General features: G+C 44.7%; 7 protein-coding genes across 21 annotated transcripts; 4 read left to right on the top strand and 3 right to left on the bottom strand.

Annotated features, from left to right (window-relative positions):
- The first annotated feature begins 31,057 nt into the window (after window positions 1-31,057).
- On the top strand, window positions 31,058-58,848 carry DRG1 (developmentally regulated GTP binding protein 1). Its single transcript, XM_030217949.1, has 9 exons — window positions 31,058-31,213; window positions 36,095-36,218; window positions 37,159-37,334; window positions 44,082-44,151; window positions 48,876-49,045; window positions 49,140-49,270; window positions 57,900-58,067; window positions 58,161-58,283; window positions 58,539-58,848. The coding sequence occupies exons 1-9, from the start codon at window positions 31,172-31,174 to the stop codon at window positions 58,636-58,638; spliced, it is 1,104 nt and encodes a 367-aa protein (XP_030073809.1). The 5' UTR covers window positions 31,058-31,171; the 3' UTR covers window positions 58,639-58,848.
- A 46,843-nt stretch (window positions 58,849-105,691) lies between these two features.
- EIF4ENIF1 (eukaryotic translation initiation factor 4E nuclear import factor 1) lies at window positions 105,692-335,168 on the bottom strand. The gene is given in 20 exon segments (XM_030217483.1): window positions 105,692-106,155; window positions 106,687-106,778; window positions 106,780-106,837; window positions 147,041-147,382; window positions 147,840-147,951; window positions 212,899-212,992; window positions 213,185-213,324; window positions 213,587-213,654; window positions 214,768-214,951; window positions 227,566-227,634; window positions 247,051-247,280; window positions 248,340-248,516; window positions 248,814-248,949; window positions 260,217-260,383; window positions 279,179-279,377; window positions 280,765-281,045; window positions 315,865-315,992; window positions 316,535-316,608; window positions 334,321-334,444; window positions 335,062-335,168. Coding segments are annotated over 19 exon segments (2,832 nt in total). The 5' UTR covers window positions 334,414-334,444; window positions 335,062-335,168; the 3' UTR covers window positions 105,692-105,967.
- Window positions 335,169-339,990: 4,822 nt separating this feature from the next.
- On the top strand, window positions 339,991-646,777 carry SFI1 (SFI1 centrin binding protein). Of its 5 annotated transcripts, none has more exons than XM_030217587.1 (34): window positions 339,991-340,057; window positions 391,433-391,553; window positions 415,379-415,452; window positions 430,516-430,695; window positions 439,849-439,920; window positions 454,800-454,910; window positions 477,573-477,667; window positions 483,497-483,614; window positions 508,068-508,170; window positions 508,268-508,424; window positions 511,237-511,398; window positions 529,410-529,480; window positions 530,063-530,155; window positions 546,246-546,343; window positions 546,725-546,791; window positions 555,902-556,032; window positions 562,313-562,394; window positions 562,466-562,644; window positions 576,852-576,927; window positions 577,114-577,209; window positions 577,534-577,610; window positions 577,803-577,905; window positions 578,494-578,590; window positions 581,050-581,210; window positions 584,231-584,305; window positions 596,223-596,297; window positions 615,587-615,763; window positions 629,195-629,424; window positions 636,419-636,514; window positions 637,343-637,475; window positions 639,423-639,588; window positions 641,818-641,938; window positions 642,603-642,711; window positions 642,828-646,777. In XM_030217587.1, exons 2-34 carry the CDS (start codon window positions 391,461-391,463, stop codon window positions 642,933-642,935), a joined length of 3,786 nt encoding a protein of 1,261 aa, XP_030073447.1. In that variant the 5' UTR covers window positions 339,991-340,057; window positions 391,433-391,460; the 3' UTR covers window positions 642,936-646,777. The 5 variants fall into 5 exon arrangements, with proteins under 5 accessions (XP_030073447.1, XP_030073450.1, XP_030073448.1 ...); XM_030217588.1 differs by having other exon boundaries at window positions 339,992-340,054; XM_030217589.1 differs by lacking the exon at window positions 339,991-340,057 and adding an exon at window positions 388,656-388,823.
- PISD (phosphatidylserine decarboxylase) lies at window positions 643,132-750,669 on the bottom strand. 5 transcript variants are annotated; one of them, XM_030217601.1, is made up of 8 exons: window positions 750,602-750,669; window positions 747,028-747,107; window positions 731,118-731,293; window positions 679,090-679,326; window positions 656,056-656,182; window positions 649,221-649,367; window positions 647,555-647,715; window positions 643,132-647,233 (listed from the first exon to the last, which is right to left on the bottom strand). In XM_030217601.1, exons 1-8 carry the CDS (start codon window positions 750,616-750,618, stop codon window positions 647,009-647,011), a joined length of 1,170 nt encoding a protein of 389 aa, XP_030073461.1. In that variant the 5' UTR covers window positions 750,619-750,669; the 3' UTR covers window positions 643,132-647,008. The 5 variants fall into 5 exon arrangements, with proteins under 5 accessions (XP_030073461.1, XP_030073463.1, XP_030073464.1 ...); XM_030217603.1 differs by lacking the exon at window positions 747,028-747,107 and having other exon boundaries at window positions 750,602-750,628; XM_030217604.1 differs by lacking the exons at window positions 747,028-747,107; window positions 750,602-750,669 and adding an exon at window positions 684,540-684,705 and having other exon boundaries at window positions 731,118-731,186.
- On the top strand, window positions 750,667-844,510 carry LOC115479594 (saxiphilin-like). 7 transcript variants are annotated; one of them, XM_030217597.1, is made up of 19 exons: window positions 750,667-750,731; window positions 755,233-755,354; window positions 757,414-757,526; window positions 758,787-758,950; window positions 776,232-776,331; window positions 780,434-780,610; window positions 794,520-794,682; window positions 797,297-797,361; window positions 798,909-799,066; window positions 800,600-800,798; window positions 807,608-807,756; window positions 814,804-814,894; window positions 817,368-817,436; window positions 824,144-824,326; window positions 824,896-825,049; window positions 830,702-830,784; window positions 831,786-831,970; window positions 832,580-832,766; window positions 842,354-844,510. In XM_030217597.1, the coding sequence occupies exons 3-19, from the start codon at window positions 757,448-757,450 to the stop codon at window positions 842,401-842,403; spliced, it is 2,256 nt and encodes a 751-aa protein (XP_030073457.1). In that variant the 5' UTR covers window positions 750,667-750,731; window positions 755,233-755,354; window positions 757,414-757,447; the 3' UTR covers window positions 842,404-844,510. The 7 variants fall into 7 exon arrangements, with proteins under 7 accessions (XP_030073457.1, XP_030073456.1, XP_030073455.1 ...); XM_030217596.1 differs by lacking the exon at window positions 750,667-750,731 and adding an exon at window positions 750,738-750,979 and having other exon boundaries at window positions 757,426-757,526; XM_030217595.1 differs by lacking the exon at window positions 750,667-750,731 and adding an exon at window positions 750,738-750,979.
- A 7,799-nt stretch (window positions 844,511-852,309) lies between these two features.
- PRR14L (proline rich 14 like) lies at window positions 852,310-928,484 on the bottom strand. The gene is made up of 8 exons (XM_030219906.1): window positions 928,049-928,484; window positions 921,281-921,365; window positions 885,840-891,459; window positions 856,792-857,541; window positions 856,484-856,652; window positions 855,277-855,389; window positions 854,322-854,393; window positions 852,310-853,624 (listed from the first exon to the last, which is right to left on the bottom strand). The coding sequence occupies exons 1-8, from the start codon at window positions 928,427-928,429 to the stop codon at window positions 853,348-853,350; spliced, it is 7,467 nt and encodes a 2,488-aa protein (XP_030075766.1). The 5' UTR covers window positions 928,430-928,484; the 3' UTR covers window positions 852,310-853,347.
- Window positions 928,485-929,058: 574 nt separating this feature from the next.
- DEPDC5 (DEP domain containing 5) lies at window positions 929,059-1,062,496 on the top strand. Its single transcript, XM_030219198.1, is given in 44 exon segments — window positions 929,059-929,126; window positions 931,704-931,852; window positions 942,269-942,356; window positions 943,194-943,240; window positions 948,767-948,852; window positions 954,723-954,806; window positions 954,906-954,955; window positions 959,163-959,232; window positions 959,397-959,475; window positions 973,381-973,442; window positions 974,026-974,095; window positions 980,511-980,583; window positions 987,645-987,748; window positions 988,858-988,932; window positions 989,154-989,288; window positions 990,013-990,074; window positions 990,334-990,407; window positions 991,222-991,291; window positions 991,734-991,770; window positions 993,143-993,263; window positions 993,535-993,761; window positions 995,949-996,152; window positions 996,469-996,604; window positions 1,003,862-1,003,923; window positions 1,005,298-1,005,363; window positions 1,012,898-1,013,054; window positions 1,015,094-1,015,218; window positions 1,015,221-1,015,253; window positions 1,015,386-1,015,503; window positions 1,015,595-1,015,762; window positions 1,015,866-1,016,085; window positions 1,016,316-1,016,440; window positions 1,024,406-1,024,514; window positions 1,025,802-1,025,864; window positions 1,034,807-1,034,964; window positions 1,045,959-1,046,042; window positions 1,049,726-1,049,858; window positions 1,052,337-1,052,445; window positions 1,052,577-1,052,801; window positions 1,058,114-1,058,277; window positions 1,059,667-1,059,838; window positions 1,060,474-1,060,534; window positions 1,061,045-1,061,127; window positions 1,061,674-1,062,496. Coding segments are annotated over 43 exon segments (4,743 nt in total). The 5' UTR covers window positions 929,059-929,126; window positions 931,704-931,794; the 3' UTR covers window positions 1,061,970-1,062,496.
- The last annotated feature ends 13,607 nt before the right edge of the window (window positions 1,062,497-1,076,103 follow it).

Raw genomic sequence — 1,076,103 nt, 5'->3', positions numbered from 1 at the left:
ACTTGAAGCTCCATCCAGCTTGTTGAGTCCAGAGAAATTCTCACGGATGATGAAGAGGAGTAGAGCTGATGATGTATTGCAATATTGGGCTCAATGGGCCCCGTGGTGTCCGTAATTAACAATAATTTTGTTTTTCCGTGTTCCATTTCAACCTGTGAACCGACATCCAGTGTTCTATAGTACTAAAGACCGCTTGCAAAACATGCATTTCAGCAGAAACCTCCTTCAGCACTTGGAGAATTGTGATGTCATGTGCATAACTAAAAAAAACACCACACCTAATTTCTCTAGCACAAAACCTAATGAATGTACATATAGATTAAATAGCATTGGAGATAGTGGGGAATCTTGCAGTACCCCACACAGATTATTCCAATGTTCAGAGAAACATGATTGCTTATTAATTCTGTACCTCCTGCTTAGAAGAAAACCCTGAAACCATCACATTACAGCATCCAAAGTCTGTAGGAGAATTTCAAAATCAGTAAGCCACAGCCTAACTGTATCCAATAAAGCACCCACTAAAGTCTCTGTTCTGAAATTCTATCTGAACCCAGATTGAGAAGAATGAAGAATCCCATGCTGTTTTAAATATTGTTAGAAGTGAGAGGCAACCATGCCCTCCATTAATTTTACAAACAAAGGAATTAATGTGATCTATAATTGGAGAACAGCCCCAACGATTCCCTAACATCTTTCGTAGAGTGGTGTGGTAGCCGTGTTAGTCCACTTTTAAAGGTAATCAATATAAATAAAACAAAACATGGAAAAGAAAATAAGATGATACCTTTTTTATTGGACATAACTTAATACATTTCTTGATTAGCTTTCGAAGGTTGCCCTTCGTCAGATCAGAAATAAGCAAATGTTGGAAGATGACAGTATATTTGAGCGAAACATCAAAGCATTTCAGTGACAGTCTATATGCATGGAGACAGGAGATGAGTGAAACATCAAAGCATTTCAGTGACAGTCTAACAGGATGGGGGTAGATAGGTGAGAGGGAGATAGGAGAGCACTACAATTTACAAGGTAATACAATTTTATGCTTTGTAATGGGCTAGAAAACCCAGATCTTTGTTAAGTCCTGTTTGGTGGGTGTCAAAATATTTAATCATTTTGACTTCAAAGGTCTTACATTCCTGTATTGTTTTAAAGTTCAAAATCAGAAATTATACTGCCAGAACAGCACAAAAAATTAGCTCGCCAGTGCTCAAAGGAAATGGTATGCAAATTATATGCGCGTTGTTAAAGCAGAAGCAAGGAGGGGGATTGTGCTTGGCACATGCACAAAAGTTTTGCAGTAAGCCCAGCTCCTGTGCGCATGCACCAGGCAAACCCAGACATGAAGCACAAATTGGCATCTCTTTTCTGCACCTTTATAAGCTTTCAAAAAAAAATTTTAAACTTGGCTTATATTTAAAGTCAGGAAACAGGCGCCAATGTGTGCTTTCACTTGCAGGTTTGCTGAGATACACTTTGTTTCTCAGTACTGGCATTTAGGGGCTTGCATGGACTTAAAGAAAAAAAGATTTGTGAGAAATCCTCTCTTCAAACACCCTAACACCTGCTCTGAGCTGGTGTTATTTTTTCATCAATAAGGGCGGCTTTGTTTTGTGCACTGTTCTCTGAGCATTGGTAGGGAATAGGAAATTGCCTCCTTAACATCCTCTTGACTACATTAGCATGCTAGTTAGGCTAATCTTTGGCGCACTTGTTTCCTGCACTAGAGCCTCTGAGCATTCTGCACTCACTAATGCGGGTGCTAGTCCAGTGCTAATGGCCTCTAGCGTCCATGTTTGCTTTTGAGCATCAGGGCCTAAGAACATGGCTAGAAGTTACAAAATCTGGTTATGTTTGTGTAAAAGCAGATTTATGCTATGTTTTGAGCAACAAAACAAGTGGAAAAGTTGAACGATTATTTTTTTTACTTATTTATTTGTATCCCACATTTTCCCACCTCTTTGCAGGCTCAATGTGGCTTACAATACATCATGAATAGTGGAAATATATGATAAAGTATACATTTAGTATTACAGCACACTTAAGAACTAAGTAATAACTCTTTTTTTTTTGGTCCTTTTTCGAAAGAGTGGAAGTTAGATGGAACACTTTTAACCTAATGACAGAGGAGAGCCTTGACAAAATCCTAAGAGACCTTTGACCAACTACATGCTCCCTCGATCCCTGCCCATCAAAGATAGTGCAGCAGGCAAGTATGGGCCTTATAGAAGGCGTCACAAAAATTGTGAACACCTCTCTTTCTAATGGGCAATTACCAACAGCAATAAAAAGGGCAGTGGTTTGCCCTCTGCTGAAGAAAAACAACCTTGATCAGGACAAACTTGAAAGTTACAGGCCAGTATCCAACATCCCGTTTCTAGGGAAACTCATAGAACAGTCTGTGTTCAACTTAATGAATGGCTAAAAAAAGAGTAACTGGCTAGATCCATGTCAATCTGGATTCAGACCTGGTTATGGAACAGAAACGGTCCTCGTATCCCTGCTAGATGATCTTCACAGAAACCGAGACAAGGGATTTGCCTCGATGTTAGTACTGCTAGATTTCCATTTTGGGAAGTATGAACTTCCCCTCAAAATCACAAGTCAGGAACGTTGGAATCCAGTTAGATTCAACACTTACTCTGATTCCCCAAATCCAAGCAACCTTCAAGAGCTGCTTCTGCCATTTACGACAGCTACGCTGCCTCTCTCCTTACATCGAGAAGGTAAATCTTATCCAGTTGTGCATGCCATGATAACATCAAGACAGGATTACTGCAATGCACTATACAATGGTCTGACTACAAAGGGCCTGCACCAGCTCCAGTTGATTCAGAATGCAGCAGCAAGACTCATAGAAGGTTGCAAGCGACATGACCACATCACACCATTTTTGCAAAAACTTCATTGGCTACCAGTCCAATATAGGGCTAAATTTAAAACTCTTTGTCTGATCTTCAAGGCCCCGAAAGGAAATGGCCCCGAGTGTCTGAAGAATAGGATGATCCTCCACACACCGCCAAGGACACTAAGGTCCTCCCAAGGACTTTGACTAACTACACCCTCTCCAAAAGACATTACACGATGTGATACCCGCAAGCGAGCCTTCTCCGGAGTAGGCGCCACACTCTGGAATGCATTGCCTGAAAGGCTCCACTTGACACAAGACTACCTCTACTTCAGGAAGCAGGTGAAAGCTTGGCTCTTCAACCAAGCCTTTAATGGAAGAAGTAACTAACTTGTTAAGCTCACTCACAAGGATTGACTTGGGCTGCACATACTGCAGCGGGACATGTTTATCCACTCCTACCCTAGCTGAGATAATATTTAACCATCTCTGCTGAAATGGACAAAGAAACCACTCTTCAGCAGCTACTTTGATTCTAGTGGCAAAGGTTGCTATAGCTTATAATTGTAAACAGCTTAGAGCAGTGCTTCTCAAAACCCACTCAGCCAGTCAGTTTTTCTGGATATCCACCATAAATATGCATGAGATAAGGTTTGACTGCATTGCCTACTTGGTTTGCAAATCTATCTCATGCATATTCGTGGTGGAGATCTTGAAAACTTGACTGGCTTGGTGTGCCCCAAGGACTGGGTTGAGAAGCACTGTCTTAAAGAACCCACAATACAAAAAATGGTTCTCTTTCTGTATGTAGCTTCAAGTGAAATGTACGCCCGTTCCAGGAGGCAATTCTTGATATCTTGTTCTTCTTAGCAATAAAAGCCTGAATACCTGCAACACAACGAAACCAAAGTTCGTAATGGACACAACTAAACTCTTCCTCTCTAAGATCTCCTGATGTGTCTGTCACACATGAACCTTATTCTACCACAATATCACCTTGTATTTGTTCATACTGGAATTGGCGAACACCAATATGGTACTATGTAAGCCACATTGAGCCTGCAAATAGGTGGGAAAATGTGGGATACAAATGTAACAAATAAAATAAATACATCTTTGTTTTTGTTAGCATTCTTGAGCTATTTGACACGCTCACAATTGCTGGTACTTCTATTGGACATAGAACATGTAGAGACTGTTAGAAACTTTCTAACGGGGTGGGGGGGCTGCAGACGGTTCCTTTTTAGATTTATGGCTGTATAGATTTAAGTTTCATTTGAGTCTGTATGATTAACTTAAATTTGTACTCTCAATTGGAGGCTGAATTGTATAAGTTCACTTATAATGATTGATGAGCTGATAAAAATTAGTTAAAATAAAACAAAAGTAGAGAAGCAGGGCTTTGCATGTGTAGCAATACTACTTATAAGTGTAACCCCCTGGGGAAACCTGTATGAGGTTAAGTCTGGGTGTTTTCCCACAGGGAATTACTAGAACATACTAGTTTGCATTTGAATATACATTGGGAGGAGGTATGGGAATAACTGTTGGCTGGAGGGGAGATATATACCCAGCTGATTCATATGTGGAGAATGCATATTGATACCGTTCTGTTTATGTAATATGAAAAAAAAATTGATAATTTACAAGATTGACAGTGGGATGTAATTGAGGGTGGACACGAGGTCCAAACCCCCACCAGGACTCGTGGAGTTAAGGGGAGTGTCCTGACCAGCATCAGACGCGGGGGTTGCATTTGGAAATTTACTTCTGTTGAACAGCAGAGTTTGCAGCTAGAGGATAACACTGGGCCAAAGTTTGTCTCCACAAGCTCTGTCCCCATCCACAGTAACGGTAACACCAGTGTGTGAGTGGATTCCTTTTGGAACTATTTGAAAAAGGGGAAAAAAGTGGTGACAAAACCAACACCACATCCCTGCCCCCCCCCCCCCCCCCCCTCTGCCTACTGGATTTAGCCAAGCCCCGGCCTGCACCCAGCTCATCAGAGACATTTTTTTGTATGCCTGGTCCAGGTGCCTAACCCAAAGTGCTTAGCTGGCATCCATGACTGCTTGACTGGGTCCAGAGTTACACAGGTATAACTGATTTTCCTACTTAATTTAAGAGGTACATTTTACACGACTGCATGTCCAAAAGGAGCTAATTAAGGAGTAATTCTGCAAACATCTAATTTTTTTAATTCAAGATGGTTTTCAACATCAGAGAAGTTAAGCACAGTTTCTCCTCCATCACCAATTCTAATCCCAAGCGCTGGCCCAGGGCCAGGCCCAAATGAGAAGACAGCTCTTAGTTATGCATGATTTTAAGTAGATGTAAAAGTTATGAGGGGAAATTTCTGGGATAGACATATTTGTTTAGCAAAGCTTTTGGGTCATTTTAGAGTGGTATTAGATGATGGGTGGGTGGGAGGATATGTTGAATTCATGTTTGGTTGTAGGATAGCCATTGTTTGAAATTTTTAGGATTATGATGGGTTTCTAATGTTTTAATATGATTTTGTGATATTGTGTAGTATTTTTTTTTTTTTTGTTAGGTTGATGTTTTGTATTTTCATGTTTTATTTGAAAAATACCTTGAACATGTATTTGCTTATGTGGGTTATAAAAAATAAAATAAAAGTACTTTGCATCTTCCTTATCCATGGCCTTGCTAATGTAACTCAGCGCCAGTTCCTTCCTTATTGCTGGGATTTACTAAATTGTAAGCTCCAAGGAGCAGGGATGGTCTTTTATATGTCTCTATAGAGCACTATGTACATCTTGTACAGCAATAAAAATAATGGTAATAACTCCACTTGGACACATTTCTGAAAGGGGTCTATTAACAATCATTACAGGACAGCCATATGGATCACCACCAGTTCAGTTCAAGAAGTGAGCAACAACAACTACATCTCCTACTTAGGATCTGCCAAGTATCTCCTAGTGATATGCACTGGCCACCATCAAAGACAATACTCTGATAAGCCATTGGCCTGACTCAGTATGACAATTTTTACTTCTCTTATCTTACAATCTCATTGTAATGTAACAGAACATACTCCCACCACTTTCTCAATAGTAGAGGTGCTGGAGGATGATGACGGGAGGCGAAAGGATGGATACATGCAGTAGAGGTTGATACTGAACACTGGGAGAAGGAGGCTGGAAACATGCTAGTTTCTGACACAGGGAGAAAAAGGAGGGCAGATATCGTGAGGGGGAGAAGCTAGGACAAAAAAAAAACAATGAGAGAAAAGGCAATGGATACTTAGGAATGGGGAGAAAGAGGAAGTAAAGCAGGGGGATACAAGAGAGCAGGGATTTTGAGACTGATTAGATAGGAGACTAGAAGACAAACTAAAACTGGCTAGGTATTCAGAGTGTAAGTGGGGACTCAAAAGTTTGGATGGGATTGTGATTGAGGACTTGGTTTCGGGGATTGGATAGGATGGAAGAGTTGTGGGGGTGGGGTAGAGTGGGAACTAAGATATTGGAACCAGGATTAAGGAGGACAGTGTGGACTAAGTGATTTGGTTAAGGGTATGAGTAGGGCTTTGAGACCAAGTACTGAAAAGTGGGATGGAGGAGCAGTTTGAAGGCTACAAGACAGTTTTGGAAGGGATTGAGAAGCAGTTGAAAGGTACAGGGGTCCATGGAGAGAGAGAAAGGGAAGGTACCTGTGCTTCTGACATGGAGGGGCATTTTCGATATGACGTCTATGTCCGACTTTGGATGTTTTGCAAAAAACGTCCAAAATTTGAATAGGAAAGAAGGTCATTTTCAAAAAAAGAAAAACGTCTATCTTTTGTTTTCGAACAAGGTTTTGTGATTTGAACATTTTGTTTTTTTGGTCCATTTTCAAACAAAAAACATCCAAGTGCAAAACGCACATAATCAAGCCATTGGGATGTAGGAGGAGCCAGCATTTTTAGTAGACTGGTCCCCCAGACATCCCAGGTAAGTAATAGGGCACCCTAGGGGGCACTGCAGTGGACTTCATAAAATGCACCCAGATACACATCTCACCATTGCTCCCTTGTCTGCTGAGCCTCCCAAAACCCAGTACCCCCAACCATACACCCCTACCATAGCCCTTATGGGTGAAGGGGGCGCCTATATATGGGTTTCTGGTGAGTTTTAGAGGGCTCACAGTTTCCTCCACAAGTGTAACGTAGGGAGAGGTATGGTCTGGGTCCACCTGTCTGCACACCCACCACTAGATTATTTCAGGGATCTGCATTCTGTTCTAATGGACCCAAGTATAACATCTGAGGTTGGCATAAAGGCTGGCAAGTAATATTTTTAATCACATTTCTTGGGGGTGCGAGGGAGTTAGTGACCACTAGGGGAGTAAGGGGAAATCACCCCTGATTCCCTCCAGTGGTCATGTCTCGTTTTTGTGCCTTATTCATTATGAAAACAGGTCTAGCTCAGAACATCTTAGTGTTAGTCTTGGACGGTTTTGTTCTGTTCCATTATGGCTGGAAACTGTGTAAGTGTTAGGAACGCCCAAATCCCACCCTTAACACACACCCCTTGTGATGTGAACGCACTTTTGATGGACTTGTAGAAAAACGTCTAAACATTGGTTTCAAAAATGCCAATTTGGCCATTATTGTGAGATAAACGTCCAAATGCAGACACGCCACTTTTTTAACGTTTTTCTCTTACGAAAATTAGCCCAATTGTATTTTTCCAGTTGGTTTGGTCCTAGTCTCTACTATTTCTTGATTTTTTTTTTTTTTTTAATTTCTAAATCCTTTTCTTCCAGGTTCCTTCTTTCCTTACTCTACATATGTCTCTCACATCTGCCTTTCTTATAGCTAGACTTCATTTCTTCTCCCCTCTCCAGTTTCCCTCTTCTTACCTTTTACTTACCAGTTTTCCATTTTCTATTCCTCTAGTCCCCCCATTCCACATCTCTCTGTAATTCCTGCACCAGCTTCCTATTCCTTTTTTTTTTTTCACTCCCTATTCTAGTCTCTCATTTCCACTGTCCTGTACTTCATTAATCCCCCCATCTTTATCTCCTTCCAGCCGCAGGTCTAGAGGCCAACCAAATGTTGGTTTGGGGTTTAATTATGGCCCAAACTCCTTTTTTTTACCCTGTTTTAGTTTCACCTTTATAGCCATGGTTTCAGTTGAAACTGACTGTGTTTTCAGTGGGAGCTGAAAATTTGTGCTGTGTCCTGTTTGTCTCCCTCTCTCCCCTCCAAAAAGGGAAATGGGACTTGATATACTGTCTTTTGGAGGTTTTTGCAACTACATTCAAAGCGGTTTACATATATTCAGGTACTTATTTTGTACCAGGGGCAATGGAGGGTTAAGTGACTTGCCCAGAGTCACAAGGACCTGCAGTGGGAGTTGAACTCAGTTCCCTATGATCAAAGTCCACTGCACTAACCACTAGGCTACTCCTCAGTTGCCTCTCCTCTTGCTCACCTATAGATGCCCCCATCTGGCCTATTTTACAATCCCTGGTGCTAGGATTATAGTCAGGGAAGGAATGATCCCCAGACGCTCCTGCCCATGCTGGCTCTACTCTCAAAATGGCTGCCATAACCTCTAGTGGCAATCTCGCATGAGGTCACAATAGCCATTTTGAGAGTAGAGCTGACATGGGCAAGAGTGAGGGGATCACTCTTGCACAGACTACACCACTAGACCATCAGGGACTGTAAGGAGTCAGGGAGGGCTACTCTTTTTTTTTTTGGGGGGGGGGGGTGTAATATGATTATCTTTCTGCCTCCCTCCTGCACCTCCCCCCATTGTGCATGGTCAGGCATCTCTCCCTCCCCTCCCCTGGAACTTCCCACAGCTCTCTTATCAGGTCTCTACACCCGCACCCAGTGTGTTTAATTAAATGCAAGTTTTTGGCCCTGTGGCGCCAATGGCAGCTGTACTCTAATGTGGCTTGCACCGGGTCTTTCCCTCTGACCCTTCTCACCCTTCGGAAAACAGGAAGTTGCATCAGAAGGGTTAGAGGGAAAGGTCCAGTGCAGGCTGCTGCCGCTGCAGGGTTGAAGACTTGGGTTTAAAAAGATACACTTGGTGTGGGTGGAGGACCTGTTAGAGAGCCATGGTTAAGTCCAGGAGGCGAGAGAAAGATGTCAGACCATACGGGGGTAGGGGAGGAATTGAGAGAGAACCACAGGCAGGGCCAAAAGGGGAGGGAGAGATAATTGTAGGCAGGGCCAAAGGGGACAAAGAGATACTGGACTGTGGAGGGGAGAGGGAAATATAGAGAGATGCCAAACTGAGGGAGAGAAGGAAGTGGAGGGAGGAGAGAGGGAGGGAGGGGAGAAATAGAGATAGTGGACCTGGGGTGGAGAGGATGGAGAGAGATGTGTTGTAATCTGGGGGGGGGGGGTGTTGTTGGGAAGAGAGAGAATGGACCTGGGGGTAGAGGGGCGAGAGAGTTGGACCTGGAAGTAGGAGAAAGGAAGATATTGGGCCTCTAATCAGTGGCATAAACACAGGGGAGGGTTGGAGACCTGGGCCCTCGTGGGTTCAGGTCCCCTCCAAATCTGCAGTACTTGTTCAATGGCTGGTGGGTAGCTGAAGCCCCATCAGTCAAAGAAATCCACTTCTTGAGTCACTCCCTCTTACTGCCTCGGGAGTGAGAAATCAGCAGCATGCCTCCATCCACCAACTCTTGAGCCCCCAAGCATTCTCAGTTTGTGCATGAAGTGAGCACACTCGTGGAGTGCCGGCATCTTTGCTCCTGAGGCAGTACAAGGAGGAAGGGGTGGCTTCAGAGTTGCTAGATGTCTGAAAATTCCCCAACCAAATTGTGGTCGATAGTAACCCAAAAATAGCCCGACACCTAAAACAGCTACCTGAGGAGCGGGAGGGGGGGTCTCCTTGGAGCTGCCTGAGATCACCAACAAAAAAGGTGAGCAGCAGGAGGGGACCAATCAGCACGGGAAAAAAATGCCCAAAAAAGCAACCCATAACTGGAGAAAACTGCCCTCGGCAAGTTTAAATTAGACAATTCCGCGTGAAAACCAGAGTTATCAACTGTAGGTGGCTTTAGCACTGGATTTATTCTATTGGCGGGGCTTCAGCATCCCCACCAGCAAGGGTATAATACCTAATGTGATGAAGGGGGAGGGACGAGGAAATGCGTGGCCCCCCCGTGCCCTTCCAATGGACTGCTGGCTATTCCCCGCCTTTATACGCGCAATTCATTTGATTTACAACATTGTAATCAAAATACAGCCCTAGTTTATATAGTAAATAGAGTGCTCCAAATAAATGCTTTTGATACAAACGTTTAGCAGGAATTTAAGTCTGTAAATTTGGGTGATAAGCATCATCTATCACTACAAATGTGGTGCAGTCATTGTAAAAGCACTGTGGCTTTTAAGTTCAGTTTTCATTCGTTGAGGTCTAGGTGTACAGAGGCTATTTTGCTTGGAGGTAAAATATAGTCTTTAATTATTTCATTTATTATATATATTCTGTCTTTGAATATTTGGATGATTCTAAAGAATTTCAAGGCTCTGTTGGGTATGATAAAGATGCAACATTTTAATCAAACTTGTGGCATGCAGAAGCTAGATTCTATGAGAAAGAAACCTGCACTGATTGTTTTCAAACACATGTACTGATCAGCTTCTAGTGTTAGTAGGGACATTATATTACAATTAAATTAAGTTTATATATGAAATTTGATAAATGTATAGCTCTCGATTGTAATTTTTCAAAGCATATAGTCCAAATTCTGTAACGTCAATGGGCTTTTTTATTCTGGATTGTGCATCAGGCTGGTATAATGTCCACAGTGTAAACCAGTGTCTGGACTTCTTTACCCTATTTTAGAAATAATCTATATCATGCTCACCCTTAATCAGTTTTATAAGTAAATGCAAACCATTAAACATCTCAATACTACTTTTTTTGTTACTTGTGCAGTTTGGATAAGCATAAAAAGCAGATAATCATGATATTTGTTATACATTGTCACAAAGTTCCTGTCTCAGAGAATATTTATCTACATCTCCATTGACTTGAGAACCTATGTGCCAGACTTGTTGAGAAGTTCTTGTTAAAATGCCTCTCCCAGACGGCAGCTTGTGCTTGTAGCTCCTGGGACTCATTGTTGGCTGCTGTTTCGATTGGCCTCTACCCAGATCCTTCCCTATCACTCATCCCCTCTCTACCTCCAGTCCCTTTTTTATTTCCCCACTATTTCCTCTATTTCCACTTTTTCTCACCTTCTTCAAAGACCTGCCCCTTCTTTTGTTTCTTACTTTCTGCAAAGACCTCATTTCCTTTCAACAATCCCCAATGTGGGGACATACTTCTGGTATGAATCCTAATATCCCTGTGCTCCGATTTTCTCTGCTCAACTTTGGTTTTGAGTACGACTTAGTGCTACAGTATTCAGAAATAGACACAAACATTGGTTCCACAATTGGATAGAAATATTAATCAACGTATGGTGAGAAGACTCCTGACGCAGGCCTGTATGGCCGAAACACAGCTGTGTTGAGTCCCTTTCTCCCTGCTATCGTTTGGCTAATAAAGTTGACTTCTCATTTTTATAACCCAATTTTTGTCTTTTTTGTGTTTTTTTTTATTTTAAATTTGTTTATATATTTTTTAAATACACATTTTAATTTGGATGATTTCTTTTATATAATGTTGTTTTATTTTTTATTTTTTGGTTTTGCTTTTGTTAGTCATCTTTGCTGTTTTGTTTCCTGTTGATTTTCTTGCGAAGACTGGTTTCTTCTGGGTTTTTTTTGTAATTCATTGTGCCTTCACCATCCAGCTGGATAGGCAGTGTCTTAAAATATGGAAGATAAAGGATTTTTTTTTTTACATTTATATCCCACATTATCGCAAGCAAACTTGTGTTCATTGTGGCTTACATTTGAAAATACAGTGAGACATAATAGTAGAATTCAGTTATATTATAGGCGCAAGTACATGGATATGTCTGAAACATTTAACAAAGATGAGATTACAATATATACCAAGCTAGGCATTTAAAAGTCTGTCCTTTAGTGATGCCTCATGTTCAGAAATCACAGTCATAAGTATAGATAGTTATTAAAATATTATCACATGCATACACCAGAACAGGCATTCATACACACATTGCAAAAGTAAACAACAACTATAGAGTACATCCAAATTTTCATTTTCTAATTTCCATCTTCCAAAATTCCAGATAGCAGATGTACAGATCAGCAGGACCCAAAGCAGTCTAAAACAAGTACAGTAAAAACAAACAAACAAATAATAACAACAATAACACCAACACCACAGTTTATACCTGATTGTTCAATAACCCTTAGGATTCACCTTTGGGTTTAAAAAGCAAAACTGTAGGCACAGAAAAAAAAAGATGTTAAATGCTCCCAGTTTCAACCTAATTTATATTTTTTTATTTTAATTGTACTTATAAATAGTAAGTCTAAGTGTTAAGTACCTACATAAGTACATAAGTAATGCCATACTGGGAAAAGACCAAGGGTCCATCGAGCCCAGCATCTTGTCCACGACAGCGGCCAATCCAGGCCAAGGGCACCTGGCAAGCTTCCCAAACGTACAAACATTCTATACATGTTATTCCTGGGATTTTGGTTTTTCCAAGTCCGTTTAGTAGCGGTTTATGGACTTGTCCTTTAGGAAACCGTCCAACCCCTGTTTAAACTCTGCTAAGCTAACCGCCTTCACCACATTTTCCGGCAATTAATTCCAGAGTTTAATTACACGTTGGGTGAAGAAAGGTTTCTCCGATTTGTTTTAAATTTACTACACTGTAGTTTAATCGCATGCCCCCTAGTCCTAGTATTTTTGGAAAGCGTGAACAGACGCTTCACATCCACCTGTTCCACTCCACTCATTATTTTATATACCTCTATCATGTCTCCCCTCATCCGTCTCTTCTCCAAGCTGAATAGCCCTAGCCTCCTTAGTCTTTCTTCATAGGGAAGTCGTCCCATCCCCGCTATAATTTTAGTCGCCCTTCGCTGCACCTTTTCCAATTCTACTATATCTTTCTTGAGATGCGGCGACCAGAATTGAACACAATACTCAAGGTGCGGTCGCACCATGGAGCGATACAACGGCATTATAACATCCTCACACCTATTTTCCATACCTTTCCTAATAATACCCAACATTCTATTCGCTTTCCTAGCCGCAGCAGCACACTGAGCAGAAGGTTTCAGTGTGTTATCGATGACGACACCCAGATACCTTTCTTGGTCCGTAACTCCTAACGTGGAACCTTGCATGACGTAGCTATAATTCGGGTTCTTTTTTCCCACATGCATCACCTTGCACTTGCTCACATTAAACGTCATCTGCCATTTAGCCACCTAGTCTCCCAGTCTCGTAAGGTCCTCTTGTAATTTTTCACAATCCTGTCGCGAGTTAACGACTTTGAATAACTTTGTGTCATCAGCAAATTTAATTACCTCGCTAGTTACTCCCATCTCTAAATCATTTATAAATATATTAAAAAGCAGCGGTCCTAGCACAGACCCCTGAGGAACCCCACTAACTACCCTTCTCCATTGTGAATACTGCCCATTTAACCCCACTCTCTGTTTCCTATCCTTCAACCAGTTTTTAATCCACAATAGGACATTTCCTCCTATCCCATGACCCTCCAATTTCCTCTGTAGCCTTTCATGAGGTACCTTGTCAAACGCCTTTTGAAAATCCAGATACACAATATCAACCAGCTCCCCTTTGTCCACATGTTTGTTTACTCCTTCAAAGAATTGAAGTAAATTGGTGAGGCAAGATTTCCCCACACAAAAGCCGTGCTGACTCGGTCTCAGTAATCCATGTCCTCGGATGTGCTCTGTAATTTTGTTTTTAATAATAGCCTCTACCATTTTCCCCGGCACTGACGTCAGACTCACCGGTCTATAATTTCCCGGATCTCCCCTGGAGCCTTTTTAAAAAATCAGTGTTACATTGGCCACCCTCCAATCTTCCGGTACCACGCTCGATTTTAAGGATAAGTTGCATATCACTAGCAGTAGCTCCGCAAGCTCATTTTTCAGTTCTATCAATACTCTAGGATGAATACCATCCGGTCCAGGAGATTTGCTACTCTTCAGTTTGCCGAACTGCCCCATTACGTCCTCCAGGTTTACCGTGAAGTCAGTAAGTTTCTCCGACTCGTCCGCTTGAAATACCATTACCTGATTCTTATAACATGATGTCTGTTTTTGTGGCCCTTTACTAGGTGAAAACATCTCTGCACGAATACAGGGAGTGCCTACTGCCAGCCCGTCCAAATGACAAAATATTTTAAAATGATGCGGTGAGGAGCATCGGACGTGCGAGTCTGGAGCTGCTCAGGGGTTCGCTCCTCAATCCTATTTCATCAGCGGATTACACAAGTAAATGACACGCGCTTTCAGTAAGATAAAAAGCATCAGCTTTTATGGACAAATATTTGACTTCTCCAGCCACAATGGCGTCAAAATCATATAAGAAGGGACCGGAACGCAATAAGCATGCTGACGACAAGATGGCGGAGTCCATACAGGCCCCACACCTAGCCTGCACAGAGGCGGTGATCACAGAGCTTACAGCATCAGTGGTGCGGGCTTTAGATTTGCGCTTTCAACAGCTGTCGGAGCAGATTGCAGGAATATCGCAATTTACCTCGGAGTTGGCTCGGAGAATGGGTGAGCTGGAATGTAGAGTCTCTGACCTAGAGGACGGGACACAGACTCAGGGTGCAGAGCAAGCACACACCTGGCGGAGCTGGTTAAGGCCCAACAGATTAAACTTGAGGACCTGGAGAACCGCACACGCAGAGACAATTTGCGGTTTGTTACGGAGGCGGTTTCGGAGAAAGCTTTGCAAAAAGTTCTGGAACAGTGGCTTAGCGCCTTGTTGCCTTCTGAGGACGGGTCTGCGCCGGTGCGGCTGGAAAGGGCACATAGACTGGGCTCCAGACAGTCTGGGGAGTGGAGGCCCAGAGTGGTAATTGCCAAGTTCCACAACTCAGCACAGAAAGACTCCTTCCTTTACTATTATTGAGCGCACAGAGAGGAGGTTTGGTTTGAGGGTATGCAGGTGCGTGTTTTCCAAGATTACTCCGTAGCACTATCAGCACGGCACAGGCTGTTTACCCCATTGTGTGCGTGGCTGGTGGAAAATAATCATAAATTTCAGCTGCGGTACCCTGTAGTACTGAGAATTTTCAGTAACGGACAATGGCGCTCGTATGACTCTCCAGAAAGTGCGTCCGACTGGTTGGAGTGTCCGCAAGCCAGTCTTAAACTTACATTGTGCTGGAAGATTTCTGCAGTTTTGTTGGAATTCTGCGGGCGACTTGAGAGGCTGGCGGGTTGCCTGGAATGGAGCTATAAACGATTGAGGTCTACAATTGACGCCTAGTTCGAACACAAAGTGGAATAATAGTGTGAATGTGTGTAAACATGTTGTGAGTGTGTGGTGAGGCGATGTGGACTAATCTCAATATATTCCTACTGTTGTATACTGTTTTTTTTTTTAAGTTGGTGCAGCATGTAGCGCGATATGGCGTATGTTTTATTAGTTGCTCCAGAGTTTTCCATGTACCCCATAACACTAACTGTGATTTCTCAACTTGTGCTGGGTGTGGGTATAGGGTGAATGATAGGCACTGATTATTAAAACGTTAAATTAACCGTTAGGAATAATGCCTCATTGGCAAAGTGGGGTGACTTGGGGACAGCCCTGTTTGGGATTTATTGGAGAGGGTGTCGCTGCTACCTTGCATACTTGGTTAGTGGCTCGTTAAGGGTGGGTGTATGGTGAATGATGATCATGGTTTGCCATACTTTTTTTTTCTCACACACATGAGAGGGGGTCCCCTAAAGCATTATAAAGTGATCACTTAACCCTTGGCATAGTAATGTGGAGGGTTGTGTGTTCTCAGTTGGGGAGGGGTGTAGGGGTTGGAGGGAGGGTTCCTTGGGGAGGGGGTGGAGGGTGGGGAGGGGATGGGGGTGGGAGAGGCAGTTTGGGAGGTTTGTTGTCTGGATGTTGACATTTGTTGGGGTAGTTTGTATGCCACATGAAGGTGTGACCATTGTGGGGCAGGTTCCTACACGTCACTGCGGTAAGCAAGGGGATTGCGACTCCTGGATGAGGGCTGGGCACCTGGGAGTCCTTTTGACCTTACGAAGTTTGGGTTATATTATACTTGGGAGTTGGGACCCTGGCTAAACTTCAAGCTCCTAGATTAATCTTTTGGAATGTATCAAGTATCACCTCCCCTGTAAAATGGACAAAACCTTTGTCTGCACTACAACGTCACAGGGTTTCCCTTGCATGCCTTGAAGAGACAAAACTGTCGGACGCTAAACACCTAAAACTAAGGCAGCGATGGATGGGGGAGTGCTTTTTCTCTTTGGTGCAGGGAAGGAGAGGCGGGGTAGCTGTCCTCATTCATACAAATTTGCAGTGTAAGGCACGCGTAGTAGCTCAAGATGGGAATGGGCGGTACATACTTCTACATTTGAATATCATGGGTCAAGAAGTCTTTTTACTTAACATATATGGGCCTAATGGTTTTTTTTTCTATGTTTCAACAATTTTTATTGGTAGACAACCACATATACAACCAACACTTGTTCAATATGTCTTCCTTATTTCTCAGAATTAACAATTCCAACTAAACATTCTATCATTTTCACCATCAACTTTTCTCCCCTCCCTCCCCCTGGATTCCATGTTATTGTTTGTTTTTACCACTTTGCTTGTCAACCTTTGCTTTTGCGTGTTAACCTACAATGTCTATACAAAATATTTGTAACTTTGTCCCCCAGTACCATTATACACATTCCCCCACTTCCCCCTTCTTCTCCAACTCCACCCTCCCTCCTCCGCCCTAGTCCTCCTATTATTATCTATCAATGTCCCCTCCTCCCCCCTCCCCTTATCCCTCCCCCCTGTTCAGAAGCTATCATTCTCTATACCCTCAGCTTATTTAGGATAAGGCTGCGACCCTGGGGACTTAGCACTTGGATTTAATTCCCCTCTTTGGCAATCCCTTCGCCTCTTTTGCTTCCCAAACTGCCAATTGGTGAACTTGATTTCTCCAATAGGCTGGCTGCTCTTCTGTTATCCAATACTGCAGTATGACTTTTTTTCCCCACTAGGGCCAGCTTACGACACAACTTTGCTTCAAATTTGTTCAAAGCGTTAAACGCTTGTGGTACATCCAGCAATAGTTGCTCTACTGTCCCCTCTATGTCTTGAACTAATATTCGACTCATACATCTCTGAACCTGCTCCCAGAATTGCCTGATACTAGGGCATCCCCAGAGAGAGAGTGCGCTAGGGTGTGAGTTGAGAGAGTTTTTGCATTTCAAACAATTTTGCACTCCCATATCCCCAATGTGAACCAATTGCATCCCAGCCATGTATCCCCGCAGGACCACTCACAGCCCACATTCCTGCAATCTCGCATCCGTAGTCAACTCCGGTATGCCCCTTATAGTGGCAGCGACATCCCAAGAACCCAGTCCCACCCCCAGCTCTACTGCCCACTTATTCTTCAGCGCCTCAAAATCTCTATCTGGCTCCCCTTGTGTCATTGCCCTACGTATATTTGAAACAGAAAATCCTACCTCTGACACTCCCTTAAAAAATTCCCGGACTCTCATTCCCAAAGGGATCCTCAAGCCCTGTGGGTCTAAAGTCTGTATATAATGCTTTATTTGCATATAAGCAAACCTATTACCCCACGTTGCCCCCACTTTGTCCTGGAGCTGCAAAAAGTTCATGATCGTTTGCTCCTTCAACAAAAGGTGCTCCAATCTACTTATACCTTTCTGTTCCCATAATCTAAAAGTAGGATTATGCAGCCCTGGCTTGAATGTTATGTTTCCTCTAATTGACAGTTGGTCCAAAACCTCTGCCTGCCCTCCCAACTTATGTACCAGTTTCCTCCCATGCTTCTTGCATAGGCCTCAGTAGAATTCCAGCCCTGAGACTCCTTGGTGTATGAGTTCTCCCCATGTGTAGCAATGTATGGTAGACATATGGTGTGTATAAAGCCTTTTCCAACTCTATTGGTGTATATATCTGTGTAGATTCATACCAATCTCCTACGTGTCTCAGCAAACATGCCCAATTATATTGTCTTATGTTTGGTTTCTCTCCCCCCCCCCCCCCCCCCCCCCCCGTACTCCAGGGGCCAATCAATCTATCCATTCTAAGTTTTGGTTTCTTACCTGCCCAGCATAATTTACCAAATAATCTATATAATTTCTTCAAGTCTTTCTGTAGTAGCCTGATTGGCAGACTCTGAATAACATTTAACCACCTTGGGAATAAAACCATTTGTATTAGGCCTACTCTTCCTAACAGGGAGATTGGCAAGTCTGTCCAATTTTGTATTTGCTTCTCAGTGGCTTCCAACAAGATCCTTACGTTTAGCCCGTACAGAGTTTTAAGATCCATAGTTAAATATGTCCCCAGATAGTTAAATGATCCTATAGCCCATCTCAACGGAAACTCCCCCTCACATTGACTTTTTACCTGCATCGATGACAGTAAAGCTTCCGACTTCTCATAGTTCAATCTAAATACTGTGTAGTCCCCATATTCTTTGAAAGATTCCAGGAGCGCCTGTATCGAGCTTTGCGGACTACGCAGATGAACCAGTAAGTCATCAGCAAAAGCCGCCACTTTAAAGCAATGATGTCCTTTCTGCACTCCCTGTATCTCTGGGTTCTCCATTATGTCTCTTCAGGGCCGTGCCTAGGGTCTCTGGCGCCCCCCTGCAGCCTATCAGTTGGCGCCCCCCCTGCAGACTATCAGTTGGTGGCGGTGGCGGTGGCGCCCCCCCCCCCCCCCCCCCCCCCCGTGAAAATGATCGCTCACCACTTGCCACACTGACAGGAATTGTCAGCAATATTCTTAGAAACAAATTGCTATACATTGCAAAATAAGATAGCAGATGTAAATTCTCAAAGTGGACATATTCCAACACTAAAATGAAAATAAAATGATTTTTTTTCTACCTTTGTTGTCTGGTGACTTTCTTTTTCTGATCATGCTGGCCCAGTATCTGATTCTGCTGCTATCTGTCCTCTTAACTCCGTTTCCAGGGCTTCCTTTCCATTTATTTCTTTCCTTTCCTCCTTTCTTCTTCATTTCTGGTCCTCAGCTTCTGCCTATTTTCTTCATCCATGTGCAGTTTTTCTCCTCTCTTCCTTTTCCCTCATTTAATCTCCTTCATCTCTCTTCCCTTCCCTCTATGTCCAGCAATTTCTCCTCTTTCCCTGAGCCCTGCCCTCCCATCCATGCTCCTCTGTCCCCTGCCCCCTCCATTCATCCTTTTCCAGCAATTCCCCTCTCTCCCTGAGCCCTGCCCTCCCAATCCATGCCCATCCATGCTCCTCTGTCACCTGCCCCCTCCATTCATCCCTATCCAGCAATTCCCCTCTCTCCCTGAGCCCTGCCCTGCAATCCATATCCATCCATGCCCATCTGTCCCCTCCATTCATCCCTATCCAGCAATTCCCCTCTCCCTGCCCTCCCAATCCATGCTCATCCATGCTCCTCTGTCCCCTGCCCCCTCCATTCATCCCTTTCCAGCAATTCCCCTCTCTCCCTGAGCCCTGCCCTCCCAATCCATGCCCATCCATGCTCCTCTGTCACCTGCCCCCTCCATTCATCCCTATCCAGCAATTCCCCTCTCTCCCTGAGCCCTGCCCTGCAATCCATATCCATCCATGCCCATCTGTCCCCTCCATTCATCCCTATCCAGCAATTCCCCTCTCCCTGCCCTCCCCACTCCATGCTCATCCATGCTCCTCTGTCCCCTGCCCCCTCCATTCATCCCTTTCCAGCAATTCCCCTCTCTCCCTGAGCCCTGCCCTCCCAATCCATGCCCATCCATGCTCCTCTGTCCCCTGCCCCCTCCATTCATCCTTTTCCAGCAATTCCCCTCTCTCCCTTCCATGACCCCCCTCGCATCCATGCTCCTCTCTCTCCCATGTCCCAGCCTGGCCCGCCCTCTTCTCCCCCCCCTTTGCATCCATGCCCCCCCCTTCGCATCCTTGCTGTTGTTTCTCCCCTGCCCTCCCGCTCCCATTGTTCAACTGCCCACCCTCTTCTCTTCCCCCAACATCCCTTTTCTTTTTCTTTTTAAATTTACCTCCGTGGCGGCGGTTCTGGCAGCGCAGCATCAGGGAAAGAGGCGGCGCTCCCGACGTCTAGCCTTCCCTTCGCTGTGTTCCGCCTTCTTCTGACGTCATCCTTGACGTCAGAAGAAGGCGGAACACAGCGAAGGGAAGGCTAGAGACGTCGGGAGCGCCGCCTCCTTCCCTGACGCTGCGCTGCCGGAACCGCCGCCACGGAGGTAAATTTAAAAGAAAAAAAAAGAAAAGAGATGTTGGGGGAGGGCGAGCGAGGTGAGCATGGTGCGGCGGCGCCCCCCAGAGGGAAGCGCCCCCCTGCCATGCTTACCTCACTTACCTTGTTAGCACGGCCCTGTGTCTCTTATCAAGGGGTCCTGGGTCAAAACAAAGAGCAAAGGTGACAGTGGGCAGCCTTGTCTTGTACCCCTTAATATCCGGACCGGGTCAGACTCCCACCCATTAATTAATATTGTCGCCACCGGATTTGCGTACAGGGCTCTAATAACCAATACAAATCTGTCGCCAAATTTGTAACCCTTCAGACATGCGAACATGAACTCCCAGTTCACCCTCTCAAAAGCCTTTGTGGCGTCAAAACTGACTAGAAGTGACTGGAAGCCCTTACGCTCTCTGTATTCCATCGCTGCCAGAATTGTGTGCATGTTTTTGTTCACTGTCTGCCCTTTCACGAACCCCACCTGTGCTCGTGTATCAGCCGGGGTAAAAGCCTAGCCATACGACTTGCCATGATTTTAGATAACAATTTAGCCTCAAAGTTTAACAGTGAGATGGATCTATAAGACTCTGGTTTAGTATGGTCTCTGCCTGGTTTGGGTAGCACCACTATCTGAGCCCTTGCCAACGTGGGGGGTACTTTCTCCTCTTCCATACACTTATTAAGAAAATCAGTAAGTGCTGGGAGGATCTCCACCCTCATCAATTTATAAAATTCTGCCCTAAAGCCATCTCCTCCAGGCGCCTTAATCAATGGGCCTTGGCGTATCATCTCCCCCACCTCATCTTCTATTATTAGGGCGTTCAGTTTATCTCCTTCTTTTTGGTTCACTGTAGGTATTTGGATATTTTCCAAGTATAGTTCTCCCCTCAGGCCTTCATCTACTGGTGCCCTATACAATTCACTGTAAAATGTGTAATATTATTATTAGCATTTGTATAGCATTACCAGACGCACTGTGATAAATAAGAGGCTGTCCTAGCCGGGGCAGGCCACTAGATGGCGCTGTTCCCCTAAAAATGTCCAGGATGTCTGGGGTAGGCCACTAGAGGGCGCTAGGAGAATAGGTGGAGGTCGCTAGGACCGGGGAGAGCCCTGGGAGGTCCACAGGTGTAGGACGGAGGTTATGGGCTGGGTCCTGTGTAGCTAATTAACCACTTTATACCCCACCGGAGTGTGAAAGGAAGAGAAGTGAGCTGTCAGCAGAAGATCCCCCTGGAAGATACTGGCTAACCCTATGGACTTGTGGTGGACTGTGTGCTCAAGGAGGAAAAACAGGCTGGGGTAAGAAGTCCCTAAAGCATTAGTGTTGGACTGTGTAGCCTCAGTACTTAGAGGAACTGTGTGTTCAAAGAAAGGACTGTGAGTCTAAAGAAAGAAAGGACTGGGTGTCCAAGGAAGGAAGGACTGGGTGTCCAAAGAAGAAGTAGGGCTGTGTGTCCCAGTACTGAGAAGCAGGCTGCAAAGCCTGGGGTTAGAAGTCCCCAAAGTATTGAGGTTAATGCTGAGCCCAGGAATCTGTGTGGGGAGGCTTAGTGTAAAGATATGTGAATGTATAAAGTATTTAAGCTAAAAGAACTGTGCCCAGGGGCTGGAATAAAGAATTGCCTGAATATGCTGTTGGTGAGACCTGTTTAATTTTGCCTCTGGAAAACCAGGTCACCCTGAGCGTGAAAGGATAACATGCTAATCTACATACAATTTGCATACTGAGAACCAGCTCACCCTGAGTGAGAAAGGGGCCCAGGAGCTTGAGGTTGGATTGCTCAGGATGCTGGGAAGAGACTGTTTGGAGTCTTGTTCAGAGGCCATAGGCCAGTGAGGCTTGCTGGAGAGTGGGAGCAGAAGCCTCATCTTCACAAGTGGTGGCAGTGGTGGGATCTGCACTGAAATTCCACGTGGGAGCAGTCGGCAGTGTTGCCAGGTGGGCGGTTTTACCGCCCAATTGGGCGGTTTTCCGCGACCCGCTGCGGGAAATTTTTGCCCGTGGCGGGTCGCGGTTTTTTGGGCTTCTTTTTTTTTTATTTTCCGCGGTTTTTCGGGCGGTTTTTTCGGCCGCGGGGGGCGGGGTTAGTGATGTTTTGGGAGGGGCCTATGACGGCGGGGGCGGGGTTGATGACGTGGGGGCGGGGGTGTCAGGGGCGGGGTTTGAGTTTGGGCGGGTTTTGGGCTGTTTTTACGCTGGATTGGGTGGGAAAAAAATTTTCCACCTGGCAACACTGGCAGTCGGGTTCCAGATCAGACCAGATGAGGGACCGGTGTGAGATGGAGGTTCCAGAGGCTAGTGTTCCAGAAGCCCGTCAAGGGGGCCAACACTAGCAAAAGCTCTTTGCTCACCTACCCCAGGTAAAGGGTACCTAGGGGGGAGGTGAGGGTGGATACGTAAGATTCTGGCGGCTTGGGAGTGGCTGTAGGGGATGGAGGAGGCCACAGGTGCAGCTCAAGTGTGGGGGGGGGGCCAGGTAAGTCAACATGCCACACTTGGATTTGTTTTTGTGATTGCAGGCTGCACCCAATTGGATGGCCAGGAAGGATGGTGGCCTGAGAACCCGGAGGAGCCGGAGTGAAGAAGGCCAGGGCTTCGGGAGCCAAGCCATGTGAGGTGCTAAGAGAAAGATAAGGGACCTGGGCGAGCTAGGTGACCCCACCCTCAGAGGGCACATGGTATCGTCGGGCGCCCAGGAGGTAGGAGGGGGCTGCAGGGGATGAGGGTCAGATAGGGCCTGCTGCAGTGAGAGCCCCTCAACGCCTAGTGAATGGGAAGGGCCCGGGCCATGTGATGTGCTAAGAGGGGGATGAGGAGCTTAGATGGGGTGGTGAGGCCCAGGGATAGAACAGGGATGAGCCTGAAAAAGAGTATGCCCCCCTGTGTAGAATTGCTGCTCCTCAGTGGAGAAGACTTAAAGGGTTGCTGAGGGTGAGCAGCAATTAGCTTAAGGGTGGGGGTATGTGATAAATAAGAGGCTGTCCTAGCCGGGGCAGACCACTAGATGGCGATGTTCCCCTAAAAATGTCCAGGATGTCCTGGTAAGCCACTAGAGGGCGCTAGGAAAATAGATGTAGGTCGCTAGGACCGGGGAGAGCCCTGGGAGGTCCACAGGTGTAGGAGGTTATGGGCGAGGGAAGTACTGGATGAGAAGTAAACCTCACTAATATGTATGCACCATTAAGCCTTTACTATTTCTTATGGTAGTAATGAGTTGCTGACCCTTGCTAGCAGTCTGCTTGCCTTATTACCATATTTATACAATTGATAACGATAATACATTTGCGATTTGACTGCTCTCTGGTGTAGCAAGGTATTCAACGCTGTCTGTATGTCAATTAGTTTTTGTCTATTCCCCCTGTTATGCCACTGCCCATAACTTTGTTGTGTCTTCCTAAGTTCTGACCCCAACCGCAGAATTTCCTTATCCCTTGCTTTCCTCATATGGTGTGTGTAGCTTATGATTTCCCCTCGGAGTACTGCATTAGCTGCCTCCCAGTACAACATCGGGTCTTGCACATGTTCTGCATTTGTTATCTTATACCCTTCCCATTTCCACAGCAGATTCTCCTTAAATGTAGGATCCTTATACAATTCCGCTGGGAACCGCCATCTATTCTCCTGCTCCCAACCCTATTGCCCATTCCACGAATACCCAAGCATGGTCAGAGATTGCATAGGGTCCAATCTCTACTTTTTTTATCCTACCAAATTCTTCTTTGGTTACCAATATGTAATCTATACGGGCCTGCGTTGCATGTGCTCTTGACAAGTGGGTGTAGTCCGTATCCGAAGGGTGCAATTCCCGCCATGCATCTACCAAGCCCAACCACTTACCCAAGCCACGCAGGCCTCTATTCGCTTGGTTGTTTGCCCTCTGGCACGGCGCTGAACAGTCCATTGCCGGGTCCCAGATCGCATTGAAATCCCCAACGACCACCAGAGGGGCATATTCCTTTTTCATCAGGAGCTTGTTAAGGGCCCTATAGAATTTTTTATCATATTGAGTAGGTGCATAGATATTACATATATACACTTTCCGATGATTAATGACCACCTGAACCAATATAAATCGACCCTCTGTATCTGCTTCAATTATCTGGGCTTCTTCTACTATTCCTTTTCTGAACAAAATCGCTACCCCTCCTTCCCCTCCCCCCCCCCCCTTGGGATGCCACTGCCATACATTCTCCCACCCACCAATTTTTCAACTTCCTATGTTCCACTGTACTCAAATGTGTCTCTTATAACAAAGCTATATCTATGTTATTTCTATGTAATTGTTGTAGGATTTTTGTCCTTTTCACCCACATTCCACGTTACCACTCTCAGCATCCCTTTACACTGCTGATCATGTTACATGTTTCACATCCTTTATATATTGGGGGGAGGTGTCCCAGCCTCCCCCCCCCCCCACTATCTCACACCCAAGCGCTTCTCCTCTTTTTATTATCCGTCTACCGCTAGACAGCTTCTAAACCCCCTCCTCCCTCCCTCCTACACCATCCCCCCTCTACCCCAGCCCCCCATATCCCTATTTGTAGCTCCACCCACTGGAACAGTCACGTCTAATGCCCCACCCCCCCCCCCCCGGCTATCCCGAAACCTTAATAGAATTCCCATGCCCTCTATAGCCACCTCCAAGTCTCCTTTCTCCCCTTCTCCCTCTGTTTTAAACAAATCTCCCCACTCCTCCCCCTCTCCAAAATCTCAAATACCAGTGTCCAGTCCAGATCTATTGATTTCCATCCCCATCTTGATCTTCCTGGCATCCGTATAACTGGCCATCTTCTCGGGGCTTCTGCCCTATTTTCTTCCTTCGGAGAAGAAGGGATATCCCCTCATTTCAACTATGAATCAAATTTTATCTGCCACTTTCCCTTCTCCTACATTACCAACGTGTCCAATCACATATGCATACACTGCAAACTGTCTCACATATGCTTCACGCCTCCCCCGTAGGTTTCTCCAGGCGCTGCAGGTACTCCTGGGCCTCTTCCACCGATGTATATGTACGAGTTGCCCCATTATGTGTAATCCTCAATTTTGCTGGGTAAAGGAGCGCAAATTTTATTTTGAGTGCAAAGAGCTTGGTGCAGATAGGAGAGAAGGCCTTACGCTGCGCCACCACTCCCGCTGAATAACCCTGGAAGCATAAAACCTTCTGGTTTTCATATTGCAGTGCTTTGCCTCTTCTCGCTGCCTGTACTATTGCTTGCTTATGTGCATAGTTCAGGATCCTCATTATTACTACTCTCGGCTTCGTTTGCGGTGTCTGTTTCTGCCCCAGCCTGTGTGCACGCTCCACCCTCAGTGGCCCGCTGCCCTCTGGTAATTGTATCTCCTTAGTTATCCACCGCTCCAGGAACCCCACCAGATTATTGTCCGATATTAGCTCCGGCAATCCTACCAGGCGCAAGTTGTTCCTGTGAGACCTGTTTTCCAGGTCTTATAGCTTGTCTTCTAGCGCTGTTATCTTTGTTTGCATAGCTGTTTGTAAATCCTCCACTCCCTGGACTCAGTCCTCCACCTCCTCCATCCGCACCTGAAAGGCCCCGTATTCTTTTGATAATTCCTCCAATTGGGCTTGCATTCGCCCCAGTTTATTATCGATTGGGGACAGCCTTCTTTCCAGCAGCTCCTCCAACACCACGGTCATCTCAGTGGTGATTTCCGTAACCCAGGCCGATGATATGGAAGGCCCCGCATGACTCGAGTGTGCCGCCATTTTATCCTCCACAACTCTTCCTTGCGCCTTCTCCTTCTGAGCCATTCGCGCCGTCATTGTCGGATGTAAACTGCTCCGGTCTCCGCTCCTGTGTTCCACTACACTGGGAGAGCATTTTTTTGTGCGAACCTGTTGCTTTTTGCCGATTTTAAAAGCTGTGGGAGTTGCCGGGGGCTCGGAGGGACAGATTTCAATGTCCTCCCTCGAGCATCGCGTCACATGACCTCTATGGGTCTAATGTTTATGACCACTCTTTTTTTTCAGCATTTGGTGCGCTTGGGCATTCAATATTTTTCCGCCCCTTAGATTATTATGGGGGATTTCAACCAAGTGATGGATGGTCATCAGGATCGGTCCTCCCCCTCGGCGGGGGTGGCAATAGGAGGTGGCAGAGGCTTGCCGTATCTTTGTAAAGCTCTAAACTTGGTTGATCCTTGGCGCCTGGTCAATCCTAGTGTACGTGATTATACTCATCTTTCAAGAGCTCATGGCACCTGGTCACGGCTGGATTATATTATTATAGATGCCACACATTTCCCACAGAATTTGCATGTGGAGATTGGGCCTCTGGAGATCTCAGACCATACTTTGATTTGGGTAGATATGGACTTGGGAGCGGCAAGGCTCCGTGGTAGTCAGTGGCGATTTCCCTCTTATTTAGCGGAAGACGTTCACTTTCAGGATTATATTTGCCAGAAGTGGTTGATGTTTGCAGACACTAATGCCTGTCACGAGTTGGAGGCCCAACTGTATTGGGAAACATCGAAGGTACATAAGTACATAAGTAGTGCCATACTGGGAAAGACCAAAGGTCCATCTAGCCCAGCATCCTGTCACCGACAGTGGCCAATCCAGGTCAAGGGCACCTGGCACGCTCCCCAAACGTAAAAACATTCCAGACAAGTTATACCTAAAAATGCGGAATTTTTCCAAGTCCATTTAATAGCGGTCTATGGACTTGTCCTTTAGGAATCTATCTAACCCCTTTTTAAACTCCGTCAAGCTAACCGCCCGTACCACGTTCTCCGGCAACGAATTCCAGAGTCTAATTACACGTTGGTGAAGAAAAATTTTCTCCGATTCGTTTTAAATTTACCACACTGTAGCTTCAACTCATGCCCTCTAGTCCTAGTATTTTTGGATAGCGTGAACAGTCGCTTCACATCCACCCGATCCATTCCACTCATTATTTTATACACTTCTATCATATCTCCCCTCAGCCGTCTCTTCTCCAAGCTGAAAAGCCCTAGCCTTCTCAGCCTCTCTTCATAGGAAAGTCGTCCCATCCCCACTATCATTTTCGTCGCCCTTCGCTGTACCTTTTCCAATTCTACTATATCTTTTTTGAGATACGGAGACCAGTACTGAACACAATACTCCAGGTGTGGTCGCACCATGGAGCGATACAACGGCATTATAACATCCGCACACCTGGACTCCATACCCTTCCTAAGAACACCCAACATTCTATTCGCTTTCCTAGCCGCAGCAGCACACTGAGCAGAAGGTTTCAGCGTATCATCGACGACGACACCCAGATCCCTTTCTTGATCCGTAACTCCTAACGCGGAACCTTGCAAGACGTAGCTATAATTCGGGTTCCTCTTACCCACATGCATCACTTTGCACTTGTCAACATTGAACTTCATCTGCCACTTGCACGCCCATTCTCCCAGTCTCGCAAGGTCCTCCTGTAATCGTTCACATTCCTCCTGCGACTTGACGACCCTGAATAATTTTGTGTCATCGGCGAATTTAATTACCTCACTAGTTATTCCCATCTCTAGGTCATTTATAAATACATTAAAAAGGTAGTCTTGAGGGGAGATATTATTTCCTATATGTGTGCACGCGCAAGGAGAGTTGCTAGGGGGATAATTCATAGCTGGTTATATGTGATTTAACCGGTCAGTGGCCGTTGCCGACTAGTTAAATCGCTTTGGATATTGGGCTCTTCATATTTTTCAACGATAACCCTCAATGATGAAAAAGGAATATGTTGACCAATGATGCTTCCAGAAACCTTCTATGGGGGAACAGTTCCAAATAGCTTGAAGGAATGTCACTTCCAAGTTATGACATCTAAAACAAACCATAAAATTAAGAGTGCCCATATGACATGCTTGTTTTTGAGTCACATAACATAAAGTAAAATTTGAACATAGCTGTGTGAAATGTTGCTTGTATACTTGCTATTACAGGTTTAAAATCTGTGGTCAAGCAAGTACCCAAATCCCTTTCCCCTCTATCTACGCATATGTCTGCACCAAACTCTGGAACTCACTACTGAAATATCTAAAGCTCTTGAACAACAACCTCACATTCTGCAAACACCTGAAAGCCCACTTTTTTAGAAAATTCATCCACAATGACTCCACTTACCGGTAGTCATGCAGACCACCGGTCGACACTCCCTAACCTAGATATGGTTAGAATTGGAACTAAGCACTTGTCTCATCATTCGGCTCCAAATTCTGTAACCAGTATACCTTAAGTTCACTGTAAGCCACATTGAACCTACCATTAGGTTGTAAAATGTGGGATATAAATGCAGAAATAAATAAATACAAGGTCTCTCCCTCCTGCTTCTCTAACTCCGAAGGTATGGGAAAAATTTCTCACTATTTTTGGGCTAGATGCCCAACTGTCAATCCCTTTCAAATATTATAATTCTGTCCTGCGGGAACAATTGGGGGAATTTGATTATGGTAAATTAGTGTGCAGCTGGAATAGAGAATTACTAATGAATATTCAGGGGGATAAGCTGAAGACATGTCTCTTGGGCATTCAAAAGTTAACTGAAAATGTGACATTGCGGGAAACGCATTATAAATTTTTGATGCGGATGTATATATCCCTTCATAGGGCTTATTGGGCAGCCAAGGGGGCAGATGATGTTTGTGCGAAATGCGCTCACTCTCCAGCTTTCTTGGGACTTATGTTTTGGACTTGGCCGCCGATTTTAGAGTTTTGGAGGCATGTGTGTCAACATGTCTCACATCTTTGGGGGGAATCCATCCCAGATATCTTTAGGGTTTCCCTGTTTTCCCCCAAGGGGTGGAAACCATTTTTAAAAAGGACAATTCTCATTGGTAAGAAGTCTATTCTTCAGCATTGGATAACAGTGGAGCCTCCAACATTACAGCAGTGGCAATCCAAGATGATTTTTCTTTGTGCATTAGAGCGCAGAGGCATAGGTGACTTGTCCTCCTCCAGGGGAGACCATTTTTGTCAGAGGTGGTCCCTGTTTTGGGAATGATTGCCCGCAGTGGCATGTAGAATATTGAATGCTTAAAATGGTGAAGTGTGGCATGTTGTTGGTGAAGGGGGGTGGGTAGGTGAGAGTGTGTGTGGGTGGGTGGGGGGGGGGGGGGGTAAGGGTAAGCTTTTCAATAGTTAGACAACACCATTATGTCAGTATCACGAAGTCAATCTACTACTACTGCTACTGCTACTACTACTACTACTACTACTTAACATTTCTAGAGCGCTACTAGGGTTACGTAGCGCTGTAAGATTTTGTTATTGGAATGTCTTTAACAAATATTGTTACATGCCAATTTGGATGGGCGTTTTCACTGAAGTGGTGTTGTTTATAAATTAGAACTTTTTGTGTATTTGCTGTTTTATATACATAATAATAAAAAGATTTAAACATAAAATTAGGGTTACCATATTTGCCCTAAGAAAAAAAGAGGACACATGCCTCACCCCTTTTGCACCCCATCCCATCCCGTCATACACCATCCTGCCTCCGGTCACACCACGCCCCCCCCCCCCCCCCCCAAGCAAGCCAGATTCCCTCTTCCCTCCCATGTAGATCCCCTCCCCAGTTTTCCAGCCTCCCTCCACCCACATGACTCCATTCACTAGCCCTCCCCTCCTTTACCTTAGTGTGGTGCCCTGGTGGTCTAGTGACCTATTTGAGGCAGGAAAGAACACCCTCTTTCCTGGCCAGCACGTCTGCAGACTGTCTTTCTCCTGTGGCTGATTCAAAATGGCTGCCAAGAGTTCAAGCAGTGACCTTGTAAGACTTCTGCGGAAGTTTTGCGAGGCCGCTGCTTGAACTCGCTGCAGCCATTTTGATGTTGATTGGGTGGCAAGAACCGGTAGTGGGAGGCGGGGATAGTGCTGGGCAGACTTATACGGTCTGTGCCCTGAAAAAGACAGGTACAAATCAAAGTAAGGTATACACAAAAAGTGGCACATATGAGTTATCTTGTTGGGCAGACTGGATGGATTGTGCAGGTCTTTTTCTGCCGTCATCTACTATGTTACTATGAATCGGCGATGGGAGAAAGACAGTCTGCAGACATGCCGAGCATGAAAGAGGGGGCTCTTTCTTGCCCTGAAGAGGTCACTAGACCACCAGGGTACCACACTACGGTAAAAGAAGGGGAGGGAAGGATAGGACGCCCATCTGTCAGCCTGCCCGTTCGTCTGCAAATCAGGTCACACTGACAGGCTGCCAAAACCCGTCCGGCAGTGGCATTACTAGGTGGGGCCACAGGGGCCTGAGCCCCCCCAAATTTGTTCTGGGCCCCTGGCTGGCGGGGGTCCCCAACCAGCTGAAGACTTTGTCCAGCGCTGGTCTGTGGTGGCAGTGCCTCTACATTGCCTGCCCTGCTCTCTCTTCCCCTTAAATCGGGCATGCTCGTTTCAGTGAAAATGAGTTTCACTAAAAGGAGCATGCCGGACGTGAGAAGAGAGAGCAGGGCAGGCAATGTGGCTGCGCCGGAGACCAGCGCTGGACGAAGTCTTCAGCTGTCAGGGGTTGGTGACCCCCACCAGCCAACCAGGGGCCCAGAGCCAGACAAGATGTTAAAGCAGCGGCAGTGGGCTGCGGAGGGGGGGGGGGGTCGTCGAGGAAATGCTACCAATAATAAAGAACAACAACGCGGATGCAGCAGCTCATAGGTTTGCTTGCTTTGTTTTGAGTGTACTAGATGACGGCTACGCGGCGAAGAGGAAACAAAGATTAACCTATATGGCTTCAACGTGTTGACGTCGTTCCGACTCCTTTCTTCAACCTCCGCGCTGGGTTGCTCCAGGATGACTTAATGCAGGGCTGGGCGGGGCCCCAACACCAACCTCAAATGTCAAGCGGTGGGGCAAAGAGGCGCAGAATTGGCTAGAGAGTCTCGCGCTTGCGCTTTGTTCTCTTCTTCTCTGTTTTCGTCTTTTTTTCCTCCCCACCTGAAGTCTGGTTTGGTGGTGGCGTTTTTTGTGAGATACTTAGTTTCATCATGAGCACCACGCTGGCCAAGATTGCTGAGATAGAGGCCGAGGTACGATCTATAATGGGGGACTGTTAGTGTCACGCTAGCGATGAAGTGGAGGAGAGGAGGTGGTCTTTAGTAGTAGTAACCTCACATGGCTGATAAGACAGGTGTGCGTGTGCTTGGGGCATTTACTTCGCACCTCTGGTAGGATGCGGGTGTGCGTGATGTGCCCGGGGCATTAACCTCATACCCCCGATGGGATGCGCGGGTGGGGTGACGGGGCATTTATCTCACAGCTTCGATGGGATGGGAGAAGGGTAGTATCGGGCATCATCCATGCATAAAAGATGAATTTAAAAGTACTTTGACTACTGCTGTTGTTAACACCATGGTTTGGATGTAGCATGGAACTTGGGATAAAATGGGGATTAGGTTTGAGAAAGTAACATTACACCAGAGATGAATCTGTGAGGTGGAATCTGGGGTACTACTGTTAAGCTCTTTGCCATAACAATTGACTTAACTTAGCTCGTGTTTCCAAGGATGGGCTATCCCAAAGGATAGGATTTACTTGATTGAAGGGCTAAGAGAGCAATTTTTTGTTGCACTTAGCTTGTAGGTGCTGAGATGGGGCAGCAGGAAGTGCTCAGATTTCTTCCTACTGGTGATTCCATTGGATCTTTTTTTTTCTTGCTAGGCTTGGCACATGAAAGCAGCAATCATGATTAGTGTATAGGCCCTGAGGTTCTAAGGACTGAGAAAGTCCTCAGATGTATGATACTTCTAATGACTTAAACCTGCCTGGCATATAATTTAAATAAATCAATAGATGTAAACACAAGCTGGGAGAAGAATACCCAAGTACCAACTGGTGGTAGGATTAAGAAATAGAATTTAAACCAGTGGTTCCCACAAATAAGAGTGTTTTCTAAGTAGTGTACCATGCCATATTTTGTATTGTTACTTGAATATTTTTACTGTTGTAATTGCCTATTGCTCATGTTTGATCTAGTCTTACTGTACACCGCCTTGAGTGAATTCCTTAAAAAAGGTGGTAAATAAATCCTAATGTTAAAAAAAAATATATATATATATATATATTTAGTAAGGGTCTGGGACCAAAGAAATACATGCAGTTAACCGGAGCGTGCAGTTAACCGTTGTGACCCAAAGAAGCTTGACATCTGATAAACATATGTACAGTTTTATACATACAGTATACAGTCTTCGTTAACTGACATTATACAGTCTCCGTTAACTGACATTAGGCTTACTTGAAATAATCAGTCATAGTCCTCTGTACACTCTTGTGTCTGTGAGTTCCATAGACTACATCTGCCAGATGGTAAAAACTGTCATAGCATTGACATCCAGTGGCCTCCAGATAGGCCCGCATGGTGTTGAGATTCTCCAGCGCTCTTGCAAAAGTGACAGGAGGTTGTTGAATTTCATCAGCATGTGCCTGGCTGCTCATTTCATCCTCTGTTTCATCATCAGCCATTGTTGCCTGCGTGTAGGCGCATATCTCGACATCAGTGCTGTCGTCAGCTGTTTTTAGATCCTAATCAACAGCTATGATATACTGCCTTTCTGAGTTTTTTTGCAACTACATTCAAAGCGATTTAGATATATTCAGGTACTTATTTTGTACCAAAGGGCAATGGAGGGTTAAGTGACTTGCCCAGACTCACAAGGAGCTGCAGTGGGAATTGAACTCAGTTCCCCAGGATCAAAGTCCACTGCACTAACCACTAGGGTACTCCTTAGCAATAGATGCTTGACTTTGTTTTCTAATTTTGTAAGAACTTCTATTCGTTGGGAGAGGGCGTGGGTGGGCACTTGTTTTTTGGGAAATATACTGTGGAGCCCAAGGGTTGTAGTATTGGCCACTGCGAGGAGGATCCCGATGGGAATGAAGCTCTAACGATTGTTTAGTGCATCTGGCCCTCTGTAAGGTACAATCTGTCCACCAGGTCAGAGCTATGGCGACCATGACAGCCTAACTCCATAACTCTTCCCTACAAGATATCTGCAGGGCTGCCACATGGGCATCATTTCACACTTTCATAGCCCATTACTGCCTTCATAGTCCACTTAAAGTTGATGATTCCAATTTAGGCAGGACTATCCTACAGAGTATCTGTACTTTTCTTTCCATGTGTACACTGTCACACTGCCTCCCATATTCACTCTTATCACTGCTATAATGACCTTGTTAATGCTCTTTTACTGTTAATATAGCCTCATATTTGTTCTCTGTTACCACAATCCTATACTTTTCTGCCTCATCTGTTTATCATGGTTCTTCGTTTTCTGATAAACCAATTTCAAATTGTTAACAGTGCCTTCAGCTATGTTATGTTTATAGGGCACTCTCTTGCCTCTAAAAGGAAACTGAACAGAAGAAACTAAAAAAACCAAGCCCTTCTAACAAAGGAAAAACACTTTAAGAGTTAAATTTTTTCTCTTTTATAATAATGCTAATATGTATTAGAGTAAATAAATGGTTACAATAAAAATTCTTTTATCCCAGTATTACAGAAAATGGAATTCTTATTTATATCAGTCCAAACTTCAGTATAAGGAAAATAAAATCAATCTCTCTCTCTCTCTCTCTTTTCCCTTCGGAAGCTGTCAGATTCTGACCTAGGGGCAGATGCACTAAGGTCCTCAGAAGAGCCCTTCCCTTACCGATTCCATAGTGAATCGGTAGAGAACGGCCATGCATCAAGGAAATGGAATGCAAATGAGCTGCTCGTTGTAGCTTACTTGCATTCTCTATTCCCTCGGATGCCAGTCGGCCAGTCAAGCATGCACAGAGCAGCTAAGCGTTACGTTGGCTGCTCTGCGCATGCCAAGCACATCCTTTATGGACGTCCTTCACTAAAAAAACAAACAAACCCGGTATCTCACAGCTGATCTCTCTCCTCTTTCCCTGAGCCGGTAGGACAAGGAGGAGTGACCCAGCTTCCACCCTTATGTCTGGGGAAGAGGGCCCAGCTGTGCACCAAGAGGTGGGGAAGGAGTCGTGGCTAATAAGGAGATGAACCCGACCCTCTTGCGAGTCGCCCGCGCTGGAACAGCAGTGCAGGACCAGACACAGGCTGCCTCACTCAAAAAAAACAACAAAAAAAGGACATCCCTGATGGGACTTTTTTTCCCCTGCAGATTTTTTGATAGGTGTCCTTCTTGGATGTGTTTTTCTTACGATTATGCCCCTCCTCCAGGTCTCAGCCAATCACAGCGCGTTTAGCTGTCACTGGCTGAGAGAGACCTGGAGGAGGGGCATAATTGAAAGAGACGTACAAATACTACTACTACTACTATTTAGCATTTCTATAGCGCTACAAGGCGTATGCAGCGCTGCACAAACATAGAAGAAAGACATTCCCTAATAGTTTTTTTATTTGGACGTCCTCACACGTCCTGGTTCTCTCCGGCGGTGGTCAGTATAGGCAATAGAAGGACACCCATCACAAAAAAATCTGGGGGAAAAATGTCCAAGTGCTCGTCAGGGATGTCCTTTTTTTTTTTTTGTTTGTTAGTGAAGGACGTCCATGTTAGGCACTTTAGAAGGACGGCCCTGACGAGCACTTGGACGTGGCTAGGCAAAGGTTTCCGGCTGGTTGCTTTTTTGTTGTTGTTGGTTTTTTTGATTGAAGGACGTCCATCAAGGATGTCCCTGATGAGCACTTGGATTTTTTTTTTTTTAATTTATAGAAGTTTTTAGAGGTGAATAAATCCCGTGCAGCCCCAACGAGAGGTACAAACCTCCCATTAGATTTTCCACGGTTTGGCAATCGGAAAACGGTAGTGCATCTCATTACAATACAATTTCTACACATTATAATACTAATTTGCTCATCTGCATACCGTGATCGGAAAATGGCTCAGAGAAGCCTTTTGTGCATGCCACGGATTACTACTTGCTCGTTAAGTTTAGTGCATCTGGCCCCTAGTACAAAAGGTACCCAGGCTGAAAACTGAAGCTTAATTTGTCCGATCACTTAATGCCGTATATTTACTTTCTTACTTATCTGGTAGGTCACCTTCACATAATTCTGTTTCTTTGGTATTTTTCTCAAATATTAATCATTTGCCCTTTGAAATGAATACCTATCACTCTTTGTGGTCCTTCACTGAAAATGTTCCTGTGTTATGTTAAAAGCCTGTTTGATACAAACAGTCACTTTTTAAAGTTTATAGCCCATTACGAGGGTTAAGCAAGCCTGTCTATAGTCTGTGAGAAAACCAAGACACAAGCTAGCTAATTGCCCTACTAAATAAGAAAAAGGAATGTTATACAAAGCTGACTGATTTGAAAAAGCACATAGCTCTATACAGTTAATTGTTCTACATGTATATCTTCAAACTACCACAGCATAAGTGGATGCAGGTCCTCCATATAAAACAATCTTTCTGTCCACTTTGACCTTTGCATCCCCTTAGCTGGGAAGTCACCTTGTGTGGTTTGCTTATCCTGCTCATACACAAAGCAAGTGAGGTTACTTACCTGTATCTGGAGTTCTCTGGACAGCAGGATAAACCAGCCACACAACTCTACCACCTCCCCTATGGTTCAAGCTATTGTTGTATCCTCATGCACATCAGACTGTTCCATCGCTGTAGTGATAGGCAGTACTAACAATGGCAGTTACCACTAGATAGGCATGTCTAGACTTTTCTGGATTCTGTGGCGCAAGTCTGAGCTGGTGTCATCAAGCGTTGACATCTTGTGTGGCTGGCTTATCCTGCTGTCCATTGAGAACCCTCTTTACAGGTAAAGTAACCTTACTTTATCATATGCTTGGGTGGCCCATACTGACCCTTCCCGGCGCCAGACTTGGGTGCTTTCCCTCTCTCTCCTCCCAGGAATGTAGCTAGTGATCTCTGAGTTGATTTTCTAGGTTCTTTCTGCCATAACTGTTTTTCTTTGATTCTTTGCAGATGGCCCGAACGCAGAAGAACAAGGCTACAGCCCATCACTTGGGGCTGCTGAAGGCTCGCTTGGCAAAATTACGCAGAGAACTTATCACTCCAAAAGGAGGAGGCGGAGGTGGCACAGGAGAAGGTTTGTAAAGCTAAAGCCAAACTTCTAATTCTCCAATGGAAGTCATAGACTACATTGCAATTATTTGTAGGTCCAATGAAAGCTAGTACATCCTCTCTCAGAAGAAACGAACAGGCTGATGCCTAGGAGCTTAAGAGACCAGAGGTTCCTTCAGATAAGCTCATGTGCAACATACTGGGACCAATAAAATATATTACAAGCTGCAGATAATCCGGTTTCCTCATGAGGGACATTGTGTTCTCCCAGGCCCGTCAACTTTATTTTCATGTTTTATATAGCACTTTCCTTTCTAAGAACTCTATCTGTAGCAATAAAAAAAAATTTTGATCATTATCTCAAACATCAATAACAAATGACAGTGTCCACATTTAACACAAAAGCACCCCAGCAGATCTCTATCCCTGCCCTCTTTCTATCCCAGCTGCTCCATATCACTGAATCTGTTCCTCATAGATTGGGGAGGGGGGGGAATTTTTGCCTGCTTTTTATTCCCATGCCCATGGCTCTCCTCCACCAGCCCCCATTGTATCGTCTACTCACTTGTCCTTTAGATTGTAAGCTCTTTTAAAAGTTTGGAAAACATTGATGATGGACATTTCAGGTTTAGTAATATGTACTAGACTTTGCTGTTATACAATTTATATTGACTGAGATGGAATTGTATACCATGTGACCTCATCAATAAAAAATTGTTGAAACATAGATTGTAAGCTCTTTGAGCAGGGCCTGTCCTTTTATGTTAAATTGTACAGCGCTGCGTAACCCTAGTAGCGCTTTAGAAATGTTAAGTAGTAGTAGCCCCAGCACAGAGTTCTCTGCATGCCTATACTCCTTCAACACAGGATAGCGTTCTTCTGTACATTCATACCACCAGATACATAGTGTGTTTCTGAAGTTCTGTTCTCTACTAAAGCATGTGTTCTGACATGGTTTCTTCTAGGTTTTGATGTTGCGAAGACTGGAGATGCCCGGATTGGCTTTGTGGGATTCCCATCAGTGGGAAAGTCCACACTGCTTAGTAACTTGGCAGGGGTATATTCTGAGGTAGCTGCCTATGAGTTCACCACATTAACCACGGTGCCTGGTGTTGTGCGCTATAAGGGAGCCAAGATTCAGGTAGAGAGCCCTCATTTTGCTATACTGTTATGACTTAGCGAGGGGAGAGAACCCTAGAAGATGTCAGATGCTGTTTCTTGAAGCATCATTACAGGATAGTGTGGAATGGGATGCATGATGGCTCCTTACAGCAGGATGAAAGCAAGGAGACTCCTAATCTTACCGCAGCATTCATTACAAAATGTATAATCTGGATGATTAAGGAGATGTTTGGCAAAATACAGAGTTTTGTGTGTGCTGGGACTCCTGTTTTCTACAGTAAGGCATTCCTCCTTCTTACAGACTCTTAAGTGATCACCTGACATTGCACTGTTCTGCTATTCTTGTCAGCTGGGAAACCTGCCTTCCTTATGGCCCGATGCACAAAGCTAGCCGTAAAATACAGCTGCCTCGGTAAAATTTAGCGACTTGCAAACAGCGAACGAAGGGGATCATATGCAAATGAGCTGCACAGATCTGCCTTTGTGCATTGCTCACTGTTTGCGAGCCCGCGCTGTCAAATATGTTTGACTACTCCCGCACCCGCAACCCCCCCCCCCCCCCCCGCCTCCAGACAGCTTACTTATCAAAACGCCCCTCCCCCCGAATCCGTTTTTTAAAATGTCTTTTTAAAATTTTCCCTGGTGGTCTAGTGAATTCGACCCCACCCTCCACACCCTTCCTTGTACCTTTACAAGGTGGAGGTAGGAGCAATAGCTCCTGACCCAGGCCCATCCGGAACAAAATGGCAGCTCCCAGGCCTTGCCCAGTGCATCTCAGAATTCACTGGGCAGGGCCTGGGCGCTGCCATTCTGTTCTGGGAGGAGCTGTTCCTGCTCTGCTGCCTCCACCTTGTAAAGGGACAGGGAGGGGTGTGGTGGGAGGAGTCTGGCTCACTAAAACACCAGTGAAAATTAAACAAAAAACGAGGGCCGCACTAGGGAAATTTAAAAAAACTTTTTTTTTTTTTTGGGGGGGGGGGGGGGCGCCTGCTTAAGCTTCCCTCCTATCCAACAGCTTCAGAGCAGCTGTAAAATTTGCTTGTTAAATTATGGCTGCTCTGGAACTGTGCAACCCTCAGAATGCTCATTAGAATACTAATGAGTTAATTGTAATACATTTGCATGAAGTTCTCGGTGGCTGCTAATAGCACACATTAGAGCCACAGAGAACACCTTTGTGCATCACTAGCTAAATAATCGCTTGCTTTAAACTGTCTGGAACCAGTCTAAAGCAAATGTTAATAGCATGGTAAGCTTTGTGCATCTGGCCCTTAGTGTCAGGGCTGTAGCATTCTGGACAAGTGGGTGTTATCCCTTCCTTCCATCAGATGGAGGTAGAGACGTTCCCAATCACATCACTGGTATAAGCTGCTGGTGCTCATTGGAAAACTCCAGTATATCTGTACCTCCAGCAGATGATAGGTTGTTTAGGCTGGTGCTCCTGGTCCCTGGCCTAGGTCCCAGCAGTGTAGGCCTTTGCGTCATAGCTTGGTTGAGTCTAATGGCTGGCTCCCAGCTTTTTGGATCCACAGATCGGACCTGGTAGAACATGGTGTACTGCTTCGCTGTCCCTAGTCTTGCTTTGTGAACCTTGGTCAAGGTGCTTGACTCAGCCCTGCCAGAGAGGGTGTGGGTTCTCATTACCTAGGCAACAACAAAAAATTGGCCATTGCTTGGGTTAGCTTTATTCCCTTGTACAGGGAATAAAGCTAATTGACCAAAAGAAAAAAAGGCACACCTACAGAAAGCAGGGGGCGTTGGAGACACCAGGCGCCCAAACATGTGACTTGGCATGCCTGCTAGCTGGCATTACAGTATTTGTGGGAGCTGGCAGCTGTGTAAAGCTGCCGACTCCTCGTGCCCCTTCTGTGACACTTTTTGACTTAGGTGGCCCTAACTTGTCAGTAAGTTTCTCATATGAATGCATCGGGACCTGTAAACCTGATGTCATTCCAAAAATCACAAAATATCTTCATCCAATCTGTGTTTGTAGTTCAATAAATTTCACCCATTTACAATATAATATAAACAATGGAGGAAAAAGCCTCAGAATCGGAAGGTTGCTAATGGTGTGCACACCAACATCTGTCAATCATTGGCTTTAAAAAAACTCCAAAAAGTCTTTGTCACTTTTTTGAAATGTTTATAATTTTTGTAAAAGTTCAGTTGACTTTTGTGTGACAAAGTCTCCCTGAAGATCTCATGGGCAATGCCCATTCTGAGGGACCACTCATGCGGTTGCATTAGCATGCTCAGTCTGTTGGCCAAGCTGTTGAATTTTCCTGCTAGATAAGTGTCCTTGAGTAGCATTCCGTGTTGGTGTGCTCAGCGCCACATCTGGATGACCTCCTGACCCAGAGGGCAGGATCTGGTGCCTCCTGCTTATTTGGGTAATACATGGCAACCTCATTGTCTGTTTGATTGAGTATAGTTTGGTTGGACAGCCGATCTCAGAACGCCTTTAGAGGGTTCCAGATCACCCGAAGCACCAGAAGTAGATTTGGAGATCTGTTTCCTGGGCTGACCAAGCACCTTGAGTGGGAATCCTGTCTAAATGAGCTCCCCACCCTATGTGGGATGTATCCGTCCGCACTTTCGTGGGCTGTGGAATTCAGAGTCAAATTGGATTGAATTGTCTACCAGAATAGGGACTGAACCAGCTCTAGTGAAACTCGGATGACATCCTGTAGGTTCACCACGGCCTGACACCTCTGGGAAGCTAGGGTCCATTGGGCAAGTCTCACGTGAAGACGTTTTATGGGTGTCACATGGACAGTAGAGGCCATGTGGCCCAGCCACCTCAACATCTGCCGAGCTATGATCTGCCGATCTCGGACGCAAGTGGTGAGGGCGACAAGAATATCTGCCCACACCACAGGGAGAAAAGCCCGAGCTGGCTGAGTGTCTAGGAGGACTCCACTGAACTCCATTCGCTGGGCAGGGAGCAGATGGGATGGGGTAGTTTAAAATGAATTCTAGTAGCTCTAACACCTGAATAGTCTTCTGCATGGACTCCTGTGCCCCATCCCGCAACGTGCTCTTCACCAGCCAGCCCTCAAGATAAGGTGTATACAAGGACTCCCAGTCTACATAATGATGCTGTGACTACTGCAAGACACTTGGTGAAAACCCTGGGAGCTGATGCGAGGCAGAAAGGCAGGGCCGCCAAGAGAGTGGGCCGGGCCCAGGGCAAGGCCGGCGCCCCCCCCCGAGGTCGTCGTTGCCGCTGCCCCCCTCCGTCCACCACCGGGCCGGGCCCCCCTGAATTCAAATCATAGCGCCTCATCTCGACCTTGCGCAAATTACGTCAGATGAGAGCGGAACACAGGGAGGGAAGGCCCGAAGTGAGGCGATCTGTAGACTGCTGCTGCTGCGCTTCTTTCACATGGAGCGAGGTCGGGGTGAGGCGCTATGATTTGAATTCAGGGGGGCCCGGCCCGGTGGTGGACGGAGGGGGGCGGGTGGAGGGGACTGCAGTGCCGGTCCCCCCTTGGAGGCTCGAGTACAAGGAATTTTGTCCACCCTGCCCCCCCCCCCCCTTGGCGGCCCTGCCAAAAGGCAACACGCATTACTGGAGGTGACATGCCCCAGCTAAAACTGAAGGTACTTCCAGTGAGCTGGAATCATTGGGATATGAGTATGAGCATTCTTTAAGTCCAGAGCGCATAGCCAATCATTTTTCTGAAGCATGGGTGCCCAGGGAAAACCATCCTGAACTTCTGTTTGATCAGAAATTTGTTCAGGGCCCACAGGTCTATGGGCTAAATCTCCCCCCTCCCCCCTATTTTCTTTTCCACAAGAAAGTACGTGGAATAGAATCCTTTCCCTGGTCAAACAGGTTCGACCGCACTAGCCTTGAGAAGGGTGGAGAGTTCCCGGCTTGTGCTAAGATCTGAAGCGATGTGCCCTTGGTGGGCAATCTGGTGATCTCTGAAGCCAATGCAGGGTGTAACAGAGATGGAGTATTTGAAGAACCCACCAGTCTGAAGGTTACAAGTGGCCCCCTTTCTCGGTAAAACTTTAGCCTCCGCACGACCAGCAAGTTGTCTGGAATGGTCACTTCTGGAGCCAGTCAAAAACTCGCCGCTTCTTTTGATGAGAACAAGCATGCTGGGGCTGAGCCTGCTGAGGCTGGCAAGAAGAAGGGGTATACCTACTCCTCTGCAAATAATAAGTACTCCTTCTTAACTTGCCAAAAAGCCTCCTAGAGGAGGAGTTAGTGCTTCTTGATGAAGTCAGTGACCTCCTCCATCTTCTCTCCAAAAAACATTATCCCCTGGCACGTGGCATCTGCCAATCTCTGCTGGTCCACCGGATCCAAGTTGGAGACATGCAGCTGTGAGATTCTGGGCAAAGATCCTAGAGGCCATATTGAAAGTTTCATAGGCGCCCCTGGTCAGTAACTTACGACACACCTTCTGCTGCTTGACCAGGTGGCAAACAGATTCATCCTGCTCCAGTGGGAGAGAGTCTTCTAAAATCATACATACTGCACATCAAGGACCGCAAGTACAGGCTCATATAGATCTGATATGATTGGATACGGGAGATGAGCATGGAGGCCTGAGGGTTCTTGCTTCTTTGCTAGGAGGCACTGTCCCTTTTGAGTGCAAATTCCGACACCAGAGGCCTACCCAACGAGGGTGTGCCAGGCCCCTTGGTGGCTCAGGTAGGGGGCAGGTTGTCTCTTTTCCACCATGAGTAGGCCCATATTGCCTCTAATCACTGGGTTCTGGAGGTGGTCAAGCGATGTTATGCTCTGGAGATGGCCTGCCCCATTCCTGATGCCTTCGTGATTTCACCTTGTAGCTTGGAAGTAAAGCGACAGGCTGTCGCTCTTACCTCGCAACATCTTCTGTTGCTTGGGACAGTGAAGCTGGTTCTGCTTATGGAGCACGGCTCAGGGCAGTATTCCATTTATTGTGTGGTCCCAAAGAAAAAAAGGGTCCTTCGGCCTATTCTGGATCTTAAAGGAGTGAACGCATGTCTCAGGGTTAGGCATTTTAAGATGCAGATATTTTGCTCTATATGGCTGGGCGAGTTTCTGATCTTTAGAGTTATATTTTTATATTCCCATTGTGGAGCATCACAAATGATATATCCACTTGCATGCTGGGACGCCACTTCTAGGTTCATACCCTACCCACTGTGGTGGTGGTTCACTTGCACCGCCAGGGCATTCGGTCCCTCCATATCTGGACAGTTGGTTGAACTGGGCCCACTTCTTCCCTTTAGCTGGGCTGTACTATCCTGGGGCCCTTCCTCAGAAGACTTAGGCCTGGGACTCTTTTATTTCTCAGCCAGTGCCGTTCTTTAAAAAAATAAAATAAATAAAAAGAGAAATTGAAATTTGATTAATGATAGCTGCAGTGGTTGATGGGACATGGGTGTGCTTTACAAAGAGGACCTCCTGCTGCTTTGGCAGATGCATACTGGAGTTTTCCAACGAGTACCAGCAAGTTTGATGTTATTGGGAAAGATCAGTTTCTTTACCTCCATCTGCTGGCAGGTATGGATAATACCCACTTGTCAAGGATGGTATGGCCTGACGAAAGGAAATTAACAGGTATGACTAAATTTTTCCTTCCTGTCATCTAGGATATAAGGGGTTAAATTGGTCTTTTCCCTGGGAAGCAATAATAGTATAGTGTTTCTTGAATGTTTCAAGGTTTGTAGTGCTATTGGTCAGGAAGCCAGTGTCTCGGGTTAGGATTGATTCTCAGCACCAACTCCTGAGATACTTGGCCCAGAACTTACAGATCTAGTCAGCATGAGATTTCTGCTATCAGGACCTGCTCCCTTTTCTGAACAGTATCTCTTGTGGATAAATAGATAAATCATTACTGGTGCTTCCTTAGACACAAGCTAAAATAATTTTTAATTAAGTAGTGTATATTTATCTAAAAAAAATGTTTTAAAGTTTTAATTTGAGCTTTAGAATAGATTAGTATAACTAACATAATTAAAATATTTATATCATATAATCCCTGCTTATTTTCTGGTTGTAACTTGTAAAGTTCTCTGTATTACTTTTTTTTTTGTTTCTAAAACTGTATTTTTGGGTTGCAGTGTCCTAGAAACTACCAAGGTAAGGCTTGTTGTTATTGGGTGCCTATCCAGAGTACAGCAGGACCCTAGCTGGTGGGCATGAGGTTTGCACAGGATTACTCTTGGGGAGGTGATAAGAGGTAGCATTAAGGCATTGTGTGTTAGAATCTCTCTTCTGGTGGCAGTAGTGAAACAGAAGTGTAGAGTGAAAGACAGGATGATGATTTTATAGGCAGAGGAGGAAATAAAAGATGGAAAGAGTATAACTGATCTCTGTAGTGACTGACAGCATGAAGGTTGCAGGTACTTATGAAACCACAAGAGAAATGTCATACGCATTTTGATAGATTTTTAAGTATCCATCATGTTTTGGTTAATTGACAGTGCAATTTGAGATGTTATGCTTGTAGTTAAATGGGATGTTTGTATATTTGGGGTGTATGTATAATATAATTTGAAGCTGGTATATGAATATTTTAGAAAATGCATTGCTCCATTTCCCCTCTCTTTGAAAACAATAAAATGTTTGCAGACAGGCTGGCTGATTATCCAGTCCTGAAGTGCTGCAGAAGAGCCAGGCTGTGCTAAGGCAATGTTTCATGACTTTATATTGTGGAAATCTTGAAAGGCAGGACTGGAGTTTGCCATCTCAGCTGTTTCTAATGTTCTTCTGTTGCTCTCCTCCTGCCTGCCTCTCTTTTTGCCTTAATGTTTGTAGTTGCTAGATCTCCCAGGAATCATCGAAGGAGCAAAGGATGGAAAAGGAAGAGGTCGGCAGGTCATAGCAGGTATGCCGGTCTTAGGCAAGAACACTTGAGTATGACAGCATTCTAACTCACATGCTGGAACTCTTGGGGCTTGCTTTTAATTGAAAGGAAATGGTCATAGGGTGAATTGACTGTTTCTGGGATGCTATTTCTAGTGAAGACCACTTGAACTCCAGGCTGCCGCTATACTTACCAGTTTTAGTAAAGTTGAATCTTCTGCTCAAGCTGCAGAGTCTGCATTTGAAAACAAATTCTGTTTTCCAGTCCCTCTAGAGTATCCATTTGCACCTGCAGTAAGCTGCCCATAGTATTAAGAATTACAAAATACTTTGTTGCTATCCAAAGAATATTCAGGTGTTTTAACATCCTCCCAAGAATGCAGCTGTTTTCTGAGCATTTTTAAGCTAATGTCTAGAGTAATGTGAGAACTCTGTTTTACCATAAGAAATGCATTAGCAAATTCACTAAATAACTTCATGCAAGCTACTGCGTAAATGTCGTTCGTCCTGCTTCTTGAACAAATGTGTTTTAATGTAAGGATTGACGCCTTGGTTTCTTATGTTTAATATGTTTGTATATTTTATATGTATTTTGGGGGGGAAGGGGGATCAACTCTCCTCCTCCTTTCCCTGAGGCCTGCAGATTCTCGTCTTCAAACAGTTTTTCTCACATTTTTAAACTTCGTCCACAAGCAAGATATTTTGAGACCGCCAGCTGCCAAGTTAGCAAAGTAAACAGGCTTGATTGTACTTCTTTAAATCAGGCAACACCATGCCTCCCCTATTCTAAGAACCCAACAACAGCCACAGTGGAAGTTTAGGTTTGCGGCCTCCCCAGCAAAATTTGCCCAACAATTTATGTTCAATAATTTTTATTAGTTGCAGAAAAAGTTCCAACATATAAGCAGTGCACAAAGTTGTAAGCCACATTGAGCCTGCAAAGAGGTGGGAAAATGTGGGATTCAAATGCAATAAATAAGACATAAGTTGGAAATGTTTTTTTTTGTGTGAAAAGCAAGGGTTTTTTCCCCCTATACAATGGCCATATATCTGCTGTGAAAGAGACCTGCCTATAAGACCAGGTGACCCCTGCAGCAGTGGCTAGAGGAAAAGGTGGAGGAAGGATAGTTCTGAAAACTTGCAAAGAAATACAATTAAGTAGAAGTTCCATTGATAATATCTAATTATAGAATCAAAAATGTTTTTAATCAAAATTTTTGTAGTTTTTAGGATAGTCTAAGCAGTGCACAAGGTTCAAAGCAAGACGCACTCAAAACCTATACACGTTCAGTTTCCAGTGCAAATGTGGCAACAAGGGTAGATTTAAATATCACCACCTTTAGAGAATGGCATGGGGGCGGGGATGGGGATAGAGCCCACAAGGACGAGGACAAACTTTGTCCCTGTGTCGTTTTCTCCTTTGAAGCCTGTTAATGAACTGGACTGTTATTTTATGTTTGAGTGATGCAGACAACGATATTTTGAAATTTTTTTGGAAAAACAAGCAAACATACTGGCCACAACTAGCAAAATTTGCATGGGGGGGATCCTCTATAACCTGCTACCATCACATCTTCTAAGAAGACATCTTCTATTGCAGGAAGGACTGTGGAAGACAGGAGAGCTAGACTGAATCTTGAGATTGTTGATGACTTCTTATTCATCCACAGATTAAAAAATCATGATAGTGCTTCAGAGGGCACATGTCTCCCTTCTAGGGCATACAGAACAGGTTGTATTTTCTATCCCTGGACATTTTAACAGGGTGGATTAGGATTTCTTGGGGTAGTAGAAATCTGCTATTGTTGGGGTTGGAAAGGTAAAGGGTGGTGGTGAGGAGGGTTATTATAGCTGTTCACTACTGTTGTTATTTTCTATTTGTATTTTATACACAGTAGTTGCACAGCATATTGTTCCTTTGGGGACAGGGACAGAACCTGCAGGGATGGGACAGGGATGGAGACAGGGCCTGTGGGGTCGGAGACGGAACCTGTGGAGATGGGCGGGGATGAAGATAGAACCCACGGGGACAGGACGGGGACAAACTTTGTCCCCATGTCATTCTCTACTTGGAACCCTCTAAAAATTTTGATGAACTGAAACTTCCATCTTTACATCCTGGTTTACATCTCTCACACAGTATGCTAGGTTTTAAGTTTTTATTCATTATAAGTTCATATAACCAAGGCACTGAAATAAAGAGCAGGCAAGAGCAAACTTATCATTCTGAGTGAGATATTATCTTTGCTGTAAACCATCTTGAAGACTCTGTTAAAGGCGGTATAGAAGCATCGAAATACAATAGAGAAGCCATCTACTTCTTGGAGCTCAGGGCTGTTGGATGCACACTGGAGTATTCAGCCCTTGGATTGCAGGAAAGACCCTTGTCATTCAGGTGGATAACAAGTGGTTATGTACTCCTTCAAGCTCTGTGGGGCAAGCCTATGAGATCTGGAAATTTGTCCTCTTGATAGGGCCCCACTACATACACCCTACCTGCCTAGGGACCACAACTTTCTTTTCTGGCAACCTCAGTCACTAACTGGCCCCTCACAGTGGTCCCTCAACTCCAATGTAGCTGTTCTGCTGATGGGACAACACCATCAAAGGATGACCTCACCAATGAAACAACACCAAGTGGTCATTGAAGGCATCTGGCACAGTCCTACGCATTAACACCCAAATGAGCCAACACCTTCTCTTTGCCTACCCACCGCAACCACTTTACCTTCAAGACCAATCCAGAAAATCATGATTGACCATGAAACCATTATACTCCTGCCCCACACTGGCCACGGCAAATATGGTTTCCATACTTAATGTGTGGCCGTACTCTCATTCATTGGGTTGCTGGTCCCCTGCATCTTATCACCCAAAATGTAGAGCCACTCTTTATCCCAACCTGCCAATCCTTGCCTTACTAGCTTGAATGTTGCAGAGATGGTGCTGTTCCCCTTGCCTCTTTTAAAACTCAGTTTGCATTGTGGAGACTGCAATTCATACCAAATACAGCAGTCAGGATTCTTGCCAAGTAATGGAAGTGTAACTGTGTTTGCTCCCCTCCTCAATTAGATCCCAGTAATTTTTAGAATTCAGCTCAGAATGTCTAATTTTGACTCATTGGTCCTTTCCACAGTGGATTTCCCTTGTACTTAGCTAAGCTGTTTTTAACCTATCCTCCCCTTCATGCAGCATCTGATCATACCAAAGCAACTACCTAACCCCTCCTTCTACATGTGTATGCCTAGCAAGAATGAACAAGACACAACTCTTTTCTTATGGAACAAGATCCTAGATAAGCTTAGGCTGGAAATATCCTATGCAAAATGTAGGGCAGGCCTAAAAATTTGGAGGTTTTTTTTCTTCTTTAAAAATGATCTGACTGAACTGGTTCTATCCTGGTTGACTCTCCAGGAGTGTGTGTGTGTTTACCATTGCTCATTCTTTTATGGAACCTTAAAAAAACAAAATTTAAACTTTTGGAAATGTACATCCCTGTATTTCCACAGTGGAGACAGAATTACGTTTTTATTTCTCTGGTGTTGAACTGCATACTAAGTCTTGGTCTTGGAGTTTCCAGCTCACTATTTTCCCTGTGTGTGCTTCCAGTTCTGGTCTGTGGTCCCTATTTTGCATTTGGTGAGGATCTCTCTCTGCTTTGCATGTGTCACCAAGGTCAGGTATTTCACTAGGGCGTGTCTTCTGTGTAGGGATCTATAGCAGTCCAGCTTGATTTGTTTTTCAATCTGTGCCTCCCAGTAGGTGTGTAAGTATGGTTACCAAATGCTACATTCTTCCCCTTTTACATGAAAATCTCTTGTGCGATATTCATCGTGGATATCCAGAAAACTGACAAGCTGGAGATCATCCCCAGGGGATGCCCAGAACAGAGTGTAACTTTTTTTTTTTTTTAATTTAAAGGAGTTATTTATTGAAATGCTAATATACAGTAATAAAAGCATCATCAATACTATTATACCTATTATGCACAACTGCATAAAACAACCTCCAGAGTTTAAACATTTCCAGTATACCTACCCCAATATAAGGGAAGAAATAGAGCAAATCCACCCCCACCCTAATAAATCAATCTCCTGTACCATCTGGCAGCATTCCTAGCTGAAACTAATTTCTCAAGGGAGCCTCAAATGTTTTCCCTTTTCCACCCAGGACAGGTTTTGAGAACCACTAATTGATATCTTCTAATGTCAGCCTTATTCTGTACAGCCTAAGGGAGGGCATATGAGTTCTACACAATAACACAGTGCTTTGTTCCAGACCCCTTCCAATTCTCTGCTTAAGAAAGTGTTGCAACTTGCACATCATCCATTCTGCCAACTGCATTAGGCAGCTCTTTCCCCTCCCCAACAACACTTCAAGGAAAGCTGTGATCCAGATACAGTATCTGTCTCTGTTTCCACACCAGGCACCGTCATTTCCTCCCCCTCCCTGATAAGAGCTTTATAAGATATCTTCTTTCCCTATCCCCCCCCCCTCCCCCCGGGATCATAGTGCATTACACATCATCTTCCAACTTTGGCACTGGGAGTTGTCACATTGCAACCTTCATAATACAATTGTCCAGTGGCAGAATACTCTTCCCACATTATGTTAACTAACAGTTGGGGATTATGCTAGTTACATTGGAATTTCCAAGTCCCATGCAGATTTTCCCCTACCAAACTGCAGTAATAAGTCTAGGGGAACATTTGTGCATTACTGATTTGTCTCTGTTTTTTAATGCAGTGGCTCGCACTTGTAACTTGATCCTGATTGTTCTGGATGTGTTGAAGCCTCTTGGACATAAAAAGATTATAGAAAATGAGCTGGAGGGCTTCGGGATCCGACTGAACAAACAACCTCCGAATATTGGGTTTAAGAAGAAGGAGAAAGGGGGAATCAACCTCACTGCAACTGTAAGCTCCAGAGGGTGAGAGGGAGTGAGGGCTATAGGCCTTGTTGCTGCTGGAAGCAGTGCTTAATGCAGAATTTTATTCCCTTCTCTTTTAGTGTGCACAGAGTGAACTGGATACCGAGACCGTGAAGAGTATCCTGGCAGAATATAAGATTCACAATGCCGATGTCACACTTCGCAGTGACTGTACAGCTGATGACTTGATTGACGTAGTGGAGGGGAACAGGTAAAGTGTTGGTGTGCAGAGGGGGTGTTATACATTACAGGGGTGTGGTTTTTTTTTTTTTCCAGAGCTGCCAAGGGGGAGAGGTTCAATTTTCAAGAAGTTTTCCAAAGTCCTTTTCCTTGTGTGGAATACCTCAGGGCTCTTTGTTGGGACCACCTCTTTTCAGCATCTTTCTTGTCCTTCATTTCTTTGGTTCAGTCTCAGGCTGATTCTCCGTTTTTTCAAAGTGGGAAGCAGTTTGGTTTTCTAGGGATTAGTTTTGCTCTCTTATTGCTGCCAGGAAACTTGGAAGTTCTATTTCCCTCTACAACTTAGTATGTTCTCTTGGTTTTCTCACTGACTAAACTTTTTCCTTCAAGACACAGACTTCTGCTGTGATCAGATCTTCCTTTTGTGTCCTATGTAAGGTCTGCGTTCTGAAATCTTTCTTGAACCTCAAGGAGGTAAAAGTTTTACTATGTGTATAATTTTTAGTCTATTTTAGTCTACCTGTTTTGTCTGTTAAACATCTTTAGCTTATTCAGAATGTTGTCAGACTGCTATACGGGGCCTCAAGTTATGTTCAGGTGTCCCCTTCTTCTGGCCTTTTCCCCATTGGCTTCTGATTTCCTTTTTGGCAGTCTGCACAGATCAGCCCAACTATCTTAATCTCTCTTCCTCTGTACATGCTCTCCCATTCCCTGCAGTCCTCTTGGGGTTTCCCCTGCTATTAATCTGTTTGGAAAGCAGTTGTTGGGTTGTGCTTGTTTTTCCTTGCCCCAGTCTTCTTTGAGGTTGGAAATGTCTATTGCTAAATTTTGGTTGGGTTTAAAACCCTGGCTGAATGTTTCATGTCCTACATATTGTTCTATGTTTATCACTCTATTTTTGGTTGTGTTTTTTTGTTTTAGTTATTAGTGTTATAAACCATTTTGTGGTATAGTAAATTTGTAAACTAAACTTCCTGCTTGACCTCTGTCTTGTTGCTTCAGGATGGGAAAGGATCAGCAGGTTCAGATGTCTGACACTTCTGCTGCTGTTCTTGTTCAGCCTGAGAATATAAAAAAGGCCATGCAAAGTTAGTACATGGTCCATTGAGCTCAGAATCCTTTATCTGATGGTAGCCAATCTGGGTCACAAGCACCTGGCAAATCCCCCAAAGTAGATATGCTATCCATAGTTAATTTCCAGGGATGAACAGTGGTTCTCCCAAGTCTACTTGGCTAATAAAGTTTTATGGACTTTTCTCCAGGAACTTTTCCAATCCTCTTTTTTGAATCCTGGTATGTTGGCCACTTTGACCACATTCTCTGGCAACAAATTCCACAGTATAACTTATGTGCTGCGTGATTCAAGGCACCTTGCAAGTTGCTCAGTATCTGTTTTCCGTTTCACTTGAGTTGTTATGCTAATAATACACATAACATATCACTGGTTTAAAAAAACAAACAAACTAAAAAAAAAATTAAACTGTTGGAGAATTGAACCTGAAAAGAGTTTAAGATAAAAGTGAAAAGATCAATATTAAAGTATACTTAACTGGTTTAATAACTGGTAATATATTAGGACAGGCCTCGACTGGTTTGGTGGGACTAAAGGAGAAAAAAATGAGCAGGTAGGACCTAATTTATTGTTCCTTAGCATCCTCACCAGACTAATCCAGAACCTGTGGGATGTATCAAAGCAGTTCTCAAGGTGGACGGAACTTCAGAATCTCTGCCTGAACAATTAATCCCAAATGTAATATATAGTCATGCTCCTGTCTGGAGCCCCAATGCTTTGCAAATGTAAGCAGCAAGGACTATATTGCCAGTCTGCAGCTGTGAATTAGAAGCATTGCTTGGAACTCTGCTCATGAGGTTGAAGCACCTCTGGTAAGTTTTAAAATCTTAAGAGGTTGGTTCCTTTTGAAATCAAATATATATGCCAATGAAACATTATCTCAGTTAACAGGCAATAATAGTTTTGGAAGTTGGTTTGCCTTACCTGAAACCTACAAAGAAAAATGTATTTATTTATTTAGATCATTTAATATACTGCTCTTCTGGCTTGGGGGCTAATCATAGTGGTTTACAATATGTCAGCTTAATTTAACAAAAGTTAAGATTAACATTGAACAGAAGCACACAGTTTACAACAATTCAACATGACAAGAGAGGTGTTGCCAGTCCTCAGTTTTTTTTTGTTTTTTTTTTTGGGGGGGGGCACATTTTGCCCTTCTGCTCTCGAACCCCACATACCTGGATTGGCGGGAGTCTCCAAACCCCGCCAGAAGAAGCTTTCCTGCGGCAATATTCGCAGCTGCTCTGCTTGCCTTCTTTCCCAGTCCGGTTTGCTTGCTCTTTTTTAGTGAAATTGAACATGCATGAAGCTGAAGATTGATACAGCGCTGCATCTGCTTGTGCAGCTAAGTAGTCACTCTTTTCTTATAAAGATTTTGTTCATGAACATTTCTTTAGTACACATTTTGTAATTTGTATTGAGTACATTATAATAGTGTAGAGTTGGATGCTGAATGCAAGTGATTGATAACATTAAGTAGGCTTGGGATTTGAAATAGCTTAGTGCTATAGAGCTCCAGTATCCTTGGCTTTAGAAGTTTATCTGATGCATTCACATCTATTTTTGACTATGCCATGTTAGCTTGGCTCTCTTTGTTCTAACTATTTAATTCTGAGGAGCAAGCTTTAAAATTTCCTTTCCCCTGTTTTGTGATTACTATTTGGGATTCTGCCAGGTACTTGTGACCTGGATTGGCCACTGTTTGGAAGCAGGATATTGGGCTAGAGGGAACATAGGTCTGACCCAGTGTGGCTATTCTTGCGTTGTGTTTCTGTCTTGAAGAAAAGAAAGATTTAACACAGGGAGAATTGGCACTTCTGCATACCTCTTGTGAAGCTTTTCCAAATTCTCAAGTATGCTAAAGAAAGAAGGCAGATCTGAGACTAAAATGCTTGGCTAAGACATGCTTCTTAAAAACTACAAAACTTGAAGCAAGTTTGCTCAAGAGCCAAGTTGTAACACACACAAAAAAAGAGGAGATAGATTTCTTGCAGCAGAACCTTCCGCTGGGAAATCCAAAGATGTTGAAATGTCTTAGATAAAGTTAACTGACTAAAATCTCCATGGTTATCTCAGTGCTGTAAGAAACTGGAGAGAGAGAGATGAATCTTTTCAGCACCCAACCTACTGTCAGAGGTGACCAAAATACATACTGTAGTTTTCTGTGGGCCATGGCTACAGAAACAGTTCCAAACGATTATTGGGGTTTGGGTCTTGCCTTGTCTGAGTAACAGACGTAGCATTCCAGGACAACCGCATGAGAACATCGTTACAAACCTTTGGAACCTTACTGTTTCTGGAAAGTGAAAAAGTGTTGGTTCTTGTCACCATGGGGGTCTAGAATGGATGGCCTCAACCAATTGTTATGAATGCAAAAGCCACAGGAGACAGGTACTATTCCTCTGGATTGAGAAGGTATGTGGCAAAACAAAATTTTGCTTTAATATTTGGTAATATGCACTAGAGAGAAGAAAATGCTTCCGATACCTCCTTATCAGGTACTGCAGTAAGATTTGGGGAACAAAATGCCCTCAATGCTCTTCCATGAAGTAGTCGTCAAATTGCAAAAATGTGCAGAGAGCTGAACAATCAGGTTTACTATGGATGAGACTAAGCTGCTCCTGGACCGGTTCTCCATGTCATCCGACTTCTCTTCTAAGACTTTAACCTTGTCTTGCAAAGAAGTTGCCAGGGTAGTTAACTGCTGCACTGGTCTTCTAGGTCAGAGATGCGCTGGCAGTATGCCGTAAATTCCGCCTTTAAGGCTTCTATATTTCCACCAACACTATCCAATTTGGTGGATACTATTTGCATTTTTTTATCGAGTGTGACATCAATAGCTTGTGTTACTTTGGCTACTATTTCCGACATCCATGTGGAGCTTACCGACGAAGTCCTCCCTTACTGCCCGCCACCATCTTGGAGTCGCACCTCGCCAGCTTCTCCTTTCTCGTGGTTTTTGTAGTCATCAATGCTGATATCCCACCTCAACACTGTTTCAAATAGATTAAGTATTATATCTCACATTCACTGTCTTGGGATCTCTTTAGTCGGTCGAAAAGCGCGAGTACTGATAAAAAGGGAATGTATTACAGGTTCTCAGATCTTCTGCATGCTGGTTCCTTCATCAAGATAGGGCCCAGGGAGAAAAAATGTATTGGCATGCTCAAACTCTACTCTCCATAAGAATGAGACTAGTGAAGGGCCAGTCCCTTATGGACACCTGGTGCACACAACTCCGGTAGGTATCCAACTTTAGGCGTTAGAGACTGTGTGATCTGAAAGTCCTGACTGAGAAACATCCAGTGGAGCTTTGGACCTCCATTTGCTATGCCATTGGGTAATTTAGAGTTGGAAATGGAAAGGGAACACTATCTATGTGATCTCCCTCAGAGCGTTAGAAATAAAAAGACTTGAGAAAGTCCTCCCAGACACTGAAGATAATGAAATGCCTGCTCCCAGGTATTCCGATGGAATACCAATAAACTATGAGAGGTCCCTATCCACTACCAGGACCTTTTACTAAGAATGAAAGCAGACAAGCAGCCAGTCTGGTCTGGTCAAGATTCAGAGACCAGAGTTACTATGAAAGGTTGCTGAAAATGGCTGCTCTTCCCATGCCTATACCCACAACCCCAGGTTTGCAAGGCTCCACTAAATGCTTTACTTTTTGCTTGAAAGGTAGCTGGTAAGTCATGTCCTGGCTTGTTTTGCAGTTGGCCAGTCAAAAGATCCACTGACAGCACTAAGCCAGTCCGTCATGTGGTCCCTCCAAAATGTACCCTGAGGATCTTCTGAAGCACGTGGTCTGTGCTTACATGAGCCCATGGCTGTGGCTTAAATGTCATTGAAGATGCTGCTTCTGCCAGTGAAGGAAGGCAGCTGCAATCTGAGCTGTATGAAAAATGTCTGAGGAAAGGGGGAGTAGGAGGAGTAGGCTCTTGAACAACACCAGTAGGCGACGTAGTTTAGGAACAATCTCTTTATTTAAATATACAATCGACTCAACACATAGACTCCTGAAGAAGGTGTTTGTAGCGCCGAAACACGGCTGTGTTGAGTCGAGTGTATATTTAAATAAAGAGATTGTTCCTAACCTACGTCGCCTACTGGTGTTGTTCAAGAGCCTACTCCTACTCCCCCTTTCCTCAGATTCTACTTTTCGTAGGAATTTGTGTACCTCCACCCTCGTGGTGGTTTGGCTTGCGTATGAAAAATGTCACCTGCTACTCATGCAACTCGTAGACCTTACCTCCAACTGCATACAAAAAAAATACAGATATGCGTAAGGCTTTTCTCTTCGCTTTAGATTTAAATGTTAAAAATGCCAGTTAAAAGAAAAGAAACCAGTGGGAAGGGAGCTGAGACCCCTGAATCTTCCCTTTCCACCCCAGCGGGGCGCAAGCTCAGACTCCTGAATCTTCCGTTTATGTTGAGGCTCGCATCCTGAGGTAAGCTCCCCAAATCACCCCGTGCATAAGTTAAACAAGTGCTTCGGACTGGACACTCTGAAAGAAGTGCAGCTGCCAGCCTGAGCACTTGGCCTCTGACTCAAGCTCCTTTGGAACTAGCTGAAAAAAGGAAGTCAACACTCCTCACAGTATGGGTCCATATTCCCACCTGTTTGTAGCCTGGAACATATAATTCTTGAGATGAGGAAGCAACTTCCCATCCATTTATTTAAATCCTTTTCAGAGGAAGGAAGAAAACAGCAGTGATCAGTGTGAGAGAAGACTCAGACTTCTCAGAATATCAACCCTGCTCCAGATCAAATCAAATTTGCTATAAATCCTCATTGTTCAGGTTTTTGTTTTTGAGCTTAAAACCTCAGGTTAAGCACTCTTCTGCTCAACCGATGCCCAGTTTTCTAGCTGGTAAACTGATGATCAGAAGCAAATGCGGGCGCTAGAGGCTGTTAGAGCCATACTAGTGCCTGCGTTTGCTTACCACCCTGTGATGAGAGCCCCTGAGCATGTGAAACAATGCGCTCGTGGGCTCTGACTTCAAGTAGCATGCAAATACATGCTAAATAGGTATTTTATTATTCCTTCCCAATGATCAGGCAGGAGGTGGCATTAGGATTTGCAGAACATTGGGGAGGAATGGTGAACCCTGTCCATCCTGCTTTTGCATTCTAGCGGGTCCCCCTGCAGGAGTCCTCCCCCCCCAACCCCCAGTTCACGGGGGGGGACTGGAGATCTGGTGCATTTCCATCCCCCCTAACCCCCCTCGCACCCCACTAAATAAAAAAAAGCCCTGGTGGTCTAATAGGCCGCAATCACAAGCCTCCCAACCTGATGGTCTATAGGCCCCCCCTTTCCCATCCCCTCGTACCTGCGTGGCAGAGGAGGGAGTAGTACACTCCCTCCTCTACCAGCGCCGCCTTGAAAATGGCAGTGCCCTGCCCAATGCATCACCAAAATATAAGGTTGTATGGTGGTGAAGCCCTGCCCAATGTATCCCAGGATGCACTGGGCAGAGCTGAGTGCCATCATTTTCAAGGCAGCGCTGGAAAAGGAGGCAGTGTACTACTCCCTCCTCCGCCACTCAGGTACGGGAAGGGGGCTGCTACACCACCAGGTTGGGGGGGGGGGCTTGTGATCACGGCCCACTGGGTCACCAGGGCTTTTTTTATTGGGGTGCAAGGGGGAGTTAGGGGGGCTGGAGGTCCACTAGATCTCCAGTCCTCCCCCCCCCCCCCCATGAACTTGTTTTGCAGGGACCTCCAGCCCCAATGTCGCTGGCTTGGTGTGGGGGGGGGGCACTAAGTCACCAGGACCTTGCATTGCAGGGGGTCTGGGGGTCCCACAGATATCCAGCCCTGACCTGTCAAACAAGTGTAGAAGGATATGCTCAGGCACTATCCTCCCACACTTTTACTCTATGATCAGAGTGGAGGAGTGGCCTAGTGGTTAGAGTGGTGGACTTTGGTCCTGGGGAACTGAGGAACTGAGTTTGATTCCCGGCACAGGCAGCTCCTTGTGACTCTGGGCAAGTCACTTAACCCTCCATTGCCCGCCGCATTGAGCCTGCCATGAGTGGGAAAGTGCGGGGTACAAAATGTAACAAAATAATAGCGTGCTTAAATTTGCATGCTATTATCTCTGACCATAGGGGCAGTAAAGTCCTGCACTGTTCAAGTGCTATTTTTTGAGTGCTGTTTGGAACAGCATGGGGCTTTTGATCATTTGCTCTTGAATCAGGAGCTATTTCAGTAACCAGTCCAGGATGGTCCACCTGTTGTTATCCACTGGGAGACACAAAAATACGGAGCATCTAAGGCTGTATGGTGTCCTTTATTGGGTGAAGCGTGCAGGGCTTTTTTTTTCCCCCTCTGTCTCCATCCACTAGTTGATAGGTATAACCCACAGACTGGTCTGGTGAGAATGCTAAAGAATATTAGGCTGCTGTCTTGCCCTAGTTAACATCTGAGACTCAAATTTACTCTCTCTAAGTCTTGCTTTTTTTTTTTTTTGTCTATTTTAAATTAAGATGATCTCTGGATGTTGATCCATGCTACAATTATCTCATAGTAGGACCACTGTAATTCTTTTTGCAATGCAATCAGACAACTTAAAATGTCAGAACACTGTGGTAAAACTTCTTTTAATGCAAAAAGATCCAGACCATGTAACATTGCTCTTGTATGCCTAACATTGGTAACCAGTTTTCTATAGATCTAAATTCAAGTTACTGCTACTTCCTCACAAAGTATGCCAAATATCTTTCCAAGTTTCTAATACCCTATGTTCACGTCAGGCCGTCTGTTCTGAAAATGTTAACCTACTTTTTGTCCTTTGTTAAATATTCGCTATGAAGTGACCTGTAGTACTGAATTCCAGTTTCAGGTGCCTGTATTATGGAACTTGTTGCCTTCCTATTTAAAAGGTGAAAGTTCCTTCACAAAATTAAGCAAGATCTTAAGATGTATTTCTTAGAGCAGGCCTATAGCTCTTCAGTTGATATCTACATTGAGCCATCACTGTTTACTATATTTCCCATCCTGACCCTTCTAATGTGTCTAAACTAGGCTAATTAGATCTTAAAATTGCTAGTTTTTAAAAAAATGTAATTTAACTATTTTTATTATTGGCATTCTATATTGTCCTGTGCTATTTTGATAATTGTACACCACTTTGATGGTTGTACCTTAATGGTGATATATCAGATATTAATAAACTGAACTTTACCGTTCCACCTCATTCATTCTTGTATACATTTCTATCATATCCCCCCTCCCCCCGTCATCTAGTAATAAGCAAGAATCATATTTGTAAAGACATCCCTCTGTTTATAAAAGGCAGAGCTTGTTTAGAATGGTGGATACATAAAATAGTCTCCAGTGGAAAGAATTAAAATAGTATAATCCATTTAAAAAAGCCCAGCATCTGCATGAGGCTTAATAGGGAGACGTAAAGCAGGAGGGAAAAAAGCAGTCTGTTCTTTTGTAATCGTGCAGGCCCAGCTCCTCTTCCTATTTGCCATCGGCCTCTGTTTCTAGTATGTGATTTCCTGTTTCTCATCTCGCTTACAGTGCAGCTTTGAGTGCCATTGTTGATCCTTTCTTTCTGTTTTGGTACTCCTGCAGGGTCTATATCCCTTGTATTTATGTGCTGAATAAGATAGACCAGATATCTCTGGAGGAGCTGGATATTATTTACAAAGTGCCACACTGTGTGCCCATCTCTGCTCACCACCGCTGGAACTTTGATGATCTGCTGGAGAGGATCTGGGATTATCTGCGCCTGGTGCGAATGTAAGGCTCTTCCTGTAAGCAGTCCTGGGGTATGGAGTAATTAGCTGATGAAATCTAAGGAATATTTAGCACTTCCTGTGTCCTTTGTTGCAGTTACACCAAACCCAAAGGACAGCTGCCAGATTACACTGCACCAGTGGTGCTGCCAGACTCTAGGACTACAGTGGAGGACTTCTGCACCAAGATCCACAAGAACCTTATCAAAGAGTTCAAGTAGTGAGTAGAAAGACTTGGGTGAAACTTCCCTCTGTTGTTTTTTGGTTTTTTTGTTGTTGTTTTGTTTGTTTTTTGCTGCACTTTGGCCCCTGGTTGGTATACTTCACCAGAGCAGTGCATCATGCGCTATGTTCCAAAGTAATAGTGTTATAAACAAGACCAGTGGAGGATGCACTACCAGAGTGAGGAAGGACTGGGCCTTGGCTGTGGCCTGTGTAGTGCTGTAGTATTTCTCATTCTCTTTTCTCCCTGCAGTGCACTGGTCTGGGGTTCCTCTGTGAAACACAACCCACAGAAGGTTGGAAAAGATCATGTCATGGAAGATGAAGATGTCATTCAGATTGTGAAGAAGTAAATATCGCTGCCTGGAGCCAAGCTGGCATGTGTCACTGCTTCTCTTCTCTGTGCAGAACTGAATGCACATGATGAAAAATAAATCCTAGATAGCATTGTCAACTGCAGTAATTGATTGAATGTTTTGAAATGTACATGTGAGAGCAGTGGGCTAATACTATTCTAACAAGGTTTAAATACAAGTAGATTATTGACCTGAAAAAAATCTAAACCTGGCCAGGGTATTTGTTACATAACATAATTCCATATTTATAGTCCACTATACCTCTCGGTTCTTAACGGAGTATAATCTCAAGAAGCTGGAAATTACCAGGAATTATAAACAACACATAATCATAAAACTAATACAACCATCTCTACTCTACCCTGATCTGTTATCTATTTATATGTTGCCCAGTACATATTGTTGAAACAAACATTTTTATATTCTGTCTAAACATTTTATAATTTTGTAAAGCTAAGAAAGGTGATATCTCCCTACCTAATTTTGCTGCCTGAACGGCCAATAGTTTCTCAAACAATTTTAATCTCCTTATACATCCAGAAGTTAATAATAAAGAGCTATTCCATTTAAGATTTTAAATAGAAAGTCTGCTAATTTAAATAGCTTCCTTGCTTCTACTGGAAGCCAGTGTAATCTACTATAATAAAACTCACCCTCAACGTTCTGAAGACAACGTTCTGAAGTCACTCAGTCACTCACTGAAGGGTTCATGAATTCATGGTGGTGAAGCCACAACACTGACCATGTCTCTCTGCCCCGCCCTCGCATGACGGACCAATCAGAAAAAACACACTCAACATTCTGAAACACAAAGGACCATCACAACACCGTTCCCAGGCAACACTAGGCAACGTAAGACGGACCAATCAGAGGAAACTACGTGACAATAAGGGAGAAGCATTCCCCAGCAGAATGGCTCATCTGGGCAGCACAGAGAGCACAGAACCACCACTGGAACGAGAGAAGAATATTCCTGCTGTGAGTATGGGCAAAAATAGACCGGGGGTGGGGTGGGGAATTTTTAAATGCCTAATGCCAGTACTGAAGAGTGCCAGAGGGCCTATAGCACAGACTATATTTGGGATCGCTTGACATGGAGTCAGAGGAGCCGGAAAACAACATGCCCGTCACCATCTGGGACGTGGGCGAACAGGACAAGCTGCGGCCCAGCTGGAAGGATTACCCGCGACCCAGCCAGCAGCAAACAGCGACCAAGGAAGGGGGAGGAGTACCTTCCCTGCCTAGGAATCGCTGGAGACTGGCTGCCAAACTAACGAAACAACCGCACACCAACGCACCACCTCCAACATTCGAAAGGCATCCACTCTTTCTTCAACAGAAATGCAAACTAATAATACAAAACAAACAAAGAATACATGGTTTCTCAGGCGGCTGCAGGTAACTCCCCACCCCCTTCCTCTTCCCCTTTTGCCGAAGCAGCCAAGGACATGCCCAACCATCCCCAGCCTCAGGCAAGCTGTCTCCCACCTCGGGGATTCCACGAGCACCCGGAAAAAGACGGCGCTGATTCCTGCAGCGCATAAATGTTCCAGCATTCCCCTGCAGCCGTCAACAACCTGCACACACACCGCACACACACACACACACACAAAAAAACACATGCTAGCGCCCGTTTCATTGGTTTTGGAAACGGGCCTTTTTTACTAGTCTAATATAAAACTGTTAGACTATCATGCCTTTTTAATGAAAAAATAAATCTTATTGTGGTGTTTTGAATAGACAAACCTTTTTCAATATATATTTAGGGCATCCTAAATACATTATATTACAATAATCTACTTGACTTAACAATAAAGCTTGTACAAACAAATGAAACTGAGTGATAAAGTGCTATCCAAATAAATTCCCAATATTCTTATAACTGATGCAAACTTAAATTCTGATTGATCAATAATAGAGGAGAGGTTGGGATAAGGACAATAATCAAAATGTAAAAATTGAGTTCTCTGTGTTCAGTTTTAATTTATATGTAAGCTTCTAATCTTCCACCATATTAATGGTATTTTTAATGACTGACGTCTCTGACTAAATGGAGTTTGTAAATGGAATCAGAATGTTGATATTATTTGCATAACTATAAAAAAAACATGCTCCTGACGTATTAATACCAAAGAACACATAAATACATTAAACAATGTAGGTGACAATGGTGAACCCTGTGGGACACCAAGGGTTACTCCATTGCTCTGAGAAACAGCCATACATCTTAGCTTTGTATGAGCGCTTGATAAGAAATCCATAAAACTAATTAGAAACCTGACCCATTATCCCCACCTCTTCAAGAGTGCATAATAAAGATGTCATGATCCACAAGAGCAAATGCACTTGAGAGATCGACTTGAAGGATGATAGCTGTTTTACCTTTCCTAAGGACTCAAAGTGCATTGTCTAAAAGAGAACCCACAACTGTGGTCCACTATGTATAGTAGTCCAAACAAAGGAGTAGTGAGACCAGCAGGGCACCTCCAATAACAACAAGGAAGATGGAGCTTATAGTAGAAAAAAGCTTTATTTGTAATGCCCAACACGGCATCGTGGTTCAGCTAAGTGCCTGCCTCAGGGGCCTAAAATAAATACATTAAATATAAATACATAAAAAAGTGAATGAAAATCTTAACATAAAAGTACATATATATACATGTAAATAATAGCAATTATCTAAAAATGCAAATATGCATGTGTTTAATTACAATGAAGAATACATAAAGATAAAGAGACAAAATGTACATGTAGCAAATAATAACATATAGGATATAGAATACAACAATCTCATTTAGAAAAGAAGAGAAGTACAACATATGTAATATAGGAAGCAACAATGTTATCTAAAAAAAAGAAACAGAAAACACCATGTTTTTTTAAAGAGAAAATGTTTGTGTTGTCATAAATACCATGGATGTAAAACGAACATATTTATGTGAACAAAGAGGAGCAATAAACAGAGAAACGCACCTTAGTATGAATATATAAGCTTGGGAATTTGGAGCACTTGCTGTCTGTAAAGGGGAAAAAGGAATATAAACAAGTCAGCAGAGCAAGAAAGTGCTGGAAAGAAAGTATAAAGGATTGAGACCAAAGAAGAACAAGAAGCTGAGAGCCAGAGAGATGGAACAGAAAAAAGTAATATGGATCAGTGAGCAGAGAAATAACACCACAGCATGTGAGGAGACACAACGACGAAAGGGAAATTGCAAAGCTCAGATGGATGGAACGGAAAAAGTCATATAAATCAGTGAGCAGAGAAATAACACCGCAATATGCGAGCAGAAAGATAACATCGCAGCACGTGAAGAGGAGTGCAGAGCTCAGATGGGGAAAAAAGTGAAAGTTGCTGAATGGAGTGAAAAGGATAAACTAATCAAAAATAAACACTGGAACGGATGGAAAACAGTGGGAGAGAGTAATCGAGTATGAGCATAGTATAGAGAGTGCTAATGAGGGAATGGTAACGAATAAAAACCAAGGTATGTAGGGAGAACACTACCTTGAAAAAGACGCTCAGTACAGGAGAAAGGTAGTTGAAGAAGCACTAAAGTAGGTGATTGCTGTAAAACAGGATGCAGTGTGTAAACAGCGGCAAAAAGTAGGGACATTTAAAGGGGAAAATGGCACCAAAGAAAAGGTTGTGACGTCAGTGATGATGTGTGAAAAAATGAAGGATAGTGCTGTAAGAGATGACGTATGGGAATATGCAAAGTGGATGAGATCGAAGATGCTGGTGGGAAGTGTATGGTAAACAGAATCCAGCTATATTGATGAAATATAACCGGGAAACAGCACAATTAAATGAAAATGTGAACATAAATCATACTAATATATGCACAAGAAAATAAAATAGAAATATATAAAAAAAATATATATATAAAAAAAGTGATCCATAACAATTTTATGTATGTATGTTTGTAAATTAATGCACACACAGGGATCCTGGTGGATGTAGTAAGTAAGTAAAAAAAATGAAGAAAAAACCCCCGACATTTAAAAGGGTAAATTAGTTATATACATGTGTATCCATTTGCATATGTGCTGAATCATATAATAGAGCGTAGAACAATGACATTTACACATGTAAATGGTGTGTATGTATATATATATATATATATATATATATATATATATATGTGGAGAATCGTATCATAACATTGTTCCTGTCATGGTTTTGACTTAAATTCGGGGCTCAGATGGTCAATAGAATGGTCTGCACTGTGCTTAGGCTTAAAACATTTAATCTGATGTTTATTAATAGTGTTTTAAAATGGAGCGGCTCAACTTAGAGAAAACTGGAGCTATCTCCAACTAATGGCGTGTTTTGAAGTGTTTAAAGTGACCATGATGATTCAAGAACATGTGTAGGGCTGCCAGAAAGAATACCAATGTGGGAAATGTGAGCAGGCGACAAGCAAAATAATAACTAAGTCTTAGCAGAATGCAGTGGTATGCATGCAATGTCTTTGTTGTAATTTTACAAATGCCATGAAGTAAGTTGAGTGGTGCTGGTTGTGAATGTGTTACATAAAGCATGCACTAAAGTATCAAATGATCCTCCCCCTTCCAATTTTGCCAACATCTCCTTTTAAAATGGCATGAAATATTGTTACATGATTACAGCTCCCTATCAGAAAGGCAGGCATACATGTAACCATGTCTGTCTAGTGCCCTGATGGCGAACCTATGACACACGCGTAGCCATTTTCGGTGACACGCAGCCGCATGTGGCCGTATACAGAGAAGCAGCGGAGTTCCTTGCTGACACCCGGGGCGGATCGCCGATGCGCCCCCCCCCCCCCAGGTGCAGCGCAACCTCCCCCCCCACGGTGCATGTTTACCCGCTGGGGGGGGGTGCCGTGTGCGCTCCTATTGGCTCCCTCCGAGTCCTCCGCTTGTTCCCTCCCTGCTGCTCCCTCTGCCCCGGCTCCTGCACGGCCGTTAGGGGATCTTTGACCTCACTTCTGGCCGGCGGAGCAGAGAGCAGCGGAATGCCGTGGGGGACACATCTCTGGGGGCCCTGTGATCGTCATTACCAGCAACCACATAACCACAGCAACCATCATCCAATCTACTGTTCTGGGGTGTCGTGGATTTCTAATTGACCATCATTACTGAGATAGGTGAGGGGGAGGCTGGGAGAGGCGAGGGCATGTGCTATGGGTGCCGTTTCCCGCCATTAGAAATAGCGGCAGCCATCTTAATTTACATAAGGTGGTCAGTTAGGCTAGTTAACCCCTAATTGCCTGCAGGGCTAACAGGCTATCTATAATTCTATCTTCTGTCACTGCCCCCCCTGATGGAGAACCCAAAAAATAAAAAACCAAGGTTAAGTAAAGGAAGTGGTAGTAGCAGTAGCCGACCCTTTCAAGAGACATGGACCGAGATGTATGGCATTATAGAAAAAAAATGGCAGATCATTTTGCGTTCTATGTACTGAAACGGTAGTAAGCAGAACGTGGAATATAAATAGACATTTTGAAACTAATCATTCCCAGCTCTTGAAATATGTGAGGATGAAAGGAAGGAATACATTTCCAGGCAGCTACACTTTTATAAGAGCCAATCTAATTCCATCCTTAAATTTGTAAAAGGTTCTACAAATTTAACATCTGCAAGTTTGAGCATTGCTCACTCCATAGCTCAGCATGGAAAAGCACTCAGTGAGGGAGAATTTATTAAAGAAACTCTCCTAAGATGTGCACCAGTTCTATTTCACGATATGCAGAATAAAGATGCAATTATTAAGAGAATATCTGAGTTACCCCTCAGTAGAAATATCAATTGAAGATTTAGCCAATGAAATTCAGCAACAAAAAAGTCACTAATAGGCAGATTAGTTAAAGAATTCCCCCTCCCCCTCACTTATCTTAGTTCACGGCACCCCACACAAGTTAAACAATATCAAGACCAACAAAAGAAACCGACTGACAGATGAACAAAGAAGTCACTAAGCAGGTAAGTTAAATAATTAGTTTTTGGTTTATTAAATACAGTTATATATTACAATTATACATTTTTGTTATTTAAACTATAAATATCGCGAAATTATGGTTTTTTTCTCGAAGTGACACACCACCCGAGTTATGCTCGGTTTTTTGGTGAATTTTGACACACCAAGCTCAAAAGGTTGCCCATCACTGGTCTAGTGACTTAAGAGTAAGGCCTAGCTACCACATATACTTTGCAGGAGTGCTAGGGTAATGGAAGTAGGATGTCCTGTATACCCAACTTGTCCAGAATGGTAGTGTAACAATGACTATGTTAAAATCTGTTTTGGATAAGGAGAGACATTGTGCAAGCATGTTCTGTGGGTAGTAGGAAGGATAGATAGCTAGGGCTTCAGATTTTAGATGGTTGTTGGAATTTCAGGGTTTTTTTTTTTTTTGGGGGGGGGGGGTGGTGGTGAGAGTGCTTTCCTAGGGTCAGAAAAATAGGAGTTTATCAATGTATTTTTGCCATTAAAAAATGTTGGGGGTACGGCAAAAAGCTTTAGCCCTGTGTAGGGGAGACCAACTAAGCTTCAGACTTATACAACAAATACACTGTACCTGAGATCTTAGACATGATACCAGAGACACATACAGAAGTGCCGTGTCCAATTCTTGAAACCACACTTTCAAAAGGATAGAAACAAGACTGAACTGAGCCATAGAGTCACTGGTCTTCATCCTAAAACATGTGAGGGCTGACAAAGATCTAAATAGATATAGTGTGAAAGAAAGGCAGGAGGAGCAGATAGACCTAGTTCAGTCTTTATTTTATGTGACAAATGTACAAGATAGGTTTCTTACAACTGAAAGTAAACTCTGGCCTAGGAGTAATCTAAGGAACTGGCTTATTGTGGAGGATGCAGGTGTGGGAGATGCAGGAGTGGGCAGGGGGACCCACTGAACTGGTCTGCACAGGGCCCTGCAATTGCTAAGACCGGCCCTGCCTGTCTAGCCCCCAGAGTATTTTCCCCTTTGGTTGCCAAGGAAGATGCATTAAATCCACCCCATCTGCCTAGTCCAGTTCTATCCATTGCTTTATTTCCTGCACCCCAATGGCCTTTAATTGAGCCATCTGAAAATACTTTTTCACATTTGGCACAGACAGCTCTTCTTTTTGCGTACTTACCCACAACCCCCCCCCCCCCTAAATATCCAGGGACTCCAGGAAGCCCATATAAATTGAGAAAATTTCCATTGTATTTTACCAAGGGCCCTCTCAGGTACCTTAATAGGTAGCATAGAGAAAAGATAACACAATCTTAACTACAGTAAAATCTCGATTATCCGATCTAAACGGGACCGACGTCAGATAAATGAAAAGTTGGATAATACAGAAAACAATGGTAATCCTTCAAGCAATGCAGAAACAAAGGCAGTAAAAGTAGGGTCCTGGCTCACAACGGTGTTTTTGCGGTAACAGTAGAGGCCCAGGTTCAGAAAATGGAAAGAATGCATGACGTCACCAAGGGGGTCTGTCAGATATGCCGGATGGTCAGATCAATGAAGGTTAGATAATCGAGACTATACGGTACCTCTACCTTACCCACCCAGGAAAGACATAACTTATCCCAACACTAACTTCAAACTTTGGACACAAAAATAGCCATACTAGGTCAGACCAATGGTCTAACTAGCCCAATATCCTGCTACTTAACAGTAGCTAATCTAGGTCACAAGTACTTGGCAGAAACCCAATTAGTAGCAACATTCCATGCTACCAATCCTGGGGCAAGCAGTGGCTTCCCCCATATCCAATTCAATAACAGACTATGGCCTTTTCCTCCAGGAACTTGTTCAAACCTTTTTTAAACCTAGATATGTTAACATTCTCTGGTAATGAGTTCCAGAGCTTAACCATTTTTTGAGCGAAAAAATATTTCCTCCCATTTGTTTTAAAAGTATTTCCATTTAATTTAATTGAGCATCCCTGGTCTTTGTACTTTTTGAAAAAGTGAAAAAAAAAAAAAAAAATTGATTCACTTTTACCCATTCTACACCACTAAGGATTTTATAGACCTCAATTATATCCCCTCTCTGCTTTTTTCGAAGCTGAAGAGGCCCAACCTCATTAGCCTTTCTGCATATGAGAGGAGTTCCATTCCCTTTATCATTTTGGTTGCTTTTCTTTGAACCTTTTCTAATTCCAGTATACATTTTTTTAGTTACGTCGACCAGAATTGAATGCAATATTCAAGGTGAGGTTGCACCATGGAGCAACACAGAGGCATTATAATATTCTTGGTCTTATTTTGCATCCCTTTCTTAATAATTCCTTTCATCCTGTTTGCTTTTTTGGCCACCAACGCACTCTGGGCAGAAGAGTTTAGTGTACTGTCTGCAATGACACCAAGATCTTTTTCTTGAGGGCCGAGTACTAAGGTAGATCCTTATTTTCTTAAGGATAGAGGTGTAGTTCAATTTGTACAGATTAGTACCCGCCTTCCCCCCCCCCCCCCCCCCCACCAAACATTACTCCCTAAGTACAGAAGCCTGGTCTTTACCTACTTGAAAGGAAAGAGCCCCTTAAGAACCCCCACTTGATCCAGTGGGACCAACGTTTAAAATCTCAGATTTTCTCATATTGGTCCCAAACGCAGAAACCCTCCCATAGGCCTCCAGTTCTCTCACCATTCTTCCACAGCTTTCCTTTATCTAGTTAGTGAAAACAAAATATTGTCAGCATAAAGGCTAATCTTGTGATCTTTACTATGTGCCTGCATCCCGGTTATCCCATCCTGCACCTGCACGTTTTGGTCCAAGGGTTCAATCATCAGTGCAGAAAGAAGCTGTGATAGGAGACACTTTTGTCGCGTTCCCATATACAATTCAAAATCCTCTGAATAGCCCTCATTCACCTAGATTCAGGCAACAGGAGCATTGTACACCGATCTAATCCATTCCAACATTTTAGGCCCCATTCCCAATTTAGCCAACCCGTCAAACATAAAAGGCCACGATATGCTGTTGAATACTTTTTTCAGTTTCAGCATTCACCAACAGTAATATCATGGGCTGGCCTGTCCTTTTAGCTCTATCCATCAAGTTCAGCATGCATCTAATGTTATCTCCCATTTGACACCCTTTAATAAAGCCAGATTGATCCTGGTGAACCAGCCTAGGCAGCCAACTCATAATCCTATTCTCCAAAATATGCATCAAAATCTTCATATCAGTACTTATCAGTGAAATTGGGCAACAGGACCCACATAGTGTCAGGTCCTTACCCTCTTTTGGGATTACAGTGACTCCTGCCAGATGCATAAAATAGGACAAATGAGCCCCAGCCTCCAATGAATTATAAAGGCATAGCAAGTGTCCTGTTAACCAATATTGGAACTGCTTATAAAACTTTACTGTGTGACTTCCCAGGTTTCATAGTGCACAAAGCTTGCACTACCTCAATCATTGATTACTAAAGATGAGCTCGAGTTATCTGCAGCAGGGCCCATAGGAATAAAATGGGATCTGCTGCAGATAACTAGAGAGAACCTTTAGTAAAAGACCCCCTGAAATTGGACTGTTCAGCAGTTATCCCTCCCCCTCTGCCAATTTCCCCAAGTGCACACCTTTTACATAATTCTCAGTATCCCTCTCATCCCCTGTTCGCTGAGAAGTGTACAGCTCTTTATAGAATTCCGCAGATCTGGCCCTTATACCCATCTCAGCCCAAATATCCACTTCGTTCCCCACCTTAATCCTGATATTACTCATTGTACAGAGTTGTTTCAACGTATGGGTCAGCAACCGACTCACTATTATTAAACACTTTTGTGGAGAGGGACCACCTCTGCTCGTCTCCAGTTCATTGGGACCACTCCCAACTACAGAAGCATTGAAAAGGTCAGTTAGTGGAGCCACTAGAACTTCCCTAAGTTCCTTCAGTACCCTTGGATGTATGCCTGCAGCCTCAGTTTAGCCAGCTCCTCACCAACACACTCCTGAAAATTGTTTTGGTTTTCTGCCAGGTACTTGTGACCTGGATTGTCCACTGTTGAAAGCAGGATACTGGGCTAGATGGACCATTGGTCTAAGCTTGTATGGCTGTTCTTATGTTCCTATGATTGCCACCCCTCCGTTTCTATTTGTGTTTGTCTTCTGTGGTCCTACTCCCAGCCCTTCAGCTATGAACACAGAACATGTTAAGCTGTCTTATCTTTTTCAGTTTCTACGTATTCTTCCTCTTCACCTTTGAGTCTTAAAATTACACTTTTGCACTTCCTCCTATCACAAAAATATCTTGCCCCCACATTTTACCATAGTGAGTATTTTTAATTCTATTTGCATTTTTGCTTTCCTCACTCTGTACCAGCGTCTTAGCTTTTCCAGATATTGTCGCGTCTTCCTCTTTCTACAATCCATGGGCGTAGCTGCTATGGGGCCACGGGGCCCTGGACCCCCTGCCGGCGACCCTCTCAACCCCCCCCTTCCCGCCGCCAACCCGCTGCCTGCTACCTTTGCTGGGGGGGGGGACCCTAACCCCCGCCAGCCGAAGTCTTCTTCCTTCGTTTGGTTTCTGAGTCACAGAATGAAGCCCTGCAGATCGCAAGGCTTTGTTCTGTTTCTGTGAGTCTCACGTCCTGCACATTGTATGTGCAGGACATCAGACTCAGAAACCAAACGAAGGAAGACTTCGGCTGGCAGGGTTTGGGGTCCCCCGCCAGCAAAGGTGGTAGGCGATGGTGGGCAGGGGGTCAAGAGGGTCATCGGCGGGGGGGGGGGGGGGGGTCAAAGTTGTTGGAGGTGTTGGCAATGGCGGGGGGACTAAAATGTGCCCCCTCACCTCGGCTCTGGACCCCCCCTTCAGTCTGGCTACGACCCTGCTGCAATCTCTTGTAGTTTATAAAGACTAACCTCATTTTCCTTATCCGTTTCAGCTACTACTTTTGAGAACCAAAGAGGCCTCCTTTTCCTCTTATTTTTATGTACTTTCCTTACAAAAAGGTTTGTTGCCCTTGCAATAGCTCCTTTTAGCTTTGCCCACTGCTTTCTCACTTCTTTCAGATGTTCTCATCCAGACAGTTCCTTGAGTTAATCCCTTGTCTGAATGAAGTTAAAAATTTTTTTTAAATCTAGAACCTTCACTTTTGAATAAACCCTCTCCACAGCTACCTTTATATTAAGGCACACCATCCAATGATCACTGGGTGGCAGATGATCACCTACTGTAACATCAGAAACAATGCCTCTATTAGTAAGCTCTAAGTCCAGTATGGCCCCATCCTGCATGGGTTCTATTACCAACTGTTAGAATAGTTCCCCCCTGTAGAGAATCCAGGATATCCCTGCTTCTAAAAGACTCCCCAATCAACATTTGGCATATTAAGTCACCTATTAGTAGTATTTCCCCTTTCACAGCTATATTTTGAATGTTTTAAATTAAATCTCTGTCCCCTTCTTCTGTTGGTGAATGAGGCCTGTATATCACACCAATGTAAATACATCTGCCATTCCCTCTTTCCAGATTGACCCACAGTGCCTCTTCTTTACCTTGTAGGTCCTGTAATCGTGTGCCTTTGTGTTGGTTTAAAGATAATCTTAGAGAGGGTACAAAGTACAAGACAAAGTCCAAAATAGCAGAAAAAAGCACTAACAGCATTCATAATAGGGACACAGATCCTTTTAATCATGTAGCTTGAACACCAATCTTGTATTAATGACCCGACATGGGTCATGTTTTGGCGCATAGCGCCTGTGTCAGGGTTCTATAATAAACAGACAATAATACAAATCAGACTCTTCATGATCACTCTACTATAATCACCATGACGGTTTTCTGTTTACATAATCACTTTTGATCAGCACCATGACACTTTTTTGTTCACACAATCACTTTTGACGGACGTTTTCCTCAATACTATAAGCAATATGTATTTTCTCTCAGTTTATAACTACTAGCTGCTCTTCGTATCATCCCATCAAATAACACTCATATGTACACATTCACATTTCCAATGCAATTTATATAAACTATCAATATGCATGTTCACTTCAAATACACAATATGCATGTTCACATTATTTATGTGCATTTTTTAAGGGTTCAATTTATTTATTCCTTTTTGTTTTAAATTGCTGATATGTCTGATTTGTATTATTGTCTATGTTAATTATAGACCTCTGATGCAGGCGCTGCGCCGAAACACAGCCCGTTGGGTCATTAATACAAGATTGGTGTTCAAGCTACAGGATTAAAAGGATCTGTGTCGTGATTTTGAAGGTTCTTAATATTAAAAATAACAGGGAAAAAAAGCTCTATTTTTAACATATGCCACTCCTCCTCCCTGGTCTCTTGCCTGCCTGGTGTGAAGGTGACAGACTGCACGCGTCACCTAGATAGTGCTGGGGAGGAGCCAGCTGTCTTGGTACATGTGGGTACCAATGACATAAGAAAACGTGGGAGGGAGGTTCTGGAAGCCAAATTTAGGCTCTTCGGTAGAAAGCTGAAGTCCAGATGCTCCAGGGTAGCATTTTTAGAAATGTTCCCCATTCCATTCACAGGACCCAAGAGGCAGGTAGAGCTCTGAAGTTTAAGTGCATGGTTGAGATGATGGTGAGGGATTTAGATTTGTTAGGAACTGGGCAACATTCTGGGAAAGGGGGAAACTGTTCCGAAAGGATGGACTCCCCTTAACCGGGATGGAACCAGGCAGCTGGTGCTAACTTTTAAAAAGGAGATAGAGCAGCTTTTAAACTAGAATTTTTTGGGGGGGGCGGGGGGACAACCCAACAGTCACACAGGAGCACATGGTTCAGTGTGGAGTATCCTTGAAGGATACTGTTGAAACAGGACATACAGGAAAACCCAGTAGAGAGGTTTCAACAATGCTGAAAGAAAGACAGGTGTGTTTAAAGAGAGAGCAGGATAAAGGATGTCCATTATCCAAATCAACTTCTAAGCAGCTTGTAGGTGCAAGGAAAAAGTGCAAGGGAATTGAGTCAAATAAAATAAACATTCCACGTGAAACAGAGTGGAATCATTATGAACAGATATTCCATGTATTTATTTATGGTTGATTTATATCCCACATTTTCCCACACATCCTTGAAGGATACTATTGAAACAGGACATTTCACGAAGGGAAGGAGTATTCTTGCAAGGTTGTACTACCGTCTTCCAGGACAGAATGAACAGTTGGATGAAGAAATGTTTAGAGAAATTAGGAAAGTTGGCAAATTGGGCAATGGTATAATAATGGGTGAATTCAATTACAATATTATAGCGATAATTCTACAATTATCTACCAGGTATTTGAAGGTGTGTCTTGTAAGTTTCAATGAAGAGTTGGTGGAGAAAAAAAAAAAGACTTCAGTGTTCACAGAGAAACCTCAATTTAAAGGACACACCTTTCTGAGTAAAGAGGGCTCCTCCACTAATCATTAGCCTTAAAAGAAACCTCCACATATCATTTCATATTAATGAAACAACCACATTACCTATGAGGTGAGACTCAATTTTATAGTGAAAGTGTTTAACCAGATATTTTACTTATCTTGGATGACCAAATGTTCTCTTAATCCGATGTCCTCTTCACAATAATGATCAATTCTCCCAACAGGGGAACCCTGTTTTGCCTTAACCAGGCTGCTTCAGGGGAAGTTCATTTGTTACAATTATATACATCCAAGATTCTAGTCATCACATAACTGGTCTCTCATCGGGCACTTTAACAAATGATTTCAATTACCCCAATATTGGCTGGATAAATATTACGTCAGGGAGAGCTAGGCAGATAAAATTTCTAGATGTAATAAACAACTGCTTCTTGGAGCAACTGGTCCAGGAACAGACAAGAGGACAAGCCATTTTAGATCTAGTCCTTGGTGGCATGCAGGACATAGTATGAGAGGCAACAGTGTTGGGACCCCTGGGAAACTGTGATCATAACATGATTAAGTTTAAACTACTATCTGGAATGAACCCACAAAGAAAACCTACTATAGCTGCATTTAATTTTCAACAGGTCATCTATAATAAAGTGAGGAAAATGGTTAAAAAGAAGGTAAAAGGATAGACTACAAAGGTTAGGACACTAAATCAGGCAAGGCCGTTGTTCACAAATACCATTTTGGAAGTGCAGACCAGATGTATTCCATATAATTACAAAGGAAGAAAGAGAAAATGACAGCCAGCATGGTAAAAGGTGACGTGAAAGAGGCTATTACAGCCAAAAGAATGTCCTTTAATGAATGGAAAGAGGACCCAAAATGAAGAAAATAAGAAGCAACATAAGCACTGGCAAGGCAGAGATGCAAAGCATTGATAAAGAAGGCTAAAAGAGAATATGAAGAGAAACTTGCCACAGAGGCAAAACTCACAGTAAAAACTTTTTCAGAACATCAGAAGCAGAAAGCCTGCGAGGAAATCCATGGGACTGTTAGATCATGAAGGAGCAAAACGGGCACTCAGGGAGGACAAGGCCATAGCGGAGAAACTGAATGAATTCTTTGCTTCGGTCTTTACGGAAGAAGATGTAAGAGATCTACCTGTAACAGAAATGTTTTTCAAGGATGATGATGCAGAGGAACTGAAAGAAATCTAGGTGAACCTGGAAGACGTACTCAGCCAAATTGACAAAGTAAAGAGTAGTAAATCACCTGGACTGGATGGCATACATCCAAGGGTACTCAAATAACTCATGCATGAAATTGCTGGATCTGCTGTTAGTAATATGTAACCTGTCATTAAAATCATCCATAGTACCTGAAGATTGGAGGGTGGCCAGTGTAATGCCTATTTAAAAAAAAGGGTTCTAGGGGTGATCCGGGAAATTACAGACCAGTAAGCCTAATATCAGTGCTGGGTAAAATGGTAGAAACTATTATAAAGAATAACATTATGAACACATAGACAAACATGGTTTAATGGGACAGAGTCAGCATGGGTTCAGGAAAGTGAAATCTTGCCTGAACACTTTGCTTTGTTTCTTTGAAGGCAGGAATAAACATGTGGATAAAGGTGAGCCAGTTGATGTAGTGCATCTAGATTTTCAGAAAGCTTTTGACAAAGTTCCTCATGAGAGTCTCTTCAGAAAATTAATGTGGATTAAAAACTGGTTAAAGGATAGAAAACAGAGTAGGGTTAAATGGTCTGTACATTCAGTGGAGAAGGGTAGATATTGGGGTTCCGCAGGGGTCTGTGTTGGAACTGCTGCTTTTTAACATTTATAAATGATCTAGATATAGGAATAACTAGTGAGTTAATTAAATTTGCCACCGACACAATGTTATTCAAAGTTGTGAGCATGTGCAAAGTGATGTATGTGGGAAAGAGGAACCCGAACTATAGCTACGTGATGCAAGGTTCTGCGTTAGAGGTCACCAACCAGGAAAAGGCTCTAGGAGTCATCGTTGATACTTTGAAACCCTCTGCTCAGTGTGCTGCGGCGGCAAAGAAAGCAAATAGAATGTTAGGTATTATTAGGAAAGGAATGGAAAATAAAAATGAGGATGTTATAATGCCTTTGTATGACCTCATGGTGGGACCACATCTTGAATACTGTGTGCAATTCTGGTCACTGCATCTCAAAAAAGATGCAGTGGAATTAGAAAAGGTACAGAGAAGGGTGACGAAAATGATAAAGGGGATGGGACGACTCCCCAATGAGGAAAGGCTGAAATGGCTTGGGCTCGTCAGGTTGGAGAAAAGACAGCTGAGGAGAGATATGATAGAGGTATATAAAATACTGAGTGGAGTGGAACGGGTAGGCGTGAATTGTTGTTTACTCTTTCAAAAATACTAGGACTAGGGGGCATGCAATGAAGCTACAAAGTAATACATTTAAAACAAATCAGAGAAAATATTTCTTCACTCAATGTGTAATTAAACTCTAGAATTCATTGCCAGAGAGGGTGGTAAAAGCAGTTAGCTTAGCGGGGTTTAAAAAAGTTTGGGTGGCTTCCTAAAAGAAAAGTCTATAAGCCATTATTAAAATGAAGTTGGGAAAATCCACTGCTTATTTATGGGATAAGCAGCATAAAACGTATTGTACTGTTTTGGGATCTTGCCAGGTACTTGTGACCTGGATTGGCCACTGTTGGAAACAGGATACTGGACTTGATGGACCTTCAGTCTGTCCCAGTATGGCAACACTTAAGTACTTATGCACTTATGGGATAGGAGGCAATGTTCTTGTGTGGATTAGGAATTGGTTATTGGACAGAAAATAGAGGGTAGGGATAAATAGTAATTTCTCTCAGTGGAGGAAGGTGAATAGTGGAGTGCTGCAGGGCTCAGTACTGGGGACTGGTGATATTTAACATATTTGTAAATGATATGGAAATCAGAATGAAGAGTGAGGTGATTAAATTTGCAGATGATACAAAACTATTCAAGGTTGTTAGATCTAGTTATACAGGCCCACTGTGCATGGGAGGGGAGAATGGGGCAAGGGAGGGGGGGAAATTGCTATATGATTTGTTCTGCTTATAATGTCTGGAATTGTTCAAAATGTATTCATAAATAAAGATTATATATATATATATATATATACATACTAGTAAAAATGGCCCGTTTCTGGCGGCAATGAAACGGGCGCTAGCGGGCAGGGGACTCCCTTCCCCTTCCCTTACGCGTGTCTCCCTGGTGGTCTAGAGGTACCTGTTCGGTGGGGGCAGGAAAGAAAGAGCCCCCTCTTTCTTGCCCTTAGTGGTGGTGGTAGCATCCGTGCTACATCGTGTGGGAGTCCGGCTCTCGGCGTTTCAAAATGGCCGCCGAGAGTTGAAGTCTCACGATGCAGCTTGAACTCTCGGCGGCCATTTTGAAACGCTGAGAGCCAGACTCCCACATGATGTAGCAAGGATGCTACCACCACCGCTACGGGCAGGAAAGAGGGGGCTGTTTCTTTCCTGCCTCCACCAAACAGGTAGCTCTAGACCACCAGGGAGACAGGCGGAAGGGAAGGGGAGGGGAGGTGACAGGGGGGGAGGGACATTGCTGAGGGTGAGTGTGGTACCGTGGGCGGGACGGGGCGGTAACTTCAAAGGGGCGGGGCTATGTGGGGAAAGGGGCCGGGTTGATGTGGATGTCCTGGGCGGCTGCGATTTTTTGGAAGGGGAGGAGTACGGAAACATGCTCTGCGTGTTTCCCTACTGCTCCCCGTGTGTTAATTAGCCTTGTTTTCGTGTTGCGCCCTCAACGTCATCATGTGTGACGCGAGGGCAGGGCATGAAGATGTTGTGTGGCTTCACCACCATGAAACCACGAACCGGTGTGTGAGTGACTTCAGTGTCCTCAGAACGTTGAGGCTGCGTTTTATTATAGTAGATATATATATATCTCTCTATATAAAACGCACCTCCAACGTTCTAATGAAGCCTCTGTTAGCCAACATTCTAAAGTGAAGGGGGTGAGATCGCATTGTGTCTGCCCCGCCCACGCGTCAAACGTGATGACATCGAGGGCGGAGCAATGACACTCAACCAATCGCAACGCTCGGCAGCGAAGCGTCAGGGAAGGAGGCGGCGCTCCCGACGTCTAGCCTTCCCTTCGCTGTGTTCCGCCTTCTTCTGACGTCAAGGATGACGTCAAAAGAAGGCGGAACACAGCGAAGGGAAACCTAGACGTCGGGAGCGCCGCCTCCTTCCCTGACGCTTCGCTGCCGGAACCGGCACGGAGGTAAATTTGAAAACAAGAAAAAAAAAAACAAAACAACCATGTTGGGGGGAGAGAAGAGGGTGGCCACTAAAGAACAACAATGGGAGCGGGAGGGCAGGGGAGAAACGACAGCATGGATGCGAAGGGGGGGGGGGAAGAAGAGGGCGGCCCAGGCTGGGACATGGGAGAGAGAGGAGCATGGATGCAAGGGGGGGTCATGAAAGGGAGACAGGGGACTTGCTGCAAAAGGATGAATGGAGGCGGCAGGGGACAGAGGAGCATGGATGGGCATGGATTGGGATGGCAGGGCTCAGGAAGAGAGGGCAATTGCTGGAAAGGGATGAATGGAGGGGGCAGGGGACAGAGGAGCATGGATGGGCATGGATTGGGAGGGCAGGACTCAGGGAGAGAGGGAAATTGCTGGATAGGGATGAATAGAGGGGACAGATGGGCATGGATGGAAATGGATTGCAGGGCAGGCCTCAGGGAGAGACGGCAATTGCTGGATAGGGAAAAATGGAGGGGCCAGGTGACAGATGAGCATGGATGGGCATGGATTGGAAGGGCAGGACTCAGGGAGAAGGGAATTGCTGGATAGGGATGAATGGAGGGGACAGATGGGCATGGATGGATATGGATTGCAGAGCAGGCCTCAGGCAGAGAGGGGAAATGCTGGATAGGGAAAAATGGAGGGGCCAGGTGACAGAGGAGCATGGATGGGCATGGATTGGAAGGGCAGGACTCAGGGAGAGGGGAATTGCTGGATAGGGATGAATGGAGGGGACAGATGGGCATGGATGGATATGGATTGCAGGGCAGGCCTCAGGCAGAGAGGGAAAATGCTGGATAGGGATGAATGGAGGGGGCAGGGGACAGAGGAGCATGGATGGGCACACACACACACACTCTCTATCACACTGTGTCTCACATACACAGTTGCACACACTCTCATTCTCACACACACACTCTCTCACAAACACACTCTCTCTCTCACACACTCACACTTTCACTCTGACTCTCACAGTCACTCTCACATACACTCTCCCAAACATACACACTCCGAGGAAAACCTTGCTAGCGCCCGTTTCATTTGTGTCAGAAACGGGCCTTTTTTACTAGTATTATATATATATATATAAAAAGAGCACATGTGGACTGTGAAAAATTGCAGGAAGACCTCAGGAAATTGGAAGACTGGGCATCCAAATGGCAGATGAAATTTAATACAGATAAATGCAAAGTAATGTACATTGGAAATAATAATCCTTATCATAGATACCCGATGTTAGGGTCCACATTAGGAGTCAGCATCCACGAAAAAGGTATAGGTGGTGTTGTAAATAATACGCTGACATTTTCTGGTCGGTGTGTGGCAGTAGCCAAAAAAGCAAACAGGATGCTAGGAATTATTAAGAAGGGGATGGCGAATAAGACTGAAAATACCATAATGCCTCTCTGTTGCTCCACTGTGCGACCTCACCTTGAATTGCGTTCAGTTCTGGCTGCTGTATCTCAAAAAAGATAGAAAAGGTTCAGAGAAGCACAATCAAAATTGTAAAGGTGATGGCACTCCTCTCATATGAGGAAAAGCTAAAGAGGTTAGGACTCTTCAACTTGGAAAAGAGAAAGATGAGGGGAGATATGATTGAGATCTACCAAATCCTGACTGGTGCAGAATGAATAGAAGTGAATCGATTTTTTACTAATTTCAAAAGTACAAAGACTAGAGACCACTCAAGGAAGTTAGATGGAAATACTTTAACAAATAGGAAATATTTTTTCACTCAACAAATAGTTAAGTTGTGGAACTCTTTGCCAGAGGATGTAGTAATAGCAGTTAGCATATATGGGTTTAAAAAAAGGTTTGGACAAGTTCTTGGAGGAAAACTCTATAGTCTGCTATTGAGACAGACATGGGAATGTTCCACTATTTGGATTTCTGCCAGGTATTTTTGACCTGGCTTGGCCACTGTTGGAAACAGGATACTGGGCTAAATGGGCCATTGGTCTGACCTAGTATGGCTATTCTTATTTTCTTTCATCCTACCCTGTTTTTCCTAAACAGGTAATAGCCCAGTATAAACTATATCCAATCATGGTTCTCTGTGAACCATGTCTCTGATCACTACTAAATCCATCACCGCCTCAAGATCTAAAACCTTATTTCCCATACTTTGTGCTGCTTTCCAGGTGCTGCCCCTTTTTCCCATTTGTGTAGATGTATTTAATGCTTCACTTACTTGAGAGCTTGTATTTACCTGGGGGCTTTGATCACCCTGCCCCATACAATTCTAGTTTAAAACCCACTTCAGTAGTTAGTCTGCTGCAAACACTTCTTTCCTTCTTTGATAGGGACACCATCTGTGCTTAGCATCCCATGGTCCAGGAAAACAAATTCATCTCCAGGATACGAGCTTCTCTGTCTTGGCCTTTACCCTCAACAGGAAAGATCAATAAGACCACCACCTGTCTGCTTCACCCTTTCCCAGAGCCCTGAAATCACTTGATATGTTCAGAGGGGTACCTAGCAGTATCATTTGTGCCAATATAGATAAGCAGCACTGGATAATAGTAGGCTTGATGAATCTCTGCAAGCTCTCTAACATCTTGAATTTTGGCACCTGGCAGACAGCACACCTCTCATGAGATCATGTCTGGTTTGAAGAGGGATGCCTCTGTACCTCGCAGAAGAGAATTAAAATTAATTTATTCTATGTTTAACATTTGTATTGATGACCTTGTACAAAATAAGTACTACTTTATCTCTATCAACAAAGTGCAAACTAACCAATCTTTTACAGAAAAGTCAATGAAGTCTGTCATCAAGTTTTACAATTGTCCCCCTTTCCCAACCCTCTATATTGTAATTATTTTATATTTATTGCAACAAATTATGAACACAGTCAACACAAACCTTATCCAAAAAAGAATAGCATGTGCCAACAACTCCATATCCCATCCACACCACTCTCTATTACCCAACCCATCTCAGAATCGAGAATAATATCAAGACCCCTTAATTTATTCATGGCATTTGTATCTCACACAAGCTCAGGTTCAATGTGGCTTACATTTAAGAAAAACAAACAATATTATAATTAATTAATTATAACATTTAGGCTAGAGCAATGGTTCCCAAACCTGATCCCAGTGGCACCCCAGTGAGTCAGGTTTCTGGGATATCCACAATGAATATTCATGAGATAGATTTGTATGCACTCCTTCCACTTCACGCAGATCTCCCTCAAGAATATTCATTGTGGATATCCGAAAAACCTGACTGGCTGGGATGCCTCCGGGACCAGGTTTTGGAACCACTGGGCTAGTGTATTGGTTATGTTGAAATGTATAAAAGAGACAGCAACATTAGTTTATTAGTTTACTTTTTGCCTCTTAATAGTCACTGATCCAGCAACTTTGGAAATTTTGAGCTGCGATTCCTCCTCTCTCTCTGGGATGCTTTCACCTCCTCCAGAGCTGCATATCAGTTCTTCAGTTCAAGGGTAGATGGAGTCATGGTATCGATCCTGCCAGGTCTCATTATTCAAGTCCAGTTGTCCTCTTTCAGCACAGCTTCTTTATCCCCCCCCCCCCCCCCCCTTGCTGGAAATCTTTGATGTTTCATGAAGCATTTCTCATTTTTGCAGATGCTTCTCAATCTTGCCATCTCCTCTCTCAGTTCTTTCACGAGGTAGTCACACTGAAGACATCTTGCACATGGAACTAACCCCTCTTCTGGGTCACATATTCTGTCTGCACAGAGGCAGAAGCTGTAACTGGGCCAATACCTTTGGTGACATGATGTTTCTCAGCCATATTGCAGTTGCAGAAGTATTTACACCTGTAGAAAAAAAAAACAGAAAAAGCCCTACCAAAGTCCCTAACATTTCCTCAGCTGTCCTGTAGGTTAAAAGTAGCAGCTGTCTTCTTTTGTGCAAGGTCTAACCCTCAGAAGTGCAGGGACTTCAAAAGAGATTATTTAGGTCAGTGTTTCTCAAATCCAGTACTGGAGCACCCCTTGCTAGTCAGGTTTTCAGGATAGCCACAATGAATACACATGAACTTGATTTGCATACACTGCCTCCATTATATGCAAATCTTTTTCATGCATATTCATTTTGCATATCCTGAAAACCTGACTGGCAAAAGGTACTCTTGGACCGGACTTGGGAAACACTGATTTAGGTCACTTCTCCTTTTGAAATGGAGGTACAAAAGAAATCCTGGAGCAAGCAAAGAAGCTCCTTAAATAGAAAATTAAACTAAAGTCCTCTCTACTAACATAAAAAAATATAAAGCAACAATTTTCCTACTAATATAAAATTAGAATTTAAATAAACTTGTTCCTAAATCAGGCACAGCACTTGTTGCTAAAATCTTACTTCAATCTACAAATGTCTCCTAATTGGCTGGAGACCCTATAAAATCAAAGATCAGCCGGGGAGGGGGGGAGGTTGGAATTAAACACTAAACAGTCTTTGCTCCACACTGATGTTATACCAAGCTCTAAAATGCAACCTAAAATACTGAAGTAGAATCTAAAACACTATTTATATAAAGCCCTAACAAAAGGCTACACTATTGTCTAAACTGACTTTGCTAAATAGTAAAAAAAAAAAAAAAAGTAAATGAAATTACCTATTTAACCTCATGTTTACATGCAATGTCCAGCTGGTAAAATATACCAATGAAGTTTTCCTCCCCTCAGCAGGTCCTCTCTCAGCAGCCAATAGCTCAACTAGAAGGTTTGTATTCAAACCCACGACAGAGTACCTTTTCTAGGCGGCCATTGTTCCTGGTGACATCACTTCCTCTCCAGTCTTAACTTTCTAATTTGCTGCTTGCTTTTACCTCGATATTAAGCTACTTAAAAAAAAAAAAAAAGGAAAAAAGGGTTTTGCTTGCTCTTGATTCATTTACTGACTGTTCACTATTACAAAATTGTAAGCTGCCAGCATCCTTACTTTTACTTAGGAGAAGTGTGTCTTAGTCTCGCCTTTAGGTCTGTGCATTTGCTGATCACTGAAATTCTATGCAGGATTCATTATAGTAGCATTCCACTGTGCTTATTTACATCATATAATAAGTATTATACATTTATCTCAATGGTCTTAATATTATTTATTTGGTCTTACTGGTAGTTATTTGGTGGTGGTCACCTGATTACTTTATTATGCATGTTTAATCACAGTTTTTGCATGTTTTCATGAAATATAGATATGTTCTTATTTATGAATAATTAGTTTTTTTTTTCTAATTTATGGCATGTTTAATAGTTGCTGGCCCTGAAGCAGCTTTTTATCAGTGAAACATGGCCATGTTGGACTATTGTCCGTAAAAGTAATTTTGTTTCATCTCCTCTGATCCACTTTCTTTCTTCGATCCCACTTGCCTCTCGTGTGTTGATACTATTTAGCAATTTGCTAGACAGTATAAAAGTCAGTCCTGGAGTACTCCCCTTGCCACTCAGGTTTTCAGGATATCCACAATGATTATGTACGAAAGATTTGCATATAATGGAGGCAGCGTATACAAATCAATTTTATGCATAATCATTGAGGATACCCCCCTTACCAGTCAGGCTTTTAGGATAACTCCAGGACTGACTTGGGAAACACTGGTATAAAGGACTTGCAATCCAAGCTGAGGAAGATTAGACAGAGTGGAGGAGGCAGAGAGCTAACTGGAGGAGCAGTGGGAGGAGTTGGGAGGCTTGCAGAAATTATTAGCAGTGCTGCAGCAGGCCCAAAATACTTTGTAGAAGACCTAGAAAACAGGTCCTAGGTGATAATCTTCAACTTGAAGGGGGTGGGGTGGGGGTCCCAGAACTGCCTGACTATAAGGACTGCATAGTTACTGCACGGCAGATTTGCAAGACCATACGGAGAAGAGGGGAGGGAGATGAAGCTGGATGGAGCACACAGGTTGCCGAGCACCCCCTTTCTCAAGCCTGCACAGAAAAAAATTGTAATCTGTATTCACGATTCCCAGACCAAGGAGTTTATAGACCTCAACTCATTCCCTGGCATGGGTGGTTTTGAGAATTGGGTGGTATGAGTGGGATAGGATTTTGAAAACTGAATGAGTCATTGCTGAGGAATAAAACAGTAGTAGTGGAAATACAGGAAATACGGATGGAGAGGTAGGGTTGGAAATGGTTTGGGATGCATTGAAGGCTGTGAATAGGGAACTTGGAAGAAAGGGGAGAGCAGCAGGATAAAGTAGATTGGCTGGAAAGATTGATGCAACTTGCAAGGAAACAAAATTAGAGCAATAGAGGGGATAAAGAGAGAACTGGGACAGGTGTGAGAGAAACAAGAATTTGCAGCTAAAGGAGGTAAATTTTGTTGGTCAGTCTGATACAAAGACTTTATAAAGTGGGAAACAAACATAGTAGGTGGTTGGCCAGGCAATTGAAAACAAGGGCGGCAGGAGCACAAAGGTAACAGGAAGGGAGGGGGGAGAAGAATGATATATAATGAGGGGGATACAAGAACATTTTTTTTCACTATTATAAAAAGCTATATAGTCAGGAGGGGCATGTGTCTGAAGGGGATCTTAACATCTTTTAAATCTTCAAATTCCAACTATATCTAGATGTGCAGAGGGTCAATGTACTCAAATCAATGGGGAAAGTTAAGGAGTCCGATTAAGGATTTGCTTACAGAAAACACTCCAGGGCTAGACGGGTTGTCAGGGAAGGGATGGGGTTATAATAAAAAATATCAGGGGAAGCTGTAGGAATTCTAATGGAATTATTTTAAATAGTTTCCTGCAAGAGACCAAGCTCCTTCCATCTACGAGATACATGGGTATTACAGTTTTACCCAAGGAAGGAAAATACTTAATGGTCTGTGGGTCTTATCAACCTATTTCCCTATAAAAATGTGGATGTAGTCACATGTTGCCATGATATGGGGTGAACACTGAATAGCTGAGCTCCGTACAGTCCTCCCTATTATCAGCAATTTATCTGCATTATCACCCAAAAATCTACCCCTACCTCGGATAATCTATATCCATGCACTTCACAGCTGACTAGTGGACCGCTGGAATGCTGTTTGGAAAGGGATGACTTCAAAATCCACTTGCAAGGAGAGGGAGAAGTTGCGGCCCGACAGACCACAAAATGTTTGATCAGTGTCATCGGCTTGGCATGGGGTCAGAAATAACAGCAGAGGTAACTGCAACAGTTCAAGCTGCTTTAGATTAAAAAAAAAAATTGCAGATCTATGATTGGGTGGAAGAAGCATACAAACAACTGGATAATGTCTGCTTGGAGCTGGATGCTGGGCTGCAAAGAACATCAGATCTCAAGGACCGCACTGCCACAATGTTGGAGACTCCAACCACGTTAAAGTAAAGGGTTCTGAATTTGGAGGCAAAGTTGGACAAGTTAGAGAATCGTAGAGGAAGAAATAATCTGTAGGCTTGCCAGAATCGCTCATGGATATTTACCTACCTTTCTGGAAACCTGGATACCTTAGACTTTGAATCTGGGGGAGCGGTTACAAAATTTTTGTGCCGCATGCTTATCACGTGGGACCTGTGCAACAGGCTGTGAATGGTGATTTTTAAGTCTGAACCTTGTGCACAAACAAACATTCTGGCTGCCATTCAAAAGGGGCAAAAGCTATTTTCCCATACTTTGCTTTCAAGACTGTTTATGACATGTGCAATAACTGCGTAAAACATTTACTCTGATTTGCACAGTGCTACATAACAAATTTGATTTGCTCTCCTATACCCAGCTAAATTGTGGGTTACTCATGATGAATGCACTCAACTGTTTAAGAGGGTAGGAGATGTTCAGACCTATTTGCAGTCCTTGGATACTATATCTTTGTAGCACCTGACCTACAGTTGGTGATGTGCTTAATTTTGGATTCTCCCTCCTTGGATATCTTTCGGTGCAGGCCTTGGTTGGACCAGCAGCAGTACTCTGTTGATCTGCTGTGGATACCAACACATGCTAAATTTGGAACCCTATTAGTGGGAGCCTGGATATCAGTTAGTTATCATTTACAAGGCACTTGGTTTTTGCGTCTATATAAATGTTTTGGGACTTTACTCAGATTTAAGACATAGCTTATAGGGTAGAAATAAAAGGGGTTCGCAGTTTCCACAAAAATTCAACAAAAGAAGGAAGTGGAAAACACAACTTCAAGAGATCAATCCGAGACAAGGGGTGAGATGCTCCAGGAAAGCTTTATTAGGACCCTACACGGTCCGTGTTTCGGCTTTTAAAAAAGCCTTCATCAGGGGTCGATCAGTGGATGCACAAAATGTATACTAATTGACAATGGAGCACATGAAATGTCATCTCTGAGTAAGATAAAGTGTACTGCCTCGTACCAACAGATTCAATTTGTCCTTTAGGGTGCTGGGATTTGCTACTGCTGGCTTGGCGAGCGAGGTTGTCATTTTGGGGATGCTGGGGGGCTAGGACAACATTCCTGGAATAAGTCATACCATTTTCTACTACACTCATGATGTTATTATGTAATGGTTTTGAAGTTTTATTCTTAGAATGTCGGGGGTATTACATCTATCAAGAGGAAGAAAATTCTGCGTAGTTTACATCGTAAAGGTGCCTTCATAGCTATGTTAGAAGGAACACACCTGACATCGACTGAACATCTGAAATTACACACTTGGTGGGTTAGAGATTATATTTTGAGGTTCCTGCACAAGAGAAGAAAGCTGGTGTCATCATATTGTTTCATAAAAATTTGCATGTTGAGAAACAGGTGGTCCATATGGACTCAGAGATTTGTTATAACTCAAGTTCCCATTGACAGGACACCATTTTTGCTCTGTAACATATATGCCCCCTATTTTTATAGTAAAAAAATTATTTTGTACTCTTATTAATCTGATATACACTATTTCTCAACATACGACCCTTATTGTTGGGGTGGGGGGGGGGGGGGGGGGACTTTAATGTGGTAGCCAACCCTGATCTGGATAAAACACACAGTACTCAAAAGATAGAATTGATGTAACTAAAGGGATCCCATTATCCTGTAAAACTCTGGGGGTGGTGGATGTATGGCGTGTACTTCATCTGGATGTTCAAGACTATACACACTTCTCTAGGGCGCACCAGACTCAGTCTAGGATTGATTACATCTTGGTGGATGGGGCTTTGTTTTCTAATGTTATAGAAGCATCTATTGACCCAACAAAGATTTTGGATCATGCGTCTATATGGGTTGAATTGGCGGGGGTGGGACCCAAACTTACACATAAACGATGGCCTTTTTGGATTATTTTTGGGGCAAATTGGCTGACTATAAATTATTCAATCAACAACACAGTCTCGACCCTGTCCTGTACTAGGAGAAGGCCAAAGTAGTTTTGAGGAGTGACACCATTGCCTGTAGTACTACAAAGAAAAAAAAATGCAGGGATGGTGAAATATTAAGATTGGAGCGACAATTTCTACACTGTCATGGTACATCCCGCACACCACAACTTAAAAGAGCAAATACTAGCTACACAAGCAGCAGTTAATGAACTGCTGCATCAGCGTGCCAAGAAGTCTGCCTAATTCTATCACTACCACCTTTAAAAATACAGCAATAAGAGAGGCCGGTTATTGGCTTGCCTGGTGCGGTCGAAGAGAGGTTATTAAAGAGTTCTTGCGCTACATTATCCCTCTGGGATGGTGATACATTCAGCTAGTGAAATCACACGAATCTTTCAGAACAGTCTACACGCCACACTCGCATCATACTTTAGAACCTGATACATATCTGGGAAGTTTGAAGTTACCTAGGCTCTCAACATTGCAATCATCTGGGTTAAACAGACCTACTGACCAGATGAAATTCACTCGACAATGAGGAGTGTACTTTGCAAAGCACCAGGACCTGACAGATACAGGGCTGAATTTTATAAGCTCTTGGTGGTAGATGAGACAACCCTTAGCGGCCCTATTTAATGCTGCAATAGTGAATCAGATGTTGCCTCCCTCTTTGCAAATGGCGGAGATAATTGTTTTCCCCAAACCTGGAAAGGACCTCAGTTACCCAGAATCTTATAGACCTATATCGTTGATCAGTTATGAAGCAAAATTATTGACTACAATATTATCTAACCATCTGGCAAGGGTACTTCATGCCATTATAACAGATCCACAAATGGGCTTTATAAGGGGTAGACAAGTGGTTAAAAGTACTCATACTATTTTAGCTACCTTACAGTAGGGTTCTTCATGCTGGCCATTCCTCATTGCTTATCAGCTTTGATGCTGAGAAAGCATTTGCCAGAGTTAATTGGGAATTTCTATTCACAGTATTGTTTATGGCATTGAGGGATTATCTGAGCAAGCGATTATATCATGGCCCCACAGCTAGGGTCACTGTGAATAGGAATCTCTCAGACCCAGTTGAGGTACTTAGTGGAACCCAACAAGGTTGTCAATTGTCTCCATTATTATTTGCACTGACATTGGATCCTTTTGGGAATACAGAGATCACGGGTGTTAAATTAGGTACCTTTGAATTTAAGATTTCAGCCTTTGCCAATGATTTGCTGGTGCATTTATACGCCCCTGCCCAATCTTTACCTGTGTTGCTGGAAAGCTTTGTTGAATATAGGTCATTTTCGGTCTTTTGTCTTAATATGAATAAATCAGAGCAATTGCCCACTTCTCATGAATTACGCCAGAAATGGGTGGAGGAATTCCCTCTGAAATGGGCATTGGATAGTTTTAAATACCTAGGTATTTTACTCAGTGCTAATCCTCAGTGTCTATATAGATGCAATGTTGATATTTTACTTCATTACACTAAACAGTTGACTCTTTGGAGCACCACACCAATTTCTTTAAGTGGTAGTTTATATCACACGATACTATTTCCTCAGTGGCTGTATGCCATCCGGCACCTTCCACTTCACATATTACAAAGGGATCAAATAGTTCTTAGGAAATTAATCACACACTTTTGCTGGGGGGGGGGGGGGGGGGGGGTTTAAGAAGCCTACACTTAAGTTGGAATACTTTTATGGGACTTGGAGACACATGGAGGGCTGGGCCTATCCAATTTGCATTTATACAACTTGACATGCTTGTTGCGACATCTGACTGGGTGTTGGATTTGGAGGTATTTACTCCGGGGGGAGGGTGGAATGGGAACTCTTTCAACCATTACATCCTCATTATCTATTGCATGTTCCCTGCAAGAATCTACCTATCTTTGTTTTGAAGCAGAAAGTATTGTTACACTTTATACGGATATCCTAGCAGTATTTATTAACTTAACTACGACAGATTTTATACCCCTTATTGGAAATTGTGATTTTGGTCCTGGATTGGAAATAGGGATATTTCACCGTTGGGCTTCTAAAGGGGTGGTATATATAGCAGACTTATTAATAATGTACATTGAAATCCAGAGCCACGATACTGCAAACTTTGGGATCTCTTCATTTGGATACCTTTGCATATATTCAAGCATCTTATTATGTTACACAATTGCTTAGGAACAACTGTTCTCTGGGCCTGTTTCATCTACTAAAAAAATTTTTCCTTTCATCAGATAGATCCCAGCTTTCAGTCTTCAGTCTGTAAGGAGCGCTAACTCTAGTAGTACCAGTAGGAGTTATGCTCAGATTGTGCAGAAGTGGAACAATGAGTTGGGAGTGGGTATTCGGGAGGGGGACCTTTTTAAATTATTGCAATTGATACCTAATTGCATGCATAGTGCCCTACATAGGGAATGCCAATTTAAGATCCTAACTAGATCATACTTCTCTTCAAAACAAGCATTTTATGCAGGGTGTATTTCCTCTAGGACATGTCTTAAGTGTGGTTTGCCAGATGCCACACTCTCCTATGCGTTGTGGACTTGCCGCCATATCAAGCAGTTCTGGCTTAGTTTGATTGGATACTGGGAGCAGTTACTCCACAAGTCCATTATCCCTTCTCCGATGGGTATTCTCTTTGGACATGCGGAGAGGTGTGGGTCACTTCTGCATACAGAACGCATGTTTATATATAAAGCTAGTGTGGTGGATGAAAAAAAATGTATTTTACAGCATTGGAACCTTGAGTTTTTCATCTACCTTTTGGCACTGGAGGAATGCTCTATACACTTTATTGGTCATGGAGGCTTACGATGCATGTCATACCTCGAAAAGGAAACAAAGATTTTGGGCTTTATAGGAGCCTCTTGTGCAGTCTTTATCCTCTCCAGTACATAGCCTATTTTAAATAAGTTGTCTTTGTAAAATGATTTTGTGAACCTAGGCTTGACAAACTTATTTGAGGTTGGGGGAATGGGGGGGGGGGGGGGGGATTGGGGTTTGTGGATCTAATTACTTATGTTGGAGACTTTGTGGGAAGCTAGAGTCCAAGCTCTCTATAGATTGTATGATCTGATCAGATTGTTTCCAAATTGTGTATTGTTCTTTTATATGAAAATAACAGTTAAAAATATGGATATAAAAGACCTTTTTGAAACAAATACAGGAGTTTCTAGTCGTCATAATTGCACAACCCCTTAGATTACACGCAAAGACCCATTCATTAGACATAATAGAGGCTTACGACATTCAAGGCAAGGGGAAGGAACTGTTTTGTAAAATGTTTCTTATGGGGAGGAAGTATATTTTACAACATTGAGTATCAATTATCTTCAATACTGAAAATGGAGAAATAAATTTCTTACTATGGGAAGCCTGAGCAGCCAATTCCACACCGATGGTGGAAACATTTCTTTACAGGCTGGGGTCCCTAGATTGATTCTTTCTCCCTTAGAATGAGAAGCTTAGTGCTAAATCAGTGGTGATGTACTATGTATGAACTTAGGGAGGGGGGATTAGAATGTATGACAAATGGGTGGGAAATTTTTAAGGGTTGCAATACTGTTTAGAGGTTTAGTTTTGGAAACAAGGAGTTTTCAGAACCTGGACCCCTTGTTGATTATATTGTGTATAGCGCTTTATGAAGAAGAAAGTAGCAAATGGGGGAGAGGGGACTGGTTCTGGGTGGGAGCAGTTGGGAAGAGAGAGTTGTTTCTGATAACTTATAACAGTGATGTTTGGTTGTGTTCATGTAATAAAAAGATTATAACTCAAATGTGGTTGTAAAAAATTCTGGCCAATATTTTAGCTCAGAGGCTGGCCAGGGAGATACCAGATCTAATTACTACTACTACTATTTAGCTTTTCTATAGTGATACAAGGCGTATTGACCAGTAGGAGAATGGTAACAAATGGGAGATAATAAAAATAAACCTTACAGGTGACAGACTGGTACTGGTGGCAATGGTGGCAGTGGATGTAGAAAAGACATTTGACAGGGTAAATTGGGATTTTGTTTATTTAAACTGGTTTGGTGAGGAAAATGAGATAGGTAAAGTTTTTATAAGTGGATGCAGAGGATATACAAAAATAACATTTATGGAAAGAGGAGGAGGACAAAGGCTTTGAATAAGGTACAGCGAGAAATTTTTTTTTTTTTTTAAATAAGCCGAAAAGGCCCCAAAAAAGCAGCTCTCCTGAACCAGGAGGGAAGAGAAACTACAGATGCAGTCTTCTCCTCACTGCAGTAGAAAAACTGCGGTAACTGCATCCTCACAGCAGATGGGAAGGCACTCGTGCATGCGTGGTGGAGCATGTCTTGCACTCCACAAAGCTCTGTAAAGCTTGTTAAAAGCTCTAGACCAGGCAATGCGGCACCATGTTACCCACTTGTGAGAACATAAGGCCTGCTGTCCTTGGAGAATACCTGCTATAGGTAAGTATCTTCGCTTTATAAGCGGATTAAGAGGTTATACAAAGGGCCAGAGGCAAGGATAAAAATAAATGGGGGGGGGGGGGAAGGTAAACACAGCAGGGGTGCTCCTGTCCCCTGTAGTATCTGTACTCCAGTAGAACCACTTGCAGTCAGAAAAGAGGTATCTGCCTATTGGAGTGGTTAGGGTAAAGGGGCAGAAACAAATTGCATTATATGCAGATGACAGCCTATTTTTGGAGCAGCTGTTACTGCTAGTTTTGTTGAGGAGGCGCCATGTTTCAAGGTGAACTTGGATAAGAAGACAGTGGATAATATGAATTTGGAAGCTGAGGTGGTAAAATCACTTGTGACCTTTTTCCTTTAAATAGAAGGGAACAGATAGATATTTAGAAATTCAGATCAGGGCGGAGATAGATGGTTCTACTTAGAACCATCTAAAAAAAAAAAATGTATCTAGCTATAATTAAGGGACATGATGGTTAGCTGTTGTGGTAGGGTAGAACAGAGATACTATTTTCACCACCAATATCAAAGTGCTACCAGTAGAGGGACCCAAGTAAGATTTTGCATTTATAGAGAGAGAAGGCAGCCTAGGGTAGCAATGAAATTTCATATAGCAGTAAAGAAAGTGGGAGAAGTTGGGTCTTGAGGGGCTGAGTTTGATGGGTGGGTGCTATGAGATGTAATGGGTTGAGGGACTTTGTATAAACCAATCTGCAGCAATAAAACGGTTTCTACTTTGTATTCTTATTGCTCCAATTGGAGCCTTTTTGGGATTGTGTTTGTTTACAATTTATAAACTTAATAAAAATTTATTGTTAAAAAAAGTGGGGGATTGGCAGGTCTATTTATAGACTTTATTATGTAGTAGCCTAAGTGAAACATCTTGGGTGGTGATAAGCCGGCAATAAGGCAAGCAACATGGCAGAGGAGGAAGCTGAGAAATCTTCCATGGCTTTCAGAAGGGGAGATTGATGAGTCAAACCCCTTTCATGAAGTATTTGATAGGGATATGGCAGGAGGTGAAGAAAGCAAAAGGGCTTCTGAAGAGGTTCACTCAAGCAAGTATAAGGGGGGAAAAGGGAATTTATGATTGGGGAGTATTTGATAATGGCGATCGCCATTACGGCATAATGTAAGCCACATTGAGCCTGCAAATTGGTGGGAAAATGTGGGATACAAATGCTACAAATAAATGAGGAAAGAAAAGGCTGGAGGTGGGAACTTTTGTACCAGTAGGGCAGGTGCAGCATTTTATGAGGGTTAAGAGCAGTGGGACTCAACACAGGGGGTCAAAAGGAACAATAAAAGCATTAGAAGTACCTATATAGAAAGCTGTACTTGTTAACCACTGTATGACTATGGGAAGGCCTCAGCGGTATATCAAATGACCTAAATAAGGGGGTTTGGGGTTTTGGCTATGTAAAGTTTATCTAAGAGTGGGCATGTGAGTTGAGGAAAGAAATTAGATGCGACCTGGAAAACAACTTTTTGAAGAGGCAAGGTAAAGTTAAATTAGTATGTTGATAAAGGAAAATGAAGAGTTACTATATCACTTATATAATACTTTATATGCAAAGTAGGTGGTATGACTTCAGAAAGGCTCCAAAATATTTATCCTGGTAATTCAGATAGATGCTGGAAGGGATGGCAAGGGGAAGAGATCTTTTGCCACATATGGTGGCTATCCTAAAACAGTGGATTTTTGGGAACTTGTGGTGGTGGGGGAGTAAAGCCCTTTGAGGGCTACAGCCTGAAGGTTTTCTTGTTGGTTATAGTTTATAGAATGGTAGGAAAGGGTGCATAATTAAAATGGGAATAGTGGCACATTGTGAAGATGCAATTCATTGGATACTGGAGGAGGCCCCTGTGCTGGGGAACCGGAATCTAAATAGCAGATAAACATAATATGAACAAATGCAAAGTAATACACAGAGGCAAATAACTATAACTACAGGTACACAATGCTACATTCCATATTCGGAGTCTGTATTCACCAAATAGTTCTTGGAGGCATGTGGACAATACATTGAAATAAATAAAATTAGGCATGATTACACTGAGCAGTATGTACAGATCTAATAATCACATATAAAAAAAAAGTTGATAATTGGAAAGTGTGTCAAGGGCAAAAAACAGTGCTGAAGGGAACAGTTTTCATTGCTTTTAGAAACTCTGTTTCTCTGAGTAGGCTGACCACATGAAAACAGGGTCTCACTTTACAGAACTCGTTACCAGTTGATCATCGGAAAATTAATTCATATCTTTCTTTTAGAAAGCAGCTTAAAGCTTATTTGTTTGAGGGCACTTTCATAAGTTTATTTATGAACAGAGTGAAGGTAGGTAGTAGCTCAAGATTGTTATGCATCATGTGATGTGGGACCTGACTTGTGTGAGTTGTTAGTTTTGCTTTAGCTTGATATTTGGACAGACTTGTGTATTTTAATTAAATGGCAAATACTAGTTATTTTGATTATATATGTGAAATTGTAATCCACTAGGAACTGTGGATTAAACAGAATATAAATTATTATTTTTTTAAACCAGACGATGTAGTGAAGGCTAGTACAATTGAGTTCATAAAAGGTTTGTTATGTAAGCTTCTGGCAGGTCCATCAACGATGCAGATATTTGACTGTATCATCTTATTTTTGGGAATGAGAAATATGGAGTAAAACTTTTCTATTTGATTAGCTCTGGTCTGATCCAGCAGGGAGATATACACACACTTTGTGAAGAACAAATCAAGAATGACCACAGTTGACACTTATTAGAAGTAGCTTTCAAAAAATGTGTAAACAGAGGGGTGATAAATTTCTCATATATAGAAGTGTTCATGGATTGGGAAAATATTGGCAGAATACTGCCAGGCAGGTTAATAAAACATACATAGGATCTACTTAGAAAGTTAATATAGTTGGCTCCTTTAAGGAACTTTACTAAAATAGCTCTTAACCACTCAAATAGTTCTTCCAGGAACCATAGTCCAGCAGTGGCTCACACCTCTTCCAATGTTTACAGAAAGCTGTAGAACTGCAGTTTAAAGAGCTTGCTTTTCCTTTCCGATTTCACTTTTGGAAGGGTGGGGGGGAGGACAGCAACCAAAAGGGAAATGGCCTTTCTGAGGTTTTTGCAACTACATTCAAAGTGGTTTACATATATTCAGGTACTTATTTTGTACCAGGGGCCATGGACGGTTAAGTGACTTGCCCAGAGTCACAAGGAGCTGCAGTGGGAATTGAACTCAGTTCCCCAGGATCAAAGGTCCACTGCACTAACCACTAGGCTAAGGGGATTAAGGAGGAGTTTTGCCTCAATGAGCACCTTTTTTGTAACTTGGACAGGAGAAACAGGTCTAGATAAAAACGTCCTTTTTAAACAGGGATATTTCTTCCCATTTGAAAATTGCTGTTAGACATCCTATTTTTGGGCCCTCCCTAGTCCCACCCAACCCACACACCCCCTCAATACTTGCACAAACGAAGTGAAATGTCCAAATTCTGACACTCCCAAATCAGGATTTGGACATTTTTAAACAGGTGGCTTTTTTTTTTTTAAGGCATATTGAGATGGCCATCTGCTTTGAAAAGGAGTATCTAAGATTGTAATATTTTATAAGAAGATGTTGCCTCAGAGGATGTAATCCTACAGATGATATAAATGTGGAACTTTACTACTATGTAATAACATAGCTGAAGTGCAAAACATTTTTCAGGTTGTTATCGTAATACTGAATACAGCTAAATAGGTGGAACTTCAGTGGCCATATACAATACCCTGATCAACCTTTGACTTAAAAGATGGTACAGAAGTTTTTAAAATATCATGCTTGTAACCTGAACATACTAGTTTGCAAACTACTTTACTTGAACAAAACAAGCTATAAAGTAGAGCTCTATTTGTTAGAAGCTAACAAAAACAAACAAAAATGCTACCAGTATAATTGTTAAATTATATACTGCTTTAAAGTTTGCTAAAGTAATTCAAACTTTTCTGTAACACTGCCCAATATATTTAAGGTTATGTGTCACAGAGGACTGTGCAGAGCTGGGCACCCCTTTTCATGATCAATGAGATGCTCAAGTGTAAAGTCACTCACCTGTAGCAGATGTTTGCTAAGGACAGCAGGCCAAGTATTCTCACATGTGGGTGACATCATCTGACTGAGCCCGGTGGGGATACTGCCTAGCGCATATAGCTTTAAGAAATTTCTGGTAGCATCACACTAGGCATACGTGGGTGCTTCCTGCCCGATGTGTGAATGCAGATCCATCAGTAAAATGACATAGCTAATGGAAGATAACTCCTAGGGGAGGTGGAAGGGTATGTGAGAATACATGGCCTGCTGTCTTTGGAGAACACCTAATACAGGTAACTTTGCTTACTCTGAGGACAAGCAGGCCAGAGGTATTCTCACATGTAGGAATCCCTAGCTACCAGGCTCACCAAAAGAATGCTAGGACAATAGACTTGAAACATTGAGGCCTAGAAGTCAATTAATCTGAAACTATATACATACTGGTTGTGAAGATGCAGTCTAAAACATAAAAGAAATGGGCCTAGGAGGGGGGAGTTGGATTCTACATACCAAACAAATACTGCAGGACTGGCTGTCATGCCAGGTATTCTACTCAAGACAGTAGTGAGATGTGAATGTGTGGACTGATGACATCAAAGCCTTGAAAATCTCAACTGAGGCTGATCAAGTGGGCTACCACTACAGCCATGGCTCTGACATTGTGAGCTGCGACATGTCCCCCAAGAGTCCACCGAGCCTGGGCACATGTGAAGGAGAGCAATCTGATAGCCAATGGAAATGTGCTGATGACTACCCCCAGCCTGTTTGAATCAAAAGAATAAAAAGCTGGGTGGTCTGTTCATGGATGTTAGTCCATTCCAGAGAGAAGGATAAGGCTCACTTGCAGTTTACGGTATGCAGTGCACTTTCACTAGGATGGCATGAGGTTTGGGAGAATGTTGGCAGAATAATTGACTGGTTAAGATGGAATTCTAACACTATCTCAAGAAGAAACTTAGGTGCATGTGAAGAACTACTCTGTTATAATGAAACTGTGTAAGGTACATCAGCTACTAGGGCTGAAGCTTACTGACTTGGCAAGCTGACGTGACCGCCACAAAAAACTTTCCAGTTCAGAATTTCAGATCACAGGAGTCAAATGGTTCAAAAGGAACTTTCATCAGTTGGATGACAACAACTTTGAGATCCCATGGCACAGTAGGAAGTTTAAGAGGGGGCTTCGTCAACAAACTCATTGAACGATTCTAGGTCAGTTCCCACCTGGATAATTCCCATCCACCAACTGCCCTCTGGACAATTACCACATAGGTCAATTTCCCCCCTAATCAACTACACACCTCCAGCAAGGACAATTCCCTCCCCCATAACACTTATAATGCCAAATATACTTTTACACAGTGTAAAACAACAAAGAGGTGACCTATTTAACTATTGAACATATATATTCAAATCCTTTACTAAACAAATGAAACAGTAGTCAACACAACACAAATATAAATACATAATAACCCTCACTCCACTCTACCCCCAGGACCCCTCACATAACTAGAGAAAAGGAAAAAAAAAAAAAAAAAAAAGCCAGCAGTAGCATTATGCCACTATAACCTCCTCAAAAGAACAAACTTAGATGTTCCCTCTTTGCCCACAATTTAATAATCAGGTTATCTACACATGTATGAACACAGTTTCTCCCATTACTTTCTTAAACCTGGAGGTGCCAATTCCCACCCAGTGAATTCACATTCACTAATATTCCTCTACTATGGACTGTTCCCTCCTCTCAGTACCCTTCTCCACCACCACCAACTCCAGGCTCCGCTCATTCTGCCTCGCCTCTCCCTATGCTTGGAACAACCTTCCTGAACCCTTACGCCAAGCCCCCTCCCTGCCCGTCTTCAAGTCTTTGCTTAAAGCCCACCTCTTCAATGCTGCGTTCGGCACCTAACCCTTACCGTTCAGTGAATCCAGACTGCCCCAATTTGACTGCCCCTATCGGACCGACCGTTCACTTGTCTATTAGATTGTAAGCTCGTTGAGCAGGGACTGTCTCTCTTTGTTAAATTGTACAGCGCTGCGTAACCCTAGTAGCGCTCTAGAAATGTTAAGTAGTAGTAGTGTTCCGAACCTGTGGTCCATTCTGTCCTATCTCAACATCAGAGTTCTGTTTCCCTCTTTATAAACTAATTTTGTAAACCCACTTTGCTTGCTGGGTCACGAAAGGCAGTATATCAAGTCAATAAACATACATAAGTTTGTTCCAACATCTCCCCTCCTGGGAATACCCCACTTGACACACCTTTTCAACAGTGATGAAGCCCTCGGCCCTAAAACGCCAGCAGCAGCCGTATTCAAAGACTGCCTGATCCAGGCCCATTGCTGAATTGTTGTGAGGGCAATTGGTGGGTGGGAACTGTCTAGGTGGCTACTCGTCAGATACCGAATCGAACAACTAGATGCTGTACAGAATTGGGCTTATTCTACGGTAATGGTATGCACTGAGGTGAACTCTGACAGAGTTGGTTTTCAAACTAGACTCAGAAGTGCAGGAAGCATTCAAGCAGTTTTTGCTGGATAAGAGGATCTACTCACACCAGACAGAAAACCTCCTCCATTTAAAAGAACATCTTAGTGGAATCTTTCCTGGAAACAAGCAAGATTCTAGAGACACCCTCAAGCAGATTCAAGGACACAAATTCTACACTCTCAACCTCCACAATGTGAGGGCCAGGGACTAGAAGTTAGGATGCAGAATGAATCCCTCGTTCTGCATGATGAAGATCAGAAAACACACCAATCTCCACGGTTCTTCACAGGACAGCTCCAGAAGAGGGAACCAGATCAGTCTCAGCAAATAAGAGGTGATGAGGATCATAGATCCCCAATATTGCTCAAGTTTCAGAAGTCTTCTCTAAAAGAGGAATGGGAGGATACACATAGAGAAGACTTCCCTCCAATGGAGGAGAAAGGTATCTGATGCTAGTCTGCCATGTGATCTGAGCCTGGAACTCAGGGACAATGTTGTTGAGATGAGTGGCTATACCCATGCTGAAAAGACCACGTGTAGTTGAATGACTCTGCTCTGTTTGTCTTCCAGGCTGCTGTTCTTACCAGCCACGTAGGTGGCCCATAGCACCATCCCATGAAAGACTGTCCACCGGCACAACCCCACTGCTTCCTGACACATAGTAACATAGTAGGTGATGGCAGAAAAAGACCTGTATGGTCCATCCAGTCTGCCCTAAAAGATAAACTCGTATGCGCTACTTTATATGTATACCTGACCTTGATTTGTATCTATCATTTTCAGGGCACAGACCGTAGAAGTCTGCCCAGTACTAGCCCCGCCTCCCAACCACCGGTGCTGACACAAGGGAGTTGGATCTCATACACCCCTGCTTGTTCATATAGTACACTGCAACCTGGTTGTCTGTCTCAATGAGAACAACTTGTTTCAGCAGCCGATCTCTGAAAGCCTTCAGAGAATTCCATAAGGACATTAGCTCTGGGAGGCTGATGTGGAGATCTTTCCTGAGCAGAGTACGGCCCTTGGGTATGAAGCTCATCTATATGAGCTTCCCCAACAGAAGTCGGATGCATCCACTGTCAACTGAGTCGGTGGAATTTGGAATGGTAGTGCCACAGTCAAATTTGGCAAAATTGTCCATCAGAGTAGGAATGAAATAGCTCTGGGTGGACCTGGATGACATTTGCCAGATTCCCAGTGGTCTGAGACCACTGGGAAACTAGAGCCCATTGGGCCCCTCTTAAATGGAGATGTGTCAATGGAGTGACATACGGTACTAAAGTATTGCCATACTGGGACAGACCGAAGGTCCATCAAGCCCAGTATCCTGTTTATAACAGTGGCCAATCCAGGTCACAAGTATTGACAAGATCCCAAAAAAGTACAATACATTTATGCTGCTTATCCTAGAAATAAGTAGTGGATTTTCCCCATTTTAATAATGGTCTATGGACTTTTCCTTTAGTAAGCCATCCAAACTTTTTAAAAACCCCGCTAAGCTAACTGCTTTTACTACATTCTCTAACAAATTCCAGAGGTTTAATTATACATTGAGTGAAGCCAGTTTGTTTTAAATTTATTACTTAGTAGGTTCATTGGATGCCCCTAGTCCTAGTATTTTTGGAAAGGGTAAATGAGCAATTCCCCTCTACCCATTTTCACTCCTCAGTATTTTATAGACCTTATCATATCCTCCACTCAGCCATCTCTTCTCCAAGCAAAGAGCCCTAGCTGCTTTAGCCTTACTCATAGGGAAGTGGTGCCATCCCCCTTATTTTCATCACTTTTCTATATACTTTTTCTAAATCCACTATATCTTGTTTTGCGATATGGTGATGAGAATTGGCACACAGTATTCGAGGTTTGGTCATACTATGGAGCAATAGAAAGGCATAACATTCTCATTTATGTCTTCCATCCCTTTCCTAATAATTTCTAACATTCTATTTGCTTTTTAGATTTAGATGCTGCTGTACACCAAGCACAGGGTATCAACCTATCAACGATGACACCTAGATCGTTGTGCGTGGCAGTGATTTCCAATGTGGAACCTTGGATTACGTAGCTATAGTTTGGGATCATCTTTCCCATATGCAGCACTTTGCACTTGCCACATTAAGTGTCATCTGCCATTTGGATACCCAGTCACCAGTCTTATAAGGTCCTCTTGCAATTTAAGAACTTTGAATAACTGTGGTCATCAGCAAATTTAATTACCTCATCAATTATTTCTATCTCTAGGTCATTTATGAGTATGTTAAAAAGCAGCAGTTCCCAGCACAGGACTTCCAGGGAACCCCAATATCTACTATTCTCCCTTGAGAATACTGACCATTTAACCCTACTTATCTTTTAACCAGTTTTTAGTCAATAATAGGACATTAGAATGTCATGGGATAGGAGGTAATTTCCTCAGAAACATTTCATGCGGTACTTTGTCAAATGCCTTTTGACAATCCCACCACATAATATCAAGCAGCTCACCTTTATTCATATGTTTTATTCACCCCTTCAAAGAAATGTAGATTGGTGAGGCAAGATTTCCCCTGGACCAAATCCATAGTGACTTTTCTCTCATTAATCGATATATGGTCTAAAATTTCTCTCTTTAGAGTAGTCTCTACCATTTTGCTTGGCAGCAATGTCAGGCTCACCAGTCTATAATTTCCCAGATCACCTTTTTAAAAACTGGTGTTACACTGGCCATCCTCTAATCTTTCAGTACCATGCTTGATTTTAAAGATAAATTACACATTGCTAATAACACTGCAAGTTAATTTTTTCAATTTTATCGTCAAAAGCTTGTTCCCAGATTTGAGTAAGGAGCTGTCTGAGCCTTTTGGGCATGTGGCTAACATGGCCGAAACCGCATGGGCCGAGTAGAGCTGGAAGGTGGTAGAAGCCTTATGCCTTTGAGAGTAGTAGGGTCACCCTCTAGGCCACTTGAGACCTCCTAGTAGGAAGATGCAGCTAGAAGCTGCCAACAAAGGGAATGGAAGGTGGCAGTATGCTTTTTAAATGAGATCAGCAACTACCTGGAAGTGTTCTAATATCCATGTGGGTGCCCACCTATGTACTAGTGACCATCACACCATATGGAGGAGTGGCCCTAGTGGTTAGGGTGGTGGATTTTGATCCTGGGGCACTGAGGAACTGAGTTCAATTCCCACTTCAGGCACAAGCAGCCCTCTGTGACTCTGGGCAAGCCACTTAACCCTCCATTGCCCCATGTAAGCCGCATTGAGCCTGCCATGACTGGGAAAGAGCGGGGTACAAATGTAACAAAAATTAAAAAAAAAATATACAAGGGCAAAGGCGCAGTGTGGACACACAAAACTAAAAGTACTAGATTCCAGACGTATGATGGGAATACCTGAAAAAGGAGCTGTTTGAAGTGGGAAGGCGTAGGAGAAGTGGAACATCAGTGGTCAAAGCTGAAGGCTGCTATTAATATGGCAACTGATCTTTACACGAGGAATGTAAACAAAACCAAGAGAAACAGGAAGTCTATAAGGTTTTCCAACAAAGTAGCTGAAAAAAATAAGAGCAAAAGAGGCTTTGTTTAAGAAATACAAAAGAACGCAACGAGAGGATCACGGAAAAGATTATTGGATTAAACTCAAAGAAGCCAAGAGGGAAATACAGCTAGCGAAAGCGTGAGCAGAAGAAAAATGGCTAAAGATGTAAAGAGAGGTGAAAGGACCTTTTTTGGATATATTGGAGAAAGGAGAAAAGATAGGAATGGAATTGCAAGACTGAAAGATAATGAGATGGTTATGTGGAAAGTGAGGATGATAAAGCGAATATGTTAAACAATTACTTCTCTTCGGTGTTCACAGAGGAAAATCCTGGTGAAGGACCATGGTTGGCTGCTACAGTAATATTTGGGAATGGAGTGGATACTGCGCCGTTTACAGACTAGAGTTTATAAACAGCTGGAGAATCTGAAGGTGGACAAAACTATGGTTGGCTGCTGAAGGAATATTTGGGAATGGAGTGGATACTGCGCCGTTTACGGAAGAAAGTTTATAAACAGCTGGAGAATCTGAAGGTAGACAAAGCTATGGGGCCGGATGGGATACATCCCAGAATACTGCGGGAGCTCAGGGAGGTCCTGGCGAGACCTCTTAAACATTTATTTAATAGATCTTTAGAGAGGGGAGAGGGTCCGCGAGATTGGAGACGAGTGGATGTGGTCCCTCTTCACAAAAGTGGAGACAGGGAAGACGTAGGAAACTACAGACTGGTAAGTCTCAAATCAGTGGTAGGAAAATAATGGAGTTGCTGCTGAAAGAAAGGATAGCTAACTTTCTAGAAGACAACGGGTTACAGGACCCGAGGCAACATGATCTTTACCAAAGGAAAATCCTGCCAAACGAATCTCATTGACTTCTTTGTGTGACAAAAGAAATGGATGAAAGCCATGTGCTAGATGTAATCTACTTGGATTTCAACAAAGCCTTTGAAAGACTCATGAATAAGCTGAAAGGGCTGAACTTAGGACCAAAAGTGGTGAACTGGATAGAAACCTGGTTGACCGACAAGTGGCAGAGGGTGGTGGTAAATGGAATCTGCTCTGAGGAAAGGATGGTGAGCAGTGGGGTTCCTCAGGGGTCGGTGCTAGGGCCCATTTTGTTTAATATATTTGTGAAAGATATTGCTGAGGGTTGGAAGGAAAGGTTTGCCTTTTTGCGGATGACACGAAGATAGTCAATAGAGTGGATACCCTGGAGGGAGTAGAAACAATGAGAACGCATCTCCGAAAGTTAGAAGAATGGTTAAAGAATTTCACCAGTTTGTGATAGATTAAATTTTAACTGCCAGACCCTCAACCAGAGTACTCACTTAAAATGCTGAACCAAAAAACAAACTCCTTGATTAAATATCAATTATAATTTATTGATACCACTCTATAGTTGATACATCCTCTTGGATAATAATCTAACTGGTGTCTAAGGAACTCACTCATTCAACCTGTGACAGAATGGTGGAGTGAAAGGTTGAATGAGCGAGTTCCTTAGATGCCTGTTAGATTATTATCCAAGAGGATGAATCAACTATAAGTAGTATCAATAAATTATAATTGATGTTTAATCAAGGAGTACATTTTTTGTTTCAGCAGGAGTTAAAATTTAATGCCAAGAAGTGCAGAGTGATGCATTTGGGGTGTAGAAACCCAAAAGAGAGATACCGAATAGGAGGGGAGAGATTAGCAAGCTTGACTCAGGAGAGAGACCTTGGGGTGTTGGTGTCCGAGGATATGAAACTGAAAAAAACAATGTGACAAGGCGATGGCCGTGGCTAGAAGGATGCTAGGCTGCATAGAGAGGGGTATAACCAGCAGAAGAAAGGAGGTGTTGATGCCCCTCTACAAGTCATTGGTGAGGCCCCATTTGGAGTATTGTGTTCAGTTTTGGAGACCGTATCTGGCTAAAGATGTAAAAAAGACTGGAAGCGGTGCAAAGAAAAGCTACGAAAATGGTATGGGATTTGCGTTGCAAACCGTACGAGGAGAGACTTACTGACCTGAACATGTATACCTTGGAGGAAAGGAGAAAAAGGGGTGACATGATACAGACGTTCAAATATTTGAAAGGTATTAATCCGTATACGAACCTTTTCTGGAGACGGGAAGGTGGTAGAACTAGAGGACACGAATTGAGGTTGCAGGGGGGCAGACTCAGGAGTTATGTCAGGAAGTATTTTTTTCATGGAGAGGGTGGTGGATACGTGGAATTGCCCTCCCGCGGGAGGTGGTGGAGATGAAAACGGTAATAGAATTCAAACATGCGTGGGATAAACACAAAAGAATCCTGTTTAGAAGGAATGGATCTATGGAATCTTAGCAGACATTGGGTGGTGACGCTGGTATTTGGAGAATAAAACCAGTGCAGGGCGGACTTCTACGGTCTGTGCCCTGAGAAAGGCACAGACAAATCAAACTCGGATATACATATAAAGTATTGCATACCATGTAAAATGAGTTCATCTTGTTGGGCACACTGGATGGACTGTTCAGGTCTTTATCTGCTGTCATTTATTATGTTACTATGTTACCTCCTTGTCCCCAAAAAGGTTGTCACCTCAGCAAGGTACATCCACTAATTTCTAATGAATCTTTGGTTCCAGGTCAAAGACATGCAGCCATGAAAGTCTATGCATCCCTAAACCCATGGCAAAGAGCCTGCATACAAATCAAATGTGCCCCTAGCCAGATATGTTCTACACTCCAGCTACTTTTGGACAACTGGTGAAGTTTTGTGGCTTGCTCCTGAGGGAGAGTCCAGGAGACTAAATGTACTGCGTGCCAGGACTTCAAAAGTCGATGCTCATATACAGCTGGAAGGTCTGGATGCGGGCAATAATCGAGGCCCAATAAAGTTTCATCCTAAATGAGTCTGCGGTCTGGAACTCTCTACCTGGGGGAGCTGAGGCATGAGTCCTGTAACTTCTGGCCATTTGAGGGTGTATTTCACTACCAAAAAGAGTGGTGAGGTAGTTGCAATTTTTGCAATTTGGGAGCCCTCTGGATACGATACCTTCTTTAGCATCACCTGCACTGAGAGGGGAGATTCACAGTTCTTCAACAGTGCATCCTTCAAGATACGGTTGTTTTAACTTGGGAGAAGATTCATAGTCCAAGACAGATAACATCTCAGCCCTGGGATTTACATCTCTTGTGGAGGAGAGGGGGTCATAAGGGATACCATATGACTCCTCCTCTAAGAAGTAATATGCATCCTCCTCTGACTCCCATGAACCATCCAGATGAGACTCCAAGTAGTCTGGGTGGACTGAGTAAGTCTGTGCCTGCCCTGGCTCAATGGGACCATGCACATTTACTGAAGGGTGCCAAGGTACAACCTACCCTCAGACTCTGTGGAAGCTTCCTCTCCCAGTGCTGAGAGTGGTACTGCATGGGTCGATGTTGATGTAGACTCCCAGCAAGGCACCAAAGATCAATCTACAGGCAGAGCTTGGGCCCCAGGAAGGAGTTGAGGCTGAGCAACAGCTGGCACAAGTGCCCTTGATGACTGAGCAGTGTGGAGCTGGAACATTGGTGTCAGCTCCTCCCCGGCATGGCCTGGTATTGTTCATCAAAGGTAGCAAAGGCTGAGGAGCCGGAATCAGGGACAGCCTGGGGAACAGCTGGTGTCAAGCCATAAGCTGGAACCTGTATGGAGACTGTTGTATTGCCACCTCCACTAAAGAGGAGGTGCAGTCCTCTTGGCAACAACACTTCTCAATTGCTAGCAATGCCAATGCCCTAATGCTGCCAGAACAGTGCTTCAAAAGGGAAGCAATGCCACTTAGGCTTCTCTCAACGCTCAGCAGTGTGGTCCCTCTGTACCAGTGAGGACAATGTCAAATCTGTGCACATTCTCCGTGTCTGGTCCAATGCTGACTGGTCCCACGGTCTACTAACAGCATCTGATATCGAGGGAGGTGGTAACCACCTGATGCCAGGGCACTTACAGTGGTAGCAGCTGTCTGGGCAACCATCAAGATCAATGCTTCTGGTGCTGATGTCAATGGGCTGTCCAAGGAACCAAAACATTTTTCCTGCTGAACCTGGTGCACTTTGTGTCCTTAACTGCATTTGCAAACCAAGAACAAGAATCAGCTTTATGGTCAGATCTAGGCACCTGATGCACCAATTGTGTGGGTCCTTGATAGAAATCAACTGATTAAACTGGGTGCACCTTTTGAAGCCACTGGGGGTCATCTTAGACATTAAAAAAAAAACAACATTTGTGGTAAAATTAAACTCCTCAACTTTGAGTTCCAAAAGGGGGCTAGTCTCAAATTGTGGCAAGTGATCAGGCCTAAGCAGGTTTAAAGGGCATAAGCAAACTAAAGAAATCTAAGGAAAGACACCGAGAAAGCAGCACTGAGGGGAGACCACCAAGTGCGACCTCCTAGGTCCATGGGGGGGAGGGGGGGGAAGGAAGAAACAGAGGGACCTGTGCTCACATGTCGGAAAGGAAGGCATCTGCTCATGCATGGTGTGACACTAACAGAACTTTAAAGCTATATGTGCTAGGCAGCCTCTGCACCAGGCTCTGTCAGATGACACTCGCATGTGAGAATACCTCTGGCTTGCTTGTACTCGGAGAAATAATAGTATGCCATTGTGTGATGAAGGAACAGCATGACAAAAGAAAGAAGCCACACTATGCAAGGTAAAGAGACTAAGAAGTTTTCACACAGGAAGCAGAAGCCCAGTGCCAATAATGAGGATGCTTTTATTAGAACTAGTTATGCTTTTCCCCATCCCACACAGCTTTAAAAATAAAAAAGCAGCACAAATTTCTAAACTCAAGACAGTGACATGTACTTCAATGAATTTAGCAAGGGAAAAAGACCACATCCACAAGCATGGGGAAACGAGGAGTGAAGACAGAACTTTCATTAAACAAAAAAAAAGGAAACAAAAGAAAAGCATATGAAAAGGAGGAGAAAACAGCCCAAACTGCAGTGTACAAAAAAAGCAGTCTAGTCTTTCAAGTAGTTATTTTTCAGAACTCCATTCATCCAAACAGGGCACAGATAAGAGGGGAAAGGAAGTGGGGAGAGGGTGGGTGAGAGAAAGTATCAGCAGATAAAATACTCGCTTTGAACCCCTCTCACCCCAAAAGCCCTACACCATCCTTGCAGTAGCTGAGCTTCTCCCTGACTTTCAGTACTGTTACTGACACCTGCCCTTGTTCTCCTCTCTGAAGGGTGACGAAAATGTCAAGGTAAGGCTCCATACCACCCATTCTGTGGATTATACCAGAAACCATACCAACTTAGTTTGGGAAAGAAAGGGCAGCAAAGTTTAAAAAAAAAAAAAGGGGGGGGGGGGAATAAAAGCAGCTTCTCTTGTCCACTCACACACTGCATTATTCAGACAAAAATGGATTAAAAAAAAAATGACTCACAAAACCACCCACCCAGTTCCACCCGGCCAAAGGTAGGGGACACAACTGAATGAAACACAAAAGCAAAACTCTCCACTTTTTCTGTACAGCTGTATAAGGGGGAAAGGAACCTATCCTAGAGATATATACAAAAAACTGTTCATTTATACACATGTTCTGTACAGGGGTGGGGGGGTCTATACATTCATTCTGTGTGCAAGAGCCCTAGCAGCTGGCTCTTTAAAAAAAAAAAAAAAAAAAAAAAAAAAGGACACCAATACTTCCTTTACTCATTTTACAAAAGAAAAATCCCTACATTTCCAGGGTTCTAAACACCCATCTCATCGCCAACCTTTTCACATTCCATTCAGGTTAATCCATCCAAGTCCATCAGTCTCCCTTCAGCCTTGATTCACTGTGCAAAGGGGTGTCCACAATGAGGAAAAAATTCAAATGGGAAAAAGGCCTGGTAGCTGCTCCTAGTGCTCAGGAATGCAGGAAGCCCAGCACATTCCCAACAGTTCACTGCTGGAATTCCAGTTCATCCACACTGATGACTTTGGCTGGCATAGAAGGCAGGGGTTGCTGCAGGACGTCCGATCCAAACCATTTGGCAAGGCCCACTGGGGAAGTACTTCTCTGGCCAGGGAGATGTTCTAGCTGCAGGCCAGCACGGGAGGGTATATTAGTAAGTCCTTGCATCCCAGAAGCTGGGGAAGGGGGTGGGGAAGGGGAAAAAAACAAACATGAGAAGAAAACCTAACAAATGGATGATGCTGGCAAACACTAGTTACATGCCCCTGTAATAAGAGGAATATTCATACAGTACCCACATTATTGGACAACATCCAAGGAGACCAGATAATGTTACAGTGCAGCAACCAATATCAGAAAAATGGAATTGAATGTGTTGCCACCACCACCACCACAAGCTGAGGAAATGATAGTCTTTGGGAAAAGACTAGATTTGTGCCCTTTGGCTCAACACATTTTTCACACCTCCCTTGGGATAGTTAAGCTTGGCTCGTATTTCCAAAGGCATCTCCAATCCCTCATGTTCACACGATACGTGGAACCCACAAAACCAAACATCTAACACTACCAAATACTAAAGCGAGAGAGCAACTAAGCCTGCTGAAGACAAGACTCTTTCACCTGATCACTTAAAAAAACCCCAAATCTACCACTACCAACACTAAAATAAGAGTGCAACCATGCCTGCTGAGGACAGACCCTCTCACCTGATCGCTGTGCATGCTGCTGCATCACTGCCAGTTGCAGAGGGTTTCCTGGACGAGCGTTAAGGAGCGGTGTCCTCTTGAAGGTAGTGGATAAGGATGGAAGGAGACATTCCCTGCACGTGTGATAAGTCTAATCCAGGAGGAAGCATGCCTAGGAAGGAAGAGCAGGCATTAACCTTCCACCGGTGACAACCCCTTTTAGAGGCCTTATAAAATCCTGTTTATAGTATTCCCTTTCCTCTCCCTGCACCCTCAACAGGGCTCCCATTCCCCATCACACTATCTTCCTTTCCACATTCTAAAGCAGAGTAGTGACCCCTAATACACAACAGGGCTTCTGTCCAGTCAGGATTAATTTCCATCTATGTGCACACACTTTGCACTTGTCCACATTATATTTCATTTCATCTTCCATTTAGGTAACTAGTTCCCCAGTCTGACAAGATTTTTTTTTTTTGCAGTTCCTCAAAGTTCACCTTGTGTTTCATTTACTTTGAATGTTTGTGCATCCCCTACTTATTTGATCAGTTCACTCATTATTCCCTTTAACTTATTCATTAATAACCTGGGAAATGCTGCTCCTGATGCCAGACTCTGAGGAACTTCACTATTTACCTCTCTATCAGGGAAAGCTGTTTTCTACCTTTAGTTACTTGTCTATATAAACCACATTGAACCTACCATATTGTGGGAAATGTGGGATACAAATGCAATAAATAAATAAAATAAAATAAATCAGGACATTACATTCCAACTCATGTCTCAATAAACTACCAATTGATACCCGAAAATTTCTCTTGTCAGGAAAAACAGCCATCAGAGCTTGGGCTGTGGAAGGCAGTATGTGCTCGTACAAAACAGCAGATAAAAACCCATTGACCCTGCACACTATAGTACCAGAGAACCCAACTGAGCTTTATTTTCATTTTGCTGCAACCAAGAACTGCCTCTTCCAAATGTGCTTCTGTCGAAAGACTAAAAACACTAGACTACACAGAAGAGAACCATGGTAACTAATGTCAAAGACAAAAAAATCTCAGTTCAATTTATATTTCAACTTTTTTATTGATATCAAAAATTCTCAGAATTACAATCTTCAGCAAGTATATATTGTAATATCTTCAAATTATACAGCAACTCAACCGTTCAGATCCATTCTCATATTTTAGCCTTCTTACTTTCTCTATATCCCCCTCCCCTCACCCCACTTATACCTCATATAGATTCTCTACATAAACATCAAGACATTTACCCCTATATTCATAATTATTAAGGATTAGGCTTCTCCCCTGATGTGATAACTTGGCTAAATAAGGATTCCAGAGCTTCAAAAATCGGGTTTTACGTTTAAATGAGCCTCTAACCTCTTGTGCTTCCCATATAAGTACTTGATGTATTTGGTTACGCCAGTGCCAGAATTCTGGTGCGTCCGATGAAGTCCACTGTTGCAATATACATTTTCTTGCAATCAAAACATAGCTTACGGCACAACAGCACCTCTCCCACACTGAGCCCCCCAAAGAAACCCGAGCAATCAAGCACCACTTGAATAGATGTCCCCTGAACATGGCTTGACATCAAAAGGGAAAGGAAAGCTGCCACCCTCCTCCAAAAACATCTATAACTGGACATTCCCAGAGCCCATGATATAGAGAATTAGCAGCAGCTTTACATTTCGGACAGGTAGGTGTTTCAATTCCCCCCGCTCGAAATAGCTGGACCTGTGAAAAATAGGCTCTGTGAACAATTCTATATGCACATTCTCGGTATCCTGCCCCGCTAATTAATTGGGGAATGCCCTTAAGATGAGCTGCAATATCCCAGAAAGCAAGATCACATCCCACATCCAACTCCATCTTCTGCGAAGCTGGAACAGCTCCTTCCCAGGTGCCAAAGTCCAGATTTTCTTCTGTAGCTTGGATATGGCTGGTGCCTCCTCTGAGATTTCCGTAAATAAATTCTTTATTTTCTCTCCCAATTTAAACTTAAGTGCTTCTTTGTCAAGAGAGTGAACATAGTGCTTCAGCTGACAGTAGGCAAAATTGTCACCCCAGCGAATTGATTCATGCGGAATCAAATTGTCCAGATCTCTAGGCACCCCTGTCTGATCTACCACTGCTCCCAAGTTACGGAGACCCTGAGCCTCCCACCGCCTAAACACTGAATTCTCCTGTCCAGGTCTGAACATTGGGTTCCCCCTTTCGTTAGAAGTTCTGATACCCTCGGGTCCCCTCCAATTGTTTACCCAGGAATTTCCACGCTTCCCGTACAGGGCTCAGCATACTGATTTTCCTCATCCACTGAGGCAAGGACCTTGTTATCCCCCTGCAGTAATGACACCAGCTGATATGGTTTAAACAGCTCTTTTTCTATTTCCAGAGGTGTGTAGTATTCCGAGGTAAAGATCCAGTCCACGCACGATGTCTCAAATTGCATGCAATGTTATAGTATTTAATGTTGGACAAGCCTAATCCTCCCTGATTCCACCCCCCCAGTAATGATGACATCCGAACCTTTGCCTTCTTATATGCCCAACAAAACTTCCACTATACGGTAGAACATCCTTATCTTCTGTAATAACGGCAAAGGCAGAGTTGCATTACATATAACCACCTGGGGAGAATTACCATGCGAATTAGACACATGCGCCCTGATAATGACAATGTCAGTCCTTTCCAGGCTTCCAATTGTTGTTTTGTTTGGTCTAACAGCCACTGCACATTTGTTCTATAAAGCACCTTTGTCCTTGGTGTTAAATAAATGCCCAGATAGCGGAATGAATCCTCCACCCATTTCAGTGGGAACTGTCCCCCTCCATGTTCTACGAGTATCTGCTGTTATGGCCATCGCTTCCGACTTGTCGTAGTTCAATTTGAACCCAGAGTATGCCCCGAATTCTGAAAAACTTCCAAAAGATCACCTAATGACTCCTGTGGGTTGTTAGCAATACCAACAAGTCTCAGCGAAAGCCGCTACCTTAAATTCCTGTTCTCCAAGCCGCACCCCCCTAATTGTGGAACATTGATTTATGTCTCGGATTAATGGGTCCATATATAATGCAAAAAGTAAGGGCGATAGCGGACAGCCCTGCCGAGTCCCTCTCTTATTTCAAATTCTCAGAATACATTCCATTCACCCATATCTTAGCTTTTGGTGATTCATACATGCTGCTATCGCCCTCCACAAACCATCCTTGGATCCAATATTTGTCCAAGGTAGAGAACAGAAAGGGCCATTCCACCCCGATCGAATGCCTTTTCAGCATCAAAGCTAATCATAATAGATGATTCACCCCCAGCCTCCAGGCGTTCCAGGGATGCTAAAATACACCTAAGATTTCGTGCCACTGATCTTCCCTGAACAAACCCCACTTGAGCTTCATGAATAATGCATGGGAGACACGTCGTAGCCTATTCGCCAATATCTTAGCAAATAATTTACTTCTTGGTTGAGAAGCGAAATAGGTCTATACGAAGTTACTAAGGTGTGATCCCTTTTAGGTTTAGGCAAAACTATGATCTGGGCCAAGTTAGATGGTCCCGGCAAAATGATCTTGTTCTACCCAGGCATTAAATGCAGTGAGTTAGAGACGGTACTATCGAGTCTCCCAGCAGTTTGTAAAATTCTGCTTTAAACCCGTCTGGGCCCGGAGATTTACCCAACTTACTACACCCTATTGCCCAACTCACTTCATCACAACTTATAGGAGCATTCAGAATTTTTCGCTCTTTTGATTGAATTTAGGGTTGAGACATTGACCAGGTAAAGCTCTTCGCTTAGACCTCTCTCTTCCCCCGAGCCATACAGTGATTGAAAAAATTTTTGAAAAACATCTCTTATCTCTTTATCTGTGTGGAGTAGTTTCCCCCCCTCATTCCTAATAGTTAAAATGTGTCTGGAAGAAAGTTTAGACGCTATTAGCCTTGCCAGCATCTTACCACCTTTGTTTCCTTGTTTATAAAGTTGAAATTTATAGTGCGCTTGTGATTTAACCGCCCGGTCATGAGTAAGGCGTTCAGAGTTGTCTGGACTGTTATAATATCTTGTCTAATTTTGGGGGTTGCTTTTTTCCCAAATTGTTTTCGTAAGCTCAGTAGTTGTTTCTCCAAGCGTAAGATTTCTCTATCCCTGACTTTCTTATGATGACTTACATAACTTATAATGTCCCCTCGCAGAACTGCTTTCCCAGCTTCCCAAAATAGTACTGAATTATCTTTTACCCCTTCGTTGAAGTGTGAATATTCTCCCCACTTACTCACTAAGAACTCCTTGAACTTCCCAACATTATATAGGTAGCTAGGGAAAGACCAACTTTTTTGCACCCCCTCCTGACTCCCCAAGTTCCAGGTCATCCAGACCGTCGCATGGTCTGAGATTAAACAGGGGCCAATTTCAGCTTCTCCTACATCTGAAAAGAGCTCTCTCGAGATTAACAGATAATCGATCCTGGAATGAGTACCATGAGCCCTGGACTGATGAGTGTATTCCTTTTCTAAAGGGTGTAGTACTCGCCAAACGTCTATAAGGTTAAGTATAGAACAGAGGTCTGGCAAGCCCCTCGATGTTTGTGTCCCTCGACCCTGCACAGGATTAGATCTATCCAACTGCATATCCCAAGTCATGTTAAAATCACCCCCTAGCACCAACAGGACAGGGTCTACCTGATTTAGTATTGATATTAGTTTCTTATAAAATTTAAGGTCAAGTTGATTAGGGGCATATATACTTCCTAGGTTCACCGGCTGTCTAGCTATTACCGCCTTACAGAAAACAAAACGACCTTCTGGGTCTTTTAAGATGTTAGTGAGTTGCATTGCCACCCCCTTTCGGATGAGAATTGCCACTCCTCCTCTACGTCCCACTGCTGCCGAAGATACGCATTCCCCTACCCACCATTTCGCCAACTTGGCATGTTCACCTCTCCGACAATGTGTTTCTTGTAAAAATACTATATCAGCTCTGATTCGTTGTAAGTAATGCAGTATTTTTGATCTTTTTTATGGGGGAGTGGAATACCTCCCACATTCCATGTGATTATCTTAGTCATTTTTCCTTACATTTAGTGTGTATTGTCCACCAGATAGTTACCTTATTGTCTGAGAGGAGCCAGCCCAGCCTCTAACCCCCCTTGTGTAATCCAGTAGTTCTCTTCCAAGCCCACACATCATATTGAGTAATTATCCAAAGTAATTGAGCCCTCATCCTTAGTGTTAATGCCCATCCACTTACTTCCCCTCCCTGAGACCCTCCCTTCCCTATCCCTCTCCCCTCTATCCCACCCAATACCATCTTCCCAAACCCCTCCTTACCACCAAGATCCCTCCCTAGGATCAAGTCACTTTAAACGCCGCCCCCTCATTCTCAAATCAGGCCTATTACATAGATATTTTAAAAGTTTTATTAATATCCCTTATGATATCTTAGTTATTTAACCCTACCCTCCTCCATCTCTCCAATTCCCTTCCACCTTAACATTCAACTTCTCTTTTTCAGCTGAACCCCCATTTAAAACAACAAATAATAACCACATCAGTCAAACATGGATTCTTTCAATCATATATATAGTCCACATAAGGAGAGGAATAATTCTTCTTATCACCAGTTCCCCCCATGTCAACAAGTTCTTGCTGTGGCTCTAAATTTCAACCATACTTCTTTATGCCTTCTGGTTGTAAGGCTCCACAGTTCAATTTCACAAAATACAAAAAAAAAAAAACCACAAAATCAAACCTCCTCGCTCTTATCGCATATGTCGGGTAGCTTATGTTTCCTTATTACTGCTTCAAATCAGTAACTCAGCGATTAGAATCCAACTGCCGCACAACTGTTGCGTGTCCTCAACGGATGAGTAGGTGTTCGTTGATTGATAAGTGAATCCGCAATTTTGCTGGGTACATCAATGCAAACTTAATTTTTCTTTTCACCAACTCAGCACAAATCGGAGAGAAAATAATTTCCTTGCGCCGACACCCCGCCGAATAGTCTTGGAAACATAAGATTTTTTGAGTGCCACAAATCAGCTCTTTCCCAGAGCGCAGAGCCTGTAATATCGCTGTTTTATGCGCGAAATTGAGGATTTTGCAGATGACCACTCTGGGCCTTGTTGAATCGCCTGCTTTATGCCCAGCCGATGGCCCGTTCGATTCTCAAGGGGCCCAGCTCCGTCGGCAGCTCCAGCTCCTTGTTCAGCCACGTCTCCAGGTATCTTTTCAAATCGTGGTCTCCTTGGTTTTCTGGTATGCCTACCAGCCTTAAGTTATTTCGTCTGGATCTGTTCTCCAGATCCTCGATTTTATCAGTGTAAGAGTCCACCAGTTTTTGTAATTTCGTTTGAGCCTCCTCGACTTTCTCCATGCGGTCTTCCAGTTCGCCAGTCCGGCGCTGAAAAGTCGCCATATCTTCTCTAATCTGTGTGACATTATTATGGAGAGCTTCCAGCTTTTGCTGTTAATGAGCCCAACTTTCTCTCCAATATTGTTTCCATAGCTGTGGTAACCTCTTCTAAGATCTCGGCGGCCATGCGGATCCTACCTGAGAGGCCGCTGGGCTCGCCATCTTGTCGTCCGCCAATCTGCTTTTCTCCTTATCTTGTGCAGATTTTTAGCTGCCATCGCGGAGAGGTATGGTGTTTAAAGTTGGGGCTTTGCCTCCTGTGGTGGTTCGCCGATTTTCTGGGTAACTGCAGTCACTTTTTCGGGATATTCTATGCTGATTCGGCTATGAGGGAGCAGGAGCGAAGCAGCTAGCGTCCGCTCCTCTGCATAGCATCACGTGACTCTCTCCTCAGTTCAATTTAAAAGACTAACTTTAAAACTTGCTCACTGGCAAGTAAATCCACAAATGCATCCTGCTCAGAGGCCAGTTATTTTGTTTATAAATCTTTCATAGTTTTCAGTCTTATGTTACCTGGTGTGGGGGCCCAACTTGAGTTCAGGAATATAATGGTCTGGCTGCTGGATAAACTAGAGAAGTGTTTTTTTTTTTTTTTTTTTTTGGGGGGGGGGGGGGATGCAAACGATTAAAGTCAGTCCTAAATTCACATCCTTGCTTAGAGTCTTTTGTGGGACTACTCTTTTGTTTGAGGATTAGTGGAATATCTATGGTGGCCATTAGATAGGATTTTCTTCGCTGCATGACAAATGATTGTCAGGACTGAGTGGAACTTTTTATACTGCAGGGATACTGTAGATTTTAGGTCCTAGGAAATTCTGATCTCACCCTGTTCTCAGACGTCACATGATAATAGAAGATGCTTCTTAGGGGACGTCACTAATCTTATTAGTCTTTAAATCCCTGTTAGTGGTCATTTCACCAAGGAATGGTTTTGTGATCCTGGGGACGGCAGCTTCTGTGGACACTGCTGTTTTCTTTTTACTGCAGGTCTCTATTGTTCCTCCTAGTGCCTCAGATGACCAAATCTGCTTAAATATACTGCAGCCAACTCAAACCCATGGACTACCAGATTACAGAAAAATTAGTTAATACCTGATCATTTTCTTTCCTTTAGTCCCAAAGGATCAGTCCAGACAAATGGGTTGTGACCATCTGCCAGAAGATGGAAGCAGAGAATTCTAATAAGTTGTGCCTCATAAGCTACTGCGCTTAGCAAACAAGCTAATATTCAATAGCAAAGCAGTGAAAGTGACTTGCAGAGGAAAAACTCCAGCCTCTAGATACAAAAAGAACTATGAAATAAAGGACAAAAGTCATGCCTTAGAAATAATGGAGTCAGAATACAAACATTAGAAATTACACAGAACCTGGAAAAACCGAAATCATCATAGAAGGGCAGGCTCTGGACTGATCCTTTGGGACCAAAGGAAAAAAGGTTATCAGTTAATTAACTAATTTTTCCTCCCATTATGCTCCAAGGATCAGTCCAGACAAATGGGATGTACAAAAGCAATCCTTAAGAGGTGGGGGGATTGTAATATCCCTGTAGCAAGAACCGTTGCCCTGAAGGAAGCATCTGCTCGAGCAGACACATCCAAACAGTAATACTTAAAGGAATGAGAAGACAAACAGATCTCTGCAACAAAATTGCCTTTGACTCTGCAAAAGAAGTTGCCAAAGATCTGGTAGAATGAGCCTTGACGTGAACAGGAGATCTACCCCTCAGAATGTAAGCCGAAGAAATAGCTTCCTTAAGCCATGAAGCCACTGTCGCTTTGGAGGCTGGCAAACCCTTCCAGGGTCCCACAAAGAGGACCAAAAAGATGATCAGACCGCCTGATCGTTGGTAGCGGTAAGACAGGGCATAAGGACGTGCTTCACATCCAACAATCACAGGGAAGAGTATTCTGCAGAATAGGCTTCCCTGGAAAAAGAAGGAAGAAACAGTCTGACATGAAAAGGAGATAAATCTTCAGCAAATATGGACTGTCCAGAGACAGAAAAGTGGGGAAAGGGATCCCTGCAAGAGAGAGCCTGAAGCTCTGAAACTCTCCATGCCGACAAAATGGAAACTAGAAATACTGCCTTTAAAAGCAAGATTTTGATAGTTGCCGAATGAAGGGGCTCAAAGGGGGACGGACTGAAGAGCCTTAAGAACCACTTGAAGACTCCTCTGAGGACATATTGCGGAGAGAGGGATGCAGATGAGACTCCCCTGAGAAATCACACTATATTATGGTGAGTGGCCAATGAGGCATTCTGTATCTTGCCTCTATGACACACCAACGCTGCCACCTGAACTTTTTAGCAAAATTGAGAGCCAAGCTTCTTTTGTATCCCTCCTGAAGGAAGGAAGCACGAAATGGATAAACACCATTCTGTGCAGACCACCTCTCAACACTTCTCCACACTCGAGCATAAGAAGTAGACTGCTTTCGGGCTTGCAGCAAGATAGTAATAACATGTGCGTAACTCTTCTTCCTCAACTGCGCCCTCTCAAGTGCCAGGCTGTTGGATCCTCCATAAGTACTGACCTTGGTTGTAATAAGCCCATCTGTGGAGGAAGTGTCAACAGAGGAGCAATTTGAAGATGGATGAGGTCTACATACCAATAACATCTGGGCCAGTCCAGAGCTACAAGAACAACCTTCTTGGGGTGACACGCAATCCAGTGCAACGTCCTTCACACAGAGGCCACAGAGAAACATGTAAAGGAGGCCGTCCGATGGTCAAGTCTGTGCCACTGCATCCATTCTTAGGGAGTCTCTCTCCCTGAAGCAGCTGTGGAATCTGTGTACTTGTGCCTTGAATCTGGATGCCATGATGTCCAGAACCAGAAGGCCCCACTGTGTGAAAATGAGGCAAATGCAGTCTGATAGCTGCCATTCCCCCAGGACCAGACACACTCTGCTGAGAAATCCGCTTGCAAGTTCAGTGAACTCGCTATGTGAGATGCTGAAATCAGAATGTTTAATCCTGCCTACTGAAAAGGGTGGGAAGTTATAAATATTTATGCCCCGAACAATACAAGCTACCTTTTTTCACCAACTTAAATCTGATCTGCTCCCGTTTAAGGCTAGATCTTACTTGGAGGGGATTTTAAAGTAGTTCTGGATGCCCTCCCTGAAAAAGAAGATGCGCCTCCAGGGCTAGAGATACCTGTTCCTCCTTGTCTGTTGATGTAAGACACAGCTATGACATTGTCCGAAAGCACGCACACCAGCTTCCTACAAAGAAGAGGCAAAAAGGCTAGTAGAGTTTTCCAGACTACTCGAAGTTCCAATCTGTAGATGGACCAGGAAGCTTCCACTCTCAACCAGCAGCCCTGTGGCAGATAATGGGATCCCCATCCGAAGAGGCTAGCAACTGGCATCGGAGGTGAGCACACACCAACTGGGAATCTGTAAGGGCAACCCCTGTCTGAGTGTGCATAGGGAGAAGCACCAAGTCAGACTCCATCTGGCTTGAGGCATCCAAAAACACCAGCTGGTTGTTAAGTCCCCGAGACAGGAGACCACAGGCTCAACAGGGATGACTATAGAGACCATATGTGGAACTTTGCCCAAGGCAGAACATCCAAAGTTGCTGCCATAGAACCAAAAACCCGAGCAAAATCCCACGCATGAGGTAGAGAAGCCTGAGAATTTACTGTTTGACCTTGAGCTGATAATGCTGAGGCAGGAAAACTTTCCCCACCTGGATACTTGAAGCACAATTCCAGAAACTCCAGGGTTTGAGTGGGGGGTGAGATGACTCTTGCTGTAATTCACCACCCAACCCAGTGCAGAAAGAAGACACAGGACTGTCTGTGTACTGCGAAGGCTCTCTTGATAAGAAGGTGCCTGAATTAGCCAATCACCCAGGTAAGGATGTACCTGGATTCCTTGCTGGTGAAGGACAGGCTGCCACCACAACTTTTGAAAATGTGCAAAGTGCAGTGGCGAGGCCAAAGGCCTGGCCCTGAATTGAAATTATCTCCCAGGATCACAAAACTAAAAAAAGGTTTCCCATGAGGTGGCCAAATTATGATATAAAAATAAGCCTCCCTGAGGTCCAATGAAGTGAGAAACTTGCTTGGCTGGACTGAGGCTATGACAGAACAAAGTCTCCATGCAGAAGTGCAGCACTCAAGAAACTTGTTCATCCCTTTGAGATCCAGAACTGGGTGAAGAGAGTCTTTTTGGGATGACAAATAGATAGAATACCGACCCATGCCCCTCTCTACCAGAGGAACAGGCTGACGGCACCCAGTCACTTGAAGGAGACTAAGGTAGTTAGCACTGCTCGATCTTTGCAAAGCTGGGGACAGCATGAAAAGATCTGCTAGTGGCTTTGAAAATTCTAGCTTGTAGCCATGGAGAATGATATTGAGGACCCACCGGTCTGTAATAATGGTGGTCCACTCCTTGTGAAAACGGGAAAGACACCACCATGTCTACATTCAAGGAGTGAATCTCGACCCCATCAATTGTGAGGGCTGCAATGAGGGAGAAGTTCTTAAGGAAGCAGAAAAGGGATTCTTGCCTCCTCGAAGGAAGACTAAGTGAGAGAAAGTGAGGTTTCCCTGGTCTATACCTCCCTGCTTCTCAAAAACTGAGACTTAAGCCACCCAGGTTTAGGCTTCTCCTCAGGTAACTGGCTAGACATGGAATCTCCCAGGTCTTTTAACAATTTTCACCAAATCCACACAAAGAGTAGTTTCCCCCCAAAAAGCAACTTCTCCAGATGAGATCTGGATGCTACATCAGAGGTCCAATGCCTCAACCATAGCCAAAGCCATGCCAAAACGGCCAAGGCCATACCCTTAGCTGATGTGAGAATATCATAAAGAGTGTCTGAAATAGGATAACCCTGCCTTTAGGGTAGTGAGAAAGTCTGGCGGCAAGTCCAACTGGACAATTGTAGAATCCACGATAAAGAAGCCCTGGCTACAAAGAAGAAAAAATTGCTGCCTGAGAATTTAATGCAGCTAGGTGAAACAGCAAGCTTCAAAAAGCCTGTCATCTTCAACAGGGATAGTGGTACGTTTAGTAACCACTGTAATAAGGGCATCCACCAGAGCAAACTCCTCTAAATCAGATGGCAGGAGGAGATATAATTTGGACATAGCGCAAGCAACCCAGAGGTTAGAATCAGGGGTCTCCCCCTGAGCTGCAATAAGCTCCTCCATAGCTTCATGAATATGGAAAGATACAGGTGGACTCTTAGTACCTGACATAATAGATGGAGCAGGGCCAGAAGTAGGGGAAGAAATGTTTAAAGCCTCCATAGATTTTTGTGATCAACAATTCCACTCTAAAAAACAGCCTACTTTCAGTAGGATCATCACCTCCCTCTGCCTCTCAAATGTCCAAGTCAGGGCCATCAGCAGAACTAGGACAGTCAGAATACACAGAACAAAAACCTCCTCCGAGTCCCAAAGAGGCACATTCTCCAAATCCTGCGAAATGGAAAGTCTTCATTTCTTAGGAAGCTGCTCCTCAAAAGCAACGTGAGGGGAAGTAGAGGCAGCTTGAGCCGACTTATTAAAAAGGCCTGATGTAATAAAATAAATTCAGGCAAAAATGGCAGGGCAGACACTTCTACCCCCCCCCCCCCCAACACACCACACACAGTACCAACATCCCGTGACATGTAGCGGTCAAAATGGCCACAGCAGCCTCGCGGAGTGCAGGAGCTGTTGGTGCTGAGCACGCCAAAACCATTGGAGCGGGGTTGAACTAAACTCCCAGAGATGGAGTATAGACAGCCAAAGTAGGCCAAAGCGGCATGTCCACAGAAGTAAAGCAAAGTGTGCAAGAACCGGTAGCCGACAGCTTACTCCCGCAGTGCACACAAGACAGATTATTCTCAACATCAAAACTCAACTAAACCTGCAAACAGGACAGGAGGCCACACAGAAGTCACTATAGCACACAGAAGCTGCTACCCTGCCTGCTGGAGATAGAAAATACTAGCTTGGTTGCTAAGCGCAGGAGCTTATGAGACAACTCAATTTGTCTAGACTGATCCTTGGGACATAATGGAATGAACAGTTAGTGAATTTAAGTTGGCAGGAGGAAGTGACATCAGGCATGGAGGCTTAGATTCAGAGCGCCACTGGAGCAGCAATTAAAATGCTGAAGTCCTCCAGGTTTAATACGATTTATTTGACCCTGGTTTGTTGATTCTGTAGCAGAACTGCAAGACTGAGGCTGCATCTTGTAAAGTTTAAATATACAGCTAGTAGCAGAGACCATCAGGCATCAAAATATTCAACCAATGCAGCAAGCCAAGAAATCAAAATGGCGGTGTGGCACTCTGATATGGAGGAGGATTCCCACGTGAAAACACACCTAGTGATACCGAGGTCTCATGACGAGACAGTCTGATGGTTCCAAAAATTAGCCAACAAACTATGTCTCATCGTCAGACAACGGAATCACTAGGTGCATTTTTAACATGGGCATCTTCTTCCATATCAGAGTGCCCCATCGCCATTTTGGCTTCTTGGCTCACTGTATCGGTTGAATTTGTCGAGGCCTTATGGTCTCTGCTACTAGCTGTGTATTTAAACTTTTCAAGATGCTGCTTCATAGCTATGCATTTTTGCTTCTGAACCAATCCAGGGATATTGCTGCTGTCTGGACAGATGTGCAGTCTATGCTCGCCGATATGAGCAAAAAATTAATGGAGACTGGATCCAGAGTCAAGGAGGTGGAAGATCTTATGGATGCAATCAATACTGAACTAATTTTTAATTATTTGTCACACTTGTATCCCACATTTTCCCACCTATTTGCCGGCTCAATGTGGCTTATATAGCACCGGAGGGGCATTCGCCGACTTCAGTATGAACAAATACAAAGTGATGTTGTGGTTAAAAAAAAAAGGTTGATGTGGAACAGACACAGAGAATCATAGAGCGGAAGAGTTATGTTTGCCATTACGTGCTTTGGTTGCATTGTGTTGCAGAGTTCAGGCATTTAAGTTGGATCGGTAGGGTATGCCTTTTTAAACAGGTTAGTTTTATGATTCAACATTTTTATTGACGACAATCCAAGAATCATACAACCAATAATACAAGTACACTGACATTCCAGATCCATCCCAGGCGTCATTATCCTCAAAAGAGCATCTTCTGTCATCAAACATTAAACTTTTTATCCCTCCCCACCCTCTATTTAACAGCAGAATATTCATTTATTCAATGATCTAAGAATACTAACAACATTTTGCTATCAACCATCAGTGCTCTATAACTAATAACTCTAGCATTCATAGTTGTACACGTGGCTTAAAATCATCTCCCCCCTCCCTCCAACCCTCCCTCCCACTTCCCCCTGGGCTAATGAAGCCTATGACAAGTTCAAGCCTGTAAACAGGTTACTTTTTAGTGATTTCCGGAAGTTAGGTGGTCGTACGTTGTTTTCACGGCTTTTGGTAATGCGTTCCACAGTTGTGTGCTTAAGTAGGAAAAGCTGGATGCATAAGTTGATTCGTATTTAAGTCCTTTGCAGCTTGGGTAGTGGAGATTTAGATATGTTCATGTTGATCCGGATGTGTTTCTGGTTGGTAGGTCTATGAGGTCTTTCATTTATCCCGGGGCTTCGCCGTAGATAATTTTGTGAACTAGGGTGCAGATTTTGAAAGCAATACGTTCTTTGATTGGGAGCCAGTGTAGTTTTTCACATAGGGGTTTTAGCGCTTTCAAATCGCGTTTTTCCAAATATAAGCCTGGCTGCCGTGTTTTGAGCAGTCTGAAGTTTCTTTAAGATTTGTTCTTTGCATCCCACATAAATTCCATTGCAGTAGTCTACGTGGCTTAATACCATTGATTGTATCAAGTTGCAAAATGTTTCCCTCGGGAAGAATGGTTTCACACGTTTGAGTTTCCACATTGAGTAGAAACATTTTCTTTGTTGTGGATTTCACTTGGTTCTCTAGTGTAAGATTACGGTCCATTGTAACGCGGAGGATTTTTCAGGCTGTCTGAGATAGGGAGGGTGTAGTCTGGGGTTGCTTATCCTCTCATCCCAATACAATGCAGACAACCCCCACAAGTATGAGACTGTGTTTTTTCTGTATTGAGTTTTAGTTGAAATGCATTTGCCCATGAATCCATGATGTTCAAGCTGAGCTTGATTTTGTTGGTGATTTCTGTCAGTTCATGTTTGTAGGGAATGTATATAGTGACATCGTCTGCACAGATGAAAGGGTTAAGGTCTTGGTTGGATAAGGACTTGGCTAGTGGGGTCACCATTAGGTTGAAGGATCAGTGATAGTAGTGTATCCTTGAGGGTACTCCAGTATGCTTTCCATTGTGATGATATGTTTGAATTTGACTTCACTTGAAATGTTCTATTGGTTAGGAAAACCCTTGATCCAACTAAGTAAATTTCCACACTCTCGAAGTAATCTAGTAGTCTTAGTAGTGTATTATGGTTTACCATGTCGAATGCACTAGACATGTCGAATTGGAGGCGAAGGATGCTCTTACCTGTTGCTATTTCCTTCTTGAATTTGGCTAGGAGAGTTATTAGTACTGTTTTCAGTGCTGTGGAGGGGGCAAAATCCTGATTGTGACTCATGTAATATTGAGAATTTGCTTATATCAGTAAGTTTGGCTACCATGCTTTCCATCAGTTTGACTCCAGTGGATAGATGCTACCGGGCGGTAGTTGGTTGATTTCGTTTGATTTTTGTTGGTGTCTTTTGGTATTGGGGTGAGTAGGATGTTGCATTTTTTCCTTAGGGAAGATGGCCTTGCTGAAGCATGTAGTTTAGGTGGGATGTGAGGTCAGTTATGAAGCAGTCAGGGGCGGCTTTTATTAGGTAACTGGGACAGGTATCCAATTTACAGTGAGTGTTGGAGAACCTACTAATCGCCGGGGTAACTGTTTCAACGGTAGAGGAGTGCAACGTTTGACCAGGTTCGATCAGCCTGGATATTCTCCAAGGGTTGGGTCCAAACCATTGAGGAAGTTTTCGATATCGGTAGTGTCATGAGGTAGCATGCTGCGTAGGTTTGCAATTTTTTTTGCTGAAGTATTTGGCAAGTTTGTCTGCAGATGGGATGGCTGGTTTTAGTTGTAGTGACCAAGGTGGTGTCTAGTAGTTTGCTCACGAGATGGTATAGTTCTTCGTGTCTTTGTAATCTGTCCCTATTTTAGTTTTATAGTATGACCTTTGGACTGTCTTATCATGTATTTGTATTTTCTTGTGTTTTGCTCCATGCGTTTGAGTTGTGTGTCATCTTTGTTTTTTTTTTCCATGCTCGTTCGTGTTTCCTGGATTGTGTTTTTAGCTTTTCAGTTCGTTAGACCACGTATCGTGTTATGCCTACGTGAGGTTCGTAAGGGTGCTATTTCATCTAGTATGCTTCTGCATATTTTATCCCATTCTATTGAGGGAGTATGTGGCGTCCGTTTGTGCTGTCCACAAACAACACAGTCAGGATTAAAGTGGAGCAGTGGGAAATGAGAGCATGATTGAGGGACCATGAAAAACCGCTCCAGAAGGAGCACTCTGTGCTTTAAAGGGATCCCTGACATGGACCAATTTAAAAACTGAGCAAATTGTTAAAGATATCTGTGCTACAGTCCTTAAATCTGATACAGGGGTACCCTGACCAAGATCCAGTAGTGATTAAACTTGACAGAGCCCATAGCAGCTTGGGACCACTGTTCCCTCTAATTGAGTGAGAATCCTTCAACTGCATTGCTACCAGTGGGAGGTTGTGCTTCAATATTGTGTTTTCAATCACTAGGTACGGGCAAGTTTTCTGGAGTGCTACAGAGTTTGCCTGTCCCTTACAATTGAAAAAGTGATAGTCAAACAGCACTTCCTCACTGCAGGATTGCAGGTGGAGGATTCCTGCTCAGCTTAGAGGGGAACAGTGCTTGGGACCCCAAAAGGCTTATGTTCAAAGAGATAGTGTGGAATAACAAAGTTTTACATACTTCAAGACTCAGAGCAACAGACTTTACAGTGACTAAGCGATCGCGAGAAGTTATACAATACCTTCAGCAATCCAATATACACTATTGGTGGCTTTATCCCTTTGTCCTCTCGATTATGGTAGCAGAAGCGACTCAGAGTCCAGATAGAAAAGACGCTTGGAAGGAACTCGTAGACTATGGCTTACTAACTTGCCTGCAAAGGCGGGTTTCTCCACAGGCGCAGCTCGCGTTCTAAACAAGGATCCATCTGGCAAACAAGCGAAGAAGCACAGTCCCCGCCATTCACCTAATCCATGTGGTTGAATCAAAGACTGACTGTTGCTGTTTTTGCTTCATTGCATTTTTTCCCTCCGGGTGAACCTGGGTTTGTGAATCATTCCTGCACTGTGGATTTTGGTTTGTTTAGAGGGTGAGGGTTGGAAAGCTTTTGTATGTTCATTATACTGCTGTTTGTTATTTTCTTAGGAGGGCTTTGTGGGGTGGATTGCTCTGCAACTAGAGGATTAAAGTCATAATAAGATGTCATTCAGGTGATGAGCACTTTCCACTTTTTTGATAGGCTGACTCAGATGGCTTCTGGTCAATGGATGGGAGGGTTTTCAATCATCTGTGAGCGGTGGTGGTAGGGAATTTGGTAATGTTCCATGAACCCATTTTAAACCACCTAACCCCGTTTCCCTCATACCAGTCTTAATTCAGGCAAGCACAGTATATTTCACAAATTAAGGAAATTCGAATTGGATGTGGTGCTCATACAGAAAAAAAAAAATTAAGGACCAGAGATAATGATCATCATAATCATCTTCTTCTTCCAAAGCAGAAAGCCTATGATCAGAACCATATCCTATAGTAGTCAGGAAAATAGTTAAGACAGGAGGAGTTTCTATTTTAATACTTAGGGAAGTCTCCTTTGCAGTGAGCAAAATTCATCAGGATTTATCAGGTTGCTGCATTGCTCTCGAAGGTACAATGCAAAGGTGGGAAGTTATAAATGTTCATACCCCAAACCGTAATCAAGCTACCTTTTTTCAGCAACTTAAATCTGATCTGTTCCCATTTGTTAAAGGAGCGATCTTACTGGGAGGGGATTTTAATGTAGCGCCAGATGCCTCATTGATGGTGACCATTATAGCAGGGTGCACAGGAAGGCCCTTTCCATGAATTTCTTAAAGCCTTTGAGATTTTCAATGTCTGGCACCTCCAGCAAAATAAATAAGTAAATAAATAAAATTATTCACATGCTGACGACACATACACAGATTTCATTGGGTGCCACAGAAATGTGTGTTTGTGAGGGGGGAAGGAGGTGGTGGTGCTGGAGACAGACTGAATCCATACACTGCTCTGATCATGTTCTGGTGTGGGTCTCTAGATGAAAAAGGGAGCTTGAGGGCATCTGTTTTCTGGAGGCTTAATGAAAGCTGACTTGGGGATAAAACAGTTTGGGAAGACCTTAAAGTTATACAAGATTATATTAACATTAATGATATGCCCGATATCTCAGAAGGGGTGTTATGGGATGCTCTTCAGGTAGTAATCAGGGGTCACCTCAAGGGGGGGGGGGGGGGGGCGCACAAACGAAGCACTCTTTGAGGTTTCTCCACTTGAGCACTTGAAGTTCTAGAATCTCAGCATAAAGCATGGTCAGATCTGCATATACTGCAAGTGAGACATTCGTGTTGAGCTCCACAAATACAGACAGATAAGACAGACCAGTGTAGAAAATAAAAATGTTTTGAGTTTGGGAACCAACTCTGGTACGATGTTAGCTCAGTGTGCAGCTGCAGCTAAGAAAGAAAATAGAATGTTAAAAATTATTAAGAATGGAAAACAAAACTGAGAATGTTATAATGCCTTTATCGATCCATGGTGCGACCCACACCTCAAATACTGTCTGCAATACTGGTCACCAGATCTCAAAAAACATATAGTGGAATTAGAAACAAAGAGGAGGGTGAAAAATGATAAAGAGGATGAGACGACTTCCCTATGAGGAAGGGAGGCAAGGGCTCTTCAGCTTAGAAACGAGATAGACGTAGGGAAATAAGATAGATAGGTATCTATAAAATACAGTAATGAGTGCAGTGTAACCAGGTAGACAGGTTGTTTACTCTTTCCAAAACTACCTAGGACTAGGGGGCACTAATTGAAACTACTAAGTAGTAAATTTAGAAACAAACCAGAGAAAAGCTAAATTACTTACCTGTAGCAGATGTTCTTCGAAGACAGCAGGCATATATTCTCACGTGTGGATGATGTCATCCGTGCCAAGTGCATCTCACTTTAAATCTTTGATGCAGTGCCCTCACTGCGCAATGCACAAGTGCCTTCCTGCTTGATGCTTTGAATGCATGACCCAGTGGACAGTACTAAAGCTAAGAAGACACTCCAAATGGAGGCAGGAGAGATGTGAGCATATATGCCTGCTGTCCTCAGAGAACACCTGCTACAGGTAAGTAACTTAGCTTTCTCCAGGGCAAGCAGGCATACTATTCTCACATATGGGACCACTAGCTACCAGGCTCACAACAAATGAATTTTGTAACTAAGTAGATAGTGAGCCTGGTAGAAAACAAGGTCTGGAGGGGTGGAGTTGACTTAAGTAGTAAAAAGATTCTGCACAACTCCTAGTCCAATTGGCTATCCCACCTAGAATTCTGCTCCAGACAGTGAGCAGTGAAGGTACAGGCCAGAATGCCATGTAGCTGCCTTGCAAATGTTTTCAATGGAGGCAGAGAAGAAATGGGCAAAGGTCATCATTGCTGACATTGTGAGAAGTGACTTGGCTAGGATCAGTCCTGCCAGCATATATGTATAGGAGATCAAGGTCAGCCAACTAAGTTGAAATAGTATGTTTGGTGATGGGAATCCCTAATCTGTTAGGATCGAAGCTGGGAAGACATCCTATGAGATTTTATATGTTTCCAATAGTATGCTAGAGCACACTTGCTGTATTAAGGTGTATAGTGCTGCTTACCCAGGATTACTTGGTTTAGGAAGAAAATACAAGGGCAATGGACTGAGATGGAATTCAGATACTACTCTGGGTAGAAATTTTGGATGGGTTCAAAGAACCACCCTGTCAGGGTAGAACATTATATAAAGTGGGTCACTATCAGGTTTTGAAGCTCACGGACTCTACTAGCAGAAGCTAGCACTATTAAAAATACCGCTTTATATCCGAGGCACTTAAAGAACAGGAATGAAATGGTTCAAGTTGAGGTTTCATGAGAAACTGTGAGGATGACATTGAGATCCTATGCCACTGGAGGTGGTTGGACTGGAGGTTTCATATGAAACAAACCTTTCATGAATCTATTAAAGGATGAACTGAAATGGGTTTATTCCCAAGTTTCAGAATGAAAAGTGCTGATGGCACTCACATGTACTTGAGCCAGAATCAGAAAGATGGAGGAGGTGCTCTATAAGGGTAGGTAGAGAGTTTGTAGTAGGATCTAATGCTATGGCTGCACACTAGATAGAAAATATTTTCCACTTTAAATGGTAAACTTATTAACACTCTGAATTTAAACAGGGATATTCAAACTAATTCACTTTAAATGGTAACATTTCCATGTTTAAGGTTTTTTAGAGGTTAGGAAATCCAAGATACTGCTTCAGGTAGGTTGTAGGATTGTTAGTCTAAGTCATCAGGAACCACAAGGTCAGAGCTAGAACAAGGGTCTGGATGAACGAGGGACCCCTCATTCTGTGTGATTAGAATTGGAAATGGATCCAACTTCGAGGTTCTCTAGACGATAATTCTAGAGGTAGAGGGAACCAGATTTGACATGGCTAGTAAAGAGCCACTAAAATCATGGTCCCCTGGTCCTGACAGTTTGAGAAGAGTTTTCTCTATGAGAGGTACATAAGAACATAAGTATTGCCACACTGGGACAGACCAAAGGTCCATCAAGCCCAGCATCCTGTTTCCAACAGTGGCCAATCCAGGTCACAAATATCTGGAAAGATCCCAAAAAAGTTCAATACATTTTATAATGCTTATCCCAGAAATAAGCAATAGATTTTCCCCAAGTCAATTTAATAATGGTCTATGGACTTTTCCTTTAGGAAGCCTTCCAGACCATTTTTAAACCCCACTAAGCTTACTGCCTTTACCACATTCTCTGGCAACGAATTCCAGAGTTTAATTACACGTTGAGTGAAGTAATATTTTCTCTGATTTGTATTAAATTTACTACTTTGTAGCTTCATTGCATGCCCCCTAGTCACAGTATTTTTGGAAAGAGTAAACAGATGCTTCACATCTACCTGTTCCACTCCACTCATTTTATAGACCTCTAACATATCTCCCCCCTCAGCCGTCTTTTCTCCAAGCTGAAGAGCCCTAGACGCTTCAGACTTTTCTCATAGAGAAGTCGTCCCAACTCTATCATTTGTGTCTCCCTTCTCTGTACCTTTTCTAATTCCACTATATCTTTTTGAGATGCGGCCACCAGAACTGAACACAATATTCGATGTGCGGTCGCACCATTGACCGATTCAAAAGGCATTATAATGTCCTCACTTTTGTTTTCCATTCCTTTTTCTAATACCACCTTTCTTAGCCGCCGCAGCACACTGAGCAGAAGGTTTCTGTGAAAAAATACTTCCTGACATTACTCCTGAGTCTGCCCCAGCTTCAACCTCAATATCAATGACGCCACCGAGATCCCTTTCTTGGTCGGTGACTCCTAAAGTGGAACCTTGCATTACGTAGCTATATTTTGGATTCCTCATTCCCACATGCATCAGTTTGCACTTGCTCACATTAAAAGTCATCAGCCATTTAGATGCCCAGTCTCCCAAGGTCCTCTTGTAATTCTTCACAATCCTCTTACAATTTAACTTTGAATAACCGTGTCAGCAAATTTAATTACCTCACTAGTTACTCCCATCTCTAGATCATTTATAAATATGTTAAAAAGCAGCAGTCCCAGCACAGAACCCTGGGGAACCCCAATATGTACCCTTTTCCATTGAGAATACTGACCATTTAACTCTACTCTCTGTTTTCTATCCTTTAACCAGTTCTTAATCCACAATAGGACACTACCTCCTACCCCATGACTCTCTACTTTCTTCTGGAGTCTTTCAAGAGATACTTTGACAAACATATTTTGAAAATCCAGATACACTATCAACTAGCTCACCTTTATCCACGTTTGTTCATCCCTTCAAAGAAATGTAACAGATTGGTAAGGCAAGATTTCCCTTCACAAAATCCACGTTGGCTCTGTCTCATTAATCCATGCTTTTGAATATGCTCTGTAATTTTGTTCTTTATAATAGTCTCTACCATTTTGCCTGGCACAGACGTCAGGCTCACCAGTCTATAATTTCCTGGATCCCCTCTGGAACCTTTTCTAAATATCAGTGTTACATGCTCTCTAATCTTCCGGTACCATGCTCGATTTTAAAGATAAAATTACATTTTACTAATAGTTCCGCAAGTTCATTTTTCAATTCTATCAGTACTCTGGGATGAATGCCATCTGGTCCAGGAGATTTGCTACTCTTCAATTTGTCAAATTGCCCCATTACATCCTCTAGGTTTATAGAGATTTCATTCAGTTTCTCCGACTCGTCAGCTTTGAATACCATTTCTGGCACCGGTATCTCTCCCAAATCTTCCTCAGTGAAGACCGAAACAAAGAATTCATTTTATCTCTCCGCTATGGCTTTGTCTTCCCCCTGAGTGCCCCTTTTACTCCTCAGTCATCTAGCAGTCCAACCGATTCTTTTGATGGCTTCTTGCTTTTAATATACCTAAAACAATTTTTACTGTGTGTTTTTTTTTGTCTCCAACGCAATCTTTTTTTCAAACTCCCTCTTTGCCTTCCTTATCAGCGCTTTGCATTTGACTTGACATTCCTTATGCTGTTTCCTACTATTTTCAGTCGGTTCCTTCTTCCATTTTCTGAAGGATTTTCTTTTAGCTCTAATAGCTTCCTTCACCTCACTTTTTAACCATGCCGGCTGTCGTTTGATCTTACGTCTTCCTTTTTCACCTTGAGTACTGTGTTCAATTCTGGTCGCCGCATCTCAAGAAAGATATAGTAGAATTGGAAAAGGTGCAGCGAAGGGTGACTAAAATGATAGCGGGGATGGGACGACTTCCTTATGAAGAAAGACTAAGGAGGCTAGGGCTTTTCAGCTTGGAGAAGAGATGGCTGAGGGGAGACATGATAGAGGTATATACAATAATGAGTGGAGTGGAACAGGTGGATGTGAAGCGTCTGTTCACGCTTTCCAAAAATACTAGGACTAGGGGGCATGCGATTAAACTACAGTGTAGTAAATTTAAAACAAAATCGGAGAAAGTTTTTCTTCACCCAACGCATAATTAAACTCTGGAATTCGTTGCCGGAGAACGTGGTGAAGGTGGTTAAGCTTGGCAGAGTTTAAAAAGTGGTTAGACAGTTTCCTAAAGGACAAGTCCATAAACCGCTACTAAATGGATTTGGGAAAAATCCACAATTCCAGGAACAACATGTATAAAATGTTTGTACGTTTGGGAAGCTTGCCAGGTGCCCTTGGCCTGGATTAGCCGCTGTCGTGGACAGGATGCTGGGCTCGATGGACCCTTGGTCTTTTCCCAGTGCGGCATTACTTATGTACAGAATATATTTGGCCTGGGCTTCCAGGATAGTATTTTTTGAACAGCATCCATGCCTGATGTATATTTTTGACTTTCGCAGCTGCTCCTCTAAGTTTTTTATGCACCGTTCTTCTCATTTTATCAGTGTCCTTTTTGAAAGTTACACACTAACGTATTGGATTTCCCGTGTACACTTACTCCAAAGCTAATATCAAATCTTATATTATCATCACTGTTATCAAGCGGCCCCATCATCATTACTTCCTGCATTAGATCATGTGCTCCACTAAGGACTAGGTCTAGAATTTTTCCTTCTTTTGCTTCTGATCCTGCCACCACTTCATCTGCTAATCTTAAAATGATGAGCACTATAAGACCGCTTCAGTCTTTAGCAGTAAATCAGGCTATGTATTAAGTCACTTCTGCTCAGTGAGTCACCCCAGACATTGTCCCGCTATGCAGAGGCGTAGCTAGGTGGAGTGTAAGGGGAGTGGCTGCTCCCCTAAATGGATTTTGAATGAAGAGGTGCCTATATGCAGATCAGCCCTTCAGCTTCACACAGATGCCTATTTTACAAAAGGTCCGCTCCCCCTGACATCAAAACCGCTACACCCGCATTTGCCAATCTAAAAATGGTGAGTTAGCGTGGTTTTGGAAACTGCATTACCTTCTTAAGGTCCCAGGCAAAGCATGAAGCAAAGATTGACGAATGGAACTCGCTGGTTACTTCCAAATAGTATAGGAGTACATGGTGAATGTGCAAGAAGCGGGAAGAGACATAAGTGGAATGGGATGGAAGGCAGAAACCACTTTGTGCAGAAAAGACAGGACTGTGCCCTGTCACCCCTTCAGTAGAAATCCAGAGGCTCTCAAATGGATGACGTTGGGAATTCTGAGACCCTGCCTGGACTGGATCGCTGAAGAAAACTAGGCTGCCCCAGACGATAGTTCTGGTGTCGTAAAGATAAGTGCGAGCCTGACCCTAACCTGACCAAAAAGAACGTGTAGACATGTCCTCAGGAAGATGCTGAGTCTATGAGTCACCCAGATCTCCCGCCAACTTCACAGAGCTCTCAAACAATAGCTTGCCCTGAAAAGGGAGCTGAACCAGCCACTGTTAGAAGCTGCATCTGTCACCCAGCAGCACAACCACATCAAATGACAGGCTGTGACCGCCAAAAACATCTGCTTATTTGACATCTGAAACAAATCATAGAAGAAAACTCAACTAAGCTGGCCTCAACCCCACATCTGCAAGTGAGGAGGTGGTCGACTGCCTTCTGGAAGGGATCCAAATCTGTTGTTGCCAGCTACGGCACACCCTAGCAACCTACAAGCCGCAGATAGCCACCTTCAGAGAGAGAGAGCTTCTGAAATGTCAGTGGAAGGCTGTGCTGAAATCACCCGTTAAGACTAAGTTGGCTTGAAGAGAACCATAGAGATGGGGACCAAAACAGAGAAGGGACCCCTGAAGTGGTCCAATAAGGAATCAGGCCCATGGTGGAATGTCCAAGAAAGAGACCCTTGTGCCCATAACTTGAACCTATTCCCATATCCCTGGACCTGGTAGGGAAAGTAGAACCTAACTTGGGTTGGCACCTGTTGCTGATGAGCAAAAGGAAGAAAGGACTTCTCAAGCTTATATGGAACATCACTCCCCAATAACCCAAGATTTGTGCTGGAAACAACCAACTCTTGGTAACACTGATTACCAATCCTAAGGACTGAAGAAGAGTAGGTATCTTGGATGAAATTTGCAGAGCCCCTTGACAGAGAGAGCCACAAATCAGCCAGTCGCAAGGTATGGATGAACCTGCAATCCATCCTCATATAGGAAAGCTACCACTACGACCTTGAAAAAAATGTCTTTGGTAATGTGGAAAGGCTGCATGACATGGTCATAAATCGCTAAGGTCCCTCTGCGAGAAGGAGCACTGGGAATATGAAAGACATTTTCTCTAGGTCCAGGGAGGCTAGAAACTCTCCCTGCCATACTGAACTATTACACACTGCAAGGATCCATTGTGAAAAGTTGAACCATAAACACCTTAGACTCTTATGATGTCCAAACTCAGCTGGAAGCTCCCTGGTTGGAACTACAGAGCAAAAGGAACAACTTCCCATTCCCCCAATTGCAACAGGGGACAGACCCGGCTGTGCCTAAAGGCAGAAACGTTGGCAAGGTGGCAAGAATTGCCTGATATTAGTGTTTGAGCTTGAATGTAAACTCCAAGAAAAATCTATACTGAAAGTCCAGGTTGTAACTGTGCGATAGAAAAACTAAGACACATTGGGCTGAGGTAATCTTGGTCCACTCCTCCTAAAAGTGGTAAAACAAAGTGGATCAAGGGCTTCCTAACCACCAGAACATACCAAGTAAAATCAAATTCAAACATATCACCACCATGGAAAGCAACCTGTGGAGTACCTCAAGGCTCACCATTATCACCAATACTCTTCAACACGATGATGATTCCGCTGGCAAAGTCCTTATCCAATCGAGGCCTTAACCCATTCATCTATGCAGATGATGTTACAATCTACATTCCCTACAGACATGCCTTTACTGAAATAACCAACAAAATCATGATGGCCTGATCATCATGGACTCTTGGGCAAACTCATTCCAACTGAAACTGAACACTGAAAAAACACACTGCCTTATCCTCTCAACACAACAACTACAAACCCGCAATCAAACGCACCAGGACACGCATTCCCTATTTCAGACAACCTAAAAATACTCAGAGTCACAATCAACCGCAACCTTACTCTCGAGAGCCAAGTAAAAACCGTAATAAAGAAAATGTTCCACTCAATGTGGAAACTCAAGCGAATAAACCTTTCCTCAGAGATACCTTTCGTAAACTAATACAATCAATGGTCCTAAACCACACAGATTACTGCAATGGAATCTACACAGGATATAAAGAACAACTCACAAAAAAACTCCAGACTGCCCAAAACACAGCAGCCAGACTGATATGGTAAAACACAATTCGAAAGCACTAAAACCCTTCGAGAAAAGCTACATCGCTCCCAATCAAGAACGGATCATCTTCAAAATTTGCACTTTGGTCCACAAAATCATCTATGGCGTAGTCCCAGGATACATGACAGACCTCATAGATCTACCAACTAGAAACAGAGTCAGATCAGCACGATCATACCTAAACCTACATTATCCAAACTGCAAAGGGCTGAAATACAAAACAACCTATGCATCCAGCTTCTCCTACATAAGCGCACATTTATGGAATGGACTCCCATATGCAGTGAGAACAGTACATGACCACCTAAACTTCAGGAAATCACTAAAAACCCATCTCTTCAAAAAAATCTTACCCCACTGATCCAACATAAATTCCCACATCCAGCAACACACCATAATCAATGATCGTACTGGACAATTTACTTTCCTCTTTCTCCTCGACCTCATGTCGCTTGATTCAATTCTACCTCATTTGACCACAACACAATCTTGTATTTGTTATCAACTTTGTAAGCCACATTGAGCCTGTAAATAGGTGGGAAAATGTGGGGTATAAATGTAACAAATAAATAATACTAAATAAAACCCGCAGAGGAGTCCTGCCCAAGAAGTGAACTGAAACTCCATTATTGGGAGATGCAGCAGGAATAGGTAGACCTGTAGTTGAAACTAAGCTCATTCTACCAGAAGTCAGGTGGTTTGTTGTAGTGGAAGTGGATATCCTGAAAGTGGTTTTCCTGGCCCCAAGAAACCTACGACAAAACAGAGAGGATTAAAAATCATCCCTAGACTCATCCCCAGGAAACCTCTGAGACTTGGGTGTCCCTCAGATCTTTACCAACTGCCCTAGATCTTTTCCAGTCCCAAGATTACTTCCAAAAGGCAGGTTGCCAAATGTGACTTCGAAGTCAGATCAGTGGTCTGATGCTTAAGCCAGCACTAACTTCTTGTGGAGAGGGTCACGAATTGGCTGGTGTGACTGCACTAGAATGGCTGCGCATTGGAGCTAACAAGTGCGGCTGAGAACAAGAGCCAGATAGCGTAGCAGAATATGGCTGTTGCACCATTGTGCTCTACAGATAGCAAGTTGCAGCAGGTCGTGAAGCGGCACCTCTAGATCTCTGTACTCGCTCTCATCGAGTTGCAACAACTATTAAGCTAACTCTACTCTGTAGTTGTTCCTGGACCACTCCTCATGAAACCTATGTGCCCCATACCATGAAAAGATGCCAAAGATGTCAAAGAAGCAATTAGAGGTACTGGGTATGCTGCAGATACCGGGGTAGCTGGGGCTAGTATGCAAAGGTGTGGCTAGTATCAGTGTGCAAAAAGAGAGAGAAGGGAACCTTTAGTACAGTAGTGTAGTGATAACTTTTCCAGTCATGAAAGAACTGCTTTGCCAGGCAAGCAGTAAGAGAATGAAATAAAATATGCCCAATTGGAAACGTAGCTGAATCCACAGCTTCTAATAGAATGGATAAACCAGCCTTGAACCTGTAACCTTCAGGGTGAAAGGCCAGCCACCTTCCTGAATAAAACTAATTTGATGTAAACAGTGCATACAGAGCAAATGCCACCAGGGCAGTACAAAGGGTGCAGGATTATCATGGAGACCGAGAGAAACCCGAGAGGAGTGCTCTAGCCTCAAAATGCAACATTTCTCACAGAAACATGAGTCAACAGCCCTAAGCCTGACTAACTAAACACCATCTGTACTGCCATGCCCTGAGAAAGGGAAAGAGTGAAAAACCTAGAGTAAGATCCCTAATCCTGATCCCTTTCTCCCCTCTATTAATGATGTACACACAACCCTGAACCTCATCGAGGAGGGTGCAGAAATATTCTAAATGCAACTGTAAGAGGGTGCACCCAAACCATAAATCACCTAGCGAGGCACAGGCATGTCCACCAGAAGACTTTCAGATAGTCACTACTTTCCTAGATGCCACAGAACAGCCGCATGGGTCTACTGGGCCTCTGACCTCTCCCTTGGAAGCTGTGGGAGACCCAAGGACTACCACAGGAGTCTGCAAACCACCCCAGGCCTCCTCAGAAGTCCTTAAATACTAAATATGAAGAAACTGGGAGCGATCCACCCCAGTTCCCCAGTCACATCTTCTAAAAGGCCTGCACATAAAACTGCAGGAATCGCAGGCGAATCTGCTCCCAAGAGAGTGCTGGCACTTCAGCCTTGTCATGTGGCACAGCAGGAAAGATGGCACCCTCAGGTGCGCCCACCAAAATGAGCTGGGAAGGAGCACAACACTCCACGGAGTCAGGCTGTATAGTGGAGCTCCGGCACAGGAAACAGCAGAGGCCCAGCAGCTCCCACACCGGTGCAGGTAGGGTAATGACTACTAACCCCCTCAGGAATCGCTGTTGCATGCCAAGTAGGTCCTCACACCCCTCAGCTGAGATTGCCATGCTGGGCAATTCAGACTGAGAAGTTCAGAATTTTTTTTTTAAAAAACAGTACTCAAACAGCATTTTTATTTATTTTTAAAAATTTTTTAAGGCAAGAGAGGACACCTGAGCAAAAGAAACCTCTGACTAGAAAGTCAGGAGAGAGAGAGAACCACAATCCCGGTCAGGCAGAGAGGAGGGGGCGATGGGGGAGGAGGAAGGGACCTGGCACCACCAGGTGTGCACCCAAGTCCTAGGATTGGGACTCCTTAGACCCCAGAAGCTCGACTAGACCCAGAGGACCAGGCCAGGAGCCAATCAATCCAGATCTGCACAGTTATGACCGTCCACCTGCTAGACAGAAACATGACCACATACAGTAAACTTCTGAAGTTCTCTATCTTCCACCTGCTAGTAGAGGGACTAAACCCACAAGTCTCTGGATTTATCAGTAGGACGCTATGGAAATGGCAATTGAGAAGCTTTCTGTGAATTTTAAGGAATTCCTCTGCCTTTTCTGCCAGAACAAAGTCTGCAAAATAATAAAGTACTTTGTATTAGAGATTTTAAATATATAGTAGAATAAAGCTGATAATCTAATATTCGATTTGTTAGCATTGAGGCTAGAAAAGTTTTTCTGCCAACAGGGTCAATGTACTAGGCTTCTCTTCCTGGAGGAGCAGAAGCACGAGACCTTGCATTACGAGTGTGTTTCAAAGCAGATTCCACAACTAGGGCATTATAAAGCAATTGAGTTCTCAAATCCAGTAGATTTTTGGATTCTGAATTGTCAGTGGCGTCTCCCAATTTTTTGTGAAGCAGGTTTCATAACTGAATTGAGTGGAACCGTGATGCCCTCCTCTAGGAGAAGAATCATAATCTAGAACTTCAAAGAGTTCTGATCTAGGTTCTTCCTCTTGTCTCTAATTTGAAAGGAATGGAGCCAGGAAAGGAGATACTCTCAGGAGGGGATCTATGTCTCAGATGGCAGAAGACGGAGCAGATGGAATGTCATAGGACTCCTCATCTGAAAACTCCTGTGGGTCTGGATCCATCTCCCAGGAGAGGTCCAAGTCAAACTCTTCAAAGAGCTGATCATGGAGTACATTGAAAGAGTGATGACTAGAGCGTCGGCTCGACACAGTGGTGTGCTGGAGAGCAGGCTCTCACAGGCTCGCAAGAGCCGGTTGTTTAAGTTTTTAAGAATTTTGGGAGCCGGTTGTTAAAGTAGGCCCTCCATGGCTACTTTAACACCTGGCTCCCAAATGTGGGCTTGGGCCCCCTGCCTGAATTCTCTTTTACTTTGCTGGTGGGGATGCTGGCCCTGCCAGCCAAGTAAATAGACAACTGCTGCTCCCCGCATGCTGCTCAGAGCAAGACGTTGGGAGTGGTGGCAGTCCATTTATTGGCTGCCAGCAAAGGTATGCCTAGTTGCCCGCACGAAGGGAGGGAGGAGAGAGAGGCAAGTGTTGCTCCCCCCCCCCCCCGGCCACCCCTGACCCTTCCAACTGCAGAGCTGGCTACGTCTGGAGAAAGAGCCTGTTAAAAATTTACCAGCACACCCCTGGCTCTACACCAAGATCGATAAGTTCCTAATGTTTGGGGAACCCTTTTTCTGGAGATGACAGCACATGTGTTGCTCAGGTTCTAGCCGCACCAGACGGTTGATGCTGAGCCAGCACGCGGCCCTCTCCCATGACTCTCTCTGATGCACTGATCTGCTGGGCTGAGCTGGTGAAGCACCCTGTAAGCCATATGAACTGCCACTGGAAGCAGCCCCCGGAGTGCCTCCTCCGGAGCATAGCCTTAACTTCCTCATAGAGAACTGGAATTCTTGCTGGCTGGAGTAGGGCACGGACACAGCTTGGGCTACAGCCTGTGCAGGTATGGAGATCTCATGATCTGGATGGCTCTCAATGTGAAATGAGCTGGAGAGATGGAGAGTGGTCACTGTGAACATGTACACTTCCTGGGCACTCATGGTATGGGTCAAGTGCTGAAGGTGGGAACAATGGAAATCTTCTTAGGTTTTTTTGTTTTTTTTTTTAACTCTGCAGGTCTCTCGATGTACACAACACCGACAATGAGTAGGTAGAGTCCTTATGGGTACGTGGTACCGAGGTTTGTTGCTGCGTTGGTGCCTATGATGTAGGCTCCGTATTGAGTACCAAATCTCTTGCCATATTCGATGCGGATGCCAATGCAGAACTGAAAAGTTTCTCTTCTTGGATTCTGTGGGCTACAAGGGTCCTGGCTTAAGCGTGCAGGCAGAGATTACACTGAATCTCTCGGTACTCTGGACATAAGCACTAACACACCAATTATGGGGGTCTGTGCCGGATATGGTCCTATTGCACTGAGTACACTTCTTAAATCCGCTAGGCTCCCTCGATGTCATGGAGGGGAAAAACAGCCAATGCCAAGTCAAAAGCTCTATGGCCAGGGGAGCTTGAGTAGTCATGTTCTGAAAATTGCCAGTGTTTCTTGGCCAATGAAGGGCTGAGAGACCCTAAAAGCGTAAGAAAAAGAAAAAAACTGTCAATAAAAATAGATGAAGAAAAAGAAAATGAATTTTAAAAAAGTCCCAAAAAGAGAAGGCACAAAAAAAAAAAAAAAAAAAGAAGGTTTGACATGCTGAGAGATTAAAAACAAAAGAACTTCTTTGCTCTGTGGAAAACGATAGGACTGCTGTCCTGCACTAGATAATTGGGTGGGAAGGCACCCGCGCATGCACAGTGGGGGCACTGCCTCAAAGAGATGATGCCCGATTGTTCTCAGAGAAATACTTCTTTACTCAACGTGTAATTACGCTGGAATTTGTTGCCAGAGGATGTGCTAAAAGCAGTTAGCTTAGCAGGGTTAAAAAAAAAAAAGGTTTGGATAATTTCCTAAAACAAAAGTCCATAAGCTATTGTTAAGATGGACTTGGGAAAATCCACTGCTTATTTCTAGGATAAAGCAGCATAAAGTCTGTTTTACTCTTTTGGGATCTTATCAGGCATTTGTGACCTGGATGGGCCACTGTTGTAAACAAGATGCTGGGCTTCATGGACCTTCAGTCTGTCCCAATATTGCAACGCTTAGGTTCTTTTGACATTTGCAATGGTGCTAGATAACTGGGTCAATACAAAATTATGGGCAGGGGTGATAAGATTTACTATATGATAAAGATATCCGAGATCAATTTTTTACTGTTTTACCACACTTTATATACTCCAGAGGACTCCACAGATTGCAAGGCTACCCACAATTTATATTCTCTCTCACTCCCTAATCTAACAGATGAAGCTAGAGATAGTTTGAACACCCTGGTTTCTTCTTCAGAGCTAGAACTATAAACCTTAATAACGAGGAAGGCTCCAGGTCTTGATGGCTTTTCTGCACCCCTTTATAAGATCTTTTCAGTGAGTTAACCCCATTATTAATAAGGGTGGCTAACACTTTGCTTCAGGGGAGTCTTTGCCTCTAAGACAGAGGTGAGGACTTCAGTGATTGCAAAAACCAGGAAAGACCCTGCCTTATGTGGGTATCAGCTGATTTTCCTCTAAAATACAAATGTAAAATTGCAAACATTCTAAATGACCACCTTGCGAGTCACCTACCGTCTCTGATCCACCCTGATAATCTTGGTATTACCTGTAAACACCAGGTTGCAGAAAATGTACGGCAGACTTTGCACCTTATGTGGCACACCCATCAGAATCAGGATCAAATGGCCTTATTGGCTACAAATGCAGAAAAGTCCTTGACTGGGTGCGGAGTTCCTCTGGGCAGTCATGAAAAAGAAGTGGGCTTTGGGGATCGCTTCTACACTTGGCTACATAAGATGTATGAGACTCCGATGGCCTGGATCACGGTCAAGAGGGTACACTGAATTTTTTCAGATGGAGAAGGGTACCCTACAAGGGTGCCCACTTTCCCCCATTAATTTTGCCTTTTCAGTAGAACCGTTTGCGCAGAGAGTCCGCACGAATTCAGATATCGCTGGAATTCAAGGTGGCAGGAACAGACCATAAATAGCTCTTTTCACAGACATTTTACTATATGTTAATTGTCAGTGGTATCTTTGTTGAACATCTTGAAAGAACTCAGATTATGGTCTCTAGCAGGATTCAAAGTGAATTATGACAAGTCAGAAATGACGGGACATACCGTTGATACCACTGTTTTGTGACGGTCCTTCCCAATTAGATGGGTCAGGTTGGCTTCCGCTATCTCAGCATAAAGTTGATTATTTAATGTTGGTAAAACACACTTTTTTTTTGTGCCAACTTATGTTAGATTTATCCAAATGGAAGGGGGAGCTGGCTGTCATGGTGCAGTCTCATCACCATAAAAATGAACATCCTCCCCCCGCCTTCTTTTCCTTTTCAGATCCTTCCAGTCCTGGTTCCTCACTAGCAACTTCCTAGAGCTTACTGAGGGATTTTAATGTTTGTTTGGTGTGTGTGGGGATGGCAGGGGAGGCGCTTCCACGTTTGTCACAGGATCTTTTATAGAAACATGTGGAGCTGGTGTGTGGGGGAGGGGGGGGTACAGTGATTTCCAATATTAGCTGGTATTACTGGGCTCCCCAGTTGATAGACTGGAGGCCCAATCAGAGAAGATTACAATGTAGTTGGAACATAGCTTCACAATCTTTGGCCCTGAGGCATTTATTATGGAGTCTCTGACCTTAAAGAGATACACTCCCTTAGTTTCTAATCTTGTTGTAAGACATCTTTAACCATTTGGAGTCTGGTGAAGGGCAGGTTGGAGTATGTTAGAATATCCTCCTTGGCTCCTATGCAATTTGAGCCGTCCTTTTTGGGTGGACAGAGCAGGGGCTGGCTTTGGTCATTGGACTAAGCAGGGGTTAACATGTTTTTGACAACTTCTAGATGTAGGAGAGCTTCTCATGTTTACAGAGCTGGGTGAGCAATGTCAGTAGAACCATGAAACTGTTTTTTCCCATTTGCAAGTTAAATATTATAAGATCACTCAGGGCTGGATATGGGAAGATCAGAGGAGGTTGAGCATTTAGAAAATCTACAGTTGGCTTTGGGGAAGTTGGCACCAGTTATCTATTATCAATAAAGTTTTGAGAGATAAGAGTTTAAGCACTATATGTTTTTAGCTATCATAGGAAACAAATTTGGGGAATAGAGCTAACATTGGGAGAGTAAACAATTACAAAAGGCCTCCACCTATGTATTAATAAAGGAAAATGCTTATAAAAATAGCTATCTGGTGGTACATAACTCTGGCTAGACTTAAGGTGATATACCCCTCTACTGTGTCAGACATATGCTGGTGCTGTGGAAAGGAGAGGGATTCTTTCATATTTGGTGGACTTGTGTCAAGATTCAAAAGTTTTGGACCAACATAGTCCACAGTATTTCTTCAGGCCTGGGTTGTCTCCAGAGGGATCCTAAAACATGTCTGTTAGGATTTGGAGTTCCTAGCAGCCAGAAGCGGCAGTGCAGACTGTTGCGGATATGCTCATCACAAAATGTGCCATTGCTGCTTTCTGGAAGCAGCTTACTGGACTTTTGTCTAGAATACTGGATGCAACATTGCAAACAGTTGCTGAGCTGGAAAGACTTGCAGATAGAAGAAAAACTGCTATGATTCTAATGGTGAAGGACATGTCCGGATCAGTTTGCTGAAGGGGGGTGGTAGGGAAAAAGCTAGGGAACAGCTCCACAATCCCTTAACCGTTTTTGTTTTATGCTTGTCTGGGTCGGGGAAGGGGGTGTTGTAGAGGGAGTTTTTCCTAAAAATCAAAACTTTCTGGGTTTGAAAGCTTTGTTTCAATTATATTATTAGAAAGCAGAAGAAAATCCATTAACTGTAAATAAAATGTGTATTCAGGTTAGTTAGATATTCAATCCTATCCCTGCCCTCCCCTAAGTAAATTTTCAGACAATTTTGTTGTTATACAGGGGCTGAAGAGAAAATAATGAGAAGGTAAGGAAGCTATTAGAGCCAAAAAACAATCCTTCAGAAAATGGAGAAGGGAACAGACTGAAGCAATAAGATAAAACATAAGGAATGTCAAACCGAATGCAAAAAGGAGATAAGGAGGGCTAAGAAGGACTTTGAAAAAAAGTTAGCGTTAGAAGCAAAAACACATAGCAAAAATTTTTTTTTAGGTATATTAAAAGTAGGAAGCCGGCTAAAGAATCGGTAGGGCTGTACGACTGTGGTGTTAAAGGGGCGATCAGGGAAGACAAAGCCGTAGCGGAGAAATTGAATTAATTCTTTGCTTCGGTCTTCACCGAGGAGGATTTGAGAGGGATACTGGTGCCGGAAAAGGTATTTGAAACAGACGAGTCAGAAAGACAATGATTTCACTGTAAACTTGGAGGATGTAATGGGGCAGTTCTGCAAACTGAAAAGTAGTAAATCACCGGGACCGGATGGTATTCATCCCAGAGTATTAATAGAGCTGAAAAATGAACTTGTGGAGCTACTGTTAGTAATATGCAATTTATACCTAAAAACAGTGGTGGTACCAGAAGATTGGAGGGTGGCCAATGTAACGCTGATTTTTAAAAAGGGTTCCAGAGGCGATCCGGGAAATTATAGACCGGTGAGTCTGACGTCGGTGCCGGGAAAAATGGTGGAGGCTATTATTAAGAATAAAATTACAGAGCACATACAAAAGCATGGGCTACTGAGAAAAGTCAGCACGGTTTTAGTGAAGGGAAGTCTTGCCCCACAAATCTACTGCATTTTTTTCGAGGGGGTGAACAAACATGTGGACAAAGGGAGCCGGTGGATACTGTATATCTAGATTTTCAGAAGGCATTTGACAAAGTGCCACATGAACGACTCCAAAGGAAACTGGAGAGTCATAAGATCGGAGGCAGTGTATTTATGGATTAAGAGCTGGTTAAAGGATAGGAAGCAGAGAGTAGGGTTAAATGGCCATTATTCTCGATGGAGAAGGGTGGTTAGTGGGGTCCCTCAGGGGTCTGTTTTGGGACTGCTGCTTTTTAACATATTTATAAATGACCTCGAGATGGGAGTAACTAGTGAGGTAATTAAATTCGCAGACGACACAAAATTATCCAGGGTCGTCTCGTCGCGGGAGGAGTGTGAAAAATTACAAGACCTCGTGAGACTGGGGGATTGGGCGTCCAAATGGCAGATGAAGTTCAACGTTGACAAGTGCAAAGTGATGCATGTGGGAAGGAGGAACCCGAATTACAGCTATGTTATGCAAGGTTCCGTGTTAGGAGTTATGGACCAAGAAAGGGATCTGGGAGTCATCGTGGATAGGACGTTGAAATCTTCAGCTCAATGTGCTGCGGCGGCTAAGGCGGCGAATGTTGAGTATTATTAGAAAAAGGATGGAAACCAAGCGTGAGGATGTTATAATGCAGTTATATCGCCCCATGGTGCGACCGCACCTGGAGTATTGTGTTCAGTTCTGGTCACCTCATCTCAAAAAAGATATAAAGGAATTGGAGAAGGTGCAGAGAAGGGCGACAAAAATGATAAAGGGGATGGGACTACCACCCTATGAGGAGAGGTTAAGACGGCAAGGACTCTTTAGCCTGGAGAGAAGGCGGCTGAGAGGTGATATGATAGAGGTTTACAAAATAATGAGCGGGATAGAGCGGACAGATGTGAAGCGTTTGTTTATGCTTTCTAACAATAATAGAACCAGGGGACACAAGATGAAATTAGAAATGTGGTAGGTTTAAAACAAATCGGAGAAAGTTTTTCTTTACTCAGCGCGTAGTTAGACTCTGGAACTCATTGCCGGAGAAGGTAGTGATGGCAGCTGGCCTTGCTGAGAGAGTTTAAAGGGAGTCTGGACAGATTTCTGAAGGAAAAGTCCATTGATCGTTATTAAATTTTGGGTTTTTTGCCAGGTTCTTGGGGCCTGGATTGGCTGCTGTCGGAGACAGAGTGCTGGGCTTGATGGACCTTTGGTTTTTTTCCCAGCGTGGCAGTGCTTATGTCATTTGACTGTAGGATTACAGCATAAAGCTTCTATTTTATCATCAGAATGTTTGGGAAGGGATGTTAAAACTTTTCAAGATATGGTCAAACTAATATCCAGTTAAAAGCTTGCAAGCTCATTTCTCATTTAACTGAATAAAATACTGCTTTTCATCAAAACTTTAGCACAACATATGCCCAGCTAATATGCTATAGAACACAGAATATGGCAACCCTGGTTCTAAGCAAAACATTGCAGTTTTATCCCCCCCCCCCCCCCCCCCCCAAAAAAAAAAAAAAAATAGTGAAAAGCAATCACTTGCTTTGTATGACAAAACATAGCACAAGATTATTTTCTCAAACCAACCTACCTGAGTCACAGAACATGATTCAGGCTGTTCTTATAGAGAGAACTTTCAAATTTTTCAAGATTTAGTAAGAACCACTCTTGTACATAGTAAGATAGTAAGAAGTTTGAGGTATCATTTGTCATTCCAGTTTATCATCAGAGGATGAAGGCAAATTCAGTTCTTCCAATGTTATTTGTTAGTCATTTTATCCTATTTCAGTCTCAATCTAAATCTGGTAGTTCATGAATATAAACGGTTCTTCTTCTACCCAGTAATTTTGTTTTTTTCAAACTAATGGCCCTGCCTACTAAGGTGAACTAGTGTTTTTATGGAATAGCAGGTTGCTGGGCAGCTATCTTTCAGTAAAAGACTGTTCTAGAAAAGTCAGCAGAGAAGGGAACAGCGTTAGTTGTTGAAAAAAACCAGACAAAATATATATAATAAAACTGCATGGAGTTTGATTTGCTTGGTTTGGGAAAGATGGGTGGACAGATTTGTAATGCCACTGTGACGACTGAGGTGTGATGCGCCCATTATGTTTTAGCAAAGCATCCTATAGATAAGTCTCCCTCCCCAACCTGAGAGCGTAAACATTTTATGCATACAAAGGCTTATTTGAGCTTAAAGTTTCTTGCTCTTCCTCCTGTGGTATGGAAAAATAGGAAGGTTAGAACTGCACATACTCTGTACTCTTTACTCTGATGCAGTTGAATAGGCGAATACCACTGCCTGCAGTAGTGATTCTCGCACAGCTGCTTCGCCCATCCCTCCAGCTCTCTGATTATGGAATAGACTTCCACCTGACTTTTGTAATGAATCTCATTTGTTCATGTTTAAGAGGAAATGGAAAGGCCTTTTACAGGTGGAGTACATGTCTGTGTTGGGAGTGGGGAGGAGGGATTGCTGGCTGGCTAGCAGTTTCATTTTTCCCCCAATGGCAGTAGATTGCGCTGAAGATTGGATTTTTTTTTTTTTTTTTTAATTATGACCTTGTTCATTTGTACTTTGCTTGAACTATTGCATTGGCCAGAGGTTGTGGTATATGAGGTTTTATAAATATTGAGAAGGTAGAAGTTCTGCGAGTTGTTTTACAGCACAATGATCCTTTGTTGACTGGGGAGTCTGTCTACAGTACAGCACTAACATATAACCTGAACTACACATCAATAGTCAGGCCTAAAGGGGTTACTATTTGCGCAGTGGACCATTTTAGAGAAGTAAATCATAAAACCAACCTGGTCTCTAAATTCATTTCCCTATTCCTGTTATTATATCAAAAGAGATGTGAAACCCTGAAAACTGCTGAATCTAGAAGTAAACACAGTATCAATCTTGGTACTTATGAAAAACTAAACTTTTTTCCAAGACTATTGCTATGAAGAGGGTCCAAAACCTAGAAGATCAGATGAATGAAGTACAGTCACAGAAAGTAAGTTAATGATCACAGATTTTAATATGAAACAATAGCTTAAAATGTAGGCAGTTTCACGCAATTTCACACACACACAAGTCAAACAGAAAACAAAACAACCCCCCCCCCCCAGGTACCGCATTTTCCACCACTAGACAATTAGAGGCACAAGACAAGAGCTTGCAAAACATTTAAGGAGGCTGACCCTGCAATGACTAGTACGAAGTCTGCCAGTACCTAAAAGGGAAAGAGTAATTCAGACAAGACTGTTAAATTTGATCCAGGGGCTTGAGGTGGTGGGGAAGAAATGTTCAGGAAAGGCCATCCTGCTTGTGATTGAGTCTGATAGAAATTGGATCACAAGGCTGTCTGAGAAGGATGTTAAAGTGTTTGAAATCCAACTTTCAGTTGTTCCAGAACTGTCTGTTTAGGTGAGGTGAAAATCTGGGATTTCCACTCAAACTGCTTCAAACCAATCTCTAAAAAGCATAAAAAAAAAGTGTGCCTTGAGATAGCTTTACGGGACACTAAAATTGGATTCTGTTTCTTCTAATTTATAGCATGGTAGATATCAGAGAAGTTAGAACTGGAAAAAATTTCTGTTTACACATCTTTTTCTTTGTTAAAAAAAATTCAAAATTTAATGCAACTCTTGGATCATACAAAAGTAGACTGACACCTCAACACAGTAACTTATTTCCAATTTGTCAAAATGTGTTCTTTTCCAAGGTTCTATACTGTATATTGCAAGGTTTTATTTTGACATTTGTTCTATACTGTATATTGCAAAGTTTTTATTTTGACATTGTAAATGTAAGTAAATGAAAAATAATAAAAAGCAACACTCACTTACATGCCTATGTTTTTACTCTATACCTCCAACATTTAGCACGGTTATGGTACCTTCTGTTTATGTGCTACTACTTTCAAGAATCTTAATCACATCAATAATCCACTGTGGTGCATCAGAAGGAAAGATCACCACACAGCTACATACCAGCTCACATCTGTAAATTTGCTTCTGCAGAAACAGCAGCTGATCTGGGAAGCACAGGTACACAAGCTCTGTTGCTTTGTTTGAAGGCCACTGGGGCAGTGCCGTAGAGAGGGCGGCTGACACCCGGGGCGGGTCGCCGCTGCGTACACCCCCCCCCCCGAAACGCACCCTTACCTTGCATTGGAAAGCGGGGGGCAGGCGGAGAGCTGATCCGCCCCCAGTGCACGTCGCTGGGAGCTGCATCGGCTCCGCTGGTTCCCTGCTCTCTGTGCCCCGGAACAGGAAGTAACCTGTTCCGGGGCAGAGGGAGCAGAGAACCAGCGGAGCCGACACCCCCCAGCGGCATGCACCCGGGGCGGACCACCCCACCGCCCCCCCCCCCCTTCCTACACCACTGCACTGGGGCACACCATTTGGCACTGCAATGGCCAATGGCAGTGTTCTTTTACATTGACTGGTGAGTCAAGTGTAGAGGAGTGGATTCAGTGGTTATAGCAGAGTGCTAAAGATGACAAACACCAGTAGGTTCAAATCCTACTTCTTCCATGGATGCTCCTGGTGAACCTGGGTAACTCACCATCACTCTCCATTGCCTCAGGTACATACCTACTGTACCTGAAATGTAACTCACTGAGCTCTGTATTTGGAAATGAGTTAATTCAAACTCACAAATCCAAACTCTGAAAACTGAAGCAGGGTATGCAATTAAAGGTTTGGCTTTACAAATATCCTTTTTTTTTTTTGGCTTATAGTTGCTTTCTGCTCACTTCTGAGCATTTATGTTCTACCCACAGAACAGAAATAAACTAGTTTCTACAGATCTTCTTTTCCTCTCAGCAGCAGGGACATTAGCTTTGATCACCATGCAGCTACTATGTGAAGAAAAAGGACTACTTCAATCCATTTCATTCAACGTTTTAGAATGATCCAGCACAGTGCGGGAACAAAGGACTGCTGGTATCTCTCTAGACAATAGTGGTCTTAAGGCTGGAATTGTAGCACTCTGCCTCCACACAGCTGTTTTTTTTTTTTTTTTTGGGAGGGGGGGGGGAGAGAGAGAGAGAGAGAGGGGCACTTCACCCAATTCATACAACCTAAAGCCTTACACAATGTACAACAGCACTAACAGTTACAGGAAAGTTTGGATAAACAGAAGGAAAACTACTGATTACGAGGAGTAAACTGTTTGAAGAACTTCAAATTATATTAAAAAAAAAAAAATTCCCATCCTAAGGAGCCAAAGCAAACCCCTAAATGAGCCCAAAGTAATTCTACTTAAACATGTAGAGTGTAAATCATTTCAGGTGTAAGAACACTAGAACAACTGCTACCTGCTTGCAGAAGAGGTGGAAGATGTTGTGGATGCAGTCCCTGTGCCAGCATCCTTTGCACCAGACCTGGGTGCAGCTGGTGGGGTCGTACAAGCGGTACATGTGGTAACAAGGGGACTTGATGCACAGGTTGAAGAAAAGGAGCCCCTGGTACTGGAGATGCTATAGTGGGTGTCTTCCTACCCCCAGTTTTGGTTCTATAGTCCTGTTCTTTGGTGTAACGGTTCTGCTGAGACAGTGGAGTTGAACAACCAGAGTGCTGCGAGGACAAGAATTTGGTTCTGACAGTGGGGGAAGAATCTCGGTCTGTGTTTTCTCCCATGGAAAATGACAATAAGCCATCTGCGAGTGAAAAGCACAAGCATATTATTCATCCAAGTTCTGAATCAGAAAAGTCTGTGTACATGCTCATATTTTCAACATCTACAAAGTTACTCCCATTCCCAATTCTTGGGCAGAATGCATCAGTGTACCTCTGCCTCTACTAAACTAATATGACCACATTTGCCATGTCCAAATCTCCTCTTGGTGTCCCCTCTACTTACTATACATAACCTTAAACAAATGTCTGAACCTATCAGAAAACCAATGCTGCAGGCCTGGAGCAGGGAGTTAAGTTTTACACCCCAGTATTTCACTACAGGCTTACTAGAGCATGATGCTCCTTTGAAGCTTAAAGAAAACATTCAGTTCTATCATGGCATAACGGGATATTGCTGCTTAAAATTAAAAAAATAAAAAAAAAAGATTTAAAGACAGTCCCATCCTAAATTGAAGGAACAGCTGAATTAAGCCTCACCATCATTTGTTCTTTGACTTTCCTCTTTACTTTGATTCACTGCTGGTTTGCTCTTCTCCTTGCTCTCATACATCTTGCGAATCACAGAAGTAGGGGTGAAAGATGGCGAGAGCTACAAAACAAAAACAAAAAAAAGGAGTAATCTGTACCCAGCACGAGTACTCATTTGCACCACTCCCCAAACAGATATTAAAGCCCATAAAAAAAAGAAAGTGAACCAATTTGAAAGGGGAGGGGAGAAAGTTATTTTCCCCACAGCCCTCAGGCCATTTTGTCTAAATGATGAAATGCTTTTCAAAACAAGTTAGGGGAGGATAAATTAAGTATAAATAGGTTAAAAGGATTTCCATATTTACTGCTAGGTAATACTGGGATTTCATATGACAGTAAGCTTTCCCCTCCTCCTGCACACAGCACTGAAAGTAGGTTTCAAAGAGGAATTGGCTTCTAAATTTAAGTGCTCAGATGAGAAAAAAGTTTCTTCTATAATCTAGATAATGCCAACAGAAGACTTTCTGGTTTCAGAAAAGGAAGTTACCTTTTCAGTACACTGTTGATAGTGAGGAGCTGAAAATACAGAACTTCAACTAACAAAATCTTGAACATTCAGTTGTTAAAAGTCATACCTAGAACTGCATATACTTAACAGCACAGAATACTTATGAAACAAATAGAAAACATTTTTTTTTAGTTGGTGCTGGGTCCTTTCAACATTATTTAAAGTTCTTTTTATTGAAAGAAATAAGAGTTCCAAAAGGAAAGTGCATTAACAATACAACTCCAGAGAGGGACCCCCCCCCCCCCAATGTCCAGGACAAACATTGTAAGCTAAGAACATTAATGCATCTGGTATAGTCATTCCTTCTATTTTACAACCTCTTCTCACAAACACTTCCCTCCAAATTATATTCCTTCCCCCCCCCCCCCATTAATAATCCCCCACCTCAATCCGAAGAACAGCAACTGCATGGAGATAACAGATCTAGCTACTAATAATAGGATTACAGTGTCACCCTATTAAGAATGCCACTTCTCATTCTCATGGGCAATGATTGAATGTATATCTCCCAGACTAACAACAATGTCCTTCTTTTAAGGGGTAGCTGAGCATCTCTACATTCCAAAGCCACAAGCTTATACAACTTATTTCTCCAGTGCCAGTAAGAGAGAGTGGGTCTGATCCCACCCAGCACTGCAGAATACAGCACTTTAAAGTAATAAAGGCTTTGGCCAGTAACAATCACTCACCATTCTGAAGTTTTCCCAAATAACCCAGATGGTGATATCTTAAGATTTTTCCCCAGCAGAGATGGCAAATAGCTAACAATTTGAGAATAAAACAGTTGTATCCTAGGACAGTTCCAGAGGGCATGAGCCAGGGTGCCATCTCTTGTACCACATTTGAGACAATTCAGGGACGAAGCAAGCCCTATTCTAAATGTTTGTTTAGTGGAAAGATAAGCTCTGATCAGCGTGCAAAAATAACATTCTCTCACGCTGGCCCAACAACAGAGAGAGGGAGTCTTGCCTATCAAATAGAGAAATTCTGCATTAGTCATGTTTATGCCCAAATCAGGATTCCAATGCCTAAGAGTCCGAGTAATTCTTTGGGGCAAGAGGGCACAGAATTGCTTATGTAGCATAGCGATGGATTGGTCTCAAACCTGGATAAACTCCCTAAGTTTTCCATACACCCCTCTAGTAAAATTATCTGCTCTCAAGGTCATATAATATTCCAACTGTTTATATGCAAGTATTGTGTTTGATGCTCCCCTGCCCCCCCTACAAAATCTGCCATAGGTAACAAGGAGCCATCTTCCCGAAGAACTTGATATAGAAATTGATAAGCAGTCTGAGCCCATCTCAGGAAGATCATAGTATCCATACTCGGTTGAAAGGTCCCACAATTGGAAGATGATCAGTAGTGAAAGGATTATAACCCAACTGCTGTTCGAGTCTCCTCCAAGCGGATATATTAAAATATTCTGTCCTATGTGTACTGGAAGTATCTGGGAGCAGGCATGCAACACATAAAACAAATGAAAAGATTCAGTCACAGCCTGTTCCTCAATGAGTGGAGTATACATGGCTGTCTGGAGGAGCCCCAGTCTTGTGGCGTAATGAGAATGCCTACGCATACCATTTAAGATCAGGAAGGCCCAGCCCCCCCCCCCCCACTCATCAATTTATCTGCTTGAAATTTACATGTTTCATTCCCCCAGCTGATTTAACAAACAATCTATTAAGCACTTTAAGATCTTTACAGAGAAGAATGGACAGTGTTTGAAGCATGTATAGTCACTTAGGGAAAATAGTCATTTTGATTAAATTAATTCTTCCGCTAAGCGATAGGAGCAGGGCCTTACAGCTGACCAACCTACACCTAGTAAAACTTAGAAGCTCTGAGATGTTATGGTGATAGAGATTCTGGGGATCAACATAAAGCTGGATTCCAACATAGCAAAAGTGATCTTTGGCTCTCAACAGAGGGGAAACATGGCAGCAATCAAGGAGGCATCTGTGGGTAAGGCCTCCGATTTGTGTTTAACTTAAAGCCTAAGAAATGGCCAAATTCTTCCATAGAATCCAAGAGGGTCAGGAGAGAGTTCAACAGATCCACCAAATGTACCAAGAGATAATTTGTGAATGCAGCGATCAAATTCATGAGGTCCCAAGTGCACACCCCCTGGATTTCTGGGTTGACGCCTATCTCCCTAATAAGAGGATCTAACATTAACACGAGGAGTAATAGAGAAAGAGGCATCGTTGGCGAGTCCCCACTTAATCGGGAAAGACTTGATGTGAATCCCATTTGCCACTACAAAGGCCATTGGAGACTGGTAAAGGGTCTTTATTTATTTATAATTATTTTACAACACTTTTTACAAGCCATACACTTGTTAAACAGAAACACAGCAGAAGCTAACATGCAAATGAAGGAAACGTCATATCACAAAATTAAAGTCAGCTTTCTTAGACCACATTAACTGGGAAGCGTGGCCAAATCATAGGAGATTTATCTTAGGTAACTTCAAATATATTAAAGGCTATGTGTGAAACCTCACCTATATTACAATTTCCAACATAATTTTAACTTTTTTAAATCAAGAAAAGCTTTTAATTGCTCAGGTGCATAAAATATATACTTCGTCTCTCCAAATCAAATCAAAATATTTAGATGGGTAGGCAAGGAAAAAAGTTCCCCAGAGTTTCAATATTTCCTGTGTTTCATAACCAAAAAAATTTTTTCTCCGTTCTTGCATCAGTTTGGTAACATCCGGATAAATCCAAATTTTTCATTCTCCAAAAAATTATTTTGAATGTTTAAAGTCTTAAGATAGCATTAAGATCTTGTTCAAACACAAAAGAACTAAGAGTGGCTCTCTCTGTAGCGTTTTCTATAGATTGCTCCAAAATGGCAGATATATTATTCACATCAATATTTATGTCTTCCTCACCTCTAGCTTCTCCTTCATTCCTCCCTGGCCTCTTGGGCAAATAAAAAAATCTTGTTGATAGGAGGAATAGCATCCTGTGGAATTTTCAAATTTTCAAGCAAATATCTTCTGAATAAATCCATAGGCAAAGTCCCAGGAACTTTAGCGAAGTTCAAGAGGCGGAGATTAAAATTCTCTATCTGCTCAATCTTTTTATGGAGGGCCAATTTATCTTTAACCGTAGTAAAGTTAAAGTCTTGAAGACGTTTCACCTCATTTTGAATTTGTTTAACCCGGGTGGAAAGATCTTCCTTCACTGATTCAACTGTCTTAACCAAATCCTCAAATTTAAGATGCAAAGCAGATACCTCACCCAAGGATTTCTGAAGAGTACAGTCCATCTTGTTGAGCATTAACCAAATCTTTCCGAGATTTACCTCCGTTGATGTATCTGAGACTCCAGTTAACCCTTGGGCCTCACTTTCCAGGCTCCTTTGCTGCGACGCAGGACCCTCGCCAGAGAGCTCACACGCTACACTTCCAGAAACATGCAGGCTGTCTCCCAGCGAAGCAGCTAAAGCTGGACATGGGGGAATGTTGGAAGCTGAGGGGGGATATACAGGTGTTTCTTGTCCCAGCAGAGGTTCCGTTCCTCCGATTTCCTCCGCAGCGGGAGTCACCACACTCATCTTGCTTGGGGAGGCTCTGGCGAGGAAACAATCCAATCTCTGCTGGATTGGGGATGAGGTTGAGATAGGTGGGGAAACAAACCTCACAGTCCCTTTCCTCTTTTTGTGGGGCATCTCTGAAGAAAAATTTAGCAGAAAAACATCCAGCGAGAGCACAGCATTTCACACCGCCAACTTGCCACCCCCCCACCGGTAAAGGGTCTTAATTGCATAGAGGAACCGCCATGAAAAGCCATAGCCCTCAAGAACACCATACAGAAATTTCCAGGATACCCTGTCGAATGCCTTCCTTGCATCAAAACCCACGCACAAGGGCGTTGATTGATGGCAAACTGCTTCCAAGAAGGGGCTAGTATAAGTCTACTGTTCTTGGAGGAATGACGTTGCAGACAAACCCCACTTGCTGATCGGCCAACAGCCCAGCTAAGACTTTAGCTAGGTGATAGCACTTTTGCTATCAGCTTGGTTTTGCAATAGAGAGGGGAGATGGGTCTATAGGGTCCAGAGCTATCAAAGCATCAGTGCATTAAAATGAGAGGTTTAGGGCTCTAGGATTTCTGTTTGCAACAACTCATGAAATTCAGGACAGAAGCCGTCGGGTCCAGTGGCCTTCTCCAGCGTGCTTTTCTGGATCACCACCAAGCCCTCATCCTTTGTTTTGGGGGCATTTAGCATCTGTTTTTGTGGCTCCGTCAAAGGTGGGCAAGCTCGACCGAGAGAGATAGGTTCACGCTCCCTCCAACTCATTAGTGGTGTACTCTCTCTCCCTCCAACTCATTAGTGGTGTTCTCCTATATAAAAGAGGCGAAAATATGTTGAAACAAATTCACAATGTCCCTCTCTAAGTGAACCATATTTCCAGCTTCATCTTTTAATGTTAAGATCCGGTTAGGTCATCTCCACTGTTTGACCAGTCGGGCCAATAATTTGCCCGATTTATTTCCAAACCTATACAGCTGGTACTTATAAAATTGAATTGACTTGCATGCCCTTTGATGAAGGAGTCATTAAGAGCTGTCTGGTTGCTAATAAATGTCTTATTTAGGAAGGTCAGGCAGGTCACACACCGTGCCTCAAAATCAAGGTGGCATTCAAGCCCGATAATCTCCCCTGTCCCTATGTTTTTGTAGGCAGAATGACTATAATCTTCTCTGAAGAACTGCTTTAGATGTCTCCCAATATAATATTGGAGGCACCTCATGAGCTTGGTTATGGAACTTACATTCATTCCATTTTTGAAGGAGGTATTTGCTAAAGATGTTGTCATAAAAAAGCTCCGGGTGGGGGGTGGGAGCCATAATGGTTGTTCAAGACTTGGGATCCCAGTCTCTCATGCTAAATGTACACATGGTTAGATTCCTGTGGGACTGATCTCTGCCTCCACCACTCTAGTGAAAAGGTTGTTCGAAACCAATAGGTGACTGAAGTCACGTTCAGGTGGATGCAGAACACTCTAGACATCCAGAATACTCAGAACATCACGGATTAGAGGTATACCCTTGGTGTGATCAATATGCTCAGACTGAGGTCGGCGAATCCTATTCAAATTGGGATCCACTACACAATTAAAGTCCCCTGCTATAATTCGAAGGGGGGAGGGGTCAAAGGACTGAATGTGTTTGATTAGAGAATGGAAAAATGTTTGTTATAGCTATTAGGGGCATAAATATTGCAGAGTAACATAGGTTGGCAGTCCACAACTAGTTCCACGAAAACAAAACAACCCTCTGAATCTTTGATAGTTTTTTTTTCTGTTCAACCAGCAACCCTTTCTTAAAAAGGATAATCACCCTCGCTTTCTTATCAACTGGAGACTCTACATAATTGGCCACCCACCACCATTGAAGATTGGAATGTTCCTGAGAATTTAGATGAGTTTCTTATAAACAGGCAATATCAGCTTTCTGTCTGTTGAGAGCTTGCAGCATTTTTTGCCTTTTAATAGGGGAGCACATGCCCCCCACATTCCATGAAATTATCTTAAGTGACATTCAAAGAACAAGAAAAACAAACCAAACCAAAGGATATCGAAAAGAGCCAGGGCTTATCCCTAAAAATGAACAGTGGCAAAGCTCAAATATATTGAGGTTAACTGCATAATTCAAACTGTTGTCAGTGCCAAACTCCCATGTGTGCCCTCCTACCCAGACACCCACCACTAAAACCCCAACAACCTCCTCCACCCTGCAAACCCCATGTCTTGAACTGAACTTCCCTGACAACCCCAGGCCACACTCCCCTCCATCCCCCTTCCCTCCCCCTGACAGTCCAGTCAAGAAAATGAAAGAACACCAGTCCCAGAAGCAGCTACCCAGGACCGTCTTAGCAACTGAAGGGCCCTGTGCAGACCAGTTCAGCGGGGGCCCCCCACCCCGCCCCTTGATGACAAGGTGTGTTTTAAAATAAAGACAAATCAAGCAAAGCTTGTAAAGAAAAACTAATTCAAATATGCACATTGCTATCATAGGAAACCTAGTATTAAGCAATGAAAATACCAGAAATTATTCAGTTCAAGTCCGCTACAATTAAGAGTTCCAATTCTCATAACATAGGAGAATATAAAGAAAAATATTAAGGGGTCCTTTTTACAAAGGCACGCCTAGCGGTTTTACTGTGCACGCTAAACGCTAGAGATGCCCATATATTCTATGGGTGTCTCTAGTGTTAACATGTGCTTATTTTTTGGCGTGCGCTAAAAATGCTGGCATGCCTTTGTAAAGGACTTAAGAACAAGATCCAGGTATGTAGGCAAAGAACTTTAAATTCCCCCACTACTGTAAAAAAAAATTTGCCATGTCTGATATGACAAAATTAAATTAAAGTTTTGAAATCACCTCAGTATGACCAACACAGTCCCTCCATTGCAAAAATTACTAAGCACAAACTCGTGCAGAAACACTCAACCTTACTGTACCAAAACAGCAACTAACTCCCAGGATACAAAGAGAAACCACCTTATCTGTGAAAAGGCAGCACTGTACATATTACACAGTAACCCTAAACTCCTATATATACTATCTAGTGAGGAAAAGAAAGAAAAGAAAAAGAAAAGAATAAATAGGACTGATACAGATCTCTACACAAAAACTACATGCTCGCCTAGCAGAATAATGCACCTTGCTCACACAAGCTCAAACATCAACAAATGTGAAACAAGGAATCACAGAGCAGTATAAGATACAAAGGCAAAAATCGGAACTGGAAAACACAAGAGTCAGACTCAGCATATACAGCAATACTGGAGAAACAGAAATGGAAGTACAGAATATCAGAAGTGCATATTTTCCAAATCTGACATGTTCCAACCGATAAAAAAAAACAACTTTTTTTACTTTGTAGTCTGAGCATTTTATTTTTACATTTGATTCAGTCTGTGTTTCTTCTGCTTTTCCTGGATCTCCTGTTCATTTCACATTTATTTTATTTATTTCACTTGATCCCACATTTTCCCACCTATTTGCAGGCTCAATGTGGCTTACAAAGACCTGTTGTGGCATCGCCATACAGGATGGAGTATACATTTTGTTGATACAAAGAAGTAATACAGTTGGTGATACATTTCTTCTCGCTATGTCATCTGTCCTGTCCAGCATCTCTCCTCCATGTTCCTGTTCAGCATCTGCCTTCTAGCATCCCTATCCACATCTTTTCCAGCATTGTCCTGTGTCCCTTATTCTTATTCCATGCCCAGCATCTCGTGTGTGCCCTGTCCATCCCCTCTATTCCCTTCCTCCCATACCCCACAGGTCCAGCCATTTCTCTTTCTATCCCCTGCCCCTCTTATGGTATGGAATAACTACTTCTCTCCATCTGTGGGTCCAGCACTTTCTTCTGTTCCACTCCCCCCCCCCCCCCCGATTCAATCTCTGTCTTTTCCCTCCCCCAGTCTGGTTCTCTCTCTCCTCTTGTGCTCCCCTTTCTGGCAGGTCCACCAACCCCCCCCCCCTCAATCACATCCCATCTCCCTCCAACCCAACCCCCTCCTCCTCCTGGAGCAGCCCCATGTCCATCTCCTTCCAGCCGCCTCCCCTTCTCCAGCCCCCCTCTCTAGCCCAACAGATGTCCAGTCCCCTCTCCAGTCCAGCACATGTCCATCTCCCGCCAGCCCATGTCTATCTCTCTCTAGTCCCACCCAGGTTTAGCACATCTCCTTCTAGCAACTCCCCACCCACATAGTCTAGCATAATATCCACCCCCCTCTCCGTTTTCCTCCCCAATCGGTCTAACATTTCTCCCTTGTCCCCCCTTCCCCAATGGGTACAATATATTTCTCCTTTGCTTCTCACCTAAAATCCAGCATCTGTCCCTCCCAGATCTGCTAAAGTTGCTTCATCTTGACAAAGGCTGCGATTAAGACATGCGGCTGCTGCCACCTGTGGCTGGCATCGGGGACTTCCCTCTGCTGGTCCCACCTTAAACGCCTTCCGGTTGAGGTAACTTCTCCACTTCCGCACAGGCAGGACCAAAGTAGGACTGGCAGAGGGAAGGCCCCAACGCTGGCTGCGCTGCTGTGGCTGGCATCGGGGAAGGGGATGATTAACTTTAGTGGATTGGGAAGGAGGCTGAATTTCAAGTAGGGCAGAAGGGAGGCTAGCGGGGGGGGGGGGGGGGGGGGGGGGGGAGCACGAGGTCCTGTGTGACCGCCCCTGCAGCTACCCATATAGGGTTTGAAAGGAACCTGAAAAAGACTGATGAACTATGGAGGTACCCCCCCTTTAGTAAGAAACACTAAGGCACTGGGGCATCCCCAGCAACACTACAGACACATACTCATCCTCAATAAGGCTCACATAATCCAATAGCCCCAGGTACTGATATACGTCCCTCTTAAGAGACACCCTGATCTTCCTCTGATGATTCTGTCTCCCGGGAATCCACAAGAGCAGGAATGCCAGTCAAGGCCACATTTGCTCTGTCCATTCCTGGTGGAAGCTGATCATTTGGCAGCTCCTCCAAAGTGGTCGAGTCCCCAACATCCAGTGCTGCACCCACTTGCCTAGATGGACTGCTGTTCCATGCCGAGGAAAGGGTCTTCCCAGCTTCCTTTACCGCTGGAAAAGAGATTGGACTCTGCTGTCACCCGAGTGGTCTCTGGAAATTTATAAGGGAAACTCTGGAGTTCCCTCTAGGTGGGGTACCTGCCAAGTGCTAGGACAACTGAACTGTAGATTTAGAGAGCTCTTGAAGGAAGGTCATGGCCTCCCTAGGGGAGGACAAAAATTTTTCATTTGCCTTCAACTGTAAACACCAACTTGGCAGGAAACTAAATACTCACTCTGTACGCTTTATGTACCCTGGAGTTCTTTCTTAAAAGGCAAACGCTTTTTGCATCTCCTTAGGGTCTCCCTGCTGAGGTCTGAGAAAATCCAGACATCCAAGCCATCAAATTTGCAGGATCTGGTCTGATGCATCTTCCGAAGAACCAGTTCAGTTTCTTGATAGCGCAGCAATTTAACCACCAGTGCTCTGGGTGGCAGATTTATATCCGGCTTAGGTCTCAGTTCTCTGTGCAGTTTGTCAATCTTTTAGGGGGATGGGAAGCTGTATCTGGAAAACATTGGAATAAGAGGGATCGTACATCTGATGGGGTTGAAGCCCTCTTGCCCCTCTGGTATTCCAACAATCCTCAAATTCGCTCTCCTACTACAGTTCTCCTGATCTTCTAGCTTATGTTAGAGAATCTCCAGGCATGAATGAATTCGAGACCATTCACTGCGGTCTTACACGTGCTCTTTTTCTGTCTCCAGCACCTTCTCCTCAAGAGCCTCTATGTGGCCAATCAAGGGATCAAAATGGTCCTTCAATTTGGCCACAAGATCAACGATCTCTGATTTGGCTGCTCGTATTTCCTTGAAGACCATGTCCCAAATAAGGTCCAGTGAATGCGTAGATACTCTAGCCTCAAGCTGCGACAAAGGTCCGGGTGGGGTGGGGTGGGGGTCAATGATATATAATGCAAAATTAAAAGGTTTTTGCCCCGCTTGTGAAGGCTCCTGGTACTTTTTCACTGTTTCAACCACATTAGCCTGCAAGACGGAAGAGTTCCTTTATAAGTATTTCCCAACGCTAAGAGCTTAACCTTGATGCTCTCAATGGGCAATCTGGAGGCTGGACTGATAACTGAAGACAGCATCCTACCTGGACTATTTTGAGAATCTACCTGAGATTAGGAAAATTTCTCATCTATCTCTTTTGAATACAACAGATCAAATGCATGAGTTTTGGAAGACAGACCAATGAATCATGAGCTCTATGGTAAAAAGGTTCCTCCCAGGCACAGCCCATCAATATCTCTATTAAAGCAAATGGTAAAGCTCAGAACTGTAAACAAAAAGACAAAACTGTTTTAGAAAGCAATTCAGAATTCTGCTTCATCAAGTTTATAGTAAAGCAAAGCTCCTAAGAGGTGATCCCTCCTCAAAAAAGAAGTTTAGTAAAGAACAAGTCAATATAAGAACTTGTTCAGGCCATAGGATGGATACTTAACTTCTCTGGTTTAACTCAACAAAAGAAAATTAGCAGGTAAGCTCAAAGTTTCCCTTCGTCATACCAGACCAGTGCAAACCCTTGGTATGTAGCAAAGAAATAATCATACTGGGTGGTATGGCAATACCCCTGCCAAGAGCAAAGCTGCTCCAAACTCAGCATCCTCTCTAGAGTAAAGCTATTCAATCTAAACATTTGTACACAAAAGCAAAGACAAGCAAGTAACAGCCTTACAAATGTCCAGAGAAGAAATGGTGTGTGCTTCTGCCCATGAAGTTGTGACACCTCTGATAAAATGAGCCTCAAGACCAAAAGGAGGATCATTTAATAGATTGCTTCTTAACCACTTGCTATTGTAGCTGTGAAAGCTGCTTTGCCCTTTTCTATGCTCAGACAGAAATCAGTCTGACTTTCAAAAATTTATTTGCTGCATTTGTACCCCCCATTTCCCCACCTATTTGCAGGCTCAATGTGGCTTACATAGTACCGTCAGAGGCGGTTGCCCAGTCAGTGGATAACAAATACAAAGTTGTATAGTGATCATATGAGGTATATAAGTGGAGTGTCTGAATGGATGAAGATTGCGTGTTGTCCTGTTCGATCATAGTCATGCTGTGTTGGTAGGTGAAGAGGGTTACGTGGGGTCGTTGGGGTAGGCCTTTTTGAAGAGGTTGGTTTTTAGTGATTTCCTGAAGTTCAAGTGGTCGTGGATTGTTTTCACAGCTTTTGGGAGCTCATTCCATAGTTGTGCGCTTATGTAGGAGAAACCGGCTACGTAAGTTGTTTTGTATTTCAGTCCTCTGCAATTTAACTTCTAAATTAACTTTGCATTAACTTCTAAATGGAGCAAAAGTGTACAAATATCCAAAAAATTACAACATGTTAAACTCATCTTCCCAATCGGCGTAAGGCAGAAAATCTAGTATGAATCACATGAAGTTAAGACTAACTTTGGAAGAAGAGAACTACTATTAACAGAAAACATCAACTTCAATAAACCTAAGAAACAACAATAAAAGAGTGGGCTTACAAATCAGAAGTTTTCCTGGACAAAATAGCCACAAACAAAAATTGCTTTTAAAAGGCAAGATCCTTCAAAAGTAGCCTTTTTTTCAGAGGCTCAAATGGTACAGCTGTTAAAATCTCAGCATTACACAATGAGAAACTATGCAACATAATGGGGGTCATGAAAGAGCAGTTCCCTTTAAAACAAACAGGCTACATCTTTGAAGAGATCCCAAGGAAACACCATCTGAGACAGATAGTAAGTGCCACAATTACGACGCCAAGGTCAATGGTTTCTGAAGGTAGTTTTATAAGACAAAATTTAAGAAACCAAAGATTTAAAAGGAGAAGTTGCTTTCTCAACACCAAGGGTTAAAAAAAAAAACAAACAAACTCCAGAATCTAGCATAACCTGCAGAAACTGAATGCTTTGTGGCCTGCAAAAAGGTGGAAACTGTCTCTGCACAACCTGTTTCAAACATGACCTCTCAAGACAAAAGGTAAATGGGGTTGTCCATAATGATTAGCCTCTGATGAAGGCAGCAACTTCCTTTGTGGTAACTCGTCTGCAACTTGACATAATCTGTGTACCAGGAGGCACAAGCTAGTCCAACGCTACTAAAATTATCAAACTTGGATGAAACACCAGCCTACCAGAGGCCAAAGGGGAAATATGCAACACAGCTGTCTTGAGGGCCAAATCTGAAGAGCATACCAATTTCACTACAGTAGCACGGTATGCTGGCATTCCAGCTGGATGCCATTAAATCCATTATTGGATGATCTCATGGCCTTGCTATTATGGCAAAGGCATTGACCTACAACTTCCATTTTCCCAAGTCCAACACGTTTCTGCTTGAACATTTCAGTCCCTGTTATGTACTGCTAAGAATGCTTGAAGGAGGTTCTGCCCAATGAACAGAATGGAATTCTCCACCATGCTGCTGAACTGCGTTTCTTCTTGAAACTCAATAAAATCCACTGCTGTGACATTTCTGAGAACACTGCTTTTCCTTGAACACAGATGCTGAAAAACAAAGCCCTCCAACAATACATATCTCCCAGTGATTGACTGACCAATAAGCTCAGTCTGCTGACCAATGCCCCTGGGTCACCTGATCCAGACACAGTGAGCCCCCAACCTATTAAACTGGCATCTGTTGACAAATATCCAAATGTAGGCTCTACAAGAATTCCTTTCAACAAGGTATGAAAGGTCAACCGTTTAAGACCTACCTTGGGGGAAAGAATCATAACTAAGTGAACACTGACTGAAACCGAGGTGATCACCTTGGTAGAAGAGAGGATTGAAGAGGCTGCATGTGCACTCTGGTCCAAGAGTTAGATCTGAAGTTGTCAACATTGAACCTAATCCTACACCCGAGGGGTTTGGCTGACTGGAAATAGCCTGAATTTCAAACAAACTTCAAACTGAGTTGGCAAGCATCTTTAACCTGTATCAAAGGGGGCTCCTAAATACTCTATTTCACTGGTTCCAGACTGGTCTTGACATTACCCAACCTAAAGACTGAAGTAACCAAACCACATGGGCCATAACTTGTGGACTCATCTGTCCATGCTCTGAATAATCAGTCTAAACAGGGAAGTATGAAAATGCCCCAACTATGCAAGAATGCCACCACCACCATGACTTGAGAATGTACAAGGAGCAGTAGCTAGGCCAAAAGGCACTGCCTGAAACTAGTACTGCTTTCTCAGGATGGAAAGCCTTAGAAATCATTGAGGCCCACTATGCAGATAAGTTTCCTTTAAAGTTTAGAGTTGTGAGGTACTCTCCTACAGAGACTACTACTATAAAACAAAGCACCCTGCGATAACAGTTAACCGATTTCAAATCAGAAATCAGACCTAAAAGGAGTCTTCCTCCTTTGGCATACTGAAATAAATGGTAATACCTTCCTATTCCTTGTTCATGCTCTGGTACAGAACAGCTGCTCTTAAAACCAGTCACTTGCCCAAGGTAGATCTGAATGATTCCTTTTTTTTTTTTTGCAGAAGTGTGAGAGAAACTAAAAAAAAAAAAAAAAAAAAAAAAAAAGCATTTACTTATTCATGACATATACCCCACACATTAGCCAGAAATAGACTCAAGTTCAATGTGGCTTACAAACAAGTGAATAAAACAACACAAATTACAATAACTTCAAGGAGCAAATTAATACATGTGCAGTAAGTAATCAGGGATTTAGACTATATCAAGGACAAACAAGTAAGGGTGGATAGGCGAGAGCATAATTAGGCAGGACTAGATGGGGGAAAAAAAAAAAAAAAAGGACGAAATGAGATTAAGAAAAGGAAGTGGGTAAAGTTCAAATAGAGTTCTTTGTATTCAGAAAGGCCAGATTGAAGAAATGTGTTTTTAGAAGACTTGTGCTTTTAGGATACTTTTGAAAAGTTAGGCAATCGTCTGTGAACTTGATTGATTTAGGAAAAGAATTAAAAATGTTGGTACCTTCATAGGAGGAGAAGTTAGAATGTGATATATAGAACAGTTCACTGCTTACAGATGGGGAAATGTAAGACAAGATATTTTCTAGATGATGAAACAGCATTACGAGGGGGTAATTCAATAAGCTTATTCATATATGATGGGGCTTGATCAAACAGGATTTGGTGAATGAAAACACATAATTTGAAAGATATTCTCTTATTGGTAACCAATATAGCTCATATAATAGTCAAATTTGGTGAGGACAAGGGACTGGACCAAAGTATGAAGGACAGATTTAGAGAAAAATGGCCTCAATCTCTTTAGCTTCCAAAGTGAGTAAAAGACACTTGAGGTCAACTTAAGAGACTTGGTTTTCAAGGGCGAGGAAACGATCTATGGTGACTCCCAAGGTTTTCATTGATGACTCAAGGGAATAGGTTTTGTTCTTGATAGTAAAGTTACTAAGATTCATAGGATAGTGAGGGTTATTAGGAACTTAGTTTTATCCATGTTTTAGTTTGAAATTAGTAGCTCATGATTCCATAAGTTTTATCCCTAGACTAATCATGTGTGTTATGTCAAGTAACTCCTTAGATATAAATGGTGACATCACCAGCATATATGTATGTCGAAAGACCATGCTTTTCTAAAAGATAACCAAGAGGAATCAATGTTAAAACAAGATGGGGGAAAGAGAGGAACCCTGAGGGACCCCACAGCCAGGAGACCAAGTGGAAGAAATTACACCTGACTGTGATTTGATACGATCTAGATCTTAAGAAGCCAGAGAACCATTTCAGGACCACTCCACAGATTCCGTAATGGTGAATATTCATATTATGATCAACAGTATCAAAGGCACTGGACAGATCAAATTGAAGTATCAATATTTTGTTGCCAAAACTTAATTCTCTCCTACATTTAGATAAAATGGTGGTAAGCACAGTTTCTGTACTGTAAGATGGCCTAAAACCAGACTGTGAACTATGCTAATTGGAATGAAGCTGGAGATACTCTATAAGTTGGCGCATGACAAGTCTTTCCATTACTTTAACAAGAAGAGGAATTGAGGCTACTGGTCTATAGTTAGAAACTAAAACAGGCTAGTTTGGGTATTTTTAGGTATAGGAATCAAAATAATATTGCTATTTTCAGAGGAAAAGAAACCTTGAGACAACATCAAAGAAAGATACAAGTGTAAATGGTGTAAGAATAAATCAGGAGCTGACTTGAGATAAGTAGGGCATGTTATCAAGCAGACAATGTGAATTTGCGTATTTGTGTAATGCATGATTGACCTGATCAGTAGTGACTGGATGAAAAACAGACCATATTCTATCTGCTTGAGAATGTAAACAGAGGAAATCATCTATAGATGGAGTGTTGTTAAGTTCTAGTATGATTTTAGCTATTTTCTGTTTAAAATAAGTAGCCAAGCGTTGGCAGTAGGTGTGAGATCGGTTGAATTGGTTATTAGTTGAGTGTCCAATAAACTAACTAATGAATAAAATTTTCTTGGGTTGACTACTGTATCACCAATGAATTTGGAAAAGTAGGTGGTTTTCACTTTGGAGATCATACCCTTGTGGATTTTCAAAAGTTTTTTTCCAACTGATCCATTGTTGAGTGGATTTATCCTTAGCCCAAATTCTCTCCTGCATTTACATTTAATTTGGAAAAGATCATCACTGAATCAAGGAGATAATCTTTTCGGATGAGATTTGACAGTCACAGGTGCAACATCATCAAGGACTGCTTTACAAATATCATTCCATTGCTGAATGACATTCAGGGAAGGGTTTGAGGTAAGTAATGCACTGAATGACTCATTGGACCATAAGCATAAGCACAGCCATACTGGGAAAAGACCAAGGGTCCATCAAGCCCAGCATCCTGTCTCCAACAGCAGCCAATCCAGGCTTCAAGAATCCGGCAACACCCCCCCCCCCCCCCAAAAAAAAAAAAAAAAAATAATAATTTTTAAATAATGTTCAATGGATTTTTCCTTCAGTGGAGGAGTGGCCTAGTGGTTAGGGTAGTGGACTTTGGTCCTGGGGAACTAAGGAACTGAGTTTGATTCCCACTTCAGGCGCAGGCAGCTCCTTGTGACCCTGGGCAAGTCACTTAACCCTCCATTAACCCAGGTGCAAATAAGTACCTGTATACAATATGTAAGCTGCATTGAGCCTGTCATGAGTGGGGAAAGCGTGGGGTACAAATGTAAAAAACAAACAAATCAAAAACTCTTAAACTCTGTAAGGCCAGCTGCTGTCACTACGTTCTCCGGTAACTAGTTCCAGAGTCCAACTACATGCTGAGTAAAGAAAAACTTTCTCCTATTTGTTTTAAATCTACACATTCTTATAAAATGCTCAATTACCAGATAGTACCAGCACTAACGGCTATGTTTAATAAATCAGTGGAGCTGGGGGAAATGCCGACTTCACTAAAAGAAGTTAGGATGGTGGTATTATTAAAACCAGGACGGAACCTGAACACCCAGCCTCTTACAGGCCTATATCGCTTTTAAATGTGGAAGCCAAGATGTTGGCAAAAAGTTTGGCCAATAGATTGGCGATCATCTTGCCAACATTGATCGAAGAAAGTCAAGCTGGGTTTGTGAGGGTTAGGACTATTGCAGCAAATATGAGGAAAATCCTAGCTTCTATGGATTGGGTGGAACAACAGAAGACGCCTTCTCTGCTGATCAGTTTTGACGCAGAGAAGGCGTTTGGAGTAAGTTGGGAGTTTTTGTTTGCTACATTGAAGACCTATGGTTTCGGGGGCTGGTGGGTTCGGGCAGTGGAAACTTTATACAAAGAGCAATGCACAAGGATGTGGGTAAATGGGACTACATCGAGGTGTATAGACATCCAAAGGGGCACGCGACAAGGCTGCCCGCTCTCACCCCTGTTATTCGTACTGAGCATAGACCCGCTTATCAGGGAGATATCATCAAACCCAGATGTTAGAGGAGTGAAGATGGGCAAGCAGGAATTGAAGATATCAGCCTTTGCGGATGACCTTCTGGTCCACCTGACTGCCCCTAGAACATCTCTTTCTGAGTTGATGGATCTATTCGCTGAGTTTGGGGATTTTTCTGAGTTTAAATTAAATTTGGAAAACTCCTTGGCATTGCCCACTACCTGTCAAGTTAAACATCAATGAGAGGGTCAATTTCCCCTGAGATGGGCCTCACGCCACTTTAAATACTTAGGTATCCAGCTTCCGTACAAGACAGGCCTACTTCAGGATATGAATGTGTCACATTTGTTGGAACAGACTAGTCAATCTCTTTCTCAGTGGAGGGCACTGCCGATATCGCTGTATGGGCGCATTCAGTTATTTCAGATGATCCTGTTCCCCCGTTGGTTATATATGATGCAACAGTTACCAATTAAACTCACTAGGAAGGAAGTTACAGTCCTATATCAGATGGTGGGGAAGTTTTGTTGGCAAGGAAAGAAGCCAAGAGAACCCCATTTCTACACCTTTTGGGGGCATGGCGACAAGGCGGCATGGGCATGCCGGATATTCAAAGTTATAATTGGGCATGCCTCCTTCGGCACCTGGGGGATTGGATACTAGATAGTCAGATATACACACCTAAGGGGCTAGAACAGGCAATATATGGCCAATGGAATGTTTTCTCCCTGATTCAATGCCCGAGGGCTAAACTCCCGGCAGAGTTACGGGACTGTTTCCTTCTAGAATCGATAAGGATGTCTTGGAACTACTTGGTGACACTGCTAGGGGGTAACCCGCGGCAATCAAATCAGCTGCCCCTGGTGGGAAATGTAGACTTCTCCCCTGGAAATGATAATATAAGCTTCCAGAGGTGGGAAACTAAGGGATTGAGATATGTAGGCGATATGATGAACGACGAAGGGCAAGTTATAACGTGGGCCGAGATGTTGAGTAGAGAAAAGGTGGATAGTCGAGATTTCTTTGCTTAAGGACAGGCTAAACATTATATCCAGAGTTTAAAATTGGGGGAACAAGGATCTGGTCTTCGGCAAAGCCTGCTGAACTTTTATGAGCCCATTCAGGATAGAGGGATGTCAGTTTCCACTTTGAAAAAAGCTTTAGAAACTATACAGGTCATCAGGGAAAACACAGAATTAAAACAGAGGTGGGGTAATGATTTAGGTACACCGGTGGAAGAGATAAATCTAAACCATTTAATAAAGAGAATACCGTCAGGATCGATTAGCGCAGAATTACGCGAATGCAATTTTCGAGTATTACACAGAGCTTATTTTACACAAGAATGCCTCTTCAAGGCGGGAGGTATAGACTCACCCATTTGCAAGAAATGCAACCAAGGTGTTAATTCATTTATACATGCGTTCTGGAAATGCACATATATTCAACATTTTTGGAGGGAGGTGACCACCTACTTGGGACATCTGGGAGGGAGACCAGTCCCAATGTCCCCTAAAGGACTCCTACTAGACCAATATGAGGCTTTCGGCCAGCAAGATAAACATTTTCGTCAATTAGGAAGGCGGGGATGCTGGGTAAGAGATCAGTGTTGGGAATGTGGACCAGCGACCAAGCCCCGTCATATTGGCAATGGAGAATAAATTACACACTTTGATGTATTTGAACTGCAATATGACCGCTTGACTTATAAGTGGAGGAAGATGTTTCTAGCTATCTGGGATAAATATATCGGATCTCTGTCCCATAGAGCCCGGAGCTGGGTATTAAATTCATTTCCGGATTAGGGGGAGGGAGTAGATTGGGAGACGCTGGACGCTCCCTGGGATGGCCGAGGCCTTGCGCGCTCAGATGATGCAGAGTCGATTGGGGGGGGGGGGGGAGGGTAGAGGTAAATAGGGTACTGGGAAGAGAGAGGGGGGGGAAGGGGGAGAATGGGGGGGGGGAGTAGATCTACAGCTGGCTGATAGATGGTTAGGTTTTGAGATGGTGAGGTGCACAGGTTCTCCTCAATTTTCCTTTTTCTTTGCAATATATCATCCATTACGGAGAAGGCTCGGTTCCTCCTATGTCAATTTTGAATAGAATTGTGCTCTAGTTTATATATAGAGGAACCCAAGAAGTGGGGGAGGGAGGAATGAAGGATATAAAAGGAATTCATTGACGATTACAAGGATGTGGGCACGATTTGATGACAGCTGTATTCTGCTTGGTGTTGATGTTTCACATAAGTTGTACTAAATTTGCATCAATGAATATGATTACATATAAACAACACGGGGGGGGGGGGGGGGGGGGGGGTAAAAATGTAAAAAGTTTGATGACAGTAAGTAGAGGTGTTTATTTGTTGTGTTACTACCGTACATGTTGCAATATGGTATTGAAATCACTGTATTGAGGTGGATTTGTCTTTCTTGACTTGTCATCAATAAACCGTTGAAACATAAATCTACACATTCTAGTTTCATCTTGTGTCCCCTGGTTCTATTATTGTTTGAAAGTGTAAACAAACGCTTCACATCTGTCCGCTGTACTCCGCTCACTATCTTGTAGACTTCTATCATATCACCCCTCAGCCGCCTTTTCTCCAAGCTGAAGAGCCCTAACCTTCTTAGCCTTTCCTCATAGGGAAGTCATTTCATCTCTTTTACCATTTTCGTCACCCTTCTCTGCACCTTCTCCAATTCCTTTATATCTTTTTTGAGATGCGGCGACCAGAATTGGACAAAATATTCGCGGTGCGGTTGCACCATGGAGCGATACAACGGCATTATAACATCCTCCTGTTTGTTTTCCATCCCCTTCCTAATAATACTCAACATTGTGTGCTTTCTTAGCTGCCGCAGCACACTGACCAGAATTTTTAAAACGCCAATTTTGCCTCTAGTTTTAAAGGAATGTAACAAATTTCAGGATTTAGAATGACAATTTCCTTCCAGTGCAATTTTTAAAAAAGGCTACTGTGATCTGACCAAGGTATTGGGGTCCAATGAAAATCTGACATGAAAAAAGTAGTTGGGTCTGTAAATTTCGCTGCTAATATAATTGATGACCTTTAACATGAGAGGACATGCCATTGAAAAGTGAGAATGGTCAAACATTAAGGAATTCTAGGAAATTTTTGGTGTATTGGTCAGTAATGTTTTCAAGATGTCAATTAACATCGCCAACCATAATATTATCATTATTAATACGTGAATTGGAGATGAATTTGGTAAGATCAGCCTCAACTAAGTTCCAACAATTAGGTGGATGGTATAACATTAGAAGGCAGATAGGTTGGAATTGCAAGATACAGAACAAATAGCAATTTCTAGATTAGGAGACTGGAATTCAGAGATCGTTTTTACCTCAAACATTTATAGATGATAGCTAAACCACCTTCTGCCCCCCTTTTTTTTTTTAGCTCTACAGAAATGAAGAATGGAATAACTAGGTGGGCATACATCTAGAATAATAGGACCATCTTTTGCATGTAGCCAAGTTTCAGAGATCATAAAATCAAATTGAGCATCAATTATCCAAATCTTTAATTACAGCTTTAACAACCGATCGAGCATGGACAACCTACAGAAAGAGAAAAATAAGAACAAGTTGCTTGACAGTGGGACTTTAATCAAGTGGCGTTTATTACAAAAGGTTTTAGAGCCTTTTTAGTACCATGTTTAGTAGAAGGCACAATGTTCGGATCGTTGTGATTCAAATAGCTAGGAACAAAAACAAAGGGATTCCTTTGGTGATAAGTAGGTAACCAACAGAGATAATATCTTGTAGAATATATTACTAGGAGCGCAAAATAGGAATCAAACCCATTAGCAGAATGAAGTGTCAAGACAGAATGAGAAAAGAAATTAAATGTAGCATTCTGTAAGAAATACTATGAAACACTCAACATTTGCGAGAAAGCAAATATGTGATCAGCATAATGAAAACAAAACAAAGTCAGTTGTGAATTGTGATTTTATTATTCAGCTAAAATAAAACAGATCTAAAGGGTGATAATATAGAGAAATAGCAAAGATGAGGCCTCCAAATACCGACAAAGCACCACACAAAGGGACGTGCTCCTTAGGCATGCCCCTTTGGCGCGATGCCTCAGATATGGGCTGGCTACTATGGCCACCTCCTACTGACGTCGGCAACCACTCCTGCTACGGAAGCAGAAATGACAGGAAAAACAGCTGTGAGTTCAGTCAGCGAAACTGCAGCAGTTTTAAAGCCCTAGAGTGTGTGCAGGGAAGAAATGAATCCAAATTGCTCAGTTCAAATTTCACAGTGCAGGGAGGATTCCGATGTCTCAGAGGTGGGCTGGTTACTATGGCCACCTCCTGCTGACTTCAGCAACCACTCCCGCTATGGAAGCAGGAGTGACATGAAACAGCTGTGAGTTCAGTCAGCAATACTGCGGCGATTTTAAAGCCTTAGAGTGTGTGCAGGGAAGAAGCGAATCCAAATCGCTCAGTTCAAAATTTTCACAGTTGTGTTTTTATTATTTGTGATTTTATTTTTCACAGCATCTGCGAAACAGTGGGAAAACTCAATTTGTAATCTACTCATCAAATCCAGAACCAATTGATTGGTTATAATTTGGGTCCATTCCTCCAAGAATGCAGGCAGTCTACCTCCTATCCGCTCTGTTGAGGAGTGAACCTTCCAGCTTTCACTGGGAGGCTCCCAACAGCTTTGTCCTTGGCGTTGTGCGCTCAAAATGAAAGAACATCCTATTCTGAAACTGGGAATGCTGAGAATAACTAGTCCTGCCAGGATATCTTCTTGTACCTCAGAATTTGGAATGAGACTTAAATCCTCAAAAAGCAGGCAGTTCTGGAAGGCTCTGCAGTTTCAACTCACCTTGATCTTTCAATCTCTTATCTAATTCTTCACAAAAAAACAGCTTACTCCCTAAAAGGAGCTTATTTAGCCTAGTTTTTGAAACATTATCTGCAAACCAATTTTTGAGTCAATGGAGCTTTCTGGCCAAAACTGACACCACAGATCTGGCTGATATTCTGATAAAGTTGTATAATGCATAAGCTAAATAAGTCATTCCTGACACTAGGCAGGAAGATTCCATCGTATCTTCATGTCCCAACTCTCTCACTGTGTAAACAAGTTCTAGATATATGTGAACATATAGCAGCTTGAAAACCCAAGGCTGCTACTTCAAATGCTTGTTTTACCAAAGATTTGGAGCTGTTAATCTTGCAAATTCTTCATCCCACCTTCCACCTATACGGTATTCTTCTTAGTAACTGCTGTCACCAAGGCATCTACATTTGGCAAACTTTTCCTGCTATCAGGAAGCAAGGGATAGAGCTTACCCCTAGTTCTCCCACTAAGCCCCAACTCTGGGGTATCACAATTAAAAAAAAAATGGATAGCCTAGTAAAGTAAAAAGGCCTTAGCCAGTTTACCTATACCTGCCCAAGATAAGATCAGAAGAAGCTGAGGCTTGAACTGCAGGTTGCAAAATATTTAAAGGTTTCCAAAACCTAAGATCATTCCCAAGAGTAGCTCTCTTCTAAACAAATGTACTACTGTGGGATCATCTCCGTCAGCATCTCCTTTAGAATATCTCCTTCCAAGCTTTCATCTAAAAAAAAACCCTCTGCATAAGGCACCAACAGAACTCAAGCAGTCTGAGCTACTATCATCACCACTGAGTGAAATTTCTGACTATCCCTCCTTACTAACAGGCTGTCTCTTTATAATTTGGAACAGATCTGTCACAGGAGACCTCTAGAAGGGTGACTCTAGAAAAGAAGCTTATGCATAAGAATAAATTCAGGAGAGAAAAAAAAAAAACAAAAAAAAAACCTTGCAGGCTGCAGTTCAGAAAGTAAAGCTCCTAATTGCTGTAGGCACAGCAGAAGGTAACAATACCTGACCTGCACTTTGAGGCAAAGCACCTATATCACTGGCCATTCTGAGAGATGCAGAGGAACTTTCTTCACTGAGGAAACTGAATGCTGCTGCTTTAACCTGCGTTTTGTTTTTTTTAACAACTTTTTGAGGACCAAGCAGTTCCCTGCAGTAAAAACAGAAATGCTCAGAAGCACTGCTATGCCTACTACCACACTGTGAGCACCTTTTCCCAGTCTGAAGGTCCTTCCATGGTCGTGGTTAAAAATGGCACCAGTGCACAGTGCTTAAGCTCCCTCAGCTGAAATGGACTTGTGATGAAAGAACAAAGTCCACTTCTGAGCAACAGCCTTCAAAAGGTGGAAACTGTACTTAACTGCATTAAGCTCTAGGGCTTTTTTTGAGGGGGTACTGAGTACCGGCACCTTTTCCATTGTCTGCTAAAATTGATCCATGGTCTTCACAAGTTTTAATAAAAAAGCTCAGGCTCTATACAACAATTCTGCCTTATCATAGGTTCTGTTACTGGTTGCAGGGGGCCTGGCTATTGTGGTATGGGTCCCTCAGTGATCACTCCCACCCCTGAAGGGTGGCCTGCCATTTGAGTACCGGCACCTTTTTTGCTAGAAAATATGCACTAATTAGCTCAGAACTAAAGCATGGTTTGAGCTGCAGTGCAGTTAAGTATCTGGCAGAGTGAAGAGCACTAAGGAAAAAAAATATCAAACAATGCAGTGTGTTAATCTACCCCCACTCCCAGCTGAAAACTAAACCCTTTAATGTCACTACTCCTGCCATGAATGAACCGGGGGGGGGGGGGGGGGGTTGGGGGAGAAGTTAGGAAAATAGAAGCTGTCACTGCTTTTCCTCTGTAACCCCAATTTTAAAAATACACTCCAAGGCAATAATTAACTTCTTAAAAATAAGACAATCACAAATTTATACTGCAATTCCTGGCTGAACTGCTAAAGCTAAATCATGAGAAGTGACAAAAAAGAGGCAGTACCTGGATTCCAATTTTCCCTGAAGGACAAAAGTTTTTGAATTCTTGTCCTGGCAGTTTTGCTCCACTAGGAGACCAGTTCTCCAACCACACCCAGAAATTTCATCAACAGCCCATACCACAAGGCTCTGAATGTCAATTGATGAAGACAGAATAATGGTGGACTGTGCCTGTCTGGAATCAGCGTTCACAACACCGTCTCAGTCTCTATTTGCTGGTTGATAGACATAACTAAAGTGTTTGGACTGGTCTGGTAGAATGCAAAGCAGGGGGCCCACCTGCTTGCAAAAAATATTCAGCCTCCTTCCTACAAGTGGGTTGTCCTGAATAGATATGAGAATAACTGTGTTCTTGTGAGGCAGTCAAAACACCGTTCCTGGTTTTGGCTATGATGCAGGTTGGAATATTTGGGCCCTCTGCTATCTGGGATGACAGCATGAATCCCAAGACCAAGAGAAGTGAGAAGTAGAGAATATCTATGCATATGAGTAACAGGATCTCCATTGCACTCCACTCTGATACTGGGTCAGAAGGGGGCTGGAGAGGGTTTTAAGAGTGTTACTATGTTGCTTGATGAGTAGCAGCTTCCTGAAATTTGTCTCCAATTAAATTCCATTGCACAGCACTTCAAGCAAACTTTTCCTGCACATCTTGGCAGAGGTCCGATGCTCGCCCCATAGCAGGTGCTATAGATGCTTATTTCAAAAATATATTAAGTTGCTTGGACCATGTATATTCCACACAACTTCACTTTGGCTACTAACAAACAGAATTCTCAGACTTATCCTTAGAAAGTCTGTCTGCAAGTTCCACAATTCTGTGCATTATATTCCTTAAGTACATGCCCAACTGACAGGATCCTCTGTTGGACGAGAACATAGCATTCTGAGACCATCTCTTCCCACCCCCAAACTCCAATAGCCAAGCCTCCCTCCTAGGGGCAACCCAGTGTCTTGAATTTGCTCCCAAAAGAGCCAAGATTCCAATTACAACCAAATTGTGAAGCTGTTGTAGAATACAATATTTCTTTTTTTTTTTTTTTAATTTATAGAAGTCTTTATTGAGCAGTATTAACATAACACATAACATGCCAAACACAGCTCTTAACATCATACTCCAAGTGAGCCAACCATAACACTGAATATCAAACAAAGACTACCTTTTAAAGTAATCAGTACCACCGTTTACACATTTTATACTTTTTATACATTTTATGAAAACCCTCCCCCCCTTCACCCCCAATTACCTAACCTTCCCCACTACTCCCAGGATTCACCCCCTTACCCCCTCCCAGACCAATATGCTGCTATCACTAACAATCAGACAGAAATGGTAGCCACACTTTTTCCCAATTAGGCAGAGTTCTCTTTTTCACTGCTGTCAATCTCTCCATCTCGCATATGTATTTCACTTTCGTAATCCAGTCTCAGCGAGGGAACCCTCGGTGCCTTCCAATGCTTTGCCAGGTTGACCCAGGCGGCATGCAAGGTTCCCCTCACCAACAGTCATTGATGTTGCTTTAGCCCTTCTGGCCTCCGCCCCAGTATAAAAATCAGGGGATGCCACTGTACAGAACGTCCCACCCACTTATGGAGCCTGTACTGGACACCTCTCCAATATGCCTGGGCCTTGCGTCAGGACCACCAAATGTGTCCCATAGTTCCTGTCTCACCACATTGCCTTCAACATGCCCTCGACACTACTACTACTACTACTACTATTTAACATTTCTAGAGCGCTACAAAGTGTACGCAGCGCTGTACAAACACAGAAGAAAGACAGTCCCTGCTCAAAGAGCTTACAATCTAATAGACAAAAAGTAAAGCATTTAAATTTAAAATATTTAAGCAGTCAAGCACAAGAGAACAGTCACAGAAGGACTGAAGATGTTGAAGGGTGGTCAGTGTGATTAGGTGTAACTCTGGTTGGAGTAGTGGGAGAAGGTGATAGAAGAATAGAAATGGGTGATGTAAAAGTAATGAATGGGTTGATAGGGAGGTTATATAAGACATGTCACTCTAGGGGTGGGTGGGACTAAGTCTAAAGCAGGAGAAGGTATTCTCTGCAGCCTGTAAGATGGAAAATGCTCTCTGAAGCTGCTGCTATAAGTTGTTAGTTTTCTCTCCCTGAAAGAGATCCAAGCCACACCCACGAAGTTCAAACTGTCTGTGGGGAGGGGGAGGGGAGGAAATGGCAGTGCTTGATGAAAAAGAGAGCTCAGTTTGATAGGAGATATACTATAGGACACTGATGGGTACTACTACTACTACTACTATTTAGCATTTCTATAGCGCTACAAAGAGCGCTATGGTGTAGCCTTACAGGCGTGAGGTACCACCTGTAAAAGACTGATTACATTCTCCTGCAAGGCTACCGAACGTACAGACCTCAGTATACCTTTCTCCAACTGCTCCCAGCTTTTCTCTGGCAACGTAAATTGCAACTCCTGCTCCCACCTCTTCCTATGTGCTCGGCAGGGTCTATGCTGGGCTCCTATATGTACGTATAAGGAAGCTATCAATCCACCTGTGGTCTTAAAATCACCACACAGTAGCTCTAAAGGATGGGCCTCTCTCTTCATGCATCCTGCATACTTAGGTCCTTGCATATAATCTAAGGTCTGTAAATAAGTGTAGCGATCCTTCAGCCCAAGTCTGTAGTCATCCACCAATGTCTCAAAGGGTGTCACTCCTGTGCCCACATGCAATTGCCCCCACATGCCTAGTCCGTTTTTTGCCCATCTACTAAAGGGGGTATCACCCATTCCCAGAGGAAACCCAGGGTTGTCTGCAATCGGTGCAAGGCTGGAGACCGGAGGCTGGCTCTCCCCAAACAGAAGATCCCAATAGTAGAATGTGGCCTGCACCGCAGGTGGGAATTTATCTACCTGACCTCTGCACCTCGCAGGCAACCACATTAGATTTCCTAATTTACGGGATCCCACCAAAGTTTGCTCCATGGAAATCCATAGTTTATAGTCATCATTGCGAAACCACTCAATAGCCGCCCTTGACTGTGCAGCACAATAGTACCAAAATAGATTAAGGACCCCCAGACCCCCCCTCCTTCCTACTCTTGTACAAGAGCGCTCTTGGAAGTCTCGGTCTTTTCTGATTCCAAATAAACCTATTTATGCTATCTTGCAAGCCTGATATGAACAATCTGGACACTCACATGGGGATAACTTGAAATAAGTACAGCATCCGGGGTAATACATTCATCTTAACTGTAGCGATCCTGCCTAGCCAAGAAAGCCCCATATGCGCCCAGCAGTCCAAGTCTCTTAATATTTCTCTCTTAAAGTCCCGGGTAGTTAACTTCAAATAGCTCTGGCAAGCGTTTAGGAATGTACACCCCCAGGTACCGCATTTCCCTTGCAGCCCATTTAAATGCGAAGGATGTCTTCAGCAACTCCACAACACTCGGCGAGACCCCCACCGTCATACCCATCGACTTACTGGCATTCAACTTGTATCCTGAGACCCTGGTGTAGCCCTCTATCTCCCTCATCAAGTTGGGGAGTGAGACCAAAGGCTTTGTTAAGTACAGGAGAACGTCATCTGCAAACAGTGCAATTTTGTGTTCCTGGGCCCCAATCCGGACCCCAGTAATATCGACATTCTCACACATTGCCGCAGCCAATGGCTCCATCGCCAATGCAAACAGCAAGGGAGACAGGGCACCCCTGTCTGGTTCCTCTTCCCAACCCAAAGGCCCCCGAGTTCCCCCCGTTAATTCTCACACAGGCTTGCGGGGACGTGTAGACAGATTGGATCCACGATCTGTAATACTGACCCATCCCCACTCGTTGCAGCACTTTGTCCAGGTATCCACAATGGACCCTGTCAAAGGCCTTCTCTGCGTCGAGTCCTAACATTACTACCAGAATGTCCTTTACTTGTGCTCTATATAACAGGTTCAACGTTCTACGTATGTTATCTGTTGCCTGCCTTCTGGCTACGAATCCTACTTGATCCGGATGTATTAAGGTGGGAAGTACCTCACCCAGGCGGTTAGCAAGCACCTTCGCCACAATCTTGACATCAGCATCGAGTATCGAGATAGGGCAGTAGGATGCACATTCCACCTTGTCTTTTCCTGGTTTTGGAATTACTGCCACCCACGCCTCCATCATGGATTGGGGGAGCCTAGCTCCCCCCCTCATGGAATTAATGACCAGCGTCAGGTAAGGAGCCAGTTCCCCCCCCCAAGTCTTGAAGAACTCGTTTGGGTACCCGTCAAGCCCTGGGGCCTTGCCAGTTGGTAGTGATTTAATAACCTGAAGCACTTCGGCTACTTGAACCGGTGCCTCTAGATCTCTCCTCTGCTGTTCGGACAGCACCAACATGCCTCTGTCCTTCAAATATTGTTCTATCTCCCCAGTCTGCACAGTAGCATCCTCCCTGTATAGCGACTCGTAGTACTGTGCAAATCGCTCCCTGATCAAAGCTGAGGTCTGCACCATGTTCCCCTTGCCATCTTTCACTCAAAATTTGCCTATCTGCCCTCCGCTTCCGCAACTTATTAGCCAATAACCTTCCCGGCTTATTGGTACTTTCGTAGTACACCTGTTTTAAACTGGCATGCGCAAAGCGCAAACTTTCTTCATGCAAATCAGCAACCTCCAGCCTCGCATCTTGGAGCCTTCAGTAGTCAGACACAGAGCCAGTGGCCCTGTATCTGTCCTCCAACGCCCCCAATTGCACCATGCACTGTACCAGGCGGGCCCTTCGTAACTGCGCCCTCTGACTGGCACACTTAATGAAGTAACCCCTTGCCACTGCTTTAAAAGCACCCCATACTGTACCCAGTGAGGGGCCTGAATCCTTCTTAATGTCAAAGTATTTCTTCAGGACTGGAACAAATCTCGTCACAATATCTGGATCTTGCAACAGACAGTTGTTTAAGAATCATCTTCTGTCTGCCACCTCCACCCTCAATGATGGAATGGTAGCCCAGACCGGAGCATGGTCCGAGATTGAAATATGCCCTATGGAGGATTCACCCCCTCACTGAGCTGGGTCTTGTCAACAAACAAGTAGTCCAGTCTGGAGTATGATGAATGCACTCGGGAGTAGAAGGTGTAATCCCTCCCACTGGGGTGGCCCATTCTCCACAAGTCACATAGCCCCAACCCCTCCACCACATTTTTCAAGGCCTGGGAGTGTTATGATTGTGGTCATAACCCCTCTCAAACTTACCTTTTTCCTGGTGGTCAGCTTAGCTGGCTTCTGTTTCTTTTATCTGTCCTTTCTGAGCAGCTGGCTCCCTCTCTCTGTGCTGGCAGCTTCCAGCAGCATGACTAATTGTTTCACTTTACCACAGCTGTGTGAGTGGACTGAGTTAGCTCTACCTCTCTTTGGGTGTACTGGCTTCAAGTGCTTCACGGTTTTGCATTGGTGTGGGTTGGGCCTCTCTGGGTCAGTGTGCTGTTGCCTGGGGCTAGGGAGTGTGACATCATCAGGGAGGGCCTTGATAAGGAAGTGGTGTTTCCTTCTGAGCCTTTGCAACGGTGGTGTTTGCTTTAGGTAGGGTGGTGCAGTGTGCACTTCTGACTTTGTGTCTAGTTTCCCTGCTTGCTTTTGCTAAGGTCCAGGTTAGTGTTAGTGCAGTGTGCACTGGTGTCTGTGTGTTTAGCTTTCCTGCTTTTCCCTTTGGTTCCTCTGCTTCTCCCTCTTGGTTTTGGAAGCATTGCTGTGTGTAGGGCTTTGGAAGCTCTGTTGCTGATAGTACTTCAGGGTTTGGTGTTGTTAGGAACACTGCAGAGTTTGCTGTTGGAAGTACTTCTGGTGTTTGTGCTATTGGGAGCATTGCAGTCTTTGCTGTTGGTGTTTGGTGCTGTAGAAGCACTTTTGGTTTATGTGTTAGCTTCCCTGCTTTTTCCTTGTGGCTCCCCTGTCTTCCCTTTTAGTGCTAGGAGCTCTTCTGGTTGCTTGCCAGAGTAGTGCTTAGGAAACACCTTGTTAGTTTTGTATCTAGCTTGCTAGAGCAGTGCTTAGGTAGCTTGTTAGTTTTGTGTTTAGCTTGTTAGTGTAGAGCTCTGCTTGTAGCTTGGTGCTTAGTAGCACCTGTGTTAGCTTTGTGTTTAGTTCCCTGCTCTGTTAGTTTAGGGCTTAGGAAGTCCCTTTCTTGAGCAGGGCTTAGGAGCTCCTGTTTAGTATAGGGCTTAGGAAGTCCTTTTGTCAGTTTACTGTTAGGAACACTCCTGCTGGTTTAGGGCTTGGGTGCACGTAGATCAGTTTAGTTTTAGGGGCACTTCTGTTTCCAGTCCTTGTCCCTGTGTCTCCCGGTATCCAGTAAGTCCTGCCGGCTACTCGAACCCAGGAGCTCAACTCCTGGGGGGCTTAGTAGCTAAGTGCAGGTGAAGCTGTGTGGACCAGTCTGGTGTGCTCCAGTCCAGTGTTCCAGTCCTGTGTCCTCCAGTCCGGGGGATTCCAGTCCAGTGTTCCAGTCCGGGGGGTTCCAGTCCTGTGTCCTCCAGTCCGGGGAATTCCAGTCCAGTGTTCCAGTCCATGTGTTCCGGCTCGCTGGGCGGTGCCTGCAGTCCCTGCCGGTGTCGGTGTGCTTGCCCAGCGTTGGTTGGTGGGTTTTGCCTGCTGCTGTCGCTCCTCGTCAGCAGCCCAAGGGCTCACGTTTGCTCCAGAGCCCAGCCCCGCGGGCTCTGAATCTGAGAACCTGGCAGGGAGACTCTATGGTCGCTTGGGGCGGGAGGCGCAGACCTGTCAAGGCCGGGACGCATGGTCGCATTAAAATCTCCTGTTACCAGCATCCTACCCCTGGCAAAAGCTTGCAAGTCCCTCTGAAGACGGAGGAAGAAGCGCTCCTGCCTCTCATTGGGCGCATATATGCATGCCAATGTACATGCCTCCTGTTCCAACATTACATGTAAAAAGAGGTAACGCCCTTCCGCTTCCCACTTCTCATGCAATATTTGAACCTGGACGTCCTTGTGGAACAGGATTGCTACTCCTCTTTTCTTAGCTCCCTTAACATCTGAAGCACAACGCACCAAGGGGTACTGCCTAAGAGACAATAACCCCTCGTTCTGTCTACGCAGGTGGGTTTCCTGCAAAAAGACCACCTGTGGGCGCAAACGCAATTCTCGCCCCAGTGCGTGTCCCTTGTAGGGCGAGTTCAACCCCTTAATGTTATAAGTCAGGAATTTTAGGCTAGCCATCCTGCTGGTTCCCATCGAAACGTAACAGTACTGTGTTGATTGGTCTTACCCCTAATACCCCCCCCGCCTCCCACTATCCCCCTGCCTACCCTCACCCCAATCTATCCCTGCCCTTTTGTCTAAATCCCCCCCCGATCCCTTCCCTCCTAACCCCCACTCCAAAGTCCACCCACCAACCAGTATGTACGCACACTGCTTGGGATTATAGAGAAAAAGAGACCCCCCAGGCCCAATAAGTTGACTAATGTTGAAATTTTACAGTATGCTTACAACGATGAGTCCCCCGATCCCCCTCCCCCCGCACCCTACCTCCCACCCTCATGAAGACACACTAATTCCCAACTGCCCTTCAAACATTCCACCCCTTGTAGTAAGTCCTTTCAGCACCTTTCTAGAATGTGTCTCGATGTTCTCTGCTATATTAGCAACACATTCAAATACCAACATAGTCATTCAATGCTCCCCTCGTTCATGTCTGGGCTGTGTTCTTCTTTGATGATTTCTCCACTCTTTTCCACGTCTGAAGTCGCGCCTTCGTGGAGGGAGCCATCCCTGCTGGAGGGGCTTCAGTCGGTGCCAGCCCCGCTGAGAACAAGTGTTGCCACTCCTTCTCCACTTTCCTGCAGCGGGCCCGCTCTCCTTTAATCTCAAAACAAATGGAAAAAGGAAAGGCCTATCTGTACGGTATCTTTTCCCTGTTCAAAATTTCAACTACTGGTTTCATGTCTCTCCTTAGGTTCAAAGTGAACAGGGAAAGGTCTTGATAAATTACCCGTGCCCCGTTGAAATCCAATGAGGGGTTCTGGCGCACTTTCTGCCAAATCTGCTCCTTGGTTCCATATGCTGTAAATCTGACCACTATATCCCGCGATCTATTGTCTCTGGGTTTCCCCAATGCTCTATGGGCTCTATCGATGCCCATCACTCCTGCATCGAAGCCGTCTCCCATCATCTGTGAGCAAAAGGCGCGCACCACCGCCGGGATGTCTTCGATGCCGCCAGGCTCTGGGACCCCGCGGAAGCGGAGATTTTGCCTGCGCCTTCTGTTTTCAATGTCATCCAGGTGGTATTGTAGCTCTTCAGCCTGCTCCACCATTTTAGCCAGCCTCTTATCTATTTCCTCATTCTTCTCCAACTGCTCGTCTGTCCGTTCTTCTAGCGCCTCCACCCTGCCCCCCAGCTCTCACAGGTCTACACTCAGTGCATTCATGTGCTCGAGGATCTCCTCCTTCGATGCCCGAATTTCGGCACGGAGTGCGTCGAAGCACTTTGTCAGCTCCGACGGGACCGCTGTTGTTGGGGCATAGACCTCTCGCTCCTCTCTATGGACGGTCTGCTCTGTTTCCGACGCGTTCCGCGCCTTGGGGGATACAGGGTGTTGCAGGCCCTTCGCCAGCTGCCTCGTGGATGAGCGCTCTCCGTCCCTTAGCGACCCGGTGCTTTTTTTGCTCATTTTAGCAGGGCGCAGCAGTTTCCACCTTTCCGCTGTACATTCACACGAAAGGCGATACGAATGACTGCAGTTGATGCTATTTTTGGGGTGAGATGGTGCGGAGCTAGAGAATCAAGCGGCCATTCAGCCTCATGATGTCACTTCCTCCAGAATACAATATTTCTATCAAAATCAACTACAAGATGCTAAAACAATATTTTTCAAAATTATGTTTCAACAATTTTATTGATGACATTCCCAAACCAATACACTCCACATACTGAAAATACATAATCTCAAAGATGAAACATTTGTTAGAATACCAAGTGGCTATAACCAGTCATCAATGTTTTAAACCTTTTTGTCAACCCCCACCCCACCACTCTTGTAATTGCTGATTCCCCAAAGACTAACAATGAATAATAAATTCAGCTTCTTCCCACCCTTTAATTAACAACCCCTCCCCCCACCCTCTTATCCCATTGCAACGCTCAAAGTGCCAAAGAAGCACCATTACCTTTGCCAAGGGAGTTTATTCAAAATTTGGCTGCGTGCTCGGGGTGAGATTACATTTAAATACGCCCCCCCCCCATACTGCCAAGAACCTCTGCTGCCTTCCCGGTGATAGACCCGCACCCCAAGCCTCCCAAGTCATTAGGCTCATGCAATTTGTTCCTTCAATGCCAGAAGGAAGGAGGGTGATCCAGCAGCCAATAGAGGAATATACATTTTTTCCCCACAATACAAGCCTTCCCTAAGAACAGCTTCTCCCCTCGCGTACCCATGCTCCACAATCCAGGGGCACTAAATATCGCTCTACAATATTTTTCAAAATTAATCAGAAATTCTTTTAATTCTAGTAAAGCGGAAGATACATACCTGTAGCAGGTATTCTCCGAGGACAGCAGGCTGATTGTTCTTACTGATGGGTGACATCCACGGCAGTCCCTCAGAACCGGAGAGTTTCCCTGCAAACTCCAAAAGTCTCAGAAGGAGATCTAGCGCGTGGGGCACGCCCACCACGCATGCGTGGCCATCTTCCCGCCTGTGCGCGACTGCTCCCGCTCAGTTAAATGAATAGCAAAAATGAAACAAAAACTCCAAAGGGGAGGAGGGAGGGTTTGTGAGAACAATCAGCCTGGTGTCCTCGGAGAATACCTACTACAGGTATGTATCTTCCGTTTTCTCCGAGGACAAGCAGGCTGCTTGTTCTCATGACTGGGGTATCCCTAGCACCCAGGCTCACTCAAAACAAAAAGGGTCAATTGGGCCTCGCAACGGCGAGGACAAACAAGTATTGACCTACGAAGAACAACTGAGTGCAGCCTGAACAGAATAAAACAGGGCCTAGGAGGCAGTGGCATAGCAAGGGCGGGGCGGTGGGGGCGGTCCGCCCCGGGTGTCGGCGGGTGGGGGGTGCTCCGTCGAGAGCCGACAGCTCTCGTCTCCTGCCGCTACCCTTTTTTTTTTTTTAATCCACTGCAGCGACGCAGGCAATGGATTAAAAAAAAAAAAGCAGGGTAGCGGCAGGAGACGAGAGCGGTCGGCTCTCAACGGAGGGGGCACAGGACCGGACCGGCTCGGGGGAAGCCTAGAGGGGTGCTCAGAGGGGAGAAGGAGTCAAGCTGTAACTGGGGTCTGACAAGGGGGCAGGAGGGAAAATGGATCCATGCCTGGGGCAGGTGGGAGAATGGGTCTGGGGCTGAAAAGAGCGGGCAGAGAGAGAGGGGACAGACCCTGGATGGAAGTGGGGAGTGTGAGGGAGGGCAGACCCTGGATGGATGGGAGAGGGAGGGTAGACGGATTGAAGGGGCACAGAGAAAGGGCAGATGGTGGGTGGAAGGGGCAGAAATAGAGGGCAGACAGTGGATGGAAGGGACATTAGAGAGGGCAAACACTGGATGGCAGAGAGCAAAGACAGATGCTGGATGGAAGGAAGACAGTGAAAAGAAGATGAGGAAAGCAGAAACCAGAGACAACAAACTGTAAATAAAATATATATTTTTATTTTTTTGCTTTAGGATATAGTATTGTAGCTGTGTTAAATGTTTATAAATAGAACATGTAAATAAGGTAAACTTTTTATTGGACTAATTTTAATACATTTCGACTTAACTTTCAGAGAAGAAAACTCCCTTCCTCAGGTCAGGATAGGATACTGTAACAGTACTATATATTGACCTGAGGAAGGAGATTTTGGCCTCTGGAAGCCAAATGTATTAGTCCAATAAAATGGTATTTTATTTTCTGGATTTGTTTTATTTCTATTTGTTAATTTGTAAAATGGTGATTGGTATTTGTTAGTTTTTTCAAATTTACATCTGCTGTCTTTATATTTTGCACAGTACTAGGGGGCATTTTCTGTTTCTGTGGTGTGGTGTTGCATTGTATGCAGAGCCTGGCATCTTGGGGGTTCAGTTTAATTTTTGTCTAAATATAAAGTTTGATTACTTATTCTATAGTGGATTAGGATGTATCTGTGTTTGTGAAAAAGACATGGCTTTCGGTTGGCATTGACTGTGCAGGATTGATGATCTGTACTAATCTGTCTGTTTTCGTTTTACAACAGGTGAATTGATGTTCTAGTGCTCACTGTAGTGTTTAAGATGCTTTCCTTTTCCTTGTGTGACTCGTACAAATTACTGTTTATGGTATGGTAGAATTGCTCTATAGGGCCTGAGTGTTTTGTATTCTCGGTATGCCTAGTACTGGATTTTTTTTTTTTTTTGGGGGGGGGGGGGGGGGTTAAAAAAAATGACCGGCCTCGGGTGTCAACTACCCTAGCTACGCCACTGCTAGGAGGGTGGAGTTGGATTCTAAACCCCGAACAGATCCTGCAGCATTGACTGCCCAAACCGACTTGAGTCAGGTATCCTGCTGAAGGCAGTAATGCGATGTGAATGTGTGGACTGATGACCACGTCGCAGCCTTGCAAATCTCTGATAGTGGCTGACTTCAAGTGGGCCACTGACGCTGTCATGGCTCGAACACTATGAGCCGTGACATGACCCTCAAGAGTCAGCCCAGTTTGGGCGTAAGTGAAGGAAATGCAATCTGCTAGCCAATTGGAGATGGTGCGTTTCCCAACAGCAACCCCCTTCCTATTGGGGTCAAAAGAAACAAACATTTGGGCGGACTGTCTGTAGGGGCTTGTCCCATTAAATGTCATCTGCCATTTAGACGCCCAATTTCCCAAGATCCTCTTGTAATTTTTCACAATCCTCTTGCAATTTAACAACTCATCAGCTTTGGATACCATTTCTGGCACCAGTATCTCTCCCAAATCTTCCTAGGTGAAGACTGAAGCAAAGAATTAATTTAATCTCTCTGCTATGGCTTTGTCTTCCCTGACTGCTCTTTTACCCCTCGGTTATCTAGCGGTTCAACAGATTCTTTTGCCAGCTTCTTGCTTTTAAATATACCTAAAAAAATTTTTTACTATGTTTTTTTTGCCTCCAATGCAATCTTTTTGTCAAAGTCCATTTTTGCCTTCCTTATCAGCGCTTTGCATTTGACTTGACATTCCTTATGCTGTTTCTTATTATTTTCAGTGGGTTCCTTCTTCCATTTTCTGAAGGATTTTCTTTCAGCTCTAATAGCTTCTTTTACCTCACTTTTTAACCTTGTCGGATGTTGTTTGGTCTTCCTCCCTCCTTTTTTAATACACAGAATGTATTTGGCCTGGGCTTCCAGGATGGTATTTTTGAACAGCATCCACGCCTGGTGTAAATTTTTTTTTTCACCGTTCTTCTCATTTTATCATAGTCTCCTTTTTGAATGTTAAATCCTAACATATTGGATTTCCTGTGTATACTTACTCCAAAATGAATATCAAATCTGATCATATTATGATCACTATTATCAAGCACCATTACCTTGCGCTCCACACTAAGGACTAGGTCTAGAATTTTTCCTTCTCTTGCCTGCTCCTGTACCAGCTGCTCCACAAAGCAGTCCTTGATTTCGTCAAGGAATTTTACCCTCCCTACCATGCCCTGATGTTACATTTACCCAGTCAATATCGGGGTAATTGAAATCACCCATTATTATTGTGTTGCCCAGTTTGTTAGCCTCCCTAGTTTCTTTTTTTTATTATTATTTATACAATTAAGTTTACAAAGACAAGATATATCTTTGAAAGAAAAAAAGAAAAAAAATACCAAGATATACTAGAAAAATATCAGAAAACTAATTTACAAAAGCACAAAAGAAAAACTTGGTTAAGTAGTCCACAAATATGAAGGAAGGATCCATGATGGTGTTCCAAGGGAAGTTGGATTAAAAAATAAAAAATATAAAGGACAGGTAGTCTTCCCTTAATTATATCTAGGTCAGCTAAACAATTGGGGTATAGCCAGAGCGCTACCCTATCTAAAAAACAAAACAAAACACAACTCTAAAAAGAATACATTTACAAGGAAAATGGAGCTGAAAGTGAGCTTTTAATGATAGCACTTCTTGTCTCAAACTTCTTCCTCTTTTGAGTTCATTTAGAAACATTGAGGAAAATCTGAACTTTTCCTCCTAGAAAGATAGGATGAGTTTTTGAAAGTATAACCTCAATAAAGTTTTACCTTGTAAGAACACAAAATAAACTAAGAGTGTAGCTCTAGTTTTAACTTCCTCCACCGTCTGTTCGATCAATGTAGAAACATCCAAACTGTCCGATGATACATCTTGTAAAGGTTGCTCCTCCTGTTCTCTTTCTAACTTTGATGGAGTAGTCAATATATAATAGTTTTTGAACTGGTGGATGAGAATTCTCTGAATACTTAAAAGGTTTTCCTTTAAAAATCTATGGAACATGTCTCTAGGTGAAATAAATCTTGAATATGGAAAGTTAAATATTCTTAGATTTAAATTTTCCACATTTTGATGAAGCAAGAGTATCTCCTGCAAACCGAGCTCGAGTCTCCTGTAATTTAGTCACCCCAGCTTCCAAGCTAGTCTGTTTGGTAGCAATAGTTTCAACACAATTTTTAACTTCTCTAATTTGCACAGCATTGTTCAAGGAAACAAACAAAAGCCTTATGCAAGGTTTCAAGGGCTGTCCATATTGATTCCAGTGATATCTCTTGTGGTTGCACTAATGGCTGAAGTACAGAAGCACAGAGGGCAATTTCATCTGTAGCATAAGTTGTGGAAATACCTTCCTCAGTTGCTTCCACTGACGCCATATCCAAGAGATGCTGGGTCCCCTCCGCAAAAGGCTGTGGAGTTAAACCGACAGCAGCAATCATCCACAATGCTTCTGAAGCTGCAGTATGCTTCCCCTTCAATTTTTGCAAACCAGTTTGTCCTGGATGAGGAATCGGCACAGAAACTGCATCAGGTTGCGGGACAGGAGGGGTTGCTGGCCCAGCTGGGCTGAGTGACAAAAAACTCTTCAATCCCGCACTCTTCCCAGTTCCGGAAGCAGAAATGCCCGATATCGAGGAAGGTGTAACAAAGGCGGTTATGGAGGCCTCACAAGAGGAGTCTCTGGCTTCGGGAGGGGAAGTCCCTTTAGCTTTCTCTTCCTCTCCGGCATGTTCAAAACCAGGTAAGAGATATTTGGCAGTAAAGAGAACAGCACACGAGTACTCCTAACTCAGATAACATTTCTGCATCTATCTGTAGTACACTCCTATCACTATCCTTTCCCCCTTTACACACAGAATTTCAATCCATAGAGATTCCAAGATGTGTTTTGTTTCCTGCAGAATTTTCAATTTGATTCAAGGGCCTCCTTAAGATACGCTACCCCTCCACCAATTCGATCCATCCTATCATTACGATATAATTTGTACCCCAGTATGACAGTGTCCCACTGGTTATCCTCCCTCCACCAGGTCTCAGAGATGCCCATTATATCTACTTTTTCATTAGTGCAATATATTCTAACTCTTCCATCTTATTTCTTAGGCTTCTGGCATTCGCATATAGACATTTCAAACTATGTTTGTTGTTCCTATTTACATCATGCTCAGTAGTTGACAGTATTAATTTGTAATCTTTTGTCTGATTTTTATTTAAGGACACCTGATCTACTATGGTCTCTTTTGCAACCTCACTATCGAGATACCCTTGTTAGAAAACAAAGATTACACAAAAATTTAGTTTCAGTGAACGATCTGTTCTATTTTGTAACAAAGTTGCAGTCTATACTCAAATCCCATCAGATCCCTCCCAATCCAAACTCTATACTGAAAGGTTATGTTGTGAAAAAAAAAAGAGCCATATTACTATAAGTTTCCAACTTTAACCAACTAAATAGCGAGTCTCATTGAATCATTAGCTGATCTCTTTATGAAACCTAGGGAGACTGTTTTCCTGCAGCTCCTTGTAACTCTGGGCAAGTCAGTCACTTAACCCTCTATTGGCCCAGGTACAAATACAGTAAGTACCTGTATATTTATTTACCGCCTTTTTGAAGGAATTCACTCAAGGCACTGTACAATAAAAATAAATCTAACATGAGCAAGGTGAAATTAGATCTTACCTGCTAATTTTCTTTCCTCTAGACCCTCCAGACCGGTCAAGACGCATGGGTTATGTCCTCCTACCAGCAGAGGGAGACTGAGAAACACTGAACTTTTGAATACTGTATATATAACCTGTGCAGTACATTCACTAGCCAGTATAACCCTGACAAAGCAGAGAAAACAACAACACCAACTAGAACTAATAACCCCGTACGTGGTAATTGTCAATTGGACATTTTCTTCATATCCTTCATTGTGTCCTTCAGATAGTGTGTGCTTCCACAGGTGGACGAACAAACACGGTCACACCTGACCAGACTTATACAAACCAAGTCTGAAACCATAGAAATCACACAACAGCTGCCAAGAAAGAACAACAGAGTACAGACCTCTTGGCCTACAGTACAGACAGGGCGGGCCTTGACCGGTCTGGAGGGTCTAGAGGAAAGAAAATTAGCAGGTAAGATCTAATTTCACCTTCCTCCACGACCCTCCAGACCGGTCAAGACGCATGGGACGTACCCAAGCAGTAATATCTTAAGGGCGGGAACCCCGTAGGCCCGAGGTCAACACCGCAGCCCCAAACCCTGCCTCTTCCTTGGCATGCACATCAATCCTGTAATGTTTAACAAAGGAATGCAAAGACGACCAAACCGCCGCTCGACAAATATCCACCGGAGGAATCAAACTACTCTCCGCCCAGGAGGCCGCCATACTCCTGGTAGAATGAGCCGAAAATTCCTTAGGGACCACGCGGCCCTTCAGCAAATACGCCGAAGCAATTGACTCCTTCAACCATCTAGCTATCGTAGCTTTGGAAGCTGCCGCGCCCTTCCTTGCCCCACCATGGAGAATGAACAAACGATCAGAAAGCCTATAGTGACGAGTTCTGGAAATGTAACAGCGCAAGACTCTTCGCACATCCAACTTGGCCAGTCGACGCTGCTCTGCATCCCCGGCCAAGTCACCCAAAACTGGCAAGGAAATCACTTGATTCACATGAAACTCTGAGACCACCTTGGGCACAAAGGATGGCACCGGGCGCAACAAAACCCTTTCCTTGGAAAAGGACAAAAAGGGCTCTCTACAAGACAAAGCCTGAAGTTCTGACACTCGCCGAGCTGAAGTAATAGCCACCAAGAACACCGTCTTTAGGGACAGATCCTTATCTGAAACAGAAACCAAAGGCTCAAACGGCGGCCTCACCAAAGTATCCAAAACGAGATTCAAATCCCACGAAGGTACCATCCGCCGCCGTGGCGGGCGCAGTAACTTAACACCCTTCAAAAATCGAACCACATCCGGACTAGAAGCTAACGACTTTCCCTGGAGCTTCCCACGGAAACACGACAAAGCCGCTACCTGCACCTTCAAAGAAGACAAGGCCAAACCCCTGTCCATACCATCCTGCAAAAACTCCAAGACATCTGTCACCGAAGCCCGAAAGGGCAGCACCTGCCTACATGCACACCAATGCTCAAAAACTCGCCAGACCCGGACATACGCCAACGAAGTGGACCGCTTACGCGAACTCAACATCGTATCGATAACTCTGGCCGAAAAACCTTTCCTCCTTAACCTGTGCCTCTCAAGAGCCAGGCCGTAAGCGAGAACCGATCCGGATCTGGCATAACTATCGGTCCCTGACACAACACCCCTGAACCTGACAACGGCAGAGGATCCGCTATCGCCAACCGCACCAGATCTCCGTACCACGGCCGACGCGGCCAATTCGGGGCTAACAGAATCACTTGTCCGGGGTGTCGAGCGATGCGCTGAATCACCCGACCGACCAACGGCCATGGGGGAAACACATACAGCAACTCCTGCGGCCACGGCATTAGAAGCGCATCTATGCCTTCCGCTCGAGGATCTCTCCGGCGACTGAAAAACCTCTGAACCTGAGTATTGCGGGCCGTTGCCATGAGATCCAACACGGGAAGACCCCAGACCGACACAATGCGATTGAACACCGACCGACGAAGCGACCACTCTCCGGGGTCTAGAGCATGCCTGCTTAGGTAATCTGCCTCCACGTTGTCTACCCCGGCCACATGTGCCGCGGAGAGCGCTAGAAGATGAGCCTCCGCCCATTGACACAACAGCGCCGCCTCCTCCGCGACCGCCTGACTCTTTGTGCCCCCCTGACGGTTGACATAAGCCACGGCGGTGGCGTTGTCGCAAAACACCCGGACTGCTTTCCGCACCAGCACACTCTGAAACGCCTGAAGCGCTAGACGAATGGCCCGGGTTTCCAAACGATTGATGGACCACTGAGCTTCTACCTGAGACCAGCGCCCTTGAGCTACCTGCCCGAGACAATGAGCTCCCCAGCCCTGAAGACTGGCGTCTGTGACAAGAATCACCCACTGCGGAGCCTCCAACGGCATTCCCTTTTTCAGATTGCCTGGGTCTAACCACCACTGGAGACTGAGGCGTGGGCCTACCGGCAGCTGAAGGCGTACATCCAACTCCTGCGACAGAGGCGCCCACCGACTGAGAAGAGCTGACTGCAACTGTCGCATATGCGCCCGGGCCCACGGAACTACCTCTATGGTGGCCGCCATTAACCCCAGGACTTGCAGATACTCCCGGGCCGTCGGAGCCGCCTCCGACAGAAATAGCCGAATCTGACTCTGCAACTTGCGAAACCGAAGGCCCGGCAGGAAGACCCGACCGTTCCTGGTATCGAATAGAACTCCCAGGTACTCCAGCGACTGTGACGGCACCAGGTGACTCTTGCCGAAGTTCACTACCCAGCCCAGCGACTGAAGAAACTGCACCACTCGAGCAGTGGACTCCTCGCTCTCCGACTGGGACTTGGCCCGCACCAACCAATCGTCCAGATACGGGTGCACCAGAACCCCCTGCTTCCGCAAGGCCGCCGCCACTACCACCATGATCTTGGAAAAGGTTCGAGGAGCCGTAGCTAACCCGAAAGGCAGAGCACAAAACTGAAAATGCTTCCCTAAAACCGCAAAGCGCAGGAATCGCTGATGAGCGGCCCGAATGGGGATGTGCAGATAAGCCTCCGTCAGATCCAAAGACGTGAGAAACTCCCCTTCCCGCACCGCGACAATGACCGACCTCAATGTCTCCATGCGGAAAGAGGGTACTCTGAGAGCTGCATTGACTGCTTTCAGATCCAAGATAGGTCGAAATGCATCCTCCTTCTTTGGGACCACAAAATAGATTGAATAGCAGCCCAAGCGGCGCTGAGCGGCTGGAACAGGCACTACCGCCCCCAGACTGATCAGCCGCGCCAACGTGTCTCGCACCGCCGCCCGCTTGAGCCTCGAATGACAAGGGGACTCCAGGAACCTTTCGGGAGGCGAGCCGTCGAACTCCAGAGCGTACCCGTCTCGCACCACTTCGAGCACCCACTGATCCGATGTGATTTGGGCCCAGTCCTGGTAAAACTGACTCAGCCGAGCCCCTACCCGAACCAGGGCCTGGACCCGCACACCTTCATTGTGAATTACGCCCCGAAACCTGTCCTCCCGCGGCGAAATCACGGCCTCCTCGCCGATTCCCCCGAAAGGACTGTGTTCGCTGGAAGAACCGACCTCTAAAGGCCCCACCAGTCCTCCCGGGCCTATACCGGCGAGCCTCCTTAAACCGACCTCGGGAGGAAGAACCCCTAAACGCCGCCTTAGGCCGTAAATCCGGAAGACGAGGGGCCTTGGCATCGCTGAGACCTTTCACCAACTTATCCAAATCCTCACCAAAGAGCATGGACCCCTTAAAGGGAAGCGAACAAAGCTTAGCTTTGGAGGCCGCATCTGCGACCCAACCTCGCAACCACAGTGCCCTCCGTGCCCCCACCAGCATAGCCATATTCTTGGCCGAGGCACGGAGCAAATCATAAAGCGCATCAGACAAAAAGGAGGATCCCATTTCCAATTTGGCTAATTCCTGTACCCCGGAGGTCCCAACCTCCACCGAATCATCAAGCAGCTTCTCGGCCCAACGGAAACACGCCCTCGCAACCAGCCCCCCACAAATTGAGGCCTGCAGGGCCAGAGCCGACAAATCAAAACTCCGCCTGAGGAAAGCCTCAAGCCTCCTATCCTGGGGATCCCGGAGAGCAGTCCCCCCGTCCACCGGGATAGCCGTGGCTTTTGTCACTGCTGTCACCACCGCATCCACTGTGGGAGCCCTAAAGGAATCCCTATCTTCCTGTGGGAGTGGGTACAGCCTCGACATCGCTTTAGACACTTTACAGGGAGAATCCGGCGAATGCCACTCTTGAAACACCATATCCCGGATGTCCTTATTCATGGGAAAAGACCTAGCCTGCCGCTGAATCCCCTTAACCAAGGGATCCACCTGCCTAGCCTCCCCCAAAACCGCCTCTGGCTGTTCAAACTTAAGGGTGGAAGAGACCTGCTCAATGAGCTCCGCAAGCTCCTCCCTGTGAAAAATTCTTACTACAGAAGGATCCTCTCCAGGGACCACCAACTCCTGATCCTGAGGACCCTCAAACCCCTCAGGATCCGCGATATCACTCAAAACACCTTCCGATCCTACAGGGGAGAAGGCCTCCTCGTCGTCCCACTCAAAGCGAGGCTTCTTAGCCAGAGTCGCACTAGCCCCCTCCCCCAAAGGAGGGGGTCCCGCCTTCCAGGCTTGAAACAGGGTCCATACAAAATCCGGAGGAAACCCAACGCCTCCTGGACCCTCCGACGCTACCTTTGGAGCCGATCCGGGAGCAGCAGGGCCAAAAACAGCTGATTCCGCGGGACGCGCGGAATCCAAAATGGCGGACGTTCCCGCCAAAACTGAACTCGTCGGAACCGGCCCTGCCGACGCTGCCGCTACTCCCGACACCCCCGAACTAGCTGGGGCCTCCGCTATTAAAACCGGGGGTGCCGCCACCGGCGAGGCCTGCTTCGGTTCGCCGCACAAGCGGCACTGACCTCCCGGCGCCTCTACACCTCGGCGCGAACACGCGCGACAGCGGAGAAGTTTGCCCGCCATTACTTCAAAGCGCTGACCGATGCAAACACTCTGTCTCCCAGCTTTCCCCACAATTATCCGCTCTGCTCTCTCTCTCTCTCTCTCTCGTTATTAATAGCAACGGACCTTCCGTCCGTTCCTATGTAAAACAAGACTGCAGACGGCTCTTAAAGAGATATTACCAACAAAGCTGCAGACGGCTCTTAAAGAGATATTCTCAATTTCTTTTTGGCAGCTGGAAAGTGGGGGCTCTCAAGGCTACAATCATAGAAAGCAGCCGAGGCACAAGCTGCCAGCGTCTCCAAAGAGAGCAGCACAGGGGGAGGGACCTGAAAACAGGTGTAACACCCCAGGGGGGAAAACTGGGCCCCACCGGACCCAGGGCCCCGAAGCACTTTTTTTTTTTTTTTTTTTTATACCACGTACAGGGAACACTCCAAACCAATAAATATGGGAATAAGAGGAGAAAACCCCCTTAACTGTATAATCAAACTACCTCACCAGACTATTGAAGACTGCACAGGCTGTCCATCTACCTCTGCTGAGACTGAGAAAATACTGGCTAGTGAATGTACTGCACAGGTTATATATACAGTATTCAAAAGTTCAGTGTTTCTCAGTCTCCCTCTGCTGGTAGGAGGACATAACCCATGCGTCTTGACCGGTCTGGAGGGTCGTGGAGGAATAGACAATTACAGCAGTAAAAACATTCAAAATACAAAGTGTGGCATAATATATTACTTACAATGCAACACAATATGTAACATAACATTTTAATTGACAGTGTAGGGTATAAGCAAAAATGGAACATATAGATAGGTCTGAGTAAGAGGAGTTAGAAAGTAAGGTGACTAAAGAAAGTTGCACATGATGTTGAATATTCTCAGCTAGGGTAGGAGTGGATAATCATGTCCTGCTGTAGTATGTGCAGCCCATGTCACTCCTTGTGGGTGGGTGTGAGACTAACAAGTTAGTTACTTCTTCCATTATATACTATGTAAACCGCTTTGAACGTAGTTGCAAAAACCACAGAAAGGCAGTACATCAAGTGCCATTCCCTTTCCCCTTATACCTCCACATTCACTTAAAACGGGTCTTAAGCACATCAGCATATAATCATTGACCATCCAGCAGAGTAAACTTCCCAAAGTCCCCTAATGGTTATGAGATTAATTCGATATCCATGATTTGCAGAACCCACTTGCCTGTTTTTATTGAATGCTAAGCCTCTCAAAAAATTGGCTTCTGCCTCCCATAGGGAGATTGTAATAAAAACCCACACTACATTTTTGACTGACACAGGAGCTGAAGCTTGCCATTTCCTCTCTCTAGGACTATGTCTCTGCGGATATACATTAGGTTGATGTTGGTAATGTGTTTTTAAAAAGGGCTGCTATTCTCTTGTTTGACAGGTCAAAAAGGTACTGCCCTTACATAAAGGTTTGCGTCCTTTCCTGAACACTTATAGCCAGAGTATCTTGAATGTGTGGTTGTCTGTTGACTCCCCATCAATTTCTCAGTGGAGGACACAGATGATTACGCTGTTACACCATAAGAAATTGAAGAATCCTGACTTGGATTCAGAGAAGGGGAAGGATCTGCTACACATTTGGGAACCCTTCTGGGCCTCCTCGACATGGATGGCCTGCAGTAGAATATTAAATGTATAACGTATATGTCTCACCCTCATGACCTAATAGGTATTAGGTAGTGGGAGGCAGAGGGGGAAGGGTATTTAAATATATTGGGTTAAGTGTATAATTGTTAACTTGCTCATGACTTGTGACCAGATCTTATTGTTCGGTAACTGTCCTTGGTTATCTTTGTGCTTTGAACTAAAAAAAAAAAAAAAAAAAAAAAGGATTTCAATATAAAAGGGTTGTTATCTTTTCCTAGTGCTTTGGATAAGATCTGTAATTATGAATTTCAGTATTACTAGGAAGCTCTCCCTGTGGAGTAGAAAACTACAGAAGCGTTGTCTTTTAAACAAGAAATTGTATCTGCAACCTTATCTCCAAACAAGTGTTCCCTGCACAAGGTGCATCTGCTAGTTTCTCATAGCAATCTTCACAAACAAGGAGGCACCCTGCTAAGCCATTCTTCTTGCTGCAATGGCAATAGCTGATGATCGAGAAGTGGCATCATACACATAAGTCACCTTGATTAGACAAGAGCATTCTCATAGAGAAGCATTCTCATAGAGACACTTGAGAATACTGGATCCTGAAGAATCTGCATAAATAGTTTTGAAGCTTCAGATAACTGTCGAAGCAGTTATCTTTAATTGATTAGCTAAAATTCTCAAAGACAACATAACACAAGAATAGCCATAGCCATACTGGGTCAGACCAATGGTCCATCTAGCCCAGTATCCTGCTTCCAAACAGTAGCCAATCCAGGTCACAAGTACCTGGCAGACACCCAATTAGTAGCAAACATTCCATACTACCAATCCTGTGGCAAGCAGTGGCTTCCCCCATGTCCATCTCTGAATAGACCTTATGACCATATCAAGGATCTTGTGATCTTCCCCAGGGGAGCATAGCTATTTGGTCTAGCAGTCCTCAAGCATTTTATGGCAGCTTCTGAGATTGATTGATGAGAGAATTGTGTTTATTCCCTGGGGCAAAAGCAATATATTTCATGTCTAGCTTTTTGTAACCAGCCTGAGAAGAGGTGATTTCCAAGTCTCCAACTGCAAATCCACTAAGCTTTCATGTACTGGAATTCCTAAAAACTCCATAGGAGCTTTCAGTAAAGAAATAAGAGTTAATCTCCTGTAGAATTTGAGGTTTCCATAGCACCTACATAGTAACATAGTAGATGACGGCAGAAAAAGACCTGCATGGTCCATCCAGTCTGCCCAAGACAAACTCATATGTGTATACCTTACCTTGAATTTGTACCTGTCCTTTTCAGGGCACAGACCATATAAGTCTGCCCAGCAGTATTTCCCGCCTCCCATCACCGGCTCTGGTACAGACCGTATAAGTCTGCCCTCCCCTATCCTCGCCTCCCAACCACCACCCCCTCTTCCCCCCAACTGCTCCGCCACCCAATTTCAGCTTTTATTAATTCTGACAAAAAAAATTAGGATATGAATTGTGATCTGAGAGGAATCTTTAGGAAGGGACTGCTGTACTAAGAATTGACTAATAGCATCAGGACAATCACAGAGGTCATCATCAGGGTCTCTAACAGTGACAAGGTCTGGAGATGAGCAACACTCAGACTCTTGATCATCACAGGTAACTTTTTAAATCATTACACTGTGTCTGGGAAAAAAGTGAGACCCCTAAACATTTTGCAATAACCTCAAACCTGAACTGAATTTGTGCAATTAAAATTGAATTCGCACTAAATCATGCTATGTGTGCAGAATGTGCGACTTTGGCAGCTCATTGGAAACAACCAACCAGTGGCGTACCAAGGGGAGGGGGGGGCGGTCTGCCCTGGGTGCACGCCGCTGGGGGGGGGGGGGTGCCGTGGCGCGCGCCTGTCGCCCTGTCTCCGAGTTCGCATGTGTTCAGTGCTCCCTCTGCCCCGGAACAGGTTACTTCCTGTTCCGGGGCAGAGGGAGCAGTGAACACATGCGAACTCAGAGCTGACAGGGCGACAGGCGAGTGCTGCGGCACCCCCCCCCCCCCCACCAGCGGCGTGCACCGCATCGGCGAGCCGCCCCGGGTGTCAGCCAGCGTCGGAACGCCACTGCAACCAACAGTTCCATCTTTGGTGAAGTGGCTGATTAAACTGGTATATCTGCTATATGGAGAATCTTTGATCTTCCCCAACACCATACACTTGATAAATGGGAGGCGATTTAGCAGACTTTTCTGCACCATTGTTCTCTTCTTATCGCTTTGGACTTGCCTATCAGTTTGGGGGGGGGGGGGGGGGGGGGGGATGGGAGAGGTTTGTTCAGATAAATTGTTAACGTGTCAGATCTGTGTTATTTTATCTATTGCTAGGACTCTCTTTACTTTCAATGTGTACAGTGTATTGCTCTTTGCATTTGAAGTAGTCATTGTCACTGTGTGGTGCATTGGCTTTATTATTGCTGGATATTTTGGATTGTTTATAGCATTCAAGCATTAAATAAAAGCTTCTCAAAACGAAAAAAAAATAATAATAATTACGTGACTGAAAGCACAGCAGCGGCAGATCGGATTCATGTCCCTTCGGGCCTTCCCTCCCTGTGTCCCGCTCTCGCGGAAGTTACATCAGACGAGGGCGGGACACAGGGAGGGAAGGCCCGAAGGGAGGCGAATCTGATCTGCTGCTGCTGCGCTTTCAGTCACGGAGGTGACAGGTGAGGTGCTGTGATGATTTTAATGCGGGGGGCCTGGCCAGGTGTCACCGATGCCAAATTACATAGGAATCCCTCATACTGTCTTGAGATTTTTAATTTTTACAGTCACAAATAGTTTCCACCATAACTTAATTATTACTTGCTGATGTCATCTGTGATGTCATTGAATATTGATAAACAAAATGTTGTTAAAAGAAGATTGAGTTGAAAAAGGATAAGGCGCTAAGAGATCAGATTTAAACATTCTGACTGTTCAGGCTGACAATAACTTATGTTAGAAACTAACCTTTGGGTAGTGTTATTTAAAATTTGACATCTCAGTAACCAAACATTGTTTGAAATAGATGTCACACTGTGCACGTAAAAATTTAGTTAATTCGGTACAGGTTTACGGTTATTGAAAAATGTTTAAGGGACTCACTTTTTCCAGACACAGGGCCAGATGCACTAAACTTAACGAGCCAGCAACGTGGTTTTTAAACTAGTTCTAGCCAGTTTATCGGGCAAGAAGAAAACCGGGACATGCACAAAAGGGTTCTCCGAGCCATTTTCTGGTCATGGTAGCAGCCAACGAAAACGGAATGCAAAGTTATTATAATGAGCTAATTACTAGTATAACGTGAATGCGATGCACTACCGTTTCTGACGCCATGCACAAAAGCAGTCCCTACCTTTATTGTGGAAATTTTAAAGGGAGGTCTGGACCTGATGGTTCTTCATTATCTCAAGTAGGAGAAGGGGAGAAACAAGGCCGGGAAGATGGTGCACAAAAAAGTATACCAGCTTACACGCAGTTTCTTTGCGTGTATGAAAGCCGTGCCATATGTTTCTTTTTCAAATGACATTTTACTGGCAAGAAATTATGTAAACATATGATTTTGAGTGGAGGAAAAACCTCAAATGTTAAAGGAGCACTCCGTCGTTGATTACATCAACATAAGGGAGGTCCTTTAAATCATCACGGGTAAAAACCTCCTTGTTCAAAAGTATGGCTGTTCTGCTCAAATACTTATTAAACTGTGTAAATTTCACTAATTGGTTATCAATGCACTTATCTTTTAAACTTTACAGTCAATTGGACACCTCCCACGGCCCAACTTAGGCCCAAGTTTCAAATTCTGCCTCAGGGTCCGTAGTGTCTGACTGAAAAGATAACGTACATGTATTCTGTTCACCTCGGTTTCCGAGGTGGACAGAATACACGTACATTATCTTTTCAGTCAGACACCACGGACCCTGAGGCTGAATTCGAAACTTGGGCCGAAGTTGGGCCATGGGAGGTGTCCAATTGACTGTATTAAAAGTGCATTGATAACCAATTAGTGAAATTTACACAGTTTAATAAGTATTTGAGCAGAACAGCCATACTTTTGAACAAGGAGGTTTTTACCCGTGATGATTTAAAGGACCTCCCTTATGTTGATGTAATCAACGACGGAGTGCTCCTTTAACATTTGAGGTTTTTCCTCCACTCAAAATCATATGTATGCATCGAGCTTGTATGGATATCATTTATAGCTAGATTTATCTCCATATCCAGATATCCTAAATAATTTCTTAATAGACAAAGGTGACTTACCAAAAATGCAAGGAAGACAAGGGTCCATCAAAGAAACAGTGTCTGTGGGAAAGGGGCTTGGCTGTTCCTGCTGCTTCCTGCTATTGGCCGGCTGACATCCTAGAATGCCCATCTCTCCTCACAGAGAGGGGCTAAACCAATTGGACAGCATCAGCATGGGATGTCCTGCCCACTCACTACTGGAGGGGGACACCAGGAAGTTCGGATCCAATCAGTTCACAGCTCAAGTGATGTCATCAGGGAAGCCCTGCAGGGAGGAGGAGTTGGGACAGCAGCCAGCCAAAGCGAATGCTACATACCTGTAGAAGGTATTTTCAGAGGACAGCAGGCTGATTGTTCTCACTGATGGGTGACGTCCTTGGCAGCCCCTCCAATCGGAACCTTCACTAGCAAAAGCCTTTGCTAGCCCTCGCGTGCATGAGCGGCCGTCTTCCCGCCCGAAACCGGCTCGTGCCGGCCAGTCTCATATGTAGCAAGAGAAAGAGAAGGGAAGACAACTCCAAAAGGGGAGGCGGGCGGGTTTGTGAGAACAATCAGCCTGCTGTCCTCGGAGAATACCTTCTACAGGTATGTAGCATTCGCTTTCTCCGAGGACAAGCAGGCTGCTTGTTCTCACTGATGGGGTATCCCTAGCCCCCAGGCTCACTCAAAACAACAAACATGGTCAATGGGCCCTCGCAACGGTGAGGACATAACTGAGATTGACCTAACAATTTTTCCAACTAACTGAGAATGTAGCCTGGAACAGAAAAAACATGGGCCTAGGGGGGTGGAGTTGGATTCTAAACCCCGAACAGATTCTGAAGCACTGACTGCCCGAACCGACTGTCGCGTCGGGTATCCTGTTGCAGGCAGTAATGAGATGTGAATGTGTGGACAGAAGACCACATCGCAGCTTTGCAAATCTCTTCAATAGTGGCTGACTTCAAGTGGGCTACCGACGCTGCCATGGCTCTAACATTATGAGCCGTGACATGACCCTCAAGAGCCAGCCCAGCCTGGGCGTAAGTGAAGGAAATGCAATCTGCTAGCCAATTGGATATGGTGCGTTTCCCCACAGCCACTCCCCTCCTGTTGGGATCAAAAGAAACAAACAATTGGGCGGACTGTCTGTTGGGCTGTGTCCGCTCCAGATAGAAGGCCAATGCTCTTTTGCAGCTGACGTTCAGCAGGGCAGGAATGAGGACGGGGAAAGAATGTTGGCAAGACAACTGACTGGTTCAGATGGAACTCCGACACAACCTTTGGCAAGAACTTAGGGTGAGTGCGGAGGACTACTCTGTTATGATGAAATTTGGTGTAAGGGGCCTGGGCTACCAGGGCCTGAAGCTCACTGACTCTACGAGCTGAAGTAACTGCCACCAAGAAAATGACCTTCCAGGTCAAGTACTTCAGATGGCAGGAATTCAGTGGCTCAAAAGGAGGTTTCATCAGCTGGGTGAGAACGACATTGAGATCCTATGACACTGTAGGAGGTTTGACAGGGGGCTTTGACAAAAGCAAACCTCTCATGAAGCGAACAACTAAAGGCTGTCCCGAGATCGGCTTACCTTCCACACGGTAATGGTATGCACTGATTGCGCTAAGGTGAACCCTTACAGAGTTGGTCTTGAGACCAGACTCAGACAAGTGCAGAAGGTATTCAAGCAGGGTCTGTGTAGGACAAGAGCGAGGATCTAGGGCCTTGCTGTCACACCAGACGGCAAACCTTCTCCATAGAAAGAAGTAACTCCACTTAGTGGAATCTTTCCTGGACGCAAGCAAGATGCGGGAGACACCCTCTGACAGACCCAAAGAGGCAAAGTCTACGCTCTCAACATCCAGGCCGTGAGAGCCAGGGACCGGAGGCTGGGATGCAGAAGCGCCCCTTCGTTCTGTGTGATGAGGGTCGGAAAACACTCCAATCTCCACGGTTCTTCGGAGGATAACTCCAGAAGAAGAGGGAACCAGATCTGACGCGGCCAAAAAGGAGCAATCAGAATCATGGTGCCTCGGTCTTGCTTGAGTTTCAACAAAGTCTTCCCCACCAGAGGTATGGGAGGATAAGCATACAGTAGACCTTCGCCCCAGTTCAGGAGGAAGGCATCCGATGCCAGTCTGCCGTGGGCCTGAAGCCTGGAACAGAACTGAGGGACCTTGTGGTTGGTTCGAGATGCGAAGAGATCTACCAAGGGGGTGCCCCACGCTTGGAAGATCTGGCGCACTACTCCAGAATTGAGCGACCACTCGTGAGGTTGCATGATCCTGCTCAGTCTGTCGGCCAGACTGTTGTTTACGCCTGCCAGGTATGTGGCTTGGAGCACCATGCCGTGACGGCGAGCCCAGAGCCACATGCTGACGGCTTCCTGACACAGGGGACGAGATCCGGTGCCCCCATGCTTGTTGATGTAATACATGGCAACCTGGATAATTTGGTGGGACAGCCGATCTCTGAAAGCCTTCAGAGCGTTCCAGACCGCTCGTAACGCCAGGAGATTGATCTGCAGATCGCATTCCTGGAGGGACCAGCTTCCTTGGGTGTGAAGCCCATCGACATGAGCTCCCCACCCCAGGAGAGACGCATCCGTAGTCAGCACTTTTTGTGGCTGAGGAATTTGGAAAGGACGTCCCAGAGTCAAATTGGACCAAATCGTCCACCAATACAGGGACTTGAGAAAACTCGTGGACAGGTGGATCACGTCTTCTAGATCCCCAGCAGCCTGAAACCACTGGTAAGCTAGGGTCCATTGAGCAGATCTCATGTGAAGGCGGGCCATGGGAGTCACATGAACTGTGGAGGCCATGTGGCCCAGCAATCTCCACATCTGCCGAGCTGTGATCTGCTGGGACGCTCGCACCCGCGAGACGAGGGACAACAAGTTGTTGGCTCTCGCCTCTGGGAGATAGGCACGAGCCGTCCGAGAATCCAGCAGAGCTCCTATGAATTCGAGTCTCTGCAGTGGGAGAAGATGGGACTTTGGATAATTTATCACAAACCCCAGTAGCTCCAGGAGGCGAATAATCATCTGCATGGACTGTAGAGCTCCTGCCTCGCATGTGTTCTTCACCAGCCAATCGTCGAGATAAGGGAACACATGCACTCCCAGTCTGCGAAGTGCCGTTGCTACTACAGCCAAGCACTTCATGAACACACTGGGCGCAGAGGCGAGCCCAAAGGGTAGCACACAGTACTGAAAGTGACGTGTGCCCAGCTGAAATCGCAGATACTGTCTGTGAGCTGGCAGTATCGGGATGTGTGTGTAGGCGTCCTTCAAGTCCAGAGAGCATAGCCAATCGTTTTCCTGAATCATGGGGAGAAGGGTGCCCAGGGAAAGCATCCTGAACTTTTCCTTGACCAGATATTTGTTCAGGGCCCTTAGGTCTAGGATGGGTCGCATCCCCCCGTTTTCTTTTCCACAAGGAAGTACCTGGAATAGAATCCCAGCCCTTCTTGCCCGGATGGCACGGGCTCGACCGCATTGGCGCTGAGAAGGGCGGAGAGTTCCTCTGCAAGTACCTGCTTGTGTTGGAAGCTGTAAGACTGAGCTCCCGGTGGACAATTTGGAGGTTTGGAGGCCAAATTGAGGGTGTATCCGTGCCGGACTATTTGAAAAACCCACTGATCGGAGGTTATGAGAGGCCACCTTTGGTGAAAAACTTTCAACCTCCCTCCGACCGGCAGGTCGCCCAGCACTGACATTTGGATGTCGGCTATGCTCTGCTGGAGCCAGTCAAAAGCTCGTCCCTTGCTTTTGCTGGGGAGCCGAGGGGCCTTGCTGAGGCGCACGCTGCTGACGAGAGCGAGCGCGCTGGGGCTTAGCCTGGACCGCAGGCTGTCGAGAAGGAGGATTGTACCTACGCTTACCAGAAGAGTAGGGAACAGTCTTCCTTCCCCCATAAAAACGTCTACCTGTAGAGGTAGAGGCTGAAGGCTGCCGGCGGGAGAACTTGTCGAAAGCGGTATCCCACTGGTGGAGCTGCTCTACCACCTGTTCGACCTTCTCTCCAAAAATATTATCCGCATGGCAAGGCGAGTCCGCAATCCGCTGCTGGATCCTATTCTCCAAGTCGGAGGCACGCAGCCATGAGAGCCTGCGCATCACCACACCTTGAGCAGCGGCCCTGGACGCAACATCAAAGGTGTCGTACACCCCTCTGGCTAGGAATTTTCTGCACGCCTTCAGCTGCCTGACCACCTCCTGAAATGGCTTGGCTTGCTCAGGAGGGAGCTTATCCACCAAGCCAGCCAGCTGCCGCACATTATTCCGCATATGTATGCTCGTGTAGAGCTGGTAGGACTGGATTTTGGCCACGAGCATAGAAGAATGGTAGGCCTTCCTCCCAAAGGAGTCTAAGGTTCTAGAGTCCTTGCCCGGGGGCGCCGAAGCATGCTCTCTAGAACTCTTAGCCTTCTTTAGGGCCAAATCCACAACTCCAGTCGTGAGGCAACTGAGTGCGCATCAGCTCTGGGTCCCCATGGATCCGGTACTGGGACTCGATCTTCTTGGGAATGTGGGGATTACTTAATGGCTTGGTCCAGTTCGCCAGCAATGTCTTTTTGAGGACATGATGCATGGGTACTGTGGACGCTTCCTTAGGTGGAGAAGGATAGTCCAGGAGCACAAACATTTCAGCCCTGGGCTCGTCCTCCACAACCACCGGGAAGGGGATGGCCGTACACATCTCCCGGACAAAGGCCGCAAAAGACAGACTCTCGGGAGGAGAAAGCTGCCTTTCAGGGGAGGGAGTGGGATCAGAAGGCAGGCCATCAGACTCCTCGTCAGAGAAATATCTGATGTCCTCCTCCTCCTCCCTCGAGGCCTCACCATCTACTGAGTTCACGGACCTGTGTCTGAAGCTGTGCCCGGCTCGACTCCGTGGAACCACGGCCACGGTGGGAGCGTCGAGAGGTAGACTCCCTCGCCCGCACCGGCGAAGCTCCCTCTGCCGTCGTCGTCGGGGAGCCTTCCTGGGAGGCGACCGCAGTTGGTACCGCAAGCGGCACTGATGTCGGAGACCTCACCCCGGGCAAGGGGCCAGCCGGCGCCTCACTCGATGGTACTGGTGGCGCAAGCACCCCCGGTACCGGAGGGGAAGGGCGCAACAGCTCTCCCAGGATCTCTGGGAGGACGGCCCGGAGACTCTCGTGCAGAGCGGCTGTGGAGAAAGACGTGGAAGCCGATGCAGGCGTCGATGTCGGAGTCTGTTCCGGGCGTGGAGGCTGTTCCGGGCTGTCCATAGTGGAGCGCATCGACACCTCTTGAACAGAGGGTGAGCGGTCCTCTCGGTGCCGATGCCTACTGGGTGCCGACTCCCTCGGCGCCGATATGGGAAGGGGACCGGTGTCGATGCTTCTTCGACTTTTTGGAACGAAGCATGTCACCGGAGCTTCCCGGCACCGACGAGGAGGACGTAGAGTCCAGCCGTCGCTTCCTCGGGGCCGAGGCCGAAGAAGGTCGGTCTCGGGGGGGCTGTACCGCAGGAGCCCTCAGGGTAGGGGGAGACCCACCTGAAGGCTCACCGCCACCAGCAGGGGAATGGACAGCCCTCACCTGCACTCCAGTCGAAGCACCACCGTCCGACGACATCAGCAGAAGTGGAGGTCCCGGTACCATCGACGCTGACGCAGCCTTCCGATGTCTCAGCCCCGATGCAGAGGGTCGATGCCTCGATGCACTCAATGCAGTCGCAGCCGAGGACGGAGGTCTGGACGCTGTCGACGTCGATGCACTCGATACTCCCGGTGCTGATGCCAACGAAGAGCCCGAGAACAAAACGTTCCACTGGGCCAATCTCGCTACCTGAGTCCGCTTTTGTAAAAGGGCGCACAGACTACAGGCCTGCGGGCGGTGCCCAGCCCCCAGACACTGAAGACACGACGCGTGCCTGTCAGTGAGCGAGATTACCCGGGCGCACTGGGTGCACTTCTTGAAGCCGCTGGGAGACTTCGATGACATGGGCGGAAAAATCACGCCGGCGAGATCAAAACTCGTGATTGCGTAAGGCACCAAAAGAGGGGGAGAAAAAATTTGACCCGAGGCCTCAAAAAAGCCTACCCCGAAGACGAAAAGAAACTTACCAGGGCAAAAACTGAAAATAGAGGAAAGGGAATAAGACCGAAAAGGTCTTCTTCCGAAATCCTTTTTTTTTTTTTTTTTTGTAGCGAAAAGTCAAAAGAGACACGCGAGGTCAACTTAAGGGGCGCGAACGGCGTAACACGACCGTACCGAGCGCAGACAAAAGAAGACTGGCCGGCACGAGCCGGTTTCGGGCGGGAAGACGGTCGCGCATGCGCGGTGCGCATCGGCGCGCGAGGGCTAGGAAAGGCTTTTGCTAGTGAAGATTCCGATTGGAGGGGCTGCCGTGGACGTCACCCATCAGTGAGAACAAGCAGCCTGCTTGTCCTCGGAGAATGAGAGTCTATCTTCAGGGAGATGGGCGTTCTAGGATGTCAGCCAGCCAATAGAAGGAAGCAGCAGGAACAGCTGGGGGTGGAACCAAGCCCTGATGCTGCTGATTCCTCACAGAAGAGCCAGAGCAGCAGAGGAGGTTTTTCCCACTTTTTCCCAGCAGCGGGAGGCAAGGAGCTGCAATACAGGTATGCCCATCCAAAAAAAAAAAAAAAAAAAAGCGCTTTTGTGCTTGCAAAAAAAAAAGTTAAATCTACTGCTTTCATGCACGCAGTTTGTCTGCGTGTACGAGAGCCGTCTGTAGCATGTGCAGAGCAGCCACGCATAGCGACTCACTGTTCTGCACAAGCTCAGCTCACCGACTTGCTTCCCCCATATCGCATGCAAATGAGCTGGGTCATAAAAGCAACGAGCAGCTCATTTGCATACGTTTTCTTTGTGAATCCCTCTGTTTCTAAATTGATAAATTTTTACCGATTTGGAAACACAGACGGATCCTCAACGGGACCTTTGTACATTTGGCTCACAGTATAGAAACTACAACAGCTGTGATATAGACGACATGGTAGCAGAAGGCATTGGGTTAACTTAAAAAGGAGATTGAGGGGGGTCAAGTGATGCAGCTGAACTAGGAGGCTGTGTTCTCTTCGAGCTCCTCAACCCCCTCTCATTCAGAGCATCGCTGTGCTATGATATTTCATTATTTTTTCCTTTCTTGGTGAAGGACGCAGTGCCCCACTACTTATGGACAAATTTCTTCTGAAAACTGGGGTAGAAATGACTTTAAAGCGCTAAAAAGAATGGCGCTAAGGCGCGCTCTGTGTCAGTGTGTGAAAACAAGATGGCGGATGAACAAGCGGAAGGCTCCGCGATTTCTGACGTGCATATTGAAAAACTCTACAGCAGTATCAGCACTAGGTGCAAGACTAGATGGCATTCACTTCAGTGCGCAAGGGCTCAGCCAAGCAGTGGCTGACTAATGTGCGAGTGACTGAGCTAGAATCCAGAATCAGCGCCACGGAAGATGGTGTACAGGGAGTCCTGGAGGAACTCATGAGACTCCGGAAAGAAGTGGCAGGGTGTACTAACAAACTGGATGATTTGGAAAATAGGTCACGCCGCAACAATATCAGAGTGGTGGGGCTGCTGGAGGCTGTGAAGGAAAAGGATCTTAAGCAGCTCTTAGAAAATGGTTTACGGAATCGCTGCCCCTCCGAAGGGACACCACCTTGTCGTGGTGGAGGGGCTTCAGTGTTTCAATGACTCAGAGGGCTATGCTGTAGGGTTACCCATATCAGACAGGCCTCTGAGGAGAAACCAAAGAGTGTCCCAAACTGGAGGATCCAAGATGGCGTTGAGGGAGGACGTACATTAGTTGAGTTCCCGTTTTATGCCAGAATACCTGAAGTAGGTGCGCTTCCCAGAGAATGGGGAAGAGAAAAGGTAAAGCCGTGGTGTTGTCCTCCTCGAACACGGCTGGGGTTCCCACCACTTCTCAGCCTACTTTGGAGAGATTCGGGGTCAAAACATCGGGGATATCGGGTCCTGTTTCGGGGAAGGCTTTATTACCGAATTTCAGTGGAGAGGGAGTGACTTAGTCCCCCTGTTGGCACGACCCCTCCAAGACCCGGAAACAGTAATGCTTCGCTATGGACGTTGACAGTGGAAACGCCCGAAGTGGGTCAGGATTTTCATGTGACCCGAGAAGGTCCTGGCGCAGCATCGACTCCGGATAATAAACCAACTGGGGGACTGGAAAGTGAGTTCTTCCCCCCCCCCCCCCCCCCCCCCCCCGAAGATATCTGGAGCGGTTTCTGTGGAGAAATTGGACCTGGTGAAGCAAAAAAAAAAATGTCACAATGGACGCATTATGAGAAGTGCTGCAGAGTGTGAATAACTTTCTTCTTCAGATGTTTAAAATTTTTCAGGAATAAACATGTGAATTAAAGAATTTATATTAATACTTATCTAACAAAGTGGAAGTCCAAGATAATAAAAATAGAGACTGACTATGGAATTTTTTCTTTTATTGAACTGTTGAAGAAATATTTCTCTGATAATTTGCAAACATTTTCTGAGCCACCCTCCAGTGTCTAAAGCGGTTTATATATCCCCTAAAATAGTCTTCTTTATCAGAGAAAAGAGATGTGAACTTAACTGATATTTTGGAAAAGCTATATTACTAATGACTTTCGCCTTTGATTTAGATAGGAATAATGTTTTGAAATTGTATTTCCGACACATGGTTGATAGTTTTTTGGGTTTAAAGATAAATATATTTCCTGACTTATCAGGGGAATCGCAGACTAGGAGGTGTGAACTCTTGGCTTTTAAGCCAAAGATCATTGCCCTAAGTGGGACCTTCCTAGTGCGATTCCCTTGTAAGTGTTCTATTTCTTTGAATTTTAATAGTTATTTGTTGAACCTAAGAAATAAGAGATTGTGAAGTTGAAAGAACAGATGAAGAACCCTCTGCAGCAACTTTTTTTGTTACCACTCTACCGGCTGCAATTACCGATTAACCTTCCTCCCTCAGAAAAAGTGAATTGTAAGATTAACCATTTTGAGTTTTTTTATTTTCTTTGAGATTGTTTTCCTGATCGTGGATCTCCCAGTTGTGGACGATTATATAACATATATTGGTGGGAGAAAATGTTTTCTTTTTGAATATTAATTTCTGTTTTCCCTTACATTTATGTGATAAATGTGAATGTAATTAAGTAAAATGATAAAAAAAATTTAAAAAAAAGGAATCGCTGCTGGCTGAATCCTCAATGGGGCCTATCTGGATAGAACGCATGCACCGTGTGGGAAGACTTGTAGAAGGGGCGGCTCGGCCCTGCGTGGTGGTGGCATGGATTCTGAATTTTGCGCAAAAACAACAAAATTTTAAGGAAATATAGAATGATGCAGGACTTGCAGTTCCAGAATACTAAAGTGCTCCTGTTCCAGGACTACTCGGCCTCTGTGGTGCAACTACGAAAAGACTATTTGGAGATATGTAAAACAATTAAGATTCACCCTACAGTTCCCTGCCTGTCTTTGCATCGTTAAGAAGGGAAAAGTCCATGTTTTTGATAGCAGTGAAGCTGCTAAATTGCAAGTGAAGCAATGGTTCCCGAATTGATATATTCATGAACACTCTTCTAGGATCACCTTTCTATACCCTGTCTGAGGTTATAGACACAGTGGTTTGTTTCTTAACCTATTGATTTAATGTTGGACACGGTGTGTTCCTTTTCTATCCTTGGAGCACAGTAACTCAGTTAAGTTTCTAGACATATATGTAAGCAACATAAGATTATTAAGGTATGATGGGTGGAGGGTGTAGCTGTGGGGCTTGGGACGAGGGAAGGGAGATGTATGTGTGGAGGGGGGCGGGATGCATCATAACGTTTGCCCTTGGTGAGTGTGAAGGGGGAGGAGGGAAGAGGGGGGATGTTTTGAGAAGGGAGGAGTTAATAAGCAGGTCTTGTGGGAAGAGTATGATTTTACCTGGTGTTGGACAGTGTGCAAGGGTGGCGACTCACCAGAGGGGAGCTGGGCTCTCTGGTGGGGGTTAACACATATGGTGGGTTTTTATTTTGGTTTCAGTGCTCTCAAGACGGCGCCTAAGGGCTTGAAATTACTATCATGGAATGTGTCGGGAGTCAACTCGCCAATAAAGAGATCTAAGATTTTGCAGTATCTGGGAAGATACAAGGCTGACACTGTGGGTTTGCAAGAAACTAAACTTAATGATATTGAGCATCAGAAGCTAAAAAGATCATGGTTAGCTCAGTGCCATTACGCATCTGCACCCAAGAGCAGGAGTAGCTCTCTTTATTCGCAAATCGGTGCCCTTCATTCACCATAGGGTCACTAAGGACACAGAGGGGAAGTTTATCATAGTGGAGGGGAAACTCAATCACTTTTAATACTACGTTGGTTTCAGTATATGCACCCAATGTTGCACAAAAAAGTTTTCTTAGAAATATAATAGCAAAATGTCCAATATTGCTGGGCCTTAAATTCTTTTAGGTGACTTCAATGCTATCTTGGATTCACATCTAGATACTAGTGCTGGGATGCAGAGAGCCAGGCCTAGATCTACAGAAGGTCTTGGGGGTCTTTTTGCGTAGTTTGGACTCTGTGGACCCATGGAAAATGTTACATCCACAAGAGAGAGATTATATGCATGTCTCCAGGGCCCACGCAACACAGTCCCGAATAGACTATATATTTGTTACTAAAGATATGTTCCATAAGATAGAGGGGGCGGAAATTGGACCCTTAGTGATTTCAGACCATTCACCTATCCATATAATTGCAGATCTAGGAGATCCAAGGGAAGGGAAGAGGCAGGTGGCGATTTCCGGCTCATCATTACACAAACCAAGTCTTTGACGATACCTCACCCAAAAGTGGGAGGAATTTCTAAGTAATAATAAAGACCATGTTTCAGATCCAGCTTTGATGTGGGAAGCAGGAAAGGGGACATAATATCTTTTGTTATCAAGCAGAAAAAAAACACCATGTTAGTCATATGGTTGATTTAGAGAGGAAAATTCGAATGCTAAAGAGAGACAGATGCAGACACATCCAACTGGGGCATGTAGGCACTCTTTAGAGCAAACACAGACAGCTCTAAACAACCTCTTTCAAGAGCAGGCCCAGAAAAAAGCTTTTTACTATAAGTTCCATCTTTTTAGATTTGGAAATAAATCTGGTAGACTTTTGGCAAATCTTACAAAAAGTTGGAATAGGCCAACAGTAATATCTGCACTTCAAGACTTGAAGGGTCAGGTTGTGATGGAGCAAAAACAGAATCGTTCTTTGTCCAATTTTATAGCTCCCTGTATAGGGCAGAAGTGGACAGCAAGAGAAGATAGATTCTTTTCTGCACACTTGTGGAGTCCCTCATTTGTCGGATGAGGAAAAAACTAAATTGAATGAGCCCCTATCTGGACCTGAAATACAGAGAGCTATAAAGAGTTTGCAGCTGCACAAATCGCCTGGGCCTGATGGCTACAGTGGAGAATTTTATAAAATTTTAAACACTGGAGTGATAGTTATCTTGGGACTACTTTGACACTGCTATACAGAAGAGGTCCTTTCCCCAGTGGTCCAACCAGGCATTGATTACGGTCCTGCCCAAACCAGGGAAGGACCCTCTGCAGCCAGAATCCTATAGGCCTCTCTCTCTTATAAATGTAGATCTTAAATTGTTAGCGAAAATCCTAGCTGAGCGTTTAGCTCTATTGATTCCTAAGCTTGTGGGACCTCACCAAGTGGGCTTTGTGAAAGGACAGCATGTTGGAGTGAATGTGAGGCGGTTGCTTCTAGGATTGGAGCGCTGTGCGCATTTGTCCATCCCTGCTATGGCTATCAGTTTCGACTCCGAGAAAGCTTTTGATAGGGTAGAATAGCCTTTTTTATTCTCTATTGGTTCCTATGGTATAGATGGCTTCTTTCTCCAGGCCATACAAACCGCACAGCTGCCGTGTTAGCGAATGGAATATCATCTGAGGTTTTCTCTCTAGGGAGAGGTACAAGACAGGGCTGTCCGCTTTCGCCCTTTACTATATATTCTTTTCTTAGAGCCTCTGCTGCTGAAGTTTAGAGGTAGTACGCATATAATGGGGATTGAAGTATCAAGGAATTGTGCTCCATTAAAGTGCATGGCTTTTGCACATGATATCATGCTTCTTGTGGCGGACCCGGGACGGACACTGCCACTGCAGATGTTTACAGATTTGGTCATCTATCTGGGGCTCAGGTTGAATGTCTCGAAGTCAGAGGCTTTACCGATAAATATGTGGGTTGACGATTTGGGGGTTGGCTTTGCACTAAAAGAGGCAATGGGTTCCCTTAGGTATTTAGGTATGTACATTCCAGCTGACTTGAGCAGGTTATATGAGTTAAACATACACCCACTTCTGCAGAAATCGGTGGATTGCCTGTGGTTATGGACAGGGCTACCATTGGCCCTTTTCGGGCAGTTTTCTGTATAACATGCTTATAGTGCCCAGATGGCTATTACCAGTTGCAGACGTTGCCTTTGTGGTTAAGAGAGGTGGATTTACAAAGTTGCATACGGCTTTGAGGCTATTCCACTCTTATGATACACCTAGGTCGAAGGGTGGATTGGACTTATGGACTTGAGGCAGTACAATTTGGTCTGTGAAATGAGACATATAAGAGATTGGCTTCTGGGCACATTGGACTTTACACCTTGGGAGATACAGGCCATGTTTCTACGTCCTTTGTCGGCTTCATATACGTTACGTGCTCGGGCAGCTAATTTGTGGGAAGCCTTTGGGCAACATGTGATATGAAAATACATGAGGAGTGTTTGGTAGGCTCTGTGCATATATTTGCAGGGTTTTAGATATGCCTCTCCTTTTTCTGACTCTGAAGGGCAATCCTGATTTCACTCCAGGTTTGGGAAGTGGGAGAATTTTTGGGGAAGAGTGGGGGAGAGATATACGCTGGATAGGAAATTTGTTGGATGCAGAGGGTAAGCTGCTTCCCTTCTCTACTTTGAGAGAGAGATATGGACTGGTGGACTCTGATATTTTCATGTTTTTGCAGATGAGGCACTATATTTCCTCCTTGCCGGTGACCACCCTTGGGCTTCCTTTGCTCAACAGGTTACGTTGTGTTTGAGATTGGAAGACCCGGAGCACCCTCGCCTCAGCCAATATCCAAGGGCCCTCTGAGACTCAACCTGGCCTCTCTTTGCAGAGTGTGGCGGAGGCTTGGTCGAGGGAATTGAATTGTAGTGTTTCAGACCTTTCTTAATACTATTGCTAAAATCTCTATAAATATGCTTCATAGAGAGCAGGAATATAAATTTTTATAATGTACACATATTGCTCCTTGAGGGCATTTAAAGGCTGAGTGGCTGAATCAGGCAGGTGCCCCAAATGTGGGCAGGATGGGGCTACGTTAGGTCATATGTTCTGGACTTGAGCAAAGATTCAGGTCTTTTGGGAGGGGGTAAGAAGTTTTCTGTGCCGATGTTTGGGAAGGAAGATTGTGCTAAATTCTGTGGGTTTTCTATTTCGAGATGGGACACAATTGCAGGTGGAGTCGGATGCGCAGAGCTTGTTTCTGGCAAACCCATACTTTTGGCCAAAAAGGTCATCCTGACCCAGTGGCGAATGCACAGAATCCCCCAATTATCAGTCTGGCGTACATTGTTGTTTGATATGGCTCTCTTCGAACATAAGCTAGTGGGTAATAGACCCGAGTCTCAGTGGAAACTTTTCCAGGATGTATGGGAACCTTATTGGTCTATACTTACCCACAAGGAACGTATCTTGCTTTTGAATGTATAAGGGGTATGTTGGTGGGGCTCTATACATATTGAGTGCTGATTTTGTATTATGAACTTTCTGAATTTAGTACAGTACCTGGTATAAATTAAATTAATGGGATAGACTTGATATATATTTAGATCCTCCTAATGATTACCATGGTAATATGATTTTTTTTTCTGTTGTTCTGTTTTGGGGCTAGGGAATGGGAGGGTGGGGGGAGGGAGATAACTAATGGGGTTGTAGTGCGGGAGACACAATGATCAATGTCTTTTTGTTGAATGGTGTACTGTTCTGGAAAGTGTTTCTTCGCTGTAACGATGTGACATCCAAATAAAGATGTTTAAAAAAAAAAAAAAAAAAAAGGGGAGATTGAGAAAGTTTTGAAACAGACAGTTTAAAAGTAGAAAAGCTTCACTTGTGGAAGACAATGGCAGTGAGGTTGCCTGGAGACAACGTTCCTGTGGCTGAGAAGGCTTGCTGTCAATTTTTGCTTGTTTAGAGTCATGCAACACAATTGCTTCCCTATTCGTTTACCGTTTATTCATTTACTAGACCGTCACTTATTACAAAGGTAAATCAGAACGCTTTACAATATAATATAACATTAAATATTAAAATATACCATTAAAATACTTAAAATATACTCTGAAATCCATTTATAATAGGAAAGCACAGCAAACCAGTCAATTCATCTCCAGGGGCTGTGCTGATGAACTAATTTGATTGCCTGCCTCCACCTCAAACTGAGGGAAAGTGGCTGAGTTAACAACTGAGGTGGTGGAGGAATTGAGCCACTAGCTATATTTGACTTACTTCCACCCCTATGAAAACCCAATTTGGAAGAAGCTTTCACTTTCTTTTTATAAGCTGTAGATTAGACTCCACCTGCACTTTATATTGACTTCTCTTTTGTTTTTTTTGATCAAAATATTTCCTGCTGTAAGAGCTCCTCGGTTCTCCTCTGACCAAAACAAGCTCATCCAATGTTCTGAATGGGCTGATGGGTGCACTGGATCCTGCAACCTCTCTACGGAGCAAGAAGACACTGTCTCCTCCCACCTCCAGTGTGGTGGGAGTAGTCCCGGGTCAAAATTACTATTTGCTTAGCTCCAATGGATACTGCTACCAGCTCCAGTGTGGCAATTTTAGCATTGATATTTTCTCACAAAGAGAGAGAGAGAGAGAGAGAAAAAAAAAAAAGCAAAACCAGGCATGACTAGAGAGGAGAACTAAACTGTGCACATGTGACCATGGAGATAAAATACTGAAGAAGAGTGAAACATTCATTAGTGCAGGACATCTGTGCATGCTCAGGGACCCTTTAAAAGAAAAAAAAAAAGAAGTTCTCTGAGCTATAGGAGAGCACCACAAATGGAATCCATCCGGAGGATGTCAACAGTAAAATGTGCCTGCATGACCCCTCTTGTCCAAGAGAAGAGCTAGGGGCAGGATTTAAGAAAAAAAAAAAAAAAATTATAAAATAAAAAAAATTTAGATATGGCCACAGCAAATCAAACTTTGAACAAGGCATAACAAATCATACTACCAGTCCACACAGTTTCCACTAACCATACTAGTGATGGAGGCAGCATGGGATGGGGAGGCAGCGCTGACTCTATGAGCGGCACCTGGTGATTTATTTAATCTCTGTGGCAGCTGCAGCCTGTGAAGAAACCCCCCCCCAAAAAAAAAAATCAGTGTTAATGGTGAGATGTGTTGTGTGCTCCCCTAATCTTCCATGAGATACTGTATATTGTTAGATAATGACAGAAAATTCAGATATTTATGTATATATATAGTACCTTCAGAAAGACCATAAAGCACCAATGCATACTGTTGCTCAATTCTGACCTACCTGTTTAAATAACCATCTCGGCCTCGCTCTATTGGCACACTGCCAGTATCTGGCTGATAAAAGTTTGCTGCCTGAATGGACAGCTCATGTGGCAGGAGAAGCCCATCTAGTGCAGCTTGCTGAACCTCAAAGGGACTAACCTATGGGGAGGAAAAAAAAAGACAAGTTACAACACTCCATTCTTTAATCTACTACCACTCCTTCAGCATGCTGTCCAATGTCATCTACTGACAAGTGGCCTGCAGGAGTGGTGAACATGCCCAGTCAGCATTCCTTAAGATACAATGCCCCTAGCAGAAACAGACTATACAGAATGCTCAGTCACTTCGTTAAGCAGCTCTCTGTCCCACAAAGGTCTAAAAGGTGAAACTGCAAACTAGGATAGGAATGAAAACATATAACCTGTGATGGAATATGCTTCTGCAAGTCAGCTACATGATCCCGAAGGAGCTGAGGGCCAGGTGCAAAACCTATAGAAATAATAATAATAATAAAAAAAAGGTTAAACCAGCATGCATATATTTACTTTATGATTAAATTCTACAATAAAGGCATCTTGATGACAGTGCCATCTCCACTGCAGCACTTTTGAATATAGAGGTTTATTATGAGGGTACTGCAGTTTTCTTAGAAGCATGCCATACCATTTATATGCAAGTTTGAGGTCAACTTAAATAAGAGGACCACCAACTTATAACATGTCATTTTTAAGAATGCTCAAAAGCAGCGATTTTAGAAGCAGTATGATTTAGCCAGTCCTTTACATTTTTGTTACAATAAAACATTTTTAATGGTACTGTAGTGCCAAGGTCCCGTTACTGCAAAGCCAAACAAAAAGGGCTAATTTTAGTAAGTTATTGTATCTATTACATCCTTCTATGACCAGTTCTGAATATCCTGAAATTGTAGCATTCAACAGTGGCGAGTCAAAAATTGATACAGAACTACAGAGTGGTCTCAAAACTTTCTTATTTCAGGACACATTCTCCCAAAGTTGGTGTTTTCTGTTGGGAACCTGGAGGATCTCTGGTAGGATCCTATAACAAGAGCTGCTATGCCTCCTGTTTTTACCCTCCCCCCCCCCCTTTCCTTTCGAAGACTGTAGTTCTCCATCCTAACCTATTGTATGTTCTCTGGTCTCTTTTCCCTATTTTAGATTGTACACCACCCTGATAATTTTTTGTATCCTGCCCTCCAGTGAACACAAACTTGGATACTTGGACTTGCAGATTCTAAATACTTATAGGTGTCAGTACTGTGGAGAAGAGCATTCATGTACCAGCTTTCTTCACAGGCCTTTATTCTGAAAATGCTCTACTTCAGCCAGAGGGGTCTCGATAAGGAAGAGGTGAGTACATGAAAGCACAGGTCAACACTGATACTGTGAAAATTGAAAGCAGGAACGTTTCTATAATAGAAAACTGAAGGTAGGATACAGCAGGACTGTTTTAGCTCTAGGCAAGCTACTTCTTGCATTAGTATTGCTGACCGCATATGGGATCCTGCATGATGAAGGACATAACCCCTCCTTTTTACACGTCTGCATCAGTTACCACAGGATAGAGCTGGAGCAGACTCATTACCGATGGGTGAGGATATTCGAGGGCGCAAATAGTCTGCTGAGGAAGCACGAGCTGGAAACACTTGGGAGGTGGGAGGAGATGGTGTCTTCTGGCTCCGTAGAGAGGTTGCAGGATCCAGTGCACCCATCAACCCACTCAGAACATTGGATGAGACTGTTTTGGTCAGAGGAGGACCAAGGAGCTCCTACAGCAGGAAATATTGTGATCAAGAAAATAATGAGAAGTCAATATAACTTGCAGCTAGAGTTTAATCTACAGCTATAAAAAGCCACTGTGCACACATCACACACTGTACAGTATCTGTTCACCCTGTGTATGTATGGGCACTTCTTTCAGCTCTTCATTTTAGTTTAGCAAGTTACACATGCAAAGTTAAAACATACTAAAGATTTTAAAGTGTTATATGTGCTCTATCACAAAATATGACCAAGTAAAACAATAAGGGATTAGCAGCAGCATGAATACATCCAGAAGTAGTTTATGCGTGTGTTCAATTACTTAAATAAATCATTAAGGGAGCAACATGTTCCTTGGAATTTATTTTTTATTTTTACAAAACTTGATATATTGCATATGCCAGGGACTGGCTTCTAAGTTGTTTATATAAAATACCAGAGAAAGGGAGGGAGGGAAATTAGAGAAGCAGGGTAGACAAGGCTGAAGAGGGGAGTTTTTAAAGCTGCTTTAAATCTGACATAAGGGGGTTTAGGTGGAAGAGGAGCGGGCAAACCATTCCAAGCTTTGGACCGGTATAGCCGATGGCAGAATCAGAAGTAAATCCAGATGGAATAATGGAAGGGGGGCAGGAATCGCAGAAGGTCAGGAGAGGTTGAGCAAGGTGTACAGGACAGGATATAAGGAATGAGAAGGCAAGAGAGATGGTTAGGAGTTGAAGGGAGGTGAAAAACACGAGACTTAGAAGCTTGAGCTGTACACTAGAGAATGACACGGGGACAAGGTTTATCCCCGTCCCGTTCCCATGGGTTCAGTCTCCGTCCCCACTCCATCACCGCAAGTTCTGTCTCCATCCCCTCCCCGTAAGCCCTGTCTTCGTCCCCATCTACAGAAGCCTCAAACAATTATGATTTTATATTTAAATCTTTTTATTAAAGTATAAAAACAATATGCTGTGCAACCTTTGTGTATAAATTACAAATAGAACAGCACCCTTCCAACCCGAAAAGCTAATTTCTACTACCCCAAGAAATCCTAATCCACCCTGTTAAAATGTCCAAGGATACAAAATACAACCCGTTCTGTATGCCCTGGAGGGGAGAAATATGCCCTATGAAGCACTGTTATGATTTTTTAAGCTGTGGATGTGTAAGAAGTCCAACAATCTCAGGGTTGAGTCTAGCTCTCCTGTCTTTCACAGTCCTTCCTGCAATAAAAGATGTCTTAGAAGATGTGCTGGTAGCAGGATGTACAGGATCCCCCATACAAATTTTTCTAGTTGTGGCCAGCATGTTTGCTTGTTTTTCAAAAAAAAAAAAAATCAAAATATCATTGTCTGCATCACTCAAACAAAGTCTAGTTCATTAACAAGCTTCAAAGTAGAAAATGACACGGGGACAAAGTTTGTCCCCATCCCGTCCCCATGGGATCTGTCCCCGCCCTTTCCCTATCCTCGCAGTTACTGCGTGTCCCCTTCCCCATGTCATTCTCTACTGTATACAAGCAGAAAGGGGCAACCAGTGTTTGAGAGAGTGGGGTATGATGATCAAAAGGACTAGAGTGATGTAAGAAAGTAACTGCAGTAGATTGTATCAATTTAAGGCATTTCAGGGAGTAGAGTGGAAAACCAGCATAAAGAGTTGCAGTAGTCTTGGCGAGTGATAACTAAGCAGAGAAGAAGGGCACAGAGAAAAAAAAAAAAAAGAGTGAGAAGAGAGGCTAGACAGCATGAATACAATGGAGGACAAAGGAGGCCTTAAAAACTACATTGATTTTGAGTTTTAAAAACGAGATTGGATCAGTCATTTGCACAAGCACTTCACCAGAACAGAAACCAGCAACTAAGTCAGCTAGACCAATGCTAAGTACAGGGAGAATAAGTGTCTGCAGCTTTGAGAATATTAAGCAGTAAACTTTATATGGAAACAGAATGGACTTTGTAAGCAGCATGGAATGTTTACTTTTTAGCATTTTGCCAGGTATTTGTGACCTAGCTTGGCTACTGCTACAAATAGGATACCGGGCTAGATGGACCTTTTGTCTGAACCAGTAAGGCAATTCTTATGTTCTTATAAGAATATCTGCATTTTGCTACATCACATCACATGAAAGTCAAAATAATAAATGGAAACACCCATGCAAAACGTAAAGATGCCAGCTAAAGGGAAGGCACCATTAGGCTATAATTAACAGCCAAATCTAATTGGAAAGCTGGTCTTTGACCATTACCTATTTTTCACCCTTAAATACCATTCGTCCTAGTCTCATCCTATCACCAACATCTTTAGAAACATCCAGGCTATTGACCCTTGCACCATCTCCAATTCTTTCTTCTCTATAACCTTTGAGACCAATTCTTCACACTACTTTCATCTGCTTTAGACACTTGTCCCATTCAGGTGTAAGGCATGCCATACCTCAACCTTGGCTCGCCTCTATATTTTGCCTTCTATGCTCCTGCACCCCTTTCACAGAGAGCTAAAATACTGCTCCCATATTGACTTTATATATTTCAAAATTCATGACGGCAGGTATAATAAAAGGAAAGGAGACAAACCAAGGATTGTGTCCATTCATTACCACTCACTTCCATCTTCAAAATTCCTCTCATTTAATTTCTAATTTTCCGCACAGACTTTGGCTTTTTCTATAACAAAATGGAGATTGTAAGTTCTCCTTCAGTCACCCCTTCATTTCATTCACCTTTCCAACTTTGTCCCTGACCTCCTCTCCTTACCCATCCCATTCCCACCTAACTCATCAGTTTTCTCTCCTCTTCAGTCACCTACCACATCTTCAACTGATCACTTCACTGTGACTTTCCTCTTCAAGCATGCTGTGTTCATATCACTCAAAAAACCTTTCCTGGATCCTACCAGTCCTGCTATCATACCATCTCCCTCCTCCATTTTTTATCCAAACTGAACTCTTCGCTCCCCCACCCCCTCACCATCTCAAAACCATTCTAGATCTGTTTATCTGGCTTTTACCTTCTATAGTCCATAAACTGATCTTGCTAGTTTCTAGCAACCTCTTTAAAGCCAAGGCTGGAGGTTTTTATTCTGTTCTCATCCTTCGACTCATCTGCTGCTTTTGCTACCGGTGATCACCATCTATTCCTTAACACTATACACAACTGAATTCTGGGATTCGGTTCTCTCTCTCCTCTCTCCTATTGTACTTAATGTATCTTCTAGCAATTCTTCCCCCTTGGTCAGTATACCAAGGCTGGATCCTAGGCTACCTTCTCTTTTCTCTTATAGCTTATATGCCAATTACTTTCAAGTCTGCTTCTGTACACCAGATATTTTTACAGAGAATCTGGTTCCAAATCTCAGTCTAGATGTTCTATCTTAAACTTAAGGATGGCCAAAATAGAACAACCTCATTATCCTAAACCCTCAAACCCACTTCCTCTCTTTGCTCTTCTTTTGGCATCCCTTGATGAAGTATGTTATTTATTCCCTTTCAACATTTGGTACAAGAAGTCCTTCCATTTTAGTAACATGCTCAAAAAGCTTTCCACTCTTTTCACCTTCCACTTGACTACTGTAACTTACTCCTTGCAGATCTTCCAACAAAACCATCATTCTCTACTGTAATCTATTCAAAGTGCCACTGCACAACTTACCTTCCTTCAGCATGGCTACAACCACATACCTTCTCTCCTCAAGTCATTACATTAACTTCTACATGAAAGCATCTAAGGAATCTAACTTCTATGGCTCACCTACAAATGCAATCACTCTACAGCTCATTACTTCTTCCTCCCTGCATTCTGCTAAAACTTCACTAGGCTGGATAAATCACTCATATGTGCCCTTATCTTCCAACAGCTAACTTTAATGACCCACTTTATCAACTGTTACTGAATCAGGAAGGCTGTTCTACATAAACAATGTGTCATGCTCCTCCTCTAGCCACATTCAAATCCAGATTAACATTCCCCTTTGAGAGCTGATTTTATACCTTGACCATTTCAGAGATTCTCACTTGCTGTGTGTCTCATCAAGGCAGTCTCGTCTATGTGTACAGTCTTATATATGCCTGGTAACACTTTAGAAATGAGTACTAGGTAATAGTCTGTGCCGAGATTACTTTAATCAAGGTCAGTGTGTCATTTTCCTCATTTGTATGCCAATATCTTAGGTAAATGAACAGACGGGACTCCCCACAAATGCCATCCTTTCCCATTATCAGACTACAAAATTATCAAAACTAGAATAACCATGTTCCAGACATCTGGCCTTCAAGTTTCCATGTACAGTTAAATGCAGGTAACTTTTGTAGCTGTTCTTTTTCAGCCAAATCCTTTATTTAATTACAGTAACTATATAAGATCCCTTACTTATTCTAGCACCGCCCATATTGTCCCAGAAAAAGTTTAATCTCTAATAGCTACCAAAACTAGTGAGGATAAATGCCCAAACATGCAGTCTTCTAGAACTTTGTGGCCTGGCATAAGGGAATAAACTTTAGAAGTAACAATTACATGCAAATCTAATTTGTCCAATGTTTTGGGTAAAGCAAATAATATTTTGATGCAAGATATGGGGCAATAAATGCTCTGTATTTACAAAAAAAAAAGTCAACTAAAATGGAACTGTGAAGGTGGTACTTTTATTATATCAGGGAATATAGGAACATTTAGAGATTTTGGAATATATGAACACGAATACATCCATAGAGAATAATGATGAATGAGAGGTTATCCAGGGAGAGACCTTCACACACCTTGGTGCTACAGTTACATGGAAAATATTACGCTTGTTCTCCTGTATCAGGATAAAAATGGCTGTAGACCCTCACCTTACAGAGTGAGCTAAGAACAGCACAGTAACTTATTTATAGCATTTGTATCCCACATTTTCCCACCACTTTGCAGGCTCAATGTGGCTTACATTTGCCGTAGTGGCGATTGCCATTTCCGGTTAACAGAATTACAATTGATATTGCATTCAAGTGCGTATATACTTATTGAAGATAAATATTGTTCTATCCAAAGATTAAGTTCTATCCACATTACGTTACTACATATTTTAGAAGAAAGGGTTGCTGGGTATGATTTAGTTAACACTGCCAAGTGATGCCCTATTTCTAGATTTGGGGTCAGGAAGGACCTACTGCTGCAAAATGCTCTGTGCTGGTACAGAAAAAAAGTTTGCCGATACAGAAAGTTAACAGGCAAATCAGAACACTGAACTCCATGGACATTAGGTCTCTAAATATCTACAGTTAAGGACGTTTTTTTCTTGAAAGAGGCACTCCGTGTTGGGTTGGCTATTAGGGTTGGCTCTTATTACTAAGATTACATGGCACCCATCTGCACAATAAGTTTAAAAATAAGCTAAAAATCTGGGCCAGCTCTCATACATTCACTATTTGCTTTTTGCTTTCTTCTAGCACTGCTGACCCCCCCCCCCCCCCAAAATGTCAGACAGAGACTTCATTTGTTGATGAAATAAGCATTATCACTAAAGAGGCACTTAGCACTGTTTTTATAACAGTAGGAGCAGATATAGTGTGAGTTTTATAGGTTTTAACAACGTCCTAATGCAATTGTACATTTGTTCACCTCACACATGCATATTGGGCTTGTTGTTAGAACTCCTGATGCAGGCAAAGTAGCCGAAAAACAGCCCACATGAAATCCACCATGTGATTCTGTATAAGCCCATCAAGTGATGAGTACATAAGTAATGCCATAGTGGGAAAAGACCAAAGGTCCATCGAGCCCAGCATCCTGTCCCCAACAGCGGCCAATCCAGGTCAAGGGCATCTGGCAAACTACCCAAACGTACAAACATTTTATACATGCTATTCCCGAAATTGTGGATTTTTCCCGTTTAGTAGTGGTCTATGGACTTGTCCTTTAGGAAACTGTCCAACCCCCTTTTAAACTCTGCCAAGCTAACCGCCTTCACTACGTTCTCCGGCAACAAATTCCAGAGTTTAATTACGCGTTGGGTGAAGAAAAATTTTCTATTTGTTTTAAATTTACTACACTGTAGTTTCATCGCATGCCCCCTAGTCCTAGTATTTTTGGAAAGTGTGAACAGACGCTTCACATCCACCTGTTCCACTCCACTCATTTTATATACTTCTATCATGTCTCCCCTCATACTCATATCTATGAGCGCTGATGTCAATAAAAGATTTTTTGAAGACACCTTTGGCTGCACTCTGGTCCCTTTGGTCATCTCCACTGTCTTGTTTTGCAATTTAAGGTGTGGAGTTTAGTCCCTCTTCTGTTTTACACATATTTAAAACACATACAAAAGCAAAAATGATTCAGTCTGCCCAGCACCAATTTCTCCACTTTGGATACATGCACACACAAATTCACTGGGGTACCCAATACTCATTTCCCCTTTTCCATAGACTAAGCTGCAGAGTTTAAAGTTATAACTGCTGCTCTATCGATTATTTATTTACTATACCGTTACTTATTGCATCAGCAAAACAGAACAGTTTACGTTGTAAAAAATACACATTTAAAACAAAATACAAACTAAGAAATCCAGTATTTCACAGGAAAGCACAAAAAAACATCCATACTGTAGTAACAAACATGCCATTCATACTAAAAACCAAAATTATAATGCTGCATTATGAAACTGAACATCCTTTATATCTATTTTATTTCCCTTTGTCATGCGAGATTTTCAAACTTACTCTGAAAAAAACAAGTTTTTAAAGCTTTACGAAAACCAGTATATGATTCTTCTAATCTAATTACTTTTGAATGGCGGTTCCATAGTGTAGGGGATAAGAAAAAGAAAGCTGAAGCTCGCGTGGATTCCCATCTAGCCCTTAGGGGTGACAGAATTACTAATCTGTTATCTGTGACCGAAGTGTATGTGTCGGTGAGTACGGTATAGTGAGATTTGCTAGATATGATGGGGTTCATAAATGTAGTGCTTTATATGTCAAAATGAGGACCTTAAATGTTATTCTGACTTCAATCGGAAGCCAGTGAAGATAGTATAAGAGGGGTATAATCCTGTCATACTTTGAGGCCTGACAAATAACACTGGCAGCCGTATTTTGAATCGTTTGTAAACGTTTTAAATTGACCTTGGTGAGACCTGCGTAAACGATATTGCAGTAATCAAGATGTGTTATGATATAGGCATATGTTAGGGTACACAAGGAGACTATCGAGTTTGATTGAACGCAATTTCCGTAGATAGATTTTTTTTTACTACATCAGATATTTGTTAAAGGATAGGGCAGAGTTAATAATTACACCTAAATATTTAAAGGATTGCACTGTAACTATCTGCTTACCAAAGAGTAGGCATTAAAGATGGTATTGGCCCACGACCTGTTGTCCAAGACGCTATTGTCATATCTGGATTCAGTACTAAATGATACTCTGTAAACCAGCTAGCCACCTCATCAAGGCACTTTTGAATTCGTATCAAATCTATGTTCAATCTATGTGGGTTAGCCCTCAATGCTTTCTTGCCGTTATGGATTTTTAAGTAGCTTTATATTGTGCAAGTCACACACAAGACAAGAACCCAAGATACAAACAAACAAACAAAAAAAAAGCTATATAAAGCGAAGATCCTTACCTGTAGCAAGTATTCTCCGAGGACAGCCGGCTTACTATTCTCACAAGTGGGTCGATGATCCGCGTCTGCCCGGGAACTGGTATAATGGATAGCAAAAAAGTTGCCAGAGCCTTCTGCTGCGCATGTGCGGAGTGCCTTCCCGCCCATCACGCTCCTCAGTTTAATTCAATAGAATAAGAAAACAAGAATCAAACAACTCCAAGGGGAGGTGGGTGGGATTGTGAGAATAATAAGCCTGCTGTCCTCGGAGAGTACCAGCTACAGATAAGTATCTTTGCTTTATCCGAGGACAAGCAGGTTATATTAGTCTCACAAGTGGGGAATCCCTAGCATTCAGGCTCACACAAAATGTAGCCATGGCTCTGACCATTGTGAGTCATGACATGACCCTCTAAAGTCAGCCCAGCTTGTGCATAAGTGGCATATGTGAAAGGAAATGCAATCTGCTAGCCAATTGGAAATAGTGCATTTACCGATTGCGACTCCTCTTGTTGGGGTCAAAACAAAAACAACTGGGCGGACTGTATGAAGGGCTTCGTCCGCTCCATGTAAAAGACCAATGATCTCTTGCAGTCCAAGGTTTGCAAGCTGCTTTTGTCAGGGTGGGCACGAGAACAGGGAAAAAACATTGGCAAGACAATCAACCGGTTCAGATGGAACTCAGACACCACCTTCGGCAGGAACTTAGGGTGCGTGCATAGGACTACTCTAATGTGATGAAACTTAGTATAAGGTGCATCCACTACTAAGGCATGAAAGCTCACTGACCCTATGAGCTGAAGTAACAGCCACTAAGAAAATGACCTTCCAGGTCACATACTTCAAATGGCAGGAATTCAGTGGCTCAAAAGGTGCTTTCATCAGCTGGCTGAGAACGATGTTGAGATCCCATGACACTGGTGGAGGTTTGACAGAGGGCTTTGACAAAAGCAAACCTCTCATGAAGTGAACTAAAGGCTGTCCAGAGATAGACTTACCTTCTACACACTGATTGCACTAAGGTGAACCCTTACAGAGTTGGTCTTGAGACCGTACTCTGATCAAAGTGTAGAAGGTATTCATGCAGGGTCTATGTAGGACAAGAAAGGGGATCTATGGCCTTGCTGTCACACCAGACGGCAAGCCTACTCCATTTAAAAATAACACACCTTAGTGGAATCTTTCCTGGAAGCCAGCAAGACTCGTGAGACACCCTCCGAAAGATCCAAGGAAGTAAATTCTAGGCTCTCAACATCCAGTCCGTGAGGGCCAGAGACTGGAGGTTGGGATGTAGAAGTGATCCCTCATTCTGTGTGATGAGGGTCAGAAAACACTCCAGTCTCCATGGTTCTTCAGAGGACAATTCCAGAAGAAGAGGGAACCCTATCTGCCGCGGCCTGTACAGCGTGATCAGAATCATAGTTCCGCAGTCTTGCTCGAGTTTCAACAAAGACTTTCCCACTAGAGGTACTGGAGGATAAGCATACAGAAGGCCTGTCCCCCAATGTAGGAGGAAGGCATCTGACACTAGTCTGTCGTGGGCCTGAAGCCTGAACAGAACTGAGGGACCTTGCAGTTGAAATGAGTGGCAAAAAAACACTGAGGGGGTGCCTCATGCTCAGAAGATCTTTCTTTAGAGACCACTTGTGCAGTTGCATTATCTTGCTCAGCCTGTCAGCCAGGCCATTGTTTACGCCTGCCAGATAAGTGGCTTGGAGAAACATACCGTGTTGGCGAGCCCAATGCTACATCTGGACGGCTTCCTGACAGGGGAGCGGAAGGGACCTTGGGCACATGCTATTGACGAGAATGAGCACACTGGAGAGCCTGAGCAGGCTGGCGAGCCTCAGGAGTTTACCTACACCTAGAGCAGCAATAAGGAGCACTCCGCGACTTGCCAAAATATCTCCTGGATGAGGAGGCAGTTTCAGAAGATGCCCGGCAGGAGAGAGAAGACATAGCATCAGTATGCTTATTGATCTGGTCAGCAACCACCTCAACCTTCTCTCCAAAAAGATTATCCCCCCAACAAGGTGCATCCGCCAACCTCTGCTGAACAGCATGGTCCAGGTCAGAAACACGTAGCCATGGAGTCTGAGCATTGCTATACCTTGGGCAGAGATCCTGGATGCCACGTCAAAAGTGTCATTAACTGCCCCTAGCCAAGAACTTGAAACACACCTTCTGCTGCTTGACCAACTGACAAAACGGCTCAGCCTGCTCCGGAGGGAGAGCATCGACCAAGTCCGACAGCTGTCGCACCAAGTTCTGCAAGTGCATGCTCGTGAAGAACTGGTATGACTGGATGCAGGCGATGAGCTTAGAGGCCTGCCACATCTTTCTCCCAAAAGAGCCCAGGGTCCTAGCTTCTCTGCCTAGGGGAACTGAGGCATAGTCCCAAGTACTCCTAGCTCTCCTGAGAGCGGAGTCCACCACCATGGAGTCGTGGTGTAACTGAGACCTCACCATTCCAGGTTTCCCGTGGATCTGATACTGGGTGTCAATTTTCTTGGGTACCACAGGGTCAGAGGGGACACCCAGTTCCGTATGAGGACTGCCTGTCTCCTTTGGAGGGGAGGTGTAGTCCAGGACTCAAGCATTTTGACTCTGGGCTCATCCTCTACAGGTGGGCCTAGGCCCACCCAGTAGCAGCACCCTATGATGTGGCTGGCAGGGATTCCCAAGCCCCACCAGCTGAAAACTTCCAACAACTGTCTCTCCTGCATACCTTGTAAATAGTAGACCTTTGCCTGCAGCAAGCAGCAGCTGATACATACTGCTCGCACCGGCCCCACAGCCTTACCTCAGACATATTCTCACCTATAAGGAAACAGGAAGTTGCATCAGTGGAAAGGCTGTGGGGCCAACATGATCAGTGTGTATTAGTTGTTGCTTGCTGCCAGTGAAAATCTGCTATTTAAAAGGTATGCGGGAGAGGGGGGATGATTGAGAGACCATATGGCATGCAGGTGAGAGAGGGAGAGACCAAATCACCTGTGGGACAGGGCGAAGTTCTTTTGCCCACCTATCTTGGGTCCAGGCCCACCCAAAATTGGGTGTCTGGCTATGCTCCTGCTCCTCTCAGGTGGAGTGGAGGGCTCAGAAGGAATCCCATAGGACTCATTGGAGGAAAAATACCTGGGATCCTCTTCCGATTCCCATGAACGCTTCTCCTCTGTGTCGAACAGCACTTCCCTCAGGGATGTCAGAGACCCGGCCCACCTCAATGCTGAGGAACCATGTCCTCGAGAGTGTCGTCAAGAAACTGGCTCATGTCTCAACTTCGGCGAAGCTTCCTCCACCGACGTCAAGGGGGTGCCGGCCTGGGTGGCAGTCGGATACCAGGGACGCAAGTGGTGCAGATGGAGGCCGCACCATGGGCTGAGGGCTAGGCAGGGCCACAGTGGGAGGCATGGTAGGCACAAGCACCCCTGATACCAATGCACATCACTGCATAAAGCCATCCAAAAAAACTCAGGAAGCAAGACCCGGATGCATTCGAAAGCCGCCATCGGGAAAGACTGTGGGGTCGCTGGTGCACAGGCTGCAGAATTGCCAGGGCCGGTGCGGGAGCAGGATCTCAGCTGCTTGGAAACACACAGATTGGCCCCTCCTGGATAGAGGGAGAGCGGTCCTCTAGGTGTCGACACTTCGCGGGTGCCGAATCTCTTGGCGCCCCAGAGCTCCCGGCACCATGAGTCGATGGAGATCAGTGATGGTGCTTCTTGGGCTTCGCCCAATGTACGTCACTCATGCTCCTTGGTGCCTAGGACAACGTCGAATCCTCACATCGCCTTGGGGTTGGGTCTGGCAATGGATGGTCCTGGGGGCCTGTATAACAGGAGGCCTCGAGACAGGTGGAGACTCACTTGACGCCTCACTGCTCCCAGTGTCTTGGGTCTTGAAGTAGCTATACCTACTGCGACTCCCGGTGCAACACTGTCGACGCCGAAGAACTGGACCTGGCTCGCGTTGAGCCTCCCAGGAAACATGGGTCCTTTCCTTCATACAAAGACAAAGGACACAATTGTCAAGACTACGGTCTGGATCAAGGCAATGAAGACACCAAGAATGGGTGTGTCTTCCCGCGATGGTCCAGTTACACCACTTGAAGCCACTGGGAGTCTTCGTGGACCTGGAAGGAAAAATGGCTTCGGCTAAATTAAAACTCATGATGCCTGAAAAAAAAAAAAAAAAAAAAAAAAAGGAGGGAAAAGAAACAAAAATAAGAGACCCAACCGAGCAGGCCTAAGAATGGCCCGCGACGAAAAGAATGGAAACTTATACGGAGGCAAGACGCAGGCAGAAAGCTAATGACTAAAAGGGACTTTTTTTATTTTTTCCTTTTCGCTTTAAAAAAAAAAAAAAAAAGAGCAAGGAGAAGAAACCGCCTAAAGGCACTCAAAATAGTTCCGATTGGATGTGTGAGGAGCTAGCAAAAAAGATAGCTGCTTCTCACGTGGAGAAAATGAAAACTGAGGGAGTTGAGTTTGTGCAGTGGGCGGACGGGAATGAACTTGCACGTGCAGTGGGGCACAGTGCTCTTTTTTTTTTTTACTATGACATAAATGCAGGACCGGGTGACACGGATCAGTGTCTACCTACGTGAGAATTTTGCAGCATGTTTGTCCTAAGAGAATTGTCTATTTGCTATGGTTAGTTTATTCTTGCTGTATATCACCTTGAGTGAAATTCCTTCCAAAAGGCGGTAAAGCCTAATAAATATTCCTAATATGCCACATCTTCATTTCCACTAATTTCTGAACTTATGAAAATAAAAAGCATCAGATTTCAATAACCGTCTCTCCACTTGAGCACAGCTATTCCAATTAAAAAAACAAACAAAAAAGAAAAAGCTATCCCCCCCCCCCCCCCCCCCCCCAAAAAAAAAAAAAATCACCCAACCTTCAAGGAAAAAAAAAAATTTTTTTTGATAATGCATTGAAGGTTTACAAATCTCAGGACCTGCTGTTCCAACTGTACTACCATCAGGATGGTAGGAAATAATCATCTCCCTCTCCCAAGAGGGAAGCCCATTTAAATGAGTTCAGTAAGGTGGTTATACCTGTAAAATATTCTTCTGTAGAGATGACCCTGGAACATCAGGAGAAGGCAAATGGTTTTCTAAGTTTTGCTGAAAAAGGGAAAAAATGTTATTTCATTGATCTATGTACATCTACAAAAGCTACCATGACCATGAGAGAATGAAAAGACACTTATAACCATCACCAGAGTTAAAAAGTTCCCAATTGTGTAAGAGACACTACACCCCGAGTCTGGATCAAAAGAAACATTTTGGTCTGTAACTGTAGATCCTTTTGTCAAGATGTGTGTTGGGGGGGGGGGGGGGGGGGACGAGACATGGCAGAAGAGAAAAGTCCAGCTTTGGTTACTTCAGCATCTCCTGCCAAGTACTACAGAGATGCAGCCCAATGCCTAGCACTCTGCTTCAAACTACAGAAGTTACAGCCTCTATCTGCCAAATGTTTAGCAAAGGTGGAATCTCAACAATATAGACAGATAGAACTGAAAGAAAGAATGACTAAAACCTGAAATGCCATACCATCCATAATACTAAATCAAACAAGTCAGAAGTTTTAAATTTCCCCCTAGCACTTGAGGGTCAATAGCTTGAGGATGCAAACCTATGAATTTATGATGTTTGATATCCAGGCCTGCAGCTGTGCTTCATCCCTTTAATCAAGGGTCAAAATAAAGACATGCAGCTAATGCACATATTCAACTGAATTAGAATATGCCACTGAAAAAGAGTACATTTACATGTGGCCAAAGCTGATCAATAGAGTGAAGGTCATGTTTAACACAGTATTGTTGCTGTTAGACTACTATAAAAAGGTATCAAATAGAAAAAATAACCTACAGGACTTTTTTTTTGTTCTGGATTTAAGCTCATGGCTAGGAACCAACATCCACACATTTCTTTTGGAAGGAGAATGGAAAGGCTCTTTTCTAACTGACCCCTGGGCTGTAGTTTGTACAGAACCCTAACAGAATTTTAACAGGAATATAATTATCACTTGAATTAAAATGTCAGAAGAATACAAATGCAGACTAATGCTCTGCATCTAATTTCTATTGCTGAAGTTTTTATCAGATGCTATGGTATAACCTGCTGCAGAATCCTGTATCATAGCTGTAGGGCTCATCACTGCTATTTTTTGCCTTCAAACAGTAGTTAAAAAGGATTAAAAGGGGGCCTCAAGACCTATTTGGCAAAGTGTATGCATCACTCCCGCCAGGCATCTCTACCTTCTGATCTGTCTTACCCCGGTGTCACATTACTCACCGCTGCTCTCTCTTTTTTACTTTACCTCGCTTTGCCTTTTTCCCATTATACTTCTAGGACATTGTTTGACCCCTGACATGTTACGTTATGTAGATTGTTGTAAGCCACATTGGGCCTGCCCATGGGTGGGAAATTGTGGGATATAAATGCTGTAAATAAATAAATAAAAGGCCACAAAGCCATAATTAGCCCCAAGGAAGGTAGGACATCTAATGCCTCTATAGAAGAAAATATAAAGAGTAAAATCTGGAGAGCCTTGTATACCAATGCCCGTATGGGAAACAAACTTCTAGATCTTGAGGCTACAATGATGGAAGCAGACTTGGATTTAGTGGCGGTCACAGAACTTGGTTCACGGAGAACCATAACTGGGATGTTGCTATGCCTGGCTATAATCTATTCAGGAAGGACAGAGTAGGAAAAAAGGGTGGAGGTGTGGCATTATATGCTAAGAATGATATCCAAGTGACAGAACTGCAGGACATGTGGGGTATAGAAGAAGCACTGTGGATTAAACTGGAAAGAGGGAAAGGAAAATGTATCTATATCGGAGTGATATACAGACCACCCTCACAGTCGGAGGAAATGGACAGGGACTTAATTGAAGACATCCGCAAGATAGCTAGGAAAGGGGAAGTACTACTGATGGGTGACTTCAATATGTCGGATGTCGAATGGGGTGTCCCGGCTGTGGGGTCGTCTAGAAGCAAAGAGATCTTAGATTCCCTACAGGAAGTGGGTGACGGAAAAGACGCAGGATGGAGCTATTCTGGACCTGGTGCATACAAATGAAGAGTATGTTTCTGACGTCAAGGTGGCAGACCATTTGGCATCTAGTGATCATTGTATGGTATGGTTCAATATTAAAACAGAAGAGAGGGCTCATTCGAGATTGAAGGTCCTGGATTTCAAAGGAACTAACTTTGCCGAGATGGGGGAATTTCTCAACAGTTAGCGGGACAGGAACAGCTGAAGGATGTAGAACAGCAATGGACAAGACTGAAAGGAGCTATATTAAAGGCAACTAACCTTTATGTTAGAAAATTACATAAGAGGGGAAAAAAAAGGCCTCTCTGGTACTCAAATGTAGTAGCTGAAAAGATAAGGTAAGGATGTTAGCCTTCGCACGTTATAAGATGACTCAAAGATGAAGACAGGAGAGAATACCTGAATAAGCAAAGAGAAGCTGGAAAAGCTATCAGAATGTGAAGCGGCAAATGGAGGAAAAGATAGTTAATACGGTAAAATTGGGGGATAAGACCTTTTTCAGATATGTAAGTGACAAAAGGAAGTGCCATAATAGCATTGTGAGGCTCAAAGCTGAGGGAGAGAAATATGTAGAAGATGAGGATAAAGCTAAACTGCTTAACAATTATTTTAGCTCTGTGTTCACAGATGAAAGATGGGGAGTAGGGCTTCAGAAAACAAAGGCTAAAGGGGATGGATGGTTGACCAAGACTCGTTTACAGAGGACTGTGTTCGTGAGGAGCTTGCCAAATTAAAGTAGACAGAGCGATGGGGCCAGATGGGATACACCAGAGGGTGCTTAAGGAACTGTGAGAAGTTCTGTCAGCTTCGCTGACAGACTTCTTCAATGCTTCCTTAGAAACTGGAGTGGTACCAGTGGACTGGAGAAGGGCGGTTGTGGTTCCTTTGCACAAGAGTGGAAGTAAGGAGGAGGTTGGGAATTACAGACCTGTCAGTCTGACCTCGGTGGCGAGTAAGCTAATGGAAACGCTTCTAAAGAGGAGGATTGTGAGATTTCTTCAACTAAATGGAATGCGGGACCCGAGGAAGCATGGCTTCACTAGTGGCAGGTCGTGTCAGATGAATCTGTCTTCTTCGACTGGGTGACCAAACAGTTGGATGTGGGAGGGGCACTTGATATGGTTTACTTGGATTTCAGCAAAGCCTTTGACACGGTTCCGCACAGGCGACTGATAAATAAATTGAGTGCCCTCGGTATGGGACCTAGATAACTGATTGGGTTGAAAATTGGTTGAATGGTAGGAGACAGAGGGTAGTGGTAAATGGAGCCTGCTCTGAAGAAAAGAATGTTGTCAGTGGAGTACCGCAGGGATCGGTCCTAGGGCCGGCTCTTAACGTCTTTGTGAGCGATATTGCGGAAGGGCTGTCTGGTAAGGTCTGTCTCTTTGCAGATGATACTAAACTCTTCAACAGGATGTACACCCTGGAGGGTGTGAATGACATGAAGGACCAAGCTGGAGGAATGGACCGATATTTGCCAACTAAGGTTTAATCCCAAAAAATGCAGGGTCATGCACTTGGGTCGCAAGAATCTGAGGGAACGATACAGTATAGGGGGTGAAGTGCTTCAGTGTAGGAAGGAAGACAGAGACTTGGGGGTGATTGTGTCTGATGACCTTAAAGCTTCCAAACAGGTAGAAAAAGCGACGGTCAAAGCCAGGATGCTAAGGTGCATAAAGAGAGGCATGACCAGCAGGAAAAAGGAGGTGATAGTGCCATTGTATAAGTCTCTAGTGAGGCCCCATTTGGAGTACTGCGTGCAGTTCTGGAGACCGCACCTATGGAAAGATATAAACAGGATGGAGTCGGTCCAGAGGGTGGCTACAAAATTAGTAAGCGGTCTTGAATTCAAAAATTATAGGGACAGGCTTATGAACCTCAACATGTATACGCTGGAAGAGAGGAGGGAGAGAGGAGACCTGATAGAGGTGTTTAAATATCTCAAGGGCATTTATGTACAGGGAGAGAGTCTTTTTCAAATGGAGAGCTCTGGAATGAGGGGCTTATGACACAGTTAAGAGGGAATAGGCTTAGGAATAATCTAAGGCAGTACTATTTCACAGAAAGGGTGGTGGAGGCGTGGAATGGCCTCTTGGTGGAGGTTGTGGAGTAGAGGACTATTCCAGAATTTAAAAAGGCATGGGATAAGCATGTGGGATCGCTTAGGCAGGAAGAATTAGGGGTTACAGAGGATGGGCAGACTGGATGGGTCATATGGCCTTTTTCTGCCATCATGTTTCTGTGTTTCTATTAACTTTAGGGTGTCTTTATGAAAACCTAACTTGCAGAGTCATAAATTGCAACATATGCATAAGTAAGTTCATTCCCCTCAAAATCTTACTGCTATCACATTTGCAAATTCACCTCCTATATTAAAACTGTTCTTCCTTTAAATCCAGTAAAGCTGACTAGCATCTTGTTCAACTGTAACAATATTTCACCCACATCAACATTCCTTCAAAAATATATACATTAATCCAGGTTTCTCAATATGCTCTCTGTACTTGGGTATCACTGTCATACTTGTGGTATCAGTTCTATGTGCTGTGCACCCAACAACTTACTCAAAATGCTTCCCTGTGCAACCAAGTTTATCCCAAAGTGTAGATCATTGCTCTTCATTGTGCCTAGATATTTATGAATCCCAGAACTTGCAACAATTAGGCTGAGTTATTTTTCCCCTTCTAACATTTGGATCAAAATTATCTTGGTTCAGTAACCCCTATGTATTTCTCTTCAAAAGGGTGCCAACTTTGCACCCCTCTTGTGGCACTCCATTTAACAAATTCCTCATGTTCTCTATCCAGATATATCATCATGAAATTCAGAAAGGTCACATATCTGCCCAGCATCAGATTCAAGGAATAGAAGGTTAAATGAATTGCTCAAGGTCATAAGGAGCTGCTGTGGCATTTGAACCTGGGCCTTCTGGTTTCCAGACACCTGCTCCAACCATTAGGCTAAGTGCCATCTGATAAGTCGTCTTATATACAGCAGAAGCTAAAAAGGTTTTTGACATTCACGTGTGTTACACACATGGGCATTATACTATTGATGTCAATAAAATGAAAATTTCCTGTTTGGCTAATTACCAAACTGGGAGTATGAAAAAAATCACCAAAACAGTTGGGGCAGCCTCAACATTAAATTTAAGAGTGTTTACCCCCAACTGCACATGAAAAGAAATAAAAATTAAAAATGGAATCCCCCCCATTCAACCACTGTTCACTTCCATACACATGCTACACTGGAAGCTGCACGGAACGATTATGTTTGACTACAAATATTTACGATCAATAGTATATAAAGTCTTTTCATAGCTGATTCTGGTCAAACCTTTTACTGCTAACCACCCGCCCTATGATAACTTCTGATTTGCTTACCATCATGAGCATAACTGACACAATGTCAACAATATTCTAGATGAATTTGCCTACAGTCTTCGTAGGTCTTTACATGTTGCACTACAGTTCCATAGGCTTGCATTATTCTACAAGACTAGTGCAACTATTTCAAACATATTAGTAACAGGTAATCATGTTTCTTAGCCTGAAGGGCGAGGCACAGTGAGTACTATAACTGAATGTTAAGTGCCACACTGTCAAACTAAGTCATGGGGAGGTGTAGTCCAGTCTGGTTCTCAAGACATCCACAATAAATATGCATGAGATCATTGTATGTAAATATATCTCATGCATATTCATTGTGGATGTCTTGAACCAAACTGGCTTGGTGTGTCCAGAGGACTGGGTTGAGAACCCCTGATTAAAGTCAAACCTGTGGTCTACTGAGCTCAGCCTCAGACAGTAATAGGGAGCCCCATGTCTTGTTGCTCACTCTCCAAATTGAGATGACTAATCTTCATTTGTACAACTAAATTAATGCAGCTGTCCAAGTTGCCCAAACCTTTAAACCTAGCTATACGAGTATTGATCACAACTTTTGGTAACAAATTCCATAGTTTTAATTATGCATTCACTAAATTGGTTTCAAATCTGGTAATAGTTAGTTTCATGGAGTGTCCCCTAGTCCTTGCACTATTTGAAAGGGTAATTAACCATCATCTAATTGTATTAATCCAATCATGATTGTATAAGTCTCTATCATATCCTCTTCCCCCCCCCCCCCCCCAAGGTAGAGAGATATAACCCACTTAGTTTCCTTTTAAGGAAGCTATTCAATCACCCTGTACCTAAAATTCCACTCCTACCCCATCACCAAGGAGGGTCAAGAACAATCAGGAGTATGTCAGAGGGATCCAGAGCATCGTATAACCACCACAGGGATAGGAGACAATCAAGACTTGTAAGATATAAAGAATAAGTGGAATGCTCTAAATCAATACATAGGAGCATCACTGTAAAAACCACACACAGGATCCATGTCAGAAAAAAAAAAAAAAAGTGCTCCCAGTACTTCAAGAAGATAAAATGCATGGCTGCCAGTTATACATTATGCCCATAACAAAATTATTAAATAAAAAAATGTTTTTCTATTGACTATTTGCTGTGATTTGTTCTGCTCTTCACCCAGCAACATATGAAGCACATTACATTACATTTTTATGACCTACCACCATGTAAATCAAACAGCCACTTCCCCCACATCTTAAAAACTGAAGTTGCTTACCTATACCAGGGGTTCTCTACAGACTGAAAGGAAATGCAGCCACACCTGATGGTGACACGACTCAACAGAGCCAGAATGCCTAGAGCTCTCCTTCAGTAGAGAAGCCTTTTAAGATTCTTTGAGGCTGTGTGAGAATTCCTGTGTCCCCTCTCTCAGCATATCAGCTTTATTTCTTCCAGAGCTTTATGCTTAGTTTCCTCTATTTGTTTTTTCTCTTCCGAGGGGATGGTGGGAGGGAAAGCATGGCTGAATTTCTCTGTTGTCTATGAAGAACCTCCATTATAGATAAGCAACTTTTTCTTCACGGACAAGGGCAATGCAGACACACTTGGCAAATCTAAAGCTGAGTGCCAAGAGCCACTGTCAAATATGTTATTTGACAGCAGTTGGTGTTGCTCATGACTCAGTATGAAAAGTCATGCAAGGCCACATCTTGGGCTGCAGAGTGATATAATAGTGCTTCAAAAAGACCCACATGGCTGCTTCACAGATATCCTGAATAGACATTGCCCTGAAACTGGTGATACTGCATTACTGAGCTGTTGAGTGTCCGCCTAGCTTGGAGGTGCAAGTCTGATTAGATGCAGAGATGCAATCCACTACCCAAGTGAAAAATAAAGTCAGTTTGGAGGCTGGTTTGCCTGGGTTTTTGGGACTGAAGGGAAACATCTCAGCCATGTGTTCCCTAAAGTCCTTTATGGCCTATAGATGGTACAGAAGCAGTCCAGTGAATTGAGTGTGGCCTCATAAGTGGGTAGGAATATGGACTGGTTTAGGTGGCTTTAGATGACTTTTGGAAGTAACTTCAGATAACTTAGCAGCATGACTCGTGATGAAATAGGGTGTATGCAGGATAGCATACCAGAGCTTAGAGCTCACTAATTCTCCTTACGATGGCAATGGCCATTAGGAAGTAGGTTTTCCACAATAGTCTTTCTTTGCTCAAATACCTAACTGGCTCAAAAGGAGCTTCATCAGTCGAACGAGTGAAGTCCCAGGCTGCTTGGGGGGGGGGGGGGGGGGGGGGGGGGGGAGAAAGGATGTTTGAGGTCTCATGAACCTGGATATGTGAGCATATGGAAAGAAACTGCCCGTTGAGGGGATAATATGCAATTATTGCCGATAAGTGAAGAATTACAAAAAAGGTCTTTAGCCCTGCTTCTGTAAGTGGAGAAGGAGCTAAAAGGTATATGCGATATTGCACAAACAGTAGAGTCTTGATCATGAGTTTTGGCTGGCTCCATTTGAGTGTGGATTGTCTTTTGGATGCTAGTTTCATTTCCTTGATGTTTTTTGAAAAAGGAAGGAAGGCCATCTGCTGCTCAATTTCTGTGGTCTTACATAGACTTTTCAGGTTCAGATGGATGAGGCTCTGCTGTTATGTCAGGCGAGCAGAGAGCTGCCCGAGAGATACAGACAGATGTGACAAGAAAAAGCTGAGAAAACCATATTTGCCTGGGCCAACATGGAGTGATAATCATTTGGGCTTTAGGCTTCTCCTTGTGGGTTTGTTTGTTTTGGGGTTTTTTGCAATACCCTCAGGATTAAAAGGGAATAGGGTGAATGCAGGAACACATAAGGTCCTCCTCTGTTTTATGGGATTGCAAATGTGTCATGAGAAAACATTTGCTGGCTTGGGTGAATTGAACAAAAGAGAACATTTTGAATTTGTTCAGAGATGAAGAGGCCTATTGTGGACCCCCAGCATCAGAACAGATTAAGTGTCTCCACAGTGAGCTGTCAATGTAAGATTTGGAGCTGGTGGGCTATGATCTTCATATTAAGCAGGGCACTTTGGTAAATCTTCCTAATGGTGTCGTGTTTTTACAGTTTCTGACCAGTGGCATACAGTGGGGGAAATAAGTATTTGATCCCTTGCTGATTTTGTAAGTTTGCCCACTGACAAAGACATGAGCAGCCCATAATTGAAGGGTAGGTTATTGGTAACAGTGAGAGATAGCACATCACAAATTAAATCCGGAAAATCACATTGTGGAAAGTATATGAATTTATTTGCATTCTGCAGAGGGAAATAAGTATTTAATCCCTCTGGCAAACAAGACCTAATACTTGGTGGCAAAACCCTTGTTGGCAAGCACAGCGGTCAGACGTCTTCTGTAGTTGATGATGAGGTTTGCACACATGTCAGGAGGAATTTTGGTCCACTCCTCTTTGCAGATCATCTCTAAATCATTAAGAGTTCTGGGCTGTCGCTTGGCAACTCGCAGCTTCAGCTCCCTCCATAAGTTTTCAATGGGATTAAGGTCTGGTGACTGGCTAGGCCACTCCATGACCCTAATGTGCTTCTTCCTGAGCCACTCCTTTGTTGCCTTGGCTGTATGTTTTGGGTCATTGTCGTGCTGGAAGACCCAGCCACGACCCATTTTTAAGGCCCTGGCGGAGGGAAGGAGGTTGTCACTCAGAATTGTACGGTACATGGCCCCATCCATTCTCCCATTGATGCGGTGAAGTAGTCCTGTGCCCTTAGCAGAGAAACACCCCCAAAACATAACATTTCCACCTCCATGCTTGACAGTGGGGACGGTGTTCTTTGGGTCATAGGCAGCATTTCTCTTCCTCCAAACACGGCGAGTTGAGTTCATGCCAAAGAGCTCAATTTTTGTCTCATCTGACCACAGCACCTTCTCCCAATCACTCTCGGCATCATCCAGGTGTTCACTGGCAAACTTCAGACGGGCCGTCACATGTGCCTTCCGGAGCAGGGGGACCTTGCGGGCACTGCAGGATTGCAATCCGTTATGTCGTAATGTGTTACCAATGGTTTTCGTGGTGACAGTGGTCCCAGCTGCCTTGAGATCATTGACAAGTTCCCCCCTTGTAGTTGTAGGCTGATTTCTAACCTTCCTCATGATCAAGGATACCCCACGAGGTGAGATTTTGCGTGGAGCCCCAGATCTTTGTCGATTGACAGTCATTTTGTACTTCTTCCATTTTCTTACTATGGCACCAACAGTTGTCTCCTTCTCGCCCAGCGTCTTACTGATGGTTTTGTAGCCCATTCCAGCCTTGTGCAGGTGTATGATCTTGTCCCTGACATCTTTAGACAGCTCCTTGCTCTTGGCCATTTTGTAGAGGTTAGAGTCTGACTGATTCACTGAGTCTGTGGACAGGTGTCTTTCATACAGGTGACCATTGCCGACAGCTGTCTGTCATGCAGGTAACGAGTTGATTTGGAGCATCTACCTGGTCTGTAGGGGCCAGATCTCTTACTGGTTGGTGGGGGATCAAATACTTATTTCCCTCTGCAGAATGCAAATAAATTCATATACTTTCCACAATGTGATTTTCCGGATTTAATTTGTGATGTGCTATCTCTCACTGTTACCAATAACCTACCCTTCAATTATGGGCTGCTCATGTCTTTGTCAGTGGGCAAACTTACAAAATCAGCAAGGGATCAAATACTTATTTCCCCCACTGTATGTGCTTGAGGTTTGGAATATTTAGATCCCTTTAGGGCTTCTTCCGATACTACTAGTTCTGAACAAATTGGGATAGTTCATGTCCTGATGCTGGGAAGATTTTACATTTCAATTTGAAAGGTGACAAGTAATTTCCAGACAGATAGCTGAAGATCCTGAAGGAATTGTGTGTACTGGCAGTGCTGTGATTTCCTTAGGTGCACTGCAGGATTGGAGGACTGCAAAAAAACACTTAATATCCTTCCACTGATGCCTCTAGGGCAGTGTCTTCCAACTGTAAGGGTATGTGATGCTACATGAGAGATTAAGCACTCACAGGAACAAGGTTCCAGTGATGGAACAAGTGAAGCTGTGAGATTTATTCACCCTATTAGGTGGAAGATTAAAGTCCTCTCACAACAGTGGTATGTGCAAATGACCATTGGTGATATACTTTGCATCGGAACAAACAGTGGAAAGAGATCTAAGTGGGAGAAGAGTCTTAAGAGCAAGGTGGCCACATCCTGCACAAACAACATGAATAGCTGAATGAGAGCTGTTTGGTCTGCTGGATAGTTGAAGATTTGGGCTGAAAGTTCTAGCAAAAAGCTGGCCATTTCTCATCTTGGCTTTCTAATCATGTTTAACGTAATAGCCATACTGGGTCAAACCAGGGTACTTCTCTCCATGGAGGCCACAGGGGTTGTATGGTGGTTCCTTGCCTTCTTACTGAGGGGAGCAATTTGAGGATTTTGCTTAACATCAGACACTAAAATAAACTATCTCCTGATGGCCTGCCTGGGACTGGGCAGCCTTGTGTGACATTTTTAGATTTCTCTTTGGTGACAAGAATTCTTGTTCAGCCCGCATGTGGGCAGGAGATAGCTGCAGGGGAACAACAGGATTCCTGCAGATACTGTGGGAATCCAGCGGGGATCCCCTCCAGGGCCGCGGGGATCCCATGGGGATACCGCAGGGATAGACCCCAGCCCTGCAGGGTTCCTGAGGAACGGAAGGGGAAACGGAGACTACCCTGTCTTCAACTCCCTCTCTCATTAAATCTCCTTTAGTCATGGACGGCCTCCCCACACATACCTCACATCGTCCTGGTGGTCTAGTGGCTTGCTTCGGGGCAGGAAAGGTCCCTCACACTTTCTTGCCCACTGCTGCTGATCCTTTGGCTGCCGCTTGAACTCTCTGCAGCCATTTTAAACAAGCGGTTGTGGCGATAGGATCAGCAGCAGCAGGCAGGAAAGCCTGGAGACCCTTCCTGCCCAGAAGCAAGCCACTAGACCACCAGGGTGATGTGAGGTATGTGTGGGGAGGACATTTAGGGCTAAAGAGAAGAGAATGGGAGAGAGGGAGTTGAAGACAGGGTAATATCTGTTTCCTCTTCCCTGCGCAGCCATCATTCTGCATATACTCAAAACAAAGCAAACAAACCTATGAGCTGCTGCATCCACATTCTTTATTGTTGGTAGCATTTTTACTTAACCTCGCTTATATTTTCAAGCATACCGACTTATATAGCATACGGAAGTACACAGAGAAAGTATAATAACGGAATAAATTTTCATAGGTAGAGTAGTAATTTGTTTATAAATTGTAATTACAGTGTGTCATTTGGAGGAGCTATTTAAAAGGGACACCCTAACTGTTACATTCGTGCAGAGATTTTTTGCTCCTGGTAATGAGCCACTGAAACAGATACCGTGTAATGAGAATCAACAGACTTTCTATTTATTTATTTACTTATTACGTTTATATCCCACATTAAACATGAATTAAGCTGAAACCTGGGAGCATTTAAAATCTTTTTTTTCTGTGCCTATATTAAAAGAAAAAGATAGCATGTGGGAATTTGCTCCTTTTGTTTTGTGGATTGCAGTGGTATATTATAAAAATGCACTTGCCTTTTTTTTTTTTTTTTTTTTTAATTACTACTATTTCAAAGAGAGAAGTTCTGTCCAATGTCAGTCTAAATGTGCTAACATTTACTAGTTCAGCACAGTATTAGCCGCCAAGTTTATACAAAGCGAATGCTACATACCTGTAGAAGGTATTCTCCGAGGACAGCAGGCTGATTGTTCTCACTGATGGGCGACGTCCTTGGCAGCCCCTCCAATCGGAAACTTCACTAGCAAAGGTCTTTGCTAGCTCTCGCGCGCCCCATGCGCACCGCGCATGCACGGCCGTCTTCCCGCCCGAACCGGCTTGTGTTCGTCAGTCCCGTATGTAGCAAGACAAAGACAAGGGAAGACACAACTCCAAAGGGGAGGCAGGCGGGTTTGTGAGAACAATCAGCCTGCTGTCCTCGGAGAATACCTTCTACAGGTATGTAGCATTCGCTTTCTCCGAGAACAAGCAGGCTGCTTGTTCTCACTGATGGGGTATCCCTAGCCCCCAGGCTCACTCAAAACAACAAACATGGTCAATTGGGCCTCGCAACGGCGAGGACATAACTGAGATTGACCTAATAACTTATCCAACTAACAGAGTGTAGCCTGGAACAGAATAAAACATGGGCCTAGGGGGGTGGAGTTGGATTCTAAACCCCGAACAGATTCTGAAATACTGACTGCCCAAACTGACTGTCGCGTCGGGTATCCTGCTGCAGGCAGCAATGAGATGTGAATGTGTGGACAGATGACCACGTCGCAGCTTTGCAGATCTCTTCAATAGTGGCTGACTTCAAGTGGGCCACTGCCGCTGCCATGGCTCTGACATTGTGAGCCGTGACATGACCCTCAAGAGCCAGCCCAGCCTGGGCGTAAGTGAAGGAAATGCAATCTGCTAGCCAATTGGATATGGTACATTTCCCCACAGCCACTCCCCTCCTGTTGGGATCAAAAGAAAAACAATTGGGCGGACTGTCTGTTGGGCTGTTTCCGCTCCAGATAGAAGGCCAATGCTCTTTTGCAGTCCAATGTGTGCAGCTGACGTTCAGAAGGGCAAGAATGAGGACGGGGAAAAAATGTTGGCAAGACAATTGACTGGTTCAGATGGAACTCCGACACTACCTTCGGCAAGAACTTAGGGTGAGTGCGGAGGACTACTCTATTATGATGAAATCTGGTGTAAGGGGCCTGAGCTACCAGGGCCTGAAGCTCACTGACTCTACGAGCTGAAGTAAATGCCACCAAGAAAATGACCTTCCAGGTCAAGTACTTCAGATGGCAGGAGTTCAGTGGCTCAAAAGGAGGTTTCATCAGCTGGGTGAGAATGACATTGAGATCCCATGACACTGTAGGAGGTTTGACGGGGGGCTTTGACAAAAGCAAACCTCTAAAGGCTGTCCTGAGATCGGCTTACCTTCCACACGGTAATGGTATGCACTGATTGCGCTAAGGTGAACCCTTACAGAGTTGGTCTTGAGACCAGACTCAGACAAGTGCAGAAGGTAGTCAAGGGTCTGTGTAGGACAAGAGCGAGGATCTAGGGCCTTGCTGTCACACCAAACGGCAAACCTCCTCCATAAAAAGAAGTAATTCCTCTTAGTGGAATCTTTTCTGGAAGCAAGCAAGACACGGGAGACACCCTCTGACAGACCCAAAGAGGCAAAGTCTACGCTCTCAACATCCAGGCCGTGAAAGCCAGAGACTGGAGGTTGGGATGCAGAAGCGCCCTTTCGTCCTGTGTGATGAGGGTCGGAAAACACTCCAATCTCCACGGTTCTTCGGAGGACAACTCCAGAAGAAGAGGGAACCAGATTTGACGCGGCCAAAAGGGAGCAATCAGAATCATGGTGCCCCGGTCTTGTTTGAGTTTCAACAAAGTCTTCCCCACCAGAGATATGGAAGGATAAGCATACATCAAACCTTCCCCCCAATCCAGGAGGAAGGCATCCGATGCCAGTCGACCGTAGGCCTGAAGTCTGGAACAGAACTGAGGGACCTTGTGGTTGGCTCGAGATGCGAAGAGATCTACCAAGGGGGTGCCCCACACTTGGAAGATCTGGCGCACTACTCCAGAATTGAGCGACCACTCGTGAGGTTGCATAATCCTGCTCAACCTGTCGGCCAGACTGTTTACGCCTGCCAGATATGTGGCTTGGAGCCACATGCCGTAACGGCGAGACCAGAGCCACATGCTGACTGCTTCCTGACACAGGGGGCGAGATCCGGTGCCCCCCTGCTTGTTGATGTAGTACATGGCATCCTGGTTGTCTGTCTGAATTTGGATAATTTGATGGGACAGCTGATCTCTGAAAGCCTTCAGAGCGTTCCAGACCGCTTGTAACTCCAGGAGATTGATCTGCAGATCGCGTTCCTGGAGGGACCAGCTTCCTTGGGTGTGAAGTCCATCGACATGAGCTCCCCGCCCCAGGAGAGACGCATCTGTAGTCAGCACCTTTTGTGGCTGAGGAATTTGGAAGGGGCGTCCCAGAGTCAAATTGGCCCAAATCGTCCACCAGCAAAGGGATTTGAGAAAACTTGTGGACAGGTGGATCACGTCCTCTAGATCCCCAGCAGCCTGAAACCACTGGGAAACTAGGGTCCATTGAGCAGATCGCATGTGGAGACGAGCCATGGGAGTCACATGGACTGTGGAGGCCATGTGGCCAAGCAATCTCAACATCTGCCGAGCTGTGATCTGCTGGGACGCTCGTACCCGGGAGACGAGGGACAGCAGATTGTTGGCCCTCGTCTCCGGGAGATAGGCACGAGCCGTCCTAGAATCCAGCAGAGCTCCTATGAATTCGAGTCTCTGTACTGGGAGAAGGTGGGACTTTGGGTAATTTATCACAAACCCTAGTAGCTCCAGGAGTCGAATAGTCATCTGCATGGACTGTAGAGCTCCTGCCTCGGAAGTGTTCTTCACCAGCCAATCGTCGAGATAAGGGAACACGTGCACGCCAAGCCTGCGAAGCGCTGCTGCTACCACAGCTAGGCACTTCGTGAACACTCTGGGTGCAGAGGCGAGCCCAAAGGGTAGCACACAGTACTGGAAGTGACGTGATCCCAGACGAAATCGAAGATACTGTCTGTGAGCTGGCAGTATCGGGATGTGTGTATAAGCATCCTTTAAGTCCAGAGAGCATAGCCAATCGTTTTGCTGAATCATGGGAAGAAGGGTGCCCAGGGAAAGCATCCTGAACTTTTCCTTGACCAGATATTTGTTCAGGGCCCTTAGGTCTAGGATGGGACGCATCCCCCGTTTTCTTTTCCACAAGGAAGTACATGGAATAGAATCCCAGCCCTTCTTGCCCCGGTGGCACGGGCTCGACCGCATTAGCGCTGAGAAGGGCGGAGAGTTCCTCTGCAAGTACCTGCTTGTGCTGGAAGCTGAAGGACTGAGCTTCCGGTGGACAATTTGGAGGCATGGCGGCCAAATTGAGGGTGTATCCTTGCCGGACTATTTGGAGAACCCACTGGTCGGAGGTTATGAGAGGCCACCTTTGGTGAAAAACTTTCAACCTCCCCCCCCGACTGGCAGATCGTCCGGCACGGACACTTTGACATCGGCTATGCTCTGCTGGAGCCAGTCAAAAGCCCGCCCCCTGCTTTTGCTGGGGAGCTGTGGGGCCTTGCTGAGGCGCACGCTGCTGACAAGAGCGAGCGCGCTGGGGCTTAGCCTGGGCCGCAGGCTGTCGAGAGGGAGGATTGTACCTACGCTTACCAGAAGAGTAGGGAACAGCCCTCCTTCCCCCATAAAAACGTCTACCTGAAGAGGTAGATGCTGAAGGCTGCCGGCGGGAGAATTTGTCGAAAGCATTATCCCGCTGGTGGAGCTGTTCTACTTTTTCTCCAAAAATGTTCATGCTCGGCAAGGGAGTCCACAATCCGCTGCTGGATTCTATTCTCCAGGTCGGAGGCACGCAGCCATAAGAGTCTGCGCATCACCACACCTTGAGCAGCGGCCCTGGACGCAACATCAAAGGTATCATATACCCTTCTGGCCAGGAATTTTCTGCACGCCTTCAGCTGCCTGACCACCTCCTGAAACGGCTTGGCTTGCTCAGAAGGGAGCTTGTCCACCAAGCCCGCCAACTGCCGCACATTGTTCCGCATGTGGATGCTCGTGTAGACTGGTAGGACTGAATCTTGGCCATGAGCATGGAAGAATGGTAGGCCTTCCTCCCAAAGGAGTCTAAGGTTCTAGAGTCCGTGCCCGGGGGCGCCGAAGCATGCTCCCTAGAACTCTTAGCCTTCTTTAGGGCCAGATCTACCACACCAGAGTCGTGAGGCAACTGAGTGCACATCAGCTCTGGGTCCCCATGGATCCAGTACTGGGATTCGATCTTCTTGGGAATGTGGGGATTAATTAGAGGCTTTGTCCAGTTCGCCAGCAATGTCTTTTTTAGGACATGATGCATGGTTACTGTGGACGCTTCCATAGGTGGAGAAGGATAGTCCAAGAGCTCAAACATCTCAGCCCTGGGCTCATCCTCCACGACCACCGGGAAGGGGATTGCCGTAGACATCTCCCGGACAAAGGCCACGAAAGACAGACTCTCGGGAGGAGAAAGCTGCCTTTCAGGGGAGGGAGTAGGATCAGAAGGAAGGCCATCAGACTCATCGTCAGAGAAATATCTGATGTCCTCCTCCTCCTCCCACGAGGCCTCACCATTGGTATCAGACACAAGTTCGTGAACCTGTGTCTGAAGCCGTGCCCGACTCGACTCCGTGGAAACACGGCCACGGTGGGAGCGCCAAGAGGTAGACTCCCTCGCCAGCACCGGCGAAGCTCCCTCCACCGACGTCGTCGGGGAGTCTTCCTGGGAGGCGGCCGCAGCCGGTACTGGTGCCAGAGACATCACCACGGGCAAAGGGCCAGCCGTCGCCTCGCTCGACGGTACCGGTGGCGAAAGCACCCCCGGTACCGGAGAAGGGCGCAACAGCTCTCCCAGAATCTCTGGAAGAACGGCCCGGAGACTCTTGTGCAGAGCAGCTGTGGAGAAAGACTGGGAAGCCGATGCAGGCGTCGAGGTCAGAGTCTGTTCTGGGCGTGCAGGCGGTTCCGGGCTGTCCAAGGTGGAGAGTATAGACACCTCCTGAACAGAGGGTGAGTGGTCCTCCCGGTGCCGACTCCCTCGGCGACCCAGAGCTCTCGGTACCGAGGCGGGAAGGAGACCGGTGTCGATGCTTCTTTGATTTCTTCAAACGAAGCATGTCACCGGTGCTTCCCGGTACCAACGAAGAGGACGTAGAATCCAACCATCTCTTCCTCGGGGCCGAGGCCGAAGAAGGTCGGTCTCGGGGGGGCTGTACCACAGGAGACATCAGGGCAGAAGACCCACCCGAAGGCTCACCGCCACCAGGAGGGGAATGGACAGCCCTCACCTGCACTCCAGTCGAAGCAACACCGTCCGACATCAGCAACAGCGGAGGTCCCGGTACCACCGACGTCGACGCAGCCTTCCGATGTTTCGGTACCGACGATGCTGAGGGTCGAAGCTTCGATGCGTCCTGTGCTGTTGTCGTCAAAGAGCCCGAGAACAACACGTTCCACTGGGCCAATCTCGCTACCTGAGTCCTCTTTTGTAAAAGAGCACAAAGACTGCAGGCCTGCGGGCGGTGCCCAGCCCCCAGACACTGAAGACATGAAGCGTACCTATCAGTGAGCAAGATTACCCGGGCGCACTGGGTGCACTTTTTGAAGCCGCTGGGAGACTTCGATGACATGGGCGGAAAAATCACGCCGGCGGAATCAAAATTCGCGATGACGACGAAAGGCACCAAAAATAAGGGAGAGAAAACCCGTACCGAGGCCAAAAAGGCCGATCCCGAAAGCGAAAGGAAACTTACGCTGGGGGAAAAACTGGACACACGGGAAGGGACAAAGACCGAAAGGTCTTTTTTTTTTTTTTTAGCGAAAATCGCGAAGACGCGCGAGGGTCAACTTGAGGGGCACGAAACGGCGGCAAAACACGACCGTCCTGAGCGCAGACAAAAGAAGACTGATGAACACGAGCCGGTTCGGGCGGGAAGACGGCCGCGCATGGGCGCGCAAGAGCTAGCAAAGGCCTTTGCTAGTGAAGTTTCTGATTGGAGGGGCTGCCGAGGACGTCACCCATCAGTGATAACAAGCAGCCTGCTTGTCCTCGGAGAAAGTTATATTATTCAGTGGAAAATAAATCTGTTGCCTTAGGCTGCTTGCTATATAAATATTCTATCATTTCATTATTGGTACCAAGTATTACATATTAAAGGCATTTGCTTTAAACTTTGCTTTAGTTTGTCTAGTCCTTACATGCACATGGTTTTGCTTTTTAAACTCAAAAGGTGATTCCTAAGCGCAGTTGAACAATTTAAGGATAAACTGTTTCTGACTCTACTTGTTTTGGACCACTTGGGGAACTGCTAATCTACACATCTGCTGTCTTAGCAGAGTACTGAAGAAAACGATTAGGTTATTTTTACTAGAATTTTTTACTGCTTGTAGAATCTGGCTTTTTTTTTTTTTTTTGGGGGGGGGGGGGGGGGGGGGGTCAAAGTAACTGCGTAATGGTAAAGGATGGGCAGGCTGGGAGCTGGGATGGAGAAGACCACTTGCAGTGGGCAGGGGCGGGTTAGGGTTAGAATCCTGCAGGAACGGGTTAGATTTCTGTCCCCATGCAACTCTCTAGTTGGAAAAGTGGGAATGGGACAGCGGTCCAGGAGTTTGTTGCCATGTACTCAGACCGCTACCACTGGGAGGGAAACTGCTCTTGATCTAAGGGGTGAAACCACCTGCCTGTGGAGATTCCCCTTTAAGGAGGTTGTTTTGGGCCTGGTAGGGAGCTAGCAGCAAAGAGGCTGACTTCAAAGTCAAGTCCATAATCCAGTGCTGCAGCAACAAGTGTAATGATAGCTGCAGCTGTTTCATTCAGAGATCTGTCTGATATGTTTTGTTTGTGAAGAGGATGGAAGAGGGCTGCATCTGCTCTGGTTTGTAGATTGGAAAAAAAAACCCTGAAAAATGCTAGAACAGAAGATGCAGCCTTAAAGAGGCTTAAAAGTCTAAAAGTCTTCCAAGTATGGCTCCAGGTGCTTTGGCTCTACTGTACGACATCACCATTATGTGTGCCTGCATTGCCCTACTTGATTTTCTCCTTTGGCACTATATACTGGTTCCTTGCATGGTTGTCCAACAGCCACTCCTCATAACTAAAGCTTAACCCTCACAGCTTACAGGTCTTTTTAAGTACTCCTCTTGAGATGTGAGCTGCATTCCCAAAGGCGTGCAATTTGACCTGGATATGGATTTAATTACTTTACATTTCCAAAGTCATGCTCAAGAAATTACAATTCAAGTTCAGTAGATGGGTCCCTGCCCTAGAGGGCTTACAATCTAAACTGGTACCCGAGGCAAAGCCAGGTGAAAGGATCTGCCCAAGGTCAAAAGGCATGTCGGTGGGAGAAGCCAGATTTGAACTAACTTCCCATGTCCAAGTTCAGAGGTCAGGTTGAATTTCTGACAGCACCAGCCATGTAGTACTTACACTGGCCTTAGGCTGGCAAGGCAGGGTCCCACTTGCCTTCATACTGCTGACTAGCTTGTTGAATGCAGACATATCACCATCCTTCTTTGGCAGCCTGGTATCAACCACTGTCAGATTCTCCTCCAGCTGATCTACCATGAAAGGTGTGGCAATCTTCCCTTCTTGTTTCACTTTCAGGCCTTTCAGCCCAGCCTCAACTTCTTCCACCGAAAGAACCACACCTGTATGTGCTGTAGAATATGAAGCACAATTATAGCCAGTATCAACTTATATGGCTATTACTAAATCAACAGGGATTGGGTGAGGAAGCTTGCTAACAGTGGATAATCTTGACTATTCTGTCCAGCACAGAAAAAGGCACAAGATTCCCAAGGGAAAGCCTATTGAACTTAGAACTAAGGTATAAGAATGGCAAGTCTGAACTTTAATATTAGAAGTCTTACTGCTTAAAAAAAAATTCAGGCATACATGTTTAAATCCACAACCTTGATGCACTTTGTATTCTTGCATTCCCCATCATCCCTCAACAAAATTGTATCTCTTGAATTCAGTTAGCTGGACCCATGTGCTTTGGATCAGGCCTCAAGCATGGTGGTGGTGGTGGGGGTGGGAAGAAGACACCCATCAGTATGAATGTATAGAGATAAACATCTGCTAGAATTACAGAAGGGAGATACCCAATTCTTTTCTGAAAAAATAAAGTTATTAAATGACTGTCTCTGCTTATAACAAGCTGGGATGAACAGAATGTATATAGCCAGACTCCTCTACCGTCTGGACAAGAGTGCTGACCACTTCCTACCCTTAAAAGGTTTTATCTGAGCAAGCTGCGGCCAGGGGTGGGGGGTGGAATATGAAGGCAACAGCATCGCCAACACTAGATACTAACCTGTTTGGCAAGAAAAAAATTTTCCCCTCCACAGATCACACATCTCTCTTATTTTAAGACATGCTCTCAACTTGTTTGATTCAGCTACAGCAGTACTAAATCTCTCCTAGAGGCCATGCACCAGGGCTCCTTTAGAAACCCTGCAATCACAGGCTCAAGTCCAGCCACCAAGTGATAATGTTGCTTGATGACTGGGATTCCTTCACCACCTCTCCCCACCCTGGGAGGGTGGGGGGCACAGGAGCACTTGTCACCGAGTTGTCCTCCTCTATTTTTAAGCTCTAATATAGAAGTTGATGGAACAAGGCTAAGTTCACTTCTCTCCCCAAAGGGCTACTATCTTGGTATACACCTTCCCTCACCCCAATACCCAGTACTGGCCTCCCTACACAACCCTTACTGCTCTCCCGAAGCTTTTCTTTGTTTGCAGTCAGGCTGGAAAGGAGAGGCTTCAAATCAACTTTGGCTTTCTGTAGCATCTCTAGGATATCCACTTTGTTTTCTGGGCCATCTTCAAGTTGAATGGGAGCAAAGTAGTTTGCAGCATTCTGGGCTGAAGGAATTAACTGCTCCAAACCTGTTACAAGTGAGAAAAGGGACAAACAGCATCATTAATTGAAGTGTTAACACAAGCCATTCCCATTACATATAGTATCCTGCCTCTACTCACAGGGCAACAAAAGATGATTCACCATGAAAACAGCCAGATGGTATCAGACCAATTTAAGGTAAACACCTCCCATCATAGAAATGAAGCAGTACTCTGAAATACAGCTGATTCCCCCCCCCCCCATTCCATAACAGCAGGCTGTGCATACACTAGAATAGAAATGGCCACATAACAGCAAGACAGACAATGACCCAGGCATCCCACCTGCTAGCTTCTCTAGTTCTTCATGTGGCGTGGACCTCAGACTGCTGCAATGACTCCCAGACCGACTAGGATTGGAGAACCATCTGCTGAATCTGCTGGCAGAGACAGACCCCTCCCCAAGCACATCTTCTATCATCTAAATCACAGAGAATTATGGCAGGAAGTGGGTGAGTATCAAATATAAAGCCAATGGCAGGCTAGCATGTGCACATGTAACTAATACAAAAACACGACACTTACTTGTGTAAGGTGTAAACATTCCTTTGATGATGCAGATCTGAAATGAAGTGTTCAGACCCCAGGGTGCATGGAAGCTATATAATCAATCTTCACCAGAAGCTGCATCAGTGCCTCATGCACCCAATACTGAAGTTACAACCCTCTCCCCTTCATACCCCATGCTACCTTCCCAGTAGCAAACTACAGCTACTCACAAATTTTAGTTAATCTTTGACAATATCTGCCTTAGATTTGGCAGCAGATATTACCAGTTTCATAATAGGTTTATAGTTTTTAGACTAGTGCTGCAGATTGACATACTAAATCAGATGGTCTACAAGTATTTTCCCCACTCACAAAAGGTTTTCACTCCATAGCTTGAGTTAAAAAAAAAAAAAAACCACACACAAAAGACAACACACCTCAGTTTAATGTTCAGGAAAAATATACTAGAATCAACACTTGCAAGCACATTTTAACTGGCCAAGGCTCAAGTCAAAATGACAATTTCTTGGTATACATGAACCCTGTCCCTCTCTGCAGATACCCCAGTCTTCTGCTGAGCTCCTTTAAAGGGTGGTACTCTGACAATCCAGAGGAAATCAACAGGAAATATTTAAACGCAAAGTGCTAGTATACTATAGAAAATATTCACAGCACTATTTGTCAGACAAGCTTATTTTTTTTGCAAGTATGTATATGTAAAGGTGGTGCTTGTTAGGTTACAAATGGAAAAAAAATTCTTACCTGCTAGTTTTCTTTCCTTGAGTAGAACCAGACCAGTTCACAACATGCTGGTTATGCCCATCACCCAGCAGATGAAGACAGACTAAAGACCTGTAAACTATACATCATTGTAGATAATACGCTGAAATCTTCTGCTCTGTGTGTGGTGGCAGCAGCCAAAAGCAAACAGGATGCTAGGAATTATTAGGAAAGGGATGGTGAATAAGACCGAAAATACTATAATGCCTTTTTATCGCTCCATGCAGCTACTGCACCTTCAGTATTGAATTCAGATCTGGTTGCAGAATCTCAAAAAAAGATATAGCGGAATTAGAAACGTTCAAAGAGCAACCAAAATTATAAAGGGGATGGAACTCCTCTCGTATGAGGAAAGGCTAAAGAGGTTAGGGCTCGAACAGCTTGGAAAAGAGATGGATGAGGAAAGATATGATTGAGGTCTACAAAATCATGAGTGGTGTAGAACAAGTAGAAGTAAATCGATTTTTTTACTCGTTCCAAAAGTACAAAGATTAGGGGACACTCGAGGACGTTACATGGAAATACCTTTAACTATTTGTTGCGTGAAAAAATCTCTCCTCCTATTTGTTTTAAGCTCTGGAACTCTTTGCTGGAGGATGTGGTAACAGCGGTTAGCATATCTACTACTACTACTAATCATTTCTATAGTGCTACAAGACATACACAGCGCTGTACACTTGAACATGAAGAGACAGTCCCTGCTCGACAGAGATTACAATCTAATTAGGACAAATAAGAGATAAGGAAATAACTATGGTGGGAATGATAAAATACGGGTACTTAACGAGTAAGGGTTAGGAGTTAAAAGCAGCATCAAAAAAAGGTGGGCCTTTAGCCTAGATTTGAAGATTGCCAGAGATGGAGCTTGACATACTGGCTCAGGGAGTCTATTCCAGGCCTATGGTGCAGCAAGATAAAAGGAATGGAGTCAGCGGTGGAGGAGAAGGGTGCAGATAAGAGATTTACCCAGTGAACTGAGCTCCCGGGGAGGAGTGTAGGGAGAGATAAGAGTGGAGAGGTATTGAGGAGCTGCAGAGTGAATGCACTTGTAAGTCAATATGTGGCGTTTGAACTGCATGCGGAAATGGATAGGAAGCCAGTGAAGTGATTTGAGGAGAGGGCTAATATGAGCATAGCGACACTGGCAGAATCTAAGTTGTGCAGCAGAATTTTGAATAGATTGAAGAGGAGAGAGATGGTTAAGTGGGAGACCTGCAAGAAGCAAGTTGCAATAGTCTAAGCAAGAGGTGATCAGAGTGTGGATAAAGGTTCTGGTAGTGTGCTCAGAAAGGAAAGGGCAAATTTTGGTGATACTATAGAGAAAGAAACAGGTTTTAGCTGTCTGCTGAATATGTGCAGAGAAGGAGAGAGAAAAGAGTCGAAAATGACCCCAAGGTTACGAGTTGATGAGACAGGGAGGATGAGAGTTATTCACAGAAATAGAGAATGGGGGGAAGAGGAGAGGTTGGTTTAGGGGGAAGATAAGCTCGGTCATGTTTAGTTTCAGATAGCGGTAAGACATCCAGGCAGCAATGTCAGACAGAAAGGCTGATACTTTGGCCTGGATTCCTGCTGAGGAGAGGCAGACCTGGGAGTCATCAGCGTAAAAGGTGATACTGAAAACCATGGGATGAGATCAGAGTACCAAGGGAAGATGTATAAATGGAGAAAAAGAAGAGGTCCAAGGATAGATCCCTGAGGTACACCAACTTATAGTGGGATAGAATTGGAGGAGGATCCACCAGAGTACACACTAAAAAGTACAATGGGAGAGATAAGAAGAAAACCAGGAAAGAACAGAGCCCTGAAATCCAAGTGAGGACAGTGTATCAAGGAGTAGGCTGTGATCAACAGTGTCAAAAGCAGCAGATAGATCGAGAAGGATGAGGATAGAGTAGAGACCTTTGGATCGCCAGGAACAGGTCATTGGAGACCTTAGCAAGCGCTGTTTCAGTTGACTGAAGAGGGCAAAAGCCAGATTGAAGTGGATCAAGAATAGCTTGAGATGAAAAAGTCAAGACAACGGCGGTGAACAGCACACGCAAGTATCTTGGATAGGAAATGGAGGAGGGAGATGGGGCGATAGTTGGAAGGACAGGTTTAAAAAAAAAAAAAAAGTTTGGACAAATTCCTGGAGGAAAGGTCCAGTCTGCTATTGAGAGACAGGGAAGCAACTGCTTGCCTTGGGATTTATAGTATGGAAGTGTTGCCACGATTTGGGTTTCTGCCAGGTACTTGTGACCTGGCTTGGCCACTGTTTGGAAAACAGAATACTGAGCTAGATGGACCACTGGTCTGACCCAGTATGGCTAACTCATGTTCTTATATAATAAGTTTCTATGTAGACATAGCTTTGCAGTACGCCTGTTACAAAGCAAATGTTGACCAATCCCTCCTACCTTTAACTTAAGACACTAGAGCAGAGAATGTAGAAATCTTTCACCCGCCTTCCCTCAACAGACCCTTTCGGAGTGCCATGTGCTTTTGCATAAATAATCAGAGAATAATCAGGAACAGAACAAGTCAATTTCAGGCCAAAAGGACAGTATATGGACTGTTTAGACTCAATGAAAGTTATCAGGTAATATCAAATTTCCTTCCGTTTTGTCCCACCACACCAGAACGCACGGGATACAGAAAAGCAATTCTCAAGCTGGGTGGGATGAGAACAGCCTTGACACAGAACAGCAACACCAAGGATGTATTTTCAATGTACTGCGATAGTTTCAACTTACTCAAAAATTATTATCCATCCTGAAGACTGGAGCAACTGAATTACCTGGGTCACAGCTTGACTTCTTGGTCTCTGCCCGATGAGTCAGTCATCCATAACATAGTAGATGATGGCAGAAAAAGACCTGCATGGTCCATCCAGTCTGCCCAACAAGATAAACTCATATGTGCTACTTTTTGTGTATACCTTACCTTGATTTGTATCTGTCATTTTCAGGGCACAGACCGTATAAGTCTGCCCAGCACTATCCCTGCCTCCCAATTACCGGCTCTGGGACAGACTGTATAAGTCTGCCCAGCAATATCCTTGCCTCCCAACCACCAGCCCCGTCTCCCACCACCGGCTCTGCCACCTGATCTCAGCTAAGCTTCTGAGGATCCATTCCCTCGGAACAGGATTCCTTTATGTTTATCCCACGCATGTTTGAATTCTGTTACCGTTTTCCTCTCCACCACCTCCCGTGGGAGAGCATTCCAAGCATCCACCACTCTCTCCGTGAAAAAATACTTCATGACATTTTTCTTGAGTCTGCCCCCCTTCAATCTCGTATCGTGCCCTCTAGTTCTACCACCTTCCCATCTCCGGAAAAGGTTCGTTTGCGGATTAATACCTTTCAGATATTTGAACGTCTGTATCATATCACCCGTTTCTCCTTTCCTCCAGGGTATACACATTCAGGTCAGCAAGTCTCTCCTCATACGTCTTGTAACGCAAATCCCGTACCATTCTCATAGCTTTTCTTTGCACCGCTTCAATTCTTTTTACATCCTTAGCAAGATACGGCCTCCAGAACTGAACACAATACTCCAGGTGGGGCCTCACCAACGACTTATACAGGGGCATTAAAACTTCTTTTCTTCTGCTGGTCTATACTCCCCTCTCTATACAGCCTAGCAACTTTCTACTTACGGCCACCGCCTTGTCACACTGTTTCGTCGCCTTCAGATCCTCAGATACTATCACCCCAAGATCCCTTTCCCCATCCATACATAATCAGACTCTCCCCGCCTAACACATACGACTCCCGTGGATTTCTACTCCCTAAGTGCATCACTGAATTTTAATTGCCAAACCTTAGACCATTCTTCTAGCTTCCGCAGATCCTTTTTCATGTTTTCCACTCCCTCCCGGGTGTCCACTGTGTTACAAATCTTAGTATCATCCGCAAAATGGCAAACTTTACCTTCTAACCCTTCAGCAATGTCACTCACAAATATAGTGAACAGAATCGGTCCCAGCACCGATCCCTGAGGCTCTCCACTACTCACCTTTCCCTCCTCCGAGCAAATTCCATTTACCACCACCCTCTGGCGTCTGTCCGTCAACCAGTTCACCACTTTGGGTCCTATCTTCAGCCCGTCCAGTTTGTTCAAGAGCCTCCTGTGGGAAACTGTGTCAAAAGCCTTGCTGAAATCTAGGTAGATTACGTCTATATCACATCCCTGATTTAATTCTCCAGTCACCCAGTCAAAGAATTCAATGAGATTCGTTTGGCACGATTTCCCTTTGGTAAAACCATGTTGTCTCGGATCTTGCAACTTATTGGTTTCCAGGAAATTCACTATCCTTTCCTTCAGCATCGCTTCCATTACTTTTCCAATAATCGAAGTGAGGCTTACCGGCCTGTAGTTTCCAGCTTCTTCCCTATCACCACTTTTGTGAAGAGGGACCACATCCGCCGTTCTCCAATCCCATGGAACCTCTCCTGTTTCCAATGATTTATTAAACAAATCTTTAAGAGGACCCGCCAGAACCTCTCTGAGCTCCTTTAATATCCTGGGGTGGATCCCGTCCAGTCCCACGGCTTTGTCCACCTTTAGCTTTTCAAGTTGTTTATACACACTCTGTTCCGTGACCGGTGCTATATCTACTCCATTTTCATTTGCACTTTTGCCAGTCCATGTCAGTCCTTCTCCAGGATTTTCTTCTGTGAATACAGAACAAAAAGTATATTTAGCAAATTTGCTTTTTCTTCATCATTATCTACATAGCGGTTCGCAGCGTCTTTCAGTTTCACAATTCCCTTATTTATCTTCCTCCTTTCACTAATATACCTGAAGAAATTTTTGTCACCCCTCATTACATTTCTAGCCATTTTTTCTTCCGCTTGCGTTTTCGCCAGACATCTCTCTCTCTTAGCTTCTTTCAGTTTCCTCCGGTATTCCTCTCCGTGTTCGGCTTCTTGAGTTTTGGTGCATTTCAGGAACGCCAACTCTTTAGCCTTTATTTTCTCGGCCACTTGCTTGGAGAACCATATCGGTTTCCTTTTTCTCTTGATTTTATTTACTCTCCTTACATAAATGCTTGTGGCTCTATTTATAGCTTCTTTCAGCCTGGACCACTATCCTTCCACTTCTTGTTCGTTCTCCCAGCCCATCAGCTCCTTCCTCAGGTATTCCCCCATTTTACTAAAATCATCACGCCTGAAATCTAAGACTGAGTTTTGAGTGGCCACCCTCCACTTCAGCTGTAATATCGAACCAAACCATTTGATGGTCACTGCCGCCCAGGTGGGCACCCACTCGGACATTTGATACACTATCGCCATTTGTGAGCACCAGATCCAGGGTCGCTCCCTCCCTCGTGGGTTCCGTCACCATTTGTCTGAGCAGAGCACTTTGTAAAGCATCCACTATCTGTCTACTTCTTTCCGATTTCGCAGACGGAACCTTCCAATCTACATCTGGCATTATGGCATTATACAATTATGGATGGTCCATTAGACCCTTTCTTCCTAAGGCCACTGTCACTACCATCATGACTTTGGAAAACATCCAGGAAGCAGTAGCCAGTCCAAAGGGAAAGTGCCTCCTGACATGGATACAATGCTGTACCCCATGAATTCATTTAGAACACTGCAAGCTTTGAAACAGACTGCTCATTTCACACACACCTTTCAAAATGCAGATACTTCTGATGAGAACCCTAAATTGACATGTGTATATACACCTCAGAGGTCTACAGCTAGGAGAAATTGTCCTAATCCATTCCTGAAATGAGGAATCTTGAGCATTTGATTTACCGCCTTCAAAATCAAGAATCAGACAGAATAAGCCCTTTTTTGGAACCACAAAGCAAAAACAGAAATACAGAAACCTAAAGGCAGATTAAGACCACGTGGCCCATCTAGTCTGCCCTTTAGTCTGTCCCCTTTCACCTCCATCCTATGCCCCCTCATTCCAGAGCTTCCTTTCATTTGAAAGGCTTGCCTTCTGTGCATTTATGCCATTGAGATATTTAAAAAAACCTCAACTCCCCTCGCTTGCCTTTCCTCCAAAGTATACATATTGGAATCTAAGTCTGTCCCATATGCTTTATGACGAAGACCACTGACCGTTTTAGTAGCTGCCCTGTAGACCAACTCCATCCTGTTTATCTTTAAGGTGTAGTCTCTGGAACTGTTCACAATATTTTAAATGAGGTCTCGGTGACAGCAGCATCACCACCTTCTTTTTCCTACTCACCATTCCTCTCTCCATGCACTCAAGCATCCTTCTAGCTTTCACCTTAAGAGGTGCTGGAAATAGAGTATCTTTTCCTGCTCTTACCTGGGCACAAGAACCACTGCTCCCAAGCCAGCAACTTCTCAGAGACAGACTCCACTGCTGCATTTTTGGCTGTCGTGCAACTGGAATAAAAAGGGGGTAAGAATTCCAATCTATACTCTCTTCTCACCACTTTCACAACCCACTGGCCAGATGTGCTTCAGGTCCACTCCTTGAAAAATGTAGACAGCTTATCTGCTCTACCAAGGCCTCTAGCGGCTCCCATGGATTTGCCCTTGGGAATCTCTTGCAGTCAAAACAAAAGTCGACCTTCCTGAAGCCATAAGGCATTACTGGTCCAATAAGCAAATATCATTGAGGCATGTTAATCTCTGAACCTAAATCTACTTAGACTCATCTGAAAGGAACCTCAGTGTTTATCCTCTGGAAGGCTCAGTGATCTTGGCAAGTCAAGACCACAATCTTCTACAGGTCCTCTTCAAATAGTACAGTCCCTTGAAAAAGCTTGCCAAGTCTTTGAGGCAATGGCATAGCCAGGGCTTCCAATTTTGGGTGAGCCTGAGCAAAACGTGGGTGGCTACGAGAACCCCTCCCCACCCCTGGTGTCTCTCAACTCTCCCCCCACACCTTTAAAGCCTGTCTTTCTTTGCCAGTAGTGCATGGTGATTCATACCCACTGCTTAGACTAGCCCCAAGCCACCCCTCTGACCTGGTCCTGTCTATGCAGAAACATAAGTTGCATCACCGGGAAAGCTCGGGGCTGGCACAAGCAATGGGTATGAGTTCCTGCTCATTGATGGCAAAGAAATGAAAAAACTTTAAAAGCTACAGGGGGGGGCGGGGGGGGGTGGAGGTGCCTGAATGTCTGCAGTAGAGGGGGAAAGATGCAGAGTCTTCAGCTGCTGGGGCTTGGGGAGCCCCGCCAGCCACATCAGAGATGTGCCACTGCTGGGTGGGCCAGAGCTCAAAACGGGTTATCTTAAGCCCAACAATACTAACTTTCTGAAGAAAGATCCTCCCTAACTTACTTTGTACTCCCAACATAGCTGGCTGCCCGATCACAAGTCCCAGAAATGAAGGTTTTAGCTCACACCTCAAGATTAAACTATTAGAAAAAAATACACTTTGTGGGTGTAATCTTGTTTGCCAATGTCCGTATGTTTGAAATGCAGAGCTATGGACAATATCTTCATAGTTGCACCATCTTGAGAGATGTGCTTGGACCTGGGTAAAATATGACCTATGAAAGATTCTGAATCTACTTTTCCCAAATCAGCACTATAAAAGTAGTCTGGGTATTGCTTGAACTTATAACAGGACTTGTCCAATGTTCACCCTCAGATCTCTACTATATTTCTCATTTATGCTCTGCAGATCCTCACACATCCCATAAGGCCTCAGGGAAAGTAAGTCTCATCCGTGTATTTTCAAAAAAGTTATGAAGATGCTGTCCAAAGTGCCAGGGTGGATCCTGAAAATCAAGCACCTACATTGTAACTGACAATATACTAATTGATCAACACCGCTAAGCTGATCAGGAGTGCCTCGTAATTCGAATGACCTGCCTAGCCACAACAGATGTTGCAGCAAAAGTCCTTTACCTCTACTTAAAGACAGCTATCGACTCCAAATTCCTCGCAAGGTATGTGTCATGTTACTTTTAAATTCTTTTGGTAAAGCTTTATGCTTACTACTACTAATCATTTCTATAGCGCTACTAGACAGACGCAGCGCTGTACACTTGAACATGAAGAGACAGTCCCTGCTCAACAGAACTTACAATCTAATTAGGACAGACAAACAGGACAAATAAGAGAAAAGGGAACTACTAAGGTGGGGATGATAAAATAAGGGTATTGAATGAGTAAGGGTTAGGAGTTAAAAGCAGCATCAAAAAAAGGTGGGCTTTTTACCCAGATTTTTAGCATGAAGTAAATAATTTACATGATAGGGGGACAAGTATTCATCTAACGCAAGTGGAATTATAGTCCTCTTCAAAATCCAATCCCATCCCTCAAATAATCAACCATCATTGATTCATCATATTTCCTAAAGTCCATCATACCTTAATCCTCCTGATGCCAATTATAATATAAGTGCCCCATTTTCAACTTAGGTTCCCACTCCCTCTCCCCCCCCCCCCCCCCCCCCACCACCACAAAAGAATTTAGATAAGTCTTTCCTAACAAACAAGTAGATCCTTCCTCAAGAAAGTTTCAAGGGAAGTAGCTGAAAGACTTATAATCACTATCTGGAACATATCCTTCTGCTTAATGAAGATTATTCATTAAATGTGAAAGGTCTATCAGGAGAGATGCAAAAGAAGTTGTGCTGCTGGAGTAAAGTCGCATAAGATCTGATGGAAGCTGTATGCCCAAGTAACGAAAAAGTGTCTGCCCATTTAAGTAGAAAAGTATCTCTTACTCTCCCCCCCTCCCCCACATCTGACACATTCCCTGCTATGTTGCCAAGGCTTCTGATTTGTCTAGGTTTACCTTTCAAATATTTAAATCACCCCTATCTTTCCTCTGGGGGGGTGTATGTATGATATTTATACACACACATATATACATACACACACATATATACATCATACAACCCTATCTTTCTTCTGGAGCTGGGGGGGGGGGGTGGTCTATACATATACACACAGATTCTTAAGTGTCTTATGTATTGGCACAAAGCCCATATTTTTGACAATTTTCATTGAACTACTTCAAGTTGGAATACAGGAATACTAAGAAGCTATATCTGCACATAATCTTTTATAGGGGAAAGCTCACAGCTTTGTCTCCATCTGCTGGAGAATGGACATACATTCTGGCCTGGTGGGACAAAAAAAAAACAAACAAAAAAAAACTTATTTGGCTTGGATATGTACCATTTTGAAGCCTGTATATTAGCTTCTATCACAAAAATATTTAAAGACATCTCCACAGAACACAACAGCCCTCTGGAGGGCCAGAAATTCAAATGTTAACAGATAACCTTACTCCTAGAACTAACCACCATAATATTTGCTTTCAGAATGTGCAGCTTTGCAAAAGTATCATGCACAGGCTACATCTTGTGTCAAATATTCTTCATTCATGCCACAAGAGAAAGGGAAATGAACTCTTTTTCTGCTCAGGTTAAACCTGATAAACCCATGTATCAGCAAGATGCCAGAACTATAATGTACAAACTTGAACTGCTCTACTGTAACCATAAAGTAAAACCCACATCTGTGGAAAGAGCCTTAGAAAAATAAAATCAAAACGAACACACAGATCAAATATAACTTCAGCTTACAACTTTGTCATTCAGTTCTTGAAAGGCTAGAAGCAGAAACTACACTTTTGGCAGCATTTACATCTAGATTAAAACTATATACTATAACAACCTGCACTCAAATGTTCCCTTAATTAAATTCAGGGAAAGCCATTAGTATCTTGACTTTTTCAATGACCAGCATTATGAACCACTGGCTATAGACAGCTCTGTAGGAAACTTGGGATTGAGTGTAACAATGTGCTGCTGCAGTATATACATTCATGAAATCAAATGCACACCTGTGTGTTAATATGATCAAGGCATTATCAGGGGGCATCCGTGGAGGATTTATAAGGAGAGACGGACATTTATGCTCAAGGCAGTGGTATCACCACAAGATTACAAAGCCAGATGCTATACATCTGTATCTAACATCAAAAAAATCTCACACAAAAAGAGAGGCTACTGGAAGAATTAGGAGGGGTAATGTGAGACTTGGATAAGGTAAAGCAGAACACATTAGAAGACAAGAGGTCAGGAGAAAGACTGAACTCTGCATCAGGGTAGTTGCACCATTACAGTGAATTGTGAAATATTAACACAGCAACCAAAACCAGAGTGGAAATTCTTTGATAAAGTCCATGTAACACCATGTACAGAACCCCACATTAATCCATGAGAAGCAAGGAAACAGCAGCTCAAACTCCTTTTGTTTTTACTAGAACAATTTCCTGGAGACTTAAAAAAAAAAAAAAAAAGAGAATCAATACCACAGCAAGTCTTTGCAAATGCTCACTTATATATCCCTCTGCTGCCCAGCGGAATGTTTTTAATTTGATTTCCTAGATTTGGAAAAACAGTTCTCTAACCAGTGCTGCTGTTTTCCTGGCTCCTCTAACACATCGTTAATGCTGCCCCATCACTTACCGAAGCTAAGCCTGGCACACTCTTATCAAGGTTAAAAAACTCATTGAAATCAAACTCTCCTGGAGCTGGCTGTGGCAGCACCATATCTTGGGGAACTTCCTGATCTGCTGTAGTCTCATGAGGCAAGTCAAGCTCTTCTTCAGCTACTCCACCATTGCATTCAAATCCTGGGAAGCACAAAGAAAACCTGCTTAAAATCTTCCATAATGGCCAACATATTTCATGCTGTAAACAATGTAGAATTTAACTCAGTGTCCCTAGGCACTGTTAGTGTGTGTCTGGTGGGGGGGGGGGGGGGGGGGGGGGGGGGGAAAGAGAAAGTGTGAAAAGTGTGGCAGCAGGGCACATTCCCTCTCTGGCCCTTTTCAGATCCAGCCTTTATGTCCTCTTTTCCGAGGTTGTCTAAATAATATGCATTCATTCTCCTGTTTGTACCCATTTTTTAAATCATCATCATAAAAAAAACCTGAAATTCCCCAACTCCTAAATGTCCTATTTTTGTTTCAATAAAATGTATTGACATATTAACCATACACTAATGTGGAAAATATACTCAGATACATCACATGAACAAGCAACAGCATCCCTGAATAGAGAAAATGTATACAATTACAATACTTTCTCTCTCCAACCCCAATCAAAAGCTCTTCTCCCTCTCCCCTCCAAGAGAAGAAACTCCATTTGTTGGGGCACACCATTGGTCCTTCAGTGTACACCTAATCAACCCTCTAAGCAACATCTTTCCCAAAACCTCATGCCCATCCTGGTGAAGGCATGTTATGCACTTGGGTGTGCAAGAGAGCCTTGGCCACCTACCTGGATACCTGAAGTGTACTAAAGCACACAGATTTGTTTGCTATTTTGACTCAAATAAGAGGGGGGCAGCCGTTAGTAAATGCTACAGAATAACATGGGGACAAAGTAACCTGTTGGTAGGCCTTGTGAGAGAGGGGCCCAGAGACAAAGCTTGTCCTCATCCCCACGAGCTCTGTCTGATCCCATCCACACAAGCCTTGAACAGTTATGATTTTATATTTAAATCATTTTATTAAAGTGTAACCCCACCCCCAATATTCTGTACAACTATTTTTATAAATCACAAACAATCCAGAACAAACAAACCTGTGTCTCCCTTCCTCCCCCCCCCCCCCCCCACACAAATATCCCCTCCACTATTGGAAAAACTGAAAAAGCCAAACTACTACAGAATGCTGCATAGAAAACTCATGCTAACAGAATACCCGGGTCACACACACACACAAATGCAAAACACAGAACAGTTGACCAAAAAGAAACAAAACCAAAATCCCAAGAAGCCACACCTTGCATTTAGTACATCATCTATTTCACTGATGATGTACTACTCTCATAAGATACTTCAGAAGATGACCATATCCCATTACCTGGAGTATCAGATGAAGCAAAATCATCACTACTCCCTATCCAGCATTGAACAAAACCTAACAGATCATTAAATGATCTAACAGTCATAGGCTCCATTTCACCAAGAAGTTGCAAATTTTAAACCCCAATCTAAGGGCATGGGGCCTTCTATACACTTCCAGTGTGCAGCAATAATAGATCTACAGCAGCTGCTAGGCAAATACATTTAAAGCGTTGCTGCTATTTAGTACCCTCTGATTATCTAACCTCAATATGCATAATTTAGTGTCCAAAAGGAATACACTTCCTAATATTGTGGAAATGGTCCGTGACACTGTAGTCCAAATGTCCAGTATTGGTTCGCATTCCCCCAAATATGTAAAAACGTCCCTCTCTCTATCCCACACTTCCAGATGTCTGGTACTGTGGGGAACATTCTGTGAATTTTCACAGGAGTGGTAATACCATCGACTAAGTAACTTATAGGTATTCTACTTCAGCAATACACATGGAGATCTTTAACCTCCAAACATACCACATGCCATTCACTCACATTCAGCACACAAATTTAGTTCAATAGATTTTTATTGATGACAACAAAAACCATGTTGTCGTTACAACAAACATAGCAAAAGGAAATTCACAACACCTGTCATCAACCATTTTAACCCATTTCTCCCACTCCCCCCGCACCTCTACCCCACCCTACTCAATAGACTTCCAACAAATCCACCAATGAAACCATAAACACTTCCGTAAACCCCCCCACCCCTTCCAACAAAAAACAACCAAAAAACAAAAAAAATAACATATCAGGGATCAAAGAGCCATCTACAGGGACTGCCCGCAAAGATTACATAGATAATATATTTAGGAGGCTACGTGCCCTATTTATTTTTATTTATTGCATTTGTATCCCACATTATCCCACCTCTTTGCAGGCTCAATGTGGCTTACAATACATCATGGATAGTGGAAATGAGAAGAGTAGACATTTGGTGTTACAGAAGGATTTTGGGTTGCATGGTAATGGAATACATTATGAGAAAGGCATTAATCCATACATTATGAGAAAGGAATTGTACAAAGGGCTGCCAAACTGACCAAAATCTGGCCTTCCGCTTTGCAGTTAGACAAGCGGATCGAGCCTCCCAATTACACAACACCTGTAATGCATTACGCCAATGCCACCAAGTAGGAGCATCTCTTACACACCAGGTCTGCAAAATGCACTTCACACCCACCACACATGCCTTATAATGGACAAATCTCTGGCCCTTGGTCAAAAGGCCCGATAATGTGCAAGCCCAATCAAAAAACTAGAGGGGGCAAAACGAAACAATGTATTGACAAAAATATCTGCTGCCAATAAGCCTGTATAATCGGGCAAAACCACAATGCATGAGAGAGGATATTCTCAGTCGTCCCACAGGCTTCACATTGCAAAGATGATATACAACGAGCATGAAATGCCTGCCTTGGAGAAAAATAAGCACGGGTAAGAAGACGACACGCATTCCCGATATCTAGTATTATATACAATTTGTGGTACAAGTCACAGCATGGCAAAAAAAATGCCTCCACCCTCACAGGTTGTCCCAATTCTACGGTCCACCTCACCACCACTGATGCATAGAACCTCCTAAGCAGCATCATGGTAAGTGCCTTATGAAAATAGGACACAGACATACGTGTCACCAGAGAAGATGTAAAAAAAAAAAAAAAAAACCCCAAAAAAAAAAAAAAAACCTGCAGCCTAGTAAGTATTCCCATTTCACATCCCTCCCGTAAAAGGTGAGTCAAATAATGGGCAAGCTGAATATAAGCATATAGATTACCCGGATGTGCGGACAAAGTATCCAACACTACCATAAGTCTTAAGGGTGCCTGCATCGCTTCAACATGTCTGCCATAAGTACCCATGTCTGCTCCAATGCTGAAACACCAAGAGGCATATTTTCAAAGCGCATAGCTTATTTGTAGCATTTGTATCCCACATTTTCCCACCGATTTGAGGGATCAATGTGGCTTACATTTGCCGTAATGGTGGTTGCCATTTCCAGGTAACAGAGTACAAAAGTCATTGCATTAAGGTGCATACATACATGGTGAAGAATACATTGGGGTAGTGCATATTGATTCCTGCGTGATAGATAGGATTGTAACATACATTAGGTCATCGACTGTAGAGAAACCATATTCAACAAAAGGGTTAAAGTGAAAGAGGTTAGTCAGTCAAGTGATAAGAGTTCGATTTTTCTAGTTCATGTGTAGTCTCATTATTTAGTATTGAGGATGAGTGTTATTGGTATGACTTCTTGAATAGATCAGTTTTCAGTAGCCTTCGGAAGATAGTTAAATCTTGCGTTGTTTTTATGGCCTTCGGCAATGCGTTCCATAGTTGTGTGCAAATGTAGGAGAAACTGGTTGCGTAGGTGGATTTATATTTTAATCCTTTACAGTTGGGGTAGTGGAGATTGAGGAATGAGCGTGCTGATCTTTTTGCGTTCCTAGTAGGCAAGTCTATAAGATCTGACATGTAGGCCAGTGCTTCCCCGTGAACGATTTTGTGGACCAGGGTGCAAACTCTGAACGCAATACGTTCTTTTAGTGGGAGCCAGTGCAGTTTTTCTCTTAGGGGTTTGGCGCTTTCGTATTTCGTTTTTCCAAATAAGAGTCTGGCTGCTGTATTTTCAGCGGTTTGAAGCTTCTTGAGACGGCTGAGGGGAGACATGATAGAGGTATATAAAATAATAAGTGGAGTGGAACAGGTGGATGTGAAGCGTCTGTTCACGCTTTCCAAAATTACTAGGACTAGGGGGCATGCGATTAAACTACAGTGTAGTAAATTTAAAACAAATCGGAGAAAACATTTCTTCACCCAACGTGTAATTAAACTCGAATTCATTGCCGGAAAATGTGGTGAAGGCGGTTAGCTTAGCAGAGTTTAAAAAGGGGTTGGACGGTTTCCTAAAGGACAAGTCCATAAACCGCTACTAAACGGACTTGGAAAAATCCAAAATTCCAGAAATAACATGTATAGAATGTTTGTACGTTTGGGAAGCTTGCCAGGTGCCCTTGGCCTGGATTGGCCGCTGTCGGACAAGATGCTGGGCTCGATGGACCCTTGGTCTTTTCCCAGTATGGCATTACTTATGTACTTATGATTTGTTCTTTGCATCTGGCATAGATAGCATTACAGTAATCTAGATAGCTTAGTACCATTGATTGTACTAGGCTTCGGAATACTTCCCTTGGGAAGAAAGATTTGATCCTTTTAAGTTTCCACATTGAGTAGAACATTTTCTTTGCTGTATTTTTCGCATGGTCTTCAAATGTAAGATTTCGGTCAATTGTGACTCCTAGAATTTTCAGGCTGTCTGAGACTGGAAGGGTGTAGTCTGGGGTGTTTATTGTATTGGTTTTGTTTGTGTTATATTGTGAGGATAAGATGAGACATTGTGTCTTTTCTGCATTTAGCTTTAGTTGGAATGCGTCCGCCCACGAGTTCATTATTCGTAGGCTGTGTTCAATTTTATTTGTGATTTCGGTTATGTCTTGTTTGAATGGGATGTATATCGTGACATCGTCTGTATAGATGTATGGGTTAAGTCCTTGGTTGGATAGCGATTTGGCTAGATGTGTCATCATTAAGTTAAAAAGGGTTAGTGAGAGCGGTGATCCTTGTGGTACTCCGCATTCAGGTTTCCATGGTGTTGACGTTTGTGTCTAGTAGTCTAGGATGTTTGTGAGTATCTTGTGGCTAACCATGTCGAACGCGCTGGACATGTCAAATTGTAGGAGCAGTACATTGTTCCCGTTTGCAATCAATTGTTTGAATTTGGTTATGAGGGTGGTTATCACTGTTTCAGTGCTGTGGTTGGATCGAAATCCTGACTGCGATTCATGTAGTATTGTGAATTTGTTTAGGTAGTTAGTAAGTTGTTTGGTTACCATGCTTTCCATTAGTTTGACTATCAGGGGGATGGATGCTACTGGTCGGTAGTTGGATGTGTCATTTAATTTTTTCTTTAAGTCTTTGGGTATATAGTTGTAAGTAATACATTTCCTTTGTCCTTGGGGAAGAATCCATGTTGTAGCATGTAGTTCAGGTGTAACTTAAGTCTACTATGAAGCGTTTGGGGGCGGACCTTATTAGGTTAGTTGGGCAAATATCCAGTTTGGAGTGTTTTTTGGAAAATTTGTTGATGGCTTGAGTGATGGTTTCTTCAGTTAATAGATCGAAGTTGTTCCAGGTTCAATCTGCTGGGTATTCCCCAGGAGTTGGGTCTAGGCAGTCCATACATTTTTCGTGATCGTTGGAATTGAGTGGTAGCGTGGATCGAAGTTTTATGATTTTCTCGTTGAAGTATTTGGCAAGTTTGTCTGCTGATGGGGTGTCTGCTGTCTGTGGTAACCGGTATGGTATCAATTAGTTTATTCACGAGTTGGTAGAGTTTATGTGCATCTTTGTAGTCTGGTCCTATTTTGGTTTTGTAGTATGCTTTTTTTTTTTTGTTTGTCTTATTGAGTATTTGTATTTTCTTTGCCTTTGTTTCCATGCATTAAGTGTATGTTAGTCTTTCATTTTTTTCCATGCTCGCTCAAGTCTCCTAACATGTGTTTTTAGTGATTTCAGTTCTAGTTGAACCATGGGTATTGAGTTTTGTCTTCGTGTAGTCCTTTTTTGTAGTGGTGCAATTTTGTCTAGTGTATTCCTGCATCTGTCGTCCCAGTTTAGCAGATAGTGTTTGGACTCTGTTTGTGCTGTCCATTCATTATTATAGAACTGTTGCCAGAATGTTATAGGGTCAATTTAGCCTCTCGTAGTGTAGGTTGTTGGTTCTTGCCTGATGTGCGTACCTTTTTTCCGCCACTGTGAGGTTTAGTTTATAGTGGTCTGACCATGGTATCTCTGTCCATTTTGTTTCTGTTAGTATAAGGTTTAAGTCTGCGGATAGTTTGTGTGTGATGAGGTCAACTGTGTGTCCTTTGGCGCGAGTGGCTTGCATGTTAGGCCACCTAAGGTCCCATAGCTGGAGGAAGTCTTTGCATTCGCGTACAGTGGTTGTATTTTGGTCTTCTGGGTATATGTTTATATCCCCAAGTATGATTATATTGGAGTTAGATACACAGGTGTTCGATATGAAATCCATTAACTGTGTTTGACATTCTTGCCAGTTACCTGGTGGTCTATAAAACAAGACAACGTTTAAGTTATCAAGTAAGGTGGTATGGTTGATTCTAACTGAAGCGATTTCAAGTTTAGGTGTAATAGACTCGGCAGTTGTTACAGTAAAGTGAGATCTGTATATTAATGCTATGCCGCCTCCTCGTTTTTATTTCCTTGTCCAATGGGTAATTTTGTAGCCTGGGGGGCAGAGATCCAAAATTATGGGGTCTTTGTGGTCATGGATCCAGGTTTCACTGATTAGTAGGTCGAGATTTTCTGCTGTGATCCAGTCTGTTATAGTTATTGTTTTATTGACTACTGATCTAGTGTTTGTATATCCCGCTAGAATTTGTTGGTATGGATTCATGTTTGATGATGTGTGGATTTTTTATTGTCGTTCCTTTGTTTTAGTATGACCTTTATTTTTCTTCTTTTGTGGTTGTCCAGATGTTGGTGTTTTTTCATTGTTTGGATTCTTATCCATTTGATAAGGTGTTTTGTGTTCAATCAATCTGTGGTGTGTGTGTGTAATATGGGTATCATGTTTTCAGTGAGTGGATAGGTTGGAGTTGTGAAAGTTAATGTTAAGGAATGAATTAGTAAGATCAAATTAATGGTATTCATTTAGATTTAATTTCTTGTTTCTTTTTTGGGTGTATGTGGAATAGTAGTGAGTCTATCTAGTCCTCTGTAAGCAATTAAGTCAATTTGGTTAATCTCTATTTCTACTACCCCTAAGCAGCCGTCATCCAGTACACTGGGCCAAAGCGTGCAAACCTATGAGCTGCTGCAAGGAGTTTTTAATAGACTGGAATGGAAGTGAGCTTATCTAGACCACTATAAGCAGGGAAGCCAATAGTTTAGTTTCTATTTCCACTGCCCCTCACAGCCATCATTGGTGTTCATTCAAAGCACAGCAAATAAGTCTATGATTTGCTCCATCCACATTTTCCTTCTATGTTGCTTGTTCATCTACAGCAGCTCTGTTTTTGTCAGATTGCTTTTGCCAAATTGCTGTAAATCAATCGATTCAAGGACGTTCCGGCCCCGCTGCCACGCTGCTCCAGTCTCGTTGTCGTGCTGTTCCCTTCTCAGCTTTCCTCCCTGTCGCTGCGCACACCTGGATCGTGGATCGTGCTGCAAATCAATCGATTCGAGGGTGCTCTGGCCTCACTGCCGCCCTGTTCCAGTCTCGCCTCTCCTCCCCGTCGCTGTATAAGCCTGGATCGTGGACGGCACCTGCTCCGCGTCGATCCCACCAAACCCTAGTCTACTTCCTCCGACACCCCCCGATCGACCGGCACACTCACTGCCTGATCCTTCACGTGGCAGTCGCTGTCCTGGTTGCTGCAGGTGAGTGCTACTGATCTTCTGGGGACTGGGGTTCGGCTGAGCAAGCAGAAAGTTGGCTACTGCTGGGGTCAGGGCTGGGGCTTGGCTAGCGCCGGTCCAGGTGAGGTTGCCCACAGATCTTATGGTTTCGGTCTGCCTTGGTCGTCTGTGACTGCGTCTACCTACGCTCTATGATGCCGGGTGTGTGAGCTCCCACTGGGAGTCTGTGGTCACGAGCTCGGGCAGGCCCAGGTCAATCTCTGGGACGTTCGCTGGTTTCGGTGGGGTCGTTAGACCTAATTCGGACTTCTTTCGACTCTGGTTCCGTTCTGGTCAACCGCGTTCTCGCCTGTTGGCGACCTTGGCTCACGGAGCTAACTGCTCACGCTTCCGTCTGGTCAGCCATCTTGTTCATTAGGTTCTATGGAACTTTGGAAGGCTAAGTGCTTTGAAAATATGCTCCAAGTAATCCAATCCCGGCGAAAAACCCAGATTCCCTTCTATAGGCAAAAAGTCCGTGGAAAAAGGTGTACAATGCCAATATGTAAGTAAAGTGGCCCAAGCGGCTCGTAGAGGTTTTAACAGAACATTAGTACACACAGCCACAGATAAATCCCCACCCTTTGCATGAAGTAAATAAGGATGTAGTGGGCAAAACAATGCATCAGTTTCCAAAACACAATCCCGAAGATGTTGAATCTGACATGCCACATTATATTGATGAATATTTGGAATTCCCATACCTCCCATCATCCATGATGTACATAAATAATCCAAACGTATTTTGGGCTTTTGCCCATTCCAAAGAAATCTACTCACCATGCGATATAACATTCTAATATCTTTTTTCAAAATCCACAAAGGAAGTTGTTGAACAACATACAACTGTTTCGGAAAAAGAGAGAGACATACGAAATAAGCTTATTCTGCCATAAAGAAACAAAAGCAAGGACTGCCACATCCGTAGCTGCTGCTCGGACAAACTTAACAGTCTCCGGACATTCAAAGAGTATAGCTCTCTAGGATCACTCAGCAGCTAGATACCTTAAAAGGTAAAGTGATCTTTAGCCCAAGGTAAAGGGAAAGGACCCTCCCACTGCTCATGCACCAAGGTGAGGGTGGGCATTGCCTCAGACTTGTCCGTATTCAACCGGAACCCAGAAAATTCTCCATATTCCCAAAAGCTTTCTGGCAACCGGGGCAAGGATGTTTGAGGTGAGGCCAGGTGCACCAAAAGATCATCCGCGTAAGCTGATATTTTAAACTCTACCCACCCGCACCCTCACTATCTCTGTAATAGTCAAAATTTCTCATATTAGCGGATCAAGAGTCAAAACAAAGAGTAATGGCGACAACGGGCAACCCTGTCTTGTCCCCCTACCAACAGAAAACGGCTCCAAAACACAGCCATTAATCAACAGCGCTGCCCTTGGGTCAGAATACAGTGCCCTCACCACATCAAAACCCCCCCATGAATACCATAATGTTCTAAAACTTTAAACAAAGGGCCAGGCCACTCTATCAAAAGCTTTTTCTGCATCGAAGCTGATAAGAGTGTAGGTTCCTGTCTAGCCTGAGCCTCCACCAAAGAGGCCAAGATCTGCCTAATATTTTTAACAGCATGTTGATCTCTTACAAATCCCACATGTGGGAGCGCAATTAGATTAGGCAATACTCTGGCCAGCCTATTAGCTAAAATTGAGGCCAACAGTTTAGTCTCAAAACAGAGCACAGAAATGGGCCTATACAAGCCAGGCATAGTAGCATCCTTACCCGGCTTAGGAAGGACCATGATATGGGCCAAGGTCAACGATTCAGCAATCCATTTTGATGCTATAAATTCATGAAGCATGTTCATCAGAGGCTGGGTGACATCTGTTACCAAAAGCTTATAGAATTCTGCCCTATAACCATCTGGTCCTAGTGCCTTAAACCGAGAGCTACGCTGTATAGCCCCCACCACCTCATCCTCCCCAAGAGGAGTATTAAGTTATTCAGACTGCGTCTGCGTAAGAAATGGCAGATCCACACTAAATAAGTATCCGGATCCAGGCCCTCATCAAAATCCCCGCTATACAACTTTTGATAAAAATCCTTAAAGACAGCAATAATACCCGGAGTATCATGGAATACACGACCAGCAGCACCCCTCAATGTCAAGTCCTTGAAGGCCGTACCATCTGCGCCAACAATCTATCCCCTCCCTTATCTCCATGTTTAAACAACAGATATTGATAATACACTGCAGATTTTTCAGCCCACTGATGTAAGAGTTCATTAAGGGCTGCCTGGGTAGTCAAAAACTGCTCATTATGGCCCATGCTTCGAGTTGTTCCCGCCAGTCTACGAAGACCCACTAACTTTTTCTCAAGCTGAATGTCACGTCTGTGGTCATGACCACCCTCAGACTTACCTTATTTCTGGGTGTCAGCATCTATGCTGGCTTCTGCCCGTTTCTGTGTTAGTCTTGTCTCTGTCTGTGTGCTGATTGCTTCACTAGACCTCACCTGTGTTGGCTATGCCTCTCTGAGGAGCCACCATCTAAGATGGCTCCCGCTTGTTTTGTGCCAGCTTCCAAGATGGCTCCTGCCTGTTCCAAGCCTCTCCTTGGTGTGTGTTCCCTGCTCCTGTCCTGGAGTAGGTGACATCATCAGTGAGAGCCTTCATAAGGAAGTGCTGTGCTTGCATTCAGGGCCTTTGCATGGTGTGTGTGTGTTATGCCAATAGGCTGCGAGGTTAGTGACAGCACTGTTGCGCTGCTACCTAGCCTTTCTCTGGGGCTCTTGCCCATCTGCTATTTGTGTCTGTGGACTGCCAATCCTTCTGTGTGGGCGCTGCCCTTCTGTTTTGTGTCGGTGGACTGCTAGTCCTTCCTTTGCCTTGCTCTGTCTTTGGAGTCTGAAGCTTCAGCCATTTTCTCTGTGTTTGGAGCTGCTGAAGTGTCAGCCCTGACTCTGTTATCCCTGGTTTATTCCTCTGCCTGCTGCCCGACCAAAGACTGTTTGCTCCTGGTTTATTCTCTTATCTGCTACCTGCCCAAAGACTCTGCTAGTTCCTGGTTACTTCTTCTGTCTGCTGTGCCTAGCTTACTTGTATATCCAGAGTCCTGCTTCTGCCTAGCTAGTGTGCATATCCTGAAACCTGTCTCTGCCTAGCTAGTGTGTATATCCTGAAACCTGTCTCTGCCTAACTAGTGTGTATATCCTGAGTGTATATACTGAAACCTGTCTCTGCCTAGCTAGTGTGTATATCCTGAATCCTGTCTCTGCCTAGCCTGGGTGTACGTCTTGTCCCCTTTGTCTGACTTGTGTTTCTGGCTTAGTGGCTGCATGTAGCTTTCAGTCTGAGTCTAGTATTTAGCACAGTCTCCCTCGTGTACCCCAGACCCAGGGTGGGTCCCTCTGGATCTTCAGTTCCTGCCTTATCCTGCAAGTCCTGCCGGCCACCCGCACTCCGGAGGAAAGGTGGTCAAGCGCAGGTGAAGTTGTGCCTGTTCTAGTTGCCTGCCTCAGTACTACTCCAGTCCAGAGTTCCAGTCCTGCTCATCTGTGTATCCAGTTACAGGGTGGTCTTGCCTGCCGCTCCTCGGCAGTGGCCCAAGAGCTCACGTATTCCGGTCCTGCCTCAAGGACCCGACACTGAAGGGTGGCCCTATCTCGAGCCTTCCACTTAGCCACACAATACGCTATAATATCTCCCCTTGGAAGTATCCCAAAACAATACCGGAGTCTCTTTATGAATATCATTAAAAGTTTTATACTCCACCCATTTACTAATATAGTCCAAGAACTGAGGATCAGTATAAAGATCTATAGGGAAGCGCCACCGAAACAGCCGTTACCCATCCGCCCTGTTACGATACCATAACCACACCAAGGCATGGTCTGAGACCTCCGTTGGCCCTACCTCTGCCTTAAAGGACCTCTGAAAAAGATAGACTAATCCACCAGGAGATAATCTATTCTGGAGTACGTCATATGCGCTCTAGAGAGATGAGTGTAATCTCGTTCCAGAGGATGTAATGATCTCCACACGTCCCCCAAATCCAAAGCTTCACATAGCAAAGCCACCCCTTTTGTTCTGCTACCAGATGGCGAGGATTATGTGACCTATCCCACTCGATCTACAACTATATTAAAATCACCCCCTACTATTTTAGGATAAGATGTAAAACAATGAAGTTGTGACAGAGTATAGAAGGACTTCCTATAGTCATTTGGAGCACACACACACACAATATAAAAGGTTGACCATCGATAAGCACATGAGCTACAATAAATCGCCCTTCTGGATCAGAGAATACCCTCTTAGTCTCAACAAGCAGTGATTTATGAAATAGGATAAGGACTCCAGCCTTTTTTGCCACCACCGGTGCCTCTAAGTAATTACCAACCCACCAGGTGAGAAGCTTCCTATGTTCTGCAGCACTAAGGTGTGTTTCCTGTAGAAATGCAATATGTGCATGTTTTTTTATGTAACGTATGAAGAATTTTTCTCCTCTTTATGGGCGGAGAGATTCCTCCCACATTCCATTCCAACTAAATAGGTTAATGGGCATTATGTAATTCCCTCATGATAAATGAATCTAAACACATGATCATTAACCATCCCGGGGAACCTGTCCCAGCCTTTAGGATCCCATGTCAGCAAAATCTCATCCCATCTATGACCAACCCCCTCCATTTGACAACACTCCTCCCCCCGTATCCACTTAAACCCCTCTTCTCCCTGAAAATAGAATACAGTGAATAATAACACCCTGATTTGCACAAAAAAAAAAAAAAAAAAAAACCCCACACAGAAAAACCTCCCTTCCCCTAACCTCCCCCTCCCTTCGTTCCACTCCCATATCTCGAACCCTCTCCATCCATCTCTTACGAAGCCCCAATAAAGGGGCAGGTCACTCAATGCCCACTTCCTGCTCCATCCACTAATGCAAAAACAAGCAAAAAAAAAAAAAAAAAAATCAAACCACAAATCCCAGCCTATCTAACCCCTAGAAGAAACAGTAAAACTCTCCTCGAAACAGACCCAAAGAAGAATATCACATCTATTAAACATTCCTCCAAAGTCCCTACCCCCCACCCTCACACCATATCAGCACAACTGACTTTCAAAAGAAGCAGTACAGCCCTTCCCATAACAAACACAAATAAGATAATACTGCTTCTAGTAAACCTATCTCAGGCCATACACCCACACATTCACCCCATAGTAGGCCCACAGTAATAGGAAACTGAACTTGCTCTGTCAGCCAGTGTTCCAAGGTACCTGCCAGGTCTTTACCACCCAATCCTTTGGGAAGGCCCACCAATCTCAAATTGTTCCTCCGCGAGCGATTTTCCAGATCTTCAACCTTTTGTTCTAGAGTCTCTATTTTCTTGTTAAGAGCACTCTGCACGCCTTCCACTTCTGTGACCCGGTCCTCAACTTCACTGGTTCTGGTTTGAAATGCTATGCATTCGCGTGTTAAGTTCTCCATTCTTGTTTGCAGTTTTTCCAATTTCGTGTCAATTGGTGTAAGCCTTCTTTCTAACAGCTCTTCCAGCACTACAGTCATCTCATTTGTAATTTCTGCTACCCATGTCGAAGAGACTGAGGAGCCGGCGCCACTTGGTGAGGCGGTCATTTTGGTTTCTACCTGCTTGTGCCGCAGCTTGTATTTCTGGGTCGTTTGACGCCATGCCCCGCCACTAAGGCTCAGTGTCGGCTTTTTGGTTTATATACTCTCCTTCTAGCTGCTTATTTTCAGAGGGTCCGTTTGCGGGCCGAAACGAGGGAGAAGAGGACAGGAGCCGGAGAGTCATTCACATGCGATCGCACTCCAGCATGGTGTCACGTGATCCCCCCCAATTCTAGTTTAAAAGCTGCTCTACCTCCAGAGACCTCCAGTAACCAAGTCATGTACTACCTGATCTAGGCAATGGGTGCTCCATTCTTGAGACTGGTGTCACAATCATTCAGAGACTGGAGTTCAAGCCTCTCTCCAAACTGGGGCTATGATACCACCACTACAAGCTGTTTCACACCATTCTCCAGAGTGGCAACCTCACCTCCAACTCCTGTGTCTGAAGAGACCAAAGAGAAGTGGTGCAAATCTAGCTCTGCAACTTCTATTCCCTGACCACCAACAGGAATACCTGCCCCTGCCACATATCAAACCTGACTCAGTCTATCGCTCACAAAGGCTACAGGGTTGCTCTTGGCTGGATCACCCAGCCTAAAAACTCCCAATAATTGCAGTACCCAAGCAATGACCCTTTCACTCGCCTGAAAATCAACCAATCATCCAGATATGGGTGCACCAGATCTCCTCCCTCCTGTAGCCTCTTTATGTTTGAACAATTTTATTGTTGTGAATGACAAAATATAACAATTGAGCAATTAAACAGGTGTTCCACATTATCTCTCCCTCTCCCATCACAGATATCGACATGTTCTTATTACAGGTTCAATGACTTCCTGTCTTAGTATTCCCCTTGTAGAGGGACCGCATAATGTCTACAAACACAATCTATATTCAGTAGAAACACAATTCCGTAGATAAACAACAATAAGATACCTACTACATAATCCTCCTTTCCTCCCCAAACCCCCTCTCCGGCTGTAACTTCCCCCCTCCCTCCCCACCCTAGCCCTCCCTTTCCCCCCTCCCCCTCATCTTCCCAACCACCCCCCCTCCCCTCTTCCCCTACTCAGCCCGGAAGATCTGTATCGCAACTCTAAGGGAAAGTTCACTTTGCATTAAGAAGCAGACTCCGGCCTCTTGGGCTTAGAATACGTAAGTAAGGGCCCCAAAGAGCCAAAAATGCGATCCTCTTTTTCTGTGAGAATCTAATCTCATTAGCCTCCCAGGAAATCAGCTGATGCAACTGATTCCTCCAGTGCCAGTAGGCCGGAGGGTCTTTGACCGTCCAGTATTGTAGTATGCATTTCCTTGCCAACAAACACATCTTGCGAATTAACAATACTTCAAAGCGATTCTGTCCTCTAAAGGAGTCTGGCAGATCTAAAATTAATTGTTCAACTGTTCCCCGGGTCCTGACTCCCAGTCTCCTTTCCCAAAAGCCCCTAACCTGAGTCCAGAATCTTTTCACTCTAGAGCAACTCCAAAACATATGTAAAAACGTACCTGGGCTCGTTCCACATTTAGTACAATTTGAGCCGTTACCTCCTCCCATGTGTGTTAGTTGTGTCATTGCTACATACCCTCTATGGATGCATCGATATGCACATTCTCTCAAGCGAGCATCCGTGACTAAAGCAGGTATGCGCGCCACTATTCTCGGCACGTCCCATGCCCCCAGTTCAAAGCCCAATTCTTTTTCCCATGCTTTTTTCAGTGATCCATACTCCCTAGGGGGTTGCCATCTTTGTAATGCTTTACAGAGTAAAGAGACCGTAACTTCTCCCTCGCCCATTGAATGAAAAAACTCTCGTAATTTACCCCCCACCTGTCTGGTCAAGGAAGACTCCGGTAATGATGCCATATAGTGTTGTATTTGTCTTATGGCAAACCTGTTACCCCAGGAATCTCCCACTCTACGTAATATTTCTGCAGTTAGCTGGGGCCGCCCATCTCCATCCAACAGATCTCCCAAACATGTAATTCCTTGTCTCTCCCAATCTACAAAATATCGACTTGACATCCCTGGTAGAAATTCGCAATTCCCACAGATTGTAAGTTGATCTGACACTGTTGGATCTCCCCCAAACTGTCGCACCAGTTTCCTCCATGCCTCCCTTAGCGGGCGCACCAACACACTTCTACGCAATTCCTCCGGCAGTGTACTTATTTTATGGTGTAGCAGTGAAAACAATTTGTAAGATCCCAAATATGCCTTCTCCATCGCTATAGGAGTATAGCGTTGTGTTCCTAAAAACCAATCTCTTAAATGGCGTAGCTGACATGCTTGATTATATAATGTCAAATTCGGCATTCCCACTCCACCCAACCTCCAGTTACCGACTAAGTAAGAAAATCGGACTCTTGGTTTCTTTCCCTTCCAGCAAAACTTATAAGCCAGTGAATAAAATTTTTGCAAATCCTTCTTGCACAACCAAATTGGCAGCGTCTGCAACACATAAAGCCACCTAGGGAACAATACCATTTTAATCAGATTGATTCTTCCCACCTGTAGCCTCTTTAATGAAGCGCCTCTAACTTGGCTTCTTCCTTTGGTAGCCTAGGAACTTTGGCCTCACCAATGCTCTTGACTAACTTATTCAAATTCTCTCCAAACTACTTTCCTTTGAAGGATAGCTTACTCAGTTTTGTTTCAGATGCTACATCCATCAACTACACAGCCACATGGACCTCTGAGCTGCAACGCCAAGAGCCATGTTTTTAGTCAAATTTATGCAAATCCGAGCATCCACCAAGGAGGTGGTCCTCACTTCAAGCTTGGAGACTTCTGAACCATGAAGACTGACCCTTCTGCCAACCTGTGCAGGACTTTCACTGCCCAAACATACCCTAGCCACCAGATTCTGTAGATCACCACCTACACAGCCAGGATGAAAAGCTCTGTTTGAGAAGAACCTTCATTCTATGGAGGGTCCCTCAGTATTTCTCTGCCTTGCACAGGGATAATCTACTTTGCAGTGGTTTCTGAAGTAACATCCACCTTCAAGGGCCTCAATGCACCCTATCCTGCTCCAGGATTGAATAAAGCCTTACTATGGTCCTACTAACCTTGAACAGCAAGTCAAGAAAATTCCACTCCACTTGAATGATATTCCTAATAATCTTGACACATGGCAAAGAACCTAATGGGCTTTTGAATACCCTTCAGTAGAGGATCCACCTTACAGGTTTCTCCCTCAAACTCCTCTGTGAAATTCAGAACAGAAGACATCCAAGAGATTAGCTCCTGCAGTTCATTTTTATAGAAAACGCAGACTAAGAACACCTCTCCTGAGGGGCAAGTCCTCCATCCAGGAATCCTCTCCCAGATCCTCTACCAACAGCACCAACCCATCAACCATTTCCTCCTCCCAGTTTTTAGAAATGCTGGGACCCCCCCCCTCCCCCAGGCCATCTCCTGCAATACTACTACTATTTAACATTTCTAAAATGCTACCAGGGTTGCGCAGCGCTGTACAAACAACAAATGACAGTCCCTGCTCAAAGGAGCTTACAATCTAAAGGACAAAAAGTGCAGTCAATCAAGATTGAGGCAGTCTAGATTTCCTGGATAGAGGTACAATGGTTAGGTGCCGAAAGTGACATTGAAGAGGTGGACTTTGAGCAAGGATTTGAAGATGGGTAGGGAGGGGGTTTGGCGGTGGTGGAGAAGGGTACTGAGAGGAGGGATTTGTCCTGTGAGCGGCGGTTACGGTTAGGAGCGTAAGGGGAGATGAGGGTAGAGAGGTAGTGAGGGGCTGCAGATTGAGTGCATTTGTAAGTTAGTAGGAGAAGCTTGAACTGTATGCGGTACCTGATCAGAAGCCAGTGAAGTGACTTGAGGAGAGGGGTGATATGAGCATATCGGTCTAGGCGGAAGATAAGACGCGCAGCAGAGTTCTGAACGGATTGAAGGGGGGATAGATGGTTAAGTGGGAGGCCAGTGAGGAGTAGGTTGCAGTAGTCACCACAACTGACTGACCCCCAGACTTTGTACAATCACTAGAATGAAATCTGTGGGAACCAACACTCCCCTCAGAGGTTTCCCCCTCTTCACTAACACCTGTATACCCCTGTATACTCCAGCTCCGACTGATACTCTGGAGCAGGGACTGCCACCAAGATGATAGTGGTTCTTACCAAAGTTGGAGCTACTTTGTCAGAAATCTAACAGACACTCACAGCTTCTGTTTTTACTATGGTTGCCCTGTAAGGTTGCCAAATCAGCAGAAGATCCGGCTCCCCTGAATGCCCTTTACAGAACTAACAAGAAGCACTGGACCCATCTATACTACGGCATTCATATGTTTGACAGCACCAGGGTCCGTCACTACTCATGGTGCTCCTCTGCAGCAGATCAGAGACTCTTCACCATACTTCTCTTGCTGTCCAAAGGTTTCCCAGGGTGCAAAGACTGAAAACCAGGCCAACAAATTCCCTGGAAAAGTTGGTAAAGGGACAAAAGCTCTTGTGGGGAGTCAGTTTAAAGGAAAAAAAAGCCCCAAGACTTGTCACCTGCTGTCCCAAAAGGCACTCAAGGTTCCCCTTCCTACCCAGGGGAAGGGTAGCTGAGGCATACTGTGGCCCTCATCCCTAGCCAGGGAGGGAAGGATACCCTTGGGCAGAAGCGATCCCCATGGGCCTCAATCCCCAAATGTTAGCAATCCAAAGGAGAAAAAAAAATCAGATCTCCAAGAGGAAGGTGGCTTAGAATAGACTACTCCCCCCCCCCCCCCAACAGGATTACCAGTTTACCATGTCTGCATGGTACAGTTATAGGCTCACTCAAGTCAAAAGCTGGGTGTCTGCTGGTAGGAGTGCATAACCTAAATGCTTAGACTAGCTGTAAGGAACCGTAAGGAAATCAAATTGATTTTTACATTTCCTTCATACTGAATGTATTTGAGGAGAAAGAAAAGTGATAGAGGGGGAAAAGAAACTGAAGTTCTAAAAAAACCAAAACAGCGTGCGTACTTGCAGATAAACTTTTTCCTCTTTTACTCCAGAACACAAGAGAACTACAACACCTTACTGCAGATTTAAAACACCAAGCAGCCATGTTCTGGGCCAGACACAGTGTTCAAGTTTAAACCCTAAGTTCATTTTAAAATTCTTTTATTTGTTGGCAGCTCTGTAGGGCAGGTCTTACAACACTTCCTGCAAAAGCCTTCTGATTGTTCATCCACATCAAGCTTCCTAAGGTGGCAGACAAAGGACCCACCTATTTACCCCACACAAGATGGGTGTTCTCAAAGCCATTTTCTGTAGACTTCAAGTCAAGTCAAACAGGTATAGTGCAGCATTCATATATCCCTTAAGCATTTTAAAGTGGCTGCTTGGATAAAGAATGACAAATTGGATTTAAATTTAAGCTACATCAGCACCATGGAACCACTCCTCCCACATTACATAAAAAAAACAAAACAAAAAAAACCAAAACAAACTCACCTTTCAGAGAGGCAGTGCGACGTCGTGTTCGTTTTCGGCCCTTTTCGTCCTCCTCAAGGATTTTATCATCAAAGCCAATGAGCTCAATAGTTTCCGACTGGCTTGTAGGACCAGCAGAGAACCACTCTGGCTCTTCCTCTGTATATGAGTCATTGTGCCGACGCTCACTAAACACACGCTTACTATCCCCATACTCTCTCTGGTAAAGACGATACAAAGAAAACATATTAACCTGTAATTTTCAGGAAAGCCTGATGTTTTATGCTATTAGACAAAAAGGTTTCAAACCAAACTGCTTTGCTGATGGTATTTCGCAACACAGCCTCCATTTTTAATGAAACTTCACAAATGTTCTTAAGTTGTTTTTTTTTTAATTTTAGAGATTTACACTGGCACTTTACCAGAAGAGATCTAATAAAGTTTTAATAAAAGTTCACCATCCTGTGTTCCGCTTTCTTCTATTGCTGTTATAGACCATGGATTCTGCTTGCCTCTTCTGTTCTGATACTTACTGCATGTTAAAGCCAGCCAGCATGATTTAAAAAGCCACGATTGCTGCATAATGCAGGTAGAGGCCACTTGCGAGTAACAGGGGTAGAGCAAATGTATGACCAGCTTTAACAGCCAGTGTGCTGGTCAGCGCTGCATATTAATTGTCACAAATGCTAATAGTACAGAGGTGGAATTGTGCAGCTGCACTACTGGTTGTCTGATAGTACAGCCACCGTCCAAAACAGAGTAGACAAAGCCGTGACCCCCCCCCCCCCCCTCCCCCAAAATCTTACTCAGGGGTCTCCATGTAGGCTAATGATCTGAGACAAGCACAGTCCCCCTCTGCTCCTGTCCTGGCACTGCCCTGGGTTCTAAATGCCACAGTGAACCCTAGTGGTAGTACTGCAAGGCTATCACTATGGGTCATTACTACCATTTTGAATCTGGGGACTGCTCTGGTCTAAACTACCAGGGAGATCTCAAGTCCTTGGGGAAGAGGGAGGAGTTAGAGGGGAGTGGTCTGCGCTGCTGCCACAGGTTTATTTTGTCCCTTTGGCCCAGCACTGTGTCGCATGCTTTTGGCAGATAGCATATCTACCAATGCATATAATGCATGCCCTGTGCACTAAAGGCATGGCAGATGCTTGGCAAATCCCTTACATTTAACAAACCATTAACTGAGCAAAGTTACATGCAAAACATTTTAATCACACTTTTAGTAAAAGATCCTCCGCCAAAGTGTCCTCCATCAAGACTACACCATAAAAGTTGCCTCACATCCCTACTGCTCCCTTCCTCACTAAAAGCTTAAGACAGCATGTTTGTCCACTAATTCCCAGCCCAACAGCTTATTCCCAGCCCAACAGTTTTTACAGTAAGGTGATACCATATGATGTGTTTAGAAGAGGAGAAAAGCTAGTAAGTTTTAAGCTATTTCTCCTTTTACCCACCCCAGTACAAACTATTTCCCACCTCCAACACAACTCTGAAGCCAGGACAAAAAAAAAAAAAAAATCAAAGCCTCTCAATCACCTTTCTGCCTCAGCCCTACATTTGAAACCATTCACCCTTCCCCCACCAGCAGTTAGACTTACCCTGAACCGCTTGTCTTTGTAGTCCCTCTCTCGCTCTCTGTGGTCTCTTGAGTCCTTCTCACCTCCACGAGCATCCCGCTCAAAGCCCCTAGCTGAAACAATTCTCCCACTGCCAATTCTGCGTCCAACTCCTCTAACATTCTCATTCTCTTTGTTGTCCAATGGGCTCCCTGTACTGCGTGAACAAACAGCTGCAGTGACATGGCAGCCTCCTCCAAAGCTGCGTCTTTGTGGACTTAGAACAACATCAAGGTCATCCTCCTTTACCCGTTCTTTAGGATCTAGGAAGAGAGAAAAACTTTTACAATAAGGTGGTTTGATCATATAGGCTCAAACAGGGCAAAAGAAATCCTGAAGTCAGGGTCACCTGGGCACCTAAAATTCAGAAAAGAAACAAAAACAAAAGATAAAATAGTAACAATGATGAAAGTGAAATAATTTAAAGGAAGAATAGTCAATAGCCACTAAAAATGTTAACAATTCATGTTTTAAGTGCCCAAGATATGGCAAATGAAAGTTTCAGAACAATTTAAGAAGGAAGTCCTAGCAACAAGTTACACAGAAAAACAGCATATGAAAGGCTACAAGAATTTGATAGCAATGGGCCTGCAAGCAGTTAAAAAAAAATGCATGGCTGCCAGTGCTGTGAAGAAAGGTAGGTAAAAGCAGGTGTGGGAATTTCAAGACACCCCTGCATTATCATTCCAGCAGCCTGCCCTCTCACTTTATCCATTTTCTCCACACACAGCAAAAGAAGCAATTTTCAAAGAGGAGGGTGTGGGGGAAAGCTACAAGGGTACACATCCATTTGCTTAAGAAATCCTTTGCAAAACTGCTCATATACTCAAGACACAATAGCACACTAAACATGGCTCAGCAGGTGCAAGACAATGGGGCTCATTTTCAAAGCTCCATAATAACCTATGGAACTTTTTAAATCTAAGTGCTTTGAAAATACGCCTCAATGTGCACCAAACTGACAATTACCACTTATCCTCATCAAATGTTGATAGGGTTTGATCATGATTTTAATATTATTATTACTACATTTGTATCCCACATTTTCCCCACCTATTGGTAGGTTCAATGTGGCTTACATGGAACAGTGGGGAGAGTTACAATGGGGATGGATGCAAGGTAACAACTGGAATAACATAGGTGATTATATAAACTGCAAACTACATTCTGGGGAATTAAGTTGTTTAACTAATATATACTCCCTAGAGATAAGTTCCTAGACCTGGTGCATGCACAGTGGTTCCCATAAACATGAGAAAGCAGTGTGGCTCAGTTCTGTAAATAAGATAATAAGCACAACTCCTCCGGAAAGAGAAAGTGTTTCTACGACTAACAAACAGCTAACTTTTAGTGCACAGCCATTACAGGCAAGCTACTGGTTTTCTTCCTATAAGGAAAGATTCATCTCAGTTCCACACACAAAGGTCTATAGCCAATGGTGGTCTTCAACAATAAAGTAAAGCATAAAAAAAATCTGCCAACAGAACAACTTTTTGTTGTGATAGAAGCAACCACCCTTCCCCTCCAAAGAGACAATCCACAATGATCTGCAGAGTGTTGAGTTAAGGAGCTCCTTTTTGATCCTAATCTCAATAAGTCCTTGTGTCTGTCACATATTGTTGTTTTTTTTAATATACCTTGTAAATGATGGCAGATAGATTACTGGCTAAGCCTCGACTTCTCTTCGCCACACTGAACTCTCTCCTCAAGGTGCCTCCACCTCGCCCCTCACTATCTCACCAGACCCTAGCTGAGTTCTTCCACGACAAGGTTCAGAAGATAAAGCTCAAATTCTCTACCAAGCCACCCACAGCTCTCCCTCCACATGTCCATTCCCCTATCTCCCCAACCCCTCTGTCCGTTTCCTCCTTTCCTGAAGTCACTGGTGAAGAAACACCACATCTTCTCTCCTCCTCAAAACAAACTACCTATTCCTCTGATCCCATTCCTACCCGCCTTCTTAACACCACCTCTCCTACTCTCACCCCTTTTATCTGTCATATCCTCAACCTTTCACTTTTCACTGTGACTGTTCCTGATACCTTCAAACATGCTGTGGTCACACCGCTCCTGAAGCCTTCACTTGACTCTACCTGTCCTTCCAACTATCGACCCATCTCCCTCCTCCCCTTCCTCTCCAAGATACTTGAATGCGCCGTTCACCACCACTGTCTTGACTTTCTTTCATCTCAAGCTGTTCTTGACCTGCTGCAATCTGGCTTTCGCCCTCTTCATTCAACTGAAACGGCACTTACAAAAGTTTCCAACGACTTGTTACTGGCCAAATCCAAAGGTCTCTATTCTATCCTCATCCTTCTTGATCTATCAGCCGCTTTTGACACTGTTGATCACAGCCTACTCCTTGATATGCTGTCTTCACTTGGATTCCAGGGCTCTGTTAGTTCCTGGTTCTCCTCCTACCTCTCGCTTCGCACCTTTACTGTACACTGGTGGATCCTTTTCCACTTCTATCCCACTATCAATCGGTGTACCTCAGGGTTATGTTCTCGGTCCTCTCCTGTTCTCCATCTACACTTCTTCCCTTGGCTCTCTGATATCATCCCATGGCTTTCAATACCATCTCTACACTGACGACTCCCAGATCTACCTCTCTACCCCCAAAATCTCAACCAGCATCCAGACCAATGTTTCAGCCTGCCTATCTGAAATTGATGCCTCGATGTCTCAACGTCATCTGAAACTTAACATGGCCAAAACGGAGCTTCACATCTTTCCCCCTAAACCCACCTCTCCTCTCCCCCCTTTCTCTATTTCTGTGGATGGCACTCATTCTCCCTGCCTCATCAGCTCGTAACCTTGGGGGTCATCTTTGACTCCTCTCTCTCCTTCTCGGCTCACATTCAGCAGATTGCCAAAACCCGTCATTTCTCTCTCTATAACATCAGCAAAATCCATCCCTTCATCTCTGAGCACTCTACCAGAACCCTTGTCCACACTTTTATCACCTCTCGCCTAGATTATTGCAACCTGCTTCTCACCGGCTTCCCACTTAGCCATCTCTCTCCTCTTCAATCAGTCCAAAACTCTGCTGCGAGACTCATTTTCCGCCAGTCGCTATGCTCACATTAGCCCTCTCCTTATGTCACTTCACTGGCTCCCATCCGTTTCCGCATTCAATTCAAACTTCTCTTATTGACCTAGAAGTGCATTCACTCTGCCGCTCCCCAGTACCTCTCCACTCTTGTCTCTCCCTACACCCCCCCCCCTCGGGTACTCTGTTCTGTAGATAAATCTCTCGTCTGTCCCCTTTTCCTGTACTGCTAATTCCAGACTCCGTTCCTTTTATCTCTCTGCACCTCACGCCTGGAACAGACTTCCCGAGCCTGTACGTCTAGCCCCGTCTTTGCCCATTTTCAAGTCCAGACTAAAAGCCCACCTCTTTGACGCTGCTTTTGACTCTTAACCACTACTCACTTGCCCTGTCCTTTTATCCCCACCTCTTTATTCCCTTACCTCTTAGTTCTGTTTACTTATCTTATTTAGATTGTGAGCTCTTTGAGCAGGGACTGTCTTTTCGTGTATGGTGTACAGCGCTGCTTATGCCTTGTAGCGCTATAGAAGTGATAAGTAGTAGTAGTAAGCCAGTTGGTACAGTTGAAATCCTTCCTCTTACACAAATTCTCATATATAAAAATCAGCAGCAGCTTCTCCCATTCATTTTGCTCCATTTGTCAACCTTATTTGTATTGCTGCCCACTGACCCAGGATGTCTATATTATGCTACAGTACTAGCCTTCACCATTTTCACTGTTCTCCTCTCTCATTATTTATTGTTAACTGCTTTGACTTGTCTGACAAAAGCAGCGGTATATCAAATCCAATAAACAATAAATCTTGTTGGTGCAAAAGCTGCTAACAAGATGCGACATTAAAAATGTATCCAAAGGGTGCAGCCTGAGATTACAGAGGGTCAGTTTATGTAGAACCTTAGTACTTAAGTTCGTGTTTTTGAAACTATTCCCTGTGAAGTCTGAACCTCATTAAAAACACAGCTAGCCTGGAGAATGGAGCTCGAGACTCAGGGTTTCTACCTTCATACTAGTGAGAACTAAGTACTGATGTTACTTAGTAAATGAGATCAAGAGCTGCATGGTCCATCCAGTCTGCCAAGTCACACATTATCAAAACGTTACTGAACCAACACGCCAATAGTATTATTACCACATTTTACTCTCTAAGTTACACTATACTATGTCTTCCCCTCCCCCCCAATAAGTTCTACTATACAGTGTCTTCCCATCCCCCCACTAAAATATACAAGACCTGCACTCATACAATATGAACGTGGTATAAGAACATAAGATATACTTGCCATACTGGGACAGACCAAAAGGTCCATCAAGTCCAGTATCCTGTTTCCAACATTGGCCACAGGTACCTGGTAAGATCCCAAAGAGCAAAACAGATTTTATGAAGCTTATCCTAGAAATAAGCAGTGGATTTCCACAAGCCCATCTTAATGGCTTACTGACTTTCCTTTAGGAAATTATCCAAACTTTTTAAAACCATGCTAAACGAATTGCTTTTAGCACATTCTCTACCATCTTAGAGGTCCTTTTACTAAGGTGCGCCGAAAAATGGCCTGTGCTGGTGTAGATGCCTGTATTAGACGTGCGCAGGTCCATTTTTCAGCGTGCCTGCAAAAAAAAAAAAAAAAAAGCCTTTTTTGGCAGAAAATGGACATTGGGCAAAATAAAAAATGGCAGGCGTTCATTTTAGGTCAGATCTCACTGATACAAAGTGACCTAGCAGTAAAGTCTCACATGTTAACCAGGTGGTAATGTACAATGCTGTTAGCGCCTGGTAGTGCCGGACGCACACGGTAGTTCTAAATTGAAGTGTGTAGGACACGCGTATGCGCCTACATGGCTTAGTAAAAGGGCCCCTTATCACCACAAAATGCCACATCTAGAGAATATCTCATATTAACATTTTCCAAGTTGTAAAAACGTATCCATGTTAATTTTTCTTATCAAAGTTCCAATTACTGGAGTCGCCCTCAAAGCCCACTTCAGCCTATTCATCTTCTCACTTGTGGGACACAGACCATAAGAGTCTGTCCAGCACTGTCCTCATGTTCCAGCCACTAAAGTTGCTGTCTAAGCCCTTTCCAGTCCATCCTAAACCAGATTGCCATATATGAGACACAAACCGTACAAGTCTGCCCGGTATCGGCCCTAGTTCATCACAGCCGAAGTTCCCCTCTAAGCGTCACTCGACACATGCAGCCATTGTTTTTTATAACTTCCATTTTCTAATTAGAGATCCTCTGTGTTCATCCCATGGCTTTTTGAATTTTCACAGACAGTCACTGCTGGGCTCTTCCCTGCTCGGCCACACGGCTTTTTGAATTTTGTCACCATTTGTCTCTATCACCTCCTTTCTGTCTCTACCACAGACTTTCTGCATCTATGCTGTTAAAGCAAGGAGAAGGAGACAGCACTCAAAGAACTTGGTACTCAGTAGGCAAGAGGCTGGTGCAAGTGCAGCATACACTTCCACAGGAGGAACTGCTTCTATCCCCATGGAAACCTGGCAGGAACTGCTTCCATTCCAACGGGAATCCTGCGAACCCCATCCCCGTGCAGGTCTCTACGTCATAATAATGCATTCCAGGAGTTTAGTTACATTTTCAGTGAAGAAATATTTTCAGATTTGTTTTAAAAAATTTACTACTTAATAGCTTCATTGTGTGCCCCCCAAGTCCCTATATTTTTGCAAAGAGTAAAAAAAAAAAAAAAAAAAAAAAGGAAGCAAAAAAACCCTCCAAAATATTCATGTCAACCCATTCCACTCAGCATCATCTTACACCAGACTCTTTCCACCGTTGGTTTCCTCAGACTTCTGTATTATGCTGGAGAGGATGTAGATCTCAGGGTAATATGGGTCACATTTGGTGGTCCTGCCCAAAAGCAGTCGCCTTTTGGAAGTTCATCTGCTTTCAAATCTTGTGGATAACTGGACTGCGGATTCTGTGTGACCGGGAATTTTTTTTTTATTGAACAGAACTATCCCCAGATGTACGGCACATCAGACCTTGTTGGTACATCACTTGCTAAATGTAGCTATGCTCACCTTGGCGGCTGCTTGGAAGACGCAGGGAGTCCCACCTTTGACTAAGTGGAAATCTCGACTTTATACAGTATATAAAATGGTAAAAATACTAGAAGACAAAAATCTTTTAGAACTTGGAAAAAATATTTGGGGGTCTGTACGTAACCTGAGCCTTGTGGGCGAGTGAGACCTGAACTGGGGTTTCTTTAGGGGCTTATCTTCTCAGAGCTCTGGGGTTACTCACCCCTTTTTTTTTAAAGTGTTGGGGTTGTTTTTGGGTTGGTTTCTAAACAAACAAAAAAATGTATACAAATTAGAGGTTTTCTTAGCATTGAAACCGCATCGTCTTTCTGTTTAAGCAAGATGTACATTATACTGGCTTGTAATTTTCGTTGTGTATTAATAAAGACCTCGTAAAAAAAAAAAAAAAAAAAAAAAAAAAGAAAGAGATGGACTCAGCTGGGGAAAATTACGAGGGGGAGGAGGAGATGGCCAAATAAAGCTGATAATTTAAGCTTAACATTTAAGGGGTTTTTTTTTTTTATTTTTATTAAAAAGAAAATCTGAAGCATTTTGTGCCTTTTATGCTAAGCTGCACTCTTCTGAAATCACTGGTTGTTAAGAAAAGTATGGTAAAATTAGGTCTAACCTGATAATTTTCTTTCCTTTAGCCATAGCAGATGAATCCAGTAACTGGTAGCTTGTGTCCATCTACCAGCAGGTGGAGATAGAGATAAACTGAAGCAAGTGATACTGGACGACCAGCCCCTTCAGTAGCTAGTATATGTCTCATCAGAAAGCATGAAACAACAAAACAGCAAACCAAAACCTTCCACACCAACAGTGAACCAGACTAGGTGCAATTAAAAAAAAAACCCAAACGTTAACCAAGGGTGGACTGACAACACAGCCACACCACAAACAATCTGTTCCATTGAACACACGTTTTACTTCTCTGTTAAGTAGAGGAGTGTGGTAGCCGTGTTAGTCCACTCTTAAGGTTAATCAATAGAAATCAAACAAAATAAAACATGGAAAAGAAAATAAGATACCACCTTTTTTATTGGACATAACTTAATACATTTCTTGATCAGCTTTCGAAGAAGGGCAACCTTCGAAAGCTAATCAAGAAATGTATTAAGTTATGTCCAATAAAAAAGGTATCTTATTTTCTTTTCCATGTTTTATTTTGTTTGATTTCTATTGATAACTTCTCTGTTAAAAATTCTTCAGAACAACCTATACTGTCCAGGAACAGAACAAGTGAGAGACATGTAGCATGATGGATAAAATAAAGGAGGGATCCTAGATTCATCTGCTGCAGCTAAATGAAAGAAATCAAGACCTAATTTTACCTTCCTTAGCGCACGCAGCAGATGAATCCAGTAATTGGTGTGATGTATCAAAGCAACCCCTAAAGATGAATCAGATCTATTGGGAATGGGAATTATATACCGCCTTTCTGTGGTTTTTCTAACTACATTCAAAGCAGTTTACATATTATATACAGGTACTTATTTGTACCTGGGACAATGGAGGGTTAAGTGACTTGCCCAGAGTCACAAGGAGCTGCAGACTGAATTGAACCCAGTTCCCCAGGATCAGAGTCCGCTGCACTAATCACTAGGCTACTCCTCCACATCCACTCTAATGCTGTGAAAAAGAATGCAATGACGCCCAAGTAGCCACCCAACAGATTTCATCTAGGGACAGCACCGACATCTCTGTCCAAGAAGCGGACTGAGCCCTAGTAGAGTTGAGTACGCAACACCAGAGGAGGCACCCAACCAGCCAACACACAGTCCGAGGAAATCACATCCTTAATCCACTGGGCAACAGTAGCCTTCGAAGCAGCCTCACCCCGCTGGACACTGGAGAGAAGAACAAACTCACTGGACACCTGAAGGTAGCGGAGCAAATCATGCCGGACATCCAAGAGTCGAAGCATCCTAAATTCTGCAGGGAAATCCTCCTCCTGAAAAGCAGGAAGAAACATGGGCTGATCGATATGAAACGCCAAAACAATCTCCGGCAAACAGGAAGGCACCGTTCATAGAGTGACACCACACTTGCGACAAGAAAGCGCCTGCAATTCCGAGACTCTTCTAGCCAAAGCCACTAAAAATACACCTTCAAGGTAAGATCTTTCTCGGACATCTTGCGCAAGGGCTTGAAAGGGGCTCCCTGCAAAGCCTTAAGGACCAAATTAAAGTTCCAGTTCAGACAAAGCTGGCGTAGTGGGACAGCACTTTATAAAACCAGAATGCTACCGATGATTTTATGGTGAGAATACTAAAAGGAAACTTAAGACAATACAGGAATGTAAGACCTTTGAAGTCAGAATGATTAAATATTTTGACACCCACCAGACAGGACTTAAAGATCTGCGTTTTCTAGCCCATTATAAACCATAAAATTCTACTGCTTTGTCACACTTACCATCATGCATATTTCCCTGTCTCTTAATCTACCCCACCCTCATTCTGTGAGACTGTTTCACACACACACACATACATATATATAAGTGAATGATACATACCTGTAGTAGGTGTTCTCCGAGGACAGCAGGCTGATTGTTCTCACGACTGGGTGACGTCCGCGGCAGCCCCCACCAACCGGAAGAAGCTTCGCGGGCGGTCCGCACGCAGGGCACGCCCACCGCGCATGCGCGGCCGTCTTCCCGCCCGTGCGCGACCGTTCCCGCCAGTTGAATGACAAGCAAAAAGATGAAACGCAACTCCAAAGGGGAGGAGGGAGGGTAGGTGAGAACAATCAGCCTGCTGTCCTCGGAGAACACCTGCTACAGGTATGTATCATTCACTTTCTCCGAGGACAAGCAGGCTGCTTGTTCTCACGACTGGGGTATCCCTAGCTCTCAGGCTCACTCAAAACAAGAACCCAGGTCAATGGAACCTCGCAACGGCGAGGGCATAACAGAAATTGACCTACGAAGAACAACTAACTGAGAGTGCAGCCTGACCAGAATAAATTCGGGTCCTGGAGGGTGGAGTTGGATTTAAACCCCAAACAGATTCTGCAGCACCGACTGCCCGAACCGACTGTCGCGTCGGGTATCCTGCTGGAGGCAGTAATGCGATGTGAATGTGTGGACAGATGACCACGTCGCAGCCTTGCAGATCTCTTCAATAGTGGCTGACTTCAAGTGGGCCACTGACGCTGCCATGGCTCTAACACTATGAGCCGTGACATGACCCTCAAGAGCCAGCCCAGCCTGGGCGTAAGTGAAGGAAATGCAATCTGCTAGCCAATTGGAGATGGTGCGTTTCCCGACAGCGACCCCTAGCCTGTTAGGGTCGAAAGAAACAAACAATTGGGCAGACTGTCTGTGGGGCTGTGTCCGCTCCAAGTAGAAGGCCAATGCTCTCTTGCAGTCCAATGTGTGCAACTGACGTTCAGCAGGGCGGGTATGCGGCCTGGGGAAGAATGTTGGCAAGACAATTGACTGGTTAAGATGGAACTCCGACACCACCTTCGGCAGGAACTTTGGGTGGGTGCGGAGCACTACTCTGTTGTGATGAAATTTGGTATATGGAGCATGAGCTACCAGGGCTTGAAGCTCACTGACCCTACGAGCTGAAGTAACTGCCACCAAGGAAATGACCTTCCAGGTCAAGTACTTCAGATGGCAGGTATTCAGTGGCTCAAAAGGAGGTTTCATCAGCTGGGTGAGGACGACGTTGAGATCCCATGACACTGTAGGAGGCTTGATAGGAGGCTTTGACAAAAGCAAGCCTCTCATGAATCGGACGACTAAAGGCTCTCCAGAGATGGCTTTACCTTCCACACGATAATGGTAAGCACTAATCGCACTAAGGTGATTCCTTACTGAGTTGGTCTTGAGGCCAGACTCCGATAAGTGCAGAAGGTATTCAAGCAGGTTCTGTGCAGGGCAAGAACGAGGTTCTAGGGCCTTGCTCTCACACCAAACGACAAACCTCCTCCACTTGAAAAAGTAACTCTTTTTAGTGGAATCCTTCCTAGAGGCAAGCAAGACACGGGAGACACCCTCAGACAGACCCAACGCAGCGAAGTCTACGCCCTCAACATCCAGGCCGTGAGAGCCAGGGACTGAAGGTTGGGGTGCAGCAACGCTCCGTCGTTCTGCGAGATGAGAGTCGGAAAACACTCCAATCTCCACGGTTCTTCTGAGGACAACTCCAGAAGAAGAGGGAACCAGATCTGACGGGGCCAAAAGGGCGCTATCAGAATCATGGTGCCGTGGTCTTGCTTGAGCTTCAGTAAGGTCTTCCCCACCAAAGGTATGGGAGGATAAGCATACAGGAGGCCGGTCCCCCAATGGAGGAGAAAGGCATCCGACGCTAGCCTGCCGTGTGCCTGTAGTCGAACAGAACAGAGGCAGCTTGTGGTTGGTCTGAGAGGCGAAAAGGTCCACCGAGGGGGTGCCCCACTCTCGGAAGATCTTGCGTACCACTCTGGAATGAAGCGACCACTCGTGCGGTTGCATGACTCTGCTCAGTCTGTCGGCCAGACTGTTGTTTACACCTGCCAGGTATGTGGCTTGGAGGTGCATGGCGAACTGGCAAGCCCAACGCCACATCCCGACGGCTTCCTGACACAAGGGGCGAGATCCGGTGCCCCTCTGCTTGTTGGTGTAATACATTGCAACCTGATTGTCTGTCCGAATTTGGATAATTTGGTAGGACAGCCGATCTCTGAAAGCCTTCAGTGCGTTCCAGATCGCTCGGAGCTCCAGGAGGTTGATCTGCAGATCCTTTTCCTGGAGGGACCACAGACCCTGGGTGTGAAGCCCATCGACATGAGCTCCCCACCCCAGGCGAGATGCATCCGTCATCAGCACTTTCGTGGGCTGCGGAATTTGGAATGGACGTCCCAGGGTCAAATTGGTCCGGATGGTCCACCAGAGCAGTGAAGTGCGGCAGCTGGTGGAGTGAAAAAATTTTAACCTCCCTCCGACCGGCAGATCGTCCGGTACGGACACTTTGAGGGCGGCTATGTTCCCGTGGATCCAGTCAAAAGCCCGTCCCCGGCTTTTGCTGTGGAGGCGCAGGGGGCTGCTTAGGCGCACGCTGTTGACGAGAACGAGCGCGCTGGGGCTGTCCCTGTGCCTGACGAGGCCTTCGGGCCGGCTGGGTGTACCTATGCTTTGCAAAAGAATAGGGCACAGCCTGCCGGGCCCGGGAAAAACGTCCACCTGCTGAGGTGGATGCTGAAGGCGCCCGGTGGGAGAGCTTGTCGAGGGCGGTTTCCCGCTGATGCAGTTGGTCCACCAGCTGCTCGACCTTCTCACCAAAAATATTATCCCCCCCGGCAAGGGACGTCGGCCAGTCTCTGCTGGGTGCGGTTGTCCAGGTCAGAGGCACGCAGCCATGAGAGCCTGCGCATCACTATACCTTGGGCCGCAGCACGAGATGCCACGTCACAGGTGTCGTAGATACCCCTGGACAGGAACTTTCTGCACGCCTTCAGCTGCCTGACCACCTCCTGATAAGGCCTGGACTGCTCCGGCGGGAGCTTATCGACCAGGTCCGCCAGTTGCTTCACATTGTTCCGCATGTGGATGCTCGTATAGAGCTGGTACGACTGGATGCGGGTCACGAGCATGGAGGATTGGTAGGCCTTCCTCCCAAACGAGTCCAGAGTGCGAGACTCCCACCCTGGGGGCGCAGAGGCGGTATCCCTCGAACTCCGTGCCCTCTTGAGAGCAGAATCCACGACCGCCGAGTCATGGGGCAATTGGGGCCGCATTAACTCTGGGTCCGAGTGGATTCTGTACTGGGACTCTGCTTTCTTGAGAATGATGGGATTAGATAGCGGTCTCATCCAGTTCCGAAGCAGTGTCTCTTTGAGGACATTGTGCAACGGCACCGTGGAGGACTCTCTAGATGGTGATGGATAGTCGAGGACCTCGAGCATCTCAGCCCTCGGCTCATCCACAGAGACCACGGGGAAGGGAATGCAAATAGACATATCCCTTACAAAGGAGGCAAAGGAGAGGCTCTCAGGAGGCGAGAGCTTCCTCTGGTGAAGGCGTGGGGTCCGAGGGAAGACCCGCAGACTCCTCTGAGGAGAAATATCTGGGGTCTTCCTCTTCCCCCCACGAGGCCTCTTCCTCGGTATCGGACATAAGCTCATGTAGCTGAGTCCTTAACCGGGCCCGGCTCGACGTCGAGGCACCGAGGCCTCGGTGTCGTCGAGCGGTGGACTCCCACGCCGGAGGGGACGAAGCTCCCTCCATCGACGGGGACTCCACCTGCGAGGCGGTCGAGACCGGCGCCGCAAGCGGCGGCGGTGTCGACGGCCTCGGCACCGGGCTACAGCTCGCCGGCGCCACAGTCAACGGCGCCGAGGGCGCAAGCACCCCCAGCGCCGGCACAGCCTGGCGCATCAGCCCTTCCAGGATCCCCGGAAGGATGGCTCGGAGGCACTCGTCCAGGCCCGCTGCCGGGAAAGGCAGGGGGGCCGGTAGAGGTGTCTATGCCGGAAGCTGCTCGGGTCCAGGAGACTGCACCGAAGTGCTGGGACCCTGACGCGTCGGTACCTCCACTACCGAAGGGGATCTCTCCTCTCGACGCGGACGCTTCGGCGTCGACTCCTCGCCGGTACCGAGCGCCGGGTGCATCGAAGGCGACCGATGACGGTGCATCTTGGATTTCTTGCGGTGCCCTTCATCGGTGCCAGGTGGAATGGAGAAGGAGGAGGTCGATCCCCCTCGGTCTCGAGGAACCGGGTCAGACAGGGTTCGGTCCCGAGGGCCATGGGCCAAGGGCCAAGGGAGTGACCGGGGCCGATTGCCCACGCGGCCTCTCACCCCTACCCTCACCGGAGGACCGGCGGGCCGACGGGACCTGTGCTCCTGGGGTCAATGCCATCGGTGCCGATTTCTCGGGCCTCGATACCGGTACCGAAAAACCGGCCGTCGATACCGATGCCGTCGAGGTCGACGTCGAGGGGCCGGCGCAAGTTCCAAAAAGACGGTCCCGCAGAACTTGCCTCGCAACCGGAGTCCGTTTCCGGAGACCAAGACACAAAGAACACGACTTGATATTGTGCTCCGGCCCGAGGCACTGGAGGCACCAAGCGTGGGTGTCGGTCTGCAAGATCGGCCGGCCGCACCGACCACACTTCTTAAATCCACTCGGGACCTTCGAGGACATCGACGGAAAAATCGCGTCGGCGAAGTTAAAGTCGTCGATGGTGGCGGTAAATCACACCTCGAAAAATAATCGACCGCGCGGCCGCAACGCCCTCGCTAGAAAACGAGGGAAAATAAAGCGCGTGCTCTCTTTTTTTTTTTTTTTTTAAGGAAAAAAGAAAACTGGAGCGCGCGGCAACAGAAACAAAAAAAAAATAAAAATAAACGAATTCACGAAGAACGCGACGGTTTCTGGGGCTGACTAAGAGAGAGCGGCAGTCGCACGACTCTCTCCAGGCGCGGAAAAGAAAGGACTGGCGGGAACGGTCGCGCACGGGCGGGAAGACGGCCGCGCATGCGCGGTGGGCGTGCCCTGCGTGCGGACCGCCCGCGAAGCTTCTTCCGGTTGGTGGGGGCTGCCGCGGACGTCACCCAGTCGTGAGAACAAGCAGCCTGCTTGTCCTCGGAGAAATATATATATATATATATTATTTATCAACATTTGCTTATTTCTATCTGATGTAGGGCTACCTTCGAAAGCTAATTAAGTTACTCCAATTAAAAAAAAAAAAAAAGGTATTTTTTCTATGTTTTATTTCTATTGATTATCTGTGGAAGGAAACACCAGGATTAGGTGGAGTGACGATATTTACCTGTAAGCAGGTATTTTCCCTGAGGACAGCAGGCCTTATATTCTCACAAGTGGGTAACGCAGGCTGCATTGCGCGGTCCGGATCTCATGAAAAGCATAAGCTTTGTGGAGCGCAAGAAATGCTCTATCGTGCACGCGCAAGTACCTTCCCGCCCGTAGCATGAATGCAGTCACCTCAGTTGAGTAAAATAGCAAAAAAGGAAAAAATAATGGAGACAACTCCAAGGGGCAGTGGGAGGGATTGTGAGAATATGAAGCCTGCTGCCCTCGAAGAATACCTGCTACAGGTAAGTATCTTCACTTTCTCAGAGGACAAGCAGGCCTACCTATTCTCACAAGTAGGGAATCCCTAGCATCCAAGCTCACTACAATTAACATTGGAAAATTTGGCCTCGTAATAGTGAGGACAAATTCAGATAACAAGATGGCGGCTGACTAACGGGCTGACGAACCATTAGCTCCCGATGCCATCTCGGAGCTGTCGTTCAGTTACCAATTGGCTGTATGTTGGCTCGATTTTGTTTGCGCCTTTTTTGTTCGTTGCTACAGCGTCCTGATTTCACTCCCTTTCGCCAGTTTTGTTGCGGAAAATTGTGGGGAAGCTCCGGCTCGCATAGCTCATTTCCTGCGTGTCGGTGGGCCGGCTGTCAGCCCGATCACGTTGTCCCTGCTTGTGGCCAGTTCCGTTGATCTTGAGGGTCTTTGGGTAATCCGCCAGCGTTTGCTCGTCGATCGGCTCTTCATCGTCGGACCTGCGCCTGTTTTGGACCGGGGCGCCGTGTTTTGCGGTCTGTTTAGTTGGATCTGCTCACTGCCGACCAACTGCTGACACAGACTGAAGTTTCACAGGGGGCTTCGACAAAAGTAAACCTCTAATGAAGCAAACAACTAGAGGCTGTCCAGAGATGGGCTTACCTTCTACACAGCGATAAGCACTAATTGCACTAAGGTGAACCCTTACAGAGTTTGTCTTGGAGACCAGACTGATAGGTGTAAAAGGTATTCAAGCAGGATCTGTGTAAAGAAAGCAAGGGGATCTAGAGCCTTACTCACACCAGGTGGCAAACCTCCATTTGAAAGAGCAGCACCCCTTATTAGAACGATCAGAATCACAGTTCCGAGGTCTTGCTCAAGTTTCACCAAAGTTTTCCCTACTAGAGGTATGGGAGGATATGCATAAGGAAGACCGCCAATTGAGGAGAAAGGCATCTGATGCTAGTCCTTTGTGGGCCTGAAGCCTGGGAACAGAACTGAGGAACCTTGTGGTTAATGTCAATGAGATCTACCAAGGGGGTGCCCCACGCTTGAAAGATCTCACGGGCAACGCCCATATTGAGAGACCACTCATGAGGTTGCATTATCTTGCTCAGTCTGTTGGCCAGGCTGTTTTTGCCCACCAGATATGTGGCTCGAAGGAACATGCCATGCTGGTGAGCCCAATGCCATATCTGTATGGCCTCCTGACACAGATGGCAAGATCTAGTGCCCCCCTGCTTGTTGGTGTAATACATGGCAACTTGATTGTCCATCTGTTTGAATGAGCACAATTTGATGAGATAGCTGATCTCTGAAAGCCTTTAAAAGCATTCCAGGTCACCCAGAGCTCCAGGAGGTTGTTCTGAAGATTCATTTCCTGGGTAGGCCAAACACTTTGCGTGTGAAGCCTATCTACATAAGTTCTCCAGCCCAGGAGAGATACATCTGTCAGCTCCTTTTGTGGCTGAGAAATTTGGAATGGAAGTCTCTGTGTCAAATTGGATGAAATGGTCCACCACTGAAGGAAGAGTACAAGCTCCAGGGACACTTGGATGACATCTTCCAAGCTCCCCATGGCTTGACACCACTGAAGCTAGGGTCAACTGGGCTGATCTCATCTGAAGATGTGTCATGGATGTAGCATATACTGTGAAAGCCATGTGGCCCAATAATCTCAACATCTGCCGAGCCATGACCTGCAGAGAGGCTAAAACCCTGGAAGCAAGTGCAACAAGAGTGTCCGCTCTCATCTCCAGGAGTGTTTTCTTTTGCACAAGTACCTGGAATAGAATCCCCACCCTTTCCCACCTGGTGGAATGGGCTCGACTGCATGGACCTTCAGAAGGGCCAAGAATTCCTCTGGAAGTATCTGCCTGTGCTGAGAGCTGAACGAGTGAGTGCTCTGTGGGTAATTTGGAGGTTGCCGATACCAACTGAGGGTGTATCTGAGACGAACTATTTGAAGAATCCACTGGTCGTAAAATGTAAAAAATGTAAAATGAAAAAAATGTAAGTCTCCCCCCCCCCCCCCCCCGGCAAGTTGTCTGGGACAGACACTTACTGCAGCTATGCTTTGCTGGAGCCAGTCAAAAGCTCATCCCTTGCTTTGCCTGGGGAGCAGCAGGGGCCTTAGGCGCATGCTGTTGATGTGAACAAGCGCACTGGGGCTGAGCTTGAGCAGGCTGGTGAGCTGAAGGGTTGCACCTACACCTCTGTTATTAATAGAGAGGCCTCCTTGGCTTGCCAAAAGTCCTCCTAGCAGAGGAGGTAGATGCAGACGGTGCCCGGTGGGAGAGAGAGAAAGATGGTATCAATATGTTTCTTGATTTGGTTGTTGATCTCCTCAACCTTCTCTCCAAAAAGGTATCACTCCGGCATGGGGCATCCATCAACCACTGATGAACAGAATGTTTCAAGTAAGAAACACGCAGCCATGAGAGAGTCTGCGCATTGATATACTCCGGCCAGAGATCCTGGATGCCACATCAAAAGTATCGCAAATGCCACTGGCCAAGTACTACTGACACGCCTTCTGCTGCTTGGCCAACTGTAGGGAGCGTCTCAGCCAGATCCATCAACTTGCGCACCAAGTTTCGCAAGTAGCCATGCGCAAAGAGCTTGTAGGATTGTATTTTGGAGATGAGCAGAGGCCTGGAACATCTTCCCCCCCCCCCCCCCCCCCAAAGAATCCAGGGTTCTAGCTTCTCTACCAGGGGGCACTAAGGTATAGTCCCTGGCACTCTTGGCTCTTTTGAGAGCAGACTCCACCACCATGGAATTGTGAGGCAACTGAGGCTTATCAAATCCAGGTATGCTGTGGAAGTACATGGAATCGATGATCTTGGGCAGTACCGGGACTGACAGAGGGGACTCCCAATTATAAACAGGACTTCCTGGAGTACCTTATGGAGACAGTCAGTCACAGCCTCCCTAGGAGGCGATGTGTAGTCCAGCACCTCAGGCATCTTGGCACTGGGCCTGTCTTGAATGGTGTCAGCCATTTCCTTTACATCCTTTACAAAAGATGGAAATTAAAGGCTCTCCAGGAGAGACTCAGATAGAAGCCCATGAGGCTCGTCTCAGGAAGGGAAGGGAAGGGAAGGGAAATGGGACTTGATATACCGACTTTGAGGTTTTTTGTAACTACATTCAAAGCGGTTTACATATATTCAGGTACTTATTTTGAACCAGGGGCAATGGAGGGTTAAGCGACTTGCCCTGAGTCACAAGGAAAAGTATGTGGGATCTTCCTCCGACTCCCATGAGTTCTCCTTATCAGTGTCAGACAAAACCTCTCTATAGGAGAGAGACCGAGCCTGCTCTGAAGCAGAGGAGCCATGTCCGAGCAGTCTGTTCCCGTCTTGACTCCGGTGAAGACTCCTCCACCAATGTTGAGGGGGTTCCGGTGTTGGGGCCCGCACTGCAGGCTGAAAGCCAGGCGAGGCTGTAACAGGAAGCAGGGTAGGTGCAACCATACCTGGTGCCGAAGCACACTGTTGTACAAGGCCATTAAAAAAAGCTCAGGAAGAAAGGCCCGGGTGTGCTTGAGGGTCAACATCAGGAAAAGAAGGGGCTCCAGTCGAAAGACAAGTTACAGATCTGTTGGGGTCAATACTGGAGCCACTTGGTATCTGCTGGTAGAAGTGAACATCGGTACCTTCTGTATGGAGGGAGAGCGGTCCTCCCGGCACAGACACTTCTTGGATGACAAATCCCTCGACGCCCCGGAATTTGCAGCACCATGTGTCAAGGGGTAATCAATGATGATGTTTCTTGGCCTTAGCCCGAAGCTAGTCACCGAGGCTCCTCAATGCCGATGTCGAATGCTCACGTTGCCTCGGGGTTCGGTCTGACGATGGATGGGTCACTGAGGCTCTGCACAGCAGTAGTGTCATGGAACCCGGGATGGTGAGCTCTTGGACTGCAGCAGAGCTGGGGGAGCCAGACACTGAATGCAGACAGGATACAAGACATGGAAACAGACAGAGCACACAAGACAAGGTGGAACCAGAGCCTGGCTAAAGCAAAAACCAGAAACTGAGCTTAAAAGCAGGAACAAAAGGAAGGGCACATACAGGCCGCAAGGCCGAACTGGAATACACTCTTAACAGAGTCCAAGCATATGGGCCGCATGGCCAAACTGGAACCCACACGTACCAGAGGGAAGGGAAAAGAAACAGAACGGAATCTCTTCAGCAAATACTACTCAAGCAATGCACACACACTGCACTAAACAGAGCCACAAACAGGAAGTCAAAAGACCCTACACACAGGCACAAAGAAACAGAAGGGGAAAAGACAACCCCACTCAGGCTCACATAATAGAAACAAGAAAAATGTAACAGGGGAAACCACACAAGGAGGCTGCTCAGGGCTGTGCTAGTAGTCACAGCAACCCACTCAAACAGAAACCTCAGAGAGGACTCAAACAGAAAGCACACAACGTAGTAACTCAAGGCTGTGCCAAACAGCACTCAAGGATAAAGGGAAGCCACACAAGTCAGAAAAGAAGCAGAGCTCACAAGAGCCAAGTAACAGAAACTGCAGACAAAGGGTTACAGCAGGCAAAAGGGAAAGGCAGCTTCTAATTACACGTCAGAAAAAGGAGTAGTGCTCATAAGAGCCAGGTAAACACAGCAGAAAAAGAGTAAAAGCAGGCTAAATGGAAAGGCTAATTTAAATACACAAGTCAGATAAGGAGCAGTGCTCACAAGAGTCAAGTAATAGACACTGCAGACAAAGGATTAAAGCAGATAAAAGGGAACTCTAAACAAAGGTAGAACATTCTTACCACTCACACAGCCGGCAGGGGAAGGCAAGGCTGGCAGAGACAGCAGACACAGCTGCACAGAAGTAAAATAATCAAGAACGAGGCTGGCTTTCTACAGACTCTCAGAACAAACACAGAAACAGTACAGGCACTGCTTGAAAGCAAAGGTAACTGAAAAGTAGTTCCTTCAGGTAAAAACAAGAACCACACACACACAGGGAAACAGAACAGGGCTTTGCTGGAGAGCATAGCTAACAGGAAACACTGAGGGAAACAGAACTGGGTTTTGCTTGAGAGCAAAGCTAACAGGAAAGTAATCCATACAGGTTCAACATGAAAATAGTAAATAGACCTGTTGCAAAGACAATGCAGGGAAGTTTCCTGGGTCCTTATAAAGGAAATGGCTGATGTCACAAGTAGGAAATGAAACCGAAACAGGAGGACCAAAGCAAGGCTTGGCTTCAAGGACACCAAAGCGAGGCTTGGCTAGCAGGAGCATCAACCGCAGGGAAAGGGCAGTCTGGAGATATCACAGAGCCAGATACTGAGAAACAATAGGTCTGGACAAAAGGGCATGGCCACAGCCGTGACAAGTAGGCCTTGAGACAGGCAGGGACCCACTCGATACAGCACTGCTCCCAGTGTCTGCAGGTCTAGCAGCAGCCATGTTTACCGAAGCTCCCAACGCCAGTGTGATGCTTGATGTCTGTCAATGAACCGGACTTGGCTCCAAAAAGGTTCTCACGTTGAGCCTGTTGAAAGTCGGGTACTTTTCTTCATACAAAGACAAAGGATTTAGTTTACAGGGCTATGGCTAGGCCCTTAACACTAGAGACACCAAGAATGGGTGTCTGTTCCAGCGATCGTTCAATTGCACCTGGTACAGTGCTTGAAGCCACTGGGAACTTTAGTGGACGTGGATGGGAAAGCTTCGCTGTCTAAATTAAAGGAAGCGATGGTGCCTGAAAAAAGGGCGCGGCACCTGAAAAAAAAAAATAGGGACTAAACTGCCCGAAAGCTGCCTTGTGACGAAAAAAAGGGGAAGGGAAACAAACCTTAAAAATTTACCTAAGAAAATAAAGGAAAAGGAAAACAAAGTTCCTGCAAACAGAAGCACCGCCGAAAAGGTGGACCGAGCAATGTGAGGAGATGGTGAAAAAGTAAACCCTCTCCTCACTGTGGCAAAAAAGCAACTTTGAGGTGACTGCGCTTGCATGGTGGACGGGAAGGCACTTGCCTGTGCCTGTCTCATGTTCCACAAAGCTCTTCATATGCCAGTCATAAGATCCGGACTGGGAAACACAGCCTGCGTTACCTACTTGTGAGAAGCTTGTCCTCAAAGAATAATAGTTAGCAAGGGCTTGGGAGGATTGAGGCCTTGGTTCCCTTAAGATGACGTATTATGAGGTGGCAGTACTTAAGGTCATCAAGCTACCGGGGGGGGGGGGGGGGGGGGGTCATGAGTAGATGGACCAACACCATACATCCCCTAATTCAGTTTGAGTTATTAGAAGGGGAGAGGCAGGCAGAAGCTGGAAAGGAAGCCCAATGTCTTCTTAGGCCCTCTAATTTAGGTATGGAAAGGTTTGAGGTAAAAGGGGTAGGGATTAATGCCTTTTTAAAAATTAGAGATTTTCATTTTGATCCTGGGTAACTGAGTTCAATTCCCACTGCAGCTCCTTATGACTCTGGGCAAGTCACTTAACCCTCAATTGCCTCTGGTACAAAATAAGTACCTGAATATATGTAAACCGCTTTGAATGTAGTTGCAAAAACCTCAGAAAGGCGGTATATCAAGTCCCAGTTCCCTTTCCCCCTTTTGCCTCCAACAACTCCTCAAAGGCTGTAGAGATGGCGATAGGGGGTATGGTAAAATTATGCCTCACCTGCTGATTTTCTTTTCTTTAGTAGCAGCAGATTAATTCAGGAACTGGTGGGTTGCTTTGTTTTCACCATCATTGTGGTTCAGACTTTGGAAACCCTGGTTTTTATTCCCACACCCCCTTCTTAACTGGTGGGTTGTGTCCATCTACCAGTAGGTGGAGATAGAGTAGAGATTACAAAGCTGAAGGCAGTGATACCAGATGGTCAGCTCCTCCTTCACTTCAGTTTGTGTCTCATCAACAAGTACCAGGAAGCCTTCCTCACCAACCATACACAACAGACACTTGTCAGTCCGACTTAGAGAAACCACAACTGCGATGAACTCTTCAGTGGTTTCTGTTCTCCCTTTTTTTGTGTTTGGGGGGGGGGGGGGACTGAAGACCAGGACAAGAACAGACAGGCAAAAATCACGGCTGACAGAGTGGGATCCTGGATTCATCTGCTGCTACTAAAGGAAAGAAAATTATCAGCAGGTAATGAATAATTTACCTTCCTTAGCGTATGCAGCAGATGAATCCAGGAACTGGTGGGATGTATCAAAGCAATCCCTAATTAGGGTGGGAAGTCGCCGTTCCCCAAGACAGAAACACCGCTGCAAAGGCAGCATCTGAGTAGTGAAAGCACACCTGTTCCGCCCAAGAGGTAGACAGCAACCTCATGGAACGAGCCTGCAATGCAACTGGCGGGATGCAACCTTTCAAAAAAATCCATGGAAACACAGGACCTGCAATCCAACAAGGGGGGTGGGGGGGGAATATAAGAGGCCGTCCTCCCACAGTAAGAACTAGCGAGAAAGACAAAAAAGATCTCGCTGAAAAATATGCAACATCTGCACATGCCAGAGAACCCTCCTAATATCCACAAAGCAGGAATTGCAGCAAAACAGCTCGGCATGGCTGTGCTAAAAATTGAGACATTCTGTGTACCGAAGAATTGGCAACCAAGAACACCACTTGCAAGCTCCTAAGCGAAGCCTTCTACAAAGGATCAAAAAGAGTCTGAAGCAATGCTCGGTAGCCAAGGAACCCTAAGCTAGGCTTGGAGAACAAGAACGAGGTCGCAGCAGCGAGGAGCAAAGCAGTCTGCAAGAAATGCACTACATCTGAGTGCAAAGCTAGGCCAGGCCCTTCTGCAACCCATCCTGCAGAAAGAAATCAATTCCTGAGGTACAGATGCCTGCAATGAAGACCAAGCATGGGCCACAACCATGCCTCAAAAATTCCTCTACACCTGAGAATACGCAAAGCGGACCATATACAAGATCGCAATAGAGCACTGCGTCTGAAGAACTCTATTCCTCAGAGTCAACCTCTCAAAAAACAAAACAAAACAAAAAAAACAGGCCGTAAGACCAAAGCGAGAGGGATCATCCACTCAATAAAGGACCCTGAAGGAAGAGCCCGGAGTCAAGTGGAATCCGAAACGAAGGCACCACCAGGAGCCGCACCATATCCGCATACCAAGGGCGCCATGGCCAATCTGACTCCACCAAAAAGAACTCTGCCGCAGAGAGGCCATGGAGGAAACACTAATCGAAGAACGTTCTCTGGCTAAGGAAGCAGCTGAACAACCAGCCCTGCTGAGTTGCCCTCTCTCCGACGACAGAACACAACATCTCGGCATCCAGCCGGGACGCCATCAGATCTACCTCTGGAGCTCTCTACCCGAGGCCAAACTGGGGAAGCACTGGTGCGGAATAACCATTCTGTGGAGACGAGAAGACAAAAAAAAAAAAGAACTCACCGTAGGAAATGCCTGCGAAGTGGGCCACAGAGAAACGGAACACAAGGTCCTCTACCCACTCCATGGGGGCCACATGCCCCGATGGCCACAGTCTAAGACTCACTGTCAAAGAAGCAGCCACCGCAGTCATGTTCTCTGAAGGCACAAGCACCGCCTGGCCCGCAATGTGTCGTGAAAGGCTAGAAGATGAGCAGCACCAAAAACAGGTCCAGGCGAGAGAGAGAGATTGACCACACTGTCCCCCTGTGCCATCCACCGCCCCGGAGGCGGAAGAACTAACTAACTACTAACATTTCTAAAGCGCTACTAGGGTTACGCAGCGCTGTACAATTTAAACATAGAAGGACAGTCCCTGCTCAAAGAGCTTACAATCTAAAAGACAAGAGAACAATCTAAAGACAAGTGTACAATCTAGAGGATGAGTGAACAGTTAATCTGATAGGGTGGATAGATTGGGGCATTCTATATTTCTCAAGCGGTTAGGCGCCGAAGGCAGCATTGAAGAGGTGAGTTTTAAGCAGAGATTTGAAGATGGGTAGGGAGGGGGCATGACGTATGGGTAAAGGAAGATTGTTCCAGGCATAGGGTGAAGCAAGGCAGAATGAGCGGAGCCTGGAGTTGGCAGTGGTGGAGAAGGGTACTGAGAGAAGGGCTTTGTCCTGTGAGCGGAGGTTACGGGCGGGAACATAGGGGGAGATGAGGGTGGAGAGGTAGTGAGGAGCCGCAGACTGAGTGCATTTGTAGGTAAGGAGGAGGAGCTTGAATTGTATGCGATATCGGATCGGAAGCCAATGAAGTGACCTGAGGAGAGGGGTGACATGAGCACATCGGTTCTGGTGGAATACAAGACATGCGGCAGCGTACTGAACGGATTGAAGGGGGGATAGATGGCCGAGTGGGAGGCCGGCGAGGAGCAAGTTGCAGTAATCAAGGCGAGAGGTAACGAGAGCGCGGACGAGAGCTCTGGCGGTGTGCTCAGAGAGGAAAGGGCAAACTTTGCCGATGTTGAAGAGGAAGAAGCGACAGGTCCCAGCAGTCTGCTGGATATGTGCAGAGAAGGAGAGGGAGGAGTCGAAGATGACTCCGAGGCTGCGGGCAGATGGGACGGGGAGGACGAGGGTGCCATCAACTGAGACAGAGGGTGGAGGAAGAGGAGAAGCGGGTCCAGGAGGAAAGACGAGGAGCCCGGTCCCGGACATGTTCAGCCTAAGGTGACGGCTGGACATCCATGCCGCAATGTCGGACAAACAGGCCGATATCCCGGCCTGGGTCTCCGCAGTGATGTCAGGTGTGGAGAGGTATAGCCGGGTGTCATCAGCACAAAGACGACACCGAAAACCATGAGACGAGATCAGCGAGCCCAGAGAAGAGGCGTAGATTGAGAAAAGAAGGGGTCCAAAGACAGATCCCTGGGGAACTCCAACAGATAGTGGGATGGGAGTGGAGGAAGATCCATGGGAGTTTACCCTGAAGGTGCGGTGGGAGAGATAAGAGGAGAACCAGGAGAGAACAGAGCCCTGGAACCCAAGAGAGAACAGCGTGGCAAGAAGTAAATCATGATTGACAGTGTCAAACGCGGCGGAAAGATCGAGGAGGATAAGGATGGAGTAGTGACCTCTGGATTTGGCCAGGAGCAGGTCATTGCAAACCCTAGAGAGAGCCGTTTCTGTCGAGTGCAGAGGGCAAAAACCGGATTGAAGTGGATCGAGGATGGCATGAGAGGAGAGAAAATCAAGGCAGCGGCTGTGAACGGCGCGCTCAAGTATTTTGGAGAGGAAGGGTAAAATAGAGATGGGGCGGTAGTTGGAGGGGCAGGTAGGGTCAAGTGAAGGCTTCTTGAGGAGAGGTGCGACAACGGCGTGCTTGAAGTTGTCAGGGACAGTTGCAGTGGAGAGAGAGAGGTTAAGGATGCGACAGATGGAGGGGGTGACAGTATAGGAGATGGTGTTGAGTAGGTTGGTGGGGATGGGATCAGAGGAACAGGTGGTGCATTTCGAGGAGGAAAGAAGACGGGAAGTTTCATCCTCGGTGATCTCAGGAAAGGAGGAGAAAGAGGCCTGGGTAGGTTGGTTGAGGGAGAGGGTTAAAGGGTGAAGAGGAGGTGGTGGCTTGGTCGTGAACTCAAGGTTGATCTTTTGCACTTTGTCGCGGAAGTAGTCGGCCAGTGATTGAGGAGAGAGAGAAAGGGGAGTAGGAGCGGGGGGGGCATTTTTAGGAGGGAGTTAAAGGTGGTGAAGAGACGACGAGGGTTGGAGCTGAGAGAATTGGTCAATTGGGTGTAATAGTCCTGTTTTGCACGGAATAGGGAGGAGTGGAAGGAGGATAGCATGAATTTGTAGTGGAGGAAGTCTGAAAGGGTACGAGATCTTCTCCAGAGGCGCTCAGCGGATCGGGTGCAGGAGCAAAGGTAACGGATGCAAGGAGTCAGCCAGGGCTGTGGATTGGTGCGCTTTGTGGGACGGGAGATGGATGGTGCGAGGGTGTCCAAAGCAGAGGAGAGAGCGCTATTGTAAGCGGAGACCGCTTTGTCGACAGTTTCGGAGGACGTAATGGAGGGGAGGAGATTAGAGATAGTAGATGATAAGGTGGAGGGGTCAATAGCCTGGAGGTTCCTGGAGGTGGTGGTTAAAGTTGGACGGGGTGGAGGGGGGGTGAAGAAGTGTGAATGTGATCAGGTGATGATCGGAGAGAGGAAGAGCTGAGACGTGGAAATTGGAGGGTGAGCCAGAGGAGGAGAGGACGAGGTCAAGACAATGGCCGTCACGGTGAGTAGGGGTGGAGCACAGCTGGAGGTTGAAGGAGGATGTTAGGGTGAGGAACGTAGAAGCGTGAGGGTCGGATAGGTCATCAGCATGTAAGTTAAAGTCTCCGAGAATGAGGGACGGAGATGAAGGGTCAAGAAAGACGGAGAGCCAAGCAAAGCCAAGCAAAGAAGGAGGCAAAGGCCTCTCCAGTCCGAGAGACTCGCATCCATGACCACCACCATCCACTGCAAAGGTGCCAAGGCATCCCTTCCACAGGGATGAAACGTGGAGCCACCAGTTCATGCACAGCCGTGCTAACAGCCATGGAAGGCACTGCTGACACTCCTGGGACACAGGACACCACCTGCCGAGAAGAAAGACCTGTAGACATCACATAGGAGCACAGCACACGGCACTACCTCTAAAGTGGTTGCCACAGAGCCCAAGACATGAAAGCACTGCCAAGCCTGAGGACTCTGTGCCCTGAGCAGACTGTGCACCCGAGTCTGAAGCTAGATCCTCCAGTCCTCGGTCAAGAAAAAAATCGTACCAGAGCTGTCTGGGATGGGACAAGGCGGCTCATTTGAAGCGTGACCACCCAGCCCAAGGATTGCAACAGCGAGAAGACCCAGGAAGATTGACTCTCGGATCTTGTCTAGAGCGGGGTGCACTCTGATGCTGTCCTTGTGGAGAATGCCGCAGGACTCCCAATACTAGGAAAAAAGGTGAATGGAGCCATAGCTATGCTGAAAGACAAAGGCATCTGATGGTCCTTCTGTGGTGCGCCTTGTTTTTTTGGGATGCACATCAGCCGCTCTGGGAGCTTCTCTGGGGCAGGGGGCTTCTGCCCCCCCCCTCCCGTTAATTCTGCTGCTCCATATGGCTATCTGTTGCAGAAGTCTGGTAGGGGAATTCAGCCTTTGGAGAATTCTGGCTTGTTTCCTGTCTGTCTCCACTGATGGACTCTGCCCCGAAGAGGGGATGTTTACTGTCCAGCTCAGGAGTAGGGTCCATTGCTCCCCTTTTCCTCTATTTGGAGGGAGTCTTTTCAGAGACGTTGCCCACAAGACTCCTTTTAGCAACCTGCTACAGGCTGCAGAGCCTGTGTCCCGAACTGCTCTCTTTTTTTTTTTTTTTTTTTTTTTAACAGCTGATAACAGCAGCAAACAGGTCTGCTGTGGATTAGAAGTTTTTTTGTTTTCTTTCTTTGGTGAGGAAGGCTGCAATCCAAACCAACAGCCCAAAAATCTGGAAGGAAAGGGACCACTGGGTGATTCAGAGACCCAGGCTACCAGTTATGCTCCCAAAGTTGGCACAGAACCCAAACACCCCCTAAGCTCAACTGGCCAAAAGGCCCAGGAGCAGGCCCAAGAGACAAATCCAGGAGCTAAAAAGACACAGTCTATCACCTGTAAGAGATAGATATACTGAAGTGAAGGAGGAACTGACCGTTGGTATCACTGTCTTCAGCTTTGTAATCTCAATCTCCACCTGCTAGGTAGAAGGACACAACCCACCAGTTCCTGGATTCATCTGCCGCATACGCTAAGGAAAGAGCTTTGTGGACAGAATAAGTGATGAACTATGTTCCCCCAAAACACTAGAGGTGGTGTGTGTGTGTGGGGGGGGGGGGGGGGGGGGGAGGTAGCCTTCTTCCACTACTCCCAACAGATATTTTATGATGCCAGAGATAACTGGAGATACATTACCCAGGTTACTCCTGAAGTATAGGGGAAGTGAGACAGGATTACTAAACCCAATCTATCTAGGACTAGGAAGTTAGAACAGAAGGGTGAACCACTCCACATGATAGTTCCAAACTACTGCAGGTTATTTTAGGAGCAGGTGAATTGGAGACACATAACATTATGGCTTCCAGGATAATACAGGCAGGTACAATATAAAGAGTCTTCACAGGGCTTATATTACTTCACTGACTTGGGCTTACAGCTGGTAGGATGTCCTCTGAAAAGGGTTTTGTTCCCCCCCCCCTCCCATATGTGGTGTGAGTGTACACAGATTTACATATTTGGGAATCAGATGCAACACAGAAAAATGAGGGCAAATAAGATCATACGGCCTATCCAGTCTGCCCATTCATGCCATCTACTATCCCTTCCTCTCTGAGATCTTATGTACCAATGGGAGGCCATTCCGCAAATTCACCACCCTTTCCATGTAGTAGCATTTCCTCAGGTTATTCAAGTTTATCCCCTTTCACCTTCGTCCTATGCTCCCTCATTTCACAGCTGCCTTTTTTTTTTTTTTTTTTTAATATTTTTATTGAAGTTTTTACATATTGATCATAAATGCTGATAATCACAACTTAATCATACTTCCAGTACATAACCCCCCTCCCCCCCAACTTTCCCCTAGTGCGGTTGCTAACCGGTATAGGTTCATGATATGTCTTTACTCCATGATCAAATCATGGGGCTGTCATTAGTCTGGGGGCATCCAAGTCCACTCCATCCTTCAGCCTCCAGGTTGAATATTTGTCCCATTGTTTGTAGAATTGTGTAATCCTTCCTGTCTTTATTGCTGTTAGCTTAGTCATTTGATACACATAGTCCATTTTATGTACCACCCGTATCATCGGTGGTAAGAAAGATTGTTTCCATGCTGATGCTAACACAATTTTTCCTGCTACCATCCACATCGACGCCAAGCGATGTGTTATTGAATTTATGCCTGCCGGTTGGAATTGCAATAGGCATGTCTCCATCTTCATTGGATAAGGGCTCCCCAAGAATTTCTCTAATGTTTTAATTATTTCTTGCCAATATGCCTGTGCTTTGGGACATATCCACCAAATATGTGCCATATCTCCAGTCTCTTTACATCCTCTCCAGCACCAACTACTTTCTTTCTTATACATTCTCGCTATCTTATTAGGTGTCAAGTACCACTGGTATAGCATTTTATATCCATTCTCAACCAATGAGCTAGAAATAGATATTTTAAGCAGATAGCTCAATGCTTTTTCCCAGTTATCACTGTCATATTTCTGTTGCATAACCTTTTCCCATCTCTGAGTGTATCGTTCTAATGGGTTTGAATGGGATCCCAACGCTCTATATAGACGGGAAATACATCCCCTCTGACTTCCCCCTCCTATAGCCTTTTCTAGGGCTGTGTCGTCAAGGGTAAGCTCTCTTTTAGCTTTTCGTTGTATGTAATCCTTAACCCTCTGGTAGTGATATAGGTGGGACATAGGGAGTTCAAATTCCTCCTGGAGGTCTGCAAATGGGATCATATTCCCCTCTTCCCATAGCTGATATATTGCTACCAGCCCTTTTTGTTTCCAGACTCGAAACACATTGTCTGTCGCCCCTATCGGACATCCCATGGCTGTCTGTATTTTCATTCGTTTAAAGTGTTTCCTGCCCGGGAGGAGTTTCTGTCGTAACACATTCCAAGTCTGGAGGGGAAATCTTATTGCGGGGGGTGCCCGCCGAATGCATGTTAGTAATTGATTCTGTGGAGCCCATAATATGGCATCTGGTCTCTCTATCTTCAACCAGTGTTTTTCAATCTGTAGCCAAGGAGGTGAGAAATTGGAACCCCATCCCGCCAATACCCTCAGTTGGGCTGCTTGATAATATTGTTTAAAGTTGGGTACCCCCATGCCCCCTCTATTCTTTGGTTGATACATAATATCTGCCCTCACCCTGGGTGGTTTGTGTTGCCAGATGTATGCGAAGACTTTGCGCTGTAGGTGACGAAAAAAATGGTTTGGAATCGGTAGGGGCAATGCTATGAATAAATATAAAATCTTTGGTAGTAGCATCATTTTTACTGCCGAAATCCGTCCTATCCATGATAATTCTAGCCCTTCCCATCTTTCCAGTTCCTTTAACAATTCCTTGATTTTTTGTGGGAAGTTAGCCTCATATAGATCTACTAATTTAGCTGTAAGGTTAACCCCTAAATATCGCAAGTATCGACTGACCCACCGAAAGGGGTATTTTTGACTTAACTCCAGTGTCATCTCATTGGAGAGGCCTATCCCCATGATCTCTGACTTAGCCATGTTCACCCGGAATCCCGCTATCCTCCCATATGTCTGTAAACACTGCATCACCCACGGTAGTGATTCCCGCGGGGATGTCAACGTAAGCAAAATGTCGTCTGCGAACAGCATAATCTTATGTGTCTCCTCTCCTATGGTCAAGCCCCGTATATCTACATGTTGTCTAATATGTTGGGCCAACGGTTCCATTGTAAGTGCGAATAGTAATGGAGACAACGCACATCCCTGACGTGTACCCCTCTCAAGGTAGATCAAATCAGATCTGGTTCCATTTATTCGCAGAGAAGCTATAGGGTTCAAATATATTAATGTCATCCATGAGACGAATCTTCCTGTAATACCTATCTTTTCCAAAACTGAAAACATGAATTGCCACTGAACTCGATCGAACGCCTTTTCGGCGTCGAGGGACAATATCAACATCGGTTGTTCTGTGTCTCTTGCCTCATAAATCAAATGTATGGCTCTACGAATGTTATCAAAAGTCTGTCTCCCACTTATGAACCCCGTTTGATCCCCATGCACTAATTTCGGCATAACTTGTTGTAGACGATGGGCTAGGATTTTTGTGAAAATTTTATAGTCCGTCCCCAAAAGGGAAATCGGACGATATGACTCACATCTCTGAGGATCTTTACCTGGCTTCAGAATAAGTGTTATGCCTGCTAGCCGCCATGAGTATGGCAGCTCTCGATGGGGCTCCATTTCATTAAATACTCGAACTAATAGCGGGGCCAGAATTTTATTATATCTTTTATAAAATTTGTTTGTGTAGCCATCGGGCCCTGGTGCTTTCCCATTCGGTAGGTCCTGGATTGCCCATTGTACCTCTTCTAGAGTGATTGCATCAGATAGAGCCTTTGCCTCCCCAGTTGTCAATTTTGGAAGTGTCACTTGTGCCAGATATTCCTGGGTGGCTTGTGGGGTTGCTATGTCTTCAGCCTGATATAACCTCTGATAATATTTGTAAAAGGTATCTTTTATGTCTTCCAATTTAGTGCCCATTGTGCCCTCTTCTGTTTGGATCGTGTGTATATATGAACTTAGGTTGCGTTTTTTAAGTTTATATGCTAACAGTCTCGAGGGCCTATTCCCAAATTCAAAGTAAGTTTGTCTAGCTTGCTGTAGATGTTCTGCTACTTCTGCTAGCTGTATCTCTCTAAGCGCTAGTCGAATACTATGTATCCTATCTTGTGACTGTTGTGGTAGAGGGTGCTGCTGAGCTTGTATGGTTAGCCCCATTAATTCCGCATGTAGTGTTTGTGCATGGGCCTTTGCTTTCTTTTTCACATGTATCTGTATTGTTATTATTTTCCCCCTAACCACTGCTTTCAGACCTTCCCAAAGTATTTGCGAAGTTACTTCTCCGTTATCATTATGATCTAAATACTCCTTTATCTCCCCTTCCAACTGCAAAAGCATCTTAGGGTCAGCCAGTAGCTCATCCGGGAACCTCCAGGCTGGAATCTCCGGAGGTCTGACTACCCATTCTATTTCCAATAAAACAGGTGCATGATCTGACCACGTTCTTGGAAGTATTTGTATCTCTATTACTTTAGAGAATATATCTGGTGGTCCCAACCACATATCTATACGAGAATGGGAGTCGTGAACCGCAGAGTAGTAGGTATAACCTCTGGATTTCGGATGTATCTGTCTCCAAATGTCCAGTACCTGCCAGTTATCTATAAATTTATGTAGTTGCGCTCTTTCGGATTGGGCATATCGTATCCCTCCTGTTGTGTTATCTAGTATTGGGTGTAGTGTCAGGTTAAAGTCTCCTCCTATTAGTAAAGTGCCTTTAACATGTTTGCTCAAGGTCTTGGATATTTCCTTATAGAAGGTACCTTGCTGAGTGTTGGGTGCATATATGTTCAATAGGGACAATATTTCATCTCCCAACTGAACTATTAACAATAGGTATCGTCCCTCTCTATCCCTTATTATCTCTTGTACCTGCCATGGTTGTCTATTTGTCAGTATTATGAGGACTCCCTTTTTCTTTTTCTCTTTGTGGTTCGATGCAAAATATATAGAATTGTTTCTCCCCCCCTGGCATAGGTGTTCTTTAGTTGGCAGCAGATGCGTTTCCTGTATGAAAGACACATCTGCTTTTAGGCGTTGCATCTCTTTAAATAACAACTGTCTCTTCATGGGAGAGTTTAATCCCTTGACATTAAGGGTCATGCAGATCATGTTATACATTGTTTTTTGTTAAATAGACCGTCATATTCTAAGTTTATGTGTGGACTGCTCCCGAATATCTCTATTTTTCTTCTACCTATTCCGGACATCCGTATTTCTTGCTTTTCCCTTCTATTACCCTCCCCTTCCCCCCTCCCCCCCTTCTCCCTCCCTACTATTAGACACATCTGTTATTATTGCACAGGTGTGTTTTCGGGGAAGGGACCTCACCCCCATTATTTGTTCTTGCATATCATTAGTGTTTTTTCGCCTTCAAGTGGCTACTTATTAATCCCTTCATATAACCTTTCCATATCATACTCTTTTCATGAAATAACAGTATACAACTTTCTACAACTTATAACATATCAAATCTGTCAAACATTTCCCAACCAGTAAGTCTCACTCTTCAGTTGGTCCTCTCGTTTCAGTTTCGGATCTTCTTTGAATTCAGAAGTTGTCTTTCTAAGTTTTTATTCAGGATCCGTGTGCATCCAAATCATGTCGAAGTCGAGAGTCTGACTGTTGCCGACAAAGTCGTCCCTTGCCTCTAGTGACTCTCTGCCACCGTGGCTTTGGTAGATTAGTTTTAGCAGATTGATGTGTTGCGCTTTCAAAAGCTTTTGGCAATTGCTCTCTTGCGTCTTCAAGATGTCGTATTTGGTGAAGTTTCCCCTCTTTATAAAAGCGTAGAGCAAAAGGATAGCTCCATCGGTAACGTATACCTTCTGCCTGTAAGAATTGAGTCAAGGGCCTTAGCTCCGCTCTTCTTTTCAAAGTGGCGGCTGCCAGGTCTTGGTAGCAAGCAATATTGTAGGACTCCCATTGAAAATCTGGGGATTCCCTAGCTGCTTGCATGATCAGTTCTTTTATTTTAAAGTCACCGAAGCAGGCAATTAGGTCTCGCGGTTTATTAGCTCTTGGCGCTCCCAACGCCCGGTGGGCCCGCACTATTTGTATGTCTGAGGGGTCTTTGTTAACTTTTATTGTTGCCAGCCATGCACTCGCTATTTTTTGCACTACTGTCTCACAGTCTGAGTATAATGGTACTTCTGGCAGTCCTCTGAATCTCAAATTATTTCTTCTATTGCGATTCTCAAGATCCTCTAACTTGTCCCATACTTGTTGAAACTCTTGTTTAGATTTAATTGCCTGCTCATTTAAGCTCTGTATGGCCTCCGCTTGTTCTTCTATCTTGTCTTCGTTCTCTGCCACGCGGACTCCCAAGGCCCCAATCTCACCTCTCAGATCCGCCCCCAATAGCGTGAGGTCAGATCGCATAGCTTTAAGATCTGCCTGAATCTCCTTTATCCAGGATCCGATGTCTTGCAAAGTAGTTTCCTCGGGCTCCGGGACATCTCCCGTTTCAAATAAAGGTGGGGAGTTATGCGATTGTTGTTCTGGTGATAGATTGGCTCGCTGTTCCGCCGGAGCGCCGCCATGTTTTTTCGCCGATGCGTTTTCAAACGCAAACGCTGATAGATCTATCATGGCTGCTTGCGATATCGATGTCATTCTTTCGGCTATTACTTTAGCTCGCTGCTCCGTGTTTTCTGCTTCAAATTAAAGCTCTTTAGCGGGATTAAAATGCTTTATTTGCTCGGGGTGCGACGGAGCTCCCAGTTCACGCTGCCATCTCCGTCGGTGACGTCACTTCCCTCCCACAGCTGCCTTTGAATTTAAAAGATACTCTGCTCCTGTGCATTTATGCTATATAGATATTTAAACATATCGCCCGTCTCCCTTCCATAGTTAACATATTGAGATAATTAAACCTATCTCCATTTGCTTTATGACAAGACCTCTGACCATTTTAGTAGGAAAGCAGAGGGCAAGATATAGCTACGTTTACTATCCCTTCCTCTCCTTTAAACATACCTGTCCAATGGAGGTATTTTATCTTGGGTAGAGAGCTTGTATTAGAGCCAGGGCATTTCATACGTGGGGGAGGGGGGTATCTGGATTGGAGGGGATAGAAGAGTGTCTAAAATAGGCGAGATATGGTTTTAGGCAGCTTTTTTCCCCCAGAGTCCAAGAAAGGAGCATGGTCTAACTTGGGGAATGGTTGGAGAAGGTGGGTAAACTCTTACTAGAAACACTGGGAAGTTTGAGGAGCAGTGGGCTCCTACATCCTATATAATAATAATTCTCACCTCCAACGTTCTGTCTTGCCTGGGACCGTGGCTCCCTTGGAGGTGGTCTGCTAGGCTCTGTAGATCAGATTCAGACGCCACTGGCCGCATTATGACGTGATCCCACACAGCTGATCGAAACCCACGAACTGACGCTCAAAAAACAAACAAAAAACCACAAAAAGGCTCGAGACTTGCTGCTGCCCTCCCCAACCTGCCGCGCTGACCAACCACCTTCAAAAAAAGCCTAGCGGCTGACGAGACTGCTGCCCTCCCGAACCTGCCACCCTCAAAAAAACAACCAAACAGCTGACGAGACTGCCGCCCCCCCCCGAACCTGCCGCGCTCACCGAACGCCCTCCCGAACCACCACTGACAGAACAGACATCTCCTGCTGCCATGATACAGGCGCCTGACAGGTAGCTCCGAAATCAAAACGAAGATGATTACAGTCATACTCAGAAGCCTGTAACTGTTCTGCGTAAGTGTCCTACTGGCTATTATCTCCTGCGACGAAAAGAAGGAGGGGGAAGAGGAAGCAATTCTCACGGAAAGGGGGGGGGGGGGGGGACTTCATGTAGAGCAACCTTACATTGCCACTCACACAGGAGGGGGTGGGGGCCGGAACTTCGAACGGAAGGGGGGGGGGGGGGGGGAACCGCACCTAGGATGGAAGGAGGGGGTCATACAGACACACACACTATGGCACACTGTAGCTCAGTGTCACACACAGTCTTTCACTCTCTGTCTCAATACCACACACAAATACACTTTCTCACTACCCACACCTGTGCACCTGCAAGGGCTTGCCAGAAGGAAGAGGATATGGAGACACACACACATACTCTCACACACACACGTTCTCTCTCACACACACGCAATGCCCGCCCCTGTGGTCCTGCAAGGGCAAGGACTGTGGATGTTACTGGAAGAAAGGAGTGATGCAGAGCACACGTACATTGGCACTCTCACAACTCTGTCACACACACACTCCAAGGAAAAAAAAAAAGGGGGACTGAAAATCCAAACACCGGGGGAGGGGGGGGGGAGGGTTTTCCTTTAAAACAGAAACAGGCCTTTTTTTGCTAGTTGTATATATGAAGCATTCTAACACTGGGAAAAGCTGAAAGGGGACAAACATTGTTGTAATGTTTAAGGGGGAAGGGTGGTAGATGAGTTAATACGAGTGAAAGTTAAATGTAACAGAGTAAGGGGATGTGGGGGCTAGTTTTGGGGAGATAGTAAGAATTCACTCATTTGTTAATGATTGAAGGGATAACATGAGGGTTTATCACTGGATATGCATCTCTTTGCACTTGCCGGGGGGGGGGGGGGGGGGGAAGAGGAGGGGAAAAATAATTAAAAAAAGGATAAAGGATGACAGAGCAATGCCTGAAACTATTTCAAGGGCGTAACTCAGCAAAGATAACTCCCACTCAAAAAGCCAGCTCAAATAGTGCAGTAGTCAACTTGCCTGCTATCCTGCGCTTTAGAGAAGACCGGTCTGAATCCAAGTCTTTTTTTAATCCTTCTATTGGAGAACTTCGCCCAGAGGTAGGGTACAGAGACGCATGCCACTTCTCAGGGTCCCAGACACCATCACTGTGAAACAATCATTAGATATTTAGCATCAGTACCATGATAGTCATTTTAGTTAAAGGATTACAGGGTTAAGTGAAACCAAAGCAATGAATATGAGAAACCATCAGCTGCTAGAAACAGAACCCTAGTAACAATTTCTTGTTCTTCAGCACATGTACTCCCACCACCTCTCTCTCTTCACAAAGATGTGACAAAAACCACAGCAGAGAGACTCATTATATATTTCCACAAATCCTACATCAGTCATGTGGAGCAGTAGCCTAACGGTTAGTGCAGCAGCCTGAGAACCAGGTTCAATTCCCACTGCAGGTCCTTGTGACCAAGGGCAAGTCACTTAACCCTCCACTCCCCAGGTACAAATAAGTACCTGTATACATAATCAACGTGGTTTACATATTAACCACTGAATTGCAGTATATCAAATCCCATCCCCTTTTCCTCTTAAGTAAATTTATCTAAGTCTCAAAATAGGAAATTTAGCACCAGCAACACTGATGGCTCCCATAAAAATAAAAGCCCCTCCATGAGCAGAATGAACATACCTGTCATACTTATCTGACAGACAAGGGGGACGATGTTTACAATGAGGATGCTCTTTAATATCTAACAATTCCTCCTAAAGAGAAAGGAAACAATGAAGTGTTAGCTATTTGAAACAATCCTGACAGCTACTACTCACACTTTAATACCACTGACTTTCAAGACTAGTTACCAGTTGTAGTTTTCTAATTAAGTACAAGAGTCAAAGACAATGGTGGGAGATGAGAAAGGGCACCTTCTACTCCAACTACTCGCTATTGCGGCGAACAGCTATTTTCTTATGATATGCTGGAGTAAGCAGATATTTATATCTATTTTATTTTCACCACCTTTTCTCACTCTTGTAATCAGCACGAATTAGAGATACTATCTTGCAATGCTTACAACTTTGAAAGCTTGTTACCTCACCACGGTGAACGGTGACTTGTTTACATCACACGCTGGAGTTAGCAGTTAGTTTCAGTCTCATCTTCGTTTTTAAACTCCTAACATTATTATGAGCCAGGCATACCTCCCCTCGCTGTTTATACTTCAGAAGATGGTTACCTCACTGGTCTGATTCATTTTATAGTTCACCTGACAGTATTTCAGTCATTATGACTATTTACATATGATTTATCTGTAAAGATGTATTTTCATTTTCTTGTACAGGCATTGAATTGTCTTCAAGCACATCTTTCTGTGTATCTTCTTGGGGAGATATTTTAAAAGAAAAAAATTTCTTAATGATTTTATCCTAATAAGGCTGATGATGATAGGTCATACTGGGTAGTGAGTAATACTATGTCTATCAATCATCATTACTACTGATTATCTAGAGACATTCTCCAGCAATCATATTTCTGACAAGAACCTGCATTATATTCATAATTTTGCATATTTACATTGTTGACTAACTTACGCTAAGCACACAATTTTTTGGTTTAGATCATCATGTGTTATAATTTTATTTATTTGTGGGATGCTATATATGTTCTAATATGCTATTTTTCAACTAATATTGAAGAATTTTAAGTATTTGTGGGATGTTATATATGTTTTAATATGCCAAAATGTATTTGTTTAAAAGCATTAGAGTTTATATATGTATGGGAAAATTAGGTTCTTACCTAGATAATTTTCTTTCCTTTAGTCATAGCAGATGAAGCCATTACGTATGGGTTGTGTCCATCAACCAGCAGGGGGAGATAGAGAGCACTCAACTTTTCACAGTGCCTCATGGCCAGCCAGCTCCACTGCCTCTTCAGTATTTGAAGCTTCCAAAGCAGTATGGCAAACCGCAATGGGAATAACGAACTTTCCTCACAGCGAACGATGGCCCCTTAACAAGGGCATGAACTCAAAAGGAGGGAATGAACACATCCTCCTTATTGTATAACTGGAGGGGATACACGCAACCTCCTGGAGGGAATGGACTCATCCTCCAAAACAAACTGGAGGGAATGGACTCATCCTCCTATAAGTGAACATGAATCCTGAAGACTGTTTTCCAACTTTCTCCCAAGGAAGGAACTTCAGGAAACAAGAACAGAACCTAAAATTCACAGCATACAATCATACAGGGAGGGCTCATGGCTTCATCTGCTATGACTAAAGGAAAGAAAATTACCAAGGTAAGAACCTAATTTTCCCTTCCTTGTCATCAAGCAGATGAAGCCATTACGTATGGGATGTAACAAAGCAATCCCTATATAGGGTGGGAACAGGTCACACCACGCGCTAACACTTGTGCTCCAAAACACGCATCCCTCATAGCAGCCACATCCAGCCTGTAATGTCGGACAAAAGAGAGCTTAGAAGCCCATGTTGCTGCACTGCATATCTCTTGACGAGAGTGCGCTCCAGTTTCAGCACAAGAGGAAGAAATCGCTCTGGTAGAATGCGCCTTAAAGGCTACAGGCGGAGACCGGCCGGCAAGCAAATAAGCTGAAAAGATAGAGTCTGTCAGCCAGCGGGCAATAGTGGCTTTAGACGCTGGAAACCCTCTGCGAGGACCTGATAGCAAAACAAACAGATCATAGATCCTGAAAGAGATAGTAACTCGCAGATACTGCAGCAGAGTCCTGCGCACATCCAACAGGTACAACTGCCCAAAAGATTCTGGAAACTCCTCCTTATCAAAGGAGGGCAAGAAAATAGGCTGGTTTAGGTGAAACACTGAAACCACCTTAGGCATGAAGGAAGGCCTTTAGTGTCAAATCTTTCTCCGATGCTCGCCGAAGCGGCTCAAAAGGAGAAGCCTTCAAAACTAGCCCCAGGTTCCAAGCTGGACAGGGTGCTCGCACGGAAGGCCGGAGCACCCCACTAAGAAACCGTGCCACATCTGGATGAGCAGCTAAAGACACGCCTTCAACCTTACCACGAAGGGAGGCCAACGCTGCCACTTGCACCCGCAGGGAATTATAGGCCAAGCCTATTTCTACACCATCCTGCAAAAAGTCCAGATCGGCGAGACAGGAGCCCACATGGGTGTGATCGCTTTTGAAGCATACCAAGACTCAAACTGCCGCCAAATCCTGGCATAAGCCATGGAAGTGGAACGCTTGCGGGCCTGCAGGAGAGTGGAAATGACTGTGTTTGAATAGCCTTTGTCCCTCAATTGAGCCCTCTCAATCGCCATGCCATAAGACCAAAGCGGCCAAAGTCCTCCATGGCTACCGGGCCCTGTGACAACAGGTTCGGTACCAGAGGTAAAGGAAGGGGAGCCTCCACTAGCATCTGTCGGAGGTCTGCATACCAAGGCCTCCTGGGCCAATCCGGGGCGATGAGGACCACTTCTCCTGGGTGCAGCTGAATCCGCAGGAGCACGCGCCCTATCAAGGGCCACGGAGGGAACACATATAGTAGGCCCGGAGGCCAGGGCTGAGTCAAGGCATCCAACCCTGCCGAGCGAGGATCTCTCCGTCTGCTGAAAAAGCACGGGACTTTGGCATTTGAACTTGTCGCCATAAGATCCATCACGGGCTTGCCCCATTTGGCACATATCTGCAGGAATAATTCGTCTGCTAGTTCCCATTCTGCTGGATCGATCTGATGCCTGCTTAGATAATCGGCTTGCTGACAGAAACTGAAGATGCAGCTCGGCCCAGTGGCAAATCTGTTCGGCCTGCACGGCCAGTGCTCTGCACTGAGTGCTGCCTTGTCGATTTATGTAGGCCACTGCTGTCGTGTTGTCTGACATCACTGACAGCCAATCCTTCCAGGGTCACTTGAAAGGCCAGAAGCGCCTAAAACACCGCTTTCAACTCCAGGCGGTTGATGGACCACTCCGACTCCTCGGATGTCCAGAGACCCTGGGCATGCTTCCCCTTGCAATGTGCGCCCCAGCTCTTCAGGCTGGCATGTCACTACTAGACACCAATCGGGGAGCGCCAGCGACATTCCTTGCCGCAGCATGCTGTCTGAGAGCCACCACTCCATGCTGAGTCGGGCCGCAGGGAGCCAAGAAAGTCTGCATTGATAATCCTGAGAAACTGGAGACCATCTTTGAAGTAGGGAATACTGTACAGGTCTCAGGTGCGCTCTCGCCCAGGGCACCACTTCCAACGTGGCTGTCATCGATACCAGCAGCTGGACAATGTCCCAAGCTCGCGGGCAGGGCATCCTCAGGAGCAGACGACCTGATTCTGAAGCTTGCACCGCCTTAGCTCGGGTAGGTATACATAGCCCGAGTCTGTGTCGAACGTGGCCCCCAAATATTCTAGAGATTGCGAGGGGGTCAGGTGACTTTTGGCCATATTGACGACCCAGCCTAGAGATTGAAGTACTGAGACCACTCTGGCTGTAGCTTGATAGCTCTCCGTTACAGAGTCTGCTCTGATGAGCCAGTCGTCTAGGTACAGGTAAACCCCGATACCTTCTTGCCTGAGCAAAGCAGCTACTACCACCATTACCTTCGAAAAGGTTCGGGGAGCTGTGGAGAGGCCAAAAGGCAAGGCCCGGAACTGGAAATGTTTTCCCAACACCGCAAACCTCAGAAACTTCTGGTGCGGGGGGGCCAAATTGGTATGTGCAAGTAAGCTTCTTTCAGGTCTAGAAACACGAGAAACTCTCCTGGCTGTACCGCAGCAATGATGGAGTGCAGGGTTCCCATGTGGAAATGCCGCACTCTCAGGGACTTGCAAAGTCTCCTCTACCGCCGCCCGTTTGGCGGCAGAACCGCATTGGAACTCCACAAACACGTCTCTTACTGGGGCGTTGAATTCTATTCTGTAGCCATCTCTGATCAGGTCCAGAACCCACTGATCTGAGGAAATATTGGCCCACTCCTCGGCAAAGAGGGAAAGACGTCCTCCAATGACAGGAAGCGAGGAGGGGGCCGGCGCACCATCATTGAGAGGGTCGTCCCTGAACTCCAGGCCTAGAGCCGGTGGCTGCGGAACGTTTGTCCGAGCGAAAGGAGTTCCTCTACTGAAGAACAAGCACGAGAAGTGAACCCAGCAGAACGCCCTGGGTGGTACCTTCTAGCTTCACGGAAGCGAGGTCTATAAGAGGAGTGGACCGCCTGGCCCTTGGAGGAAGGCCTCGGCCTATCTTCGGGCAAGCGCTTGGGTTTAGGATCTTCCAGGCCTTTAATTTTTTTTCCAACTCCTCACTAAATAGGAGAAGGCCTTGAAAGGGCAACTTCACCAACCTTTGCTTAGAGGCCATGTCCGCTGCCCAATGTCGTAGCCAAATAAGACTGCGAGCTGCCACTGCTACTGCCATTTGTTTAGCCGAAGCTCTGACAATATCATAAAGGGCATCAGCCAAAAAGGACAAGGCTGACTCCAGCCGCGGAGCCACATCCGAGAAGGGCTCCGCTCCATCTCCAGGCTGTTCCACTGCCTGTTGCAACCACGCCAGGCAGGCTCTAGCAGCATAACTGCATGCAGATGCCCGAACAGTAAGACCTGCAATTTCAAAGGACCGTTTAAGTGCTGCTTCCAGCCTACGGTCTTGTATATCCTTCCGGGCAACTCCTCCTTCCACAGGGCGGTGCACCACAATCTGAAGGGGAATTAGCCTTTCTACGCTTTTCTTTATGCCACGTATCAGGGAAAATAGCCTCAGCGGGCAGTCCCAGGCCAGAATCCACCGGGGTGGGGGGGAACGACGACAATAGAAGGGGCCTCAGACAACCCTTGAGGGAGAGCTCTTTTCAGCATGTATGCTTTATGCAATAACACAAAATCAGGGGAGAAAAACTCGCCCTGTTCACCCAGATCCCGTCCGGGGCTAGCTGCTCCCTGAATAGCCTCAATTCGAGGTCCCCCCCCCCCCCACGGGCTCTGGGCTCTCCGTCTCTACGGAGGCCGCGCCATGCGGAGAATTCAAAATGGCGTCCGCTGCCAGCTCTGAGCAGGAAGAATCATCGCTCGCCATGCTCGGGACGGCTCTTACACCTGTACAGCACGATTTACAGAGCCCTGCTGCTGATTTACGCTTGCCAAACCGTGAACAGCGCCGTCGCCAAAATGGCGGTTTCGCGCCAAACGCCCCGATCGCGGGCCCACCCCAGAGGAGTTAGAAAACACTCTTACCTCACCGGACCGAGTAGCACAGCTCCGGTCCCATAGAAGAATCAAAGGAAAACCTCTGTTCCATTTTGGGGGTTTTTTTTTTTTAAACGATGTGAGGAAAGCAGAGGTAATAAGAACTCCGGAGGCTCAGATGAGTGGGAAAGGACAGGGAAAAGCGAACCAATGTGCCTGCATCCACTGAGTGGGAAAGGACAGGGAAAAGCAAGCTAATATGTCCATATCCACAGGGGCATGGCTAAGGCAGGGAAAGGGCTAACCTATGTGCCTTCAAAGGGAAGCTGTTATAGCCTCTAACACCTGGCAAGCCAGGAGCCACCCCCAGGCAGATTTTTGATGGAGCTCGAAGAAGCTGCAGCCACCCTTCTTGGGGAGATGGAGAATACTGAAGAGGCAGTGGAGCTGGCTGGCCATGAGGCACTGTGAAACGTTGAGTGCTCTCTATCTCCCCCTGCTGGTTGATGGACACAACCCATACGTAATGGCTTCATCTGCTTGATGACAAGGAAATATATATTTTTCACCATTTTTTCTTTTATAATATTGAGTCCATACTGTGTTTATATATGTTTTAATATGCCAAATTTTATTTGTTTAAAAGCATTAGAGTTTATATGTGTATATATATATATATATTTTTTTTTTCACCATTTTTTCTCTCTTTTATAGAGTCCATACTGTTTTTATATATACACATTTTTGATGTCTTATTTTTTAGATTGCTGTTTGCCATCTATTCTAGAAACTTAATATGTTTAAGATGACTTATTCATGTTTATGCGGTTGTTTTTATTTTTGCATTTTATTGTCAGACCCCTGAAGCAGGCGCTATTTAGTGCTGAAACACAGCCTGTGTCGGTCGGGTCATTAATAAAGAACCTTTATTGTCCCCATCTTGAAGGCCCAGTGTTGCTTCTTTTGTTTTGTATACTTTCTGTGTATGCTGTATTACCCTCTCTATTTGTGTTAGGAATAGAAAATGACATGGGGACCCACAGTAGCAAGGACAAACTTTGTCCCCGTGTCATTTTCTACTCTGAAACCTATTAATGAACAGTACTGTTATTTATGAGTGATGCAGAAGACGATATTTTGGAAAAACAAGCAAACATGCTGGCCACAACCAGCTAAGTTTGCATGGGGGATCTGTACATTCCTGCTACCAGCATGTTTTCTATTGCAGGAAGAAGTATGGAAGGACAGGAGAGCTACACAGAGTCCTGAGATCGTTGATGACATTCATCCACAAATTAACAAATCATAATGGTGGCAACATTGTAATATTTGGTCCTTAAACCAGCTTATTCATAATGGTACTTTCAAAAAAACTTTTACCCATCTTTAGGATGAATCTCATCTTCCTAAAGTCACAGTTTTTCCAGTTGGTTCAATTTCATGCTCTCAAATCCACCAAATGGTGGTTTCACAAGATTAATCGACTAATCAAATTATAGAATTTTGTCTCTAAACACTGTACTGTTATGTATAGTGCTTCAGTTTTCTACAAGTCTTTCCTGTACACAAAGAAAACTACGGCCATCATACACAGAAAGTGTGGGAAATTGATATTCAAGACAACTTACATAATAGCAGCCATACTAGGTCAGTCCAATGTCCACCTAGTGCAGTATCCTGCTGCCAACAGTGGCTTCCCCCATGTCATCTCAATAACGAGACTATGGATTTTTCCTTCAGGAACTTGTCCAAACTTTTTAAAACTAGCTACGCTAACAGCGGTTATCATTCTCTGGCAGCGAGTTTGAGCTTAACTATTCACTGAGTGAAAAAATATTTCCTCCTATTTGTTTTAAAAGTATTTCCATGTAATTTCATTGAGTGTCCCCTGTATTTTTACTTTTTGAAAGAGTGGATAAAAACGTTTTAAATAAAAATTAAAAAAAAACAATCATCAATTCACCTCCACACTTAGTATTTTATAGATATCAATCATATCCCCCCTCAGCTGTCCCTTTCCCAAGCTGAAGAGCCCTAATCTCTTTAGCTTTTCCTCTTATGAGAGGAGTTCCATCCCCTTTATCATTTTGGTCACTTTTCTTTTAACCTAATTTTACTCTGAGGTATAGCAACCAGAATGACCACAATACTCAAGGTGAGGTAGCACCATGGAGTGATACAGAGGCAAAATAGTCGTCTTATTTTGCATCCCTTTCCTAATAATTCCTAGCATCCTGCTTATTTTTTTTGGCTGCCACCACACACTGGGCAGAAGAGGTCAATATTGTCCAACATCTAGATCTTTTTCTTTAGTGTCGACTCGTAAGGTTGACCCTAATATCAGGTTAACTATGATTTGGATTATTCTTCCCAATGTGCATCAATTTGCATTTGTACACATTAAATTTAAACTGCTATTTGGATGTCCAGTCTTCCAGTTTCCTAAGGTCTTCCTGCAATTTTTCACAATCCTCATTTGTTTTTACAACTTTGAATAGCTTTGCAAAATTAAAAAAAACATACAGAAAAAGAAAACTACAAATAATGATAGGACAGACACACAGAAGGCAATAAAACATAATAAAAGCAAGGGTAACTTGATCTGATTGGCTGTAATCCCTGGGCCACCCTAATCTCCAAAGGCTTGTCTGAAAAGCCAAGCTTTCAGATCTGCCTTAAAGCTTTTGAGACAGATCACTATGCAGGGAAAGGGGCAGAGAATTCCAGATGTGGGGAAAGAGGAAGAAAGCAGTGTCCAGTTGTTTAACTAGGTAAATTCGTGGCTTTGCAGAACAAGGCAGTGCTCTTTTACGGAACGGAGGCCCCTTGCAGGAGAATAGGGGATAGTAAAGCAGGAGAGAATCAAGGGTGCCTAACCTGAAAACATTAAAATGGCAGAAGGGCAACTTTGTAAGGGAGGTACGTGATCAAAGCGGTGGGCATAGTTTCATTTTCCAGATCTCTATAAATAAATCCCACCTTGAACGTTCTGAAGCTCACTCCATCTGTGGCAGTGAAGCCCTGAACTGCTGTAGTCCTCCTGGTAGGGTAGGCTATTCAGGCTACTGACCCCCCGCACTCACCCACGCCCCATCTGCGCCCTAGGCCACGCCCCATCTGCACATAAAAAGCACCCTCAACTTTTTAAACAACACTCTGAGGTTTCAAGAGTTCGAAGCTCTGTAACCACTTTTAAGCACACACCATCTCTGCCCCGCCCTGACCTATCAGAGAAAGGAGCGTCACAGCTGCAGCACGCTCACTTATCAAACGGAGGAGCGCCACACCGAGAGGGAAGCCAAATAGAAGAAGAGAGGAGCGTCAGAGACGAAGGGGTCACGCGTCATTCATTTTGTACGACTGCACCATTGCGAAGCAATGGAATGCAATCACGCCTCATGGACCTATCACCGAACTGAAAAAAAACAAACCGAAGGTGCGTTACAGGCGAAGGGCTCACTCATTCCCTGCGCCTCCATCGTTTCGAGGCAACGGAATGCAACGACGCATGATGCACCTATCACAGGCAACTGTTACACAACAAAGGAGAAGCGTTCCACGCGAAAGGGGTCACTCATTCTCTGGGTAGCAACGTTTCACGCTGTTAACACCTCGCAAAAAGGGGGGGGGGCAACTACCACAACAACGGAACCTTTACACACTACTTTAGTAGCTGCTCATCTGCTTCCACGCCACTACCGTGATTATCAAACAGAAAAAACAACACACGCTAGCACCCGTTTCATTTGTTTTGGAAACGGGCCTTTTTTACTAGTCATTTATAAATATGTTAACACCGGTCCCAGTACAGATACCTATGGCACTCCACTATTCACCCCTCCTCCATTTACAAAAATGGCCATTTAACCCTATCCAATAACCAATTCCTAATCTGCGGAAGGACATTGCCTCCTATCTCATGACTTTCTAATTTCCTCAGGAGTCTCATGAGGAGATTTGTCAAAAGCTTTCTGAAAATCCAAATACACTACAATAACTGGTTCAGCTTTATCCACACCTTCAAACAAATTAAGCAAATTGGCGACGCAAGACTTCCCTTGGCTGAACCCATGTGGGTTTTAAACCTGTGACTTAAGTCAATCAATCTGGTTACATAGAATCTGGTGACCCTGATGAATCTGGTGTCTGTTTTAAAGTTGCATTCATTAGAATTGTGTGTTGAATTTACACAGCCAGAGACTTAATTCAATCGATTTGGTTACATAGCATCTGGTGACTCATAGCTCTGGAGGAGGGGCAATTTGTATAGAGCTGTGTGGTAAAAGAAAAAACAGAACTTTAAGTTTACTTTGTGAGCTGTGAGCTACGCTGGACATTTTCAGACTTGGTTTGATTGGTAACAGGTTATCTGTGTCCTAGTACCACCCACCCCTAGGTAAACTCCCTTTATATAGGGCAATCAAGGGACAAGTATCTTCATTCCACTTAATTGGTCAATCCTAATTCTTGTTATTCCCCATCATAGTTCACCTTTTCACACTTGTGAATCACATCATTATGACCTTCATTCAGTGTAATACATGTTCTGCTTTAATCCTAAGGCAAACTATCTGGAACCTTAGAGCTTGTCCTGTCTCAAAAATATTAGCTTTGAAAGACGAGATCAACAAACTCAAGAAGGAATTAGCTACAATTAAAGAAGCATCCAGGATTACTCATTTCCCAGCTAATTTGCCACCACCACCACTGCCTCAGAGAATGAAGCAGAGGAATAGATGGGTCACAGTAGGCTCTGGTAGACTAAGATCTGTGCGACACAGAAACATTTCCCCTCCCAAGCTTTGCCCCTGTCAAATTCTTTTGCAGCACTGCAGCATTATGGATGCTGAAAAAAAGTACTGTGGTGGAACCAGAGGCAATGAAAGTAAAGAAACATCCCCCAAATAAATGACAGAATGGTGAAAAGCAAAAAACTGTTACTGCTTGGAGACTCCACTATCAGAGGCATTAACTTAGGAACATAGTTCAGGGGTTCCAAACTAGTGAAATGTCTTCCAGGATATTCAGCTACAAGATGTATAGACCAAATACTGAAAGTGATCCGAGAAGAGAGCAAAGCTTCAAAACACTGATGCTGTAATTCACCTAGGGACAAATGACCTGGCCAAATAGCAAGTTTACAACACAAGAGAGCGTTCCAGAAGCTTGGGGACAGACTGAAATCTTTGGTTCAGACTGTGGCTTTTTCTGAGGTAATTCCTACATGGGGGAGGGGAGAGGAAAGACTACGCAAAACAGTGGAATTCAATAAGTGGCTTGAGTCTTGGTGTAAAGAAGGTTTTAGATACATAGGAGCATGGGGTAAAATGTGGAAAAATAACAGGCTGTACTGTAATGATGGTCTACATCTTTCTGTGATGGGAAAAAGGATCCTTGGGGAGAAATTCAGACAGTATGTTTCTAGACAATTAAACTAGAGAGTGGGGGGTGACAAAAGGAAGAGTCACCTCCAGAACAAACATGATGGCAGATGGAAAGGTCATGTAAATATAGAAAACCACCTACACTCACGGAAAGCTATAAGCACAAATGCTTGTTGTCTAAGTAAAAAGACCAGACTTGCAAGCCATGATGTTTGAAGAAAACTTGGATATTGCTATTACAGAGACATGGTTCAACAATTACCGTGAATGGGATGTGACCATACCAGGCATCTGGTCTATATTACCTGTGGATTTACAGCCTGTCTACTCATCCATCAGCCCTTCCTCTCGTCTTCACTAACTGGATTTCGATCTTCTTCCATCTCACCTCCACTCCTGCTACCCCATGGCACAATCATGTTCTCATCGTCCACAATTCAAATTCTCTGTCAGCCCTGTTGCATTCTGCCCTTACTGCTACTGAATCATCCTACACCCAAATTCCTCTAATCTCTGGACATAGGAGAATCTCATCCTGTGCGCCGCCTCGCTACTCGCCTCAAGTTGATCTACTATCTGCCCCTGTTGCCTCTAAGTCCCATCCTTGCATGCAATATCATCACACACTTGTTCCCCTCGTGCATGCGAATCAAGTGCAATTCCAATCTTTTCATGTGGGCTATGTAAATGCGAGATCAGTAGTGAATAAACCCAAACTGATATCTGACTGGATCTCCTCTGATGCTCTTGACATGGTGTTCATCACGGAAACCTGGATTTGAACACCTAAAAGGACCCCATCGTGCTAGATCGCTGCCCGACAGGATACAAGATCATCCACTGGGACAGAGTGGACAAACGGGGGGGGGGGGGGGGGGGGCTGGCACTCATTTACCGTTCTTTCCTCACAGTAGATACAAGTTCAGATTTGATCTCCTCATCACTGGAAGTTGCAGCCGTCAAGGTTCATCACGCCTCCCTTCATGGCCAGCTGGTCTGTGTGCTGTGCTATAGGCCTCCGGGTATCTGGTCAAGCAGTCAATCTGTGCTTCTGGATTTCATCTCCAGCATCTGCATGAACAACTCAAACATTCTTCTGGGTGATATCAACCTCCATTTGGATAATCCAGTTCCTGGATTTTCTCCACCTTTGCAACCTTGAATGCCCTACCACTGGTCCAACTCACTGTAAAGGTCATTCATTAGATCTCCTCATTTAAATTTTTAGATCAGAACTTTTCTCTTCACGATATTGGCTGGCTGGAAATGGCTTGGTCGGACCACTTCAAGCTGCAGTTCACTCTGGGTTGGCTATCCTCAGGACTCCCCCAGCCTCGTCAGACTCATCAATTTTACACCAGAGGAGTCATTGACCCCAACATGTTCTGGAGGTCTCTCTAAAGCCATGGATCAAACCTGCAACCATCCTTGCCAACCTACCTCTCTGACTGGGATCACACATGCAATGCTGGATACAACTGCACCCCTGCGTCTCAAATCCTCGTACATTCGTAAATCATCACCCTGGTTCTCAACAGACTTGAGAGCTTTGAAATGTGAGGCACGATGGCTGGAAAGAACGTGGCCTAGCCTCAAAATGTAACATCTCACAGAAACATGGAGTCAAAAGCCCTAAGACTAACTACACCCCATCTGTTCTGCCATGCCCCGAGAAAGGGAAAGAGTGAAAAGCCTAGAGTAGGATCCCTAATCCTGATCCCTTTCTCCCCTCCATTAATGATGTACACACACCCTGAACCTCAAGGAGGGTCCAGACATATTCTGGGTGCACCCTCTTACAGTTGCACTTAAACCATAAATCACCTAGCGAGGCACAGGCATGTCCGCCAGAAGACTGTCAGATAGTCAGTACTTTCCAAGCTGCAGCTTAAGGCTCTAGCTGCCACAGAACAGCCACATGGGTCTACTGGGCCTCCGACCTCGTCCATGGGAAGCTGCGGGAAACTCATAGCTGTGGAAGACCCCAGGAGTCTGCAAACTGCCCTAGGCCTTCTCAGAAGCCCTGAAAGGCCTGGACATACTGCCAGAACTGCAGGCAAGTCGGTCCCCCAGGGAGCGCCGGTGCTTCAGCCTTGCCATGCGGCACAGCAGGAAAGATGGCACACGCCCAAGAAAACAGCTGCCCTGCAGCCGCCAAAATGAGCCAGGAAGGAGCACAACGTTTCACGAGTCGGGATGTATAGTGCAGCTCCAGCACAGGAAACAGCAGCAGCCCAGTAGCTCCCACCTGAGGAGCCACTTTTGCTCTCCCCCACCGGCGCAGGTAGGGTAATGACTACTCACCCCCTCGGGAATCGCTGTCACGTGCCAAGTTGGTCCTCACACCCCCTAAGTTGATACTGCAAACTGGCATCAGCTCACTGCGCAGCACGAAACAAACTGAGTTTTGTTTTGTTTTTTTTAAATACAGTGCTCAAAACAACTTTTTGTTTAGGCAGGAGAGGATGCCGGAGCAAAAGAAACCTCAGAATTTTTTTTTTTTAAGTCAGGAGAAAACCCCAGTCAGGCAGAGAGGAGGCGATGGGGGTGGAAGGGAGGGACCGGTATATCTCCTAAATCTTCCTCAGTGAAAACCGAAGCAAAGAATTCATTTAATCTCTCTACTAAGGCTTTGTCTTCCCTGATTGCCCCTTTTACCCCTCGGTCATCTAGTGGTCAAACTGATTCTTTTGATGGCTTCTTGCTTTTAATAAACCTAAAAACATTTTTACTATATGTTTTTGCCTCCAACGCAATCTTTTTTTCAATGTCTCTGCCTTCCTTATTCTCTTCACACACACTTCACAGGTTGCCTCTCAAATTTCACTTAAACTGGATTGCTAATTGGCTTTCTAATAACCATCTGAAATTAAATACTTCCGAGAGAGACGTTTTATGTCCATTTTGTGCTCTCCCCCATACACACCACCGTCTCTCCTCACTATAATGCTCACAATACTCAAAATATTGGGGGTCACTCTTGATACCCATCTTTCTGCCCACATTCCATCCATAGTAAAAAACAAAACTTCCATACTTAGATTCGTGCTACTTGTAATCTGTTTTACATTAATTCCCTCCATACTCTCTCCACGGCCATTCTGGAGAGGAGAACAGCCTGTAGTGAAAGTCGCCAATACCACGGACCCTGAGGCAGGACGAGTGAGAAGTACCGAAACTTTGGCCAATGTCGGCCGTGGAGAGGAGAGACCAAGCGACAGTAGTTTTGAACACAGCTACAAGATAAGTGCTGGTTTGATTCACTATAAAACAATTGGTTTAGAAAGAGACTATGGTTTAGAAAGAGGCTGTTCTTGCCTATGACGACAGCAAGAACTCCGGCAATTAAAGAGCTGTAAAGCCACATTAAGGAGTCTGTTGAGGCTTTTTCCTCCGTTGTAGCATATATCATAGGAACAGTTCACCGTTAGGATTTGATAGGATAGTACAGTAGTAAGGTGGTCCTAGCGTACGGTCAAATATAGTGAGTAGTTATTTTTAAGATCCCCAAGCTAGCTCATCAAATCCTGCATTCTGACATCTCATCTCATCTCTTCAGTTTTCTAATTTCATACACTCCAGCTTGTACTCTTCATTCTGCCAACCAGCACCTTAGCCATTGTACTTGCTCTTCGTTTTAACACTATTGCTCCAGCCAAGTGGATTTCCCCCCTCCCCACTAACCTTCATTCAGATAAGATTTAAATCATTACTTAAAAAATAAAAAATCATAACGGCATACCCATCCTCCCAATCCAATACCTGTTTCCGATTCACTTTGCTTATGCCCCCCTTTCTCCACCTCATTATGGCATCACCAGCATAGCATAGTCTTTTCTCTTGCACTTCCTCCCCTCTACATATGTTTAAATTAACTTTTATGGATGACCAATACACAATCCAACCAACAACAGTCACAGCTTTAGCAATATAACCTCTCCATCCCCAAACCAAACCCCAACAACTGTGACCAGGAAATGGAATACAGAAGGTTTGGACTTTTATGACCCTCTGAAAGGAAGCAGCAGCAGCAACAACAACAACAACAAAAATGGTCCATGATGCTTAAGTTCCACACCAACCTACCTCTATATTTGATACTTGGAATGTAACTTGGGCCTCCTACTGGCTCTCTCCCTTTCACCTCTGCTAAATTTTGTACTCACTGAGGCATATTTTCAAAGCACTTAGCCTCCCAAAGTTCCATAGAAACCTATGGAACTTAGCCTCCCAAAGTGCTTTGAAAATATGCCTCACTGTAAGCCAGAGATATTTTATATCATTTGCAGTATAATAAATATGAATTATGAACTACACAATAACAAGGAACATCTCATATTTGATTAGAAACTTCCTGAAACATGAAAAAAATAACATCTCCCAGACATTGGAGGATTCTCTATAAGTATTGAGAAAGGGCTTAATATTAAAAAAACAAAAAAAAAAACAAAACCAAAAACCCACTGCTTTTCTGGAGGTGTTCCTGGTTAAGCAAACAGTAATTCAGTCATTTGAGTACCACATTTGTTTAGCCTCAAAAGATAGACTGGTAAAAGTTCTTTAACTTTTCTTTTTTATTGGGGGGGGGGGGGGGGAAGGGCAAAAAAACCCAAACAAAATCAATGGACTCTACCAATTATCTTAGCACTTCAGATGAAGGACAACCCTGAATACTACTGTTACTAATTACCGCTATCAGCCATATGGAACATTAACTCCCTATATCACCATGAAATTTCATCTCACCTGCAACAGCCATGTTGACCAAGCTGGATCCCGGTTAACAGCCTACTAAGGTTTTAACAATGACAACTCTGGGTACACTTTATCTTTGCCAGATTGAAAAATATCCAGCCAAGTCTGCTAATACTTGCAGACTAATTCAACTTGAGCCCTCTTTTCCAAAGTTCAAGACTGCTTTAAAAGCACACTTTTTCAAGATGGCATATGGAGTTAGGGTAAGAGTCTGCCATCAGTGCATGTTAGCTCTCCCAACCCTTCTTTCTCAGACTTTTCTTATTTATCTGTCCTGTCAAAATTATGGTGCTCTTTTCTAATATTTATTTTATTTACTTTTTTATTGTTAAGACTTCTTGAATTGAGAAAGGTGGTATATACAATTTTTAATAAGCCACAAATATAGGCAGATTAAGTGAACAAGAACTTGTACATCTCTGTATGGTGCTATATAGTCACAAACAGACTCATATGAGAGCATCTGGTCCAGCTGACATTGTACTTAATATATTTAGCTGAGTACTATACCTTCCATTCAATGTGAATTGGCTTTAAAGATCACTGGTTTTAATTCAAAGTTAGACTTTCCACAATCATTCTTGAATCATATTATGGACAGCAAGTTGGATAAAACATGTGTTTTTCACACACAAATAAATACATTGTTTTTAACAGTGAAGGGCCGATCATACTGGGGGCTCTCAGAAGTAGACCGTGGAATATTATGTTAGATTCGTTCCACTCAAAAGAAGCTACACAGAGGTTTCTGCAGAACAGTGTATCATCTCATGTGAGTGACTAATCACTAGACTTAACTATAGCTCCAACTTGTTTCCCTACCCAGCTTATTGCTAGATCTCACTCCTTCACATGCCGTTTTTCCCTACCCACATGAAAAGGATTTAAATAAACTATGACAAAGGAGATCTTGGGGATCAGAGTTAACAGATATTTGCCACAAGAACATCTAGGAATCCAGTGTCTGGATGTCAAAACATGTTTACTAAAAGGCCACAGTTATGCAAAATTATTTTAGTCGCTATAAAAACTGAACTCACATAATGGAAATCACTGGTGAAAGACGTACACATTTTTGTTTAAAAAATTAGCAGATAAACTTAAATATACAGCCAACATTGCTAACAATCCCAAGTAGATTGTTGGATCATAATACAGGACAAAGTTTTATCCTCCTTCCCCTTTAATCTATTACCACAGATATAGAACCAGTTCCCCTTAGATTCACACCGTTCCAATACAACAAAGATCATCAAGATAGTTCTGATTCAGCAATCTCTGAGTACATCTTACCTTACCTCTACTATGCCACATACCAGTTATGACAACAGCTGAAGTACTTGACAGACTGGTCATACATTAAATAACACCCATTTAATTGCTAGCTAAAGCACTTCAAGAAGTATTAAGTACTATATTCTGAGCGAGGAGAGAGACTGTACACAGTCATCTCACAGAGCCAAATAAGCATTTTGCCTCTTCGGGGAAGCTCTGGACTATTCTTGTTATATGAAGACATTATGTAACATTCCTCCACTACCAAGAAGGCTGTGGCTCAGCCCTCTCTCAGTTCTATAATATACCCTCCCCATGCACACACACAACTAGCCTTCTTGGTAAGACAAAAAGAAACTTAAGATTACCCTTCGTAAATCTAAAATTAGTTCCTCAGAAAGCAATCTAACTCCACCAATAATCTCCCAGGTGTTCGGCTAGTCTAGATTAGCATTTTTACTGTATCTCCAATAGCATAAATTACAGAATTACTGCTCACTTTCACTCAATATTTAAAAGCTAAACACTCATCTTTTAGGGAAATCACTGTACCCCTGGACACACAAGTACAGTTAAAACATTCCCAGCCTTGGCATTGGAGCAGACTCTGTGGGTGCTTGAGCACCCCCAATATTGAGAAAATTCCTTGTATGTGTCCAGGGAGGAGTTATTTTCATTGGGCTTAGCACCCCCAATAATTTTGAAAAGTTGGCTCCTATGCTGCTGATTTTTTTTGTTTCCTCAACTACTGAAATTTAACCACCTTAGTTTAATTGGAAGAATTATAATAAGTCCAGTTAACTACCTATATAAAACAGGAAATAGACACTGGACATCATGGCACATCTCCCACCTAACGAATGAAACGACAGCCAGTTCAAAAACAAAACATTGGCTTACTTTAGAGTAACGACGAGGCACTTTGGCTATTGGCGTCCTTCTACACAGCGAGTTTAGATCCTTTGATACATCCACAGTGCCCTTTCTCTCCATCGCTACTGGGGGCTTTAAGATGTTATACGACCTAGAAAAAAAAGAGCGGGGGGGGAGGGCTGTCAGCAAAGGAGAAGAAGCAGAATCAGAGGATATGGATAACACAAATAATGGGCACTGCAAACTGTAGCAGAAGGGACAAAGGGCACGAAGCTGGTGGGAGGGGGGGGAAGCAGGATAAGTAAAAGACAAGATAAATAAATTCCATCCCCCTCCCTTCAAGAGATCAAGTAGACTAAGTAGCGAATAACCAAACCATTGAGGCCACAGCACGAGGCAAGAGATCAGTTCATTACGACAGAGAAGGAACTAAAACACTAACCTAGAGGGGAACAGGAGACCCACACACAGTGAAAGAGCGAAAATTGGGTCACTAGTGGAACGGCTAAGAAAATAGGGGGGGGGGGGGGGGGGAAGATACCAGACATTCAATGCGAATGAAACTAAGGTATAACAGACTGAACAACCGGAACAAGAGAAAGCAAAGATGACAGAAAGAGCCACGAATGCGAGAAGGTGAAGGAAGGCCCCAAACCACCAAAGAATCAGAACAAAAAAAAAAAATAAAAAAAAGCAACAACCACCAAAAAAAGACGGAGACAACAGTAGAGGGGCAGGTCACAACGAGACTCCCGCAACACAACTCACCGGGTCCGCCCCGCTTCCCGCTCTCCCAGGCTGGGACACACAGCTCGCGCTCAGCGAGTGAGCACGTCCCGAGCGCGTACTTCCTATCGCTTCGCAATTAGTCTCTCTGCAGCCACCGTATCCAGAGCCTTCCTACTTCGCCTCCCCTCTAATAACCCCTACCACTCCCGCCTCTACGCACCGGAATCGCTCGCGTCTTGAGGGGGCGGGGGGGTTAAAGGTTACGAACGTACGTCCTTGCGTGACTGGCTAATACAAACGAGGTTAGATTGAGAACAAGAGACACCGCCTATTTAGCCCCAAAGGTTGAAGAAAACAGGAGCAGACAGGTGGCGGTGAGGGAAACCTATCTAGTCCATTATATGTGCTGAAGCCAGTAGGCGGAGCTTGCTGCCGTTTTTTTTAATAATCTTTATTGAAGTTATTTGATATAACAATAATATAAAACCATATAGAGCCAATTAATAATCGTTACTAACATTAACAAAGAACAATGCGAGTCAAACATGAAGCATAAACAAAAGAACAAATAGCAAACGCTATTCAAAACAAAAACAAAAGATTATTATAAATAACGGACTGCCTATGCAGTATACCATATGCATACCAATGCATACCATATGTATACCATATGCTTCATATAGCGCCCCTTAATTTCCCGTTGTCTCCTTCCAATGTCTCAATGTTCTTTTCTATTGATTTCTATTGATTTATTCCTTAACGATTTTGATTTTGTCTCGTTTAACTCTTCACAATGTAATCCATAACCTGAATTGTAACAAATTGTATTTCCATTACTGATAACGTATTGTAAGCCACACTGAGCCCGCAAAAAGGTGGGAAAATGTGGGATACAAATGCAATAAATAAATAAATAAATAAATGCGTGGTCCATCTGTAAAAAAGTCTAAAGCTGTTCCAGTTGGATTGGCAGTGCCTTAAAAGGTGGAGGACAAAAGTTGTTTTTTGGTTTGTTTTTTACTTTACAGATTTTTATTTATTTATTTTTAAACTTCCCGTATCTGCATATAAATATCATTACATAAAACTTTAATAACACTAACCTTCAAAAATTATTGTACCTGGTAGAAACAACAGCACTTATAAACTCTGTATTTTGTTCTCAATTTCTACACTGGTCTATACAATACAGATGGCCACATTTCAGTGAGGATATCCTGTTTCCTGATGGGTTCATCTTAACTGTTGTTGTAATCTGCCTTGGGAAGCCTGGTGTTATAACTACTACTACTACTATTTAACATTTCTAAACATAGTAACATAGTAGATGACGGCAGAAAAAGACCTGCACGGTCCATCGGGTCTGCCCAACAAGATAAACTCACGTGCCATTTTTTTGTGTATACCTTACTTTGATTTGTACCTGTCTTTTTCAGGGCACAGACCGTATAAGTCTGCCCAGCACTATCCCCCCCCCCCCCCCCCCCCCCGGCTCTGGCACAGACTGTATATATCAGGGGCGTAGCCAGACAGCAGATTTTGGGTGGGCCTAGTCAAGAAGTGGGTGGGCACCAAGTGTTCTCCTCCCTCCCCCCCTTGTGATCAGGCCAGTATCAGCAGCTCAGGAAGCTTAGACTGCTGAAATGAGCAGTGTTTTCAGCACCATCAGGGGGAGGCCTTCAGCTGGCGGAGCTTGGGGTCCCCACTAGCTAGCACTAAATATGTGCTGCTGTTGGGTGGGCCTGAGCCCTAAGTGGATGGGCAGAGGCCCACCCAGGCCCACCTGTGGTATATATTCTGATATGTCATTATTTTCTCATATCTGATCTGAAAAAGGTGATGTTGCCTTCAAAAGCTAATTCAAAAAATGTATTACGTTTCTAAAGCGCTACTAGGGTTACGCAGCGCTGTACAATTTAACATAGAAGGACAGTCCCTGCTCGAAGAGCTTACAATCTAAAGGACAAATGTACAGTCAGTCAAGTAGGGATCGTCAAATTGGGACAGTCAAGATTTCCTGAAAGGTATAAAGGTTAGGTGACGAAAGCAACGTTGAAGAGGTGGGCTTTGAGTAAGGATTTGAAGATGGGTAAGGAGGGGGCTTGGCGTAAGGACTCAGGAAGTTTATTCCAAGCATAGGGTGAGGCGAGGCAGAATGGGCGGAGCCTGGAGTTGGTGGTGGTAGAGAAGGGTACTTAGAGGAGGGATTTGTCCTGTGAGCGGAGGTTTGGGGCTGGAACGTAAGGGGAGATGAGGGTAGAGGGGTAATGAGGGGCTGCAGACTGAGTGCATTTGTAGGTAAGAAGGAGAAGCTTGAACTATATGCAGTATCTGATCGGAAGCCAGTGAAGTGACCTGAGGAGAGGGGTGATATGAGTATATCGGTTCAGGCGGAATATAAGACGTGCAGCAGAGTTCTGAACGGATTGAAGGGGGGGATAGATGGTTAAGTGGGAGGCCAGTGAGGAGTAGGTTGTAGTAGTCAAGGCGAGAGGTAATGAGAGCGTGGACGAGAGTTCGGGTGGTGTGCTCAGAGAGGAAAGGGCGAATTTTGCTGATGTTAAAGAGGAAGAAGTGACAGGTCTTGGCTGTCTGCTGGATATGCGCAGAGAAGGAGAGGGAGGAGTCGAAGATGACTCCGAGGTTGCGGGCGGATGAGACGGGGACGATGAGGGTGTTGTCAACTGAGATTGAGAGCGGAGGAAGAGGAGAGGTGGGTTTTGGCGGAAAGACGATAAGCTCGGTCTTGGCCATGTTCAGTTTCAGGTGGCGGTTGGACATCCATGCAGCAATGTCGGATAAGCAGGCCGATACCTTGGCCTGGGTCTCCGCGGTGATGTCTGGTGTGGAGAGATACAGCTGGGTGTCATCAGCGTAAAGATGAAATATATAAAAGAATATAAAGATGGAATATATTTAAATTAAATGGAAGTACAATTAAACTCTCATTTCATTGGGGCACATGGAATCACATCTTCATCTGTTTTGTAGAAGTTTACATTTTAGAAACACAAATAGATTATTCTGTTTTTTTAACATGTTTCAAGGGCAAGTGGTTTATCTCTATGTGGCTGATAATAAAAGGCGCTCATTGTGAACTCTATCCACCCTAAAGGGTTGTTTTCTGACTGTACATGAGGAATTGTTATATCGAATAAATAAGTGTATGTTTGTGTCCCTAGTAATGCATCCAAAGTGTATATAATCCTTTCAAGAAAGCCAATTGATTGTTTAACATATTAGTGAAACCACAGAGGCATGGTATGATCGCCTTTTCAATATGGTAATACGCTAAAGAACAGGTTATTTTGAGTTAGTCTTCACTGGACCAAACTTGCTTTCCTTGTGCTATCACCATAAACTGGATAGGCAGTGTCTTAAAAGGTGGAGGATAAAGGATTTTTTTTTTTAGGTTTATATCACATGTCATCCCAAGCAAAGTCAGCTTCAATGTGGCTTTACATTTGAAAATACAGTGAGGCAGAATAATATAATTCAGTTATATAATGGGAACAAATAGATGGAAATGTCTGAAACATTTAAAAAGTTGAGATTAGCATATATACCCAACTGGGCATTTAAAAGTCTGTCCTTGAATTATGCCGCGTCATAGCCATGCATAGACAGTTATTCAAATATTATCGCATGTATACAGCAGAACAGGCATTCATACACACATTGCAAAAGTAAACAACAACTTCTACAGAGTATATACAAAATGTAATTGTTATTTTCTCATTTCCAACTTCCAAAATTCCAGACAGCAGATATACAGATCAGTAGGACCCAAAGCAGTCCAAGACAAGTAAAGTCAGAAACAACACAGTTTATGCCTAATTGTTCCACCATCCTTAGGATTTACCTTTGGGTTTAAAAAGCAAAACTATATGCATGTAAGGACTGGATACATTAATTAAAGTTTAAATACATCAAATGCCCTTAATATGTAATACTTGGTAGCAATAATAAAATAGTGATGGAATTGTTCACATAGCAAGCAGCCTGAGACAACAAATTTATTTTCCATTGAACATAATTAACTTTGTATGAATTTGGCAGCTAATAGTGTGTTGAACTGGACAACGTTGGCACATTTAGACTGACTCTGGACTTTTGCATGAAGGTAGCTCTGCCCTCATTATTCAATATCTGTAGTAGTAATAAAAATATCAAGTGCATGTTTATAATATACCACTGCAATTCACAAAACAAAAGAAGTTCCCGCATGCCATCTTTTTATTTTGATCTAGGCACAGGAAAAAACATGTTTTAAAATGCTCCTAGGTTTCAACCTAATTCATGTTTGGTGTGGGATATACATGTCATAAACAAGTAAATAAATAAATAGAAACTCAAAATGTTGAGCACCTGATTCTTGTAACATGATGTCTATTTTAGTGGTAATTTACCAGGAGAAAAAAAAATCTCTGCATAAATATAACACATACTAGGGTGTCCCTATAACCAGCCCCTCCAAATGACACACTGATTACGATGTATTTATTTGGATTTTGCTCACACCTTTTCAGTAGTAGCTCAAGGTGAGTTACATTCAGGTACAATGGGTATTTCCCTGTCCCTGGAGGGCTAACAATCTAAGTTTGTACCTGAGACAATGGAGGGTTAAGTGACTTGCCCAAGATCACAAGGAGCAGCCACTCCTCCACTATACTATACTACCTATGAAAAGTTATTCCGTTATTATACTTCCTCTATATAAATCCATAAAGAACGACAATTAGGATGCAGCAGCTCATAGGTTTGTTTGCTTTGAGTGTACTGGGATGACGGCTGCGTGGGGAAGGGGAAACAGATATTACCCTAATCGGATTAAACATTTTGACGTCAGCCCCTCTCTTGTTTTGAATCCAGCCTCCTTGGAAGGCGATACGTGGTTGCAGAGAGACCTACCCAATAGTGAAGAGGTTGGGAGCATATGTACTAGAAGGAGCACTCTCTCTTTGGCTAGGAGAGTTCAACTCTGAAGAGGCAGGTGTGTCTCTCAGTGTGAGCGGGAAGTAGAGCGGGCTTGGTGGTGAGTTGTAGTTGCGGCGCTGCGGGACTCTCGTTATGATTTTTTTTTTAATGTTGTTTATGTTAAAAATAATCTTTATTGAGAATATTTAACAATACAATAGTACAAAATCATATAGAGTCGAATTGTATTCTTTATTAACATGTTATGTATGTATAAAACGAAGAACAAAACGCTTTAAACATGAAGCATAAAACAAGATAACAAATGAGCAGATGTATGTATTTATTTATTGCATTTGTATCCCACATTTTCCCACCTTTTTGCAGGCGCAATGTGGCTTACAATGTGTCGTTCTTGGTGATATATAGATTATAACGTAATCACTTATTGCTACATAGAATTTATTTGAGTATCAAAGTAGTTTAAAACGAGTATATGTTATACAAACAGTTCTGAATATAGGTATGGGAGATGTATGGAATTACATTTGTTGCTCTGTGTGGTATGCTTTGTTAAAGCGACGAGGCTTTAATGATATACGAAAGTTTGTTAGATCATAGATTATTTTTAGGTTCCGCGACAGATGAGATGCGAGAAAACAATCTTATGGTACACTGGAGATTGCTGAGTGTTTTTAGATAACTAATGATCAAATTGAAGTTATTTAAGTTTACAGGTTTCTGGAAATGAACTTTAGAGAAATCTATATAAATTAATTCTCACCTGCAACATTTTGAAGCTCACTCTGTGGGAGGGAAACATTGAAGCCCTGCAGTGTTGGTAGGCTAGGCTGTCAGCAACTCACTCATAGACCCGCCCTCAGCCACGCCCCATCCGCACATAATTCACAACCCCAACGTGCTAAATGAAGCCACCACCGGCAGTTGAGGCGTCGAGATATCCGCTTTCCCCTTGAGTGTGTGCCCCGCCCTTGCGTCACTACGTGATGACGACGAGGGCGGAGCACTGACACTCGACAAAACGCCATCTCCCTCTGCCCCTCGGCAGCCATTTTTCTGACGGAACCCGCATCATGGAGCACCAGCAGCGGACAGGTGCCTGGAGGGGGGCTGAGGGACTGCTGGGTTGGTGGCCATTTAACGAAACGCCATCTCCCCCTGCCCCTCGGCGGCCATTTTTCCAACGGAACCTGCATCACGGAGTACCAGCAGCGGACAGGTGCCTGGAGGGGGGCTCAGGGACAGCTGGGTCGGTGGCCATGGGTGGCTGCAGGGGGGCCTGGAGAACAGGAGGCTCGCAGGACAACAAAACCTTGCTAGGCCCCGTTTAATCTCTCACTGAAACGGGCCTTTTTTACTAGTGTCTTAATATTTTCTAAATAATAATACAGACAATAGACAAGTTAGAAGTATTTTTCCAATGTTGAATAACTAATTTTAGAGCAAAGGAGATAAGAAAATCTTACAGAGAGGCTTCTTTATCTGAGCAAGAATAAGACATTATAAGAGATTTCCAAAATGTGTTTAAAAGCCAAAGGTTCTGTAAACTCAATAACTTCCTGTATTTTGGACCAAATATCAATCCAAAAGGTGTTTACATTATTACAATCAAACAACATATGTTTAAGTGAGCCTTTCTGTTTGGAACAGGCAAAACACAAATCCGTAACAAAAAAATTTGCATTTAAAAGATTTAATAGGGGGACGTCCATAAGGCTCTATGTTGAAGGAAGAAAAGAGATTGAATGATGGAGGAAGAGAGAGAAGGTCTGGGGCCATAGAGCTAGAAAAGAGACCATTGTTGATTTGACAGTTGCTCACTAGATTTAAATTAGATAGTAAATTTCCTGGAAGACAGTAAGTTGCAAGATCCCAGACAACATGGTTTTACCAAAGGTAAATCGTGCCAAACGAATCTCATTGAATTCTTTGACTGGGTGACCGGAGAATTGAATCGTAGACATGCTATGGACATAATCTACTTAGATTTCAGCAAAGCTTTTGACACGGTTCCCCACAGGAGGCTCTTAAATAAACTTGATGGGCTGAAAATAGGTCCCGATGTGGTAAACTGGATTAGGAACTGGTTGACGGACAGATGCCAGAGGGTGGTGGTAAATGAAATTCGCTTGGAGGAGGGAAAGGCGAGTAGTGGAGTGCCTCAGGGATTGGTGCTGGGGCCGATTCTGTTCAATATATTTGTGAGTGACATTGCCGAAGGGTTAGAAGGTAAAGTTTGCCTTTTTGCAGATGATACTAAAATTTGTAACAGAGTGGACACCCGGGAGGGAGTGGAAAACATGAAAAAGGACCTACGGAACCTAGAAGAATGGTCTAAGGTTTTGCAATTAAAATTCAATGCGAAGAAATGCAAAGTGATGCACTTAGGGTGTAGAAATCCACGGGAGATGTATGTGATAAGCGGGGAGAGTCTGATATGTATGGATGGGGAGAGGGATCTTGGGGTGATAGTTTCTGAGGATCTGAAGGCGACGAAACAGTGTGACAAGGCGGTGGCCGTAGCTAGAAGGTTGCTAGGCTGTATAGAGAGAGGTGTGACCAGCAGAAAAAAAAGAGGTTTTGATGCCCCTGTACAAGTCGTTGGTGAGGCCACACCTGGAGTATTGTGTTCAAGTTTTGGAGGCTGTATCTTGCTAAGGATGTAAAAAGAATTGAAGTGATGCAAAGAAAAGCTACAAAAATGGTATGGGATTTGCGTTACAAGACGTATGAGGAGAGACTTGAGCACCTGAACATGTATACCCTGGAGGAGAGGAGAAACAGGGGTGATATGATATAGACGTTCAAATATTTGAAAGGTATAAATCCGCAAACGAACCTTTTCCGGAGATGGGAAGGCGGTAAAACGAGAGGACATGAAATGAGATTGAAGGGGGGCAGACTCAAGAAAAATGTCAGGAAGTATTTTTTCACAGAGAGAGTGGTGGATACTTGGAATGCCCTCCCGCGGGAGGTGGTGGAGATGAAAACGGTAACGGAATTTAAAAATGTGTGGGATAAACATAAAGGAATCCTGTTCGGAGGGAAGGGATCCTCAGAAGCTTAGCGGAGATTGGGTGGCAGAGCTGGTGGTTGGGAGGTGGGCCTTGTTCTGGGTCTGTGCCCTGAAAATGACAGAAACAAATTGTATATATGATAATCGATTTATATTCTTTTAAATTATGACCATTATGTTTTGTTTTTTTTTAAATGTACATGTGAATGTATGTTTATGTAGGATTGCATATGCATTTTAAATTTAAATTTTTAGATATTATTTTGATGTTGGTCCTGCACCATTGCATTATATATATTTTTTACTGATATATTTTTATGTATTTTTACATTAGACCCCTGATGCAGGCGTTTGTATGCCGAAACACGGACCGTGTCTGGTCTTCATTATAAATAAAGGACTACATTTTTCTCAATCCTGAAGGCCCAGTGTTTGCTTTGTTTGTTTGGTTGCTTTTGTATGCTGTATTCCCTCTTTTTTTGTGACTAGAAACAAATCAGTCAGGTATACACATAAAGTAGCACATATGAGTTTAAATTGTTGGGCAGACTAGATGGACTGTGCAGTTCTTTTTCTGCCATCTACTATGTTACTATGTAGATTCAGTTTCCCAAGCTTTCTGTGAAGAAGAACTTAATTGTTTAGAGTGAGTTTGAAATATCTTACTAAGGCAGAGTATTTACCAGAGTGGTGAGAGACAAGGAGAGATTGAAAGGGGAGTGAAGGGAGCAAAACAGTAATATTTAAATTAGTATGAAGTATATAGCCTTTTGTAGTCTGTGCCAGTTAAAAAATGAGTTGGGGAGGGAAAATTCTTGTTGCAATTGATTTTATGTTTCCATTAGATATTAAGAAGCCATAAATTAGTTTCCTTATGCCAAAGGGCCCAATCAAATGGCTTATCTTTATTAGAGGACTATTCCAAATTGGCATATCCTAAAGAACTTTTCGGTTTGTTTGAGAAATAAAATTTGAATCTTGTAATAACATAAATAGTGGTGGGCTTGATCTTTTTAAAAGTAATCATCTCGGATAGGAGATGTAGTGGTATAATACTGTTCAAAAATAAGACAAGTAGGGAAGATTTAATTTATCATCCATAAACAGAAACCACTTTGAGGCTTTATCTAGAATGAATGATCCTATATAATAAAACTCACCCTCAGCGTTCTGATGACACTGACATCAGTGTCACTTCCTTCTGGTTCGAAGGGTTCGTGGTGGTGAAGCCACCGAAATCACTGTCTCTGGGCCCCGCCCGCGCGTCAAACGTGATGATGGCGAGGGCGGAGCAATGGCGTCACAGAGTGAGGGCGGAGCAATGGCGTCACAGAGTGAGGGCGGAGCAATGGTGTCAGTGGCTTCACAACTCAGGAGATGAAGGTGGCGTGCGTTGACGAGGTGCGGAGCAATGGCGGTCAGTGGCTTCACAACGCCGAAGGGGTGGGTGGGGGGGGGGGTTCGGGAGGAAAACCTTGCTAGCGCCCGTTTCATTTGCTCCAGAAACTGGCATGTTTTACTAGTTGTTGATATTGTGTGAAATTTGGAAAATTGACTCCTCTTTTTTTTGTTTCTTTTGGAAGGTGTAATATTTTTAAAGCAACACAGGGAGTTTTTTCTTCCATAAGAATCTAATGAAATTATCTATTGATTTATGTTTAAATAATTTTCATTGATGAAAAACAAAAGATAGGAACAAATTGCATTAAGACAATTATCATCATCAAATATTTTCCAACATTAACACCCCTTATCTATTGATTTATAGATATGATTTGGCAAGCAAAGAGGTAACATGTTTATAATTTATTTTTGGTGTGAGGGTCATTTAATAGATTATAGGCTGCCCCACCAACTAAGAAATAGAGGGGACCAATCTTTCAGAAAGGATAAGAGTGGTAATATTTGCTATTAATGGTAGCTTCAGTAGATTTATTGAAAAAAAAACCCACAAAAACTTAGGTATTTAATGACATATGTATGGATTTTAAATGGGAAGGATGCTTAATTTTGAAAGTCAACTAAATTATCAAGAGGGAGACATTCTGTTTTATCACAATTCACTTTGTAGCCTGAAATGTGGGCAATATATATGAGGAATTTGGGGGTGGTATAAAGAAGTAAGTCATCTGCATAAAGGGACAATTTAACTTCAAAGTTGTTAGTTTTGTAACCTTCGATTAATGTATCTTGTCTAAGGGCAGTGGCTAAAGGTTCAATTGCTAGATGAAACAAGGGGGGGGGATAGGGGACACCCCTATCTTGTACCCCTGAATACAGAGAAGGCAGACGAGAGCATATCATTGACAAAGATTCTGGCTTGGGGTTTAAATACAGAATTGTAATCATATTAATAAAAGGAGTGTCAACCAAAACAAGGATAGAACCTTAAATAAGAGCATTCTACATGATCAAATGCCTTTTCTACATCCAGGGATAGTGCAACCAAGAGCTGTGAGTGATTAGGTGCTAAGGAAAAAGTATAGAGTTATTGGAAGTGGATCTATTTGGCATAAATCCATTCTAATCTGGATGGATTAATGACGGGAGTACGGAGGACAATTTTAAAGCTAGCAGTTTGGCATATATTTTACTGTCAAGTTTTATAAGTGATATAGGTGTATAATTTGCTACATAAGCAGGTTCTTTTCCTGGTTTAGGGAGAATGACAATTTTGGCCTCTACAAAAGAGCCAGACACTTTTTGATCAGTAATATTATAAAAGGAATGTAAAAGGGGACAAAGGTCTGAAGAAAAGACTTTTGTAAAATTCAGCTGAGAGACCGTCAGGTCCTTGCGCTTTATTTAATAGGCATGTTTTAATGGCTGACTTGATTTCTGTTATCGTAATGGGGGAATTAAGAGATTTAATTTGAGATTCCGTTAAAGTTGGGTGGGAAAACTTTGAGAATAATATATCAAAAGTCTTTATCAGAAGCGGAAGATTCTAAGGAATATGATGACTGAAAGAATTTTTGAAAAGAGTGACTATTTCAGCATCTTTAGTGACTATATTTTTTTGAAGAGTCGTTCAGTGAATTTACTCTACTTTTGGTGCATTTACCTTTAAGGTAAGAGGTTAGGGGACGACCTGCTTTTATTTTGTTCTGCATAATATTATGCACCAATAGAAGCATTAATTTGTCCATCTTGTTTTGCACAAATTGAGTTATATTCTTTTTGAAGCTCACATAGGGCCCTGTTTACTAAGGCACGTTAGCATTTTTAACACACCTACAATTAATGCGCACGCTAACCGTGTAGGCGCTTATAGGGATATTGTAGCCACGTACATGGTTAATGTGCATTAAAGATGTCAAAACACAATCCAGAAAACTTGAACGAGCATGGAATAAAACAAAAAACGAAATACACTCAACGCGTGGAAACAAATTCAAAGAAAATACAAATATGCAGTTAAACAAACCAAAAGGTCCTACTACAAGACTAAACTAGGACCGGATAACAAAGATGTTAAGAAATTATTTCAACTTGTAAATAAACTACTAGACACCACCCCTGTCACTACATCCAACACAGACATCCCATCTGCAGACGAACTGGCTACCTACATCAAAGACTAAATAATAAAATTACGCAGCACTCTTCCTCATCACAACACCAACATCGAAAACTTCTTCGACAACCTAGATATAATCCCGGCGGATATCCAGCTGACTGCATCTGGTCCACATTCGATCTACTCACCATTGAATCAGTTACACAAGCGACTCATAGATTCGCCAACACCCATTGCAAACTGGACATATGTCCCAGTCATCTACTTAAATCCGTCCCTCGCTGATTCATAGAAGACCTCACATCCCACCTAAACTTCACGTTACAACAAGGTTTCTTTCCCGAGGACTATGGCAACAACCTACTTACCCCAATACCAAAAGACACTTTTTAAACAACCTTACCAACTACTGCCCAGTTGCTTCCATCCCTCTAGTAGTAAAATTGATGGAGAGCCTGGTGACCAAACAGCTTACGGAATGCCTGGACAAGCACTCAATACTACAAGACTCACAATCATGATTCCACTCCCACTATAGTACTGAAACAGTCCTAGTCACTCTCCTGGACAAATTCAAACAGGAAGTAGCCATAGGTAAAAGTATACTTCTCCTTCAATTCGACATGTCAAGCGCATTTGACATGGTAAACCATAATATATTAATAAGACTCCTTGGGCACTTTTGGATTGTTGGAAACGTACTCAACTGGATGAAGGGCTTTCTAACCGCCAGAACGTACCAAGTAAAATCAAACTCAAACATATCATCACCGTGGAAAGCAGAATGTGGAAGTACCTCAAGGATCACCATTATCACCAATACTCTTCAAAATGGTGATGATCCCACTGGCAAAATCCTTATCCAATCGAGGCCAAGATGGCTGACCAAGAGGACGCGTGAGCAGTTGACTCTGTGAGCCAAGTTTGAATGCGATCTACCCGGCAGCCAAGATGGCCTGAAACTGGTCCGGAACAGAATCGGACAAAGTCCGAGTTAGGTCTATCGACCTCACCGGTCCCACCATAGCACAGATTGGAGGAATCGGAGAACCCACGAACAGCCTCACTGAGCCCAAGGTCGCCAACCGGCGAGAACGCGGTCTTCCCGGCAGCCAAGAAAAACCGGAACGGAACTTGAACAAAGTCCGAGTTAGGTCTAACGACCTCACCAGACCCACCGTAGCATAGATCGGAGGAATCGGAGAACACACGAACAGCCTCACTGGAGACAAACGACCCTGAGAATGACCAGGGCCTACCCGAACCTGTGGTGAAGGAACTACGAGCGCTTACCTTGGCAATCACTGATACAAACCGGACCGTGGTTGAGAACACAGGTCAGTGAGAAATTATAGAACAAAAAGTCCTGGACACGATCGCTGCCCACAGAAGAAGTGAGACAATCGAACCGCATCCATGAGGGCTAACAAAGGACCCATCCCAAGCCTTGTCCGAACCCACGCCTGCCTGTCATCTGGCGAGTGACGGTGAATGATCGGGACAAATCGACCCAAGGCTACCCTTGGCGTAGAGTGAGAAAACAAGGCCTAATTCGCACGAGCTGATAAGAGAACCACGCGGCGCGCCCAACACCTGGGGACGGCGACTCGACCGCCCATCCACCTCCAGCGATCGGGCCATACTGACTCGTGGCCCGGCGCAAGAAAAGGCAATCTGAACATCTCTCCGACAAGAAGAGGATCAACACATAAAAGTACAACTGGTGAGCGATACCTAATTTGAATAATTTGATTCTATATCCCGAACTTCTGCTTTGTAGCATGCTGAAAGACTTTCTTTAAATGCTCTAAAAACTTAATCTAAACGCTTTAATTGCTTTATATGCTTTATAGCATGTTTGAAAGACTTCCTTTAAATGATTAATGCTTTATATGCTTTAAATGCTTCCTGAATAGACAATACAGCAAAGCTCTATAACTATAGTTATTTAGTTATCTTATAATTAACAGCACTTGCTGAGAATGCCTTGTTAGCATAATATAGTAGCTTTATAATATAATCATTTAGTTATCTTATAGTTACTATACCATCTTTCAATTGTATGTATGCTGACATATTGATATGTTTATCCCACCACACACATTCACTCACTCACCATCCAACCTAAATATCTCACCAGCGTGTTCATCCTGATGCTATCAATCACCATCCACTCAATCAATATAACGCACGCAACTCTCACAACTTCTTCAACTGAATTCACAATGAGGGGCATAATCGAACGCCTATCTCCATGGGCGTCTATGTCTGAAAACGGGTACGTGAAGAGGCGTGACAGACCGTATTTTCGAAAAAATGGACGTTTTTCAGCTGGGCGTTTGTTATTTTTAGCGATAATGGAAACTAAAAACGCCCAGCTCAAAAACGTCCTAATCCGAGCCATTTGGTCGTGGGAGGGGCCACGATTCGTAGAACACTCGCCCCCCTGACATGCCAGGACACCAACTGGGCACCCTAGAGGTCAGTGCGGTGGACTTCAGACAGCGCTCCCACATGCATAGCTCCCTTACCACGGGTGCTGAGCACCCAACCCCCCTCCCCCAAAACCCACTACCCACAAATGTACAACACTACCAAAGCTCTTAGGGGTGAAGGGGGCACCTACATGTGGGTACAGTGGGTTTTGGAGGCCTCCCATTTACCAGTACAAGTGTTATAGGTAGGGGGGGTGGGCCTGGGTCCGCCTGGCTGAAGTGCACTGTGGTACCCACTAAAAGTGCTCCAGGGACCTGCATACACGCAGGCCTCTAGGACTTGTTGCTGCTATATAACATTGGCACAGCAGTTGACACCTGAAGACTAATCTCTCTGAAAACGTCCTTTATTGGAATAAGCACGCTTACTCACAGTTAACTGCAGGTCAGAGGTTGTGCCCCACTGGCAACGAGTCTCCCTGGTACTGAGATGAGCAGTAGGTCAGAGCTGGCAGAATGCTATACAATGCCCTCTTTCAGCCACATTAAAGGGAAGAACTGAGTTCTGTAACATGGCTAACACGTGAAAGGGATCTAAGACAGGCTTACAAAAATGGCCACTACCTCATGGACTACCGGAAACAAAACAGGGCACACTCTGACCCAGTAAGCAGGGGGAAAAGCACCATGGGAGTAGAGCCTACCAACTACCAACAGCGTGAGCATTTGCCACAAGTTACTGGAATCACGGAGCCCAATACCCTACACCCACCACAATGCATTGCTGTAGTGACTCTGCAGTGCGCATAACAGAAAAGGTGTCGCACTCACCCGAGAGCCACATCAGAACCAGGGAAAGGCTGTCAGAAGATAGAACACATTCTGCTGTCATGGAGGTGGGTACGGCATTTGAGGCTGGCATACAGGCTGGAAAAAAAGTTATTAAAGTGGGTTTTTTTTGGTGGGAGGGGGTTAGTGACCACTGGGGGAGTCAGGGGAGGTCATCCCCGATTCCCTCCAGTGGTCATCTGGTCAGTTGGGGCACTTTTTTGGGACCTGTTCGTGAAAAAAAAGTGTCCAAAAAATGTGACCCAAAATCGTGGTAAAAACGCCTTTTTTTTTTTTTTTTGATTATCAGCTAAAGACGCCCATCTCTCCTCGGCTGATAACCACGCTCCAGTTCTGCCTTCACCCGCCTCCAACACGCCCCCATCAACTTTACCCGTTTCCGCGACAGATTGCAGTTGGAAACGCCCAAAATTGGCTTTCGATTATACCGATTTGGGCGCCCACGGGAGAAAGACGCCCATCTCCCGATTTTGGTTGCAATATAAGCGCTTTTCTCTTTCAATTATAAGCTGGAATGTCATCACTCCTCAAATACCACCCAAGAACCCACACAACACCCACTCCCTTACAAACCAACAACAACCTCAGAAACCTTCTACCGTCCAGGATACCATCCTTGAAAACAGAAATAAACCCTCACAATAACAAGACAACTTACCAAAATTCGCCCATCTCCACATACCACTGACCCACTTCTAACTGTCCGAATAGGATACATTAATGCAAGATCAGTGGTAAATAAAAGCGAAATCATCACAGACTGGATCACCTCAGGGAACCTGGATCTACTTTTCATCATGGAAACTTGGATCCGTCAATCAGTAGATCCTATTATAAATGAACTATGTCCTCCGGGCTACAAAATATCACACTGGCCTAGGAAAGACAAAAGAGGAGGAGGAATTGCACTCATCTACAGATCATACTTCTCTGCAGAAACCACCTTAGAGTCCAACTCAAATCAACTCGAAATTGCCTCTCTAAAATTATTCTGTCCCATGCTATGCAAACACTTAACCTGCATACTGTTTTACAGACCTCCCAATAACTGGTACCATAGCCAAACCACATTTGCGGACTTTATATCAAATGCATGCGTCAACAACTCCAACATACTACTACTAGGGGACCTAAACCTCCATCTAGAAGACTCCAACTCTACCCACACCCGGGATTGTATAGACTTCCTCCAACTATGTGATTTCAACCTCCTTCCAATAGTACCAACCCATAATAAAGGCCACTCACTTGCTATCGTGATACTCAAACATTCTACAGATCAAAACTTCCTCCTATCAGACATCCACTGGGTCGCCTCTCCCTGGTCCGACCACCACAAAGCAACCCTATCTGTACAATGGCGGAAAAAAGACCAACCCAATCCACCGGAACCCACAACAATTAAAACCAGAGGACGAATCGAAAAAGACACCGTCAACAATTAAAACCAGAGGACGAATCGAAAAAGACACCGTCTGGCAACTCATCTACGACAACAATTGAACGATAGACCCAAACACAAACCACTTCCTTGCAGATTGGGACCATAGATGCAAACTCATTCTAGATGAAATTGCTCCGCTACACTCCAAAACTCTACACACAAAGAAAAAACCCTTTCCATGGTTCAACGAAGAACTAAAGAAAGAAACCAGAAAACTAGAAAAAACTTGGAGCAAATCAAAAGATGTTCTCATCCTGAATACGTGGAAACAATCACAAAAGAAATATAAGAATGAAATGAAACGTGCCAAAAGAACATATTACACAAAACAAATCACAGCCACCGGAACAGACATAAAAAAAAATACAAAATCATAAAGAATCTTCTTAACACGAACCCAGTAACAACTTCACCCTCAAATTGTCCATCTGCCAACCAGCTGGCCAAATACTTCAATGACAAAATCACCAATCTGTGCAACACAATTCCCCATGATGACTCCAAAATTGACACTTTCTTTGATGAACTGGACCCCGACTCTGAAGAGATCCCAGCAGATCGCTACTGGACAAATTTCACCCCCCTCAGCACTATCCAAATTCTCCAAGTCCCACTGCCACCTGGACCCATGCCCCAATTACCTTATGAAAAATGCCCCAGAACGATTCATTACAGAACTCACCACCCATTTAAATTTCCTACTTCAACAAGGCTCCTTCCCCACCGAACATGGTAATATTCTACTCACACCAATACCGAAAAACCCCAAGAAACCAGCGAATGACATCATTAACTATCGACCTGTGGCCTCCATCCCTCTTCTAATCAAACTGATGGAAAATAGAGTGACCTCCCAACTTAACGAATTCACTCAAAAGTTCTCCATATTACATGAATCACAATCGGATTTTTGACCTGCACACAGCACAGAAACAGTACTGCTCACCCTGATATCCAGGTTCAAACAGGAAATTTCAATTGGCAACAAAATACTTCTTCTGCAGTTCGACTTATCCAGTGCATTTGATATGGTAGACCATAATATTCTCACAAAATTACTGGGCAAACTAGGGATCGGCAGAAACATCATTAAATGGATAAAAAGTTTCATCACCACCAGATCATATCAGGTCAAATCAACATCATCAATATCGCCTACATGGTCATCAGAATGTGGAGTTCCCCAAGGCTCACCTCTATCCCCGATCCGCTTCAACCTTATGATGATTCCTCTGGCCAAATCCCTATCCAAATCAGGCCTTAACCCCTTCATCTACGCTGATGACGTCACAATATTCATCCCTTTCCAATCTAACCTTGCAGAAATCTCGGAAAAAATAATCACTGCCATGAACATCCTAGCATCCTGGGCCAATGCTTTCAAGATGAAAATGAACAAAGAAAAAACTCTGCCTAATCCTTTCATCACAACATGCTATCCAGCTCCCAACCACCCTGACCACCTACGATGTTACAATCCCAATATCTGACATTCTAAAAATCCTAGAAGTAACATTAGACAACCACCTAACTTTGGAAACTTATGCAAAAGCCACGACGAAGATGTTCAACATGATGTGGGTACTGAACAGAGTAAAACCATTCCTCCCACAGAAAACTTTCCGCAATCTAGTACAATCCACGGTACTCACCCATGCCAACTACTGCAACAGCATCTTCATCGGTTGCAAAGCCCAAATCATGAAAAAACTCCAAACCGCCCAAAACACAGCAGCCAGACTCATCTTTGGCAAATCACGATTTGAAAATGCAACACCACTACGTGAGAAACTTCACTGGCTCCCTATCAAGGAATGCATAAACTTCAAAGCCCACAATGATCCACAAAATCCTCCATGGCGAATCTCCAAGCTACATGGCCGACTTGATAAACCTACCAGCCAGGAACGGGTTCAAATCTTCTCGAAGATATCTTTTTTTTTAAATTTAAGTGAAGTCTTTATTAAACAATAAGAAAATACAGTGAACTCTGAAATCAGAACTACAGTGCATTTGTACAAAAGTATAATATCAAACAAAGCAGCAGAGTCTCGTACATTGCAATTCTAAAATCCACCAGATTTACTTCTCCTTAAACTTCGTTTTTTTTTTTTTCCCCCTCCCCCCCCCCCCCCAATTACCCCTTCCAACCAATCCTCAGGGAAGCTCTCAATTCCCACTTCTTTACAGTCACTGCTGCTGCTACTCCATTCCACTTTTAGTAGCTTCAAGAAAAGAGTTCCAAGTCAAGTGCCATTTACTTATCTGATGTGTTCGCTCCGCTCGGAGCCGCTCCATCTGGCACACATACCTTAATTTATTGCACCACCTTGTCACAGAAGGGACTCCCCTCTGTTTCCATTGAGATGCAAGTACCACTCTCGCTGCCCCAACAGCATGACGCACCAGGTCCTGCTGATAAGAATTTAGGCCCTCCGTCCTTACAGAGAAGAGAAAAATCTCAGGGGCCCACTGAATTCTGCGTCCCACCCAGGTCTGCATTCTACTATGTATCGCTTTCCAGTAGGCTCTGGCTTTAAGGCAATTCCACCTTCTCGAAGATATCTTAATCTTCATCTTCCCAATTGCAAAGGCCTCAAATACAAAACCTACTACGCATCCAACTTCTCCATTATAGGCAGCAAACTCTGGAACGCAATACCTCGACACATCCGAACAACCAATGAACATCTACCCTTCTGAATGCTGCTGAAAACTTACCTCTTCAAACAACCCAACTTAATTCTCGAACCTAATCCGCACCACTAGCACTACCCATACTCCAATCCTCTCCCCCACGTCTCTTCCTATTGTCCTACTCTTTATAACTGGATTATCCTTGTGATACTTTGTACCATACTTTGTAAGCTGCACTGAACCTGCTATCGAGCGGGAAAGAGCGGGGTATAAATGTTATAAATAAAATAAATTAACCCAATCATTTATGCAGATGATGTTCTTCATTCCTTTCAGACATCACTTGAATGAAAGAACTAATGAAATCAATGATGGCCTGAGCATCATGGACTCTTGGGCAAACTCATTCCAACTGAAGTTGAACACTGAAAAAACACACTGCCTTTTCCTCTCATCTCAACATAACAACTACAAACCCACAGCCATAAACACCCCAGGACATGCACTCCCTATCTCAGACAGCCTAAAAATACTCCGGAGTCACAATCGACCGCAACCTCACTCTCGAGAGCCAAGTAAAAACCGTAATAAAGAAAATGTTCTACTCAATGTGGAAACTCAAAATGAATAAAACCTTTCTTCCTGAGGGATATATTTCGAAAACTAACACAATGGTCCTCAGCCATGCAGATTACTGCAACGGAATCTATGCGGGGTGTAAAGAACAACTTGCAAAAAAACTACAGACCACCCAGAACACAGCAGCCAGACTGATATATGGTAAATCACGATTCGAAAGCGCTGAACCCCTTTGAGAAAAGCTGCACTGGCTCCCAATTAAAGAACGGATCACCTTCAAAATATGCACATTGGTCCACAAAATCATCTACGGCGTAGTCCCAGGATACATGACAGACCAAATAGATCTACCAAATAGAAACAGACTCAGATGAGCACGTTCATACCTAAACCTACATTAGCCAAACTGCAAAGGGCTAAAGTACAAAACAACTTATACATCTAGCTTTTTCTACTTAAGCGCACAACTATGGAATGGACTCCCGTATGCTGTGAAAACAGTACATGACCACCTAAACTTCAGGAAGTCACTAAAAACTCACCTCTTCAAAAAAGCCTATCCCAACGATCCAGCATAAATCCCCACACCCTGCAACACAACATAATCAAAGATCGAACTGGACAATCTACCATCCTCTTTCCCTCGACCCATGACACCTGATTCACTTCTATCTCATTTGACCACAACACAATCTTGTATTTGTTATCAACCAGAATGGCAAACGCCTTTACGGTATTTTGTAAGCCACATTGAGCCTGCAAATAGGTGGGTAAATGTGGGGTATAAATGTAACAAATAAATAAACATGGCTTAGTAACCAGGGTCCGTAACTTGAGAAAAGTGACATAATTACTTTTAAGAACACATTGAGATTCCAGAGTTTTAATTTCTAAGTCTAAGTTAGATAAGGTAGTAATTTTTCTTTGCCATCCTATATAATAAAACGCACTTCCAACATTCTGAAGCTGACTGCATGGCTGAGGCATTCCTGCTCTCTGTATCCATCTCCTGAATTGACATCACATACTTCCGGGTTCGTCACAAGCAGAAGTGACCAACCACACGATGTTTTTCGGCTTCAGAATGTTGGAGGTGCATTCTGTTAAATAGGACTGGTCAGTTCCTTGAAGCACAGCCAGAGCTCAGCGTCCTGCACAGTAACACTCAGGCACCAGAGAGGGAGGGGGGGGCCTGACACCAGAGCGGGGGGGGGGGTATCTCTGTCACACACACACTCTCACTCTCACACACTCTCTCACACTGTATCACATTCACTCTCTGTGTCACACAGTCACTCACACACTCTCTTGGTCTCATACACTCAGTCTCACAGAGAGTCTGTGTCTCTCACACACACACACACACACTCTCTCTCTCTCTCTCTCTCTCTCTCGCACACACTGTATCTGTGTGAAACACACTCTCTCACACACTTAGGCATATTTTCAAAGCACTTAGCCTCCCAAAGTTCCATAGAAACCTATGGAACTTAGCCTCCCAAAGTGCTTTGAAAATATGCCCGACTGTCTCACATACGCACTTGCACACACACTCACACCCAGACTCACTCTCTCTCTCACACACACACACTCGCATAGTCACTCTCACATACACTCTCTCAAACATACACACTCCGAGGAAAACCTTGCTAGCGCCCGTTTCATTTGTGTCGGAAACAGGCCTTTTTTTACTAGTCTTATATAAAAGCAAATAATAGCACCACGAATTGTTGCCTTGAATGCGTCCCACCAAATAGATGGGGAAGTATCTTCAATTTTATTATGAAGGCAGTAGTCTTGTGTAGTATTTTTAATTAAATCTTGGAAACCATCTTCATTTATTAGGATTGAAATGCCATTGTGATTTTTGTTTGTTAGAGGAGGAGAGTTCTACTTTTAGTTGAATGGGTACGTGATGCGATATAGTTATAGGTAAAATCTTGCATCTAAAATCTTAGGTAATAGTGAATTGGAAGACAAAAAGAAATCAATACTTGAGTGTGATGTGGTAATGAATAAAAAGAAAAATCTAAATCATTAGGGTAGAGAAGTTTCCATACATCGCATAATTGTAGTTAATTTAAGATACTGAGAACAGATCTATCTTATTTATTCGTTACATTTGTATCCCACGTTTTCCCACCTATTTGCAGGCTCAACGTGGCTTACTTAGTACCGTAAAGGCGATCGCCAATTTCATTATGAACAAATACATTAATTTTTTGGTAGAATAAGATTCAAGTGTAACAGACATATAGGGAATTGTAGAGAGGGATAGTTCATATGTGTCCATACGAGCTTTGGTTTCGTTGTGTTGCAAGGTGTCTGCATTTAAGTTGGGTTGGTGTGATATGCTTTTTTGAACAGGTGGTTTTTAGTGATTTCCGGAATTTTAGGTGGTCATATGTTGTTTTCACGGCTTTGGGTAGTGCGTTCCATAGTTGTATGCTTATGTAGGAAAAGCTGGATGCATCAGTTGATTTGTATTTGAGTCCTTTTGCAGCTTGGGTAGTAGAGATTTAGGTATGTTTGTGTTGATCCTGCTGTTTCTGGTTGGTAGGTCTATGAGGTCTGTCATGTATCCCGGGGTTTCGCCGTAGATGATTTTATGGACCAGGGTGCAGATTTTGAAAGTGATTCATTCTTTGATTGGAAGCCAGTGCAATTTTTCTTGGAGGGGTTTGGTGCTTTCGCATCGCGTTTTTCCAAATATAAGCCTGGCTGCCGTGTTTTGAGTGGTCGCGAGTTTCTATAAGATTTGTTCTTTGCATCCTGCATAGATTCCATTGCAGTAGTCTACATGGTTTAGAGGGGCATAATTGAACGAAAACGCCTATCTCCATGGGCGTTTATCTCCAAGAACGGGTCCGTGAAGGGGCGGACCGAACCGTATTTTGGGAAAAAATAGACGCCCATGTTTTATTCAACAATGTGTGAGCTGGGCGTTTTTGTTTTTCAGCGATAATGGAAAATGAAAGCGCCCAGCTCAAAAACTAATAAATCCAAGGCATTTGTTCGTGGGAGGGGCCAGGATTCGTAGTGCACTGGTCCCCCTCACATGCCAGGACATCAACCGGGCACCCTAGGGGGCACTTTTACAAAACCAAACAAAAAGGTAAAAGAGCTCCCAGGTGCATAGCACCCTTCCCTTGGGTGTTGAGCCCCCCAAATCCCCCTCAAAACCCACTGCCCACAAGTCTACACCATTACTATAGCCCTAAGGGGTGAAGGGGGGCACCTACATGTGGGTACAGTGGGTTTGGGGGGGTTGGACGACTAATAAGCATTAAGCAGCACAATTGTATCAGGTAGGGGGGATGGGCCTGGGTCCACCTGCCTGAAGTCCACTGCACCCCCTAACAACTCCTCCAGTGACCTGCATACTGCTGCCAGGGAGCTGGGTATGACATTTGAGGGTGAAAATAAAAAGTTGAGAAACTTCATTTTTTGTGGTGGGAGGGGGTTAGTGACCACTGGGGGAGTCAGGGGAGGTCATCCCCGATTCCCTCCAGTGGTCATCTGGTCATTTAGGGCACTTTTTGGGGCCTTCGTGAAAAAACAGGGTCCAGGAAAAGTGTCCTAAATTCTAGCTAAAAACGCATACTTTTTTCCCATTATCGGTGAAATGCGCCCATCTCTGTTCGGCAGATAACCACGCCCCAGTTCCGCCTTCGCCACACCTCTGACACGCCCCCATCAACTTTGTCCGCATCCGCGACGGATTGCAGTTGAAAACGTCCAAAAATCGGCTTTCGATTATACCGCTTTATTCGTTTTTGTGAGATAAACGTCCATCTCCCGATTTAGGTCGGAACTTGGGCGTTTTTCTCATTCGATTATAAGCAGGTTAGTGTCATCGATTTGTATCAAGTTGCAAAATGTTTCCCTTGGGAAGAATGGTTTCAGGCGTTTGAGCTTCCGCATTTGAGCGGAAAATTTTCTTTGTAGTAGATTTCACTTGGCTCTCTAGTGTGAGGTTATGGTTGATTATGACGCCAAGAATTTTCAGGCTGTCTGAGATCTGGAGGGTATGGTCTGGGGTGATGTATTGGGATGAGAGGATGAGACAATGTGTTTTTTTCTGTGTTTAGTTTTAGATGAAATGCATTTGCCCATGAGTTAATGATGTTGAAGCTCCGCATGATTTCGTTGGTAATTTCTGTCGGATCATGTTTGTAGGGAATGTATATTGTGACATTGTCTGCATAGATGAAAGAGTTAAGACCTTGGCTGGATAAGGATTTGGCTAGTGGGGTCATGTTGAAAAGTATCGGTGATAGTGGTGATCCTTGAGGTACTCCGCATTTTGTTTTCCATGGTGGTGGTATATTTGAACCTGCTTTCTCTTGATATGTCCTAGTAGTTAGGAAACCCTTGATCCAATTAAGCATAAGTCTGCCAATCCTGAAGTAGTCTAGGAGTCTTAGTAGGATTTTGTGGTTTACCATGTCAAATGTGCTAGACATGTCGAATTGGAGGAGAAGTATGCTTTTACCTGTCACTATTTCCTTCTTGAATTTGGCTAGGAGAGTAATTAGTCTTGTTTCAGTGCTATGGAGGGGGCGGAATCCTGATTGTGATTCATGTAGTATTTTGAATTTGTATATGTAGTCATCAAGTTTTTTGGTTACCATGCTTTCCATCAGTTTGACCGCCAGTGGGATTGATGCTATTGGGCGGTAGTTAGTGATTTTGTTAATTTTTTTTCTTGGGATCTTTTGGTATTGGGTTGAGTTGCCATTTTCCTTGGGGAAGAGACCTTGTTATAAATGATTTAGAAATGGGAGTAACTAGCGAGGTAATTAAATTTGCTGAAGACACAAAGTTATTCAAAGTTGTTAACTCGTGACAGGATTGTGAAAAATTACAGAAGGACCTTACGAGACTGGGAGACTGGGCGGCTAAATGGCAGATGATGTTTATTGTGAGCAAGTGCAAGGTGATGCATGTGGGAAAAAAGAACCCGAATTATAGCTACGTCATGCAAGGTTCCACGTTAGGAGTTACGGACCAAGAAAGGGATCTGGGTGTCGTCGTCGATAACACACTGAAACCTTCTGCTCAGTGTGCTGCTGCGGCTAAGAAAGCGAATAGAATGTTGGGTATTATTAGGAAAGGTATGGAAAACAGGTGTGAGGATGTTATAATGCCGTTGTATCGCTCCATGGTGCGACCGCACCTTGAGTATTGTGTTCAATTCTGGTCGCCGCATCTCAAGAAAGATATAGTAGAATTGGAAAAGGTGCAGCGAAGGGCGACTAAAATGATAGCGGGGATGGGACGACTTCCCTATGAAGAAAGACTAAGGAGGCTAGGGCTATACAGCTTGGAGAAGAGACGGCTGAGGGGAGACATGATAGAGATATATAAAATAATGAGTGGAGTGGAACAGGTGGATGTGAAGCTTCTGTTCACGCTTTCCAAAAATACTAGGACTAGGGGGCATGCGATGAAACTACAGTGTAGTAAATTTAAAACAAATTGGAGAAAATTTTTCTTCACCCAACGTGTAATTAAACTCTGGAATTCGTTGCCGGAGAAAGTGGTGAAGGCGGTTAGCTTAGCAGAGTTTAAAAAGGGGTTGGACGGTTTCCTAAAGGACAAGTCCATAAACCGCTACTAAACGGACTTGGAAAAATCCAAAATTCCAGGAATAACATGTATAGAATGTTTGTACGTTTGGGAAGCTTGCCAGGTGCCCTTGGCCTGGATTGGCCGCTGTCGTGGACAGGATGCTGGGCTCGATGGACCCTTGGTCTTTTCCCAGTATGGCATTACTTATGTACTTATAAAATAATGAGTGGAGTGGAACAGGTGGATGTGAAGCGTCTGTTTACGCTTTCCAAAAATACTAGGACTAGGGGACATGCAATGAAACTACAGTGTAGTAAATTTAAAACAAATTGGAGAAAAGTTTTCTTCACCCAATGCATAATTGAACTGTGGAATTCGTTGCCGGAGAATGTGGTAAAGGCGGTTGGCTTGGCAGAGTTTAAAGGGGGGTTAGACGGTTTCCTGGAGGACAGGTCCATAGACTGCTACTAGATGGACTTGGGAAAAATCCACAATTCGAGGAATAACATGTTTAGAATGTTTGTACGTTTGGGAAGCTTGCCAAGTGCCCTTGGCCTGGATTGGCCGCTGTCGTGGACAGGATGCTGGGCTCGATGGACTGTTGGTCTTTTCCCAGTGTGGCATTACTTATGTACTTATGAAGCATGTAGTTTTAAGTGGGATGTAAGATCTGCTATGAAACAGTGGGGGGCGGATTTTAGTAGGTTCCTGGGGCATGTATCCAGTTTGCAGTGTGAGTTGGAGAACTTATTGATCGCCTGGATGACTGTTTCGGCGGTGAGGGTGAATTTTGACCAGATTCTGTCCACTGGGTATTCTCCAGGGGTTGGGTCCAAGCCAATGATGAAGTTTTCAATATCGGTATTATCCTGGGGTAACGTGTTGCGTAGGCTTGCTATTTTTTCATTGAAGTATTTGGCAAGGTTGTCTGCAGATGGTATGTCTGTATTGGTTGTAGTGACCGAGGTAGTGTCTAGTAATTTTATTTATGAGTTGGTATAATTTCTTCGTGTGTTTGGAGGCTGGTCCTATTTTAGTTTTGTAGTATGATCTTTTGGTTTGTTTTATTGTGTATTTGTATTTTCGTTGTGTTTGTTTCTATGCGTTGAGTGTGTGTCTGTTATTTTTTTCCAAGCTCGTTTGAGTTTTCTAGATTGTTTTTATTTTTTTTCAATTCTTCGTTGAACCATGGTATAGAGTTATTCCTGCGTGTGGTTCTTGTGCAAGAGGGTGCTATTTCATCCAGTATGCTTCTGCATCTTTTATCCCATTCTGAGAGGTAGTGTAAGGAGTCCGCTTGTGCTGTCCAGTCTGTGTTGTATATATCTATTGCCAGAATGTTTCCGGGTATAATTGGCCTCTTGTGCTGTAGGTTGTGTGTTCTTGTGTACGGTGTGGTCTCTCTTTCCGCCATTTAAGGGATAAGTTTAGCTTGTAGTGGTCAGTCCAAGGTATTTCTGTCCATTTGGTTTTTGTTATTAGTAGGTTCTGGTCTGTGGACAGTTTGTGTGAGATGAGGTCAAGTGTATGCCCTTTGTTAAGGGTAGCTTGCATGTGCGGCCAATTAAGATCCCATAGGTAAAGATGATGAGTATTTTGATTTTCTATGAAAAATGGGATTTAACGCTATGTTGTAAATCACCACCCCATATAATAGGTAGATCTAAGAAAGGGAGTAAAGCATTATCAATTGTATGAAAAAAAAAGGGGGGAGGGGTAATCTGCATTAGGTGTGTAAATATTGCAAAACACAAAAGGTAATTGGTTTATAAGGGTATTCAGAATTATCCAGTGACCTTCCACGTCTGTTTGTTGTGAGAGAATGGTTATAGGAAGGGAGGAGTTTTATAATAAACTAGTAAAAAAAGGCCCATTTCTGAAAGAAATGAAACGGGCGCTAGCAAGGTTGTCTTCTAATGCCTGTCAGCTGCCACTGTCTGGCTTTCCTAAAGGAGACCCATGGGCATGAAATGCTTTCCCTAGGGGGAGTGTGTGCCAGTATGAATACCTGTTGCATTGCATGTCTGGTCGGTGGGTGACTGTGAGCATAGCGCGATGCGAACGTGCGTGCATGTTTGTGGAGGGTCCCCGCTGTTCCCTAGCCCCACCACTGTGGGAGGGAGGGAGCGTCATTGTTCCTGGGCTACGGAACAGGACTGGAAGGCGGGGCCAAGGACACTGGGGCAGTAGCAGGAATGTGCACAGAGCGATGAGGCGGTGAATAGCTGCAGCGAGCGCCACCGCCTTCTCCCCTTTAACTTTTGCACAAAATGTTTGGGCTGGGAAAGAAAAACTGTTCTAGCGGCAGTTGGGCAGGCATTGATTTTGCAATAGTGTGAGGTGGAGCGGAGCAGGGATGCCTGGGTCTCCAACGTTGTCGGGGCGAGACGGAGCAGCGTTGTCGGCGCGCTGCAGCCTTGATGTTGTTGGGGTGAGACGGAGGTGGTGTGTTGTGGGAGAGTAGCGTGGAGGCGTCCACAGCTTTGGCGGGTTTAGAGTAGCCGTTTTGGGAGAGAGAGAGGGCGATCCGGAGTGGAGGGTCCGATGTCAGCATTTGTCCTGGGGCCGGGGCTGCAGGGTTTGGTGTCAACTGTTTGGGGGCGGAGCCAGACCAGAGAGAGAAGCCCGAGAAAGCATGGGAGAAGTCAAGGGGCCTCATTGGCTGGTGTCGGGATCACATCATAATGCTGCCAGTGACGTCTCAGTCTGATCTACGGAGCCTAGCAGACCACCTCCGAGGGAGCCATGGTCCCAGGCAAGACAGAACGTTGGAGGTGAGAATTATTATATAGGATGACATCTTTGTGATTAGTAAGACTGGGACTCAGCTTCTTCGGGTGTTGTTTTTTTGGGCAATTGGACGTATAGCGGTGCCCTTCCTGAAGCAGCCAAGGAGTTGGCGAAACAAAGTGCACTTGTTGAAGGGTTGAAATCATCTGTATACAAGCTGTAGGAGGACGGTCGGTCCCATCTTCCACAGCAGCGGTTTTCTGCAGGATTCCCTCGGAACTTCCCTTCTCTAGCAGCTGAGTACTGACTAGTTTAGTTTTTTAGGTGGCTCTGGGGGGTTTTCAGTTAGGGCTGCATTTTTTTTGCAGCAGGGGTTATCCGTTCAGTCAGACTAAGCCTAGCCCAACTAAATATATGTTAGTTTAGTGGTTGGTGTCTCTCACTAGATTATTGTTAAGAAGGAAAAGAGTTTTTTAATTCACTCGTTTTTTTCATACATTATGAGTTTTTACGTTTGTTTTTTTTTTCTCCTTTCCTTCTTACTGGAACCAGTGATAATAATGGACTCCTGAGTTGATAGGGATGGTTTCAATACATTTGTATTTTCCCTACACGGAGCTTTGAGGTTCCATTTTGCATAATTGATGTTTTCAGATTTCTGAATTGGAATCTATATGATATTATTGGGAGACACCCGCAAACTAATATTTTCATTTTCAAACTTCCTAGTAGGGTGGAATAATAAATGACAGTGCCATTTTTCTTGCCAAAAGCAGGAGAAAACAGCAGGTAGTGTGTATTTATTGTGTTTAAGTAAATTATAATGGTTTATATCTAGATGAGCTGCTTCTTGGAGAAATAATATATCAGAGAGAGTTTTGTGATATATACCCAAAACTTGCTCCTTTTAAACGGATTATTCAAGCCTTTTACATTGAAGAAAATAATATTTAAAAAGCTATACATCAAATATTGAGGAACTATTCCAGTAATGTAAATACTCTTTAGAATATAGATGCGTTTTTCCAAATATAAGCCTAGCTGCCGTGTTCTGAGCGGTCTGAAGTTTCTTTAAGGTTTGTTCTTTGCATCCTGCATAGATTCCATCGCTGTAATCTACGTGGCTTATTACCATTGATTTGTATCAGGTTACGAAATGTTTCCCTCGGGAAGTATTGTTTCACGAGTTTGAGTTTCCAGTGGGACATTTTCTTTTTTGTGGATTTCACTTGGCTCTCCAGTGTTAAGTTGCAGTCCATTATATTTAAATCATTTTTATTGGCAGAAACAGAATTACAACAGTTCTCAATGAAAAAAAGCAAGAGAATTATTCCAACCGTTGATCTAAGATCACTAGACATTTTTTCCCCCCTTCCTCTCCCCCCCCCCTCTATTATCTACCCCACAACAATATTAGAATTCCCACACTTTATGGCGCAACTTAGTATACACTAAATGTGAAACATTACATTACTCAACATGGTAAGTACATCAAACAAGTTCGTTAAACTAATCTTATCCAAACACAAATGCATTGAACTAGCCATCAGGCTTTAGCCATTTATTCCCTCCCCCATCCCCCCCCCCCCATCTACCCCCCACCCACCTCCTCCCGCTCCAAAGTATGGCTCAGCAATTTAATATGTGGCTTTTTCCCTTATGTGGTAGGGTATTCCACATGGGTTCCCATCTGGCCTTAAATCGAAGACCAGGCACACTATCCCATTGACGAAATCCACATCTGTCCACCCTCATTTGCTGTATCATTTGAATTCTCCACATTTGAAGAGAGGGGCACAACGGGGATAGCCAGGCCCTCAAAATGGTAGCGATGCCAAAATAGATGGCCATTCCCAGAAATCCCTTAAAACCCACCGGAGGATCCGAAGTAAACCTAAACTGGTGAAGAAGAAGCAGCGGGTCATACACCAACGAACAGTCCCACATTTCATCCACCCTCTTTAGTAGGTTCTGCCAGAAGTGACACACCAAGGGACAGTGCCAAAACATATGTCCCAAGGAGGCCATTCCTGCTCCACATGTTGCAGTCCATTATAACGCCGATGATTTTCAGGCTGTCTGAGATGGGGAGGGTGTAATCTGGGGTGAAGATACTTGTGGGGTTGTCCGCATTGTATTGGGATGAGAGGATGAGACAGTGTGTTTTTTCTTTATTGAGTTTTAGTTGAAATGCATTTGCCCATGAGTCCATGATGTTCAAGCTGAGCTTGATTTTGTTGGTGATTTCTGTCAGTTTAGTTTTGTAAGGAATGTATATTATGACATCATCTGCATAGATGAAAGGGTTAAGGCCTTGGTTGGATAGGGACTTGGGCTAGTGGGGGTCATTATTAGGTTGAAGAGGGTTGGTGTTAGCGGTGATCCTTGTGGTACTCCACAGTCTGCTTTCCACTGTGATGATATGTTTGAGTTTGATTTTACTTGATATGCTCTTCTGGTTAGGAAACCCTTGATCCAGCTGAGTATGTTTCCACCAATCCCGAATTTATCTAGCAGTCTTATTAATATATTGTAGTTTACCATGTCAAATGCACTCGACATATCGAATTGGAGGAGGAGGAGGATGTTTTTGCCTATTGCTAGTTCTTGCTTGAATTTGTCTAGGAGAGCGAGTAGTACTGTTTCAGTGCTATGGAGGGGGTGAAATCCTGACTGTGATTCATGTAATATTGAGAATGTGCTTATATAATCTGTAAGTTGTCTGGTTACCATGCTTTCTATCAGTTTGACTACCAACAGGATAGACACTACTGGATGGTAGTTAATTATTTATTATTATTTTTTTCTTGGTATCTTTAGGTATTGGGGTGAGTAGGATATTGCCATTTTCCTAAGGGAAGAGACCTTGTTGGAGCATGTAATTTAGGTGGGATGTGAGATCTGCTATGAAGTGGTCAGGGGTGTATTTCATTAGGTAGCTGGGACAGGTATCTAGTTTACAGTGGGTGTTGGAGAACCTGCTGATTGCCTGGGTAACTGTTTCAACAGTCAGGAGGGCAAGTTTGACCAGGTTCGGTCAGCTAGGTATTCTTCAGAGGTTGGGTCCAACTCAATAAGGAAGTTTTCAGTGTCAATGTTGTCCTGAGGTAGCGGGTTGTGTAGGTTTATGACTTTTTAATTGAAATAATTGGCAAGTTTATCTGCAGATGGGATGTCTATTCATTGTAGTGACCAAGTTGGTATCTTGGAGTTTGTTCACGAGTTGGTATACTTTCTTCGTGTCTTTGTAATCAGTCCCTATTTTAGTTTTATAGTATGAGCTTTTGGACTGTCTTATTGCGTATTTGTATTTTCTTTGTGTTTGCTTCCATGCGTTGAGTGTGTGTTCATCTTTTGTTTTTTTTTCCATGCTCGTTCTTGTTTCCTGGATTGTGTTTTTAGCTTTTTCAGTTCCTCATTGAACCATGGTATCGAGTTATGCTTACGTGAGGTTCTTGTTTGTAAGGGTGCTATTTCATCTAGTATACTTTTTGCATCTTTTATCCCATTCTGTGAGGTAGTATATGGAGTCCGTTTGTGCTGTCCATTCGCTATTGATCTTACCACATCACCCTGTATTCACACCGGAGCCTGCAAAGGCCTCTCCGGAACTATGTAAGCCACATTGAGCCTACAAATAGATGGGAAAATGTGGGATACAAATGTAACATACTGTACATCAGTTGCCAAAATGTTTTCGTGTCTACTTGACCTCTTGTACTGTAGGATGTGTGTTCTTGTATTCGTTGTAGACCTTTCTTCCACCAGTGTAGGGATCGATTTAGATTATAGTGATCGTTCCAGGGTGTTTCTGTCCATTTAATATCTGTTTTCCTTATCATCAAGCAGATGAAGCCATTACGTATTGTAAACGGGCCCGCTGCTCCAGTATGGGGGAGGAAACCGCCTCCCGCGAATAGCCAGATCTTCACAAAACTGCCACCGGGGGATACTTCAAAACATTCCTTTATTTGTCAGGTTAATAACCAAACTTCACTCCAGAGCCCTGGGTTAGGGCTTCTCCGGCCGGGCGGTTCTGCCTGGCTTAGTACATCAGCCCACTAAACACAAAGACTCTGCCCCATTCCCTGAGGTGGATTCAAGAGTCCTTTTGAAATCCCTCCTTTTTGGTCAAAGTCAATAGCAAACAAACAGTGCTTTCCCCTCTTCCCACCAGGCAGGCCTCCTTCATAAACAAGCCTTTCAAATTCAACAGAGTTTCTCAAAATAATCAGGTTTCAAACAGGTTTGTAATTCCTCCAGCAAACTTTCCAACATTCAGGGTTTTCCCCCCAAGGCAAACAGGTTCCACAAAAGAAAACAGGCTTCCCTATTTAAGTAGGGTTTAAATCAAAATAAATTCCAAAACAATGTAGGTTTGCAAACCTTCAGGGGCTGTGCTCCTCAGGACTCTCAAGCTCCCATTCCATTTTGCTTTCTTCCCCTTGTGCAGCCTCATTAACCCCCTCCTCCACCCAATCCATCCAATCCTCCTCCTGCTTCTCACCCCACCCTTCCCTCTTACAGGTGGGAGGCATGATATACTGATTGCGGGTCCAGGGGAACTGGGCTTCTTCCTTCTCCCTCCCTCTTGTGGTCAGAGATGGTATATGGCCAGTTTGCCTATCCCCTGGGTTCCCCCTGCTGGGACTGGAAATGCATTCTGGGAGATGTAGTTCAGGGTTTTGCTGCTTCATTTTGTACAACTGGGCTGTAGCCTTGTCACAGTATGAGTTGTGTCCATCAACCAGCAGGGGGAGATAGAGAGCACTCAACTTTTCACAGTGCCTCATGGCCAGCCAGCACCACTGCCTCTTCAGTATTCTCTATCTCCCCAAGAAGGGTGGCTGCAGCTTCTTCGAGCTCCATCAGAAATCTGCCTGGGGGTGGCTCCTGGCTTGCCAGTTGTTAGCCGGGGTGTTAGAGGCTATAGCAGCTTCACTTTGAAGGCACATAGGTTAGCCCTTTCCCTGCCTTACCCATGCCCCTGTGGATGTGGACATATTAGCTTGCTTTTCCCTGTCCTTTCCCACTCAGTGGATGCAGGCACATTGGTTCGCCTTTCCCTGCCTTTCCCACTCATCTGAGCCTCCGGAGTTCTTATTACCTCTGCTTCCTCACAGCGTTAAAAAAAAAAAAAAAAAAAAAAAAAAAAATGGAACAGAGGTTTTCCTTTGATTCTTCTATGGGACCGGAGCTGTGATACTCGGTCCGGTGAGGTAAGAGTGTTTTCTAACTCCTCCGGGGTGGGCCCGCGATCGGGGCGTTTTTGGCGCGAAACCGCCATTTTGAATTTTCCCACCGTTTTCGGCGATGGCTGCAGAGAATGTAAAGCGCTGTTCCCGGTGTGGCAAACGCAAATCAGCAGCGGGGCTCTGTAAATCGTGCTGTACAGGTGTAAGAGCCGGCCCGAGCATGGCGAGCGATGATTCTTCCCACTCAGAGCTGGCAGCGGACGCCATTTTGAATTCTCCGCATGGCGCGGCCTCCGTAGTGTTATGATTCTGCCGGTTTGGCTGAGGGGGAGGGGGGACGTCTCTTCTGATTGGCTGCCAGGGGTTGTGCTGACGTCAGGGGATATTTCTTTAGCCTGCAGCTGAAGAGTTTCTCTGCTTTTGCGTTACTTACGCTTGGTGGTAACTGGAAAGCCTGATAGTTTTCTCTCAGAACGCGCTCTAGGTTCTGACAAGGATCTGTGTTGTGTTAGAGTATTCTTTTCCTTCCCTCTAGGTTAGCTGCTGCTGTGTGTGTGCCAGGGGCGTAGCCAGCCTTCCGTGGGTGAGGGGTCCAGAGCCCGGGGGGAGGGGGCACATTTTAGCCCTCCCCCCGGCGCCGGCCCCCCACCGCCGACATTGCCGCCCCCCCTCCCGCCGTGAACCCGCCGCCGCTGCAGCCTACCTTTACTTTTGCTGGCGGGGGATCCCACTCCCCGCCAGCCGACGTCTTCTTCTCAGTCGCGTCCTGCTCTTCAATTTGTTTGCTGACGTCCTGCACGTACAATTACGTGTGCAGGACGTCAGCAAACAAATTGAAGAGCAGGAAGGACTGAGAAGACGTCGGCTGGCGGGGAGTGGGATCCCCCGCCAACAAAAGTAAAGGTAGGCGGCGGCGGGGGCGGGTTCGCCGGGAGGGGGGTCCTGGGGTGAATCTGCGGGGGCCCCGGCCCCCTCAGGCCCCACGTAGCTACGCCACTGGTGTGTGCGCGTGTGTAGCTCTGTAATCAGGGTCAGCTGCTCGTTTGTTTAGTGGGGGTTGGGCATTGCTCAGCCTCTGGGGCTCTGGGCTGAGTGAGAGTGTTCTCCTTTGTTTGTTTGTTTTAAGGATTTCTCTTCCCAGTGTCCTGGCCTGCTGGCTCAGTGAGTTTAACCCTTTGTGTACTGTGTGTATGGTGTTCCTGCCTCTGCCAGTGTGTTTGTTCTATCAGCCCTCCTCTCTGATTGTTTGTTGATTTTATGGAACTCTCTCTCTGCTGGCTCTACAAGCTTAACCCTTTGTTTACTGTTTGCCTCTGTCTACAGGGGGTTTGATGCAAAGGCTTTTTGCCTTCCTTTTGTGTCTGGTTCCTCTGGCTTCTGCCTGGGGCTTCCTACCCTGGTGGGGGGGGGGGGGGGGGTTGCTGTGCTAGTTTTCCTGTCCTGCGCTAGTCCCCAGGGTGGGCGTGGCCCGCTCTGGTCCTTTGTTTCTCCCTCTGCCCTATTGCTGGTGTTCAGCGCGTGTCTGGCATCTTGGGGCCCGGGGGGGCCTCTGGGTTCTTGCACCCCTCCCTTTGTGTGATTGGGTTCCGTTCAGCCGTGAGGCTCGCACGAGTGGCTCTGTGTGCGTGGGTTCCGGTTCGGCTGCGAGGCCCGCCTGTATGCCTATTTCCCTTCTTCCTGAGGGACTGCGGGGAGGGGTAGCTTAGGGGTATTGGATAGCTGAGGTGTGTGGTGGTGGGTCGGTCTCCCCTTGGCCTCGGCCAGGGCCCAAGGGCTCATGACCAACCCAACGGATTACACGTAGAGACGGAGAGCCCTGAGCCCGGGGGGGGGGGGGGGGGACCTCGAATTGAGGCTATTCAGGGTGCAACAGGCAGTGGAACAGCCCGGAGATGGAGCGGAGCCCTTCTCGGATGTGGCTCCGTGGCTGGAGTCGGCCTTGTCCTTTTAGGCTGATACCCTTTATGATATTGTCAGAGCTTCGGCTAAACAAATGGCAGTAGCAGTGGCGGCTCACCGTCTTATTTGGCTACGACATTGGGCGGCGGACATGGCCTCTAAGCAAAGGTTGGTGAAGTTGCCCTTTCAAGGCCTTCTCCTATTTAGTGAGGAGTTGGAAAACATTGTTAAAGGCCTGGGGGATTCCAAACCTCAGCGCTTGCCCGAAGATAGGCCGAAGCCTTCCTCTAAGGGTCAGGCGGTCCGCTCCTCTTATAGATCTCGCTTCCGTGAAGCTAGAAGGTACCGCCCGGGGCGTTCTGCTGGCTTCACTTCTCGTGCCCGTTTTTCAGCAGAGGAACTCCTTTCGCTCGGACAAGCGTTCCGCAGCCACCGGCTCTAGGCCTGGAGTTCAGGGGCGACCCTCTCAATGATGGTGCGCCGGCTCCTCGCTTCCTGTCATTGGAGGACGTCTTTCCCTCTTTGCCGAGGAGTGGGCCAATATTTCCTCAGATCAGTGGGTTCTGGACCTGATCAGAGATGGCTACAGAATAGAATTCAACGCCCCAGTAAGAGACGTGTTTGTGGAGTCCCAATGCGGTTCTGCCGCCAAACGGGCGGCGGTAGAGGAGACTTTGCAAGGTCTGATTCAGTTAGGGGCCGTGTCCCCGGTACCTCCCGCCGAACACGGCTACGGCGATACTCCATCTACTTTGTGGTGCCGCGAAAAGGTGGGTCTTTTCGCCCTATTCTGGACTTAAAAAAATTAAACAAGTCCCTGAGAGTGCAGCATTTCCACATGGAAACCCTGCGCTCCGTCATTGCTGCGGTACAGCCAGGAGAGTTTCTCACGTCTCTAGACCTGAAAGAAGCATACTTGCACATACCAATTTGGCCCCCGCACCAGAAGTTTCTGAGGTTTGCAGTGTTGGGAAAACATTTCCAGTTCTGGGCCTTGCCTTTTGGCCTCGCCACTTCTCCCCGAACCTTTTCAAAGGTTATGGTGGTGGTAGCTGCTTTGCTCAGGCGAGAAGGTATCAGGGTTCACCCGTACCTAGACGACTGGCTCTTCAGAGCAGATTCTGTAACAGAGAGCTATCAAGCTACAGCCAGAGTGGTCTCAGTACTTCAATCTCTAGGCTGGGTCGTCAATATGGCCAAAAGTCACCTGACCCCCTCGCAATCTCTAGAATATTTGGGGGCCAGGTTCGACATAGACTCGGGCTATGTATACCTACCCGAGCTAAGGCGGTGCAAGCTTCAGAATCAGGTCCGTCTGCTCCTGAGGATGCCTCGCCCGCAAGCTTGGGACATTGTCCAGCTGTTGGGGTCGATGACGGCCACCTAAGAAGTGGTGCCATGGGCGAGAGCGTATATAAGACCTCTGCAGATTGCACTTGAGACCTCTACAGTATTCCCTACTTCAAAGATGGTCTCCAGTTTCTCAGGATTATCAATGCAGACTTTCTTGGCTCCCTGCGGCATGACTCAGCATGGAATGCTGCTGGCGCTCCCCGATTGGTGTCTAGTAGTGACAGATGCCAGCCTGAAGGGCTGGGGCGCACATTGCAAGGGGAAGCATGCCCAGGGTCTGTGGACACCTGAGGAGTCGGAGTGGTCCATCAACCGCCTGGAGTTGAAAGCGGTGTTTCAGGCGCTTCTGGCCTTTCAAGTGACCCTGGAAGGATTGGCTGTCAGAGTGATGTCGGACAACACGACAGCAGTGGCCTACATAAATCGACAAGGCGGCACTCAGTGCAGAGCACTAGCCGCGCAGGCTGAACAGATTTGCCACTGGGCCGAGCTTCATCTTCAGTTTCTGTCGGCAGCTCACATTGCAGGTCAGAGCAACGTGCAAGCCGATTATCTAAGCAGGCATCAGATCGATCCAGCAGAATGGGAACTAGCAGACGAATTATTCCTGCAGATATGTGCCAAATGGGGCAAGCCCGTGATGGATCTTATGGTGACAAGTTCAAATGCCAAAGTCCCGTGCTTCTTCAGCAGACGGAGAGATCCTCGCTCGGCAGGGTTTGATTCCTTGACTCAGCCCTGGCCTCCAGGCCTGCTATATGTGTTCCCTCCGTGGCCCTTGATAGGAAGCGTGCTCCTGCGGATTCAGCTGCACCTAGGAGAAGTGGTCCTCATCGCCCCGGATTGGCCCAGGAGGCCTTGGTATGTGGACCTCCGACAGATGCTAGTGGAGGCTCCCCTTCCTTTACCTCTGGTACCGAACCTGTTGTCACAGGGCCCGGTAGCCATGGAGGACGCCTGCCGCTTTGGTCTTATGGCATGGCGATTGAGAGGGTGCAATTGAGGGATAAAGGCTATTCAAACACAGTCATTTCCACTCTCCTGCAGGCCCGCAAGCGTTCCACTTCTCTGGCTTATGCCAGGATTTGGCGCTAGTTTGAGTCTTGGTGTGCTTCAAAAGCGATCACACCCATGTGGGCTCCTGTCTCGCCGATTCTGGACTTTTTGCAGGATGGTGTAGAAATAGGCTTGGCCTATAGTTCCCTGCGGGTGCAAGTGGCAGCGTTGGCCTCCCTTCGTGGTAAGGTTGAAGGCGTGTCTTTAGCTGCTCATCCAGATGTGGCACGGTTTCTTAGTGGGGTGCTTCAGCTCCGGCCTTCCGTGCGAACACTCTGTCCAGCTTGGAACCTGGGGCTAGTTTTGAAGGCCCTGCAGGCTTCTCCTTTTGAGCCGCTTCGGCGAGCATCGGAGAAAGATTTGACACTAAAGGCCGTTTTTCTTGTGGCCATTACTTCGGCGAGACGGGTGTCGGAGCTCCAGGCGCTGTACTGTAGAGACCCATTTCTGCAATTCTCAGAGTCCGGGGTCACGGTTCGGACCGTGCCTTCCTTCATGCCTAAGGTGGTTTCAGTGTTTCACCTAATCCAGCCTATTTTCTTGCCCTCCTTTGATAAGGAGGAGTTTCCTGAATCTTTTGGGCAGTTGCACCTGCTGGATGTGCGCAGGACTCTGCTGCAGTATCTGCGAGTTACTATCTCTTTCAGGATCTATGATCATCTGTTTGTTTTGCTATCAGGTCCTCGCAGAGGGTCTCCAGCGTCTAAAGCCACTATTGCCCGCTGGCTCAAAGAAACTATCTTTTCAGCTTATCTGCTTGCCAGTCGGTCTCCGCCTGTAGCCTTTAAGGCGCATTCTACCAGAGCGATTTCTTCCTCTTGGGCTGAAACTGGAACATTCTCTCGTCAAGAGATATGCAGTGCAGCAACATGGGCTTCTAAGCTCTCTTTTGCCCGACGTTACAGGCTGGATGTGGCTGCTAGGAGGGATGCGCGTTTTGGAGCACAAGTGCTAGCGCGTGGTGTGACCTGTTCCCACCTTATATAGGGATTGCTTTGTTACATCCCATACGTAATGGCTTCATCTGCTTGATGACAAGGAAGGGAAAATTAGTTTCTTACCTTGGTAATTTTCTTTCCTTTAGTCATAGCAGATGAAGCCATGAGCCCTCCCTGTATGATTGTCTGTATGCTGTGAATCTGTTTCAGGTTCTGTTCTTGTTTCCTGAAGTTCCTTCCTTGGGAGAAAGTTGGAGAACAGTCTTCAGGATTAATGTTCACTTATAGGAGGATGAGTCCATTCCCTCCAGGAGGTTGTGCGTATCCCCTCCAGTTATACAATAAGGAGGACGAGTTTATTCCCTCCAGGAGGATGTGTTCATTCCCTCCTTTTGAGTTCATGCCCTTGTTAAGGGGCCATCGTTCGCTGTGAGGAAAGTTTTATTCCCATTGCGGTTTGCCATACTGCTTTGGAAGCTTCAAATACTGAAGAGGCAGTGGAGCTGGCTGGCCATGAGGCACTGTGAAAAGTTGAGTGCTCTCTATCTCTCCCTGCTGGTTGATATACACAACCCACACGTAATGGCTTCATCGGCTATGACTAAATGAAAGAAAATTACCTAGGTAAGAACCTAATTTTCCCATTGTTAAGTTCTGGTCTGTTGAAAGTTTTTGTGTGAGATGAGATCGAGTGTGTGCCCTTTGATGTGGGTTGCTTGCATTTGTGGCCAGTTGAGATCCCACAAGTGGAGGAATTCCTTACATTCTCGTGCGTTGATAGAGTTTGAGTCTTCTAAGTGAAGGTTGATGTCTAATACAAAATTAAAGTTCCAGTAACAATTTGCGTGCTCATTAAAAAATGAAGAAAAAGCCCTCAGAAACCGTGGGTAAAATACCCAGGGTTTAGTGTGCGGTTATATGAACTCTTATAACACACACCACGATTCGATCATTGGGCTGAAAAAACTTCATTCTAAAGTAAGCTTGCAATTTTGTAGCTTTTTTATACTATCATTATTATTATTGTTTTTTATTTTTTTATTTTTTAATGCATTATTTTTCTTTTCCACGTTGGAGTAATCAATTCAAATATCTAATCACCAATATATAGCAGCAGAGCATAAAGTATTGCGTTACTTAGCTTTAGGATCAGGCACTCTTCATTATCCGTTCTACGGGAACCCGTTTCGCCTAGAAACGTGGCTTCTTCAGGAACAGAGTGCTTTAGAAGTGCTGAGCCTTGGCCCTTGATCTTCATGCCCCTTTTCACCGCTCTCTGCCGTACGTGGAAAGGTCTGCGCAGCGTTTGCCATTCAGCTGAATGCTCTGCTGCTTTGGTGATTAGATATTTGAATTGATTACTCCAACGTGGAAAAGAAAAAGAATGCATTAGAAAATAAAAAATAAAAAACAATAATAATGATAGTATAAAAAACCTTACAAGATGGTCACGTGATGGCGTAGAGGAGAGCAGCAGCAAGTTGTCTTTCCTCCTGACCCCCTTCCCGGTTCTCCAATTTAAACAATGCGAAGAGAGACGGGAAAGGAAGAAACAGCAAGCTTAACGTTTCGCTAGTATATGGATCCTTTCTTAATTCGCGCAGAGGCGGGCATGCCAAGCAATACAGGAAAAAAAAAGAAGCAGCGAAGCCGCGCGGGCCTCCCGAAGCCAAGATGGCGCGGAGTCCCGGGGCCGAACCGTCATTGTTCAGCGAGCCTCAATTGCAGCAAATAATAGCCGCAGTGAAGAGCGCGACGGAACCGCAATTTGCGCTTTTGACACAACAAATGTCAGTAATAGACAAAACGCTGGAGGAAACAGTACGGCGCACAGGAGAACTAGAATGCAGAGTGGCTGAGACGGAAGATCGAGAGACAACAATGGCGTCGTTAGTGCAGGCCGTACAAAAGTTGGTAAGGGAGCAGGGCCAACTGATAGACGAACTGGAAAACCGCTCGCGTAGATCGAATATCAGACTTGTGGGCTTTCCGGAATCCGTTCCGGACCAAAATTTGTCAGCGGTTCTGGAGCGCTGGATAAATGCTGAACTAGCGTTGATGGACAGCATAGGAAAATTATGCCTGGAACGGGGCCCATAGACTCGGCCGCAAACAAGAAGGTGCGCAGCGCCCCAGAGTGATAATAGTGAAGATCCACAATTTTCTACATAAAGTGGAAATCCTCCGGGGCGCAAGGCAGAGAAAGGACGATCTTAAGTATGAGGGCCATACTGTGAAGATATTTCAGGATTACTCTTGGGCATTACAACAGTGTCACCGAGAATTTAATCCTATTTGCAGTGTGCTACACACCAAAAAAGATAAATTCATGTTGGTATACCCAGCTACATTAAAGATCCATCATAATGGGAAATGGCATGCTTTCACAACACCTAAAGAAGCAGCAGTTTTTCAAAAAGCAATGCATGTAAAAGCAGAATCCCACTAAGACTAAAATAAGATTCACGAGCACAACACCTTGGGAAAGGAGACCATGTGGATTACAGTAAATGGAGGAAGTTCATGAGTCTAAGAGGCAGTGACCAGGAGTGTGGATGGTGGCAGGCAGCTAGACTCAGACATGTTCACAGCCATCCCCACCATATACCAGATTTGGGAGGTGATGGAATATAATACCATTCTGAGTAAAGGATCGAGACTGTAAACGGAACAAGCTAAAGGTTCAAGTTTGAGTTACATGAAAGTGTTTGTTTGTTAAGTTAGCATGTTTAAAAATGAGAAATTGCAAATGTCTATAAATGTCAAAGATCATATGATGGGAGCATAAGGATTTGGGGGAGGACTGGGGGGGTTATCACAACGACCTATGATCACCCAAGATCTAGGGGGAGACGAGAAGGGTAAAGAGGGGCGTAAAGGAAGATTCGGGGTACTTCTGGGAGGGAGGGGAAGGAACTTAGAGAGAAGGAAGGGATGGGAAAAGAATGGAGGGGGGGGGGGGGGATAAGGGAGGACAGGGACTACATTTAAGAGACCAGGAAAAGAACTCAAGTGAGCAAGGGAGGCTCTGTCCTTCAGACAACACCTTAGGTACACAATACAAACCGATGTCCTCAGATCAGGCAAAACAAAATAGAAAGGATCAGGGCGAGGCTGGGCGCCCGATCCTCCATTACAGGAACCTAATAAAGGATGTTAATGGCTAAAACCGTTAGATTTAATACCTGGAATGTAGGAGGAATTACCTCTCCTATCAAACGCTCTAAAGTGTTGACAGCGCTACGTAGGAAGCAAACCGATATAGCATGCATCCAAGAAACCCGCCTGTCCCAAGTAGAAAACCAGAAATTAAAAAGGAACTGGGTGGGTGAAGTATATGCCTCTCCAGCAGAAGGTCGAAAAGGGGGTGTAACTGTTCTCATACGAAAAGGATTAGTATCAAAATCAGAACTAATAACGGTAGACTCGAAGGGTAGATATGTACTATTACATATATGGCTGCAGGGCAGAGAACTACTACTGCTAGCCCTTTATGGGCCTAATACATACGACAAAAACTTTTATAATCATTTGATACAGTTATGCAGGCCGTACAGATCTCTGAAGCTTATGGTCATGGGAGATTTTAATTTGGTAGCGCGACCTATGGAAGACTGTTCAGATCCAAATAGGGCTCATAGGGGAGGCCCAAGGGCTAGGACATTATCATCATTCATGCGAGCCTTGAGCCTGGTTGATTCTTGGAGAACTCTGCATCCGGGGCAGAAAGATTTCACTCATTTGTCGAGAGCTCACGGGACGTATTCCAGGTTAGACTATGTCCTAGTGGCTCGCTCATTGTTTCCGAATGTGACCTCTGGAAATAGGGGCTGTGGACATATCAGATCACGCCATGGTTTGGTTGGACTTAGAGGCGCCAAAACACTACCAACAGCATGGAAGGGGATGGAGGTTCCCGGCCTACCTATATAAAAATCAGGAATTTGTAAAATACATACAGGCAAAGTGGGATGAATATGAGAAATTTAATGGACAACATAGAGATAACCCCGCATTGTTTTGGGCTACGGCAAAAGCGGTGATGAGGGGTGATGTGATCGCATATGTAAATGGTAGAAATAAGAAAATCTCTAAAGCTATTATAGATCTAGAAATGAAATTACGAATAGCTAAAAGGAAAGTTATAAGATCACCAACAGGGGCAAATAGAGACAATATGCAGTCGGTGCAAGTAGCACTAAATTCCCTCTTACACGAGAGAGCTACACGGGGACTCTTATATAACAAATACAGACTCCAGAGATTTGGGACTAGGACGGGCCCAATGTTAGCGGGGATGGTTAAGACATGGGGGAACCACCAGGTAATCACAGCATTGAAGGATGACCAAGGGAAATTACATCATACGAGTGAAAAGATTGCAGAAATTCTTAGACATCATTTCTCGGGGATATATTCAACCCCAAGTAAGAGTGATGTAGGAGCAATAAATCAATACTTGAGACAGGCTCATCTGCCAGAACTAACTCAACAGGAGCTGGAGTCTTTGAATGGTCCAATTACTGGCAGAGAAGTACAGGAATGCATAAAGTTCTTAAAACTAAATTCAGCGCCCGGCCCGGATGGATTGTCGGGAGAGTTTTACAAATTGCTAAGTGCCAAGTTAGTTAAGCCATTGATATTAAATTACGAACAGGCAGTAAAGCGGGGACAGGTGGCGGATTATGCCAACGAAGCCCTAATAGTTCTTATAAAGAAACCAGGCAGAGCAGAGGAACTCCCAGACTCATATAGGCCGATATCCTTAATAAATGTAGATTTAAAAATATTATCAAGGATAATGGCAAACTGCCTTTCTAGGATACTACCCAGGGTAATAAGTACAGAACAGGTGGGCTTTGTTAAAGGGCGGCAAACCGTAGGAAATGTCCGAAGACTTCTAATAGGAATGGCCTCATGCCAGGGATCTGAACAACAATCCTTGGCAATCAGCCTAGATGCAGAAAAAGCTTTTGACAAGCTGCACTGGGATTATTTGTTTGCCACCCTACAGACTATGGGATTCCAGGGCTGGTTTGTTCGGGCACTTCAAGTATTATACACAGATCCAACAGCCGCAGTGTTAGTTAATGGGATTAAAACACCATCATTTCACATAGGTAGGGGGACACGCCAAGGCTGTGCGCTCTCACCACTCTTATTTATATTGTCCCTAGAACCGTTGTTAAGGAGGCTATGCCTCAGGACAGATATTATGGGAGTGGACGTGGGAGGTACTATAATTAAAACACTAGCATTCGCAGATGATTTACTAGTCCTTCTTAAGAACTCTAGATCCTCAGTACCGGCACTACTACAGGAGATAGAATCCTACGGGAGGCTCTCTGGGTTTGTGCTGAACAAACAGAAGTCACAGGCACTTCCAGTATTTGGGATACCACCTGAAAGGGGAGGAGGGGAGATACCAGTGCTACCAGAGGGGACGCCCTTGAAGTACTTAGGAGTATATATCCCTCAGAACTTAACTTATCTTTATGACAGTAACGTTCAAAAGCTGTTACGGGACACAAAAGATAGACTGACTACATGGCAGGGATGCCCATTGTCATTGTTGGGCAGAATAGCCTTATACAATATGGCAATAGTACCTCGCTGGTTATATGTTTTTCAGGTTCTGCCGTTGTATTTGAAATATAGGGATGAGAGGCAACTCAACAGGCAGTTGCAAAAGTTTCTGTGGAATGGGAAAAGGGCTAGACTCCCCTTGAGGACATTGCAGGTGCCTGTTGAGTATGGAGGCTTGGGCCTTTTAAGCATTAGGCAAATGACAATTGCAAGTGGGATGAGACACATAGCAGACTGGTATAGGAACACGCAGGAATTTTCGGCCACCTCGCTGGAGTTAGCTCTGACTGATAATGTACATTTTAGTTGTATACTGCATGAAACAGGGAGAACCCTGCCTTATGAACTTGGACGATCAATGATAATGCCTACAGCGAAGAAAGTTTGGCGATGGGTCTGCAAACTCCATAGATTCAATGCGGAAGCAACTCCATTTTTGTCCATAAGCGGAAACCCAGCTTTCCCAGCAGGAGATATGTATCAGATCTTCAAGAAATGGCAACAGCGAGGAATTAAATATGTGTACCAGATTATAAATGAACAGGGACGCCTGCTGCCCTTCAAGGAACTGCAAGATAAATATTCTCTTCCAAATACAGATCTCTTTCATTATAGTCAGTTGAAGCATTACATTGATAGCCTGAAATGGCAAAACTTGGCTGAAGATGTACAGGAAGAACTGGCCGCAGCATATTCCTTATCTGCTCAACAAAACGTTTCCTTGTCGCTATACCATAGACACATCCGAGACACTGCAGCAGAACTGCCTTATGAAAGGCTAGCTCAGGCCTGGTCAGATGAACTAGGGGTGACCCTATCACAAGACATCTTCAAAATCCATGTTTTGAACTTGAAGAAATCTACAAGCTTTGTTTGGTGCTGGGAACTACAATATAAGTTTGCAGTCCGAATGCATATAGCCCCCAGACGGGCATTCCACATGGGCTTGTCCCCGGCAGGGGAATGCCCCAAATGCAATCATGTTGGGGCCACGTTGGGACATATGTTTTGGACATGCCCGCATATTACAAAATTTTGGAGACAACTGTTAACAAATATATCACAGATGTGGGATACTCGCTGGATTTTGGATTACAAATTATTGTTCGGTCACGTTAAAATTGTGGCCCCAAAACCTAAAGGACTTAAAGAATTCACAAACAGGGCGGTCATTGCGGCCAAGAAGGTGATTCTGCTGGAATGGATGGCATCGAAAGCTCCAACTTTACAACAATGGAGGACCCAGATGATAACTTTAATGAGAATGGAGAGATTTGATATAGTGCAGTTGGACAATAAAAGAGGACAGCAATTTGAACGGAGATGGGCACCATTCTGGCAAACGTTAACGCCAGCAGCACGGGGACATCTGTTAAATTTATAACAATGTCAAGGAAGGAGGATAGAGAAATATTGTGTAAAGTAGTCTCGGAGGGCATGGAAGGGCGGGAGGGAGGGTTAGGGAGGGATTGGGGGGGAAAGGGGTGATAGAGGGAGGGGGGAAACAGAAAAATGTATGGAACAGGATGATTATTGTATAGACAGCTGAAAGTGCTGGAACTATCGCAATAATGTGCGCTTGAATTGGTGGATGTTTCTAGCTGATGTGTTAAGTTATGTCTTGTTTCAGAATAAACAGATTTAAATATAAAAAACCTACAAAATTGCAAGCTTACTTTAGAGTGAAGTTTTTTCAGCCCAATGATCGAATCGTGGTGTGTGTTATAAGAGTTCATATAACCGCACACTAAACCCTGGGTATTTTACCCACGGTTTCTGAGGGCTTTTTCTTCATTTTTTAATGAGCACGCAAATTGTTACTGGAGCTTTAATTTTGTATTAGGTTACTTTTTTGCTCCAGTGTTACTGCTTACGTTCTACTGTTTGGTCTTGCAAAGGTTGATGTCTCCTAATACTAGTATATTGGAGTTAATTACACATGTGTTTGAAATGAAGTCCATGTGTTAACAATCAGGCTACTGCCTCGATGACTCAAGATCTGTAGGTAAGGATTCCAAATTAGTGGAAAGTGCTTCTTGCGCTTAGGGGATCCCATTGCCTCCCAAGTTTCCAAAAGATGGATCTGATTTCTCCAGTGCCAGAAGGTCGGAGGTTCCGTGGAGGTCCAATATTGCATAATGCATTTCCGGGCTACTATAATTTGTGACATAGGAGGCTAGCATGTTTTGGTAGGGTACGAAAGGCTTTGGGTTTGCTAAAAATTGGTCCATTGTCCCTTGAATATGACACCCCAGCAATCTAGCGAGAAATCTCCTAATTTGTGCCCAGAAATTATGAACACAGGGTCAGGACCAAAAGACATGAAAAAATGAGTGGGGTTAATGGCCACATTTGGAGTAGGCAGGGTCCCCAAGTCCCCCCCACATGGGCCAACTGAGCTTTAGTCATAAAGGCTCAAAGCACCACCCTATAGCCACATTTTCCTAGTCGCTCATCTGCCGTTAGGGCCGGGATGCCCCTTAGCTTAGCTGCTATATCCCAATCCACGAAGTAGACCCTCGCATCCCTTGCCCATCTGTCCTTCAGAGCTGTGTAATCTTTGAGGCTCCCTTTTGACAAGTGATTTGTGAAGCCTTGATACAGAAAGCTCTACATCTAAGACCTCCTGAGAAAAAAGCACGGACCCGGGTCCCCGAGTGACTTTTCCAAAGAGGCTACATAATGCTTGATTTGGGCGATTCAAATTGATTTCCCGATGTAGCTCCCACTCGTTTTGTAATTCTTCAAACAAAATGAGATCACCCTCCCCTATCTATAAATGCTCTGTTTGACACCTTTTTGCTCCTTGGCAATAAAAGTGATGTTATCCAGCCCTGCTTCAATGGCTACATTACCCCGAATAGTTAATTGATCCAGAGAGAAATGGACTCTTTCCCTCCCCCCCCCCCCCCCCCCCCCCGTTTCCTCACCAATGTCTTCCACACCTCACGTATAGGTTTGAGCAACACACTTCCTTTTAGATGCCCAGGTGTCTGACTTGGTGTAAGGTGTAACGAGGAGCCTTCTCTTTTTTTTTTTTTTTTCCCCTTCAGGTATACCTAGTACTCTGAAATTGCAGTGTCTGGAGTGATTATTGAGATCTTCCATTTCTCTTTCTAGTAGCTGAAATGATTTTTGTAGACGCGGTAGAGCTGGTAGTTGCTGATTATGTGCACTCAGTCTGAGTTCCACTGAATCCATTTTTGCTGAAAGCGAGTTTAATTGAAATTTTATATTAAGGACGTTTTCCTTAATCTGGGGTACAGATTCTCTATTTTCAATGATTCTCAATTACTGCATGATGGCAAGCAGTGACATTTCTTCTTTATCCAGCTTCTTTTTGCTTGGTGACAGAGGTTCAGATTTTTGATGTTTAAACCCTTGATTTTGTGAATAAGCATGATCAAGTTTGGTATTTTTTGAAGCAGCCATTAAACTAGAATCCGGATATCTACGAACTGAGTTGAAAAACTTAAAACTGACCACAGGATGCAGAAAATAGAGTAGGGAGAGCCTACGCTGCTCATGAGCACCCCCGACTCTCATTGTGCTGTTATGTTTTCCCTTCTGTCACATCCGCCTTTTTTTGTCTGACTCTTTTTGGCGGCCTTGGGCCTTCTCCTACCCTTCTGCTTTAATGGACCTTTCTGTCATCTTTGCCTTCTAGTTCGGTCTGTCACCCCTTAGTTTCCCTTGCAGTAGAAGTCTGGTGTCTTGCACCTTCCCATTTTTTTTTCTTAGCTTTTCCCGCCAGTGACTCAATTTTTTTTGCCCAATGTGCCGCTTAGGGGTCCTTTTAATAAATCCTTTTATTTCATTAATGGCTGTCTGCTATTTTACCATTAGCATGCTGCCATTAAAAAAAAAATGGCATGGGAATGCTTAGTACCACCTATTTCCATAGCGTCCCACAGATCAATCCAGAGACAAGTGGGTTATGTCCCTCTACCAGCAGGTGGAGATAGAGAGAACTTCAGAGTCTTGATATATGTAGACCTGTGCAGTCAGCCTAGTCTCAGTATTCTATCTTTCTCAGCAGGTGGATAGACACATCCTGTGCAGCTTTCTGGATTGAGATGTGCTCCTAGCCTGTTACTTCAGGATTAGTTGAGCGGATTGAGATGTGCTCCTAGCCTGTTCCCTCAGGTTTAGTTGAGCTAGGGGTTAGTGGCCATGTGGAGCCAGTTAGGGGTACACCTGGTGGTGCCAGGTCCCTCCCCCACCCCTGTCCTGTTACCAGGCTGACTAACAGTTTCTGACCTCTCTGCAACTCCTGCCTTAAAAAAAAAAAAGAAGAACAGAGAGACAAGTAAGAGGAAATGAAGCAGAGCAGAAGGGGATAATGGCTTTACACCATGGTAATTTCTTTCCTTTGGGGCTCTGTTTTTTCCATCCTATTGAGGTGAGTGGTATTTCCTTTTTTTCTGTGGGAGTTCATCAGTTTCGTGGAGGACAGTCTGGGCTTCGCTTGGCTCCCAGCACAAGTGTATTTTATTTTTGCCTGGCTATGGATGTTGGGGCGTTGATAGGGAGCTCCGTTAGACGGCCGTTCCGGGCTGTGGTTTTGGCGCCATTTTGCCATCGTGGGCGCCATTTTGTGCGGGGGTTTGCTGTGCACGCGACGCTTTTGGCTCCTCTCAATTTCAATGATTTCAATTATTTTTAATGGCAACAGTGCAAGCGGAGGGGCACAAGCTCGGGGCGGTAGGTTTCTGGCCCGAAATTTTGCTCCGTGCCCGTTTAAGGAGGGAAACGGTGAGCTTTTCGGCTCCGGTGTCAGAGGCCTGTTCCGCGTTCCCGCTTGGGATGGCTTCTAGATCTCATGCTGGTCCTGTTGCTATTCTTCATTGAGAATTTAATTCAGCACGCTATTTACGCTAAGGAATGTTTTTCTCGCCCATGCTCTTTGTGAAGTTTATTGCGTCTGGATATGGCAGGTCGCTGTCCGTTCTTTCAGGGACTCCGCGCCTGGGGCACGACCGTGGCCGGCCTTTTACGTGTTCAGCTGAGCGAGGTTGAGTGCTCACTTCGGCAGCTCATATTATAAAATTGGATCATGCAATTTCAGGATCTCACACAAATTCATGAAGTGTTTCATATTTAGTGGCGCGGCCTTCTTTTCCGCGTTGGGGGTTAGCGGGCGCCATTTTTGGTAATGGAGAGCGGGTCAGCGGTGGTCTCTCCTGGGACCTTGGTTACCCGGCCGGTGCCGCGTCCTGCCTCGGGTTATCTGGGTGGTGCCTGCGTTAGGTGGAATTTCATTTCTGACGGAGATTTTTTGGATTAGGTACTTCCTTTATGGTACGCTCTCTGGATTTGCCTGTTTTGGACTCTTTACTTCTTTGCTCCCTTGCACGTGTTCGGTCCTTCTTTCAGTAGGTAAGGGAGTTCTTTTATCTCTCTCCTGTTTCTGGGGGGATTAGGTATTCGCTCCTATAGGCTAGTGTAGAGCTAGGGGAGCGTGGTAGGGGGTGAGGTTTTATTTTTCCTCAGTTTCTCCCTGTCTAATTTGAGTACAGCACCTCGTATGTTTTAGGGCATGGGTTCAGGTCTGTTGTGGACATGTGGGGACAGCCAGGAGCCTGCTGGCTCAATCTGCTGTTTCCGCGGGGGGCCAGTCCAGGTCTGGAGTGTCTGGTTAATCTGGTCATTTTGGTGCTGGAATGTCTGTTGTTTTTGTAGCAATTTAGACTCTCCGCTCAGTGTTCTGCTGGTTACCATGGTAATCATGCCTCCAGAGGCTGTCATGTCAGTTTTCTTTTTCCTGTGACTTCCCGGTACTTCTGCTGCAGTCAGCTCTACTGTCTGGAGAGTTTTTTCTTGTCCTGAATGTGGTTCCTTATTTCCTCTATTCATGGATGTCTATTCAATCTCTGGGCACCGAGTCCGGCCTATGTTTTAGGACTTGGAGTGTGTTTTTTGTGGCCGGTATCTTTTAAGTTCTTTATGCAGGCTGCGGGTTACCGTTTCTGCTTCTTCAGTAGTCAGTCTTTTATAGCCCTGGGTGTTCTCAGCTCATTGCTTTGTAGGGCTTATGGGGCAGGTTTTTGGCTGGTAGTAACCTTCTTTCCTAGGTAGCTCTCCCTGTTTGTGGCTTTTCAGTCTTCTGTTCAGCTGCATTTGGTTTCTGGGCTGCAGATGCATTTCGGCCTAATGCTTTCTGGCTTCCTTAGTTTCCACCTTTGGTGGTGGGATAGTAGGCTGCTCAGGGGAGAGTTTTGTCTGTATTGCATGGTAAATGGGCGCTCTCAGCCACAGATTGCTAGATTTCACGCCCTTGTGGTTATGTTACTTTTGGTTCTTATTCTTGTCGTATCTTGTCGTACCGTCCCTATCTTGAGGGTGTTGGTGTCTGCTCTGTCTAGTGGCGTTCGGTTTGGCTCCTGTCTACTGGCGGCTGGTTACTCTTGTTAGTTACCACATCTGGTGGTTTCGATGAATAGTGTTTGTATTTGCATACAGCTAGGATGGCTCGTCTGGGCTGTTTTCGGAATGTCGAGCCTGGAGCCTCCGCTTTGGTTCTGTCTGGGATCATTCCTATTTGCAACGATGCAGCTTTACTCTGGCCCCGGCCGTCGAGTGGCCAAGTGGTTAGAGCACTGGTCTTGTATTCCAGAAGTGGCTGGTTCAAATCCCACTGGTACTACTGGAAAAGCTGTTCCTGACAAGCACTTCAATTTTTAAAGAGCGTTGCTCCGGCTCACGCTGTCGAGTGTTGTCCGGGCTCAGGCCGTAGAGCCTGGCTCCGGCTCAGGCCGTCGAGTCTGGCTCCGGCTCAGGCCGTCGAGCCTTGCTTCGGCTGCAGCCGTTGACCTTGCTCCGGCTTAGGACGTCGAGCTTTGTTTTGGTTCAGACAATGAGGGGGCGCTTGCGAAATTTCCTTGATTTTTGATTTCCGGCGTCTGTTTTTGGTCTTGGGCCCTTCTGGGTCGGTACCTTTGAGTTTTTGAGTTCTTATCCTGTCAGTTCCGAACTGAAGGAAATCTCTCACTGACTAAGTGTAGGCTGCAGGCTTGGTCTTTTAGCCACGGCTATTGTTTCTTGCCTGTCAGCTTTAGGCGGCTGTTGTTCAGTTCTTGTCAGACCGTCTGGTCTTTGCTGCTTCGGGCCTCTTGGTTGGGTCACTCCACTTATTTGTTTCTGGTTTGGCAGTAGTTTTTCCTCCCTGCCGTAGGGAGGTTCTGGTTTTGCCTTTTCTTGTTCAGGTGCCTCTCTCCTTGCTGTTTGGGCACTCCTTCTCTTTTTCGTTTAGGAGGCAGTGATTTCCTGCTTGACTGATATTTTCCGGTGCTCTTCTTTAGGAGTTCAGCAAGAAAGTAGATCTTTTCTAGCTCCGGAGTTGACTGTCCCTTAGCTGGTTTCTGGTTCGGGGACAGCTTCATATTGGTTTTTGGCCTGGCTGGTTGTTTTCTTCCTATCTGCCTTGCGGCTGCGTTTTGCTTCCTTTAGTTTGGGAATGCTAGTTCGGGGATACTTGCATTCCTTTTGTTGGGAGTTCTTCTCTCTTATTCCTCTGGACCTCGGGAGTCTCGGCCAGGTATTTCTTGACAGCATCTTCTTTTCTGGCGGTTTTCGTCCAGTTGCACGGGGACAGAAATCTTACCCATCCCCACCCATCCCCGTAAGAATTTAATAGTACATAAAAGAAAGTTCCAGTCAGCTCCCTCAGTCTCTCTCTGGATTTGAGCCACAGCACTGTAGGCAAGGAAGGAACGGAAGTTGGAACTTGGAACACTCTAGTGCACACATGTAAGATTTGTCTCTGATTCACTGGCAGTGTGTGCTGAGAGGTCGCCACATGCACGTGCCAGTAGGTCAGGTGACATCTGATTCTCGTGCCTGTGTCAGAGCTGAGGTCTATGCACCAGCCTGGGAGCAAAGAGGATTAATAGTAACATAGTAAGTGACAGCAAATAGACCTGAACGGTCCATCCACTCTGCCCAATAGTCACACTCATGATCAATTCATCATTAAATCAACGAGTGTGATATTATATACTTGATTATGGTCTTTCTTTCGTGTTTCTGGAACAAAGTCTATCTGGCCCCATCCTTATGTTCCAACTGCTGGAGTTGCCATCGAAGTCCACTCCAGCCTATTCATGTTCTCATTTGTGGGACACAGACCGTAAAAGTCTGTCCAGCACTGTCCTCATGTTCCAGCCACTGAAGTTGCTTTCTAAGCCCTTTCCAGCCCATCCTACACCAGATTGCCATGTATGAGACACAGACCATACAAGTCTGCCAGGTATCAGCTCTAGTTCATCACAGCCAGAGTTGCCATCTAAGTGTCACTTGACATATCCACACATATGCAGCCATTTAAGGTTAGCTTTTATATAACTTCCATTTTCTAATTGGAGATCCTCTGTGTTCATCCCACGCCTTTTTGAATTCCGTCATCATTTGTGACTCTACCACCTCCTTAATGGAAGACTTTCCACATTTATGCTGTTAAAGCAAGGAAGAAGAGGAGGAGGAGGAGGAGACAGCACTCAAATAAATTGGTATTCGGTAGATGAGAGGCTGGTGCAGGTGCAGCTTACACTTCTACGGGAAGCCCACAGAACTGGTTCCATCCCCATGGGAACCCCGCAGGAAGGGACAGAAGCCGTGCAGCTGTCTATCTGGGACCCCATCTATGCTCGTTGCTGCACGTTGAACACAGCTTCATTACTGCATGTTGAGCACAGCTCCATTGCTGCATGTTGGGTACAGCGGTACAGCTCCATTGCTGCATGTTGAGCACAACTTCGTTGCGGAATGTTTAGAGCAGCTCCATTGCTGCATGTTGGATACAGCTCCATTGCTACACGTTGAGCACAGCTCCATTGCTGTAATTTGAGCAGCTCCATCTAGGTTCTTGGCTGCATATTGAGCTCAGCTCTCTTGATGCATGTTGAGCACAGTTCCATGGTTGCATGTTGAGCAAAGCTCCTTTCCTGCACATTGGATACATCTCTTTTGCTGCGTGTTCAGCTCGGCTCTATTATTGCTCTTTGAGCACGGCTCTATCGCGTCATGCTGTTGGTTGGGTGCGATTCTTTTCCTGGATGTTGAGCGCGGCTTTATTGCGGGATGGGGTGCGCGGCTCCATCCCTGTGCGCGACTTGGTCGCGGTAGGTGGTACGCGGCTGCATCGTGGCATTTTGTGAGCGGTTCCATCGTTGCTTTTCAGCATAGCCCCTTTGTTTTGAGCGCAGATCTTTCCTGCATGTTGCAGACTGCCCCATCGCTGTATGGTGAGCACGACTTCCTTCTCTTGGGTGGTTACTCCGTTCCTTAGTGGGATTGGCTTTCTGGGCACGGGGTCACAGTTCCATGTTGTCCTTAGTTCCTTTGAGTGTGGGGGCGTACAGATATATATGTAGGTCCTGCGTGGGGAAGATTCTTTCTTCTTGCCGTATTGCGCCTTTCCTCAAGCTTTGGATGTTCGAGTTTGGCTGTTTTTGGTACCTGGTACCGTTCTCATGTCTTGTGTGGTTCAATTCTTTCTTTGGACCTTTGGCAGTTTGGGAAGCCCACCCTACTTTGGGGACTGCTTTTGTACATCCCACTCGTCTCTGGATTGATCTGTGGGACGCTATGGAAGGTAAAATTATGTCTTACCTGATAATGTTCTTTCCATTAGTCCCAACAGATCAATCCAGAGGCCCGCCCTTTACTGTTGTTTGTTTGCATTATTTACATTGTTCTCAGGGGTGATGCTTCGCGAAGTGGTGTCCTTGTCTACGGGACCACTGGGAATTCCAGGAACACTGCAGAGGATGCGGTCATTCATGATTACATTTATCACTTAAGTGGTTTCCTCCCGTTATTACGGTAGAGGAGGAGCCTGCAAGGGTTCTTTGGAGGCAGGAGTGGAGTTTAATATTGGATTATTTTTTCTTCTTCAGCTGCTTTGGTATCGACTATACTGAGAGTAGGCTGACTGCACAGGTCTACATATATCAAGACTCTGAAGTTCTCTCTATCTCCACCTGCTGGTAGAGGGACATAACCCACTCGTCTCTGGATTGATCTGTTGGGACTAATGGAAAGAAAATTATCAGGTAAGACATAATTTTACCTTTGTAGGCAGTAAGGACTCCTGCTAACTGTGTAGCTCAGGAACACCCGCTCTCTGCCTCGGACATGCCCCTTGAAAAAATAGAAAAAAATTAATTACCGTGTGGTTAGTGCGTGCATGTGCGAAAACTGATGTATGATGCTCGAATGCATTCTGGGTTAGGCCATTTTTGCTGTGTTAGGCACACGTTAGTGTATAGCGCAGCTTAGTAAAAAGATCCCTTAGGGCGGTGATGGTGAACCTATGGCACGCGTGCCAGAGAGGGCACGCAGAGCCCTCTCCCTTGTCACGCACGCCGTCGCAGGTCCGCCCACTCTCCCTCCCTCCGAGCACCAGTTCGGCCTCCCTCCTACCCTCCCTCCAACCAAAGAAGCATCAGGCCGCCCATCCTTCCTCCCTCCCAGCACCAGGAATCCCCCTCTTCCTCTGAAATTTAAAAAGCGTACCGTCCTACTCGGAGTTAAGGCGGCGTGCGTCAGCAGCGGCAGCAAAACGCGTGTTCTTCGTGTGGCGTGCCTTCAGACTTCCTTTCTGTCTCAAGCTTGAGAGACAGAAGGGAAGGCTGAAGGCGCGCCGAGCAAAGAACACGCGCTTTGCTGCCGACACACGCCGCCTTAACCCCGAGGACGGTACGCTTTTTAAATTTCAGAGGAGGAGGGGGGTTCCTGGTGCTGGGAGGGATGACGGGCGGGTGACCTGCTGCTTCTTTGGTTGGAGGGAGGACGGGAGGCAGGCCTGGTGCTGGGAGGGAGGGAGGCAGGCAGGCAGGCCTGGTGCTGGGTGGGTGGGTGGGAGGCTTCATGCTCTGTGGTGCTGGGTGGGTGGGAGGGAGGCCTGATGCTGGGTGGGAGGCAGGCAGGCCTGCTGCTGGGTGCTGGGAGGGAGTGAGCCCTGATGTTGGGTGCTGGGAGGGAGGCCTGATGCTGGGTGCTGGGAAGGCCTGATGCTGGGTGCTGGGAAGGAGGGCTGCCTGGTGCTGGGAGGGAGGGCAGGGGGAGAGGAAGGTGGCTGGACATTTGTGGCTGGAGGGGAGCGGAGGGTTGCTGGACATGGATGGAGGGAAAGAAATGAAGAAGAAAGGAGGAAAGTGAAGAAATAAATGGAAAGGAAGCCCTGGAAACGGAGTTAAGAGGACAGATAGCAGCAGAATCGGATACTGGGGCAGCATGATCAGAAAAACAAAGTCACCTGACATCAAAGGTAGAAAAAATCATTTTATTTTCATTTTAGTGTTTGGAATATGTTCAATTTGAGAACTTACATCTGCTGTCTTATTTTGCACTGGGTATACTGGAGCTGTAACTGCTTACAGAAATGATTTATAATGAAAGAAAATCATGTTATTTTTTTCTCCTATACTAGTATAGTATTTTCAATGATGTCTGTTTATATGCGCCATGGCTGGTGTAAGGGGTATGGCTATCATAGGGGTGGAGTCGTATGTGGTGACCCCGCCCATAATGAGTACCAGCACTTTGCGATAAATAATTCAATTTTGGGTTGCAGTTTGGACACTTGGTCTGTGAAAGGTTCGCCATCACTGCCTTAGGGGGTCTCTTACTAAGATGTGGTAGAAATCAGCTGGCTGTAAACCCCAAGACTCCCATTATATTCCTGTGGGCATCTGGTTGTTTACCGCCAGCTGACTTCCACTGTGAGCTAAAAATGCTACCGCTGCTTAGTAAAAGGACCCCCTTAGTGTATTTGACCTCAGGTGTTGGAGTTGGTTCATATTATCTCTTCCCTGTGCTGCCCCCCCCCCCCCAATCACTCTTTTTTTGTCGTTCATCTCAACTTCTGCTGAAAATGTCCCTCTCCACAAAAACAGTTAAGATTTAATAAAAAAAAAAATGCAGGGTCATGCATTTGGGCTTCAAAAACCTGAGGGCATGGTATAGTTTAGGAAGCAAAGAATTTTTGTGCTTGAAAGAGGAGCAGGACTTGGTATGATCGTATGTGATGACCTTGATGTACAGAGTAGGTAGAAAAGGCAATGGTGAAAGCTAGAAGGATGCTTGGGTGCATAATGGGAGGAATGGCCAGTATGAAAAAGGAGGTGGTGAGGTCTCACCAGAGTCTTATACAGAAGCATCATCATTTAGAATATTGTGTACAATTGTGATGACCACACCTTCAAAAACATAAACAGGATGGAGTTGGTTCAGACGGTAGGTACTAAAAGGGTCAATGGTCTCTTATAAAGTATATGGGGACAGACTTAAAGATCTCAATATGTATACTTTAGAGGCGAGTCTCAATTGAAAGGAAGCTCTGAAATGAGGGGGCATACGATAAAGGTGAAAGGGGACAGACTCAGAAGTAACCCGAAAAAACCCTCCTTCGCAAAGTGTGGTGACTTTGTGGAACAGCCTCCTGGTGGAGGTGGTGGAGACAAAAACTGTAACTGAAGTCAGGAAAGCTTGGGACAGGTACATAGGATCTCTAGGGGAGATAAAGGGATAGTAGATGGTGTGGATGGGCAGATTGGATAGGCCATATTGTCTAATCTGTCTTAATTTTTCTATCTTTGCTGTTGGCCTGGTTTCTCTGCTGTTTGTCTCTTGCTGACAGCCCTCCCATTCTGTTTTTCAGATCATATATCTTAAAGCCCCCTGTAGTGATGGAGAATAAAGGGGCTGTGATTGCAACAAAGGATTTGAACTCTCTGTGCAGAAGAATGCCAACAGTTAAGATACCTCCTGACTACTCTAAAGTAAGCATAGGTTTGGTTTTTAACTGGCCATCATTTAATTGGTTGGGTAATGTACCTACAAAGCCGTGAAGTTTAGTTAGTGTGTTCTGTTTTACAGAGATGAATTGTACTCATAATTGTTAAATTTAATTAATTGCAATACTTTCCTACAGATTTTCAAACTTTTTCAACCAGGGCTGGGAGCACTATAGTAGTACTTAAGTGTATCCCTAAAAGATGACTTTAACTCTGTGTTTCCTTGTCATCAGCAGCAGATGAATCCATTATGAATGGGTTGTGTCCACCTACCAGCAGGGGGTGATATAGAACACTGAAAACCATAGTGCCTCTAGGACGGCTAGTTCCATCTGCCTCTCAGTATTTCTCCATCTCCCAGCAGGGTAGGACGCAGCTTGTTCAGCTCCTTGAAAATTTCTGCCTGGGGAGGCTCCTGTGCTTGGCCAGTTGAGCTGGAGTGTTGTTGCTGATGGTGCCTACTTTAAAGGCACATAGGTTTGCCCTTTCCCTGCCTTACCCATTGTGGGTGCAGGCACATAGGTTCGCCCTGTCCCTGCCTTTCCCACCCTCTACTGCCTCCGGAGTACCTCTGTAGCTGTTTGCCTCCAACTTTCCTCACAGTGTAAAAACAAAAAAAACCGCGCTTTTTATGCGCTGCTCTTCTGGGGCTTTTATTGACGTGCAGCGTGACCGGAGCTCAGTGGACTCGGTCCTTTGAGGTAAGAGCGGTACTCAGCTCCTTCAGGGAGGGGCCGCAGACGGCGTTCCAATCGGTGATTTTGGTGCAAAGCCTCCATTTTGTATTTTATTCCGCCATTTTTCGGCGATGGCTGCTGAGGGAGTTAAGAGCTGTTCCTGTTGTGGTAAGCGCAGATCCGCAGCGGGGCTCTGTAAAACGTGCTGTATAGACAGTAGAGCCAGTACAAGCATGGTGAGCGATGAGTCTTCCTGCTCAATGGAGCTGGCAGCGGGCGCCATCTTGGAAGCGCCGCATGGCTCGACCCCCGCGGTTGCGGAGGAGTCTGTGAGCAGAGGGGCACCTCGCGCCGAGGCTACCAGAGGAGCTCCGTTCCCCGTAGCTCCTAATTCGGAGACAGGAGGTCAGGGTGAGTTTTTCTCCCTGAGTTTGTGCTTATTTTACATAAAGCCTTCATGCTGAAAAGAGCTCTGCCGCAGGTGTCTGACACTGCGTTGCTACCTGGTCTCCCTCCGACTGATGATGGCCCTGGGCAGATGTCGGAAGTGGATGCCCCTGAGCGTTGGATGCACGCTAAACATAGACGGGTAAATTCCCCGTCGAAGAGTGGCGCCCCCCCCCCCCCCCCCCCCCGTGGTCGGGCTGTGGGGACTCTGAGGGATCTGGCAGGCCTTTGTGGTCTGAGGAGCCAGAGGAAGGTGCGGGTTTGCCACTGGATCTGGATGATCCCACTGTGGTTCGGATTGTCCACCGCGATGAGCTGCCAGTGCTTATCTCTGATGCCTTACAGGCCCTATTGATGATCCTGTTCAAGGCGAGGCCTTCTCTGGTAATCCGAGGATGGCGAGTACTAAGAAGCCTGCTCGAGCCTTTCCTTTGCATGACTCCATCCAAGAGCTTATTTCTGCTCAATGGGCTGACCCAGAGGGGCCCTTGAAAGTGCCCAGGGTGATGGGGCATCTTTACCCTCTGAGTGAGGAGCACTTGGCCCGTTTTGAGTTGCCTAAAGTGGCTGCCTTAAAAAAAAAAAAAAAGACCCAGTAGAGGGGAGGGGGTCGCTCTGAAGGACATTCAGGACCAGCGCCTGGAATCAGCGCTAAAACGGTCCTTTGAGATTTTGGGCCTAGCCTTAAGGGCATCTGTTTGCAGTTCTTATGCTGCTCGAGTCTGCCTTTCTTGGTTACAACAGGCAGTGGAACAGCCCGTGGATGGTGCGGAGTCCCTCTCTGAGGTTGCATCGCGCATGGAGTCGGCCTTGTCATTTTTAGCTGATGCCCTCTATGATCTGGTCATAGCTTCGGCTAAACAGATGTCTGTGGCGGTGTCCCGCCGCCGCCTTCTATGGCTACGGCATTGGGCGGCTGACATGGCCTCTAAGCAAAGGCTGGTGAAGTTGCCTTTTCGAGGACTTCTGTTATTTGGAGAAGAATTGGAGAGGATTGTTAAAGACCTGGGGAATGCTAAACCCCAGTGGTGACCTGAGGATAGGCCGTGGCCTTCTTCCAAGGGTCAGGTGGTTCTCTCCTCCTCTAGACCTCGCTTCCGTGAAGCTAGAAGGTATCGCCCGGGGCGCTCTGCTGGGTTTACTCAACGTGCCCGTTTTCAGCGAGTAACTCCTTTCGCTCAGACAAGCGATCCACAGCGGCCGGTGCTAGGCCTGGAGTTCAAGGGCGACCCTCTCAATGATGGTGCGCCGGTCCACTCCTTTACAGCTGTAGGAGGACGCCTTTCCCTCTTTCTAGAGGAGTGGACCAAGATTACCTCGGGTCAGTGGGTCCTGCACCTGATCAGAGAAGGTTACCGATTGGAATTCAATGCCCCGGTGAGAGACGTGTTTTTGGAGTCCCGATGCGGTACTGCCGTCAAACGGGCGGCGGTAGAGGAGACCCTACAAGTCTTGTTGCACCTCGGGGCGGTGATCCCTGTGCCTCCCGCCGAACACGGCTGCGGTCGTTACTCCATTTACTTTGTGGTGCCGCGAAAAGGCGTGTCTTTTGGCCCATTCTCGACTTGAAGGACGTCAACAAGTCTCTGAGAGTGCGGCATTTTCACATGGAAACCCTGTGCTCCGTCATTGCTGCGGTTCAGCCAGGAGAGTTCCTCACGTCTCTGGACCTAAAAGAAGCTTACTTGCACATACCTATTTGGCCCTCGCACCAACGGTTTCTCCGATTTGTGGTGTTGGGAAGACATTTCCAGTTTCGGGCTTTGCCTTTTGGCCTCGCCACAGCTCCCCGAACCTTTTCGAAGGTAATGGTGGTAGTAGCTGCCTTTCTCAGGCGAGAGGGTAGCCGGGTTCACCCGTACCTAGACAACTGGCTCATCGGAGAGGACTCGGCAAAAGAGAGTCATCGTGTCACAGCCAGAGTGGTCTCAGTACTGCAATCTCTGGGCTGGGTCGTCAATATACCCAAAAGTCACCTGACCCCCTCTCAATCTCTAGAATATTTGGGGGTCCGGTTCGACATGGCCTCAGAGTTTGTTTATCTACCCGACCAAAGGCGGTGCAAGCTTCTGAATCAGGTCCGTCTGCTGCTGAGGATGCCTCGCCCGCGAGCTTGGGACATTGTCCAGCTGTTGGGGTCGATGATGGCCACCTAAGAAGTGGTGCCATGGGCGAGAGCGTATATGAGACCTCTGCAGATTGCCCTGCTTCAGTGATGGTCTCCGATGTCCCAGGATTATCAATGCAGACTCACGTGGCTCCCTGTGGCCCGACTCAGTATGGAGTGGTGGCTCTCAGACAGCATGCTGCGGCGAGGAATGCTGCTAGCGCTTCCCAATTGGTGCCTGGTGGTAACGGATGCCAGCCTGAAGGGCTGGGGAGCACATTGCCAGGGAAGCTATGCCCAGGGTCTCTGGACACCCGAGGAAACTGAGTGGTCCATCAATCGCTTAGAACTGAGAGCGATTATTTCAGGCGCTTCTGGCCTTTCACAAAACCCTGGAGGGACTGGCTGTCAGAGTTCTGACGGACAACACGACAGCAGTGGCCTACATAAAATGACAAGGCGGCACTCAGTGCAGAGCACTGGTTGCGGAGGCCGCTCTAATTTGCCACTGGGCCGAGCTACATCTGCAGCTTCTGTCAGCAGCTCACATAGCAGGTCAGAGCAATGTGCAAGCTGATTTTCTAAGCAGGCATCAAATCGACCCAGCGAAGTGGGAACTGGCAGACGAAGTGTTCCTTCAGATCTGTGCCAAATGGGGTAAGCCCGTAATGGATCTTTTGACGTCAAGTACAAATGCCAAAGTCCCGTCCTTTTTCAGCAGACGGAGAGATCCACGCTTGGCGGGGTTGGATGCCTTGGCTCAACCCTGGCCTCCGGGCCTCCTATATGTGTTCCCTCCTTGGCCCTTAATAGGGCGGCGCCTCCTGCGAATTTGGCTACATCAAGGAGTGGTGATCCTCATTTCCCTGGATTGACCCAGGTGGCCGTGGTATGCGGACCTCCGGCGGATGCTGGTGGAGGCTCCCCTTCCTTTGCCTCTGGTTCCGAACCTGTTGACGCAGGGCCCGGTGATCATGGAGGATCCATGCCACTTTGGTCTACAGCATGGCTATTGAGAGGGCGCAATTGAGAGACAAGGGCTATTCTAACAAGGTCATCTCCACTCTCTTGCAGGCCCGCAAGTGTTCCACTTCCGTTGTCTATGCTCGGATCTGGCGCCAGTTTTAGGCTGGGTGTGCTTCTAAAGCGATCACACCCATGCGGGTATCTGTCTCGCCGATACTTTCTGCAGGATGGTTTACAAAAAGGCTTGGCCTATAATTCCCTGCGTGTTCAAATGGCAGCATTGTCATGCTTTTGGGGGACGGTCGCTGGCCTCTCCCTGGCTTCACATCTGGATGTGGCACGGTTTCTGAGAGGGGTGCTTCGGCTCCGGCCTGGAACCTAAGGCTAGTATTAAAGGCTCTTCAGTGTTTGCCCTTCGAGCCGCTGAGGCGAGTTTCGGAGAAGGATGTGACTCTAAAGACGGTCTTTTTGGTGGCCATTGCATCCGCGAGATGGGTATCTGAGCTCCAGGCGCTGTCCTGTCGAGACCCTTTTCTGCAATTCTCAGAGTCCGGAGTAACAGTACGTACTGTGCCTTCCTTCATGCCTAAGGTGGTTTCAGCGTTTCACCTAAACCAGCCTATCTATTTGCCCTCCTTTACTAGGGAGGAGTTTCCAGAATCTTTTGGGCAGTTGCACTTCCTGGATGTGCGCCGGGCTGTGTTGCAGTATCGGCAGATGTCAAATGCTTTCAGGACCTCTGATCACCTTTTTGTATTGTTGTCAGGGCCTCGCTGAGGGTCTCCAGCGTCTAAAGCCCCGTTGGCTTAAGGAAGCCATTTTTTCTGCATATCTGCTGTCTGGCCGGCCTCCACCTAACACCTTTAAGGTTCATTCCACAAGAACGATTTCCTCCTCTTGGGGTGAAACTGGAGCACTCTCTTTTCAAGAGATATGTAGTGCAGCAACTTGAGCTTCTAAGCTTGCTTTTGCCCGACATTACAGGCTGGATGTGGCTGCCAGGAGGGACGCGCTTTTTGGAGTACAAATGCTGGCGCGTGGGGTGGCTTGTTCCTGCCATATCTAGGGATTGTTTTGATACATCCCATTCGTAATGGATTCATTTACTGCTGATGACAATGAAGGGAAAATTAGGTTCTTACCTTGGTAATTTTCTTTCCTTTAGAGGCAGATGCAGCAACCAAACGTAAAAAAATCAAAATCGTTAAAGTCCCTAACGATTTTTAAAAAACGAAGAATGCACCAAAAAAAAAAGTCACACATGCTCAGATCGGTATTCAAATGTACAATGTATCAAAGAATCACAATACACATCGGTAATCGTCCCCTAAATCATGCGCAGAGCAGCCAAGCGTTTTGCTGGCTGCTCTGCGCATGCTGCAAACGTAAAACAAACAAAAAAAAAAAAGCCACAACACATACACGTGGCTACCCGGTCAGCAAAATCCAAAAACAAAGGATCGGGAGGGGGCAAGGGCGCTCATCAGGAGCATCCTGTATGGACGGCCTTGCCCCCCCTCCCCCCCCGCCCCTCCCCCCGCCCCCCCCCCCCCCCCCCCCCCCCCCCCGAAAAAGCAAAATGCTAGCTGCCCCGGTCCCCCTCCCTTCCTGTTCCTGTGTTCTGCAGAGCTAACTCCGCCTCCCGTCATTCTTTCGCCCCGTGCCCCGCCCCCGCTGCCCCCCCTGAGGTCGACGTCAGAAGGAGGCGGGGCCTGGGCCAGGGAAGAAGAGACGTCATGGAGACTCTACAACCAACACAATAGATCTTCCTGCCCGTGCAGCGCTTCTGAAAGAGGTGAGAGGCGCTGCTCGGGTCGTTAATAGGGAGGGGGGTCTCGGTGGAGGGGGGGAGCGGCGTAGTCGACCTCAGGGGGGGCAGCGGGGGCGGGGCACGGGGCGAAAGAATGACGGGAGGCGGAGTTAGCTCTGCAGAACACAAGAACAGGAAGGGAGGGGGACCGGGGCAGCTAGCATTTTGCTTTTTCGGGGGGGGGGGGGGGAGCGGCGGAAAGTGGGGAGCAGCGGGGGGGGGGGGCAAGGCCGTCCATACAGGACGCTCCTGATGAGCGCCCTTGCCCCCTCCCGATCCTTTTTTATTTTTTTTATTTGATGTGTTTTCTGACGTCCTTTGGACCAATCACAGCGCTTTTAGCTCTGCTAATGCGCTGGGATTGGCTCAAAGTTTGTTTATTTTTTCACTTAATGATTTTTCCTGGCACAGAGCTGTCCTAACGAGAGGTCCAGACCTCTCGTTAGATTTCCTGCCTTTTTCCTGCGTAAAGGCAATCGGAAAAGGTTAGTGCATGTCGTTTCAATGGGGTTTTCACACTAATTGCTCATCTCCATTCCGTTTTCGTTAGCTGCTGGCTTCCTCGGTAAAAGCCCTTTGATGCATGCAACGGATCAAATTTTCCTCGTTGGAGGGTCATTAAAGGCTCATTTAGCTTTAGTGCATCTGCCTCTTAGTCACAGCAGATGAATCCATGATCCCTCCCTGATTGACTCTGTTTTGTGTTCAGTTTTTCCTGCAGACATGTTCGCTCATTGGGAGAAGTTGGAAAACAGTCTTCAGGATTTCTGTTCTACTACAGGAGGTTGAGTTTGTCCCTCCTTTGGGTTATTGCTCCTGTGCTGGGGCGTTCGTTCGCTGTGAGGAAAGTTCATGTTATGCTACTTTGCGGTTTAACACTGCTTTGGAAGCTTCAAAATACTGAGGCAGATGGAGCTAGCCGTCCTAGAGGCACTATGGTTTTCAGTGTTCCCTATCTCCCCCTGCTGGTAGGTGGACACAACCCATTCGTAATGGATTCATCTGCTGTGACTAAAGGAAAGAAAATTACCAAGGTAAGAACCTAATTGTCCCTTAAAAGTTGACCATATAACAGTAATCCTGCAGTTTATACTATTGGAGATACAGTATTGGATCAAAGTGGTATTAGCATAATCAAAATATATATTGAAAAGTACCAGGCGTAGACTAACCAAACATCTTGGGAGATTATTGGCCAAGAAGTTAGGTTGCTGAGGGGCTAATTTTAGATATTCCAGGTATACTTGGAGTCCAGGGGAAGTTTTGCTAAGTGTTCTTATTTTTTTCTTATCAAGAAGGCTAGTTTGAGGGGAAGGGTACGAATTATATAGAGCTGACCAAGGATTAAGCCAGTATCATCTTTCTTGGTACTGGAGGAACAACGAGTGAGGTGACGGAGTTTGCAGATGACATAGCTATTCAAAGATGTGATATAGCTGTCATGGTCGGCGTCGGCGTCTGTGCCTTGCTCGTCTGTGCTGTGTTCCTCCTTAACATACTAAAATTATCTGCATTTCCAGTCAGTGACCTGTGGGGTCTCTGTAGAGTGGTGGAGGCCATGCTGGTGATGTCATCAGCACTGAGCACTTCTTAAGCTAGCTTCTGAGAGTGCTCAGGATTCTGACAATTACCCTTGATTGGGCCCAGGCCTGCCTGGGCTCTGCTAGTTCCAACTCTGTTTCGTTGTGAGACCGTGGCCTGAAGCTTTGCTACAGCTTTTTCCTTATGCTGTGTTCCTGTGGAGAACTGTTTCCAAGCCAGGGAGTCCTGAGGAGTAAAAGCTTGGCCTACAGCTTTTCCTTATGCTGTGTTCCTGTGGAAGTCTGCCTCCAAGCCAGGGAGTCCTGAGAAGTAAAGCTTTGCCTACAGCTTTCACCTATTTCTGTGTTCCTGTGAAACCTGCTTTCAAGCTTGATAGTTCTGCGGAGTAATAGCTCTGCCTTCAGCTTTCACCTTTGCTTGGGTCCAGTGAAGCCTGGTGCCAGGCCTGTGAGTCCAGAGCCTCATGTGCCTCAGTTGAGATTCCAGTCACCCACCATGAGTCCTTACTCACTGAATGCAGCGAGTGTCTTTGTGCTGTGTTTGGGACTGTGTGGGCTGGATGATGGGGAATGCTGCAGGTGCAGCGGCTGAGGCGTTGTCGCAAGGTATCTCTGGACGAGAGAGCGGTGCTTGGAGTGTGGAGGGGTCTGCGTGGGCTGATCCTGGCTCTTGGGTGCTATGCAGGGCCCTTGAGTCTTCTACCTTGGGAGCGTCGGCTCAGGCTTTGTTGCTTTATCTTGCTTGCCTTGGGAGCATATGGCTCAGGTGCCTCAGTGACTGCTTGTCTTAGGTTACATCCCTAGTCTTCTGTGAGCGGAGTGACCCGCGCTTAGCTCCACCTGCGGTGCAGGTCCTCAAGAGACTTTCTTTTCTCTTTTGTTTTGCTTCTTCTCCACTTTGGTTTTGATGGAGCTTGCCGCGGTTGTTCCGTGGTTCTTCTGAGTGTACTGATAGTATGAACCCTTTCCTTAACCACTAGCGGTGTTCCTCTGTCAGCCAAGTATTGCCTGTTTGTCTTTAACCTGCTAGGGTGGGCCTTTTGCCTAGTGTATTGTGTTCTGCTGTATGCCATATGTTTGCATTGCTCTACTAGTATTGAGATGTGCAGCTGGGCTGCTTGTGTTTTTTTATTTCCCCATACTGCTAGGCTGTTTTACTTTGCATTGTCTGCTAGTATTGAGATGCACAGCTAGGCTGCTTGTGTTTGATTTCCCCGTACAGCTAGGCTGTTTTACTTTTCCCTTACTGTATACTTTGCATTGTGTTCGCTAGTTACTGTATACGTTATGCTTTGCATTGTTTCCGCCAGTAGTGAGATGCACAGCTAGGCTGCGTATGTTTGATTCCCCTATACAGTTAGACTGTTCTACTTTATTTTATATTTTATGTTTGCCTTGCTTCATCCAGGTTAGGACTGTATAGCTAGGCTGCCTGTTTTCCTTTCTGTGCCGTTTGGCTACCCTTTTAGCCCTGTGTTTTTTTGCTGCTAATAAAGCTGCCTCAGTTCATCTCCACTTGTGGTCCGGTCCAGTTCTTGGGAGCACTCTTAGTTTTGAGGGGACTCAGTCTACCCAGAGGTGGTTGGGTGATTTTCACGCAGCCACCTCTGGGCCAAGGGCTCACAAACGTCACAACATACAGACTGTATGAAATTGTAGGAGGACTTTGGGAGGCTGGAAGATTTGGACATCCAAATGGTTGATAAAATTTAATATGGACAAGTGCTGCACTTTGGGAAGTGCATCAAATTGTAGCTAATTGTTGCTAGGTTCTCCATTACGAGTTGCTGCAGAGGAAAAGGATTTATGTCTGTCTGTGGACATCATCTGTTCAGTGTGTGGTGGTGGCTAAAATAGCAAACAATGTTAGGAATTATTAGGTAAGAGAGGGTAAAACAAAGAATATCATAATATCTCTGTATTGCTCCATGGTGAGACAGCACCTTGAGTATTTTGGACCAGAATGGCACGTCTCAAAGCTTAGTGGAACTGGAAAAGGTATAAAGAAGGCAATCAAAATGATTTAAGGGGATAAAATGACTCTCGTATGAGGAAAGGCTTGAAGTTAGGGCTCTTCAGCTTGGAGAAAAGATGTTGAGGACGAGATAAAGATTTATAAAATCCTGCATGGAGTGGAATGGGTAAAGGCAAATCGATTTATTTTCGCTTGTGAAAAGTACAAAAACTTGTGGGCATTCCATAAAGTTAAATGTTTTCTTCTTTCTGTTGTAAATGTGCTGTCTTTTGTTTGTTTTTTCATTCAGATATATAGTTTAGCACTGGAACTAATTGCCAGAGCAAGTGGTAAAAGCATTTGATGTAGCTGGTTTTAAAAAAGTTTGGAATAATTCTTGGATAAAATGGTCCATAAACTGTTGAGATTGAACTAGGGAAAACCACTGCTTATCCATGAGGTTTAGTAGCATGGAGTCTTGCTACTTTTTTTTTTTTTTTGGTTACATTTGTACCCCGCGCTTTCCCACTCATGGCAGGCTCAATGCGGTACGCAATGGAGGGTTAAGTGACTTGCCCAGAGTCACAAGGAGCTGCCTGTGCCGGGAATTGAACTCAGTTCCTCAGTTCCCCAGGACCAAAGTCCACCACCCTAACCACTAGGCCACTCCAACCCTATGGGACTTGTCAATGTTGGAAATGGATAGTGGGCTAGAATGACTTTTGGCCTGACCCAGTAGGGCAACTCCTATGTAACAGGCCAGAGGTTCCATGAAGAGACAAAATGCCTTCTTGGCTGTATGGGATGACTATACTATGTCTCTGCTCGTGTTTGGAATGTACTGTTTTACTTTTTGAAGGTGCGGTCAACACAATTGTGTTTTATTGTGTTATTTAATGAACAACAAGTGCTGCAGCTGTTGTCATATAACTGATCCCTGATCAAAGAGGAACAGGGGAAGAAAAACTATACACCCTCCCACATCAGATAGAAATCTCAAAATGGGGAGAAATATGAAAATGTGGCAGATCTTAAGGAAATTTCCTTATCTGCCACATTTTCATATTTCATCCTATTTCTGGTTTATATAACTGATCCCTGGCATAGTAGGGGAAATATAAGATGTACTGGTTGAAGAGAAGTTGCTGAACTGGGGCTATTTTTGGTAATCTTGGGCGTGTTTTATGCAAATAGTGAATCTTAAAGGAGCTGGTACTGTAATCTGTGGTAACAGATTAAAAGGGAAAGCAGGGAAGGGAAAAATAAAACAAAATATATATTTAAAAATTGGGTGGATGTTTTTTTGGTTTCAATCAGAACCAAATCTGTGGCCAAAATTTGCGGCTTGGTTTTAGCTGAAACTGGCTCAGCACCTAAACAGGGACAACCCCCACTCCCCTCCCTTCTCCACAGGCCAGTCTGGTTTTCATATCTACAGTGAATGAGAAATTTGCATGCACTGCCTCCATTGCATGCAAATTTATCTCATGCATATTGATTAGGGATATCATGAAAACCAGACTGGCCTGGTGTGTCCCAAGGACTTGGTTGAGAACCCATGCCCTTAGACCATAGGTTAAACTCTGCTGTTAGCAGGCAGACAATGTTTTGGGATCTTTGTTGCATTATTGGGTTCTCTGCCTCACAGAGTGATTAGCAATTTAAGTCAATTTTAAATCAATCGGGAAGCGCCTGCATTGATAAAGGGTGAAACAGAAAAATAGTTTCCTGTTGTTTTAGCTGCATTAAAAATACCACAAGAGGCTCTACTCTAGATCTTTTTAGACATCTGGCACACTTTTTATATATTGGAGACGGGGACTATACCCATTTGTCTCAGGCACATGCTTTGCAATTCTGTGTTGATTATTGGTTGTTGTCCTAGATGCTTTTCTCTCATGTACACTATATGGGGACTGGCATATAGCGTCTCCAATCATGCATTGATATGGTGTTCTTTGGAGATTTGGTTTCTCTGTGGGGAAAACATATCAGTGGCGCTTTCTTGGTTATATTGGGATACGGAGTTCTGAGACTATCTCTTGTGTCATTGATATGAAAATCAACTCCATAATGCTGATCATCTGGAGGCCAAGCTACTGACAGGCAATTGGTTGTCTTTGTTCCCCAACGTATCTTGAGTTATTCTCTTCCTTTTCTGTTCTAACTTGTTAACTTCCTCTGTCCTATTTGTTATTGGTGTTCCTTTCATACTACTATTTTTTTTGTACTCTGCTTTGGTTGTTTGTGAAAGGCAGTGTATCAAGTTTTCAAGAAACATAAACATGATCCAGTGCTTTATTGGGAGGCTGCTAAGGCGGTGCTTCGGGGTGCGATCTTGGCTTATTCTAGTTTTAAAAAGACGGCATGTGAAAGGGAGATCTTGCGCCTTGAGTGTCAGGTCACTATGATGTGCATTCTTTATGGCACTTGCCCTACTCCTCCTCAGAAGTTTTCTATTGGCAGCCCAGGCCACCCTTAATTAGCTTATTCATGCGCGCACAGTTAATTCCATGCAATGCTATAAGTATCTGTTCTATTTGCATGGCAGTAAGCATGGGTGACTTTTGGCCAACCTAATCCATCAGTTTAAAGGGACATTTCTAATTTCGTAACTGGATAAAGGCGGGAGGAACTGGATAAAGGCGGGAGGCTGTTTGAATGTGCGGATGGGAAATAGCAGAAGTTTTTTGGGATTATTATAAATACCTTTATGCTTGTCCCTCTGACGGAGATCTGGAGAGACATTTACTTGGACAGTTTGGATTTGCCAGCTTTAGAACCAGTGGAAATGACTAAGCTCAAATCCCCAATTACAGAAGATGAGGTTGCCTTCGCTATTCAGCAGAGTGCTTTATATAACGCTCCGGGACCTGACAGATTCGGAGTCCCTTGATTGTCCCCACTTTGCAATCTTTGTTTACAGTGTGTGATGAATTTCAGGTTACTAGATTCCTTGCACCTTGCTGAGATGGTGATGCTCTTGAAACCTGGAAAAGATCCCACCCTGACCATTTCTTACCAGCCTATTTCTCTTTTAAATGTTGAAGCCAAATTATTTGCCAAAATCTTGGCTAATCGTTTGGCCCCCATGTTACTGTCATTGGTGGCTGATTCGCAAGTGGGGGTTGTATGATGATATACGATCATAAAGAATATGAGAACTGCTTGCTTCCATAGAGCAGGTGAAGAGGTTAGCAATGCCTTCTCTTGGTCAGTTTTGATGTGAAGAAGGTACATTTTCTGTAGCCTGTGCTAAACTGGTGGAAAAACAACTCTGTTTCATTCTGCAGTACCCGGCCACCTTGAAAGTTCTGATTAATGGCACCTGGAAATCCTTCGGCACGCCTGAAGCAGTGTCTGAGTGGATTAACCAGCTGGATACTTGAGTAGTGATTTGGTTAGTGCCTGGGACCAAATGTCGCTTTGTACTTGGGAGAACCTCTTCGTTGGTTGCCAAGTTGGCCATGGATCAGTTTGAGTTCGGAATTGGGACTGCTCTATTTTAGTTCGAAATTGGATTACAGTATGAATGTTGACTAAGAACACTGGATGATCGCAAAATCTTTCTGATAGGCTCGAGTGTGGCTAGTAGACCTGTATGCAGGAGCGGCCAGGATGTGGGGGATCAACAAGCTCGGGCTCCTGTGTAGTGAGTTGCAGTTTCATGGAGAGTGAACATTCCCGGTTAATTCAGGCATTGACTCTGTGTTATTCTTCTGGGAGCCATGCGTTTTGTTCTGAAGTTTGTTAAAAGACTGGGGATGGGGACCCCACAGTGTCCTAGACCTTCCTTGACTGCCCTTTCATAAGAGGGGTGGTTATAGTTACCTAGGGCTAGGGATCTGGGGTTTTCCTAGACCTTCCTTGACTGCCCTTTCATAAGAGGGGTGGTTATAGTTACCTAGGGGTAGGGATCTGGGGTTTGTTCTGTTTGGGGAGGGGAGGGGGGTTGGTTCGGGAGGGGGGTTGGTTCGGGGTGGGGGAATGGAGCCGACTGGAGGACTGTGTGAATGTTGGGTTGCAGTAACGGGTAGTGGTAGATGTGTATGGTGGGCGTATGGATGTCAAGTGTCACGCAGAGGGCGTTGTACACCCTTTGGATTGCTTGGATACCCCCCCTAGTTGAGGCTGGGCAACTGGGGGCCTGATAGACCTGAAATCATTTCCAGTGTGGTATCTGAATGATTGGTATGCCTAGGACCCCACCAGTGCGAATAGTCTCTTAGAATGTAGCGGGGATTACATCGCCATAGTCTCTTGGAATGTAGCGTGGATTACATCTATTAAGCGTACCAAAATTTTGTCGACCCTTAAGTGCCACAGGGCCTTCATAGTTTGCTTACAGGAAACGAAACTCTCAGACGCGGAACATCAGAAGCTGCGCCAGCCGTGGGTGAGGGAGTGCCACTTCTCGACTGGCTGGCCGGGGGGGGGGGGGGGAGTGGCGATCTTGTTAAAACAGGGTCTGCCTTGTGTGTCGCGATTGGTGGAAAGAGACTCTGTCTTAATTCATTTAGATTATATGGGTCGGGAATATTATCTATGCGCAGTGTATGGGCCTAACGTATATGAAGCTAGTTTTTTTTCCACACACTTGTCAATTTGGGACTTAGATATGACACGGCCCTGTGGATTGTTGTGGGTGTCTTTAATCAGGTCCTGGACCCAACTTTAGACTGCTGCTTGCCTGGGGCATGGTGTGTGTTTGACCAAGGGCAGGGGTTTGCCCTATCTTTGCAATCTCCTGAACCTGGTGGACCCGTGGTGATTATTATACACGACGTGGCGTGATTATACGCATCTGTCTCGGGTCCACCAGACTTGGTCTCATATTGACTATATCCTACTAGCCACCTCGCTCTTCTCGCAGGTTGTGTCTGCGGATCTGGGCCCTATGTCAATTTCAGATCATATGCCTATTTGGGTGGATTTATTGCTGGGCTCGGATGTAGGGGCGATGAGAACTTGGAGATTCCCATCTTATCTTTCGGATGACACTGATTTTCGGGATTTTTTTTTTATTCAAAAATGGGAACTCTTCGCGGAAACTAATGCTGGTCATAGGGACGCCCCGGATTTGTTTTGGGACACATCAAAGGCAGTGATGCGGGGTGAGATTATTAGCTATGTGAGTGTGCAAAACAGGAGAATCCCCCAGGGGATCATCCTGTTGGAACGCCATTACCAACAAGCCAAGAAGGCCCATATAAAACATCCATCCAGAGTTAATTTTGAGAACGTGAAAGCCGCCTTGGCTGCATTGAACTCTTTGCTTCATGGACATATGAAAGAAGTTATTCTATCGTCGCTGCAAATTCCATAAGTTTGGTAATCGTCCGGGTAAACTACTTGCCTGAGTAGTGAAAGCGTGGTCAGCCCGGACGGTTATCCCTACGTTGGTGTTACCGGACAGCTGTAGGAAATCTAATCCCAACGATGTTATGCAACTCTTTTATGATTATTTCTCATAGATCTATCAGACGGATGCGGAGCGGGGTGGCTCATTGCTATTAGACTACCTCGAAGATTCGGGTCTCCCAACCCTCTCCCCAGAGGCTAGCACTCAATTAAGTGCCCCACTGCGTGTGTGAGAAGTCCAACAGATAATCAAATCTTTGACATTGGGAACTGCCCCAGGGATTGACTGGCTCTCCTCGGAATATTACAAGATGCTGGTACAGCAAGTGAGTGTTCTGCTTTGTTGTTTTTTTGAGGAGGCAATTTCGGGGGGGGGGGGGGAACGTTCCCCGCTCGAGCTAATGAAGCGCTTATAGTGCTTATCCCTAAGCCAGGTAAATCCCCCGACTCTCCTGGGGCTTACCGTCCAGTCTTGCTGCTTAACGTGGATGTGAAAATCTTAGCAAGAATATTGGCAGACAGGCTAACTACACACATTCTGGCCTTAGTGGGAGAACATCAAGTGGGATTTGTTAGACTGCGTCACCCGGGATTGAATGTTCGTAGAGCTTTGTTGGTGGTGGCCCAGGGCGAGGCCTCACAACAGCCGATGCTGCTTGTTGGACTGGATGCTGAGAGAGCCTTTGATCGTGTATGTTGGGACTACCTCTTTGAAGTGTTGCATTATGTAGGGATGAAGGGGTGGTTTTTGCAAGCAGTGGGCACCTTTTATACAGGGCCGGTGGCTTGGGTGCTGGTGAATGGTTTATGTTCCCCCAGTTTTCAGGTGAGTAGGGGAACCTGGCAGAGATGTCCGCTGTCCCCTCTCTTATATTTAGAACCCCTTCTCCGCACCATTATGAAAGACCTGGCGATCACGGGAGTCACGTTACCTCAGCTCTCCATTAGTGTTGGCATATGCAGATGATTGCTTACCATCACGAATCCTCAGAGTTCATTAGGCTCAGTGCTGGATGTTGTTATGGAATATGGATACTATTCATGCTTCAAACTAAAATCAGAGGCTTTGCCTATCTGCTCCTCAGTGAGGGGGACTGGGGGGGACCTTTTCTGTAAAGTGGGCGGCTGGTCATCTTAAATATCTAGGCATTAGGGTCCCAGCAGATTTAAAACAACTATATGATATTAATTTGGCTCCACTGTGGGCTTCCACTCAACTCTCTTTGGGGATGTGGCAGCATCTCCCTATATCTCTGTGGGGCAGGATAGCCTTATACAATATGATATTAGTTCCAAAATGGCTATATGTCATTCAGGTGCTGTCCCTTTTTTTTTTCCCTGAGACAAGACGAATGTCTGCTACATCGGATGTTGTTGACATTTTTTTGGAATGGAGTGGCATAGTGGTTAGGGTGGTGGACTCTGGTCCTGGGGAACTGAGGAACTGAGTTTGATTCCCACTTCAGGCACAGGCAGCTCCTGGTGACTCTGGGCAAGTCACTTAACCCTCCATTGCCCCATGTAAGCCGGATTGAGCCTGCCATGAGTGGGAAAGCGCGGGGTACAAATGTAACTAAAAATAAAATAAAAATGGATGGAGATCTCGGGTCCCCTTCTTGCAGACCTATCTTCCTGTGGCTAAGGGTGGCGTCGGTGCGCTTAGTATTAAAGTGTTTTCAGTGACTGGCTGCATGAGACATCTGAGGGATTGGTTTAGGGGCACATCCTTTTTTTTTTTCTTTCCCGGCCACTGAGAATATGGTGCTGAGTTCATACCACTTTAGCCGCTGGTTGTGCCCCTATAAGGCCGTGTTTTGCTCCTCTCTTCCTTCCTCTGCGGAGGGCATGGTGATGGATTTGTAAACTTTGTAGCTTTGACCCCCATGTATCCCCTTTACTGCCAATTGGGGGGAATGCAGATTTCCCTGTGGGTAGGACCTCAGCGGTCTTCCGCGGCTGGAGGGAGGAGGAGACCATTTATCTCTTCCAAGTATTAAATAAGGATGGCACCTGTAAAACCTTTCAGGATTTGTGCATTAAGCAAACATCTGACCCCCTCAGTCTTTCCTTCCCTATTTACAGCTATGTTATTATATTGCTTCACTGCCACGGGCCTCCCTGTCCTTGAAAATATGGGAACAACTAGCAGAGCTATATGACCTGGAAGCACAATTATCAGTCCCCTTAAATTACTTTCATAATCAACTAAGAGAGGCGCTGCCTGAGGTGTGCTATGGAGTCCTGGCGCACAGTTGGTCTGGGGTATTGGGGTGCCGGATCTAGGATAAAACACTGCAAACTTGTTTACGTACTTGCTACGGGGCTTTTGGGAGTGCTGACATCAGGGAGCTGCAATATAAATTTATTATGCGTCTGTATGTCTCACCAACTCAAGTGGCTCAATCAATAAACATTTGCTCATACAACTTGTTGTTTGAACTGTTTTTAACTGTTTATAACTTTTTTTCGAAGGAAAAAGCCTCTGTATTCCCGTTATCAGTGCATATAAATGCCTGTCTACTGGGATAAAATCTTCATTGGCTCTAAAAACCTTCTATTATTTTTAATAAACACTGAAACATTATGGCAACACTTATCTTTTAGTGTTGTCTTTGCCGTTGCAATTTGGCTTCACTTCAAAAATGCCGACGGGGTCCCGTTTCGCCGTGCAGGCTTTCTCAAGGAAAACATCTGTTGCTACGATGTCAATCTGCTTCAGCAAACAAAAGTATGATTAGTTTCTACTTACATGTCACCTTCCTGCTTATGCAGCATTTCGAAATCTATTATTTTTATTCTATTTTACTGACCTATTTCTCAGCCCTGCCGTGCTCACTGTCTGAACAACATTATCTCTGACAATGGCGTCTTTATCCTACTCTGCTATGATGTCACTATTCTCTGATTGGCTATACCTTTCTTTGATTTAATCTTAAAGGGCCCATATTATAAAAATGTGGCCCATTGGATTGTGGTATTCAAGCCATTAGGTTCAAGAGACTTGAGTCTAAATTGTTTAGTAAAGTTATTCTTGTATCTTAAGGACAAACATGGCCACCTCCTGGAAAACTGGTTATCGGTTCTCACCGGAAGCCACAGCTGACCTACTTCAAAGCTCTGATATTTTTGATACTTCTGCTATGGGCACAATGAGACAAGAGTGGGATTCCCTGTTAAATAGATTTAAAACAATGATTAAAACGGAGTTGAATAGTGGAGCACTGATTGAATATTGTAGAACGGAACACATCCCTAGGGGTATGCGCATAAATAAGGCTCCACAAGTTTTCAAGGATGATGAAGATTTTCTCAATAGATGGAACATGATATTGAACCATTGTTCTCTGGACCTCATGCTGTTAATTATTGAGAAAAGTAAAACCACAATAAATAAGGAGCGTGAACAATTAGATACACAACTCAAACAACTACAAGATCAGTCCACACCTTTGGAGTTTGAAAGAGAACATAACAAATTGAAAGAAACAATAGAGAGCTTTCGAACAGAAATTAAGAAAAATAAATTGAAGAAATTCGATAGAGATGAAAAAGATTACCAACAGAATAGGGTGTATTCTTGGACATATAAAATTAATAAAGACGACAATACCAATATTGATCAAGAATCAGAATCTTCATCCAGCAGTGGATCATCAGAAGGCAGAAAGGAAAGTTTTTTAGGAGAACATCGAGGCAGAAGAAACAGAGGACGAAGAGGAGGAACGACAAATATACAACGAGGCAATCAGAATCGCCCGAACACACGGACACAGCGGGGGACCAATCAGTGGTAATTAATCTTTCTTCACACGTTTTAACACTGTCAGAAGAAAAATTGTTATCTAAAGGTTTATCCTTTGTACCGGCGAGCCATTTTGACGCCTTCCAGTTTAACATCGACTTAGAAAGATTCATTAGACGATTACAATTGAAGGTTTTTTTTGCAAAGAGAGAATGTGATTTGGATAGATCAAGAGTACCAATTAAATCAACTTGGATGCCTCCCATACCTCTCGACCCGATTATTAAAATTTTTAAAGAAGTAGTAACACGAGAGGTGATGTCGACCAGCACATCTAGAACATTTAAAGACAATTTGACAAAAGCTGAAAGAGCCTCTTTAAAATCGTTGAAAGAGAATAATGAATTGGTCATTAAAAAGGCAGATAAAGGGGGCGCTGTGACAGTGTTAAACAGGGATGATTATGTTCAAGAAGTAACACAACAATTAGAGACGGAGGGAGTTTATAAGAAATTGACGGAGGATCCAACTTCCAGATTACAAAAGACTATTAAAGAATTAACATCAGAAGGACTAGATAAGGGTTTTCTCACAAGAAAAGAATTCCGATTTTTGAATAAGGAGGGCCCTTTAATTCCAGTCCTATATTGCTTACCGAAAGTGCATAAGTGTTTACAAAAACCTCCAGGACGTCCCATTCTATCATCGAGAGGCTCGCTACTGGAACCCATATCGATTTTTGTGGATCATTTCCTAAAACCTATGGTGGCTACCATGCCATCTTATATCAGAAACACAAAACATTTTCTTCAAATCATACAGGAGATTTCTATACCGGCAGACATAGAGATTCTATTGGTAACCTTAGATATCAAATCGCTCTATACATCTATTCCACAACAGGAAGCCCTAGAAGCGATTCATTCCTTTCTAGATAAAAGATCACGTCCTGTAGAAATACCTACGGAATTTCTAATGCAATTAAGTACTTTGGCCTTGACTGAAAATTATTTTTTATTTCAGAACACTTTGTATTTACAAACTTCAGGGATAGCCATGGGGGCAACGTTTGCTCCCTCAGTAGCAAATCTTTTTATGTCCCAGTATGAAACACGTTGGTTACAAAATTGTCCATTTGAGTACAACATTATAACTTGGTTAAGGTACATTGATGATGTTTTTTTAATCTGGCGAGGAGACGGTGACAGCCTGGTCACATTTGTAGATTGGTTAAACTCTTTGAGTACAGCGATACAATTTACATTTGACAGCTCTAAAGACAACATTCATTATTTAGATGTAGATATACAGAGAACAGAAGAGGGTTGGAAAACATCAGTATTCAAGAAAAAAACCGATCGTAACACATTACTACATTACCAAAGTTGCCATCCAAAATCCCTGAAGAATAGTTTGCCATATTCTCAGTTTTTACGTTTTCGGAGAAACTGTACCACAATACAAGATTATAAAACACAAGCTAAGAAATTTTCCAAGGACCTAACAGATCGGGGATATCCAGTCACAATTATAAAAGATTCATATAAACGAGCTAAATACAGTGAACGAGACTATTTATTGTTGGACAAAAATCCAGATAGGGACAGTGCAGAATCATCAGAAATTTTCATTTTGAACTTCACAAGAGGTGGAGAGGAAATTTCCAATATTATACGAAAGAATTGGGATATAGTACAGTCTCACCCATTATTTACTGGTAAAGTTTTACGTATTGCACATTCTAGAGGTAAGAACTTAAAAGAGCATTTGAGTCCAGCTAAATTGAAGGAGAAATTCAATCCCACAACAATGAGAGGGCATTTGAAATGTAACAGTTGTAGTAGCTGCAATATGATGTTTGAATGCAAGGAATTTATTAATCCAGTAGACACGGTAAAATATCAAATTAATTCATACACTAATTGCAAGTCAGATCATGTTGTTTACCTATTACAATGCCCCTGTTTGAAGATCTATGTGGGCAAAACTACGAGACAACTCCATACAAGACTTTTAGAACATAAGTCTTGTTTGAAAAGGAAACAATTAGGCTCGCCCCTAGTAGCCCATTCGAACATGTTAAAGCACGAGTTTGCAGAATATAAATGCCTAGTATTAGATCAAGTGGTGGCAGATATTAGGGGGGGCCATAGAGCCAGATTACTTTTACAGTTAGAACAAAGGTGGATCTTTAGACTCAAGTCTCTTGAACCTAATGGCTTGAATACCACAATCCAATGGGCCACATTTTTATAATATGGGCCCTTTAAGATTAAATCAAAGAAAGGTATAGCCAATCAGAGAATAGTGACATCATAGCAGAGTAGGATAAAGACGCCATTGTCAGAGATAATGTTGTTCAGACAGTGAGCACGGCAGGGCTGAGAAATAGGTCAGTAAAATAGAATAAAAATAATAGATTTCGAAATGCTGCATAAGCAGGAAGGTGACATGTAAGTAGAAACTAATCATACTTTTGTTTGCTGAAGCAGATTGACATCGTAGCAACAGATGTTTTCCTTGAGAAAGCCTGCACGGCGAAACGGGACCCCGTCGGCATTTTTGAAGTGAAGCCAAATTGCAACGGCAAAGACAACACTAAAAGATAAGTGTTGCCATAATGTTTCAGTGTTTATTAAAAATAATAGAAGGTTTTTTGAGCCAATGAAGATTTTATCCCAGTAGACAGGCATTTATATGCACTGATAACGGGAATACAGAGGCTTTTTCCTTCGAAAAAAAGTTATAAACAGTTAAAAACAGTTCAAACAACAAGTTGTATGAGCAAATGTTTATTGATTGAGCCACTTGAGTTGGTAAAATTTCATTTGTTTCAAAAATAGTGGTATTGTCCTAAATTGTTTAGTAAAGTTATTCTGTATGTCTCACCACATAGGGCTTTCAGGGCTACCCTGCGCCTCTGTGATGACCAAGGTGTGTGGGATCCTGGGCCCATCTAGGACTCATGTTCTGGCTCTGCCTTCCAGTCCTGGCATTCTGGACATCGTTGTGTGCCTACGTGTCTAGGATCTGAAGGATTCAGTGGCGACCCTCCCCTGCATTGCTGTTTGATGTCTATCACATAGGGGGACACCGTAGGGCGGGGATGATAGCTTTCTTAAGGTGGGCGGTAATGATGGGGAAAAAAACTATATTAAATGTCTGGCTGCTCACCGACTGCCCTTCGATTCAACAGTGGCGGCCCCTTATGATCTCCCTGAGTGCGATGGAGCGTCAGGATGTTCGGGACTTGGCCTCACAGCGAGGGGACTGTTTGTTCCAGTGTTTGGTCCCCCTTCTGGGACACCTTAACACTGACTGCCCGTAGCAGAATTTTGAATGGTTGATGTCCTTCAGGAGAGGGAGTAGGTGGAATGGGGGGGTGGGAGAGGGAATTTGGGGTGGGGGGTTAATGTGGTTAGGTTTATCTTAGTCTTCGGGGTTCAGTAAGTGTAATATGGGTAGTATGACAAAATGATAAGTGATAAGATGTTTGACTCTTTGCCGTTTCTTTGTAACTGTATTCACTTGCAAAAATAAAGTAAAAAAAAAAAAAAAAGTTAAAAAGCAGCAGTCCAGCCTGGGACTCCCAGCACATTGCCCTGGGGAACCCCACTATCCACCCTTCTCCATTGAGAATACTGACCATTTAACCCTACTCTCTGTTTTCTATCTTTTAACCAGTTTTTGATCCACAATAGAACACTACCTCCTCTCCCATGGCTCTTCAATTTCCTCTGGAGTCTTTCATGAGGTACTTTGTGAAATGCCTTTTGAAAATCCAGATACACAATATCAACTGGCTCACCTTGATCCACATGTTTGTTCACCCTTTCAAAGAAATGTAGTAGATTGGTGAGGCAAGATTTCCCTTCACTAAATCCATGGAATGGTGCTACTAATTGGGTTTATGCCAGTTACTTGTGACCTGGAGTGACCACTTCTGGAAGCAGGATACTGGACTAGATGGGCCATTGGTCTGACCAAGTATGTCTATTATTTTTTTTTTAATTTGTAACCAGAATCTTTATTGAGTGAATCAAGCAAATATACAGTATCAAAACCATATACAACTACAATATCAAACACATAGATTCATTTTCTCTGAGGGACCTACCGAGGTAGGTGTCCTCACATGAAGCATTACAGTATCCAGTTGTTTTTCCTGTTTTTTTATATATCTAAAAACCATAATAATGCAAAAACATCTGAATGTATGACACAAACACCCTTATCCCCCCACATCACCCAGCCAGGAAACGAGCAACAATCACATCTCACTAACAAAAGCCTCACATAGACCCCTTACACTACTGGTGACCTTAAAGGGGCCCAAATTTGATCCTATTTAGCTAAAGTTTTCCTCTTTCTTGCCCAAGTATGAACCGTGCAGGTCTTTTTCTGCCGTCATCTACTATGTTACTATGTTATGTTATGTTATGTTACTATTATGTTCTTATTACTAGAAGTGTAGTGAATGATAAAAGAGTGTCATCAGCATAGACATGTACACTTAAACCCAATGACTGTATCATTAGTACAAGAGTACTTTGAGGAAAATGTTAAAGAATCTGAGAGAGTATAGAATCCTGCGGTACCCCGCAAGAAAGATGATAGGTTTCTGGTACACAATCATTGATGGTTCTCCCTTGTAGAAAGGATGTGAACCACTTTTACAGTTGAGGCTCTGACTGTTGCATTATGGTTTGCTGAAATCTGCTCTAGATAGAATAAACTTCTGCACTGATGTAGCACTTAATAGAGCAAGTGACTGGGCCACAAATAGAAGCATGATCATAAGTATAGAGGAGTCCAGTTCCTGCTTCTATGGACTGTGCTAATTTTGTTTGCTCTCTGTGGCTCTTGGCTTTAGACTTCATAGGTTTTTCTCAAGCAAATGAGCAAAAACAAATTGATAACATGCAGTGGAAAGGTTGTCCTGCTTTGACCCTGAATCTCTTGTTAGCATTTTGTACCTTTTGGAACTTGTTTCCTTTTTTTCCCCCCCCCCCCCCCCCCCCCCCATTGCAGTTGGAGTAGAAGGTGAGGGAGGAGAAAGGGTTCCACTATTGGCCTTGACTCTAGTACTTAGAAAATTACAACTGATAACTAGTCTTGAACTTTAGTCGGTTAAAGTGTTGCTGTAGTAGCTGTCAGGATTATGTTTCAAAATGGCTAACACTTCACTGTTTCTTTTCTTTTTAGGAGGAATTATTAGATATTAAAGAGCTTCCTCACTGTAAACATCATCCCCCTTGTCTCTTGGGTAAGAATAACAGGTATGTTTATGATCTTCCTGTCCATGAAGGGCTTAATAGTGCTTCCAACATTACTTTTCTAATGGGAGTTGTTAGTGTTGCTGGTGCTAGTTCGGTGCTGCATTTCTCTTCCTTCATAGGGACTTCAGCAATCTCTGCTCCAAAATAATCTAGCATCTAGAGAGGTATTTCGAGCTTTTTATTGTTTTCACATGTTGTTCTGTATAATAATGACCTGCAGTCTTTGACTTTGCTTGAAGTAAATGGATGGCTTCCTGGCAAATGAACATTTCTGCTGAACTCTATTACCTTGTCACAATATTTGGAAATCTTCCATCTGTGTGTTCTGCTGTATTGTTCTGCAGTTTCCCCAAATCCTAAACTTTGCTTTTGACTTTAAGCTGATTCCTGCTCTTCACTGTAAATTCTAGTCTAATTTCCATGGTGCTAAATGGGTGTTGGGGAACTAGCTACAACATGATCCATAATCCATACTATCTCCCAGAGGATTAAGATGCTAGCTGTACAAGGAGGGGTTAGAGTAGGGAAGTGTGGTCTTCTGATCTGTGTCCTGCTGAGGTCTGGGAAAGACAGAATAGTATATGGAGAAAAATAATGTAATTTGCCACAGTAGTATAGTAAATGATGGCAGAAAGACCATCTGGCCAATCTGATCTCCCTAGTTCTTCCTATATTAAGTGTACCCCTCTCCCTACCTCCCACCAACACCATCCATGACATGCCAATTTACCAACTATCGGCATGTCCACAGGCGAGGAAATCACGTTCATAGATGAGCAACTAAATAGTAACATAGTAGATGACTGCAGAAAAAGACCTGCATGGTCCATCCAGTCTGCCCAACAAGATAAACTCATATGTGCTACTTTTTGTGTATACCTTACCTTGATTTGTACCTGTCGTGTACGTCTGCCCAGCACTATCCCCGCCTCCCGCCACCGGCTCTGCCACCCAATCTCGGCTAAGCTCCTTAGGATCCATTCCTTCTGAACAGGATTCCTTTATGTTGGTCCCACGCGTGTTTGAATTCTGTTACCGTTTTCATTTCCACCACCTCCCGTGGGAGGGCATTCCAAGCATCCATTCCATATCATCATGCTGATCAATCCATAGACTGGTGGGTTGTGTCCATCTACCAGCAGGTGGAGATAGAGAGCAATCCTTTTGCCTCCCTATATGTGGTCATGTGCTGCCGGAAACTCCTCAGTATGTTCTCTATCTCAGCAGGTGGTGGTCACACACAGCAGCAGCTCTGGCTAGGTCTCCAAGCTTAAGTTTTGTTGAGTACCTGGGGTTGAGGGCTCTTCTTGAGCAAGTGCAAACCTGGTGGTGCCAGGTCCCTCCTTTTCTCCCCCCTCCCGCTGGCTCCGTTGAAAAAAAAAAAAAATTTGGACGTCCTTTAAGGGTGTTTATTTCAACGTTTATTGCAGCTGCTCACTGGGACACCAGTTCGTTACAGCTCGGAGCAGGTAATTTTTACCTTTTGTAGCGGGCAGGGGGTTCCCCGATCGGTCTCCACGTGGCCTATGGCGTCGGAGGGCGAGGGTGCGAAGAATTGCTCCCCGGACCGCGTGTGCGCATCTAGCGGGGATGCGGGGGTTTCAAAACCTGAATCGCCTTTTTTGGGCGTCAGTTGGGAGGCCGGTCAGTGTCCCGGTTCTTCCTCTGGTGCGGCGGTTTTTCCCGCCATAAATGCCCATCCCCCGCTGCTCGCCCCCCCCATTTTGGCCGGCCACTCTGCTCGGACGGCTTCTTCTTGGGCCGCCCTCGAGGTGAGAGACGTTAATACTATGGTCGCCCTTGATTCGGGCGACGGCAAAAAAGCGGCCAAAGTTAAGCGCCGTTCTTCCCGCGCGGCTCCTTCTCGGAGTTGCACGCCGGACGCCATTTTGGATGCGCAGCATGTTTCTCCCCCCGCTCTCACGAGCGCCGGTTGAGGGTGCATCTAGGGCCATGGCCCAGGCTGCAGAAGTGCACAGTCTGGGGGGTTTCTCCCCTGAGTTCATTTTGCTGCTGCATCAGGCTTTCCTTATGCAAAACGCTGCCCCTGCTCCCTTGTCCGATAAAGGGGTTGAGGCCTCCGGAAGTAAACGCCATCGGGTGGATTTCCAGGCCCTAGAGGACTCTTGTTTCCTCTGATGTAGATGAGGGTAGCGTATCTGAGTTCTCCCAACGGTCCTTTGGGGATTCCTTGGAGGAGACGGATTCCCGCTCGGATGGAGCGGATGACCCCTCTGCAGCGCGGATCTTTCGCTCAGAGGATTTGCCCAACCTGTTAGTGCAGGCCATGAGCATTTTGAAGATTTCCTCTCCAGAGGGCGTCTCTCCCTCAGCCTCTGTTGGCTCCGCCATTATGCTGGGGACGAAGTGCCCGCCTAGAACCTTCCACGTGCATGAGGCCATGCGCACCTTGATTTCGGCTCAATGGGATGTCCCAGAAGCGAGCCTCAAAGTGGCTAGGGCTATGTCCCGCCTCTATCCTGTGCCTGAAGGTGAACGGGAGGCCTTTCTTTGGCCTACCGTGGATTCTTTAATCACTGCGGTGACTAAGAAAACGGCGTTGCCGGTGGAAGGTGGCACGGCTCTAAAGGACTCCCAAGACAGAAGATTGGAGGCGGCCTTAAGGTCGTCCTTCGAGGCGGCTGCTTTAAGTTTGCAGGCCTCAGTTTGCGGCTCCTATGTGGCCAGGGCGTGCCTGACGATTGTGCAGCGGGCTTCCCTTTTGGATCCTTCCTTGAGGGCTGATTGGCCGGCCCTGGAATCGGGCTTGGCTTATTTGGCAGACTTGCTGTATGATGTCTTGAGAGCCTCGGCTAAAGGTATGGCTCAGACAGTCTCTGCACGGCGTTGGCTTTGGCCGAAGCATTGGTCTGCTGACCACGCCTCTAAGTCTTGCCTGGCTAAGTTTCCTTTTAAAGGCAAGCTGCTCTTTGGGGTTGAGCTGGACAAAATTGTGACCGATCTCGGCACGTCTAAGGGCAAGAGGTTACCAGAGGTCAGGGCTCGGGCCAGTGGTGCTCGCCCCGGTTACTACTACTACTACTACTACTATTTAGCATTTCTATAGCGCTACAAGGCATACGCAGCGCTGCACAAACATAGAAGAAAGACAGTCCCTGCTCAAAGAGCTTACAATCTAATAGACAAAAAATAAATAAAGTAAGCAAATCAAATCAATTAATGTGATTGGGAAGGAAGAGAGGAGGGTAGGTGGAGGCGAGTGGTTACGAGTCAAAAGCAATGTTAAAGAGGTGGGCTTTCAGTCTAGATTTAAAGGTGGCCAAGGATGGGGCAAGACGTAGGGGCTCAGGAAGGTTATTCCAGGCGTAGGGTGCAGCGAGACAGAAGGCGCGAAGTCTGGAGTTGGCAGTAGTGGAGAAGGGAACAGATAAGAAGGATTTATCCATGGAGCGGAGTGCACGGGAAGGGGTGTAGGGAAGGACGAGTGTGGAGAGATACTGGGGAGCAGCAGAGTGAATACATTTATAGGTTAGTAGAAGAAGTTTGAACAGGATGCGAAAACGGATAGGGAGCCAGTGAAGGGTCTTGAGGAGAGGGGTTTCAGGAAGCCCGTTGGTATCGCCCGGGCAAGTCGGGCTCCTCTGCCTCCTCTTCCTTCAAGAGGAACTTCTCCCCCAAGCAGCATTCCTTTCGCAGAGACCGCCGTCCCGGAGGTGCGTCCTCCGGTCCTCCCCCAGGGTCTCGTACCCAATGACGGGGCCCTGGTCCATGGCCCAGTGCAGATTGGAGGACGCCTGTCCTCGTTTCTGGGCAAGTGGACCAGGGTAACTTCAGACGCTTGGGTGCTGGAAGTCATCAGAGACGGCTACAAGCTAGAGTTCTGCCGACCCATAAGAGACGGGTTTGTGCACTCTCCCTGCAAGTCTCCGGTCAAAGCTGTGGCAGTGCAGCAGACTTTGGACAATCTGATCCGCCTGGGTGCAGTCGTTCCGGTGCCAGAAGATCAGCTTGGCAGGGGACGTTACTCCATTTACTTTGTGTTACCAAAGAAAGGAGGTTCTGTCCGGCCTCTCCTCGACCTCAAAGGGGTCAATCGGGCCTTGAAAGTTCGGCACTTCCGAATGGAGACTCTCTGCTCTGTTATAGCGGCAGTGAAGGCAGGGGAGTTCCTGGCATCCTTGGACATCAAGGAAGCTTACTTGCATATTCCCATCTGGCCTCCTCATCAACGCTTTCTGCGTTTTGCAGTCCTGGGCCGACACTTCCAGTTCAGAGCCCTCCCATTCGGGTTGGCTACTGCTCCGTGGACCTTCTCCAAAGTAATGGTGGTCATCGCGGCCTTCCTACGAAAGGAAGGAGTACAAGTCCATCCTTATCTGGACGACTGGTTGATCCGAGCCCCCTCTTATGCAGAGTGTAGACCGGGTGATTGCTCTTTTGAGCTCCCTGGGGTGGATCATCAACTGAGAGAAAAGCCAGCTGCGCCCGACTCAGTCCCTGGAATATCTGGGAGTTCGTTTCGACACCCAAGTGGGCAGAGTGTTCCTGCTGGACAATCGAATTGTCAAGCTTCAGGCTCAGGTGGACCAGTTCCTAGTAGCCTCTCCTCTTCGGGGTTGGGACTATGTGCAGCTGTTGGGCTCTATGACGGCCACGATGGAAGTAGTGCCCTGGGCCAGGGCTCATATGAGACCACTACAACTGTCTCTGCTGCAGCGCTGGACTCCAGTGTCAGAGGATTACGCTGTGCACCTTCCCTTGGACCCAGCAGTGCGCAAGGCGCTGAGCTGGTGGCTGAGGCCAGACAAGTTGTCCGCAGGGATGCCTCTTTTGACCCCAGAATGGGTTGTCGTCACGACGGACGCCTCTTTGACGGGCTGGGGAGCCCACTGCTTATGAAGGACAGCAGAGGGGCTCTGGTCTCCTGCAGAGGCAAAGTGGTCTATCAACCTCCTGGAACTCAGAGCCATTCGGTTGGCGCTTTTGGAGTTTCTCCCGGTACTGGCGTTGAAGCCAGTACGGGTCCTGTCGGACAATGCCACGGCTGTGGCCTATGTCAATCGCCAGGGAGGTACCAAGAGCGCCCCTCTAGCCAAGGAGGCCATGAATCTATGCCAGTGGGTGGAAGCGAACCTGGAACAGCTGTCGGCGGCCCACATTGCCGGAGTCATGAATGTCAAGGCGGACTTTCTCAGTCGCCATACCTTGGATCCCGGAGAGTGGCAGCTATCGGCTCAGGCGTTCTTGGACATCACGAAGCGCTGGGGCCAGCTGAGCCTAGATCTGATGGCGTCATCGGCCAATTGCCAAGTGCTGCGCTTTTTCAGCAGAGGACGGGACCCTCGATCTCTGGGAGTAGATGCTCTTCTCCAACAGTGGCCGACACAGGAGCTTCTCTATGTGTTCCCGCCCTGGCCCATGTTGGGCAGGGTGCTAGACCGGGTGGCAAAGCATCCGGGCCGGATAATCCTGGTGGGTCCGGACTGGCCCAGATATCCCTGGTATGTGGACTTGATCAGGCTCTCAGTGGACGGCCCTCTGCGGCTGCCAGCGGGGCCGGGCCTGTTGCATCAGGGTTTCGTGGTGATGGAGGATCCCTCCCCCTTTGGTCTTACGGCCTGGCTATTGAGCGGCAGCGTCTGAGGAAGAAGGGCTTCTCAGACAAGGTCATCGCCACTATGCTGAGAGCGAGGAAGCGCTCTACTTCTACTGCTTACGCCAGGATTTGGCGTACCCTTTCATCGTGGTGTGAGGCAGGCTCACTTTCTCCCTTCTCTGCTCCAATTTCTTCAGTGCTGGCGTTCCTGCAAGAAGGTCTGGAGAAGGGCCTGTCGCTCAGTTCCCTTAAAGTCCAGGTAGCGGCTCTGGCTTGCTTCAGGGGTCGCCTGAAGGGTGCTTCCCTGGCCTTGCAGCCAGATGTGGTGCGCTTTCTCAAGGGAGTTAATCACCTACACCCTCCTCTGCGCTCGGTGGTGCCTGCGTGGAATCTCAATTTGGTGCTAAGAGCCTTGCAAAAGCCGCCTTTTGAACCCTTGTCAAGGGCATCTCTGAAAGACCTGACGTTGAAAGCAGTCTTTTTGGTGGCTATCACTTCAGCCAGACGATTTTCCGAGCTCCAGGCGCTATCATGTCGGGAACCCTTCCTGCAGTTCACTGAGGCAGGAGTGACTATTCGCACAGTGCCTTCCTTCCTGCCCAAGATTGTTTCTCGCTTCCATGTGAATCAGCAGCTCTGCCTACCCTCCTTTCATAGGGAGGACTACCCAGAGGAGTACTCTGCTCTCAAATATCTAGATGTGAGATGAGTCATCATCAGATACTTGGAAGTGACCAATGATTTCCGGAAGTCGGATCATCTGTTTGTGCTGTTTGCAGGTCCTCGTAAGGGTCTGCAGGCTGCTAAGCCTACAGTAGCACGATGGGTCAAGGAAACCATTGCAGCGGCTTATGTGGCCGCGGGGAAGATGCCGCCTATCCAGCTGAAGGCTCACTCCACTAGAGCGCAGGCGGCCTCGATGGCAGAGGCCGGATCCGTCTCCTTGGAAGAGATTTGCAAGGTGGCAACTTGGGCATCGGCTCATACCTTCTCCAGGCATTACCGCTTGACTGTGGCTGCTCGGGCGGAGGCCCGGTTTGGAGCTTCAGTGTTGTGGTCAGAGATTTCTATGTCCCGCCCTGGGTGAGTACTGCTTTGGTACATCCCACCAGTCTATGGATTGATCAGCATGATGATATGGAAGGTAAAATTATGTATCATACCTGATAATTTTCTTTCCATTAATCATAGCTGATCAATCCATAGCCCCTCCCAGATATCTGTACTGTTTATATTCTGGTTGCATTTCAGGTTCAAGTTTAGTCTTCAGTTCCTGTTCAGAAGGACTTCGTGTTCAAGTTTTTTCAATTGGATTCTTCAGGAGTTGAGACTATTTTGTGTTACAGTGAGCTGCTGCATTCCTCTCCCCTCCATTTTTCGGGGCTGGATTGAGACCTAAATTCTGCCGGCGCTCCCTCCCGCTTCGTGCGGCTGTAGGGCAGCTTTGTACCCCTCCCGCTTCGGCGGTGTTAGGGTCAGTCAGCTCCTCCCGCGGTTGCGGTTGCAGGATAAGCCAGATCCCCCCGCATCGGCGGTTGTGGTGTCCCTCCCCCACTCCGTGGGGATGAGCTGGACGGATTCCCCTCCCCCACTTGTGTGGGGATGAGCTGGGTTAATTCCCCTCCCCCGTTTCGGCGGTGGTGAGCTGGGCAGAGTGTCCCTTTGTGGGTGTAATTCTCTAAGTGCTGAGTCCTGCGGATGGAGCTTTGATATCGACATACTGAGGAGTTTCCGGCAGCACATGACCACATATAGGGAGGCAAAAGGATTGCTCTCTATCTCCACCTGCTGGTAGATGGACACAACCCACCAGTCTATGGATTGATCAGCTATGATTAAGGGAAAGAAAATTATCAGGTATACATAATTTTACCCTACTCTCTCTGTGAAAAAATACTTCCTGACATTTTTCTTGAGTCTGTCCCCCTTCATTCTCATTTCATGTCCTCTTGTTCTACCTCCTTCGCATCTCCGGAAAAGGTTCGTTTGCGGATTAATACTTTTCAAATATTTGAACGTCTGTATCATATCACCCCTGTTTCTCCTTTCTTCCAGAGTATACATGTTCAGATCATCAAGTCTCTCCTCATACGTCTTGTAACGCAAATCCCTTACCATTCTCGTAGCTTTTCTTTGCACCACTTCAATTCTTTTTACATCCTTCGCAAGGTACGGCCTCCAAAACTGAACACAATACTCTGGGTGGGGCCTCATCAATGACTTATACAGGGGCATCAACACCCCCTTTCTTCTGCTGGTCACACCTCTCTCTATACAGCCTAACAACCTTCTAGCTACGGCCACCGCCTTGTCACACTGTTTCGTCGCCTTCAGATCCTCAGATACTATCACCCCAAGATCCCTCTCCCCGTCTGTACCTATCAGATTCTCCCCGCCTAACACATACGTCTCCCAAGGATTTCTATTCCCTAAGGGCATCACTTTGCATTTCTTCGCATTGAATTTTAATTGCCAAACCTTAGACCATTCTTCTAGCTTCCTCTGATCCTTTTTCATGTTTTCCACTCCCTCCCGGGTGTCCACTCTGTTACAGATCTTAGTGTCATCCACAAATAGGCAAACTTTACCGTCTAACCCTTCGGCAATGTCACTCACAAATATATTGAACAGAATCGGTCCCAGCACTGATCCTTGAGGCACTCCACTACTCACCTTCCCCTCCTCCGAGCGAATTCCATTCACCACCACCCTCTGGCTTCTGTCCGTCAACCAGTTCCTAATCCAGTTCACCACTTCGGGTCCTATCTTCAGCCCATCCAGTTTATTTAAGAGCCTCCTGTGGGGAACCGTGTCAAAAGCTTTGCTGAAATCTAAGTAGATTACATCTATAGCTCGTCCCTGATTCAATTCTCCTGTCACCCAATCAAAGAATTCAATGAGATTCGTTTGGCACGATTTCCCTTTGGTAAAACCATGTTGTCTCGGATCTTGCAACTTATTGGCTTCCAGGAAATTCACTATCCTTTCCTTCAGCATCGCTTCCATTACTTTTCCAATAATCGAAGTGAGGCTTACCGGCCTGTAGTTTCCAGCTTCTTCCCTATCACCACTCTTGTGATGAGGGACCTCCTCCGCCGTTCTCCAATCCCTCTGAACCTCTCCCGTCTGCAAGGATATATTAAACAAATCTTTAAGAGGACCCGCCAGAACCTCTCTGAGCTCCCTCAATATCCTGGGGTGGATCCCATCCGGTCCCATGGCTTTGTCCACCTTTAGCTTTTCAAGCTGTTCATACACACTCTCTTCCGTGAACGGTGCTCTATCCACTTCAATCTCATTTGTACTTTTTGCAGTCCATCGCGGTCCTTCTCCAGGATTTTCTTCTGTGAAAACAGAACAAAAGTATCTATTTAGCAAATTTGCTTTTTCTTCATCATTATCCACATAGCGGTTCGCAGTATCTTTTAGTCTCACAATTCCCTTTTTAGTCATTCTCCTTTCACTTATATACCTGAAGAAATTTTTGTCACCCCTCCTTACATTTCTAACCATTTGTTCTTCCGCTTGTGCTTTCACCAGACGTATCTCTCTCTTGGCTTCTTTCAGTTTCATCCGGTATTCCTCCTCGTGTTCCTTTTCTTGAGTTTTTCTGTATTTCTGGAACGCCAACTCTTTAGCCTTTATTTTCTCAGCCACTTGCTTGGAGAACCATATTGGTTTCCTTTTTCTCTTGCTTTTATTTACTTTCCTTACATAAAGGTTTGTGGCCCTATTTATAGCTTCTTTCAGCCTGGACCACTGTCCTTCCACTTCTTGTATTTCCTCCCAGCCCATCATCTCCTTCCTCAGGTATTCCCCCATTTTACTAAAGTCAGTACGCTTGAAATCCAGAACTTTGAGTTTTGAGTGGCCGCTCTCCATTTTAGCTGTAATATCAAACCAAACCATTTGGGCACCCACTCGGATATTTGACACGCTATCCCCATTTGTGATCACCAGATCCAGCGTCGCTCCCTCCCTCGTGGGTTCCGTCACCATTTGTCTGAGCAGACCGCTTTGTAAAGCATCCACGATCTCTCTACTTCTTTCCGATTCCGCAGACAGAACCTTCCCATCTACATCCGTCAGATTGAAATCTCCCAGCAACAGCACCTCTCTCTTGTTTCCCAACTTTTGAATATCTGCGATCAGGTCTTTATCTAATTCCTCCAATTGTTTTGGAGGTCTGTAGACAACACCCACGTGTATAGAGGTTCTATCCTCTCTTTTTAAGGTGATCCATATCGCTTCTTCCTTTCCCCAGGTCCCTGTCATTTCGGTTGCCCTGATACCATTTCTCACATATTGAGCTGCTCCTCTACCTTTACGACTCTATCTTTCCTAAATAGATTATAGCCTGGTATGTTTGCATCCATTTAGCCACGTCTCCGTGATTGCAACTATCTTCATATTGCTTCATAACAACATCTGCCTTCATTTCTTCCTTACACGTCATCCCCAACATCTAAAGTGTTGCTTGTCCACATCTCCCCCTCTTACCGCTCTCAGCCCAGACCCGCTGAGGGCGTCATCTGCCTGTCGGAGAGTTTTCACCGTAGTCTACCCTTTCCTTGAGAGACCCACTGCCATTTTGGTCTATCTTTCCGTGGTTGATTTGTCTTCTGAGGGCGTCCAGATCATTCTGCTGTCCCCTCGGGTGCTAAAAATTCTTGTGCTGCTTCCAGAGACACCACTCTACACTGCTTACCCTCTTTATAAAACATCAAGGCAAAAGGATGCTGCCACTTATAATGAATCCCCTCTTCCCTCAGTTGATTTGTCAAGGGTTTTAATTCACTGTGCCTTTTAAGAGTGATGGATGACAAATCATGGTAGATTTCTATAGGGTAACTATCCCACTTTATTGGGTCGGCTTCTCTCGCTCTATGCATCACTGCCTCTTTCGTTTTATATTCTTTTTTTTTTTATTTATTTATTAAATTTCAAATTTTTACAAATGAATATCAATTTGTAAGGTAATACAGAGAAACAATTATAAGGCAATTGAAAAAGATAAATATTTCTAATCATAATATTTTGGCTCTTCCTTAGACCACTACAATTATTTGGGGGGAGTGGATTTAGAAAACTAAAAGGAGAATTCAATAAGACAAATCAAAGATTTAAACCATATTTGGCATAGTCCTGTTCTTTATCCCGTCATTCTCTATTCGCTGGTTCAGTTGTTCCAGTCTGACGGCTAGTTGGATTTTTAGAGTCCAGAAAAGTTTTCAGCTGGCTTGGCTCAAAAAACACATATTTAACACATAATAAACGTATCACACATTTGCAGGGATAAACTAATGTGAAAATTGCGCCCAAAGTTTTTACATCTTCTCTCAGGGTCAAAAATTGTTTTCTTCTTTGCTGGGTCATCTTGGTAACATCAGGATATATCCATATTTTTTGACCGCAAAAGAGTGCAGAAGAATTTTTGAAGTATAGTTTCATGATCATATTTAAGTCCTGCTCAAATACTAAGGATACTATCAAAGTCCCCCGATTAGATATTTCAACCATAGAGTCTTCTAATAATGCGGTTAAATTCTGCAAATCAATATCATTTCTCTGAGGGGCTACGTTCACCATATTTACTGATTGAGGAGCCTCTCCACGTTTCTGAATAGTTGGAAGGTAATAAATTTTATTACAAGGGGGAATATCTTTACGAGAGCTTCAGAATCTCTTGTAAATATTTTTTGAAGAAATCATAAGATGATAATGCTGGTGAAATTGGAAAATTCAATAGTCTTAAGTGTAAGACGTCGATTAAAGTTCTCAATTTGCTCTATTTTGCGAGATGTTAATATTTTATCTTTAACCAAGGTGTCCACAGTCAATTTCATCGTATTTACCTCCTCTTTTACCTGAGATACTTGATTTGTTACGTCTGTTTTAATTCTTTAAAACCTAAAACAATGTCTTTGGGTGCATTATTTTTCCTCCCTCCAAGAGCTCTATTAGCCCTCTCAATCTGGATAGACATGGGCTCTTGGGGTCGCTGCGGTTCAGAGAGTAAGTGGGCAGCTATACGTTGTACCACCTCCTCATAGTTTATATATTCCTGGACTTCAGGTAATCCACGTATCTGAATATTAGACCGTCTACTTATATTTTCGAGGTCCTCCACTTTATCAAGGAGGTATTGAGTGTGCATTTTTTGGTCTCGTGCTCACCTTTCCAGTGCCTGCAATGTCTCTGTTAGCTCTTCCAGGCCTTTCTCCACCTCTGCCATGCGGTTGCCTAGCTCTGTAATTTCTCCTCTAAGGTCTGCACCCAGGGAGGCTATATCCTGACATACCTCTTTCAGATTTGTACGGATCTTTTGGAACCAAGTGCAGAGTTTCGACCAAATTTCCTGCTGTGGTATATTCTCCGTGTCACCCTCCAATATATCCTCCACGTCCTGGCGGGATTGTTGTGCTCTGCTCTTTTGGGCGCCATTTTCCTCCTGCATCATGGCCGCCCTCACCTCTTTGTGTTGGAACGCGTATGTCTGCAAATCAGGCGTTTTGATGCTCACGGACGACATCACAGACAGTGCCACACTCTCTCTCCGCTTATTCTCGGGGTTTGCTGCTCAAAATGCTGTTATGCGCTATTTTTATTTCCTGCTTCATGGCTGCTACCTGGGAGCTCTCGTCTCAAGCCGCCATTCATGCTGCTGATGTCATTTCCTCCCTGGCACCATCAATTTCTATGGGGACAAACTTTGGTTTAGCGCACCACTGATTGCAAGATTCGTTTATATGCATGGTTTAAGACCGCTCCTCTGCAGGAAAGACTCCGCATAAGCACACGCACGGAATATGGAAGCCAATTGGCACGTGACAAAGGGGCGGTAAATTTTAAATCTTTTTTGGTTAACTGCCACAGGCAGAATAAGCGAAAGAATGTTGTTAGAGTGTACACTGGAGTCGTCATTGCGCAACTGTAAGACTTTAACACTGGCTGAACGAATAGAAGTTCTTTAAAAAATTAGAAAGCAAACAAAAGTCCAGCATCTATTGCTAAAGAATATGGTGTCAATCCCAGTCAAATTTCATGTATCTTGAAGCAGAAAGACCAGCTTCTGGAAGACTGGCAAAACAATACAAATCCCCACCGGAAATGTAAACGGGTGGGAAAAGCTGAGGATGTAGAAGATGCTCTTCAGTGGTTTTCTCAAGTCAGGAGCAAACCGTTTCCTGTCAGTGGTCCACTGCTTATGGAGAAAGCTAATCAGCTAGCTGAAAGTCTTGGACTAACTGAATTCAAAGCCACTGTTGGATGTTTGGAAAGATGGAAGGAGAGGAACAACATAAAATTCAAGAAACAGCATGGTGAGAAACAAGATGCTGATGACTTTGGTGCTGAAAATTGGGTTGTTTCAGTTCTTCCTACCATCTTGAATGAGTTTGCACCTTGTGACATTTTCAGTGCTGACGAAAATGGTCTCTACTTGCGAGCGATTCCTGATGGAACACTTGCATTCAAACATGCCAAAACTACTGGAGGTAAAACATCGAAGGACCGACTGACGATCCTCTTTTTTGAGGGGGAGCGCGAGTCCTCCCGCCTTCCTACCTTGGACTCTCTTGTCATAACGGGGACCAAGAAAAAGACTTTGCCCGTGGAAGGCAGCACCGCTCTCAAGGACACGCAGGACAGGAGGTTAGTAGCCTCCTTGCAATGGAAAGAAAATTATCAGGTATGATACATAATTTTACTGTACTGTACATATGTTTATCAGATGTCAAGCTTCTTTGGGTCACAACGGTTAAGTGCATGCTCCGATTAACTGCATGTATTTCTTTGGTCCCAGACCCTTGTGTCACGTTTTCAAGGCTGAAACTAGGTTTGTGAGCCCTTGGGCCACTGCCTAGGAGCGGCAGGCAAAACCACCCCACACCAGAGGCAAGGCAGAACTCCGACAGGGACAGCTAGACTTCACTTGCACTTGACCGCCCTTCCCCAGGAGTTGAGCCCCTGCGTGTAGGTGGCCGGCAGGACTTACCAGACAGGGCAGGAACTGGATACCAACTAGGCTGAACAGGGTCAGAGGGGAAAAGAATATACATGGGCAGCAAGGCAGGAAACTGGGCTAGGACTCACAGACAGACAATACTACACTAGGCAGGAAATGGACAGGCTTAAGGGTCAGGACTGAAAGCTGCAAAGCAGCCACTAAGAAAGGAAACACAGACAGGGAAGAGACAGAACTGAAAGCTGCCAGGCAGCCACTAAACAAGAAACACAGACAACCAAGAACTAGACAGAGAAATACAAACAAGAAACAAGACTGGGAAACAAGCAATACAGTACAAGATAAACTACACAAAGACTAGACTAGAATCAGGCAAGAATCTCAGACAATAAACTGGACTAGGCAAAAGTGCACAGAGCATACCAGGGACCTTAGGCGATGCAAAGGCAAACACAGAAGTTTCTAGGTGATTAATAAAGCCCATCAGCACCTGAGGCTTAGCTGCAGCAATCTCAAGGCAACTATGGGTGCTGTTCAGGCACAAACAAGAAAGATAAGTCTGGCAGCCTGGAAGATCCGGACTGGGCTGAAGCCTGGAACGGATAGGGACAGCAAGACAGTCTATGGCAGCCACCGGTTCTGGCCACCAGAGGGCGAGGGGAGCACAAACCAAGAAGCAGGCAGAAAGCATACTGAAGCATAGAGAGGCTCAACATACACAGGTGCAGTACAGTGGAGCAATCAGAGACATGCTGGAAGCAGCCAGCACACACAGACCGAGCTAACTCAGGAAGAACAGACAAAAGCCAGCTTAGAAGCTGACCGACAGAAATAAGGTAAGCCTGAGAGGGGTCACGACCACAGACGTGACACCTTGCACTTAAGCGGATTGCACTGTACTTGTTCCATTGGAACCTTAAGAGCTTGTAATTGGCAGTTTCTTTTTTCGAAGAGCTCTTAAAGTATTTGTTATTAGTTATGATTTTATTTTATATGTTTAGCTGTCTTATTTATTGTCAATTAGTGTGTTTGATTTGTAATTCCGCCGGATATGGGTGCCTTTTTTTTTTGTTTGTGATCTGCATTGAATACAAGAATCTGTATAGAATTGGTAGGATAGCATTTTTGTTATCTTGTTTTATGTTGTGCTTGGCTTTATTCAGTGTAGTAGGAATTAGACTCAATAATAAGTTCAGCATTATTTAATAAAACATTTCCTTTGGGGTAAATCTTGTAATGCATGTATGCATTACATGTGGGAAATGGCTGTTACAACATTGCACAAGAGCACATGTACTTTTTTTTTTCTACAGAGCTGCAAGGTATGCACATTTTTTAAAAAATATATATGCTTCTGCATAAGATACATACAGAAAGTTGTACCTGCTTCAGAGCATTTGTGCACTAAGTATTATTCCAGGAGCCTATTTTACAAAGGCATAAACATGTATATTGCCTTCATTAAGTAGGCACATTTTTCAACTTTTTATTAAATGCCCCATTCTAAAATTACCCTCATATGTCTGTTTTATCTTTAAAGGTTAAAGCTAGTCAGGCCAGGAAGAGTACAGAAGTTGCAAACTTCTAAAACCCATTCAGCAGGACCACGGCTTACAAGGCATGCTGGGACTTCACACCAAGTGCAGCAGCATGTCACTCCATGTCGGGGTGTGGCATACACATGGAACCGTGGAGGAAGGTTGAAAGAGCTACGTATCAGGTGAGTCTTCTCCTTTTTTTTTTATTTCTGCATATACAGATCTAGAGATTGTATGCATGTATGTGCCAAGATCTTCATTAGAGCCAAACATGAGGTGAATGCATGTATATCATACAGGAGGTGCTTTTAAACATGCATGTGGGTTGAATTTATATATACAAGGAGCATGAGGCTAACCAGATGGCCATGCTACTGTACTATTGATAGCTAGTGATGGTTTTAGAAAAAAGGTCTCTCCAAAGAAGGTCCTATGTTCTAAACCCTTCCTGTGGTTCTCCCCAGAGCTGCAGATCCTTAAGCATCAAGGATGTAAAGTTAAAAGAAAATTGAGAAAACAGCCAAAAAAACAATATTTGTCTCAACACATTGAACAAGTGGCAAATTGAACCAAATAGCTATTTAAAATAGTAAACAGCCTACTGGAACCCCACAACAGAACCAGCATTCCCAGTCACAACTAACCAGCAATGATTTTGCTATATACTGCTTATTGTTCCTGTAAAACCACTGTTAACGCATCATCTGACATCTGGATCAAAGACGTAGCTTACCGCTCCCTATTCTGGCACAACTCCGGCAGGACTGCTGCCAACAAAATGAAAGATCTCCGTCAGGACCTAGAGACGGTCCCATTGAGCCTCCCACCAGCAAATGAAGAGAAAACTGTCTCCTCCTTGCCATGCTTATCCATCTGGGTCTCTTGGTCAGAGGGAAGCTCTTGAAAAAATCTTCAAAGGCCTACAGCTGACATCCTGCTCTCTTGATCCCCCACCCCCCCAGCAAAAATAGTACAGTTAGCAAGCATAGACCTCACTGAAGGGGCAACTAAAATTAAGTCCTCTTGTGGAAGGGCAGTTGCCAACAACACTAAAAATGCTATGGTGAGCCCTGTATTGAAAGAGCTCCTTTGACCAGGAAAAGCTCAAACTACCAAGCAATCTCTTACATAGTAACATACCAGCTTATAATCGAAAGTGATCGCCGGCCATCTTCTGACACAAATCGGGAGATGGCCGGCGATTTTTTAAAAGCAAAATCGGTATAATCGGAAGTGGCATTTTTGACTGCATCGCCGCTTTCCTGTTGCTTTGCCGGCGAAAGTTCAAGGGGGCGTATCGGTAGCTAAGCGAAGGCGGGACATGGGCGTGGCTACCAGATGGCCGACTTCCGCTGATAATGGAAAAAAAAAGCGGCGTTAAGCAGTATTTCGCCGGCTTTACTTGGTCCTTTTATTTTCACGACCAAGCCTCAAAAAGGTGCCCCAACTGACCAGATGACCACTGGAGGGAATGGGGGATGACCTCCCCATACTCCCCCAGTGGTCACCAATCCCCTTCCAAACTAAAAAAATAAAACTAAAAACCTTTTTTGCCAGCCTATATGCCAGCCTCAAATGCCGTACCCACCTCCATGACAGCAGATTGTGTTGTATCCTCCGACAGCCTTTCCCTGGTTGCGATTTGGCTCTTGGGTGAGTGTGACACCTTTTCTGTTAGGTGCCCTGCAGAGTCACATTAGCAATGCATTGTGGTGGGTGTAGGGTACTGGGCTCTACTCCCCTGGTGCTTCCCCCCCACCCCCTGCTAACTGGGTCAGAGTGTGCCCTGTTTTGTTTCCTGTTGTAGTCCATGCGGTACTGGCCATTTTTGTAAGCCAGTTTTAGTTCCCTTTCCTGTGTTACCCACGTTAGAGAATGTAGTTCTTACCTTTCATGGTGCTGAAAGAGGGCATTGTACACCATTGTGCCAGCTCTGACCTACTGCTAATCTTAGTACCAGGGGACTCTTTGCCAGTGGGCCACAACCTCTGATCTGCAGTTAACTGTGAGTAAACATGGTTATTTCAAGAGATTAGTCTTCAGGTGTGAACTGGTGTGCCAAAGTTATACAGCAGCAATAAGTCCTAGAGTCTGTATGCAGGTCCCTGGAGCAATTTTAGTGGGTGCAGTACATTTGTGGGTAGTGGGTTTGGGGGGGGGTGGGTTGGGGGGCTCAGCTCCCAAAGTAAGGGAGCTATGCACGTGGGAGCTTTTCTGAAGTCCACCGCAGTGACCCCTAGGGTGGCTGGTTGGTGTCCTGGCATGTCAGGGGGGCCAGTGCACTAAAAATGCTGGCTCCTCCCACGGCCAAATGCCTTGAATTTGGCCGGGGTTTGAGATGGCCGGCATAACTTTCCATTCTCCGAGGACAAGCAGGCTGCTTGTTCTCACTGATGGGTGACGTCCACGGCATCCCCTCCAATCGGAATCTTCACTAGCAAAGGCCTTTGCTAGTCCTCGCGCGCCCATGCGCACCGCGCATACGCGGCCGTCTTCCCGCCCGAAACCGGCTCGTGCCGGCCAGTCTTCTTTTGTCCGCGCTCGGTACGGTCGTGTTACGCCGTTCGCGCCCCTTAAGTCGACCTCGCACGTCTCTTTTTGACTTTCGCGTTTAAAAAAAAAAAAAAAAGGATTTCGGAAGAGGACCTTTTCGGTCTTTTTCCCTTTCCGCTATTTCCAGTTTTTGCCCCGGTAAGTTTTCTTTCGTCTTCGGGGTAGGCCCTTTTCAGGCCTCGGGTCGAATTTCTTTTTCACCCTCTTTTTGGTGCCTGCCGCAATTACGAGTTTTGATTTCGCCGGCGCGATTTTTCCGCCCATGTCATCGAAGTCTCCCAGCGGCTTCAAGAAGTGCACCCAGTGCGCCCGGGTAATCTCGCTCACTGACAGGCACGCGTCGTGTCTTCAGTGTCTGGGGGCTGGGCACCGCCCGCAGGCCTGTAGTCTGTGTGCCCTTTTACAAAAGCGGACTCAGGTAGCGAGATTGGCCCAGTGGAACGTTTTGTTCTCGGGCTCTTCGTCGGCATCGGCACCAGGAGTATCGAGTGCATCTACGTCGACAGCGTCTAGACCTCCGTCCTCGGCTGCGACTGCATCGAGTGCATCGAGGCATCGACCCTCTGCATCGGGGCTGAGTCATCGGAAGGCTGCGTCGGCGTCGGTGGTACCGGGACCTCCACTTCTGATGTCGTCGGACGGTGGTGCTTCGACTGGAGTGCAGGTGAGGGCTGTCCATTCCCCTGCTGGTGGCGGTGAGCCTTCGGGTGGGTCTCCCCCTACCCTGAGGGCTCCTGCGGTACAGCCCCCCCGAGACCGACCTTCTTCGGCCTCGGCCCCGAGGAAGCGACGGCTGGATTCTACGTCCTCGTCGGTGCCGGGAAGCTCCGGTGACATGCTTCGTCCCAAGAAGTCGAAGAAGCATCGACACCGGTCCCCTTCCCGTATCGGCACCGAGAGCTCTGGGTCGCCGAGGGAGTCGGCACCCAGTAGGCATCGGCACCGAGAGGACCGCTCACCCTCTGTTCAGGAGGTGTCGATGCGCTCCACTATGGACAGCCCGGAACAGCCTCCACGCCCGGAACAGACTCTGACATCGACACCTGCATCGGCTTCCACGTCTTTCTCCACAGCCGCTCTGCACGAGAGTCTCCGGGCCGTTCTCCCAGAGATTTTGGGATAGCTGTTGCGCCCTTCCCCTCCGGTACCGGGGGTGCTTGCGCCACCGGTACCGTCGAGTGAGGCGCCGGCTGGCCCCTTGCCCGGGTTGAGGTCTCCGACATCGGTGCCGCGTGCGGTACCGACTGCGGTCGCCTCCCAGGAAGGCTCCCCGTCGGCGGAGGGAGCTTCGCCAGTGCGGGCGAGGGAGTCTATCTCTCGACGCTCCCACCCACGGAGTCGAGCCGGGCACGGCTTCAGACACAGGTCCGTGAACTTGTGTCTGATACCGAAGGTGAGGCCTCGTGGGAAGAGGAGGAGGACATCAGATATTTCTCTGACGAGGAGTCTGATGGCCTTCCTTCGGATCCCACTCCCTCCCCTGAAAGGCAGCTTTCTCCTCCCGAGAGTCTGTCTTTTTTGCGGCCTTTGTCCGGGAGATGTCTACGGCCATCCCCTTCCCGGTGGTTGTGGAGGACGAGCCCAGGGCTGAAATGTTTGAGCTCCTGGACTATCCTTCTCCACCTAAGGAAGCGTTCACAGTACCCATGCATCATGTCCTAAAAAAGACATTGCTGGCGAACTGGACCAAGCCTTTAACTAATCCCCACATTCCCAAGAAGATCGAGTCCCAGTACCGGATCCATGGGGATCCAGAGCTGATGCGCACTCAGTTGCCTCGCGACTCTGGAGTTGTGGATTTGGCCCTAAAGAAGGCTAAGAGTTCCAGGGAGCATGCTTCGGCGCCCCCGGGCAAAGACTCTAGAACCTTAGACTCCTTTGGGAGGAAGGCCTACCATTCCTCTATGCTCGTGGCCAAAATTCAGTCTTACCAGCTCTACACGAGCATACACATGCGGAACAATGTGCGGCAGTTGGCGGGCTTGGTGGACAAGCTCCCTCCTGAGCAAGCCAAGCCATTTCAGGAGGTGGTCAGGCAGCTGAAGGCGTGCAGAAAATTCCTGGCCAGAGGGGTATATGATACCTTTGATGTTGTGTCCAGGGCCGCTGCTCAAGGTGTGGTGATGCGCAGACTCTCATGGCTGCGTGCCTCCGACATGGAGAATAGGATCCAGCAGCGGATTGCGGACTCGCCTTGCCGTGCGGACAATATTTTTGGAGAGAAGGTCGAACAGGTGGTAGAGCAGCTCCACCAGCGGGATACCGCTTTCGACAAGTTCTCCCGCCGGCAGCCTTCAGCTTCTACCTCCACAGGTAGACGTTTTTATGGGGGAAGGAAGACTGTTCCCTACTCCTCTGGTAAGCGTAGGTACAATCCTCCTTCTCGACAGCCTGCGGCCCAGGCTAAGCCCCAGCGCGCTCGCTCTCGTCAGCAGTGTGCGCCTCAGCAAGGCCCCTCGGCTCCCCAGCAAAAGCAAGGGGCGAGCTTTTGACTGGCTCCAGCAGAGCATAGCCGACATCAACGTGTCAGTGCCGGGCGATCTGCCGGTCGGAGGGAGGTTGAAAGTTTTTCACCAAAGGTGGCCTCTCATAACCTCCGATCAGTGGGTTTTTCAAATAGTCCGGCAAGGATACACCCTCAATTTGGCCTCAAAACCTCCAAATTTTCCACCGGGAGCTCAGTCTTACAGCTTCCAACACAAGCAGGTACTTGCAGAGGAACTCTCCGCCCTTCTCAGCGCCAATGCGGTCGAGCCCGTGCCATCCGGGCAAGAAGGGCTGGGATTCTATTCCAGGTACTTCCTTGTGGAAAAGAAAACAGGGGGGATGCGTCCCATCCTAGACCTAAGGGCCCTGAACAAATATCTGGTCAAGGAAAAGTTCAGGATGCTTTCCCTGGGCACCCTTCTCCCCATGATTCAGGAAAACGATTGGCTATGCTCTGGACTTGAAGGACGCCTACACGCACATCCCGATACTGCCAGCTCACAGACAGTATCTGCGATTTCAGCTGGGCACACGTCACTTCCAGTACTGTGTGCTACCCTTTGGGCTCGCCTCTGCGCCCAGAGTATTCACGAAGTGCTTGGCTGTAGTAGCAGCGGCACTTCGCAGGCTGGGGGTACACGTGTTCCCATATCTCGACGATTGGCTGGTGAAGAACACATGCGAGGCAGGAGCTCTACAGTCCATGCAGATGACTATTCGCCTCCTGGAGCTACTGGGGTTTGTGATAAATTATCCAAAGTCCTATTTTCTCCCAGTACAGAGACTCGAATTCATAGGAGCTCTGCTGGATTCTCGGACGGCTTGTGCCTATCTCCCAGAGGCGAGAGCCAACAACTTGTTGTCCCTCGTCTCGTGGGTGCGAGCGTCCCAGCAGATCACAGCTCGGCAGATGTTGAGATTGCTGGGCCACATGGCCTCCACAGTTCATGTGACTCCCATGGCCCGCCTTCACATGCGATCTGCTCAATGGACCCTAGCTTCCCAGTGGTTTCAGGCTGCTGGGGATCTAGAAGACGTGATCCACCTGTCCACGAGTTTTGTCAAATCCCTGTATTGGTGGACGATTTGGTCCAATTTGACTCTGGGACGTACTTTCCAAATTCCTCAGCCACAAAAAGTGCTGACTACGGATGCGTCTCTCCTGGGGTGGGGAGCTCATGTCGATGGGCTTCACACCCAAGGAAGCTGGTCCCTCCAGGAACGCGATCTGCAGATCAATCTCCTGGAGTTACGAGCTGTCTGGAACGCTCTGAAGGCTTTCAGAGATCGGCTGTCCCACCAAATTATCCAAATTCAGACAGACAACCAGGTTGCCATGTATTACATCAACAAGCAGGGGGGCTCCGGATCTCGCCCCCTGTGTCAGGAAGCCGTCAGCATGTGGCTTTGGGCTCGCCGTCAGGGCATGTTGCTCCAAGCCACATACCTGGCAGGCATAAACAACAGTCTGGCCGACAGACTGAGCAGGATTATGCAACCTCACGAGTGGTCACTCAACTCCAGAGTAGTGCGACAGATCTTCCAGGTGTGGGGCACCCCCTTGGTAGATCTATTTGCATCTCGAGCCAACCACAAGGTCCCTCAGTTCTGTTCCAGGCTTCAGGCCAACAGCAGACTGGCACCGGATGCCTTCCTCCTGGACTGGGGGGAAGGTCTGCTGTATGCTTATCCTCCCGTACCTCTGGTGGGGAAGACTTTGTTGAAACTCAAGCAAGACCGAGGCACCATGATTCTGATTGCTCCTTTTTGGCCGCGTCAGATCTGGTTCCCTCTTCTTCTGGAGTTATCCTCCGAAGAACCGTGGAGGTTGGAGTGTTTTCCGACCCTCATCACACAGGACGAAGGGGCGCTTCTGCATCCCAACCTCCGGTCTCTGGCTCTCACGGCCTGGATGTTGAGAGCGTAGACTTTGCCTCTTTGGGTCTGTCAGAGGATGTCTCCCGCATCTTGCTTGCTTCCAGGAAAGATTCCACTAAGAGGAGTTACTTCTTTCTATGGAGGAGGTTTGCCGTCTGGTGTGACAGAAAGGCCCTAGATCCTCGCTCTTTTCCTACACAGACCCTGCTTGATTACCTTCTGCACTTGTCTGAGTCTGGTCTCAAGACCAACTCTGTAAGGGTTCACCTTAGTGCAATCAGTGCATACCATTACCATGTGGAAGGTAAGCCGATCTTAGGACAGCCTTTAGTTGTTCGCTTCATGAGAGGTTTGCTTTTGTCAAAGCCCCCTGTCAAACCTCCTACAGTGTCATGGGATCTCAATGTCGTTCTCACCCAGCTGATGAAACCTCCTTTTGAGCCACTGAACTCCTGCCATCTGAAGTACTTGACTTGGAAGGTCATTTTCTTGGTGGCAGTCACTTCAGCTCGTAGAGTCAGTGAGCTTCAGGTCCTGGTAGCCCAGGCCCCTTACACCAAATTTCATCATAAGAGTAGTCCTCCGCACTCACCCTAAGTTCTTGCCAAAGGTTGTGTCGGAGTTCCATCTGAACCAGTCAATTGTCTTGCCAACATTCTTTCCCCGTCCTCATTCCTGCCCTGCTGAACGTCAGCTGCACACATTGGACTGTAAGAGAGCATTGGCCTTCTATGTGGAGCGGACACAGCCCAACAGACAGTCTGCCCAATTGTTTGTTTCTTTTGATCCCAACAGGAGGGGAGTGGCTGTGGGGAAACGCACCATATCCAATTGGCTAGCAGATTGCATTTCCTTCACTTACGCCCAGGCTGGGCTGGCTCTTGAGGGTCATGTCACGGCTCATAATGTTAGAGCCATGGCAGCGTCGGTAGCCCACTTGAAGTCAGCCATTATTGAAGAGATTTGCAAAGCTGCGACGTGGTCATCTGTCCACACATTCACATCTCATTACTGCCTGCAGCAGGATACCCGACGCGACAGTCGGTTCGGGCAGTCAGTGCTTCAGAATCTGTTCGGGGTTTAGGATCCAACTCCACCCCCCTAGGCCCATGTTTTATTCTGTTCCAGGCTACACTCTCAGTTAGTTGGAAAAATTGTTAGGTCAATCTCAGTTATGTCCTCGCCGTTGCGAGGCCCAATTGACCATGTTTGTTGTTTTGAGTGAGCCTGGGGGCTAGGGATACCCCATCAGTGAGAACAAGCAGCCTGCTTGTCCTCGGAGAAAGCGAATGCTACATACCTGTAGAAGGTATTCTCCGAGGACAGCAGGCTGATTGTTCTCACAAACCCGCCCGCCTCCCCTTTGGAGTTGTGTCTTCCCTTGTTTTGTCTTGCTACATACGGGACTGACGAACACGAGTGCGCATGGGCGCGCGAGGACTAGCAAAGGACTTTGCTAGTGAAGTTTCCGATTGGAGGGGCTGCCGTGGACGTCACCCATCAATGAGAACAATCAGCCTGCTGTCCTCGGAGAATACCTTCTACAGGTTGTAGCATTCGCTTTGCTGACCCCACTATCTTAGTGAGAGCCTACCAAACATCAAAGAGACAACTTGTTTACTGTCCACCATCTGTATAGACACAATCAGTTCAACTGAACATGAAACTGGCATAGGAATAGGTACTTGTTTCTTTTTGAGAACTATGAAAGAATGTGTTCTTAAGTACCATCCTACTCTCCTCCTACCAAATCCTTGAACATCCAAAGCAGTTCACAAAACAAATATATAATTACAATATAAATGCACATACATGTATGAAATAGCCTATCCATCCAAGAACCCTTGAAGTTAGTCAGGAAGAGACCCACAACAATTAATCCCATTCTCCACACAATATGGAGTTAACACTCCTACCTCTTTACCCCTAAAAATAAAGCACTTCTGCCCTGCAGAACCTGTTATTATTAACTCTAGGGAACCTTTTATAGAGCTGTGATAAGAAGTGGGCTAAGCGTGTCCTTACGCAGGACTCTTCCATGAGCTAAGCCTATTTTTAGTTTGGCTGTCAGAAAATGCTTTTTTCTATTTGTTGAATATATGGTCATGCGGTAATATTGGCTTCCCTAAAGCGTGGTTAGCATGTGCAAATTTAAAACTAACACACAACACTTGCGTGTCTCATGTTAGTCTATTTTTGCTGCATTAGGCACACTTTAGCACCTAATGCATTTTGGTAAAAGGTCCCTTTAGTCTATCTAAACACTGTTCCTCTCCATCATATGACTTACCCAGATAGCCAGTCTTGACAAACTCTGTCTCCAGCTTAACCTTTAAAATTGAGACAAGCTGATGGTAGTGTGTAATGAAAAATGGTGAAGTACGAAGCATAAAACAAACTTCTTCTTTACTTTGTAGACATCTAGCAAGGAAGTTCCTTTACTTGTGGGTAAACAAGACCTTTGGCCGTATCCTTCCACACAAAGCAAGGTAATTATAACTATCCCTGAGGTAGCGCTAAATAAATGCTATTAGTAGTAGTAGCCCTAGGAGGTTGTTATAGTTTTGTTTTTTTATAGTATTATAGTTTTTTTTTTTTTCTTCAGATGAGACCTTTTTTTTTTTTATGTTTCAACGGTTTTTATTGATGATAAACATTATAAACATAAGCGATAAAGTCAAACACTTTGTGAGCATAATAACATGTCACGGTTGTATACATACATCTTAACTGCATCATCAATATTTTGGGTTTCAACATTGTTTGTTAATGACACATATTATCATTATCATCGTAACCAAGGCCATTCTCCATGATGTCCCAAACAAGAAATTATTTCCATCATACACAGCAACCATAACATCTATCATCAAATTTTTTAACTTTTCTCCTCCCCCTCCCCCCTCCCTCCCGTCCCCTGTGTCTCTCCCACCGAGCCTTTTACTCTTATAGACTCGATGGCGTCTTCTCTTCTTTTCCTTTCCAGGATTACCTCTAGTAATTCAGCCCTTCCCATGGACATTACAAAATGATTGTCACATTCCAATTAGGAAAGTATCTTAACTAATCTATGGTTAAGCAAACATCTATTACATGTGGCCATCCTCTGTCAACCAATTTGTGTCACTTCCCTTCTCCCCTCCCTCTTATCCCCGTCCCCCTTTATAATTGTGCCTCATGTTTCTGATTATGCTCTTGTCATGAATATAGACTAACCCAAAGTGTTCAAAACATGGCTACGTGCTCGTGGTGATATCTTGTGTAGGTATGCCCCCCAAATCTTCATGAATCGTTGGCGCCTCTTGGGAGTATTACGGGCGTCTTGCATTTCCCATAGCATGAGCTCATGTACCCTATTCCTCCAATACCAATATGAAGGACCTTTGTCCATTGTCCAACAATTTAAAATACATTTTTTCCCCAAAATACAAAGTTTACTGAGGAACATCTTTTCTTCCAACGTTCCTTTGTGCCATGTCGCCATGGAGCTCAGTATCACTTTTTCAAAAGATAGGTCCACCCGATACCCCATAAGCCAGCCCATAAACTTAGAGAGAGCTGTCCAAAACCTCCGTATCTCTCTACACTGCCACAAACCGTGGCTAAGTGATGCATTTACTTCTGCACATTTGGGGCACTTATGTGTTTCCACCACTCCCGCATACCATGCCTGTTTTACTGAAAAATATGCCCTATGTATGATGCGGAAGTGGCATTCCTGTAACTCGGCACTATGTACCACCCTTATCCCGCCTTGAAGTGCCGCTAATATCTTCCCCTCTGTTATTTGGTCTTTCACCTCCCGGCTCCATCTTTCCACAACCATCTTAACATCTCTTTGTGGTTGTTTCCCCTCCAACACCTTGTGAAATCTAGACACTGAGATCTGTCCCATTGCGTCCCCGGCCAGAAACTCCCTAATTTCCCTCTCAAAGCCTGGTAGGAGGCTTGCGGTGGGAAGCTCATGTATATAGTGTGAGAGTTGAAAATAGGCTAATTTCGCCAACATCCCCCCTCCATATTGTCTCTCAAACTCTTGGTAATCCATAACGGTCCCATCCGCTTGCAAAAAATTTTCCAATAGTATAACCCCCTGCTTTCCCAGATCTCGAAAGAATTTACTTTCTCTCCCAGGTGCAAACTCTGCATTACCCGTGATTGGCAACAACACGCTGCACTCTGCACTGTGTTTCCAGAGTTTCGTTATCTCCTTCCACAAATATCTCAAGGGCTGCAAGAGTATGCTATGTTTTACTTGTTGCGGGAGATTTCTAAATTTTGCGTGTATTAAGTAATTTAAATGCCAGGGACTGAAATGCAATCTCTCTAATTGTACATCTGTGTAATTGTTCGTACCCACAAGCCAATCTCCCAGGTGTCTTAAAAGACATGCTTGATTGTATATACGCATATTGGGGATCCCCAGACCTCCTTGCGCCTGTGCCCCACTGAGATATTCCCATCGAAGTTTTGGCTTCCTACCAGCCCAGCAGAATCGCGCCACCTGTCTCTGGTGTACCCGAAGGTCTTTTTCCCAGAGCCTTATTGGCAGTATTTGCAGTACATACAGCCATTTTGGGAACACCACCATGCGGTATAAGTGGATTCGACCCAAGAGCGTTAATGGCAGGGAGCTCCATCTATTTAATTGCACCCTCGTGTCTCGCAACAACTTTGGGACATTAAAATTATATATCTGAGCCGGATCCAAGGTCAATTCAATACCTAGATATCGGAAGGACCCCGTCGCCCACCGCAAAGGGAATTGCCCCCAATCTGCCCTTTTAATGTCTGAGCTCGCCAAGGCCTCTGATTTTGTCAAGTTTAAATGAAATCCAGAAAAATCCCCATATTCTTTTATACTTTCCATTAGATGTCCCAAAGAATGCTTGGGATCTGTTAATAATACTAGTAAATCATCTGCAAAAGCTGCTATTTTAAATTCTCGGTCTTTTATTTGTACTCCCTTTATGTCTACATTATTGCTTATTTCCCGTATTAACGGGTCAAGAGTCAACACAAACAGTAAAGGTGACAGAGGGCAACCCTGATGGGTACCTCGACCAATGGGGAACCAATCCGAAGCCAGGCCATTGACGAGAACTCTCGCTTTGGGATCAGTATACAATGTCTTGACCGCCTGCATAAAAAACCCAGTCACCCCATATGCTTTGAGTGTTTCTAGTAGAAATCCCCAATCCACCCGGTCAAAAGCCTTTTCGGCATCAAAACTAATTAACATAGTTGGCTGTCTTTCCCATTGTGCTTTTTCCAATGCAAGAAGAATTTTCCTCATATTCTTTGCTATTTTTCTACCCTGAACAAATCCTACTTGTGACTCCTCTATCAGGGAAGGGAGATATCTGGCCAACCTATTAGCCAGCAATTTGGCCAAAAACTTGGCTTCTGAGTTTAAGAGTGAGATTGGTCGGTATGACTCCGGGAGAAGAGCTGTTTTACCGGGCTTAAGTATTACTGTTATATGAGCCTGGTTCGTATATAAAGGTAAAGAGCCCCTCTGAACTGCTAAGTTAAACACCTCAGTCAGCACCGGGCCAATCTCGGCCTGCAATAATTTATAAAACTCATTCCTCATTCCATCAGGGCCCGGCGCCTTCCCCAGAGGACTTTGCTTGATCACCCACATAACTTCATCTAGTGTAATTTCCCCATTCAGCGCCTCTAACTCCTCAGCCTCCATTTGGGGTAAATCCACGCTAGCCAAGTATGTCTCACCAGGCCTGGCCAGATCCTCCTGTGGTTTATATAACTGTGCAAAGAAATCTTTAAGTATTCCCGAGATTTCCTTATCTTTATGTACTAGTGACCCTTGACTGTTCTTAATTGATAATATCTTTTGGTAACCTAATCTTCTGCCCATAACCTTCGCCAGAAAACCCCCGCCCTTATTTGCGAATTTGTAAAGCTGATATTTATAGTAAGCCTGGGATTTTCTAACTGTACGGTGCAACAATTCGTTAAGGTTCTGCTGGGCCTCTAGCAGTTGCACTCGGAGACTCTGAGTATGTCCCACACTATACTGACGTCGCAATTTAGCCACTCTCCTTTCTAATCCCAAAATTTCTTGTCTCCTCATTTTCTGCTTAAAACTAACATAGGCTATGATCTCCCCTCTAAGCACTGCCTTGGCTGTTTCCCAAAACAGTATTGGGTCATCCTTGTGAGTCTCATTATTGATGCCAAAATCTTTCCAACTTTTAATCAAATGGGGTAAGAATTGTCCATCCCTATATAGCCAAGTTGGGAATTTCCACAGGTAATCCTCTCTTGTCCCTCCATCCAACTCCACCCTCACCATAACCCAGGCATGGTCGGAGACTGCTATAGGCCCTATTTTCGCTGTGTCCACCTTTGTGAAAATGTCTCCAGTTACGAATATATAATCTATACGGGATAAAGTGGCATGGGCCCTTGATAGATGGGTGTAATCCCTCTCCAGAGGATTCAGAGTTCTCCACACATCTATTACTGTGAAAGCTTCCTCCAGCGTTGCTATTCCCTTCCCTGGCTTGGCTCTCCCTTTCCCACTTGAGCCCGATCTATCTAGTGCCGGATCCGCGACTTCGTTAAAGTCTCCTCCCATTATAATCGGGGCTCCTCCAATCCCCTGTATGGCGCTAGTGAGCTGTGTGTAAAAGCGCCGGTCAAACGAGTTTGGCGCATAAATATTGCATAGCAAAATTGGTTGTCTGTCTAGTACTACGGATGCCAACACGTATCTTCCCCCAGTGTCTCCTACTACCTGATTTACTTTCACATGTATACCTTTCCGTATTAGTGTAATCACTCCTCCCTTCCCCCCCACTGCCGGGGATTCAAAAATTTCTCCTACCCACCATCGCTTCAATTTGGCATGTTCTATGCTTGTTAAATGTGTCTCCTGCAAAAATGCAATCGACGTCTTTTGGTCATTGAGTATTTTTAAAATTTTTTGTCTTTTAATAGGTGAGTGGATACCTCCTACATTCCAAGTTATGACTTGTATTGGGGTCATGTTATCTCCATTCGTTCATCCATACTTCCCTGTAATCTTCCCGCAATCTTAACAGAGGGGTGTCCCAGCCACCACCCCTCCCACTCCTCTTTCCAAGACATCTGTATTCGTGCACTACACCATGTGTCAGTCATAACATCACTACATTCATAGAAACATCGTGTTCTCTTCCCAATTCTTATCCCTCCCTCCCCCCCCCTCCCCCCCCAATCTTCTCCATCCCTCCCCTCTCCCCCTCCCCCCCCTCTACCCCTCCAGTCATTCTCCCAAGGCCCTCCCATGCCTTTGACTTCTCTCGCCCCTTGCAGCCCCTAGGATATCCATGATCACCTGATTTCTTAATCCACATCCTCCATTACAATCAACTATGTTATTTGTCCGGGGCATCCTTAGCCCCGTCCCCAAACATATTCTGGGACTCCCCAAAAACTCGTCCCGTATTCATACCTATTAAGCAACCATAACCTTGAAACAATACTTTTAACTTTCAAAACATCTCCCACCATATACCATTTCATGCGGGTTAATCCCCGCAGCTCCTTTCACCAAAGGAGAAGTCTTCCCCAGGTGCTCGTCTTAACTCGGACTCCACTGCAAAGTCATGTGTCCAGTTCTTTCATTTCCGTGTCTAGGAATCTTTGAGCCTCCTGGGCTGTCTGAAAGGATCTCCACTGATTTTTATGCTGGATCTTTAAAATGGCTGGGTATAGTAACATGAATCTGGTGCTCTTGGCGACCAGTGTGGAGCATATAGGATGGAAGCGGCGTCTTTGTTCTTGTACTCCTGCCGAATAGTCCTGAAAAATCTTTACTGGGGCATCCTCATAGTGAAGAGAGTCTCGCTTCGCTCGGAATCCTCTTAATATTTCTTCTTTATGTAGGTAATTAAAAACTTTAATGATGACAATTCGTGGTCTCTGCAAATTTGGTTGCCAGCGCCCTAGCCTATGGGCTCGCTCAATACACAACTCTCCTCGACTATCTGATAAGGCCAATTCTTTTTTCAGCCACTGTTCTAATAATTGTCCCAGGAGTCTTTCTGGGACCCTTTCAGGGATACCCACAATTCTCAAATTACATCTCCTGGCTCGGTTTTCCATATCCTCCATTTTTTCTTGTTGCAGCTTAAGTTGAGTCCTGAGCCTGGCAAGCTCCTGTACGTTTTGGGAGCTGGAGTCCTCCACTGCTGCTATCCGCGTCTCCGCCTCTCCCACTCTTTTCTCCGTTTCGGCTCCTGAAGATTCTAAATTTTTTAATTGTCCTGCCAACAGATCAAATCGTGGATTGAGGGCTGCACTCACCGCTGCTGTTATTTGCGCCAGTTGTTTATCAGTGAATTCTCCCCCAGCTGTACCTTTCAAGTCCGCCATTTTGTGGCTAGGCTTAGGAGGTGTTAATCTTTCTTTGTCAAATTTTGTGCCTCTACGGGTGATTCCAGATGGCATGGGTTTCAAATATTGCTCCATACATTCAAATATACTGCTCTCAGTCAATCTCCCAACACAATTGCCATTAAAGAAATGCCTCTATCCAGGCGCTGTTTTTGTTCGGGGCCACAGACCTCGTGGGGTAACTATACTGGGCCTTCCGCCCACCACCTCACAGCATCGTGATTACATGCTCTAGTGTATCCTTTTAATTAGCTGGCAATTCAGGCACCCAAAAGCGATTCAACAAGCCATTCAGTTAAAGTTTCTTCCCTTTATCTCGGGGATGCCTCCATCCAATATACTGTCGCAACCGCCGAGAGAGCGTGTCCCCCAGCTTCACTCTTCCAGCTCTCAGGGTGCCCCCTCTAGATCCGTTACCAACATTGGCTGTTTGCTTCGTGCCCCGAACTTAATAAAGGGTACTCACTACCACCTTCTCCACAGCAAAGCCTGGACCTCCCCTGTCTGTAGGGACTCTCGTCACTCCTGTTGTCTGCCCGTAGCTCTTTTTTATTTTGTTTAAAGAATCCGGACTTCCTTTGCCGCCGCCATCTTGGATCCGCTCGTGTTCGTTTTAAAAGTTGCTTTTTATGCTGGATATGGCGCCGGCAGTGCCTCTTCTATACTCATCAAGGTCCCGGGTGCTCTCCGTGCTCACTAGATCGTTTTTTTAGGAGTGGGATCAGCGATGGCTAAAGACGGGCTGCCTCTGGGCGGAGCGGAGCTCACAGCACGACGTCCATCTCGCTGCTCTTCTCCACCGGAAGTCCAGATGAGACCTTTAGTTAATGTAGTTTTGCTGCTATTAGCCGTATAGCTGTTTTCTTTTGTGATATGTTTTATTAATATGGCTTATTAACATCTTCCTCATTGTTACTTCTAATTGTTTTTATTCTGTGTTGGGTTTTTTTTTGTTGTCTTTTTGTATGTTATGTTACAATGCCTGCTTCCTATATATTGTCTAAACACAGTTCTGTATCTGATTTGATTTTTTTGACACCCAGTAAATTTGCACAATATCCATTGACCCCTGGGGCTGGTTTGTTCAGTGGTTTGAACATTTGTTCTTTCCTACACCTTTTTTGGTTTTGTCCTTGTAGGGAATTTGCCTTTCTCTTGGGTACCCCCCAGCCATAGGAAGGTTCAGGCTTTTTGCTTCCCTCCGTACCATTTGCTTATAAATACATTTTTTGACATACACTTAAAAGGATTTATTAAATATTCAAAAACCTCATCTCATTGTTTACGTAAGGCCAATAATTTATTTCAAAATCCTATCCATAAAGTAATCTTTCCATTCTTTTTATGAAGAAAAGCTGTTTTGGCAGTATAAATACTGGGGACAGAATCTTCCTTGTTAATGTGGTATTAAATAGCCTGAGATGGTGAATATTGCTAGTTATGGACCTGCCTCTGAATTTCTGTACAAAACAGTCTAACCCATATTTGTAAAGGTTTTTTTTGTGTGTGTGTGTGTTGTAACATTTGATAACCTGACATATTAAGTACAGTAACAATGCATGAGTACGAATAGCAAATGAGGGCTCTATAAGAACATGAGAAAAAGCCATGCTGAGTTGGACCAAGATTTTTTCAGCCCAGCATCCTCTCTGACAGTGGCTAGTCCAGGTCACAAGTACCAACAGGAACCCAAAATTGACTACATTCTCCAGCAGCAGATTCCACAGCTTAATTATATGCATAAACAAAAACTTTCTGTGATATTTGTTTTTCAGACTGCTGGTTATTTTTATAAATTTCTATCATCTCCCCTCACAATCTTTTCTCCAAAGTGAAAAACCCTAACCCGTTTAACCTCTTTTCATCAGGAAGTTGTTCATCCACTTCATAATTTATTGCCCTTCTCTGAACCTTTTCTAGTTCCACTATATTATTTTTTTAAGATGGCAGCTAGAACCGTACACATTAATACAGTTCTTCATTTCTTTTTGAATAATCCTCGTTTGCTTTTTTTGTTGCTTTATATCCCTATAGGTGCCTACATGGTTAGTGCATGCACTAGGTATAGGCACGCTAAAAGCTCTAACACATCTTAGTAAATGGGGCCCTTAGTACTTGTTCACATTAAATTTAATCTGCCGTTCAGATGCCTAGTCTCACAAGACCTTCTGTTTTAACAACTGAATAGTTGTCCTCTGCAGATTTGATCACCTCACTTATCATTTTTGTCTCCAGTTGTTTATGAATATGTAAGTAGCACAGGTCTCAGTACAGAAAAATGATGGTCTACAGGTCCAATTGACTTGTGATTTGCACCAGTTTTCAAAGTTAAAGTATACATGTAACCTAGTAACATAGTAGATGACGTCAGAAAAAGACCTGCACGATCCATCCAGTCTACCCAACAAGATAACTCATATGTGCTACTTTTTGTGTATACCTTACCTTGATTTGTATCTGTCTTTTTCAGGGCACAGACCGTATAAGTCTGCCCAGCACTAACCCCACCTCCCAACCACCAGCCCCGCCTCTGCCATCCAATCTCCGCTAAGCTCCTGAGGATCCCTTCCTTCCGAACAGGATTCCTTTATGTTTATCCCAAGCATGTTTGAATTCCGTTACCGTTTTCATCTCCACCACCTCCCGCGGGAGGGCATTCCAAGCATCCACCACTCTCTCAGTGAAAAAATACTTCCTGACATTTTTCTTGAGTCTGCCCCCCTGCAATCTCATTTCATGTCCTCTAGTTCTACCACCTTCCCATCACCGGAAAAGGTTCGTTTGCGGATTAATACTTTTCAAATATTTGAACGTCTGTATCATATCACCCCTGTTTCTCCTTTCCTCCAGGGTATACATGTTCAGGTGCACAAGTCTCTCCTCATACGTCTTGTAACGCAAATCCCTGTCTTTTTGCTTGGAAACTTGCAACAGGTACAAAGTTGCATCTGCTTTTTGTGTGGGTGGAATTTGAATATTTTTGTTACCTTATTTTGGGGTTGGATGTAACTTTACTTTGTTACTGTAGTCGGTATTGAGAGGCTCTTTGTAGTCAAGTTGTGGCCCTTGTGGCTACTTTTTTTTTTTCTTGCTATTCCCCTGTAAATTTTATGTCACTTTTCAAGGGACAATACAGTGGGGGAAATAAGTATTTGATCCCTTGCTGATTTTGTAAGTTTGCCCACTGACAAAGACATGAGCAGCCCATAATTGAAGGGTAGGTTATTGGTAACAGTGAGAGATAGCACATCACAAATTAAATCCGGAAAATCACATTGTGGAAAGTATATGAATTTATTTGCATTCTGCAGAGGGAAATAAGTATTTGATCCCTCTGGCAAACAAGACCTAATACTTGGTGGCAAAACCCTTGTTGGCAAGCACAGCGGTCAGACGTCTTCTGTAGTTGATGATGAGGTTTGCACACATGTCAGGAGGAATTTTGGTCCACTACTCTTTGCAGATCATCTCTAAATCATTAAGAGTTCTGGGCTGTCGCTTGGCAACTCGCAGCTTCAGCTCCCTCCGTAAGTTTTCAATGGGATTAAGGTCTGGTGACTGGCTAGGCCACTCCATGACCCTAATGTGCTTCTTCCTGAGCCACTCCTTTGTTGCCTTGGCTGTATGTTTTGGGTCATTGTCGTGCTGGAAGACCCAGCCACGACCCATTTTTAAGGCCCTGGCGGAGGGAAGGAGGTTGTCACTCAGAATTGTACGGTACATGGCCCCATCCATTCTCCCATTGATGCGGTGAAGTAGTCCTGTGCCCTTAGCAGAGAAACACCCCCAAAACATAACATTTCCACCTCCATGCTTGACAGTGGGGACGGTGTTCTTTGGGTCATAGGCAGCATTTCTCTTCCTCCAAACACGGCGAGTTGAGTTCATGCCAAAGAGCTCAATTTTTGTCTCATCTGACCACAGCACCTTCTCCCAATCACTCTCGGCATCATCCAGGTGTTCACTGGCAAACTTCAGACGGGCCATCACATGTGCCTTCCGGAGCAGGGGGACCTTGCGGGCACTGCAGGATTGCAATCCGTTATGTCGTAATGTGTTACCAATGGTTTTCGTGGTGACAGTGGTCCCAGCTGCCTTGAGATCATTGACAAGTTCCCCCCTTGTAGTTGTAGGCTGATTTCTAACCTTCCTCATGATCAAGGATACCCCACGAGGTGAGATTTTGCGTGGAGCCCCAGATCTTTGTCGATTGACAGTCATTTTGTACTTCTTCCATTTTCTTACTATGGCACCAACAGTTGTCTCCTTCTCGCCCAGCGTCTTACTGATGGTTTTGTAGCCCATTCCAGCCTTGTGCAGGTGTATGATCTTGTCCCTGACATCCTTAGACAGCTCCTTGCTCTTGGCCATTTTGTAGAGGTTAGAGTCTGACTGATTCACTGAGTCTGTGGACAGGTGTCTTTCATACAGGTGACCATTGCCGACAGCTGTCTGTCATGCAGGTAACGAGTTGATTTGGAGCATCTACCTGGTCTGTAGGGGCCAGATCTCTTACTGGTTGGTGGGGGATCAAATACTTATTTCCCTCTGCAGAATGCAAATAAATTCATATACTTTCCACAATGTGATTTTCCGGATTTAATTTGTGATGTGCTATCTCTCACTGTTACCAATAACCTACCCTTCAATTATGGGCTGCTCATGTCTTTGTCAGTGGGCAAACTTACAAAATCAGCAAGGGATCAAATACTTATTTCCCCCACTGTATATATTTTTTATGAAACCTTGAGAGGTTTCTGCAAGAACATGGTGATTTGAATTCCTAGCTGAATTGGTTTATTGGGGTTGTATGAAGAATTTAGTCGTCTTAGTTAAAGATTTGTCTTTTTTTCCCCTTTGTTCTCATGTACCTAAGCTTTCTCTACTTCTCCTGTGATGAGGGCTTTTTTTTTTTGGGGTGGGGGGTTGTTTCTGAATTTGTAATTTGATTATTTCCTTCTTAAGTAGAGGAGTGTGGTAGCCGTGTTAGTCCACTTTTAAGGTTATCATTAGAAATCAAACAAAATAAAACATGGAAAAGAAAATAAGATGATACCTTTTTTATTGGCCATAACTTAATACATTTCTTGATTAGCTTTCGAAGGTTGCCCTTCTTCGTCAGATCGGAAATAAGCAAATGTGCTAGCTGACAGTGTATATAAGTGAAAACATTCAAGCATTACTATGACAGTCTGACAGGGTGGGAGGATGGGGGTGGGTAGGAGGTATGCATGGGGACATCAAAGCATATCATTGATATTCTAACAGGATGGGTGTGGATAGGTGAGGGGTGGGGTGATCAACAGAGAAATACAGCTTTATGGTTTATAATGGGCTAGGAACCCCAGATCCTTGTTAAGTCCTTTCTGTTGGGTGTTAAATATTCAATCATTCTGACTTCAAAGGTCTTACGTTCTTGTATGGTTTTAAAGTTACCTTTCAGGATTCTTACTGTGAAGTCACTGGTACAGTGTCCTGGTCCTGTAAAATGCTGACCAACAGGGGTGGGGGCCCTACTGGCACCAGTATTGTTCATGTGATGTCTATGTAAATTGAATCTTGTCTTAAGCCTGTTTCTCCAATATAGCATCCTTCGTTACATTTTTTACACTGAATGATATATACCACATTGGAAGATGAGCAAGTGAAAGATTCCTTTATGTTGAATATCTTTCCTTTGTGGATGACTGTGGGGTCCTGTGAAATATTTTGGCATAGTTTGCAATTGAATAAATTACAGGGAAGTGTGCCCTTCTGTTCCTTTTCAGTCTGTGTTGGAAGTTTACTTCTGATTAGCTTGTGTTTTAAGTTGGGTGGCTGTCGGAAGGCCAGTACTGGTGGGGATGGGAATATCTCTTTCAGTAATTCATCCTCCTGGAGTATAGGTTGTAGATCTCTTATGATTTTCCTCAGTTTTTCCAGCTCTGGATTGTATGTCACTACAAGGGGGATTCTGTCTGTGGATTTTTTCTCCTTGTACTGTAGCAAATTCTCCCTGGGTGTTTTGAGAGAGGAGGCAATATTCTTGGAGATTATTTTGGGGTTGTAGCCTTTCTGTTTGAAGGATGCAGTCAGGCTTTTAAAGTGTCTGTCTCTGTCCCCTGGGTCAGAGCAGATACGGTGGTATCTTGTGGCTTGGCTGTAAATGATGGATCTTTATGTATGTGAAGGATGGAAGCTGGAGTTGTGGAGGTAGCTGCATCTGTCTGTGGGTTTCTTGTATATAGATGTTTGTATACAGCCATCACTGATTGAGACCGTGGTGTCCAAAAAATTGACTTTTTCTGGGGAGTAGTCAATTTTGAATCTGATTGTAGGATGGTATGTATTGAAGGCAGAATATAATTGTTTGAGTTTCTTCAACCTCCGTCCAAATCATAAAAATGTCATTGATGTACCGGTAGTATTTTAGAGGTTTGGTCTGGTGTGTATTCAGAAATGTCTCTTCCAGGTCAGCCATAAAAAGGTTGGCATATTGGGGTGCTGTCCTGGTGCCCATCACAGTGCCCATTATTTGTAGATAGATATTGTTAAAGCGGAAGTAGTTGTGAGTTAAAATGAATTTGATTAATTTTGTAATAGTTTCTGGTGAGTATTGATGGTCCAGTGTGGATTTTTTTAGGAGTCTTCCACATGCAGCTATGCCCATCCGCATGTGGAATGTTGCTGTATAGTGATTCTACATCCATCGTGACCAGAAGGGTGTTAGGTGGTAGTTGCTTGATATTTTTCAATTTATTCAGAAAGTCTGTGGTGTCTTGTATGAAGCTGTTAGTTTTGTGTAAGAGAGGTTTCAGAATTCCCTCTATGAATCCAGATATTTCTTCCGTGAGTGTGCCAATACCTGATATGATTGGTCTGCCAGGGTTTTCTGGTTTGTGGATCTTGGGTAGCATGTAGAATGTGCCCCCAGAAGGCTGGTTTGGAATGAGTTTCTTCAGGTGAGTTTGCGCTTGTGTAGGAAATGTTTTGATGAGGTCTTTCAGCTGTTTTGTGTAATCCTGTGTGGGGTCCTCAGTTAGTTTTCTGTAGTATTATTTCCTTCTGAAATTATCTGTTAATTTTCCTTTGTACTTTTTGGAAATGTATATTTCATAAAAGCAATAAAAAGAGTATAAATCTGTTATAATTGTGTGTAGAGTTAGAAATGTAATTTGCACACATACATACTTTTCCTCCTCTGATCAAACAGATCCTGAAGAATGCCGCCTCCTAAATGTGAGTAAAAACATGGACACAGTGAAACATAAGCTAAATCAAATGATCAAATTGGAGGGGCATTTTTGAAAGGATGTCGAAGTCAGAATGTCCCAAACAGACGTCCATCTCACATGAAATTTTTGATAGGGTGGACCGGACTGGTGGAGGGGGTAGCATTGTATATTAACGAGAACCTTGACTCAGATTACAAATTCAGCAGGACACAAATCACACCTTTGAATCATTGTGGGTTGAAATTCCATGTATAAAAACGAAAAGGACGGTGATAGGAGTGTACTACCGTCCACCTCGCCAGGATGAGCAGGTAGACGCAGAAATAAAAGAAATCAGAGACGCAAACTAAATGGGCAATGTGATAATAATGGGTGACTTCAATTATCCAAATATAGACTGGGTAAATGTAACATCGGGACACGCTAGAGAGGTACAATTCCTTGATGAAATCAAGGACAGCTTTATGGAGCAGCTGGTGCAGGAGCCGACCAGAGAAGGAAAAATTCTAGACTTGGTCCTTAGTGGAGCATATGATCTGGTGAGGGAAGTTATGGTACTGGGGCCGCTTGATAACAGTGATCATAATATGATCAGTTTTGATATCAACCTTGAAGTAACTATACACAGGAAGTCAAATACGTTAGCGTTTAACTTTAAAAAAGGAGACTATGATAAAATGAGAAGAAAGGTAAAAAAAAAACTTAGGGGGGCAACTGAGAGGGTAAAAACTGTACAGCAGGCATGGACGCTGTTCAAAAATACCATCATGGAGGCCCAGGCCAAACATATTCCGCAAATTAGAAAAGAAAGACGGAAGTCCAAAAGACAGCCGGCATGGTTGAAAAGTGAGATGAAGGAAGCTATTAGGGCTAAAAGAAACGCCTTCAGAAAATGGAAGAAGGAACTATCTGAAAACAACAAGAATCAGAATAAGGAGTGTCAAAGCAAATGCAAGGCGCAGATAAAGAAGGCCAAGAGGGATTACGAAAAAAAGATAGCATTAGAGGCAAAAAAAACATAGCAACATTTTTTTTCGGTATATTAAAAGCAGGAAGCTGGTTGCTCTTACTACTAGGCTATTCCTGAGACCTGCTTCCTGCTGTGTTTAAAAATGCCTTTAATACCTGAAGTTGTCATAAAGCCTAGTATCCCCTTCCAGTTTCACTTTTAGGGAAGAGGGATTCGCTGGGGGATAAGGAGGTGTCGTGCCTTAATCCCTTTAGTGGATGGCTACTCAATCAGAGCACCTTCCTTTTAATCTGGATGTTCTGAAACAGGTCTAAATAAGGTTTTTAGACATGGATTTTTTCCCCCTTTGGTAATCACTGTTGGATGTCCAGATTTCAGGTCCTTCCTAGTCCCGCCCAGAATATGCCATCTTGATATTTGGAGTACTGCAGTGTTGGAAGTCCCTATTCTGTCTTTGCAAAATTGGGATTTGGATGTTTCAAGCACATGGACTCTTTCAGCCTTTTGAGTTGTCCATATAGTTTGAAAATGAGCACCTTGATATCCTAGTCGCTCATTTAAGCACAGGGCTTCTAACATAAAATATACTGCATACATTTAGGCACATTGAACAGTCAGTTTACATAGGTAAAATACTTTTTATCTGCATAAATGGCTTTTGAGGCCTTATGTCTTTTACTTGAGAGGTATATTAGTAACTAGAGAGCACAACCCCCCCCCCCCAACATCAACAAAAAAAAAACCATTCAAACAAAACCTCTCTCATTTATTTACCTAGATATTACTACCAGCGGAAACTTCTCCTCTTAACCTTCAGCAAGTGGAAGGAGGAATGGTGGATCTTGCATAAGGAATGGAAACTCAGTATTCGAGCAGACTGTCACTACAGGTGAGGTATTTTTTGTTTCCCTTCCTGCCTGGCAAAGGCTGTTCCCGATAGACTCCCAAGCAATCCTGCACTCTTATCTTAGTGCCAACTGGTGGCTTCTGTGGGTCTGCAGTGAGTTCTGTACTAGCTGGCCTCTGAATGATTTTAATTTTGGAATTTATAGTCCATTTCAACCAGCAGAATAGTACAAGGCAGATTACATGAAGAAACAGATTTGTACATTCAAACCACAATAGCAATAATACAATAACTACCCAATAAAAATAAACACGTCACTCGCCTTGAAAACAAGAGTCCTAATCTGATCTTTTGATAGAACACAAGAGACTATTTTCATATGAGAACTTACAACCAGTTTCCCTTTGGATAGCCCGGACTTCATTGCTTCTTCATTGCTGGTACTAACTGAACATGATTGCTTTTTTTTGTGTGTGTGTGTGTGTAACACGATATACTAATTATTCTCCATGGACAAGCAAGAGGAGTGAGTCAAGTCACTTAACCCTCCATTGCCTCAGGTACAAACTTAGATTGTGAGTCCTCCTGGGACAGAGAAATATCCAGTGTACCTGAGTGTGACTCACCTTGAGCTACTACTGAAAAGGGTGTGAGCAAAAATCTAAATAAATAAATAAAAATAAATGGTGATGTCACGACAGCACCATGCGCTCCCTGGGCTCATAAAATCCTGGAAAGGCCTTTGAGAGCATGCGCAAACTATCCCCACATCATGGTGCCCTTGTCAGGTTCTCAGGTTCAGAGCCCGCGGGGCCGGGCTCTGGAGCAAACGTGAGCCCTTGGGCTGCTGCCGAGGAGCGACAGCAGCAGGCAAAACCCACCAACCAACACTGGGCAAGCACACCGGCAGGGACTGCAGGCACTGCCCAGCGAACCGGAACACATGGACTGGAATCCCTCGGACTGGAGGACACAGGACTGGAACACCGGACTGGAGCACACCGGACTGGTCCACACTGCTTCACCTGCACTTAGCTACTAAGCCCCCCAGGAGTTGAGCTCCTGGGTTCGAGTAGCCGGCAGGACTTACTGGATACCGGATGACACAGGGACCAGGACTGGAAACAGAAGTACTCCTAAACCTAAACTGATCTACGTGCTCCCAAGCCCTAAACCAGCAGGAGTGTTCCTAACAGTAAACTGACAAAAGGACTTCCTAAGCCCTATACTAAACAGGAGCTCCTAAGCCCTGCTCAAGAAAGGGACTTCCTAAGCCCTAAACTAACAGAGCAGGGAACTAAACACAAAGCTAACACAGGTGTTACTAAGCACCAAGCTACAAGCAGAGCTCTACACTACACTAACAAGCTAAACACAAAACTAACAAGCTACCTAAGCACTGCTGTAGCAAGCTAGATACAAAACTAACAAGGTGCTTCCTAAGCACTACTCTGGCAAGCAACCAGAAGAGCTCCTAGCACTAAAAGGGAAGACAGGGGAGCCACAAGGAAAAAGCAGGGAAGCTAACACATAAGCCAAAAGTGCTTCTAAAGCACCAAACACCAACAGCAAAGACTGCAATGCTCCCAATAGCACAAACACCAGAAGTACTTCTAACAGCAAACTCTGCAGTGTTCCTAACAACACCAAACCCTGAAGTACTTCTATCAGCAACAGAGCTTCCAAAGCCCTACACATAGCAATGCTTCCAAAACCAAGAGGGAAAAGCAGGGGAACCATAAGGGAAAAGCAGGAAAGCTAAACACACAGTCACCAGTGCACACTGCACTAACACTAACCTGGCCCTTGGCAAAAGCTACTACTACTACTTAACATTTCTAAAGCGCTACTAGGGTTACGCAGCGCTGTACAGTTTAACATGGAAGGACGGTCCCTGCTCGAAGAGCTTACAATCTAAAAAGACAAATGTACAGTTAATCATATAGGTCAGACAGATTGGGGCAACCTATATGTTCGAAAGGTTAGGTTCCGAATGCAGCATTGAAGAGGTGAGCTTTAAGCAAGGATTTGAAGATGGTTAGGAGGGGGCTTGGCGTAGGGATTCAGGAAGACTGTTCCAGGCATAGGGTGAGGCAAGGGAAAATGAGCGGAGCCTGGAATTGGCAATGGTGGAGAAGAGTACTGAGGGGAGGGATTTGTCACGTGAGCGGAGGTTACGGGCAGGAACGTAGGGGGAGATGAGGGTAGAGAGGTAGGGTGGAGCAGCAGAGTGAGTGCATTTGTAAGTAAGGAGGAGAAGCTTGAATTGGATGCGGTATCTGATCGGAAGCCAGTGAAGCGACTTGAGGAGAGGGGTGATATGAGTATATCGGTTCTGAATGGATTGAAGGAGGGATAGATGGCTGAGTGGGAGGCCAGTGAGGAGCAAGTTGCAGTAGTCGAGACGAGAGGTAATGAGAGCGTGGACGAGAGTTCGGGTGGTGTGCTCAGAGAGGAAAGGGCAAATTTTGTTGATGTTGAAAAGGAAGAAGCGACAGGTTTTGGCAGTCTGCTGGATATGCGCAGAGAAGGAGAGGGAGGAGTCGAAGATGACCCCGAGGTTGCGGGCAGATGAGACGGGGAGGATGAGGGTGCCATCAACTGAGATAGAGAGTGGGGGAAGAGGAGAAGTGGTCTTAGGTGGAAGGACGAGGAGCTCGGTCTTGGACATGTTCAGCTTCAGGTGGCGGTTTGACATCCAGGCAGCAATGTCGGATAGGCAGGCCGATACCTTGGCCTGGGTCTCCGCGGTGATGTCTGGTGTGGAGAGATAGAGCTTGGTGTCATCAGCGTAAAGATGATACTGGAAGCCATGAGATGAGTTCAGTGAGCCTAGGGAAGAGGTGTAGATAGAGAAGAGAAGCGGTCCAAGAACAGATCCCTGGGGAACTCTAACAGATAGTGGGATGGGAGTGGAGGAAGATCCATGTGAGTGCACTCTGAATGTGCGGTGGGAGAGATAGGAGGAGAACCATGAGAGCACAGAGCCCTGGAACCCAAAAGAGGCCAGTGTGGTGAGAAGCAAATCGTGATTGACAGTGTCAAAAGCGGCAGAAAGATCGAGGAGGATGAGGATGGAGTAGTGGCCTCTGGATTTGGCCAGGAGCAGGTCATTGCAGACTTTTAGAGAGTGCTGTTTCTGTTGAGTGGAGAGGGCGGAAACCGGATTGGAGTGGGTCGAGGATGGCATGAGAGGAGAGAAAATCAAGACAGCGGCTGTGAACGGCGCGCTCAAGTATTTTGGAGAGGAAGGGTAGGAGAGAGATGGGGCGATAGTTGGATGGGCAGGTAGGGTCGAGTGATGGTTTTTTGAGGAGAGGTGTGACTATGGCGTGCTTGAAGGTGTCAGGGACAGTTGCAGTGGAGAGAGAGAGGTTAAGGATGCGACAGATGGAGGGGTTGACAGTATGGGCGATGGTGTTAAGTAGGTTGGTGGGGATGGGATCAGAGGAACAGGTGGTGCAGTTCGAGGAGGAAAGAAGGCGGGAGGTTTCATCCTCGGTGATCTCAGGAAAGGAGGAGAAGGAGGCCTGGGTTGGTTGGTTGAGGGAGAGGGTTAATGGGTGAAGAGGGGGGGGGTGGGGGGTGATGGCTTGGTAGTGAATTCAAGGTTGCACTTTGTCGTGGAAGTAATCAGCCAGTGATTGAGGAGAGAGTGAGGGGGGAGTGGGAGCGGGGGGCACCTTGAGGAGAGAGTTAAGGGTGGCGAAGAGACGATGAGGGTTGGAGCTGAGAGAATTGGTTAGTTGGGTGTAATAGTCCTGTTTTGCAAGGAATAGGGAGGAGTGGAAGGAGGATAGCATGAATTTATAGTGAAGGAAGTCTGAATGAGTACGAGATTTCCTCCAGAGGCGTTCGGCAGATCGTGCGCAGGAGCGAAGGTAACGGATGCAAGGGGTCAGCCAGGGTTGGGGATTGGTACGCTTTGTGGGACGGGAGATGGATGGTGCGAGGGTGTCCAGAGCAGAGGAGAGAGCGGCATTGTAAGTGGAGACCGCTTTGTCGACAGTCTCGGAGGACATGATGGATGGGAGGAGATTAGAGATACTAGCGGATAAGGTGAGGGGGTCAATGGCCTGGAGATTCCTGGAGGTGGTGGTTAAGGTTGGGCGGGGCAGGGGGGGTGAAGAAGTGTGAATGTGATCAGGTGGTGATCGGAGAGAGGAAGAACTGAAGCTTGGAAGTTGGAGGGTGAGCCGGATGAGGAAAGGACGAGGTCAAGACAATGGCCGTCACGGTGAGTAGGGGTGGTAGAGCACAGCTGGAGGTTGAAGGAGGAAGTTAGGGTGAGGAACTTAGAAGCGTGAGGGTCGGATGGGTCATCAACATGTATATTGAAGTCTCCGAGAATGAGAGATGGAGATGAGGGTTCGAGAAAGACAGAGAGCCAGGCATCGAAGTCGGTAAGGAAGGAAGAGAAGGATTTATCGGGGGCGGTAGATGACTGCTACTCTGAGTGGTAGCGGGTTGAATAATTGGATGGAGTGGGCTTCAAAGGATGAGAAACAGTGAGACTGCGGTAGGAGGAGGGGTTGGAAACTACAGGAGGGCGAGAGTAGTAACCCAACGCCTCCACCACGGCCAACTGGGCGGGGAGTGTGTGAGAAGAGGTGACCACCATGGCAAAGGGCTGCGACTGAGGCAGAGTCGTCCGGGGAGATCCAGGTTTCGGTTAGGGCGAGCAGTTGAAAGGAGTGGGAGATGAAGAGATCGTGGGTGAAGGGCAGTTTGTTGCAGACTGAGTGGGCATTCCACAAGGTGCAAGAGAAGGGGAGGGAAGAAGGGGGGAGGAGGGGAATAGAGATGAGATTGGAGATGTCCCGGGATCGTCCGCGTAAATAGGACGGGGACAGATGAGGGGGACCTGGATTAGGGTTAATGTCTCTGGCGGATAGTTGAAGGAGGAGCAAGAGAGAGCGGAGGAGGGAGGGGGAGGACGGGCGACGAAGGCGACGAAGACGGGGTGCACTTAGGAGGAATGGGGATGGGTTAATAGCAGGAGGGAAGTGTTGAAGGTTGAGAGCTAGGATGGAGAAGGGGGATAAGAGGGATGGTGAGGTGGTGAGGGATGGGGGTGAAAGGGGTATTGTCGTGGCGGGCCAGGCGGGAGGGCAACGAGTTCTAATGGTGGACAGTGGGGGTGGGGAGGAGAAGAGATTAGGAAGGGACAGGGCAAGGAAGAGAATGTGGATAGGAGCCATATGTAGTGACTGAGGTGTAGCAGGTGACTGTGTGGTGACTAAGGTGTTAAGCAGATAGATAGAATGGAGAGCTGGGTTGGAGGTTTGGAATTGATGGACTGGTAAGTTAATAGTTGACAAGCTAGCAGCAGGCAGGCAGGTAAGTCAATGGATGAGAGGCTCGCCGGCAGAAGTCAGTGGTTGACAAGGTAGTAGCAGGCAGGTAAGTCAATGGTTGACAAGGTAGCAGCAGGCAGGTAAGTCAATGGCAGAGAGGTTCACAGGGGATCAGGCAGACTGGAGCACGCTGGAGCAGATGTACTGGAGCAGGCAGGCTGGGCAGGTGTACCGGGGCAAGTAGGCTGGAGCAGATGGACTGGAACACTGGAGCAAGCATGGGAAGCTGGATCAGTGGACTGGAACAAACTGGGATCGGGCGGACTGGGACGAGCTTGGAGCAGGCAGATCTGGCGGACTGGAACACACTAGAGGATTTGGACTGGAACAAGCAGGGTGGAGCAGATGGACTGGAACAAGCAAGGGGAAGCTGGATCATGCAGACTGGAACGAGCTTGGAGCAGGTGGAACAGGCAGATTGGAACACACTAGAGCAGTTGGACCGGAACAAGCAGGCTGGCGCAGATGGACTGGAACGAGCAAGGGGGAAGCTTGATCGGCGGGCTGGAACAAGCTGGGATCAGGCGGACCGGAACAAGCTGAGATCAGGCGGACTGGAACACGGTGGGATCAGGCGGACTGGAACACGCTGGGGCATCTGGACTGGAACAAGAAGACTGGAACACGCTGGGGCATCTGGACTGGAACAAGCAGGCTGGAGTAGATGAACCGGAACAAGCAGACGGGAAGCTGGAGCCCCCGGTCTGGAGCGAGTAGGCAAGCAGGCAGCGAGAAGCTGGTTCGGGAAAGCTGGAGCAGTTGGGCAAGCAGGGAAACTAGACACAAAGTCAGAAGTGCACACTGCACCACCCTACCCAAAGCAAACACCACCGTTGCAAAGGCTCTGAAGGAAACAACAGCACTTCCTTATCAAGGCCCTTCCTGATGATGTCACACTCCCTAGCCCCAGGCAACAGCACACTGACCCAGAGAGGCCCAACCCACACCAATGCAAAACCGTGAAGCACTTGAAGCCAGTACACCCAAAGAGAGGTAGAGCTAACTCAGTCCACCCACACAGCTGTAGTAAAGTGAAACAATTAACCCCATGCTGCTGGAACCTGCCAGCACAGAGAGACAGAGCCAGCTCAGAAAGGACAGACAAAAGAAACAGAAGCCAGCTAAGAAGCTGACCCCCAGGAAAGAGGTAAGTTTGAGAGGGGTTCTGACCCCAATCATAACAGCCCTACCTGTTTTCTCCTCAATCTGTTCTCTCTGCCAAGCCATGTGGATGGGTCCTTTTGCTTGTCTTTATATTTTTCTCCTCTAAAAGTGTATTTATTTTATTGTATTTACTTTCCAAGCCTCTGTCATGAATCTCTGAAGGATCCATACCTAGAACTCAAGATCAGTCCAAACCAAAGACTTCTGCAAGACATTTCCACTGCCATGCCTGCTACATGGAATAGACCTTGCTTGGAATTACAGCAGTGGGGTTACACCACACTGTGCTTATGTTACTTCCCTATCTTGTTCATAGCAATGTGAAATTAATAAGTGCTGTATGCCTCACATGAGCCTCTCTCTCCTCCAGAGGACATGTGGTTCCATACTGTTTCACAGTGAAATCTCTCTCCAGATAAGCCTGCAAAACACTCTTGAGAATCACCTGTGCAGCAGAATACTGAATTGCCACTACATGCCATCACACTGCTGGAACCATGCACCCCTACACTGTTACTTGATTGTACCAATTGGAATTGAGGACTGCTGGCTCATGATTCCACTACTGGCCAAATACGAGGCAGTGCTACCCCTGCCCCTCTTCCCCCTCCTCTGCCCTTCCCAGGCATTGGACAGCATAGAGGATCAACTCTGGCAGTAGTAATGTCAGCTCCCTTATGTCACCACAAAGGAAACACTAAACTTCTGTCAGATGTTAACATGGGCAGTACTGTCTGTGCCAATGCCCCCTGTGCCGTGGGTACGCCCAGGCTCTAATGGGCCTTGATGCTGGATCCCTCGGAGCAGACAATTGTCCAGGCCTACCCTGGACAAGTGCATGGTTGGAGAGGCTAGGTGTAGGGCAGGGTTGAACAAGGCAGAAACCAAGCAGGATCAGCAACCAAACATGGAGCAGGGATCAGTCACAGAAAGGAACCACGGTAGAGCAGGAAGTAAGTGTGGAGCAGAAATCAGCAGGAGCCAAACATGGAATAAGGCGAAAAGAACTAGCAGTAAAGCAGTTCAAGGAGCTGGACAGATCCATTGAAAACTGAACTATTTAAGGGTGTGTCTAACTGGGCTTCCTTTTTCACTGTCACTGATAAGACACACACCTTGCAGATCCAATTGGCTCTTCCAGGGACAGGCTTCTCATTTTGCTAGCTATGGTCACATCTTCTGGAACTTGAGTTGCATCTAAGCAGCCTCTGCAAGTCTCCAGTCACTCGCCACAGGTTCAATTCCCAGCAACCCCTCTACTGCTGACTTCTGGCCAAGAAAAGATGCTTGGTCCCACTTGAGCGTTTGGTTAAGCTATTTCACCCCCATTGAGACAAATCTAATTTTAAGCCCCTCCCCTACTCCTGGGTTGAAATTGTATTTTACTTACACAAACACACGAGCGCACAAACACACATATTTATATACATATGTACACATACACTTCTTATGTTTAAGGAAAAATGCATTACATATTCAAGAAGCCACTACTTTAAGGATACATTTCATCTCGCCCATCTCACTTAAAGAATGTAGCTTACCTTGAGTTGCTACTGAAAATGTGTGAGCTAATTCCGAATAATGAAGGCTGCTAGAAATGGACAATGAACACCAAAACCAATGGCAGCCATTCATTCATCCAGCTTTTGTCACATCAGACCATTTTCTTCCTCACTATGTTGGAGAGTCACTTGCTATCCTCTTACACTCCCTTCATATTGTCAGCACCTGTCTTTGTTGGTGAAGAGTATCCTTTACTGCTTCTCTGTGGCATTTCAGCCCCCATACTACCTCATTGTGCCTTACTGGCCAAGACAGATCTGGTTCCCTCTTCTTCTGAAGTTGTGATTCAAAGAACCGTGGAGATTGGACAGTTTCCCGAGCCTCATAACCCAGAACGAAGGGTCTCTTCTGCATCCTAGCTTCCAATTCCTGGTCCTCACAACTTGGATGTTCAGAATGTAGAATTTGCCTCCCTTCAACTGCCTGAGGCTGTCTCTGGGATTCTGCTGGCTTAAAGGAAAGAGTCCATCAAGAGGTGCTACACTTGTATGTGGTAGAGGTTTGCTGTCTGGTGTGAGGGCAGAACCCTAGATCCTCTCTCTTGCTCTACCCAAAAATTGCTTGAGTACCTTCTGCACAGTTTGGTTTAAAAAAAAAAAAAACAACAACAACAACTCTGTAAGGGTTCACCTTGGTGTAATTAGTACTTACCATTTCTATTCAGGCTCTAGTTGTTTGCCTCATGAGAGGTTTGCTATTGACAAAGCCCCTGATCAAATCTCCGATAGTGTCATAGGACCTCAACATCATCTTTACCCAGCTGATAAAAGCTCCTTTTGAGCCACTTGATTCTTGTCAATTGAAGTACCTGACCTGGAAGGTCTTGTTTTTGGTGGCAGTCACTTCAGCTGACAAAGTTAGTGAGCTTCAGGCCCTAGTAGCTGATCCAGCTTGCACAAAGTTTCATCATCACAGAGTAGTTCTCCACACACATCCTAAGTTTCATCATCACAGAGTAATTCTCCACACACATCCTAAGTTGTTTCCTAAGATAGTGTTTGAGTTCTATCTTAACCAGTCAATCATCCTGCCAACATCTTTCCCAAAGCCTGATGCCCATCCTGGCTATAACGCACTGCATACCTTGGACTGCAGGCATGCCCTGGCTGGCTGGCTGGCTGTCTGGAGCAGATAAAGCCCACCCAGCTTTTTGTTTGTTTTGAACCAAACAGATGGGAGTAGCCATTGGTAAACTTTATCCAGTTAGCTAGCAGACTGCATCTCTTTCACTTGTGGACAGGCTGGGTTGACTTTGGAGGGTCATGTAACAGCTCACAATGTCAGAACCATGACTGCATCGGTAGCCCACTTGAGGCCAGCCTTCACTGAGTAGATTTGTAAACCTGCAACGTAGACTTGTGCACACATTTACGTCTCGCTACTGCCTTGAACAGGATTCCAGATGTGACAGCTGATTCGGTCAGACAGATTAGCTGAAGGAGTAGGGAAAGGATGTAGGCCTAACCAAATAGACTGATCTCCAGAGGTTGATTGTAGATAAGTTTAAATTTATTGAGAAATCAGATATTAGACTCAACTTGATCTGTGTTTTGGCAAGAAAATGCCTGCTTCAGGAGTCAAGTATCTAAAAGCATATAAAAAAGAAGTTAATAATTCATCCCTTCCCTACACCTTCAGCTGTCCGAGCCACTCCATGATATGTCAGGTGTCGGTCAGTCAGTTCTGCAGAAAATATTTTTGGTCTAGAATCTACCTCCACCCTCCTAGGCTTATTTTCTTTTGTTCCAGGCTACACCTTCCCTTGTTCTTATAAGTTGATTAATTGATTCCTGGTTTACCTTGCATATTACAAGTCCCTGTTGACTGGTGTTTGTTTTTGGTGAGCCTGGTAGCTAGGGATTCCCAGATGTGGTAATATTTATGTTCTACTTGTCCTTGAAGAAAGTGAAGTTACCTAAAGCAGATGTTCTCTGAGGTCAGCAGGACATATATTACCACATACTTTCCTTTCTCCCCCCAGGAGTTGTATTCTCTGAGCTTTTTGAAGTCAACTCCTGGTTCTGCATGAACAAGGTGGGCAGGAAGGCATGCTCACATACGTGGTCAGAGCTATCAAAAGTGTCTAGAAATAGAATGCTGGACTGTGTCCGTGCCAAGCTCTGTCGGATAACGTCACCCAGATGTGGTAATATGTCCTACTGTCCTCAGAGAACATCTGTTACACGTGAGTAACTTCGCTTTAGCGATCTTTGACTGATAGGCTTTTTTTTTTATGCCCTAAAATCTAGTGGTTTTCTTGTCTTACACAGTATGAACTATTTCTTAAAATCACTACATCTTTTATTACTATGTATTTTAAGTGAAGTATATTGGAACTGTGCAACATCCCTTGATAGCTGCTTCCTGTATGAGTAAGGTTCCTTCCTTTTTAGATATACATAGAGGCGTATTTTCAAAGCACCTAGACATTTGTAACCCGGGTCTCGCAGTCCCCGCTAGCTCAGGTTCCACCCAGGCCGCAAAGCACAGTTTTACTTTTTATCACCACCAGATGTGTCAGTGGATGCCACACACCACACCCACAGTTCCAGTTCACTTGCAGTCAAGCTTGGGAGTGGGTCAGTGGTCTAGAATAGCGATCTGGGGGTGTTGGGAGATTGAGAATATGATGCTGCTGTGCTTTCAGTCCGGAAACAAGTGTTCTCACTCTCTCGCCAAAAATCAAATCACTGCGCACTCCAGGAGTTTGATTTAAATGCAAACCAACTTTACTGGAACTTCTGCAACCAGCAGTCAACACTTCAAACTTTGTATATACACATATCTATTCAAGATTCAGTTGTGATAATCTTGACCTGTCTTCCTCCCTCTCCAGGTATTTCACACCTGTACATATTTACATCCCTTCTGTCCTTTACCCATCCTTTCGTGACAGGAATAAGGCTGTTGCAATACTTTTTAATTTCCAGTCCGATTCTTGCAGGCACAGACCCTTTAGGCTGTCCTTCTTCCAGTAGTGCTCCTCTCAGGGCTATACTCGGCCTTAGACAGGCTTCCCCTGTCCTAATCCCACTTTTAGGCTGGACTTCCCTTGTCCACCTGAAGCTCACTCTCTCATTGCCACTTATGGGGCAGCAACATTTCTTGTAATCAGCCTGTATTTATTTCTCGCACTCCAGGATCCCCCCATACTCTCAAGGGTCCTGGCGGGGGTACAGGCAACCAAAGACCTCTTGTACCTCCTTGCAATCCCTTTATTAAACTCCAGACCACCCCCTGTTGTCACACTCTACAAGGAGAGAAAGAAAGGGAAAAGGTCTCAGAGGTGTGTGGTAATAGAGCACCCTACGGACCGGTCTGTAGAGTGCTCAATTAGAGCTGTGTCCACTAGTGGCTGTGTCCACTAGTGGCTGAAGGTTCAGGATGGAACACAACTTATTAACCTTGATGGCCACCAGGTAGGAAGTACCGTGGTGAGCTCCGAAGGCCCTAAAAAAGGGGACCTACCTGCGCTGCCCAAAACCTTCCTGGATCGGACCGGAATGGTCCGCGATAGCAGTGAAATCGAGTGGAGAACCGCAAGCGAACCTCTGCGGTCTCGGTGAGCACTAACACGGAGAAACAACTCCGAGACTGTCCGCGGCAACCAGTAGTCTCGTGGCCTCACCTCGACCTCGTGGCTCGAGCTATTGGGAGGCGAGAGACCCGGAGACGCTCAAACACACCCAGTCTGAGCTGCGGTACGAGGAAGCGGACCGAGATCCCGGCAGGAACTGCCTGGCCCTAACCGCCGAACCCGCCGACCTCGTGGCTCGAGTTATTGGGAGGCGAGAGACAACTCGAAGACCCGGAGGCGCTCAGATACACCCAGTATGAGCTGCGGTGCGAGGAAGCGGACCAGGATCCCGGGAACTGCCTGGCCCTGACCGCCGAACCCGCCGCCAGCGTCGCTGACCACTGCCCGCAAACACCGACAGATTGGCGCGCCTGGGCAAGGCGACTCGAGCAACCAGCTGAGACTTCATCATCACGGGTTCAGCGCTACCCGGACCCAACGGACGCGCCGCACTGCTCGACATCGCTGAGGGAGGATCGGTGCCCTAGTCCAGGGGCCCACCAAGCGGAGGACTGGCTGGTGAGTGCCTAGACTGACCTGGGGTGCGCCGGAGATAGTAGACCAGGGCCGAATTCAGGTGAACTACTGGCGGGATCTGGTGGGCTGGAAGCTGATCGCTGCTACCTGCCAGCCACGCGACCGCCGAACCACGCTGACCAGAACGCATCGACGAGGTCCGGGGACTGGGTAATCAAGCGGGGACATAAGGAGAAACAGGGCCTCTGCCTGCTTGCTTGCTTGCTTTGATTCGACCTTGCTTTACAGTCATGCCTGCTACTACAAAACTGCCTTTGATTCTACCTGCTTGCTTTGAGTTTGCCATATAGCTTGCTGACTCTGCAAATCACCCAGACTGCCCGGACATCCAAATTTGGAATCGCACTGGAGAGTGCGATTCAATTGTCTGAATATAAGGAGATACAGGGCCCCTGCCGGCTTGCTTTTGATTTGATTTTGCTTTTGCTTCATAGCCTTGCATAACTTTAAAAATGCCTTTGATCTTGCTTGCTTGCTTTTGATTTGCTTTTTACCTCGCTTGACTCTGCAAATTACCTTTGATTTGACAAAGGACCTGATAGAACTGCCACTACTGCTGCCAGGACGCATACGACCTGTCTGCTTTGCCTACTCACTTTCGATTTGCTTATCGCCCTGATCTGATCTAGCAAAATTGCCTTTACCTGCTAACTTTGCTCTGCTTATGCAATTCTGCAACACTGCCTACAAACACACACCAAAAGCCTCTCACACTGTTCTGCTTCTAAGCCTTAACTCCATCTACCTACCCTATATACTGTAAGCACCTGCACTACAACTGAACGATACCCTTACCACTTAGATCACTAACCCAAAGGTCTAATTATGCCAATGACTTGTTGAATTAATTACAGCTATGGACCACCTGTTCTAAGCACCGCAACACCTGCTGACACAACCACCGTCCTGAACCAATTGTTAAGACAGTCGATGCACTACAGATATCACAGACGCCGCCCAACACATCCACGAACACTGTCCACAAACAACCGACATCACTAACACCCAATACTACAACAAATACCATCCACAAAGCCAACATGAATACCAACAAACTACTGATAATAATCTACCTCACTCCCATAATCTACCACGCATGGACCACCCCTAACATCAACAACAACCCAACCACAATCCACCAACTCTATGCACAAACAATCAACAACCCACCAGACCAAAAACACAACAACCAACCTAAAGGAAAAAACTCCACATATGAACCTCACCAACAGAAAGAAAAAAAGAAAAGCAACAACGAAAAATTCAACCACCGAGATAACAAACAACTAATAAAAATAAATACATCTAACCTCCCAACAGAACCATACCGCTTCATCCGAATAGGATACATCAACGTAAGATCAGCAGTAAGTAACTCAATAGACATACTAGACTGGATTACCACAGAGAATTTAGACTTTCTATTTATCACCGAAACATGGTTCCATGGTCCCACAGACCCCGCCATCAAAGAGACATGCCCACCAGAATACAAAATCACCCATTGGGCAAGAACTGGAAAAAGAGGCGGCGGAATAGCCATAATTTACAAATCTGAGTTTACCATAACTACCACTGGCGAATCGACCTCACCACAACTCGAGATTGCCTCAACAAGAATCACTCATACAAACCTACAAGGACACCTCAACACAATACTATTCTACAGGCCACCAGGAAAATGGAAAGACTCCCAAACGCAACTCACAGACTTCATCTCCAATACATGTGTCTCTGCCTCAAATATCCTCATAATAGGAGATATCAACCTACACCTTGAGGACGACACCTCAACAGGCACACAAGAATGCAAAGACTTCTTAAAACTCTGGGATCTACACGCACCTAATAATCAACGAACACACGAAAAAGGACATACACTGGACATCATTACACACAAATTCGACCCAGACCTTACCCTCCTACTTACAGATACAAGATGGACACCCACACCATGGACAGACCACCATAAGGCGATGGTCTCCCTCCACTGGCGAAAAATACACAGAAACGCAATTAACAAACATGAACGAACAACATACACCACAAGAGGAAAAATAGACCCCACAACATTCTGGCAACAGGTCTACCAAAGTGAATGGTCAACAAATACAGACACCATCCAATTCCTCCAAGAATGGGACGACATATGCTGTACAACATTAGACACAATCGCCCCAATCCAAACTAGAACATCACACAGGAAAAAAACAAATTCATGGTTCACCGAAGAACTGAAAAAACTCAAAACACAAGTCAGAAAACTAGAACGTACATGGAATAAAAAGAAAGACGAACACACACTGAACGCCTGGAAATCACTCCGGAGGAAATACAAATACACCATTAAACAGACTAAAAGACTACACTACAAAACTATGATTGGACCAAACTACAAAGACACACACAAACTCTTCTATCTCGTAAACAAATTGCTTGACACCACACCAGTAACAACCAACAGCAAAGATACACCAGGGGTCGATGACCTCGCGAAATACTTCAAGGAAAAAAATCATACAACTACGGCTCAAAATACCCACCAGCCCCACGGAATACACAACACTCCTAAGTTGTCTAGACCCAGAAGACGGAATATACCCAGCAGACAGGATCTGGACCGAATTCGAACTATTATCAGAAGACCTAATCTCTAAAACGCTCAAGAGATTCGCCAAATCCCAATGCAAACTAGATATCTGCCCAAACAACCTCATGAAATCAGCCCCCCAACAATTCATAATAGACCTAACTAACCACATGAACTACATGCTACAAAACGGACTTTTCCCCAAAAGAAAAAGGAAACATTCTACTCACCCCAATACCCAAGGACACAAAGAAAAACACAAGCGAAATAACAAACTACAGACCAGTAGCATCCATACCACTAATAACTAAAATAACCGAAGGGATGGTTACCAAACAACTCACAAACTACCTCAACAAGTTCTCCATACTACACGACTCCCAATCAGGATTCCGGTCAAATCATAGCACAGAAACAGTGCTAATCACCCTAATGACCAAATTCAAACAAATGATTGCAACCGGCAACAATATACTCCTACTACAATTTGACATGTCGAGTGCCTTTGATATGGTAGACCACGAAATCCTACTAAACATTCTCGAATACTTTGGCATAGGAGGTAATGTTCTAAACTGGTTCAAGGGGTTCTTAACCACACGTTCATATCAAGTCACATCAAACTCAACTACGTCAGCTGCATGGACACCTGATTGTGGAGTACCGCAAGGATCCCCCCTCTCACCAACTATTTTCAATCTAATGATGACCCCCCTGGCAAAACTTTTATCTAACCATAACCTCAATCCACATATATATGCCGATGATGTAACGATATATATACCATTCAAAAAAGACATCAATGAAATCTCTAACGAAATCAGCCAAAGTCTACACATCATGAATACCTGGGCAGATGCATTCCGACTGAAACTGAATACAGAAAAAACTAAATGCCTCATACTTACCTCCCAATACAACACGAATAAATTTACTGCCATCAACACACCTAAACTAAATCTGCCAATCTCAGAAACCTTAAAAATCCTTGGAGTCTCCATCGACCGCCACCTAACTCTCGAGACTCATGCAAACAACACAACAAAAAAAATGTTCTACTCCATGTGGAAACTGAAAAGAATTAGACCATTCTTTCCAAGATCTGTTTTCCGTAGTCTAGTGCAATCACTCGTACTCAAGTCACCTGGACTATTGCAACTCATTATACGCAGGATGCAAGGAACAAATACTGAAGAAACTTCAAACAGCACAGAATACAGCAGCCAGACTCATCTTCGGAAAACCAAAATACGAAAGTGCAAAACCCTTACGGGAGAAACTACACTGGCTACCACTCAAGGAACGCATCACTTTTAAAGTATGCACCTTAGTCCACAAAATCATTCACGGTGAAGCCCCTGCATACATGTCCGACCTAATTGACCTGCCACCCAGAAACGCTAAAAGATCGTCCCGAACCTTCCTCAATCTCCATTTCCCTAAGTGCAAAGGCATAAAATACAATGCACTGCACGGATCGACTTTCACATACATGAGCACACAATACTGGAATACACTACCCCGCAGCCTGAAAATGACCTACGAACTGACCGACTTCCGCAAACTACTAAAGACTTATCTCTTCGAGAAAATCTACGGCAAGGATCAAAACACATAAAGCCCATGCAATCCCATAGACGCGCACCAATACACTCTCTGAACCTCAACTCCCGCGCCTAAACCCTACCTACTGACCAAATTTGTCAGACCTCCCTATTCCCTCGATTGTTTCCCCCCTCTCAACTCACCCCTGTTATAATCCACTATTCGATTCCCTAAGAATATCTTGAACTTACTCTGTCTTATATAATTCTTCACAATGTAACCCATAATTGTACTGCAACCAACTGCACTTCCATTTTTACAATGTATTGTAAGCCACACTGAGCCCGCAAATAGGTGGGAAAATGTGGGATACAAATGCAAATAAATAAATAAATAAATAAATAGACCCCAATCTATCATCTGCCAGAAAAACCCTTTCAAAAAATCTTTTACTTTACCAATCACTGTGAACATTTTAAGAATCTACCATATAAATTTTATACATAGCATAATGCAGCCATTTTGAAGGTGGTGCTCACAGGAGGGAGTGCTACTTTCTCCTGCTTCATAAAGGCGTGGGGGGGGGGGGTGGCTGGGGGTGCACTAGGCCACCAGGGCAGGTGGGGGTGGTGCCCACTAGGCCACCAGGAAAACTGCTGTTCGTTTGTTTGTTTGCACAGAGGGGGTGGCTGGAGGTCCACTGGCCCCCCAGCCTTTTGTGTCTGGGTGGGGGGGGGGGGGTGTGGAAGTCCACCAGACCTCCAGCCCCTTGTGTGCAGGGATGGGTAGGGGGTTCTGGAGATCCACCAGACCTCCAGCCCCTTGTATTACTCTTATTTGACATGTCCAGGGTTTTTTTTTGTGTTTTTTTTTGACAGCCCGGATTTTCTGTGGGAGGATTGTGCCTTGCCTAAATTTGCATTCTATTACCTCTGATCATCGGGGCTTTATTTCCCTGTGCTGTTCCGGCACTAATTTTACAGCGCTCTTTGGTACAGCGCGGGTTTTTTTTATCATCTGCCTTTAGTCTCTTAGGCTGTTTAAGTAAGCATCTTGTTTGTATAAGTAAGATCCTTGAGGCAGGTGACAGCTGAAATATGTTGGGCATCTGAACTGTCATGGTTTTCTGCATTACAGTCTTTAGATACTAATATTATTACGTATGTTTATATGTTTTTGTTTTTATGATTTGCTGATATATGTAATAAAAGATTTTAAATGGTTAGGTGTGTTTTTTTGATTATGTATGCAATGCTTTTAATTTACGTATTCATTTTTTCTCCCCACCCCCACCTACTGTCCGCTTCCTGTATCATCAGTTACTAAACTCATTAGGCCACCCTGTTGAAGTGATGTCAGCACTCTTTCCCATAACTTGCGGTACTGGCATTGCCCCAAGGAGCACATTGATTGAAAAGACATAAGCACCCAACTAGCCATTTCCCTCATATATGTCCCTTCCAGATCACCAAAAGGGGAGGAGAAGGATCCACCCAGGCCTTTAGAATACACTTCTTTGCCAGCCAGGTTGCCAGCAAAGCAAATGTACGTTGAGCGTCCCCCAACCCCTGCTCCTTCAATGATGCTGTACATCCCATAAGCACTGCTGAGTACTGCCACTCTATAGTACACTCAAGACATGCTCCATGACCTCCAACACCCCTGTCCAAAACCCCCTCAAGGATGGGCATTCCATGAAGGAGTGCAGCAATGTTCCCACCCTTATCTTGCACTTATTACAATTGGGATCTTCCCACAGCCCCATCACCACTCCTCTCTCTCCTTAGTGATGTGCACTCTGTGCAGAATCTTATACTGTATGTCTTGTAGTGCAGCATTAGGGGTCTCACGGTGAATATTTCCAAATACCTCAGCTAATCTGTTTTCTGTAATCTCTTCACCTGTATCCTGGCTCCATAACTCAGCTAATTTTATCAAATGGGGAGCTTTTTTATTATCTTTGATAACTTGATGCCACTGGGTTAACCGGTTAAGCGTTGGGGGTAGCTGTAAAATAACTTTATCCATTTGGATAAAACCCACTAAAGTTTCATACTTGCGTTCCACACCCAGCACGTAATTGTGCGCCTGGAGGTAAGCAAAAAACTGCGAATTGGGAATTTCCCATGCACGTCTGCATTGATCAAAAGATGGGAACACCTGTCCCTCCCATTGATGGAGATGGCCCAAGTGTCTACATCCCCCACTCCTCCACTTGTTGAATACTGTAGTACCCATTCCCGCCGGAAAAGCAGGGTTACCCAACAAAGTTAAAAAGGGGCTAGGTCCAATAGTCGCCCCTCCTACCCCCCTCCACCACCTCCAAGCACTTTGCAGAGCCTTCCAATACTGGTTCCCTCCAGCTCCTCCAGCCCTCCCCCTCCCTCCCTCTTCCAACCTAACAAAGGGATCTTTTTGCCCACTCCAGCTCTCCCAAAAATCCTTAGGAGCAAAGAAACCATGTCCTGAGTGCAGCTTGTATATCCAGCGTAATAATGCTGCTACATTATAGGCTCTCAAATCTGGCAATCGAAGACCGCCTTTCGTCCTATCATACGCTAACTTCATGAAGGAGATTCTCGGACGCTTTGCTCTCCAAATAAAGGAACTCACCGCACTACGAAACACAGACTCTTCCTCCTTGCGGATCCACAACGGAAGCATCTGTAAAGGATATAGCAACTTAGCCAGCATCACCGTCTTGACCAGCGCTATCCGGCCCATAAAATTTAACGGAAGCTCCTTCCATTGAATGCATAACCTTTTAACCACTTCTAATTTATCCAATACATTTCTTTTATATACTCAGTTCGGCTCCGCACTTAGTTATTGTTATGATTGGGGTCTGAACCCCTCTCAAACTTACCTCTTTCCTGGGGGTCAGCTTCTTAGCTGGCTTCTGTTTCTTTTCTCTTTCCTTTCTGAGCTGGCTCTGTCTCTCTGTGCTGGCAGCTTCCAGCAGCATGGGGTTAATTGTTTCACTTCACTACAGCTGTGTGTGTGTTGCCTGAGTTGCTCTAACTCTCTTTGGGTGTACTGGCTTCAAGTGTTTCACGGTTTTGCATTGGTGTGGGTTGGGCCTCTCTGGGTCAGTGTGCTTTTGCCTAGGTCTAGGGAGTGTGACATCATCAGGGAGGGCCTTGATAAGGAAGTGGTGTTGTTTCCTTCAGGGCCTTTGCAACAGAGGTGTTTGCTGTAGGTAGGGTGGTGCAGTGTGCACTTCTGATGTTGTGTCTAGTTCCCTGCTTGCTTTTGCTAAGGTCCAGGTTAGTGTTAGTGCAGTGTGCACTGGTGTCTATGTGTTTAGCTTTCCTGCTTTTCCCTTTGGTTCCCCTGCTTTTCCCTCTTGGTTTTGGAAGCATTGCTATGTGTAGGGCTTTGGAAGCTCTGTTGCTATTAGAAGTACTCCTGGGTTTGGTGGTGTTAGGAACACTGCAGAGTTTGCTGTTAGAAGTACTTCTGGTGTTTGTGCTATTAGGAGCATTGCAGTCTTTGCTGTTGGTGTTTGGTGCTTTAGAAGCACTTTTTGCTTATGTGTTAGCTTCCCTCCTTGTGGCTCCCCTGTCTTCCCTTTTAGTGCTAGGAGCTCTTCTGGTTGCTTGCCAGAGTAGTGCTTAGGAAGCACCTTGTTAGTTGTATCTAGCTTGCTAGAGCAGTGCTTAGGTAGCTGGTTTAGTTTTGTGTTTAGCTTATTAGTGTAAAGCTCTGCTTGTAGCTTGGTGCTTAGTAGCACCTGGGTTAGCTTTGTATTTAGTACCCTGCTCTGTTAGTTTAGGGCTTAGGAAGTCCCTTTCTTGAGCAGGGCTTAGGAGCTCCTGTTTAGTATAGGGCTTAGGAAGTCCTTTTGTCAGTTTACGGTTAGGAACACTCCTGCTGGTTTAGGGCTTGGGAGCACGTAGATCAGTTTAGGGTTAGGAGCACTTCTGTTTCCAGTCCTGGTCCCTATGTCACCCGGTATCCAGTAAGTCCTGTCGGCTACTCGAACCCAGAAGCTCAACTCCTGGGGGGCTTAGTAGCTAAGCACAGGTGAAGCTGTGCGGACCAGTCCAGTGTGCTCCAGTCCAGTGTGTTCCGGTCCGGTGTGTGTTCCAGTCTGGTGTGTTCCAGTCCGGTGTGTGTTCCAGTCCTGTGTCCTCCAGTCCGGGGGATTCCAGTCCAGGTGTTCCGGTTCGCTGGGCAGTGCCTGCAGTCCCTGCCGGTGTGCTTACCCAGTGTTGGTTGGTGGGTTTTGCCTGCTGCTGTCGCTCCTCGTCAGCAGCCCAAGGGCTCACGTTTGCTCCAGAGCCCAGTCCCGCGGGCTCTGAACCTGAGAACCTGTCAGTTATACTCCCAAGTACTTTATACTGACCTGGGCCCATGACAAAGGGAAGCTGCTCAAACTAACGCTTGCACATGGGTTACTTATAGGGAGTGCTTCTGATTTTCCAAAATTTATGCTAAGTCCCGAGAACTCCCCAAATTCCTGAATTATATTCATGACCCTTGGTAACGTAATGGTCGCATTGTCCAATAGAAGAAGCATATCGTCTGCAAATAAGTTTATTCTGTATTCCTCTCCTCCTACCTGAATCCCCCGTAGCTCTGGATCTCTGCGAATCCTGGCAGCCAAGGGTTCTAATGTTAATATAAATAATAAAGGTGACAAAGGACACTCCTTCCTAGTACCACCTTTGAAATACAAAGGTTCTGTAAGAGAGTCATTGATAAGGATCTGGGCTGTCGGGTTGCTATACATCGCACGAATCCAGCTCAGAAACTCTCCTCGTATGCCGAATCTCTGCAACACCCAGAATAGATATTCCCAGACCATTTTATCGAACGCTTTCTCCGCGTGCAAACAAGCCAGAAGCGTATCCCCCACCTTTTGCTGTCCATCAAGTAGAATGCGACTCACTTTCAGTATATTGGCAGAAGCAAATCTCCCCTGAACAAATCCTACTTGATCCGAGTGTACCAACTGAGGGACTAAGGCACCTAACCAAGCCGCGAGCACCCCTGCTAAAATCTTAATGTCTTGGTTTAGCAATGAGATTGGCCTATATGACCCCACTAATTCTGCATCCTTTCCAGGTTTCGGAAGGACTGTGATATGCACATGATTGAGTGTTGGCCCCATCACCCCTGATGACCTCACCTCCTCGCACATCGCTATAAAAGAAGGTGGAACTAGATCCTGTAATATTTTATAATATTCCGTACCCAGTCCATCTGGACCTGGGGCTTTAGCCAACTTTAATCTTTTAATGATTTGCTGCACCTCTGTTCCGCGCATCGGTTCATTTAGCACTCCCAAATGTTCAGCGGATAGGGACAGGAGCTTCACCTTTTCAAAGAACTCTTTGCACTTCGCCTCAGAAAATGAGCCCTCCCTATAAAGTGATGAGTAAAATCGCACAAACTCCTTCTGTATGTCACCTAACCCTGTACACACAGAGCCCTGTGCATCCCTAATTTTTCCTATATAACTTTTAGAAGATCTCTGTTTCGCTAAGGATGCTAGCAATTTCCCCGTCTTATTTCCCCACAGAGAGCCTATATTTATACAGTTTTGTGCTATACAAAGCGCGCTCATCCAGGACCTCCTGCAATTGCTTCTTACAGTCTACATACCCCTCCCTCGCCTCTTCTGATGGTGAGAAAATAAAGAGCTTCCGAGCTTCCCTTAGTTTCAACATTAAGTTTGTCACCCGAGATTCACGCATCTTAGTTACGGAGGCCAGGTAAGATATAATTTTACCCCTCAACACCGCTTTTGCTGCCTCCCAGTACACTCTAGGACCTACTGTTTGCACATCATTTTCCGCTGTATAGTCTAACCAACTCTTCCGCAAATAGCTACGAAAGTCTTTGTCTTGATACAGGGCTGGGTTCATACGCCACCTAGCCTGTCCCACCCCATTGCAACCCAATCCACACTGGTGCATGGTCTGACACATCGGGTTCCCCTATTCCTGACTGCCCCATTTTTTTTTCATATGCTCCTTTTATATAACATTTCACAGCCCTCTGCTTGGGAGTCACCCATGTGTGGTTGATCCATCCTATTGTCTGTGGAAAAAGCAAGGTTAATTACCTGTTAAAGGGATTTTCCATGGACAGAAGGAAGCGCCAGCCACACAAACCTACAGTCCTCTCCTCGGATGAGCCTGCTTACATCCAGAGAATGCACTGGAGAGGAACCATGAGGGGCACCATGATTAGAGGTGGTTTGCATATGCTTAGTAAGGTCTTTTGAGGTTTTTGAGCTTTGGGAGATGTAATCTGTCCATGGCACCATTGGATGTCACCAGTGTGGTTGATTTATCCTGCTGTCCATAGAGAACCTCTGTTACAAATAAGTACCTTGCTTTTTTTTTTTTTTCTTCCCCAAGGTTTTTCCTGTACAATCTGACATTCAAGGCATGGAGGACATACAAGTCATTGAAGTGCCAGAAAAAGATAACCTACCAGGCAGCAGCATGTTATGGTAAGGAGAAGGACCAAAGAACTAAAAGAAAGGGAAAAGCTCTTTGGTAGTTCTTTGTATATATAAGTGCCCTGCAGTAATACTACTACTACAGATGTGGGGAATGCTGCTGCTATTTGGGTTTCTGCCAGGTAGTTGTGAACTGGTTTGGTCACTGTTGGAAACAGGATACTGGGCTAGATGGACCATTGGTCTGATCCAGTATGGCTATTCTTATGTTCTTTTGTACTACTTATTTCTATAGTGCTATTAGACATACACAGCACTGTACAGGGACAAGTAGGACAGTCTGTGCTTCACAGAGCTTACAAACTATTTCAGACAAATAGGACAAATAAGATTAGTAAGTTTCATTTATTATGTGAACGATTACAACATGGTTATTAAGCAGTGAGTAAAGGTTAAGAGTTAAAAGCAGCCTTCAAAAAGGATTTGAAAAGGACCAGATAGGAATGATGACATACTGCCTCAGGAAGTCTATTCCAGGTGTACTATGCAATAGGATGAAAGGAACAGTGTCTGGAGTTGGAAGCAGAGGAGAAGGGCACAGGTAAGAGTGACTTACTTGATGAATAGTGTTCCTGAGAAGGGCTGTAGGGAGAGATAAGGGAGGAGAAATAGTGCAGTGTTCAAAGAGGGAGAAAGGCATTTGGACCAAATAGGCTTCATTAGGGTTGTGAAATGAGAGATAACACCCAAATATTAATAATCATACAGGGGCCTCAGAAGGAGAGAGGCTCTGTGGTCTATGTGGCTTTGTTTGTTTTAGATTTGATTAGAGAGGTGTGGTAGCCGTGTTAGTCCACTTTTAAAGGTAATCAATAGAAATAAAACAAAATAAAACATGGAAAAGAAAATAAGATACCATTTTTATTGGACATAACTTAATACATTTCTTGATTAGTTTTTGAAGGTTGTCCTTCATCAGATCGGAAATAAGCAAATGTTGGTAGATGAAAGTATATATAAGTGAAACATCAAAGCATTTCAGTGACAGTCTATAAAACTGTCTTAGTTGCATTGCAAATCTAGGTGATGAACGATACATAATAGCCATACAATAAAATCAAATGGAACTCCATTAAAAATAGGACAGAGATTCACAACCACATTGGCCAAGCCATTCACAACCTTAAGAGAGAGTGAGTCTGCTTGTCAGCCATGTCGGCCAGATCATCAACTAAATCGGTCAAAAACTATTGAGAAAAGATGAGACTTCAATGCTTTCTTAAAATTAGTTTAAAAAGGAAATGGCTGTTCTCTCTGATCAAGTGGAAGATTATTCCATAAAAAGGGGCTAGGAAGTAAAAACGCTCTTACACGTAAAGACCCAGTGTGCTTGATATGGATCAGGGAGAGTCAGTCTGTGATCATTCAATGAGCAAAGCATGTGGATTGGGGAGTAGGGGGATAGTAAGCCTTGCTAGATATTCAGGGAGGCCAGTATGTAGGACCTTGTGGGTCAGAGACAAGATCTTAAACTGTATTCTTTGAAGAACTGGTAGCCATTGGAGCTATTTGAAAAGGAGTAATGTGATCTCATCGCTTAGTCTTACACAGGACATGGGCTGCTGTGTTCTGAAGTGTTTGAAGTCTCTTCAACACCTGCATAATTCAGATTGCAATAATCGAGACGAAAGCCAATAAAAGCATGAAATAATGTATGTAGGGAGAGAAAATCTAAGAAACTTCAAATGACTTTAATCTTACAAACGGTATGGAAACCAGATTTCAATACTGATGAGATTTGCAAAGAGAAATGAAGTCTGGAGTAGATGATAACCCCAAGATATTTAAACTGGTCTACCAGTTGAACTAGAAGGTCAAATAATGTAGATATAACTGTTAGATGAGTAAGATGGCCAGATATCCAACAGTCTGTAGTCTTTTGGGGGTTATGGACCAGACAGTGGTCCTTTAACCACGATGAAATTGCACCTAAACAAGTTTGAAGAGGTGAGATATCAAGATCGTGTACAGTTGTATAATGAACCAAAAGAATATAATCCACGTAAAGATATATGTTTATGCCTAGAGATTGGATCAAAGAAGCTAGGGAACTTAAGAATATGCTAGAGAATAGGTGAAAGTATAGAGCCCTGCGGTACACCACAAGACAATGGATAGGATTGAGATTTATTATCTGCTTTTGACACCTGAAATGTATGGCCTTGTAGAAATGAAGAGAACCATTGGAATACAATACCATTGATACCAATGTCTTTAAGTTTCTGCCGAAGTAGGGAATGATTGATAACATTGAATGCTGCAGACAAGTCTAAAGATACTGCCAATGTAACAAAACCATTATCTAGTTTATTGTATACTTCACTTAAAGGTTAGCACTGTCTCTGTACTGATGCCAGGCTAAAGACTGATTGGCGCGAGTATAGAATGAGGGAAGCTTCTACATGGGATTGTAGCTGAGTGGAAACTATTTTTTCAATGCCCTTAGCTAACAGCGGTAAAGAAGGGAAGGGAAATGGGACTTGATATACCTTGATATACTGCCTTTCTGTGGTTTTTGCAACTACATTCAAAGCGGTTTACATAGTATATTCAGGTACTTATTTTGTACCAGGGGCAATGGAGGGTTAAGTGACTTGCCCAGAGTCACAAGGAGCTGCAGTGGGAATTGAACTCATTCCCCAGGATCAAAGTCCATTGCACTAACCACTAGGCTACTTCTCCGCTTTTGGTGATTTGAGAGTAGGAAGGACCAATGCTGATTTAAGGAGACCAGGTAAGATACCTTCAGAAAGACTCTTTAATATTCGATGGAGAAAAGGGAGAAGCCCTGAAGAGGAAGACTTTAGCCATGAGGCGAGAATAGGGTCCAAAGAACAGGTAGGGTGGATGGCAGAGAATATTTTGGAGAAAGACTCCAAGGTAGGTAAATTAAATGACCATGAAGATACAGAAGTAGAGGTTGACAACGAGGGGGGGGGGAGGATGCTTCCAACAAGGCTACCTTAAGACATTAGGGGGATTGCATTAACTACTACTACTACTACTATTTAGCATTTCTATAGCGCTACAAGGCATACGCAGCGCTGCACAAACATAGAAGAAAGACAGTCCCTGCTCAAAGAGCTTACAATCTAATAGACAAAAAATAAATAAAGTAAGCAAATCAAATCAATTAATGTGAACGGGAAGGAAGAGAGGAGGGTAGGTGGAGGCGAGTGGTTACAAGTGGTTATGAGTCAAAAGCAATGTTAAAGAGGTGGGCTTTCAGTCTAGATTTAAAGGTGGCCAAGGATGGGGCAAGACGTAGGGGCTCAGGAAGTTTATTCCAGGCGTAGGGTGCAGCGAGACAGAAGGCGCGAAGTCTGGAGTTGGCAGTAGTGGAGAAGGGAACAGATAAGAAGGATTTATCCATGGAGCAGAGTGCACAGGAAGGGGTGTAGGGAAGGACGAGTGTGGAGAGATACTGGGGAGCAGCAGAGTGAATACATTTATAGGTTAGTAGTATTGTATTGTAGTATTCTGAGCAAGACTAGAAAATATTGAGAAAAGCTTCCTGCTTTTGGTAAAGTAAAATGGAAATGAATATTTATGTTGATGGAAAAGATGAGATTAGGAGTGCGTTTCTAAAGTAGGTTTAAGCTCTGTATGCAAGGCCAAGGGCAGAAATTCTAGGTAGTAGGTGTTCACAGAGTTTTTCTGTCCAAGGGTTTGAGACAAGGGTGCCGTCTCGTCATGTCTTTTTTTTATCTGGCAATAGCCATTTGCCTTTAGAATTAAAAGGGAGATTTTACCAGTAGAGGTGGGTGGAATTCCACAGAAGATCTTTCTATGCGGATGCTGTGTATTTTGTGGATCAGTCCGAGGCAGGCTTGTCCAAGTTCAGCCCTCATTGGCCGTCTCTAATGAATATGCACAAGAGTGATTTGCATACAATGGAAGTAGTGGGCATGAAAATCTGTCATGTGTATTCATTTCGAATATCCTGAAAAGCTGGCCCGTTGCAACCTTTGAGGACTGAACATGGACAAGCCTGGTAAGGAGTTCATACCCTCGCTGCTAAGGGAGTTACAGAATTTGCCAGTCTCTGCTTTTAACAAATTTAGCTTAAATTCAAACTTTTGACACTTGGTCTGGAGGGGAGTGGGTGGTTTGGGTGGCATTTCTTTTTAAGGCTGTAAGGGAGGGGTTAAGGTATTTTTAGGGATAAAAATTTTGGCAGATAAGAACCAGTTGTTTAAATTCAAATTATGTCCCGTCGCTGAGGAAGATTGAGGAATTGAAGAGGTGGAAGGAACTGAATGTTAGCTGGACAGGAAGGGTAGGTGCCTTAAAGATGATATATCGGTTGATGCTTTAAATTAGCTTTTCATTCTAGTGAGATGCTTGAAGAGACTAGAGCATAAGAGTTGTTATGGGCAGGAAGGAGAGCAAAGATAAAATGGCAGATGCTTACACTTCTAGTGGAAGAGGGATGTTCAAGTTTTGGTTCTGTACTAGAGAACAGCAGTTATGAAGGTGGTAAAGTACCACTCTCTAATACTAAAAGGGATTCATTGGATTGCTTTGGAGAGAAGTGTAGGTGCTTGGTCAGTGTGAGTTAGTGGAGGGGGTGGGGGGGAAGAAGGAGGCAAATGAGAACAAAGATGGGGGTCATGTCCTTTTAGAACTGTCTGGAGATTGATAGTACAGGAAGATGGTCTGTCTCTACAAATGCTGAATATTTGTTGGGAATGAGATGTTTAATAAGGAGAGGCTGTATCATATCTATAGCTGTAAGTGCCCTGCAGCGTTGTGCCTGTTGCTGTGAGGGGCAAGTGCCTTGCCTCTGGTTTTTTTGCCTACTTCTCTTATGGCACTTTGGTATTTCTGTGATGCTGATTCCTACACATAAACAAACAAACAAAAAAAAGCAATAAGTGCCTGAGATCCCATGTACTAGGGGCAGTTTCAGTCTTGGGCCTCCTATAAGTGAAGTAGTAATCAACTAACTAAAGAAGCAGGCTGAGTCAGATCTTAAAATCCTGCTTCTTGTGTTTGTTGCAATTGACTTTACCTTCCATTACTTCAGGGCTAGACTTACTAACCTATATTAATACATTAGCACAGTTAATGTAATTAATACAAGTTATTGTCAAGGAGGTCTGTTCATTAATAACGGAGTTTGCCAATCAGAAACACCATAAAATCAGCACGATTATACCTAAACCTCCACTACCCAAGCAACAAAGGACTCAAATACAAATCCACTTATGCATCCAGCTTTTCCTACTTGAGCGCACAACTGTGGAACGCACTACCAAAAGTAGTAAAAACTACGCTCGACCACCTGAATTTCCGAAAAGCACTAAAAACAGATCTGTTCAGGGCATACCCCACCGACCCAACTTAAAAAAAACCTGATACCTGCGACAACATAACCAAAGACCGTAATGGACATATCCTAACTCTCCTGTCCCTCTCTAAGTTCCCCCCAATTGTATTTACTATACATGTACCTCATTCTACCATAATATCACCTTGTAATTGTTTATACCTTGTATTTGTTCAAACCGGAATCGGTTAACGCCGTTTACGGTACTATGTAAACCACATTGAGCCTGCAAAGAGGTGGGAAAATGTGGGATACAAATGTAACAAAAATAAAATTGCAGGTTAGTAAGTCTAGTCCTTAGATTGCAAGCCTTGTGAAGCAGGGAAATAAATTCAGGTACTGAAGGCCGCTCACTTTGAGCTTAGGTTTGGAAAGGCAAGCAATTGAACTGAAATTCATATCCAACTTGACAGAAATAAAACTGGATCAGCATTAGAAAGTGACAATTAAACTCTTGTATCATTTTTATTTAATGACTGTGCCCTTAGTGAAGAAGCAGCTAATGAGGGTGATGTGGAGACGCTGGCTGGTTTACATTGATGTTCGCAGAACCAAACTTCGAATGCAGTCTCAAGCACTACGGTTCAGAGAGCAGAGTACCTTGCAGTAAGTATGAGAACTGAAACTTGTTTCCCCCCCTCATTTTTCCCACAACCCTGAGTGAGTGTAGGATTACTCAGAGCTGGAACCCTTCCTCATACCTTCAACTTGGTGAGGTGTGATTGCTTGGCATTATTACAGACCTTGGTTCTTGCAGTTCAATTCCTTTCTTGTCCTCTGGATGGAAGTAGCTCTGACTTGTGGTGTGATTGGATATTACGTGGTTCCTGGATCCCAGCAGTAAGAATTTTCTTCCTAGGTACACTGTGAATAAGTGCCTCCTGCTCTAAATTTTAAGATGTAATTAGCCCAATATTCAGAAGTTAAGTTCTTTCTCCAAGGACAAGCAGGCATGATAGTCTCGCATGTGGTTGACATCATCCATGGAGCCCAGTGCAGACACTGCCATAGTGCACTTCGGGGCAGTGCCCTCGCCACGCATGTGCAGATTTCTTCCTGCCCGACTCTTGAACGTGGGACCAGCAGTCTAGCATTTTCCGCAGAGCAGAGAGGTTGGGCTTCAAATTGCTCAGGGTGTCGAATTTTTCTCTTTTGGTGTTTTCCCATTTTCAGGACATTTTTTCTCATATTTTCTTAATTTTTCAAATTACTTTTTCGGCCTTTTAGGCCTCTGAGCCCTTCTTTTGGCTGGGAAACATCAACCATTTTCGGGTACAGAACTACTTGAGCACACTGGACTTTGTGTTGACCGTTTTTCCATCCAGTCAATGAGGGTGCTGAGTGGCTTTAAAAAGCATACTTGGGGAGATCACGTGATGCCATGGTCAGGAGCAGTTGCTGAAAAACCCCGCTCCTGCTGTCCTACCACTAATCCCTCTTCAAACGGATTCGGCCATATAATTTCTGACAGATTCAGGTTTGTGAAGTAGCTAGAGCTCACTAGCAGCTGTTATTGTACCTTATTAGTGATCCCGTGGCTGCGAAAGGGGTGAGAAAGGACAGAGAAAAAAATCCGACCATATGACAAGATGGCGGCCCCGGAGAGCCCGTCCACCTCCTCTGTCGGATCGCCCTGGGTGGCAGAGGTGGCCGCTGAGGTCACAGGGGCCATGGAAGTTCTGCTGGACAAACGATTAAGCCCTATTGACAGTAAACTAGAACAGCTACAAGATCATATGGGGCAACTGAGTAAAGACTTCACGGCTTACCAACAAAGGCATGGGATCCTGGAGGACAGGGTCCAAAGATGGAGGAGGAACAAACGCGTTTGCAGAAGCTGGTGGCTGGGTACAAGGAGAAACTTGAGGATCTAGAAAATAGATCCAGAAGGAACAACTTGCGTTTCGTGGGCCTTCTGGAGGCACTTGGGGATAACGACTTAAGAAGATTTATGGAAACCTGGCTGACACAGCAGTTACAGCTGCCGGCTGCGTTGTGAGCATTGCAGGTAGAACGAGCACACCGGATAGGCCTACGATCCCAGCCTAACGCAAGACCTAGAGTGGTGATTTGTAGACTTTTGAACTTTGCGCACAAAACGGCAATTTTACAAGTATTGAGAGGAGGCCAGGAACTCTATGAGAATAATAAAATACTGTGCTTTCAGGATTATTCTGCTGTGGTTGCTGCGCAGAAGATTTTCATCGATATGCTCCAGTCTTTTGGAATAGAAGATTTGATTTGCATTGCAGTATCCTGCCAAATTGAGAGTGACATATAAAGATGAAACTAAGATTTATAATACAGTAGAACAGGCACAGGAATTCCTGTGCTCCTTAGAATAGCGATGAACCAAAAAGGCAAATTTAGTTGGCTACTAAAGAAGAGGGCCTGGAGCGTTGGAGAGAGAGGGATTACATACAGAGACATTTGGACAAACTTTAATATAACTAGTGGTGCTTGGAATAGTTACTATAAGACACTGCATAGCCTGGAATAATGGAGTTCCATTATGAAACTAGTGATATGTTTATAAGGTGGTGGTTTTTTTTTTTCTTCTCCTATGCTGTGTTTATCGTCAAAGGTTGACACATCTGCTATTGTTGCTTGGATATAGAGGGACGAGTGGTGGGAGGTGTTATAAGTTCCATATAGGGAACCCCTAGAAGGTCTTAGGGAGGGGTAGGGTGGTGGGTGGGTAGATGGATATAGGAAGGGGAAGGTGGGAACTCAGGGATGGGCTCTAGGAGCAAATTCAGTACATGGGGGGGAGGCATACTGGCCAGTACGCCCAGGGGAGTTTGGGCAAGAATAATCTTTGACAGAGGTTACGAGGGGGGGGGGGGGTTTAGGCTGGGGTGACCCCTTTTAAATTTAGATATGTTACAACAGATGAGAATTAGACTTAACTTGGGGGGAGGGGCGGACTCTGTAGGTGGTAACTTGGAATGTAGGGGGTATTAGTTTCCCTATTAAACGGTCAAAAATCTTACATCTACAACGACACAGAATTGACATTGCATTATTGCAAGAGACCCACCTATCTGTAACTGAACATTACAACCCTGGTGGGTGGGGGATTGTCTGGCAGCGGCATCCCAAGGAAAAAAAAGGGAGGAGTAGCCATTCTGTTCAGGAAAGGAGTGGTAGACAAAATTAGCCCACTTTTTATAGACCCTGGAGGCAGATTTTTACTTTGTAAGGCCATAATTGCATGTCAGGAATTTGTACTAGGAAATGTATATGCACCTAACCAATATGACTGTCGTTTTTTCAAAATGATTACATCAAAACTTTTGGCCAGTGAGGCGACATCAGTCTTGATTGGAGGAGATTTTTAATGCAGTTTTAGATCCCATGAAGGCACTGGCCTCCGAAGGGGGGAAAAGGGCTTTCTACTTTATGTAGACATCTGGCAAGTGCTTCATCTACGGGAGAGAGACTTCACACACTTGTCTCAAGCACATTCCACCCAGGCTCGCATTGATTACTTGTTGGTCTCGAAGCAAATCTTCGGCTCAGTATCCAGGTCTGACATTGGGTCATATGTCATTTCGGACCATGCATGGGTTTGGGTGGAATGTGCTCTAGTCAAGACAGTGGGGCGGGGTTGGCGTTGGGTTTTTCTGGTTGAATTATACAAAGACAAGACCTTTCAGGAAGTGCTCTCTAAATGTTGGAAGGAGTATAAATCTCATAATGTAGAGCATAAGACGGTGCCTGTACTTTACTGGGAGACAGCGAAGGCAGTATTAAGAGGGGAAATTATTAGCTACACTAGCCATAAAAGGAAGGCCAGAGATCGAGAGATCCTCCAGCTGGGTCATTTGTTGGGCACAGCTCGGAGGAGATTTGGTAAATCACACTCTGTAGAAGACAAACAGAAAGTTATAGAAATCCAGGTGAAACTGAATGAGCTATTACACCAGAGAGCTATTAAATCACAAATATATTATAAATATATACTATATAGACATGGGAATAGGGGGGGATGATTGTTGGCGCGACTGGTAGCAGCTACAAAAAGGTTCCTCTAGAATCTTGACTATGCAAACAAGTCAGGGATCTGTGACTTATTTCACTCTTATTATCAAAGTCTGTATAGTGCTGTAGAAGAGGAGGGATTGCCGGGCAATCTTTATTTAGATAACTTAGCGTTGCCGAGCCTACGTCAGGTGGACAGGGATTTGCTTAACCAACCAATTGTGCCTGAAGAAGTTCAGCTGGCGATTCGACAGAGCTCCCTTTTCAAAGCTCCAGGAATAGATGGGTACCGGGTGGAATTTTATAAGCTCATGGGGGAGGGAGTTGTGTCCCCACTGACGAATATGTTTAATTATATGATAAGAGGCTGAACAAGGCCAACTGCTGTCACTACATACTCGTTGCCGGAGAATGTAGTGATAGCAGTTGGCCTTGCTGAGTTTAAAGGGGGTTTGGACAGATTCCTGAAGGAAAAGTCCATTGAACATTATTAATTTAAATTTTTGTTTTGTTTTTGGGTTGTTGCCAGGTTCTTGAGGCCTGGATTGGCCACTGTCGAAGACAGGATGCTGGGTTTGATGGACCCTTGGTCGTTTCCCAGTATGGCGGTGCTTATGTACTTATGTACCTGTACAGTTGAACATAGCCCAGATTATAGTGATCCCTAAACCAGGGAGAGACCCAACCCTAGAGGAATCCTAGAGGAATCCTATCGGCCTATTTCGCTTTTAAATTACGAGGTCAAGCTGCTAGCTAAAATAATGGCAAACCAGCTGGCAAATATCCTACCAAAGCTGTTGCATGAGTCTCAAGTGGGATTTGTGTGAGGACACATGGTGGCCAAAAATATTCGCAAAATCATAGCTTCACTAGAATATTGCAACCAGAAGAAACTACAATCTCTCCTGGTTAGCTTCAATGCTGAGAAAGCATTCGATCGAGTGAAGTGTCGGCAGTGAAAGCTCTGTATCATGCTCCGATAGCATGAATTTCCGTTAATGGGTTGGAATCAGAGGATTTTCAAATTTTCAGAGGTACGTGGCAGGAGTGTCCCCTTTCTCCTCTCCTTTTTGTCTTGACATTAGACACTTTGCTGAGAAATATAGTAGCTACTCCGTTGGTGTGCGGAATACCTGTGGGCTCATTGACTTTCAAGGTTGCAGCCTTTGCGGACGATATTTTAGTACACCTATCGTAACTACGAGAATCGTTGCCGGCGTTAATGGAGATCCTAAATGAATATGGGGACTATGCTGGCTTACGGTTGAACTTGGGGAAATCAGAGGCCTTATCCTCTTCAGATCAGTTAGAGCAGGAGTGGGGTACAGAGTTCCCTCTACGTTGGGCGAGGGGGTCATTTCATTACCTGGGAATTTTGTTGCCTATGGATGTGTCACAACAACTGTATCCCTTAAATGGTTCTAAGTTACTTCAGGATACCCGCAAACTAGTGGAGGGCTGGCGAGATCTCCCTTTGACCTTGTTAGGTAGGGTGTATTTAGTGAAAATGGTGGTGTTCCCCAAGTGGCTGTATTTTTTCAGACGCTGCCCCTTTGGTTACTTAAGAAACCTTAAAGTCTTTAACTGTTTAATTTCCTGATTCTGTTGGAATAGAAGGAAACCCAGGGTTAGGTTTTCGTATTTGATGGGAGGATGGGGGCAGGGAGGCTTGGGTCTTCCAGACATGAAGCAATATAATTACGCCTGTCAATTGTGACGCTTAGGAGACTGGTGCCTTCAGACTGATATATACCCCATTAGATTTTGAAAAAGCATATTATGCTTCTTACCAGTTTTTTTTCTCACTTCTACATCATAGACAAGCTCAGCTCCCCCTGAGGTTATGGAGGAGTATACTTTTGAACCCACAGAGAGCCGTGTGGAAAGTGCTGGTGAAGACCCTGGGGGGTGACCCATTTGTTACAGATCTCCTCACACTCCGGGGTAATTGTGATTTTCAGCCAGGGCTTACTAATAAGATTTACAAGCATTGGGCTGTTCAAGGCATAACCTATCTGGAACATTTATTGATGGGGGGAGGGAGGATCATTCCAATGGAAGATTTGATACGACAGACAGGAGACTCTTGGGGAGCGAGATTTGCATATTGGCAGGTTTTGCATTACATCTTAACGTTTTCTGGTGAGCAGCTGAGTTGTAGAATGGGGGAAAAACTCAGAGAATTTTTTCAGTCTTTGAGGGTGGGGGAGATCTCGGTCTTGCTATTATACAAGGCCTTGAATAAATGGAAGTAACACAAAGACTAGCTTTGAAAGGTAGATGGGAGCAGGAGATGGGGGTCACTCTGACACACTGGGACATATCAATTTCAGTTACACGCATACCTACTCTTGTTACAGATGCACGTTTAAGAGAATGCGCTTACGTTACCTTTCAAAGTACTGAAGAAGGATCTAAAGAAATTCCAGAGGCTGATCTCTCGGTTCTGTTGGGCGGGGAAAAAACCACGCATGCAGTTTAAATATTTGATAGGAGCGTGGAAATATGGTGGAGCAGGCATTCCAGATCTATCCTTATATAACTATGCATGCTTATTCCGACATCTAGGGGATTGGATCTTGGGAGAGGAAAAGTACACGCCTAGGGAATTTGAGGCTGCATACTATTCCCCATGGCATTTTAACTCGTTATTACACTGCTCGCAAGCATCCCTGCCAGATAGGCTAAGACAGAGTAGATTACTCAGAGCAATGAGAGAGACGTGGAAATTTTTGACAACATTGCTGGGGGGACGAGGAGATATATCAGATCAACTCCCGATAAGGGGAAATGTAAATTTCATGCCGGGGAATGACTGTCAGCTTTGCTCGATGGGCAGTCAAAGGACTTACCCTAGTACAACATGTGATAGATGAGGAAGGTAAATTATATACATGGGGTGCTCTGCTGGAAGCTGGGAGAGTCGAGCATAAAGATTTGATGGCATATCTGCAATTAAGACATTATATAAGGACTTTGGAGAGAGGGGCCTTGGTCCCGTCCTTGGGAACAAAAATACGGGGGTTCTTTGATAAATTTCAAGAGGGTGAACTTTCGATATCAGGGTTACATAAGGCAATACAGAGGGATTCTAAGGAGAGGACATTTGGGGACCTTGTCGCCAGATGGACTCCAGAAATAGCAGGGAGATTGAGCCCTTTGAAGCTAATAAAGAGAATTACAGAGATTTCGATTAATGCAACCTTGAGGGAATGTCAATTTTGTATTATTCATAGGGCATACTTCACACAGGAGAGATTGTTTAAAATAGGGGCAGTAGATTCGCCCATATGCCAAAAATGTAAACAAGGGACTAATTCCTTTCTTCACTCCTTATGGGACTGCTCTCAAACTAAGATTTTTTGGAAGGAGATATTTGGATATCTAGCAAAGTTAACTGGGTGTGTGGTTGTGCTTTCACCAAGGGCCATACTGTTAGATTACTATGAAGATTATCATCTAGAGAACAGAACATACACGCTACTGTTACGGAAGGCAGGGGTTTTGGGGAAGAAAGTGATTTTAGGAGTGTGGGTGGGAGATGAAACACCGTCTTTTTGGGTGTGGAGAAATAAATTTCATGCCCTAATGACTTTTGAACATAGATATGCTAAACGCACGCCCAAGAGGCTGAAGCAATTCCATGAAGTATGGTGAGTGTACATGGACTCTCTTCCACACAAAGCGAGAAGTCTGCTGCTAAATGCGGGTTGAGGACCGTAGGGTTAGAGAGAGGACACTCCAAGGAGATCAGTGATTTATAAAGGATGGGGGGATGGGGTCCCCCTTTGTTTTAGGATCGCTGTCTTCCTCTTCTCCCCCCCCCCTCACGCTGGATATATTTATATATAAATACTTGCGGGTTTTTTTTTTTTGTTTGTGTGTCTGTGTGTCTTGGACTTGTATTTGTCTGTGGTCTGGTTTCAGATGAAGATTGTTGTTGAGAGATGGCGACTGGGTGGGAGTGGGAGGGAGGGAAGGGGAATAATTGAGAATGCAAAGGATGCTAAGTTGAAATTTCATCGGACATATCACAAAATAGAGATGTATTGATGGGAGCTTTAAGCACATATCCATATTGTTTTAATTGTCCCCTAGAACCCACAATATGCTCACTAATTGTTCAGCTTCTGGGCAACTGATAAGGTGGGGTGGGAGCTGGGAGATTGAAGATAGGAACGAGTTGAGTGCACGTGTTACCGTATAGTTATGATTGTTGATATGTTTTGGTTGATTGAATTGTTCAATACACATTGTTTCAAATGAAAAAAGGGTGGGGGGGGAAGGAGGAGGGGGGAAAAGTTTGATGACTATAAGTAATAAGATGTTTAATTGGATACAAATTCATGCTTAAAGCCATGTACATTCGAAACCTGCAATGTGTGTTTCCATATCATCAAGCTGATCAATCCATAGACTGGTGGGTTGTGTCCATCTACCAGCAGGTGGAGATAGAGAGCAAACTTTGCCTCCCTATATGTGGTCATGTGCTGCCGGAAACTCCCCAGTATGTTCTCTATCTCAGCAGGTGGTGGTCACACACAGCAGCAGCTCTGGCTAGGCCTCCAAGCCTAATCCTTAGGTTTTGTTGAGGCCTGGGGTTGAGGGCTCTTTTGAGCAAGTGCAAACCTGGTGGTGCCAGGTCCCTCCTTTTCTCCCCCCTCCCGCTGGCTCCGTTTAAAAAAAAAAAAAAAAAAAAAAATTTTAAACGTCTTTAAAGGCGTTTAATTCGACGTTTCTTTAAACGTTCATTGCAGCTACTCACTGGGACACCAGTTCGTTACAGCTCGGAGCGGCAAGCAGGTAATTTTACCTTTTTATAGCGGGCAGGGGGTTCCCCGATTCTTCTCCTCGTGGCAATGGCGTCGGAGGGCGAGGGCGCAAAGGGTCGCTCCCCGGATCGCTGGAGCGCTTCTAGAGGGGATGCGGGGGTTTTACAACCTGATTTGCCCTTGATGGGTGATAGTTTAGTGACCGATGAATGTCCCGGTCGTTCCTCCGGCGTGGCGGTTTTTTCCCGCCATAAACGCCCATCCCCTGCTCCTCGCCTCCGCCATCTTGGCCGGCCACGCGGCTCGGACGGCTTCTTCGTGGGCCGCCCTTGAGGTTGGAGACATTAATGCCATGAACGCCCTTAATTTGGGCGACGGCACAAAAGCGGCTAAAGTTAAGCGCCGTTCTTCCCGCGCGGCTCCTTCACGGAGTTTCGCGCCGGACGCCATTTTGGATGCGCAGCATGTCTCTCCCCCGCTATTGCGAGCGCCGGTTGAGAGTGCGTCTAGGGCTGTTGCCCAGGCTGCGGAAGTGCACAGTCTGGGGGGTTTCTCCCCCGAGTTTGTTTTGCTGCTGCATCAGGCTTTCCTCATGCAAAACGCTGCCCCTGCTCCCTCTTCTGATAAAGAGGTTGAGGTTCCCAGAGGTAAACGCCCTCGGGTTGATTTCCAGGCCTTGGAGGACTTTTGTCTCCTCCGATGTAGATGAGGGCAGCGTGTCTGAGGTCTCCCAACGATCCTTTGCGGATTCCTTGGAGGAGATAGATCCCCGCTCGGATGGAGCGGATGACCCCTCTGCAGCGCGGCTTTTTAGCCCAGAGGATTTGCCCAACCTGTTGTTACAGGCCATGGACACTTTGAAGATTTCCTCTCCGGAGGACGTCTCTCCCTCAGCCCCTGTTGGCTCTGCCATTATGCTGGGGACGAAGCGCCCGCCTAGAACCTTCCACGTGCATGATGCCATGCACACCTTAATTGCGGCTCAATGGGATGTCCCGGAAACGAGCCTTAATGTGGCTAGGGCTATGTCCCGCCTCTATCCTTTGGCTGTGAGTGAACGTGAGGCCTATCTGTGGCCTACCGTGGATTCTTTAATCACTGCGGTGACTAAGAAAACGGCGTTGCCGGTGGAAGGTGGCACGGCCCTAAAGGACGCCCAAGACAGAAGATTGGAGGCCTCCTTAAGGTCGTCCTTTGAGGCATCTGCTTTAAGTTTGCAGGCCTCAGTTTGCGGCTCCTATGTGGCCAGGGCGTGCCGGACTATGGTGCAGCGGGCTTCCCCCTCGGATCATTCCTTGAGGGCTGATTGGCCGGCCCTGGAATCGGGCTTAGCCTATTTGGCAGACTTGCTGTATGATGTCTGGAGAGCCTCAGCTAAAGGCATGGCTCAGACAGTCTCTGCGCGGCGGTGGCTTTGGCTGAAACATTGGTCTGCTGACCACGCCTCTAAATCCCGCCTGGCTAGATTGCCTTTTAAAGGCAAGCTGCTCTTTGGGGTCGAGCTGGACAAAATCGTGACCGATCTCGGCACGTCTAAGGGCAAGAAATTACCAGAGGTCAGGGCTCGGGTTAGTACTCGTCCCGGTACCTCCAGAGGACGGTTGCAGGAAGCCCGTCGGTACCGCCCGGGCAAGTCGGGTTCCTCTGCCCCCTCTTCCTTCAAGAGGAATTTCTCCCCCAAGCAGCATTCCTTTCGCAGAGACCGCCGTCCCGGAGGTGCTCCCTCCGGTCCTCCCCCAGGGTGTCGTACCCAATGGCGGGGCCTTGGTCCACGCCCCAGTGCAGATTGGAGGACGGCTGTCCTCGTTTCTGGGCGAGTGGACCACTATAACTTCAGACGCGTGGGTGCTGGAAGTCATCAGAGACGGCTACAAGCTAGAGTTCTGCCAACCCTTAAGAGACGGGTTTGTACTCTCTCCCTGCAAGTCTCCGGTCAAGCTGTGGTAGTGCAGCAGACCTTGGACAACCTGATCCGCCTGGGTGCGGTCGTTCCGGTGCCAAAAAAAAAAATCAGATTGGCAAGGGACGTTACTCCATTTACTTTGTGGTTCCAAAGAAAGGAGGTTCTGTCCGGCCTATCCTCGACCTCAAAGGGGTCAATCGGGCCTGGAAAGTGAGGCACTTTCGCATGGAGACTCTCCGCTCTGTTATAGCGGCAGTGAAGGCAGGAGAGTTCTTGGCTTCCTTGGTCATCAAGGAAGCGTACCTGCATATTCCCATCTGGCCTCCTCTCCAACGCTTTCTGCGTTTTACAGTCCTGAGACGACACTTCCAGTTCAGAGCCCTCCCTTTCGGGTTGGCTACTGCTCCGCGGACCTTTTCCAAAGTAATGGGGGTCATAGCGGCCTTCCTGCTAAAGGAAGGAGTACAAGTCCATCCTTATCTGGACGACTGGTTGATCCGAGCCCCCTCTTATGCAGAGTGCGGCAAAGCTATGGACCGGGTAGTTGCTCTTTTGAGCTCCCTGGGATGGATCATCAACTGGAAGAAGAGCCAGCTGCGCCCGACTCAGTCCCTGGAGTATCTGGGAGTTCGATTCGACACCCAAGTGGGCAGAGTGTTCCTGCCAGACAATCGGATTGTCAAGCTTCAGGCTCAGGTGGACTAGTTCCTAGTAGCCTCTCCTATTCGGGCTTGGGACTACGTGCAGCTGTTGGGCTCTATGACGGCCACGATGGAAGTAGTGCCCTGGGCCAGGGCTCATATGAGACCACTACAGCTATCTCTGCTGCTGCGCTGGGCTCCGATGTCGGAGGATTATGCTGTGCGCCTTCCCGTGGACCCAGCAGTGCGCAAGGCGCTGAGCTGGTGGACGCAGACAGACAAGTTGTCTGCAGGATTGCCTCTGGTGACCCCGGAGGGGATTGTCGTCACGACAGATGCCTCTTTGATGGGCTGGGGAGCCCACTGCTTGGGAAGGACAGCGCAGGGGCTCTAGTCTCCTGCAGAGGCAAGTGGTCTATCAACCTCCTGGAACTCAGAGCCATTCGGTTGGTGTTATTGGAGTTCATCCCGGTACTGGTGTTGAAGCCTGTACGGGTCCTGTCGGACAATGCCACGGCTGTGGCCTATATCAACCGCCAGGGTGGTACCAAGAGCGCCCCTCTAGCCAAGGAGGCTATGAGTATTTGCCAGTGGGCGGAAGCGAACCTGGAGCAGCTTTCAGCGGCCCACATTGCCGGAGTCATGAATGTCAAGGCGGACTTTCTCAGTCGCCATACCTTGGAGCCCGGAGAGTGGCAACTATCTGCTCAGGCGTTCTTGGACATCACGAAGCGCTGGGGCCAGCCGAGCCTAGATCTGATGGCGTCATCGGCCAATTGCCAAGTGCCGCGCTTTTTCAGCAGAGGACGGGACCCTCGATCCCTGGGAGTAGATGCTCTTCTCCAACAGTGGCCGACACAAGAGCTCCTCTATGTGTTCCTGCCCTGGCCCATGTTGGGCAGGGTGCTAGACCGGGTGGCAAAGCATCCCGGCAGGGTAATCCTGGTGGGTCCGGATTGGCCCAGACGTCCCTGGTATGCGGACTTGTTCAGGCTCTCAGTCGACGATCCTCTGCGGCTGTCAGTGGAGCAGGGCCTGTTACATCAGGGTCCCGTGGTGATGGAGGATCCCTCTCCCTTTGGTCTTACGGCCTGGCTATTGAGCGGCAGCGTCTGAGGAAGAAGGGCTTCTCAGACAAGGTCATCGCCACTATGCTGAGAGCGAGGAAGCGCTCTACTTCTACTGCTTACGCCAGGGTTTGTTGTATCTTTGCAGCATGGTGTGAAGCAGGCTCACTTTCTCCCTTCACTGCTCCAATTTCTTCAGTGTTGGCGTTCCTGCAAGAAGGTCTGGAGAAAGGCCTGTCGCTCAGTTCCCTTAAAGTCCAGGTAGCGGCTCTGGCTTGCTTCAGGGGCCGCCTGAAGGGTGCTTCCCTGGCTTCGCAGCCAGATGTGGTGCGCTTTCTCAAGGGAGTTAATCACCTGCGCCCTCCTCTGCACTCAGTGGTGCCTGCGTGGAATCTCAACCTGGTGCTAAGAGCATTGCAGAAGCCGCCTTTGGAACCCTTGTCGAGGGCATCTCTGAAAGACCTGACGTTGAAAGCAGTCTTTTTGGTGGCTATCACTTCAGCCAGAAGAGTTTCCGAGCTCCAGGCGCTCTCATGTCGAGAGCCTTTTCTGCAGTTCACTGAGGCAGGAGTGACTATTCGCACAGTGCCTTCCTTCCTGCCCAAGATTGGTTCTCGCTTCCATGTGAATCAGCAGCTCTGTCTCCCTTCCTTTCGTAGGGAGGACTACCCAGAGGAGTACTCCGCTCTTGAATATCTGGATGTGAGACGAGTCATCATCAGATACTTGGAAGTGACCAATGATTTCCGGAAATCGGATCATCTGTTTGTCCTGTTTGCAGGTCCTCGTAAGGGTCTGCAGGCTGCTAAGCCTACAGTGGCAAGATGGGTCAAGGAAGCCATTGCAGCGGCTTATGTGGCCGCGGGGAAGGTGCCGCCTATCCAGCTGAAGGCTCACTCCACGAGAGCTCAGGCGGCCTCGATGGCAGAGGCCAGATCCGTCTCCTGGGAAGAGATATGCAAGGCGGCAACGTGGGCTTCGGCTCATACATTCTCCAAGCATTACCGTTTGACTGTGGCTGCACGGGCGGAGGCCCGGTTTGGAGCTTCAGTGTTGAGGTCAGGGATTTCTATGTCCCGCCCTGGGTGAGTACTGCTTCGGTACATCCCACCAGTCTATGGATTGATCAGCTTGATGATATGGAAGGTAAAATTATGTATAATCATACCTGATAATTTTCTTTCCATTAATCATAGCTGATCAATCCATAGCCCCTCCCAGATATCTGTACTGTTTATATTCTGGTTGAATTTTAGGTTCAAGTTTAGCCTTCAGTTACTTCAGGAGGACTTCGTGTTCAAGTTCTTCTTTCACTTGGATTCTTCAAGAGTTGAGACGAGTTTGTGTTACAGTGAGCTGCTGCATTCCTCTCCCCTCCGTTTTACGGGGCTGGATTGAGACATAAATTCTGCCGGCACTCCCTCCCGCTTCGTGCGGCTGTAGGGCAGCTTTGTACCCCTCCCGCTTCGGCGGTGTTAGGGTCAGTCAGCTCCTCCCGCGGTTGCGGTTGCAGGATAAGCCAGATCCCCCCGCATCGGCGGGTGTGGTGTCCCTCCCCCGCTCCGCGGGGATGAGCTGGACGGATTCCCCTCCCCCACTTGTGTGGGGATGAGCTGGGTTAATTCCCCTCCCCCGTTTCGGCGGTGGTGAGCTGGGCAGAGTGTCCCTTCGTGGGTGTAATTCTCTAAGTGCTGAGTCCTGCGGATGGAGCTTTGATATCGACATACTGAGGAGTTTCCGGCAGCACATGACCACATATAGGGAGGCAAAGTTTGCTCTCTATCTCCACCTGCTGGTAGATGGACACAACCCACCAGTCTATGGATTGATCAGCTATGATTAATGGAAAGAAAATTATCAGGTATGATTATACATAATTTTACCTTTCTTTGATCAGGTCATCAATAAAGGAAAAAAAAGGGGGGGGGGGAAAGGTTGCAACAAATAGTTGGAAGGGGGGGGGGGGGTTTAATGCACAAATTTGATGACCATTACTATGGATGTATACCGGTGATGTTTCTGTTACAGCTGTTCTTTATGTGCTATAGTGAAGTTGTATTTTTGGATTTTGTCATCAATAAAAACTGTTGAAATTTAAGAGAATGCGCTTACAGGGTGATACATAGAGGTTATATCTCTCCCGTCCAGATGAGTCATAAAGGAAGTACTAGAGAGGGCTGGGAGAGCTAAGGAGGGGGGTTGGGGGGGGCAAAGTTTAAAATGATCATTTGATACTGATTTATAGGGACATAAGTGTCTTATTTGAACAGATGCCAATTGGTTTAACTTAATGTCCCTAATCAGAGGATTGATGTTTTATAGTCATTGTATTAAAGTTAAAAAGTTGATGACAATGGCCATTGTTTCTGTTTGCATTGAATGTTGTAAGATTACTATGGTTTGTGTCATTAATAAAAATTATTGAAACATAGAGGTCACTTGACGTTATGGTGGAGAGAAGACGTGTGTGAGCTTTTCTCCGTGGCCTGACTGCTCTATATAGAATCATTAATAGTTTTGAAACCCGGAACGGAATGTTCCCTGAAACAGCAATCGGCGGGGAATGAGATAATACAAGTTGGCAACTTTAAATTAACAGGATGGCAGCGAAATCAGCACAAAAAGACAAACTCCGAGGAAAGATACCGGAATATAAAATGGTGGCCGCTTCTCCCGAGGCGGGGACGTCGGTGTCATCCGCCTGGGTAAGCGAGATTACGGCGGAGATGACAGTGGTGATGGAGGATTTATTAGAACGTCGCCTTGCCCCGCTTGATAAAAAATTAGATAATAAACTTGAACAGCTAAGTTTGAAACTGGAAGAGCTGACCAAAGAGTGTGGAGCTTACCAGTCAAGAACCAGCGAAGTGGAGGAAAGGATGACGGTAATAGAAGGCCAACAAGCGGATTTAAATACCAAGTGCAAGGAAATGGAAGCTAAGTTGGAAGACTTAGAAAACCGCTCCAGGCGGAACAATATTCGCTTGGTAGGATTACCCGAAGCTATCGGAGGCCGCTCATTAGAGCGAGTGCTGGAGCAATGGCTTGCAAAAACAGTTGACTTCCCCGCTGAATTGGGTCCTTTACGTATAGAGAGAGCCCACAGACTAGGAGTGCGGCATGAGGAGAGAAATAAACCAAGAGTGGTGATATGCAGGGTATTAAATTTTGCACATAAACAATTGATACTACAAGCAGCGCGATCTGATAAAGCCCTGACCTTTGAGGAATCAAAGATACTGTGTTTTCAGGATTATTCGGCCGCCATAGTAGCCAAAAGGCGCGCTTTTTCGGCAGTGTGCTCCCAGTTGTTTAACATGAAGATCCGATTCACACTCCAATATCCGGCCACGCTGAAAATTATATATAAAGGTACTACAAGATCATTTGTATCCGACAAAGAAGCAAGAAATTATGTGGAACAATTGGCAAAATCTGATGGCAGAGCAACGAGAGATGGCGGGCAAACCTGAGAGATCACAAGCTACACATCAAAGGGATTATAAAGCAAAAGGGCACAATAAACAAGGATATGAAGCCGAGTTTAAAGTTGGAAATCTTTTTGAAATGCAGTGTAGCATTTGTTGAATATTCCAATTACAGTTGAAAGTTAACTGTTAGATTCTATAGTGTTAATGTGTTTAAGCCAGTAATTTGTGCCATTCCCTTTAACAACGGCACAGCAGGAAGACATGGAGGATATCCTTGCAGACCCAGGAGCACGTCGTGAGACCTTTGGATTGGGAAGGGCCTCAATTGGGGGTCTTATTTTTTGTGGCTATATCTGGCAGTTACATGCGGACATTAAGCCCAGTGGATATACTCGTTGTTTTGAACCCTCAAAGGGAGAGAGGTGAATAATCGGCAAGTATTGAACTAAATGCTGGAGCTATGTTAGAGATCTGCTGTAAGAAAGCTTTACTAAATTAAGAAACCATTACCCTGGTACAGAAGAGGGAAAGGAGCTTTCATAGAAGCAGTAGTTCTGGGGACAACAGATAAAGTTAAGTGGAAATGTTAAATGGAATGTAGCAACATGTATAAATCTGTTGATCGCTGTATTACAATCAGAAAGAATAAGCTAACCCTGTTAGAGTAATGATGGGAGAGGGGGAAAAAATGGCTGTTATAAATATGAGATGTATATTGATTTGAATACAGGGAATAGAGGTATCATTTATCAAAGGATTAAAAGAAAGGGGGGGGAAAGGGAACATGGAGTTAGGGACTAGGAATGCCAGAGAGTAGTGAGGTAAACGTTAAGCGTGATGGCTTCCGATAGGGAAGCATGGAAAGAGGGGGATTCTGGGATGGGGAGGGGAGGGGGGGAAGGGGGGAGGGGAAATATAGGGGAAGGTCATAAAGGGAAGAAAGAACAAAGAGACAAGAGTCTTATATGTGATGGGGCTATAAGTGTGGTGGGGAAGAATGGAACAATTTGGTGTAAGATATGGTGGAATGAATGGACTAGAAGATTAGATCCAGTACAACAAAACTGTCATAAGACAGAGGGGAGCTATAGGCTGGGATGGCTCCTCTCGATAACTATCAGTGATTGTCAGAGAGTAAATAATGAGCTAAGAGATGGGAGGGATTAAAGTTGTGACTTGGAATGTAGGGGGCATTCACTCACCTATTAAAAGGTCAAAAATTTTACAATATCTGCAAAGAATGAAGGCAGATGTGGCCCTTTTGCAAGAAACCCATCTATCAGAACTAGAACATGCAAAATTGGCCAAATGGTGGGTAGGAGACTGCATAGCTTCTGCAGCGGTGGGGCGAAAAGGGGGGGTTGCCATTTTATTTAGAAAAGGGACTGCCTCACAGATTCACCAGGTGAATAAAGATCCGGAAGGGCGCTTTGTTTTTTGTAATGTTACTATTGCAAGGAGACAATTTAGGCTGGGAAACATTTATGCTCCAAACACACTGGATATGAAATTCTATCAGAAATTGACTATGATTCTTAGTGAGAACAACTCACTTCCTGTGATTCTAGGTGGAGATTTTAATACGGCCTGGGACCCACAATATGACAGATCACACCCTTCACCGGCAGGAGGTCATAATAGAGCAAGGGGGCTACCAGACATGTGTGATACTTTAGGCCTCATAGATGTATGGCGCACACTGCACCCAGGGGAAAGGGAATACACCCATCAGTCAAGAGCACATAATACCCACTCTAGGATTGATTACTTATTAGTCTCGAAAACATTATTTTCTCATATCAAAGAAGCGGTCATAGGTCCTTGTGTAATCTCTGACCATGCAGCAGTATGGTTGACTTGGCAAATAGAAAATTCAGATCAGGATACAAGGGGGTGGTCGTTTCCCAGTTATCTTTATGGAAATGAAAAATTCAGAGAGTTCATCGGTAAAAAATGGGAAGAGTATAAGCTATTTAATGAGGGGACAGTGCAAAGTGCCTCGATCTACTGGGAAGCGGCAAAAGCGGTGTTGAGAGGGCATATAATTAGCTTTGCTAGCCATTATAAAAAATCCCAAGATAGGGAGATATTGCGATTAGAGAAAAGATTGGCTAAAATGAGACAACAATTTGGGAGATCCCCAGGGGTTAGAGTGCGGAAAGACATGGAAGCAGACCAAATAGCATTGAACTCATTACTCCATGAACGTGCAGTAAAATCTCAAATATATTATAAATATCAGCTATATAAACATGGGGATAAGGGGGGCAAACTACTGGCAAGGCTAGTGGCACCGCAGTATACATCCAAGCACATTTTAGGTATCAAGGATGGGGAAGGGAGAGTGGTGCACACTGATAAAAAAATTCAAGAAGTCTTTAGAAATTTTTTTCAGAATCTATATAAAGCAGGAGATTCTCAGGGCCTGCAGGGCGAGATCTACCTGCAAAATGTATTGACTCCCAAGTTGACACAAAGAGAACGTATAAAATTGAATACTCCTATTAGCAATGATGAAGTTCAATGGGCCATTGGTCAAAGTAAGTTGGGGAAGGCCCCTGGTCCTGACGGATTTAAGGCTGAGTTTTATAAGCTACTGGGTGAGAATATCACCCCCGCACTGACTGGGGCATTTAATGAATGGGTGGAGGAAGGGCGTTTGCCTGAGCGTCTAAATATGGCCCAAATTATACTGTTGCCCAAACCCAACCGAGACCCAGTGTTAGCAGCTTCCTATAGGCCTATTTCGTTATTAAATAATGAAGTGAAGTTGTTTGCAAAAATATTAGCTAACCGCTTGAGCAGAGTATTGCCTAGACTGTCCCATGAAGCACAGGTAGGATTTGTCCAAGACCGGTCTGTTACTAGGAACTTACGGAGTATCTTAACGGCCTTGGAGAAGCTTGGACGAGACCCGGAACCCGCCCTTTTAATCAGTTTTGATGCCGAAAAGGCCTTTGACCGGGTGGAGTGGGCTTTTTTGTTCGACATCTTGGACAAGTATGGATTCCAGGGTTGGTTTGTACAAGCGATCAAGGCATTATATTCATCTCCCCGTGCCAGAATAATGGTGAATGGAGGGAGATCTGAAGACTTTGAGATTAATAGAGGGACGAGGCAGGGGTGCCCTTTGTCCCCGTTGCTGTTTGCTCTTTATTTAGACCCCATGATCAGAGACATCCAGGAGTGTCAGACCATTAAGGGAGTGAAGATAGGTCGACAGGAGTTCAAAATTGCAGCATTCGCTGACGATTTACTGGTCATAATAACAAACCCGAAATCATCTTTGAGAGATCTACTAGATCTAATTCATGAATTTGGAGATTATTCAGGCTTCAAATTGAACCTGGATAAATCAGAGGCTATAGCAGTAACATCAGATGTTCGTAGTCTGTGGGCAGAGGGATTCCCTTTGAAATGGGCTGACAAAGCATTTCAATATCTGGGGATTCTCCTGGCAGCCAACACTGCAGAGATATATAAGATAAATATTAATAGACTATTAGAGCAGACAGAAAGGCAGTTAGAGGCATGGAATGTAGTGACGATGCCTTTGGGAGGCCGTATTAGTCTTATCCGGATGGTGATACTGCCTAGATGGCTCTATGTATTGCAAATTTTACCATTGCGGCTCTATAAGAAAGATATTAGGCAATTCTATAAAGTGGTAATGAGATTTTGCTGGGCAAAAAAGAAGGCAAAAGTTAAGTTGCAGTTTTTGATGGGTAATTGGAGTCAGGGAGGTTTTGGCCTACCCCATTTAAGATATTACAATATGGCCTGTCTGCTGAGATCACTGAGAGATTGGCTGTTTGGGACTAGTATACATGTGCCGTATGAGTTGGAGAAGGCCTTTTTTAAGCCCTTTGATTTAATAACGTTATTACATACTAGAAAACAGTTGATACCAAAAGCCTTTGGACATAGTACTTTATTATTGCCTCTATGGAACGCATGGCAATTTCTAGGGAGAAGCTTAGGGGGAGACCCGAAGACTTCAGAATTAATCACGATTAAAGGGAATCCAGAATTTCTACCGGGACTTGAAAATTCGGTCTTCCAACAATGGGCAAACAGAGGATATTGTAATCTAAATAACATCTTAGATGATTCAGGGGAAATCAAATCTCTAGACCAATTAATTTTACGGGCCGAGCAGAGATGGGGGGATGCATTTGCATATAATCAGATTCGACACTATGTTCAGTCCTTGGATAAAGCGAACCTTGAAACCAAATTGGGAGAAAAAGTTCAGGCTTTTTACGATGAGATCTCGCCTGACGCTCCATCTATTTCAGGAATATATAGAAAAATATGGGTAGTGATTCCGAACAGTGGACGGGAGCAGCTCCGGCAACGATGGGAAGCAGATCTAAAAGTAGATTTAACCAATTGGGATATTGACAGACAAATTGGGAGGATCCCTAAGCTAATTACAGGAGCCAGATATAGGGAGTGCGCTTTTAGGACATTACATAGGGCATACTTTACACAAACACAATTGTTCCGATCTGGAAGGATTCACTCACCAGTATGTTCGAAGTGTGGACAATATGAGAATACATTTTATCATGCCTTTTGGGAATGTGCTAAAATACAGAGATTTTGGAAAGGGGTAGTGAAGTTCTTATCTGAAATACTATCAGCACGGATAACAGGCACCCCATGTCAGTTAATATTAGATTGTTTAGGGTCATTTGGGGATTTGACCGCGGATAAGATAATTCTGTGCCGTAAACTGAGTTTAGTAGCCAGGAAATGCATATTACAAGTCTGGGTGTCAGAGAATCCTCCAGAATATTGGCACTGGCGTAACCAAGCACATCAATTGATGGCATGGGAAGCGCGGGAAGCGAGAGGATCTTGCAAACGTAAGAAGCGCTTCCTTAATATTTGGGGACCACTCTTGGGGACTCTAACTCAGAAAGGTAGAAGCCATATCCTTAATACGTTGTAAGATTGTTGGAATATCACACATGAATCAAAAGATCTTCTGGCAGTTTACATCCACATACACATAAATTACACTGATGACTTCCTACGATAGGTAAGATAGGATAGAATAGAAGGATGGGAAGGGGGGAGGGGAAGGGAGGGGGGTGGGGGGGGCAAGAATATTCAATGATAATAGACAACATCAAACCAAATAACTGAGGGTATAGATGGGAGAATTTGATTAAGGTGGGTCACATAGGTATGGGGAGATACATGTTTAGAAGAGCTCCAAATTCAAAGATTGACATATATTATTAAGTTGATAGCATGGGGCTATTTCTGATTCTGATGTATGATGAGACTCTATCTAAGAAACAGTTGGAGAAAGGTCCAGCTGGAAATTTATACAACTTATTGTGCAAAGATGGAAATTATGTGATCACCATAGGATCTGCTGTTGGGGTACAACTGATGGAATGGGAGGAGAGAGGGGGAGTAACATAAAAGGTTAAAATCCTAACGATGGAATGTACCTGGGGAGTTCTATTGCAGAGAACCAAGTGCGTTAGAATATTTTGGCTGATTTATGGTGCAGCTCTATTATTGATGTTATCATTGATGAAAACTGTTAGAAAAGATGCGGGGAGGAGAGGGGGGGCGGGGGAGGAGAAAATGGGGGGGGAAAAAGCAACTGACGATGTTGAGTATGTTGTTGGAATGTTGATTTGTATATTGATACATGTTGTATGATTATTCCAAGCTGAATTGTATCATGCATATCGTCAATAAAAGAGTTTAAAAATAAATAAATCTATACATTAAAAAAAAAAAAAAAAAAAAAAAAAAATTATTGAAACATAATAAAAGTGTACTCGATGCAGTAGGACCATTTCAGACATAGACCCGCATAACTGGTGTGTTCAGTGCTTTAGTCTGGAGCACCAAAACATATGCATTGAGGAACCTGCAGCATAAAAACCTAAGAAGCATTGTCATCATTCTCCCTCTAGGCACTCTGCCAACAATTCCCCTGCATTGACATCCTTGATGAACGGAAAGCATCCATTCTGCAGAGATCGCTCTCCTTTACAACTTATTACTCAACAAGAGCCTTTGAGGTCCTTGATTTCCTATGCCTGCATAGGCTATAACTCAGCGGTACTGAGACCTATTCTACAGGAGTAAATTCAGGCTTTGTTCAAAGTGGAACTCTTGGTGCTACTGTATATGCAGTCTATTCAGGTTTAAAGGGTGCTTGCGCCAGCCTCAGCCCAGCCTGTACAAATGTCGGAGAGACAGTTACAGGAGAAGTCATGCACACCGGCTCAGCATTGACAGTCAGGGCACCACGAGCCCAACCAACGCAGGCATCGACATTGGCAGAGAAACTTTCTCCAGCCTTGGAGACTCATCTGCCTCAATCTACTTTCATGTAGAACTGACATTCTAGTCGACATACTCTTCCACATACTTCCCTAGAACAATAGTTTGAAGAGTCAAACTCTGATCTCTCCTGGGAGATGGAGCAAGACCCACAGGACTTTCCAGCTGAGGAGTTCTATGGCATCCCATCTGACCCTTCTCTGCCATTTGAGAGACTCAAGTCTCCTCCAGAAAGTATATCCTTTCTTGGCTTTGTTCGTGAGATGTCTCAAGCCATATCTTTCAAATTGGAGATGGAGGAAGAACCTCATTCACAGTTCTTTGAGATTCTAGATTATGATTCTCCCTAGAGAGGGAATCGGTGTTCCAATTCATACAGTGATGAGGAATACACTGATCAAAAACTGGGAGATTCCACTAACAGTTCACGTTGCTCCAAAGAAAATTGATACAATGTACAGGATTCAAAAATGCACTTTGAAAAAAACTCAGTTACCCCATCATTCCTTAGTTGTGGAATCTGCTTTGAAGCTTGCTCACAGTGCGAGATCTCATGCTTCTGCTCCTCCAGACAGAGAATCTAGGACATTAGACTTTTTTGGCAGGAGAACATTTCAAGCCTCTATGCTAATCAACTGTATAGTAGATTATCAACGTTATTCTACAATTTACTTGAAGTCTCTAATACAGAGTACTCTGTCCTTTTCAGACTTCCTTCCTCTTGAATCCGCTGATGAGTTCCTCAAACTTCACAGGAAACTTGTAGATGATTGTAAATAACTAGCAAGAAAGCCCTCTTAAGAGTAGCAATGCAATGTCTTTTCTTGGCTCAGCGTTTCTGACCTGGAATCTGCTGTCAAGGAGTGTCTAACAGATGTCCATTGTTGTGGAGACAATTTATTTGGTGACAAAGTCAAGGAAGTGGCTGACCTAATTAAAATGCATACAGATACTATTAAAAAAAACCAACTATCCAGGCCACAGATTTCTGCCGCCTCTACTAGAAGATTTGTGGAAGGATTTTTGGCGCTCTAGTCCTTCTCCACCTCAAAGGACTACACCCTAATGCTCATGTCTGTGGCAGTGTGGGGCAAAAGTCACAAACCCCTTATCAGTATAAACAGCAATCCAATTTTTGACTCCTCCTAGAGAGCATTGCCACTGTTCAGTTGTCTGTGCCAGGCAATCTACAAGTGGGAGGCAGACTAATCCTCTTTCAACAGAGGTGGCTGCTTATAACCTCTGACTGTTGGATGCTATATTTTCATCCAGCAGGATTGGGTAAAAAAGACCTCCTGACTATCCACCACTCCCTCCAAATAATAGTACTTCAAGAGGAGTGCTCTGCTGTCCTCCTGCAGAATGCAATAGAACCAGTTCCTCCGCTGGAGAGGGGTCAAGGGTTTTACGCCAGATACTTTCTTGTACCTCAAAAGATGGGGAGAGTATGAACAATTACAAAACTCTGTAAGCCACATTGAGCCTGCAAATAGGTGGGAAAATGTGGGATACAAATGCAATAAAATAAATAAATAAATAAACAATTCTTGACCTGTGAGATTTAAACGAATTCCTACTCAGAGAAAAAATTTTGGATGGTTTCCCTGGGATCACTTCTTCCCATGATCCAATTCAACAACTGGCTTTTCTCTCTCAATCTGGAGGAGGCAAGAAACCTCCATTTGAGCCACTTCATTCCTGTTCTCTGAAGTTTATTGTGTATAAGATATTGTTCTTACTACTTCTGCCAGAAGAGTAAGTGAACTTCAAGCCCTGGTGGCAGACCCAACTTACACCAGGTTCTACCATGACAGGGTTGTTCTCCGAACCCACCCCATGCACTATTCTCCTTAAAGTGGTATCCAGAGTTCCACCTCAATCACTTCATTTCACTTCCTGTCTTATTCCCTAAATCATACTCTCATTCTGAAGAAGCAGCACTGCGTACATTAGACTGCAAGCATTCTCTAGCATATTATCTGGCGCATATAAACCCTTTCCCAGCTTTTTGTATCCTTCAACCCTAACAGATTAAGATTTCCATCAGCAAGCATACTATCGCAACTTGGCTAGCTGACTGTACCTCCTACACCTATGCTGAGGCTGGGCTGACCCTTCATGGTTGTCACCCGCTAACAATGTAAGAAGCATGGCAGCTTCAGTAGCCCATTTCTGCTGTGCCTCTATAGAAGAAACTTGCAAGGCGGCAATGTGATTTTCTGTGTTTACCTTCACTGCTCATTACTGTCTGGAGCAACATTCTAGGTGGAATAGCCGGTTTGAACAAGCAGTCCTGCAAAATGTTTTTAGTGCTTGAATGCCAACTTCGTCCTCTGGCCCTTTTCTTCTGCCAGGCTCACTTTCTCCTTAGTTCCCAAGATGATGATTATATTTGTGAGCCTGGCAGCTAGTGAGTCCCACATATGAAAATATCATGTCTGCTTGTCCTCTGAGAAAGCAAAGTTGTTTATAGCATGTGTTCTCAGAGGACAGCAGCCATATATTCTAACATCCCTCCTGCTTCCCCTTGGAGTTGTCTTGGTGGAGGCACTGCCTCATAGTGCACTGTCTGTACCGGGCTCTGTGGATGATGTCACCCACATGTGAGAATATATACCTGCTGTCCTTGGAGAACACCTGCTACAGGTAAGTAACTTTGCTTTATCTGCCAATTCTCAGTGCCTAACTCTACGGGTAGTTGGTGATATTTAGTCGATATTGGCATAGCTATACAGATTAATTTAAGCCAGCAAAAAAGGCTGTTCCATCTTAAACTGCACATCTATACAAATACTGGCTGCTTATATTCAGCACCTCTTACTATACAGATAGCAGCACTGAATACATGGAATAGACTTAAATGCTATGGCCTGTGTTTTAAATAACAAAAAAAGAGTTGTCCATGGCATTTGAATATCAATATGGCTGTGTTTTGTATTACAGAAGTTCATGGAGTGTATGGATGTGTTTGTTCCAGCATCGTCTGGCTGCTCGGCAGCTGGATGTCTTGGGTTTGCAGCACTGGGCTATGAGCCTTCAGCTCAGGGTTAGTCTCTTGGTGTGGTGGTGTGTGTGAGAATTCATTGTATTTAGTGAAGTGTGTCTCCAGTCTGTCACATTTCTTTTCTTTGCTCTGTTTGCAGGCCTGGTTGCAGTGGAATAAGCAGTACCTACAAAGGCTGAATGAGCAGCAGAAGTTGGTATTGGCTATACAATACGAGCAGCACTGCAATATGAGGGTTACCATGCAACGCTGGCAGCAGTATGTGCAGCATCGCAGGGCAAGACAATTCCAGAAGAGTACGTTCTGTAGCATACAGCTATGCTGGGCTTTCTTATTTATTTATTTGTTACTTTTGTATCCCTCCTTTTTCCACTTATTAGTAGGCTCATGTAATAAAAAAAAAAAAAAAAAAAAGAGGAAATGTCACAATTTGTTTGCAGATGGTGGCGGGGTGTGTTCTTGTATGTTTTGCTAGTTTAGTTGGGATAGTGGGGCAATTAATGTTGCTTCCAAAAGTGTTCTTGTGCTAGATACATATTGTATTGCATTCGTACTGTATTTCCTACCTGCATTCATATGACACTGCGTGACGCGGGTTCTTTGTGTGTTTCTTTTGACAATAAAAATATTATCGAAAAAAAAAAGTAGGCTCAAAGTGGCTTACATAGTTCCGTAGAGGTGGTTACAGACTCTGGTGTGAACAAATACAGTCAAGAAATATCAGTAAATAGGTTGGGGTGGTTCATCTCAATCAAAATGCTAGGGAGTGATCATGTGTCGGGGTTGAGTATTGTCCATTTCCTGATTGCCATTTTACATTATTCGGTATTTGTCAGATCTGTGGGGTATGCCTTCTTGAAAAGATGAGTCTAGATTTTTTCGGAATTCAAGATGATTATTCGTGGATTTCAGGCGTTTTGGTAGTGTATTCCAGAGCTGTGTGCATACGTAGGAGAAACTTGATGCGTATATTGATTTATACTTCAGGATTTTACAACTTGGGAAGTGAAGAGTTAAGTACGTTCTGGCTGATTCAATTGTGTTTCTAATTGGTAAGTCGATTAGTTCAGTCATATAGTTCGGAGCTAGACGATGTATTATTTTGTGAACAAAGGTACAAATCTTGAAAGCGATACGTTCCTTGATTGGTAGCCAGTGTAGTTTTTCTCGGAGAGGTTTTGCGCTTTCAAATTTAGATTTTCTATAGATAAGCCTAGCTGCCGTATTCTGAGCAGTCTGTAGTTTCCTTAGGATTTGTTCTTTACAACCTGCATATATTCCATTGCATTAATCAACATGTGTTAGTACCATTGTTTGAATCATGTTTTGAAAAGTTTCCCTCGGGAATAACTGTTCTACACATTCTGTGGAACATTTTCTTTGTAATGGCAGTGGCTTGGTTCTCTAGCGTTAGGTTGCTGTCAATAATAATGCCAAGGATTTTCAGGTTGAGATCGGTAGAGTGTGTTCCAGGGTGTGTATGGCTGTGGGGTGGTTTGTGAAATGTTGGTATGAAAGAATGAGGCAGTGTGTTTTTTTTTTTTCTTTGTTGAGTTTTGCTTTGAATGTCGTTGCCCAGGAATCCATTATGCTTAGGCTGTTTTTTATCACATTAGTGATTAGTGAAGGGTTCGATTTGAAAGGTATTTATATTGTGACATCATCCATGAGGGGGGTGGTTGTGCAGTTTAAAGTTATCTAAAGGAGGCACAAGGTTTGCCTAAGACCCTTGCTCTGACCCTGGGTCTTTTTCTACTGTCAAGTGGAGTGGCAGTAGCCTAGCGGTTAGAGCACCAGTCTTGATATCCAGAGGTGGCCGGTTCAAATCCCACTGCTGCCCCCTGTTATCTTGGGCAACTCACTTAACCCTCCATTGCTTCATGTACAACATTAGATTGTGAGCCCTCCAGGGCAAAATCCAAATAAATAAGTACTATATTATTGCACAACAAGGTTTTATCTAAGAAGTCTTTTACTACTAATCAAATGTCTCCAGATATCAAAAGGAAATCTTACATTCTTGTGCAGATTTTTTTTTAAAACCATCCTCGGGGTATTACAGACAAGAAAAATAAAGTCTCTAATCTGTTCTTTAACCTGTCACCAGAGCTATACTTTTTTTTTTTTTTTTTTTGGGGGGGGGGGGGGGGGATTTTGCCAGGTACTTGTGACCTAGATTGGCCACTGTTAGAAACAGGACGCCAGGCCCGATGGACCCCGGCCTGTCCCAGTATGGCAATACTTATGTACTTCAATCTTCTGGTTTGACTTCTCTATATTAAAGGACACATTTGATGTGCTGGATCACATGATTGTTTTTTTTTGTTTTTTTTACAGAAATTAGTCCGTTTTTTGTGTGTGGGGGGGGGGGAGGGGGGTTCCAAAGGGTTATCTGATGTTTCAAAAAACACAGTTAATTTGGAAAAGTCATTCAGCTATGAAACAAGATGTTGTGAATGGAAGATGCAAAGTTTATGAACTACCTATGTCCCATCCATGAGTATGTTTTTAAAGTACATATTTTGGGCAGGTATACTGTGTACACCTGTTTACAGCAGGGTTCTAAAAGGAGCAAATCTGAAGAAAATCTTATATTTAAAAGAATTTTATTCACTACAGGAGATAAAAGAACCAGATGCCCTGACACAGGTTGTGTTTTCCTCTTTGCAGGGCTGCATCAGGGACAGTAAAGACAACTAGGTGTTAAACATAGGTCTCACCTATGTGATAAAAATAGTAGCTTTTTCTCCAGCACAACTTGCAACTGTAGTGTTGTAGTCCTGGAGAAACAGCTACTATTCTATCACATAGATGATACCTATATTTTATACTATTGTAGTGAATAAAATTCTTTTAAATATAAGGTTTTCTTCATATCTGCTTTGCTTTTACGTCATTGGATCTTATAGGTAGTCTGCCCTATTATTGTTTTTGGGCCTTTCTTGTGTACTGACAGTGACTATGCTGCCTCCTTTTATGTTAAGCTATGCTGTCTGTGCCCCTGCTTTTTCAGGGCTTGTAGGCTTAGTATAACAATATGTGGAGGATTTGGATAATAAAAGTAACCTATCTCTTGTCACCTGTACTTAACCCACTTTGTCTCTCTAGAGCTGGCTCAGCATGCCCTCGACAGTTCTCTTATCCAGCGATATTTCTCATGTTGGTATAAGGCATTGGAACACCAAAGAAGCCTGCATGCCCATATGCAACATATTAGGATGCTAGCAACAAAATTTGTCCAACGGAGAGCATTCATTCACTGGAAGCGGTGTATCCTTTGTTTTCCTACAGCTTCTTAGGATACAGAGAGACTGAATAGGATGGAAAATATGGCATGAACTTATGGAGATCTTTCATGTGTGAGGCTGCTGAAAGAGGCTTCTTCTGCAAGTCTTGGTTATATGTTGGAGGCAGGTACATGAGTAGCTCTAGGTGACTCAAGAAGCCACACTTGAAAGAATTTCTAATCCTCTGTGCTCTAGGTACATTAGGAGATAATTTTATAACAAGATGCTTATGTGAGAAATCCAAAAAGATGTCTACAAGAACATAAGATCTGCCATATTGGCTCAGATCAAAGGTCCATCAAGCTCAGTATCCTGTTTCCAACAGTGGCCAATCCAGGTCACAGAATACTTCACAAGTGCTTAAGTTCTATACAGGCACATAGGACCAATGTTGCCTTTTAGAAAATAGGCATCAGCCCTATCAGTGATCAAATTCCTACACGCAAATTTACTTCTGTACCAAAAAGAGTGTAAATGTGTGCACAATAATACAGTGCTGCATCCATACACTGAAACTATTGTTGCAAGAAGCACCTCTGTGCAGTTTGTGTAAACACATCATTAATAAATTTTGGTGGTATATATGATGTTACTTATAGTCTAAGTTGAAAGCCCCTACGTGTAATCCAATAGTAGGGGTAGACCAAGAAATCTTTGCAGCCAGATGTAAATTATGAGCAAACTTTATTCAGCACCACTTGTGTACTTGACCCAAGTACACGAGTGGTGCCGAATAAAGTTTTCTCATAACTTACATCTGACTGCAAAGATATCTTGGTCTACCCTTACTATTTGCATTTTGTCACTACTTATAGTCTGGCACATTCAAGTTAGTCAAATTAAAGCCTTGCAGCTTAAGTCTGCTGCCTTAATACAGAGAAGGGAACAATCTCAGAATGACACTAAAAGTTTTAAAAAAAACTAAACAAGACCAATTTGAAGTTCTCTTTGTTTTATCTGAAGCAGCTTCAAGAAACTTAAAGTGAAATTCAGGATGAATCAGAGTGAAGTTACATTGCCTGGATAGCACTACATTTTGAATGTAATGTAACTTGAAGCAGCTGTGTTAGGTGTTCACCTGCTGACGTTCAGCATGCTAGCAGCTTTAAAGAGCACCACCCCCACATCTGGATGTTTCCACAATAATTGCCTGTGGTGGGGGCAAAGCTTTAACTTGTATGGGGCAGCCTCCCAGTTACTCAAAACTTCTTGAAGTTGCTTCAGATAAATTGAAGTTACTTATATTCTGGCTATTATTTGGCCAGCAATGGTCAGCAATTTTTTTAAAACACTGACTGTTTCCGGCTAAACTAGCCCTAAATATTCAGTGCCGGGCCATGCCTGGGCATCAACACTGAATATCTCAGGTTAATTAGGGTTGTCCTGAGGTTAATTAGGGTTGTCCTGACTGCCAGAGCTTACAGTGGGGGAAATAAGTATTTGATCCCTTGCTGATTTTGTAAGTTTGCCCACTGACAAAGACATGAGCAGCCCATAATTGAAGGGTAGGTTATTGGTAACAGTGAGAGATAGCACATCACAAATTAAATCCGGAAAATCACATTGTGGAAAGTATATGAATTTATTTGCATTCTGCAGAGGGAAATAAGTATTTAATCCCTCTGGCAAACAAGACCTAATACTTGGTGGCAAAACCCTTGTTGGCAAGCACAGCGGTCAGACGTCTTCTGTAGTTGATGATGAGGTTTGCACACATGTCAGGAGGAATTTTGGTCCACTCCTCTTTGCAGATCATCTCTAAATCATTAAGAGTTCTGGGCTGTCGCTTGGCAACTCGCAGCTTCAGCTCCCTCCATAAGTTTTCAATGGGATTAAGGTCTGGTGACTGGCTAGGCCACTCCATGACCCTAATGTGCTTCTTCCTGAGCCACTCCTTTGTTGCCTTGGCTGTATGTTTTGGGTCATTGTCGTTTTGGAAGACCCAGCCACGACCCATTTTTAAGGCCCTGGCGGAGGGAAGGAGGTTGTCACTCAGAATTGTACGGTACATGGCCCCATCCATTCTCCCATTGATGCGGTGAAGTAGTCCTGTGCCCTTAGCAGAGAAACACCCCCAAAACATAACATTTCCACCTCCATGCTTGACAGTGGGGACGGTGTTCTTTGGGTCATAGGCAGCATTTCTCTTCCTCCAAACACGGCGAGTTGAGTTCATGCCAAAGAGCTCAATTTTTGTCTCATCTGACCACAGCACCTTCTCCCAATCACTCTCGGCATCATCCAGGTGTTCACTGGCAAACTTCAGACGGGCCGTCACATGTGCCTTCCGGAGCAGGGGGACCTTGCGGGCACTGCAGGATTGCAATCCGTTATGTCGTAATGTGTTACCAATGGTTTTCGTGGTGACAGTGGTCCCAGCTGCCTTGAGATCATTGACAAGTTCCCCCCTTGTAGTTGTAGGCTGATTTCTAACCTTCCTCATGATCAAGGATACCCCACGAGGTGAGATTTTGCGTGGAGCCCCAGATCTTTGTCGATTGACAGTCATTTTGTACTTCTTCCATTTTCTTACTATGGCACCAACAGTTGTCTCCTTCTCGCCCAGCGTCTTACTGATGGTTTTGTAGCCCATTCCAGCCTTGTGCAGGTGTATGATCTTGTCCCTGACATCCTTAGACAGCTCCTTGCTCTTGGCCATTTTGTAGAGGTTAGAGTCTGACTGATTCACTGAGTCTGTGGACAGGTGTCTTTCATACAGGTGACCATTGCCGACAGCTGTCTGTCATGCAGGTAACGAGTTGATTTGGAGCATCTACCTGGTCTGTAGGGGCCAGATCTCTTACTGGTTGGTGGGGGATCAAATACTTATTTCCCTCTGCAGAATGCAAATAAATTCATATACTTTCCACAATGTGATTTTCCGGATTTAATTTGTGATGTGCTATCTCTCACTGTTACCAATAACCTACCCTTCAATTATGGGCTGCTCATGTCTTTGTCAGTGGGCAAACTTACAAAATCAGCAAGGGATCAAATACTTATTTCCCCCACTGTATGTGGATCCTGTCAAATTTTCAGCTTGGGCCTGCATAAGATATTTGTGAGGGCTTTGTCTGAATATCGGCTGGGACCCATATAACTTTTGAAATTGTGTTTAGCCCCTCTGATTTCCCTCCCCAAGCAAGGATAGAACCCCCCCCCCCCCCATGAGACTGAGTCCTGGTGGTCCAGTAGGGGTAGGAGTGAATCCCAGTAACTCCTGACCCTGGTGACTGCCACAGCAAAATTACTGCTGCAACCTCATAGTACTTAGTACTGTGAGATTGCTGCAAGAGTTCACAGCAGTCATTTTGTTGCAACAGCTGCTCCTGCAGGACCACTAGGGATGTTAGGCCTCCTCCCACCTTGTGACCGTGTGTGTGTGTGGGGGGGGGGGGGTGGATTCTATACTTTCTGGGGAGGGAAGAGTATTGGAAGGGAGGGGTGTGGAAAGGGAGATGGAAGGGCTGAGCACAATTTCAAAAGTTATGTGGGTCATGACTAAAATTCAGCCAGGGCTGGCATAGCTAACCAGGTGAATTTAGGACAGCTTTAAATATGGCCAGTCAGAATATTGGTGGTTGGGCAGACCAACGATTTAAATGGGCGGGAGCCTCTCTTGCTCACTTAAAATCATTTTGTATATCTGGCGGATTGTTTTTTTTTTGGTTTGTTTTTATGAACTTTCTTCAAAATGTTGATTCTGGGATTCTTTGTTTCTCTGCAATAAAGTAGATTATCACCTTAAACTGCAAGGCTTCAATCTGAGTAACTTGAATGTACTGGACTATAAGCAGCATCATATATGAAACCTTCTAAAAATATTGTTCTGTGATGCTTTCTTTTATTATAGGACAAAATATATATCAATGCATTATCCTCTCTGTAATTTCTCCGAGGACAAGCAGGCTGCTTGTTCTCACGACTGGGTTGACGTCCATGGCAGCCCCCACCAACCGGAAGAAAACCTCGCGGGCGGTCCCGCACGCAGGGCACGCCCACCACACATGCGCGGCCGTTCCCGCTCAGTTTTTTTCTGTTCCGCGCTGGAGAGAGAGGTGTTACCCGTCTCTCTCTTTGTCAGCCCCGGAAACCGGATTGCGGCCTAGCCGCGGTTTTTCTCTTTGTTTCGTACGCATTTGCGTCTTTTTTTTTTCTTCAAAAAAAAGAAAAAGAAAAGGAGTTGTCCTCGGCGTTCGTAGCCGCGAGGGCGCCTCGTCGCGGCCTTGTGGTCGCACGGTCGTTTCTTTTTCGGGTGTGCTTTCACCGCCACCATAGACGACTTTGACCTCGCCGATGCGATTTTTCCGTCGATGTCCTCGAAGGTCCCGGGCGGATTCAAAAAGTGTGGTCGGTGCAGCCGGCAGATCTTGCAAACCGATACCCACGCTTGGTGCCTCGGCCCGGAGCATAATACCAAGACGTGCACCTTGTGTCTCGGCTTAAGGAAGCGGACACAGGTGGCGAGGCAAGTTCTTCGGGACCGTCTTTTTGGAACTTGCGCCGGCCCTTTGACGGTGTCGACGGCCAGGTCTTCGGTACCGGTACAGATGTCGACGAAATCGGTGCCAACCCTGGCACCGACCCCAGGAGTACAGGTACCGTTGGCCCGTCGGCCTGCCGGTGACGGCGGGGGTGAGCGGCCGCGCGGGCAGTCTGTCCCGGCTACTCCCTCTACCCAGGGCCATCGGGACCGAACCCTGTCTGATCCGATTCCTCGAGGCCGGGGGGGTTCCACCTCCTCCTCGTCTCTTCCGCCGAGCGCCGATGACGGGCACCGAAAGAAAGCAAAGAAGCACCGTCATCGGTCGCCTACAGCACACGGGACTGCCAGCTCTGGTACTTCGAGGGACGACTCAACGCCCAGGAACCGGCAGTGCCGGGAGGAGCATTCCCCCTCGGTTGAAGAGGTGTCGCTGCGTCAGTCCGCGGGTACTTCGGTACCGTCTCCTGGACCCGAGCAGCTTCCGGCACCAACACCCACACCGGCCCCCTGCCTTTCTCGACAGCAGGCCTTGACGAGAGCCTCTGAGCCATCCTTCCTGGGATTCTGGAAGGGCTGATGCGCCAGGCTCTGCTGGCACCGGGGGTGCTTGCGCCCCTGGCGCTGTTGATGGAGGCGCCGGTGTGCTCCGGCTTGATGCCGAGGCCGCTTGCGGCACCGGTGTCAACTGCAACGCAGGTGGAATCCCTGTCGACGTCGATGGAGGGAGCTTCTTCCCCGCCGGCGTGGGAGTCCACCGCTCGACGCCATCATCGAGGATGCGGTTCCTCGCAGTCGAGACAGGCCCGGTTGAGGTCTGAGCTGAGAGAGCTCGTGTCCGACACCGAGGAAGAGGAGGCCTCATGGGGGGAGGAGGAGGAGGACCCCAGATATTTCTCCTCAGAGGAGTCTGTGGGTCTTCCCTCCGACCCCACTCCTTCACCGGAGAGGAAGCTCTCGCCCCCTGAGAGCCTCTCCTTTGCCTCCTTTGTCAGGGATGTCTATTTGCATTCCCTTTCCCGTGGTTACTGTGGATGAGTCGAGGGCGGAGATGCTCGAAGTCCTCCACTATCCATCACCACCTAGAGAGTCTTCCACGGTGCCGTTGCACAATGTCCTTAAGGAGACACTGCTTTGGAACTGGCTGAAGCCACTATCTAATCCCACCATCCCCAAGAAAGCGGAGTCCCAATACAGGATCCACTCAGACCCAGAGTTGATGCAGCCTCAATTGCCTCATGACTCGGCAGTCGTGGACTCTGCTCTCAAGAGAGCACGGAGTTCGAGGGATACCGCCTCGGCGCCTCCTGGGCGGGAGTCTCGCACTCTGGACTCGTTTGGGAGGAAGGCCTACCAATCTTCCATGCTCGTGACCCGCATCCAATCATACCAGCTCTACACGAGCATCCACATGCGGAACAATGTGAGGCAACTGGCGGACCTGGTCGACAAGCTCCCCTCGGAGCAGTCCAGGCCGTTTCAGGAGGTTGTCAGGCAGCTGAAGGCGTGCAGAAAGTTCCTGTCCAGGGGTATCTATGACACCTGTGATGTGGCATCTCGAGCTGCGGCCCAAGGTATAGTGATGCGCAGACTCTCATGGCTGCGTGCCTCTGACCTGGACAACCGCACCCAGCAGCGGCTGGCGGATGTCCCTTGCCGGGGGGGATAACATTTTCGGCGAGAAGGTCGAGCAGTTGGTGGACCAACTACACCAGCGGGAAACCGCTCTCGACAAGCTCTCCCACCGGGCGCCTTCAGCATCCACCTCTGCAGGTGGACGTTTTTCCCAGGCCAGGCAGGCTGCACCCTACGCTTACAGCAAGCGTAGATACACCCAACCAGCCCGAAGGCCTCCTCAGGCACAGGGACAGTCCCAGCGTGCTCGTTCCCGTCAACAGCGTGCGCCTAAGCAGCCCCCTGCGCCTCCAGCTAAAGCCGGGGACGGGCTTTTGACTGGATCCATGGGAACATAGCCGCCATCAAAGTACCCTTACCGGACGACCTGCCAGTCGGGGGGACGTTGAAAGTTTTTCACCAAAGGTGGCCTCTCGTAACCTCCGACCAGTGGGTTCTCCAAATAGTGCGTGCGGATACACCCTGAATTTGATCTCCACTCTGCCAAATTGCCCACCGGGAGCCCAATCCTTCAGCTCCCATCACAAGCAGGTACTTGCAGAGGAACTCTCTGCCCTTCTCAGCGCCAATGTGGTCGAGCCTGTGCCACCCGGGCAGGAGAGGCAGGGATTCTATTCCAGGTACTTCCTTGTGGAAAAGAAAACGGGGGATGCACCCCATCCTAGACATGAGAGGCCTGAACAAATATCTGGTCCGAGAAAAGTTCAGGATGCTTTCATTGGGCACCCTTCTACCCATGATTCAGAAAGACGATTGGCTATGTTCCTTGGTTTTAAAAGATGCTTACACTCACATCCCGATACTGCCAGCTCACAGACAGTATCTCCGATTCCGTCTGGGGACACGGCACTTTCAGTATTGTGTGCTGCCCTTTGGGCTCGCCTCTGCACCACGGGTGTTCACGAAGTGTCTCGTGGTGGTTGCGGTGTATCTACGCAAGTTGGGGGTGCACGTGTTCCCATATCTCGACGATTGGCTGGTCAAGAGCACCTCAGAGGCAGGAGCGCTTCGGTCCATGCAGTGCACTATTCACCTTCTGGAGCTGCTGGGGTTTGTGATAAATTACCCGAAGTCTCATCTCCAGCCAGTCCAATCTCTGGAATTCATAGGAGCTCTGCTGAATTCTCAGACAGCTCAGGCCTTTCTTCCCGAAGCAAGGGCGCAGAATCTCCTGTCCCTAGCTTCCCAGACCAGAGCGTCTCAGCAGGTCACAGCTCGGCAGATGTTGAGACTCCTGGGTCATATGGCCTCCACGGTTCATGTGACTCCCATGGCACGTCTTCACATGAGACCAGCTCAGTGGACCCTAGCTTCCCAGTGGTGCCAAGCTACCGGGAATCTAGAAGATGCCATCCGCCTGTCTGTCAGTTGCCGCAATTCGCTGCGCTGGTGGACGATTCGGACCAATTTGACCCTGGGACGCCCATTCCAAATTCCGCAGCCCACGAAGGTGCTGACGACGGATGCATCTCGCCTGGGGTGGGGAGCTCATGTCGATGGGCTCCACACCCAGGGACTGTGGTCCCTCCAGGAACAAGATCTTCAGATCAACCTCCTGGAGCTCCGAGCGGTCTGGAACGCACTGAAGGCCTTCAGAGATCGGCTGTCCTACCAAATCATCCAAATTCGGACAGACAATCAGGTTGCAATGTATTATATCAACAATCAGGGGGGCACCGGATCTCGCCCCCTGTCAGGAAGCCGTCAGGATGTGGTGCTGGGCTCGCCAGTTTGGCATGCTTCTCCAAGCCACATACCTGGCAGGCGTAAACAACAGTCTGGCCGACAGGCTGAGCAGAGTCATGCAACCGCACGAGTGGTCGCTCCATTCCAGAGTGGTACGCAAGATCTTCCGAGAGTGGGGCACCCCCTCGGTGGACCTTTTCGCCTCTCAGACCAACCACAAGCTGCCTCTGTTCTGTTCCAGACTACAGGCACTCGGCAGACTGGCGTCGGATGCCTTTCTCCTTCATTGGGGGACCGGCCTCCTGTATGCTTATCCTACAATACCTTTCATGGGGAAGACCTTGCTGAAGCTCAAACAAGACCACGGCACCATGATTCTGATAGTGCCTTTTTGGCCCCGTCAGATCTGGTTCCCTCTACTTCTGGAGTTGTCCTCCAAAGAACCGTGGAGATTGGAGTGTTTTCCGACTCTCATTTCGCAGAACGACGGAGCTCTTCTGCACCCGAACTTTCAGTTTCTGGCTCTCACAGCCTGGATGTTGAGGGCGTAGATTTTGCTTCGTTGGGTTTGTCTGAGGGTGTCTCCCGTGTCTTGCTTGCCTCTAGAAAGGATTCCACTAAAAAGAGTTACTTTTTCAAGTGGAGGAGGTTTGTCGTTTGGTGTGAGAGCAAGGCCCTAGAACCTCGTTCTTGTCCTGCACAGAACCTGCTTGAATACCTTCTGCACTTATCGGAGTCTGGTCTCAAGACCAACTCAGTAAGGAATCACCTTAGTGCGATTAGTGCTTACCATCATCATGTAGAGGGTAAAGCCATCTCTGGAGAGCCTTTAGTCGTTCGATTTATGAGAGGCTTGCTTTTGTCAAGGCCTCCTGTCAAGCCTCCTGCAGTGTCATGGGATCTCAACGTCATCCTCACCCAGCTGATGAAACCTCCTTTTGAGCCACTGAATTCATGCCATCTGAAGTACTTGACCTGGAAGGTCATTTTCTTGGTGGCAGTTACTTCAGCTCGTAGAGTCAGTGAGCTTCAAGCCCTGGTAGCTCATGCTCCTTACACCAAATTTCATCACAACAGAGTAGTACTCTGCACTCACCCTAAATTTCTGCCAAAGGTGGTGTCGGAGTTCCATCTTACCAGTCAATAGTCTTGCCAACATTCTTTCCCAGACCGCATACCCGCCCTGCTGGACGTCAGTTGCACACATTGGACTGCAAGCGAGCGTTGGCCGTCTATCTGGAGCGGACACAGCCCCACAGACAGTTTGCCCAATTGTTTATTTCTTTTGACCCCACTGTCGGGAAACGCACCATCTCCAATTGGCTAGCAGATTGCATTTCCTTCACTTACGCCCAGGCTGGGCTGGCTCTTGAGGGTCATGTCACGGCTCATAGTGTTAGAGCCATGGCAGCGTCAGTGGCCCACTTGAAGTCAGCCACTATTGAAGAGATTTGCAAGGCTGCGACGTGGTCTTCGGTCCACACATTCACATCGCATTACTGCCTCCAGCAGGATACCCGACGTGACAGTCGGTTTGGGCAGTCGGTGCTGCAGAATCTGTTTGGGGTTTGAATCCGACTCTACCCTCCAGGACCCGATTTTATTCTGTTCAGGCTGCACTCTCAGTTAGTTGTTCTTCGTAGGTCAATTTCTGTTATGCCCTCGCCGTTGCAAGGTTCAGTTGACCTGGGTTCTTGTTTTGAGTGAGCCTGAGAGCTAGGGATACCCCAGTCGTGAGAACAAGCAGCCTGCTTGTCCTCGGAGAAAGCGAATGATACATACCTGTAGCAGGTGTTCTCCGAGGACAGCAGGGTGATTGTTTTCACCTACCCTCCCTCCTCCCCTTTGGAGTTGCGTTTTACTCATGCCTTTGCTTGTCATTCAACTGAGCGGGAACGGTCGTGCACGGGTGGGAAGATGGCCGCGCATGCGCGGTGGGCGTGCCCTGCGTGCGGGACCACCCGCGAAGTTTTCTTCCGGTTGGTGGGGGCTGCCATGGACGTCAACCCAGTCGTGAGAACAATCAGCCTGCTGTCCTCTGAGAACACCTGCTACAGGTATGTATCATTTGCTGTCCATGTGAGATTTCCTTGATGTGATGTGTAAAACTGGCTTTCCACATGGACAGTGTTTTTAAAAATACACAGGTCATGTGTATCAGGCTTACAGCTTCTATCCTTACCATAAATATTGTTTGAATCTTGGCTTTCCTTCATCCTTTGAAAAAGCGAACTCTGAGCAAGCTGGAAGTATGTTTTCCATTTTCTACTTTGGTCTTTGTCAAGGGAAGCAAGTCCCATCAGATTACTATCATGGTAGAAAAGACTGAAGAGAGAAGGCTGAGATGCAGCACAAACAGCTCTACATGCTGAGGAGTTGCTTCAGACCTTTAATGACAACAGTACTATACAATCTACATTTTTATATTTTGCCAAATCCTTTCTCCCCCCTCCCCACTCCAGGCCCTGAAAATGAATCACAGAAATGTAACCAGAACAAACAGGTACTTGAAATTACTAATTTCTCAATAGACAAAGTTCTACATAGGGAGGGGGGGGGGGGGCGGGGAAACCCGCAGAAACATAATTAAAGTTATTTAGAATCTTATTTTTAAAAGGTGGTGAAAAATAAGATGCTTGATATGGAAAAGAACTATCCAGCACTTTCTTGTAGCGTAAGGTTGTAACTGGTGGAAAGTGCAGACGTAGGCTGTTTTGTCCTTATAGATTTAAAGGACCTAGAGAGGGGCAAGAGGCAAAGCTCTCAGGACTTGTACCTTCAAACATCTTATGTACCAGGCAAGCTACTTTGCACTTGAAAAGGTAACCAGTGAAGATGAATTAATAAAGGCATATCATAATGATACTTAGGATATTTACAAATCAGTTTAGCATCTGTATTCTACAATAGTTGAAGCCTAAATGAAGAAATGCAAAGTGATGCACTTAGGGAGTAGAAATCCATGGGAGACGTATGTGTTAGGCGGTGAGAGTCTGATAGGTACGGACGGGGAGAGGGATCTTGGGGTGATAGTATCTGAGGACCTGAAAGCGACGAAACAGTGTGACAAGGCGGTGGCCATAGCTGGAAGATTGCTAGGCTGTACAGAGAGAGGTGTGACCAGCAGAAGAAAAGAGGTTTTACTACCACTGTATAAGACTTTGGTGTGGCCCCACCTGGAGTATTGTGTTCAGTTTTGGAGGCCGTATCTTGTGAAGGATGTGAAAAAAATGGAAGGGGTGCAAAGAAAAGCTACGAGAATGGTATGGGATTTGCGTTACAAGACATATGAGGAGAGACTTGCTGACCTGAACATGTATACTCTGGAAGAAAGGAGAAACAGGGGTGATATGATACAGACGTTCAAATATTTGAAAGGTATTAATCTGCAAACGAACCTTTTCTGGAGAGGGGAAGGCGGTAGAACTAAAGGACATGAAATGAGATTGAAGGGGGGCAGACTCAAGAAAAATGTCAGGAAGTATTTTTTCACGGAGAGAGTGGTGGATGCTTGGAATGCCCTCCCGCGGGAGGTGGTGGAGAGGAAAACGGTAACGGAGTTCAAACATGCGTTGGATAAACATAAAGGAATCCTGTTCGGAAGGAAGGGATCCCCAGAAGCTTACCTGGCGGTGGGAGGCGGGGCTGGCGGTTGGGAGGCGGGGATAGTGCTGGGGAGACTTATATGGTCTGTGCCCTGAAAAAGACAGGTACAAATCAAGGTAAGGTATACACAAAAAATGACACATGTGAGTTTATCTTGTTGGGCAGAGTGGGTGGACCGTGCAGGTCTTTTTCTGCCGTCATCTACTATGTTACTAAATCTTGAATATACAGACAGACCAGCATACATTGTATTACAATAGTCCAGGTATGATAATCAAGGCCTGAACTAACAGTTGAAAGTATTCTTCCTCAAAGAATGAATGTATTGGGTGTATGCTTGCCTAAACTGTTAAGTCTGTACTCTTATTTAATTCTCTGTAAGCCACATTGCGCCTGCATGTGTGGGAAAATGTGGGATATAAGTCACAAATAAATAAATAAAAAATAAGTAGCGCTGTTTGAAAAAGACTTTTAACAGATGAATTTGCTTGCAGCTCCAATGCATGTATAGTATCTAGAAAAATCCTTAATAATTTGATACATTTTTCTACTAGAAGAAGTACCCCTGATGACAGGTTAATAGAATTAGGGACAGAACTTATAAAATGTACTTAACCACAGTAACTTGTTTTTCTTCTTACTCTGTTTCAGTTTGTAGATGGAACTCATTTTCCACAATACACTAATGCACTGATTTATAATACAAATATTTTCCGAGGACAAGCAGGCTTCTATATTCTCACAAGTGGGTGACGCCGATCTGTGTTTGCCCGGTCTAAAATGAGAGTTTTGTGGTCCACCACACATGCGCAAGTACTTACCTGCCCATCACACGAACACGGTCTCCTCAGTTCTTCTTTTTCTGCGTGAGGAGGTGCTTTTTCTTACTATCTCCTCATTCACTCGGTCTTAGCTATTTTTTGTGCATTTGGCTGTTTTTTGTTGTTGTTTCTTAATTGTATTCCTGTTGTTGGAACTTCCATTTTCCTTCCCTTTAATTTCATTACAGTTTTTTGCCTGTTTTTAAATTTTGTTTGTTTTTTCCATCATCGGGCCGCTTTCAGGACCTGACTTTGGCCAGGTTTTTCCCTTTCCTTTTTCCGTGCCTTGCCTCTTTTCAGGCACCATCACATCATTTAATTTAGCTGATGAAATTTTTCTGTCCACGAAGATTCCCAGTGGCTTCAAGCACTGTACCTGGTGCAATCGAACAATCTCTGGGAAAGACATCGATTCTTGTTGTTTGCAGAGTCTTGGGCCCAACTCTAGCCTTGCTAACTTGTGTTCTTTGTCACATGAAGAGGAGAACTCAGCTTTCCAGAGAGGCTCAATGAGAGAGGATTTTTTTAGCCAAATCCGGTTCCTTGACATCAAGCATCGCACCAGTATCAGGAGTGTCGGTAAGCATGATTGCTACTATACCTGTAGACACTGGGAGCAGTGAAGCATCGAGTGGGGCTCCACCTGCCTCAAGGCTTCGTGCTGTGCAGGGCCTCCAGGACTGTCCATCATCACGACCCTTATCACTCAAAACAAGAGGTCACTTCTACATCCCAACCTCCAGTCTCTTTCTCATAGCTTGGATGTTGAGAGCCTAGAATTCTCTTCCTTGGGATTTTAGGAGGGTGTCTCCTGGGTCTTGCTGGCTTCGAGGAAAGATTTCACTAAGAGGTGCTGTTCTTTCAAATGGAGGAAGTTTGCCATCTGGTGTGAGAGCAAGGCCCTAGATTGCTTTGTTTTCCCTTCACAGACCCTGCTGAGTACCTTCTACACTTATCAGAGTCTGGTCTCAAGACCAACTCCGTTAGGGTTCAACCTTAGTGCAATTAGTGCTTATCAGCATGTAGAGGGTAAGCCTATCTCTGGACAGCCTTTAGTTGTTCGCTTCATGAGAGGTTTGCTTTTGTTAGTGCCCCCTGTCAAACCTTCACCAGTGTCATGGGATCTCAACGTTGTTCTCACCCAGCTGATGAAAGCTCCTTTTGAGCCACTGAATACCTGCCATTTGAAGTACTTGACCTGGAAGGTCGTTTTCTTGGTGGCTGTTACTTCAGCTCGTAGGGTCAGTGAGCTTCAGGCCTTAGTAGTGGATGCATCTTATACTAAGTTTTCATCACAACAGAGTCCTCCACACACACTCTGTTCCTGCTGAAAGTGGTGTCTGAGTTCCATCTGAATCAGTCGATCGTCTTGCCAACATTCTTTCCCCAACCTCATGCCCATCCTGGCGAAAGCAGCTTGCACACCTTGAATTGCAAGAGAGCATTGGCCTATTACATGGAGCAGACAAGGCCCCACGGACAGTCTGCTCAGCTTTTCGTTTCTTTTGATCAGTGCTTTTTTTTTTTTGTAGAAAAAAAGGTGCCGGTACTCGTGGGTGGGGTCACCACATGACTCCACCCCTATTATAGCCACACCCCTTATACCAGCCATGGCGCATATAAACGGACGGCATTGAAAATATTATACTAGTATAGAAGAAACAAATAACGTGATTTTTTTCATTATAAATAATTTCTGTAAGCTGTTACAGCTCCAGCATACCCAGTGCAAAATAAGACAGCAGATGTAAATTCTCAAATTGGAAATATTCCAGACACTAAAATGAAAATAAAATGATTTTTTTCTACCTTTGTTGTCTGGTGACTTTGTTTTTCTGATCATGCTGACCCAATAGCTGATTCTGCTGCTATCTGTCCTCTTAACTTCGTTTCCAGGGCTTCCTTTCCATTTATTTCTTTACTTTCCGCCTTTTTTCTTCATTTCTTGCCCTACATCCGTAAGTAAAAGCTGGGTCCTCTGCAGACTTGACTGTCCATGGATCCATCTTCTGCCTATTTTCTTCATCCATGTGTAGTTTTTCTCCTCTCTTCCTTTTCCCTCATCTCATCTTCCTCACTCTTCCCTCCCCTCCATCCACGTCCAGCATTTCTTCTCTCTCCCTTCCCTCTCCTCCATCTACCCATGTCCAGCAACCCTCCTCCCCCCTGCCCTCCCCTCCATCCACCCATGGCCAGCATTTCTTCTCTCCTCCCTTCCCTCTCCTCCATCCACCCATGGCCAGCATTTCTTTTCTCCTCCCTTCCCTCTCCTTCATCCACCTGTGTCCAGCATTTCTTCTCTCCTCCCTTCCCTCTCCTCCATCCACCCGTGGCCAGAATTTCTTCTCTCTCTCTTCCCTCTCCTCCATCCACCCATGTCTAGCAACCCCTCCCCTGCCCCCCCTCCTCCAGCCACCCAGGTTGTCCAGTGGATTCTTCGGGGCAGGCAGGAAAGATCCCCAGTCTTTCCTGCCCACTGCCAGCGCTGACTCCCGCGGCGCTACTGCATCGCTCTTCAAAATGGCCACCGAGACTTACAAGGGCGGCCTCCAAGACTTCAGCAGCAGTCTCGGCGGCCATTTTTAAAGAGCGATCCGGCAGCGGGGGAGGGTCAGCGCCGGCAGCAGGCAGGTAAGACTGGGGATCTTTCCTGCCTGCCCCGAAGAATCCACTGGACAACCTGGGTGGTTTCCTTCTTCAGGTATGATTGGGACTCTGTAGCTCGGGGGAGGGAGGGAGGAGAGCCGGCTCGCCCTCAAGAACAACCGGCTCTTGCGAGCTGGTGTGAGCCGGCTCTAGCACACCACCGGACCTCACAAAAAAGGTGCCGGTATGCTGTACCGGCACAAAAAAAGCACTGCTTTTGATGCCAATAGGTTGTGGGTCGCCATCAGGAAACGCACCATTTCTAATTGGCTGGCAGATTGCATTTCCTTCACTTATGCCCAGGCTGAGCTGGCTCTAGTGAGTCATGTCATGGCTCATAATGTCAGAACCATGGCTGTGTCGGTAGCCCACTTGAGGTCAGCCTCCACTGAAGAAATTTGCAAGGCTGCGACGTGATCTTCAGTCCACACATTCACATCGCACTACAGCCGTGAGCAGGATACCTGACCCGACAGCTGGTTCGGGCAGTGTTGCAGAATCAGTTTGGGGGTCTAGAATCCAACTCGACCCTCCTAAGTCCGTTTTATTCTGTTCCAGGCTACACTGTCATTCAGATTGTACATAGTTTCAGGTCAGTCTGTGTTATGTCCTGTCGTTGTGAGGCCCAATTGACCAATGTTTGTTGTTTTTGGTGAACTTGGATGCTAGGAATTCCCCACTTGTGAGAATTATAAGCTGCTTGTCCTCTGAGAAAGCACTGGTACTTATGGTGTTCTCCAAAGGACAGCAGGCTTTATATTCTCTTAATCCCTCCTATCTCCTTGTGAAGTTTTCTCCTTCGTAGTTTTTTTTTAAATTTATTTTTTGCTGTAGTATTAAACTTAGACCATGTTCTTGCTGCAGGTGGGAATGCACTTGTACATGTACGGTAGTGTCTCTTGCACTCCACAAAGCTCTCATTAGACTTTTGTAACTTCCGGATTGGGTGACATGGGTCAGTGTCACCCACTTGTTAGAATATAAAGCCTACTGTCCTCAGAGAACACCTGCTACAGTTTAGTACCTTTGCTTTACCATGGAGGACTTGTAGAGTGGGTTTGGAATCTGAATGTGAAGTGGAGAAAGCTATTCTAGGCCTTATGTTTTGGCACTGTTGAAGGCAGTTGAACTGGAAAAGATCTGGCATAAAATCATATCCTGCCTTACAGTCTCATTTTATGTATCATTGAGATAGTAGTCTTTAAGGGAGGAGTACATGATATCAATTTATCAGAAGGGAATATGGTTCTACTTGCCAAAACTTCGTTACTAGCAAAGAAGGCAGTTTTGGTTTCATGGAGATTGCATGCTGCACCACAGTTCTCACAATGTAAAGCTTTCATGTTTGAATTAGCATTGTTAGAAAGGAAAAGAGTAGATAGTAATGATAGCCTCTAAATGGAACACTTTTCAAGCTATTTGGGAACCATACTGGAAAATGTTACCTTATATATAAAAAAATGGAGCTTACTTTTAAATAGATGAATGAGTTTGGCCTAATGATGGACAATCTGTTCAAGTGTAAGTTTTACCTAGCTTCTCTAACTATTTAATATGAATACTCTTATGAATCAAGGGGATGCTAAAACAGGTTTTAAGAGATTCTAATTTATGATACGACTTCTCAGTATTTTCTTGATATTCCAGTGGGTTCGAGATGTGTTCATTTTTGTATACCCGTTTAATCTCTGTGATTGAGATGGTTGGAGCAGTGCTTGACAATACTGTCTTTATGCCTTGTTTACTTCTCTCTACAATCAAAGATTCATGTTATCAAGTACCTTTTATTTGGGTTGTTATTTTGTAAACCTGTTCAACAATTGTTAAAACATTTATATTTGGGGGGATGGGAGGGATAACTGGACTAGGGAACTTATTTTCTAACATGGAAAAAAAACGGTATGGTACGATCATGCTTGTGCAGAATTGTAACTGCAATGCTGTATGTTTGGATTGTTAGCTACCTGGAGTGTGTGTAGATCAGAAATCACTTCGGACTTAAGAGTAGCAGTTGAATTGATGTTGAAGATCTGTTTTTCTTTGATTGTACTGAATATAGATTAAAAATAATAGTAGAAAAAGGGGATCCTGGAGGCACTTTAAACAATGGCTTCTAATTAGAAAATAAGAAATTTCTCATTTTAACCTTATTTGACCTATTGTTGAAGAAAAATTATCTGAACCATTTAAGAACCATTCCTACTGATTAGGGTGTGCTGAATGCAAAGAAGCCCATGGGAATAGAATAGGTTTCTTTGCATTCAGTGCACCTCTAATCAGTAGTGCAGCTTTGTAAAAGGAGCCCTAAGTTTGGTTAGCAGAAGAGTGTGATCTAAAGTATGAAAAACTGTGGTCAAATGAAATTGAATAAGTATTGCATCAATGCTGCAAGATAATAATCTCTTGGCATTTGCAACTGTGGTCAAATGAAATTGAATAAGTATTGCATCAATGCTGCAAGATAATAATCTCTTAGCATTTGCAACTGTGGTCAAATGAAATTGAATAAGTATTGCATCAATGCTGCAAGATAATAATCTCTTAGCATCTGCAACTAGAGTAATAAGCAAAGACTCTGTACTGTCCAGACTTTGAAAACCAAATTGAGAATGGTGCAGACAATTAGGAGGCAATTCTATAAAGCGTGCCAAAATGTAGGTGCTAAAATACAGTGCACTGAGTGCAAATTCTATAACTGCATCTGGGTGCCCAGATTCCATTATAGAATAGTAGCATAAATCTGCATTTATTTACCTATATTTAGGCATGTTGACTTTGCAACATAAATGCACATGCCTAAATGTAGCACTTTAGTGCATAAATGACACTCCACTTTGAACGCTCCCTTGCATTTATGTGCTGTTCTGCTTGTGTTCGTACATAGCACTTTACACACATGAATGTTACATTCATGTGTGTAAGTGCTAGTACTCTATAATCTTTGTTCCTAAATGTAAGGTGCCATTTGTGTGCTAACTTTATAGAATTAGTTATCATGGCTGTAATAATCCTGCTTGTCTATGGAGAAAGGATTAATGTATAGGTCAGTGCATGGGAATAGTTTAACAATGAAGAATGGTTGGTTGCATTCTTATGCTTTCTTTAATGAGGTACTAGATATGGTAATGCGTGCTGAAGAACTGAAATTACAGAAACTGGCTGATGGGTATCGCAGGCGCCACTTTCTGGTAAGCATGTATCCTAGTTTTATTTTATTTATTTATTACATTTGTATCCCACATTTTCCCGCATAGCAGTAGGCTCAATATGGCTTACAGGTTCTGGGGAGGAGAGTACCAACTCCAGGAATATATACAGAGTGGAAAATAGAGTAACAGTAGGTGCAAGGAAGCTTAATAATAATAATAAGAAACAGCATAAGGAATGTCAAGTTAAATGCAAAGCGCTAAGGAAGGCAAAGAGGGACGTTAAAAAAAAGATTGCGTTGGAGGCAAAAACGCATAGTAAAACTTTTTTTTAGGTATATTAAAAGCAGAAAGCCGGCAAAAAATGTTTCCGGGATAGCCATGTATGTATTAAATCCTGGCTCCATAAGAATCTTAAATTTAAAGCTTGATCTCTGAAAGAGAGAGAGAGAAAACTGAATAGATGTGTAAATGAGATTCCTAGGTATCAATCTCTTTGCAGTGCTGTCTGGGTATCTGTCTCTGAAGCACTGTGGAAATGTCAGGCCCTATACCAGAATCAATGTTGCAAAGATTGTCTTCATTTTGACAGTGTTGGATCTAATGATGTATCTGTCTCTGCAGAGCCTTGGATTCAGTGCTCTAAAGAAGAATGTTAAAGCTATCCAGATCCAGAGGATGAGAAGAAACTTAGCTTGTCGACAGCATGATGTTATGGTATGAATAGTTTTGCTTTGGCTGGCTGTTTTCAGGGAATGTGAACTGTATGCTTGGTATAGCTCAAGTTCATCTGTCTTTTGTCACCTGTTGCCCTTAGCCCTGTAACAATAATGTAACAAAAATGAAGAACATGGTTAAAAAGAAGCTAAAAGGATTGGCTGCAAGGGTTAGGACATTAAATCGGGAATGCGCATTGTTTGAAAATACCATCTTGGAAGCCCAGGCCAGATGCAGTCCACGTATTTACAAAGGTAGAAAGCCAGCACGGTTAAAAGGTGACGTGAAGGGGTCACCCGAGCAGACATGTTCAGCTGGCTCCTGGGCCCTGGTCCCTATACTGCTTTTAAGTTTTCAACATTTTTTATTGATGACAATCAAAATTAGACATATTCCATAGCTGGCCTTAATAACATAGCCACAACATAACATACATAACAAAAAGCTAGATTAGAAGTCTGTCATCAATTTTTGCTTTTTCCTTTTTCATCCCCCCCCCCCCCCCACTTCCTCCCCCCTCCCCCTACCCCTCCCTTTCGTGCCCCAGGGCTTGGACTCTGATAGTCCTAGGGCAACCCCCCCTCCCCCCTAGTGGAGTCATATATATCGTTTGGACGCTCTCTGGAACTCCTTATAGTATCCTCTTACCCCTTATTTAGAAGCAAGCTTCGCCCCTTAGGACTCAATGTCTGTAAATAGGGGCCCCAAATCTGTGTGAACCGTGCTAAACTCTTCGGGGACCCCTTAGCCCCCCTAGCTTCCCAGGTAGCCAGCAAATGTACTTGATTTCTCCAGTGCCAGTAGGCTGGCACCTCCGGTACCGTCCAGTATTGTAAGATGCTTTTCTGGGCCACCAAGCACAATTTATGGCTCAGGAGACGAGCTGTCTCAGAGCACCTACCAAATGCCCCTTGCGTATTCAGCACAAAGTGGTCCCAGGATCCTGTCACAGGGGTCCCCAACAGTTGAGTTAAAAATTGAGTAATCTCCCCCCAGAAAGCCTTCACTCCGGGGCATGCCCAGAAGGCATGATATAATGTGTGCGGGTAGTGGCCGCACTTAACACATGTGGCCCCTTGCAGGAAATCTACATGAGCTAATTGTTGCCCCGACATGTAGGCCCGTAAAATAACTCTATACCCACTTTCCCGGAGCCTCTCATCCTGGCTAATTGCTGGAATTCCCTGCAATGTGAGCCCCACATTCCATCCCGTTAATGTTGTCCCCGATTCCTGTTCCCATTTTTGCTTGATTTCTGCAAAGTTTTTAGGGGGCTGACACCTAATCAAAGCTCTATGGAGCGCTGACACTGACATTCCCGTGACTTCCATTTCCCCGAAAAAAGCTTGTAGTTTGCTTCCCAATCGTTGCCGTAGCAAGTCTGGATCTAATGCTGAGATGTAATGTTTAACTTGGGCATACGCAAACCTAGTCCCCCAAGCCACCCCGATCCGAGACTGTAGTTCCTCGTACCCTATTAAATTCCCCTCTTCACTTAATAGGTGTTCAATCTTGGTTATTCCCATCCGCTCCCACTCCAAAAACGTTGGGTTATCTAGGCCTGGCATGAAAGCTGGATTCCCTCTAAGGGTCAACTGATCTGATGTCGAGGGACTCCCCCCCACTGCCTGTATTAGTCCCTTCCATGCCTCACGAATGGACTGTAGCATCACACTATTCCTCAGGCAAAGTGGGAGTTGTTTACGTGTAAGATGTAACAGCGAAAAAAGTTCATAAGGAGCAAAGAGTTCCCTTTCCATTTTTATGGGAGTGTAAGTGCAAGTTTGTGTGAACCAGTCCCCCAAGTGCCGGGTCAGGCAAGCCTGATTATATAAGGACAAGTCCGGTAACCCCAGACCATCCTGTCTCCAACCTCCTAGCATATATTTATATCGCAATTTAGGTTTCTTCCCCGCCCAGCAGAATCTACTGAAAGACTTATGTATACTTTTCAAGTCTTTGCGTGTCAATCGAATTGGTAACGTCTGTAACAGATACAGCCATTGTGGGAAGAGAATCATCTGTATCAGATTCACCCTTCCCCTCAGCGATAGGGGAAGAGGGCCCCACTTCTCCAGCTGCTTCTTAGTTACCCCCATAAAAGCCGTATAATTTATAACATGCAACTTCCTCAAGTCCAGGGTCAGCCTAATTCCCAAATATTTAAATGTGTCCTCCGCCCAACTCAGGGGAAAGTCTCTACCCATCTTGCGCTTCACTTCTGCGGATGATGCCAATGCCTCTGATTTAGTAAGATTTAAGCGTAGGCCTGCAAAATCACCATATTCCTTTATAATTTCCATTAAAGCCGCAAAAGAGGCCTGCGGATCTGTTAACAGTACCAGTAGGTCATCCGCAAAAGCCGCTATTTTAAATTGAGACGACCCTACCTCCATTCCCTTTACCGATGGAATATCTATAATATCCCGAATCAATGGGTCTAGAGACAGTACAAATAAAAGGGGGGACAGCGGGCATCCTTGTCTCGTTCCCCTGAATATCGGAAAGGTTCTTGATTCCATCCCGTTTACCAAAATCCTGGCCTGAGGGGAATGGTATAGGGCCCGCACCGCTGACATAAACCGCCCAGTAAAGCCATATGCCTTCAGTGTGGCGAACAGGAAATCCCAATGGACCCTATCGAACGCCTTTTCAGCGTCGAAGCTTATAAGTAAGGACGGTGTCCCTTTCCTACCCCTTGTCTCCAATGCTGTTAAGATTTTTCTTAGGTTTTTTGCTACTGTTCGCCCCTCCACGAATCCCACCTGCGTCTCATGCACCAGCTCCGGCAACACCCTTGCCATACGATTAGCCATGAGCTTAGCCAGTATTTTCGCCTCTACATTTAGCAGAGAGATAGGCCGGTATGATTCTGGTTGCTCTGGGTCTTTACCTGGTTTTGGCAGCACTACAATCTGCGCCAACGCCAAATGAGGCGGCAATTCCTCCCTGTCGATTATTCTGTTAAAATATCGAGTCAGGGTTGGTATTATGTCCTCCCCCAGCATCTTATAAAATTCTATACGTAATCCGTCCGGGCCGGGCGCTTTAAGTAATTGGCTCCTCGCTATTACCACAGCTACCTCTTCTTCCTGCACAGGGCGATTTAATTCCTGCACATCTTGCTGTCTCAGGGAGGGCAAGTTAAGATTGTTCAGATAATTAATCCCTTGGAGCCCCTGGTCCAAAGGTTGTTCATATAATTGACTATAAAACTTAAGGAAAACCTCACAAATAGCCCCATCGGCCCGCACTTTCCCTCCTTGACCATCCTTTAACTGAAGCACCCTACCTCCCCCCCCTTTTGGGCGCGCCAATCTGGCCAATAAGCGACCTGTCTTATTTCCATGCTTGTACAGCTGGTATTTATAATAGGTTAAGGATTTGGTGGCTCTTTGGTGTAACAGCTCATTAAGCGCCACTTGTAATTCCATTAAACGCGCTCTATGCTCCCCCTTATGCGTTCGACCAAACAGTTGCCTGGCCCTGCAAACTTGGGCACTTAATCTCAGTATTTCCCTGTTCCGCGTTGAGCGTGCGAAATGTGTGTAGCTAATTACTTCCCCGCGGAGCACCGCTTTCGCGGCATCCCAGAACAATACCGGATTGTCCCTATGGTCCCTATTTGATGACTCATATGCTCGCCAGCACTCCCTAAGCTTCTCTCTCAACCCCACGTCTCTATACATCTCCACTGGGAATCTCCACGAACCATGTCTATGAGCCCTGGGTCCCATCTCCCAGTCCATGCTCACCCAGGCATGATCCGAAATTGTATAAGGTCCAATTTCCGTCTTAGTTATTTTGCCAAATAAGTCCTGTGAAGTTAGGATGTAATCAATTCGTGCCTGGGTGTCATGTGCACGGGAGAGGTGTGTGTAGTCCTGTTCCATGGGGTGTAAAGTTCGCCAGATATCAATCAAATCTAATAGGTTCCCCAATCTTTTTAAGCCTTTATTTGATGCCCCCAAGTCGCTGCGAGCCCCTTGAGAACAGTCAAGTTGAGGGTCCCACACCGTATTAAAGTCTCCGCCCACTACTACCGGTACTCCTGGGTGATCCACTAGGTGTCCCACCACCTCTTGATAAAACTTCTTATCATATTGGTTGGGGGCATAAATATTACCAAGTAGGATTTTTTGACCCTTGCTCTCCATTTCCACCACCACATATCTCCCCCCCTGGTCCACATATAAGGGTTTGATCGCTGCTGCTACCCCCTTACGAAATAACACCGCCACCCCCCTTTTTTTCCCTTGGGCTGCCGCTGCCACACACTCCCCCACCCACCACGTTTTTAATTTGGCATATTCCGCCTGACTGAGATGGGTTTCTTGCAATAGGGCAATATCAACCTTATGTCTCTGTAGGTGCTGTAAAATTTTTGTTCTTTTTATTGGGGAGTTAATGCCTCCAACATTCCATGTTACCAACTTTACCATATTTGTGGTGTTGTGAGACACTCAATGATAGCATCCCTATAACGAGACTCGAGCAGGCGTCCCAGCCTCCGCCCCCCCAAGTCCACGCTCGTCCTCCCAAATATATTCCACTTGTCTCTTAGCCTTCTGCAGATTTGTTTGCCCCTTAAGCGTCCATCTCCATATCGTATTAATTCTTGATAAGCTCCACTATTCCCCCAACTCCCCATCCCCCTCCCTCTCCCCCTCTCCCCCCCCCCCCTTTCTGTACCCTACCCCCCAGTTCCCTTGCTCCCTGCCTGGGAACCATCACGTGTAGACACCCCCTTCCCCCCTCCCATTTTTCTCAGATTCCCCCATAGACTCCTAACTTTCCCCTCCGATTTTATATTTCTATTCCTCATCATATCCCCAACTGTAATCAGATTTTATCCCTCCTATACAACAAAACACTTTCAACTGTTCAACACTTAAACATTAATACTTCCAAACCCAACCTTAACTCAATGTCCCCATTTTCGTAGCTTACACTACCCAAACCTATGCATTCAGGTCACTGTCCTCCATTTTGATTGTGGTGCCTGCCAGCTCATGTTCCACCCTCCGATCAGGTCGCCGCGCCTTCTTCTGCTTTATCTGCAAGCTCTGTTTCCATTTGGGTTACAAAGTCCTTCGCTTCCTCAGCAGATTCAAATGACCTTGTTGTCCCCTTGTATGTTACCCTCAGTGTAGCCGGATACGTTAAAGTAAACCGCACCTTCATGCATACAGTTTAGCACACAGGCCTGAGAACGCTCTCCTCCTCCCTGAGACTCCAGCTGAATAGTCTTGAAAACACAGGACTCTTTTATTTTCATATGTTAGGGCACCCTCCGATCTTGAGGCCTGAAGAATATATTGTTTGTGTGCAAAGTTCAGCACTTTCATTATAATCACTAGCGGTCTGGAGCCCTCTGCCTGGCGGGGACCTATGCGATGTGCTCTCTCTATTCTGAGGGGGCCCATACTGGCAGGGAAGTCAATCTTGTCTGTCAGCCATCTTTCCATCGTATTTGCCAGATCTTTTCCCCCCAGGGCCTCTGGGATCCCCACCAAGCGCAAGTTGTTTCTCCTGGATCGATTCTCCAGGTCTTCTACTTTTTGCTCCAAGTCCAACAGCCGTTTCTTGAGGCCTTTCTGCTCTCCTTCCACTTCCGTTACTCTGTCCTCCACCTGGCTGGTTCTGGTCTGAAACGCCACACATTCTCGGGTCAAGTCATCCATGCGCGCCTGCAGCCTCTCCAGTTTTGTGTCTAGCGGTGTCAACCGCCTCTCCAGCATCTCCTCTAGCACCGCGGTCATCTCAGATGTTATCTCCGCGACCCATGCAGAGGCAACAGAAGAACCGGCGCTTTGCATCGGAGATGCCATCTTGGCTTCCGCCGGCTTGTTTCTGAGCTTCTCTTTTTGCACCGCTTTCGATGCCATTTCGGGACTCCCGACTCTCCCGCTTGATTGCACGCCGTTCCGCCCGTTGCCCGTTGTCAAATTATTTGTTTTGGGTTTTTTATGTTCGGTTCGATGCGCAGGGGAAGAGTTCAGGGGCCGGAGAGCTCTTCACATGCGACCTCTCTCCGGCATGGCGTCACGTGATCCTCCCCTATACTGCTTTTAAAACCGCTCTAGATTTTCATGAGTGAACTTATAGCACTACAATTGCATCCTCCTGAGTGTACATGGACAAATTTCTCCACCGCAGGAGTAGCGAAATGTCTTCTAGAGGGAGGAAGAAACCCCCAGAGAACCTGCGCCAATTTGAAGGCAAGATGGTGGCCCTGTTACCTGCAGCAATTTCAGAGATCACAAAGACAGCATTGGTAGACATAACAAAAGCCGTTTCTGGAGCCCCCCCCCCCCCCCCCCCACCCGAGTTGAGACTCTCTCTCAGGGCAAATATCTCACTTCGAAAACTTGGTTACTGAGACAGTCATGCACCACAGAATTAGAAGCGCGTGTGTCGGCCATTGAGGATGCAAGACTCGTGGAGTCGGCCGATTTGGACGCTATGAAATTAAAACTACAACAGCAAGTTGACAAATTGAATGACTTGGAAAACTGTTCCAGACGAGGAAACTTGCAATTTCTGGGATTCCCAGATACAATAGCAAAAGCTCATCTGCTTACCACTGCGGAGGACTGGCTTGCCTCTGAATTTCCAATGAGAGGAAACTCTGTGCCTATAAGGTTGGAAAGAGCGCACCGCTTTGGGCAGTGAGCCACTAGGGACTTGAGGCCTGGAATGGTGATTGCGGTGATTGCGAAAATACACAACTATGTGCATGAAGCTGAGATCCTCTGTTGTATAAAACAAAACGAGATTCCTTACTATACGATGGAGCTGCAATTAAGATCTTTCAAGATTATTCTCCGCTACTCACTGAAAAACGGAAACGGTTCTATCTGATTTGTGCTGCTTTGGCAAGTAAACAAATCCATTATTAAGGGGCCCTGTTGACACTTCATTCACCTTTTTGGTCAACAGCTAAAGCAGTTCTCGTAGGAGATATCCTGGCATATGTTGTTGCTCGCAACAAACGCATTACCCAGGGTATCTTGCATCTGGAGCGTAAACTTACGGTGGCCAGGAGGGCCTTTGTCCGTCAGCCTACGCAAACTCTTCGGGAGGCCTTCCTGGCTGCTCATTCTGCTCTTAACTCCTTGATCCATGAGCGGACAAAGAAAATGTTACTTTATAGAAAGTTTACGTTTTTCAAGTTTGGGAACAGACCCTGGAAATTAGCACAAATCACAAAAGCTTATTATGGTACAAGATATATTCCAGCTATACATACTCCAGCTGGTCAAGTTCATACTAAAACTGCTGATATAGCCAATGATTTTTCTGACTACTTTAAGTCTTTATGCCACTACGGGAGAAAATTTTGGCCTGCGTTTTACAGCATTACTTGGAAGATTCCAGACTCCCTAAATTATCTCGGGCACAGATAGATGGTCTGTTGCTACTGTTGCAGTACAAAGAAGTCCAATATTTTATTAAGTGCTTGAAATGTCATTCTGCCCCAGGTCCAGGTGGGTTCTCCTCAGTGTTTTTTTTAATTACTTGCCCCTCAGCTCATAGCCCCTTTGCATGCCTTTTACATGAATTGTCTTGCTTCAGGCCACTTTCCACCTTATGCTAATGAAGCCTTGATTACCCTAATCCCTAAACCCAATGTGTCTCTTATAGGCCTGTCTCCCTGCTAAATGTTGATGCAGGGTTAAGGCTTTAAATGTAAAAGACCATTTTAAAGTTGTAAATTCAGACCAGGCCTGTGACATCAAAGGTTTCCAGCAATAGAGAAACCAATAGCTTTACTTAGTACTTCTATGTGAATTTCTTTGGAGACAATGCAGAGGCCTGTGACATCAAAGGTTTCCAGCAATAGAGAAACCAATAGCTTTACTTAGCACTTCTATGTGAATTTCTTTAGAGACATTGCAGAGGGTTGATAGTTGCCTTTAGTTTTAAGGAATCTAACAGATTCAGAATTTTAGAAATAGTTAATTTTTTTTTAACTCGGCTTGCAGTGGCTGAATTCTTAATATGCCAATGGTGGTCATGGAGTAATATAGTGGGATGGATTCAGCACATAAATTTCAGAAGACTTGAGCCAAAGTGGTTAGCAATGCCACACACTGCACAATTAGAGTTTGGATTGTTGAATCAACAGACAGGGTTTTTCACCTCCCGCAGGAGGTGGTGGAAATGAAAACGGTAACGGAATTCAAACATGTGTGGGATTAACATAAAGGAATCCTGTGCAGAAGGAATGGATCCTCAGGAGCTTAGTCGAGATTGGGTGGCGGGGCTGGTGGTTGGGAGGTGGGGATAGTGCTGGGCAGACTTATACAGTCTGTGCCAGAGCTGGTGGTGAGAGGTGGGGATATTGCTGGGCAGACTTATGCGGTCTGTGCCAGAACAGGTGGTGGGAGGCGGGGCTGGTGGTTGGGAGGTGGGGATAGTTCTGGGCAGACTTACACGGTCTGTGCCAGAGCCAGTGGTGGGAGGCGGGACTGGTGGTTGGGAGGCGGGGATAGTGCTGGGCCGACTTATACGGTCTGTGCCAGAGCCGGTGGTGGAAGGCGAGACTGGTGGTTGGAAGGCGGGGATAGTGCTGGGCAGACTTATACGGTCTGTGCCCTGAAGAGGACAGGTAAAAATCCAAGTAGGGTATACACAAAAAGTAGCACATATGAGTTTATCTTGTTGGGCAGACTGGATGGACTGTGCAGGTCTTTCTGCCGTCATCTACTATGTTACTATGTAAAAATTGTAGCCCAGGTATTGGCAACTAGGTTATCATCCCTTTTACTTAGCTTAGTGGGGCAACATCAGGTGGGTTTTATTGTTAGATGCCATTCAGTTATTAATGTTTGCAAGGTGCTGCTAGCAATGTCGCATGCTTAGATGGAAGACATTCCTAGCATGTTGGTGGAGTTAGGTGCTGAAAAAGCTTTTGGTCAAGTGTAGTGGTCTTGTATGTTTGAAGTTTTGAAATATGTTGGGGTTTCTGGTTGGGTTTTTAAGGCAATTCAGTTACTATATTCACTGATGGCAGCGATTCTGGTGAATGTAACATGCACATACAGGTTCCTAATAGAACAGGGCACCTGCCAGGGTTGCCCCCATCCCCACTTCTATTTGCATTGTACTTAAAGCCCCTTTTGTGTACTCTGCAAAAAAGAGCCAGAGATTACAGGAAATAGGAAATAAGACACTGAAGGTTCTTGCCTATGCGGATGACTTGCTAACATTATCTCAGCTGACGCAATCTTTGGCGGGAGTCCTTAGTGTGATTTTGGAGTTTGGTTTTTACTCAGGTTTTTCTTTCAGTCTGGCAAAATCATTGGCCCTTCCCTTGCTAGATGAGGTTCGCAGACAGTGGGTGGATCCCTTCCCTTTAAACATGGGTGCAGGACCACTTTATATATTTGGGTGTTGTGATTCCCTGAGATCTTACCCATCTGTACTCGCTCAGTTTTTTTTTTTTATTTTTAGAAGTCTTTATTGAGCAGAATAAACATAAAACATAATATGCTATACACGGCTCTAAAAATCGTATTCCAAGTGAGCCAACCAGAGCAATAAATGAAATACCAAAATTACCTTATAAAATCGTCAGACCCCCGATAACACATAGTATACTTCAATTTTTTAGCCATTTTATTAGGACCCTTCCCACCCTCCCTCCACGTACTTAATTCCCCTACAACCCCCCCCCCCCCCCGAGTCACCCTCCCTGTACGTCCCCGTACCCCCTCCCTCCCCTCCCAGACCAATCATCTATTGTAGCTAGCAATCAGTCAGAAAGGGCAGCCACACTTGTTACTCGCTCAGTTTTACCCTTTAATCTCTAACGTGACTCTCAAATTGCAATTGTGGCAGCATTTGCCTTTGTCTCTCTCGGGCCATGTTGTCTTATATGATATGATACTGATACCACAGTATCATATTATATTATAGTCTGCAAATGCTGCTGCTTTTGATATACCTCACTTATGGTAAACTCCTTGATGGCTTGCTATGAAGCTTTTTGTAGGGTGTAAAGTGCCCTCGTTTACCCATGGTGACAGTATATAAACCATGGGAGAAAGGGGGATTGGGTCTTTTAGACCTGCACCTTTTTTCATTGGTGAGTGGGATGCGTCATATCGCAGATTGATTTCATGGAACTTCTAATTTTTCAGTTTGAGATGCAGAAATTGAGTTAGGTAACCCTTGGCATTTTAGCTACTTGTTACACTCCACTACTCTGACCTTGAGGCCACGCTTAACTGGATTTTTGTCTAGAAAAAGATGGGGAAGATGCTTGCATGTGATTACAGGGTGACTCCCTTTTTACCGCTGACAGGTAACACGGCCTTCCCGGCGGGGTTATCAAGAGGGGCCTTTGATATTTGGGCTTCCCGTGGTGCACAATACTTGTTTCATTTAGTTACAGAAGAGGGCAAAATACATGCTATGGCTGACTTGCAACAGGAGAATAGACTAGGGATTGGCACATATTTTCAGTACTACCAACTAAAACACTATTTTATTTTTATTTTAGTTACATTTGTACCCCGTGCTTTCCCACTCGTGGCAGGCTCAATGCGGCTTACATATACAGGTACTTTTTTGTACCTGGGGCAATGGAGGGTTAAGTGACTTGCCCAGAGTCACAAGGAGCTGCCTGTGCCTGAAGTGGGAATCGAACTCAGTTCCCCAGGACCAGAGTCCACCACCCTAACCACTAGGCCACTCTATATGGCCTCTCTTTCTGCCACGTCATTTTTTTTGTCAGTGCATGAAACCTATATGGAGATTTATTGGCTGGATGCGCAACTGTTGGTCCCCTTGAAATGTTAGTTGCGAGATCTGACACCAGATCTTAATTATGATTATTATGTTGCTCAATATAGTGCTGACTTGGGGATAGCTCTTACTGTGGAGCAATTTAAACAATGTGTGCTTAATAGAGGTTCCATTTCGGTGGTAAGAAAAATAATGGAGTTGCTGCTGAAATAAAGGATAGTTACCTTTCTAGAAGCCAATGGGTTACGGACCCGAGGCAACATGGCTTTACCAAAGGAAAATCCTGCCGAATGAATCTCATTGACTTCATTGACTGGGTGACCAAAGAACTGGATGAAGGATGTGCGCTAGATGTAATCTACTTAGATTTCAGCAAAGCCTTTGATACGGACTCCCACAGACGACTCGTGAATAAGCTGAAAGGGCTGAACTTGGGACCGAAAGTGGTTAACTGGATAAGAAACTGGTTGACCGACAGGTGGCAGAGGGTGGTGGAAAATGGCATCCGCTCAGAGGAAAGGGAGGTGAGCAGTGGAGTTCCTCAGGGGTCGGTGCTGGAGCCTATTCTGTTTAATACATTTGTGAGAGATATTGTTGAAGGGTTGGAAGGAAAGGTTTACTTTTTTGTGGATGTCACGAAGATAGCCAATAGAGTGGATACCCTGGAGGGAGTAGAAACAATGAGACGGGATCTCCAAAACTTTGAAGAATGGTTGAGGGTCTGGCAGTTAAAACTTAATTTAAATACACTCATCCGGGTTAGCTTTAGTTCAGTTTCCACTCTTTTATTTCTAAAATATGGATCAAGAAACCTTATAACAATCAAACCTAAAAGTATGCTATACCAAGCTCAGTGGGTGACTACTTTTTTTTATTTTTAATATGCTGTGCTCAGTGGAAGGCGTATCGTCCACAGGACTTGCTCACAGAATTGTTTGCTTTACACCTTAATAAACTTAATGCCAAGAAGTGCAGAGTGATGCATTTGGGGTGCAGAAACCCAAAAGAGAGATACTGGATAGGAGGGGAGAGTTTAGTAAGTGCGACTCAGGAGAGAGACATTGGGGTGTTGGTGTCCAAGGATCTGAAGGTGAAGAAACAATGTGACAAGGCAACGGCCATGGCCAGAAAGATGCTAGGCTGCATAGAGAGGGGTATAACCAGCAGAAGAAAGGAGGTGTTGATGCCCCTGTACAAGTTGTTGGTGAGGCCCCATGAAGTATTGTGTTCAGTTTTGGAGGCCGTATCTTGCTAAAGATGTAAAAAGACTGGAAGTGGTGCAAAGACTGGGAAAATGTGGGATACAAGTGAACATAATAATAATAATAAGAAAAGCTACAAAAATGGTTTGGGATTTGCGTTGCAAACCGTATGTGGAGAGACTTGTTGACCTGAACGTGTATACCTAAGAGGAAAGGAGAAATGGGTGACATGATACAAACGTTCAAATATTTGAAAGGTATTAATCCACAAACGAACCTTTTCCGGAGACGGGTAAATGGTAGAACTAGAGGACATGAATTGAAGTTGGAGGGGGGCAGACTCAGGAGTAATGTTGGGAAGTATTTTTTCACGGAAAGGGTGGTAGATACGTGGAATGCCCTCCCACAGGAGGTGGTGGAGATGAAAACAGTAATGGAATTCAAACATGTGTGGGATAAACACAAAGGAATCCTGTTTAGAAGGAATGGATCTACGGAATCTTAGCAGAGATTGGGTGGCGACTCCGGTAATTGGAGAGTAAAACCGATGCTGGGCGGACTTCTATGGTTTGCGCCCTGATCGTGGCAGAATAGATATGGATGGGCTGGAGTGTAAATTTTAAGGGGCTTCAACATTAGCTTCAGAACTTTTAGTACAGGAACAGTGCTCGGCGGACTTTTACGGTCAGTACCCTGAGAAAGGCAGAGACAAGTTAAACTCGAGTATACATTTAAAGTAGCACATACCATGAAAATGAGTTTATCTTATTGGGCAGACTGGATGGGCCGTTCAGGTCTTTATCTGTTGTCATTTACTGTGTTACTATGTTGTCTTGGTACGTTGCATACTCTGAAATGCAATATAAATTTATTCTGTGACTGTTACCCCACATCGAGCCTTCCTGGCCACTCTTCGAGCTGATGATATGTGTTTAAAGTGTTCAGTTAATTGGGCCACATTTTCTGGGGATGCCTTTAGTTCACGCTTTCTGGGATGATATATCTGTACTTGTGAGCTCACTTTGGAAGTGTCGCTGGAGGCTTTCGGCTACTATGCTGTTTGTGGTGATACATCTTTCGCCACCATTTCCAAGAGGTTGCTTGGGGTTTATAAAGAGGCATATTTTCAAAGCACTTTGGGAGGCTAAGTTCCATATGTTTCTATGGAACTTTGGGAGGCTAAGTGCTTTGAAAATAAGCCTCAAAGTGTTTTTTTTTTTTTTTCTGGGCAAAAAATGTATTTTACAAAAGTGGTTGGAGAGAGATTATCCCACGCTCGCTCAGTGGAGGTCCCTGATGATTAAGTTGGCGATGATGGAGCGGCAATTGTTCTCAGACATGGACACACTGCTGGGAAGAAAATTCCAGAGTTGTTGGGAGCCATTCTGGAACACTTACACACCAGGAGCTCGTAGTCATTTGCTTAATTGAGACTCTTATGAGTGTTTCTCACCATCATGTTTCTCTAATTGGAAACTAGGGTCTTGGGGGGGGGGGGGGAGTTTGGGAGGTTGGGATTTGTACAATTGAAAAGCTGATGATTCTGTACTTGTTGTCTTTTAGTATTGTCTATGTTTGGCTATTGTTGTGGAATCAAAGAAGATGATGTAAAAAAAAAAAAAGGTGAAGTGAAAGAGGTTATTACAGCCAAAAGAATGTCCTTCAAAGAATGGAAAAAGACCCAAATGAAGAAAATAAGCAATATAAGCACTGGCAAAGCAGATGCAAAGCATTGATAAAGAAGTCTAAAAGAGAATATGAAGAGAAACTTGCCACAGAAGCTAAAACTCAGAGTAACAAATTTTCAAGTACATCGGAAACAGAAAGCCTGCGATGGAATCCATGGGACCATTAGATCATGAAGGAGTAAAAGGGGCACTCAGGAATGCCAAGGCCATAGCGGAGAAACTGAATAAATTCTTGCTTTGCTCTTTACGGGAGATGATGTAAGAGTCTACCTGTACCGGAAATAATTTTCAAGGGTGATGATGCAAAGAAACTGAAAGAAATCTTTTTAATTTGTCGATTTGGCTCAGTACTTCCAGGTTTACAGAGTAGTAGAACGAGTAGAAGTGAATCGATTTTTAATTTTTTCACTTATTCTAAAAGTACAAAGACTTGAACACTCAAGGAAGTTACATCGAAATACTTTTAAAACAAATAGAAGGAAATCTTTTTTCATTCAACGAATAGCTGCAGAACTCATTGCCTGAGGGTGTAGTAACAGTGGTTAGTGTATCTGGGTTTTAAAAAGGTTTGGACAGGTTCCTGGAGGAAAAGTCCATAGTCTGCTATTGAGACAGACATAGGAAAGCTACTGGTTACCTTGGAATTGATAGCATGGAATGTTGCCACTGTTTGGTTTTCTGCCAGGTACTTGTGACGTAGCTTGGCCACAGTTGGAAAGAGGATACTGTGCTAGATAGACCATTAGTCTGACCCAGTGTGGCTATTCTTATGTTCTTATGTAATAATAAATCCCTTAAAAATGGAATGTGATCTGTGGTAGGAGTTTAATTTTCACTTTTCTAATTCTGTCTGGTTGATACTTCGTGTAAAATTTTGCTTTTTCAAATTGACTCTTGGATTTTCTTGCTAAATGGGATATAAACGTGGGATGCAACTGCCAGTATTAGGATCTACCACAACTGAGAGGCAAAATTAGCTGCAGTAAACAATGGCTTGGCACAGAGCAGTACACACGTGCACACACACCACAAAATAGCAGCAGCCTGACATGTTTAGTTAAAAAAAAAACATAAGGGACATTTAAGCAAGCATAAAGGGACCTGGATGTGGAAAACACAATAAGACCACCTGTATTGGGGAGACAGAGAAAAGACTTGTAACATCATAATTCAAAGGAATAAAATCATAATCCACATGGAAATAAAGAACAAATTCAAAGAAAGGAATCGCATACATAAAGTGTCCAAATTCATTTATCTTCTGGGCTATAACAAAAAGCCAACACAAGTCAAATTAAACTTACAAAGGCAAACTGAAAAAGAGAAAAGTTTTGAGATTGTGTACATCAAAAAGGACTTGCATAACATTCATAGGATTGATTAGTTCTAGCCTTGCATCAAAAAAAGTGCTAAGTCACCTAAACAAACAAGCAAATAAAGCAGAAAACTAAAACTTTCAAGGACCATATGGTACTACTCTCGTACATTGATAAAACGGGTTTAAAAAAAAAAATAAATCCGACAACTGAAGCAAACAGGTTTTTAGGACCAAATACTGGTTTCTTAGGGTAAACAAAACGCTATAGTTCAGGCTCTCAACTTCCTGTGTGGAAGCAAACAAAAGAGCAGATCGCTAGGTGGTATTAATAAAACTTTATTGGAGAAATAATCGCCCAATAAAGTCTTATTAATACCACCTAGCGATCTGCTCTTTTGTTTGCTTCTATGTTGGATTTTGCGGATCATCTGCCTTGTTTTCTTGTCTCAACTTCCTGTGCCTTAGCCATTATGACGCAGTACAGCGGAGCTAAAAGACATAAAGATAAATAATATAAGTCTCCAAAATACCACAGTGATCCATTGCAATCCCCAGGCTATCAGAACAGAAATCTAAGGTTAACTGATTCATCCATACAATAGTTATATAAGGCTAATGTATTAAAAACCTCTTGTGGGGGGAAAGTCTCAGCACATTAATTCAATTTAACAAATATGCAGTACTATTTCAAATACAGGTGCAAATAAAAAAATAAAATAAAATAAAGAAAATTCCAAAAAAAACATATTCTTTCCTATTAGAAGTCTTCTGGAACCAAAATAGACTTGTTAAAGTGAGAATAAAAGCAGGACAAGAACACATTAAAATCACTAGACATTCTGTTTAAACTGATTGACAGCTGGCCCCCTAGTCATGGTCATGCTGTGTAACCAAATTTCAAAATACAAAAAAACATTTAGAAACCTATGGGAAAATAAGAGACCACATCATTTGCACTGTTTGGAAGAGGACAGAAGAGATGAGGCCTGAGAGCTGCATGTCTCAGATTGTATTGGGAGCCCTCTCCTGAGAAAGGGAGGAAACTGGCTGTGGCTTGGTGGAAGGTGTGACACTTCTTGATCCATCAGTCTATTTTTTCATTCCTGAGAGTGATCTTTCTGTTGCAGCTGCTGAAAAGGTTCTGGTTTTGCTGGAAAAATCGCTTGGAGCAGCAGGAAGAAGAGAAGCAGAAGACTATGACTCTTCTGGCACGGATGCACTTCAGGTATTACCTACAACTATTTGTTTTGTCTTTTCTATGTATGTAGAGTAGAGGTTCTGAACCCAGTCCTTGGGACACACTTAGCCAATCAGGTTGTTAGGCTATCCACAATGATTATGCATGAAAAAGTGCATACAAATTTATCTCATGCATTTTCATTGTGGATATCCTGAAAACCTGACTGGCTAGGTGTGTCCCAAGAACTGGATTGAGAACCTCTGATTTAGAGCTCTGTGAGGGTGGGATTGTAACATTCAGTTCTTGATTGCAGGAGATACTGGTATGGGACTGCTCTTTCTCTGGACTTTGAGGAGAAAGTGAGCAGATGCTGCTTTGTATAGGGTCAGAGTTGGGGTGTAATGCATATTTGTTTTTGGTTTCTAGGGCAGTGTTGCTGCATAGATCACTCAGGACCTGGTGTTTGTATGTACAGTGGAGGAGATACAGACAGGTATGCCCCCCATACCTCACTATCTGACTGCATGGGGCAAAATTGTGAACGTAGCTGTGGCCCTCTGTTTAGTTAAATGGAGGCACTGGGCTCCTTACCGTGTTTCCCCGAAAATAAGACACTGTCTTATATTAAATTTTGCTTCCCAAGACCTGCTAGGTCTTATTTTTAGGGGAGGCCTTATTTTTCGGGGAAACATCGGGTCGTCGTCCCCACCCCCCCACCTGAGATCGCCGGCTCCCCCCGCCCTCAGTCGCTCCCGGAACTAACCTCTTAAACGCTTCCTTTCACCATTCATCTTCGCACTCGCCGCAAGCAGCAGGGCAGGCCACTCCTTCCTTCCGTGTCCCGCCCTCGCCTGACGTAACGTAACGTCAGGCGAAGGCGGGACATGGAAGGAAGGAGTGGCCAGCCCTGCTGCTTGCGGCGAGTGTGAAGGTGAAAGGAAGCGTTTAAGAGGTTAGTTCCGGGAGCGATTGAGGGCGGGGGGAGCCGCCGATTGAGGGGGGGAGCCGCCGATCTCGGGTGGGGGGGTGACCCCGATGTTTCCCCGAAAAATAAGGCCTCCCCTGCTAGGTCTTATTTTCGGGGGAGGCCTTATATTTTCAAATTGCAGCAAGACCTCTACTAGGTCTTACTTTCGGAGGATGTCCTATTTTCGGGGAAACACGGTAGAATATTTGTGGAATACTGGATACATACTACTACTACTACTTGACATTTCTAAAGCGCTACTAGGGTTACGCAGCGCTGTGGTAATATGTGAATTTGAATTTTGAGGGGCTAATGAGACTGATGCAGAAAGCCACACGGTGCAGCCATGTGCCAAAGATTTATTTATTTGGATTTTGCTCACACCTTCCTCAGCAGTAGCTCAAGGTGAGTTACACTCACAGGTTGAGTTCATAGCTTTTACTGCAGAATTACTGAGAAAATATTCTGCACCAATTCAGTAAGCTAGTGATATGCAAGTAATTCAGAGTATGCAGAACTTGTGTTCTAAGTGGGGAAAGCCTGCTGAACATTGCATACAAGATTCTGTGGTGAGGGCAGCTAGCTAGCACTGTGTGTATGTCCAAACAAAACAAAGTGTTGGCACACATTTGTGCATGTGCTGGAAAGTTATTCTACAGATAAATATTGGCCTCATAAATTTCTTTCACATAAAATTTTTGCAAGGCTAGCAGATTTCCTTATTATCCATACCAGACAGTCCAGAATATGTGGGTTATGTCTGTTGACCAGCGAATAGAAACAGAGAAACAAAGTAGTGCTGCCTGATTTGCCGCGTAAGGGCACCATGCAGCCTTAGAATGCTCAATGGGTGTTATACAGTGGGGAGGACCAAATCAATGGGAGGTGAAAGGGGACCTGATATTTGAAAATTATCCTTCTTAAGGTAAAAACACACAAGTCTGACCATCAAGTACATTAGGACTTGACACGGGCTGTGTTTCAGCACTGTTGCCTGCATCAGGAGTCCATTAAATGTGAGATGAATGTTATGAATGAAAATGATATAGCAAATCAGACCTATGAAAATGATGATGTCCCTTAATAACGAATGAACAAACAAAAAGCACTGCAATGTAGATGGACAAACAGAAATTAGTACATAAGTATTGCCATACTGGGAAAGACCAAAGGTCCATCAAGCCCAGCATCCTGTTTCCAACAGTGGCCAATCCAGGTCACAAATACCCGGCAAGATCCCAGAAATAGTGGACTTTTCCAATTGTCCAAATGACTGGTGCGATCTGTTGGTGCTCCTGTTTTTCATAAAATCATCAGTCTTTTTGTTGCTACTTGCTTTGCAGGCACACAATTAACACTTATACCAGACTTTTTCCTCCTTTATTTTTCTTTTGTTAGAGAAAGGGAGGTTCGTAAAAACTATATATCCACTTTAGACTTGGATATTCCTGTGCAGATCGAATTATCTACTAAATTAATATGTAGGCAAGTGACATCACATATACATGAGTTCCTTTCTCCTTTCCACTCTCTTCTAGTTGAGGTGGCTAGTTATAACAGCCTGCAGAACTGACTTTCGACACCTCTCTTAGGTGAAGTTTGCATGTTTTTCGTCTAACACAATTTAGGAAAGTCTGATCACACGAGGTAGCCTCCTCTTGGAAATTTCTGTATCACTTATCCTGGACTTTGATTTGGTGGGCGAAGTTCAGACTGGGGTACTCCACTTGGTTGATGTAGAGTGACACGTAGCTGTTCCTTCATTCCTTTTCTGAGGTTAATGCTTCTGCTTTGTAGGCACAAGTGTTCACTGTTTTTTTTCATGTTTATTTTTATTCATTTCAATGTATAACTGAACAACATCAAACTCGTGGGTATATTTAACAATGAGATTGTCACATAGGACATTCAATAATCATTGCATTTCTGAGAATCAATCCAAGCCCTTAAACCCTCTAGATTTCTCCCTCCGCGTTCACTATTTTTGTAGAAGAATGTGTACTAGCAGGGACACGTTCCAGCTGATTTCAGGACTGCTTTGCTACATCACACATGTTCTGGACTGCTCTGGGATGGACTGTAAGAAAGGTGAAATTGTCTTAACTGATAATTTTCTTTCCTTTAGTCCCGAAACCGTCCTTAGTTGAATATTACTGAATTTGCTTCCATTTTGGATTGTTCTGTTTTATTTCACTTTTTGGAATTCCTCTAACCTATCTCATCAGATTTTCATGTAGCTTCTAACCCAGTTGGAAAACTGTGTGTCACAGTATAATAGTCTTATGGATATGCATAATGGATGAATACAACATTTGACCTGAAGTGTGAACATGATTCTCTGAGGACAAGCAGGTCTATAATTCTCACATGTGGGTAACATGGTCCGCGTTGCCCGGTTCAAAGCGTGTAACAAGCTTTTCAGAGCTTTTTGAGCGCAAGTCACACTCCACAGCACATGCGCGAGTGCCCACGCCATGACGGCGTGGGACCAGTGGTTCTATTTTTTTCCACAGTGAGGAAAGGACACAACTTTTCTCCACGCCTTACATCTGCCGGTTTGGTTACCAGAGCTTGTTTTTTTTTGTGCCTTCTCTGTTCTTTTTTATTTACCTTGATTCCTTCCCTTAAGGTTTTAGCTTATTTTTACCCTTTTATAAGTTTTCTTTATTTTACCATTCTCCGTAGGCCCTTTTTAGGTCTGAGCCCCAGATGGGATGTTCCGTTATTTTTCTCTGGTTCTTTGCCCCTTTCTCAACACCATCAAGTTTTTTTTTGATTTAGCCACTGCTGTTTTTCCTTCCATGTCATCGAAAGTTCCCAGTGGCTTTAGGTGCTGTAGATGGTGCACCCATTCTTCGTGTGTCCAGTGTTTGGGGCCTGAACGTACCCCTTCTAACTGTGTTCTGTCTTTGAAGAAAAGAACATAGTTAGCCAGAGAGGCTAATAGAAACATTTTGGAGCCAGGTTCAAAGCTGCATTGGGAGTTGCATCATCATTGGGTCCGTCGGTCCATATAGCTATGAGACCCTTAGACACTGGGGGTGACCTACATCGAGTGGGTCTCCACCTGCCTCAGGGCCGGCTGTTATGCAGGCCCCCCCCCCACCCCAGGACTGGTCAGCATCAAACCCGACCCCAAGGTGACATGAGGATTCGACTTCGGCCTCGAGGAGCGTCGATGTCCGGCATCGGTCACCCTCAACGTATGGTACCGGGAGCTCCAGGGCACTGGGAGGACCGCTCCCCCTCCGTACAAGAGGTGCCAATGCGTAGGTCTCCAGGTGGCCAGAATCGGGCACCTGCATCGACCCCCATAAATTCAGCAGCCTGTCTGTACACAGACACCCCAGGCTTTCCCGATGTCAGCCCTCGATGAGCGCCTCTGGGCCTTTCTCCCTGAGCTTTTGGAGGTGTTCTTCCAACAGAATACATCAGCATCTAGGTTGCTTGCACCAGCAAATCCTCTGGCTGCTGCCCCCCCATGGCTATCTACGGTGAGATCTCTGACACCATTGCCACGTGCAGCCTCTGTGTCAACTGCCAACACCTGGATGCCCCTTTCTGGGATATGGTTTTTCCTTGTCGAGGCGGCCTCAGTCTCAGTCCTCCCATGAGGAGTTCCTGGTTGACACCAATAAAAGACTTTTCTTCCCCTCTTTTGTCTAGGAAATTGTGACTGCCATTCCAATTCCTTGGGAAGTGGAGGACAAGCCCCGGACTAAAATGTTCGAGGTCTTGGACTGAGTCTCCTCCTAGAGAGGCTGTGACAGTCCCACTTCACCAGATCTTACGGGACATTCAAGTGAAACACTGGGAGTCCTCTTGTCGGCCCCTCTCCTCCCTGAGAAGATTGACACCATGTACTGGATTCAGTCTTCCCCTGGGTTTGATAGACCCCAGTTGCCTCATCATTCCCTAGTGGTAGAATCCATGCTCAAGAGAGCCAGGAGTTCTAGAGACTATGCTTCTGTGCCCCCTGGCAGAGAAGCTAGAACCCTGGATTCTTTTGGGTGAAAGATGTATCAGACCTATATGCTCATCTCCCGTATTCATTCGTAGCAGCTATACACGAGCCTGTACTTGTGGTCCTTGGTGCATAGTATGTCTGATTTAACATACTCACCACCAGAGCATGTTGAATCTGTTCACCAGCTGGTCAAGCAGCAGAAGGCTTATTGTAAGTTCTTGGCCAGTGGCACCTATGACACTTATGATGTAGCTTCCAGGATCTCTGCTCGGAGTATAGTGATGGACCATAAAGAGTACAAGGAGCCTTCAAAAGTGAGGGCATCGACTCAATTTGTATTGATCAGATGCCCCTACTTTTGAAGCCTTGTACACGTTATGGTCTTCCACTCCTTTGCCTATGGTTCAGATTCTGTCTCCTGCAGTCCTCAGAGTATAGTGATAACGCAGACTCTCATGACTGCGTGTCTGACTTGGACCCAGTGGTCCAGCAGAGATTGGCGGGTGCTACGTGCTGGGGAGATAATCTTTTTTGGAGAGATGGTGGAGGAGGTCGCTGATCCCATCAAGAAACACAATAATACCAATGATACTCTCCCGCCAGATGCCTTCTGCAACTACCTCCTCATCCAGGAGGTTTTTCAGCAAGTCAAAGGAGTATTTACTACTCACAGAGGCATAGGTACACCATTTCTTCTGGCCAGCCTCAGCAGGATCAACCCCAGTGCATTCTTTCTCATCAACAGTGTGCTCCCCAGTCAAAGCAGGGGGCAAGCTTTTGACTGGCTCCAGCAGATCATAGCCGTTGTAAAAATGACCGTCCCGGATAACTTGTCAGTTGGGGGGAGACTGAAGTTTTTTTCAAAAAAGGTGGCCCCTTGTAACCTCTGACCGGTGGGATCTTCAAATAGTCCATCTCGGTTACGACCTGCATTGGTGACAGAGACCACCAGATTGCCCACCAAGAGCACATCACTTCAGCTCTCAGCACAAGCAGGTACTTGCAGAGGAACTCTCTGCCCTTCTAAAGGCCCTTGCAGTTGAGCCCGTTCCATCAGGGGAAGAAAGGAAGGGTTCTATTCCAGGTACTTCCTTGTAGAATAGAAGATGGGGGGTTGTGTCTTATCAGAGACCTAAGGTCTCTGAACAAATTCCTGGTCAAAGAAAAGTTCAGGATGGTTTCCCTGGGCACCTTTCTCCCTATGATTCAGGTAAATGATTGGCTATAGTCTCTGGACTTAAAGGATTCTTACACTCTCATCCCTATACTTCTAGCTCACAGGAATTATCTTCGAGTTCAGCTGGGGACATGTCACTTCCAGTATCACGTGTTGCCTTTTGGCCTCATGTTGGCTTCCAGGGTTGTCACCAAGTGTCTTGTTGTTGCATTATCACGACGCAGACTGGGAGTCTCCCTGCCACCCATGTACGAGCCAGTTAGCAGTTCACAGTTCAGCAGATGTTTGCAGCTGCTGGGCCACATGTTCTCCACTGTTATTTGACACCCCTGGCACGCTTTCACATGAGAACTGCCCAGTGGACCCTAGCTTCTTAGTAGTCTCGAGCCACAGGGAACCTAAGGGATGGCATCCGAGTGTCCCCCCTCCGAGTGGTTCATTCTCTGCTTTGGTGGGCGATGCAATCCAATTTGACTATGGGACTCCTATTCCAAATTCCTCAGCTCATTTTGGCGGACTTCCCACTCAGGGTGCTTTGGTCAGCCCAGGAGACAGACCTCCACATCAAACCTCTGGAACTGTGGATGATCTGGAATGCTCTAAATGTTTTCAGAGCAGCTGATCAACCAACTTATACTCATTCAAATGGACAATCAGGTTGCAATGTACTATACCAACAAGCAGGGCACTGGTTCTTGCCTTCTGTTTCAGGAGGCTCTTTGGATGTGGCATTGGGCAGACCACCATGGTGGGCAAATCCAACAGTTTGGCCGACAAACTGAGCAAGGTCATTTAGCTGCAAGAGTGGTCTCTCAACATGGGCATTTCCCGCGAGATCTTCTGAATGTGGGGCACCCCCTCGTTGGATCTCTTTGCCACTCAAATCAATCACAAAGTCTCTCAGTTTAGTTTAGGCTCCACAGCAGACTAACTTTGGATGTCTTCCTCCTTCGTTGGGGGAATGGTTTTTTGTATGCATATCCTCCCATACCTCTTGTGGGGAAGACTTTGCTGAAACTCAAGCAAGACCACAGGACTATGATTCTGATTGCTCCTTACTGGCCCTGACTGATCTGGTTTTCTCTTCTGGAGAACTGTGAAGATCGGGGTGTTTTCTGATCCTCCTCATGCAGAACAAGGGATCTGCATCCCAACCTCTGGTCTCTGGCCCTCATGGTCTGGATGTTGAGAGCATTGCTTCCTTGCATCTCCCTAAGGGTATCTTGCTGGAAAGATTCCACTAAGAGATGTTACTCTTTCAAATGGAGGAGGTTTGTCATCTAGTGTGAGCCAATGCCCTAGATTCCGTTTCCTGTCCAACAGACCCTGCTTGAATACCTTCTACACCTTTCCAAATCTGGCCTCAAGACCAACTCAGTAAGGGTTCACCTTTGTGCAATTTGTGCTTATCATTAATGTGTAGAGGGTAAGCCCATTTCTGGACAGCCTCTAGTTGTTTGCTTCATGAGACATTTGCTGTTGACAAAGCCCCCTCCCTGTGCTATGGGACCTCGGCGTCATTCTCACCCAACTGATGAAAAGCTCCTTTTGAGCCACTTGATTCCTGTCATCTGTAGTACTTAACCTGGAAGGTCATATTTTTTCGTGGCTGTTACTTCAGTTCTCAGGATCAGAGAGCTTCAGGTTCTAATGGTGGATGCACCTTATATCAAGTTTCATCATAACAGAGTAGTTCTCCATATGCATCCTAAGTTCCTGCCTAAGGTTGTTTTGAAATTCTGTCTGAACCGGTTGACTGTCTTGCCAACGTTCCTCCCTGACCTCATGCTCATTCTGGCAAGAGTGCGCCGCACACCTTGGAGTGCAAGTGAGCATTGGCCTTTTACTTGGAGTAGACTAGGTCCACATACAGTCAACCTAGCTTTTTATTTCTTTTGATCCCAACAGAATGTAGGTCACCATCGGGGAAGCGCACACTCTTTAATTGGCCTTTCAGATTTTTTTTTCCACTTACATCCGAGCTGGGCTGACCCTTGAGGACGGCGTCTAGGTTCACAATGTCAGAGCCATGATTGCATTGGTAGCCCACTTGAGGTCAGCCTCTATTTAAGAAATTTGCAAGGCTGCAAAGTGGTCTTCAATCCACACATTCTCATCGATTCTTGCGGGAAATGGGCCACTTGCGACATCCCTTTCATATTCGTGTCCAGAGTGAAACCTTAATTTAGTCCTTCAGGCTCTTCAGAAGCTTCCTTTTGAGCTACTCTGGAAGGCTTCCTTGAAACATCTAATGCTAAAGACAGCATTCTTGGTGTCTATTGCATCGGTATGTAGGATTTCGGAGTCTTAGGCTGTCTTGTCAGAATCTTTCTCTGCTTTTTAGAAGCAGTCACCCTGCACACTGTTCCTTCCTTTCTTCCAAAAGTGGTATCAGCATTTCATCTCAGCCAATTTGTGGCGCTTCCATTCTTTCGCAGAGAGGACGAAGAGTCTCAGTATTCTTTCTTCATGTTTACTGATGTGCGTTGAGTCCTCAGATATCTGGAAGTCGCAAATGCGTTTTACAAATTGGACAGAATTGTGGTTTTTGGTAAACAGAGGACATTATCATGTTGGCTTATTTGCTAGCGGGGAAGCAGGCTTCGCAGGCCTTGCAGGCTCATTCTTCGAGGCGTACTGTGACATCCTGGGCCAATACTACCTTACTGTCTCTGGTGAATATTTGCAAGGTGGGGACGTGGTCAACGTTGCATACCTTTGCCAAACACTACAGAGTGGATGTTGTGGTGCACTCAAAGCCAGTTTTGGGGCTTTGGTCTTCAGGTTGCCACCAGGATCCTACATGCTTTTGTACATCCCTTAGGTTCTGGAATAGTGAGAAGCTATGGAAGGAGAAATTAGGTCATACCTGAGAATTTTCTTTCTGTTAATCTTTCCAACTATTCCAGAGGTCTACCCAAGGTTTCTGAGATGTTTTTGGTGTGAAATAATGGGCCAAATAACCATTGTTTTGCATGGTGCTTCCTGTATATCTCTTGTCCTCTACGAGTTGTCCGCAGATGAGAGTTCCACACGTGTTTGGTTAGTGTTACGTTAGCGAGTTTAAAGTTGTTATGTTTATTCTGAGTGTTATTACTTCTGACCACTTAAATACTGAAGAGCTGGACTGGATGCCAAGAGATGTCTCAACTCAGTTTCTTATCTTCACCTGCTGGTTATTGGACACAACTGTCCCACCAGTTCTGGAATAGTGTAAAGGACCAATGGAAAAAAAATTATCAGGTAAAACCTAATTTCTCCACGGCAATGCAGCAAAAGTACACAGAACAAATAATGGCCTTATTACCATTCAATTAATATGCTGTGTGTTGATATCTAATGTGCAAATCAACTTCTGTGCTGAACCCCTTTCTGCATCATGTATCCAGTAATGTATACTTAGATTTCCTGTTAGTTACCAGTGGCAGAAGTGCATGATTATCTACATCAGCGTGATAATAAGGAGAATAATATATCACCTGTGGGTTTTAGGCAGAGTATCGGAAAGCTGATAATCACTATGAGAAAACCACAGTACCTCGAAAGTTCCTGGCTTGGAAACGATTTTGTGTGGAGCAACAACGGAGAAGGAAGATGGCTGAGAAAGCATTAAACTTCTGCAGGTACTGGTAGCTTTCTGGGCTGGAGAGGAAAACACTGAGACAATTGGCGATTTTGTAGTGTGAGGATGTTAAATCCCTCTGTTTTCCCCCTGAAAAGGAAGCATACTTTGGCTGAGGTTTTCCTGAGGTGGAAGGTGTCGGCCATACTGTGTGTAGCAGTTCTGCTCTGGCTCCTGTATAGCCACTCTCTTGCCTCTAAAGAAGAGCCAAACAACTTCAGAAGAGACTGAAAGAAAGCCATTCTGTCAAAGGAAAAACACTCCAGAGTTTAATTTTTCTTTTATAATAATTCTAAAATTTATTAGAGTAAATAAATGATTACAATAAAATTTATTGTATCCCATTGTTACTGAAAATTTAGTTCTTATCTATATCTGTCTAAATTTTAGTATAAGGGAAATAAAATCACTCTCTGGTCTTTCTGTGTATTTCCTTGGAAGCTTAACAAATCTGACTGCCACAAGATGTACTTGTGAGATTACTGAAGCTTAATTTTGACCAATCACTTAATGCCTTTTATTTTCTCTCTTATCTGGTATTCTTCAGCTCTGACCTCTAAGGTCACCTTCACATAATTCTGCTTCTTTGGTATTTTTCCCAATTATCCATCATTTGCCCTTTGCAATCCCAAATCTCCCTGAATATCTTAACACTCATATTTCCTTCACTGAAAGAGTGCCTCTGTGTTAGTTCAGAGTCTGTTTGAAACAGAGGCTTTAAAGTTTATGGCCCATTTATTTTAGGCCAAGCAAGCCTGTCTCTTAACTTGTCCCTGAAAAGGCCAAGAAGGCACAGGCTATAGCTATAGATCATAGATAAGGGAATAAGTTATATACAAAGCTGGCTGACTGCAAAACCAAACAGCTCTATACTAAACACTTCAGTTGGGCTTGCTGATTTAACAACTGATTATACCAACTAATAATAGATTACCAAACTCCATTTTATTACAAAAATGATAATTATCAATTACATAAAACCACCTTTTGCATCATCCTCCACATAGATCACACAATGCCACATTTTAATGTTAACCCTGTCTTCCCAACTGATTGTTCAAAATCCAATAAATCGCTTCCAAATGAGAATATACCGTTCAAACTGTGATGGAAAAACAAACTTATTCTCTTATTGGGCCATATACAAGCAAGCAATGGTTGGTGCTACAGTGGCACCCTTTGCTACTCCCTTCACTTGTAAATAAAATGATTGTTCATACATGAAAAAATTATGGTCTATAATTAAAGTTACCATGTCATTAATTAACTGTTTATGAGATGTTTATTTATTTATTGCATTTGTATCCCACATTTTCCCACCTTTTTGCGGGCTCAAAGTGGCTTACAATACATTATGAATGATGGAAATTACATTTTGTTACAATTCGGTTATGGATTACATTGTGAAGAGTTATACAAGACAAATCAAAGTATCGTTAAGGAATATATCAATGGAAAAGTACATTGAAACATTGAACGGAAAACAACGAGAAACTAGAGGTTCTGAGGACACTATATAGCATATAAAAAACGAATAGCCTATGGTATACATTTTCTGTGATTAAAGGTATGAGTGTGGTGCGATTTCAGGATTGAGAATTCATAAGTGGATGTGTTGATGTATAACGGAGCAGTCAGTGTGGATTTTATATGTTTTGGTTCTTTCCGTAGATTTTATCAAAAAGATGTGTTTTCAGTAATTTGCGGAAGTTGGTTTGTTCGTAAATCGTTTTCAGGTTGCGCGGAAGTGTGTTCCAGTACTGCGTGCTCATGTAGGAAAAGGATGACGCGTGTAGCGTCTTGTATTTCAGGCCCTTGCAGTTAGGGAAGTGTAGGTTGAGGAAGGTTCGTGATGATCTTTTGGCGTTTCTGGGTGGTAAGTCAATTAACTCAGTCATGTAGGCTGGGCTTCGCCGTGAATAATTTTGTGGACTAATGTGCATACTTTAAAAGTAATGCGTTCTTTAAGTGGGAGCCAGTGTAACTTCTCTCGTAAGGGTTTTGCACTTTCATATTTTGGTTTTCCAAAGATGAGTCTGGCTGCTGTATTCTGGGCTGTCTGAAGTTTCCTCAGGATTTGCTCTTTGCAGCCTGCGTACAGCGAGTTGCAGTAATCCAGATGACTGAGTACGAGGGATTGCACTAGGCTGCGAAAAACGGATCTTGGGAAGAATGATCTTAATCTTTTCAGTTTCCACATGCAGTAGAACATCTTTTTGGTTGTGTTGTTTGCATGGGTTTCGAGCGTTAGGTTGCGATCGATAGTAACTCCAAGGATTTTTAACGTTTCTGAGATTGGGAGGTTTAGTTTTGGTGTATTTATAGCGGCAAATTCCTTCGTGTTGTATTGGGAAGTGAGTATCAGGCATTGAGTCTTTTCTGCATTCAGTTTCAGACGAAATGCGTCTGCCCAGGTGTTCATGATGTATAGGCTTTGGTTAATTTCGTTGAAGATTTCCTTGATGTCTTGTTTGAAAGGGATGTATATTGTTACATCATCGGCGTATATATGTGGGTTGAGGTTATGGTTTGATAGGATTTTTGCCAAGGGGATCATCATTAGGTTGAAGATGGTTGGTGAGAGAGGTGATCCTTGCGGTACTCCACATTCAGGTGTCCATGCGGCAGACGTGGTTGAATTTGATGTGACTTGGTATGAACACTTGGTTAGGAACCCTTTGAACCAGTTTAGGACATTTCCTCCAATGCCAAAGTATTCAAGTATGTGTAATAGGACTCCGTGGTCAACCATATCGAAGGCACTCGACATGTCAAATTGTAGGAGGAGTATATTGTTACCGGTTGCAATCATTTGTTTAAATTTAGTCATGAGGGTAATTAATACTGTTTCTGTGCTGTGATTTGATTGGAATCCTGATTGGGCATCATGCAATATTGAGTGTTTGTTTAGATAGTTGGTAAGTTGTTTAGTTACCATTCCTTCCGTTATTTTGGTTGTTAGTGGTATGGATGCTACTGGTCTGTAGTTGGTTATTTCTCTTGCGCTTTTCTTTGTGTCTTTGGGAATAGGCGTGAGTAAAATTTTTCCTTTTTCTTTTGGGAAGAGTCCGTTTTGTAGCATGAAGTTTGTGTGGTTCGTTAGGTCTGTTATGAATTGTTGAGGAGCTGATTTCATGAGGTTATTTGGGCATACGTCTAATTTGCAGTGGGATTTGGCATATCTTTTAAGTGTTTCAGAGATGAGGTCTTCTGATAGTGGTTCAAATTCAGTCCAGGTTCTGTCTGCTGGGTATATTCTGTCTTCGGGGTCTAGGCAGTCTAGGAGTGTGGCGTATTCACTATGGCTGGCAGGTATTCTGAGTCGTAATTGTATAATTTTCTCCTTGAAATATTTCGCAAGGTTGTCTACGTCTGGCATATCTTTGCTATTGTTAGTAACTGGTGTAGTGTCTAGCAGTTTGTGCACAAGGTGGAAGAGTTTATGTGTGTCTTTGTAGTTTGGTCCTATTATTGTTTTGTAGTGTAGTCTTTTAGTCTGTTTAATGGTGTATTTGTATTTCCTCCGCAGTAGTTTCCAGGCATTTAGTGTATGTTCATCTCTTTTTTTTATCCATGCACGCTCTAGTTTCCTGACTTGTGTTTTAAGCTTTTTCAGCTCTTCGGTGAACCATGGGTTTGATTTTTTTCTGTGTGATGTTCTGGTTTGGATTGGGGCGATTTTGTCTAATGTTGTTGTGCATAGATCGTCCCATTCTTGGAGGAATTGGATGGTATCAGCATTGGTTGACCATTCTTTCTGGTAGATCTGTTGCCAAAATGTTGTGGGGTTGATTTTTCCTCTCGTGGTGTATGTTATTCGCTCATGTTTATTTATTGTGTGTATGTGTGTTTTTTGCCAGTAGAGAGAGACATTTGCTTTATGGTGGTCTGACCATAATGTAGGTGTCCATCTTGTTTCAGTGAGTGTGATAGTTGAATCCTGGTCAAATTTGTATGTTATGATGTCCAGTGTGTGTCCTTTTTCGTGTGTTGGTTGCGTGCTGGGTGCGTGTAGGTCCCAGAGTTTTAGGAATTCTTTGCACTCTCGTGTTCCTGTTGAGGTGTCATCTTCGAGGTGTAGGTTAATGTCTCCTATTATAAGGACGTTTGTGGCAGATACACATGTATTCGAGATGAAGTCCATGAGTTGTGTTTGGGAGTCTTGCCATTTACCTGGTGGCCTGTAGAATAGGATTACATTAAGGTGTCCTATGAGGTTTGGGTGGTTAATTCTTGTCGATGCGATTTCAAGTTGTGCTGAGGTAGATTCACCCGTGGTTGTGATGGTGAATTCGGGTTTGTAGATTATGGCTATGCCGCCCCCTCTTTTTCCACTCCTTGCCCAGTGAGTGATTTTGTATTCTGGTGGGCATGTTTCTAGGATGGCAGGGACTGTGGGGCTATGGAACCAGGTTTCTGTGATAAATAGAAGGTCTAAATTCTCTGTGGTGATCCAGTCTAGTATGTCTACTGAGTTGCTTACTGCTGATCGTGCATTGATGTATCCTAGTTGGATTGAGCGGCGTGGGTCTGTGGAAGGGTTCGATGTGTTTATTTTTATTAGTTGTCTGTGGTTGAATTTGTTGCTGTTATTGTTTTCCTCCTTTAGTTGGTGGTGATTGTGTTCGGAGATTTTTCCATTTGGTTGGTGGTTGTTGTGTCTTTGGTTTGGTAAGTTGTTGGTAGGTTGTGCATAGGGTTGGTGTGTTGTGGGTAGGTAATTATGGATGTTCTTTAAGGTGGGCATTTTGTGTATGTGAGTGCTGTGTGATTTGTAAATTATGGGGTTGTTGTATTCTGGGTTGTGGGTTGTGTTTGCATGTAAATGTAGGGTAAGACAAAGAATGGTTAGGAGTGTTCTACTGAAATTCATATCTGTGTATGGGCCCTGTGGCAAATATTTAGCTGGTTATCATTCAAGTAATTGAAGCATAGTTTAAACTTTTAAATCCAGGTTGAAAGCGGTGCATTCAATTAAAGCCTTTTGTTTAGAGCGGGCCATGCAGAGTATAGGCTTTTAAATCTAGTTAAAAGCAAATGTAGTCTTCTATTTTAAGCATGCAATGCACAGTGTTGCTTTTTAGTTCGAGCTGAAATCGATTAAAGCCTTCTATGTTAAGCAAGCAGAGCCGGGAATAAACTGTCAGATCGAGCTAAGAGCAATTAGAGCTAGCTATTCAAACAAACAAGCAACACAGAGCATAAACATTCAAATTGAGCTGAGCAATTAAATTAGATTAAATTAAATTAAAGCCTTCCCTTCAAGTAAGCAGTCCAAACTCCCAAACCGAGCTGAGCAATTAAAGCCTTCTGTTCAAGCAGGCAGTGCAGGGCATACACTTTTGAATCACGCTGGAAGCAGTATATCTGTATATGCAGCCGAAGCAAAGCAAAGCAAGCAGTTAGTTTGGTTATTGCAGATCTATTCAATCAGGCAATGCAGGGCATATACTTTTAATTCGAACTGGGAGCAGTATATGCAGCCAGTGCAAAGCAAAGCAGGTGAAGCAAGCAGTTATTTTGGCTATTGCGGGTCTATTCAATCAGGCAATGCAGGGCATATACTTTTAAATCGAGCTGGAAGCAGTATATGCAGCAAAGCATGTTGGTAATGATGATCGATTAATGTACTCAAAAATGACCAATTTTGCACCCTGCTGTGGTATATTGGTATACAACGCATTAACATCTAAAGAGACTAGAATAAGTGTTGAATCATTCGAGATCTGCACATTACTTAACATACGTATTAAGTGTGTCGAATCCCTAATATACAAGCTGTTAATTAGCAAAGAAATAAAAGAATCTTTGGTTTGATATTTATGGGCTACATCAGGATTACAACTACGAAGTATTTGCTTGTTTAAAGGGCCCTTTAAATATCCACGAGTTGATTCGTGGTTAGTTTGTGGATTCATATAATACAGGACATGGAGGATTTAATCATCATTCCGCTGAAACTATTTACTTTATCAGTGGTCGCATAATCTTACCAAGATTATGGTCTGTGGATTAAAACAACAATGATATCACTGGATTATGAACAATCAGTTGGGAAGACTGGGTTAACATTAAGATATGGCATTGTGTGAACTATGTGGAGGATGATGCAAAAGGTGGTTTTATATAATTGATTGAATATTATCATTTTTGTAATAAAATTATCACCAAACTCAATCTATTCTTGTTAGTTGGTATAGTTTAGATTTGAAGAATAGTAATATTGATAAATTTCCTAATTTAGTTAGTTCATTAACAACCGATTAACCTGTTTCTCTTAGGGTTGCAGCTCAGCGGTGGCTGTTATGTACTTGGAGACAGAAGATGGAGGAGCAGCGAGAGAGTCACCTGGCACATGAAAGGGTAAGTTTGACTCTCTTACTGTCTTGGGGCTCATCTCTCTGTCCTGTAACTATCATTTCCTTTTTTCGTAGGCTCTTATTCACTATGAGTGTCGACTACTGGAGGGTTCCTGGCTCATCTGGAGAGAGCAAATGTCAAGGCGGCTGGAACAGCAAGATAGAGAAGCCCTGGCACAAGTGTACAGCTGCCACCAAAGGCTGCGCAATGCTCTCTGCTTGTGGAGGGAGAATGTTTGGCAGATTAGGAACGAGTAAGAGACATTGGGATGGCAACTTTGGTTTCCTTTTCTCTGGAATCAGCTGTTTAGCTCACTGAGAGGCTGATGCAAAAAGATGTATGGTAAAGCTAGCTCAGTGCGCTGGTTGTGCAGCATAACTAACTAAAAAAATATCCCACCAGTATTCTGTAAGCATTGAGCATCTGAATTACTGTTGTGTTTATTAACCCCCACCCCAAAAAAAAAAAAAAGCCCCAGCTCATTTCAAAATGTCATCATTTCTATCAGTGTCTGAGCAGTGATTGGCTCAGGCACTGACAGGAAGGGTGACATGGGGAATGAACTCAATGGCATGTCTGCCTAGTCCCTGATCTCCCCTCCCACCCCCACCCTACCTGATACATCACTGCCCCTAAATTTGAATAAAAGCTCAATAGTTTAGTGGCCCCCTTCAGTGATCTGACGCCCCCATGCCCTCCCCCCCCCCCCCAAACATTAAACATCCCTGGTAGTCTAATAGCACCCTCCCTTCCCCTGAACCCTGTCCCCGATTTTAGAAAAAAAATCCCTGGTGGCTAGCGGCACCCCCCATCTCCAAGCCCCTCTGATTCCCCCTTCCCCCCCCCCCCCCCGACTCATACCTAAAAATAAGCAGGAGTGATGTCCACTTGCTCCTGCCTCTGGCAATGCCATTTTGAAAGATGGCAGTGCCCAGCCCTGTGTGGTGCATCTTGGGATGCAGTAGGCATGGTCAGTCTGCCATATAAGGGAATTTCTCCTGCCTTATTTTAAGGTTCAGGGTTGGGGGGAGGCGGGTGCTTGGGAAGAGGTCCCCAGCAGGGGTTCCCACTAGACATCAAGGACTACGATTTAGTCATGTTGTGGTGGGGGAGTAGTGCCACTAGACCCTAGGGATATTTTTCGGGAATCAAGTTGGTTATGTGAGGGTGGGTGATCCTAGACATCGGGGATATTTTTTGGAGCAGAAGAGGGAGGGGTGAACCAGTACAGAAAGCAATCCAAGGCAGGGTGGTCTGGTTGGAGGGAGAGAAGGTGCTACTAGACACTTGCTCCTCTCAACTAGCCGTCTACGCCGCCCCAGACCTGATGTTGTGTTTCCCATACACAATGTGCATCAAAACTTTTGCATGGCCACAGAATTGTTAATGACTGCATTACCATGCCTTTTAATGCGGTTTGTAATGGTTTTATGCACGAGTTTAACATCGTTGTGAAACCATTTCTGCATTGCTCAGCCAGTTAAATCTGCTGTAATGTTTTCTGCATGAACCCCTGAATGCTCTAGTCTGGTATTAAAGTGAGGGATGGGGGAATGCCATGTTTGGAAGCAGGCTCCCAGTCATCTTGGCTGGCAGTCTCTAGTAATAAGTACATTTTCTTAAGCTCCTTTTAATAAAACTGAGTCTCAACAGTCTTTAAATCTGGGCACATCAGCAACTGGTGTGCAGTCAACAGTGGGGTGAATGGCCATGCACACTGGCTGTTAGATACTAAGATAGAAAGGGAACACAGCTGATTAATGTTTTGCTGTCCTTTGGTAGATAGACTTATATTGAGAACCAGTGCCAGAATGAGGACTTGGACTCAGGAGTTTGACTCCCATTTACAAGTAAATCCTTCCTTTCAGGTCTTCTGTCATCTATGCAAGCAGATCACACAAACTTTAAAGAGCATTCTATATGGTTAACAGTATGATGGCACTGCTGAAATGTACTTTGTAGTAGCATTAGATACCTCACAATTATACTATATTAAGAATCTTGAAAATAAGATTATAACAGGTACTGTTTGATAAGATCTTAGTCTTCCATGGTAAGTGCTAAGCGTTCATTGACGTAAGTCCATGAAAGCCTTCCTTCTAAGCCTTTGGTTGTTTAGTGTTAAGGGCTGCTGCAGCATACTAAGAGATGATGTTAGGGTTAGATTAGTTACATGTGTATAAAGTTGATTTACACCTCTAAGTAGCAGTTCAAAAAATGTCGCTACTTCCACATGTACCCATGGCATGCGCAGATTTGAAGAGGGTGTGCTCCAGATATGGTTTGGGCACAACTTGAAATTATAGGCAAGGAATCAATATATTAATCTTTGCTAGGTAAGTTAGAGCCACACATAGTAAAAACATATATTTAAAGCAAAGATTAAAACAGCATCCTCCATACAGTTAAAAATATCGCCGAGCATCATAACTGTCAAGTGTTGCAATTCAACACCAAGTGTTAAGCTTTTTAGCAGTGGGTTCCAAGCAGAAGGAGTTCAGAAGTTCAAGATGAGTTACATTTGAATATAGTAGATATTTTTCCTGTTCCATGGAGGACTTACTATCTAGGCTTGTACTAGAAGCGGAGGGTTAAGTGATTTGCTCCACAATTGCAAGGAAAATCAGTGGGATTTGAACCAGTATGCAGTTGAGAAGATGTAAGATCATTTTCTCCCTTTCTGAAATTAGTTTGGGAAACACATTCAATTACCGTGATTGCAAACATGCACTTACTATTTTTCAATTGAAATACATATATACTTTTTTAAAAATTCCACATGGGCATTTATATGTTCTTTAGAATATGCATAAATGTCAGTTAACTACTTGTTGACATGGACTGGTTTATTCTATGTATGCAGAAATAAATGAAAAATAAACTTTAAAACAATTGAATTTTGGAGCTCATCTGCCTTATTGGCTTCCCTTGGACAGATGTTTTGCAAAATCCAGTACTTTACATGTGTAAGTGCCCAAACTTATTGAAAAGAAAACTTTTCAATGCAGTTTATATTGGCCTTGTCTATCCTCTAACTACAACTATGTAGAATGCCCAAACTTAACCTGTTTAGATAGCAACATCTGTTGCTTATGAAATTCCTTAGCAGTTTATATATCGAAGTCCTGAGTGAAGGAGCTCATTTTTAAAGTTTGTTGGTTATTTTTTTTTTAATGACTTCCTGCTGTACTTACTGTAAAATACATGTATAATTATAGTGGCCTTGTACTTATTTTACAAGAGGTTTTGTGTTCAGTGAGCCTTTTGTAAAATAAGCTGCGATTCCTTAGCATCCTAGCAGACCAGTCTAGAACTTGTGGGTTCTGTCCATCGACCAGCGGATTGAGACAAAAGTAGTTTTTCAAGATTCACCTCTTAAGGGAATTGTGCACCACAGAACACTAACCCCCCTGTTTAATAAGCCATGCGCTAATGCCGACACAGCTCATTCACTTTGAACAGGAGGTTAAGTATTTTTGTTTCCAGCGGATGGTGGTAGGCACTGTGCAGGTTTTGGACTGGACATCTATGTAAGCTTCTAAACTTCTCTCAATGGAGGAGGGTGAACAGTGGAACCAATACTATTTAACATATTTATAAATGATATGCAAATCGGAACAAGGAGTGAGGTGATCAAATTTGCTGATGATACAAAATTATTCAAGGTTGTTAAAACATGTGCGGACTGTGAAATATTGCAGGAAGACTTTAAGAAATTGGAATATTGGGCGTCCAAATGGCAGATAAAATTTAATGTGGACAAATGCAAGGTGATGCACGTTGGAAAGAATAATCCGAATCATAGTTACCTGATGCTAGGGTCCACCTTGGAGATCAGCGCTCAAGAAAAAGATCTGGGTGTCGTCGTAGATAATATGCTGAAATCTTCTGCTCAGTGTGCGGCAGCAGCCAAAAAAGCAAATAGGATGCTGGGAATTATTAGGAAAGGGATGGTGAATAAGACAAACACTATAATGCCTTTGTATTACTCCATGGTGCGTTCACATCTTGAGTATTGCATTCATTTCTGGTTGCCGTATCTCAAGAGATATAGCGGAATTAGAAAAGGTTCAAAGAAGAGCAACCAAAATGATAAAAGGGATGGAACTCTTCTCGTATGAGGAAAGGCTAAAGAGGTTAGGGCTCTTCCGCTTGGAAAAGAGACGGATGAGGGGAGATATGATTGAGGTCTACAAAATCCTGAGTGGTGTAAAACGAGTAGTAGTAAATCGATTTTTTTTTTTTTTTTTTACTTTTTCCAAAAGTACAAAGACTAGGGGACACTCGAAGTTATGTGGAAATAATTTTAAAACAGGAGAAAATATTTTCACTCAATGAATAGTTAAGCTCTGGAGCTATTTGCCGGAGGATGTGGTAACAGCAGTTAGCTTATCTGGGTTTAAAAAAGGTTTGGACAAATTCCTGGAGGAAAAGTCCATAGTCTGCTATTGAGACAGACATGGGAAGAAATTGCTTGCCCTGGGATTTGTAGTATGGAGTGTTGCCACAATTTGGGTTTCTACTTGACTATTGCAACCTTCTCCTTGCTGGTCTCCCGCTTAGCCACCTATCCCCCCTTCAATCTGTCCAAAATTCCGCTGCACGTCTTATCTACCGTGTGAACCGATACTCTCATATCACCCCTCTCCTCAAGTCGCTTCACTGACTCCCGATTCGCTACCGTATTCAGTTCAAGCTTCTCCTAATGACCTTCAAATGCACTCAATCTGCAGCCCCCCATTACCTCTCTACCCTCCTCTCCCCCTATGTCCCCACCCGTAACCTCCGCTCTCAGGACAGATCACTCCTATCTGTACCCTTCTCCACCACCGCTAACTCCAGACTCCGTCCCTTCTGCCTCGCATCACCTTATGCCTGGAACAGACTCCCCGAGCCCATACGCCATGCGCCCTCCCTGCCCATCTTCAAGTCCTTACTCAAAACCCATCTCTTCTCCCTTGCTTTTGGCGCCTAACCACCTTCCCCATTCATGATACACTGACTACACTGACTACATAGTTTGTTACCTTTAGATTGTAAGCTCTCTTGAGCAGGGACTGTCCTTCCCCATGTTTTAACTTGTACAGCGCTGCGTAACCCTAGTAGCGCTATAGAAATGCTAAGTAGTAGTAGTAGTAGTACCAGGTACTTGTGACCTGACTGGGCCACTCTTTGGAAAACAGGATACTGGACTAGATGAACCATTGATCTGACCCAGTATGGCTACTCTTATGTTCTTGTGTACCTTTATCCACATATTTGTTCACCTCTTCAAAGAAATGTAGTAGATTGGTGAGGTAAGATTTCCCTTTAATAAGTCCATGTTGGCTTTGTCTCATTAATACATGCTTATGAATATGCTCTGTAATTTTGTTCTTTATAATAGTCTCTACCATTTTGCCCAGCACTGACATCCGGCTCACCAGTCTATAATTTTCCCGTATCACACCTGGAACCCTTTTTTGAAATTGGCGTTACATTAGCCACCCTCCAATCTTCTGGTACCCTTCTTGATTTTAAAGATAAATTACATATTACTAACAATAGTTATGCAAGTTCATTTTTCAATTCTGTCTGTACTCTGGGATGTGTACCATCTGGTCCAGGCGATTTGCTACTCTTCAGTTTTCCAAATTGCCTCATTACATCTTACAGGTTTACAGAGATTTGATTCAGTTTCTCTGGCTCGTCAGCATTGAATACCATCTCTGGAATTGGTATCTCTCCCACATCTTCCTTGGTGAAGTCCAAAGCAAAGAATTCATTTATTCTGTCCACTATGGCCTTGTCTTCCTTGAGTGCCTCTCTTATCCTTCTGTCATCTAGCGGTCCAACTGATCTTTTGCTGGCTTCTTGCCTCTAATATACCTAAAAATGTTTTTATGTTGAAGGCAAAAACATAAGGGGTCTTTTACTAAAGCTTAGCCCAAGTTATCTGCAGCAGGGCCCATAAGAATAAAATGGGCCCTGCTGCAGATAACTCGAACTAAACTTTTTAGTAAAAGACTCCTGTAGTAATCTTCTTTTCAAAGTGTCTTTTTACCTGCCTTATCAGTGCTTTTCATTTGACTTGCCATTCCTTATGCTGTTTCCTATTATTTTCAGTTGGATCAGTCTTCCATTTTCTGAAGGATTTTCTTTTAGCTTTAATAGCTTCTTTCACCTCACTTTTTAACCATGCCGGCTGTCATTTAGCCTTCCTTCCTCCTTTTTTACTATATCTGACCTGGGCTTCCAGGATGGTATTTTTGAACAGCATCCACTCCTGATATAAATTTTTGACCATTGCAGCTGCTCTTCTAAGGGCTTTTTTTAAAAATATTTATTTTATTCTCATTTTATCAGTCTTCTTTTTGAAAGTTAAATGCTTATATACTACTACTGCTACTACTACTAATAATAATTTCTACAGCGCACAGCTCTGTTCATGTTATATACATGTACCATATCAAATCTGATCATCTTAGAATTACTGTTATGAAGCGACTCCAGCACCATTACCTCCTGCACCAGATTATGTGCTTAATTAAGGACTAGGAGTAGAATTGTTCCCCCTCTTGTTGGTTCCTGAACCAGCTGCTCCATAAAGCAGTCCTTGATTTCATCAAGGAATTTTACCTCCCTGGCATGCCCTGAAGTTATATTTACCCTGTCAATATCGGGTTAATTAAAATTACCCATTATTATTGTGTTCCCCAGTTTGTTAGCCTCCCTAATTTCTGGTAACATGTCTACAATCTGTCTGTTCATCCTGATCAGGTGATGGTAGTACACTCCTATCACTATATCTTTTTCCCCTTTACACATGGAATTTCTATCCATCGGGATTCGAAGATGTGTTTTGTGCCCTTCAGAATTTTTAGTCTGATTCAAGGCCCTTCTTAACATATGCTACCCCTCCACCAGTTTGATCCACGCTATCACTGCATGGAGATGCTAAAAGCAGTTATAGCCTCGGTTCAAGTAGCAGAATTTCTCACCGCCCTCTATCTGCATAGTTGCATATACCCATATGGCTGCCGCATCGGAGGATTCTACATTTTGTGGTGCTGGGCCATCACTTCCAGTTCAGGGCTTGTCCCTTCAGTCTAGCCATGGCTCCAAGAATGTTTACCAAGGTTATGGTGGTGTTGGCATCCCTTCCTTTAGTGCCAGGGAATCAGAGTTCACCCATATCTTGATAACTGGCTTATTCATGCTTCGTCCTATTTGGACAGTGTGGTGGCATTGGACAAAGCCAATCGGAGAAAATTTTTCTTTACCCAACGCGTAATTAAACTCTGGAATTTGTTGCCAGAGAACGTGGTGAAGGCGGTTAGCTTAGCAGAGTTTAAAAAGGGGTTAGACGGTTTCCTAAAGAACAAGTCCATAAACTGCTACTAAATGGACTTGGGAAAAATCCACAATTCCAGGAATAACATGTATAGAATGTTTGTATGTTTGGGAAGCTCGCCAGTTGCCCTTGGCCTGGATTGGCCGCTGTCGTGGACAGGATGCTGGGCTCGATGGACCCTTGGTCTTTTCCCAGTGTGACATTACTTATGTACTTATTAAAGCTGTCTGTCTTTATTTATTTATTTGTAGCATTTGTATCCCACATTTTCCCACCAACTTGCAGGCTCAATGTGGCTTACATTTGCCGTAATGGCGGTTGCCATTTCCGGGTAACAGAATTACAAATGGTATTGCATTAAGGTGCATACATACATGGTAACATACATGAAACATAACATATATGGACCAGATCATGGTATATATATGTATACCATGTGCATACATACATGGTAAAGAAGAATAAATTGTGGTATTGCATGAAGGTTCCTGAGTAATATATTGGATTGTAACATACATTAGGTCATCGACTAAAGAGAGACCCTATTCAACATAAGGTTTAAAGTGGTAGTGCTTGCTCATTAATATCAGAGAGGTTAATCAGTAATTTGATAAGAGTTCGGTTTTGTATAGATCGTTTATGGTGTTATTATTTAGTATTTAAGATGGATGTTTACGGTATGCCTTCTTGAAAAGATCTGTTTTCAGTAGCCTTCAGAAGATGGTTAGGTCTTGAGTTGTTTTTATGGCCTTCGGTAGTGCGTTCCATAGCTGCATGCAGATGTATGAGAAACTGGTCGCATATGTGGATTTATATTTTACCCTTTGCAGTTAGGATAATGGAGATTGAGGAATGTGCGTGATTATCTCTTTGCATTCCTAATAGGCAAGTGTATAAGGTCTGACATATAAGTCGGGGCTTCCCCATGAACGATTTTGTGGACCAGGGTGCAGACTTTGAATGCAATTCGTTCTTTTAGTGGGAGCCAGTGTAGTTTTTCTCTTAGGGGTTTGGCGCTTTCGTATTTCGCTTTCCCAAATATGAGTCTGGCTGCAGTGTTTTGAGTGGTTTGAAGCTTCTTAATGATTTGTTCTTTGCATCCGGCATAAATGGCATTGCAGTAGTCTAGATGACTTAGCACTATTGATTGTACTAGGCTGCGGAATACTTCCCTTGGGATGATTCTTTTGATTTTCCACATTGAGTAGAACATTTTCTTTGCTGTATTTTTCGCATGGTCTTCGAGTGTGAGATTTCAGTCATTTGTGACTCCCAGAATTATCAGGCTGTCTGAGACCGGAAGGGTGTAGTCTGGGGTGTTTATGGTATTGGGTTTGTGTGTGTTGTATTGTGAGTACAGGATGAGACGTGTTTTCTCTGCGTTTAGCTTTAGTTGGAATGCATCCGCCCACGAGTTCATTATTTGGAGGCTGTGTGTGATTTCATTTGTGATTTCGGTTAAGTCTTGTTTGAACGGGATGTATATCGTGACATCGTCTGCATAGATGTACGGGTTGAGTCCTTGGTTGGATAGCGATTTGACTAAAGGTGTCATCATTAAGTTAAAAAGGGTTGGTGAGAGCAGTGATCCTTGTGGTATTCCACATTCAGGTTTCCATGGTGTTGACGTTGATAAGTTCTTGCTGTTAAGAAGCCTTTAAACCATCTTAGTACGTTTCCTCCGATCCCGAAGTAGTCTAGGATGTTCGAGAGTATTTGGTGGCTGACCATGTCTAACGCGCTGGACATACCGAATTGTAGGAGTAGCACTTGTTTCCAGTTGCAATTATTTGTTTAAATTTGGTTATGAGAGTGGTTAGTACTATTTCAGTGCTATGGTTGGATCGAAATCCTGACTGTGACTCATGTAGTATTGTGAATTTGTTTAGGTAATTGGTGAGTTGTTTGGTTACCATACTTTCCATTAGTTTTACTATCAGGGGGATGGATGCTACTGGTTGATAGTTGGTTGTGTCATTTAATTTTTTCTTTAAGTCTTTGGGTATGGGTGTAAGTAGTATATTTCCTTTGTCCTTGGGGAAGAGTCCGTGTTGTAGCATGTAGTTCAGGTGTGACGTAAGGTCTGTTATGAAGCGTTTGGGGGCGAACCTTATTAGGCTACTGGGGCAAATATCCAGTTTGGAGTGGGTTTTGGAGAATTTGTTGAGTGCTTGAGTGATGGTTTCTTCGGTTAACAGATTGAAGTCATTCCAGGTTCGATCTGCTGGGTATTCACCGGGAGTAGGGTCCAGGCAATCCATAAATTTTTCGTGATCAGTGGTGTTGAGTGGTAATGTGGATCGAAGTTTTATAATTTTCTCATTGAAGTATTTGGCAAGTTGATCTGCCGATGGGGTGTCTGTGCTGTCTGTGGTAACCGGTGTGGTGTCTATTAATTTATTCACGAGTTGGTAGAGTTTATGTGCGTCTTTGTAGTCTGGTCCTATTTTGGTTTTGTAGTATGTTGTTTTGGTTTGTCTTATTGTATACTAGCCGTTGAGCCCGTGAAAACGGGCTACTTTTGGAATGGGGGGGGGGGGGGGGGTTCCGAGCCCCTCCACCCGGCCCGAGCAGCACTGTAAACTTACATCAGCACCCAGCAGCAGGCACATCAGCAAAGCTGCTGTCAGGGCGGGCTTGCTTCTCTGCCTGTGTCCCGCCCTCGTGTGACGTAACGTCGGCAAGGGCGGGACAAAGGCAGAGAAGGAAGCCCGACGGCAGCTTTGCTGATGTGCCTGCTGCTGCGTGGTGATGTAAGTTCACAGTGCTTGGGCCAGATGGAAGGGCGGCGGCGGCGACTCCGGGGGAGGGGGAGCGGTTCTGACGTCTGCAGCATGCCAGTAGAGACTTCCCTCTCTGTCCCGCCCCCGTCATCACGTATTAACGCGGGGGCGGGGCAGAGAGGGAAGTCTCTACTGCGCATTTGTGAGTGAGTACGGTCACTCGCCGTTTATATGTTTGATTTGTATTTCCTTTGCATTTGTTTCCAAGCTTTAAGTGTGTGTTCATTTTTCATTTTTTGCCATGCACGTTCGAGTCTCCTGACTTGTGTTTTTAGTTTTTTCAGTTCTTCATTGAACCAAGGTATTGGGCTGTGTCTTCGTGTGGTTCTTGTTTGTAGTGGTGCAATTTCGTCTAGTATGCTCCTGCTTCTGTCGTCCCAATTTTGGAGGTAATGTTTGGAGTCTGTCTGTGCTAACCATTCATTTTTGTAGATCTGTTGCCAGAGTGTAACCGGATCGATCTGTCCTCTAGTGGTGTAGGTTGTGCATTCTTGCTTGGGGTGCGTGTCTTTTTTCCGCCATTATAGGGCTTTGTTTAATTTATGGTGGTCTGACCATGGTATGGCCGTCCATTTTGTATCTGTTAGTATAAGGTTTGAGTCTAAGGATAGTTTGTGTGTAATGAGGTCAATTGTGTGTCCTTTGACATGTGTAGCTTGCATGTTAGGCAAGTGGAGGTCCCATAGTTGTAGGAAGTCTTTGCAGTCACGTGTATTGGTTGCATTAGGGTCTTTCAGGTGTAGGTTTATGTCCCCTATTATGAGTAAGTTGGAGTTGGATGCACATGTATTTGATATAAAATCCATTGGGTTAGGTCAGGGGTAGGCAACTCCGGTCTAGCTGCAGGCAGGTCAGGTTTTCAGGATATCCATAATGAATATGCATGAGATAGATTAGCATACCATGGAGGCAGTGCTTGCAAATCTATCTCCTTCATACTCATTGTGGATATCCTGAAAAGCTGACCTGCCTGCGGCTCTCGAGGACCAGAGTTGCCTAACCCATGGGTTAGGTGATCATTTTCAAGAAGAGCAGACTCCATTGCAAATGCTGGAGTATCTAGACATTTTATTGGATACAACATGGGAAAGAATCTTCCTCATCGAGCGCAGGAGGTCGAACCTGTTTCAGCAGATTAGTCTTCTCCTCAGCCAAGGCAGACTGAGGGTCTGGGACTATGTCCAGGTTTTGGGATCAGTGATGTCAGCAATAGAATTGATGCCATGAGAATGGAATCTCTTCTGAGCTGCTAGTGTCCAGTGTCACAGAGGTGCGACTTTCATCTTCCTTGAGTGCTGGTTGTCAGATGGAGTATGCAGTGGTGGTTGTAGCCCAGGAATTTGACTGTCAGAATTCTCTTTCTGATTACATAATGGGAAGTGGTCAATAAATCGCTTGAAACTCAGGGCAGTGTGTAATGCATCCTTCCTGGCGGGAATCTCGGTCCAAGTTTTTCCTAACTATGTAATATCTCTTTGTTTTTCTGTAGAAGCCCTATCTATTTGTAATTGTCTGCCTAGTTGCTGAATAAATAAGAAAGATTATTCATGCAGAACTCTGGAGTGTAAATGTGTTATTGTTAGGATATCCTCCACAAGGATGAGTGTGGGAAAGATGACTAGGGGAGGGTGATTGCTGGCCCAATAGCCCCCCTGGTACACCCTACATGGCCTCCCTCATGAGCTGAGCAGAGAAAAATCTCTGCTTGTTGGTAGCTCACATTGCTGGGTCCTTCAATGTGGAAGTGGACTTTCTCAGCAGGCTCTCCTTGGATCTAGGAGAATGTGAACTTTCCAGCCAGGGTTTTCAGCTTATAGTGGACCAATGGTGGTTCTTCGCTTTTGGATTTGATAGCGATGAATAGGAATGTCAAATTGATTAAGTTCTTCAGCCATTGGAAAAAAACTGGGCTCAATGGGGATTGATTCCCTACTATAGCCTTTGATAGAGACATATTTACTGTATGTCTTCCCTTCCTGGCACATGATAGGCCATGTGTTGAAAAAGATCACATTGCACAGGGGTCGAATCATTTTCGTAGCCCCTGATTGGCCATGGAGGTCATGGTACAGGGACCTGATTCAACTTCTGGATGGAGGTCCTCTCCATCTTCTGCAGATTCATGGCCTACTGAAACAAGGTCTGGTGCTCATGGAGGATCTGTGCTCCTTTGGTCTTACAGCTTGGCCATTGAAAGGGCCCGGCTAAGATGAAATGTTGTTCTGATTTGCTCATTGCTGCCTTGCTTCAGGCTTGGACACGCTCTGTCCATTACATATGCAAGGGTGTGGAGGATGTTTGAGAGCTGTTCTGAGTGCGTACTTTCTCCCTTCTCTGCTCAGATAGTGCACATCATAGGGTTTTCTGAGGCAGATCTTCAAATAGGATTGACATTGGATTCTGTAAAATTACAGGTTGTAGCTTTGGCCTGTTTCAGGGGCCGGCTACAGAAGACATCTTTTGCTGCACACCCGGATATTGTTCGAGTCTACTGGGAAGTGGGTCATTTGCTGCCTGCCTTTCATACACCGTGTCCAGAGTGGAACCTTAATTTAGTCCTTCAGGCTTTTCAGAAGCGTCCCTTTGAGCCACTCCCGAAGGCCTCCTTGAAACATCGTATGCTAAAGACAGCTTTCTTGGTAGCTGGTGCATTGGTACGTAGGGTTTCGGAGCCTTAAGCTCCCTCTTAACAGGATCCCTTTTTCCGCTTTTCAGAGCATGGGGGTCACCATAATTTGCATGGTTACCACTTTTGGAAGAAAGGAAGGATCAGCATTTCATCTCAACCAATCTGTGGAGCTTTTATCTTTTTGTAGAGAGGATGAAGAGGTTCGGTATTCTTCCTTGAAGCTTCTTAATGTACGTAGAGTCCTCATTAGATATCAAAGTCACTAATGAGTTTCAGAAATTGGACAGACTCTTTTTGGTTAACAGAGACTTTTTTTTTTTGTTACATTTGTACCCCGCGCTTTCCCACTCATAGCAGGCTCAATGCGGCTTACCTATACAGGTACTTATTTGTACCTGGGGCAATGGAGGGTTAAGTGACTTGCCCAGAGTCACAAGGAGCTGTCCTTATGGCTTCTAAACCCACAATAGCTAAATGGCTGAAGGAGACTATTGTGTTGGCTTATTTGCTAGCAGGGAAGCAGGCTCCTCAGGCCTTACAGGCTAATTCTACAAGGCATACAACAACATCCTGGGTGGAGACTACCTTTCTGTCTCTGACGGATATTTTCAAGGCGGTAACGTAGTTGACACTGAATACCTTTGCCAATCTCTACAGGGTGGGCATTGGAGCTGGTTTGGAAGTCAGTCTTGGGGCTTCGGTCCGCAAAGTGGTGGTACCAGGATCCTACCTACTCTCGGTATTTCTTTTGAACATCCTACAGGTTCTGGAATAGTGGAAAGCTATGTAATGGATGGAGAATTTCTGTCATACCTGATAAGTTTTCTTTTCTGTAGTCCTTACTATTCCAAAGGCCCACCCGAGGTTTCTGATATGTTTAGTTGGTGCAAAGTATGGATCTAATAACGACTGTCACCTTGCATGGTGCTTGCTGCATATCTCTTGTTCTCTACAAGTTGTCCAGAGATGAGAGGTCTGCACGTGTTTACTTATCTGCTTAGTGTTAGGTTAGTGAATTGTTTAAGGTTGCAGTGTTTGTTCTGATTATTATCCTTACTGCTTGTCTATGTAAGTACTGTGGAGCTGGCTGAATGCCATGTCTCATCTCAGTTTTCAGTTCTCTAGCTTCAATTGTTGGTCGATGGACATGACTATCCCACAGGTTCTGGAATATCGGGAAGGACTAATGGAAAAAAAAATGATCACGTAAGACCTAATTTCTCTTTCTCCATTTGCTGATCTGGGTATTGGTACAGTTCAATATTGTTTACTTCTGTTATGGAGATCTATAGCACTACTGTACAGTAACCCTGCTTCATTCACACCTGTCAGCAGACTATATTAGCTCCAGTGTTTTGTTTGTAGTGCTGTGGACCTGCTGAGTTCAAGCTGTCTCATTGGCCTGTGGAATGCATGTTTATGCTATTTGCCTTGTACTTTGTGCCTGAACTCCATTGTTTGGTCATTCAGAATACTGATGCTCTAAGATGCATGATTCCCTTAAGGGTCAAATCCCAAAGAACTACTTTTTCTCCATCCGCTGGTTGATGGATAACATAACTCATAAGTTTTGGACTGGTCTAATAGGGCTAAAGGAAAGGAAGTTATCTGGTAAGTCATAATTCCTCCTTTGTGAACATCACAGTTTAGATGTTCCTCTTCCAGCCTAATTGACCTATACAAGACTGGGTTCACATATCTTCTCTCTGCTGTAGGAGGGCCCAGGAAAAAAGTGCTCTGCACTTCCATGATTTCCACTGCATTCGGCACACCTGGGTCAGATGGAGAAAGGTGAGTGGCACAACGGAATGAAGCAGTTTCCTGATCACACAGTATACATTTAGCTGATAATCTTGCAAACCTTCTATCAGAGAGACAGCTTCAAGTGATTAGACAGCACTTGTCTTCATTCTTTTCTCACGTGTCTCTCATGTGTATCCATAACGCACTTGGGTCTCTCTTCCTTTTGAGTTGCAGTTCATAGAAGATCGGCATGCAAAACAGAAGAGAGTGTTGTTAGCTGACATGCAGTATCGACATTGGTTATTGTCCAGGGTTCTGGCTGCTTGGAAGGTAGGTGGACTTTCACTGAAAAGAGGCCAGGAGAAAGGGACCACTTTCCCCACTCCTACTTTTCATTTTTAAACCAGAATAAGGGTACTATACTTCACAGTGGAAGGGTATGCTCAGAGCACAGTGCATGTGTGCTTGCATGCATGCCTAACACGCTTTGTGTGTGTGGTTGAGACCAAGGTGACTGTTCAGTGCTTGCAGTGTGGGTATGTGTCTTTATATGCTGAGAACAGGGTCAGTGTGCAGCGTGAACACAAAGTAGGGCGAGAACTATTTTTGCATTTTTGTTTTCCTTTGACACTTCTCACTTGGTATTTCTTCTAGCAATACCAATGCAGTGTAAGGTCAATTTTGGATTGTGTTGCTGAAAAGGAAAAGCAGCAGAAAGAAATGATTTTGCGGTGAGTTTACTGTCACTGTTGCTCTCTACTTTTCCTTGGTCGACTCATTCCCCTTCTCTTTTCATCTTTCCCGTACAGACTCATTTTCTGTCATATCTGCTAGCTGTCCATTCTGCCTGCTTATCTTTCTATGTGAAGTGTGAATCTCTGTATTAACCCTATGTGATTTTTTTTTTTCTTTTTTGTGCTCAGAGGTGTGCTCTGTACCTGGAGGAGAAATGCATCAGTCGTTGCAAGGGCAGCTGTGAAGAAAGCACAAGCAGAAAATCACTACAAGAATGTCATTCTGTCCAAGGTAGTGAACGAGTGCCATTTTACTGTAATATGTAAGGGTCAGAAATGGAAACCACTATACTGAGAGCAAAATCTTCATCTTACATAAGTACATAAGTAATGCCACGCTGGGAAAAGACCAAGGGTCCATCGAGCCCAGCATCCTGTCGGCCAAACCAGGCCAAGGGCACCTGGCAAGCTTCCCAAAAGAACAAACATTCTATACGTGTTGTTCCTGGAATTGTGGATTTTTCCCAAGTCCATTTAGTAGTGGTTTATGGACTTGTCCTTTAGGAAACCGTCTAACCCCTTTTTAAACTCTTAGATGTTTCTAATAGGAGTTCCTGCAAAGAATGATGTAAAAGAGCAAATATTTTTTATGTTCTCTGCCTTTCTCTGTAGGATGTGTTGTAAGGAATGGTACAGGAGCTCGAACTATGGGGGAACTCACCTGTAGTCCCAACCTCTCCTAGCAGTTGATGCTGTAGGAAATGGTACAGGAGCACTGGTTGTGGGGAGCCCATTTACTGTAGGGATAGGTATTGTGCTTTTACTTTTATGTTCATCTCCAGCCACTGTTGACTTGTGTCTGTGCAATGGCTCTCTCTAGGTTGTGTTGCAGTGGAGGCAGACAGTAATTGTGCTTGTCCATTGTCGACAGCAGAAGACAGCAGCTGTAACAGAAGCCAAGCAGCATCTGGCCAGCGGTAAGCATGAAGGCTGTAGAATGAGAAGAACTTAAAAGCTTTTACAAAACTGATGGAATATGTAGGGTCTTGATTCACACAGGATCCAGTGGGCTTGCTATTGGTTAGTGCAAGGAAGAAATTCTGACTCGTAGGCATAAGCAGTTTAACTGCAGTTTAGCCACTAACCAAACCAAGGAAAGGTTTACTTTATAGCAAGCACTTGAAAAACAGAGCACAGCTTTTTCTCAGTAGAAAACAACCAAGTCGTAGGTGATACCTTTTTAATTGGACTAACTTAAATGTATCTTTGATAAGTTGTTTAATTATACTCTCCATCTGGCCAGTGAAGAAATAATGCAGTTTACACTGGCTTAAAACAGTACAAACTGATCTAGGTTTTAGGGTGTCTGCATATGTTAGTAAGCTCAATGAAAAGGAGCTGGGAATAGACAGAAGTGATTAGACAGTAACACCTTACAGATTAAAGACCCTATGTCTAATAAAGGGTGTGAAAACAAATGATTGGAGTCTTGTGTCAAACTGTTGGATCATTCTAATTTGAAAAGGTTTTCTGTTCCTGTGTGCTTCTGAAGTTTTTTTCCTTTAAATACTTTTACAGTAAGGTCGTTAAGGGAGTAATCTTTGAGAAGTTTTTTTTTTTTAACATTTTTATTAGACCTAAAAAAAGAAAGCATATGAAAACAATCTGACACAAAACCAAATAGTACATGTACAACAGAACCCCCATGCCCCAAACCCCCATCCATAGCCAAATATTTAAATACAAACCCCAATGGTCTTCAGTCCAACAGCTATATAACCATATGACAACTGACCCTCCCCATCCATTCCACTCTCTCAGTTCTCTGAATATCCTAAGTTCAACAAAAGACTACGTAATCTATTTGTAAGTCTGTTTCAGATTAGAGACCATATTTGTGGCAACATCTGCCAGGCCCTTGGGAACCCTGTTTGCTATTGAACCGCTCCTAACTGGTATAGCACGTTTCTCCATTCTGTTAAGTATGGTGAATATAACTGTACCCGATATCCATGAATGAGGTGGAATCAACAACTGAATCCGACCCCTGATGACGCTCATGTAGCGAAACAGACTGTGTAGGGTACGGGAAACTGTGTGTGATGAAGGGTTGATTTGTGAAGATTCGCTTCAAGGATCCAGAAGTTACAATTGAATACCTGCTAAATTAAAGAGAAGTCTGTTGATTTTGAACAGTCAAATGTGGAGTTGAGGAGAATGCTGTGGAAGTAGTAACGAGAACAGTGATAACAGCATGGGCTGATATGGACAATCAGTGAAACTATCAAAAGGAAAGATTTTGAAGGAGCTTTCAATTGGAGCAAGAGTTTAATGCTATGGTTTAATATTGTAGGCAGGCATATGCAATGTATTAGATAGGTTTGGTGCAAGGTTTGGATGAATGTGGGGAGGTGTGTGTGTATCTGGTTTATCTTTGATACATGATTTTAAAAGGTTTTGATATTTGTGATATATAATGAAGTGCAATTAAAAAATAGTTGATATATGGTTGACTATAAATATGCATGATACCTACTTGCATGCAGCAAAATGCTGGTTGGTGGGGGTGGGCTCTTCACTGCCTAAGGCAAAAAAAAAAGTATATTTAATCCTTAAATATACCTTTTTTTGCCCTGTAGGCAGTAAAGCGCTTACCCCACACAGAAGCGCACCACCACCAGCCAGCATTTTGAGTACAATTACATGACACGTTAAAAAAATTAAAAAATATGTTACCTGCTGGGCAACTGCTGCTTGCAGTTGCATGTGGTGCAGAGCACCTTGGCTGCTGTACCTGTGTTGTGTGGGGCCATGGGGGAGTGCTACTGTTGCTGTTCTGATGATGATGATCGATTTGAGTACTGACACCTGCACTGAGACTGAATCTAGAACTGGCTGGCAGGCACAGTATGGAGTGACTGTGGAGGAGCTGTGCCCGTGACACACCCGGGCCGGCAGCAGCCTTTCCCATGTGGCACTGCATGCAGCCGTGGCACCATCATGCAGTGTGCACTGCGGGGAGCAGGCACTGCAGTGTGGCACGTGCCGTGCAGCTGAGCTTGCTTATTTTTAACAAACCAGAGTGGTGCAGGCGCAGCGGCAAAACTTTGGTGCGTGGTGGCAATTATGCAGCGCTGGCCAAGCGGACCAGAATTCAGACTCGGAAGAGCTGTCAGTGTTCCCTGAGACTAGAAAGCTGGTGGGAGGTGGCCAAGTGGGCTGGCGCTGCCACAAGGCAGAAAGGCAATGGCTACTCAGCTGTGCACTTTTTGGCACTTAAACTGGGTGGGCCTGAGCCGAGATTGGGTGGGCCCAGGCCCACCTGTAGCTGCGCCCCTGTCTAATACTCCTGTGTGATGTCTCCCAGTTGTCTGATCAGTCTTTCAGATCCATGCTGGTAATGGTCCTTATTCTTTGCATTTGTTTTCATGTTCAGTGCATTTAAGAGCTGCTTTTCTTCAATGGAAAGACTCCACCAAGAAATCCAAGCTGGAGAAAACCAAGATGGCGGCTGCTGCTGAGCATCATAGGAGCATTCTGCTGAGGAAGTATTTAACGAAATGGAAAGCACATCATTTGCAGTACCTGAGGAAACTGGTAGGGAGGAACACATTTCTGGAAAACATGTTCATTAATGATTACTAGCCATGTAGGTTTGGAGATTGCCATATCGGGGGGTGTGTGTGTGTGTGGGGGGGGGGGGGGGGGAGTTAATAGGAAATAGATCCCCATATTAGGATCTGCTAGGTGCTTTCAAGTGACTTGGACTGGCCACAGTCTGACAGAATTTATTTATTTATTTATTTGCAGCATTTGTATCCTCCATTTTCCCACACATTAGCAGGCTCATTGTGGCTTACAAGTCGCCGTATTTGGGAGCTCCAATATGGCCGATGTTAAACAAATACAAATAGAATTAGGGTAAGGGAAGGCAGGGGCAAAAGGGAACAATAAATGGCAAAGATTTACTTTGCCACCTACTTTGGACTGAAGCCCACCCAAAATTCTTGCACACTTGTTATTGGCTGATGGGTATCCCCAAGCCTCACCAGCTACAGAGGTCCTGTAGCAGCAAGAACAGCTCCCTTTCCTACTTGTTTCAGTCAATGTCTACACACTGCTGTCGCGCTGGCCTTCCCTTGCCACATGCACTCAGTTTTCACGCATGCGGGAAACTGAGCATGCACAAAGGGGTGGGGCAGTGGCAGCACATGGACAGTACTGCCAGTTGCAGCAAGGAGAGGGAGCTGTTCTTGCCACTGGAGGACCCCTGCAGCTGGTGGGTCTTTCGGATCCCCACCAGCATAGATATTTACTGTAAAGATTTGACTTGGCACCTTTTGGGGGGGGGGGGGTGGATTGTAGAGACTACATTACATGTGCTCACCCAATTTGCCCAGTGGTCCATCCAAAATTTGAGGTCTGCCTATGCCTCTGTAGGTGTATATAAGAGGATGGGTAGAACAGGCATATATCAGGAATGTGTGGGAAGCAGAGTGAGGTATGGAAAAGAGAGCAAGGAGTCTACAGGCTGGTGGATACATAGAGATCAGGGATATGCATGGAATGAGGCTTGACAGTTGGGATCTGTATTTGTGTTGTCTGTGGACATAGTGGAACACTGTCAGCCTTATTTTCGAAAGTGATGGGCGCCCATATTTTGACCCAAATTGGGAGATGGGCGCCCATCTTGCAAAGGCGCCCAAATCGGTATAATCGAAAGCCGATTTAGGCGCTTGCAACTGCAATCTGTCGCGGGAACGAACAAAGTTGACGGGGGCTTGGTGAAGGCGGGACTGGGGCGTGTTTATCGGCCGAGCAGAGATGGGCGCCTTCGGCCGATAATCGAAAAAAAATGGCTATTTTTAGCAAGAATTTAGGCCACGTTTTTTTGGACCCTTTTTTTTCACGAGCAAGTCCCATAAAAGTGCCCTAAATGACCAGATGACCACCAGATGACCACCGAAGCTCTTTGAGCAGGGACTGTCTTTCTTCTATGTTTGTGCAGCGCTATAGAAATGCTAAATAGTAGTATTAGTAGTAGTAGGGATCACCACCCCTGACTTCCCCAGTGGTCACTAACCCCCTCCCACCAAAAAAAAAAACCGTCTTTAACATTTTTTTTTTCCAGCCTGTATGCCAGCCTCAAATGCCATACCCAGCTCCATCACAGCAGTATGCAGGTCCCTGGAGCAGTTGTTAGTGGGTGTAGTGGACATCAGCCAGGTGGACCCAGGCCCATCCCCCCCTATCTGTTACACTTGTGGTGGTAAATGGGAGCCCTCCAAACCGCCCCCCAAACCCACTGTATCCGCATCTAGGTGCCCCCCTTCAGCCTTAAGTGCTATGGTAATGGTGTAGAGTTGTGGGCAGTGGATTTTGGGGGGGATTTGGGGGGCTCAGCACCCAAAGGAAGGGAGCTATGGACTTGGGAGGTATTTTACTTATTTTTTTTTTTTACTTGTTACAAGTGCCCCCTAGGGTGCACTACGAATCCTGGCCCCTCCCACGACCCAATGCCTTGGATTTGTTCGTTTTTGAGCTGGGCGCCTTCGTTTTCCATTATCGCTGAAAAACGAAACCGCCCAGCTCAAATCCGCACATATTCAATGCATTTGCCCGGCACAAACCGTATTATCGAAAAAAAAGATGGGCACCCATTTTTTTTGAAAATACAGTCTGTCCTGCCCCTTCACGTACCCGTTCTTGGACATAGACGCCCATGGAGATGGGCGTTCGTGTTCGATTATGTCCCTCTCTGTGGTTTAGTATGAGGCTGAAGAAAATATAGGGATATTTCTTTTTTTGTTTTTTATTTTTTGCTTGTGATCTGGCTTTAACTACATAGTTCTGTTTTCGGATGAATAAATGCTTTCTTTTCAGACCTGTTTAAAAGCATCATTTACACAAATCAGATTCATGTAAAATCTACAACATGCTGGATTCAGGATGCATCAGTCTTTTTCCTTAAGAACCTGCATTAATTTTTCTCACCCACAATTTTTTTTTTTTTAAATCTTGGCACATCTTGATACTGAATTCACTTTTAGTCATGATACATCATTGCTTTCCCATTCGCAGCCAGTTTGGCATCACCATCTTTCCTGCCTTCCCATCCAGTTATCATCTTCCTTTCCCGTCTATTCCCACTGGCATAATTGCTTTTCCATCTCCCCAGTCCCACTCATCTTCAGATGGTAAGGAGTGCTTTGTACCTGCTGCTGCCACTCTGCTGACTTCCTTTTGAAGCTGGAACTGCTTGAGGCTGGTTGGTCTTGAAAAATTATAGGACACCTATATTTCCAGTTTGTCTTGCAGGTCCCACCAGCCTCTGGAAGGAGGAGGAGGTAGGAGCTCAAGATGTGCCTTCTGATGACCAGTGTTCTATTCAACTTTTAAGCCTGGTTTCTTTTCTTTAAGCTTCTTTCGTTGAAATTCATAGCTTTCCAGTATAGAGTAACCAAAGTTGTACCCTATAGTCTAGAGGATTATTGGACATGGCCAATGCTGAATTGCTAGCTGCTGTTTGGCTTACTTGTATGTGAGTCTTTTTATGGTTCCCAGGTTTTTGAAAATTGTCTTTTTTTGTTTGTTTGTTTGTTTGTTTTTTGTTTCAGTTATTGCAGAATCAGGGAGACAAGCTGAGGATGGTCAGGCTTTGGCATTCTTGTTTCTCCTGGTGGAAGGCACAGGTACTAGGGAACTTTAACACTTTTTTAGTAGACAGTGCTGCAGAACAAGAGTGAGGCAGAGCTGTGGAGAAAGGGATCTCAATACTGGAATAACGGGATTCCTTTGGGCAGGCATGCGGTACATATGTAGAGGTTTGGGTGGGGTGAGGGGAGTCTCAGTATTGGAATAACGGGATGCTACAGAGCAGGAGTGAAATGCATTGGTAGAGTTGTGGGTGGGATGGGGGAGGTTCTCATTACTTAAATAACGGGATGCTACAGAGCAGGAGTGAAGTACCTGGTCAGAGTTCTGTGTGTGTGTGGGGGGGGAGCATTTGATTACTAGAATAGTAGGACATGCTACAGAGCAGCAGTGAGTTGCATATTAAAACAAGTTACTTACCCGTACAGATGTTCTCCGCGGATAGTAGGATCCTACAGCCACACTGTTGGTAATGTCATCTCATGATGTGTTGGGAATGTCTACCAAAGCCTATAATGCAAAAAAAAAAAAAATGCAATGTCCTCATGTGCCCACCATAACCTTGGTAAACGTTCTTAGGGCAGTGGTGAGACCTTCTCTGACACTGCATAAGACTATTGAAACCACCATTTTTTCTCCGTGGACAGTCAGGATCCTCAGCCATACTACTGGACAAACCCAAACTGAGGGTTGTATAGGCCAAAAATGCATATTCCAGAATATGGACCACCAAATTTGCACTCCCAATAATATGTAACCTGCAATTAATGGATGAGGCGGCAGTTGAAGAGCGAAGTGACATATTTATTGATCAAGCAGCTAAAGAACTACAATTAACAGTATTGGATTTCTAAGTTGTAATAATGAAATCTTCAAGAACAAAGGAACCAAAGTTTCTTCCTAATGTGCCAGGAGTATCTAAACAGTAGTGCATTGCAAAGGTTTGAATTGATGACCATGTTGCAGCCCTACAGATGTGCTATATCGAAGCTTTCTTAAGTTGAGCTTTTGAAGTTGCAGTTGCTTTCAAATATGAGCTGTTATTCTGCCTTCTGATGATAAATTAGTCACTGTCATAGCAAAAATCAATGCAATCCAAAATCCAGAAAGACAGACAGATTTTATTACATAGCTTCCCATTCTCCGAGGACAAGCAGGCTGCTTGTTCTCACGACTGGGTTGACGTCCGCGGCAGCCCCCACCAACCGGAAGAAGCTTCGCGGGACGGTCGGCACGCAGGGCACGCCCACCGCGCATGCGCGGCCGTCTTCCCGCCCGTGCGCGACCGCTCCCGCCAGTTACTTTTTTTCCGCGACTGGAGAGAGTTGTGCAATTGCCTCTCTCTCCGTTCAGCCGCCGGATTTTTCGACCGCGTTTACGCGGATCGTTGCTTTGGATTCCCGTTCGGTTCCTCTTTCTTTTCTTTCTTTGTATTGTTAACAAAAAAAAAAAAAAAAAAAAAAAAAAGATTTTCGCGCGTGTGGAGCACGCGCTCCCCCTTTCCCTCGCTTCCAGCGGGGACGCCTCGTTGCGGCCTAGTGGCCGCTCGGTCGGCTAATTTTTTCGTGGTGTGATTTTAGCCACCATTGCCGACTTTGACTTCGCCGACGCGATTTTTCCGTCGATGTCCTCGAAGGTCCCGAGTGGATTTAAAAAGTGTGGTCGCTGCGGCCGGCCGATCTCGCAGACCGACACCCACGCTTGGTGCCTCCAGTGCCTCGGGCCGGAGCACAATCTCAAGTCGTGCGCGCTGTGTCTCGGTCTCCGGAAACGGACTCAGGTTGCGAGGCAAGTTCTGCGGGACCGTCTTTTTGGAACTTGCGCCGGCCCCTCGACGTCGACCTCGACGGCATCGGTATCGAAGGCCGGGTCTTCGGTACCGGTATCGATGCCCGAGACATCGGCACCGATGGCAGCGACCCCAGGAGAACAGGTCCCGTCGGCCCGCCGGTCCGCCGGTGAGAGTGGGGTTGAGAGGCCGCGTGGGCAGTCGGCCCCGGTCACTCCCTCAGCTCGTGAGCCACGGGACCGAACCCTGTCGGACCCGGTACCTCGAGACCGAGGGGGATCGACCTCCTCCTCCTCCATGCCCTCCGGTGCCGGTGACGTGCACCGGAAAAAAGATAAGAAGCGCCGTCACCGGGAGCCCTCGGTGCACCCTGAAGAGGAGTCGACGCCGAAGCGTCATCGCAGAGAGGAGAGATCTCCGTCGGTGGTGGAGGTACCGACGCGTCGGGGTTCCGGCACCTCGGTGCCGTCTCCTGGCCCCCAGCAGCTTCTGGCACCGACACCCTTACTGGCCCCACCGCCTTTCCCGGCAGCGGGCCTGGACGAGTGCCTCAGAGCCATCCTTCCGGGGATCCTGGAAGGGCTGATGCGCCAGGCTGTGCCGGCGTCGGGGGTGCTTGCGCCCCCGGCGCCGATGACTGTGGCGCCGGCGAGCTCTAGCCCGGCGCCGGGGCTGTCGACACCGCCGCCGCTTGCGGTGCCGGTCTCGACCGCCACGCAGGTGGAGTCCCCGTCGACGTCGATGGAGGGAGCTCCGTCCCCGCCGGCGCGGGAGTCCACCGCTCGACGACACCGAGACCTCGGTGCCTCGACGTCGAGCCGGGCCCGGTACCGGACTCAGCTACATGAGCTAATGTCCGATACCGAGGATGAGGACTCGTGGGGGGAAGAGGAGGACCCGAGATATTTCTCCTCAGAGGAGTCTACGGGCCTTCCCTCGGACCCCACGCCGTCACCGGAGAGGAAGCTCTCACCTCCTGAGAGTCTCTCCTTTGCCTCCTTTGTGCGGGATATGTCTATAAGCATTCCCTTTCCCGTGGTCTCTGTGGAAGAGCCGAGGGCCGAGATGCTCGAGGTCCTCGACTATCCATCACCACCTAGAGAGTCCTCCACGGTACCGCTGCACAATGTCCTGAAGGAGACGCTGCTTCGGAACTGGGTGCGACCACTAACTAACCCCACCATTCCCAAGAAAGCAGAGTCCCAGTACAGGATCCACTCTGACCCAGAGCTCATGCGGCCCCAGTTGCCCCATGACTCAGCGGTCGTGGATTCTGCTCTCAAGAGGGCACGGAGTTCGAGGGATACCGCCTCGGCGCCCCCGGGGCGGGAGTCTCGCACTCTGGACTCATTTGGGAGGAAGGCCTACCAATCCTCCATGCTCGTGACCCGCATCCAATCTTACCTGCTCTATATGAGCATCCACATGCGGACCAATGTGCAACAGCTGGCGGACCTGGTCGATAAGCTCCCGCCGGAGCAGTCCAGGCCATATCAGGAGGTGGTCAGGCAGCTGAAGGCGTGCAGAAAGTTCCTGTCCAGGGGGATTTTTGACACCTGTGACGTGGCATCTCGTGCTGCGGCCCAAGGTATAGTGATGCGCAGGCTCTCATGGCTGCGTGCCTCTGACCTGGACAACCGCACCCAGCAGAGACTGGCTGACGTCCCTTGCCGGGGGGATAATATTTTTGGCGAGAAGGTCGAGCAGATGGTTGACCAACTGCATCAGCGGGAAACCGCTCTCGACAAGCTCTCCCACCGGGCGCCTTCAGCACCCGCCCCCGCGGGCGGGCGTTTTTTCCCGGGCTCGGCAGGCTGCACCCTATTCTTTTGCGAAGCGTAGGTACAACCAGCCGGCCCGAAGGCCTCGTCAGGCACAGGGACAGCCCCAGCGCGCTCGTTCCCGTCAACAGCGTGCGCCTAAGCAGCCCCCTGCGCCTCCACAGCAAAAGCCGGGGACGGGCTTTTGACTGGATCCACGGGAACATAGCCGCCCTACAAGTGTCCGTACCGGACGACCTGCCGGTCGGAGGGAGGTTAAAATTCTTTCACCAAAGGTGGCCTCTCATAACCTCCGACCAGTGGGTTCTCCAAATAGTGCGGTGCGGATACGCCCTGAATTTGACCTCCCTGCCTCCAAATTGTCCTCCGGGAGCTCAGTCTTTCAGCTCCCATCACAAGCAGGTACTTGCAGAGGAACTCTCCGCCCTTCTCAGCGCCAATGCGGTCGAGCCCGTACCACCCGGGCAGGAAGGGCAGGGATTCTATTCCAGGTACTTCCTTGTGGAAAAGAAAACAGGGGGGATGCGTCCCATCCTAGACCTGAGAGGCCTGAACAAATTCCTGGTCAAAGAAAAGTTCAGGATGCTTTCCTTGGGCACCCTTCTGCCAATGATTCAGAAAAACGATTGGCTATGTTCCCTGGATTTAAAGGACGCATACACTCACATCCCGATACTGCCAGCTCACAGACAGTATCTCAGATTCCGCCTGGGCGCACGGCACTTTCAGTATTATGTGCTGCCCTTTGGGCTCGCCTCTGCCCCATGAGTGTTTACAAAGTGCCTCGTGGTGGTAGCGGCCTACCTACGCAAGCTGGGAGTGCACGTGTTCCCATATCTCGACGATTGGCTGGTCAAGAACACCTCGGAGGCAGGAGCCCTCCGGTCCATGCAGTGCACTATTCAACTTCTGGAGCTGCTGGGGTTTGTGATAAATTACCCAAAGTCCCATCTCCAGCCAACTCAGTCTCTGGAATTCATAGGAGCGCTGCTGAATTCCCAGACGGTTCAGGCCTACCTTCCCGAAGCGAGGGCCACCAATCTCTTGGCCCTGGCTTCGCAGACCAGAGCGTCTCAGCAGATCACAGCTCGGCAGATGTTGAGACTTCTGGGTCATATGGCCTCCACAGTTCATGTGACTCCCATGGCTCGTCTTCACATGAGATCTGCTCAATGGACCCTAGCTTCCCAGTGGTTCCAAGCCACCGGGAATCTAGAGGATGTCATCCGCCTCTCCACCAGTTGCCGCACTTCACTGCTCTGGTGGACCATACGGACCAATTTGACCCTGGGACGTCCATTCCAAATTCCGCAGCCCACGAAAGTGCTGACGACGGATGCATCCCGCCTGGGGTGGGGAGCCCATGTCGATGGGCTTCACACCCAGGGTCTGTGGTCCCTCCAGGAAAAGGATCTGCAGATCAACCTCCTGGAGCTCCGAGCGATCTGGAACGCACTGAAGGCTTTCAGAGATCGGCTGTCCTGCCAAATTATCCAAATTCGGACAGACAATCAGGTTGCAATGTATTACGTCAACAAGCAGGGGGGCACCGGATCTCGCCCCCTGTGTCAGGAAGCCGTCGGTATGTGGCGTTGGGCGTGTCGGTTCGGCATGCTTCTCCAAGCCACGTACCTGGCAGGCGTAAACAACAGTCTGGCCGACAGACTGAGCAGAGTCATGCAACCGCACGAGTGGTCGCTCCATTCCAGAGTGGTACGCAAGATCTTCCGAGAGTGGGGCACCCCCTCGGTGGATCTTTTCGCCTCTCAGACCAACCACAAGCTGCCTCTGTTCTGTTCCAGGCTTCAGACACACGGCAGGCTAGCGTCAGATGCCTTTCTCCTTCATTGGGGGACCGGCCTCCTGTATGCTTATCCTCCCATACCTTTGGTGGGGAAGACCTTACTGAAGCTCAAGCAAGACCGCGGCACCATGATTCTGATAGCGCCCTTTTGGCCCCGTCAGATCTGGTTCCCTCTTCTTCTGGAGTTGTCCTCCGAAGAACCGTGGAGATTGGAGTGTTTTCCGACTCTCATTTCGCAGAACGACGGAGCGTTGCTGCACCCCAACCTTCAATCCCTGGCTCTCACGGCCTGGATGTTGAGGGCGTAGACTTCGCTGCGTTGGGTCTGTCTGAGGGTGTCTCCCGGGTCTTGCTTGCCTCTAGGAAGGATTCCACTAAAAAGAGTTACTTTTTCAAGTGGAGGAGGTTTGTCGTTTGGTGTGAGAGCAAGGCCCTAGAACCTCGTTCTTGCCCTGCACAGAACCTGCTTGAATACCTTCTGCACTTATCAGAGTCTGGCCTCAAGACCAACTCAGTAAGGAATCACCTTAGTGCGATTAGTGCTTACCATTATCGTGTGGAAGGTAAAGCCATCTCTGGAGAGCCTTTAGTCGTTCGATTCATGAGAGGTTTGCTTTTGTCAAAGCCCCCTATCAAGCCTCCTACTGTGTCATGGGATCTCAACGTCGTCCTCACCCAGCTGATGAAACCTCCTTTTGAGCCACTGAATACCTGCCATCTGAAGTACTTGACCTGGAAGGTCATTTTCTTGGTGGCAGTTACTTCAGCTCGTAGGGTCAGTGAGCTTCAAGCCCTGGTAGCTCATGCTCCATATACCAAATTTCATCACAACAGAGTAGTGCTCCGCACCCACCCAAAGTTCCTGCCGAAGGTGGTGTCGGAGTTCCATCTTAACCAGTCAATTGTCTTGCCAACATTCTTCCCCAGGCCGCATACCCGCCCTGCTGAACGTCAGTTGCACACATTGGACTGCAAGAGAGCATTGGCCTTCTACTTGGAGCGGACACAGCCCAACAGACAGTCCGCCCAATTGTTTATTTCTTTCGACCCTAACAGGCTAGGGGTCGCTGTCGGGAAACGCACCATCTCCAATTGGCTAGCAGACTGCATTTCCTTCACTTACGCCCAGGCTGGGCTGACTCTTGAGGGTCATGTCACGGCTCATAGTGTCAGAGCCATGGCAGCGTCGGTGGCCCACTTGAAGTCAGCCACTATTGAAGAGATCTGCAAGGCTGCGACGTGGTCATCTGTCCACACATTCACATCTCATTACTGCCTCCAGCAGGATACCCGACGCGACAGTCGGTTCGGGCAGTCGGTGCTGCAGAATCTGTTTGGGGTGTAAATCCAACTCCACCCTCCAGGACCCGAATTTATTCTGGTCAGGCTGCACTCTCAGTTAGTTGTTCTTCTGTTGTTCCCTCGCCGTTGCGAGGTTCAATTGACCTGGGTTCTTGTTTTGAGTGAGCCTGAGAGCTAGGGATACCCCAGTCGTGAGAACAAGCAGCCTGCTTGTCCTCGGAGAAAGGGTATGATACATACCTGTAGCAGTTGTTCTCCGAGGACAGCAGGCTGATTGTTCTCACCTACCCTCCCTCCTCCCCTTTGGAGTTGTGTGTTTCATCTTTTGCTAGTCATTCAACTGGCGGGAGCGGTCGCGCACGGGCGGGAAGACGGCCGCGCATGCGCGGTGGGCGTGCCCTGCATGCCGACCGTCCCGCGAAGCTTCTTCCGGTTGGTGGGGGCTGCCGCGGACGTCAACCCAGTCGTGAGAACAATCAGCCTGCTGTCCTCGGAGAACAACTGCTACAGGTATGTATCATACCCTCTATTCCATCAGGTTGAGAGAGAGAACTGAAAACATATCCCTTTTGGTATCTAGTCCAGTTCCTTAGTATTTTCTATCACTAGCAGGTGGATGGACACACTTTTAAGCCTCTGGTTCTGAGTGCTTTGCTCCTGGTCTGGTTGGTCAAGTGGTCCCCAGCTGAAATTTGCAGGTGGCTTGAGTCTTCAGAGTCATATCTTGAGGTCTTCAGATTCCTGTTTCTGGTGCCCTGTGAATTTACTTCTTCCCTCCCTTTACCTGTCCCCTGTTTCCTAGGTAGCTCTCCTTTTCTACCACAATATCCAAAAAAGGAAAGAGACTTTTAATTTTAGGGTTCAGAGACCCCCAAGAAGGCTGGAGTGACCTTGAATTTGACTCCATCTCTAAATAGCACTAGTACTAGGGCAGTGATGGGCAACCTTTTGAGCTTGGTGTGTCAAAATTCGCCAAAAAACCAAGCATAACTCGAGTGGTGTGTCACTTCGAGAAAAAAACCATAATTTCGCGATATTTATAGTTTAAATAACAAAAATATATAATTGTAATATATAACTGTATTTAATAAACCAAAAACTAATTATTTAACTTACCTGCCGCTATTTCTAATGGCGGGAAACGGCACCCATGATTTATTCTCCCTTTTTGTTTTCCCTCTCTCATAACAAATTGCTACAAACAAGTAGTGAAAGGAGCATTATAAAATCAATGAAAAGTGATTTCTTAGCAGGACCGGTATTTTTAGGAACTTCCCAAACAAGTGTGGAGCAGGAGCAGCAGTCAGTGTCCAAGCACAGCTGAGCTAAGGCTGCAACAGGATCACAGAGAGGAAGAAAGCGGCCGCTGACCCGACTTTATTTGTCTGAAGAGAGCAGCAGCTGCCTGGGTTACTCCCACTCAGCACTCAGGTTCGACATTTAATCACAATTGCCTCGGGCCTCAGGCAGTTTTTTCACCTGGCTGAGCTACAACTGCAGTGAGCTGTGATTGGTTCTAGGGAGCCTGTCTGGCGCCTAAAAGGGCACTCCTAATTGGATGATTCTGACTAAGAGGACTGCTGGTTACCAAGGCTGTGAGGTGGGGCGGAGCAGGGGGGTTCCGACTCGGAGGGGGGTTCTGAAGCTGCGAAAAGACCACCAACGCGCCTGTCGCCCCTGCCTAAGACCGGCCCTGGCAGTAAGAGCAGGTAGGCTGGTAGGCTGCCAGCTTTCAACCCGCGTGTCATCCAAAATGGCTACGCGTGTCAGTGCTGACACGCGTGTCATAGGTTCGCCATCAGGGTACTAGGGTAATCAAGGAGTTGTGAAGTTCTAAAAGGAATTGCCACTAAGAGAGATGTTAGGTCTAAGGAAAAGATACCAGCCTTATGACAAACTGGATTTAGATTACAAGTTATACAATGCAGCGAAAGATAGCCTGATACAGCAAAAGCATTTATACTTACAGCCTTTCATCATTAAGTGAAGCCCACAGATCATCATTAGGGATGAGGAGTTTATTTACCAAGATACAAGTCAAATCAGTGATTGACAACAGGCACTTACAATCAATTAGTTATAGAAATATAATAATCCAGCTGCAAACAGGTGTTAGTTCCTAATCTTTTATAATTTTTTACCAATTAGAGGTTTTACAAGGGAAAGCAATTAGGTAATTTGTCAATTCTGCTGGACACATTGGTTTCCCTTGGAGAGAGAGAGTGGCAACCCTTCTCTCTAACTTAAACCAGGAAATACCCTGATTTTTATAGGTGCCCTCAGGATATGGATAATATGACAGTAGATATACCTGATTGGATCTATGCTAATGTCATGGTTGTCACTGATTGGCTCATGCTAATGAGTAGCTTTTATCTTGCTAACATGGTTTTGTCTTTAGCTCGCTTGACCACAAATCTTAAGCAAGACCCTGCATCCAGCTACACCTTTCCTTTCTCACACCATGGCTGACCACAATCCTGCTCACAGGAAAGTCTCCCTCCCCTCTTGGACAGCTAGTTCCCTATTTTCTTTGCACCTGGCATGACTCACTCATTTCTCAACTTGTTTTTCTAACTTACATTAGAGAAAATTCCACTTTGTAACAGATACGGCTTCCATCTTGTGCTGAAATCCTCCATTTTGTTTCCATATCTATTGACCTAACTTTTCCTAATTTAGCTTATTTAGGCCTCAATCCGGGCTACAAACTAGGCCATACTTTTCCAGTAAGCTCCCAGTTATGTCAGCCATCAGATTTCTGACTCAGCCAAGGTCTGTAATGGCCTGAGCTCTATGACTGGGCCCGCCACCATTCCAGTGGGGGGGTCTCTGGCTGTATCATAATTATACAAGACTTACTGGAGAGTGTAGGACAGAGTATCAGTCCTGATTCTTTCTCCTCTAGGATAAGACTTGTGGTGACTGCGAGCTTGGGGTGTGCAGCCAGCATGGTAAGGCTGATTGAAGTTTGACTCAGAACCGCTTGGAAGGCTGCAAATTCTACTTAATGCAGAGGAGGGATCCTGACTCAACGCTTGTACCAGTCGGGGTGAATGGTGACTCCTGCAGAGGCAGTTGAGCAATTTTTTCCCCCCCCACTGTGGGACCCATTGGCCGGCATCGGGGCATTGTAGTACATGCAAGCAGGGAATCCTGCAGGATGTGTAGAAAACAGCAGCAGCATGTCTCAGGATTTGGCACATCATCCAAATATGTTGGATACTTCAGGCTCTCCGGCAGGGCCCATGCACAGTTTGATGCATGGGAATGGGTGCCATTTTGTCGGGGCTGACTGGCAGTGAAGAACAGTCTCTGATCACACATGGAGTACAATCACCATTTTACAACCTCAGGACCTGACAGAGCATTTAGCTTCTCCGGAATTTATATTGCTCTTACACCAGGCCTATTTACTGAAGCAGAGATAGAGTTGCTGCAAGATTCTTGCCCCTCTGCCACTCCAGCTCCTAGGAGATCTTGTTTAGACCTCCAGGAGTGGGCATATGAGACAATCTCTCTGCTTTTCCCTCCTTATCTGATGTGGCCTTGGTCTATTCAGAGGAGCTATCATTGAAGAAGCCATTAGATTAGGGAGAGCTCCCTCCTGAGGTTGTTTAATAAAGTAAAGCTCAATACTCTTATTTTCTGAGGCACTGGCAGTGCTTTCCATTGAGGAACCTTCTGTTTCAGCATCAGGAGTTTCATCTTGGTCAATCATGGATTGGCTTAGAGGTCCTTCTAAGGCCTTCCTGATGCATCTAGACATTCAAGACCTGATTACAGCAGAAAGGGTCTCACCCAACACGGGACTGAGAGTGGGAGGAGCAATATCACCTCTCCCCGTTGCTTCTGAAGGAGAAAGAGAAATTGCAGCTTCCCAGGGTGGATACCTTTTGTTACAGTGGTGACTAAGAAGACCACATTATCGTTGGAAGGGAGCATTGCCCTAAATGATCTATGGGATAGAAAGCTAGAAGGATGGCTGAAAAAGCCTTTGAAGTGATCTCTTTGGGCCTTCAGGCGACAGTGTGCAGCTCATTTGTGGCCAGAGCATGCCTGAAGTAGCATCAGTAGTCTGCAATACAAGATTGGTGCCGTAATGCCCAGCTGGAGGTGGGGTCCGCCTACTTGGTGGATGCTATTTATGAAAGGTTATAGGTTATGGCCTGCAGTATATCTTTTGGTTATCATGGCACGTTGGCAACTCTGGTTGCGCATTGGGCAGCAGATGCAGCATCAAGGTCACGTCTAGTTAAACGGCACTTTCAGGGCAAGTGACCGGAGAAGATCTTAGTAACTTGGTGAAAGAAGTGGGGGAAACTAAGCCACTGTGGTTGCCAGAGGATAAGCTGATAGTCTCTGATCATCTGTCTTCAGGGGGCCCTCGATCTCGATTTCAAGACAGCAGATGGTACTGGCCTCATCTCTGTCACAGCATCCAATACTTCCCGAGCTTTGCAGTGATGCAAGGTTGGTCCACTATGAGAGAAAGATGGGAGATTCACCTTCTGAATCATCGTAAGACTAATTTGTTTGGAGTGATTCTTCTTCGGTGGTAAGCATTCATCAGTTTCAGTTCACACACTTGCACGTTTTAAACAATCCTGAACTTGATGATCTTTACCCATGCAATGAATGCACAAATCATGAGAATCTGAATTAGCCAGCTGCTTACATGAATGGCACCGTTTGAAAACTAGTTTAACCTGAGACATAACAGTAGAAGTAGAAAATAAAAATAATTCAGTTGAATGACCACTAACCTGATTGTATTGAATTGTAGATTAGATAATCTACAATTCAATACAATCAGGTTAGTGGTCATTCAACTGAATTATTTTTGTCCCACACTAAGTGTGGGAGTAAGTGGTATAGCAGCAGGTTTTCCAAGGGCAAGCAGGCCATAATATTCTCACATCTGAGTGACATCATCCGCTGACTAGCATATTTAGCAAATAGAAAATAATGACTGGTGGTTTCTTCAGTTATCTGCAGTGTCAGAAGAGGTGGCAAATAAGGGCATTGCATTCTTTGAACTATAGGCTTTTGTAGACTTTCCCAGCTTGTACACATTGTGCGAGGACATCACAAGCAGTGTGGTAGAGGATCCTGACTATTCATGGAGAATAATTTAAACCTTTTAATATGGTCTAGACAGAGCCGTATGTAGTTGCTGACACAATAGGGAAATTTAGCAGCCTGTTCCATGGTAGACTGTTTTGGTTTTGTTTTGTTTTTTAAAGAGTGTGACTTTGGGTCTCTTGTTTTACTGACAGCTAATTCGGAAGAAACATGAAGAGAAGCAGACTGAGCAAGCTCTGTGGCACTGGTCCCTCTCACTGCAGGGAAAGGTACACCTGATTCAGCTCTTGGTTCATGGATAGGGCTTAAGAATGTTTATCCAGTCTATGGGCTCAGAGGTGTGTACATAATAAATGAGAGCAGAAAGATCAGTCCGCCCAGTTATTCTGTCTATTGATAAGGATTCACAACTGTCAGCCAAAGTGCAACCACTTGCCAGATTTTTCTTTATCCAGGGCTTCATTTTTTTTGTCTACCTCCTTTGTATTGCACCAACTTGGGTAGACGAGCGTACACATTCTTCACTTAGTTCCTCCAACTTGCCACCCTTCTATGCCTAGGGAACATCCAGTCTCCCAGGTCTGCTACATAACCTGCCAGGTAGACCCGACAGCACAAGTGCTTGTGCTTTTACTACGACTTCTAGAACTTGCAATCTACAGACAGGCATGGTTACCAGTCGATCCTACCATTAAGGAAACAAGAGGCTCACTGTATAGGCCCATGTCCAGAATCTTTTTAGAATTAAGTGTTTGGATTTCTACAGCAGATACTGAGTAATGCGGCAAAATCTCAGTTTTTAAACTTGCTTGCTTTTGGATTACTTGTCCCTATATAGGAAGCTTTGTGGGAGTGAGTGGTATAGCAGCAGGTTTTCAAAGGGCAAGCAGTCCATAATATTCTTACATCTGAGTGACATCATCCGCTGACTAGCATATTTAGCAAATAGAAAATTCTAGCAGCGTCCCACTGTACAAGCGCAGGTTCTTTGGTCTGTTTTTTTCCACAGAGCTGAGAGCTTGTGTTTTTGTGGTCTCTCTTCAGCACGTATACATTTCTCTTATTGGACGTGCCTCATTCTCTGTGTCCTCAATTGCATTTTAAAATAGAGAGAACAAGAGTTAAGCTCATGGTTAGGTCCAAGGCACCTGATGCACCAATTGTATGGGTCCTTTATAGAGATCGCACAGGTTTAGAAGGAATAGTTCCATGGAATCTTAGCAGAGATTAGGTGGCGATGCCAGTATTTGGGGAAACAAAACGGGAGCTGGACAGACTTCTACGGTCTATGCCCTGATTGTAACTGAATAGATAGGGATGGGCTGGAGTGTAAATTTTAAGGGGCTTCGACGTTAGCTGGAGTGTAAATTTTAAGGGGCTTCGACGTTAGCTTCAGAACTTAGTGCAAGAACAGTACTGGGCAGACTTCTACAGTCTGTGCCCTGAGAAAGGCAAGGACAAATCAAACTCGGGTATACATATAAAGTAACACATACCATGTAAAATGAGTTTATCTTGTTGAGCAGACTGGATGGACTGTACAGGTCTTTATCTGCCGTCATTTACTATGTTACACCTCTTGAAGTACTGAAGGTCTTTTTGGACACTGAAAAAAAGAACTGTGCCTAAATGAAATTTCTCAGTCTGATACTTACTGAAGACCCATCTCTTTAACAAGGCATATCAAAAAGATCAACAAATGTGACCCCACATATATATCTAGAACTGTCTTACGATATTTGCTTGCTTCATCATTAATATGTTTTATTACTATCGTGTTACTCAAACATTTTCTGTAACACTGAATGCCTATTTTCTTATGTATTTTCATTATTCATAATGTATTGTAAGCCACATTGAGCCTGCAAAGAGGTGGGAAAAAGTGGGATACAAATGCAATAAATAAATAAATAAAAAATATATGCCTAAAAGGGGTGAAGCTCAACATGAGATCTGCGTGCAGACCTAAATGGTGCCTAAGAACCGTGAGAAACAAAAGAAAAACTTAAATAACTCAAAACTAATAAAAGGAAAAGTTTTAAAAACAAAACTATAAGGTAAATGAAGCAAAACCCACAAGAGAAGGCACTGAAAAATATCTTACTATACTCGCTGAAGAGAGACCACAAAAACACGAGCTCCGTGGTTGCTTAGACTTCTACCACCGAGAGTGCGCTGACATTGAGTAAGTTTCCGAAAAAGGTAAACACTCAATATCATATTTGTTTATTGTGAACATTTATATCCTGCATATTCCCGCCAAGGCAGGCTCTATGTGGCGTACAATGTTAGGAGAAAACAGAAGGTTCACAGGTTTGAGTGGGTGCATTTACCTCAATACTCACTGGTGGTCAAATCCATTCTCAAGTGAGCCAAGAGCTCCAATTCTCATGCTTTGGCCCCTCCGGGCAGAGAGGCTTGGACTCTAGATTCATTTGGGAGGAAGGTTTATCAGGCTTCGATGCTGATTAACTGCATCCAGTTCTACTAGCTCTACAAGAGCATATACTTGAAGTCTTTGGTGCACAGTATGCTTAGTTTCACAGACTCGCTCCCTCATAAGCAGACCGCAGAGCTACGCTAGTTAGCCACTAAACAGCTGGAGTGCAGCTCTCTGCTGTGGATGTAGGAATGCGCAGAGTTTCATGATTGTATCTCTCTAATCTGGAGCCAGTGGTTCAGGAGAGGTTAGCAGACATACCGTGCTGAGGAGATAATCTTTTTGGGGACAAGGTGGAGGAGGTCACGGACCTCATCAAGAAACACACTGACACCATTCAGTCCCTCTCTCGGCAGCCTCCAGTTTTATCGTCCTCGATTAGGAGGTTGTAGACGAGGGCCAAGTAGCGAACCTATTACTCTCAAAGGCGTATGTTTCCACTGCCTTCCTGTTCTACTCAGCAGCCTCAGTCTCAGCACTCCCAACCACATCAGTCCCGTCTGTAGAGATACCAGCCAGTTTCTCAGTCAAAGTAAGGGACTAACTTTTGACTGGCTCCAGGAGAGCATAGCCACCATCCAAGTAACCATCCCGGACAATCTACTGGTGGGAGGGAGGCTGAATTTTTACCACCACAGTTCGCCCCTCATAACCACCACCACATAAACTGCCTCAGCATATTTTGTTGGTGTTAGAAACCACCGTATTGCCCCCCCCCCCCCCCCAAGAGCATCTTTTATCAGCTCTCAGCACAGGCAGGTACTTGTACAGGAAATCTCTGCCCTTCTACGGCCACGCTTGCTGTATGCATCTCTGCCACTGCTCTGGAAGAGAAGGAACTGCATTTTCTTTGAAATTGGTTTATTTTGGAGTATTAATCATTCAAGTACTCGATATACCTTTGGAAGACTCCTGAAGAAGGTGCTATGGCGCCGAAACACGGCTGTGTTGAGTAAACCTGTTACAATAAATATTATACGTCTCCCTTATTGATTGGAAAGAGCCTATCTTCCCCCACTCTTCTCCTTTTCTCTCTGCAGTCAAATCCATACCAGTTGGGGAAGAAAGGAGGGGATTCTATTCCAGGTACGACCTTGTGCCCAAGAAGAGGTGGGGGGGAGGGGGGATTTTGTCCTATCCTAGACCTAAGGGCCCTGAACAAATTCCTAGTCAAAGGAAAATTCAGGATGTTGTCCATGGCACCCTTCTTTCCATAATTCAGGAACAGATTTGGCTCTGCACTCGACTTAAAGGATGCCTATACCCAGATTTTAATTCTTCCCAGTCAAAGGAAGTATCTCGAGTTTCGAATAAGGAAACACTACCAGTATCATGTTCTGCCTTTTGACCTCACATCGGCTCCCAGGGTCTTCACTGAATGGCGATAGTATATGTTTCCTTATCTGGACAATAGCTCGGACTTTTCTGACCCTAGCTAGAGCAGATGCTTTGTTAGTGCTCGCCTCGGAAGTCCAAAGGAGCAAGCCAGTTGCAGCTCGACAGTTGTTGAGATTGTTAGGCATATGGCCTCCATAATACATGTCACTCCAATGGCAAACCTCCATTTGAGAGATGCCTAGTGGATTCTGGCTTCCAGTGACCTCAAGCTGCTTGGAACCTAGCGGATATCATCCAGATCTCTCCAGAACTGGTTTATTCCATTACGTAACTTCCAACTATTCAGAACCTGTGGGATAGTTGTGTCAGTCAACCAGAATGTGGAGAGAGAAAATACTGAGGAGCTGAGCTGGATTGCAAGAGAGATGTCTCAGCTTAGTTTTCAGTTCTCTATCCTCCAGCAGGTGGATGAATATTTATTTATTTATTTTTATTTATTTGGATTTTGCTCACACCTGTTTCAGAAGTAGGTCAAGGTGAGTTATATTCAGGTACACTGGATATTTCCCTGTCCTTGGAGGGCTCACAATCTAAGTTTGTACCTGAGGCAATGGAGGGTTAAGTGTTCTAACCATTAGGCCACTCAGCCACTCCACTTTTCAGCCTCTGGTTCTGAGTGTTTTGCTCTTGGTCTGGTTGGTCATCTGGTCCCCAGTTGAGCTTTGTGGATAGTTTGAGTCTACAGACTCCTATCTGGAGGTCTTCAAATCCCTGTCTCTGGTGGCGCGCAAATTTATTCCTTCCCTTCCTTCACCTCTCCCGTCCCCTGATTACAGCAGAATAGGCCTCACTGTCACCAGACATGGGGCTGAGAATGGGAAGAGCCATGGCTCGCATCTGAGTGATTTCTGGAGGAGGAAGATAAATTACAGCTTCCCAGGGTACACGCAATGGTTACAGCGGTGATTACCTTGCATTGGAAGAGGGCATTGCCCTAAAAGACCTATAGGATAGGAAGGTAGAAGGCTTGCTGAAACAAGACTTTGAAGTGCCTCTTTGGTCCTTCAAGTGAAAATGTGCAGCTCTTTCATGGCAAGAGCTTGCCTGAAGTGACATCAGCAGTCTGCGACACAAGACTGGTGCCATAATGCCAAGCTGGAAGCTAGATTGGCCTACTTTCTAGGTGGTATTTATGACATGTTTCAGGTTACGGCCCACAGTATGTCTTTGGCTGTCACTGCACGTCAGCAGCTCTGGTTGCGGCATTGGGCAGCAGATGGAGCGTCAAAGTCACGGCTAGTTAAACTGCCATTTCAGGGCAAGTGGCTATTTGGAGAATATCTCAGTAACTTGCTGAAAGAAACAGGGGAAACTATCTACAGCTTTTGCCGGAGGATATTCAGGGGGCTATTTCAGTTTTGAGATAGCAGATGGTACCGGTTTGGTCGTCAGCTTTATGATCAGAAATCTCACTTTCAGGCATGCCAATTTTCCTTTTGTGTGGACAGGAAGTCCTCCTGCCAGTTAACCAGAGCACCCAATGCCTCCAGAGCTTTGCAACCATGCGAGACTTGTCCACTCTTCTCTGGTGGGAGGAGGCCTTCAGGAGTTTCAGGAGGAGTGGGCCAAAATCATGACAAGCCATTGAGTTCTGGATATTCCTACAAGTTGGGAGTTCTCCCATCCGGTAGCTCCTCTCTTCTTGTAGTCTCCTTATCGAAAGGGAGCCAAGGTGGTCAAGGTTCAGGTCACCCTAAATTCCTTGCTGGCACTCCGACCCATTGTTCCAATTCCCTAGACCAAACGGGGACAAAGCAGATACTCTGTCTACTTTATTGTTCCAAAGAAGGAAGGTGCCTTTCTTAGATCTCAAAGGTTTAATCTGTTGCCTCAGAGTGTCCTACTTACATGGAAACACTAAGAGCAGTCATAGTCTCAGTTTAAGTGGCAGAATTTCTCACCACCCTTGATTTCAAGGACATATACTTACATATACCCATATGGCTGCCCCATCAGAGGTTTCTAGGTTTTGCAGTGCTGGGCTGTCACTTTCAGTACAGGGCTTTGCCCTTCGGTCTTGCTATAGCTCCAAGAACACTTTCCAACATTATGGTGGTGATGTCCTTCCTTCAGTGCCAGGGAATCAGTTCACTCATATCTCGACAACTAGCTCATTCATGCATCGTCCTATTCAGACAGCATGGTGGTGACAGACAAAATTGTCTGTCTTCTGCATTCATTGGGTTGGGTGATCAATTTTGAGAGCAGACAAACTCCATTGCAGATGCTGGAGTATCTGGGCATTCTGTTTGACAAAGCACAGGTTCTGGGGTTAGTGACAGTGGCTATGGAAGTGGCTCCATTGGCAAGGGCTCATGTACGGTTGTTACAGGAATCTCCTCTCAGCCGCTGGTCTCTTGTGCCACAAAAGTACAACCTTCATCTTCCTTGACGTTGGTTGCCAGATGGAGTATGCAGTGGTGGTTTTTGCCCAGGAATTTGACCTTCAGAGCTCCCTTTCCGATAATACAGTGGGTGGTGGTGACAATGGACGCCAGTAAGTCAAGTTGGGAAACTCATTACAAGTTCCATCTGGCACAGTGCACATGGACGGAACAGGAGTCTCAGTGGTTGATAAATTGCTTGGAGCTCAAGTCAGTGTGGAATGCCTTTGCTCCCTTTCTGGCTGGGGCAGGCGACCCTCAGGGGGAGGAATGCTGGCTTCGGCCTAACCCCTGGTAAGCCTTTCCTCAGCTGAGAGGTGCCCAGCTCTACCACCGGCTGCCTTTCAGGTGCTGTGGAGGACTTGCAGCTCATCTGCATATCCTTACAGCTTTCTCCGGGGTGACACCCAGGTCCAATCCGATCCGCTCTAGGTGCCGCGCGGGGCATTTTTCTCTTTTAATCTTTTTCCAGTTGCTAAAGTACCTTAATCGTTTATGGCCCCTATTCACATTCTCTTCCTAGCTCTGTCCCTTCCTAATCTTTTCCCTCACCCCCTACCTCTCTCCGCTACAGGAACTCACTTCCCATCCATTGACTTCATCACCTCACCTTCTCTCCTACCCTCTTCCTCCCTCTTGGCTTTTAATCTCCGTCTCTTTCTTCCCTCCATTTTGCCTTCCCTATTCCACCTAAATACCTCTCGCCTTCGACGCCTTTGTGGCCACACATCTCCTACTCTCCTCCGCTCTCTTTTACTCCTTCTCTTACTCTCAGCTGGTGACATCAATCCCAATCCTGGCCCTCCTCACCAACTATTATCCAAACTCTACAGATCTCACCGTGACCTCTCTAACCTCATCTCTATTCCTCTACTCCCCTCCTCTTCTCTGCCCTTCTCTTGCGCCCTATGGAATGCCCGCTCTATCTGTAACAAACTCCCCTATATCCAGGACCTCTTTATCTCGCGTCACCTCCATCTGCTCGCCATAACAGAAACCTGGCTCTGCCCTGATGACTCTGCTTCAGTCGCAGCCCTGTGCCATGGCGGTTATCTATTTTCACATATTCCTCGCCCTGCTGGCCGTGGGGGCGGTGTTGGACTACTTCTCTCTCCCTCCTCCAGATTTCAACCCCTTCTTCCACCTCAATCTCACTGTTTTTCCTCCTTTGAAGTCCACTCTATCCCCCTTTTCTCTCCTCTGCCTCTTCGAATAGCGGCCATTTATCGTCCCCCTCATAAGTCCCTTTCATCCTTTCTCAGTGACTTTGACGCCTGGCTTGCCTTCTTCCATGATCCTTCCTCCCCCTCTCTCATCCTTGGTGACTTTAATATTCCTGCTAATGATCCTTCCAACTCTTATATTTCCAAGTTACTCGCTTTAACGTCCTCCTTTAATCTCCAACTATGCTCCACCTCCCCCACTCATCAAATTGGTCACTGTCTTGATCTCATCTTCTCCTCCAACTGTTCACCTTCTAGTTTCCTTGCCTCTGATCTTCCCTCCTCTGATCACCATCTTATAACTTTCACACTTAAATCTCCGCCCTCCCAGTCCCGTCCTAATCTAATTTATCTAGGAATCTTCATGATATTGACCCTTCATCTCTATCCTCCCATGTTTCAAACTTCCTCTCTACTGTGGCACCATCCACGTCTGTCAACGAGGCTGTTTCTTCTTACAACAATACTCTATCCTCTGCCTTAGACACTCTTGCACCTTTGATGACCCGCCCTATAAGGCGTACAAAACCCCAACCTTGGCTGACTTCTAATATCCGCTACCTACGTTCCTGTACCCGCTCCGCCGAACGCCTCTGGTGGAAATCTCGGGCCCTTGCTGATTTCTTACACTTTAAATTCATGCTGACCTCCTTCCAATCTGCTCTTTTACGTGCCAAACAAGATTATTATATCCAACTGACCAACTCTCTTGGCTCTAATCCTCGACTTCTCTTCACCACATTGAACTCTCTGCTCAAGGTGCCCCCTCCCCCAACTCCCCCTTCATTATCTCCTCAGACCCTTGCTGAATTCTTTCACAACAAGGTTCAAAAGATAAACCTTGCTTTCTCTACCTCACCACCTCTCCCTCCACTAGTCCGTTCCCCTCTCTCTCCTTCCCCTCATTCCCTTTCCTCCTTTCCTGAAGTTACTATTGAGGAAACTACACTTCTCCTTTCTTCCTCAAAATGTACCACCTGTTCCTCTGATCCCATTCCCACCCACCTTCTTAATGCCATCTCTCCTGCTCTTATTCCTTTTATCTGTCACATTCTCAACCTCTCACTTTCCACTGCGACTGTCCCTGCTGCCTTTAAACATGCTGTGGTCACACCTCTCCTTAAGAAGCCTTCACTCGACCCTACTTGTCCCTCTAATTACCGACCCATCGCCCTCCTTCCTTTTCTCTCCAAATTACTTGAGCGTGCTGTTCACCGCCGCTGCCTTGATTTTCTCTCCTCACATGCTATTCTTGACCCACTACAATCTGGTTTTCGCCCTCTCCACTCAACCGAAACTGCGCTTACTAAAGTCTCCAATGACCTATTACTGGCTAAATCCAGAGGTCAATATTCCATCCTCATTCTTCTTGATCTTTCCGCTGCTTTTGACACTGTTGATCACAGCATACTTGGATTCCAGGGCTCTGTCCTTTCCTACCTCTGCACCTTTAGTGTTCACTCTGGTCCCTCTTCTACTTCTATCCCTCTGCCTGTCGGCGTACCTCAGGGTTCTGTTCTTGGTCCCCTCCTCTTTTCTATCTACACTTCTTCCCTTGGTTCATTAATCTCATCCCATGGCTTTTCCTACCATCTCTATGCTGATGACTCCCAAATCTACCTTTCTACCCATGATATCTCACCTTGCATCCAAACCAAAGTTTCAGCGTGCTTGTCTGACATTGCTGTCTGGTTGTCTCAACGCCACCTGAAATTAAATATGACCAAAACCGAGCTTCTCATTTTCCCCCCCAAACCCACCTCCCCGCTCCCCCCGTTTTCTATTTCTGTTGATGGATCTCTCATTCTCCCTGTCTCCTCAGCACGAAACCTTGGGGTCATCTTTGACTCTTCTCTCTCCTTCTCTGCTCATATCCAGCAGATCGCCAAGACCTGTCGTTTCTTTCTTTACAACATCTGTAAAATCCGCCCCTTTCTTTCCGAGCACTCTACCAAAAACCCTCATCCCCTTGTCACCTCTCATTTAGACTACTGCAATCTGCTTCTTGCTGGCCTCCCACTTAGTCACCTCTCCCCTCTGCAGTCGGTTCAAAACTCTGCTGCCCGTCTCATCTTCCGCCAGGGTCGCTTTACTCATACTACCCCTCTCCTCAAGACCCTTCACTGGCTCCCTATCCGTTTTCGCATCCTGTTCAAACTTCTTCTACTAACCTATAAATGTACTCACTCTGCTGCTCCCCAGTATCTCTCCACACTCGTCCATCCCTACACCCCTTCCCGTGCACTCCGCTCCATGGATAAATCCTTCTTATCTGTTCCCTTCTCCACTACTGCCAACTCCAGACTTCGCAACTTCTGTCTCGCTGCACCCTACGCCTGGAATAAACTTCCTGAGCCCCTACGTCTTGCCCCATCCTTGGCCACCTTTAAATCTAGACTGAAAGCCCACCTCTTTAACATTGCTTTTGACTCGTAACCACTTGCCTCCACCTACCGTCATCTCTTCCTTCCCGTTCACATTAATTGATTTGATTTGCTTACTTTATTTATTTTTTGTCTACTAGATTGTAAGCTCTTTGAGCAGGGACTGTCTTTCTTCTATGTTTGTGCAGCGCTGCATATGCCTTGTAGCGCTATAGAAATGCTAAATAGTAGTAGTAGTAGTAGTAGTAGCCCCAGACTGAGCTTTCTCTGACAAAGCGATGGTGGTGGTTTATATCAACAAGCAAGTCAAGACCCGCAGTCATTTGATGGCGGTAGAGGCGGCCTCCCTCATGAGTTGGGTGAAGAAAAATCTTCTCTGTCAGTAGCTCACATCGCAGGGTCCTTGAATGTGGATGTGGGCTTTCTTAAAAATCAGTCCTTGGACCTGGGAGAATGGGATCTATCCAGCTAGGGGTTTCAGCAGATAGAGGACCTATGGGGTTCTCTGTTTCTGTATTTGATGGCAGCGAAAAAGAATGCCAAAATTCCCAAGTTCTTTAGCCATTGGAAAGAACTGGGTTTGATGAAGATTGATGCCATTCTGCAGCTGTACTGCAACTGTGGCCGGAGACACATCTACTGCATGTCTTCCCTCCTTGGCCCATGGTAGGCTGCATGTTGAAAAGGATTGCATTACATCGGGGTCAAATAATTCTCATAGCCCTGGATTGGCAGTGGAGTCCGTGGTACCAGGAACCTGATTCAACTTCTGGATTGGGGTCCTCACCATCTTCCACAGGTACACTGCCTACTGAAGCAAGGTCTGGTGCTCATGGAGGATCTGTGCTCCTTTGGTCTTGCAGCTTGGCCATTGAAAGGGCTTGATTGAGATGAAACGATTAGTTTGATGCGGTCATTGCTACCTTGCTTCAGGGTCAGAAACGCTCTACATCTATGGCGTATGCGAGGGTGTGGAGGATGTTTGTGAACAGAAGTTGTTAAAACACATGCAGATTGTGGAAAAATTGCAGGAAGAACTTAGGAAACTGGAAGTTTGGGAATCCAAATGACAGTAAAATGTAATCTGGAGAAATGCAAAGTGATGCTTATTGGGAAGAATAATCCGAATCATAGTTATCTGATACTGAGGTCCACCTTAGGAGTGAGCACTCAAGAAAAAGATCTAGGTGTCATTGTAGTCAGTACGCTGAAATCTTCTGCCTAGTGTGTGGCAGCGGCCAAGAAAACAAACAGGGTCTAGGAATTATTTTGCATACCTTTCCTAATAAGGCCAAGAATATTATAATGGGTCTGTATCTCTCTATGGTGTGACCTCAGCTTGAGTGTTGCATTCAATTCTAGTCGCTGTAACTCAAAGATATAGTAGAATTAAAAAAGTTTCAAAGAGCAACCAAAAGGTAAAGGGGATGGAACTCCTCCCACATGAAGAAAGGCTAAAGAGGTTAGGCCTCTTCAGCTTGGAAAAGAGACTGCTGACGGTGGATATGATTGAGGTCTACAAAATCCTGAGTGGAGTATTTATTTTATTTTTTATTTTTGTTACATTTGTACCCCGCGCTTTCCCACTCATGGCAGGCTCAATGCGGCTTACTTGGGGCAATGGAGGGTTAAGTAACTTGCCCAGAGTCACAAGGAGCTGCCTGTGCCTGAAGCGGGAATTGAACTCAGTTCCTCAGTTCCCCAGGACAAAAGTCCACCACCCTAACCACTAGGCCACTCCGAAGTGGTAATCCAATTTTTCATTCTTTCACAAAGTACAAAGACCAGGGGCGCTCATTGAAATTACATGGAAATACGTTTAAAACAAATAGGAGGAAATAGTTTTTCACGTCAAGAATAGGTAAGGTCTGGAACTTGTTGCCAAAGGATGCAACAGTGGTTAGTGTATCTGGCTTTAAAAAAAGGTTTGGACAAGTTCCTGGAGGAAATGTCCATAGTCTGCTATTGAGATGGACATGGGAGAAGCTACTGCTTGCCCTTGCTTGATAGCATGGAATGTAATTTGGTTTCTGCCAAGTACTTGTGACCTAGATTGGCCACTGTTGGAAGCAGGATACTGGGCTAGATGGACCATTGGTCTGACCCAGTATGACTATTCTTATGTTCTTATGAGCTGGTGTTCTGAGCGTGGACTGTTTTCCTTCTCTGCTCAGATTGCGCGAATCCTAGCATTTCTCCAAGCAGGTCTTCAGAAGGAATTGGTGTTGGGTTCTGTAAAAGTTCAGATTGTGGTTTTTGGCCTGTTTCACGGGCCAGCTACAGAAGATGTATTTCGTTTCAACCTGGAATATTGTTCGATTCTTGTGGGGAACAGGCCGCTTGCAGCATCCTTTTTGTACACAGGGTCCAGAGTGGAACCTTAGTTTAGTCCTTCAGGTTCTTCAGAAGTCTCCTTTTGAGACACTCCTGAAGGCCTCCTTGAAAGATCTTATGCTGAAGACAGTTCTGCTTGTCTACTTAAATACTGAGTAGCTGGACTGGATGCAAGGAGACGTATGTCTCAGCTTAGTTTTCAGTTCTCTATCTCCACTTACTGGGTGATGGACACAGTTATCCCTCAGGTTCTAGAATAGTGGGAAGGACTAATGTAAAAAAAATACCTAATTTCTCCTTCCCTCCTCTGGCAGATGACTCAGTCGAATTTGACTGTGGGGGTCTCATTCCAAATTCTACCTCCCCAGATGGTGCTGACAGTGGATGATTCTAACTTGAGGTCTTCCGCCAGGGTCGCTTTACTCATACTACCCCTCTCCTCAAGTCGCTTCACTGGCTCCCTATCCGTTTTCGCATCCTGTTCAAACTTCTTCTACTAACCTATAAATGTACTCACTCTGCTGCTCCCCAGTATCTCTCCACACTCGTCCATCCCTACACCCCTTCCCGTGCACTCCGCTCCATGGATAAATCCTTCTTATCTGTTCCCTTCTCCACTACTGCCAACTCCAGACTTCGTGCCTTCTGTCTCGCTGCACCCTACGCCTGGAATAAACTTCCTGAGCCCCTACGTCTTGCCCCTTCCTTGGCCACCTTTAAATCTAGACTGAAAGCCCACCTCTTTAACATTGCTTTTGACTCGTAACCACTTGTAACCACCTGCCTCCACCTACCCTCCTCCTTCCTGTACACAATAATTGATTTGATTACTTTATTTTTTGTCTATTAGATTGTAAGCTCTTTGAGCAGGGACTGTCTTTCTTCTATGTTTGTGCAGCGCTGCGTATGCCTTGTAGCGCTATAGAAATGCTAAACAGTAGTAGTAGTAGTAGTAGTAGTAGTAGGGAGCTCATGAATGGGCTTCACACCCAGGAAGATTGTCCACTCAGGAGTCAATGCTCCACATCACCTTCCTGGAGTTAGACCCTTTGGAATGCTTCTGAAGGCTTTCAGAGATTGGCTTCAGAACCAGATTGTTCTCATTCAAACCTTCAGTCAGGTTGTAATGTATTATGTGAAGAAGCTGGTAACATGAGATCTTACCCCTTGTGTCAGCAGACAGTACAGATGTGGCAGTGGGCCATCCTTCATGGAATGGTACTGCGAGCAACAGCCTGGCAGATAGACTGAGCAGGGTAATGCACCTTCATGAGTGGTCTTTCAATATGGACATAGCCCACGGGATTTCTTGAGAGTGGGGCACCCCCTCGGTAGATCTTTTCACCACTCATCTCAACAACAAAGTCCTTCAATTCTGCTCCAGGCTCAGGTTGCATGGCGGACTAGCAACAGATGCCTTTGTCCTTCATTGGGAGGATGGTCTTCTGTATGTATACCCTCCAATACCTCTTATGGAGAAGACTGTGCTGAAACTCAGGCAGGATCGGGGGACAATGATCTTTATCACTCCATTCTGACCAAGACAGATCTGGTTCCCTCTTTTACTGGAGTTGTCCTCCGATAAGCCTTGGCGTTTGGATTGTTTTCTGACTCTCATAACGCAGAATGAGGGGTCCCTTCTGCATCGTAACCTCTGGTCACTGGCCCTTACAGCCTAGATGTTGAAAGTGGGAACTTAAATCTGCCTGAGGGTGTCTCCAAAATCTTTCTTTCAGAAAAGATTCCATTAAAAGGTGTTCTTCTTTTAAATGGAGAAGGTTTGCTGTTGGGTGTGAGGGCAAGGCCCTAGGTCCTTTCTTGCCTTACACAAAAACTACTTGAATACCTCCTGCATCTCTCTGAGTCTGGTTTGAAAACCAACTCTGTAAGGGTACATCTCAGTGCAATCAGTGCTTACCATTCTTTGGTGGGGGGTAAGCCCATCTCTGTGCAGCCTTTAGTTGTTAGATTCACAAGAGGGTTGTTGTTGACAAAGCCCCCGATCAAGCCTTCTACTGTGTCTTGGGATCTCAGTGTCTCTAACCCAGCTAATGAGAGCTGCTTTTGAGCCCCTTAGCCCCTATCAACTAAAGTATTTGACCTTGAAAGTTGTGTTTTTGACGATGATCACTTAAACTCAGAGTCAGTGAGCGTCAGGATCTAGTAGCCGATCTGCCTTATACAAGATTCCATCACAACACAGTAGCTCTTTGTACATATCTGAAGTTCCTTCCTAAGGTAGTGTCGGAGTTCCATCTTAACCAGTTAATTGATCTGCCACCATTTTTTCCAAGACTGTATACCCATCCTGGCGAAAGTGTACTACATACCTTAGACTGCAAGCGAGCCTTAGCCTTCTACTTGGAGTAGACTAAAACCCATAAACAGTCTGCTCAGCTTCTTGTTTCTTTTGACCCATACAGGATGGGGGATAGCCATCGGCAAAATGCACTATTTCTAATTGGCTACCAGATTGCACTTATACCCAAGCTGGGCTGACATTGGAGGGTCATGTCAAGGCTTGTAATATTAGACCACTTACTTAATGTGCTCCAGATCAACAAGATGTATCCAAATTCTATTTATTGTAACAAAACACAAACCAACGTACATACACCCCCTTATACCTGAACAAAGAGGAGCTGAGGAACGTTTGGGATTATGTTTAATTTTAGATGGACTGAGCGAAGCTCTTCTGCAGTGATTGAGCACTAATACAATGGGAGCAAACTGTGCCATTTCATTGAGGATTAAAGGTTTTTTTACAAGTGTCTTTTGCTGCACAAAATTGTGGAACTGTGTTACAAAAGGAGACTCTGAATGGAGTGCAATTGAGATCAAATGCGCGCATAGTGACCAAGGAAAAACAAACTCCTTTTTTTTCTTTTCAACTGTGGACAGTTGTGCTTAGACAATAGTAGGATTTGATATATAATGATATATGAGGACTTGTTTGACATAAATGGACAGCTTATCTTATGATACTGTTTTTACAGCAAAATGTGAGCAATCTGTTATAAAGATTATGTAAACAGGATTGAGCTTTGTTCAGGTACAAGGGGGTGTATGTATGTTGGTTTGTGTTTTGTTACAATAAATAGAATTTCGATACATATATTGTTGGTTGGAGCACATTAAGTAAATGATTTACACAGGAATGCTGTGGTTTCTATTAGTATATCCCCTCTTATTTAAACAGATCATAATATTAGAGCCATGGCCACATCCTTAGCCCACTTGAGGTCAGCCTCCATTGAGGAGATTTGCAAAGCTGTGATGTGGTTTTAGGTTGTTGTATTCACATCTCACTACTTCCTTGAACCGAAAGCCTGATGTGACAGACCGTTTTGTCATAGAGTTCTGCAGAATTTGTTTGATGTCTAGAATCAATTCCATCCTCCTTGGCCTGAGTTTCTTCTGTTCCAGACTGCACCTCCACAACCAGTTTGTATATAGTTTCAGGTTGAATGACTTCAAGACCTCAGTATTTCTAGTCCTTATTGTCCTAGCATTGTTGTTTTCAGTGAGCCTGGTAACTAGGGATTCCCAAATGTGAGAATACTATGGCCTGCTTGTCCTAGGGTAAAGCAAAGATATTTACCTGTAGCAGGTGTTCTCCAAGGACAGCAGGCCAGGTATTCTCGCATACCCTCCCACGTCCCCATGGAGTTGTATTCCTATAGCTCTATTATTTTACTGAGGAACCTGCGCTTGTGCATCAGGAGGGAAGGCACCAGAGCATGTGCTATGAGACACTGCTAGAATTTTCTTCTTGCTATACACGCTAGTCGGTGTCTGCACCGGGCTGCATTGGATGATGTCACCCATGTTTGAGAATACTTGGCCTGCTGTCCTCATAGAATACCTGTTCCAGGTATCTTTGCTTTTCTCTCAGAACACTTCCTCACTGGTGTTTTTAAATTAAACCACCTTATAGCATTAGTTAGAGGGACAGGGCTAAGACAGGGAGGTGGTTATATGCCCTAGGGCAGAACAGATCAGAGAGGTCCTGAGTCAAAAGGTCTCCAAGGGAGTAGCAAAAGAGGCCCTGAGGGAAGAGGTTTTTGGGAGGGATGCTCCAAATGAAGGCTGGGTTGCAGTACCTGTGGGGGAGTCCATGGAAGTAAGGAGTGGCCCTAGCTCAGAGGTTTGCACCCTAGGTTAAGAAGTAGACATACAAGGATAGCATGAGAAGAAACAGAAGACTGCAAATGTGTAAGCACAAGTCGTCTATGGAAATCAGGATGGTTTCTGGCTCCCAAGAGCAAGCTGTTCTCTTATAGTCAGCTGTCCACCAAGAGACCACAGATAGTGGTCATTGGCCGTTTGTGAAGAATCAGTGTGTTTTAAGCCTGTAAAATATATTGGATATTTTCCTGTCTTAAATATGTCTGAACACATATATTGTATCCCACTATACACCTTAATAAACACCTCAATTCGTGCAGCAAAACATTTTGGAATTTTTTACAATTTTTAAAGTATTTAAATGGCCTCAGCGATGTCCATTGCCATCCAAAATTATCACAGTGGCAATGCTACACGACATCCATCATCTTCATAAGCCCACTTAAGTTGCTCTTTATTTATTATTTCAAAAACTATTATTAATATAATGTCAACTTAGCTTCTTTGTCTTAGATGTTCATTTCTTCTAACTCAGGGGGGATTGCCCGACATATGTTTCGCCCGAGACCGCGCTGTCTCAAGGACCACCCCCTAAGAATTTTTAGCGCCAGGGCAGAGCTGGCGCTAAAAATTCTTAGGGGGTGGTCCTTGAGACAGCTCGGTCTCGGGCGAAACATATGTCGGGCAATCCCCCCTGAGTTAGAAGAAATGAACATCTAAGACAAAGAAGCTAAGTTGACATTATATTAATAATAGTTTTTGAAATAATAAATAAAGAGCAACTTAAGTGGGCTTATGAAGATGATGGATGTCGTGTAGCATTGCCACTGTGATAATTTTGGATGGCAATGGACATCGTTGAGGCCATTTAAATACTTTAAAATTGTAAAAAAATTCCAAAATTTTTTGCTGCATGAATTGAGGTGTTTATTAAGGTGTATAGTGGGATACAATATATGTGTTTGGATTATTAGTTTGTATCCAAAAGATCCGTAGAAAAAAAGATTTGCCGTTATATGAGTGTTAAATATGTCTGAAACATATTCCTCCTGTTTGGCCAGCAGATGGTACATGTTTATGCTTAAAATTGTTACAGAGAACTGACTTCTCTTTCTTATAGTTGGCACACAGATAATAGGAAGTGCCTTTCAGTGAAGTAACCAGTTTGTATTTGAAACTTGACTGTTCTGGGCTATGATTGGCCTGGAGTTTTGAAATTACCCAGCAGATGCTGGCTGTTGCTTCAGTCTTAGCCTGGTAGAAGAGAGAGAGAGAGACAGACCTCTTTGCTAAGGCCTTGTGAACAAATATATTTCCTGATTTTCCCAGGTACTGTTTAGACAGTATACAAATGTTTAGTTAGTTTTCTAATTGATCCATTTTTCAGTTACTTGTTACTGTTTGCTATTTGCACATTTGTTTTATCCACTGTTCCAAGTTCTGAGAATACACACATTTGTTTGTTTGTTTGTTCTGCCTGTCTGGACTGATAAAGAATCCTGGTGGTTTGTGTGTTGGTTGTGTGAGTTCTTTCTGTGAACTGTGGAACCACTGGGAGTGTGCTCTCTGTAACCTAGAAATCACTGGGGATAATTTGAGAGCGTAGGACTCGCCCAGAGTCGGTTGTGACCCATTCGGGGGGAGGAGGGTGCTAGTGTAGAGCACAAGCAGCAGGTGCAGGCGGACCTGAGCTGTGCTGGGGTTAGACCCTCTAAGTGGCTGCAGGATAGCCCAGGTGGGTAGCTAGGCATTTTGTGACACCCTTCCTCATAATGTCTTCACTGCATACTGGTGGAGGTGTTTTTATCTTTTGGACTATCCTGTTCTGTTAGTAAGTATCCTTGTCAAGTACCTGAGAGAACCCACATATTAAAAGAGGGAGACCACCCTGTGACATTAAGAGAACAATATAGAACCAAGGCCCTCAAGTTTACTACGATTCCTATCACAGAATGCGACTTTAATTAAGCACTCACAGCAAATAGTCTTGGTTGCTGCTCATTGCCTCTACAACTCTTGCTGACCCTTTCCGTAGCTTGGTTATTCACTGCTACCATCATATTCTTATATAGCTTCCCTGTCAGCCACTGTCAATCTTGCCCAGTCCACTACAGTCTGGCTGCATGACTCTTACTAAATAGAGCTACAGAGTAGCAGGGTCATTATTACTTCTTACATCTTATGTATTTACCCTCTTTTAAAGCTGCTAGATTCAAAAGGATGTTTCAGTCTTCATTGTCTTTTATAGGAGTTAAGTGTTGGAACAACCTCCGTGTAACTACTAGATCTTTTGCTGGTCTTATGTGATTTAGAAAGTTTCTCAAAACATGGCTGTTTGAGAAGTTTTTGTATTGAGACTTCAGATGTAGGATAATTTTAATCTATTTTTAGTTACTACTTGTTTTTATTGACCAGTAATGCTGGTCTATTATTATTTGTAAACCGCTTAGAACCCATGAGGTCATTGCGATATTAAAATATTTTTTAGTTTTAGTTTAGAATGTAAGTGATACAGGTGGGGAGAATTAAGAGGACAAGGATCAGGGTACAAGGGAAGGTTTATGCAGTTAACGCCAAAAATTAGACACATTAATCTAGAGTTTTTCAATTTTCCCTGCGTTTTGTTTGAGCAAACCATTAGTTGTACTGTTTACCCAAATGAAAAATTAGACAGTAGGGATGTTCTCAAGGTACCTTGATATTTAGGTATAAAGAGGAAAAAGGAGGAGAAATGGTAAGGAGAGCAGAGACTAGAGAGGAGTAAAAGATTAGGGAGAGGCAGATGGTAGTGGGGTAGAAGAAGGAAATGAGAGTAAAATAGTGCTGCTTTTCTATTTCTAACATTTTTGTTGAAACGCTCTCAGAAGTTAAGATCAGTGAAAGAGAAATGATTTTAAATAAATAGGAAAAAGGAAACCAGGCATGCATTAATGTTGGAAAACTATTTATTGATTTTAATCATTTTCTCTCACATGCTTCCATGCTGGAAATTCTGGGCCTTTGTATTTCAAATCTAGGGAAAGTTGGATCATGGAACTGGATACCTATCCTTGTGAAAATGATCTCAAAGACAGAAAAGCACCCTGAATCTGTGCATAGGTGTAACTGACACACATTATAAGGGTTACCATGAAGAGAGCCCATACACATCATCTTCCTGCCTGCATCTCTGCATTTGATTGAATTGGTAGAAAATGTTGCTGGTTCTGTCTGGCTCTCTCTATACTTAGTAAAGAGGTGAACTTTCCTGTCTCTTACTTACCATAGGCATTTGATATGTGGACTGAATATGTGTTGGAGCAGAGAAGGAAGAAAGCACGACTTGCTCATGCTTTCAGTACATATCGGACAGAATTGTTGAGAGATGGAGTAACACGAATCCTGAGATATGTGACTGGTATGAAGCATTTTCGGAAGCAGCTTACGGCTGAGCACCAGATGAAAGTGAGTCTGCTATATGATGGAATCTGTGGTGCAGCTGCTGTCCTGTTTGTATGTTCAAATTATGGTCACACTTCCCTAATAGATTAAATATTCATAATTATAAATAGCTTATGTAACCTGGTACATGTAAAATCTCTTCAGTGGTCAATTTCTAACCCCTCATGTTTTACCAACTTATTACAGACTATGCAAGACTCATTCAAAGTAAACTTTGCTGCACTCCTAGTTCCTGTTCTCATGCGTCACTCCCTTCAGTATCTTCTCATTCTAATCTCCAGTTGTCCCAGTTCTCCTTCCTTTTCTATCCTTAGTAAAGTCTTTTACCCTAAGAACATAAGTCATTTTCAGTCAGACTCCAGAGCCCATTGAGCCTATCATCATGTCTCTGATAGTGGTTAGTTTGGGTCACAGCTATCTAGTAGATCTCACTGAGGGGCCCTTTTACAGATCGACAGTAAGCCCAATGCGGTCTTACCACTCGCTCTTTCGGGACTACCGCCAGCCCAATGCAGCTGCCGGCGGTATTCCCGTCCCGAGCGTGCACCATTTTGGGGGGAAAAAGAAAACCCCTGGAAATGGCTAGTATGCCGGTAATCTGGCAGTATTCGGGCATCACAGTGCACTGCCTGGTTAGAATTTGAGCCCTTATCGCCACCTTAATAGGTGGAGGGTAAGGGCTCCCCACCGCATGGTCATATTTTTTTTGGGGGGGGAGGGGGGGTTACTGGTTGAGGGGGAAAAAGGGCCCTGGTGCGTGAGAAAAACAGCCCCCACCACCAGCACAGGGCCATTTTTCCCACAGCTTAGTAAAAGGACTCCTGAATTTCTTACACTTATTTCCATGGATAGATGTGAGAAAGTCATCTATCTAGCCAATATTTTTTGTATGCATTTTTCCTCCTGAACTTGTCCAAACCTTCTTAAAGAGAGAGGCTAAACAGGGTAGCTTTTTCCAAGCTGAATAATCTTGTCAGAGAGGGGATGTAATAGAAGTTTGTGAAATCATGAATGCAGTGGAAAGATAAATAGGTAATAGTTTGACAGATTAAACACCAACACAAGAGGACATTCCATGAAACTAACAATGAGCAGACTGAAAACCAAAGTATTTTTTCATGGAGCACATAATTAAGCTGTGGAATCTGTTGTCAGAGGATTAGTCAAGGTGAATAAGATAGCGGGGTTCAAAAGGAGTTATTTCATCCCCTTCATCATTTTGTGTCCCTTCTTGGAACCTTTTCAGCTTTGCTGTATTCTTTCGGAAATAGGATAACCAAACTCTACACAGTACTCAAGGTGGGTTGCACCAAGGACCCCATTATATGGAAGCATAATGATATATTCTTGGGTATTACTGAAAAGGTTTGTAGAACCAAACATATTTGCTTTTCTGGCAACTACAGCACTTTGGACTAAATATTTGAAAGCATTGCCCATAATGACCCTAAGTAGGGCTGGCCCTGCCACTAAACAGACTAGGTGTCTACCTAGGACAGCAGAGCTTAAGGGATGGTGACGTGGTACTGGCACTGCAGGAAAGCAGCACTTGAGTGCAGGTATTTATTTTTATTTAGATTTTGCTCACATCTTTTCAATAGGCATGTATGTTACTGTGCCCTGCTCCTTCTCAACAGGAACCTGGAGTGGGAACAGGACAGGCTGTGCTTTTGAGCATAGTGTGTAAGGCCTCGTGCTCTTCTATGCTTTGCTGAAGTAGTAGCAGCTGAGGTTGGAGGTATGAACACTGCAGCAGCATTATTGTTGGCAGGCGTAGAGATGAGACTTTGAACATATTTTTTAAAATTGGCATTAAATTGGCCACATTCAAGTCATGAGGTACTGTGGCGGTGTTTAAATAAGCTGCAGATTTGTAACAGGTTAGCAATTTCATGTTTGAATGCTTTCAGAATTCTGGGGTGACTACTGTTGAGTATTGGAGAAATGTCACTCTCTTTAGTTTGTCAGTTTGCTCTATTATATCATATACATTTATACTTAGCTGCTCCAAATAATCCATGGTCAAATAAGTTTTCTAGTTTGGGTATGATCTGTCTTCAGTAAAGACTAGGGAAAATAATTTTATTTTCTGCTATTACCTTATCCTTCCTAAGCATTGTTTTAAGACTTTGTTCATCTAGTGGTCCAACAAATGCTCATGCTTTTTTTTGTTTCAGATGTACTTGAAAAACACTTTTATTTATTTATTTATTTATTGCTTTGGGGGAGGGGGGGGGGGGATTTGCCTCTCTGCGACCTTCTTTTCATATTCTTTGTCTTGCTTACATCTGATTTGCCAGAACTGAGGTTCATCCCTGTTTTCTTTATTAGGATTTCTTTAGCATCCTCACCAGACCAGTGCAGAACCTGAGGGTTTTGCCTGTTAACCAGCAGATGGAAACAGAGAATACAGAGTTGTGAGCTCTGCCGTGTAAGTGCATTGTGCAGCTTGAGCTTTTCAGCGTTTCTCTGACAGCAGATTATGAAGCTCCTGGAGCACTGTGAGAGCTCCTGCATCAGTTGAACAAAGAGTGTTTCTTTTAACCGCCCATATTAAAATATAATAAAAATAAGAGAAAAATGTTATATTAATTTTTAGGTATTGGGGAAATATGTCAGACGAGTTTGAGTCCCCCCCCCCCCACCTTTTCCTATCTTCCCAGTGGATTAAACAAATACATAGCTTCAGTGAAAGCAGTGAACTAACACTCAAGGGATAGAGAGGGAGCTGGCTCAGCATACTGCAGCTGGAAGGGCAGTGTACGTACTGGCCATTGAGTCCCTGAGGGAGCTCGGACGAGCAGCTGTTGCAGCTGCTCCATTTGCATCGAAAGCGGCACAGCTTAGTTTTTGGATTTATATTCACTAGAGCCTTACTACCTTAGTGGTTAGCAACTTGTTTCCATCAGCAGACGAGCTCATTTTCTGACAAAGAAGTGCAGTCTTTCCAGGTGGATGGAAGCCCCAGCTAAGGTCACCAAGCATTGCCCAGTTGTGGCGGTTGCTGAGGGCCTTCAGGATTTTGTGTTGCTTGTCACTCCTCTGATCAGCCATGTTCAGAAGACATCAGTGCTGGGTCCCAGCTGGGAGGATACTCTGTTGCATTAGGCTCTGTACCCAAGCCCATATCAGCTGCACAGATGTTCGTTCTGCCTCAGAGAGGGTGGGAATGGTAGCTATTTTCTTTTCTCTTCTCCTAAGTCTCAGAGTTCTTCTCCGGTGATTAAATATTCATCCAGCTAAGTAATTAATGTACAGGTACTTTACAAACATTGGCATTAATACTATAACATCTGATATGCATGCATACTTCATACGAATATACATATATGTATATATATATAGTCAGAGTACATTGACCTTTCTGTTAACTGTTATTGTCATTGGTACTAAATTTACAATATGTTATAAAATCAATAAAAAACTGATTGAACTAAAAAAAAAAAAGAGTTCTTCTCAGATTCTAATGGTGGGAGATGCAATGCTTTCAAGTGCAGGAAACTCATGGGGCTGCCTGCTAGAGGTTTGTTGTACTTCGAGGGAGCAGGCATGCCTTCCTAGGCTCTGCATAACATATTGGTTTCTCATTCTGTTTAACCCTGTATTTTTCCTCCATGTTCCCTTATTTGTTCCCTCTTTGTAGAGTGTGTATAGCAGGATATAATGTCTGTGGAAATTGTTTCCTAACCACATCATTTTCTTGATTTTTCAATTATATAAATTTTCAACTAGATTGTTGTATCATATCCTGTTTATTTTATTACATTTTATATGTGTGCTGTAAATATTGATTTTATTGTATTTTTCTGTCTACAAGTTATATAGTATCTTGTTAATAATTAATACAACATTTTGTTTTTTATTTCTTTTTTTTTATATATTGTATATGGATTCAAAGTTCTAATTTTTAGTTTGATGTTTTGTTTTTAGTTGTGACCCCTGAAGCAGGCAGTACCCCTGCCAAAACACAGCCCCGTGTTGGTTCAGTTCATAATTGTGGTGCTCAATAAAGACCGTATTTTTATCTCATTTGGCTGTAAGGACATCTTTGGTCCACCCCTACTTTTGTTTTGCTGCTTTATATTTTGCTCAGCTTTGGTGTTTGTACTGCATGCATAATTTGGCTTCTTGGGGTTTTAGTTTAATATTTGTCTTCAGATTTCAGTCTGTGATCAGTTATTCCATACAAATTAAAGGTCTGTCAATGTTTTAAGTATTTCAGTGAGATCAGGTTCTCTGAACAAACCAGATTACTACAGCACAGATCACTACATAGAAACTATTACCAGTTTTCCTAATAGGTATTAATGTGGTATGGCCCACTGCAATATTTGTTTCATTTTTATTAAACAAGCCACTAAAAAAAACACAGAACAAAGCAATCAAACAAAGCATCCAAAATCAACAAAGACTATTTTTTCTTAAGTCCCCCCCCCCCCCCCCCCCCATGGGCACACTGGCTCCATAGCAAGAAAAATGGAAAACCCCAACAGTCACATATTTAGAAGCCAACTACAGGTCTGCACAGTCAGATTGCCAAAAGGGCTTCCAAATTGAACAGAACTTAGTCCCATGGGCGTCTGTAAAATCCTGAATTCTTAAGACACTCCAGGCCCATCTGGTAAATCAGGTAGGATCGCCAGCGTTGTAGAGAGGGTTCCACCGTGGCCAACCAATCATACAAGATCACTTTCAGCGTCATCAGGATAGCAATATGAAGGAAGGCCCTGCCCCCAGGAGATACTGCAGCATCAAAAAACATAAGAGTTAAACAGAATTAAGGGTGTACAGTGAACAGAGAAAGTTCATATATTATGAAAGGCACCAAAATCTGCTTCCAAAAACTGTTTACTGCCACACAAGTCCAAAACATGCCCTAGGGTTGCACAAGTACAGGCCCGCATTTTCTGGCTCTTTCCTTTAACTGAAGAACCAAAGAACCTTCACATTGGCTGCCATAGCCATCATGTCTGGGTATGGAAAACCTCAATGATCTTTGACAAGGTTAAAGGTTTTCACAGACCATTCCTACTGTCCTGGATCATGGCTATGTCTCCTGAGATAGCCTACTTGGATTTGTAGTTACGCGCAGAACTGCACCTAGGGCTATTCTATAAACATAGCGCCTAATTGCTGTACTGTGTAATTACAAAGGGGGCATGCCTGTGGGAGGATTGGGGCATGTCTTGCAGTTGTGTATGTAAGTTATAGAATACTATTACTTAGGCGCTCAACTGCCATCTTTAGGTGACAGCATTTACACCAGTCTTTGACAATGGTATAAGTGCTTGCACCTAAGGTTAATTTCCAAAATCATGTCCCAAACATTAAACATATTGAGCAGGAGATTTCTTCCAACCAATGTCCAAATCAATGTAACAAAGTATTTCTCATGATCTTATATACACATTTATAGGGATTATCAGATCTATATGCATCTCACAACCATCTGAACAATTTTGTTCTATCGTTATAAACGAAATGGCGCGGTGCAAATCCTCATAGAATCCCACTTTCACTCTAATATTTATTTACTTTTGTTCAAAGGGATTTTCTTAAAGATTCTTAAAGCATTCCAACTTATCTTTAATGGCAGCAACATAGAGATATCAGGGAACCCCCGCCGATATGGCCAAGTTTCGCAAACTGCTTTATCAAGGAGGAGGCTCACTGCAACACAAGAATAAGAGTAAGAATCATACTGACTTCCATAAAGGGATTCCTTATAATCTAAAAATTTTTTATAAATTAAATACTTTTTTACCGTTATAACTGTCAAACTACTCCTGCACCTAAGGTTAGGCACACTCATGCTGACTTGCATCTTATTCTATAATGGCAGTTTACATGCAATTGTTACAGAATTGGTGCTTAATGCCCATAATTTTGGTGCCTTATGTATATATATATATATATATATATATATATATATATATATAGATTAAAACCTGCATGTATTCATTGCTTGAGGAGGTTCTAGGGCTAGAGGTGAATCTGAGATTGAATCTTTCCTTTGCAGTGAATAGAACACTTCCTCTCTTTGTGTTGAAATGTACCCCCCAAGTAGTCACACAGCTTGCTTTTATTTGTTGTTGTTGTTTTGTTTTCAAATCTTTATTGCAAATATATGGCAAATACATTGCAATGAAATGAACTGAAACATCTGAATATGTTTGGACAATAATCAACAGCTCAACAAATATCCCAAGATTTCCACACACACCCCGAAACAGTGTCCTATGGGGTCTCCTCCCAAAGTCCTGCATGATCTAGGTCTTTGTCACTGTGCTCCTCAACATGAAACACACAGGCAGGAGATACCCAAGTGTGAGTCAGATTACCACATTAGCTCTCCTTACGTGAAAGCAATCCCAGGTCTGGTGGAATGGTGTAAGATGTCCATTTTTTTATGGCTGTCAATTCAGACATCAAGTAAAAATAATCCAGTTTACACAGCAACCTAGCCTCTGTAGGAACACTTGGATGCTTCCAACCCGCAGCTAGTGTCAAGTGGGCTGCTGTAAAAATATAAATAGCCAATTTATGCTGAGTGGCTTGATCAGAGTCAACTTGCTTTTGATGGGATTCACCATCCAACTAAGTGAATGAAGAAGGTGCAATACCCTGGCCATGGACTGTTCACTTTGATACTTAAAGGCCCTAATCAGCCAGTCAAGGTGGGGATGGACTCTGATGCCTTCTTTGCGCAGAAAAATGGCAACCACACTGTCACCTCATAAAACAGCCTGGGAGCTGTTGCAAGTCCTAGTGGCATCCCTTGAAACTGGAAATGCTCATCCAGAATCACAAATCTCAAAATCTCTGATGCAATGGCCAGACCAGCATATGAAGCCTCTGAAGTCTAAACGGATGCTAAGGTTTCCCATCCTGAAATGGGGCACCCATATGGGGCACCCATAAGATTCAATTCACTGCCTTGAGGTCTAGGTTAGGAGAAAACGTTCTCTCCTTTTTTGGGAACTGTGAAATAAAGAGTATCTTCCAGTGCCCCTTAGCTCTGATATTTAATATATTTTGGAGTATAGTTTGAATGGCCCTTCTCCCGGGAAGGATACAACAAAGGTAGAGATACAGGAGTCTTCGGGATGGCAAGAAAGTTCCAGTGTATAACTGTACTTGATCACATCTACAACCCCCTGGTTGGATATGATCTGTCAGTCACTTTCCTATTTGAGCTTCAGAGGAACCATCATTGAGGAGTTCTGGCTCAAGGAAGATGGGTAGCCAGTTTCCTATCTGTTCAAAAGAAATTCTCCTTTTTCTCAAATTTTTATTGATTTCTGATGCCAAATACAATCATTCATTTATATTTCAACTACAGAGAAATTGTTGAACTGTACTCTACTCTCCTCCCCTAAACAAATATATTCTTCTATCCCTTATCCTTCCCCCTGTCCTCTCCCTGTTTATTCAACTGTAACCATTACTCACTGACTTTATGAAATTTACCCTGGTATTTATTCATAAGCTTCACTAACTCCTCTACTAAGGTCATTAAAATGTTACATTAAATGTTGCTTGTGTTGAAATATATATATATATTTTGATTCTATATTCTATTCTCCACCAATTACCTATAAGGTAATAAGATTTACATTTGTAAGAAAAAAGGGGGAATTAAATATTATATTTGTAAAAATTACATTAACCTGCACTGCAAGGTTTAAGAACATGTGCTCGGAACATAAAAGACCATATATTCAACTTTAAAAAGGTTTATTTACAATACAGGTAATGCAATAATGTTACAGCGAGAGGTAGTTTTTAAGAATCTTGCTTACAGGAGAAATTTGCGACAAGATAACAGGTCTGAATCATAAATTAACTTACAAAGTCTGTTGTCCAAAGTAACAGGAGCCCAAAGCCGAAACGGTACTAGTGTCTGTAATGAACTCATTCAAACAATCAATTGCAACAACATACTCCTCTTACAATTTGACATGTCCAGTTCCTTCGACATGGTCAATCATGAAATACTACTACACATACTAGAATACTTCGGAGTTGGAGGTAACATTCTGAGCTGGTTCAAAGGATTCCTGACCACAACGAACGCGGACACATCAGCCCCATGGACACCCGAATGTGGAGTCCCCCAAGGATCCCCCCTTTCACCCACCCTCTTCAACCTGATGATGATACCCTTAGCTAAATTACTAGCTAATCAAAACCTCAACCCCTACATATATGCAGACGATGTCACGATCTATATCCCATTTAAACATGATCTAAATGAAATCACCAACAAGATCAACCAAAGCCTCCAAATCATGCACTCATGGGCGGATGCATTCCAATTAAAACTGAATGCAGAAAAAACACAATGTCTTGTACTCACCTCACAGCATAATACAAACAACTTCACCACCATAACCACTTCAAACTTTTCTCTTCCTGTCTCAAACAATCTGAAAATTCTTGGAGTCACCATAGACCGAAACCTCACACTCGAAACTCACGTGAAGAACAGTACGAAAAAGATGTTCCACTCCATGTGGAAACTCAAAAGAGTAAAACCTTTCTTCTCGAGATCTATCTTTCATATCCTGATACAATCAATGGTACTAAGTCATCTAGATTACTGCAATGCACTGTATGCTGGCTGCAAAGAACAGACCATCAAGAAACTCCAAACAGCCCAAAACACCGCCGCCAGACTCATATTTGGAAAACCAAAATATGAAAGTGCAAAACCCTTAAGAGAGAAACTTCACTGGCTCCCACTTAAGGAACGGACCACGTTCAAAATCTGCACGATCATACACAAAATCATCTACGGAGACGCCCCGACCTACATGCTAAACCTCGTGGACCTGCCGCCCAGAAATGCCAAAAGATCATCCTGAAAATTTCTTAATCTACACTTCTCCAGCTGTAAAGGACTAAAATACAAACTTGTACACGCGACCTCCTTCTCCTACATGGGTACGCAGCTGTGGAATGCACTACCAGCTAACCTTAAAACAATCGATGAAATACCCAACTTTCGTAAATCCCTGAAGACGTACTTCTTCAATAAGGCCTACAAAGAGGACCCATAGCTTAACTATACCACCTTAACAATCCACTAAAATCCGTAAATCATCTTTCTATACCTACTTTCATAATACTTCTTTCCATCCTCAATCTCTTTGCATCAACAATTGTATCTGACATCCTGGAATGGCAATGCCATAACAGACCTCTGTAAGCCACATTGAGCCTGCAAATAGGTGGGAAAATGTGGGATACAAATGCAATAAATAAATAAATTTGTAGAATCCAATCATAAAGTAGAGGCCGACTGAAACTGATCACTTTCGGCCAAAACCAAAAATGCAGCCAAAACGTATTGCATGGTTTGAAAGAAACTGAAAACTAAAGTTTGGTTCTGTGAATGTGGACCAATGAGGCCCACTGGGGATTGTCAGAACCCTCTGCTAAACTGAAGGAAATTGTTACCCTCTAGTCCCAGGAGCTGTAAACACAGGCTGAGAAGTGGGAGAGCCATTTTAACAAGTCTTCTCAACAAGTCTGGCACATTTATACCCCAGTCAATGCAGATGTAGATAAATATTATCTGAGACAGGCCCTTTGTGAGAAAGTGTAAAAAAAAAAAAATCATGATTACCAGCTCTCCCACCAGTTGCCTTCCAGGTGCTGTGGAGGACTTGCAGCCCATCTGCATATCCTTACAGCCTTCTACAGGGTGACTCCCAAGTCCACTCTGATCTGCTCAGGGCCTTCGCGCCAGGTGCCCAGCACTCCTACCAGCTGCCTTTCAGGTGTTGTGAAGGACTTACAGCCCATCTGCATATCCTCACAGCTTTCTCCGGAGTGACTCCCAGGTCCGCCCTGATCCTCCCAGGGCCTTCACTCCAGGTGCCTTTTGGCTAAGATCAGGTGATCCTCGGGGAGGAATGCTGGCTTTTGCCTAACCCCTGATAAGCCTTTTCTTGGCTGGGAATTGCCAGGTGCTGCGGAGAACTTGCAGCCCATTTGCATATCCTCACAGCCTTCTCCGAGGTGACTTCCAGGTCCCTTCGATCCGCTCAGGGCCTTCGCTCCAGGTGCCAAAGCATTTTCTCTTTATACTTAATATTTTCTCCCAGTTACTTCTTATGGCTCTAGTACACTTTCTTTTCTTGGTACTGTCCCTTCCCAATCTTTCTCCATCTGAAACCACTGTATACTGCAGGAACGCATTGCCCACTTTCTGCTTTCATCATATCGCCATCTCTTTTCTCTTCTCCCTTCTCAGCTCTCAACGTTCAACATTTCCTTCCTTCCATTCAACCATCTCCATTCTGAGTACATCTCACCTTTGTCGCTGTTGTCATGCTCTTCACTTGCCAAACAGGACTATTACATCCAGTTGACAAATTCTTTTGGCTCAAACCCTTGACGTCTGTTTGCCACACTGAACTTTCTCCTCAAAGTGCCTTCCCCTCGAACCCCCCCCCCCCCTTCAATTTCTCCCCAAACTCTGGCTGAGTACTTTCATGATAAGGTTCACAAGATTAACCTTGAATTTTCAACCAAGTCACCTCCACCTCTCCTTTCCTTAGTCCATTCTCTTAACTCCTGCTTTTCTTTCTTTTCTGAAATCACTGAAGAGGAACCTGCACATTTTCTTTCATCCTCGAAACTAACTACCTGTTCCTTTGATCCTATTCTCGCCCATCTACTTAGCACTATCTTTCCTACTGTCATTCCTTTTATCCATCATATCCTCAATCTTTCACTTTCTACTGCTACTGTTCCTGATACCTTCAAACATGCCATAGTCACACCACTCTTCAAAAAACCTTCATTGGACCTTACCTGTCCTTCCAACTCGCCTCATCTCCCGCCTCCCTTTCCTATCCAAGATACTTGAATGTGCTGTTCACCTCCATTATCTTGACTTTTTCATCTCAAGCTATTCTTGATCTACTTCAGTCTGGTTTTCACCCTCTTATTCAACTGAAACAGCACTTGCTAAAGTCTCCAATGACCTGTTCATGGCCAGATCCAAAGATCTGTATTCTATTCTCATCCTTCTCAATCTGCTGCTTTTGACACTGTTGATCACCGCCTACTCCTTGATACGCTGTCTTCACTTGGATTTCAGGGCTCTGTTCTTTCCTGGTTTTCTTCTCATCTCTCCCATTGTACTTTTAGTGTATACTGTGGTGGATCCTCCTCCACTTCTATCCCACTATCAGTTGGTGTACCTCAGGGATCTGTCCTGACACCTCTTCTTTTCCCCATCTATATTTCTTCCCTTGGTACTCTGATCTCGTCCCACGGTTTTCAGTATCACCTTTATGCTGATGACTCCCAGATCTACTTCTCCACACCAGAAATTTCAGTAGGAATCCAGGCCAAAGTATTAGCCTTCCTGTCTGACATTGCTGCTTGGATGTCTCACCGCCATCTGAAACTAAACATGACCAAGACTTAGCTTATCTTCCCCCCTAAACCAACCTCTCCTCTTCCCTCATTCTCTGTCTCTGTGGATAACACACTCATCCTCCCTGTCTCATCTTCTCTCCTTCTCTGCACATATTCAACAGACTACTAACACCTGTCATTTCTTTTTCTATAATATCACCAGAATTCATCCTTTCCTTTCTGAGCACACTACCAGAACCCTTATCCACACTCATCACCTCTTATAGACTATTGCAACTTGCTTCTCACAGGTCTCCCACTAAGCCATCTCTGTTCAAAATTCTGCTGCACAACTTACATTCCGCCAGTGTTGCTATGCTCATATTAGCCCTCTCCTCAAGTCACTTCATTGGCTCTCTATCCGTTTCCGCATATATTTCAAACTTCTCTTATTGACTTACAAGTGCATTCGCTCTACAGCTCTTCAGTATCGCTCTACTCTTCTCTCCTTACCCTCCTCCACGGAAACTCCGTTCACTGGGTAAATCTCTCTTATCTGCACCCTTCTCCTCCTTTGCTAACTCCAGACTCTCTTCCATTTATCTTGCTGCACCATATGCCTGGAATAAACTTCCTGAGCTGGTATGTTGAGCTCCATCTTCAAATCTGGGCTAAAAGCCCACCTTTTTGATGCTGCTTTTAAATCCTAACTCATATTCACTTGTTCAGTACCCATATTTTATCATTCTCACCTTTAGTAATTCCCTTATCCCTTATTTGTCCTGTTTGTCCTAATTAGACTGTAAGTTCTGTCGAGTAGGGACTATCTCTTCATGTCCAGTGTACAGTGCTGCTTATGTCTAGTAGCACTATAGAAATAAGTAGTAGTAGTAAATTTAGTCCTGTATTGTACTGTTAGCCAATGAAGTTTTTGCAAAATGGTGATGTGGTCACATCGCTTGCAACCTTCTATTAGTCTTGCTGCAGCATTCTGAATCAGCTGGAACTGGTGCAGGCCCTTTGTAGTCAGACCGTTATAGAGTGCATTGCAGTACTTCAGTCTTGATGTTAACATGGTATGCACAACTGGGATAAGATTTACTTTCTTGATGTAAGGAATGAGGCAATGTAGCTGTCACAAATAGAAGTAGCTCTTGAAGGTTGATTGGATTTGGGGAATCAGAGTAAGTGCTGAATCTAACTGTATTCCAAGGTTCCTGGCTTGTGATTTGAGGGGGAGTTCGTATTTCCCAAAAGAGATTTTGATGTCAGATATGTATCCACTTGTGTTAGGGACCCAGAGAAGCTCAGTTTTACTTGGGTTCAGGCAAAGTTTGTTGTGTTTAGCCCATTTTTGAATTGATATTAGACAGGTAATGAGTTTATTCAGAGCTGTAGGTAAGTCAAGTTCAATGGGTATGAGTAGCTGCACATCATCCACGTAGATGTAGAAGTGAGTGTCCATTGACCAAATCATCTCAGGTAGTGGTTTGAGGTAGATATTGAACAGAATAAGTGACAGTATTGATCCTTGTGGTACCCCACAGGTCAATGCCCATGGTTGCGATAAGTTGCTGCCAAACATTATGGATTGTTGCCTGTCTGATAGGATCTGAACCAAGCAATTACTTTACAAACATGGAAATTAAATAACTCATTGCATGTGGTTCAAGTGCATGTCTCTGTGCTAATTCTTAATATGAAAGATGAGTTCTGTCTCCATTTTACTTGGTACAGATATTCAGATATCCAGCTGTGAGCAGCAATACTGACTTCAAAAATTTTGTAAAATCTTTTATCTGTTTTGCCACCTTCTGTAAATTGTTATCATCATAATATATTGGGTAAAAGTCTGCAATTTAGTAAGACTGTTCCTTCTCGTAATGATCTTATCAGACATTCAGAGAGAGGCATGTTCTATCTATCTACAGTATATCTGAGACCTGAGAAGGCCTGGATATAGACAATGAAGACGCAAAGCAACTGAAGGTTGATTGCTTTCCTGGGAGATTACTGTTTGTCTTTTTCCCACTGAATAATCTCCTTTTTGACTCACAGGTGGCCTGCAGCCTTTATCACACTGTGAATCATTGCGCCATGCTCTGGAAACACAAAACTTTCTGCAAGAAAGAAGACAAGCAGCTACAGTCCATGCAGTCTCAGCAAAGGAAACGAGTGACCTTCCAGGTGCCAGCAGGGAGTAGTATTATGAAGATGACGGGGGAGAAGGCTCTGGAGCCCAGCCCTGTAGAACATCTGGATTCTGGGGACTCCTTCTTGTCTGAGCTGTATGTATGCCTTGCTCTTCAGCTGTAATCATTTTGTAAGCACCATGAAGAATTTTAGAAACACAGAAAAATGTAGGTAGATAAAGACCATATGGCCTATCCAGTCTGCCCATCCATGCCATCTACTCTCCTTGTCACTCCCTTAGAGATTCTATGTACTTGTCCCAAGCTCTCTTGAGTTCAGATACTGTTTTTGTCTCTACTGCTTCCACTGGGAGGCTGTTCCATGAATTCACCACTCTTTCCATTAAGAAGTATTTCCTCAGTTTACTCCTGAGTCTGTCTCCTTTCACCTTCATCCTATGCCCCTTCGTTCCAGAGCTTCCTTTCAATTGAAATAGACTCACCTCCTGTGCATTTATTCTGCATAGGTATTTAAATATCTCTATCATATCTCCCCTCTTCCATCTTTCTTCCAAACAATACATATTGAGATCTTTAAGTCTGTCCCAATACACTTTATGATGATGACCACTGACCATTTTTGTAGCCGCCCTCTGAACCGACTCATCCTCTTTCTTTTTGAAGGTGTGGTTTCCAGAATTGTACACAATATTCTAAATGAGGTCATACCAAAATCTGCAATAGGGTAGACACCCCCTGATGGTATGGATAACATGAGGAAGGACTTGGGAAAGCTAGAGGAATGGTCTGGAATTTGGCAGCGAAGATTTAATGGTAACAAATGCAGAGTCATGTATTTTGGCTGCAAAAAGAGAAAAGTACAGTTTAGGAGGTGAAAAACTTTTGTGCATGAAAGAGGATCGTAGATTTGTGTGTGATATTAAGGTGGCCAAACAGGTAGAAAAGGTAACAGCAAAATGTAGAAGGATGCTTGGGTGCATAGGGAGAGGAATGGTCAGTAGGAAAAAGGTGGCCATGATGCCCCTGTATAAGACTCTGGTGAGACCTCATTTAGAATATTGTGTACAATTCTGGAGACCACACCTTCAAAAAGATATAAACAGAATAGAGTCCTTCCTTAGACATTAGCTGGTCTATCTTTCCCTCTCTTCATCATTGATTATCCTCTTTACTTATCCCAGGATTTCTTGAATTCTCTTACCGTGTATGTTTGCTTCCACTGGGAGGGTGTCCCATGCATCCACTGCACTTGTAGTGAAGCAATATATAAATATATATTTTTTTTGCAACAAGTAGTTTAAGTAATCATTCATATGTGATGTCATCCATGATAGTACCAAACTGACCTGCTTCCAGAACTTTTTTCAGAAGCTTCTGATCATTCATGGTAATTGTGTGGCTGTGGTGTACCATACTTTTTATTTATTTAAGACACTTTTAGCCCACAGTTTCTAAAATTCAGCAGGGGGTTATAATACACATAATGCAATTATCAAACCAGATTACAATTAATATAAAAAAAACTAAAAATAATATAAAAAGCTATGTAGCAGTGTGGAAATGGTGCCTTACCCGACACAGCCACTCAGAGAGATGCAACTTAAACAAAAACTTTATTTATATTCAAAAGAATGTTAAAGCCTGTTCCCTTTAGCGGCGTCTCTTGAATACTGAAGAAAGAACTTCATGGAATGCCTCCTTCAAGAAGCCCAGGTGAAATTTAATATGCTAATAGTTCAGGATAAGGAGTATGCAGAGCATATTAACTGGACAGCGTATAGACAGCATGACAGCATATAAGGGCCAAAAGACCCATCTAGTCTGCCCATCCTCAATAACCAATAACTGTATTTTTTTTCCTTAAGGGATCCCACATGCCTGTCTCATGCTTTCTTAAACTCTGACACAGTCATATAATACATTTGATACCATTGCAAGCCTTTGCAATGGCTGTTACTGGCAGGTGGCATGGGCTCTCCTAGCACATCAGGCTTTCAAGAAAATATATGTAAGGATCTTTCCAGGAGCCTCATTAGAATGCTTCTGCTATGCCAACTCTGTAACCAAGTGGTATATATCTCCTTTCTGCATTGTCCCCCTTCTGGGATAGCTGCAGTGGTTTTGCCTGCCCTTATAGGCCAAAGTCTCTTACGGGTCTGGATTTTGGCTGGTGGATTATGTGTTAGGCTCAGTCTTTGGGCCTATTTTGTTTGTGTCCAATGTGAAGAAAGAAAGAAAGCTGTGTTCTTTTTGGTGAGAGGGTAGAGTGAAAATGGGAGTGTGGGAAGGGGTTGGAGGGGGTTTGCTGTGTTTGAGGTAATTGGTTCTAGGAGGTTGGGAGGTTGTTAAAAAAACAGAGCCCCCCCCCACCTTGGCCTGTAGTCGGGGATAGCAGACTGTTAAACTCAAAAATATGTGGTATTTCTTTTAATAGGTTGGAACATTAGTTTTAAGGCAGGATTATGTATTTGTATTGCAAGTGTTGTTCCATGCTGTTCTGTTTTGTTAATAAAATTGATCCCATCTAAAGATGGGTTTTACCCATGTCCCTGCCTGCTATTTAATTAAGGAATAGAGCATCACCTTGACCCTCAAGTCAATGGATCAAGGTAAGAGAAGCCCCCATTCCGGAACTATACTGTAGGAAGTATTGCATGCAAGACCATTCCTATTTGGACAGGTCTGCAGGGAGAGGGATCCCAGCGAATAGAGACTGGGTTTTGGAACTGAAAACATCTCTTAGTCTGGAGCTGCAGCTAGCCCAGCTATGCCTTATGGGAGCTTCACTGAACAGCTGGAGGCGGGAAAAGTAGACTCTCAAGCTGAAGCAACCATCTCTGTCCTGGTTGCTAAGGTGGAGAGCCAGGGAAATATTAAGGTGTCTCGGGTTGCACAGCTACAAGCGACAGCAATTCTAGACTCGAGGAGTGAACTTTTTCCTGTACAGATGGAGAGTTCAGTGAAACTTGTTACTGAAAAACATTCAATTTCAACACTGTTGAGATCTAATATATAAACTTTGGAAGTACTATTGGAGGGTATTTTGTGGCTGGAGCAGTCTTTATCAGGGCAGATTGGAATGTTAATGGAAAAGATGAAGAGAGTGGTTTCACAACAGAAATCCTCTCAAGCTGATATTTTAGATTTTAAAGAAATGTGTTCAAGATGTAGAGACTGAGCTTACAGAAGTACATCAGAGAGAGAGAGACTGCTGTATTGAAGGATCTGAATTTGTTTTTTTCATAAAATGGAAGTTCTTGAGAATGCTAACAGAGAAACACAAGATTTTTTTATTTTTATTCTCCACGAGTACCATTAACCAGAGCCTATTATCTCCCACAGGCAAAGAAAAAGAGGGTGCTGTACAACCAACTCTCATTTAGATGTAGACAGTTTAGATTTAACATATTTTCTTCAGCAATCTGATACTGGTCCTATGCTTTCTACCCTTTTGATTACATGTGCTCTTGGACCCAGACAGAGATTGGCTCCTTAAGATGTTCTTTCACACTAAAGATACCGTGTTCATAAATGCTAAAGTTTGTCTCTTTTTTTTTTTTTTTTTTACTCCCAAGCCATAAAAAAATCATCCATGGGCACACAAGGGAATCTATTTTTTTTTTTAATTTGTAGAAGTCTTTATTAAGAATTGAAAAATGCAACATAAAGTAAGCTTACAGACCAAGGGTCATCAAACAGAGTACAATACAATGCTAATCAACCCCAGATCAGAGAAAGCTTAATTACAACTAAAAACAAAGGGACTAATGTCCAAGGTCCTTTTCTATGGAATTCCCTGCCCTTCCACCTTCATCTTCAAATATCACCGATACCATTTAAAACCGATCTGAAAACTTTCTTATTTCAGGATGCCTTTTCCTCAATTACCCTCCCTAATCCTGTAAAGTGATCCATTGGAAGACTCAAATGGTGCCTTTTGTATCCCCCCCCCCCCCCACACTATCCTATTTGCAATTGTAATTTGCCCCTCCCTTGTGATGTTTGTTTTTTACCCCTTCTCACTCCCTTCCCAGTTTTTAGATTACCTTCCTAGGTGGCATGCCTGTAGAACGGTATAGGAAGTACCAAAAAAAACTTGGAAACTTTGATGTATCTAAAGATACACAGAAAAGGAAGTGATAATACCATTTGCTTAACTGTACTGCATTGGAATTGGGAGCTTTGTTCTTCCTTCAACATCTTTGTAAACGTTTGGTTAAATTTCAGCAAGTTTACTATATTTCCTATCAACCACAGCACTTAACCAAATTCTAAGATTCCTTGGCATCTGCTTCAGACCATTCCCTCTGAGTGGGTATATGTCCTCCTACCAGCAGATGGGGAAACCTGAGAACAAACCGAGAGAACCTCACATATAGCCCTGTGCAGACTGGGTCCTCTTATTTAGTTTCCTTCGGGTGCCTCGAGAAAAAACACACAACACCTACCTTTCTTGTCTGATCTTTTCTTCTGGCTCTGTGGAAGCTGGTTGTGTCCCTTGGGGGTTCTTCCTTTAACATCTTTGCAAATGTTTGGTTAAATATCCTCGGGTTCATTATATTTTTTATGAACCACTTTTGTAAATTCTAAGATTCTTGAGTCTCAAGCTTCTGTTGTTCCTCCTGACGCACTTATGGGCGTAAATGTTGTGACTCACTCATATGTTTAGCTAGTTTATTTCTTTTATAATTTCCTTGGATTTGTGAATTGGATTTCCACTATTTTTGTGGACTAGTGATATTTGCTGGAGGTTGATCTGTGATTTCTAGTTACTATTGATGATACATTTTTTTTTCTTTAAGTCTGTGATAATTTCTTGTTGTTATTGATACTTTGGATTGTTACTTCAATTTAAATTTCTTTAACAAGTAGTTTTGCATGTGAATAGATAATTGTAAAAAAAAAACCCCAGAAGGGAATAGGTTGCTCCTTTATGGAAAGCTATACCGCTGTATTTGTGTCTGGAACCATCTATCACTAAATTCAAAGCATTACTTAAAGCAATTAATAAAACACTTCATTTGGAGGCAGACCTGGGACTGGGATGTGCAACTGGAATGTGCAGCAGCTTCCTATCTTTTTTTTTTTTTTAATCCTCTCTCTCTTTACTTTATATTGTTAATTGTCCTCCATGTTTCATCTTTTTTTTCCCACCACCTTCCGTTTTCTTTCCAGTTAAAGTGTTATTGTAAACCGCTTAGCTGACATAACAGTAGGCAGTAGTCAAGAATAAAGTGAACTTGAACTTGACCCGAATATGTATAGCCTAGAGGAAAGAAGAGACAGGGGAGATATGATATAGATGTTCAAATACTTGAATGGTATTAATAAATCTTTTAACAGAGACTGGAGGGAAGTAGAACTAGAGGACATGAGGTTGCAGGGTAGTAAACTTAAGCATAATATCAGGAAATACATTTTCATGGAGAGGGGAGGTGGTGGAGACAAAAACGATGATGGTATTTTTAAATGCATGGGATAACTAAAGGATCCAAGAAGATGAAATCAAAATAAAACTTAAATGACCTCATGACTGGTGAGTTATGGGTAGGAGTGATGCTTAGACAGCCTCTCCAAAAGTTGGGAAGACCGACCAATGCAGTGCAGACTTCTACGTTCTGAAAATGGCAAAGGCAGGTCAGGATCAAATATGTGTATTTTATATAGAGGCCAACTAAAACCAGACCAAAATCCTTTTTCTACTCAGTTTTGGTTTCGGCTGAAAGGTTATTTTAATTCTGAGCTATGTTTTTGGTTTCAGCAGAAAAATTTAACTTTGTCTCATTTGACTCCTTCCCTTCCCTCCTGGTCCTAGGAGTTGCTCTTCCTCTCAAGTGACCCCTCCCCCCCCGCCTTAAAATCCCTGGTGGTCTAGGGGTGTAGTTAGAGCAGGAGCAATCCCCAGTTACTCTTTCTCATTCTAGCTGTGCTTTCAAAATGGCTGCCATGACTGGGACATTGCTTCTGCCCTAACTAGACCACCAGGGATTGAAATGTAGTCATGGGGGAGGGGGGCTATTATTTGTATTTTATTTTTGTACTGCAATTGCAACTAATGCAGTTATGATCTTCTAGAATAGTTTACGTGCTAAATGGAATGCTCCAAATTTTGATACAAAAAATCAGGATCTTCAGTCTGTAAATTTGGGATAATATAAGCTCCTTCGGAATTAGCCTGTTTGTGGAGTTAATGACATCAGCTGTCACTCCAAGTGTGGTGCAAAATCAGCCACTGTAAAAGCACTGTGGCTTTTAGTTTGGGTTGATTAGCTGTGCTCCATGTGTTTGGAGGCTATTTTGTTTAGAAGTAAAATATATTCTTTCATTTTTTTTTAATTATTATATTCTGGATTGGATAATGTGGGGTTAGCAGAGGGATGCAGATTGAAATCTTTGACAATCCCCAGCAGCTCTCACTGGTTCACGTTCACACAACCAAATGAGTTTTGGTTTCAGCTTTGGCTGAAACCAGGGGATGAGTTTCGGCCAATAGCTTTCAGACAGTTTAAAACCGGTTTTGGTCAGCCTCTAATTTTATATCACATTTTATATCATGTGCTAGGTGTGGGTTTTATGTATCTCTTTGGGAAAGGGGAAGACGTTTTAAGGTTGAAATTAGAAAGTAAAATGATGTTAATTAGCAATACAGTTGGATTGTTGTGCTGAGACCATAATAATAAAACCACTCTTCAAACTGTTAGCATGGTGGTATGATATTGTGGCACCATGTAGAACAATGTGTGATTACACATGGTAACAAATTGCCAGCTGTCCTGGGTTTGATGCCAGTGTTCAGTCATTAACAAGTGTAATTTGCATGGAGTGGTGGATGCAGCTCTGGCCTCCTTGTTGGGCAGACTGGATGGACCATGCATAAGTACATAAGTAATTCCATACTGGGAAAAGACCAAAGGTCCATCGAGCCCAGCATCCTGACCCCGACAGCGGCTAATCCAGGTCAAGGGCACCTGGCAAGCTGCCCAAACATGCAAACATTTTATACAAGTTATTCCCAAAATTGTCTTTATCTGCCATCCTTGACTGTGCTACTGTATAATAAGAGTCCAGGAACTGCTGTAAAATGTTGCACCAATCCAAAAAGCTATGATTTGTCATCCTTTCTTTCCAGGCTTGCAATTCGCCAGGTGAACCTCCAGCCAAGAAGACCCAAATTCTTGATGGAGTCTCTGGAAAGAGAAAGGCTTCTGAATCCGGCTGTTGGTGGGTAGGTCTCGCTATGTTTAAGGAATGGAACTTGATCCAAGGCCTGCAATGGGCAGATCTCAGGGGGCTGAAGGGAGGGCAGAATCTGAGTTGGGGCACTCCCACAGGGGAGTATAGGGCAGATACCAAGGGCATTGGGGCCAGTGCAAGAGGCAGAAGTGTGGTCAAGTAAGAAAATCTCTGGAGAGGAGGTAGTCAGATTTCCTCCTTAGTTTGTTGTTTGTGATAGTGTGACAAGAGTTTGTTTATTTAAATTATATTTATCGAGTATAGTAAAATACAAACAGGTAACATAACAACATTCCATTTTTCTGTAATCAACCAAAACATTCCCTGACCCTCAGGATCCCTCCCCAATACAGTTCCTTAAACCCAGACTTTCTTGAATGCTACTGGATGACAATAAGGTCTGGTCTTATAATGCTTATCCTGCCCTAAGATGATGGAACTCCTCATTTCCTTCCCCCCCACCACCACCTTACTTACACGAAGACAGTTTGGTAAATTTTTTTTTTTTTTGCTGAAGTTGTTTTTCCTGTGATTAGTTTCAGATACAAGATATGATACCTAGTTTTATTTTTCCTGTGATTAGTTTCAGATACAAGTTAGGATACCTAGTTTTACAATACATCCTGAGTTTCTTCCATTTTTCTTATTTGTTCAGCTTGAAAGGATCAGTGGTACCTAGAAAACTGGACAATTTTCTGCAAATGGTTAAGGAAACTGCTCAAATGCAGTCCATGGCAGGAAACTGTCCAAACGTGACTTCTAAGAAGCTGTGTTCTTAAGTCTTACTCTATACACAAATTCAGCTATTTCCTTTCTGCAGACAAGTAGAGGATCTGAGCATTATCAGTGCTCTGCTTCAGACGTCTGACCAAGTCCCCCCTAGTCAACCAAAGCCATGTTTAGAGGTCGTGCGTTCATCTTTGCAAATGCTGCATGGAAAGGCTTCAGACACAGTAAGTTGCTACAGTAACAGAGCTTACATGTACTGTACATCTAATTGCTTCTCAAACTGTGGGTAGCAAAACCCGTGTCTGGTGTCATGACTTAAGTAGGCAGGAACTCCGTAGGACAGTGGTTCCCAAACCTGGCCCTGGAGGCAACCCAGCCAGTCAAGTTTTTAGGATATCCACAATGAATATTCATGAGAGAGATTTGCATGCACTGTCTCCACCTCATGCAAATCTATCTCATCAATATTCATTGTGGATATCCTAAAATTCTGATTTGACTGGAGTGCCTCCAGGACCAGGTGTGGGAACCACTGCCATAGGCCATCACCGTCCACCCAGGGGTTGCACAACTTCTGTAGACATGACTGCACATTTTGTCCATTAGATTGTAAGCTCCTTTGAGCAGGGACTGCCCTTATTTGTTAAACTGTACAGCGCTGCGTAACCCTAGTAGCACTTTAGAAGTGTTAAGTAGTAGTATGGCTGCAGAAAGATTAGCGAGTGCTGTCCTAGATAGTCTTCTAGATTTATATTATGCTGTGTATTTAGTTTATTATGGAATGTAGCTCTAAGTAGGTGCAAAGGCTGGGACAAAAAGGGAGGTTTCACACTAGAAGACTCAGCAGGAGCATTAAAATCTACCATAATGGGGAAAAAAAATTGGAAATTCCATCACGTGAGGAGAACTATAACAACCTTTTTGGAGCTGAAGGCAAGTTTAGCAAATCCAGAATGCCTAGATTTCATGTTTCAGATAGAGACTTGGGTTCTTTAAATGGGACTGTGCTGTGGCTCGTACAGTGTTGCTGCTTTAACCACACCATTGTACTTTGGAGTTTCCATGTGGGTTCCTCCCTCCCCCTCCCCCCCCCCCCAAGTGGTTATCCATGGCTGTATTGTGCTGGAACGATCCATGATGGGGCATGTGTGTGTTCATGATTAGTACATTTAAAGGCTATAGTTAGTGGGCTCTTCTGATACCATAGCAGGGGCTGTATAATCTACCCTTTCCCGTAGAGTTGTCTGGTTCCTGTGCAATTGCCATGGGTGACCGAGGGATCCAAGCTGAGTCAGGGAGCTGGTGCTTTCTGTGCTGCTTGTGTCTAGCCCAGTGGTTCCCAAACCTGGTCCTGGAGGCACCCCAGCCAGTCAGGTTTTCAGGATATTCACAATGAATATTCATGGGAGAGATGTGCATGCAGTGACCCGAAAACCTGACTGGCTGGGGTGTCTGTAGGACCAGGTTTGGGAACCACTGGGCTAGCCACATCCTCCTCCTGCTGCTCAGGCCTTGATTGCTGCTAAGGTCTAACTATTTTGAGCAATGCTTTTTTTTTTTCCCTAGCAAGAAAAGGTGCTGGTACTCAAATGCCAGGCCACCCTTCAAGGATGGGGTGATCACTGAGGGACCCACCCCACAACAACCAGGCCACCCACAACCAATCACAGAATCTAGGACAAGGCAGAATTGGTGTGTAAAGCCTGAGCTCTTTCATTAAAACTTGGGGACCATGGGCCAATTTTAGCAGACAATAAAAAAGGTGCCAGTACTCGGTACCCCCAAGTACCCCCTCAAAAAAGCACAGATTTTGAGGTACATGATTCAAAAGAAGCACAGCAGGACAACACGAATTGACATGCTGCTGCTGTCCAACTACTTTGCCTTCAGCAAAAGCAACTTGAGCGAAAAGTCAGGTGCAAAAATCATTCTGTGAAATGGGGTTGGGAAAGAGGTACTGATTTGTGGAAACAACATCTATTTTAGATACCATTCCCTTCTGCTGTGTGGGGAGGAAACAAGTTTGAGGGTGTAAAAATGAAGTGGGTATCTGAAAGCGGTCCTAGTGCTGTGTGTGGGGGAGGGGGATGTGGATATAAGGACTATAGGTTAGAAAGAGGAAGGTGGAGTAAGGACACAGTACTTGTATGACTGACTTATTGCTCTTTCAGGGTACAAGCATATCACAAAAGAGTTGGCACAGAGCCAGTGATACAGACTCTCAACAAAAGGAAAAAGAGCTCCAGAGCAAGCAGACATGCAGCAGCAGCTCCTCTCTGCTTTCATGCAAAGACTTTCCAAGAAAGGAGACTTGTCATTCCACTGTAACGCTAACAGGTAGGTTTTGGTAAAACTAATTTGTAACCCTATTTTGTGGGGATGAGAACGGCAAGTCATCCTCCTGTTCATGGGATTAGACACCTTTTGAGTGCAAGGAGTTTTCAAGATATTACCCAAGCATGGACAGTTGTTATGGAATGAGTTTTATGACAACTTGTAGTAGAGGAGTGTGGTAGCCATGTTAGTCCACTCTTAAGGTTATCAATAGAAATCAAACAAAATAAAACATGGAAAAGAAAATAAGATGATACCTTTTTTATTGGACATAACTTAATACATTTCTTGATTAGCTTTCGAAGGTTGCCCTTCTTCGTCAGATCGGAAGTAAGCAAATGTGCTAGCTGACAGTGTATATAAGTGAAAACATTCAAGCATTACTATGACAGTCTGACAGGGTGGGAGGAGGGGGGTGGGTAGGAAGTATGCATGGGGACATCAAAGCATATCATTGATATTCTAACAGGGTGGGTGTGGATAGGTGAGGGGAGGGTGATCAACAGAGATACAGCTTTATGGTTTATAATGGGCTAGGAACCCCAGATCCTTGTTAAGTCCTTTCTGTTGGGTGTTAAAATATTCAATCATTCTGACTTCAAAGGTCTTACGTTCTTGTATGGTTTTAAAGTTACCTTTCAGGATTCTCACTGAAGTCACTGGTACAGTGTCCTGGTCCTGTAAAATGCTGACCAACAGGGGTGGGAACAAGGTAGGCACCAGTATTGTTCATTTTACAGAACCAGGACACTGTACCAGTGACTTCACAGTGAGAATCCTGAAAGGTAACTTTAAAACCATACAAGAACGTAAGACCTTTGAAGTCAGAATGATTGAATATTTTAACACCCAACAGAAAGGACTTAACAAGGATCTGGGGTTCCTAGCCCATTATAAACCATAAAGCTGTATCTCTCTGTTGATCACCCTCCCCTCACCTATCCACACCTATCCTGTTAGAATATCAATGATATGCTTTGATGTCCCCATGCATACCTCCTAACCACCCCCATCCTCCCACCCTGTCAGACTGTCATACTAATTGCTTGAATGTTTTCACTTATATACACTGTCAGCTAGCACATTTGCTTATTTCTGATCTGACGAAGAAGGGCAACCTGCAAAAGCTAATCAAGAAATGTATTAAGTTATGTCCAATAAAAAAGGTGGTATCTTATTTTCTTTTCCATGTTTTATTTTGTTTGATTTCTATTGATGACAACTTGTGAAATTGGTCCCAATGTGAAACTTTGAAGCATTTGTCCTGGAGCCCTGGGCAATAGCCTGTACATGCAGGAAGCTGGGTGTCTACCCTGCCACTGCCAGGAGAGCAGCACTTATCTAGGTCTGCTGCTTCTGCCAGTTTCCTGAAGTTGGAATGTATGGTGTTGACCAGTCTTACTATACTAATAGAACCCACATGTTCAAACTTCTGAGTGGGAGATGGAGAAAGGAGGTGGCTTGATGAGCAGGGCCCAAGGCACTCATCTTGATTTGCAACTCTCCTCCCCCTCCCCAAGCTAACTTTACTTATAAAAGATCTAGCACACTGTTGAAAAAGAACATGGGATGAGATCAATAAGATTCTGCAATCTTGACCATATCCTCTAGCAACAGGTGTGCAACACAGTTGGATTCTAAGAGGATTGAACAAGTTCCTGAAGGAAAAGTCCATAAAACTATCAACCACGTAGACATGGGATAGCCACTGCTTATCATTGCAAATGACATATGCAAAATAGATGTACTTTTTGGAACTGGCCATTGTTAGTATGCTGAGCTCAATGGCTTTGAGGCTGAGCCAGCTTGCAGCTTGGCTTTTCCTTTGTTGCTGCAGTTGACACAGAACTAGTAGAAAAATGGCATGATGTGATTTGAAGTCTGTTGAACATCACTCCTGAAATTTCAGAGCTTTGTGCTGCTTTCTAGAGAATGATGTTCCAGCGCTCCAGATCCAGACATAAATGGGCAAAGACCAAGTAGTTGTGATTTTTCTCTGGCCTGAACCCTTTCTCTCTGAAATCCAGCATTTATGCCTACCTTGTTTGCTTTAAGCATGATAGAATATGACAGATGCCCCATTTGATCACTTTTAAACATAGAACAAGCTTGGACAGTCGAACAAAATTTTTGTCATGGTAAGCTGCCAAAACAGTTACAATGAATTTGGAACCTTACATGGAGACGTGACCTGTTTTTTTTTTCCGCCCCCCCCCCCCCCCCCCCCTTTAGAACCACAAGAAAGCAAAAGTGATTTGCAAGAAGAACTAGGGCTCCAAAAAGAATTGCAGTTGGAGCTGGAACAGATTAGACATCAAATGCAGCATTACCAGGACAATAAACAGAGTCTCAAGTAAGGAACACTAAAATTATTAACCCATGGTCAGTATGATCAGGAGCAACCAAATGTGTGTTTAATGAGGCCCCCTACGCAGCAGGGGCTAAACCTATGCCTGTTCTGCCAGGATTTACTGCAGTTATGCTCCCTCTGTTACCAAAGAGTAATTCAGAGATCATGCTGATCTCTGTCCCCCTTCCTCTCAAATTCCAGGGCATAGGGTCAGGGATGAGGGATTGTAGACAGTCACCCTTATAGAGATGAGAGCCTGGACTTTTGTAATTCAAATATCAGGCCCCATCCTCGTTAGAAAGGTGATGTCTTGGGGATGGACTTTAACCATGCTCTTGGAATTTTGCCACTAAATCTCTTCCTCCCCAAGCTGACCCTATTTCAGAGGGTGTATTGAAAGACAACTGCCAGTACCATCTCCTACTAGAGCTCAGTGTTTCAGAAGTATTCCCCACCTTCCTAGAGCCTTGGCTTGTGTGGGGATGGGAGGGATTTTAGACTTGTCTTGTGGGGGCAGTAGATGTACTCGTATAGTGCTTCCCTTTCTACTCTGCTTTAATGTAACCCTGTGTGAACTTTGCTGCATGGTAGTGGCTCAGAACATACACAAGGGTCAGGGGGAGCAGGTTCAAGCACAAGTTTGCAAATGTCTTTTATCTGGTTGTAGGACATGGAGCAAACAGGTGCGTGTTTTACACCGGTGGCTGGAGACCAGTGCTAGAGCTTTTAGTCTAGAAGATCCAGCAATTCAACAAGTGAAGGAGGACCTACAGCAGGTATGGAGGCTGTTCTTGGAGGAAGAATGATCCTTGAGCGAAAGCTGGCTTTGATGGTAGTGGCATTGTACTTCATTCATACATTTATACTATACACAACTGTCTGTATATTACAGCTAGAGTTGGACATTGAACAAGTAACCCAGGTGATGAGAGAAGAAAGACTCCAAGTGCAATCTGCCATTAACCGTGTCCATGAAATCCGTGCAGCCCTGGATCTGTGAGCTCTCAGGATTTCCTGGTTGTCAGAATGAACTGAGGCTAAGAAGGTACTTAGCCAGTACCCTGTGTAGCATATTGACATGCTACAGCGACTTGCAGAATGTGCTATTGCAGAAAGTCTAGCTGATGAAAAGGTGGTCTTCCTCCAGGACCTTATTTGTACTTGAATCTTAATTTCAAAGAGAAAATAAAGTCCAATGTGGTGATAAGCTTTTATTTTGTTATTTCAAAGTGTCAGCAATTAATTTGTCTTTATACATTCTTCACATACAAAAATAGTAGGCTACTACCCATTCATTAGAATTCACTCCATGTTAAAAAAAAAATAGTGCTGCAGCAATTCTGGTGGCCGTACCACAGTGACAGGGTAGAGTCATCTTAGCCCCCAGTACAAGAAGGGGTGGGTTTTCCCCACTTGGACAATGCAGCTGATGCATTAACTTTGCACAGCAAAGTAACCTATCCCTAAATTGTCCTGTGCAGGTGGCAAGTTGCTTTCAACCTACCATCTCCACAGGTTCTGTAATCTTTATATAACTATATCTTCCCACAGTACAGTGAAGAGTGGAAAGATATAGATATTCTTTCTAGAAAGCAATTAGCATACACCACTTTTGTAAGATCTTATCTATGCATGAGTAGAAAATTAGATTTAATGGACTCTAGCTCCATCTCTTGACTCCATGTTTCTTCTAGATTTAGGGCCCTGTTTACTAAGCTGCATGTAGGCGTGCACACTTTAGCGAGCACTAACGATAAAGACACCCATTATATTCCTATGGGTGTCTTTAGCATTAGCACATGCTAAAAAGTGTGCACGCCTACAGCAAAGCTTAGTAAATAAGGCCCTAAGCGAGAGCAATACAAAGTATATTTAATTTTAGATCCAAAGCAGCTGAAGCTGCAACCCCATGTATTCTCCTGCCATTGTGAAGTAATATGTTGAAAATACAAAACTGATTTAATTGTATGGCTGCAGGCTGTACTTAGTTTCATATGTAAACACCATTACCCTTAAAAAAAATGAGTAAGAGTATGTTTATTGTGTAGAAATAAATTCAGTACCCACAGAGCCTGCCTGGGGTAGATTTACAACAGATGTAAATACAATGAGTAAGAGAAGAGATTAACACATTAAAAAAAAAGCCTGGGTTAAAATAAAAACAGCCTCCTTGTAGGTGTGTAAAACATGAGTGAGTTTGGTAAACAACAACCAGTTCACACTAAAAAGAGGCTGAGAGACAAACATCTGCTCAGAGCCAAGAATCTACTTTTCCTTAAATAGTACTGTTTCCAACATCTTACTAAAATATTTTTCTTTGAGGTATACTTAATTGTGCATTATTTTAAAAATTACCAAATACCACTGATCATAGACAGAAACAAGAGGCTTGTGCTATAGCACTATTACAATTTACTTCAGAAGAAGCCATTTTCAGTCTCACATACTTATTCTAGATTACAGACATAATAGAAAGCAAAACTAATGGCAACTACTTTCCAAACTGTCTACACACTCATGTGCATCTCTTCAGCTGCATAAAGAGAACACTACACTTGGTTAAGTCCTCTTGGTCCGTCCTGAAATTCTGGCGTAGAATGGCTGCAAACCCAAACATTTGTAAGGTTATGCGATTGTACAAATATTCCTGGACTCCCCTTTCCCCTGAAAATTTTCCCTTCTCATAGACCTCTCACCTTGCCTGAAAATAGAGCAAGCATAAGACAACTAACAACTCATCAGGTATTGTCACTGTGTGCATGTATTTCTGGTAAATATTCTTATGTCCTGAAAATCTGTTGTGGATCAGATACAAAATCAAAGAGTAGGGGGTGATAGCTACATGTGTGTTTGTGGAACATAGGAGCCAACTTTTCACAATGACTGGGCACGCCCAATCACACATGACATTACCCATACTTGGATAAAGTGAAGGCATTTGCTCACTGTTGGAGGTGCTCAAGCACCCACAGCGCTGGCTGCTATGTTGTGGAATACAAGCATGCATCCAAAAAAACTACTCCAGTCATGAGTAGTTTGAAATGTCAGACACAAAACCAAGCAGTTATTAGGTGGCAGATATTCATGGAGCTATGGATACCCTCACAAAATCACCCAGCATGATCCATGTAGAACTCCTCCACCCCAACCAAATATCATAAAAATAGCATGGCTCAGCTACAAAACCCAGAAAGGTACTAGAAGCACTCACTGCATACACCAGAGGTTTTCAAACCAGTCCTTGGATATCTCTGAAAACTCTGGCTGACTGGATGTACTCCGAGGACTGGGTTGAAAACCCCTGGCATATACAACAATGGAATATGTGGATCAAAAAAACAAAATGAAACCACACACATCTTTGTCAAAATCCTTACATAGCACCTGCTATGCCTTGAGAACCTGATGTGGACCAAACAAGTGGGAACTTATTATTAGTGATTGATAGATACAAGGCATAAGTCCCTTGTCATCCAGAAAAAGATTTCAAATAAAATGGGGATGACAACTGGGTTAAATACAATGTGGAAGTGGAAAAAACAATCGCCAAAAAGGAGAAACTAAGAAATTGTCATCTCTTGATAATCTCATTAATATCCCCCTGGTGGAATTCTACATTTTACAGTGGTGCATAGTTATTCTTCCCACCAGATTTTACATGGTCCTGTAGAATGTATTTTTTTTTTGGGGGGGGGGGGGGGAGAACAGGGGAGGTAAGGTAGAGAGAGCTGCTAGATGAAGGGGAAGAGAAACAGCAGAAGATGGGCTCTAGAGAAGACAGACAAGTGGTTAACTTTTTGTGGTTATAGATTTTGATCTGGTAACCTACAAAGCAAGTGCCACCTGCAACTGCTGCATTTGTGGCAACAACCGTGGCCAGCGCTATAAAACACTACTTGAAACTTAGAGCACCTCTTTGGCTCTACAGGTTGCTATAGTCAAATCCTCTAGAACTTGCAGCCCTAGTTATGGTGCTTAGGCCACTCCTCGTAGAATATTATGTCAAAGCTTTAAAATACTGCATCTCTGATAAAGTTTAATTATTACTCTGACAGTGATTATGCTGTTCTGACAGATATAATGCACAAAATTCTTGCATAATGGGATTGTTTGAGGAGTACCTGAAGGCAGCAACTCAGTGATCTACTCACATGTAACAGGTTGTAGTAAATATGGAACGGAAGAGAAGACAGCATAAAAGGAATGCAAGAGGACGTATGGAACAGACTTCCAGTGGCAGCATAAATGGGTAGAAATCTGATGCTGCTTCTCTGCTGCCATTTCTGATGGTTCATTGGTCCATTAGCTCCCCTAAAATTAGACAATTCAGCACAACATGGCTACGTTTTGAGAAAGGGAGTAGAACAGTATCTTAGTACCACTTATAGCCAGCCAGGTTTTCAGGACGGAGATTCACAATAAATATGCAAGAGAACTTATGCATATGTTGAAAAACCAATATATGTTACTTTATCTCATACATTTTCAATCTGAGTATCCTGAAAACCCAACTGGCAGTAGGTGATCTCTTCAACTGAGTTGTAACTTACACACAAACTTCCAGCTTCATGGTTCGTGCTTTCAGGACAGTAGGTTATTAGAGTGCAATATTTTTGCTTGTGTATCATCTTTGCAATGAGAATAAAAGATACATGAGTACTGGTTTGACTGAACAATTGCACAGTAGACTCACATTTTAAATAAAGCTAATAACTCAGAGCTAGCTGCATGTTACATAAAGTTTGCTGGTGCCAAAATATCATCAGTTCCGCCAGGGAATTGCAATTTATAACAACTTCAATCAAAACAGGTGACAAGGGGAGAAAGTGATTTACCCCCCCCCCCCCAAAGAAAAAACCCCCAAATGTTAGGCCAACACTTTCGATGTAAGCTGGACAGTGGTGTAGGCTGAGTCTTTCACTTCTGTAGCACCCAGGCCATGTACCCACACCTTCCACAAAGCATGGATTCAATGTCATCATGCAGGTCCTGATGCATATGGACGCCTCTACCTTGATGCTTTTTTAAGATATATCATCAAAATTCTTAAGCTGTGATCCCTGCAGCAGTCAGTTACAAGGAGCCCATAGCTTCTCCAAAGTGGATCTTCTGTCCTGCTTTCAAGTTGAAGCAAAAGTCCTTTGGTGCCTCAAAGATGAGAACAATAGTTGATCCCAAATTAAACTCCCCCAGCTGCTCCCCCTTCCTCAGGGCAATGCCATCCTGATTCCTGCCACTGATGTAGCTGACATCATTGTGGGAGCCTTTGCTGTAGCGTGGGCTGTTTGTCTGTAGGTCCTTAATGTAGGTGATAAAACAAGATATCAGTGAGCAAACTCCTGTCCCCTCCTCTCACCATTCTAAAAACTAACCCTTCAGCCCCCTCAGTAAAGTCCTCCTTACAAATCCAATTACTAAAACTTACTAAAAAGGAGATGAAGTGTCAAACAATTCAACAAAAAACCAGGACAACCAAGTCAATCATATTCAGATTGTGAAACAAAAAAAAAAAAATCCAAGATCAGACTAGGCAGTTCTTCATTTCATACTCTAGTTTCAAGCTGGGAAATCTGTCACTTTTATTACACCAGTTAAGTTTCACTTTTATATTATACTCACTCTGTCAAAATAAATGCGAATGGAACCAACATTTGTAGCTCCTACTGCTGTCAGGGAGAAAAAGCCATGCTGCCATCCTCCTGTCAGCACAACCCGCTCATTATAACAGAAAAGTTCCTTAATCCATCGAGCAATGCCAGGGTTCACTGACATCAGGGACCCTGGTGGAGACAGAAGAGAGAATGGTTTACTTTCCTCACCCAAGAGACCTGATTAAATGCCTGCTCTCTTTGTAGGCAGCATCAGTGTGGTGGAATGATCTCTATACGTCAGTGACAAAGTTGTGTCCTCTCTTCTATGTACAGTGCAAGGTGGTCCAAACACTGACTATCCGGATTGGACAAAACTTGGGAGGTGTAGAAGAGGTGGTAAAACTTAGCAAAAATACTTACCATTGTACTTGAAGTACTGATAACAGAGTTGTTTGCCAGTTTTATTTAGTCACTGTTTTCTTTATTTGCTATTTAATTGCCATTTAAGCAATTTTGCCGGTTTGTTGGCATTTATTTATTTTTATTTTTGTTACATTTGTACCCTGCGCTTTCCCACTCATGGCAGGCTCAATGTGGCTTACATATTGTATACAGGTACTTATTTGTACCTGGGGCAATGGAGGGTTAAGTGACTTGCCCAGAGTCACAAGGAGCTGCCTGTGCCTGAAGTGGGAATCGAACTCAGTTCCTCAGTGCCCCAAGACCAGAGTCCACCACCCTAACCACTAGGCCACTCCTCCATATCGTGCCAAGCAACCTTTTGCAAGGCAGTGCTGATCCTTGGAGCAGAAAGGAGATCATAGCTGCCCCAGGCAGTGCCTGTGAGGGAGGCATCCTTCCTCAAAGGCACTGCCTGGGGCAGCTATAATCTCACTTCTGCTCCGAGGACCACCACTACCTTGCAGAACTTAGAGAAGTGCACCGCTGCCGACCATGACCAGTGCTGCCCACAGTACTGTGCTGGACTTTTTCACCACTGCTAGCAAGTCGAGAAGCAGACTGCCACTGCCCAAAAGTCAGTGTTGCAGCACTCAAAATTCACTCTCCCATTTTCATGATCTACCAACTGTGTTTTAAGTTGAGATAGCCTGTACTCCTTTTGCCATTTAATAAGAGCTGCCGAAATAAAAGTAATTTTCCCTTTCACCAAGTATGTCCAATCATCCGGATTTATGATTATCTGGACCACCCCCTGCAGAGGATAGTCCAGATAATCAGTGTTGTACTGTAGTTACAGTAATCCTTAATGGAGAATGGATTGGTTTAGTACTTTACAGTATCAGCAGTCTAATTTAAGAGATCCCACAATTAATATGCATGAGATAAGTTTGCATGCACTGCCTCTATTGTATGCAAATATCTCATATGCATATTCATTGTAGGTGTCCTGAAAATCTGACTGGATTGAAAACCCTTGTTCATGTGCATTGCTAGACACATACACTTACAAGACCCTTTTCTGCAGAGTTTATAATCTATTAATTACAAACTGAATAAACAAGAGAATAAGGTACAAAATGTAATATGTCTCAGAAAAAAATCCTTAATAAGAGCTTTTGCTCATAAAACTCACACCACACAGCCCTGCTACGGTTCACTGGGCAGGGAATCAGCTCTTCCCAAACACCAGGGAAAGGGAAACTTTTACTAGTGCTCTGTCAGCACTGGGCTACCTGGGAAGTGGCGCCTGTGATACACACTCCAGTCAGTGGGTGAGTGGAAGCAGTGGTAGTCCCCCGGTGCCAGGTAGATAACACAGTGATAAAGCTCATTCCCCTTCTTCCTGACCAGTTGCTCTTGGAAGGAACTGCTTAATGAGGCTGCAAAGAAATGAATGTGGCACAGTTAATGACTTCAACAAGATATACAAATACATATGGATGAACTCCAGGACATTAGAGATTTCCAAACAAATTAAGAATATTGAGGTACTCATTTTCAAAGCACATAGAGTTATGAAGTTACATAGGTTACTATTGTAGAAATGGGACATTTTCGAAAGAGAAGAATGCCCATCTTTCAACATAAATCAGAAGATGGGCGCCCTTCTCACAGGGTTGTCCAAATCGGTATAATCGAAAGCCGATTTTGGGTGTCCCCATCTCTTTCCGTCGCAGGGACGGCCAAAGTTCAAGGGGGTGTATCGGAGGTGGGACTTGGGCATGCCTAACACTTGGACATCCTTGACCCATAATCGAAAGAAACAAGGACATCCCTGACGAACACTTGGATGACTTTACCTGGTCGTGTTTTTCTTATGACCAAGGCACAAAAAGGTGCCTGAAATGACCAGATGACCACAGGAGAGAATCGGGGATGACCTCCCATTACTCCCCCAGTGGTCACTAACCCACTCTCACCCTCAAAAAATATCGATTGGCAGCCTCAGATGTCATACTCAGGTCCATGACAGCAGTATGCAGGTCCCTGGAGCAGTTTTAATGGGTGCATTGCACTTCAGGCAGGCGGACCCAGGCCCATCCCCCCCCCCCCCCCGTTATGTTTGTGGAGGAAACAGCAAGCCCTCCAAAACCTACCACAAACCCACTGTACCCACATCTAAGTGCCCCCTTTCTCCTGTAAGGGCTATGGTAGTGGTGTACAGGTTGGGGGTAGTGGGTTTTGGGGGGGGGGGGGGGGGGGAGGGATCAGCACACAAGGTAAGGGAGCTATGTTCCTGGGAGCAATTTATGAAGTCCACTGCAGTGCCCTATAGGGTGCCCGGTTGGTGTCCTGGCATGTCAGGGGGACCAGTGCACTAGAAATGCTGGCTCCTCCCATAACCAAATGGCTTGCATTTGGTCATTTCTGAGATGGACGTCCTTGGTTTCGATTATCGCCAAAAATCAGAAATGATCAAGTCTAGGGGCGACCAAATTTAAGGATTTGGACGTCCCTAAAGGTATTTTCGAAATGAAAGATGGATGTTCATCTTGTTTCAAAAATATGAGTTTCCCCTAGATCGGGACGTTTTGCGAGGACGTCCATATCAAAACATGGACGTTCCTTTCAAAAATGCCCCTCCACATAACTTCATAAGTCTATGTGCTTTGAAAATGAGCCTCCACATGTCTCATCTTCAGCTATTCTCTTGCTCACAATGGCCGCAGCATTCCCCATGCAGATGGAATAACTGCATGTGAGAAATTTCTTAAGACATCCACTTTGCACCATCAGTACACACTGGAAACTATATCATCCTAACCCACAACTCCTTCACTTTTAAATGAAGGCATGTAGGCTTCCAGTTTGGCTATGGTGCAGTGAGGATGAAAGACTGAAAGCTCCGGACCTTCTCCGCTGTAATCTGCTATTTAGCTGCACTATAAGTCTCCTATTGCAGTTTTACCAGGTCAGAGTGTTAAACCAGAATACTACTGGGGCTTCTGGTGAGTGCTCGTCATGCCTATGACTTCTAATATTAAAACCAAGGACTGTGACAAGGGCCATTCTGGAGACTCCAAGACGGTTGACAAAAGCGCAACGCCTTCCCCCCTCCCCTATCTCCGAATGGGTGGCAGAAGTTACCGCGGAGGTGAAGTCAGCTTTGGAGCACAAGCTAGGTAAGCAACTTCAACTGATTCTTGACAAACTTGAGACGATGGAAAGATGGAACAGCAATTTTCTTCCTTTGCTATGGATCTCGAAGCAGTCCAGGAGAGAGTTGGGGCAGTGGAGGATGTTGTCCCACGTTTGGAGCAAGATAAACTGCAAATGGCTGGGTGGTTAAACTCTCTGGAGGTCAAACTTGATGAGCAGGAAAACTGAGCATGGAGGAATAATCTCTGCTTGGTGGGATTAACAGAAACTTTGCAGGAGCGGGAGTTGTGTGATTTTTTTTTAGAAAAATGGCTAATGGAATCACTCCAGCTCCCTTTGGTAGCAGGCACTCTCACAATTGAGAGGTCTTATCGTTTGGGTCCCTGGCGGGTGCATGCACTGGTAATCTTCAGACTGCTTAACTACATGCACAAGATGGAAATATTGCAAGCTATTCAGGGAGGCAAAGAGCTCAACTATGAGGACACACCTGTGTTGTGTTTCCAGGATTATTCAGCAGCAGGTTGTGGCATGGAAAGCTTTTTTCACTCATATGCACAAAATTGGTGCAAAAGAATGTTTGTTTCACTCTGGTTTACCCTGCCCAACTCTGTGTAACTCACAATGGAGCTACAAAATATTTTGACTCTGCATCTGAGGCTGCTTAATTTGTGGAGGGACTGGAGGTTTCCCATAAAGATTGAAGGTATGTCGCTTCAGGTCTTCAAGAACCTTACATTTGTTGGACTATTTTGAACCTAGGAGGTTGAGGCTGTTTCAGTTTGTGGGTTGGTTGTATCTTTTTGGGTTCTTTGCATGATTTGTTAAGGCTCTGTACAGTGATGCCTGACTGGTGGATTACATTTACTACCTGGAGTGTAACATCTGCTCTATTCTTTGCTGATAGCCCACCATTCAGCGCTACGTTTCTCCCCAGATGATCCACCATGGAACCTGTGTTCCTTCCTTAGATGAAGGACTTGCAGGGGCTCCCCTCAATCCACCAAATGGCCTGCCCTAGCTGATGCCTTTCTGTGGCAGGATGTGCAGTATCCCTGCGTTGGACATTAGATACTTTTAGAGCGGGGGCGCCGTAGAATTTCACCCCTTCAGCGCTTTTTGATTTACGTGTCTCCAAAAATTTAATATTCTGTTGCTGTGGGTATATGCTGTATCATTGCAGATCGGGCTTAATTTTGGGATAAGCAGGAGGAGCTTGAGTGGTGTGTCTCAGATTTGCATGGTTTGTAAGTAAAGTAAGGTGGAATTTCTTGCTTCTGTATAAGTAATACCTTTATGGTGATTACTTTGGGTTGGGGGGGGGGGGGAGGTTGGAGAAGGACGGAATGGAGAATGGGAGGTAGAGGTTGGATGGACTAGTGGGTAGGTAGTGGATTATCAAGGACCGAGGTGGCTATGCAGGATTTTTCTAATGGCTGCATCCCTGGTGTGGTTTTTATAGTTGGGTCACTTACATTGTTTTTCATTTAAAGTAAGGTTGTAGTGGTGGTGGCTGGGACGCCCTTCTGGTTCTTTTGTTGGCTGTGGTCATGTAGAACTGTAATTCTTATGTAAGGATTTCTAAGCTATTAAAGATGTTTACTTGGAATGTGGGGGATATCCATTCTCCAATTAAATTCTTCAAGCTTTGCATAAACGGGAGGCATCACTGGCTTTTTTTTTTTTTAACAGGAAACTCGTCTCACTGCTGTCAAGCATGAGAAACTAGGTAAATGGTGGGTTGGGGACTATTACCATGCACCTGCTCTCCATAAGAAAGCAGGAGTGATTATTTTAATCCATAAAGGGCTTTCAGTGGAGACCCACAAGGTCATCTCTGACCCCTCCCCTGACCCTTGCCCTAGTAACTCTGGATCGTGTTGCATATACTTTGTGTAATAGCTATGTGCCTAATACTTATGTTAAAAATTTCCCTGCTTAAACTCTTGCACCAATATTATGATATTCCAATAATTATAGGAAGAGATTTCAATGAAACACAGGACCCTCTTTTGGGCAGATGGCATATGTCTCGGGGGTCTTCCAGGGGAGCTCTGGTGGGGGAGGGGATTTCTGGACTGTGGAGCGTTGGGTCTGTTGGATGCTTGGAGAACACTTCACCCCACACAGTGGGATTATACGAATTTATCCAGAGCCCATGCCACACTATATAGATTATATTTTTATAACCAGAGACCTATTTCCCAAAGTGGAGGTAGATATCGGACCCATTGAGATTTCCGATTACACCTGTGTAGTATTAACTCTTGGTTTTTCGGTGGGCCCTATGCCTCCACCCCAGTGGCAGTTCGCTAAGAACTTGTATCGGGAGGCATACTTCTTGGATTATATAAAGGAAAAATAGCAATGCTATGAGCAATGGAACTGGGCTTGTGTAAGCAACTCTGTACTCTATTAGGATCCAGGAAAGGCTGTTTTGAGGGGTGAAATTTTGGTGTATTCTAGCTATCAAAAAAAAGTTTGGAATCAGGAACTGTTACAATTAGAGGGTTGGGTCACTTTTCTGTAGCAACAATATGGTAAGCATCAAACACTGCACTATAAAAGCTTGCTATTGGAGGTTCAGCAGACACTGAATTTGTTGATTCATCAATCAGCCCTTAAGTTTTTTGCTTACTGTAAATATTGCCTTTATAAACATGCTAATAAAGTGGACAACTGTTGGCTAGGCTGATGCAGAGGTCCCAGGCTCCTGAAAAAGTCTTGACATTGCAGAATAACAGTGGGAAGTTGCATAAATCCTATGAAAGGGTCCAAAAAAATTTTTCAGTCCTTTTTCTCAGACTTCTAGATTAGTCCAACAGAGCCCATCCCCTTTGGAGCGTGAGGTTTATTTGTCCAGCCTGGATCTCCCACAGGTATAATCTGGATAGGTTGAATGCTCCCATAGAAGTAGAGGAAGTGGAACAACAGAGTCCACTGAACAAGTCCCGGGTCCAGATGGGTTCTGTAGCAAATTTTATAAACTGTTACAAGATAAATTTGCCCCTATTCTCACTACTGTTTTAAATGCAATTATTGTTAAAGGAGAGTTGCTGGATTCCCTCCAATTGGCTGAGAATATAGTTCTGTGGTAACCCAGAGAGACCTGAATCTCATCATCCTATATCTCTACTAAAGTTTGAGGCCAAGGTGTTGGCTAATGGATTGGCTCTGGTATTGCTGCCCCTCAGGTGGAGTTCATGAGAGAACAAGTGGTTTTAAGAATCTTTGGAAAATAATAGTGGCTTTGGAGCAGGCAGGTACTGGGGGGGGGGGGGGGAGGGAGGGGCCTTCATTGATCATCAGTTTTGATGCAAAAAAAAGCATTTGATAGGGTGGTGTGGGAGTTCCTCCACTGAACGCTAGCAACTTTATTTATTTACTAGGATTTATTTACCGCCTTTTTGAAGGAATTCATTCAAGGCGGTGTACAGTAAGGATAAATCAAACATGAGCAATAAGACAATTACAACAGTAAAAATATTCAAATAACAATACAAAGTATGACATAGTATACTACTTACAATGTCAACACAATACATAATAGAACATTTTAATAGACAGCACAGGGTAAAACAGTCACACTCATTATCAATTCATAATTAAACCAACAATGAATGTAATATAAAATACTTGATCATGGTCTTTCTTTGGCATTTCTGGGACATAGACAGTAGAAGTCCGCCCAGCACTCTCATGTGCACATGGGGCTACAGAAGAGTCTAGGCAAATGTATAGTAGAATACTCAGTCTCACCACAGTGCTCCCCTTGTGGATGCCGTGAGGGGGGCTGAAAAGATATAGTGCCCCAAAGAACCTGGTTCACAGAAGAGCTGAAGGAGCTGGGAGGCCAGTGAGAGGAGGCAAGGTGAGGATTCACACACCCAGCCCCACCCCAAGGGGTGAAGGAGAAAGCAGACAGCATGTGGACCTTGGGATGGAAGAAAAGGGTGAGAAAAAGAGTGCTGTCTGAGAAGTGGGGAGAGGGACTGTGCGTCTTGGTTAGGTAGGATTAGATCTGGAGATGGAGTGAATGTTGAACCCACCACAGTGTAGAATACATTGTTCAATACAGAAAAAAGGTGCTTCATTGATGACATAGGCCAGATGTTAAAGACAAGAATTAATTCACAGACAAAACTGACCAAGGTGACACCTCCATGTAGAGCACTTTTTGGGACCAGACCACTACAGCAATCACCTTATGATCATGACACTTAAAAGGAAATTCAAATTAATCCAAAAACACAAACTGTGAAAAAAGAACTCTAAAACCCTAGGCTTAGCTCGTTATGAGCCACAAACTTCTACTGGCCATCAAGTTCTGCTCCTCCATCAGACTTCAGGCAGGGACTGTCTTTCTTCTATGTTTGTGCAGCGCTGCGTACGCCTTGTAACGCTATAGAAATGCTAAATAGTAGTAGTAGTTCTCACTATCATTTTTATGATTCACATATTTTCTGGTACTATCACCTTTTGCTCATTCTGACCTGATGAACTGACCTGATGTTATCTCTTAAATGCTACTTAATATATTTCTTAAAAGTTAGTCCAATGAAAGGGTTTTTTTTTTTAACCTTCCAAACTATCTACAGGTAATTGAAGGAAAGAGCAGTCCCATCATGATTTCAGATTCATGAAGTCAGTTCTGGCCGATATAGATTAAAGAATTCACTCACAAGGAACTTTAAGACACTGTAAAATCTTAACCTGAACAAAGTAGCAAAGGACTTTTTTAAGAGCACAAGAAGGATCATAAAAAAAGCTCTCCTGTCCTTGGTCCTCCTGTTACTCATATGCTTCTCAGAATAATAATACACTGCTCCTGATCTAGTATATGGCCAGCATGCCTCTGTGCAGTGCTGGGGGTACAAGGTTCTTGTTAGTATTCACCATTACAATCAGCACAAGTTCAAGAAAAATGGAAAGAGTTTTGTAACCTAGAAACTCCATTGTGTGGCTTACATTTTCTGTCAGTCCATGTGCGTGGTCCCAGGAAGCTCTCCAGCGAATATGTTACACCTTTGACCTGCTCCACCTCACAGTTCTTCACGCGGCCAAAATGCAGAATCTTTCCATCTGAGGGACTGATCTGAGATAGACAGTGTGAACAGAAGCACAACAAACATTATCACTTCCACTGCTAGGGGCACTTCCCTTCATTTCTCCCACCACCAGAGGCGTCTACCGTCAGCTGTCTACCCAGTGCCCCAACTCCTACCTCTCTCTGCTGTCCACCACTTGGACAGCAGTGCACTGCTCTGTTGCAGGCTTATTTTCAAATAAAGCGGTTACTCAACTGTAGCTGGTGTTCTCCGAGGACAGCAGGATGAATATTCTTACTTATGGGTGATGTCACTGACAGAGCCTGGTACAGAGTCATTTGGCAGCATTCTTTTCTAGAAGTGTTTGGAAGTGCTTCGCTGTGCACGGGTGCATCTTCCCACCTGATGTCATTGTGTTGGACCAGGTCAGTCTAGTACACTAACTGACAGAATACAACTCCAAGGGGAGGGTGGGTAGGGTAATAAGAATATTAAACTTGCTGTTCTTGGAGAACAGCTGCTCCAGGTGAGTAACTTCACTTTCTCTTATGACAAGCAGGATAAAAATACTCTTAAAAAGGAGGCCTGTAACACACAAGGTCCAGTAAGCAAACAGAGAACTGTAACTATGGGGTTTTTTTTTAATGGGAACAGCCTAGAACAGAAATAAATGGGACTTCGGGGTTGAGTTGAATTCTGAAGGACTCTCTGACCAACTGGGATGTCACATCAAGAATCTTTTCTAAAAAGCAGTGCAATAAGGTGAAATGCATGGACTGAAGACCATGGTGCAGCTCCGCAAATCTCCTCTATGAAGGCTGATCTCAGGTGGGCAACCGACGCGGCCATGGCTCAGATGATGTGAGCTGTAACTTGACCGTCCAGTGTCAGTCCAGCCTGGGCATAAGTAACAGAGATGCAGTCTTTGAGCCATTTGTTTACTGCTGGATGGACCATTCAGGTCTTTATCTGTCGTCATTTACTATGTTACTATGATGGCAGCCCCCACACTAATGGGGTCAAAAGAACAAAAAGCTGGGTGAACTTTCCAAGTACTTTAGTCAGCTCCAGATAGAAGGCCAAGGCACTCTTGCAGTTCAAAGTGTGCAGTGCACTTTCACAATGACAGGAAAGAGGCTTTAGCAAAAATGACGGCAGATCAATTGACTAAGATGGAATTCCAACACTACCTTAGGAAGGAACTTAGAATGTGTGTGTAATACCACTCAGTTGTGGAGAAATTCGGTGTAAGGTGGATCAACTACCAGGGCCTGGAGCTCACTGACCCTGCTCACTGAAGTGACCTCTGCCAAAACAAGACCGTCCAGGTCAGGTACTTAAGGTGACAGGTATCAAATGTCTCAAAAGGAGATTAAACCAGCTGCGTAAGGACAGCATTAAGATCCGATGACATGGTGGAGGGCTTGATGGGAGGTTTCATTTAGAGCAAGCCCCTCATGAAGCAAACAACTAAAGGCTGAGCACAGATGGGCCTATCCTCTACAAAGTCATACGCTCCAATTGCACTACTATGAAACCTTATAGAGTTGGTCTTGAGGCCCAACTCAGACAAGTGTAGATGGTAAAATTATGTCTTACATGATAATTTTCTTTCCTTTAACACAGCAGATGAATCCAGGAACTAGTGGGTTAAGTCCGCCTACCAGCAGGTGGAGATAGAGATAAAAAAAACTAAAGGCAGTGATGCCAGACAGCCAGCTCCTTCCTCGGTTAGTATGTCATTCGTAAGCATTTGCCAAGGCCAAAAATATGAAACCAATAACAACCAGAAACCATCCTCACTATGAAAAACAGAGAACCAAATAAGAACTTCGAAATAACTGCAACTTGATCCAGAAATCGGAATCCTTTCCGTGTTTCCATATCTGTCTGAACTCTGTAAAAGAGAACCCGGAAGGAAAAAATAGCCACACTGCGCAGAAAATGAAAAAAACGTTGGCTGAACTAGGGAGGGATCCTGGATTCATCTGCTGCATTAAAGGAAAGAAAATTATCAGGTAAGACATAATTTTACCTTCCTTGTCACTTGCAGCAGATGAATCCAGGAACTCGTGGGATGTACCAAAGCATTCCTTAAGTAGGGTGGGAAGCTGATGCTCCCCGCGCCAACACTCCCGCCCCAAAATTTGCATCCTCCCGAGCAGACATGTCTAGCCTGTAATGCTTCGGAAAAGTATGGCGGAACGCCCAAGTAGCCGCCCGACAAATCTCTTCCAGAGATAAGGCCGACGCCTCCGCCCGAATAGAATGCGCCTTCATGGCCACTGGAGACGCCCGCCCTTGTAGCAAATACGCCGCTCCAATGGCTTCCCTAATCCAGCGAGCAGTGGAAGCCTTAGAACCTGCCTCACCTCTTTTCGATCCCGAGAAGAGCACAAAGAGATGATCCGAGCGTCGAAACTTGTTAGATATCTGCAAGTACTGAAACAAGGCTCTCTGCATATCCAGGAAATGTAGCGAGGCAAACTCCCCCGGATAATCCTCTCTTCGAAAAGACGGAAGATAAACCACCTGATTGACATGGAAAGCTGAAACCACTTTAGGTAGAAATGACGGCACCGTCTGAATCGACACCCCTGCTTCAGAAAACTGCCAAAAAGGATCTCTGCAAGACAAAGCCTGAATTTCAGAAATCCTCCTAGCTGAATCAATGGCCACCAAAAACGCTGTCTTAAGTGTTAGATCCTTCTCAGAAACCTTATTAAACGGCTCAAACGGTGGGTCCTGGAGGGCTCGCAGTACCACATTCAAATGCCACGCTGGGCACGGCTGCCGCAGAGGAGGCCGAGGCCGAACAGCCCTGCGTAGGACACGGACCACATCAGAGTGAGCTGCTAAAGAGGAACCGTCCAGTTTGCCCCTAAAACAAGCTAGCGTAGCTACCTGCACTCGAAGGGAATTATATGTCAATCTCTTTTAAAGACCATGCTGTAGGAATTCCAGAATAACCGGAATGTCTGCCCGAAAAGCACACCACGCCGAGAAAGCTTTCCACACTCGCGCGTACACTGCTGAAGTAGACTACTTCCATGCCCCCAAAAGAGTGGCAATGACTGGTCCTGAAAATTCCTTCTTCCTCAACTGCCGCCTCTCAATAGCCAGGCCATAAGATCAAAGCGGGAGGGATTTTCCATCTGAACTGACCCTTGATGCAGCAGATCGGGAGTCACCGGAAGTCGCAATGGTGGCTCTGAGAGTGCTCGAACGAGATCCGCATACCATGGCCATCGGGGCCAGTCTGAGGCCACTAGAACGACCGGCCCCCGATGCCGCCCTATGCGACAAAGGACTCTCTCTATCAGAGGCCACGGAGGAAAAACACATTAGCTGTTGTTCCGGCCATTGCTTGGAGAAGAGTGTCCAATCCTGCGGATCCTGGCTGCCGTTTGCGGCTGAAGAACTGGGGAACTTTGGCATTGCAAGCCATGGCCATGAGATCCATTACTGGTCTTCCCCAACGTTGACAGATCAGCCGAAAAGCCGAGTCCGACAGCGTCCATTCCGCTGCGTCCAAAAGAGTCCGACTGAGAAAATCCGCTTGAACATTGTCTTGACCTGCAATGTGCACTGCCGAAAGACTCTAAACATGCACTTCCGCCCATACTAAAGACGAGACACTTCCACTGCGAGTGCCCCCCTGCCGATTGATGTAGGCCACCGTCGTGGTGTTGTCTGAGAATACACGAACCACCTGCCCCTGCAGAAGGTCCTGAAAACTCCACAGCGCATTCAAGACTGCTCGCAACTCCAGACGATTTATCGGCCAAGTCACTTTGTGAGGGGTCCACGATCCCTGGGCTACTCGATGAATGGGCTTCCCCAGCCCGCAAGGCTGGCATCCGTCATGACTACCACCCAATTGGGAGATGCCAGAGAAACACCCTTCTGCAAATTGGCTGACCGGAGCCACCACGTGAGACTATCCCTGGCCCGGCTCGACCAAGGAAGGCGTCGTTGATAATCCAGCGACGTCGGTGACCATCTGCTCAAAAGGAAATTCTAAAGAGGCTGCATGTGAGCCCTTGCCCATGGAATGACCTCCAAGGTCGCCGTCATGGAACCGAGGAGCTGAACATAATCCCACACTCGGGGAGCGTGACGACTCAATAAGGTCCATACCTGAGAAAGCAATTTGATCCTTTGCCCCTCGGGGAGAAACACCTTCCCCTGCTTCGTATCGAATTGCATACTCCAGACTCTGAGTAGGAACCAGATGACTCTTGTCCATATTGACCACCCAACCTAAGGATTGCAACACTGCAATCACTCGGTCGGTAACCACTCGACTCTCCTCTGCTGTCGTCGCCCGAATCAGCCAGTCGTCGAGATATGGATGCACTCGAATCCCCTCCTTCTGCAGGAACCCCGCCACCACCACCATGACCTTGGAAAAAGTGTGTGGGGCAGTGGCCATTCTGAAAGGAAGGGCCCGAAACTGGAAGTGCTGACCCAGCACCCCAAATCTGAGAAATCTCTGATGGGGCTGCCAAATGGGAATGTGTAGGTAAGATTCCTTCAAATCGAGAGCCGTCAAAAACTCGCCTGGTTGAACAGCAGCAATAACTGCCCTTAATGTCTCCCTGCGGAAGTGACAAACCCGCAAAAAATGGTTTACTTTTCTGAGATCGAGAATAGGCCGAAAAGCCACTCCCTTCTTTAGAACCACAAAGAAGATGGAGTACCGACCTGTTCGCCTTTCGAGAGGAGGAACAGGCACGATAGCCCCTATCCTTAGCAGGTCATGCAAACACTGCAGAACCGCAGTCCTCTTGGCCCGCGATACACAGCGGGACTCCAGAAAAAAGTCTGTGATGGGAGAGAAGAATTCTACCTTGTAACCTTCTCGCACCACATCGAGGACCCACTGGTCCGAAGTAATTCTGGCCCACTCTGGAAGAAACAGAGAAAGCCGACCACCGATCTGCTCTCCTCCCGAGTGGTCCTGTGCCCCATCATTAGGAGGCCCGAGAAGGAGCCCCCAGATGAGAGGGGGGGTCCAGCTGGACGCTTCTCGTTGTGAAAGGAAGAACGCTGCCCAAAACGAGGACGCTGAAAGGCTGCGTTGGACCGCCCCGGGTGATACCGTCGTGTCTCTCTGAAACGTGACCTTGAGGCTCCCTGCCTGGAAGTAGACTTGGGTCTATCCTCCGGAAGACGCTGAGATTTGGAATCCCCCAAATGTTTAACAATCTTTTCTAGGCCTTCCCCAAAAAGCAATTTCCCTCGGAAAGGCAATTTAACGTGCTGTTGCTTAGAGGCCATATTTGCGGCCCAATGACAGAGCCACAGAAGACGCCGAGAGGAAACGGTCAAGGCCATGAGTTTGGCCGAAGAACGGACCAACTCATACAAGGCATCCGCCAAGTACACCAGCCCAATATCCATCAGCGACATCTGAGGACTTCCGGCATATCAGACTCCGAAATCAAATCCATGACAGAATGTAGCCAACTGAGACAAGCTCTAGCCGCATAAGAACTACAAACAGAAGCTTGAAGTGTCAAAGCGCCCACCTCAAAGGCACGTTTTAAAGAGGCCTCTAGCCGTCTGTCTTGCATATCCTTAAGTGCCACACCACCTTCCACTGGAAGAGTAATCTTCTTAGTGACCGCCGTCACCAGGGCATCCATGCTAGGTAGAGCCAACTGCTCTAAACGGTCCGCTGAAACCAGATACAGACTGGCCATAGCCCTGGCTACTTTCAGCCCCCCATCCGGATCTGCCCACTGGGCCAAAATCAACTCTTCAATAGCTTCATGTACCGGAGAGGCCTTAGAAGGTTGTCTGGTACTAGCCATCTTGGGGCTGACTGCCTGAGAAGCCGCAACCTCAGGGTCCTCTATATTCAGGGCTTCCAGCGCCTGAGAGATAAAGGAGGACAACTCCTCCTTATGGAAAATCCTCATGGCGGGAGAGTCCTCAGGTTGGTCAGTGAGGACACCGTCCTCCACGTTCTCTACCCCCGTCTGCTCCGAGAGAGCCAACACGGAGGGAGCTGCAGGCGACTGTATGCAGGACCCCTCCTCAGACCCCCCAAAAAGCCTAGGCTTTTTAAGGGAGAAATCCTCTGGAGAAAAACCCAAAATCTCTTGGTTACCCCCCAGACCCCGAGAGGATCAAAGGCCGAAGCTGTCGCAGCCGCGTGAAGGGGGGGGGGGCAAGGCCCTTTTCGACAAAAATGCCTGGAATAGCAAAACAAACTCTGGCGAAAAACCCTCCCCCGCAATGGAGGAGGTCGCAGCCATGGCACCTGCACCACCGCCCACAATGCCTGAAGGCCCCCACGACTCCCCTACCAGCGGAGAAGCTTTGCCCAAAACTTCTACCGGAGCCAGCTCCGCGGCCGATCATAAAATGGCGCGAGAATTGGCGGAAAAGCACGATCTCGGGGGGGGGGGGGGCACTGCTCCATCGAGTCCCGGCAAATCAGCGCACCCCGCGCTGCAAAGGCCTGCCACCGAACGCCGTTTCCCCGCATCGGGAACAGTGTTTTACTGCCTCCACTGCCATTGCCCGCCCCCGAACAGGAACCCAGCAGGACTTAACCCGGACTGGGAAAGCGTGGGAACTGACAGCAGAGCCGAAGAAAAAAACTCTCAGACTCCACTTCGAGGCAGGCTCAGACAAGCAGGCAACAGAAAACAGGACTTGGACAGCAGTAACACAAACCTGCTCTCAGCAAAAACACACTTCCCTGTGCTTCTCTGTTTTAAACAAATTCTATGATTCTCTTTTTTTTTTTAGTGAGGAGGCAGAAACAAACAGGGAAGGAAAGGAACAGCAAAAGCCTGTTCAGAGGGAATTTGAGGCGCAGCAGGGACCCAGCAACTGCGTATGCTGCCAAAGGGGACACCACCAGTCCGCCACCCCCGGCTCAAACTGGCCACCGGCCCAGGAGCACCCTCAGAGGCCTTGGGCCCAGGAGCTGGAGAAAAAGCCATCTACCACCTGCTGAGATAGAGACATACTAACTGAGGAAGGAGCTGGCCGTCTGGCATCACTGCCTTTAGTATATCTCTATCTCCACCTGCTGTTAGGCGGACTTAACCCACTAGTTCCTGGATTCATCTGCTGCAAGTGACAAGGAAGCAGTTTTTGAGTAAAACAGAAAAAAGGATATAGGGCCCTGCTCTCACATCAGATGGCAAACCTCCTTCACTTCAAACCATAGGACTTTCCAATTGAATCTCTCCTGGAAGCAAGAATGATCTGAGAGACACCCTCTGGTAGATTCACAGAGTCATCCTCTAGCCTTTCAATATCCAAGCCATGAGGTCCAGGGACTGGAAGTTGGGATGCAAGATGGGCCCCTCCTTTTGAATGATGAGGGTCAGAAACATTCCAATCTCCAAGATCTACTGAGACTAGCTCCAGCAACAGAGGGAACCATATCTGTTGCGGCTAGTATGGCACAATGACGATCATGGTCCTTCAGTCCTGCTTGAATTTCAGAAGAGCTTTCGCTATGAGAAGCATTGGACGATATGCATACAGAAGATCCTTTCCCCAACTGAGGAGAAAGACATCAGAAGCTAGGCTGCTGTGTAATCCTGTTCAGAAGCAGAACTGAGGAGCTTTGGTGAGTGGTAAAAAGATCCAGAGGGGAGTGCCCCACTCTCAAAAGATCTTCTGGACAATATCCAATATTTAAAATGATTTAACTAGTGGGAAATGGTCACAGATTGGTTAAAGCGAATGCTACATACCTGTAGAAGGTATTTTCCGAGGACAGCAGGCTGATTGTTCTCACTGATGGGTGACGTCCACGGCAGCCCCTCCAATCGGAAACTTCACTAGCAAAGGCCTTTGCTAGTCCTCGCGCGCCCATGCGCACCGCGCATGTGCGGCCGTCTTCCCGCCCGAACCGGCTCGTGTTCGTCAGTCCCGTATGTAGCAAGACAAAGACAAGGGAAGACACAACTCCAAAGGGGAGGCGGGCGGGTTTGTGAGAACAATCAGCCTGCTGTCCTCGGAGAATACCTTCTACAGGTATGTAGCATTCGCTTTCTCCGAGGACAAGCAGGCTGCTTGTTCTCACTGATGGGGTATCCCTAGCCCCCAGGCTCACTCAAAACAACAACCATGGTCAATTGGGCCTCGCAACGGCGAGGACAGAACTGAGATTGACCTAAAAAATTTACCAATTAACTGAGAGTGCAGCCTGGAACAGAACAAACATGGGCCTAGGGGGGTGGAGTTGGATTCTAAACCTCGAACAGATTCTGAAGCACTGACTGCCCGAACCGACTGTCGCGTCGGGTATCCTGCTGCACGCAGTAATGAGATGTGAATGTGTGGACAGATGACCACGTCACAGCTTTGCAAATCTCTTCAATAGTGGCTGACTTCAAGTGGGCTACCGACGCTGCCATGGCTCTAACATTATGAGCCGTGACATGACCCTCAAGAGCCAGCCCAGCCTGGGCATAAGTGAAGGAAATGCAATCTGCTAGCCAATTGGATATGGTGCGTTTTCCCACAGCCACTCCCCTCCTGTTGGGATCAAAAGAAACAAACAATTGGGCGGACTGTCTGTTGGGCTGTGTCCGCTCCAGATAGAAGGCCAATGCTCTCTTGCAGTCCAATGTGTGCAGCTGACATTCAGCAGGGCAGGAATGAGGACGGGGAAAGAATGTTGGCAAGACAATTGACTGGTTCAGATGGAACTCCGACACAACCTTTGGCAAGAACTTAGGGTGAGTGCGGAGGACTACTCTGTTATGATGAAATTTGGTGTAAGGGGTCTGGGCTACCAGGGCCTGAAGCTCACTGACTCTACGAGCTGAAGTAACTGCCACCAAGAAAATGACCTTCCAGGTCAAGTACTTCAGATGGCAGGAATCCAGTGGCTCAAAAGGAGGTTTCATCAGCTGGGTGAGAACATTGAGATCCCATGACACTGTAGGAGGCTTGACAGGGGGCTTTGACAAAAGCAAACCTCTCATGAAGCAAACAACTAAAGGCTGTCCTGAGATCGGCTTACCTTCCACACGGTAATGGTATGCACTGATTGCACTAAGGTGAACCCTTACAGAGTTGGTCTTGAGACCGGACTCAGACAAGTGCAGAAGGTATTCAAGCAGGGTCTGTGTAGGACAAGAGCGAGGATCTAGGGCCTTGCTGTCACACCAGACGGCAAACCTCCTCCATAGAAAGAAGTAACTCCTCTTAGTGGAATCTTTCCTGGAAGCAAGCAAGATGCGGGAGACACCCTCTGACAGACCCAAAGAGACGAAGTCTACGCTCTCAACATCCAGGCCGTGAGAGCCAGGGACCGGAGGCTGAGATGCAGAAGCGCCCCTTCGTCCTGTGTGATGAGGGTCGGAAAACACTCCAATCTCCACGGTTCTTCGGAGGACAACTCCAGAAGAAGAGGGAACCAGATCTGACGCGGCCAAAAAGGAGCAATCAGAATCATGGTGCCTCGGTCTTGCTTGAGTTTCAACAAAGTCTTCCCCACCAGAGGTATGGGAGGATAAGCATACAGCAGACCCTCCCCCCAGTCCAGGAGGAAGGCATCCGATGCCAGTCTGCCGTGGGCCTGAAGCCTGGAACAGAACTGAGGGACTTTGTGGTTGGCTCGAGATGCGAAGAGATCTACCAAGGGGGTGCCCCACACTTGGAAGATCTGTCGCACTACACGGGAATTGAGCGACCACTCGTGAGGTTGCATAATCCTGCTCAACCTGTCGGCCAGACTGTTGTTTACGCCTGCCAGATATGTGGCTTGGAGCACCATGCCGTGACGGCGAGCCCAGAGCCACATGCTGACGGCTTCCTGACACAGGGGGCGAGATCCTGTGCCCCCCTGCTTGTTGACGTAGTACATGGCAACCTGGTTGTCTGTCTGAATTTGGATAATTTGGTGGGACAGACGATCTCTGAAAGCCTTCAGAGCGTTCCAGATCGCTCGTAACTCCAGAAGATTGATCTGCAGATCGCGTTCCTGGAGGGACCAGCTTCCTTGGGTGTGAAGCCCATTGACATGAGCTCCCCATCCCAGGAGAGACGCATCCGTGGTCAGAACTTTTTGTGGCTGAGGAATTTGGAAAGGACGTCCCAGAGTCAAATTGGACCAAATTGTCCACCAATACAGGGATTCGAGAAAACTCGTGGACAGGTGGATCACGTCTTCTAGATCCCCAGCAGCCTGAAACCACTGGGAAGCTAGGGTCCATTGAGCAGATCTCATGTGAAGGCGGGCCATGGGAGTCACATGAACTGTGGAGGCCATGTGGCCCAGCAATCTCAACATCTGCCGAGCTGTGATCTGCTGGGACGCTCGCACCCGCGAGACGAGGGACAACAAGTTGTTGGCTCTCGTCTCTGGGAGATAGGCGCGAGCCGTCCGAGAATCCAGCAGAGCTCCTATGAATTCGAGTTTCTGCACTGGGAGAAGATGGGACTTTGGGTAATTTATCACAAACCCCAGTAGCTCCAGGAGGCGAATAGTCATCTGCATGGACTGCAGGGCTCCTGCCTCGGATGTGTTCTTCACCAGCCAATCGTCGAGATATGGGAACACGTGTACCCCCAGTCTGCGAAGTGCCGCTGCTACTACAGCCAAGCACTTGGTGAACACTCTGGGCGCAGAGGCGAGCCCAAAGGGTAGCACACAGTACTGGAAGTGACGTGTGCCCAGCTGAAATCGTAGATACTGTCTGTGAGCTGGCAGTATCGGGATGTGCGTGTAGGCGTCCTTCAAGTCCAGAGAGCATAGCCAATCGTTTTCCTGAATCATGGGGAGAAGGGTGCCCAGGGAAAGCATCCTGAACTTTTCTTTGACCAGGTATTTGTTCAGGGCCCTTAGGTCTAGGATGGGACGCATCCCCCCTGTTTTCTTTTCCACAAGGAAGTACCTGGAATAGAATCCCAGCCCTTCTTGCCCGGATGGCACGGGCTCGACCGCACTGGCGCTGAGAAGGGCGGAGAGTTCCTCTGCAAGTACCTGCTTGTGCTGGAAGCTGTAAGACTGAGCTCCCGGTGGACAATTTGGAGGTTTTGAGGCCAAATTGAGGGTGTATCCTTGCTGGACTATTTAGAGAACCCACTGATCGGAGGTTATGAGAGGCCACCTTTGGTGAAAAGCTTTCAACCTCCCTCCGACTGGCAGGTCGCCCGGCACTGACACTTGGATGTCGGCTATGCTCTGCTGGAGCCAGTCAAAAGCTCATCCCTTGCTTTTGCTGGGGAGCCGAGGGGCCTTGCTGAGGCGCACGCTGCTGACGAGAGCGAGCGCGCTGGGGCTTAGCCTGGGCCGCAGGCTGTCGAGAAGGAGGATTGTACCTACGCTTGCCAGAAGAGTAGGGAACAGTCTTCCTTCCCCCAAAAAATCTTCTACCTGTAGAGGTAGAGGCTGAAGGCTGCCGGCGGGAGAACTTGTCGAATGCAGTGTCCTGCTGGTGGAGCTGCTCTACCACCTGCTCGACTTTTTCTCCAAAAATATTATCCGCACGGCAAGGCGAGTCCGCAATCCGCTGCTGGATTCTATTCTCCAGGTCGGAGGCACGCAGCCATGAGAGTCTGCGCATCACCACACCTTGAGCAGCGGCCCTGGACGCAACATCAAAGGTGTCATACACCCCTCTGGCCAGGAATTTTCTGCACGCCTTCAGCTGCCTGACCACCTCCTGAAATGGCTTGGCTTGCTCAGGGGGGAGCGTGTCCACCAAGCCCGCCAACTGCCGCACATTGTTCCGCATGTGTATGCTCGTGTAGAGCTGGTAGGACTGAATCTTGGCCACGAGCATAGAAGAATGGTACTCGAAGTACGGGAAGGGAGAAAACCAAAAGGCCTCCTCCCGACACCTTTTTTCTTCTTCTTCTTTTTTTTTTAGAACAAGTCGAAGAACGACGCGCGAGGTCAACTTTGGGGCGCGAACGGCGAAACACGACCGTACCGAGCGCAGACAAAAGAAGACTGGCCGGCACGAGCCGGTTCGGGCGGGAAGACGGCCGCGCATGCGCATCGGCGACTAGCAAAGGACTTTGCTAGAAAGTGTTCCGATTGGAAGGGCTGCCGTGGACGTCACCCATCAGTGAGAACAAGCAGCCTGCTTGTCCTCGGAGAAATTGTTTGTTCACAGCTATCCAGTCATTTTCAGTGGAATTTAACCAATTATCTCTGCTGAAAATGACTGGTTAGCACTGAATTCAAAAGCGGCTAACTCGTGGGCATTTCAGTTCCAGTCAGGTTAAGTGCCAATAATCAGCCCTTCACTGCTTAAGAAAACTAATTAAATTAGGCTGCATAAATAGCAGTCTTATCTTTAAGCAATTATATGATGAGGGGCGGAATATTGATGTAACTGGCTACGAGTTAGATGGCTGAAAAAAAAAAAAAAAGAAAACCTGGATATTCAATGTTGAAGCCTAGACAGGGCACAGCATTGAATACCTGAGAATAGCACAGTCAGCAAAAAACATTCATTGCTGCTGGCTGTCAGCCAGCATATGTTCAGAGACCACTCGTGTCTCCATGACCCTGCTCAGTCTGTCTGCCAGACTCTTGTTTTTCTATGCCTGGTAAGTGGACCTGAGAACCATTCCCTGAGAGATGGCCCATAGCCATATCCTGACAGGAGATATGAGCCTTTACCTCCCTGCATGTTGACATACTACATTGCCACTTGACTGTGTCTGAATTAAGATAATTTGGTTTCCTAGTCAATCTCTGAAAGCCTCTAAGAGCATTCCAAATAGCTCTTAGCTCAAAGAGGTTGATTTCATGTTGCTTCTCCTGAGCAGACCACTGACTCTGGGTGTGACACCCATCTACATGAGCCCCCACCCTAGACTGGCTTCATCTATCGTCAGAGTCTTTCGGTATTGAGGTATTTGGAATGGTAGTCCTTTGTCCAAACTGTTTCAAATTAGCTATCAAGACAGCTCCTGAAGGAGGGTGTGACAGTGATGACATCATAAAGGTTCCCCTTGGTCTGAGACCACTGGGAAGATAAGAGTCCACTGAGCTGGTCTCAAATTGAAGCACACCATGGGGATGGCATGCAGTATGGAGTGCATGTGGCCTAGTATTCTTAACTTCTACAAAGCTGATACCTGCTGACTCTTTTGAACCTCCCAGATTACAGAGGTGAAAGCATCTATTTGTGGGGCCAAGAGGAAGGCCTTGGCCTGAGTTATGACTAGAAGGGTTCCTATAAATTCCAATTGCTGGAATAGGTTGAGGTGGGACTTGGGGTAACTGAGGAAAAACCCTAGTAGCTCTAAGCACCAGAATGGTTCTGTGTGCATCGATTCTTGTGCTCCTTCCTTTAATGTGCTCTTGACAAGTCAATTATCTAGGTAGGGAAACACATGCTCTTTTAGCCTGCGTAGCGATGCTGTGACTACTGCTAGACATTTTGTGAACACTGGATGCTGATGCAATGCCAAACTGGTAGTGGTGTTTCTTTACTCAAAATCTAAGGTATTTCCTGTCACTAGGATGTATCTGTATGTGGGAACAAGTGTCCACAGAGCATAGCCAATCTTGTTCCTGAATTATGGGGTGTAGGGTGCCCAGGGAAACCATCCTGAACTTTTGTTTTCCAGAAATTTGTTCAGGGTCTAAGACTGGACGAAATCCCCCCATTTCTTGATAACTAGAAAATACTTGGAACAAAATCCCTAGCCTTTTTCTACTGGTGGAATGGGTTTGATTGCATTGGTCTGTAAGAAGAAATCGTTCCTTTGTAAACAATTCCTGGTGTTGAGAGCTTAACTCTGATGCTCTTGGAGGGTAATTTGGAGCACCAGCAGCCTCCAATTGTAGGGTGCAACATGTGAGAACCCACCAGTCTAAGGTTACAAGGGGCCCCCTTTCTTGGAAAAAAATTCAGTCTCCCTCCTTCTGGAAGGTAATCTAGAACAGTTAGTGGGACTACGATTATGCTCTCTTGCAGCCAGACAAAAGCTTGTCTCTTGTTTTGACAGGGGAGGCAGTTGGGACTTTTGGTACCTTTGCTGCCTCGGGCAAGAGAGAGACTTCTGGTTGTTTTGAGGTGGAGAGGGTAGGAGGATACCTACGCCTTTGAGAGTAGTAGGTTCTCCTTTGCCTTCTTCCAGCAAACCTCTGAGAGGTACAGAACAAGTCAGCAGTGGGCCGGGCTAAAGGCTTGACAGTATCAGAACATTTCTTGATGAAGTTTTCATCCTTCTCTATCTTTTCACCAAAAAGATTATCACTCCAGCACAGAACATCTGCAAGCTTCTCCTAAACTGCAGGTTCCAAGTCTGAGGAATGAAGCTAAACAAGTTTGCGTAACCCAATACCCAAAATGAAGGCCCTGGATGCCCTCTCAAAAATACCAAAGGTTGCCTGGACCATATATTGTCCACACCCCTGCTCTTCAGTTACTAGCTGACAAAGTTCCTCTGCTTTTCCCAAGGAGAGAGTATCTGAACTCTGCTACACTGAGCACAATATTCTGCAAGTACATACTTATTAAGAGCTGGTAAGCAGCGCCTTCTGAAAAAACTTCTTACCAAAAGATTCCAATGTTCCAAATTTCCCTCCCCAGGGAGGCATGGGCCTCGAGGACGGATCGGAGCTCCCATGAAGCCAATGTTGATGCCCTCGATGCCATAGCATCATTTTAGGCCAGAAGACACTCCATCTCTTCCTGATCTGTTCCTTGATGACAACCATCAGCAAATGCTAGGACTCAGCTGGTGCGATCATGTCTATTCATCGGGGCCAAATCAGTGACCTGGTTTCAGTTCATGAACATAAGAGTAGCCATACTGGGTCAGACCTGGTCCTATAATAAGGGCAGGTAGGATGACACGTGGTGAGGTGCTTCCAAACACTTCTAGAAAAGAACACCGGGGAGCGTCTCTATAACAGTCTCCATTGGTGATGTCACCCATAAGTAAGAATATTTTCATCCTGCTTGTCCTTCAGATAATACCAATATTTTAAGCTATGCTATACAAAAAACAAGACTACTTACTTGTAACAGGTATTATCTGTGGAAAGCAGGATAAGTCAACTACACAATGCTGATGTTATCCAAGAACACCATGGATAGTATTATCCCTCCTGGAGCTCAGAAAGGCCTATGTGAGCACCACCTTTCACATCAGTGTATTCTCCATTTGTAGGCAGGTTTATCCCAGAGGGGAAAGCAGATGAGTTTATGTAGTTGACTTATCCTGCTGTCCATGGAGAGATAATTCCACTTGCTCCATGGACAAGCAAGATGAGTCAGCCACAAAATGTAACTCTAAAGCTGAGGGCTGTAAAGGATTGTTATGTGGAGGAATGTGTGTTCAACCTTTGCACCTTGGGAGAGTGCTGCGGTAGGAAGCTGCACAGATAAGGGCAACAATGATTATAATAATAGGAACATTGTAGGCCAATTTGAGTCAAGGAAAGGAATAAGTCCCCCACACCCCAATAAAAAAAAAAAAAAAAGAAATACTATTCCAGTATACATCGATTAAAACAAGTAACTGGGGCCCAGAATGAGACTGGGATGCTGTAATTCCAGAGCTGAAAGCACAGTTCAAGGGGCCATTTATTTTATGTATGTATTTATTTTAAAAAGTTTTAGATCATGTGGACAAAAAACAGTGATGAATATTTGGTTCAAAGGACCATTCAGTGAAGGGGAAAGGTTGGTCTTCTAGTAAGGCAAAGAGTAAATACATACCAGAGATTTGAAGCAGCTGTGAACCACATACCATTATATATAGTTTTCAGAATTTTATTACTGTACAGTACAGCTACTTTCCCCATAAGTTCTTGGAGATGCAAAGCTCTGTTCTTATTGGGATTTAAAATAGAGGGCTGTGACAGAATTTTAGATTTTTTGAAGTAAATGGAAGAGACCCTTTCTTTTATTCTTTGAGTGCTACTGCTCTATTGCCCAGGATTCCACCTGACGGCGAGACAAATGATAGCTGTCACTGGAATGGGCAACTGGAAGAATTGGGGGGGGGGGGGGGGGGGCTGTCTCCAAATGCTCAAAAATGGTACCACAATCAGTTTAGGTCTTTATTCATGGAGAAAAGCAAGTGGCCTGCCCCACCAGTCAGGCACATGTGAGAAAATTTGGTCTTATTGCCATGGTTGATTGGTAAGTGGCTGCCCTTGAAACACATTGTTAGTATAGCGGTCTCTAGCAAAGGTAGAAAAGGGTGTCAAGCATGTAGAGAAGAAGTATTCTTCAAAAGTAAAGCTTGTGCTGTGGTGGCCCATAAAACTTTCACTTTGCCCCCAAAGGGCATTGTCTTTAATTCTAGAGGCAAACCTTGAACTGCCTATAGTGAAAGCGAAGATACTTACCTGTAGCAGGTATTCTCCAAAAACAGCAGGCTTCTTATTCTCACAGACGGGTAGACCCCGTTCCTGCGTTTCCCAGCCCAGCAAAATTGCCACAGTAAATTCTAAAGCTTTGAGGAGCGCAAGCAACGCTGCAGCACGCATGTGCAAGTGCCTTCCCACCTGCCGCGCGAACATGCTGCTTCAGTTTAATACAAAAGCAAAAACCAAATAAAAACATGGAATAGACAACTCCAACGGGAGGTGGGAAGGACTGTGAAAACAAGAAACCTGCTGTCCTCGCAGAATACCTGCTACAGGTAAGTATCTTCGCTTTCTCAGAGGACAAGCAGGTTTGATTATTCTCACAGATGGGGAATCCCTAGCATCCAGGCTCACCCAAAAGAACAAACAGAGGTCAACTAGGCCTCGCAACGGCGAGGACTTAATGCAGATTAACCTGAAACTATATACAAACTAGATGAGAGTGCAGCCTAGAACAGAATAAAACAGGTCTAGGAGGGTGGAGTTGGATTCTAGATCCCAATCAGATTCTGCAACACTGACTGCCTAAACCAACTGTCGCATCGGGTATCCTGCTCAAGTTAATAGTGAGACATGAATGTGTGGACTGAAGACCACGTCACAGCCTTGCAAATGTCTTCAATGGAGGCCGACTTCAAATGGGCTACAGATGCAGCCATGGCTGTAACATTATGAGCCGTGACATGACCCTCCAAAGTCAGCCCAGCCTGGGCATAAGCGAAGGAAATGCAATCTGCTAGCCAACTGGATTTGGTGTGCTTCCCAATGGTAACCCCAATCCAGTTGGGATCAAATGAAACAAAAAGCTGGGCGGACTGTCAGAAGGGCTTCGTCCGCTCCATGTAAAAGCCCAACGCTCTCTTGCAGTCCAAGGTGTGCAAACTGCTTTCGCCAGGATGGGCATGAGGTTGGGGAAAGAATGTTGACAAGACGATCGACTGGTTCAGATGGAACTCCAACACCACCTTCAGCAATAACTTAGGGTGCGTGTGGAGGACTACTTTGTTGTGATGAAACTTAGTATAAGGTGCATCCACTACTAAGGCCTGAAACTCATTGATCCTACAAGATGAAGTAACAGCCACCAAGAAAACAACCTTCCAGGTCAAGTACTTCAAATAGCAGGTATTTAGTGGCTCAAAAGGAGCTCTCATCAGCAGGGTGACAATGACGTTGAGATCCCATGACACTAGCAGAGGTCTGACAGAGGGCTTTGACAACAGCAAACATCTCATGAAGCGAACAACTAAAGGCTGTCCAGAGATAGGCTTACCTTCTACAAGCTGATGATAAGCAGTAATTGCACTAAGGTGAACTCTAACAGAGTTGGTCTTGAGACTGGACTCTAATAAGTGTAGAAGGTATTCAAGCAGGGTCTGTGTAGGAAAAGAAAGGGAATCTATGGCATTGCTGTCACACCAGATGGCAAACCGCCTCCATTTAAAAGAATAACACCTCTTAGTGGAATCTTTCCTGGAAGCAAGACCCAGGAGACACCCTCCAAAAGTCCCAAGGAAGCGAATTCTAGGCTCTCAACATCCAGGCCATGACCGCCAGAAACTGGAGTTTGGGATATAGAAGTGATCCCTCATTCTGTGTGATGAGGGTTGGAAAACACTCGTATCTCCATGGTTCTTCGGAGGACAATTCCAGAAGAAGAGGGAACCATATCTGTCGAGGCCAGTAAGGCACGATCAGAATCATGGTTCCGCGGTCTTGCTTGAGTTTCAACAAAGTCTTTCCCATCAGAGGTATCAGAGGATACACATACAGAAGGCCTGTCCCCGAATGTAGAAGGAAGGCATCTGACACTAGTCTGTTGTGGGCCTGAAGCCTGGAACAGAACTGAGGGACCTTGTGATTGATCTAAGTGGCAAAAAGATCCACAGAGGGGATGCCCCACGCTATACCCATATTCAGAGACCACTCGTGTGGTTGCATTATCCTGCTCAGACTGTTGGCCATGTTGTTGTTTATGCCCGCCAGATAAGTGGCTTGGAGAAACATGCCATGTTGGTGAGCCCAATGCCACATCTGGATGGCTTCCTGACACAGAGGGCGAGATCCGGTGCCCCCCTGCTTGTTGGTGTAATACATCTCAACCTGATTGTCTGTTTGGATTAGAATAATTTGATGAGACAGCTGACCTCTGAAAGCCTTTAGAGCATTCCAGATTGCTCGGAGCTCCAGAAGATTGATCTGAAGATTAGTTTCCAGGAGGAACCAAGCTCCTTGAGTGTGAAGCCCATCTACATGAACTCTCCAACCTAGGAGAAATGCATCCGTCGTCAGCACTTTTTGTGGCTGAGGAATTTGGAATGGAAGTCCCAAGATCAAATTGGACTGAATTGTCCACCACTGAAGAAAGCGCACAAACTCCGGGGACACTTGGATGACATCCTCTAGACTTCCCGTGGCTTGACACCACTGAGAAGCCAGGGTCCATTCAGCAGTTCTCATGTGTAGATGTGCCATGGGTGTAACATACAATGTGGAAGCCATGTGGCCCAACAATCTCGACATCCTCCGAGCTGTGATCTGCTACGATGTTCGAACTTTGGACGCTAGGGAAAGCAGGTTGTCCGCACGCGCCTCTGGGAGGTAGGCGCCCAGACAGTCTTCATATCGAGCAAGGATCCTATGAACTCCAATTATTGAACTGGATGGAGATGGGGCTTGGGGTAGTTGATAACGAACCCTAGAAGTTCTAGCACCCGACAGTCATCCGCATGGACTCCCAAGCACCGTCCTCCAAGGTGCACTTCACCAGCCACTCGTCGAGATAAGGGAACACATGAACTCCTAGTCTGCATAGCGATGCTGCCACTACTGCTAGACACTTTGTGAAGACCCTGGGAACTGACGCAAGGCCAAAATGCAATACGCGGTACTGAAAGTGATGCTTTCCCAGCCGAAACTGAACATACTTCCGGTGGGCTGGAAGTATAGGGATGTGTGTATATGCATCCTTCAAGTCCAGAGAGCATAGCCAATCATTTTTCTGAAGCATGGGAAGATAGGTGCCCAGGGAAACCATCCTGAACTTTTCTTAGACTATAAATTTGTTCAGGGCCCTTAGGTCTAGGATGGGACGTATCTGTCTTTTTCTGCACAAAGAAGTACCTGGAATAGAATTCCTGCCCTTCTTCCCCTAGTGGAATGGGTTCAACCGCACGGGCCTTGAGAAGGGCGGAGAATTCCTCTGCAAGTACCTGCTTGTGTTGAGAACTGAAAGAATGTGCTCTCGGTGGACAATCTGGAGGTTTGGAAAGCAAACTGAGGGTGTATCTGAGCCAGACTATTTGAAGAACCCACTGGTTGGAGGTTATGAGAAGCCACTTTTGGTGAATTAAATGTTAACCTCCCTCCAACCAGCAAAGTTGTCCGAGGCGGACACTTTTACTGCGGCTATGCTTTGCTGGAGCCAGTCAAAAGCTTGTGCCTTGCTTTTGCTGGGGAGCGGCAGGGGCCTTGGGCGCTCGCTGTTGATGAGAACAAGCATGTTGGGACTGAGCCTGAGTAGGCTGGCGAGCCGCAAGAGTGTACCTACGCCTGGAGTAGGAATAGGGAGCACTCCGCGACATACAAAATACCTCCTGGATGAGGAGGCAGTTGCAGAAGACACCCGGAGGGAGAGAGAAGACATAGCATCAGTATGCTTATTGATTTGGTCAGCGACCTCCTCGACCTTCTCTCCAAAACGGTTATCCACCTGGCAAGGGGCATCTGCCAACCTCTGCTGAACAGAATGTTCCAGGTCAGAAACACGCAGCCATGAGAGTCTGTGCATTGCTATACCTTGGGCAGAGATCCTGGATGCCACGTCAAAGGTGTCGTAAGTGCCCCTGGCCAAGAACTTGCGATACACCTTCTGCTGCTTGATCAACTGGTGAAACGGCTCGGCCTGCTCCGGAGGAAGTGCATCGACCAAGTCTGACAGCTGTTGCACCGAGTTCTGCAAGTATATGCTTGTGAAGAGCTGGTATGATTGGATACAGGCAATGAGCACAGAGGCCTAATACATCTTTCTCCGAAAAGAGTCCTGGATCCTAGCTTCTCTGCCTGGGGGAGTCGAAGCATAGTCCGTAGTACTCCTGGCTCTCTTGAGAGCAGCATCCACCACCATGGAATCGTGAGGTAACTGAGACCTTACCAAACCAGGTTCCATGTGGAGTTGATACTGGGTGTCAATCTTCTTGGGGACCACAGGGACGGACAGAGGGGACATCCAGTTCCTAATGAGGACTTCCTTGCGTACCTCATGGAGAGAAGCCGTCACTGCCTCCTTAGGAGGAGAGGTGTAGTCCACGACCTCAAGCATCTTGGCCCTGGGCTAATCCTCTTAATTCTACGGTGAATGGAACGGCTTCAGCCATTTCCCACACAAAAGAAGTGAAAGAGAGGCTCTCAGGTGGAGACATTCTCCTCTCAGGTGGTGGGGAGGGCTCAGAAGGAATCCCATAAGATTCATCGGAGGAAAAGTACCTAGGATCTTCTTCTGATGCCTATGAGCGCCCCTCCTTGGTGTTGGATAGCAGTTCCCTAAGGGATGTCTGAGACCGGGCTCGCCTCGACGTTGAGGACTCATGTCCTCAAGAGCGGTGTTGAGAAACCAGCTCCCGTCGACTCTGGTGAAGCTTCCTCCACCGATGTCGAGAGGGTGCCGGCTTGGGTGGCTTTCGACACTGGTGCCGCAAGCTGCACCGGCATTGGAGACCGCACCACGGGCTGAGGACCAGGTAGGGCCACAGAGGGAAGTATGGTAGGTGCAGGCGCCCCCGATACCAATGCACACTGCTGCATCAGGCCATCCAGCAGCTCAGGGAGCAAGGCCCAGATGTGCTCATCGAGGGCCGTCATCGAGAGAGACTGTGGCGTCAGATGAGGCGCAGGCTACAGAATCTCTGGGGCCACTGCAGAAGCAGGATCTCGGCTGCTTGGAGACACTCGCATTGGCACCTCCTGGATAGAGGGGGCACAGTCCTCCCAGCTTCAATGTTTCTCGGGTGCTGAATCCCTCGGCACCCCGAAGCTCCCAGCACCATGCATTGAACGAGATCAGTGTCAGTGCTTCTTGGCCTTCACCTGATGCATGTCACCCATGCTCCTCGGTGCAGAGGATGACGTTGAATCTTCCCGTCGCCTAGGAGTCAGGTCTGACAATGGGCAGTCCCGGGGGGCCTGCAGAGTAGGAGGCCTCGAGGCAGGTGGAGACCCACTCCATGCCTCACTGCTCCTAATGTCATGGGGCCTCAAAGCAGCCATTCCTACTTGGGCTCCTGATGTCAGTGCGACGCTTGACATCAATGCTGACGTCGAGGGACTAGACCGGGCTCCAAAAGTTGTGGTACATTGAGCCTCTTGGGAAACCAGAGTCCTCTTTTTCATACGAAGGCAGAGGACACAGTTGGCTGGGCTATGGTCAGGCCCCAGGCACTGAAGACAACAAGAATGGGTGTCCTTCCCTGAGATGGTCTGGTTGCACCGAGTACAATGCTTGAAGCCACTGGGAGTCTTCGTAGACATGGAAGGAAAAACCACAGTGGCCAAGTTAAAAGATGCAATGGTGCTTGAAAAAAAGGGAAAAAGGCACAAAGAAAAAACAGCCCGACCGGGCAGGCCTAAAATTGGCCTGTGTCAAAAAATAAAGGAAACTTAAACGCGGGCCAAAAGAAAGCTAAAGAAATAAGGGAAATTTTTTTTTTTTTTTAAACAAGAGAGCAGGGTAGCGAAAAACCACCGAAGGCACTTGAAAAAGCACAGAAAGCTCTGGCCGTGCATGTGAGGAGCCACTACAGAAAGCAGCTGCTCCTTGTACAGAAATAGCAAAACTGAAGTGGCGGGCAAGAAGGCACTCATACATTTGCGCTGGAGCGTAGCTTGCGCTCCTCAAAGTTCTATAATTTACTGTAGCAATTTTGCTGGGCCGAGCAACTCGGGAACAGCGTCTACCCATCTGCGAGAATAATCAAGCCTGCTTGTCCTCGGAGAACTAGTGATTCTCTTCTATTCATGACATGCCATGTTGAGCTGACACTCTGAAGGAGTGTACAGGGCTAGTGGAGAGCTTATTGCCTTGAGGGGCAAAGGTGTCTCAACTTCCCTGGAAGAATATTATGAGATTGCTACTCAGTTTTCTCAAACAAGCTGGAAGGCTCAATGTACCTTGGTTGGACTAAGCATAGCTTATCTAAACTTTCATGTTTGCTTCAGTGAGATGAGTCATAGTGTCTACCATTTTGCCCGGCACTGACTTCTGGCTCACTGGTCTATAATTTCCCAGAACATCTTCCAAACATTTGGCATTACACTGGTCACCCTCCAATCTTCTGATACTATGCTTGATTTTAAAGTTAAACTACATATTGTTAATAATAGCTCTGCAAGTTAATTTTTCAATTCTGTTAGTACTCTGGGATGTATGCCATCGGGTCCAGGTGATTTGCTATGCTTCTCCATCTTCTCTGAACACTACTTCTCTTGTGATAAATAATAAAACAAATATTAGTAAAATGTAGAAAATAAACCCACTCCTTTGTCCATGTACTGCATAGAAATCTCTATCTCCATGCACACAATGCAGTGCACAAAGTTGTCACCCCCTCTCCAAACCATGCTCACCATGCTGTGTGAATCACAGACTGGCCGTGCCTGTGGTTTGAGTTTTCTCCGAAAGAACTCACTCAAGTTTCGATACTGGTGAAGATCTTCAACAGCAGCTTCCTTCATATTGACACCAAATGTCCAAATGTATAGACTGTAGATGGGCTTCCGGAGCCACGTAGGCAGCTCTACCTGGTTGAGGCGGCCCCAAGCCCGTGACAAGAGACGTGTTGGAACAGATTTGTATAAAGCAACCTTGAAAATACAAAGAAAAAAAAAAAGTAGAGATTACACCTTTATCTCAATTTGTAACCTTCTCTCCCACCATAAAGCTACAGGTTTTCTAACTACTTATAAAGTGGTTGAAGAAAAAGGAAAGAGTAGTACCAACTGATGTGGCACTTATAACTCATCAAATTGTCCAAGGTGAGGTATTAAGCCTCAGAAAGAGCACTGGCTGCTGCTTTCTTGAAAGGGTGCCTGACTGCTCTTCTCATCACACAGCCGTAAAATCACATTTCAGCTGTGACAGTAAAAGCAGAACTACAATATTGACTAACAATTGCACTGAATGTTCCAGACACACCAGCCACGTCATTAGCACTGCATCAGAAGCTGTCCAGAAGCTCCTCCTCCAATCAAACTGGACCCCATACCCTTCTCTCATCGACCCAATCCAGAACCTTATGCCTCCCTCCACTTCAATTTAGATTACCATGCTCTCCTTTCGCAGCTCAGTGAAAAACCTATCTTCTATTTTCCCCCCTCTGATATCTCAATACCGAATCCTCTGCACTCTCCCCTTCCCAGTCCCTCAACTCAGTCCAGAGCCACTATACCTCAGCTGAGAACCCACATGCTTTCTTCAACCCCCAACTGAGAGCCCCTAACAGTCTGACCCACACACCATAATATAGACCATCACTACTCTTCCCTCCTGTATCATCTCTAAATAAAGTGCTCCCTGTGCTCTCCTCCCCCCCCCCCACTACACAACTCAATCCAGAGCTCCTATGCTTCAGTAGAGAACCTCATGCCTTCCTACCTTACTCTCTTCAATCCAGAGCCTTCCCAACACTCTTCCACCACAAACCTTTTCTGCAATCTTCCCTGTTCAGACACTTCAATAGAGAACCCTCCTGCATTTTCCTCCTCCCCATTTATCCCAGAAATGTCCAATATTTTTCTCTCCCCACTGAACTCAATCTAGGGCATCCTGATCCCCCTTCTTCCTCAAGCCAGAGCCTTCCCCAACCATCATTCCAGAACTATCACACTCAATACGGAACCTGTCCTGTGCTCTCCTCTGCACACTAAATGCAGAAGTCCCCTTTTCAAACCAGAAACCTCTTCCTCTCCCAGCTCAGTCCAGATTCTCCCCAATCTCTGCTTTTCCTAACTCAATCCAGTAGCCCACCTACTCCATTTGAAGCTCTTATTCTCTGAGCCCAGAGTTTCATTCTAGAGGCCATTACCATCCTCCAAACACTACACAGTAGTTACACTACACAGTAGTTACAATACCAGTAACTTCTCAACCAGCAGATGTAGGGAGCAACACTGAACTGTTCTAGTGACATTGCAGGTATAAGGACTAGTGCAGGCTGGAATCCTTCAGTATGCTATTACCAAAGCATAACAAAACAATGCACCCGTTTTAAGCAGCCACATCTTTAATCCTTCTATTTTTTAAACCACTGCTGAACCTAACAAGAACCATAACAGAGCAATTAGGCTGAACCACTAGAGCTTCCTAACACTACAATCTTTCAGGGAGGTCCCTGGACTGGTCTAGCAGGACTCATGGAAAGGAAATTAACAGGTATGAATAAATTTCACCTTCCTTGTTGTTCTATGCCAGTCGGGACCAGCAGAAAAGCAATCCTTTAATGGGAGGGAGAAGACAAAGCCCCCCTGGAACACAACTCTGCCAACATCCACATCACTCTAACAAAGGCTTATTCTTGCAGTGCTGAACAAATGAATGTAACACCCACCAGATCGCTGCATAACAATGTCTTATGCTCACCAGGAAAGAACACAGCTAGTGACCAGGGGAGACTGAGGCACTAGAGATCCCGCCCCCAGATGGTACCTGACCACATCTTCAGAGCACACCCTTGATAACTGGAGTGAATAGAATGGGTGCACTAACTACCAAGGGCCATCCGGACACGTCTCCTAGGTCCTCTTCCAGCTCCTCTCTGAACCAAGCTCCATCCTACAGGCCACTTACAAAATATACCTAGGATGCCCCATATCCACCCATGCTCAGCCACAGGCTAAGGATAAGGCTGGAGAGAAGAGAGCAAGTACATGTAGAATGGCCACCGTTAAAGCAGTCCCCACTGCAACCTCCAGGGCATGCAGCCACTATTGTGCACCCCTCATCAGGAAACTAAGGCCATTGTAGACAAGGACCTCTACTCATAATCCAGGGAGGCAGGGGATCAACCTGAGAATCCCTCCACCACTTCTGGGGATTAGAGAGAGAGGAGATTTGCCTGTGGACAGACACAGTGGAACTGGCATCTGGCTTCGTGTTCTCCCTATGGTAACCCATCTGGGATAACCATAACCAGGACCACATCTATGGGAGCTGTGACATCCACCAGTTTATTTAGCTGATGGCAGCCTGCTAAGAACCACAGTCTGAACAGCATGGAATTCAGCCAGAAACATTTGGAAGGGGGCCCTGAAAGGAAGGAGTCCTTGGAAGGTTTACAGGGGCCTATGTAGGTAGGGTCTCATTCAAAACCTGGCCCCAAGGCATGGCTATGGCCCCTCTGGGCAGAGTCACTGAAACAACAAAGAAACCTAATGCACATTACTGGCAAACTAGTCTCCCTTTAACTTCCAATGCAGAAGGCTCCACACTCTCCAGGAGTGCTATTCCCACTCCAACTCTTTAGGGACAACATTTGCCATCTCCCTGATGGGATGTGAGATTGGAGCCCGAATGGTCTTATAACACTTGCTGGGGGTGCAATTGCAAAAAAACACATAGGGCCCCCCTACGGGAATCAGGCCCATCAGTCAGGTCAGGGGTTCTTCCTGATGGGTTTTACATCATTTCTCCCACCTGATAGTACTCTGAGATGGCCTATCATAACGTGTGCCCCCCCCCCCCAGTCCTTGCTGAGACTCCTGGGGACTGCTGCCACAAACAAGGGAGCCTGCCAACCACCCCATTTGGAAACATTGTGCTTTCTCCAGAGATACCCCCTCCCCCCACCACCAAAAGAAGGATCTGAAGGCCACTGGGCCAAAACAACATCGATAACCCCCTCCACTGCAGGAAAAAAAAGTGGAAGCAGACACTGGTGTGCAGTCACTGGCTCCAAAACATCCAGCACAAGCTGCTGCACAAGAATTGAGCTCACTCCTCCCCTGTGGGCCCCAATCTTTGACCTATCTGATCATATTCCTCCACATGTCCAGCTCTGCCCATGCTCCCCAGAAGCTCTGGCTGCTGCAGTCTCTTATTTACTTTTTTTTTTTTTTTTTTTTTTTTTTGGCAACAATTCTATGACAACGAATGAACAACACCAAAAAAAGATTCACCCCAATTTCTTCAGGACTGGGACAACAGATGCAGAATCATACTAGACAACATAGCACCACTTCAAACCAGAACCTCACACAGAAAAAACTCAATACCATGGTTTAATGAAGAACTGAATTAAAAACACGAGTCAGAAGACTAGAACAAACAAAAAAACGACTCTGCACTTAACGATTGGAAGCAACTACAAAGAAAATACAAATACACCATCAGACAAACTAAAAGATCATATTATAAAACCAAAATCGGACCAGGCTACAAGGATACACATAAACTCCTCCAACTCATAAACAAACTACTAAATACCACTCCGGTTACTTCTAACAACACTGATGCCCCAACAGCAAATAATCTTGCGAACTACTTTAAAGAGAAAATTATAAAGTTACTAAGCATGATACCCATCAACACAATTGATCATGGTCAAACATGACCTAAAGGAAATCACCAATGAAATCAACCAAAGCTTCCAAATCATGCACTCCTGGGCAGATGCATTTCAGCTAAAACTCAACGCAGAAAAAACACAATGTCTTATACTCACCTCACAACACAACACAAATAAATTCACCACCATAACTACCCCAAACTTTTCCCTCCCCGTCTCTAACAATCTGAAAATTCTGGGAGTTACCATTGATCGAAATCTCACACTTGAAAAAACGTCCCACTCCATGTGGAAACTCAAAAGAGTAAAACCTTTCTTCCCAAGGATCGTTTTTCGGAACCTGGTACAGTCAATGGTACTTAGTCACATGGACTATTGCAATGCACTTTACACTGGCTGTAAAGAACAGACCAGAATACCGCAGCCAGACTCATATTTGGAAAAACAAAATATGAACATGCAAAACCCTTAAGAGAGAAATTACACTGGCTCCCACTTAAAGAACGTATCGCGTTCAAGATCTGCACGATTGTTCATAAAATCATTTACGGAGATGCCCCAACCTACATGCTAGACCTCATGGACCTGCCACCCAGAAAAGCTAAAAGATCTTCCCACACTTTTCTTAATCTACACTTCCCCAACTGTAAAGGATTAAAATACAGACTAACACATGCGACCAGCTTTTCATACATGAGCACGCAGCTGTGGAATGCACTACCAACTCACTTGAAAACAATTAACGAAATAACTAACTTTCGCAAATCTCTGAAAACCTACCTCTTTAACAAAGCCTACCAAGAGAATCCATAAACAACTATAACACAACACCACTTCACCCTTATCCCGAATGTCTTCTTCCTATAACTGCTTGATTAGATCTTCTTGTCTTCCTTGATATCTTGTAATACCAATTGTATTTTTATCCTGGAATAGCGATGCCATAACAAGCCACATTGAGCCTGCAAATAGGTGGGAAAATGTGGGATACAAGTGCAATAAATAAATAAATAAAAATAATGGTGAGAGGCAACCAGTGAGGGGGTTGTGATACCCCTCCCACTGGCAGGGGCCCCATGAGTCCCACCAGCCACCTCAACAAGCTACAGCCCATGGACTAAAGCTCAGAGCTACAGGGAACAGGAAACATTCAGCTCAACCAGGGTAAGGTCCTGGACTTGGCCTCAAGCGATGAAGGCCATGATCTGCTTCCCAGGGAGTCAGGCCTACTCTACTCATATCCTGCTGCACTAGCCAACCTTCACCATCTACTAGAGGTAGAGAAATATTGAAGGATTCCAGCCTGTACTAGCCCTTATATCAGTGATGTCACTGGAACAGTTCAGTACTTCTGCCTCTATCTGCTGGTCAGAACTGGTCTAGGAAGATAAAGAATATTCATTTTGTAAATAGTCTTGATGCAATACCTGTGATAACTTTTTGCCGTCCTTATCAGCAATGTTCACTTCCACCATCAACATATAAAGCAGCTACAAACCCCAGGTTGAAACTTACCCTGCTGGTTGGCCTCCATCCCACTCTAGTCAATGGTTTAAGAGCACCGAAGGGCAGAAGGTAATAGAAGATTGTCAGAGGCCAAGAACGGAGTTTCAGGGTGGGCCTAGACATACAGCTCAGCTGGCCCAACCTCCGTCTCAGTGCCAGCTGTGGAAACTGCAACCTGCAGAATCACACACAATGGTATCAGCCTTCTCTAGCCCAGCATGCTGCATCCCACAGACGCACATACCCCAATTAGTTGCATCATGCTGCATCCCACTCACCAGTCCTATCAATAACACAAACCAAACTGATCTTTCTGACCCTTATTTTTCAGCATTTTTATTGATGACATTTCAAAGGAAACACATCCAATAATATGGGTTGTACAATAATCTAAGTATCAAAGTGTACACAATAAAAGTTGTATGATAAGTCATCAAACTTTTTACAGTTTTATCCCCCCAACCCCTATCCATAATCATCCCCTACCCTCTATATAAATCTTTTTAGAGAAGGTTATTTAATAGAAGTGACAAAACATCAAACAGACAAAACTGTACTTCAACAAGTGCAATATCCTCCCAATCAGAAGACAATACAATTAAGGGAGTAGAGAGCTCTAACTCTTATGGCTCCCCACTTCCCGGCATCACATCTCACATCAACCAAACTCCCATCCACCAATCTCCGAAATCCCATCCCCCCTCCCATTACCACCCTCACTCCCCAATCTAATTGACCACACAAGAGGGGTTCTTATTAATACCTATAATCATGATTGTAGTTTGTTAAAGATCATACTATGTGGAGAAAGATATAATTCCTATATTGTCCAAAACAAAATTTTGTATTTCACAATATGGGAAGCATCTCGGACCTCCCATGTCAAAAGCCTGAAAAGCATTATGCCATTGACAAAAAGCCAGGGAATGATCAGTTTTGTAAAATGCATTTTGTTCTCACAACACTAGCCTTATGTAAGAAAAATGTTTCCCTTTAATAAGAGACCCATAGTGCTCTAATTTCTGTGCAAACCATCCATATTTCTAGTTTTTATTTTAATATAGCTATTTTGCTTTCCTTGAGCTGGGAGCAGACATGAAATTTCAAGACAGCTAGAAATATATTTTTTTCTGGTAATCACCTTCTAAAGACAGTAGAAATTTATGGTTTGACATTGGGCCTATGCTAATTTGTGATACGTTGCTGGTCAGCAACCAAAGAGCCAGAGACTCCTATGACTAAAAACACCTGCAGCATCCAGATAAACAATCAGAAGGAGAAGAAAGTGGGTGTGGGTGAAATTGTAGGCTCAGCAAGGGGGGGGGGGGGGGAACTAGCATAATGACTACGCTTAACAAGGACATAGGTCAAACCATTATTTAAAGAAAACTTATGCTTATGTGCATGACAGGCCCTAGCTGTACATGCAATGAGGGAATAAATGATAGAAGTTGGAAGATGGTAGAAAGTGTTGAAACAGGATTCACCATAAAAGGAAATAGAATATTCTGGAAAGATGCATATTCATTAGGTAGGAAGGGTAATTATAATTAAGATAATGAAGAAAGGAGGAAAAAAAGTATTTAAGAGGAAACAGAACTGAGGATGGCGAGCCTCAATGTGTCTACATTAGCAGGTGGACATATTGACAGCTCCCAGGGAAAACTGTTTTTATTTGCTATATATTATACTCTATTGGGATTTTATTTATTGATATTTCAATAATTACTGATTGGCTTCTTTGACTATTTGAATAAACGTTTAATATATCTAATATTTATTAGCCAGAGATTTTCTTGCCTGGGGGGCAAGGGTCCACCCTGCAGGAGACCTCCAGAAGGTTACTCCTGTCTCAGAGGCAAAGACAGTAGTACATTTCCCTAATAATAAGCCTTGTGGGGAAAGTTTTAGCTGTTGATGAAATATAATCCCAGCAAAAGACAGCACCTGGTACCAAAAATTTTGTATATATTTATAGGCCTAGAAAGCATGGGATAAAGAATTATACTCTGCTCCACACTCAGCGCATAAAGGGGAAGCGACACACCCAGCACAGTAAGACTGTTTTGGTGAAAAATAGGCCCTAGTCAACATTCTAAAATAGTATTCTCTATAAAGTGCATTATGCAGCACCATTGGGAGCAAGTCTGAGGCCTAATTCAGAATTCCATATGGCTTCTTAGGTATAAGATGAATCAGGGATCTAAGCAAACTGGAAATAGATACTTGGGTCTGGCTAGCAGATGTAAAGAAGGAATGCAAAAGATCTAATAATCCAGTAGCAGTTATTTTGTAGCAGCTGTGCCAGATGAGCTATCTGCATATACGCAAAGGTACCTCCACAGGCTGGACATCTGGAGTTTGCAAAATGAGATTAAAAGGTTTCCAGGTGCCCATCTCTGTTATGTAAATAGACTGTCTGGCTCTATCTAATAAAAACAGAAGCGTCCATGCCTAGGGTAAAATCCTGGTTGCCCATAATGAGTAAGACGTCAGTATGGCGTTTTTATATCAATAAGATTAAAAGCTTTTCCATGTCACATGCATGGATTTGAGCAAGATACTTTGTGGGAGGGATCTCCTTGTGTGCGTGCAGCAAATAATTTGGGTGTAAAGATTTAAAAAGATCCCATTCCATAGTTCATGGGGTAGAGTCATCAGTCTCCATCACTCAATCTTTCAAGTTTCGAAGATGACACATTATAGGGCTCCTTTCAAAGCACTTAGACTTAGAAGTTCCATAGGTTACTATGGGGCTCATTTTGAAAGCACTTAGACTTACAAAATTCCAGAGGTTATTACGTAACTTTATAAGTTTAACTAAGTGCTTTGAAAATATGCTTCTATGTAACTTTGTAAGTCTAAATACTTTAAAAAAGTGCCTATATTATGTCAATGCATACTTCTTTACATTTCTCTGCATTGAGCCCGTTGCACGGGCCTTACTACAGAAGGTACTTGTCTCAAACGTACGGCTGCAGAAGCTACCCTAGGACATACGTTCTGGTATTGCCCATTAGTGGAGGCTTTTGGACCCACTTATTGACTTATCTTAGACAACTATGGTCCTATATGATACCTAACAGCCCTTTGCTATTATTTGGTGAGGGTATAGTGGAATAGGCCTTTCCTACAGGCTTTAAGACCTTTATGTGTTAACACAGTAAATGATGGCAGATAAAGACCTGAACGGTCCATCCAGTCTGCCCAACAAGATAAACTCATTTTATATAGTATCAGGCTTATTTTTGAAAGAGATCGCCGGCGATCTTCCACCACAAATCGGGAGATCGCCGGCGATCTCCTGAAACCAGCCAAATCGGTATAATCGAAAGCCGATTTTGGCCGGCTTCAACTGCTTTCCGTCGCAGAGCCGGCAAAATTTCAAGGGGGTGTGTTGGTATGGTAGTGAAGGCAGGACGGGGGCATGCTCACGAGATGGCCGGGTTCGCCCAATAATGGAAAAAAAAAAGCCAGGCTTGACGAACATTTCGCTGGCTTTACTTGGTCCCTTTTTTTTCACGACCAAGCTTCAAAAAGGAGCCCCAACTGACCAAATGACCACTGTAGGGAATTGGGGATGACCTCCCCTTACTCCCCCAGTGGTCACCAATCCCCTCCCACCCAAAAAAAAAAAAAAAATCGAAGTGCTCGTCAGGGACGTCCTAAATCAAAAGTATTTTTGCTTGGCTTTTTCAGTAGTATCAGTGGGATTTGAACCGGCCACCTCTGGATTACAAGACCGGTGCTCTAACCACTTGGCCACAGCTCCACATACTTGGATGTCCCTCCCTTTTGATTATGCCCCTTCAGGTCTCTCTCAGCCAATCACAGACAGGGGTCTCTCTCAGCCACCCACAGACAGCTAAATGCGCTGTGATTGGCTGAGAGAGACCCCTGTCTGTGATTGGCTGAGAGAGACCTGAAGGAGCATAATCAAAATCGAGGGACATCCAAATAAGTGGAGCTATGGCCAAGTGGTTAAAGCACCGGTCTTGTAATCCAGAAGTGGCCGGTTCAAACCCCACTGGTACTACTGAAAAAGCCGTCCCTGAAACACAAATTTTTTTCCCACTTTTTTTGAAGCCGGCCATTTGTAAACCCGGCGATCTCAACATTTGGCCTAAATGTTGAGATTTAGATGGCCCCAACCGTATTACTGAAAGAAAAGATGGCCGGCCATCTTTTTCGATAATACGGTTGGCACCGCCCCTTTGTGGAGCCGGCCCAGAAGATGGCCAGCACCATTCGATTATGCCCCTCTATGTGTATATCCGAGTTTGAAGCCAACAGGTTACAGGACCCAAGGCCACATTGCTTTACGAAAGGAAAATCCTGCCAAATGAATCATTGACTTCTTTGACTGGGTGACCAAAGAACTGGGTGACCAAAGAACTGGATGAAGGACGTGCGCCAGATGTAATCTACTTGGATTACAGCAAAACCTTTGATATGGTCCACCACAGAAGACTCATGAATAAGCTGATAGGGCTGTACTTAGGACCAAAAGTGGTGCTTTGAAGTAAAGACATTATAGAATGTCTCATTATTGAATGAGCACTGTTTTTTGGGACTGAAGGGACCCCGTTACAGCATTTCAGAGAGAAAAAATACAAAAAAATACGAACACAGAAAATCGTTAGTGCAACAGCCAACAGCTAAGTACTCCTTTTTCATACCATTGTATTAATCCTGATGTTTATTATATATTTCACATTACAAGATACACAGGATAGGGAGGTTGGTACATAAGTACATAAGTAATGCCATACTGGGAAAAGACCAAGGGTCCATCGAGCCCAGCATCTTGTCCATGACAGCGGCCAATCCAGGCCAAGGGCACCTGGCAAGCTTCCCAAATGTACAAACATTCTATACATGTTATTCCTGGAATTTTGGATTTTTCCAAGTCCGTTTAGTAGCGGTTTATGGACTTGTCCTTTAGGAAACCATCCAACCCCTTTTTAAACTCTGCTAAGCTAACCACCTTCACCACATTTTCCGGCAATGAATTCCAGAGTTTAATTACACGTTGGGTGAAGAAAAATTTTCTCCGATTTGTTTTAAATTTACTACACTGTAGTTTAATCGCATGCCCCCTAGTCCTAGTATTTTTGGAAAGCGTGAACAGACGCTTCACATACAACTGTTCCACTCCACTCATTATTTTATATACCTCTATCATGTCTCCCCTCAGCCGTCTCTTCTCCAAGCTGAATAGCCCTAGCCTCCTTAGTCTTTCTTCATAGGGAAGTCGTCCCATCCCCGCTATCATTTTAGTCGCCCTTCACTGCACCTTTTCCAATTCTACTATATCTTTCTTGAGATGCGGCGACCAGAATTGAACACAATACTCAAGGTGCGGTCGCACCATGGAGCGATACAAAGGCATTATAACATCCTCACACCTGTTTTCCATACCTTTCCTAATAATACCCAACATTCTATTCGCTTTCCTAGCCGCAGCAGCACACTGAGCAGAAGGTTTCAGTGTGTTATCGACGACAACACCCAGATCCCTTTCTTGGTCCGTAACTCCTAACGTGGAACCTTGCATGACGTAGCTATAATTCGGGTTCTTTTTTCCCCACATGCATCACCTTGCACTTGGTCACATTAAACGTCATCTGCCATTTAGCCGCCCAGTCTCCCAGTCTCGTAAGGTCCTCTTGTAATTTTTCACAATCCTGTCGCGAGTTAACGACTTTGAATAACTTTGTGTCATCAGCAAATTTAATTACCTCGCTAGTTACTCCCATCTCTAAATCATTTATAAATATATTAAAAAGCAGCGGTCCTAGCACAGACCCCTGAGGAACCCCACTAACTACCCTTCTCCATTGTGAATACTGCCCATTTAACCCCACTCTCTGTTTCCTATCCTTTAACCAGTTTTTAATCCACAATAGGACATTTCCTCCTATCCCATGACCCTCCAATTTCCTCTGTAGCCTTTCATGAGGTACCTTGTCAAACGCCTTTTGAAAATCCAGATACACAATATCAACCGGCTCCCCTTTGTCCACATATTTGTTTACTCCTTCAAAGAATTGAAGTAAATTGGTCAGGCAAGATTTCCCCACACAAAAGCCGTGCTGACTCGGTCTCAGTAATCCATGTCCTCGGATGTGCTCTGTAATTTTGTTTTTAATAATAGCCTCTACCATTTTCCCCGGCACCGACGTCAGACTCACCGGTCTATAATTTCCCAGATCTCCCCTGGAGCCTTTTTTAAAAATGGGCGTTACATTGGCCACCCTCCAATCTTCCGGTACCACGCTCGATTTTAAGGATAAGTTGCATATCACTAGCAGTAGCTCCGCAAGCTCATTTTTCAGTTCTATCAGTACTCTAGGGTGAATACCATCCGGTCCAGGAGATTTGCTACTCTTCAGTTTGCCGAACTGCCCCATTACGTCCTCCAGGTTTACCGTGAAGTCAGTAAGTTTCTCCGACTCGTCCGCTTGAAATACCATTTCCGACACCGGTATCCCACCCAAATCTTCCTCAGTGAAGACCGAAACAAAGAATTCATTCAGTCTCTCCGCTACGTCTTTGTCTTCCTTGCTCGCCCCTTTTACCCCTCGGTCATCCAGCGGCCCAACCGATTCTTTTGCCGGCTTCCTGCTTTTAATATACCGAAAATTTTTTTTACTATGTTTTTTTGCCTCTAATGCTATCTTTTTTTCGTAATCCCTCTTGGCCTTCTTTATCTGCGCCTTGCATTTGCTTTGACACTCCTTATGCTGCTTCTTGTTATTTTCAGACGGTTCCTTCTTCCATTTTCTGAAGGCGTTTCTTTTAGCCCTAATAGCTTCCTTCACCTCACTTTAGGCCGGCTGTCTTTTGGACTTCCGTCTTTCTTTTCTAATTTGCGGAATGTGTATGGCCTGGGCCTCCAGGATGGTATTTTTGAACAGCGTCCACGCCTGTTTTACAGTTTCTACTCTCTCAGTTGCCCCCCTAAGTTTTTTTTTTACCATTCTTCTCATTTTATCAAAGTCTCCTTTTTTAAGGTTAAACGCTAACGTATTTGACTTTCTGTGTACAGTTACTTCAAGGTCGATATCAAAACTGATCATATTATGGTCACTGTTATCAAGCGGCCCCAGTACCATAACGTCCCTCACCAGATCATGCGCTCCACTAAGGACCAAGTCTAGAATTTTTCCTTCTCTCGTCGGCTCCTGCACCAGTTGCTCCATAAAGCTGTCCTTGATTTCATCAAGGAATTGTATCTCTGTAGCATGTCCCAATGTTACATTTACCCAGTCTATATTTGGATAATTGAAGTCACCCATTATTATCACATTGCCCATTTTGTTCGCATCTCTGATTTTTTTTATCATTTCTGTGTCTACCTGCTCATCCTGGCGAGGCGGACGGTAGTACACTCCTATCACTGTTTTTTTCCCGGTAAAAGCTGTGAATTACATACACATAAGGGCCTGAAGTCCCAGGGTGGTGTAAAGCACTAATTCTGAGCACAAAAATATATAAAAAAAAATTTTTAACAAATTTATTTTATTTTATATTTTTTTATGATTATGTAGATAATAAAAAAAGTTTCCACAATTTTTGTTGAATTTGTATCATAAAAGAAAACAGAATGGATAGATACCGTATATAATTTAGAAAGAATTAAATTTTAATTGCCAGACCCTCGATCATTCTTCTAACTTTTAAAGATCCCTTCTCATTGTTTCTACTCCCTCCAGGGTATCTATTCTATTGGCTATCTTCGTGTCATCTGCAAAAAGGCAAACCTTTCCTTCCAGCCCTGCAGAAATACCTCCCACAAATATATTAAACAGAATAGGCCCCAGCACCGACCCCTGAGGAACTCCACTGCTCACCTTCCTTTCCTCCAAGCGGATTCCGTTTACCACCACATTCTGCCACCTGTCGGTCAACCAGTTTCCTATCCAATTCACCCTTTTGGTCCTTTCAGGTTATTCACAAGTCTTCTGTGGGGGACCGTATCAAAGGCTTTGCTAAAATACAAGTAGATTACATCTAGCGCACATCCTTCATTCAGTTCTTTGGGCACCCAAAGAAGTCAATAAGATTCGTTTGGCAGGATTTTCCTTTCGTAAAGCCATGTGGCCTCGGGTCCTGTAACCCGTTGGCTTCTAGAAAGTTAACTATCCTTTCTTTCAGCAGCAACTCCATTATTTTTCCTACCACCAGTCTGTAGTTTCCCACTTCTTCCCTGTCTCCACTTTTGTGAAGAGGGACCACATCTGCTCATCTCCAACCTTGCGGAACCTCTCCCGTCTCTAAAGATCTATTAAATAAATCTTTAAGAGGTCCCGCCAGGACCTCTCTGAGCACCCTCAGTATCCTGGGATGTATCCCATCCTGCCCCATAGCTTTGTCCATCTTCAGATTCTCCAACTGTTTATAAACTCCTTTTCAGTAAACAGAGCAGTATCCACTTCATGCCCAGATATTCCCTCGGCAGACAACCGCAATCCTTTAGCAGGATTTTCCTTCATCAACATCGAAGAGAAGTAATTGTTTAGCACGTTCGTGGTAAAGGTTTGTGTAGGGTGGACTCAGCGTTCAGATTTCAGGGAGGGGGAGTGGGGGGAAGTGACAGAGGTTGTTACTGGTATATACTCAAAGGACCATTTTGTTCCTTATTATTTTGTACCTTATTTTACACATGTACCCCTCCCTTACCTGACCCTATTTCTAATTGACTTGTAAGCCACATTGAGCCTGCTTGTGTGTGGGAAAATGTGGGATACAAATGCTGCAAATAAATAAAATATATGTTACTTTTTATTCAAAACTGACAGTAACTTGAAGTGTTGTATCACACTGTGTTTGTACTGACAGCTTCTTAAAGTCAATAAAACATGATTTTTAAACATAAATGACTATTAGGAATACCTAAGTCCCCAGTTCCCATATGAAAGCTCCATCCTAATTTTGGGTTTCCTCCCTTTTCATAAACATTTTTTAAGTTCCCGATTCAATATTCTTAGATCACGCCTTGTAACCCAGATTGGAACTTGTGACATACAGCCACGTCTGGAATAATGTCATTCAATACAAATTAATCCTCCCATAGAGTGATAACAGAAGAGAGTTCCATATTGCCAAGTGTTGTTTAGTATACTGCAAGAGATTCAATATTGGAAGAATATTGTAATTGAGGGTTAGCTGCAAGCTGTATACCCGAATATCTAAACATATCCCTAGCCCACTGTACTGGAAAACCTCCTTCCCAATCCCTATGGAGATTAGAAGTAGGCAAAGCTTCCGATTTACCCACCTGATACTGTTTATTCCCCCCCCCCCCTCCAAGATTCTATTGTATGTTCCATGTTTGCATCCAAGCATCATCCCACCTCTTTGAATAATCACATCATTACAAATCAGTGCTTGGCTGCTGAAGGGATGGATTGGAAGCCAAAACAAGGCACAGAAAAGAGACTCATTAAATAGTCTTGTTCTAAAAAATGCCATACATTGGCGGGTTTCAATGTGTTAACACATTATGGGCAACCCCTCAATGTATGACTAACCGCAAACCAGTATCATCAGCCAGGAATGTTGCTGGCACAAATGGCAACCGAGAAGGCGGTGGCGAAGATAGGCTCTTTTCAAACAATGGCAAAGACGTATAATTTTAAAAAATAATGTTTATTACAACAAGTTGACTCAACACAGCCGTGTTTTGGCGCCGTGGCGCCTTCTTCAGGAGTCTTCCAAAGGTATATCAGGTGCTTGAATGGTAAACACACCAATAACAACCTGATGAATACTCAATTCCTTCTATCCAAAAACAATGGCGGTGCAACATATAACGAGCGTAGTTGTAGTTGTACGTACAACTATGACTACGTTCGTTATATGTTGCACCGCCATTGCTTTTGGATAGACGGAATTGAGTATTCATCAGTGTTGTTTTTGGTGTGTTTACCATTCAAGCACTTGATATACCTTTGGAAGACTCCTGAAGAAGGCGCCACGGCGCCAAAACACGGCTGTGTTGAGTCAACTTGTAGTAATAAACATTATTTTTTAAAAATTATACGTCCTCGCCATTGTTTGAAAACAGCCTATCTTCCCCACCCCCTTCTCTGTTCCCTCTTACTTGTTTCGTGGGGATTAAGTGCACCTCCACACTCTGTGTGGTACCTTTTGGCATCCTAGGAGGCCTGTCGGTTTACCTTCTTCATGTCAAAATGAGCAGACAGGGCTCTTCCAAGATGCAGCCAGCCAGCCACAGGGAAAAAGGCCCGATTCTTTAGTGCCGAAGCAATATCACCCCCCAGCAGCATAGCAAGCTGGTGCCTGCCTTTTCTGCCCATCTTGAGAACCTTGTCACCAGCACAGTAATGTTTTAGGCCCAAGGAAGCTAACACCAGATGTCTGTCATTCATCTAAGCATCTTCAGACATTCTCAGTCATCACCCTTCTTTAGTATCTCTATAATTTACATGTTACCCTCTACACATTTCTTCCTTTCACCTCTCAGTCTTATACTCCCAACCCTTGCATGTTTTTTTCTTTACTGATATTACTACAAAACCACCCTAAGCACTCTGCTTTACAAAATTATTTGTTCAGAAATACTAAACAGAATAACAGTTGTAATAGGGTTTGATTAAGTTATAATTTGAAGTGTAATTATATATATATATTTTTTTTTTATATTAGTAGCCTACGTATCACAACTTTAACTGGGACAGATAAAAACATTAGATAAGCACTTAGGTAATTTTTAGTTTGGTGTCCAATGAAGAAAAAAATTGGAAGACAACCATATGGTTAGCTGGGATATATCATACTCGTCTAACAGAGAAAAGTCTGTAAGAAACTAAAAAAATTCAACACAAGACACTGGAGCTAGACGGATAAACCCTAGAATATTACTGGTGCTTATAAAGGATCTTATCGCTCTTTTGTGATGGAAGTAGGCCAAAGGATTAGGGAAAAATTTAATCTTTGTTGAAAAAAGAAAGAAGAAAAACAAAGGAGTTTGGTAACTACAGGTCAGATGACATGGCATCAGTGGTGATTAAATTAATGAGTGAGCTTGAATCCAAGATAGCATGATTTTACCAAATCTGATGAGAACATCTTCACAAGGCTAGAGACAAGAATAAATAGAGTTCAGAAAAGCACTTTCAAAATGGATCCAATTTTGCGCCAAGGCAAATATGGCTACCTCTTCTACAGTTGTCCTTCAAAGAGCCATGAAGGCTGGACCGTTTTCCAACCCTCACCACGCAGAATGAGCGGCCTCTTCTGCACCTCAACCTCCAGTCCCTGGCCCTTATGGCCTGGATGTTGAAAGCACAGAATTTGCATCTCTGCAGCTACCCAAGGGTGTCTCCAGGCCAGTGGAGTAGTCACAGGTGGGCCAGGGTCCACTCACTTTGGACTCAGGCCCACCCAAAATTAGTGTTCCATTAGTATGGATGGTGGGGATCTGCAAGCCCCACCAGCAGAAGACCTCCTCCTGGCAAAAGGAACACTTACACCCTATGCAGATGGCGGCAGTTTGTGTCCCCAAGCCACTGCTGCCCCAACCCTCATGCATGCTCAGCCTGCACGCATGTGCAGAGGCTAGCCGTGTCAGTGGCTTGGGGGCATGAAACTAAAGATGTTTAATATATGTTTACCCAGAGGCATATGAAAGAGACATAAGGAGCTGAAAAATATCATTAGCAGGAACAGAATAACTGTACAAACACTGGACCAACTGAATGCAACATGGCACATGATGGCCAAACAGTTCAAATGAAACAACAACATAAAAGAAGTAAATCAAAGTTACTTACCTGTAGCAGATGTTCTCAGAGGACAGCAGGACTAGTATTCTCAGATAGGGTGATGTGCCCTGATGGAGTCAGGTGCAGACACTAGCTAGTGTTCTTGTATCTATCTTTAAGAAGCCTTTGGTAGGTCCACACTGCGCATGCACAAATGTCATCTCGCCAGCCCACATCTGTTTGATCAAAGAGCACAAGAAATGGTGGGAGGGTATGTGAATACTAATCCTGCTGTCCTTGGAAAACATTTGCTAAAGGTAACTGAGGATAAAATAAGACTTAAGATTCTCACCGATGGGAATTCTCAGCTACCAGGCTCCCCAAAAAACAGGCAATAGGGACTTGCAACAATAAGGCCAACTAGAACCAATAACACTAACAAAAGAAACAGACCTGTTGTGAAGGTGCTGCCTGGAGCAGAAAATAATGGGCCTAGGAAGATGGAATTGGATTCTAGACTCCAAACAAATTCTGCAGAACTGTCTGATCAAACTAGCTGTCACACTGGGTAGTACTGAAACGTGGTCTTCTGTCCACACATTCACATTGTAGCTTTACAAATCTCCTCGATGGAGGCTGCTCTCAAGTGGGCTACCAACGCAGCCATGGCTCTGACATTATGAGCCATGACTCTGACATTATGAGCCATGACATGACCTTCCAGAGTCAGCCCCGACTGTGCATAACTGAATATGATGCAATCTGCTAGCCAACTGGATGAAGTGTGTTTTATCAATGGCTGAGCCCATCCTGTTTGGATCAAAAGAAACATAAAGCTAGATGGATAGTCTATGGGTTTTATTCCGCTCCAGATAGAAGTTCAAAGTGTACAGTGTGCTTTCGCCAGGATGGGCATGAGCCTTTGGAAAGATTGCTGGCAGGAAGGAACTTAGGGTGTGGGCAAAGAACTACTCTGTTATGATGAAACCTTGTGTAAGGTGGATCTGCTATTAGGGCCAGAAGCTCATGCACTGTGTGAGCTGAAGTGACCGCCACCAAACACAAGACCTTCCAGGTCAGGTACTTCAGATGACAGGAATCAAGTGGCTCAAAAGGAGCTTTCATCAGCTGGGTGAAGACAACGTTGAGGTCCCACAACATTGTATGAGATCTGAGAAGAGACTCTGTCAACAGCAAACCTCTCATAAAGTGAGTAACTAAAAGTTGTAGAGATGGGCTTACCTCTTACCCAGTGATACACACTGATTGCACGGAAGTAAACTCTTACAGCGCTGGTTTTCAAAGCAGCAATCTCAGAGCGATGTAGGAGGTATTCAGACAGGTTTTGTGTAGAGCAAGTGAAAGGATCTAGGACCTTGCCCCAGGGGCGTAGCCAGACAACAGATTTTGGATGGGCCCAGGCAAGAAGTGGGTGGGCACCAAGTGTTCTCCCCCCCCCCACCAAGAAATATCTCAGCTAGTGGAAAAATGCTTCTTTCCACCTTGACAGTTTGCAGCACACATGCACTGAAAACTGAGCATGTGCAGGTGCTAGTATCGTGGAGAGTAGCATTTTCGTTAACAGCTTGGGATCCCCACCAGCTACCGCTAAATATGTGCTACTGTTGGGTGGGCCTAAGCCCTAAGAGGGTGGGCCCCGGCCCACCCAGGCCCACCTGTGGCTACACCACTGCCTTGCCCTCACATCAGATGGCAAACCTCCATTTAAAAGTATAAACATCTCTTGGTGGAATCTTTGCTGGAAGCCAGTGGGATCCTGGAGCAATGGTGTAGCCAGATGGCCAATTTAGGGTGGGCCTAAATATTCATCTCTTTCCCGCCCTCCTTATCTCCAAACCAAAAGAAATACCTGAGCTGTCAGGGATACATGAGCAACGCCAGCCGAAGACCTCCTCCTGTCAGAAACACACTGATGCCATCTGCATAGGGTGTAAGTGTTTCTTCTGCCAGGAGGAGGTCTTCAGCTGACAGGACTTCAGGATCCCTGCCAGCCACACCAACAGAACACCAATTTTCGATATGCTCTGGCCCACCTGTGGCTACTCCACTGTCCTGGAGACACCCTAAGATAGCTGCAAGATGCAGATTCTACACTCTTAACATGCCAGTCATGAGGACCAGAGATTGGAAGTTGGGGTGCAGAAGAGACTCCTCATTCTGCGTGACGAGGGTTGGAAAACAGTCCAGTCTTCATGGCTCTTCAGAGGACAACTCTAGAAGAAAAGGGAACCATATCTGTCTTAGCCAGTAGGGCACAATTAGGATCATGGTGCATGAGTCCTGCTTGAGTTTCAACACAGTCTTCCCTATGAGAGGGATGGGAGGATAAGCATACAGAAGACCCTCTCCCAAATCTAGGACGAAGGCATCTGTCGTGTGACCCAAGCATGCAGCAGCACTAAGGGACTCTGTTAAGATTAGTGGCAAAGAGATCCACCGAGGCACTGCGCCACTCTCAGAAGAATTCATGGCCAACTCTCATGCAGAGAGCCAACTTGAGCGGTTGCATCACCCTGCTCAGCTTTTCCGTCAGACTGTTGCCTTTCCCTGCCAGGTATGTGGCTCAGAACACCATGCTGTGACTGGTAGCCCACTGCCATACACCCCTGCTTGTTGACATAGTATAATGCAACCTGGGTATAAGCCTAGGATATGCACAGATCATCCTTAGCTATACAGGGGGTGAGCAAGAGGTATAAAGCTTTGGATATGCACAGAGCATCTTGGGCTTTGGGGGAAGGAATAAGGGGTATAAAGTCAGGGATAATCACAGATCATACTTAGTTTTGGGAGTGGGTGGGTGGGGAGGAGATTAAGCTTGGGATAAGCACAGAGAATCCCTTAGCTGGGAGAGGGATAAAACTTGAGTAACACTGAGGATCCTTAGCCATACAGGAGTAAGAGATATAAAGCCAGGGGTATGTACAGAGGATCTAAGAAAATCAGAGATCAACCATAGTTCTAAAGCTTCACAACAGAAAGTATGGGACAGATTTCTTGGGCATTATGGTCCTAATCTGCCATCATCTTTCATTACTACCTTAGTTATATATTTTTTCTTAACATTTTTGCTATCCCTACTTCTCAGCCTTTGGAGGTAGTTCCCTCTTCTATTTCTAAGATCCCTTGTGTATTCCAAATACTAATCTTTTTAGTCTTTTATCAGAACAATTGGGCCCCTCCCCTCTGCTCTCCAGTATTTGGCTTGCTGAAGTCAGATTGTAGGAACAGCAGAAAGAACTCTTTTCCTGCTTTTCATGTGCAACAGACCCATGCTTGCAGTTCAACCATTTTCTCATCTCAAAGTGGCTGTGCACTTTGTCACCTTTTTTGACATCCATATAGACTCTCTTCTCCTAACTGTACTTAATTTTTTAAACAAAAATAATTGACCTCAAGATACCTCTTCACTACAGATGTGTTGATATTTGACAATCCAACTCTCCCACCTATACTGGAGATCTGTAAACTATACCTATATAAATGTGACATCTCTTAGCACAACTACAGAAGCCATCATCTACCCATCCGTACGGCCCTGCTGGTGGAGTTATCCCCCCTCCCCCCGTCACATACACTAGCCACCATTGCAGCTCACCAATTCTCGCCATTTCTCTTTTTACAGCTTGCTTTCACGGTACTCTTGCTTCTTCCTCCCCTCGATTATTTTTCGCACGGAGCGCCATTCTACCCCCCCCCCCCCCCCCATCACAGGCGGCTTTGCAGCAAGATCACCAGGCCAGCTAAAAGATGTGTGCAGCATCTGATACCAACCTGAAGCGGACTTTCGGTGTAGATCGGGCCAGTTCTGGAGTCCCCTCCAGGCGGGCGCGGCTACGGCGCACCCGCAGTCGTACCCCACGGAGACTGAAACGGGTACCTGCATTAGGCGGAAGCGGACTCCGACACCGCACCATGTCCCCGCATGCAGCCGGTCGGGCCTGATGTCACCCGGCCACCTCCAGCTCCGCCTCCTCTCCGTGCCGCAAACCCACCCCCTGGCTCGTCCCGCCTCACTTCTCCAACAGTAAACCACCCTTCAACCTAGCCCCACCCAAAAACCCCACATCCGCTCCCTGAAAGCCCACCCGCAACTCTGCCCCGCCTTCTCCTCTGCCGCAAACATGGCCCCGCCCCTTGTCTGTACAGCACAGTCCAACAGCTCAGTAGACGTAATTCAGCTCAGAGTCCTTCACGAGTCTGAGTGATAAAAGAGCCTAAGAATTTTTTTTTTTTTAACTACTCCGAGCGTAATACATCTGCACCTAAACCACGCCATAAACCCCTAATATTTTCATTGAATGAAGTACAGACTGCAACAAGGAGCAGGTTTTTCACATGGTTACTGGGGCAGAGGAACTGAAATCATCATTAAAGCCCTTACCGATGCCTTAGCGAATCGGTAAGAAACAGGCATGCATCAAGGAAATCGCATGCAAATGAGCTGGTCACTGCTAGCTCATTTGCATGGGATTTCCTTACAAGACAGTCAGCCAGCTGACCATGCGCAGAGCAGCCAAGCGTTATGCTGGCTGCTCTGCGCATGCCAAAGACGTCCAAAAAGGACATCCCTGACGAGCACTTGTCAGAGCCGCGGGCTGGAGCGCAAGCTGCAGCCGCCGGTACAGCCGGTGATCCCTGCCGCCCCACTCTCAGAAAGAGGGGGTGGATTGTGGCTGACCATGCAGACCCTCCTCCCCAGGAACACGGGAGAGGAAGGTGTCGCAACAGTCCGGGCTTCTCTTCCCCGCCCTGTCCTCAGTTGCCGCTAGAGGTGCAGATGAGCTGGCCCCGCATGCAGCAGCCAGAAAACAACTTCTGTTCTGAAAGCCAAATGGGTTGTGAATGTTTGCACGATGGGGGGTGAGAGTTGCCCAAAATGACCACCGCCGGCATTGGGACGTGTGAGGACGTAAAAAAAAAAAAACTATTTGGACGTCCCTTTCGATTATGCTCCTCCTCCAGGTCTCTCTCAGCCAATCACTGTGTTCAGCTGACAGCGTTGACAGCTAAACGCACTGTGATTGGCTGAGCGAGACCTGGAGGCGGGGCATAATCGAAAGGGACGTCCAAATAGCTTTTTTGATTTGGACGTCCTCGCACGTCCTGATTCTCTCTGGCGGTCTTTGAGATTATTAAACTGATATTTTGCTGTTTGCTCGAAATGCTTCTGGGGTATCTACCCGTGAGTTGCACTAGTTCATGTTAACGGATGTGTTTTGTACTATATGCTATTGTATTGCTTCTCAAAACTAAAGACTTTTACAAAAAAAATCGGGGGGGGGGGGGGGGGAAGAGAACGTTAAAGTGCTCGTCAGGGACATCCTTTTTTTGTTTTTATGTGAAGGACGTCCTTGCCGAGCACTTTGGACGTTTTTGTCTTCCGATTCCCTCAGAGCAGCCCCAAAGAGAGGTGCAGACCTCCCGTTAGGTTTTCCACGGTGAGGGGATCGGAAAATGGTAGTGCATCTCATTGTAATACGATTTAGACACATTATAATACTAATTTGCTCATCTGCATTCCGTTTTCGTTAACTGCTACCGTGACAGGACAATGCCCTTTTGTGCATGTCCTGGTTTACTACCTGTACGTTAAACTGGCTAGAACCAGTTTAAAACCCACGTTGCTGCCTCGTTAACTTTACTGCATCTAGCCCTGAATCTAATAAATTACCGTATCCTAGATCAGGTCCGAGGAGTAGGGCGCTGGCTCCACCAAGAGGTCAAATTAGTTAGATCTAGGGAATGTAAGATAGATCTAACAGTAACTGGCCCCAAAGGTCTGGGTCTAAGGGGAAGCATTTATAATTTTTCCATCCACAACAGATCTGAATCAGGCACACAAGTGGGTGAGATTGTCTGATAGTGCCAGGATGGACCTACTGGTGCCGGAGCCCAAAAGAGTTCAGAAAAACCACCAGGCACCAGTGCTTCCCTGTACGACCATAAACCCCTTCTCAGTCTGTTTCATCTGCTTTTCTTTATTTTATTTTCTCTGCTTTATATATTTGCTTCTATTTTATTCTATTCTTGTATTTTAAACATGGATCTGGGAGGCCTCCCCTCCATGCACTGGTTCTTCCTCTGCCCTGGGAGTAGGAAGGAACACACACCACCTGCCTAGCCCATGGCAACGGTGTCTAGATCTATAAGCCTCAGAAGCGGTGCAGTCCTCTAGTCAGAGGCGATGCCCCCTACAGATGTGCTGCACACCTCTCATAACCACAAGAGATGCTTGAGCTGCCCTGGGCCTTCAAGCACCCTGTACCTAGAAATGGCAGCTTTATGTTTGTGCATCTCAATGCAGGGAACGCTGATGCTGCAATTAATCATTCTCTCACAGCCTACTGTGGCAAAGCATCACAACAGATCACAGTGATGTTCTCCAGGAGCTGCCTGACTCATCACTGAAGGGAGCTCATTCAAAAGATTTACACACAGACCCCCCCCCCCCCCCCCCAGTTCTCTGCACACCATAAGACCCAAGGACGCCTTGGGCAGACAGCAATCTGAGTGGAACATGATTCATAGTCCTGACAGTCACCTTGTTTCTTTTCTACCTTGGGAAACAGTTTCTGCCCTGGTGGGAAGCACCCAATACTTACAGTCCAGCTCCAAGTGTGCACATATTCTCAGGCTGGATTTTTTTAGCACAGTCACAATGCCCCCTCCCCACCCCCCACTTCATCTTGATAGAACTGTGGCTTGCAATGGACAGCTCCAATTACTTTGGCACAGATGGTGGCATGCTCCTCTGCTGTAGCACAGGCAACAAGGGGTCAACTTTGTGGCACCCTGTCTGCTCCACATACATTATAGGGGCCATGGATTCGACCTATTGTCCAGTACTGCTACTCCCTGCGCCATATGGCTTCCTTTCAACAAACCTATAACATTTCTGAAGTCCATGCCCTTGAAAAGAATATGAACGCAGACTCCACTGTCCAAAATTTGTGTCATGGGTGCAGCAAAAGACGGGGGGGGCTGAAGGCCTCTTATCTCTGGTCAGTTGAAGACAAATGATTCTTCATGGCTAAGCAGGTTAGCATGGTTACAATTGACCAGCAGGTCACAATATTGTCATACTTGTACCAAGCAGCAGCAGGAAAAGCACATCACAGCCAATGTTAAAAAAAAAAAAAAAAGGCACAGACACGCAGCCCCACAGTGTGGCAGTACGTTTGCTCCTGGCCGACCCTACTGTACATAGGCTAGAGCCTTGAAGCTGGTTGTTTTCCGTGTAACACGCCCTTTCTGGGGCCAAATCCATGAGGGACCCACTTCCACAAGTTGTCTGCATGTCACAGAATTCTCAGATTCTCTTCCATAGGAAAATGGCAGTTAAAGCTTTTTCAATTAGAGGTGTTCACTTTACTGATGCCACTGTATGCAGTGATGATATATCAGCACAGGGAAAAGCAGAGACCTAAGCCTTCCTCACTGATGCACTTAACAAGCATAGGAGTAGGGCCTGCATCACCTACTTCTCTACACTGATGCGAACCTGCAGAACTACTCCATCCGGCACAGCTGCCTCTGGTCCAAACTAAGGTGCCATTCCTCAAGACAATAACAAAAAAATCAAAACCGAAAACAAATATTATATGACTCTGCTTGGCATTAGTCAGCTGCCTTTGGTCCTTCCTCTGCAACCCACTCTCATTTTAATGTCCACTAGTGGTTGGGAGAGTGGAGTGGCTCTAAAGTTGTCAAAGTTTAAAAATGCCGCAATTCACACTCCTCTCTGAATTTAGACTAATCTAACAATGATGGCTATAGAAATGCATGCCACACCTTAATTTAAAAAAAATCATTCAAATGTTTATTTAAATGGAACTCTATCAGTAAAGATTTTAGCAGCAACTTAATCTAATAAAACTGCTTATAAATCTGCTGTTATACCACATATGTGAACTCTTCCTAGATAAGCGCAGCATTATAGCTAGTTCAAATACATTATCAGTCTTCCATTAAATTCAGTGTCCAATATCCAATGTCTAACAAAATATTCATAAACTACCCCAAAAATGTGAACTATATATTCAAAACACTGTCACATATAATTAAAAAAAAAATAATGCATTAGAAATAATATAACTTATCTCCAAAGTCAACAGGTGGTTTATTCCTGGCTACAGTCCAATGAGGTTCTCTTTTTCAAAGCCTGCAATCAGGGGCCTTGTATGTGTCCAAAATAGCGCAATGCTGCACAATGTTCAATTATAAAAGGGCTTCTGCTATGCCTGTTAAGTGCATCAGAGAGGAAGACTGAGGTCTCTGCTATTCCCCATGCTGATATCACCTGCTCTGCAGTGATCCATTGGAATTAGTAAAGTCTGCACCTCTAGTCAGAAAATCCTTAGCAGACATTTTCATATGGAAAGAGAATCTGAGAATTCTTTGACATGCAGACAAATTGTGGAGGTGGGTTTTCATGAAGCCCTTATATTTTATAACTGAACATTGTGTGGCATTGAGAAACAGTTTCTGTCCTGGTGGGGAGCACCCAATACTTAGCACAGTCCACATCAAAGCATGCTCAGGTTTTCTGGCTAGATTTCCTAGCCCAGTCATGATGGACCCCCCCCCCCCCATACACACCCCCCCCCCCTTCTGCTTCACCATGCAGACACTGTGGTTTGGATGGACAGCTCCAATTGCCTTGGCACAGCGGCATGCTTATCTGCTGTGGTGTAGGTACCTAGGGGCTGACTCTGTGGCACTGTGTCTGTTTCCCATCTGCTTATAGGGGCTGTGGATTTGAGGCATCATTCCGAGCTTTCTTAAACTGCATAAATGTTGCAGCTTCTTTGCTGTGCACTCTTCATTACAGAAAGCACCATGAAACCCACAAAAACGAGACAGAGGGTCCATTACTCAATCTTTAACGTCCATCAGGTGAGTCTGGACAAGTTACTTAACCCTCCATTGCCCCAGATACAGAATAAGTACCTGTATATAATATGTAGACCAATTGTAACCACAGAAAGGCAGTATATCAAATCCCATCCCCTTTCTACAGCTTGTTGATTCTCATATCAAGCCATGACACATCCGATTCATAACCGATGACCATTCAGGGAACCCATCTCTTGTATCTTTCCATTTGAGTGATGCAATCCTTTACATGCATCCTTGTATTCAGGGCTCCATGACTCAGATATTTATCTGCACCAACCATCTCGAGCACTGGTGGGTATGTACCCCCCTACCAAGTTTGTCCCATTGCTGATGACCAACAAAAAGACAATGGTTATCCTAAGAGGGACAAGATCAGCTCTGCTATGTAAAAAATGCAAATATTGGTTAAAACCCGCAAAAGGCCTTACTTTTGATCTCTTTTCAGAAATTACACTTTAATCTTGGGTCTGCAATACCATAGCAGACAACTGTCTTGCTGCCCCAGATTCTGTATCAGATGGAAAGCAGTCATAGTGAGCCTTTTAATTTCATCCAGGCTTCTGCCAAAGTTTCAGCCAACACGATCTTCTTTGTTAAAGCAGGGAAGAAGAACTCGTTTTCATCTCATCACAAATCTACAACAAAATCCAAGCAGCCCATGCTCATGGACATAAAACATGCTTAATTAAGGAAAGGATTCAGAGACAAACATAAAAGTAGAGATAGTCAACTGCTGCTACGCATTATAGAACTGTTAGAACATTAGAATCCACCAGTCTGAAATCCAAGATGGCCAGTCGTGTAACAAGCTCCCTACTTCATGAGACAGCTGGGTACTATTCAATCTATAGATTCTTTTACAGTCTCTGCCTTGGCTTTAATGAGCACTCATCCACTAAACCATCAAGTACTCTACCTTTCTTCCTGTCCCTCAAAATGGAGTGAAAAAAAACAGTAAATATCTCACAGGTAGCCCAGGACCATGCCTGTCTCTGCCACTCTTAACTAGTCGTCTTTGCCAATCTTGCGTCTTAGATTACATTCTGGGCTAGTATCAGTATGCTCACTTCTGTATTTTTCCATAAATTGAAAAGGAATCAATTGGGTGAACACCATGTCAATAACTGGTTTCCGCACTTCCCCCAAAACTGATATCCAAAAGAGCTGTTGTATGATCCTCCAATTCTCCTTCACATACCAGCAACCCCTCCCTCCCTCCCGACCTAATAGTTTTCCAGATCTCATTTGCCTAGCTTGCGTCAACCTACCATAGCACAGATGCTCAGGTTGCAAGGCCTAACCATAAGCAACCTCAAAATATTTTGTGCCCTCACCCCTTGGCTTGGGAGTGATGCAGAATGGAACAAACCTACTTTTGTCATTGGAAATTGGGTTTACAAGGCTGTGAACTGGGCCTTTCAGAGGCCTCTGCCTAGGAATCCAAGGCCTCACACCTGTTTTTCTCATTTGACATGCCTATGTTTGCACTGCTTTGTCTCTGAATCCCCCTGCCACAGCCCTTCACTCTCCTTTATCAGTTAATAACTGAAGGAGAGAAACATACCTTTTTCGGTGTATGTGCATGTTACCCTGGCCAGGCTCTGTTCACATGTACATATTTGACTGGCCATCCTGGTCAGGTCCTGCCCCACCTGGGCTGGGCAGTGCAGGACTATAACTGCATTATGCACTGGCATTTTTTAGGGGATCTTCTTTGGAGCCTTTTTTATTTCTTTTCTGCTTCTTTGGCTTTTTTCTCTGTTACTCCATCTCTGTGTACTGTGAAGATATAGCTGCAAGTCTCTGCAGGCCAGACCCTTCATTGCCCCCTCCCTGTGCACAGGAAGTTAGACACTACCATAAATATCGCCCCACCTGTGAGCTGATTATTCTGCTGGCATCATATTAAAAGGTATCTATTGAATCTATTTTCTGGGTGAATATGCAAGGTTGTAGTCTATGCATATTTGTCATTCACAAATATAAATAAACTCACAAGGTACCAGCAGGAGTCACTGTTGTTCTAGATCAGGAAGTCATCCATGTGTGGCTGATTCTATCCTATTTGTCCATAGACAGCAGAATAAACCGGGCTCCCCTCACAACTAACATTGTCTAGCTAAGGAACAGACTGAAGAAAGGCTACAGTCGCACAGGAGAGAGCACTTGTACATATCCAGAGGGTTTTTCTAAACTTTTCTGGGCTTTAGGAGAGCAGATATGAGTTGCTGCTTTAAGGACACTCATGTGTGGCCAATTTATACTGCTGTGTATGGAAAACCCATGTTAAGTAACCATATTTTGTCACAATGTTGCCTGTCAAGGTTTTATTTTTTTTTTTAATATCCTGAAATATCCAGAATTTTGACACATACCAAATGCCTCTTATGCCTCAGTCCTAAACATGACCGAAATGACTGTATACATTGTACTTGAATGTCACCAAGGGCACGAAAAGACTCTCAATTGACTCAAGAGCATTTGGATGCAGAAAGAAGTTGCTCTTAGAAAAGATTCACAAAAAGACTTATTTTGTGCAGAAACAGATACCTTAAACTTCTTAGCATAGTGACCTTAAGAGTTCAGACACCCAAAGGGCAGAGACCCTTGAGGTAACCAGGCTCAGAGACTAGCACAGATTCTCCTTTTGATAAGAGGTGGCACTTGGACTCTTCTGTGCATTATCACTGCATCAGTGCCTACTCAGTGGAGCCTCCATCACTGCAAAGTTCTTCAGTGCACATCATCTGTGCAACACCCTACTTCAAAAGATACCAGGAGCCAACTAATCCTCTTCACAGACATCTTTTTCAGTTGCCCAAGTATTCCTATTCTGTTCCTCAAAGGATATTTGAAGACTTTGTGATGTAAGGAGTAGTTCGTATCTCCCAAAAAAGATTTGATGTCATGTATGTGCCCACTTGGGTTAGGTATCTATAGGAGCTGAATTTTACTTGGGTTCAGGCAAAGTTTGTTGTTTTTAGCCTATTCGTGAATTACTGTTAAACAGGTAGTCAGATCATTGCTCAACACTTTATCTATAGGCATTTCAGCATTCTACATTGACTACACTTTGCTAGGTGTATCTTCTCTCTAGGCATTTCAGCATTCCACATTGACCACACTTTGCTAGGTGTATTTCATTCAACCAGTACAGACGAGGTTATTACCAAAAGAGGTTTTATTACTAAAAACTTCAATAGGCACAATGAACTGTAGCACCTAAAGCTAGATAAAGAGAAAGGACTCAGCTTAAGCAGGTGACCTCTACCTAACCTAAGCAATAGCTTATTTTTTTACTATGCCCCTCGCATCCAGTCTCTTCAATACATTCATTATGCCCTTCCTTTGGGAGGCAGGGTTCAGGCTTGGCAGATCCACTAGCCATCCCCTCCCCCCCCCAAGATCACTCTCTACTAGGGACAAAACCTCCTTCCAGCCACCTAAGTACACTTCTCCAGGCCAATGCCCACAGAACCTGTCTCACCATGAGAGAGAAATCAAGATACTTTTTCTTTCAAAAAAAAAAAAAAAATCCCAGTAGGTTTGCACCATATACTTGATCTTAGCGTCCTTCTTCTTCTACCAAAAGGAGACTGGATGTGAACCTTGGATCTCAAAGATGTGTATATACTTATTTCCAATCCATCCTTATTGCAAAGAAATCTCAGGTTTTCCTTTCAATCCAATTATTTCCAATATAAAGTCCTCCCTTTCAGCCTCTCCTCAGCATCCAGGTGTTATCAAAGTGCCTTGCTGTGCCAGCTGCCCACAAATAAAAGACAGACAATCTAGTTTTTCCATACCTGGCCTTAATTATGCTAAAGAAACCACCTAAGCATCTTCAGTCTCTGTGATTTCTGATTAACTTCCAGAAGGTCATACCTCATACAACCAACCTCATTTCTTTTATAGGAGTGCTATTGGGCACTACCCAAGCCAGAGTTTTACTGCTGGAGGACAGAATCCAAATGCTCATGGCCCATATTCAGGTCATGCAATCAATGCCCAAGATTATAGCCAGGGCTTACCTGCAGATGCTGGGGCACAGCTACGACTGTCCATGTCATGCCCTTAGCAAGATAGGACAGCCTCAGTGGGATCTCAAGTTCCGGCAGAATCAATGCTTTCAACTTCTCTGTACCATCTTGTATTTACCTTGCTCTTCTATGTCCCACCACAGGCCATTTCCAGCATGACATATATTTTTTTCACCAGGGGCTTATCCAGTTACCGACAGGCTAGCACAGGAGCTCTTACCGCCTCCTAAATAGGTGGCAGTAAGGGCTCCTCTCGGAAATGGCCATGCAGCAAGTGTGTATTTACCATGCAGTCATTTCCTTTTTTTGCCCTTTACCCACTGCAGTAACTGCAGGGTCCCTTTTACCACAGCTTGGTAAAAGTGTTCCTAGGTATCAACAGAGACCTTATTTACCTCCTGTAACTGATTCAATACTTGACTGAGGGCTTTGGGGGATATCTTTTGTAAATATGGATCCCATACAGATAAAAATCTTTTTTGTCTTTTTGGAGAGAATCCGGCCCCATAAGACTCCCACAAATTTAGAGCATGAAGTTTGTTCCTCCAGAACTAAAAGGTCAGAGGGGATAGTTGTAACCAATGATTCAGTATACATTTTTTCCCCAGTTATATATGATTTGCCCAAAAAAAGCAGCTCATTTACAACTCAGGTGCCCAGTAAACCAAAAATGATCCCCTCAAGGGGAAAAAAATGAGCGAGTACCCCAATACTAATTGCAGATAAATACACAATGCTATCCAAAAAGCCTTTATCCGTTGTCTATATTGCCAGAGATCATGAGAAAAGAAATTCTCCCCGGCTTGACATTTGAGACATTGAGGGGTGTTGGCAAAGCCAGCAAGAAAAGCCTGCTTTTGAGAAAAATAGGCCCTATATACAATGCGAAAATAACATCCCTGTAGTTCGTAGCTCTGGCAAATATATTATCTGTTGAATCTTCAAGGATGGCAGATAAATCTGCACTTGCTGAAGGAGCTAGTAAGGCCAGGTCACCCTCATGATCTAATGAAATTACTTGTTTACTAGGCAAATAATAACAATTACTCAAGCAATTAGCCATTTGCAAACATTTTAGCTAGCAGAGTTAGTGAGCTTCAAGAACTAGTTATCATACAAACCATATACCCAGTTCTATCATCAAAATCGTCCTCCAGACTTATCCCAAATTTTTACTTAAGGTTGTCATGCCTTTCACCTGAATTAAGAAATATCCAAAGCCTCATTCAAACAAACACGTAAGAGAAGGCTCTTCATATTCTGTATTCTAAACGGGCTCTTGCCTGCTACTTGAAAAGAATTGCATCATTGTGAAAATCAACTCAATTATTTGTTTTGTTTGATCCAAACAGAACAGGTGGGCCAGTTGCAAAAAGAACCTTAGCAAACTGGCTGGCCTGTTGTATACAGTTCTGCTATTAACAAGATCATGCTGCTCTCAGCTCAAAGGTCAAGTGTCATCATATTAGCGCTACAGCAATCACAGTAGCCATTTTGAAGTCTGCCTTACTAGTCTTATCTTCATACTTTCACGGCACACTACTGTTTAGATCAAGCTTCAGCAAAGACAGTGCTTTCAGTCAAGCAGTGCTAGCCAATCTGTCCTTGTCACCTTGCAATTCTTGTATTTGACTGTGTAGGCTGCTCCAAGGATGAAGCCAATTTATTGCTGAGCAGCCCTAAGCTCGGGAGTCACACACTTGTTTGCCCGATTCAGTCCTTGTTGATGGCAAAAGCAATATTGCTCACCTCTAACAGGTGTTTTCCATAGACTACAGGACTGATACGGCCTACAAATCCCTCCTACTTCCCTGAGAGTTGTCTTTGTTGAGTTTAGGACTGCTTTACAGAAGGGAACTGCTGCATGCAGGAAGGATTGCACATAATCAGAACTTTACAAGACAGCTCAGAGCTCTGGGACAGCAGTTCTGCCCAAGGGCCATCGGATGATATCACCCACTTGTGTGCCTTTATCAATCCTGCATTCCCTCACCAAGTCTTGCTGAGTACCTTCACATCATATCTGGATCAAATATCAACAAGGTAACCACAATTACTAAACAAAGCGAATGCTACATACCTGTAGAAGGTATTCTCCGAGGACAGCAGGCTGATTGTTCTCACTGATGGGTGACGTCCACGGCAGCCCCTCCAATCGGAAACTTCACTAGCAAAGGCCTTTGCTAGTCCTCGCGCGCCCATGCGCACCACGCATGAGCGGCCGTCTTCCCGCCCGAACCGGCTCGTGTTCGTCAGTCCCGTATGTAGCAAGACAAAGACAAGGGAAGACACAACTCCAAAGGGGAGGCGGGCGGGTTTGTGAGAACAATCAGCCTGCTGTCCTCGGAGAATACCTTCTACAGGTATGTAGCATTCGCTTTCTCCGAGGACAAGCAGGCTGCTTGTTCTCACTGATGGGGTATCCCTAGCCCCCAGGCTCACTCAAAACAACAACCATGGTCAATTGGGCCTCGCAACGGCGAGGACATAACTGAGATTGACTTAAAAAATTTACCAACTAACTGAGAGTGCAGCCTGGAACAGAACAAACAGGGCCCTCGGGGGGTGGAGTTGGATCCTAAAGGCCAAACAGGTTCTGAAGAACTGACTGCCCGAACCGACTGTCGCGTCGGGTATCCTGCTGCAGGCAGTAATGAGATGTGAATGTGTGGACAGATGACCACGTCGCAGCTTTGCAAATTGCTTCAATAGAGGCTGACTTCAAGTGGGCTACCGATGCTGCCATGGCTCTAACATTATGAGCCGTGACATGACCCTCAAGAGCCAGCCCAGCCTGGGCGTAAGTGAAGGAAATGCAATCTGCTAGCCAATTGGATATGGTGCGTTTCCCCACAGCCACTCCCCTCCTATTGGGATCAAAAGAAACAAACAATTGGGCGGACTGTCTGTTGGGCTGTGTCCGCTCCAGGTAGAAGGCCAATGCTCTCTTGCAGTCCAATGTGTGCAGCTGACGTTCAGCAGGGCAGGAATGAGGACGGGGAAAGAATGTTGGCAAGACAATTGACTGGTTCAGATGGAACTCCGACACAACCTTTGGCAAAAACTTAGGGTGAGTGCGGAGGACTACTCTGTTATGATGAAATTTGGTGTAAGGGGCCTGGGCTACCAGGGCCTGAAGCTCACTGACTCTACGAGCTGAAGTAACTGCCACCAAGAAAATGACCTTCCAGGTCAAGTACTTCAGATGGCAGGAATTCAGTGGCTCAAAAGGAGGTTTCATCAGCTGGGTGAGAACGACATTGAGATCCCATGACACTGTAGGAGGCTTGACAGGGGGCTTTGACAAAAGCAAACCTCTCATGAAGCGAACAACTAAAGGCTGTCCTGAGATCGGCTTACCTTCCACACGGTAATGGTATGCACTGATTGCACTAAGGTGAACCCTTACGGAGTTGGTCTTGAGACCAGACTCAGACAAGTGCAGAAGGTATTCAAGCAGGGTCTGTGTAGGACAAGAGCGAGGATCTAGGGCCTTGCTGTCACACCAGATGGCAAACCTCCTCCACAGAAAGAAGTAACTCCTCTTGGTGGAATCTTTCCTGGAAGCAAGCAAGATATGGGAGACACCCTCTGACAGACCCAAAGAGGCAAAGTCTACGCTCTCAACATCCAGGCCGTGAGAGCCAGGGACCGGAGGTTGGGATGCAGAAGCGCCCCTTCGTCCTGCGAGATGAGGGTCGGAAAACACTCCAATCTCCACGGTTCTTCGGAGGACAACTCCAGAAGAAGAGGGAACCAGATCTGACGCGGCCAAAAAGGAGCAATCAGAATCATGGTGCCTCGGTCTTGCTTGAGTTTCAACAAAGTCTTCCCCACCAGAGGTATGGGAGGATAAGCATACAGCAGACCCTCCCCCCAGTCCAGGAGGAAGGCATCCGATGCCAGTCTGCCGTGGGCCTGAAGCCTGGAACAGAACTGAGGGACTTTGTGGTTGGCTCGAGATGCGAAGAGATCTACCAAGGGGGTGCCCCACACCTGGAAGATCTGTCGCACTACACGGGAATTGAGCGACCACTCGTGAGGTTGCATAATCCTGCTCAACCTGTCGGCCAGACTGTTGTTTACGCCTGCCAGATATGTGGCTTGGAGCACCATGCCGTGACGGCGAGCCCAGAGCCACATGCTGACGGCTTCCTGACACAGGGGGCGAGATCCGGTGCCCCCCTGCTTGTTGACGTAGTACATGGCAACCTGGTTGTCTGTCTGAATTTGGTGGGACAGCCAATCTCTGAAAGCCTTCAGAGCGTTCCAGATCGCTCGTAACTCCAGAAGATTGATCTGCAGATCGTGTTCCTGGAGGGACCAGCTTCCTTGGGTGTGAAGCCCCTCGACATGAGCTCCCCACCCCAGGAGAGACGCATCCGTGGTCAGCACTTTTTGTGGCTGAGGAATTTGGAAGGGACGTCCCAGAGTCAGATTGGACCAAATCGTCCACCAATACAGGGATTTGAGAAAACTCGTGGACAGGTGGATTACGTCTTCTAGATCCCCAGCAGCCTGAAACCACTGGGAAGCTAGGGTCCATTGAGCAGATCTCATGTGAAGGCGGGCCATGGGAGTCACATGAACTGTGGAGGCCATGTGGCCTAGCAATCTCAACATCTGCCGAGCTGTGATCTACTGGGACGCTCGCACCCGCGAGACGAGGGACAACAAGTTGTTGGCTCTCGTCTCTGGGAGATAGGCGCGAGCCGTCCGAGAATCCAGCAGAGCTCCTATGAATTCGAGTCTCTGCACTGGGAGAAGATGGGACTTTGGATAATTTATCACAAACCCCAGTAGCTCCAGGAGGCGAATAGTCATCTGCATGGACTGCAGGGCTCCTGCCTCGGATGTGTTCTTCACCAGCCAATCGTCGAGATATGGGAACACGTGCACCCCCAGCCTGCGAAGTGCCGCTGCTACTACAGCCAAGCACTTTGTGAACACCCTGGGCGCAGAGGCGAGCCCAAAGGGTAGCACACAGTACTGGAAGTGACGTGTGCCCAGCTGAAATCACAGATACTGCCTGTGAGCTGGCAGTATCGGGATGTGTGTGTAGGCATCCTTCAAGTCCAGAGAGCATAGCCAATCGTTTTCCTGAATCATGGGAAGAAGGGTGCCCAGGGAAAGCATCCTGAACTTTTCTTTGACCAGATATTTGTTCAGGGCCCTTAGGTCTAGGATGGGACGCATCCCCCCTGTTTTCTTTTCCAGAAGAAAGTACCTGGAATAGAATCCCAGCCCTTCTTGCCCGGATGGCACGGGCTCGACCGCATTGGCGCTGAGAAGGGCGGAGAGTTCCTCTGCAAGTACCTGCTTGTGCTGGAAGCTGTAAGACTGAGCTCCCGGTGGACAATTTGGAGGTTTTGAGGCCAAATTGAGGGTGTATCCTTGCCGGACTATTTGGAGAACCCACTGATTGGAGGTTATGAGAGGCCACCTTTGGTGAAAAGCTTTCAACCTCCCTCCGACTGGCAGGTCGCCCGGCACTGACACTTGGATGTCGGCTATGCTCTGCTGGAGCCAGTCAAAAGCCCGTCCCTTGCTTTTGCTGGGGCGCCGAGGGGCCTTGCTGAGGCGCACGCTGCTGACGAGAACGAGCGCGCTGGGGCTTAGCCTGGGCCGCAGGCTGTCGAGAAGGAGGATTGTACCTACGCTTGCCAGAAGAGTAGGGAACAGTCTTCCTTCCCCCAAAAAATCTTCTACCTGTAGAGGTAGAGGCTGAAGGCTGCCGGCGGGAGAACTTGTCGAATGCGGTGTCCCACTGGTTGAGCTGCTCTACTACCTGTTCGACTTTCTCTCCAAAAATATTATCCGCACGGCAAGGCGAGTCCGCAATCCGCTGCTGGATTCTATTCTCCAGGTCGGAGGCACGCAGCCATGAGAGCCTGCGCATCACCACACCTTGAGCAGCGGCCCTGGACGCAACATCAAAGGTGTCATACTCCCCTCTGGCCAGGAATTTTCTGCACGCCTTCAGCTGCCTGACCACCTCCTGAAAAGGCTTGGCTTGCTCAGGGGGGAGCGCATCAACCAAGCCCGCCAACTGCCGCACATTGTTCCGCATGTGAATGCTCGTGTAGAGCTGGTAGGACTGAATTTTGGCCACGAGCATAGAGGAATGGTAGGCCTTCCTCCCAAAGGAGTCTAAGGTTCTAGAGTCTTTGCCCGGGGGCGCCGAAGCATGCTCTCTAGAACTCTTAGCCTTCTTTAGGGCCAGATCCACAACTCCAGAGTCATGAGGCAACTGAGTGCGCATCAGCTCTGGGTCCCCATGGATCCGGTACTGGGACTCGATCTTCTTGGGAATGTGGGGATTAGTTAGAGGCTTGGTCCAGTTCGCCAGCAATGTCTTTTTTAGGACATGGTGCATGGGTACAGTGGACGCTTCCTTAGGTGGAGAAGGATAGTCCAGGAGCTCAAACATTTCAGCCCTGGGCTCGTCCTCCACAACCACCGGGAAGGGGATGGCCGTAGACATCTCCCGGACAAAGGAAGCAAAAGACAGACTCTCGGGAGGAGAAAGCTGTCTCTCAGGAGAGGGAGTGGGATCGGAAGGAAGACCCTCAGACTCCTCGTCAGAGAAATATCTGGGGTCTTCTTCCTCTTCCCACGAGGCCTCACCCTCGGTGTCAGACACAAGTTCACGGACCTGTGTCTGCAACCTCGCCCGACTCGACTCTGTGGAGCCACGTCCACGATGGGGGCGTCGAGAGGTAGACTCCCTCGCCCGCATCGGCGAAGCTCCCTCCGCCGACGTAGTCGGGGAGCCTTCCTGGGAGGCGGCGGCAGCCGGTACCGCACGCGGCACCGACGCCGGAGACCTCACCTTGGGCGATGGGCCAGCCGGCGCCACGCTCGACGGTACCGGTGGCGCAAGCACCGCCGGTACCGGAGGGTTAGGGCGCAACAGCTCTCCCAGAATCTCTGGGAGAACGGCCCGGAGGCTCTCGTTCAGAGCGGCTGCAGAGAAAGGCATGGAGGTCGATGCAGGCGTCGACGTCAGAACCTGTTCCGGGCGTGGAGGCTGTTCCGGGCTGTCCAGAGTGGAGCGCATCTACACCTCCTGAACAGAGGGTGAGCGGTCCTCTCGGTGCCGATGCCGACTCCCTCGGCGACCCAGAGCTCTCGGTGCCGACACGGGAAGGGGACCGATGACGATGCTTCTTCGACTTCTTGGAACGAAGCATGTCACCAGAGCTTCCCGGCACCAACAAGGAGGACATAGAATCCAGCCGTCGCTTCCTCGGGGCCGAGGCCGAAGGAGGTCAGTCTCGGGGGGGCTGTACCGCAGGAGCCCTCAGGGTAGGGGGAGACCCACCCGAAGGCTCACCGCCACCAGCAGGGGAATGGACAGCCCTCACCTGCACTCCAGACGAAGCACCACCGTCCGACGACATCAGCAGACGAGGTCCCGGTACCACCGACGTCGATGCAGCTGTCCGATGTCTCAGCGCCGATGCAGAGGGCCGATGCCTCGATGCACTCGATGCACTGGCGGCCGAGGATGAAGCTCTGGACGCTGAAGACGTCGATGCACTCGATACCCCCGGTGCCGATGCCGACGAAGAGCCCGAGAACAAAACGTTCCACTGGGCCAATCTCGCTACCTGAGTCCGCTTTTGCAAAAGGGAACACAGACTACAGGCCTGCGGGCGGTGCCCAGCCCCCAAGCACTGAAGACACGACGCGTGCCTGTCAGTGAGGGAGATGACCCGGGCGCACTGGGTGCACTTCTTGAAGCCGCTGGGAGACTTCGATGTCATGGGCGGAAAAATCACGCCGGCGAGATCAAAAGTCGAAATGGCGGAAAAGGCACCGTAAAAACAAGGGGAAGAAAACTTCGACCCGAGGCCTAAAAGCGGCCTACCCCGACGACGAAAGAAAACTTACCGGGGCGAAAAAGCTGAAAATAGCGGGGGGAAAAAAGACCAAAGAGTCTTTTTCCACACAGAATGGGTTTGTTTTTTTTTTTTTTGAAACAACACGACGAACGCGCGAGGTCGACTTTGCGGGGCCCGACACGGCGAAAACACGACCGTACCGAGCGCGGACAAAAGAAGACTGACGAACACGAGCCGGTTCGGGCGGGAAGACTGCCGCGCATGCGCGGTGCGCATGGACGCGCGAGGACTAGCAAAGGCCTTTGCTAGTGAAGTTTCCGATTGGAGGGGCTGCCGTGGACGTCACCCATCAGTGAGAACAAGCAGCCTGCTTGTCCTCGGAGAATAAATTTATATTGACAATGTCAGACAGGATAAAAAGGTGCCCATCATTAGTTTCAGCACCAAGCCTAATGATAGTAGCAATTGTGCAGACCCTTAAGGTGAAGATAACACCTTGGTACAGCTGTAGGCAATCGTGAACCTGTTCACGGACCCAGAGGCTAACTATGGGGCCTCGTTTGCGTAAGTCAGCTGGAGCTGAAAAGTGAAGCCATGTGCAAAAAAACATTGTTGCTCAATGGTAGGACTAGCCCTGGCTCCGGATCGCAGGTGACCAAGATAAAACAAAAACATATTATAATCTACATTAAAAATCATTACTGAGAAAGTTTTACCAAAAAGGACAAAATGTCAGAAAAGAAAAAGATAACTGCCCCTGTGGGGAAAAAAAATCATACAGAAGTACATACAAACTCATTGACCGCAGAGCTGTCACTGGTAAAGAACTTCAAAGAACTGAGAACACCAAAAAAAGTGAGAACTACTCCAAACCTCAAGCTGAAACATGCTGCACTCACAGAAATCAGCCTTAAATTTGTCTAACAAATGGAAAGTAACAGCAGAAGAATAAAATCTGTAGAAAGAGAGAGAAAAAAAGAAAAAGACACCAAAATAAAATAAAAAATAAAACCCAAAACAATTCTTCACAGAAATGGGGGGAAAATATTATTCAATTAACTCCATCAACCAAGCCTGGAACAGAAAAATTCTGGAGAAATTTATATTAGGATCCCTCAGAGACAATAGAAAAGCAGAATGTTTAACAAAGCATACAAAAGAAATAGAAAAGGCAAAGATCAAACCTAAGGACTGGCCTGAAGTAAACCCTCATGAGGAGGAACCATATTAAGAAGCACCCTGGTCTTGAAGGAGTGTCCAAATTTTGACTCAGGCATTTCTCGACTAAGACCTGGCCAACTGTAAAATTCAACTGACAGAACTAGAATTCCACAGTGATTCATAACAGGAAGAACACTTTTTTCCCCCCAAAGAAAGACCTAAGTTAATGTCTCCGAAAAACATCAGCCAAAAACTTGTCTACCTACAATTCATAAGCTGTTCACAGTAATAGATGCTAACAGAATATATGAACATGTAGATCCTATCACAACAAAAAAACAGACAAGAAAAAAAAAGGAACATATGCAGAGCCCCCAGTATCTTGAGGCAAAATTTGAAAAATTCAGCAGTAAAGTTTCCACAATCCAGTGATAATCACCTGGCAAATTTGCAGATATATGAGATTTTAGCCAAGAAAAAAAATTCAAACAGAGTAAATATGAATTAAATATAAGGAAGCCTTATACAGCATCCCGATATATAGATGATTAAATATATCAAGTTCACCATGAACAAAGCAGATTAGACTCCTTAGACTCCACCTGAATTATGAAGATGGACAATTTGTAATTCCTAATATCAAGGACCAGCAAGGAATATTTCAGAGAAATTCCCTGTATTAAAAAACAAACAAACTTGTTTTGTCTGGCAATTAATTCTCTAAGCAGTCTTATTAACTCCTAGACACTAATGATTCACACATCTACTATTTGAAAATTATCATCAGTATGCAGGTGATTTGGCCATTCTATCCCCTACCTCAGAAGTCTTCAAAAGAACTGAAACCTGCTAGAGACCTCCTACAAATTACTGGGCCCTACACACTTTAGAACATAAATACCTTGACTAGAGATAAAGTGCATCTGGGAGATTTAAGCTATTAAAAACAGCAAGTAGAACATTAGAAATTATTTGAAAAGAAGTGAACACGAAAAGAGAGAATATAATTATGCCTCTGTATAGATCCCTGATACAACTACACCCTCAGTACTATGTACAGTTCTCGTTGCCCTACCTCATAAAAGACAGAGGCATATTTTCAAAGCACTTATACTTACAAAGTTCCACAGTAACCTATGGATCTTTGTAAGTCTAAGTACTTTGAAAATGAGCCCCATAGTGAAACTAGAAAAGGCACAGAGAAAAGTGCCAAAAATGATAACATGAACGGAACACCTTTTGGAGAAAAGATGTCAGAATATATATGATAGAAATTTTTCATGAATAGGATGGATCCATTAAATAGGGGACAGTTGTTTAATCTGTCAAACAGAAAGACACTCCACAACATTAATAACCAGCAGACTGAAAACAGATCATAGAATGTCCTTTTGAATGCAGTGTATAATTAAGCTGTGGAATCTGTTACCAAAGGATGTATCAAGGTGATTAACATAGCAGAGTGGAAAAGAAATTTGAACAAGTTCCTGGAGAAAAAGTCCACAAAAGACCATTAGCCAGATAAACCTGGGAGAGCCACTGCTTTTTGGGAACTGCTGGCTACTTGTGACCTAGATTGGTCACTGTCCCCCAATACCCTAAGGCTTATCTATCTTCTGCTCTACTCCCCTTTCTTCTTTGTCCCCCCTCCCACCTTCAAATCCTATCCTTGGGCTAGCGCCTATAACATGTTCTGGCTGGAGCTGCAGATCTGGCTGTAGCAGCATGTCTCGTGGCAGCTCCTTCCTCCTTTGCAGAGGGTCCAGGCCGCACAATTCCACACTGCTCAATTTGAACCTTACAGGGCTCCACAGACACAGAACTCCATGGTTCAAACTGAGTGGGTTGGAATCACATGGCCCAGCCCCTTTGTGAAGGAGGAAGGAGCTGCCATGAGATCCACTACTGCCACGAGACCCACAGCCCCAACCAAACCAGCTTACATGTCTGATCTGGTTCTGGTTGGTGTGGCAAAGAGGAAAGTTACATTGGCTTCCACTTAAAGAACGCATTACATTTAAGGTCTGTACGCTGGTTCACAAAATCATCCACGGAGATGCTCCGGCTTATATGACAGACCTTATCGACTTGCCATCCAGAAATGCTAAAAGATCAGCACGCACATTCCTAAATCTTCACTTCCCCAGTTGTAGAGGACTAAAATACAAACTAACACATGCATCTAGCTTCTCCTATATGAGCACGCAGCTATGGAATACATTACCAATGGACCTGAAAATAATTTACAATCTAATCAATTTTCGCAAATCACTGAAGACCTATCTCTTCAACAAAGCATACCACAATGACCCATAACAGGAACTGTAATACATCACCTCTTACTGAGATCCAAAATGTTTTTTCCTTATGCTTATTGCTTAGTTCTTGTAGATCATCTATATTCTCTGTAGTATACAAATTGCATCTATACTCTGAAATGACGTACTATTAATCTATCTATTTAATCTTCCAGGTCATCAATATTCTTTAGGTTATACCAATTGTCTCTTTTACTCTGTAATGACGATCCATTATATTAATCACAATCTATTATGTAATCCATGTACTCTATTTAATATCAACTGTACCTTTTTACTCTGGAATGGCAAATGCCATGAAGGAACACTGTAAGCCACATTGAGCCTGCAAATAGGTGGGAAAATGTGGGATACAAATGCAGCAAATAAATAAATATTGGGCGGGGTGGCACTCTGTAGCAATGCATATGTATTATTTTTCTCCCTCAGTTCACTGCTCTCCTCTCTTCCACCATCCACACCCTGAGGCCCCAATAGGGGATATTTCAAGTGAGTAGCCAAGTGGATTTTTGAAACCCTGCAGATATCAAGCAACTGATAAGTTCCTCTCATATTATGTCTTCAAGACACCAATCAAAAGACATAATGGTTAAAAAAATTAACATATGTAGTTTAACAGCAAAGTATGTTTATTATATCTAATATACTGCTTAACTTGTTCAGAACAAAGCAGTTTACAAAGTAAATTATATAAAACACTAGTAAAAAAAGGCCCGTTTCTGATACAAATGAAACGGGCACTAGCAAGGTTTTACTCGGACTGTGTATGTTTGAGAGAGTGTATGTGAGAGTGACTGTGTGTGAGAGAGAGAGTGAATGTGCAAGTGTGTGTGTGTGAGAGAGAGTGAGTTTGGGTTTGAGTGTGTTTGTGAGAATGAGAGTGTGTGCAAGTGCGTATGTGAGAGACAGTGTGAGAGAGAGAGAGTGTGTTTCACACAGATACATTGTGTGCGAGAGAGAGAGTGTGTGTGAGACACAGACTCTCTGTGAGACTGAGTGTATGAGACCAAGAGAGTGTGTGCGTGACTGTGTGACACCTAGAGAGTGAATGTGATACAGTGTGAGACATAGAGTGTGTGAGAGTGAGAGAGAAGAAGACATTAACTGTGAGAGAGAGAGAGTGTGTGTTTGTGACAGAGATACACCCACTCTGGTGTCGGGCCCCCCCCCTCTCTCTCTGGTGTTTGAGCGTTACTGTGCAAAACGCTGAGCTCTGGCTGTGCTTCAAGGAACTGACCAATAAATTATTAATTCTCTGATTGCATTTTACAGGTCTGCTTGAAATGCTCCTCTAATACAATTTAATTATCATCAAATGGTTGAGTAAAGGAGGCAACCAGAAAAACATTGAAAAAAATTAAATTATTGCAAAATTAAGAATATAAAATACAGGCTGCTCTTATATTTTATTGATACCACTTGAACCTGCTCTGTTGGACTATATTCGTTTATCATATCTAATTTTCAGTTTTAGTTATAGAATTTCCAAAGCAAAGTACAATAAAACACCGGTACACTATGAGGCTCATTTTCAAAGCACTTAGCCTCCCAAAGTTCCATAGAAACCTATGGAACTTAGCCTCCCAAACTGCTTTGAAAATATGCCTCTCTATGTCCATTTGGCACCTATCCTAATCACAACATTATTAAACCTCTTCATCCTCTACAACCATGAACACTTTTAATAGTACAATATGTACGTACCTGGTATCTCTAAAATAAAATATTATCATACAACCAAAAATAAATTGCTTCCCCCCACACACACACAATCATAAGAACATGGCAAAATTCTCCATCCCAATCCCAATTTAACAATAAAAACATCACAACCAATTCCTAAAAACACTGTTACATAAAATTCTAGAGAAAAAAATGCAGCTTCAGCACCCCTCAAATAACAGTCCACCTCACTGTGTCCCAGGTAAACTGCAAATGGTTATCAAACAATCTAATTCTGCTTGAAGACACAAACATCAGACAAAGCAAAGCTTCTCCATGATCCAGATCCTAATATGTGACTGTCTTTGGGAAAAGATGACTAAAGGAGCAGATCCAAACATTGAAAATGACCGATTTTCTATGTCAAGGGTCCATAAGCAGTCTGCAAAAAGTTAGTGAGCTTCTGTATCTTTTTAATTTTTTTTCCACATAAAAGGATGGGATTTGGACTGTTGTATTACTAATTGTTTGCTTTAACAGAATTCATTAAAGTCTCTTTTTTTTTTGTTTCTGGTGACTTTAATCCCCTTTTCCCAGAGATGGTCACATATTACCAACTAATAGGAGCAGGATTCTATATATCGCACCTTAATTTCTACACGGATATCGAAGCGCATTCTATAACAATTATCGTAACGTAATTGGTTAACTAGCTAATTAGCGCTGTCAATGGGAAGTTAACAATTATCAGCACTAATTGGCATTAAGATTTATACACACAACTCGCTAAGTGTATTCTGTAATGTGGTGCACATAAATTCTAAGTCACATACTTGAAAAGGGGACATAGCCATGGGCAGGCGTGGACGTTTCGAAAATCTATGTGCGTTGTTATAGAATACACCCGTTCTGTGCAGCTCCTCTACTACAAATTGGCTTTGGCTGACTTCCAAAATGCAAGATAGTTAAGTTCCTCTCAAATCTCCACTGAGATTAAAGCACTGGATAAGGGGAAACCAAACAACATATTTTAAATGAATTAAAAAAAAAGTTTTTGATAAAGTCCTGCACCAAGATGTAATGGCATCAGAGGTAATTGAAAGAGAGAAAAGGATAGATGGAACTGAGTGGCCATTTTTCACAAAGGTCTCCCAAAAGATCTTTTCTGAGACCAGAAACCAAGTGGTAAAGTCTGCAAATTATATAAAATGACTCTGGACTGTCACAAGCAAAGCAGACAAGAAAAAAAAAAGATCACACAAATTGACGGTGGTGTGCAGTACAGTGGGAGACAAGTTTAGGACAGAAAAGTCAAATTAGCACACGAGATGACATAATTTTTTTCAGTGTTTGCATTTAGGGGTCTAATTTGGCTATTACCAGTCAAAAAAGATCAGCAGCAAATCAGGGCTGTAAAAAGTATTCTGGTGTCAGAAGGCCACTAAAACAAAATGGGGGGGGGGGGGGAAACAAGAATTGGCTTTCCCTTGACAAAGCTACTAGAAGAGAAATTCAATAAATGGGTCTCCTGATAGATCTGCAAAGCACTCTATGATCCAGTTCAAGGTGCACTTGTCACCCAACCCCCACCAAGGATACAATACACCTGGGAAAGGTACAAAGAACAAGAAAGAGAATTAAAAGGTACAGAACAATGTCTATATGAGCAGGGCTCCAGCTTGGGAGCGACACAACAGAAGGGAAATATGATAGAAGTGTAAAGTCATGGAAGAATTAATCAATCACAATTTCATAATATAAGAGCAAGAAGCACTTGCTGAATACCAGGTAGCAGGTTTAAAGCAAGAAAGGGAAATTGTTCTTTTTCACTTAAGGCAGAGTTAATCAGTGAAGCTCACCAGCATAGGACCCTGTGAGACAAATCAGAGCACTGGAATCACAAAGAGATTAGATATATTTAAGCTAATGCACATAAGAGATATCACAGAAGTTCAGTGTATCCCTAACCCATTACTGCTAGATATAGCGAGAGTCTGATGAGGATGGACTGGTCAGTCACCCTTCCGTACATATCCCATTTTTGTAAACACTTCCTCCAAGCATCTGTGCTTGCTTCTGCTGTTCTCTGTATACATAGTCCTGTACCCTGACTTAATTTGACACATCCTAGGTTTGCACCCCAAATGGACTGCCTCTAAGATATTCCCACAGTTTAACACAGGACATTTTAATAAAAGATGATAATAAATATACTTTAAATAACTTAAGGGTTTTAGGGCACCCAGGCCCCTCCTTCCTTCTGCTTTACAGCTTTGAAAACAAACTACAATAGCACAATCCAACTTACAATTTACTTGTATATCAGGGCAACATCATCTTTAGCTCATTCTGCACTGACAAATGTATTATAAAGGTCTCTCCAAAATCTGAATCTAAACTGCTAGAATTAGGACTAGCCCAAAAATGCTAAGCATGGCAGCAGGAAGACAGGTCACCACCCTCCCTGAATCTCTCCTGCTGACATATACATCCATTCAGGAGCAGCACTGATAGTGTAAATCCTTTGGTAATAGGAAGGGGGAGGGGAGAAATACATAACTTTCTAGGACATCTCAGACAGCACACCACACTGGCTGTGCATAATATACTCAGTAATACCAAGGTCTCAAGAGCACTTTATCCTGTGTACACTGTATCCACCAAAGAGAAAAGAAAACTGAGATCTCACTTATTCTCACTGTCGCAAAATGCAAGCAGAAGAAAAATTTGTGGAAAGACATTCATGATTGTGCCCTTCTCACCTTGCTATGCCATCTGGCTGGAAGAGTCTGGGTACCATACTCTCTCTCTCCCTCTGGCCACATTCACATCCAGTTTAAACCTTACCTTTCTGAGAATGCTTTTAAATTGTAACCACTTCTCCATAATAAATACATTCCCTACACTCTTTGTCTCCATAGAACAAGGGCTGTCCCTTATGTGTATCAGCACTGCACGGCCCACATCTAGCAGCACTTTAGAAAAAGTTGATAGTCTCCAAGAGTTAGAGCAATCACACTTGTTAGAAATAAGGATTGAAGCAAAGGTGAAAGTAAGCACTACTAGAGCTGAGAATTGAGTAAAGGGAAAGGTTTCAACTTCATCCACTAAACCTTACTCACTAGAGTTCATGTTAGGAGAATAAAAAGCAAAGAAATAGTAGAGGATGCCACAAAACACAACTAGCCACGGAGATATGGTAAAACTCCTTTGTGACTTTCCACAGAGGCATCTGTTTGTGTGTTTGCCTTCCTTAGGAGAAAAAAAAAGTACAGACTATGGCCTTTATTGAACAAAGTCCAGCAGAGGAGTTATCCAATGTTTTCACAAATTATTTTTTCAAAGTATTCATGGAGCATTACTCAAAAGCTTTTACATGGCTCAACACACATTATACCACATAAGGATAACCCCCCCCACTTCTTATTGTGGGTGCAAGTGGCCAGGGTGACTGAAGAGCTGCAGTCCCAGTTCTTTTTGTCTGAAATCAGAAACACTGCTTGTATTTAAGCTTCCCTTGCCAGGAAGGCCTAGCCTTGCACAGCAGTAAGTCAGTCAGCTTCAGCTGAGGACCTTCACTGTGACTTACAGCTACAGTGCTGGTGCATAAAGCCATAATAACCCCCCCAAAATCTTAGAAGGTGCTCATGAAGGTTCCTGGTATTGGACGCCCTTCCTCTCTTGACCAGAAGAGGATATAATAATAAAAACTGAATTACATTATATCCCGGTGATAAAATCTCCTTACAAACACGTCTTAAAATTTAGCCCTGAAAAAACCAAAACCAAAGGCTTTCATTCTAAGAAAGTAATCCTGTACCATTACTTTAAGTAAAAGCAAAAATAAATAGCTATTTACTGTACGGTGACAGAAGGCAGGCCGGATATTGGGCGAGCTGTCTTCTGTGACCCCTTACCATTTCATTGATACTACAGCTGGGCAGCCCTTGCTCACTTGTGACTTGGTGACATTTCATCTGTGAATTCCTTCAGCCTGTTGGCTTTTATCTGCTCCAAACTGGCAGCACACCTACTTTTCCCCTCTTAATTCAGAAAAAAATTCCACACACAAAAAAATCAATAAACAGTTCATCTCACACTTGTGTAAGCTGTTATGTACTGCCATCCCTGAGCATTTAGCAGAAAAAAACAGGACAGCCAGTCCCCTGTTGGGCCAATGTTCCATCCAGCCAGATTTTTCCTGATCCTACATTACATGATAGCCTACAAAGCTACCTTCTCATCCTCTGGGTACAACACTTGTCTAGCTATCAATTGACAACAAAAAGTGTCATAAATTCAAGATGCTGCTACTCTCCCCCAACAGCCTACTACACTTACAATGGCCTCTTAGAAGTGTATAAAATCATGCCATTGCTGTAACCTTCATTCCTTGAAAAGCTGCTTTTCTCAGGGCATTCTGCTACACTGCGTTTAGCATTTTTAAGATGATTTCTGAATACAATAGTTTTTGGTATGCTTTGCTAATCATATATGTTGGGGGGGTTTTTAAGTCTTCATTAAAATTCCAAAAAATGAACAGACATACAAGCAATTGCTTACAGAATCACATTGGAACATATCTTCAATCTAATACAAAAAAAAAACTGCCCAGAAAACAGATTGTCATTAAAATGGACCAACAGGATTAAGCAGGTGCTAGCCAAAGAAAACACCTCTAATCATTTAAATTAAAAAAAAAACAAAACCTTTTTTAAAGAGAAACAAAAAACTAAACCTAATTCAATCCAACCATACAGTGGGGGAAATAAGTATTTGATCCCTTGCTGATTTTGTAAGTTTGCCCACTGACAAAGACATGAGCAGCCCATAATTGAAGGGTAGGTTATTGGTAACAGTGAGAGATAGCACATCACAAATTAAATCCGGAAAATCACATTGTGGAAAGTATATGAATTTATTTGCATTCTGCAGAGGGAAATAAGTATTTGATCCCCCACCAACCAGTAAGAGATCTGGCCCCTACAGACCAGGTAGATGCTCCAAATCAACTCGTTACCTGCATGACAGACAGCTGTCGGCAATGGTCACCTGTATGAAAGACACCTGTCCACAGACTCAGTGAATCAGTCAGACTCTAACCTCTACAAAATGGCCAAGAGCAAGGAGCTGTCTAAGGATGTCAGGGACAAGATCATACACCTGCACAAGGGCTGGAATGGGCTACAAAACCATCAGTAAGACGCTGGGCGAGAAGGAGACAACTGTTGGTGCCATAGTAAGAAAATGGAAGAAGTACAAAATGACTGTCAATTGACAAAGATCTGGGGCTCCACGCAAAATCTCACCTCGTGGGGTATCCTTGATCATGAGGAAGGTTAGAAATCAGCCTACAACTACAAGGGGGGAACTTGTCAATGATCTCAAGGCAGCTGGGACCACTGTCACCACGAAAACCATTGGTAACACATTACGACATAACGGATTGCAATCCTGCAGTGCCCGCAAGGTCCCCCTGCTCCGGAAGGCACATGTGACGGCCCGTCTGAAGTTTGCCAGTGAACACCTGGATGATGCCGAGAGTGATTGGGAGAAGGTGCTGTGGTCAGATGAGACAAAAATTGAGCTCTTTGGCATGAACTCAACTCGCCGTGTTTGGAGGAAGAGAAATGCTGCCTATGACCCAAAGAACACCGTCCCCACTGTCAAGCATGGAGTGGAAATGTTATGTTTTGGGGGTGTTTCTCTGCTAAGGGCACAGGACTACTTCACCTCATCAATGGGAGAATGGATGGGGCCATGTACCGTACAATTCTGAGTGACAACCTCCTTTCCTCCGCCAGGGCCTTAAAAATGGGTCGTGGCTAGGTCTTCCAGCACGACAATGACCCAAAACATACAGCCAAGGCAACACATTAGGGTCATGGAGTGGCCTAGCCAGTCACCAGACCTTAATCCCATTGAAAACTTATGGAGGGAGCTGAAGCTGCGAGTTGCCAAGCGACAGCCCAGAACTCTTAATGATTTAGAGATGATCTGCAAAGAGGAGTGGACCAAAATTCCTCCTGACATGTGTGCAAACCTCATCATCAACTACAGAAGACGTCTGACCGCTGTGCTTGCCAACAAGGGTTTTGCCACCAAGTATTAGGTCTTGTTTGCCAGAGGGATCAAATACTTATTTCCCTCTGCAGAATGCAAATAAATTCATATACTTTCTACAATGTGATTTTCCGGATTTAATTTGTGATGTGCTATCTCTCACTGTTACCAATAACCTACCCTTCAATTATGGGCTGCTCATGTCTTTGTCAGTGGGCAAACTTACAAAATCAGCAAGGGATCAAATACTTATTTCCCCCACTGTATATGTTTATTTTCAAATTTGCTATACCAATCTTCCAGACAAAATCAAAGTGGTTTATAGCAATACGAGTCAAGATGGAGGCAAATAAAATACTTATAGAGCATCAGATTAAAGGAACGTTAAGAAAACAGGCTACAGCAGAAAGTCCAGTTTTTCTAACTGATCCATGAAGCATCATCATTAATAATCACTGAAAGCCAAAGAAAATATGTTTTTTTTTAAACTAAGTTTTTACAAATCCCAATCGTAGGCAATCCTGTTTTTGAAGCAGGGATAGATAACCCGACATTTGGCAGATGGCAAGGGCTGGGCATCACAAGATTGGAACACCTATTATTGGACAATGGGGAAATGATAACATTTGACGCCATTCAAGATAAAGTGGGATCAGCTTGGGGAAATAGATTTGCCTATGCACAGGTCCGACACTATGTGAAATCCTTGAGCCAAGTACCCCTGAGAGGGCGGATGGGGGAGCTGCTAAGGGTTTTTTTTGAGGAGTTACAGATAGAGAAACAATCTGTATCAGCATTGTATGGGGCACTGGCTAGGCGTAAGTCCCAGAGGCAATATGTTGATCTTAAGCGAAAATGGGAACAAGATCTGGGGACCTCCCTGGCAACATGGGATGTGTCAGCCACCTTGAAGGGCATCCGGGCATTGGTAACAGATGAGAGGCTGAGGGAGTGTGGTTATAGAGTGGTCCTACGGGGGTATATGTCTAGAACACAATTGGCTCATATGTTGGGGCCGGACAACTCGGGGTGTTCTAAATGCGGAGGGGGTCCCAGCTCGTTATATCATGCATTATGGCAATGCCCCAAGGTGCGCATGTTTTGGCAGAGGGTAAGAGGGTTTTTGATTCGATTGGGGAACAGAGTTCAAGGAACGGAGCGGCAGTTTCTGTTGGATCAACCAAGAGCGTTTGCTCCATTAGGCGCCCCTGCTATAATGTTATGCAGGAAGCTGAGCTTGGTAGCGCGGAAATGCATTATGCAATACTGGGTCTCATCGGAAGGACCAGCTTACTGGCATTGGCGCAATCAGGTGCATCTTCTGGCCTCTTGGGAGGCTAGGGATTCAAAACAATAGCCTAAACGTAGAGTGCGCTTTCTACAGATTTGGACACCATATCTGCAAATACTCAGCCCAAGGGGACGTAGTCTGCTTGTCAATGCCTGATAAATAGCGGTATATTGGAGAGTTAGGGCACCATGTAGTAGCAAATTAGTCTAGAGTGGATCTGCTTGCAAGGGGGAGGAGGGACTGGGTGGGGGGCTGGAGGGGTTGAGTGTGATGTATATGGCTAAAGCCTGGCAGTGCTCTAGAGCTTTAATGTTTCATTTTCTGATATTTGTGATAAGCACTATCTTACCTAATGAAGTATTCAAGTGTATGATATTAGGAACATGAGTCATTTAAAATCTAATGTTAACATGGGCCAAGGAATCGTTAAGAGGGGAGGGGGGAGAAAAATGGGGGATGAAAAGTGTTTGGCGAAGTTGAATATGTTGCAAGAATGCTGTTTGTATATCAAGCAATGCTATATGCATATTCTACATTACTTTGTATTGTGATAATCGTTAATAAAACAGTTTAAACATAAACTAAGTTTTTAAAGCTATTTTCTGCTCTAAGATACTGTGGTAAGGCAGTAAAAGAATGCATGTGGATTCTCTGCAGGTATGACTTACAGCAGTCCATCTTCAGCGCTTGCCCTACTACCCTGCAGAGGGCTCTTCCTGCCTAGTTTTCATGGGAATATAAAAAGATCAGCTCTAATCTGCTGGAGAAGAACACTAAAATGATGACAGGGATGAAAGAACAAAGTCTACAACATCATAGCTTCTCTCTGTGCTAATATCATCAGCTCTGCAAATAACTTCCTAATGTAAAATATGAATGAATAGTTTTGAATTGTTGTGGAAATGGAAAGACAGAAATATTTGAGGGAACATGCATAACTGATCCTTCAGAAAACTCCCTGGACAAGCAGAAAACCTCAGCATTCTTAAACAATCCCAGTGTGAAATCTTTACTACTTCCTTTTGGTTTTCACGCTCTTGTCAGAAACAGCATGGCCAGCCTTATGTCTCAGTAGCAACTGTTGTGCACCTGCCATGCTAAGACATTTGCTCATATTCTACTTTCTAGGAGATAGGTGCTGCAGAAGTGAGGTAGCTCAATCATCGCTGAGTGGCAACATCTAATGCTGCCCCCTAAGGTTTCACATGGATCCTGCAGTCTACACAGATAGGCTAAGAGGCGAGTTATAAAATAGAGAAATAGGCCTGGATAGTAGTGAATGAAAGCTCATGGCACTGCAGCCAAATAGAGGCCAGTTCCAAAGAACTGGAAGCACAAAGCAGCAGGAAGAAACTGCTGAGCCCAGAACTGGGGAAAAAGGAACACCAGGGGCATATGGAAGGCAATAAAAATAGATTCGAATGAACACAATTTACAGAGAAACTCTTCTTATTCCAAACCTCAGCTAGTCGGTGGGAGAGAGGGCTGCCAACACTTCTGATACTTTATTCAGCAGTTTCTTACACACCACTGTTCTCACTTTATTCCTACCTCCAGTGGTTTTGCAAGCTTGGGAGGCACCTCTATGCCCTGCCTTTCCAGTTGGTGGTCCTTATACTTCTCATATTGCCTGTAACCTGTGTACCCCCCACCAGATGCCACCAGAAAGTAGAGGGGTCGCAAACGAACCATCACACCTGTTGATGCAGCACGAAGCCTCCTTACATCTGGAATAAAGCAAAGCAACATTTTAAAAACTTGCACAAACTGGCCAAATTTAAAAGTGTAATAAAATAGAAAACAGCAGATATAAAAGTAAAGCATGTGGCTCATGAACTGGCAATCCAGTCAGGTCCAAATCACCTGCATAAGTTATATAACAGGCACCCCAAAACATATAGTGGTCTCAGCATTCCTCCCTCCCAAAAAAACCTTTCCAACCTGAGCCAGGTACTCTCTCTCCTTCCCTGACACCTCCCACACACACATGCACACTCTCTCTCCCCACCAGGGCATTCTATGTCTTTCTGTTCCTTCTATCCCCTCCCCAGCTCCCATGGCTTTTCAGTTCCTGCAGTCCCCCTGCTCTAGGCATCTGCATAAGGTGGCAGAATTTGTGGGGGAGGGGAGGGTTTAGTGGTGGCAGTGCTGCTCTGGTGCATATGAGAGGCCTCCCATGCTCCCTTTCTCACTCCCTGGCCAGCTAGAAAATTAAGCAAGCATCACGTAAAAACAAAAGCATCAGCACTGCATGGGCCCTGTAATAACACAGACCTATGCTGAAGCAGCGCTCTGTCCCATCACCCTCAAAGATAGGCTTCCTGTCTACAGGGGCAGGTCTGTGCTTGCAATGCTTCTTTAACCTTTGGGCTGGCCCAGAAGGAGGTGGGGGGGGGGGGGGGGAGCATGGCTGAAGGTACATTTAAGGTGTCCAATATGTTTGGGCTGGCCCTGCATGTCTGCCTGCCCTTTGCAAGTTGGGTGCTACTGCTATTGTATATATAATTATTCTTTCTATGGAAGAGTAAAAGGTGGTAAAATCCCAAGTAGTTAAAACCTAAAGTAGGCTTAAGGATGAAGAAGGTTTCAAAATTCAAGCAAAAAACAATAAAGAGAATTCAAGAAAACATCAGATAAGCGAAGAGGATCCTTATCTGCAAAGTGAAAACAAAACCTGGGATGAAGTAGAGTCTGAACTGTGAGAGGAAGTAAATCTGGATGAGCCTTACAGTCATATCTGCCTGTTTAAATACCCCATTTATCACTGATTACAGGCATTGTTCTTATAGAGACCCTATATCCACTTGATGGGTTGGAAAAGGCCCTTATGGAGGTACAGGAGAGAAACAGAGAAATGCATCTGCCAACTGAGGATAAACAAAGAGAAGTTTTCTTCAAGATTCAGGACCTGTCCCCTATCTGGGCTTTGGGGCAGTGGGAGTAGGAGCAGGGCTCTGAAAACAAGTAAAGGCCAATTCCCCTATCCAAGGGTAGAGAGAGCAAACTACTTATACCTCACTAAGAAGTGTAACGTCACTGTCTTTTTCAGTTGACAAAGTTGAGATGAAGGCACCAAAACGGCCAAGACTGATGATAATAAAAGTCCAAATTTATTTACCACATAAAAGCATAAATAATAGATACTTAAAAGCCTAGCATGGCCATGTTTCGCCCTCTAAAGGGCTGCGTCAAGGGCTAATGAGAACTATTAATAAATACATTTAAAAAACAGGTTAGTATAAATCATAAAAACCTATACAATATAAATAAACAAATAATTAAATGGAGTAGCAAAATGATAAAACACAGACTAAAGCCAAGGACATATACAAGGCAACAAGAAATCATAGTAGCTGCTACTACAAGCATACATACAGATAAAAGGAGGTGAAATAAAGACTCATATGCCCAAGGTGTGTCACCTAATGGTTAAAAGCTGAGAGCAAATAAAAAGTGGTTGTTGAAAGTTTACTATTATAGAACAATCCCCCAATAGAAAAATAAAATAAATTAGAGCAGCAACCCTTGCTGTAGCTGGTAAAATGAATTCAAAGAATCAAACATCACAAACATATCTTCCTTCTATCCAGCAGCAGCTCATAGTGAATCTGACCCAGATGAGGGAGTATTAGCTATAAGGGATGTCTGTGCTGGGAACACAGATCACAGCACTGCTCAATACATTTTTTTTTAACTTACATACAACCCACAATATTAGATAAAAAATGAAGGAAGGCATAATACCTCACTAAAAAGAGTGTGGCTAATCTAAAATCAGTATTACTAAGAAAATAGCATTACCATCACTCTCCCAGCACTCCTATTTTTTTTTTTCAAACGGCACGATTATAAAAACACAAAAAAGGTGAGAACAGATGCTCATATTAGCAGATTTGCACTATATTTGGTAAAGTAGTGTGGTAGCCATGCTAGCAGTGGCGTAGCAAGGGGGGGGCAGGAGGGGCAGTCTGCCCCGGGTGTCAGCTCAGGGGGGGGTGCTCCCTGCCAGCTCCCCCCCTCAGCGCATCGACACCCCCCGACCAGCTCCTGTACCCTACCTTTAAAAAGAATATCGGAATCCGAGGCGAGGCGCAGCGCCTTGCGCCTGCCCTGCACGTAAAAGGAATGTGGACTGTCGGGCCTTCCCTCGCTCTATCTGTCCTGCCCTCCGCTGACGCAACTTCCTATTTCCGCAAGGGCGGGACAGACAGAGCGAGAGAAGGCCTGACGGTCCACATTTCTTTTACGTGCAGGGCAGGCGCGAGGGGCTGCGCCTTGCCTCGGATTCTGACATTCTTTTTAAAGGTAGGGTGCGGGAGCTGGTCGGAGGATGTCGATGCGCCAAGGGGGGGATGTCATCGTGCTGCACCCGGGGGGGGGGGGTGCAACGGCGAACCGCCCCGCCCCAGGTGGCAGCCCCCCCTGCTATGCCACTGCATGTTAGTCCACTTTTAAATCTAATAAACAGAAATAAACAAAACATAGAAAATAAAATGATAGTCCAATAAAAAAGTAACTTAATACGTTTTTTGATTAACTTTCGAATGTAATCCTTCTTCAGATCAGAAATAAGCAAATGTTGACATATCAGAATATATAAGTGAAACACAAAAGAATTCCAATGACAGTCTCACAAGAAGAGGGTGGGGTGGGTTAGGTGAGAAACAGGGAGAGATGAATGGCTGATAAGAGTGACAAAGCAGTAGAATTTTATGGTTTATAGTCTGGTTTAAGTCACATCTCTCGAAATCATCCATATACGGTATTATATCAGGACCAAAAGTCCAAGTCATTCTCCCTTGATTCTGGGATCCCTCAAGGATCAATCCTCGCAACCCCTGCTATTAATATTTCTTAGCCCCACTTTTGACACTTGCACAATCATTGGAATTCATAGCATTCATGTATGCTGACATACAACTCGTACACTATGTAGATCCTGCAAACAGCCAAATGATCCATTCCCTAAACACTAACCTTGTTCAAATAAACTGGCTACAGGAAAATAAACTTGTCCTTAATCCTGAGAAAAATCAAAATATATTCTTTTCTCAAACACACTGAATAGTACTCTTCCCCTCCCTACTCTCCTCGACTCTATATCTATTGCTCAAGTTAACAATGCCAAAATTCTGGGTGTTTATTTAGATGAAACCTTTTCATTTTGTCACCAATCTCAGCTGTGACCAAGAGCTGCTTTTACAAACTTAGGCAGATTCGTTCTATTCGCACTTTTCTAGATTCCTCAGCAATCAATATTCTTGTTCACTCGTGATCTCAAAATTAGATTACTGCAATTCATTATTCTTAGGTCTTAGAACCACAGACATTACATGTTTACAAATGATTCAAAATACAGCTATAAAATTGATTACCCTAAAAAAGAAATACAACCATGTTACTCCTCTTCTAAAAATTGCACACTGGCTCCAATTTCTTCATTGTGACATCTATAAAATTTTAGTTCTGGCATACACAATCCAACAATCCAATGAACTGCTCTATTTGTCACAAGTTATTGATTCCATATACTTCTCAGAGATGTCTTCATTCATTGTCCCAAAATCTGTTGGTTGTTCCATCTTTTCGTGACATCAGGCATGAACACACTCAAAAAGCTATTTTTTCCGTACAGAGATCGGAACAGTAGAACAAACTACCACTATAGCTCCACCAATCAAACCTCCTTTCAAACAGTTCAAAACAAAAGTTTCATAACAATGCCTCAAGATATTACCCCACGTCCCAGTACTCTCTCCCATTCAATATCTACCACAGATAAAAACTGTCCTACCCCATCGCTCACTTGCTATTATTCGATCAGTGTAGTTATTCCCCTACACCATATCCTTTATTTCTACGCTCCAAAGGCGACTGATCTGACTCTGTCTTCCTAATCTATTCACAATATAACCCATAATCGTATTGTAAGAAACTGTATTTCCATCATTTACAATGTATTGTAAGCCACACGGAGCCCGCAAATAGGTGGGAAAATGTGGGATACAAATGCAAATAAATAAATAAATAAATAAATAAAATTGACCTGAAGACCTTCTTATTCTCGGATTAATTCTCTTAACCACCCTTTCCTCCTCTATGCAGAGACAGTGAGAATGACCCTGTCTGACTGCTCAAGATTTCAGCAGCTCCCTGCCCTTCCCCCCTCTGCTTTCCCTTTTCATGTTTGTAGTATTATGTGTCTGTTTAATAGCTAAGATGTACTTTTTAGAATGTAACTGCCTAGATTCTGATAGGGAGTATAGTAATCTTTAATAAAATGTGAAGCTTGGATAGAAAGCTCAGATCTTTGTTTCCATTCTGGTGGGTGTCAAAATATTTCATCATTTTGACTTCAAAGGTCTTACGTTTCTAGACTGTCTTAAAGTTTCCTTTCAGTATTCTTACCATAAAATCATTAATTCAGTGCTCTCCAAGTCCTCCCTGAACAGGAGCTTCCCCTTAAACAGCAGCCTCACCAATTGCTGCTTGGATGCTGCATTCACTGACCAATGTCGCAGCTACCACACATGGTTGCCACCACAGCCATGGCTATCTGTTTGGTTGATGACCGAACCAAGTCATACGAAGCATTCACCAAATAGGCCACACCAGCTTCCACATCCGGGAATTCTGAGGGGGGCTGTGCCCTGGCTTCCAGGACAGCATCTACCGCCTGCTGCACCCAGGAAAGGCAACTGCGGGCCGCATAAGAGCTACATACCACAGCTCACAGATCTCAAAGGAAATCTTTTAAGGCAGATTCAAGCTTGCAGTCCTAAACAGTGCTCCCGCTAAGGAGCGACCTACTGCGTGCAAACTTATTTTGAGTGAGCACTGAAAAATAAAGAGCCGGGGGGGGGGGGGAGTCCCTCCTCCATGCTATCTGCGTGGTCCATCTGTAAAAAGTCAAACGTTGATCTAGTTGGATAGACAGTGCTTTAAAAGGTGGAGGACAAAAGATTTTTTTTAACATATTCGACAGCTTTTTAATTTGAAAACTTCCCATATGTAGATATAAATATCATGAAATAAAAACGGAATATCATTAAAATAGCTTCAAACAGTAATATACAGCTAAATTTCAGTGAGGATATCCTGTTTAAAGATGGGTTCATCTTACTGTTGTAATCTGCCTTGGGAAGCCTGGTGTTATAAAGAATGGAAGTAAAATTAAATCTCCTTTCATTGAGACACATGGAATCACACCTTCACCTCATTTCTTTTGTACAAATTATTCTGTTTTGAGCAAGTTTCCGGGACAAGCGGTTTTCATACGTCAAAATAATAAAAATAAATATCTTCTTTAATGCAGATCTCTCATTTGTTTAAACAGAACTAAATGGGCTATAAGCCCCAAATGCAGTCCACTGGTTTTCTTATATTTTGTCCTTGTGTTGACGTATACTGTGCCAAAATTGGAAATACAGTGATGCAGAGTGAACAATATTAAGTGCATTTATTACAATATTATACTTCCCTCTGTGTACATCTGTATGCTGCACAAGCCACCATGTTTAAAATTATAAGTGAGATTAAATAAAAATGCTAACAACAACATGGATGAAGCAGCTCGTCACCTGTTTTAATCTAACCTCCTTGGGTTCTTGCAGCTGTCAGCGACCTCACAGTCAGAGCCTGTCTCTGTGGCTTTTCCTTCTGGTGCGTCCCGCCCTCTTTTACTGCAACTTCCTGTTTTGACGCTAAACAGGAAGTTGCAGTAGAGGGCGGGACGTGACAGGAGGAAGGCCATGGAAACAGTCTCTTACTGTGAATCGCTGCTGGTAGCAGGATCCTGTAAGTGAGACCTGCAGGGAGGAAGACGGGAAGGGAAGAAGGATTTTCTTTACTGCAGGAACAAAAGTTTTTTACCATTTCCTCAGGGAGGATATCAATGGAAGCGCCAAATCCCCCTCCAAGAGGGCTGGGGACAAAGGCGCAGGAAACCCCAAATCAGAAATGGAGCACAAACGTGGCTGCTTTGGCTCACAAACCGGTTGCAACCGCCAGAGGGTCCACAAAAGGTCCAACAGCATCCAGAAGCAGGCTGTGACCTCTATAAAAGGTAAGCTCTGTGCAAGAGCAAGACAAACTCTGGGGAGAACGGAACCTCCATTTCTCTGCCAGCTGGATATCCCAGTGGTGGGCAGAACTCACTCCCCACCAACTAAGAGCGACCCAAGTCCTCTTCGGGCGTCTCAAGACAGTCCCAAATACCACGATGTCAGACCCTTGGTGATTCAACATGGCTGCCGCCATCACGGTCACCTGAGGGGAAATGGATGTGTCTAAAGCGCAGGAACCACTCCTGCAGAAATCCACCACCACCCTCGCGGGCTCCGGGCCTGAATAGCCACCCGGACGAGACCTAGACACTGCTCTCCACTTCCCACAGCGAGAGCGGGTTTTTAACTACGCCACCATGCTGTACTACCCTGGAGTCCCCCCGCGGGAAGAAAAAGAGGTACACTTACACTGGAGAGAGAGGAAGGTGTCCAGGGAAGGCTGTGCTGTACGGACAACACAAGCTGTTCACTCTCTGATAAAGCCCCGAAGCACAAAGTGCTAGGAAAACCACTAGAGAACCTTTTTTTTTTTTTTTTTAAAGCAATCGAAGGAGCTGTGAGGAATGAGAAAGTGGGAAAGGACTGGAAAGGAGAGCAGGGAGGAGGGACCTGGCATCACCAGGTGTACCCCCTGAAGCTGGCACCGCTCAGCCTACCACAGAAGCTGCAGTCAGATAAGCCAGGAACAGGCAGAAGACCATCCACCCGCTTGCCGAAGATAGAGAATACTGAGCTGCCAGGAGCATACCATCCAATAAGACAGAGTTCAAATCAGTGTTATGTCCACCTGCTTGTAGATAGTCACAACCCACCTGTCTCTGGATTAATCTGCTGTTGACGCTAACAGACACACACACACACATACATACATATATATATATATATATATATAATATATATATATAATATATATATAAACACACACACACACATACAAAATGGAAAAATTGACAGCTGTAAGACGTCATGCAGTTGGACGTTGGAAATCAATTTGGGGGGGGGGGGGGTCTGTCCGTAATTTGACTTTTCTGAGCGAGTGGGTCTTCTTCTTCTGACTGGTTGTCTGAAGTTTATCTTGGGGGCTCTTTATTAATTGGGCGTGGTCTCATGGGGTGGGGTGTATTGGGGGGGGGGGGGTTACTATAATTATACATAAAACTTGGTCAAATCTGGAGGACCTTGGATTGCTGGATTTTTTGGGCAGCTGTTGTGGTAAGTTGTATATGCTCTACATCCATAGCATGATACGGGTGAGGTTTAAAGCAACGCATCCTTCAAACATTCCAACAGTGTATATGGAACCTTTAAATCCTACAGAAAGTGGAGCATGCTAGCCACAAGTGGCAAATGCTCAGTCATGACCCTGCTCTGAGAAACCAGGTTGGCAACTAGCTTCTCCCTCCACAGATTTCAGCAAAAGAAAATATTAGGAAAAGTTCTTCTATTGGGAAGTGGACAGCTCACCACAGGCTGAACAAACAAGCTGAAACTTCTGAATCTACTGCTCTTCACCTCTGACCCCCAGACACAGAAAAACGGGAGAGTGGAAACTTTCTCTACTGGAGGGAGGTAGAGTTGTACACATGACATCCCAGTCCACACCCAAAACTAATAAGAGTGGTCAGCCAATCAGACTACAGACTGACTGACCCACCTCCCTCCTCCTCTTGCACCAGCCTCTTATCATAAAATGTTTCTTCACACCAGGAAGCAGCAGGTACATCATTTTACCATGTGACACGGCAATAAATCAACTGAACTCTATCAGTTACAAACAGAAGACCCTGAGCAATTTAACATCTGAAATTCAAATGCCAGCCAATATTCCTAAACCTCCCAGGAATACTTAATCTAATTAGTATCCTCCTAGCAGGTTACAATTCTTCAGTACCAATTTGTTTCAGTTTGGGACACTTCCTGAGGAGGCCTGAACTCTGAAATTTCTGCATAATTTCACTATAATTTCCCTGTATATATGTCAGCAATTTTCCCAGAATATTCAGGTGAATCTTTTACAATTTACACTGTACAACTTTATTTCTCTGTAGTTAGATACTTTGTAGCTTAAAAAGAGTACTGTGCTGGTGGTGGAAAGGAAAGAATGATGAGAGCGAAAAGGGTGTTTGTTCATCACTCTGTTGGAGTGAAGGTGTAACATTCTTCAGCTGGTATTTCTAAATGTCCTAGAGAACTTACTCCATACTGGCTATTCCTGGGTACAACAGTACCTAAGCAGATGGAGTGTTTCTCCTAAATGCTGGGGTGCCAGGTCTTCGGGTGAAACTGCAAAACTGGGCTATGGCTAGTAGAATTCCTTTAGCACAGCAGTTCTCAAACAGTGTGTTGCGGGGGATCAGCAGCAGAAACATCAGTGGTTTGGAGGAGAGAGCGCAGGTAGAAAAATAACAACCTGGCAGAGGAGACACAGCTAAATTAACCCTAACATCGTGCTCCTTCCCAGACTGTGCAGGCAGCAAACCACTTTAATTTCCAGCAGAAGTGAAAGCCTGTAAGAATGGTTTGCTGCCTGCACAGTCCAGGAAGGAGTGCAATGTCAGAATTAGTGTAGCTGCATCTCCTCCACCAGGTTGTTTCCTGCTGCCTGCATTCTCCCTTCACAACCACTGTCCTGAGGACCGAGGCTCCACTTCTCTGGGGGAGGGGTGTTGAGGAGAGGGGTCAGAGGAGATGCTAGAACATGGTGGTGAGGACAGAGGCGGCAAAGAGCTGCTGGACTATGGGGCTGCTGGACCATAGGAGGGGGAGAAGGGGGAAGAGGAACTGTTAGACCATGGGGTAGGGATAGAGGCAGCACAAGACTGCTGGACCATGGAGGTGGGCGTAGCATGGGACTAATGGACCATGGAGGAAGAGAAGGGACATGAGGGTTAGAGGAGACAAGGGGCTGCTGGACCATATGGGGGGGTGAGGAGACATAGAGTTGCCAAATCATAAGGGAAAAGGGGGAAGAGGGAATACAGAGCTGCTGAACTATAGGGGTGGAGAAAAAGAGGGGACACACAGCTGCTGGATCATAAAGGGAGATGAGAGTTTTGGGGCCATGGGGGAGGGGAAGGGAATACAGAGCTACAGCACCATAAAGGATAGGGAGCTGTTGACTGTAGGGGTAGTACAGGGAGAAAAAGAGGACACAGTGCTGCTGGACTATAGGGGTGGGGGAACAGAGGGGACACAGAGGTGCTGGGTCATAAGGTAAGGGGAGAGGGAAGTTGTTGGACCATGGGGGGAAGAAAGAGAGGATACAGAGCTGCTGAATAACAAGGGAAGAGGACAGGAAGATTTTGGATTATGGGGTGGTGGAGGGAGAGGTAACATGGAGCTGCCAAACCACAGGGGTGATGGGAACATACAGCTACTGAACCACAGGGGTGGTGTGGGGGGGCACAGAGCTGCTGAACCATGGGGGTGATGGGGAAGAGGGGTACAGAGATGCTGGACCATGGGGATGGAGGCGATGATTGAGGGATATGACGGACTATAAGGGCAGAGGTGAACAGAATAGGGACAGGGAGATGCTGGACCACAGGGATGGAGGGAGAGGGGACAGGGAGTTGCTGAACCATAAGGCTGAAGTGGGAGAGAAGGGACACAAAGCTGCTGGACCATAGAGGTGTAGGGGAAAGAAGGAAAGGGAAGTAGACTGGCAGAAATTGGAGATAGAACAAATGGATAGCACACACTGGAAAGAGAGCAGAAGACAGGAGAAGCCAAAAAGAGAAAGTGAGGCCAACATGCTTGGAAAAATAAAATGACCAGACAGCAACGGTAGGAAAAAAGTGCTTTATTTTGAATTTAAGTGGAACATGTTAACCTTGGGAAATGGTAGAGGTTAAAATTGGAGATACATTGCTGCTTAAAGCTTCAAAGTTAAGTTATATTATTCTATCTCTTTTGGAAAAAGATTTAAAAGTATTTAAGAAGAAGTTTATTCAAGAAACGATTGAAAATAAATAAATAAATAAATAAATAAGAAAATAGGAGAAAACGGGTTGATCTATGATGAGGTGAACAGCACCATCGTTACAACTGAAAAGTTTTTTAGATGGTTTTTTGCTGTTATAAATTCTGAAGATCCCCGCCTACTTAAATATGAAGGAGTTATTAATGGGTACACTGTGAGAGTACTAAAAATGATTTGACTCTTTAGTGTTTGGGATGATATGAAGATTGAACTTTGGGAAATGTGCATTACAGATGTCTTTGTATTTTGTTCAGTAAAAATGAAAAGCATTTGTTCTTATTTCTCTCTAGATATGATAAAGGTCTATAAAATAATGAGTGGAGTTGAACGGTTAGATGTGAAGCGTCTGTTCACGCTTTCCAAAAATACTAGGACTAGGGGGCATGCGATGAAGCTATAATGTAGTAAATTTAAAACGAATCGGAGAAAATATTTCTTCACTCAATGTGTAATTAAACTCTGGAATTCGTTACCAGAGAATGTGGTAAAGGTGGTTAGCTTAGCGGAGTTTAAAAAAGGTTTGGATGGCTTCCTAAAGGAAAAGTCCATAGACCGTTATTAAATGGACTTGGGGAAAATCCACTATTTCTGGGATAAGCAGTATAAAATGTTTTGTACATTTTTGGGATCTTGCCAGGTATTTGTGACTAGGATTGGCCACTGCTGGAAACAGGATGCTGGGCTTGATGGACCTTTGGTCTTTCCCAGTATGGCAATACTTATGTACTTTGTACAATGTTGTGGTACAAGCCTAGTATGACTTATTGAGATTCCCAGTTCAGTTTTTGTCTTCCGTTTTTCTATTTCTAATTTGTGATCCATTGTTTTGATTCGACTTATTAACATAATGTATCACTTAGCACAACAGTATTAAAGCGGTTCTGTATTTGCTGAGGTTCAATCTGTGTTTTGCTTGTGACTGAGATGTGATATTCTGTTTTCATGCTCTGTTTTACTAGTAGTAGGTATATATTTAACAATCGTGGTAGTGGAGAGATTTATGTTGTTATTCATCAGATGATATGAGATGGGGGGGGGGGGGGGAAATAAAGGTTTTGTGGATTCAAAGCATGTTTACATTTAACTTATAAAAACTGTTATACTGTGTCAGACCAAATGCTCATACGGGTTATGTATGTGGTGTGTTACATATGCAAGCATCATCTGTCAGGTGTGCCCGACTGAAAAAAGGTCCAGAACCAATGGTTTGGACTGATCCATTGGTGAAGAAAAGGAAGCATTATTTCCAGCACATAAATTATTGTTCTTTAACATAAGACATAAGAATTTGAGTTTATGATGAACCAGAGGGCATCAGACTTGTCGAGGAAGTATTCCAGGCTTCAAACTGCATTTTTTTTAGCTCCCGAGTAAAATCCAGAAAACTACAACAGAGAAGCTGAAGCAGGAAGAGGGCAGGATGGCCACAGAATTAGAAAAGCCAGTTATTGTTACAATGGAGGTGAACAAAGATCCTATAATTAGTCACAGATACTTTGAAAGATAAGATAGGAAAACTATAGTGGTATTTTTTAAATTTAAATAACCAATAAGACACGAGCAAGAACCTTTCAGCAGAAAACAGATTACAGTGGAACTTGAACCCATAGATAAAACAGCTGAATAAGAAAGCCTCCATATGTTAGAAGATAAGATAGATCATCAAGAATAGAGAAGCAGAAGGAACAAAATGAGAATAAGAAACAAAGAAAGCATGAAAAGAGTGTAAGTTAAACTGTGTGAAACTATTATTCCAGCATTGTGGGGTACTGCACATAATTTGAATATATATTCAGGCAGCAACTGCTAGCATCTTGAGCTATGCAAATAAAAGCTACTCTAATTTTGGTGTACAAAGCAGTTGAGGGGAGATATGATAGAGGTCTATAAAATAATAAGTTGAGTGAAACTGGTAGACCTGAATTGCTTGTTTACTCTTTCCAAAAATATCAGGACTAGGGGGCATGCGATGAAGCTACAAAGTAGTAAATTTAAAACGAAGCGGAGAAAATATTTCTTCACTCAACATGTAATTAAACTCTGGAATTCGTTGCCAGAGAATGTAGTAAAAGCAGTTAGCTTAGCAGGGTTTTAAAAAGGTTTGGATAGTTTCCTAAAATAAAAGTCCATAAACCAATATTAAAATGGACTTGGGGCAAATCCACTGCTTATTTCTAAGATAAGCAGCATAAAATGTATTTACTGTTTTGGGATCTTGCCAGGTACTTGTAACCTGGATTGGCCACTGTTGAAAACAGGATGCTAGGCTTGATGGACCTTCGGTCTGTCCCAGTATGGCAAGATAATAAGCTGCTGCATATGTTTGTTAAAAACAGAAGTCTACGATAGCTATACTGGGTCAGACAAATGATCCAGTAAGCCAAGCATGCTGTCTCAAACAATGGCCAATCCAAGTTACAAGTACCCGGAAGAATTTCAAGGAGTACAGCCATTCCTTATGTTTATGTTTATTAGGAACTTACTATACCACCTTTACTAAATGAACAGAAGGTACATACAATACAGAAATACAATAAAGAAAAGAACTCCAATCAAAATAAAGGAAAGATCAGATCAGACAGACACTCATACCTCTAACAAAGAGGGATCCAATAAAAAGGCTTACCAAAAAACACACCCTCAACATTCAGGACTGCAAGACAGACACACAAAAGTTGCCTTGAAAAAATAGGTCTTCAAAGCTGTTTTGAATTTCTTAAAAGATAATGCAGAGCAAATATACAAAAGGTAATTGATTACATAACATAGGGCCCACAAAAAAGGCAGATCATCATGTGAATTCATAATGGACATGTGCCAAAGACATTATCACTAAATGGTGGGAATTAGGAGCAACGAAATTATCCAAATAAAGTTGATCACCAATGTGCAAAGATTTATGAATTAAACAAAGGATTGTAAATGAACAGGAAGCAAATGCTAATTATGAAGACGGGGAGAAACATGATCCTGCACAATGGCTGCAGAATTTTGACCAATTTGTAAGCAATCGTTCATACCAGAGATAAGCAGTAGCTTTCCCAAGTTTACACAGCTAATGATGGTTTATGTACCAGAAACCTTTTCAGATCCATTTACACCAACTGCCTTGACCACATCTTTTAACAACAGATTCCACAGCTTAATTGTGAAACAAATATTTTCTCTAGTTTCTTTCAAATTAGGGCTGCATGTCGATTATCATTTTTAATAACGATAAAATAAATACTTTTACTTGTGCAATTAATTTCCCACTGCAGCTCCTTGTGACGCTGGGCAAGTCATTTAACACTCCATTGCCCCAGGTACAAAATAATTACCTGTATATAATATACTGCCTTTCTGTGGTTACAATCAAAGCAGTTTACATATCAAATACCATTCCACTTCCCTTCCCTAAAAGGCTGATAATCTCACTCCCTCCAACCCCCAGATCCAACATCTCTCCCTTTCATCTTCCCCCAGGTCTATTATTTCTCTCTCTCTTCCCTTTCTCTATCCCTCCCATACTCTTCTCCATCCTTCCCTTACATGCTCATGAGCAGTGACAAAAATTTGGTGGTGAGCAGCAACAAGCTCTTCTCATTGCTCCTGGATCTCACCACCTCAGCCATAGCTTCCACTGGTGACTCCTCTAGTTCTGTTTGCAGATCTGCAGCTCACACCCTTCCCCACACCAGTCTACTTTAAATGTGGTCTTCTGTTACACAGTAACATAGCAGATGACGGCAGAAAAAGACCTGCACGGTCCACCAGTCTGCCCAACAAGATAACTCATATGTGCTACTTTTTGTGTATACCTTACCTTGATTTGTATCTGTCTTTTTCAGGGCACAGACCGTATAAGTCTGCCCAGCACTAGCCCCGCCTCCCAACCACCAGTCCCTTGATTTGTATCTGTCTTTTTCAGGGCACAGACCGTATAAGTCTGCCCAGCACTATCCCCGCCTCCCAACCACCAGCCCAGCCTCTGCCATCCAATCTCCGCTAAGCTCCTGAGGATCCCTTCCTTCCGAACAGGATTCCTTTATGTTTATCCCACGCATGTTTGAATTCCGTTACCGTTTTCATCTTCACCACCTCTCGCGGGAGGGCATTCCAAGCATCCACCACTCTCTCCGTGAAAAAATACTTCCTGACATTTTTCTTGAGTCTGCCCCCCTTCAATCTCATTTCATGTCCTCTAGTTCTACTGCCTTCCCATCTCAACAGTATTGCACATATGCTGCCTGCACTCTGCTATGAATCTTTCCCTATGGCCTGTCCTGCCTCCTCTAACAGCATCTCCCATTTCTGCATGGGCAGAACAGGTTGGAGGGAAAGTTTCATACCAAGGCTGCAACATCTTATGTGCAACGCTACTGGGGACCAACAGAAGATTACCTTTAAGGGGGAAGGGGTGATGCCAGATTGCATCGAGGACAGCGATTGGGAGTGGAAGAGAGTAGAAGACATGCTCGGAGGAGACAGGAGACGTAATGTAATATGTGATGCAATGTAATGTAATATATTTCTTACGTCCCAATAACTCCTACTAGGAGTGGTTCAAAGCGGGTGGCAAAGAAGAAATTATACCGAAAAAATAGTAAAACAATCAATTAGACCAGAAATGTTTTTAAAGGTAAGTCTTCAATTTCTTATGAAAGAAAAAATAAGTAGAAGAGCTACCAAGTTCCAGTGGAAGAGAGATCCAAAAATGAGGAGTTTGATAACAGAAAGAATCTTCCCCAAAAGATTTTTATATCTAATATTCAGAAATGATGGTAAAATTAAACAAATAGGTCTCTAAAATCTTATTGTACCTCGATCCGAAGGAAAATATATCAATCTAAAGAATTAATCCGGGGACATGCCGTCAAACATTTTAAAGACTAAACAGGTCAACTTAAAATTCGAAACTGAATTGGTAGTCAATGAAGAAGAGTCAGAGCAGTAGTCGAACTATTAGCTCTTTTAAGGCCAAGAATTAATTTGGTAGCAGTGTTCTACATAATGTTTAAATTGCAATTAATACATTAAATCACAGAGTCAACTATAACTCATTTTCAGCCCTATTTATATGAATTATTTATTAGTTTTATGAGCATCCCCTTCCTCTTAATACTGATTGAAAGAGTAAATGCTGTTCCCTATTTACCTGTCCCAACCCACTGGGATTTCAGGGATTATCATATCTCTTTATTATGTTTGTTTCCAAAAACTTTGGGCTTTGTCTGATAAGGCTCCTATCAGAAAGATATCAATCTAAAAGGAGAGATTTATATGCAAAGCTCTGTTACATAAAGACAGAGAGAGAGCTATTTATGCAAGACACACAAGAGTAATTTTGTGTAGTCCTCACTTTTTCTTATTCATTTGAAAGCAGGGTCAGACCACAAGTCAGATTTGGAATGAAAAATACACATATACTTACTGGCACTATATCTCCTGCTAAGCTGGTACTGGAAAGGCAGATAGATCTGACTCCGATAAAGATTCTTATACCAAAAAACACTATAACAAAATAAATATTTTTAAAAATATATGCATAAAACTCAGTCAGAATACACACATATGTTAAAACAGGTGCATTTGTCAATAACCACTGAAATTCCCCCTCATTCTTTCTGGGTCATAGGGATAGGGGAACTTTTTTTTTTTTTTTAGTTGGAGGAACCAAACAAATCATTCTTCAGCCCTACCCATGCTTGCTAGTTATTGATACTGTTTTTGGCAAAATATTAGTGGGGCAATAGCCCTGTGATTCACCTCATTCTGCTGCCTATCCTGTGTCACATAGAAATGTACAAGGAGATTAGATTGAGAACAGGAGACAGTACGAGACTATCTAGCCCATTATATGAGTTGAAGCCAGAAGGCGGCGCTTGCTGCCAGTAGGCAGAGTCATTGGCTTACTCAAAATATTAGCAAATGCTACTGAAAGCATTAGTAAAAGATTATTAGAAACAATGTATCAAAAGCTGTTCCAGTTGGATAGACAATGCCTTAAAAGCTGGAGGACAAAAGTTTTTTTTTTTTTAACTTGACAACTGTTTAATTTATTTAAAAGGTTCCCATATGTAGAAATAAAAATTGAATATCACTAAAACAGCTTCAAAAATTATTGTAGCTGATGGAAACAGCACTAATAAAGGCTGTATTTTGTGATATTTTTTTTACACTGTTCTATACAATACAGTAATGCATAGCCAAATTTCAGTGAGGATATTCTGTTTACTGATGGGTTCATCTAAACTGTCGTAATCTGCCCAGGGAAGCCTGGTGTTATAAAGATTGGAAGTAAAATTCATTTCTCCTTTCATACATTTTTCACCTCATCTCTTTTGTACAAATGGATTATTGTTTTGAGCAAGTGTGAAGAAACAGCGTATTTTAAGCTTGTAAAATGTACTGGATACTTTCCTGCATTAAATATGTCCTTCAGTGTATTTCTCCTATTTGGTCAGCAGGTGGTGTTTCTTTGCTGTAAAGCTGTTACAGAGAACTGAATGTTCGTTTATTTAGTTTTAGCACACAAACAGGAAGCAAGTAGTATAAGTTTGAAATTTACTTGTTCTGGGCTCTGATTGGCCCAGGAGCTCATTTTCATTTGAAGCATATAGGCTTTTGCTCCAATCTTAGCAAAGGAAGAAAAGAGACACAGAGCTCTTTGCTGAGGCTTGGTGAACTGTTATATGTCATGATCTTCCCAGCTACTTTTTAGAAAGTAAACAAATGTTTACTTAGTTATAATTTATCCATATTTCAGTTACCTGTTATTGTTTGCTGATTTCACATTTTTTTGTCCACTGTTCAAGTTTTAACAATAAACATTTGCATTTTCTTGACTCTGCCTGTCTGGACTGATAAAGAAACCTGGTGGTTTGTGTGTTGGGTCTGTGAGTGCTTTCTGGGAACTGTGAGACCACTGGGAGTGTGGCCCCAGTAACCTAGAAATCACTGGGGGCTATCTGAGAGCAGAAGACTCGCCCAGAGGCAGTTGTGACCCAGTCGGTGGGAGGAGAGTGCTAGTGTAGAGCACAAGCAGCGGGTGCAGGTGGACCTGAGCTATGCTAAAGATAGACCCTCTAAGTGGCTGCAGGGTAACCCCCGATGGGTGGCTAGGCGTTTCGTGACAGCATGTTTCAGGGACAAGTGGTTTTCATGTCAAAATAATAAAAAATGTGTAATAATAAAAGAATTCAGTAACATCTAAAACTTACTAACATTATAATTGTGTTTGCATTTGGGTAATAACTGTGAAAATGCTGTTGAAAAATAGCTTGAGGAAGAAATAAATATATATCACAGAACTGGAAAATGTTAGCACATTTAGGGCTCTTTTTACTAAGGTGTGCTACCGTTTTTAGCACATGCACAAAATTACCGCACGCTGTGTAGGCACCCATAGGAATATTGTGGGCACCTACACAGCATGCACTAAAAGAACTAACATGCCTCTCTAGGGTGGCTTAGTAAACAGGGCCCTTAGACTGCTCTGGACTTCTGCATGAAGGTAGCTCTGCCCTCATTACTGAACATCTCACTTTTAAATAGTTGTAATAAACAATATTAAAGTGCATTTTTGTAATTTATTTATTTACTAGTAAAAGAAGCCCGTTTCAGAGCAAATGAAACGGGCGCTAGCAAGGTTTTTGTCGCCAACACCCCCCCTCCCTGGCCAACCCCTTCGTCGTTCTGCCATTGCTCAGCCCTCAACGTCATGACGTTTGACGCAAGGGCGGGGCCCGGAGCGATTCCCCCCCCCCCCCCGCCTCCCTGCCAACCCCTTCGTTGTTCTGCCATTGCTCTGCCCTTGAGGGCGGGGCCCTGAGCGATTTTGGTGGCTTCACCACCACGAACCTTCGAACCTTTTTGAAGGAAGTCAGGGCTTGGCTTCACTGTCTTCAGAACGTTGAGGGTGAGTTTTATATATATATAGATTGCATTTGTATCCCACATTTTCCCACCTATTTGCAGGCTCAATGTGGCCTACAGTTTGGTTATGACATAATCATTCCATGTTATCGGATACAATTAGTATTGTACAAAGATTAAGTGAGGGGAGAGAGAAGGAAAGTGTTAGGCAGGATAGAAGGTGGACTTTAATAACTGGGTAGATTAGTGAGGTACTTTTGTAAGGTTATGGGTTCTCTTTGTAGGCCTTGTTGAAGAGATGTGTCTTCAATGATTTGCGGAAGTTAGCTATTTCGTCAATAGCTTTTAGGGCTGTAGGTAATGCATTCCACAACTGCGTGCTCATGTAATATGCTGTACCACTGTATTCCACAAAACAAAAGGAGCAAGTTCCCACAAACCATCTTTCTCTTTTGATATATGCACCCCAAAAAAATTTTTTTTAATGCTTCCAGGTTTCAACCTAATTCATGTTTAATGCAGGATATATATGTAATTTAAGTAAATAAACAGAAACTCTGAATGTTGAGCACCTGATTCTCATAACATGTTGTCTGTTTTAGTGGCCCTTTACTAGGAGAAAAAAAAATCTCTGCACGAATATAGCACATGCTAGGGTGTCCTTATAACCAGCCACTCCAAATGACACACTGCTTATGATTTATAACAAATTACTACTCTACCTATGAAAAAGTTATTCCGTTATTATACTTCCGCTGTGTACATCCGTATGCTACACAAGCTGGCATGTTTGAAAATACAAGTGAGATTAAAAATGCTACCAACAATAACGAACGACAACGCAGTAGATGCTTTGTTTTGAATAAACGTGCGCGGGGAAGGGGAAACACAAACTAACTTAAGTGGCTTCAACGTTTTGATGTCATGCCGTCTCCTGTTCTGAATCAACGCTCCTTGGAAGTGTACAAGACTAGAAAGTCACGCACATACTCTTCCCCATCCGCCCCGCCCTCACGCGCATATCTTTCCCACACGCAACTCCTCTGGAGATACCTCTCACACACATCTCCTTCTACGCCTCATACCCAACTTGATCACTTTACAAGAAATTTCCCTTCTCACTCACTTACCACACAGCAGCCGCCATCTTCCATCGTCAATAGCTGCGTCGTAAGATGACGTCGTTACAGTGCGACGGCACAAGTGATGCACCTCAAAGCCCGGACCGGATTCTGGCTGGGCGGAAGGAGGGGGAATAAGGTAAATCCCGGAGTAGACACATACTAGACTAGACATGGAGCAGCAGAAGTTTAGTTAGCGAAAGCTTCCCTGGCTGTTTCCACTTCCTCTCCTTTGGGCTCAGGTAATCATAGGTACCAAGCCATGACGGGTGACATCTACCAGTATTGAACACGAATGGAACTCGTCTTGAGCTGCTACTGAAAAAGGCATGACCTAAGTTCAAAAAATCCACATTTTCTCTGAATGCTTCTCGCACCTGCATCAAGGTATTGCCCAACCTACTTTCAGCATTTTGAGAAGTTATTTTGATTATAGAACATTGATATGTAGTGTTCAGACATGCATCTCACACCAAAATCTTCTAGAATAAGGACATAAACTTTGAGAAGACAGTTATTATAGCCCTAGATATCTAATGTATTGATATTTTACCCTTGAAGCCATTTAACCATACTTTTTACCTAAAGTGTGAGTGCACACTGTTGTGACTGATAGTTGTAATTATATGGCATTATTTTGTTCACTGTTTTGGTCTTGGTACCTTTTTTTAATCAGATAAACAACATCAATTAACTATCTGAATTGTATCAGCTGTTGGTAATCTAAGAATTTCCTTGAAGTACTTCCTCAGGAGAATCTCAGGTGACAAATAAATACAAGAAAATTTCAGAAAATAAAGGTTTTTTACACCTATTGGCATTCTCCATCATTTCTAATTTTAAATGCAAATTTAAAGAACCATTAACTGCAGAAAGAGAAGTAGCCTATAGGGTAGCAACCCAAGTTTCTACATTAATGCAATGCTTATCAAAGGTTTGAATATTTAAATCTACATCCGTTAATTTTCCACAACTTTGTAGTAGCCTCATTTTTCAGATGTTTGAACAGCAGAAGAATCTATTTTAAGCACTGGTAAGGTAGATGCTGAGGAAAGGGCCATGTCAAGTTTTATAGTGATTTTATACGAATAAACATTCTGGTTGATATTCAAAATGATTTAAGTGGGCAGGAGAGGCTTCTGTTTGCTTAAATCACATTCTATGAGACAGCTACTGATATTCAGTGGTACAATAACCAGGTTGTGCCGTCGAATATTGGCTCTGACTGACCATTTTTATTTATTTGATACTTGTATCCCACATTATCCGAATGCAATTATTCAGCTCTATGTGGCTTACATTAGTAATAAATGGTCAAGGGTCTGGCAGTTAAAATTTAATTGAACAAGTGGGGGGGGGGGGGGGGGGGGAGTTTTTGTTATAAATTCATGTTTACAGGTACAATTCCCAAGGTTGGGATCAGAGAATGTTGGAATGTTATTGTTGAGTCTGGCTTGGATTTGTACTGCTGTTTGTGGTATATTCAAATAAACTTTACAAATTGAAAAAAAAATTTAATTGAAGAAATATATCAAGGAAACCTTAAATATACCATGTACTACACCCTCCCTATCTCAAACAGCCTGAAAAACATCGGCGTTACAATGGACTGTAACCTTACACTAGAGAGCCAAGTGAAATCCACAACAAAGAAAATGTTCCACTCAATGTGGAAACTCAAACGCGCAAAAATATTCTTCCCGGGGGAAACATTTCGCAACTTGATACAATCAATGGTACTAAGTCATGTAGACTACTGCAATGGAATTTATGCGGGATGCAAAGAAAAACCTTAAAGAAACTTCAGACCGCTCAAAACACGGCAGCCAGGCTTATATTTGGAAAAACGCGATTTGAAAGCACAAAACCCCTCTGAAAAACTGCACTGGCTCACAATCAAAGAACGTATTGCTTTCTAAATCTGCACCCTGGTTCATAAAATTATCTTCGGCGAAGCCCTGGGATACATAACGGACCTCATAGACCTACCAACCAGAAACACATCCAAATCAACACGAACATATCTAAATCTCCACTACCCAAGCTGCAAAGGACTTAAATACACATCAACTTATGCATCCAGTTTTTCCTACATAAGCACACAACTGTGGAACGCATTACCAAAAGCTTTGAAAACAACGTATGACCACCTAAACTTCCGGAAATCACTAAAAACTAACCTGTTTAAAAAGGCATACCCTACCAATCCAACTTAAATGCCTGAACTCTGCAACACAACAAAACCAAAGTACGTAATGGACATAACACAATTCTTCCGCTCTACGATTCCCAAATGTGTCTGTTCCACATGAACCTTATCTTACCACAGCATCACTTTGTATTTGTTCATACCTGAATCGGCAAACGCCTCTCCAGTACTATGTAAGCCACATTGAGCCTGCAAATAGGTGGGACAATGTGGGATACAAATGTAACAAATAAGTACAGAAACTGTAATATATTATTCAAAAATCTCATACACACTCATACCACATCAACAACTAAACTAAATAATAAAAATACTATGTGAAATTGTGAAAAGTGCTCAGTTCATTAGTGCAGTCACCATTAAAAAGAGACTGACTGGTAGAGAACCATCTTTGCACTAATCTGTTCTCTGTGCACCATATTCATGAGTACAAAGATGGAAAAATAGTTAAGGTGGTCCTAATAAATATTATCAATTTTATACAAAAATTTATTACTCATCCCTTACTAATAGTTACTCCACAAAATGTATTATAAATGCGTACAGAGCACATCAAACAAATTTAATTCCCCTGGTATTACGTATCGCAAAGTCTCAACTAGTGCATGTGGTTTCACTCAATACTTCAACAATAAATAGCTATAGTTTAGCTAATAGAGCTAAAAGAAAATCCTTCAAAAAATGGAAGAAGGATCCGACTGAAAATAATAAGGAACAACATAAGAAATGGCAAGTCAAATGCAAAGCGCTGATAAGGACGGCAAAGAAGGACTTTGAAAAAAAGATTGTGTTTGAGGCAAAAACACATAGTAAAAATCTTTTTAGGTATATTAAAAGCAAGAACCTGGCAAAAAAATCAGTTGGACTGCTAGGTGACCGAGGGAAGTGTGAAGAAACAGTGTGTTTTAAGCCTTTAAAATGTATTGGATATTTTCCTGTCTTAAATATGTCTGAAGTGTATTTCTCCTGTTTAGCCAGCAGATGGTGCATGTTTATGCTTAAAGTGTTACAGAGGACTGAGGGGAAGATGCACTAAAAAATCGTTAAAGCCCTTCCCTTACTGATTCCCTTAGCGAATCGGTAAGGAACGGGCATGCATCAAGGAAAAGGAATGCAAATGAGCTGCTCGTTGTAGCTCACTTGCTCTCTATATTCCATCGGTAAACAGTCGGCCGGAGGAGCATGCGCAGAGCAGCCAAGCGTTATGCCAGCTGCTGTGCGTATGCCAAGGACGTCCTTCACTCAAAAAAACAACATAAAAAAAAAGGACATCCCTGTCGAGCAGGAAACTTGTCAGCAGCCTGAACCTCAGAAGAGAAACAGTGCTGAAAAGAGCCCCAGTTAATTTAAGTGCTACTGCTCTTTGTTTGTGTAACATTTCCATTGTTTACTGTTTTGCATGTTAAAGGCAGGCTTACATCAGGCAATAAGAAGGACTTCTGTGAAGAAAATAAACATCCAAGTGCTGGTCAGGGACGTCTAACATGAGCTGGATGTCTTCCTGCAGCTTTTGTGATGGGCGTCCTTCTTGGACATGTTTTTCTTATATGCAATTAGGAAGGACTTCTCTGAAGAAAAAAAAAAAGGACGTCCCTGTTTTTCTTACCTGCCTGAACTGATCACAATCACAGTTCTCTCAACAGTCCCCTCCAAGGTTGTTTTCAGCTTGCGCCCCCCCCCCCCCCCCCAACAGGATCGGGACATGCGAGGACGTCCAAATCAGAAAGAGAAGTAGCCTTAGCAATATCAGCTAAACGCGCTGGGATTGGCTGAGAGAGACCTGGAGGGAGGGACATCCAAAAAGTTTTGATTTGGACGTCCTCGCACATTCCGATCATGTGGGGGGGGGGGGGGCGCGCAAGCTGAAAACAACCTTGGAGAGGGGACTGTTGAGAGAACTGTGCTTGTGGTCAGTTAAGGCAGGTAAGAAAAACAGGGATGTCCTTTTTTTCTTCTTCTTCAGAGAAGTCCTTCCTAATTGCATATAAGAAAAACATGTCCAAGAAGGACACCCATCACAAAAGCTGCAGGAAGATGTCCAGCTCATGTTAGACGTCCCTGATGAGCACTTGGATGTTTTTTTTTCTTTCTGATTCCCTCACAGCAGCCCCAACGAGAGGTGCAGACCTCCCGTTAGGGGTTTCCATGGTAAGGGAATCGGAAAATGGTAGTGCATCTCATTACAATATGGTTTCTACACATTATAATACTAATTTGCTCTTCTGCATTCCGTTTTTGTTAGCTGCTACCATGATCGGAAAATGGCAGGGAGAAGCCTTTAGTGCATGCCAGGGTTTACTACTTGCTCATTAATGGCTCGTTAAGTTTAGTGCATCTGGCCCTGAGTTCTCTTTCTTTTAGTTGGCACACAGATAATAGGAAGTGCATATAGTGATGTAACCAGTTTTTATTTGAAACTTGACTGTTTTAGGATCTGATTGACCTGGAGGTTTTACATTATCCAGCAGTGCAGGCTGTTGCTTCAGTTTTAGCCTGAGAGAGAGAGATCTTTGCTGAAGTTATGTGAGCAGATATATGTACTGATCTCCCCAGGTACTTTCTAGGAAGTATGCAAATGTTTAGTGTTATAATTGATCTATATTTCAATTACCTATTATGTTTGCCAATTGCACTATTTTGTTCCACTGTTCAATATTTTATAGGAGAATAAACATAATTGTTTATTTATTTGCTGTATTTGTATTCCACATTTTCCCACCTATTTGCAGGCTCAGTGTGGCTTACATTATGCCGAAATGGCATTATCTTGTTGGGCAGACTGAATGGACTGTACAGGTCTTTATCTGCCGTCATTTACTATGCTATGTTACTATGTTTGTTCGCCCTGTTTGTCTGGACTGATAAAGAATCCTGGTGGTTTGTGTGTTGGGTATGTAAGTGCTTTCTGTGAACTGTGGGACAACTGGGAGTGTGGCTCCAGTAACCTAGAAATCACTGGGGATAATTGAAGAGTGGGAGAGTAGCCCACAGGTAGTTCTGACCCATTCGGTGGGAGGAGGGTGCTAGTGTAGAGCACAAGCGGCATATGGCATATTAAAATCGCCTATCAGTAATACTTCCCATTTCCTAGCTATCTTGTGGATGTCTTCAATTAAGTCTCTATCTGTTTCCTCTGACTGTGAAGGTGACCTGTATATTACTCTGATATAAATACATTTTTTTTTCCCTCTTTCCAGTTTAACCCACAGCGCTTCTTCTGTACCCCATGTGTCCTGCATTTACTACTACTACTACTACTTAACATTTCTAGAGCGCTACTAGGGTTACGCAGCGCTGTACAATTTAACAAAGAGAGACAGTCCCTGCTCAAAGAGCTTACAATCTAATAGACAAGTGAACGGTCGGTCCGATAGGGGCAGTCAAATTGGGGCATTCTGGATTCACTGAACGGTAAGGGTTAGGTGCCGAACGCAGCATTGAAGAGGTGGGCTTTAAGCAAAGACTTGAAGACGGGCAGGGAGGGGGCTTGGCGTAAGGGTTCAGGAAGGTTGTTCCAAGCATAGGGTGAGGCGAGGCAGAATGAGCGGAGCCTGGAGTTGGCGGTGGTGGAGAAGGGTACTGAGAGGAGGGATTTATCCTGTGAACGGAGGTTACGGGCGGGAACGTAAGGGGAGATGAGGGTAGAGAGGTAGTGAGGGGCAGCAGACTGAGTGCATTTGTAGGTAAGAAGGAGAAGCTTGAATTGAATGCGGTATCTGATCGGAAGCCAGTGAAGTGACCTGAGGAGAGGGGTGATAAGAGTATATCGGTTCTGGCGGAATATGAGACGTGCAGCAGAGTTCTGAACAGACTGAAGGGGGGATAGATGGCTAAGTGGGAGGCCGGTGAGGAGTAAGTTGCAGTAGTCCAGGCGAGAGGTAATGAGAGCGTCACTTTAATATACTTCTTAGCATATAATGCCACTCCACCACCTTTTTTCCTACCCTGTCCTTCCTGAATAGATTATAGCCAGGTATATCCCAATCATAGTTCTCCGTGACCGCCACTAAATCCAAGTCTGCTTCTATCATTGTAGCCTCTAGATCTAAAGTTTGTTTCCCATACTACAGGCATTGGTATAGAAGGTTCTCCAGATGTTACTCTTTTTTTCGTCTTCTATAGGGGCATTTGATGTCCTACTTTCCTTGGGGTTATTTATGGCTTTGGGGCCTTTTTTACCCATCCCCAGCAATTTTAGTTTAAAGCCCTCATTAGTACTTTAGCCAGTCTGTTGCTGAAGACACTCCATCCCTTTCTTGATAGATGGACACCATCATTGCTCAGTAGCTTTTAGAAAATCATCCCATTTTTCATCTAAGTTGGGTTTTCCATTCATTCACTTTTCAAGTTTCAAAACTTCAAATACAAGTGTAACAATGAAACTTGGCAAAGTGGGTAAAATGAGGCCTCTCAGGAATCCAAGGTTCTGCATCTCTATGCTGGAGAGGGCTTTGTGTAAACATTTTTTCTGTGCTGAAGGATTCAGGGTTTTGTCTCAAAGTGAATGTTTGGTCTGAGTTCTACCCACAAATAAAGGTAACTTCCAGTCCTTTTCTTTTTTGATGCTTCGAGGTATGAATGTTTTGACCCAAACTTTTGGTTCTGCTTTTAGCTCTGTCTACAGTAGGAAAAGAAAGTTTGTGAAGATGGACTCCAGGCGGAAAGCAGGCATGGGCTTCCTCACCTCCCTCCTTCTCCTCACCTTCCTGCCTCTACATTCTTCAGGTAAGGCAGCTTGGGGGAGGGGTAAACTCCAATATATACACATATATAAAAACAAACATTTGCTAGACAAAAGTCCATCGGGAGGGGGGGCAGGCGCTTTACAGTGTTAAATGTGACAACAAAAATCAAGTGAGACAAAACAAATAAACAAGGGAAGCAATATCATCAGGGACATTAACTGTAACAAGCAAAGGAGACAATACAAACAAATTAAACAGAGAGTACTTAGCTTTATATTTGTGTAGCACTTTGCAGAGTGCAGGGTTTAATGTGTGAACTGCTTCTATTTGCTTGGCCTCCCTGCACTCTGAACTGAAAGGCCGATGCAGAAAGCCATAGTGAGCAGAAATGCACAGTTACCGCATGTTACAGGGTGCACAATGCAAAAAAGTGTTCTGTGCAGAATGGTGCACAGTGTATTAAAACTGAATGGTAATGAGGCCATTGCACAGAATGAGGCAATACACAGAAGTAAACGAGGAGGGGGGGAGCATTTTAAAGGACACACAATGTGAGAAATTTACTGCCTGCTCCAAGGCTGTATAAAAGGGTCAGTTGAGAGGATTTATTGCCAGTTTTTCTGCAACCTATCAAGTACCTGCAACTTAAAAAAAACCCAAAACAAACAGAACAGGAGGTAACAGTTCTGTGTGCATGTCAAAAATGAAAGTACCAGAACACATTTGTGTGTGAAGTGGAATGTTCTACACTTAAATATTAGCCTCACAATTTTATGTGCAAGAAATTTTTCTGAGGATAATATTTATATGCAGAACAACATTCCGGTTCATGCACAGATGTGTGCTGGCACTTTCGTTTTCTTCAGACATGCGCGTAGTGAAGCCACGCTTACTGCAGAACCTTTGTGTGCATGTGTCCAGCAGGCTTTCCCTGATTAGCACGCAAGTTTTGCTTACTTTGAATTTGCATCTTAGCTCATTGCGTCAATGTGGAATATTTTCTCATTAATCTCACAGTAGAAGCTGTGTGCTCATGAATCAGTGCGCAGCTATACTACAAGGCCTTCTGCATCGACCCCTGGGTTAGTACAGGAGTGGGTCACACAAAGCCACTCTCTGAAATGTGCATTGGAAGCTTGGCAAGTAACATTTTAAGAACTGGAGGGAATCAGAGAGGGTCACATGTGAGGTGGACTTAGTGAATTTTGGAAATAAGTCCTTCAGTTAGTCTAAAGAAGTAGTGTTGGTAATTGTCTCTTTGTGTCTGGATTTACTAAGTGCACATCTCTTCTTCTTAAAGGGAAGAAGGTCCGTTGGTGCACCTTGTCTGAGATGGAACAAAGGAAATGTTCGGATCTCTCCAGAGCCCTCCTGGCTATTCTGCCCCCTGCCGTACTCAACTCCTTTGCCAGAGTGTCATGTGTTCGTACTCACAGCACTCAGGACTGTATCAGTAAGATTCAGGTGAGCTCCCATGGCTTTCCATTCACCCTGGAGAGCAAGGAAGATTTCATTTCTCTCCTGCTTTAGACTGTATTGCTTTTGCCCGTGGTATCCTTTCTGAGCGCATATTTATTTACTTAAGATACATTAACCACCTTTATGAAGCAATTCATGCAGGGTGTCATACAGCAGTTGTAGTTGGACATCGGCAACTTACATTGTGTTAACAATAGCAAAATGACCAAATGTCAGTGTAATTCACAATTAGAACAGTGAGGTATGAATGGAAATGAATTAAATTATAGTAACATAGATGATGGCAGATAAAGACCTGAACGGTCTATCCAATTTGCCCAACAGTCATATTCATTATCAGTTTATGATTAAACCAACAATGAACCTGAATATGTATACTTCATCTTGATCTTTCTTTCTTGATATTTCTTTGCTGTTTTGGGGAGACAGACTGTAGAAATCTGCCTGGCACTGTCCTTACATCCAAACTACTGGAGGTGTCGTCGAAGCCCCACTCCAGCCCACCCATCCTGATTTGTCTATTCATACACAGGACATATACTGTAGAAGTCTATCCAGCATTGTCTTTACGTCCTGACTACTGGAAGTGCCATTGAAGCCCACTCCAGTAATAGCAATAATATTTGCCTTTGTCTTGGCTTACACTGATATAAACAACTTTGACTTTTAAAAAACTCTCTGGGGTAAATTCAGCGTTCTGGTTTCAGTAAAATAGGTAACCCTTTTACACACAAGAAACCGTTAAGTACCAATATAATATCCTCTCTTTTTTTAAATTTTTATAATTGCAGTGACTCACTCAATAAGAATTAGAAAAATACTAAAAAAATGTAGTCCTAGCATATAACTAATGTTTGTGAAGAGTGCTCAGTAGAACATGCTGCTATGGCTGAGCTCCTAACATCCAGACATGAGTAAATCAAAACATCATTGCATTCATGCCCCACCGCATTCCAGTATGGCATAAAGTCACTATGAGAACGAACATGGGAACAAATGACAACAGGACGACATAGGATCAAGTTTATGAAAATGAACTGAATTATTAAAGAGATTTTTATCTTCACTTGAGCACCAACACGAGCACGTAATACATCTGTGACAGCTGGGTTTTTGCTGAGAAATATTGGATTCATTTCAACTCCTCCTCCAGTTCTAAGATAAGTGGATTTTTCTCAGTTGGAGATTTGAGACTTTATGTGCATAGTGACTTTATGCCATACTGGAAGGGGGTGGGGCATGAGTGCAATGGTGTTTTGATTTACTCATGTCTGCATGTTAGGAGTCCAGCCATAGCAGCATGTTCTACTGAGCACTCTTCACAAACATTAGTTATATGCTAGGACTACATTTTTTTAGTATTTTTCTAATTCTTATTGAGTGAGTCACTGCAATTATAAAAAATAAAAAAAGAGAGGATATTATATTGATAAACAACTTAGTATCATAAATATACAATCGTGTAACAGAAACTTAATAAATTTCAACAGAATATAAATGATACACCATAGTGGTCAGCATGATAGTACATTAATGTAACATAGATATGATTCTCACAATTTTGGCACAATACAAATGGAAAGGAGGCCTGAATCATACCAAGAAAGCCTGCAACAAAGATGGCTCAGTCGCATATAATTTGAAACTTAAAATTTAGGTTAATCAACTTGAACATGATACATGCTTTGACTGGCAACCAAAGTAAAGCCTTCAGCACAAGGGAGATATGATTACAAGTACTCAGACTAGTGAGTGTTCTCATTGCAGTATGCGTAATACGTTGAAGTCACTTGATTTGCCTACACTGCAGGCCAATAAGGAATGCATTAAAATAACCTAGTCACGGCATCAACAATGCTCATGCCACCTTCATTAGATCAGGAGGAGCAAGATATGGTCAAAACTGACAGATCATCTGTAGTATTCCAAAAGTTGACCTAACCACAGATGAGATTTGTGGATTTGGGTCCAGTTTAGAGTTCAACTCACCCTCCTCAAATCTTGAACCACTTTTTAAATAGAGAGTATAATGCTATCCATCCTAATTTCCAATTTTACAACCAGATCCCAAAGTATCTCTGACTTCTTCTGAAGGTTTGTTTTTAACTGACGTTCCACTGGATAGCAAAACAAGTTGCACAGAAATTCATAGTGCTCAATTCCTTAGGGCTGAATGTCTGAAAAGAGAACCAGATTCACAAATAGATGGTATTTTAAACATGTTGACTGGATAATTTCACATAGTGGCAGAATGTACAAATTTTAAATAAAAATAAGGATATGACGCAACCCTGGGGAAAATGCATATATAACTGTAGATGGAGATAATCAAAAAGAGAGCCAAAATAGTCTCTGTGCTATGGAACCCAGATTGAAAAACATCTGCAGGGTGCCTTGTATGGAAAAAAAATCCACTAACTACTAGAGTGAAACCACATTTCCAATGATTTTCCCTACGAACATCAGATATTAAATAGGTCTAAACTAAGCTAAGACCTGAGGATTGCTTCTTGAACGAAGAGTGAATACATTATATTTTCAACCTTTCCGGCAAAATGCCCTCATACAATGAGGTTTCCACAACAAGTCCACCTGTTGGTCGCAAGTACTTTTTGGTAAAGCATAGATCAAGGTCATAATATGTTAGGTTGAATTTGCCTATCTGATCCAGAAGATCCTTCTTACTGATCTTTGCAAACTGATTCCATTCATCTACAGTACCAGTCTGGGCACCCTGGTCTAGTGAATTCTCATAACAAGCCCCACATCCTTCCTAGCTTTGTCAGGAAGAGGTAAATTGGCCAGGTTTTCCACCAAGTTTAAAAAATTGTCCTCAAAATAATAGTGCAGGCCTATTGCTTAACTTCAAAGACGATGTTAGTACCAAATATCAAGTTTGCAAAGTGCTTGACTATTGAACAACTCCTTGGGCTGAAATAATATATATTCTTTGCAGACTTACCCCTGAATTTTATATATGGCAGCTAAAGTTGTGTGCAACTTAATTGTTTAACAAGCTAATCAGTGCCGATAATTGGCCACTAACAAGCAGTTATCAGCACTAATTAGAACTTACGAGTGTAACTTTCTAAGTGTATTCTGTAAAGTGGTGTGCGTAAATTCTAATACATGGATCTCAAAAGGGGGCATGGCCATGGGAAGATTTTGGACATTCCTAAAAATTATGCGCATTGTTATATGCCTGATCTGCACCTAAGTTGGATGCAGGCATTTACACCAGGTTTTAATTGGCGTAAATGGTCACACCTAAATTTTTGTCATGGGGACGGGCACTACGTGTATTATATAAGCCGCACCTAACTTTTTAGGTGAGATTTATAAAATAGCACTAAGAACGTTTTTTTGTTTTTGTTTTTTCAGCGCCTATTTTATTTTTAGGCACCATACATTGAATCTGGTTGTTAACTGACTTTTGTTCTGTCCAAGACAGACTTGATTTAGCTCATGCCCTCTCACACTTCTTGCGTAATTCTTTCAGGGGTAATAGGGCATTGAAAACATCAGCTACCCCCTTCCATCAGTCGAAGTTGCTCATAGGTAAACATTGAGAGTCTGGATAAAATTGGCCTGAAGTAATTTTGTTTTGAATGAACCTGTCGGGGAGATAAAAGTAGATAAGATTTCATAGCATGGAGGCATGTATGACCACCATCTTGGATGATTTGTTAAGATCTTTATATAGAAGGGATTCCTTTATGTTCGCGGATGATGTGCTACTGTCACTGACCAATCCATTAATTTCACTGCCTAACCTGATGCAGGAAATAGAGGGATACTCGCGAGTTTTGGGCTACAAGCTTAATGCGAACAAGTTGGTGGGTATGGCGGTGGGGGTGCCACTGAGGACATGTGAGGCGTTGAAAGCCTCATATGTCTTTAAATGGACAACTAGCTCTATACAATATTTAGGGGTACAGATACCTGCGGTACCGTCTGAGCTGTTTGCGGTTAACTACCCGGCACTTCAGAAAGCAGTATATAGTGATCTAGACAGATGGACTCACACGGGACTGTCTTGGTTAGGCCGGATAGCGGCTATTAAAATGAATATCCTACCCAGGCTATTGTATTTCTTTCGGGTACCGTCTGAGCTGTTTGCGGTTAACTACCCGGCACTTCAGAAAGCAGTATATAGTGATCTAGACAGATGGACTCACACGGGACTGTCTTGGTTAGGCCGGATAGCGGCTATTAAAATGAATATCCTACCCAGGCTATTGTATTTCTTTCAGGTTCTTCATTTGAGACTGTCTCAGTCTTTCTTGTCTGGTCTACAAGACCGTCTGTTACGCTTTATATGGAACCAGAAGAGACCCCGTCTGCCACGGGCTGTTCTATATAGGAGCAAGCAACTTGGAGGTCTGTCAGTGCCAAACCTGTACTGGTACTATTGTGCTGCCCAGGCTAGGTCGGCGGTCGAGTGGTTTAGGGGGGAAGATCATAAACTCTGGGTACACCTTGAGCAAGCTATGGTTGGGACATCTGATGTGGCTACCCAATAAATACAGAGGACAGGTTGATCCGTTTCCCCCGACTGTACAAGCTACCTTTTACTATTGGAACCACATGTTTGTTGAGCGTCAGCCTCCTGTTTCAGGATTGGCGCCTATGGCAGACAACTTTCTGTTCGGGCCGGGTGTGGGGAACCCTATCTTTGAACGCTGGGCGGCGTCTGGCTTGGATATGTTGGGGCAGTTGCATGTGGGAGAGGACTTGATTCCCTTCGATACTTTGAAGGAAGACTTTCAGCTACAGCAAAGTGACTGTTACATCTACTTGCAACTTGCGCACTTCTTGAAAGGACCTAAATATGTCACTTGTGTCAGGAGGGAGGCGCATCCGATGGAGGAGGTTTGTGTGCGGTTTCAGAGTACGTGGGGTATGATCACTTTCTTATATGCGTCCTTGGTGGCGCACCAAAGGCCTTTTTATTACATAGGAGACGGTGGGAACAGGAGCTAGACTTCACTTTAGCGGATGAAAAATGGCTGCAGTTGGAGAAGGAGACTATGCGCTCCACGAGGTCGGTGTCTATGAAAGAGAATGCAGTTAAAGTGCTTTTCCGGTGGTACCTTACACCAGCGCATTTACACCATATGTTTGTGCAGGTTACTGACAGTTGCTGGAGGAAATGTGGGGCTGTGGGTACTATGGGGCACATATGGTGGACATGTCCAAAGGCTCAAGGTTATTGGAAGGCTGTGCAGGGGTGGCTTCAGAAGTGGTTGGGCAGACCTGTGCGGTGGCATCCCTTAGTCTTCCTGCTGGGGCAGCGACCGGAAGGCCTTTAAAGGGAATGAATGGCTTTTGGTGAAGGGGACCTTGCAGGCGGCGAGAGTGAGCCTGGCACAGAGTTGGAAGTCACTCCTAGTACCATCGCGGGTACGCTGGCTTACTAAGTTACGCTATATGTGTGAAATGGAGAGACTGACAGCAGTTAAATGTAAGACCTTGCCTAGTGTATAAAAGGATGCCGCCACTTTTGTAGAGAAAGCCAGACGAATTTCATATTTAATATAAACAGTTTACTCATTTGTTTAGTGTACAAGCTGATTACCATCAATAGGGGTAGTCAGGAAGCATTTCTATACTCAAAGCATATCTACACACACAAGCAATTTACAGCAAGCTTAAGGCAAATCAAAAATGCTCTAGACAGACAAAGAAAAATTCAAAATGCTTACTACCTCTTTGTTCCCCTCTAGTTTTATACCGGGCCTCTGACTAATTCTCTCATACAACATTCCTGTGCAAGTCTCTGAATACCACAAACTGTTAATCATGTGCAGAACATCTGCTTTCTATTACCCCCCTACCTTTTAGCCCACAGACTTTCTGGAGCCTGCCTTTGGCTAATGTGTTGCCACATTCTTTTCATGCCTCAGGAGGGTTAGTGTTAAAACAGCTTGTTGTAATCATGGAGCCTTCCACTCCGCATTTTTCATACTTTTATTCAACAAATCTTTCATACTTTTGTTCAACAAATCCTCCCTTTTGAGGCCTGGTATTCCAGGACTCAAACATCTGTTTTAGCTCCAGTCTGTATCCTTACCTCCCTTCTAAATTTCCTCCCCCCTTGTTTGTGGCATTCAGTTTCTGCACGCTTTTTCAATATTTTTGGCTGACATATTAAAGTTCTATTTATTCTTGATTTAAGTTATCATTGTTATTTTAAAAGCATCCTGGCACATCTTTGCAAACATGCTAATACATGTTGCATTAAACAGATTCAATTGTACTAGGGTACAAAATTTATATTTCTTTTGAATACAGACAGTGAGTTTCATCAAAGGGAAGTACACTGTCATTCTTATGTTTCATATAAGAACAATTATAAGGATAATGCCCAATTGCATTAGTTAATGTGGCATTAAAAATTACACAAATTAAAAGCATAACATTCATTGAATCAGTTGTTACAACATTCTGCATGTAAGTGCACTTTATCGGGGGGAATGTGTTCAGTTGTCATACTATTAATCAGACACCAACATGATGTCTGTGGGTACTTGTCCATAAGCAAGGCTTGCTTATAAATAGTCTCATTTGTCCAATGAAGGTTTTCATCATCTCTTACACAGGTATTATTGGGATCACAGTCATGGTGCCCACTCAATTTTATCATTGTAGTCCCATACATCATAGCTGGCAAGGACAAGGATGTGGGCACATATGATACAATCAGTCAAATTCAACATTTTGGCCGCTGCAACAAGTCTATTATCATATGTGTTCATTGTCCATTAACAAACAACAACATCCCAATACCATCATGTTTAGGGACATGATGTTTGTTTATTCTTTGTCCATTTCAATGTTATTAATTCGTCGAATATCTGCTAAATGTATCCAAGAAGTATGACCTTCCAGACGGGCAGCAGTCTGAGTAAGGGCCGTGATAGCAAAAGGCCCTACATACACAGGATCCTTCCATGTTTTATGTGTAAAGTTCTTTCGCAGTACTAGATCACCTACTTTAAAAGCACAAACATCATTAGTAGTCCCTGCCTGTGATGCTACATTTGTTCGGATCATATCACTTGTCAGGTTCAACATAGGTTGTAGCTTTTGCCAGTACTGAGCTGTGCTATCAGTACTTGCTGTCTGCATCGGGAAGAAATGACGTCCTGTCTGAATTTGGAATGGGGTCAATTTAGTACGCCCATTAGGTTGGGCCCTTATAACCATCAAAGCTAATGGTAACAAATCAAGCCAGGTATATGGTTTACCTGCTGTTTCCTTGTTTAAAGCCTTCAGTAATACTCTCAATTTAGTTTTTAAAATACCATTGTAGCGCTCCACCAAACCATTGGAGGTGGGGCGATACACTGATACTTTTCTGTGTGTTAAACCCATAATCGTTTCCATTTCTTTCAAAACACTGTTATTAAAATGTGTCCCGTTATCAGAAATTATTCTAGACGGACACCCATGGCTTGGCATAATATGAGTTATCATTCTTTTGCTGGGCCTTCTGGTATTGGAAGTGTCCCAGGCGATATTTTAGGACCTCGTTTAGGTATGTTAATATTGCATACCATGCAATTTTGCACAACCTGTTGAATCAAGTTATCAATTTTCAAGGTCCAAAACCTTTGTTCAAACTGTTGTCTCATTGTTTCCTTATTCCAATGCATGGTTGCATGCCAACCAGCCAATACCTTAATCGCCTGGCTCATTGGCATACAAGGTAATCCTTCTTCTGCATTAAACCATTCACTTCCCAATTTCATACATCCTCTCTTCAACCATTTTTCACTTTCCTGTCCCTCTGGCTGCCACATTTCTACATTCGTAAGTGGCCCTTCCTGTGTCTGTCTAGTATTATACAAAATCTTTTCACTTTGCTTAACCACCTCCGTTGCTGCTGCATTAGCCATTGCATTACCTAGTGCTTCAAAGGTTGGCTTTTCAGTGTGGGCCGGGGTCCACACAACTGCAGTTTTTCTACCTTCACGTTCCCTTCTTGCCAAAATTTCAAACAGCAATTTCCAATATGTGTAATGTTGTAAATTTTTACCTGCACTGGTTATCATCCCCCTACGCTGCCATTTTAATATATGATACTGTAGTGAACTTGCAACGTAACCACTATCAGTATATATAGTGACATTTTGAGTCATATCAGTGTGTTGTAAGGCTGTAATAACGGCTAAAAGTTCAGCATGCTGTGCAGTATGATCAGGAGGGGTTTTATATTGTACTTGCATTATCTTTCTTAGATTCTCATCTACCTGCACGCAGGCAAAGCCTGCAACAGTCCTTTCACAAGCTCCATCTGTAAACCATATTAACCCATCAGATAAGGGTTCAGAAGTAAGACAGTGAAATGTAGGGATTTCTATAGTATCAATCTCACCCTCTTGATCGACAGGAAAAAGCAGATCTATCTTATTTCTCTGTTCTTTAGTTAATGGTATTATTCTTATATCTTGTCCTAAAAGTACTGCTTGATATTTTCCAAATCTAGTGGCTGTCAATGCTGTTTGGCTAGGGCTCAACAGCGTTTTAATCGTGTGGTTGGTATGTATTACAATAGGAACAAAAGGCATTTGTGCTCTCCACTTGCCTACTGCAGCCACTATAGCTGTCAGTAACTTTGGTATTTCTTTCATTCCCTTTTCCACATGATTAAAAGAGCCTGACAAAAAAGCTACTGGTGCATTTACTTCATTATTTTGATTAATCATAGCTGCCCAACTATTTCCCATGTCTTTTACCCATAGATGCACAGGTGATTGGATATCTATTACTGCTAAAGGTCCTGGAGATAACAAATCCCTCACAATCTTAGCCAATATTATCTTATCCTGTTCTTCCAATACAATTAGTGTATTCTTTGGTGTGGCTGCGGGCAGTTTCAAATGTTTATAAAGTCTCATTACTTTTTGTGTATAATTTGGTATCCATTGTCTGCAGTAATTTAACATTCCCAAAACAGCACGTAACTGGGTAACTGTTTGCGGTACCGGAGTTTCATTTAAAATAGATATAACTTCCGGTATAATGACCTTATGTTCTGCTGAAACATTTTGTCCTAAAAAGGTGACAGTAGACTGAGCTATAACACATTTTTCCCTGTTACATTTATATCCTAACTCTCCTAATAACAAAAATAATTTTGTAGTCCAATCTAGGCATTCTGCTTCAGTCTCAGCAGACAGTAGAATATCATCTACATAGACAAACAATGACACCGTGTCAGGCAATTGACTCCTGAAATCCTTTAAATCCATCATTAGTTGTTTTGAGAATACCGATGGACTATCAGTAAAGCCTTGAGGCATCCTAGTCCACCTGTATGCCTCACTCTGTACTATAAATGACGTCAAATCCCTAGACTCTGGATGAAGAGGTATTGAAAAGAATGCATTAGACAAGTCAATAACAGTGTTATATGCATATATATTCTGGGTATGCAAAAGAGTAGCAGGATTTGCACAAATCGGAAATTGATTTTTTGTAACCTCATTTAGCTCTCTTAAATCATGTACTATCCTTACATTGTTTTCTCCTTTCGGGACCGGAAACAATGGGGTATTGTACGGGGATACTGAAGGTTCAATAATACCACATTTCAATAATTTACCAATGTGTTCCAGGGTTTTGGATACTAATTTAGGTCGTATGGGGTAAGGGTCTTGCTTCGGCCCCTTTGCCCCTTCTATTAATTCTATCTTATGGGGTTTTGCATTTATGGCTAGTCCATATGGTGAATCACTTGTACTCCAAATATGTTGTGGTAATTCTTCCATAACCCTTACTTTATTTTCATTATTCAACTGTTGAACCATGGTGAGCAAACTTGGTATTTCTTTATTTCCAAAATCTAAACACAATCCTAATTGAGACAATAAGTCTCTACCACACAAATTTACTGGGCAATCAGGTGCCACTAAGAAGGGTACCACAGCCTCCCTTGAACCGTGCGGTTGGCATTCCAAGCGCACCAGAGTCGGTTCCGTTAGCCTTTTTCTTTGTTCTATCCCCGTAAATCCCACTGTTGTTCTATACTGATTTGAAAGCTTAACTCCCTGTGGTTTTGCACACAACACAGAGGTACTCGCCCCTGTATCTATCAAAAATCTCACAGGAGTTCCATATTTGCCAATTGTCAATGTAATAAAGGGTTCCCTTGTGTCTAACCTGAAAATCATTCCCTCTTCCTGACACGGGTTTGCTTCCAGTCAATAGCATTGGTCTGGAATATTCTGCCAAGTTGGAAAAGCATTTACAGTACCCTGTCTCTGTACTGCAGCCCCTGGTCCCTGTGATTGCGTCGCCGGCTGCTGTATTGCAGTCTGCGGGGCACTCGCAGGTATCCCTACTACTTGTGGCATTAATCCTTGCTGCGTCTGCATTTGTACTTGGGGCATTCCTGCCTTCTGATAACATTCTGAGGCATAGTGACCATATTGCTGACAAATCATATTGTTCAGATGTTATTAAAGATTTTAAATCACCACTTCTATTAAACCTACACACAGAACTAGCTAGTGACTAATTCAAACCAGATGATCTCTTAACACTGCAGGAATCTCACTTAAAAAAGAGTCAAACAAAGTTAAATTGCAAAGACATTCCACATAGAGAACTAGAAACAGAATAACACATATTTTAAAATAAACAGAGATCAGAATTCCCTATAAGACAAAGAACTTATTTAAATCTAATCTAAAACAATCTTTTAAAAGGAACAAAACAAATTTCAGTTCTTCCTGACCTTTCTAAATCAAAACCAGATGACATTCCTCAACCTTCAGGCTGAACCAAAGGCTGCTTTTTTTTTCTACATCTGCATTCTAAGCTTTTCTTCTTCTTTTTATTTTGTTGTAAGTATTCCAGGAGAGATAATAATTTTGGACGATCAAACGATCCATCCTGAGACCAGCTCAAAACAGAATCTTTTGCATCATATTTGATCCATTTCTCATGTATCTTTTCAATCTGTTTTTTTTCTAATGGGAATAATTCTATGACATGCTGCAAAGGGGAGCATTTTTTTGAACTATCTAAATCTAAATACATAGCATATACAGGAGGCTTTTCTTTCTTATCTGCCCCTTTCCCTTTCATTGTATTCTGACTATTACAATTTCTCCTATAAAGCCACAATCTACAAAAATATACTAATGCACTTAAACAAAGAAAATATACAAAAAAGAAAACTACAAAGCTAAACAAATATATCGGTAATAAGGCCACAGTGTAAGCTTACTCACGCGTCTTCTTATTTCTCTTTTTAGCAAGCCCAGGAGTTATCACCTGTATGTCCACGTCAGTAGTTTGATCAATCCCACATCAGTGGAGCACAGAAATCATCAGGTTTAAACAACGCTTGCTTTACTTTCAATCCTGTAAAAAACTTCATTAACAACAAACACTTAATTTGTCCTTCGTCTCGCCTTCTCTTTTCCGTATGCGGCCTACTCCTGGCTGGCTCGCCACTTTTGTATAAAAGGATGCCACCACTTTTGTAGAGAAGGCCAGACGAATTTCATATTTAATATAAACAGTTTACTCATTTGTTTAGTGTACAAGCTGATTACCATCAATAGGGGTAGTCAGGAAGCATTTCTATACTCAAAGCATATCTACACACACAAGCAATTTACAGCAAGCTTAAGGCAAATCAAAAATGCTCTAGACAGACAAAGAAAAATTCAAAATGCTTACTACCTCTTTGTTCCCCTCTAGTTTTATACCGGGCCTCTGACTAATTCTCTCATACAACATTCCTGTGCAAGTCTCTGAATACCACAAACTGTTAATCATGTGCAGAACATCTGCTTTCTATTACCCCCCTACCTTTTAGCCCACAGACTTTCTGGAGCCTGCCTTTGGCTAATGTGTTGCCACATTCTTTTCATGCCTCAGGAGGGTTAGTGTTAAAACAGCTTGTTGTAATCATGGAGTCTTCCACTCCGCATTTTTCATACTTTTATTCAACAAATCTTTCATACTTTTGTTCAACACTAGGTGAGAGAGGATATGGAAGCCTTTCTTGAATGTGGCGTAGGGGAGAATGTTACTAGACTGAATGACAGGAGGGAGTAATAGAGTTGGGTCTAGGGAGGAGAGGGAGGTTTTGAGGGGGGTCGAAGGGGAAGGGTTTTGTTTGGGGTGGGGGGGGGTTCACTCTTGTATAAAATTGGAAAAAAAGTTGAAGTTACCCGGGAATTTATGGTAGATTGATAGGAATTATTGTTATTGTTCATTTTCGTACTAAGACTACTGTTTTCTTACTGATGTGTTCTATGATGTCTAAACTTTGTTTTGTATCAACATAAGTTCAATAAAGACTTCTATAAATTAAAAAAAAAAGAAGGGATTCCTTTCTAGTCCTGTTTGACCTTAGCATGTCATTTGACATGGCAGATCAAGCTATTCTGCTGTGTCAACTACCTGCCGAGGGTCTGGGGAGCCTTATGCTGTTTTTTCCTTCTTACAGGAAAGGCAACAGTTTATCTTGCATTGAGTATGGTGTTCCACAGGGGCCCGGATAAATTATTTATTATATCGTCATGATGTAACTAAAGAGAATCCCCTGCCCTTCATTGTTTTATCCCACACTCTCCTCCATAAACTGAACACATGACTTGCAAAGGGTTATCTGTCTGAACCCGTTTTGCCCTCCTACCCCCCCTTCCCAATTCCCCAGAGAACATAATGGAGTTGAGTTTTCCCTGCATAGTGCTGGTCAGTTTGGGCAAATCTCTTAGCCTGGCTTATCTTCTTCCAAGCCCAAATATATTGCAGGTGGGCTGCAAGATAGCACATAAGTTAGAAACCTCAGCTCCCTGTGCTCCTTCATAGTATACAGAACTCTTTTGGTCACCCTCCCTCAACAACACCTCCATATAAATCTCTTTACTGCAGGTCTTGAAGAAGTACATTGAGGAACTGAATAGGAAGAGCCTGAAAGAGGTAGACCAGGCATGGAGGCATATTCATTTTTATAGTGGTAATTCTCCTCAGCCAAGAAATTCTTTTCCTTCACACAGGATGTCTCTAATTCTAACTTTAGCATATGGTATGCACCCACCAACACCATCTCCTTCTTTATTTTCACCTTTTAGATGTTTTCAGCAAGATTTGTACTGTTTTTTTCACCTGTACTGATCGTCTATAGACACACCATTGCAAGATAATTCATGGCATTATCTCCTTTCCCCATGCCCCCCCCCCCCCCCCCACATTTCTAATGCTTTGGTATACATTTTGACACTAGGAGCTGTTCCTCCCCATTTTTTGCCATCTCTGTAGTTTCTGAAAAGACTATAACCCAGTATGTCCTTATCGCATGCATGGGACTCATTGAACCATGCATTTTGTGATAGCAGCAATACCTTGGTCTGCTTCCATTACATAAGGGCTTATAGATCTGGGATTTATTGCCTAGAGTAGGGGCATTTATCCTTATAGCTTTCCAACTATTTTCTCTTGGTTTTTGTATACTCTGTATAGTCTGTTCCCGCATAACTAGGGCTGCTTTTACTAAGGTGCAGCAACGATTAGCGCTTGCTCAATGTTAAGAAATCCATAAGAATAAAATGAGTTTCTTACCATTTAGCGCACGCTAATCATTAACGTACCTTTGTAAAAGGAGACCTTTGTGCATTGAAACACAAAGTAAGAAGCTCACTATCTTCATTTGTCAGGTGTGACAGTTCAAATACAGAGGCTTCCATCCACCTTCCACTCCTCTAGTTTAAACACCTGTCGATGTACAATCTGAATCTCTCATCTAGAATTCTTTTCCATACTTCTCTGCTGGCTTTACTACAAACTTTGAACTGCATGGTGTTGGTAAGAACTATGAAGCTTTAGGATTCTGAGCAACTTAGACTTCAAAAGTGAAGCCAAAGGAGAAGCCAGGAGCATGTAAGAAATGCTGCTGCACCATCAGATCGGGAGGCGGGGCTGGTGGTAGGGAGGTGGGGATAGTGCTGGGAAGACTTATACAGCCTGTGCCGGAGCCGGTGGTGGGAAGCGGGACTGATGGTTGGGAGGCGGGGATAGTGCTGGGCAGACTTGTACGGTCTGTGCCAGAGCCGGTGGTTGGGAGGCGAGAATAGAGCTGGGCAGACTTATACGGTCTGTGCCAGAGCCAGTGGTTGGGAGGCGGGGCTGGTGGTTGGGAGGCAGGGATAGTGCTGGGCAGACTTATACGGTCTGGGCCCTGAAGAGCACAGGTACAAATCAAAGTAGGGTGTACACAAAAAGTAGCACATATGAGTTATCTTGTTGGGCAGACTGGATGGACCTCGCAGGTCTTTTTCTGCCGTCATCTACTATGTTACTATCAGGAAGTGGGGAGAGCATCAAATTGAGGAGAGGGTGGTAGAGCAGGAAAATGCTGGAGGGTGTAAAGGGAAAGGCACAAATAGGGGTGTGGGAGTCTCGGCAGGCTACTTTGCTCCAGGACCCCTACCCTCTTAGGTACAGTTCTGCCTACTGTACAGATGGAAGGATTTTCAACATTTTATAATGGTTCAGTCCATTATTTTTGTTTAATGTAATAGATGAATGTATCTAGATTTTCAGAAAGCTTTTGACAAAGTTCCTCATGAAAGACTTCTGAGAAAATTAGAGAGTCATGGGCTAGGACAGGAGTAGGCAACTCCGGTCCTCGAGAGCCGCAGGCAGGTCAGGTTTTCAGGATATCCACAATGAATATGCAGGAGATAGATTTGCATACCATGGAGGCAGTGCTTGCAAATCTATCTCCTGCATATTCATTGTGGATAACCTGAAAACCTGACCTGCCTGCAGCTCTCGAGGACCGGAGTTGCCTACCCCTGGGCTAGGAGGCAATGTCCTGTTGATTAGGAATTGGTTATTGGACAGAAAACAGAAGGTAGGGTTATATGGCCATTTCTCGCAATGGAGGAGGGTGAATAATGGAGTGCTGCAGGGATCTGTATTGGAATGATCTGGAAATCGGAATGATGAGCAAGGTGATTAAATTTGCAGATGACACAAAACTATTGAAAGTTGTTAAAACACATGCAGATTGTGAAAAATTGTAGGAAGACCTTAAGAAATTGAAAGATTCAGTATCCAAATGGTGAATGAAATTTAATGTGTACAAATGCAAAGTGATGCACATAGGAAAGAATAATCCGAATCATAGTTACCTGATGCTAAGATCCACCTTGGGGGTCAGCACCCAAGAGAAAGATTTAGATGTAATTGTAGATAATACGCTGAAATCTTCTGCCCAGTGTGTGGCGGCGGCGAAAAAACAAACAAACAGGATGCTAGAAATTATTAGGAAAGTGTGACAGAATGGTGTGTTTTTAAGCCTGTGAAACTGCCTTATTTCCTTATTATTTTGGCCAGTATTTAGTGCATCTTTATGTTTTGAAGCTGCTGTAGAACTAAGGCTGTTTTCCTTGTTTAAGCCTTTTAGAAAGGCAGTCTGCAGTGTACTTTCAAAGATTGTTGTTCCGGGTTTTGATTGTCCAGGAGCTCATTTTCATTTGGATTTTACTGCCTTTTCCTCCAGTCTTAGCCAGGAAGAAAAGAGAGAGGGATATCTTTGCAAAGGCCCTGTAAACAATTACTTTTGATAACTTGTGAGCAACTATATGCTCTGATCTTCCCATGTACTCATGTTCTTTTTAGAAAGTAAACAAATGTTTAGATAGTTTTATAATTGATCCATATTTCAGTTACCTGATATTGTTTGCTGATTGCACTTTTTTTTGTTCATTGTTCATATTTTAAGACAATAAACACTATTCAGTTTATTGCCTCTGCTGTCTGGACTGATACAGAATCCTGGTGGTTTGTGTGTTTGGCCTGTGAGTGCTTTCTGGGAACTATGGGACCACTGGAAGTGTAGACCCAGTAATCTAGATATCACTGGGGATAATTTGAGAGCGGGAGACTCACCCAGAGGTGGGAGGAGGGTGCTAGTGTAGAGCACAAACGGCAGGTGCAGGCAGACCTGAGCTGTGCTGGGGATAGACCCTCTAAGTGGCCATGGGGTAACTCCAGGCTGGTGGCTAGGTGTCTTGTGACAGAAAGGAATGGTAAATAAGACTGAGAAGACTATAATGCTGCTGCTGCTGCTGCTACTACTACTACTACTATTTAGCATTTGTATAGCGCTACAAAGCGTACGCAGCGCTGCACAAACATAGAAGAAAGACAGTCTCTGCTCAAAGAGCTTACAATCTAATAGCCTCTGTATTGCTCCATAGTGTGACCTCACCTGAGTATTGCGTTCAGTTCTGGTTGCCATATCTCAAAAAAAGATATAGTGGAATTAGAAAAGGTTCAAAGAGAGACCAACATGATAAATGGGATGAAACTCCTCTCATATGAGGAAAGGTTAAAGAGGTTAGGGCTCTTCAGCTTGGAAAAGAGACAGCTGATTGCAGTCTACAAAATCCTGAATGGTGTAGAAGAAGTAGAAGTGAATCCATTTTTTTTATTCTTTCAAAAAGTACAAAGACTAGGGGACACTTAAGGAAGTTACATGGAAATACTTTTAAAACAAATAGGAGGAAATATTTTTTTCACTCAACAAATAGTTAAGCTCGGGAACTCTTTGTTGGAGGATGTAGTAACAGTGGTTAGTGTATCTGGGTTTAAAAAAGGTTTAGAGACGTTCCTGGAGGAAAAGTCCATATCTGCTATTCAGACCGACATGGGGAAGCCACTGCTTACCCTGCGATTGGTAGCATGGAATGTTGTTCATTTGGGCTTCTGCCCGGTATTGTGACCTGGATTGGCCACTGTTGGATACTGGGCTAGATGGACCATTGGTCTGAACCAATATAGCTATTCTTAAGTTCTGTCCTGTAGGATTTTAGTTGCTTTGAAAGGCTATACAGATAAGTTAGGCTTTGAAAGGCTGTACAGATGTCAAACTGAGTGTCCTAGCTGAAAGAAGAGCCCTTGCACAGGTATTTGAGTATCAGTTGTTGTAGTGAGGTGTTTGTACCTTACATACTCTTTTTCTAAACAATTCTGAAACCTTCTGTGACTAAGCACCTGATAATTGTCTCTTATTGATACTAATCCAGTGTCCATTAGACAATTCATGGGGATGGCTACTCTGGGAATTCCCACTCCTCAACAGTAATACATTTCATTCCACAAGCAACAATTGAGTTTAGCTAAAGAAAAGTGCGCCATATAGGTGTTTGCATTGCCATCTTTTTTGCTGGCACTCGGCCACGTACAGCATCAGAAGGTGGCATAACTCTGAAACCTCTTTTGATGTTCACAGGCAAACAAAGCAGACATAGTTTCCTTGGATGCTGGTGATGTTTATACAGCTGTAAAATTATACAATCTCGCTGTGGTGGCGAAAGAGATCTCCGAAGAAGGTATGTGAGCCTCTTACATCGAACACTTGTTTTTCAGGCATTGAGTTTGACTTATAGAGCCTTAAAGGGTGATGTTCCTTTCCCTTTAGCCACTGTATTGAGAATTTACTGTTCACCATGTCTTAGATCTGCTGATAAATTAACCATTCCTTTTTACAAACAGATTAGACTGGAGGATATTAGGTCCAAAACCTTTTATATTGAAGGAACTCAACTGTAGAATGACTTACCTGTGGAAGTAAGAAAGGTGGAGAATTATTTACAGTTCAGGAAGTTACTCATGGCCTGTTTCTTCACTTAGGCTTTTTCTGGATGATTTATTTTAATTATAGTTTGGAATCTGTTATTTTATTTTATTTATGTATTTATTTATTTATTAGGATTTATTTACCGTGTTTTTGAAAGAATTCACTCATAGCAGTGTACAGCAAGAATAAGTCAAACATAAGCAATAGACAACTAACGCAGTAAAAATATTCAAACAATACAAAGTATGACATGGTTTGTTACATTACAATTTCAATGTATTACACGATAAAACATTTTCTTAAACAGCATAGGGTGCAAGCAAAGATGGAACATATAGATAAGATAGAATAACAGGAGTAAGAAAATAAGGGAATTAATTTAAATAAAGTTGCAAATGAGGTCAGAAAGGTGCTTGAACATTATCTTAGCTAGGGTAGGAGTGGGTAAACATGTCCTCATAGAGGTGTTGGCATCACTACGCAATTGTTTTCCATGGAACAAAGGTTCATCTTTAATTGGGATACTGTGGCTCCCAGGGGTCTAAACCTAGAGGTGGAGTGGATATAATTAGGTACCTCTCCCTACAGGTGTATGTGATTAAATTGGGAGGATATAAGGGAAGGCAAGTTGTGAATCATAGTTACTTCAGTATCTGAGACGATTGGCAGGGGTTTCCGTGATGGACTAATATTCCCGAAGGTAGGCTGCCTATAAAATTGGTTTAAATGTAAGGATAACAAATGTATGATAATTAGGTGGTTATGATGATTCGCTATGTGTGGGTAGTGTTTATATGACTTATTGTTGTAGGTGTTGGGAGTTGTTCCTCCTGAGGACGGGTAATCCAAAATGCGGTCTCGCATCGAGGAGCTAAAGAGGAGCAAAATTGAACTCAAATGCTGAATGCATGATGCAGTCATAAGGAAGCCCTCTTCAACCTGCGCTGAGCCATTAAGCTAATCTGTGAGGATATCTTACCAATTGAAGGAGTTTTTCTGGTTGGAGAACTGTATTTTCCATTGCTGACATTGTTTTTGAATTTTTTACATCTGATATGGACAATGAAAGGACACAAGGATATTGATCCTTGATCAGGGGCAATAACCTTTTGATTTTTTAATAACGGAGCAGCATTGTGTTTATGGACTTGCTTACAAGATATTTGCAATGTGTTAGGGCCAATATTGTTATGTTGGGTAAATCTCAGACTCTTATAGAATGTATTTTGGCTGGATGGTGAAGTGAAAGGGTTGAATGAGTGAGTTCCAGTGACTGTATAGAAGGTTTATTGGTTATTGATGAGTGTGATTTGTTATTAAAAATAAACGCATTAAAAAAAGTAAAAGGAGTACGTTTGTAATATAGTATACAGGATCTGTACTCTCAGTTAATTTAGTTTTCCCCTTGTATGAGATTAGTTAAAATTTAATGCCAAGAAGTGTAGAGTGATGCACTTGGGGTGCAGAAACTTAAAAGATAGATACCGAATAGGAGGGGAGAGATTAGTAAGCTTGACTAAGGAGAGAGACTTTGGGGTGTTGATGTCTGAGGATCTAAAGGTGAAGAAACAAGGCGACGGCCGTGGCCAGAAGGATGCTAGGCTGCATAGAGAGGGGCATAACCAGCAGAAGAAAGGAGGTGTTGATGCCCCTCTACAAGTCATTGGTGAGGCCCCACTTGGAGTATTGTGTTCAGTTTTAGAGGCGGTATCTTGCTAAAAATGTAAAAAGACTGGAAGCGGTGCAAAGAAAAGCTACAAAAATGGTATGGGATTTGTGTTGCAAACTGTACGAGGAGAGACTTGCCGACATGAACATGTATACCTTGGAGGAAAGGAGAAACAGGGGTGACATGATACAGACGTTCAGATATTTGAAAGGTATTAATCTACACAAACCTTTTCCGGAGACGGGAAGGCGGTAGAACTAGAGGATATGAATTGAGGTTGAAGGGAGGAGTAATGTCAGGAAGTATTTTTTCACAGAAAGGGTGGTGGATATGTGGAATGCCCTCCCGCGGGAGGTGGTGGAGATGAAAACGGTAATGGAATTCAAACATGCGTGGGATAAACACAAAGGAATCCTGTTTTGAAGGAATGGATCCGTGGAATCTTAGCGGAGATCAGGTGGCGATGCCGGTAATTGGAGAAACAAAACTGGTGCTGGGCAGACTTCTACGGTCTACACCCTGATCATGACTGAATAGATATGGATGGGCTGGAGTTTAAATTTTAAGGGGCTTCGACGTTAACTTCAGAACTTAGTACAAGAAGAGTGTTGGGCAGACATCTTTTGTCTATGCCCTGAGAATGACAAGGACAAATCAAACTTGGATATACATATAAAGCATCACATACCATGTAAAATGAGTTTATCTTGTTGGGCAGACTGAATGAACCGTACAGGTCTTTATCTGCCATCATCATTTACTATGTTACTGTGTTAGTATGTCCGCCTGCACCTGCTGCTTGTGCTCTACACTAGCACCCTCCTCCCACTGGCTGGGTCACAACCGCCTCTGGACGAGTCTTCCGCTTTCAGATGATTCCCCAGTGATTTCTAGGTTACTGGAGGCCACACTCCCAGGGGTCCCACAGTTCCCAGAAAGCACCCACAGACCCAAACCACAAACCACCAAGATTCTTAGTCCAGACAAGCGGAGCAGACAAACAATTACATTTATTTTCATAAAATATTGAACAATTAACTATAAAACAGATAAGAAAAAAAGCATACAATAACAGGTAACTGAAATAGGATTAATTACAAACTAAACATTTTATCACTACCTGAATAGTGCCTGGAAAGTATAAAAAATGTAGCTGCTCGTCAGTTACACAATATAACTGAGCACAGGTTCTCAGCAGAGGGGGGCTTTCTCCCTATACTTCCAAACTGAGACTGACTAATTACTTCACAGTTAGGCCGCAGGCGGGAAAAAGAAAAAACACTGTCACTTATGGTACAACTTTAAAGAAAGCAATTGTCATCTGCTGGCTAACAAAGAGAAACACATATAATCATCAGCAAAGCAATACAGTTCATAGGCAAGGAAGCCCAGTGTTTTGCCACAGGGGGCTACTCCGGAGAAGGCTCATTTGCTAGTTTAGTTTTTGTGTGATGGAGATTTGTTTTTATAATTTTATGAATGTCATTTTGTAATCAACCTAGAATATAGGATAGAGTGCTATCAATTGTGTAATTAAGTAGAAATCATTTAGACTCTTCATTCTCTTAGCTGCTGTCTTTTTTTCTGTATTGCTCAAAACAAAGTACAAAGAAGTCCTGTAGGTTCCATTTGTACTATGCACTTTGTGTTCATCAATGATCTTATGATCTTATGGTAAGAATACTAAATGGATATTTTAAGACAATCCAAGAATGTAAGACCTTTGAAGTCAAAATAATAAAATATTTTGACACCCACCAGACGGGACTTAACAGGGATCTGGGATTCTACTGCTTTGTCAGCCTCTTATTAGCCATTTATCTCTCCCTGTTTCTCACCTAACCTACCCCACCCTCTTCCTGTGAGACTGTCATTGGAATGCTTTTGTGTTTCACTTATATATTCTGATATGTCGACATTTGCTTATTTCTGATCTGACGAAGGGTTACCTTCAAAAGCTAATCAAAAAATGTATTAAGTTAGTCCAATAAAAATGGTATCGTCTTATTTTCTTTTCTATGTTTTGATTTATTTCCATTTATTACCTTTAAAAGTGGACTAAAACAGCTACCACACCACTTCACTTAATTCGGAACTGTTGTTTCCTACATCTCAGATAAGGAATGTGTCTATACAGCCGTATTTTGTAACAGAACGGGAAGTTTGTATCATGTTGTCTTTTTAGGCAGCTGTGTGTTGGCAGTGGCAGTCACTAGGCGGGGAAGCCTTGATATCCAGAGACTGAAAGGAGTGCGGAGTTGCCACAATGGTGCCAAGTGGACATCAGGTTGGAATATTCCTGTCGGCTTCCTGCTGTCCAAGAACTACATACACTGGGATGAAGAGCAGTCTCTGATCAGAGGCAAGTAGAAGATTACGGGATGCAATTTACAGCTATTCTGCACCTTCTTCAGGAGTCCAAAATGCTGTCAGTGCTTTTCAGTTTGCATCTGAGAGGGCAGTGAGAGTCTGACATACTGTTTTAGCTTGTATTTTTTCTTCAACTTCCATTTATTTTGTAATTTGTATTGTTTTAATAAGAATGCATATTTAGAAAGGGTCTTATACAGAACCATTAAATTTCTTCTAATCTGCAGATAGAACCATACATAATGGAATATGTGGAGTACATATTAAGAAGCTAGACATCACTAGGAAATTACAATTTTGACAACACTAAATATCACAAATGAGCAGTTCAAGCAAATAATTAAATGGAAAACACTTTAATTAGCATTGTGCAATAAATTTCCTGAATAGGTGGGGTTTTAGTTGTTTATGAAACAAGATATGATTATAAAGAGATCTTAAAGATAAAGGACAAAATGTTTACTTTTTTTTGTTTGTTTGTTTTTAAATATCTTTATTGGAACCACCCAATACCAAGATAGACACCAAAAAGAAAAAAATATAACAATACATCATGGTGATTTTCAAGTTTCATTCCCCCCCTCCCACATTCTGTCCACCATCCAAACAACAAACACAACAGTAGACCAGACTGCACATGTGGTGCACCTGACTGTAAGCAAGCCAGCCACCAGAATGCAGGCCCCCTCCTCCTGAAGCTGTTCAAAGGATTTCATGGATCCAGCATCGGTCACCAGATCATGAATATAAGTTAAGTCAGAGTGAGACCAACGTTTTAAATATAGCTTTGTCGCCAGGATCCAAGTCTTTATTTCCCCAAAGAGGGCGCAGCATGGTAGAGGTGGAGGGGAGTTTCAACTGCTTACAAATTCACTTCCAACTCTGGCTCATTTTTATAATTTTATAATAGGATGTGCTGCAGCAGTCACCACTCGTGTAGGATATGTAGTGTGACGATAATACAACAGGTGTGTTGGTGCAATCAATTGTTCCAATGCAGTAGGTGTAAAGTCAGCAGTCCCTTTTATCCAGTCCAGTAGGTGTCACATAATACAGGTCACATTATAGTGCCACAAATCAGGCAGATTTAAGCTCCCTTTACCAAAAGGCAGAGAGTTAACGAAGCTCTAGGCCTCTTGTTATTCCATAAAAAATTGTTAAGACTCTTCTGAAAAGTAACCACATCCCGATTAGTAAGGTACATGGGAAAGGTCTGTAAGAAATAGTACCACTTTATATAAAGCTATTCGGCCTGTGAGGGACAGTGACAGTAATGCCCACAAAGCAAAAACATCCAAAGTCTTTTTGAGTAATACAGTGTAATTTTCCCGATGGGCATCTGTCACCTTACTGGTCAAATAAACCCCCTAAGTACTTTAATTTATTATGCATCTTCTAAGGGCCATGGGCTGGCCTCAGATTTACTAAGATTAAGAGACAAGCCAGACACCATACTGTGGGAGTGCACCAAATGCAAAAGCCTCCACAGTGATCGGGTTGGATGTGTAAGAACATGGAGCACATCATCTGTAAATGCCATGCACTTCACGATTTCCATCCCAGTAGTAAGGTCACTGACCTCTGGATTTGCCCACAGTGCAATCAAGAGGGGCTCCAAAGCAAGAACAAATAACTGAGGCAACAATGAGCACCCCTGACTGGTACCCCGCCCCAGAGAAAAGTAATCCAAGATTCCCCCATTGACTAGCACTGCCAACAGGGGATTGGTGTATAGAATTATCATGTCCAGGAAAGGACCCCCAAGTCCATATTTATCCAATAAAAGAAACAAATAGTCCTAATGGACATAATCAAATGCTTTTTGGGCATCCAAACTAATTAACAGCAAGGATTTTCCAGTAGCACAATATCTCATAGCAGCCATAACCTTACCAACATTCCAAACCACCTATTGGGATTGCACAAAGCCCACCTGATCCCAATGGATAAGATCTGGCAGTGGACCCATCACACAAGTCGCTAGAATCTTAGCCATCAGTTTCACTTCGAAATTAAGCAAAGAAATAGGTCTAAGAGTCCAGCAAGGTTGAATCTCGCCCAGGCTTGGGCAAGACCACTATTATTGAATGATTTGCATGAGCTGGAAAAACAGCGATTTCACAAACATGATCTTGCAGAAGTTTATAACATTCAGTGCTCAGACCATCAGGACCTGGGAGCCCTGTTTTATGGACTGAAGGATCTCCAAAGCTGAAATCGGCTTATGCAAGCACTCGGCAGCCTAGGGGCCAATTCTAGGCAAACCCAAAGAAGGGACATATGACTGAATGGTCTCAACTGGAACAGAAGACTGCTGATAGAATCGAGCAAAATATTGGGAAAACAACTGTATCAGCTGTTCCTTGTTAGATACGAGTTTACTCTGATTACGTGTATTTTTACAAAACCGGGGGCCCTCCCAAGGATGGACTAAATGAGCTAGCAACCTCCCTGCCCGATTTTTCATGCTGATATAGCTTATGCTTATAATACCCAAGGGACTTAATCGTCTGTTCATAAGGGCATTAAGGGTCACCCTATCAGCTTGTAAATTATCTATGGTTGTTGGAAACAGACACAAAATCCACTCCCTCTTACAACGGTCAACCTGACGTTCCAAGCCTGTTTCCGTCTCCTGTCAGCCACACAGGCAATGGTTTTCCCTCTCAAAACAGCCTTCGCTGTTTCCCAAAATTAATATGGGGTCCGAGGCATGGCGCTTATTAGCTGTTAAATATTGTTGCCATTTCTGAGAAAGATAAGGCCTAAAGGAAGAATCTCAGTATAGATAGGTCTGAAAAAAGGAAAGAGCAAAAACATTTGGGGCATAAAACATTGAGGAGGAGGAGCCGGCTGTCTTGGTACATGTGGGTACCAATGGCATAGGAAAATGTGGGAGAGAGGTTCTGGAAGCCAAATTTAGGCTCTTGGGTAGAATGCTCAAATCCAGAATCTCTAGGGTAGCATTTTCTGAAGTGCTTCCCGCGCTGGGCCCTAGAGACAGGCATTGCTGCAGACTGCAGAGTCTCAATGCATGGATGAGGCAATGGTGCAGGGAGGAGGGTTTGAGATTTGTAAGGAACTGGGCAACATTCTAGGGAAGGGGGAGCCTATTCCAGAATGATGGGCTCCACCTTAACCAGGGTGGGACTAGGCTGCTGGCATCAACATTTAAAAAGGGGATACAGCAGCTTTTAAACTAGAATCTGGGGGAAGGCTGATAGTCGTTCAAAAGATCATGGTTTGGAAGAAGATATCTTTCAAAGATATCACCAAAACAGGGATGATAGGGTATCCCAATAGCAAGGTTACGATAGAGACCATAGTAGACCAGGTGTCTTTAAAGAAAAAGCAGATTGTAAATTAACACAGACAACTGCTGAGCAAGTTGTAAATAGGAACAACAAACATAGTTTGAAATTTCTATATGCAACTGCCATAAGCCTAAGAAATAAGATGGGGGAGTTAGAATATATTGCACTAAATGAAAAATTAGGTATAATAGGCGTATCTGAGACCTGGTGGAAGGAGGATAACCAGTGGGACACTGTCACACCAGGGTACAAATTATATCATAGTGTTAGGGTGGATCAAATTGGTGGAGGGGGTAGCATTGTATGTTAAGGAGGACCTTGACTCACATAGATTGAAAATTCTGCAGGAAACAAAACACATCTTGGAATCCCTGTGGATTGAAATTTCATGTGTAAAGGGGAAAAGGAAAGTGATAGGAGTGTACTACTATCCACCTGGCCAAGATGAACAGACATATGTAGAAATGTTATCAGAAATTAGGGAGGTTAACAAACTGGGGAACACAATAACAATGGGTGATTTCAATTACCCCGATATTGACTGGGTAAATGTAACAGGGTATGCTATGGAGGTAAAATTCCTTTACGAAATCAAGGACTGCTTTATAGAACAGCTGGTACAGGAGCTGACGAGGAGAAAAAAATTCTAGACAATCCTTAGTGGAGCGTATAATCTGGTGCAGGAGGCAATGATGCTGGGGCTGCTTGATAACAGCGATCATATGATCAGATTTGATATTGGCTTTGGAGTAAATACACACAGGAATCCACTACATTAACATTTAACTTTCAAAAAGGAGACTATGATAAAATGAGAAGAATGGTGAAAAATCTTAGAGGAGCAGCTTTGAAGGTCAAAAATTTACATCAGGCATGGATGCTGTTCACAAATATCATCCTGGAAGCCCAGGCCAAATATATTCCATATATTAAAAAAAGGAGGAAGATCAAACTACAGCTGGCGTGATTAAAAAGTGAGGTGAAGGAAGCTATAAGAGCTAAAATAAAATCCTTCAGGAAATGGATCTGACTGAAAATAATAAGAAACAGCATAAGGAATGTCATGTCAAATGCAAAGCGCTGATAAGGAAGGCAAAAAGGGACTTTGAAAAAAAGATTGTGCTGGAGGCAAAAACACATAGTAAAAGCAAGAAGCCGGCAAAAGAATCGGTTGGACCACTAGATGACCGAGGGGTAAGAGGGGCACTCGGGGAAGACAAAGCCATAGCAGAGAGATTAAATAAATTCTTTGATCCTCACCAAGGAAGATTTGGGAGAGATACCGGTGCCAGAAATGGTATTCAAAGCTGAATGAAATCTCTCTAAACCTAGAGGATGTAATGGGGCAATTTGACAAATTGAAGAGTAGCAAATCTCCTGGTCCAGATGGTATTCATCCCTGAGTACTGATAGAATTAAAAAATGAACTTGCAGAACTATTGTTAATATGTAATTTATCTTTAAAATCAAGTATGGTATTGGAAGATTGGATGGTGGCCAATGTAATGCCTATTTTTACAAAAGGTTCCAGAGGTGGTCCAGGAAATTATAGACCGGTGAGCCTGATGTTGGTGCTGGGCAAAATGGTAGACACTATTATAAAGAATAAAATTACAGAGCATATTCAAAAGCATGGATTAATGAGAGAAAGCCAACATGGGTTTAGTGAAAGAAAACCTTGCCTCACCAATTTACTACATTTCTTTGAAGGGGTGAACGAACATGTGGATAAAGGTGAGCCAGTTGATATTGTGTATCTGGATTTTCAAAAGGCATTTGACAAAGTACCTCATGAAAGACTCCAGGGGAAATTGGAAAGTCATGGGATAGGAGGTAGTGTCCTATTGTGGACTAAAAACTGGCTAAAAGATAGAAAGCAGAGTAGGTTTAAATGGTCAGTATTCTCAATGGAGAAGGGTAGATAATGAGGTTCCCCAGGGGTCTGTGCTGGGACCGCTGCTTTTTAACATATTTATAAATTATCTAGAGATGGGTGTAACTAGTGAGGTCATTAAATTTCCTGATTACACAAAGTTATTCAAAGTTGTTACATTGTGAGAGGATTGTAAAAAAATTACAAGAGGACCTTACGAGACTGGGAGACTTGTGGGCTCATTTTCAAAAGAGAAGGACGTCCATCTTTCAACATAAAACAGAAGATGGACATCCTTTTCCCAGAGACGTCCAAATCGGTATAATCGAAACCCGATTTTGGACGTCTCCAACTGCAGTCTGTCGCAAGGATGTCCAAATTTCAAGGGGGCGTGTCAGAGGTGTAGTGAAGGCGTGCCTAACACTTGGACTTCTTTGATACATAATCGAAAAAAACAAGGACATCCCTGATGAACACTTGGACGTTTTCACCCAGACGTGTGTTTATTACGAATAAGGCACAAAAAGGTGCCTGAAATGACCAGCTGACCACCGAAGAGAATCAGGGATGACCTCCTGTTGCTCCCCCAGTGGTCACTAACCCCCTCCCACCCTCAAAAAACATCTTTAAAAGTATGTCGTGCCAGCCTCAGATGTCATACTCTGGTCCATGGCAGTGCATGCAGGTCCCAGAAGCAATTTTAATGTGTACTGCAATGCACTTCAGACAGGCGGACACAGGCCCATACCCCCCCTACCTGTTATATTTGTGGAGGAAACAGTGAGCCCTCCAAAACCCACCACAAACCCACTGTAGTGGTGTACAGTTGGGGGTAGTGGGTTTTGGGGGGGGGGGTTGGGGGGCTCAGTACACAAGGTAAGGGAGCTATGTTCCTGGGAGCATTTTATGAAGTCCACTGCAGTGCCCCCTAGGGTGCCCGGTTGGTGTCAGGGGAATCAGTGCACTAGAAATGCTGGCTCCTCCCATATCCAAATGGCTTGCATTAGGACGTTTTTGACATGGACGTCTTTGGTTTCGAAAATCGCTGAAAGTCAGAAACGTCCGTGTCTAGGGACGTCCAGACGTCTCTGATGGTACTTTCGAAACGAAAGATGGACATCCATCTTTTTTCGAAAATACGGGTTTCTCCGCCCCTGAATTTCGCCGTTTTGCAAGGACGTTCAAATTACAACTTGGACGTTTCTTTCGAAAATGCCCCTCTTGGTATCCAAATGGCAGATGATGTTTAATGTGAGCAAGTGTAAAGTGATGCACGTGGAAAAGAGGAACCTGAACTATAGCTACGTAATACAAGGTTCCACATTAGGAGTCACTAACCAGGAAATGGATCTAGGTTTCATCGTTGATGATACGTTGAAACCCTCTGCTCAGTGTGTGGCGGCGGTGGCTAAGAAAGCAAATAAAATATTAGGTATTATTAGGAAAGGGATTGAAAACCAAAAAATGAGGAAGTTATAATGCCTTTGTATCACTCCATGGTGCGACTTCACCTCGAATATTATGTGCAGTTCTGGTCACTGCATCTCAAAAAAGATATGGTGGAATTAGAAAAGGTACAGGGAAGGGCAATGAAAATGATAAAGGGGATTGGATGACTTCCCTATGAAGAAAGGCTGAAGCAGCCAGGGCTCTTGAGCTGGAGAAAAGACGGCTGAGGGGAGATGTGATAGAAGTGTATAAAATAATGAGTAGCATGGAGTGGGTAGACGTGAATCGCTTGTTTACTCTTTCCAAAAATACTAGGACTAGGGGGCACGCAATGATGCTACAAAGTAGTAAATTTAAAACAAATCTGAGAAAATATTTCTTCACTCAATGTGTAATTAAACTCTGGAATTCTTTGCCAGAGAAAGCAGTAAAAGCAGTTAGCAGGGTTAAAAAAGGTTTGAATAGCTTTATAAAAGAAAAGTCCATAAACCATTATTGAAATGGACTTGGGGAAAATCCACTGCTTATTTCTAGGATACTGTAAAAAGGATTAGGCGTTCTACTTATTAAGTTATCAAAACTCAACAACCAAAAACGAAAAGTAGAAAATAGATAAGTGTGTGTCACATAGTATGATATAACTTAAATTTTTGGGGATGTCTCATAGATAATAGTTTGGCTGTATGTTATGACAAAATATTTTTGTCTAGCAGCCGTAGCAGTTTTTAATCATTGACTACCCCCTCCATCCAAAATATGATAAATTGTAATAAAGATGAATATCATGTAAAAAGTACTTAGAGCACACACTTATAATGGTAGGAAGAAAACTATTTGTACAACCACCAATCAATCAACAAAATAACTTATCTTGTGTATTTTGTGAATATAATAAGGAGCAACCAGGAACCTTCGTTATCCCGACAGGACCTGTTTCGCCAAATTGCTTTGTCAAGGGATAATCCTGCAAAGCCATCAATATATAACAAAGAATTAATTAAACAAATTACACCAAGAATGTTAATACATGTGTCATCTCTAAATGAAATCCTCCTAGAAAACTAAGCTCAAGACTTACGGTTCCAGCTTCCTGGTATATCTTATGCTCACTCTATCTTAATGCAAAGATGGCGGCGGCGTTCTTTTCTATATAAAGAGTCAGCACCGGAACTGCTGAGTGCTTCCCGTGCGTCATTAATGCCGTAAACGTCATCTGTGAATCGGCTAAACGTGATACGCTACAACCTTATAGAAAGCAACCCCAATGCATATATGTATTTAAACCTCCTGGTTCGATCGTATCTAGATTAAAAATCCAATAAGATTCACGCTGTGACAATTTCCTGTTGCGATCGCCTCCCCTCGAATGTGTAGTTACATGTTCTATAACTTGACATCTGAGCATGTCTACTGTGTGACCTTTGTCCATGCAATGTTGCACTAATGGAGCACCTATATTTCTTGCCATGATTCTAGATCTATGTTCAGTCATGCAGACATTAAGCGACCTGCTGGATTTACCTATATAGATTTTATCGCAAGGGCACCGAATGCTATATACGATGTGAGTCGTCTGACAGGTAGTGTAATTAAGTAATTTATGGATGTGATTCTTGTGGCAGAAACTATCTGTTTCAATAGTTAACTCACAAGTTTTGCAACTTTTTTTGTTGCATTTGTAATGACCAAGTTTAATAGACTGCTCTACTGTATTTGTCACTGGTAGCATTGCAGGACTTAAGATCTCCTTTAAATTCCTTGCCCGGGAAAAAGCTGTCCTGACTCCCAGCTCTTTAAAAAGGGGATGTGTACGCATGATGTCCCAGTGTTGTTTAATAATCTTAGTTATTCTTTCACCTTTAGGGACAAAACGCATTACACATGTCATAGTTGATTCGTCAGGGTGAACTTGTTCTTTGGTCTTCAATAACAGGTTTCTGTTGTTGTATTTAGCTCGACGAAACGCACGTTTTAGGACAGATTTAGGATAGCCACGCGACAGGAGTTCATTGGAAAATTTCTATTCCCCCTTCCTTTCCTTTTCCGTTTTCCCCTTCCTTCCTTCCTTCCCTCCTTCCCTCTCTTTCTTATTCTTACCCCCACCTCTTTTAACTTTGGATTGATTGCCTGTTGTGTTTGCTAACTTTCCTATTTGAATATTGTAGTTCTTTTTCTGTTCTATTATTTTATGTTTTTAGTATGTAAACCACTCAGTTCTGCAAGTCAGCTTAGGCGGTATAACAAGTTCTAATAAACTATAAACTGTCTTCAATGCTGGGCCATTTCCGGTGACTGTCATTGAATATTCAGTTTCATTTTTGACTGCGGCAATTTAACCAGTTAAGCCAGTATTCAGTGCCAATTGGTTAAGTGCTTAGCGGTTAGAGATAGGCCTTCTATTTATGTGGCCTATTTTAACTGCTAAACATATCCATTTTGGCATTGAATATCCACCCCTAACTGGCTATGTTGCACAATATAGCCGGTTATGGATATTCAACAGGAATATCTGTGGTTAGGCATTAAAATGCTATTTAACCAGCCAGGAGCTGTTCCTGTCCATTTAATTAGTTTTGAATACCTATATATCGGGCCCTATGTTTCCATCTATACATGTAAAGAAGTTTATAAAGCATACTACTGGTGCCTGTGTGGCTCTTACAGAGTCCCGTAGAAAGAAACAATCAAACTACATAGGTACAGCATCCCCCCTTTCCCCACCTCCAGTAATTCTGTCCAAGGCCTTGGATAGGCATCCTCTATCTTTCAGTGAGCATGTCAACTGGATCATACAGCATGTCCAAAGAAAATACTCCAAATTGCATAATAAGGACAACTTAACAATAAATCCTAATCATCTTCTGGCTCTGTGCAGTATTGAGTTCCAAAACAATTCCCAGGTTTGCATAATTCATTCCCACTGTTCAGGTTTATGTCTCTTTACCGCCATGTTCTCCAATAAAGGGGACACTCAATGAAATTACATGTAAATACTTTTAAAACAAATAGGAGGAAATATTTTTTCACTCCCAAGAATAGCTAAGCTCTGCAACTCACTGCTGGAGGATGTGGTAACAGCAGTTAGCATATAGAGGTTTAAAAAAAGGTTTGGACAAGTTCCTGAAGGAAAAATCATTAGTCTGTTATTGAGATGGTCCTAGAGGAATCCACTTCTTGCCCTGGGATTGTTAGCATGGAATGTTGCTACTAAGTGGATTTCTTTTAGGATGAGCCACTGTTGGAAGCAGGATACTGAACTAGATGGACCACTGGTCTGACCCAGTATGGCTATTCTTATGTTATCATAATTTGGAAGCGTCTGTGCCATAAGGCCCTCCATTGGAGGGACAGCTTGAGTCCAGCATAAGCAGTGTAAGAGGATACATTTATGGGCTCTTAATAACACTTTGTGGATAAACTGCATCACTCCTGTATCCTAATCAGGGTGATCTGTAAAATCTTCAAATAATATAGCATCCTGTCTCAAAGGCAGGAGGTTGTGGTAACAAATTATTCAGCACCATAACAATTTGGCCCCCAAAGAATATATATACTGGGGCGTGTCCAGACCATTTGTCCCATCATTGCCCTGGATTCACTATACTAAAAGCTCTTGTCTGCAGTGATCGTCAAATCCTTACTCAAAGCCCACCTCTTCAATGTCGCCTTCGGCATATAACCATTATACCTCCATTCAGGATATCTAGACTGCCCCCACTTGACGTTTTGTTCTTTAGACTGTAAGTTCCTTTGAGCAGGGACTGTCCTTCTTTGTTAAACTGTACAGCGCTGCGTAACCCTAGTAGCGCTTTAGAAATGTCAAGTAGTAGTAGTAGTGATCTCCTTCTTAAAGACACAGTGATGTATATGCCTGTAGGAGGAATTTATGTGGTTTTCCATAGTTGTGTATTATATACCAGGGAGGTCATACCTCCTATCACAGCAAGTGGTTAGCAGGTATTCATATCATACCTGCAGATCCTAAAAACTATACATTTGTCTACTCTCAAATACTACATATAGCAACCTGTGAATCCTTTTCTGATTCTGTTTCCCATCTTCCATCTTTTAATAGCTTCAGTGAAAAGACTCCAGGTGCCTTTTAACACAGTTAATTTAGCACTTATATGTCCACTGTTTGCAGTGTCTTATTCAAGGCAAATTCCTTATCCACCAGACCAGCCCATAATAAATGGGATAATGCTTCTTTACCAGCAGATGGAGGCAGAGAACCAAGGCTTGTGAGCTCCAGCACTATATAGGGTACCATGCAGCCACCAACACCTCAGTATTCTCTGCCTCCATGAAATGATGGACAGGTATATCACCTATGCAGCATTCCTCTTAAAATTGGTTTGTGGTGACTTCTGGGCTTGGTTGGAGAACCAGTCACCCAGTTGAGGATGAGCAGGCAGAGGGGGCTTCAGGTTCTGCTGCCTGGCTCCTGGAGAAATGCCTGAAGGAGTCCAGAATCTATCTCTGTCGCTCTTCCTCCAGAGCAATGCCTAAAAAAAAATTTAATTTAACATTTATATTCCACTTAACCATTAGTTCAAGGTGAATTATAAAATACCCCTATTGTACAATATTGAACAATCATATACAGTTAAGAATTACCCCAGTAAAAATGTTTCAAACAGTCAAGCCTTTATTGTGGAACAAAATAGTCCATTCAAAGATAATTGCCACAATTTCAGTGGCAACAGATTTGAATATTCTGGTCCCATCCCTTTGATAGTCCTTTCTTTTTTTTAAGGTTTAACAGTTTTTATTCAGGTTCAAAGAAAACCTAACAACATACAGCTGAACAACAAAGCTAGACAGACACATCTAACGGTTACATAACAAGAAGCAAGCATGATAAAACAATAAGTAGGAACATCTGTCAGCAATAACCCAGTAACACTCGATCCTTTTTTATGTATACGATAACCCTCCTTGTGCCTCCCACCCCACCACCCTTTTTTCTGTTCAATGTTATCAAATATTCAAAGTCACCCCCTCCCTTCTTCCCTACAAACCTTTTCCTTGCCAGATTTGTAAGATGGCTGGCATTTGGACTCTTATAACCCCAGGCCTTCCTTTGAAAGATAACATCCAATACTCCAATTCCTCCCCACCCCCCACCCAATCTAAGAACCCCTAAACAATCCTGTACATAACTGTACCCACTCAAGCAACACTCTGAAATGTATTCAGTACAGCACTTCTAGCTTTATGGGAGATTTTATGCAAATAACAGTTCCAGATAGATAGGAAAGCCCTTCGCCCCTTTGAAGAACTCCTTGCAGCCCTTGCATCCCACAACATGAGAGCATGCAATCTGTTTCTCCAGTTCAAGAATGAGGGAGGCTCTTCAAGTACCCAGTGTTTGAGTATGCATTTCTTCTCCAACGCATAAGCTGTACTAAGAAATAAACAGGAATTTTTATCCAAAAATTGATAGTCCTATTTTTGTAAGTGAAATTGATTGGCTGCAGGTAATTCTACCTGAAATTTACTCTCTTGAATGCAGACTGCACTCTGACATATACAAGGAGACCAGGGATTCCTTATACCTTGGTGCCAGCCCATGCAAAATTTTAAAATTTAAACAATAACAGCTTGCCCCACAGAAGGTGGAGTTTGAGAAAAGTAGGAATGCGGTGGCAAATGTCTAGCATCAATTAAGTAAACATTAACAACAAACAGTACTCCAGTTCTATATAAATTACAAAATCTTTATTAGTGAAAACAAACCAGTGCATTAAAAGAATTACCAAATAGTATCCCTGCAACTCACTCACATTGCCATCCACACCAGACTTATACCCTGATCACATATGTAAATCCCACAAAGAACATTAAACATAAACCCTAAATTGCAGTTTCTTCAGTCTCTGTGTATCATCAGAGCACAATCTCAATAAATATCAGTCAGTGAGCCCTAAAAAAACACAAGGGCACACAAAACCCAGTTCTTAATAATTGTAGCAGATATTGAACATTGCTGATCTTTGTAAGGGCTGGGGGGAGCCCTTTGCCTGGGCCAGGGGTGGTGGTTGGTTGCGAAGGACAATTGGTCAGTAAATCAGCTGGTGATGACAAAACCATCCAGCAAGTGTTGCAGACCTTTGAGTCAATGATTCGAGTAAGGCAATCAGAATCCTCTGCAAACAATGTCACAGCGCTGACCTATGTCAACCAGCAGGGATGAGCAAGGATTGCATCAATCAAGAGGTCTCACTGCTGTTTGCATGGGTTGAGGGTCTGCTGTAGGCATTGTCGACAGCAAACAATGCAGGGTCTTTGAATGTCCAAGTGGACTTCCTGAGCAGATACTCCCTTGACCTTGGAGAGTGGGAGTTTCTGAGGAGGCCTTATCTATCATCAGGAGTCAATGGGGCACCCCAGGCATAGATTTGATGGCAGTGAAGAACTACTCTAAAATCCCATGCTTTTTTCAGTCATCATAAAGAAGGGAGTTTGGCCATGCTCCCTATTGCCATTTAACCAGGACTTCTGTGATTTTGTTTAATCAGTGGTACATAATTTGCTTCAAAAGATTATTTATGATATTAATACCAAAATACCTCAACTGGTTTTGCACCCATTTGAATGAAAAATTTGCCTTCACTTTTGGTTTTTGATTCAACTCTTTCCTTCCTTTAGAAGGTGCTCTCTGCCTTTTTTTGTGAATCATGTGATCTTTCTGCCGCCTTTTTGCAACAACAATTATGGTGAAGACTTCTCCGTTCTCTGCACCTTAGATGTATGTTGGGCTCTGATTCAATACGTGGAGGTGACCAATGGGTTTTTATTAAGCCCAGCAAAACAAATGTTGCTGGGCTTAATAAGGGAGAGGCCTCTACAAAGGCAATGAGAGTTCAGTGGCTGAAGGAAGCTGTCTCTTTAACATACCTCCTCAAAGGGTATCAGGCCCCTGTAGGTTTTGAGGGTCTGTTACACCAGACAGATACTCACTTGGTCTCTCTGGTGGAGATTTGTAAGGCTGTAAAGTAGTGGTTGTTGCATTTGTCCTCTAAGCACTACAGGTTAGATGTCCTTGCTAGAGAGGGTACTGCACAGAGTAGGGGTGATCATGTTCTGCTCAGTATAATGATGTGGCTTTTCCTATGTTTTTCCTATCTTTTGAGGCTGAAAGCTTCTCTTTGCTGTACTCCTTTGCTGAATCTGTTTTTTCTTAGATTTCAGGCAGTTTTAGCACAGGCTTTTGTATTGCTCTAATCCAAATAGTGGTGCCATTAGATTTTTCCTGTTCTCAGCCCTCAGTGAGTATTTCAATGCAAGCTGTATCCCAGGGGTTGGAGTGGCAGCTCCACAACTGTGTGCCCTCTGCCAAGGGCAGAAGTCCTACATCAGGGACAAAAACTACTTCTGTGAGAGCAGCCATAATGAACCCTTCTCGGACTCAGAAGGAGCTTTCAGGTAATGTACTTTCTGACTGGATTAGACCTGCACCTCAAGTCTGATTCTATAATAAGATATGTACAGCGAGCTGGTGCCAGAGATACTGTTTCAGTACTGTGTGTATGGAGAGAAGGTAAGGTGCGGATATAGGAACGTGTGATAATGATGTAGAAGGGTTGTATGACTGTAAGAAGATGATGGGAATGGTTGTGGGAGTATGCATTGTTGACTGTGGAGAGAAATGCAGAAGAAGTAAACTACAAGAAGTTGTAGAACTAGGATTTGATATATTACCTTTCATACCATGGCACAGCATGGCAGCTTATAATTTTATAAATCAAAATAGGAAAAGAGGGAAATGAGAATATGGGAACAGCAGGGAACAGTGGAAGGAGGGTAGAGACACACATTGAGAGGTGGTAGGGAGAACAGTAAATAGAAGGGAGAGAGGTGGGTCCCAAGGTCCTCCATGAAGACATTAACTATAGGCTAGATTGAAGAGGCAGGGTTGCTTGAATGTAGAGAGAGAAGGCTCAAGGTACATGGATAATGGAGGGGAATTCCAAAGGAGAGGTCCTAGATATGAAAAGGCAGAGTTCCTAGTGATGTCGAGGTTCAGGCAAGATGGGGGAGGACATTAGAGCAGTGCAGCCTAGGAAGAGTAAAGAGAACATTCAGGTGTATAAGGAACCAATAATGAAGAAAGATAAATGGGATCCTGGGAAAAGAACACTTTGTGAACCAGTACAAGGATTTTGAATTTTAAATATACCGTAATGGGAAGCCGAAGTTCATGCTTGAGAAGTGGAATAACATGATCATAACAAAGAGCATTGTGAGGAAACTTGACTGCAGTTTATTGGACAAGTTGAAGTTGCTTGATAGAGGAGATAGGGAGACCATTGTTGACTGCATTACAATAATTGAGCTTAGAAATAACTAGTGTTCACACCAAAGTGGGGGAGAGAAAAAGTTCAACAGCATACATCCAATTTGGTGCAAAGAAAGCACAGCATATAACCAAGTCTTTCTGAGGTTTAAATCACAATTTTAGAGTCTGGAAGAACCCCCGATACATGGAGTCTTGAAAAATCTGGATGGTCCCCTTTGATGCAAATAGGAAGGAGAGTTGAGGAACAAGGAGTGGTGTTTTACACTTAGTTCAATTAAGGAATAGATGGTGATCCCAAAACCAGTCAACAAAAGAATGAAGACAGTTTTGGAAAGGGATTGTGTTAAGTGAGGAAGAGGTGAAAAAAAAAAGAGGATCTGAATTTCATCTGCATTATGACAACAGTGTGTTTTAAGCCTGTAAAATGTATTGGGTATTTCCTGAAGTGTATTTCTCTAGTTTGGCCAGAAGGTGGTTCATGTTTGTTTTGAAGCTGCTGTAGAACCAAGGCTGTTTTCTTTGTTCAAGTCTTTTGGAAAGGCAGTCTGTACTCTGTAGTATACTTTCAAACTTGTTGTTCTGGGCTCTGATTAACCCAGGTGCTCGGTTTCATTTGGAATGTACAGGCTTTTGCCCCAGTCTTAGCCAGGAAGAAAAGAGAGTAGAATCTCTTTGCTGAGGCTCTGTGAACAGTTATATGTCCTGATCTTCCCAGGTACTTTTTAGAAAGTAAACAAATTTTAGATAGTTTTATAATTGATCCATATTTCATATTTTTTGCAGATTGCACATTTTCTGTTCACTGTTCAAGTTGTGACAATAAACCTGTTTAGTTTGTTGACTCTGCTAGCTGTACTGATAAAGAATCCTGGTGGTTTGTGTGTTGGTTCTGTGAGTGCTTTCCAGGAAATGTGGGACCACTGGGAGTGTGGCCTCAGTAACCTAGAAATCACTGGGGATAAATTGAGAGCGGGAGACTTGCCCAGAGGCAGTTGTGATCCAGTTGGTGGGAGGAGAGTGCTAGTGTAGAGCACAAGTGGCAGGTGCAGGCAGACCTGAGCTGTGCTGGAGATAGACCCTCTAAGTGGCTGCGGGGTAACCCCAGGTGGGTGGCTAGGTGTTTCATGACATACATAAAAATAGGGGCTTCAGCCCAGAGATTGAATCTATAAATATGTAAGAATGTGTGGGATAAGCACAAAGGATTCTTAAATGGAAAGAGAATGAAATCAAAACAACTTAGCTGTGCTTAAGTTGCAAATCCAGTAGTTGGGAATTAAGGCTAGTACTGATTTGTGTCTCAGTTATGGATAGACAGATCTGGTTGGACTGGAGTAGGCTTTGATGCCAATTCTAGAAGTTGAAACTTAAGCCAGTGCTGGGCAGACTTCTATGGTCTGTCTCCTGAAAATGGCAAGGACAGCTCAAGACTAAGTATGTGTATGTTGGGCAGACTGGATGTATCATGCAGGTCTTTATCTGCTGTCATCTACTATGTTACAATGTAAGAGGGAAAGTGGGATAGAAAGATATAGTGTTATATATGTCTGATGTAGGGAGAAGATAGGGTTGCGGATGTGTGCTGTTGACGGAACTGCATCGTGAGCTTATGGTGTTTGGAGGAGTTAGTCGTGGCAATCTTTTGGGAATCGTGGGAGACAGAATTAAAGCAGTGTGTGGTGATAGAGGAGGAGGATTGTGTGCTGTATGTCAGCCTGACAGTGTGTTTATTTCTTGCAGATGTTTAACAAGCGGTGTGGGAGATGTTGCATTTCTCGATCACATAACGATAGCAAATGCCACAGGTATGGCCATATGCAGAACATGTACCTTTCTTCTGTAGGTTATCTGTAGTGTTCCTTACATCTTCCTTTTTGCAATACAATTATGATGAGAAAAGCTGGGTTCAGGACAGGCACATATACCTGTGACAGTGTCAATGAATTCAGCTGAGAATTTTTTTTTCTCTTCTGACAGCTGTCAGGTACGATGCTGTTTGTCATTTGTAGAAAATTATTTTTTTTTTATTTTTAAGATTTATAGTCCTTTCTATCTAAAATGCTAGGTGGGGTACAAACTTTGTACACAATAAAATAGTCAAACAAATGATAAAAACAAGACATCATCAGATTTCACTTAAAGTTGCTGTTAATGCTATCTGCTCTTGTCCTTTCCTTAAGCAGTGGTTGTGTGCATGTGAGTTCATGGTCTTTTCTGGAGGGCAAACTGCAGTGTTTTAGACATCTCTGCTAGTATCAGTAAGGGCAGAAGCTCTACCCATCACTGTCTTACAAACAATTTTTTTTTTTTGATTCTCCTTTTCTGGAAGAAAGAGCTTGGAAAGAAAGGTTTTAGTTTAGATCTTTTTGGCTTGTTGACCATTATTTCAGTGTGCTCAAGTGGACCAACATAGCAACCACACTGCTTTATTCTAGAGGAGATGAAAGTGTCACTTTCAGTGGCATAGCTACAGGTGGGCCTGAGTGGGCACAGGCCCACCCAATCTTGGCTCAGGCCCACCCGGCTGCAGCACCATACTGTTCTCTTCCCCCCTCTCCTCCGCAGCATCCCAGCATCTGCACTCCGGTCTCTGAACCTCTTTCCTTCCCTCCCCAGTGTTGGTACAGGTGTTCTCACTGCTTGTGCCAGCTCTGCAGGCTTCCATCAGCCATGTTGAAAAAGACAGTGACGTCAGCGAGGGCGGGACATGGCAGATGGAAGCCTGCGGGGCCAGCGCAAGCAGTGAGAATGAATCACTGCAGGCACTGAGGACAGCTGTACTGACATCCGGGAGGGACAGAGTTCAGAGACAGGAGCACAGATGCCAGGAGGCCATAGAGGAAAGGGAGAAGATGTGGGGTAGGTGAAAAAAAACCTCTTTTGTTCTTAAAAATATCTCCGGGAAGATATTTGTGGTGTGTGGTTAGGGGGTGTGGAAGAGGGCACATGCACGTGAAAGGGCCCATCCAAAATACCAAGTCTTGCTACGCATCTGGTCACTTTCCTAGAGATTCCTAGGTAAAGGGAAAATACTTTGCCATTAATCCTTCTCACTGACCAAGTGGAGTAGTGGTTGGCTCATGTGGTAATGAATAGGAGACTTGTGAATTCCCTCTCAAGCTTCTTTGGGTTGGAGATGAGATTTCAGTCCCTATTTTGTGTGCTTCTCTCCAACCAGAGGGATCATTTCTGTGGGGTACACCCAAACGAGGAGCTTTATTTAATAAAGACCATATCTGTAGGCATAGAATAGGAAATGCCTTTTCTTGATCATGCCTTTGTATTGTGACAGGAGCTGACCCTTCCTCGCTTTCTCTCTTCTGATACAGCTTTTAATCTTTTTGTCTTTTAGATACAGAACAAGCAGAGTATGAGCTATTATGTCCCGATGGGTCTACAGCGAATTTGACAGCATACAGCAACTGCAACCTGGGCCGTGGCCCTGGCAAGGCAGTCATTAGTAGGCACAGCTTTCATAAGATTGCCAAGAAGTTTCTCACTATAATTCAGGTAACTTTGAACCGAGAGTTTATTATTCTTTTGTATCTCAAGCTCTTATCAAACATTCAGGGAATAAAATCATAAAGAGGAGGTTAGAACTCCTCCTTCCTGTGAGGTGTAACTTTCCCCCAGATTAGAGCTGCTCCTTTACCCCAGGTTAGAGCCACTCCTTTCTGTGCTGCTTACCTTTCCCCCAGGTTAGAGCCGCTCCTTTCTTTGCTGCTTACCTTTCCCCCAGGTTAGTGCTGCACCTTTCTGTGCTGCTTACCTTTCCCCCAGGTTAGAGCCGCTCCTTTCTGTGCTGCTTACCTTTCCCTCAGGTTAGAGCCGCTCCTTTCTGTGCTGCTTACCTTTTCCCCAGGTTAGAGCTGCACCTTTCTGTGCTGCTTACCTTTCCCCCAGGTTAGAGCCGCTCCTTGCTGTGCTGCTTACTTTTCTCCCAGGTTAGAGCTGCTCCTATCTATGCTGCTTACCTTTTTCCCAGGTTAGAGCCGTTCCTTGCTGTGCTGCTTACCTTTTCCCCAGGTGAGAGCCGCTCCTTTCTGTGCTGCCTACCTTTCCCCCAGGTGAGAGCTGATTATTGGGGATGAATGCATTAAGCGCCAATTAGCATGCATTTGCAAGCTAATTGCGCTAGAAGCCCTGTTTAGCATGCATTTGCATGCTACTTGCACTGAGAGCCCTCGAGTGCGCTGTTTCAGGCGCTGTTTCAGGCGCTCGAGGGCTCTGATCATGGGTCGGCTACAAACTCTGGCGCTAGTATGACGTTAACAGCCTCTAGCGCCAGAGATTGCTTTTGATCATGAGGGCCCCAGTTGTCAGCCTGTGCTTGCAGTTCCTGGGACTAGAGAGTAATAATCTCCTGTGGGTTTAGCAGAGGGCTGCCGACTGCAGCTCTGACAGTCGCCAGTGGGCGTCGTTGGTTCACATGGACACTTTGACATCAAACTTTAATTTTTGGTTTCAGCTTTGGCTGAAGCTAGGTGATAAGATTTGGCTGCAGTTTCGGTTCCAGCCGAAAGTGTTCAGAAAGTTTTGTTAGCAGTTTCGGTTTCAGCTGAAACTGAAAAAAGTTTTGGCCAGTGTCGTCTGTGGTGGGGGGTGGCTTGCACATACTCAGCAAGGTCTTTTCAGGTTTCTCTGAGTTCTGGCACTGTCGGATGACATCCCCAGTGTGTGGCTGACTCATTCTTCTTGTCCATGAAAAACTTATCCATTTGTTTTAGGTGTGCAAGCCAGAGAAGGAGGAGCAATTGGGGAGATATTGCTATGTGGTATTCCTATGAGAAAATATCTAAGGGTTTTTATCTGGGAAAGTGGCAGGGTAAAACCTGACTTTGCTCATTTGATGTAATATCCTGAAGAAGGAAGTAGTGTCATAGCATAGGAAGATAATAATTTCACATGAAGGTAAGTGATCTATGTTTAACCTTGAAGTAAAATGAAAGACAAGCACATGAGATGTATTTTAAGACTAGCTTGTTTCCTAATTATAGAAGAGAACATTGAGTATTTTAGTAAAACCATTTGTACCATTTCCAGAACCTGTTTGGCCAAAAAGGGAAGGCAAGAACCCGTTTCAATCTCTTCATGTCTGCAGCATTTAGAGGGCAAAACTTACTGTTGCGTGATACCACACAAAGCCTGCAGCTTGTGGAGGAACAGTCTGACATCACTGAAATCCTGGGCCGGGATTATGTTGCTTTATTGAAGGGACTTGGGCATGAAGGTAAGAACTCAAGTACGTAATAGACATAACTCTTTCCTTGTATGATTCCCTAATGTAGCAGTGCTACATGAACTTTATCCTACCACAACATCACTTTGTATTTGTTCACCGGAGACTCCAAAGCCTCTCCGGTACTATGTAAGCCACATTGAGCCTGCAAATAGGTGGGAAAATGTGGGATACAAATGTAACAAATAAATACAAAGAACTTCCTAGGAAGAACCAAAGGCATAATGATGAAAGACTCAACCTTCAGTGAGGCTGGTGAAAGAGGTGTGGAGAGCCATAGAAAACACTTTTATTTTAAAACTATTTATTTAATGTTTTATCAAATTACAGCCATCTGACACAGTTGTTCCTTCAGTATGCCAGTCGTTTAACATTAAAAATTGACACACGACCAATTATTAAATGTAATCCCCTTTTCCCCTACCCTCCTATTGTATCCCTTTAACTCCAACACTTCTGTATAACCAAATATTATATAACTTGTATAGTGACCATCCTTTTACTCAACAGTATAATGTTTGCAACCCCCTCTTTCCTCTACCCTCAGATTCCCCTTCCAGCCTGCCACAGTTAGATTTGGATTTGCTGAGCACTATCTGTCCAGGTCACCTTGTACTTCTGCAGTAACACTAGTCAGAGGCACTCCACTGAATCCAATCAAAATAACAGTTCCATATCTCATTAAACCACTGCAACTTGTTATGCCTTAGGGCCATTAAACAGTACATTTAACAAAAGAACTTAAACTTCTCTTGTACTGCTTGTGTACACATTACTCTGATTTGTTTCCAATTCCCTGCCAATACAATCCTTGCAGCTGTGACCCCTAATCTGACCAAATTGGTCTTAGCATAGCATAGTATTTATTCTTCTATTCTGCATATAACATAGTAACATAATAGATGACGGCAGAAAAAGACCGACACGGTCCACCCATTCTGCCCAACAAGATAAACTCACATGTGCCATTTTTTGTGTATACCTTACCTTGATTTGTACCTGTCTTTTTCAGGGCACAGACCGTATAAGTCTGCCCAGCACTATCCCCGCCTCCCAACCACCAGCCCCGCCTCCCACCACCGGCTAAGCTTCTAGGGATCCCTTCCTTCTGAGCAGGATTCCTTTATGTTTATCCCACGCATGTTTGAATTCCGTTACCGTTTTCCTCTCCACCACCTCCCGCGGGAGGGCATTCCAAGCATCCACCACTCTCTCCGTGAAAAAATACTTTCTGACATTTTTCTTGAGTCTGCCCCCGCCCCCTTCAATCTCATTTCATGTCCTCTCGTTCTACCGCCTTCCCATCTCCGGAAAAGGTTCGTTTGCGGATTCATACCTTTCAAATATTTGAATGTCTGTATCATATCACCCCTGTTTCTCCTTTCCTCCACGGTATACATGTTCAGGTCAACAAGTCTCTCCTCATACGTCTTGTAACGCATGAATTCAGGTTCAATGCGGATCACAATAAAAGAGAACTGGGAAAATCCCCAGGAATTACAACATAGCATTACAATGAGAAACAGTTTGTCCAGGCACTATTAAGACCTTGTGCTTTCACAAAATTATATCTTTAATTGCAGCAAGTAATGCAAACACACCCTTCCAGTATTATTTTATCAGTGAGCAATCCTACCAAATATATCTAAAGGTACCTGAACAACAACAGGTGTGTAGTGCCTTCTTTAAATACATTCTCTGCTATTTGACTCACTATGACCAATTTAGCCATTCTATCCCAAATTTTCTTCTACTCTGTTGTTTGCAGTGATTTGCTTAGATCCTTCTCCTTTTGTGCCACATAAGTAAGGTGTGTGACCCCTCTCTGATTTAAGATATTATATTCCCTTGAAATCCATCACTTCCTAATTCTACCCTTTAGAAAAATCCCAAAGGGGGGTTCTTTCTGCTCCAAGACCCGTCTTTATCTGTAACATAATGTTTTCCATGTAAGTAAGAAAAAATGTCCCCAGACAACAGATGATCTTGTTCACCTAATTCCTAAAAGATGACTTCCTGACCCATGTCATAGAACTGTCCCACACAACTGATTTTCCCAGTGTTGGAGGACTCCCCCCCCCCCCCCCCCGGTCTCTTCCCAATTTTAAATTCATAGTACATGGGGACAAGAGGACTACTTCCGCCCTACATTAACCCTGTCTTTGTTCCTAACCAGACTTTCAGGAATAAGGCTAAGTAGGGATTCATTCTGGTACTACAAAGAAATAATTCCCCTTCCTGAATTGCCCTATTGCATATATGTAACGTTACCACATAATATTAAACAAAGGGAACTCGAGAAAACACACAACACAATGTTTACATTATTACTTCATTTATTTAAGGCACAAAGTTATCCACCACCTGTATCACCCATGTGAAAAAGTAACTCTTTCCTTAGTTACTCAAATGTAATCTATAGAGCCTTCTCTGGAATGCAGTCCCTGAAAGGCTTTGCTGAACACAAGACAATCTCTACTTCAGGAAGCAGGTGAAAGCTTGGTCTTCAACCAGGCCTTTAATGGAAGGCATAACTAACTTGCTAGTCATACACACATTAAAGGAATGACACCAGCTGAACATACTATAGCAGGACATTGCTTATCCACTTCTACCCTAGCTAAGATAATATTCATGCACCTTATATTCATGCCTTTCTGACCTCATTTGCAACTTTCTTTAAATTAATCCCCTTATTTTCTTACTCCTGCTGCTCTATTGTATCTATCTATATGTTCCATCTTTACTTATATCTTGGCTGTTTATGAAAATGTTTTATGTATTGTGTTGACATTGTAATGTAGGATACTATGCCGTACTTTGTATTGTTGTTTGAAGATTTTTACTACTGTAATTGTCTATTGCTTATGTTTGACTTATTCTTGCTGTACACCACCTTGAATGAATTCCTTCAAAAAGATGCAAAATAACTCCTAATGAATAAATAATTGATTATTAGATTCAGCTGATTGAACACAGCTAGGCTTGAGTGCAGCCAGCCCTGTTGAATCTAACCCTCATTATATATTGAACCTGCAAAAATGCTATGCAATGATCAAAGGAAATTCCAGAAGAGAGAAGGAAAAAAGTGGCTGAAATATATTATTCTGGAAAGGGTTACAAAGCAATTTTTAAAGCTCTGGGATGCCACTGAACCACAGTGAAAACCATTTTCCCCAAATGGAGAAGACTTGGAACAGTAGTGAATCTTTCCAGGAGTAACTGGCCTGCCAAAATTGCTCCAAGGGTGCAGTGACAACTCATTCGGGAACTCTCAAAACACTCCAGAAGAAAGAACTGCAGGCCTTTCTAACTTCAGCTACAGTCACTGTTCATGACTCCACAATAAGAAAGAGACTAGGCAAAAATGGGATTCATGGGAGTCTAGCAAGGCAGAAACTGCTGCTAAATGAGAGTGACGATAGTGCTCATCTCAGAAAGCAATTAGATTGAATGTGGGGATATACATCAACCTACTAGCCGTGTTTATTTTGACGTCGAGGCTTAACAGCAAAATTTTTGCCTGTTTTATGAATAAGGGTGATCCCTACTAATTTTATACAATGAGGCCGGCAAGAAGCCCTCCCCAGGAAGTTAAAAAAAAATACACCATACCATTACTCCCACTATTAGTTGGAAATTTCTTTTCTTTTCTCTTTTTTCTTTCTTTCTTTTTTTTTTTTTTGTCCAAAAAAAGGGAAAACCAAAAACTTCCACAGAAAATCAAACACATCCATCACAGGAGTGGAAGAGAATAAAGCATCAAGATGATACTGTCTTGTAAAACACATAGGTTTATTCTGCAGCATAAAAAGTCCCAGCCAAGTGAACTCAACACAGGCCGTGTTTTGGCTCAACAGCCTTTATCAGGAGTAACCTTTAGACCAAAACATACAGAAATACAAATAACAATACTAAATAAATCAGTACATCATTTTACTTGTGAACTGTGTGTTACTGAAAAAAGAAAGCTGAAAAAGTCGTAAATATGGAAAACCCTTTGTAGTATGTGTTGATATGTGGAAGATAAAAAACTGTGAGTGAAAAATTTTCAAATAAAAGTGCTATGGCATGTGCAGTGTAAATCAAAAAGATAAGTAATGAAGTGTTGTTTACCTGCTGAGTCTTTTCTAAATATAAATCTTCAAAGAAAGTATTGTGCAAAAAGGATGAACCTCTAAAACAAATAACTATGTGTAAGTTAGACACGTGAATAAATAGCCCTACTTATAGCTGAAATTAAAATTATAAAACATAAGTACATAAGTAGTGCCATACTGGGAAAGACCAAAGGTCCATCTAGCCCAGCATCCTGTCACCGACAGTGGCCAATCCAGGTCAAGGGCACCTGGCACGCTCCCCAAACGTAAAAACATTCCAGACAAGTTATACCTAATACTCTATAGAGCCTGAACCTATAAATAACATATTTCCTACTTGCCTTAATATCATACAATTATGTTGGCTCTCTCCACTATCAGACAGGTTTCAACCTTGTTCATGTTTATTCCGGGATCTAAATGTCATAAATAAGTAAGTAAATACATAAATACAAACTGAAAGGGGGAAAGGGGAAATGGGACTTGATATACCGCCTTTCTGAGGTTTTTGCAACTACATTCAAAGCGGTTTACATATGTTCAGGCACTTATTTTGTACCAAGGGCAATGGAGGGTTAAGTGACTTGCCCAGAGTCACAAGGAGCTGCAGTGGGAATCGAACTCAGTTCCCCAGGATCAAAGTCCACTGCACTAACCACTAGGCTACTCCTGAAGTTCATGGGGGGGGGGGGGGGGGGAGAATACCCCCCCCCCCCCCCCCACACACCCAAACTAGGTTTGAACTTCAGTCCCTTAAAATGATGCACTGATTACGATTTATAACAAATTACTACTCTGCCTATGAAAAGTTATTTCATTATTATATGTCTTCTATGTACATTCAAATGCTGCTCTGACTTCCTTGTTGCAGACCTGATACAAGAAAGAAGCTACGGTTGGTTGTTAAAAAAAAAAAAGGCTAGGGAGGGTGGGAAATGAACGGGGGGGGGGGGGGGGGGTCCTTGGTAGGAATTGTCCTCCTTAAGTGGGAATTGTCTCGGGGGGGGGGGGGGGGGGGGGGGGGGGAACTGTCCAGGTGGGAACTCGCCTGATACCTATCATTCATCTGTCTTCCATAAATTGCTGCCACAGTCCATTGTCCTTTTTCCTTTTCAGTCATTAGCTGCAAGGCACCAGCCATAGCCAAACATGACCCCAATGCTTCCTGAGCTGGCACACCCTTGGAGTGACACTGCAATCTTTTCCCTGCTCTATCTCCTTTCAGAGCTGTCTTTCCTGTAGATATTTGCTGCTCCTGTAAATGGTTAAGTCTCACTTTCTGTAGCTCCTGCAGGACTTCAGACATCAAGTGCGCTGTTCTCATCATTACATTTACAGTGGTATCATAGTTTATTAGCTTTCAGAGATGTCTTGTAATCTCCAGCGTCTCTCCTTTGTGAAGCGTAACTGGAGTTAAGTCTGCAAAGGTCTGCAGCTTATGGCCATCCCACTGAACTTTCTCCACCACTCAGGTTACAGCTAGGATCCATTGTATATGGTGTTCTCCAAAAAGTACATTGTAAAATCCTGTGGCTGATTACTTTGTTGTGTCTTGAGTGCTCAGTGTGCACATTCAATTTTAACCACAGAGTGGAGGAGTAGCCTAGTAGTTAGTGCAGCAGACTTTGATCCTGGGAAACTGGGTTCGATTCCCACTGCAGTTCCTTGTGACTCTGGGCAAGTCACTTAACCCTCCATTGCCCCAGGTACAAATAAGCACCTATGTAAACTGCTTTGAATGTAGTTGCAAAAACCACAGAAAAGTGGTATATCAAGTCCCATTCCCTTTCCCCATCTCCTGTCTGACTCAACATGCCCTCTGCACAATCCTTGTATGTCCTATCCTCTTGCAGTCCTCTAAAGCACAAATTACATCGTCAAAGCCTGTTTAGATCCCTGGTCCTCATGAGCTTTTTCCAAGGTCTATACCCAAGTTACTAGCACTTGCATGCTCTCCTCCTGGGTTTCTCCATCATATTTTCCACCTCTACCATCCTAGTGCCCACATTTATCTCTGTCTTTAATTCCCCAATCAGGGCATGCATGTTCGTTTTTACACTCGTGATTGTCTCCTTCAGACCTCTGGACTACCCCTGCAGTTCCCTGTGATTCAGCTGTATCTGGTGGTTTTCTCTCAGTGGCTCCTCGGCATGCTTGCGAGTAGCTGGCCCTGTGTCACATTTCTCTTTGTAAAACCTTGAGCTTGATCCCATGCCTGCTGCTGTGGTGTAAGAAAATAAGTTCACATCTTTCTTTTTAGAGCCTATGGTCTGGTGCCTGGATGCTTAACAGCTGAGATTCAATAATTGGTACTCACCAAGAAGGTATATGTTTAGTAGGGGATGATACTTTGAGACTGGAGCTCTGAATTCAAGTGTCCATCTTGGTTTATGATATCACTTGCCTCTTAAAAACACCTTTTAGAAAGCCCTTATAACAAGCACTCAGGTTATTTTACTGAAAGCTAAGATGATCATCAGGAGACCTTCACTGTTTCCCCCTTATCTTCATAGCCCTTGTTTACAAGCTGAGAACCACTTTAAAAATACTTACTTCAGGTGTGTGATGAACGGGAGAGGAGGAAGGAGACTGAAGGGTTTCAGTTTCTGCTTAATAAATCTAGCTTCTGCTTGCTCACAGCCAGAAAAGCTTTCCTGCTTTAGAACATTTTATGTTTGAAGGACAATGTTCTTTTTATGTCTGTGGTCACAGGGAGCTCACTGGACAATAGCATTCTACGTTGGTGCTGCATCAGTGCAGCAGAATTGCGCAAGTGTGAAGAGTGGGCCCTGAATATCCAATCGGATCCCTTGGTCTGTGTCCGAGGATTTTCACAATCTAGTTGTATAGAGATGATCAAGGTAATCATTGAGATAAATTCAGTAGCAGATATGTTTATTTTTTTCTTCTGCCACTGGCTGGAGTCAGTAGGTTCTGTTAGAATTTGTTGAATTGAGAAGTAGATTAAGGAAGACTCCAGCAGAAGGGAGGTATTGGTCAACATATAGTCAAGAAATTGGTGAAAAACACTTAGTGCTATAAAGGGTCATGGATTTGATATACCACCTTTCTGTGGTACAACCAAAGCAGCTTACATTTATTATATGCAGGCAGGCACCTTACTAGAAACAAAGTTAATATCAGATGCTTTGGCATCATTGCACTGTTGTAACACCACTGTAACGAACATTGCTGTGTTACACTGTAACACCATTATACTCAACACTGATCCATTGTAACGCCACTGTGCCGAATGCTGCTTTGTTACTCCATAACACCACTGAACCGAACACTGCTCTGTTACTGCATAACACCACTTTCCATTACATAGCTTCCCACTGTTCTAGAACCTGTAGTGATAGTTGTGTCCATCAACCAGAAGGTGGAGATAAAGAACTGAAACATGAGCTGAGACATATCTCTCTTGGCATCCAGTCCAGCTCCTCAGTATTTTCTGAATCCAGCAGGTGGATGGACACACTTTTCAGTTTCTGGTTCTAAGTGATTTGCTCCTGGTCAAGTTGGTGAACTGGTCCCCAGTTGAGCTTTGTGGATGGCTTGAGTCTGCAGAGTCATATCTGGAGGTCCTCAAATCCCTGTCTCTGGTGCCCTGAAAATTTACTTCTCTCCCTTCACCTCTCTCCTGTTTCCTGTGAAGTTCTTCTTTTCTTACACAACAACCTTCAAAAAAGAAAGGAGAAGGAAAGAGGACAGAGTATTAGTCCTGAGCCTTTCTCATCTGTGGTAAGATCTGTAGAGACTGTGAGATTGGGGGGAGCACCTAGCAGTGGCAAGTCCGACTAAAGTTTGAATCAAAACCACTTGGAGGGCTGCAAGTTCTGCTTGGTGTAGGGGAGGGATCCTGATTTACCACTTGGGAGAGATCCTGATTTACCATTTGGGACAAATTGTACTCCACTTGTGACAGTCTGGGTGAATGGCGGCTCCCGTGGAGGCAATTAAGTGGTGTTCCTGCTGTGGAACCTGCTGACCAGCATTGGAACATTGCAGTGCATGCAAGCCAGAAATCCTGTGGGACACGGAGGAAACGGTTGGCGGCAGAACGCCTTTGGGTTTGGCGTAGTTTCTGAATATGCCAGGATATTTAGGCTCTTCAGCAGGGCCAGAGCGCAGTTTGATACAGGAGAGCATGGCACTATTTTCTTAGGGCCGACTGGCAGTGAGGAGCAGCTTCTGTCTGATCATGTGTAGAGCACAACTGCAATTTTACAGTCTCAGGGCTCGACAGAGCATTCTGCATCAGGATCTTTGTTTTCTGCAGAGTTTGTATTGCTCTTACACCAGGCCTATTTACTGAAGCAGGGACAGTCAGTTGCTGCAGAGTGCTTTTTTTCTCACCCTGCTGCCCCTCTGGCTCCTAAGAGATCTTGTTTCAACCTCTGGGAGTGAGCAGATGAGGCTATCTTTGCTTCTCCTTCCTTATATGATGTGGCCTCATTCTATTCAGAGGAGCCATCATTGAAGGAGCTGTTAGAGGAGGGAGATGATCGATAGGTACTGAGGTTGCTTCCTAAAGAAGATCTCAGTACTCTAATTTCTGAGGACCTGGTGGTGCTGTCCATTGAGGAGCCTTCTGCTTCGTGTCGGGAGTTCTCTCTTCGTCGATCATGAGGGAGCTTAGAGGTCCTTCTCAGGCCTTCCCAATACATCCAGACATTCAGGACCTGATTACAGCAGAATGGGTCTCATGAGGCTGAGAGTGGGAAGAGTCAAGGTTCATCTCTACCCATTAGTTCAGGAGGAGAAAGATCAATTGCAGCTTCCCAGAGTGGGCTCCTTGGTTATTGCGGTGACTAAGATGACCACCTTGCCATTGGAAGGGGACATTGTCCTAAAAGACCTACAGGATAGGAAGCTAGAGGGTTCGCTGAAACAAGTCTTAGAAGTGGCCTCTTTGGGCCTTCAAGTGACAGAGTGTGCATCTCATTCATGGCAAGAGCATTCCTGAAGTGGCATCGGCAGTCAGCAGCACAAGATGGGCATCATAAACCCATCTGGAAGCGGGGTTGGCCTACTTGGTGGATGCTATTTATGACATATTACAGCCTGCGGTATGTCTTTGGCTGTCATGGCACGTTGGCAACTCTGGTTGCGGCATTGGGCAGTGGATGCAGCATCAAAGTCACATCTAGGTAAGCTGCCCTTTTGGGGCAAGTGGCTGTTTGGGGAAGATCTCAATAAATTGATGAAAGAACTGGGGAAAACTAAGCTACAGCAGTTGCCAGAGGATAAGCCGCAAGCCTCTGATTGTCTGTCTTTAGGGGGCTTTCGATTTCGAGACAGCAGATGGTACCAGCCTGGTCATCAGTAATGTGGTCAGAAGGCCTGCTTTCAGGCACGCCAGTCTTCCTTTTCATGTGGACAGGAAGTCTCCTCTGAGTGTCCAATGCCTTCAGACTGCCCAATGCCTCCAGAACTTCACAATGATGCAAGGCTGGTCCACTTTTTTCTTCCTCCAGTGGAAGGACGTCTTCAGGAGTTCAGGGAGGAGTGAGCCAAAATCACATCAGACCAATGGGTTCTGCATATTCTTACAGAAGGTTATGTTGGAATTCTTTCACCTGGTTGCTCTTCTCTTCTTGCAGTCTCTTTGTCTAAAGGGAACCAAAGCAGTCGAGGTTCAGGCCTCCATAGATTCCTTGCTGGAGCTCTGGACCATTGTTCCAGTTCCCCAGGCTGAACAAGGACAAGGCAGATACTCCTTCTACTGGCACCTTTCTTCTGGTCTTAGATCTCAAAGGTCTAAACCACTGCCTCCGAGTGTCCTGATTTCGCATAGAGAAACTAAGAGCAGTCATAGTCTTGGTTCAAGTGGGAGAATTTCTTACCGCCCTCAATCTAAGGAAAGCATATTTGCATATACCCATATGGCCATTGCATCAGAGGTTTCTATGTTTTCTGGTGCTGGACTGTCACTTCCAGTTCAGGGCTTTGCCCTTTACTACTACTACTACTTAGCATTTCTATAGCGCTGCCAGGGTTACGCAGCGCTGTACAAGTTTAAACATAGGGAAGGACAGTCCCTGCTCAAGAGAGCTTACAATCTAAAGGTAAAAACTATGTAGTCAGTGTAGGTATCAGGAATGGAAAGGTGGTTAGGCACCAAAAGCAAGGGAGAAGAGATGGGCCTTGAGTAAGGACTTGAAAATGGGCAGGGAGGGCGCATGGGCTCAGGAAGTCTGTTCCAAGCATAAGGTGATGCGAGGCAGAAGGGGCAGAGTCTGGAGTTAGCGGTGGTGGAGAAGGGTACAGAAAGGAGTGATTTGTCCTGAGAGCGGAGGTTACGGGTGGGAACATATGGGGAGAGGAGGGTAGAGAGGTAATGGGGAGCTGCAGATTGAGTGCACTTGAAGGTCAATAGGAGAAGCTTGAACTGTATACGGTAGTGGATCGGGAGCCAGTGAAGCGACTTGAGGAGAGGGGTGATATGAGAGTATCGGTTCACGCGGTAGATAAGACGTGCGGCGGAATTTTGGACAGATTGAAGGGGGGATAGGTGGCTAAGCGGGAGGCCAGCGAGGAGAAGGTTGCAATAGTCAAGACGAGAGGTAACGAGCGAGTGGACGAGGGTTCGGGTGGCTCCAACAACTTTTACCAAGGTTATGATGGGTGGTGGTGGTGGCCTTCCTTCGGTGCCAAGGAATCAGAGTGCACCTGTATCTTGATTGAGTGGCTTATTCATGCATCATCCTATTTGGACAGCGTGGCGGTGACAGACAGTTTTCCGTCTCCTGCAGTTGTTGGGTTGGGTGATCAATTTTGAGAAAAGCAGACTAATTCGATCACAGACACTGGAGTATCTAGGTATTCTATTCAACACAGCACGGGAGAGGATCTTCTTCATGGAGCACAGGAGGTCGAAGCTGGCTCAACAGATTTGTCGTCTTCTCAGTCTCAAGGCAGACCCTGGGTCTCGGACTACATCCAGATTCTAGGGTCAATGATGGCTCATGTGCAGCCATTATAGGAACTTCTTCTTAGTTTCTGGTCTCCGGTGTTACAGAAGTACGACCTTCATCTTTCTTGGATGCTGGTTGCCAGTTGGAGTATGCTGTGGTGGTTGTCGCCCAGGAATTTTACTGTTGGAGCTCCCTTTCTGATAACATAGTGGGAGGTGGTGACAACAGACACCAGCAAGTCTGGTTGGGAAGCTCATTACAAGTTACATTTGGCACAGGGCACCTGGATGGAACAGAAATCTCAGTGGTCAATAAATCACTTGGAGCTCAGGGCAGTGCAAAATGCCTTAAACGACTTCGCTCCCTTTGTAGCAGAGGCCCTAATCTGAGTTTTCTCTGATAGTGTGATGGCAGTGGCATATATGAACAAACAAGGTGGGACCCACAGTCGTATGATGGCGGTGGAGGTGGCCTCCCTCATTAGTTGAGCGGATAAAAATCTCTGCTTGTCAGCAGCTCACATCACGGAGTCCTTGAATGTGGAGGTGGACTTTCTCAGCCAGCACTCCTTGGACCCAGGGGAATGGGACTATCCAGCTAGGGGTTTCAGCTGATAGTGGACCAATGGGGTTCTCCACTTCTGGACTTGATGGTATTGAAACAGAATGCCAAATTTTCCAAGTTCAACAGTTGAAGAAAAGAACCAAGCTCAATGGGGATCAATGCCCTACTGCATCCCTGGCTGGAGACGCATCTACTGTATGTTTTCCCTCCTTGGCCCATGGTAGGCCACGTGTTGAACATGATCACACTGCATCGGGGTCATATAATTCTTGAAGGCCCTGAGTGGCTGTGGAGGCCATGGTACGCAGACCTGATTCGACTGCTGGATGGGATCCTCTCCATCTTCTGTAGGTACACAAGCCTACTGAATCAAGGTCTGGTGCTCATGGAGGATCCCTGCCCCTGTGGTCTTATGCTTTGGCCATTGAAAGGGCTCGGTTGTTTTGAAAAGGTTATCCTGATTTGGTCATTGCCACCTTACTGCAGGCACGGAAATGCTCTACATCCATGGTGTATGTGAGGGTGTGGAGGATGCTCAAGGGCTGGTTTACTGAGCACGGACTTTCTCCTTTCTCTACTCAGATCATGCACATCCTAGCATTTCTACAGGCAGATCTTCAGAAAGGATTGTTGTTTGGTTCTTAAAAGGTTCAGTTTGTGGGTTTGGCTTGTTTCAGGGTCTGACTACAGAAGATGTCTCTTGTGGCTTACCTGGATATCATTCAATTCTTATGGGGAGTGGACTGCTTGCGGCCTCCCTTTCATTTCCTGTGTCCAGAGTGGAACCTTAATGTAGTCCTTCGGGCTCTTCATAAGCCTCCTTTTGAGCCACTCTGGAAGGCCTCCTTGAAAGATCTTGCACTAAAGATAGTGTTCTTGATGGCTGTTGTGTTGACACAGAGGGTTTCGGAGTTTCAGACTCTCTTGTCAAATTGCCTTTCTTCACATTTTGGAGATAGGGTTCTCCCTGTGCATAGTGCCTTCTTTTCTTCCAAAAGTGGTATCAGCATTTCATCTCAACCAGTCTGTGGAGCTTCTGTCCTTTCACAGAGAGGACGAAGAGGCTCGGTATTCTTCTTGAAGCTTCTTGATGTGGATAGGGTCATCATTAGATATCTGGAAATATGAATGAGTTTCAGAAATCAGACTGTGCTTTTTGGTAAATACTACAGGGTGGATGTTTCGACATGCTTGGAAGCCAGTTTCAGTGCTTCAGTCCTCAGGGCATCGTTACCAGTATCCCACCCACTCTAAGGATTGCTTTTGAACATCCCACACTTTCTGGAATAGTGGGAAACTATGTAATGGAAGGAGAAATTAGGTCTTACCTGATAATTTTCTTTCCATTTGTCCTTTCCACTATTCCAGAGATCCATCTGAGGTTTTGGAGATATTTAGTCATTGTGACGTAATAGTTCAAATAATGACTGTCACCTTGCAAGTTACTTCCTGCATATCTCATGTTTTGTACAGATTGAGATCCACATGTCTGTTTGTCTGGTTAATATTAGGGTAGCAAGTTTTTTAAGGTTGTGATTCTCCTGAGTTTTTCCTTGTCTACATGAATCTTGAGGAGCTGGACTGGATGCCAAGAAATATGTCTCAGCTCAGTTTTCAGTTCTGTATCTCCACCTGCTGGTTGATGGATGCAACTGTCCTCATGGGTTCTGGAATAGTGAGAAGGACTAATGGAAAGAAAATGATCAGGTATGACTTAATTTCTCTGTATTGAACACTGCTTTATTACTCTGTAACCAGTGGTGTAGCCACAGGGGGTCCCTTGGGAGCCTAGACTTCCCAATTTGGATTTGGGCATCCTAAGGTCTGCTAGGTTGGCTGGCAGGGCTCTCCAAGCCCCATCAGCAGAAGCCCTCCTCCAGCGATGCTTGCTGGTGCACTGCCTGCCCTGCTTCTGGCACCACTACCCCCCCCCCCCCCCACCTTGTGCGCATGCTCGGTTTCAGTGAAATTGATCATACACAAAGTCTCACGCATGCTCAATTTCATTAAAACTGAGCATACACACAGTGGGGGTGGGGGGAGGAGCCAGGGAGGCAGCGTGCTGCTGAACATAGCTGGAGAAAGACTTCTGCTGGTGGGGCTTGGGGACCTTCACCAGTCCAGATATGCGGGGTTGTGGTGGGGACAGAGAAAAGGGGCAAAATGTGCCCTCCTATTTTGGGTTCAGGCCCCCCTAAAATTGAGGTATGGCTGCACGCCTGTCTGTAGCACCACTGTACCGAATACTACTCTGTTATTTTAAGTTCTCTGTTATCTGTATCATTGCTGTGCTGAGAACTACACTGGACACTGCACTATTATTCTCTGAACTCCCTGCACTGAAGTATGTATAGAAACTCCATCACTGAGCTCTGATGCTCAGTGTGAGAAGCTCTTAGAGTGAGGAATGTTGTTGCTTTACAGCGTAATGAGGCTGATGTCGTATCCCTGGATGCTACGCATGTGTACATTGCAGGGTTTTGTGGCTTGGTCCCCGTGGCAGCTGAATACTGGGGTGAGTCCATGAAGCATCAGTAAATATCAAACTGCTGGCACTGATGCAAATACCACAGGTACGTTTAAGCTATGGGGATTCCAACAATATAAAAAAAAAAATTTGAATCTAGGTGCCTAGATTCTGTTATAGAATACTAGTATAACCTGGTATCAACATGCGTACGATTTAGGCTTGCACTTACAGCAGCCAGTGAGCTGGTATAAGTGTGAGAATCTAAATGTGGCAAGGACACACCTAACTTGCAGTGTTGTGTAAGTTAAGTGCATTGGTGGGAGCCTCGCCCAAGACCTGACTATGTGTATAGTCTCCTTGATTATATGCGCTATGCAAGACATTCACATTTTTATAGAACAGCGCTTGGGTGCCCTATTAGCACTTAACACAGGTATGTGCACGCATTCATGTGTCAGTGCTAGTATTCTAAACATTTATGTGCTCACTGTGTGCATAGATATTAGCACCCAGTTTATAAAATAGTCTGTCATATGTGGTATTTGCACCTGCTCTTTTATCTGAGGAAATAATTCAGTAAAAATAATGTGTTTAGATTTGAAAATTTACACTTATGTTCCCTCCTTCCAGACTTAAAAAACCCTGGGAAATTGGAGTAAAGCTGTAAACTAATGTGCATAATTTCACCTACTTTGAGGGTGGGAAACTTTAAAAGAGCTAATATATGGTGTTAATGGTTTAAACATTTATATTCTGCTTTCGTCCAAAGTGAATCACAATAAAAACACACACAATAATAAAAACACAAATATTTATGCAAGTAAAAAAGCATTTTACCCTGTAAATCAGCTATCAGAATTGCTCCCCTTTAAATAAATCTGACAAAGTAAAATGCAGACATGCTGTGTTTTGACTGGCATGATTATAAAAGTAGTTTCTTAACACAAAAACATCACAAACAGAACAAGTAGAGAAGTTCATGCTTTGAGCATGGCACAAAGGCAGGTTTCAGGAAGGGTTAGGGTAGGTATGTGTGTATGTTAGTGGATGATTGGATGGGATGATGAGTGGCAGTGGGCTGAATAAGAGGTTATGAGTAGAGGCTGAATGGATGCATGAATGGATAAGGGGGTATGAGTAGTGTGAGAGCTGACTAAGTGACTGGATCGTTTATCATTTATTTACTATACCGTTACTTCTTGCATAGCAAATCAGAACGGTTTACATCTTTAAAATACAAATAACATACAATAATATTGTAAAAGAAATCCATTTTATGATATGACAGCACTAATAAAAACTTCCATACCAAAGAAGACAAAACAATTAATTGTATCAATCATACACATTACATCAGTTAATTCTATTTCCTTTGGTAATATATATTCCCTGTTCAATAGTTATATTTTATTTCCTTCCTCAGTGGTTCTCTAGATTGACAGCGCTAAATTTCAAAAGCTTTTTCAAAGAAATTAGTTTTCAAAGCCTTACAAAAGAGCGTAAATGATTTTTCTACCCTGATACATTTTGGGAGGGAGTTCCACAGTGATGGTGTTATGGGGTCTTATACGTGGCTGAGGGTGGGGAGACTGAGTGAGTGGCTATCAGAATTATGGGAACATAAGAATAGCCATACTGGGTCAGACCAATGTTCCATCTAGCCCAGTATCTTGTTTCCAACAGTGGCCAGTCCAGGTCACAAGTACTTGGCAGAAACCCATATAGTAGCAACATTCCATGCTACCAATCCCAGGGCAAACAGCAGCTTCTCCATGTCTATCTCAATAGCAAATTATGGACTTTTCCTCTAGGAACTTGTCCAAGCCCATCCTACCTGGGTTAAAAAGAGGTAGAGTTAATGGAAATGAAGCTGAAAAAGTGGCATACAAATGTATGAGTGAATGCAGGGGAGATAATTTGCAATGGCAGAGAGTTTATTTGAATACTGAGAGAATTTGAATGCTAGAGTGGTTTCAGTCAGTCCTTCCCTCCCTTTACCCCATCACCACTCTGCTGCATTTCACTCTGTTTGGCTAGCAAGAGTGGAAACTGTGCTAGCTCTTCGTTCCTGCTGCAGCCACAGCTTGCTGTATTCTGTTGGCAAAGGTGGTAAGTACAATACAGGAAACTAAATAAAACAAAATTTTTTGTTTGCCTGCACATCCCTATTAGGCACCTGATGACGTGAACTCATCCCCTTGAAAGCTCAGACCTCAATAAATCAGATACTCTGAAAGGTGCCACCAGCCAATGTGATGTTTTTAGTGAAATCTTTCAGTGTCATTTGGTAGCTTGGTTGCAAGCTGCTATACTTTTAACTAGGGATGATTATATCAATGTAGTCTTTTATAGACAGAAAGGTCTAGTAGTGATTGATCCATGCCAAGTTCCTAATGTTATGAATCACTGGTGCTTTCTGCATGTTTTATAATCAGAGACAGAGAGTCAGCTGTACTAAGTAATCTTGTGCAGGAGCCTACAGCAGCCAGGCAGCTTATGTTCTACTCATGTTTGACAGGTAAGGAGTGCTTGCTTGACAGTGGAAGGGCAGTGGGTGTGGAGAAGCTGATCCATGTCTCAGAGAAAGGTACAGTGGAATTGGAGGGCACCACATTCTACAACACATGGATAGGGAAACCTGTGAAAAAATATACTGCTAATCTTGTCAGAACAGAAATTCTCCTTCAAGGCTGAAAACCTGCCTTATCAGGGAACCCAATAACTATTACTTTTCCTGCTGTCCCATCCCCACTTTCTAGGGTTACCACCTCACCCAGGTCAGCCCAAAAGGCTATCCAGCAAATTTAAAATTACGCTTTCATGCATGCAGTGGGACAAACCCTGAGCAGTTTCAGCTTATTTGGAGTGACCTGGGTGAAATCATAACTTGTACAGGGTGTGATGCTCCTCAACCTCAATCCATCATTGCAGAAGTAGATGTGGATTTAACTACACATACCACAGTACTCTGGGCCCAAGCTGTATTGAGCCAGTGAGCAAATTCCAGTCACTTCCCGGCTAATGGGTGGGTTGGTGATTGACTTGGCAACAGGAAGCTGTTTGCAGGGTACGAACGCATGTTCTCCGAGGACAAGCAGGCTGCTTGTTCTCACTGATGGGTGACGTCCTCGGCAGCCCCTCCAATCGGAATCTTCCTAGCAAAGACCTTTGCTAGCTCTCGCGCGCCCGCGCGCACCGCGCATGCGCGGCCGTCTTCCCGCCCGAAACCGGCTCGAGCCGGCCAGTCTTCTTTCGTCCGCACTCGGTACGGCTGTGTTTTTTGCCGTGGCGAGCCCCGGAGAGTCGACCTCGCGCGTCCGTTATTTACTCGACGTGTTTTTTCTTCGGAAAAGTTTCTTTTCGTTCGGAAAGTGCTCCGGAAATCCTCTTGGGTTTCGTTTGCCTCTTCCCGTATTTCCAGTTTTTGCCCCGGTAAGTTTTCTTTCGTTGTCGGGGTAGGCCTCTTTTCGGCCTCGGTCGAGATTTTTCTCCCTTAAAGTTTTGGTGCTCCAAATTCGTCATTTCGGATTTTGACTTCGCCGGCGTGATTTTTCCGCCCATGACATCGAAGCCTTCCAGCGGCTTCAAGAAGTGCACCCAGTGCGCCCGGGTAATCTCGCTCACTGATAGGCACTCTTCGTGTCTTCAGTGTCTGGGGGCCGAGCACCGTCCCCAGAACTGTAGTCTGTGTTCCCTCTTACAAAGGCGGACTCAAGTAGCGAGATTGGCCCAGTGGAACGTTTTGTTCTCGGGCTCTTCGTCGGCATCGGCACCGGGGTCATCGTGTGCATCGACGTCATCAGCGTCCAGACCTTCTTCCTTGGCTGCCAGTGCATCGAGTGCATCGAGGCATCGGGCCTCTGCATCGGCGCCGAGACATCGGATAGCTGCATCGACGTCGGTGGTACCGGGACCTCGTCTCCTGATGTCGTCGGACGGTGGTGCATCGTGTGGAGTGCAGGTGAGGGCTGTCCATTCCCCTGCTGGTGGCGGTGAGCCCTCGGGTGGGTCTCCTCCTACCCTGAGGGCTCCTGCGGTACAGCCCCCCCGTGACCGACCTCCTTCGGCCTCGGCCCCGAGGAAGCGACGGCTGGATTCCACGTCCTCCTCGTCGGTGCCGGGGAGCTCCGGTGACATGCTTCGGAAGAAGTCGAAGAAGCATCGACACCGGTCCCCTCCCCGCGTCGGCACCGAGAGCTCTGGGTCGCCGAGGGAGTCGGCACCCAGCAGGCATCGGCACCGAGAGGACCGCTCACCCTCTGTTCAGGAGGTGTCGATGCGCTCCACTCTGGACAGCCCGGAACAGCCTCCACGCCCGGAACAGGTTCTGACGTCGACGCCTGCATCGACCTCCATGCCTTTCTCTGCAGCCGCTCTGAACGAGAGCCTCCGGGCCGTTCTCCCAGAGATTCTGGGAGAGCTGTTGCGCCCTACCCCTCCGGTACCGGCGGTGCTTGCGCCTCCGGTACCGTCGAGCGTGGCGCCGGCTGGCCCATCGCCCGGGGTGAGGTCCCCGACGTCGGTACCGCGTGCGGTGCCGACTGCGGCCACCTCCCAGGAGGGCTCCCCGTCTACGTTGGCGGAGGGAGCTTCGCCGATGCGGGCGAGGGAGTCTACCTCTCGACGCCCCCATCGTGGACGTGGCTCCGCGGAGTCGAGCCGGGCACGGTTGCAGACGCAGGTCCGTGAACTTGTGTCTGACACCGAGGGTGAGGCCTCGTGGGAGGAAGAAGAAGACCCCAGATATTTCTCTGACGAGGAGTCTGAGGGTCTACCTTCTGATCCCACTCCCTCTCCTGAAAGACAGCTTTCTCCTCCCGAGAGTCTGTCTTTTGCTTCCTTTGTCCGGGAGATGTCTACGGCCATCCCCTTCCCGGTGGTTGTGGAGGACGAGCCCAGGGCTGAAATGTTTGAGCTCCTGGACTATCCTTCTCCACCTAAGGAAGCGTCCACTGTTCCCCTGCACCATGTCCTCAAAAAGACATTGCTGGCGAACTGGACCAAGCCTTTAACTAATCCCCACATCCCCAAGAAGATCGAGTCCCAGTACCGGATCCATGGGGACCCAGAGCTGATGCGCACTCAGTTGCCTCACGACTCTGGAGTTGTGGATCTGGCCCTAAAGAAGGCTAAGAGTTCTAGGGAGCATGCTTCGGCGCCCCCGGGCAAAGACTCTAGAACCTTAGACTCCTTTGGGAGGAAGGCCTACCATTCCTCTATGCTCGTGGCCAAAATTCAGTCTTACCAGCTCTACACGAGCATACACATGCGGAATAATGTGCGACAGTTGGCGGGCTTGGTTGATGCTCTTCCCCCTGAGCAAGCCAAGCCTTTTCAGGAGGTGGTCAGGCAGCTGAAGGCGTGCAGAAAATTCCTGGCCAGAGGAGTTTATGACACTTTTGATGTTGCGTCCAGGGCCGCTGCTCAAGGTGTGGTGATGCGCAGGCTCTCATGGCTGCGTGCCGCCGACCTGGAGAATAGAATCCAGCAGCGGATTGCGGACTCGCCTTGCCGTGCGGACAACATTTTTGGAGAAAAAGTTGAGCAGGTGGTAGAGTCTCTCCACCAGCGGGACACCGCATTCGACAAGTTCTCCCGCCGGCAGCCTTCAGCTTCTACCTCTACAGGTAGACGATTTTTCGGGGGAAGGAAGACTGTTCCCTATACTTCTGGTAAGCGTAGGTACAATCCTCCTTCCCGACAGCCTGCGACCCAGGCTAAGCCCCAGCGCGCTCGCTCTCGTCAGCAGCGTGCGCCTCAGCAAGGCCCCGCGGCTCCCCAGCAAAAGCAAGGGGCGAGCTTTTGACTGGCTCCAGCAGAGCATAGCCGACATCCAAGTGTCAGTGTCGGGCGACCTGCCAGTCGGAGGGAGGTTGAAAGCTTTTCACCAAAGGTGGCCTCTCATAACCTCCGATCAGTGGGTTCTGCAAATAGTCCGGCAAGGATACACCCTCAATTTGGCCTCCAAACCTCCAAATTGTCCACCGGGAGCTCAGTCTTACAGCTTCCAGCACAAGCAGGTACTTGCAGAGGAACTCTCCGCCCTTCTCAGCGCCAATGCGGTCGAGCCCGTGCCATTCTATTCCAGGTACTTCCTTGTGGAAAAGAAAACAGGGGGGATGCGTCCCATCCTAGACCTAAGGGCCCTGAACAGATATCTCGTAAAAGAAAAGTTCAGGATGCTTTCCCTGGGCACCCTTCTCCCCATGATTCAGCAAAACGATTGGCTATGCTCTCTGGACTTGAAGGATGCCTACACACACATCCCGATACTGCCAGCTCACAGACAGTATCTGCGATTTCAGTTGGGCACACGCCACTTCCAGTACTGTGTGCTACCCTTTGGGCTCGCCTCTGCGCCCAGGGTGTTCACAAAGTGCCTAGCTGTGGTAGCAGCGGCGCTTCGCAGGCTGGGGGTGCACGTGTTCCCATATCTCGACGATTGGCTGGTGAAGAACACATCCGAGGCAGGAGCCCTGCAGTCCATGCAGATGACTATTCACCTCCTGGAGCTACTGGGGTTTGTGATAAATTACCCAAAGTCCCATCTTCTCCCAGTGCAGAAACTCGAATTCATAGGAGCTCTGCTGGATTCTCGGACGGCTCGTGCCTATCTCCCAGAGGCGCGAGCCAACAACTTGTTGTCCCTCGTCTCGCGGGTGCGAGCGTCCCAGCAGATCACAGCTCGGCAGATGTTGAGATTGCTGGGCCACATGGCCTCCACAGTTCATGTGACTCCCATGGCCCGTCTTCACATGAGATCTGCTCAATGGACCCTAGCCTCCCAGTGGTATCAGGCTGCTGGGGGTCTAGAAGACGTGATCCACCTGTCCACGAGTTTTCTCGAATCCCTGTATTGGTGGACAATCTGGTCCAATTTGACTCTGGGACGTCCTTTCCAAATTCCTCAGCCACAAAAAGTGCTGACAACGGATGCGTCTCTCCTGGGATGGGGAGCTCATGTCGATGGGCTTCACACCCAAGGAAGCTGGTCCCTCCAGGAACGCGGTCTACAGATCAATCTCCTGGAGTTGCGAGCGATCTGGAACGCTCTGAAGGCTTTCAGAGATCGGCTGTCCCATCAAATTATCCAAATTCAGACAGACAACCAGGTTGCCATGTACTATGTCAACAAGCAGGGGGGCACCGGATCTCGCCCCCTGTGTCAGGAAGCCGTCAGCATGTGGCTTTGGGCTCGCCGTCTCGGCATGGTACTCCAAGCCACATATCTGGCAGGCGTAAACAACAGTCTGGCCGACAGACTGAGCCGGATTATGCAACCTCACGATTGGTCGCTCAACTCCAGAGTGGTGCGCCAGATCTTCCAAGCGTGGGGCACCCCCTTGGTGGATCTCTTCGCATCTCGAGTGAACCACAAAGTCCCTCAGTTCTGTTCCAGGCTTCAGGCCCCCGGCAGACTAGCATCGGATGCCTTCCTCCTGGATTGGGGGGAGGGCCTGCTGTATGCTTATCCTCCCATTCCTCTGGTGGGAAAGACTTTGTTGAAACTCAAGCAAGACCGAGGCACCATGATTCTGATTGCTCCTTTTTGGCCGCGTCAGATCTGGTTCCCTCTTCTTCTGGAGTTATCCTCCGAAGAACCGTGGAGATTGGAGTGTTTTCCGACCCTCATCACGCAGGACGAAGGGGCTCTTCTGCATCCCAGCCTCCGGTCCCTGGCTCTCACGGCCTGGATGTTGAGAGCGTAGACTTTGCCTCTTTGGGTCTGTCAGAGGGTGTCTCCCGCGTCTTGCTTGCTTCCAGGAAAGATTCCACTAAGAGGAGCTACTTCTTTCTATGGAGGAGGTTTGTCGTCTGGTGTGACAGCAAGGCCCTAGCTCCTCGCTCTTGTCCTACACAGACCCTGCTTGAATACCTTCTGCACTTGTCTGAGTCTGGTCTCAAGACCAACTCTGTAAGAGTTCACCTTAGCGCAATCAGTGCATACCATTACCATGTGGAAGGTAAGCCGATCTCAGGACAGCCTTTAGTTGTTCGCTTCATGAGAGGTTTGCTTTTGTCAAAGCCCCCTGTCAAGCCTCCTACAGTGTCATGGGATCTCAATGTCGTTCTCACCCAGCTGATGAAACCTCCTTTTGAGCCACTGAATTCCTGCCATCTGAAGTACTTGACCTGGAAGGTCATTTTCTTGGTGGCAGTTACTTCAGCTCGTAGAGTCAGTGAGCTTCAGGCCCTGGTAGCCCAGGCCCCTTACACCAAATTTCATCATAACAGAGTAGTCCTCCGCACTCACCCTAAGTTCTTGCCAAAGGTCGTGTCGGAGTTCCATCTGAACCAGTCAATTGTCTTGCCAACATTCTTTCCCCGTCCTCATTCCTGCCCTGCTGAACGTCAGCTGCACACATTGGACTGCAAGAGAGCATTGGCCTTCTACCTGGAGCGGACACAGCCCCACAGACAGTCCGCCCAATTGTTTGTTTCTTTTGACCCCAATAGGAGGGGAGTGGCTGTAGGGAAACGCACCATATCCAATTGGCTAGCAGATTGCATTTCCTTCACTTACGCCCAGGCGGGGCTGGCTCTTGAGGGTCATGTCACGGCTCATAATGTCAGAGCCATGGCTGCGTCGGTAGCCCACTTGAAGTCAGCCTCCATTGAAGAAATTTGCAAAGCTGCGACGTGGTCATCTGTCCACACATTCACATCTCATTACTGCCTGCAGCAGGATACCCGACGCGACAGTCGGTTCGGGCAGTCAGTTCTTCAGAACCTGTTTGGGCTTTAGGATCCAACTCCACCCCCCGAGGGCCCTGTTTGTTCTGTTCCAGGCTGCACTCTCAGTTAGTTGGTAAATTTTTTAGGTCAATCTCAGTTATGTCCTCGCCGTTGCGAGGCCCAATTGACCATGGTTGTTGTTTTGAGTGAGCCTGGGGGCTAGGGATACCCCATCAGTGAGAACAAGCAGCCTGCTTGTCCTCGGAGAAAGCGAATGCTACATACCTGTAGAAGGTATTCTCCGAGGACAGCAGGCTGATTGTTCTCACAAACCCGCCCGCCTCCCCTTTGGAGTTGTGTCTTCCCTTGAAATGTATTGTCTTGCTACATACTGGACTGGCCGGCTCGAGCCGGTTTCGGGCGGGAAGACGGCCGCGCATGCGCGGTGCGCGCGGGCGCGCGAGAGCTAGCAAAGGTCTTTGCTAGGAAGATTCCGATTGGAGGGGCTGCCGAGGACGTCACCCATCAGTGAGAACAATCAGCCTGCTGTCCTCGGAGAATACCTTCTACAGGTATGTAGCATTCGCTTTTCTGTTTCATGGCTTGTTCTTTGTGCAGGGCTTCCACCTGTGTATTCTGTGGCTGTGACCAAAAAGCTAGCCAAGCATGTGAATATTCATAACCTTGGAGGGCGTCGCTCCTGCCACAGTCATCTTTACAGCCCTGCAGGGTGGCTTCTGTTGTCTAAGCATGTTCTAGGGGATCTGGGAATTGACAACTCCAGCTGTGATATAAATTCAGGTAAGGACACACTGCATTACCATTCTCTATTCCTGCTTCACAAGCCCATCATTGCTGGTAAAGGCTCCTGTTTTGCCTGGATAAAGCTGGCAAAAGCTTTCATCCCTATACCCAGTTTAAGCTGAAGTGGATTCCTTATCTTTAGTCCAAGAAGGCTGGCACAGGTTCCCTATCTGACCTGAAGAAACAGACTCCTTTTACGACTCCCTTCCAGCCTAGCGCAGGCTCTTTCCTCTGTCAGGGAACTTTGGCATAGGCTTCTTATCTTTTGTTCAGGGAAGGTTGGCACAAGCTTCTTTCTGTGGCTCGGAGGAAGGTTGGCATGGGTTCCTTTCTCTTTCTCCTGGAACTGTTTCCACAGGTTATATTCCATGTATAATGCACACAATGGTGGCCATAGGCTGTCTTCCCTTTATCGTTAATAAGATCGCTGTGGTCTTATTTTTTTCTTTTACCTGGGTAAGATACCTTCCAGTTTCCTGGGTAAGGCTGGCACTACCTGACTGCAACTTTCCTTCTCTTGTTTGGTCAGTGAAAATCATGTCAGTTTTTTTTTTTCTGCCCTGGAGTCTATCAGCATTACTTCTGGAAAGGATGCATGCCTGGAGCAGAAGGGAATCTGTGCAAGGTGTGCCTGGGGAAAGAGGAGACTGCCGGGAAAGACAACAGCCGTTGTGTTGCCAACCATGATGAGCGCTACTATGGAAATCTGGGTGCCCTTCGGTAAGTCCAGTAAGATTCCGTTTACAACATAAGGAGACCTGAATGATTAGTTTCTGGCTTGTACGTTCTAAAGAAACTTGTCACAGTGTGACAGGTTCTTCTTTAATTCCTATGAAATTTTATTGTTAAATTTGTCAAAATACAATAGGTAAACAATAGAAAAGCATTATACAGGCATAAAGTTACAATTAGAAAATAGATTGTACATATAACATGTTTAATAAGTAATAAATAGCCATTTAAGAATTGTTTGAAATGTATACAACATTGTGCATAAAGGCATTGATAAGCAGACCCACAAGTTTCACAGCTCTGCCAGATCAGGTGCCCAGAATGACCAGGCGCAAGTCACAGGCTCTTGCTTAGTAACTGCAAAACAACATATAACATCATCCTGTAAGAATAATAATATATATTTTGATTCTATTCACCAATTACCTATAAGGTAATAAGATAAGCATATGTAAGAAAAAGGGGTAATTAAATATTAGATTTGTGGAATTACATTAACCTGCACTGTAAGGTTTAAGGACATGTGCTCAGAACATAAAAGACCATATATTTAACTTTAAAAAAGGTTTATTTACAATACAGGTAATGTAATAATGTTACAAGCGAGAGGCAGTTTTTAAGAATCTTATCACAAGTGGAAATGTGCTTTCAAGTTAACAAGTCTGAATTATAAATTATGCTGGATATAGTAACTCACTTTGATAGAGTCTGGTAGCTGGTTGGAGTGATGAAGGAAATTCTCTCTGCTGAAGAAGTATTTCGTTGTAAAGTTGTGGTTGTTGCCTGGAGAATTCTTGTCAGGGTGTGTGTGAAGTCCAGCAGAGAGAAGCAGGAGGCAGATCCAAAGAGAGACAGATCCCAAAAGAGCTGGGCATTTTATATTTTCTTGCTAGACCCTAGGCCCATGATGGCGAACCTATGACACGCGTGTCAGTACTGACACGCTTAGCCATTTTCGGTGACACGCGGCCGCATGTGGCCGCATACAGAGAAGCAGCGGCGTTCCCCGGGGCGGATCGCCGATGCGTCCCCCCCCCAGGTGCAGCGCGACCCCCCCCCCCCCCCCCCGGCGAAATCCCCCCCCCCCCCCGGTGCATGTGTACCCGCTGGGGGGGTGCCGTGTGCGCTCCTATTGGCTCCCTCCGAGTCCTCCGCTTGTTCCCTCCCTGCTGCTCCCTCTGCCCCGGCTCCTGCACGGCCGTTAGGGGATCTTTGACCTCACTTCCGGCTGGCGGAGCAGAGAGCAGCGGAATGCCGTGGGGGACGCATCTCTGGGGGCCCTGTGATCGCCATTACCACATAACCACAGCAACCATCATCCAATCTACTGTTCTGGGGTGTCGTGGATTTCTAATTGACCATCATTGCTGAGATACGTGAGGGGGAGGCTGGGAGAGGCGAGGGCATGTGCTATGGGTGCCGTTTCCCGCCATTAGAAATAGCGGCAGCCATCTTAATTTACATAAGGTGGTCAGTTAGGCTAGTTAACCCCTAATTGCCTGCAGGGCTAACAGGCTATCTATAATTCTATCTTCTGTCACTGCCCCCCTGATGGAGAACCCAAAAAATAAAAAAACAAGGTTAAGTAAAGGAAGTGGTAGTAGCAGTAGCCGACCCTTTCAAGAGACATGGACCGAGATGTATGGCATTATAGAAAAAAATGGCAGATCATTTTGCGTTCTATGTACTGAAACGGTAGTAAGCAGAACTTGGAATATAAATAGACATTTTGAAACTAATCATTCCCAGCTCTTGAAAAAAAGTGAGGATGAAAGGAAGGAATACATTTCCAGGCAGCTACACTTTTATAAGAGCCAATCTAAGTCCATCCTTAAATTTGTAAAAGGTTCTACAAATTTAACATCTGCAAGTTTGAGCATTGCTCACTCCATAGCTCAGCATGGAAAAGCACTCAGTGAGGGAGAATTTATTAAAGAAACTCTCCTAAGATGTGCACCAGTTCTATTTCACGATATGCAGAATAAAGATGCAATTATTAAGAGAATATCTGAGTTACCAGGAAATTTGGAGTGCCTGGATCTGATTACCAGACACTTTTAGCACCCTGAAAAATATAGCAATGGCTTTACTCACAATTTTTCCCTCTACGTAGTTTTGTGAAACCTTATTCTCAGCGTTAAATAATATCAAAACCAACAAAAGAAACAGATTGAAAGATGAAGTTAGTAGTGCTTGCTTGGGCTTGAAGTGTACAAAATACCAACCTTCAATTGAAGATTTAGCCAATGAAATTCAGCAACAAAAAAGTCACTAATAGGCAGATTAGTTAAAGAATTCCCCCTCCCCCTCACTTATCTTAGTTCACGGCACCCCACACAAGTTAAATAATATCAAGACCAACAAAAGAAACCGACTGACAGATGAACAAAGAAGTCACTAAGCAGGTAAGTTAAATAAATAGGTTTTGGTTTATTAAATACAGTTATATATTACAATTATACATTTTTGTTATTTAAACTATAAATATCGCAAAATTATGGTTTTTTTCTCGAAGTGACACACCACCCGAGTTATGCTCGTTTTTTTGGCAAATTTTGACACACCAAGCTCAAAAGGTTGCCCATCACTGCCCTAGGCTGAAGTCAGGAGGGGTGTACTTGATCCAATTAAAACTCAGGAATAGCTGAAAACTGGGTTCATCTAGTTTTGAGATGGGGCATGGTAACTGGTCCCATGTTTAATGACATCATAAGACTTCCTCTCTGGACATCTGTGGCAGATACATATCCATAAGGCATCTGACAGGATTACCAGAGTCTGTCTGAGGGGCTTCTTTTGTCAGATTAGATAGCTAGATTGGTTTTTCAGTTTGAGTCCTTGTCTGAGAGTTTCTGTGTTTACTGTCCATCTTCAGATTTTTGTTGTTTGGAAATGTGTTGATGGACTTAGGTATATACACCCAGCTAGCTTGACAGTAGTTTTCCAGGGGGAAGGGGAATGTGAAATGAAAGCCAGACCAGTTTATCTGATTCTGTCCCAATAAGTCTTTAAAGCTGTATTTTTATATTGGTATCTGATCCAGCAAAATCAATAACTCATATCATGCTACAATCCTATTGTAAAGAAAGACAGATTCTTAAAAGGGAAATTTGAGCTCTATTGCAGACGATCAGCATTTTTGTTGGTCACCAGTTCATTAGACAGACTTTTCAAGTCTGGGAACAGGGAGAGGTAAGCCTGTGTCTTTGCAGTTCTGATTGGATAAAATTGGGGGATATGAGCTCAGGGTGGGATGAGGGGCTTTCAACTCTGCAACCTGAATGTGTTTTGGGCAGGTAGGAGAGAGATTTCTTGTGTGCTGGCTGGACAAACCTATGTCAGCTTTTGAAGTGCCAGCTAAGTTGGACACTTAGGGGGTCTTTTACTAAAGCTTAGCTCGAGTTATCTGCAGCAGGGCCCATTTTATTCCCATGGGCCATGCTGCAGATAATTTGAGTTAAGCTTTAGTAAAAGACCTCCTTAGAGCTTGAAATGAGTGTTAGGTGTCTAACTTCCTTCCCTCAACCTCACCCTGCACCCAATTAATGCCCATTTTTTAGGCTCCTCAATTAAGCACAAAGGAAGAGAAACTTTAAATTAGGTAGATCTAAGTCCCGAACTCCTTGCCTGCAGAAATGTTCATGGCTTAATACGTTTGTGGAATTTATCAATGGAATGTAAATGAGCTTCTGGCTTCTCTGCCTCCATATGTGAATTTTGTAAGGATTATTTATTTTGCATTAAACAATGACTAGGAACTTTTCTTGCTCCCAGCTGTCACAACACATGTAATATCCTTTGGGGGGGGGGGGGGACCCTTTTATGCAGCAGTGACAGCAGCAGTTTAAAATTAAAGGGCCCATCCCTCCCATAAGGAGCCTTTGATCCTTGGTAACCTAATAGCTCAACCCCTTATTTCCCAGCCCAGACTTGGTGCTTCTATGGTACAAAAAAGGACTGATGGACCCTCCTGTGAAGAAACCTCAAGCCCTGGTAGTCTGGTGGCCCAATCCTCAGACCCATTCCCTATTCAAAACATAAATGTTAAAATAAACCCCCTGCCATTGAAACCACACACCTTAAAACTCAAAACTTGAAGACTGACCTTGCTCCCATCTCCTTTGGAATTCTCGGTGGTGGAGACAGGAGCAATCCCCACTGACTCCTGCCCTAGCAGCTGCTGCCATTTCTTGCCGGCGATCTATTTTGGCAGCGGCGCAACAGCTGGCCGGAACCGTATTATCGAAAAAGATGGCCGGCCATCTTTTTTTTCAATAATACGGTTTAGCCCGGCCAAATGCCAGAGTTCGCCGGGTTTCAGATGGCCGGTTTTGTTTTTCAGCGATAATGGAAAAAAATGCCGGCGATCTCAAACCCGGCGAAATCCAAGGCATTTGGTCGTGGGAGGAGCCAGCATTTGTCCCCCTCACATGCCAGGGCACCCTAGGGGGCACTTCTAAAAATGTTTAAAAAATACAAAAAAAGCTCCCATGTGCATAGCTCCCTTACCTTGGGTGTTGAGACACCCAAATCCCCCCCCCCCCCAAAACCCACTTCCCACACCTCTACTCCATTACCATAGCCCTTATGGCTGAAGGGGGGCACTTACATGTGGGTACAGTGGGTGTTGGGGGGTTTGGATGGCTCAACACTTAGCACCACAAGTGTAACAGGTGGGGGGGGGGGGCATGGACCTGGGTCTGCCTGCCTGAAGTGCACTGCACCCATTAAAAACTGCTCCAGGGACTTGCATACTGCTGTCAGGGACCTGGGTATGACATTTGAGGCTGGCATAGAGGCTGGCAAAAAAAGTGCTTTATTTTTTTCATGTGGGAGGGGGTTGGTGACCACTGGGGGACTACGGGGAGGTCATCCCCCATTCCCTCCAGTGGTCATCTGGTCAGTTGGGGCACCTTTTTGAGGCTTGGTCGTGAAAATAAAAGCACCAAGTAAACCCGGCAAAATACTGCTTAATGCCGCTTTTTTTTCCATTATCCGCGAAAGCTGGCCATGTGATAGCCACGCCCATGCCCGTCCATGTCCCGCCTTTGCTTCGCCGGCGACACGCCCCTTTGAACTTTTGCCGGCGAGGCGGCGACGGGAAAGCTGCGATGCTGTCAAAAAAGCAGCTTTCAATTATACCAATTTTGCCGCTTTTGAGAGATCGCCAGCTATCTCCCGATTTATGTTGAGAAATGGCCGGCGATCACTTTCGAAAATAAGCCCGATAGTAACATAGTAGACGACGGCAGAAAAAGACCTGCATTGTCCATCCAGTCAGCCCAACAAGATAAACTCATATGTGCTACTTTTTGTGTATACCTTACCTTGATTTGTATCTGTCATTTTCAGGGCACAGACCGTAGAAGTCTGCCCAGCACTAGCCCCACCTACTAACCACCAGCCCTGCCTCCCACCACTGGTTCCGCCACCCAATCTCGGCTAAGCTTCTGAGGATCCTTTCCTTCCGAACAGGATTCCTTTATGTTTATCCCATGCAAGTCTAAGTGCTTTGAAAATGAACCCCTATAGGTCTTTATCTGCCATCATTTAGAAGTCTACTATGATCTCTTGTAAATTACTTGTCTCCTTGGACTGTGGATCTGGCCTCGATATTTACTGGTTCCTTTTCTTTTGCAGGTGTCTGGTTGGAGATCCTGATGGAAAGAGCTTGGGTGATGTGGCCTTTATGGAACACTATTCCCTTCTGCATAACATCAAAAGTATGGAATCCATCCTGTTCTGCTCTTTCTCAACATGGTTGCTCTTCAGTTGATTTATTTTGGTGGCTGTAGATTAGATAGCTAATTTCTTGAGAATTTTTCTGGGCAGCTGCACATGCTGATGGCCTCACTGTGTTTGCTGTTATCTCTCTGCACCATACGCTGAATGTACAGAATGCTGGTGTGGTCTCTGTTCCCTCCTTTCATCAAAACATTTTCTGATGGGATGAAACATGCTTTCACTGTTACAGCAGCACCTGTTTCACATAAAAAAATCCATTTATGCTGTCACCCAGATCACTAGCAGGAGAGGGTAAAAAATTACTCAGATTAGTGAAAGCTGAGTTTTGCAGAAACTGTTTTTGGGCCAGAATGGCTTCCCCGTTGGGCTTCCCTGTCTCCATCTGCTCTAATGGTTTCTCTGCAGGGCTTCCCTGTCACTGCCTGTGACAGGGCTTCCTCATCATCACCTGCTCTGAGGGTTTCCCACAGGACTTCCCCATCACTGGCTGCTCTAATGGTTCCCCCTGCAGACCTTCTCCGTCACTGCTTGCTCTAATGGTTCCCCGCAGGGCTTCCCCATCACCGCCTGCTCTGAAGGTTTTCCACAGATCTTCCCCGTCACTGCCTGCTGTAATGGATTCCCTGTAGGGCTTCCCCATCACTGTCTGCTCTAATGGTTTCCCCACAGGGCTTCGCCATCATTGCTTGCTCTCTAATGGTTTCTCTGCAAGGCTTCCCCATCACCACCTACTTTAACAGTTCCCCACAAGGCTTCCTCGTCACCACCTGCTCTGAGGGATTCCCACAGAGCGTCCGTGTCACTGCCCGGTCTAATGGTTTCCCACAGGGTTTTCGTGTCGCTGCCTGGTCTAATGGTTTCCCATTGGGCATCCCCATCACAGCTTGCTCTAATGGTTCCCTGTAGGGCTTTCTGGTTACAGTGTGCTTTATTATTTCCAAGTAGGAATTCACTGGTGCACATTCTTTCTCTTTTGTAGACCTGGAGAGGTTGGGCTGGGCAACGGGGTACAGTGACTCTGATTTTGAGCTTCTTTGTCCAGATGGAAGTCGTGCCCCAGTCACAGACTGGCTGAACTGTAACTTAGGGCCCATTCCTTCCAACGTGGTCATGACAAGGCCAGTCATCACCTCAAGGATCCATGACTTCCTTGTTAAGTCTCAGGTGAGCACAGCACAGTGGTGTGAGCAGCAGAGTGAGAACTAGGGAAGCCAGGGTTCAAATCCCACTTCTCCCACTAATGCTCCTTGTAATTTGGGGGAAATCTATTTGCACCCCCATTACCCCAGGTACTAGAGGGCAATGTAGTAAACTGCAGTGTTTCACAGATGAGGGGGGCTAGGCATGAACCAAAATGGGTAAAATGGCCCAAATTGCACAAAAACACTGGCATTGTGGGCTTTTGCACCTTTTTTGTATATGCGTCCCATTTTCAAAAACATTAATAAAATTGTCCCCTTGCAAATAGTACTAAACCTTCGTACATGACTGCTATGTGTAGAAGTTTGTAAAATTCTGAATGAATGAACTGACGCAGTGCAATACTATGTAAAGCAGGTTTGCAAAACCTCTCGTGCAAATCTTCTGATGAAAGTTTGCCATGGAGACGTATTTGCATCCATAGCAAACTTTTGCAGAAATGGGCTACCAATACATCGGATTGCAAACTCTCCCCGGGGCAAGGACATCGCCTTAAGTGTGAAATTGTAGCTTGCCTTAAATGTGAAATTCCCAGTGGCCTTCCAAGTTCTAAGAACAGTTTTCTTCTTTCAGGAGACACTTGACTTGAAGCCAGACTCAAAATTCCAGCTGTTTGAATCTTATGTGGATGGAGAAGCAGATCTACTTTTTAAAGATGTTACAAGCTGTCTTGTTCATACCAATCACTTGAGCTATCGGACACTTCTTGGGGAGCAGTTTTACCAGCTGGCCGAATCTGTCTTTAACTGCACGCATGCAGGTAACCTGAAGCAGCAGGTCTTCTGAGTCAACCACTTTGTACCTGCTCTCCTTTCCCACTGTATGATCAGGCATAGTCTGGCACAATCCTTACATTTGGCTTTCACCACTAGTTTAACCCTTTCCTCAGGGAGGGTAGTTCCTCCCAACATGCATGGCTCTGGTCCCCAGTACACTTAAAACCTCCTGATTTATATCAGGTTTCTTATTGTCCAGATATTTGGATATATGCTCTCCTGCCAGCAGGTAGAGACTAGGAACCACTGAATGATGACATCACTGCACTGAACATTTCATGCTGCCTCTGACTCAGTCTGTTCTTGGTCAGGGCCGCTGAGAGGGGGGGCAGAGGGGACAAAATTCCCCGGGCTTGGCCTCTAAGTGGGGCCCGGCCCCGGCGCTCTCTCTCTCTCCTGCTCCTGAAGAAAACTCCAGAGGCTGGGGAGGAGGGGAACAGCAGGGTTTTGGGCCAGGGCCTCTGGTTTGGCTGGCAGGGGTCCCCCCCAGCAGAAGTCTTCCTCTAGTGCTGCTCTTTACCGCATTGACTGTGAAGCAGTTGCTTTTCCCCTCACTCTGCGCATGCTCGGTTTCAAGCAGGGGCAGGGCAGGTAATTGCGGCGGAGTGAAGAGTAGGCTCGAGAAAGACTACTTCTGGTGAGGCCTCGGGATCTCCACCAGCCAAGGTAGTTGTAGTTTGGGGGGGGGGAGGGGGGCCCTGGCTTGGCAGCCTTGTTCTCAGTCTTAGCAGGAGGTAAGTGAGCTGTTCTATGCAGTCTAGTTAGGCTGGGGAATTTGTTCTGGTTAAAAAAAAAAATATATATATATATATATATATAAGTGGCTAGAACAGAGGAAGACATCTTGTTTTTGTGGAACTTGCCTTATATTTGAAGTAATATGTAGTGCCTTGGAGTTGTTACACCTGGGGTATCTCAGTTCTCTCCCTCTTTCTCCTTCCACACACCCACTCCTTTGGAGGGCTGATTGCCTGTGCTGCAGTCCTTCAGACCTTGAGTGACTTTCTGTGAGAGTCCCACCAGCAGAATGTATCTTTTTGCTCTGCTGTCATCTGGGACTCAGGGAGCGGAGGTATTGCCTGTCTCGGGGCTCAACCACATGATCTTATTAGCAAAGCACACCGTAGACATGTTCTTATGCAATATAAAATTTACGATGTTCTCAAACAAGAACAACATTGAATTTCTGGATCTGAGGATTATAAAAGTTTGAAGTGAAGTTGATAACTGCGTTATATTGAAAATCAGTAGAGAAAAATAAATTGTTGAGATTTGAGAGTTGTCACACTTAATACATTAAAATTAAATTTACCTATTACCAGGGGCGTAGCCAGACTTCGGCGGGAGGTGGGTTCAGAGCCCTAGGTGAGGGGGCACATTTTAGCCCCACCCCCACCGCTGCCAACTTTGACGACCCCTGCCGATGACCCTCTCAAAACCCCCCCCTTCCGCCGCCAACCCTCCCCTGCCGTGGGCTACCTTTCATGGCAAGGGACCCTAATCCCCACCAGCCGAGGAGGTCCTCTTCTTCCCACGAAGGCTTCGTTCTGTTTCTGACATCCTGCACGTGCAGGACTCAGACTCACAGAAACAGAACGAAGCCTGGTTGATCTGCAAGGCTTCGTTCTGTTTCTGGGAGTCTGACGTCCTGCACAAGTCAGAAACAGAACGAAGCCTTCGCGGGAAGAAGAGGACCTCCTCAGCTGGCGGAGATTGGGGTCCCCTGCCAGCAAAGGTAGCCGACGGCGGGGGAGGGTTGGCGGCAGGAGGGGGGGTTGAGAGGGTCGTCGGCAGGGGGGTCAAGGGCCAAATATACGGGGGCCCAGGCCCCCCTGGCTCCACGTAGCTACGCCACTGCCTATTAGTTCCTTCGCTTCTGCAGTGCATGTACCACTTTTGTAGAATTTATGACATAAGTACATAAGTATTGCCACACTGGGACAGACCAAAGGTCCATCAAGCCCAGCATCCTGTTTCCAACAGTGGCCAATCCAGGTCACAAATACCTGGCAAGGTCCCCAAAAAGTTCAATACATTTTATGCTGCTTATCTCAGAAATAAGCAGTGCATTTTTCCCAAGTCAATTTAATAATGATCTATGGACTTTTCCTTTAGGAAGCCGCCCAGACCTTTTATAAACCCCATTAAGCTAACCGCCTTTACCACATTCTCTGGCAATGAATTTGAGTTTAATTACACGTTGAATGAAGAAAACCTTTCTCTGATTCATATTAAATTTACTACTTTGTAGTTTCATCGCATGTCCCCTAGTCCTAGTATTTTTTGGAAAGAGTAAACAAACGATTCACGTCTACCCTTTCCACTCCACTCATTATTTTATAGATCTTAATCATATTTCCCCTCAGCCCTAGTCACCTCAGTCTTTCCTCGTAGGTAAGTTGTTCCATCCCCTTTACCATTTTTGTTGCTCTTCTCTGTACCTTTTCTTATTCCAGTATATCTTTTTTGAGATGCGGTGACCAGAAATGAACACAATATTCGAGGTGCAGTTGCACCATGGAGCGATACAAAGGCATTATAACGTCGTCCTTTTTGTTTTCCATTCCTTTCCTAATAATACCTAGCATTCTATTTGCTTAGCCACCCCAGTACACTGAGCAGATGGTTTCAGTGTATCATCAATGACAATGCCTAGATCCCTTTCTTAGTCGGTGACTCCTAACGTGGAACCTTGCATGACATAGCTATAATTCGGGTTCCTCTTTCCCACAGGCATCACTTTGCACTTCCTCACATTAAACGTCATCTGCCATTTAGACACCCAGTCTCCCAGTCTTGTAATGTCATCTTGTAATTTTTCACAATCCTTTTCTGATTTAACAACTTTGAATAACTTTGTGTCATCAGCAAATGTAATTACCTCACTAGTTACTCCTATCTCTAGATCATTTATAAATATGTTAAAAAGCAGCAGTCCCAGGGAACCCCACTAACTACCCTTCTCCATTGAGAATACTGACCATTTAACCCTACTCTTTGTTTTCTATCTTTTAACCAGTTTTTAATCCACAATAGGACAATACCTCCTATCCCATGACTCTCCAATTTCCTCTGGAGTCTTTCATGAGGTACTTTGTCAAACGCCTTCTGAAAATCCAGATACACAATATCAACCGGCTCACCTTTATCCACGTTTGTTCACCCCTTCAAAGAAATGTAATAGATTGGTGAGGCAAGATTTCCTTTCACTAAAATCCATGTTGGCTTTGTCTCATTAATCCATGCTTTTGAATATGCTCTGTACTTTTGTTCTTTATAATTGTCTCTACCATTTGGCCCAGCACCGACGTCAAGCTCACCGGTCTATAATTTCCCGGATCTCCTCTGGAACCTTTTTTAAAAAATCGGTGTTACAGTGGCCACCCTCCAAACTTCCGGTACCATGCTCAATTTTAAAGATACATACTACTGACAATAGTTCCACAAGTTCATTTTTCAATTCTATCAGTACTCTGGGATGAATACCATCCGGTCCAGGAGACAAGCTACTCTTCAATTTGTCAAATTGCCCCATTACATCCTCCAGGTTTATAGAGATTTCATTCAGTTTCTCTGACTCGTCAGCTTTGAATACTTTCTGGCACCAATAGCTCTCCCAAATCTTCCTCGGTGAAGACTGAAGCAAAGAATTCATTTAATCTCTCCACTATGGCTTTGTCTTCCTTGATCGCCCCTTTAACCCCTCGGTCTTTTGCCGGCTTCTTGCTTTTAATATACCTAAAAAAAATTTTGCTATGTGTTTATGCTTCCAACACAATCTTTTTTTCAAAGTCCCTCTTTGCCTTTCGTATCAGCACTTTGCACTTGACTTGACATTCCTTATGCTGTTTCTTATTATTTTCAGTCGGTTCCTTCTTCCATTTTCTGAAGGATTTCTTTTAGCTCTAATAGCTTCCTTAACCTCATTTTTTAACCATGCTGGCTGTTGTTTGGTCTTCCTCCCTCCTTTTTTAATACACGGAATATATTTGGCCTGGGCTTCAAGGATGGTATTTTTGAACAGAGTCCACGCCTGATGTAAAGTTTTGACCCTCGCAGCTGCTCCTCTAAGTTTTTTTTTTCCACTGTTTTTCTCATTTTATCATAGTCTCCTTTTTCAAAGTTAAACGCTAATGTATTGGATTTCCAGTGTATACTTATTCCAAAGCTAATATCAAATCTGATCATATTATATTCACTGTTATCAAGCAGCCCCATCACTATTACCTCCCGAACCAGATCATGCGCTCCACTAAGGACTAGGTCTAGAATTTTTCCTTCTCTTGTTGGCTCCTGTAACAGCTGCTCCATAAAGCAGTCCTTGATTTTTTTTCAAGGAATTTTACCTCCATAGCATGCCCTGCTGTTACATTTACCCAGTCAATATCGGAGTAATTGAAATCACCCATTATTATTGTGTTGCCCAGTTTGTTAGCCTCCCTAGTTTCCGATAACATTTCTACGTCCGTCTGTTCATCCTGGCCAGGCGGATGGTAGTACACTCCTATCACTTCACTATCCTTTTCCCCTTTACACATGGAATTTCAATCCATAGGGATTGTTTCCTGTAAAATTTTCAATCTATTTGATTCAAGGCCCTCCTTATCATACAATGCTACCACTCCATCAATTCGATCCACGCTATTTTATTTACTTAGAACATTTATATCCCACAGATTCCCACCATGGCGGGCTCTATGTGGCTAACAACATTTATGAAAAGAACATCATACAAATTCAAGGTCAGGGCAGAGATTAAGGAACATCAAGGGGGGAAGCAATCAACAGGAGACACAAACGAGGGCCGGTAGGAAGTTAAATAACAGAAGAGTATGACTGACCACATAGATAAGTCTTAAGGGACTTCTTGAACAGATTGTGGTCGGTAGTCTCCTTTAAAGTAGATGGTACAGTATTCCAATAACGAGGACTCGCAAAGCAAAAGGAGGAGCGGAAGAGCAATTTGTATCTCAAATTCCTGCAGTTAGGGTAGTGGAGAGTGAGATAGGTACGAGAAGATTTTATGGAATTCCTGCAAGGGAGGTCAGTCAGGCTGAACATGTAAGCTGGAGCTTCCCTGTATATGATCTTGTGGGTTAGAGCACAGATTTTGAATTCGATGCGCTCTTTTTATCGGGAGCCAGTGAAGTTTCTTTAGGATGTGTTCTTTGCACCCGGTATAAATCCCATTACAGTAGTCGAAATGGCTCAATACTAGAGAGTGGATTAGAGTCCGGAAAAGGGCACATGGTAGGAATTGCTTGATGCACTTAAGTGACCGCATGGAGAGGAACATTCTTTTCGTAATAGATGTTACTTGGAGGTTAAGAGACAAATGGGAATCCAGAATGACACCAAGCAACTTTAAGCTATCTGCGACAGGGAGGGTGTAATCCAGCGCAGTAATCGAGTTCGGAATAGATTTATTGTACTGGAATGAGGCATTGGGTTTTTTCCTTGTTAAGCTTGAACTTAAATGCGTTTGGCCAATTGACCAAGACGGCAAAACTGTTTTGAATTGCATCTGAGATTTTGGCTAAGGAAGATCTGAAGGGAATGTAGATAGTTACATCATCTGCATAGATGTTAGGGTTCAGGCCATGGTTGGACAAGGCCATTGCAAGTGGAGTCATCATAATGTTAAACAGGGTTGGTGTGGCGAAATAGAAGAATGGACTTTAACCTGATAAGATCGAAATGAGAGAAATCCTCAAAACCATTCTAAAACATTACCTCCAACACTGAATTCAGCTAATAAAGTAAGAACGAGGCTGTGGTCAACCATGTTAAAAGCGCTGGACATATCAAATTGTAGGAGTAAGATGTTTTTCCCAAATGATATTTCCTTCTTGATGTTGGATAGGAGTGTGACCAGTACCGTCTCGGTACTATGTTGAGACCGGAACCCGGATTGGGAGGCATGGAGAATAGAAAATTTATCCAAATAATTAGTGAGATGAACATTGACCATGCTTTCCATAGTCTTTACTAGTAACGGGATTGTTGCAACAGGGCGGTAGTTAGAAATAAGGCTAGGTTTGGACTTCAGGTCCTTAGGGATTGGTGTAAGGAGAATGCGACCATAATCTTTGGGGAAGAGGCCCTGCTGGGGCATGAAGTTCAGAAAGGACGCGAAGTCAGCAATAAAACACTCAGGCGTAAGTAATTTGGGCAGCTATCCAATTTGCAGTGTGTTTTTGAAAATTTGCTGATGGCTTGAGAGACCTTCTCCGTTGGAACCGGCTCAAAGGTAGTCCACAAGTGATCAGCTGGAAAGTGGCCTTGTGGTAGTGTAAGGTAATTGAGGAAATCATGTATACTAGAGGTGCACAGAGGGAGTGATTTGCGTAGTTTCTGGATTTTTTCCCTAAAATAGTTGGCCAACTGAGTCGCAGAGGGCATACCATCCTGCGGTGAAGTAACCGGGGTAATGTCTAGGAGAGAATTCAGTTGACGGTAGAGCTTTTTTGCATCCTGTATGACTGTTTGAATTCTATTCCGAAAAAATGATCTTTTGGCTTGCTTGATTGCGTATTTGTACTTGCGATGAGATTGCTTCCAGGCTGTAAATGATTGGCCAGTTTTTGACTTTATCCAAGCTCTTTCCAGCCTTCTAGTTCGGATTTTCAGTGCTTTCAAGTCTTGATTGAACCAAGCTTTAGATAGGCGAGTGGTGGAGGATTTAAGTTGTAAAGGTGCCAGGTCATCCAAGACGCAACGACATCTGTTATCCCAACGCGTAAGGTAGTCAAAGGAGTCAGCATTTGCTTGCCAGTCACACCCATATATTTTTTCCCAAAGTGATTTCAGGTCCACTTCTCCTCTAGTATAATATCTAGAAGGTTCCCCGGGTGCAACTGGCCAGTCTTCCGCCAGTTGATCGTAAAACTTGTAATTTAATTTAGAAGTAGTTGTCCCATTAAGGTTAGGCTGAATGAACATAAATTCCATATCACCACTCAAACTGTACAAGACCCGTTCGTTTAACATTGGGTTGATGCTAAACATGCCATAGGCGATCTTAAATGGAGGATTATTGATCAAGTGGTAGCAGGGTGGGAGGAAGGTAACATTAAAAAAAAAAGGCTAAACTTTAGGGAACAGCGTTGGATTTTAAAATTTAAATTCATTCTCCCCTTTGGGATTGAATTTGGAAATTGAATGGATGAATCTTGTTTGACGTGAGAGTTCTGTGATTGGGCCTAGTGAAAATCATGTGATCGAGAGTAATAGAATAAGAAGGGAAGGTTAGAGGGGCTGCTGCTGCTATTTTTGAAGTCAGAAAGTATGACTGCTTCCAGATGCCGGCGAGGTTTAAAGCGGGTATATTAACTATATTGATTATTAGCTATTTAAGTGCAGCTTGAAATATAGCATTAATGATGTTTTATTTCTTGGTTGTAGTGGGTATGCCTTGAAGCAGCTTGTTAGTGAAACATAGCCCCCGGTTGACAATAGTGAAGAAAATTTTTCTTCACTCAACGTGTAATTAAACTCTGGAATTCATTGCCAAATAATGTTGTAAAGGCGGTTAGCTTAGCGGGGTTTAAAAAAGGTTTGGCCGGCTTCCTAAAGGAAAAGTCCATAGACCACTATTAAAATAACTTGGGGAAAATTCAAAGCTTATTTCTGGAATAAGCAGCATAACGCTTGCTGACAGAAGATTTGTTAGTTGGTGGAATATTTGATAAAGTGGAAATCTATTTAAAGTTCTATGGTTATTTCATGAGGTTTCCAAATAACAACTTTTCTATACATTGAACTTTAGGAAATGTGCATTCCTCCCCCCCCCCCCCCTCATTCCCCAGTACCTTGGGAGTGATAGTGGTATGGAGGGCCCAATGTCAATTTTTCCACCTGAGGCCCATTCAGTCATAGCCACGCCACTGCCGCAAGAAGGGTGTTCGCATTGCAAGCTCTGTCCAGTCATCACCCATGAACAAAGGGAGAGGTAAAAAAAAAATACCAGAGCAAAGGAGAAGCAGAAGCACACTGATAAAAAGTGAAGAACCAGTATGAGAAAATAGTTTTAGTGAACAATAGACCTGATGTGGCCATGTTTTGGCAGTTGCCTGCATCAGGGGTAGAATTTCAGCTTTTCAGTAATCTCCATACTTGCATTTTGTGTAACTGCTGACTGAGCCGTTGATCTTTACTGTCAAGACTGTAGACTTGTTTAATCCTCTAGCTTGTTAAGTCCTTTCTATGTGCAAAGCTGCTAAAATGTGGCCGCATCAGGTCTATTGTTGACCAATAAATGCTATTTTGCCACACTGGTTCTTCACTTTATTCAGTGTGCTTCTACTTCTTGACTGTTGTGACCTGTTCCCGGTGTTCTTGGAGGAAAAGATAGTCCTCTGGCCTATTCCTTCCTTTCTCCCTATAGCTGTTGCTCCGTTTCAGCTGAATCAGACAGTCTTGTTACCTGTGTTTAGAACACTTGAGGAGGAGTTGATAAGTTAGATGTAGGATGCACGCTCCATTGTTATTTTCAAGAACAAGTAAATTCAGAAAATTAGATGGAATCTGTATGGTGTTTGGTGGTCCCAGAAAAGGGGAGGCAGCTTTACAGGCTACAGTGGTGCACTGGATTAAAGAGGCAATTACCTAGACACACATTTTGGTGAGTCAATCAGTTCCCTACATTCTGAAGGCTAATTTGACTCATGGTCATGGTGTTGTCATTGGCAGAGCACAAGTTGATTCTACCTCAAGAGATTTGCAAGGCAGCCACTTGGATTTTACTGCATTCTCTTGTCAAACATTACTAGTTGGATGTTCAGGCCAGACAAGATGCAGCATTTGTGGTCAGTAGGTAGCACTAGAGCCCACCGTTGAGGGGTTCCGCTTTGGTATGTCCCAAGCACCTGGAATGTTCTGGAGGGATGACAAGGAAGGATAAATTGGTTCTTACCTTCTAAGTTTCTTTGAGTCTGGCCAGATCGTTCTAGAATCTGCCCATTATGCTTTTATATATAGCTTGGACCATACTTATTTGAAGAATATATTGTTAGCTTTATTTTCTCTGTAGATAGTTCTGATACTGTTTCAACATGTCTGTCATTGGGACTAGCCTGTACAGAAAATACTATATTATCGTGATGGCATAGCTTATCTGCTGGCAGGAGCACATATACCCAAACCTCTGAAATGGTCTGGAGGTACTGACGGAAATAAAATTAACAGGTGCTAACTAAATTAGGGGCTCTTTTCTTAAAGGGTTGCTGCGCGCCAATCTGGAATTACCGCCGGAGCCTGGTGGTAGTTCCCACCCCCAGCGTACACCATTACCAGTGCTACAAAAATATTTTGTTTTTGTTTTTCAAAAAGTTCAATTCCTCTTGAACAAGACTGACACCATTTCTTGCCAGAGTATTGTCCCCAAGTGGCCTGTGATATAATCTTTAGAATTAAATTCAGCAATGATTGAGATGAGTAGAAGGGAACAGCCTGTCTCTAGCTAGAATATTCAGCCCTTAACAAATTTATCTCTTATACAACTCTTGCTTAAGGATGCATGTTATTTTAAAAGGCTCAAGTATTTGCTGAGGTTTCTTTTTATGTTTTATAGGTATTCTAGAATTCTGTAACCAAGATGTCTGTACGTCTTCTGAAAAATAATGAAACCAATTCTTCAGTCACAGAAACTACATCTTGCTTACACAGCAAGTGCATTGTACAAGAAGAAACATTGAGATGGCTACAGCAGCCATCAGACTGCACCGCTAATGAAGAAAACACTGCTGTATCTAGTAATTGCAGAAGCAGCACATCCTTATTCAACAGCACACTATCTTTCTTCATGCGAGCATCAGATCCATTGTATTATCTTTTTGAGCACACTGGAGAGCTGGGCGAGGGGAGGTTGGCAAGCAAGTGGCAGCCAGTAGAATTTCATGCAAATCTGGAGTATATAAAGAGCTTCTGCGTGTATTTCTCCATGTTTCTTCTCATTGCTGTATCTGTTCTGGACTGAGCCTTACTATGAAAACCTTCTATAGCCTCTGCCCTCGTCATCTTCCTGTCTAGGTATAATCTCTTACCTTCCTTTCATCCTCCTTAGTCCTGCTCCTTTCCTTTTCCACAGAATCACTGTTCTCTCCTCATGCAACATTCCACATGATCCCCCTCCAGCTTTCCTCATAAACCTTTGCTGTGCTTCCTTGCTCTCATACCTTTACATAGAAAATCTCTCTGTGAACTCACAGCAACAGGGAAAAAGGGGCATAGTCCATTCAGGGCCGGTCTTAGGCAAGGGCAACAGGGGCAGTTGCACAGGGCCCTCTTGTTAACAGAGGCTCCGTGTCAGCCTCTCTGCATGTCCCACTCCTCACCTGAAATCCAGCCTGTCAACCTCCCTCCCTGTGGGATCTGGTACTACCCTCTCCCTGCCTGTATCGCTGCCCTCATTTAATCTTCCGTGCTGCTGGCAGTGTCTGAAGTAAGCAGACTGCCTTCGGCAGCCCCGGAAGCTTTTTATCTGCTACAACACATCCCGCCTATGCGGGACATGAAGTTATTGCAGAGGGAAAGCTTCTGGGGCTGCCGAAGCACAGCGATGCAGGAAGCGAGAGAATAGTACCAGATCCTTGGGGGGGGGGGGGGGGAGCAAGGAGCGCTGTATCTGCCGGGGGGGGGGGGGGGGGGGGGGAGGGAAACAGTGCTACCACATCGTTAGGAGTGGGAGAGGACAGAGATGCCCCATTGCAAGGGGGAAGGAGAGGATGGAATCAGAGAGATACCTGACAGGGGCAGGGCAGTGATGTCAGACTGTGGAGGTGAGGTGGATAGAAGGGAAGTAGATGCCAGACCATGGAGAGGGGGGAAGGGAAGGAGAGAGATGCCATACTGTCAAGGGGGAAGGGCATGAGAGAGATGCCAGATCATGAGGGGAGGGGAAAAAAGAAGGGAAGATTGATGCCAGACAGGGAGGAGAGGAGAGGGGAACAGAGAAGATGGGGCTAGGAGAGGTGTATGGCAGGGGGGAGCAGGAAATGGATGTGGGTAGGGGAGGAGGAAGGCGCAGGAGCTGGATGGGGGTAGAGGGGAAGGGGTCAGTGGAAGAGGATGTGGATGGAGGGGAGAGGAAGAGAACAGGGCAGGAAATAGGAGGGGATACTGAATATTTGGCAGTTATAGATATGAGGGGGTATATTGATGGGTTGGGAGAATGAGTGAGCGTGTGAAATGAGGGATATGATAAGAGAGGCAAGAAAAGTGGATGATGTATGGGAAGAAGACTGGAGAGAGGATCAGAGACATTGAAAAGGGATGGGGGTACTGGAGTATGGGAGGAAGGGGAAGGATCTCTAAAGGGGTTGAGTGAGTGGAATGGGGCAAGGCCGGTGCTATGGTCTCTGGAGTGCCTCTGTAAACTACCGGTTGGTTCCCCCCCCACCCCCAGCATCTCCTTTCTCTCTTCTCCCTCCCCATCCCCTTTTTCAGCCCAGTGCCTTAAAAGGTGAAGAAATTTTGTTTTTAAAACTTGACAGCTTTTTAATTTGAAAGCTTCCAATATCATGAAACAGCTTAAAACTTATTGTAGCTGGTGGAAACAGCACTAATAAAGGCTGTATTTTGTGCTCCTTTTTCTACACTGTTATATACACTACAGTAATACATGGCAAAACTTCAGTAAGGATGTCCTCTTTATTGATGGGTTCATCTTAACTGTTGTAATCTGCCTTGGGAAACCTGGTGTTATAAAGATTGGAAGTAAAATTAATGGAATCACATCTTCACCTCCTCTCTTTTGTACAAATGGATTATTCTGTTTTGAGCATGTTTCAGGGACAAGTGGTTTTTCAGAAGTCAAAATAAAAATAAATATGGTCTTTCATGCAGATCTCTAATTTGCTTAACCATAACTAAATGGGCTATAAGCACCTAATGCAGTCCATTGGCTTTCTTATATTTTGTCCTTATGATGACTTATACTGTGCCAACCCCCACCCCGGCAGTAATGCCACCATCCCCCTCCCACACACAACCCCCCTCTCCCACTCACTACAATCCTCACAAGAAGACCTACCTTGATCCTTGAAGGATACCCTGGTGGTCTCTGCTGCTGTGGGGGCAGGAAAGAATCCCACTCTTTCCTGCCCTCTGTTGCTTCTCTGTCTCCGCTTTGCTCTTCTAAGAGTATGCCATAGGTAGGTCTCATGCATGAAACCAGTTACAGGTCAGGGGTGATAGGAGGATGTTTTTCATTAAACCCATTAATTTTTGTTCAAGCTTCCTGCAAATATCTTAGACCCCTATACTATACCAGAGCTCCTGCCAGCCTAGAAAAGGATGTAAGCATGTCAGTATGGTTGTATAGCTGAGTGATTTCTGTGCTGGAAAAGGTTGCTATAAGCCAAATGATTCTGAGTGAAGCCTTTAAAATTTTTATGGTTATTTTCTGTGATGACTGGCTATAAGTTTATATACCATTTTACACTTTCTGCTATCATCATACTATTATTACAGGTTTTTTACTGATTGTTATTATATAGACTTAATACTTTCCTTTGTATATTAGATTGTAAGCTCTTTGAGCAGTGACTGTATTTCTTCTATGTTTGTGCAGCGCTGCGTAAGCCTTGTAGCGCTATAAAAATGCAAAATAGTAGTAGTAGTAATCCTGCATCGAATCCTTAAAAACCTGCACTGGAACAAGAATAGCCAACGGTCACTATAGTTTTGTTTTCCCTGCTCTCCCAATTACTTTTTTTTTTTTAATTGAGAGAGCTTGACATTCTTAAAAAAGAGACAAAACTTTTATTTCTTAATCTTATCACTGAGATCTGGCTTCCAGCCCAGACCATGGCAGAGAAAAATCAATTGACACTCCAGAATTTTGGACTCTGATCATACTCAAGCTGAATGTAAGAACTGTATGTCTCCACAAGTCTGAGAGCCTGTCTTTGCAAACACAATGCAGCTAAGAGGCTTCTTCTAGTTGAGAAAAAAAGAGGGCCTCTGAGCAGTGGCTCATCAACAGTATTTCTGTCCACCTTCCAAGTTCAGTTGAGGAAGATGACAACTCAAACTGGCAAGTGGCTCCTTGGAGGTTCTTAGGCCCAACGCTCAACTGCCTTCTAACACATATAGATCTCCAAACGGAAGGCTTGACAGAAAAAGCATTATTGCTCTCCTGTAACAGGTGTTTTCTTTTCACAATAGGATTGATCAGGCATATATAACCCCTCCCACACCTCGCAAGAGCTGCATTCTTTACTAGAGCTATGGAATGTTTATATTAATATAGTAACATCGTAGGTAACAGCAAATAAAGACCTGTACGGTCCATCCGGTCTGTGCAACAACAAACTCATAAGGTATGATGTGATATTACATAGATATACTTGATCTTATGTTTACTGAAAACTTGATGTACTACCTTTTCTAATCAAAGTGCAGATGAGACTGCTGCACATAAGAAAGGATTGCACATACAGAATTTTACATTAGGGTCTTAGCTCTGGGAAACCTCTGTCCCAGTGATGTAGGTTGATACTGACTATTTCTGTGCCTGCTCAGTCCTGTCCATGGAAAACAACTGACATTAAAATGAACCAGAAACATCCATCACTACAGACCAACATGGAACATTCTGCTGCCTTGTGTGAACCTGGTGAAGCTATACAAAAACTGAATCTACTACTGACCAGGGCTGTAAACAGCCTCTGCCATCTCATCAAAGGAATTCCTTCTTACACTGAGGCAGGATTCCTAATCTTGGGCAGAAAGACCACAAATCCGAGAATTGTCATTATCTCTGAAGTTTTATTCCCCCCCCCATAAATTAAAACAAGAGTAGAATTTCAGGGTCAGATGTGGAGCATATGAAGCCGCTTGTTCTCACATGTGGGTCAATGTCCACATCGGCCCAGGAAACGGAGCAAATTTTTGAAGCAAAAATAAAAAGCTTTGCCCAGAGTCTTCTGGCGTGTGCATCACGCGCACTGCAAATGCGCGGACGACTTCCCGCCCGTTGCGTGAGCGTGCCCCTTAGTTATTTTTCATCCGCAACAAGGTAACAGGCTTTTTTCTGATCTCATTTTTTGGGCCCAGGAACTAGAGTCTGAAGACTTTTGTCATTTTCTTTAAAAAAAAAAAAAAATTATTACCCATAGTTTCTTTTAGTTTTTGACCTATTTTAAAGTTTACTTTCTTTTTCGACACGGCCAGCCTTTAGGCCGCGCGGTCGGGTTTCTCCCTTTTTGTGCCCTTCGCTTTTTTGGCACGATCGCGTCATTTGATTTTGCCGAAGCTGTTTTTCCGTCCATTTCATCGAGGACACCCAGCAGCTTCAAACGTTGTACTCGGTGCAACAGAACCATCTCAGGTACTGATACCCATGCTTGGTGTATCCAGTGCCTTGGGGCCGACCATAGCCCAGCCGCTTGTAGTCTGTGTCTTCGTATGAAGAAACGGACACAAGCGTCTCGAGAAGCCCAACGAGAAAAGCTTTTTGGGGCTTGGTCCGGGGCGTCAACATTGACAGGAGCATCGACGTCGGGAGAAGAGGTAATGGCTACCCCGAGACCACCACAATGCTGGGAGCAATGAGGCGTCGAGTGGGTCTCCACCTGCCTCGAGGCCTCCTGTTATGCAGGTCCCCCGGGATCGACCATCGGACCCAGCCCCAAGGAGATGTGAGGATTCCAAGTCCTCGGTACCGAGGAGTCTCGACAGGTGTCGAGCGAAGGCTAAGAAGCACCGTCATCGTTCTCCTTTGAACACAGTGCCGGGAGCTCCGGGGCGTCGAGAGGACTGCTCCCCCACTATACAGGAGGTGCCGATGCGTCAATCTCATGGCAGCCTGAAACCTCCTTCTGAGCCCCGACAGATTCTGCCACCGGCTACTCTATGAACTCCGCAGCCTTTCCGATGGCGGCTCTCGACGAACGCATCCGGGCCCTGCTTCCAGAGCTTCTGGAGGGATTGTTGCGCCAGTCTGCTTCGGTGTCGGGGGAGCTTGTGCCTTCCGTGCCCCCAGCTGCGGCGTCTGGCCCTTCCCCTGCGGAGGTCCCTGGCCTTGGTGCTGCCTGCAGCATCGACGTCAGCTGCCACCCGGGTTGACTCCCCTTCGACGTCAGTGGAGGAAGCTTCACCGCAGTCTAGGTGGGCGTCGACATCTTGACATCGTTCCTCGGCCTCGAGGCAGGCTCAGTTTCAGAGTGCCCTGAGGTAGGTCTTATTCAATACTGAACAGGAGCGTTTGTGGGAATCAGAGGAAGACCCCAGGTACTTTTCTTCTGATGAGTCCTTTGGGATTCCTTCTGGCCCTTCCCCTCCAACAGAAAGGAGACTATCTCCACCGGAGAGTCTGTCCTTTACATCTTTTGTCCGGGAAATGGCTACGGCTATTCCTTTCCCTATGGAGGTTGAGGATGAGCCCAGGGCTGAGATGCTCGAGGTCCTGGATTATCCTTCTCCACCTAGAGAGGCTGTGACAGCTCCTCTACATAAGGTACTGAAGGAAGTCCTTCTGCAGAACTAGTCGTTCCTGCTGTCTGGCCCTGTGATCCCGAAGAAAACTGAATCCCAGTATCGGATCCACAGTGAACCTAGATTGATGAGGTCTCAGTTACCCCACAATTCCATGGTGGTGCTCCGCCCTCAAAAGAGCCAAGAGTACTAGGGACTATGCCTTGGCGCCCCCAGGACTTGATTCTTTTGCGAGGAAAACGTATCAGGCCGCTATACTCGCCACCAAAATTCAATCTTACCAGCTCTTCACGAGCATCAACTTGCGGAACTCGGTGAGGCAACTGTCCAGCTTGGCTGATGCACTCCTTCTGGCGCAGGCTGAGCCTTTTTGCCAGGTGGTCAGGCAGCAGATGGCATGACGAAAATTCCTAGCCAGGGGTACGGTCGACAGTTTATGTAGTATCCAGGATTGCTGCCCAAGGTATAGTGATGCACAGACTCTCATGGCTGCGTGTCTCTGACCTGAATCATTCGGTCCAGCAGCGGATGGCGGATGTTACTTGCCGGGGGGATAACCTTTTTGGTGAGAAAGTAGAGAATCTAGTTGGCCAGATCAAGAAGCACAATGATGCTATGGATTCTCTCTCCCGCCTGGCCTCTGCTGCTACTACCGCCTCATCCAGTGCGCTCATTCTCGTCAACAGCGTGCGCCTAAGGAAACTGCGGCTCCCCAGCAAAAGCAAGGGACAAGCCAGCACAGCCTCAGTAAATGTGTCCGCACCGGACGACTTGCCGGCTGGGGGGAGGTTAATGTTTTTTCACCAAAGGTGGCCTCTTATAACCTCTGACCGGTGGGTTCTTCAAATTGTCCAATTAAGATACGCCCTCAATCTGGAATCCAGGCCTCCAAATTGCCTACTGGGAGCTCAGTCCTACAGCTCCCAGCACAAGCGGGTACTTGTAGAGGAACTCTCCGCCCTTCTACAGGCCCGAACGCTCGAACCCGTTCCACCAGGGGAAGAAGGGCTGGGATTCTATTCTAGGTACTTCCTTGTGCAAAAGAAAACAGGGGGGATGTGTCCAATCCTAGACCTAAGGGCCCTGAACAAATTTCTTATCCAAGAAAACTTCAGGATGGTTTCCCTAGGCACCCTTCTTCCCATGATTCAGGACAACGATTGGCTATGCTCTCTGGACTTAAAGGATGCTTACACACACATCTCGATACTTCCAGCTCACAGGAAGTATCTTCGATTTCTGTTGGGAACACAGCACTTTCAGTACCGTGTATTGCCTTTTGGCTTGGCGTCTGCGGCCAGAGTGTTTACAAAATGCCTAGCTGTAGTCGCAGCGTCGCTACGCAGACTGGGAGTGCAAGTGTTTCCTTATCTCGACGATTGGCTGGTGAAGAACACATCGAAGGAGGGTGCTCTGGAGTCCATGCAAATGACTATTCAGGTGCTGGAGCTACTGGGGTTCGTCATAAATTATCCCATCTCACCCCAGTCCAAAAATAAGAATTAGAGCTCTGCTGAACACTCAGACAGCTTGAACGTATCTCCCCGAGACAAGGGCGGACAACCTTCTGTCCCTGGTGTCCATGGTTTGAGCGTTTCAGCAGGTCACGGCTTGGCAGATGTTGAGGCTTCTGGGGCACATGGCCTCCACAGTTCATGTAACGCCCATGGCACGTCTACATATGAGATCAGCTCAATGGACCCTAGCTTCCCAGTGGTTTCAAGCTGTGGGGGATCTAGAGGATGTAATCCAACTGTCCACCGACTTTCGGAATTCTCTTCAGTGGTAGGCGATTCAATCCAATTTGACTATGGGGCGACCATTCCAAGTTCCTCAGCCACGAAAAGTGCTGACAACGGATGCATCTCTCCTGCGGTGGGGAGCTTATGTAGATGGGCTCCACACTCAGGGAGCCTGGTCCTTTCAGGAAAAAAGTCTACAGATCAACCTCCTGGAATTAAGAGCAATCTGGAATGCTCTATAGGCTTTCAGAGATCAGTTGTCCAACCACGTAATCTTAATTCAGACAATCAGGTTGCCATGTTTTACACCAGCAAGCCGGGGGCCACAGGATCTCGCCCTCTGTGTCAGGAAGCCGTCCAGATGTGGCTTTGGGCTCGCCGTCATGGCATTTTTCTCCAAACCACTTATCTGGCAGGCGTAAACAACAGTCCGGCCGACAGGTTGAGCAGGATAATGCAACCTCACGAGTGGTCACTAAACATGGGCGTTATCCGCAAGATCTTCCGAGTGTGGGGCACCCCCTCGGTGGACCTCTTTGCCACTCAGAACAATCACAAGGTCCCTCAGTTCTGTTCCAGGCTTCAGGCCCATGACAGACTAGCATCAGATGCCTTTCTCCTACATTGGGGGACAGGCCTTCTGTATGCGTATCCTCCCATACCTCTAGTAGGGAACACTTTACTGAAACTCAAGCAAGACTGCGGAAACATGATCCTGATTGCACCCTTCTGGCCGCGTCAGATTTGGTTCCCTCTACTTCTGGAGTTGTCCTCCGAAGAACCGTGGCCATTGGACTGTTTTCCAACACTCAGAACGAGGGGTCGCTTCTACATCCCAACCTCCAGTCTCTGGCTCTCACAGCCTGGATGTTGAGACCTTAGAATTTGCCTCCTTGGGTCTTTCAGAGGGTGTCTCCCGAGGCTTGCTTCCAGGAAAGATTCCACGAAAAGGTGTTACTCTTTCAAATGGAGGAGGTTTGCCATCTGGTGTGACAGCAAGGCCCTAGATCCTCTTTCTTGTCCTACACAGGTACTGCTTGAATGCCTTCTACACTTGTCAGAGTCTGGTCTCAAGACCAACTCTGTAAGAGTTCACCTTATCATCGCCATGCAGAAGGTAAACCTATCTCTGGACAGCCTTTAGTTGTTCGCTTCATGAGAGGTTTGCTTTTGTCAAAGCCCTCAATCAAACCTCCACCGGTGTCATTGGATCTCAACGTCGTTCTCACGCAGCTGATGAAAGCTCCTTTTGAGCCACTGAGTTCCTGCCATCTGAAGTACTTGACCTGGAAGGTAATTTTCTTGGTGGCTGTTACTTCAGCTCATAGGGTCAGTGAGCTTCAGGCCTTGGTAATGCATGCACCTTATATCAAGTTTCATCGCAACAGAGTAGTCCTCCGCACGCACCCTAAGTTCCTGCCAAAGGTGGTGTTGGAGTTCCATCTGAACCAGTCAACTGTCTTGCCAACATTTTTTCCCCGTCCTGGCGAAAGCAGTTTGCACAGCTTGGACTGCAAGAGAGCATTGGCCTTTTACGAGGAGCGGACAAAGCCCTTCAGACAGTCTGCCCAGTTGTTTGTTTCTTTCGACCCCAACAGGAGAGGAGTCGCCATCGGAAAACGCACAATCTCCAAATGGTTAGCGGATTGTATTTCCTTCACTTATGCCCAAGTTGGGCTAACTCTAGAGGGCCATGTCACGGCTCATAATGTTAGAGCCATGGCTGAGTCACTGGCTCACTTGAAGTCAGCCTCCACTGAAGAGATTTGCAGGGCTGCAACGTGGTCATCAGTCCACACATTCACATCTCACTACTGCCTTCAGTAGGATACCCGATGCGACAGTCAGTTTGGGCAGTCAGTGCTGCAGAATCTGTTCGGGGTTTAGAATTCAACTCCAACCCCCTAGGCCCATTTTTGTTCCAGGCTGCACTCTCAGTTAGTTATGGTTTCAGGTCAATCTATGTTATGTCCTCGCCGTTGCGAGGCCCAATTGGCCAATGTTCATTGTTTTGAGTGAGCCTGGGTGCTAGGTATACCCCCCCACATGTGAGAACAAGCAGCCTGCTTGTCCTCAGAGAAAGCGAAGATACTTACCTGTAGCAGGTATTCTCTGAGGACAGCAGGCTGATTGTTCTCACAAACCCACCCACCTCCCCTTTGGAGTTGTTACTAGTTTGTTGTATGATTTTTGATTTAACTAAGGGGCATGCTCACACGACCGGCGGGAAGTCATCCGCGCATGCGCGGTGCGCGTGATTCATGCGCCAGAAGACTCTGGGAAAACGTTTTATTTTTGCTTCAAAAATTTGCTCAGTTTCCTGGGCCGACGCAGATGTTGACCAACATGTGAGAACAATCAGCGTGCTGTCCTCGAAGAATACCTGCTACAGGTAAGTATCTTCACTTTCTAGACTCACAGAAATGCAGAATGAGGAGTTAGAGCACAGTTGAGTCTGGTGCTTGCCAGCTGTCATCTTAACCGGTTAGTGACTACAGCCACAAAAACCATAGCTCCCAAACAGTAAAATAAAAAGAAGCCTGGGCTGGGGCCAGAATCCATGGATCAGCTTCCCACATGGCTGTAGCAGAATCAGTCTCTAATATCAGAATTCAGAGAACTTGCTTCCCCAACTCAAAATGGGTGAAACACTTTGCAAGGTATCTTTCGGTTATGCCCTGGGAATGTATTCTATTCAAGTATATATATAGTGGGAGCTTCTTAATCGCTTTGGCTACAGCTATTAACAGTGTGTCTTGATAGAACAAAGTTGACTTGGTACAGGAGAACCTCTCCCTCTTTCAGTTATGCCACACTGGTAAGTGATCCTTTGTGGACTAGCTTGGCTCGTACTTCAGCAGGTAAAAGGTTTCACATCATAGCCTAAATAATGAGGTGTACAAATACTTCTAGCAACCCAGCAAAGGAGCTCAACGGCATTTAAATGCTCATATTATAGCCTCCACGTCCACCTTTTCCAAACAATCTGCATGATGGGACAAAACAAATGTATCTGCTTGGAAGCTTCACTCGGTCCTTGCAGGAACTACTCTGAGGTTGTGTGAAGAGGAGAACCCAGTAAACATCTTCATCAGTTCAGCTCCAGGCTTGCTGCCACATACTAGTGGAGCATGAAGAGAGAGGGAGAGGATTTGGACACCTTTCTCATTAAGGAATATCCATCCTGTGTACCATCATTGCATCATATACAAAAAAAAAAAAGAGAAATGCCTGAAGCAGGCTCAGCTCACATCCTGCTCATCCTAATTGAAACAATATGAACGCACTACTTTTCACTGAGCAATTCTGTATAAGACAGGGAGACCTGCATCTGTCCACCATGGAGGGATATGTAACATCAGATCAGCTCCAGCACCATTTCTCCTCAGCTCCCACAGGCACCATCCTGTTTATCTTCCTGAGCAAGGAAGGCTTCTAGGTCTGTCAGCTTTTGAATCAGGATAGCGTCCAGCTCGCTGCCCTCCACTGCAGCTTTTCTGCCGCGTGTGTTGCTGCCCAGTACTTTAAGTTTGCCACGTGACTTCCTCTTTCGTGGAATGGTGAAGTCCTGAAATTCCAGCAGTCTCTTCCTCTTTTGCTGGCTGATGGATATAAGAGCACCATTCTTCTCCTTTGGCTCCTCAAAGATGGTTTCCAGACATCTGGAGAGAAGGTAAGAATGCGTGCTTGTCAATTTATGGCCATAAAAAGCAAAACAAAGAGCAGAGGCTGTATACATCATAAGTATTGCCACACTGGGACAGACCAAAGGTCCATCAAGCCCAGCATCCTGTTTCCAACAGTGGTCAATCCAGGTCACAAATACCTGGCAAGATCCCAAAAAAACGTTCAATACATTTTATGCTGCTTATCCCAGAAATAAGAAGTGGATTTTCCCCAAGTCATTTTAATAATGGTCTATGGACTTTTCCAAATCATGTTATCACACATTCATCTCTAATCCAACAACCCAGCCCCAATGCACTCCCGTGTTCCATCTATCACCCAACAACCCCATACACATTACACCATCCCGCCTCTCCCTATATGCCCTCCAATTATACCTTCCTGCCTCTCACCCAACATATTACACTTTCCTGCCTTTCAACCTACAATCTTCCCACACACAAATATTTTATGCCATCCTGCCTCTCACCCAACACTTCCCCCACACATTACACCATACGACCTCCCAAGCCACAACATTATGCTTTCTCACTTCTTACCCCATTCCCACATTATGCCTCACCACCTCTTAAGTTAAACTTCACCCCTACATTACAGTTATCCAATTTTTTGGCTTTCAGCACATGCAGTCTATTAGCTCAAACATCTCTAGCATCCATCCTTCCAGCTCACCTTGCTACAGGAGGAGATTTGTAGTTCTTGTTTGTGTAAATTTCCTCCAAACTGAATTCTTTCTTCTTTAACCTTGAAAATGAAATAAACAGCAAGTGATCCATGCTAGAGATTCTTCAGGCAGCACTCCTCTGTCACACTCCCCTTCCTCTCCCTCCATACTGGAGATTCTTCATGCACTATCTTCCATCAACCCCTCTCCTCTATTCTTCCCCTCCCCCCACCCCATGCTGGTGATTCTCCATACACTCATCTGCTCATCCTTGGTGATGATTCTTCATACATCCTTTTTTGTCAACCCTCACTTCTCTTCTCATCCCCCATTTGAGAGCTCCCTCATACAGTATCTCTGAACTGTCCATCTGTGTGATGTACAATAGCAAACATTAAAAATATACAATCAAACTATAACTATCCTATAAATAACCAGGCTAATTCTGAACTGAGAACATGAGAAATCTAGCAATTTAAGAGTCTAAATTTATTTTTATTTATTTTTGTTACATTTCTACCCCGCGCTTTCCCACTCATGGCAGGCTCAATGCGGCTTACGTATTGTATACAGGTACTTATTTGTACCTGGGGCAATGGAGGGTTAAGTGACTTGCCCAGAGTCACAAGGAGCTGCCTGTGCCTGAAGTGGGAATTGAACTCAGTTCTCCAGGACCAAAGTCCACCACCCTAACCACTAGGCCACTCCTCCTAAATTCCCTTAGCTGTCAGGAAAAAGGTGATTATAACCTTTCCAAATACTAATAAATTAGTTTCCTGATGAGTCTCCAAGTGTAGAGTATTCCACAACTGTGCCACGACTACAGAGAAAACTCTAGCATGCAAATGCACTCGTCACAGCAGCTTTACTGAGAACCTGCAACAGGGATTGCTTGCTGGAGAATACCATCTTGGCTTGCCACCATAAAAGGAAAATTCAGACAAAGTAATGGTACAGACTTGCCTCTTTGCTCGTGGAAGACCCATTGGGGTGAGATTTGGGTCTGGTTTCGGTACAGTTTTCCTGATGCGGATTTGAGATACTCTCTGTAGCCTCCTTTCTTCTCCCACCTTCTGCTAACAGATAACCATAAAACATAGGAACAGAGCATGATGGCAGAAGAGGATTGTAAGACCTATTTGGTATGCTCATTTTTTGTTATAATGCCATGGATGCCAGCTGATATCCAGCCTTAACCTTCACTGTGTGCTTATATCACACTTTCCTGAAATTTGTTACTGTTTTTTTGCATATTTCACCCTTCCCTTCCCGTGACAAAATCTTCTCATTTTACTTTTTACTTCCACGTCTATCCACCAGACATGTGCTTCAGTATAATTTCCCAGCATGCTGTTCTCCAATACTACACTTTCTACCCAAAATGGACTCCCACCTTTATATCAGATGCTTCTTTGGACTTTTCATTTAGTGCAGCCCTTAACCTACATCAACCTAGTAAATCCATCTACTATGGTTTTTGGATTCTTTTTGGAAATTAGATCAGACTTGATGGACTCTGCATGTGGGCAGTGGCATGTTTAATTCTGAGCAATTCTATCTTAGGCTGGACATGGCAAAACTATGGCAGGTATCCAAGATCACTCTAAAACACAGGTGGGCAACTACAGTTCAAGGACCACAACTCAGTCAGATATTCAAGATTTCCGCAATAAATGTACATGAGATCTATATGCACACAATGGAAGAAGTACTTGCAAATCAATCTCATGCATTTGAATTGTGGAAATCTTGAAAACCCGACTGGGATATGGCCCTCGAGGACCGTGGCTGCCAACCCCTGCTCCAGAATATTTGTGTCAAGGAGAGAGTCCTGCCAACCCCTGATACTGCTCACAGCCCAGGAGAGGGAGGGAAGGAGTCCTGTTATTTCAGTAATTCTGGAAGTAATGCATATGAAGGAGACCAACTCAGTCCTGGAAAGAAAGTGGTTTTTTTCTGAATCTGGATGTACACCTGAACATCATCAGTGCCTCAGGAATGCATCTTCATCTGCCTTCAAACTAAAGTGTTTAGGTACAGGGGAACCTTCTTCTGTGAGGATGTCCAAAGGATAGATGTCACAGAAGCTTGCCTATCCAAATGCTCCAGAACTGTGGGCAAGTGAGGCTTTGTTACTATAAATCCTGGGGTACAGCACTGATGTACTCACCACTTGATCTGAGGTGCTGCTGCTACCACTGCCTTCAACTTTGGCAAAACCTGTGGGGATTACTTCATACTCATCCAATGGATGGAGTTCAAACTCTGTTGCAGAGACCACCCAACTTGGATCCAAACAAGTCTTTGGTATGGCATGAAGGGACAAAGTTTCCAGTGTACTATGTAATTAGAAGAGAGAGAAACAGTGTGAAAGGACATATGTGAAGGCACATGAGGAAGGCAGGTCATGGAAAAAGATTGTCAGGGTGGGGGATGGGTAAGGAATAGATGGTAATCACTGCTAGAACAGCAACCTACCTCTGTTCACAGTCTGAGGTCGCTGTGGCTTCAGTGTTGTGGAAAGGCACTTGTGGCCAGACTAAGATCCTTGTGGATGCCACATTTAGGACACCCTGAGGCACAAATGGCAAACTAGAGACTGCCAAGGCTCCTGTACTCTGGAAAGTCAGTGATAGATGTGGCAAACCTGGGATCTTTGTGGTATCTATACTCTGGAGAGGTCGGGGCACAGATGGGGAGCCTGCAATCCTTGTGCTTTTCATGTTGTGAATAGGTTGAGGTCTGTGCAATGAGCCTGCATTTTCAGTAATTCCAGGAGGTAAAAGTAGATGTGGCAAGTCTGAGGACCCTACTACTTTCTGATTTTGGACAGGCAGTAATGTGATCGCTAAGCTTAACTCTGCAGATGTTCCTTTATTCTGAAGTGGCACAGGCAGGCATAGCAAGTCTGATTCCTTCACAATGTCCACATTTTGAAGAGACTGAGAGGACAGCTTTGAGATCCCCATGGCTCTCACATGCTGGGGGCAAAAGATGCTGGACAGCTCTGAGATCGTTGTAGCTCCTGTGGGCTGGAGAAGCTGTGGTGCGCAGGGCAGCTTTGAGATTCCCATGCTTTCCATATACTTAGAGGTATGGGGCAGATCCAACATTCCTGTGGTTCCTATGTGCTGCAGTGACTGAGAGGTGCAGAATGGTTCCGAGGTCCCTGTGGCTTCCATATGCTGGAGAGTCCAAGGCACTTGTGGAAGCAGAGCGTGGGTGTGCCTGATAAAAATATAACCAAAATAAAATGCAGGAATTTGACATAATGAAAATACAAAATATATTAACAATTGAAGATCATAAGACCTATTTCATCTGCTCAAATTATTTTGTGTGTCAGTACCTCAAACCTCACTTTATTTCTGGCTTTACCTCTCACTCCTCCGCAGCTAAGGATCTCCTGCAGTCGATATTCTAAAACATTTGCGCTGGGATTTACTAAGTCAGTAGCACGGCTGGCTGTGCGCTAGTGCCCAACACAGTCCATTCACTTTGAATGGGCTGTGTTGGTAATGCCGTGCGGAAGCTGCTAGCGTGGCTTAATAAACAGACCCCCTGGAGGCATTATTTTCAAAGCACTTAGACTTACAAAGTTTCATGGAAAAGTTCCAAAGTAACCTATAGAACTTTTTAAGTCTAAGTGCTTTGAAAATGATCATTCTTAGGCATTTAGCATCAGGTGCATAAAAATCAGCAACTGGCAAACGGATAAATTTCGGCTGAATAAGTTGATATATGGCCAAACTTTCTTCATATAACTTAAGAGGCCTGCGAGTGTGATATTCAGCTATCATCCTCATATCTTATCAAAGTCTGAATTTAGAAATAGTAATGCCAACTTATCTGTAAAGTTATATGCAGATACCTTATTTGGATGAAAGTTATGTGCATATATTCCAGTTATGCAGATTTTTAGCTAGCCTAAGAATATACGGAAGTGTATCATATACATCTTTAAGCAGCAAGCACCCCACTGAATCCAGACTTCTTAGTGCTTATTCCAGGCTTTACCCCTCAAGCTTTTCTAAATTCTGTTACTATTTTTTGTCTCCGCCACCTCCCTTTCTGTGAAGAAATATTTTCTAATACGACTTCTAAGTCAAACCACTCCACAACCTTATAACTAAGACTCCTTGGTCTATCCTTTGTTTTCCATCAACATGTCTTTTGTGCATTGTTTACATTTGATTTATAGAAACACAGATGATCTCCAAGAATGCTCAGTTCCTCCATTCTGTACATTTGTCATTATCTTACATATCTGTAGTTTTCTCTTTCCCACACACGCTTGAATTCTGCCAGTTTTGGTTCTTATTGCTTTTGCCAGAAGTCTATTCCACTGTATCCTCTGCCCTTTAGGTGAGAAAGTATTTTCTCACATCTCTTTGGTTCCTCCCTCCTTTCAACCCCTCTGTTCTTCAGCTTCCCCTGGTGCCTTACTAAAACCTGACAGATATTTGAATGTTTGCATCATTTTGTTCCCTTTCCCTCCTTCAGTCTTTCTGTATGTAGCTTAGGCTGCTGCTACTGCCTCATCTTGGTGACATGCCTTTGAACTGCCTGCCTCCACCTTATCAATGTCTTCCACCTTATCAATGTGGTCTCCAGAATTGGGCACAGCTCACAGGGTGAGGTCATAAGTACATATAAGTACATAAGTAATGCCACACTGGGAAAAGACAAAGGGTCCATCGAGCCCAGCATCCTGTCCACGACAGCGGCCAATCCAGGCCAATGGCACCTGGCAAGCTTCCCAAACGTACAAACATTCTATACATGTTATTCCTGGAATTGTGGATTTTTCCCAAGTCCATTTAGTAGTGGTTTATGGACTTGACCTTTAGGAAACCGTCTAACCCCTTTTTAAACTCTGCCAAGCTAACCACCTTCACCACGTTCTCCGGCAACGAATTCCAGAGTTTAATTACGTGTTGGGTGAAGAAACATTTTCTCCGATTTGTTTTAAATTTACTACACTGTAGTTTCATCGCATGCCCCCTAGTCCTAGTATTTTTGGAAAGCGTGAACAGACGCTTCACATCCACCTGTTCCACTCCACTCATTATTTTATATACTTCTATCATGTCTCCCATCAGCCGTCTCTTCTCCAAGCTGAAAAGCCCTAGTAGCCTCCTTAGTCTTTCTTCATAGGGAAGTCGTCCCATCCCCGCTATCATTTTAGTCGCCCTTCGCTGCACCATTTCCAATTCTACTATATCTTTCTTGAGATGCGGCGACCAGAATTGAACACAGTACTCAAGGTGCGGTCGCACCATGGAGCGATACAACGGCATTATAACATCCTCACACTGAGAAAAATAACTGAATTTTACCTTTCTGTAGTCTCCCAGCGATACATCTATGCACTCAAGTATAAACCAGCTTTTTCCAAATGCTGTCAACATTGAGGTTATCACCCCCCCCCCCCCCCCCAGGTGTCTGTCATTTTATTATTATGTTGGAGGATATTTAATCCTTGTATTTCTGAATTCTAAATAGTTATTTAAAATGTCTCTTCTATCTTCCAGGATATAAATAATTCTCATAAGGTTTTAAACTGCATAATTTTGCCAGAGTTGTTCTCTGGATTGCCTTCTCTCTCCCCCCCCCCCCCCCCCCAAACCAGAGTTTCCCAAATCTGTCCTGGAGATCCCCACAAGCCAATTAGGTTTTCAGGATACCCACAATGAAAATGTATTTGACTGCTGCATGCATTGCTCTCACTACATGCAGTCTTCTCTCATGCATATTCACTGTGGATATCTTAAGAATCTGATTGGCTGTAGGGTTCCCAGGGCAGATTTGGAAAGCCCTGGGTTGAAAGTAGCAGAAGGATCCCCTGCTTTAAACTCTTTTGGAAATAGCTCCAGATTATTTTATTTATTCCAATGTGATATTCTGCCTTATCTACTGCTTAAAGCAGAATACACATACAACTATAAATCCGTAATATTTAAACAAAACATATCCAAAACCTAGAACAACCTAATAAAAATACCTAGAATAGTTAAAATACTGAAAGTGCAAAACTACTGGGGAAAGGAAAAAAAAAGACAGCTTTCTTTCAAGTCACCAACGGATAGGATCTTGGACAGTAAGGCACCAGCAAGTCCTTTAGATCCCTAGGGTCAATTTGATTCAAAGCGTTGTAGAACAAAGACAACACCTTAATATGAATATGGGATTTTTATAGGTATGCTCTATTATGTAATTTATAGGATAATTTGTATATTGTAATCTTTAAATCCCAGTAATGGGGTACAGGTGTCTTCCCCAACACTCTTTATTGAACTGTTGTTGTCTGATATCAGTCAATTTCTCAATTTGTTGAATGAATTCCAGGTGCTCCTTCCATGCCTGCACTGATGGGGCCCTCCAGTCTCTTCCAATGGCCAAAGGTACAGGCTCTTGATGCCATTATGCCTCACTTTATCAGTCTCTTCTTGTTTTTGGACAATCTTTATGGCAAAAGTCCCAATAAACACATTTTGGCATCTAATCGTAGGTGTTCAACCAGTAACAGTCCCTCTCCCACCCACTGCCAAAACTCTACTTTATTACACTTCCAGCAAATATAAAGCGAATGCTACATACCTGTAGAAGGTATTCTCCGAGGACAGCAGGCTGATTGTTCTCACTGATGGGTGACGTCCACGGCAGCCCCTCCAATCGGAAACTTCACTAGCAAAGTCCTTTGCTAGCCCTCGCGCGCCCGCGCGCACCGCGCATGCGCGGCCGTCTTCCCGCCCGAAACCGGCTCGAGCCGGCCAGTCCAGTATGTAGCAAGACAATACACTTCAAGGGAAGACACAACTCCAAAGGGGAGGCGGGCGGGTTTGTGAGAACAATCAGCCTGCTGTCCTCGGAGAATACCTTCTACAGGTATGTAGCATTCGCTTTCTCCGAGGACAAGCAGGCTGCTTGTTCTCACTGATGGGGTATCCCTAGCCCCCAGGCTCACTCAAAACAACAACATTGGTCAATTGGGCCTCGCAACGGCGAGGACATAACTGAGATTGACCTAAAAAATTTACCAACTAACTGAGAGTGTAGCCTGGAACAGAACAAACAGGGCCCTCGGGGGGTGGAGTTGGATCCTAAAGCCCAAACAGGTTCTGAAGAACTGACTGCCCGAACCGACTGTCACGTCGGGTATCCTGCTGCAGGCAGTAATGAGATGTGAATGTGTGGACAGATGACCACGTCGCAGCTTTGCAAATTTCCTCCATGGTGGCTGACTTCAAGTGGGCTACCGACGCTGCCATGGCTCTAACATTATGAGCCGTGACATGACCCTCAAGAGCCAGCCCAGCCTGGGCGTAAGTGAAGGAAATGCAATCTGCTAGCCAATTGGATATGGTGCGTTTCCCTACAGCCACTCCCCTCTTGTTGGGATCAAAAGAAACAAACAATTGGGCGGACTGTCTGTGGGGCTGTGTCCGCTCCAGATAGAAGGCCAATGCTCTCTTGCAGTCCAATGTGTGCAGCTGACGTTCAGCAGGGCAGGAATGAGGACGGGGAAAGAATGTTGGCAAGACAATTGACTGGTTCAGATGGAACTCCGACACAACCTTTGGCAGAAACTTAGGGTGAGTGCGGAGGACTACTCTGTTGTGATGAAATTTGGTGTAAGGGGCCTGGGCTACCAGGGCCTGAAGCTCACTGACTCTACGAGCCGAAGTAACTGCCACCAAGAAAATGACCTTCCAGGTCAAGTACTTCGGATGGCAGGAATTCAGTGGCTCGAAAGGAGGTTTCATCAGCTGGGTGAGAACGACATTGAGATCCCATGACACTGTAGGAGGCTTGACAGGGGGCTTTGACAAAAGCAAACCTCTCATGAAGCGAACAACTAAAGGCTGTCCTGAGATCGGCTTACCTTCCACTTGGTAATGGTATGCACTGATTGCACTAAGGTGAACCCTTACGGAGTTGGTCTTCAGACCAGACTCAGACAAGTGGAGAAGGTATTCAAGCAGGGTCTGTGTAGGACAAGAGCGAGGATCTAGGGCCTTGCTGTCACACCAGACGGCAAACCTCCTCCAATGAAAGAAGTAACTTCTCTTAGTGGAGTCTTTCCTGGAAGCAAGCAAGATGCGGGAGACACCCTCTGGCAGACCCAAAGAGGCAAAGTCTACGCCCTCAACATCCAGGCCGTGAGAGCCAGGGACTGGAGGTTGGGATGCAGAAGAGCCCCTTCGTCCTGCGTGATGAGGGTCGGAAAACACTCCAATCTCCACGGTTCTTCGGAGGATAACTCCAGAAGAAGAGGGAACCAGATCTGACGCGGCCAAGAGGGAGCAATCAGAATCATGGTGCCTCGGTCTTGCTTGAGTTTCAACAAAGTCTTCCCCACCAGAGGAATGGGAGGATAAGCATACAGCAGACCTTCCCCCCAATCCAGGAGGAAGGCATCCGACGCCAGTCTGCCGTGGGCCTGAAGCCTGGAACAGAACTGAGGGACCTTGTGGTTCACTTGAGATGCGAAGAGATCCACCAGGGGGGTGCCCCACGCCTGGAAGATCTGTCGCACCACACGGGAATTGAGCGACCACTCGTGAGGTTGCATAATCCTGCTCAACCTGTCGGCCAGACTGTTGTTTACGCCTGCCAGATATGTGGCTTGGAGCACCATGCCTTGACGGCGAGCCCAGAGCCACATGCTGACGGCTTCCTGACACAGGGGGCGAGATCCGGTGCCCCCCTGCTTGTTGACATAGTACATGGCAACCTGATTGTCTGTCTGAATTTGGATAATTTGGTGGGACAGCCGATCTCTGAAAGCCTTCAGAGCGTTCCAGATCGCTCGCAACTCCAGAAGATTGATCTGTAGATCGCTTTCTTGGAGGGACCACCTTCCTTGGGTGTGAAGCCCATCGACATGAGCTCCCCATCCCAGGAGAGACGCATCCGTGGTCAGCACTTTTTGAGGCTGAGGAATTTGGAAGGGACGTCCCAGAGTCAAATTGGAGCAAATCGTCCACCAATACAGGGATTCGAGAAAACTCGTGGACAGGTGGATCACGTCCTCTAGACCCCCGGCGGCCTGATACCACTGGGAGGCTAGGGTCCATTGAGCAGATCTCATGTGAAGGCGGGCCATGGGAGTCACATGAACTGTGGAAGCCATGTGGCCCAGCAATCTCAACATCTGCCGAGCTGTGATCTGCTGGGACGCTCGCACCCGCGAGACGAGGGACAACAAGTTGTTGGCCCTCGCCTCTGGGAGATAGGCGCGAGCCGTCCGAGAATCCAGCAGGGCTCCGATGAATTCGAGTTTCTGCACTGGGAGAAGATGGGACTTTGGGTAATTTATCACAAACCCCAGTAGCTCCAGGAGGCGAATAGTCATCTGCATGGACTGCAGGGCTCCTGCCTCGGATGTGTTCTTCACCAGCCAATCGTCGAGATATGGGAACACGTGCACCCCCAGCCTGCGAAGCGCCGCTGCTACCACAGCTAGGCACTTTGTGAACACCCTGGGCGCAGAGGCGAGCCCAAAGGGTAGCACACAGTACTGGAAGTGGCGTGCGCCCAGCTGAAATCGCAGATACTGTCTGTGAGCTGGCAGTATCGGGATGTGTGTGTAGGCATCCTTCAAGTCCAGAGAGCATAGCCAATCGTTTTGCTGAATCATGGGGAGAAGGGTGCCCAGGGAAAGCATCCTGAACTTTTCTTTTACGAGATATTTGTTCAGGGCCCTTAGGTCTAGGATGGGACGCATCCCCCCTGTTTTCTTTTCCACAAGGAAGTACCTGGAATAGAACCCCAGCCCTTCTTGCCCGGATGGCACGGGCTCGACCGCATTGGCGCTGAGAAGGGCGGAGAGTTCCTCTGCAAGTACCTGCTTGTGCTGGAAGCTGTAGGACTGAGCTCCCGGTGGACAATTTGGAGGTTGAGAGGCCAAATTGAGGGTGTATCCTTGCCGGACTATTTGGAGAACCCACTGATCGGAGGTTATAAGAGGCCACCTTTGGTGAAAAGCTTTCAACCTCCCTCCGACAGGCAGGTCGCCCGGCACTGACACTTGGATGTCGGCTATGCTCTGCTGGAGCCAGTCAAAAGCTCGCCCCTTGCTTTTGCTGGGGAGCCGCGGGGCCTTGCTGATTCGCACGCTGCTGACGAGAGCGAGCGCGCTGGGGCTTAGCCTGGGCCGCAGGCTGTCGGGAAGGAGGATTGTACCTACGCTTGCCAGAAGTATAGGGAACAGTCTTCCTTCCCCCGAAAAATCGTCTACCTGTAGAGGTAGAAGCTGAAGGCTGCCGGCGGGCGAACTTGTCGAATGCGGTGTCCCGCTGGTGGAGAGACTCTACCACCTGCTCGACTTTTTCGCCAAAAATGTTATCCGCACGGCAAGGCAAGTCCGTAATCCGCTGCTGGACTCTATTCTCCAGGTCGGCGGCACGCAGCCATGAGAGCCTGCGCATCACCACACCTTGAGCAGCGGCCCTGGACGCAACATCAAAAGTGTCATAAACTCCTCTGGCCAGGAATTTTCTGCACGCCTTCAGCTGCCTGACCACCTCCTGAAAAGGCTTGGCTTGCTCAGGGGGAAGAGCATCAACCAAGCCCGCCAACTGCCGCACATTATTCCGCATGTGTATGCTCGTGTAGAGCTGGTAAGACTGGATCTTGGACACGAGCATAGAGGAATGGTAGGCCTTCCTCCCAAAGGAGTCTAAGGTTCTAGCGTCCTTGCCCGGGGGCGCCGAAGCATGTTCCCTAGAACTCTTAGCCTTCTTTAGGGCCAAATCCACAACTCCAGAGTCATGAGGCAACTGAGTGCGCATCAGCTCTGGGTCCCCATGGATCCGGTACTGGGACTCGATCTTCTTGGGAATGTGGGGATTAGTTAATGGTTTGGTCCAGTTCGCAAGCAATGTCTTCTTCAGGACATGGTGCAAGGGAACAGTGGACGCTTCCTTAGGTGGAGAAGGATAGTCCAGGAGCTCAAACATTTCAGCCCTGGGCTCGTCCTCCACAACCACCGGGAAGGGGATGGCCGTAGACATCTCCCGGACAAAGGAGGCAAAAGACAGACTCTCGGGAGGAGAAAGCTGTCTCTCAGGAGAGGGAGTGGGATCAGACGGAAGACCCCCAGACTCCTCGTCAGAGAAATATCTGGGATCTTCCTCTTCCTCCCACGAGGCCTCACCCTCGGTGTCAGACACAAGTTCACGGACCTGTGTCTGCAACCTCGCCCTGCTCGACTCCGTGGAACCCTGTCCACGATGGGGGCGTCGAGAGGTAGACTCCCTCGCCCGCATCGGCGAAGCTCCCTCCGCCGACGTAGTCGGGGAGCCTTCCTGGGAGGTGGCCGCGGTCGGTACCGCACGCGGTACCGACGTCGGGGACCTCAACCTGGGCGATGGGCCAGCCGGCGCCACGCTCGACGGTACCGGTGGCGCAAGCACCGCCGGTACCGGAGGGGTAGGGCGCAACAGCTCTCCCAGAATCTCTGGGAGAACGGCCCGGAGGCTCTCGTTTAGAGCGGCTGCAGAGAAAGGCTGAGAGGTCGATGCAGGCGTCGACGTCAGTACCTGTTCCGGGCGTGGAGGCTGTTCCGGGCTGTCCAGAGCGGAGCGCATCGACACCTCCTGAACAGAGGGTGAGCGGTCCTCTCGGTGCCGATGCCTGCTGGGTGCCGAATCCCTCGGCGACCCAGAGCTCTCGGTGCCGACACGGGGAGGAGACCGGTGTCGATGCTTCTTCGATTTCTTCCGAAGCATGTCACCGGAGCTCCCCGGCACCGACGAGGAGGACGTCGAATCCACCCGTCGCTTCCTCGGGGCCGAGACTGAAGAAGGTCGATCTCGGGGGGGCTGTACCGCAGGAGCCCTCAGGGTAGGCGGAGACCCACCCGAGGGCTCACCGCCACCAGCAGGGGAATGGACAGCCCTCACCTGCACTCCACCCGATGCACCACCGTCCGACGACATCAGCAGACGAGGTCCTGGTACCACCGACGTCGATGCAGCTATCCGATGTCTCGGCGCCGATGCAGAGGCCCGATGCCTCGATGCACTCGATGCAGGGGCGGCCGAGGAAGATGGTCTGGACGCTGACGACGTCGATGCACTCGAAGATCCCGGTGCCGATGCCGACGAAGAGCCCGAGAACAACACGTTCCACTGGGCTAGTCTCGCTACCTGAGTCCGCCTTTGAAGCAGGGAACACAGACTGCAGTTCTGAGGGCGGTGCTCGGCCCCCAGACACTGAAGACACGACGAGTGTCGATCAGTGAGCGAGATAACCCGGGCGCACTGGGTGCACTTCTTGAAGCCGCTGGAAGGCTTCGATGTCATGGGCGGAAAAATCACGCCGGCGAAATCAAAAGCCGAAATGGCGAAATTCGAAGCACCAAATTTAGAGGGAGAAAAAATCTCGACCGAGGCCGAAAAAAGGCCTACCCCGACGACGAAAGAAAACTTACCGGGGCAAAAAAGCTGGAAGTACGGGGAGGATTTACACGAAACCCGGCGGGGGGGTTTCCGGAGCACTTCCCGACTAGGACAAAGCTTTCCCGAAGGAAAAAAACACGTTCAAACAAATTGGACGCGCGAGGTCGACTTTCCGGGGCTCGACACGGCGAAAACACGACCGTACCGAGTGCGGACAAAGAAGACTGGCCGGCTCGAGCCGGTTTCGGGCGGGAAGACGGCCGCGCATGCGCGGTGCGCGCGGGCGCGCGAGGGCTAGCAAAGGACTTTGCTAGTGAAGTTTCCGATTGGAGGGGCTGCCGTGGACGTCACCCATCAGTGAGAACAAGCAGCCTGCTTGTCCTCGGAGAATAAAAGATTCCCTCCTGGCCAAACTGTCTCCAGCATAAACTGGATGCTGTTAGGCATATCTTATGGAACTAGGAGACAGTAAGATACCAGCAATACAGAACCTTGTAAGCATTTTCCTTTATTAATGTGCTCACAGACCGCTTTCCTGCGGTATGATAAATTCGCTTCCATCCCTCATGTCTTGTTCCCATGCCAGCATATATTTGAACTTTTTGAAATCTTTACACCTAAGAAAATCATAAAATAAGGTTATAGCTCCCTTCATTTGATGTAGAGATTCCCACGAGAATTCCAAACTCTCAGCCTGATCCCTCTCTTTCACCCCAATTCCCACTTTCCTCATATACCCTTACACTGATAGACTATTAGGAAATCCTCTACTTCTAATCCATATCTCTCAGAGAGCTCTTGAAATACGAGAAATCCATCTTCCCCCACAAACTGACCACAGGTTTTCAGTCCCCTATGCTTCCACTTCAAAAAGACCTGTCTATCCCTTTACCCAATGAACCACTCTGCCGAACTAATTAAGGTCCATTTAAAAAACAAAATCTTTTTTTTAATCTCTTTCGACTGAAGGATCTCCCTCCACATCTTAATTAAATGCCTGGTATAAGGTTTGTGCACTTCCCCAAATCTTCTAGACTACCCCTCTAACTATTCAAGCCCCACACTCCTGTTCCCAAGCAGCCTCTGAGTCCCTAGCTTATCCTTACCCACTGACCAATCTAACAAGTACTTCATTTAGGGTGCCAAATAGTAGTGGCAAAGATTTGGCAGGGCTAAACCACCCCCTTATTTCCTCCGAAATAAAACCTCATGGGCTACCCAGAGTCAATTGTGCTCTCATATAAAGTTACTAATGTCTTTCTGAAGCTTGCTTAGGGTCCCCCTCTGGGCAACTCAATTGGAAGGGCCTGGAAAATATACAACAATCTAGGAAACACATTTACCTTTATTGGTGCTATTCTCCCTCACCAAGAAAGATACCCTGTGTGCCACTGGATAAAGTCTTGTTTTATCTCAGCCAGTAATGGGACATTTTTCCTTTAGAGCTTTTCTCTCTCCCGATATCAAATACAGTCCTTAACCCACCAAAAGGGAAAATAGGGCTGAAGGTACTCCACTTCCAGACCACTGGGAAATGTTCAAGATTTCCAATTAATTCATATTAACTTTAAACCCAGAAACCCCTTCAAAACATTATGCCCCCCCCCCCCCACAAACACACTTATCTTTACCCTTGCCGAAGGATGAGCATAAAGTGCCTGCACCCTCGCAGCAAAGGGCTCTCCAATTCCCATTTTCTCCAAAACCCACCAGAGGAACACCGACCGTACTCCATCGAATGCTTTTTCAATAGGCATCAGGATCAGTTTCATCTTTCTGTTGTACGGATAGGGTCCCTTCTACATTGTGTACAAGCTGCTGTCCTGGAATAAAACCAGACTGATCCATATGTATAAGCAAAAGATCTTCTTTAGATAGGTGGGACACCAACATTTTTCCACATAACTTCACGTCCACATTTAATAGAGAAATGGCTTGGGCACAACAGAAATGCCTGCCACAAACATAGCTCTAACCCTTGTAGGACCCACTAAACAAGTGTACCAAGGGCTCCAGCAATTCCCCACTACTTGTTTTTTTTTTATAGAAGCCCCCCCCTGTGAGGCCATCTAGGCCTGGTGCTAAATATCTGGGCTGCTGTTTTATTACGTAAAGCACTTCCCCACTTGATATAGGGGCATTCATTCTATCTATCTATCTATTTATTTATTTAAAATAAATATAACCCACACTATCTTACCATTCTCTCCTGAGCCTTCTCTGAAAGCCAAGGGAGAGGTAAGTCAGCTAACTTGTCCCAAATCCCTTCCCAGGGACTTGCCCTCTCCCCAATACAAGTTTGCATAGTAACTTTCAAATTGCCTCCTAATCTGCCCACCTATATATACCACCGCACCTCTTACCCTTCTAAGCTTTTGTATGTTAGCCATGGCCTCCCTCCCATGAAGATTCCTGGCCAGCAAATGGCTCGGTTTGTTGCCATAGTCATATAATTTTTGTTTAAGGCAGGTCAAATAAAAATGGATCCCATCATATAATTTTCTGCTGGACTAACTGAAGCTCCCCATTCTACCCTTACATCCCCAGAAGCCTTATGACCTTTTATGTATTTCTTTAATTAATTTTTATTGGTACTGCAATTGTTCTTCAGCCCTCTTGTGTTTCTTGCAAGCCCCCCATATGCACAGGCAACCTTGAACTACCACCTTTAAAGCATCCTATACTACATTAAACCCAGCCACCCCATTATCATTCCACTGAAAATAATCCGCACCTCCTCCACCACCTCCTTATCCTGCAGCAGTGACTCATTAAGACACCAAAAGGTTTGACCACTTTGTTCTCACCAGCCCTGTACGGATATCCACACTAGGTTATTATCCGAGAGGCCCTATCTCAGCTTTCCATACCAATAGATAGAGATTCCTGCTCACAAATATATAATTGATCTGTGTGTATATCCTCTTCTCTCCAAATTACTTGAGCGTGCTGTTCACCGCCGCTGCCTTGATTTTCTCTCCTCACATGCTATTCTTGACCCATTACAATCTGGTTTTCGCCCTCTCCACTCAACCGAAACTGCGCTTACTAAAGTCTCCAATGACCTATTACTGGCTAAATCCAGAGGTCAATATTCCATCCTCATTCTTCTTGATCTTTCCGCTGCTTTTGACACTGTCGATCACAGCATACTTCTCGATACCCTGTCCTCACTTGGATTCCAGGGCTCTGTCCTTTCCTGGTTCTCTTCCTACCTCTCCCTCCGCACCTTTAGTGTTCACTCTGGTGGATCCTCTTCTACTTCTATCCCTCTGCCTATCGGCGTACCTCAGGGTTCTGTTCTTGGTCCCCTCCTCTTTTCTATCTACACTTCTTCCCTTGGTTCATTAATCTCATCCCATGGCTTTTCCTACCACCTCTATGCTGATGACTCCCAAATCTACCTTTCTACCCCTGATATCTCACCTTGCATCCAAACCAAAGTTTCAGCGTGCTTGTCTGACATTGCTGCCTGGATGTCTCAACGCCACCTGAAATTAAATATGACCAAAACCGAGCTTCTCATTTTCCCCCCCAAACCCACCTCCCCGCTCCCCCCGTTTTCTATTTCTGTTGATGGCTCTCTCATTCTCCCTGTCTCCTCAGCTCGAAACCTTGGGGTCATCTTTGACTCTTCTCTCTCCTTCTCTGCTCATATCCAGCAGACCGCCAAGACCTGTCGTTTCTTTCTTTACAACATCCGTAAAATCCGCCCCTTTCTTTCCAAGCACTCTACCAAAACCCTCATCCACACCCTTGTCACCTCTCGTTTAGACTACTGCAATCTGCTTCTTGCTGGCCTCCCACTTAGTCACCTCTCCCCTCTCCAGTCGGTTCAAAACTCTGCTGCCCGTCTCATCTTCCGCCAGGGTCGCTTTACTCATACTACCCCTCTCCTCAAGACCCTTCACTGGCTCCCTATCCGTTTTCGCATCCTGTTCAAACTTCTTCTACTAACCTATAAATGTATTCACTCTGCTGCTCCCCAGTATCTCTCCACACTCGTCCTTCCCTACACCCCTTCCCGTGCACTCCGCTCCATGGATAAATCCTTCTTATCTGTTCCCTTCTCCACTACTGCCAACTCCAGACTTCGCGCCTTCTATCTCGCTGCACCCTACGCCTGGAATAAACTTCCTGAGCCCCTACGTCTTGCCCCATCCTTGGCCACCTTTAAATCTAGACTGAAAACCCACCTCTTTAACATTGCTTTTGACTCGTAACCACTTGTAACCACTCGCCTCCACCTACCCTCCTATCTTCCTTCCCGTTCACATTAATTGATTTGATTTGCTTACTTTATTTATTTTTTGTCTATTAGATTGTAAGCTCTTTGAGCAGGGACTGTCTTTCTTCTATGTTTGTACAGCGCTGCGTATGCCTTGTAGCGCTATAGAAATGCTAAATAGTAGTAGTAGTAGTAGTAGTAATGCCAAATATCTAATAAGTTTAGGCTTTTGAGTGTTTTGAGAAGTCCTCTTCTGTGGATAGCACTGCCCTCCCCCCTTCCCTTTGAATAGTCCATTCCCGCATCTAAATGTTATATGCCAGTCTTCCTCTAAAAGAATCTGACCCTCCTCAAACTTCCCCCACCTGTTTATAAAACTGTATTTAGTCCACATTAGGGGCATAGATATTGAAGACTATGGGGTCAGTATTCAGCCATCGGCGTTATTCCCAGATATTCAAAGCTGGGACTGTGCAGGCTTCAGCTCTGAATATCTAGTTATTTTTAAATTGGTTAAAACATAGACACTTAAGTGGATAATCATCAGTTAAGCGGCAATGGGTTACTGCATAAAAATAGGACAGAATTATACGGTCCCATTTATGCGGGTAACCTGGCTGCTTTAGGGCTGAATATCAGTACAAGCGTTCAAATGCTGACTCCATCCCCAGAACGCCAACATAGTGTGTTTAGCATTAACCATGATATTCAGTGGCACTCAGCCAGTTAAGTGACATGAATATTAGTAGCTAGCCCTGGTGATTTAACTGGTCAGCTAAATTGTTTTGAATATCAGACCCTAAGTTTCTTGCCATGACAGAGTCCCTTAATAGCCACCCACTTACCCTCAGAATCCCTCAAGACATCTTCCACCTTAAATTGCAAGGCCCTCCTAAGCAATATCACAACCCCAACAATCCTCTGGCCCTGCCTGTTGGAACTACAAAACAATTGTGAAAAATGGCATCCCTGAAGGAGCTTTTCATCTCTAACTCTCAAGTGGGTTTTGCTGCATCAATACAATTGCTCATCTATGCCTTTTTAGCTCCTTATGTGTCAACATTTTTATTGATGATTCCACCTGGTAACACATTCATTAGAGTACATACATAACAAATTGTAAAGCTATCGTTCTTATGTACATTAATCTTAAGTTGCTATCATCAGTTTTTGTTTTTATAACAGTACCCTGTCTTATCCCCCTCCCCCCTTACTACCTTCACTTTTGCCATGTACACTGAAAGAAACAATAGTCAGCTTGTTACATTAAACTCAAACCGTAATTCCAATAGTAACACCTTACATTATTCTGTGATTGAACCCCTTATTACTATTATTCCCCCCTCCCACTCATCCCCTCCCCCCCACCATCTTTTTAAATACTCCATGCTCATTCGTAATCCTTTCATGGTCTAGTCATAGCCATCTTCTTCATTTTCCTATATTTAATGTGTTGGTAAAGGTTCACTGCCTTACTGGTGCTTCTTAAAGCTCTATATACCATTATCCTCTCTGTCTACTGTATTCCTTGTCCAGACTCCCCCCCCCCCCCCCCCAAAGATACCCTGAGACTCCCTCTCCCTCATGACTCTTCCTTCTCCTTCTTAATGTGTAGAAAATTTATTTAACACTGCACTTCTCGCTTTATGGGAAACTAGTAAAAAAGGCCCGTTTCTGACACAAATGAAACGGGCGCTAGCAAGGTTTTCCTCGGAGTGTGTATGTTTGGGAGAGTGTATGTGAGAGTGACTGTGTGAGAGTCAGAGTGAAAGTGTGAGTGTGTGTGTGTGAGAGAGAGAGTGAGTCTGGGTGTGAGTGTGTTTGTGAGAGTGTGTGTGTGAGAATGAGAGTGTGTGCAAGTGTGTATGTGAGACACAGTGTGAGAGTGTGTGCGAGAGAGAGAGTGTATGAGACCAAGCGAGTGTGTGAGTGACTGTGTGGCACATAGAGAGTGAATGTGATACATTGTGAGACAGAGTGTGTGAGAGTCAGAAAGACATTGTATATGAGAGAGAGAGTGTGAGCCTTGCCCTCCCAATCCATGCCCATCTGTTCCCTGCCCCCTCCATTCATCCTTTTCCAGCAATTCCCCTCTCTCCCTGAGCCCTGCCATCTCAATCCATGCCCATCCATGCTTCTCTGTCCCCTGCCCCCTCCATTCATCCTTTTCCAGCAATTCCCCTCTCTCCCTGAGCCCTGCCATCTCAATCCATGCCCATCCATGCTTCTCTGTCCCCTGCCCCCTCCATTCATCCTTTTCCAGCAATTCCCCTCTCTCCCTGAGCCCTGCCATCTCAATCCATGCCCATCCATGCTTCTCTGTCCCCTGCCCCCTCCATTCATCCTTTTCCAGCAATTCCCCTCTCTCCCTGAGCCCTGCCATCTCAATCCATGCCCATCCATGCTTCTCTGTCCCCTGCCCCCTCCATTCATCCTTTTCCAGCAATTCCCCTCTCTCCCTGAGCCCTGCCATCTCAATCCATGCCCATCCATGCTTCTCTGTCCCCTGCCCCCTCCATTCATCCTTTTCCAGCAATTCCCCTCTCTCCCTTCCATGACCCCCCCTGCATCCATGCTCTTCTGTCTCCCATGTCCCAGCATGTCCCGCCCCCTTCTTCCCCCCCCCCTTCGCATCCTTGCTGTCGTTTCTCCTCTGCCCTCCTGCTCCCATTGTTCAACTGCCCACCCTCTTCTCTTCCCCCTACATCCCTTTTTTTTTTTTTTAAATTTACCTCGTGGCGGCGGTTCCGGCAGCGCAGCGTCAGCGTTTTTTTTTTTGCGCCGTCGACGTCGTGACGTTTGCCCTGGACGTCATGACGTTTGACGCGAGGGCGGGGCAGAGATGGCTGGCAGCCTGGCTGGCTTCACACCACGAATCCACGAACCCTAAGAAATGTTTGAGTGACTTCAGAACGTTGTCCTCATTAGAACGTTCACGGTGCGTTTTATTATATTAGATACTTTGCAAATATTTATTCCAAATAGAAACAAACCGCTTTCTTTTCTTTGGAGAATCCTGAGCTTCCCTGGCCTCCCATAACATCAGCTCATGAAATTTATTCCTCCAATACCAAAAAGAGGGCGATTCCTCCTGCATCCAGTGCCTGAGTATACATTTCTTTCCCACAGCATGTGCTTGCCTTTTTAGCTCCTTAAACGCTATTCTCTATTTGTTAGGGCTGTTCAGACTAGTCACATTCCAGATTCTTACTTCTAACCCTCTCTATCTCTATCAATAGCTGAGATTAGGTGGCAGAGCCGGTGGTGGGAGGCAGGGCTGGTGGTTGGGAGGTGAGGATAGTGCTGGGCAGACTTATACGGTCTGTCCCAGAGCCGGTGGTTGGGAGGCAGGGATAGTGCTGGGCAGACTTATACGGTCTGTGCCCTGAAAATGACAGATACAAATCATGGTAAGGTATACACAAAAAGTATCACATATGAGTTTATCTTGTTGGGTAGACTGGATGGACCGTGCAGGTCTTTTTCTGCCGTCATCTACTATGTTACTATCCCTTTTCCTACTCCAATCCTGTCCCCTGCTCTCCAACTCCCTCCTACCCCATTCCCTCCCCTAGTCTCCCACTCCTTCCTCCTCCACTTTTCCCATCCTTTCTGGGGAAAACTCCCCCCCCCCCCCCCCCCTTGACCCTCACGAAGTACATTCCCAGATGAACCTGAAACAACACATCCCTGAAGGAGCTTTTCATCTCTAACTCTCAAGTGGGTTTTGCTGCATCAATACAATTGCTCATCTATGCCTTTTTAGCTCCTTAAACGCTATTCTCTATTTGTTAGGGCTGTTCAGACTAGTCACATTCCAGATTCTTACTTCTAACCCTCTCTATCTATCCCTATCCTTAGCTGAGATTAGGTGGCAGAGCCGGTGGTGGGAGGCGGGGCTGGTGGTTGGGAGGCGAGGATAGTGCTGGGCAGACTTATACGGTCTGTCCCAGAGCCGGTGGTTGGGAGGCAGGGATAGTGCTGGGCAGACTTATACGGTCTGTGCCCTGAAAATGACAGATACAAATCAAGGTAAGGTATACACAAAAAGTAGTACATATGAGTTTATCTTGTTGGGCAGACTGGATGGACCATGCAGGTCTTTTTCTGCCGTCATCTACTATGTTACTATCCCTTTTCCTACTCCAATCCTGTCCCCTGCCCTGTAACTCCCTCCTACCCCATCCCCTCCCCTAGTCTCCCACTCCTTCCTCCTCCACTTTTCCCATCCTTTCTGGGGAAAACTCCCCCCCCCCCTGACCCTCAAGAAATACATTCCCAGATGAACCTGAAACAACATAGCTAATTATCCACTTCCTCCCACCCAAACCTCTTTAGATCTCACCAGCAACTTAAAGAAAAGTTTACAGTTCAGCTTTATTTAATATGCCATAAATAATAATAAAATACCATAAACATGCCCATTCCACTAAACTCTCCTCCCCCTCCCTAAATCAGAAATCACCATCAACGTTCAGACTCTGCTCTTCAGACCACTTCAGCCATATAAGTTCTTGTGCATCAACTTACAGACTCTAAACTTTCAATTATTCACCGTTCCTTTCAATGCTTTCCTCTCAAGATCACTATATCCAGCTGACAGTCTTTTCAACCTCCTTCCTCCCCCTTGGGCCCGTTGCCATCTTGACCAGGTATAATTCCTCACAGAAACATGGATACATGGCACAGAAGGCTAACATTCTGGTCCTATGCCCACCAGGATATAGAATACTACATTGGACTAGAAAAGGGAAAAAAGAGGCGGGGGGGGGGGGGGGGGACGGGACACTAATCTACAGATCCTTCTTCACAGCTGAAGCCTCTGCAGAATCTATAACTCCACAACTGGAAATTGCCTCATATAAAATCAAGTATCAAACTCTACACAACCAATTCTGCTGCATCCTATTCTACAGACCCCCAGGATCTTGGAAAACAACCCAAACTAATTTCATGGATTTCATCTCAAACACATGTGTAGCTAACCCCAATACACTGCTAATAGGAGATATTAATCTACATCTAGATGTCCTGGAAACAGACCGTTCCAAAGAATGTGACAAATTCCTTCAACTATGGGACTTCCAGCGACCACCAGCGACTACAACCCACATCAAAAGGCACGCTATAGGCCTACTAGCCACAGATTCTCACATGACAATAACTCCAGAATACAAAACACGAGATGGACAGAAATTCCATGCTCTGATCACTTCAAACTAAACATGACCCTCTACAGGAATGAACACAAAACCCACCCAACATGATCACAAACACCATATACATCATAAGGAAAGACTGATACAACCAATTCTGGAAGGCCATATATGAAGACCAATGGTCGCCATCGACAAACATGGAAGGATTTCTATTAGAATGGGACAACAGAAGCACTCACACACTGAACACAATAGCCTTTTGAAAACAAAGCCAGGACAAAGGCAAAAAGCATTACCATGGTATGAAGAAGAATTAAAAATGGCTAAAACCAACTGCATGGAGGGAAGCACGAAACAGTACAAAACCAAAATTAAACAGGCTAAAATAAATATTATAAAGAACACATAGGCTCAGATTACAAAGACACAAAGAAACTATATAAACTTATAAATAACTTAATAAACACCAAACCATTAACATCAGCGAACAAGGATCCACCGTCAGCAAATGAACTTGCCAGATTCTTCAAAGGTGAAGATCCTCAACCTCAGGAAGAACATAACACATGATGTCACAAATCTAGAAGCCCTCATAGATGAACTTGATCACCCCCAATTAGAAACCCCAGAAGACAGAACTTGGACAGCCGTCATACAACCCACATATGAGACACTAACACAAGTGTCAAGAAAATTCTCCTCCATCCATTGCATGACACCTGTCCCAGTCACCTACTATAATTAGCATCGGACAGATTCATACACCAACTCACCTCTCATCAGAGATACATGGCCGTTTCCCATGGGAGAAAGGCAACATACTGCTCACACCTATCCTGAAGGACACACACACAAAAAAACCTATCATGGATACCTCCAATTACAGACCAGTAGCATCCATCCCTTAAACGACAAAAATAATGGAAGGTATAGCAGCCAAACAAATAAAAGTTACATTGAGAAATACTCCTTACTACATGAATCGCAATCAGGCTTCAGATCACAACATATCATTGTAACAGTGCTAATTATACTTATTAGCTAACCTCAAAGATTGAATAAAGAGAATTGAAAAATAAAATCACCAACCAAATCTAAATCTATCTTGAGGGGGAGATCCAAGATGGCTGCACAGTGAGGATGCTGGAGAAATCGCTCTTGTCTAACTCTACTTTCCTTACCTCTCGTTGATGTGGTTTTTCTATTTCCTTGTGCCGAAGAGAAGGGAAAGCAAGTGGCTTCTGCTTGGCTGTAGCAAGACTTACCTTCTGCTCGACAGGCAACGATCAGCGCCTTCATGATGCCCACACTTAGGGGTGTTCTGGCCGGCCCTTCATTGAAGGAAAGTTAAGGCCTTGGAAACGAAGTTTTGCTGAGTCCCACCGGACCAGCACCTCCTCCACAGCCACAAGACCCAATGACATTGGGTTTGCGCCAGACACTGCAGTATGCTGCCTGATGCGACCAAGGGCATGCCGACTTCTCAGGAAGTTCTTGCAATAACATCAACTCAGAGGGAAGGGAGTAAAGCCATTCAACACTTAGGAGGATTGGCAGAGGGACCGATGGGAGATGGGGCTATGCCAACAGTTCTTTCCCTGGCAAGACCCTCAGAGGTGACCCTCAATACTATTTGGACAGTCCTGGACTCCATTTACACAATGTGTGCAGGAATCTCCCCTCAAGCTCATCAGCAGGCACGAAGGATTGCTAAGTGTGAGGAAGATCCAGTCAGATAAGTTGAATTTATTAGACTCTTCTATTCAAAAGTCGCAGAGTGTTCAGACGACTTTTGTTCAAGATAGATTAACTTTAAAGTGAAAAATTGAAAATTTGGATAATTTTACTAGACATTTGAACTTAAGACTTTTAAATTTTCCTAAAATATTGACTGTTACACCTAAAAGATATATTTTATAGGTTCTTTAAAGAAAATTTAAATATTCAGATACTGGATTTCCTCTATTTGATGGGGGTCTTTATTTCAAAAAAATTTTTTTTTTGTGGCTCCCTATTCTGTATTAGATTGGTAGGATCCAAAAAAACAACAAGGCAAGCGATCTGCAAAATCCAATATGGAAAAAGAAGCCAGCAGATCAATATAACATATAAGATGGAGGAGTGGCCTAGTGGATAGGGTGGTGGACTTTGGTCCTGGGGAACTGAGTTCGATTCCCGGCACAGGCAGCTCCTTGTGACTCTGGGCAAGTCACTTAACCCTCCATTGCCCCATGTAAGCCGCATTGAGCCTGTCATGAGTGGGAAAGCGCGGGGTACAAATGTAACAAAAATAAAAATAAGTAAACATCAGAAAGATTTTATTGAAGATACCGCATGTAAACAAATTGCCTGACATAGGCTGTGTTTCGCCCACCAAGGGCTGCGTCATGGGCTACAATAAACAAACAGATTGAATTATAATAAATAAAACATCAAATTTAAAATAGAACCATTATCTCTATTCGTAGATAAGTTCTTACGACCCTTTGTCAGCCGGATACCATCATATGTACGCGATTCAGCGGACATGATTAACATATTGAGTAATATAACACCGAATAAAGATATGATTTTGGTCACACTAGACATAGAGAGTCTTTACACCAACATACCCCAATCAGAGTCTATTGAGATTATTAGGAATATCATTTCCAAGAGAGATTTTTACCGTTGTGTACCTACTGATTTTATTGTTGAACTAGCAGTTATTGCATTGACTAGAAATTACTTTGCTTTTAATGGTAAATTTTATCAGCAAATCAAGGGCACTGCAATGGGTGCGACATTCGCTCCATCTATTGCAAATTTATATGTTGGAAATTTTGAAGAAAAGTTCTTGACTGAAAATAGGTTTATAACAAATATTTTTTTATGGAAGCGTTACATAGACGATGTTTTCTTGATTTGGAATGGGACAACCAGTGATTTGCAAGATTTTTATATTTGGTTAAATTCCTTGGACTCAAATTTGAAATTTCAAATGAATTATGATAAAAGTATTCCTTTTTTGGATATTAAGATCTGCGTCAAAGGTAACAAATTCATAACAGACATCTACCGCAAACCTACAGATGTCAACAAATTTCTAAAATACAACAGTTGTCACAGCTCATCCCTGAACAAAAATCTACCACATAGCCAGTTTTTAAGGCTATGGAGATTATGTTTTGATCCTCGTACATATCATTATAGATCACAAGATATGACGAGACGTTTTTACGAGAGAGGCTACCCACTCAAACATATAAATAAGGGGTTTGAGAGAGCCTCTGGGTTATCTAGGTCTGAGCTTTTAAAACCAGTCAAGAAGAAAAAGAATGACAGAATCGTACGCACACTTCCATTTAATCATATGTCTAATCCCATTGTCAAGATTATCAGAAAACATTGGCATTTAATACAGGGCATTTCTACCTTTGATAATAAACAGTTATTAGTAGCGTATAAACGTGAAAAGAATTTAAAGGATTTATTAGTTCCATCAGCATTACATATTGAATCAACAACACTAAGGAAATTACCAGCAGGACACTATCCGTGTGGTTCCTGCTCTGTTTGCAATGTTAATATTAAAACTACTGTTCTTCATATTCCATCATCGAATAAAAAGATTCATCTTAAAGAATTCTCTAATTGTAAAACTAGAAATGTTATCTATGCGGTAATTTGCCCGTGTGGTTTAGCCTATATAGGCAAAACTAAGAGACAATTCAATACCAGAATAATTGAGCATAAAAGTGCCATAAAAAGGAATGCACTCGAGAAACCACTGGTGGAACACTCAAAGACTTTAGGACATTGTTTTGAAGATTTACGGTTTTGCGTTGTATTTGTTTACAAGAAGAATTGGAGAGGTGGACCAGTTGACACTTTCCTCCTAAGAAAGGAGCAACAATTTATTTTTGAGTTACAAACACTACATCCTAAAGGTCTGAACATGGAGACAGATCTATCAGTCTTTCTTTGAATAAATTATTCTTTTTATTTATATTCATTTTGTCATCCCATTATTTTCTATTTTTATCAATCATGGGTATATATATATATATATGGTTTTTATGTTTTTAACTTTGTTCATGCATTCTATATATTGCCCTAACTATGAGCACTTTTTCACTTAGGGTGACTATTATTGCATTTTATTTCTTTGTTTTTGGTCGTTTGCATTTCATTAACAATCATTACTTTTTTTTTTTTTTTTTTTTGCAAGTCTAGTGCTTTTTAATTATCCTAATACATATATATACGCTTCCAATGTCAATACTACATAGTATCATTCAATATCCCCTTTTCCTTTTTTCTAATTCAGCATTGGTGTTTTTAAGATTTGTTTTTTGTTACATATGAATATTTTTTGGTATTTGTGGTCATTCTTTGCCAATAGCATACAGCCCTTTGGCTTTTTAATTCATTTTTCTTTTTTTCTTTTTTTTTTAACTTTGACCCGGAAATCAAGGATTAAAAAACATCACATGACACTCCTCAAAGTTTTTCCAGGTTTGACAGCAGTGCATCTGCTTGCGTTGTGTTAAGAGTCACAGTGAGTATAGCCTCTGTTTCAAGGTACTTTATAAGATATTTATATTTATAAGGTCCTTCGGATAGTGTCTCCGTTATACTAGTGCTATTTCCCTCTCTGACAATTGCATGCAGCATTTAGTGGTATTTTTTTCTCCCTTCCCCCTTCACTTTTGACTTGGATTTTCAGACACTGCTCATCTAAGTTTCATTTTATTGCGCTCTATGTTTGGTTTTTTTTTTTAAATTCCCCTTCCTGCACATATATTCTCTTACTGTGAACGAGTAACAGTAATACTTTAGAGCTTTATGGTGTTTTTTAATGATTTTAAACAGATATCACCAAGTATAACCCTTTATTGTTAGACACCTTTGGCACATAGTTTTAGAGGTTTTTTTCTGACAATACGCAGCGAGCATACACACACCATAGCACTATTTTTTCTGACACAGCAATATATAGTATAACCATGACTTCATTCCATTAGATATTTCTCACATACATTCAGTATATTGTGCATCTCCACATCCTGTTAGTCTGGACAGTAGTGATTTTATATACATTATTCATTTTTAATTTTCATTCCTTATTTTTTGGACAGTCATTTTAGGCATCTGCTGTATGCGCTGGTTTTTTCCAATCTATTATACACCACAAGTGAGTAACCTTTTATTGCATAATCTTATTCATATTGTCATTTTTGTTTTTATCTCTTATTTTTTAATGTTTCATTATTATGATCTTTTATCATTGCTGGTTTGATATATTTATATTTAGTGTTTGATTACATTCATATTTTTAGGTTTTCCGTTTTTAGAGTTGCTCCTTTCAGAAGGTTTCAAATTAGGTATGTGTCCACCACTCCATTTTTATTATTTAATATGTTACACAATATTCTCACATATTTATATATGTTCAAGGTCTAATGCTGTATATCAGTGCCCTTGCTTTGCTGTTTTTATGTATATGTTCTTATATAGATATTTATTTATTATATATATGTTGGGAATCGTACATACTTGTATATATATACAATTTTTAAATACATATAATGCGTTTTTTGTGATGGGATGATTTATTTATTTATTTGTATTAAGTGGTCCTTTCTATGTATACCACATACTTATTTATTCATGTTTAGATTTTATATACATGTATGTATAACATTTTATTATCATTTTATAGCTTATACATTATCTATTTGCTCATGAATATATGAGAAACTATGGTGGTATGTTTTTATATGTTAAGTATGTTGTTTTTATATTTTAAATTTGATGTTTTATTATAATTCAATCTGTTTGTTTATTGTAGCCCCTGACGCAGCCCTTGGTGGGCGAAACACGGCCTGTGTCGGGCAATTTGTTTACATGCGGTATCTTCAATAAAATCTTTCTGATGTTATATTGATCTGCTGGCTTCTTTTTAGATTGGTAGGATGGAATGTTGTCACAGTTTGGGTTTCTGCCAGGTGCTTGTGACCTGGGTTGGCCACAGTTGGAAACAGGATACTGGGCTAGATGGACCTTTGGTTTGACCCAGTATGGCTACTCATGTTATATAGATGAGGGCTGTCCATGTTCTGCATGTGCGACTGAGTTGAAGAATTCTGCTAGCATGTAGTGTCTGTGTAGGAATGTGTAACAGTGCAGCTTGTTCCAGTTTTCCAATAGTAGGTATATTGGTGCTTAAAAACCTAGTGTAATATATATAGCACTGTCTTTTCATAGGTGGGTTAGGCCTGTTTTGGGGTGGTAAGTTTTGTGTTCTAGGGCAGTGTTTCCCAAGTTGGTCCTGGAGTACCCCCTTGCCAGTCAGGTTTTCAGGATATCCACATTAAATATGCATGAAATTGATTTGCATATATTGCCTCCATTACATGCAAATCTGTTTCATGCAGATTCATTGTGGATAGCCTGAAAACTTGAATGGCAAAGTGTCTAGCCCTATTTGAAAGTAGGCTCAGCCATTCTGGGGCAAGGGCCGCCTTTGGTGGCCCTTGTCAACCAAAATAAAAATCCTGAAGACTAGTGGTCTCCACATCCTGCAGAGTCACCACACAAACAAAAGCTCATCTGATTTAAAGAAGGTGTCTAGCAGTGGAAGGAATGTATGTGCTATTCCTGAGGTGATGGTCACGATTTGAATATTTTTACTTTGTAGTTAAGAAGACAGGTTGCCTGCTCTAGCCAGTCCAGGGACCTCGTCTGTGTCCTGCCTCCTGATGTAACTTACTGTTTCCTTGTAGGCAGGACGCAACAGAGACAACCTGTATTAATCAGTGCCTGCCACAGTCCTTGAGCAACAATACAGACACTGCTGTCTACCTGACACCAACCGGCGCCTATTTTATAAAAGTCTGCTCCCCCTGAGATCAAAACCTGGCTATGCCTCTGGAAGGGCGCCCATCTTTCAACACAAATCAGGAGATGGGCGTCCTTCTCCCAGGGTCACCCAAATCGGCATAATCGAAAGCTGATTTTGGGCGCCCTCAACTGCTTTCCGTCGAGGGGACAACCAATGTTCCCGGGGGCATGTCGGAAGCATAGCGAAGGCGGGACTGGGACGTGCTTAACACATGGGCGTCCTCGGCCGATAATGGAAACAAAAGGGTGTCCCTGATGAACACTTGGCCGACTTTACTTGGTCCTTTTTTTTTTTAACGACCAAGCCACAAAAATGTGCCTAAATGACCAGATGACCACCGGAGGGAATCAGGGATGACCTCCCCCTACTCCCCCAGTGGTCACTAACCCCCTCCCACCCTAAAAAAAAAAAAACTTTAAAAATATTTTTCCAACCTCTATGCCAGCCTCAAATATCATACCCAGCTCCAAGACAGCAGTATGCAGGTCCCTGGAGCAGTTTTAGTGGGTACTGCAGTGCACTTCAGGCAGGCAGACCCAGGCCCATCCCCCCCCCCCCCCCCACCTCTTACTTGTGGTGGTAAATGTGAGCACTCCAAAACCCACCAGAAACCCACTGTACCCACATGTAGGTGCCCCCCTTGGTAGTGGTGTAGAGTTGTGGGGAGTGGGTTTTGGGGACTCAGTACACAAGGTAAGGGACCTTGCACCTGGAAGCTTTTTCTGAAGTCCACTGCAGTGCCCCCTAGGGGGACCAGTGCACTATGAATGCTGGCTCCTCCCACGACCAAAGGGCTTGCATTTGGTCGTTTCTGAGATGGGCGTCCTTAGTTTCCATTATCGCCGAAAATCGGGGACGACCATCTCTGTCGACCTAAATGTGGAGATTTGGGCGTCCCCAACCATATTATCAAAACGAATGGTGGCCACCCATCTTGTTTCGATAATACAGGTTTCCCCGCCCCTTCGCAGGGTCGTCCTGCGAGGACGCCCTCAGGAAAACTTGGGCGCCCCATTCGATTATGCCCCTCCTAGTGTACAGTGCATTGTCAGAAGCCTGCCACCCTACCATCAGGTTGGAAGGAGCCAAATCAGGAGCTGCAGTGGACTGGAGCAAAGCAAAAAAGTCTGCTAAAAGTTTTCTGCATAAGTTGCAGCACCATGGTTGTATTAAAATCAGCAGTATGAGAAGTAGATGCAGAATGGATACTACGGAGGATAGACACGTTCTGCCCCTCCTGAGGGCTAGTGAGACGGGTGTTGTCTACCTCCTGCCCTGCTACTCTGGGCTATTTTGGTTCCTTAGGAAAAGCAGAGATTAATTTGCCCTTACAGTATGAGAAAGAGGTTACTGCATTTTAGGTTTAGATTTACTGGTCTTTTTGTGTTACTACTCCCCCTTTTTATTTGATTCTGCTGAGAACACAGTGCTGAGACGAGGATCTGACCAAGGAGGAGGACTGACCTGGGGGAGATAGTGTTGTGCAGCGGCTGTCTGCCGTTTTTTTTTCGACTTTATCAGCGTTGCTTTGTTGCATGTGTGAAGACTGCAGTGCCTGTGAAGAGCCCTGGAAATCTGGCAGTCTCAGAGTCCTGTGGCTACCTCTAATTCTAATCCTGGTTATTTATATTCCACTAAATCCTTTTGGTTCAGAGTAGATTACAATGGATGCTAACCAAACAGAACTGGAAATTTGCAATGAATCTGCATCCATTCCTGAATGATAGATCACTTTATTTTTATATCCTAAATGCTTTATAGTTTAACATTTTTATTGATGACTAACCAATAACAATATATGAACCCAGTTGCGGTACATCATTGCAACAATCATATCTTTATCGCATAATAGCGAGATCCATCATCAGCGTTTTATAAGGGTATCACCTTTACTTACCCAGAACCCCCAGGCGTTCCAACCCATAGAAATGTGGTTAGTAAATTATATAAAAAACATCCCAAACTTTATGAAACATTTGTACAGTCTCATCCCTCCCCCCTCTACCTACCTAGTCATGCAGTTATCCTAAAGGCTTTAAAGCAGATGGTAATACAATCAAACATAACACATATCAAGGTTCAGATCCATGAATTATTTTACACATTAAGCATCCAATCTTGAAGACTACAATAATGGAACAGAAGCCAGTGTAAATTATGGAAAAGTGGTGTCACTCTGTTGAACGTTTTTGCTCCATAAATCAATCTTGCTGCAGTATTTTGAATCGACGTTTATAATGTAAATTTTAGTGCTATCCCTATATAAAAAGCATTGCAATAGTCAAGATGGGAAATAACTATTGCTATCCGGAAACGAGAAAGGCAGTTTAATTCAAGGGTCTGCCCTCTTGAACCCACTGATATCTGGTAGCTGCCCATCAAAGCTTTAAATTTCAGCCATCACAGCTTGTTCATTTGTTTTTATTTTATTTAGATCTCAGGAGAATTTGGGTTCAGTATCCAGTAGGTCTGTATGGATGTTTTAAATTGAGAGGAGTTGGGACCAATGCCAATGCGGGAACACCTACACATACTCAGGAGGGCTGACGGGGTTCTCCTCAGCTATCTAGGAGAGCGACACCCTGCTAGGGGTGATGCTGGACGACATCAGAACTCTAAAGGTCATACAGAAGCTTCTGCTGTTCCCAACCTCTTCCTAATAGTATTATTTTTCCCAGGCACATAAAGAAGCAACTTACAGAAGCCAGGCATGGAAATTGACTGCATTCTAGTTTGTAAGTCAGCCTCACTCTTTACTTTTCCCCACCCCACCACATTCCCTAAGAAACAGGGGGAAAAATAGTAGAATGAAATCCTTCAGAAAAACAATATAGGTTTTTTTTTACCTGATCTCGCTGCTCACATCATGCTGCCATGTCTTGTGACTGGATTGGGCAGAAGTATTACTGGAGGAAAAGGCAGATGGACCATGCTGGCTCCACATCAGCAGAACCCGACCCAATGAATAAGGAAAAGAAGAAAAGAGCACATCTGCCTCAGAGGCCTGGGTCCTTAATTCTTTTAAACTTTGTTTAAGCTGGGTCATGAAAAGTCTCTGGATGACATGGACCCTGCTAGAAAAGCTCCTTTTCCTGATCCAGACTCGATAGCATCCAGGAGATGAAAGTGCTAAAATAGTGTGAAGACCCGACTGGCTACAAATTGTGGTGCTTTCTTCCTGCTCAGAAGTAGGGTATTTGACCTCAGCAGGTCTTGGATATCTATCACTGAGCTGTCGCCCACCCCGCAAACAGAAATCCTTTTTATGGACACCAGAAAGGGCTGTTGACGAGCTCTGAGACAGGAACAAAGCAAGCATTCTTACTAAAGGTGGACATGGATAGGTTGGTGGCTCCAGCTTGTCACATGCATAGGGTAAAGATGTGACCTTTCTGAGGTCCAGTACACTTTTGGAGTCCATCTTTATATGGAGAGAGACAGGGAAACTTGGGTTATCAAAGACGAATGGGAGGTCATTCCTGACTAACTCTGTAGATTCTGTAGGATGAACCGAGCATTTCTTAATACTCTCTTTGGAAAGGGTAGTACTCCTGCTTTCACCCCAGCGCTCATCTACTTCCAAATTCATATGCAAAAGCATGTCCAGTAACTGTCTGCATTTTTCAGAAAGTACAGAGAGTTTGAGGGCCTGCTGTAAAGGCCACAAGTTACAGATGCGTTTTGTTGGGGACAGCAGTTTGCTGGCCAGCATACTCAGCTTCTTTAACAATGTCGAATCTTTGGAACATCTGGTAAGTATCAAGCTGCTCTTGCGAACACAGCTTGTTTCTCTTCGAATTGATGCATGGTCCATTAAACTCACTGTGGCAATCGCTGCTTCTGGAGTAGGTGGTTTAGGAACAGATGTTCCAAAGCCTTGCAGTTTGTAATCCAGTTTAGAAACATGTTGAGGGGAGCTTCTTAAAACAGTAAGCTTTTTACTGGGATTCAGTTTAAGAACATTTCTGAGTTGTTCTTGACATGTAAAATTTTTACACTTTCTGATTGGTCGTTTCTTAAGTGTTATAATTCTGCTTTGACTATGATGGTTCCCAAAAGCAACATAGATCTTACTAGGCTCAAGCTCCATACAGCTACTGGATGGCGGTACTGTGGGGATGCATGTGGCACAATGAAAGTTTTTGATCCAGTTTACTGTGAGACAAGGTGATTCTGACAAGGTCTTTACCTGTACAAGCGGCAAGTTGACTTGATCTCTTAAAATCTTTGGTTTTTTGGCTTCTTGCAAGACACTGTTGGTGCTGGAGGTAATACAAACTGCTGTATCATTCCAATGGATCCTTCTTGCAGAATCTTGTTTCTTGAGAACTTTGACCTTTGGTGCAGTAGTTGAGAGTGACAGATTCCATGAGGCAGAAATAATAGATTCTGTTTTGTGAAGTTCTGTTTGCATGAAACATTCTGCTTTAGTACAAGGCTTCTTACAAAGTTTGTTTTTAACTAGAACTTCTACATCTTCGTGTACCCTCTTCCGCTTAAAAAGTGCCCTCTCTCCTGCAGTCTGACTTTTTGCCCTATTCTCACTGATTCCTGTCACCTTCTCAGCAAATGAATGATTTTCAGCCTTCATTTGGTATTGTGTGTTTCTTCCACTGTTCTTTGTGATAGATGACCTCGGTACACAAGGCATGGATGCTGCATTAAGAGACCCTGCCTCCCCAGTCTCTGACAATACATTGTTATCTAGAAGGATACTCTTGGTAGAATCGCATCCAGTTTCAGATGGCAATTTGACTTGCTGTTTCTTTTCCTTTTCACCTTCCAAAACTAACAGAATACCGACAGTTTTTAATGCTTGATTTATACTTTTGATGACATTGGTTGAGTTGTGCACTTTGCTGGAAGTCAATGAAAGCGTTTTACAGCTTCCCGCCTTAAGAGGGACACAGTTTTCCAATTTCTGTTGAGGCAGTTTCAGACCTTTTGAAGATACTGGTGATAAACCATTACTATAAATCATGGAATGCAAGAGCAATTTGGACCTGTCTGCCATTCTCTTCTTTGTTTTGTCTGCTCTGTTATTCTTCCCTTCATGTGCTAAGCAAATGGTGCTGACAGTGTCACAAGATCCATAGTCAAGCACCACTTCCGAATGCTGCTCACCACTCAGTGCATCCACAAATTTTCCCTCACTATTTATGTGGAACTGTCTTGACATTTCCATGTTCGTTTCATTGGACAGTATCTCCTCCAACTCATGCTCTGACAATGATGCAATACGATTGATGTCAGTTCCTTGTTCAAATAAAGTGTATATATTGGGGCATTTTAAAGACTGTTTAAGTGAATTATTTTGGATAGCTTGTTGAGCAACTGAGTCAAAGTCCCTCTTGTATGTTAACAGATATTGCTCATGCACATTAGGTTGGTATAGCTCAACTGCTGAGCTCCAGCATTTTGAAGTCTTTTCAGCTTTAGGTATGAAATGTGACAACTCTTTGAATTCCACTGTATCCACAATGCATTTTTGATCACCGACCACAGAGCCAGACTGAGATTCAGGATTATTTTGTTCCTGAGCATCAGATGGAACTTTCAGTTCAATTTCAGAGACAGTTTTCACATCATCGGACTCACATAGAGGGCTCTTACATACTAAGTGCAAATTACCAACAGACTCACACTGTGTCCTAATATGACACATCTTGTCTAGAATCAGTCCCCCTAACTCTGCCATTTCAGCATTTTGGACATTGTCAGGTAAAGTCTCCTGGCAGTTTAGTAATGAACTGCTGTCTTCTAGTTCTATGGGTTTTGAATGGTTTGCCACTGTCATAGTGTCAGACTGCTTCACATGGTACTGCACCCTATCTTCCAGAGTTATTTTAAACCAGTTTGAAGTCAGATGTTCAGGCAAGCTTGGTTTTCTACACATATCTCCTTGAGACCTTGCTCGCTTACTTTTTCTGATGCATATCGGTTGATCAAGTTTGCATTTGCAAAAGGTGATCAGCTCTTCAGGCCAAGGGTTTACACAGCTCATATCTTTCAGATGTTCTGAATCAATCTCTCGATACTCTACAGCATTAGGTGATTCTATTGTTTTACAATACTTTTTATCTAAAGCCAGAGCACCAAAGGATTTGATTGCAGAATACCAGGGTCTGGTTTTGGTAGGACAATCTGTCTGCCAGGAAAGGTCCACAATTTTAAGTTTTAAATCTTTCAATGCCCAGGACAAATTTTTCAGTTGATCAACACACTGGATGTGAATTTGAGAGTTGTCCTTTAATGTACTAGCATTGCTTCTTTCAGTGGAGAAAACCCGCTTTCTCTTCTGTGGTATAAGATCTTTTGCTGTTTTTGTTGTGGTGTTCAGAGACAATGGAAACAACAGTTTGTGTAAGTCTCTACTTATAAAAGATAAATATGTATTTGTCAGACTTCTGTGATGGTTCTGAAGTGCAGTTTTACTGCATATCCTCACAGTGAGCCCAGTTTCCCCACTATCACCTATAGCCTTCTGCACTGCACAGGAGCATACCTGCAGCAATATAGACCTTACAGAGCCAACATCTGAATAATCTTGCTTTCTGTCACACTGCTCAGAACTTGTGGAACTCACGTCTTCCAATCGAACATTTCTGCATACATTTTCAGCATGTAGTGAAGTGCTGGCATCAGAAGTACTGCAGCTTGCAAATACAGAGTCATTTGGTGAGTATTTAGCTGTGTCTAGAGTTAAGCTGTTGTGGGTTTCATTAGTCTTTGGGCCAGTATAGGCTTCACATTCTATGAAAGAATAATTTTGAGGTGAGTTAGCAATATCTTTCTTGTTCTCAGCATCTTTGCTTTCTGTAGTGTCAGACTTAGCTTCGCTTAATGCAGAGCTTCTGGAGCCAAAGTGGTCTAAGCTGGCAACATTGGTATCTAAAAGTGAAGATAGATCCTTTAGGTACTGCACACTGTCTGTATTCATATGGATTACCTTCATCTTTCTGTTTTTTAGTGCAGTGGTACAGTGGTTTGGGGATTCCTTAATTAACTGGTTATAACAATCTGCCAAACTATGATTTAGGGAACAGTTCCTTTGGTTACAGCAGTCAGAAAGAAAGTTGCTATCTTGCAACTCTGTCTCACACATCTTTGTGGCTGAAGATCCACTCAGATGATCTTCATTGGAATCACTTTCTACAAATGCAACAATGCTTGAAACTGCAATTTCCTTACCAGATTCAGAGATACTGACCTCTTTGGGGCAACTGACATGTTGCATGTTAGAGCAAGCATCCCTGTTTATGATTAGTACAAGTACTTCTTGAAGGATGCAAGGAAGATCTCTCTCTCTGCATATGAATGGGTAGATAGGATCACCACTGGGGACATTATTTCTACATTTTTGAAAGTAGCCTGATGTTCTTGAGCAGCAAAGAGAGTCCTGATAGCCACTGATTTGCAAGGAACTGCAAGTAGAAACACTTTCATCTGCATGTCCTGTATTATTAAGATGCCCCACTGTTAGTAATGAAGAGATATGTTTTCCTGCTTGCTCTTGGCCTATACTATTGTTGAGTCTTACAAAGGTTCTATCTGCACACTGGTCAGATTCCTTTATCTTTTTTCCATGAATTTCTGTAGTGATCTGGTTAAATTTCTCTCTAGTGGAAGATTCTTCACTTGAAGAAGCAACAGCAGTAGGCACATAGGATAGGCTGCAGCATTTGTAACGAAATGTTTCTTGCATTCCACTAGAATCACAAGAGTCTTTCATATCACATCCTCCTTGAAGACCACAAATACACAAAGGCACTGAACTGCTCACCCTTGCTGCATGGTTATCTCCTTCACTGCTGAGTTTGCAGGCTTCAGCTCTTGCCAATAGCAGCTGTTCTGAAAGTGCATTAGAGATCCAAGTCTCCTGAAATTGAACGTTCTGTTCCATCTCCTGCAAGATCTTGTCAACACTTGAGTTTTCAGTCTTTTCAATAGGGTGTGACTTTTGTGTATCACAGTCACCAGCACTTGTGGTCTGAGATGTCTCAGCAGCTACTCCAAGTGCAGACTCTGGATTTTGCCATGTAGGAAGGATTAAAACTTGTCTGCTACAACAAGGTGGTGAGTGGTCATCAGACTTTGGGAAGCTGTCTCTACTTGCTTGATCATTGCTGCCATTGTCAAGCACCAAGTCGTGATGAGGACTAATATGGCAGAATTTAGGTGTGACACACGGTTTGGCACAGTCACTTTGTCTTTTATATTCTAGTGTTTTTGCTATTAGATTTTGTGTCTGTCCAGTGGAGGTGAGGTTTGCAGTTTCTGAAAGTTGCCCACTGGACGTATGTGCGTCTATGGCTTGCCATTTAGTGTTCTCCAGCAGGAAACCTTTATGCTTTCTTTTAGTCTGTCCTGCAATGCTAAATGTCCTAGCACCCTCCATACCTGGTGCTCTCTTAGTCAGCTTTTCCAGACACTCATTCATCACCTGTGGGTTGTCTTGATTATCAACTGCACAAAAAGAAACAAAATTAATATTAAATCCCACAATCCTATTGCACACACTGGTAGATCATTAATGACAACATAAAAAGAATCTTGAGCCATGACTGTAAGAGTATTTCTCCCAGCAGTAAAAGTTCTTATCCATCAACAAATCTTTAATTTCCTCATTTTGATTTGTTCAGGATAGAAAGCAGCACAAAGAAAGGGTGCTCTAATTTAGGTCTATGCATTTCTTATTTAATAACTGCATCCATTTCCAAAAACAAGAAAACAGAATGGGAATATGGATGGCACCACCGTCAACCAACATGTTCATGGCAAAGCTAGAAGACATTTATTATTCTTGCTTCCCTATCACACCTCTCAGCTATCTTCAACCCACTGCCAGTGTCCTAATCCAGAGAGAAAATGAAAAGACTCTCAGCCACATATTTCTACCTAATATCCACTTTCAATGTACCTATTGCTCAAATTTTCAAGACGTTGCTATCAAAGAAGAAAGAGTAAAAGATCCAAACATTTACTACAAACCCAATTACCTATGAAATAAAAGATTCCTTTCCAGCTTGTACACACTGATCTTGCATTCACTTGCTGGTCAACCACATAAAATAATATTCAGACACAAAGAGAGACAAACATACTGGTTCTCAGAGGGAACTCCGAAATCAGGGTGAAAATCCCAAGCTGAGATTGACATTTTTTACAACTGGGCCCATAAAGTTAAAGCCTATTCCCCTGCCCCTTTCATGAGGCTATGACTTTGATTCAGACCTGCACACACACATACATGCCTGTCTGACATTGCTGCCTGGATGTCTCAGCACCATCTGAAACTAAACATCAAAATTACACTAAAGGTCTGTTACTAAAACTACACAACTTATAGCATTACATAAAAACTTGTGTCTTAGAACTGCCTAATATTCTGAGAACCAAAGAATTAGAAGCAAACACTTCAAAAAGGCCGAAAAAATCCCATAAGCAAGGTCACCTAGGTGCCTAAAATATAGCATATGACACCTAAAATTCAGAAACACAACTGGGGAACAGTCCTTTTGTGGATGGAGAGAAGTCCAAATATTGCCATTTATTGGAAAGTTCTTACCAAGTTTAACTTCTCTTATGATTTTGAAGTTCGGGGCTGCTAAGTGGAAAAGGTAGGACTGCAAGAGCAGCTAATTAAGTTTGTTATGCCTTTATATATCTCTACAAGGCAGGCTTATTATTAGGGCTGTACCGAATATTCATATTTGATTTGGCCCTGAATAGTGCTCTGAATGCATTATTCTCATTCAGCCGAATAATGATTTTAATTTAAATATAAATAATCCAGGGCTCTTCTGTGCTAAATCCTAGTGAAAATTAGTACTTGAAAAGGTGCTAAATCCTTCTGAAAGTTGTAGCTGAAAAAGAGGTTAGCCTTTATAAACTACAAGAGATGCAGAAAGAGGACGACAGGTGACAATAACTGGAAAAACTAAGAGAAGCTGGTAGTCAGAACAGAAGAACAAACAGAAACAGAGGGGTGGTAGTGCCTGAACAATTTTCAGAGGACTATGATTGTGAGGAGCTGGCTAAACTAAAGGTGGACAAAGTGATGATACTGGATGGGATCGGGAGTGGTCCTGAAGAAGAGCAGATGTAGTCCCTCTTCACAAAAGCAGAAGTAAGGAAGAGGTTGGGATCTACAGGGCAGTAAGTCTGACTTCTGTGGTAAGTAAATTAATGGAAACACTTTTAAAACAGAGAATAGTGTTTTTGGAACCCAATGGATTACAGGACTCGAGGCAATATAGTTTCACTAGAGGCAGACCTTGTCAGACAAATCTGATTAATTTCTTTGAATGGGTGACCAGAGAGTTGTATCAAAGGAGAGCACTAAATGTGGTGTATTTAGATTTTAGCAAAGCTTGTGACACTTCCACACAGACGACTAATAAATGAACTGAGGGTCCTTGGTATGGGCCCAAAAGAGACTGACTGGGTTAGGAATTGGTTGAGTGGAAGGTGACAGAGGGTAGTGGTAAATGGAGCTCATTCTGAGGAAAAGGGTGCTGCTACCAGTGGTGTGCTGCAAGGTTCAGTTCTTGAGTTGGCAGTTTTAAGCATTTTTTGTAAGTAATATTGCTGAAGGGCTGTCTGGTAAGGTTTTCCTTTTTGCGGATGATACCAAAATCTGCAACAGGGTGATGGTGTGGATAACATGAAGGAGGACATAGCGAAGCTAGAGGAATGGTCTGGAATTTGTCAATTTAGATATTATGCTAAAAAATGCAGGGTCATACATTTGGGAGTGCAAAAACCTAAAGGAATGGTATAATTTAGAGGTGCACGAAAGAAGAGAGGGACTTGGGTTTGACCTGGAGAACTGGGTTCAATTCACACTGCAGCTCCTTGTGACCCTGGGCAAGCCACTTAACCCTCCATTGACCCAGGTACAAATAACAATTAGTGCAGTGGGTTGGGATCTTGAGGAGCTGGGTTTGATTCCCACTGCAGCTCCGTGTGACCCTGGGCAAGTCACTTAACCTTCCATTGACCAAGGTAGAAATAACCTTAGATTGTGAGCCCATTAGGGACAGAAAAGTATCTGCAAAAATAGTATATGTAAACCAAGCGCGGCATAAACATATATGATGATCTTAAGGTGGCCAAAAAGGTAGAAAAGCCAACGGTGAAAGCTAAAAGGATGCTTGGGTGCACAGGGAGAGAAATGGTAAGTAGGAAAAAGGAGGTGATGATGCCCCTGTATAACACTCTGGTGAGACCTCATTTAGAATATCTAATATAATAAAACGCACCCTCAACGTTCTGAAGCCACGTTCTGTGAAGCCGGAAACTTGAAGCCGGAAGCCTGAGTTCTGTGAAGCCGGAAACTTGAAGCCGGAAGCCTGAAGCCTTGAAGCCTGAAGCCTTGAAGCCATCTGACGTCACTCCCAGGCTGAGGCTGAAGGGTTCAGCCTGCCGTCTCTGCCCCGCCCTCGCGACAAAACAAACAAATCCGGAAGCGAAACGTCAGGGAAGGAGGCGGCGCTCCCGACGTCTAGCCTTCCCTTCGCTGTGTTCCTCCAACAAGGCGGAACACAGCGAAGGGAAAGCTAGACGTCGGGAGCGCCGCCTCCTTCCCTGACGCTTCGCTGCACGAACCGCCACGGAGGTAAAGTTAAAAAGAATAAAAAAAAAAAAAAGGATGCATGGATGCGAGGCAAGGATGCGAAGTGGGGGGGCATGGATGCGAAGGGGGGGGGGGGAGAAGAGGGCGGGCCAGGCTGGGACATGGGAGAGAGCGTAGCATGGATGCGAGGGGGGGGGAACATGGAAGGGCGAGAGGGGACTTGCTGGAAAAGGATGAATGGAGGCGGCAGGGGACAGAGGAGCATGGATGGGCATGGATTGGGAGGGCAGGACTCAGGGAGAGAGGGAAATTGCTGGATAGGGAAAAATGGAGGGGCCAGGTGACAGATGAGCATGGATGGGCATGGATTGCAAGGGCAGGACTCAGGGAGAGGGGAATTGCTGGATAGGGATGAATGGAGGGGACAGATGGGCATGGATGGATATGGATTGCAGAGCAGGCCTCAGGCAGAGAGGGGAAATGCTGGATAGGGAAAAATGGAGGGGCCAGGTGACAGATGAGCATGGATGGGCATGGATTGGAAGGGCAGGACTCAGGGAGAGGGGAATTGCTGGATAGGGATGAATGGAGGGGACAGATGGGCATGGATGGATATGGATTGCAGAGCAGGCCTCAGGCAGAGAGGGAAAATGCTGGATAGGGAAAAATGGAGGGGCCAGGTGACAGAGGAGCATGGATTGGAAGGGCAGGACTCAGGGAGAGGGGAATTGCTGGATAGGGATGAATGGAGGGGACAGATGGGCATGGATGGATATGGATTGCAGAGCAGGCCTCAGGCAGAGAGGGGAAATGCTGGATAGGGAAAAATGGAGGGGCCAGGTGACAGATGAGCATGGATGGGCATGGATTGGAAGGGCAGGACTCAGGGAGAGGGGAATTGCTGGATAGGGATGAATGGAGGGGACAGATGGGCATGGATGGATATGGATTGCAGAGCAGGCCTCAGGCAGAGAGGGGAAATGCAGGATAGGGATGAATGGAGGGGGCAGGTGACAGACAAACATGGATGGCCATGGATTGGGAGGGCAGGGCTCAGGGACAGAGGGGAATTGCTGGAAAAGGATGAATGGAGGGGGCAGGGGACAGATGGCCATGGATTGGGAGGGCACGGCTCACACTCTCTCTCTCATATACAATGTCTTTCTGACTCTCACTCTCACACACTCTGTCTCACACTGTATCACATTCACTCTCTATGTGCCACACAGTCACTCACACACTCGCTTGGTCTCATACACTCACTCAAACAGAGAATCTGTGTCTCACACACACTCTCTCTCTCGCCTACACACACACACTCTCACTCACACTGTGTCTCACATATACACTTGCACACACTCTCATTCTCACACACACACTCTCTCACAAACACACTCACACCCAGACTCACGCTCTCTCTCACACAATCACACTTTCACTCTGACTCTCAAACAGACACTCTCACATACACTCTCCCAAACATACACACTCCGAGGAAAACCTTGCTAGCGCCCGTTTCATTTGTGTCAGAAACGGGCCTTTTTTACTAGTTGTGTATAATTCTGGAGACTGCACCTTCAAAAAAATATAAATAGGATAGCATCAGTCCAGAGGGTGGCTAATAAAATGGTCAATGATGTTTGTCATAAAGCACATGAGGACAGATTTAGTTTCAACAATTTTTATTGATGACTTAGCACATGGAGGAGTGGCCTAGTGGTTAGGGTGGTGGACTTTGGTCCTGGGGAACTGAGGAACTGAGTTCGATTCCCACTTCAGGCACAGGCAGCTCCTTATGACTCTGGGCAAGTCACTTAACCCTCCATTGCCCCATGCAAGCCGCATTGAGCCTGCCATGAGTGGGAAAGCGCGGGGTACAAATGTAACAAAAATAAAAAAATTATCATTGCCAACAAGTTCCACCGATAAACTGGTTGTTAGTACATATTGAACAAAGGCAAGGTGGTATTCCATCATCAAAGTTTTAATATTTTCTCCCCTCCCCAACTCAAGCTATTAAACCCCCCTCCCAGATTATACACATATCGATTTGATTGAAATAATTTGTTAATCCCTCAAAACATCCAACAAGTGACAACCATACTAAGTCAAATTACTCTCCTCCCCCCACATCCCCCAATTATATTCTCCATGAAACAACAGAATAAGAAGTGAGAGTTATACATCAACCAAGTTCTACCAATACACAACTAAGCATTTCGTGTCTCACCCACCCTACCCGTCTCTCCCCCTTCTTGTGTTACAACCTTACAAGTGTGGTATAACATTTATTTATTTATTTAGATTTTGCTCACAACTTTTTCAGTAGTAGCTCAAGGTGAGTTACAGTCAGGTACTCTGGATAGTTCTCTGTCCCAGGAGGGCTCACAATCTAAGTCTGTACCTGAGGCAATGGAGGGTTAAGTGACTTGCCCAAGATCACAAGGGATTTGAACCGGCCACCTCTGGATTGCAAGACTGGTGCTCTAACCACCAGGCCACTCCTCCACACAATAGAGACACACCTGCCCTACTAAGAGAGAGCAAACTGACAACCCCAACTTCTTCAATCCGCTACCCCATGTCCTATATTCAACTTAAATCAGGTATTAAATCTAGCAACAAATCCCCTCCCCCGCCCTCAACTAACTCCTGTCGTATCCCTACATTCTTCATCGCTCAATCAATCCTTATGAGGCCTGAATTCTTATAACCCCACAAGACCAGTAGGTGAATGAAACACCATTAATTACTACCCTCCCTCCCTCCCTAGTCTCCTTCCAGCATAGAGAGTGATAAGTAGATTCCTCCTACATCTCAGCAAATCGCACAAATTCCCATCCAATCATAGCTCATTTAGCACCAAGCTCCTTCCCCTAGAGGACAAGGATGACAGGTATGGGTCCTGAAGCTTCAAAAAACGCGCCTTTCATCTGTATGAGCCCCTCGCCGCCTGTGCTTCCCAGACCATCAACTGATGAAGTTGATTGCGCCAGTGCCAGTATGCTGGTGGCCCCTCTGATATCCAGGATTGCAAGATACATTTCTGCGCTAATAAAAAGGCCTTCCGAGGCAGTATCGTGGTCATTGCTACCCGTCTCACTCTTGGACCAGTGCTATCCAACAATGTAGACGGGGTACACACCAGTGGGCGTCGTATTATACACGAGAGGTATCTGGTGATTTGCTTCCAAAAATGTTGGATTTTGTCGCAACCCCAAAAGGCGTGATAATACATATAATCTGATAGTTTACATTTGGGACACAGTGCAGAGGACAACCCTCCGCTCGAACCATTTGTACCTGAGTGAAATAGGCTCTATGGAAGACCCGAAAGTAACACTCTCTATAAATTGCATTACTCGTAAGCCTCGGTATATACCTTTGATTGAGGAAAGCACATTCCACGATTCCAATGTCAAAACTGTATCTTGTTCCCAGCGATGTCGAATCACTTCCAAATCTCTAGGCCCCCCCCCCCCCAAAGTGCTCTATGTATGCCCGATATGGATGTGGCATGTTCTGAGATAGTATCAAAGAAATCATGTACCCGCGCGCCCATTCCCCCTTGCAGCGATTCTTTACAAAGTGATTGCACGTAATGCTTGAGTTGACAATATACAAATTTGTCTCCCCATTTTATTTCCTCCTGACCCTTCAGCACAGTTAAAGACTTAAGCCTCCACTCAGAATCCAAAACATTTTCAAGACAGGTGATCCCCCAGATCGAAAAAATTTTGTTATCAAAACCAGGTGGGAAGGAAGGGTCGCCGCGCAGAGGGAGCAACTCAGTAACATGCAGGTCCCCACCAAGAAGCGCCAAGCCTCCCTCAGGGGCTTCAAAAGTACCAAGGATCGCAACCCAGTAGGTATCAACAAATGCTCTACGTGCAACAAAGAGATCAGATTATACGGTGCAAAGAACTCACACTCAAACTGCAGGGGAGTAAACCAGCCCTGAGAATACACCCAGTCCCAGACACTGCGTAAGAGACAAGCCAAATTGTACAAATGTAGGATGGGTAAAACCATCCCCCCCTGTGCCCAATTGCCTAATAAGAACTGACAGTGCACTGTAGGCTTCTTCTTAGCCAAGCAGAATCTGCTAACCAATCGGTTGAAACGTCGTATATCTTTTTTCAGCAGACATATTGGCAAAGTTTGGCAAAGCGAGGCGTTATGACCATGCGTATTAGGCTTATTCGTCCCGCAAGAGGCAATGATAAAGATTGCCACCTATCTAAGTGCAGTTCCATGTTATGCAGAATCTTGTTTAAGGTCATAAACGGTTGACACCCGAGGTGTAAGAAGAATCCCCAAATATACAAAAGAGTTGTGCGCCCATTTCAGCGGAAATGTCCCTATCCAATGTTGTTCAATTTCAACGGTAGATGCGAAAGCTTCGGATTTGTCAAGGTATAAGCGCAAGCCTGCAAAGTCTCCATATTCTGTAAAGTTCTCCAATAAGGCAGTGAGAGGCTTGGGGCTTTGTTAAGGTTACCAAAAGATCATTTGCAAAAGCAGCCACTTTGAATTCCACTGTTCCGAGTGTTATCCCTTGTATATCCAGATTTGAGTAGATATCTCGTATAAGCAGATCCAAGTTAAGACAAACAGCAGAGGTGATCGAGGGCAACCCTAACGGGTACCCTGGGCAATAGCAAAATCATCAGACATATGCAGTGCTTTTTTTGTAGAAAACAAAGGTGCCGGTACTCAATATGGGCGGGGTCACCACATATAGCTCCACCCCTATGATAGCCACAGCCCTTATACCAGCCATGGCGCATATAAACAGACATCATTGAAAGTATTATACTAGTATAGGAGAAAAAAAATAACGTGATTTTTTTTCATTATAAAAAATTTCTGTAAGCTGTTACAGCTCCAGTATACCCAGTGCAAAATATGACAGCAGATGTAAATTCTCAAATTGGACATATTCCTAACACTAAAATGAAAATAAAATGATTTTTTTTCTGCTGCACGACTAATATTCTGCCAGTGCCGTTATGCTCATATTAGCCCTCTCCTCTTGTCACTTCACTGGCTTCCTATCTGTTTCCGCATACAGTTCGAACTCCTCTTATTGACCTATAAGTGCATTCACTCTGCAGGTCCTCAGTACCTCTCCACTCTCATCTCTTCCTACATTCCTCCCCGGGAACTCCGTTCACTGGGTAGATCTCTCTTATCTGCACCCTTCTCCTCCACTGCTAACTCCAGACTCTGTTCCTTTTATTTTGCTGTACCATATGCCTGGAACAGACTTCCTGAGCCGGTACGTCAAGCTCCATCTCTGGCCGTCTTCAAATCTAAGCTAAAAGCCCACCTTTTTGATGCTGCTTTTAACTCCTAACCCTTATTCACTTATTCAGAACCCTTATTTTATCATCCTCACTTTAATATTCCCTGATCTCGTTTGTCCTGATTGTCTGTCCTAATTAGATTGTAAGCTCTGTCGAGCAGGGACTGTCTCTTCATGTTCAAGTGTACAGCGCTGTGTACGTCTAGTAGCGCTTTAGAAATGATAAGTAGTAGTAGCAGTTGTTCTACATCCATAGGTAAAAGCTGGGTCCTCCACAGACTTGACTAGAGGGGGTATACAGCCACAGAGGAACTCCGGGAGGAGGGAGAATGGGGTAAGGCAGGGACAGGGAAAACCAAGTATGCCTAAAGTGGGCACCACCAGCCACAACACCCCCCGCTCTACTGGCAAAGCACAGGAGCCACCCCAGGCAGAAATCCAGGCGATGAGAAAGCGACGTCCACACCTGCTGGGAGACAGAGATATACTGAAGGCAGAGGGGGCTGGGCGTCCAGGAACACCATGTGCTTTCAGTGTTCTCTATCTCCACCTGCTGGTAGGTGGATACAACCCATCAGTTAATGGATTCATCTGCTGTTGATGACAAGGAAAGAGCTATTCCATTGATTGGGTGCGTAAATACTGCCCACAAACACCTGTTTGCCTTGCCACTAAAACCTGACAAAATAAAAAACAACCCTCAGGATCTTTTAAAATATTTTGTATTTGATTACCTATCCCTTTCCTAAACAAGATAACCACACCCCCTTTTTCCCCAACCGCTGGGGATCCTATACAGTCACCAACCCACCAGCGGGCCAGTTTATCTTGTTCTCATTCAGACAGGTGTGTCTCTTGCAAAAAAACTATATCTGCCTTGATCCGCTGAAAGTGCTGTAGGATTTTTGAACACTTTATGGGGGAAGAAATACCCCCAAAATTCCAAGTAACCACCTTCACCATAGCAAAAGTTGTAAGAGCAAAATCATCAACGACAAATAGAATAGAGGCAGGGAAATCGCCCCAGCTCACGGTCTCCCTCCGTTCCCTTCACCTCAGCCTTTTTGATTTGGATAGGGTCAACTTTAGGATCCACAATTAGGAGGCAATTATAGAAAATCACCCTAACTTTAAATCCCTCCTTCATGCTGAGTGAAGTCCCTACCCACCCTCCTTCTCCTAAAACCCTCCCCAACCCCCATTACCCCAAATGTAATGTTCCTAACGCAACTAGTCAGTACTTGACGCCTCCCTGCCCACCAAACCCTCTGAACCACAAAGGTGCCAACCCCCATTCATTCTCCCTTCATCACAAAAAACAACAAAAACCTTATCATACAGATGTCATGCACTCCCCTCCCCTAGCTCCATATAGTTGGTGCTGGATACCAAAACATGCATCAAGATATTCCCAGTGCTAACATGTCAGCATCCAATCAGTGGGTTACCCTTTAGCCCAGTCACCCCCTTACACACATTACAATACAACCCCCCCCCCCAAAAAAAAAAAAAAAAACAAAGTCCCTAATCCACTCGCACCCTCAGCTCAATCTCCAAACTGCTATATAGCAGATATGTTCAGTCTGATATATTTACTATCAAGTGATCCAATGTTAAAATCTCTGGAACACAATGAAAGCAAGTGCGCCACAGGTAGCACTGCTTAGAGAGATCTCCAGTAGCTAATGATAGCCTTGTTCTCCACAGCAGTGTGTGGCATTGCCTTGTGATTCACTGTCTATTTTGGCAGAAGGCCGCAGTCATTGGTAAATCTCATTATTCTTTTAAGGCCAACTTCTGTTTTATTTTTTTCATCCGCAGGCCCCAAAAAGCAAAGCCAACTCTCTGGGCCCGGACCTTCCTGTTCTGAGGTAGGCAGCTGCTGAAAAAAATTCTGGGCCTCCATCACAGATGCAAAAAAATTTGTTTGCCCTTGATGAACCACCCGTAGTTTGGCCAGGTATAACAAGGCAAACTTAACCTTCCTGTTGTGAACATATAGGCAAAAATGTCCGGTGTTGCGCCGCAACTGTGGACGAATAATCCTGGAAGCACAAAACTTTTTGGTCTTCATGTCTCAAACCTCCACCGCCTCGAATTGCTTGTAATATAGCAGATTTGTGAGCAAAATTAAGAAGACGGCAGATCACCACTCTGGGTTTAGTCGACCCCTTTTGGCGGAGGCCTATCCTGTGGGCCCTCTCCGCTAGCAATGGGAGCTGCTGTGACAACTAACGCTCCAGGAACTCCCGGAGGTCTCTCTCTTCCACCATCTCTGGCAGGCCCATGAAGCGCAAGTTATTCCTGCATGATCTGTTTTCTAGATCCTCCAGTTTCTCCTCATAAGCAGCGATTGTTTTCTGAATTCACGCATGCAAGTCTTCTGCTTTTGTCATTCTATCCTCCAATTCTCCAGTGTGATGGCAATACGCCGCCAGATCAGCTGCAATTCATTCTAGGTTCCCCTGAAGCTGCTGTAATTGAGAGTCTATAGGGCTCAGTCAATTGTCCAGTATATTTTCCCGTACCCCAACTCCTAACCCTTATTCACTTGTTCAGAACTCTTATTTTTCCTCACCTTAATATTCCCTTATTTCGTTTGTCCTGTTTGTCCTAATTAGATTGTAAGCTCTGTCGAGCAGGGACTGTCTCTTCATGTTCAAGTGTACAGCACTGCGTACGTCTAGTAGCGCTATAGAAATGATAAGTAGTAGTAGTAGTTACCTCTGCCACCCATGCGGAGCCGACAGTAGAACTCGATGGGCTGACTGGCACCGCCATTTTGTCTGTATTAGTCTTTTACTTCTCTCTCTCTCCTTACAGAGGTTTTTAGTTGCCATCCTTTGCCCCTCACCAGTTCCAGAGGTAGAACCTGCCTTCCGACCAGTCAGGTTACTCACTGAGGTTGAAGATCCAGAGATTATAACACGTAAGTGATGGATTCTATAGAGGTGGCAGCAGCAGAACATTTATATGTGCGTAGCGTCATGTGACTCTCATGAGGATAGATTTAAAGTTCTTAATAGGCATACTTTGGAAGAAAGCAGGAGAGGGGAGATATGATAGAGATGTTTAAATACCCCAAGTACAAAAACTTAGATTGTGAGCCCTCTAGGGACAGAGAAAGTACCTGCATATAATATGTACAGTGCTGCATATGTCTAGCAGCGCTATAGAAATGATTATTAGTAGTAGTAGTAGTATGAAGCATAAATGCGCAAGCTCTGGAGCGAGGGGGCACAAGATGAAGGTGAAAGAGGAAAGACTCAGAAGTAATCTGAGAAAATACATCTTCATGGAAAAGGTGGTGAATTCGTGGAACAGCCTCCCAGTGGAAGTGGTGAAGACAAAAATATATCTGAATTCAAGAGAGTTTTGGACAAATACACAGGATCTCTAAGGGAGTGATGGGGAGAGTAAATGGCATGGATGTGCAGACTGGATAGGCCATATGGTCTTTATCTGCCTGCATTTTTCTGTTTTTATACTTGATCTCTGATTTCAAGGTGCTTCTTTTATTATGTTATGTTAAAGCTCAATGCCATTATTCGTATTTGGTATTCATATTTGGCCGAATAGTAAAATATGCTATTCGGTACAGTTCTACTTATTATGCAGTTGACAATGGAACCCACATAGGATGGGGCCATACTGGACTTAGTGCTTACTAATAGGGAGAGTGTTTCTGTAGGTGATCAATCTGGCAACTAGTGATCACTAGATGGTGTACTTCTTTACAGAAAGGGTGGTGAATTTGTGGAACGGCCTCCCAGTGGAAGTGGTGGAGATGAAACAGTTTCTAAATTCAAGAGAGCTTGGGACAAGTACATAGGATCTCTGAGGGAGTGACAGGGAGAGGGGATGGCATGGATGGGCAGACTGAATAGGCCATATGGTCTTTATCTGCTTACATTTTTCTATGTTTATAGTTAGGCTATGTACAGCCTGCTAATACCATATTAAATAGTTCACAGTGGGTTACAAGAAGATACTAAAGCACAATTTGCCCAGTCACAAATTTAGCAGAAACAGTTATAGACTAGCTTATTTAAAAAAAGAATGTTCTAAGTATATATGATTATTTATTAAATCACATATCTACTAAACAGTAAGGTCTTTAGGCTCTTTCTAAACATGCCATAGCTAGGTAAAAATCTTAGATTAGACGGTAAAAATTCCCAAAATTTGGCAACCTGGCATGCAAATAAATCTGATAAAAATTTCTTAGAGGTGATACCTCATGGACTTTGGTAATCAAAAGAAAACAAACTGAGGATATTATAAAATCGTCCCGCTAACGAATCATGTACAAGGAAAATCATATATGATGGTACTATGCTCTATATTATCTTCCACAACAGAAATCCTAGTTTAAAAGTAATCCTGGACTCGGCACTAAGCCAATGAAGCTTGATAAAATAATATAATTTTATCTGATTTCTTAAGTGAAAAGATCAGTCGAACGGCTACATTCTAGATTGTTTGGACCTTTTTCAACAGATATTTCAGTAACCCCAAACAAACAATGTTGCAATAATCCAAACTGCTGAGAATTAAAGATTGTACCACAAGTCTAAATAATTCCACTGACAGATATTTATGATAGCTCATAATCTTCTCATAATATGAAAAGGGAAAATTAGGTTCTTACCTTGGTAATTTTCTTTCTTTTAGTCATAGCAGATGAAGCCATTACGTATGGGTTGTGTCCATCAACCAGCAGGGGGAGATAGAGAGCACTCAACTTTTCACAGTGCCTCATGGCCAGCTAGCTCCACTGCCTCTTCAGTATTTGAAGCTTCCAAAGCAGTATGGCAAACCGCAATGGGAATAACATGAACTTTCCTCACAGCGAACGATGGCCCCTTAACAAGGGCATGAACTCAAAAAAGGAGGGAATGAACTCATCCTCCTGGAGGGAATAAACTTGTCCTCCACTTTGTATAAACGGAGGGAATACTTGCATCCTCCTGGAGGGAATAAACTCATCCTCCCAAAACAAGAACTGGAGGGAATGAACTCATCCTCCTATAACTGTAACAAGAATCCTGAAGACTGTTTTCCGACTCCCCAAGGAAGGAATATAACTTCAGGAAACAAGAACCGCATCTGAAATCAGAATCACTGCAATACAGACATTCATACAGGGAGGGCTCATGGCTTCATCTGCTATGACTAAAGGAAAGAAAATTACCAAGGTAAGAACCTAATTTTCCCTTCCTTGTCATCAAGCAGATGAAGCCATTACGTATGGGATGTAACAAAGCAATCCCTATATAGGGTGGGAACAAGCCACACCACGCGCTAGCACCTGTGCTCCAAAACACGCATCCCTGCTGACAGCCACATCCAGCCTGTAATGTCGGGCGAAAGAGAGCTTAGAAGCCCATGTTGCAGCACTGCAAATCTCATGAAGAGATAGTGCTCCAGTTTCCGCCCAGGAAGAGGAAATCGCTCTTGTGGAATGTGCCTTAAAGGCTTCAGGCGGACAATTTCCTAAATTTCAGAAACCTACTGAAATTACATTAGAGACTCTATATACTTTGATTGTGGACTTGGGAAGTTCCCTAAGTCCACAAATTAAACAACTATCTCAAGAAATGGTTAATATGGACCATAAGGTTCAACAGACTGAACTCAAGGTAGAGACAATATCGAAACATCAAGAAGAATTGGAAAAACAAGTGAAAGAGGTTCATTTAAACCAAGAGACTATGATTAAAGATTTAATTTCCTTGAGGAGACGTACTGAATTCTTGGAAAATGTAACCAGAAATAATAATATCCGCTTCTTAAACTTTCCAAAAAAAGTTGGAGTTCTACCAAGGGAAATGCTTAGAAAGTATATTACTGAGACACTTGGCGCTTCAGAGGAAATGGTTCCACCATTTACACAAATATATTACTTGCCCCTGAAGCGCCAGGTGCCCCAAGAAAAGTCAGAATTGGACATCTCATTGATATTGGAATCCTCAGATACTGAACTAGTCCAAGCTTCTACTTTAATTGCCACAGTAGCCTTATCGCCAGATAAAAACTGGCTGATGAGACTTTTCTTCCAAAATAAGGATAAGAATTTCCTTGGTTTAAAAGTTAGTCTCTTCCCTGATGTGACTAAGGAGACCCAAAAACGTAGACAGCGATTTTTACTTATGAGGCCTGGTGTAATTCAGTTAGGAGGTACGTTTTTTCTAAAGTACCCGTGCAAATGCCTAGTTAAGTATCAATCTAATAAATATGTGTTTTATGAGCCGGCACAGCTTTCTTCATTTTTAGCTGCAAAAGGACAAGGGAGTAATTAACTTAGAACCCTATATATTAAGAGAAGATATCTTTTATGAGCGTCCGATAAGGGAAAGCTTCCTTAAATATTTTCTTCAGGAATCCATGATGTAATTTTTGAATCTCACTAATGTGGACTTTAATTAACATACTGTAATTGTTTGAATATTAATTTGTTTCCTTATACACCTGAACAGTGATGTTATTTACTTGACAAGTTTGTTTTTGCTTGTTTTAATATATCTAAATTGATAAATAAAGATTAAAAAAAAAAAAAAAAAGGCTTCAGGCGGAGCCCGGCCAGACAGCAGATATGCTGAAAAGATAGCTTCTTTGAGCCAACGGGCAATAGTGGCTTTAGACGCTGAAGACCCTCTGCGAGGACCTGCAAACAGCACAAAAAGATGATCAGAGGTCCTGAAAGCATTTGTAATTCGCAGATACTACAACAGAGTCCTGCGCACATCCAAAAGGTGCAACTGCCCAAATGAATCTGGAAACTCCTCCTCAACAAAGGAGGGAAGAAAAACAGGCTGGTTTAGGTGAAACGTTGAAACCACCTTAGGCATGAAGGAAGGCACGGTCCGAACCGTGACCCCTGACTCTGAGAATTGCAGAAAAGGGTCTCTAAAGGACAGCGCCTGGAGCTCTGATACCCGTCTCGCCGAGGTAATGGCCACTAAAAAGACGGCCTTCAGTGTCAAATCTTTCTCTGAAGCACGCCGAAGCGGTTCAAAAGGAGCCCCCTGAAGGGCCTTCAATACTAACCCCAGGTTCCAAGCTGGACAAGGTGCCCGCACGGGAGGACGGAGCCGAAGCACCCCTCTAAGAAACCGTGCCACATCTGGATGAGCAGCTAAGGACACGCCTTCAACCTTGCCACGCAGGGAGGCCAATGCTGCCACTTGCACCTGCAGGGAATTATAGGCCAAGCCTTTGTGTACACAATCCTGCAAAATGTCCAGAATCGGCGAGACAGGAGCCCGCAACGGAGAAAGCGCTCTTGAAACACACCAGACTTCAAACTGGTGTCAAATCCTGGCATAAGCCACGGAAGTGGAGCGCTTATGGGCCTGCAGGAGAGTGGAAATTACCTTATTTGAGTAGCCTTTATCTCTCAATTGCGCCCTCTCAATCGCCATGCCATAAGACCAAAGCGGCAGGCGTCCTCCATGGCCACCGGCCCCTGTGACAACAGGTGCGGAACCAGAGGTAACAGAAAGGGAGCCTCCAACAGCATCTGTCGGAGGTCCGCATACTAAGGCCTCCTGGGCCAATCCGGGGCGATGAGCACCACTTCTCCTGGATGCAGCCGAATCCGCAGGAGCACTCGCCCTATCAAGGGCCACGGAGGGAAGACATACAGCAAACCCAGGGGCCAGGGTTGAGCCAAGGCATCCAACCCGGCAGAGCGAGGATCCCTCCGTCTGCTGAAGAAGCATGGGACTCTGGCATTGGAACTGGTCGCCATAAGATCCATCACTGGCTTGCCCCATTTGGCACATATCTGCAGGAATACATCGTCTGCTAGTTCCCACTCCGCTGGATCGATCTGATGCCTGCTTAGATAGTCGGCTTGCACATTGCTCTGACCTGCAATGTGAGCTGCTGACAGGAACTGTAGATGCAGCTCGGCCCAGTGGCAAATTTGTTTGGCCTGCGCGGCTAGAGCTCTGCATTGAGTTCCGCCTTGTCGATTTATGTAGGCCACTGCTGTCGTGTTGTCCGACATCACTCTGACAGCCAATCCTTCCAGGGTCACTTGAAAGGCCAGAAGAGCCAGAAACACCGCTTTCAACTCCAGGCGGTTGATAGACCACTCCGACTCGTCAGGCATCCACAGACCCTGGGCATGCTTCTCCTGGCAATGTGCGCCCCAGCCCTTCAGGCTGGCATCTGTCACCACCAGGCACCAATCGGGGAGCGCCAGCGGCATTCCCCGCCACAACATGCTGTCCGAGAGCCACCACTCCATACTGAGGCAGGCCGCAGGGAGCCAAGAAAGTCTGCACTGATAATCCTGAGATACTGGAAACCATCGTAGAAGTAGAGAATACTGTAGAGGTCTCAGGTGCGCTCTCGCCCATGGCACCACTTCCAAGGTGGCCGTCATCGATCCCAACAGCTGGACAATGTCCCATGCTCGCGGGCAGGGCATCCTCAGGAGCAGACGGACCTGATTCTGAAGCTTGCACCGCCTTTGCTCGGGAAGAAACACATAGCCCGAGGCTGTGTCGAACCTGGCCCCCAAATATTCTAGAGATTGCGAGGGGGTCAGGTAACTTTTGGCCATATTGACGACCCAGCCCAGAGATTGAAGGACTGAAACCAGTCTGGCTGTAGCTAGATGACTCTCTTTTTCTGAGTCTGCTCTGATGAGCCAATCGTCTAGGTACGGGTGAACCCAGGATACCCTCTCGCCTGAGAAAAGCAGCTACTACCACCATTACCTTGGAGAAGGTTCGGGGAGCAGTGGCGAGGCCAAAAGGCAAGGCCCGAAACTGGAAATGTTTTCCCAACACCGCAAACCGCAGAAACTTCTGGTGCGGGGGCCAAATTGGTATATGCAAGTAAGCTTCTTTCAGGTCCAGAGACGTGAGAAACTCTCCTGGCTGTACCGCCGCAATGACGGAGCGCAGGGTTTCCATGTGAAAATGCCGCACTCTTAAGGACTTGTTCAGCTCTTTTAAGTTCAAGATCGGGCGAAAAGACCCGCCTTTTCGTGGCACCACAAAGTAAATGGAGTAGCGGCCTAGACCTTGTTCGGCAGGAGGCACCGGGGTCACAGCCCCTATCTGGCACAGACTGTGCAAAGTCTCCTCTACCGCCACCCGTTTGGCGGCAGAACCGCATCGGGACTCCACAAACACGTCTCTCACCGGGGCATCGAATTCTATTCGGTATCTGTCTCTGATCAGGTCCAAGACCCACTGATCTGCGGAGATTTTGGCCCACTCCTCGAAAAAGAGGGAAAGTCTTCCTCCGATGACAGGAAATGAGGAGGGGGCCGGCACACCATCATTGAGAGGGTCGCCCCTGAACTCCAGGCCTTGAACCGGCAGCTGCGGAACGTTTGTCCGAGCGAAAGGAGTTTCTCTGCTGAAAGCGGGCACGAGAAGTGAACCCAGCAGCACGCCCCGGGCGGTACCTTCTAGCTTCACGGAAGCGAGGTCTGTAAGAGGAGCGGACCGCCTGACCCTTAGAGGAAGGCCTCGGCCTATCTTCAGGCAAGCGCCGAGGTTTGGAATCCCCCCAGGCCTTTAACAATGTTTTCCAGCTCCTCACCAAACAGGAGAAGGCCTTGAAAGGGCAACTTCACCCACTTTTGCTTAGAGACCATGTCCGCCGCCCAATGTCGTAGCCAAAGAGTGCGGCAAGCCGCCACTGCTACAGCCATTTGTTTAGCCGAAGCTCCAACCATATCATAAAGGGCGTCAGCCAAAAAGGACAAGGCCGACTCCATCCACAGAGCCACTTCAGATAAGGTCTCCACTCCATCACCGGGCTGTTCCACTGCCTGCTGTAACCAAGCCAGGCAGGCTCTAGCAGCATAACAACTGCATGCAGATGCCCGAACAGTGAGACCAGCCAAATCAAAGGACCGCTTCAGAGCTGAATCAAGCCTGTGGTCTTGAATATCCTTCAGGGTAACACCTCCTTCAACAGGGAGGGTAGTTCTCTTTGTACCAGCCATGACCAGGGCATCCACTTTAGGCATTGCAAAGCGAGCCAAATGTTCCTCACTCAGAGGGTATAATTGCCCCATAGCCCTGGCAACCTTCAAAGGTCCCTCAGGGTCAGCCCATTGAGCCGAAATAAGCTCTTGGATGGAGTCATGCAAAGGAAAGGCTCGAGCAGGCTTTCTGGTACTAGCCATCCTTGGATTAACAGAGGAGGCTGTGACAGTCCCTGGATCTTCAATCAAGAGGGCTTGTAAGGCATCTGAAATAAGCGCTGGCAGCTCATCGCGGTGGAAAATCCTCACCGCAGATGGATCATCAAGATCCTGTGGCAATTCTGCACCCGACTCTGGCTCCTCAGACCAAGAAGCTCTGCCAGACCCCTCAGAATCCTCATAGCCCGACCAAGGGGGGGAAAAGGGGGGTGCGCCACACTCAGAAGGGGAATTAGCCCTACTGCGTTTATCAGGATAAGAAACAGGCAAAGCCAACTCCAAAAGGCCAGGATCCACCGGGGGGGGGGGGGGGGGGGTAGGCAGAGGTTCCGAAGATCCCTGTGGAAGAGCTCTTTTAAGCATGTATGCCTTATGCAGCATTAAAACAAAATCAGGGGAGAAAACCGCTCCCTGACCGTCCGGATCCTGCCCAGGGCTATCAGCTCTATTATAAGCCTCACTCAGAGGACCCCCCCCCCACCCCCGGATTCAGGGCTCTCCGTCGCAACGGAGGCCGCGCCATGTGGAAAATCCAAAATGGCGTCCGCTGCCAGCTCAGAGCGCAAAAGATCGCTGCTCACCATGCTCGGGCCGGCTCTACCGTCTGTACAGCACGATTTACAGAGCCCCGCTGCTGATTTGCGCTTGCCACATTTAGAACAGCGCTTTACAGTCTCCGCAGCCATCGCCGAAAACGGCGGTAAAATTCAAAATGGCGGTTCACGCCAAAAACGTCCCGATCGCGGGCCCACCCCGGAGGAGTCAGAAAACACTCTTACCTCACTAGACCGAGTATCACAGCTCTGGTTCTGCAGAAGAATCTCAAGAAAAAAAACCTCTTTTCCAAGATCGCTGCGCTAAAGCGTGACGCGACTTTTTTTTTTTTTTTTTAAACGCTGTGAGGAAAGCAGAGGCAAAATAGGTAAATAAATTCACTCCGGAGGCTCAGATAAGTGGGAACGGCAGGGAAAGGCGAACCAATGTGCCTGCATCCACTGAGTGGGAAAGGACAGGGAAAAGCAAGCTAATATGTCCACATCCACGAGGGCATGGGTAAGGCAGGGAAAGGGCTGACCTATGTGCCTTCAAAGTGAAGCTGCTATAGCCTCTAACACCCCGGCTAACAACTGGCAAGCCAGGAGCCACCCCCAGGCAGATTTTTGATGGAGCTCAAAGAAGCTGCAGCCACCCTGCTTGGGGAGATAGAGAATACTTAAGAGGCAGTGGAGCTAGCTGGCCATGAGGCACTGTGAAAAGTTGAGTGCTCTCTATCTCCCCCTGCTGGTCAATGGACACAACCCATACGTAATGGCTTCATCTGCTTGATGACAAGGAAGAGCTTTTAAAAAGATAATCTGTTGCTCCATGGATAGTTATCTAGTGTGATGCCTAAGATTTTAATGGATTGATCCCAATGTAAAACTTTTCCCATCTATAATCAGACCTGATGCAATTTCTTGATTTTGATTTGTTCCTACCGATAGGAACTTGGTCTTATCTTTATTCAATTTCAAATAATGGGTAGTCATCCAATTTGTAATAATTAGAAAGCAATGAGAGATGTTATACAGTGGTGGAAATAAGTATTTGATCCCTTGCTGATTTTGTAAGTTTGCCCACTGACAAAGACATGAGCAGCCCATAATTGAAGGGTAGGTTATTGGTAACAGTGAGAGATAGCACATCACAAATTAAATCCGGAAAATCACATTGTGGAAAGTATATGAATTTATTTGCATTCTGCAGAGGGAAATAAGTATTTAATCCCTCTGGCAAACAAGACCTAATACTTGGTGGCAAAACCCTTGTTGGCAAGCACAGCGGTCAGACGTCTTCTGTAGTTGATGATGAGGTTTGCACACATGTCAGGAGGAATTTTGGTCCACTCCTCTTTGCAGATCATCTCTAAATCATTAAGAGTTCTGGGCTGTCACTTGGCAACTCGCAGCTTCAGCTCCCTCCATAAGTTTTCAATGGGATTAAGGTCTGGTGACTGGCTAGGCCACTCCATGACCCTAATGTGCTTCTTCCTGAGCCACTCCTTTGTTGCCTTGGCTGTATGTTTTGGGTCATTGTCGTGCTGGAAGACCCAGCCACGACCCATTTTTAAGGCCCTGGCGGAGGGAAGGAGGTTGTCACTCAGAATTGTACGGTACATGGCCCCATCCATTCTCCCACTGATGCGGTGAAGTAGTCCTGTGCCCTTAGCAGAGAAACACCCCCAAAACATAACATTTCCACCTCCATGCTTGACAGTGGGGACGGTGTTCTTTGGGTCATAGGCAGCATTTCTCTTCCTCCAAACACGGCGAGTTGAGTTCATGCCAAAGAGCTCAATTTTTGTCTCATCTGACCACAGCACCTTCTCCCAATCACTCTCGGCATCATCCAGGTGTTCACTGGCAAACTTCAGACGGGCCGTCACATGTGCCTTCCGGAGCAGGGGGACCTTGCGGGCACTGCAGGATTGCAATCCGTTATGTCGTAATGTGTTACCAATGGTTTTCGTGGTGACAGTGGTCCCAGCTGCCTTGAGATCATTGACAAGTTCCCCCCTTGTAGTTGTAGGCTGATTTCTAACCTTCCTCATGATCAAGGATACCCCACGAGGTGAGATTTTGCGTGGAGCCCCAGATCTTTGTCGATTGACAGTCATTTTGTACTTCTTCCATTTTCTTACTATGGCACCAACAGTTGTCTCCTTCTCGCCCAGCGTCTTACTGATGGTTTTGTAGCCCATTCCAGCCTTGTGCAGGTGTATGATCTTGTCCCTGACATCCTTAGACAGCTCCTTGCTCTTGGCCATTTTGTAGAGGTTAGAGTCTGACTGATTCACTGAGTCTGTGGACAGGTGTCTTTCATACAGGTGACCATTGCCGACAGCTGTCTGTCATGCAGGTAACGAGTTGATTTGGAGCATCTACCTGGTCTGTAGGGGCCAGATCTCTTACTGGTTGGTGGGGGATCAAATACTTATTTCCCTCTGCAGAATGCAAATAAATTCATATACTTTCCACAATGTGATTTTCCGGATTTAATTTGTGATGTGCTATCTCTCACTGTTACCAATAACCTACCCTTCAATTATGGGCTGCTCATGTCTTTGTCAGTGGGCAAACTTACAAAATCAGCAAGGGATCAAATACTTATTTCCACCACTGTATATAGCCTTTAAACTGTTAGTGACAAGGAAAATTATAGTAATATCATCTGCATAGATATAGCTTCAATAACCAACTTGCTCCAAATGTTGGCCCAAGGAGTACAGAAGAACATTAAACAACACTGGAGAGAGCAGTGATCCCTGGGACACACCTGAAGGAGGAAACCAATAATCGGATATTTGCTCCTGAAATTTACCACAATAAGATCATGAAGTTAGAAATCCCCTAAACCATGATATTATATTACAGGTTATACCATATTTGTCAAGAATCTCCAGTAATACATTATGGTCTACCAGATCAAAGGCACTGGACAGATCCAGTTGCATAATGAGGGCACCATGTCCCTTGCTTAGGAGATTTGTCACATAATCCACTAACGCAAGCAATAAGGTTTCTATGCTATAATCAGAAAGGAACCCAGATTAAGAGGTACGTAACAAATGAAACTGATCTAAATACATTACTAATTGCTTTGTTACCAAGTCTCCATTATCTTGACAAAATAAGGGACCAATGCAACAGGTCTATAGTTAGCTATATATCCTTTAAAAGCTGAGTGACTTTTTAAAATAGAAAAAATAATCTTTGCAAAACCTTTGTGGAAAGGCCAGATGCTAGATGGTATTCCATCCAGTTTAGTAAAATCTCCTTAAAAACTACTGCCATTAGCTTCACGAAATGTGTTGGACAATTATCCAAACAGTAGTGGGATTTTTCAAACTGTAAGCATAATAGGTCCAAGTAATGCATGGAAATCTTGGATAAAAGTACTCCAATTACAATCCACTAAGCAACCTTCATCTGACTATAACCCATTAGATGATCTATCTAGGCTTCCAGTAGACTTATATAAAGTTTCAAACAGGGCAGTAATCTTTGTCTGAAAATGAGACGCTAACTGGTCAGCAGTAAGCAATAATTTACCTGATTTCTCAGATATTTGTGATGTATCAATTAAACTATTTACTGTGTGAAAAAGTTTGCCCACATTTGTAATATCTCGTGCTATCGTATCTGAAAACTATTTCTTTTTAGCATTAACAATTGCTTTTTTTGGATATATTTATATCTATCCTCCATCTCTTGTTATTTAGGTGAAAGGAATGCTAAACTCTCAGAAAAGGGGAATGCTCCAAGTTTTTGCATGAACAGGCTATACTAGGTCACACGTTCTGGACCTGTTCACCTGGAAAGATTCAACACCTTTTAACAGAGCTAGCAGCCCACTTGGAAGTAATATGGATTAAAGAAATGCAACTGGGGACAGGCATGCAGCAGCTATTAAGATTTCAGTGGGAACCTAGAGCTTAAAATGGGAGAAAAGTTGCATTTGAGAAAGGGATTTTTGATAGCAAGAAGTGTATCCTCACTAACTGGCGATCGGGGGATTCACCTAATTTGATGCAAGGGGAGAACGAAGTTATGCAACTTTTGAAGTTCAAGAAGTTAGGAGACATAGAGAGGCATAATCGAACGCAAACGCCCATGTGAAAGAACGTCTGTCTCCGTGAACAGGTCGTGAAGGGGTGGGCCGAATCGTATTTTCGAAAAAGATGGACGTTTATCTTTAGTCTCGAAAATACGGTTTGTGCCAGGCAAATGCATTGGATGTGGGCGTTTGTTTGAGCTGGGCGTTTTCGTTTTTCAGCGATAATCGAAACCGAAGCGTCCCAGCTCAAAAACGACCAAATCCAAGGCTTTGGGTCGTAGGAGGGGCCAGGATTCGTAGTGCACTGGTCCCCCTCACATGCCAGGACACCAACTGGGCACCCTAGGGGGCACTTTTAAAAAATAGGAAAAAACATTAAATTACCTCCCAGGTGCATAGCTCCTTTACCTTGGGTGCTGAGACCCCCAAAACCCACTCCCCACAACTCAACACCATTACCATAGCACTTAATGGTGAAGGGGGGCACCTACATGTGGGTTCAGTGGGTTTTTTTGGGGGGGGGTTAGAGGGCTCCCATTTACCACCACAAATGGTACAGGTAGGGGGGATGGGACTGAGTCCGCCTGCCTGAAGTGCACTGCATTACCCACTAAAAGTGCTCCAGGGACAGGACTTGTTGCTGCTGTATAACCTTGGCACAGCAGTTCACACCGTAAGACTAATCTCGCTGAAAACGTCCTTTATTTCAATAACTGCGTTTACTCACAGTTAACTGCAGATCAGAGGTTGTGCCCCACTGGCAACGAGTCTCCCTGGTACTAAGATTAGCAGTAGGTCAGAGCTGGCAGAATGGTGTACAATGCCCTCTTTCAGCAACATCCAAGGTAAGAACTAAGTTCTGTAACGTGGCTAACACACGAAAGGGATCTAAAACGGACTTACAAAAATGGCCACTACCTCGTGGACTACCAGAAACAAAACAGGGCACTCTGACCCAGTAAGCAGAGGGAAAAGCACCATGGGAGAAGAGCCTACCAACTACCAACATCGTGAGACTGTAACACAATCTAGTGAAATCACGGAGCCCAATAACCTACAACCACCACAATTCAATGCTGATGTGACCCTGCAGTGCACCCAAGAGCCACATCTGACCCAGGGAAAGGCTGTGAGAGGACTGAACACATTCTGCTGTCATGGAGGTGGGTACGGAATTTGAGAGTGGCATAGAGGCTGGGAAATAAGGTTTTTGCAAGTGGGTTTTTTTTGGTGGGAGGGGGTTAGTGACCACTGGGGAAGTCAGGGGAGGTGATTCCTGATTCCCTCCGGTGGTCATCTGGTCATTTAGGGCACTTTTTTGGGACCTGTTCGTGAGAAAAAAGGGTCCAAAAAAAGTGTCCTAAATTCTTGCTAAAAACGCCTTTCTTTTTTCCATTATCGGTCGAGCGCGCCCACCTCTGCTCGGCTGATAACCACGCCCCAGTCCCGCCTTCACCACACCTCCGACTCGCCCCCTTCAAATTTATTCGTTCCCGCGACAGAGTGTAGTTGAAGACGACCAAAATCGGCTTTCGATTACACCGATTTGGCCGCCCACGGGAAACAGAAACCCATCTTCTGAACATGGGCGTTTTTCTCCTTTCGAAAATAAGCAGAATAGTTGGGTGCTTTAGAAGGGAGAAAATGTTTAAGTAAATGTGGACCCCAATTTGAGAAGCATTGCCATATATGGTCAGGAATTTGCTTTTCGGTTTTTGAATCTATAAATATTAATAGAGTGTAGAGGCAAGAAGGGATTCAGGAAGTATCCTCTGGAAGATAGGAAGCAGTATTGAAGGGAGCAGCAACAGCATTTAAGGAAAATTGGAATGATGGGCAAGAATGGACATCAAGCAATGAAAATTCAACTTTGGTAGCTGGCCCAGGCCAGTATCAAACATATAAACGGCGAGTGACCAAACTCACTCGCAAATGCGCAGTAAAGACCCTCTCTGTCCCACCCCCACGTCAATACGTGATGACGGGGGCGGGACAGAGAGGGTCTCTACTGCGCAAGGGGAGGGACAAAACCGCCGTCGCTACCGCTCCCCCCCCACCCCCCCCAAGGTCGCCGCCGCCACCCACTCTCCACCCGGGCCGGGCATTCGCTCCGCTATACAAAGCGCGGGAACGGAGCACACAGCTCAGCTGAGCTGCCGTCGGCCTTCCTTCCCTGCCTGTGTCCCGCCCTCGCCCACAAGGGCGGGACACAGGCAGAGAAGAAGGACGGCAGCTCGTCTGAGCTGTGTGCTACGTTCCCGCGTTGTTTCAATAGCGAAGCGAGGACCCGGCTCAGGTGGAGGGGTGGCGGCGACTCCGGGGGGGGGGGGGGGGAGGGCGTAGCGGTGACCTCGGAGGGGCAGCGGCGAGCTCGGCGGCGGGGGGGGGGGGGGGGGGCCTTTCAACCCCCCCCCCCCGTCCTATACTAGCCCGTTTTTACGGGCTCAACGGCTAATATATAGATATAAGACAGTTACATCTAGAACTGCATCAAATCAAACTGCTCTTTAAATATAAGTTATGTAATGAAGGGACCCCTTGGTTGCATTATATAAAGATTTAGAATGGGTTGTTTTGTCCCTTGGTGTGAATCTTCACAGCACAAGGTGGTGAGGGAAGTTGGATCAGTTCATGCTTGGAAGTTTATCAATGGGGGTGTAGAAGAAAAGATTGCATGTATTGTTTCCTGTGTTTTTACTACTTGTTTAATAAAAATATTTCAAAAACATTTCAGAACATAAAAATAAAAGGGAAAAAAAGCAACTTTTATAAAAAAAAACCACAATAAAGATAAAATCAAAATAGGAAAGACATCTGAAAGCCAAATAGTATCAATGACAAAATAAATAAATACAGCAAAAATGGATTTTAAAATTGTCTTACTGTGCTGAACACAGTTTCTAAGATGCTATTCCCGCACTTTATCTGAGGCTTAAAAGTTGGGAGATCAAATGGAGCGGAGCTACTGACCAGGACAGAGGGTTGCAACAGCAGAGGGGAGAGATCAAGACTCCCTACTTCAAGATTGTCACTGGAAATGTTATGATAAACTTTTCCAGTCACGTAGTTCCTATAGGCCAATTTCCCTGCTTGGGACCGATTACAAAATCTTTACAAAAATCCTAGTCAGGTGTCTCCAATGAATCTTACTAAGAAGGCTTCACTGAGGGGAGGCATACTTTCGATCATATTCATAGAACTTTGCACTTGATGCACCAGGCCAAGAAAGACGCAATACCCATGCTCTTGCTCTCTCTAGATGCAAAGAAAGTGTTTGATTTTGTACATTAGCCTTATATGTTATTGATCTTGGAAAGAATGGGTTTCACGGGTTGCTATCATTCTTGGATTCATACTATACACTAACCCCTTAGCATGTTTAAAGATCAATGGCACACATACCAACACTTTTGAACAATACAGGGAAATAAGACAAGGCTGTACATTGTCACCACTGCTCTTCGCTATCACTATAGAACTCCTAGCGCAAATAATTTGGGCACAGAATGGAATTGCGGGTATACAATAAGGGCAGGAGGAGCTCTTCGCTGACGATAATTTACTTACCTTAACCGAGCCCCTAGAATCCTCAACTCAGGTAACTTGAGAACTACAGCATTATAGCAGACTATCTGGCTTTAAAGTTAAAAGGAATAAATCAGAAAGTTTAAACATGATACTTCCATTGACAGTAAGATCCTTGCAAGACCAATTTCCATTCAGATGGGCCAATCATATCTGTTATTTGGGGATCAATGTAACCAAATCCCTCAAAGGCCTATCTGCGGCCAATTTTCTCCTCTAAACTGAAATAACTTTTTGCCGATTTAGACAGATGGGAGGGCCTTAGCTTGGGAGGGTTCAGGCTCTTAAAACGATGGTCTTGCCTTTGCCCGTCCCTTGCCAGTTCTTTGTTAAATTGCAACGTAAAACTCTCTCATTTATATATATGGAGGAGTGGCCTAGTGGTTAGGGTGGTGGACTTTGGTCCTGGGGAACTGAGGAACTGAGTTCGATTCCCGGCACAGGCAGCTCCTTGTGACTCTGGGCAAGTCACTTAACCCTCCATGGCCTACCGCATTGAGCCTGCCATGAGTGGGAAAGCACGGGGTACAAATGTAACAACAACAAAAAAAAAATATATATATATATATACATATATGGAAAAAGCGCCCTCCACAGGTTAAACTACTACTACTTATCATTTCTATAGCGCTACTAGACGTACGCAGCGCTGTACACTTGAACATGAAGAGACAGTCTCTGATCGACAGAGCTTAAACACTATATTATACCAGTCAGAAATACAAGGGGAATGGGAATTCTGAATTTTCTTTTTACCAGCAAGCAGCCCATCTCCAAATTTTAGAAGAGTGGCTTAATTACTCCACAAAGGCATAGGTTAGGATGGAACAATATCGGCTGGGACCTAGGCCACTCCAGGCTTTAGTCTGATTCCCCAAGCAGGGGTTGTTGGAGGTAGTTAGAAAAGCTCCACTGTTAGATGCCCTCTTCAGACTTGGTATAAAGTATGGGAAAAATTCTTCCTGAGCAGACACTGAGGGGCATAATCGAACGTCACCGGATCTATTTTGGCGGCGGCGCAACAGCTGGCCAGAACCGTATTATCGAAAAAGATGGTGGTGTAGAACAAGTAGAAATAAATCAATTTTTTACTTGTTCCAAAAGTACAAAGACTAGGGGATACATAGTAACATAGTAGATGACGGCAGAAAAAGACCTGCACGGTCCATCCAGTCTGCCCAAGAAGATAAATTCATATGTGCTACTTTTTTTTTAATTTGTACTGTCCTCTTCAGTGCACAGACCGTATAAGTCTGGCCAGCCCTATCCCCGCCTCCCAACCACCAGCTCTGGCACAGACCGTATAAGATACTCGAGGAAGTTACATTGAAATACTTTTAAAACAAATAGGAGGAAATATTTTTTCACTCAACGAATAGTTAAGCTCTGGAACACTTTGCCAGAGGAGGTAGTAACAGCAGTTAGCGTATCTGGGTTTAAAAGAGGTCTGGACAAATTCCTGGAGGAAAAGTCCATAGTCTGCTATAGAGAAAGACATGGGAAGCATGTAGTATGGGATTTGTAACCTGGCTTGGCCACTGTTTGGAAAACAGGATACTGGGCCAGATGGGCCATTGGTTTGACCCAGTATGGCTACTCTTATGTTCTTATATATCTAATTCATCTAAAATTTGAAGATTTTGTAAATTGTTTTGATGTATTCTTTATCAAGTACATTTCATGTTTGAACTTGCCATGCTTTTTTTAAATTTTTCAAAGGCATCTTAATTGGTCCAATGGAATATACAGAAAGCAAACATTAAAAGCAACAGCAAAATCCAAATTGTTGGTAGGCAAAAACCATGCTTACCTTCATTTTTATACCACATTTTTGAAAAGTCCCATATCCCTCAACCCTCCCCTAGTTATCTCCCTCAACTCCCAAACACACTTCCATGCGTTTTGATTGATTTTCTGCATACACATGAAAGATACATTTTATAAATGGCTTTTTTCAGTGTGTCTACTGCCTATGGGACATCATGTAATCTACTCATAGGTTCTTTGCAACAGTGACAGCCTAGGGAGGCTCTAAAAGTCTTTTTATCTGTTGCACTAACAGTTCCCCGACTGCAGGTATTTCACACTGCAAATTTCTGAGTTGTAAAACTAAGTGATGGAGTGGGAGCTGTACAGCTTTGAAGGTGATATTCTAGTTATGTATTCTTGCTCCATCACCACTGTATTATACCATGTTTTCAAGTAAGACTAAGGGTTAGCTGTTTAGCCAAGTCTTTTTTAAGGGTCAATAAGATCAGGGTAATTCAGAACGCATGCTGCTTGGGGATGGGTTTTGAATTTTGGATAGGTAGAAACTATTATCATGGAGGTGGTGGATGAGTAGAGGCTTTTATAACATTACAATGTTATTTTATGCTCTTGTAACATGGTTCAAACATTGAAGAAGAGTGTCATCAAATTATAAACTATTTTGAACATTGAGTTTAGTTTCTGAGACAGACATTGGGAAAATACAACTAATATATATAAAACAAATTTCGCAAACTTGAAAATTTGTATTCTGCTTTGAGCACTGCTCATTTATAAATGGTCATTTTTAATTTCAGCTTCATTCACTTTTTTCTACATTTGTTAATCACTATTTTAAAAAGAAAAACAAACAGAAAATGTTTCCCTGGTATCCACATTTTCTATAAATAATATTTCTACACCAGCATGACACACAGTTCAGAGGTTGGACACACTGCAGGATTTTTGTTTGGAAGAGTCCTCCTTTGAGTTTCCAGCTTAATTACAACCAGCGTCTCTCTGCTGGGCTACAGGGCACTGAGACTTCATTCCATTCATGCCCCCACCCCCCATTTAGCCCATAAATAAGTTTAAGTTTCTAGGTACGACTGCAGACCTCAGCTGCTCCCGTGACTCAGTATATGTGCATCTCACGTCTGGCTACTAAGTGCCACAGCAGTCTCTCACCATGGAAGTACACAGCTCTCCTCAATTCCTCCCATCCTCCTCTACTTTCTTTCCTCCTTGTAGTAAATCAGAAAACCTCCAGAGAACTAAGAAATAAATTGGTTACCTTTTCCCTCCACGGTATCTGCACTTTCACGGTCACACCATCGTGAGAGGCAGCTTCTCCAGCTCTGCACAACTGGAAACTCCATCTGAGACAGAAGAACCATCAGTCACTTTCCTATCTCACAACCAGGCTGATAGTCATCACACACAGGAGAGAAAAATGGCACAGTATCATACAGTGTGATGTGAAAAAGTTTCTGAGAAGGGCTACCTTTGAAAGCTAATCAAAAAATATATTGTTAGTCCAGTAAAAAAAGGTTTCATCTTATTTTCTTTTCTATATTTTATTTCCTTTAAAAGTGGACTAACACGGCTACCACATCTCCCCCTTTCAGATATCAGCTATTATTGCATATACATATTACACGGAATGATTTCTGATCTTTAAATAAAATGGAGTATTAGACAAAGGGAAGCCTAGTAAACACCTAACACAGTTTACACATTGTTATGTCATTTATTTAAGAAACAAAGTTATCCAACATCCATTATCACCCTTCTGAAAAAGTAACTCTCCTCTAAATTTAATATCTGTAACTGGTTGCACCACCCTTAGCAGCAATAATTGGAACCAAACATTTCCTATAATTTGCTAAGTCTTTCACATTGCTGTTGAGGAATCTTAGCCCACTCTTATTTGCAGAACTGTTTTAATTCAGGCACATTTGAAGGTTTTTATGCATAAACTGTTTATTTCAGGTCCTGCCACAAATCTCTATCGGGTTCAAGTCAGGACTTCGACCAGATCGATCCAAATCTTTAATTTTGTTTCTCCTCAGCCATTCAGATGTAGACTTGCTTTTGTATTTTAGATCAGGACTTGCTGCACAATCCAATTATGCTTCAGTTTCAGCTTGCAAACAGATGTCTGGACATTCTCCTTAAGAATATTTTGGTTCAGTGCAGAATTCATGGTTTCTTTGTTAATGGCATGTTTTCCTGAAGTAGCAAAGAGTGCTATATTAGCTTTATACTAGACATAAATGGTTCATAGCCTGGCTCCTAGACTGCGAGTGCTCCAGGATTCACTTATCTCTCCCATTCTCTTTAATATGATGGAGCTATTGGGCAGACTCCTGGAAATCAAAGGTTTGAAATTCCTTTATATATGCAGACGTCATCACAGTATATTTACCTTCAGATAATCAAATCCAGGATATCCTAAATACCATCCAGCAAATCCTGAATCTGATGGAAAACTGAGCATCCTCTTTCTGCCTCAAATTAAACAGGGAAAAAAACCCAAATTCCTAATCATTTCCAACCATAAAAGCATACAGGAGCACAACAGCTTCACAATTAATCAGACAACTTTCCCACTAGAATCTAAACTGAAAATTCTAGGGGTCATTATTGACCAATTTATGACTTGAAGGATCAAGTAAATGCGGTGATTGCCAAAGCTTTCAAATCTCTCTGGAAGTTAAAAAGAACCAGACGTTTCTTTCCTATGAACACCTGCCGCTCACTGGTCCAAACCTTGGCATTATCAAAGACTACTGCAATGCTGTATACATAGGAAACAAGGAATCTCTAATAAAGAAACTTCAAACAACTCTGAATACAGCCTCTAGGCTGGTCTACAAAGTCTTATATGGTATTTTAGTACAAACCTTTAACTGTTCTCAATGTTTTCTTAATCTATATGTACAAATAAAAACTAGGAGGAAAAGACCTCATTTGGACCTTAAAGGACATTCCTGGAACTGATTATTTCCTATGTATGTGGTAGAGGGAGTTTACAGAGTCTATATATAAAAAAAAAGCAGCAGGCAATTGTTTCAAGCTATTTAGAAGCTAAGTAACGTTTTACTATATACAGTTGTTGAATGATTTAAGGTCCAAATGAGGTCTTTTCCTCCTAATTTTTAATTTTACATTATATTAAGAAAACAGAGAACAGTTAAAGGTTTGTACTAAAATACCATATAAGATTTAAAGAGGCACTGTACTGCTTGTATATATAGTAATACGATCCATCGAGGATTTGGTCTACAAAGTCTCCAAATTTAATAGGGCATCAACACTTCTCATCAAACTATACTGGCTACCTATCAAAACCAGGATTAACTTCAAAACAGGATGGAAACTCAACAAAGCAGATATGTATGTGGAAAACAATATTTAATGGATACAAGTCAATAAAAATTAGCAAGCCCGACACAGGCCGTGTTTCGCCCCACTGGGCTACATCAGGGGCTACAAAACAATCAATCATATAACAATTAGAACAAGTATAAAACAAATGAAAATAAAATAATAATTACATGCTCGGCTGATAGTCATAGAACACCATGATAATATAATCCGATATACAAAAAAGTAAATAAATTAAAATACAAAATTATATTCCGACGTACTTAATTACACAGATTAAAACATGAATTAAACAATATTGATCAACAGCATACCATTCACAAACAATATATATATATATATATATATATATATATATATATATATATGAGTTTCCATCTTGGCGTTTGCAGATCGATTACCCTGTTGTTTTCTTTAACTTCAAAACATGCACATTCATTTATAAATTAATCTATGGGATGGCTCCAGATTATATGCTGGACTTGATAGACCTTCCAGCCCGTAATGCGTCTCCTGCCTCCAAGGATTACCTTATACTGCACTTCCCTAGATATAAAATATCAAATCTAAATAGGGATTTCTCTCATTTAGGCACCAACTGGTGGAATTCCACTCCTAGTGAAATAAAACATATTACCAATTACTTGACTTTCTGTAAATTCCTAAAGGCCTTCCTCTTCAGCAAGTTCCTACACTGATTTACAACACTCAGAACCATTATGACTCTTATTATATTTAACACCTCTCAGCAATGTATCTGTAAATGTTGGCAAGATTTAAATGTTTCTGCGTTCTATATATAGTATTATACTTTATATAAATTTGGTTTTTTTTTATGTACTCTATAAGCCACATTGAACTGAATAATGATATTTGGATAATGTGGGATATAAACATCAATCAATAAATAAAATAATGGAACCTGTGTTGGCCAAAGAGTTCCACTTTTGACTTGCCTATCCATAAAACATTATCCCCAAAACCTTGGGGATCATGTGTTTTTGCAAATGTGAGATAAGCAATGATATTACTCTACCTTGCTATTCTCCCACAAATTCTGTTTTTGCCCAGTCTTTTTCTCATTGTGGCGTTATGAATACGGACCTTAGCTGAAGGTAAGAGAGGTCTGCAGTTCTTTGGATCTTCTTCTGGATTGTTTTGTGTCTTTCTGGATGAGTTGTTACTGTGTCCTTAGAATAATTCTGGCAGGCTGGCCGTGAGAAGGTTTTGTTCCAAATCATCTTCACGTGGAGATAATTGGCTCTCACTGTGATTTGATGGCGTACTAGAGCTTTGGAAAATACTTTGTAACCTTTTTCAGACAGATATATTTCTGAAACTTTTTTTTCATTTCTTCTGAAATTTTGTTTGATTGTGGCATATCATTTTTGTAGAAAATTTGCGATGACTACTTTACTTTCGTGGTAAGGTTTAACATATAGTGAGGTTTAGATTCAACGGGGATGGCTGCAATAAAACCTGGCTGTGTTCAGTCAGTAGAATCTAATCATCAATTAAATGTGGTCAATTGATTGAGTAACTTAGGGGGCTGTTACTTTTCCACATAGGTGATATGGAGGTTGGATAAATTTGTTCCTTAAACGACATAATACTGTAAAAACTATGTTATGTGTTTACTCAAGTTCTCTCTAATATTATATTTTGTTTAAAGATCAGAAACCATTCAGTGAGACATATATGCAATAATAGGGGAAATCAGGACGGGTGGGAGGCAAAAACTTTCACATCACTGTAGTACAGTGCTTGTCAATTCAGTTTTCGGGGGCACAACCAGCCAGTCAAGTTTTCTGGATATTCATGATGAAAATCAATGAGCTAGATTTGTATGTGCTGCCTCCTTAATATGCAAAATCACTCATGTTTATTGAAATTTTTGATTAATCACAACATTTTGGACAAGCCAAGTCTAAGCAATTTACAAACATGAGCTAATCTCAAAACCAATAGAAAGAAAAAACTCCAATAATCTTGAAAGGAAAGAAAGCATGCATATTCATCGTGGCTATCCTGAAAACTCAAGTGGCTGGGTTTGTCCAGAGGACTGAGTTGAGAACCACAGGCATAGCAAAATGACAGCAGATAGAGACAGACTGGCCCATCCAGTCTGCCTGATTATATTTGCCTCTGGTTTCCTACTACTGCAGGTAGATGAGCAAATAAATACCAAGACTTAAACCAACAATACCAGCTCCCCCCATCATCACCTACCCAACCTGGCGTTTTTATGATTTAATACTGACAGTACTGCTATCAAGAAAAATAAAGACTGTCACTGACACACAAGCAATGCTACTGCTAATGAATGGCTGCTGGAATTCAGCTAAGAGTGTAATCTTCCTGACAACAATATACCATATTGTCTGAGATAACGACAGATTAAGAAATAAGATCTGATTTTCTTAACACTGTTTACAATATTATTGTCATCAGCAACATTATTCATTTTTCTTGATGGTGTTTTTATGAATTAATATAACACTGAAACACAGGGATGGATTTGTGCCTTTCTGGGATGTGGATTCAATTAAAAAAAAAAAAAAAAAAAGATAAAAAGACACAAGGGGAATTACCAATGATGTTTTATTCAGCCATACTGAACCAGTCACCATTGAGTGATGGATTCAATACAGTTTGTGTCCGGATATCAGAGATGAGGACCCCTTTAAACTGAAGGTTATCCCCTTTAACTGAGAAGTCCACCTAAGTCGAAGAACACTGAAATCCCATGAAGGACGCAAAGCAACAAAAACCGAAGGAAACAGACCAGACACTCCACGGACAAATAAAAAGAACTTCAAATTCTCAATGACACAAGCTTTATTGATAGAAGACTCAACACAGCACTGTGTTTCGGCCAAAGGCCTGCTTCAGAAGTCTTTCTGTAGTGAAACCATCCAAGGGTAAATGTGCCAAAAGGCATTGAGAACAAGCGGTCTTATCAGATCACTTTGCACGATAAGTGGATTAACAATACTAGTCTTGCTTAGGACATGAAAACCACAGAGTAATTTTAACAAAGCTGCTTTAGCAAGATGCTCTGATCGGAAGCTGTCCATCACAGTGTGTGAATCAGAAACATCTTGCTATATAGCAATTACTCCGTGGTTTTCATGTCCTGAGCGAGACTAAGTATTGTTAATCCACTTATCATGCAAAGTGATCTGGTAATAAGACCACTTGTTCTCAATGCCTATTGGCACACTTACTCTTGGTTGGTTTCACTCTCCAGAAAAGACTCCTGAAGCAGGCCTTTGGCCGAAACACAGCGCTGTGTATAGTCTTCTATCAATAAAGTTTGTGTCATTGAGAATTTGAAGTTATTTTCATCTGTCCCCAGGGTGCCTGATCTACTTCCCACTGTTTTTGTGGCTTCCCCTTTCACATACATATTTATTCATTCATTCATTTATAATAATTATTTGGGGGGGGGGGGTTCATATATCTCCTCGATATTATATCCCTGAGGTTTGTTTTTTTTAATAGAGTGAGTTTTTCTTAAAGAATTGTACTTTGGTACTCTGTTTTGTGGGTTTTCTTTTTTACAGTCAGAACCATACTGAGTCTCAGATTCACAAGACCTCCTGATACCATGTGGCTGCAGACTGGCTCCATATTTTCAGCATGGATGTAATCTAGCTCTGGTTTATCCCCTCCTCTCCCCCATTACATACTGGGACCTGTACTTTTGATCCCCCCCTGTTGCATTCCCTAATAAAGGCAAAACTACAAGTTCATGTATGTAGTAGGCTAAAACTAGAGATGGATCAAAATACCTGAAAATCTGGAGCCAGTTCACAGCCTAAGCTATGACTGCAGGGAGAAGTGGGCAGGGAGGAAGCAGCAGCAGAAGGTAAGAAATGCTGCTCATCAACTCTCTACCAGCTGGAGGCACTCTCACACAATGATGGAAAAGAGGGCAAAATACTTTGCAGTAGTGGCAGCAGCTTCAGCCCAGCCACAACTCTCGCTCACAGGTGAAAATATTTGGGATAAGCACAAGAGTACTATAAAAAGTATATTGGTTGGGAATCACTGCACTAAAGACATGAAAAGCATAAAGATTCTTATGCTACAGTGTCTTAAACATAAATAAAATACACATCCTGTGGGTTAAAGAATGGGTATTCGTCATATGTGAGGATAACAAGTTTCACCTAGAACTAAAAGAAGCCTACTTTCCTGCATATGCACATCTACAATCCACATATATGAATTTAATCTAAACATAAAGTAAAAAAAAAAAATCATGTAAGATTTAAACCCCCTGGGGATAGGGAATTAGCTACTGTACCTAAATGCAACTTGCCCTGAATTATCACTGGAAAGGTGCGAGCTAAATACTCCTCCTAATACATTCTAAAAATTGTGTGTAGACTGAACACCAAAACAAAAATTTATTAGAGATGTACCCATAGCAGTCTCATAAGCCTTCTTTTTCTTTGTAAAGTAGGCTAAACAATACCCCCCAAGAAGCTTAATTCTCAAGGCAAAGTCCCCCCATTCCTTCTGGTCATCAGTTTACAGAACCACTACATTTCTATTCCTCAAGGCTCCAGCATTAAATTCACATGCTCCTTCCTAAGCTCTCACACAGCATTTCCTTAGACAATGAAGATGGCTCTCCAAACCCACAATGGAAAGCTTCGCTTACCCCCCTGAGAGTAGGTGATTCTTTCATGAAGCAGTCATCTATCAGGTGCTGGGTCTCTATGTTTCTGGCTGGTGCCTCTTTATTACCAATGACAATATCAGCAGGTAGATCTGCCAGTGCCACAGGAGGAGGCTCCACCAGCTGCCAATGTTCTACACTCTCTGTATCTTCATCTCGAGTCTCCATATGTTCAGAGGTGCAGTTGTTATTCACCAGCCCAAGGTTAGACAAGCCATATTTTGCATTAGATTCTTCATCCACTTCTTGCTGAGTAGAGAGGTTCAATGGCAAACTACCAATTAGCTCAGATCCTGCTCCAGTCATGGACAAATTCAACATCTGACCTCTCTCAAGGGTTTCCAGTCCAGACGACAGCATCATGAAGAATGGCTGGTTCTGCAATATTTTACCCTACAATGAAAAACCAAAAGTGCAACAGAATGAAAACATCTTTGGGAGAGATACTGAAAGTGGTGAAAAGATAGGCCAAGTAGGCCCGTGCCTCAGGCCCGAGGGGTTCGGAGGGGGGAGGGGCACCCCGGTGCGCCGATCCCTCTACCACGGTCGGCTCTGCCTGTGGCCTACGTCAGGCTGGTTCTGGTCCAGGGGACCAAAAGCAGAGCCCATGACGTCACCCGGCCCATATCTCTCCGCCCCCGCCCACACATGGTCCGGCATCTCTCCGGCTCCCTCCCCTCCCCCCACCCGGTTACCTTTTTTTTTTCTTTTTCTTTTCATTTATTTTTCAGTAAAATCCTCTTCGCTCCGGCTGCAGCCGCGGCAGCGTGAGTGAAACGCTGCCTGCGTCCTGCACCGAGCCTGCCTTCCCTCTGCTCTGAGAGCCTCTCTGACCCCCCGTCTCTAACAGGAAGTTGCGTCAGAAGGGGGCAGGATGGGTCACTCAGAGGCTCAGAGCAGAGGGAGGTTCCGATGCAGGGCGCAGGCAGCTTTTCACTCACGTTGCCGCGGCTGCAGCCGAGGCGAAGAGGATTGTACTGAAAATGGGGTAAAAAAAAGGTAACCGGGTGGAAAGAGGTGGGTGAAGGAGCGCGGAGGTTACATGAAAACAGGAGACGGGGTGAGCCAATCTAGCCCATTATATGGGCGGAAGCATCCAAAACAATAGCCAAAATTGATTACAAATAAAATACTTCCTATGTGTGGGCCATTCTGTAAAAAGTCTTAAGCTGTTCCACTTCGATAGGTAGTGCCTTAAAAGGTGGAGGAGGACAAAAGGGTTGGGTTGTTTATATTATCGGATAGCTTTTTAATTAATTGCTCCCCATATGTTTGTATTCTATGATATTTATAAACAACTTAAAAATTATTGTAGCTGGTAGAAACACTTGTAAACTCTGTATTTTGTGCTCATTTTTGTACACAATGTTCTGCAGTACAGATGGCTAAATTTCAGTGAGGATATCCTGTTTCTTGATGTGTTCATTTTAACTGTTCAAGCAAACTAATTCTAACTGCGTAGAGCAATATCAATATTAGAAACTCAACCACTCTCTACTTGCTCACAATCCACAGGATGCAGATGAGACCAAGAACTGTTATCATATACATTTATTTAAATATAGCCTCATACGTCCAGGGTACCTTTAAATAGATTTAGGACACCGCTGACTGACATTCATCATTGGCTACCTCCACCTACCCAACACTGCAGAGAAAAACTCTCTGCAGTGTTGGGTAGGTGGAGGTAGCCAATGATGAATGTCAGTCAGCGGTGTCCTAAATCTATTTAAAGGTACCCTGGACGTATGAGGCTATATTTAAATAAATGTATATGATAACAGTTCTTGGTCTCATCTGCATCCTGTGGATTGTGAGCATTTTAACTGTTGCAATCTGCCTTGGGAAGCCTGGTATTGGAATATATTGAAATTAAATGGAAGTAAATTCAAACTCTCCTTTCATTGGGGCACATGAAATCACATTTTTCGTTTGTGGTGTAGAAGTTTACATTTTAGATACACAAATGGCTAATTCTGTTTGGAACATGTTTCAGGTACACAAGGCACACAAGCAAAGCTAAGTAACATAGTAGATGACGGCAGAAAAAGACCTGCACGGTCCATCCAGTCTGCCCAACAAGATAAACTCATATGTGCTACTTTTTGTGTATATCTTACCTTGATTTGTATCTGTCATTTTCAGGGCACAGACCGTATAAGTCTGCCCAGCACTATCCCTGCTTCCCAACCACCGGCTCTGGCACCCAATCTCGGCTAAGCTTCTGAGGATCCATTCCCTCGGAACAGGATTCCTTTATGTTTATCCCACGCATGTTTGAATTCCATTACCGTTTTCCTCTCCACCACCTCCCGTGGGAGAGCATTCCAAGCATCCACCACTCTCTCCGTGAAAAAATACTTCCTGACATTTTTCTTGAGTCTGCCCCCCTTCAATCTCATATCATTCCCTCTAGTTCTACTGCCTTCCCATCTCCGGAAAAGGTTCGTTTGCGGATTAATACCTTTCAGATATTTGAACGTCTGTATCATATCACCCCTGTTTCTCCTTTCCTCCAGGGTATACTTGTTCAGGTCCACAAGTCTCTTCTCATACGTCTTGTAACGCAAATCCCATACCATTCTCGTAGCTTTTCTTTGCACAGCTTTTTACATCCTTAGCAAGACATGATAAACAAATTAAAACAAAAGTTTACAGCAAATGCCCTTAATATGTAATACTTGGTATCAATAATGAACAGTGATGGAATATTCACATAGCACGCAGCCTGAGCCAACAGATTTATTTTCCAGTGAATATAATTAATTTTGTATGAACTTGGCTGCTAATAGTGTGCTGAACTGGGTAATGTTGGAACATTTAGACTTCCTCTGAACAGAACTTCTGCATGAAGGAAGCCCCTACTTCATTATTCAATACATGTCTGTGAAATAGTAGTAATAAAAAAAAAAAAAAATCAAGTGCATTTTTATAATGCATTCCACAAAACAAAAAGGAGCAGGTTCCCACATACAATCTTTTTCTTTTGATGTAGGCACAGGAAAAAAAGATGTTAAATGCTCACAGTTTCAACCTAATGTTTTTTTAAAATTGTACTTATAAATAGTAAGTTTGATTGTTAAGTACCTGATTGTCATAACATGATGGCTGTTTTGGTGGCCCTTTACTAGTTGAAAACATCTCTGCATGAATACAGGGAGTCCCTATTGCCAGCCCTAACAAATGACACAGTGATTTAAAATGTAGAACAAATTAGTACTCTAACCAATGAAACCAATACTTCTTCTGTGTACATCCGCACAAGCCAGCATGTTTGAAAATATAAGTGAGATTAAATAAAAATACTACCCACAAAATGAGGATGCAGCAACTCATAGGTTTGCTTGCTTTGTTTTGAGTGTACTAGATGACAGCTGTGCGGAGAAGAGGAAATACTGTATAGATTAACCTAAGTGGCTTCAACTTTTTGATGCCATCACTTCTGTTTCCTTTAACCTCCTTGAGCCGGAGAGATGCTGGTCCATGTGTGGGCAGAGGCAGAGAGAAGGCAGAGAGATATGGACTGGGTGACGTCATGGGCGCCCTGGACCACAGCGTACTTGGCCTATCCTTTAATCTGACCCTGGTGCTACTAGTTTCAAAAAATTATGGAACCTACTTTTTTATTTCTTTTCAGCAAAATCGGTTCATAGTGTGTTTTACTCCAGTTTGGAGGTGGATAGCTTTCTGTGTTTACACGTTGAAGAAAGTGATTGGAAGAGTTGATCATGAGAACCAGTAAAATCTCCAAGCTGCTGATGCACAAGAAAGGTTTTGGGGGTAGTGGTAAGTGAACTAAATTTCTGATGCTCCCTTCTGCTTCTCTCTCCGCTCTACTGCCTTGCAGTCTGTGTTGCATGGTTTTTGGTTTTATTCCAATGAACATATAATTTCACTTATTTGTGAGCTATTAGATTTTATATGGATAGCATTGGGAGAAATTTCTTACTGAATTGCCCAATATTATCTGTGTGAGGAGGTGAGCGATTATAGTCGTAATGTTCAGCCTCTGCAGGCAATTTATATGTTTAGGTTAAGCGTACTTAATAGTTATAGGTCTAAACTAGATAGATAATGTTACTAGGGTAATTACACTATCTATATGTTTAGTGCCACTACCTGTAGGGATAGGGGCACTGAATGTATTAAATGCTGCAGCTGGCATTTAACTTATTCTGTTCACTACACCGGCTAAAAATTGGGCGTGCTGTTTCTCTTTTAGAGACACCTTTCACCTTCTCTAAGATCCTGTCAGTGTTTCTCCGAGATGCTTATATCTTGTGCTTCTGTAGGGTACATGATGTAAGCATGGTCAAGGAACATAATTTAAGTGGCTTGGCTGAACGTTAAGAATGATAATATAAAATGGTAGGAAACTTCTCATAGTCTGAATGAAAACCTGTCATGCTGGAGTCCTGAAAGAATAGGAGAACTGTTAATTAAAAAAAAAAAGGGCTGTTAACCTAGATTCTGACAATTGTGACGAATCTCTCTTTCTCCTTAAGCCATACTGTTTATTGTTTATTGAACCCCAGATAATCTTATACTTTTCCCATTTCTAAGTATAGGATCAGTATTGTCTCCATCAGGACTATGCTAAGATGGAATTGCATCCAGTGCAACATGTCCCCTAGTGCCCCCTGTACTGCAGCGAAGAAACAGACAATGGATAGAGAACAGTTTTTGTGTCCTGTGTGGCTGCACTACTTGCACAACCCTCACTATGGCCCTGGTTCCCATAGTGTGTGATAGACCTCTATTCAGGAAATCTAGACTGCTCCAACTTGACATTTCGCCCATTAGATTGTAAGCTCTTTTGAGCAGGGACTGTCCTTTTTGTTAAAGGAGGAGTGGCCTAGTGGTTAGGGTGGTGGACTTTGGTCCTGGGGAACTGAGTTCGATTCCCACTTTTCAGGCACAGGCAGCTCCTTGTGACTCTGGGCAAGTCACTTAACCCTCCATTGCCCCATGTAAGCCGCATTGAGCCTGCCATGAGTGGAAAGCGCGGGGTACAAATGTAAACAAAACAAAAACAACTGTACAGTGCTGCGTAACCCTAGTAGTGCTCTAGAAATGTTTAGTAGTAGAAGATAGAGGGAGTGCTTTTTTTCCTTTGAAGGAGGATTACTTGATGGCGACAGTGCCTTGTTTTTTGGGGGGGATGGGGTGCGCCTGTTGAATGGTGTATCTGATTTTCAGGTGAGTGGGTGGAAGTTCACTGAACAAGATAACCAGTTCTTGTATAGTATATCATAGTCTTACCACAACCCTGAATAGACTGACTACCTGTCTATCACCAATTCAAGAATAGGCTAAAGATGACAAACTTTGTCTAAATTTAAGTATTTTTTATTTATTTATTTGTTTGTTTGTTACATTTGTATCCCACATTTTCCCACCTATTTGCAGGCTCAATGTGGCTTACATAGTAAAGTAGAGGTGATTGCCAATACCGGTATGAACAAATACAAAGTGAGGTTATGACAAAGTAATGATCAGGTGTGATAATCACATTGGGGGTCATAAGGGGAAGAGTTGGTTGTGTCCACTACGAACTTTATATTGTTGTGTTGCGGGGTTAAGGCATTTAGGTTGGATCGTTGGGGTATGCCTTTTCGAACAGGTAAGTCTTTATGAGTTTCCGGAAGTTTAGGTGGTCATATGTTGTTTTGACGGCGATTGGTAGTGCATTCCATAGTTGCGTGCTTATATAAGAGAAACTGGATGCATAGGTTGATTTGTATTTAAGTCCTTTGCAGCTTGGGTGGTGGAGATTTAGGTATGTTTGTGTTGATCTTGTTGTGTTTCTGGTTGGTAGGTCTATGAGGTCTGTCATGTATCCCGGGGCATTGCCGTAGATGATTTTATGAACCAGGGTGCAGATTTTGAACGCAATACGTTCTTTGATTGGGGGCCAGTGTAATTTTTCTCGTAGAGGTTTGGCGCTTTCAAATCTTGTTTTTCCGAATATGATCCTGGCTGCTGTGTTTTGAGCAGTTTGGAGTTTCTTTATGAATTGTTCTTTACATCCTGCATAGATTCCATTACAGTAATCTAGATGGCTTAGTACCATGGATTGTACCAAGCTGCGAAATATTTTCCTCGGGAAAAAAAGTTTCACTCGTTTGAGCTTCCACATTGAGTGAAGCATTTTCTTTGTTGTAGCCTTCACTTGGCTTTCTAGTGTGAGATTTCGGTCAATTGTGACTCCGAGGATTTTCAGGTTGTCTGAGACAGGGAGAGTGTAATCTGGGGTGGTTATGTTGGTGGGTTTGATTGTGTTATATTGGGACGAGAGGATGTGACAGTGTGTTTTCTCTGCGGTAAGTTTTAGCTGAAATGCATTCGCCCATGACTTCATGATGTTCAGGCTGAGTTTGATTTCTTTGGTGATTTCTGTTAGATTCTTTTTGTAGGGGATGTACAATGTGACATTGTCGGCGTAAATGAAAGGGTTAAGGCCTTGATTGGATAAGGACTTGGCTAGTGGGGTCATCATTAGGTTGAATAGGAGCGGTGATAGTGGCGATCCTTGAGGTACTCCACAGTCTGCTTTCCATGGTGATGATATGGTCGAATTCGTTTTACTTGATATTTTCTAGTCGTTAGGAAGCCCTTGATCTAGTTAAGTACACTTCCACCAATCCTGAAGTATTCTAGGATGTTTAGTAGTATATTATGGTTCACATATCGAACGCACTAGACATGTCGAATTGTAGGAGAAGTACGCTTTTTCCTGTTGCAGTTTCTTGTTTGAATTTGGCTAAGAGGGTAATTAGTACTGTTTCGGTGCTGTGGTTAGAGCGGAATCCTGATTGTGATTCGTGTAGTATTGTGAATTTGTCTATGTAGTTGGTGAGTTGTTTGGTTACCACACTTTCCATCAGTTTGACTACCAGTGGGATTGAAGCTACTGAGCGGTAGTTGATGATATCGTCTGTTTTTTTTTCTTGGTAGCTTTTGGTATTGGGGTGAGTAGGATATTGCCGTTTTCCTTAGGGAAGAGACCCTGTTGAAGCATGTAGTTTAAGTGGGATGTGAGGTCTACTACCATGAAGCGGTGGGAAGCGGATTTTAATAGGTAACTGGGGCAGGTACTGCTACTACTACTATTTAGCATTTTTATAGCGCTACAAAGCGTACGCAGTGCTGCACAATTTACAGTGAGTCTTAGAGAACATAAGGGACCCACACAAGTATAACAAAACTTGTGTGGGTCCCTTACACAAGCGATCACATACCCAACATCAAAATCCCTTTTGGGAGCTACAGACTCCTCCCTTAAATCACAGGTCAGGAACCTTGGCTATAGCTGGATTTATCACTTATACTGATTCCCAAATCTATACAACCTTCAGGAATTGCCTTCTTGATGTATTTCGAGAGAAATAGCTTAGTTGTTGTTATGTTAACAAGACTTGCCTCTGTCATCTGAAGTATCAAGACTGGATTACTGTAATGCACCGTACATTGGTGTGGTTACAAGGGGTTTGCACCAGCTCCAATTGATTCAGAATGTTGTAGCACAGCTGATAAGAGGTTGTAAGCAACACGATCACATCACACCATTTCTGCGACACTTCACTGAGTATTAGTACAATAAAGGGTTAAAGTTAAAATTCTGTTTCTGATCTTCAAGGCCCTTAAAGGAAATGGGCCACAGTACTTGAGGAACAGGATCTCCCTCTATACACCTCCAAGATCCTGAGATCCCATTACTACTACCACTATTACTGCTACTACAAGAAATTCTGTTCTGGCTATGATTTGGAATTCATTACCTCCACTTTTGTGACGTCAACATTATCTGTTGTTCAGAGAAAATGTGAAAACCTTTTTTTTATTCACAGAGAGGGTTATAGACCCTTCGGTTTTGGATTATAGATTCTCTTGATTCGGAGTATATATGAATTTTTAGTGTTTTTACTTTGGTAGTTATAATTCCCAGACATTGGATCTGGCTTCTTGGGTAGTGTGATCCGCCTCAAACTGAATAGGTGTTTGTCAGACTATAAGTCATGAGATAACATAACATCCACATTTTCACACAGGCCTCTGCTTATGTCTAGGTGCTGTGGACACATAGTAGGGAGGAGTTTTGCCTGTCTTTTTGAATGACGTCACTCCATATTTCCTCTCTTCTCTTTCCGTTCAGTATCTTGGTGTTCCTTTACCCCTTTGTTTTTGTGTAAACTGCTTTGATTGGTCGGCCCTGAAAGGCCATATACCAGGAATCAATAAATATAAATGTACTACTTGCTGTTTCTGTAGTGCTACTAGACATACACAGCGCTGTTCATAAACATGTAAGAGAGAGTCTCTGTTTGACAAAGCTTACAATCTGTTCAAGACAGACTAACAGTGCAAATAAGAGATTTGGAAATTTCATTTATTAGGGAATGATTAAAACATGAGTATTGAACAGGTGAATAAGCTCCTCCCAAGTAGTATCCCTAACAACATCCTGTGACAGAACATTGGGGCACAGATGCACTAAACCTAACAAGCCAGCAACGTGGTTTTCAAAGTAGTTCTATCCGGTTTAGCGAGCAAGTAGTAAAACGAGACATGCACAAAGGAGTTCTCCGAGCCATTTTCCTGTCACAGTAGCAGATAATGAAAACGGAATGCAAAGCTATTATAATGAGCTAATTACCGTTATAATGTGCATGCAAGGCGATACACAGCTGTTTTCTGACCCCATGCACAAAAGCAGTCCCTACCTTTACTGTGGAAAATCTAACGGGAGGTCTGCAGCTCTCATTAATGCCTGTCTGGGGCTGCTGTGAGCTGCAGACCGTCTATTGGTGATGCAAGGAAGCTGATCTTCAATCTAGTAGCTGCTGAGGTGCCCGTTGGAAATCTACCTGGTGCTGGCATTGTAGAGCAGGAAGTTATCTCTTCCAGAAGCACTTGAAGAGAAGGGGATAGGGGAAAATACTGGAATATTTTTGCAACAAGCCTGTCTCTTCAAGAAAGTGATTTCTAATTTTTTTTTAAGGTCAAGATTGAAATAGAATTGTACTCTGACAGAAAACATTTTTTTTTTTCATTTCACTATTGCTGCAGTTCAAAATAAATAGCTTGGAGCTGTAGATATAAGCTAAAGGTTTAGAATTTGTTAAAACAAACCTTTTATAGCATAACAAATATAATCCTACTACTTTAATTACTCCTAATCTCTCTTTACCTATCTTGGACAGTTTAAAACTTCTAGGAGTCACAATTGATCGGCACCTAATACTGGAAACCCAAATAAATCACACCACAAAGAAAATGTTTTATTCAATGTGGAGACTCAAACGAATAAAACCTTATTTTCCCTGTGATGTTTTCCGCAATTTGATACAATCTATGGTATTAAGCCAGATGGACTATTGTAACGGTATCTATGCAGGCTGCAAAGAACATCTACTCAAGAAACTTCAAACTGCACAGAACACTGCAGCAAGACTGATCTTTGGAAAATCTAAATTCAAATCTGCCAAGCCTCTTCGCGAAAAACTGCACTGGCTTCCCGTTAGAGAACGTGTTGCCTTTAAGGTCTGCACCTTAATTCACAGAATTATTTTTGGAGAAGTTCCAGAATATTTGCTTGAATTGGTTGACTTGCCACTCAGAAAGAGATCCAGTTTATCAAGGTCCTACTTAAATTTACATTACCCAGATTGTGGTGGCCTTAAGTACAAATCTACCTATGACTCCAACTTCACATTCATAGGTACACAACTGTGGAATGCTTTACCCAAATCAGTAAAATCTACCCAGAACTACTTAACTTTCAGAAAATTATTGAAGTCTGTCTAGTTCAAGAAAGCTTATTCTACTACTACTTAACATTTCTAAAGCGTTACGCAGCACTATACAATTTAACATAAAAGGACAGTCCCTGCTCAAAGAGCTTACAATCTAAAGGACAAATGTACAGTCAGTCAAGTAGGGGCAGTCAAATTGGGGCAGTCTAGATTTCCTGAAAGGTATAAAGGTTAGGTGCCGAAAGCAACATTGAAGAGGTGGGCTTTGAGCAAGGATTTGAAGATGGTAGGGAGGGGGCTTGGCGTAAGGGCTCAGGAAGCTTATTCCAAGCATAGGGTGAGGCGAGGCAGAATGGGCGGAGCCTGGCGGTGGTGGAGAAGGGTACTGAGAGGAGGGATTTGTCTACAGGTTCAACATAATTCTGATCATCTTCTAGTTTAATCAAGACTCTTGGACACTATCTTTATTATCTTTTACACATTGTTGTTTAAATGATGTTTACTATCTTACTTTTACACTGTTTAATTGTACTTTCTGTACTGTAGCCCTCTTACAGATTCATGTAAGCCACATTGAGCCTGCATCTAGCGGGAAATTGTGGGGTATAAATGTATTAAATAAATAAATTTACTAGAAAAACAGAATTTATTATATCCTTCACACGTGGCTAATGGTTCATTGGTTCCAAAATCTTTTTGCATTCTCTGCTTAAGTTGGCAGTTTAATTTGTAGACATATATAGAAATATCAGCTTGTTTCTGGCTGATATGGTACCTGTCATGGCAGTGTTTTGTCTTCATAGTTCTCCAACCATCAAAAATCCATAAAGAGAGGTTTATTTAAAAAAAAACTTAAACGGAAAAGAAATTTCTTAACAAAATACAAGTGTTTAATTTTGAATTTATAGCTAAACAATTGTTGTTCAGCTCTGATTTTACCAGTTATTCTCATTTCTTTCTGTACTAAACGAATCTTCGTATTGCTGGTGAGAACTTTTTGAATTTCTAACGATCAGAATTTACTTCAGTTTAAACAGGAGAACCATTTGTACGTTGAAAAAAAAGTGTTATAATTTTCGAGTACCTAAAAAATATAGATTTTTTTTTTTTAACAATCACTCTTTTGTATCGATTGCTAGAGTTTGCCGAGGGAATGTGGCTAGTGATTTGGAAGAATTAACACTGCAGAATTAAAGATGCATTAAATTATGATCCCTTGCATAAAGAAAGATAACATTCACAAGTGAAAGCTCCCTGCTCCAGCTGTTCTGTCTCAGCCAATCACAGTGCATGTAGCAGACCAGTGTCTGCTAAACATGCTGTGATTGATAGGCAGACAGGATCAAGGTGAACAAAAAAAGGCTGTAGACGGCTGTTATACGCACAGCTTGTCTGTGTGTATGAAGCCGTCTGTGGCATTGTTATGACCTGGTAGTAGTGAGCCCCTGTGCCCCGACTGAGCACGGCTGAGATGGAGTGAAGCCGTACTCGGTCAGGCAGCCAGACAACCCCCAACTTCACCTGGGAAGCAACCACCGTTCACCGAGAGTTGAGCTCTCAGCTGCAGGTGGCCACCAGGACTTCTGGAACCGACGGGGTTGCACAGCCGCTGACCAGGATGGCAGGAAACAGACACAGTCCAGCACCAGAACTCCGAATAGGCAAGAGTAGTCAAAAATCAGTCCAGGGTCAAGGCAGGCAGCAAACAAGCGAAATCCAAGAAACTAGCCAAAATCCGGTACACAGGAAATCAGGAACAGAAGATAGCTGGCAAACAGCACTCCGACAGCAACTCCTCAGAACAACTGAGGCCGAAGCAAAGAAGGCCTGGAGGCAGTGCTTTAAATAGTGAAGCAATCAGAGCAAACCAAACTCAGGTGAATCCAACATGGCAGCCCCCATAGGAGATCCTCCCAAGACCAGATATGGAGTTCCTTCCTGTTCTCGTTTAGACAAGATGGCTGTCCCCTCCTGAGCTAGCCAAGATGGCTGCTGCTCTTGCTCCAAGCTGGATGACGGCTGCCAGACTTAGGAAACTGAAACAGACCCTTAAGACTGAACCTTGTCCCTTTTGGATGGAGCTGCAGAATGACTTAGCCGGGAGGAACGTCGAACAGGTGAGGGACGTAACAGGCATGTGCAGAGCAGCTACACTTAATACTTGGCTGCTCTGTGCATGCTTATCTGACTGACTGGCTGGAAGGAAATCGCATGCAAATGTGCTAACAGCGAGCAGCTCGTTTGCATGCGATTTCCTTCATGCATGCCCGTTGTTTTCAAAATCGGTAAGCAGCAAATGGGGATTGGTACGGAAGGGCTTTTAGCGTGGAGTTAGTGCATCTAGGCCTGGGTTTTTTTAAGCCTGTAAAACTGCCTTAATTCTTGAAGTGTATTTCTGTAGTTTGGCCAGCAGGTAGTGCAAGTTTATGTTTAAAGCTGTTACAGAGAAAAGACCTGCAGTGATGTGGCCAGTTTTGTTTTTTTAAACTTGTTCTGGGCTCTGATTAGCCTTGGAGCTCAATTTCATTTGGAATGTACTGGCTTTTGCCCCAGCCTTATCCAGGAAGAAAAGAGAGTAGGATCTCTTTGCTCAGGCTGTGTGAACAGTTATATGTCCTGATCTTCCCAGGTACTACTTAGATAGTATACACATGTTTAGTGTTATAATTGATCCATTTTTCAGTTACCTGTTATTGTTCTGCTGATTGCACTTTTTCTGTTTCACTGTTCAATTTTTCAGACAATAAACCTTTAGTTTATTGCCTCCTTGTCTGGACTGATAAATAATCCTGGTGGTTTGTGTGTGGGAACTGTGGGACCACTGGGAGTGTGGCCTCCAGTAACCTAGAAATCACTGAGGATTTTTTGAAGCGGGAGACTCACCCAGAGGCAGTTGTGACCCAGTCAGTGGGGGGAAAGTGCTAGTGTACAGCACAAGCGGCAGGTGCAGACAGACCAGAGCTGTGCTGGGGACAGACTCTCTAAGTGGCTGTGGGTTAGCCCCAGGCGGGTGGCTAGGTGTTTCGTGACACACCCTCTCCAAAGGAAATTGCATGATGTGACAACTGCCAATGAGCCTTCTCTGGAGTAGCCCCCAACTGTGGAAGGCACTCCCAGAAAGGCATCACATAATGCAAGATTATTTCTACTTCAGGAAACAGGTGAAAGTTTGGCTCGTCTCCCATACTTTTAATGGAAGATGCATCTAATTTATCTTGTCACACAGAGACTAACATTAGCTGCACTTTCTGCAACAGGGCTTGCTTTTGACACATTTTACCTTTTATGACTCCATGTTCAATTTTTCTTTGTTAGTCATTCTTATCTTCTATCTAAAATCCTTTTAATCTATCTTATCTGTCCATATGTTCCACCTCTGCTTACTCCCTATGCTATCCATTAAGATGTTTTAATGTGTGTTGATATAGGAAGTAGCATAGTTAATCTGTACTGTTTGGACATTTTTTTTTTTACTGCTCTAATTGCTTATCCCCAGATGGCGCCCAAAGCTGCGCACCCAACTTTGGACATTCTTCCGAGATGAGCTCCGAACCATGAATAATTGAGTGCTAGCAGCCAATTATTGATGTTAATTTGCACTCATTAAAATTTGCGCATGCATCTGGATGTTTATAGTTTATTAAAAGTTGATATACTTCTATTAGCTAACTAGCAGATCACAGCGGTGAACACTCTGCTGTGAAGCACAGTGCCTAACTCCCATGGTGCATATATCAAAAGGGGACATGGCCATTGGTATGTTGGGGCATTCTGAAAAGTTGCATACAGAATTACAGACTACTGCCAAACTGCACCTAACTTGGGCGCCAGCATTTATACCAGGTTTCATTAGGCACCCCAAAATTAGGTGTGGAATCCTTACTAAATGCTATTCTGTATAACACGTGTCCCCTGGAGTGGAGGAGTAGCCTAGTGGTTAGTGCAGTGGTCTTTGATCCTGGGGAACTGAGTTTGATTCCCACTGCAGCTCCTTGTGACTCTGGGCAAGTCACTTAAGCCTCCATTGCCCCTGGTACAAAATAAGTACCTGAATATATGTAAACCACTTTGAATGTAGTTGCAAAAACCTCAGAAAGGCTGTATATTTATTTATTTAGTGCATTTTTACCCCACCTTTTCCCACAGAATGCGGGTTCAAAGTGGCATTACATTACTCAGTAGGTAATTTCTTGTTTCTGGGCTTGCATTTCTGGGGGATAATTTGATCAAGTCCCATTTCCCTTTCCCCCTTCCCTTTATAGAATAGTGCTTAGTGCTGAATTTTTTTCAGTTCATACATTTTGGCAGCGTTTATTGAATTCCCTCCTTATTGCCTATGTCCAGGTTATTTTTGCTGTATCACCTTGAATGAATATTTTTCAAAAAGGCAGTAAATAATTCCTAATGAATATTTGCTATCTCATGGGAATGTGTGGTTGTTCTGCAGATGACGAGTTGGTAGTGAACCCCAAGGTATTTCCTCACATTAAACTGGGAGACATTGTGGAGATCGCACATCCCAGTGATGAATACAGGTGAGTTCTGCAGTGAGGGGGACAAAAGCTCTTTCCCTCCTCCCCTACCTTAGTTGTGTTCAGAAGGTGATCTTTCCTGTCACACTGGCCTTATGTAGGGGACAGAGGGTGGAAGCCAGCAGTACAGGCTTTGGGGGAGGAAGAGAGCTCTACCTTTGTCTTTCAAAACTCCTTATCTTCTGTCCCTGTTCTCTTACCAGTTGGCCAGGGTCACAGATAATAAGTAGTGTTGGAGCTGATATTCAAAAGATTTGTCCAGGGGACTTCCAAGGTTACTTGGATGAGTAATATCTTTTTAAAAAATTCCCCCATCAATCCACCCAATGGAATGCATACATTTTTTTCATCCAGTGAGTTGGCAGAACAAATGTATACAGTTGATGAAGGGAGGGGGAAAAAGGTTTGTTGGGGGTGTTATTAAAAGCTCACTGGTGAATCCTGCTATTTGCTGCTGTCTGGAAAACTTCTTGGGTTAAGTCTGGCTGCAGGAATAGTCATCCCAAAGTTTAGCGGGTAAGTTTATCTTGTGAACTTTGACTGGTTAGCTGGTTAAAGTTATCCAGATAGATGGATGTTAGAATGGCACTAGCAGAACGCAGCAAGGCCTATCTTCATGTGCCTGAGTTATGCTGAGAGCCACAGGCTACTTTTTCCCCCAACCTGTGTTATGTGCATGATTTCTTCACTGCCTCTGTGCAAAGAGAACATTTAAGGAAGTATTCCCATACCAAACCCCACAAAGTTCTTGGTTGGCTGTTGCAGCTTTTTATGGTATGTGTGGTAGAGAAGCCAAAGATCCTCATGCTGATTTAATCAGCTGTTTCCCTTGTCTTCCAGCCCTCTGCTTCTACAGGTGAAGTCATTGAAAGAAGATTTGCAGAAAGGTATGAACTGTGTCTGTCTGTCTGTCTTCCCTCCCCCATCCCATTCTCTCTGTCACAATCTCTTCACTGAGATTTAAATTAAAAGCTTTAATGTCATGACAAGTTAGTATATATTTTCAAAGTAATGCATTAGAAAAAGGAAGGGATTAGAAGAAAGAATTGTTTTTATTTATTTATGCATTTTTGTATCCCACTATTATCCAAAAACAAGTTTGGTTCAAAGTGTCTTACAGTTTACATGATGAAGTTGCACTATTTGGCTTACAGTTTACATTTGATGGAGTTACAATCATGCTTTGCAGTGTGGGGACCTCATCTTTATTTCGTGTGGTTATTTGGGGTTTATGAGGAGGTAGATTAGACGGGAGATGGCATCAGTTGCTTTTGTTATGTTTTGGAGTTATTTTCATTTCATTTGTTTTGCAGGGTCAGTTTGAGGAGGAAAGGTGAGGTGGTTTCTGTGGTTAGTTGTAGAATTTTTTGAAGAGATGGGTTTTCATTTCTTTCCTGAAATGGAGGTGGTTTGAGATACTTCTTATTTCTTTTGGTATTGAGTTCCACCATTTGGAACCCAGGTAACTAAATCCTGTGTAGATGGTTTTGTAGGTAGTGTTTCTGCAGTTGGGTAGTTGTAAAAGTAGGTAATTTCTTGTTTCTGGGCTTGCATTTCTGGGGGATAATTCAATCAAGTCCAGCATGTATTTGGGTGCCATACCAAATAGTATTTTGAAGATTAGGGTGCACGCTTTGAAAAGTAGTCTTGCCGTAATTGGTAGCCAGTGTAGTTTTTCAAGTAATGGGGTTGTTCTCTCGTATTTTGACTTCTTGAAGATCAGTCTTGCTGTTGTGTTTTGGACTGTTTGTAGAGATTTTAGTATGTTTTCCTTGCATCTTATCTATGCTGCATTTCAATAGTCCAGTTGTAATAATATCGTTGATTAGACTAATATCCTGAATGATTGTTTTGGGAAGTAGTCTCTTATCCTCCTTAGTTTCCATAATGTTTTGAAACATTTTGATGTGATTGCTGATACCTGATCTTCCAGTGTTAGATGTTTGTCAAGGATGATTCCTAGTATTTTTAGTTTTGTTTCAATTTGGTATGTCTGTTGGTTGATTTTGAAGTTTTGGTAAGATGTGGGGTTGTATGGGCTGGATAGGACCAGGAATTTGTTTTTATGTCCAGTTTGAGTTGTTGCCCATTTTTCCACGAGGTCCAGACCTTTTTTGATTTTGTTCGTTATGTTTGAGATATTGTTGTGAAAAGGTATGTAGATGGTGACGTTGTGTGCATATATGAATGGATTGAACCCCATTAGTTCCAGTTTTTTGCCGAGTGGTGTCATCATTATGTTGAACAGTGTTGGTGATATTGGCAATCCCTGTGGTACCCCGCATTCAGAGATCCATGGGTAGATAATTGGTTAGCCATTTTTTTTTTTTTTTTTTTTTTTTACAGTATGGGATCTGGTCCTTAGGAAGCCATTGAACTATGTTGCCACTGCCCTGCTGATTCCCATGTTGTCGAGCAGTGTCATTAGTGTGGTGTGGTCTACTAGGTCAAACGCACTTGACATATCAAATTGTAGCAGTAATACGTTTTGTCCTTGGCTTATTATATTTCTAAGTTTCATTAGCAGGTCTGAGTGCTATATTGTGGTTTGAAGGGAGTTATTGAGAACTGAGAATTTTGTCAGGTATTCTGTTAGTTGTTGTGTTACAAGCCCCTCCATCGTTTTGGTCAGTAGTGGTATTGATTCCACTGGTCTGTAATTTGTGATGTCACTGATTTTGCTAGGTGCATTTTTGGGGATGGGTGTGAGCACTATGTCACCTTTGTTTTTTGGGAGTTGGGAATTGGCCTATCTCCAACATGTATGTGATGTGTTTGGTGAAGTACTCAGTGAACCAGTTCGGTGGGGTTTTCATCGTATAGTTGGGGCAATTGTCAAGTAAGCAGTATGCCGGCATATATTTTGACAGTAATGATTTTATTGTGTTTAGCTGGGGTGGTGTGAACGTGGTCCATATTCTGTCTGCTGCAGTGTAGTTGTCGTTTGTTTTGCATTTTTGTAGCTAGTCTGTGATGGCTTGTTTGTGATTTCGTGAGGTTTAATCTTGTGTTTGATATTTTGGTTTTGAAATGTTGTGCGAGCTCATCCACAGTTGGTGGTATTTCAGTTGTCACCAGTACAATCTGGGTTTTCAGTAATTTGTTCATGAGTTCGAATGTTTTTTTTTTCGTGTAGGTCTGTTTGGGTTTCATATATGTTCTGTAGTGTTCTACTTTCTCTTTCTTTATGCTGTTTGTATATGTTCTTATCGCTTTTCTCCGTATGGCTTTGTTTGTATCTGTTTTGGTTTTGGCCCATTCCTTTCAAGTTTTTTGCAGGATTTTTTCATGTTTAATAGGTTGTCATTAAACCATGGATGGTTTTTTTTTGTTTGTTTTTAATGGTGCTATTTTGGTTTTTGTTTTTTAGTGGTTCTATTTTGTTTAGTGTGTTTTTGCTTGCTTACTTCATCCCGGTTTCTCAAGAAGTGTATATCTTCAGGTGATAGGTTGCTGTGTTCACTTGTTATTTTCCAGAAAGTATTAGTGTCCACTTTCCCTGTGGTTGTGACTGTTTGTGTAGTTCTAGGTTCTCTTTTTTTGACCATGGTACGTCTTCCCATTTGTGGTTTGTTAGCATTTGATTGTTTTGTGTAGACAGTCTGTGGGCTATTATGTCCAGTAGATGTCCTTTTGTGTGCGATGACCCACCTTGTGCTGTTTTGATATTCCATTGGTTTAAGAAGTTCATTAGGGCTCTGGTGTTTGTGTCGCTTTGTTTTTCTAGGTGTATGTTCAGGTCTCCTATTAGTAGGACATTTGAGTGATTGGTGCAGATGTTTGATATGAAGTCCATGAAGTTGTTTTGAGCGATTGTCCAGCTTCCTGGTGATGGTAGGATAGTATGTTTCATAATTGATCAGTTAGTGTTTTGTCAGTGGCTTTGCAAGCCATAATTTCGAGTGCTGTGGTTGCATGTTTAGCAACTGGTTCTATTGTGAAAGTGGATTTGTATATTATTGCTATGTCTCCTCCACTGGAGGTCTAGTATTGCAGGGTCATCTTCAAGATGTAACCATGTTTCTGTTATGAGCAGTAGTCTTAGTTGTTCTGTGTCTATCCAGTCTCTTAGTAGTGTTGTTTTGTTTACTGCCGATCTTGCGTTTATGTAGCCTTTTGGTATCTGGGCGTACCTGTCATATTTATTGTTGGTATTCATAGTTTGTAGTTGTCTGTGTGATATGTTTGTTTTGATGTTGCAGTTTTGTTGGGTGTTTGTTTGGTTTCATATTGCAGATTGTTTGGCCTCTGTGTTGCTGTTTAGGATATGGTTAGGCTTTTCCATTTGTTGGATTGAGTGTCCTCACCTTGCGATGCGTATTTTGTTCCATTCTGTGGGAGTTGTTGCTGATATTCTTAATATCCATTCTATTATGGTGTAGTAGAAGGCCCATGCCTTTATGTTGGCCATTTTGTGGATTGCTTATGGCTCAGAAGTGTGTACGTTGATTTTGAGTGTGTTTAGGCTTTGTGGTGTTTATGTTAGTGGTTCATGGCAGCAGTTGTGTTTTGTGGTTGCTCACTTTTGTTGTTGTGGTGGTCATTTTGTGGTTGCTAATGTTTGCAGATCCTTAAGATATTCACTGGCATCTCTGGAATTTACTTTGCTGTGATCAAGTTATAGCATCAAGATGTATTTGCTGCCATTTTTTTCAGCTAAGATACAAATGTAGAATCTGAGGCTGATCCATGGCTTTTTGGATGATACCGGGAGTCTTTGCGATATGGGAGACTCATGCTTGCCCACTCAACTCCACTTTGGTCACAATGATGTAATGCTAAAAATGTTTGTAATGTTTCTGGGCTGGTGGAAGAATACAACACATTCTGCTGGCGTACTCTGGAGTAACTTTAGAACAGTGGTTCTTAACCCTATCCTTGGGACACACCAAGCCAGTCAGGTTTTCAGGATACTTACAATGAAAATGCATGAGATAGATTTGCATACAATGGAGGCAGTGCATGCAGATTTATCTCTTGTATATTCATTGTGGCTATCTTGAAAACCAGACTGGCTTGGTGTGTGCCCCAATGTGACAGAACAGAGGGTTTTCTAAGTCTGTAAAACTGCCTTAATTATTTCCTGAAGTGTGTTTCTTCTAGTGGCCAGCAGGTAGTGCATGTTTTATGTTAAAGCTGTTATAGAAAAGTGAATGCTCCCTCTTTAGTTTCACTCAGTGAGGAAGTGATCTACAGTACTGTGAGCAGTATACTTTTAGTTCTGGGCTCTGATTGGCCCAGGAGCTTAATTTCATTTGGATTTTACTGGCTTTTTCCCCAGTCTTAGCCTTGGAGAAGAGAGAGACAGATCTCTTTACTGAGGCCCTATGATCAGTTATCTTTGATAATCTGTGAGCAGCATATTTCCTGATCTCCCCAGGTACTTTTTTAGAAAGTAAACAAATGTTTAGCTAGTATTATAATTGATCCATATTTCAGTTACCTGTTATTGTTTGCTGATAGCACTTTTTCTGTTCATTCTAATTTTTTAAGGCAGTTAACAATTTTCAGTTTGACTCTGCCTGTCTGGACTGGTAAGAATCCTGGTGGTTTGTGTATTGGGTCTGTGAGTGCTTTCTGGGAACAGTGGGACCACTGGGAGTGTGACTTCCAGTAGCCTAGGAATCACTGGGGATAATTTGAGAGCGGGAGACTCGTCCAGTGGCAGTTGTGATCCAGTTGGTGGAAAGAGGGTGCTAATGTAAAGCACAAATGGCAGATGCAGGCAGACCTGAGCTGTGCTGGGGATAGACCTTCTAAGTGGTCGCAGGGTAACACCAGGCAGGTGGCTAAGCATTTTGTGACTCCCGAGGACTGCATTGAGAACCCCTGCTTTGGAAGGATGATGAATGCAAAGATCAGCCTCTCAGTGGAGATGATGAAATGTAAAAATAGTAACAGAGTTCAGGAAAGCCTGAGCCACACACTGAAGGGAAATCTAGAGATCAGCTAGGGTCCCCTTTATCATTTTTGTCCTTCTCTGTACCTTCTCTAATTCTACTATATCTTTTTTGAGATGTGGTGACCAGAACTGCACTATAAAAAGCAGCGGTCCCAGCACAAATGTCAGATTTAAAACAAATTGAAGAAAATTAGTTTTTTTTCCACTGAAAGTACAATTAAAGCTGTGGAGTTTGTTCCTGGTAAAAGCAGTTCACATAGCTCTAGTCAAATTCCTGGAAGTCCATAAGCTGTTAGCCATACAGACTTGGGAAAAGTCACTGCTCATCTCTTGGAGTGGGCAACAAGGAATGGATCTACTCTTCCTGGACTGACCACTATAAGAGGTGTCATGCGGGGCACGATGAACATTTAGGCCAAATACATTATGTACAGATTTAACAAATAAATAGAACGAATCTTCCATTGGTCATGACCTTTTGAGCTATCTATTTCCTTTTCATTTATTTTAGAAACTATCAGTGTGGACCAGAGTGTGGCACAGGTCTTCCGGCTCCGACCATACCATGATGTTCATGTTAATGTGGTTGACCCAAAGGTGAGTTCTGTATTCATTCCTGGGAATTTAGCAGTCACCATGAATAAAGCCTGGCAACCCATGAGTCATCTCTCACTCCAGTGACCTGTTAGATCCATGCTTCTAGAGGAAGGACCCTACTGTATATTGCAGGCCAAGATTCAGGACATGGCTTGTGTTTTAGAAATGATTTGGTTTTTCCTGCTTTTAATCAAAATCCTGGAATTTAGGGGTAGAGTAGGTAGTGAATCCATCCCTGAGGTTTGAATTCTCTTGTAGTGATTTAAAGGTAATGCAAACCTTAGATTCCATACAGATCATTGCCTCCTGTTTTCTAGGTGTGGCTCTCACTTTCTCTCTGCTGGGTGCTCTCTTCCTTTTTTGCTGTATAGGACTTTTCTTAATCTGGGGCTGATGCAGAAAGCTACTGTGGGCTACTGCACACCTTTAACAAGCAGTTTACCTGCTCGTTAATAGCCACTGTATGCTGAAAGGGCTTCTGCACTGCCGCAGCAGAAATGACTGCACAGTGTATTAAAATACATGCTAAGTAGCTGATTTAAGCTACCCTGCAGCATGCAGAGCTATGCAGTGCTGTCTACTGCAGGGACTCGATGCCAGAAATCTACTACTAGGTCTGAGGCTGGCATAGAGCTCCCCCAGGGCCAGCATTTACTCCATCTCCTTCAACTCTACCCCATTCCAGCACCCCCCCCCCCATCACTCGACCCCTTTCCCTCCCACCCACCCAAACAAGCTGTTTCTGTATTGTCTAGTGGAACCCCTCTCGTCTGCCTGCACAGAATAAACCAAAAAAAAAGAAGAAGTACTTGCTGTCTACTTGCACCTAATCCCCCTGACCCTCAACTCCCCACCCGATCCGGTACCTCTTGGGGCAAGAGTGATAGCCACTCGCTTTTGCCTCAGGCTGCCTTATATGGCAGACCCAGCCCCCGCCCATTGCATCCCAGAATGTACCAAGCAGGGCAGGGCCCTGTCATTTTGAAAATGATGGTACCTGAGGCGAGCGAGTGAGCATCGCTCTTGCCCATCAGGAGGGGTGGAGTTGGGAGGGGTGGAGGTCGAGGGGAGGGGTGGGAGTGTGCCTCTAGGTACTAGGGAAACAGTTTGGGGGGGGTTCACAGGAGCCATTTTTTAAAAAACTATCTGGCCAGGAGTGTGGAAGGGAACGGGGTCGAGTGATTTTGAGGTCGGAACAGGCAAAATCCTGCAGTTTTTGTTTTTTTTTAATGTTATTTTTTTTTTTCTGGAAGAAGTCAATAAACAGACAAGTAAACAATACAATGTCTCTTTTTGTAACTTACTAAACAGTTCCAATACCTAACTTATCCTCTTTCCAATCCCATTACCCCCACATAGGATATATTATTAGTAAAGAATCGGAGTGAACATAAGCCAGATTATACAACTGAGTAGGCAATATATAACATCCTATATAATAAAATGCACCTCCAACATTCTGAAGCCGAGAAAGTGAAGCCTTCAAGCCTTGAAGCATTCCTGCAACGTTCCGGAACTATGTGTCGTCAATTGAGGAGATGGAGCCTTACAAGAGCGCTCGAGTGCTTCAAGGCTTGAAGGCTTCACTTTCTCACACACACACACTCACTCACTCTCTCTCTCTTACATACACTCTCTCACACACAGACTCACACACACACTCTGTCTCTTTTTCATTCTCCCTCACATACACACTCCATCTCTCACCCACACACTCTCTCTCAAACATACACACTCCGAGGAAAGGGGGGCATGGAACATGCTGGGGAGGAGAGGGAGGGGGCATGGAACTCGGAGGGAGGAGAGGAGAGGGAGGGAGGGGGGCTTGCACCTCAGATGGAAGGGGGGCCTGGAACTCGGAGAAGAGGAAGGGAAGGAGGGGGTCATAGAACTCGGAGCCCCACACATAACACTGTCTCACTCACACTCTCTCTCTCTCTCTCACACACACACACTGTCACTCTCACACACACACACTGTCTCACACACTCTGTCTCTGACACAAACACACAAACACTCTGTCTATCTCTCACTCACTCTCTCTCTCTCTCACACACACTCCATCTCTCACGCACACTTTCTCTCTCACTCACACACACACTCTCTCTCTCTCATACACACTCCGAGGAAAACCTTGCTAGCGCCCGTTTCATTTGTGTCAGAAATGGGCCTGTTTTACTAGTAAGTTACATAAAATTTAGTACCAATATCTTCACCTCCGAAACAACCCCACCAGGAGTTATACGCCCCCCCCCCCATCCCACTAAGTAGGTACCTGAATTGCAGCCTGAAATTTATTCAAAACCTGACTGCGTGCCATGGGAAAAATTGAATATCTTTTTTTTTTTTTTTTGCCCTTCCTGTCAGTGCCTGAGCCAGTCGCCACTCTGGAAATGTGACATTCATCAATGTGCTTCCCATTACTTCCGTGATTTTAATGTGCCAGTAGTTTGCATAATCATCGATTGCTCCTTTTTTTCTTTTTTTTTTTCTTTTTTTTTGCAGTATTTTGTAGTACAGCTGTAGGTCTACTGCAAGGCTTGCTACATCTGCCCCTCTTAGTTTTTCTTTATGCTAGTCTGCTCCCTATCCTGGGTGTCCCTCATTCTGTGCTGGCCAGTTCTCTCCTACAGTGACCTGCAGTTTCTTTCTGTCGTTTTTCTCCTCAATCTTGCCTTATTGAGAGATGTGTTGTAATGAGTTGATGATGAAATTTACTGTTAATACAACAAAAGGATTAATTCTTCCTTTGTCTGTTGCAGGCCCTTTAGTAGTAATATTCAGGTGCTGTTTAGGAATTTTCTTCATCATTCTAAAGTACCTTAAAAACTGAGGCCCCGATGCTCAGAAGCAAATGCGGGCGCTAGAGCCCATTAGTCCCGGACTGGTGCTGCATTTGCTAGCGCCCAATGCTCAGAGCCGACAAACGTGTGAACCAATGAACTCGCCAGCTATGAGAGCAATGAGCATGCAAATGCATGCTAATGAGGTGATTTGCCAGTCATCCCCGACGCACAGAGGACAGTGTGCCAAACAAAGGCGCTCCTCCTGCTACTAACACTATGCCAGCTTGTTTTCCCATTATTGATTATACTAAAACCCAGGCCGCTCACCATAACATCACAAGGACCCGTCTCCAAGGAGCATACAATAAAAATGGGGGTCAGCATAAACAGACTGCCATGGATACTGTGGTTATTCTGACTACTATAAAGGCGGCAGGTAATCTATCCCTGCAAGAAACACAGATACAGTCAGAAGGGGGGCATTTGTAAGTGTGGGGGGTCATGCCTGGCACTCCCTCTTTGCGCTGCCTCTGTAGAAAGGATTTCATTGTTAGGCAGTTGTGCTGCTTGAATTTCTTTTATGCTCTTTTTATTCCAAGAATTGCTGTCTCAACTGTATCTTAAGGTAGGCAAGGCATACGTCCTCATCAGTGGGGCTTTGAATCCACAGTTAACTCTTCTACAGAAGTTCGTAGACTCAGCTGGTTCTGGATGCTACTAATTTGAGCAGGGACTGTCTCTGTGTCAGGTGTTCAGCGCTGCGTGCGTCTGGTAGCGCTATACAAATGCTAATAATAATAATAATAATTTCCTCTATCTTCCAACTAACGTTACTGGGATTGTGATAGAAAAAGTAACCAGGAAGCGTTCAAAAATGTATTGTGAAACAATATTTATAACCACACCGGGACGTGAGAGCAGCTGGACACCTCTTCCTTCTTCCTCCTCCCCCCTCTGGCATTCTGGCATGCGCACAAGAGCTGTGCTTAATGCACAACTCTTTCAGCGCATGCGTCAGACACTATCCTCTTGCTGAGCTCCCTAAGGCTTAACTCTATGAACGCACCTAAATTTGCATCTCAGTGTTGAGCATTAGGGAGTTTCTTTGCTGCGCTGATCCGGCAGTATTTTTCCGGCGCTGTTATATTGGCAACCTCTGCTAAACTTTAAAAAAAAGAGTTAAGAGATGAATGCAGCTTTCCCCACATAGAATGTTCTTGTAGTTTCAAGACAAAATCTGAGGATCTTTTTTTCCATCTTAAATCGCGTCACTTTATAGGCTACTTACCTGTGTTTCTTTCCTTTTTATTAAATGGTTTTTATTGCTGATGTGCCTTTGTGCTGCTATTTTGCATGTCCAAAAAGCATCCGACTGCTTGTAGTAATAGAAGATGAGCTTTTCACCAAAACTTCCTTGAATCAAAAAGCATCTTGTTATTCCCCTCACATTGGGGCTGCAGCGCTGATGCCTCTTTCCCCTGGCCGTGCAGGGCTCCCTCTTGTGCGCCTTACTTCCCAATGCTCAGCGCTAACAGCATGCGTGAAATTTGCATGCCATGAGCATTGGGAAGTTCTTTTGCAGTGCTGTTTAGGCAGTATTTCCCTGTGCTGTTTTGTACAGTGCTGGAGTTTTGAGCATGGGCCCCTAAGGGCCTGATATTCAAAAGGGTTTAACCGGGCAGGAGAGCTCCTGCCTAGTTAAAACACGCTGTGCAGGCCAGCTGCCAAAATTCAGCGGCACTTAACCTGGCAGTGCCGCTGAATATTGGCTCTAACCAGTCATGTCAAAACCAGGCAGCAAGGGGTAGTCCAGGCTAAAGTCAGAGGAGCTGAGAGTTGTGAGTGCCAGTGTCCAGTTAGCTAAGCGACCAGATAGGACTGCACAAAAGTTTGTCCTGATTTTGGTTGCTTAGCTGTGTTGGTGCTCGCACCTGCATAATTTCCAGAAAGAAGCATAAATATTCCTTTGCTCTCCCCTCCCCCCCAAACAAGTGCAAATTCCCTTATATGGAAGGCTGACCCATATCAGTGGTATTGCGAGACTGCCGCTAGAAGTTGGCTGTCATTTTGCATGTGGAGCTGGCATAGGCAGGAGCAATTGGAGTTCAATCCAGTCTGTTCTACCCCCCCCCCCCTCCCCATACCAAACCTGGTAGGCTTTGAAGGGCCTTCACAAGGAGGAGGCATGTGGAGGGAGGGCAGAAGGAGGCCAGGCCCTTGTTGTCAGGGGGGGGGCATCAGATCCCATTATGAGGGTCCTGGCTGAATATAGCTCAGGACTCGCATAAGTGATAGCGGCCAGCATGTATCTGGTCATACCCAGATATTCATGGCCTGTGTTCACACATGACCTGGCATTTATTATCCAGGTCTAATGTAGCAGTGATGGTAAGCGCTTAAACCACTGACCTCCACAGGCTGAATATTGACTGGCAAGAGTAATTCTGTTAGAAGGAGTCAGGTTTGAGCAGGCAGAAAGGCATATAAATGGCAGTAGTCTCAACACTTACATATGTAAGTGGCCTGTTATAGAGTATACGTCATGATTTCATGGTGTGTGCATGGATAGAGTTTGAATTAAGTGCGCTGGTGTATGCACAAATTATAGAATTCTGTCATTTTATGTGTGGACCTGCTGACATCTGGCTGTGAGCATTTACATGATGTAAGTGATCATGCTGTAATGACAAGTTTTCAATCATTTGTGCTAGTATTCTATTAAAAAGAGGAAAAAAAGTAGGCTCCTACTTTTTTTTTTCTTTTTAGAATAGGCTTAAATAGGCCCCATAACCAGCACCTATAGTGGGCACCTGTAATAGAATTACCCTTTAAATGGGCTATGAAAAATAGATCTACCTTTTTTATTGGTTACTTGTGACCCAGAGTGGCTAATGGTAAGATACAGGATGCTGGGTTTGATGAACCCTGGGCCCTAACTCAGCATGGCATTACCTATGATGTTATGACAGTCTTCTGAAAATTTGACACTAGAAGAAGGTAACAAATAATGGAGTTCTTCTTGCTGTTGTTGGATGGGGCAATTCTGGGCCCTGGCTCACTAGTCCTCTTCTTGTCCTCTTTCAGGATGTGACCCTTGACTTAGTGGAGCTGACCTTTAAGGACCAGTACATTGGACGTGGGGATATGTGGCGACTAAAGAAAAGTTTGGTGAGGCTGTTTGGAGTTCACCTTCTCTCTACTGTGGTAGAATGGGTGAGGGACTCTTAACATTGAGCATTCTCTGAACTCGGTGTCTTGCTCTCTCAGGTCAGCACGTGTGCCTACATCACACAGAAGGTGGACTTTTCTGGTATCCGGTGAGTGCTGATCATGCTCCCATTATGTGGTTTTTGATTCATGTTGACCTTGGTAGTTGCTTCCTCCTTGAAGCTCAATTAGAACAGGTCTCTGAACTATGGCAGCTTGAGATTTCATGAGCAACTACCTGTGATTTTTTTTAAATCTGTTTTTAACCCCATCCACCTTGATGACCATCCTCCGTTATGGGCCAAAAACCCTAACTTCAACTTCAGCTTTGGATTGGAGTTCCATGACTCCTAAGCCACACTTCTGTAGGGGGTCACTGTTATGTAGGGGGTCATTGACAGCTGCTGTCAATGCTGCCTTTCTGGCAGTCTCAGACCTGCAGTATATGATTAGGCATATAAAAGTGAAACGGAAGAGATTCAGCTTTGTTTCTGTGATCCCATTTGGGATCCCAACCCACATTTTAGGAATCGCTGATCTAGAAGGTTTCTATGTATTTTAACCCTTTGCAATTACATCGACTCAGTGTTACACATAATCCTTACTAACTTATCTTTGAGATTTGAAGCTTGGAGAAGTGTGTGTGTCTAAAATGAATCACATATGCTTATTTATTGTGATTGTTTTGAAATTGCAGAGTACAATTATCTCCACTTATGCATATATATTTCTGTTGTGATGCTGCTCTTTTGTGTGTTTGCATTTATTTAAAAAAAAGCCTTATCTCTTGTATGTAGCACTATACATATTTGTAAAAGGCTTATGGAGCCTTTTCCAGAATCCTTGCTTAGTTTTTTTTTTTTACATAGGTGACCCTAATCGCTGGGATGTCCAGGAACAGTCTCTGATGCAGGAGCCTTACGTATTCCCTTCAAGAGTGCTTAAATCCTTAGGGAATCCAGTCTAGAGCCAGAAACTGACCCAGTCTAGTATCCAATCCACAAAACAAACTACCAACGGTCTTCCCCAAAGATCCAATCCTTTGTAATCCACCAGAGAAATGCCTCTTAAATATTTGGAGCTGAAGGCAGTCGTTTTCTTTCAAATCACAACTTTAGAAGTGACACTGTAATGTTTAAACTTTGCCTTTCAACAGAAATGGTTAGTTTCCTCTGTTTATGGCCTAGGAACTTTCTTCACTGCTCCTCACAGTTAATTGAACATCACATGTTTTCCAAGTCCGTGCACTACAATCCTTCTCCCAAAAACTTAGATTAATGCTTAAACCCTTTCACACTGACACAGAACTAAACAAGTTGGTCCTGCATCTCATCACCACAGATTCAACCATTGTGGCCTCCCATGGCTGCAAATGTCAGAATTGTTCCTTAAAAATCAAAGCAAGTGCTTTCCACAGTCTCTCAGATTAGTCCATGGCAGTCTTCCTGTGGTTGTTCTCCTTCCTCAGTAAACGCCATGCTTTCTTCTAAGGGAAGCTCTGTGCTTCTGTTCCTCCTCTTCTCTCTGTTAGCATTTTCCTCAGCAATTGTAGGGTGGAGTGCCTCCACCCACATCTTCTTTTTGACACTTACATACTGTTTTGTTAACCAAGGAAACTGAGCACCATCTATACCCCTTCCAACCAGCCCACCTGTGCTTGGTCTAGCAGGGTATTGCATATCACTCCCTAAAATGAACATAGGAAACCCTCAACCCACTTGTATAGCTGATTCATCTTTCTTCTTGGCTGAGAAAGCAAAGTTGCTTACATGTAAACAGGAGGATAAATCGAGCACAGATACCCAGCTACCTTTCCCGGGAGCTGATTTCTAAGCTCCATTAGGCTGAGGAGACTTGTGAGGAAGTGCCACCAAAGGAGAGTAGATGGCATGGATATGCAGACTGGATAGACCATATGGTCTTTTATCTACCTCCTTTTTTTTATCTGTTTCTCCTTTATAGCCTTACAGCTGTTAAAGTTTCTTCGCATACCTTCTGGGCTAGCTTTTCATAGCATATAAGTTTCTTTTGATTCCAATATGCCCTTCAGGCTTAAGTTATTTCTTCTGGAGCAGTTTTCAAGGTCCTCAATTTCACCAGAGTTGCTTCATTACTTTTCCAAAGCTCCATTACTTTGGCCTTAAGCACTGTTATTTCTTCGCCATTCTCCTCTACTTTTATTTTCAACCTCCTCAACATGGTGACCCATTTCAGTATCTCAAGTGGCAAATTTTCCATCCAGGTGTATATATCTTTTCAAATATTCCCCATCTTACTGAATTATTTCTGCAGCACTGCTCATCCTGGTAGTTGATTGAGCACTATTACAGACCCTCGTGCTCCTGCTGCCTGATTTCCCGCTTCCACTGTGCCATCTGGCTTGGCTGCTGCCATCTTTTGCACTCAGGTGCTACTCCAGTTTGTTCCCTGTAAATGCAAATATTTTCAGGTCGACTGTTTGGCATTTTGCAGTCATTTGTTGCTTTCAGTTGCCAGGAGTTCTCTTAGCTGTGCGGAAGAAACATGCTTCACCTTCTGTTTGGAAAGACTGTCAGATAAAATTTATTTTCGTATAATAAGAGTACAAGCAGATCTGTAAGTAAAAGGGCGGAATTTCCTGTACCAGCCCAACCCCACCCCGCAAAACACACACACATTTTCAAAGCAGTCAGTTTTTATATCTTTTAGACAAACAAGAAGCCTTAGGCAGGTGTCCCCCCTTGTCAAGCTGCATTTCCAAGATAAAATACTGTTACTACCTCCTTAAGGGGGAAAGGGAAATGGGACTTGATATACCACCTTTCTGTGGTTTTTGCAACTATATTCAAAGCAATTTACATAGTATATTCAGGTACCTGGGGCAATGGAGTGTTATGTGACTTGCCCAGAGTCACAAGGAGCTACAGTGGGAATCGAACCCAGTCCCCCAGGATCAAAGTCCACTGCACTGACCACTAACTGAGCTTGTACTGCTATAATCGGGTCTAGGTCAGGGTATTGAGACGGAGGCACTCTCGCTTCTGATGTCAGGAGCAGCAGTAGTATCCAGCACCCAGTAGCTTAGACATACACCATCCTTTATATTGCTGAGCATTCTTTTGGGCCTACTAGTTTAGACTTCCAACACTAATTAGTTTGCTTTGAGCTATTCTCTTACGCCCCGATGATAAAAATTCCTGCGCTGTTCCGAATAGTGCTATAAAAATACCGCTGGAACAGCGAAGATCAACAATGCCCTAATGCTGAATGCTAATGAAATGCAAATGTAGTTGTACTCATAGCGTTGAGTATTTGGGAGTTCGGCGGGAGAATTGTGCTTGGTGCATGTGCAGAAGAGTTCCGCAGTAAGCTTGGCTCCTGTGCACATGTGCCTGATAAAAGCCGAACATAAAGGACACGTTGGCATCTGTTTTCTGCGGCCTAAATATAAGCTGCTTTTTTTTTTTTTTTTAGCTTGGACACTTATATTTAGATGCAGGAAACAGACACCAATGTGTGCTTTCGCTTGGATCTGCTGTTTTTCATGACCAGTGCTTAAGGGCTTGCACGGGATTCCTTCTGCTTCCAAAAGCATTTTACACAAAGAATCATGAGAGAAGCATGAGAAAATCCTCTCTTCTAGTACCCTAATGCCTGCTGTAACCTGGCGTTATTTTTTGCAGTGGTAAGGCAGTTTTGTTTCTGGTGCTCTTTTCTGAGCATTGGGGAGGAATACAAAATGACCTCATTAACATGAGCTTGACTACATTAGCATGCTACTTGCGCAGTTCATTTGCACACTCGTTTGTTCCCGCACTTCAGGCCTCGGAACATTCTGCGCAGGTAAATACAGGTACTAGTATGGCGCTAATGGCTTCTAGCACCTGTGTTTAATTTTGAGCATCGGGGTCTCAGGGCTTCACTGATCGCCAGGGTAACCGGAAGAGCTCGTCTAGGTGGCCATTTGGCTCAGTAATGTCACTTCCCTCTCAGAAACATTTGTTTAGGTTTCTCTGAGCTCTGAGAAAGTTGTCCATATTGATGATTCCACCCACTTGTGTGTTTGAATTATCCTGCTGTCTACAGAGAACCCCTGAGCCAAAATGAGCAGCTTTTCTTTCCTCTTTCTGTCATTTGTTCAACACTTTATCTTTTATTTTCCACTGCTCCCTACCTCCTCTTCCCCTTTGGGAGTCTCTGTTTCCATCCACCATCCCTTCTACCTTCTATGTAATGAATGCCTGAGCTCCCAGCAAGCTCCCAGCAAGTCTGCTCCAGGATTGGGGGTTGTCTTCCTTCATGTACTGAATTTTAACAGTACTTACTCTCTATTTGCAGGGCGCAGGTGGGAGAACTGTGGGTGAAGAGTGAGAAGGTGACCTGTGGTTATATCAGTGAGCATACCAGAGTAAGTCCTCATCTCCCTTTTAAGTAGTGGGGCTTGGAGGATATTTTAGCATCCCCTCCCTACTTGGCACCTCCGATTCCATTTTATCCATACATAATCTCATGGCTGTATCATACACATTGCCTTGGTCCCCTCCCCCTTGTAACTATTCTGTCTCTCTTCAGGTGGTATTTCGCTCAACCTCTGCCATGGTGTATATTTTCATTCAGATGAGTTGTGAGATGTGGGATTTTGACATTTATGGTAGGTACAGCAGCAGTGACATATGGGGATAATTGTTTTTGCTTCTTTTTGCATCTGGGTCTAGGATTTTTTTTTTTGTCACTTTGTAAAGTACTACTACTACTTATCATTTCTATAGCGCTACTAGACATATGCAGCGCTGTACACTTGAACAGTAGGTTCTAACTTGAGGAGCCATTATCCTCCTTTACTGCCTGTTCCAGCTTCACTCATTATTCATCTTTCCATCACTTCTGTCTCTCTTCTGTCCCCCTAGCCTCACTCATTTCCATTTTTTTCTCCTCACTATCCTGTCCCAGATTTATTTATGCTCAGCCAGCACTCCTCCCTAGCTTCACTCATTCTCTTCACTCCTCCCAGCTTCATTCAGTCTTCTTCCTCATTGTCTCACACACACAATCACTTATCAATCCCTAGCCATACTCAACTTTTAGTGGGATGTAGCTGATGGCGCATAGGCAGCAGAATGGGGTGGGCCACAGGTGTCATGGCAGGTTATGCTCCCCTGCCAATAGATGGAGACAGAGAAAAACTCCTGAAGCCCCATGCAAGCAGCCAGAGGGGGCAGATGGTGTTCACTCTGCTTCCCCCATCTAGACAGGGATCAAGGCTAGGTATCCTTTGAGCAATGGTCTTGAGGGGCTGTTTTCCCAGTACCTTCACTTCCAGGGAGATCCTCTTCTGGATTGATCCCTATGGATTCCCTGGAATTCTGGGCTGGGATCAAGGCCTGCCCAGGTAGAATGAGGAACAATCAGGCAGATGCTTTGTCAGCATGGTCTATATTTCTTGTTTTCTGCAGGCAAGCTTGGTAGAGTTTATTTAAAATTTAAAAAAAGTCTGAGGCAGACTGGTTCTGGGCTGCAACTTCAGAAAGCCTTGATCAGAGAGCCTCTGCGAATAATAACTCTTTCCACTGATAGCTCTGAGATGGGGAAGCAATGTGCAGATTGTATGACTCACCAATTGGGTTTGGGTTGGAGTGTGACTGTGTAGTGCACAGGAGTATCAAGGTGGGGGGGTGGACAGAATCCCTAAGGCTGAGAGATGTGGCTGTCGCTGGCTGAGTCTGCAACCCAGAACCATGTAGTTCGGAGGAAATCTGGGTAGAGCACCCACAGCATCCCTCCTTTTTTTTACAGTCACCCACAGCATCCCCCCCCCCCCTTTTTACAGTCCCTCCTTCCCCCACACATAGCATTCCCTTTTTTTGCAGCCCCTCCCACAGCATCCCTTTTTTCTTTTTTTTTTTAACAGTCACCCACAGCATCCCCCCTTTCCATATCATCATGCTGATCAATCCATAGACTGGTGGGTTGTGTCCATCTACCAGCAGGTGGAGATAGAGAGCAATCCTTTTGCCTCCCTATATGTGGTCATGTGCTGCCTGAAACTCCTCAGTATGTTCTCTATCTCAGCAGGTGGTGGTCACACACAGCAGCAGCTCTGGCTAGGTCTCCAAGCCTAATCTTTAGGTTTTGTTGAGTACCTGGGGTTGAGGGCTCTTCTTGAGCAAGTGCAAACCTGGTGGCGCCAGGTCCCTCCTTTTCTCCCCCCTCCCGCTGGCTCCGTTAAAAAAAAAAAAATTTTGGACGTCCTTAAGGGCGTTTATTTCGACGTTTATTTAAACGTTTATTGCAGCTACTCACTGGGACACCAGGTCGTTACAGCTCGGAGCGAGAAGCAGGTAATTTTTACCTTTTTATAGCGGGCAGGGGGTTCCCCGATTGATCTCCGCGTGGCCTATGGCGTCGGAGGGCGAGGGCGCGAAGAATCGCTCCCCGGACCGCGTGTGCGCTTCTAGCGGGGATGCGGGGGTTTTAAAGTCTGATTCGCCCTTGTTGGGTGTCAGTTTGGAGGCCGGTCAGTGTCCCGGGTCTTCCTCCGGCGCGGCGGTTTTTCCCGCCATAAACGCCCATCCCCCGCTGCTCGCCTCAGCCATCTTGGCCGGCCACTCTGCTCGGACGGCTTCTTCTTGGGCCGCCCTTGAGCTGGGAGACGTTCATGCCATGGCCGCCCTTGATTTGGGCGACGGCAAAAAAGCGGCTAAAGTTAAGCGCCGTTCTTCCCGCGCGGCTCCTTCGCGGAGTGTCGCGCCGGACGCCATCTTGGATGCGCAGCATGTTGCTCCCTCGCTCTTGCGAGCGCCGGTTGAGGGTGCGTCTAGGGCTGTGGCCCAGGCTGCTGAAATACACAGTCTGGGGGGTTTCTCCCCCGAGTTTATTTTGCTGCTGCATCAGGCCTTCCTTATGCAAAACGCTGCCCCTTTTCCCTTGTCCGATAACGGGGTTGAGGCCCCCGGAAGTAAACGCCCTTGGGTGGATTCCCAGGCCTTAGAGGACGCTGTTTCCTCTGATGTAGATGAGGGCAGCGTATCTGAGTTCTCTCAACGGTCCTTTGGGGATTCCTTGGAGGAGACGGATTCCCGCTCGGATGGAGCGGATGACCCCTCTGCAGCGCGGATCTTTCGCTCAGAGGATTTGCCCAACCTGTTACTGCAGGCCATGAGCATTTTGAAGATTTCCTCGCCAGAGGACGTCTCTCCCTCAGCCCCTGTTGGCTCTGCCATTATGCTGGGGACGAAGCGCCCGCCTAGAACCTTCCACGTGCATGATGCCATGCACACCTTAATTTCGGCTCAATGGGATGTCCCGGAAGCGAGCCTCAAAGTGGCTAGGGCTATGTCCCGCCTCTATCCTTTGCCTGAAAGTGAACGTGAGGTCTTTATTTGGCCTACCGTGGATTCTTTAATCACTGCGGTGACTAAGAAAACGGCGTTGCTGGTGGAAGGTGGCACGGCACTAAAGGACGCCCAAGACAGAAGATTGGAAGCGGCTTTAAGGTCGTCCTTCGAGGCGGCTGCCTTAAGTTTGCAGGCCTCAGTTTGCGGCTCCTATGTGGCCAGGACGTGCCTGACGATGGTGCAGCGGGCTTCCCCCTCGGATCCTTCCTTGAGGGCTGACTGGCCGGCCCTGGAATCGGGCTTGGCTTATTTGGCAGACTTACTGTATGATGTCTTGAGAGCCTCGGCTAAAGGCATGGCTCAGACAGTCTCTGCGCGGCGCTGGCTTTGGCTGAAACATTGGTCTGCGGACCACGCCTCTAAGTCCCGCCTGGCTAAGTTGCCTTTTAAAGGCAAGCTGCTCTTTGGGGTCGAGCTGGACAAAATCGTGACCGATCTCGGCACGTCTAAGGGCAAGAGGTTACCAGAGGTCAGGGCTCGGGCCAGTGCTCGCCCCGGTATCTCCAGAGGACGGTTTCAGGAAGCCCGTCGGTACCGCCCGGGCAAGTCGGGCTCCTCTGCCCCCTCTTCCTTCAGAAGGAACTTCTCCCCCAAGCAGCATTCCTTTCGCAGAGACCGCCGTCCCGGAGGTACGCCCTCCGGTCCTCCCCCAGGGTCTCGTACCCAATGACGGGGTCCTGGTCCATGGCCCAGTGCAGATTGGAGGATGCCTGTCCTCGTTTCTGGGCGAGTGGACCAGAGTAACTTCAGACGCTTGGGTGCTGGAAGTCATCAGAGACGGCTACAAGTTAGAGTTCTGCCGACCCTTAAGAGACGGGTTTGTACTCTCTCCCTGCAAGTCTCCGGTCAAAGCTGTGGCAGTGCAGCAGACCTTGGACAACCTGATACGCCTGGGTGCGGTCGTTCCGGTGCCAGAAAGTCAGATTGGCAAGGGACGTTACTCCATTTACTTTGTGGTACCAAAGAAAGGAGGTTCTGTCCGGCCTATCCTCGACCTCAAAGGGGTCAATCGGGCCTTGAAAGTGCGGCACTTTCGCATGGAGACTCTCCGCTCTGTTATAGCGGCAGTGAAGGCAGGAGAGTTCTTGGCTTCCTTGGACATCAAGGAAGCGTACCTGCATATTCCCATCTGGCCTCCTCATCAACGCTTTCTGCGTTTTGCAGTCCTGGGCCGACACTTCCAGTTCAGAGCCCTCCCTTTCGGGTTGGCTACTGCTCCGCGGACCTTCTGCAAAGTAATGGTGGTCATCGCAGCCTTCCTGCGAAAGGAAGGAGTACAAGTCCATCCTTATCTGGACGACTGGTTGATCCGAGCCCCCTCTTATGCAGAGTGCGGCAAAGCTGTGGACCGGGTGGTTGCTCTTTTGAGCTCCCTGGGGTGGATCATCAACTGGGAGAAGAGCCAGCTGCGCCCGACTCAGTCCCTGGAGTATCTGGGAGTTCGATTCGACACCCAAGTGGGCAGAGTGTTCCTGCCGGACAATCGGATTGTCAAACTTCAGGCTCAGGTGGACCAGTTCCTAGTAGCCTCTCCGCTTCGGGCTTGGGACTGTGTGCAGCTGTTGGGCTCTATGACGGCCACGATGGAAGTAGTGCCCTGGGCCAGGGCTCATATGAGACCACTACAACACTCTCTACTGCAGCGCTGGACTCCGATGTCGGAGGATTATGCTGTGCGCCTTCCCTTGGACCCAGCAGTGCGCAAGGCGCTGAGCTGGTGGCTGAAGACAGACAAGTTGTCTGCAGGAATGCCTCTGGTGACCCCGGAGTGGATTGTCGTCACGACGGACGCCTCTTTGTCGGGCTGGGGAGCCCACTGCTTGGGAAGGACAGCGCAGGGGCTCTGGTCTCCTGCAGAGGCAAAGTGGTCTATCAACCTCCTGGAACTCAGAGCCATTCGGTTGGCGCTTTTGGAGTTCATCCTGGTACTGGCGTTGAAGCCAGTACGGGTCCTGTCGGACAATGCCACGGCTGTGGCCTATGTCAACCGCCAGGGAGGTACCAAGAGCGCCCCTCTAGCCAAGGAGGCCATGAATCTATGCCAGTGGGCGGAAGCGAACCTGGAACAGCTGTCAGCGGCCCACATTGCCGGAGTCATGAATGTCAAGGCGGACTTTCTCAGTCGCCATACCTTGGATCCCGGAGAGTGGCAGCTATCTGCTCAGGCGTTCTTGGACATCACAAAGCGCTGGGGCCAGCCGAGCCTAGATCTGATGGCGTCACCGGCCAATTGCCAAGTGCCGCGCTTTTTCAGCAGAGGACGGGACCCTCGATCCCTGGGAGTAGATGCTCTTCTCCAACAGTGGCCGACACAGGAGCTTCTCTATGTGTTCCCGCCCTGGCCCATGTTGGGCAGGGTGCTAGACCGGGTGGCAAAGCATCCGGGCCGGATAATCCTGGTGGGTCCGGACTGGCCCAGACGTCCCTGGTATGCGGACTTGATCAGGCTCTCAGTCGACGATCCTCTGCGGCTGCCAGTGGAGCAGGGCCTGTTACATCAGGGTCCCGTGGTGATGGAGGATCCCTCCCCCTTTGGTCTTATGGCCTGGCTATTGAGCGGCAGCGTCTGAGAAAGAAGGGCTTCTCAGACAAGGTCATCGCCACTATGCTGAGAGCGAGGAAGCGCTCTACTTCTACTGCTTACGCCAGGGTTTGGCGTACCTTTGCAGCGTGGTGTGAAGCAGGCTCACTTTCTCCCTTCACTGCTCCAATTTCTTCAGTGTTGGCGTTCCTGCAAGAAGGTCTGGAGAAAGGCCTGTCGCTCAGTTCCCTTAAAGTCCAGGTAACGGCTCTGGCTTGCTTCAGGGGCCGCCTGAAGGGTGCTTCCCTGGCTTCGCAGCCAGATGTGGTGCGCTTTCTCAAGGGAGTTAATCACCTGCGCCCTCCTCTGCACTCAGTGGTGCCTGCGTGGAATCTCAACCTGGTGCTAAGAGCCTTGCAGAAGCCGCCTTTTGAACCCTTGTCTAGGGCATCTCTGAAAGACCTGACGTTGAAAGCAGTCTTTTTGGTGGCTATCACTTCAGCCAGAAGAGTTTCCGAGCTCCAGGCACTCTCGTGTCGAGAGCCTTTTCTGCAGTTCACTGAGGCAGGAGGGACTATTCGCACAGTGCCTTCCTTCCTGCCCAAGATTGTTTCTCGCTTCCATGTGAATCAGCAGCTCTGTCTCCCTTCCTTTCGTAGGGAGGACTACCCAGAGGAATACTCGGCTCTCAAATATCTGGATGTGAGACGAGTCATCATCAGATACTTGGAAGTGACCAATGATTTCCGGAAATCGGATCATCTGTTTGTCCTGTTTGCAGGTCCTCGTAAGGGTCTGCAGGCTTCTAAGCCTACAGTGGCAAGATGGGTCAAGGAGGCCATTGCAGCGGCTTATGTGGCCGCGGGGAAGGTGCCGCCTATCCAGCTGAAGGCTCACTCCACTAGAGCTCAGGCGGTCTCGATGGCAGAGGCCGGGTCCGTGTCCTTGGAAGAGATTTGCAAGGCGGCAACTTGGGCATCGGCCCATACCTTCTCCAGGCATTACCGCTTGGCTGTGGCTGCTCGGGCGGAGGCCCGGTTTGGAGCTTCAGTGTTGCGGTCAGGGATTTCAATGTCCCGCCCTGGGTGAGTACTGCTTCGGTACATCCCACCAGTCTATGGATTGATCAGCATGATGATATGGAAGGTAAAATTATGTATCATACCTGATAATTTTCTTTCCATTAATCATAGCTGATCAATCCATAGTCCCTCCCAGATATCTGTATTGTTTATATTCTGGTTGCATTTCAGGTTCAAGTTTAGTCTTCAATTCCTGTTCAGGAGGACTTCGTGTTCAAGTTTTTCAATGGATTCTTCAAGAGTTGAGACGAATTTGTGTTACAGTGAGCTGCTGCATTCCTCTCTCCTCCGTTTTACGGGGCTGGATTGAGACATAAATTCTGCCGGCGCTCCCTCCCGCTTCGTGCGGCTGTAGGGCAGCTTTGTACCCCTCCCGCTTCGGCGGTGTTAGGGTCAGTCAGCTCCTCCCGCGGTTGCGGTTGCAGGATAAGCCAGATCCCCCCCGCATCGGCGGGTGTGGTGTCCCTCCCCCGCTCCGCGGGGATGAGCTGGACGGATTCCCCTCCCCCACTTGTGTGGGGATGAGCTGGGTTAATTCCCCTCCCCCGTTTCGGCGGTGGTGAGCTGGGCAGAGTGTCCCTTTGTGGGTGTAATTCTCTAAGTGCTGAGTCCTGCGGATGGAGCTTGGATATCGACATACTGAGGAGTTTCCGGCAGCACATGACCACATATAGGGAGGCAAAAGGATTGCTCTCTATCTCCACCTGCTGGTAGATGGACACAACCCACCAGTCTATGGATTGATCAGCTATGATTAATGGAAAGAAAATTATCAGGTATGATACATAATTTTACCTTTTTTTACATCCCCTCCAGCCACCCCTTTATCCATAATGTAGGAGGAGCTGCACCAGTAGAACCTCTTCAGGGGCAGGAAAGAACCCCACTCTTTCCTGCCCTGCTACTGCTGCTTTCTCTCTGGTGCCGTGGTTTTTCCAAATGACCGCCGAGACTTCAAGCAGTAGTCTCACGAGATTACCGCTTGAAGTCTCGGTGGCCATTTGGAAAAAGCACAGCACCAGTGAGAGAGCAGTAGGGCAGGAAAGAGGGGGTTCATTCCTGCCCCCAAAAAGACCACCTAGAATACCAGGGCGTGCTGTGGTCAGGTAGTGGGTAGTGGGGTTGGACAGTGGCGGCAGCAGCAGTGGGCGGGGGGTTAGGCATCGTCGGGTGGCAGCGAAGGAGGGGCCGGGTGAGTGAGTGGGCAGAAGAGAGTGTAGAAAACAGGCGACCGCAGGTGTGGGTTTCAAGCAGCAGCATCAGGCTAGGGGAGAACACAGATTCTACACAGAAATATTGAATTCTGTGCATCTGCGCTCTGTAGATGGGGGAGTTAGAAGAAATAAGATGGGGGAGTTAGAATATATTGCACTAAATGAAAAATTAGATATAATAGGCATCTCTGAGACCTGGTGGAAGGAGGATAACCAGTGGGACACTGTCATACCGGGGTACAAATTATATCGTAGTGATAGGGTGAATCGGATTGGTGGAGGGGTAGCATTGTATATTAACGAGAGCCTTGAATCAAATAGATTGAAAATTCTGCAGGAAGCAAAACACTCCTTGGAATCACTGTGGATTGAAATTCCATGTGCAAAGGGGAAAAGGATAGTGATAGGAGTGTACTACCGTCCGCCTGGCCAGGACGAACAGACGGATGCGGAAATGTTAAAGGAAATCAGGGACGCAAACAAACTGGGCAACACAATAATAATGGGGGATTTCAATTACCCGCATATAGACTGGGTTAATGTAACATCTGTGCACGCAAGGGACATAAGATTTCTTGATGAAATCAAGGACAGCTTCATGGAACAGCTAGTTCAGGAGCCGACAAGAGAAGGAAAAATACTAGACTTAGTCCTTAGTGGTGCTCATGATCTAGTGCAGGGGGTAACGATACGAGGGCCGCTTGATAACAGTGATCATAATATGATCGGTTTTGATATTGGCATTGAAGGAAGTGAAACTAGGAAATCAAGTACGCTAGCGTTTAACTATAGAAAAGGTGATTACGACAAAATGAGAAAAATGGTGAAAAAAAGACTGAAAGGAGCAGCTCGCAGAGTAAAAAACTTGCATCAGGCGTGGATGCTGTTTAAAAACACCATCCTGGAGGTTCAGGACAAATATATTCCACGTATTAGAAAAAAGGGAAAAAAGACTAAACGTCAGCCGGCGTGGCTAAACAGTAAGATAAAGGAAATCATTAGAGCCAAAAAACAATCCTTCAGAAAGTGGAGAAGAGAACCAACTGAAAGTAACAGGATAGATCATAAGGAATGCCAAGCCAAATGCAAAGCGGAGATAAGGAGGGCAAAAAAGGACTTTGAGAAGAAATTAGCGTTGGAAGCAAAAATACATAGTAAAAACTTTTTTAGATACATTAAAAGCAGGAAACCGGCCAAAGAGTCGGTTGGGCCGCTGGACGAAAATGGTGTTAAAGGGGCGATCAAGGAGGACAAAGCCGTAGCGGAGAAATTAAATGAATTCTTTGCTTCGGTCTTCACCGAGGAGGATTTGGAGGGGACACCGGTGCCGGAAAGAATATTTGAAGCGGGGGAGTCGGAGAAACTAAACAAATTCTCTGTAACCTTGGAGGATGTAATGGGTCAGTTCAGCAAGCTGAAGAGTAGTAAATCACCGGGACCTGATGGTATTCATCCCAGAGTATTAATAGAACTAAAAAATGAACTTGCGGAGCTACTGTTAGAAATATGCAATCTGTCCCTAAAATCGAGTGTAATACCGGAAGACTGGAGGGTAGCCAATGTTACTCCGATTTTTAAGAAAGGTTCCAGAGGAGATCCGGGAAATTATAGACCGGTGAGTCTGACGTCGGTGCCGGGCAAGATGGTGGAGGCTATTATTAAGAATAAAATTGCAGAGCATATACAAAAACATGGACTGATGAGACAAAGTCAGCACGGATTTAGTGAAGGGAAGTCTTGCCTCACCAATCTAATGCATTTTTTTGAGGGGGTAAGCAAACATGTGGACAATGGGGAGCCGGTTGATATTGTATATCTGGATTTTCAGAAGGCGTTTGACAAAGTGCCGCACGAAAGACTCCTGAAGAAATTGCAGAGTCATGGAATCGGAGGTAGGGTATTATTATGGATTAAGAACTGGTTGAAAGATAGGAAGCAGAGAGTAGGATTGCGTGGCCAGTATTCTCAGTGGAGGAGGGTAGTTAGTGGGGTCCCGCAGGGGTCTGTGCTGGGTCCGTTGCTTTTTAATGTATTTATAAATGACCTAGAGATGGGAATAACTAGTGAGGTAATTAAATTCGCCGATGACACAAAATTATTCAGGGTCGTCACGTCGCAGGAGGAATGTGAACGATTACAGGAGGACCTTGCGAGACTGGGAGAATGGGCGTGCAAGTGGCAGATGAAGTTCATTGTTGACAAGTGCAAAGTGATGCATGTGGGTAAGAGGAACCCGAATTATAGCTACGTCTTGCAAGGTTCCGCGTTAGGAGTTACGGATCAAGAAAGGGATCTGGGTGTCGTCGTCGATGATACGCTGAAACCTTCTGCTCAGTGTGCTGCTGCGGCTAGGAAAGCGAATAGAATGTTGGGTGTTATTAGGAAGGGTATGGAGTCCAGGTGTGCGGATGTTATAATGCCGTTGTATCGCTCCATGGTGCGACCGCACCTGGAGTATTGTGTTCAGTACTGGTCTCCGTATCTCAAAAAAGATATAGTAGAATTGGAAAAGGTACAGCGAAGGGCGACGAAAATGATAGTGGGGATGGGACGACTTTCCTATGAAGAGAGGCTGAGAAGGCTAGGGCTTTTCAGCTTGGAGAAGAGACGGCTGAGGGGAGATATGATAGAAGTGTATAAAATAATGAGTGGAATGGATCGGGTGGATGTGAAGCGACTGTTCACGCTATCCAAAAATACTAGGACTAGAGGGCATGAGTTGAAGCTACAGTGTGGTAAATTTAAAACGAATCGGAGAAAATTTTTCTTCACCCAACGTGTAATTAGACTCTGTTATTCGTTGCCGGAGAACGTGGTACGGGCGGTTAGCTTGACGGAGTTTAAAAAGGGGTTAGATAGATTCCTAAAGGACAAGTCCATAGACCGCTATTAAATGGACTGGAAAAATTCCTCATTTTTAGGTATAACTTGTCTGGAATGTTTTTACGTTTGGGGAGCGTGCCAGGTGCCCTTGACCTGGATTGGTCACTGTCGGTGACAGGATGCTGGGCTAGATGGACCTTTGGTCTTTCCCAGTATGGCACTACTTATGTACTTAGTCACGCAGAATTCTGGCAGAAGGTATGCAACTTCCTACATGTCTAAATTACTTTATTTTTCATTTGGGAATATCTGTAAGAATTATAGTCCCAATGGTTGTCTTTTCCATCAGTGATAGTAAACATTCCTTTTTATTTTACTCCTATATTTTTTATTATCACTCTACCCTGTGTTGGAATGTTCTACCTCCAAGGTTTGGTTGGAACTTCATTCTATGCAATTTCAGGAGGCATTGAAAACCTCTTTTTGGGAAATATTGGAGTTAATCTTATCTTACTTTTTATGGGTTTTTTTTTGTAATTCCTAGATTTTAGTTTATTTGCTTGTAATCCACACTGGATGTCCTTTTTTTTTAAGGAACGTAGTAGAATATAAATATTTGTTGTATTGTATAGACCTTGTGGTGGGCATAGCATTGGAGTTAGTGAGAGCTGAATGTTCCTTTTGAGCATCATTGCTTTGCTTCTTAATTTGGCTTACGTGTACGCCTTGTAGCGCTATAGAAATGCTAAATAGTAGTAGTAGTAGCTTTTGATCCTGTGATGGTCTTGTCTTTCTTTCTTACGTTTTTTTTATTCTAAGACTATTGCTCAGAGATCATGAACAAATATGTTATTTTTCTAGAGCTTTGTTAGACAATTCTGACTGAAGCTGTATCTTATAGAGGAAAGGGGGGAGTATGAGGAATTTGTCTCCATCTGTTAGCAGGGGATCGTAAACCCAATTGTCTACATAAGAACACAAGAGTAGCCATACTGGATCAGACCAACAAGTCTATCTAGCCCACTATCCTGTTTCCAACAGTTGCCAAGCCAGGTCACAAGTACCTGGCAGAAATCCAAATCGTGGCAACACTCCATGCTACCAATCCTAGGGCAAGCAGTTGCTTCCCCATGTCTGTCTAAATAGCAGACTATGGATTTTTCTTCCAGGAACTTATCCAAACCTTTTTTAAACCCAGATATGCTAACCGCTGTTACTGCATCCTCTTACAAAGAGGTCCAGAGCTTAACTATTTGTTGAGTGAAAAAATATTTCTCCCTATTTATTTATTTATTTGTTGCATTTGTATCCCACATTTTCCCACCTATTTGCAGGCGCAATGTGGCTTACAATAGTATATCATATCAAGTGTCATTCAAGAGTAGATACACAATTAATTACATACAATATTTGTTTTACAAGTATTTCCATGTAAACTTCCTTGAGTGTCCCCTAGTTTTTGTACTTATGGAACAAGTAAAAAAATCATTTACAGTAGAACGCCAGTTATCCATACTAACCTCTGCAGAGGTGGTCTGGATAATCATATATCCGGATAATTAGACATATCAAATTTTTCTAAGGAAAACGCAATCTGAGCATGGCATATTGAACATTTAGTTTTATTTTCATCAATAAGTTGGCAAAAAAAAAAATACAACATACGATACAGTTCTGTAATTGTAGTATATACAACTCCAACTTATGACTACCGGTTGCATTCCCCCAACCCACAGTGTGACATGTTCTTTAGATGACTTGAATCCAGGAGCAGATTGCTCCTTGTGATTAACCAGTGATCTACTGGGGAGCAATTTCCAATTCAGACCCGTTTTGTCTGCATTATAAACAATCAGGATCATAGTTCTTGATAAGATCATTAAATTGACCAAGAAAGTCATTAGCTCATTCTATTCAGGATTTTGTATACCTCAATCATATCTCCCCTCATCTGTCTCTTTTCCAAGCTGAAGTGCCCTAACATCTTTAGCCTTTCCTCATATGAGAGGAGTTTCATCTCCTTTATCATTTTGTTTGCTCTTCTTTGAACCTTTTCTAATTCTGCTAAATCTTTTTTGAGATATGGCGACCAGAACTGAACACAGTACTCAAGGTGAGGTCGCACCATGGAGCGATACAGAGTCTAGTAAGACTTGAAGTAAAGAAAATTACCAGATAAAACTAGATGTGACCTTCTATCCAACAAATCAGCAACTAGAGAGCTTGGGGGCAGGGCTAGAGATTGGTTTAGTTTGTTTGGCCCCTTCAGACCAAAAGGTGTTCCGCTGCCCTTGCAATACGCCACAGGATTGTTTTGAAGCGCACTCTTACACATGTTCCCTCCCCACCTGTGTCCAATACATACATTTAAGTGGACACAACTAGTCACACACTTCACTTCTGACCAGTACATACATCCTCCCTCTTACCCCCACCAATCGCTGGACACAGTCACACATATTTCTTGTCCTCTTTTCTCCCTTCAACACTATGTTCTCCTTCTTCCTACACAAGCACACGTTTTCTCTTCCTTATATATACGTAGATATTATATAGATATAGAACCTCCCACCTCATATGTCACGAAACGCCCATCCACCCACCAGGGGTTACCCCGCAGCCACTTAGAGGGTCTATCCCCAGCACAGCTCAGGTCCGCCTGCACCTGCTGCTCGTGCTCTACGCTAGCAACCTCCTCCCACCGACTAGGTCACAACTGCCTCTGGGCAAGTCTCCCGCTCTCAAATTATCCTCAGTGATTTCTAGGTTACTGGAGCCACACTCCCAGTGGTCCCACATTTCCCAGGAAGCACTCACAGACCCAACACACAAACCACCAGGATTCTTTATCAGTCCAGACAGGCAGAGTCAATAAATAATTGTTTATTGTCTTAAAAATATGTTGAACAATGAACAAAAAATGTGCAATCAGCAAACAATAACAGGTAACTGAAATATGGATCTATTGTAACACTAACTAAACATTTGTTTACTTCCTAAAAAGTACCTGGGAAGATCAGGACATATAATTGTTCACTGAACGTCAGCAAAGAGATCTTGCTTTCTTTTCTTCCTGGCTAGGACTGAACGTAAAACCAATAACTGCTAGTTAGCTTCAAACTCTAGACCAGTCAAAGCCCAGAACACAATATTTCAAAAATGTACTGCATCTTGCATCTTGCTTCCTGTTTGTGTTAAACTAAAAAAAAGAGCATTGGTTGTCAGTAACAGCTTTACATCAGAGAAACATCACCTGCTGGCTAAATAGGAGAAATACACTTCAAGACATAATTAATGCAGGAAAATATCCAATTTACACTGTTTCTTCACATTGTATAAATACTGCACTTCTGCTCTCTCTCTTTCTCCACCCACACTTGTGCCTCTATTGTCTCACTCTTGCTGCACTGAAGCGGGTAAGTTCCTCTTCCTTGTGTTTGGGCAGAAATGTTGGGGGAGGGGGGGGGCAGAGCAGGTGACTTGGGGCCTGCAACAGATCCCTGATAGTTCTGTCCTTTGTAGGTGACTTGTACTTTGAGAAAGCAGTAAACAGTTTCTTGGCAGATCTCTTCAGCAAGTGGAAGGTGAGTCCTGCATGAGCTGCTTTCTCCTGCACCTTCTGCAATTGGATTATGGTGTCTCTTCATATGAAGTGGAACTCCCTTTCTATGGTAGTTCATTGACCTGCTCTCTCCCACCTTTGTTTTTGGTGCAGCCTTGCCAGTGGAAATGACTAGACATAGGGCTGTAGGGAGGGGGCAAGAGCAGCTGATCACTGCCCACTATGTCTGAAATAGAGGGAGATTTGGGCCTGATCCCTAGTAAGAGATTCTGACTCGCACACACACTCGCTCACTCTCATACTCCCTCAGTCATTCTCTGCCCCGCACCATCCCTTCACTCTCTTTACATCCCCCCCCCCCCCCCCCCCCCCCACCAAACACATGCACGCATATGGCCTGCCACATACCCATCCACCCCTCATCCTGTCCTACCCTAGATTGCACTTATTCTCTATTAAGGGCAGTCAATAGGCAATTATTTTCCTGTTTCAATTCTACAGTATATGTAAGTCACTTTTTATTGACTGCCCCTCATTTATGTGCTTGGCAGAGTTACAAGGTTTGTGTTATACTGATGGAGTCTATTTTCACTTCTCTCTGTCAGGAGAAGAACTGCAGCCATGAAGTCACGGTCGTTCTCTTTTCTAGAACATTCTATGATGCTAAGAGCATAGGTAAAATGTGTGCTGCACCTCCCCCCTTGCTGAACCTGAATCTTGTTCACCCATCTCTTTCCTTCTCTCTTGCTTGTAGCTGTTTCTTTTACTCATGTTTCTTATCCTCTGCCTGCCACTCACATCCCCGCGTCTCACCTGTACCTTCTTCCCTCTCTGCTTCATAATACTGTTTAGAACACCAGCTTTGCAAAACTGGGTAATTCCTGTTTTTTTAGTAACTTTAATGTAACATTAAGAAAGTATGGAATAAGCATAGAAATTCCAAAGTTGCAGGACAGTGAAGACAGCATGAAAAATTGGCATCTAGGACTACTTGGCTAGAGGTCCAAGCAGAAATGCAAGTGCTAAAGTACCTGGTTCTGTCTAGCAGTTAATGCACTCCATGTGTTGAGTGGATTGGTTCTGCAGGTTTGTGGTGGTGTGGTAACATTGAGAAAAAGCCTGAGGGATCTGAGAGGCCAGATGAGCAAGTTCCCTGGATCAAATGGTCATAAAAATGATTAGCCAGGTAAGCTTGGGAAACTCATTGCATATCCCTATGAAAAACAGATCTATTTTTGGAATCTGCTGGGTACTATTGACCAGACTGGCCACTGTCTGAGTCAGGGTGCTGGGCTCAGTGGACCTTGGTCTGAGTTAGCATGGCTTTTCTTATATTTGGGTAATAGCCGTGTTTGTGTTAATAGCTGTTTAGATTATTGTGGAACCTTGTGCTTGGAAGTGAGAGAGATGGAGTACTGGGAGTGAACCATCTGCCATGCTCAGCTGCCCAGGTGGGTTGAGTACAATGGAGAAAGAAACTATTTTGATTGAATAAGGCGTGATGTGATATACAGGTGGTCATTTTGTAGCTAGAAGCTGGGATGTATATTTGGCAATGTGGACAGAAATAACTGGATGACCCAGTTAATCTTATTCAGGGTTCAAGGTGCTTTATTCTTGATATACTTCTAAAGGTGTACCATCGTAGTGGTACAGCATTATTGAGAGATCTAGGAAAAGAACTCAATATCATAAAAAGGAAAGAAGAGAGAGACAGTCCAACAGACTAGGGTGCACAATCCCTTCTTCATGAGCTGGCGAGAAAACCAGAACAGGATGGAAAAGGGACCAGGGGAAATGCAGTAAAAAATAAAAAAAATAAATGGCAAAATCCGATATGCTTTTCCAAATAAATAGGTTTTCAGAGCTGCCTTTCCATCCCCGCCCTGTCCCCGCAGGTTCTGTCCCCGTCCCAGTGGGCTCTGTCCTCATCTGCAGAAGCCTCAAACTTTATATTTAAATCTTTTTATTAAAATATAAAAAGGAACAATATGCTGTGCAACTGTTGTGTATAAATTACAAATAGAGAACAATAATAACAATGAGCAGCTATAATAACCCTCCTTCCCACCACCAACCTCTACTCTTCCAACCCCAACAATAGGTGATTTCTACCAAGGAATCCTAATTCACACTGTTAAAATGTCCAGGAGTATAAAATACAACCCGTTCTGTATGCCCTTGAGGGGAAAAATATGCCCTATAAAGCACTGTTATGTTTTTTAAATCTGTGGATAAATAAGAAATCATCAACAGTCTCAGGATTCAATCTAGCTCTCCTGCCTTCCACAGTCCTTCCTGGAATAGAAGTTGTCTCCTTAGAAGATGTGCTGGTAGCAGGATGTACAGGATCTCCCATGCAAATTTTGTTAGTTGTAGCCAGTATGTTTGCTTGTTTTTCCAAAAAATCAAAATATCTTTGTAGGCATCACTTAAACATAAATAACAGTCCAGTTCATTAACAGGCTTCAAAGTAGAAAATGACACAGAGACAAAGTTTGTCCCCTGTCCCCGCCCCATCCCCGCGAGCTCTGTCCCCGTCCCCATCCCCGCCGTCGGTTACTGCAGTTCCCCGTCCACATGTCATTCTCTATTCCAAAGAGCTGGCCCAGCAACAGAAGACATAGATTTTCTCAAATTAGTTGGTGAAACCAAACAGGGGGGTTGGTACTGTTTTCTTTGAAGTATAAACATTGTTGCTGATTATATGTGCTGTCTCTCCTGTTTTACAGGTGCTTATACAGAGTTTGTATCTCTTCTCTTCATCGTGGCGATCTCAACCCAAATTCCAGTCCTTCCTTCTTCCCACATCACTGTGCTTGTACAGACCTTGTATCTCTCCTCTCTAAGACCACCTCAGTAGCAGCTGTCTCAAGCCGAATTCCAATCCCGCCTACTGCCCATGTCACCATTAGTATCTCTATTTCTTTCCCGCCCCTTAGTGGTGCACGCGCGCTGAAGGAGTGCACTCGAGCAGTCTTGCTCCTTAATATGCTCCTTCATACATCTCAGAGCGTCTCTATCTGCATACATTATGGCTAAGTCTCCATTCTTGTACCTTCCTCACCTTCTTCTGTTCTTGGCCACACTTTTTGCCTATGCTGTGAGTTTTAACTTGAACATCCCTGTCTTTCCTACGACCATCCAGTTCTGGGTGATTTTGACAATCATCTTGACAATGAGGAAGCTCCTTACTCCCAAGACTTGCTTGATCTGATCCAAGATCTAAACTTAACCCAATATTTTACTACTCCCACTCATAAAGGTGGCCATACCCTTGATCTAATCCTATCCTTAACTATGGACAACACTCCCTTTGCCTTTTCTATTTCCACTTTTCAGTCTGTCCCATGGTCAGAACATTGTTTCATACTCTCCAACTTAGTATTTTAGTGGCTTGTGGTATCATTATCACGTGACCCCCCCCCCCCCCTCCTTTTCTAGAGATCTTTCTAACATCTCTTTTACAACACTATCTGATAATTTGTAACTTGATACTTCCTCTTTCTCCACCCTACCAAAAGATGAACAAATTGAGCAGTGGAACACTGAACTCTCCAGAGTCTATAACTACCTGGTTCCTATCGAAGAATCGCTCCCCCATATTTCTATAAAATCCTCAGAACCTTGGTACACACCTAAACTTTGATTCTTAAAGCGCCAGTTAAGGCATGCAGAGAGAATCTGGATAAAAATCTCTTCCAACTCTTCTCTTATCTTCTTTTTCCCATACAAAATGGAGTTTACCCCCCTTTCCCATTGTATTCAAAATGTCTATCTGTATGTCTTCTTCCCTTTCCTCCTTTCTCCTGTTTTATAGAATGTAAGCTGCCTAGATAGTTCGTTCTGTTGGGCGGGATAGAAAGTCCTGAATAAACTTGAAACTTGTTACTTTCTATAGGTGTTGGGATGCAGAACGCAAGTCCTGGGTAGGAATATATAGCTGCAAGTACTTATATAAAATCAGAGGTTGACCAGATGTTAAGGTTTTGTCAGTTAAGGTCAGGATTTTATGCTGAATACAAAATAGTATAGGGAGCCAGTGTTCCTATGTAAATAACGCAGTGACATGATCATACTTCCGGCCTCCCGATATTAATTTTACTACAAAATTTTATACTGTTTCTAGGCGACAAAACTCCCATTATGCCAATCCTTGGAATAATAATACTAGAAAAGTCAATCTCTAATTCCACTGGTGAACAGCAATGGGGAAAACAGGATGTTCACAGAGACCGTTCTGCAGCTATTTTTTCTGCTTTTAAATTTTTGATATGGAGGGCTAAAAGGGGGGATTCAGTATAGGCTGCACATGCAGCCGAGCAAAGTTTCAGTGAGTCACACCGCTAAAAGCGGCTCACCTGAACAGCTCTACACATCATGAGTTATCCTCCAAACTTCACCCTCTTTTTAATATTTTTTATCAAGTGAATGCCTAACCTTTTAGTGAAAAATACATAAGTACATAAGTATTGCCATACTGGGAAAGACCAAAGGTCCATCGAGCCCAGCATCCTGTTTCCAACAGTGGCCAATCCAGGTCACAAATTCCTGGCAAGATCCCAAAAATGTACAAAACATTTTATACTGCTTATCCCAGATTTTCCCCAGTCCATTTAATAACGATCTATGGACTTTTCCTTTAGGAAGCCATCCAAACCTTTTTTCAAACTCCACTAAGCTAACCGCCTTTACCACATTCTCTGGCAACGAATTCCAGGTTTAATTACACGTTGAGTGAAGAAAAATGTTCTCCGATTCGTTTTAAATTTACTACATTGTAGCTTCAGCGCATGCCACCTAGTCCTAGTATTTTTGGAAAGCGTGAACTGACGCTTCACATCTACCCATTCAACTCCACTCATTATTTTATAGACTACTACTACTACTACAAATCATTTCTATAGCGCTACCTCTATCATATCTTCCCTCAGCCGCCTTTTCTCCAAGCTGAAGAGCCCTAGCCGCTTTAGCCTTTCCTCATAGGGAAGTCGTCCCAAATCAATATATAAGTTCTCCCTGAACATTCCTTTTTCCCCAAAGTTCACCTGGAGGAGTAAAACTGAAAGCAAGAATTGCTGAAAGCACAATAAGCAAAAAAAAATGAGCAAAGCTTTGACTGTTAGCAAAACCTTTTTAACTCTCAAAACACAAACACTATTATAAAGAACAGGAGCCGACTTATCTGAGCTGCAAAAATACTGCTGTATACACTGTGGGGTACAATGCGTCCAACAGAAATTCCTGTTTCAAAAAGTTCTTCCTCAGGGACGCCAGTGTGCCTCTGTGTTAATCCTCCATTTTGAAATTTAAAAGCAGAAAATATAGCTGTAGAACGTTCTCTGTGAACATCCTGTTTTACCCCGTTGCTGTTCACCAGTGGAACTAGGGATTGACTTTTCTAGTATTAGCTTCCATTTTTGTCTTTCCCTTTGGGATTTTTTGACAGTGACAATCCTTGGAATAAGGCATTATAGTAATCAGTGTTGGTAAGAACTAGTGCATGGGTAAGAATTCAAAGTGCATCTATCTCTGGCATAAGGCGTAAGGATCATATTTAACGTAATCTGTAAAACCTTTTAGAGATCATAGTTGATATATAAGCAGAAAAGATAAGTCCTGTGTCAAGTTGCTCCTACTATCTTGATGGAATCTGTGGTAGAGACAGTGTTTCCAAGGAAACGCCACTGAGATAATTCTGAGGGGGGTGGGAACTACGGGAAAATATCATGGTTATGGTTTTAGAAAGATTTAGTTTCATCCTGTGACATTCTAGCCAGGAAAATATATTTTCCATCTTTGAAGTAAGTGTTGTCTCTGCCGAAGTATCATCAGGATTAAATGAGGCCAGAATTTGTATGTCATCAGCATAAATGAAAGATCTGTGATTAAAGATGCCAGTGGAGCCAAGAATATATTAAAAGTATTGGGGCTAGCAGTGAACTTTGCAGGACTTCACAAGGTACAAAGAAAGGTATTGATAAAGTATCTCTTCAGAAGACCTGGTAGGATCGTTAGGACAGAGGATTCAAACCAGTGTTTTGCAGCGCCAGTGACACCAATTTGTTTGTAATTGGTCTAGGAGTAAAGTAACGTATGATCTGCTAAATTGAATGCAGACGAGAGGTCGATGGATACAAGCAGTACAGCCTGCTTACTGGATAAAGCTGGTTGTACTGTAGTAAGGAGGGCCACCAGAACAGTTTCTGTACTATAGGATGCCCAAAACTCTGTCTGATGTGGGTGTAAAGCCAAAACTTCCTCTATGTGGGTCATCAAGCGTGATAGAACTGGAAATTCAGCTATCTTTGAGAAGAATGGCATGTTAGCTATTGGCCGATAGTTGTCAATAATATCAGTCAGCAACTTAGTATTTTTTGTTTAGGTCGTAGAATAGCCATCTTCTACTAGGTAAAAAATTGGCCTAAAGTGAAGCTGCATGTCAAAATAGTCTGAAGTAAAGGGTACAGGGCAGGAAAGGGCATGGTTAGTAGCCTGGAAGGACAAAGGTCGTGGGGTGCAGTAGAATGGAGAACAGATTTAGTTGCTTTCTGGATGGATGAAAGGGATGGAGAATCAAATAGAGAGCACCGATGGTGGATTCCATTTGACAAATCTATGTAGTCAGCATAGTTAGGTTTCCTGCAGAGTACGATACCGAAGGTCCCAATAAAGTGAGGATCAGACACCTGCGATTTTTTTTTTTTTTTTTGAAGAAATGAGTTGCTAGATCATCAGCACAAATAGCATCCAAAGGAGGAGTAGGCTCATCAGTGTAAGATTATAAAGCGTTCTTGTGATAGGAGTTTGACAGATGCATTAGGAGTAGTAGCACTTCTTAGTCTTATTCTGTTGTCTTTTACTGATATACTCTGTTGAAGTGTGTGTATGTTAGAAGTGAGGGGGATGGGGAAAGGAGTAGGCTTTGTGTGGATTTATGGGATGGGACAGAGAGAGGATATCTAGGGGTAGAATAGGAAGGAACTGAGGAAGATGTCTTTGGGGATGGAAAAGTTGGAAATGTTGGGGGGGGGGGGGGGGTTGAGAGTGAAGAGTGACCTGTCAATTTTCTGTCATCCTAACATTTCAGATGAGTTTCCAGAGGTTCATCGAGCTTCAATACGTCAAGATCATGAAGGAAGATTCTATGAAGATTTCTACAAGTGAGTTTCACCTGTGGAATCTGTTATTCCCAGGGATAATCTTCTTTGGGGGAAAGGTACAGTGGCTGCACCTTACCTAACATCTAAGCACAATCTCTCTAGGTCATTTCTTTTCTCATCCTTTTGATGTCTTCTCTTTACTTTTTATATTTCAACAATTTTTTATTATCAATGAATTCAACATAACACTGCATTATTTCCAATGTTTAACATAAACAGATATTTCCCCCCCCCCCCCCACCTCATTTATCTTATATTAGTACAATAAGATCAGCTATTATCTTCCACAATAGTATGATGTTTCATTTTTCCATCCGTATATCTACTAGTTCCCCTTCTCCCATTCCCCCCCCCTGCCCTCCCATTCTTCATGCTCTCCCCTGTAACCCACATGAATCCCCATGCATTCTAGTATCATATAGAGTCCGTTCATAAAGTATTAATAATCAGACTCCGCCCTTTCTGTGTCATCTTTTCCAAGTAGCAGCCCCAGATTTTAAGAAATCTCGTTTTTCTTTTATCACTTCCTTTAGCCTCTTTTGCTTCCCAGACCAACAATTGGTGTACTTGACTACGCCAATGCCAAAAATTTGGCGGGTTGTGTGTAGTCCAGTGTTGCAGAATACATTTCCTTGCAATCAAACATAATTTGCGCCGTAGCATTACTTTATCTGCATTTACACTCGGTTGTACCTCCTTCATATCTAGTATTAGTTGCAATGGATTCATATCTACTTTACTACATAGCACACCTGTAAGATAATTAGTTATTTGTCTCCAATATCGTTGTATTAATACACAGTTCCACATCGTGTGATAGATAGAGTTCTCAACATTATTACATTTTAAACAAAGAGCTGTTTCTATACCCCCAGCTTTATACAATTGAACCTGTGTAAAGTATGCCCTGTGTATCATTCTAAATGCACATTCTCTATAATCAGTTCCCCCTATCAGGTGTGGAATATTTTTGATTTGTGCTACTATATCCCAGGATTGCAAGTCCTTCCCTATATCTTTTTCCCATTTCTGTTTCACCAGATTCATCTCCTTCTCAGGAGTTAGGCTCCATAATCTCTGATATAATTGTGATATAGAAGGGGCATTTTCTGTAATTTCCTCAAAGAAGGTAATAATTTTGTTACCTAACTTAAGTGTAAGTGTTTCTTTATTTAATTTTTGTATGTAATGCTTAAGTTGATAGTATGCGTAAGCACCCTGCCAACCTGGTTCCTCTTGATGAAGCAGCTGCGGTAATGGTTTAATATCCCCATTCTCCCCTAATGCGTCTGCCAGGTTTTTCACACCTAACTTTCCCCATTCATCAAAGATTTTGTTCTCCATTCCTGGTTTGAAGACCGGATTTCCTCTTATACTTAATAGCTCCGTTATTCTTGAGTCTCCACCCAATAATATGCCTATAAATTTCCACACCTCTCTCAAAGGTTTAAGTAAAATGTTGTGTCTAATTCTTTGAGGGGTTTCCACATTCCGTAGATGCAATAAGGTAGTAAAATGATATGGGCTGAATAGTGCATCTTCTATCTCTATAGGTGTATGATCGGAAGCATGGAATAATCTATCTCTCACCAGTCGCAATAAGCATGCCATGTTATAATATTTAATATTGGGAATTCCAAGACCCCCCTGTCTCCAACCTCCCAACATGTGTTTTTGTTGTATTTTAGCTTTTTTCTTAGCCCAACAAAATCTGAACATTATTCGGTATAAGCGCTTTATATCTTTCTGCAACAAGGCTATAGGTAAGATCTGCAACATATATAACCATCTCGGTAATATCACCATTTTAAGAAGATTGATCCTCCCCGTGAGCGAAATTGTTAGCGTGCCCCATGATTCTAACTGTTGTTTTGTCTGCTCCAGTAATTTTTCAACATTTAGATGATATAGCTCTTTTGGTCTAGCCGGCATCTGTATACCCAAGTATAAAAAAGATTTGTGTGCCTGCTTCAAAGGAAAATCTCCCCCCCATAGCTTGTGTATGTCCACGTTAATCTGAAGCGCTTCTGACTTGTCTATATTCAGTTTGAAACCCGAATAATCTCCATATTCTCTAAAAATTTGCAAGAGATTCTCTAGAGTATCTTTCGGCTTCGTAATAATCATTAACAAGTCATCCGCAAATGCGGCTATCTTAAATTCCTGTCCTTTAATTTTTACCCCTGTTATCGCTGCACAACCATGTATGTCTCTAATTAATGGGTCTAATTGAAGTGCGAATAACAGAGGCGACAGAGGACAACCCTGTCTAGTTCCCCTACTTATCTGAATTTCACCCGATATATTTCCATTTACCAGCACCTGTGCTCTTGGCTTATGATATAATGCTCTAATTGCCTGCACAAAGATGCCATTAAATCCATATTTCTCTAGCACCGAGTACAGAAAGGGCCATTCCACTCTATCGAACGCCTTTTCTGCGTCGAAGCTGATCATCAAAGCTTGTTCTTTGGAATGACCCAGTCCTTCCAAGGATGCCAGAATACTCCGCAAATTTTTTGTAATTGATCGCCCTTGGAGAAATCCAACCTGTGCTGGATGAATAAGGTGAGGCAATATCCCTCCCAATCTTTTGGCCAATATTTTTGCAAACAATTTTGCCTCTTGGTTTATTAGGGAAATGGGTCTATAAGATGTCACCAGTTGTTCATCTCGCTTGGCTTTAGGAAATACTACTATCCTAGCTAAATTCATATTGTCAGATAAGGTACCTTTCTCTATCCATTCATTGAACACCTCGGTCAAGGTAGGAAGAATCGAAGCCCCCATCATCTTATAGAATTCCGCTTTAAAGCCGTCTGGACCTGATGCTTTACCTAATTTACTCTGTTTGATTGCCCAACCCACCTCATCCTCACTAATCCTGGCATTTAGCCGCTTTCTGTCTCTGTTTTGCAGCCTCGGGATATGAATACCCTCCAAGTAAGCCTCCCCCTGTAGCTCGTCTTGATCTGCCCTCTTATAAAGTTCTTGATAATAGATTTGAAACGCCTGTCGAATTTCTTTATTAGAGTGTATGAGATTCCCATTTTTATTTTTAAGAGTTGTTATATTTCGGGAAGCAAACTTAGATGCTATAAGTCGAGCTAAATATTTGCCCCCTTTATTCCCATGCTTGTAAAGTTGAAAGCGATAGTAGGCCTGAGACTTCACTTCTCTCTCATGTAATTTGGTATTTAAAGTTGTTTGTATGGTCAGAATCTCTTGTCTAATATCATTATTAGGTTTCAAACCATATTGTCGGTTTAATTTACCTAAGAGTTGTTCCAGTCTCAATATTTCTCTGTCTCTCACTCGTTTATATTGCGTTACATAGCTGATTATTTCACCCCTCAACACAGCTTTCGCTGCTTCCCAGTAGGTACTGGTCTCAGCCACTGAGCCTTCATTGAAATGCTTAAATTCTGCCCATTTGGCTTGTAAGTGTTCCCCAAATCTTGCATCTTTAATTAAATATGTTGGAAACGTCCAACTTTTTAGCAAGTCCTTGTCTTCCCCTCCTTTCCATGTCACTCCGACCACCGAATGATCCGATATGACACAGGGATCTATGTGTGCCTCGGTGATGTCTATTATTATAGTTCGAGATACCAGCAAGTAATCAATTCTTGATGCTGACCCATGTGCTCTAGATTGGTGTGTATATTCTTTCTCCATTGGGTGCAAGGTACGCCAGACATCTATTAAATCTAATATTTCACATAAATCCGGTAGACCCCTAGTATCTATTTTTCGCATCTCCTTTGGCGGGTGCGATCTGTCCATAGTCGGATCCCAAGTCATATTAAAGTCTCCTCCCAACACTAGGGGTAAGTTTTCTAGTTGAGTGATTTGTGAAAGCAATTTCTTATAGAATTTTAAATCTAACACATTGGGAGCATATATATTTCCCAAAATTATAGTTTTTTTGTTAATGGTTACTATGCTTAGTATAAATCTACCCTCCGGGTCTGGAATAGTTTTATGTATTTTAACTGTTAGCCCTTTCCGAAAAAGTATAGCTACCCCCCCTTTCCGACCCATAGCCGCAACTGCCACACAATCCGCCACCCACCATTTGGCTAATTTGGCGTGTTCCACTGTTGATAAATGTGTTTCTTGGAGCAGTGCAATATCTGCTTTTATATGTTTAAGATGACGCAATATTTTTGATCTCTTAATGGGGGAATGTATTCCCCCCACATTCCAGGTTACTACCTTAAATGGTTATCTTTCATATTCCGATTCTCCATCGTCTGATTACCTTTTACTGCTAAGAGTAGCCAGCCCAGCCTCCAGCCACTCCTGCTCATGCCCCGTGTTCTCATTTTCATGCATGTATGCGTCTGTAGGTTACATTGAGCTACTCTCTTCCCCCTCCCCCCTTGAGTTGTCCTTTAATTATCTGTTCCCTAACCTCCCCCCTCCCCCCATTCCCCCCCAATAGCCCTCTCCTTCCCGTAGGAAGCAGGTCACTGTCGACGCTCCTCCTCCCATCATTTGTATCCGTCCCTTCTCTACTCATTCTTCCATTAATGATATATTACATGTGTGAGTAGGTATTACCCCTCCATCATTCAGTCCCCCAACACATTTAACTTTTAAATTTGCTAGTCTCTACGGTTATTAAGCAAGATTAGTGTTACTAATCTTAAGAAGTTTTATTGTTGTCAGGTTCTTTCAATCTAAGATTGCTATACTTTCAAATCTAATTTAACTGATTCCTGGCCCTGCGACTTGAATTGCCCACAGTATCAAATAACTAACAACAAAAGTAATATCTTAACATCAGTGTGCAATATCTATTATAGCATGCTTTCATGATATCCAAAATTCCTGGCCACTATTCATGCTCATATCGTCCCTTTTCTTTCATCTTACTTGTACATCAGTTGGCCACCCAATGTTTTCATTATCCATCATGTCCACCTTAAGTCCAACTTGTATCTCTTTTCAATTTATCCTGTAATATTCTCCTTCATGTATCATCTGCCCCGATATCCTCTGATTACTATTCTCATCTCAATTATTAGTCCCTTGTCGTGGCTTTTATTCCTTTTCTTTTCGTTCTTCACACCATTGTAAATTGTCTCCATCATTTAGCAAAGTCAATTGAAGAGTGCCTTATTTCTGCCGTGTAATCCTTCCCTCTCAAGGTTCCGGCCTCTCTTCCATCTGCTGCACAAATAGTTTTGCTTCTTCCACAGTGGTGAACAACTTCGTGCCCGAAGAATGAATGATTCTCAGCTTCGCGGGGTATAATAGCGCAAATTTGATCTTCTTATTGACCAATGTTGAGCATATCGATGAAAACTTTTTTCTTTGCGCCGCCACCGTCGCTGAATAATCCTGAAAACAAAGAATTTTGCGGTTTCCACTGTATAATTCTTTGCCGCTGCGTAGAGCTTGCAAAATGGCATTTTTATGGTTGAAATTAAGAATTTTGCAGATGACTACACGTGGTCTTCCCTCCGTCGCGTTCTTCGGCCCCATTCGATGTGCGCGCTCGATTCTTAGCGGCCCCAGCGTCTCTGGCAACTCTAGTTCTGCTGTGAACCACGTTTCAAGATATTTGCTGAGTTCGCGATCTCCTTGCCCTTCAGTTAGTCCCACAATTCGGAGATTGTTCCTCCTCGACCTATTTTCTAGGTCTTCAAGTTTGTCATCATAGGAGGTAATTGTTTTCTTCAGTTGGTTTATCTCCGCTTCTAGGACACTGACTCGGTCTTCTGTTTCACTGGCCCGCTGTTGATATTGCGCCATATCCGTTTGTATTTGGGCTATACTGTTATTGAGGGATTCCAGCTTGCTGTCCAGGGAATTCAATTTTTTATCTAATATTACCTCTAGCGCTTGTGTGACTTCTCCCACAATCTCAGCGGCCCAGGCGGACCCCACCGCCGACGTTCCCGGGCTCGCCGGTGCCGCCATTTTGTCTTCAGCTATGCGAGTCTTTTCTTTCTCTTTTCTTGTGTTTTTTGTCGCCATTACCGTAACTTTCTCCACTCGTTGCGTCCACTATGAATTCGGCTAATGTTCTCTCTCAATTAGCAGGTTGTTAGTCCTTTTTTTTGTAGCGATATTTTGCACAGATGTTTGAGGAGAAGGCAGGAGCGATTCAGCTAGCGTCCACTCCCGCTCATAGCGTCACGTGACCAGCCTTACAACTCCATTTTCTTCTCTTTACTTTTTATGATCTTTTGCAATGATATTTTGTGTTATTGGGATGGATTTTTATCAATGGGATTTGCTGTGATAAAGTATACACAAATTTTGCACCTGATTTTGATCTGATACTCACAATTTGTATGTCATTCTGACATAATCCCATACTAGGAGCTCCTAAACCCTTGAAGAGCTTTCCAAAATGCAATAAACACTAATTACATTTTAATCATAGTGGGAACACACTCCAAAGAACCGGACCAACTATGTACAACATCCTATTATCCTATTTCTAACCCCTGATTTGCAAAACAAATTCTTAAACCTGGAACCATCACATTAAAATGCTCCTGTAAGCTCAAAGAACATAGACAATTTATTTTATTATTTGATTTCTCATTCGTAATAGATTTTCTAAATATTAAACATTCATAGCCATCACAGTACGTCTATGATATTGTATTGTATAATTGGGTTCTTACAAAAAATTACTTTCTTATGCATTATTCTTTATGTATCCTATACTGTTTATTGTAAGCCACACTGAGTAGCTCAAACTTGTTTGGGATATAAATGTCACAAATAGATATATTGTCTGCAAGACCAAAGCTGTCGAAGCAGTGTACATTCATGTATACACATTTTAGATACAATGAATTGTACATACCATAAAAATGATAGGCAGTGCAGCTGTATTAACATGGGGGAAACATGGTCTCTTCTCATCTGACTATCTTACCCACAGAAAGGGCCTTGTTCACTTCTCTCATCTTTTTCATTTGGGCTGTTGTAAGGTGTGTTATGTTATAAAGACCTTATGGAGCACTTCATTTTTTAAAAAATTTCCTGTATTCATGCTGGCTTTCTCCTTTTCTGAGTCTTGTGTTATTTTGTAGGGTTGTAGTACAGAACGAGAGGCGAGAGGAATGGGCATCCTTACTGGTGACCATTAAAAAGCTCTTCATCCAGTACCCTGTACTTGTGCGACTGCAGGGGGCAGGTACAGTGTTGCTCTCCATCCTGGAGAATCCTTCTTCGCATGATAGTTGGTTTATTGCCAAAATAATAACATTAAGCGTAATTTTATAACGGGAATGCCAATTTTTTAAAATTCTGTTTTATAAAAGGAACATAGACGTGAAACAATAGGCAAGACAGAAATATTTTGTTAATAATAATAGTATAGGAGCACGTAAAAGCTGTTTTACCTTTGCTTGATCGAGATATGTATTGTTTATTTGTGTTTTGATTCTTTGGACTTTCCAAAATCAATAAAAGGTATAACAAAATAATAATAAAATAGAACCAGCTCCAATATCATGCAGACTTAAATGTGCAAATTTACACATGCTTCAAGGGTGGTATAAACGTGTGCCTGCACTCTATACATATAGGTGTGATCTTTCAGTGAGCATATTGATTACAAGCGTATGTGGCCACACAATTTGAAAAGAAGCCTGTGTACTGCATGAAACAGGCTTTCCAGGCAGAAAACCCTCTTGTTTCACTGATTAGGTCAGAGGTTTGCAAACAAATTGTGCAAGAGGAAGAAATGTGGCCATCTGTGGGAAAAGAAAAGAAGTTTTAATTAATTCTGTTAGACCAAACAATTTGTAACAGTCCAGACCCCATCCTTTTATGTGAAAAAAATTAAAGTTACAGAAGTTCAAATATGTAACATTTTCAGACTTATGGACCTATGACATGAAAAATCAGCCATTCTCAACATTTTGGATCTGCTAATTTATTCACTGGTTTTTTTTTTAGAGATGGTCACAAATGTGGGTTTTATTTTTATTTTTTAACATCGGAAAGTGTCTTAATTTTTTATATTATACTCCAGGCTACTAAAGAAGTCAGTTTTGCAATGATTTCAGAGATGAAAGTTTTATTGAAGGGAAAGAAAAAATGTGGATTGTACCCACAGACTGAAAATTAGCCACTTGATAAAGGCTTTTTTCTATTCTACTGTTAATTCATTGTGTGGAAGTGGAGAGAATGTGTGCATCTGTTACTGAGGGGTAAAGCTGTTTCTCTTATTTGATTTGATAAATATTGAATTATTCATTTTTCTGTAAATAACATATCTGTTCTTCTGTCTTTGGTCAGAGGGCTTTCCAAAGGGATACAATGCCACTTCGGCTCAGGGCAACTATCTGGAAGCCATTAATTTGTCCTTCAACGGTGAGTGATGAAAGTGGTAAAATTGACTGACTGTAGTTAATATTGAGGTGCCAGAGATCACTGTGGAATGTTGGGAGAGGGATGAGATACCAGAGGAGAGGGGCAGGACAGAAATGAGAGGTGCCAACCTGGAGTGGTAGGGAGAGGCAGGATGCCAATCTGGAGCAGTGGAGTGTATAATAACTGATGATTGGATTTCTATTTTTCTCTTTCTCTCTCAGTATTTGACAAGCACTATATAAACCGTAACTTTGATAGAACAGGGCAGATGTCCGTGGTGATCACGCCTGGTGTTGGGGTGTTCGAGGTGGATAGATTGCTCATGATTCTGACTAAACAACGCATGATCGATAATGGTAAGAATTTGTGTTTTCCTGTTGGGGGGGGGGGGGGGGGGGAGAAGGGCTCTGTGGAAACTTCTGGCTTCAGTTAATTCTTAGGGGGGAGGAGGCAGGAGGTGTGATAAACCATTGAGGCAGGGACAACATGAGCTCTGTGTAAGCCCTGGATACAGGAAATTCTGGAAGGGGAGGCAGGAGCAACTGCAGAAGCTTTAGGTGGAGGCAGGCTGTAGCTGAGCGAGACCCTAGGGGAAGGGTGAGGGTGAGCTGTATGGAGCTTTTATCTCAAGAGAAGAACGGTGAGCTCTGTGGCACTTCTGTCTATAGTAGATGTGGGAGGTGGATGGGAGCACTTCTGTACGATATCCTCGGGAGAAGGCTGCAGGGTGAGTTCTGTGGAGCTTCTGTCTGTAAGAGATGGGGGGAGGGGTGAGCTTTGTGGAGCTTCTGTTTCCAGGAGATCCTTGGGGGAGGGGTTCAGGGTTAATTGTGGAGACCCCAGTAGGGAAGGGAAACTCTGCAGGGGCTCTTTTGGCAGGTGAATATAGTAAATTCTGTGGCGGATTTTGCTGTAGGATGGGTCAAGGTGAATTCTGTAGAGATTCTGGCAGTAGGAGACCCTTTAGGGAAAGGAGAGTTCAACATCAGCTCCAGCTAATGAGGGGCTAGGCTGAATCTGAGTGGATTGATATTACTGCCTGAGGGCTGCTGAGGTGAAGCTATTCCGTTACCCTTTTAGGTATTGGCGTGGACTTGGTGTGTCTGGGGGAGCAGCCACTGCATGCAGTGCCACTATTCAAGGTAATAAGACCTCACTTTTGGTTTTCCATATTATGCTGCGTTTCTGTCTTCATTTCTTATATGTTTTTGTTTGCTAGAGTCGTCTTATGGGGAAGTAAGGGTATGAGACCTGGCTGAGAGAATGTAGTGGTGAAAATAAGCTCATGTGGGTTGGAGTGGGGAGGGGGAGAAGGGTGTGGAATGGAAACAAGAGGAAGTTTTACAGATGGCCGTGGAGGGTATGTGTACCCTCTGACTTGTTATGTTTCTTAATTTCCAGCTTCACAGTCGCAGCAGCCCTGGTGGATCCCACCTAGGAGATGATTATAACATCCCTCATTGGATAAATCACAGGTAGACATCTTGCAAAGGGCATGAATTATTCATGAGTGTGATACAGCAGAGCTGTCAACTGTCACCAAATTTACTGATTAAAAAAAAAATTAAAAAGGCAATAAGACTGCCTGAAAAATGTGAAAGATGCCTTGAGTGGTGAGTCTGTATTTGATGTCATGGGCTCAGGTTCCTTTGTGTTTGGATTCTTGATGCATGGGGGGAGGAGGGAGGAATCCTAATAGAGTAAGTTCAACTCTGCACATAGTGGCAACAGAGCAGAAGGATTAGGTTGGCATTAAAAATCTTATAACTTGTCATTAAAAATGTTTTCATGATTTGGCAACACTGTGGACAGGAAGATGGCCCCACTTCATTAAAATGCTCTTCATACAGTGCCCTGTTCAAGGGTACCCCCCTCAGCTCCTGGAATAGGCACAGCTGCTTTCTGGATACCGGCCTCTCCAGAATGGACATGGCTTCTCTTTCTCTCCCTCTGCCAATCTGGCACCTGGGACACTAGCACAGAATGTGTTTCTTTTTTTTTTTTTTTTTTTTTTTTTTTTTTTAATTTTTATTTATTGTTCTCTACACACAATACACATACGAAAAAAGAATACAGCAATATATTCAACCCTCTAACATTGGTACATATCTTGACATAACTTTCGATACTAGGTTTGTAGGTGTGGCGCAGTATGTGTTGAGTTTTCTTTAGAATATGTTTCTTTCTAATCTTGTTCTGAGATGTTAGTGTGTTTTCCCATTTAAGGAAGTGGAATAACGGGTCAGTGTGGCTCTCCATTAGACATAATTTGAGGTTTTCCTATTGCAGTTTCTACACTTCCAAGAGTCGGCTGTTCTGTAAGAGCTTCACTCCCCGAATCAAGCTTGCTGGGAGGAAGGTATGTGTTGTGGGGAGATCTGCAGGTTATAATAGTCAGTTTGGGACATGGAAGCAGGGGTGAGGGGATCTCTCCCTGTTTAGGAGAGAGGAAGCAGCTCTGGGATGCTAGGATGGATGCCTAGATTTCTATGAAAAAGTACCATTGCTGTGGTAAATGGTAGTGGTTTTGATAGTTGGGGGAGGGGGGAGGTGATGCTGGGCTTGATGGACGTGTCTCTGAAAATGGCCAGTTCCATTCTCTTGGAAATCTTGATTCCAGTAGGAAAGTCTGTTCCATATTTCTCATTCCTGGCGGTAAGCACTGGAGATACCCAAATCTCTCTGGCTAATACTCATAGGGACCTGCTCTCCAGAAACGTGTCCAGATCTTATTTGTTTAAACTCATGTTGCCCTGTTTAATTTCTCTATAGTCTAAACTGATTTGATTTTTTTTTTTAAGCTTTCAACTGAGAAAGGGAAGAATGGAAAAGAAACATGTAAGTGACTTCTGGGCTTGCTTTAATGCCTTAATTTCTGTGAGGGTGGATTTTTTTTCCTGGGGCAGTTTTCAAGGGAAGCGTAGGTGGTTGGTGCTTCAGATATTTGGGGATGGGGCATGGTGGGGCAAGTATAAATCCTTGGGGTGGGGGGTCAACACAGCAAGGAAGGGACAGTGGGAGCACTTTTGAACACATCAGGGAAGGTATCCTGTGTAGCTGTGCTGCAGTTGTACCAGCTGCCTCCCCCCAGTACCTCTGTTATTGATGGTAATATGCACTCTGAACATACTCCAAGGAATTGTGTGCAAAAAAAAATCAAAATAATATAACACATTAAACAGAATAATATTTGCAGTATTCTGGAAATATATGTGTGACGGAGCAGTGTGTTTTAAGCCTCTAATAACTGTTTTGATATTTTCCAGCAATGTATTTCTCTAGTTTGGCAAGCAGGTGGTGTCACGTTTATGTGTAAAGCTATTACAGAGAAAAGACCTTTCCTCCTTTAGTTAACACTGAGAAAAGGGAAGTGCCTGCAGTGATGTAGCCAGCTATTTTCAAATGTTGTTGTTCTGAGCTCTGATTGGCCTGGAGTTTGAAGTTACTCAGGAGCTACTGGCAGTTATATGTCCTTTTAGTTTATTGCCTCTCTGTTGGGTCTGTGAGTGCTTTCTGGGAACTGTGGGACCACTGAAAGTGTGGCCCCAGTAACCTAGAAATCACGTGGAATAATTTGAGAGCGGAAGATTTGCCCAGAGTTGGTTGTGACCCAGTTAGTGGGAGAAGGGTGCTAGTGTAGAGCGCAGGCAGACCTGAGCTATGCTGGGAATAGACCCTTTAAGTGGCCATGGGGCATCCCCAGGCGGGTGGCTAGGCATTTTGTGACAACTACCCACAGACTTTGTCCTAAAGTGGAGAAGCTGAAAATGTCTCCTAATGGGTAATAGGAGGGTCAGCTCTGGGGTGAATACTGTTGCACTTCCAAACAGTGCAGACAATCTCAGTCCCACACTATTAGTGAAACTGCAACCTCCAGTGAGGACTAAGAGCGAATGCTGTTGCCCCAGACTGTGAGGCACATTAAGAATTATTTTCTACAGTTGTGAATAGTTGTATAACATTGGGAAGCATTTTTGTTAATGGCAAGGTCTGATGGCACAGGGGCTCTAAATCCTCAGTCTAGATTTCACCTTTGTTGCCTTCTCCTTAGCTTCTGTTTCATCTCCCTCCTCTCCTTCCTTGGTTCTCAAACCCATCCTGGGGGACCACTGCTTTAATACCCCAAACTCCACCCCTCCTGCTCGCTTTTCTTTTATAAATCCATCCTTCCAAACTCATATTAATTGAACTGTTCCCTTGTGTGCTGCAGCACTTGGAACGCCAAAGGACCCTGAGAATACTCTCCCCATTCAGGTGGATTATGATGCTTATGATGCACAAGTATTCTGCTTGCCTGGCCCATCCAGGGCTCAGCGCTGCAACACTTTCAGGTAAAGAGCTTGAGGAAAGGAGAAAAGATAGCCTCTGTATACATGTATCTGTCTGTCTCTGTCTCTTTGCACTATAAAAATCCTGGTTTTGGGGGGTGGGGAGGTGGAGGGAGTAGGGGATTGTATGAGAGACTCTAATTCCTATGTGCATGCATCTGTCTGTGTCTCTCTCTGTGCTTTATGAATCCAAGTGTTCAGATGTGGGAATATGATACACTGTTTGACTCCTGTATGTGTCTCGCTGCTTGTTTTTTTTCCATTTTTCCTGCAGACCTTTGAGGGAGCGGGAGCGAGAGTGTCAGACTCGGAAGAGCTCTGGCTCTTATGACGTGTCCTGCAGTCCCTCTGTACAAAGCCGTGGATTACCTCAAGAAGAGGTGAGGAGCCAGGCTTCCGATGACAGCTCCCTGGGCAAAATCTCCAACATCCTGCTCATCCCACGACCACATCTGCACCAGTATGAAGTCAGCAGCTCGCTGGGATACACTAGTACCAGAGGTCAGGGAGTAGAGAGCATGGATGGGGCAGAGGGCGTGGGAAGATCTAGAGGAGGTAGAGGGACAACCTGAATTACCTTATCACCTCCATGGTAGACAGTAACTACAAACAAGCAACTATAATCTGACCTCATGTGCAACTTTCTTTAAATCAATCACCTTACTTTCTTACCTATCTATATGTTACATCTTTGTTTTACTCTTCACTATCAATTATAATGCTCTATTACGTATTGTGTCGACATTGTAAATAGTATACCATTCCATACTTTGTATTGTTTTTGAATATTTTTACTGCTGTAATTGTCTATTGCTCATGTTTGATCTATTCTTACTGTACACCGCCTTGAGTGAATTCCTTCAAAAAGGCGGTAAATAAATCCTAATAAATAAAATAAAAGCGCATCAATTTGTGAATGCCTTTTTGGCTACAGGATGACTTAGATTGACCTTTCTCTCTCTTTATCAGTGTTCTTTTTCTTTTTTCTTGATTAGGACCAACCTAGTGATTATGTTTTAGCTTAAAATGCTTAGTGATTGTTATGTGTTCAAGACTATGTATGTGAATATTGTTTCCCACCTTGGATAAAGGATATAAATGTGTGGAGGATTGGCCTAGTGGTTAGGTTGGTGGACTTTGGTCCTGGGGAACTGAGGAACTGAGTTCAATTCCCGGCACAGGCAGCTCCTTGTGACTCTGGGCAAGTCACTTAACCCAGCAAAAACAAAAAAGGAGGTAAAAACCCTCACAAAACCGTGGGATATAAAACAAAAAGTGAGGAGAGTGGATGAGGATACGAACAATTGTATATTTATTCACTTAAAAATTAAAAAATAACAATGTACATAAAAATGACCCGACACGGCCGTGTTTCGGCCCAATGGCCTGCCTCAGGGGTCTTTGTAACCTCGGAAGACGTAACTCGGAATGTGTACTCCAAGGGAAGTAACGAGACACAATCCTCTAAGGTCTCCTCTCTTCAAAAAGATATATATAAAATATATATTAAAAGGCGAAACAAACTTGTAATACTCCTCTCCGAAGAGATGTCTACAATTGTGAAATATATTGAAAAAATATATATATATATTTTACAATTGTAGACATCTCTTCGGAGAAGAGTATTACAAGTTCGTTTCGCCTTTTAATATATATTTTATATATATCTTTTTGAAGAGAGGAGACCTAAGAGGATTGTGTCTCGTTATTTCCCTTGGAGTACACATTCCGAGTTACGTCTTCCGAGGTTACAAAGACCCCTGAGGCAGGCCATTGGGCCGAAACACGGCCGTGTCTGGTCATTTTTATGTACATTGTTATTTTTTAATTTTTTAAGTGAATAAATATACAATTGTTGGTATCCTCATACACTCTCCTCACAAGTCACTTAACCCTCCATTGCCTGCCGCATTGAGCCTGCCATGAGTGGGAAAGCGCGGGGTACAAATGTAACAAAAAATAAAAATAATAAATAAATATACCTTGTTGTAAAGAAAGAGCTAAAGAGCAAGGGAAATCAGGTACAAATCCTGTAGTCACTCCTTATGATCTTTGACAAGTCACTTAACCCACCATTGCCTCTGGTACAAACTCAAATTGTAAGTCTTCCAAATGCAACTCAACATGAGCTAAATCCAAATCGCCCCAACAGGCAACTGCAACTTCCTCTACTTTCTTCTTGTAGAGGTTGATGGTTTGTGGGAGGGGTCTATGTACTATGTCTCAATCAGCGCTTCTCAATCTGTGGGTTATGACCCCAAATGTGTCACAAAATCAGTGGTTAGGGTCATGAAAAACTGAACCACTCCCCACATCTTTTGCCCCCGTCCTACAACTGCCATCTGAAACAGGCAGTGATCCTTGGTGCTGAGCTTCCTATTAAGTTGGAAATCCATGTGGAGTAGCAGAGCCTGTGAGTACCATGCTGCCTCTTGCATCTCTTCTGTCCACTCCCTCTTTTTTCCAGCTTCGATTACATAGGATGGGGGAGAGCAAGAGTTAGTAAAGTGCAACAGAGAGAAAGTAGGGCACATGGTCACCTGAAGGAGAGAGGGTGGGGAGGGAGAGTGGAATTCTATTTTGCTGGGCTTACCCTCTGGTTGTAAGTCCTTTTTTAAGTGTTCAGATGGGGTGTTGGATTAACGTTTGGGAGCACTGGGTTACATGATTACGATTGGTTATACACAGATTTCCTGGAGAGAGTGATGGAGTCCCAGCAGCGAGACGCCAGTGCTCCTGGAAGGTTTCATGTTGGCAGCGCAGAATCAATGTTGCACTTCCGTCCTGGTGGATACACATTGCAGCGAGCGCTCATCAACCCTTTTGCTCCATCACGCATGCCCATGAAGCTGACATCCAACAGGAGACGATGGATGCACACTTTTCCAGTGGGTGAGTCTGTCTTCTTTCCTTTTCCCCATCACACTTTTTCTCTTCCTTTTCTTTCAGCTCTTCTTTTCTGACCTTTTGTCTCTGGACTTCCACTGCCTTTATTGCCTTTTTACTCTTATGCCATCCCTTCCTCCTTTTCTCTCCATGCCACTCCTGTCTCCTTGTCTTCACCTCTCTCTCTCCCTCCCATGCCTATTACCTCACTTTTTTCGAAGGCTGTAGTGCATTTCTCTGCTGTCATGGCATTCTGTATATGCCTGCATCTGCTCCATCCTGGGACAGAAGGAGTTCCAAGTGATTATTCTTGTTTCAACAGGGCCATCTGGAGAAGCAATTCAAATCCACCATCAGACCCGTCAGAACATAGCTGAAATGCAAGGAGATGGGCAGCGAGACCCCACACACTCCTCAGCTGAACTACTTGAACTTGCATATCATGAGGCCACAGGCAGGTGAGATACCAGGAACAAGGAGCTGGCCTCCAAACAAAGTGATGTTCTGGGACAACCACAGCCCCTGAAATAAAGGAGTCGAGAGATAGTGGGAGGATGAGGAGAGCTGGTACGGTACCTGGAATGAGTGATGGATAATAATGCAGCCCCTGTTATGTGGGAGGGTGAAGGGGCATTATACAGCCTACCATGGGGGAGATTCAGTACACTGATGGTGTGAAGAGAGTTAACTGCAGTCTGTGATGGTGGGGTGAGAGAGAGACCAATGCAGGGGAGACTAGCTCATAGTCGAGGAGGATGGGAAAAGCAATTCAGCTGGCTGCATGAGAAGGTAAAGGGTTTTGTACAGTGAAGGTGGTGAACTACTGTGAGTAACTGGTGTGAGAGATCATTGCTTCAGATATTTAGCCTTCCAGGAAGAAAATTGCTTACAGTACCCGAATGTATACTGCTTCAATAGCCTTTGAGTTTGCAGGCAGTATATAAGAAGTAAACTCTAGTCCTGGGCATGGGATAGGAAGGAAATGCATCAGTCTGTGTTGTGAGAGTGGGGTACCTGCAGCCATGGTATTGTAGAAGGTTTGAGAGTAGGGGCAGCCTAAAGTGGAGTACTGGACTTCCATGGGACCCTAGGATTTACCTACTGAATAGAGAGTTCTAGGATTTCAGAAATATTCATCTATTACATGTGGCCAGACTTACTTTGGCAGCGGCCTGAAACACTCCAGGGGGTTCCCTTAATAGCCAAATGGAGATCTTGGTTATATTTTGTCTACAAGCTAGAGAAGCTCACTGCTATTTGGTGCAATAATTTTAAGACCTGGGTAAAGATCTGGGTGTCTGTACGTAATTTGAATTTTGTGGGTGAATGAGACCAGTACGGTTGTTGTTTGTTTTTGTCAGTTTTATTGTTTTTTTGAAGTGTTTTTTATGGACCCTAACAGCAGGGTTTAACTTCCTCTTTTTCCCCTTCCATCACCATTTTTCTTTTCCCCCCTTTTTTTTCTTTATTTTGAGTTGTTGCATAGAACTAAAAAACTTAAAACAAAAATATTAGAGGATTTATTTTTGTATTCTGGAAAATGTATATTGTTATTACTAGAGCAGCTTGTACATTGTATTTTGATATTGCAGCCTGTACTGATTGTTGCTTTTCCTCTGTTCAGCTTAATAAAGTCCTCTTCTTAAATAAAAAATAAAAAAAAAGAGAGAGAGAGAGTAGGGGTAGCCGTAGCATTGGTGGATTTATGAGTATGGAGCATAAGGGTTCTTAATTTGTCACATCAAGTGAGGCATGAATGTATCCTGTCTCCTCAGTGTATCCTGTGACCCTCTTCTGATACATTAACATAAGAACATAAGAATAGCTATACTGGGTTAGACCAGTGGTCCATCTATCCCCAGTATTCTGCTTCCAGCAGTGGCCAATCCAGGTCACAAGTACCTGGCAGAAACCCAGTTGGTAGCGTGGAATCTTGCTACTAATCCCGGGGCAAGCAGTGGCTTCCCTCATGTCCATCTCATAACATACTATGGACTTTTCCTCCAGGAACTTGTCCAAACCCTTTTTTAAAAACCATACGCTAACCGCCATTACCAGTCCTCCGGCAAAGAGTTCTGTAGCTTAACTGTTCGTTGAGTGAATAAAGTATTTCCATGTAATTTCATTGAGTGTCCCCTGCTCTTTGTACGTTTTGAAAGAATGACAAATTGATTCACTTTTACCCGTTCTACACCACTCAGGATTTTATAGACCTCAGCCGTCTCTTTTCTAAGCTGAGGAGCCCTAACTTTTTCAACTTTTCCTCATATGAGAAGAGTTCCATTCCCTTTATCATTTTGGTGGCTCTTCTTTGAACCTTTTCTAATTCTGCTATTTCTTTTTTGAGATTCGGCGACCAGAATTGAACACAATACTGAAGGTGAGACCAAACCATGAAGCGATACAGAGGCATTATAATATTCTTAGTCTTATTTTGCATCCCTTTCCTAATAATTCCTAGCATCCTGTTTGCTTTTTATGGCCACTGCCACTCACTGGGCAGAAGATTTCAGCATATTGTCTAGAAGAACACCTAGATCTTTTTCTTGAATGCTGACTCCTAAAGTGGACCCTAGCATCAGGTAACTATGATACGGATTATTCTTCCCAATGTGTATCACTTTGCATTTGTCCACATTAAATTTCATCTGCCATTTGGATGCCCAGTCTTCAAGTTGCCTAAGGCCTTCTTGCAATTTTTTACGGTCCGTATGCTTTTTGACAACTTTGAATAGTTTTGTGTCATCTGCAAATTTAATCACCTCACTCGTCATTCTGTTTTCTAGATCATTTTTAAATATGTTAAATAGCACTGGTCACAGTACAGATCCCTGAGGCACTCCACTATTCACTCTCCTCTATTAACAAAAATGGTCATTTACCCTATCGTCTGTTTTCTGTCCAGTAACCAATTCCTAATCCACAGAAGGACATTGCCTCCTATCTCATGACTTTTTAATTTTCTCAGATACACTACATTAACCAGCTGACATTTATTCATATGTTTAGTTATGCCTTCAAAGAAATGAAGCAAATTGAGGAGGCAAGACTTCCCTTTGCTGAACCCATGCTGACTCTGTCCATTAAACTATGTTTGTCTATATGCTCCATAATTTTATTCTTTATAATAGTTTCCACTATATACCCCAGCACTGAAATCAGGCTTACCAGTCTGTATTTTTTCGGATCACCCCTTGAACCCTTTTAAAAAATTGGTGTTACAACCTTCCAATTTTCAGGTACTAAGGACAGTTTTAATGACAGGTTACAGATCACTAAAAACAGATCAGCAATTTCATGTTTGAGTTCTTTCAGTACCCTGGGGTGTATGCCATTTGGTCCAGGTGATTTATCACACTTTAACTTATCAGTTTAACTCAGTACATCTTCCAAGTTCAGCGAGATTTCTTCCAGTTCCTCTGCATCGTCATTCTTGAAAACCATTTCTGCTACAGGTAGATCTCTTGGATCTTCTTCCGTCTTGTCCTCCGTAAGTGCCCCTTTTGCTCCCTCATGATCTAACGGTCCCACAGATTGCTTCACAGGCTTTTCTCCTTCTGATGTATCTGAAAAAGACATTTTTGTCTCCATGGCAAGTTTTTCTTCATATTCTTTTAGCCTTCTTTATCAGTGCTTGACACTGCTTATGTTGCTTCTTATTTTCTTCATTCAGATCCTTTTTCCATTCTTTTAAGGATTCTCTTTTGGCTCTAATAACCTCTTTCACATCACCTTTTAACCATACTTGCCGTTGTTTGCTCTTCTTTCCATCTTTGATAATACGTGGAATACATCTGGTCTGGCCTTCCACGATATATTTTTAAACAATGTCCACTCCTGATTTAAAGTCCTAACCTTTGCAGCTCATCCTTTTAGCTTCTTTTTAACCATTTTCCTCATTTAGTCATAGTCACCCTTTTGAAAATTAAATGCTGCTACAGTAGTTGTCTTTAGTGACTTCACTCCAGATATCAGCTCAAATTTGATTGTGTTATGTTCACTGTTTACCAGCGGATCCCTCTTGTACCATGCCCTACATTCCACTAAGGACTAGATCTAAAATAGCTCCCCTCCTTGTCAGTTCTTGGATCAGTTGTTCCAAGAATCAGTTATTACATCTAAGAATTTTACCTGTCTAGCGCTCCCTTGTGTAGCATTTATCCACATAATATTGGGGTAATTGAAATCACTCATTATTATAATGTTGCCCAATTTGCCAGCTTTCCTAATTTCTGTAAACCTTTGTTTATCTTTGTGTTCGTTCTGTCCTGGTGGACGGTAGTACAGCCTTACCAGTATACTCTTTCCCTTCACACATGGAATGTCTATCCACAAAGATTCCATGCTGCTGTTTCATGTAGAATATTTATTTTGTTTGACCCAATTCCCTTTTTAATATATAGAACAACCCTTCCCCCTCCAATTTGATCCACTCGTGATATAATTTGTACCCTGATAGCACAGTGTCCCATTGGTTGTCCTCCTTCCACCAGGTCTCTGAGATGCCTGTTATATCTACCTGTTCATTTAGTGCTATATACTCCCAACTTTTCCATCTTATTTTTTAGGCTTCTAGCATTTGTATATAGACACTTCAAATTGTGTTTTTTCCTAGCATCTACAAGCTGCTTTGAATTTGCAGAATTTGCAGAATTTGCACCCTTTACTCTGTTCTTCCATTAAACACTCCTGGCTTTCTTTCACCATTATTGAAAACTCTCTTTTGGGATTCCCTAAATGTCCTCTTTCTCAATAGTATCCTTTGAGGATACTCCACACCAAACCGTATGCTCCTGGGCAACTGTTTGCTCCCCCCCCCCCCCCCCCCATTTTAGTTTAAAAGCTGCTGTTATCTCCTTTTAAAAAGTTAGCATTATTTTGCTTATCAACAGCTGCACCACTATTATTCAAGCTTAGATTGCGAGGGTCTGAGTATGAGGCTAGGCCAGAAGATTTGAGATTTTTTACAAGGAGATGTTTTTGGTCAGGTTTGGTCAGGTTTACATAGAGCTTTGGTTTCTCTTCTTCCTCCCCGGGAGTATGGCCCTCTTAGGGAGGCTTGGAGTAGAGACCTTGGGCATGAACTGAAAGGAGTGGATTTTAAAAAATTGATTAGAGCTATTCCAAAGCAGGTTAAGAATGCTGAACTACAAGAGAGGCAATACAGAGTACTCTACAGGGCATATATATCCCAATATCAGGCTGCTAGAGCAGGCTGTGTGCCTGTTGGTCAATGTCCCAAGTGTCAGCGCGGGGACTATACCTTTTTTTCATGCTTTTTGGCAATGTAGTTTCATCCAAGCATTTTGGAGGTCACTATTTAGGGATTCTTTTTGGTCAACATGTAGTATTTTCTTGGAAGGGAGTCTTGCTGACTAAATGGGAGGCATATGAGATTTCAGATAAAAATTCACGTTTATTTCTTAGTAAAGCTTATGCATTGGGGAAGAAGTGCATACTTAAGCATTGGATGAAAGAGGAGCTTCCCTCCTTTTGGTACTAGAGAAACAGATTACATGCTCTTAGGGCTGTTAGGAATCCCCAAAGGGACAAAGGCCATTCATATCTATCTGGAACTGTTATTTGCATACTATCTCTCATAAAGCAAGAAGCACTCTACTGAATAGGTTTCAGAGTGGTTCCTAAGTGGGCACTGTTATATTAGGGACTGTTTCGGGGTTCTTAGCTTGGGTAGGGGAGGGTGGATTTGGAATACTGGATGTTATCCTTTCCAAGATGGCCTGGGGTCATAAGAAACCAGACTCCGGCCATCTCATTTGTCTGATAACGTAAGGGTTAAGGTAGGGAAGGGGGAGGGGGGTGATCCTTAATACTCGACAGACTTGAACGGAAAATGGGGTTGCGAAGTGGCGGGGGTAGTGGGTGGGTTATCGCAAACTAAAAGGGGATCATGTGTTTCCTTGTTTTAGCTGTAAGGTGTTTTTGCTTATTATTCTGTCATGCTTGCTCATTGTTATGTACCTGCTTGATGTGTTTGCCTAGCCTTGTTGTTTAGTTGTATGCTGTTGGGTTAAACCTTAAAAAAGTTAGCACCAGCAGTCTGGTTCCATCCCGGTTAAGGGAGGAGTCCTTCCTTTCGGAACAGGCTCCCTCTTCCCCAGAATGTTGTCCAGTTCCTAACAAATCTGAATCCCTCATCCTTGCACCATCGTCTTGACCACACAGTGAGACTGTGGAGCTCTGCCTGCCTCTTGGGTCCTGCACATGGAACGGGGAGCATTTCTGAAAATGCTACTCTGGAGGATCTGGATTTCAGCTTTCTACCTAAGAGCCTACATTTGGCTTCCAGAATATCCCTCCCACATTCTCCTATGTCATTGGTACCCACATGTACCAAGACAGCAGGCTCCTCCCCAATAATATCTAAAATCTTATTTAGGTGACGTGTGAGATCCGCCACCTTCGCACTAGGCAGACAAGTGACCAGGCGATCCTCATTCCCACCAGCCACCCAGCTGTCTACATGCCTAATAATCGAATCACCAACTACTACAGCTGTCCTAACCCATTCTTCCTGGGCAGAAGCTCCTGGAGACATATATCCTCAGAGCAAAATGATATTGCATCCCCTGGTAGGTAGGTCTTGGCTTCAGGATTACTTCCTACTTCACCAGGATGATGCTCTCATTCTAGGAGATCTCCTTCCTCCAAGGCAGCAAAAGGGCTGCCAGAGTGGAAGTGGGACTTCTCTACATCCTCCTTGTAGGCCTCCTCTATGTACCTCTCTGTCTCCCTCAGCTCCTCCAAGTTTGTTACTCTAGCCTTAAGAGAGTGGACTTGTTCTCTGAGATCTAGGAGCTCTTTGCATCGGGCACACACATATAACCTCTTGCCAACAGGGAGATAAATCATACTTGTGACACTCAGTGCAGAAGACTGGATAGCACCCCTCTTGCTGCTGGACTGCTGTCTGCATCTTAGTATTGTGTTGTTTAAACTTTTTAAGGTATTAGGGATATTAGATTAATATAAGGAACCTTAAGATTATATGGTATATTGTGTGATTTATGTAGTGTTTGCATCTCAGAAACTAATTAAATATAATTAAAACTCTAATGAAAACTCCCCTCTTGTTATCCTAATTAGTACATAAGTATTGCTATACTGGGACAGACCAAAGGCCCATCAAGCCCGGCATCCTGTTTCCAACAGTGGCCAATCCAGGTCACAAATACCTGGCAAGATCCCAAAAAAAGTACAAAACATTTTATTCTGCTTATCCCAGAAATATTTTCCCCAAGTCCAATTTAATAATGGTCTATGGACTTTTCCTTTAGGAAGCCATCCAAACCTTTTTTAAACTCTGCTATAATTGAATAGAATAATTGACTGTTAGTTAAGACTATAAATGAAGAGAAGAGATGTGCTAAGGGTGGGTGGGAATAAAGACTGAAATAGACTCTGCTGTGCCTTCTAGAGACTATCTGTTAATGTTGTATGCTGTGGTTCAAGTTTTACAAACTATGGGGAAAAGGGTAAGGAGACTAGTTAATAAAGTTTGCTTTTTTTAAATTCTAACTGCTTTATCTATAAACTTACATTACTTCTTTTAAACACCAACCTTTAAATCACCAAAGCAGAGTACAAAAAATGTTCACTTACCCAGAGAAAAGTCCTCTTGTCTCAGAGCTTCTCAGAAAGAAAGTTTCCTGCGGTTCTTCCTTCTCATACAAGGCCATTTTGTTCTTTTGCAGGCACAGTGCCGCCTTTGTGAGAAACAGTAGGATGGAAGAGTTCCCCAGCAGTCAGAGTACAGGTGATGAAAACAGGTGTTGGTGCAAAAGGGTGTGGGATGGAGCAGGGAACAATTTTGAGGGTATGGTATGCTGGTAATGGGGGAGGAGGGCAGAGATGTACAAGAGAGAACAGGACTAAAGCCAAGCTAGAAACAAGATGGAAAAGGTTTCCAGGGGAGGAGCTGGTGATGAGAGGGAGTGAGCTCAGAGGGAGTTGGGGGTGAAAGGGGTAAGAGGTTTGCAGGGGGAGAATGTAACAGGAGGAGCTTGTAGGTAAGAGAGAGATGTTTGTGTTGGGTAGAGAGGAGTTAGAGTTTGGATAGGATGAGGCCATTGCAGCGTATTAAAAATTTTTTAATGCTCTCCATCTTTTGTATAAGAACATAAGAAGAGCCATGCTGGGTCAGACTAGTGGTTCATCCATCCCAGCAGCCATCTCCGACCACGGCCACCAGCCATTCCAGAGCATTAGGAAATACACAGCAGATCCTTGTAGAGAAGTGATCTTCCAGCCTTTCTGGCTTGTAGTTAATGGATCTATGTGGCGGAACAGGGGATGTCCATGCTTTGTGATTTTGTATTGCTGCCCTAGGACACTTTTTTTTACCCTTCAGCTTATTCCCCTTGTTTGGCCAGCAGGTTGTGTCTGACATTGCACTATAGCTGTAGCAGAGGTCTGTTTTTCCTTTTACTTCAAATTGTCTCGTAGATATCTCTAAACAATCACAGTCTAGTAAAAGACCACCAAAAAGCCAAGATTAAAAGCGCTTCTTCTTTCTAATGCACAGACCTCGGTCCTGTACTCCAAAAACAATATATGAAAAGACCGCCAAATGATCTCTGCTTTCTGTGGGCTCTTACCCATGGGCTCTACACTGGTAGGTTTGTTTTGCAGGTAACTTTGCACCTGCTCTCTCCAGTGACAGCCAGGATAATGCAGCCACACTTCTGGTGACATCATCTGACAGCTGCCAGCACAGAACTGCCGCCCTTTAGCCCAGAAGCTTCTCATACTGTGTTATAGGCATGTGCCAGGTTCCTCACTTTGACCATTAACACCTGTTTCACCCTCTGTCTACTTCTGCATTATCCTGTCTATGGAGAACCTCTATTACAAGTAAGCAACTTCAGTTTCCCTGCAGGTGATCTTTTTTCCTGAAATCCCCCCTCCCAGTTTATCTTTTCCTCAAAGGGAGCCATTCCACCCTATTTATCATTTTGGTCGCCCTTCTCTGAACCTTTCCTAGTTTTGAGATAGCGTGACCAAAACTACATCCTATACTCAAGGCATGGTGCACCATGGATTGATAGAGATATATTTGCATTGTTTTGGTTTTAGCTCTTTTCTGAATAATTACTAACATATCTGCTTTTTTGACTTGTTTGTTTTGCAGGCATGAATCAGAAAGCACAGCAGAAGGATTCTGGACAGGAAACTGCCTGCACCACTCTGGAGCACAGTGAGTTTGTGATGGGTCCTGATAGGCTGGTATAATCTGTAGCTAGGTCCTTGGAAAGGATTGGGTTATTGAGAAAGCAATCCCAGGACTGGTATTATATGCACTAGAGCCTCCTGGGCTGCTGTTGAGAGTGGTGGATCCTGCATGTTGCAGGGCAGGATGCTGTATGAAACTATGCAAACACTTGAGAGAAGCTGTTTGCACCTGGATAATTTGAGAAGGAGCAGTGGGGGGCTTTGTCTAGATGCTTTAGGGGGCAGGTTTATGCTTGAGTGTTAGGGCACTGGTGATGGGCTGTTGCTTTGAGGTGTAGGCTGTATTTGAATTCAACGGAAAAACTGGGCAGGGAAAGCAAAGATACTTACCTGTAGCTGGTGTTCTCCGAGGACCTCAGGCCGCTTATTCTCACTTGTGGGTGATATCATCTGATGGATCCCCGGTGCGGACTCTGATTCGCTAGCACTAGAGAAAGTTCTATCAGCATCCCACCGTGCTTGCGCTAGTATCTTCCTGCCCAACGCTCAAGCGCAGGTCCTTAGGTGAAAAGCATAAAGAGTACAACCAAAAACAACTCCTAGGGGTGGTGAGATGGTATGTGAGAATAGGCAACTTGCTGTCCTCTGAGTACACCAGCTTACAGGTAAGTACCTTTGCTTTCTTCGAGGACAAGCAGACTACGCTATTCCCACATGTGGGAATCCCTAGCTACTAGGCTTACCAAAAACAAGAAAGCTAGGATAATGCAGTCTTGAAACTTTGAGACTAAAACCCTCAATCAACCCGAAACTATATACATACTAGGTGTAGGTGCAGCCTGGAACAGAATAAAACAGGTCCTTGGAGAGTGGAGTTGGATTCTAGACACTGAACAAATTCTGCAGAAGTTCATTTCCAAACTGACTGTTGCTTTGGGTGTCCTGATGCAAGCAGTAGTGGGCCGTGAATATGTGGACTGAAGACCATGTTGCAGCCTTGCAAATCTCCTCTATGGATGCTGATCTCAGGTGGGCAACTGACACAGCCATGGCTCTAACATTGTAAGCCGTGACAAGTCTCTCAAGAGTCGGCTCTGCCTGGGCATAAGCAAAGGAGATGCAATTTGCTATCCAATTTGAAAGTGTGTGTTTGCCGATGGCTACCCCCAACTTGTTGGGGGTCAAAAGAATTGAAAAGCTTTTGTCCGCACCAGATATAAGGCTAAAGTATGTAGTTCACTTTTGCCAAGATGGGCATGAGGTCTGGGAAAAATGTTGGAAGAACAATGACTGGTTAAAATGGAACTCCTACATTACCTTAAGAAGGAACTTGCTGTGTGTGTACGGAGGACTACTCTGTTGTGATGAAATTTTATATATTATGGATGAGCTACTAGGGCTTGGAGCTCATTGACTCTGTGAGCTGAAGTGACTGCCACAAATTTCCAGACCAAAAACTTCAGGTGGCTGATATCTAGAGGCTCAGAAGGAGCTTTCATCAACTGGGTGAGGACTATGTTGAGATCCCATGACACAACTAGAGGTTTGGTAGAGGGCTTTTTCAACAAACCTCTCATGAAGTGAACAACTAAAGGTTGTACAGAGATGAACTCACCTCCTACATGCTGATGACAGGCACCAATTGCACTAAGATGAACCCTTACAGAGTTGGTTTTCAAACCAGACTAAGAGGTGCAGGAGGTACTTGAGCAGTTTTTGTGTAGGGCAAGAGAAGGGATCTAAGGCTTTGCCCTCACATCAGACTTCAAACCATCTCCATTTAAAAGAGTAACACCTCTTAGTGTAGTCTTTTCTGGAAGCCCGTAAGATACAGGAGACACCCTCAGGCAATCCGAGGGATTCGAGTTCTACACTCTCAACATCCAAGCTGTGAGGGCCAGAGATTGGAGGTTGGAATGCAGAAGAGACCTTCCCTTGTAATGCATGATGACGGCTGGAAAACTGTCCAATCTCCATGGATCTTCTGAAGACAACTTCAGAAGAAGAGGGAACCATATCTGTCACGGCTAGTGAGGATCAATCAGTATCGTGGTGCCTCGGTCTTGCCTGAATTTCAGCAAGGTCTTCTCTATCAGAGTTATAGGAGGATATGTGTACAGAAGTAATCTTCCCCAATGTAGGAGAAAGGCACCTGACACTAGTCTGCCATGTGATTCAAGTCTGGAGCAGAACTGAGGGACCTTGTTGTTGAGATAAGTGGCGAAAAGATCCACCGAGGGGGTACCCCACTCTCAGAAGATCTTTCGGGTTATGCCCATGTTGAGAGACTACTCATGCGGTTGCAGTATCCTGCTGAGTCTGTCCACCAGGTTGCTGTGAAGGTATATGGCACGGAGGCTGATCCCGTAAAAGAGAGCCCATTGCCACATATCTACCGCTTTCTGACACAAGGGTAGGATACCAAACCCCTGCTTGTCGACATAGAACAACAATATACTATCTGAATTTGAATAATTTGGTTTTGAAGTTAATCTCTGAAAGCCTTTAGAGCATTTCAGATGGCCCGTAGCTTGAAGAGAATATTTGAAGATGAGTGTCCTGAGCGGACCACTGTCCCTAGGTTGGATGCATCTGTTGTCAACACCTTTTGATGATGTGGAATTTGGAATGGAAATCCTACAGTCAAATTGGACTGGCTCGTCCACCAGAGAAGGGCATGATCCAACTCCGGCAGATTGCTAATGGTTCCCTGTGGCTTGAAATCACTGGGAGGCTATGGTCCACTGGGCAGCTCTGAAATGGAGCCATGCCATGGGAGTGATATGCACTGTGGAGGCCATGTGGCCCATGAGTCTCAACATTTGCAGAGCTGAAGGCCTGCTGGCTGCTGCAGACCTGCGAGGCAAGCAAAACCAATGTATCTGCTCTCACTAGAGGAAGAAAGGCTCGAGCCTGTGCTTTGTCTAGCAGGGCTCCTTTGCACTCCAATTGTCATACTGGATTGAGATGGGACTGATAATTTATGATGAACTCTAGTAGCTCTAGTACCTGAATAGTTAACCACATTGACTCAATTCCCCCCTCATGGGATGTGTTCTTGACCAGTCAATTGTCCAGGTAAGAAAACGCGCTCCCAGTTTGCGTAGATATGCTGTGACTACCGCCAGGCACTTGGTGAAAACTCGGGGGGAGGGGGCAGACACTAGGCCAAATGGCAGAACGTGATACTGGAAGTGACATTTCCCCACTCAAAATATGAGATACCTCTTGTGACTGGAAAGTATCAAAATATGGGTACAGGCATCCTTTAAATCCAGAGAGCAGAGCCAATCATTTTCCTGAATGAGAGGGTGCCCAGGAAAATCATCCTGAACTTTTCCTTTCACCAGAAATTTGTTCAAGGCCCTTAAGTCAAGGATGGGTCAGAAACCCCTCATTTTCTTGATCACAAGAAAGTACCTGGAATAGAATCCCTGTCTCTCCTCCTCTGGTGGGTGGTATGGGTTCAACCTTTCTGGCCTGCAGAAGAGTGAAGATTTCCTATGGGCAATTTGGAGATCGCGGACACCAATTTAGAGAGTACCCACAACAGATTATTGAAGCACCCACTGGTCAGAGGTTATAAGGGGTCATCTGTAGTGGTAAAAAGTGAGCCTCTCTCTGACTGGTAGGTCATCCAGAATGGATACTCTTTGCGTGGCTATGTGCCCTGTTTGACTGGGGAGCCAGATGGGATTCCTGGGGACAGCACTGGCAAGGCCTGAGATGGGAGCCCTGAGTCGCCTGAGTAGTCTGCTAACCTCTCCTGAACAGCCTGTTCCAGATCAGAGACACGCAACCATGAGAGTCTTGCACATTCCCACACCCATTCCAGAGAGTCAGGACGCAATATCAAAATTGTCATAAGCATCCCTGGCCAAATAATGCAGACACTTCATCTGCTTATTGGCCAACTGGCAAAGCTCGGCGGTCTGCTCCACAGGCAGAGAATCTGCCAGATTAGGTGTAGTATTAACTAGAGACTCCAAGTAAAGGCTTGTGTAGAGCTGTTAGGACTGAATGCGGGCAACGAGCATCAAGGCCCGAGAGTGTAAGGTTGGCCTCTTGCTCTGGGGGTGCCAAGGCACGAGACCAAGAGCTCTTAGCTTGTTTGAGAGCGGATTTGACTACCAAAGAGTGGTGAGGCAACTGGGCTCTCTCAAATCCGGGAACCTTCTGGATACAAGTTCCTGTCAGTGCATCCTTAAGGATAGGGTGCAGTGGCACAGTGACCCCCTTCCTTAGGAGGAGACTTATTGTCCAAGACAGACAGCATCTCTGCCCTGGGCTCCTCCATCTCCAACTTAAATGAGATGGCTGTAGCCATCTCCCTGATAAAACTAGTAAAAGAGAGCACCTTAAGAGGAGATTTTCATCTGTCGAGGAAATGAGGGATCAGATGGGAAACCACATGACTCCGACAAGAAGTAATGTGGATCCTTGTCTGATACCCATGAGTGGTTCCAGTTAGACTCCTCTTCCTCTTGAGAATCAGGAGACTGAGTCTGCACCGGCCTCGACATAGTGGAATGACGTCCGCGATCTGAGGAGCGTCGAGGTGCAGCCCTTCCCTCGGACTCCAGGAAAGCTTCCTTTCCCATTGTCAGAGGGGGTACTGCCTGCTTAGGCCTTGGCTCTGACACCCTGCGAGGTGCCAGTGTCGATGTCCTGGTCACAGGCATTGGTGGAGCCTCAGAGAGGGCCTGGAGCTGTTCCACTGAGGGCACAAGTACCTTTGATGACAAAGTGGGAGCTCCCTGCAGCAACTGCTCCACATCCTCTCGGAGCATGCTCTGGAACCACTTATTGAAGGCGGGCATTAGCAAAGACATGGGAGCCGGGGTGGAGGCAGCCTGCAAAGTCATCGGCGCCAAACCGGTGACAAGGACTGGACGCTTGATGACTGACACACCGTCACCACTTCCACAGAGGGGGAGCGCTCCTATCGATGTCAGCGCTTCTCAGGTATCGGAGAGTCCGATGTCCCGGTGCTCCTGGCACTGTGCGTCAGGGAGGACAGATGCTTATACTTCTTGGGCTTCCCCCGATCCATAGAGCATCTCCATGGTATTAACTCCGATGTTGACCGGTCTCGGGGCCTGCTAACACCACCTGGTGTTGAGGCAGGTGGAGACCTACTTGATGCCAGTGCACTCCCAGTGGTTACCGGTGTCGAAGCAGCCATGGAGGTTGATGCTGCCGTTGCTGAAGACAATGGTCTGGCCTTTGAAGAGCCAAAAAGCTTCTCCTGTTGAGCCAATCACACTCTCTGTATCCTGGCCTGCATATGAAGACAAAGATCACAAACAGAGAGGGGTTATGATCTGGCCCAAGGCACCAGTTGTGTGGGTCTGTGAGTGAAATAACATGGTAACATTTAGCACACCCCTTGAAGCCACTGGGAGCCTTCCGGGACATCGAAAAAAGAATTTTGGCTAAATTAAACTCCTCAATCTTGAATAATTAAAAAATGGGAAGTGTTCAAATTGAGGTTGGGGCTGTGGCCTAACTGCACAGCCACTCATAAAAAATAAAGGAAACAAAAAAAAGCTGAAAAAATACAAGGAGGGGAAAACAGGAGAAATAAATTTAAAAAGTACCCAGGGGAAGGCACTCGTGATAGCGAAAAAAACCTTTTGAAGAGCACAGCGTGAGAAGACTACACGAACACGTCCCCTCGGCTCCGCAGAAAAAAAGAGACTGGGGAACCCATGCTCGAGTGTCGGGCGGGAAGGCACTAGCGCATGTACAGTGGGATGCTGCTAGAATTTTCTCTAATGCTAGTGAATCGGCGTCTGCACAGGAGCTCCATCAGATGGTGTTACCCACCAGTGGGAATAGCATGGCCTGCTTGTCCTTGAAGAAATGTATTTACATACTTGGTAGACCACCTTTCTCACAGCAGTGTACAGGACTAGCAAATCAACAATTACAGGGATGGAGCCAGAGCTTCTGGCACCTGCTGCAAGGTAAAATCAACCCCTCAGGTTGCAGCCCATGAGATTGCTCCAGGGTACTCTCCTGCAACACACAGTTTTTAAGGTGTTGCTCCATGCTGCTGTCTACTACTACCACTACTTAACATTTCTAGAGCGCTACTAGGGTTACGCAGCGCTGTACAGTTTAACAACAAAGGACAGTCCCTGCTCAAAAGAGCTTACAATCTAATGGGCTGTCTGAGCCCTTCTGCTTCCCACCCAAGGGCTCCTGATCACTCCTCTCTGCTTCTCCTCCCCAACCCACCCTTTACTAGGACTGACACAACAGAGGTAGTGTGGAACTCCTGGTAGGCTTTGCTGCCACCCTGCCATGCTTATCTTACTTAGGTTGCACTGGCCCTAAGCAACTAGGGTTGACATAAAACTTGTAGACATATAGGATTGCATGATAAAAGTTTACCTTGGACAACAGATACTGTAGACTTATAAAAAAAACAATAAATACTATCTACTAGTTGTCCTAGACTCCTAATTCTTCAGACTCTAAATAACTGGAGAAAACCTGGCTGACACTCTTTTTTTTTTTTTTAATTTAGTTGAGGAAGGTAGGCAGAAAGCAAACTTCATCTGGATGCTCTAGGATAGTGGAGGGAGAGGTTGGAGCTGGGTGCAGGGAATGAATATTGTGAAGGAAGAGAACTGTAACTAGCTGTTGGGGAGGTGGGAAACCTAGCAGGGTAATCTGGGATGTGATTGCAAATGTATAAAATTAGGATAGTGGAGTGACAGAGGAGCCTGTATGGAGATGCTGTGGAGAAGATGAAATAGGGTGACAGAGCAGAAGTGGGGAGATGGGGGCTGCAGCTGGAGGCTCCAAGACAGCAATATGGAGGAAAGAAGGTAATGGGGGCTGCATGTGGCCACTGTGGGGGTCAGGACCACAGCTGGAGGATCTGGAGCAGCAGGCATGCCTACACTGGGTTTTGGGGTGAAGGGGGAGTAGAAGAGATGCTCCTAGCGCCTATTTCAGTGTGTAGACATCAGCTGCTGCTCCCCCAGAGTCTCAGATATAAAATAATCATGTGCATTTTCTAACCCAACAGTGATGGGAGTTGCAGATTTCATCTTGTAATTACGCTTGGATTCATCTATTATATGCCTTTCTGCTTCTGTATTTTTTTACTCCTTTCTGTGCTGTGATATAAATGTAAAACTGATCAGGCTCTTTTTTTCCCTACTGATTCCCACATCCTCTGTTCCCTGGGAGATGGCAGTCTGTCTCTTCTCTTCCTGCTTGGAATTTTCACCACTAATGTTTAATAGTGATAATTTCTATTGATCTGCTGTAAGTGCTTCAGCACTTTGTGTTTTGCCCTGCATTAATCAAAAGCTGAAAATGAAGCATGTCCCTGCATTGTTAACAGGCTCTCTCTCTCTCTTTCTCTCCCCTCCTTCCCTCTCTCTGTTTGTCATGCTGTCTTTTGCGCCTTTGCTCACATATTGGTAATCTGCATCACTGCGCACACCTGTTTTTTTCCTGTCCTCGCTCTCTCTGGATACTTTCCCATTGCTGCCCCTCATGCCATGGGGTAGTTCTGACATTGTCTGCTCCCCCTGTAGTGCCAGGCTTCTGTTGTACCGTGGGGGTGGACTGGAAGTCCCTAACCACACCAGCATGTCTGCCTCTCACCACGGATTACTTCCCTGATCGTCAGAGCCTTCAGAATGATTACACAGAGGGCTGCTACGACCTGCTCCCCGAAGCTGATCTGGACAGGTGAGGGTTACTATCTTTCCTTGGGACTTCTCTTTTAGACGCTGGAGGAAATTGGAGAGTCATGGGATAGAAGGTAGTGGACTATTGTGGATTAAAAACTAGTTAAAAGATAGAAAACCGAGAGCAGGGTTAAATGGTCAGTATTCTAAATGGAGAAGGATAGATAGTGGGGTTTCCAAGGGGTCTGTACTGGGACTGCTGCTTTTTAACATATTTATAAATGATCTAGAGATGGGAGTAACTAGTGAGGTAGTTAAATTTGCTGATGACACAAAGTTATTCAAAGTTGTTAAATTACAAGAGGACCTTAGAAGACTGGGCATCTAAATGGCTGATGACATTTAATATGAGCAAGTGCAAAGTGATGCATGTGGAAAAGAGGAACCCAAACTATAGCTACACAGTGCAAGGTTCCACATTAGGAGTCACCGACCAGGAAAGGGATCTATGTGTCGTCGTTGATGATACGTTGAAACCCTCTGCTCAGTGTGCGGCGGTGGCTAAGAAAACAAATAGAATATTAGGTATTATTAGGAAAGGAATGGAAAACGAAAATGAGGACATTATAATGCCCTTGTATCGCTCCATGGTGCAACCGCACCTCGAACGTTGTGTTCAATTCTGGTCACCTCATCTTAAAAAAGATATAGTGGAATTTAGAAAAGGTACAGAGAAGGGCGACAAAAATGATAAAGGGGATGGGACGACTTCCCTATGAGGAAAGGCTAAAGCAGCTAAGACTCTTCAGCTTGGAGAAAAGTCGGCTGAGGGGGAGATATGATAGAGATCTATAAAATAATGAGTGAAGTGAAACGGGTAGATGTGAATCGCTTGTTTATGATTTCCAAAAATACCTGGACTAGGGGGCACACAATGAAGCTACAAAGTAGTACATTTAGATTTTTCTTCACTCAATGTGTAATTAAACTCTGGAATTCATTGCCAGGGAATATAGTAAAGGCAGTTAGCTTAGTAGGGTTTACAAAAAAGGTTTGCATGGCTTCCTAAAGGAAAAGTTCATAGATCATTATTAAAATGGACTTGGGGGAAAATTCACTGCTTATTTCTAGGATAAGCAGCATAAAATGTATTGTACTTTTTTGAGATCTTGCCAGGTACTTGTGACCTGGATTGGCCACTGTTGGAAACAGGATGCTGGGCTTGATGGATCTTCGTTCTATCCCAGTGTGGCAATACTTATGTAAGAACATGCGGGTGGATAATGCCCGTAAACCGAAAAGGGGCATTCAAGTTGCATGTGAGAGTATCTGAAGTGGGAAGGGGGATACATTTTGTCTCTGTAATGGGAGGTGGTGAAATAGTTCTTGTGATAGTTTATTGGTTTATTGCCATGTGGTATTCTCCTTCCCATACTTTGTACAGGAGCACAGACTGACTCCCTATTCTCTGCCTTCCTCTGGCTCTCAATATATTACTGGTTCCAGAGGCTGTGGCAATCTGATCTTTAGTATTTCAGAAATTTCTTATTTCACATAAGCACTACAAAACCAGAACACTGCATCAATGACTTTATGGTGAGAATACTAAAAAGAAATTTTAAAACAATTCAGGAACATAAAACATTTGAATAAAAGTGATGAAATATTTTGACACCCACCAGACAGGACGTAACAAAGATCTGGGTTTTCTATCACATTATAAATCATAAAATTATACTGCTTTGTCACCCTCTTATCACCCATGTGTGTCTCTCTCTCACCCACCCAGCCCTGCTTCTCACCTAATCCACTCCACCATCTTCCTGTGAGACTGTCATTGTAATGTTTTTATGTTTCACTTGTATATTCTGATATTTGTCAAGATTTTGTTCATTTCTGATCTGAAGAAGATGTTGTCTTCGAAAGCTAATTAAAAAATGTATTGTTAGTCCAATAAAAAAGGTATCATCTTATTTAGTTTTCTTTGTTTTGTTTTATTTCTATTTATTACCTATTTCACAAAAGCAGCAGTTGCCCTTCTTTGGGTTTCAGAACTTTTCTGGGTTCAGAGGTGACTTTCAATGTTTTGTTGCATCATAGGAGAGATGAGGAAGCTGCACAGATGAGCGCTCAGCAGGTGTTTGAGGAGTTTATTTGTCAACGGCTCATGCAGGGGTACCAAATCATTGTCCAGAGCAAGCCCCAGAAGGCCAGTGCTGCTGGACCACCCCTCTCAGCAGCAGTCCTCTGTATAGCCGAGGTAAGAACCTGTGCTGACTCCCCCTGTATAGCCAAGGGAAGAGCCTGCGCTGCCCGCTCTCTGTTCCTGAGCTATGTGTTTGAAACCCTGCTGCCATGACTTGTGTAGTTTTAATTTTTTTTAAATAATTAGGTCTCATGTCTCGGAACCAAGCTGAGGAGGAGGATCAGTACTGGCTGAGTATGGGCCGCACCTTCCATAAAGTGACTCTTAAGGACAAAATCATCACCGTCACTAGATACCTACCAAAGTGAGTATGTGTCAATGCAGAGAGGCCTGGAACATCTGGCGTTCTTATTAGTAAGAGCAGGCTCACAAGATTTTCTTATTCTTGCTTCCAGATACCCTTATGAATCTGCCCAGATTAACTATACCTACAGCCTGTGTCCCTCTCACTCAGATTGCGAGTTTGTCTCATGCTGGGTGGAGTTTTCCCATGAGCGTCTGGAGGACTACAAATGGAATTACCTGGACCAGTATATCTGCTCTTCTGGATCTGAAGATTTCAGGTGACCTTTCCAGAAGTGGAGTGGGCCTCTCTGGGGAAGCTTTCTGTCCTTATACTGCTTCCTCACTAACCCTCACTTTCTTCTCTTACTGTCCCTTCCCTAGTCTGATTGAATCTCTAAAATTCTGGAGGACTCGATTCCTACTTCTTCCCGCCTGCATCAGCACCACAAAGCGCATCTTGGAAGGGGAAGTACACTGTGATATTTACGGGGATAGCCCACGCTCTGATTATGAGGATGGCCAGCTGCTCGATGGATTCATTCGTTTCATGGAAGGCCTGAATCGCATCCGCCGGCGTCATCGTTCAGACCGCATTATTCGGGTCAGAGCTGGGGCAGGGTAGCATGTGTCTGGGAAGGTGGGAGAGCAGCACAGTGCATGCTGTCTGTAGGAGAGGGAGGGGAAAGTCCTCCAATCTCTAAAGTGAATACTTTGGAATCTTAAAGCTGATCATTGGTATTGCATAATGCAGCTTTTTTAGGGCTGGGGTGGGGAATGGGTGTTTGATCCGCCTTTTCCCCTCTTAGATATCTACTTACTGTCTTACTTTAGAAAGGAGCTGTCCTGAAGAATTTACAAATGAGTACTCCAATATGTGCACACCCTCCGGAGCCATCTGTTGGGAAGAAGGGCACCTCAGCTCTCTCAGCTTTGTTGGAGATGGACGCTAGTCAAAAGTGAGTAGAGCATGGAGTCCAGGTGATCACATGAAGGAAGAAACTGTTCCTTAGTATGCCTACAGACTGGTCCGGAGGCTTGGGTTATGCAAGCCTACCAGCAGATGCAGACTGAGAAACCTTTAAGCATCTTGTGCAGTTTCCAGCCAGTCACTCAGTATTTCACAATCTCCATCAAACGATAGATGTGATAAACCTGTGAGCCTTAGTCAATCTGGTAGGCCCATGGAGTCCTGGGAATGTGAGAACTTTGTAAAATCAATTTCCCAGTCTAAATAGTAAAAAAAAAAACCAACAACAAAGAAAAGTAATTGTATTACTGTCTATTTAGCTATCTATTGTTTGGTGTTCTCCTATTCTCTGAGGCCTTTGAGCTAGTGGAGCACAGGTCCATGGGGGCCTCCTTTGCCCCAGGGATGATACACCCAGATGATGGTGTTCCTCCACCCAACTCCATCTGTGAGGACTGCAGTGTGCCTCAGCTTCCCTTGTCCTCTGATTGGAAGGGGAACCGTGAGAAACATTTGGGCAGCCAGCAGTAGCAAAAAAAGAAAGACTACATGTCAACAAGCCTTAGTGACCCAGTGTCTTAACATTGTCAAATTAACAATAGCAACAACCTTGAAAAATGTGAATGCTCTCTCCCACAAGTGGAGTGGGAGTGGAGGAGTGGCCTAGTGGTTAGGGTGGTGGACTTTGGTCCTGGGGAACTGAGGAACTGAGTTCAATTACCGGCACAGGCAGCTCTTTGTGACTCTGGGCAAGTCACTTAACCCTCCATTGCCCCATGTAAGCCGCATTGAGCCTGCCATGAGTGGGAAAGCGCGGGGTACAAATGTAACAACAACAACAAAAAAGTTCTGGTATGTTTGTGAGATGAAGCACTTGACAGTGGTACATAGAATGACCATGGGTAAATGAGACTGTCACAAAAAGCCACTTAAAGGGTCTATCCCCAGCACATCTCAGGTCCGCCTGCACCTGCCGCTCATGCTCTACACTAGCACCCTCCTCCCACCGACTGGTCACAACTGCCTCTGGGTGAGTCTACTGCTCTCAAATTATCCCCAGTGATTTCTAGGTTACTGGAGCCACACTCCCAGTGGTCCCACAGTTCCCAGAAAGCACTCACAGACCCAACACACAAACCACCAGGATTCTTTATCAGTCCAGACAGGCAGAATGAACAAACAAATGTGTTTATTCTCAGAACTTGGAACGGTGGACAAAAAAATGTACATTTAGCAAACAGTAACAAGTAACTGAAATATGAATCAATTATAACACTAAACATTTGCATACTGGCTAAACAGTACTTGGGAAGATCAGGACATATAATTCACCGAGCCTCAGCAAAGAGATCTGTCTCTCTTGCTTCCTGGCTAAAACTGAAGCAACTGCCAGCATCTGCTGGGTAATTTCAAAACTCCAGGCCAATCAGAGCCCAGTCAACAAGTTTCAAATAAAAACTGGTTACATGACTACAGGCACTTTCTATTATCTATGTGCCAAATAAAAGAAAGAGAAGACTAGGGAGAGGGGGGGGGTACCCTTGGACTATCAGAGTCCAAGTCCTAGGGCATGTGAGGGAGGGGAGAGGGCAACGGGAGGGGAAAGGGGTAAAGATGTGGGAGGATGGGAGGGTAGAGGGGGGGGGGGTGAAAATGTGAAAACAAAAATTGATGACGGACTCAATCACTGGCTTTTTGTTATGTATGTTATGATGTTGATATGTTATTTATGCCAGATGTGGAATGTATCTTATTTTGATTGTCATCAATAAAAAAATGTTGAATATAAAAGAAAGAGAAGTCAGTCCCCTGTAACAGCTTTAAGGATAAACATGCACCATCTGTTGACCAAACAGGAGAAATACACTTCAGACATAATTAAGACAGGAATATATCCAATACATTTTACAGATTTAAAACACTGTTTCTTCATAGAGACCAAACATGTAGACCTTTCCTGCTTAACTGTAACTAGTTCTACTGGAGGGAATGAAGAATCATTTTGTTTTCAGTGTGTGTGCTGGAGTAAGTGGGTTAATGGAGAGTTAAGGCAAAACTTTTGATGGATTTTTTTGTAAATTTGGTTGATAAATTGGGGAATGGTGGGGAGATCTGTTTAGTATTTTAAACTTATTGGGAAACATCCAGAAGTTGTTGTGTTTTGTTTTTTTGTGGGGAGGGGGGGAGAGGTTCCTTCTAATCTGTAGTTGTTTGGAGGAGTGGTCTAGTGGTTAGGGTGGTGGACTTTGGTCCTGGGGAACTGAGGAACTGAGTTCGATTCCCACTTCAGGCACAGGCAGCTCCTTGTGACTCTGGGCAAGTCACTTAACCCTCCATTGCCCCAGGTACAAATAAGTACCTGTATACAATATGTAAGCCGCATTGAGCCTGCCATGAGTGGGAAAGCGCGGGGTACAAATGTAACAAAAAAAAAAAATAATTGTTTGCCGCCTTGGTTTGTTTTATTTATTTATTTATTTATTATATTTGTATCCCACACTTTCCCACTAAAAGCGGGCTCAGTGCGGCTTACATAGTGATAGGTAACACAGAATTGTGTTTTATTTATGGTTTGTGGCATATTGGATGATAAATATGGTATTTAGTTTTGAACTTGCACAATTCCATTGATTTCAATAAATACTTCTGAAATCTAAAACAAAATCTTGACGATACATGTAGTTTCTATACCAGCTGTGCATTGTGGTCCTCTTCTCCTTTCTGGATCCAGTTAGTACCTTGGTATGTGAGGCAGGGGACGCACCATATGTCCATGTGCCCATCATGTTGACCGACAGTGAGATCTGAGTGGCTCTGGCATTTACTGCATTTGCAGACGCCGAGGTTTAGAGGGCCTGAGTGCAGTGTGCAAACTCTGTGGAGCATCTAAAACTGTGGTTTCAATGATGACCGATGCAAAGGCACTTGATAGACTCTGGGAGGCTGTGGTCACTTTTGGGAGTCAAATTGGGTGCAGGCATGGTGGCGACCTTTTTTTTTGGTGGGAACTGCCACCTTGTTGGGCAGCCACATGGCTTGAGGAGATGGATCCTTCTTCAAGGGTTTCTGCAGGTACCAGTGAAGGAGACCCAAGCAGTGGGATCCCCCCCCCCCTTTCCATTTTATCCTTGTGATGTATAGAGCCTTCTGTTTTAAGGAAAACAGGGGAACATTTGAGCTTGGAGCAGGAAATGTCCCTGAAAGGTCCAGTTGCAGTAAAAAGGCCCTGGTTAGAGTGGCCAGTGGAATTTGATGATACAGGTTCAGGCTTTCTGAGGAAAAACTGATCCTGCAGGATGTTGAGCCTCAGCCCAGGAAACAATGGAGGATACTTCGATGGATGATCTTCCCCTAGCAGAGGATGCCTCAGTCATCCATATTTTTCACAGGGGTGAATTGTCGGAGCTTTTATCACAAGTTTCATTGGTTCATAATTTTAATGAGGAGAAACCCCTGGCAGGGAGCACCAGGATGGTGGACCCCCTGCTGAAGGGTTTTCAGAAGCTGATTGTCTTTTTCTGTGCATCAGAATAGGATGCACTAAATATGCCCTGCAAGTTTAATTGCTCAGTGCAAAACTGTACCTTAAACATGTGGAGGATAGGAAGGTCTTGAGGCCTCCTAGAGTGGATGCGGTGGTGTTCACATTTACAAAGAGTAGAGAAGTAGCCTAATGGTTAGCACAGTGGCCTGAGACCCTGGGGAACCTCAATTCCCACTGCAGCTTCTTGTGACTCTGAGCAAGTCACTTAACCTTCCATTTGACAATGTGCAAAAATAAGTACCTCTGTATATATATAATTGTAACCACAGAAAGGTGGTATATCAAATCCCATCCCTTTCCCTCTTCAAGGGAAGAGCAGCATTAAAGGATCCTCAGATGGGAGGCCCTTCTCAAGCAGAGTTTTAATATCTCAGTCCTGGCATTGCAGTCATTGATTTGGAAAGGAGAGGTCTGGTAGTTAATGCTTGTTTCCAGTGGGCCGAAAAGGTGTTAGCAGCCCACAGCTGGTCAGGTCATGGTGGATAAAGAAGTGGCCAAATCCTGAAATGGATGCCCTCTGACTTGTTGAGGACATTGGCTAAGAATATTGCCCTGGTGGTGGTAGCCTGCAGGCTATCTCTAAATCCAAGTTGAGCAGGCTGCCCTTTGGAAGAATGATGCTATTTGGCGAGGAGTTGCATAACCTGGTTAAGAGTCTTAAGTAAGGCCAAAGTCTTCTGTCTGCCTGAAAAAGCTGAAGGGAGTAGGCTGAGGATCTTCAGGTTGGGGCAGGTATAGGGATGCCTGTCATTGTCATTCTGATACGAGTTAAGTGGTGCCAACATGATTTGGGTTTTTCTTTTCCAAAGAACTCTGTCCTTTTTGGGGTGGCTGCTGCTGTGGTCAGGATTCCAGAGAGGTCACTCCGAGTCGGTCACAAGGCCCACAATAAAGGTGTCGGGGCCCATCTTCTGGTGGTGATAGGTGCCACATTAAAGAATTTCTATCAGAGCACGACCCAGATTATGACAGACCCCTCGGTCCTAGAAGTTGATCGTGATGGGTGTGCTCTGGAATTCACACAGACTTTGCTGGATGTTTTTCTGGAGTCTCCCTTTTGCTTCCAGTGGAAAGCAGGGGGTGGTCAGGGAGACTTTGTAGAAGTGCTGCAACTGCAGGCAATGGTACCTCTTCTGCAGGGAGAACATGGCACCAGGACATACTTTTATGTATTTCGTGGTGCTGGAGAAAGACGGCACCTTCCAACTTATCTTAAACCTTGAGAGGACAACCAGGGCCTTAAAAGTTCCTAGGTTCTACACAGGAATGTTGCAGTCAGTCATATTGTCAGTGATACAAGAAGAATTTTTCTCACTTCTCTAGACCTAACGGAAGTTTATCTGTATATCCTGATCAGGAGGGGTCATTGGAGGTTCCTCGGTTTTGCAGTTTTAGGGTAGCATTTCCAGTTTTATGCCCTGTCATTCAGTCTGACGGTAGTACATCAGACATTCTCCAAAGTGATCTCTACACAGGGAAGGGATTCTAGTACATCACTGTCTGGATGATTGATTTGAGTAAAGTCCTTTCAGGAGAGTGAGCGAGTCTCTGCCAGAGTGGGACAGTTTCTGGAGTATTTAAGTTGAGTAGTCCGTGTACAAACAAGAGTAATTTAAGACCATCACAGGTCCTAGATTTATCTAGAGGTGCAGTGTGACACTCAACAGAGAAGAGTGTTTCTTCTGTCAACCAAACTGAGCGATTTGCAGAAGCATATTCTCATTCTTCTCTCCTTGAGAACTCCATAGGTCAGGAATTATTTACAGGTGTTTGGGACCATGGCGGTGACATCCCTTTCAGCTGTCTCTATTATCTCACTGGTCCCTCAGCTTCAGGAGTTGGATGTATGCCTCCCTCTCTGGGGGGGAGGGGGGGAACAAGACAGTCTGCAGTGGTAGCTACACAGTCCCAACTCGGCGCAGGGCATGAGCCTGGAGCCTCAGGAGTGGATAATAGACACCAGCTTCAGGGGCTGGAGTGCTTGCTGTCTTGATCAAGTGGCAAAGGGCCAGTGGTTGGAAGTGGAGACCCATTGATTGATTAACAGATTGGAAACTAGGGCTGTGTGCCCAGCCTTGGAGTCATTTCGGACTCTGCTTTAGAGTAGATTGATGCAAGTCCTGTCCTACAATGTGATGGTAGTGGCCTATGTAAATTGAAAAGGGGACATGAGGAGTTGCTAGGTGATGATGGAGATGGCGGGTCTCATATCCTGGGCAGAGAAGCATCTACTGGACCTGTAGCAGTGCACTTGGCAGGCATGGACAACATGCAGGTGGATTTTCTAAGCAGACATACCTTGGATCCAGGGGAATGGAGCCTGAACTGAGAGGTCTTCAACAGCATTGTGTGCATCTGGGGCTAGCCTCTGATGAATTTGATGGCATTGACAATCTATACATAGGCGCCCCATTTCTTCAACCACAGGAGAGCAGTGAAGTCAGAGTGCATAGATAACTCTGATCCAGCAGTAGCCATGGCACAAGATACTCTGTTTTCCCCATGGCCACTGTTAGGTCATGTCATCCAAAGGATAGTCACGTTGGTCAAGTGTTGTTGGTAGCTCTGGACTGGCTTCGGAGAACATGGTTAGGGGACTTAATTCGTCTGGTGGTAGAGGGTCTCTTACAGTTCCCTGTGACGGAAGACCTATTTGTACAGGGACCAGTACGAATGCTGGACCTGTCTTTGTTCTGTCTTAGTCTGACTCCTGAGAGGGCATGGTCGTGAAAAAAAGGATATTCTGGTAAAGAGATAGTCACTATGCTTAGATTGCATAAGGATTCTACCTCCTTGGCTTACACAGAGTGTGGCACATATTTGAGAGTTTATTTCAGGATGGAAATGTTTCCTTACGGTCGTTGATTGCAGAGATTCAGGAATTGCAAGATGGTCTAGAAAGAGAATTGGTTTTAATGTCTCTTACAGTATTGGTTGTTGGTTGTGACCCTAGCATGTTACCAGGGTCTGGTTCATGACAAGTATTGGCTTCCTTTCTGGGTGTGTTGAGATTCTCAAAGGAGTCAAATGCATTCACCCTCCTCACCATCCTGTTCCGCAGTAGGATTTGAATCTGGGCTTGTCTGTTTTAGTTCAGTCTCCCTTTTTGAGAGACAGTATGATAAAGGATGTCATGTTGAAGACAGTTATTTTGGTAGCCATTTTGTTAGCCTGAAGAACTTTGGAGTTGCAGGCCTTGTCCTGTAGGGAATCTTTTGGTGTGTTCTTTGTTTTGTTTTGTTTTTTTCAGGGAAAAAGTGATATTGGCTTTTCTTGTGAACCAGTCTGTTTCCTTGCTAGTCTCGGATGAGGAGGATGGGGGGAACAGCAATATTTTGAAACATTTGGATGTCATTTGGATGTCGGAGTTTCATGAGAGTTATTGGTAGGACTTGAGGAGTTTCAGGGTTCAGATCGTTTTTGTACTTTTCAATGGGCAGAAGCATGGAGAAGCTGCATCTAAGTGACTATAGCCCAGTGGATTAAGAAGGCCATCGCTTCTGTGTATATTATCAAGGGACATCCTGTGCCAGAGCTACTAGAGGGCAGGTCTGGGCAGAGAGGGTAGTTTTATTCCACTGTAGGAAATTTGTAGGGCAGCCATCTGGTGCTCCTTAAATTCCTTTGTGATGCATTATCACCTTTTTTGTGCAAGCCCAACAAAATGCTGCCTTTGGTGCAGAAGTTTTGGCGGCAGGCTTAGAGGATCCCACCCTTAAGAGACTCTGCTTTGGTATTTTGCAAATGTCTGCACTGGTCTGGAGGGATGCTAAGGAAGGGGAAATTTAGGTCTTACCTGCCAAATTGGCTTTTTTGTCTCTGCAGACCAGTCCAGAACCCACCCTTGGATGGTATATGGTTGTCTGTGCAGTTGTAGTTCGGGGAGGAAAGTGGCAGTAAAGGTTGCAGAGGTCTTTGTTTTCTTGCAGTGAGAGCTCAAGGAATATTTTTTCTTTTGTCTGTTGCCATTGGTATTCTCCCCAACCCCCACCCCCTGAAAAAAAACTCAGCAGAACAGGTTAGTTTGTATCATTTTAGCTTTGGTACAGAAATACTGACTGGCTGGGTTCTGCACTGGATGCTTATAGTGATCTCAGTCTCCACCTGCTGGTAGGAGTGAATAACCCAGGCATAGACCAGTCTGGAGGGACAAAAGGAAAGAATATTAGCAGGTGAGACCTAATTTTCTCTTGTAAGTTTACACAAGAATGGTCTGGAGGCCCTGTCCTGTTAGAGCTAGGTCACTGTTGCTAGCAGCACTGCACTGACAATTGTGCAGAGTTGGCTCCTGGTCCCAGCTCTGTGCTATGTAGGGTAAACCCTGCATCACAGATCTGATTACTCTGGGTACTCTTAACAATTTCTAAAAGCAGCATAGAAAACTGATCCAATTCCTCTGTTTTATTTCAGGAACTCAGTTGAACAGCAAGCTGCAATACATGCTGCGAAGAGTTGTGCACAGGCTACAGACAGCAGTGGCACTGCTATTACACCCACTTATGTAGATAGTCCACGTAAGGCAAGTACCACTGAGCACAGCCATCCTTCTGCATAAAGAGCCCCCAAGGGGGTGGGTGAAGAGCAGATGCTGGCATGTATGGGGGCCGATGATCAGAAGCAAAACGTGGGGGCTGGAGTATATTAGTGCCGTACTGCTGCCCGTGTTTGTTTCATCAAAGCTGGCGATTGTGTGAAACAACGAGCTTGCTGACTCTGACTACAAGTAGCATGTAAATGCATGCAAAACAGGGCGTTACCTATTCTTCTCCACTGCTCAGTGGGCAATATGCCAAATATTGGCACTGCTCCCGTGGCAAACCCTACACCAGATCGGAGCATTGGGGAGGAATGGGAAGCCCTGTCCAGCATGCATTTTACATGCTTACAGGCCCCCTCCCACCAACCCCTTCCGGACAAGTTTCCCTGATGGACCTTTAGCCCCTCTAACCCCCTCCACCCCCAAACACAAAAAACTGTCCCTGGTGGCCCAGTGGGTAACTCTCCCTCCACCCACCCTATTGGCTTGTGCCCCCCAAATCCCCCACCCCTGTACCTTTAGAGTGCCGCCTTCAAAATGGTGGCCCCCTGCCTGGTGCATCCTGGGATGCACTGGGCGGGGCATCAATAAAAGGAGAAAACTTTCTTACATGGCATTGAAGCCCCACCCAGTGCATCCCAGGATGCACTGGGCAGGGTGCCACCATTTTGAAGGTGGCGCCCCAGGAAGAGAGAGTGCTATTCACCCTTCTAAAGGTACGGAGGGTGGGATTTGGGGGAACTAAGCCACCAGGGACAGTTTTGTTTTGTGTCAGGGGGTTTGAGGGGCTAGAAGTCCACTGGACCTCCATACCCCTTGTGCCCTTTTGTTGAGGAGGGGTCGGAGGGAGGGAGAGAGCCACTGGCCACCAGAAAAACTTGCATGGGGGGAGGGGAAATGTCCTGTTTGACAGGTCTGGGGTTGTTTTGGTTTTTTTACAGCCAGGACCTGATGAAGACTAAATTGGACTGTGTGATTGCATGGAAAATAAATAGGGTCATGAAAGAAGGAGCTGTGCAATTTTTGTCTGTCTGGAGTGGAGTCGTCTCCTTTACTTTGCAGTCACCCAACTGGGTTTGCTGGAAGTTCTATTTTCTCCTTCTCTCCCTGTCTCTCTCCTCCAACAGATCATTTCTGCCTTCCCTCCTCTTTTGCTTCTCTTCACATCCTTATACTCTTCCATTCTGCCTCTCCTCTCCTCTCCTCTCCTTTCCTCTCCCTGATTGCTGGTGCTTTTAACACTGCTGTTGCTTCTTCCTCTTATGCCAGGAAGGTGCCTTCTTTATGGAATTTGTTCGTAGCCCACGTACAGCCCCCACCTTCAACTCGCAGGTCAGTTTAGCCCCTAGGTCCTTTTTATCCCTTGTCATTCATGGAGGAGACAGTCAGTGACTTTTAAGTACGGGACCTGAAAATGGGCTCAGTTCAGAGAGGTTGCCATCTGCATGTATATATGTGCATTTAAATGCATGTCAGGACATAGTCATGGGGTATGCATGTGTGGTTTGGGGAGGGATGCATGTGCTTGTATGTTTATGGGGGAGCAACCAGTATGCATGTCTTACTGCATGTGTAGTTAATAGCGGTGGGTGATGGGAATATGCCTGTCCTTGTTTAGTGTACTTAGTATTCATTGCTGTAGGGAAAGGGGTACATACTCCCTGATCTCTTTGGGGCGTGTAGAGGAGCAATGCTTGCAGCTTCGTGGGCTTTCATACTTTGATTGGAGGGGCAGGGTCATACATTTACTTGTTGATAGGGGAAGAGATCATGCATGTAAATCTCCTTTACTGAACTAGACATTTCATGAGACCCTCAAACAAGTTCCTTCTATTAACCAAGAATGTGTGACCCTCCCCCTCTCACTTGTGTTCATCGACAAAAATCCTTTACACTGATAAGCACATTTCAGTGCTTGTGAGTTGGCCTCGGGAAGATCTTGCAGTGGTCAGACCAAACTGTGTTACATGGCCTGTTTTTTGCCACAGTCACAGGTCTCAGTATCCTTGTTTTGCTCTGTCACTATTGAACTGCTGGTTTGGGTACAAAAATGATTAGGGGCCTTTTATATGGTCTATTCCTTTGTTCTGATACTCATGCTAGTCCCAGCAGCACTATTGCCAAACTATGATGTGTTAACTACTTTCTCCTTGGACAGTGGGATCACCTGTCCACACAGCTGAAGTGACTCCTTGGTGACATCACTGACCCGGCCTTCTTTTAGCACAGAAATCTCAAGTCTTCTGTGCATGCTCCTGCCTTCCCACCACTGTATATATATACAGTAGAATCTCATGCAAGGTTCCATGTTAGGAGTCACAGACCAAGAAAGGGATCTAGGTGTCATTGTTGCTGATACTTTGAAACCTTCTGCTCAGTGTGCTGCTGCGGCTAAGAAAGCAAATAGAATGTTAGGAAAGGAATGGAAAACAAAAATGAGGACGTTATAATGCTTTTGTATCGCTCCATGGTGTGACCGCACCTCGAATATTGTGTTCAATTCTGATCGCCTCATCTCAAAAAAGATATAGTGGAATTAGAAAAGGTGCAGAGAAGGGCGACGAAAATGAGGAAAGTCTAAAGCGGCTAGGGCTCTTCAGCTTGGAGAAAAGGCGGCTGAAAGGAGATATGATACAGGTCTATAAAATAATGAGTGGAGTTGAAAGGGTAGATGTGAAGCGTCTGTTTACGCTTTCCAAAAATACTAGGACTAGGGGGCATGCAATGAAGCTACAAAGTAGTAAATTTAAAACGAAGCAGAGAAAATGTTTCTTCACTCAGCGTGTAATTAAACTCTGGAATTCCTTGCTGGAGAATGTGGTAGAGGCGGTTGGCTTAGCAGAGTTTATAAAAGGTTTGGACGGCTTCCTAAAGGAAACGTCCATAGACCATTATTAAATTGGACTTGGGGAAAATCCACTATTTCTGGGATAAGCAGTATAAAATGTTTAGTACTTTTTTGGGATCTTGCCAGGTATTGGATTGGCCACTGTTGGAAACAGGATGCTGGGCTTGATGGACCTTTGGTCTTTCCCAGTATGGCAATACTTAAGTACTTATGTAATCTCCCCTCACATCTTAGTTTTATTTTTTCCACGGTGCGATACAGTGATCTGTTGTGCTTTCCAGTCCTGTCAAATGTTTATATGGTTTTTTTTTTATTTTAGCCTTCCCAGTTCTCTCATATTTTACTGTTCTTTATCATTAATTCCCATCACTTTTGAATTTAATTTAGCACAGTTAGTTTTCCCTATGTCCCAAAAACCGAGCTTTAAGGACTACTCTTTGTAACCGAAAATGTTGGTTACGGATCCACATTGTGCCTTAGGTGCTTGGGTCAACAACATAGCACTGACAAATGTGCGGATTGTAAAAGATGTCAGTGAAGTCGCTGGAGATTTGCGCTTTAAAACTGAAGGATTTAGTCCACAAACAGCTTCTGACAATCTACTCTGTCAAAGAAAAAAGCTAAGACTCACTATCTTGTAAAACAAATGGAGATTTCTGGTTTTACTCAAGAGGGTTCAAGTTCTCTGCCATATTCTGTTAACCCTCCTGCTACAGTGCCTGGGAGTTGGGATCAGCTGTCTCCTGTCATACAGGACACGTCGGGCATTCATGTTGTTAATGTCACAGTGGGCGGACTCATTCAAGATGGGAAACCTATTGGTGCAGAGCTTCCTGCTGTGTCTCATAGTGGCTTGGTGCAGATAATGCCGGCGATCATCACTCACACATGATCTTCAGCATCTGTCAGGAGTGCAGTGACTTTTATGTCTTCTACATCATCTTCTACTGTTGATTCTTGGCATCGTCCACGTTCTAGAGTCATCTGTGCCACTGTTCATCTCCGTCCAACTACAGCCAATCTGCTTCCCATCATCGGGGCAGGCAATAGTCATCATCGACATCACTGATTTAACTGTTCAACAGGCAAGTACAGTTTCGTCTAGATCTAATCATTCTATCAGATCGTCGGTTCTGCTTTTCCACCTCCTCTGCAACTGTCAGTGCAGACAGAATTTCATCAGCCAAGTCAGCTAGATACAGTAGCAGCAGGATTTCTCTCTCACCTCACTCAGTTTTTGCAGCAACATTCAAACACTTCCCCACAATCCTCCTATTAATAGGCATCCTGTTTTGGCTTCAGAGCCTATACAGAGTAACCATCCTATACATGTGTCCACTCCTAGTTCTAGGAAAAGATCTTGGACAGGATCACCAGTATCTTCCCAGAATAAACACCTGCTCTCTTGCAGAGTTTCTATATGTCCTTTTAGATCTCGGTCTCCAATCTCGCAGAGTTTTTGAGTTGACAAATCTTAAACTCAAAATAAGAATGATGATTCTGCTGTTAAAAAGGATGAGCAGTATGTACAGGAAGATTCTTTCTACCCTAGATTACTCCTCAAAATGGCTCAGGCTTTAGAATTGCCTTCACCTTCTCAGCCTGCTAACCAAAGTGACAAGAAACATTTTTAAATTTCTAAAATTGAACAAGGAACGTGTACTCCATCCCACTGATGATATCCTTCAGGAACTATATAAAAAGCTTTGGGCAGCACCATATTCTATTTGCCCTACGCATCATATTTATTTATTTATTTATTTATCAATTTGTATCTCACCTTTTCCCACTGATTGCGGTCTCAAAGTGGCTTACAATAATACTGTTGTATAGTTACAATGCAAGAAGTACAATTTATTTTGTAAATTTGGGAGCAGGATAGATATAACAGTTAACAGCGATACTAAGATATAATTAACAATTAATCAATAGTAAATAAGAAGGTATATTTTATAGTCCATTGGATCTTATAATAGTAATGGATAATTCTGATTATGTTGAACCTGAAGCACCCATGAATCATTTGTAACAGTTGTCCAAGCATTGCAACAGTGTGAAAGATGACCTCCCCCCCACCCTTAGATTCTGCTGATGAAAGTTGTCAAAAACTGATTCCTGGCTTTTGCGATTGAGCCTGAGCAAACGCCTGACTTTTCTTGTCACGGGAATTCTTAGAGTAAGGAATTCTTATCCTAGTTAATAAATATAAAGTACAAAATATTCTTGGCCATGGGGTATAACAACTCCCTCACACATTGGTGGTGGTAAAATCTGCCATGAGGAAACATAAATGCATAGGAGGTGAGATTCAATTGAAAGGAAGCTCTAGAATGAGGGGGCATAGGATGAAGGTGGAAAGGGATAGACTCAAAAGTACCCTGAGGAAATACTACTTTATGGAAAGGGTGGTAAATTCATGGAACAGCCTCCCACCAAATGTTTTAAGTGGTAGAAACAAAAACAGTATCTGAATTCAAGAGAACTTAAGACAAGTACATATGATCTCTAATCTAAGTGAGTGATAGTGAGAGCAGATGGCATGGATGGGCAGACTGGATAGGCCATATAGTCGTTATCTTCCTACATTTTTCATTTTGGGGGGGGGGGGGGTTGTTTTGTTTGTTTTTACTTATTTATAATCATTTAAACCCTTACATTCAGAGAACAAATTATGAAATAAATATTTGTATTCTTATTTTGAATTTTTCTTATTTTTCCATAATCAGAGAATTTTTTCTCTCTAAACTTAGTCCACAATCGTTGAGGCCAAGATACTAGGAAATAGAATAAAAGAAATTACATAATGAGACAGATAAGAGGATTAACAATCATAGCTGCTCTAACAGCATATCATTCTTCATGCAGGAACATTCAAGGGTTCATTAATTTCTCCTTCACAACTATAAATTCCAGCAGTTTTATGGGATTGAAGAAAATATAATTAACAGCATTTAAAGACACCAAACATCTACAGGAAAATTTCAATAAAGAAGTTGCACCCAGAGAGTGAACTCTAGGCCTTAAGGCCAAGACTTCCCTTCTCCTTTTCTGAGTGTCTCTAGCCAAGACTGAAGACTGAAGAGAAGCTCTGCAGATCTTTAACTCCCTCTTCTAACGCACCAGTTTTGGAGTTCCAGTGCCCCAGATCCTTAGATAGTCTCAAAATTGTCTTTAACAGATATACTTCACTTCCAAAAGAATTAGAAACCAGTTGGAGAGATAAATGCAAACCTTGGATCGCATCCCACAAGGATTCCATAGTCACAACAGCCGGTCTCTTCAATTCTCCAAGGCCCAGGAAAGCAGACTTTTCTCCAAGGAGCAGAGGCTTCAAACCAACCCACCTCCCTGCAGATGCTATCGCAAAAAAGGAAGATGTTGCTCTCAGTTCCCCCCTTACAACTAGGGATTTAGGCACCGCTACCAGAGCTTCATTCCCTTGTGTATCCCCCACTGCAAAACTGCTTCCAGGTCAAGGAGGGGCTGTAATTGATTGAGGACTAAGTGAAACTCCATGTTGCAGTCCGACACTATTCCAGCAGACCCTGCCAAAGCAGTTAGTCTCCTCATGCAGGTGAATTCCAAATCGCTCAAGTGTTGCTTGATTTGGCCTAAGGCTGCCTCCGGAACTAGAAAGAGTGTCCTTGATTTTGGGCATTCCCCTTACTCATGTCCAAGTATGGGTGAGTTGCAACAAAACAATAGCAGGCAGCTGAAGGGTTGGAGCTGCACGTCTGACTTGAACGCCATCTTGCCTATACCATATTTCTATGTTTCTGTGTAACTTTAGACCGTTCCCTCCAGCTTTTGTTGGTGATCAGGTTGGGCATGACTGCCGGAATGTAGTCTGGAGTTTGTTCTGCAGCATCTTGGGATATTATTGTCTGGCAGTGTGTTGTACCACTTTGAGAAACTGTTCATAGTTTTCTGAGCTAGGTTTTTTTTAAATCTGGTACCCCTTTCTCAAGTTAGCTAGTTAGCTTTATTTATTTGAAGCTGAAATAGTTGCAGAATAATTCTGTTTTTCAGTATTGGCAATGGAGTGGTGTTGGGAGTGTAGGATTGGATTCATGACCACCTTGCAGTCCTAGTGCCTTGTTGTTGCTGACATAATTGGATTATAGCAGGGGTGGGCAACCATGGTCCTCAAGGGCCACAACCCAGTCAGGTATCATGCATATTTGTTGTGGAAATCTTAAAAACTCAACTGGGTAACTGGGTTGTGACCCTTGAGGACTGTGGTTGCTCACCCATAGGTTATAGCCTCATTTCCAGCATCCACTGTTGGAGCCAGTGCTTCTGACTTGGCCAGTTCTGATTTTTTCAATACATTTTTACTGATGTTTCAAAAAAGGTACAAAAGCGATCATTAAAGCTTCACTAGAAAACCAAGTTCTAGTATTGCCATAAAACACAACAATGGCAGTGGCAAGTGCCCCAGATAGCCAGCTTTGATCTTTATTGGTAGTGCTGTGTCCACGGATATTACTGCTAACTTTGTGAACTTTTATCTAGATTTGTTGGCTCTGTTCTTCATTTAAACTTGTTGGTTCATATTTCTTTTTGGGTGATTTGTACACTTAAGTGGCAGATTTTTGTTGTATACATTTTAAAATCTGTTATTTAGCAGTCATTTTCCCCCATTCTGGAGGCAATTTTTAAGCCTTTTTGCACATAAAACAGCATTTTTCGGCACATAATAGCTTATAAAATTGCCCTGGAATACACACCCACAGTGGAATATGTGGTCAGTTCACAGCATGCCCTCTTGCATGATGTAATTGTAGGTTTAACCAAGGGCAGATGTACTCGCATATGTTTTAAAATATGCACATATTCAAACAAATGAGCAGAAAAGTTGCTCCTACCTCAACAGCTTTTAAGGGAAGCTATTTTATAAAGGCACACAGGTGCTGTTTTATAAAATAGGTGTAACATGTATTTTTATGCCTTCTTGCCTAGGTATTCTTTTATAAAATTTATCTTACCTGTTTCTATGGAAAAAAAATTGACAAGTGTAGAATGCAACAGCGGATTGAACAGTTAAGATCAAGTTTCTTTCTATCTTAGTACTGTACAGGTTTGAAAGGATCACCGCTGTACTCAGTTCTTTAACTTTAGCAGTTGGATTTTAGAGAATGCACTACCATAGAATTTGAACCCCAGTCCCTACCAGTTTCCAATCAGTCTTGAGGAAATATAGTAGACCTTATTTAATGGAGGTGTATCTTATTCAGGAAACTTTAACTCTTCAATCAAATATCTTTTAAAAGCATCTAGAGGAGTAGTTCCAGGGGACTTTGGGAAATTCAGTAAACAAAGATTTGTTTGTTATAGTTTTCAATTAATTCAATCTTTCTATGAACAAACGATTTATCTTTAATTATGACTGCGGATGTATCCTGCAAAGTTTTAACTCCCTGTTTGAAAGATAACATCTGACCTGAAAACTCACTCCTAGTGCCATCCAGTTTCTTTGCCAGATCATCAAATTTTCAAATTTACTCACAAGTGTAGAAATGTCTTGAGTTGACTGCCACACTACGATCTCGGGGAAGGTGAGCCCTTGGACCACCGCAGGATACCAGATAGCGGCAGGTGAATCACCCAGGCAGGACAAATCACTAAGGCAGAAACCAGGCAGGGCAGGGCTAGAGACAGGCAAAGCTGGAGGCAGACAGGGCTGAAACTAATTCTGAAGACGAGCAGGGCTGAAGACAAGCAAGGCTGGGACTGGAGCTTGAAGACAAGCAGGTCTGGGACTGGAGCTTGAAGACGAGCAGGGCTGGGACTGGAGCTGAAGACGAGCAAGGCTGGAACAACCAGGGCTGGGACTGGAGCTGAAGACGAGCAAGGCTGGAACAAGCAGGGCTGAGACTGGAGCTGATGATGAGCAAGGCTGCAACAAGCAGGGCTGAGACTGGAGCTGATGACGAGCAAGTTACAAGCAAGGCTGGGACTGGAGCTGAAGACGAGCAAGGCTGGAAAAAGCAGGGCTGGGTCTGGAGCTGAAGATGAGCAAGGCTGGAACAAGCATGGCTGAGTCTGGAGCTGAAGACGAGCAAGGCTAGAATAAGCAGGTCTGGAGCTGAAGATGAGCAGGGTTGAAACAGAAGCTGAAGACAAACAGGGCTGGAACTGCAACTGAAATCAGGAAAAGTAGGTCAAATCTGAATAGGAGATAACACAAGACCAGGCAAGCACAACTATTCAGGAAACCTGTTGCGAAGGCAATGGATGAGAGTTCCATGGTTCCTTATAAGACCCTCACTAATGATGTCACAACTTCTGGTTCCCTAGAATGAAGCTTAGAATGCACTGAAGAGCACAACAGGGGCACCAGGGAGAGGCTAGAATACTGGGACATCAGACTGAGGCTTGGATAGTCTCTGGAAGGAGGCTAGAATGCTGGAACATCAGAGTGAGGCTTGGATAATCTCTGGAATGAAGCTTGGGAAAACAGGGAAACGGGCAGCAGAGGCATCAGTGTAAGAGGGTCGTAGGGCCAAGGAGATGGTCTGGAGAAGCCGTGGAGCCCGACCACTGGTAGGAAAGGTGAGTCGGAATGCGGGAGCACGGCCACGACAGCTGGAGTCCAGTCTCTGGAGAGCATCCAAAATACTCTCCAAGGAAACTACCCGAGGAGCCTTACTGCCAGCATCCACTGTTGGCTGCTCCTTATTACTGATGGTATCTCCGGCAGAACCAACGGCAGCCATGCACCCAAATGAGGCATCCACAAGCACAGCTTCCACGTTTGCTGATGGGCAGGGCGGCGGATTGCACACCGGAAGGGAGAGTGACAAATCAAATCCTGAAATCGAAAGTGCTTCTTTGCTTTGGTTCACTTCTGAGGAATTTCCTCCTCCGGAAACTTGCAGGAGGGCCTTGAACGCAAAGTGATTAGTCATCTGCTGAAGTGGGGACGAAGTTCTAGTAACCAAGGGAGCCACTCTAACTATCCCCTTACGCTTAGTATGCAGCATATTTACAACAGAGGAAAAGAAATCAGCAGTGAGGTGACGCTTCTAAGTGCAGCCAGCTTCACGCCACCATCTTGCCACTTCCCAACCTATGAGTATGTGTCATTTGACATTAAATAATGCCCTTAGCGTTAGCAGATATAACAACCAGTGGCAGCCCTGTAGAGAACCTCAATGTGGTGTTCTTATGGATATGCACATATGATGTAGGGGGGCAGTTTTGCACAAAGTTGTTCACTGGGTCACACAATCCTGGTCCATGGGCAAGTTTAGACACATTTTACTGGAAACAGTCATATGCTTGGTTTCCCTCAGGGCACGTGTCTCTGAATAGTTTTGTGCATATCATGATAGTAATGAATCTTGCTCGTAAGCCAGGATGTGTGGCGTATATTCTTACCTGCATTGTGCCAAAGAGAGTTTTCTGGTTCTGTTTGTTGCAGGTTTCAGTGGAACAGGCCATTCCTATGACTCTTGACAGTGCCAGCTCTGGCTCAGGGGTGAATGCTGTCCAGTCCAGTGAGCGCAGCAGTGGCCAAGCACCTGGGATTGGTGGCTCTGCGAACATGGTTGATGCAGGATCAGCCTCTGTGGAGGGCAGGTGAGATTTCTGGAAATGAAGAGCATTTGGAATCAGTTGCTGTGGGATCTTAAAAAGTAGCAGTTACCAGTTGGGCAGCAACAAATGAACAAGCAGCCTGTTCCTTACTCTGTGTACAATGTACTCAGCATTGTTCGCTTAGATACAGAATGAGGAAAGCCAGTTGGTACATCAGGCCCTCTGATGAGGTGATGACTGATTTTGCTTACACTTAATTAATCATGAGGTTTGACAGACTAGTGCATACAGAACTCTCTTGTTTCTGGTTTATAGCGTATTAAAAACCGATCTGTTCTGCCCAATCTGGCCCGCTGGTCTGGATAGTGTACATACTAAAATTTATATTTATTTATTTATTTATTCTCCGAGGACAAGCAGGCTGCTTGTTCTCACTGATGGGTGACGTCCACGGCAGCCCCTCCAATCGGAAACTTCACTAGCAAAAGCCTTTGCTAGTCCTCGCACGTCCATGCGCACCGCGCATGCGCGGCCGTCTTCCCGCCCGAACCGGCTCGTGTTCGTCAGTCTTCTTTGTCCGCGCTCGGTATGGTCGTGTTTTCGCCGTGTCGGGCCCCGCAAAGTCGACCTCGCACGTTCGTCGTGTTGTTAAAAAAAAAAAAAACATTCTGTGTGGAAAAAGACTCTGTGGTCTTTTTTCCCTCCGCTATTTTCAGCTTTTTCGCCCCGGTAAGTTTTCTTTCGTCGTCAGGGTAGGCCGCTTTTAGGCCTCGGGTCGAAGTTTTCTTCCCCTTGTTTTTTCGGTGCCTTTTCCGCCATTTCGACTTTTGATCTCGCCGGGGTGATTTTTCCGCCCATGACATCGAAGTCTCCCAGCAGCTTCAAGAAGTGCACCCAGTGCGCCCGGGTCATCTCGCTCACTGACAGGCACGTGTCGTGTCTTCAGTGCTAGGGGGCTGGGCACCGCCCACAGGCCTGTAGTCTGTGTTCCCTTTTGCAAAAGCGGACTCAGGTAGCGAGATTGGCCCAGTGGAACGTTTTGTTCTCGGGCTCTGCATCGGCACCGGGGGTATCGAGTGCATCGACGTCTTCAGCGTCCAGAGCTTCATCCTCGGCCGCCAGTGCATCGAGTGCATCGAGGCATCGACCCTCTGCATCGGCGCCGAGACATCGGACAGCTGCATCGACGTCGGTGGTACCGGGACCTCGTCTGCTGATGTCGTCGGACGGTGGTGCTTCGTCTGGAGTGCAGGTGAGGGCTGTCCATTCCCCTGCTGGTGGCGGTGAGCCTTCGGGTGGGTCTCCCCCTACCCTGAGGGCTCCTGCGGTACAGCCCCCCCCGAGACCGACCTCCTTCGGCCTCGGCCCCGAGGAAGCGACGACTGGATTCTACGTCCTCCTCGTCGGTGCCGGGAAGCTCCGGTGACATGCTTCGTTCCAAGAAGTCGAAGAAGCATCGTCATCGGTCCCCTTCCCGTGTCGGCACCGAGAGCTCTGGGTCGCCGAGGGAGTCGGCACCCAGCAGGCATCGGCACCGAGAGGACCGCTCACCCTCTGTTCAGGAGGTGTCGATGCGCTCCACTCTGGACAGCCCGGAACAGCCTCCACGCCCGGAACAGGTTCTGACGTCGACGCCTGCATCGACCTCCATGCCTTTCTCTGCAGCCGCTCTGAACGAGAGCCTCCGGGCCGTTCTCCCAGAGATTCTGGGAGAGCTGTTGCGCCCTAACCCTCCGGTACCGGCGGTGCTTGCGCCACCGGTACCGTCGAGCGTGGCGCTGGCTGGCCCATCGCCCGAGGTGAGGTCTCCGGCGTCGGTACCGCGTGCGGTACCGGCTGCCGCCGCCTCCCAGGAAGGCTCCCCGACTACGTCGGCGGAGGGAGCTTCGCCGATGCGGGCGAGGGAGTCTACCTCTCGACGCCCCCATCGTGGACGTGGCTCCACGGAGTCGAGTCGGGCGAGGTTGCAGACACAGGTCCGTGAACTTGTGTCTGACACTGAGGGTGAGGCCTCGTGGGAAGAGGAAGAAGACCCCAGATATTTCTCTGACGAGGAGTCTGAAGGTCTTCCTTCCGATCCCACTCCCTCTCCTGAGAGGCAGCTTTCTCCTCCCGAGAGTCTGTCTTTTGCTTCCTTTGTCCGGGAGATGTCTACGGCCATCCCCTTCCCGGTGGTTGTGGAGGACGAGCCCAGGGCTGAAATGTTTGAGCTCCTGGACTATCCTTCTCCACCTAAGGAAGCGTCCACAGTACCCATGCATCATGTCCTCAAAAAGACATTGCTGGCGAACTGGACCAAGCCTCTAACTAATCCCCACATTCCCAAGAAGATCGAGTCCCAGTACCGGATCCATGGGGACCCAGAGCTGATGCGCACTCAGTTGCCTCATGACTGGAGTTGTGGATTTGGCCCTAAAGAAGGCTAAGAGTTCTAGGGAGCATGCTTCGGCGCCCCCGGGCAAGGACTCTAGAACCTTAGACTCCTTTGGGAGGAAGGCCTACCATTCTTCTATGCTCGTGGCCAAAATTCAGTCTTACCAGCTCTACACGAGCATACACATGCGGAACAATGTGCGGCAGTTGGCGGGCTTGGTTGATGCGCTCCCCCCTGAGCAAGCCAAGCCTTTTCAGGAGGTGGTCAGGCAGCTGAAGGCGTGCAGAAAATTCCTTGCCAGAGGGGTGTATGACACCTTTGATGTTGCGTCCAGGGCCGCTGCTCAAGGTGTGGTGATGCGCAGGCTCTCATGGCTGCGTGCCTCCGACCTGGAGAATAGAATCCAGCAGCGGATTGCGGACTCGCCTTGCCGTGCGGATAATATTTTTGGAGAGAAAGTCGAACAGGTGGTAGAGCAGCTCCACCAGCGGGACACCGCATTCGACAAGTTCTCCCGCCGGCAGCCTTCAGCCTCTACCTCTACAGGTAGAAGATTTTTCGGGAGAAGGAAGACTGTTCCCTACTCTTCTGGCAAGCGTAGGTACAATCCTCCTTCTCGACAGCCTGCGGCCCAGGCTAAGCCCCAGCGCGCTCGCTCTCGTCAGCAGTGTGCGCCTCAGCAAGGCCCCTCGGCTCCCCAGCAAAAGCAAGGGACGAGCTTTTGACTGGCTCCAGCAGAGCATAGCCGACATCCAAGTGTCAGTGCCGGGCGACCTGCCAGTCGGAGGGAGGTTGAAAGCTTTTCACCAAAGGTGGCCTCTCATAACCTCCGATCAGTGGGTTCTCCAAATAGTCCGGCAAGGATACACCCTCAATTTGGCCTCAAAACCTCCAAATTGTCCACCGGGAGCTCAGTCTTACAGCTTCCAGCACAAGCAGGTACTTGCAGAGGAACTCTCTGCCCTTCTCAGCGCCAATGCGGTCGAGCCCGTGCCATCCGGGCAAGAAGGGCTGGGATTCTATTCCAGGTACTTCCTTGTGGAAAAGAAAACAGGGGGGATGCGTCCCATCCTAGACCTAAGGGCCCTGAACAAATATCTCGTCAAAGAAAAGTTCAGGATGCTTTCCCTGGGCACCCTTCTTCCCATGATTCAGGAAAACGATTGGCTATGCTCTCTGGACTTAAAGGATGCCTACACACACATCCCGATACTGCCAGCTCACAGGCAGTATCTGCGATTTCAGCTGGGCACACGTCACTTCCAGTACTGTGTGCTACCCTTTGGGCTCGCCTCTGCGCCCAGGGTGTTCACAAAGTGCTTGGCTGTAGTAGCAGCGGCACTTCGCAGGCTGGGGGTGCACGTGTTCCCATATCTCGACGATTGGCTGGTGAAGAACACATCCGAGGCAGGAGCCCTGCAGTCCATGCAGATGACTATTTGCCTCCTGGAGCTACTGGGGTTTGTGATAAATTATCCAAAGTCCCATCTTCTCCCAGTGCACAAACTCGAATTCATAGGAGCTCTGCTGTTGTCCCTCGTCTCGCAGGTGCGAGCGTCTCAGCAGATCACAGCTCGGCAGATGTTGAGATTGCTAGGCCACATGGCCTCCACAGTCCATGTGACTCCCATGGCCCGCCTTCACATGAGATCTGCTCAATGGACCCTAGCTTCCCAGTGGTTTCAGGCTGCTGGGGATCTAGAAGACGTGATCCACCTGTCCACGAGTTTTCTCAAATCCCTGTATTGGTGGACGATTTGGTCCAATTTGACTCTGGGACGTCCTTTCCAAAGTGCTGACCACGGATGCGTCTCTCCTGGGATGGGGAGCTCATGTCGATGGGCTTCACACCCAAGGAAGCTGGTCCCTCCAGGAACGCGATCTGCAGATCAATCTTCTGGAGTTGCGAGCGATCTGGAACACTCTGAAGGCTTTCAGAGATCGGCTGTCCCACCAAATTGTCCAAATTCAGACAGACAACCAGGTTGCCATGTACTACGTCAACAAGCAGGGGGGCACCGGATCTCACCCCCTGTGTCAGGAAGCCGTCAGCATGTGGCTCTGGGCTCGCTGTCACGGCATGGTGCTCCAAGCCACATATCTGGCAGGCGTAAACAACAGTCTGGCCGACAGGTTGAGCAGGATTATGCAACCTCACGAGTGGTCGCTCAATTCCCGTGTACTGCGACAGATCTTCCAGGTGTGGGGCACCCCCTTGGTAGACCTCTTCGCATCTCGAGCCAACCACAAAGTCCCTCAGTTCTGTTCCAGGCTTCAGGCCCACGGCAGACTGGCATCGGACGCCTTCCTCCTGGACTGGGGGGAAGGTCTGCTGTATGCTTATCCTCCCATACCTCTGGTGGGGAAGACTTTGTTGAAACTCAAGCAAGACCGAGGCACCATGATTCTGATTGCTCCCTTTTGGCCGCGTCAGATCTGGTTCCCTCTTCTTCTGGAGTTGTCCTCCGAAGAACCATGGAGATTGGAGTCTTTTCCGACCCTCATCACACAGGACGAAGGGGCACTTCTGCATCCCAACCTCCGGTCCCTGGCTCTCACGGCCTGGATGTTGAGAGCGTAGACCTTGCCTCTTTGGGTCTGTCAGAGGGTGTCTCCCGCATCTTGCTTGCTTCCAGGAAAGATTCCACTAAGAGGAGTTACTTCTTTCTATGGAGGAGGTTTGCCGACTTGTGTGACAGCAAGGCCCTAGATCCTCGCTCTTGTCCTAGACAGACCCTGCTTGAATACCTTCTGCATTTGTCTGAGTCTGGTCTCAAGACCAACTCTGTAAGAGTTCACCTTAGTGCAATCAGTGCATACCATTACCGTGTGGAAGGTAAGCCGATCTCAGGACAGCCTTTAGTTGTTCGCTTCATGAGAGGTTTGCTTTTGTCAAAGCCCCCTGTCAAGCCTCCTACAGTGTCATGGGATCTCAATGTCGTTCTCACCCAGCTGATGAAACCTCCTTTTGAGCCACTGAATTCCTGCCATCTGAAGTACTTGACCTGGAAGGTCATTTTCTTGGTGGCAGTTACTTCAGCTCGTAGAGTCAGTGAGCTTCAGGCCCTGGTAGCCCAGGCCCCTTACACCAAATTTCATCATAACAGAGTAGTCCTCCGCACTCACCCTAAGTTCTTGCCAAAGGTTGTGTCGGAGTTCCATCTGAACCAGTAAATTGTCTTGCCAACATTCTTTCCCCGTCCTCATTCCTGCCCTGCTGAACGTCAGCTGCACACATTGGACTGCAAGAGAGCATTGGCCTTCTATCTGGAGCGGACACAGCCCAACAGACAGTCCGCCCAATTGTTTGTTTCTTTTGATCCCAATAGGAGGGGAGTGGCTGTGGGGAAACGCACCATATCCAATTGGCTAGCAGATTGCATTTCCTTCACTTACGCCCAGGCTGGGCTGGCTCTTGAGGGTCATGTCACGGCTCATAATGTTAGAGCCATGGCAGCGTCGGTAGCCCACTTGAAGTCAGCCTCTATTGAAGAAATTTGCAAAGCTGCGACGTGGTCATCTGTCCACACATTCACATCTCATTACTGCCTGCAGCAGGATACCCGATGCGACAGTCGGTTCGGGCAGTCAGTTCTTCAGAACCTGTTTGGGCTTTAGGATCCAACTCCACCCCCCGAGGGCCCTGTTTGTTCTGTTCCAGGCTGCACTCTCAGTTAGTTGGTAAATTTTTTAGGTCAATCTCAGTTATGTCCTCGCCGTTGCGAGGCCCAATTGACCATGGTTGTTGTTTTGAGTGAGCCTGGGGGCTAGGGATACCCCATCAGTGAGAACAAGCAGCCTGCTTGTCCTCGGAGAAAGCGAATGCTACATACCTGTAGAAGGTATTCTCCGAGGACAGCAGGCTGATTGTTCTCACAAACCCGCCCGCCTCCCCTTTGGAGTTGTGTCTTCCCTTGTCTTTGTCTTGCTACATACGGGACTGACGAACACGAGCCGGTTCGGGCGGGAAGACGGCCGCGCATGCGCGGTGCGCATGGACGCGCGAGGACTAGCCAAGGCTTTTGCTAGTGAAGTTTCCGATTGGAGGGGCTGCCGTGGACGTCACCCATCAGTGAGAACAATCAGCCTGCTGTCCTCGGAGAATACCTTTTACAGGTATGTAGCATTCGCTTTGCATTTGTATCCCACATTTTCCCACCGTATGGCAGGTTCAATGTGGCTTATTGGAGAAGAACACCATAGTCATATAGGAAAGGCAGCCATACTAAAACAAGCACACTATCTAATTGTAGACGGAGCTAATATGTATTTTTAAAAAAATCTCATCCAAATCATTCATACTATATCCCCTTCATCTACCATCTCCCTGAACTATGATCCCTCTGTCCTCTCTGTCTCTCAATTCTCTTGCACTCGCTTTGTAGCATAAAACAACCTCCCTTTGTCACTCACTCCAGAACACCACTCCTCCCTGCTTTCTTTTCCCCCATTCCACCCCGTTTCATCCCCTCCCCCCTCCATCCCCACATGCTCTTCATGCCCCTTCTCATGTTTCCCCCTCCCTGACATCATTGTGGTCTGTTTTTAATTTGCCCACCCCTCTCTCCCTCACACAATTTGTCAACTCCGTTAACCCCTCCTCTTCAGTTGGAGACCCATGGCCTGCATTTCTGGTGAAAAGACTCTTCTCTCGCATTCCTCATCTCCTCCCCTTACATTGCCTCAGCCTCTTGAGGGCCAAGTCCCTCCCACCTGAAAACATGCCCTTGTGCGACCCCTCCTTAAAAAACCCCACCTAGATCCCTCACTTCCTTCTAGCTTGTGCCCCATTTTCAACCTTCCTTTTTTCTCAAAGGTTCTAGAAAAGCTTGTCTTTATTCAGCTTGAACAGCATATTGAAAATACAAATATTCTTCACCCTCTTCAGTGCTGTGATGGTGACGAAAGTAGCTTGAAACCCTCCTCTTGACCCTCAGTGATTCCACCTGTTCCTTACTCAGTAGATATCACTCAATTGTCATCTTGTTAGATCTCTCGTCTGCCTTCAACTTGGTAGACCATTCTCTGCTCCTTCACCGTCTTGGTTCTGGTATCATGGTCACAGTTCTCTCTTGGTTTTTCAGCTACTTGTCCGGTCGCACCTTTCAGTTAACGTTCAACCGCACCATTACTACTTCATTTGATCTTCAGTCTGGTGTACCACAGGGTTCCATCCTTGCCCCCTATACTTTTTGACATTTTTCTTTCTCTGCTACTGACCATTATCCAAGACCATGGCTGCACACCTTCCTGTTATGCTGACAACATCCAGATACTTCTGTGTATTATAGATCCATCACAATCCATTTCTCTCCTTAACTGCCTGCAGCAAGTTTCCACTTAGCTCAGATCCAATCTCCTCTTTATCAGTTCCGCAAAATGTGAATCCATTTGTTTCCTCGCTCCATGTTCCCCCCTCCTTACCCCTCCATTTGTTGAGGACCAGCTCCTTCCCTACAAAGATTCCATTAAAATTCTTGGTGTCAGTTTTTAAAAACAAGCTTAAATTTAAACCTCAAATTAATTCAGTCGTGCAGGCCTTTTTTTTTTTTTCTCCATCGTATCTGCTCAGTGCGCCCCTTTCTCCCAATCTCTCTCCTTCGTCCATTCATTCATGCTCTGGTTATATCATACTTAGACTACTGCAGCTCTCTATATACTGTCATTCCCCTCTATTTCAAGCGTTTATAGCTCATCCAATCTACAGTTATCAGACTGCTTCACAATGCATACCGCTTTGATCATATCACCCCTCTTCTCAAGTCTGAGCACTGGCTTTCTGTTACTTCATGCATTACAATCAGATTCCTCACCATGGTTTATAAATCACATTTACCAACCACTCTTGCTTACCTCAACAAGCTGATCCCCTACACTCCCTCCCATTTCCTTCACTCTGCTGATCAAAACCTTCTTTCACTACAGCCACTGTCGGAACTCCACGTGGCCTCTTCCTGGAATACCATGGTCCTAAATTAAGGAACAAGCTAATAAATCCAATCCACTACACATTATGAACCAAACCACCCTATCTGCCTTCAAGAAGCTCCTCAGGTATCACCTCTTCACCCAATCATTTGGCGCAGCTGCTGACTAATTTCTGTCTGCCCCTCTTTCACCATCTTTCCCTTCGCCTGTTTTAACTTTGTAACATAGTAATATAGTAAGTGATGACAGATAAAGACCTGAATGCTCCATCCAGTCTGCCCAACTGTCACACTCATCAATTCATGATTACATCAACAATGAATGTGATGAAAAATACTTGATCGTGATCTTTCTTTTGGCATTTCTGGGTTATAGACCATAGAAGTCCACCCGGCCCTGTCCTTGGAGTTGCTGTCAAAGCCCACCCCAGCCTGTCTATCTTGTCATTTTATGGGACACAGACTGCAAAAGTCTGTCCAGGACTGTCCTCAGGTTCCAGCCACTGAAGTTGCTGTCATAGGCCTTTCCAGTCCATCCTAAATCGGATTGCTATATATGAGACACAGACCGTACAAATCTGCCTGGGACTGACCCTAGTTCATCACAGCTGGAGTCGCCATCTAAGCGTCACTGAACACATCCGCAGCCATTTAAGTTTAGGTTTTTTTATATATCCATTTTCTAATTAGAAATCCTCTGTGTTTATCCCACACTATTTTGAATTCTATCACTGTTTTTGTCTCTACCACTTCTCTTGGGATGGCATTCCAGGGTTTGACCACCCTCTCTGTAAAAAAAAATTTCCTGACATTACTCCTATGTCTAACAAACCAAAACAATCTCTTGTTATAAAAACAGCAAAGTACTTAACGGTACTAGATTCCTGTGAAGTGCAAAAAAATATGTGATAATGAGAAAGGGAAAAGCCTCTGCGCCCACACCTCCACCCAGTATATAATTTTATAGGGTAGAAAGGAAAACCCGTGGGTCAGTTTTCTTCATTGGCATAAAAAAACCCTTATCTCAATTCTCTTTTTGCTTAAAACTTCACAGGAATAGCATCAGTGGATCCAAAAATATGAATTAGAAGTGAACAAAAAAACTTAATTTCTAGAACACTTGTGGAGATAAACGTGCAAAAGGAGTCAGTTACACATCTTCTTGTCCTCTTTGTTTATTGATCATTACTCATAAGTCTACCACCCCACAACCTCAAGTGTCCTCTTGTTTTATCGTTTTCCCTTCTCTGAAAAAGATTTGTTTCTATATTAATAAATTTCAAATATTTAAACGTCTGTATCGTACCTCCCCTGTCCCTTCTTTCCTCTAGGGTATACATATTCAGGTCTTCTAGTGGTTAGTGCAGCAGCCTGAGAACCAGGGAAACTGGGTTCAATTCCCACTGCAGCTCCTTGTCACTTAACCCTCCATTGCCCCAAAATAAGTATCCGTATATAATATGTAAACTACTTTGATTTATAACCACAGGCAGTATATCAAATACCATCCCCCCATCTTCTCATATATCTTTTGGCGCGTTCTTCTGAACTGCTGCTAGTCTTTTTACATCCTTAGCAATATATGGCCACCAAAACTGAACACAGTACTCCAGGTGGGGCCTCACCAACGACTTGTTCAGGGACATCAATACCTCCTTTTTTCTGCTGGTTACGACTTTCTCAGTGCAGCCTAGCATCCTTCTGGCTACCGCTACCACCTTGTCGCACTGTTTTGTTACTTTAAGATCCTCGGATACCATCACCCCAAGGTCCCTCTCCCTGTCTGTGCATATCAGCCTCTCACCTCCTAAGTCATGTGGCTCCCTTGGATTTCTACTCCCCAAATACATCACTCTTCTCTTCTTTGCATTAAATTTTAACTGCCAAACACTGGACCATTCTTCTAACTTTTGCAGATCCTTTTTCGTGATTTCCATTCCCTCCGGGGTATCCACTGTATTACAAATCTTGGTATCATCTGCAAAAAGGCAAACCTTATCTTTTAACCTTTGTCAATGTCACTCACAAATATATTGAACAGAATCGACCCCAGCACCAATCCTTGAAGCACTCCACTACTCACTTTTCCTTCCTTCAAGTGAATTCCATTGACCACCACCATCTGGCATCTGTCTGTCAACCAGTTTCTAATCCAGTTCACTACTTTGGGTGCTAACTTCAGCCTGTCAAGTGAACCGTATTGAAGCCAAGTCAAGGCCATATGGCAGTATATCAAGTGGAAATAAATAAAACTCTTCTTTTAAATTCACGTTGATGTATTCTTCAACTGAGACATCAAGAGGAAATACCAAATGCTATAGTGAAAAAATGGGCTTTTAACTGTGAACAAAATTCCTGATACAACAATTCAGAGCAGAGTAGTAATGGGAGTTGATTCTAAAGAGATGGGCCAAAAAAGAAAAAAGCAGTGATGTGTGGATTCATAGCACATGCACTGTGGACTTGATAAAACCAATTGATGGTCAGTTAAGGAATGAAGGAATATGTGAAGGAGTACGTGGAATGATTAAATTAGACAAGTAAGATGAAATACCGTCACGTAAAGCTCTGAAAGTCAAAGTTATAACTTTGAAGTGAATGTGATATTCTGCAGGTATCCAATGATGTTGATGGAGCAGAGGTGTAACATGATCTCATTTTCTAGCATAACAGCATACATGCTGCAGCATTTTGTAGGGTTTGCAGTTGTTTCAAGTTTATCTTGTTCTCTCTAGCACTTTGCAGATTTCAGGAGGTGCCAGCACACTCACGTCATCCTCGACCCTGGTAGAGATCCTGGAAGCCATGAAGCATCCCACGTATGTTTCTGTTTCACTTTGATTTTTCCTCCTGTTCAGAAGGAAGGGATCCTCAGAAGCCTAGCCGAGATTGGGTGGCAGAGCCGGTGGGGGGAGGTGGGGCTGGTGGTTAGGAGGTGGGGCTAGTGCTGGGCAAGACTTTTACAGTCTGTGCCCTGAAAATGGCAGATACAATTCAAGGTAAGGTATACACAAAAAGTAGCACATATGAGTTTATCTTGTTGGGCAGACTGGATGGACCGTGCAGGTCTTTTTCTGCCGTCATCTACTATGTTATTATGTTACTATGTTACTATATGTTAATTAAGGACCACAGATCTGAATGGAGAAGAAAGCTATGTGAAGTTTGCTTATCTTGCTGTCTCAGCGTCTCCCTTCAGGAAGAGCATTGGGCGTGGAGGAGCTCATTTCTCCTTTATTTATAGCCTCTTCTAGCAAGAGTTGCAGTAGTTGATATAGCAGGAGCCCATGGAGTGGAGGAGTTCACTGCTCCTGCAGTTCCAAGTTTTCCCAGCAGGATAGATTGTTAATTTCCTTAGATGAACAGGTTGTGTCCATCTACCAGCGGATGGAGAAAGAGAAAAAAAAAGTAGTTTCAAGCAATTCACCCCTTAAGGGTATCATGCAGCCAGGAATGATCAATATTTTTCTCTTTCTCCAAGATGATGATAGTCTGATCGTGCAGCAACTCCTTGGTGCTTGTCTGGCAGGTCCTGACTCAGTTTCCTATGGGTGTCTGTTGATCAGTGGCTTACTGCTGTCTGCATTAGCTCTTTTATACTATGAGGTTCCATGCGGAGCCCAGATGACGCCCAGTAGGGCCAGGTCCGTCATCCCCCTAGCTAGGATTACATTTGGTGGTGCCAGGTCCCTCTCCCTTTCCCCCATTGCCAGCTACGCTCCTTTTCTGGGTTTTACTGTACGGGGTGGGATGAGGCAAAAGAAAAGGCAAGATATGGATTCGGCCCTTCTCCAAGCAGCGTGTATTCAATTTCTGTTTGTACTTCTGCAGTTTTCATTGGCATGCAGTAAGTGATGTTTTCATGGGCACTCTCAGATGTTTATGGGAGATAGATTTTGAGGCTTCAGTTTACATTTCCTGCTTCTCATAGTGCCGGCATCCTCGGGGGCGTGATCGTCATGAATCCGGGACACTGGGCAGTGGTCTACTGTCTTATCTACTGCACACAGGTGGCTGTCTCGGGTCTCCAGGGCTGTGCAGGTGGCAGTCTCATGTCTCAGGGGTGGCCCATGCCTCAGAGGCTGCTCAAACAGCATTCTTCTTCTCTGGTACTGCTGATGACATTTATCCGCATATCTCAGGTATTGCACTTGCACCTATTTCCTCTCCTGCACAGGAGCAGAAATTTTTCTGTCTCCTGTGCTGCACAATAGAGATATTCTTAGGCATCTAGTACTGTACTGGGACGGTGTCCTCAAGAGAGTCATTCTTGTGTCCCGGGGTATTGGCAGCCTGTTTCGTGTGCTGCACTATAGAGGTATTGTCATGTCATGTCTCCTGTCTAATCATTTATCGTTTGTTTATTTTACTATACCGTCACTTATTGTCAAGCAAATCAGAACGGTTTACAATTCGAACCATAAAATAATAAATAAATTGAGAAATCCATTCAAAGGAAAGGACAAAAAAAATCTTTCATTTCAAGAAAGCAACAAAGCAATCAGCTAATATATCAATCGTACATAACACAAAGCATTCCTCCTTGGCCTCTGTTCAGGAACCTGTGCATACTTTCATGTCTCATGTACTCCGCATTGTCAGCTTCTCAGATACTCCACAATTCCTCCATTCTTCAGCAGCACCTAGTTCCTATGGGGCTTGTGTTCCATGTTCTATTTCCACACTCTTGTGCAGCTAAGTAACAACAGCTTGCTCGGTTGTACTCTATATTTTGAGTCCTACATGTACTAGATGATGTGATTTCCAGCATCATTGCCTTGCATTATTTTTTGGCTCTTGCCAACAGTATGTCTCCATTGCTCTGTCTCAACTCAGGGCATTCTGGTATGCAACTGGGCCTGGCCATGGGAGGTTTACAGGGCCTCTCATGTTTCCTTCTTTTGCTTCCAGCATGCTTAAGCCAAGGGCAGTGCTTGATATGAGCCCATGAGGTTCTTAGGCTACAACTCCCTCTCTAACAGCTAGTTATTCTGTTACCCTTTCGCTTGGCTGCATACATGGTTGCTTCGGTTACTTGTTGACTTTTTCCATGGGAGGTTTACAGGGCCTCTCATGTTTCCTTCTTTTGCTTCCAGCATGCTTAAGCCAAGGGCAGTGCTTGATATGAGCCCATGAGGTTCTTAGGCTACAACTCCCTCTCTAACAGCTAGTTATTCTGTTACCCTTTCGCTTGGCTGCATACATGGTTGCTTCGGTTACTTGTTGACTTTTTCCAAACAGAGACATTGCAATGTGTTTTATGTTCTGGGCATGTTCATTTGCATGGCTTCTAGCATGGGCCCCTATAGCAAGCAGGTACTTTGGCTGTACAGGCTTTCAAGGGAGGCTGTCATGTATGGCTCTTGCACTTGTCTCCTGGAGGCTCCCTTCCCTGTGGAAAGCTGTCTTCATTGTACTTGTGGTATGGATGACAAGGTTGACTGGTTTGTCTTCTGGTCCCACGGTTCAGACCATGACTTCTTTGGCAGCATTTAGAGGAGGTGTCCTGTCCAGCAGTCACAGTTACGGCTAAGTCTGAGAACACATGGGCTGGACTCTCATTTGAGGCGTCTCCAGGTATGGCGACAAGTTCTCAGCCTTGGATTGGTTACAGGCTGTTGGCATCCATAGTTGCCTATCTGCTTTGCTATATCCCATTCATCCCATTCATCTGGGTTTTTTCATAATCTCCCCTAGGGCGTTCACAAGGAATACCTTGGTCTAGTCTTTCTTTCCTTCGGGGACCCAGTGTTGTTGGTTCGGTTTGTTTGCTACCTCTCTCGTGCCATGCTTATTTACGGTAATCATTCTTTCTTTGGTTATTTGAACTTGCTGCCCTTCTATTATTTGATTCCCGCCTTACTGGAGATACTGCTTTGCTATATCCCATTCATCTGGACTAGTCTGGTATGGACAAAAAAGAAGGAAAAATTATGTTCATACCTGATCATTTTCTTTCCTTTAATCTGACCAGACCAGAACCCCTCTGTGTCTGGTGTTGGTTATTCTCTGTTTTTTTCACAGAAGTCATCCTTTAAGTTTACCTTTTCATCGCTATCGATGCTGTACATCTCCTAAGTCAGTGAATTATCTATGTGTCAGTTGAGCATCTGCCTCTCTTAAGTGTTAAAGCTCAGACCTGGCAGTCTCCTAACCTTTTCAATTTTCACTGTTCTTCAGTGGACACCTTCTGAGCACCATTGCTTGACTATTTGAAATTCTGAACATTCCTGTATGCTTGATACCCTTAAAGGGGCGAGTTGCTCATAACTACTTTTTTTTCTCTGTCTCTATCTGCTGGAAGATGGACTGTGACATAACCCATTTGTCTGGACTGGTCTGGTAGGATTAAAGGAAAGAAAATTATTGAATAGGAACATAATTTTCCATTAGCTTGCCCTGGGGTTTAAAAATGGTTTCTGGTTGAGCATTTGCTTGTGTGTTCTTGTTCTCTTTGGCCTCAGATTTGTCTTTCTTCTGATCTGTGCTGTGGTTTCTTCAGTAGTGGGATACAGCTGCTCTCAGAACAGAAGGGTCTTTCTCCGTACAGCTTCATCAGTGCAGAGGTCGTGCACTGGCTGGTGAATAATGTGGAGTGGGTGCAGACGCAGCTTATTGCAATGGATATCATGCAGGTGAGAGCAGTAGCAGTCATCTTTACTCCTGTTTCTTAATCACAAGTTTCGCTTTCTGTTTCTTTTTTTCTTGACACCTTGGGCCAGATGCACTAAACTTAATGAGCAAGTAGTAAACCCTGGCATGCACTAAAGACTTTTTTCCGACGACGGTAGCAGCTAACGAAAACGGGATGCAGATGAGCAAATTATGTAGAAACCCCATTGTAATGAGATGCACTAAACTTTTCCGATTGCCTTAACGCTGGAAAATTTAACGAGAGGTCTGTACCTCTCATTGGGGCTGCGCAGGAGCTACAAAAGTAAAGATCGGCAAAAACAAAAGTCAAGTGCTCATCAGGGACGTCCTTTATTGGCGTCCTTCACTTACAAACAACGTTCCCCCCCCCCCCCCCACCGAAGATGCTGCGCTGCTCACCCCCCTCCGATGCGGCTCGATCCAGAGGTGCAGTTGAGGGCACCCATTCAAAAAAACCCGCCAATTTTGGCCGTCTTTCCCCCCTCGCAATAATAAAAAAAGTCATTTTTGGCCGTGCTTAACTCAGCTGAGAGACCTGCTGTGATTGGCTCACAGACTTCCAGGTCTCTCAGCTGACTGAAACACGGCCAAAAATGACTTTTTTTATTATTGCAAGGGGGGAAAGACGGCCAAAATGGGCGTTGTGTTTGGCTCAGGGACTTCCTGGTCTCTCAGCTGAGTGAAGCACTGCCAAAAAGACATTTTTATTATTGCAAGGGGGAAAGACGGCCAAATGGACGCCCATTCAAAAAAAAACACCCATTTTGGCCGTCATTCCCCCTTGCAATAATAAAAACGTCTTTTTTGGCAGTGCTTCACTCAGCTGAGAGACCAGGAAGTCTGTGAGCCAATCACAAAGCTAAACGCGCTGTGTCACGACTCCCAACTCATCAGTTCCCTTTATGAGCAGGTTACAGGGGATAGTCATGGGCTCTCTCTTAATAAGAAGAGATTCAGGCTGGGGAAGGAGTTTTAAGATCACTTCCATTGTTATTTGATAACCCTGTAGTTAGGGCTTAATTTCTGGGAGAATGGCCTGGAACATAGTTCTACCACTTCTTTTCAGATTCCACAGAAATGAGTTCATTCTGCCCCAGCCATAGCCCTCCTTTTCAGGTAGCCAATAGGGAAGAGAGGAGGGGGTGAGCCTGAAGCAGAACAGAGAAAATTCACTCTACTTCCTAATTCAGCCCCTCTTCTCTCACTCCTGCTCTTATCTCCACCTGCCCCCTCCCCCAACTCCACAGTTCCACTCCCCACCTTTTTTTTTGTCCTGTCCATTAGTGCTATTCTGTGTGTTTTGTATTTTCCAGTCTGAGGTCTGAATCTTACATACTCACCAGTTTATAACAGTTGGCAAATACCCACCCAGCCTCCAGGCAAAGGAAGAGAGTCTCAAGAAAATTCTGCCATCTGTATTCACATAGATCAAACACTGATCTTACCTTCCCCTCTCCTAGTTACCCCAGCAGCTAAGACAGGAGAAACCTGTAACAGTTGCTGTAATCCTCCTTGTCAGATTCAGCACCTCATTCTCACAGAGCCAATAAAGCAGAACCAAATCAGACCTAGATTTTTTTTCAGTTCTTCTAGCAAGGTCCTTAAATCCACTATGTTGATTTAAGTACAATTTGGAGCAAACCAGTGATTACATTTTTGGTATATATGCCACTGTCAGTTTAGCTGCAGGGATGGTAGGTTCTTATGCGGACAGGTTCAAACTGTCTGCATTAAGTCAAAGACCCCACAGGATTTGCCAAAGTTCTCCAAGTGAAAAGTGTGTGCATATGTCATTTTGAATTGTGCACAGGTACAAAATGTTTGCAGTTACTTGTACTTTCTTTATTTCTGTGTGCTCTTTGCCTGGTTATTACACACTGAAACAGCATCTTTTTATGTATATGTGATCAGAATATAGCACTGCTGCCTTCTTAAGAATATTACAGTAGATTTTTTTTTTTTAATTCCTCCACATTTGCTAATAAACTTTCCCATACACTGGTTAGTCCTTATAGTAGTCCATCATTCCCTCATAGGCCACAGGGGGCACTTCTTCCCTTTCTTCACCAGACACTCCCTTTCATCCATTCTTCAAAGTCTGACTAGAGGTGGAAAAACTTCTGGAACATGAAGCAGAGACCAGTCAGCTCTTCAATTTGGCTGTATAGAGCCAAAGGACCCCTCTCCTAAACAGCAACAGGATCAAAGATCATCCCCTGAGCACTTGCAACTTCTGCTTTTATCACCCCCAGTCATAAAACTAACAGGCTCTTTTCACACTTTTGCTGTGTCTGTTCAGCTCTCACAGCAAATCAGAGAATAAGGCACAAGAGATACAAAATCAGACATGATCAATAAACAAGGAATGAAAAGACTTCTCTCTCCTTTTATCTGTATTTCTGCCTCTTTCATCTCTCCTGGTTTATCTCACTCTGAGATTTTTTTTTTCATCTCCGCAGAAGATGCTAGATGAGCAGCTAATTGTACATGCATCGGGCGAGGCTCTGCGTACCTTCATATACGGCTTCTACTTCTACAAGATAGTGGTGGATAAGGAGCAGGATCGAGGTCAGCAACCTACTGCTGTTAGACAGGAAACAGTGTTAATGAAATCCCTGGAGCTTTTGACACACCTGCGAGTGCAGAAGCATCACTGACTTTGTATTCAAATAACATATATCCCACTTTGTTCTCTGCAGTGGGTCTTCAGCAGTCCAACATCTGGCACACAACTGCAAAGGATGACTTCACGGCCTTCCAGAAGAAGTGGTTTGAAGTGGCATTTGTGGCAGAAGAAACCTTGCACTCTGAGCTGCCGGCTTTCCTGCTACCTTGGTTACCCAGTCGCCCAGCCTCATATGCGAGTAGGCACAGCTCTTTCAGTCGCAGCTTTGGAGGACGCAGCCAGGCCGCCGCGCTGTTAGGTAAATGGAAGAGTCAAATTTTGGCTGGGGGAGTATTGGGAGCAGAGGGAAACAGCTGTTACTAAAAGGCTAACCTGCTGTGAACCCGTGGCAGAGGCTGTATTCTGGCTCAGATGGTTAGTGCTGGGGGGAGGGGAATAGTTCTATACTTAATGTTTTACCTAGGTAAAACACCTGCTTAGGTTTCAATTGTGTATATAGACTACTACTACTACTTATCATTTCTATAATGCTTCTAGACGTACGCAGCCCTGTACATTGGACATAAAGAGACAGTCCCTGCTCGAAAGAGCTTACAGTCTTAAGTCCAGGAAGGACACACTGATGAAAACTTCTGTACAAAAGTCAAATCTGTGGAAAGTTAAGGGTCATCCTCTCAACCTGCTGTTGAATAAATAACAACAGTTGTCTCTGTTTTTGCATGATTCTGTTGGTAGTAGCTTTTACTAAGATTCAAGAAAGTATGTTGGCCTTGCAGTCCATACTTTTGTTGCCAAATAGTACAGTAAGGGAGTAATGTAAAGGATTTTTTCACCAGTAAAGGCCTTTTATAAAATCACCCCAAGGGTTATGCGTGTAATAGGCATATTCTTTTACACAGCCCATACATAGTTGTGTTTTGGGACGGAATTGTAATGGAGCACAAGTGGAATAATGATTTACATCAGTGATTCCCCAACCTGTCCTGGGGAACCCCAGCCAGTCAGGTTTTCAGGATAACCGCAACGAATATACATGCGTTAGATCTGCATGCAACGGAGCCAGCGCATGCAAATCTAACGTCTGTAACCACTGAGGGCAGAATAGGAAAATATCCCTGTGTTTACTTTAAGAAAAGGCTGGAGAAATCAAAAGTAGGATTTTTAGCCATGGAGGAGGGGAGCTCTCAATGTTGCTCCCCAATCAAGGTAGCTCCCTAATCAAGGTAGCCTGGATTTCAATCAGTTTCCTTGGTAACTGGGAAAGGGGTGTGGTTGCAGGTTTGACCAATGAAAGCCCTCGGCAGAAGGAGGAGGTCCAGGAGCACGGAAAGGTGTGGAATTAGAAAAGGATATAGAGAAGGGTGACGAAAATGATAAAGGGGATGGAACGCTTCTGAGGAAAGGCTAAAGGGGCTAGGGCTCTTCAGCTTGGAGAAGAGACGGCTGAGGGGAGATATGATAGAGGTCTATAAAATAATGAGTAGAATGAAATGGTTGGACATGAATCACTTGTTTACTCTTTCCAAAAATACTAGGACTAGGGGGCACGCAATGAACCTTCAAAATAGTACATTTAAAACAAATCGGAGAAAATATTTCTTCACTCAACATGTAATTAAACTCTGTAATTCATTTCCAGAGAATATGGTAAAAGCAGTTAGCAGGGTTTTAAAAAGTTTGGATAACTTCGTAAAAGAAAAGTTCATAAGCTGTTACTGTTTTGGGATCTTGCCGTGTACCTGGATTGGCCACTGTTGGAAACAGGATACTGAGCTTGATGGACCTTCGGTCGGTCCCAGTAAGGCAACACTTATGTTCTTATGTTCCATGCTACCAATCCTGGGGCAAGCAGTGGCTTTCCCCATATCCATCTCAATAACGGACTATGGACTTCTCCTCCAAGAACTTGTCCAGACCTTTTTTTAAACCCAGATAGCTAACCGCCGTTACCACATCCTCCAGTAACAAGTTCCAGAGCTCAATTATTCTCTGAGTGATAAAATGTTTCCCCCTATTTGTTTTTAAAATATTTCCATGTATCTTCACCTGCTGATAGATTATCATAACCCACAAATCTCTGGGTTTGTCTGCTGTGACTAAAGAAAAGAAAATTATCAGGTAAGACATAATTTTTTCTTATGAAATTACCCCACAGGTTATGTGCGTAAAAGTGCACATGCTGACAAAGAGTGTACTTTTATGTAACCCAGGTTTGGCAAGTTTAGGGCAGGGGCAGAGTTTGGATGAAGTCACACATAGGTTATAAAATGTGCCTGCATGCTAGCTTCAGCCCCATACATTTATATCTGCTACTGAGCTGGTGAAAAGGTACACTATCAAATTTAGCCATGATGGTTCTGCTTTTCTGAGGCTGTTTTCCTTGTCATCCCTCCAAACCAATCCAGATGCATGGCTATGTGGTTTCTTAACAGATTAACAAATGGAATGACAAATTCAAACCAACCAACCACACATGCACATTAGCCAAACAATGTCTGAATAACACAGGTGAGCTAAATAATTGATCCATGGTATATACCAAGAATATTCAAGTGACACCTTAAATGGTAAAATCATAAGCATCCCCTGAAGAAGCCTGGAGCGAAACGGCAGGCCACCGTAAGGATGAAGGGGTAAACATTGAGGTTATTGCTATATATGATAATTGTCAATCCTTGGAGAATCTTTATTAGTGAAATGTGATTATAATTTATTAGCTCAGTATAGAGTGGAATGAATACCTTTATTAGAAGGTTTTATATGCAAAGTAAAAATATAGCAGGCAGTTTTTCAGACCTATGGAAGAGAACAGAGTCTGATTTAAGCCACCATAATAAGTGGATTACAAATAACCACTTAAGGTGACAGCGGACTATTAGGGTATTTTCCTCCTGATAGAAATACTCAAATCATTGTGTTATTCAGACATTGTTTGGCTAATGTGTATATGCTGTCCTGCCAGCAGATGGAGCCTGAGAACTACTTAATTAGCATCCTCACCAAACCAGTCCAGGACCTGTGGGTTTATGTCCATCTACCAGCAGATGGAGACTGAGTACAAGATTGTGTGTGATTTACTCTGAGAGCACTGTGCATGTGCACCTCCACTCTCACAATATTTCTCTATCTCCAGCAGGTGAAAGATGGTCCTGTGTGCAGCTCCTAGAATAGTATGGTGAAGTGTGCTCCTGGGCCAGTAGGCTACTGGTGGCCAGTAGAGCAGGGAGCTAAGGATTATTGAGGGCATCCTTGGTGCTTGGGGGTATACACAGTGACTCAGTTTCCCCCTCCCTGTCCTTTATTTGGTTCCTTCCCTTTCACCCTTAACAACAACAAAAAAAAAGACATCAACAGAGGTAAAGGAACAAGGGGGTCAGAGGAGGTCTGGAGTCTTTGATTGGGAGCGACTGTGGTAGGAACTGACTACTCTCTTTTTATCTCTCCTTCCTCCTTACTGGGCAATACCTCTGGGGGCCTTGGTATTATTTGCCTGGAGGCCTGCCCCCCCCCCCCCCCCCTTTTCGAGGTTGGGTGCACCAGCATTTTCAATTCCCGCAGTAGGGTGGCAAGTTGGGTGCAGCTTGGATTCAGTGGAGGTCGGCACAGCTGAGTCTTTCGCTCATGGCAGTGCCAGCTGAAGCTATGAAATGCTGTTTGCTTTGTGGTGCATAGTGCAGTATGGCAGGGCCGTGTTCTTCCTGTCATTCTACAGTGGCAGGGATTTTCAGCCTTGGAGAGGCTATGGCTGACAGTCCCGAATTCGGGGCAGGGAGAAGGTCCATTTCTCAAGGAGGTCAGGTAGCATTGGGGCCAAGCCATGAGTCCCTCTTGGAAACTGGAAGTGGCGACCATTTTGTCTGCCTACAGTTTCTTTGTGGTTGAGGAGGGAAGAGCTGCTCCACCTTCGCAACATGCTAGAGATGGTGATTTGGAAAGGCAGGAGGTGTAGGATCCCTCTTTGGACTCAAGGGGACGTTTCAGCAGTTTGATCCAGATTTTGTGCTGCTCCTCCATCGCGTTTATCAACATATGACAGGGTCTCCCTAAATATTAGGGTACTAGGCTTATGCTTAGTTTGCCTATGCTTTAGTCTAGATCTCTTTGCATCCAGTCCTTTGTTAGTCCTGCTCTGGGTGGTAATGTCTGGCATTGTGCGAGTACCTTTAAATGTGCTAATCTTTATGTTTTCAATCATTTTTATTAAAGTTCACACAATCAGCTGATACATTTCACATTGCATAATTGTTTCCACAATTACTGTTGACATACCATCATATTTGTATTTTATCTTTTTATTCCCCCCCCTAGACTACTCCCCTACCCCTCCCCATTCCTTATCCCCCTTCCTCCCCTTCTATGTCCAATAACAAGCAGAGGCAGCGTGAGCAGCAGCATCTAGGATTATAGGTTCAGTATCTGGCTCCGGGCTGTTGAGGTCAAAGTGTCCCAAAAGGGTGCCCATCTGCATTCAAATTGTTTCCTAGGCTGAGGCTGGTTCGGCACTTCCAAATGTTCTGTATGTAAAAGCATGAGCATTTGAGTTCGCCAGTATTGCAGTGATGGTGGTTTATTCCCCAGCCACTCCTGTAAAATTGCTTTTTTTTGCTACCACTGTATCTCTTTTTACAAAGTCTGTAAGTCCTTTTGGCATGGGCTTGCTTAGCCTTGGATGTCCAAAAAGCAGCTGTGGATCATAGTTTCATCTTCGAGACCAGAGCTCTGTTACTTGCCTTAGTATGCTTCTCCATAAATGTGCTAATCTTTAAAGAATCACCTGCCACCTTGGTTCTGTTAACTGTTTTTAGTTCCACTCAGTTATCATGCCTCTGTGCTCAGGCACTTTCAGGACATTATGGAACCTTGTGAGTTTGTGTTCTTGATGGAGTTTGATTGCATATGTCTGTTCTATTCAGACCTTTGTCCTTCCTTGCGAGACCAGGTCAGGTTGGAGAGGGCAGACACTGGCAGTCATTCCATCTCTAGCTGCTGGAGCTGGGAGCCTGAAGTGTGCTCTTCATTTTCAGATTTCCACAGAGGAAATGCAGTATACTCTCATATTGCATGCCCAAAAATCAGTTTGTTTTTCCTGCCAAAGTCTCACCCTAATGTTTTGTCCAGACAGCCCAGGTGATCCTACCCCTCCAGTACCAGCCCAGAAAATGTAGTTTAAGGTTTAGTAAACAGTGGAAGGTATATGTTCTTGTGGGCTTTCTTGCTCTGGTACTAAACTAAAGAATACTTGTACAGTAGGAAGGAAGTACAGATCTGCTTTCTTCACCTCGTATCCACACCTACCCAAGGGGATCTATTTATCAGGCAGTGTTTGTAGATTCTCGCTGTTATCAATGGATCCTGGAATTGCAGAAACCCCCAATGTAGCTGAACCTGTCCATCAGGGTCTTCTGACCAGTGCTCATCTGTACCGCAGCAGCCAGGATACAGCTACAGAGAATGTCCTGTCCATGTCATCTATCAGCATTTCACTTCCTAGAGCTTGTGCCACATGAAAAAAGGATGCTCATTCCCTCCCTCACTCCCTTGGTTTGGGCTGCAGTACTCTGTGCCTAAACATGAACTCTCCTCTCTTTATATTTTGCTCTCTATTGATAGCAGCCACAGTTCCAGAGCAGCGAACAGTGACCTTGGATGTAAGTAACCGCAGTAACCGACTGGAGTGGTGCAGCTGCTACTATCATGGTAACTTTTCACTGAACGCAGCCTTTGAAGTGAAATTGCACTGGATGGCGCTGACTGCCCCTGTACTCTGTGAAATGGTAAGCATTGGCACTGATTGTCCTCTCCCATATGCCACTAGATGGCAGATATGGCCTATTTACATCCTAGACCTTAAGCTCGGAGCTCTGTATAGAGAGTGGCTCTAATTAACTAAATTAGTGGCAGTGTGGCTAGAACAGAGAGATGGGTGGAGGAAGGAAGATAGGATAGGGTTAACGTAGTACTAGACCAAATTGGTTTAACCTTTGGAGCAAGGGTCCCTAAACTATGGCCTGTAGAACTATTTTTTTTCTGACCTACTAAACTTTTCTGAACCCGGCTGAATGTGGCCTGTGGAGGAAGTGGTAAAGGGAGCAATGCTGACGGGGTTCCCAGGACCACACCAGCCAACAGTGATAATGGCAGTACTGCATGATGGCATCCAGGCCTAGATTCCAAGGGTGGGGACCCTACCCCCCAGCCCACTCGGAAAATTGCAGCAAGGAACCTCCACTAGGTTTTGCAGTGGTTTTAAAATGACATTTCTCATAAAATCTGGAGATCCCTTGCTCTGGGGAACAAATACACTAGATACTACTGGGGGAATTCCATGCAAAACATTTAGAAATTCTTATGTATATAACACAATATAATTGCTGTTTGAGTAATGATTTATAATGTAATGCAGACCCTTTATTACTCAGATGCATCATTTTTAGGTTTTTGCTGTTTTCTCTGTTATAAAGCCTGGCTATCTCTTCCCAAGCTTTCTCCCTCCCTTTGACTTGAATCCCTCCCCAGGCTTGATATTCTCACCCTCGGGTCAATCCTTTGGCTGACTTGTCACTGATTGTCCCCTAGCACATGGTATAACTACCTTTCCCTTGCTCTGCATACACCCAGGCTTGGACCCTGACTCTTCCACCATCCCCTTTCTCCAGCATGCTGTTTCTCTCAGACTCCGCTGTTTCTTTCTTCTCCCTCTCATCCTGTGTGGGCTGGTATTGATACATGGTCAACTTTGTAGCTGTTGTCTTGTAGTCACTGCACCAAATTCTGCAGTGTAAAAGCAGAATTGTGTGTGTAAATTGTACATTGGGTCTAGTTCAGGGATATCCAACCTCTGCCCTTGCCAGATTGAGTTTTCAGGATTTCCCCAATGAATATGCATGAGATCTATTTGCATACAGTGAAGGCAAACAGATCTCATGCATATTCATTGTGGAAATCCTGAAAACCCAACTGGATCGAAGACCGAGGTTGGACAACCCTGGTCTAGTTGCTCTTGCAGTCATCAGCTTGAAGAGTACAGTGGAGGTGCTGAAGCAGCTTAGTGAAATGGAGCTCACTTTCAAGTTTATACCTGTACTGACGTCTCCCCTCGTCCTTTCCTCTCAATATGATGTAATTCTGTTTTCTTCCCCTTACCCTCATGCCACTTTTTGCAGGTTCAAGGCTGGCACCGGAAAGCCACCTCCTGTGGCTTCCTGTTGGTTCCTGTGCTGGAGGGCCCATTTGCTCTGCCCAGTTACCTATATGGAGATCCACTGCGTGCACAGCTCTTCATTCCTCTAAACATCAGCCGTTTGCTGAAGGAGGGCAGTGATAATCTGTTTGACGGTAGGTGCTTGCATGAACCTTATATCTTGACACTAAGAGGCTGAGTGAGGATGGACACTGACAGTGCCAAAAGCACTATTTGCACTGCAGACCCTGCCTTCTGGGCTTGAGGGATTTCCTTGTTATCTGTCCAGAGCCTCTTACTGTACAAAAATAGTACATAAAGTCAAAATGGAGCAGACTGTTTTCAGGGGAGCCAGTGGTACATAAGTAATGCCACACTGGGAAAAGACCAAGGGTCCATCGAGCCCAGCATCCCGTCCACGACAGCGGCCAATCCAGGTCAAGGGCACCTGGCAAGCTTCCCAAACGTACAAACATTTTATACATGTTATTCCTGGAATTGTGGATTTTTCCCAAGTCCATTTAGCAGCGGTTTATGGACTTGTCCTTTAGGAAACCGTCTAACCCCTTTTTAAACTCTGCCAAGCTAACCGCCTTCACCACGTTCTCTGGCAACGAATTCCAGAGTTTAATTACGTGTTGGGTGAAGAAAAATTTTCTCCGATTTGTTTTAAATTTACTACACTGTAGTTTCATCGCATAACTGGGATAAGGCCCCAGCTGTTGGTAAGACTAGGAGAGGTCTCACCCTTAAAAAGTGAGTAAATATTTTCATTTGGGTCTTTTTTCAGGTTTTGACCCTGAAACCTACTGGGATCGCATGAATCTGCTACAGGAGGCAATTGCATACAGGTAAGTGCTGCACATAGCACTTCAGCAAGCACTTTACTTGATCAGGTGTAACTGACACTGTACTGGGCTTCAAAATGTCTTAGCTGCTGCAATTTCTGGGATGTTTCTTTTTCTAGGATAGTAGTTTCCCTCGGGGACCCACAGCCAGTTGGGTTTTCAGGATATCAATAAAAAATATTAGAGATTTACATGTACAGTGTTCATTGCATACCACTTGCTCCTGTATATTCATAGTAGATACAAAACTTGACTGGCTGCGAGTCCTCTAGAGCAGGTTTGGTTTGAGAGCTCTCTGTTCAGCTTATGTTCTGCTGGAGCCCTGCTGGTATTCCAGACTCCCAGGGCCTTGCTGCAGTCCTTCTGAATGTCGTTAGCTTTGCAACTGCCGTAATGCATTGAGGGTCTGATTTACTAAGCTTTTTCCCATAGAGAAAATGGCAGACGAGCCTTAGTAACCAGGCTCATATCATTTTATTAAGATTTATAAGTGGTTCCTTTTTGTTTTTTCAGGTTTGGATTTATTCAGGACAAATATTCTGCTTCGGCGTTTAATTTCCCATCAGAGAACAAACCGCAGTACATTCATGTAACAGGTGAGGGATGCTGAAGCATTAACTAAAATAGAATAGCTAGTGCTGAGGGAGAAATCGAGTTGCTGGCACCTTTCCTATAAACCTTTCTGGTTCCCTCAGCTTTTTGCTCACTCCTTTATGATACTTGCTGCTTTAGTAATGGGGAAAAGGGATGGTAGTTCATATAATGCCTTTCTATGAGTACAGTCCTAATCTTTCCAGTTTCCTACCCCTCTCCAATCTCATCCCTGTAGTGAGACCGTCACGTAGAGACGCCTCTTCCCCCCCCCCCCCCCCCCCCCCCAGTAGATGGTAAATAAAGAACACTTCCCATAGTGCAACAGGATATTGTTATGCTGTTAACAAAATCGTAAGTTTTATGTCAAGCTGTACCTGCTGTACACCACCTTGGGTGAATTTCATCATAAAGTCAGTTAATAAATATGTATGTACATACGAGCTCTTATGGTAGTGGGCTCAGACCTGTCTGAGAGACTGAAGGAATAGGTTTAAAGCTCCAGGTAATAGTACTGCTGAGGATGACTTTCTCTTCCTCCTCCCTCACAGGAACTGTCTTCTTACAGCTGCCATATTCCAAGCGGAAGTACTCCTCTGGACAGCAACGCCGCCGACGCAATTCTACCAGCTCTACCAATCAGAACATGTTCGCTGATGAGCGCATTGGCTACAACTGGGCCTACAACACGTTGCTAACTAAGACATGGCGCTCCAGCGCCACTGGTGATGAGAAATTTGCTGACCGGTTGCTCAAGGATTTCACAGACTTCTGTGCTAACAAAGACAACCGTTTACTGGCCTTCTGGACAAACTGCCTGGATAAAATGCATGCCAGTGCACCATGAAACGAGCACCATGTAGGAAAAGTGGAGAAATGTGCCATAAGCACAGATGCACTTTAAATCATGGACAGTGCTGAAAAGGGTCAAGCCTGTGTGCAAGCACAGCTGCAGGCAGCTGTTAATTCACTATAAGAGCTTGGTGGTTCTGGAATGATTGCAAAGGGTTAAGACAGCTTAGTGGGCTGACTTCTTTCAAATAGCTGATGTAGTTTGAGGTTGGCTATAACTGCAACAAACTAAGCTTAAAGCCAAACCCTGCTGACTGCAGAAGTGGTGGCATAAGCCTGGTGTCTCTGTGCTCATCAGAGACAGGCCAGTGGCCACAGTGCAGTAGAAATATGTTAGAAATGATATGTATGAGAGAGAAATTCAGTAAAGGATTTTATTTTTACTCAAACAAGAAATGGTGTTTTTATCAAGCTGGATCCAGGGTAGAGCTGAATAAGTTCTGCAGATCTCCCAAGACACAGAAGGTAAGAAGTTCCGAGAGAAGAGGAGCTGAGGGAGACAGAGAGGTACATAGAGGAGACCTACAGAGATGTTGTAGAGAAGTCCCACCTCCAGTCTGGTAGCCCCTGTGCTACCTTGGAGGAGGGAGGTCTCCTAGAAGGAGAGCATCACCCTGGTGAAGTAGGAAGTACTCCTGTAGCCAGGACCTGCCCACCAGGGGATGTACTATCCTCTCGCACCGAGGATATGTCTCCAAGTGCTGACCAGAAGGGAAAGGTTAGGACAGCTGTTGTAGTTAGTGATAGCTGGGTGGCTGGTAGATGTGAGGATCGCCTGGTGACTTGCCTGCCTGGTGCAAAGGTGGCAGACCTCACACGTCACCTAGATAGGATTTTAGATAGTGCTGGGGAGGAGCCGGCTGTCTTGGTACATGTGGGTACCAATGACATAAGAAAATGTGGGAGGGAGGTTCTGGAAGCCAAATTTAGGCTCTTAGGTAGAAAGCTCAAATCCAGAACCTTTAGGGTAGCATTGTCTGAAATGCTACCCGTTCCACTCACAGGGCCCAAGAGACAGGCAGAGCTCCGGAGTCTCAATGCGTGGATGAGATGATGGTGCAGGGAGGAGGGTTTTAGATTTGTTAGGAACTAGGCAACAGTCTGGACTTGGGGAAAATCCACTATTTCTGGGATAAGCAGTATATAATGTTTTGTACATTTTTGGGATCTTGCCAGGTATTTGTGACCTGGATTGGCCACTGTTGGAAACAGGATGCTGGGCTTGATGGACCTTTGGTCTTTCCCAGTATGGCAGTACTTATGTGGGAGTAGGTGTACAAATCCCGAGGACTTGCAATACAGGGGGCTTGTAGAGGACCCACAAGAAAGCAGTGGTAGTGCCCTTATGTAGGGACTGTAGTGCAGGTAATGAAGTATACTTAAAGTTTGTTGGCACCTCTAGCCATGGTAAAGAAAACAGTTTATTCTTGAATCTAGGAAAGGGAGAAACACCCCATAGACACCCCCCCAATCCCCTTATGCTCCCTGTCTACCATCTCCAATCTCCACTCACACCATATAGCACCACATCTGATCCCAGTTCTCACCTTGGTTCTCGTCACTCACTCTAGCCATTTCCCATACCCATTTTGGAACCCAGCACTTTCACCACATTTCCTCCCATCTAATCTCTTCTTCAAGTACCCAACTCGCATCCCCTGTGATCCCCTCACTCACAACCCAAAATAACTTTGATTGCCTCACTCTTCTTTGAGCACTTTCCTCATGTCATAACCCAACATAACAGTCAAACCAATGGTCTGTCTAGCCTAGTATCCTGCTTCCTCCAGTGACCAATCCAGGTCACAAGTACCTGGCAGAAACCCAGTTAGTAACAGCATTCCATGCCACCAATCCCAAGGTAAGCAGTGGCTTCCCCCATGTCCATCTCAATAATAGACTATGGACGTTTCCTCCAGGAACTTGTCCAAACCTTTTTTAAACCCAGATATGCTAATCACTGTTACCACATCCTCCAGCACCGAGTTCCAGAGCTTAATTCTTTGAGTGAAAAAAATATTTCCTTCTGTTTGTTTTAAAAGTATTTCCATGTAATTTCATTGAGTGTCCCCTGGTCTTTGTACTTTGTGAATGAGTGAAAAATCGATTCACCTCCACCTGCTCCACACCACTCAGAATTTTGTAGACCTCAATCATATCCCCCCTCAGCCGTCTCTTTTCCAAGCTGAAGAGCCCTAACTTCTTTATCCTTTCCTCATATGGGAGCAGTTCCATCTCCTATCATTTTGGTTGCTCTTCTTTGAACCTTTTCTAATTACATTTTTTGAAATACAGCAACCAGAATTGAACACAGTACTTTTCAATGTATTGTCTACAATGACACCTAGGTCTTTTTCTTGAGTGCTGATTCTTACGTGGAAGCCTAGCATCAGGTAACTATGATTTGGATTCTTTCCAACGTGCATCACTTTGCATTTGTCTACATTAAATTTCATCTGCCATTTGGATGCACAGTCTTCCAGTTTCCTAAGGTCTTCCTTCAAATTTTTCATAATCCGCATGTCCTATCCTAAAAGCAGCAATCGAATGGATCGAATGGATCGGGTGGATGTGAAGCGACTATTCACGCTATCCAAAAATACTAGGACTAGAGGGCATGAGTTGAAGCTACAGTGTGGTAAATTTAAAACGAATCGGAGAAAATTTTTCTTCACCCAACGTGTAATTAGACTCTGGAATTCATTGCCGGAGAACGTGGTACGGGCGGTTAGCTTGACGGAGTTTAAAAAGGGGTTAGATAGATTCCTAAAGGACAAGTCCATAGACCGCTATTAAATGGACTTGGAAAAATTCCGCATTTTTAGGTATAACTTGTCTGGAATGTTTTTACGTTTGGGGAGCGTGCCAGGTGCCCTTGACCTGGATTGGCCACTGTCGGTGACAGGATGCTGGGCTAGATGGACCTTTGGTCTTTCCCAGTATGGCACTACTTATGTACTTATGTACATCTCCCTTTCTCCTTCCTTCACCCTCGTTATCTTCTCCCTTGGTCCTAGTATGTTTGGATTGTCTTTCCTATATTAATGGAGTTCTTTTCATTTTTCATGGAATTTTAATTTTATGTCACCTAGTCTTGGCTAGTCCAATTTTGAAGATAAATCAAGAATTTTGAATAAACATAAACATGTCCCTCCATCCTGGACATGGTCACTTTCTCTACTCACAATCCCTGCCCTCCCCCTCATTTCCTTTACTTGTGCTGTACTCCCCAGTTCTCCGAGGACAAGCAGGCTGCTTGTTCTCACGACTGGGTGACGTCCGCGGCAGCCCCCACCAACCGGAAAAAGCTTCGCGGGACGGTCGGCACGCAGGGCACGCCCACCGCGCATGCGCGGCCGTCTTCCCGCCCGTGCGCGACCGCTCCCGCCAGTTCCTTTTTTTCCGCGTCTGGAGAGAGTCGTGCTTTGCCGCTCTCTCTATTCTCAGCCGCCGGAAAGTCGATCGCGTTTACGCGAATCGTTAATTTTTTCGTTTCTTTTTTCTATTTGGTTGTACACCGCCCCGTTTTCTTTTAAAAAAAAAAAAAAACCTGAGCGTGTGGAGCACGCGCTCCCCTTTTTCCCTCGCTTCTAGCGGGGACGCCGCGTTGCGGCCCAGTGGCCGCACGGTCGTTTTTCCCCTTTTTCGAGGTGTGATTTCCGCCACCATCGACGACTTTGACTTCGCCGACGCGATTTTTCCGTCGATGTCCTCGAAGGTCCCGAGTGGATTTAAAAAGTGTGGTCGGTGCGGCCGGCCGATCTCGCAGACCGACACCCACGCTTGGTGCCTCCAGTGCCTCGGGCCGGAGCACAATCTCAAGTAATGTCCCCTGTGTCTCAGTCTCCGGAAACGGACTCAGGTTGCGAGGCAAGTTCTACGGGACCGTCTTTTTGGAACTTGCGCCGGCCCCTCGACGTCGACCTCGACGGCATCAGTATCGAAGCCCGGTCCTTCGGTACCGGTATCGATGCCCGAGACATCGGCACCGATGGCATCGACCCCAGGAGAACAGGTCCCGTCGGCCCGCCGGTCCTCCGGTGAGGGTAGAGGTGAGAGGCCGCGTGGGCAGTCGGCCCCGGTCACTCCCTCAGCCCGTGCTCCACGGGACCGAACCCTGTCTGACCCGGTTCCTCGAGACCGAGGGGGATCGTCCTCCTCCTCCTCCATACCTCCCGGCGCCAGTGACGTGCATCGCAAGAAGGATAAGAAGCGTCGTCACCGGTCGCCCTCGGTGCATCCGGACATCGGAGAGGAGGCGACGCCGAAGCGTCCACGTCGAGAGGAGAGGTCCCCGTCGGTTGTGGAGGTACCGATGCGTCAGGGTTCCGGCACCTCGGTGCCGTCTCCTGGCCCCCATCAGCTTCTGGCGCCGACACCCCTACCGGCCCCACCGCCTTTCCCGGCAGCGGGCCTGGACGAGTGCCTCAGAGCCATCCTTCCGGGGATCCTGGAAGGGCTGATGCGCCAGGCTGTGCCGGCGCCGGGGGTGCTTGCGCCCTCGGCGCCGATGTCTGTGGCGCCGGCGAGCTCTAGCCCGGCGCCGGGGCCATCGACACCGCCGCCGCTTGCGGCGCCGGTCTCGACTGCTACGCAGGTGGAGTCGACGTCGATGGAGGGAGCTCCGTCCCCGCCGGCGCGGGAGTCCACCGCTCGACGACACCGAGACCTCGGTGCCTCGACGTCGAGCCGGGCCCGGTTCAGGACTCAGCTGCATGAGCTTATGTCCGATACCGAGGATGAGGCCTCGTGGGGGGAAGAGGAGGACCCTAGATATTTCTCCTCAGAGGAGTCTACGGGCCTTCCCTCGGACCCCACGCCTTCACCGGAGAGGAAGCTCTCACCTCCTGAGAGTCTCTCCTTTGCCTCCTTTGTGCGGGATATGTCTATCAGCATTCCCTTCCCCGTGGTCTCTGTGGAAGAGCCGAGGGCCGAGATGCTCGAGGTCCTCGACTATCCATCACCACCTAGAGAGTCCTCCACGGTACCGCTGCACAATGTCCTCAAGGAGACACTGCTTCGGAATTGGGTGCGACCGTTAACTAACCCCACCGTTCCCAAGAAAGCAGAGTCCCAGTACAGGATCCACTCTGACCCAGAGTTAATGCGGCCCCAATTGCCCCATGACTCGGCGGTCGTGGATTCTGCTCTCAAGAGGGCACGGAGTTCGAGGGATACCGCCTCGGCGCCCCCGGGGCGGGAGTCTCGCACTCTGGACTCGTTTGGGAGGAAGGCCTACCAATCCTCCATGCTCGTGACCCGCATCCAGTCATACCTGCTCTATATGAGCATCCACATGCGGACCAATGTGCAGCAACTGGCGGACCTGGTCGATAAGCTCCCGCCGGAGCAGTCCAGGCCTTATCAGGAGGTGGTCAGGCAGCTGAAGGCGTGCAGAAAGTTCCTGTCCAGGGGTATCTATGACACCTGTGACGTGGCTTCTCGTGCTGCGGCCCAAGGTATAGTGATGCGCAGGCTCTCATGGCTGCGTGCCTCTGACCTGGACAACCGCACCCAGCAGAGACTGGCCGACGTCCCTTGCCGGGGGGATAACATTTTTGGTGAGAAGGTCGAGCAGCTGGTGGACCAACTGCATCAGCGGGAAACCGCCCTCGACAAGCTCTCCCACCGGGCGCCTTCAGCATCCACCTCAGCAGGTGGACGTTTTTCCCGGGCCCGGCAGGCTGCACCCTATTCTTTTGCAAAGCGTAGGTACAACCAGCCGGCCCGAAGGCCTCGTCAGGCACAGGGACAGACCCAGCGCGCTCGTTCTCGTCAACAGCGTGCGCCTAAGCAGCCCCCTGTGCCTCCACAGCAAAAGCCGGGGACGGGCTTTTGACTGGATCCACGGGAACATAGCCGCCCTCAAAGTGTCCGTACCGGACGATCTGCCGGTCGGGGGGAGGTTAAAATTTTTTCACCAAAGGTGGCCTCTCATAACCTCCGACCAGTGGGTTCTCCAAATTGTGCGGTGCGGATACGCCCTGAATTTGGCCTCCTTGCCACCAAATTGTCCTCCGGGAGCTCAATCTTTCAGCTCCCATCACAAGCAGGTACTTGCAGAGGAACTCTCCGCCCTTCTCAGCGCCAATGCGGTCGAGCCCGTACCACCCGGGCAGGAATGGCAGGGATTCTATTCCAGGTACTTCCTTGTGGAAAAGAAAACAGGGGGGATGCGTCCCATCCTAGACCTGAGAGGCCTGAACAAATTCCTGGTCAAAGAAAAGTTCAGGATGCTTTCCTTGGGCACCCTTCTGCCAATGATTCAGAAAAACGATTGGCTATGTTCCCTGGATCTAAAGGACGCATACACTCACATCCCGATACTGCCAGCTCACAGACAGTATCTCAGATTCCGCCTGGGCGCACGGCACTTTCAGTATTGTGTGCTGCCCTTTGGGCTCGCCTCTGCCCCACGAGTGTTTACAAAGTGCCTCGTGGTGGTAGCGGCCTACCTAAGCAAGCTGGGAGTGCACGTGTTCCCATATCTCGACGATTGGCTGGTCAAGAACACCTCGGAGGCGGGAGCCCTCCGGTCTATGCAGTGCACTACTCGACTTCTGGAGCTGCTGGGGTTTGTGATAAATTACCCAAAGTCCCATCTCCAGCCAACACAGTCTCTGGAATTCATAGGAGCTCTGCTGAATGCCCAGACGGCTCAGGCCTACCTTCCCGAAGCGAGGGCCACCAATCTCCTGGCCCTGGCCTCGCAGACCAGAGCGTCTCAGCAGGTCACAGCTCGGCAGATGTTGAGACTTCTGGGTCATATGGCCTCCACAGTTCATGTGACTCCCATGGCTCGTCTTCACATGAGATCTGCTCAATGGACCCTAGCTTCCCAGTGGTTCCAAGCCACAGGGAATCTAGAAGATGTCATCCGCCTCTCCACCAGTTGCCGCACTTCACTGCTCTGGTGGACCATTCGGACCAATTTGACCCTGGGACGTCCATTCCAAATTCCGCAGCCCACGAAAGTGCTGACGACGGATGCATCTCGCCTGGGGTGGGGAGCTCATGTCGATGGGCTTCACACCCAGGGTCTGTGGTCCCTCCAGGAAAAGGATCTGCAGATCAACCTCCTGGAGCTCCGAGCGATCTGGAACGCACTGAAGGCTTTCAGAGATCGGCTGTCCTACCAAATTATCCAAATTCGGACAGACAATCAGGTTGCAATGTATTACGTCAACAAGCAGGGGGGCACCGGATCTCGCCCCCTGTGTCAGGAAGCCGTCGGGATGTGGTGTTGGGCGTGCCGGTTCGGCATGCTTCTCCAAGCCACGTACCTGGCAGGCGTAAACAACAGTCTGGCCGACAGACTGAGCAGAGTCATGCAACCGCACGAGTGGTCGCTCCATTCCAGAGTGGTACGCAAGATCTTCCGAGAGTGGGGCACCCCCTCGGTGGACCTTTTCGCCTCTCGGACCAACCACAAGCTGCCTCTGTTCTGTTCCAGACTTCAGACACACGGCAGGCTAGCGTCAGATGCCTTTCTCCTTCATTGGGGGACCGGCCTCCTGTATGCTTATCCTCCCATACCTTTGGTGGGGAAGACCTTACTGAAGCTCAAGCAAGACCGCGGCACCATGATTCTGATCGCGCCCTTTTGGCCTCGTCAGATCTGGTTTCCTCTTCTTCTGGAGTTGTCCTCCGAAGAACCGTGGAGATTGGAGTGTTTTCCGACTCTCATCTCGCAGAACGACGGAGCGTTGCTGCACCCCAACCTTCAATCCCTGGCTCTCACGGCCTGGATGTTGAGGGTGTAGACTTCGCTGCGTTGGGTCTGTCTGAGGGTGTCTCCCGTGTCTTGCTTGCCTCTAGGAAGGATTCCACTAAAAGAGTTACTTTTTCAAGTGGAGGAGGTTTGTCGTTTTGGTGTGAGAGCAAGGCCCTAGAACCTCGTTCTTGTCCTGCACAGAACCTGCTTGAATACCTTCTGCACTTATCAGAGTCTGGTCTCAAGACCAACTCAGTAAGGAATCACCTTAGTGCGATTAGTGCTTACCATTATCGTGTGGAAGGTAAAGCCATCTCTGGAGAGCCTTTAGTAGTTCGATTCATGAGAGGCTTGCTCTTGTCAAAGCCCCCTATCAAGCCTCCCACAGTGTCATGGGATCTCAACGTCGTCCTCACCCAGCTAATGAAACCTCCTTTTCAGCCACTGAATACCTGCCATCTGAAGTACTTGACCTGGAAGGTCATTTTCTTGGTGGCAGTTACTTCAGCTCGTAGGGTCAGTGAGCTTCAAGCCCTAGTAGCTCACGCTCCATATACCAAATTTCATCATAACAGAGTAGTGCTCCGCACCCACCCAAAGTTCCTGCCGAAGGTGGTGTCGGAGTTCCATCTTAACCAGTCAATTGTCTTGCCAACATTCTTCCCCAGGCCGCATACCCGCCCTGCTGAACGTCAGTTGCACACATTGGACTGCAAGAGAGCATTGGCCTTCTACTTGGAGCGGACACAGCCCCACAGACAGTCCGCCCAATTGTTTATTTCTTTCGACCCTAACAGGCTAGGGGTCGCTGTCGGGAAACGCACCATCTCCAATTGGCTAGCAGATTGCATTTCCTTCACTTACGCCCAGGCTGGGCTGGCTCTTGAGGGTCATGTCACGGCTCATAGTGTTAGAGCCATGGCAGCGTCGGTGGCCCACTTGAAGTCAGCCACTATTGAAGAGATTTGCAAGGCTGCGACGTGGTCATCTGTCCACACATTCACATCACATTACTGCCTCCAGCAGGATACCCGACGCGACAGTCGGTTCGGGCAGTCGTTGCTGCAGAATCTGTTTGGGGTGTAAATCCAACTCCACCCTCCAGGACCCGAATTTATTCTGGTCAGGCTGCACTCTCAGTTAGTTGTTCTTCGTAGGTCAATTTTCTGTTGTACCCTCGCCGTTGCGAGGTTCAATTGACCTGGGTTCTTGTTTTGAGTGAGCCTGAGAGCTAGGGATATCCCATTCGTGAGAACAAGCAGCCTGCTTGTCCTCGGAGAAAGTGAATGATACATACCTGTAGCAGGTGTTCTCCGAGGACAGCAGGCTGATTGTTCTCACCTACCCTCCCTCCTCCCCTTTGGAGTTGTGTGTTTCATCTTTTTTGCTAGTCATTCAACTGGCGGGAGCGGTTGGTGGGCGTGCCCTGCGTGCCGACCGTCCCGCGAAGCTTTTTCCAGTTGGTGGGGGCTGCCGCGGACGTCACCCAGTCGTGAGAACAATCAGCCTGCTGTCCTCGGAGAACACCTGCTACAGGTATGTATCATTCACTGTATCATCTGCACCCTTATATTCAGTCAGAATTCGTATGATGCATGATATACTGCCACTGTACTTCAAGCCCCAAACTGTGGGGCTTTGAGGACAGCCAGCATTTTGAACCTGGAGCCAGGATGGCAGAAGTGACTGGGGATTGCGCCTGTCTCTCCTGTCCTGGACCACCAGGGCATCTTTAAGGTAGGTTGGGGGGGCCTATAGGGTTGTGGACAGATGCTCTTGTGGGGGGGGGGGGGGTCTTCGAGAGGGGTGGATCTTCCAGGGGAGAAACTTTTCCTGATATCAGCTGTGTCTGTGTTGCTCTGAGGATGTGCTGTACAGGACTCAGATATTAAGGGTCAGTGTGTAGATAGAGATGAGGGAAAAACAGAATTGCTCAGCAATTATTTCTGTAAGTGTTCACTGAAGAAAAACCTGCTGAAGGACCATGATTGACAAAGATGCATAGAGGGATGGTGTAGATGACTATGTGCAGGCCCGTTACAGTATATCAAATGTAATAAATAAATAGATACCACATTGTTCACAGAAGAAAGTTTTTATTAAGACTTCATTAAAACTTAAGATCACATTCCATCCATCCTCCCTTCTCACCGACACTAAATGGTCAACCGTACCATGGTCAGACCACTTAGCCCATTTCACTCTCCATATCTGAATGTCCTCTTACACCATGCTGAAGAAAGTCAGGCCCATCATAAAAACACAGTGAAAAATCGACACTACCAGCTTCTGGAAACTAGTCTCCGACAAGATCAACAAACAACTAACTGATCCTTTACCATTGAAGGCTGAGTGGAACCGGATCACCGAGGAGTCCCTATGAACGACTTATCAAAGTTAGGTCCCTCAAACCTAACTCTTGGTACACTGATCACCTCAAAATCTTAAAAAGCTCCTGCAGACACCTTGAAAGAGCATGGAGGAAAGATCTCAGATGGAAAGAAGCCTTCAAATCTTACAAATACCACTGTGCAGAGGCCAAAAAAAAAAAATACTACTACTACTTATAATTTCTATAGCACTACTTGAATGTTAATGAAGAGTTAACTAACTATTGAGGTAGCATCCTGGTTACCTACAACACGCTTAGCCACTAAAAAGGCAGAGAGGTCAGAAGGCTCAAACAAAACATACTTCACAGATTGTTATCTAGCAATGCATTTACAGGGGTATCTAAGAAAGAAAGTGGCAGCGAGCTGAAGTACACCTGGTCTCATCAGTAGAAATTGTTTGTCGTTTTTGAGTATCTCTGGCTACATCTGGAAAAATCTAGACTTTAAGACCCAAAAAGATCTTATTTCCATTCTTAAAGAACAATTCCATAAGCCAGCTTTTGTCTGGTGCTAATGCCACAGAAGTAACCAAAATTGCAGCTGTGGCCATCTCTGTATCTGAGAGTTCCAAAACAGCTGAGACATCCAAAGGAGCTTCATTTTGCTCCAAATTATTCCATCTCTCCACGTTAGATGTTCTTACTGTACACTGCCTTGAGTGAATTCCTTCAAAAAGGCGGTAAATCCTAATAAAAATAAATAGACATATGCAGCACTGTACACTGGACATGAAGAGACAGTCCCTGCTCGACAGAGCTTACAATCTAATTAGGCAGACAAACAGGACAAATAAGGGATAAGGGAATTACTAAGGTGAGAATGATAAAACATAGGTATTGAACAAGTGAGTAAGGGTTAGGAGTTAAAAGCAGCATAAAAAAAGTGGGATTTTAGCCTAGATTTGAAGACAGTCAAAGATGGAGCATGACGTAGTGGCTCAGAAAATCTATTCAAGGCATATGGTGCAGCAAGATAAAAGGAACGGAGTCAGAAGTTAGCAGTGGAGGAGAAGGGTGCAGGTAAGAGAGATTTACCCAGTGAACGGAAATACTAGGGAGGAGTTTAGGTAGAGATAAGAGTGGAGAGGTACTGAGGAGCTGCAGAGTGACTGCACTTGTAAGTCAATAAAAGGAGTTTGAACTATATGCAGAAACAGGGAGCACTGACATTGGCAGAATATAAGTCATGCAGCAGAATTTTGAACAGATTGAAGGGGAGAGAGAGAGCTTAGCGGGAGACCTGTGAGAAGCAAGTTGCAATAGTCTAAGTGAGAGGTGATAAGAGTGTGGATTAGGTTTCTGGTAGTGTGCTCAGAAAGGAAAGGATGAATTTTGGTGATATAGAGAAAGAAACAACAGGTTTTAGCAGTCTGTTGAATATGTACAGAGGAGGAGAGAGAGAAGATGACTCCAAGATTAGGAGCTGATGAGACAGGGAGGATGAGAGTGTTATCCACAGAGATAGAGAATGGGGGAAGAGGAGAATTTGGTTTAGGGGGAAAGATAAGAAGCTCAGTCTTGATCATGTTTAGTTTCAGATGACGGTGAGACATCCAACTTTGGCCTGGATTCCTGCTGAGATTTCTGGTGTGGAGAGGTAGATTTTGGAGTCATCATCATAAAGGTGATACTGAAAGCCATGGGATGAGATCAGAGTACCAAGGGAAGAAATATAGATGGAGAAAAGAAGAGGTCCCTGGACATATCCCTGAGGTACACCAACTGATAGTGGGGTAGAAGTGGAGGAGGATCCACCAGAGAATACACTAAAAGTACAATGGGAGAGAGAAGAAGAAGAAACCCAGGAAAAAAAAACAGCCCTGAAATCCAAGCGAGGACAGTGTATCAAGGAGTAGGCGGTGATCAACAGTGGCAAAAGCAGCAGATAGATTGAGAAGGATGAGGATAGAATAGAGACCTTTGAATCTGGCCAGGAACAGGCCATTGGAGACTTTAGCAAGTGCTGTTTCAGTTGAATGAAGAGGGCAAAAGCCAGATTGAAGTGGATCAAGAATATCTTGAGAAGAAAGAAAGTCAAGACAACGGCGGTGAACAGCATGTTCAAGTATCTTGGACAGGAAAGGGAGGAGGGAGATGGGGCGATAGTTGGAAGGATCATGCTATTCAACTTATACATGAAGTGGGCGAAAGCTTACTGTCATATGCGACGTTATCCTAATGCTTGTTTCCATCAAACTCTCACTCAAAGACACATCTGAAAGTGTGGTCAATGCAATGAACAAAATCCAGAAATAGGCCATTGAACACATGTTCCAGCTGAACCCCAGACCAAGATGAAATTGTTCTGGTTCGGCAATACTACTACTATTATCCCCACAAACCTGATGTTGCCCAATGGTCTAGTCCTTGAGGTTGCCAAAGAATCCAGGGTCTTAGGAATCACCCTAGACTACTCCCTGAACTATGAAGCCCAAATAAATCAACTATGATAGAAATCCTTCTTCCGAATGCGCCAACTAAGAGCCTTCTTTCAAAAATCTCACTTTGCAGTGTTGGTGCAGATGCTGGTCATTTCTAATTTAGATTACTGTAACTCTCTATTCATTGGCCTAAACAACAGATTGTTCACTTAACTACATCTCATACAGAACACAGCGGTGAGAATGATCTTTCACCTAAGAAAATTCAAAAGTGTCACTGGGCATCTCAAAACTTTGCACTGGCTATGCATCTGAGCTCCAATCACCTTCAAATCCATATGTCTAATCTTCCAAATTTATATGGAAACTCGTCTGAACTTCTGTCCCAACTTTTCTCATAGTGCTTCTATAAATAAACCTGTTTACGTGACAACATACTCCTGAAATATCCAGTATTGAATAGTTCAAGCTTCAAGCATCAGATCAACTCCAACTCCATATTCTCCCTTCGTGCCATAACTGAATGGAACTCTTTACCTACTACAATTCGTACGGAGTCAAATTACAAGGGTCTTCGCAGGAAAGTGAAGATCCTATTCTTTGACAAACACTAACCAGCTCTACCTTCTTTAGGAGACCATTTCTACATGCTTCATAGTGAATCATCCTCCCCCACCCCCACCCCCGGTTCCCACTTCTTCATTATGGTTCATGTGATCCCATCCCACTCTATATAAACATTACAATGTAAACCACCCAGAACCTCTTGCTGGGATGTGAGTAGTATATAAGCCACAGCTTAGATTAGATTTATTAACAACTTGCAAAACTGAATCTGAACAAAGCCATGGGACCAGATGAGATATACTGAGAGAGCTTAGAGAGGTTCTGGTCAACCCTCTAAAGAATAAGTTTAATAGATCCTTGCTTAGTGTCTCTCCAGATTGGCCCAGAGCACACTGGGCACACCTACTAACAGATGGAGACTGAAAACCCCTGATTCATGACTGAGCCAATAAATATATAGTACGGTCCTTCCAAGAATCAGTATTTCTCAGTCTCTAGCAGGTGGTGGACATGGTGGGCTAGAACTTTCTATCTTGGTAGGTTCTTTTTCCCTAAAACAAAACAACAAAAAATAGCTTAGGTGTTTCTTCATTTCTTTGGATTTCTTTCCTGGCCTCTTTTGTGCTCCCTTCAGTGTTTTCTAGCTGCCTTAGTGGGCTGAGGGCCGAGGGGGTTCTCTGGTGCCCATGTTTCCCACCTGCACTACTTTGCATCACCTGAGCTGCAATAATGGGCTGGAGAGGACATGAGGCCTTTGGAGGTCACTTAGGAAAGAAAGCTTTTAAATCTTAACTGAGCACTGCCTGGAGAGCTTAACCCTGCCTCCCGCAGCTCAGCAATGCAGCAAGTGCTCTGCACATGCATTTCCTGCCACTATTTATATCACATGTAATCTTGAAATAAAGAGGGGAGCCACACCCTATTGGAGAGAACAGGATAGGGAAGAAGAGAGAAGACAAGAGGAGCCAAGGAGTTACAAAAAAAAAAAAGAGGGAGAATGAGAGGGCAGAGGAAAGAAAGGAGCCAAAGAGATGGGGAGAAGAGAAAGCGGAAGAGAAAAGATGTAGAGGAGCCA

This window comes from Microcaecilia unicolor, chromosome 11 (assembly GCF_901765095.1).
Source record: "Microcaecilia unicolor chromosome 11, aMicUni1.1, whole genome shotgun sequence".
Taxonomy (NCBI): Eukaryota; Metazoa; Chordata; class Amphibia; order Gymnophiona; family Siphonopidae; genus Microcaecilia; species Microcaecilia unicolor.
The sequence above is the reverse complement of the archived record's forward strand: the minus strand, read 5'-3'. Positions and strand labels throughout refer to the sequence as shown.

Bases quoted from the DNA above. Each gene is read 5' to 3' on its own strand.
- DRG1 (XM_030217949.1), top strand. From the start codon at position 31,172: ATGAGCACCACGCTGGCCAAGATTGCTGAGATAGAGGCCGAG. The intron at 37,335-44,081 runs GTAGAGAGCCCT...TAATGTTTGTAG, and splicing joins ATAAGGGAGCCAAGATTCAG to TTGCTAGATCTCCCAGGAAT. The intron at 49,046-49,139 runs GTAAGCTCCAGA...CTTCTCTTTTAG, and splicing joins GAATCAACCTCACTGCAACT to TGTGCACAGAGTGAACTGGA.
- SFI1 (XM_030217587.1), top strand. From the start codon at position 391,461: ATGGAGAATAAAGGGGCTGTGATTGCAACAAAGGATTTGAACTCTCTG. The intron at 546,344-546,724 runs GTATTACCTACA...TTTGGTTTCTAG, and splicing joins CTGGCACGGATGCACTTCAG to GGCAGTGTTGCTGCATAGAT. The intron at 577,906-578,493 runs GTAGTGAACGAG...GGCTCTCTCTAG, and splicing joins AGAATGTCATTCTGTCCAAG to GTTGTGTTGCAGTGGAGGCA.
- PISD (XM_030217599.1), bottom strand. From the start codon at position 700,200: ATGGTGCGGTGTCGGAGTCCGCTTCCGCCTAATGCAGGTACCCGTTTC. The intron at 679,327-684,539 runs GTAAGTTTCAAC...TGTATTTTCAAG, and splicing joins GATGGAGGCCAACCAGCAGG to GTTGCTTTATACAAATCTGT. The intron at 647,716-649,220 runs GTAGCCCAGTGC...TGTCTCCACCAG, and splicing joins TCACAGGCGCCACTTCCCAG to GGTCCCTGATGTCAGTGAAC.
- LOC115479594 (XM_030217592.1), top strand. From the start codon at position 750,957: ATGCTTCTCGCACCTGCATCAAG. The intron at 758,951-776,231 runs GTGAGCTCCCAT...TGATGTTCACAG, and splicing joins ACTGTATCAGTAAGATTCAG to GCAAACAAAGCAGACATAGT. The intron at 814,895-817,367 runs GTGAGTCCATGA...CATGTTTGACAG, and splicing joins CGTGGCAGCTGAATACTGGG to GTAAGGAGTGCTTGCTTGAC.
- PRR14L (XM_030219906.1), bottom strand. From the start codon at position 928,429: ATGATGCTGTCGTCTGGACTGGAAACCCTTGAGAGAGGTCAGATGTTG. The intron at 857,542-885,839 runs GTAAAAAAAAAC...TATTTTTATCAG, and splicing joins GATGTGAGCAGCGAGATCAG to GCACACCCACGCTCTGCTTC. The intron at 854,394-855,276 runs GCAAGTCTGTAC...TTCATTTTCAAG, and splicing joins GGTCTTCCACGAGCAAAGAG to GTTAAAGAAGAAAGAATTCA.